This window comes from Calliphora vicina, chromosome 2 (genome assembly GCF_958450345.1).
Source record: "Calliphora vicina chromosome 2, idCalVici1.1, whole genome shotgun sequence".
Taxonomy (NCBI): Eukaryota; Metazoa; Arthropoda; class Insecta; order Diptera; family Calliphoridae; genus Calliphora; species Calliphora vicina.
In genome coordinates, this window is record NC_088781.1 from 66,474,061 (window position 1) to 67,627,493 (window position 1,153,433).

At 29.9% G+C, this 1,153,433-nt stretch overlaps 11 protein-coding genes across 13 annotated transcripts; 4 read left to right on the forward strand and 7 right to left on the reverse strand.

Annotated features, from left to right (window-relative positions):
• Positions 1-5,813: 5,813 nt before the first annotated feature.
• On the forward strand, positions 5,814-12,094 carry LOC135950207 (uncharacterized). The gene is made up of 6 exons (XM_065499737.1): positions 5,814-5,836; positions 5,913-6,004; positions 7,522-7,810; positions 7,882-8,086; positions 8,257-9,631; positions 11,899-12,094. The coding sequence occupies exons 1-6, from the start codon at positions 5,829-5,831 to the stop codon at positions 12,027-12,029; spliced, it is 2,100 nt and encodes a 699-aa protein (XP_065355809.1). The 5' UTR covers positions 5,814-5,828; the 3' UTR covers positions 12,030-12,094.
• A 6,365-nt stretch (positions 12,095-18,459) lies between these two features.
• LOC135951494 (uncharacterized) lies at positions 18,460-19,812 on the forward strand. Its single transcript, XM_065501151.1, has 2 exons — positions 18,460-18,660; positions 18,726-19,812. The coding sequence occupies exons 1-2, from the start codon at positions 18,589-18,591 to the stop codon at positions 19,620-19,622; spliced, it is 969 nt and encodes a 322-aa protein (XP_065357223.1). The 5' UTR covers positions 18,460-18,588; the 3' UTR covers positions 19,623-19,812.
• Positions 19,813-24,340: 4,528 nt separating this feature from the next.
• Positions 24,341-25,288, reverse strand: LOC135950516 (uncharacterized). The gene has a single exon (XM_065500052.1). It carries the CDS (start codon positions 25,286-25,288, stop codon positions 24,341-24,343), a length of 948 nt encoding a protein of 315 aa, XP_065356124.1.
• A 1,558-nt stretch (positions 25,289-26,846) lies between these two features.
• Positions 26,847-27,322, reverse strand: RPA3 (Replication protein A3). The gene is made up of 2 exons (XM_065501065.1): positions 27,038-27,322; positions 26,847-26,980 (listed from the first exon to the last, which is right to left on the reverse strand). Exons 1-2 carry the CDS (start codon positions 27,275-27,277, stop codon positions 26,879-26,881), a joined length of 342 nt encoding a protein of 113 aa, XP_065357137.1. The 5' UTR covers positions 27,278-27,322; the 3' UTR covers positions 26,847-26,878.
• Positions 27,323-29,038: 1,716 nt separating this feature from the next.
• Cep97 (centrosomal protein 97kDa) lies at positions 29,039-38,745 on the forward strand. The gene is made up of 12 exons (XM_065501064.1): positions 29,039-29,190; positions 29,306-29,566; positions 29,785-29,981; positions 30,055-30,138; positions 30,196-30,470; positions 30,563-30,640; positions 30,702-30,875; positions 30,939-31,085; positions 31,175-31,502; positions 31,565-31,732; positions 37,301-37,586; positions 37,646-38,745. Exons 2-12 carry the CDS (start codon positions 29,336-29,338, stop codon positions 38,174-38,176), a joined length of 2,499 nt encoding a protein of 832 aa, XP_065357136.1. The 5' UTR covers positions 29,039-29,190; positions 29,306-29,335; the 3' UTR covers positions 38,177-38,745.
• A 1,647-nt stretch (positions 38,746-40,392) lies between these two features.
• Positions 40,393-41,268, reverse strand: LOC135950258 (probable RNA-binding protein EIF1AD). Its single transcript, XM_065499799.1, has 3 exons — positions 41,115-41,268; positions 40,873-41,041; positions 40,393-40,812 (listed from the first exon to the last, which is right to left on the reverse strand). Exons 2-3 carry the CDS (start codon positions 41,030-41,032, stop codon positions 40,475-40,477), a joined length of 498 nt encoding a protein of 165 aa, XP_065355871.1. The 5' UTR covers positions 41,033-41,041; positions 41,115-41,268; the 3' UTR covers positions 40,393-40,474.
• Positions 41,269-42,066: 798 nt separating this feature from the next.
• On the reverse strand, positions 42,067-295,290 carry capu (cappuccino). Of its 3 annotated transcripts, none has more exons than XM_065501681.1 (9): positions 295,190-295,290; positions 193,397-193,805; positions 148,765-149,598; positions 107,211-107,780; positions 73,839-73,999; positions 44,070-44,964; positions 43,007-44,026; positions 42,636-42,933; positions 42,067-42,570 (listed from the first exon to the last, which is right to left on the reverse strand). In XM_065501681.1, the coding sequence occupies exons 1-9, from the start codon at positions 295,262-295,264 to the stop codon at positions 42,468-42,470; spliced, it is 4,365 nt and encodes a 1,454-aa protein (XP_065357753.1). In that variant the 5' UTR covers positions 295,265-295,290; the 3' UTR covers positions 42,067-42,467. The 3 variants fall into 3 exon arrangements, with proteins under 3 accessions (XP_065357753.1, XP_065357754.1, XP_065357755.1); XM_065501682.1 differs by having other exon boundaries at positions 43,007-43,999; positions 295,190-295,279; XM_065501683.1 differs by lacking the exon at positions 295,190-295,290 and adding an exon at positions 208,846-209,104.
• Positions 295,291-338,801: 43,511 nt separating this feature from the next.
• fred (friend of echinoid) lies at positions 338,802-898,040 on the reverse strand. Its single transcript, XM_065501969.1, has 8 exons — positions 897,838-898,040; positions 670,050-670,248; positions 570,995-571,255; positions 557,782-557,978; positions 452,273-454,462; positions 439,693-440,208; positions 390,402-391,013; positions 338,802-339,064 (listed from the first exon to the last, which is right to left on the reverse strand). Exons 1-8 carry the CDS (start codon positions 897,863-897,865, stop codon positions 339,036-339,038), a joined length of 4,032 nt encoding a protein of 1,343 aa, XP_065358041.1. The 5' UTR covers positions 897,866-898,040; the 3' UTR covers positions 338,802-339,035.
• Positions 898,041-1,052,540: 154,500 nt separating this feature from the next.
• LOC135952160 (forkhead box protein G1) lies at positions 1,052,541-1,053,026 on the forward strand. The gene has a single exon (XM_065501967.1). It carries the CDS (start codon positions 1,052,682-1,052,684, stop codon positions 1,052,946-1,052,948), a length of 267 nt encoding a protein of 88 aa, XP_065358039.1. The 5' UTR covers positions 1,052,541-1,052,681; the 3' UTR covers positions 1,052,949-1,053,026.
• A 3,080-nt stretch (positions 1,053,027-1,056,106) lies between these two features.
• LOC135951171 (uncharacterized) lies at positions 1,056,107-1,056,528 on the reverse strand. Its single transcript, XM_065500764.1, has one exon. The coding sequence runs from the start codon at positions 1,056,448-1,056,450 to the stop codon at positions 1,056,166-1,056,168; it is 285 nt and encodes a 94-aa protein (XP_065356836.1). The 5' UTR covers positions 1,056,451-1,056,528; the 3' UTR covers positions 1,056,107-1,056,165.
• Positions 1,056,529-1,061,616: 5,088 nt separating this feature from the next.
• On the reverse strand, positions 1,061,617-1,061,916 carry LOC135950518 (uncharacterized). The gene has a single exon (XM_065500054.1). The coding sequence runs from the start codon at positions 1,061,914-1,061,916 to the stop codon at positions 1,061,617-1,061,619; it is 300 nt and encodes a 99-aa protein (XP_065356126.1).
• Between the last annotated feature and the right edge of the window lie 91,517 nt (positions 1,061,917-1,153,433).

Consider the following 1,153,433-nt stretch of genomic DNA (forward strand, 5'->3'; position numbering starts at 1 on the left):
TTGTCCCAGATACTTTTATTGTTTACCTTTTTTGGTTTTATGTTTTAATTTTCTATGTCAGCTGTTCAGCGGTGCCACTTGTCTGTATTTCGTTGTTTATTGTATGAAAACATTTTCAACATTTGAGGTGACACCCAGTTAAAGTCGGTTCAATTTAAAACATACTTTAATTTTGACTATAGTTGGGAAATAATATAAAGCGGGTTTTTAATTTAAAGTTGTTTTTAAAAAGAACCGACTTTAATGTTTGACTATGATTATGGGCCTTTGTTTCTAATCGGAGACACCAATTCTATATAAAAAGAGCGCCAAATAATTTGGTCCACCTAGATTTTGATTTGGAACCACAGTGCGATGGCCCAATTTGTTACTAAATTAATGATTCCATTATATCCATAGATTTTTCGGTTCTATCAACAGATAGTCAGTTGGCAAAGAAGCTTTAAGGTTGAAATAACCGAATTTTTTCACTCAACAAGAATTTTTCAGCCGCAGTAGAAAAATTCGGTCATTAAGGATGAATAAAATTGCAATTTTATGTAGTTGAAGGAATTATTAAGATTGCTAACATTACAACTTCTAAAGGTAGGGGTCACACATGGTAAAAATTTGACGAAAAATACGTGACCACTAAATAAAATATATTTAAATTCTTTTATTTATTTCAAAAACTCCTTTTACTTAGGACAATTCAAAACAAATATTTAGTTTTATTTTATTTGATGCTGTTTGATCATTCAAAATACTTGTACGAGTAAACAACGTGTGCTAAAAAAGGTGCTTATGCTTTTTTGAGTAAATATTTATATTTAGGCAATAATTTAATTTCCTCGCGGGAAGGAAAAAAGTACGGGAAATGAGGAACCCTAACCAGAAACAATCGATCAGTTTGAAGTGAATATTCGACGCGTTGTTGCCGAAATACAGCCTGATTTACTGCGAAGGGTGTGTGATATTAATGGCGCATATTCATAAATCATAACTAAAGTCGGAACTAGTAAAACAGAAACTAAAAAAAAGTTCATAGATAGTTGTAGATCTTATTCACAATTCATAACTATCTTAGTTACTGCTTTGACATGTAGGGAAAACAAAATGTCAATAATTTTTTGATCGATATATACTGTAATTAATTAAAAGGCTTATAAAGCTATTAAAAAACGATTTTTGTTCTGTAAAAAGTACATACAAAATGTATAGTTATAGTTTGTATGTAAATTAATTAAAATAAGGTCATGTAAAATTAAATTTTTCAATAGAATGTTGTCGACAAAAAAAAAACATCTCTAGATTACTTTCTTTTTGTATAGATGTATTAAAATGAAATCAATCAGCTGTTTTTTTGAATGTATTAGTTAGTTGGCATTTAGTTACAACTTTACCCATGATTAAGTGCTAACTAATTGAGCTGAAAGTAACCAATTGTGAATAACTTAAATAGGTACTTAAAAAAGTTAACACTTGGTGATCGTTTATGAATATGCGCCAATGTAATTAAAAACCAATTAGATGGATATTAAAAACGTTTTTCTGTTTCATTTCATTTTAAAGTTCTCCGCCTCTATAAAAAAAATTCCTTTTACATGTTTGTTTCCTTTATTCATTCCACTTGGGAACATAAGGCTTTTACTTATTCTATCATTACATACAACTATTATTATTCGAACGATTTGTTTTGGATATTAAGTTCTTATAGGACTGTTCTACGCCAGGTGTTCTTAAGGCGGCCTGAGCGTCGGCTACCCTGGGGATTCCATTCGAATTCAGTCCTTGTGATGCTGCCAATTTGGACTATCAATTTCCACTTTCGTATTAGTATTAGCCGAATTATGGGCTATTCATTTGTTAGTGTTCACCAGTGTTCTATGTTGGTGATAACGTTAAGTCAAAAGATACGGCATATTATGCGCAAAAATTTATGAAAACTTGCAGTCCGCTCGCTATAGTATTCGTCATAAGCCATGTTTCGCTTCCTTACAGCACACACAGGCATTGAAAATACGAGCTTTGTATTTTTTGAGATTTGGGATCTCCAAGTTTTATTTAACTGACCTAATGTCATCAGCCTGAGTCCATCTATCGACATAATGTATTCTAGATAAGAGAAGGATTTAACATATTTCATGCGTTGGTCTTGTACCACAATTTATTGGAATTACATGTGTTTTGGTAATATTTACTTTCAGCCCAACACTGGGCCTTTTCGGAAATGCATCACTGCACTGCATTTGATGCGCATCTGTGATTAGTTTGCGATTCTGATGCAAACCAGCTGATGCATGATGCGCAGACGATGCATCAGCCCAAGGCGAATTAATACAAGGTGGAGTCAGTCAAACAGCTGATAACTTTTTTTTTCGCTTTTTGGTTCTAACAATTGTCAAAGCTTGTTTTTATATTTAAATATCTACATATTTTAAGCTTATTAACAAAATATTTATTGTTTACATAAATAAGTAAAGCCCTCACTATTCAATTATCTACACTATATTAAGTTTAAATACTTATTTGTTTAATTTTTCATTTTGGTTTTTTGACATTTGTTAAGACCAATTGTTGTTTTTGTAGAACTGACACCACCTTGTATGAATTCGCCTTGCATCAGCCATTTTGGTGATGCTTGTTTGATGGGTTTTTGCGCATCATCTATTTCACTGTTTTTTTTTTAGAACTCAAGATATTTGCAGTGTTGGCAACTTCTGCAAATATCAGATTTGCAGAAGTTGCCAACACTGCATCACTGCGCTGCATCAGATGCAGCGCAGTGATGCATTCCGAAAAGGCCCACTATTTGTCAATGCAACCAAATCATTTACTTTGCTCTGTATATGCATCCCATATTGCACTACGTTTTATTGAGCCAAATGTTTTTCTGAAGTCTATAAATATTAGTAACAGTACACGTAAGTAATAAAAATATTAAACAATTATTGAATGAAGTTTTGTTAAACCTTCGCTTCTAGTCATGTTCATGATTAATAACACAGTGCAACAGTGAAAAAAACACACGATCATGACTATATAGGTTCGACTCTACCACCAAAGTGTATTAAAACCCTATACTCAGTTTGTCCATTTTGGTGACCGATTTTTTTTTATGGGCCCCCAAAGTTTCTGAAAATCAGTGGGGCCTCTAAAAAAGGTGTCATCAGTTTTTGGCTAACAGCTAATTCAGACTTTGTGATACGGCTTAACTTCATATGGCAATAATAAAGCTAAGAGTCCGCCAAATAAATTTTGTTAAAATTTTTTTCAAAAAAATGGCTTTTTCGTGCACTTTTGTTGAAAAAATATAGGAAGAAAAAATTTTTTTTTACTTTTTTTAGAATAACTTTCAGGGTCTCCTAATTTTTCACAAACAATATTTAGCAAAGTTGTAGCTACGGTAAAGTTGAACAACTCTTGAGAACATATCAATGCATTCTGAACGTGTCTAGTCACTCTAAATAGCACATAAAGATCACTTTGTACCTTAACAATTTTCGTTTTTACTATTTTTTTAAGCTAAAACAAAGATTTTTTGTTAAAATAGTATGTTCAAGTCCACAATTCTATATTGTGCTGTATTATTTACTCGGCTGAGGTGTTCGGAATGGGGATCAGTGAGTGGACCCTCAATGTCACACATTTAAAAAAAAATCGCCAAAAAGCCATTTATGATCCGAATATGCTTCTATCTATAGGTTATGTCTTTTAGTTCAAGAGATATTTAGGTTTAATTTTTTTTTTAAATTTTGCTCGATCTTTTTTTTGGATTTTATATATGATGGGCCTACGAAAGGTCGAAATTTGTTTTTTATATATGACGTATATTTGCGATAAAAATCCAAAGAAAATAAAACAAACCTGATAACAATTATTTCGTCCCTATAAAAAGTTACACACATCCAAAGTTGAAGCATCTTTTTATATATTTCAATTTTGTATGCGTGTGTTTTTTAAGTTTTTTCCCGAAAAAGTCCCCATAGTTTTTCTTTTATAAAAAACTAAGGGCCTAATTTTGTAAATCACATCACAAAGTGATATTTATATGGAAAGCAAAAACAAAATTTCAAAAATTTCAAAATTTTGTTTTTGTTTTATATACAAATTCTTACCAGACAAACGCACCAAAATTCAAGCGTTGATTTGCCTATCATAATTTGAAAATTTTGTATATAAAAATAAATTTTGTTTTTGCTTTCCATATAAATATCACTTTGGTGACGTGATTTACAAAATTAGGGCCTAATTTTCTTCGTGACTATATACATTTTTTTATGATCTGCAAACAGACCTTAATGCAAAAATTTATAAAGTAAAATTTGCGATATTCCAGCGATATCAAAACTTGGCCAATTTTGAAACAAAATTTTAGGTTTGAGTAAAAAATTCTAAAAACGCAAAGCACCGATCTTCAAAAACTCGTCATATTTGTACAGCCCTATATGTTGTTTATATACATACAAAACGTTTTTACTAGCATACTGTAAATAACGTCAAAGTGCGCTATTTTCTAAAAAAACTCAGTTTTTGGAACACATTTTCCCCGTTTTAGGAATTTCGATGTTTGAAAACAAAGAATGGCAACATTAGTGATGCCATTGACTTAAGAACATTTAGATCTATATTACTTCCAAATTTTATTGTTATATCTGTAACTGTTCAAATTTTACATTAATTCAAAGTTTTTATTTTTCTTGATGGAAAATCACCATTTTATAATATTGTTAGTTTTTAAGGTAAAATACGTCCGAAAAAACACAAAATTAAATCATTTCACCAAAATGTCAAGTTCCAAGTCATAAGGTTTCCACCGATATCAAAAACTTATATAAAAAGCTTATATTTACTCTTCAGAGGCTCCACAAAACTTGCCCACTTTCAAAAATTTTAATGTTTTTTCATATCTTGCATCATATCTTTTCATGTCTTGCGTGATCAAGATTGGATAAAGTGATGCGCCCGGATCATACCGATAATGATTTGCCCATTCTTCGTTATTACAGCACAATAGAGAAGTATACACTCGAACATACATTTTTAACAAAAAATTTTGTTTTAGAGTCAAAAAATAGTAAAAAACTAAAATTTTTAAGCTACAAAGTGATATTTGACAGCTATTTAGAATGCCTAGATATGTTCGGATTGCATTGATATGTTTGTTATAGAAAAATTAGGAGTCCCTGGAAGTTATTCTAAAAAAAGTAAAAAAAAAATGTTTCTTCGTATATTTTTTCAACAAAAGAGCACGAAAAATGTATTTTTTGGAAAAAAATTTTAACAAAATTTATTTGGCGGACTCTTAGCTATATTATTGCCATATGAAGTTAAGCCGTATCGCACGAGTATGGAAGTCTGAATTAGCTGTTAACCAAAAACTGATGACACCTTTTTTAGAGGCCCCACTGATTTTCAGGAACTTTGGGGCCCATAAAAAGAAAACCGTCACCAAACTGAGTATAGGGTTTTACTACCCTTTGGTAGTAGAGTCGAACCTATACTGTCATGATCTTGTGTTTTTCCAAAAGTCTTCATTTGTTGCATAGTGTAATAACAGATAAACATTATTCTCTATTAACATTTCATACCTGGAAAATAATTGAATCGGATTTGTGTACTCATTCGGACTGCGATTATCGCGTCAACAAAATATACTCACGATCTTCATTGTTTATTTACTCGTATTAAAGTACTGATTTCTCAATCAAAATCAACGCAATTCAATTTAGTTTATTAATACATTTCAAGTATAACGGTCGATAATTATTCGAAGAACGAAAAAAAAACAATCTAAGAATATTTTAAAACTTTATTTATATCATTTTTATACGATTTGCTATAAAAACATGGGAAAGTAATATTCATTAACTATTTTTTTAATTATTGCAATTTATTAAGTACATACATACATTTTAAATTTATTCTTTTAGAATATTCAATGAAATTAAATATTTTCTGAAGGCATTGATGTGTTTTTTAGCGGCTAGTCTAATAGTGCCCATTATTTTAGTAACATTAATCTGTAAGTATTAATACATAAATATTAATCAAACAATTTATTGTGTTCACTAACAGAAAACTATTACTATTATTACCAATAGTTTTTTTTACTGAGCAATATGTACAAACATATTTTGGAAATTAGGCGAATCTGTAAATTAATAATTTCCATGTGATAAAATTCAGATTTGTGTATTATTAATAAAAAAAAAAAGTAATTGAAGAGATTCCGTTCAATTTATAAATCAAATCGATATGGAACACAAATGATCAGCAAATCAAAAGATAATCTTTAATCAATAAGGGTCTTTGTTTTGCGAAAGTGCATTTCTAGTATTAAATTAAAGTGGAGGAATGAATACTTAGTAGGTGTTAATACTGATAAGAATTGTTTTCCTTATATATACATACAATATACATACATATAGTAAATAACTCAATTATAAAATATGTATGTATGTCATTGCATTTCATATCAAAGTTCATAATGCAGACACACAAGACCCACGGAATAATATTTCGATTAATATTTCAAGATTCAAAATAACAATAGCAAACAAAAATTTAAAAATATATAAAAGAAATTTACCTTTTATTGTCGGCGATGAGCAATTATGAAAAATGGATTTGATCTTTGGTCGCTTGTTAGTCATAAGTATTTTGTATTTTTGATAAGACTTTAATGGAATTCGCATTTATTAAGATTTCTTTATTAGACTACAACAATTTTTTTTTTACTAAACTGTCACTTGGTGTCTATGTTCAAGAGCAAAATCGTATTTAACAATAGATCAATAGAACAATAGATATTGGAAACCAGAATGCAGAAAAATATTGTTTTAACATGATTTAAACTTAGGCAAGTCTCATATTTTACAAAATAATTTGTATCCCTTATTTGCGACAAGAGTGCCATACATAACTAGGGTTTGATATTTTCTGAAATGTTCAACTTCCCAGGAAAAGTGAATATAAACAAGTAAGAGTAATATATTCTGCTGTGCCGAATCTTGTATACCCACCATTTATATCTGACAGTCAAATATTTTTCTGATATAGGGTTTATATGGGGGATAGAGTCAGTTATGGACCGATCCTCACAAAAGTCACCTTGTATGTAGACTAGGGGCAAATATTGCCGATTTCTCCCATACTTTACGGTATAATTTTAAAGTACTTGGAACTAATTTGTACAACATTTTATCAGGATTGTCGCATAATCAACATATTTATGACTTCTCAAACAGTATTCCCGGGGGGACATTTGTATGGAGGCTAGATGAAATCATGAACCGATATTGCCCATTTTTAATACCAAATCCGTCAGGCGGACGGATATAGCTAGGTCTTATAATCTTAAGAGGGCCCAGAATATATAACCAAATAAGAACCAACTTTTGAAATTGATGTCTTCCGATCGGGATGAAATTTACACCAAGGTTATTTTTCAACAAGATCGGTCGAGAACTCTCTGAGTAGGATGCGAGTGGGATATCTATCAAAATAAATATTTTGTAACGAATTTTTTTTCCATTTCAGTCGTTCATTACAGTAACGAATTGGTAAATTATGTACTTTCAATTAAATATCCTCAAATATCAATCTCAAAAACGAAAAAGATACGTTCCCTCATTGACACGACACGAAATGCTGGCATTTTCAATTTCCTAATACAAGTGAAAGGACCATGTGATTTCGTTCAAATTAAGCGATATTATGAAGAACATTTAACCAGTGCACGAAATAAAACAGGACATCTGAAATTTCCCAAATTAAGACAACAGCTGGTGAATTGTTGGAGTCATTACGGCTGGGTGAAGGATACAAGGTAAAGTAATTAATTAATGATAAATAAGAAAAATATTTTATTTTATTTATAATTACATATTAACATTGTAGTTCGTTTAATCTCAATAACCACATTTTGCTAAACACTTCACCCCATCGGGGATATGCTGTAAATGACGCCAATATTCAAGACTTTATTAGCGATTTAGTCACCAAGTATATACCATCGGATTTGCCACAATGGCAAGTTATTGTAATACCTGCAGCTACGAAGTCTGCGCAGAGTCAGGAAGAAAATGATGCAGAAACTGATCAAGTAAATATACAACCAAAAGTCTTATGTGAAAATTTTCAAATAAATTTTTGTTTGATCATAGGTCGTTTATTTACTTATTAAATTATTTTTAAATATTCCCCCCTTTTGGTCCACCGAAAAGTTGTTAAAAAATACTTATCGTTAACATAATTTATCTACATATATTCCAGGACGAACACTATTACATTCTCTTGAAAATACACCATTTAGTAATAGCCGATGAGGATGATCTTCACATTAGCGAAATGTTAATGTTGAAAGATGATAGCGATAAGCCAATAGTTGAAATCGGTGGTATTACCAGACGAAACTCTAAATTAAATGATATTTCATCTTTTATACGTAAACCGCAGCACATAGAAAATCTATTGAAACATATCGGCTTTGTGATTATTAACCAGTGGAATAAATTTATCTACGAATTTGAATCTTTGGAAACTCCCGATGGTATAATTGGTTTAAAAATCACAAATCTGTCACAGTTGCTTTCAGTTCTGCTAATTATAGCTGTGAACGTATTTGTGGATTATTGGAAAACTATGACATCTAAACAAAAAAAGAAATCTTTACGCAAACATCAAGAGGCAGAAGGCAGGTATAAGATTATAACCAAGCTGTTGGCGAAAGAAGTCGACAAGCGACATCTGTCATGGAAAGTGGCAAATGATGCAGTTCGTAGTTCCCTGCAGTTATCAAATTTAACCAAAACATGGGCGAAAATTCTGTGGCAAGCAAATGTTAATAGTGTGATGTCGATACCCTATTACGTCTACCTTGAACTCTTAGCATTGAGGGATTTAATATTTAAAGGAGAAACTAGACACATCACGACCTACTGCAGCCGTTTATCGGTTTATATACCATTGTTAATATATGCTCAAATGGAACTCATTAAAATCTGCTATGAAATATTTAAAGCTCCCGTCAATATTTATGAAGAACTATTCCAATATCCTTCAAATGAAGAGAATAAATTACACAAAATGTCTTATTCGGGTCGGAAGATCGTGTCGTTTAGCAAGTCTATAGATGGCAAGCAGTTGCGAAAACGTTTGAAATTTAGCGACGAAATTCGCGAATCAGATTATGTTATCTCCTGTTTGTCCGCAGCCATTTACGATTACTTTGAATATTATGCCAAAGAAGTACCCGTACCAAAAATTCTTAATACCACTTGCCGTACCATGGGAAAGGGATATTTGACCGATAATCTGGGCGATAAGACTGATTTTATCGGCGGTGTTGTCTTCCTGCAATTGCCATTGAAAGTACCCGATCGCGAGCATGCAAGACAAATTCACTCGATAATCGAACAAATTCGCCGCAAACAAATCATGATATATTTGGCGTCATTGGGTCAAACTAAATATGACATGTTAACGTCCATCTTCCCCAGTGTGCTGACAAAAATATGCATAAATTATTTTTCATCAAATTTCCCAGTTACAATAACGGAAATACATGGCGAGAATTCTGAATTTCAGACATTGTGGGGTCAAACGGTTGAAGATGTTTTACTTTTCCGTCCACCACAATCCAAAACATGTAAGTATTAAGGAAAAAACAGATATAAAAGTTATTGTCGGTTAAAGCGATTTAAATATCTCACATGATATTTTTCACGGGAATTCCCGGGACGCGAAATCCCGGGAATTCCGCAAAATTTTCAATCCCGGGAAATTGTGCGATAATTCCCGGAAATTGTTTTCCTTAGTTGTACGTGAAGTTTTTTAACTTGACTTTCTCTAAAAGTTGATTAAAGCTTCAAAACAAATGCAGAAGATTTATACAACAAAAAATATTTAACCCAAATAGACCAATAATAACTACATTAGTCACATTATTCCAAAAACTCGTAAATGTTCAGAGCTGTCACAGAATTCTTTTCGGATCGAAAGTAGAATTATAATAGTATTTAGCTTTTTCACAAAAAAAAACACCTTCCGTGGAATTGAATTTTGTTTAATATTATTGGATTGTCTTCAAGTTTTTTACTTATTTTTGATTTAAAAATGTTTTTTTTTGCGAATTAACAGAATTAATTGAAATATAACGAAGGTAGAACAAAATCTAATGGAAATTGAAGCCATTTCGATACAAATGACAAATGGTGACATGTTTGTACATATATAACCAAAATTAGAAATCGAGTCAGTTTATTTCTTTATATTAAATTATTGTTGGATATTTTTTATTTGTATCCAATTACATTTTAAAACCAAAGACATTTTTTAGATTTTTAACGAAGTCCACATTCTTAAAATGGAATAATTTGTTCTAATCCCGATTTCCCGGGAAATGAAAAAGAGCGGGAAAAGAAAAACTTTAGTTACGAGTAACTCATGTTTAACAACTATATGGAATATTAGGATATTCAAATCAATTTTCGTACAAGAATGATAGAAAAATAGATTACGCATGTTTTTTACGTCACATCAGGAATAAAATTGTAAAAAAAACGTGAAAAAATTGTATAAAAAATCGAATACTTATATTGCAAACATGAAATGCATTGTAAATATTGCAATAGCACCAACAACTCTAAGGCGTGCGAAATGAGTGTTTTTTTTATTTCCAACGGACCCAAACATTCAAAAGCAATGGTTAAGTTTTTGTGGCCGGGGAAAAGAAATAAACCCCAAACCCCATATGTTTGTATGCTGCATTTTCAACAAGACGATGTTGAAAATAGGTTGCAGTTCGAAATGAGTAAGTAAGTACATAACATTGACTTTTAAAAGTATTTATAAAAATCTGTATTATCCCAAGGGTTCGCTAATAAGAGACTTTTAAAACCCGGTTCCGTTCCATCAATAAAACCATCTATTATTATTGACTAAAACCAAAATGCTTTACTTGCCTTTAATTTATACAAAATTTTAACTGTTTGTTTATGTTTTACTTTTGTTTTTTTTTTTCAAGTACTAAGCTGTACTGCTCAGAACGAAAAATTTTTTAAATACTGAATGCGTAATCTATTTTTCTATCATTCTTGATTTTCGTATACCTACATATCGCTCATTAGCAAACTGAGTACTACAAAATATTCCTAGTGACAAAATCTTATTGATAGTCATAGAGAAATATACAAAGAGCGGAAATTGGAAAAAAAACATCTCAAAGAAATTACCCAAAAAATGTGAATTTTTTACTAATTCATTCTCATCACTTAGGTTTTTAAAAACTGAGTTAGGTCCATAGAGAAATACACATAGAGCGGAAACTAGAAAAACTCAAACAAAACAACTAAGAATGTATAGTCGATCAAGTCCGACCATATGATACCCTACACCGAGTTTTCTTTTAAAATTTACATTGTTTGTCTGTTATGGAATTGATGGCGCGCTCTCCAGATCTTAATACTATGGAGAACATGTATGGACTGCTTGCGCCACAAGTTTATTCAGAAAACCATCAGTATAATTCGGTTGTAGAACTGAAAATTAAAATTTTGAATGATTGGCAGGATATAAGGCTAAGCTCTAGAAAATTTCATAAATTATATGTCCAATACGATTCATAAAACAATAACACCTTATACATGTATCCCTATTGGTAGAAGGAGGAATCGATTTAATAATTTCAGTTTAATAATGAACTTCTCGAAAAAGATCTCAAAAATGACGTTAACATTATACGATTGAACTCATATGTTTGCAAACCCTTTTAAATACACATTACCTATGACAAATTTCATTGGAATCGAGGTTAGCTGTTTCGTTACTTTAAGTTATTATTACATTACTTTGAGTCTACAACATTTTACATAACTTTTTTTTAGAAATCTCTAATAAATATTTTTATATTTTCAGGTCTTTCATTGAATATACATCGTTTTGGTGAAAAATTCCGTTTGGCAGTCATGGCAGATACTCAGCTTGGTCCAGATCATTCAATTATAACACGTTCGTTTGAAAATTATATGGAGACTGTTACCTTATAACTCTTTATTTTACTTGTATATTTTGTTAACATCTTAATAGATTCAAATACATTTTTACTCATAAACTAATTGTATAAAATCATTTCCATCCAACATGGAACGAAAAGTACTTTAAATATTATCAGTCTGGTATATATGTAAATAACACCTTAACATCGCGAACTTTTTAAGCACGAATTTCTTTACGTTTAGAATTATAATGGAACGAATTGTTAAGTCAGAAATGTGCATTGTAGGGACATGGGATTGTACGGATGATTAAATAAGGCTAAAACGTGACACATCGGATTTAAAAATGTTTTTAAAAGGGAACGGTGATGAAATTATAACGGTCTAATTCATAATAACTTAAAACAGCTTTATATGGTAAAATTAAAACAGAAAGAAGGAAAAGGGAAATAGAAATTAAAGAAAAGGGAAATCTATAGATTAAGTTATAGTGAAATTTCGAGAAAAGAGTGTATATAAAAAGAGAAAAGGAGGAGAGGTGTCGAGAATTCAAAGAATTCGAATAACGCAAACCATCATGGGATGGTTGCTGGGTCCCTAAGAGGCAAGTCTGGTCTTATCAACCATCCGCTTTCCCTAATAAAGGCTATACACCTTAGATCCTTCACAGATAATCCGGAGAGGGTACTCAGCCATACTTCACCTAAGTGCCTGACACGTAGATCACCCAGTGTCTGGCAGTTACAGAAGAAATGTAGGATGGTCTCTTCCTCATTCTGACAACTTCTACAGTATTCGTGATAAGGTAACCCAAGTCTTGCAGCATGGGTACCGAAGGTGCAATGCCCGGTGATCATTGCCACCATGTTGCTCAGTCGTATTCTTTGTAACCGAAGCAGATACGAGGTGCGTTTACAGTCCAACGCAGGCCATATCATCCTCGAGGTGGCACAGGTGGATTCATTTTCCCACCTTGCTTGGGCAAGTTCGACAGCGGGATTGCACAAAGGAAGTCTATATCGTCGTCCGATATCAAGGCTCCTCTTCCCGTCAGGTAATCAGCAATACAATTGCCCTAATTATCCCTGTGTCCACGTACCCGGCATTACTGGACCATGTTCGATGGTGTATAAACACCTACCAGGGATTTAATTGCGGATTTACTGTCAGTATATATACGGATATCTCTACCAGATATACTGTAATATCTGAGCCAGTTTGCAGCTCTTCTTATGGCCGATATCTCTGAAGGATGCTGCATCCATTTGGGAGTCTAAAGGGGAGTCTAATCGAATTCAGTAATGTATATACCACCTCCCACCCTTTCCCTCTTTTTGGACCCATCCGTATAGATTGATAGCCTCGTTCCATCGACGGAGAGACCATCAGCAGGCTCCATACTGGATGGAATTGAGAAACCAAAATTCCTCAGGAAGAAGGGTTTGGGGGTGCAATAGTCAACATGATCATGAAGATTTTGTGATCGATTTTGTTCCATCGACGGAGAGACCATCAGCAGGCTCCATACTGGATGGAATTGAGAAACCAAAATTCCTCAGGAAGAAGGGTTTGGGGGTGCAATAGTCAACATGATCATGAAGATTTTGTGATTTTCCTATTATGGAGGCATGTCCATAGGGTCTAAAATTCCATGCATTGCGGGCGTTGAGCCTTAAGACAGTGCTTAATGTCAGTTTATCTAGATCCATTAGATAAAAGCAAATTAGATTTTGCTTTTATCTGCATATACAGCCCAATTATGAATAAAAAATTCCCCGGGAGTTTTTTTCCCATTGAATTTGAATAGGAAAAATGCGAAAAGGAAAAAAACTCCCGGGGAATTTTTATTCATAATTGGGCTGATAATTTGCATATTTTAAATCTAATAAAAACATTTTGCCAAATACAGATTTTTTCTCTAAAAATTAGTTTTTATCTTCAAAAATGTGTTATTACTAAAAAAAACAATAAACAAGTAAGAGTGCTATATTCGGCTATGCCGAATCTTATATACCCTTCACCTTTGTTGTGGATGCATTATTATTTTTTATAATTAGTATATATGTATGTACATTGCCCACTTTCAGCGTACAGCATCCTAAATTTATCAAGAACACAAAAAACAACAACAACGCCAAACGAAACAAAACACCAAAAGAAAAAACAAAATACGCAAGGCAATGAAACCAACACACATCCAAACATACGTTTAATTGTATAAAAAACAACAACAACGCCAAAAGAAACAAAATACGCAAAGCATGCACATTCAAACATACGATTTGTTGATTTTTTGTCAAAAAAACCAACACACAACCAAACAAACGTTTAGTTGTATAAAAAACAACAACAACGCCAAAAGAAACAAAACACAAAAAAAAACAAAATACGCAACGCATGCACATCCAAAAACATACGTTTTGTTGCTTTTTTGTCAAAAAAACCAACACACAACCAAACAAACGTTTAGTTGTATAAAAAACAACAACAACGCCAAAAGAAACAAAAAACAAAAAAAAAACCAAATACACAAAGCTTGCACACCCAAGCATACGTTTTGTTGTTTTTTTGTCAAAGCATGCAATACATTGTGTTTTTTGATGAAATTTTCAGAGGTTGTCTCGGATTTTTGCTCATATCTCCGTTATTTATGGACGGATTTTGCTGATTTTAAATAGCAAAATTCTCGAAAGTATGTCTGACAGAATTGTTGAAGATTTGGATCCCGGAGATATCTGGGGCCTTCAGAAAATTGATTTCAACAGACAGACAGACAGACAGACGGACAGACAGACAGACAGACGGACATGGCTTAATCGACTCCGCTATCTATAAGGATCCAGAATATATATACTTTATAGGGTCGGAAATGAAAAATGTAGAAATTACAAACGGAATGACAAACTTATATATACCCTTCTCACGAAGCTGAAGGGTATAAAAATGAGAATTAACAAATATTTTATCCTAATGACAAGTAACACTAACAACGAAAAAGGGGAAATAACTGAGAAGCATTGCCAGCTTAGACAAACAACAGTACATTAGTTATTGTGCCTTTATCAAACGTTTATGAATAGAATACTTTTATTAAAGGTTTTAAAGCCAAAGAGTTTGTTAACAAATTTGTGCTTTAAATCCATTGTAGAATTAGCAAGGTACAATTATTAGAAAGTATGTTCTCAATTATACATTCCCTATAACGTCAAACAAAAGAAAATCAAAAAAAATATAAAAAGGAAATGCCAAAAAAAAAAATAATTGAATTTAAATTTTTATTACAAAAATTTACTAACAATTGAAGAAAAACTATATTTTTTTAATAAGTGTGTATAATTTCAGTTAAAACGTAACAAATTTAAAAAATATCGCGGTAACAAATTAAAAAAAGTTAAGTGATTAAATACATAGTTTGGCGTTTTAGGGGTGAACATTGGAAACTCTCTCTAATAATTGTACCTGGTAACTGATTGTACCATGCTTTGAAAATTAGTATGGTCGGGCTTGACTTTCAGAAAGTGATTCTGAGTCGATCAGTAACTTGGTGTTAGACTAATTTTTGGACGTTACAAACATATGCACAAACACATTATACCGGGTAATGTGGTATACCCATTTTTTATTTGACTATAGTTTTTAGAATCTTAATTCGATTGGAACAGTTCTCAGCTGGTGTTCAACTAAAAGTGTTAGGTTTACATTCATGAAAGTAAAAAAGTCTTTTATGTTCAAGTTTCAGAGAAATTTGGGAAAAAGAGAGAAAGCCATTGAAAAAATTGGCGGGTAATGTGGTATACCATGTTCTGTTGATATTGTATACTAAACCACATAACCGATTCATAGTATTTTAATTTGTATATGAGTTGCGTTTTATTTAAATCATCTTCAATGAATGCAGTTATAGTTGGCGGCTGACCAAGCTTACCAGAAGCTCCTCAATACATTCTTCGCTTCGTAGGAGACATTGAATGACTGATGCGAAAATAATGTCTATCTCGTAGTTTCTAATGGCTTCTTACTTCAACTTTCTTTGGAATATTATTTGTTTGAAATTCTTTAGCTATACCACATTAGCCGACCACGTGGTTTGTTGAAATTATAAAATTAAACACATATGTATGTACAATAAATATGTAATATTGTCGCATCCCAGCAGTTCTAGGAGACAGTACCGAACTAGTGATTTTACCCATCATTTAGGGTGGGAGCTAGTTACTTCAATAGCCACGTGACTAGTCATTTTAACACGGGCATGTCCTAGGCAGGGGGTCAATTGTCTCTTTTTGATTACAATGGGACTGTCTAATAGCTGGTCCAAAGTAGGCAACACATTGGATTCACAAACTGGTTACATAGCGTCAGTTACATTGCTAGCTTTGTAACTGGTTACTTGATCAGCTACTTGACTAGTTATTTTAACATGTGCATGCCCTAAGCAGGGGGTCAATTGACCCTTTTGATTACAATGTGACTATCGGATAGCTGATCGAAGGTAGTCAACGCTTCTGGTGGGTAAAATAAACTGCAGTACAAAAAAAAGTTTAAAGTGACTTCACCATAGGTTACTAAGAGACACTAAAGTGACTATTGACTTCATGCTATGTTACATGCGATATCAGTATACTTAAGCAAAAATAAAAATAAACTGTATGAGCATTATATTAACACAATCTGTAAAAAACCAGTTTGTACGAATTACTCACAAAACCTTTAAAGTGACTACACTCTAGATTACTTAGAGACACTTAAGTGACAATTGTCTTCACGCTAGATTACTTGGGATGCATAAAGTAACCAATTGTCTTCTCTCTGCACTACAAAGTGCACACACGTGTCAAATGTCCAAAATATATAAAATGGAGTCAGCCAAGTGATAAGACATTTGTGACAATTACTGTCTTTAAGGGATACATTGACTACTTGCTTAACTGCTGGGATGTGTTGTTGAATAGCAAAATATTCCCATTTGACTTTAAAATTAAATTAATGAAGTTCAAAACACGTGATTTTAGAAAAAAATAATATTTAACTGATCAAAAAAGGTCTACCACAAGATCACGCTGATTTTTTACAACTGACTATTTCCATGACAGTTAATTTTCTGAGATCATAAAACTCTTAAGCTTGGTACCGTTACTCCTATGCTCTTAGTTTTAGAGAAAAGTAGCTATACCACATTACCCGAACTTACTCTATAATATAGAGTCTATATAGAGACGAGACACTTCGTTTTGTCAAACAAAAAATTAATAACTAACATGTATTTTGTTGTTGCAAAAGTTATGTTTTTGACAACAGACTCATGTGCAGTTTTTATAATACAAGCGAGAACTTTGAATTGAAATTTTACATGTATTTTGTTTTGTTACAATATCAAAACATATGTAAAATTTCCACTCAAAGTACTCGCTTGTATTATAAAAACAGAACATTAGGTTTTTGACAATACCGTCTCGTCAAAGACCTAACGCAATTGGCAAAGTGGTGAGAATGTGTAAGTAAAAAATATACATATCGACCCCTTTGCCCGAAATTATATTATGTTACATTTTTACATAGTAAAATATTATACAGATATTCGCTATATTTATGGAAATATTAATAAGTTCATTTTAATGTATGTGAAATTTAATTTACTAAATCGGTTATTGTAACGGATTTAAAATTTGGTATTGATGAAACCAGTCAAAGCAAAGAAATTTAAAAATAATAACCATAGAGAATAGACATAGAGCGAAAACTCTCCTGTCAAAGACTTAACTCAGTTGTCAAAAACCTAAGTGGTGAGAATGTATTAGTAGAAAAAACTATGTGAAAACAAAAACAACACTCGTATGTGTGATTATTTTGAGTAATATTTTTGTTTGAGTTTTTTTCTAGTTCTATTCTATGTCTATTCTCTATGTTTTCTACTAATACATTCTCACCACTTAGGTTTCTGACAACTGAGTTAGGTCTTTGACAGAAGAGTTTCCGCTCTATGTCTATTCTCTATGATTGTAGTTTAAATTCTACAATAACAAAAAATTACATGACAGAATTTCCAAAAATATTTTTTTCTTGATTTGTGTAAAATAGAAACTTTTTAACAATGAAAGTGTGCTAAAAGTCTTTAAAAAAAAATATAAAATTATATGTATGTGTTAAAGTAATAATGTGTAAAAAAACGTTATTTTATCAAAAATTAAAAGTTAAAATTTCAAGACATTTCATTTGTTTACATTTCTCTGAGCTCACACGAACATAGATCGGAAACTCTCCTGTCAAAGACCTAACTCATTTATCAAAAACCTAAGTGGTGAGAATGTGTTAGTAAAAAAAACTATTTGAAAACAAAAACAACACACATATGTATGTGTGATTATTTTGAGTAATTTTGTTGTTTCAGTTAGTTTCTAGTTTCCGCTCTATGTGATTTCTCTATGTTGGTAACATTTTAAAAATATACAACTCACCTTTGGTATAAAAATCATTTAAATACTTCAAACATAATTTTTAAATAGCAAAAATAAAACATATTTTTTATCTATAACTTTTAAAGGAACTCTTTAAAAAAAAAGGAAATTCGTTAGAAAATAAATCTAAAAATTAGTTTAAAACTAAGTGCATAATGGATGATGAATTGTACCGTCATAAGTTAAGAAACCAATTCATGGGTCACATAAAATATCCAAAATTACAAGTAATAGTTTCAGATATACGTGTCGGGAAAAAAATATTGTCCAAATTAAAATTTTATTTTTGTAGCAAAATAGTCGCCATGATTGTTTAACAGAATTACCAGCACAAACATTCAAAGAACCGACACTGAAAACTCCTCAAAAAACCCATGAATTCGAAGCAAACCTTACCGCCAAGCAACGAAATTTAAATCCAGCAACGGCCAGTGGCGGTGATGCTGACCGAATGTTGTACTATCCCCATTATGTCGCCCAGCTCAATGGTGACTCCTTTCGGCAACGTAACATGAATGATAACTACTCTCTAAAACAATTGCCAACTAATCTCAAACCATCTGCTCCAGCTTTAAACGCCAATTCTTCTCGAAAATATCAAACAACACCAGTCTTAGATGACTGCATTGGCGATCATCGTTATCTTTACGAAAACGATTCAAATTTGGGTGGTCTTGGCAATGGCTCAGAAGATAGCGCAAAAAGTCAAAAGTCATCCAAAACGGTAGTAAGTCGCAAAAGTTCCCATGACTTACGAAAAATGGTTACCTCACAATGTAAACTTCACGATGTAATTGATGAGACTCTGAAGCAAATGTGTAAGACGGAAGCAGATACCACGGTGGAAAATAATGCCTGTGGATTGCAAGAACATCAATCCGCCCAGTATCCTCTTACACTGAGTCAATGCAAACGTTGCACTGATCGCATACACACAGTGCAATCACAAAAAGATGTCATGACAGAAATTGGAAAAGAAGACTTCTTGGACTGCCGGAATACCGACACTTTGACCATATCCCTAGATGATGTTGTCAATTCGAAAGTTATTAATCCCATGATTCGTAAACTACAGCGCATGTACTTGAATAATCTGAAAGAAGAAATGTCTCTTATGGAAGATTTGGAACGGATGCCATACAAAGTAAGTGAGGTCTATAAAGCGGTAATATTCAAGAAAAAGGATTAATATCGACTATATACTAAAATCATTGTGCCGATTATATATTACACATTTTTTAGTTTTTCGACGTATCGCTATTTAAAATTTATGTTATGGATTCCATAATTTAACATGAAATGGTTCAAATTTTGGAAATTTATATTTTTTATAGAACATAAATAAAATGAAAGCTAAAAAAACAATGTTCATTATTGCATGACAATGCTTTTCAATGCGCAATAATTTGTGTGAGTTCTTTATACAATTTTATTGGATGCAAAAAATTTATATTTTGGTAGAAATGGCGGATTTATAATAAGTTGAATTTTTGTTTATGTAAATATGTAATTTTAAGTAAATTTACAAAAACAAAACAAACAAAAAACATTTATACGTTCATAAAGGTATACTTTGTTCATAAATATACTAAATGTCATTGCATATTTTTACAAAGAAGTATTGCCATAAAGTATTGCTTTTGAACCTAAAAATTGCAACTCCCGAGAATTTTAAAAATGCATATAAAGAATCGCATTTGATCTACAAGAGGGTGTTAACTCAAAATTTTAAAATTTTCAGTAGAGGCCAAAACTGTTTGTGGTTACATTTAAGAGAATTTGAAAATCCGAATACTTCAGAGTAAGCTAATTGCATTTGAAAATATAATTACTTACATTGTTTTTCTGCTAAATGTTTTCAATTATTTCAAAAAAAGTTCTTAGCTTGTAATTAGTTTCCTTATACTCGGTCGGTTTGACTATTATCAATATATCGTTATCTAAAATGCAAAATTGCGTAAGTAAGAAAAATATAATTTTACAGGAGAAGCAAAATACTTTGTAAAATGAAAAGTATAACAAATTTTTTTTTAATTATTTGAAGACTTATGTTAGATGCGCCTTTTTGACTTTTGTTTTTCTGAAACACAAAAAGACGTATCAAAAACAAATAAGTTTAAACATATACATTTTTAATAAATGAATTCATTGGCATCATTTGCATCATCTATAAAAATTTGACGGTCACACTGTGTACCATTATGAATTTATAGCAAACACAATTTTAGCTTAAGTGCACTTAGAAAATTTCTTAATAATAAATGCTTCTTGGGTTTTTAATTTACTGTCAGTTTCCGTATAATTCTGAAAACGGAATCTATGCATTATGACACTTATTTTTTCAGTATTATGTCAGAATGCGTAAAAAGAAGCAGAAAAAACAACGAAAACTCGCATTTAGTTATGAGCGTACATATGAACCATTTTAGTTCATAGTTCAATACTTAACTAAGTGGGCAAACTATTTGAACTAGTTCAGTTAGTTCAAATAATGGAATCGTTCAATTGAACCGTTCGTTCATGATCCAACCAATTTAGAATGAAAAATTCAGTTCATTATCGATAATCATTTATATGTGATCAAATATAAAAAAATAACTTTTTTCCGAAATTAAATTAAATATTTATATTTACATATTTTGGCTACCTTTGATTTGATATGTTTATTAGGGTATTCGAATTATTCGATTTTTCTCTTGTTCGAATAAAACGAATAATTCGAATAAGAGATTTTAACTTGTTCGAATAATTCGATCACACGTTTAAAATTAATTGAATTATTCGTATATTATTCGTATATAATTAATTTTTTTTAAAAAAGTAAAGGAAAACAAAAAATAACTTTAAAGTTAAAAATTCAAGTACTGATAATATTAAAAAAAACATTCAAAAACAATGTCCATTATTAAATTTTCATCAGAAATATTTTGAAAAATCTAGAAAACAATTGACTAGCAAACATTTTAGTTTCCGTTTTGTAGCTATGCTTTAAAAAATTTGAGCCAGTTGGACATGATCCTGAATTCAAATACAATATAAACGTATTAAGAACTTTTTTATGTCGTTCATTAATTCGGGTTTTAAATTGAGTAACTAATTCTTTAGTAAATTAATCATTCACTATTTATAAATTATTTATAACAAATTGTATTATACATAGAGATGCTAATCGGAACTGGTTTTTGAAAATCACGGGGTTTGGAATTTGGTAAAGAATCCCGAAATCCCGACCCGGGGTTTCGGGATTTTCGAAAAATCTAAAATCCCGAAAATTATAAGAAAGAAACGTACATAATCATGTCTTTACAATTGAAAGTAAATTTTTTATTTAGCAATTAATTTTTATTAGGCACTAAAAAGCATAAAATACTTGCATAAGTACATTATATAAGAATAAATAATAATAAAGTATGTACATTAGAGTTAATTTCAAAAATTTTATTTGCGGGTATCATAATTTTTCTGAAGGTTTTTGCGTAAATAAAAATAATGGCGTTCTTTTTTTTGAAAATTTTCACTCCTTGTGTTGGCTCAACGTTTTTCTGTAGACCAAAAACAGTTGAATATATTTCAAACATGATTTCACCAGTCGATTCTGCATCAAAAATTAATACAATTGATGTTTTTCGAATCCTTAAAAATAGTTCCAAAAACCCACAATCTTATAAAAAAAAATTTTAGTTTTTTGAAAATTTTCAAAAAAAAATGGACGCTTTATTTTTATTTACACAAAAACCTTCAGAAAAATTATGATACCCGAAAAACAAATGAAGTGACCTGGTCACAAACGAACTCTAATGTACATACGGTAAAAAACAGTACCTTATCTTTTAGCCTTTTAGCAATCGAAATATTTTCATTTTGTTCGAGATCCTCATCTGAGATAAAATCAGTTTCATTTGAAGAGGATTTAAATTGAGTTTTGTTAAACAACTTACAAGAAAAGGGGAAGAATTGACCATTAACTATATTGTAGAAGAAGTTGAGCTTAACAACTTTGTAAAATGTCAAAATGCATGAAAAAGGCATACAAAAATGACAATTTCTCCTTTATATTTATGAAAAAGATCCCGAAAACCCCGGGATTTAAAATTAAAAAATCCCGGGCTTCGGGATTTAGGAAATCCCAAAAAACCCCTGGATTTTCAGGAACGGGATTTCCCGTTTAGCATCTCTAATTATACATCAAGCTCTATCAACGTTGCCGAATCTTTGCTTAATAAAGTGGTCTTGGGGAATTACATAATAAAGGGAATCTGTCCTAAGTTTGATATCATTGTCAGTGAACGTGGGAAATTTGAAGTCAGGCAGTGCATGATTGACGCATTTACAAATACGCAAAAAGTTTATTACCATGTTAGACAAAGATGTTCAACGATGGTCAAAATCATGTATAAGACGAACTCCATGCTTTTCTTGCATCAAAACGTTAGTTTGCAATATATGTGTTTATCATTCGATTTACGAAATATTTTGCAACACTTACGTACGCGGTTAATAACATCACTTATATACATATATTTTAAGATCATGGCCTTAATCTATTTCAATGTAATCAATATAAATGTCATCCTCAATATTACTTTCGAAGGCCGTTTCAAAATCACATTCTCCATCACATTCAACTCCACTTTAATCTAAATTAAAATTTTGATTATTAATTGCGATTCTTCTAATATTTCGCCAGCTAAATAACAAATATTTTATTCCGTACCTTTTATTTTCATTGGTTCAAGTCCTAAGTTAAAAATTTTGAAATATTTGTTTTTAGAATTGTAACTTCTTACAGTAATATTTATATATTTATAGAAGGAGCTATCGGAACACTCATCTACAATGATCGAAAGTCCCTTTGTCTTTAGTTATTTGTCGAATTTCAGAAACAATAAAAATTTTGTGAGTCATTATTAGGTTAGGTTAGGTTTGGAAGGCGTGTACACTGTGTGCACTTCCACATGGAGACCTTGAGGTCCATTGTGATTCCCTTCAATAGAGATAGACAAAGAGGATAGCCTTAGAGTAAGAAAAGAGTCCAAAGTTCCGTCTGTTAAAAAGAAAAAGAAAGAAAGATAAGTCTTTTTACGGATTTGGACTCGCCGTAGAACGTCCCTTAAATAGCCACCCTATTCCCTTAATGAAACCCAGTATGTTGCTTAGTTTCCAGCCAGCAACACTACCAAGTTCGTCCAGAAATCTATTTCCTAGCCATCTACAGTGGTGGCCAGGAATTTAAGACAAAAATTGTTTGCTAAATTTCACATGATTGTCAATTATTTTTTCAAATATTTCCACAAATATGTATGCATGAGGACTATTTTAACACACAAGTGTGTTTTATTCGACTGTGTCAATTCATACATATTCACCACGAACACATAAAATTGTTCTACAACTTGACCAAAAAATTTTTTTTTTAAACAAACATATTTTCTCACATTTATATCATTATATTTTTATTATTTTAAAATATTCGGACCAAATTTCGTATTTTTAGTTCCATTAGTTTCGGTCATATCGTGTTATTAACAGCGGATGTTCGCTGAGGTGGGTCAACGTATTTCCACATATCTTTGTCCATATATGTTTCACCGATTTTTTCAAACATTTTTCAGAAACTAGAAACATTAATAATAAATTTCATACCCTTAGAGGTCCTTTTATTTTGGCTCTATCGCATTTAAAATTCAGTTGATGAAAAAAATTCAAGTTATTTGTCTTAAATTGGTGGCCACCACTGTAAGTCTGTGACCTTGTAGCATAGGGCAGTTGCACATAATGTGCTCTACTGTCTCTAGCTCCTCTCCATTCCCACACTCTACAGAAGTCCTGTGTGCCATTATCCCATTTACCCTTAAAGGCTCCAATTGAGAAATGACCGGTTATCACTCCTACTAGAATCCTGAGATTTTACCTATCCAACTCTATCAGTGTTCCAGTCGCGTTCGCATTCAGTTTTGGCCATAAGGCCCTGGACACTTTGCAATCTGTTCTACTGCACCAGGATTGATTCGTATAGTCCCGGAATCTTTCGTAGATTACCCTATAGTAGTGACAAATGGGTGGTCTAACAGCCCGTTCCCTAGTGTCATGATCCAGATCAGAACCATGTCTAGCCAGTTCATCTGCTACCTCATTACCCTGTATATCACAGTGCCCTGGTACCCAACACAATCTCACTGAGTAGTGTACCAATAGCTCCTCCAGAGCTCTCCTACAGTCCTCTACTAGGTTGGAGTGTACTAAATGACATTCCAAGGCCTTCAGTGCCGCCTGACTCTCTACGTATATCGTCACTACAGCCCCTCTATTGATGTGTGCCCTTATCAACTCTGTGGCTTTCCAGATCGCGAAGATCTCTGCCTGGAAGACGCTAGACTGGTTAGAGAGTCTATATGATCGCTTGATGCCTTGGTCGACCAAATAAACCCTGGTCCCTGTACCAGAATCCATTTTAGAACCGTCAGTGAAAACTGCGCACCCATCAAACAGTTGATCAGATCCAACCCACTTATCCCTAGTGGGGAACTCTGTTGGGGGTGAAGCACCGAAGCTAAAGGTCACAACCTTATAGTCAGAGATTCCAGATGGAATAATGCCCTGACCAATAAGACCTGCCTCATACAGTATCATAGTGCGTCCTATCCGCAAGGGTTTCACCAAGGAAGACTCTGATAGTCTGAGTAAGTTCCTTGCTGCCACACTCTCAACATATTTCTCAATGGGTAGTAGGTTTAGGATTATATCCAACGCCGCTTGCGGGGTGCTACCTAAGGCACCTGTTATGCCCAGACATGCGCCCAGACATGCACACCTTTGAGCCTTGTTGAGTATAGCCCTGTAGCTACGTTTCCTCATTGCCTCCCACCACACTGTGCAACCATAAGTAATAATAGGTCTAACAACAGAAGTGTAGATCCAATTAACAATACTAGGTCGCAAGCCCCAGTTCTTGCCAATTGAGTTCCTGCATGTATAGTAGGCATTGAGGCCCCTTTTTAATCTTTCCTGCGTATTTATTTTCCATGACAATTTATTGTCAAGGAAGGTTCCTAAATACTTGGCTCCCCCTGATAAACTCAGCTCAATGCCGTCTAGTTTCGGCAAGTTGAAGTTCTCTACCTTATACTTACTAGTAAATAACACCAATTCTGTCTTTGATGGGTTTTCACCCAGCCCGTTAGTCTTTGCCCAGGACGAGAGATCGCCAAGCGACTCCTGCATGATGTCACTGATAGTTGAGAGAAATTTTCCCTTAATCAGGATCACCACGTCATCCGCATAGGCGACTATCTTCCTACCCTTAGATTCGAAGGTCCTGAGAATAGGATTAACCGCCAGTAACCACAGAAGAGGAGAAAGAACTCCACCTTGTGGTGTACCTCTGGTAACCCGTCTTCTGATCACATCGTCCCCTAGTGTTGAGTTGATAATCCTGCTTTCCAGCATTAAGATTATCCAACTCACTAGGAAGTCGTTAACCCCAAGTTCTACTAACGAGTTCCAAATTGCCTCTGTCCTTATTACTTAGTTAAAATTTAAATTATGAAAAATTTTAAGCAATTTTGTAAATTTAAATATATATGAACATTTATTCGTTTTATTCTATTATTCCACATACAATTTTTCGAATTATTCGTTATTCGAAAATGGCCTTTTTTAAATTGTTCGAATCGAACGATCATTAGTCGAATGAATACCCTAATGTTTACTAACTAATGACAAAATTTATGTTTTTGCCAATGAAAATCAATTCTGTCCGGCGACGGGTATAATTTTTAGAAAATTTTTTTCTGCATTACATGATATGCATATTTGCCATATATTCACTTAACAAAATATTCTCCATCGATTTCGAAGTTATCACAAAGGATTACTTTATACATAATTCTTATTTTCTTGCATTTGAACGTGTGTTATATTCATACATACATTTTTGTTTGTTATTCGGCATAGCCAAATGTAACATTCTAAGTTGTTTTTTGTGTCAAATGTTTGTATTCTGATTCGGTGTCTTAAGCCGAATCAGAATTCCTTAATGACTTATTACATATTCAACAGAGGTCCTTTATGACTCTTTTAACATTATATTAAATCATCAGGAGTCCTTACTGGCTCAATTATTTTTACAATTTATTTTATACATTTCGGATATACGCCGAACGTTTAGCGTTTGATAAAGCGTATTTTGAATGGCAGTGATGCCGCAAATCTATGCAACCACTACTGCATATAGTTTGCATGACATTTCATCTGTGATGCACAACTTAGCTACATTTACGAAAGCATCCGTTGAGACATGTAAATTATATCTCCAAGTGGCAACCTTTTTAGACAAATTATTGTTTACAGGAGAATGTTCGATTTCGGCAATCAATTTGAGACAAGTTGAAAATTTAAATAAAAAACAGGCAACTTACTTATTAATAAATTTATTTCTTATACAAATTAACCATGACGATAAATTTCTTTACAATTGTTCATGAATGATACCATCATGTTGTAGCCTTCTTTGTCGAAATCCACATTTTCTCCACCAAACATAATAGCCTAAGGATATAAATAAATTAAAAATGTGTATGCAACTTTATTATACAATATACCAACCTCACTAGCCCTTATTGCTGTGGGACCAGCTGCTTTTCCTATGACTTCTATCCAATCACCCTTAGCCGCTCCCACTGAATCGGACAAGCTCACCGTAATTTTTTGATCATCCGTAGAGGTGCCTGTCAAATTTGTGCCAGCCTCATCTTCCACACACAACATAATGCTAATATTTTGGCCTACATGAGTTCTTAACATGTTGCCATTGACAAGAGTGCGTGGTTCAAATGTTCCAGCCATTGTTAACAATTATTTAATGCAATTCTTTCCGAGTTGATTGTGGCGAAATAAACAAATTGATTGCGCCAAATTTTGTAAAATGACACAGCTGATAAAAAAATTATTTGTTATAGTTGCCATACTATATTAATTTGTGCATATATGATTACAGCATGATGTGAAATTAAATTTTGCCACTGAATTTTCATAGTTGTATTTTAATTTTGTAAATTTGGCGATTTTAACGTCCCGTCAACAAATATTTAGGGCTCTATTATTTGATCGTTTCTGCCAATTTGTATTTAACCCCCTGTCTATACTTGACAAATATTCATCATAACAATAAATGACATTTGTTGTCAAGACAAAATTGTCTAAGCAAAAGCACTAACAATTTTATCATAACGAAGCAATAATACTAGTAAATGGAGACTATACCAGATAATTCTTTATCTAGACAACCATTTTGAAGTTTATGATGATAAAAATTTGTCAGGTATAGAAAGAGGGTATCAAGGATGTACTACTGATGATTATTTTATATACTTTGATATTGCTATTAAAATAATTGAAAATATTGTACGTATTCGTATGTATATTTAATTAAAAATAACATTCAAAGATTATTACATTATACAACAAATGACGTTCTACAACCAATTTTCAATGATTGTGGTTTAAAGAGCGAGAAAAAAACAATTTTCAATAGGCAACGGGTTTGGTATGTATATGTCCCGCTTTTCAAACCACAGCCATTTTGACAGATTCTTTTGTCTATTGCCATATTACGGAAACCAGCTGATTCATATCTGTATTATTTGTGATAACATTAATATTTTTATCGATATAGTTTCGCCAACGATTTTAAACGGCATCAGTTGCCAACATGGGTTTTCGCTAGAATTTTTTTTAAGTCGCGAAATTTGAACGGAAAATCGCTAAATTGCCATCACTGCTTGGTGGAAAAAATAATCAATCCAAACAACAAAAATTCTTTTGCTGTTCATATTGAAAAACTGTGGAAATATTTAAAATACAAGGATTTAAAATTAAGAATATTATTTTTTACGTTTAAATACTGAAATAAAAAATGGATAAGTCTACAGTTAATAAAGCATTGCAAAATAATATAAAAAGTGTAATACAGTAGAAAATAAAAGCTGGACTTTAAACAGCCGTACTGTCTGCAGTAAGAATAAAAAACTCCCCCAAAACAAAAGGACGAAAATTGATTTTTCCATAACGACACCAAGCTGCAAACACATCTATAGGAAGTAGTAAATTATATAGAAAACATATTAATTGAAAATTAATATCATATGAACAAAATGAGTAAGTTTAAGGATTTTATTAGGATAATACAACTTATGTCATAAAAATATACCAGTTGGATACAATTTTCAATTCCAATTGGATTGCATGCAATATTAAATATGTATGAGATATGTGTTTATGTGTCAACTGAATTCCTTTACTTTTTAATTGTCAAACATATCCTGTTTTGTTGCGGGAATAAGAAATTCAAGTATTTGAAAAGTGCAACCCCTATGTTTTTGATTTCAGTTGGTAATAGCATAAATAAATAAATTATTAAATGCCAAGAATATGACGTCACTTACCAACCCTCTCAAACATCTTATGGCCAACAAACAAACATCTTACTCCTTGAATAAAATTAAAAAATAAACCACAAAATACGATATTTTTAACTATGTCGCCATTCAACTTTGATTTATGGCTATTATTTTTTTTCTTAATTTTTTTCCGTTGGCTTAGGTGAGGAGGAAAATGAAAAGGTTATTTTGGATTTGTCTCGCAAGCAATTGAAGAAGGTGCCAAAGCAAGAAGACGCTCAAAATGTTCGTACTTTACTTTTGGAGGAAAATGAATTGCAAAAAATTGATAATATCGATTCATATCTTAAAATTGAAAAGGTAAATGTACCCCAACTGCATTATGGAGGTCAGAGAGAAAAACAGACAAAAATAAAGTCTTCAGACATCGTAGAAACTAATCGAATGTTTTTATTTTACTTTGGTTTCTTTTCAGTTGTCTTTAAGCAAAAATCAATTATTACGCATGTATGGTGTTTGCCGTCTACACTGCCTACGAGATTTAAATCTTTCCTTCAATGGCATACTGTCGATTGAAGGTCTGAAGGAGTGTGTTCATTTGCGTTATTTGAATCTGGAGGGCAATAATATAAAGACAATTGAGCATTTGAATACAAATATAAAATTGGAATTTTTGAATTTAGCTGAAAATAGTATTGGGAGTATATCGGATATTTCATTTTTAAAAAGCCTTAAGGTATGCTATTTTTTACTTAACTTTTTTTTTCATAAAAATTATCATAAATCTCTAATAATTATTTTTATTTATTATCTGAAAATTAGTCCAATTGTAAAATAGTCTAAATTCTATAATTGTGAAGAGCTCTATAAGAATATACAATATATATCTTAAAATCATCTACAAATTTTATGTATATAATTTATCCGATTCATAATCCTTTTTTTTCATTTCAGGAGTTGTATTTGCATGGCAATCGTTTAACACATTTGAGACAATGTGACAAATATTTACCAACTTCATTGGAAGCCCTTACTTTGGCTAAAAACAATATAAGTGATCTCAATGAAATTTGTTCATTAACTAATCTTATTAATCTAAATAGTTTAACGATTAACGAAAATCCTTGTGTCTCAATGACGGCTGGACCAGAGTAAGTTATGATAACTAGATATATTGTATAGAATTGTTGACAATAATTCAATTATGTTATAAATATTTTGCAGTGGTTTCGATCATAGACCATTTGTTTTGAATTGGTGTCTAAGTTTAAAAATTATTGATGGCTTTGTGGTGGATCCAATTGAAAGGTTTTTATTCACTTTTATTAATCAGTTCTGAATATACGATAAGTAATTTTCTTTTAGTCTTAAAGCCGAATGGTTATATAGTCAGGGTCGTGGGCGCAGTTTTCGTTTGGGCGAACAGGCTCCTTTGGCCAAGTACTTGAGTTCAGTGTGCCCGCTAATTGGTAAAGCGTTGGAAAATGAGAATGAGCGCAAGCTACGTTTAATACTTAGCAAAGCCCAACATCATCAACGTCAATTGCAAGAGGAAATTTCTGAACATTCAAATCCATCTGCTAATAATTCACCATCTTCGGGTCGTAAAAAGCCAGCGAGTCGAATACAGTCTCCTAGGTGTAAGTATTACATTGAATTTAAAGCAAAAAGTCAATTGGCAAGTAGACTTTTCAAATAGATTTCAAATAATAACTATAATAAATTCTTATAGTTTCTCGTTTGAGCGGACGCCAGGGTTCACCGGATTCTATGGTAAACAGTTATCATGGTAATACAACAAATGAACAAGGTATGGTTCTTTGTGCCACTAAAATTCAGTACATTTCTTTATAAATTCCTTTTTTACTCAGTGGCCAATGCCAATCATTTAGTCCAGATGACAACTTCATTAATAGAAAATATTAAAAATTGTGATACTATAATGTCGCAGACTATAGATGGCTCTAATGTCAACAGTTCAAATTCTAAAATGAATAACTCGCAAGATTCAACACCTCGCACTATAACGCCTAATCCCTATAATGGTATATTGATTATAATAGTTTTTGTTAACAAATTGTATGTTAGATACTAAATGTGTTTTTTAGGAGGACCTTTAAATGCTGCCTCAAAGATGGTCCCTGTACCAGAAACTCTCATGAGTCCAGATGTTTGTCCAGTTTCGGTGGCTCAAAGAGTTACGGTCTCAGCTATAAATACTCAAATACAACAGACCAAAATAAACAAAAACAAAGGTACCTTTGTGAATTACAAGTCAATCAAAATTTCAAAATGTTTTTCTCTTTTGAGTTATATTTTGAAAATTGTATTTATTATTTGACAGATAATCGCTTAAATTCTCCAAAAATGCGTAGTCCACATTTAAAACGCAACACCGCGGAACGTAGTCCAGTAATGAGTCCAAGAAAAACGAATTCACATTCCAGCACCGCGAATACTGCACAGCACCATCAAACGAACACAAAGAATGTAGGAAGTCAACAGCAACAACATGCATCGCACATTGATCATCAAATGAAATCGAAATTTATTAGCAATTCAATGCACGTAGCTGCACCGGATGATTGTTCCGGTGGTGGCAGTTCAGACGATGACAGTGATAATATAAATGTTGACAAACTGAAAACTATACGTAATAAAGCTGCTCAAAGGTAAGTAAACAGTAGACTTAGTTAATACTAATGACTTCATGACTTTAATTACGATTTTGCAGATGCCAACAACTTAAACAAAATATGGAAAATTCTAGTCAAAATCATAGTCCCGATACTGAAAACTCGGCAGTAGTTATACAAAAAATATGGCGCGGCTATAGAACTCGCAAGAAAACTAAGGATATTGCGGAAAAATTACTAAAGAAACGAACTCACGAATATATAGAGTAAGTAAATTATTAAAAAAAACGTATGCAAAATATCATTCATTTAGATTTTTATACATTGCATTGTCTGTGATTCAAGTTCTTAAAGTCGCGGAAATAGATTGCTGAAATTTTAAGTCTTTTTACATTTTATTACAATTTAGAACAATGTTTACAATCAAGTAAAACATTTAAATTTGACTCATTTTGTTAGGGTTTTTTTAGCGCTATAGCCACGATATTATAAATTTATATATTCAGTATAAACGAAATTCAGTAAACCACATTTTTCCCATTCAAATTGATGGTGCTCAGTTCCCATAGTCTTTATCAAGCTTAGCCTTGGTTTCAGTGATGGTAGTTTTCCGCAAAAAATAATGCTTACGCACACCAAATTCACTTTTTTCCATTTTCTTTCATATCACATGACAGCCATTTATTGGCTGTCAATCACAAACTAAATGACGCTGCTTCTTCAAATTTTGACAGGAGTTACCTGACATATCCTGTTAACAGGAGCAGTATTGCTTTTCAGTTAAGTGGCGGGAAATTCAAAAAGTCACGGACTTATTGACCCACCCTCGTATCTATTAACTTTTAGGATAGGAAGGTGTACATTCTCCAAGTGAAGGTGTACATTTGTACACCTTCACTTGGAGAATCGTATGACCATTGTGATTTCTTTCCGGAAAGAAATAAAATAAAAATAATCGACATTATTTTATATGTATATCGTCACCTAAAATGCAAAAGGGCCTATCATCAGTTTTTAAAATTTTACAGGAGAGACAAAAAACTTAATAAAATGAAATGTTTTGATTTTAAAGGCATATCGTCGTCCGGGGGTTTAAGTGCTCTATGTGCCATTTTGACAATTTTGAGTTAAGGATGCCACCTTAGGTTTTCGACCTAAAATTTTTCAAATCTGCAATACGTTTTCGGCTATCTCGTTGAACATTTTTTTATTCGTAGCGCTTGACGCGCTTAACATCTTAGCTGTAACATCTTAGCGTGCATTTGCCCATTTATGTGGAGCAACAACCCTCGGATCGGAAGGATTTTATAGAAATCAGTTCAAACTCAATTTTGATTTGTCCTTTACGAATTTTCAATAAAAAAAATAATAAACAACGGAGGATGAAATTGAAGAATTCGATATTTACAGAAATGAAACAAAAGTAGTACGTGACGTAGATAACTGAAAACAAGACCCTTTTCTGATGATGTATGTTTTGACTTGCTAATCGCTTTCAACCTTCCTAAGGTTTTGCATTTTATTATAATCGCAAAATAAATGTTTACAATATGACCGATACAATTATTTTTCCCAATAAGGAAAAATTTACTTATTGTTGCTTTTGGGACGAATTTTATAACTATTATATATACAAACTACTAAATACTCTGATGATAGAACATCCAACTATTCAAAATATAGTTATGTTGAGTGATTCGTTTTTTGCCCAAAATAAAAATTAATGATGTCCACAGCAATTTTAAAATTTTGTCAGACCATTTACAGGTCAAAAGTATTATCCAGATATTTTCTGAGACTGGTCATTCACAAATTCCAGAAATCGATTGCGTTCACAGTACTTTAGACAATTATTTGAAACGTTTAGAAATTCATAGTATTTTAATTATTTAATTATTTGAAATTAATTATTAATTTTAATTATTTGAAAAAAATTAAAACAAATAAAATAAAACTTAAGGTTGTAGAAATGCAATTCTCACTTTTTAAGAATTTTAATTAAATTTTTCGATTCTTCCATTTACTAAAATAAAAGTTCTTCAATATATTCAAAATAAAATTAAAAAACTCAATTTTGCAGCAAATATTTATAATAAAAATTATAAAAATTTATAAAAAAAAGATTGCAGGAATCAATTACCATCACCGTTAAGTATCTATCGTTATGAGAAAAGCGAAAATTCAAAATGAAAAAAATTCTGAATTAAAATTGTTAATCAATTTATATATCTCAAAAAATGAATTAAGATCTTAATTTTTTATTATCATTTTGGTATATTCCATAATAACTTTGTGAATAGCTTTTATTTTTGTTTTTTTTGTAAATGCATCTATTTTTACTGAGTTTTTAGGTGTGTTTTATTGCTTTGTTAAAGCTGCTTTGCTCTACGTGTATGTATTTGCAAGGAAATATGCTTCAGATGGCGTATAGAGCAAACAGGATTTTTATTACCGTTAGAAAATATCCCGTTGTAGATCCGATCGGGATATAAACATGTTTCCTCAGAATCATAATTTTGAAACAAATATATGGTATAAAAATGACAAAATCCTATCGAGTAGTTTCTTCGAAAAATTATGTTAAAGTACTTAAACCCCCGGACGACGATATGCCTTGATGCGCTGTCCCAATATCCATTAAAAACTCAATTTAGAATTTTTTGGTTGTTAAGCCCTTTTGCATTTCAGGTGACGATATGAACGTCATTAAAATTCTTATTTACCGTCAACCTATGTCGTTTACATAGTCATATAAAACTACAGAATTATAGCATCGAACATTCTACAAAAAATCCGCGTTCCGAACAACGATCCATGATTACTATAATCAGCCTTATCATGTAAGGCGTAGTCGTTTTACGACGACAGTTTCATACTAGATTAAAGAAATTATTCAATCTGTTTCATGAATCTAGTACGAGACTGTCATTGTCGTAAAACGACTACGCCTTACATGATAAGGCTGAATGATCATCAGTCTACATATGTCCTTTCCTAATAAAAGTTTGTTTCTTTCCATTGTCTCTAGTAGCACTGTTTTTAGAGATCCTGAAAAAATTTTAAATTATTTACAGTTTGGTACAATTATGCCTGATCATATTTGTACTAGAGCAGATTTCGTGTATATGGGAAATAGCTACTCACTGTCCGAGATGGATATTCGTTTAAGACTCTGTTGCATCTTAAGCCATTAATATATGCTGATACCGCTATTTATTCTAACGTTTTCTGAGGAATCGCAATTATGACATTGCGTAATTACGTTATCGTCGGAAATCGATCCGGAAGTTTCATGGAATGAGTCCTGTTTCATCATATGATGGTTCTGACTAAGCTGTATGCAAGCCAATTAGAAATGCCTGGTCAAGACATTGTCTCCTGACCGACAACATCCATAAACATTATCCACTGTTCTTTTACGGTGATATTTTCAGTTGAGTTATTTACACGCAGTTCTTGTTGTAACAGTTCGACTGTGGCCGATATTTTTTTCCTGAAATCACATTATGTTGTCTGACCGATAGTAACCGGGTCTCCTCAACCAATTGCGATCCGGACAGCATTATTCTGGGCCGTTTGTAAACCTCGCCATTGGGTGTCACTAAGGAATGAGGTCAGTACTGGGGCAGAATAATTGAGAAAAGAGCTACAATTCGCATTGTATGTCGCTATAATCGTCTCCTTGTTCATGCCCCAATAGGTGCCTCTAGGGCTTTAAGGACCTTGTTCTTGTTACTTATTTGGTCAACCTTAATTTGCCCTCCTGTAAAAAGTTTGTTATGGTATGTCGTCGATGTTGACACTTGATGAAATTATAGTGCAATAATCTGCATACGACACCCAAGAGACATCTGTGGGGTGTTCAGGAAGCTTAGCTAAATATATGTATATTAAAGAGCATCGGTGAGATTTGTATCTTACGGTATTTTGATTTCTGACCCCTGAACTCGACAAACGAATGTCTTTCACATAGATAGTTGGCTATGCAGCGTTTGACATCATTGGAGAGTGTGGAATTCGTGATGTCATTGATCAACATTGAGTGATCGACCGTATCGAATGCCTTGGATAAATCCAGTGCGGCGACGATGGTGCATTGACATGGCCGTTGCTGATTATCTGAATCCATGCAGATGTGTGGCGAGCGGGAAATGCTCTTTCAGTGGGGTTTCTAAAAACATACTGGTAATTGCGTTTCTGCTATACCCTAATGTATAGCAGAATCGCATTCTACCGAAAATTTTAAGAAATTTTCCCCAAGAAACCATAGGTCTAAAATCAAATCCTATCCTATATTTCAGTTTTATCCAATGATATTTCAGTATTTAATTTTTTTTATAGTTTTTTTTATTGTATAAAATACGAAATGCGCAAGATAGGGTTTAATTTTAGACCTATGTTTTCTTGAGGAAACTTTCTTAGAATTTTCCGAAGATTGTGTTCCAGCTATACGATTTTTTACTTTTTGATCGTCCATACAATTCGACCCAGCCTAATGTACATACTTCAGTGTTATTTCTTCTTATATAATGTACTCATGCAAGTATTTTATTGCAATCAAATGTACATATCGCACTGGTTCCTCTAAAGAGCGTCAACTCAAAATTTTTCAATTTTCACTTTTTGCAAGAAATCGATGTGCCCACTGTAAAAATTTGCTATCATTTTCTCTACTCTTTCGCCAAAAAATACAGTTGTATCCGTACAGTTGTTTCATTGTAATGTATTGAAATAAAATAGTTTTTTGCTTCTACTGAACATTTTAAAATTTTGAGTTGACGCTCTTTAGAGGAACCAGTGCGATATGTAATTTATTTATGAATTATATTTATTTTTTTACATACAAACTACTTGCTAAATAAAAAATTTACTTTCAATTGTAAAGACATAATTATGCATGTTTTCATTCTTATAATTTTCGGGATTTAGAAACCCTCGAAAATCCCGAAACCCCGGGTCGGCATTTCGGGATTGTTTAACAAATCTCGAACCCCGGGATTTTTAAAAATCAGTCCCGATTAGCATCTCTACCTCTGGGTATGGTGCTGTTGGGGTGGTACATTCAGTAACGTGGCAATTGAGAAGAAAAAAAACTTTCGGTTTGTACAGCTGTCGCATAGTTGACAATCTTTTGCCGAGTATGATTCGGGTCGTTCCGGAGCGGAGATCCAATTGTCGTGGGAACGACTTACACGTAGTAGATCGAGCTGCTATTCCAGACGTACTGGGATGGGATGGAAGATTGGTTTAATATTTTGGATTTTTCATGCTAATATAAAATAAAGCGACCTGCCGCCATTAGAACTAATTTTTCGAAGACAGAATATGGGGCAGTAGTATAAGGGGTTTTAAGCTGTGAAGATAAATGTTTTCAAGATTTATCATTATTACGTTTTTATTCTCTGAGATAAAAATAATACTGAAACGGTTTTACACCTTGAACAACCTCCGCTTTCGGTTAAAACTGAACACGACAATTCTACTATTTTGTAATGGATTTTAATTAAAGATACATTGAATCATTCGATAAGGAATTCATTTTATACAGAATTATTTCTCAAAGAAATGAATTCACTACATTTGACTTAATTCGTAATGAATTATTTAATGGAATGGTTAAGAGAAAAAATTTTGTTTGATTTTGAAATTCTTTAGTGATTTTTTGAAAAGTTGATATCAAAATTTAACGTATTTTCTGTTTAAGTGATATTGCTACAGCAAATTCACAAACAACATATTCGCCGGCACATACTATGATACAAGTATAGTTTTATTTATATTTTAGCAGTAAATGCAAAACATTTTAATAATAACATATTCACATTTGTTTTTAGTAAATTAACCAAAGATATGGAGATGACGAAGGCTCAGTTAGAAAATGAGCGCAAAATCCAACAATTGCAAATGCAGGCCATTAATGCATTATGGAAAAAAGTCTCGTCCATGCAGAATACAACAGCTACCAACACCAACACGACAATCGATAGTCAAAATGTGGAAAACACCAGTTCAACGACATCGATAGGGAATCAACCGGGTCAAAATACATTAAGCTTGGATAATAGTTCAACAACGGTGGTCAATGATTTGGCTAAAACCTGCACGATGTTAACGAATCAGGTAGATATAAATTAATAATCTGGAAAAACATAATAAATGTTGTAAACTTTAATTTTAAGGTCCAGCAATTGCAAGGTTCTATGAGGGATATTTTGAATTGCCTTACATTGTTTTGCAATTTGCCGCAAGAAAATGTCAAACGTCTTTTAACCGCAGGAGTAGCTGAAGCTTTATCGACTACACCCCACAACGTTGCACACGTCGCTAACTCCGCCACCACCACCTCCAACATCTCAACAAATGTAGAGAAAAAAGATTCTGCTGCTACTCAAACAGAAATTGTAGCCGTACATACGCCCCAGTTGGAAAGTCAATCAAATTTTCCTTTTATAAAAATACGACCTTCAACGTTGCCTTTAATAGAATCACAAAATCCTAATACACCAAGTAATTGTAACAATGTCACTACCACCGCTACAGACACCGAAAACACCACTGAAACACCAACCAACCAAAGGCCTTCTTTAGAGGAAAGCGGTATCGCCAGCACTGACGACGTGCGTAGTTCAAATGATTCCGTATCAATTGTTGAGAAACAAGACGAGGACGAGAAACATAATTTAAATTTGACCACAACGATTAGTGGCTAATGAAATTTGCAAAGTGAAAGAAATGAAAAGACAACAAAGTGATAGATATTTGTATTTTATTAAAATGTATTTTTCACATTGATATAAGTTTAAAATTATCACATAGAACATAAAAATCATACAACAAACAATTTTAAAATTAACAACAAAATCCGCCAGCACCTTTTTTTCGCAAGACATGCTTAAAAAACAAACAGCAAACTAAATTTTAAAATCAAACATCGATAGTAGAAAAATGCCATTAGATTTTTATTATTTTGATTTTTGCATTAAAATTCGAATTGTCTCTAGTTTCTTATCCTCACCACACTCATAAACACTCACTCTTTCTCAGGCTCGTAGTCGTTTCTATTTTTAAATGAATGAATGTGAATGAATGTTTTTCACAAGAATGCTTAATAAAAAAGGATCTCAAATATTTTTACATTACATTAGTATTTATTATTATTATCTTGTAGCTTTTGCATTAAAACAACAAAACAAAAATTACAAATCAACCTGATATAAAATTAAAAAATAAAAATAAAATTAACAAACTGACCACCAGTTTATTAAACCAAATATGAAAATATTTATCTAAATATGCCACCACTTTTTAAAGCATTTCTATTCTATATCTTATTCTGTCTTCAATTTTTAAGTTCATATAATTTGTATTCTTTTACAGTACAACCCGACAGAGGAATTTTTTAAAACCAATAAATTTTATATTGGTATTTGCTATATGAAATATTTTTATTATTTTTGGATTTGTGTTTCAAATTATTGAAAATATTGACTCATACTACAACATCCATCCATAAAAATGCAGTAAGAACAACGAAACTATTACATAATGATTGTTTTTAGTTTGTTCTTTATTTTTCAATATCCCCTATTTTGTTCATCTTTCCCCATTTTCTAATCTCTGTGTAGCTGTAAGTAAAATATATTTCAAAGAAAAAAATAATATGTAGAATTTACAAAATAAAAAATCATTTTTAATTTCAACCTGCAATAACAATGAAGAATAAAAGTCCAGCTTTAAATAAAAAAATCTTAAATAATTTTGTTTGTATACTTGTACAAATATTGCTAAGGTTAAGAAATGCATTTGTTTATTATTCAGCCGCTGATGCCAAAAAACCGTGACAAGTTGGTTTTTCCAGCTTGTCGAACAGCGATCGCCACACTGGACATTTTGCAAAAACGATTTAGTGTATTGACTATTTTTTTTTCTACAGTCATATGCCAAAGTTAACATAACATAGTTCATCGGTTAGATTCAGGCATATTTGTATATGCGCCAAAATCATTGAAAATTGTACCTCACCGATCTCTGTCAACATTTGGAAGATGTCGTATTTCATACATTATAATATCTAATATCTCACACATCTTGTTATCCCTTCCATAGGGACGGACACATGACAGTTTTCAACCATACTGAAGTTGGGTAAGTAAACAACAATATAAAACAATACGAATTATTGAACTGTTAGGAGACGATTGATTTTCGATATACCATTTTCATTTTTTTTAAGGTGAATTTTAGTTCAAAAATTTTTTTGGTAAAATTTTGGTGAAAATTATTTTTTATGTTAATGACTTAGTAATCCATAGGTAAAAAATGATTCAAAAGTTCTAAATTAAATAAGCCTCAGCAAAGCGAACTAAACTCCAAACCAAAAATTAAGTCCCTAATTTGCAAATTGTTTAAATTCTTGCATTGCCACAAAGGTTTTCTCCTCTGGGTTGTATCAAAAACCGACTTCGGCCAGTAAAGATTTCTTATACAATGATATCAAAAAACTTTTTCGCCCGGTAGTGCAAGAAATCTTTGCTAAGCGAAGCCGATTTTTGATACAACCCAGAGGATAAAACCTTTCGCCCCGTCAAGGCCGTCAATTCAAGAAATCTTTGCTAAGCGAAGCTGATTTTTGATACTCCCCAGAGGATAAAACCATTCGCCGGCCAAAGGCCGACAATCCCCCCAAAAAATGTTGGGAATTTATTTAATTTTTACAAATTGGGGAATTATTTCATTATGAACTACATAAGTCCCTAATGAAATGAATGCCTAAAAAAATTAAATAAGATCCTAAATATCGTTGCGGCTTTTCTTTATGTAAAATTTTGAGGCTTTAATTAATTTTCGATTAGTTTGTAGGGCCCATTGTCTCACCATAAAAATTGCTAGTTACAATTTTGTTTTTTGATATCAATAATCAAGTGAATTTTTTATAGAATCCAATTTAAAATTTATTTTTCTAAATCATAATGGAAAGAATTTTATTATTACTACTAACGGCTATTACACTAGTCCTCTTCTGAACTTGAGTAATCATCATCTTCATCACTATCATCCTCAATGTTCCTTGTCGGCATGGGCCTGTTCATATTTGGTTCCAAGTCATCATCGTCACTATCGCTATCAACATATTTATTATTTTGACCATCACTTTCAATATTTTGATTATTTTTCTTGGCAAAACATTCTGGCCAAATTTTGGCCTTTGTGTACTCCTTAATATGTTCAGGTGTTAGGATCTTACAAATCTCCGCTTTGACTTTGTCACCTTCCTCTATAGGCTCTACGAGAATATAGTCGCCCCGCTTAACCCAAACGTTTTTGCGAAATTTCGTTGGCATGGTAACTGCAAAAGTAAAACGTTACAACGACATCATAAACAATGTGTGGTTTATGATAATCTTACCTAGAAAATTTTCATCATCTGCATTGGCGGTTTCCACCTCATGCAAATTGTTGCCTCGACTGCAAACTACCCGTACTATCTGCTGATTTTCATTGGGCAATTCAAAATCGTCCTCCATCATCTCTTTGAGTACATGTTTGCGGCGTGTCACACGAGACATGTTTGTTGGCTGTAAATACAGTGAATTGATTGATCCAACCCTTTTTATTATTTTTTTCAAGCTATAGTATTGATTTACTTACCTATGTTTGATTTCAAGAATTTAACTGTTTCCTTTTAAGTTCAAAATAATTTAAAAACTTTATAAATTTTAAATGCATTTAAATTTGGAAGTAAAAATTCCTGGAGTAGCTACTCTAGCCACAAAATGCGTGCTGTTTTGTTTTTGTGGTTAAAAAGGACAGAGTTGTAAAAATAGTAGCCCTAAGCGACGCAGATTATTTTACTACTGTTTAAATCAAAGATGCGAAATTGAATGGAATGCAACACTATGTGATGCAAGGTAAGGTTGAAGTCTGAGCTAAATAACCGTTATAATTTTAAAATTATACAGTTTGGATTAAATTCTTTCAGATAATTTTATTGTACTTTAATTTTTTTATTGTCATTTTGTTAAATTGTAAATGGCACCATACACTATCAAAATGCGTGATGTCAGTTTCGTGTGTGTTTAATTTGCATTTTATTTTTGTGGTGTTTTAACATTAATATTTCATTTTTACTGAAAGTGTATTTAAAAATTTCATTTGTTCTTTTACTATGTAATATTATTTTGGCCAAATTGGCTTTTTATTACTATAAAATAAAAAAAATGTCAAATATCGGATGCAACTTTAATTGCAATAATGGGAGCATGTTTAGAAAGAAGAATGTCTTCGTGCTTGATGAAAACATCATACGCTCATCAAAAAGTGACATCAAGCGTGCTAATCTATTTTTTTTTTATTTTTCATCAAGCGTTGTCGGTGTCACACACAAACACATTTTCACTGATACTACCATAGTGCTTGATGAGTATTTTGATAACAAAAATGAATGTATTTCTATGAGGAAACACTAAATTTTAATTCCGGAGGTAGTATATTTGGGATATACGATGTTTACACATTGTATTGTATAAATCTGTTTAGAGCTTTTCTAAATACGGCCGTTATTTTATATTATTAACTAAAATAAATAACTTTTCACAATACATATTTTTAACTTAAATATTCTTTTATTTCAGCGATTTTTTTATATAAAGAGTAAAGCAATAGAAATAAATACAAAATTTTTGTTTTTAGGGGAATAACAACCATTAAATGCTCTAAATAAAAAAAATACAAAAAATAGAACATTTTATTTTGAAGTGATTTCGTCGAAAAATCTCGAAAATAATTTAACTTAAACATTAATAACGCAGTTTCATTGATCTGTACTCAGCATCCATCCTTCATTTATCCATCGATCCATCGCCGGACAATAATTGAGGAGGATAAGTAAAATGTGCTTCATTTCGTTAATTTCTTTTGTTTTTCTAAGGCAATTAATTGATAAAATTTATAAAAGTGTTGATAAAATACTCAGTATGTATCTGGAAATAATTAACAACGATTTTATTTTTTATTAAGACGCATAATACGTTCTTTTAGGCCACCCGGTTTTACTTTTGTAGTTTTAACTGTTTTGCGCGTTTGTACATCTTTAGACTTTTTCAACCTGCAATAAATCCAAAAATTATTGAGTGTTTTATTTGAAATGTTAAAAGTGAATTGAAAACTTACAATTCATTCCATAGTACAGCGATTTCTTTTTTCATGATGTCCTTAAAATCATTTGTAAAATTGGTCCAGTGTTCGAAGAATTTATTTGGTGTACATTGTTCCAAAGTACCTGACTTGGGTGCGTAATGATAAAATTTCATAGTCTCTATAAATACTTCGCGACAATCATCCAGTTCCTTAAAGAGTTTGTCAATTTCTTTGGAAGCATTTATTACAAATTCTTCCATTTTTGATTTAAATGGTTCCGTATTTTCGGCAGTCGAATGTATGATGACTTTGTCTGTAGTTCGTATCTTAGCTGAAAAAGTTGATATTAGAAATAAGTATTAGTACTTTAATAATATAAAATAATAATTGTATCAGTAACTAACCGTTTAATTGATCACTTAATTTTGTAATTTGTCCTTTGACCTCATCAAAGTCCACTTGGGTAGCTCTCTCCACATCCGAAGGTTCCGGTATTGGCAAAGGTATTTCCAATAACTGTACCCCTTCTTTTCGTTTCCTACCAATATATGTTCGGACTATGAAGTGCAATAGAGTAGTTTGAGAGTCCTTGGATTTAACATCCTTTAATTTGCTTAAAATTTCCAAAGTGAAACCATCGGCTTGGCCGCGCTGACGATTGCCGCCATTCATATAATTGCCCAAAGTTAGAATAATTGCAAATATTAATTTCAGCTCTTCGCTCTCGACTAGAAATTGAGACAATTGCATGACAACCTCCAATTTCCTTTCTATAGCAGTGGCAGTCTCTTCGAATTCAGCCATAAATACCATGCACGATATGCGTTCGGTGAACATAGATATATGCGAGATTTTTAATAGGAACTGTTCGGGTTCATCTAGAGGTGTGTCTCCTTGTTCCCTGATGCGTTCTAGCTCATCATTGGTTGCTTTATTCTTATTGATTTGCTGTAGAGTCTCCAGACTAACGACAGAAGTGTCAACGTGGTAGATAGCATGCTCGATTTCACAAAAGTCGACGTGAGAACTTCGCAGTAGAATTCCCACATTTTGCGATCTTTTGCTGTCGAGTACTTTAATTGGTCTTATACGCACCTCGGTCTTTATTTTGGGTACTACTCTGGGTACTACCGCTTCTCGTGAGAATAGTTCAGTAAACTCATCAATATTATCGAGATTGGTTTCATCTATTTCTTGCCAAATCTCTTTAGGAGCTGAGGGCGAATCGGAAGTAATCGGCTCATCTGGAGATGTGCTGGGAGTTGAGGAGTCAGTGGTGTCACCAGTGGCAGCAGCTATTAGAGCAATGGGCTTTGGTGGAGGAGGCTGCGTTACTATACGTGTCCAGTAGAGAGGTTTCATGGGCTTCGGAGGATTAACGGCAGTCTTCCGTAGCGCTAAATTGGGGGCAGTTGGAGCAATTACTGATAGTTAGTTTAGATAGGGATCTTAGGGAAATATACTTACTATTTGCTTGATTGAACCATCCTCCTTCAGCTGGATTTGGTAGAGGGGCTGGCGTCGTTGTTGTTGGGGCTTTAGGTGCTCCAGGCGGCGGTGGCGGAGGAACTGCTGATGTATTGAGCGTAAGTGCCGTAGAAGTTAATGAGGATCCAGGCGGCGGTGGAGGTGGTGGTCCAGCCATACATGGTGGAGGAGGAGGTGGTGGAGGCGGTAAAACTGATGTTGAGGATGGTGGTGGTGGAGGCGGCGGAGGAGCCATGAAAGGAGGTGGTGGAGGAGGAGGAGGAGGCGGTGGTGCAGCTAGACTCCCAATTGGTGGAGGAGGTGGCGGTATTGCGGGATTCAGTTCATTTAATTTATTTTCACAAGTTATGCCATTTAGCGAAACCTGAATTTCTTTATCACACCTCAATATCTCTGAATTCTCTTTGTTATCTTTACATTTGCTGCATACAAACTCCGTTATCGCCTGCGACACGTCTTCGGTTTGTACTCCAGCCTCCTGAACTCCACTTTCGCAGCCGGAACTAGCGTCTGTATTGTTCTTGTCATATTGATATACTGTCGCTTCACTGGCATTTAATAGATCTGTCAATAGCACACAACGTTTTGATGGTCGTCTTAAAGGTTCTCCCACCGACAACATGTCATTGACCACAACATGTACCTCTGCTATGGTGGAACAAGTTAAAAGCCGTTTCCTTAGTAGCTGCATAAAACCACTGTCTCTATCAGACAGTGGTGTCGTCTCTACTTGAATGGCTTTTGGTATACGTGATATTGCCGAAGTGGGGGTACTACAGTACGGCCATGAGGTGACTTTATCTAATTTACCGGGTGTGTGTGGTTGTGAAGTTGTGGGCGCTTCAGTATGTGTCCATTGGTACATTTGGAATGGCTGTAAATGAGGCGACAATTAAAGTAAAAATCATTTAAATAATCTCATTTCAATTTAGAATTTTATTTGTGACGTAGTCTCTTAAAAAGTTAAATACATATACAGTGGGGAGCAGAAATGTATACATGCTTCTACATCGCACACTGGGCGAATTAAAAAATTTAAAAATAAATCTGTAATTTAAGATTTTAATAACACGAATGAATGAGTATGGATATGACAATGACACGACAATTTTCTGTTTTCGTTCCGATTTGAAAAATTGTGCTATATATGGAATCTACTTGAGGACTATATTTACATTTATCTGTCTCAACAATTTTTATGTAAATTTTCTTTATTCTCATAGTTGGAATCAAAAAATGTAAAGCTTTTTTGTTTCTGAATTACAATGCAAAGGATATTTTTTTATAACAAAAACTCAACTGAATATTTCTTCAAAAAGTCTTCCATAATTTTTTGAATTAAAAAAAATTTAATAAAGTTTTGAAAATATATAATTGCTATAGGACATTTTCAATATTGAATTTATTGTTTTCTTTCTCAAACTAAATTTAGCCGTATTTAAAAAAATATTGGCTGACAAAGTCTTGAAATTAATGGAGATTTACACTATTCTAAAATGGTTTTTGTTGTTTGTACTTTCCCTATGAATTTGGAGCTTGCTTTAGTATATAATAAATAATCGAAGAGGTAATAAATCCATGGAAATATTTAGCAATTTATTCTGCTATTGCTCATATTGGCTATCCACTGTAAGTGTTTCCGTAACTACATTGATTCGTTTCAAATGAACAAACAGCAATTGTGTAAACACTATTGGAGAATATTTATATACATTTATTTAAACTCAAACTGTTTTCTAATTAGTAATACTTGAGGCTGTGGTGTTAAGCGTAATTACTCTCATCTTCTCATAAGCGAACTTTTATATTTTTGGATTAAAATAAAATTTGGAATATTTTCATGTTAATTTTAAAATCAGCATTCATATTTTTAGAAACCCTTATTATATGTTGAGGAAGATATTGAATTGTGTTAATGACATCATATCATTAATAGATTTTTCTCTGAATCGTCTTATGATACAGTTATCCCCAAATACCGTTACCAAAAAATAGCAAATAACGTTAGCTATAAAATCCGTTAGTATTTATGAAAATTCAAATATTTCTTGCCATAATTGAGTTTACTGAAATCTAGAGAAATTTTAATATAGTAAAATACCACGTTTCTCAACTTATTTATGAAATTAAATTACCGTTATTAAAATGCAGTTATCGAAATTACAACAAATGCCGATACCGAAATAAGCCAAAAACCCGTTTGAGGTCGTCAACAAACGATATGTAGTTTCAAGAGGACGTTTCTATGTGCCACAAGCTCATGCCATATTGGACATTCTGCACTAGCAAATTGAGGGCATGGTCATTAGAGTGTCCCAAAATTTTTTTTTTTTGGAATTTCGGAACGCATACCCTCTAATTTTTTTATATATATAAAACTATAGTTAAATATGAAATTTTGTCTTTCTATCATGATTGCAAACCGTGCCGACTTGCGATTTAGTTTTGTGGTGCATTTACAAGGGGAAAAAAATGCAATTTTTTTCAGTTTTTGTAAAAATTTTGCCATTAAATAATTACTTTTGCAATTTAATTTAAAAGAATCGATATGTGTACGTAATTGTCGTTCTAATAAGATACAAAACACAAAAATTGGTTAAAAAATGTTAAAGTTATTAAAAAATCGCCAGGCCATTAACGTGTCTCAGGCCACTAGAACAAGAAACGTTGGAACAAAATAAACATATTTTGAGAAATATTATAATAAGAGCTAATTTTTACTTAAAATATATACATATTTACTTGTATATGAGTTTTTGTCTTCGTAGGATACCGTTAACCTATTCGCAGGTATGACCAAAAAAATATTATTTTTAATGGCAGTTTCAAAACTCCAATTTCAAATTTTTAAAAATTTTGTTAAACAAATTTCAGAATTTGTTGATCATCACTGTGTTTTTCGTGATTTTAAAAGTTGAGTGTCTTTTTAACCCCAAGTGCTATTAACGGTTAATTTTAATTTTTATGCTGTTATTATAAATACTAGACATCATGTTATACTTTTCTTGAGTTTCATCAAAATCGGACCAAAAATATATAACATTTCGCTATTTTTCCTTGAGAAATTCCAAATATTGAAAAATTTGACCTTTGACCTTCTCGCGTTTTCCGATGTTAGTAAAACTTTCATACTATATTTAAAATTACATGGACTATAATATTCTGAATAGCTTTTACTTAAAAATCATAACAGTAAGGAAATTCGGCTCATTCGCCAAAATATGGCCAAAAAATTAGTTTTTCTCGAAATCGAAAAATTTAAATCGCATGTACAGAAAAACTATAGGAGATATTGACATTATTTTTTTACATTTTTATTCCCTATTATATTGACAATAACAAATTTTTGAAAAAATTTAAATTGGAGTTTTGAAACTGCCATTAAAAAAATAATTTTTTTTGGTCATAACTGCGAATAGGTTAACGGCAAAAACTCATATACAAGTAAATATGGATATATTTTAAGTAAAAATAAGCTCTTATTTTAATATTTCTCAAAATATGTTTATTTTGTCCTTACGTTTCTTGTTCTAGTGGCCTGAGACACGTTAATGGCCTGGCAAAATTGCAAAAGTAATTATTTAATGGCAACATTTTTACAAAAACTGAAAAAAATGCATTTTTCCCCTTGTTAATGCACCACAAAACTAAATCGCAAGTCGGCACGGGTTGCAATCATGATAGAAAGACAAAATTTCATATTGAACTATAGTTTTATATATATAAAAAAATTAGAGGGTATGCGTTCCGAAATTCCAAAAAATAAAATTTTTGGGACACTCTAATGGTCATCTTACGTGGAGGTGATGAAAACTGGCCACCGAAATCTTTCGATTTGACCTCAATAGACTTTTTCTTTTGGGGTTATATTGAGTCGCAAGTCTATAGGAATAATCCATAAACCAAAGCAGCCCTCAAAGCCAACTTAACCTATGGTGATATAGCGTTCGTCAAATTCAGTCATATTTATTCGCTAGATTCATGGAAAATTGGACATTTCGGATTCCCGCCACCCAGCGAAGTCGAGTCGGACATTAGCACGATGTTATATAACATACAAAATGCTATCGAAATCTTAGCTTGAGAAACATCGATACATATTTTTTCGTAAATTGTTATTCTTTGATAGTGCAGTGTTCCTTCTAATTCCATCTTAACAGTAAACACGTTATATTTTTGCATTTTGGATGAGAAATTGTCCATCTGCCAGGTTTATTAATATAAACCAATGTCTAGTCATGGCATGTGGAAAGGTTTCAAATTCACTGTTTAATCAATGATCAATTGGAATTAAGAACTGACTGCAATGAATGAAAGTCGTTTAAAACCAATTTGGATATACCGAATCTAAGTATGTAAGTAGAACTAGTGTTGAAGAAAACATTCACAGAGACTTAAAAGCATATTATGTTAAAGACGAGTACAGGAAATTTCGTGAAAGATACGTGCTGAAACCGCAACCCATTCCGAACCCGCTTACAATATTTCTCATATTTAATATGTTCGTGTAACAGCGTAAAATACAATGATCAGTTTAAGCTAATGTGTCCATTAGGGCTTGACAGCAAATAGTTCTTAACAATTAAATAAAGTGTTACTTCTGATAAAAAAATAATGCCAGAAAAAAATGGTTCAAGAGTTTTATAAAACAGATTTTGTATGCAAAATTTTGTTTTATAAACCTTTTATAAATTTAAAATTTGATTACGAATAATGTTTATTAAATAATATTTACACAATTTATTACAAAATTAAATATGAAAACACTTTATAATCCCATCAAATTTAAATTGAAGTGAAATTTAACTATTTTCGATATTTTCAAGTGCTTCAATATTGACGAATTTAAGAAGCCATTTAGAATGAATTGTAATATAATATTGCTAAAGAAGTTGTGAAATTGACGATCACTTTGAACTATGTTCTTGCATCTTTTTTAGCCGGGAATGTATCAAACACTAGCCATAACAAAATATGCATAACGTTTATAGCAAACTCTGCTTAATTAGCTTCAGGGGAACACAAGTGAAGGTGTTAACCCCAATGCCAATGGAAGCAATGTTTATTTAATTTACGCAAATCAAATTGAAGTGTTTAAAAAGTACTTAATAACAGTCTAATTAGTTTTTATTCGCGTTGTATGTGTTAAAAACTTGAACTTGTAATTGAAATTCACAAAATACGTTAGTATAGTATTGAATTTCAATTTTAACGATATTTGTATATAAGTAATGTGTATTTTGAACTTGATATTGAAACAATACCAACACCATTTCCTACAAAAAAAGTAAATTTAATTTTAAAATTTTTCATTTTGCGAAATTTGAATTTTTCTATTTCCGGTAACAATGTGTCAAACATATTTGCATATCTTTCATGTTTTAACATTTTTGTATACTCAAACGAAGATTTCCGAGAACACACTTTTAGAAATTCGAATACTCGAACCCCTATGTCTATACCTGATAAATGTTTACCATGATGGTCAAAACGTCAAAATGGTTGTCAAAATAAAAAATTATCAGGGCAGGTACTGCGTAACTCAATCCGAAAACGAAAATACATTGTAATTCGAAACGTAACTACCAGATATAATCTAAATTTATTATTGCTTCGTTAAGACAAAATTGTCAGTGGTATTGCTCAGACAACTTTGTCTTGACAACAATCGTCATTAATTGTTATGATAAATATTTGTCAAGTATAGACTGGGGGTAAATAACTGTCAAGTGAATTTGAAAATTCTTCACGAACAATATTTAGGCATATACAAAATTTACCATATCAACCGTTAGACAATATCGAAGATGTTTTTTGCGTGGTTAACATAAATCAATGCTTTCTGGCAATGGTGTAAATTATAAAACGAAATAAAAGCGATACATATTAAATAAAAAACAGCATTTATGTCTTCAAGAAGTGTGTCTGTCTTTCCGTCTAACTGCTGCAAGATTATCCTTACGACGGCATTAATGTTCTCAACTTACACATATCAAAAGAATGTGATGGGGTTTGTAACTCTATTCAAGCGGTAAAGATGCGTGAAAAGCATTTAGGATTTCTATGTTTCCTTATTTTCAACACTTCCCAAACCACTAACTCGGATATAATGACAACGATGCTGGAGAATAAAAGAACTTCGAAGTTTTTTTTATTTGTTGTTTTTGTTGGTTGGTTGTAACAGGAAATTTGTCAAATCATCATAAACGCTAATTCAAGTATCATTCAACACATTTACACACACTCACGTACAGTTGTTTTGTACCAGTCCTAGCAGTTCTGGGTGTATGGGCCGAACTAGTGATTTGTTTTTGATTTGATTTAGCTACGACTAGTTATTTTAACATTTGCGAGTCATAAGCAGGGGATCAATTGACCCTATATAGGTTTTAAAGATACTGTCCGATAGCAGGTCCAAATTAGTCAACGCATAGCTACCTAACCTCAAAAGACATCTCCTATACCGACCAATAACCGATTGCTTGTAAGCAAGCATTCCTCTGACTACTCTCCAATTGATTACTTCTGGTGGGTAAAATAAATACTTTCTAAAGTGCAGTACAAAATAAACTTTTAAAGTGATTACTCTCTAGATTACTTAGAGACACTAAAGTGCCAATTGACTTTTCGCAAGATTACAAGGAATGTATAAAGTAACCAATTGACTACTCTTTGCACTACGAAGAGCTCATACATGTCAAATGACCCAAAATATATACATAAATTGGAATCAGACAATTGATCAGACATTAGTGAAAATTACTGTCTCTAAGGGATACATTGACTACTTGCAAAACTGCTGGGATTGATTGTTTAACAGCTCCAACTTCAAATAATTTTCTACACATCCCAACATGATGACTGACTGACTTATTGAAACATTTATACATTTAGTCATGCATGAGTTTGGTGACAAAATAAAAAATCTTTTATCATTGAGAATCATCATGAGATAGAAAAGGATATAGAAAAAATTCCAAGTAAAACATTAAATAAAAACAAGTAAGAAAGTAAAATTGGACATAACCGACCATATGATACCCTATTACATATAGTGGGGAAGTTTGAGAAGAAATGGGAATATATCTGCTATTTCGAAACGAAAAATATATTATAAAACATAGTATGGTTATAAGTCTTCAAAGTGGAACACTTCGGATATATGCCAAATTCAAAAATTGTACTATATACTACGTTTGACAATTATAAATTATAAATGGTTGAACTTTAAAAACAAAAATTATTGAATAGATAATTTTCGTAATTGAAAACACAAAAAATAACAAAAATGTGTTTTCAATTACGAAAATAATTTATTCAATAATTTTTGTATTTAAAGTTCAACCAATAACGAAAATTGTATATTCAATTGTCTAAATTATCAAATTCAAAACTCAAAATTCAATAGAAAATATCAGAAAATTTTGTTTTTGAGCACATGAATACTTGATTCAATTATAAAATAATTGAAACCAGTTCAATATGTGATATATATTTGAATTGAAACGGTTTAGAAAATAGTTTTTTCTGTGTAATGGAAATGCATCAAATGTTTCCAGTTTGTTCGAAGAATGTTTTTGCATTACCATAATAAAGTGATTGGGATGGGGAAATAATTTTTGAATTGCTATAGGCTTTTGGACTTTTAAAGCATTTTTAGTATTTTAAATGCTCTATACATATTTTATACTAAAGTCAATAATTATACTCGTAGTTTTGTTCATAAAATAGCTTGCAGCATTGAAGGTTTATCTGATCCACGCGATATAGGTTTATGGCCTCCAGACTAACTCTGTCAATATCATTATTGATGTTAAATGTTAAAAAAATATATGAAAGAAAATATATACGAATTAGGCTTCCCATATTCTAATTCCCAATAAGAGTAAGTTAAATAGATGATATTTACAATAGGCCTTGACAATAAGGATTGTTGATGACGCCCTTGATGGGGTAGAAAATGCATTCCAATTTGCTAATTATCTCAAATTAATTTACAGTGGTATTCTTTGAATTATTACAGAATATGCAATTATAATAAATGAGCTTGAGCCAAATTAAAAATTTACTTTCAAATTATATAAAATAAAAAGTTCAAATAATTTTCCAAAAATCTCTAAAATAAATTTCCCAGATAGATACAGTGACGAACATTACAACAGAATCACTACCAATATTTCATTTAAAACCAGGAGCAATCATAAGGATTGGTGTGGGCCAGAAAATACAAAAAAGTGGCAAAATGTGTAGTGGACGGACGAAACGACCATTAATTTAATTGGTAGTGATGATAAGACATGGGTTAGACGTCCAAAAAATGGCAAAAACCAAAAACGTATAAACATGTTTGGGGAAATATTATTATATGGGGATGCTTTTCTTGGTATTACGTTGGTCCAATTTATTGCATTAAAGAAAATATGGATAAGCACTTGTATGTAAATATTTTGGAGAATGTTATAAAGCCCTTAAAATGGCTCTTCCAGCAAGATAATGACCCAAAGCACACGTCAGGTCTTGCCAAAAAATGGTTTTTATATAACAAAATTCAATGGTCGTCTCAATAACCAGACTTAAATCCTATGGAAAGTAGTAAAAGACAAACTCGGACCTGAAAAATTTAAAAACAAGGAAGAACTTTGGTAGAAAATTCAGGAAATATGGTATGCAATTTCCCGATCTACATGCGAAAGTTTGTTAAATTCAATCCCCAAAAGATTTGATGCTGTTATTAGAAATTATTGATATGCAACAAAATATTAAGAAAACAACGAATTCTTATGATGATTTTTTATTTTTAATCATTTTAAGACTGATTGATTCTATTTGAATGTCGAATATTTTATTTAGTCTTTTAGATTTGATTTTTTATTTTATTTTTTTCTATTTATTTTTTACGTTATGAGCATTAATATATAATGAACAAATTTTAAAATTTGAAATCAAATTTTGTAGTTTTACCGCTTTAATCGAATTCATATGTATTGATTCTATTGTATTGTCCGTCACTGTATGTGACACAGGAAACAAGTAAAGTAAAATGTAAAAAAAACTTTTTGAAAACAAAAAATTAGTTTGGCAATAATATGGTCATTATTTAATTTTTTACCCAAATTAACTTGATACAAAAAATCTCGTTTAAATTGGTCAATTCACTAGGTCTCTTATCATGTCATATTGTCATAATGTTCTAATATTTCACAATGGTTTAAAATTGTTATTGTTGCTATTCAAGCAAAAAATGTCCTAAACTATTACTACTCTGTAAGCTATGTTTATTGTGCTGTCGTAACCAACGAGCAGAGACCTGCGCCGAACCCCTACTAGCCGCATACGCCGAGCCGTCGAGTCGCTGATAATATTCGTATAATATTGTAATAAACATGTAGGAATTAATCTGCCATTTATACTCTAGCCGCACGCGTACATACATTTTTCTTTTTAATTATGTTTTGTTTTTAATAAATTATAGAATAAATAATTTAGAATGATAAGCAAAGTTCTACCAGAACATCTTTTAAGAGAAGTCAGAGTGAAATGAGCATCGTATCTTTTAAAATAGTATGTAAATATGTTATTTAGAAGGCCTACAAAGTAAAGCCCTAGCATTTTTTCCCGCAGGATAGTGTATTACACACACTTATAGTGCATTTACACTTGTAATTTTCAAACTAGTTTATGATTATAAGCTATTTTCATTAACCATACCGTTTACATCAGCATTTTGTCAGTTAAGTGGCTTATTTTTGACAAGTCATAAAACAGCTGACTTCAATTTAAAAAAAAATTTAATAAAAATATGGACGTTGTTACGAAAAAAACGTTGCTGCACGTACCTATATACATATGTACATATAAACATACCTTTTATTTTCATTGTCCATATTATATAAAAAACACTTTTAAATAAATTTTTAAACTTTTTCTTACAGTTTGGCTTTTTTTTAAAAGAAAACAGTTTATTTTTTAATTTTGAGCAAATGTCAAATGTTACCAGCTTTGCCAGAAAAATGTTGAAAAACAGAGTTGCATTAGCAAAAACTCGTTGTTTGTAACTAGTTTATCTCAAAAGCTAGTTACAAACCTGTTTTTGTTTTGTATGGATAAACAAGTTTCTTAAACTAGTTTATCACCATAAACAACTTATAACATGTTTATGGCGTAGGTGTAAATGCACTATTAGAAAGCGTAGAACATTTGTTTGTGTATACAGGGTGAAAGTCAGGGTGAAAGAAAGGGTGAAACCTCCAAGGGGTTTGGCGTTCTCGGGCCAATATTTTCTTTTATGAGCTTAGCTACAATATTGCTGAAGAATGAAATGAGAAATCGTCAATGGTTCTTGAGTTATAGCTGAAAAACTGAGCAAACAAACATCAAGATAAAGTAGTTTATTTTTTCAAAACTTAAATAATGTTAAGAATATTCCGGCCATTTGTGGATGTTTGTTTAGACATCAATACAAATTGTCGTAATAATATCGGAATTTTCATCAGACTTTTTTTCGATTTGAATTTCGTCATATCGGGCACTTCTGCAGACTGTCGGCAAGAATTCTAACCGAATTCGGCAATAAATATTTAGTGGGTATACTCTTGTTTGTAGTGGCTGGCTGGTTGTTTCTGCCATGAATTTTAACACTGCCAATATTATTGTTTAATCATAATTTTCTTGTGAAACATTAATAATTATGATTTCGATTAAGTTTGTTATTGTGGCCTATGGTAGCATGTTAACATTGGAATTATCAAGGGATTTTTTAAATGTAATAAAAACAAAATAATACGTATTAATATAGATTTTATTTAATTAAAGTGTAAATACATGTGCTTGAACTATTTGAATCCTGTGTACATCATATAACCTAATGTGAGTTAAATATAGAAGGGTGCTGAAGACGTCTGTAGCGGGCCTGAAAAGCATTACATTTTGCTATACATACATGTGTCTACAAAAATTACTTTTAATGTATTCTTCAAAAATTATTTCGATTTGAAAAAATCTAAAGTTCGATTTTTTTCAAATCGCCGGATTAAATTATCGACACAAAATTGACCATATGAAAATAATTGTAAGTAGTTTTATAAGATTGGACCATAATTGTCACTTGATTCTATAAAAAAACCCCCTAAAAATCGAATATAGCTTTAAATCTCTTAAAAGCTTAATATTGAAATAAATTTCAAGACTGACGTATAAGCTAGGTATAAGCTGTTCAAAATTTCGTGCGAAATGCTGTCAAACTACATATAAAATATTTGGAATGAAATATATACGAAATAATTTCGCAAAAGTTGTACTCTGTTTTTATTGTGGAAAACATGTGAAATACATCTGGCAACCTTATTTTTCTGAGATAGTTCAGATCATGAAAAGGACCTGTACCAAGAAGCTAAACAGTTTCTACAATTGTTATAACGTGGGGAACCCATACGTTCCTCAATATATCCACCTGAGATCCGTCTTTTTCAACATCCATTCATCTATCAAATCCTTTTACTCTATATTCTTAAGAAAGTGAAATCTAACATCAGCATTATAAAGTTTGATAAATTACTTTAGAAATACTCGTACTCAGAAAATGTTCATGATTTTCGAACAACTATTTATTCCATTATTCTCAAAAATTATCTCTCCCGATTTTTGTAAGTACTTAAAAGTTTATATACCTTTTTAACATTTCCATTTATAAAGTGATATTTGTGCATAAAATTTAATCACATAATGACATATTTTCATTAAATTTGTGGTTTTATTCTTTTGCAGATTGTTTTTCCTGATTTTCCTGTTCATCATGTATCATGTATTCTTCCCCTAACGTTCAATTTAACACACCGCAAAATGCACTTGTCACTTTAACAAATCCACTAAAGCAAAGAAAGTCAAAAGAAGATGAACTTTAGCCGTTTATATTGTTCTTTTTTTTTGTGATTTTTGTCTTAACCAAAGTTGACATAAGGACATTCACACAACAATTTGCACACACACGTACATATATACATTATGATGGCCCCAAATTCTCAGCTTCTCAAATTTTTTGTTCTGGCTTCAGTATTCGGTGAGGTGGTTTTAATGTTATTTTTCATATTTCTCTCAAATGAAACATATGGGTAATTTCATTATGTCGAACGAACACATTTAAAGTGAAAACTAGTCAAATTAAAACGGATTTTAATTTTGACAATAGGCTTACTCTTAATTATCCCTTCGTTTTCAAGATAATTGCATGGTATAAAATATCTCTATCTGTTGAATATTTGATGAGCTTTCTGCATTGTTTTTCAATGTCTCAAGGGACATCGAAATATGCGCAGTATCGCGCATTATTTGTTTGCAATAGCTAAAATTCTTATCTTTCTGTACCTTCAGAAAGATTTTAGAGAGCAAAAGTCAATGTTTATTGTCTTCCTTTAGAAACTTTTATCAGAAAATGTGCAATAGAAATATCCAAATAAGAAAAGTTGCGCTTGAGCGACTTAGCATTCGAATATCTCGAAAGGGCTTATGAATAAAATGTAAAATTTCCTACATTAGTTAAATTTTATTGTTTCCAATGCCACCCTAATATACACATTTGTGTGTACATTTGTATGCACCTTTATAAACGCAAGGAGAATACACAGGCACGCTCGCATTCATTCACTTATTCACCCACTTCTCTCACTAATAGTCCTCTTTAATCCACTTGAATTGTTTTAATGAAAAAACTTTCGATATTTTTGCATTGTTCTCGATGAGTGTTTAAAATGAGTTTTTCTTTTTAGTGGATCAATACGGATTAGAGTTTATGGAGCACAAAAGTAACAAAAAACAAGTAAGGAAGTATGGTCGGTCAAGCCCGACCATATAATACCCTACACTAAGTAAAAGAGCAAAAACATTTTTCTTTTAAAATTTCAATAATTTATATTCGTGAGTGATTTTCGGAAGTGGGCCTTATATGGGGGCTATGACCAATTATGGACCGATCACCATGAAATTATGTCGTGTGATTTATGTCTATATTAAAGTTAAGTATGTTGAATTTTGTGTGTATACCAACATTTTTAAGCGATTTATGCGCGTTAAAGTGATTTTCGGAAGCGGGTATATATGGGAGCTATGACTAATTATGGACCCATCATAACAAAATTTAGTGGCATGAATTTTGTGTATATAAAACTAATTTGGAGTGAAATTTGTGGAGATACATATATAAATTAAACGTTTATGACCGATAAAGTCCAATTTCAAGGGGACATTTGTATGGGGGCTAGGTGAAATAATGGACCGATTTCAGCCAGTTTCAATAGGCTTGGTCCTTGGGCTGAAAAAGTAATATGTACCAAATTTGATCGAAATATCTTCAAAATTGCGACCTGTACTCTGCGCACAAGGTTTACATGGACAGCCAGCCAGCCAACCAGACGGACGGACGGACGGACGGACATCGTTTAATCGACTCAGAAAGTGATTCTAAGTCGATCGGTATACTTTAAGGTGGGTGTTAGACTAATATTTTTGGGCGTTACAAACATCTGCACAAACGCATAATACCCTCCCCACTATGGTGGTGTAGGGTATAAAAAAACAAATACACACAGCACAAACTGAGTGCTTTAAGAACAAGAACGACAACAACAACACAAAGCTAAACTTTTCAAGTTTCAATGCGTTTTGTGCGTGCACCCAGTAAACTTTTTTTAAGCCGACATGTTTGAAGTCATAACTAGGTATTTGGTATTTAAATATTTCAGAACTGTCCAAATGTATATTGTAATAGCAAAAACCGACAAATTTTCATATAAAAAAGAAGAAAAAAAGATAAATATATATACAACTTATTTGTGTTAAATTTTATTGGAGATTTATGCTGTTTAAAGTGATTTTCGAAAGTGGGGCTTATATGGGAGCTATGACTAATTACACTATACAACAAATGAAGACTTTTGGAAAAACACAAGATCATGACAGTATAGGTTCGACTTTACTACCAAAGGGTAGTAAAACCCTATAGTTTGTCCATTTTGGTGACCGATTTTTTTTATGGGCCCCCAATGTTTCTGAAAATCAGTGGGGTCTCTAAAAAAGGTGTCATCAGTTTTTGGTTAACAGCTAATTCAGACTTTGTGATACGGCTTATATTTATATGGCAATAATATAGCTAAGAGTCCGCCAAATAAATTTTGTTAAAATTTTTTCCAAAAAATACCTTTTTCGAGAACTTTTGTTGAAAAAATATAGGAAAACATTTTTTTTTTTACTTTTTTAGAATAACTTCCAGGGACTCCTAATTTTTCATTAACAATGCAATCTGAATATATCTAGTCACTCTAAATAGCTGTAAAAAATCACTTTGTATATTAAAAAATTTAGTTTTTTTACCATTTTTTGACTCTAAAACAAAGATTTTTTGTTAAAAATGTATGTTCGAGTATATACTTCTCTATTGTGCTGTTATAACGAAGAATGGGTAAATCATTATCGGTATGATCCGGGCGCATCACTTTATATAATCTTGATCACGTAAGACCGGCTTGTTGCAAGATATGAAAAAACTTTAAAATTTTTGAAAGTGGGCAAGGTTTGTGGAGCTTCTGAAGAGTAAATATAAGCATTTTGTATAAGTTTTTGATATCGGTGGAAACCTTGTGACTTAAAGATTGACATTTTAGTGAAATGAATTAATTTTGTGTTTTTTCAGACGTAATTTACCTTAAAAATAACAATATTTTAAAATGGTGATTTTCCATCAAGAAAAATATTAACTTTGAATTAATGTAAAATTTGAACAGTTACAGACATCATAATAAAATTTAGAAGTAATAAAGAATTTTTTACTCAATCCTAAAATTTTGTTTCAAATTTTACTTTATGCGTTTTTGCACTAAGTTCTCTTTCCAGATCATTAAAAAATGTATATAGTCCCGAAGAAAATTAGTTTTTGATAAAAGAAAAAATATGGGGACTTTTTTGGGAAAAAACTTAAAAAAAATACAAAGTTGAAATATATAAAAAGATGAAGGTCCACCCCCTGATCCCCATTCCGGACACCTCAGCCGAGTAAATAATACAGCACAACATAGAAGTGTCGACTTGATCATACCATTTTAACAAAAAATCTTTGTTTTAGCGTCAAAAAAAAGTAAAAACGAAAATTGTTAAGGTACAAAGTGATCTTTATGTGCTATTTAGAGTGACTAGACACGTTCAGAATGCATTGATATGTTCACAAGAGTAGTTCAACTTTACCGTAGCTACAACTTTGCTAAATATTGTTAGTGAAAAATTAGGAGATCCTGGAAGTTATTCGAAAATAATTTAAAAAAAATTTCTTCCAATATTTTTTCAACAAAAGTGCACGAAAAAAATATTTTTTGGAAAAGAATTTTAACAACATTTGTTTGGCGGACTCTTAGCTATATTATTGCCATATAAAGTTAAGCCGTATCACAAAGTCTGAATTAGCTGTAAACCAAAAACTGAGGACACCTTTTTTAGAGGCCATACAGATTTTCAGAAACTTTGGGGGCCCATAAAAAAATCGGTCACCAAAATGGACAAACTGAGTATAGGGTTTTACTACCCTTTGATAGTAGAGTCGAACAAATACTGTCATGATCGTGTGTTTTTTTTACCGTTGCACATTGTTATGGTCACAAAATTTGGTGCTGGGAGTCAAACTTATATAAAACTTATTTGTGCTGAATTTGGTTTGGATATCAATATAAATAAGATATTTATGAGAGCTTAATTATTTTCAGATAGGGCAATCGTATGGGGGGTATGAGAAATAATGGACCGATTCTAACCAAATTCAATAGGCTCCGTCCTTGGAACAATAGGAAAGCTTGTACCATTTTATCGAATTATCTTTGAAATTGCGACCTGTACTTTGATTACAAGGTTTACATGGACGGACATCGCTTAATCGACTCAGAAAGTGATTCTGAGCAGATTGGTATAATTTATGGTGGGTGTTGGGACAAAAAAAAGGGTATAAAAAGTGCGCCGTACACCTCCTAATATAAAGTATTTCTGCAAAGCAGTTTTTTTACATTTTTCGTTATATCTTTGGAATTTACTGTAGGATCTTAAATTAAGATATATTAATGTTTTTGTCTCGAGAAGACCAAAGTTTTGCTCTAAGGGACATTGACCTACCACCCTAATATCATAAAATTAAAGCTCGCAAGAAATCACTTAAAACTTATTAAGACTGAACACATTTTGCCGAATTAGGTCTGGATACTAAGACCCCTTTCACACTAGGCAGTTTAGTTGCGCAAGTCTCTTGTGTTTGTAGATGACAAAGCTTATGTCGGGGTTAAGGAGAATAAAATGTGCATGCCGTTTTGTTGTTGGGCAACAGACTTGCGCAACTAAATTGCCTAGTGTGAAAGGGGTCTTAGTATCCAGACCTAATTCGGCAAAAAATGTTCAGTGGGTATGTATGTATTGGTGGGTAGTGAATGAAAAAGAATGTGTGTTTTTATTAGAAAATAAGAGTAATTTGTGTCATAAAAAGTTTTGATTTTTATCTCTTATATTGAGGAAAGAAAAAAGCAACTACGGAAATAATGGCAACATACATAAATAAATCTGTTTTACGCAGTTATAATCAATTAAAGGTTAATCCTGGTTTATACTTTGTATAAGTTGTAATAAGTTCCTTGATTTATTTGTTATCATTTGAAGTAATACTTTGGAGCAGTGGTCGGCACAAAACATGGCACATTGTTAAATGATTGTGTTCTTGATGAACAATCTGCAATATGTTTTTCCCTTTTTTTTATTGTTAATTAAAAACATTAAATTAAAACAATATTGTTACGAATTTGCATTAGCGATTCGAATTTAACTGTAACAACTGCCTACAACGGCCGGGAATTCACGGCCGGGAATTCCCGTAAAATTATTGACGGGAATTCCCGGGAAATTTAAATTTTTTCCCGGGAAAAACGGGAAATTTAAAATTAATTAAAAATACTTTAATACATTTAAATATAACATCTATGTTTGATGAATGGCTTGTTCCAAATATTAGTGGAGGTTTTAAACCCCATTAAGGATAGAGTTGAAGCATTAAGCCGACATTTTGCTATGATGAACACTCTTTATGAACAGCTGTTATCTAAATCAGTGATGTTCAAAAATAAAAATGAAGATGTATTGGTGAGAGAGCTACCCAGCAAACATAATGTCAAACACTTACAATAATAACAAAATGAAGAAAGTTTTGATTTAGAATTTATATTAAATTTCTCCAAAAATGGTACAAAAAGACACTGTTCATACATACGCCTATTTGACCGCAGTGTTCCCTCGTCAGTTCAAAGCGATGATGATGATGTTTCCGAAATACAAATGGAGCAAAATTTTAAAAACGAATTAGATTATTCAATCAATATTGAATAAGAAAATCCTAAACATTTAAAATCAAATGCTGATAGTCGTTTTAAACGGGAATTAGCTTTATTTGAAGCAAGTAGCAATCGGAGAAAAAATTTAGATTGTCTTCATAATGCTTTATTAACGATAAAGCCACCACCTGTTTAAAGCGAAAGAGATTCCCGGGAATCTCGGGAAATTAAATTTTTCATTCCCGTTTCCCGGGAAATAAAATTATCCGGGAAACCCCAAACCCTAATGGCAACATAAAATGTTTAAGCTGCTAACATTATCATTAAAAGCTCCAGAATTCGAGTATTCTAGTTTTGTCCGTTAAGAACAATCGAGGCTACTCGAATAAAGATGACAATGTCTATAAATAGTGGCTGCGGTTACAGTAGTGACCTTAGTTTATCATAGACGCTGTTAGATCAAACATAAACTGCATTACCAGTGTATACTTGTACATTATAAAGTGTGTAATTTAAATGTGTGTATTTCTCCGAATTATAAACGTTTATAAACACACTGAGTGACTATTTAAACTGTTGTTGAATAAATTTACATAAATAAAGAATTGTTACAAAATTTAAACTACTATACTGCTTTAATATAAACTAAGTATATACAGCAATCAAACGTCTCCGGTTTATTTAAAGGAAATAAACCACTGTTTTTAAAAGCAAAAACTGTTATTGTTACCTAGTAAACCAACAAGTAGGGATACTTTCTTTATTTAAAAATTATCGTTTGAAGTATGTCCGCAGTTATTAAAATAAAAAATATTGTAGGTATTTCAAAATAATTGAAAATATTTAATGAAACTTTATTGCGTTTGGTGCGTGCACTTTTTTAACAACCGCGAAACCGTGGTTTTTCATATTTTTTAATGCTCTATTCGACTATGCAATGAATAATGGCCAATTGTTGACCGATCTCCATGATCAACTTATCTCTGTATAGAACTTATTTTAGTTGAATTTTATGTGAATACTAGGGTATTCAATTAATAAGATTTCTGGTTTAATCGGTTAATCGAGCAAATAATTAATCGGGGTTTAGATTTATTCGGTTAATAATCAATTAATTTAAAATTATTCGATTAACCGAATAATGTCTACTTTAAATTGAAAAGAAAAACGCGAAGTTTGTGTACTTATAAAAGCATTTTGTTAATAAAAATAACAAAAACATAAAAACAAACAAAACAACAATTCAACAAAACAATAAGTATAAACACATGAGATTTTTATTTTAGGATTTTTGGGAGATCTTCTGAAATAAGCTTTTAATAAAATATTTTTTTAAACGATTTTTTTAGTTTTAATAAAACTTAACTTGAAAAAACGCACTCACTGATTGTAGATGTTGGAGAAATCTTAAGTAAGAATATCCAATTTCTCAGTTATTTTTTTAGTTTCTCCTAAGCATATAATCCTCCATCATACCATTGGATTCCTTTTTTGATTTTGAATAATTCAATAGTTTCGTTTTGTTTTGATTATAGACTCATTTCAGTAACGTCTTCAGTTTCGTCTATTACCATGTCGTCCTCAGATTCATTAGGACAAAGTTCATCATAGAACATTCTAGAAAAAGGTCATTTCGAACATAACTCGTGAACATTTCCTAGAAGGGAATGTTCACGAGTTAAGAAATAAAATGTGTGTGTTTAAAATATATATTTCTATATAAAGTGCAAAAAAAAGAAATTTCGGTTAATCGACACAAATTAATCGGTTTATTGGTTATTTGAAAATCGACAATTTTAAATTATTCGAACAGTTAACCGGCCTATATTAATCGGTTAACCTAGTGAATACCAACATTTTTAGGTCGTGTGGTTTATTTCTATATCAGATTTATTTTTGTTAAATTTTATGTATTTGAATTCCAACATTTTTAAGAGATTTATGCTAGTTAAAGTGATTTTCGGAAGTGGGCCTTATATGAGAGCTATGACCAAATGAATCGTTTATCTCAAAAACCAGTCGAGCAACAAATTCTTGATTTTAAATTAATCAAAGAAGAATTGCTTTTACAAAATTTATATTTTTCCTATGAAAGTTACCCATCTGTTTGATAAACATAAAACTTAATTTTATCTACAGTGGCTCCATCGCATAATCGGATAAGATTTTGTCCGATGTAAATGTGCTCTAAACATCGAAATAATGCACCAAAAAATCTGTTTTTTTTTCGTTTCTGCACTAAACACGGATTTCTCGGCTTTGCTTCTCCATAATAATGAACAGTACTTAATTTTGCATTAAACGATGTACCTATACAAAACAATACTCAATTCTGGATTTTTTTGTTGCTTTAAATAAACGATTCAATTATGGACCGATCATCATCATGGTGTGATTTACGTCTATATGAATAAAACTTATTGAATTTGATGTTACAAACATCAACAGAACCGCATTATTATGTGGGTATCGAATCAGGCGAGTTAATTTTTTGTCTGTGTTTGAAAGTCTAGCTGCTTCTCAATTCTCTTTTTATTATAAATATATGTATAACGTGAACAAAAATTAAGGTTTTTCGGTTGGGGTTGAACCACTAAGCTCTCGTTTTTCAGACACACTACAAAGCTGCGCTACATGCAAAAGTTCATTACCAACCTCTATAAAAATAAGTGCCTAATCTACTTAATTAAATAATCTGCTGTATGCAGAGACTAGTTGACATTACCCAAATTTTGCTGGCTAATTGTAGGAAATAGAAAAAGTTCCCATACATTTACACAAATCTGCTCATTCTAAATTTCTTTTGAAATACAAATATTTTGCAACCAATTTTGAAATTAAAATTTATTTTCTAAGTTTTTTATTTCAACTTTGACCATATTTTTTTTTTCATAATTTTCATATTGTGTATTTATCTTTATTAATATTTATTTTTGGCTTTTCCATTTACTTTTAAGAATTGTCATTCTTTTTTTGTAGTTCTGGACCAATCCAAACAAAGACTTCTTAATTCAGTCATTTAAAATACACAAAGAGAGAAAGACAGGCGCCCAGTCAATTAAATAAGAAATATTGTAAGATTTTAAAATACGAGCAGTTTATGAAAAGAACATAATAAGTATTTAACAAATTGTAGTTACTAAATAAATTGGTTTTTGTGGTTAAATAAATGAAATTGGTATTTTAATTTATATGTTTATTAAAATATGAAGTTTCATTAGGAATGTTGTATTTGGTAGACATACAATTTTACTTTAATTGACTACTAATTTTTGTTTTTTTCTTTTAAGATTTTTTTTTGCAGAATATTTTTAGAAAACTTTTGTTTTAATTTTTACAATATAAAATTAAAAAAAAGCCAATTTGTCTCGTACGTATTCAAATATGTAGTATGTATAAAATGCTATATTTAAATATCTTGACTAATGACAGAGTCTTCTTTATAAAAAAAATCTCCATACATTTCATTTCCGTTTTGTCCGCATCCTTTGGCTGGTTATTGCATAATTTCCGTTTTTTATTTCATGAGTAAACGCAAAGACATGTCTATGTTCTATGTTAAGGTTTGATGTGAATAAATTTCGACGTCGACAGTTCGTTGCAACGACAACAAGTGCATCATGGGAAATTTAATTTCTTTCTTTTTTTCAACAGCAAAAAAATACTGTAGTTTTTAACTGCAAACTGACCAATTCATGTTGTACTCTATACTAATAATCTTAGTCAATGTTCTAAAATTTTCGTACTAGAAAGTTTTAGATTTTTGGAACAAAAAATTGGGGGATTCAAACGGTCTCCTATTAGGTCGTATTGTCATAATGTCCTAAAATATTTTTTTAGTTTAAACAAATTTTTGTTGGGTTTCAAACAAAAAAGTTATAAACTAAAAAGACTTTTTGGACTATGTTTATTGGTTTGTCATAAAATAACACTTTTTTTGTTTGCATCACAACAAGAATTTGTTTAAACTAAACAAATATTTTACGACATTATGACAATACGACCTAATAGGAGACCGTTTGAATATATGAAGGAGCCAGTACGTAATATTTCAAATTGTTAGAAACTAAATAATAGAATCAATAATTGTCTCAATTTTCTGGTATTGGCTAATTAACTTTTCAAAAATGTTACAGGAGCAAAAAAAAAATGTTCCAAAATCTTTGGTTTTAAATATTTTTGAAATGTGCCAATGCAGTTTTATTAACAATTTGGTACTCGTATAACACAGGTCAACAGCAAAAAAAAAGGCTTCACTAACCACTATATAGATTTGATGCATCATGGTTAAGTACAAAAATGGTAAATTTTTTTAATTCTATGGATAGATTATTTTAAAATTTTTTTTTTTCTAAAATTGCGAATTTTTGTAGATTTTTTTCCACATAATTTATGATAACTCAAAAAGTGTTAGTCCGATATTATTGAAGTAAACTTAAAAAAGTTAAAATTTACATAGCCTTTATAATAACAAATTGAAGCAAAAAATATATTTTTTACGTGAAAATAGCAATTTTTTTTGTTTTAAAAAAATCATGAAAAATCGCAATCAATAGATTTTTATGATCGATATTTAAATTTGTTCCTATTACATGTGGCTTTTCGATAATGCAATAAATCTGAAGCATTTCTGCCGTTTTCGATTTTTCATGAGTTTTTTAAAACAAAAAAAAAATATTTTCACGTAAAAAATATATTTTTTGCTTCAATTTGTTATAATAACTCCGAAACTACTGAACCGATTAAAACGCAATATATAAACAGATTAAAGGCTATGTAAATTCGAACTTTTCCAAGTTTATTTCAGTAATATCGGACTAACCTTTTTTGAGTTATCATAAATTATGTGGAGAAACATCTAAAAAAATTCGCCATTTTAGAAAAAAAAATTTTACATAGAATTTTAAATTTGGACCATATTTGTACTACTGGAACCACAATACATCAAAATTGTGTAGGGGTTAAAAATTCCTCTAAATTTTTTTTGATTTTGTTGCCCTGTGTAATTGATAATGATAAATGATCCCAAATTTAGAAGAGTGGCCATTGATTTACTGCAACAAACCCTTCAATTATTGTAATGCTATTTATATCAGCAGTTTAGCTTTCAAATCAAACCAAAAACTAGCACTCGAAATTCATTTGTATAAAAATCTAAATCTTTATAAAAAGTGGACTTAGCACGTTTGTACACTAAGCTAATGACATATTGAGCCCTAACAACGAAAAATCTTAAGTACAAAACAACAAACTTTACAGGAAAATATTTTTTGTGATTGTTTACATCTTTTAAGCTAAATTTGCTTTTGATATAAAATTTTAATGGTGCTTGTAAACGATTCTAAATTATCGATTTGTAATAACAAAAAAACGAAGATATTGTTGGTTAAGATATTTTCGCTTTGAGGGCTCGATATGTTAGAATATTTTTTTTTTTTTTGGCTATTTGAAGTTGTTACAAACATTCTGTCTAAGTAAGTACACATACCAATCTTTTATAAAGGATTTAACAATTACAAATATGTTTGTATGTATGTATGTCTGTGTATACGTTTATTCCTTCCAATTTCTCTTTTTGATTTTCGCATGAAATTTGAATAATGGGAGCAATAACCTGACATTTGTTTTGCCTACTTCTTTCGAAATCGATTTGAAAAGGAAATTAAAAAGGAAGTCTTTTTGCAAATTGTTCACAACGATAAATTTTCATTGGCTTTAAGTTACATAAATTACAAAGAACAAATTACAGGGACAATGAAAATATTTTCATTAATACAAAACTATTAATATTAATAGACAATATAAATATGTATGTGCAATGCACATTGGATGTTATATAAATATGTTAAAGTCAAATACTCAGCACTTGTGTAAACAATTTTCATTAAATATTTGATTATTTAAATACCTGTATATAAACATATTCAAAGTCTTTGCACCTAAAAACATATACTACATATCGTTAGCTTGGTGATCAAATGTGTTAAGACCATTTTCATAAATTTTATAGAAGACATTTTTGAAATTTATACAGTTTTTTATTTACTTAATTGGTATGATTTTTTGGGACTTAACACATTTTCTTATAAAATTTTTCTTTATATTTATTGTTTGAACTCTTTTATTTTATTAAAATTATAAAGATCACTAAATTTAAATTTCAAAATTAATCAATACTTTCTTAAAAATTTATGATTTACGTTTTTTGTTTAAAATTAAATTAATAAACTTATAACACTAGTTCACAAGGTTTTTTTCATGATGTGAAAAATATATGGGTTTGTTATTTTGGGTCATCTAAATTTGGGAAAAATATTGAAAAAACATTCGGTATGTCATTCTTTTGAGATATTTATTAAGAAAGAAAATATCCGGGTTAACCGAAAAAGTGTGTTTTTGAAAAAACCGGTTTTGATTATTGTCTTAAAAAAAACGGTTTCGGTTTTTGTCTTCAAAAAACCGATTTACCGGTTTATATTAAATTATTATTTAATATGATAAATTTATTTTTATTTGTGGACTCTAATAGGAAATGTGTTAAGAATTATGTACTAAATCTTCTGAAATTTAGAATTTTTGAATTCTTAAGGCTTTGTAAACTTTTCGGTTTTTTGACAAACAGGTTTTTGTAAGACGATTAACCGGTTTTAATGAAATATATTTTCTAAAGCTCATTCAAACATATTTATGAAAAACTTTAATACCATTTTTAAAAATATTGATTTATTTTATAGAAAATTATAGCATTCGACAATATTTCGTAAAAGATATAAAATAAATACGCAATTGAATAAAATAAATATGCAATTATTTTATACCTTTTACGAAATATTGTCGAATGCTATAATTTTCTATAAAATAAATCAATATTTTTAAAAATGGTATTAAAGTTTTTCATAAATATGTTTGAATGAGCTTTTAAAGTTTTTCATAAATATGTTTGAATGAGTTTTTTTGGAAACCAAAAATAATCTATCGTACCTAGCCAATCTCACAAATATATATTTAATTCAATGAACAGACTTAGGCGCTATAATATACATATTTAATAACATACTTAGTTATTCTCAATTACTTTTGTATTCAAATTTCAATTTTCGTAAAAAGTGGACTTGGCACGTTTGCTAACTAAGGTAATGATGAGTATCTACATTAGACCTGCCCTCAAACAAATAAATTTGATAAGGAAGTGTCTTATTTTGTTTTTTGGTAGCTAAAATTAAATGCTACAAAATTTGTGGCCATTCGGATAACTTAGGTTGTGAAATTAGGTAAACAGTAGTAGGTACATTTTCCGATATCTTCAAAAATGTTAAATAATATTTTTTAAAACTTTGAAATAAATCGCATCTTCCATAGAACAAGGTATAAAAATGAATGTCTAGTGAAAAATAAGGTGGGTCAAAAAGTCCGTGCCTTTTTGAATGAAACACAAGTTTTTGGATAAAGAATTATTTTATTTTTCAACATAGTTCTTCTTTGAGCTCTATGCACTTTGCCCAACGTTTCTACAATTTGTTTATCTCTTCCAAAAATTAAGATTTGTCGATGTATTTTTTGTGAGATGATTTCATAGTTGGAGTCAAATCACTTTCCGCCCAGACATTTCTTCAGGTTACGAATCAAGAAATAGTCACTCTAGGCTAAATCCAGAGAATAGGGTAGAGGGAGCATTTCAAAGATTTTTGTCATGGAAACTACACATGTGTGTATCCTTTTGTACACCCGACTGTGAACCAATATATTGAGGAAAGCTTTCCCGTACTCAACTGATCATTCAAAATTGAAACATGTGAGATGCCTATGGCTTCGTACTTTCAATCTCCGATCGGCCAACAGCATATCGTGATTTTTTTCAATTGTTTCGGGTGTAGAGACTCCAACTGAATCCAGAAAGTTCGACATCTTCCGTGCTTGTACGGTCACAACGAAATTCAGTAAATAATTTTTTACCATTGAAATTGATGGTGCAGTATTTATTAAGCTTAATTTGAGTCATGTTTTTTTCGCAATTTCTCCTTAAGTCACGAGGTAGTCTGCTATCAATGGCTGTCAAACACAAACTAAATGACGCATCTTGTTCAAATTTTGAGAGGAGTCAACTGACAGGTGCATGTTGACAGGAGAAGTGTTGCCCTTTCAATTAAGAGCCGCAAAATTCATAAAGTCGCGGACCTATTGACCCATCCTCGTATTAGCATTTTTTCACATCATATATTCAACAAAAACCTAAAACCACTGTTTTACATATAAAAGTAGTGTAAACAACTAAAAATATGAGTAAATTATTAGTTTCTGCTTACTAAATGGTGACTAACTTTTATATTTTTCATTCATTGTTTTATAACCGAAATCGGAAAAAGTACCATTGTTTACACAATTTCATAACACTAAATGTTGCATCATTTATGGATCTGTTTTAGTTACTATATAACAATATAATCCATCAAATCTATTGATGGCCAGATCTAATGCACATATTTAGTAAATTTAATTAGCCATATTAAATACAAGTTAAATAATAATAATCTTTAATACATGTGTATATGGATTATTATAATTTAATATTTTGCTTAAGGTAAATACGAGTTCATAAATATAATGTAATATTTATATTTATTACAAACATATTTATTTGCGAAAATAGATATCTACGTTGGTATAAAAAACACACAATTCATTACACATTTATTTTCAAATTCTTAATGTTAGTAAAGGAGAGTATTTGGAATTTCAATCTGGCTCATTTAACAAGAATACAATTTTCCAAACATTTTAAGGAAACTATTCATGACGAAAAATCACCTACAAATAAATCGCGATATATGTATGTATATCCATTACCATTAGTGTCGAACGTCTGCTTGTAGTCATAGAGTACCGCGCCTTGATGGGGATTGAAATTTCCCTATCAAGAAAAACTGAGTACGCAGTGTTACATGTATGGTCTCTACTTATAGGCAAGGTTGCCAACTATTCAGCTCAGAAAATGGCTAGATTTTGAATTAAAAATGGCTAGAAATGGCTAAAACCCAAAAATAACTGAATACAAATTCATAAATATTACATTTCTTGCCCCCATTACCATGAAGTCTGGTTATGTGTTAACTAATAGTTACACTGACAGTTTTTAAAAATAATTTTCACCGACTTCGTGTTAATGGGGTTTAGCAGACTAACCCCCCCCCATTTTCTCAATCTCCGGTTATCGTTTTTCGTAACAATATACATACTTCCAATTAATAGAATTTTTGTATGAGAACTGTCAGTATATCGTCACGATAAAAAATATCCAGAGATTGAGAAAATGGGGATAAAGATTGTAATATCAATATTTTTTTTCCTTTTTGATAAATTAAACGAATTTCTGGGCACTTGCATTCAAAATTGGATATATTGAAGAAATGCAAAATTGATTTTTGAATTTGCCTGATGTGTTTGCTTTGGAAACAATTTCGAAGCCTGTATTCATAAAATCAATAATATTCTCATCAAATCATCAATAGACGAATTTGTTTAAAAATACTGTTTGTCATTTGATAAAAAATACTTTTTTATTTTTAAAAAATATTTAAGAAAATTATAAAATAAAAATGGCTAAGACAAAATAAAATGGCTAGATCTTCCGGCTAGATTAAATCTAGCCATTTTTTATGGCTAAATGAATATAAAATCGCTAGATCTAGCCGGAAAATGCCTAAATTGGCAACCTAGCAAATACATAGAACGGAATGAGAGAGAAATGTCAATGAAAAAATTACTCTCTTTGCACACATATAATATACAATAACAAAATACATGGCAATACATTCAAATCAATTAGGTTTTTGACAACAGACTTAGGTTTTTGCCTCTCAGTTACCTATCTAGTTGTCATCTATGCACTCGAGCTTAGTGGAAGACTGCAGGAGAGCTCTTTAAGAGTTATTGGTACACTACTCAATGAGATTGTGTTGGTTTCCAGGGCACTGTAACATACAGGGAAATGAGGTAGCAGATGAACTGGCCAGACATGGCTCAGATTGTACGGGGAGTAAGACCTCCACTACTACAGGTAAATATTTAAAAGATTCCGTGACTCCACCAACCAATCCTGGAAGATTAGGACGGATTGACAAATGTCCCAGGCCTTTTGGCCAAAACTGGATGCAAAACACTAATTGCTTGGATAAGTGTAGTCTCAGAATTCTAGTAGAAGTGATAACCGGTCTTTGCTCAGTTGGGTCTTTATAGGTAAATGGGTTAATAGCACGCAGGATTTTTGAAGGGTGTATAGGAGTGTAGATGAGTTGGAGACAGTAGAGCACATTATGTGCAACAGACCGAGACTACAGAGTCATAGATTTAAATGGCTAGGTTGCTGGCTGTTAAAATACTAAATTTGGTCCGAATATTTTATAATAATAAAAATATAATGATATAAATGCTAGAAAATATGTTTATTTAAAAAAAAATTTTTGGTCAAGTTGTAGAAAAATCGTATGTGTTCGTGGTGAATATGTAGGAATTGACACAGTTGAATAAAACAAACTTGTGTGTTAAAACAGTCCTCAGCATACATATTTGTGGAAATATTTGAAAAAATAATTGAGAATCACATGGAATTTAACAAACAATTTTTGTCTTAATTACCTGGCCACCACTGTATGTATGCATATATTTTATAGATCTTCTTAAGCACTATTTATATTTTAAGTTTCAACTCATTCGGATCATATTTGGATTTTTAGAAAAATTTTAAAAAATGTGATACCATGTCATGAAATTTTGCTAATTAAGTGTAAAGCGCTTTATTTACAACTTTTGTATCTTTGGTGACACCCACTGAAATTTTACGGCAAACAATTTTGTAGAATATATTAATCCTTAAATGTCCTTTAAGAAAGGACTTTTTTGATTTTCTCGAAAAAATGGTCAAATTGACCTCTAAAGAGAAGAGATAGAGGGTTAAGATCTTCCACAAAAATGATCCCCATAAAATTCCACAATATAAATCTGACAATAAGAATTCTCTCAGATATTAACTTACAACATTTTTTTCAGTTAGTATAATGCTACCTTCGAACAAAAAATTAAAACTGTAAAAAAAATTCAGACCAACTGGACTATAAGTGTATTCTAGAAAAATTATCTACTCAACATGCCTTTTCAGAATTATAGGGTCGTTATTCTGTTCCAATCAAAAAGTCTCAATTTGTTGGATAGTGTTATTATATGATGTGATCAAATTTACTTGCAAGAAATTCATAAGCAACCGATTTTCGGGTCACAAAACCTTAGGATTATTTTTGCAGGTAGTCCTTTAATTTGGGGTTATTGGGGTTATTTCTCTTGAATAACGTGCCATATCGCAGCGCAGGGAAGTCGATCGTCAAAAATAGCAATATACAGCCACCAATTTGAGACAAATACTTGAATTTTTTTCATCAACTGAATTTTAAGTGCGATAGAGCCAAAATAAAAGGACATCTAAGGGTATGAAATTTTATATTAATGTTTCTAGTTTCTGAAAAATGTTTCGAAAAATCGGTAAAACATATATGGACAAAGATATGTGGAAATACGTTGACCCACCTCAGCGAACATCCGCTGTAATAACATGATATGACCGAAACTAATGGAACTAAAAATAAGAAATTTGGTCCGAATATTTTATAATAATATGAAAATATGTTTATTTAATAAAAAATTTTTTGGTCAAGTTGTAGAAAAATTTTATGTGTTCATGGTGAATATGTATGAATTGGAAATATTTGAAAAAATAATTGACAATAACATGGAATTTAGCAAACAATTTTTGTCTTAAATTCCTGGCCACCACTGTATGTGTTACTCCTCAACTGATAATCACATTGAAAAGAAATGTATACGGATGTGTAGAGGAGGACGTAAGCTTTCAAAAAAATAAGTTAAACTAGAAAAAGTGTTAAGAGACCGTAATTTCTTGAAATATGATTAAATTTATTTGGTATTTAATTTTTGAAGAGTATTTAAAATGTGTCGGTAGCAGTTTTCAGAAAATTATGGAATGCACAACATATTTTAACGTCTGTCTACACTTGTTGCTGAAATCTGCTAAAAAAAATTGTTGCTTCAAATATTAAAAAACTCTAATACATATCATTATATCATTGATTATTGTGAGAGATTAAAAAAATGTTATTTGCTTTAATTTGAAACATACACCACTTTGTTATGTCTCAAGGATTTTTAACAAAATAATGTGTTGTCTATATTATTTTCATTCTGGTTTTTATTCTAAAATTTATACCATTAATTCTGAATGCAACATTGTCTATGTCTGATAACTTTTCTCTGTTTCTAACAATACATTACAATACAAAATTTGTTCTTATTTTTATTTTGTTTTTATTGATTATTTGTTGATTGTTCAAGTGCGAGTACTTACCTTGAATGTTTCCAAATCATTTTTCTCGGAAATTTGCTTCAGAACACCCACATTGATTAAATTATTGCAATATTGAAGTGTCAACATACTAATATCCTGTTCACTCAAATGATTGCAATTGTTTTGTAGCGACGATATGAACCATTTCATCAGCATTTGACCTGAAAATGGTAAAAGTAAAAGGGAAAAACAAATTAATTTTGTTTGTACCGCATTTAGCTCTGTACGAAAGCAACAACTAAACACAAAACCCGAACGTACTTATTTTAAAAGAATCGTAAAATAAATTGAAAACTTCAATTAATGTGGCCATTAATTGACGAAATACTCTTTGTGAATCAGTGACACTGTTTTTTTTTATTTTTTTGGTTTTTTTGTCAACTAAATAAGTAAACACAATCAAACACGGAGATTCAACCAATACTAAATGAAAATGACATCTATTTTTTTGTTTTTAATTTAAAAGAAATTCTACAAAAGGAATATATTTTTAGAATGGTGTTTAAGTTGTTTTAAATGTGCCAACAAACAATTTTAAATTAGAGAGTAAAACAAACATTTCCATTATGTTGACAAGAGATTACCCCTGCACTAGTCACGTGGAATATGAAAAGAGGACAGACTTAATTTAACTTGTACAATTATGGAAAAAACAAGAGCATTTTTAAATTAATTTATGTTTGTTGGGTTATAACTCGCAAGAGTCTATTTTTACCACAACGTGTGGCATGCGTCTTGTAGAAGTTTCTCATTTCTATTGAAAATTGATGCACATTTCTCCAGAATACGTAGATAAATACAACATTATGTGGGTGTTGTTGAGTTGAGTAGAAAAAAATATATTTTACATAAAAAACGCTAAAATATACACATATGTATGTAATTTTAATATTTATATTTTCCTGATTTCACTCTGTTTAATTTATGAATTCCAATTTGACTTTTTGACAATTTCTTACACCTTAACTGTATGAAGCATAATTAAGATAAAACATAAATTATGTTTTAATTCTAGCAGACGTAAATTTAATAGATAATTGACTTAATTTAACAAAAAGTACACATTATTCTAGCAAATTTATATAAATCCACAATTTAACTTTTTAATGCCAGTCAACAATACAATTTAAAAAAAAAACGTTAAATAACTTATTTTGTTTTAAATGGGAGAGAATGGGGTTAAAGGCTACCAATTGAATTTAGATACAATTAAAGATACACAAATATTTGTACACTCTTCACCTTGATGTTCTGTTGGTTGAAAACGGTTTACCGAGACCCGAAATATATATGTAGATATACTTAGTAATCAGAATTATACACACAAATTTTTTTTCAGAGATAATGGATATAACTAGGTTTCCTCACAGATAAAATTTTTTTTAGCAGATCCTTGGAAATTTCTGGAATAGCTTCAGAATTTCTCTTCTTAAAGTAATTATTTCTGCACAGCACGGTGGTAAATTCCGGCCAAAAATGTTTTTTTTTTGCTTTTTTTATTTTTATAAAATGTTGATGGTAAATTTTTCTTAACACAGAATAAACAGTATCATTATTGTTTTGGCTATACAATTTTTTGCTTGTCATTATACCCTACACCACCATAGTGGGGAGGGTATAATGCGTTTGTGCAGATGTTTGTAACGCCCAAAAATATTAGTCTAACACCCACCTTAAAGTATACCCATCGACTTAGAATCACTTTCTGAGTCGATTAAACGATGTCCGTCCGTCCGTCTGGTCGGTTGGCTGGCTGGCTGTCCATGTAAACCTTGTGCGCAGAGTACAGGTCGCAATTTTGAAGATATTTCGATAAAATTTGTCCCCTCGAAATTGGACTTTATTGGTCATAAATGTTTAATTTATCTATGTATCTACACAAATTTAGCTCCAAATAAGTTTTATATATGCAAAATTCATGTCACCAAATTTTGTTACGATCGGTCCGTAATTAATCATAGCTCCCATATAGACCCGCTTCCGAAAATCACTTTAACGTGCTTAAATCACTTAATAATGTTGGTATACACACAAAATTCAACATAGTTAACTTTAATATAGACATAAATCACACGACCTAATTTTATGGTGATCGGTCCATAATTGGTCATAGCTCCCATATAAGGCCTACTTCCGAAAATCACTCACGAATATAAATTATTGATATTTTAAAAGAACAATATTTTTACTCATTTACTTGGTGTAGGGTATTATATGGTCGGGCTTGACCGACCATACTTTCTTACTTGTTTATATATGTATGTCCACAAATTCCGCTCCAAATAAGTTTTATATATTCAAAATTCATGTCAACAAGTTTTGTTACGATCGGTCCATAATTAGTCATAGCTCCAATATAGACCCGCTTCCGAAAATCACTTTAACGTGCATAAATCGCTTAAAAATGTTGGTATACACACAAAATTCAACATAGTTAACTTTAATTTAGTCATAAATCACACGACCTAATTTCATGGTGATCGGTCCATAATTGGTCATAGCTCCCATTTAAGGCCAACTTCCGAAACTCACTCAAAAATATAAATTATTGAAATTTTAAAAGAAAAATGTTTTTGCTCTTTTACTTAGTGTAGGGTATTATATGGTCGGGCTTGACCCATCATACTTTCTTACATGTTTTAATATTAGAAAAATATGATTTTTTTACTTTTAAATCGAAGTAGCCTGTGCATTTTTCTTTAAAGTTTTTTTGTTTTTGCAAATTAGCAAAATTTTTTATAAAACAGTTAGTAGTTAACCATTCGACGTAGTTATTACGGAGTTTTTGCGTGTTCTTTTTATATAAAAGTGATGTGATTAGGAACTAGTTTTAAATCTATAGAAACTAAATTAAAACAAAAGTTTGAAAGGCCAGAATAAATTAAAAGGGGCTATTAGAGGTTAAGTGTAAATTACATCAAATACTGCAAAGTATCAAGAGTAAGTACTACAAATTTCAGCTGCAATTATCTGCCATTCCAATAACCAGAACCAGTGCCTTCATATTTTACACATTTTTTTTTGGTCAATTTCAAAAATTATCTAAGTTTGAGAGTTATTTACGTCTATGCTAATTTGTCTAAACCGTGTCTTTGTATGTCGAAATTTTTTCAATGGATCATTTATGTTATTTTTAATTATAAACCAAATGGCTTTACAAAAATTACATACTTTTTTCGATACTTTTATAACGTCAATGTTTATTTGGCCAACTCTTGTATGCAATTTCAAATATTTTTTGCGATGGATCAAGTGTGTTTTTCATAAATGTACACCATTAAAAATTCTCGTTTGTCTGTTGAAGGCACGATAGGCACTACACTGAAGGATAGGGGAATTAAAGAACCAGAGCTAGGACCAAAATTTGAGAGAGCCTCCAAAAAATTAATATTTTTAAAAATGGTAAGAATCGGTCCATTATTTATCCTAGCACTAGTGTTTATAAATCGGTTAACCGAAAAACCGTTTTTTTCGAAATCTCGGTTTTTTGAGAACCAGTTAATTTAAAATCTTAATTTTCGGTTAACCGTTTTATCCGGTTTATATCACACGGTTAACCGGGTTTTAAAATTTAGGACTAAAATGTTTAAATCTCATGTTTTGAAGAATATTTTTTGTCCATTGTACCCATTATATCAAATATTTGGTCTGATGTGAAACCTAAACTGCTAATATACAATATAAACCTCTTTCGAACAAAACTTTTAAGAATTATAATGATTCTAAATAGTAGCGGACGAACTTAAAAACATTTTTAGAGTCAATTGCACATACTGAAACTATTAAAAATTTAAATTATGAGTTTAAGCTAAATCATACTAATGATTCATTAAAAACTTAGAGATGATTTTACCAAACGTTAAATTGAATTTGATGCACAGACCTTTTAATAACTTTGACTAGATTAGTGTATTTTGTTCTTAAAATTTTATTTTATTAATCATGTACAAAAGTGCAGAAATATTGCAGGAGAGACAAGAAAGTTCTACAATCCTTGATTTACAATATTTTTTAAATCTGTTAATGCAGTTTTATTAATTATTTCATGTTATTTCTAATGACAAATAATCACAGTTAAGAAGAAGTGCATCTGCCTGCATCTTATATGGCCTTTTTGGGACTTGGAACATTTTTTTGTTTTATATCAGGAATCACAATTTAAAAATTTGTGATTTACATATTTTGGTAGAAATTTAATGAAGAAACCAATAACGATAAAACATGTATAGTTAGTAACATATTTATAGTAAATTCCATTTGACTGAGATAATAATTTTGAAATTTTTACAAATTAAAATGGACTTAGCATTTTTGCATATTTTTAGTTATTTAATATTAATTATTCCTGACTACTAAAAACCAAGAATTTCAAAGCAGTGTATACTTTATTGGACATTTTATGTTTTCTTCACATATATGTCGGTTAACCGGTTTAACCGGTTTTTTCGAAGTATGTTAACCGAAAAACCGGTTTTCTAAAAAAGGCCAAAAAACCGGTTTTTTATAAACACTACACCTTAACCAATTAAAAAGTAATAAAATGAACACATTAAATCAGTTCCATCCATTGGACTTATCATGTTTTTGCTTCAAGCTCTTTGTAAAATATGAAACTACAAATACAAATTTGATTTTATTTTTAGTTTTTTTTTAAGTCTTTTGTGAACTTTGTTTTAATTAATAAATTTATTTAAAAAAAACGAGAGTATAAAAAAACACAGATGTTAATAATAAAGAGGGAATAAATGTCTGCACGAAGATCGTAGATAGAGTACAACAATGAACAGCTGTTGATACAATTTCTAAATGATTTATGTGTGATATTTTATGAGTCAACAAGTCAGCAGAGTCTAATAAAAATACGAAAATGTATGTACGGAATTTAAATGTATACGAAAAAAAATATAAACAAATTAACAACTCTAGAGATAGGCGTGTAAGTCAGATCACCCTACCCCTGATGCGAGCTTATAGTAATTATCGGTTTTCCACCCTTGACAATGAAAAATTAGCCTGATGTTAACACTAGGATTGTCATTCGAATAGTCGAGGAAAAAAATATATTTTTTATTAGAACGAATAACATTTTCAATTTAGAATTAACAAATATTCGTTCAACAATTGTCGATTAATTGAATACTAGAATAAATTTATTTTCAAGTTAAAATTAAAAAAAAATAAAAAATTATAAAAATAAAAATTTGGAGAAAATATCTCAAAGAAACAAGACCAATAGTTTATAATTTTATTTCAAGTAGGTAGCATTGGGATTTTTTTCATGCGTATTTATAAATTAATTTCCCAATCCAATTAAAAGACTTGCAAATATTCTATTGTATCTGATAATTGTCTCATGATGTTTATGGAGACATAATTACAATTCAAAATGCAAAGAATGCATAGAAATAATTTGGTACTTTCTATTTTTGAAAAGTACTCTTTTGGTTCAGTTTCCAATGCCTGTTAATAACCCTAACGTTTTGGACGTACATAATTTATTTGTGTAAAACTTTATTTGGATACCTTCAGGTTTATGATCATTGAACTGTAAATGAAGTAGAATAAAAACCCAAACAACGTCATTTATAGAAAACTATTTGTTGTATATAAAAAAAAAATACTTTATGTAGAGCACTCACAATCAGGGATGGCAAGTGAAATTGGAAACCTTACACTAGCTATATTACTACTTGTACAATTAACTAGTTCGATGTGGCTACTAAAGTGGTTGCTAAATGGATATCATTTCCACTACATTTCACCAGCATATTCAGTAATAAACAATAGTCAGATATTGGTCTTAAGTTTTTGAAAATAAATTTGAGAAAAATAAAATCATCTAAAATATACCACTTCGAAAATTTTTGGAATTTTTTATCAAATGACAAAGAAACAGCCTTTTTAAACAAAAGTATTATGTATTCGCCTGTATGTGATTTGATGAGAATATTATTGGTTTTATGAGAAAATACTGCGAAATTCTTTCCAAAGCAAACACATCAGAAATATTCAAATTTCAATATTGCATTTCTTTAATGTATCCGATTTTGTTTATAAGTGCCCAGAAATTTGTTTAATTTATCAGCAAAAAAAGAACAATTTTTATTGATATTGTAATTTTTTTATCTGCTAAGAAAGCCAATAAGCACCAAAGCCTCAAAAATTCAAGCACTTGAACATTTTGTTGGAATTTGACTTTAATGCAAATGTAATTATGCTTTAAACTTGAAAAATATTACAGAAACATATGACTTGAGTTTGTGTTTCCTTTTTACTGGATAATGCTATTGAAATAAAGTATAATACAACTATAATTCAATTGGTTGGCTATAATTCAAGGCTTGAATTACGCTTGCTTTCAACTTGAAATCCAGTAAAAATGCTTATTGGGTATATACTAGTGAAGTATATACTAGTGGGTTTTAGCCATTTTTATACCCTTCACCTTCGTAAGTTTGTCATTCCGTTTTAAGTTTTAAATTTTTTATTTCCGACCCTATAAAGTATATATATTCTGGATCCTTATAGATAGCTGAGTCGATTAAGTCATGTCCGTCTGTCTCAACTTTCCGAAGCCCCCTTAAATACACAATCCATACATCAATATCTCCGGAATTCTTCCGGCTCGGTTGCTATTTAAAATCGAGAAAATCGGTCCACAAATGGCTGAGATATAAGGAAAAAACCAGGACAACCTAGATTTTGACCTATTTTTTTACCTATATCTGGATTACTAAGTCATTAATATAGACAATATGGATATCTAATGATAGATATTTCAAAGCCTTTGCAATGGCGTATATAAGACCATAGTAAGTTGGACCTACAATGGGTCAAAATCGGAAAAAATATTTTTTAACCCGAATTTTTTTTCACAAAAATTTTTTTTTCGCTATATTTTAACATTTTTTTTTAAATTTAAAAAAAAATTTTAAAAATTTAAAAAAAACAATTCGAAAAAATTATTTTTCCAAAAAATTAAAAAATTGGAAAAAATTAATTTTGTTTACCTAAAAATATTAAAATTTTTTTTTTAAGTATAATTTGGTGAAGGGTATATAAGATTAGGCACAGCCGAATATAGCTCTCTTACTTGTTAATTCTAAATCTAGCCATTTTCTGAGCTGTAGAGTTGGCAACCTTGGTGATGATGCAGAAAATGCTAATATATCTATTTACATAAAATACTGAAAATTATTTGAAAATAGTATCAAAAAAAGTATGATCATATTAAATTTTCCATCCCTGCTCACTATAGTTCGCCTACAGATATCTATTTGTTTTTCAACAATTGAAAACCTCATCTTATTTAATTAGTACAATTATCGGTTTTCAATTGAGCGTGCGGAATCACTTACGTTTTAACAGTGAAGCAGATAAATTGTCCATGTTAATTTCAATCTTAACAAAGCCATATTGTACAGAAGCTGTTATGTTGTCTTTAGTCACTTTTAATAAACATTTTCGAACATTATCTGTTGAAATCGTATTCACACAGTTTTCAAGGTCATTTGGATGGTTGATCAAGTTCTTCGTTGGCGGAATGTAGTGTTGTAGTAGAGATTCATGGGAAATTGTTAAAAGTAGCAATGAATTTGGATTTGGTTTTAAAATAATGAACGGCAAGAGCTTTTGTAAATTGTACGCAAATAAATGTTCATTTGTAATTGTTGTAGTCGTTGTAGTCGTCGTATCCATTTCACGATAAACTTTCAAATTATTGGTAGAATCCTTAATGGGCTTTGTTATTTGGGGATTTATTGGGACGCACAGGCCACTTGTTATTTGACGATAACGACGACAACAACAGTGTGTATGATAATGATGGAGGTGGTGGTGCTGTTTTTGCTGCTGTAGTTGGTAAATTGTTGGCTCAGTTGTGTAGCAATTGTTTTTATTGTTTTTTGCTGCAGAGTATTGAATTTGTGGTTTGTGTAAAACTCTCGAGTTTCCATTGAAAGCAAAAGGCTTCTTATTGTTCGCACTCGCACAAAAGCTATTATTAGCCAATGTCATCAATAAAGGACACCAAACACCTGAGAGCTCTTGTGTTTTTACAAATGCGGCTGGCGATAGTGTTGCTATGGCTGCAGTTGTTGTTGCTGTGGCTTCTGCCGCAGCAGCACCGGCAGCAGTTGTTGGTTGTACCCTGATGGTTTGAATTGTTAAAGATGCTGAAATTGCATTCAATGATGACATTATTGAACGCACCTCTAAACACTCAAATGTTTGGGTAGAATGTTCATTAATTTCTCTGTGTGTTTTTCATTAAAAACGAGCGTGTTTGTTTGTTTGTTTTTGTTCTTTTATGCACTACTCTTGTTGTGTTGAGTGGTGTTTGCCTTCCGTATGATGTCTTCTTTTGTTCACATTGAGTTGCTTGCTGTAGCTGTATGTGGGCTCGTTCTCCCGCTCTTCAACTCATTTTTAACACCTTCGTTTTGTACCCCCGTCCGTCCATTCATTAAATTCTTTTTTTTTGCGGTGTCGTCGATTTTTATGTCTTTACATCTATAAACGCGATTTAAGACTAAATACATTTGAAACGAAATAAAAATTTTGTCTATATTGTTGTTTGGTTTAATAACTTTATTTACTTATTATTTTTTTTTTTAAATTTTTTTTTGCCTCAACATTCGTCTAGTTTGCTTCTAAAACTAATCGTCATCACTAACATTAGGTCGTTCATTGATTCATAAGTGGTTGATATACATACATAGATACAGTGGTTTCAATTGATGATTGTTGGCTGTGAAATACAACTAAACTAAACACTACACATTTTTTGGTTGTTCACCGCTAATTAAGAATTTATAATAGTGGCATTTGACCGGTCTTGTCACACTTGAGGTGTCAATCGGTCAAAATTCAGTCAATGCTATTGCTTTAACAGATTTAACAAGTTTAATCTGCCAAAAATGCATAATTCGTTTCGAAAGAGTACTTTTTCAAATCAGAATGCGTATAAACCACGATTATTGTCATTATTTTTTCTAAACATGAAAATCCTGCCTCAAATAAAATTTTTTCTCGGAAATTTTTAAAAATATATTACATACCTAGTAATAACGCCAGTATGGAATATATAGCTCTATAACAAGTAAGAGAGCTATATTCGTCTGTACTGAATCTTATATACCCTTCACCAAAATATACTTCAAAATACAAATTTTAAATATTTTTAGGTAAACAAAATTTATTTTTCTTCCAAAGTTGTTTTTTTTTGTAATTTTTTGGAAAAAATATTTTTTCGAATTGTTTTTTAAATTTTATTTTTTTTTCAAATTTAAAAAAAAAAATTTTTTTTGTTGAAAAAAAAAAATTCTGGTTAAAAAATATTTTTTCCGATTTTGACCCATTGTAGGTCCACAAGTAGCTGAGATATGAGGAAAAAACCAGGACAACCTCGATTTTTTTTACCTATTTTTGACCTATATCTGGATTACTAAGTCATTAATATAGACAAAATGGATATCTAATGATAGATATTTCAAAGACCTTTGCAACGACATATATGGTCCATAGTAAGTTGGACCTTTTTTCGCCAAATTAAATTTAAAAATTTAAAATAACAATTCGAAAAATATAAGATTCGGCCCAGCCGAATATAGCTCTCTTACTTGTTTTGTAAATATTTGCCATGTGTGACCGTACCTTTAGAGATTCGGGATGTAAAAAATTAAATTATTTTTAAATATTTAATAAATTATGTGTTTGTATGTATGTATGTAGGTTATCGAATCACTGTGTTCTATTTTTATATTTAATGTCAAATGTACAGAAACAGTAAATAAGTACACTACTTGTTTTACACTGTACAGTGGGACAGAATACAAAATAATTAGCAATAAGTATTTATTTATTTAATTTAAACTTCTAAACTACTGTTCAGATTTCTTTGAAACATGTAAAGTCAATACGAAGATTTTGATTTTCAGATGGATTAGTACACAGTGATATAGAAACATTTTGTTTCGTAAATAATTCAGTAGCTTGTGAACGATTGGAGATATCTTCATGAGTTTTTACACAATCAGAACATAGGTATTTTTGAGTTGATTTGTTGTTTGCCTCGGTTCTAAAAAATTTTAAGAAAAAAAATCTCATATAGCAACAAATTTCCTAAAATACATTGACATCTTTGTAATAAAGTATAAAGTTTTGTTTTAATTATATCATTATTTTAAGTCGTATAATATTATAAGTTAACAAAAGTACCTTTTTTTAATTTTATAAAGAGTTTGCTAAAAATGTTAAATACAGGCAAAGTTCGCCATAACGAATAATTATATGACGAATGACCAAATATTTGCATTAGAAACCTTATATGTAAAACTAATAAAGAAGATGATTTACTTTCCATATAACAAATAGTTAGGGGAAATCGTCTTTCCTTTCTCATCTTTATAAGATTATCCGATTCAAACTTATTTAATTGAAGTACTTTAAAGTATAAATATAAACTAGACTATAAACAAGGACGAGAAATCCCGGGAATTCCGTAATAATTTCAATCCCAAAATCCCGGGAAATTGTGCGAGAATTCCCGGGAATTATTTTCCTTAGTTTTATTGAAGTTTTTTAAAATTTACATTCTCTAAAAGATGCTTAAAGTTTAAAAACAAATGTAGAAGATTCATACAACAAAAACCTTCTAACAAAATAGACCAATAACATGTTCATTATCCAAAAACTCGTGAAAGGACTGTCAAAGAATTCTATTCCGATCGAAAGCGGAATTATTTTATTTTATTTATTATTGGAATAAAACCACCATCGGTTAAATTGAATTTTGCTGTGCCGAATCTTATATACCCTTCACCAAATTATACTTCAAAATAAAAATTTTTAAGTAAACAAAATTTATTTTAAAATTTTAATTTTTTTTTTGTTTATTCAATTTTTTTTTTGGTGAAAAAAAAAATTCAGGTTAAAAAATATTTTTTCCGATTTTGACGCATTATAGGTCCAACTTACTATGGTCTTATATACGTCGTTGTAAATGTCTTTGAAATATCTGTCATTAGATATCCATATTGTCTATATTAATGTCCTAGTAACCCAGATATAGGTCAAAAATCGAAGTTGTCCTGGTTTTGTCCTCATATCTCAGCCATTTGTGGACCGATTTTGCTGATTTTAAATAGCAAACTTCTCGAAAGCATGTCTGACAGAATTATTGAGGATTTGGATCCCGAAGATATCTGGGGTCTTCAGAAAATTGATTTTAACAGACAGACGGACAGACAGACAGACAGACGGACATGGCTTAATCGACTCCGCTATCTATAAGGATCCAGAATATATATACTTTATAGGGTCGGAAATGAAAAATGTAGAAATTACAAACGGAATGACAAACTTATATATACCCTTCTCACGAAGGTGAAGGGTATAAAAATAAAATATTTATTTTTTGCAAATTAACTGAATTAATTGGAGTCTAACGAAGGTAGAACAAAATCTAATGCAAATTGAAGCCATTCGGATACAAATGACAAAAGGTTACCAAAATTAGAAATCGAGTCAGTTTATATCTTTATATTAAATTTTTATTGGATTTTTTATTTGAATCCAATTACATTTTAAAATCAAAGAAATTTTTAGATTTTTAACAAATTCTACATTCTTTAAATTGAATATTTTTTTCTATGCGGGAATTCCCGGCATCTCGGGAAATTTCAAAATTAATCCCGTTTATCCGGGAAATGAAAAAGTGCGGTAAAAGAAAAACTCTAATTTTAACAGATACATTACATTAAATATTTGACTAAAAATCAGAAATCGTTCAGAAAATTAAACAAGTAAAATGGTTATATTCGGCTGTGCCGAATCTTGTATACCCACCATCAATACATAGTTTTGGCCCTCTAAGGGGTCTTGAATCAGTTATGAGTAATTAATTTCTGAAAACTTTAAATGACTTTTACCGAAATTTATGTTAACATCATTATACAAAAATTATTTATTGACAATAAAGTATTTTTCTGATCTAGGGGTTATATGGGGGGTAGGGTCAATTATGGACCGATCCTCACAAAAGTTAGTAGAATTTTTATCTTGGATTTTCGAAATTATTTTAATTAAATTCAATAGAGTAATAAGTTTTATAAAGCTTCTGCAAAAAATTGTGTCAAGCTACCTGAGTTTTAAATATATTTTAAGCAGTTATTTTGAAATCGGCCCCACTGTACACCGAGTATAAAATGTTTATATACGAATATGTTCTATATATTTGAAGAACGATGAAAGTAGAATGATCATTCAACAGTTGTCAATTTTATTGTGGGTATTTTGAACGAAAATTTAATATTTGCAAATAATTATTTACGTTATTTTTTTAGTATTTTTTTAATTTGAGAGTGTTTTTGTTTTAATTGTAATCTTTAGTATGTATTAGTATTATTTTCCATTGTGTATTTAATGTTTGTTTTCTTTATTTATAACGTTATTTTTTTTATTTGAAGTTTATACGCTAAATAGCTTGGTAAACAATACTAGTCAACCATTTAGTTTCTTTTTCCAAAATTGTCTACTTGAAATGTTTTAATTAAATTTGATTGTATTCGTTCTTGTCTTGTTGTAGATCTTGTTTTGTAGTGGCATACGTGCCCTTTAAGACATTCTATATCAATTTGATTCGATACCAGTCTTCAATAGTTAATTTACAGTACTTGCTGTTGTTGTTGTTGGTGGTTTTTATTATCAGCACTGTTGTAATTGTAATTGATTTATTGCTTGATTATTTAATTGTACTCGTATTTGACTGCTTGTGCGAATTTTGAAAATGTTGCCATTAAATTAAAATTCTGTTTTTGAGTAATTGTATATATCTACTACTGATGCACGGTGGTTTGATTGCAAATAAATAGTAATAAATATGGAAATCGGCAATATGCACGAAAAACCGAAAAATATGCTCTTAAAATAAAAAATTTATTCGTCGTATGAATTCCAATCAATATTTGATTTTTAAAAGTTTTTAATAAAAATATGCTTTTTTGGTTCATATCCAAAAACATAATTTCGGTTACATGATCTACGACATTTCTATGTTTTTAGTAAATACCAAGCAAAGTTTGGATTGCCTAAAAAAAATTAGGTTGTAACTTTTACCATCCCGAATCCCAGCATTGTTGTAGGGAGTCCGGTTCGACACCTCTAGTTTGAATAGTGGCCAATCAATGATTCATATACCACATTTACTGATTAACACAATTTTATACATGTCAATGTAGTATTATAATCAGAAAGTCAAAGTAGAATATATAAATTTAAAATATCTACTCAATAATTGTCGACATTAAAAATCACATTTTACTACCCTCAAAATAAATCACAATGTTTTTGAATATGATCTTATCAATTAAAGACATTAACGTCATCAAATTTATTTATTTACTTGGTTGGTATTATCACTGACGCATTTATTTTGAATATATGAAGTTTATATTTTAAACAAAATATTAAAACTCTGCTAAAGATCTTATTTATATAAATTAAGGGGAATTTGTTTTATTACACATGATTGTATTAATCATTGTTATGAAGTTACTTCAGACAGCAGCGATTAAATAAAATACACTTAAAGGAAATCTATTTTTTTATATGGAATGGAAAATTTAAGTTTTGTTCGGTGTCAAAATAATATTATTGTAAAATAGTACTTTTTCACCTTTTTTCATTTAACATTTTTAATTATTTTCATTCGAAAATACTATCACATACACAAAATTGTTAATATAAAATACAGTTTTCTATAGCTATATACAAAATGTTCCATATTTTTAATTTTGGGTCTGTATATATATTTTTTTTTATATAAAAACTTATGACATGATATGATATCTCTTGTCCAATTATGTTTATTAGAGTGTTATAGAGATTCAGTGTTGCCAAAACGGCGGTTTTTCAGCTAGATCTGGAGGTATTTTATCGTCGTTAGCGGGTATTTTTCTGAAAAAACCGCTAAGTGGTTTTTCTAGCTGCAAAATATTTTCATTTGGCGGTTTTTAGCGTTTTTTATGTCTGGTATTTACTTAAACAAAACTACAATAATAAAATTTGTTGTCAATTTTTTTAAGTGTATGCCAAGTTTTCTTTGTATTGTTTTTGTGGTTTATCGATAAATAGTGTTTTGCACATATCTAAAACAAAATCTAACGGCATTTTTTTTAGTTTTTTCTTTATTATTATTATTCTTAGAAGCAAGTGAACTAAACCGGTGGTAAAAAAGAAAAGTTTTTAAAAAAATAAATTTGTTCAAATAAACAGAAAAACTAAAATATCAAAACTATTTTTTATAAAGAAATATACACATTGGTAAGAAAAAATCTAAATATAAATGTAGCAGTCAAAAGAATTCTTAGCCAATGGTTAGAGTTAGAAACACTTTTTGGTATCGCCCGTCTCTCAGAAAGATGCTATTCAGCTGAAACGCTTTATAATATGTATAAAGATCCAGTAAATTTTATCTACCTTTCCTTTTTAAATCCTATTCTTTCGGACATGAATGTTGTCAACATGAGTTTTCAAAGCAATAGTTCAGATCCTACTAAGCGCCTTAATGACTTAAAAGTGGCAATAAATTCATTAAAAACTAAAATATGCGATACTGAAAGACAATTTCAAATCGAAGATTTTGAAAATTACATTAAGCCAAATAGTTATTTAGGTTATCAGTTTGAAACTGAAATGCGAAAATACAAACGCAATGGAATTATTACGTCTGAAAAGGAATCAGAAATAAGACAACGATGTGTACATTTTTGTATATCGCTGTTGAAGCAATTGATTCAAAGGTAAAACTTATTTTTTTTTGCTTCTATAACTAATCTTTATCAAACTTTCAGATTACCAGAAAACCGAGACATTTTATCAAAAATAGATAATTTTTCCATAAATAATGTATTTCAATCAAAAAAAGAAGATGTTATTCCATGTTTGGAACAATTTGGATGTAGTCCAGAAAAAATTGAACAAATTTTAATGCAGCTCAGTAACATAAACATTATTAGGTGGAAAAATCTTTCAAATACTACATCGTTTTGGTTTGAGGTTTTGCAGTATCAAGATTCAGCTGGAAATAATATTTTCAAAGAAATAGCTGATTTTGCTTTGCAAATTCTTTGTATGCCATGGTCAAATGCGGAAGTGGACCGAGTTTTTAGTCAGCTTAATATTGTAAAATCAAAATTAAGAAATCGTTTGCAATCTGAGATGGTTAATGGCATTTTGACAGTAAAGTAACTTATTTTGTAATATTTATAATATTAATATGTTTTAATAAAAATTAATTTTTTTAGTTATGACCTTCGTCGCCATGAAAAGTGCTGCTACGATTATGAAGTCCCAAGAAAGTTTTTAGATTTAATTGGTACCTCTGAAATATACGATAATTCTGCAAATGATAATTTGGAATTGATAGATCTTAATTAATTTTTTGGCACACATTTTAATTTAAAATTTAATTATTTTTGGTTTTTAAGCAGTTTTGCTTGATAAATCGTTAAATAAAAATTTTGCGGTTTAAATCAGCGGTTTTATTTAAAGATTTAGTGGTTTCTGGCGTTATTTTAGGCGCAATCTGGTGGGATATGGTCTTAAAGTTTTGGCAACACTGTAGAGATTCCAATTGTATTGGGGAATTCCTCTTTTATAGAGAGTAAATTTAGAATACCGGTATTTCTCAACAAGCTACGAAATATCATGTAGAGGCAATTGTCAACAAGTGACATCTGATAACAAGTGATTATGTTGGCTGTCATGGCTGATAAAATTGATGATCAGCTATATTCTTCCTCGCTTTTTCTAATTAAGGCAACTAACCAAACAAAATGTTTTGACAAATTGCAAAATCAAATACTATTTCAAATCAATAAGTAACTATATCTAAACACTTCAGCAGTTCCTTGCAAACCGAGAATATTTGAATATATGATGCAGACCCCTCTCCATTTATTCTCAAAGATATTTTGACAAATATTTCAGACCAATATATTTTTACCATAAAATTAGTCATGAAATCATTATCAGCCCAATTATGAAAGAAAATTACGCGGGAGTTTTTTCCCTTTTCGTTTTTTTAACATAGAATTTGAATAGGAAAAATGAGAAAAGGGAAAAAACTGCCGGGGAATTTTCTTTCATAATTGGGCTGATAATGATTTCATGACTAATTTTATGGTAAAAATATATTGGTCAATAATATACACACAGCCTCAAAAGTGAGTAAACACCAGAGAATTTTTTGATTTTTTTTAAGATCATGAAAATCGTATAGTCCGACTTAAATCTTTTTTTCTCAGAACAGAATCTATTATTCAACCCAATCTCCAACAAACCAAAACATTTAAATTTAAATCGATGGATAGATTTTAAGATTTTAATTATCTTAAAAAAAATCAAATAATTTTTGGTGTTTATTCACTTTTGAGGCTCACTGTAGGTCTTTTTGAGTTTAAATGATTGAGTTTTGGTTTGTTTTACGCTGCACAAACTTTTAACTGGATGTTAATGAAGTGTCTGATCCGATTTTCATGAAATTTCACTTATGCGTAGCAGAGGAGTATTCGAGGTTATTCGAGACGACGTACCCTAATGACATTTCATGAGCTGTGTTGTGGGGTCTTAAATTAGGATATCTCTGACATGCAAAATGTATAAACGTTTGCAATTTATTTGTGGTTTGTCTAAATTATTTTGAAAGTAAATTTATTTTGGCTCAAAGAAACTCAAACTCAAAGAATACCATTGTAATGTAATTTAGACAATTGGCAAATGGAAATGTATTTTCTTCCATGCCAAGAGAGTCTTTAGCAATCTTACATGTCCAATATATACTGTAATATTATCTATTTAGCTCACCATTATTAAGAAATAGAATATGGGAAACACAAAATCATATTTCTTTTCATGTTTTGTAAGTTATACGAAATTTATTTACGTTTATAATGTGTGTGCATTTTTCTTATTATTACAAATTTCTCAAATCCCAAAGCTGAGATTCCAGAGTGAGCATATGTTTTACATATATTCCAAATTATTCATATTATTCTTTTACCACTCGCGGACCTAATGTGGACTTTATCCAAAAAATTCGAAAATTGGATTTTTTTTGTTTGTTTTTTTGTAACTACATAAATAATGTGTCCAATTTTTAATAGATGTTCTTCACAATTCAATTTAACCCATTTTATAATGAATTTTTCAAGTATCTAATAAAAATAAAGTCTTATGGAACGTTATTTAACTGTCCGAAAGAAGTCTGGTTAGTACAATATGAGAACAAACTGGAGTTTGGAGGATCCTCTGTAATGACATGGGGAGCATGATAACTCAAAACTATAATTTACTTCTCGATCAGTATGAAGTACATAGGGTTATTAAAAATGAGTCTGATCATTTATTTGGACAAATATTCAAGAGTGTTATATTCGGCTGTACCGGATCTTATACAGCCACCAACAATACCTTATGGACCTCGATTTTTGTAACACATACACATTGTTACAGTGTATGTTATTTTCAATATATATTAATTTGCTATTGAAAACTTTGTGGAAATGAAAATAATAATTAATAAAACTCTTATTTAAACGCATGAAGCACTACTCACAATATATTTTTGAATTTCAATTTTAGATCTTTGGTTTCTAGGGCAAAATTGCTTAGAATTCTTCGCATAATCATTTCCTTATTGCGATTTACAGTCAATAAAATCGACCCACCATTATAAAAGGGTCTATTCAACTTCAATCTATTCACTTTGAGCATTGCTAGCCGTATGTGAACAGTGACTTCACGTGGCCCCACAGGAAATAATCGAGACATGTCCATTCAATTTATCGTCGTATGGCACGTAGCGCCATCCTGTAGAAACCATATCCAGCTCGTGTCAATGTCATCCATTGATTGTGCGGTAACGATCTTCATTGATCGTAAACCGAGCTCCGGCTTTATCTTGATGCCACCAGCATGTAATCCGCACCAAAAGGTGTATTTTTCTGGGTGTAATGGAGTATGTAGGGTATGTTGTGGATTGGTCTTATTCTATATGCGACAATTTTGTTTATTAACAAACCCGTTAAGCCAAAAATGAGCCTCATTGCTGAATACAATTTCAAACTTCAATCTATTCATAATGATTTGCCAGAGTATACTGATCATAAATGTCAAAAAGTGAGCGCAGTATGTCACTTCGTTTGACAGTTAAAGCTCTCGTAAGTGAGGAATGACAAAATCAATATACAAAACCCATATTTTTGGGTTGGGCGTATAAAAACCCCATAGTTTTATTCTTTATAAACAATATTAAAGTGGTATATGAAACAGGAAGTTGAAATTTAGTATATTAAATACCTATGTTTTCCGATATTCCTCATCTTTTAAATAAAGTGAATATTTAAAGGTGTTACAAATTACATAGAGGATGACAAAGATACATGATTGTACGTACATGTAAATATACATATATTTTTAGAATGTAATTAGTTATCCAGCATAGATAAATCTTTATTTATACTGAGTGACTTTATTAAATTTAGATTGAACAAGACAATTTCTTAATAATAATTAAAAAAAACAAAAAAGAGAAGACAAGGAAGGAACTCATGTGTAACTACGTACAAAAGTTCATTTAAAAGTTAATGAAGTTGTCTAAAGTAAGACACACACTATTGTTACAAAATTATACCAAATTTAATACATGAACATATCCATTCCCACTTGTAAACACAAATCCATACATACATACATATGTAACTACAAACATGTGAGTGAGTATCTATGTACGTAAGTATCCATACTAACATTGATATCATAAAACCATTAAATTAGATAGGAAAATTAGTTTTATCATATAAAAGTCTCACACACATAAAATCACTCATACTTAGTTAGTTAGTCGTATCCGTGTGTACAGACACACACATAGTACATGTGTGTAAACATTTTCCAGATGCCTATGTATGAACGTGCTTCAGCAATTTTTTCTAGGCTTGATACTAAAATCTTTCCCCAAAAAAGACTTGCTGAGAGACAAAAAAAAAACAGATAAATTGAAACAGAACAAAAATTATTTTTCTAATTTTCGAGTTTCTAAAAAAATAAAATTACTAGTTCTATTTACCGTTGTTAACTTTGCAATTTCCTCTTTCCCGCGTACCTGCCCGCCTGCCTCGTCGTGTCAAGTGGGGTAGATAAATGTTCATTGGTAAATGTACGACATTATTTAGGAGATGTGGCACAAATGGTGTCCGATGTGCTGTGATCATGTGATGGTAAATATATGTTTGGGATGGTGGCGTATGTTATTGTGTGAAGAGATGTCAGAATGTGATGAATGACTGAAAAACAACTGAGAGTGTGACTTTCGGCAGTGACGAATTTTATGCACCTTATTTTTTGCAAACAAATATTAATTGTATTACCAAATCAAATAAACTCGAATCTTGTGAATAAGTATAGAGTTCACTAACCAGATTATTATACAAATGGGATTATTTGAAGTTCTAGTCTTAATTTTGAATTAATGTTGAGCTTTTCTTCTTTTCTTATAAGTGACTACATGCATATATAACAATAAATTAGTTATTAAATATCATTTCTAGCTTAACTTATTAACAATATCACGAAATTCGTTTCGTTGTCTTGCTGTATGAATTAATTCTCCTATAGTTCTCAGGCCCGTCCAATTTCTTATGTTACGCAGCTACGACATTTGTTTTCGGCCCATTCCTCGTCTACCCTCTATTCTCACTTCTAATATCAGTTGCAATAGCTCGTATTTGATCCCACGTATAATATGACCAAAGTTGGCAGTTTTCCTTCGTTTAATGGTGGGAAGTACTTCACGTTCACATCCCATTCTTCTTAAAACTTCATAGTTAGACAATGTATCTTCCCAAGATTTTCAGTAGTCTTCGGAAGCACAACATTTCAAACGCTTCTATTCTATTCATAGTGTTGCTTTTTAAAGTCCATGTTTCTACACCATACATTTGTACTGACCAGACGTAGCATTTCATGAAGCGGAGCCGGAGGCCAATGTTGATCTATCGGCTTGAAAGAATGTTATTATAGTTAACGTAAGTTTTTCTTGCAATTTCTATGGGTTTTTTTATTTGTGCGTCAGAATCCCAGTCCTCATGGAGCACACATCCTAGATAGACAAATCTATTAGTTGGTTGTTTATGAATAATGCAGCATTAGAATAAGATGTATTGCTTCTACTTATTATAATAAATTTAGTTTTCTTTATATTAAGGCTTAAACCATATATGTTGCTTTGTGTGCATACTGCTTGTACAAGCGATTGTAAATCCTCCATATTATCAGCCAATACTGCCGTATCGTCTGCATTTCGAATATTTTTGATAAATTGGCCAATTACCTTTAGAGCTGATAGATCGTTGGAAAATAACTTCCGAGTATAAATTGAAAAGAAGGGGAGATAAAATACACCCTTGACGGACACCTCTATGTATGGGCACATGGTTTGTATTTATATCATTCATACGTACTCCTGCTACCTGACCTCAGTATAAATGTTTTATACAACGAATATCTTTTATATAAATGTTAAGCTGTCCCAGAATTTCAATGTTTTACATCTTTTACATCTTTTCTGACATCGCTACAGTTTGTACAAGAACTTGTATGCTAAAAAGAGCTTCACGCAACCAAATAGCTTCTCTGAAACCAAATTGTGTACGGCCTATAAATTCTTCACATTTTCCATTAAGCCTTCAGTGTATTATTTTTAAGAATATTTTCAAAATGTGGTTCATCGTGGTTATCAGTCTGTAGTCTTGACACTTTCTAGGGTTATTTTTCTTCGGTATTGTTATGAAAGTAGATTTATGCCAGTCACCTGGATATGTACCAGTGTCGTATATTTTGTATAGTTTTATGAGAATGTTTAAATTATCATCATTTAAAAGTTTGATTATTAAAGCTGGCTTTATTATTTTTCGAATTCTGTATAGCTTCCTTAATTTCATCATTTGTAATTGGCGGTCTTGTGAGTCACCGACCGATTATTGGTCAAATAAATAGTCAGCATTATTCCGCGTTCTGGAGCAGTGTAGCGTAACATTGTTTATTAACGTGTATTTCGCATGTGTTTACTACACAAATGTCAAAACGGAACTGACATTAGGGGCCAATCGTAAAATTTATAGCATTTTCTGATAGGAGGATTACTTTTGCGCAACCTTGTAGTATCATCATTCAAAGATTTGGCGTATCTGAGAACAGGAATTTAATATAGTTTTCCCATTCCATTTTCTTATCAACCATATTATAAATAATTTAATATTGATCGTTAAAAAGTATGGTATTTGTGGATTTTCTATGTAATCCACACGTTTCCTTTAACTTCTTATGTAAGTTAAAATCGTCATGTATTTTTTGGAGATTTTCTAAACACTGGTCCTCAAGCCAGTTATGCTTTGCTTCTCTTATTTTTCTGCGTATAATTTGTTGTATTCCATTGTATTCTGTTTGGTAATTGTTCTTCAATTTTCTTCTTTTCTCCATAAGACCTAGAATCTCATCTGTAATCCATTTTTTCTTCGGCATTTTCCTCCTTATACCAAGTTTGTTTCTAGATTCCGTTTTAAATATTTCCGTTGTTTTTCTCCATAGCGTGATTTATTACTAATGATAAACTGTAGCTGACTTCTGCATCCTTCAGTTATTTATACCCTTCACCTTTGTGAGAGGGGTATATATAAGTTTGTCATTCCGTTTTTAATTTCTACAATATAATTTTCCGACCCTATAAAGTATATATATAGCGGAATCGATTAAGCCATGTCCGTCTGTTTGTTGAAATCAATTTTCTGAATACCCCAGATATTTTCGGGATCCAAATCTTCAATAATTCTGTCAGACATGATTTCGGGAAGTCATCAGCATTTAAAATCAGCAAAATCGGTCCACAAATGACTGAGATATGAGGAAAAAACCAGGACAACCTCGATTTTTGACCTATATCTGGATTACTAAGACATTAATATAAAATTAATACAATATGGATATCTAATGATAGATATTTCAAAGGCATTTGCAACGACATATGTAAGACCATAGTAAGTGGGACCTACAATGGGTAAAAATCGGAAAAAATATTTTTTAACCCGAATTTTTTTTCTCCAAAAAAAAATACATTTTTTAAAAAAAATTAAATAAAAAAATCTTTTAAAATTTAAAACAACAATTGAAAAAAAAAATTCTCAAAAAAATTAAAAAACCAACTTTGCAAAAAAAGAATAAACTTTGTTTACCTAAAAATATTTGAAATTTTTATTTTGAAGTATAATTTGGTGAAGGGTAGTAAGATTCGGCACAGCCGAATATAGCTCTCTTACTTATTTCTACGTTCATTTGTATATTTGGAGTTATTCGTTTAATTGAAGCTAGTTTTATACGAATTTTCGTTGCTAATAAGTAGGTACGTCAGCACACAGAGAAAACAGATTCATTATAGCAACCGAATTTGTTGCCAATCGAATGATTCTAGCGTATTATCCGAATTTTACAGTTGTAGCTGCAATATTTTAGAAGCGATAACAAAATTTTGGTTGCTTCAACCGAAAGTCTTCATTATCAATTGACTTTCTGTTGATGGAACCGAAAAATTCTATGTGTGCAATCGAATCATTCGATTGGCAACAAATTCGGTTGCTATCACGAATCTGTTTTCTCTGTGCAGCAGGAAAAGTTTTTGCTGTTTTAACAGAAGTCCCAAATCTTCGATTAATTGTAATAACATCTATTTGGTTTCTAACTATATTCTGATCATTATCACGAGCAGATTTCCAGGTGTATAATCTGCGAGGCGGTAGATAGAAAAAAGTGTTATTTTAAGATTTTTTTCTTGGCAAAATTGGAATAGACTGTCTTCTCTATCGTTTATTAATCCCAACCCAATGTTACCAACAACATTCGGAACTGGTTCGTTGCCAATGTTGGCATTAAAGTCTCCAATTATAAGATTTAGGTCATGTTGCTTTGTCATTTTCATAATTTCTTCTAGTTCTGAGTAGAAGGATTCCATTTCCACTTCATTGCTATCATATGTCGGTGCATATACCTGTATTAAATGTCCTATGTTCAGTAGTATCATTGCCAGAATAGAACACTTTACAGTCATTAGATTGAAATTGATCAGAGTCTGGCCATCATGTGTTAATGAATTTTCCAGGTTCATATAAGCTACGCATGTTCCATGTACCAATATTTAGTGTATTTTTACCTCCGGGGATTCTTAGCACCCTCGAGTTACCGGGGATTGAGGGTCATATATTTGTTTGTTCTTGCATGTGATTGTTCTAGGGATATATACATCAGTGGTTTCTCGTTGCCTTCTGAAGGGTGTACGATGCCCTTTTGTTGAGTTTCTTTGCCGTTGACCAATTAGAGAAATTGATTCGTCCGCCTTTCAGCCGCCGTTGACCAAATTAATTTGATTCATCCGCCTTCTGAGGACAAAAGAGCGCCTAGCAAGCATGCAAGCTGACTTGGACTTCCTTCTCAGTGAATAAACAGCTCGTCCTATGTTGAGACATATGGTCGTCTTGGACGATCTTATTGGATAGTTTTGATCCGGTTGATAGTTGATCTATATTGAATACAGTGGGTGTGGCAGTTATCCAATTTTAACAACACTGTTTGATATATCTCTACCAAACTAGACTTAAATATTGTTTGTGGTTTCGGAATACAATGGGCTCCTTTTCAACGCCAATACCAATAGTGAACATAAGGTAAATTCAGTGGAAGAGTATAAGAGTCTTCTAGTGCAACTTTTAAAAATTGTTACAAATGCGGTGCACAATCCATTTTACGTAAGTAGTAGTTGCAATAATTCACATTATTTGCCAACATACTGAATAAACAGCCACACATACTACATATAATGATGTCGATGTGAGTAGAAATGATGTGAGTATTGGTGAATATGTGTGTGTGTGAGTATGTGGAAAAGCAAATAGTTTCAGGCAAAGTTTATGCCATTAAAAAAGCTAAAACCTCGAAAACCACATGAACGCATGATGTTAGAAAACTAAAATAAGACGCGCGGCGGTGGTGTTGACGACGGCATCGGAGGCTGTGGCTTAAAGTGATGTCTATTGGAAACATGTTTCATTAAACATCGTTGTTGTACTTTTCCCCTCTATTATTTTTTTTCTTTGGTGTGTTCAATCATTCTTTCGTTTTTCTTCGTCCTTATTCTTTAAAATTAAATTCATTATTCTTTTTCTTAAGGCTTTTCTACGAAAGATAACTGGAATAATTTTGGCCAGCGAAGTTGGAGGTAGTGGGTAGTCGTGGTGCTGCAATATGTTTGTGTAGTCTAGATCGATTGGGGCCATTCTCCCATTAGATTATGATTGTAGCCGAAGGCTTTGGTTGTGGCAAAGTGTAAACAAATTTTATTATTCCATGTTCTCGCTTAAATCTCTAAAATAAGATTCGTGTTATAATGCCTTCGGGCGCAATGAATAAAGAATTATTCATTTAGTCATTCATGCTTTCATTTTGTTTTTTATTAGTTTCTTGTGAATAATGTGCAGTCAGTTGAAGGAATATATTCGTTATCGCTAATTTTATTAATAAGTCAAATAATTAAAATGGTATTTATCGGGGAGTTTCACAGTTTTTCTAAATTAAATCTTTTGTATAAGAACATAATCAAAATAAATAGTTTTGTAACGAAGTTTTACAACAATTTTAACTAAAATGTTATTCTATATTCATCAAAGCTATTGTTTTTGAGGGAGACCTGCTTATTGCGCATTTCTCAGCCTTTTTAAAAATAAAGGACCACAAACCCTACTAACTAGCAATGGTGTTATCCAGATAGGCTAGAAAAATGTATACAATGTTGTACACCGAGAAAACAGATTCGTAGTAGCAACCGAATTTTTCGGTTTTATGAAGAGAAGGTTAGATTAAGTTAGCAAGTGCACTCGGAGGCCTTGTGACCCATTGTGATACCCTTAGAAATACTATTCCCTTATGCTGAAAATGTATATAAATGTATATAAAGTGAGAATAGTTTCCCTTCCTAATTTCGTTGACTATGTGATTCCTGTGGTCCCCGTGGGAACCAGCCGGTACTTCTAATAAATCTGATCATATTTACTAGTGACACATCTCTGAGACAGTCCAGATCATGGAAGAGAGCTCTACCAAGATATGGTAGTCTATGCTCTTGTAAAGCTGGGCATTCACAGAAAAGGTGTTGTACCGACTCCTCCTCCTCTTCATCTAAATAACTTCTACAATAGCTATAAGGTGGGTAACCCATACGTTCCGACATGTATCCAATCATACTGTGCCCTGTAATTATATCCGTAAGAAGCCTAATCGAATTCCTACTAAGACAAAAAAAGTCCTAGTTCTATCCTCTGTCAGATATGGCCAGAGCATTCTGGATATTCTACAAGTGATGATATTTGACCACCTGTGTCCCATCTCGCTCAAAGCCCATTCATCTATCAATTTCGATAACGTCACCAAAGGAGTGTGAATATCCATTTGTGCAAGAGATACGTCCAGGGACGACCCGTTGGTTGCGCACTCATCAGATACTTCATTTCCCCGGATGCCTTCATGTCCTGGAACCCATATAAACTCGACGTGATGTTGTGTCAGTTGAGCCAGTGTTTTGATACAATTGAGAATCACATTGGAGTTAAGAGCCTTGATTGATGCAAGGCTGTCCAAGTAGATATGTATAGTTGAATTTTCGAGATACAGTTCCCGGATTCTTTTCGCGGCTGTATCGATGGCATAAATCTCAGCCTGGAAAACCGTGCAGGTATCGGGTAATCGAAGAGACATCAAAAGGTCAAGCTCATCTGAGAAGATTCCCTAGCCCGTTTCTGTCTTTGAACCATCAGTGTAGATTTAGATCACGTCATCCCTTAGGACAGAGTTCGCGGCCCAATCATCCCTTGTTGGTATTCTGATCTTAAATGTTCTATCAAAATTCGGTGTAGGTATTATGTAGTCCGTTTCCCGCCCTATGAATGGCCTGCCTATCTTTTGTAGGATGATGCCATGACCAATACGATCATGCTTCAGTCCGCTCGACTATTTAAGTCGTAGAGCAGACTTACTAGAAATGAATTTGATATATATATCAATGGGAGTTATATTTAGCAGAAAGTACATAAGTTTACAAAGGGAAATTTTGCTGGAAGCAACAAAACTTTTGTTACCCCTTCTAAATTTTTTTAGCTAAAACTGTAAACGTTGACTAAGTTAGAATCATTCGATTGGCAACACATTCGGTTGCTACCTCGAATCTGTTTTCTCTGTGTAGATATTCCAACCTAACTACAATACATTAAGGGTTGATTGGATGATTCTAGATTAAATTCCAAAATAATTTTCTCTACATAAATTCATTGTCTAGAAGAAATGTTAGTAGATCTGTTTTTCGAGGATATTGGTGAGAAATATTTTGAGATATCAACATCTATGTAGATTTTCGAAGGTTAATTGAAAAAATTTAGAAATATTGCAGGAACTTTTGTTATTAAATATTAAAGATTTATTAACAATTAACTGATTCGAAGTAGATTGTGTTAAATTAAAAATACCCTAATCACTACGACCCAAAAAATTGTTTGTGCAGCCTTTTAGGTCACCATAACAAGTTTAGTTCATATTAGTCCTCTGGAGCTAATATGTCACCACTCTACATGACCCCAACTGCGAGCAATCACAAAGCATATGCCTCGGGGGTTTATCCTACAACCCACAGAATGTACACAGTCTCGTTACAACATTAAGTTATAAATCCTTTAAATATCTTAAGGTCACTCTTATTATGCGATATTAGCTTCTGGCAATTTCCACGCGATATTGTGGAAAGACGCTTCGTTTGTCTGTGGCCAGTGGCCATATATATATTTCCATTGACGAACAAACTCTGATTCAATCGAAGAACCCGACTTTTTCCTAGCATACCCATTACAGTTGCCAATGAAATGTTCTGGTCACAAAAATATTCATTAAGCCTCCAGTTGATGAAATAATCAGCCCGTTTCTTCCTTGAGCGAAGCCTTACAATTCGACATCACAACAGTTCTTACACCTCTAAACCTTTTCCTTAGGCATTATCTACCATAAATTTCCGCCAGAAAAATCCCTGCATGTGAGAGATATTTTGGAAATTAGCAAAGAAATGTTGGCAGAAATAAGTTCTCCTGTTGTTTTCAAGTTTTTTAAGGTACTTATTGATTGAGAGATCTCAAAGATCTGTGACTTATAAATGGCAAAGTATTGGTTGAGTTGATTGTCTACCCACGTAACATTTCGATATATTTATATCGTTGAACCTGGTTACATCCATATATAAGCAGATCTTCGGTGTAATTATATAGAATTTAGAATTATAACCTTTGACCTCATGGCTTCTTTTGTTTGAAATCAATCTGCTAAAATTTAAAAAGTCTTTAATTTATTATCAATTTCAAGGAAAACTTCAATCCAAAATCAATTCACTCTTTAAAGATAAAGCGAAAGGACATATTCGACAACATCATCAATGAACTGTTCCACATGTTAATGTATGCGTTGTATGAACATGTGTGTGTGTCTATGTTTATGTGCTGTTAACAATGAAATTCTCCACTTGATCCCGTGGAAAGGAAAAACCAAAAGTAAACATCTAAATATTGTTATGCTATGTAGAACTGCATCCGTTCTATTTCGCATCATTGAGCCTAAATGTGGACATTCTTCCTTTCTTTCGCAAATTCGCAGATTTGGTTTTTTCGACCAACAACCAACCCTCTACTTTTTTACGTGTTTCCTTCGCTGGAAATGCAAACAACATTTGATGGTGCAAAAAGCAGACAAGTTGTTAAATGGTGGAGAAAAACAGAAATATCAACATTTCTTTCGCTGCGAATGTGCGTGTGTTCTCCATCTCCAATAAAGCTATGCGGAAGGAGAGGATACTACAAAAAAAACCAGACGTTGTTCAAAAATCTGATTTATTTGTCAGGAATGTCAACATGAGAAATTGTGCAAAAAAAAATGAGGAGGAAAAAGTTGTCAAATAGATGAATGAATGGATATTCAGCCATCCATGATGGTTCTACTATTGATGGTCATAATTTGTCAAAATGTTTACGTTTTATTTTTCACTGAAACAGTCTATTAAAGCAGCGTATTTGTTCAAAAAATAGTATAGAAAAAACCAAAAAATTTTGAGTGCTGCAAAATTATCAGATGGAGTAGACAAATGAACAGGACGAACGAACCACATTAAATTATGAATTGTTGTTGTATGTACTTGTATTTGTGGCAAGTAGTAGGAGGTCCATTCATACAAACTTTACATTTTTTTTATTGAATTGATGAAACCTCAATTTTATAATTTGTTTGCTCTCCACTGGATAATTAGATGGACATTTATGGGAATTTTAATTTGATAATTGCGAAATAAATGGAAATAGTTTAAAGATTTGTAAATGGAGATATTTGTTTATTTTTACACTTTTATATTCAATTAATTTAATTTATATAATTGCAGTTCCCATTAAATCATTTTTAGAATTGTGCAAAAATATAATAAGGAAGAAATATTCATTATTGGCTTTAAGATCCCCCCTACCAATTTGATTTTTCGTTTAAGTCAAAGTGTTTGTTTAAAGTTAGAAGTTAATTGATGCGTTACCCTTTAATTAAAACCATAATAAAATGCTTGAATAACTCAAAGTATTTGCCAAGAAAAATTACGACAAAACAACACAAAAATATAAAAAAAACATAAAGTTTCTTCGAAGAACAAAAAAAAAAACAAAACAATACAAATCTTTTCAAGTGAAAATAAAACTAATTGTAGGTGGAATTAAATTCATACATTCCCAAAAACATACACAATTTCAATTGATTTTTGACTACTTAAACAAAAGTTTTTCTCACTGTTTGTTTTCTTGTTTCTTTTCTTTTTCTTTGTTTCATTCTTTTTAAAGTAAATAAGATTTGAAAGAATTAAAAAGTACCCATCCATATTGCAAATATTTGGTAGTGAAAGATGTAGAACAAGTACAATTCAATACAAATACATTAGGGTGTTTTTTTCTACTTAAAATTGTCGAATTTCCAAAAGTGGGGATGAATTAGTGTAATACTTGTTATTAAACTGGAATAATATTAAGAAATTTGGTATTATATTGACTAAAAGTACGTCAAATGGTTAGTTTTGATTAAAATTTAATCTTCTGGCCCCGTGGGATATTTCTTTGAAGTTTCATCATAATCTGCTTTTAAAGATAAATCGCAAATATTCAGAAACCTATATAGGTATGTTTTTATATAGTTACATATTATGGTGGCTCTTATTTTCTCTTTTTGGAATTTCGATGCTCCCAAGGTCTAAAATTGTTCTTCGTCATCTAAAAATAAAATCCTGAAAATTTGGATCAAAATCAGTTGCAAATTTTTTTATTAAAAGTTTTGCGTATTGGGTCAAAGTAGGAATAAAAAATGAGTCAAAGTCAAACAAATTAAATTGTGATGGAAATTTACTGACAGCGATAACCTTTTATGAATTGATACCAAAAATAATCATAAAATTGCATGCATATCTGAAATCTTATATTTTGCATCGATTTTCCCTATCTTTTACTGTATAATTTTGGAGTACTTAGAACTAATTTGTTCTTAGTCAGCTAGCTACTTTTGGGTCCTATCGTGTTTTCAACAGAATCTTATTTGACCCCGAATATACATATATACTAATGTGGGTCTTCGAGAAATATGTTGATGTGTTACAAATGGAATGAAAAAATCAATATACATATTTTTTGATGGTGGGTATACAAATGCAAATTTAAACAGTTGTATCAATTATGGGTTAGTCTGGTAACCTATTTGAAATTCTCGGATTTTGAAGAAATTTAGTTGTTTGTCATAATTTTTTTTTAATTATTTCTTAAAAAACATTTCGTAGCCGATTTTTAAATATTTGATTTCAGATTGTTTCTTTGGGTTGCTTATTGACGATTTTCTAATTTTAAATTTCTAGAACATTATTAATAGGGTATTCGAATTATTAGATTTTTTTCTTGTTCGAATAAAACAAATAATTCGAATAACTGATTTTAACTTGTTCGAATAATTCGATCACAGTTTTAAAATTAATCGAATTATTCGAATAATTTAATTTTTTTTAAAAAAGTAAAGAATGAAGTTTTGATGTCGGTTTTTTTAATATTTTATTGTTAAATAAAAACAAAAAATAACTTTAAAGTCAACAATTCAAGTATTGATAATGTTAAAAAACATTCGAAAACAAAGTCCATCATTAAATTTTCAACAGAAATATTCTGATCAGATTAACTCCCGAACAATCTACAAAACAATTGACTGTCAAACTCTTTAGTTTCTGTTTTGGAGCTATACTTTCAAAAATTTGAGCTAGTTGGACATGATCCTTAATTCAAATACAATATAAACTTATTAAGAACTTTGTTATGTCGTTCATTTATAATCATTATAAATGTCATCATCAATATCACTTTCGACGACCGTTTCAAAATCACATTCTCCATCACATTCAACTCCACTTTAATCTAAGTTAAAATTTTGATTATTAATTGCGATTCTTCTAATATTTCGCCAGATAAATAACAAATATTTTATTCCGTACCTTTTATTTTCATTGGTTCAAGTCCTAAGTTAAAAATTTTGAAAGATTATTTAAATTTGGAATTATGAAAAATTTTAAGCAATTTAATAAATTTAAATATATTAAATATATATATATATGAACATTTATTCGTTTTATTCGATTATTCTACATAAAATTGTTCGAATTATTCGTTATTCGAAAATGGCCATTTTTTAACTGTTCGAATAATTATTCGTAAGAAATTATTCGATTAATCGAACGATCATTAATCGAATGAATACCCTAATTATTAACCATTTTATATTTGGGGTCAAAATTGAGCCAGACAGCTAAATAAGACCTCTACACAAAAATGATTAAAAATATAGGGCCCGGCTAACTAAATGCGAACGAAGAGTTTCTTTATTATTTTATATTGAAAACAAGAAATAAGTTTGATTTTTTTTATTGTTTTCAATATAAAATAAAAAAGAAAATGTTGATTAGTGCTAATGTTATTAACGTGCAACAAAATTGTCCCAACACCTACCTTAAAGTATACCATTCTGCTCGACTCAGAAAGTGATCTGAGTCGATAAGGCGATGTCCGTCCGTCCATGTAATCCTTGTAATCAAACTACAGATCACAATTTCAAAGATAATTCAATAAAATTTGGTTCAAGCCTTTTTCTATTGCCCCAAGAACGAAGCCTATTGAATTTGGTTAAAATCGGTTTATTATTTCTCATAGACCCCATACGATTGCTCTATCTGAAAATAGTTAAGCTATCATAAAGACCTTATATAGATATCCCCACCAAATTCAGCACAATTAATTTTTATATAAGCCGAACTCTCATTACCAACAGTTTTGTGACGATCGGTCCATAATTAGTCATTTTAAAATAATTAAATATTTTGTTCGTTACAAACATCTCCAAACTAATCCAATATACCCTCCCCATTATGGTGGTGAAATGTATAAAAATAATCGGTTGAAAAATGGCTGATTTACGGTAGTTTAAAGTCAGGATGCTACCCAACTAAATACTGTCAGTTATTTGTATGAAAAAAAACGATGTTGCTACGGTGACACCTAAAAAAGCTCAACTACCGTTAGCTAAATCACCGTTTCTGAAATAATCCAAATAAGCGTATTCTTTACTTTTTTTACCGTTTTGAATAGGTAGCCAACCGAAAAAGTCGAAAAACATGTTATCACGAAAATTAGCATAACTCATTCATATCTTAATTGATTTTTCACGTGTTTCGGAAAGTTACTTAATCATGCATTTTCACTAAAATAAGGAAACAAATATTTACTGCCTCACGATCAACTTAGATTGAGAAAAACCATAAGTATTTTCGAATTCTATGGACTTTAAACAGAATTTATATATGAGGGTTAACAATGTACTGAAGATTTTAAAAATACGAACACATAAATAAGCAACTCATTGCAACATTCTGAAATATCAGCAAAGAAGTTAAGAATGAAACATTTGTATCACAGATAGATCGAAACAAATAGTATTCGGGCGGTGCAAAATCTGAAATATAAAGCGGGGAGGCTTTACAACTTCTCAACCACTTCATTCTAAATAGTTTTTAACACGTATTGCAACATGTGGCCGAATGTTGTCATGATGGAATATTACGGTTTTATGTCTGGCCGCATATTCAGAACGAATCAGTTGTGTTCGGTACAGGTTCCCTGTAATGGTCTGGTCAGATTTAAGCTCATAATAGATAGTGACCATTTGCTCCCACCAAATACGGAGAATTACATTAGCGCAATGGATATTTGGCTTTGGTGTCGATTCGGCTGGTTGGCCGGGCTTCACATACGATCTCTTACGTTTTCATCGCAACTAATGATTCGATGCAATAATAAAGCTTCATTTCGGACATGTAAAATCATCTTTCATGGTCTATCGGATTCAATTTGTATGGTACCCAATTTCCATGCTTTTGTGTGAATCATGTTGCTCACAAACGTTTTGAAATTGTTGCTTGAGTAGCTCCCAATGATTTTTCAAGCTCTTGTAGAGTTTTACAACTATCTTCATGGAGTAATGGCTTCAATTCTTGGTCTTCAAACTTATTAGGCTGGCCTGAGCTATCTGGATCATCACTTCTGAATTGCACATACCATCTCTCGCACGTTGAAACAGATGGAGCACATTCACCATAAGCTTTGGTGAGCAATCGGTGTGTTTCAGCGGAACTTTATTTCAAATTAATGAAGTAAAGCAAAACTTCCTGCATATGACGAATCGTTGGCACAAAATTCGACATTTTTGAAGCAAAAAAAAAAACAACTTCAATAAAAAATATCAATACGAAACAATAGAAAATTTTACAAGACAAACCCGAATGAATTTCATATTTTGAATTTGAAAAGTATTACTCGTTAATGAAATACAAAACCTATTTTTAATTGGAATTATTGTTCAACATTTTATTTAAAAATGTTTTTGACCGTGAAATCGAAACTTCAAATAAAATGTGCAACTTCTAAACGTTATCCGAACAAATTGCAAAATAAGGTCCACCCTAATATGTATGTATAAACTTAGGTATAAATACACCTATATATGAATTGATGCTAAGTAACGAAAGTGCAAAAGAAAGTAACTTTTTTAATGCGAGAATATTCAACTCACATGGGCTGGCAGTTTAATATTGGTAGTTACTATTGTAGATAACATATGGAGACTTAAACTTACCTTCAAACTTTTCATATGCAGCGAAGCTTAACTTTTCTGGCACAAACGTTGAACGTTTCGAGCCGACATTTTCCAGTTGTCCTGACATGCCCGAATAGGGATCACCATTATTGATTTTATTATTAGCACTGCCACCCGCTGATTTTTCAAGTGTGAAAGATGCTACTTTTTTCAGTACATTGTTTTTGGGAGTTCTCGGAGTACAGATTGGAGAACCCATTTGGGCGGTCGTACTAATGTGGCTGCTGTTTGCCAGTGAGGCTGTTGGCGTGTGTGTCATTGTTTCTGTTATCGTGTCGTCATTGTGTGAAGGAGTAGAAATGGCTGCAGTGGAATACTGTTGTTCTAACTGCTGGTGCTGGTGATAGTGATGTTGCTGATGTTCGAATGCTCCGGCAATTGCAAATGGTGTCTGAGATTGAACAGGTGTTTGGGATGATTTAAATGAAATTATAACGGTTGATTGAGTTTCCGTTGTTGTTGGTGTTGTATTGTTCGTAGAAGCTGAAGTAGTGTTCGTTGGCAGGTTTGGTGATTGTAAAGTTGGCAAATGTTTGGCATCCGTTGAAGCTGAAAAGTAAAGAAGAGAAACAAAAAATAAATATTAAGAAAGAAAAACAAAGAAAAAGGAATTGTAAAGTGTTAAGAAAATGTTAAAAAAAAACTCTATTGTAAAGGAAAGCTTAATTTTTGGTGCGTGATAACTCTCAACAACTTGCAGACGGTGGCAGGAATGATTCCCAACGAGCAACAATAACAAAATTTACTGACATTTATTTTAAAGATCATTTGTAACTGAAGCATACAAAGATTTTAAATTCAAAATACGGGAGTTAATTTTTTTAGGAAATTGTTTGCAAAAATAAATTGTGAATTTTTATTTTTTCTTGAATTTCTGTGTTAAATTATATTGTTTAACAACATAGGACCCTTTCCACATTCCTATACAAATTAGGAAAAAATTCTATGCACTCCTGAGGCGAATGCATAGAGTTGGAAAATTCAGTCCTACAGTATTTTGTCTGTAGTCAACTCAAAAATTGTGAAGTAGTTTTAAAATCACATCATTTGTATTTAGGGTTGTCAGATTTGATTAAACAAATATCTTGAAATTCAGGAAAATTAAGCTTTATTTGGAAAAAATTATTTGACAAACTAAAAATACTCATTGAGAAAACGTTAATTTTTCTTCACTTCAAAAAAGAAGGTAATTTAGAATAATAACAAAAAATAATACAAAAAATCTATCAAAATAATATATGTATGCATCGAAGTATAAAAAGGCCCTGATGACTCGTGTTTTTTTTGTAAGTCCAGATTTTCATTTATTTCGAAAAATGGTTCGATCATATATCATAATTAGCCAAACAAATCTCGACTTAATAAAAACCCGAGTTAGGTCCTTTTTATATTAAGGCCACGGTATATACTTTAAATTTAAATCTTTCTCAGCACTGGAATGCTTTACTACACAAGTATTTATTCATGTTTATTGCTTTTTTAGTTCGAAATTTATTTGCTTTTTTAGTTCGAATTCAGCTACTAAACATATTTTATTCCATTGCGTGAAGAATTAAATGGGAATTTATTAACGATATCTAAAGATTCTATCAAAGTCTAAATTTGTTTCAATATTTTATATACATAATAAATATGTATGTTTATTAAATTCTAATGAATTAAATAATGGATGTACTCAGTAAATATAAGAATTTCAAAACTTATGTTATAAAACAATATAAAAAATGTCCTCAACTGCTTCTTGAATCTTGTTTTAAACATCATTTTGGATAAGAAAGACCAAACAAATATCAATTAAATAACGCTGGTCTAAATGTGACAACTTAAGGCAAAAATCATTGAATAAAGAACTAGATCAAGAACAATGTTCCAACAAAAACAAGTAAGAAAGTATAGTCGCTCAAGCACAATGTAGTAAATGAGCAAAAGCATTTTTTTCTTTTAAAATGTCAATAATTTATTTTCATAAGTGATAGGGGAGCTAAAACCAATTATGGACCGATCGCCATTAAATTTGGTCGTGTGATTTATTTCTATATGAAACTTGTTTGTCTTTTTTCTGGAGTCCTTTTATGAGTTTTATGCTCGATAAAGTTGTTTTCGGAAGTAAGGCTTACATATATGGGAGCTATGGTCAATTATGAAGAATTTCGACCATGTTAAATCTACAAAACATGCGTAGTTAGAGAAATTTTTCAAATCTGATTGTTGAAAAAAAATTTAAACCACTATTATTGTTATTTTCTCTAAATATGAATAATGTTCAATGAATATCCCTAAAATATGTAATGTTAGGCATCTTAATAATTCTTGTAAGAGCACGAAGAGAACTTTAAATTTGATTCATTCTTAATAACCAAATTTTTCTGCTGTGGCTTGAGTTGAGTTAAAAAAATCGGTTATTTCAATAGTAATACTTCTTTGCTAACTGACTATCTGTTTTTTTTATTTTTTATTTTATTTTATTAATGATTATATAATACAATAAATGAAATTATATAATACAGAGTTTTTAAAACCGAAAAAATCTAAGGATATAATAGAATAATTCAATTAGCAACAAATTTGGCCATCGAAACGTATCTGAATATAGTAACTTTTAGAAGAAAACTTATGAAGAAATTCCCGAAAATTACCGACAAATATTTCCCGAAAATGAACAAAAAAAAAACATTCCCGGGAATTCCCGGGAAATTTTTCCCGCATAGGAACCCTAATGTACATACAAAATTTCAAGACATAAAAATTTTCAAAAGTTCAAATTTGGGAACAAATTTTGTATGGAAAAATTCTAAAATCGGCTTTTCGAATGGACCTAATGTAGTATGTAGGTGTCTAAAACCATCTTCAGAAAATTTTCTTTCCAATGAAACCAGTGCACAGTGGTCGGTGCTGTATGGAGTCGGCGGCCAAAAATACTTCCAGTGTAGGTATCAACTTGTAATTTCGGTCACGGCTTTATAAATATGTCAGAACTGTTTAATGATAAAATGGGAGTGTTTGATGACTCATACCCACCCCTACCATACCATAGCATCCAAATACACCACAACGCTCAGTGCGAGGTTATGACATTCTAGTTAATCAAAATTCCATATCTCGGTAATAAATAATAGTACATTTATAATTTTTGGTACAATATATAATAAGGATATTACACAAATTTTTTTCAAAAATGGGCGTAATTGTACAACTGCCACACCCACTCCCCAAATAAGTGAATCTACAAACTTTTTAAAATTGATAAAAAATTAAAAATCAATAAGAATTCTTACTAAAAAATTTCAAACTAAATCCCACACCCAGATTTATGTGCTCATGTGATTTTAATAAAATCGACTCCTTTTAGGTAAGCCAATCAGAATATGTATTTTGAACTTTTGTTTTTATACGATTGCATTTTTGCCAAAATTTTGAAATTTTTTTGCAATTATAATTTGAGCGTGTTTCTAAATTACTTTCTTCAAATGTATAGCCCTCATTTTTAATATAGTTTTTCACGACATCCTTCACTTTTCGAGCTTTTTCAGCATTTTAAGCACCAAATATCAAAAATATGTGAGCGCGAAAGTTTGCAATTATAAGATGTGACTACTGCAAAAACAATTTATTTAACAACGAGGCCGCTTTGGTGTATGGGACATAAATCAAAGAGATGCAAAAGGATGCAGCTGAAATTTCCAATTTTAGAATCTTGGAATATTAACTAATGAACCAGAAAAAATCCCATTGGAGACATCAGGGGGAAACACAACTAAAACTCTAGTTGAAATTGAAATATATGGCCGAACGAACACTAAAAATGACACTGGGCAAATATTAATTTTATAAAAAATACACAAGAAGCTAAACACATTGTAATTATCTTAAAATTAAGTTAATACCTTAAAATTCAATATTCATTTTGATTTATTTCCAAAAAACATTTTTTATATGGTTTTAATAAATTTAAAGTTGCGCTTAATTTTCCAAAAAAAAAGTAAACTATAAATTTTAAAACCTTGTTTTTATAAGAAATAGTGATGACACATTTGGTGACAAACTTTTCACTTCGTTTTTTTTATTTTTGGCCTATGGGATCGACCAGTGTGCAGTGTGGAGCTAATCGATTGGATGGTTTCAGAGTCTATAACGGACATAGGTAGGAACATTTGTTGTGTTTTATATATGGGGCATTTCACGTCAAGTGAACCAACTTTTGAAATCGATGTCTTCCGATCGCGATGAAATTTGCACCAATGTTAGTTCTATTGGATAGTAATTTGGACACCATTTTTCAACAAGATCGGTCAAGAACTCTCTGAGTTATAGGAGGTCAAAATTTGACATTTTGTCCAAACAGGTGTTTTTTTTATCCATATAACTTATTACCTATTGTTCTTAGCAAAATGTGTCCCAAATAGTTTAGATAGCTATTTATGCAATCTTTCGAAAAAAAAATTAAAAAAATTTAATAAAATATTTTTGATTTTTTTTTTTAAATCAAAAATATTTTTGACTTTTTTTTTCAAAATGGGCCCTTTTTATTTTTTTTTTAATTTTTTTTAAGAAAGCTTAGGTCTTTTCCTAAGCGACCTATATGGTCGCTTAGTGGGATGCGAGTGGGATATCTATCAAAAAAAATATTTTGTAACTCAAGATTTAAAATTTTTGAATTTTTTTGCAAAATCAAAAACTTTGTTGACTTTTTTTAAAAAAATGGACCCATTTTTTAATTTTTTTTTTTTGCTCAGAAGAAAGCTTATGTGTTTTCCTTTAACACCGTTTTTGTCGCTTAGTGGGATGCGAGTGGGATATCTATAAAAAAATGTTTTGTAACTCAAGACATAAAATGTTTTACTTTTTTTTGAAAAATCAAAAACCTTTTTGACTTTTTTTTTCCAAAATGTACTCTTTTTTTATTAATTTTTTTTCTCAAAAGAAAGCTTAGGTCTTTTCCTTTAAAACCTTTTTGGTCGCTTAGTGGGATGCGAGTGGGATATCTATCAAAATAAATGTTTTGTAACTCAAGACAAATGTTTTTAAATTGATTTTTTCATATTTGCGTGTAAGTGTTTCTAAAACCTTAAAAATAAAAACCACAACAACTGACCGATAATAGCCACTGGAGGGGTGCAATATGAGGCCGACCGCTATTAATTTTCCACCCCCAAAATTTGTCTGAGTTTTGTATCTTGCGGCTTTTTTAGTCAATCCTAGAGGTAGTTTTCAGCGCACGTGATTTTCATTGTTAAAATATCAGGTGCCCCAGAAACAAATTTTTGGAATCAAGTGGAAATATTTTATGGCTCTTCTCCGAAGTACCAGTTTATTTATTATTTTATGACATTTGACTTTAAGAAGTGGGTGGAGAGGTAGAAGTTGCCAGGAACTCTAATCTATATATATATATATAGATTAGAGTTCGTTTGTGACCAGGTAACTTCATTTGTTTTTCGGTTTTTATAATTTTTCTGAAGGTTTTTGCGAAAATAAACATAATGGCGCCCTTTGTTTTGGAAAATTTTCACTCTTGTGGTGGTTCACCGCACCTAAAGACGCGGATTTTGAGCACATTTTTCTGTAGAACAAAAACGGTTGAATATATTGCAAATCTGATTTCACCAGTCGATTGATTCTGCATCAAAAATTAATACAATTGATGTTTTTTGAATCCTTAAAAATAGTTCCAAAAAACCAGAACATAATAAAAGGACGCCATTACTGTTATTTACGCAAAACCCTTCAGAAAAATGTTTGAAATTAACTCTAATATAGATAGATTATGACTTCAGTCAGTTATGATTCAAATTTTCTAGAGCAGTTCTTTTTCACAACTTAAATAAAACCGTAAAAACACTAATGTCATTTGAAAAACTACAATTTCTAACTTTTTAAAATTGTATTAAATTAATTATTATAAACGAATAATTTTTTTTTGGCGAACTTATTAACGATATATACGAGAATAAGAGCCAAGAATAATTTTTCCGTACCTACGATTTAAATTTAAGACTTTCGGGAAAAACGCAGAAAATACTAATAATCTGGTCAATTGCCACTATTTTATATCCTTGTTCAGGTTTAATATACGAAATTCAGAATGTTATTTCTCAATTCATAGGAAATAGTTTTGCTGATTTTTAGTTCTGAAATCTGGAAATGTTAACCCTTAGTTAAACGTAAAATTGTGGAATGTTTTTGATTTTTCGCGAATTATTATGTATTTATGATGGATTTTAGAGAAACTGCGGAAAAGTATTTCACTAGGTTTAGAAATGCGAAAAATATGAAAATTAAGGACTTTTATGCGTTTGGAAAAAAAATGTTGTCCAGTTATAAGTTTCTTCAAAAGCCCCATTAAATTGTTATAACTAGTAAACTTATCAAACACTGTCAATAGGATACCCTTCCCTTATCCTATCCCTATTCTGGATTGAAAACTTAGTAAATGTTTTTTACTGCGTATAACTATACAAAATATAATAATTAATATTTTTGCAGATGTTAATTATGAAGACAATTCATTAATGGGTCATTGTTTTTATAAGATAAGAAACTTCTAAATTTCAAAAAAGTGAAGAGCAAAGAAAAAGATAAAATTAAATAAAATAATGTGCATTAATTATTTATTACGATACCTGAACTTTAAAAATACTTTTTTTACTCCTGTAATAAGGATAAACGGACTTTATTTAGTTAAAAGTAAAAACACAAGAGGTCTGTTTTGTTAATAATATTAAAATTTAATATTATACCCTACACCAGCTCGAATTTACTTGAGCATTCACAATAATGACTCATCTTATTCACATAAGAGTCTCTAAGAAATCTACCTGTTTTGATGGTACACTCTATTAAGTATTTATTTTACCGTCCAGTAATCATTTGGAGAGTCAATTTTTACTAATTCTGGTGATCATAAATGATAGTCGTGGTAAACAAAAAAAAAACTGCTGGATAACTTTCTTGAAAGCTAGCTTGGTAGGTTGACTGCCAATTCGAAATGGTAACGCTATTTTAATAAATTTCGCTAACGGCGATTTAGCGATAACTACCGTTAATTTTTGTTTTTGTTTAATTTTTACAACAGAATTTGCTGTTGTTTCGGTAAATGTATTTTAATAAAGTTTACAAACAAAAGATAATTTAACAGTGGTGGTATTGTAAAGAGTATTTTATTAAGCACTTCCATAATTAAATTTTAATAAAATACACCTTTCGAATTTATTCGTGTGAAAGGCCTATCAATGCCATTATGTATGAAATGTATAATAACTCTGGCGTATAAAATAGGCTGAGTTTGAATGATGGAATGGGCTTTTAGGGCTTATTCGCATAGTGATAGCCATCTCCACGTAAGATTACCATTTCCACAAATCGCTAGTGCAGAATGTCCTATGTGGCATAGCTGTGTGTCACGTTGCACCGTCCTGTAGAAACCACATGTCTTTGGTGTCCATATCATCCAATTCAGGTCAAAATATGTTGCTAATCATCGAAATATAGCTTTTTTTTCGCTCTTGGATCTCATGTGGACTCGTACCAAATTTTGGAGCGAAATTTGTGTAGATACCTGTAAAAATTAACCATTTACGACCGATAAAGTCCGAACTAACTGGCATATCACTAAGCGAACAAAAAGCTCTTCAAGGAAAAGACCTAAGCTTATTTTTAGAAAAAAAGCCCATTTTGAAAAAAAAAGTTTTTGATTTAAAAAATTGTTTTTTTTAAATTTTTTTTCGAAAGATTGAAGAAATAGCCATAGAGAATTATACATAGAGACGAGACACTTCGATTTGTCAAACTAAAATACAACAATTCATTTGTCTGATAAAACAATAAAATATATTGAATAGCATGTATGTATTTTGTTGTTACAAGAATTAGGTTTTTGACAATTACGTCTCGCCTCTTGTTACGCTATGGAAATAGTTTGGGACACCTTTTGCTAAGAACAATAGGTAATATGTTACATGGATGAGAAAAAATCCCTGTTTGGCCAAAATATACAATTTTGACACCCTCTAACTCAGAGAGTTCTTCACTGACTTTGTTGAATTACTTTGCAATATGATTAACCTTGGTGCAAATTTCATCCCGATGAGAAGATATAGATTTCAAAAGTTGGTTCACTTGTATTTCATATTTTTTTTTAAATTTAATTCTTTTTAATAGATGCGTGCAAAATACCTGAATAATTGGTGGGGATATAATTACTTCTTGAAAAGCGAATTCTAGGAAATGAAATTGTTGAGATCGGGTTGGAGAAGCTTAAAAAGATTTTGACATCATCAGCATACATTAGAATTAGAGTTTCCAAAACCGCGGTTTCGGTTTTAAAAAATTTAAAATCGAATCGGTTTTGTGATAATTTATTAAATATTAAGTATTGTAAAAACAAAATCAGTTCGTTCTTCAAATGGTACTTTTATTTAGAAATTTTAAACTTGACGGAGGTTTACGGTGAAAAGTTGGTACTTTTCATCTAATAGTACTTTTTATTTATGTACTTGCTTCTTTCTTACTAATAACTAGGGTATTCAATCGATTAACCGTTAATCGGTTAACCGATTAATTTCTGTCGGTTAACTGTTCGAATAATTTAAAATTGACGATTTTCAAATAACGAATAAACCGATTAAATTGTGTCGATTAACCGTTTAACCGAAATGTCTTTTTTTTGCACTTATACAGAATTATTTTTTAAAACTTAATTTCTTAACTCGTGGATATTCCCTTCTAGCAGTATAGTACGAAAACTGAAACTAAGGAATTTGTAAATGACATTTTTTCTAGAATATTCTATGATGAACTTTGTGATAATGAGTTGAAAGACGAAATGGTAATAGACGAAACTAAAGACATTACTGAAACGAGTCTTTAATCAGAACTTAACGAAACTATTAAAGTATTAGAAATATGCTTAGAAAAAACTAAAAAAGAACTCAAAAATTGGATACTTTTTATCATGCCTTACTTTCGATTTTTCCAACATCTACAATCATTTAGATAGTTTTTTTAAGGTCATGTAAAAAAAAATCGTTTAAAATGGAAGCATTTAAATTACATTCTTTTTTTAAAAGACTATTTCAGAAGATCTCACTAAAATCGCAAAAAAAAGAACTCACATGTGTATATTTTTATTTATTGTTTTGTTGAATTATTATGTTTTGTTTGTTTTTTATGTTTTTGTTCTTTTCATTAACAAAATTCATGTTTTTCTTTTCAATTTAAAATTAATATATAAATTATCCGGTTAATCGAATAATTTAATATTAACCGATTATTAACCGATTAAATCTAATCCCCGATTAATTATTTGCTCGATTAACCGATTAATCCAGACACCCGACCATACTAATAACTAGTACTTTTTGAATATTTTATAACTGTTGATTTAGAAACATGAGAATTCAAAACGGATAATTATCCAGTAATTATAATTTGTGGTACTATTTATTTATTGTAATGATAGTTTTACATTTTTTTTATAACAATTCACAAAAGGTACTACCTCCTTCCCTTAATGTATTTTTAACTTTTCTATAATAATGGACCCACAAATATGAAATATGGCATTCATGATGCTGCATGAGAATACAAAATGTGGAATCCATATTACAATGAACCTATAAACTTGAAACTAGAGACATGATATCCTGAATGAGTAAAAATTACAAAGGGAGACTTAATAAAACTTTCATTTTCTTTTATTATTTCTTCATTTCTGAATTTTGAATTTTTGAACTGAAAATAATTTAAATAGAAAAACCCGAAAACAGAAGAATAATTGTCGGTTTTCTAGACTAGAAAACACCGAAAAGTTGCATTTAATTTATTATTAAAAATACGTACGAGTGAAATTACAGTTAAGCAGAAGTATATTTTCATTTTGATAGAAAATATAAGTAAAATTAATATAGACATTCAAAATAATACGACATTTTATGGGAAGATTTTATGATATTAATTTCTATCTTTCAAATAAGTAATTATCTTTACATTATGGTCTATTATCATAATAATAATGTAAATTTATGGATAAGTATTTTAAAATATACTTGCTTAAATTATATGATGTGAATTTACTATCAGTTTTCCATCGGAAAAGGTTTTTTTGGCTATAAAATCAATTTAATTTCATACGATTTATATAAAAATCGGACAACTAATTACAAAGATATTAATGAAAATGGATTAATTATTCTTCGAAATATTAAGAACTTTTACTAAATATTTATTATCTCAAGATCTTCTTATGGTCCCACTCTGCATTTTTTATATGTTGTTAATCAATAATGGATTAAAATTAAGGAAAATCTTTAGAAAATGGAAGAAATTTTTTGAGATATCATTTGTTCAAGTACAATTTTTTGGTTCAAAAATTCTATATTCAAAATAATATGAGTTCTAGGTACATAAATATATTGAAACTAAGATATTCATATTTGAATGTAATAATTTTAAAAATTTAAATAACCAAAAATGTTGTTCTTTTCTTTAAATACTACAGATAGCAGTTGAACACTTCTATAACGAACACTTTTCTTAGGATCCATTGATTGTACTGAAAGTAAAAAGGAAAATTTGCAAAATTTTTAAAGTTCCAATCCATTTACTACCTTTATTTTAATATTTTTTTATATACGAACTACCAAATTAATCGATGGCTTAGAGTTCCTTATAATCGTGTTCAACAGTAAATGCTAACCGGCCACAATATGCTGTATCGCATGACAATGTTGCAAGTTTATCCGCTTACGTTTGAAATAACAGAAAAAAACCCTTCATCGTTTTGGAAGAAAATGGAAATATTCCAAACCATTTTCGGTTAAATTAAAATTTCAAGAGAGCTGTCATTGAAGTTGAAGTCTTAATACATGAAACAAACTGACAAAAATACCAAAAGTGGTATTTGACTCCAATATGGAAATCTATCAGAGTCTTAAAGTATTGCTTCTAAATTTTGCCACACAGAAACTCATACAGCCACCACCATATGCTGCTACTCACTTGTACATGTAAAGGGATATGTTTCATTTCAATTGACGTCAAAAGAGTTGGGCTTTCAGTTGTATTTGGGAAAAGGCAAGGCAACATTTCAGAGTCAATTATGTGTGTCTATGTATCTAGCAATATATTTTTGGAAATTGTACTTAAATACCAGCATTAACTTGTAATGCCACAAAATTGTGTAGGTTATGCAAACGAAAAAGAAAAAAAAAACGATGTTGCCAACGACCAGACTGCGTTGTCTACGGATTCAGTGAACAAAACGTTTTCAGGAAGAAGCCTATACAAACACAGATACTTATTTACACACACACACTGACGCACACTGACATCCAAAGAATCCCATGAGAGTCGTTTATATGTATGGACGCTTTTCTGCCATGCATTCTAAACAACTTGATTTAATTAAAATTTAACTTTAAACATGGCCAAGAACAACAACAACAGAACAAAAACAAATAATCCCTTTTACATCTGCCCAGAATAAAAAGGTTGTCGTCGCAAACATGTAGCAGTAGTATTTGCGTGTAGGTCCGTGAAAAGTTTAACAAAAATAAATAAACATTTACGTGTTAAATACAAATTCTTCCTCTGGTGGTCCATGTAACATTCAAAAACCCCTTAAAATTCCAAGAACAAAACAAACAACTACAACAATATCACAATGACAATTAAGAATATTGCAATCGGCGATATCGAATCTAAAAATACCCACCACCATATTTACATAGTTATATAAAACATTTAAAAAATTTCACGGCTTCGGCAACTGACGCCAAAAATGTCGACGTCTTAAAAAGATAAATTTGCTTAAATTGTACAAAATAAAAAGGAAATGATCCACTTTGTGGAAGTAGAATTTCACCAAATATAGAACATAACTGTTCCCAGTATGCAAAATGATTCGAAGTTATGTCGAAAATGAATCATTTTTTCGTAAAATTTTATCGATATCGACTTCGATATAATGTCGAGAATGTGCGTGTTTTCCTAAGTAGAGTGCAGAGCGATAAAGAGTCGAAAATTATTTATTATTCTGATTCTAATTTTTATCGATATACTATATCTTTTTCGGCATTAAAAATGTTCTAAATTGATTCGATTTCGATTAAATATATGAACAATTTCGTATACTTTATACCATCGAGCAATTTCTTCTTGAAATAATGCATATTCAATACTTTTATTATTATCCAATAATGTTGCGTTAGATGTGTTTTCATTTTCAAATGCAATAAACTCTGCACATATTTCTGATGTTTGCTGATTATGAGATTCGAATTGTCAAAAACAACATCAATAATTGGCTGCGCTTTTCTTTTAAGACGTCTTTGATCCATTTTTCGTGTTAAACTATATTTTTATGAATATGTTATTGATAGGATAAGAAATAAAATTTTATTTTCTCACAAATTGACAAAAGAATAATATGTATGTATATGAATTTGTCAATTTGTGCAAAAATAAAATTTGACATTAAAAAAAAACTCGAACATTATTCGCCATTTCTATAAAATATTAAAATACGATATTCTAAAAAATGTAGATTGGATAGAGCATCATAATAGATTCATATTTTCGATTTTAATTCGAAATAAGTTCGATAAAAAGAACTGACTCGAAATGTTGCATACTGGGTTTCTATATGTGGTCAAAATTTGGTGAAATTCTACTTCCACAAAGTTCTTATTATGCAATAAACAAATAATGGTGCATATGCTCATACTAGTGTATTATTGAGGTGACGATATGTAACTCGCATTACCTTAAACGTTTATAATCATCTAAATCAGCGATCAACAATAGAGCGTAAAAATACAAATATTTCACTCAGTTGCTTGATGTTGTTGCAGATATTTTATTTTTTACCCATACATGCAAATTAAATACCTCTATTTGGTTACCACTTATCATAAATAAATATTCTATAGAATTTTTTGTCTCATGGCCCACTTTTTGATCTCCCGATAATAATATTCAGCCCAATTATGAATAAAAACTCCCCGGGAGTTTTTTCCCATTTTTCCTATTCAAATTCAATGGGAAAAAACTCCCTGGGAACAAACTCCCGGGGAATTTTTTATTCATAATTGGGCTGATTGTAAACAAAATCCTATAAAAAATCTGTTCTATTTCTACAACTTTAACGAATACTTAGATCTTTACTTCCTTTAATTTTATGTTGCGCTGAACGATTTGTGATGAATAAAACTTTCATCTTTGAAACTAAGTATATCTAGGAAGAGTTTTTTTTACAGCTCAGGATCTAGATCTCTATTCGTTATATATTCATTTTATTTTATTTTATTTAATATGCACTTAAAAGTGCTTTTGAGTTATACACTGCAGACAAATTATTTACGATCGGACATTTTTCCACTTCTGAAAGTAATGCATATAAATTGGGTTTGCCAGAAGTTTTTTTTGGTAATCTGGGGCTTGCAGGTTCAATTCCCGCCAGAGTCTTTGGTCTGTCTTCGTTGTTCCAATTTTGTAATCCGTGTGTTCTGGATCAAGGTAAAAACATGGTATTGTATTTCAGAAATACATTGGGCATCGAGAAGTAGAGTGGACTAGACTTTTGAATATGTGGGGGTGTCATGAAGACCCAGACCACAAGACGACGAACAAAAAATGGTAATAAATCTAAATATTCTAAACTTTTGGTCAGATTGCAAAATGATTTATGAATGAATCGTACAGTAGTTTAAAAGATTTAGGTTTAATATTACTTTTTCGATTAACCCCACTGTACGACGTAATGTTTCTATGAATGTCGTTCAATGCTACGACCTAATGAATCCTGCGTATACCTCCTCACTGGTACTACATAATTGACCACTGACTGACCAATTGTCTTGTAGATAGCCAACAAGGTTTCTTCATCCATGCGCTTAGAAAGCCTTGAACAATGTCACCGATGAGTTCATTGGTGATGGTTGTAGTTGGTTTTCGTTATTGTTGTAACAGCATAAATTGGCACGGTCTATGCCGGAAAATTAGGCATTATTCTTCTCCGTAGGTGCAATAGATATTCCAAGTACGAAATTCATGTTCTATCATGCTGCAGAAGAATTTTCGGCGTCTCTGAGTCGTTTAAAGTAGCTGTGTACGATTTTTTAATATTCAAAGGTCCTTCCTGACAAACCTCAGTGGAGATTCCAACTGTATGGTGTTGGCGGTAGGTTGACACATCCAATCACATCTTAAAGAAATTACTTCGTACACTTATTCTATAACCGGCCGAACATGCGTTTCCTCATGCAGCTGGTGTTATGAGGTAATTTGTATGCAGCCTATCCTTAAAGCTTCGTTTTGTCAACTTTGAATATTTCTCCACTGAGTATCAATCACCGAAGTCTATCAGACTAGAGCAGCGTAGTTGACCCTGTTCGATCAATATTCTTGTTGGTTTCTAACAAAGTTTCTTTATCCATTCCCCAAGAGCTGCCGGCTAGTGCTTTGAGAATATTGTTCCTACTTCGCAATTTATGCGGGTTTACAGTAACATGAGGAATTTGAGCTACATTGACTGACTCGGTGGTATAGTGAAGATATTGGGTATTTCGCTAAGATAACCATTTGCCAGATCTCATAGGTCATCATCGCAATAACATTGCAGTCGTTAGACTCCTTAGACAGGATTGGCTACAGGACCCCCCACCCTGCGGAACTCATTGTTAAACTCTACACAGTTTTGAGCAGTTGTGTCTGAACTCTACGGGCACTTGATTGTTAGAATATAATATGTAATGATGAGGACTACGCCTCATGTTGGTAGGATCTTTGACCAATAGTTCGATGTGCTACAAACGGAATGCAAATAAGAAAATGCCCCTAATTTTTGTTGGTAAACGTTAAAGTGAAAGACCATCATCTACTAATTCATTCAGTCCTTCACTCATACCTTCGTCTATTTATTACATTTTGTTGGTTGTTCATGTTTTGAGTTTTTCTATATTAATTTTTTTCCAAAGTTGTTTAAAGAAAAACACACAAGACCCTTCATTTAAATGGGCAGGAATATGTCCAAATTCAATGTCTACACGTACAAAATTCACGTTTTCGCATTCGTGTGTTACATCTCCACCTCCTCCTCCTCATCATCTAACATTTTACGTTGTTTTCGCATAATATTCTGAATGTGTGTGTAGGTTTCTTAGTTGTTGTTAGAATTATTGTTGTTGTTGTTGTTGGCGTATATAACGCCATCATTTAGCGTTATTTATCCAATGGGACTTTTTAAACGATCCTATAGACGAGGTGTTTTGTAATGTTCTTAACTTTTTGTTAACAAATGTTTATTGCATTTTATAATTTTTATTTTTATTGTTGTCATTGTTTTTAAAATGGTCATTAAGTAACTGTTTTGTGGGTGGGTCGATGTGGTGTGATGTGGCGTGGCATTTTACAATTCTATATTGTGGGCATCTGGAAGAAACGTTAGCCTGAAGTGTTATTGGACGACCACCTGCTGGGAGGGTACATTATGCGAGTTGTAACACCACTACAAATGGCTAATTTTTTAATTATTTATGTGCAATTTAAATTCAAACAAGCAAAAGCAGTTATAAATTCCTTTACCTTAAAACAAACATTCAAATTTATTTATGAAATTCTTTGTAGCATATTTTAAGGAGACTGGCTGGTATATTTTAAACAAAGGGAATACAGCCATTTGGAAGCATTTCAAATTAATTTAATGTAATAAACAGGACAAGTTTAAATATTCACAACAAAATTTAAAAAATACGGGAAAATATGCCGAAATAAATATGGATATGCATAGGATAATTCAAAAATAAAAGTTTAGCGAGATTTTAAAACGAAAACACCAATATTCTATATTTGTTCTACAATTTTTTACGATTTTTGACTGCACAAAATTTGGGTATTTTTCAAAACTATCATTATAGCGTGGAATAAAAATGTTCGACAAGGCTGTTCTTCTAAGCGTAGAGAAAGTAAAGTTCCAAACAAAACAAGCTCTAAATGATTAAAATCTGTCCACAACTTTTGATTTCATAAACAAAAGATAAGATAAAAAGAAAAATGTGTTAAAACTTGTTGAGGTTCAAATTTTTTCTATTAGAATAAGGTAAAATCGCTTAATTTTAGTTGTATATGTATACCTTTTTATCCGCTTATCCAATGTTTAAAATATTGGTCTCATAGTAATGTTTATGTACTAGGGTATTCGAATTATTAAATTTTTCTCTTGTTCCAATAAAACGAATAATTCGAATAAGAGATTTTTACTTGTTTGCATAATTCGATCACACGTTTAAAATTAATCGAATTATTCGAATAATTTAAATTTTTTTTAAAAAGGTGAAGACTGAAGCTTTGATGTCGTTTTTTTAATATTTTATGGTTAAAGAATAACAAAAAATAACGTTAAAGTTAACAATTCAAGTATTGATAATGTTAAAAAGCATTCGAAAACAAAGTCCATCATTAAATTTTCATCAGAAATATTCTGATCAGATTAACTGCCGAACAATCTACAAAACAATTGACTAGCTAACTCTTTAGTTACCGTTTTGGAGCTATGCTTTAAAAAATTTGAACTAGTTGGACATGATCCTGAATTCAAATACAATACAAACGTATTAAGAACTTTTTATGTCGTTTATTAATTTTGGTTTTAAATTGAGAAACTAATTCTTTAGTAAATTAATTATTCACTATTTCTTAATTATTTATAACAAATTCTATTATACATCAAGCTCTGTCAACGTTGACGAATCAGTTCTTAAAATAAAGTGGTCTTGGGGAATTACATAATAAAGGGAATCTGTCAATAGTTTGATATCATTGTCAGTGAACGTGGTTAATTTGAAGTGAAACAGTGCATGTTTGACGCATTTATAAATACGCTAAAAGTTTATTACCTTATTAGTACCTTTTATTTTCATTGGTTCAATTCCTAAGTTAAACATTTTGAAAGATTTGTTTTTAGAATTGTAACTTCTTGCAGTAATATTTATATATTTATAGAAGGAGCTATCGGAAGACTCATCTACAGTGACCGAAAGTCCATTTGTTTTTAGTTGTTTGTCGAATTTCAGAAACAATACAATTTTTGTGAGTCATTATTACTTATGTAAATTTGAAATTATGAAAAAATTTTAAGCAATTTAATAAATTTAAATATTATTCGTTTTATTCGATTATTCTACATAAAATTGTTTGAATTATTCGTTATTCGAAAATGGCCATTTTTAAATTATTCGAATAATTATTCGATTAACTGAACGATCATTAGTCGAATGAATACCCTATTATGTACCCTTGTTTTAAAAATTTTAATAAAGATACTTTATCAAAATAATTTGAAAAACCCCCAAAGATTAATTTCAGACTAAGTTTATAAAATTGGACCATTATAACAAATGTTGTACAAAAACGTAAATAAATTTTTTCAAATATCTTGAATTTTATATAAGTTCTTAATCATACAATGGTCCCTCCCAATGATGGCTTTGTTAATCCCGGTAAGCCTCCTGAAGAACAATTGATAAAAACTTCAAAATATGGAACATTTTGGACGATAGTCAAGTCTCCTAGTCACACCGCTTAAAACTTATTATAAAAATAAATCTCGATGTTACGAATAGGCCTTGCACCGACTTCTTAAAAAACCGGTTTGTCGGTTAACCGAAAATTGTCCTTTTTTAGAAAACCGGTTTTTCGGTTAACCGACTTCGAAAAAACCGTTTAACCGACATATATGTATGTGAAGAAAACATAAAATGTCCAATAAAGTATACACAGCTTTAAAATTTTTGGTTTTAGTAGTCAGGAATGGTCTATTTTATTTTGTAAAAAAATTAAAATTAGTATCTCAGTCAAATGGAATTGAATATAATTATGTTACTAACCCCCATTAACACGAAGACTGGTTATGGCCTAACTAATAGTTATACTGTCGGTTAAAAAAATGTTTGTATGAAAACTGTCAGTTTAACCATTAGTTAATACATAACCAGACTTCGTGTTACTGGGGGTAAATATATAATACTTGTTTTATTCATTAAATTTCAGCCAAAAAATGTAAATCAAAATTTGTATAATTAAATCAAGGCGTATTAACAAGGTGAGTGCGTCCCGGCAACAAATACAACAATGCAAAAACAACAGGCAATTTGTTTTTGTTAAAATGTACGGTAAATGTCAAATCAAGGCGAATTAAAATATTACTATGTTATTTACAATAACAAATGTAAACATAAACAAAGTTTGACATATAGTGTACATAAAACCACAGCGAATTAAGAAACAGCTGATTTTATGCACTCACCTTGTTAATACGCCTTGAATTAAATATTTTATTTTAAAAATTTATTATCACCACGATGATTATTTGTCATTATAAATCATACCAAATAATTAATAAAACTACATTATAAGATTTCAATAATATTTCAAATCATGTATTTTAGAACGTTTATTTCTGTAAAGGAACTTTGTACAAAAAAACGAAATGATTATTAAAATAAAATTTTAAGATCAAAACACACTAATGAAGTCAAATTTATTGAATACATACATCAAATTCAATTTAACGTTTGGTAAAATCATCACTAAGTTTATAATGAAACATTTGTAAGATTTAGCTTAACTTCTGGAATTATGCGGAATTAAATTTTAATTTTTAATATTTTCATTATGTGCAATTTATTCTGAAAAAGTTTTTATGAAAACTCATCCTCCTATAGTATGTAGAATAGACGTTTATATTGTAAATCAGCAGTTTAGGTTTCAAATCAGACCAAGTGTTTAATATAATGTGTACACAATGAATATAAAAAATGCACCAAAACCTAAGAATTATTCTTTTTAGTCCTAAATTTTAAAAACCGGTTAACCGAGTGAAATCAACCTTTTAAATTAACCGGTATGCAAAAAAACAAGATTTTGAATAAAAATCGGTTTTTCGGTTAACCGGTTTATAAATACTACCTTGCATTTCAACATATCGTCCGTTATAATGGGATTTGACTTTATTATCGAATTCAGACGAGTAAAAGTTAATGAATTCATTCCATTGATCGAAATTTATCGTTTCGTCTCTATAATTAATTATAATTATAAGGTGAATATTTCGAAGGAAAAGTTTATTTATAAAATAAATGGAAATAAAATAACGATTTTATATTGTGTTTAATAAAAATTACTATAGAAATGTAGCCCTTGTTAATTAGTTCTGCTGTCAAAAAAGAGTTTTTACTAAGAAATAGTACGTTTGATAGTAAAATAAAAATTAACACAGATACAAACGAATTGTTTTTATATTCTGTATAAAAATATCTTAAAATTACAAACCATATCAAATAAATACATTTGTTCTGTACAATACAACAAATTACTTTGAAATAAAAAAATATATATAAATTACATAAAGATATTTTAGCACAGAAGTTGATTGCAGCAATTACATGTGAGTAAAAAATAATATTATCTTTTCATTACAAATGTTTTGATACCTTATCCATTTATGCCTAAAGGTAAATTTTATTTAATGAATCTAATGAAAAATCGTATGAAAGTAAAATGTATGCAAATAAAATGATATTGTAAAAGTACTCATATGTCTGTTGGAATCTTAATACTTCGAGACGAAAGAATAGAGCAAATTATTTGGAAGTGAAATAGGAATTTGTGAAGTATAGCGAAACAAAAATAGACACTAATGTGAGAGGAAATTTAACATGTGTTTTGTTATTGTAACTAAATAAAATACATGTAAAACCTAAAGCACTCGTTCGCTATAGAAAAACAGCACATAAATGTCATTTGTAAGATTTTGGGTTTGAAACACATTTCTTATCTTACTATATACTTATTTCTTATCGGACTTTGGAATCTTTCTACTTGCTTTCAGCAAACATTTTGAAACAATTAAAATTCAAAATATTTCGACCCAAAAATAAAGTTTTAAATTTTTCATTCGTTTAATTTTGTTAAAATCGTGCATTCTACCCTTTTGTGGCGTATAAACCAGAGCAATATCGTATATGGCTCCTATTTTTAGCGCTCTAAAGCTATTTTCAGGATTAAATAACTCAGGTTTGAATAACACATCTGCTTAGCAAAAGCACCCCCACAATTGAAAAATTTATTTTATTCTTGGATATCTCAAAAAAGGATACTTTTGTTTTTCTAATTTTTTTCACTGAATTCTTTAAAAAGACACCACGTTTGTTATAGGGTTCTATAGCTGAAACAAAAAGTCGACTTTTCGACTATTTCCGTTTTTTAAAAAGTCGACTTTTCGAACTTTCGACTTTTTTCGTTTTTTAAAAAGTCGACTTTTCGAACTTTCGACTTTTGGTAATTTATAAAAGTCGACTTTTCGAACTTTAGACATTTTAGTTAAATCGACTTTTTTCGACTTTTCGACTTTGTTAGACTATTTTCGACCTTTTTAGACTATTTTCGACTTTTCGACTATTTTCAACTTTTTACCATTTCTTGTAACAAATACATAGTTTCTACATTTATTGATACGCCTTTTGTAATGTTTAGCAATAAAAATGAAATTTATTAAGGCGATAATAGTTAGAAGAAATTTGTGTAGAAAAAAGCTTTAATTTATAAACATTTATTTATTATTTATATTAGCATACACTACAAAAAATGCAAGTGTACCAAATTGCAATAATTTTAGTATAATGTTGCAATTAAATATTTTTTTAACATTCTAAAAAGTCGACTTTTATCGACTATTCGACTTTTTTCGACTTTTATCGACTATTCGACTTTTTTCGACTTTTATCGACTATTTTCGACTTTTATCGACTATTCGACTTTTGAGATAACATAATCAATCGATTGTTCGACTTTTTTCCGACCAAAAAGTCGATTTCGACTTTTCGACTTTTTTCAGCAAAAAGTCGATTGTTCGAACAATCGAACAATCGACTTATAGAACCCTAGTTTGTTAAAATCTAATGACGCGTTCCAAAGTTATTCAATCCTGACATTGCTAATTTTTTACAAAAATGTTCGAGACGTTTAACTTTAGAGGCCTATAAAACATGAACCAATGAAATCAGTAATTACATTATGAAAATGGAATAACACCAGTATTTGCAACTTTCCTTGTATATTAATTATATCAATTTGACAACAGTTGACTATCAGTTACTGATAGAAACACTTTTAACAAGCTCCCTAAAATATGCAACATAATTCTTCATTGAATAATAAAATGATTTACCGTAATCAAAAGACGTACAGATTGGTGGATGGTTGGTTATTTGGAATGTGTGAGAAATCAAAGAATGTAAAAACATTTTAAGTATTATTGTTAAATTAAATTACATTTTACTCATTTAGTAAATACTCACATTCTAAATAAACAACAGCAAAATCGACAACAAATACAAAAGATGTATGTAATAACAACAACAACAATATGGTAAAGAAATTACCTTTAAGTGTTTCTTTTTATCAACAATCAACATGAGAGCTTATTCTCAACAACCTCTTCCTTCATCTTCTTTATTGTTGTTTCCCTTTTTTGTTTCTGCATCATTTTTCTTAAAATTTAAGATGTAAACAAACACATCCCCCCACATAATCACATGTACATACATATGTATGTATATTTAAGGCTTACAAGTGTATGAGTTGGGGGAAATCTCTAAAGGATGTGTGAATTTAAAATACCGTTTGGAGCAATACTCCTCTAGTAACTAGATATATAAACGTTTATGTATGTGTACCAGGAGTGGGTGAAAATGTCTCTATTTAAAAATACTCGAATTGTTGTACTTTGTGTACACTGCACAGAATGTATGGCCTATGGGCTTTTTTAAATTGTTGTTAAACCATGAACTAATGATGGTGATGGTTAAGAAAAAATAAAATATCTTCTTTATCCTCATCTGCATTATTCTATCTATTCCTCATGCCCCACATTTTTTATGTGTCAAACGCATTTGTAACCAAATACACAAGGGTGGTCCTTATTTTGCCATTTTTCAATTTCGTATGCTCCCAAGGTCTAAAATTATTCTCTGTCATATAATAAACCAAGAAAATTTGTGCAAAATCGAATAACGTTTTATTTGATGTTTCGAGTTTTAGGTCAAAATATTTTCAAAATAATTAAATGTTGAAAAAATTCTCGATTTGAAATTGTAAATAACGGTTATCCTGAAAATTTAAACTCTAAAACTCTCCTTGTTAGAGTCATAGATTCGCATTGAAGTGCTCTTTTAGAATCTATGGTGATATTAAAAAAACGATTTCAGCTCCACAGTTAACAGTTAATTTTCAACGAAAAAATAAAAGTTCGGTTGAAACTCTTAAAAAGAGAGTTTTAATTAGCCGTCAAAAAATAAAACTCCTCAAGTGAGTCATAAAATAAGACTATAATTGGTTATAGCTTCCATATAAGGACCACTTCTGAAAACACATTAACATGCATAAATGTCTAAAAAATATCAATATCGAAACAAAATATTAAACCATATAAGGACCAATTCCGAAAAACCCATTAACCTGCATAAATATATAAAAAACATTAATATCGAACCAAAATTCTACAGATATCGGTAATATTTATTCACAAATGATACTACTAGATTATGTTAATATCGGTTCATATTTTACCATAGCTCCCATATAAGGTCAACTTTCCAAAATCACTTAAATACTATGGTATTCAAATTATTCGATTTTTCTCTTGTTCGAATATAACGAATAATTCGATTAAGAGATTTTAACTTGTTCGAATAATTCGATCACACGTCTAAAATTAATCGAATTATTCGAATAATTTAAATTTTTTTAGAATAGTTAAAAATAAAGTTTTGATGTAGGTTTTTTAATATTTTATTGTTAAAGAAAAACAAAAAATAACGTCAAAGTTAACAATTCAAGTATTGATAATGTTAAAAAGCATTCGAAAACAAAGTCCATTATTAAAGTTTCATTAGAAATATTCTGATCAGATTCCCTCCCGAACAATCTACAAACGATTTAGTTTCCGTTTTGGAGCTATGGTTTAAAAAATTTGAGCTAGTTGAACATGATCCTGAATTCAAGTTCAATATAAACGTATTAAGAACTTTTTAATGTCATTCATTAATTCGGGTTTTAAAATGAGTAACCAATTCTTTAGTAAATGAATTATTCACTTTTTCTAAATTATTTATAATAAATTCTATTATATCCTCAAGCTCTATCAACGCTGCCGAATCTTTGCTTAATCAAGTGATCTTACACAAATCTGACCAAAGTTTGATATCATTGTCAGCGAACGTGGCTAATTTGAAGTCAGACAGTGAATGATTGACTCATTTATAAATACGCAAAAAGTTTATTGCCTTATTAGACAAAGATGTCCAACGATGTTTAACGAACTCCAATTTTTTTCTTGCAACAAAATGTAAGTTTGCAATATTTTGTGTTTATCATTAGATTTATTAAATATTATACAACACTTACGTACGCGATTAATATCACATCACTTATATATATTTGAAGATCATGACCTTCATCTATTTCAATGTAATCATTATAAATATCACTTTTGACGACCGTTTCAAAATCATATTCGACATCACTTTCATCTAAGTTAATATTTTGATTATTAATTGCTATTGTGCTAATATTTCGCCAGCATATGTTCACAACACGGCCAAAATCAATTCTAAAATTATTGATTCTTTTTTTAAGTTTTTTAAGTTCAAGTCCTAAATTAAATATTTTGAAAGACTTGTTTTTAGAATTGTAACTTCTTGCAGTAATATTTACATATTTATAGAAGGAGCTATCGGACCACTCATCTAAAGTGATCGAAAGACTCCCTTTTTATTTGTCGAATTTCAGAAACAATACAATTTTTGTAAGTCGTTATTACTTATTTAAATTTGGATTTATCAAAAACTTTGTTGACTTTTTTTTCTAAATGGGCCCTCTTTATACCCTACACCACCATAGTGGGGAGGGTATAATGCGTTTGTGCAGATGTTTGTAACGCCCAAAAATATTAGTCTAACACCCACCTTAAAGTATACCGATCGACTTAAAATCACTTTCTGAGTCGATTGAACGACGTCCGTCCGTCCGTCGGGTTGGCTGGCTGTCCGTGTAAACCTTGTGCTCAGAGTACAGGTCGCAATTTTGAAGATATTTCGATCAAATTTGGTACATATTACTTTTCCAAGGGCCAAGCCTATTGAAAGTGACTGAAATCGGTTCATTATTTCACCTAGCCCCCATACAAATGTCCTCTCGAAATTGGACTTTATCGGTCATAAATGTTGAATCTATCTATGTATCTACACAAATTTCGCTCCAAATAAGTTTTATATATACAAAATTCATGTCATCAAATTTTGTTACGATCGGTCCATAATTAGTCATAGCTCCCATATAGACCCGCTTCCGAAAATCCTTTAACATGCTAAATCTCTTAAAAATGTTGGTATATACACAAAATTCAACATAAATGACTTTCATGTAGACATAAATCAAACGACATAATTTCATGGTGATCGGTCCATAATTGGTCATAGCTCCCATATAAGGCCCACTTCCGAAAATCATTCACGAATATAAATTATTGATATTTTAAGAGAAAAATATTTTTACTCATTTACTTGGTGTAGGGTATTATAAGGTCGGGCTTGACCGACCATACTTTCTTACTTGTTTTAATTTTTTTTTTTGCTCAACAGAAAGCTCAGATATTTTCCTTGAAGACCTATTTAGTCGCTTAGTGGGATGCGAGTTGGATATCCAACAATATAAATGTTTTGTAACTCAAAATATGCAATTTTTGACACATCCCACTAAGAGACCAAAAAGCTCTTAAAGGATTGGACCTAAGCTTTCATTTGATTAACACATTGACTGCCAAGGCACTTTCACCAAATAAGATGCTAGGGGCCACAGCATTTTCTTTGCGTCAATATTGGAATTTAGGCTACTGTCAGTAATATTTACTGCTTAGAAACCGATTTTTTTTGTTAATAAGAGGGTCTTACGAAATGGCGAAAAAGATTTTTTTATGGGATACTGAGTTAGAAAAAATACTCAGTACAAGTTCAGAAAGTGATGAAGAATGTGAAGATTACAGTTTTGATAAGGAACTTCCAGACAACTTCGAAAAAATTCTTAAAATCCAGCACTATTGTCTGACATGGCTAGAGAGAATAAAAATAGTGTCAGACATATGGGTCCGACGTGGCGTAAACCGCATAGTGCAGTGTCACACATATGTGTCCGACGTGGCAGTCAATGTGTTAAAAAAAAAATTAAAAAGAGGGCCCATTTTGGAAAAAAGTTCGTTTTTGATTTTCCAAAAAAGTTAAAAATTTTATGTTTTGAGTTACAAAACATTTTTTTTGATAGATATCGAACTCGCATCCCACTAAGCGACCAAATAGGTCCTCAAGGAAAATATCTAAGCTTTATTTTAAGAAAAAAAGAGCCCATTTTGAAAAAAAAGTAAAAAAATATTAAATCTCCGACGGTTGAATCATCCGTTGCCCTTATACGAAGTACAAGGTCCACAGGGACCTTTAGGGAATTTTATATGAAAACGCATTTTTTAAACATTTTTTTTGTTTTGATTTATTATTATTTACTAATTATACATGTATAATGAAACATTTTTTTGTTTTGATTTATTATTATTTACTAATTATACATGTATAATGAATTTTAGAAAAAAAAATTATTTTATATATAACATTATTAATTTTTATGAGTTTTATATGAAAAAAGCCTAAAAAACTATTGTTGAAATTTCAGTATCAATCCCAGCGGACCTTTTCACACGTTCCCGTTTTTTTCACATTTAAATCTCAATAGAAACTGAACTATTGGTCGGATCGCTTTGATTTTTTTTAAACGATTCTAGATAAAATTTTCTTGGAATACATGTGGGGGACGGGTATACTTCCCATGGACCATCAAGGAGTAATTTCAGTTTGGAAATGAAAAAGGTCCACAGATTCAAATATAAAAATAATTTCTTAACGCAACCGTGTAAACTTTGATAATGTTTCATATCGCAAAATGTATGAAAAAGTAAAAACAGGCAGTATGATAAGTTTTTTTTTTTAAATTTTAACTACGCGTTTGCATGTTTTGTCTTGATAAAGATATGACTGCATTGCATACATACATTTTGGAATTCACCATATTATAGTTTTTAGCAATTTTTTATAATTATTTTTTTCAAAGTAATTTACTGTTATTACTTGCAACTAAAACTAGTGCTATTAATGTAATGAATTATTTATAAACGGCTTTGGTAAGTACTTGTCTCCAATGACATGCTGTATGTAGTAAACTGCCATAATTTAGTATTTTATCTCATTACTTGACCCAAAATCTATACAGCATTGGTCTTTTAGAAGACACAGAAAAATATTAGACATTGAAAGCATCCAAAAGCCAAAAAGTGCAAAATAAGGTTCACCCTAATATACATAGTTGAATTCATTATTTGTGTGTGTGTATTTTTGGGACATCCGAAAAACCAACTACATATAGTTTATATAATGTGTGAATGTTTACTAAGCCATGTTTGCAAATTTTCATTTATCTCGTTCCACTTATGCCACCATTATTTATCTCCCTCCAACTAAAATTTCAATCGCATTAAGTTGACAGAAATGTAGGGTTTTTTTATTAAATAAAATATAAGTATATCTAGATAAATATGAAATGCAATTATTCTCGATCAAGAACTCAGAAAATATTGACAATCTTAAAAACTAAACTTAAAATTACACTTAGCTTTCAAGTTTTGAAAAGCGGCTACAGAAATTCTCTTCCAATATTTAAAATTGCCAAAATAGAAACCCTACAACTGCCCCTGCCTACACAAATACAATCATTTATCAATGCTGATGCCACCTGATCATGCACTCGCAAATCTACACAATGAATACATTTTTATTTTTCATTTCCTTCATAGAATTTGTTGTTCAGTCGGTTCATTCATTCATTCATTCATTCATTCATTTTATTGTGTTGGAATTTGTATTTGCTTTTCAAATTGGTTTTTTTACAGTCTCGAATGTTTAATGTGAATGAATGGTTGGTAGGTAATGTTGATGCTGTCGTTGTCGTTGGAGAATGTATCTTTGACTTGTCCTTTTTGTTTTGTTACTTATGTATTCACATACACATACATATGTATATACGAGGTTAACTTTTTATATTTTGAGCCTAGGCTCTATTCAATATTAACCCCAATTTAGCCAAGATATAGAGGAAATATAAAACGGCAAATAATGTACCTTTCATAAAAACAGAGGTTTCAAAACATGTTGAAAATTACTTGACTTACTTTATGCCCTACCCAAATTCACTAGCCCTCAACATTCTAAGACTATCGCAGATATGAGAAGAAGTCTTGAAAGAAGAATGCAGAATGGAACAATTCTTTATTGTTTAACATTGGTTGGTCAAAATATACAATATATTTTAAGCTTTAAGATATAAAAAACTATTGTTAAATCATTTTATAAAAGAAGATTCAATAAATACATAAATTATAGGAAAAAATATAGTATATATCCAGCTATCTTGGAAAAAACTAATCTTAAAAAAAATTTCTTCTACAGTTCTTTAAAAATATCCGATGCAAATTTTAACAATAACTTGGTATTGCTTTGGCTAATGTACTGGCTAAAATCTTTCTGTACTTCAACAAAATACAATAAATATTTGAATATCTGGAATCTACATTAAAGGAAAAATTAAAATAAATCGTCTTCATATCTTCAAAAGTTGCAATATTTTTCTTATTTTTTAAATAAAATTTTTTTATATGAGGGATTTCAGGTCAAGTAAACCAACTTTTGAAATCGATGTCTTCCGATCGGGAAGACAAATGGTAGTCCTATTGGATAATAATTCAGACACACTTTTTCAACAAAATCTTACTATGCATGAAAATTTTCCTTCATATTACACACAAAAAAAGAAAAGTGTCGGTCTGTCTGACGTTTAAAAACAAATATAGGTCTCATGGATAGAGCCTAAACCAGGAGACCTATAATTTTGGCACAAAAAGGTAATTGCTAATAGCTAACTTGTGAGTCCAGGTTCGAGGCGACCAACTTTGGGGGGCCAACCACTGTAAATGCAATACAACTGAAAAATACCTAAAGATATATCTAATCGTTTACGAACTACCAAATTAATTCAAAAATAAAATCTGTCTAAACCTCTGTGCTCTGGAGCAACGGGTTTAATCGTGGAAATTATTATTGAAATGATGCCACCATAAAAATTATGTTTTGAACGCATTTAAAAATGTATTGATCATACATATATGAGAATATTTTGAAAAATAATAAAACCATTTGCAATGATAAATTACAGTTTTTCATTAAACTCACCATATAAATAGTAGCCTTCGTATATTGATATATGTATATGAGCCCCACATACATAGTATACATACATATGTATAAATTGTATGTTTTCACGTTTATGTACATGAATTTACACAAATGTATGGACACATTACTTAGAATACAAATAACAATTTGTATAAATGTAAGTATGTCCTGTGTTGTCTGGTTGTCTGTAAGTGTGTCCTTGAATGCATTCATTATTTGTTGTTATATCTTGTTATTATCTCCTTCTCCTTAATGTTTATGCCTTTTATTTGGACGTACAAACTCCTTAGACTTTGTCTGAATATTTTAATTTCTTGGTCAAGTGAGAATTTAAATAAATTCTTTTATTTTTTTGGGAAATTCATTCAAAAACTTCAATTGTTTAGTCTCCCATTTGAATGAAATAAAGTGTTGCTAGATTTGTTACTAATTTTGTTTAAAATGGGAATTTCGTATTTATTTTAAATATTTGCACAATTCTTTTGCTTTAGACTAAAGTACACTTGAAATGACATTTAGGAGGAATATTTGTATAAGAATTTCTTAAGGTGAACCATACTGATTGTAGATTCATTCTACATCCCTCAAATATTTAGTTGTTTATGTTGGACATACATTAGGGTGACTTTTTTATATATGAAATTTTTGAAAATTTCTTTAAATCAATTAGAGGATTCAAACGGTCTGCTATTAGGTCGTATTGTCATAATGTCCAAAAATATGTTTTTTGTTTCAAAAAATTTTTGTTGCGTTTCAAACAAAAAAGTTGTAAACTAATAAGACTTTTTGAACTATGTTTATTGTTTTGTCATAAAATAACACTTTTTTTGTTTGCAGCACAATAACAATTTGTTCAAATTAAAAAAATATTTTAGGACATTATGCCAATATGACCTAATAGCAGACCGTTTGAATCCACCAAATAAATATATATGGAGTGTATTTTTAATATTTTATAAGGTAAGTTCAAAAGAAAAAGCTTAAAATGTGAATAAATATTAATAATTTTATATTTTATTTATGCTGCCAATATCACTTCAGAATATTTTATTTATATTCCGTGGCTGTTCTCAAAATAGGAACAAAGCGTTGTCAAAATAAAAACAATTGTTGTCAAAATAAGAACAAGGCGTTCTCCAATAAAAGAACAAGGCGTTGTGAAAATAAGAACTAGGTGTTCTTAAAATTGTAAGAATATCAGCTGTCAAAATGAGCACAAACAGCCTTAGCTCACGTTTGATAAAAATCAAACATTTCGAGAACTTTTAGGCAGCTTGATCGGATACCTAGCCAGATTTCTACAAAGTCCAAACGAAATACATTGACAACATATATTAAAGGAACACCTTATATGAAACTGAAACCAATACACAGTAGTTTCCCCCATAAAAATTTGCAAACTTTAAGTTCTTCGGACAAGCTATGAACTGATAAATTTTGAAGATCCTAGTCTTTTTAGTTTTAGAGATATTGATTTTTGACAGCTTCTCCATATAAGGGAAACCACTGTGCAATGATGGGCTGTAATTGGATATGCAGACTCATATTGGGCTTCTGTATTCCACGTATTTAAAGTATACTATTGTACAATGTCTTGGTGCAGTAAGAAGCAACAAACTGTAGCAACCTCGTCGTTAGAAGATGAATACGTAGCTGTTAGCTCAACGAGCACAGAAGCAATTTGGTTAAGAGCAATAATGCAAGATCTCAAAGAAATGTCCATAGATTTGCCAGAAATATGTATGTTTTTCAATTGTTTTAGTTTTTGTTTTTTAAGGTTTTCTTGTAATTGAAAATTTCGGCATTCCAAAAAACTTATTTAAATAATTTATGTTTGCTTAAAAATAAATTGTTTCCAAAGAATATAGAAAACAAAACTTTTCCTAACTTTTTTGGGATTAGATAGCATTTTGGTAGCTCTAAGTTTAGTGCAAAAGATGGATTTCATCGAGTTTAAGTTTTCATAATGATATAAACATGTGGTAACGAACGTATGCAAAATATAACTCTATTTTGGCTGACAGCAATGAAATGTAAAAATCTGCAAAAAGGAACAAAATATTTAAAAGCGATTAATTTATTTCAAAAGTTTATGAATGTAGTTCTCTATCCGGTATTTAAACAATAAAATATGTCTATTTGTTTTTGTTTAATTGGCTTAAGTACCATGCATTTTCTCATAAAAAAAAATTAAAAATTAAATAATTTATACTCGTGATTGATTTTCGATGTGGGCCTTAAATGGGAGCTATGACCAATTAGTGACCGATCACCATGAAATTAGGTCGTAGTTTATGTCTATATGAAAGTTATTTATGTTGAATTTTATGTGTATACCAAGATTTTTCTGAGATTATGATGGAAAATTTGGTGACATGAATTCGGTGTATATAAAACTTATTTGGAACAATATTTGTGTAGATACCTGCATAAATTAAACATTTATGACCGATAAAGTACAATTTCGGGAGGACATTTGTATTGGGGGCTAGGTGAAATACTGGACCGATTTCAGACAGTTTCAATAAGCTTCGTCCTTGGGTCGAAAAAATTAATGTACCAAATTATATCGAAATATCTTAAATAAAACACGATGATTATCAACATTTTATTTTTCGATCCTGGTTGACTACACTCTAATAAATTTTCATGTAAATTGCCTACATTAATAGTAGGAAACTGTTCTCCTTCTATAATTAGGGTAAAAATACATGTTGTGTGTAAATTCAAATAACAAATGGTTTTTGTTTTTTTAGAAATAAAATGTTGACAATTTGTATATAAAACGTATAAATTGGTTTACACACTTTATGTGTAAAACTTCAATTTATGCACAATATATGTAATTTTAAACATAAAATGCCTATTAAATTATAAAAATTTAAAATACAATATTTTGTTTGTATTTTTGCTGAAAAAAGTATGTAATTGATTTTGATAAACATATTGTGCTTAAATTTACGCATATTGTGTAATTTTACATGAAAAATTACTTTATAGTAGTAGTAGTTTTACATGCATTTTTTAGAGTGTAATCGGAGGAAATGCCCATATATATTTTAATGAATACCCAGCAGTGAACTAGCGAATTTACCTATCACTTAGGGTGACAACTAGTTACATAAGTAGTGAAGTGACTATCTATTTTAACACGTGCATGTCCTAAGCAGGTCGTCAGTTGACCCTATTTGGTTAAAATGAAACTGTCTGATAGTTGGTCCAAAGTTGTCAACGCATTGGATTTACATACCGGTTAAATATCACCTACATAACTAGTTATATTAAACATGTACAGAGGCTAATTAAACTCAAATAGTTAAAGAGACATCTTATTGACCGTCCAATAACCGATAGCATGTAAAAAACCTTCTTCCGACAACTCTCCAATAGATTACATCTGGTGGTTAAGATAACTACTTTCTAAAGTACAGTACAAAATCTACACAATTTCTATAAAACCAATTTGTACGAATTAATCACATAAAAGTACAGTAAAATATAAATGTTTAAAGTGGCTACATTCTAGATGTATATATATCTAGATATTTTGTCAAATGACCAAAAATATATAAATTGGAGCCAACCAAGTGATCAGACATTAGTGACAATTACTGTCTATAAGGGATAGATTTATTTACTACTTGCTTAACTACTGGTTAGTTAACACTGACACTGTTAACACTATTTTAAACCCCATGATTTAGTTTTGTCAATACGTCTATGAATAAGTCAAACGGTTATTTTTGGAAGCAGTTTTGTAGTAACACTGATATGTCTTTAAACGCTTATGATTTGCCATGAAATCACTTTCTAGAGGCCCGATTTAGTAGAAAAGATAAGAATTTCTATTGACTTTAAATTAAGCCAACACAAGTTGTATCTTAAATTATTAGCCACTAACAGGATTTCTGCGAAGACCTGTCGTCAACTCATGTACACAATCTATTTTGTTTGTCTGCTATGTAACAAGATAAAAGCAATAGAATGCTGATTATCAGGGAAACCAAAATATGCAAATGCATGTTTTTTCTGGTGAGTCTAATGAGCACATGGATAAGATATTTACACGTTTCAGAACTATTTAAGAATTTTGGCATCGATTTGTTAGTGCATATTTTTGCATATATTACCCTTAAATACATATTTTTGCATATATTTGTTTTAAGAGCATATTTATGTCATATTTTGCGTTTTTAGAGCATATTTTACTGTTTAATAGCATATTTTGAGTTTATCAAAAACAAATTTTGTCTTACTTATTTTTCGCTGTTGTGTTACAGGTTTTTACTTCCTTTGTTTAAAATTCAAAATTGAAAAATAGATGGCTTGTCACCAAAAAAAAAAATTTAAAAAACAGAATTTTTTTTTTAAATTTAAAATAACAATTCGAAAAAATTTTTTATCTAAAAAATGAAAAAAACTGAAAAAAAATGTTCACCTAAAAAAAAAAAAAATTTTATTCCAAAAAATTAAAAAACTGAAACAAAATTTTTGTTCACCTAAAAATATTTAAATTTTTTATTTTGAAGTATAATTAGGTGAAGGGTATATAAGATTCGGCACAGCCGAATATAGCTCTCTTACTTGTTTTAATATAAAATAAGCACTATTTTAATAATAGCTCCATCTAAATATCAAATTTTAGTTCTAATTCAAACATAACCGTTCTAAGTGTTAAAGAAATATTGTCTTTTAAATTTGCTCCTGTAACATCAGTTGATGTCGAAAGAACATTTTCTATGTATAAAAATGTTTTCAGATCCAATAGACAACGATTTTTATTTGAAAATTTAAGTAATTTTTTTTTGGTTAAAAATTATGTAAAAGTTTGTTTTTTTAAGAGCATATTTTTTAAATTTTAAGAGCATATTTTAAAGTTTTTACTGCATATTTAAAGCGCCTAAAACGCTTTTTTTAGAGCATATTTCCGGTTTCCCTGCTGATTATTAAATGTTCATTTCTTTGCTTTTAACACAATCTGCACCAGGTCGGTCAGTAAATAAATAAATAGGAAACTCATTGTATCCTTGGTATCTATCTGAGTATGTTAAACACAAAAATGGCAACACTTAACATTCAAAGAATTTGTCCTTTTATGCATGTGTGGATTAGTATGTAAATAAACTCACACAGATATAATATTTATAGTCAAGGGGTGACTACAATTGGGATTTAAACTTTTTAGTCTGTCTTTCTATGTTTCTAGTATATTTTTTTTGTTACTTCTTAAACATTTTAAAATGTGTCAATAATGAAAATGTTACTTTTTTCTATTTGCTCTTGGAATTGTTGTTGTTGTTGTTCTGTATTTTGTTATCAGAAGGAAAAGTTAAACACTGCAAATATACTTCAAATACACTTAAGAATAATTTGGTATTTATTCAAGTTATCTTTGATTGCTGCTACTATGGCAGCAGCTGGTGCTGCTGATGTTACTTACTCCTGCTCCAGATGGTTCTAGTCAAAAGGTTAATTACCTCTTGTTAAATAAAGAACTTCAAATATTCTTTTTTATTTTCCATTTAGAAATACATTTAAACAATACCTACTACTAACACAACAACACACCCAACTACAACAGCAAATAAAAAAAAAAATATTGTAAAAAAATCAGATGAATCCAACTGAGTCTGAAGTGTGTATAAATGAATGAATGAATGAAAGAATATGTGTATGTGTCTGGACTTTCTGTCTAATCTTGCATTTTTGTTTCATACTATTCTTTTATTTTAGTAAAAGTTGTAGTAGTTGTAGTCGCTGCTGTTGTAGTATTAGAAGCTAGAAAATAATTTAAAAGGAAAATTGCTAAATTAACAAACCAATGGACATTTAAGGATTTTCATTTTCGTTTCATTCATACGTACGTACACTGTATATTAAGGTGGTTCTTAATTTGCACTTTTTGGATTTACGACGTTACCAAAGTCTAAAATTGTTCTGCGTCTTATAAAAACCAAATGCTGAAAATTTTACCAACAACGGATAACGTTTAGAGGTTGTATATTTTGTTTGAATATTTTTCAAAAAAATTTAAAAATTAAATGTTGAAAAAAAATTAAAAACAACAATCAGCCTAACCACAAAAGCCACTTGACACTTATTTTAAATTTCGTACCATACAACAAATTTCAAATATGATTTAAAATGTTATTTTTTGTTTTGAACTTTTATGTACATTTTTGTTTTTAATTTTATGAAATTACAATTTTTTTATTTACATTCATTGACAAATATTTTCATTTATTTGAATGTATGAGTTAAAAAAAGTTTTAAAAACTTTTTTAAAATATTTCTTATGGTGCAAAAATAAAACAAAAGCTCTATTTTAAAATAAAGTCGACTTTAACAAAAATTAACTTTAAAATTTCTTTTTTAGTTAGGCTGATTAGTTTTAAAAATTTCGTATCTAAATAAGTCTAACTTGAACTTTAAAGGTGAACAATACTATCTGAAAATAGCTTTAAGTTAAAAATTCGCTAGTGTGAAATAACAGTTGAGCAGAACGATATTTAAATTTTGTTAGAAAATATAATTAAAAATCTATATAGATTTTTAAAAGAATATGATATTTTTAAGGAACATTTTATGGTATCAATTTATATTTTAGATATGTATATTTATCTTTAGATTATATACATATATATTATGTCTTCTGGTTCCTATTGTGAACAAAGGACTACAACGAATCTATTCCATTCTATTCGGTTTGATGATATTTGCATAATGCTTTTAAACAGCAGTGCCTCTCAAACTGTAAAATATCTGTGGGTATTATTAACATTGAATAATAGCTTTGTGTGGATCATTGATTGTAAGTATGGCAACACTAATTAACATCGAAAGCTCTAGAATTCGAATATACGAAATTTGACAGTTAAAGAACAATCTAGAGTGCAGATGGCAGTGTTATAAATAGTGGCAGAGGTTGCAGTCGTTAGTGAGTTTATCAGAGATGCTATTCGAATAAACATCAACTGAGTGCCTTAAAGTGTGCTGTATTTTCCAGTGAAATCGTGTACATTATAAAGTATGTCTGTTTTCTGCGAATTTATAAACGTGTATAAAAAACATTGAGTAGCTATTTAATTCTATGGTTGTTGTACATTTTAAATAAATAAAGACTTGTTACAAGTTTTAAACTACTAAACGGCTTTTATTTGCAATCAAAAGTATCCGGTTTATTTAAAGGAAATAAACCAACTTTTTGAAAAGGTAAAAATTTCTCGGGAATTCCCGGGAATATTTATTTGTTAATTTTCGGGAAATGTTTGTCGGGAATTTTCGGGAATTTCTTCATAAGTTTTCTCCTTTCTCATTATATCCATAGATTTTTCGGTTCTAACAATAGATAGTCAGTTGGCAAAGAAGAATTACGGTTGAAATAACCGAATTTTTTTCACTAAACTCAAGCCACAGCATACAAATTTGGTTATTAATTTAAAGTTTATGCTGTTAGAGGAATTATTAAGATGCCTAACATTACAATTTTTAGGAATATTCAATGAATATAATTCATATTTTGAGAAAATAACAATAATAGTGGTTCAAATTTTTTTTTCTGCAATCAGATATGAAAAATGTCTCTAACTACGCATGTTTTATAGATTTAACATAGTCGAAATTCTTAAAACTAAGACTGTGATAATACCAATAAAATGTCACTATTAAATTAGAAATCCTTATAAAGGCTGTACCAACACTGTACAACCAAATATAGTTATTTTATAATTCTTTTAAAACCCTGGTATAATTACAAGTCAATTTATTCGAAACAAATTTTCTGGTTTAATTTAGTATTAAAAAATTCCCGGGAATGAAACCATTTTTTAATTTCCTCCCGGGAAAGAAAAAAGTTCGGGAAATTAGGAACCCTAGTATGGACCGAAGGTTACCGAATGCGTGGTTGGCTTTTGAGATTCGGTACGCTACATATTTGCTGGAGCTACCTGTGTAAGATGCTGCCTAGGTAGCAAATTGACGAGATTATTTTTAGTTCAATGTTCTCTATGCGAAACTTGTTAGTGTTTACTGTATTGCAGCGCATTACATTACATTTGCTTACGTTTATTTTTCGACCAGCTTTTATGGCCCCTGTTTGGATGTATTTAAGTTCAGATGCCAGATATTTATAGCTGTATGAAAATAGGCCGATATCATCTGCGCACTCGAGGTTATCGAGTTGTTGGTTAAGAACCTAGCATTGAGTGGGCAGAATCAAATTTTTTTGAAATAATCGGTATTAAAAATTTTACATATCGAAAGTACCCTACTTTAAGCCCTCATAGCGCCGCCGCTGGAGCATTTGTTGGGCCCATTTAATAACTTAAACTCGAATACTTCTTGGTTACGCCCGATCGGACCAAAAAATTATGATTATGCCCCACCGTGCTATGGTGGTGTTGGTTATAATTAAGCGAAACTCGATACAAGTCCAACCAAAGCGAATTTAACGTAAAAACCGTGTGTACCTAACAAATTTTAAACGGGCCTTGTCGAACGTTTTGCAGAATATGTTTTTCACTCTAAAGAACAATTGCAGGAGCATATTACCGGATTTCTTTTTTGGGCCACACAATCTTGGAGCAGTCTAGTATATGCATATAGATGTACGAGTATTTGCTGTTGCTGCTATTTCCACTTCTTCTCCGTCATCATGCCGCCTGTTTAGATCTGAATGTGAGTATTTGTTAAAACGCTTTTGAGATTCTTTACAAAAATATTTGCATTGACTTGAAAACATTTTGAGAGACGAAAATGAAAATAAACCCATACAATTCTATAAAATTCTGTATTCGTGTGTTGAGCCTGCCCTCAGCAATTTTTCGAATCAAAGGTGTGGCAGAACACAAATTCATTCACCCACCCATTGTACGCAAACATTTATCTACAATCATTCATAATTAAATTTAGGTTGAGTTAAAACAACAACAAAGTTGGATAAACTGAAAATGAATTTTTCGTTGAGATTCAGATTTTCATATGATTATTTAATCATTTAATTAAGACGCCAGGAGTACAACTTATTGTGAATGAGTAACAAAAAATGCGTTGATGATCCTTTAAACTGGTTTAGTCTTGGTAATACAGCAAAAATAAAAAAATATTCACATACATATTTATTTTTTTCACAAATTCATTAACAGCTGATATTTATACATTTCAGGTAATATTAGACGTAATTTGCAATGAGTAAATGTTGGTTAAAAAGTAAGAACCGTTCAAAACATACTGTTCATGATAATTTTCCTTCATTATAGTTAAAATTCAATATTTTCAAATTCGAAATATAAGCTATGTTCAATAACTAAAAGTTGTTACTAGTTAGTAACAATTGTTACTGGAAAAGCGTTCATTAACTCAAAAACTTGCAAGTAGAGAAAAAATCAAGAGCGTATAAATTTTAAAGAGTGTTCTCTCGTTGCAAACTATTACAAGTTCTATTTTGAACTCGTAATAGTTAGCAGTTTATATTTCATATGTTTTGTGTTATTCTTTATTTATTTAAAATTTTATTTTTGTGGTGAAAAAATGTCAAAACAAAAGAATTTTCAATAAAATTGAAGAAAATGTGAGTATTTATACATTTTAAAAGAAACAAAATAAGAAAATTGTGTGTATAAAACAATTGTTACTGGAAAAGCGTTCATTTACTTTTTACTATTTTTGAGAATTTAAGAGAGTAATTTTGTAAATTTTAATTTTATTGTCTCGTTGCAAGTATTTACTGGGAAAGTAAATGAACAGACCTATAATGTGAAAAATTTAAGAATAATTTTGAGATTAGAAAAATATATTTTGGTTTATAAAATTGTAAGTCCTTCAAATATTTTAATGCATTCAGGATTTCGGTATCAAGCTTTTATTTCATATAACTTTTGATGGTATTCATTCTCGCGGCAGTTGTCGAAAGCAAAATGTGTTTCGTAATATAAATTTTCGAAAAATGTTTAAGAAGGTCGTGTTATATTACCGATGTTCCGACTTTAATAAGATATAGCTTAAACTCTTGCTAATTACAACATATTTTAAATGTTATTGTCACAATGATCTGTTAAAAAAACCGCACAAATTTAAAAATCGGTAAATTTTGGTTTCACTTACATATTATAACACAGATCAACAGAAAAAATGGCTTCACCAACTACTATATAGACACGATGCATCATGGTTCCCTAAGTACAAAAATGATAAAATTTTTGAATTCTGTGGATAATTTTTTTTTAAAAAAATTGTTTCTAAAATTTTTTTAGATGTTTCTCCACACAATTTATGATATTTCAAAAAGGGTTAACCGATATTATTGGAGTAAACTTAGAAAAGTTCAAATTTACATAACCTTTAATCTGGTTATATATTGCGTTTTAATCGGATCAGTAGTTTCGGAGTTATAATAACAAATTGAAGCAAAAAATATATTTTTTACGTGAAAATATCAAATTTTTGTGTTTAAACAAGTAAGGAAGTATGGTCGGTCAAGCCCGACCATATAATACCCTACACTAAGTAAAAGAGCAAAAACATTTTTCTTTTAAAATTTCAATAATTTATATTTTTGAGTGATTTTCGTAAGTGGGCCTTATATGGGAGCTATGACTAATTATGGACCGATCGTAACAAAATTTGGTGACATGAATTTTGTGTATATAAAACTTATTTGGAGCGGAATTTGTGGAGATACGTGTATAAATTAAACATTTATGACCGATAAAGTCCAATTTCGGGAGGACATTTGTATGGGGGCTAGGTGAAATAATTGACCGATTTCAGCCAGTTTCAATAGGCTTGGTCCTTAAGTCGAAAAAATAATATGTACCAAATTTCATCGAAATATCTTCAAAATTGCGACCTGTACTCTGCGCATAAGGTCTACATGGACAGCCAGCCAACCAGACGGACGGACGGACATCGTTTAATCGACTCAGAAAGTGATTCTAAGTCGATCGGTATACTTTAAGGTGTTAGACTAATATTTTTGGGCGTTACAAACATCTGCACAAACGCATCTGCAAAAATCGCTTGATTCCTTTCGAATTTATTCACAATTAAGTGAATTCGCTCATTTTCACGAAATTTTGCTGTTTTGTTTGATATACATAAAATTGAGTAGTTAATGTTCTTCTTTTATAAACATTTTCCCCAAATTTTCACATATATGTTGTGTTTTAATTGGCTCAGTAGTTTCGGATTTATAATAACAGATTGAAGCAAAAAAATATATTTTTTGTTTGAAAATATAAAATTATTTTGTTTTAAAAAAATTATGAAAAATTGAAAACGGCAGAAATTATTTTGATTTATTACTTTATCGCAATGCCATATAAAATAGGAATAAATTGAGATATCGATCATAAAAATCAATGGATTACTTTCTAATTTTTTCACAATTAAGTGAATTCGCTTATTTTCCGAAAATTGTATGTGCGTACAAGCGTGTATTTTGAGTGGACATTTTACATGTCGCACACCCAGTTCAAAAGTAACTGTTGGTATATCGTTGGTCAATTCACAAGGTCTCATATCAGCCTTATTGTCATAATGTCCTAATATATTAATCGACTCTTAGGCATTCGGCACAGGTGTCTTCTGGTTGGTTACGATTTGTTATTATAAATCCGAAACTACTCAGCCGATTACAACACAATATATATGTATATTTTTGTACATAGCATGGGGAAAATGTTTTTAAAATTCATTCAATCGAAAGAAGAACATTAACTACTCAATTGTATGTAACAGCAACATTTTTTAAAATGAGCGAATTCAATTAATTGTGATAAATTCGAAAAGGATCAATCGATTTTTATGATCGATATCTCATTTTGTTGCTATTATATGTGGGTATTAAACTTTTCTATATTTATTTTAATAATATCGGACTAACCCTTTTTGAGGTATCATAAATTATGTGGAGAAACGTCTAAAAAAATGCACAATTAAAAAAAAAAAAAACTTTTCCATAGAATTTAAAATTTGCACCACATTTGTACTACTGGAACCACAATACATCAAAATTTTGTAGGGGTTTAAAAAGCCTCTGCCTTGAGTTATTGCAAGTAGCCCTGCGAGCGGGTTCGGATGTTGATGTAATTTTGGCAAACTCAATCAATTTGGTAAGTTGCCACAACTCTTCCATAGTGTTACAATTTCAAAAAACGCATTTTTGATATAATATCGGAGTTCACAATAGTCTTGCATTATTGCAAATGCAAAATTGTACAGTAATTCAATTACAAAATACACACAAAAACCTATATAATTTTGCATTAGCAATAATGCAATAACATTCGCACTTAATAGTGAACTCCGCTAGTGTGTTTTTGTAAAAAATTCACAAAACAGTAAATTTTAATCAAAGACATTGTTTTCGAATGATCAATAACTTGGGCAATGGCCTAGTGCAGGTTGAAGGTCCTGCTGAGTGTATTACAAAACCGGGCTTAAAATACACCCTAAAATTTCCGAGATTTAGGCAAAAGTACTTTTTTTAATTTTTTTTTTATATTTTTCAACCTAATACTGATATAGAGCTTGGATTCTGAAATTTTGCAATTATGTTGTTAATAGTCTCAATACTCAGCCCATATACTCACAAATTGGGAGAGTATTTATGGGACTCACCCAGGAAAGTACACGCAGAGAAAAAATAGAATTGGGCATGGTTACTGTAACCATTTAAATAGTGTTGCAAGATTTTTAACTATATTATAGTCACAGTAACCATTTACATGTTTGTGGTAACCATAATATGGTTAATTTATGATTCACATGATTGTATCAACCATATATATGGTTACAGTAAACAAATATATGTTTGTGGCAACCATATTTATGATGAATAATTTTATCATAATATGTTGTTCTCAGATTATGATAAGCCTTAAGCCGAGAGCAACATAATATGATAAGTCCATCATCATATGAATGATTGTCACAAACATATATTTTTTACTGTAACCATACAATCATGTAAATGGTTACTGTGACCAAAATATAGTTAAAAAACTTTTAACAATATTGAAATGGTTACAGTAACCATGCCCAACTATATTTTTTCTCTGCGTGTATGACAACAATGAGTTATTTACTTTTCTATTTTCATAAATTCCTAAACCTAACAACATAATAAATTTCAATTAATAAATATTTCCACTTACCATTTGAATGCGTTGTTGTTTGGGCCTCAATGGAGGTTGGTGTTGGTGGTGCAGTTGCCACCAAACGTGATGATAAACTCGGCAATTCAATCTTTTTTGCCTTGGCAATATTAAACAGTTCATTGGTGCCGGTAATTGCATTGCAACATGTAATATTATCTTGCATCGGTGAACCAGGTGTGCCTGCAGCACCAACACCACCACTACCAATATTGGAGTTTGCATTGCCAGAGCCGCTGCCACTATTCCCACTCAGCACTTGTGCCAGTTTCTTGCCCAGATGCAAAGCCATTTGTTCATCAGGACTTTCGGTTTCTAATTCGGGGCTAGACTCGGAAGGCGGTGCCGTATCAGTGGGCAACAACACCAAATATGTAGTTTTAGCTATGGACAGCAGGGATAACTTGTCTGCTTGATGACGTCTTTGCAATTCGAATATAGCTCTGGCTGTTGTCGGCGACAAAATGCCCGAAGTGTCACCAGAAGTTATGCTAATATCACTAAGCGGTCTCTGTTGTTCCTTTACAGTGACAGCGGCTGCTGTTGCTCTTGTTATTAGTGTTGTGTTGGCCGTTAATTCTTTCAGGGAAGTTGGCAATTGTGTGGCTGATGTTGGTGTATAGAATGCTGTTCCAATGTGCGTTTGATTTCTATTTTGTTCATGTCCATCCACGGTCTCATCATCATCAATATCATCATCAATGTTAATATCATCGCCGTTGTTCTCGTCGTCCACATCGTCGTCATCGATTTCATCAGTTGTTGAGCATGGTTCGGCTGTTGAACCCACAGGCGCAGTTACGCTATTCGTACTTTGAGGGGGCGTTAGTGGGTCTGTAAAGAGTGAATCAGAACTAGATGACAAATCTCTAAGGACAACAATATCACAGTTATCATTATTAAACGAATAGTGCGGATGATGACCTCCTCCACCCATCATCATCATTGTCAGTGAAGTGGCCATTTGATGGTTTTGAAAATCGTCATCAAAGTCGTTGCTGTCACAAAATGTGTCCCTCAATATTGTATCTGTGCATTGCATTGCAATGCATTTTGCATATTATATGTTTGTTGTTGTTGTTGTTATTGTTGTTTATTATTGCATTTTCATTTACCAGAGATATTTGTTTAGTTTGTTTGTTTGTTTTTTGGTTTTATTTTTGTGAAGTAGAAGAATAATGTGTTTCAAAGAAGTGAAGTGCAATGTTTCAGAGAAGAAAATAGAGAAATTATTATAAAAAGAAAACAATTATTGCATTATGTTAGAAAGATAGAAAGGTTTTGTTTTGGTAGGACTTGTTGTGATGAATGTGGATTTTGTATAAAAGGGCTGGAAATATTGCAGGATCCATAGAGATGAAGTCACAGTGTGATCACGTTTTAAATAAAATTTTGATAAACTTTTGAATTTTGTATATGTGTTCCAGTTGATCTAAAACTGTAATCAAATTAGTGGTCGAAGATGTTGTTAAAGAAAACTAAAGTTCAAAAAAGTAAAAATGCAATCACAAATTTGTTTATTTAGTGCTCAAAGTGTCGCAAGTGGTTGTTTTGCTAATGATTAAGTTATTCCTTATTTTACTTTTTACAACTTTCAGAACCCACTTGCAAATGTCCTCTAACGGTCATTTTTTAAAAGGCATTCTAAAAGCACTGCATTGCACAGTGGTTTAGAAACTTTTTTTTGGAAAAAATACGGTATCTAGAGAACTATTGGAGATATTGTTACGAAATTTTACATGGTTAGAGCTGAGGTGTTTTCGATTTGATTTACATTTGTTCGGCTTTCTATCGCTTATGAGGGCCAGTGCATGGTCCCATGCTCTTATGATCCGTTATTATTTTTTAGTCATTACGTAATTTAGAAGTTTCAAAAAGTTTGGAAAATACTTAATTTGTTTGTTATCTTTTTAAGATTATCCCTAACTTCTGAATCTCAGCGCAGAGTAACTTTACATTTGCATAACCAAGGCAAATCGTTTGATGAGATCGGGGAATTAATGAATCGCAATCGTTTTACCATACAGACTATTGTAAATAGGTCAAAAAACAAACAAACTTTGAAAATGTAGTCGTCCTCGAAAATTAACTCAGAAAGAACGTGCTCAAATCGTACGAAAAGTAAGACTTGATCTAAAAATAACATCTTCCCAGGTTGGCGCAAAGATTAAACAAGATTTTGGCAAAGATGTACACCACAAAAATGTTCGGAGAACGTTGCCTGAAGCTGGTTATAACTCACGTGTGGCTAGATGCAAACCGTTAACATTTGCTAGTAATCAAAAAAAGGGAGTAGACTATGCCAAATAGTTTGAAAATATGCAATGCGATTTTTGGGATTAAGTACTGTTCACAGACGAAAGTAAATTTAATATTTTCTGAACTGATGGGCACACTAGGGTCTGACGAAAGCATAACACTGTATATGAAGGCAAAAATGTTTTACAAACAGTAAAGTATGGTGGAGGAATTGTTTTGGTATTGGGCTGAATGTCTTCTGCGGGTGTGGGAGAGGTCGTATTCATTGACCAGATAATGGATAAGACAGTTTACCTTAACATTTGAAGGAGAATGTCATAAAAAGCTCAGAGAAGCTAAACTTAACTAAATCATTTACCATCCAGCAAGACAACGGCTCATGTATTCCAGCCTATAATACGGCTCATGTCTTGCCACACCCCCTGTAGTCTCCAGACCTAAACCATTTGTAGGAGGGGTTGGAGTGAAGAATCCAAAAACGCCCAATTTCAAATAAGACTGAGCTTAAAACTGTTTTCATGGAAGAATGACATAACATAGGCGAAAATAGAACCAAAAAGTTAGTCCACTTCATGCCAAATAGACTTATTCAGTAAAAAAGACTGCCAACTTTTTTTTCAAAAGTATTCTTTAATATTTAACAAGTATTCTATAAAGAAAGTATCGTCGGTCAAGCCCGACCATATAATACCCTACACTAAGTAAATGAGCATATTATTTTTCTTTTAAAATTTCAAATATTTATTTTCTTGAATGATTTACGGAGGAGTGCTATGATGGGACCTATGACTAATTATGGACGGATCGCCTTGAAATTAGATCATGTCATTTATGTCTATATAAAAGTTATTTGTGTTTAATTTTATGTGTATACCAAAATTTTTAAGAGATTTATGCTTGGGCCGAAATAATTGCATGTACCAAATTTGATCGAAATAACTCAGAAAGTGATTCTAAGTCGATCGGTATACTTTAAGGTGGACGTTAGATTAATATTTATGGGCGTTACAAATATCTGCACAAACGCATTATACCCTCCCCACAATGGTGGTGTAGGGTATAAAAATGAAAAACAGAAAGTGAACATAATTTTGGCACAAAATAATATTAATGCTTTTACTACGGATTATATTATTTTAAATTAAGAATTTAGTTCAGTAAAACAGTACAATGTACACAAATATATGTATGTGGATAGAAAATTAGATTTATTTTTATATTTTATTAAAAACAAATTGAATGTGTCATTATTCGCTTGCAAATATGATGCCACATTTAACCACAGGAGTATGGTTTACAGGCTCAAAATATTAGTTTTTTATGTTACACAAATATGATATATTCATTCATGTTTATTGCTTTTTTATTTATTTGGTATTCTCCAAATTTTATAAATTAAATATTTTGCAATACACAAATTAAATTGTTTACTTTTGGGATCTAATGAAAACAAAATAAAATAAACATATCATATCATATTTTTACCCAGCAAATATTTAAATTACCAATTTTAAATATTTTTGTCATAAATAAAACTTGATAGAAACTTTATCTGCATCACAAATAGTTATTAAAGCAAATATTTATTAAATTATATATAAATTAAGTTAATACTAAGATATTAACTAAATACTAGATCTAAATGTTCGCTGGGTCCTACAAATATTGTGTTTAAAAAAATCATAAATAAAAATATTTATTAGTTTATTAGAGCTGCCCTTAAAAATAAATTAATTATGAGTTAAACATTTTGCCTTCATCTTAAACTTCATTATATATTTTCTATAGTACAAAACCAGCCTTCACCTGATCCACTCTTTTATAGAATTTGTAACGGCAATAGACATTTTTTAAAAATTCTCGCATTGCTCAAACATTTTACAATTGACATGATAAACTAATGTCATACTAAATACGTATGTATTTAGAGTGTCCGTCAGCATGTCTGTTAGAAGGATTGAAATAAATGTGAGTGTTGTTCATTAATTTTACATTTAATAAAACGAATGCAGTAAAACATTATTGCCCATGTGATATGAATAAATAATTATTCGAATGAACGACCGTTTTTATATCCACCATCAAAAAGATGAGTGGTATATTGATTTTGTCATTGCGTTTGTAACATATCGTAATATTGGTCGTATAACCAAAAAGTAAGTATATATATATTCTGCGTACTTATACCATACTAAAGCGATTAAGCCATCTCTATCCATCTGTTGAAGGTACGATAGGGTCTAGAGAGAAGGACGTGAGGGTATGACTTGTATTGAAAATGGGCAATATCCGTCCAGTAGAACCAGAGTTATGGATCAAAATGTACGATAACCTCCAGAAAAATTTAAAAAAAAAAATTATTTTTGAACATTTGTACAATATACATAAATGTATTCAACATATTGGTAATTTTAGCTATGACGAATCAAGTCAATTTCGGATACTCTGTTCTGAAATGAAGCGTATCCCAGAGAGAGCGTTCTGCATCGATCGAAACAAATAGTAGTCAGACGGGGCAAGGTTAGTATAGACCTTGGCGTGTGAATCAAAACTTCCCAATCACTTCTTTCTGAATAGTATTGCAGATAAAAAATACAATTATTTATGTTTAAAGGACATGCTTTGTTGAAAATTGTAAAAAGCATCTCATGATTTCTCCCAGTACCCATGCAAATAGGTCATAAATGCCTATAGAACAGATGTATCCATGCAAAAATATCCAGTCCTACTCCGAAAATCACTGAAATACCCAAAAATCTCTTATAAATATCTTTATCAGGTTAAAATTCGTCATAATCTCTTATAGATATCGCAATTAGTTTGAAATTCGCCATCATGAAGTCGGTCCATAATTTTTTTTAAAAAAACAAAAATAAAAAAAGCGCTTTTATTTACAACACAAACTGCGATATTGCTTGCCTGCAGATACACACAGAGTCTCTGGCGGGAATCGAAGCCACAACCCTCAGATTAATAGTACAGCACACTATCGACTGGTCTATCGGGGTACCCAATATTGGTAATAGCTCCCATATATATACCTCCGAAAAACTCAATAATCAACATACATAAACGTCTTATAAATATCGATATCGAACCAGAATTTCACACACTTCAGTTGTTTGTATGTAGATATCATACATGAAGATCAGGCTGAATAAGATACACTTCCGAGAATAACTATAAAAATCTAAATACCACACAAATTTTATGACGATTGCCTCTTAATATGTCATAGCTTCCATATAAGGCCCTTATACGGAACATGTCTGACTGTCTGTCAACTAGAGGTTTAGATTAAGAGGCACGAAAATTTCCCGATTCAACCACTAAAAATTTTACAAAATCCAATTACTTTACGAGAAAACCTTAAAAAACGAAATTTGTGGGCAAGTCCGAGAAACCGTCTACCAACAAAAAAAAATTTAAATGAATCAAACTTGGAATTCTTAATTGTAATATTAGACTAGATATGTATATTCTATTTTATATATATACAAAATGTATTTCGATGGTCATTCATACAAAAATGATTACCAAATCCAACACTAGCTCAGATATCTTAATATGTATTACACAAACAAATTTTAATTGTTTTAATGTGTTTTTATCATTACTTAAATGTTAACAAGATGGTTCGATTGACAGCTATATTTTTGACCATTCAATTTAAATACAAATTAGTTTTGAGTAATTTCACTTTGAATGGAATTTTTCGCAACTTCTCACGGAAAAGGAGATAATTTTCTAGCATCTGGATAATTTGTAACGAGCGTCACGTAACGTTTCTAATATAACTTATTTGCATGTTTTTTCATGCAAATAAGTTATATTAGAATTCTCTTCATTCCTCTTTCTTTTAGGAATAAGATTTTGTGTGCTTTATTATGCCAAATTCGCTAAAATTACGAATAAAAACTTCGCAAGAAATGGGAATTAAAAGGAAATTTCTTATGCCATTTGAAATTGCACTTAAATCTCACTATAGCGTATAGTATACGTTGGAAGTATCTTATTTGAAAAACCAAAAAATTTTCATATTTAAATATGAAAACGTGTACGAATGAAACGTTCGTCACGCAGGATTTGCCCATATGTTAAAAAGTTTTGGATCAAAATATATAAAAAACTTTGTTCGGACAACTATACATATTTTGATTCCGATAACATTTAAAAGCATGAATCTAGTAAGGTGAAATTTACCCCTAACAAATCTCAGTTATCAAGATAAATGTTGATGGTGGGTATATAAGATTCGTCACAGCCGAATATAACACTCTAAATTGTTTTTCTTTTGGCTGTTATAATTTTATATTATGATGGCAATTTTTATTGTGTGATTAAAAATATCCTCAATATAAATATTTTGTCAAATTTTATGGGGTTTAATGTCAATAAATTATTTATGTATATTTGCACATTGTATTTAATTTGAGGAAACATATTATGGATTATTGATTTTTAAATGCATATTTAAACAATTAAATGATTCGCTTTATACATGTTTATTAAAATAATTAATAGACATTTTTTTTATAAATATTTTGCTTTTTTTACGTTACGGGTATTAAATTGAAACCAATCATATAAAATTGTATCATTTATTTATTTCATATTAAAATCTCGTCCTCATATTTTTTTATATCTGTTTTCTAAAAGCCTATTTTTTATTTTAGTTCAAGTAATATTTATATAAAAGATTTATGCTAGAATTAGTCTGGCAACGCCATGGCAAGAAAGTAAAAATAAAACAAAGTGTGCGCTAAAATTTTATTAATTTACTAAATAATTTCGAGAAAAAAAAAACCATACTTGATTATATTGTATCCATTATTCACAAAGAACAATTGTATTTAAAATAAAAATAAAATTTCCACAGTATAAGTCCAAATAATACTCTTTTGTGCATAAGTAAACGTGTTGGTGTTCATAACCTAAAAATATTCATAGCAATCTCTGTGACTCTTAATGAAGAAAAATCAAGCGAGATCTGATATTAATAAAATGCCAAATACTTGTGGATACTGTAAAGCCGACTGTAAAAAAGCGGATTCTATTGTATGTGACTTTTGTACCACACATCAGCATTACAATTGCATTATAAAACACAACCCGGCAATGAATCAGTCCATGATCGACAGCATTCTAAAAACTAAGTCTGGGTTTATTTTTGGATGTGTAACTTGTGTAGAAAAATCTCCAATGAATCCATTTGCAAATAAATTTGAGACTCTGGAGAAACAGCTTAACGACCTCACCAATTTCATTAAAGATGGTATTACATCACAATTAAGTGAAATCAAAACCGATCTAGTCAAATCTTTAACCCATAACAAAAGTTTTGAGGAGGAGACTTTATCTAAGCTCAACAAGTTAGAGAAGGAAAACAACATTTTGATGAAGCAATTGAATCGCCCGGATATAATTGTATCTGGCCTACCATCAGAAGATGAAAAAACTAGGAACCTGTACGATGTTGCTTTAGCTATAGGGAAGGCCTGTAATGTTGTTCTTTCTGAATATGATGTAAACTTTTGTACATGGATACGAAGAAAATCGGCCGTATTGATAAAACTAAACAATGTGTTGAAAAGAGACACAATTATGAAGAACTATCGTCAAAACTATAATCTAAAACTTAATGAGGTTCTTAACACCGATTCCAGCAGCAGAGTTTTTCTAAATGATCATTATATTCCAGTAATTGCAAAAATTCATTACATTTGTCGCAAGAAAATTAAAAATAATGACATCAAACAGTACCGTGTTATATACTCTGATCCAATCAAAGTCAAATTGACTTATAAAAATGACAAGGTTGTTGATGTTAGTTCTATGGATATAATTAGTGGTGCTATGGATCAACAAAGCCTAGAATTTGGACCGGGAATTGTAGATGTTAACTGATCGGGTTTTGGAGAAATCGGAATTACATTGTTGATTTAGAATATTATTATATCGCACTTGATCAACAAGAGGGTATTAACTCAAAATTTTTAAAATTCCACTTTTTGCAAGAAATCATCTAACAACATCAATATCTATATACTGTAAAAATTTCAACGTATTCCGAATACTCTTTCATCTTGAAAACCACATTTGAGACTATTTTCGTGATAATGTAGTGACTACCTTTATATCAACAAAAAGGTATTATTTTGAGTTAATACAAAAGTTGAAACAGAAATGCGTCGTATATTTTCATAAAAAAGGTATTATTTTGATTTGAGCCTTTATTCAAGTTAAAAATAATCAAATTGTTTTATTTAAATTTGGTTGTATTTTGAGTTGATACAGTTTTGTTGATAAAATTTGTTTTACTTTATAATTTTAATTCGAAATGTGACTCTTTTTATGATAAAATTGTTCACATTTTTTTGAGTTGTGACCCTTTTCATGAAATAATTCAATCCTTCTTTAGTAATAACCATTTTCATGATATCGTGTTTATAATAAATTTACTTTAACATAAATACTTGCTGATAACGAAATCGATTGCTCATTGCAGTAATAATTAAAATATTTAAATATGTATAGAAAAATTATTGTATTTTATATTGTACGATCAAACAATAGTAAATTAAAATTTAAAATGACGTGTCCAAACGTACAACACTATTCTACGTCTTTGCCTTTAGAGGATATACATACTGATAATAGTTATAGCTCTGCAGATCCATTCAGCGATGATTCGAATGACGATTTCAATCCGTCGTTAGTAAGTCGAAGCAGTTCTTCGGACATAGAAATGCAGGAATTGGTTGATGGTAGAATAAAAAGTACTAATTACAAAGTACAAAACAAGAAACAAAAACGTCAACAAAACTTGCGAAACTCGGGATATTCATATACTTCGCTATCTAATCCTACACGAAAAATAAAAGAAAAGTGCTTGCGAACTGCTTGTAGAGAAAACTGCCGTTTTATGTGCAACGAAAAAATAACGGAATCTTCACGTTATCAAATATTTCAAAAATATTGGGATACAAGCAACTTACAAAGACAGAGGGAATTCATTTCTAGTCACATAAAACAGATAAGACCCAAATATAGATATTCAAGCACTCAAAATTACCGTAGTTTTAACAACGCCTTTTTCTTGGAAATGGACTCAAAACTTATCCGAGTATGCAAAACATTTTTTAAATCAACTCTCGATATAAATGATAGAGTTATTGCAACAGTAATTAAAAAAAGGAGCGAAGAAGGATTTGTGGAACCTGATTATCGTGGAAAGCATAATAAGCACAAGAGTGTTAGCCCAGAAATCAAGGATGGAATAAGGCAATTTATAAAAGATATTCCGAAAATTGAGTCCCACTACTTACGCGCCCAAACATCCCGTGAGTTTATAGAGAGCGGCAAAAGCATTACAGACTTATACAAGGACTATGAAGAAATGTGTGAAAATAAACATTTAACACCCGGAAGTAACATTATGTTCCGCAGAATATTCAAAGAAGAATTTAACATTTCATTTTTTAAGCCGAAAAAAGATCAATGTGACCTTTGCACATCGTTTTCCAATTCCGACGAAAATGGAAAAAGAAGTTTAAATGAGGATTACACTTCACACCACGAAGAAAAGGAACTGTGTAGAAAAGAAAAAAATATAGATAAACAATATGGTAATGTAGCTGTATATGATTTGCAATCAGTTCTTCCATTGCCAAAAGGATTAACTTCTAGCTTTTTTTATAAAAGCAAAATAAATTGTTACAATTTTACGGTAAGTGACCTTAAAGCAAACCACGTGGAATGCTTCTTCTGGACTGAAGTCGAAGGAAAGCGTGGGTCGAATGAAATAGGAACGTGCGTTCTTTTATATATACAAAAAATTGTGCAAGAAGCAAATAGTACTCAAGATTTGGATTTAATTTTTTACTCCGACAACTGTTTTGGACAGCAAAAAAATAAATACTTGCTTTCGATGTATTTCTATGCTGTTCAAAAATATAAGATACGAAGCATAACTCATAAATATTTAATTCAAGGCCACTCCCAAAATGAAGGAGATAACGTTCATAGTGTTATAGAAAAGCAAGTAAAAAGACATCTTTTAAGCAAACCGATATATACGGCAGATCAATACATCACATTAATAGCCACCGCTAAAAAGACTGGTATACCATACAAAGTTCATGATTTAAAGCATGATAGATTTTATGATCTTAAGAGCCTACAAGAGCAATGGGGCCAAAATTTTGTTAAAAATGATGCCAATGGAAAAGTTAACTGGCATAATATCAAAGTTTTGCGTGTAGAATACGAAAATCTCAATTCATTTTTTTATAAAGATTCCTATAAGGATAAAGATTTTTCAAAAGTAACTGTCCAAAAAAACAAATTCAAATGCACGAGCTATTGGGAAAATCTTAAGTAAGTTTGTAATTCATTAATTTCTTTATATTTTTCTGCTATAATTTAAAACATATCTTACACTTATTATTGATTTAGTTTATCCTCCATTTATTCGGAAATGCTACCCCTGTCAGAAAACAAGAAAAAGGATCTTAAGGAACTTGTAAAAAAGAATATAATCCCAAAACATATTTATGAGTTGTATTACAAAAATTTAATAGATACTTAATTTAAACACATAATAATTGTTAGCTTTTTTAATTTTGTATCATTTAATAAAGGCTACTCGTAGTAGTATATCTGAAATCAAGAACATATTCAAGATATAAAAAAAAAATTTGAGTTAATACCATTTTGTTGAAAAAAAAATATTAGAAACTTTATTAAAATTTCAACTAAAGAGTCACAACTCAAAATAATACAAAAAAAACTATCGAGAAGTTTCAGAAAAATGGTATTAACTCAAAAAATAGATTTTTTTTCGCAATAATTGCAAAAATTTAAAAGAAAAACAATGTAAATATATTTTCAAATGGAATTTGCTTACTATGATATATTCGGATTTTCAAATTCTCTTAAAATGTAACCACAAACCGTTTTTCACCTCTACTGAAAATTTTAAAATTTTGAGTTAATACCCTCTTGTTGATCAAGTGCGATATATAAACCTTTTTAGATAAGTATGAAAAGAAATTTTAATATACATACATATATACATATGATATTTTTAGCTTAAAACTATTATTTGTTGCATTTACTAGTATTATCATTTATTTGAATTTCTTGTTTTGCTTTTTATTTTAATTTATCACATTTAATTTTTCACACTATTTCATTTCATTTTTTCATAAAAAATAAGTTAAAACGGGAAAAAAAAATGCACGCATATATTCTATTTTACTTCTTTTATCATATATTTATACATATATATCTTTTCTCAATTTTGTTTTGATTATTAAATTTATATTTTAATTTCATATTACTTTATGCACTTATTTTATAAGAAAAATAATACAAATATGAAATTGAAGTATAAGAGAATAAATTGTAAATGCATGAATGAATATAATAAGAGAATTAAATGATGATAAAGAAGTTATAAGAGAGACATGAGTAGGATGCCACAGAAGAGGAAAATAAAAGAAAGTTTGGTTTTGATAATATTAAATAATGGTAAGATTTTTAATTTTTCTTTTAATTATGATAATATATTGTAACAAAGGAATAGAATAATAACTAAAAATAGAAATTGTTGATAAAGTATCTATTATCGATAACTTTAATCATATCAATATAACTCTAGGTAGTGGTGTCAAAATTTCTATATAATTCTTTTGAGATATCTTGTGCACTTTTATTCATCACATACATACACTATTTTTTTTTATCGTCACTAATTTCTCAAAAGAAAGCAAAAATATGAAATTATTTATGTTATTTTTCTAGATCATTGTTTGTTTTTTTTTCTCTTGTTTTCTTTTGTTTGACATTACAGATAATATATTTGTAACTGAGAATGTACCATTTTGTCTTCTTAATTATTCTACCATGATATAAATAAAACTTATATGTCTTATGACAGTCTCCTCAACATATGAAATTTAAAATCTTAGCTCTTCCTTGTTATTATTTTTCTCTTCAATTTAAATTTAAGTTCTTATTTGTATAATGAAGAAGTATTCTTTATTTACATTTTTTAACAGCGCTTACTTTATGTTCTCTTAATTTCATTATCATTGTTTTTATTTTAAGCTCAATCATTTAATTTGAGTCTTTAATGGATTTTTATTCTGTAATTTGTTTATTTTTTTTTTTTTCTTGAAAAAATTTTTTTTTTGGAGTATTACTATTATTTTACGCACAGTTATTTATTGGTGATGGCAATTATTGAAATGTTATTCATATTAAAAATTTTTAGTTTAATATTGGGATTATTTTTTGCACAAATGTTGAAAACTATTTTATTATTATTAAGTAATGTATGACAATTTAGGACCTGTGGTTGTTAACAGCTCATTTTTAAACTCCGGGCTCAGCTTAAATGACTTTAACATATGCCAGTTTAACGCTCAAAGCTTAGTGCCTAGGGAACCATCAACGAAGTTTGATGAGGTGAAGGATATCTTTGATTATAGTCCTTATGATGTCATCGGCGTTACGGAAACATGGTTCACTAAATATGTTACAGATAATGCTATGTTACTGAATGGTTTTCGGATATTTAGAAACGACAGATGTTGGATGAGAGGCGGAGGTGTTTGTCTATATGTTTCTGATAGATTCAAGAGTCGTATTGTATGTGATCACATGGATGAGGGAAACGTTGAGACTTTATTTGTTGAAATTTCATTAAACAGTACGGAAAAGATTTTGATTGGTATCATATATTTGCCAAATGGTAATTTTAGGGATTGTGAGGACATTTTGGTTGATCAGTCTAGTAGGTATGAGAATACAATTATAATGGGGGATTTCAATAATGATTTATTTACTAATTCTACCTTGATAAGACATTTCTGCTCTCGTTCTAACTTGACGGTTGTTCACAATTGCTTACCTACTCATTTTGATCAAGTATATGGAAGATCATCTTTATTGGATTACTTTTTTGTATCGGACATAAATCGCGTTTCAGGAAAGGGTCAATATCAGATTCCCTCACTTAATTCTGGGCATGCATTGGTTTCGTTGTCTTATCGTGCAATTATTGAACGGAATTCGAATGATTACTGGTATAGAGACTTTAAAGCGTTAAATATGGATAATTGTCTTGATCAATTAAATGCAATGGATTTTTCTGAAATTTTGTATACACCTTGTGTTAATCATCAAACAAGAATATTTAATGAATATATTTCACAACTTTTTAACGATAACGTTCCACTTAGAAAATCTTCCCCACGTAGATGTGTCAGTTGGATGAATGCACCGGAGATAAGGGCATCAAGGGCCCGTAGAAATTTAGCTTGGAGGGCTTATTGTGAGGATTCTTCTGAGGAGAATCGCAAAAACTATTGTAGATACCGTAATAATGTTAAAACAGTTATTAGACGTATAAGAAGGAATAACTGCATACAACAATTTCAAGGATGTACACCGACACAAATGTGGCATAAGCTGAAATCCAAAGGAGTTTTTGAGGATGATATGAATACCAATCAAATTGATGTGGATGAATTTAACAGAAATTCCATACTTCCTCCTATAACTACACAAAATAACATTCCTTTATATTTGCATAATGACTTTGGTTTTACTTTTCGAAATATTAGTGAGAATGAAATTTACAATGCAATGATGTCTATAAGAACTAATGCTACTGGACCTGATGGAATACCTTTAAAGTTTTTGAAGCTTATTTTTCCATATATTTCTCGCCAATTGCAGTTAATTTTTAATACTATTATAACTTCTTCCAAATTTCCAGACAATTGGAAAGTTGGAAGAGTTATTCCAGTACCGAAAGTTAAATCACCTAGCAATGTTACTGATTATCGCCCAATAAGCATATTGAATACTTGTCCGAAAATACTTGAGATTTTATTGAGGGAACAGCTTTTGGAACATCTTAATTCGGGCGAGTATTTGAATAGTTATCAATCAGGTTTTAGGAAGCGATATAGTACTACGGGGTTGATGTTAGATACCGTTGAAGATATAAGAAGCAATATGGACCGTAAAATAAGTACATCTCTTATATTTCTTGATTTTAGCAGAGCTTTCGACTCCTTAAGTCATGAAATACTCTGTAATAAATTATTTTGTCAATTTGACTTTGGGTCATCCGCATGTAAGTTAGTCTGGTCTTTTCTTAATGACAGGTACCAATATGTACAATCAGGCGATACTATTTCATCAACATTAAAAACCAATAGAGGGGTACCGCAAGGTTCTATTTTGGGACCTATTTTATTTATGATTTACTTAAATGATCTGTACCGTCAAATAAAATTCTGTAAATGCTATACATATGCTGATGATGTGCAGTTACTGGCCGATGATAAGGGACTTGGTTTAGACTTTTTGGAACGGAATGTTAATGAGGATTTGAGGCTCATCAGTGAATGGTCCGAAACTAATTGTTTATGTCTGAATCCTTCTAAAACGCGATGCATGTGGTTTTCACAAGTTATTAGAAAACCATTATTGATAATGGGTACTGACGAGATAGAATTTGTTTCATACTATAAGACTTTGGGATTATATATAGACGAAAACTTGAGTTTTGACTTCCATGTGAACCATGTTATTTCTAAGCTAAATTTTGTTCTGAGACGTTTGTATAATATCGGAATTTATTTACCTTGCGTGGTAAAGAGACGAGTAGCTATGGCATTGTGTCTTCCTATATTATTGTATGGTTTGGAAGTATATTCGGGAATATCACGACTCGGTATCAGTAAACTGAAGCAAAGCTTTAATAGGGTAGCTCGGTATATCTTTGGACTAAAATATAGATCTCATACGCACATGACTTCTTTTACTATTAATCTTCTGCAATGTGATTTTGAAAGTTTTATTGATCTTAGAATATTGTGTCAATTTTATAAGATTCTGAAATATGGGACGCCATCGTACCTATTCAACAGATTTAATTTTGGCCTGTCTACTAGAACTAGCTCATTAATTATACCTAGATATTGCTCCCAGATTATGAATAGATCTTTTGTCGTCCGAGTTTCAAGACTATGGAATTCAATTGTGCCTTATAGGGACCGAACTTTTTCGTATTCCATATCAAAATTTAGAAATATTGTATTACAAAATCTATAGAAGCTGTAAACTTTAGCCACAATACAAATTGTCATTTTGAATTTAATTTTTTTTAGTTTTCAACATTTGTGCAATAGGGGGGTTAAATGATAATATACAATTTTGAAATTTAATTTGTATTTTATATCTATATAATAAAAGATTATATTTGTCATATGATTAAGCTGGATTAATTAGGCCCTAAGGGCTTACAATCTAAAATAAATGAAATAAATAAATAAAAAAAAAAAAATAGAATCTTTAATATACATACGTGTAAAAATCCATGTATCACTGTGTTCCAATAAATGTAGAATATTGAAATTATTGGCTACGGTAACCATTAATCTTTTTTAAAATTGGAAATTTGACAAAATATTTGAAATGTCTTAACAGGCATGGAAACAAGTACGAAAGTCATGACTTCTACAGAAGATACTCTGAGATGTTTATACATATCGTGCGGCCAGCTATCTACACGCAGAGAAAAAATATGGTTGTGGTAACCATAAACTAAGAGCAACATATTATGATCAGATTTATGCTTGTAGTCCAAAACATATTATGATCATTATTAGTATCATTAAATATCATAATATTTTCTGAAATAATCAAATTATGATACAAATCAATAATATTATGTTCTGAAATAATCATATTATGATATAAATCAATCATAATATGACCCAAAGTAATCATATTTTTGACCCAATTAAATCATATTATGAGTAATCATATTATTATTAAAATTAATTTTTAGAAATACAAAATTTTATTTTAATAGGTTTTAGTTTTAAGGTACTAAATTCCCAATTAAAATATTATTGGTAAATTCACTGAAATTTATTGTTATTCGCTCTAGGAAAGTTAATATACAGATAAAACTATAGAGCGAATGGGATTTATAGACACTTAAAATTTACTTGTAAAAATAAAACAGCTTAGATAAACACCAACACTTTGCATCTTATGACTATGCATATAACAACTTAACATTTAATGGTTGTACATAATAATAATATGTTTAACTATTTATCATTATTTAGTTGTCCGAAAACCATATTCATATTTATAATTGCGGTGAAAATATAAACGTTTACAGTAACTAAAGTATGGTTGAAATTAAATTAAAACAACAATTATATGTTTACGACAACAATATATTGTTACAAAGAACATAGTATAGTTGTCGTAACTATGTCGAACCATGTTTTTTCTCTGCGTGTAGGGACAAATATTTGAATTTTTTATCGACTGAATTTTGAGTGCGATAGTCCCAAAACAAAGGACCTAGGGTTCTGAAATTTAGTATTACTATTTTTAGTTGCTCAAAAATGTTAAGGAAAATCGGTACAACATATATGGACAAAGATAATTGGAAATAGGTTGATCCGCCCCAACGAGCATCCGCTGTTAATAACATGCAACTAAAAATACGAAAAGGAAGTATACAAAATCTTCCTGATCATATTGATTACTGCACCCCCAAACCCTTCTTCCTGAGGAACTTCGCTTTCTCAATCTCGTCCAGTATGGAGGCTGCTGATGGTCTCTCCGTCGATGAAATGAGGATATCCATCTATACGGGTGGGTCCAAAAAGGGGGATAGAGTGGACGGGGGTGTATACATTCCTGAATTCGGAATTAGAATATCCTTTAGACTTCCAAATAGATGCAGCATCCTTCAGGCCGAGGTATCCCAGAGAAAAAATTCTGCAACAATCGAAACAACTAGTTGTCAGATGGAGCAAGGCGGGTGAGGCGAAACTTCCCAACCACTTCATTATAAATATATTTCAACAGGTATTGCAACATGTGGCCGATTGTTGTCATGATGGAATATTATTGTTTCATGTCTGGCCACATTTTCTGCTCGCTTCAAACAATTCGGTTGCGTTCGGTACAGGTTCCATGGGCTGGCCAGCTATCAGAAGCTCATAATAGATAGGACCTTTTTGCTCCCACCAAATACACAGTATTACCTGCGCGCCATGGCTTTGGTGTCGACTCGGCTGGTTACCGGGATTCACGTACGATCTCTTACGCTTCGGGTTATCGTAATGGATATATTTTTCATAGCAAGTAATGATTCGTAAAGTAAAGATTTTCTTTTGGATGAATCCTGATTCCCACAAACATTTTGAAATTGCAGCTTGAGTAGCTCCCATTGATTTTGAACGCTCTTTTTACAGTTATCCATACTAAGATCATCTAAATATGTTTGCTTTCATACTTTTTTAGGTGTTATTAAATCAAACAATATTTGCTAGAAGTAAATGGTATCATTCAAATCCTCCATTATATATTGGCTCTGTTAGGAACTGAAGTCCGTGAAGAACTATCTGACATGTACAAATTAATACTTTAAAGGTTTTGAGCACTAATAAGATCAACCTCCTTAACAGATTTTGTTATGGAGTTTGGACGTGAACAAGAAAATTCCCTATTTACTCCTTAAAATCTGGAAAGTCAGTGGAATCACTAAAGTTGGCCTTAAATTGTAAACATATTTTTTGAATTTGAATTATAAAATTATGTGTTATGTACTTGCAACATAATTAGATTGGCGACAAATTCGGTTGCAATAACGAATCCGTTTTCTCTGTGTATATAAAAAGAAAATGTGGTTGATAGTAATCAGTCAACCTTGCATTTATTGAATTAATACACCAAATATTTACATACTCCTATTTGTAATATTAACAAAAATGAAATCTGATATCACTTTAGTTTACCGAAATACAATGCCAGCAATATTCTATAAACAAAAAGGGGTGGTTGCGTTATTAATTTAAATTTATATTTCAAACTTCCCGAATAAACTTTTGAAAAACTCCACTAAATCAAGTCACAATAAAAATAAAGAAAACACAAGGAAAATGTATGTTAAGGTAAAATTATGCACAACAGCAAGAACAAAAAATATTGTGGTCATTTTCGGAAAATGGTTTGTGTGTTGAAAAGTATGAAAAATGACAGGAAATGCGATAAAAGGCGAAGGTTATTCATGCACGACAATGACAACCCAGTTACCGGCAACACTTAACATTAACTAAAGGTTGGCCAACAACGACCACTGACGGAACAACTGAGTGAATGACTTAAAAAAAACAACAGAAACAAAAGCGTCAAACAATGAACACACAACTTTAAAAAATAATGAATGAACGAATTCACGAATGAAAATGAAAAGAGATTGAAATGAAACAAAATAAAAATTTAACAAATCTTTGAGAACTGGAAAAGTAAAGGTAATATAAATAAATAAGAAATAGCTCAGTGACAGACTGGAAAGTTTAATCAAAATTTTAGATTAGTATTTTCCAGTTCCTTAGAGAATTCTTAAACAAATATTTTGATAGTTGAAGCATAAACTGAATATTTAGAATAATAAAGTCTGCTACTATAATATTTCATTCTGATATGTCGTCGAAAAATTCATAAAAAATAATATCCACCACAACTTTTCTGATCCCGCTAATTTTTAACACATTAATGAAAACTTGCAACAAAGCATCTTGTACAAAGTTTGAAGACTCTTGTTATAATAGTTATCCAGATAGTCGATTATAATTATTTACTTAGGATAGTAAAGAATTATAACAATGGAAACAAAATAATTCATATGGGCATTTCCTACAATTAGTCAACCAGAATCGAAAAATAAAATGTTGATAATCATCGTGTTTTGTTGAAGATATTTCGATATAATTTGGTACATACAAATCGGTCCATTATTTCACCTAGCCCCATACAAATGTGCCCCCGAAATTGGACTTTATCGGTCATAAATGTTTAATTTATGTAGGTATCTACACAAGTTTCGCTCCAAATAAGTTTTATATACACCGAATTCATGTCAACAAATTGTATTGTGATCGGTCCACAATTAGTCATTGTTCCCATATAAGACCTGATTCCGTAAATCACTTTAACGTTCATAAATCTAATAAAAATGGTGATATACACATAAAATTCAACATAAATAAGATAAATAACCACTTTGAAAATCAATCTCGAATATAAATTATTGAATTTTAAAAAGAAAAATGTAAGGTATTATATAGTCCGGCTTAACCGGCGATACTTTCTTATTTATTTGTTAAGGAAATTTGAAGATATTTATGGAAAAATGCATGGTGATAGTACTTAAGCCAATTAAACAAAAAACAAATAAAGATATTTTATTGTGTAAATACCGGATAGAGACCTAGATAAATACACGTTTAAAATAAATTAATGGCTTTTAAATGTTCCGTTCCATTTCGCAGATATTTACATTTCACTACTGTCAGCCAAAGTTGACTTCAATTTTGCGTACGTTCGTTACAACATGTTTATAACTATCATTATGAAAACTTAAACTCGATGAAATCCATCTTTTGCACTAAACATAGAGCTACCAAAATGCTATCGAATCGCCAAAAAAAATAGGAAAAGTTTTTTTTCTATATTCTTTGGATATCAAAAATATACGAACGTACGTTCGTGACCACAGGAAATGCCCATATACAGCCCATTAAAGATCAAATATTCGATATTAAATATGTTCTGTATATATATAGGTAGTTAGCACAAATTTTAAAGATTCTAGATAAAGAAGTGGCCACTTAAAATCCGTACGCACTATAGTAATCATAACAACGCCCCCTGTTATCAAAATGGAAACAGATTTACATACGTTTTTGACAACAAATCTACTATTATTCTACAATGAATTGCAAGTCATTATGTTTAGTTTTAAAAAGTGTAGACACAATGGAAAATGAAGCTACCCAGCAAAAATTTTGTGAATTTTTGTAATGACAACTAGTTATTTCATGCATTCTTTTGTAAGGAGTGGTGGTTACCCAGCACATTATTTTATTTATTAGAATAAGTACTTATTTTTATACAGGCTGGTAATGAACTTTTGCATTTAGCACAGCTATCTAGTGTGTTTGACTGGAAAACGGGAGGTTAGAGGTTCGCCACCTGTCAAAGCCATTAATTTTTTTGTACATATCATATTCATTTATATGTTGATGTTAAAACTATTGTTAACTTCCAATAAAATAACTCGTACATGGAGCAGTGAGTTAGCAGCTTGACTATCAAACATAAGCAAATAATGTGACTGTTCGATTCCCACACAAGGCAATATTTTTTGTGTTTTTTTTTTAGCTACATATTCTTGTTGTGAATTTACTACTTATTTCTCAACTGATTGTAAGTACATTTGTAAGCTTGACCCCTGAATTTTTTAAAAATCTCGAACAACGGTAAGTAGTGTTTCAGTCAAATAATAAGTAGTTATCGCTTTGCTCCAATTATACTTGCTGGCTTACTAGGTAAGTAAAGTTTTTGCTGAGTAGAGATATCTAGAAAATTCGACTTTATCAGGTTAAAAGATAGCCAAAATCGGATTTTCGGCAGATATATCAAAATTTTTACGTCTCGACAGCTCAAACCTACAGTTATATTTTTTTTAAAGCTTAATAAATTACCTTTAATTTCATGTATAAAATGTTAACATTCGTTGTTTCATTTAAAAGTTATGCTCGCTTTAATTCGTACGGATTTTGAGTGGCCACTTCTTTATTATAGTTTTCCAGATGAAAGGTGACACGCCCACTAATGTTGTTTAAAGACGATACATTTCATTATTTTTGTTTCAAAAACATATTGACATTGGTATTGAGTAATAAATATTTACTTTGTATGAGAAGTGCCGACCACAATTGCTATATCGCCCAATTCTGGCGGTAGAGTTGCTCATTTTTATCCAAAAAACCGGCAAATTTGAAAACCCGGTTTTAGGTTTAACCGAAAAAGTGTGTTTTTGAAAAACCGGTTTTATTGTATTTAAAAAAACCGGTTTAACGGTTTCGGTGTTTGTCTTCAAAAAAACCGGTTAACCGGTTTATATTAAATTTTTATTCAATACGAAAAAGGTCTCCTTAAATTTATTTTTATTTGTTGACGCTAATAGGAAATGTGTTATGAACTGTGTACTAAATCTTCGGAAATTCAGCATTTTTTTATTCTTAAGGATCTATCTTTATGCAATTATTTTATATCTTTTACGAAATATTGTCAAATGCTATAATTTTCTATAAAATAAATCAATATTTTTAAAAATGGTATAAATTTTTTTCATAAATATATTTGAATGAGCTTTAGAAAATATATTTCATTAAAACCGGTTAACCGTCTTACAAAAACCGGTTTGTCAAAAAACTGAAACCGGTGGAGTCTACAAAGATGAAAAAACCGATTGACCGGTTTTCGGTTTCGGGTTTCGATACTCTAATATGTATGTAGGTAAATTTCTGGAAGGCTTGGGGGAAATCTTATTAGTAAATTTTAGGCATTTTCAATTTTAAGAACATCTGTGTCATATATATTTTTATTGAATTATGGCAGGTTTTCGGGAAAAAATTATGGAAATTGCAAGTTTTCTTTTTAAAATTTTCATTTTTAAAATTCATTAGTTATGTATAAAGCATTAAGAAAATATAGCATATTCGGAATCTGGCGAATTACAGGAATTGGCAAGCGCTTAACAATTTTACAAATATAATATGTCCTACTTTGAGACGACAGACGCCTGAGTCTGGATGGTTCGTCATCAAAACTAAACTCTGCTTACTTGAAATTTCTTGTCAATCGGAAATGCCAGATATATTTCTGTAAGATCTGTAAGATATTTCTCGTGCAAAATGTATATCATATATAGGAGCTATAACCAACTAAGGGTGGATCCTTGCAGTGCTGGAAGTACATAATTTATGTGATATTTAAGGCCTCTAACGTGATTTTCATAAGCTGTTTTTAGATGGGATCTATTGACAATTATGGACCGATTATTATCTATTTGCAATGAGTTCTTATATGAGAGCTATTACCGCCCGGACCCGTACTAAATACAGGTCACAATGAAACATAAGAATTTGCTAAGGAAAAATGTAATTTTCATCACTCCCTCGTATGAAAAACGAGCGTAAACTACAACTAAAAGAAAATACAACAAAATGATTGCGTGTTGCTGCCACAAAGTGCCACTCGTTGCCAACAAGTTGGTATTGAGCGTGTGTCACAAATGTTAGACAGTCAGGGCTACAGAGAAGAGAGAAAGAGGGGGCTACGATAAACATCATATAACAAAGAGTGGCTGTATCATGAACAAAAGTGACGTGATTGAAAAGGGCTAAAATATACGAATAACGATGAAAATAATACTCGCGTAATTAAAGCAAAAAGCAAATGAATGAAAATGAAATTTTTGTGTAAAATACTTTTAAAGGTTACAAAAACAAAATAAAAAAAATATTAAATTGTTATAAAGTTCATATTGTTTTTTTTTTTCGTATAGCGAACACTTCATAAAAAATAGAAACTTTTGTTTTATTTCAATAATAACAATTAAAACAATAACAAAAGTAAAATCAACAAGAAAAAAACAACTACAAATTATAACAACAATAGCTGTTAAGTTTCAAAGAGGCTGATGAATTTGAGGTTAATGTTGCCAAATGAGAAACAATTAAAAACTAATTAAATAAAAATCATTTTCAACTCCATCATCAACAACATTTTCATTCCCCATCATCATCATCATCAACAACGTCATTACGATAATCGTTGTTTAACCAAAACAATTCAATAGAAATTAAACAAGAGGTTGTTTATGTTTTCAAAAACCAGAGAAGAAAAAATACAACAACATCAAAAAATAATAACAACAAAAGAGGGAAAGTTTTCACCAATAATGATTGTAAATTACACTAGTACTTTAGGTTTATTATGAAAACACTTGAGCCTCGTGTTGCACGAAACTTTTTTTAAACTAATTTTGTAGTAATTTTTTACATTAAAATCTAGTTGTAAAACAAAATTATAAAAATTAAAAATGTTTCGGGTTTTGCATTACACAGTACAACACATGAGTTTGGGACTTAATTCTGACAAATGCACAGGAAAGTAGCTCCAAAAATAAGAACCTCTGCATCATTAGCTTTGTGAAATGGCCATACGAATTTTTTCTTGCTCAAGGTAGATTTTTATCAATTTTTTTATATTTTATCACGATTATATCTCGGTATACCGTACTAAATATCTCTTTTGTAGCTGACGCAAAGTTGTACTGTGTTATTATTACCGTCATACGCACTCAAATTGTGGGTAAGAAATTAGTTTTGATCTTCTGTTTGTAGCATCACTTAGACTCTAAGTGATCACTAAGACTCTAAGTGATCACTAGAGCTAATGTGATGCATGATGATTGCTCTGCGAAAATATGTCGTGAAATATAGTAGGTAAATGTCAGATAGTCACAAAACCCAGTAGTAAGATATGTGCAAACTTTAACCAAATTTTTAGTAATATTTTTTATCAATATCAATATTTGTGCACGATAATACATTTTTCGGATTAGGTCCTGATATGGAAAATATAACATATTAAGGGGCGATTGTCTAAATTGATATCTGATGGCAAATTAATACAACTGATGTGTGTAAAATTTTGGTTTCATATCGATATTTATAAGAATTTAATTTTGGTTAATGTGCGGTTTGGAAGTGATTCTTATATGACCAATTATGGTCCAATATTCATAAAATTATTAATTAATTTTAAACGTGTGATCGAATTATTCGAACAAGTTATTAGTTTTATTTGAAAAAGAGAAAAGTATGTGTATTGGGAGAATTCATGGACTGAGTCTTGCCATTTTAAACAGAGATTATCTCTTTATTAAAATAACAATGTCTGTAAAATTTCATGATATTATCTGCAATATATTTAAAGAAAATAACACATTTTTGAAAAATATCAAGTTTTTTGGAGGTTGTCTCACACTTTGTTCTATAACTCTGGTACTACTTGGCCGATTTTGCACATTTTCAATAATATATATAACATTCTGATCAACAAAGAATACTTACGTCCTTTCGCCAATGCCCTATTTTGCCAACAACAGACAAACGAACGGACATAGCTATCGTGTTAAAATTTTATAAGGACTCAGAATATATAATTTTTGGTTCTAAATGGATTGACAAACTCAATATACCCCCATTTTGGTAGAGGATAAACAAATATAGAACAAAATCGTAGCAAATAATAAAATATGTTTTATTAGATCTATTTAAAACCCAGTTAAATAGAAATATTGAAGAAAGATCTATTTAACCTTCGCTTTACCAATACCCACCCGGGTGACCACATCGATTTTATTGGTTTAATATTTTTTTTAATTTTGTTTCGATTTAAAAGAAATTTATACTCGATTTAAATGAAAAAACCTTTGGTAAAGCGAAGGTTAAACTATTTGGGACACATTTTGCTAAGAACAATAGGTAAAAGTTACATGGATAAGAAAAAACACCTGCTTGGCCAAAATGTAAAATTTTGACCCTCTCTAACTCAGAGAGTTCTCGACCGATCTTGTTGAAAAATTGTGTCTGAATTACTATCCAATAGAACTAACCTTGGTGCAAATAGTATTATCGATTTCAAAAGTTGGGTTTCAAATGACATGAAATGTCCGAGTCCAATTTCGGGAGGATATTTGAATGGGGGGAGGTGAAATAATGGACCGTTTTCAGCCAGTTTCAATAGGCTTCGTCCTTAGGCCGATAATATTATATGTACCAAATTTTATCGAAATATCTTTAAAATTATGTGTACTTTGGGGACAAGGTTTACACGGACAGCCAGCCTGACAGACGGACATCGTTTATTCGATTTAGAAAGTGATTTTGAGTCGATCAGTATACTTTAAGGTTGAGCCAATATTTTTGCACGTTACACACATCTGCACAAACTCAATAAACCCTTCCCACTATGGCGGTGCGAACAATTTCGACCTTGATATAAAAAAAAAATTACATATTTCGTATTATTTTGAAATTTTTCAAAACACGACTAAAATCTCCATATAACAGCATCTTTGTGAGACAAGTTGTATGATACATAACTAGTTGACTGATATCGTAGCTTTCAACAATATATAAAGGGCTTTGGGGAAAACTTACTATAGCAACGTAGTATTTATTATTCATTTGAATTAAAAGTTTAGCAGAAGGTCTTATGTAACCACTTAAAAACGTGGGTGCTCATATGGGTACCTGACTTTATTTCAACGAATCGAAAGTATCGTTATCTTTATGTCGTTGCCGATACTCGAGTAACTTACTAAAAGCTATTTATTGGGCTTTTAAAAGCCTCAATAGATGAATTTGAAAATATTTGTTTCTTTCCAATTTCATTGATTTAATTCGGTATAAAATGTAATTCTATATAAAGTGCAATTATTCAGTTATGTTTAAACTATTTGTGTTATGGCTAGGGTTTAATTTAAAATTAACGTAGTTTTAAATTTTTTCTCAAAAAATTATTTTACCTATGATTCAAAACTAATATTTTAATTTTATTTTATTTGATACTGTTTGATCTTACACACACTTGTAAGAGTAAATGATGATGTTTCCGAAATACAAATGGAGCAAAATTTTAAAAACAAATTAGTATATGCAATCAATATGCCAAAAGAAAACCCTAAACATTTAAAATCAAGAGCTGAAAGTGTTTTTAACCGGGAATTAGCTTTATTTGAAGCAAATACCAATCGGAAAAAATTTAGATTGTCTTTATAATGCTTTACTAACGATAAATCCAACATCTGTGGAAAGCGAGAGTTTTCTTGGTGGCTGGAAACTTTGCCACTAAAATAAGAAATCGGATGTCAGATGACTTATTGAAAAAATAGTTCTATGACGAACATATATGTACATAGCATTATTTGTATGAAATAATATTTAATAAAATGATCTCCAAATATTCTAAACAATTTTTTGGTTTTATGTTAATACAATCGAATTGTAATGTATTGTTTTTCTTTTTGTTTTTACTAAAATGCCACAATTTTATAAAATAATTTTCTTTTTTACTTATTTTAATAATAGTAAAAAATTCCCGGGATTCCCGGGAATTGAAGTTTTTCATTCCCGTTTCCCGGGAAATAAAATTATACGGGAAACCCCAAACCCTAGTTATGGCTATTGGACGAAATTAACACTTTCTTTGTTATTTCAAACAAAAAAAAAATTATTAAACAAAAATAGACGAATATTTTATTTGTACGTAGAAAATATACATGAAAAGTTTATTATCTCAATCGGTTTATGTTCAGATCTCAATTATTGTGAACTCTTTCAACTCAAAATGTGAATAGCCTTAGAAGTTTTAATGTTAAGCATCTTAATATTCATAATAAGTAAATTTTCCTGTCTTAAATGAACGTTCTTCTGTTCTGAATTATACGATTCATGATTAAATTATTCGAACAAGTTAAAATCTCTTGTTCGATATATTTTTTTTATTCGAACCAAAGAAAAAACGAATATCGAATATCTGAATATGGCAAAATTAATATGAAATCCTGTCCAATGAGGGATGGATGTTGTGAGGAGGGCATGAATTTAGTTGGGTTCATGTGAAATGCAAAAAAAATAAATAAAAGAAAAAATTATAAAAGTTGGTACTAAATGAGAACAAATCAAGTTCATGATGTTTCATTTTGGGTTTTTATTTTTGTTCCCACCTGTGGCTTCTTTTTCAGAATTTGCTCTTCTTGTTTTTCCACTTAAAATCGCTTGATATTATTTTCACTTGATGTTGTTTTTGTGTGGTTATTTTTTTTCGTAATACTTGTTACTTGCTGTTGTTGTTGCTGTTATAAATAATATTTTTGTACTGTTCCCTGAGTACAATTTTGAAGAATTGAATTTATTTCCACTGATATCTTTCAATATGTCAGTTGCTAAAATTTAATTAATTTCAATACTTTTTTCCTTTGTTGTATATTATTCTAATGGATTTTTGTTTTCTGTTTTTTTTTCGTTTGTATAATTGTAAAATATGTATTTTTGTTGTTGCGTGTTTATTAGTTTTATGTTTTTTTTTTGTTTATTTGTTTTTCACTTTAAACGCGTTCACATTTAACGTCGTTTTTTATTTTGCGTTCCGGCTTCTACCAAATGTAAAATAAAACTAAAAAAGAATTATAAAAAACTGTTGTTGGTTTATGACTGGAAATTATTATGGAAATGGCTTTAAGCCTCTGTTCTCTGGATGGTTGGATGAATGTATCGTAACTTATCGTATTTGTAAATGAGTAGTGTGTTGTTTGGTGTGTGTGACTGTCCGCCTGTCTCTCTGTCAGTTTGTTTGTGTTCATATGTGCATGTTTCTTCTTCTTCTTTTTCCATCTATGAGCAGTGCTACCAAAACATGTTTTGTTTGTTTGTTGTTGTTATTCTTATTATCAAATGGTTGGTTGATTTGGTTAAATCGAGATGGTGATGAAGAGTAGTGATGTAGAAGTGTTGATGAGCGGGTTTTCCAATACGAGTACTTTTATTACTACAGTAATAACCAGGGCAAGTTTTTCAAGCAAAAATATTGAAAAGTAAGTAAATTTTTAATTAGGCTTAAGTTCATTTTATTAAAATTTATTTGAAATAATTCAAAGAATATCATTGAATATTAAAATTTTAGACTACCCTGCCAAGGGCGTCATCAACAATCTTTATTGTCAAGGTCTATTGTAAATATCATTTATTTAACTTACTATTATTAGGAATTAGTACATATTGAAATGTAAAAAAAAATTAAAAGTAAGCAAGAACGTAACACTTTATGTACAAAAAATTTGTGAAGTGGTTTATGCATCAGCATTGGGAAACAAATGAAAAAGTTATGGCCTGAATGCATGACTGAAATTGGAAATAATAAAACTCTTAATGATACATATATACATTAGGGTGTCCCAAAAAAATATGTTTGTTGGGGCTCAAGCATAATTTGAAAGCTAATAGGGTAGAGTATTTTTGAGATTTTTTTCAGATTTTTCGGAAGTGGTTTAGAGGTCGCTCAAGTCGAGTTTTTGCGAAAAATCGGGTTTGTCGTCCTTTTTTGAGTTTTCTTCATAACTTTGTCAAGACCCACGATTTTCATTACTTTTGAAGACGCAGTTTAAAAGAAAAGTGTCCATGCTTTATTTTTGTGTGCAAACATTTTTAGTCTTTGCAATGAATTGGCTCATTAAGGTGCCCTACATTACAATTTTTCGAAATTTTTCCATAAATTTTGTAAATAAGGCTTTATAACTTTTAAAATTTTTATGAAAATGAAAAAAACTAACATTGCAGTTTGAAAGACCAATTAATTCTTAATAATTTAGGGACAACAATTATCTTTTAATAGTTTTCTATTAAAATGTACCACAATTTTTAAGAGATTTGAGCTCGTTAAAATGATTTTCGGAAGTGGGTTTTGTATGGGAGCTATGACTAATTATGGACCGATCGTTATACAATTTGGTGACATGACTTTTGTATATATGTATATAATATACATATTTGGATTGAATTTTATTTGAATACGAATATTTTTAAGAGATTTATGCTAGTTAAAGTGATTTTCAGAAGTGGACCTTATATGGGAGCAATGACTAATTATGGACCGATCGTCACAAAATTTGGTAGGCACTAATTTAGCTCATATGGAACTTATTTGTGCGGAATTTGGTTTAGATATCTATATAACTAAGATATTTATGAGAGCTTTTCTATTTCTATATAGGGCAATCGTATGGGGGCTAGTAGAAATAATGAACCGATTCCAACCAAATTCAATAGGCTTCCTCCATGTGCCAATAGAAAAGCTTGTACCAAATTTTATCTTTGAAATTGCGACTTGTAGTTTGATTACACTATGGTAGTGTGAGGTATAAAAATCATTTTGTGTACATAAAAGCTTTCTTTTGCTTTATATAACTCAGGAACGGTAAAAGCAAATTCAAAAATTGTTGTCTCTAAATTATTAAGAATTAATTGATCTATCAAACTGCATTGCTAGTTTTTTTCATTTTCATAAAAATTTTAAAAGTTATAAAGCCTTATTTACAAAATTTATGGAAAAATTTCAAAAATTTGTAATGTAGGTAGGGTTTGGGGTCCGGGAATTCCCGCAGCTTAAACTTAATTAAATCTCCAATATTCTTTTTAACAAAATTTATAAAAACTTGTGTCAAAAATTATGTTTATTATGTGAAAAGTATTTTGGCACTATTGAACCCATTTTGGCACAATTTATACATTAATTTGGCACAAAATATAAAAGTTCAAATTCCATCACTGTTGCGTACATATTTTCTTAACATTAATGTACTTATTTTACTCTTGTATTACTTTCCTTAATTGAATTGGTAGATTTTATTACTTTTTATTTATGAATTTTTTTTAAATTTGTTTATAAATTTAATTTTAGGTACATATAAATGTTTTTTTTTTATTATTTAGCATTATGTAAGAAATAAAGATACATTTATTTTGGAATGTACACAGAGAAAACAGATTCGTGATAGCAACCGAATTTGTTGCCAATCGAATGATTCGGTTGCACACATAGAATTTTTCAGTTCTAACAACAGAAAGTCGGTTGATAAAGAAGAATTTCAGTTGAGGCAACCAAACTTTAGTTACCCCTTACAAAATATTGTAGTCACAACTGTAAAATTCGGTTACTAAGATAGAATCATTCGATTGGCAACAAATTCGGTTGCTATTACGAATCTGTTTTCTCTGTGTAGTAAAAGTGGACTTGTCACCTTTTGAAATTTCCAAAAAGGGACAGCACTAAATGATCAGAGAAAAATTCAAACAAATTTGTTTATAATTAATTATCACTATCACTGTGAAAGTCTTCGAATTTTATACGAGCCAATTACTTATCTGTGTATGAACCAAAAATGGCACTGATCGGAGTAGGGGGTGTGGCGCTTTCCATAAATAGTTATTTTCGAATATCTGGAGCTATAATTGTGGCAGTCTTAAAATTTTTCCCTAGTATCACCCTTACTATTCTACATAGTTTGGGTGAAAATGTTATTGTGTTAGTGGGCGTGGTACCTCTCATACAAAGTAAATAGTTAATTTCGAATATCTGGAGTACTATAATTGTAATGTATTTAAACATTGTATGAATCAAATTATTATCACTGTACGGAGTTTAGCTAAAAATGTTCAGGATCGGAACAGTGGGTGTGGAACTTTCCCTACAAAGTACATAGTCTAAAGATTCTTCAAACTTTGATATTCAGTTTTTAGAAAATACTATATTTCAGAAAATAAAGCATCCTTGTCTACAGATATTTCCAATTTGTGATTTTTTTCTATTTTTTGTGGTAATTAATGAAAAAGTTGTTCTTTTCAAAACTGTACAAATGGCGTCCCGTTCAGAGTATCGCCGGGACACGGGACATTCGACTCTAAAACTATCTGTCCCGACGAAAACTGGCAAATCTAAGTAAAACTATTTATTTATATATAAAGAATGTTTGTTACAATAAAATTAATTTAAACTGTTTTGTGTGCATATTTTACCGTTTTTCTGAGCTTTTTTGCTTGCTTATTTAAATTTATTTGTGCTTATTTAATCTTGCCCTGGTAATAATTATTCGATTATTTGTACTGCTGCGTAACTTTTTTATGTCATTTTAAATTCAATTTCAAAATTGATCGTTTATTTTTGTAACAAATGACCGAAGATTATAGACAGAAATTATTGATGATTTTAGATTTTTTAAGAATTTTATAAAAAAAATGTTTGCTTGAATATATTAAATTTCGTACCAATAAAATTGAATTACTTATAAATGTAACACGAATAATGAACAAATGAAACTGATATTCCTGTCAAAAACTTTATTAAACAATGAGGTAGTCTAAAACTCTGCAATTTTTTTTGCAAAATAGACTGACTGTATGTCTACATATGTTTCAGCTGTTGCACCTCCAGAACACTTGTCTAATTTCACAATGGCACCAAACCCCAGTTGGTGCCCTTGGGTGTGGAAAATTTATTTTTGAGCGGTACAATCTTCCGCATATCTACCAATAGTTAGGGCAGGGTATACAAATTAATAAATTATTGTTTATGTACATTATCATGCCCTCATATGTTAGCAACCATTGCTATTAATTTAGATAAAGCATTTTTACAAAGTACATATCTTTTAATTAATTTCCCGGGATTGTTCCGTTTTTAGTCATTGAATCCCCGGTACCGAATGTGATTCTAATTTGCCGCATTAAAAAAGTGTTACTTTATTAAAAGACAATACTTAAAAACATATTCCATAGAGATGAAAAATAGTATGATATATTAACCGAAATTTAATGATTTTGAATAAAAAATTAATAATAATTTGTGTATGATATTATAAAAAAAAAATCGAGTTTTTGGCTATCAATGTGTTCCAAATCAACGAATTGATATACTCTAGATATAAAAGATCTTAAGTATAGTAATAGAGAAATCTGGTTTAAAATGATATCCGTCAGTCTGCCCATCTGCCACCTGGATTTAAGTTCAGAATTTTTAAGATAATTTAATAAAATTTTACATATGCATGTCATTTTGATTGCTACAAAGACCAAGCATACAACAATAAAAGGTGTTGCAGAGGAGTATTCGAGTTTAAGTTTTGACGATGGACCCCTTCAGGATAAGTGCAGCGAGGTATTAAAATTTCATAGATTTTTAGTCAAAATCTTAGGCCCTGGAAATAATATGTTTACAAAGGTACAATATTTGTATTTTTTTCTTATAGATATTATTACAGAGATTATTCCAACATTATAAATGTGTTACATTTTGAATAGGAATCAGAGGTGCTTCTAAATTTTAGAACAAGCCTATCTCTTCTAAAATCTTAAAGCATGAAATTCTCAACGGTACACTGTTCAAATACATTATATTTTAAGTATTTCATATAAGCTTTTTATCAGCCTCGGAAGGGCAAATATCCTAAAATTTCCATTTTTTAAATATTATTGTGGGAATTATGGCAGAGCTTCGAATTAATTTAATTAAATTTGGCAATAATTCACTAAAACTTTAATTCGAAACTAAAAATGTCATTCCATAAATCCATTCACTACATCTTATTCTTTAGCTTCATTCAAAGATTTTTATTTAAATAAAATTCATTTATCATTGAATTAATTCATAATTATTTAATTGAAATCTAATCTTATATACCCACCACCAATTACTATTGACACTGAGTTTTCTACATTTGTATGTAAGTAAAATTTCAATGCATTATCTGCAATATTTTTAAAGGAAATTTAAAAAAAAGTTTTGAAAAATATCAAATATGGAGGTCGTCTCTTATTTTGGTCCATAACTCCAATTCTTGATCGATTCTTTGAATTTTATAAGGACCCAGAATATATCTAGAGGGGGTAAATAGGAATTCCCCACCCTAAAAAAAACCGAAAAATGTTCATATAAAAAGGAAAAAAAGAAAGAATACAGGTCAACCCTTTGGCCTACTTTTGTAGGTCTGCGATGAATATTTCGGTGTGTTCATTTTATACCCACCATCAAAAAGGATGGGGGATATTGATTTTGTCATTCTGTTTGTAACATATCGAAATATTGGTCGTAGAACCAATATGTTTCTACATACATTTTCGTAAATAGTTTAATTTGTATTTTATAAAAACAGTCCGTAGATTTCTTTAATTAAAGTAGAATTAAACGGGAAAAAGTACAATTAAGATAATGGAAAAAATAAAACATACAACCCAAATTATCATAATTTTTGAGGGTATATCCCGCCTAAAATTTCTATGCCCTCTTTTTGTATTCATTTTGTAATGTTATACTTTAAATAATTTAGTACTTTCAGAAAAAAAAATGGTGTAACAATTCCGCTTATTACTCTCTTACCAGATTTTGTAATTATTTGTGGTGTAAAGTAAATTGTATGTTAATAGGTTAGAAGCAGAGTAAATGTTCGAATACGAATAACTGTTTATTTGTCATCACTAGCTAAATAGTCCCCCAAAAATTGAAATACTTTGTTAGTGATGAAAGAGACTAAATATAACAGTGTTTGAGGGTTAAGTATGCATTTGTAACGCACATAAATATGTATTTCTAAGCCAGTCATTCAGTTGGGTTCAATTGTACTCAGTCCGTCTCCACTGAAAACAAAAGCGAACAACAAACAAAAACGTACACGACGATACATTTGTATTTTTTGTTTGTTTCAGTCTCTGTCTGGTCTGCTTTTTTACCATTTCTCTCATGTATAACATGAAGCTGCGATTGTGGTTCCATGAGCTGATCTGTTCGTTCGTCGCTCCCCATTTTTCGTCACACATCGTGCTGTTGTTGGATGTTGTATTTCCAGCCAGCATTGGAAATGTTTTACACGAGACTTTGTTAATGGGGCGCTCTTGTTGTGTTTGTGTTGTTGTACGTTTTGCTGCAGTTAGAGCGGCGGGTGCAGTTGTTGCTGTTGTTCTTCTGTTCACGTTATCTCTATTTTATATTATTTTGTATTTTTCCTTACCTTTATTTGTTTTTCTACACAACGCCGGCTTATCTATTGTTTCGTCTTCTTCGCATGGTTTGGTCTCACATTCTAATGTCTCTAGTTTTATTGTAGAATCGATTAATTTTTCAATAAACTGCCGATGATCGTATTGTGCGTTATCGGTTTCAATTTGTGCTTTACTGGTGCTGCTTGTTGGGGTTGTTGTCTTTGCTGTTGTCATTGGAGGTTTTGGTGCCGGACGTTTTCTGTGTATCGGTACATTGTCTTTGCGATAAGTATCGTTATCGTTTGATATGTTGCTTTTACATTTGATAAATAATTTAGATTTGTCTCTACTTTGCGATGATTGTTTGCTTCCTGTTAGAAGTTTAAAGGAAATGTGTTCTTTAAACAAATTGTATATCACAACAATTAGATAGAGAGGAAGAGCATTAACAAAATCATACACATAAATATACTAGATGTATGAGTAAAAATTTCAAATTCATACATAAGATGTAATTACCATGCAAAAACAACTAATTCAATAAATAACTACATTAATATTTAGAAGATGAATGTAAATACGAGTAACTGTTTATATTTTTTGAAATGAAATGGAATTATAAAATAAATCTATGATCAAGGATCGGAAAACGCTTTTAGTATGGTTTGAAACAAAAATATTTATGCATCATTAAATTTCAACAAATATTGGACTGAAAACAATAAGATATTAGATACGTATAAGATAAGCCCAACCATATGCTGCACTAAACCTGTTACAAATATGTATATAATGTAATAATAGTGTTAAAAGTTCGACGATTCAAAACGTAACGAATTTCAAAATGCAATTTTTTGATACTTTGCTTTATACATAGAACTAACACTAATCAAATGTGAGAAAATGATTCTTATCTGAACAACGAGTATTCTAGCCAATACATAATATTAATCAATACTATTTGTACAAACTCAAAATACTGTCTTCACGTTGATAATAAAAAATGACAATAATTCAAATTTTATATTTTTATTCGTGGAAAATCACCATATTATATTTTTTTTAGTTTTTAAGCTAAATGACGTCCCAAAATTTTATAAACTTATTTAATTTTACTAAAATATCAATCGTCAAAATTTTGGGATGTCATTTAGCTTAAAAACTAAAAAAATTATAATATGGTGATTTTCCACGAATAAAAATATAAAATTTGAATTAATGTAAAATGTTAACAGTTAAAGATATCATAAGAAAATTTGGAACCAATATAGACTCAAATGTCCTTAAATCAATGGCATTCGACTTTTTGAGATTTTTTATTTTCAAATACCGAAATTCCTAAAACGGGGAAAATGTGTTCCAAAAACTGAGTTTTTTTTAGAAAAGTGCCTACTGTGACGTCATTTACAGTGCGATATTAAAAACACTTAGTAAATATTTAAGAAATATATGGGGTTATGCAAACATGGAGCTTTTTTGTGGATTGGTGCTTTGTCTTTTTAGAATTTTTTATTCAAACCGAAATTTTTTTTTTTTAAATTGTCCAAGTTTGGATAATTCTGGGGGTGATATGTCCGCTTAAGTGAGCCAAATTTTTCTTTACCCGCTTTTGCATTAAATTATCTTTGCGGATCATATAGAAATTCTATATATTCCTGTATAATATTTTTTTCTACAAAGGAAAAAATATATGGGCTTTTTTGGGACAAAACGTAAAAAATACGGCTCTTTTACAAGTTCCAACTTTGAATGCGTATAACATTTTATAGGGAAGAGATAACTGTTAGCAATATTTTAATTGTTTTATTTAGAATTGTATCGCCAATATAGCTGATATTTTAAAAATAAATTTCGACCCTTTGTAGGCCCGCCATATCTAAAAAACCATAAAATTAAAAAAAAAAATCAATAAACCTGAATATCTATTCAACTAATAGAGGTAACCTACACTTGTTGGCGTATTTTGTAGATATTCTCAAGGACTATTTATATTTAAAATTTCAGCTCATTCGGATCATTAATGGATTTTTGGCGATTTTTTTAAAAAAATTGATACCCGAGGTGACCAAATTTGAGGGGCTACGCACTGGCCCCCATTAGCGGTAGGAAGCTGAAAAAACGTAAAAATTTCGTAAAAATATCTACAATAGTTCCCAAGATACCGATTTCCAAAAAAAACTTTCTAAACCACTTCTAAACCATTGAACAAACATTTCAATTAAACATAATTTTTGTACAATATTTCATTTACCCATAGATGTTTCAATATTAACATTTTCTGACATCGATAACCCAATATATTTGTAAAAAAACTCATTAAATTTAATGAATTTCAACCCAAATTTAAAATTTTAAAAATTTCGTAAAAATGTTTTTGATTCTAATGAACGCTAAATGAGGATTTGAAATTTGCGGATTTCTAGGTAATTAAGTTTTTAATCAGAAATTTATTTAATATCTGATTACAGCTACTTAACGAATAACAATAAAATATCATATTTTAACATACATATGTATGTCGTGGATTTTTTGTCGGAAATACGTTTCTGAAAAAGGGCTTACGTAAAAATAGATGAAATGTTAACTCCTGGGCTGTAAAATCCGTGAGCCATTTTTTAAAAATATTTACATACACGTTATTATTAGTCATGCAAAATAAGTCGTAAGACGTATATTTATACTCATAAAATAATCTTGGTAAAAAGTTAATGCACAAAATATTACGAGTAAAATAATAAATTTGAACATTGTTTCATTGATGGTTTAGAATTAAATAAAAGGAAAATATTGGCCAATATTAATCCTAAACATAAAAAATGCATAGGTACAGAAAATGATTATTTAAAGTTTGTCTTTGAAAAAATCCATAATTAAATGTTTTAACAAAATTGGGGTTATTTTGTAACCAAAACCATCAAGTTCCAAATATTCAAATATTTTACCTATGGCCCCGGTGATAGTGGGGTTAACGCTTCCCGATGTTATAATATATATTTCCAATGGATTGAGAATCAATTTTTTTTTAACTGAGCAACAGTAACAAATAAAGTGTGAGTCAGAAAAAACTTGTACACACTATTTCAGCCAAAACTTATCCTTGGTCCAACAAATTATTATTTTTTTTAATCATGTTAGCTTTTAAAGCTATTATCTTTTCTAAATCATTTATTTTTGACTGTCAAGATGGTCACCGAAAAACAAGTACGTGAAAAATATTTAAAACTTAAAAAAATAGCAAAATATCACACTGTTTCAAAAGCCATTAAACGATGAAAAAAGATCTAGCAGATATTGGTAAGGCAAAAGAAGTCAAACAACTATTTCAAAGAGCATCGAACACTTCTATAAGAAAAGTAGCTCGTAAAGTTAAATGAACCGATTCTTTTGTACGCAGAGCCAAACTAATGCTTGGTTGAAGTCGTATAAAGTTCAGAAAGTTTCAGATCACAATACAGTAAAGAATTTAGAAGCAAAAGAATGAGCGAAAAAAATACACCTGTTGTGTGGTCGATGATGAAACTTATGTACTGGCAGACTTTTCAAACTTCCGGGTCACGATTTGTATTTGACTGATAAAGCTGATATTCAAGAACAGAAAAGCAAACAAAATTCCCCAAGAAGTTTCTTGTGTGACAAGCCATTTGCAGTTGTGGTAAAAGAATCCAATCATTTGTGACTTCAGGCACGATAAATATAGAAATATATATTACCCAGTGGCTAAAAAAACGGTTTTTACCTTTCTTAAAACAGCACAGAGTGCCTTCATATTTCTGGCCCGATTTGTACTACGTTAAGCAAATCCAACCAATTGTCCAGAACTTCGGCCTGTGAAAAAGTTTTGGGCTTTTGTAAAATAGAATTAAAGAACACAGGAAAGGTATAACAGGACATGTCAAATTTTAAGCGTAAGTAGACCACCACGTTCAAAAAGGTAACGGAAGCAATTATAAAATATTTAATGGGAGGATTTCCGAAAAAAGTGGATAAATTTATAAATACCGAGTAATATGCCAATATTAATGAATTTGTACAATATTTAAATAAATTTACGTATTATTGAGAATTTTTATATTAACTCTTTCAGTCACGCTTTTTTGAGTTTAAAATCAAAAAGTGTAAAATCAAAACAATTGCATTTTTACTTTAATCAAGGTTAGTTTATTATAAAAAGTAAGAAAAAATGAATCAATACATGAAAAAACACACCATTCCAAGTTTTTTTGTGGAGTGAAGTGGTTAGTTTGGCATTCAAAATAACTATGATAAAAATTTTTGTTTCGTATAAATTTTTTTTTGATCAAACAACCAAAATATCAAAGTAACGCTGAATTCGATGAACAATAAACACTCTGTGCTTTTTTTATTGAATGCGTGAAAGTCTCTTAAAAAATCTGATTTTAACAATATTTTCAAATTAATATATTTATTTAACCAGAGCACCCTGACAGAAAAGTTTTGCAAAAAATCATAAACGATGACTTCAAAAAATATAATTGTTTAGCAAGATGGCAATAGATGCCAATAAACTATGTTTTAAAGACTATAGAAAATGTGGTTAGTAAACTAACCACCATACCGCAAAGAGTTAAACGGTTTAAGTTTTATTTAACTTAATACAAGTAAACGTTTTTGGCTCACTCTTTAATGGAATATTCTCCAACTTATTACCAAACATGTCTGGCATATTTCTTTACATTTGGGCTGTGAGACATAATGGTGAGAGATTTTTGAATAGCCCACCATCAAAAAACACACCGGAATATTTGTTGCAGACCCACATTAGTAAATATATTTTGAGTCCTCATAAGATTCTAAGACGATCTATGCTATGTCCGTCCATCTGTCTGTTGAAAACACGATAGGGGCAGCTAGCTGGCTGAAATTTTCAATAAATACTCTCCGTTGATAAGGTTTGTTTGGTATTGAAAATGAACAATATTGGTTCATGATTTTACCTAGCCCCCATACAAATGTCCCCCGGAATACTGTTTGAGCAGTTATAAGTATGCTTCTTATGCGGCACTCCTGATAAAATTTTGCACAAATTATGGTGAAAATCGGGCAACATTTTTCCATAGTCTCCATACAAGGTCCCGCTCAGAAAATGACTTGAACATTCATAATTGTCTTATAATAATATCTTGATTGTATATGAACCTAAATCATTCTATCAAATTTTGTGAAGATCGCTCCATAATTGTACACATTTCTGTTCTTTTAAATTAAATTGCAAAAGTAATTTTTGATTCCTTGTAAACGCATCTCAAAACTTCAGAGGCCTTGCGGCACATCTTAACCCCAACCGATTTACCTAACATTTTTTCAGGATTATTTTTTTTACCAATGTTCACCAAACTGTGGGGTGAGACTGGCCAAAATCCAAACTTATGTTTATTAAGGGCCAATCTAATGTAGATGTAATAAATTGTTTATGATGACTAAAATATATTATTTAGTGAACATATTTACTTTTCAATTTGTAAACTAACTACCTAAATATTTAAGTATATCTACTTGTTATACTCAAAATCAAAAGCAGTTTTAATTTTGTATAGATTTAATTACAATTCAAATCATAAGATTAATGCTTCGATGGTTTAGTTTTGCAAGTATTTTTGTAAGCACGAATGACTTTAAAACAATGACAATTTAATTGCAATTAGTTTTATTCTAATTATAAAGTAATTTTTAACGTTTCAAGTGAAAAACTATTCAATATTCATTTTAATAACTTATTAAATCTATTTATCACAACAAGACGAAAATAAGGAGGGAAATGAGATCGTTTCTTTCGCCATAACTTGGAACATCAGGTAAAATTTTGTTTAACACAAACTGATTCAAAATGTATATATAATTACAGTGTGTAACGAAATAGCTGAAAGTGATTTCACAATACCTGAAGTGACCTAATACTTCAGGTATTGGGAATTAAATTAAATCTAAGTAATACGATAAAAATATGCAGCCATATGCATAAACATTTACAAAAGGTTTATAAATCAATTATAGGAAAATTTTCATAAAGTTGTATTCATAAACGATTAATAGCTTAAAATACATTTGATAAACAATTGTTAAATGTAAAAATTTTATAGTAGGTTCGACCCTACTTTAAACCTACTTTAAGGAATTATTTTTACTTTTTATCTTAAAAAAGAGGATTTTAAAGATAAATTTCAAATAATAAATGATACTATTGCAATTGCTAAACACAATTTCCACTCCGCTGGCGATTAATTTCCATTTTAATAGTATATGATATTGTTTGATATTCCTCCGGCAGTGAACTATATGAGGTTCACAAGTGAGTTTGATTGGCATTTTTGTCATTTACTTTTAACCTGCAACGCCATATAGTAATAAAATGTGTAAATATTGTGGAAGAAGGTCCTCAGAATCTAATATATCCACTCCGGAATTAAAACTATGTGTTTTCACCTAGAAATTCATTAAATTTTGTTAAAATTTAACAAAATGTCAATAAAACTAAATTAATAAAATAAATTATAAAACAGTGATGTTTATTTTATCACAGAATATTCGTCATTCGAATACTTTAAATAATAATTGAAATAAACAATATAACAAAGTTTGTACATTAATACATTTTAGCTTAATATAAATTTACTAGAATCAGATATACATTTGTTTATCTAAAAATTAGTTGTTATCTTCAAAAATGTATTATTACTAAAAACAATTAATGAAAAAAATAAAATTAACGAATATTTTATCCTAATTGAAAGCAGCACTAACAACAAAAAAGGGGAAATAAATGAGAAGCATTGCCAGCTTAGACAAAAATCAGTACTTTAGGTATTGTGCCTTTATCAAACTTTTATGAATACAATACTTTTATAAATGGGTTTTAAAGCTAAAGTGTTCGTTAACAAAATTGTGTTTTAAATCTACAATAAGGTTTTTTTATGCATATAGCCGATGAATTTTAAAATTAGTTTCAAAAGAATATGTTTATGATGTTTTGAATTTGTAACTTTAAGAATACCGCCATTTCATTAAATTTTCTAATAAAAATGTACTAAATGAAGTGATCGAGAAAAACTATTAGTATTTTCGTACTGTATAGACTCCAATAAAACAGAATTGTTATGTGAGAACCCCTGCATATTTATTATTTGAATAATTTACACCATTTTTTATATTATTCGGCCAGTATTTCGCGAACTTAAAACACTTTCTAGATTATTAATCTCCTCAAAAATCTCTTTCAGTTGAGGATGTTAAAATGCTTGTGTTTTTGGTTAAGTCTTTAAAACATTTATTTGTAAATTTTCTTAAATCAAAATAACCGATTTTTATGTGTTTTTGTGCACTGATTACGAATATAGCATTAGTTTTTTACTACCACCTCTTGTTTTAAAAATATTTATTAAGGACCTTTTTAATGAATTTAAAAGATTTTACTAAAAATAGTCCTTTGGAATATCTAGTTTTTGCATACGTTGATAAATGGGTGAAAAATTTTATTTTTCAAAGTTTTAAGGCTAACCTAAAAAAACATAATTTTGAACATCCTTGCAATAAAAGTTTGATATCCTGATCAACTGGCAATGTTTGCCGAAAATCACCTGCCAACAGAATCATCGCACCACCAAACCGTCTTTGATTGTTTCGTAAATCTTGCAGCTTTTGTCTAATACCTTCAAAGACTTTTTATGAGCCATCTTTGCTGCAAAACTTTGGCCATGGCACTGTTCTTGGAAATGTTGCATTTTCATTGAATTGCATATTCAATGGCAACTCGAGTGCTGATTGAACAGTTCGACCGCCTTCCAGCAACGTAGCTGCAGTTCCTGATGAAGCAAGTTCAAGAGCAATATCGTTCTGCGGGCGCACAATGGTTGAAGAGTGGCCGAAATTAATTTTTTTCATGTTCGCCGATTTGGATAATTTTTTGGTAATTTGTTGTGAGATATTAGAATATTATGATTCCGTAATATTAGGCTGATATATTTAATGTTTGTTTGGACAGACACGATCGATGTTCATATATGTTCGCTTGTTTAAAATGGCATGCAAATTTACTGTATATTCAATATTTTGGTACAATCACAGTAAACTTATCATTTGACTTTGTTGTATATTTTCGTAAATGACAATTGCCATGATGAGATTTGCATTAAAAAAAGTTGGAAAAAGTGCCTTATAAAAAATTTCGTAGAACAAAATATAAACAACATCTAAATTTCAATGTTCATCAAATTCAGAGGACTGCATCTTTTTAGCGTTGTGGAGCGCTGTTTAACGAAAGATGTCAAATTACAGCTTGAATTCTCAGCTAAAAGTTAAAAAAAATCAGCTGCTCCTACCTGTTCCTTTCCAAAAAAAAAACAGTAAAAACTATAAAGTGATATAGTGATAAAGTAACAAAACATGAATTTTCGTTCATGTATGTTGTTGTTGCCATAATTCTTTAGTTGTAGGAAGAAGAAATTTATCTCCTTTCCAGGGTGTTTTATTAAGAAAACAATACGCATCTGACAGTCGATCAACGTCAAAGCTGGGTAATACTTTTTATTTATTTATTTATTTGTTTAAAGGGACAAATCGGACTATAAAAGTCTTAATCTGTCCTCTTTAGTATTATTTATAATTATTTAAAAAAACGCCGCTTTTTAATTTGGTCAACTTTACCAGTGGACAGTTCATAAGCGAATGAATTTTATTTCAAAAAATATTTATAGCTAAGCTTCAAAATAAATCAATAAAATTATACAGGATTAACGGTATTTTAAGAAGTAAATGAGAGTTGAGTGATAACATGAGTTATTACGAAAACTTTGAAACTTTTTCAATCTTCAAGTCCTATGGGAAGTGGGCGGATCAGGTATATACTTTCAGGAGCCCATTCTACAATTATAATATTTATTTTTTGAGTTGATGCATTAAAAATCAAGGGAGTTATGAAACTTTTTCAATACAAGTTGTATGGGAAGTGGGCGTAAAATTGGGCGGATATTTTTCAAATTTCACACAAATGATTCTGAGTGTTTAAAAATGCTATGTGCCAAAAATCAATGCCGTAGGTCAAAATTTAATTTTCAATTTGTATGGAGGTGGGCGGATCATTTTGATTTTTCAATTTTTTCTTGATTCAAACAAAAAATGCCTATGTGCCAAGTTTCATTGTCCTTGGACAACTTCTTTTATTTTTAGCCGCTCGTTGTATGAACTTCAACCAATGTGGGGCGTATTGATCAACATGATCAAATAAGTTTTTCCAGTTCCTCGATTCAACAGTGTAACGTTTGTTCGAACTGATTCCCTGAAAGCATCGCAATTATATTGTTTTTCGCGTCGCAACTCTTGATTAAATGCATAATATCAAAGCTCTGTTGTAAATTTCCTGGCTCAGTTTCAAATTTGGATTTAATGTTGCAATACGCATCTGATGCAAAATATCATCACACATGGTATCTTTGTATTTGCTCCACATGATGAATAGCATGTTGAGATAATTATTGAAAACAGTGTTCGTATTTGATGAGCATTTGACGAAACCACAGCATCTTCGAGGGTGTATTTCCAATGAGTGTCTTTCTCTAACAATCGCAAGCGTTGACACGCTTCTCTATGTTAACTAATAGCAAACGCAAATAGAAGCACTCATCGTTTCTTGGATGGACAGTGTAAATGCGACCTAATGCGTCGGTGAAAAATAAATGGGGGCCGTTGAAATTGCAATTTCTTTGACGATTGATTCCAAGTGGCATTACGGAGTATAGCAAAAAATCTGGTCAGTGTTCTAGATGGTGGTCGACCAACTTGTAATACATTCTCCTCAGTAAAGTACACTCTTTGACAATTTTCCAGATGTACGGCTTAATGAACAACATTAATTTGAAATGAAAAAATGCGCCAAATTGCTTCATTACTGTTAACATAGCGGCCAACATGAAATGGAGTGACTTCATCGTTGGAATTCTCCGCACTAACTCCAATCACAGCCATGTCAATGCCTTTGGTCACATATTTGCAGATGTATTTGAAGGATTTCACGGAATGGCAAGATTCTACGTTGATATGTGCTTTGAATGTTTTGGAGAGTAGTGGCGAATACGGAACAATGCAACGGATAAAATCAACCGACGATTTAATAAAAGTGGGTGTATTAGTGGACACTAAACATAAATTTTATTTCCGATTTTAGATAAATCGAAAAAAGTGGGCGTGGTCAATTTTTCTTACCGTAACTTAATTATATAATTTTTGCGCATTGAGCGATCGATCAATCAATAGTTAATTCTATTATGTTTCTTCAAAAAAATATAAATGCTTTTTTTTGAAATTTTTAGGTCCAATAAATTTTAAGAGAGATAATCTACAGGTGTTTTTTGTAGATCTCAACTACTAGTTTTCATATATAGTATTGTATAATTTTCAAATCGGCTTATGTTTCGTTCCACACTGTATGCATCCACGTACGTACGTATATACATTTTATGTAGAAACAACAGCAATGCCAATAATGTCTAAATAATTGCAAAATTAAAAGTATGCCATAATAATTAATTTTCAAATGCACTTAGAGAAAAAAAAAACTACTTAAAATCCAATTTAGGAATAACAACATTAAAAAGAGATAAAAAATCTCTTCGCAATGTTGTTTCTTGCGAATATCTTATGATGGCGGGGGTGTGGAGGAAACTAAATAACAAGAGTAACAGGAAAAGGAAGTGTTTAAAATTTGAAACAGATTGAAATATTGTAACATTAAGAAGGAGAAAATAAATCGAAGCAAAAACAACAAACTAAAAATAAGTTAAATTTTTTTGGTTGAAGGGTAGATAGTAGTACAGCAATAACAACGAAAATAATAATAAAAAGGAGGAAAAATAATAAAAACTTACGAATTTCCATTTGTTCAAATTCTAATTGACGTACAACTGCGTCATGTTTTTGATGCAATTCCGCCTCCTCGTCGATGCTTGCTACACGACCGATGTTTTTTTTTGACGTTGCAGCAGCATTCGATGTATTTGCAACATTTGTGGCACCATCTTGTGGTAAATCTGCTGCTGTGGGTGTCGTTGGAGTGGTGGATTCTTTCGATGGCTTTTTTTGACCCAAAAGGCCAAAAACTTTTACTTTACTGCCACGACGACTTCTTATTGAACCACCAAATGTTGCCGAAGATGATGAAGTCACACCACCCCCAACTGCCTCCACACTCGTTGCCTTTGCTGCTGATGTCTGTGAGTTGCCCATAGCCGGAACAGTAGTCAGCAATATTAGAGGAGGACTAGTTGTTGTACAAGACTACAAATTGATGATTGAATTCAATGCAATAGAGTGGAGAACATGAAAAACAAATTAAAAGAATAACTTATTTTATTAGTTAAAAAATAACAAAATTGAGGAATAAGAAAAATATCAAGAATCAAAAATCAATTATAACTTTTCAATCAGATTATTTTGTATTATAACTGAATACACAGCCACTACAGCAGCTACTTAAATATTTGCTGGCATTGTTTTACTTTAGTTGAGAGTATTAAAATAAAAATAAAACGAAAATATCTTTTCATAATTTTTAGTTTCATTAAAAATATATATTGCTACTATTCATCACAATTAACAAAAGTTAAAAAATAGGAAATACAAAAATTGCTAATTTTTTTAATGGTTGCTTTTAAATTTTTATAATATTTAAATAAAATACCTACTGAACTTTGATTATCTGAACTGTTTTAACTCGACGATAGGAAAAATAAATTATTAAAAATGCATTTTTACGCAATTGCAATTTTAAGTCCATTTTATTAAATTACTTTTGATAAGTAAAAACTGTCCATTAGATCGATAAACAGCAAAAAGTGTTTTTGTTCGTACTCGTTCACGGTTCAAACATTATATCTAGTTAGACCTAGTTAAAAAGAGACAAATTTTGCCCAACATTTTTCATTCACATGTGGACGGGGCACAAGTGGTTTTTGACTTTTATATCCTTTTGTATCGATAATTCTGTTTAGATAATGATTCCGTTATAAGTAAATGCGATATTCAATATTTAAAAAAAGTTTACCTTGTAAACGCTTTTTAAAACTTCAGGGTCGATGAGGAACTGGTGTACGAAATAATGTAGTAAAATCAACATAACTTCTATTTAAATCTAGGTTTCTTCAAAAACTATTTTCCAACGAAGTGTACAACGCTTTAAAGATTCATATCGATAATGGGCTAATACCGGGGAAAATATTTGTTAGACCGATTTTTGACTACAGGTTGGACGTGGCAAATTTTTACTCAAAAAGCGTAACCACTTGTTTTTAGCACTAATTTCTTTGACGTTGTTTACTATTACAAGTATTTCGTATAATAAAACTGCATCAAATAAAATTTTTCTGCAATTCTTATGAGAAGCAGACGTGTTTTTTATTCGCTCCGCGATTTAAGTGGTTTCAGTGAAAATTGAAATAAAAAGGAAAAATTTAGCGATTGGACGCAAAAAAAATAAATATTTCTCTAAGTGTTTAATATAAACAAATAAAAAAATTATACAATATAACAAAAATATAGAAATTTGTTTAAAGGTGCTTTGTTTATTTTCTTTTTTCAAATTTCGTTAAATTACTGTGAGCATATGAACTCTCATAATGAGAGTAGACTCAGTTTAAACGGTAGAAATGCCTACATATTTTTGAACGGGGAGGGTGAAAATAGAAGTGCTAACAAAAATATAAGAGATCCAGACCAAGGCGAATTTATACAAGGTGGAGTCAGTCAATCAGCTGATTACTCTTTTTTTCTCGCTTGTTTGGTTCTAACACCTGTCAAAGCTTGTTTTTATACTTCAATATCTACATATTCTAAGCTAATTAACAAAATATTTATATTTTGCATAAATAAGTAAAGCCCTCACTATTCAATTATCTACACTATATTTAGTTTTAATACATATTTGTTTAATTTTTAATTTCTGTTTTTTGACATTTGTTAAGACCATTTGTTGTTTTTGTAGAACTACCACCACCTTGTTCCAATAAGAAAAGGTGTGCAAGAGACAAAAATAGTTGTATACACTGATAGTTTGTTATAGAAAAATCTCTCAACACCTAAATGACAGTAAGAAAAACTTTTATACATATTAACTTAAGAGTTGCAAGGGCTTGATAGTAGTCATAAAAGGTATAGAGTCCAGTGTAGATACAAACGAAATCAAGGAGGCCCTGGAAGAATTGGGCTATCAGACAAAGAATGTAGTCAATATCTTTAATATAGACAAGGTTCCTCAGCCAATGTTTAGGGTTGAGTTAGAGCCTGAAGATGGGAAATTAAAAAAGAATGAAACTCACCCTATATACACTCTAAGATATTTGTTGAATCGTAGAGTAAATATAGAGGAACCTCTTAAGCGTAATCGTCCAGTTCAGTGTAGTAATTGTCAGGAATTTGGACATACACGTAATTATTGTACCCTACGCACAGTATGTGTTGCTTGCGGAGGCCTGTACTCTTCGTCACAATGTGATATAGTTGAGAATGGTCTCAGTAGGAAATGTGGTAACTGCGGTGAAGATCATTCCGCTAATTATCGCGGATGCCCGGTCTACAAGGAGTTACTAAAAAGATTAAGAGAGAGGCAAAAGCTGTTGAGAGGTGAAATAGTTGAATCAACACCTACAAATTCGGTATCTACATCTAGACCACTAAGCTCTGGAGTAGATTTTTCAAATAATAAAATAAATGCGGCTCATCCAGTATCACAGGAAAATGGCCAGGGAGCTACAATTAATGCTGGAGCCAGCTCATACGCCAGTATTTTAAAAACGAGTTATCAAAAGCCAAAAGTCCCCCAAAATATGGGAGGGTTGGAAAACCTTATGCAAACACTTACTGAGAATATTTCCTCTCTTAATCAAAATATGACTAACTTCATGTCATCCATGCAAAACACAATACAAGAGCTTCTGAGAGCACAGAACCAAATGATTCAAATTCTATTAACAAGAAAATGAATTTTTTGAAGATATGTTTCTGGAATGCAAATGGTTTAAACCAGCACAAATCGGAAATTTCCCATTTTATGTTAAATAGAAGCATCGATGTGATGTTAATTTCGGAGACACATCTTACAAATAGATATAACTTCAGGATACTCATTTTATTACACAAACCATCCGGATGGTAAGGCACATGGCGGTACCGGTATCATAATTAGAAACCGATTGAGACACTATGCCCTAGATGCGTTTTCAAAGGATTATATGCAAGCAACATCTATTCGCCTTGAATACCCAGCTGGAGACTTAACTCTGAGCTCTATATATTGCCCACCACGTTTTTCGATGACCAAGGACAAATTTGAAGAATTCTTTATAACACTAGGAGATCGGTTTCTGGCATGTGGAGACTACAATGCCAAACATACATATTGGGGTTCGCGATTGGTAAATCCCAGAGGTAGACAGCTGTATAAAGCTCTAGTTGATCGCAAAAATTGCTTAGATTTTGTGTCTCCTGGACACCCAACTTATTGGCCAACTGATACTAGAAAAATTCCTGATCTAATAGACTTCGCCATATGCAGAAATATTATTCGGAATGCAATATCCACAGAAATATCCCATGATCTATCTTCAGACCACTCTCCTGTAATTATTAATTATTGTGAGAGACCCAACATCCCAAGATTTCCTAAGGACTCTTTGTATTTTAAGACAAATTGGCTAAAATATAGGAAATATATCAGCAGTCATATCCACACAAATCCTAATTTACAGTGTGAGGAAGACATAGATAGGACCGTCAATGACTTCACGTCATTGATTGTTTCGACTCTGGAACACTCTATGTGCCAGATCCCTCCAAAAACTAATACGCTTATTTCAAGTTCGGATATTGAAAGACTTCTTCTCGAAAAGAGAAGACTCAGAAGAGAATGGCAACATAATAGATCACCTGCTGCAAAGCAGAGGCTGTCCGCAGCAGTACGAAAACTGAAAAGAGCCCTTCATTTAGAAGAGGATCGCATAAACGAAAATTATATTAAAAGTTTGACGAGTACAAAATACACAAATTTCTCTCTTTGGAAGGCAACGAGGAACATTAACCACCGGTAGAGGCACAAAGCGCTTTAAGAAAAGCTGACGGAACCTGGGCACGAAGTGCTATAGAAAAAGCCTCAGTATTTGCTGAACATTTAAGTGAAGTATTTCAACCCAACTCCACGGCAAATGAGTTTGAACTAGAAGAACTGCCAGCTTCAACAATGGCTAATGCAGCCCAATTCGATATTAGTTCTGAGGATGTTAATAGAGTAATTAAAAATAAATTAGACTTGAAAAAATCACCGGGATATGATTTAATAACGCCATCAATGATTAAGAACCTACCAAATGTGGCAATAATTGTGCTATCTATATTGTTTAATGCGATCTTGAAACTAGGAATTTATCCAAAAAATTGGAAAATTTCTCAAATAATAATGATACCTAAACCGGGTAAAGATTTAACCCTGCCATCTTCTTATAGACCTATTAGCCTACTCCCTTGTTTGTCGAAGCTATTCGAGAAAATATTCCAGGAAAAGATAATACCTTTTTTGAATGATGGAAACATTATCCCAGTACACCAATTTGGTTTCCGTGAACATCATGGCACCATTGAACAGGTCAATCGTTTAACTGGAGAGATTAGAAAATCTTTTGAATTAAAGAAATATTGTTCTGCCGTCTTTTTAGACGTTGCTCAGGCTTTTGACAAGGTATGACATAAGGGTCTAGTACATAAAATCAAATGTTTACTACCACTATGTACTCATAAATTGCTGGAATCTTATTTATCGAATAGACTTTTCAGAGTTAAGTACAATGATTATGTGACGAGAGAATACAAGATTGGAGCTGGCGTTCTACAGGGAAGTGTACTAGGACCTACGCTATATTTGATTTACACCTCCGACCTCCCTACGTGCGATAAACTAACAATTTCAACATTTGCTGATGATACCGCCATTATTAGCTCAGACGAAAACCCACTCATGGCATCTAGTCAACTACAGAATTACCTCGTACGTGTGGAGTCATGGTTGAAAAACTGGCGAATAAAGGTAAATGAGCTGAAAAGTAAACATGTTACGTTCGCTCTAAGGAGAGGAAATTGCCCACCTGTCACACTCAACAACGTTAATATACCGCAGTCTGATTATGTCACCTACCTTGGTATTCATCTAGATAGACGGCTTACTTGGCGCCGACACATAGAAACCAAGAGACTTCACATGAAGTTAAAAGCCTCTAGCTTTCATTGGTTAATCAGTGACCAATCAAAATTAAGCCTTGAATATAAAGTCATCCTGTATAAGACCGTTTTAAAACCAATTTGGACATATGGAATTCAATTATGGGGAATGGCTAGCAACACCAGTATTGATCTTATACAGAGGGCCCAATCTAAAATTCTTAGGACCATGACGGGAGCACCATGGTACATAAGAAATGAAAACATCCACAGAGACCTAGAAGTGACATTGGTAAAGGAAGAGTTCAAGAAAGTCCGTGAGAAATATATTGTGAAGCTGCGAAACCATCCCAATACGCTTGCAAGACAACTTGTGCAGACCCAAACCCGATCCAGGCTCCGTAGAGCAGATCTACCACCCCGCTAAGATGAGTGACAGTTTACCATTATGGCTCTCCTGCTGAAGAGCAAATAGTTTTAATTTTAGTTATAAGATTTAAATACTTATTGTAAGGTTAAAAAAAAAATAAATAAAATAAAACTTTTTGATATAACCCTGTAGGATTTTTATGAGCTAGTTCAAAGTCTAGTTGACCAATTGCACACTCAAAACTTATGCATAAATTAAAAAACATTAAAAATTATATTAATAAACAGAAACATTTGAAATACTTTTCAATATTTTGTCTTATAAAATAAAAAGTTGTGAAAATTTATAAAAAAATTAATTCAATACAAAATTGTGTAAAAATAAATAATAATTTAAATTGCAACAGAAGAAACGTTTGATTGAATATAAAATACAAGTAAGTATTCTGTTATTATATCGCTATCATGTTTACAAGACGCGTTGTATGTCATCATTAATTAAAGGACAACTCCATAAATCCCTTACAGAAATTTGTTCGGTAAATTTAATAGTTGCATCAAATGTAGATGGTGTCCACGGCAAGCTTTCGCTTAAAAATTTTAAACGTTTTTATGATGTTTTAATAAAATATATTTTCATAATTTTTTAATTTTTATTCATCAATTATTTTCTTTTTCGTTAAGAATTGATTCTTTTTCATTTATTAGAATCAATTCGGGCTAACGGGGAGAAATATCCTGAAAAGGGGATTAGATATGCCTTCAAAGTAAAAAAACGACATTTCAGTCTATATGCATGAATAAAAAGAAAGAAGCTTTAGTTAATAACAATTAGAAAGTAATTATTATAATTTTAAGTTTTCTTTATAACAGATCTGTTGTACCTTTTATATGTATGAATATTTAAATGACTCAAATTATCTTATTATTATTATTTAATTTAACAGCGGGAATTAAATATTTAGTTTATATAATTTAGAATAGCTTATAGTATTAAATAAATGTAAAACTTTTCTCAATTTAACAATAATTAATAAACACTTTAACAAATAATTGAAAATTATAAAATGTAATGCATTTTTTTTATTAGTAAGTCTATTTTTTATTAGTAAGTCTATTCATAGCTAACTCATAGTGCTCTTTTATTTATACCCCAAAAGCTAACTCATAATTAGGTAGCTTCTGGTTAGCTGAAACTGATGTAAAGTGAGTGACTACCAGCGTTGCCGCTTTGGTCCAAAATTGGGAGTTTTAAGTTAATAAATTGACTTTTGGTAGTTTGGTTGGTTTGTTCCGATTTTGGTCGTATTTTGGTAAGTTTTTGAATAAGAATTTTTAAGAACAAAATAATAAAAATCATAACAAAAAAACTATGTTACTCCAAAATAATAAAATTATTTATGAAAAATTGAATATGAAGACAGAATTATCTTAAATTTTTAGTTTAGTCAGGAAATGTGTACGAATTTCGTAGAGTTCAGTTCAAAAAATGCCAAAGGGCTCGCAATACTTTTATTTTCATATAATTTTTTGTTCTGCTGCTTGAAGATTTCTTGAAAAATTTAATTTACATATTCTAAATCTTCCAAATTATAACAAATATTATTTAAATTGTGCGTAGTCATGTTAAAAGAAGTAATAAGTAATAGCCTGTGCTAGCAAACACATTTTTCTTTTAAAATTTCAATAATTTATTTTCGTGAGTGATTTTGAGAAGAAGCTATGACCAATTATGTACCGATTGCCATGAAATTAGGACGCGTAATTTATTTCTGTATGAAACTAATTTGTGTTGAATTCTGTCGGGATACCAACACTTTTAGAAGTTAAAGTAATTTTTAGGTGTGGGCCCTGTATGGAATCTATGGTGAATAATGAAACGATTCAAACTCAATTTTTAGGTGTGACATATTTATGATTGTAGTGTAATTAAATAATATTCATCCTCTGGGTAATGTTATAACAGCATTAATATTATTTTAATTTAACTATTAATTTTGAAACGAATCCAAATAGAATTTCTCAAATATTTAAAATTTGGTAGGTTGTGGTAGTTTTTGGTAGTTTTTTATCACAAATTTGGTAGGAAAAATATTTTATTATATATATTAATATATTAATATTTTATAATATATTTATACATTCGCCAGCACAACAGTTACTTCAGATCGTTGGGTATTTATTTACAAAACGAATGAGTGTGAATGAGGAACAATAACAACCAACGGCAGAACAAAACAACAGAGTATAGAATGAGAGACAGTATATGACAATGAGAGTAAATATACACCGTGTTAATGGTATATGAATTCAGGTCACAATGAAGCAGTGCACACCGAGTTTTTTGTATTATTAAATGTTCGTGTGTATGGGTGCAAACATATATCCCAGCAGTTCTAGGAGACAGTACCGAACTACTGATTTTACCCATCATTTAGGGTGGGAGCTATTTACTTCAATAGCCACGTGACTAGTCAATTTAACACGGGCATGTCCTAGGCAGGGGGTCAATTGTCTCTTTTTGATTACAATGGGACTGTCTAATAGCTGGTCCAAAGTAGGCAACGCATTGGATTCTCAAACTGTTTACATAGCGTCAGTTACATTGCTAGCTTTGTAACTATTTACTTGATCAGCTACTTGACTAGTTATTTTAACACGTGCATGTCCTAAGCAGGGGGTCAATTGACCCTTTTGATTACAATGTGACTATCGGATAGCTGATCGAAGGTAGTCAACGCTTCTGGTGGGTAAAATAAACTGCAGTACAAAAAAAAGTTTAAAGTGACTTCACCATAGGTTACTAAGAGACACTAAAGTGACTATTGACTTCATGCTATGTTACATGCGATATCAGTATACTTAAGCAAAAATAAAAATAAACTGTATGAGAATTATATTAACACAATCTGTAAAAAAACAGTTTGTACGAATTACTCACAAAACGTTTAAAGTGACTACACTCTAGATTACTTAGAGACACTTAAGTGACAATTGTCTTCACGCTAGATTACTTGGGATGCATAAAGTAACCAATTGTCTTCTCTCTGCACTACAAAGTGCACACACGTGTCAAATGACCAAAATATATAAAATGGAGTCTATATAATGGACCAGCTATTTCAGTCCCATTGTAATCAAAAAGAGACAATTGACCCCCTGCCTAGAACATGCCCGTGTTAAAATGACTAGTCACGTGGCTATTGAACTAGCTCCCACCCTAAATGATGGGTAAAATCACTAGTTCGGTACTGTCTCCTAGAACTGCTGGGAGGTCATTCAGTGTAGACGACAAAATGAATGTGCTTGTGCAGCCCTCTAGTGACTACTGACTCGTTCCTATGACATTACATTGAAAAATTGAATGGGGTTTTATTAAGAAAATGGTTAGCTTTTGAGTCACCTCTGATTCATTTGTGGTTAACCATGAGTTATTTTTAAGTTAACTCAAAATTCTACTGCGAAATAAAAGAATTGAAATATATTTTATTTAGTGGTTACGTCTTTTTCGTCAAATTTTTGCCATGTGTGACCCTTTATTAAGTCATGTACATAAACAATATTTATATCTAATGAAAAAACCATATATGTATACCACGGCTTCGAGTGATATCCACAATACTTCGGCAAAAACTTTGAGAACAATTCTTTTGTACCAATTTTTAGTGAGAAAATTGTATTTAGCAACAGCAAAAAAAATTGTTGTTAATCAGTCAATTCCGACCATAGATACAATCCACTATTAAAACAAAGTGTGTGTGAGATATAATCGATTTTTTTTATTCGGTTGCAAGAACTATCGATTACATTATGTATGGAATATAACATCGTGCAAATAACAAATAACTATGGCGCATAAATCAGGCTGAATTTGACCGATGGTATGGGTTATGTTGGCTTTGAGGGCCTCTGTGGTTTGTGACTTAGAAAACCACACAAGAAAAAAGCCTAAAGGCCTAATTAGTTTGTACGTTCCGTTCCGAATCAGCTGTTTTGTTTTTAGCATAGGGAAATTTGTGTATGTCGTTAGTTTTTCTGTAACTTTGCCGTTCTGTTGCGGATGAATCTGTTGAAAATTGAATTTTGTCCGCAACGTTAAGTGACAGCTAAAACAGCTGATATCATATACACGCAAAAATGCTAATATGAAAGCAATGGTGCCAACATTTTTGAAAGGAAAATATTTATTATTAACAAAAGAATAAAAAATATATTTTCAAAAAACATTGAAATTTAATAAAATAAATCAAGGACTTAATAGTTATAACTTTTATTCGATAAAAATTGCGAATAATTATTAATAATAAATTATTATATCATTTATTAAGAATAATTATTATTTCCAATTCTTATTTTTAAAAATTTATGATAACTATTATGGGTATCAAATAAAAGTATTTCTCAAGCATAACTATTACTAAGTATTCGATAGATATATTATTAATTATTTTTAATAGTTATGAATAAGAAATAACATAACTGTAATAACTCATTTTATATAATAAAGTTTAGTCACACAGTTTTTTTTAATAAATGATGTTTTATTGCAGTTAAGAGGTTTAAATTGAAACAAAACATAAAAACATTGCTCTATTTAAAAAGAAATATCACTTGTTTACTTGAAAATAATAATTCAGGCCAAAAGATGTTTGTAATCATCGCCGTTGACGTTCTCAAAGAAATATGGACCGATGACGCAGCTATCCCATAATATACTCCAAAATGTGTATTTTTAAGTATGCATTGGACGATATTGAATCTAAAATTTTGACAATTTTAATTGTTGATGTACCCATTCATCCATAAATGAGCCTCGCCGTAAAATGGTCGAAGAGCGTGGATTGTTGACCGAACAGAACACGCTATATCCGTCCATGACATCCAATTTGACAGATGTAGCTTCAACAATATTGCCGCTATATACAGTGAAATTTCGGAATTTCCTATTGGAAAAAGGGGCAGATAGGTGTTTGTCACTTATTGTCAATAAGTTATTGAACATTTTTTGAAAATTGTAGACTTTCTTATGAATATACCTATTTGTTTAAAATATTTGTTACTTCAAGGGGGAGAAATAAGGTACCAAAAAAAGAGAAAAAACTGGACAATGTATTTTATTCCAAATTAATGGGCTAACATAAATTTTTCTTGAGTAAAAATTGGAAAATTCTGCAAAAAACGCGTTTCAAAGATACGCCATCTATTGTAAATCTTGAAGGCGGCCAACCGATTCGACACCAAACCGAAATATATATAGCGCTCTGTATTTGTTAGGGGTAAAAGGGTTCTATACATTATAAGCTGCTGAAATCTAACCACACCATCACAGAGAACCTATACTGAATGCAACTGATTCGTTTGAATCGAGCATTGGCCGAAAAACGTGCGGTCTGACATGAAACCGTTGAACATTTTATAAAATACTAGGATCGTCTGGTGGCCGAAATTCGACCACTTTTAAAACGCTTTTTACCACTTTTATGGAAAGAATTTTTAAATATTTTTTTATATTGTGCATATCTAGAGAAAAAAACCTTTTAAACATCCAAATTGTGTACTGGTTCAAAAAGCCTCTAAATTTTTTTCCATTTTGTTGCCCTATGTAATCATTAACTACCACCTTGGCTGCTAAGCGAACTAGTTTGTTGTACCAGTAGTAATATAGCTAGTGCAAGATTTCCAATTGGCACTTTTCAAACTGCTGGGAATTTTTTTCCATTTGAACAAACTATTTTGTAAGAGTTTTATGATACTTTCACACCTATCAATGTCAACAATTGTTTCTGTGTGGTGGGAATAGGGTTGCCAGATTCAGATTTGCAAAAAGCTGGACATTGGGGTCTAAAAAGCTGGACAAATCAAAAAAAACTGGACATTAAAAAAATTACAGAGAAAATGTTAATTTTGGTTTTGTGTAAATAATTTTTATTAAAATATAATTTTATCCATTGTAATCAACATACATACAGCCTCAAAAGTGAGTAAACACCCCCGAATTTTTTGATGTTTTTAGGATCATGAAAATTATTATAGTGCGACTTAAATCTTTTTTTTCACAACCGAATCTATTATTCAACTCATTAAACATTAAAATTTGAATCGATGAATAAATTTTAGGATTTTCATTATAAAAAAAATCAAATATTTTTATGTGCACTTTAGAGGCTCTCTGTATATACAGTGGGGAGCTCTAATGAGTACATGTTTCTATTTTGTGCACTTCTTATGGAATAAAAATAAAACTAATAAAGCAAATCCAAAAATTGTTTCTGTCATTTATTTTATGTCTAATATGTAACAAAATGAATTACAATACAAACCAAAAAACATCCAGTTCTAAATAAAAAAACACACAAAACTAAAATAACTCGCATGTACTCAATTTTGCACCCACAATAACTTTAGGGAAGAATTGCATTTTTTAAAATTTTTTTTCAAAATCCTTTATTACTTAAATAAAATTTTACACGCATTGGCATATTTTCTATAAATTTTTCATAAACTTATTTTGGAATACTCTCTCGTGCTCAATCCGCTGTTAAAGCTCGTACAAATTGGTAGGAGTTAATCGGTATTGTTTCAACAGCCAATTCACGATTCACTAAAAATTCTCAATAGGATTGAACTCAGGACATTGAGCTGATATCTGCATTAATAAGAAATTTTTCTAGGAACACCATTCTTTACGATTTTTGACGTGTGCATTGGGTCACCATACTATTGAAAAATTTGCTTTATTAGTTTTATTTTTATTCCATAAGAAGTGCACAAAATAGAAACATGTACTCATTTGAGCTCCCCACTGTATATGTATTACACGGTGCTACAGTGAGAAAAAAACTTGGAAAACGACAAAGGGGTCTTGTTGAGTACATTACAAATCGTGTAAAAAAATTTCAGAACACTCCCAAATTCAGAAGTTATTCTAAAAAACCGTTTTAAGTGATGTTCGTCAACTTATCGACCAGTAACTCAGTCAGTTTTTGTCCGATTTTAATTTTTTAACGGGTTTAAAATTGATTATGCTTTAAAATGTCATGCAGTTTTTGATATATTTGTAAGTTATAAGTATTGTTTTTGTTAAGAATATATAAAAAAACTAGTTTCATCAACTTTTTTATTTTACGTAGCTTTTCATTGCTTATTTTACTATGAAAATAGTAAAATTTAGTTCCTAACAAAACATGGTTTTATTCAACTTTTCATTAATTCTTTTTTTAATAAAATATTTGTAGAGTTTTTAATTTAATTTTTAATTTTTTCGAACTTTTTCGAAAATTTAAACCGATTTTAACGAGTAATGTCTCGTTTTTTTCTATATATAATTTTCATTAAAACATTATACAAAAAAATAGAAAATACATTTTATGCATACATTTGATGAAAGCTTAATTCTTTGCTTTTCTATAACTGTTTAAAATTTGTTGGTCTAAAAATGTTTTATTAAAGTACTTCAGTTTTTTCAAAATAACTCAACATTTTTAGGGTGTTTCAAAATCTTTGAAAACGGGGGTCTACAATCCCCACATGTTCGCTTTTCAAGTTCTTACAAAAAGTGTTTTTAGCAGTGTGTTAATTTTAAAAATTTAGAGTCACAATTAAATGTTTTCATTCCATTCCTTAAAATTTATTTAACTAAACTTAAATTTGTTCGGTTCAGTCCATGATAAGCATATCGACCCCTTTGCGCGAAATTATCGTATGTTACATTTTTACATAGTAAAATATTATACCAATATTCTCTATATTTATGGAAATATTACTACTTAAGTTAATTTTAACGTATGTGAAATTTAATTTACTAAATCGGTTATTGTATCGCATTTAAAATTTGGTATTAATGATATTAGCCAAGGCAAAGAAATTTAATAATAAAGCTCTCCTGTAAAATTTGTTTTTTGTAACATACGATAATTTCGCGCAAAGGGGTCGATATGTATATTATTAAATACTTAAAACTCTGCCACTTTATTTCGTTTTTGAGCTTACGCATTTTGGCCAATTCCAAACCTAGAGGTTTGTCAACAATTTTGAAAATCATTACAAACTTCCTCTAAATTTGTTCGTATTAATATTTCAGCTCTAATCAGGTGGAATGACATTCGGTTTCTTTCTTTAGTATAAAGATTGTTTAAAATAGTAAAAACTCTTTCACAAAAAGCATTGCTTACTGGTATTGAAAATACGAAACATACAACTTTTCTTAAATTCTCGAATTCATTCCTTTCACCTTTGGTAAAACCATAGCATTTGACAAATCTCTTGGTATTTGTTTATAAACTTCACGAAGGCTGCAGTAGTTGATATATATATAGTTTATCGTTATATATTTCTTCAGATATTTGAAGGTTTTGCGGAAGCTTTTGTAAATCTTCCCAAGAAAATATGTTTTTTTTTTAAATTTAAAAATGCTATTTTTTAAAAAAAACGTTTTCCACATAGCTGACCGCAGTTTTTAAAAAGTCTTCTACTTCAGTCTTAAAAATTAATTAGTCGATTTTTTTTTAAAATGCTGTTAACTTTGGTGCCAACAAATTTTTCATTTATTCTACTTTTGAGGTTATTTATATGTACGGTCATTATATCGAGCAACTCTAAAACTGTACAAGAGTCATACTGAACAGCTAAAATAGTTGTATGAAATTCCTGCATTATGTTTTGCATAAAATATAATTCTGATAATCCTTAACTTTTACATTCTTCTTCATTGACATCATTATCAGAAATTCCATATGACACGTATTCCCATAAATCTTTTTGGCATTTATTTCTTCCTTTCTTCAAAAAATACATACACTTTTTTGCATAAGTTATTACTGTGTACTAATTAGTAGTAAGTAAATACGAAGTAATAAATAATATATGTAGACATTATTGTCGAAAATTTCTATTTAGCTGGACAAATGATATTTTAGCTTGAAACTGGACAGGCATCAAAAAAGCTGGACAATCCAGCCAAGTCCAGCCAGGCTGGCAACCCTAGGTGGGAACAATATTATTTTCAAAAATTAACTAAAATTATTTGTATTGTAAAAATAATAGAAATAAACATTTATTAGTTGCGATAAGAAAAATGTACATTAACAACGAGGTGGCACGTGACTCACACATTTGTGGAAACATTAATGTTTTGGCCAGTAATTTCAATAGTTTGTTCCACTTTGTTTTAGGTTTGTTGTCATGACGTCACAGTAAAAACAATAAAAAAAACTAATATTTATCAATTTTTATTTATTTCACACATTCATTCAACATACACACATACATAACTATTAAAGTATGAATGGTTGTGTGAGTTTTAATTTAGTGGAATTCTCGTCACATTTTGCACACATTATAATTAAACTAATTGAAGTATAAATTTCATTTCATTCCAAATGCAATTTGGAAAAATGATCCGATATCGAGAAAGCTGAATTAGAGATTTTTAACTGTTGTAATTGCGGTTGCTTCCGGTGCAATTTATTTGCAATTTCTACTAAATTTATTTGTTGTTTTTTGCTTTGGTGGCAACAGAAATCACAAAATATGGTTGGGTGCGGCACACGCATTGAAACGACCACAGAAGTGATATTAAAACAAATGAACAGAATCACAGCTCAAATGCGACAAGTTCGTGACATGAACAATTTCCTTAAATATTTGTTTAATTTCAACCATCAAAACTATGTACTACATACAACAATAAAGGAAAACGGTGAACAAAAAAAAAAAGAAAATACAAAATATGAAATTATAACAAACTCACACATAAACTGTATTAAATTGTTAAAGAAAATTCATCACTGCTGCATGTGGCAAACACGCAATCTGCACAACAAATTTAATCACACTTCTCTAACTCTCCACTTTCACACACGGAAAAGAAAAAAGCACTGAAAAATGGCGATATTAGTGTTTGTTAATTACATTTCCGTTTCTTTTAATTTTCTATACATTTTGATTATTCTGGGCAGAAATGTGTGGACACGTGTGGGTTCGACCAACATATTGATGTTAGATTCCCATTTTCTTATACTTTTTATGCTTTTGTGATTTTATTTTCAAATTTTATTCATTTTCTAAAACATCAATCACAATTTCGTTGAACTAATTTTCGCGTGATACTTTCACATTTCACAATTTATTTATTTATTTGTCATTATTAATGTGTCCAATATTTACTTGTACTTGTTTGTTTACATGTTCTCACAGTGTCACTTAACAAATGTCAAAATTTAATCTAAAACAAAAAATATTAGATGTAAACAAACAGGCATTTACACGATTGGAAAATTCAATAACAGCTGTTTAGATGCACTCACTGGTTTGCACTCTCAATTACTCACTTTGGCTCATGTGACTCAGACACTAAATTCAATGTTGTACTTTGTATGATTCCTCTTCTTCTCTGTATTTTATTTTATTTACACAAATTTCTGTTTAAAATCGATAACACACACTTGTAGTCACTGTCGCTCGAATACTAAAGTAAACAAACACTCTTGTGTTACAAAGGCGCATGTACATATCTTTTCAACTGTCAAAACATTTTTATTCTCTTTTTTTTAATTGACAGAAAAACAGACAAACCAAGCGAATCCCACAAAAATATGAAAACAAAACCTAACAACCGGTCAATTATTAAACACTAGAATGAAAAATATCCAAAAAAAGTACATAAATTGCACAATGTTCTCAATTCTTTATGCCGCTAAACGCCAAATCGCCACAAAATACAAAAAACACACGAACGCATAAAAAGATAAACATACATGTATGGATTTGAACAACAAATAGCAACAAAAAATAAATTATTTAAATGAATAATAATTTGCCAAGTGCGATAAAGCGATTAGCGTTTGAAAATTTAAATTTATACTGAGTGTAGTTAGTGAGTGAGTGAGTGTAAGAGAGGGCCATTTAAACCAACTTCATTTAACCCATTAATGTGTAATAGTTTTTAATTACAAAAATAATTATAATTATTAATGACTAGTTGACCGCCCCGGCTTCGCCCGGTAGGATTTACTAATGTTAGTTCGTCAAGTTTCTCCAACCCTGCCTGTTCTTATTTATTTGCAAATAAAATATCTAAATTTGTACTGCATACTTTAGGGGCTTTTTTATTACAGTTGACTGGATTCAAAAAAGCCGGTCTTTACAAACCATCTCCTGAAAATTTCGAATCGAATAAAAAGAAAATCAGCCAAATCGCTCCAGCCGTTCTCACGTGATGACATTACATACATGGACCATTTCATTTTTATATATATAGATTTGTTGAAGAAAATTGGGGAAATGTAAACATTTTTATTTTTTGCCAAGCCCCAAAATACCGGCCTTTTGTTTTTTTGTACAGTACATCGTCATTTGAATTTTGACAACAGATAAATGGGGCATTTCATGTCAAGTGAACCAACTTTTGAAATCGACATCATCCGATTGGATAGTAATTCAGACACAATTTTTCAACAAGATTGGTCAAGAACTTTTTGAGTTAGAGGGGGTCAAAATTTGACTCATCAACCTATTGTTATTAGCAAAATGTGTCCCAAATAGTTTAGATAGCTATTTCTTCAATCTTTCTAAAAAAAAATAAAACATTTTGATATTTTTTTCCAAAATTAAAAACTTTTTTTTTAAAAATGGCCCATTTTTTTCTTAAACGAATGCTTAGATATTTTCCTTGAAGATCTATTTGGACGCTTAGAGGGGTGCGAGTTTTATATCTATTAAAATAAATGTTTTGTAACTCTAAATATAAAAACTTTGACTTTTTCAAAATTAAAATGTAATAAATGCAATTAATTCTTCCAAATAGAAGGTTCCCCAGCCAAAATAGAATTTGCTAATTCGTACAACCAAAAAAGTAATTTTTATGATATCTAAAATATAAACTACCAAATAAAAATGCTGATAAACGTATACCCAGAGATAAAATATGTTTACAGTTTCAACAATTTTACAAGTAATTATTTATATGATTGCGGCAACCATGTGTTAAAGTTATGATTCATATCATATGTAAGAATGTAATATATGTTTATGGCAATCATGTTCATGATGAATCCTTATAATCCCAGAACAACACAATATTGTAAATTCCTATGATAGGGCAAATTCATTTTATTTGGAACAAGGTTGAATTTTAATCATCTTCGATTTAATTCAAATTGAAAGTATATGTATATGTATTTTACTCTTATATGCTCATTTTATGACGTATAAACCAATAAATGTTTCATATTTTATAGCTCCCTAAAATTGGATATCTCTAAGATTTTTGTGAAAAGCTAGCAATGATCAGGATTGAATAACTTTGGAACGCGTCATTTGATTTTACAAACGTGACGTCTTTTGAAAGGATTCAGTTTTATTTCAATAATTATTTTATAAAAACTGAAAATCTTCTCAGCAAAATGACCTCCAAAATCGAAAAATGTCATTTATACTTGGATAACTGGATATTTTTCTTTTCTTAATTTTGTTACACAAAAAGATCAACTAAATTATAATTATTGTATGTAAATTCCAAAATGGAATTCGTATGTATTCAAAAGTTATGGAAGTTTTTCCTATAATTTATACCTCGTTTTCGAGTTACAGCCAAATTTAGTGCTTTGTATTTAAATAAGATCAAACAAGTGAAGTGAAACTCAAGTTTTGGGCCGATATACATACATATTTTGGAATTATTTGTGATTGTTTTGAAAAATGTTTTGTTTTCAATATCAAAAAGGCTGAATTTAGCCAAAGTAAAATATTTTTTCTTTTTGTTTAAGATGTGAATAAAACAGGGCAACCAAATCGAAAAAAATTTTAGAGGCATTTTAAACCACTACACAATTTAGATGTATTGTGGTTCCAGTAGTACAAATATGGTCCAAATTTTAAATTCTATTGAAAAGTTTTTTAATTTTTTTTTGTAAAATTGTGAATTTTTTTAGACTTTTCTCCACATAATTTATGATAATTCAAAAAGAGTTAGTCCGCTCATGAAAAATCGAAAACGTTAGAAATTGGGAAACCGGAAATATGCCCTAAAAAAACGTTTTAAGCGCTTTAAATATGCAGTAAAAACTTTAAAATATGCTCTTAAAATTTAAAAAAATATGCTCTTAAAAAACAAACTTTTACATAATTTTTAACCAAAAAATATACTTTTATTTAAAGAAATCAATACAATTCATTTCTAAAAAGGTAAAGTAACATAAAATAAACAAAAATAACAAGAACTACAAAGTATAACAAAAAATAAATACAACGTAAAAACAATAGGAACTTAAGTTATGGAAAGTCCTCGAGAGGTATTTTTTGATGATATTTTATATAAATATAAAGTCACTTCTTCAATTAAGGTTATTATTGCAATTACAAAATGTTGAATTAAATTTTAAAATAAACATCGTTTTCTATTGGATCTGAAAACATTTTTATACATAGAAAATGTTCTTTTGACATCAATTGACGTTATAGGAGCAAATTTAAAAGATAATATTTCTTTAACACTTAGAACGGTTGAGTTTGAATTAGAACTAAAATTTTATATTTAGATGGCGCTATTATTAAAGTAGTGCTCATTTTATATTAAAAAACTATATTTTTCAATTTTGAATTTTAAACAAAGGAAGTAAAAACCTGTAACACAACAGCGAAAAATAAGTAAGACAAAATTTGTTTTTGATAAAGTCAAAATATGCTATTAAACAGTAAAATATGCTCTAAATCGCAAAAATATGACATAAATATGCTCCTCAAACAAATATATGCAAAAATATGCATTTAAGGGTCAAATATGCAAAAATATGCACTAACAAATCGATGCCAAAATTCTTAAATAGTTCTGAGACGTGTAAATATTTTATCCATGTGCCCATTAGACTCACCAGAATAAACACGCATTTGCATATTTTGGTTTGGTTATCACAAATTATGTGGAAAAACATCTTAAAAAATTCACAATTTTAGAAATTTTTTTTTTTAAAAATCTATCCATAGAATTTTAAAATTTTACCATTTTTGTACATAGGTAACCATGATGCATCAAATCTATATAGTGGTTAGTGAAGCATTTTTTTTGCTGTTGACCTGTGTAATATTAGTACTTTTTATAATTTGTTAATGTTAGAATTAAATGTCTTTAGTTTAAACTAAAATTTTGTTATTCATTTTAGGACAAATTAAACTATTTCAAATGTTGTAATGTCCATTTTGTTATCTACATTTTGAAGCAATATGAATTGGCTTCAAACTTGATTCATATCTTCTTTTAATTCTAAATTTTAGAATCTAAAATACAAAGTAACACAACCTATATAATAAATATGAGAATCTAAATTAAAAAAGTAGATATTGCAGCCTTTCCTTTAATTTCCAAATAAAATTGCTAGATATTAAAATTCTCGGGACTGAAATTTGGTGGGCAAAACCCTAATTTTGACCGAAAGTAATTGCCTACTTGTTTTATCACCCAGAAAATTAGATAAGAAATTTTTATTAAGAGCATATCAAATACAAATTGACATAAGCAAAAGTAATTGAACGTTATAAAGTAGTAGTATCAATTTTTGATATTTCGCCAACAATTAACAATTGATGAACTATATAGTAAATTGAACAAAAAAAAATTAGATAACTTAAAACATAATATTTGCACCGATTATTGTGCATAAAATCATGGTTCATGGTTTGTTTTATATTTTCTATTGGGAAATTTTACATTACCAGATTTATGCATGAATCGATAGTCACAATACAGTAGATTTATGAATACTTGAAACAGATTTGTGTTAATTTTTTTATCAATATTCATGTGGGTCTTATATGGGATCTGCAATGTATAGTAAGTAGTAAGGGGCGATTGTCATAAAATGTGCAAAGTAGACCTAGTATGGGATCTATGATCAAATATGGACCCATATACAGAAAATCCAGCAGTTCGATTTTTATATACTATTTATCTGTGTAAAATTTTAGTTTGAAATCGATATTTGTAAGATATTTACGTAGGTTAATGTGTTTTTCGGTGTTAACCCTGATATGGGAGCTATTTGGGGGGATTTCATGTCAAGTGAAACAACTTTTGAAATCGATGTCTGTTGATGACATCCCACTACGATACCAAAAACCTCTTAAAGAAATATACCTAAGCTTTCTTTTGAGAAAAAAACGGCCCATTTTGAAAAAAAGGTCAAAAAAGTTAGGGACCAAACTGTGAACTAAAAAATAAAATTCTATGACGATTTAGCTATGTCTGTCTGTTGTTGGCACGATAGGGCGTTTAGGATTTTTTGAACGTTTTAAGGATTTAAAAAACGTCCATTGTATTCATTTTTGCTGCTGAATTGATTGGTAAAATCAGATTTGCAATATATTCAACCGTTTTTGCTCTACAGAAAAATTAGCTCAAAATCCGTATCATTAGATGTGAACCACCTTAAGGAGCGAAAATTTTCCCAAAAAACAACTTTTATTTACGCAAAAACCATAAACAAAATGGTGATATCCGAAAACCTAATGTATACGGGGGATTTCATGTCAAGTGAACCAACTCTGAAATCGATGTCTTCCGATCGGGATTAAATTTGAACCAAGGTTAGTTCTATTAGATATTAATTCAGATAGTAATTTTTCCACAAGATCGGTGGAGAACTCTCTGAGTTTGAGTGGGTCAAAATTTGACATTTTGGCCAAGCAGGTGTTTTTTCTCATCCATTGTTCTTAGCAAAATTTGTCCCAAATAGTTTAGATAGCTATTCTTCAATCAAATCAGAAACTTTGTTGACTTTTTTTTGTATTTTTTTTGGTCAAAAGAAAGCTTAGATACTTTCCTTGAAGACATTTTAGGTTGAGCAAATTTCATCCCTGTCAGAAGACATCGATTTCAAAAGTTGGTTCACTTGACATTAAATCCCCCATATGTACATAATTAGTCGATTTTAATCGACTGCTACTGATGGGTTAATTTATAATAATTATTTATTTCCATGGCTTTTCTTTAAAATACATTCGTTGAAATTGTGTCATCTACTGTGTATTATTCAATTGTTCACATTATTTTTGAAGACCATATCACAACCTTATTGTATTTGTTAAATAGATAATGTAGTTCAATTTGTTCACACACATCCATACCAGAGTATTTGATAATAAATTTGAAAAGAATATTTAAATATTATTGTTAATGTTGTTGCTGTTTCAAATTATCTATCCACATATATTTTTGTTTTGAATATTTTTTTCCGGCAGTTGTTGCTTCACAAGTAAGTACAAGTAAGAAAGTAAATTACTTTCTGTATTCAGATGAATCATAATTAGGCAGAGAGTATAATATGATTAATTTTAGCTTTTAAGTAATGATTAAGAAAACATATTTCACTTGAATTAAGTAACAGAATAGAAGAATAAATTTATTCGAATCGAATTGAAAATTGGGTTGATTGATTTGAATTTTATTTTGAAATATTTTAAACAAATTTATTAAAGGTATGTCATATTCGAATAAAAGTCCTATTTTAGTTTAATAATTACACTAGTTTACAAGGTTTTTGTTTTGTTTCCCGCTTCGTGGTAATCAGACGTGATCCCCAGGAAACATAGCCCTAGAGATTTAAAAAAAATATTATATTGAATTTCTGTATTTGAAAATCTAGGCGACTAGAGATAACATAGTGAAAAGAACAGGAATTTATTTACCTCCGCACTTTATTTATTATAAAGTTGCATTCATTGTTGTACATGGTATAAGTTGTACAAAGTTTACCTAACCAGATATGGTTTATTTTTGCACACCGTATCTCACCATGCATATGTCCTCATCTACGATTCGTTCATAAATCATTTTGCAATCGGACCTGTTGTTTAAAAGATTCAGATTTATTACCACTTTTTTTGTAATTGACCCCACTGTGAAAGAAGTACTTTTATTGTTCTCATCATTTATTCTTATACAGTTTTCGAAATTTATTTCAAAATGAACAAATGTTTAGCTTTGGACTGACATTAAGTACGCTTTTACAAACAAAACGTAATGGGAATACATTTATTTGAACGCACAAAGTTTTTGTGAATGTTCGACAAAATTACTTAAGTTGTTTTAATTGCAAATTCTTACACAAATTAATTAAGTTAAAATAAACTAGTGTGGCTTTTGACAATCAAAAGCAAATAAAGAAGGCTTTTAATATAATTATTGTTACATTACCGCAAAATGATTCTAGCTCGGGAAGCAGAATAAATATTTTGCTTTCTCATCACAAATATATTTAGTTATACTAAAAGTAAAATATATGTATATTAAATTCCCTTTTTTTGTAGTAGGTTTAAAAATATACGTAGCTGTACTTTCATAACATCTAATGTTGTGTTTCTGATGTTATGCCACCTCTATCATGATTCATGACTGTACCAAATGTTAATATGCTTTAAAATAGTGTTTATGAGCATAAAATATGCACTTAAAAATTAAAAATATTCTCTTAATATAAAAATATTTGCACTTAAAAATAGTGGGTTACTGTTTGATTTCAAAGTTTTATTAAAAAAATATGTATAAAAAGTAAATAAAATATTGAGCTTATAAATTAAAATTGGTTATTATAGGATTAAATTTCGATTTTAGTGACTTTTTCACTACATGATTCAATTTATTTTATTATAGTTAGTACTTAATACTTCAAATTTTTCTTAAGTAATTAGCGGCATAATATTTTATATTATCATTCCATGTGCCTCAATTTTTATAGGATCAGTAAGAAGAGGATGTTCCGAATAAATTACTCGAAATGTTTCTATTCTATAAAGCTTTATAAAACACTTTTATTTATCCTTTGAATTGTGTTTCAAAAACTCTTTGGAGAGCGTGTGTCATCTTTTGGTACAAATTGCAATGGATTTTGGAGCATTCATCATGTATATTTAAATAGAATTTTGAATTATTTGTTCTAGTTAAGACTCATTGGAACTAAAAATACCATGACATTTCCTATGATTATTCCATTATCATCCATTGTTATCCATTAAGTTATAATGGGTCACCACCATAGTGGCGAGGGTATATTGGAGTATTGCTGATGTTTATAACGTGCAAAAATATTGTCCTAACACCACCTTACAGTATACCAATTTGCTCAGAACCACTTTCTAAGTCGATTAAGCGATGTCCGCCCGTCCGTCTGTCCATCCATGTAAACCTTGTAATCAAAGTACAGGTCCCAATTTTAAAGATAATTCGACAAAATTTGGCACAAACTTTTATATTGCCCCAAGAACTAAGCTTATTGACTTTATTTAGCATCCCTCCATTATTTGGCCTAGCTTCCATGCAATTGCCATATATAAAAATAGTTATGCTCTCATCAATATCTTAATTTTAAACATAGCTAAACCAAATTCAGCACAAATAAGTTTTATATAAAGCGAACTCGTACTACCAAATTCTCGCAAATTTCATTGTTATGCATAAATCTCTGAAATATGTTAGTATCCAAAAAAAATTTAACAAAAATATGTTTCTTATATACGCAAATCATTACACCAAAATTTGTGACGATCGGTCCGTAATTAGTCATAGCTCTCATATAAGGCCCACTTTATCGAGCATAAATATCTTAAGAATGTTGAGGACAAAGCCTCGGGCTAAAAACTTTTGAAAAATATAAACTCTTTTACAGGTTGCCTCAGATCTTAGTTCTACTGGACCGATTTTTGTCATTTTTAATACCAAAGATTTACGATCAAAATATTTAGAGACAATTTCATCCCCCTATGTACGTCTTTTCCTTGAGGTTCTAGCGTGCCAATAACAGACGGATGGGAGTATGAACATAGCTAAATCGTATTAGAACTTAGAACTTTTTGGTTCTACGACCAATATTTCGATATGTTACAAATGGAATGCCAAACTCAATATACCCCACATATTGTTGGTGGTGGGTACACTAACATTTTAAAATCAATGTAAAAACTAAAGCTTTAAATTTTTTGTTTTAAATAAACATTTTTTTCCAACATGTAACATTTTCAGTTTCAACTTTGTTCTTTAAAAATCATTTATACGCATCCAGATGCACGTATACACCTGTGCTTTCATGATGTTTATGTGTCTGCTGATTGTGCTCTTTTTCGAATGACTGGAGTGAGACTGCGACGTAGTTGTTGAGTTATGAAAAAAATTTTCATTCTATTTACAATATTCAAATGATTGTGAAAATGTTTTGGAAATTCTGAATAAAGTGACAAACGTTTGACAACATTTTATAATGGAGAAAATACATGTAAGCGATCAGAGTTTCGACAAAATTTGTTTACTATGGAAAGTAAACATACATTTGAAAAATAATACACCGATCGACTCTGAACGATGTTAATTGCGAGCTTAATAACTATAATACCACCATAATATAATATTGGACCATAAGGATACAAGTTTGTCATTCCATTTGTATTATCTGAATAAATGTGCCTATACCTTGGATATTAAGTTCTATACATAGATAATATATGCAAAAATAATGTTTATTAACAAAGAATTAAAAAAAAATTAATTTTATAGTCAACACATTAACTTGCTATCACATAAAAAAATATAGCACTCTGTTTTTTAGAATAGTCGTTATTTGACCTGTAAAGGCTACTTTCGAAAACAACTTCGTTTTGAAAATTGCATTACCTAATTACGCGAGGATTGCTCCATAATTGATCGTATAAGCCCCACATTCAAGAAATAAATTTCCAATAAGAATGTTGTATCGCACTTGGCAGGGATGATGTTTTCATGTACTTCCCCATCCCGCGTACATAGTACATGTAATTGTAGTGTCACAGTAAATGGAAAGTTCTGTGGCAATTGACAGACTGATGATGATTTTAAAGTAAAATATGTATGATAAAACGAATATGTTTTTGGTAAAAGTTAAAATATAAATATGTAAAAAATAAATTACAGGTACAAACACACATGTCTTTAAGAAAATGGTTAAATTTTTATTTATTTTCTGATAAGCATTTTTGTTTAATTTGTACAACATTTATCCATTTTCACATATGGGTAATTCCATATCATCGTACATGACACAGTGGAATAGATTTGGCAAAATTAAGAGTATCTGGAACATAATTTGGTCTTTATGTTCCATTCAGAGGGTACTATATTTTAAAATAATAAAAAGTTCTTTCGAAATATTGTTGTGCTAAATATTGAGCGAAATAAGGGTATATCGTACGTGACATAAACCGGAACTCATTTTGAGGTACATGTATGCGAAAATATTCGAATCGTGAGAGGCGTTATGTTTTCATTTAATTTCTTACACTAAACGAAATATTTTTCTTTTACAATCCGTCATATTTAAATAAAAACAATCTCTGGATGATTTTATAATAAATAAAATTTAATATCGAACGTGACATACCGTGACAAATTTATCTCTTATAATAAAACAATATACCAGGGACCGTAACGGTTATAAGTGATATCAAAAAAGTTATTTTATAAAAGTTATTTTGTGACTTTAAAAATAAAAATCCATCTAAAACAGTTGTTTTTCAACGTAAAAATAAAAGTTCGCATGAAAATCTTAAAAAAGAGTTTTAGATATCCGTCATAAAAAAAAAACTCATTTGAGGACTTTTATTTTTTCCGTCAGAAAATAAAACTCATTTTATGTAAATTGACACCTAAAGCTTGCCGATGGTCAGATCATTACAATTTCTAAAGTACCTTGCATTGTAATTGAATAAATTGTCATTAAAATAAAAACAATTGGGATTTTAATTTGCTATTGTTTGATTCCTATTATGAAATTGTTATTGTTTTTCTTTCTTAAACAAATAAATTACTACACTCATTATATCAGATAGATTCAATAATGAAAAATACTGAAAAAAAGTAGAAAATAAACCAAAAGATTTTTTTTTTATTTATACGTTTATTATAATATTATTCCTGCCTTTAATTTCTAGGCCTTACAATATGTAATTAAATCTTAAAACTAAACAATTATTGTTCTCTCAGTGGAGAATCATATTTGGAAAATTAGACGGGTGGTAAATCAGCTCTACGCAGCCTTGAGCTGTCTTGAGTTACTTTAAGTAGCCTTGCGAGCGGGTTCGGATGATGATGTAATTTTGATAAATAAGATTCACGAATTTTTCTGAATTCATCTTTGACCAAGGGTACATCTAAGTTTCTGTGAATGTTCTCGTTTCTTATGTACCATGGAGCTCCCGTCATGGTTCTAAAAATTTTGGATTGTGCCCTCTGTATAAGATCTATACTGGTATTGCTTGCTATTCCCCATAATTGGATTCCGTATGTCCAAATTGGTTTTAAGACTGTCTTATACAGGATGACTTTGCAGTTAAGGCTTAATTTCGATTGGTGGTGGATTAGCCAGTGTAAATTAGAAGCTTTTAGTTTCATGTGGAGCCGCTTGGCTACTATGTGCCGACGCCAAGTAAGACGTCTATCTAAATGAATGCCAAGGTATATAACGTGGTCAGACTGTGTGATGTTCACACTGTTTAGTGTCACTGGTGGACAATTTCCACTCCTAAGTGAAAACGTTATGTGCTTGCTTTTAATTTCATTCACTTGTATTCTCCAATTTTTTAACCACGTCTCCACGTGCCTGAGATATTTATCAAGATGATACATTTAAGTCCACATGAGTACTAAGAATTGCAGTGTCATCTGCAAAGGTGGAAATGGTCTTCGGACTCGGGCAAGTCTGAGGTGTATAATAAGTACAGGGTTGGTCCTAGAACACTTCCCTGAGGTACACCAGCATTGATCGCATAGTCGCTTGTCACATAATCGCCTCATTTATCCTAAACAAGCGATCCGATAGGTAAGACTCTAGTATTTTGTGAGTACTTTAATCTTGTGTATTAGACATTTATGCCATACCTTGTCAAAAGCCTGGGAAACATCTAGAAATATTGCCGAACAGTACTTTTTTAGTTCGAAATATTTTCGTATCTCTCCAGTTAGGCGGTTAACTTGCTCAATTGTTCCGTGATGTTTACGGAATCCGAATTGATGATCTATGATAATGTTTTGACTATTTAAGAATGTTAAAATTTTCCCTTGGATTATTCTCTCAAATAGTTTAGACAAGCAATGCAATATGCTAATAGGTCTGTAGGATGATGCCAATGTCAAATCCTTTCCTGGCTTGGGTATCATTATAATTTGGGAGATTTTTCAATCATTCGGAAATACTCCTAGAGACAAGATCGCATTGAATAATACTGTGAGCACAATAATTGCCACATCTGGTAGGTTTCCAATCATAGAAGGTGTAATTAAATCATAACCTGGAGATTTTCTTAGTTTAAGATTGTCCTTTATGATCCTCTGAACATCTTCTATACTAACATTGATTAGTTCGGAGTCTGTTCCTATCCGAACAGGTAAATCCCCCAATACAAAATTATTTGATTGGTTGGAACATATTACTTAAGTGTTCAGCGAAAACTACGGCTTTATCCTTTGCACTACATGCCCAGGAAACATCAGATTTTCTTATTGGACTTTGACCGTCTACCGGTGGCTTAATATTCTTAGTTGCCTTCCAAAGGGAGAAGTTTGTGTGCTTAGTACTGGTTAAACTTTCAATATAGTTTCGATTTCTGCGATCCTCTTCAGACTGAAGGACTCTTTTTAATTTCTTGCTTGCAATGGACAGCCACTGCTTAGCAGCAGGGGATCTGTTGTGTTGCCAATATCTTCTACATCTCCTCTTTTCGAGGAGGAGTCTATTAATTTCTGCAGTAGAGATACACATTTTAGGATTAGGAGGAATTTGGCACTTAGAGTGATCCAAGTCCGAAAAGATTAGAGACTTGAAGTCTCTGATACAATCATTGATATCTTCCTCACACTGTATGTTACATTCAGTGTGGATGTGGCTGCTGATGTATTTCTATATTTCAACCAATCAGTCTTGAATAATGAAGCTTTCGTATGAGACGATTGATATTGGCCGTAATAGTGTAGTATAACGGGAGAATGATCAGAAGATAGTTCATATGATATTTCTGCAGTAATAGAGTTTCTGTTTATATTCCTTGATATGGCAAAATCTATTAGATCAGGTATTTTTCTAGGATCAGAAGGCCAATAAGTGGGTGATATAAAATCTAAGCAATTTTTTCGATCAACTAGAGTCCTGTACAGCTGTCTGCCTTTGGGATTCATTCATCTGGAACCCCAATATGTATGCTTAGCGTTGTAGTCACCACAAGCCAGGAAACGATCTCCTAGTGTATTAAAAAATTCTTCAAAATGTTCCTTAATCACAGAAAATCGTGGGGAGCAATATATTGAGCTTAGAGTCAAATCTCCAACTCCACATTCTAAGCAAATCGATGTTGCTTGCAAATAGTTTTTGAAAAATTTTTCTAAGGTATAATATTTTATCCTATTTCTAATTAAAATACCAGTACCACCGTGTGCCTTACCATCAGGATGATTCGTGGGATGATATATAAAACCTGGAATATGAAAATTATATTTATTTGTTAAATGAGTCTCCGAGATTTGATAAAGTGTGACACCTCAGCTTTGTGCTTGTTCAATCCATTTGCGTTCCAGAAACAAATTTTTAAAAAACTCATTTTCTTGTTAAGAGTATTTGTATCATTTGGTTCTGGGCTCTCAAAAGCTCTTGTATGGTATTTTGCATGGATGTCATGAAATTAGACATGTTTTGGTTAAGTGAGGTTATGTTACTTGCAAAAGTATTTAATAAATTTTCTAACCCTCCCGAATTTTGGGGGAAACTAGGTTGCTTAATATCAGATTTTAAAAAACTTGCATATGAGAGGGTTCCAGACTGAACTGGAACCTCTTTATTATTTTTATTTGGAGTGGGAACTCCAGAAATTGGCGGATAGGAACTGCAGTTCAGATTTACTGGTTCAACTATTTCGCCTCTAAACCCCTTTTTTCTATCTCTTAATATTTTCAACAATACTTTGTAAACTGGGCACCCGCGATAGTTAGCAGAATGATCGCCGCCACAGTTTCCGCATTTTCTAATGAGACCTTTCTTTATAATATCACATTCTGTTGAAAAATGCAGGTCTCCGCATGCAACACATACAGTTCGTAAAGTGCAGTAGTTCTTCGTGTGTACAAATTCCTGACAATTTCTGCATTGTACATGATTATTTGATAGGTTCCTCAACTGTTACCCTGCGATTCAACAAATACCGTAGGGAGTATATTGGATGGACTTCATCAGGCTCCAACTCAACTCTAAATAGTAGTTGGGGAATTTTATCTCTATTGAAGATATTGACCACAATTCCTATACTATAGCCTAATTCATCCAAGGCCTCCTTGATTTCGTTTGGCTCTACACTGGACTCTATACCCTTAATTACCACTATCAAGCCTTTACTGCTTTTCAGCTGATAGGTGTAAAAATTTTTCTTGTTATTATTTAGGTATTGAGAGACTTTTCTGTAATCGTCCTCAGTGTATATAACGATTTTTGTTTCTTGCACACCTCTTCGTATGGGAACAATATGGAAATTATTTTTACCAATAAGTTCAATAAGTGTTCTCACTAATTCATTCGAACTGGGTTCGCGAAGGAATATTGGAGGTGGTTTAAATGATTTTCGGCTAGAACCATCATTACGGACCTGACCGTTATTTCCATCTTCACTTAAGAGCGAATAACGATTTTTTAACAAGGGATTGTCGTTGGTCTTTTGTTTCTTTAATGAACTTTCCACCATTTGAGGACTTAAATATCTTTTATTTATACTTAAATATCTAAGCATACCTGGTGTTTTTTATTTAACCTTTTCGCCTACAATTTTTGGTATAGCACCCTTTGATGTACCATTGTTGCTACTCACGCTTCCCAGAGGATTAAACACTTTAGAGCTCTTACTAGAATTTATTTCTTGTGGTTTATTTAAAGCTTGTGTATACTTGTTAGTTGTTGTTGTTTTATTTTCTGACGGGAAAAATAAAATTCCTCAAGTGACTTTTATTTTATGACGGAAAAAATAAAAGCCCTCAAATGAGTTTTTTTTCTGGCGGAAAAAATAAAAGTCCTCAAATGAGTTTTTTTTATGACGGATATTTAAAAGTCCTTTTTTAAGAGTTTCACGCGGACTTTTATTTTTACGTTAAAAAATAACTATTAATTGTGGAGTTGTGATCATTTTTTTAATATCACCATAGATTCAGAAAGGGGACGTCTCGTATTGACGTGCTCTTTTAGAATTCTATTGGTATATAACAGTATATGTCTCCGTTGACTCTAACATAGTGATTTTTTGATTTCAAATTTTCTAGATAAACGTTATTTACGGTCCCTGCAATATACAATGTGTATTCTGTAAATATATGTATGTATAAAAAAAGCTAAAAAAATTGACAATAGCAAAAATACAATCAGAGTCAGTTTCATTTCATACTACAAGCTACTACAAGTTTTCGCCGCAATTTTAGCCTAAAACATACCTAAAACATTAAAAAATTAAATTTGATTAGTTTAAACTATTATTTTTGTCTTTAAAATGTTGAAATAAGATATAAATACAATCACATAGTAACATTTTATTATTTTCTTCTATTCAAATCATCTTAAATTTGTTAATTTATTAGAATCGAGAAAAAAGACTTTAATTTTTTGTAATTTCGTTTACAAAAATTTTAAAATTTTGGATTTGAAATATGCATGAAATTTTAAGGTTTTTTAATATCAAAATATGATGGGTTAAAGATGTGTGGCAATATACATATAGTATATTTAAATGAAGGTTGGAGACCTTGGGTAGCTAATTTGTGTTATAACGGCATTTTAATGATAACGGTAAGTAATTTCATCCTGAATTTAATTATTAATAAAACTTACAAAAATTAAAAATAAGTTGAAAAAGGTAGTACTTTATTAGTATTTTAAATTTTGTAAACTTCAATGAACTCAATTACTGAAATCTAACATTTTTATATAAGTACTATGAAATTAAGGTATGGAGAAAATCGGGTAACATTTGTCCCTAGTCCAAATACATATACAAGATTCGAATATAACACTCTTATGAGCTATGCATCTTCTTAAAAGCGAAGTATAATTCAGATTGAAAAAATTACGCTTACATTTAGCAAAAATTATTGGAACGTATGGAACGTTCGATCAAAAATATCAATTTTTTAACCTTTACTCATCTGAATATGATATTATTTGGCACATGTGTTTTCCATGTAAATACAAAATTAAAAGTTTTCCCTAATTTTCCAGAAATTAGCTTTAGTTTTTTTTTTATTAGCATAGTGTTCTAATGTTTCATAATGGTTTAAAAATATTGTTATTGCCTTTGAAATAAAAAGTTTCCTAGCATTTACAATTGTAAAATGTTTATCATCCCTGCGTACATGTGCTCAAATTCCGCAGATACTAAACGAACTTTCCAGACTTTATCGTAAAATTGGGGTTGCAGAAAATGATATCTTGAAGAAATACCAAATCTTTTAAAAATACAAAAACATCGATTAAGTAATTTTTAAAAGTATATGTAGATATCATAATAAAGGGTTTTTAACAAGAACTTTGTTTTCTAAAACAAAAAATTTAGATGAAGATGATTCAAATTTTTATTGTATTGAAAAATGATACCTGGCAAATGTCCACGACGACCACGTTGACAGATGTCGATTCTTTCATCAAAATGTTTAATAGTTTTTTGGCAAAATGGCGGGTCTATTTCGTTAATCACATCACTGATTTTGAGTTTTAAGGCTGCAATCGATTTGATTGGCTCCGTATAGACTCTGTTCTTAACATATCCCCACAAAAAATAATCCAGTGGTTTTAAATCACACGATCTGGCTGGCTACTTAACAGTTTAACTTTGGTTTGCAATAAATTTATCGTTTTATATAAGCCAAAATTGAGTTGTAAACATCTCGCGATAGCGCGATTAGAGTGATCAAATATTCGACATATACAATATTTTTAAAACCGGTTTTCAGGTTTTTCTATCAAAAATAATCGGTTTTTAGCTTTGTTTGTCAATTTATGAATTGAGGTATAAATTAAGCATAAACCATTTTTTTTTATCCAGTCTTTTAAAAATTAATTTAACATAACTTTAAATTTACTCAATAGCCATACAAATGAATATTATTAAAGGTACTTATAGACGGCAATACTGAGTATTAATATTTGTCAAAAACTCAAGTATCATAATACAACTTCATCGTCTAAACAAAATTTGTATTAGATTTTCAAAAAATACAAATGATTTTTTTGATTTACGGTCGGTATTCAAAATTTGTTTAAAACAATCCAAAAACTTTTTTATTTTCATATGTATCGTACCTATTTATAAATACAAATAAAGCAAACAAAAATGTCAACAAAATATAAAATAAAAATAAAGTTTGCAGAAAAATATCAATCAACAAAGAAATAAAATATTTGTAATACTATCGTGTAAACAATAAATGTTTTTTCGAAACGATTTGTTGAAATACAGAATGATTTCAATCATATTTTAAATTTGAAAAGTATTGCCGTCTATAAATACCTTAATACATACTTTTAGATAATACTAATAGTTAGTTGTATTTTTAAAATATTATTTCTAGAAGAGAATACAATTTAAATGATTTGAAGATATACGATTCCTTAATTTATGTTTGATTAAAGAAGAAACAGAAATAACACGTTCACTTATAGTTGAAGTGGAATAAATTGTTAAAATTGCATTGTATAAAAGACTTAATTTATTTTAACTCTTTGAAAATACTCAAAATCTTGTTTTAAGTCGCTAGTTGTTGCAATATTAGTTCTTATTTTGAACTACATTTAATGTTAAACTGAGCTGAGCTTCTAAAATTTGCGAGTCACTATCAATATATTCTTAATCAGATGAACTTTCTTTTAGCACGGGACTGTTTAAAAAAGGAACCGTTATACGAAGCTACATCACATACGCCAGTACGAGAAAATTCTGGAAGGCAAAAAACAAAAACGAGCCTTATTGCGAAATAATGACGCGCGAGTTGTTAATTAACCAAGGCCTACTTTGAGACTGCGCCTTGCTCTTGATATATAACTTGTTAATGGCATTTAACATGAAATCATAACATAATAGTGTTGTTTAAATAATCGCTAGTTATTAAAGTTAATCGCAAAATCTTAAAATAAATAAAAAAAATATTCGATTTTGACGAATAATTCGAGACAAAAAACTTGGTTTGTCGAATAACTCGAAAACCGTCCTTTTGTAAAAACCGGTTTAAAAAAACCGGACCGATCGATTGTCCGTTACCGCATTTCCAGCCCCATCTTCGAAAAAAATGGCCCAATCACGCCTCCAGAACACATAGCGCACCATACAGTGACGCGTTGAGCATGCAAAGGCTTCTCAATAATCGCTCTAGGATTTTCAAAAGCCCAAATGCGGCAATTTTGCCTGACAAGTGAAAATGGGCTTAGTCTGAAGAAATGATTTTTTTACGAAGTGTAACTTTAACAGAACCACCATTTTCATAGTGGATTTTAATTATTTTAATGCGATTTTCGAGCGAAATTGAATTCACTGTAATAATTGCCAATGCAAAAAGTATTATATGCAGACCAATACACAGAAAAAATTATATTTCAATTCAAACATTTTTCCCATATTGAACTGGTTTCAATTATTTCATAATTAAATCAAGTATTCATGTGCTCAAAAACAAAATTTTCTGATATTTTCTATTAAATTTTGAGTTTTGAATTTGATAATTTTGACAATTGAATATACAATTTTCGTTATTGGTTGAACTTTAAATACAAATATTATTGAATAGATAATTTTCGTAATTGAAAACACAAAAACAGAAATGTGTTATTTTTTGTGCATTTACACCAGCGAAATGCAAACTCACACCTCTACAGTTTTTAGATATTGTAGTTGTATGCGTTGAGTATTATTCTCTGGCAAAAACAAATAGCTGAAATAATGAAATAAACAAGCACAAAAGCGTAACACAACCTGCTTCTATCAATGCTCATGCGAGACTGACTGTTTTTATACAATGTGTGTGCTTGCGTACATGTGAAAATAAAAAGAAGAGTGCTCATTTGAGAGCTCACTGCAGCTCGCTGATTTACACAGACACGAAATCTAGTGTACTTGAATTGAAATCTTTGTCAAAATCTATATCGTTTACACCGCTGTTTTCTGACATTTGGCAAGATTTCATTTAATAACAAAAACAGCTAACAAAACCCGCAGTAAATAAGTAAATTTTTAGTATTTTAATTTGTATTTTCATATGTTTCATAATCTGTGCATATGTATCACTTAACTTTTATTCATATTTGCATCCATTGAAAATATTTATCAAACGCTAAAATTTTTCCGCACTTTTTAATTATTTTTTTATTTGTATCTGTAAAATGTTACTTGTACAGTGCTGTATTTTTTAGTCCATTGTTAAGAAATTCAAGGTTGCACCACTGCACTATAGTTCAAAGTATCACTTTTTCCGTGCTAAATTCAAATTTCGAAGTTGTTATTATTCATTATTTTTTGTTGTCAATCTGTTACCAAAACTCCAATGCAATCAAATTCGCAATTGGTTTTTGTAAAATACAAAATACTGCTTGACAGCACGCCTTCAAAGTCAAAGTTTCGATACATTTTTAAAAAATTGTGAATAGTATCAATATTGTATTGTAACTTTTAACCGTTAATTGTGGAAAATGTGTGCATAATTTAAATAATGTTTAAAATGGAAAACAACGAGACGTCTAAGTACTTAATTTTTCTTTCCTAAATATTTGGAAACTATTTCCCTTTATATTAAAAATTACAATTTTTAAACATAACCTTAAAGTAATTTCTTTTGATTACAAAACTTTAACTTTATAGAAGCTTTTAAAAAAATGTTAACGTTTGTTAAACTTGAGATAAAAAGAAATAAATATATTGAAATGTTGTGAATTCATTTCACTTTATTTCATACTGCGCATTTTTGCGCTTTTTGAGTAATTTAATTTTTTCTAGGTTACTGTGCTAAAAATGAACTTTTTGAAATTTGGCTAAAAGAACGCCCAAAAAACACAAAGTATGATGCTATTATTAAATATATTGTGAAGAAAATTAGTGCTCCTGTTATTCCTAAGTGCTGTAAGAAATTATTGGATGAAGAATTCCGTCATTTTGTCTACAATTACTTAAAAGTAAAATGTCAAAAATGCAGATGAAAGGAAGATAATTTTCGAAATGAAAACACTATATGGCTTAATGGTGATATATGCTTTCAGATTAGTATCTTTGTTTACCAATGACATCCACAGTACACAAGGTATTAATACATTCGATGCAGATGATATAAGACACAGACGAAGAAATTGGATCGTTTTAAAAATTGAACATACCCTAATACATATCCTAATATGGGGAACCCAGGCTGCACCCCTGGTGAGCTCATGCGGTCAAAATTTAAACTCATCAACACTTCTTCTTTGCTCATATCAAATTTTATTCAAATCTAACTAAGGATTTAGAAATTACAGATTTATTTCCCTCTTTTTTTTCAATACCACTGTGCGAAGTTTTATCTGATACTTCAATTAATATATATTGAATCAAATGAATTACTGATTCAACTAATTTGACTGAAAACTAATATGAAATAAATTTTTTCTAATCAAAAGCAATGAATTTACTTTATTTTTCTCCTGATGGGTTAATGGTCGACAAAGGGTTAATTTTTTCTTAAATTTGTTGAAAATATAAGTATTTCTACCTATGGTCCAATTTTGGTATCAAACAGTAGAATACTTTATTAGTTATTAATTTCGCACGGAAAAAGTGATACTTTGAAAGTGCACTGGTACTGAGTAGATTTGAAGAAATATCCCCAAAATCTAGTCACGAAGTAGATTTTATTTTATATGGGAAATCTCCTCAAAATAACTAGATTTGGGTAGAAATCTCATATGTACTGGATTTCGCTTCGGTGTAAATACACTATAATATAGGTCCTTCATCCTCTGTTCCGATCTCTCACATTTTTTGCTAAACTTCGTACAGTGGTACTAATCTTAGAGATTTTCACAATTATTCAAATATTCGGAAAAAACTAATACAATCCAGCACATTTTCAGCTAACTGTGTACCAACGAAATAAATCCTTTAAAATTTTACGACTTTCTCTCATACATTTCACCAGTTATTCGATATGTATATGAATTTCAATGTCCACTATTAATAATTCGCCCGTTAATTATAAAAAAATGTTTCGGACACAGATTGAAGAAACTTTAAATTTTAGTTATCCAGATATTACAAATTGACTAAAGGTAGGGTCACACATGGCAAATATTTGCTCAAAAAGCGTAACCACTTTTTTTTAGCACAAATTTGTTTGACGTGTTTACTCTTACAAGTGTTTTGTAAGATCAAACAGTATCAAATAAAATAAAACAATTTTTTTTGTTTTGAATAGTCGTAAGTCGTCAAATATTTGTCATGTGTGACCCTACCTTAAGTATTTTGTATGGAAGGACCAACTCCTACTGTTCCTATCCCTGCCATTTTTAGCTAAACTTCGTACAACGATGAGATATTAATTCATACGAAGTTTAAATACTTTTACGGTTACAGTTCTCCAGATATACGAAATTAATTATTTACTTTCATTGCTATTAGGTTAGATTATTGGGCGTGAGGTGCCTAAAGTTACTTATTTTTCCCGTTTTTTTTCCTTTTTATCCCTTTTAGGTCGAAGTTATGATATAGTATATTGATGCTTCCAAGTATGGATCTATCTATGTTCGAAATTTCAATAAAATCGGTTCAGCCGCTTAGAATTTATTGTTTAAGAACTAAAGGTATCAATTTTACCGGTTTACCCCAATAGTTCGAAGTGTTACAAATGGAATAACAAAATCAATGTAGCCCCATATTTTTAGTGGAGAGTAATGTATTTTCCGGATGTGGACCATATATTTAGAAGAGCAATGCATAATTGATATTCACAAAATCCAGTAGAAATATTTATGAACACTTGAACAAAAACTTGTTTTAAATTTTTTGTCAATATATTTTACGGCTGTGGGTTGTAAAAATATGGATGACCTATTTAGGGTCATAAAATATTGTGAGTTGAAATCTATGTATCTGATGCATATTTGGGTTAAATTTCGTCTCTATAACCATATTTATAATAGCTTTATGGTTGTCGGAAGTGGATCGTGGGAGATATGGATTTGATCGCTACAACTGATATTTTTAAAACTTTGGTTCGATATCGATATTCATAAGACATTTATGTAGGTTAATGTGTTTTCCGCAAGTGGTCGTTATATGGGAGCAATGGCGAATTGTGGGCCGGTCTTCATAAAATTAGGTACGACCATTTTTGTTTAGATGCGAATTATTAATGTCGAATTTCAAACTAATTACGTGTTTATAAGAGGTAAGTTATTTTTTGAAGTGGACCTAATATGGGGGCTATGATTTACAATAGTATGGAATGCTGTTCACAAAATCCAGCAGTTTAATTTTTGCATACATATTACTTATCTGCATAAAATTTTGGTTCGAAATCGATATTTATGAGATATTTATGTATTGAAATTGGTGCTGATCTTCATAGAATTTTATACGGCGATTTTTATATATATTATGTATTAGGTTCTTACAATTTTCAACACATCTTGTGGTTTTATCATGGAAATAATATGTCCAAAATTCAGTGGTATTACTGTAATATATTTAATGAAAACAACAAAACATTTTTGAAATATATCAAATTTTTTCATACATAACTATGGTTCTACTAGACCGCTTTTGCCCATTTTCATTTTTTGAGAAAATTTCATCCCCCTTCGTCTTACCCACGAGGCCCTATCGTGCCATCGACAGACATATGGATTTATAGATGGAGGGATAGAATTTTATAAGGATACATAATTGTTTCTAAGACCAATATGTCGGTATGTTACAAACGGAATAACAGAACAACTATTGTATCTGAAGTAACTTGTTTTCATGAGCTGGTCTAATAAACATTATATAATTTGAAAATACTGCAGATGTGTTTGTTTAAGCGGTTAATTTTACTGCACCACTGTGCACACACAGTGACAGAATGGAAAAGCGGATGTGGACCAGTTGTCACAAAACAAATTAAAACTATTTTTGCTGGCTTCCTCTTCATATGAAATTTAGCTAACAACAACGAAATATCAATAGTTGAACAATTTCAAAAACATTTATTTAGAAAAAGTTGTGAATGTTTGTGTGTGTGTATGTGAATTTGAGACGAGTTGTTATTTAAACGCAAACAAAAACTATTGTCTTCATATGATAAATTTTATTTTATATTTCTTCTTTCCTTCCAATCCAAACTGTAGGACAGTTTGTCATTCAAAATGAGGCAACAGCAACAACAACGACAACACCAAGTAAAAATCACTTTCCACAAGGAAATTTTTAGTTTCAACCATGAGATTTTGACACTTCTCATTAGATTTGTTTGGTTGCCGTCGTTGTTCCGCTATAGTTGCCACTATTGTTGCTACCACGGTGTACATTCTATTCCTCGTACTATGCCGTTGCTGTGGTTCAGTTAAAAATTTTGCCATTGACATCCCCATCATTGTCGTCGTCGTGCTTGTTGCTGCTGCTGTTGTTGCGATATGCTGCTGCCACTAGTTTGTATGAATGTGAATTTGGGTGGCCCTTATTTTGCACTTTTTCGATTTTTGAATGTCCGAGGTCTAAAATTGTTCTCCGCCATCTATATTCAACCTCTAAACGTTATACGATTTTGCCTAAATGTTCAGCATTTGCTTTTTAGATGACGGAAAACAATTATAGATCTTGGAACATTCAAAAAAGTGCAAAATAAGTGCCAGCCTAGTGTGTATGTATGCATGTAGTCGTATACATGTTTGTATTTGTTTTAATATCACACAATGTAATTAAATTTCAAAATCAGTTGTAGGGTTTTTAGTTGAAGGAAAACTAACCATTCAAATCATTCATTCTAACCACGATTCATGTATTTGACTTCATCCGTGACGGCAATATTCATTTTCTAAATACAGTGGTTTTAAACTGATTTTCTTTTCCTCTCTCTCTCTTTCTGTCGTTCACTTTTTCCATTCATTCATTTAAATACTTGATTTTGTTAACAGAATTCTTGAAAAAGTGCACACACAACAGAATTAAATTGAAATTTGAATATTAGAATACGAGAGGAACAAGGAAAATTGGAATTGATTTGAAATGTTTGTTGAAATCAGTTTGTTTGTTTTATGATTTATTTGAAGTGTTATAGATATACTCACATACAAGATACAAAAATTAAAAAAAGTATCAAATATTGTTACGAAAATTAACATTATCAGTATTAACATATAATTTGTTAACATCACGATACTGAAAAACTCTTCACATAACAATATGTACATATTAATAGCTGTGTTGATAAATAAGCAGATCTTTCTATATTAAGCATTAGAGATGAGCGATCCCATGATTTTTGAAGAAAATCGTTCACAGTGAACGTGTATAAATCTCTGTTCTTTTAAACAGTGACCGTGATCACGTTTTGTCTATGTTAAGCAAAATAACAACAATGTTAAGAAGAATACTGCTACGAATTTTCATTAGCGATTCGAATTTAATGGTCTGTAACGACTGTTTGCAACATTCATCATGTTTATAAACATGTCCATCAGTAGAAGCTTCTACTTATTAACAATGTTGATAGCATGCATTTATTAGCATTGTTTGTAAGTATGGTAACACTAAATGTTTAAGCTACTAACATTAACATTGAAAGCTCTAGAATTGGAATATTCTAGTTTTGTCTGTTAAGAATGTAAATGGAAATATCTGCGGTTGCAGTACACGCAGAGAAAAAATATAGTTGGGCATGGTTACTGTAACGATTTCAATATTGTTATAAGTTTTTCAACTATATAGTCAATATTGTTATAAGTTTTTCAACTATATAGTTGAAAAACTTATAACAATATTGAAATCGTTACAGTAACCATGCCCAACTATATTTTTTCTCTGCGTGTACTGCAACCGCGATCACGGTCACTGTTTAAAAGACAGTAACCATTTACATGATTGTGGTAACCATAATATGGTTAATTTACGATTCACATGATTGTATCAACCATATATATGGTTACAGTAAACAAATATATGTTTGTGACAACAACTCATATGATGAAGGACTTATCATATTATGTTACTCTCGGCTTATAAATATGGTTGCCACAAACATATATTTGTTTACTGTAACCATATATATGATTGATACAATCATGTTAATCATAAATTATCCATATTATGGTTACCACAATCATGTAAATAGTTAATGTAACTATAAAATTGTTAAAAATCTTGTAACACTATTTAAATGGTTACAGTAACCATGCCCAATTATATTTATTCTCTGCGTGTAGTGAGTGTGTTTATCATAGGCGTCATTAACTGTTTTGTAGATTATAAAGTGTAATTAAAGTGTGTGTATTAAAAACACATCGTGACTGTTGTTGTTGTAAATTTGAATAAATAAACAGTTGTTACAATTTAAAACTACTAAATTGCTTTTATTTACAATGAAAAGTATGCAGTTTATTCAAATGAAATAAACCACCGTTTTTAAAAGGTAAAAATGTAGCAATTGGTATCAGAAGTAGGTTTGCAAAATAATAAGCATGAAGTTTGAAGAGCTTAAACTGGAACATCTCAAGGCAGAATTGAAACAGCTAGCAATAAAGCAGAATTGAAAAATAGGCTGATAGATTCTAGCGGTGTGATTTGGATGGACAACAAGTGCAACAACAAGCAGCATGGATTTATGCACAATGTTCGCGGCTATGATGGAAACAAAAATGGAAACATCCAATGAGAAACTTTTTGCTGAAGTTAACGCTCAAGTTCAAGAAACTTCTGGAATCAACAACGAGAAACTATTGACTGAAGTTAAATAAGTCAAAGAAGAATTTCAAGAAATTTCTAGACCACAAATGAGAAACTTCAGGAAATTTCACAGCACAGTGGATAGCCTTGAAGTGTAAGTAAGCAAATTGGATTTATTTGTGAACATTGACTTCCTTTTTCCGCTTTATTCAAAGGGCGTCAACAGATTTTAATTAAGATTCCTTTATAATTTTATTGAATATCATATGTTTCGCAAAAATGTTCATAAAATTATAGAGAATTTTTTAAAATATAAATGTTCACAATACTTCATAATTTTTGATAATTCATCGAAAGGCAAATCCTAGAAATTGTTGAGAATTTTTAAAATAACGGATCTTTGTAATAATAAACAATTCTTGAACGAACATTCGAGGTGAAAGATTTTGATGCCACAAACTCAGTGAGCTTTTTCGAATCGTTTACTATAGTCGTTTTTGAATGTTTGTAAGATAAAGTTCGATTAAGATACAGTTTTTTAATGCTATGATCAGTTTGAAAGCTGTGTTGAGAAGTGCATTTTTATACCCTACACCACCATAGTGGGTAGGGTATAAAGCGTTTGTGCAGATGTTTGTAACACCCAGAAATATTAGTCTAACACCCACCTTAAAGTATACCGATCGACTTAGAATCACTTTCTGAGTCGATTAAACGATGTCCGTCTTCCCGAAATTGGACTTTATCGGTCATAAATGTTTAATTTATATAACTTTTATATACAAATAATAAATATACAAATAAGTTTTATATACACAAAATTCATGTCACCAAATTTTGTGACGATCGGTCCATAATTGGTCATAGCTCCCAAATAACTTTAACGTGCATAAATCGCTTAAAAATGTTGGTATATTCACAAAATTCAACACAGTTAACTTTAATATAGACATAAATCACACGACCTAATTTCATGGTGATCGGTCAATAATTGGTCATAGCTCCCATATAAGGCCCACTTCCGAAAATCACTCAAAAATATAAATTATTGAAATTTTAAAAGAAAAATGTTTTTGCTCTTTTACTTAGTGTAGGGTATTATATGGTCGGGCTTGACCGATCATACTTTCTTACTTGTTTAAACTAATTTAGCACCAAAAAAAGTCATCGAGCACCAATACAAGCTTTGTGGTGCTGTTTTCAACAATTTGATAATAATAATACTGAATGACAATTGCCTCTTGGTTTCTTTCCTAAAAAAACTCTGTAAGGCACAAATTAAATACAGCGCATATATTCGAGTATGGTTGAGGGGCGCAAATTCAAAGTTTATAGACCCTAATCCTCTTAAGATGCATTGTTTATTACAAAAAACACTGCAAAAGTCCAGTTGGAAGTTATATTTGTCCAGATACTCGATTGGAACATATAAAATCTAAAGCATTGCAATATTCTTTATTTTGTATAGATAGATTTATATTTGAGCACGTCAGTTTTAGTCTAAGTTATTCAATGAATTATCCAAATTTCTTGGAGCAAATACATCCGAACTACTGAAATCGAAAGATTTGACAGATCACTTAAATCTGCTATAAAATACCACAAAAATTAAAATTAGTCTGACTCAATTCCAACTATTCTTCATGGATTAAGATCCACAATTAAATAGGATATTGGTATTAGTATACTGAACTCCAATTAGATTATCTGCTGAAATCGATTTTCTTATTCAGATTTAATTATGAAACTTCATTAAAACTTTGCCAATAACAAAGCTATGCCTGGTACAATCACATCAATGATAACACGTTTATATTTAAGTTTTTTCTAAAAGTCAATAGCTTTAAAACACTGCTTCATCATCATTCGGGATTTAATTTTTTTACTTTTTAAGACCAAGGAATTGACCAAGCCCTAGGCTATCAATATCCATAAGGAACTTTTGAAGCGCCAACAGGCATATAAATTTTACATAACAAGACAAAGATGCCAATAATAAAATATAAAGATTTTCTATATACAAAGTCATGGTAAGTGGATATGCATGCAAGTGGGTGAAAAAGGATTTGGAGGACATCAGGAAGAAATTTTAATGAAAATCTACTTACCAGGTTTCAAAGATAACAAGGCTTTGCGACATTACAACCCAAGTAATATAGTCGATGGAATTGTGGATGAAGGGAACATTTGTTTGATTTGTTTAGTTAGATCTAAAAATATTCCATTGCCTAAAATCTTCGGAATTAATATTTCAACTTAATAGGATTGGCCAAATAATATCCTTAGCCTTTCTAAAACTACTAAAACACTTGTTTTCATATCGTCTGGCTACAAATAGCATGAAGTACGGAGAACCAAGCTTCATGTTTTGCTTTGTAGTTATATATCGCCCCCTCAATAAAACAATAATGTATAAGCATATACACTATTATTGCATAATAAGAATCTACTGCGTTCACAGTTTTTTTTATTTCGTGATTCTGTTTCCCTTTAAAAAAAACTTCAAAATTTCAAAAGACCACATTTTTCAAAAAATGTTTTAAAATACTTCTGCTATGCCAAATTTGGTATCAAATGATCAAGAAGAGTTGTGAAATATTTCGTATTATTTTTATCTTATCCTGTCGGGATAAAAATATGTCAAAAATGTCCTTTAAAATTTGTATCCTTTTAGATTTCACTTTTGAATACCACATGCCAAAATTTTATTCTTCTAATTTCACTATTTAATTGTTAAATAATATTTCAAATTTGCATTATTTGATTTTTTATATTTTATTTTAAAATTGCATTCGAAAAAAATATAACAAAAATCTTTGAGAAAAGCTACGTCGGGCAAGTCCTACCATATGATACCCTACACCGAGAATATGATTATAAAGAGTTTTCTTTTGATATGAAACCTATGTGTGTTGAATCTTATTTGAATACCAACATTTTCGGTAGTGGGCCTTATATGGGAGCTATGACTAATTATGGACCGATCGTCACAAAATTTGGTATAATGCTTTGCGTATATATATTGAATTTTGTTTGCATACTAGGGTATTCAAATTAGTCGATTTTTTTTGTTTAAATTAATCGAATTATTCGAATAATTTTTCTTTTTTTAAAAACGTAAAGAATTAAGTTTTGATGTATTTTATTGTTAAAGAAAAACAAAAAATAACGTTAAAGTTAACAATTCAAGTATTGATAATGTTAAAAAACATTCGAAAACAAAGTCCATCATTAAATTGTCATCAGAAATATTCTGATCAGATTCCCTCCCGAACAATCTACAAAACAATTGACTAGTAAACTCTTTAGTTTCCCTTTTGGAGATATGCTTTAAAAAATTTGAGCTATTTGTACATGATCCTGAAATCAAGTACAATATAAACGTATTAAGAACTTTTTTATGTCGTTCATTAATTTGGTTTTTAAAATGAGTAACCAATTATTAAGTAAATGAATTATTAACTTTTTCTAAATTATTTGTAATCAACCTCTATCAACTTTGCCGAATATTTGCTTAATCAAGTGGTCTTAGGGATTTACAAAAATCTTTCCAAAGTCATTGCCAGTGAACGTGGCTAATTGGAAGTCAGACAGTCAGTGCATGATTGACGCATTTATAAATACGCAATAAGTTTCATGTACAAGACGAACTCAATTTTTTCTTGCTACAAAACGTAAGTTTTATGTTTATCATTCGATTTATTAAATATTTTGCATTTTATTCAACTTTATCATTACAAATGTAATCCTCAATATCACTTTCGATGGCCGTTTCAAAATCACATTCGCCATCACTTTTAACACCACTTTAATCCAAGTTAATATTTTGATTATTAATTGCGATTATGCTAATATTTCACCAGCATATGTGCAAACCACGGCCGCCCCGTCATGCCTAGACCATAAAATTTCAGTTTCGAAATCAATTCTAAAATTAATCAGTATTTTTTTTACTAAATAACAACTATTCCACACCTTTTATTTTCATTGGTTCAAGTCCTAAATTATACATTCTGAAAGACTTGTTTTTATAATTGTGACTTATTGCAGTAATATTTAGTTATTTGTCGAATTTCAGAAACAATACAGTTTTTGTAATTCTTATTACTTATTTAAATTTGGAATTATGAAAAATTTTAAGCAATTTAATAAATTTAAATATATTGGCCCATAATCATAGTCAAAAATAAAGTAAATTTTAAACTCGACTTTACTTAAGAGTGGACTTTAGGTCTATCATAGATAAGTTAAAGTATACTTCTGACGCTGAAGTCGACTCTAAATATAAAATTAGCTGAAGTTGTTTTTAACTCGTTTAACAACAGCATCAGCTGTTCTTCGCCTAGTAAAAAGTTCGTCACAAAGTAAAAAATGTTTAAGTTACAAGATATTGGTAGAGATTTTGCAATTATTGAACAGTTATCAATAAAATTAGTACCAAAATATCATAATTATTTTTAATTAATCTTATCTTTTCCATTTTTCCACAACAAACAACTTTCTTTTTTTAGATGTCCCGGTTACTTTTATTTTAAAGTTGATTTTAAAAAGAACCGACTTTAGTGTTTGACTATGATTATGAATTGTATGTACATTTATTCGATTATTCTCCATATAATTGTTAGAATGATTCGTTATTCGAAAATGGTAATTTTTAAATTGTTCGAATAATAATTCGTATGAAATTATACGATTAATTGAACGATCATTACTCGAATGAATACCACTTTATTGGATACTGACATATTTTAGAGATTTATGCACATTAATCAAATTTTCGAGAATGGTGCTTATATGGGAGCTATGGAACATTGTTGACCGATCGTCACACATTTAGTATTGTTGGATCAGTATTTTTATATATTTTTTGAAAAATGTACTTCTTTGAAATTTTGAAGTCCTTTAAAAAGGATAGAAAATCACGAAATGAAAAACTGAAAACGCAGTTTTTCTCCATTTAATTTAAAGTTTCAGACGTATTCCGGTTCGTGTCTAACGATTTTTTTCACTTTTTCTTGGACGGTGTTATTCGTAAAAACCTAGAAGGGATGGTTACTAAGTAATATGAACCAATAATAGCTCTCAAACTTTATATGAAATGCACCTGCAACTTTAAGAAGGTGTTGGAAAAGGAGGTGTAAATTTATACTTTTAATACGCTCAGTCACAAGTCATAGAACTAGCCAAAATGAAATAGTTAAGTTTTGAATATTACAATACTGTAATAAATAAATTTAGTTTTGGAAGCAATTCTAAAAGAAAATAGAAATAATGTCTCAGAAAAGTTAAGCTCTTTTGTATTCATTATACCTTCCAATACTTCAATTGCACTGAAAAGCCAAACCAGATTGCAAAAAAAATTATTTTTCCTTCACGAACAGATTTTAGTGCTCAAAGTAAGAATTTAAAACCTTGATTTTGGGCAACATTCTACATTTTAAAATCCAACCAAGTAAACGAATATTCGTATATTGAATCCACAATAAAAATGCCCACATATTTGGACATTTTGTAGTGTTACAATGTGGTCAAACCAAAGTCAAAATTTTTGTAATAGAGTTATTATACTCTTGTTGCTTTTGGTGGTGTTGGTATCGTTGTTGCTTATGTTGTTGTTGATGTTAGCGGTTTTACACTCGATCCCATTGAAATACTTCACCAATTCCACTTCAAGCGAAACCAAAAATAAAGAGAAAAAATTAATACTAATCTAACACACTCACTCATATGTATGGATACGCATGCTATGGCCATGAACATGTATTTATGAACAGTGATGAACAAAAGTACAAAATATACTTTTAAGAATTGAGGACACTCGCTGACGAACTCTTACGATCCTCACTTAGTGCCTGACCTTAGAGAGGACGTTCTGGAATGTTTGTGGAAGTAATGGCACAGTGTTTATGCGAAGGTACCACAAGAGTTGGCAGTAATCTAGTCCGAAGGATGGCCGTTTATTCCTATAACTTTTATTCCTAAACAAACCCCACAACAAATAATTTTGCATTAGGGTGTTACCCGTTCGGATAGAAACAGACTCTGAACTAATCAATGTCTAGAAGATGTTCAGAAAATCATAAGACAATATTAAACAAAAAAATCTTAATTACACCTTCCATGTTTGGAAACCTACCAGATGTGGCAATTATTGTGCTCACTGTATTCCCAAATTATAATGATACCCAAGCCAGGAAAGGATTTAACATTGGCGTCGTCCTACAGACCGATTACATTCACATAAAAAACAATTTCTTAAACCGTTTCAATTCAAATATTTGTCACATATTGAACTAGTTTCAATTATTTCATAATTAAATCAAGTATTCATTTGCTCAAAAACAAAATTTTTTGATATTTTCTATTTAATTTTGAGTTTTGAATTTGATTATTTTGACAATTGAATATACAATTTTCGTTATTGGTTGAATTTCAAATACAAAAATTATTGAATAGATAATTTTCGTAATTGAAAACTCATTTTTGTTATTTTTTGTGTTTAGCATAAATTTTTTATTAAAATCAACCAAAATCAAAGTAAATATTTAAATGCAGATGCTCAACCACAATTTGTTTTAAAATATATTATGCTTTAAAAGTTTTAAGGCGTTTTTAATAATAAAAGACAACAAAAAGATTCCTTGCTTTAATTATTGATAAAATAACGTGCTTTTTCTTTTCATCAATATTTCAATTTATAACAGTGTACTTTATTTCATAGACCTACAATAATGTCTTCTTTGTTTTATACAGACGATATATGATAATGACTTGCTATTGGCAGATGTGCCCCTATGTGAATTGTCCCTATTCTACCCTATGTACTTAAAATACTGCTCTTTATAAAGATGCAGACGTAAAGAAAGCTTTTACAGTTGCAAAATACCCCTTCAGACGATCACACTTTAAGACAGAAAGAAACGTAGGAAATATAGCTAATTCACTACTAAGAAACCAAAAACCGCATGCTTCAGATATGACCTAATAAATATTAATAATGAAAAAATAATAGGTCAGAATTAATTTTTCCTTTTTACTTTTATGAGCATTTGTTGCATGATGCATTTTTGTTATTTACTGTTTATTAACACCCGCTCAACCATTAGTTTGTATTTGCGCATGTATGTATTAGGGATGCCAAAAGTTTTGAATCCCGGGATTCGGGATTTTGAAAATGTATATTCTGGAATCCCGGAATGAACTGCATGGTAGTTCAATGAACAACCTGCCTGATTGAAATTTATAAACCTGGGATTTGAAGCTAGATTAGTATTATAAGTAATACGAATTTAAGTTTTCAGACATTTTGGGGCTCCAAAAGTATCATAAATCACAGAATTACTCAGAATTTATACAAAAAAATTCCGATTTTTTTTTTACAAATCCCGGATTTGGAATTGGCATCCCATCCCTAGTAAGTATGTATGTATGTGCATTGGTGAGTGTATGTACTTGTCACAAAAATGATAAACTTAAATTTAATTTTGTTTTGTGGAACACCAACAAAACCATGAAAATTTTTAACAAAATATGATTCTTATTCACGATAGAGCAATGGGAAAACGATATGTGGATGTTCATTGCCGTAGCAAAATTTGTTGTTAGTATTTGGTTGCTAATGATAATTCAGTTTTAATTTCTAAAAATTTAACAATAATTTAAAATTAGTTTTGTTTGTTTTATTCCCGATAACTTATTATTTGTCCTATCCAGAACTATATAAGTCAAGCTTTAAAAATAAATATTTAGATCAATAATAATACTTAAGTATATGAATAAATTATTGATGCTCGAGTCCATATGAATTTTAAAGAAATACATTTTTTTTATATTAATAATTTCAAAGTATATAGGAAAAGTGTTTTTATTAGACACGCTGGCAGAATGAAATGCACTTTCGGGCTTAGCCATCTTCGAATTACACAATCAGGTGTGCCCGAGGATTTGTACAAAAGTGAAAATAATCGTTCCTATTCGTAACGTTTTTGTTTTGCTTCAACAACTTTCATATAAACGTTTTGCTACAAAAACGTGACATACCTTAAGTCACAATTTACACTTTTTTTAAACATAACGCTCATGACAGAAATATTGATTTGTCACTCCTAAAAGTATACATGAAATACTTAAAAATTTTTCTTTTATTCGTGTATCTATGCGTTTAAGCCCTATTCTATTGGATTTTTTACTCTGCTATCAATGTGGTCCATTGATTATAGTCCCCAATAGATATTTGTAATGTTTTTTTTTTTTTTTTTGAAAAACAGTGCATTAATTATTTGGAATTTTCTAGTGAACATATAAATTTCAGTCTAATCTGGTTTTATACTTACTCATCTCTATCTTTTACAGTTACAGGATATGTTGAGGGATTCCTTTGTATTTTCACATGAAATGCTGAAATCATATCCTCTGATCAGTATCGCTACATCATCTGCGTTACAGACGAACTTGAAATCGTCGGAAATAGTCATTAGTAGACTACTAGCTGAACCTGGTCCCCACTGCTGGTCCTTAGAAAATATATGTTTTAAATAGCATGTAGATTTTAATATACAGTGTCGGACAAAACTAAAACACGAACTCCCCCGACCTGACTTTGCACCCGAAACACTTATTACCTGTAGCCAGATGACAGCGGATGAAAAAGTTGAATCTGCCTCATGATTGTTGCCACAATTAAATTTGGTGAACATTTTTTAATGATCAATCTTGTTCCGTTGCATAGTTTTGGCGAATTTAAGTAGCGGAGAAGCATTATCGGGGTTCCAACCTTCAACGTTAATACATATTGTGGCATTCCGGGTGGTTTAATTTTCAGGAAAATTTGCGGCTTATTCTTCGTTCAATCGATTTGTATTTCATTGTGTCGCCAGGCAGTTTCAATTGAATTTTCTCATTGAGCTTGTTGACATCATAATTTGTTGGTGCCAAAATTGCACGTTCCCACAGCCAATCCAAATTTTGGCGCCGGAAATGTAACTTAGAAGCGGCTTATCCGGCCCAATAATTGGTGGCAAAACAACATTATCGTTCGAGCAGCATATTCCCGGGAATTCCTTAGGGAGCTTCAAAATGCTTCAATGTAAGCAACATTTGTTCATTGCGCCAATCAGTACGTACTTGGGATTCCTGCAGTCATCATAATTATTATAATGAAATGCCGCCAACTTTAAATAGATTATTTCTCTTGAGCGAGCCATTCGGAAGCGATTGGCTTCTCTTTTGATATGCTGTTGGGGTGTCTCTTCAGCTCTCGATGAATAAATATGCACTGCGACGCATTTGCTGAAGCCGTGATTCGCGTTATATTTCTGTTTTTGTGGCTCTAGATGTAGATGCCATTCCTAATTTTCCTGAAGTGATTTTCGTGATTTGGTGGTGTTTTTACTAATGCCTGTTTTATATTTTATGAATTCACCGTTATTTTTTTATTAAAAGTGGAATGCGGACAGTTATTCAAAATATATTTTTTTTAAATGATTACACATGGAAATTTCTTATTCATGCACCTAATATGCAAGACTAAACAAAATTGTTTATCATCGATGGATAATATGAAATAACTTGTATAGTACAATGTTGCCCCTTATTAACCACGGCCTACTTGTTTTATGGAACGGTATGAAAATTTGGTATGTGCTGGAATGTATTCCTTACTTGGCTTACACCAAATTATTTTCTTCAGAGATTTTTTTTTTTACAACAATCACTGACCTTAAAAGCCTATACATATATAGGATACTATATAAACTGTCTATACAAATCCAAAATCCAACTTTACAGTGTTACCCGCTGGTCTAAGACTCCCTGAAAATTTCATAAAAATCGGTCCAGCCGTTTTTGAGTTCATACGGATCATACATATCGTCACCTAAAATGCAAAATAACGTAATATCACTTTTCGTAAGTTTATACTAGAAGCAAAAAATGATATAAAATGAAAACTACTTGAGATATTGAAACAAAATTTTCAAATTTTAAATGCAATGACTCTAGAAATATATTTTATGAAAAAAAATTACTTTTTCAAAGCACACTTTAAAATATGTAGCTTACGTTTTTTTGAATTGTTATTTTCTGAAACAAAAAAACGTATCAACAATATAAATTTTTATGAACAAATAAAAACTTAAAATAAGGATACTATCTAAAATAAGGTAAAAACGATTTATTAATTAATTACTCAGAGCGTATACGTTATTTTGTTTAAGAAAATCATATACTTGATGATACTTTAGTTTTAATTTTGGTTATAACTTGGTTATTTTTGATAGTAAAAGTTTAAAATTTTGTACACATACATATGTAATATGATGTAGTGAATCGTAATCAATAATAAAATCAATTTCAAATTTTTGATGATACGTTGTTTTGCATTTTAGGTGACGATATACACATCCATTTTATATGTATCATTAGGGTGGTTTTTGTAAAAGGGTAAACTTTTTTTTCATAAAATGTTTAAGTGCTCACACCTGGAATTGTTACTTTTAGTGTAAAAATACGATTGTAAAAGTTTTAGCTCAATCGGACTTTGCCCTCCTGTGCCGAAAGAGTCCTGAAGCTTTCAAAAAGGCTGTAAAAGGATAAAATTCGGAAAAAATGCAAATTTTTCAGTTTTTGTAAAATTTTTGCTACTAAATAAATACTTTTGCAATTGAATGCATAATAATCGAAATGTGTACGTAATTGTCGTTGTAATGAGATATAAATGACAAAATTTGGTTAAAAAACGTTAATGTTATTACAAATTCTCCATCTGATCACAATGTGATGATCAAAAAATTCTGAAATTTGATTAACAAAATTTTCAAAAATTTTAAAATGGAGATTAGAAACAGGCATTAAAAAAATATTTTTTTTGGTCATACCTGCGAATAGGTTAACGGTATCCTAAAACCACCCTAGTACACATATAGAAACTTAACATTTAATGGTTATTTCTATGTTTAAATGGTTGTAATAAATAATATAATATCAGTCTTTAGTTGTTTGAAAAATAATTATGTTGTAGTGAACCATACTCAAATTTATAAATGTGATGAACATATAAATGTTTACAGTAACTAAAATATTGCTGAAATAGATTTAAAATAACAAGTATTTGTGTACGAAAACAATATATTGTTACAAATGTTAATCATGCAGAGCTATGTTTTTTCACTGTGTGTTTATATGTACATTGTACATATTTATTTATATTTTTACATAAATAAAATGAACATTGAATATTCTTTCTATGCCATCCTCATCGTTTGAAACGATTTCTAGTCAAATTGCTTATAAAAACATTAAGTTGAATATAAAAAAAAACTATATAAAAATTAAAATGAAGTCAACCGCAGAAGTTGTCATACTTCAGTTGCAGTTTTAGTTTTGACAATTTATTTGTCGTAAACTTTAATGAACTTCTAAACAATTATGAAAAGTGAATTTGTTTTTGAGAGAAATTTTAATTAAAAGAAACATTTAATTTCTAAAGTGCCATTTTTTCCAATGTTTGTACTTTAAACGAACCGAAACGGGTTGTGGGCATATTGGAATGGTTTTCAGCATTTAAGCATTTTTGGTATATTGAATAGTTATATGTATAACTAAATAAATACAATTTTAGTGGTATTATTTACAATATTTTATTATTAAAATTGGAGCATGAGATATACATAAGTACAAAGTTTGTACTACAAATATCCACTAACATAAAAAATAAATATGAGTAATAAAAGAAAATAATTAACTTGATTTACGAATTTTATAATGTTAGACTATTTTCACATTTCTAATACTCATTAAAGCTCTGACCAGATTCTTTGTCTAACTACAAAAATAGATATAAAAATTCAATTGAAATCTAAGGACTTTGGAAAAAAAAGCAAACAAATTTTTGGCAATGACACTTCTCAACAGCCAATCAGGGCTCCTCTTACAAAATATCTTTTCTATATAAATGTGTACAAGACCGGTTTATATATATTTATTCATTTTACCCCTGTGAGTAGCATAGGGCCACAACAAAATTCAGTTCCACTTCTGTGTCATAATATTCAAATGAATTGGTGTTTGGTCTATCAGCGCACATAGTCTAGCATTCAAAACTATATTTGGCCAACAAATTTTTAGCAAACGTCTAAGACAAAAGTCTTAGTAGAGGGGTCTAAAAGTAGAGGGGCCGCGTTTCATGTTTTACATCCATATCTATAGAAGTACTGAAGTGACGTTGGATTTAAAGATTCGTATTTTCGTTCGACGAGAGTTGGCCAAAAACGTGTTGTGAGTTTTTAATTCTGTTTTCAATATCTTCTAAGCTTCTCCCTATACTTGACATTACACAACCTAATCCTAAAGAAAGGATTGTCAATCTTCCAGACAAATTTCAATATTTTATATGATAATTAAAAATATTAACCAAGATTTAGTTTAGCTTTCAAAAATTTTTGAGTGTATGTTTAAACAAAATTGGAATTTTAAAATGTTTGCAATCACAATTAGCCATTGTGTTGTTGAGGTTACCATTCTTTTTAGATTTTCCAATCTATGAATAAAAACAAGTAAGAGTGCTATATTCGGCTGTGCCGAATCTTATATACCCTTCACCAAATTATACTTCAAAATTTTAAATATTTTTATGTAAACAAAATTTAATTTTTTTACAGTTGTTTTTTTAATTTTTTGGAAAAAAAATTTTTTCGATTGTTATTTTAAATTTTTAAAATTTATTTTTTTTGTTTTTTCAATTTTTTTTTGTGAAAAAAAAAATTCGGGTTAAAAATTTTTTTTTCCGATTTTGACCCATTGTAGGTCCATCTTACTATGTCTTATATACGTCGTTGCAAATGTCTTTGAAATATCTATCATTAGATATCCATATTGTCTATATTAATGTCTTAGTAATCCAGATATAGGTCAAAAATCGAGGTTGTCTTGGTTTTTTCCTCATATCTCAGCCTTTTGTGGACCGATTTTGCTGATTTTAAATAGCAAAATTCTCGAAAGCATGTCTGACAGAACTATTGAAGATTTGGATCCCGAAGATATCTGGGGTCTTCAGAAAATTGATTTCAACAGACAGACAGACAGACAGACGGACAATCGACTCCTCTATCTATAAGGATCCAGAATATATATACTTTATAGGGTCGGAAATGAAAAATGTAGAAATTACAAACGGAATGACAAACTTATATATACCCTTCTCACGAAGGTGAAGGGTATAATAAAAATGTATATTTTCCCACGGATGGCATTTTAATCCTTTGATGACCACAGTTATTTTGACGATCAACTTATAACAATTTGTCAATGGTTGTGGTTAGCAGATCGAGAGAAAAAATTAAATTTTCAATAGGCAACATGAGTGATATACATATGTCCCTGTTTCTAAGCCACAGCCATTTTGAAATCCTAGAAAACATCCTAGATTTCTTTCGACAGAATGAAATCGAAAAGTGTTCGACACATGTTGAAAACAACTTTCTGTATGTTGAAAACAACTTTCAGTAGCCCCCAAATAACTTACATCCATCAACTTTTAACCTCGACAAGCTCGATTTTTTACCTATTTTTTATGTATATCTGGATATACTAAGTCATTAATATAGATAATATGGATATCCAATAATAGATATTTCAAATAACTTTGCAGTGGAGTATATAAGGCCAAAGTAAGTCAGACTTACAATGGGTCAAAATCGGGAAAATTATATTTTACCCCGAATTTGTTTTTCACCAATAAATTATTATTATTTTTTTTTAAATTAAACAAACATTTTTTGAAAATAATAAATTAAGAAAACATTTATATGTGCATATCCTCCGATTAGTCAACCAGGAACGAAAAATAAAATGTTGATAATCAACGGGTTTTATTGAAGATATTTCGATATAACACATATAATTTTTTCGGACATTTGTATGGGGGATGGCTGAAATTGGTCCATTATTTTACCTATCCCCCATACAAATGTCCTCACGAAATTGGACTTTATCGGTCATAAATGTGTAAATTATGTAGGTATCTCCACAAATATTGTTCCAAATAAGTTTTATATATACCGAATTCATGTCACCAAATTTTATTATGATCGGTCCATAACACTGTGACACAAAATCGAACTTTTCGAATCGAAATGGGATGAAACCAAAAGCAAATGAAAGCTTACGTTTTCCATAACAAAACCCTCAAGGCTTTTTTTTAGTTCAGAGCTATATTTTTTTTACACGCATTTGAAGTCAGTGATTTTGGAACGCTGGCTAACAAGAAAAAATCATTAAAAATTTGATAAAACAATGCCTATTTATTTTTCTATTTTTCAAATTCAAATGCATATAACTCAGTAAGGATTTTTAATCAATTCTTTTTTAACTTTAATTCGACAACACTTCCTCTTTTCGCATGTCAAATTTCATTAAAATCGGACCAACCGTTTAGAAGTTACAGATTTATTTCCTCTTTATTTTTCTACACCACTATGCAGGGCCCTCTAGCGTGAGTTTTAGGTACAAATAAATATCAAAAATGGATTCCCCGACCCCAAAAATTGTAAGATACCACAACTTTCTGGGATAATAAAAATAAATAGGCATTGTTTTATCAAATTTTTAATGATTTTTTCTTGTTAGCCAGCGTTTCAAAATCACTAACTTCAAATGTGTGTAAAAAAAAATCTAGCGCTGAACTAAAAAAAAGCCTTGAGGGTTTTGTTATGGAAAACGTAAGCTTTCATTTGCTTTTGGTTTCGTTTCATTCTGATTTTGGTTGTTGCACAGTGTAATTAGTTATTGCTCCCATATAAGACCCGCTTCCGTGAATATCTTAAACGTTCATAAATCTCATAAAATTTTTGGGTTCCTAGTCGGGAAAAAAACATTTCCCGAAAATTTTTGTTAATTTTCGGGAAATGTTTGTCGGGAATACCTTTATAAGTTTTTTTTCTAAAAGTTACAACATTCAGATACATTTCGATGGTCAAATTTGTTGCTAATTGAATTATTCTATTATATCCATAGATTTTTTGGGTTCTAGCAACAGATAGTCAGTTGCTAGAATGCTACTATTAAATTAGAAATCCTTATAAAGGCTGGACCAACACTGTACAACCTAATATAGTTATTGTATACCTTGGAAATATTATAAGTCAATTTATTGAAAAAAAATTTTCTGGTTTTTAGTTTAATTTAGTATTAAAAAATTCACGGGAATGAATGTTTTTTTAATTTCCTCCCGGGAAAGTAAAAAGTCCAGGGAATTAGGAAAACATAAAATTCAACATAAATATCTCTCATTTAGACTTAATTTCATGGTGATCGGTGTATAATTGGTCATAGCTCCCATATAAAGCCCACTTCGAAAATCACTCACGAATAATACAAATTTTACTTAGTGTAGGGTATTATATGGTCGGGCTTGACCGATGATACTTTCCTACTTGTTTGTTAAGGATATTTGAAGATATTTATGGAAAAATGCATGGTCATAACAATAAAAAAACATATGGAAAAATCGTACGTTCGCGATCCGTACGTTCGCGACCCGTACATTTGCGACCAGTACTTAAGCCAATTAAACAAAAACCAATATATACATTTTATTGTGTAAATACCGGATAGAGACCTACATTAATATAATTTTAAAATAAATTAATCGCTTTTAAATATTCCGTTGTCCAAAGAATATAATAAGTTTTCATAATGATAGTTATAAATATGTAGTAACGAACGTACGCAAAATAGAAGTCAACTTTGACTGACTGTAGTGAAATGTAAAAATCTGCGAAATTTTTACATTTCACTACAAGCAAAGTATAATTTCTTGAAGGGTATACAAGGTTCACCACAGCTGAATATAGCTCTCTTACTTGGTTTTGTTTAAAAGTGACATTAACCCGATTATGTATTTTTTAAGCGTATAAAAATGTATAGGGAATGTTTTGAACTGTAAAACTATTTAAATGATTTTTATCTTAAATTTAATACTTTAAAATATGTTAAATAAGAAAAATTATTAGATTTATTAAGTTTACTTATTTTTATTTTATTTATAAAATTCCTCCAATACTACAACAAATTCCAAAATTTGGCCACTCTATATTCAAATTCTACCCAAATATAGAACACAAACGCCATTATAGTTTTCGTAACGAAATCTGTTTTAATGCACGTAACGCTTTACAGTGTGAATTGTTCATTAAAAATGTTTGTCAATGTCGACGACGCACAGTGCTTTGTCCCTATATAATTAATGAATACTAGTAGAAGGAATTATACTAGATAATAAAAATTTAGCCCACCGGAATCTTTACCTTTAGTGAATTGAATAAAAATAATATTTATTATTAAAATGTATAAGTATGTATAAGTATATATCATGCGGTTAGGACTTTGTTAAACTATTGTTAATTTTTCTTTCTAATTGCATTGAAATCGCATTAGAAATAAATGTTGCATTTTTGTCTTTGAAATGATATTTAAGAATTCCACAAAATTTACTATAAAAAAAATATTTCTGAATTTTGTCTATGAAACAGAGTACTGTGCGATGGTGACGGAACATGTATTATCAGGAGGTTTTAGCTCATAATAATATTAAAGTGTATGTTTATATTGCATAATGCCATTGAATTTTACAGCCCAATCATTATGGCCGATTCCTCCTTCTGGTCATGGTGTGTGTGTTTATTATATTTTTTTTTTGGGATGTGTTGAATTTTAAGTACCATTGCAAACAAAAAATCAACAAAATTCCTAAAAACTTTAATGGCTGTTGATATGAGAGTGTTTGTATGTTTGCCAAATATAATGTCGACTCATCATCCAAAGCCGAGCCCATGGTAATGACGAAATATTGGATAACAAAAATGTACAATACTTATGTACGTTCATTATTTGGTATGTTCTCTTTAAAAATTAAGTATTAAGAGAAATATATATGAATGTACATCAGAACTGGCCTTAAAAAATAAAATACACATGGAATAACTTTTATTCTATTATTTAGACTTTAAAATTAATGATGTTAAATAAGAAGCCAGCCTAGCCAGCTGATGTTAAATCATGTCGTAAATTCGGCAATAAATTAAATAAGACACTAATATGAGTAGAATCCATCATAAAGCGGACAGGAAACACCAATTTTCGTATTTCTCATTTCCGATTTTAACGCAGTATTACTGCAGTATACCACAGTATTGCAAGTGTTTATCAATTCAGAGATTTTTTGACTCGAGATCCTTTCAGAAACTAAAAAAAATTACAAAACTGTACATTAGCGTACTCCATGATTGTATGGCCGAAATAATATCAAGCTACAGGCTGTCCTCCCGCTAGAATTGTTCTATGGACTGTAGATATACGTTCCGGAAAATATTAGGATGATTGGATGACGTTACCTTAGAATGGTGCAACGCCTCCTAAGTTTGATGGCGTGCACAGAACCCAACTCAATATAAATTTGGCTTCAGTTTACGACACTAAACAACATAATTAGACGGAACCAAAACAAAGTTTTTTTTTCAAGGCCAGGCCTAATGTACATTGGAATAATTTAAAACCCTTTATACAAATTTCAACAGAACTGTTAATGAAATTTGTGTATGAATAGGTTGGAGTCATAATCAGATAAATAAAAATATATATTTTCCATCGATCCACTAGTTGTATGTATTTAATGTAGGTACTTTTAAAATTTCCTTATTTCTGGTTCAAATTTTACAGGAGAAACGTTCTAAAATCCTTGGTTTTATATATTTTTGAAATCTGCAAATGTAGTTTAATTACTTACTTATATAGTCGCGTTGGCGAGTTATAGGTTCTCTTTCTTTAGGACTATTTTGTTTTTTGGTGGGCTTGCTTATTTTTTTTTTAGTGGACTTGCTTATTATATATATTATCTTATAAAATTGTTTCTTTATTTTTATCGTTTTAATTCTGTTATTTGATTCAAAGTCTCTTATTTCACTAAAGTTGATCTAAAAAGACATGGAGGTGCCACGCCCACCAATTCAATACGGACCATATAAAATTCTAAGGGTGCTCTTTGGACAAAGTTTGGTTTGAAGACTTCCACAATTTTTGTTCTCCGTATATTTGCATGGGTGGTGGCACATTTCCTGTTCCGATCCGACCCGTTTTCGGTTTAACTTCATGCAGTGATAAGAAATCGATTCATATATAGTTTGAATATTGTCACAATTATAGTTCTGCAGATATTCGAAAATAACTATTTACTTTGTATGGGTGGTGCCACGCACATTTTATAAATTGTGAACTGCCTTTAGGCAAGCAGTTTTGCAACTTTCACAATGATAGTTCACCAGATATTTTATAATATCTATTAACTTTGTATGGGAGGTGCCACGTCCACTTAAAATTTCATAATAATAAGTAGCATATTGTACGTTTCAATTATATAGAAATATGCACTGAGGGAAAAACTACGTTGCAAAATCGACAACGGTTGGTGTCATTTTGATATCATACAGTGTCACTTTTTTTCGACACCGTTCGTTTACAATTTGTAAACAAACGGGTACGAATCGACAACGCAATGTTGTTAAATTATTCGCGACGCATTTCAACGTGAGTTGCTTTTTATAAGTGTGTTTTAATTTTATTTACATTAAAAAATTTTAAATGTTTTAATAAATAAAAGGGTAATAGTGATGCAAATAAATGGTTTAAAAACCAAAATATAAAAGAAAGTGTAATTGTGTTTGATTGCGAATTTGTGTTGATGCAGATGAAGATCCAGGCAGAGAAGACCACCGAATCCAGAGACGACATACAACTCCAAATGAAAACTTATATTTTTTAAAGTTGTATTAAAAAAATTTAAAAAATAAAGAAATTGTTATTTATATTAATTACCAAAAAAATAGAAAGGAAAAATTGTCAGGTGTCAAATCGTACACGAACGGTATCAAGTCGACAACTTATGGTGTCAAATTGACAACGGTCTGGTGTCAAATCTTACACAAACGGTGACAAATTATCAACGGTCTGTTATAAATTCGTACACGAACGTTGTTAAATCGACAATTTTATTTGGGTACCAACATTTTCAATATGATTTTCGGAAGTGGTCCTTATACGGAGACCTTATTCTGGAGACCGATCCACAAAATGTGTGGGTGTAGTTTCTGTTTATATAAAATTTTTTATATGGCTTTCGTTGGATACCTATGTATCGTCGTCCTTGGTCCAAAAAAGTCAATATACTAAATATTAGCTTTATAATTGCTACTTGAACACTGCGCACAAGGTTTACATGGACTGCCAGTCGGACATCGTTAAATAAAGTCAGAGTTGTTCTCAGTCAATTGGTATATTTTTGGGCATTACAAATATCAGCACAAACTCATAATACCCCAGTTGGGTACGTCTTCAAGACATCCTTAATGATAGGTGCACGACAATGTATGTTCGTCGACGACATATGAGGGACAGCCAGAACAAATCGTCAAAGACTTTTTCGAACAAATCTCGCGAAAATCGTGGACGACTAAAAGAGAGACAATGTCGCTCAGTTTGTCGTTTACATAATAACCATGAAATGTTCGGCTATAAGTTAATAGAAGACCACATTGAAGATAATGTCGCTCAACTTTTCGTCAACATTCAAGACATTGTCGCTCATCTAGTCGTCAATAGTCTTTGATATAAGACATGTCTTACATAAATCGTCAAAGATAATGCCGTCTACGACGATTTTTCCTACTGGGAGTCTACCCACTAAAGTTATGTAGGGATGAAAAGTTATCGATTTATTCAATATGTTGAAGATATTACCTAGGTAAGATAATCTATACTAAAGAAACATTTTGATATCATATTCATAATTCACGAAGCACAGAAATACAGTCACCATAGTTTAATTACAGGTACTTAAACAACTTTTGACTTTTCAACCAGACAAATCACACAGTGGGCTAAAATCGAAATATTTTAAAAATAAATCTGCAATTGGCTAATCCATATATAATTTTGGACGACGAACTCTACGCACCCTTCGACAGAGTCACTGTCGACTCTTAAAGTAGGGTACAGCAGACATGTTTAATCTCAAATTCTCAAATTCAAGCCAATATTTTCGTTAATTCTATTCGAATTTTCTCAACTGTATTTGCAGACTGTACAATACTATTTTCATTTTCAAACTTTATTCACTTTCATTCTCATTTTGAGTTTAGTTGGCAACAAATACTTAGGTGAGTATGAGTATTACGATAATAATACATAGTTTAGCTTGCTTGTTTCACGATGACAACAGCGACGCTAAGCACCAGCATGTTGCAGCACAAGGATGAGTCTGAGGACGACTGACTACGAAACGACAACAAAAATAATGGCACTTTTGATGTGGAAGGAGAAGAAGCTATAACGAACATTTTTAACATGCCATCGAGACTAAGTGGCAATCAAATTGATTTATTCCCGCTTAAGTACAACGTGTAACAAAATGACAAAACTTTTCTTTTTCTTTATGACTTCGAGAACAATTCTTTTATATTTCGTTGTTAGTTGACTATTTGACTCAACGTGTGTTCCTTTATTTTAATATGTGAGGATTCGAATAGTAGTAGTTGAAGCATAGTTATGTATATAACCAGTAAACATTTTTTGCCATCATTTCTGTCATAGGTGGAATGGATCTGACACAGAACTGCTCATGTAAGTGGTTCTTTGGGGGATTTGGACCTAATACTTCATATTAAACATAGCGTCACTTTATCATATCGTTGGCCTGAAAGAGGGTAAAATCACATCGTTATACATATTCTGTTTTTCTGTTACTGGTCCCAAAATTGGATTTACGTTAATTGCTAATGAGATGGCATTTTCTACATTTAACGCTTAGTTATTAGTTATGATTTTTATGAACAAATTCTGAATTTTCTAAAATTTATTCTGTAACAAAATAGTTTCTTTCAGACATTTCTGCATATTTTCTAAAGTATCATTTGAAAATTATTTTACAATTCTGTATATTCCCTGAACCCATGTGAAAACATGTTTTTATACCCTCCACCCCTATAAGTGGCAAATGAGGGTATAAGTAGTAAATGAGGGTATATATGTATAAGTTTGTCATTCCGTGTGTAACATTGAGAAATATTCATCTGGGACCCAACAAAGTATACATATATATTATTGATCCTTATGAAATTCTAAGTCGATTGAGCCACGTACGTCTGTCTGTCCGTCTGTGTAAAACACGCTCACGTCCAAACTACGCAAACAAACTTAGTAAAGTTGCAAGAAACATGTTTATTATTGTCCTAAGCAATTTGGTATTGATAATCAGCGAAATCGGTGCAGTGGAACCAAAGTTATGAATTAAAATGTGGGACAACCTAAAAAAAAAATTGATAATTTTATATTGCAGCTAATATCATAAAATTTTGCACTCGTTACTTTTATGATAAAAGGAGTAACTCTGGTGAAAGTTATAAGAATCGGTCCATGATTTCTCCTAGCCCCCATACAAATTTCTTCCCGAAATATGGTTCTAAAGTCTATAAATGCCTACAGAATAGGAATATCCATAAAAAATTCAGGAAAAATCAGTTTCGTGGTAAAACAAATTATTTTACAAAATTTATCGTGGATCGGCCCATATTTTTGACCATAGCCCCCATATAAAGTACACTTCCGAAAATTCTTAAATAAGCATAAATGTCTTATAAATGTCGCTATCAAGTTGAAATTCGACATAAATAATCCCCATATACACCAACATCGCTGTTCCTAATTCTATGAAGATCGGCCGATAATTGGTTATAGCTCCCATATAAGGACCACTTCCGAAAAACACAATAACCTACATAAATATCTAAAAAATATCAATATCAGAACAAAATTTCACACAGATCCGTAATTTATATTTAGAAATCATACTACAGGATTTTTTGAATACCGGTCCATATTTGACCATAGCTCCCATATAAGGTCCACTTCCAAAAATCAATTAAGTACTCATAAATCTCTTATAAATACCTTTATCATGCTAAAATTCGACAAAAATAATACTCATATACATAGATATCACTGTACCAAATTTTATGCAGATTGGCCGATAATTGGTCATAGCTCCCCTATAAAGCCCATTTCCGAAAAATATATTCACCTTAAAAAATATTTAAAACATATCGATATCAAAATGAAATTACGCACAGATCAGTAATTTGTATCCAGTAATCATACTTCTGGATTTTGTGAATATCGGTCCATATTTAACCGTAGTTCCCATATAAGTTCCACTCCCGAAAATCACTAAAATCCTCATAAATTTCTTACAAATATAGTTATCAGGTTGAAATTCGAAACAAATTTATTCAATATATACAAAAATCGATGTACCAAATTTTATGATAATTCGGTATAGCTCCCATACAAGGTCCACTCTTGTTAATAGCGTTGTTTTTATGAAATTCTACAAAAATAGCCTACAAATACTTCATAGGTCATAGCATCCATATATTAAACCAAAATAGTACACAGATCAGTAATTTGTATTCAAAAATCATAATACTGAATTTTGTGAATATTTGTCCATAATTGGCCACAGTTCTCATATAAATACAGAAAGATCACGTTAAAATATTTTATGACAATCGAATCATAATAGGTCATAGCTCCCACAACCAGATATTTTGAAATTTGTCTAAATATATTTGTATAACCTTTTTTATACTCTGTTTCTTCACTTGAGGTTAAATGGGAAAAATGTTAATCCAAACGTATTAACTAATTATTAAGTATATAAATTGTTAAATTTCATATGTTCTAATAGGAATTTCAGTTATAAATTGCTGAATTATATACAATTTTTTGTACATTTGGAATAAAATATCTTCTGCGTAAACTAGTCTTTCAAAATTTACAATTTGCTTTGGTTTGGATTCAAGTTCAAATTTTATAGTAACATCAAAAGTGCTTCCAAAAGTATGATGCAAACACACATTTTTAAACACGAAATTCTCTAAGCTTTCAGAAAAATATCCTTTATATTGTTGCCTGTGAAACGAATCACTAATTTCGTTAGGAATTCTAATCGAGTTTGTCAAAAAATGTTTAATGGGTACCTGTGAAGATGTTTGTACTTATACCAGTAATACGAGTATAAAGCAACATGAACGACACGAATAGTTATGTAGACAAATATTTGGTTAAAATTTCTTTAATGTTTTGATTAAGGCGATCATAATACAAATATCTCAGTATGTACATATGAATGCTTCGGTTTGACTTTGTAGGTTTGTGAGCTTCTTTGTCTGTAAGTATGTATGTAATAACATGTAATACCCTGTATATAAAAAATGGTTAATTCTGTATTTGTTCTCACTAATAACATCACTTTGCGGAAAATGTGCAGGTGATCTCTCGGCCAACTATCGTCGTGCCCTGTTTACAAAGCGTTATTGAAAATATTAAAAGAGAGTCGAAATCTAATAAGATGTGTAATAGTTGAACGGGCAATTCTAAATCTGAACACAACTTCTAAGTCAGTAAATTCTGGTAACCCAGAACATATTGTTCTGGAATGCAAACGGCTTGAACCAACATAGATCTGAAGTGTCCCATTTTATCCAAGATAAGAGTATCGATGTGATGTTAATTTAAGCAATAGATATAATTTCAATATTCCAGGTTTCACATTCCACTTCACAAGTCATACACAGAGAAAACAGATTCGTTATAGCAACCGAATTTGTTGCCAATCGAATGATTCCAACTTAGTAACAAATTCGGTTACTAGCACGAATCTGTTTTCTCTGTGTACTAATGTTAAAGTACATGTGAAGTGGTACTGAGTTTATAATTAGAAATAGAATAAGACATTCGCCGTTGACAATTTTTCCAAAGAATAAATACGGCAACAATCATTCGACTTGAATGTGGAGTTGGATGTTCAACTCTAAGCTCAATATATTGTTCTCCACGATTTTAAGTGTACAAGGAAAAGTTTGAATATTTTTTTTAGTACACTTGGAGACTACAAGGCCTAGCACATACATATATCGGGGTTATATAGTAATGAATCACAAAGGCAGTACACTGTACAGGACTCTAGTTGATAGAGAAAACTGTTTGGATTTTCATATTCACTCGGCAACCTACTTACTGGTCGCCAGATCTTATAGACTTTTTCATATTGTAAAAAGTAAAAAGATTTATTTTTTTTATTTTTTATGTTTGGTCAAATTTGATTATTTTAAAGTTGTTGCTTAAGCTAGTTGGGCCTGAACTTCCTCAATGCAAATAAAAAAAAATAAATTCTATTACTACGAAAATATCAATCGACTTATCTTCCTCAGTACCGCAATTCTGTAACTTTTTAACGACAAAATTTTGTCGTTAAGTAATCAAAATTCGTTAGTTAACAGTATTTATCGTTAAGAGATATTCCGAATTAATTTTTACCGATTATTTTCGTTAAAAATAGTCGTTAGATAACGAAATTTGTCGGTAGGTTAACGACAAATAAAATGTTCTAGTTAAGCAATAACGATAATTGTTTAGGAGTTAGTTTTGTAACATAAATATTCGAAATAAGTTGTTTTTTGAAAGAACGATTGGTCAACTATTTTGTATTTGTTAGATACGGACTGATTTGAGTTTTAAAAATGTATAGGTCAATTCACAAGGTCTCTTATCAGTCATAATGTCCAAATATATCACGACTCGGCGGCTCGGCTTAACCGACTCTTAGGCTTTCGGCGCAGGTATCTGCTGGCTAGTGACGATAACACAATAAACATAGCATATTAGGACATTATGACAATATGACATGATAAGAGACCTTGTGAATTACCAATTATATTAATTTTAGAAAATAGTATTCGAATTTTAAGAGCAACTTTTATTTGGGGCATAATATCCATATTTAACACATTTCTGGAGTGTATAATGTTTATCCCTATATTCAAATTTCCTAGTGAGCATTTTAAACCATATTTGGCGATGTGATACGAGTATAAACTTATATAAGACCGTATTCTAAGAAGGAAATTCATCGGAATTTGACGACTGTCCTTATAACAACACATATCTAAATTCTGAATCAATGATCACTTCTGGTGGCATAGACATATGGATTACACTGGGTTACTTTTATTTTTAGAAAAAAACTCTTGTTTTTTTGATTTCAGTAGGTTTCACGAACATATTTGGGTGATCTGGTGCTTGATTTTTATATATAAATACGATTATTTATTCACACGAGTACGAATTTATCTGCAAACACGAAAAAATAGTAAATATTTCTATGATTTTTTTAATTTTAAAAATATTGACATTTATATTTTTAACTATATTTGTCGTTAAAATGTATTACCGAGAGATATCGTTAACTTCAAATAGTGAATATTAAATTCGTTAAAACAACCGATATTTTTCGTTACTTAACGAAATCGGTAGGAAAGTATAAAAAGTTACAGAATTGCGGTACAGATTATTAAATATTATAACACACAAAAGTTTTATACTGAAACTTAATATTTCAAAACTTATTGGTTGAAATATAGAAAATATATATCTGATATTGAAAGACTTCTCCTCGCTGTAAAGCAGAATGATTTTTCCAAACGATTGGAAAGTATTCAAAATAATAATTATACCAAAGCCAGCAAAGGATTTGCCAGTACCATTCTCCTTTAGACCAATTAGTTTAACAATTTTGAATGATCAATGCATTATGACAATTCACCTATTTGGTTTCCGTAAGCAACATGGAACTATCAAGCAAGTAAATCGTTTGACTGAAGCAAGACGAAAATCATAGGCCTTTGATAAAGTTTGGCTTAAACGTTTAATACATAAGATTAAATGCTTGCAGCCTCCTAGTACTGATAGATTACTAGTGTCTTACATAATAATAATGTGACAAGAGACTACGAAATCAATGCTGGCGTTCCACAGGGAAGTGTTCTCTGGCCAACAATTTGTTTGATATATACTCTGTGCTCCTTGTAGAAGTTAAAAGGAACAAATATATATACATTATAGTGGGTCAATTTGTATGGAGCCAATAAATGCAACAAGCGGTTATCAATATCGTAATCTACGATGAATTCTAAGAAGTTTTGCCGAAGAAACCATGGATCTAAAATCATTTTATACATATTGTTACGAAATTTTACTTGAATTCAAATTTAACGATTTTAACGGCTGATTTAAAAGTAGTCTAATGCTTTCAAATAACAGTGCTGTAATAGCAAACTGTAACATATCTGTGGGCATTATTAAATAAAAGCTTTCAGTTGACCATTGATCGTAAGTTGGCAACGCTGCGACCGTATATTCGATCTAGAAATAGAGCTTTCTAGATGGTTATGCAGTGTTATAAATAGTGGCAGAGGTTGCAGTCGAGAGTGAGTTTATTAGAGACGCTATTTGAATAAACATCGACTGAGTGCCTTAAAGTGTGCTGTATTTTTCAAGTGAATTCGTATACATTATAAAGTGTCTGTATTTCTGAGAAGTTATAAACGTGTATAAAAAAACATTGAGTGACTATTTAATTCTGTGGTTGTACATTTTAAATAAATAAAGAGTTGTTACAATTTTTAAACTACTAAACGGCTTTTATTTGCAATCAAAAGTATCCGGTTTATTTAAAGGAAATAAACCAAACGTTTTGAAAAGGTTAAAACGTAACAATATATAGCTCTGATTTGCCAACGAGCGATAACTTAACCATTTCTACATTTGCAGATGAACTAGATAAAGATCTTAGACGTTTGATGACATGGTTGCAGAACTGAAGAATAAGTGTTAATGATTCCAAAAGTAAACACGTTACGTTTAAGTTCAGGAGAGGAAACTGTCCACCTGTCTCAATTAAAAACGTCACATACCTCGGCATTACCATGAATAGACTTCCTTAGTATCACCATATAGAATCCAAGAGGATCCGTATGAGAATAAAATCTTCTAATCTGCAGTGGCTAATCAACGACAAATCTAAGCCTTCAACTCAAAGTCATCCTATATAAGACTGATTTCGGTTTTCCTACATTTTGAGGCACTAAATGGAGATTTTTGGGTTAGTTTGTTTTAAACTTTTTTTGTCCTAGTCGATAGTTACAATTGTACTGAAGACATGCAAACACAATTCCAATATTTGGATGTTTGAAAAAGTTGAAAAAAAACAAGTGGTTGTATTAAACTTGATAATATATGTAGGTTCGAGCTGTCGCCACAATGTCACTTTATTATAAAGTAATTTTGGTAGTAATAAGTCGCAAAACTAGTTACATGACTAAATTTTATTAAATTTTAGATACTCTGTGCTGTGCTACGGAACTAGCAGAAATTATTTTTTTATGTTTCCTATATTTTTGCAGAATTTTACTAAATTTAGTGTTTTTATAAGCGGTAAAGAAAATTCAATGATAAATTTTCAACTCTTTAACAGAGTAAGATATGATATTATCATATCTTCATAAGTCCAGGGACAATTGTGTTTAAAACAATTGATACATACGCCAACTCGCAACTAGCTCCATGTGCTGCATGGTAGGAACATTGTAATGTATGTAAGATGTTTGAGTTTATAATAACTATGTAATAGTTAGTGACTTGAAGGTAAAACTCATTACAAAAGTATGCATATTTTGAAAAGTTTTGAAAATTATTTCATAACATTGTTACCTAAGGAATTTCTTCAAAAGATTCTCATTAATAAAAATATCTATGTATATACAAATAAAAAGTCACACATATATAAAAGGGCGGCCCCAAAAAAAATTGTGGATGTTACCAATTAAAAAAAACTGAATTCATTCAAGATGCCGTTTCTCAAAATGTTTGTCTAGGGTTCAGTATTTGGGGAGCTTAATCAAGGGATAAAAGTATATTTTTTAAAGTTTGTTTCATATTTCTCACATATAACTAACATCAGATCGGCGAGAAAATACGTTTGGAAAAATTGAAATAAAGTTCGAACTGAAGAAACCGTTTCAGTAAATTTATATCAGGTTTATATCGAAATAATTTAAACTAAATGCTATAAATAATTACATATGATTCCTTTCAATCATACTTTTTTATCCTTTGATGGTTTCCCCAAACAAACTGAACATTCATACAAATGGGGTGACCCTAATATTCGTACATAGTACATACTTATTTGTTAATATGCATTAAAGAGACTCACGAAAATTGGTTACTTCTTTCATCCACCCAAAGAATTGTTAGAGCTATATTCGGCTGTGCCGAATCTTATACACCTTTCACCAAATTATACTTCAAAATAAAAATTTTAAATACTTTTAGGTAAACAAAATTTATTGTTTTTCCAGTTGTTCTTTAATTTTTTGGAAAGAAAATTTTTCGAAATGTTTTTTAATTCTTTTTTTAATATTTAGCGAAAAAAAACTTTTGGTAAAAAAAAAATTCGTGTTAAAAAATATTTTTTCCGATTTTGACCCATTGTAGGCCCAACTTACTGTGGTCTTATATACATCTTTGCAAAAGTCTTTGAAATATCTATCATTAGATATCCATATTGTCTATATTAATGACTTAGTAATCCAGATATAGGTCAAAAAACGAGGTTGTCATGGTATCTCAGCCATTTGCGGACCGATTTCCTCGATTTTAACAAACAGACAGACAGACAGAACTAGTTGAAAAATCCCTCGATGGGAGAGCCGAAATAAAAACTAGAATAAGCGAGACACTAATAGAGTGTAAAGATCTCCATGAAGTGACAACGGAGGCAGATATCTGTGCGGCATTCGAGGAGCAACTCAATATCACTGGACTAAACGAGAGTGTGGTTAACAATATTCGGAAAGCATACGGAGGAACGCAAATAGCTAAAATAGGATTACCAGATGCTATTGGCCAAAGAGCTCTAAAATTCGGAAAAATAAGAATAGGGTCAATATGCCGTGTATGCGAGACAATTGTATTGAAAAGGTGCTTTAGATGTTTGGAGTTTGGACACATAGCTGCTGATTGTAAAAGTAGATTAGACAGATCAAAACTATGTCGTAAATGTCGGGAGGAAAATCATATCGCAAAGTACTGCACATCCGAACCGAGATGCATGTTTTACGTGGCTAATAACGATACCGAAACTGGACACACCGCGGGTAGCAGCAAATGTCCCGTATTTAAGAGGGCACTCAGCCTGCGTAAATAATGAAGATTATACAACTGAACCTAAATCACTGTGCTGCGGCTCAAGATCTCCTTAGCCAGACATTCGTGAAATGGACGTAGATGTTGCGATAATATGTGAGAAATACAAAAACCTCTATAGCGGTATATGGGAGAAAGATAGCTCAGGTAAAGCAGCAATTTGGTCATGTGGTAATCTTGCATTTCAGGATTCAATGAAACACCCTGCGGTTGGATTCACTAGGACCATGATCGAAAGAAGCCATTTCTACAGCTGCTATGTCTCACGAAACGTTTCACTGAATGAGTTTGAAACTTTTATTGACAATCTTGTGGATGACGCACTAAACTACAACCCGAAAATTATAGGTGGAGATTTTAACGCCTGGGCCATTAACTGGGGATTCGTATTCTTTTGGAGGCTTTTTCAAAACTAGACCTCGTGCTTTGCAACGTTGGAGATACCCAAACGTTCAGAAGAGGAGAAACTGGGTCTGTCGTCGACCTAAAATTCGCGAGCCCAACCCTTGTAAGGGATCTTGAATGGAGCGTCAGTGAACACTACACTCACAGTGATCATCAGGCACTAATAGTTTCGATTGGAAATGGAAAAAATTCGTCATCGAGATCAAGGAGTTCATTGCAAACGAAAAGTTGGGCACAGGATAAGCTGGACCAAAGAACGTTTTTGGATGAACTTATTACCCGTTTGACATGGGATGAGGTAACCCCAATTACACAAGCCCATATTACAGAGGCCTTGCAGAAAGCTTGCGATGTAGAAATGCCTAGGAGAAGACAATCGGCTAGCAGGAAACCGAACTACTGGTGGAACTCGGAAATTGCGAACCTTCAGAGCGAATGCCTGAGAGCAAGACGGCTATTCCAAAGACGTTGACGTAAGACTTCTGACATATCAGAACGCTAGACGAGGCCTACAACTAGCCATAAAAATAAGCAAAAGAGAAAGTTTTAAACAATTGTGCAACGAAGTTGATGTGAACCCCTGGGGAAATGCGTATCGGATTGTAATGTCACGTCTTAAAGGCCAGCGAACTCCGCAAGTTACATGCCCTCAGCTGCGTAAAAAATCGTGGAAGTGCTTTTCCCAACGCGAATATAGATGAAGTATCAGTGGATGAATTGATGCAAATATGTTCGAGAAAAGAAAGCGCCAGGCTTAGATGGTATCCCAAACAAATCCCTGAAGTAAGGTTGGTTTTAATACTAAAACCAAACAAACGACTAGGAGAGCCATCCTCATACAGACCAATTTTCTTGTTGGATACGATCGGAAAGGTACTATAGAGTGTTATATACAACAGACTACTACCCGCAGTAGAAAGAGCAAACGGGCTCTCAGATAGACAGTATGGATTTAGAAAAGCCAGCTCAACAATAGATGCAATAAATAGAGTAAAGCAAATGGCGGAAACGGCTATAGAAGGTAAAGGTGCAAATAGAAAGTATTGTGCAATCATTACTTTGGACATCAAAAACGCCTTTAATAGTGCAGGCTGGGAACAAATCATGCTCTCTCTCCGCAAGCTAGAAATCCCAAGCTACACCATAAGGATACACGTGGATTATTTTACAAATAGTACCCTATGGTACGATACCGACATAGGAATACAGCAATATAAAACTTCAGCAGGAGTGCCCCAAGGATCAGTGTTAGGGTTAAAGAAAGCAGAGCTGGAACTTGCAGATCACAAAATGGAAGCAGTTCTAATTAGCAGTCGAAGGAAAAAGGAGACCATAAATATAAAAGTAGGAACAGCAAATATGAAATCATCTGCGTCTATTAAGTACCTAGGTGTGCTGATCGACGAGCGACTCAACATTAAGGCCCATATGGAATACTCATCCGCAAAGGCAGCAGCAGTAATCAACTCCCTCAGCAGAATTATGCCAAATGTGGGAGGACCTAGACAAAATCGAAGGATCCTACTCTCAATAGTAGCGACATCAATCCTACTATATGGTGCACCTATCTGGTCTAGAGCAATTAGGAACACATCTGGAAAAAATGTACTTTCTCTTTTTAGACAGATCTGTCGTAGAGTATGTTGCGGCTATATAACCATATCCATGGAAGCAATATGTGTTATTAGCGGATCTATTCCAATCAACTTGGCTGCAGAAGAGGTCTACAGAGTGTATGCAGCAAAGGAAAGGAATAAGGAAGAAAACAGACGCGAGAGGAAGACCCTCGAGAGAAGGAAAACTATAAGCAACTGGCAGAGAAGGTGGGATAATACACCCAAAGGACGTTGGACACACAGAATGATTCCATCAATTAAAAGGTGGCTGGAACGCAAGCACGGGGAGGTTAACTACCACCTCACGCAGTTTATTTCAGGTCATGAAGGACACAGGAGTTACCTCTTTAAATTTGGTCACGATAACTCACGGATTTGTCCAACATGTCAGGATACAGAAGACGTGGAACATGTAGTTTTCAAGTGTACCAGATTTATAGAATTAAGACAGGAGGTGGAGGCTGATGTAGGATGCACCATTACTCCCGAGAATATAATTGACGTAATGCTATGCTCAGAGGAAAATTGGCAATTACCCAGCAAAAATTTTGTGAATTTTTGTAATGACAACTAGTTACTTCATGCATTATTTTGTAATGAGTGGTGGTTACCCAGCACATTATTTTATTTACTAGAATAAGTACTTATTTTTATACAGGTTGGTAATAAACTTTTGCAATTAGCACAGCTATCTAGTGTGTTTGACTGGAAAACGGGAGGTTAGTGGTTCGCCACCAGTTAAAGCCATTAATTTTTTTGTTCATATCATATTTATTTATATGTTGATGTTAAAACTGTTGTTAACTTACAATAAAATAACTCGTACATGGAGCAGTGAGTTAGCAGCTTGACTATCGAACAAAGGTAAGTAGAGTTTCAGTCAAATAATAAGTAGTTATGCCTTGGCTGTAATATTACTTGCTGGCTTACTAAGTAAGTAAAGTTTTTGCTGGGTAGTTTCAGAATTCATAACTAGAGTCCTCTGTTAAGAAAAGAGGAAGAATATCGGGAGGATCAAAGGGCGGTTGTAAATGCAGGAGTAGCTTAGATTCTAACCAATCCCGCGACGTAATACATCACGGCAGTTCTGCGGGGATTGCGGTTGACGATGGGAAGGCGGTTTAGTGAGTAGGTAGCAAGCTATTTTTTCTTGTTGAATCTCACATAATGAATACTGATTCATATCTATGAAGATTCCACAGGTATAAAAAGTACTAAAAAGGTAAGATTTCCTTTTTGTATAGTTTATCAACGAAGACAACAATTTTCCTGAACTGAACTAAATTTATAGCACTGCAATGGAGAACCGGCAATAGTACATTGTATATAAATTAAGGTGACACCCTTTGTCCTGAATCTCAACTGAAGTTTAAGTTTAATTTATTTTAAGATTTTGTTGAATTGGATAAAAGAACAATTATTTTTTGTAAAGCATGTGATTCACAAGTGATTTTGTGATATATAAATGATTACCCCTAACACGGTGATTAAATATGAATTTATTTGAAAGCGGCTATCACAGATTAGCAAGAAATATTAGCAAGAAATAACAGTTGTTAATACACATAACTATACTTTACGGCCCTTTCCCAATAACTACCATTAGACATTAAATTGTGTTTGTTTTATATTGTAATACATATTACTGAAATCAACTGATTCATATCTACAACCTTCAGTTAAACATAAACTAAGTTTTTAAAAGATAATTTTAATATAGTGTTTCCGAAAAACCGAAAAATTTCAAAACCGTCAAAATTGAAAACCGATCGTTTCGGTTTTTTTTCAGTTTTGTGATAATTTATTAAATACTAGCCGACCCGACAGACGTTGTCCTGTCAAAATTAAAAAAAATGATTGCATTCGATTTGTGAGAAGCGGTTTGAAAAGGGTAAAAATAGTTAAAAAGGGGAAAAAAACGTATTATTGAATGACATAGAACATAGAACAAAATATACATAGAAGCGCTACTGAGAGTCAAAGAACCTATGTTTGTTGTCAAAAACCTAAGTTTTGCAACAACAGAATACATGTAAATCAATATACATATTTTGAGTTTTTATAAAAGTAATCGAATTTTGGTCTGAAAAATAAGTGATCACAGATCGAGCTCCTTTTATTGGCGATTCGATCTTTTTTTGTCAGAAATATAAGTGATCACAGATCGAGCTCCTTTTCTTGATTAAACGCTTAGTGGCCAAGTTATTAGCGAATTTAGATATTTTGAGTTTTTATATAAACAAATCGATTTTTGATCTGAAATATGAGTGATCACAGATCGATCTGCTTGTCTTGATTAAACGCTTATTGGCCAAGTTATTATCGATTTAAGTTCATGTGAGTTTTTATATAAGTATTCGAACTTTGGTCTGAAATATGATTGATCACAGACATATGTATTTTGCAGATGTATTTAATAAGTGGGCGTATTAGTGGACGTGGACAATGTTTATTTATGTAAAAACTTTTGCGGACTATGTATTGCGAACATTAAAAAAAAATTAGTTAAATCGGTCTAGGCGTCCTGCGATTTTAGATATATCGTTAAAAAAAATTGCCGTTTTCAATATAATTTATCAGACATTTTTTGTCGTTAAACTGATTTTACAAAATCTAGTTGGGTGATTTCTGTTTACCAAAATCTGTTGTGTGATCAGTAAAGTGATTTTTGATACAATAGTTGGTATTATTTGGGAGCTCCCATATATAGTTGGCATTATATGGGAGCTTGTGAATAGATCTTCACAAAAATCTGAAGAGACTAGTTGTTAAAAACTTACTCGAATATCTGCAAAATATTTGCTGTTGAGCCGAATGTCAACATTCATACAAATTATAACGAAATATATGGCTGTAGCTATTTTAAACATTTTTGTATGACAACTGTCACTGGTTTTGGGATTCTAATACATCATAGGTACAACTAAATTCCCTACATTTAATTGAAAAGATGTTGTCTTGAAGATAATTTATACATTGTTATATTTTATTTTAAATTACAGATGACATTAAACAAATGCCCGCACCACACCTTGAGGATATTTTAAAATTATATATCACTGCCACCACAAAGTGTTGGTGCAAAATCATGTGTGTGTAACTATATATGTAACAGGGCGAGTGTGTCACAGCAAGTCCTTATGGATATTTACATACATGTATCTATGTAACTATGTATGTTTGTATTTTTGTAACATCAAATGAGAACAACCAATGACTTGGGTATTTAACCACAATATCTTTTACAAACACACAAATACACAAACTCACACTTATTGTATGCAGTGACAAAAAAGGAGAAGTAAAGAAGCCTTTTAAAAGGCCTTAATTTCAAGATCCATTACATACTCATATATTTCTTACCCGAGTATGACCTTCACACAATATTATTTCTATTAATAACACTGTCCAACTGTCCACTGGTTGGAACAAAATAGCAACCCTATAATTCTGAAAGGGTATGTTGAGTAGATCAGTTTTGTAGAATAAACTGGCAGGTCTGAATTTTTTACAGGTGGTCAATTCCGGCCAAAAATCCATAACTTCTTTATTTCTTCATAGAAATGTTTAAAATTTGGTATTTGTATTAAGAATAACATAACCGATCGATCGATAAATATTTCGAATTTCAAATACAGGGTTTGGCCAAAAGAGCATGTACGTTCAAAAGTATCAAACAAATTGCATGTATGTGGCTGAAATTTAGTCCAAAAATAAAGAATAAAATATGTGATCGAAAAAAAAATTGGTCATTCAAATTCCGGATTACATATACAGGGTTTGGCCAAACAATCATGACGTTTTAAAAGTATCGAAAAAATTAGGTTATTCATGTAAATGCCTGAAATTTAGTCCGAAAATGAAGAATAGCATAAGTGATCAAAAAATGGTCGTACAAATTTCGGAATACATATACAGAGTTTGGCTAAACAATCATGGACGGTTTGAAATTATCGGAAAAATAAGGTTATTCATGTAAATGTCGCAAAAAATATTAGAAATAGCATAGAGGAGTTGGACAAATGAACATTCACGTTATAAAAGTAATTATGTAATTTTTGTAAATGGCTTCAATTTGGTTTATAATTAAAAATAACATAAATACTCTATTGAAAAAATTTCGACATACAAATACATGGGTTGGCCAAATCAGCATAGACGTAAATAACTGAAATCGATCTGGTTATTGGAATGGCAGATAATTGCAGCTGAAATTTATGGCACTTACTCTTGATAATTTACAGTATTGGATGTAATTTAGACTTAACCTCTAATAGCCCCTTTTAATTTGTTCTGGCCTTTCAAACTTTTTTTTTTTTAATTTAGTTTCTATAGATTTAAAACTAGTTTCTAATCATTTTACTTTTATATAATAACTACGTGGAATGGTTAACTGCTAACTGTTTTATAAAAACATGTGCTAATTTGCAAAAAAAAACTTTAAAGAAAAATGTACCATCAAAATTTTATAAAAATTTAAAAAACAAAAAAAAAAACATTTTTGGCAGGAATTTACAAAGTTTTAATTTTTTGATCGAAGGGAGCATGATACCAAATGAAAAAAATTTTGTAAGTTAATGTCTGAGAGAATTCTTATTGTCATAGTTATATGGTGGAATTTTATGAGAATAATTTTTGTGGAAGATCCTAACCCTCTAGCTACTCTCTTTAGGACTATTTAAAAAAATGTGAGACCCAAGGTGGCGTGTAATTTTTCTAATTAACCGTAAAGAACAGTATTTACAGCTTTGGTATCTTTGGTGACCCCCACTGAAATTTTTCGACAAACATTTTCGTGGAATATTTCAATCCTTCCTTTTTGAAAGAACTGTTTTTTTTTGATTTTCTCGAAAAAGGGGTCAAATTGACCCCTAAAAAGAAAGGAGCTAGAGGGTTCCGCTATATAACTCTGACAATAAGAATTCTCTCAGACATTAACTTACAACATTTAGTATCATGCTCCATTCGACCAAAAAAGGAAACTTTGACCCACTGTAAAAAAATTCAGACCAGCTGGACTATAAGTTTTTTCAACAAAAATGATGTACTCAACATGCCATTTAAGAATTAAATAGTCGCTATTCTGTTCCAAAAATGCTGTTGCACAGTGTAATTACATTTTGTTATATTTACTACAAATATTGAAATTTCTACATTATTTTTATTAATTTTAAATGCTGTGGGTAACATGTATACCAATCTTGTTGAACCTAATGGGATACTTTTGTTATAATCTATATCTCAGTAACGAAATTATATTCGAACATTCCCGAATATTCAAGTTTTTTTTTTTGTAGAAATACCTATTTAAAACAAATTTTATTTCCATGTGTACATTGTTAAGCGTAGAATTTGGTATTTAATATAGTATATAATATAGTCATGTTGACGTTTTTTTCCATACAAATATTTAGGAAGAAATTTTATCTCTCAAATAATTTTCGAAAAAATGCACTGGTAATTATAGTCTTTAAATTCAGTAGAGTGCTTGATTTACATTTAACTTATTCATGTGGAATTCCGATCATCTTTCCGCTATTTCGAGACTGTCACTTTAAACGTATTCCACATATTTATTATTATATTTATTTAATCAAAAATCATATATATAAAAGTTCATAAATTATTTTATAAAGAGATATGGCTTAAATTTACCTTACATCTATAATAATTTTATATTTTTAAGACGCAAGAATTAAAATAACGAACAACGCAAGGAAAAGGAAAATATTTACAAAAACCTTCAATAAAATTTGCATAAGAAGAGTTTAAGTGTTTGCACTTAAAATTGTGTGTAAACTGAATTAAATTGTATAATGGTGCAGCAGTAGTTGTAAAATATAGCAGGACAAAATTATTAAGAAAAGCTTAAAGTGATTACAGCTCAGATCTATATGTATAGACTAGAAATGTAATTGTTACTTGAATTATTACAACTGATATTCCACATATTCGATAATAAATATTCAGTTTGTATGGGAGGAGCTACGCCTACTACTGGGTCCCATCCATTTGTATCTTATAAAATTATAAAAATACACTTTCACTGGAGACCCATTGGATCCATTGTGTTACTAGAAAATACTCTACATAAATGTTTAATGGCGTTTTCTTTTCTGGCATTAATGATGCCTTTATTCTACCTTTTACCCTTTTCTGTGTTCTTTTCTAAAACAAATGTGTTCTTTTCAAATAATGTTGCCCAAAAACCCCGAAGATATGCTACACGTTTCACCATCAATTTTATCAAAGGGTTAGAAATGCAGCACTTTTTAAACAGCAAAATGTATAGTTTTACAACATTTAGAAGGTACATAAAAGAAAATTGCATAAATGGTAATGGTTTTTTTTTTGTTCTATTGTGATCGTTAAAAATGTTAAACATTCTGAGGGTATGGGTAACTTTTAATAAATGTTACAAAATATGTTTTCAACATTTTGTGTCAGAAAAGAAAACGCCATAAGACACTCACTTTTTCAGTTCTTTAAATCTTTAGAATTTGTATCGGTGGCCCACTTTAAATTTCCCCAAAAAAAATGTATCCTATTGTGCTTTCTTGTAAATCAGAAATATGCTGTGTATTTCCAGAAGATCGATTATGCTCTTTATCCTTCTTGTTTATGTAAAATTTGATCTCAATATCAATATTTCTTAGAAATTTATGATCATCATTAAAAGGAAGCCTTATTTGCCGAATCGTCACAAAATTTTGTGGATTTCTACCATTTTCAATAATTATTTTTTAGCGGATGTATTTCATCGAATTATATTTAATACTAGTTGACTGCCCGGCTTCGCCCGGTAGTTATTTACTAATGTTAGATCTTCAAGTTTCTCAAACCCACATACACCTGCCTGTTCAAATTTATTTGCAAATAAAATCTGTAACTTTGTACTGTATACTTTAGGGGGCATTTTTTATTACAGTTGACTGGATTCAAAAACAAATTTGCGAGTTTTACCCGGAATTTTTGAATTTTTTCTATACAAACCATCTCCTCGAATCGAATAAAAATAAAATCAGCCAAATCGTTTTAGTCGTTCTCACGTGATGCCATTACATACATGGACCATTTCATTTTTATATATTGTGAGGGTAAGGAATAGTTTTATTTTTGTCTAAGTGTAACTACTTTTTCATTAATTTATATTTTTTTTTTTTTGAAGTAGACTTTGTTATTTTTGAAATAAAAAAATTCAGGAGAATATGAAATTTAGATCAGAACATAGAAATTTTTTGAAGAGTAAAGTCACTTTAAAAGAATTATTATAAGTGGTGAAATATAAATTATATTAAAGAAAAGACAAACACAAAAATTTTAATCTGAGAATTAAATTCTCTTGCCAAAATTTGTTGAAGTGTTCCGAGAAGATCCATCTAAAAGATTAAATTTTTATACAATCCTGCAAAATTTGAAGATCTGGCTTCAATCTGCAAGGTAAAATCTCCTGGTATTCACTTCTCAAGGAAAAATGGCGGCAAACGAAATTCCTTCAAAGCCAAATTCAATTTTTTAAAATCTGAAGAAGAATTCAAGATTCTAATAACGATTATACTCCAGATACAGAGTGTTCCAGAGTTGATTGTCTTAACTATTTATTTATTCACCCTTAAATCCATATACTCTTCAAATACATTAACTGCAAACATATATATGTATCTTCTAAAATAATTATAATTCAATTTTTTTAAATAATTTAATATCTGACTTTTGGATGTCTTGTGTTAGAGTAGCCATATCTTTTTGTAAATTAATTATAATTTTATTTTGTTCCTAAATTTTTGTTTATATAATTTCCTTTGCTATTTTTTTTATTACTTATTTGCATTTGTAAATATCCTTTTGAAATGTTGGTCATTTTGATTCTAATTTTGGTCTAATTGATTCAATATTATATGGGTAAATTCAAAATCTCATCCACATAAACATACACAAACAAAAAATATTTTTAAGACAATTTACAGCAGTTCTCTTCGTCTTCTGGCGCCGGATGACATCGAGGGATATATAAATATATGTAAGTCTTTAAACATATAAATATACTTAAATATTAAATTCGATACAAAAAACATATAAATAATGATAAACTGGTATTAATAACAATATATCGAAACAAAAACACTTTAATTTATTATTATTTCATAGACAAATTATATTGTTGTTAATATTAGTTCAAATATGACATTTCTATTATTAACATCACTATTATGAATACCCCTACTATTATTGATAATTTTTTTTTATTACATTAATATTGATGTTAATAATTATTAAGACAATTACAAAGATAAACAATATTAAATTTTGAATATATACTTGTTTATAAATCTAAACTAAATATATATAATCTACAATAGCTGAGAATTAAGGTGACCATAAGTTCATCGTTGATTTTAAATTTCAAAACATTTAATATAATAGTAAATTTTAAATTAAATTCACTTGTATAAACTTAAACTTTCAATACTATTTTAATATGAAATAAATTTGTTATTGTTATTATTGAGTTTTCAAAATGAAATACTAATTTTGTTGTTATTTGTGAAAGGTGAAATTAGTGATATGGGTTAGGTTACATTTATTATGTGATTTTGTTTTTGGGTCTGACAACCATTATTACTTTAAGTCTGCATGGCGGGTGGGCACGGACATGTGTAGCAAATGACACCTATAGCTACACATCAGTCATCATCAGATAGGTATTTCCTCTTCTACTTAATATCTATATGTGTTATTATTAATAATTGGCTACCTAAAGTTTAAGATTTCTTGTAAACGATTCAAAATTTATTTATTTACATTAACTGGGAACGTGAACAACCCTCCCCACCGACGAGCACGGCCGATATACTAGGTAGCCCTGTTCCCAAATTGGTAGACCACATGTAAGAGAATCGTTACAATATAGAAGAAGATTATGAGCAGTAGTTTTATTTCAAGGTTTAAATGGGTATACGGACGGACATTGGTCCATTCAGAAAGTGATTAAAATTCTGGTAACAATTTGGTCAAAATTTTGATCAAAACGTTATTTCTTGGATTGATTTTTGGTTTTATAGTGGTTTCTGAATAATTGACTTATTGTTGGTAATTACACGAAATATCAAGAAAAACAACTTCTTGCTTCCCTACTAATCTTCGTATTGGAATGTTTAGAGGAACTTTTGGAATGGAGAACAAAGGCCTTATGGAATTTCTTCCACGGATGGCATGATAAAATGTGAATAAAATAACGTCTAGGTAGGCCTGCGAAGTGATGGCCTTTTGATTCTGTACCGCTAGGTACATTTGTATATAGGTGTAGTGTGTCGAGAAGAGTAGACTGTGACAAAGAATCTAAAACATAACTCCAGGGAACAATATTTTCATCATTGCAGTCGTATACGCATTTGATTGTGTATTTGTGTGTCTCAATGTCTATGTAAGTAAACGATTTCAAGCCAAATAAATGTAAGAGGTCAATCCAACAAGTTTATTTAATTTACATAAAGTAACAATAGTACCTTATTGAGCCCCCGAGAAATTGTATCCACGAATGGTAGCTTAGCTCAAGAAATATACCTCAGTACACATTGTTCGAAAAACATGCTGCTAAGAATATCAGATAACTCTCTTACACCCCATCTACAACAGGCATGAAATGCTAAACATTAACACTAACCAGAGACGAGAAATTAAGAACGAAAAACAAAAAAATTTAAGTTTCTATCTAAAAAATAAAAAACACATGAGTTCAAAACGAAATATAATTGTATAAGTTCAAATACAAAATAACAAAAAATCAATAAACAATATTTATCGTAAAAGTTCAAAACTCTTTTGTTCTATAAAAAAAAATTTAAAGAAAAAACTTTTCTTTTTGTACAAAAAAAAGTTTTTTTATAATTTTTTAACAAAAAGTTAATACATGTATATGTATATACAGTGAATATTTTAAAAACTCAACATCAACAATTAATTTTATATTCATTTTAGCAAACAAGAAGGCAAAATAAAAATGATTTTACCACATAATACATATGTTGGCAAAATTTTCTAATATTTAACATGAAATTTTTTCAATAAGTGTAGGATTAAGCTTCAAGAGTAAAATATTTTCTAAATGTTCTGCAGTCAAGTTTCGACGGTTTTTCGTCATTATAATGGGTAATGCACTGAATGCCCTTTCTACCGAAACTTGCGTTGCTGGTACAGCCAAAGCTACTTCTGCTATCTTGGATATTACATCGTTTTTAAAACTCTTTGATTTCCAAAATGTCAAAATATTAGTATTAAAAGGCAGTTTTTCTTCATATTGCAAATTTTCTAGGCTTTCTTGGATGGAACTGCAATTATTTCGCCTTGAGAAACTCAGATCAGTTTTTATTTCTAATTTTCTATAACGATCCTCTATATTTTCATTTGGTGACGACACATTTGCTTCAAAACTGCCTTCTTCAAGAATTTTTTCTTTGATTTCCCCACTTAGTTTTAATTTATTATAAATTGTTAGTAGATGAGACTACGAAATAAAAATTGGTTGAATTTGTTGAGCTTTGCTCAATTATCTACTTTTTATTCCTTATTAAAAAAAATTAATTAAAATACTTACAATAGCGGTCTTCTTTTGATCCTCACTAATGTAGTTGGAACCCTTGAAACAAAATCGTTGGTCCATATATATAGCAGCTATAAAGGCCTTATTATCAACTAACACCTCTTTTCGTTTTTTTAAAGCATTCAACAATAATTTTGCAATATAGTTTGAGTTTGACATATCTTCTAATTCAGTTTCACACAAAAGCCATTCTCTGTAAAAATCACCCATTACGAGTTCCTTATATTGTAACAAGGTAGTCGCATCGGCAATTGGCTTGAAACTTTCTTTAAATGTCATAGCAAAATTCCAGTCGACCTCTACTGTAAAGTTGTTGTCGGATTCAATCCAAATTTTAGTTGCTATTAATGATTTTACCATTTCAAAAGTAGAACTCCATCTTGTCGTATTATCTAATACGGGCAGTGGGCTAGCTTTTAATTCCCGCATTTTTTTCTAATAAGTTTAACTTTTTCTCGACAACTGTTTATGTTGTCTTTTAATTGCTTTAAAACATCCCAAGCTGCCAATTGCAATGTATGTGCTGCACAATGTACAACCGACAATGTCTCCGAAATACTTGTTGTCACATTGTCGAATACCTCGTCACTAAAATTTTCTTCGTTTTCAATATCATATTCCGAATATTCTTGCAATAGCTTTGATGTTTTAATAACATTGGCTCCATTATCAGTGGTAACAGAGTAGACCTGGCTTATATTTATGCCGTATTTTTCCAGAATGTCTAAAACTTGCTGTTTTAAAAACTGTGCGTGATGTCGTTCTTTTAGTTCGACCATTCCTACTGTATAAACTATAACTTCAAAATTTTGGTTAATGAATTGAATATTAACGCCCATTATGCTCCTCTCCATTCTACTAGCTATGTCCAGTTTCAAACAAATGTATTTCTTACTTACAGCAGCGCGTATTTCTAGGCGTACCAAATTTGCCATTTCATTTATGCATACTCCAATTGATTTTGAGTTAAATTTTATACCAAAGGTATCTGTCCACGGTTGCAACAAATTTTGAAATGCCTCGTTATTAAAATTGCTAAAGGGCATATTCATTTCTGTAATACTTTTGACAATACATTTCATAAATTCTTCCTTGTCCATTCTTAACTTAACACTTTGGATTTTTCTTTTTTTTGCTGTAGGTGACAAATTATCTTCTTCAGGTGAAATGGCTTGTTTATGTATATTGTTATAATGCCGTTTTATATTACCCATATGAGCTATCAATATTTTAGAGCATAACAAACATTTTCCCATACCACTATTATCTAACTCCACATATGATTCCATATTGTATAATTTGAAACGACCCATTTTGCTTTCAGTATAATTTTTATATACAATTAAATATCTTTTAAATAGGAAAAAATTATTTGAATTAAATTTCGAAGTACAAAAAGGAAACGTTTTTTTATTTTTATTTTTCTCTAGAAAAATTTTTTTAAGAACTTTATTGTTTCTGAACTTCATGGATATTTATTTTGAATTTATATTTTTTATTTTTTTTTTATTCTACATTCAAATTTTATTTTTAAAACCTTGTTGATAAAAAATTTAGTTACAAACCAAAAAAAAAAACGTTTTCCGGTCCTTGACACTAACATGATGTTTCTAAAAAAGAACAATTTTCGGTTAACCGAAAAACCGGTTTTTTAAAAAGTAGTTTTATTTATAAACACTAATCAATTTGTATTCAGAAGAAAATATACTACAGGGAAATGTAATAAAAGATAAACTCACTGTTTATTGTTGGTGTTTTGTTTAAGCTTTGATATTTTTACAAATAAAGCTTGAGTGCCTGTAATTCTCATTCACTCTAGTGTTTTATTTGTATAATATCTTTAGTTTTTCTAAAGCCTTTTGGGAAAAGGTTTACTGATGATCTGGCCTAAGTAACCAGTGAAATGCGCATAGGAACTAGCTTATCCCCCAACAATAAATTTCAGTGAATTTATCAAGAAACATGTAGAAAAATATTTCAAAAAGCTTCAATTTCATCCAAATCCACACACCTACAATATGTAGAATAAAAGTGGCCACATTCTATTAAAAAGGTGGGGCACAGCAGACCAAATCCAAAGACAATAAGGAAGAATTCCAATTTAATCTGAGCAACAATGGATACAAATTTGTTCGTCAGTCTAAAAAAATCGAATCGATCGATTAGCCAAAAATCCCAATCAATCTGTGCTGAAATAATACTGTAAGCACAGAAATACTGGAATTTATAAATAAAAATTCCAGGGAATTAAGAACCCTAGTCCAGAAAATTATCAACTGGATTGAATATTTAGAAATTAGTTTCGGTTCATCATTATTGTATAGTTGAGAAGATTTTCCAAATATTTACCCAAATGTGTGTTCCAAACTTGAAGTAATGTACATAATTTCAGTTGTTTCAAAAGAACTTTTCAGCTTGTTCTGTCTTATTTGAGAAGTTGGTTGGTTGGATATTAAAGCGTTTACGCAAAATTGGCAAAATACCAGCATTATTTTCTCTCTCTAGTTTGTTTGTTTCTGTTGCAAAATAAAGATACAGAAAGTAAGTTTCACATTCTACATACAATAACGACTGACTGCTATGACAATGATGTCGTTGCCACTGGTTCAACTACTTCTACTATTGCTGCTGCTGCTGCTTCTGCTGTGGCTGATGATGGTGATGAACCAAATGCCAGTGGCACCACCTAATGACCTTGTTTTGTTGGCGTCGTTGTTGTTTGGTGAAAAAAGGAGCTACATACTGTCGTAGATATGGGAATAAATTCAGTTTTAAACATTTGTTATCAAAAACGATTATATTTGGCACTTGAAAGGTTGTAGAGAAAAACCAAATGCGTTCTTAAATATTTTTACTTGTTCCATTTCCATCGCAAGCAAACAATAAAAAAAAACGAAGAAAAAGGGAAAACAGACAAATGTCCTGAATGTGGAGCGAGAAATGAAATATAAATAGTCTAATATTTTGTGACATCCGGTTAAGGATTTTAATTTAAACAAAAATATGTTATTGCCGCAGGAAGTACTTCTGTATGTGTGTGTTGGGTAAGCTCTTCTCACAAGACTACTGTTAAATTAATGAACATTTTATTATTGTGTTTATGGGAATACGGCTGTATGTATGTACGAGTATGTTTGTGTGTAAAGGTATTAACAATTACTTGTATTCTTAAAAATATACACACGTTAATATTTAACTGTGTGCATGCTGGCGTACTCAAAAGGTGAACTGTAACTGTAATTGCGAATGTAATTTTTTGTATTTTTATTTTATTATTTGCAATTTCTATTTCAAAAGCAATTCAAACAATTTTAACAGGAGGCGTGAAAGAAATATTTATTATGAAGCAGTTGTTTCTTGACGCTGCTGTTGTTGTTACATGTCTGATGTGATTTTGTAAAGCATTTAAGCCGATATGTCGGTTGTCGGTGTAGTGCAACCTTATGTTTTTCGAATAAAATGTATCACTTGCCAAAGTACATATCGTTAGCTTTGTGAGTAAATGTGACTAGTCCACTTTTTATGAAAATTAGGATCTCAATACAAAATGTTAGAATAAGTAAAAATACACTGATTGCTTAAAAAACGTTTACGATTATTTATTTTCATCTCGCTGTTATGCCGTGCTATGCAAAAGTGCTAAGTTCATTTTGTTGTTTGCAAAAGTGTTAACTCCATTTTTTTCCAAAATTACAGTATAATTATCTCTGTCGAATGTAATAGTGCATTTACCCCTACGCCATAAACATGTTATAAGATGTTTATGGTGATAAACTAGTTTGTGAAACATGTTTATCCGTACAAAACAAAAACAGGTTTGTAACTAGCTTTTGAGATAAACTAGTTACAAACAATGAGTTTTTGCTAATGCAACTCTGGTTTTCAACATTTTTCTGGCAACGCTGGTAACATTTGACATTTGCTCAAAAATATAAAAACAGTTTTCTTTTAAAAAATAGCCAAACTGTAAGAAAAATTTTAAAACATTTATTAAAAAGTGTTTTTTATATACTATGGACAACGAAAATGAAAGGTATGTTTATTAGGGTGGGTCAATTTTTTTGACTACTAAGCGTATAGCAAATTCGTAATCTACCGAAAATTCTATGAACTTTTTCAGAAGAAACCATGGTTCTAAAATCAAAATCGAGCTTCCGGTTTTTTACGAGAAGATTTGGAGCTCAAGACCTCTTTTGCTAGGAGACCTCGGGTATGTTCAATTTTAAAAATAATAATATTTCTTCGTTTGTGTTCCGATTTCAAAAAATTACATATATATAGAATCTTCTGGTCGAGTACTACATATGTTTTATGACTTGTCAAAAATAAACCACTTAACTGCCTAAAATGCAGATGTAAACGGTATACTTTATGAAAGTAGCTTATGATCTTAAACTAGTTTGAAAATTACAAGTGTAAATGCACTATAATTGAAAATAACTGTCACAAGCGCCAATCTTGTTTTTTAGTTTATTCATTTAATTGTATCAGCTTCTGTAAAGTAATTGTATGCAATTCTGAAACGCTCCGTGTAATAGAAAATTTCAAATAATTTCCTGTTTATAATAATCGATAATGTAAAAGAATATTAGTGTATTGAACCTAGGTCACAGCATAATTTAAGATTACTTTTTTATAAAAATCTGTAGTAAGCTAAATAAAAAAAATTGTTCAACTAAAATTTCCCACTAATTCTCAGTGATGTTTTCTTTCAATCACAGAAGAAACTATAGTAGGGTTCCACCCAGGAATTCCCGGGAAGATAGTTATTTTCCAATATCTATAGAACTATAATTGTACTAAGTATAACAGTATTTAACCTTTGTATGAATCATTTTTGAGCTTGAATCTCATGTGTCCTCCAGGGTCTCCTCTTCTTTTGGGTTCCGATCTCAAAAAAACATGCAAAGGCTCTAAGTATACTTTTTTTAGAAATTGAGATTTTAATGCAGTAATGTACAATAAGTAAAAATACATCGATTACAAAGAAAAAAATTGCAGTTATCTCGATTTTTGTTGTTGTTTTGTAGTGATGACATAAAGCGCTTAGTCCAATTTATCACAAGAAAAAGCTCTAAGTCCCTATAAAATGTACAGTTTAACCATTTATGTAAAATTGTTCAATGACATGTATTAAAACAATTAAGTAAATGAGCAAAATCATTTTTCTTTTAATATTTTTCAATAATATATTTTCGGATAAGATATTTATGCTCGTTAAAGTGATTTTTGGAAGCGGGCCTTATATGGGAGCAGTGACTAATTATGGACCGATCGGCATGAAATTAGGTGACCTGATTTCCGTATATATAAAACTTATGTAGACCTAAATTTGTGTAGATACCTATATGAATTAAACATTTATGACCGATAAAGTATTTCGGTAGGATATTTGTTTGGGAAATATTGGACTGATTTCAGCCAGTTTCAATAGGCTTAAACAAGTGTTTGTACCACATTTTATCGAAATATCTTCAAAATTAATCGACTCATAAAGTGAGTCTATCGGTATAAGTTAAGATGGGTTTAGACTAATAGTTTTGGGCGTTATAAACATCTACACAAACGCATTATATTCGTGCCGAATCTTATATATCCTTCACCAAATTGTACTTTAAAATACAAATTTTAAATATTTTTAGGTATACAAAATTTAATTTTTATATTTTCAAAATTTAAAAAATTCCTTTTTTCAATTTTTTTTTCTAAATTGTTTTTTTTTAATTATTTAAAAAATTTTTTTTTTAAGTTTTTTGTTTTTTTTTTTTAAATTTATTAGTGAAAAACAAGTAAGATAGCTATATTCGGCTGTGCCGAATCTAAAGTTAAAAAAGTTGTTTCCAAATTTTGTTTTAAACATTTTTTTGTAGAAAAAGAATTTATTTTAAAAAAAAATTTTTGATGAAAAAAAAACGGGTTAAAAAATATTTTTCCCGATTTTGAGCCACTGTAGGTCTAACTTACTATAGCCTTATCATTAGATACCCATTATTACTTATTTATCATTTTGCTTTTACGCACATAGTAAACATCAATTATCTTATATAGCTTAGGAGATATTCGCATTTTAAAATTAAATTTTCAACATTTTTACCCACTCTACTCAAGTTTTTTGATAATAACGTGTCCAAATAATTACCGATTTTCTCGATTTTTATTCTATTAGACTAACAACAAATATCATAATATTAATAGGAAAGTCGATTTCTTTAGATCCCTTTTACGCTCACATTATACATTCAATTTGGGCAAGAAATATACCATTTTAAAGGGATTTATTCACAGAAGTGTAGAATTTATATTTTATTGAAATGGGTTCAGTTTTTTAGGAGTTATAACCGTTTAGAGATGTTACTAACACATATGCAAAAACGTGTACATGTGAACCTTAAGATAAAATGCAAACAAAGCAATGCGTGTTTGTCCAATTTGTTGTTGTAAATAAATAAGAGAAACAAATAAACAGTATTGATTTCGCTCTGTTTTAAGTGAGAGTTGTTATAGAAAACAAAGAAGAAGACTTTAGTAATTCAAAGTCAATTAAAAAACTACATTTTGAAGGTGTTTTTTGTTTTTGTTTTCTAACTCCCGTATGCATAAACAATTTATTTTTAAATTTATCAAAGGTTTATAAAACAAAATTTCCATTCAAAATTTGTTTTATAAACCTTTGACAAATTTAAAAACTGTATAATTGCAAGATTCTCCAAACTTAGTCTAAATGGCTCATTTATAATTTTGCATAGTTTCGCTGAAATTGTTCGGGATTGGAATAGTGGGCGTGGCCCTATACAAAGTAAATAATTAATTTCGAATATCTGTAGAACTATAATTGTAGAAGTGTTTAAACTTTTAACGAATTAATTTCTTATTACTGTGCGGAGTTTATCTGAATATAGACGGAATTAGATTAGAGGGCCAAACTTTGTCCGCATAGCTCTCTTACCATTTTACAGAGATTGTCTGAAAATGGTCGGGATTGCAGTATTGGTCGTGGCACAATGTAAATAATTAATTTTGAATATCTCGAGAACTATAATTCTAAAAATATTTAAACTCTATATCAATCAATTTATTACCATTCTACGGAGGTTAGCTAAAACGAATTTATTCCTGATCCCTGTACGAAGTTTAGCTAAGCGTGATCGGCGTAGTAGGAATGACCCCTCCCTTATAAAGGAAAGTTAAAGTAAAGCTTGATATGAGTTATTTTTTTACACAAAAGATTTAAAAATGGGTGGGATCAGAACAGTGGAGTGGTATCTCCCATACCAAATTAGTTAGTTATATTTTGCATGTGTTATATTCGTACCATTGTACGTAGTTAGTTTGTATCAGAAATCATTCATATTTTTTTAATTTTACTTGGGTAGGGGTAGCGAAGTGCACCGGGTTATGCTAGTATATATTAAACCGAAAAAGAATTGTTTAAAAATCATGACCGACTTCAAAGTTGTATGAATTTTAATTAAAACAAGTAAGAGTGCTATATTCGGCTGTGCCGAATCTTATATACCCTTCACCAAATTATACTTCAAAATTTTAAATATTTTTAGGTAAACAAAATTTAGTTTTTTTTTCAGTTTTTTAATTTTTTGGAAAAAAAAAATTTTCGATTGTTATTTTAATTTTTTTTTTTTAAATTTAAAATTTTTTTTTTTAAATTTAAAATTTTTTTTAAATTTTAAATTTTTTTTTTTTTAAATTTAAAATTTTTTTTTTTTTTAAATTTTAAAATTTTTTTTTTGTTTTTTAATTTTTTTTTTTTTTAAAAAAAAAATTCGGGTTAAAAATTTTTTCCCGATTTTGACCCATTGTGGGTCTAACTTACTATGGTCTTATATACGTCGTTGCAAATGTCTTTGAAATATCTATTATTAGATATCCATATTGTCTATATTAATGTCTTAGTAATCCAGATATAGGTAAAAAAATAGGTAAAAAATCGAGGTTGTCTTGGTTTTTTACTCATATCTCAGCCATTTGTGGACCGATTTTGCTGATTTTAAATAGCAAAATTCTCGAAAGCATGTCTGACAGAATTATTGAAGATTTGGATCCCGAAGATATCTGGGGTCTTCAGAAAACTGATTTCAACAGACAGACAGACAGACGGACAGACAGACAGACAGACAGACAGACAGACAGACAGACAGACAGACAGACAGACAGACAGACAGACAGACAGACAGACAGACAGACAGACAGACAGACAGACAGACAGACAGACAGACAGACAGACAGACAGACAGACAGACAGACAGACAGACAGACAGACAGACAGACAGACAGACAGACAGACAGACAGACAGACAGACAGACAGACAGACAGACAGACAGACAGACAGACAGACAGACAGACAGACAGACAGACAGACAGACAGACAGACAGACAGACAGACAGACAGACAGACAGACAGACAGACAGACAGACAGACAGACAGACAGACAGACAGACAGACAGACAGACAGACGGACATGGCTTAATCGACTCCGCTATCTATAAGGATCCAGAATATATATACTTTATAGGGTCGGAAATGAAAAATGTAGAAATTACAAACGGAATGACAAACTTATATATACCCTTCTCACGAAGCTGAAGGGTATAAAAAGGTAATTTTTCGTTAGTTTTTGGGAAAAAAAGTATTTTTTTTCTTTTTAAGTTATCTAAAAAATAAAAACCCGCAGATGTTTAAGTTGGAATATACAGAAAATCGTTGCCGTATTTAATAGCTGATATATATGTATGTATAAGCTATGATATGAACTATTATCTATGTTAGCTTCTTTCTGTACCTAGAAAATTCCCGTTAAAAAGTTATTTTTAACGGGAATTTTGTGATAGAAAGGAAATATTGGTACTGTTTTAATAAGTCTTAAATGATTTTTCAACGTAGATTTGCGCTCCCTGTTGTGGGTTCTTTGAACTATTTAAGGATTCAAAAAACATCAATTGTATTAATTTTTGATGCAGAATCGACTGGAGAAATCTGATTTGCAATATATTCATCCGTTTTGGCTCTACAGAAAAATGTGCTCAAAATCCGCGTCTTTAGGTGTGTTGAACTACCACCAAGACTACTTTTGGCTAAAACCTATAAATCTAGCAAGTTAGGGATAAAAGAACAAGTTTGGACATATCTGCACAAATAAAAATATAAATATTTAGTACATTCAACTACAAATATCAAGTCAGACAAATGTCAAATTATGTATGTACAAAATAAGTAGAAGTTAAATGGATTTATGCAATAATTCTTCTCTATAATGCCACCTATTCGTGCTCGTACATTTAGAGTAATGCCTTCCAATAGGCTGGCTGACTCTTAAATTTGAAAAAAAATAAAAAAAAAAAAATTTTGTTGTTGTGTTTATTTAAAAATAAATACAACAAACACACATTCAGACAAACGAATACAATCTGTTTTCGTATCTCACGTAAAATATTAAGGTAATTTGTGGAAATTTGATGTTTATCGTTAAATTGTTTCTATATATTTTTCAACAGCAATTGTTGTACTTAAATATTGTTACTAAATAGCACTTTATTATTGCTACTTATAACTACAGACATACATGATGATGGTAATGGTGGGTGCTACTGATGTTGTTGATGCTTCATATTGTTGCCATTAATGTATTCAAGCCAAATTCTATAGCCCGTTAATACGAATGTACTCCACACTTGTATGGGGCACACGGATGACTTTATAAAGACACTTAAAATTGTTACACATCTGTTTGTTAATGGTTAATACACGCACAAATACGAGAATGAAAGTCATAATAACAATAACAATTTTGTCACCCATAAAAAAGTATTCAATGATTCCGTTGATAAGGAAACATACGAAATGTTTAAATACTTCTGCAAGTGTGATTGAATTTTAACAAATCGTGTTTATTTGTTTTCTTTTAGAATACCTACAAGTGTTTGTTAGATGTATTGAGTCTATACTGATTATTATAATAATGCCAATAAAGTTATGAACAAAGTCAATTTTAAAAGTTCCTTTAAATTAAAGAAAATGCGTTTCAGTTCTATTTACTCCTTAATGTCGAATGTTACCTAAACATAACATCAACTAATCCAAGCTTTAGACAAACATAATTTCGTGAGAAACTTATAACTGAAAACTATATGGTTCTGAGTTAGTAAGAAACCAAGGGGTTATAATCTACATAAATGGGAATTACAATTACATTATTTCCTACCAAGACTACCTTTCGAATATTTTATTATAATAGACCTAGAAACATGAAATTAAGCACAAATAGTTTTGTGAATAAAAATCCATAGGTGGATAGACACACTTGATCATGCACAAGTTATAATTCAGAAATGGGGACTTAATAATAAATTGTACATAGATGTCCCTGAATGAAGGAGAAACCACAGAGGTATAATTAATAGTACTTTTTCTTCTTAGCTAAGCGCACTGGGCTATTATTCGTACCAAGTTTTGTTTAATTTGGCACAGTAACGAAAAATTTTTGAAAATGTAAATTTTTTATACAGTGCCGAACTTAAGTATTGGCACAGGATGCTCATTGTACTTTAAGGTCGATTTAAAGGCCATATTTTTGACATTTTTAATAAAAAAATATATTTATCAGATAGATTGATGAATTTCCTACAAAATACCACCAACTTTATTTCAACAATTTTGCAATATTATTTACTAATAAAAAAAAGACGAAAAATTCCCCAATTCCGTCGAACAAAACTGTTGGCACACTTAACCAGATTCTTCAAATTTTATCAATCTATCCACTTTTTGTTCATAGAAAATGCCATTTTATCTTCTTTTATTTAACAGTTTTCGTTTATAAAACTGTTAATGTCAATTTGTAAAAAATTTGCACAATAATTATCAATTTTGCTGAAAATAGCTAACAAAAAAAAGGAAACAACAGAATCTGAGCGCAAAATCATTTTTCACTTGCACAATCAAGGAAAATCGTATGCTGAGATTTTAGAGATTATGGAAAGGAGCCGTTTTACAATTCGGAGTATCGTGCAACGTTTTAAGGGAGCATCAACAATTAATTGAAAGTGCTAAACATACAAGTCGTCTAGATCCTTAAGTGAGCGTAAATGTAGCCATATAATCAAAAAGGTCAAGTTATGTTCAAAAATATCTTTAGATTAAAGAAGAGTTTGGGAAAGAAGTTCACGCAGCAATAGCCAGAAGAGTGCTCCAAAAGACAAACTATAGTTGTCGTATTGCTAGACATAAACCATTTATTTCATCTGTGAACCAAAAGAAGCGTTTAGAATATGCCGTTTAGGAATTTACGTAAGCCACATGATTTTTAGCACCAAGTGCTACTCTCTGATGAAAGCAAAATTAATAATTTTCGCTCTGATGGCCGTCAAACGGTATGGAGAAAACCCAATAAAGAGCTGGAAAAACAAAAGATTGCTTCAACAGTAAAACATGGTGCTGGAGAGGTAATTGTGTGGGGTTGTATGCCCGCTGCAGTGGTTGGAGAGCTGGTGTTCATTGACGAAATAATGGACAAAGTGAAATATATGGAAACACCTCAGAAAAAGTGCAGAAATGTTAATTTTACCATTTTCTTTCACTTTTCAAAATGACAATGACCCCAAAAATTCGGCCTATACTGGACATATGTGGCTTTCATACAATATTTCGCATGACCTACCACACCCTCCACAATCTCCGGATCTCAACCCAATGGAGCATCTGTGGGAAGAGCTAGATAAGCGAGTGAAAAAGGAATTAGTTGAAGAATGTCAAAGTATTGGGTCAGATATCACAAACAAGTTGGTGGATTCATGCCTAAGCTACTCGAGGCAGTTATAAAGCAAAAATCACTTGCAACTATATACTAAATTTTGCAATGTTGCTTCCTAAATCAAATGTTTTTTTTAGCTTTTAATGAAGTGTGCCAATAATTTTGTTCATTGAAATGAAGTATTTTTTATGTTGTTTTGTTATTAATAAATAGTGGTATTTAATTGTTGAAATGAATTTGGTTATATTTTATAGGAAATTCAACAGTCTATCCGGTAAATATATTTTTTTATTAAAAATCTCTACAATACTGCCTCTAAATAAACCTTAAAGTACAATGAGCATCCTGTGCCAATACTTAAGTTCGGCACTGTATTAAGTGAACGTAGTATATGTGAATCATATTGAGTATACTTGTTACGATTGGTGAATATTATTCATACGCTACATAGTTCACGGAACTGTAACTGAGAAAAAAACATTTGCTATTAATTTATCAACGGTTTAACAATATTTAAAAAACATTATTTATCTGTGGATAGATCATAAACTGCGTTATGGCAAGAGAGGTATATATTAGGGTATTCATTAGAGTGACAGCCGATTTTTTTTTTTTAGATTTCAAAGAGTGCCGGGTGGAATATTGTGACACTAGGCCTAAATGTTAAGTGCTGAAAATTTGAGCCAAATCGGGCAACGATTTCTGGACGCGCATCGAGGTCAAAGTTCAGATATATGCAAAATTTTACTGTTAATATGGAATAAATAGGTGAAACTCGTTAACTTTCTGCATTTTTTTCTAGAAATATGTAGATTTATTTATATTAATGAATATTACATTAAAAAATAAGTTTTGGAAATTAACCCTGTATCTCCTTTGGTTCAAAATGACCCAAAAACTGTATTATCGCCAAAATTAGAGAAAAATGCAAATTTTTCAGTTTTTGAAAAAATTTTGCTACTAAATAAATACTTTTGCAAATTGAATGCAAAAGAATCGAAATATGTACGTAATTATCGTTGTAAGGAGATATAAATGACAAAATTTGATTAAAAAATGTTAAAGTTATTACAAATTCGCCAGACCATTAACGTGTTTCAGTCCACTTGAACAAAAAATTTAGAAAAAAAATTAAGAAATTTCGAGAAAAATTAAAATAAAAGCTCATTTCTACTTAATATATGTCCATATGTACTTGTATATGAGTTTTTGTCTTCGTAGGATACCGTTAACCTATTCGCAGGTATGGCCAAAAAAAAAAAATTTTTTTAACGGCTGCTTCAAAACTCCATTTTCAAATTTTTAAAAATTTTGTTAAACAAATTTCAGATTTTTTCGATCATCACATTGGGGTTTATTGAGATCAAAATAGGGAATAAAAATATGAAAAAATTATGTCAATACCTCTTACAGTTTTTCCGTACCTGCGATTTAAATTTTGCGTTTTTCAAGAAAAAATAATTTTTTGTCCATATTTAGGCGAATGAGTCCAATTTCCTTACTGTTATAAATTTTAAGTAAAACTTATTCATAGTATTATAACCCTGGTAATTTTAAATATGGTCTGAAAGTTTTACTAAAATCGGAAAACGTTAACCTTTAAATCGTGAAGGTCAAAGGTCAAATTTTTCAATATTTGGAATTTCTAATGAAAAGATAGCGAAATGTTATATATTTTTGGGCCGATTTTAATGTAACTTAAGGAAAATATAACATAAAGTCAAGAATTTAAAATAAAGGCACAAAAATGGAAATTAACCCTTAGCAGCACTTGGGGTCCAAATTACCCTCAACTTTTAAAATCACGCAAAACACAACCATTTTGACCCCAAGTCCTCTTAAAGGTTAAAATTAATTTTTGCACTGTTGTTGTAAATGCTAGACCCCAATATATATTTTCCTCAAGTTTCATGAAAATCGGCCCAAAAATATATAACATTTCGCTATCTTTTCATTAGAAATTCCAAATATTGAAAAATTTGACCTTTGACCTTCACGATTTAAAGGTTAACGTTTTCCGATTTTAGTAAAACTTTCAGACCATATTTAAAATTACCAGGGTTATAATACTATGAATAAGTTTTACTTAAAATTTATAACAGTAAGGAAATTGGACTCATTCGCCTAAATATGGACAAAAAATTATTTTTTCTTGAAAAACGCAAAATTTAAATCGCAGGTACGGAAAAACTGTAAGAGGTATTGACATAATTTTTTCATATTTTTATTCCCTATTTTGATCTCAATAAACCCCAATGTGATGATCGAAAAAATCTGAAATTTGTTTAACAAAATTTTTAAAAATTTGAAAATGGAGTTTTGAAGCAGCCGTTAAAAAAATTTTTTTTTTTTGGCCATACCTGCGAATAGGTTAACGGTATCCTACGAAGACAAAAACTCATATACAAGTACATATGGACATATATTAAGTAGAAATGAGCTTTTATTTTAATTTTTCTCGAAATTTCTTAATTTTTTTTCTAAATTTTTTGTTCAAGTGGACTGAAACACGTTAATGGTCTGGCGAATTTGTAATAACTTTAACATTTTTTAATCAAATTTTGTCATTTATATCTCATTACAACGATAATTACGTACATATTTCGATTCTTTTGCATTCAATTGCAAAAGTATTTATTTAGTAGCAAAATTTTTTCAAAAACTGAAAAATTTGCATTTTTCTCTAATTTTGGCGATAATACAGTTTTTTGGTCATTTTGAACCAAAGGCGATACAGGGTTAATTTCCAAAACTTATTTTTTAATGTAATATTCATTAATATAAATAAATCTACATATTTCTAGAAAAAAATGCAGAAAGTTAACGAGTTTCACCTATTTATTCCATATTAACAGTAAAATTTTGCATATATCTGAACTTTGACCTCGATGCGCGTCCAGAAATCGTTGCCCGATTTGGCTCAAATTTTCAGCACTTAACATTTAGGCCTAGTGTCACAATATTCCACCCGGCACTCTTCAAAATTTTAACAAAAATTTTTTTCCATACAACTGATTGTCACTCTAGTATTCATTCGACTAATGATCGATCGATTAATCAAATAATTTCTTACGAATAATTATTCGAACAATTTAAAAATGGCCATTTTAGAATAACGAATAATTCGAATAATTTTATGTAGAATAATCGAATAAAACGAATAAATGTTAATATATATTTAAATTTATTAAATTGCTTAAAATTGTTCATAATTTCAAATTTAAATAAGTAATAATGTCTCACAAAAATTTTATTGTTTCTGAAATTCGACAAATAACTAAAGACAAAGGGACTTTCGATCACTGTAGATGAGTGTTCCGATAGCTCCTTCTATAAATATATAAATATTACTGCAAGAAGTTACAATACTAAAAACAAAACTTTCCAAATTTTTAACTTAGGAATTGAACCAATGAAAATAAAAGGTACGGAATAAAATATTTAATATTTAGCTGGCGAAATATTAGAAGAATCGCAATTAATAATCAAAATTTTAACTTATATTAAAGTGGAGTTGAATGTGATGGAGAATGTGATTTTGAAACGGTCGTCGAAAGGGATATTGTGGATGGCATTTTTAATGACTACAATGAAATAGAAAATGATTACATCAATTGTTTTGTAGATTGTTCGGGAGTTAATCTGATCAGAATGTTTCTGTTGAAAATTTAATGATGGACTTTGTTTTCGAATGTTTTTTAACATTATCAATACTTGAATTTTTAACTTTAACGTTATTTTTTGTTTTTCTTTAACAATAAAATATTAAAAAAAACCAACATAAAAACTTCATTTAAGTTTTTAAAAAAATTTATATTATTCGAATAATTCGATTAATTTTGAACGTGTGATCGAGTTTTTCGAACAAGTTAAAATCTTTTATTCGAATTATTCGTTTTATTCGAACAAGAGGAAAATCGAATAATTCGAATACCCTACTAAATATCTTCACCTGAAATGCAAAAGGGCGTAACAACCGAAAAATTACAAATTTAGTTTTTAATGGATATTGGCACAGCGCATCAAGACTAACTTCACAAATTTTTAGCTTTCTATTTTTAAAAATAACGACTTTATCGAAGAAGAAAATCATATTTGTAACCACAACACTTTAAATTTTATTATGTTTTTTGTATCTCGTGGACAATTTAAAAAAGTGTTGATAGGCCCTTTTGCATTTTAGGTGACAATATGTGATTGGTTACAAATAAGCTTAAATGTGTAGATTTTTAACTTGATAGCAGTTTTGACTAACTAATCGATACATACAGCTACTGATAATTTGTTTTTAATTAACATATTGTACAAATTCTTAATTTGGAATTTTATATCTTTTATAAGGTACTTAGGAAACTGCTGTGTATTTGGAATTTTTTTTGGTGTGAATTTTGTATATATGGGAAGGGGAATTTTATGTCAAGTGAACCAATTTTTGAAAATCGATATCTTCCGTTCGGGTTTGAAATTTGCACCAAGAAATTGATCTTATTGGATAATATTTCAGACACAATTTTTAACATTATCGGTCAAGAATCGGTAGAGGGGGTCAAAATTTGACATTTTGGCCTTATCCAAGTAACTTATTACCTATTGTTCTTAGGAAAATATGAAAAAAAAATTAAAAAAAAAATTAAATTTTTTTCCAAAATCAAAAGCTCCTAAAGGAATAGACCTAAGCTTTCATATGAGCAAAAAAAAAAAACAAAAGAAGGGTCCATTTTGAAAAAAAAAAATGTTTTCGATTTTGCAAAAAAATTAAAAAATTGTACTATATGTTTTGAGTTACAAAACATTTATTTTGATAGATATCCTACTCTCATCCCACTGAAGCTACGTTTCCGCATACACCGTAATCGGCACCGAAAACGAAATTCCATACATTTGCACCGAAAAAAAGTTCTGAAACGAACCGCCGATTACGGTGTATGCGGAAACGTAGCTTAAGAGACCAAAAACTCAAAGCTTTCTTTTGAGTTTTAGATATTGGAAAATATTTTTTTTTTTTTTATTTTTTAAAATGTTTTACCGACACCTTGAAGACATGCCTTCATTAACTATTTGGGACACATTTTGCTAAGAACAATAGGTAATAAGTTGGTGCAAATTTCATCAGAAATCGACTTCAAAAGTTGGTTCACTTGATATGAAATCCTCCATAACCTATGTATGTATTAGAGTGCTCCAAAAAAATTAAATTGCGAATTTTGACCGTCCCCCCCTCTAGAATTGTTCTATGTATTGTAGAAACACATTGTGTAAAATATTAGGATGATAGGATAACGTTAACTGGTGGCGCAACGACGCTGAAGTTTTGAGGTGCATTTACAAGGGGAAAATATGCAATTTTTTCAGTTTTTGTAAAAATTTTGCCATTAAATAATGACTTTTACAATTTAATTTAAAAGAATCGAAATGTGTACAACATAATAGGGAATAAAAATGTGAAAAAAGTATGTCAATACCTCCTATAGTTTTTCCGTACCTGCGATATAAATTTTGCGATTTTCGAGAAAAACTAATTTTTTGGCCATATTTTGGGGAATGACCAAAATTTCCTTACTGTAATGATTTTTAAGTAAAAGCTATTCAGAATAATATAGTCCAGGTAATTTTAAATATAGTCTGAAAGTTTTACTAAAATCGGAAAACTTTAACCCTTAAATCGTGAAGGTCAAAGGTAAATTTTTTCAATATTTGGAATTTCTCATGGAAAAATAGCGAAATGTTATATATTTTTGGGCCGATTTTCATGAAACTTAAGAAAAATATAAAATGAAGTCTAGTATTCACAATAACAGTACAAAAATGGAAATTAACCCTTAATAGCACTTTTATATCTTATTATAACGACAATTACGTACACATTTCGATTCTTTTAAATTAAATTGTAAAAGTCATTATTTAATGGCAACATTTTTACAAAAACTGAAAAAATTGCATATTTTCCCCTTGTAAATGCACCTCAAAACTTCAGCGTCGTTGCGCCACCAGTTAACGTTATCCTATCATCCTAATATTTTACACAACGTGTTTCTACAATACATAGAACAATTCTAGAGGGGGGGCGGCCTGTACGTAGAAAGTTTTTTTCGTCCATACAATCCTGGAGCACTCTAGTATGTATATCAGAACTAGAGTGCTCCAAAAAATTGAAATGCGAACTTTGATTGGCCACCTTTGAATTGTTCTATGTATTGTAGAAACACGTTCTGTAACACATTATGATAATATGTTAATGTAAACTGTTGGTACAACTGCTCTGAAGTTTGGAAATGCAAAATTGCTGCAACTAAATAATTTATTCTTAATTTTAATGTACAATAGTTTAAAACAATTTTGAAGTTATTCGCCAGGCGATTAACGTGTCTCAGTCTCTCATGAAAAGTTGTTGAAAAACACACAGGACTCTTTGTTGGCGCATCGACGATACGAATGATTGACATATCGTCACTGCGCCAAAAGCTCTCAAAATTGTGTTGATCATCCTTCTACATATATACATATTACTTGAATTTTCAAACAAATATCTAGCTCATTTTGTAGGTTCAGTGGCGATATATGTATTTTGTTTTTTGTTGCATTACTCTTTTGAACTTTATGAGATTATATGCAAATTTGGGTTGTATTTTAAGAATATAAATTACATACATACGTACCACATAGTTTTCTGTATAAGAAGTTGTCCTTGTTGTTATGTATTGATTGAAATAGTCTAAAAATGAATATTTCATTGCCAATAAGATGATGTCGCGCACTTTTAAAATTACATAGAGGATTACTTGTAATAGTTTTATGACAAGGATTCGTGGGCTTTTGTTAATATTATTTTTAATTTCGTAATTCATTGTTGATAAATTTGAAAATATTTTGTGTGTTGAAATTTATTATTTACGTACGTACAAATTTGTGTTGATTAAAAAATAAAGGAGTTTATTTGATATTTACTCATGATAGAACAACTTCGAGGTAGAGTTATTAAAAGGTACGTTGTGAACTGCATATTTACTGCAATGCAATAATGTAATAAAATGATGTTATGAATACAATTTTGGTGTATTGTGGTTCCAGTATATAGTACAAATATGGTCCAAATTTAAAATTCTATGGAGAAGTTTTTTTTGTAAAATTGTGAATTTAGACGTTTATCCACATAATTTATAATTACTCAAGAACTGTTAGTCCGATATTATTAACATATACTTAGAACAGTTTAGATTTACATAACCAATTAAAATAATGAATTACTTTTTTCGATTGCTTTGCTGTGATATGATACACGAAATTTTTAGATTTGTTGTCTGGCGCGTATATAAATAATGCTGATGTTGTTCCGACACGGGAACAGGCATGGATTTTCAAGGTTAATACCAAAAACACGCATTGACTGCCTTAGAGATTTGTTAATTGTCATTGCAAATGCAAGCCGTGCCGGAAACTGCAAGCGTTTAAAATCGAAACGTCTTCTCCTTTGTAATTTCCTTTAAGTATTGTTACTTCGATGGACGTTATTCATCAGGTTTTTTTCGCAAGTCGGGTGCCATTACAAAGACTTGGTTGGTTTATGAAGACGGAATCCACCGTTTTGTACGTTATCAATTCGATAGCAATTTCAATTCGTCGACATCAATGTTTTAGCATCAACGTTCGCTCAACCAATTGTAATTTTGTGCAATGTTTGGAAACACTTTTCGGATAAGTTGGGATCTTGATTAAACTGTCAGAAAGCAACGGGAAATTGAATGCAACCGGGATTTTTCCGTTGCCAATGTACAGTAATTGTTTGGAAAATACATCTCCAGATTATCGTTCTGCAGCTCGGCACGCATATTCACAGTCAATTTGAGTTTCTTGGCGTATTTTCACAAAACGGACGACTTCATCGGCTGGCGTTGACCATGGAATCACTGGCAATGTTTGCCGAAAATCACCTGCCAACAGAATCACCACACCAACAAACCGACTAGGATTGCTTCGTAATCTTGCAATGTTTTGTCTAATGCCCCCAAAGACTTTGTATGCGCCATTGTTTTCGCCGTTGAAATTTCTTTGGCGATTGATTCCATGTATAATATATTGGCATTACAGAGTATAACAGCGTTCGGGCAAATTTAGAATTCCGACACATAATAATTCGTTGTATTATTAGTATATTCTCCTCCGTTTGACCAATTTCCAGATGTTCAGCTAAATGAACAACAGTTGCATGTATTTAATGAATGGCAAATGAAAAAATGCGCCAAATTGTTTCGATACTGCTAACATAGCGGCCCATTTTAAATTGAGTGAATTCATCGTTGGAATTCTCCGCACTAACTTGCGGATGTTTGAAGATGTATTTGATGGATTTCACGGAATGGCAAGATTCGACGTTGATATGTGCTTTGAATGTTTTGGAGAGTAGTGGCGAATACGGAAAAATCCAAAGGATAAAATTAGCCGATGATTTTCTTTATGTAAGAAACTTTTGAGGACTATTCAAAATTGCGACCTGTACATTAAAAGAAAATAGCCAAAAGTGGGCGTGGTCAACTTAATTGGATTACTACGATTTTATATAAATCGAAAAAAGTGGGCGTTGTAAATTTTTCTTTCATTAAAAACTTAAATTGAATTAATACGAACATTTAAAAAAAAATTAGCTGAATCGGTGCAGGCGTTTTCCGATTTTAGATAAATCGGTCAAGCCCGACCATATAATACCCTATACTAGGTAAATGTGCAAAAAACATTTCATTTTTTAAATATAAAAAATTTCTTTTCGTGAGTGATTTTCGGAAGTGGGCCTTATGTGGGAGCTATGACCAATTATGGACAGATCATCGCGTGATTTATGTCTGTATGAATGTTATTTATGGTGAATTTTGTGTGTATACCAACAGTTTTAAGAGATTTATGAACGTTAAAGTGATTTTTGGTAGCGGTTCTAAGCGGGAGCTATGACTAATTATCAGAGTTGGGGGTAGTGCACTAAATGTTGAGTGCAATCAACATTTCACTAGCACTAAATATTATTTTAAAAATATATTTTTAACAAATTTTCATCAGCTTTAGTGGTAGTGAAGCTTATATTTTTATCACTAATATTTTTTAGTGATAGTGATATTTTTTTTAACTATAAATCAATTGACTGGTAGTGTAGAAATAAGCACTAAACTCAAATAGTTAGACAATTTAACAATAACTAAAAAAAGCTTCAATAATTTTCTTTGCACTAATATATTCAAAATTAGTGATCATGAAGTTATTCCAGTTTAAACTAGAATATTAAATATATGTATATACATATATTATGAAAAATAATTTTGACTTAAAAAACTAAATAAAAATATTGGATTGAAGAAATTATAGGACGTTACAAGATTTAGTTTGTTAAAAGATATATTAAAAATTGAAAATACAGACTTTGATATCGATGACAGTATAATAGTCCCTACATATGCTTTGAAAGATACACCAACTACATCCCACGGTTTAAAAAGATAGGGAAATGTCAATACTTACGAAAAAAAAGTTGTATCACCATCATCGTAAGTATTTTTTTTTTATTTTTGGGACTTCGATGGAACAGTTTAAAATATTACGCATATTTCTAGAGAAAGTCAGAGTGATCTGAATGAATCTGCTGAAAGTATTGAAGAAAAAAGAAAAAACAATGGGTCAAATTCCATTCTCTTCTAACATTTCTTTAATATAGTCGAAAAACGAGAAGGATCAGCATATTTACTGAATATGGGTGGTATTGTAGCCCAACCCAAATTTTGTTTTACTTAAAGCCAATAGTAGCTAATTATTTTCTGTGTTATGTTTTGCTTATTTCTAATTTTATTGTAATTTGTGTATTTATTAGGGTATTCAATTAATCGGGTTTCCGGTTTAATCGGTTAATCGAGCAAATAATTAATCGGTTAATTTAAAATTATTCGATTAACCGAATAATTTGTATTTTAATTTTAAATTGAAAATACAACAACGAATTTTGTGTACAAAAACATAAAAAACAAACAAAACATAACAATTCAACCAAAAATAATAGGTATTTGAGATACATTTTGTATACACATGTGATTTTTTCATCATTTTAGTGATATCTTCAGAAATCATCTTTTAAAAAAAGAATATAATTTAAATATTCTTTTAAACGATTTTTTTAGAATAAAACATTACTTGAAAAAAAAACTATCTCGCTGATTTTAGATGTTGGAGAAATCGAAAGCATGATATATCCAATATATATAAAATCCTTTGTTATACCATTGGAATCCTTTATGGATTGTTTTAGATTTTGAATACTTTTAATAGTTTCGTTAAGTTCTGATAAAAGACTCATTTGAAAAAAAAGGTTTCGTCTATACATGTAAATACAAGCAAATATTTTAATTTGAAATTTGTATTTGAATCAAAACAGAAAAAAAATACAAAAAAATATGTTAAAGTGTAAAAAAAAGGAATTTCGGTTAATCGGTTAACCGAGACAAATAAATCAGTTTATTTGTTATTTGAAAATCGGCAATTTTAAATTATTCGAACAGATAACCGTCCAAAATTAATCGGTTAACCGATTAACGGTTAATCGATTGAATACACTAGTATTTATATACCGCTTTTACGTTTTTCCTAAAATATATTAACTAAAGTATGAATAGAGTGAAACATTTCTTTGTTGAAAAAAACAGTGCAGGAATAATTTTTTAACTAAAAATTTTAATGTAAAAACATTATTTCATTAGGCTGAAAAAAAATATTTTAACTATTTTCAAAATATTATTAGTTAAAAATTTTTAACTACACTATCACCATTATTGAGTGGGGCTTATATTTTTCAATTCATCGCTAAACATTAAAAAAATTAGTGAATAATTTTACACTACCACTAACTATTAGTGATAGTTAAAAATTAGTGCACTACTCCCAACTCTGCTAATTATAAACCGATCATAATAAAATTTGGTTTTTTTTTTTTTTTTTTTTTTTCATCATTTATTTATTGTATCTTCATTATTTAATGAACTAACAATAAGTGGTTCAAATCTTATATCTAATATTATTATTTGATTAGTCCAGCCAGTGCCGGACGAAAAAATTTTGTGTTCATGGTTGTTTTGGTTAAATTGGCATTCTTCCTTCTAGATTAGGTCTGCTGTGTCCCTCCTTCTTAATCGAGTGTGGCCACGGTTATCTAATATGTTGCGGGCCAGCGGGTTTGGGTGAACTTCAAGTTTTTTTAAATATTTTTGTACGTTTTTCGAGATTTCAGTTTTTACAATGGGCACGTTTAGATCTTTGTGTATATTCGCGTTTTTGATATACCAGGGGGCAACTGTGATCATTCTTAGAAACTTGTTTTGGCGTCTTTGGATCTTTTCTACATTTGACGCTGAGGCCGTGCCCCATAACTGTATGCCATAACACCATATCGGTTTTATGATCATGTTATAAAGTAGAAGTTTACAATCTAAACTAAGCGTGGAGTTTCTGCCAATAAGCCAATTAATTTGAATTGATTTCAATTTCATTTGAGTCAACTTTGCATCTATATGACTTTTCCATGTAAGGCGACGATCGAGATGTATTCCGAGGTATTTCACTTCCGATTGTTGAATTATTGTTTGGTTATTGATATGAATAGGGGGGCATGATTCTCTACGCAATGTAAATGTAATGTGTGTACATTTTTGCTCGTTGACTTTAATTTTCCATTGTTTTAACCATTTTTCTAATTCAAATATGTGGTTTTGTAAGTGACGAGACGCTTCTTGAGGGTTTTCATGAATGCTTAGAATAGCAGTATCATCAGCAAATGTTGATGTATGAGTGCGATTGTTAGTTGGCATATCAGACGAATACATCAAATATAAAAAAGGTCCCAGGATACTGCCTTGGGGGACTCCAGCTTCAATGGGTTGTGCAGTACTTAAAAAGTTTCCCTCTTTAACCTTAAATGTTCGACCAGTTAAATAGCTTTCCAACAGCTTATGTGTGTTTGCCGGTAAATTTTGACTCAATTTGTATATTAATCCAGCATGCCATACCTTATCAAATGCTTGAGAGATGTCGATGAAGAGTGCAGAACAGTATTTCTTTTCCTCAAACGCTTTTCTCACCATATTTACAAGTCTATGGGTTTGTTCGATAGTACTGTGTTTTCTTCTAAATCCAAATTGATGATTCGGAATACAATTGTTTTCAGTTAACATCGGGTACAACTTGTTCATAAGTATCTTCTCAAATAGCTTTGATATATTAGACAATAGGCTGATGGGTCTGTATGATTCTACTTTTGTGTGATCTTTTCCCGGCTTGGGTATCATGGTAACCAGTGAAACCTTCCATTCTGGAGGATAATATTCAAGTCGTAATATAGCATTAAAAATAAAAAGAATTATTTTTATTGCTATCCGGGGTAGCTCCATAAGCATCTTGTTGCTGATCTTATCCATGCCAGGCGCTTTCTTGGGATTTAAATCAGCAATAGCATTTTCGATCTCTCGAATCACAAAACGTAGGGGTACGGCTGCTGCAAAATAGGGTGCAACAGGTGGCAACTCAATTGCTTCGTTTGATGTGTTCGGTATAAATACTTTTTTTAAATGATTAACAAACAGATTCCCTTTTTCAGTATCATTTCTTGCCCAACCACCACTTGAATTTCGCAAGGGGGACTTACATATAACGGGTCTTTTAAGATTTTTTGTTGCTCGCCATAATGAGTAATCCGATTGTGGGGTTGCGTCCAGGCTTTCTAAATATTTATTCAATGATTCCATTTTTCGAAATTCCAAGAGCTTTTTAAGTCTTTTTATACAATCTTTAAGCTTCGATTTTAGTTGGGGGGATCTGTGCAATTGCCACTCTCTTCGAAATCTTCTTTTTTCATTTAAGAGCCGTTCGACATCTGCAGAATTAATTCTATTATATCTGAATTTTCGGGGTGTTTGGGTAGCATGTTGAGCAGCCATTCTGAGATTTTTATCGAAATTGATAAGAGAGTGATCGATGTTTTCTGGTGTTCTTAGCGGTATGTTTTCCGAGCAATGTGTACTGAGGTATTTTTTATATTTGAGCCAATTTATTCTTGTGCCTGCCATCGCTAAATTACCAGTCGGGGATACAATTTCTAGGGGGCTCAATAAAGTAATAATAGTGGGTGAGTGATCTGAAGATAGTTCCAGCGAGGATTCAATTTGAATCATTTCTCTAGGGATATTTTTCATCACGCTAAAATCAATAACATCCGGTATTTTTCGTGGGTCAGTAGGCCAGTAAGTAGGTTGGCCGCTCGAAAGCACATGCAAACCCATTTTAGAAATTGAGTCGAACAAAACACGACCTTTAGGGGTAATCAGTCGTGATCCCCAGAATGTGTGCTTAGCATTATAATCGCCAGCAGCCAGGAAACGGGGGCCTAGTGATTTAAAAAATCTATTATATTGACTTTCTGTAATTGAGAATCTTGGGGGTGAGTATATCGATGAAATCACTAAGTTTCGATGAAAATCTTCAAGACAGATTGTAGTAGCTTGAAGATAATCTTCGCAAAAATCACACATTAAGTAGTGTTTTATTCGAGCTTTTATTAAAATTGCCGAGCCTCCGCATGCTCTACCTCTGGGATCTTTGGTGTCATATATTACATATCCATTTATTCGAAAGGAACTTCTGGACGTCAAATGAGTTTCAGAAACCAGCATTACATCAATTTGTTGGTTTCTTAAAAAATATTCGAGTTCATTTTTGTGTTGGCGTATGCCGTTTGCATTCCAAAAACATATTCTTAGGCAGTTCATGGTCTGTTAAGCACAGCCTGCAATAACATTGATTGCATCTTAAGCATTTCTTGCATCATGTTACTCATTGAGTTTGTAAAGTTATTTACCGATTGCACAAGAGTTTCTATTGTAGATTCTAATCGGGTAAAATTGAAAATTGGCGTTTGCTCTCTTACCTCTGGGTTCATATTTTCGTTTTGGGGTTGACGGACTTGCGGCTGAGTTTGGTTGTTTCTAAGTACATTTGCATATGTTACTTTGTTGTCATATGTCTGTTGCAACGGGGGGTAGTTCAAATTGATGTTATTTAATGGCTGAGCGGGGAAAATCTTTGGTTTCTGGCTTTGTGATTTTTTAACAATTGAGTAGACAGGACAACCCCTGTAGTTTGCTGTGTGGTTACCTCCGCAATTGCTGCATTTTTTTATTTTAGGATCGTCTTTAGATTTGTTACATTGGGATGTGTTATGCAACTCCCCGCAAATGACACATACTGGTGGCAATTTGCAATATGCCTTGGTGTGTCCATATTCTTGGCAATTCATACATTGAACGGGGCCAAATCGTTTGTGTGGTTCTTCTACCGTAATTTTACGATGCAATAAGTACTTCAAGTTATATATGGGATGTGTTTCATTTTTTTTCAGGTTTATGTCACCGGGTTCAAGTTCAACACGGAAGAGTGGTTGGGGTATTTTTTCGCGATTTCTAATATTTATCACATTTTTTGTCTTATAGCCTTTATCTTCTAAGCTTTGCTTTATTTCGAGTGGTTCAACATTACAGTCAATACCCTTTATTACAACTTGTAGACCCTTGCTTCCTTTCAGCTGATAAGTGTAAAAACTTTTCTTTTGAGTTTCAAAATATGTTACAACCTTTCTATAATCGTTTTCACTATTGACCTGTATTTTAGTTTCATGAATCGTGCCTTTCTTGATTGGGATTACGTAAAAAGAGTTCTCTCCTATTAATGAGATCAGGCTCTGAACCAGTGGATTCGAATTATTTTCTCTCAAGTAAATGGGGGGTGGTTTTGTAGAATGGATTTTATTTAAATTTGGTGACATGAATTTCACTCCAAATTAGTTTTATATATAAAACTAATTTGGAGTGAAATTTGTGTAGATACATAAATTAAATATTTATGACCGATAAAGTCCAATTTCGTGAGGACATTTGTATGGGGCTAGGTGAAATAATGGACCAATTTGAGCCAGTTTCAATAGGCTTGGTCCTTGTACCAAATTTGATCGAAATATCTTAAAAATTGCGACCTGAACTTTGCACACAAGGTTTACATGAACAGCCAGCCTGCCAGCCAGACGGACGTTTAATCGACTCAGAAAGTGATTCTTAGTCGTTCGGTATACTTTAAGGGTGTTAGACTAATATTTTTGTGCGTTACAAACATCTGCACAAACGCATTATATCCTCCCCTCTATGGTGGTATAGGGTATAAAAAGGCCATTTCCTTTCAGATATAGAGGAATATACAGTAAAACTTTCAAGAGGATCGATCTATTCCGGCCAAAAATCCATAACTTCTTTATTTCTTCATAAAAATTTTGGAAATTTGGTATTTGTATTAAGAATAACATAACCGATCGATTGATAAATATTTCGATGTTCAAATACAGGGTTTGACCAAAACAGCATGGACGTACTAAATTTATCAAAAAAATTGCATGTAAGTGACTGAAATTTAGTCCAAAAATAAAAACTAAAATATGTGATCGAAAAAAAGAATTGGTCATTAAAATTTCGGATTACATATACAGGGTTTGGCCAAACAATCATGGACGTTTTAAAAGCATCGAACAAATTAGGTTATTCATGTAAATGCCTGAAATTTAGTCCAAAAATGTAGAATAGCATAAGTGATAGAAAAAAATGATCGTAAAAATTTCGGAATACATATACAGGGTTTGGCCAAACAACATTGGAAGTTTTGAAATTATCGGAAAAATTAGGTTATTCATGTAAATGCATGAAATTTGGTGTACATTTAAGATCAACACACTTGATCCATCGCAAAAAATATTAGAAATTACATACTGGAGTTGGCCAAATAAACATTGACATTATAAAAGTATCGAAAAAAGTAAGTAATTTTTGTAAATGGCTTCAATTAGGTTTATAATTAATAACATAAATGATCCATTGACAAAAATTTCGACATACAAATACATGGTTTAACCAAATAAGCATAGAGGTAAATAGCTCTAAAACTTACATAATTTTTGAAATTGACCATAAAAAAATACAAAAAAGTGTGTAAAATATGAAGGCACTGAAATCGTTCTGGTTATTGGAATGTCAGACAATTGCAGCTGAAATTTATAGATCTTACTCTTGATACTTTACAGTGTTAGATGTAATTTACACTTCACCTCTAATAGCCCCTTTTAATTTGTTCTGGCCTTCCAAACTTTTTTTTAATTTAGTTTCTATAGATTTAAAACTAGTTCCTAATCACTTCACTTTTATATAAAAAGAACGCGGAAAAACTCCGTAATAACTACGTAGAATGGTTAACTGCAAACTGTTTTATAAAAATATGTGCTAATTTGCAAAAAAAACTTTAAAGAAAAAAGCACAGGCTACTTCGATTCAAAAGTAAAAAAATTACATTTTTTCTAATATTAAAATGACAAGAAAAAACCTTTATCATCAAAATTTTATAAAAATTAAAAACACAAAAAAAAACATTTTTGGCCGGAATTTACCACTGTGCAATGGTGCAATAGGTATGGATAGATATAAAACGAAAAAGTCAAAAAATTTACTTTTTCTTATTGTTATTTTTAAGGTTTTTTAGTAGCTAATAAAAAAAAACTTAAAAATAAAAGTAAATTTTTTGACTTTTTCTGTGGGCGCCTTGAAAATGATTTTTTTGATATGTCGTAGTGGAGATTTTTTTCTCATGCCAAAAGCTATGGAAATATCGATGGCACAATATCGACAAATTTGTGTCCATACAAATCGGCCAACCCTAGTAAATATCCATGCCTCATTGTGGACTTGCTAGTAAAAAATAAAAGTAGTTACAATTTAAATACTTCTCATACTTACCATTTTTGAATAAATAACAATAATTTTATTTTTATTTTGGAATTTTTAAAGATTATTTTTATTGAATTTTTCTTTATTTCTATGTAGTTTCTAAATTAATACTAAGAATAAGAATAAATAAAAAAAAAAACAGTTTAATACATTTACATTCATAAACAAGGTTTTTTTTGTTATGTTTTTTATAATTTTTTCTCTATTTCTGTATCTTTTTCTTAAATTAAATTAAATCAAATCAGTTTATTACCTACAAGGTAAATGTTTTCATAGAGATACTTTTTATTTATTTGGTAATTTCAATTTTTATTTTAAATATTTTACTCATTTTGTTGTATTTCTTTGTTTTTTGTATTTAATTCTTGTGTATTTATAGAATGCAGTTTAGTTACAAAAGTATTGCCAGAAATATTTGTTTAAACAATAATTTGTAATTGCATTTTGTAATATTGCTGCACAGAGTACAAATTACTTACACTTCATTTTAGTGCAAAAAAGAACAAACATTTTAAATATGTTTACATGTATGTATATTAAAAAAGGTAAGTAAATTAGTTTGTATTAAAATTAAATTTTAAAGTTCTTTAATTTACATATACTAAAATCATATTTATTTTTAGCAAAACCACTATTCAAAAACACCAGCTGTTATTTGGACATAGTAATTTTTTGAAACAAATTTTACTTTTAAATATGGGGTTAGAAAGAATGTTATAATATTGCATTTATCTTTACGGAGAAAAATAATTGCGTGACCCAGTTAGAGATGATTTACATAATTTTCTTCTTTTACTAAATAACCCTAGGAAATATTGACTACAATGGCTGTAATTGAATTAGTATTTATTTGAAATATTTATTTTCTGGAAGATTAAAAATTATCAAAAGCAAAGTTTATTCAGAAAAATAATTTAAGTCTATTACTTTATTAAACATAATTATTTAATTAAACAAAAATTATATTTTTAATGATTCTATGCAAACTATTGAACTCATTCATCAACTATTGAAACATTACATTTTACATTTGATAACAAATAGATTTTGATGGCCGAAATTTGAACAAAAATGTCTTTTTAAGAAATTATAATTTTTTTAATTCTAAAGATTAGAGTATTTTTATTTCGTCTATGCCGAATAGAAAACATTATATTTAATAATTTTATTTAATTCTCTTCATTTATATATACAAATGCATTTGATTTGCTTAATTTTTAGTCGTATAATAAGTATGTATGTCTGTCTGTATGTATGTATATTAATAATGTTAATATTTATGTAATTTATTAATATTTCATATTTATTTCATTCCTATATACTATATATATAATTTATTTTTAAAATAAATGCCACAAATATGTGCAGTATAATAAATATCACCAGTGCATATAAAATTTAAATACTTAAATATTTTATTTATAGTTTACATTTATTCAAATTAAAAAAACAGTTAGTTACATATATGTACTTTTATAAATGTGTTCACATTTTTATGTATTTATTATAATTATAATTATGTATTAACAAATAGTTCCATTAGTTGTATAGTTTATTCACAATTATGACCTTATAGTTAATGCAGTAAACAAGAATTTTTGTTTTAAATACATAAAATTATTCTCTTTGGAATTTCGAAATATTTTAAATTTTTTAGTGTCAAATTTTTTTATCAAGTTTAATATGTTTAAAAGAGTTGTTTGTAATGATTTATAATTGCATTACACCATTTCCTATTTTGTGTTACGTTAAGTTTGTTTATACATTTATTTTACATGAGCACCAAATTATATGGGCATTTCCACGATCACGAACGCGACATTCATACGCCTTTGAAGTGAAAAACAAAAATAATTATATCTAAAAAATGTATTTTTCCTATTTACATTTTTGGTGAAAAAATTAGGTTTTGTCGATTAGTTCTTTGCCTCTAGAAAAACTGAAAAATAAGCGAATTAGAACATAATTAATTAAGGAATTTTTGTTTAAATTAAAATGGAATAATGTAGCTATCAATTTAGAGCTTTCTTGTTAAAATGTTTTCTGATTTGTAACGTGACATATTTTTCCGTCATAATTGTAATACCGATTAGTGAAGTAAATTCAACTCAAAACTTCATAAACTACAAAAAAGTTTCGTATTTATTATAATATTTTTATATACAGTAGCCCAATAAAGTCTACATACAGGAATTCAAATAAATTTTTTATATTGAAAGCTGTATTTGTAAGTTAAAAGTAATGAAATGTATTTGTTAAAAAAATAAATTCATGCTAAAAAAAATTAAAAATTCATCACTTAAGTCGGGTTTAGCAACCTTATCAAGTCCAAAAGTACACATTTATTAGAGCTTTTGATTCTGTGTCAAATAACGATTTTTTGGGGGTTTTTTTGTGCTTTAATGTTCAAAATATTTTGAAACTTAAAAGCCACGCCCACAAATAAGTAAACGTGACCTAAAATAAAATTTTCGTTATTTTACTCAGAATTAATAACTCTAATAACGGTGAACTTTTGCGTGTTATTTTATTTTTTTTTTGCTAAAATCGACATAAGACGTGTATTATTATATATTTCATTAAAAAAACTAAAAAAAAGCTTTAAATTAAAGTAACACAATTATTTTTCCTGTATATAGACTTTATTGGGCTACTGTAAGTACATCAGAGTAAATTTCAACAATTTTATTTGCGGGTATCACAATTTCTTTTGAAGGTTTTTGCGTAAATAAAAATAATGGCGTCCTTTTTGTGAAAAATTTTGAGTTAATTTTTTTGTATAGCTTAAACGGTTAAATATATTGAAAGTCTGATTTCAGCAGTCGATTCTGGAGCAAAAATTAATACAAGGTGGCGGAAAAGTAATCCTCATATCAGAAAATGCTATAAATTTTGCGATTGGCCCCTAATATCAGTTCTGTTTTGACATTTGTGTAGTAAACACATGCGAAAAACACGTTAATAAACAATGTTATGCTACACTGCTCCAGAACGCGCAATATTGCTGACTATTTATTTGACCTTAATCACCACCAAGAGGAAGATTTTTTTTCATCAAAAATAATCATGAGTGATGAGGCCCATTTCCATCTTAGCGGGTACGTAAATAAGCTAAATTTACGCTTCTGGGGCACTGAAAATCCGCGTGTAACCCACGAACCATTTACACCCGCTCAAAGTCACTGTATGGTGTGCTGTTTTCGCTGGAGGTGTCATCCTTTTTTCTTCGAAGACGTCGTGGGCCAAACGGTTACTGTGAATGGTGAGCGCTACAGAGCAATGATCAACGAGTTCTTTTTGCCGCAACTTGATGAATTGGGATTGGAAAACATGGTGGTTCCAACAGGACGGTGCAACGGCACACACTGCACGTGCCACAACCGATATGCTGAAGGATGCATTTCCCGGGTACCTAATCTCCCGTTTTGGCAATTTGCACTGGCCAGCAATATCGCCTGATTTGACCGCTTCTTTTTGTGGGGCTTTTTGAAGTCGAGGGTTTATGTCAACAAGCCTCAGACTCTTGCAGCTCTTAAAGACAATATCCGTCAAGAATGTGAGGACCTATCGCCGGAAGTTTTGGCCAAAGTGATGGAAAATGCCATAAAAAGAGCTCAAATGACAATCAACTGTGGCGGCGGCCATTTACATGACATCATATTCTCGACTTGATGTAAAAAAATTAAAAGACCGAATAAAAATAATCCACAAGAAGAATCAAAGTTTTTCATTTTTTTTTTAATTACAGCCAAAAAACATCGGAAGTTTACTTTTGCGCCACCTTGTACAATGGACTTTTTTGAAATCTCATATTTTTTTTAATCATGCACTATGAAGAAGCATTTTAAACTTAGCAAAACGGTACCAATATTTTCTTTCTATCACAATCCGTTAAAAAGTTGTGTGGCTTTAAAAAATGTTTGTTAAGGCAATAAAATAATAACAAAATTTAAAAATTTTTGTTTAATAATTTTATTTTCTTGTTATAAAATAACTTTGAATCCTCACAACTTTTTAATGGTTAGTGATAGAAAGGAAATATTGTTGCCATTTTGCTAAACTTAAAATGCATTTTCATCGTGCGTATTTAAAAAACACTAAAATTCTTTTTTTGTTTTTAATTGAGATTTGCGCCCCCTATTGTGGGATTTTGGAATTTTTTTGTAAGAATTCAAAAACGTCCATTGTATTAATTTTTGCTGCAAAATCGACTGGTGAAATCATATTTGCCAGATATTCAACCGTGTGTGCTTAAAATATGCGTCTTTAGATGCGTTGAACTACCACAAGGAGTGACAATTTTCCAAAAAAAGGACGCCATTATTTTTATTTATGCAAAAACCTTTAAAAAAATGATACCCGAAAAAAAAATGAAATTACCTGGTCACAAACGAACTCTAAAGTACATATATATGTATATAGAAATCACAATAAAAACATATAAAGTAAATCCGGCGCCAACTTTTAATTTTATATGGAAAATATATATCAAAAGCGAAACTCTTTACATCTTATTTTCCACTGTAAATTGTTTTTTAGTTGAATCCACAAAAAAATTTATTTAATTTACTTTATTATAACAATATCGGAGTACTGATAATAAATGATGATTTTGGTAGTGGAACGCGACATTTCAACATGAAAAAATCAAAAGAAAAATGTTAAGTTATTCGAGCATTTTTCGGCCTCTTCTCATTTCTTTTTTCAAAATTTGTTAATAGAATTATTTTAGAAGATGAGTGCAAGCATGATATACAATAAATACTAAAGAGAAAATGTCATTTAAATTATGTAGCTAGATCAAGAAAAAATATATTTTCAGTTTTTTCAGACCAATTTTCTCGTGAAAAATAATATTACCTAAAACAAATTTAGTCATTTTCTAATATAATGTTAGAAAAAATAATTTGTTTATGAACATTTTTAGTTCCGGTTATGGTGGACTTTTGTGTGGAAATGCTCATGTATAAAAACATTAAAAAATCCAATAAATATGAAACCGAATAATAAATCGGTTTCGAACATTCGGCTCATTATTTTCCATAAAAATTGTTATTTCGTGCTCTGATACCATGTGGAGTCACTTTGTCATATAAATCACTCACTACTTTCGCATTTACTGACCGATTGAGCTGATTTTCAAATGAAAATACTTGGAAGCATGATCGCTATATTGATGTAACAAAAATTACCAAATGTTATTAGTGGACTTTTTAAAATGTCCAAAATAATCATACTTTTGTCGTATACTGTACACTAGAGTGGTCCTTATTTTGCTCTTTAGTGATTAAAATGTATGATGTGTGTATGGTGCCATATTTTATTTGATCTTTCGAGTTTTGGTCAAAGAAGCAATATTTAAAATTAAGAAAACAAATGTTGAAAAAGAATTCCAATTTTAAACATACACAGAGAAAACAGATTCGTGATAGCAACCGAATTTGTTGCCAATCGAATGATACTATCTTAGTGACCGAATTTTACAGTTGTGGCTACCATATTTTGGAAGGGGTAACTAAAGTTTGGTTGCCTCAACTGAAATTCTTCTTTATCAACTGACTTTTTGTTGTTAGAACTGAAAAATTCTATGTGTGCAACCGAATCATTCGATTGGAAACAAATTCGGTTGCTATCACGAATCTGTTTTCTCTGTGTATTTTTACCCAAAACTGGAAACTTCAAATAAAATGTGCATCCTGTTTAAACGTTAGCCGATTTTACTGAAATTTTCAGTATTTCGTTTTTAGATGATGGAGAACAATTCTAGACCTTGGAAGTACCAAAAACCGATAGTGCAAAATAAGGGCCACCCTACTGTTTATTTTTGTTTAGGTTTTCATATTTACTAACCACCATTAAATCTAAACGTTGAATTTATAATATGTATTTGTTTTCATTAAACATTTTCAGTTGCATAAATATGCTTTACAAAATATACAAAATTTGCAATTGTTTATATTTGGATAAGTAATAATGTATACTTCAATATATAGTATAGTAGACTGACTGACTGACTAACAACATCAAGTGCAAAGTTTTTCTATAATAATTTCCATGCATTTGTTGTTTCTAATTATACATAATCCTAGTATATACTTATTTACAATGAGCGCAATTATTCTATATTCATTTGTTAATCTAGAGTTTTATACTTAAATCTATGCATAAGTAGCTTGAATATATTTATAATAATTTATAAAATAAATTAACATAGGTATTTAGTATTCTGTCAAAAATGACAGTAAAATACATATATGCATGTATTTATGTATATTTAAATTAAATTTATAATTTGGTAGTGAAGCATTATAATAATAGTAATAATATTTATGTACAAAATATGCTTTTTTACAAACATTCTTAAGGTAACATTTAATAAGGTAATTTACAATTTTCAAGTGAATTTTTACTACTATATATTTACTAGGTAACCCAGTACGCTTGGCTGCCCAATCATTAAAATGAACTGAAACATGAACCTATAAATATACATATGGGGGATTTCATGTCAAGTGAAGTCGATGTCTTCCGATCGGGATGAAATTTGCACCAAGGTTAGTTCTATTGGATAGTAATTCAGACACAATTCAACAAGATTGGTGGAGAACTGTCTGAGTTAGAGGGGGTCAAAAAATTTGACAGTTTGGCCAAGCAGGTGTTTTTCTCAGTGGTGTAACTTATTACCTATTGCTCTTAGAAAAATGTGCCCCAAATAGTTTAGAAAGTTATTTCTTAAATTTTTCGAAAAAAAAATTTACAAAATTTATTCCACAATCAAAAACTTTTTTGACTTTTTTTTCAAAATGGGATTTTTTTTCTCAAAAGAAAGCTTAGATATTTTCCTTAAAGACTTATTTAGTAGCTTAGTGGGATGCGGCTTAAGTTTTTTCGACAGATTGAATAAATAGGTATCTAATAGGGTGATCGATTCTTCGACATTTTTTAGAAACCGGTTTTCGGTTTCTTCGAAAAACTGTAATTTAATATAAACCGGTTTCGGTTTTTTATAATAACCGGTTAACCGGTTTTTTGGAAAAATATAAAAACGCCTAGAAATAAGAAGAAAAAAAATTTTATTTATTAAAATAATAGTGATTAAAACAATATTGATTACTTCTTTTATCCTTCTCAAGGTCTTCGTAGTAGTATTTCTACTATTTTTTTTGAAAAAAAAGTAGTATTTCTACTGTTTTTTTTGAAAGTAGTATTTCCACTCCTTTTTTTAAAAAAGAAGTATTTCTTCTCCTTTCTTTTTAAAAAAGTACTTTTTAAAAAAAGTAGTATTTCTACTCTTTTTTTTTAAAAAAAAGTAGTATTTTTTAAAAAAGTAGTATTTCTACTATTTTTTTAAAAAAAGTTGTGTTTCTACTCCTTTTTTTAAAAAATAGTAGTATTTCTACTCCATTTTTAGGAGTAAGTAATCACTTGTGACATTTTCTAAATATAAAAAGTCTTCTAAAATAGTAGAAAAATTTGTTTCAATTTTTTTTTTTGATTTTGAATATTATTTAAAGTTTTTAATACACTAATGGTGTTTTCTTTTCTGGCATAAATGATGCATTTATTCTGCCTTTTACCGTTCTTTGTGTTCTTTTCTGAAAAAAATTTAGTTTGGTCGTGTTCTTTTCTAATAATGTTACCCTAAAACCCTAAATATATGCTACATGTTTCACCCTCAATTTTATCAAAGGGTTAGAAATGCACCAATTTTTATGTAAGCAAAAAGTATAGTTTTTTAATATTTAGAAGCTATATAAAAGAAAATTGCATGAATGGTAATGATTTTGTTCTATTGTGATCGTTAAAAATGCAACACATTATGAAGGTATGGGTAACATTTAATAAATGGTACACAATATATAGGCAACATTTTGTGTAAGAAAAGAAAACACCATAAAACTCATAAAAACACACTTTTAGCAAAAACCGGCTATTCGAGGAGAAAAACCCGGTTTCTTCTATATTCGAAAGCTTTTCAAAAAAACCAGTTATAACCGGTTATTAAAAACCGGGCCGATCACCCTAGTATCTAAACAATTTGGGAAACATTTTCTTAAGAGCAATAGGTAATAAGTTACATGGATGAGAATAAACACCTGGTTGGCCAAAATGTAAAATTATGACTCCCTTTAATTTAGAGAGTTCTCGACCGATCTTGTTGAAAAATTGTGTCTGAATTACTATCCAATAGAAATAACCTTGGTCAAGTTGGTTCACTTGACATGAAATCCCCCATATATTTATATTTAATTTGGTAAATAGTAGTCCAAATGAAAGAAGGATTATAATCTGTGAACATTTATAAATCAATTTTGCATACGAGAATTATAAAAAAATATTAAAAACCTTATCTTAATATGAAAAAAACTATCAAAGTATAGTCGGTAAAGGTCGACAATGTGATGCCCTATACTGAGTATGTAATTGTAAACGGATTTCTTTAAAAATTTATATGGGAGCGATGACTAATCGCCATAAAATTAGATGCCTATGTGTATGTATCTGGCCAGATATTTTACGAATTTAACTGTGATTTAAATATATTTCTAATTTGGCTAGGGGTTTGAGTCTCCATGTACCCTCTACAAATATTGTTAGGTATCGTTTTATGAAAAAAAACAACAAACAAAATTTATGTAGATTTTTTCATCTATACATCGTATACGTAGCGCATGTATCTGGCCAGATACACACACATTTTGTAAGAAGAGCACTGTATTTTATTGGTATTTTTTATTTTTAATTGCTCTTACCTGTAGCTGTATAAGACTTTTTTAATTTAGAATTAATTAAAACTTACTTTATAACTACTAAATTTAATTGATTTGTTTTTGGAAAATATAATGTCCATGGCATAAAAAATTGTTTTAAAATTTTAAAGACGATTTTTAAAAAATGAGTTTAATCTTCTAATATATTTTGAATTACCTCTGAATGAGGTAGAAGGATGTGAATTTTTATGTATTTTTTCTTCTTTCGTACCATGAAGTTTCTCTTTGATTCTGGATGAGCTAGAATTCAAAATGGTAGACTCTATAGCACTTTTTTCACAAAATTGTATCTCCATTTCATTCTGAATGAATTGGAATTCACAAATCTACTTTTTCTTTATTATTATAGTAAGTATGTAGGTCTTATAATTATGAACCTAAAATCGTAACATTAATAAGTAATAAGTGAAATTGTAACCCACAAATTGGACTTAATGGTGTATCCTCATTTCAAAATAGAGAATTAGATAATGAACCTTGGGACATGAAATTATATATATGTAATACTGAATGAGTGAACATTTTCTATGATCCTTTATGAGTTTTTGTATATCAGTGGATCTAGAAACATTAAATAAAGCCCATGGAGGGGGAGTATGCGGTATTTTTTGTTTATTATAAAAATGTTTTAAAATGAATAAATCTAGAAGCTAGATGCATATGAATCTGACAAATGGGAACTTCTTTGGATTTTAACTCAATTTCAGAATTTACACATAATTATTTAAAAGAAATAATTCGAAAACTTGCCAAAGGAGCTCATCGAATGGAATAAGAGAAATTACATAACAGATCCAACTACAGCAGTATTGATATTGTTTTAGAATGCTTATTTTAGCATAATGGATTAATTTTATAAAATATTTATGCCAGAAACTTTCCATTATCTTGTTTAATTAATACAATCTTATTAATATAAATTAGTGTGTCCCAACAAATTTTCATTATTATTTTCACAATTTAAAAGCTTATAGGGTAAAGTATTTTTGAGATTTTTTTCATATTTTTCGGAAGAGGTTTATAGGTCGCCAAGTCGAGTTTTTGCCAAAAATCGGGTTTGTCGACCCTTTTTGGAGTTTTGTTCATAATTTTGTCAAAACCCACGAATTTCTTTACTTCTGAGGAAATATTTTAAAAGCAGAATGTCCAAGCTTTATTTTGGTGTGCAAAAACTATTAGTTTCAAATTTTCTAACAATGCATTTTGAAGGATCAATTAGTTCTTAGTAATTAAGAGACAACAGTTTTTGAATTTGATTTTACCGTTCCTGAGTTATATAATGAATACGAAAACTTTTATATACACAAAATGACTTTTATGCCCTACACCACCATAGTGTAATCAAACTACAGGTCACAATTTCAAATATAAAATTTAGTACAAGCTTTTCTATTGACACATGGATCATTATTTCTATTAGCCCCCACACGATTGCCCTATCAAAAAAATAGATAAGCTCTCATAAATATCTTAGTTATATATAAACAAATAAGTATTATATAAGCTGAACTCGCGCCTACCAAATTTTGTGACGATCTGTCCATAATTAGTCATAGCTCCCTAATAAAGCCCACTTCCGAAAATCATTTCAACGAGCACAAACCTCTTAAAAATGTTGGTACAATTTAAAACATAACTGTTAAAAGAAAATTGTTGTCCCTAAATTATTAAGAATTAATTGATCTTTCAAACTGCATTGTTAGTTTTTTTCATTTTCATAAATTTTTTAAAAGTTATAAAGCGTTATTTACAAAATTTATGAAAAATTAAGAAAAATTGTAATGTAGTTCACTTTAGTGAGCCAATTCATTGCAAAAGTTAATAGTTTTTGCACACAAAAATAAACATTCTTCTTTTAAAATGTTTCCTCAGAAGTAATGAAAATCGTGGGTTTTGAAAACTCGAAAAAAGGACGACGAACCCGATTTTTGGCAAAAACTCTTCAGAATCTGAAAAAGATCTCAAAAATACTTTACCCTATAAACTTTAAAAATATTCTTGAGCCCCTACTAAAATTTTTTTTGGCACACACTAATGTACATATGCTGGCATTACTTAGTAAAAATAATAATTAAAACACAATATCATTAGTTTTTTATTTATTTATAATATTTGCAGTGCTAATTCTTTACGGATTAGTAGTAATTTTGCAGCAATAAAAACAAATTTTACAAATTAACGCGATTTTCAAAAAACAGATACACATATGAACACCTGTAAGTGCTTATACTCCTATAAATTGAGACCCTGCAGTTTTAAAGTTATCAAAGTTATTTAAGCTGATTTTCAGTCAATATAATTGAAATCAAATCAGAGCATCGAATTAGTTACTTCGATTTAAGCTTAATATCCTAAAATCTTAATTCAGGGTTAAACATTTCTGCAATTTATTCCATAAAACCATTCTCAACATAACAAATTCTTTAGCTTCATTCAAAGTCTTTTATTTAAATAGAATTCATAGTTGAATTAATTCATAATAAATTTCATTCATCTTTTCAATTGTATATTTTTTGTTGATTCAAATCTCATACAAATTGAAAGAAAATATATTTTCTTCATTCAGTTTAGTTTTTATGTTGATTTGAATCATTTAAAAAAATGGATTTAGGCCTTTTTGTAATGATTGGAGTGTTAAATTCGCCATTTAAAATCATCAACAATATATTAGTTTCAAGGGCTGCAGGTAAATTATGAGTGACCTAAATAGCAACTTAAATAAACAATGTTTTTATGTTTTTTTTTTTGCATTTTATTTTTAAAACAAAACAAATGCATTGTTAATTTAAAATTAAGTAAATGGAAATAATTTATAAAAACAGAAACTAACAATTAAATAAATACAAAACAAATAAGTACGCATCCCAAAATATGAATTTTACAATACATTCAGACAATATGTTTCGCATTCATTGGTGTGTATGAAATTAGAAAATTACACATAAAATTTGCTGTAATTATTTTTATTATTGTACCTTCACTCTACGTTTCTTTCCCTTTATCACTAATATCGATTTGTCCCAAATATGATAAATGGACAAAAACACAAAACAAAAAAAATCCGCAACAAAATGAAGGTAAATAATAATGGTGATGGCTATAATGATAAACACACTGATTTAATGGTTAATTAATATTTTGTTCGAAATTAGAACAATATGCAAATATTACCAAAACATTTGTTTACACGTTTCAATGTACATAGTATGTATGCATTTTACATATGTTTTTATGTAAAAATGCTTATGCATACTATTATAGATTATCCAAATGATTAGTGATATTTATGTAAATATGTATGTATATCAGTACAATTGAATGCATTAACATTACATTTGTAAATGTTTAGAAATTAAGTTCATTTAACTACTCTGAAGACATACACATTAACATAACCATATGCATATCATAATCATATGTATACAAATACCTAGCATACATAAATTTATGACTTCATGTAAATGTCAATCTTACAAGAAGGTAATACATTTTAATGATAATTGATATTGATACAAATGTTGTCATTGCAATCTTACAAAATTTACATTAGTATCCATTTTAAATGTTTTGTAAATCAAACAAGTAATTACTTTAATATGTCTAACACTGTAACTGAAGGGCTTGCGCTGCAGTAACTCGATAAGCCAACCGAATACGAAAACTAATTTATGTGTTAATATTATTGCCTTGGCCACCTCCACCAAAATATTTTCATTAATTTCTAAAGTATTTATTTTACATACCTAAAAATGTAAAGTTTAATAACTAATAACTTTAATGTAGAGTATTATTACAAGCTAATAATTACCATTACTATAATAATGTTATATTAGAATGTAACTAATAAGGAATTCAAATAAAAAGGAATCACTTGATTACTTGACTTGCAACAAAGTGTTAGTCTCTATTTTTTGTGTTAATATTATTACTGCATATAAGCAGAGTCTTTATAAGATTTTATGACGATCTAGCTTTGTATGTCCGTCCGTCTATATATTTGTTGAAAATGTGATAGGGCCCAAACGAAAGGTACTGAAATTTTCCACAAATACTCTCTCTTGATAAGGTTTGTTTGGTGTTGAGATTGGCCAATATCGGTTTATGATTTCACCTAGCCCCCATTAAAATGTCGGTCGAGCCCGACCATATAATACCCTACACCGAGAATATGAATTTTAATTTACAATATTTTGCGATATGTACTTTAAAGGATATGGTTGAAATGAATTATCATATTAAGTTTATAAAAATCGCACAACTAGTTACAATGATATTCCAAAAAATATAAAGAATTTTTATTATATTTTTTATTTATGCATTTTTTATGTGCTTATAGTGAGAAAAATCGTTAGAAAATGGAATATATCTTCTTTGAGAAATCATTTTTCTAGGACAATTTTCTGTGTTCAAAAGAAAAGTATTTTCTAGGAAAATATATTGAAACTATGGTACATCGCCATTACAATGAGACCAATATTGTAAAAATTGGATAGTCGGTTAAAAAGTTATAGATATACAGTTGAAATTGAGTGATTTTACACCACTCTTAGTTGTATAAAATTTGAACTTCTAACCTCGATGAAAGACAAACCAAAGCGAATTTATAATTTGTGAGCAACATAAGGAATTTAGATTTAACAAAATTTGGAAATGTTATTTTTGTCACTTACTACAATAATTATATAGGGAAGAACAGGGGCATCTTTGAACAATGTTAAAAAAATCTCAGTTAACAATTTTTTCCGACCCTTAACCAAGTTTTTCACATGGCAACCTTGTTTTCTAGCAACGTCAACAACTTTCTCTAGTTTTTTCAGTCGTCGCCCGAATGCAGTTAGGTGACCATGTTTTTGCAGTAAATTTTGTAATTTTTTTTATTTTTTTGTAAGAGTTTTTTCTTTCGTGAAATAAATTTATTGTTTTTTATTTTTAATTGTTAATGTTTATGGTTTTTCTTCATAAATAAATCGAATTTATTATATATAAAGAAAATAGAACTGTTTATGGTATTTTTGTACATAAACGCTAAAAGATAAAAATTTCCGTTCAAAGCTGCCCCGTATGGGGGGCACATTTGAACATAATGACTTCATCCATTAAACAAATAAAAAAATATATAAATCGAACTAAAAATAAGTTACTTGTAGACATAAACTAAAGTTAATTTCCATACATATTAGTTAAATTATGTAAAAAGTCAATAATTCAAAAACATAAATTTTTATGAGGTTGAAAGCAAAAAGTGTTCAAAGGTGCCCCCCTCTCCCCTATTTATTACCATTTAATTCTTGTTTATTGTTGCTACTAAAATAAAAAAATTAGAAACAAGATAATGTTTAGTTCAAACCAGAACTACCAGAAAACGGTACCGTGAAATAGCTCCCAAATGAAATAACTCCCAATGAAATAACTCCCAATGAAAAAATTCCCATCAAAAATTAAATAATTCCCAAACTTGAAAAATGAAAAAACTACCAAAGTGTAAAATGAAATTACTCCAAGTAATCTGCGGTTTCATAATTTTAAAAATATTAGTTCCAAAAAAGCGAAATAACTCCCAATGAAATAAATCCCAGTAGAAATGAAATAATTCCCAATCCGAAGCAATTTATTTATGTAATCTAAAAAAGGGAACTACAAAAGTGAAATTATTCTTCGCTTACCAAACATGTTTTGCATTGCATTGGGATGTGTCAAAAACTGGCTTCACTCAGAAAATTTGTTATGCATTGCCGGCTTTTGGCCGGGCGCTTAGGTTTTCTCCTCTGGGGTGTATAAAAAACTGGCTTCGCTCAGAAAAGTTGTTTGCATTGCCGACCTTCGGCCGGGCGCTAAGGTTTCTCCTCTGGGGTGTATCAAAATCTGGCTTCACTCAGAAAAGATTTCTTTCATTGCAGAAAGGTTTTAAAATATTTCAGAAAGCCAATTTTCATTTCGCACCAGATTAAGAAATCGTTGCAACCTGACAAAGGCCGACGATGTAAAATGAATCTTTTCTGAGCGAGGCCGGTTTTTGATACACCCCAGAGGAGAAAACCTTTGCGCACGGCCAAAGTCCGGCAATGCAACAAACTTATCTGAGTGAAGCCAGTTTTTGATATTTATGGGTTCTGCTTTTGCAAAATAGAACCCAACAAAAATGAAATAACTCCCAATACAGTGAAACAACTCCTAATTCCCAAAATAAAATTAAATAAAACCCAACAAAAATTTCATTGGGAGTTATTGCATTATGAAATTACTCCCAACAAAAAATTATGAAATAACTCCCTATGCGTTAGGAGTTGTTTCATAATGAAATAAGTCCTAAGTTGTATGAAAAATTTGTTGGGTGTTATTTCATTTTTTCGTGGGAAGTTATTTCATTTGGGAGTTATTTCACGGTACCCCAGAAAACGTCTTAGCTAATAGCTACACACAAACACGCAGTAAAGATGATGATGATTGCATACCCAGCAGTTCGAGGTAACTAGTCCCGGTGTACTTACAGAATTAATTAATTAAGTAACTAGTTATTTTATCAAGGTGGAAGTCGATTGACCATAAATTACAAAGAGGATACTTATTGACAATTGCCACTAAAATATACTTTAAAATTACTACACTCTAGATTACTTAGAGACACTGAAGTGGGATGAATAAAATAACCAAATGACCCAAAAATATATAAATTGGAGTCTGTCAAATAACAACATATTCGTGAAAATTACTATCTAAAAGAGAAATACTGACCTCTTTTTTATTCACATACCGGACTACTTTCGACCAACTAGTCACGTAGCTAGTTATGTAACTAGTTGTCACTGAACTGCTGAGTATTTACATGTGAATGAATGAATGAATGAATGTGTGTCTGTATCTGTACGAGTTTAAAATAATTAACACTCCTATTCGTAATATTTATTGAAATTGTATTTTAAATTGATTTTGGTTGTGTAGAAAGAGCTAAACATTTAAATCCTAACAATATAATTAGGTTTATCTTAAATGTTCATAATTAGTTTTTTGTTCTTATAAATACATGAGTTTATATATATTTTTGTGTGTGTATCAATTTATGTTTATTTAATTTCAACCAAAAATTATAATTTTTGGAAATAAATAATACTCTTTTTTTTGATTTTATTAAAACATATATGACTATGTATGTATGTATGTAAATAAATAAGTGTTGTATGTGCGTGTTTGAATTTATGTACATATATATTTAATAACCTATTTATTATCCATAAAACCACCTACAATTATTTATACATATTAACGAAAATATATAAATAACTATGTGGCCACACACTAATACATTCATAAATATTCGTTTCATTTGATTTGTGGTACATTTGTATGTTTCAACATAAGACTGGTCCTTAAAAAAACTATCTGGAATGGCAATAATTTTATGTTGTTATAATTTAAACCAGACTAATGCTAAATATTGTGGCAGAAGGGATCCATCGATATATGAATCAATCGTAGAGGCGGACATAGCCTTTAAAAAAATTAAACTTTTGAACAACCTGTTGGAACACAAGGTGTGACACATGGTGTTAAAGTCAACCACCCCAGGAAAAGAAACCTTTTTGCAGTTTGTAACTTGCACAAATAAGTACAGGTTTGTATTAAGCAAGTTTGAAAATAAAGGAACAACTCTTTATTTTAGTAAGATATCTCTTACCACCCCGCTAAGATGAGTGACAGTTTACCATTAAGGCTCTCTTGTTGAAGAGCAAATTGTTTTAATTTTAGTTATAAGATTTAAGTACTTATTGTAATGTCGATAACAGACAGATTCAATAATTCAATAAAGCGTTAAAAAAAAATCTCTTATTGTTTAAAATATATTTAAGTTTGAATTTTCGTTTTTATAAATAAATTCCAAAATAACATGTAAAAAGTTTTTGGAAATATCTCAATCCATTTGAAATATATCAAAATAATGTCAACATTTTTAAATGAGTTTGAAAAATGGCTAATTTTGGAAAAAAAAATTGGAGATTAATTGTTCTTTATGCTTTTACATATATTATAAAAAATGACTTGTAAAAAGTTCTTTGGAAATAAATCAATCCACATAGACATGAGAAATCAAAGTAAAAAATTTGAAAAAGTTTGAAAATTAAAAAAAAAACAAAATTTGTCAACTTTTTTGATTTTAGTGGCTTTTCATTGGTTATACAAATTTATACCAATGCATTGCAATGTATAAAGAAAAACTTGGTTTTAATTTTTAAAATCGAATGAAAATTGTGAAAGTTATTAAACTTTTCATTAACATCTTTTTAGTATTTTCTCCCCTAACGCATCTGAATAAAAAAAGAAGATTAATTAAAAGTTCAATTTTTTTGAACATTTTTCGAAAAAGTTGAATAACTTTTGCAAATTTAAACCGATTTAAACAAGTACTATCACTTTTTTTCTATATATAAAAAGCTGTGCAAAATAATATGTTTTCATAAAAAAATTAAATTCAATAATAGTTGAATTTAAAAAATTACGAATAAAATAAAATAAATGCGAAACTATTTATAAAAACTTACCTAGTTTCTTGGAACATTCATTTTATAAAAGCTTAATTCCTTGCCTTCTTATAAATGTTTAAAATTTTGAAATCAGTCTAAAACTGTGTGAGTTAGAGGTACTAAAGTACTGAGGGTGTTTCAAAATCTTTGAAAACGGTTTTTGTATGTCCTCACCTAGTCCTAAAACTATCATTAGGTCGCTTTTCAAGTTCTGACAAAAAGTTTTATTTTGTAGCAGAGTGTAATTCGAATGAATATCATTATTATAATTTGTAAAACAGATTTAAAAACTTGATGTGATAAAGTTTGAATTATTTCGACCATTACCTGAAGTAAGGTCGATTAAAAAATTCTTATTAATAATTTTTGAAGCTAGTTCTTATAAAATGTTTAAAAATATTACGAATTTTTTAAAAAATCTTTGAGAAAAATTTAAGCTCCATTTTTTTTTAGAAATTTATCCACTCTTTGAACAATTTTGAATTAGATAATTCTTCATGACTACACGAATTGTGATATTACCAAAGAACATTTTCACGACTAGGTGAATTAAGATATTTCCAAAGAACTTTCTACTTTTTTTATTACAAATAAGAGGATTTCTTCAGAAGAATATTTGCACATTCATTACTGAAGATATTTGCGAAAAACAAAATAAGGTCAAGGTGTAAAATTAAAATTTTAACTTAAGTATCTCTTAAACTTTAAGAGATAAATGTAAAAAAACTTGCTTTACAACAAAGTGGCATTCATTGAAATCTGTCCAAATTACAAGCTGTACAAAGTTTTCCTAACAAGAGGTGGTCGAACTTGACACCCTGTATCTCACCAACAAGGTGGTCACAAATTTAATTTTCTTAAAGGCTATGAATGCCTCTACGATTTTTTCATACATTATTTTGCAATCGGAAGATCGACCCAAATGTGTAAGGTAGTCAAATCTCATCAGACCATATATTTAGCTGAATGGCGAGCATTTGAGATGTCCAATTTTAAATGACTCTGTCGCATAAAAATACCTCGATTCAAACTGAATGCAGAAATCAATGTCTGAGTTACTGAATAATATTCAAATGTAATAGAGTCAATATTTTTTGGCTAATTTAAGGATTTTTCATATTTTTGACCATACGTTAGACCTGCGACTTCAGAAAACCCAACATGAAAAGCACGTAAGACGACGTAAGAATGTTTTATGGTTCACGTAGTCATTCTGAAAGAAATATGGACCAAATGAAAATCCACAAGTAACACTGACTCGAAAATCTCATCTCAAATTTTAATTTATTTTTAAGAATTAGTGTGCTGAATTCCCAATAATTGATAAATTCACTGAAATTTATTGTTGGGGGATAAGCTAGTTCCTATGCACAAATTTTTTTTTCTTAAGCTTAAGATGATTTTTTTTATAAAAATTAGCGCCAGTTTCCAACTGCCAGAGTTCCTACTAAGCGAACACACGTCGTTATCTATAGTCGTCTATTGAACAGGGGTACAGACCAAGTTGTTGCGTGCAAAAGGTGAAGTTCAAGCGAGCGACGCGAAATCTACTGCCTGGGATTCTCCTGCACACTCTCACGGACAGCGGCGATATTTTCGGCGTTTCGATGTTGCGTTTCGTCGTGATGGTTCAATTACTGAACCATTGGACTCAAATTTATCCCCCTGCATTGCGCATAGTCCTCTCGATAAAACAATTTTATCATTTGCAAGTGCTGTTGAACGCTATATACGTCCATGGTGATTTGAAAAAACAAATTGAATAAATGACAGCCAATTCGACAGATATAGCTTCAATAATATGGCCGATATCAACTATCAAAGACCTACTGAGGTGCATATTTTGCCTCATTTAGCTTTATACACTAATGAATCAAATTGTAGTAAAAAAAGTCATTAAAATGAAGGGCATGTTTAGTATCTACACATATAATTATATCCAATATGTTGGACTTGGTGTAAGCATTTGTTTGTGTGTGGTTGAACGGTTTTGCTGTTGTTGTTGCTTTTTTTTTAAATGAATATTAATTTTATGCTTTGTTAATTTTAAATAACAAATTGTCATCTGTGGTCGTTATTTTTGAACTTTTGTGTTTTGTGCATTATTTTTGTTAATGACATTTTATTTATTTATTTAAATTCTTTTTTCTAGAATTTTTACAATATTATTTTGTAGATTTATTATCAATTGCAAATGTGAAAATAATGTTAAATCAAATTATATGGTTTTGCGTGGACACGGGATTTGTTCGAGTATTATTTTATTATAGTCGTGTAAAATATATATAATAATGCATATTTAATATTGGTGTTTATTAATAAATACGATTCGCAACTACATACTTTCTGTTGAAATAATATACTTATGGGTAGTTCCACGAGAATGACAACCACGAGTGAAAAAACAAAAATCGTTGAAACTTTTTTTCAAAATGATTTAAATGTTACTATATGAAAGTATTTAGAGCTTATTACAACATTTTAAGGGCAAAAATAATAGTTCAAAGTGACTATATTTAATTTTTTAATTTAATTGTTATGTTTTAGATTGCGGCGGAAACTAAGCTCCCAATTAGCAAGTAGTTAAATTGTTTATTGAAACCACAAATATATATATTTTCTATTTCTTTTTTTAGTTTTTGTATACATATGTATACAGAATAATATTGTTTTACTATAAGAAGAACTTATTATTTTTTAAATGGAATATAACCAACAGACCAATGTATTTTTCAGATACTCGTATATTTGCAAAATCTATTCCACTTTATAGGCGTACAAATGTCACGTACAATGACATGGAATTACCCATATGCAAATCATTGTTTTGTGAATATACATGTATGTATGGATGGTTTGTATGTGAGCTAGAGCATTGTTTTTCCGCCTGATAATATGCAACAATACATAGAATGAATGCTCATAATTAACTATTTAAAAGCAAATACAACGTTAATGTGGGTTACCAGATTGAAATTTTACTTTTTTCGAATTCAAAGAGGGGTTTAGGTTAGAATAGTGCGACACTTTTTATCAATGTTGTCAGAAGAAGGGAAAGAGTTCCCAAAAAAAAACGACAAATTTAAAAACTTCGGTTTCGGTTTTAAAAATTTAAAACCTGATTGGATTCGGACTTATATATTAAATATTAAGATATTGTAGAAACAAAATCAGTTGATATTATACAAAAATGCTATAAAATACTCATACATACTACATATCAATGCTGTCAAATTCTACTAGTAGATATAGTAGATACATATGACTTCTATCGGATATTTAAAAATAATTTTTTGTTTTTTAAATTTTGCATTTAAAATTAAAGAAATAATGCAAAGATTTATAAATAACTGTTGATTTTATCAAAATTTCCAATGAGTAGTTTTCTTAAAGAGAGATTTACTCTATGCATTCTTGTATTTTTAATATGATTCTAGAATCTGTTTATAACATTTGTAGTCTAAGGTGCAAGTTTTCCTAAACTGAGCATTATTGAATACACGTCAAAATCAATTTAATAAAATTTTATGATAATTATTTACAACTGATATTAGTTTAATAGACACTTTTAATTGTCAAAAGATATGATAAAAATGTTTAAATGAATTGGTATCGTTATTTATTAAAAGGTTTCCAAAAAAATATTAGAAGGTTTACGAAAGCCAGGAAGTAGCATCATCTGAATCTATTTGTACCCTACACTAGCAGATGTTTGTAACGCCCAAAAATACTAGTCTAACACCCAACTTAAAGTATAACCATGGAATCACTTTCTGAGTCGATTAAACGATGTCCGTCCGTCCGTCTGGCTGGTCGGCTGGCTGTCCATATAAACCTTGTGCGCAGAGTACAGGTCGCAATGGCTGAAATCGGTCCACTATTTTATCTATCCCCCATACAAATATCCTCCCGAAATTGGACTTTATCGGTCATAAATGTTTAATTTATGTAAGTATCTACACAAATTTCACTCTAAATATGTTTTATATATACGAAATTTATGTCACAAAATTTTGTTATGTTCGGTCCATAATTAGTCATAGCTCCCATATAGACCCGTTTCCGAAAATCACTTTAACGAGCATAAATCTCTTAAAAATTTTGGTATAAACACAAAATTCAACATAAATAACTTCCATATAGACATAAATCACTCGACCTAATTTCATGGTGATCGGTCCATAATTGGTCATAGCCCCCATATAAGGCCCATATTGATATTTTAAAAGAAGAATGATTTTGCTCATTTACTTAGTTTTGTCCAATTACGTAATGTATTCAAATTGTATGTCGATCAAGCCCGACCATATAATTGAAAATTTCCCTTATAATATTGTTACAAAACTGCATTATCAATTTTAATTTAACGGTTTGCAACGGCTCGCTTCAACATTCAATATGTTTATCAGCATTTCCATTAGAGGAGACTTCTACTTATCAACAATATTGATAATACTCATGTATGGGCCCGTGCCTCGAAGTCTTTTTTGGAGTTACTCGTAGGATATCCAGCTCTATTAATGCTCTGGAGCATCGTCGCAATGTGGGTTGTATTTCACTTTTCTATCGATACTACTATGGAATGTGTTCTGAAGAAATCAGATAACTTGTTCCCAATACCCTTAGTTTCTTACGAACTACAGATTCATTAGCGAGGACTCATCCATTCGTGGTCGATTGGTCAGTGGAACGCACAACTCACTATAGAGAAAATTCGTTCTTTAGCCGTACCGTCTGTATGTGGAAAAAATATTTGCTTGCTCTCGAAGGTTCTCTGGATAGGTATTGCAATTCGAAGTACAATCAGTTTTGAAAATATTGATAACAAATAAATTGAAGGATATCGTCATACATCATTTGCGGGTTTATGTCTAAACCTTAAACCAGATTGTAAAATAGTGTAGTTTTAGATAGATTTCTCTTAATTCTGTGTTATTATTTAATTTTTTCTCCTTAAAACTATTTTCTTGCCAGATTTAAGGCAACCCTTAAACAAAACCATGCAACAACCATATCTATTTAGTTTTCCAAATTCTATTATTATTTCAACATAAATATAAAGCACATACATATACACATACATATTATATATTGTATTATAAAGCATTAGAGTGCGTAAATATTTAGAATTTATAGATGTGTTTGCCTATAATACATATGCATTTGTTATTTAATAATGAATTTGATCTATTTAATTTATATTATCAGCTCAAAATCTATAAAATTGTTTAGATTGTAAGCTAATAAATTTATTTGCACTTTGGTATCTGATTGTGCCATAATTTCGTTGATGCTACTCTAATGCTGCCGCTGATCGTCATGCATCATGAATTAGTTGAAAATAATATTAAAATTTATTTATTTGGCTGCTACAAATTATAATACGAAATTAACAAAATGTATTGAAACGAATCAATTTATTTAATTGAAATGAGTTCGATTTGATGATAACTCATTTATATTTATTATGCAAAAATTTGTAAATTATTTATTTCGTTAGCTTATTAGAGAATATAGAAATTTAATGCAATATTTGTTGGAGAAAAACTATGTAAAGGAAAAAAGTGTTTTTGTTACCTTCAGCACTCTGAAAATATATGTTGGTTTGTTTAACCTTCGCTTTACCAAAAGTTTTTCTATGTTTAAAAAAAACCTTATTAAAAATTTAAAATTATATCATGTTATTATTAAATTCTACAGAACTCTAAAATTAGTTCAGTGAGTCTAATTTCATTTAAATCAAAACAAAATTAAAAAAGTTATTAAAGAAATAAAAGCAATAAGGTCACTCGTTTGGGTATTGGTAAAGCGAAGGTTAATGATGTTCCCCAAATAGCTGGTCGTGAACTGGACCGTTTTAAGTTTTTTAAAAATATTTGTATTTATTTCCATACAAAATTTACAATATTGGTTATCATTTGAAAGGGGTCAATCAGGTAAACTAAAATCCAAATTTAGCCTAATCAAACTCAATCATTCTGCATCATAAAATTTAAAAAAATATACTACAAATTATTAGAATTCAAGCTTATCAAATAATATGCATAATTCACTAAAATCTTAATTCAGAATTAAGAAATTCATTTCATAGACAAGATGAACAAAAATTCTTTTTTGAATTAGAAGCAATTGTCAAAAGCATATCTGTAATATATTTTAATTGAATCATTCAATAAATTTGTTTCAGCATTTTTCAATGAATTTGAATTAAAGAGAACTTGAACGCTTCAATAACGAATTAATTTTTATTCTCAATGGAATGGATTAAATTTCATTTATGTTTTCCAGTCTTTATCTAACCGTGGTTGTGATCAGACATACAAGTACTTATTGTGCAATTGCAATTTGCAATATTTTTTTTTCAAATATAACAACAATTTAACAAAATTTAAAAACAAAGGAATACACATTCCATTTAATACTAACAACAATACATCAAAAATATTTCTGTTGATTTAACATAAGCATCAAACCAAAAACTGTGCAAAAATTTAAAATAACAACCATCAAAACAAAAAGAAACAACAAAACAAAAAAAAAAACTGTGCAAAAATTTAAAACAATAATATGTCTACACTAAGTGAAGATGATAGTGATGAAAGCGATGGTATTTGGCAGCAAGTACCAACAACAAACCCAAATAAGCGAAGGTTAACGAAATCACCAAATATGCATCAGCATAAAAAGTTCAATTCAAGTAGCGAGCCAAGCACTTCAAAACAAAACCCGTTTCAATTACTTGATAATGATGATGCCAATGAAGAAAATAAGGAAAGTGAAGACAAGTCTCCAAAACCACCACCAATTTATATACCTAATGTATCAAGTATAAGCAAAATGTTAAAAGATATAAGTAGTGTAATATCAAATAATGATTTTAATTACAAATCTATGAGAGATAGTCAAATTAGACTAATGATTAAGAATGTAGACTCTTATAGGAAAATTATAAAGTTCTTAGAGACGAAAACTATTAATTATCACACATATCAGTTGAAGCATGAACGCGCTTATAGAATTGTCATTAAAGGTATACATCACTCTACCCCAATTGAAGATATCAAGGCTGAGTTATTACTGTTAGGACATCAAGTTAGAGACGTTGTTAATGTGAAAAGTCGCGTAACAAAACTGCCACTCCCAATGTTCTTTGTAGATTTAGATCCCAACCCTAATAACAAAGACGTTTTTAATATTAATCATATAAATAACGCAATTGTTTCGATTGAAGCTCCTAAAAGAGTTGACGATTTGGTTCAATGTCATCGTTGTCAGCAATTCGGTCACACCAAATCTTTCTGCAAAAAGCCTTTTAGATGCGTCAAATGTGGACTAGATCATCAGACATCAGAATGTACTAAAAATATAAACATTCCCCCAAAGTGTGTAAATTGTTTACAAACTCACACAGCCAATTATAAGGGTTGTCAAATTTACCAAGAACTTTTACATAAAAAAAGAGCATCCCACTATAGAAACATAAATGAGTCTAGAAGACATGATATTTTATCGAATCAACAACAACCTTTTTTAAATTCACAAAATAACAATACAAATGAATTCAACAATAATGGTGTATCATATTCCCAGGCAGTTAAAGGCATTACGACAAATGTAGAGAGTCGGTTTATGGAGAGACTCGAAAGAATGATGGACAAAATGTTTGAAATGATGACACAAATTATGATGAAATTATGCAAATAAACATGAGATTTGCAACATGGAATGCCAATGGTGCATCCAATCATACAAAGGAAATTGAAATTTTCTTAAAATCCAAATATTTGGATATATTAATGATATCCGAAACACATTTCACAGCAAAAACATTTTTTAAAATTAAAAATTATGAACTTGTACAAGCAAATCATCCTGATGGTAAAGCACATGCTGGTTCAGCGATTCTAGTGAAATCCTCTATTAAATTTGAAATATTACCTCCCATTACGATGCCATCAATACAAGCTAGTGGTATTAAAGTTAAATGCAACAACATTGATGTATGCATATATGCTGCATATTTTCCCCCTAAGCATAGTCTAACTTGTACAGATTATGATAACTTTTTCAAGCTGTTAGGTCCAAGATTTATTATTGGTGGAGATTTCAATGCCAAACATACGTGGTGGGGATCTAGACTGATAAATCCGAAAGGTAGCCAACTCTTCAAGAGCATCCAAAAGAATAAATATAAGACGCTTTCTACAGGGAAACCAACATATTGGCCTAGCGACCCAACAAAAATTCCAGATCTACTGGATTTTTTTGTTTATTCTGGATTACCATCTCACCTGTTAGACATAACTGACAGCGATGATCTCAGCTCTGACCATACTCCAATAATTGCTTGCTACAATACTGTATTACAGACTGTATTAAAGAACACAAACACTTTTACTTCAAGAACTGATATTAAATCATTTCAGCACTTTATGAATGAAAATATACAACTTAACACAAGTATAAAAACTAAAGATGAACTTAACACAGCTGTAGAAAATTTCACGAACTTAATTCACGAAGCTGCATTTTTATCTACACCTCAGACTTTTACACATAACGGTAATAATGTAGTTATATCCGCTGAAATAAGACAGTTGATAAGGAATAAGAGACGTCTTAGAAGAATATGGCAACAAAGCAGAAATGCAGCAGACAAAACGAATTATAATCAGGCAACAAAACACCTAAGAAAACGTATTTCGGAAATTAAAAATGAAGAATTGACAAATTTTCTAAGAGGCTTAAATACAACAAATAATAGTGAGTACGGACTTTGGAAAGCAACAAAATATTTCAAAATGCCAATTAAAAGAAACATCCCTATTAAAGACCTCAACGGAACTTGGTGCAGAAGTAGTAAAAATAAAGCTGACGCATTTTCTAAATATCTGGAACAAACCTTTCAAACATGCTCCTTAACAAATACAGTTGAAGAAAACAACATTCTACAGTTTTTAGACTCTCCATGTCCAATGGATTTTCCAATAAAACCCTTTTCGCCAAGAGAAGTTGAAAGAGAAATTTCTAAACTTAATAATTCAAAGTCTCCAGGTTACGATAAAATTGGACCAAAAGTAGCAAAATCCATGTCAAGAAAAAGTGTCTTATTCTTAACACTGATATATAACTCTGTGCTTAGATTATCACATTTTCCAATACAGTGGAAATGCGCTGAAATTATAATGATTAGTAAGCCAGGCAAACCGGAAAGTGAAATATCTTCATACAGGCCCATCAGTTTATTGCCTTTGTTCTCTAAACTCTTTGAAAGATTGTTTTCATGCAGATTGTTGCCAGTTTTGGAAAAACAAAATATTATACCGGACCATCAATTTGGGTTTCGTCATAGACATGGAACTCCCGAACAATGCCATCGAATAGTGAATGTGATTACTGATTCACTTGAAAAAAAGCTATACTGTTGCGCAGTGTTTTTAGACGTAAAGCAAGCATTTGATAGAGTGTGGCATAAAGGACTTTTGTTTAAACTTAAAACATTTTTGTCAACTCCGTTTTACTTATTCTTAAAATCTTATTTAGAAGACCGAACTTTTTATGTAAAAACTTGTGATGAAAGATCTAATATATGTCATATAGGTGCAGGTGTGCCGCAAGGAAGTGTTCTTGGACCAGTTTTATACACTATTTTTACATCTGACATACCAGTGATTGATAACGTTACAATGGCCACCTATGCGGATGATACTGCTATTTTAGCATCTAGTCATTCGCCTTATGAAGCTTCACTAATAGTACAAAGGGAACTTGATATGCTACAAAAATGGTTATCGAAATGGAAAATATGTATTAACACTGAAAAATCAAATCATTTAACATTTACACTAAGAAAAGGAGAGTGCCCCGCACTATTTATAAATGGTTCTGAAATTCCAAAATCTGAATCAGTTAAATATCTTGGAATGCATCTCGATAAAAGATTAACATGGAAGCATCATATTAAAGCAAAAAGAGAACACTTAAACTTAAAAACTAAGAAATTATATTGGCTGTTAGGAGCTAAGTCAGAGCTAAGTCTCGAAAACAAAATCATGATATACAAGACTATATTGAAACCTGTGTGGACTTACGGTATTCAGCTATGGGGAACAACAAGCAATTCTAATGTAGAAATTTTACAAAGATATCAGTCGAAAACACTTAGGATGATAGTAAATGCCCCATGGTTTGTAACGAACAAACAAATTCATGATGATCTCAGAATTCCATTTATAAGTAATGAAATAAATAAATTTAGTTCAAGATATTTGGATCGCCTTAGCAATCATTGCAATATTTTAGCAATTACTCTTTTAGATGAAACAGATGAAGTTAGAAGATTAAAAAGGTTTCACATATTAGATTTACCCTACAGGAAATAGTATACCAGAGTACATATATTTATGTTCATAATATTTTTAAATTTATATGTATATACACAATAAATAATATTAATATTTAATATTAAACTTAGTTTATTAAGCTTGCTGAAGTTTAATAACGTATGTTAAGTATGTTCTTATGTTATCTTATTTACTTATTATTGAATAAATAGATTGTAAATAAATAAATTGAAAAAAAAAAAAAAAAAAAAAAAAAAAAAATTTATGTTTTCCAGTTTTTTTTGAGAGATAGATTTTGAATTTGGAAATTTAATAAGGAATTAGTTCTTTCGAGTCATTGACTACGAGTAAGATTTTTATCCCGGGAAATCCCGGGACTAATTTCCCGGGAATTTTCTCAATTTTTCACTATTCGATTCCCGGGATTTCTAGTCGGGATTCCCGGGAATTAAAAACTGACGAAACTACAAAGAACACAAGTGAGAGCTCTATGTTTTTCGCAAAAAAAAACGTGAAAAGTTTTTTTTTACCATTTTTCGTTTATATCTCGGCCATAATATTGAATTCATTCCTTTTAATAAAAGGCTTAAGAAAATGTTTTTCAATTCATTTTGTAAATAAAACTGAATGAGGAAAAAATTTCATATAAATTTGTGGTAGATTTGAATCTAGAAAAATTTAATCATTCAAAGTTTGTATAAATTCTGTTATCAGTTGACTTCAAAATTAATTAAATTTTAATTAAGCTAAAGAATTATATATTGTGAATGGATTTATGGTTTACATTTTTTAATTACGGATTAAGATTTTAGTGAATTAATCTCAAATTGAATTAATTAATACGAAGCTCTATATATAATGATTATAACACTAAGTATTTATATAAAATATTGCTATAATATTCCTTATTTTCAGTATTGTTATATATTATGAGAATAGCTGGGAGCCCGGGAATGTAGACATATTTTTTTCCGATTCCCGGGAATCAAAAAAGGTCGGGAAATTAAAAACCCTAACTACGAGCTTAAAAAAACAAAAAACTTTATTTTCTTTATTTCATTTTATTTTTAAATATTCTATACAATACATATGTATGTATGTAGTTTAAAATACATATTTCAATTTAACTATATATCTATTGGGTGTATGAATTAAAAATGCGGAATTTAAATAACGTATATGTCAGTTTGAAGGGTACATATCTGTCATTTATTCTCACTTAGTTATTAAACATTATAGTGTAAACAGTAGCGTTTTTTTTTGCTTCTGAAATGTAGAATTTTGTACCAATGAATCTTCGTATGCGGGAAGTTCTGCTTTACTTCTTTAATTTGAAAAAGAGGGCTGCTGAAGCTCACCAAGAAGTGGTGATTTTGACATGCAAGACATAGATCGCCCAGGTTAGCCAAAATAGTTTGAAGACTAAGAATTGGTGGTATTATTCTAATACTCAACATAAGCTTGCAAAATCATTGGGAGCTACTCAAGTAGCAATTTCAAAACGTTTGCGAGCAGTAGGATTCATATAAAAGCAGATAAATTGGGTACCATACTAATTGAAGCCGAGAGACCTTAAAAGACGATTTTGCATGTCCGAAAAGATGTTGGAAAAGAAAATAATTTTTGCACCGAATCGTTACTAGCTATGATACATGGATTCATTACAATAATCCGAAGCATAAGATATCATATGTGATGACCGGTCAACCAACCGAATCGACATCAAAGCCGAATATCCATGGCACTAAGCTAATTCTCTATATTTTCTGAGGAGCAAAAGGGTTCAATTTATTATGAGCTGCTGTAAATTGATCAATCATCACAGGAAACCTTTACAAATGCAACTATTTAACATGAAACCGTAATACACCATCATGACAACGCTCGGTCACATGCTGTAATACCGTTTGAAAAGTATGAAGTGGCTGGCATGTTTTACCTTACCCGCTTTATAGTCCAGACCTTGTCCGTTCGACTACTATTTGCTTCGATCGGTGTAGAACGCTCTCTCTGGGATAAGCTTCACTTTGGAACAGTGTATCCGATATTGTCTTGATTCGTTCTTGACCTCAAACGATAAGCAGTTCTTTTGGCTAGGAATCCACCTATTTGCCAGAAAAATGGGAAAAGGTCATAGCTAATAATGGCCAATACTTTGAATCAATTTATATTGGAATAATGTTTCAAATAAAAGCTAAACATTTGAAAAAATCTCGCATTTAAGTCATACACCCAATATAAAAAATCTCTTTATTCGAATAAATAAAGTGTTTCAGTTTTAGAATAAAAATTTATTAACAAAAATTATGTGTATTATTTATGCAGAATGTACATTGTAAAAACTTATTAGCGGAGCGTATGATTACCAGTGTTGCCAGGAGCTGTCGAGAAAAGAAGCTATATTGGCTTCAAAAAAAGGCCAGAAAAAGCTAAACCGCTTTAGAAAAAAGCCAAAAAAAGCTAAAATATTATAAATTAAGAATTTTGGTATATATTTATTTTTAAATAAAAAATTAGAAAATATGTTCATAAAATTCATCTGCTTTACTTAAAGGAAGTACTGAAAAGTTAAATACTATAAATACATGTCAGAAAATGGACATTGTTGGTTCTATATTTGTCCATTTGTAGTTTAAGCTTCGTAATTTTATTAGCACTTTAATTTTTCACTATCAATATGACATAATATATTTTTTTTGGTTTTACTACTTTATTATCAACGGGAAAAAAATTGATTTTGCGTAGAGTTTTCATATGGTAATCTTTGTCGCAATTGCTCAATTAGTTTAATTTGTCGTATTATTCATCAAACTAGTATGAAAAATGTGTCAAAAACATTAAACAATTTTCAATTGGCGACGATAATGGATCAAATTCCTTGAATTTTAAATTAGAAAACAGCAAATGATTTATTTATTTTTTGTACTTTGTGCAATACTGGTTTTAAAAAAAGATGGTACGCCAAATTATAATCAGTGTATTAATTACTTAAAAGTTTGGCTTTTTAGAATTGCTGGTTTGACGAAATTAAAACAAAATGGGTTTTAACTCGAAGCATAGATCCACAAGACGTTTAACGGCTATTGATCGCCATCGAGTATCACAAGCCTTCAAGAGTTTGTGGGGCTCTTGTCCATTATATAATGTGTAATAACAATTTTGTCTTGAAAGAGAATTTGCTAGACATTTAAGCTTTCAGATATAAAATACTCTATTTCATTTTGAACCACTTGATATTGGCAATTGTTATTTGTTCTTTTAATACTGCACAATTCTTGAGTATGTTGAAAAGCTAAATGAAAATCAGTAATGAATTAAAATGAAAATGGTTCACAAACATAAATTTAGCCTTTTTATTTACTCTTTAGTTTCGAAATTTTTAGCCTTTTCTTAATTCCAAAAAAGCCACGAAGCTAAAACCAAAATTTCGAGGCTAAAGAGTAAATAAAAAGGCTAAATTTAGCCTCAAAAAGGCTAAACTGGCAACACTGATGATTACTAATAGTTCATATTAAAATACTCATACGCCACACTTGCTACTAGTGTTTATAAACCGGTTAACCGGTTAATCGAAAAACCGGTTTTTCTTCGAAATCTCGGTTTTTTGCGAACCGGTTAATTTAAACTGTTTATTTTCGGTTAACCGGTTTATCCGGTTTTTATCACTCGGTTAACCGGTTTTTAAAATTTAGGTTTAAAATTAAGAAATCTCATGGTTTTGTGTATTTTTTATATTCATTGTACAAACATTATTGGTCTGATTTGAAACCTAAACTGCTGATTTACAATATAAACCTATTTAGATTAATATTTTTAAGAAGTAAAATGATTCTAAATAGTAGAGGACGATGAGTTTACTTAAAAGCTTGAGTTTACGATGAGTTTACATAATCAAACTATAAAAATTAAATTCCGCAGAATTCTAGAAGTTAAGCAAAATCTTAATAATGATTCATTATAAACTTAGTGATGATTTTACCAAACGTCAAGTTGAATTTGATGTGCATACCTTCTTTCAATCAATTTGACTTCATTAGTGTGTTTTGTTCTTAAAATTTTATTTTATTATTCATTTCGTTAGCTTAGTGTACAAAGTCCTTTTCAGAAATAACAACGTTCCAAAATCCATAATTTGAAATATTTTGAAATCTGATTCCATATCAGAAAAATTTAATGAATAAACCAATAATTAAAACAAGTATATTATATATTTAGTAACATATTTATACTCAATTCCATTTGACTGACATAATAATTTTGAAATTTTTACAAAATAAAATGGACTTAGCACTTTTGTATATTCATAGGTATTTAATATTAACCATTCCTGACTACTAAAAACTACAAATTTTAAAGCTGTATATACTTTATTGGACATTTTATGTTTTCTACATATATATGACGGTTAACCGGTTTAACCGGTTTTTTCGATGTCGGTTAACCGAAAAACCGGTTTTCTAAAAAAGCCCAATTTTCGGTTAACCGACAAACCGGTTTTTTAAAAAGTCGGTTTTTTATAAACACTACTTGCTACCCAGTGTGTTATAAAAATATTTTCATTTCGAACGATTCAAACGATTTTAAAAATTAACTCAATCTTATTGATATTGGAGCTTAGGAACATTTTAATTTAAATATACTAAGGCCGGGTAACTTATAAAAATTTTAAACATAGTTAAGCTTAAACAATATTTAAATAATTTTTTTTGTATGAAAAAAATATATTTAAACATTGATTATGCCTTAACTATGTTTAAAATTTTTATAAGTTACCCGGCCTAAGTAAAAGAGAAGACATTATTGGCTTTTGAAATTTTATTTTGACATTTTGCGAAGGAATCCTTTATTTCTTGAGAACATAAACAATTAATTATTTTAGGTTTTGTAGTTATTAATAAAATCCGTGGTGTTTGTTCTTTCTTTAGATCCAATTGATATCAATAAGACACTTGTAAAAAAGCATTTAGTTAAATAATTTAAAAAAAGCAAGTAAAATTTCAGCTTCCAAATAAATACAAAATACATGACAGTTTACATACCAACAGTTTAACAAAGAAATTTAACATTTACTTTATAATGAAATACATACATATTTAACATTTTAAATAACAACACGGTGCTACAACAAAAAACCAATCGACTGATTCATCAATATAATTTTGAAATTTCTGAAATTAACTCTAATAATTTTAAATTTGCAAGTATGGGGACCACGTTCGCTTAATCTCATTTAGTAAAGGATTTGCAGCTAGTTTTTAGAAGTTAATCCAGTCATGTTATTTACACTATTCATTACTTAAATTGTAGCACAGTGTTATTAAAATACTTTTGCAATTTAAATAATCTAACTAAGTGACTAATTTATACATAAAAACTAAAACTTAGTACTAAATATTGTATTGTATTGTAATATGAAAAATAAGTAAAATATTTTTTTATTGAATTTATAAGAAGAAATTGGTTTTGTTTTCTTCTTTCTTTAGTTTTTTAATAATTTACATTTCTATGTTCAAGTATTTTATGTATATGTATGTATATTGTATGTATGTATTTTTTGTAAATTTATCTTTGGTCAATTTAATTATCTTATTTTACTTTTACTTTTTTTATATTCTTTATCTTTATCTTAATTTGTTTTTTATGCCAGACAAGAAGAGCAGAATTGTTCAACTTAAATTGATTTTGTTGGCTTTTTTCATTTTCTTCAAGTTTTTCTCTACTTCGTTACAATTTAATTTAATTAATCACAAATTAGCTCAAAGTTATTCTCGTTTTTAAACAAATTCTTTTGAATTGTTGAGTTTTGTTTTTGTTGTATTCCTATTCTTTCTAATTAAATTTAGTTTATGGAATGTAAACTTAATTATACAAATAAGTAATTAAATTTAACTACATTGTAATTTCTAATGCTAATTAATGATGACAATTTTTCAAATTTCACAATACAGTTTTTTTATTTTTTTGTTGTTTCTTGCCTCTATTTTATATTCTTACCATATTGAGTGGTTACCAACCAACACGTGTTTTGCTTTTCTTTTTTTTAATTTTCCACATCTTGTATGATGTCAGCTGAAATTGATAGAGATGAAAAAATAAAATAAATTAATTAAAGAAGGTTTGTTTAAATTTCAAATTAAATAATTTAATTTATGGTTTTTATTTGTACGTATTTGTTTAACATTTGGTGGTCATTGTTTTTTGTGTTGTGTTAATTTACAAAACAAATACGTATTGAAAATTTGGTAAAATTGTAATATTTAATTTAATAAATATGTACATATATTCACAGCTATACATACACTAGAGTGACAATCACTTGTATGGAAAAAAATTTTTGTTAAAATATTGAAGAGTGCCGGGTGGAATATTGTGACTAGAGATGCCAAACGGGGAATCCCGTTCCCAAAAATCCCGGGGTTTTCGGGATTTCTTAAACCCCGAAGGCCGGGATTTTTTTAATTTTAAATCCCAGGATTTTCGGGATTTTCCAAATCCCGTTTTTCATAAACAAATAGGGGAAATTGTCATTTTTGAATGCATTTTGACATTCTACATGCCCGAGTATCTCAAAGTGATGTTCAGCAAAGTTGTTAAGCTCAACTCCTGCTACAACATAGTTAATAAAGGAAAGCGGTATTTTTGGTTTTCCTAGAGTCGGGCTCCGGAAAATCAATTCTTCACATTTTTTTGAAACTCAACTTAAATCCTCTTCAAATGAAATTGATTTTATCTCAGATGAGGAGCTCAAACAAAATGAAAATATTTCGATTGCTCAAAGGCTAAAAGATATTATTAATAAATGTAAAAAACCCAAATATCAATAACGAAACCAAGTTATAATGTAGATTTGCAACTTGCAAAAGAAATAGATCACTTTAATTCTGAAGGAACAAGAGGAAAATACTTGTAGATTTGTTATAAGTGTATGCAAACGATTTTGCCAATATGTAAGATGTTTTTCGGCAGCAGCATATGTCGGAAACAAAATTCGATCCAGAAAGGCAGACGAAACCATAGATGCAATAGTATGCTTTTTAGTGTCTAATAAAAATGAATTGCTAAATAAAAAATATACTTTCAATTGTAAAGACATAATTATGTAAAAAGTTAAGTGCTGAAAATTTGAGCCAAATCGGACAACGATTTCTGGACGCGCATTGCTTTCTAGAAATATGTAAATTTATTTATATAAATGAATATTACATTAAAAAAAATATTTCTAGAAAACAATGCGCGTCCAGAAATCGTTGTCCGATTTGGCTCAAATTTTCAGCACTTAACTTTGGGTCAAAATGACCCAAAAACTGTATTATCGTCAAAATTTTTCAGTTTTTGTAAAAATTTAACTTTTGCAATTGAATGCCAAAGAATCGAAATGTGTACGTAATTATCGTTATAATGAGACAAAATTTGTTTAAAAAATGTTAATGTTATTACAAATTCGCCAGACCATTATCATGTCTCAGGCCACTTGAACAAGAAATTTAGGAAAAAATATTAACATATTTCGAGAAAAATTAAAATAAAAGCTAATTTTCATATAAAACTTGATGACCGCCCCGGCTTCGCCCGGTAGCTATTTACTAATGTTAGTTCTTCAAGTTTATCCAAAAAATGTATCTTATTCGGAAAAGTGAGAAGTGAAAAGAAGGCAATATATTAAAAATTTAAATTGCTGAATTTTTTCTGAAAATTTCGAATCGAATAAAAAAAAATCAGCCAAATCGCTCCAGCCGTTCTCACTTGATGCCATTACATACATGGACCATTTCATTTTTATATATATAGATATATCCGTATTTACTTGTGTTTGAGTTTTTGACTTCGTAGGATACCGTTAACCTATTCGCAGGTATGGCCAAAAAAAAATATTTTTTTAACAGCTGTTTGGAATCTCCATTTTCAAATTTTTAAAAATTTTGTCAAATAAATTTTGGAATTTTTTGATCATCACATTGGGATTTATTGAGATCGTAATAGGGAATACAAATATGAAAAAGTTATGTCAATACGTCTTACAGTTTTTCCGTACCTGCGATTTAAATTTAGCGATTTTCAAGAAAAACTATTTTTTTCATATTTTGGCGAATGAGCCCAATTTCCTTACTGTTATAAATATTAAGTAAAACCTATTCATAATATTATAGTCTTGGTAATTTTAAATGTGGTCTGAAGGTTTTACTATAATACAGTTTTTGGGTCATTTTGACAAAAAGGAGATAGGGTTAATTTCCAAAAAAAAAATTGTAATATTCATTAATATAAATAAATCTACATATTTCTAAAAAACAATTTATTTCATATAAATAGTAACATTTTGCATAAATCTGATCTTTGACCTCGATGCACGTCCAGAAAACGTTGTCCAATTTGGCTCAGCATCTAACATTTAGGCCTAGTGTTACAATATTCCACCCGGCACTCTTTGAAATCTATAAAAAATCGGCTGTCACTCTAATATACACAGATACATAACACAAAATCACTTTTAAATATAATTTCGATCACAATCTTTTTTATTTTATAACATAATATTTTTATATATTTGGCGCATATTTGAATATTTTTGTCACATTTTGCATTTTGATATAAAAATGTTTTCTATTATCTAATTTTGCAATTCAATTTGTATATTGTATTTTATTTTTTGTAGGGCTCCAAATTCACGTCTAGCTGGACATGATAATTTAGGAGCATTAAAAAACAATTAATTGAAAATGTTTCGTCGATTTTAAAATTAGTTTTATGGTTAAATTCATTACTTTCAAATTCGGTATGATATTGGTATGGTATTTTTTAATAAAAGCTTTTATTTGGCACTTATTTTGACGGTATTCGTATATCGCGGTAGTTATCAGTAAGCAAAATATGTTTGCAGTTATATGATATACCGGATATAGATAATTTATTTTCATTATCTATTTATATACATATATTAATTATTATGTATAAACCCCTGGTTCGCTCCTCTTAAGGTTTTTACTGTATATATGTACCTCTATTTGGAATTTACAATTTGTTACTTTTACTTTGAAATTTCAAGTGGGTGTGGCATCTCCCATACAAAGTATATAATTATTATTGAATATCTGGTGAACTATAATTGCCAAAGCCGAAAAACTTCGCGGGATAGATATGATTTGCAAAATGGGCGTGGCCATCCCTCACACAAAGTAAATAATTGTTTTCGTATATCTGCAGAACTATAATTGTGACAATCTTAAAACTGTATACGAATCAATTTATGGGTGTAGGGTATACAAAGTTACTGGCTATAAGGGATTACGTCCGTTTTCCATTAAAAAACAAGTAAGAAAGTATGGTCGGTCAAGCCCGACTAAGTAAATGAGCAAAAACATTTTTCTTTTAAAATTTCAATAATTTATATTTGAAACGATTTTTTTTAGTTGTAATTAAACTTGACTTTAAAACTCTCACTGATTGTAGATGTTGAAGAAATCGAATGTAAGGCATGATAAAGAATATCCAATTAATCAGTTCTTTTTGTACTATTTTCTAAGCATATAAATTCCTCCATTTGTTTTTTTACAATATGAATACATTAGTAGTTTCGTAGTGTCTTCGGTTTCGTCTATTAACAGTCTAGAAAAATGGTAATTTCTAAATTAGTTTCAGATTTCGTACTATACTTCAACAAAATATTGGAAGGGAATGTTCACGAGTTAAGGTTAACCGATTAACGGTTTATCCAGATTTTATCGAAATATATTCAAAACTGCGACCTGTACTCTGCAAATGTACTCCCGAAATTGGACTTTATCAGTCATAAATGTTTAATTTATACATGTATCTACAAAAAAAATTCGCTCCAAATAAGTTTTATATATACAAAATTCATGTCACCAAATTTTGTTACGATCGGTCTATAATTAGTCATAGCTCCCATATAGACCCGCTTCCGAAAATCACTTTAACATGCATAAATCTCTTAAAAATGTTGATATACACACAAAATTCATCATAAATGACTTTAATATAGACATAAATCACACGACCTAATTTTATAGTGATAGTCCCATAATTGGTTATAGCTCCCATATAAGGCCCACTTCCGAAAATCAATCACGAATTGAAATTTAAAAATAAATATGTTTTTGCTCATTTATTTAGTGTAGGGTATTATATGGTCGGGCTTGACCGACCATACTTTCTTACTTGTTTTTATTTGGAATTTTACAATACTTAACTACGCTTTTGTGTTTCAAACGAAATCAATTTGCAAGGGAGGAAAATAAAATTACCCTTTATCCTCTTCCATACATGAGTCGTGATTTTTGCATGGTAAAATAAATGTTCATTAGGGATATAACTATTGACAATTTTTGCAAATATGCAAATTGGCATAACATAGTCGTATAGAGTGTTAAAAAATATAAAAAACCACGGTATTATTTTTTCGCGGTTGTTAAAAAAGTTCAAGCACCAAACGCAATAAAGTTTTTCATGAAATATTTTCAATTATTTTGAAATACAATATATTTTATTTTAATAATAACTGCGGACATACTTCAAAAGATCATTTTTAAATAAGGGAAGTAATACATTTTTTAAAAAAAATTTTTAAATAAGGAAATTTTAAAGAAGGGAAGTAAAAAAAATTATGAAATTATTTATATAATTTTTCAAAGAAAGAAAAATTTGGTTTATTTTAGAAATTGGTGTTGGTGCGTGATGTTTTTTATTCCAAATGACCTAAAAAAATGATTTTCATTACTTATACAACATTGGCCATCACGAGGTGGTATGCTAAAAATTTCGCCAAAATTAGTTATATGCCTAATGTTCATATTAATGGTGTTTTCTTTTCTGGCATAAATGATGCATTCTTTCTGCCTTTTACCCTTCTTTGTGTTCTTTTCTGAAAAAAATGTAGTTTGGTCGTGTTCTTTTCTAATAATGTTACCCTAAAACCCTGAATATATGCTACATGTTTCACCCTCAATTTTATCAAAGAGTTAGAAATGCACCACTTTTTATGTAAACAAAAAGTATAGTTTTATAATTGCCCAATTCACAATTGATGTCGTAGTATTGTAGCATTGTATGTAGCATTGTATGACACCAATTGTGAATTGGGTAAATATTTCGAAGCTACATAAGAGAAAATTGCATAAATGGTAATGATTTTTGTTCTATTGTGATCGTTAAAAATGCAACACATTATGAGGGTATGGGTAACATTTAATAAATGTTACAAAATATATAGGCAACATTTTGTGTCAGAAAAGAAAACACCATAAGACAATAATATGAAGCCATTAAATCTTATTTTTCATGGAATTTGTTAAGAAATTAGGTTAGCTACAGTCACCGCTAATCCACAATTACCATTAAAAAAATCCTTTTAGCTAATCTACCGTTTGTGCTAAAATTTGGTAACCGAAATAACGCTAAATTATTTTTATCAAAATAATCTATTATACCATTATTAAATACAGTTTGTTGGAAATGCTCAATCTGTTCTTTTATTTAGTTGCACCTATGTTCTTTTATTTAAATGTAATTTTCGTTTAAAATGCATTAAGTATCGATTGAATTTATTTTATATAATACACATAAATACATACATAATACACATTGAATTAAAAACAATTAAAGTTTTACTTTCTATAAAAAATGGGTAAATAAACTGGTGAAATTTGAAAAAAAAAAATTAAAAGTTTTAGTGAAAACATTATTTTAACCACAATTATTTAAAATATGTAGGCTTCAGTTTTTTTTTTCGTTTAAATGTAGGTATTTGATAATTGTGCTAAATTTAACCACAAAGTATTCGCATTTACAAAGAATCACACACATAGAAATATTCATACACCCACCCATAGAATTATATGAAAATACATTCTTATGCATCCATACAAGTAAATAAATAAATGTATCAGCATTAAAGCCACATAAAATAAATGCATTTCAACAACAAACACTTGTACTGTACCATCACATACATATTGCGATTTTACCATATAAATATAATGGTTACAACAATATCAAATGTTAAATAATAGAAATATGTATTTATTTTAAACACATAGTTACACATCTATACAAATGATAATATATGCACACAATCATACATACACACGTAAATAACACAGATGCAAATGTACATAAATGTAAACGCAAAACCATTACAAACATCAACACTCTTTAAACCGCACAACCAAATGTTAAAAATACATATAAACATACTACATATGTATGTGTGTATCTATGTGTATTAGGGTGAATCTCATTTTGCATTTACGCGATTTATGTTATCTAAAAACCATATCAAAACGGGTCCCTTCGACTCTACTTGATTGTTCGCACGTAGTGAACTACCACGTAAACCATCTAAAAACCATATGCTGAAAATTTGAGACAAATCGGATAATGTATTGAGGTTGCAAATTTTATTTGAATTTTCTAGTTTTGAGCCAATATTTAAAAAATGTTGAAAAACATTGAACTGGAAAATAGTTTTTGTATTGCATAATTGTACAATTCCGAAACTCGCTATAGGTTGGTTTTTATATAAGCTCTTGGTTCATACTTTTTAATAGATGCTTGAAAATCCTTAAAGTTAATCTTTTAGTCAGATTTTATAATTTTTGCTATCATATTACTCGTATATTTTAAAGTTTTTTTTTTTAGAAAACAGTAAATAGTGTAAAAAATTGTCCTTGGTCAAAAAGGCCATTTTCCAAAAATTTTACTTCTTTGTATATAAGTCATCACATGATTAAAATAACATATGGGCGATTCCATATCATCGTACATGACATTTGTACGCCTATAGAGTGGAATAGATTTTGCAAAAATTATTTGGTCTTTATGTTCCATTCAGAGGGTACTATATTTTAAAATAATAAAAAGTTCTTTCGAAACATTGTTGTCCAAAATATCGAACGAAATAAAGCAATATCGTACGTGACATAAAACGGAAGTAATTTTGAGGTACATGTAGAAATATGCGAAAATTTTCGAATCGTGAGAAGCGTTATGTTTTCTTTTAATTTCTTACACTAAACGAAATATTTTTCCTTTACAATCCGTCGTATTTAAATAAAAACAATCTTTGGATGATTTTATAATAAATAAAATTTAATATCGTACGTGACATACCGTAAGTGACAGATTTTTCTCTTATAATAAAACAATATATATCGTCACCTAAAATGCAAAATAACGTAACATCACTTTTCATAAGTTTATAGGAGAAGCAAAAAACGATATAAAATGAAAACTACTTGAGATATTGAAACAAAATTTTCAAATCTGAATTACAATGACTCTAGAAATATATTTTATATAAAAAAAAAATTTCATACTATAAGCTAATTGGGAGCCTAGTTTTCGCCGCAATTTTAGCCTAAAACATACCTAAAGAATTAAAATATTAAATACTAGCTTTACCCGGTGCGCTTCGCTACCCCTGTCGAAGTAAAATAAAAAAAAATGTGAAAAGATTTTATAAGCAAATAAATGAATATAATTAATACCGGAATTTCTTGTTTGTGAGTAATTGCATACTATGCCGTTGAAGGTATAAAAAATATCCTGTGATTTTAAAAAATCTTGAAGCTTTTTTTAAGACATTCGCCTATTTTAAGTCAGACTCCTTATAATGATATGAAAGCTATTTATTATAATAGTTAAAGTAATGCTTCAAATGAGTTATTTTGTTACCATTGTAGATAAAATATATAAATATTCGAATATCAAGTGAATCTAATTGTAAGAGTCTTTAAACTTTGTGTAAATTACGTTGATGCAAGTGTCCTGTTATGCCAGAAATTAAGAAGGGGTGCCACACCCCTTTTTCCCAACCGTCCCATTTTTGGATAAACTTCATGTACTGATAAGAAATTGATTCGTATAAAGTTTGAAGGCTGTCGCAATAATAGTTCTGCAGATATTCGAAAATACTATATACTTTGCATGGGTAGTTCCACGCCCACTTATTCACTCCCGCCCATTTTCAGATATTCTATGTAAAATGATAAGAGAGTTGAAAGAATCTAGTAATTATAGATCTCAAGATGAAGAGGTGACTCCCCCCGAGTTCCGATCCTTCCCATTTTTTATTATGATAAGAAATTAACTCACATTTACAGTTCTCCAGATATTCGAAAATAACTATTTACTTTGTATGGTAGGTGCCACGCCCACTAATTTAATACCGCCCATTTTCAGCCAAACCATGTAAAATGATAAGGGTGCTATTCGGACTAAATATCAAGACTTCCACAATTATAGTTCACCATATATTTGAAAATAACTATTTACTTTGTATGGGAGGTGTCACACTCCCTGTTCCGATCCGTCCCATTTTTAGTTAAACTTCAAACAGTGATACGAAATTGATTCGTATAAAGTTTGAAGATAGTCACAATTTTAGTTCTGCAGATATTCGAAAATAACTATTTACTTTGTATGATTGGTACAAATTTTGCCCTCTTTTGTCCCTTTGTGGTCCAAGTTAAGAAAAACTATATAGCCTATTATTGCTTCCAAGTAAAGGAATATCTAGGTTCCAAATTTCAAATATCTAGGTTCCAAAACTCTTGATTGTTTTACAACTAAAGGATCAATTTTACCTCCTTTACATCTCTTTCTGGTCCAAGTATTAAAAAAAGATATAGCCTATTGATGCTTCCAAGTAAGACTCTATCTATGTTCCAAATTTCAATAAAATCGGTTCAGCCGTTTAGGCGTGATGCTCAAACAAACCAACAAACTTACAAAAAGATTTATATATTTATATAGATATATACACTGATTCAATTAAGTCTCCGTACAGACATACTCATAATATAAACTAGCAATTTATGGTCACTTTTCAATACATATTTAAACCTTTTTTAATTAATTTTATAAAAAATCCTATAAACTAGAAATCAACATAAAAAAATAGAAACATTTTCCTTAAAATCATAAAAATTTACATAAATTCAATAATTGTACGAAAAGTATCACCAAAAAAGTCTCCGTACAGTTAACTATTTTAAGGCAAGGAATCCCAATATTAATCTTAATTGAATTTAATATGTGGTAGGTCCTCCTTTCTGAGCAATTGCTTCATTTTAATGGCTGTGCAAGGAATGGACCAGCTTTGTTGTTGTCAGGGAATCCAAAAATAAGCAAATTTTAATGTATAGAAAGAAAATTATTATTAACTTGCAAAATGAAGGAAAAAATCTAACCGATATCAAGGATATTGTAAAAAGACCACGCTCTTCCATTCAGTACGTTATTCAACAGCTCAAAAAAACTGGAACAATGGCAAATAAACAAAGAACTGACCATCCAAGAAAAATAGACCACCACTTAGAGAGAAGAATTGTACGATTTGTAGAAGGTAATCCAAAAATTAACGCATGTGTAATTGCGGGAAACTTGAAAACTAGTGATGAATTAACGGTAAACCCCCAAACTGTAAGAAACACTCTTAAACTAAATGGATACAATGGTCGGGTAAGCCGTAAGAAGCCCCTTGTTCGAAAAGTGAACATGAAAAAGAGATTGGATTACGCTATCGAGCATACTGATAAAGATTTTTTATTTTGGGATCGAGTTATTTTTAGCGATGAAAGTAAATTGAATGTTTTTGGTTCTGATGGAAGATAAATGTTTTGGAGAAAGCCAAATACTGAAATGAATCCGAAGCATTTGACGCGAACCGTAAAGCATGGAGGAGGTAACGTTATTGTTTGGGGTTGCATGGCTTCATCTGGGGTGGGAAATCTTATGTTTGTTGAAAACACGATGGATAAATATGCATACTTTAATATATTAAAAGAAAACTTAAAACAAAGTTCTGAAAAATTAGGCTTTGGACGTTTGTATTGCTTCCAACAAGACAACGATCCCAAACACACCTCTAGATTAGTAAAGGAATGTCATATTTATAATGTTCCTAAGCACTTAAATTGCTCAGCTCAGTCACCTGATCTCAACCCGATTGAGCATCTATGGGATCACTTGGAAAGAAAGATTCGGCAGCACAATATAACGAGTAAAGATCAGCTAAAAGCCGTTATAATGGAAGAGTGGTATAAAATAGATTCCCTGACAACAACAAAACTGGTCCATTCCATGCACAGCCATTAAAATGCTGCAATTGCTCAGAAAGGAGGACCTACCACACATTAAATTCAATTAAGATTAATATTGGGATTCCTTGCCTTAAAACGGTTAACTGTACGGAGACTTTTTTGGTGATACTGTTCGTACAATTATTGAATTTATGTAAATTTTTATGTTTTTAATGAAAATGTTTGTAGTTTTTTTATGTAGATTTCTAGTTTATAAGATTTTTTATAAAATGAATTAAAAAAAGGTTTAAATATGTATTGAAAAGTGACCATAAATAGCTTGTTTATATTATGAGTATGTCTGTACGGAGACTTAATTGATTCAGTGTAGATAATGGCCCATAATCATAGTCAAACACTAAAGTCGGTTCTTTTTAAAAACAACTTTAAAATAAAAACCTGCTTTTTATTAATTTGCTACCATAGTCAAAATTAAAGTACGTTTTAAATTGAACCGACTTTAACTGGGTGCCACCGCAAATGTAGAAAATGTTTTCATACAATATAGGTACAACAAAAAACAGACAAGTGGCAACGCTGAACAGCTGACATACAAAATTAAAAAAAAATCCAAAAAACGTAAACAATAAAAGTAACCGGGACATCTAAAGAAAGAAAATTGTTTGTTGTGGAAAAGTGGAAAAGATAAGATTAATATCATAATTACGATATTTTGGTACTAATTTTATTGATAACTGTTCAATAATTGCAAAATCTCTACCAATATCTTGTAACTTAAACATTTTTAACTTTGTGACGAACTTTTTTACTCGGCGAAGAACAGCTGATGCTGTTGTTAAACGAGTTAAAAACAACTTCAGCTAGTTTTATATTTAGAGTCGACTTCAGCGTCAGAAGTATACTTTTACTTGTCTATGATAGACCTAAAGTCCACTCTTAAGTAAAGTCGAGTTTAATTCTCTTAAAATGTACTTTATTTTTGACTATGATTATGGGCCAATCAGTTTAAACTATTATTTTTGTTATTGAAATGTTGTAATTGTTAAAATATGAATTTTTAATTAATATTAGTGCTTATTAGAATCGAATCGAATTTTTTGAAAATTTATGATAACAAATTATAATGTGTTAAATATGTCAGACAATTTTTATAGTCTATAATATAGACTCTATATTTAAATACCTCTGGGCAAATGAAATACAATAACAATTTTTATGTGGATTTTTTTGAAATTAATTTTATTTTTAAAACATATATGATTTTATCCCAAACATTAAACTTCAAATAAAAGCTCTAAACTTTATTCGGTATCAAAAAAAAAAAAAAAAATTAAATATGTGCCAACCTAATGTGAATGTATATATGGGTGCGTGTTTTTATGAGTATGTTTGTACAATATTTTCACTTTTATTCCACTGTGTTTATTCAACATAAAACGCATTAAACTGTAAATACACGTCAAAAACATGTGAAAACAAAATCTCCCACCCACATACGCACACTCGCACACAAATACCCAGAAATACACGAAAAACCCACTCCATTCCCAGATACATTATTCGATTCCAATGATGTTGAAATGTAATGATGTGCTTGCTATACACTGAGTGCTGTGCATTAAATTTCACTGCAATCAAATGTTGCATTTTGGGTTCTGTTTGGTTTTATTCTTTTTTGAAATAATTTATTTTGTACACACGAGTGTGTAGTATGTTTAAACTTCTTTTGAATTGGACTAAAACGATGTCACCAACAATCAGCCACACACATAAATGCCAACAGTGAGTGGCAAAGGAATTTGTTCACTTTATTCACAGTAATACGACTTTCATAATGCGTGGACCAAGTTAATGGAAAATACTAATACTTGGAATTATTTCTATATATTTTCTAAAGATCTCATTAATTTTGACGATACTGTAAAATTTAAGACCAAAGTGTTTATTCTTCCACTTAATATAAACAAATACTGTAAAAACACAAATTTCTTTTGAATTGGAAATAAATCACAAGAATAGAAAGAACTTACGTGTAAATTTACTAACACTCACTGTATACTCACTCACATATCCTTGCATCTGTGTGAAAACAGAAATTTACATTGCAAATGTAGGTAAAGTATAATGCATGAATACTTGTGTAGTTGTAGTTGTGGTTGCAGCTAAAGTTACGCCAAGGATTATTTTTTCTTCCTTTTTTTTCGTAGGAGGTTCTTTCACAAAAACCACGACTATAAATTCCGTAACCATTAAATTATTCACACATACTTGTAGATTCATACACTCATGTAATATGTATTCGTACTCGTACTCGTCAAACGTACAATGGGTGGTCCACTTCTGTGTGTGTTCAGTTGTAAAACTTCACGGAAGTGAAAGTACTAAAATATGTATTGAAAACTCATTTTTTAAACTGCTCAATCATTTGTAATCACAACTAGAGTTGAAACAAATGTTTTTTTCCCCAGCATTTTCGAGCACATACCAGCAAGATGATGGGGCGTTTAAATGCATGTGTTCATTAGACCTGCCCTTATAAAATAGATTAGGATGGGTGTAATGTTGTTCTCAGTATCTAAAACAGACCGAAATTACCTTACCAACGATCTTTGTCATTAATAGTTATCAAAGGAGAAATAACCAAATTACTAACATTTTACTTAGAGTATCCAAAACCGAAAACCGGTTTTTTCATCTTTGTAAACTCGACCGGTTTCGGTTTTCTTAAACATTTCGGTTTTTTGAAAAACCGGTTTTTGTAAGACGGTTAACCGGTTTTATCAAACATATTTTCAAAAGCTCATTTAAACATATTTTTATGATACCATTTTTTAAAATATTGATTAGTTTTATAGAAAATTGTTGCATTTGACAATATTTCGTGAAATATATAAAATTATTGCCTTAAGAATTCAAAAATTTTGAATTAGCGTATTTTTTATATTGAATAAAAATTTAATATAAACCCGTTAACCGGTTTTTTTGAAGACAAAAACCGAAGCCGGATCATCGGTTTTTTTAAAAGATAAAAATCAAAACCGGTTTTTTCAAAAACACACCTTTTCGGTTAAACCGGAAACCGGTTTTTTAAATTTGCCGGTTTTTTGGACACTCTAATTTTACTATCCCATATACAGTAGTGGCCAGCTAATTAGGAACAAAATTATTTGCTAAATTCAATGTGATTCTCAATTAATTTTTCAAATATTTGTTTTGAAATATACATATATGTAAAAGGACTGTTTTAACACATTAAGTGTGTTTTATTCAGCTGTGTCAATTCATACATATTCACCACGAACACATACGGTTTTTCTACAACTTGACCAACAATTTTTATTTTAAATAAACATATTTTCTTACTTTTATATAATTATATTTCCATCCCAATAAGCACCCGAAAAATTTATATTCAAGTATTGGAAATTTTATTGGAATTAAACTTGAATTTCAGCCCCTTTTTCAAGCATTTTTAACGTTATAAAATGTTCAAACTTATTTGGAAATTTTTCTTTTCTTGTCAAACAAATAATAAAAACAAATGAAATATTTTAAAAACAGAAGAACTAATATAAAAATGTTCACTGTTAAGCAAAATTAAAGTACATAAGCAAGTCCATTAGCAAAAAATATGTAAGTAATATCAAAATATGTTATTAAAAGAAAAAGATAAACATTATATTCTTTATTTTTTCCGACTTCCCGCAGAATGTTACATCTCCTTCTATATCCCAACAATTTCCAAAAATATCTACAGATGAAATGAACCTACATACATATATTTGGCTTCTAAAGAAGATTACGATAATGCTAAAAAAGAAATAGTGAAGCTTACATGAATCATACATTTAAATGTATATTTATTCCGATTTCAGTTTAAATATCTTTAATGTACGTATAGTTTTGCAAAATAAAAATAATAAAAACCAAATTTGTTGTTGAATTTAGAACTGGTTAAAAATCAAAGCTTGAATTCTACTATTTTTCGACTTGTATTGAACTATAATTCAAGGGTTGAATTATACTATATTTCAAAGCTTTAATTCAAGTATATTTTCGATTTGTATTTCACTGTAATTCAATGCTGGAATTCAACTATATTAACATTGTAATCTTCGACTTGAATTCAAGTTTCCTTTTCACTGGAGAATGCTATTGAAATCAAGTATAATACAACTGTATTTCATCCTTGAATGTATTTGAAGCTTGAATGTATGACTGGAATTCAACTTGTTTTACACTTGAATTCCAGCAAAAATGCTTATTGGGTACCCAATAAGCACCCAATAAATTGAAATTCAAGTATTGGAAATTTTATTGGAATTCAACTTGAATTTCAGGCCCTTTTTCAAGAACTTTTCAAGCTATAAAATGTTTGAACATATTTTTGTTTTTTGTCAAACAAATAATAAATATTAATCAATTTTGTAAAAAAAAAAATTGAAATATTTAAAATCAATGTACAAAAAACTGCACAGCAGCACAAACAATAAATAAGCAAGTCTTCCGTCAAAATAAAACAGTGAGTAAAATGGTAATAGCAATATCAAATTAATAACAAATTGTTTCGTCATCACACAGAATGCAATATATTCATCTAGCGCTCACAAATAGTCAAAAATTAACAGATTCCTGGATAAATATTAATAAACAAGCTTTCAAGAACGAATCTACGAAGTTAAAATTAATTTTTTCAATATATTTGCTCCTATCCTAAATTAAGATCAAATTTATTTATATAACTTATTTGACATTCATTATTATCTAATTATTAACTGACTTTTTGTTTGTTATAACTTAAAACTTTTTAATATATCTTAAAAAATAAAAGTAATCAAAATAATAACAGATTAAAGCTTGAATTCAATTACTATTTCGACATGAATTATACATTAATTAAAAGATTGAATTAAACTGTATTTCAGAGCTTGAATTCAATTTTAATTCCTACTTGAATTTCATTGTAATTCAAGGCTGGAATTCAACTGTATTAACACTGTAATGTTCGACTTGAATTCAAGTTTCCTTTTCACTGGAGAATGCTATTGAAATCAAGTGTAATACAACTGTATTTCAACCCTTGAAGTTTGAATGTATGCCTGGAATTCAACTTGTTTTACACTTGAATTCCAGCAAAAATGCTTATTGGGTAATATTGAAAATGTTGACTGAAATATGTCACATTATTTTTGCTACTAACAAGTTGTAGTTAAAATTAATCACAAAATTTATTTTGGTTAAATTTTTAAATCATAATTTGTTAAATGTTGACCAATAGTTAGTGCTAACTTTACCCAATAAGCATTTTTGCTGGATTTCAAGTGTAAAACAAGTTGAATTCCAGTCATACATTCAAACTTCAAGGGTTGAAATACACTTGGGTTACACTTTATTTCAATAGCATTCTCCAGTGAAAAGGAAACTTGATTTCAAGTCGAACAGTACAGTGTTAATACAGTTGAATTCCAGCCTTGCATTAATGTGTAATTCAAGTTCAAAAAATAATTGAATTCAAGTCGACATAATAAGCGAATTCAAGCTTTAAATAATTTTACTTATCGAAATTCAACATTAGTTTTCGATAAATTTTATTTAAATTTGGAGTTAAAATAAAAATTAAGTATAAATACATTAATAATAACTAATAATAAATATAAAATTACGCCGATTTACAATTAGTAAACGGTCTACATATCTTGAATTTACCGAGTCGATTACATCTGCACAAAGTAACATGTTTTACTGTTGTCCGGCAAAATTTGAACATAATTATGCAACTAAAACAAGCAATAAGATAAATTAAGTTAATGCGTAAATAGAAACCAAGAAATGTTATGTTTATAAAAAATGCTAGTGCTAAAAACTTCTACTTACCAACAATGTTGATAACACGATGTTATTAACATTGTATGTTGGTATGGCAGCATTAACTGCTAAAACTGCTGACATTAACTTTAAAGCTGCTAAAAGATCTAGATATAGAACATTCTAGTTTTGTCCGTTAAGAAAATTCATGAAACTATTAGCAGATTTCATAGTGTATATAAATAGTAGCATCGGGTTGCAGTTGGTCAGTTGATCATATGTGCTTTTAGAATTAACATGCTCTACAAATAGAACAATATAGTTTTGTCCGTTAGATAATTCATGAAACTTGTAGAAGATATGCGGTAATAGGAAAGTTGCAGTTGGTCAGTTTATCATAGGCGCTGTTAGAATTAACATCAACTGTATTACCAGTGTATAAATTCTGTAATATATTGTTGTGTAAATTTAAATAAAGAGTTGTTATAAATCTTAAACTCCATACTGATCGCTTTTATTTGCAATTAAAAGTGTACGATTATTTAAAGGAAATAAACCGCCGTTTTAAAAAGGTAAAAACGTAACAATATTTAAAAAATAACTTTAATTTTAGAAAATGATTTTAAAATTTGTTTATATTTGAAACTAATCAAACGGTGAACAAATGGTACCTAACACGCTCATCAATAGCTGGTTTACGTCTATAATATCAATATAAAGAAGTCAAAACTGCTCCTCCTTTTTTACTGTCGAGTCGTATAATATTTGAAATATTTGCTTTGGTTATCTGATTGGCCTAAAATTCAGCTGTAATTTATTTAGCTACCAAAGAACAAATTTAAATCCATCCAAAACAAATCTAGTTTTTAAGGGCAGGTCTAGTATTCATACATACACATCTGCTCAAAATAATAGATACACCTAATTGGAAAAAATTTAAATGGCGGTAACATTGAAAATTTCCTCGCAAGCGTTAAGAATACATCATATTATTAAAATTTCTATCTGGCAATGTCATGTCAGTCAAAAATCTGGCAACTATTTGCTTTCATGTTGATTTTTAAAAACGAATTTATTTGAATTACAAAAAATTATTTGCTCATAAAAATAGATACACATCAGTAATTTGTAATTTGTTTATATACAATTTTTTTTTTGTGCAATTTTTTGTTCCTATTTGCGTGAAACAGTAAGTATAATTTAAATTTTAGCAACAATTTTATAAAAAATAGGACTCTTTTGAAGAAAATGGGACGAAATCATCATTGTACCGAAGATGAGAAAAAAATTGTTCAAACGATGAGAAATCAAGGAAAATCATTACGGGAAATAGCAAAGAGCATAGGAAGATCTTTACATTTTGTCCAAAATGCTTTATCTAAAAAACAAAAAAGAGAAACTCGCGGTAGACCAAAGAAAACCAGTCCAGAAACAGATAGGCGGATCGTCCTTATGGTTAAAAAAGACCCTTTCATATCATCGAAAGCTATTTCTGCGGAGCTATGTAACGAAATCAGTCCACAAACAGTTCGTCGTCGTCTTTTACAAGCTAAATTGCCGGGAAGAATTGCCAGAAAAGTGCCACTAATGCGCCAAAAAAATATCAAGACAAGATTAGAATTTGCTAAAGAGCACTTACAATGGTCCGGGTGTGAAGGCGAAAAAAAATGGAGAAATATTTTATGGAGCGACGAAACAAAAATAAATTTGTTTGGAAACGACTGCCAAAGAAATGTACGACGACCAAAAGGAAAAGAATTCCACGTTAAATTTACAAAAAAGACGGTAAAACATGGCGGGGGAAACATAATGGTTTGGGGTTGCTTTTCATGGAATGGTGTTGGTCCGATATTCCGAATAGAAGATACCATGAATGCTAGTGGGTATAGAGACATATTGGAAAACGTAATGCTTCCATATGCATCGGAAAATATGCCATTAATATGGACATTCCAGCAGGCCAACGACCCAAAACATAGTTCAAGATTAGTTAAAAACTGGTTCTTGGAGAATAACGTACCTGTTTTAAGCTGGCCCAGCCAATTCCCTGATTTAAACCCAATAGAAAACTTGTGGAGTGAATTAAAGATAAGGCTTTCGAAGGAAGTTTTCAAAAATAAAGACGATTTATGGGAGAAAACGCAAAAAATATGGTACGAGATTCCATTGGAGAAGTGTCAGAACTTGATATCCAGTATGCCCAGAAGAGTGGAGAAAGTTTTACAAAACAAAGGTGGATATACTGGATACTAGCTTTACTTTAATAATAAACTAATTTTTTTAAGATAAAATTTATTAGCTTTTGTTTAATAAGAATTTTTAAAAATGTATCTATTATTATGAGCACCAAATTTTTCGAAATTTAAGAAATTTAATTTACTTTATAATATTTATTATTAATTATGAAATATTTTGTTTTTGTTTTTTACTCTCCTTTTAACTATAAATAAAAATCGACTGAATTTTTTTTATAATTTTACAATATACCATTATTTTTTTTCGTTTTTAAAAAATAAATTTTGGTGTATCTATTATTTTGAGCAGATGTGTACATAATATTTCCACAATATTAGTTTAGAGGAATTTATCAAAAATATTTTTAAATGTATATAGTAGGTATTATAAAATGTTTGAAGATTTTGCAAAGAAGGTCATTTTGTTATAAATCATGAGGGTTAGATTAGGTTATATAAGGCAGCAATTTCTTTACTTCACTAAGGATAATTTTTCATTAAAATAATGAAAAGTAACACCTATGGATTACAAATCATTCAGGGCCATATATGTATCATTTATGATACGACTGCAATTATGATACAATTTAAATTAAAATAAAGCGTTATGCCAATATTGTTCTCTAAAACAAACGGTTTATTATCAAAAAAAAAGGAAAAATACGAAAAAGTTCTATTAACTACCACATTTGTTGATTCTAACTATTAGAAGAACAGCGGTTTTCACGCTGATCTGGAGATATTTTTTAATCATCAGCGGATACTTTCATAAAAACCAGTGATTTTTCTAGCTTCAACATTTTGATATTTGACTGTTATTATTTATATTAACACCATTACAATTTTCCTTTTAAATTAACTTGGTTACCAATCACATTATTTTATTGGCGCTACGAACAAAGTCCACAAACCGCAAATGAATAAAGGCCCCAAAATTTTATATAGTAAAAACCAACATCGATATTTAGGGACATAGATAATTTTTTGGGGATTTATTTCATTTACAAAATTGGGGATTTAACCCATATATGCCGAATGCTTGAGCATGATCATTTTAAAAGTACTTTTATATTATTTTGGAAGCAAAGGAGAAATAAAAAACAGTGCAATTATAGTTTTTTAAACATTTATTGAAAAAAGTGGTTTTTTACGTCGTTGACATTGGGGTCACAGCAACAAAACTACAAACGAGATATGTCCATAATGGCTGAATATGGGCATTATGAAAAGATCTTACAACATTGTCAGAAAAATATTCAATAAATGGTTAACAACCATACATATATTTCAACATACATTCACTTGGTTGTGTTAACCATTTTCTGAACATTTTTCTGATATCTTTGTAAAATCTGTCAACCCTGTAGTTTATACCTGTGCTGAATGTAAGTACATTTATAAGTAGGACCCATGATTTTTTTCTAATAGTTATACTGTCGCTTAAAATTATTTTTGTATAAAAACTGCAGTTTAACTATTAGTTGACAAATAACCAGGGGTTAGCGAATAAAAAAAAATAAATGCTTAACTCCTTGAAAATTATTTTTTTGTTTTAAATATTGTTTTTTCAACGTCACTGCAAAATATTAATCTCAAAATCGTATAATTTCTAAAGTGTTCAAAAAATATATTAGCTGTGATAAAAACTACAATTAACGGAATATTTCACTAAATTGTATATTCCTGCAAACGTCCTTAATTATTGAACTAAAAAAATGGTAGTTACGAGCTCAACTGCTGTAGATTTTAAAATTAAATTTTCCTATTACCGCATATATATGCACAGTACCATCTTCTACAAGTTTCATGAATTATCTAACGGACAAAACTATATTGTTCTATTTGTAGAGCATGTTAATTCTAAAAGCACATATGAGATAAAACTTCAAAAAAATACATGTTTTAGTGAAAACCTAAAACTGTATACATATACGTTACCTTAATATATAAAGGCCCAAAATTGTGTTTTTTTTTAAGTCGAGATTTTTTGGCTAAATATGATATATGAGTGGACCATTTATCGAAATAAACCGGGAGCTAGGTTTTGATTTAAGACCCATAGTTTCTTGGGGAAATTTTAGTAGAATACGTTTATGATATACGTCTGTTGACCAAAAAAAAATTTACCCACCCTATTATACATACTTCTCAAGATGCTTCGATTGATTTACACAGTTGAAATTCGGCATAATATTATAGAAATCTAGCTTTAAATACACTAAGGGAAAAACTGCAACTTAAAAATAAGAACGCGTCATATTAATTCAATAATGTACATTATAATAGAAAACCCATATTTAAATACGGAAAATCAATAATTTCCTACTTTAAATTATTGAAATAAATATTCTTCTAAATATTCTTATTGATTTAATATGTTTTTTATTGATTTTAAGTTGTTTTTTCTCTGGGTGTACCAAAAGACCAAGATTTTTTTTCATTTCAACCATGAAAATGAGGGTCTCATTGATATGAATATCAAATTATATTGTTTCACCGTACGACACTCAATATTAGACACGAACCGGATGATATACGTCTGAAACAATAAATTAAATGGAGAAAAACCGCGTTTTCAGTATTTCATTTCGTGATCCTGTTTTCTTTTAAAACGACTTCAAATTTTCAGAGGAGTCCATTTTTTAAAAAAAATGTTTTAAAATACTTCTGATCATCCTACTATGTCAAATTTGGTGTCAAATGATATATTTCGTATTATTTTTATTTTATCCTATGGGGATCCAAAGATGTCAAAAATGTCCTTTAAAATTTTTATCTTTCAATATCCTTTTGAAGATCCAAATATTGAATACCACATGCCAAAACTTCATCGTTCTATCTTAACTACTTAAGTGTTAAAAAATATTTTAAGTTTGAATTATTTGATTTTTTATATTTTATTTTAATATTTCATTCGAAAAAAATATAACAAAATCCGTTGTGAAAAGCTACTTAGAAGACTTTTTAATAAACAAGTAAAATGGTATAGTTGGGCAAGCCCGACCTTATGATACCCTACACCGGGTATATGATTATAAAGAGTTTTCTTTTGATATGAAACTTATTTGTGTTGAATCTTATTTGAATACACACATTTTCGGTAGTGGGCCTTATATGGGAGCTATGACTAATTATGGACCAATCGTCACAAAATTTGGTGGGATGAATTGCGAATATATGAAACATATTTGTATTGAATTTTGTTTGGATACTGACATATTTCAGAGATATATGTATATTAATGACATTTTCGAAAATGTTGGTTATATGGGAGCTATGGAATATTGTTGACCGATCGTCACGAAATTTGATTTTAGAGTTCAGCTTACATAAAACTTAATTGTGCTGAATTTGGTTCAGCACAATTAAGTTTTATCAAATATGTCAATTGTGTGGGGGCTAGGATAAATAATGGGCTGATTCTAACCAAATTCAATAGCCTTTGTCCTTGGGGCAATATAAAGGTTTGTGCCAAATTTTGTCGAATTATCTTTAAACCTGCGACCTGTAGTTTGATTACAAGGTTTACATGGATGGATGGACAGACGGACGGACATCGCTTAGTCGACTCAGAAAGTGATCCTGATCAGATTGGTATGCTTTAAGGTGGGTGTTGGGACAATATTTTTGTATGTTGCAACCAACAGCCCTAACCCATTATACCTCCCCCAATATGGTGGTGTAGTTTATAAACATGCAATTTTCTTAATAAAACTTTTTTGTATACTAATCATTTTTTTTTATATTTTAATTTGACCTTTATATATATAAGGATGAAATTTTGATATCTTTATATATATAGTTCTTCTGTACGTGTGTTAGTAACAGAACTCCTCCTTAACGGCTGGGCCGATTTCGTTGAAATTTGTGTGTGTTTGAGTGGGTCCATGGATGGTTTAGATCCGCAATTGACTATATAGGTATAATGGGCGTGGTACCTCCCATACGAAATACAAATTTATTATTGCATATGTGGAGTACTATTATAGAGGGAGTCTTCAAACTTTGTGTGAGCTACGGCAGAACAACGTTTGCCGGGACAGCTAGTTTAGTATAGAATATTTGGGTCTTTAACGCACTATTTTTTTAAAAGGAATTTATTAGGATGTTAAAGGATAAAATTAAATTTTAAAGGACATTTTTGACATCTTTTGATCCTTACAGGATAAAATAAAGATAATACAAAATATTTTACAACTCTTCTTGTTCATTTGATATACAATTCATGTCATTGTTGGAATAGCAGGAGTATTTTAAATATTTTTTGAAAAATGTACTTCTTTGAAACTTTAAAGTCCTTAAAAAAGGACACAGGATCACGAAATGAAAAACTGAAAACACAGTTTTCACCATTAAATTTATAGTTTCAGACGTATATCATCTGGTTCGTGTCTAACGAATTTTTTCTCTATTTGTCGGACGGTGTTTTCGATCGATTTAGCATTTGTGTTTAAAACTTGAACTATTCAACGTTCCTCATAGACTTTATTAAGCCTGTATCCATTGGCACCAATGTTTAGCTGGTAAAACGATATGTTTAATTTTTCAGGATAAAATGAAATTTGCTTAAGTGATGCTGTGAATAGTGTAAAAATTGTCACGTTTTAAATTAATAAAATTTAAAATAAATTTATTGAAAAATAATAAACTACTTTTATGAGATTTATTTAACACGCCTTTATTTATAAAATAAATCTATAACAGATACATACATACATTATTAATATTTATTAATTTTGACTAGGAAATGTTTAAATATATATTATTTTGTCAAGTGTAGTGTAGTTAAGTGCACTTTTAAAAAAGTGTACGCGTATATTTATTTTACCAAACAATTTGTAATAAATTGCTGGCTTAAATATAAATTGCACAACTAAATTGAGTGAACATAAAATGAAAAATCGTAAAAATAACAATATTTTGATTTGAAAAAAAATTCAGCGTTTGTTAGGAATTGAAAAAATATTTACATGAGAACTTGTATTTAGTTTTGTATTTTGTCTGTGTTAAGTGTAGTGTAAATATTGCAAAAAATACTTTGGAAATACGTATGTATGAATGAGTTTTAGTTTATGGTTTACCAAAAAAAAAAAAAAAAAACAATTGTGAGAGGAAAACTCAATGTGAAGTAAAAAATATATTTTCCTTCATATCGTTGTTTAATAATATTGCATTTATTTTAAACATTGAAAAATTAATTGAAGTCCTTACTGCAATAACATGATATGTGTTTATTTTTTTTACTATATATCTTGTCTACTTGCATCAGAAAGAAGTATTTTCATTTATTTCTGATAATTATTTGTTACACCATTTCCAATTGTATTTCAGGAGTTGCTAATAATTAGATATTTCTAAATATCAATTATATTTAGTTTGCAAATTTTACTAGACATTTCTGAAATGCACTTGAATTTATTTTTTTTTACAAGAAAATTAAAACAAATTGTATTCGTTTTCGAAATGTTGATGCAAGAATATTTTTAAATTGCTAAAATTTAAAAATGCATTGATATAATTTAATTTTTGTGTTACTAGAGTAGCGTCCACATATTTTATAAACAAACACAAACTGCAACCCTAAGATTGATAGTCCAGCATACTGTCGTCAGTATGAAAAATGTTATTTTTTCATACTGGTAATTTATCTTAAAAAAATGTTTGATAAATTTCATTATTTAAAGTTTATTATATTAATATATTTTTGAGTCATTAAAGTCATTAAAGAATTCAATTGGTTACTTTGTATATTCCAGGTAATCTATCGTGAAGTCAATTGTGACATTAGTTACTCTCTGTTTTGTAGTTAGGGTTAAGTTAACATAAACTTTGATTTTGAACTGTAGTTTTGAAACTTTATATATTACCCGACAAAATATATTGTAGAGTTAATTGTCACTTAGTGTCCTTTTATATTCTAAAGTAAATAAAGTTAATTTTTTTTATTTTTAGGGACAAGCAATTTACTCACTATAAAGATAGTATTAGGGTTACCACAAAAAATCGATGGCGTAATTTTGCTCGTCTGGACCCCACAAAACGTTTCCCCTTTCCAGGTATTGAGATAGCAGAAATTTGAGCTCGATTAAACGACGTTAATTTTTTTCTTTTGAAAATGCAATTTTTTCAGTTTTTGTAAAATTTTGCCATTAAAATATAACTTTTGTAATTTTATTTAAAATTGAGGGTCAAGTGCTATTAAGGGTTAATTTTAAACTTTCTACTGTTTTTGTAAATACTAGACTTTGTGTTATATTTTTCTTAAGTTTCATCAAAATCGGCTCAAAAATATATAACATTTCGCTATCTTTCCCTGAGAAATTCCAAATATTGAAAAATTTAACATTTGACCTTCACGATTTAAGGGTTGACATTTTCCGATTTTAGTAAAGCTTTCAGATTATGTTTAGAATTACCTGGACAATTATATTCTGAATAAGTTTTACTTAAAATTCATAACACTAAGAAAATTCGGCTCATTCGCCAAAAAAAATTATGCCAAAAAGTTTTTCTAGAAAATTGCAAAATTTAAATTGCAGTTACGGAAAAACTATACAATGTATTGTCATACTTTTTTCATGATTTTATTCCCTATTATGTTTTCAATAAATCCCAATGTGATGATCAAAAAATTCTGAAATTTGTTAAACAAAATTTTTAAAAATTTGAAATTGGAGTTTTAAAACTGCCGTTAAAAAATTGTTTGGTTATAGCTGCGAATAGGTTAACGGTATCCTACGAAGACAAAAACTCATATACAAGTAAATATGGATATATTTTAAGTAAAAATAAGCTTTGATTTTAATATTTCTCAAAATATGTGAATTTTGTTCCTACATTTCTTGTTCTAGTGGCCTGATATACGTTAATGGCCTGAGTAAATTTGAATAACTTAAAAATTTGTTAACCAATTACGTACACATTTCGATTCTTTTAAATTAAATTGCAAAGGTAACATTTTTACAAAAACTGAACAAAATGCATTTTTTCCCCTGTAAATGCTCCACAAAACTTTGAGCGACGAGCGGCAAGGGTTAACGTCGTTTAATCGAGCTCAAATTTCGGCTATCTCTATACCTGGAAAGGGGAATCGTTTTGTGGGGACCAGACGAAAAAGATATGAGATCTGGTCACCCTAGTGAGCATAATCAAACATAAGGATTCGGGACAGTTACCCAGAACTGTAGGGTTAGTTTAGTTTTAACTACATACATACAAACATATGTATGTATGTATCTATGTATTTGTGTGTGTTTAAAAGTGTTATAAATAGCAATTAATTAATTATTTTATTTATTTATTGAAAATTAATTTGTAATCATTTTATGGCATCAACAATAATAACAATCATTATAATTTCCTATATTTTATGGACCCGTAATTGTACAGATACAAATGATATTATAAAGTTTTTTTTTCATCTCTGTACGTCCAAGATTGTCTGAGCATGTGTGCTATTAAATATGCAATTTAATGATAATAATCATCATTATAATCAATAGCACATGCACGCACAATCATTATTTTACAATAAGTTTAAGCCCGGAGAAGTATTCTCAAAAACATAGCTATGAATGCTAGATATAATCACTGGTTATAAACTCAGCTTTGTTTAAATTTAAGACAGTTTCTAGCTAAATATATTGTACCCTAAATAAAAGTATTCACTAAAACCATGGTTCACATGTATCAAGTGGTCATCGTTCCCTCAATGCTATTGTCGCAGCCTTATGAAATACGTGGTATTATTCATATTTAATTTCAACATTTAATATAGAAAAATTGTGATTTCAGTAACACATAAATAAATAAAACATTTGAATATATCAGTACAGATTTAATATTCTATAAAACATTTAAACAATGCAAAAAAATACCACCAACACTACATTATACCACTCAAATTAAAAATTTATTAATTTTAAATACAACAATCATATTGAACAATAACATATGTATTGTACATTAGGGTGGCCCCCTTTATATTAAAGAAAAATAAGGGATCGATTTTCCCAACTAAAATCAAAGTTTGGTTTTTTTGAGGAGACTATTTACGGATGCACTTCTGTCTGTATTTGGTAAGCTCCTTTTTTAAGGTTTTTATGATTTTTTTCATATTTCTTTCAAATGAAATAAATAACAATATTGATATCATGTGAAACGTCTTTGAAAGGCGCTTTCAATGCCGTAAATCAATTCTCATCCAAATCTGGATTCTAATCCATACCATCGTTAACTTACAATAAAAGAACTCGTACATGGAGAAGTGAGTTAGCAGCTTGACTATCAAACGCAAGCAAATAATGTGAGTGTTCGATTCCCACACAAGGCAATATTTTTTGTGTTTTGTTTTTAAGCTACATATTCTTGTTGTGAATTTACTACTTATTTCTTAACTGATTGTAAGTACCTTTGTAAGATTGACCCATGATTTTTTTAAAAATCTCGAACAAAGGTAAGTAGTGTTTCAGTCAAATAATAAGTAGTTATCGCGTTGCTCCAATATTACTTACTTGCTGGCTTACTAGGTAAGTAAAGTTTTTGCTGGGAATAGTTTAAATTACTCTGTCTTAAACCTCATATAAATTTACCGAAACTGGTTGGAATTTTATTTCAAATTTTCGAAACCTTTCCACCACCATCTGACGTTAGCTATATGTTTAATACGATTACAGTATAAACACCCAAATAAGCGTAATTTTTTAAATTTTCCTTTGGTATATAACACTTTAAATTTCATTAGCTTAACAACAAACATTTTACTTTAAATAAAACACATGTCATATTTCATTATGAAACAACTCCTAACGCATAGGGAGTTATTTCATAATTTTCAGCTGGAAGTTATTTCATAATGCAATAACTGCCAATGAAACAACTCCCAATGAAATTTTTGTTGGGTTTTATTTCATTTTATTTTGAGAATTAGGAGTTATTTCACTGTATTGGGAGTAATTTCATTTTCATTTGCAAAAGCAGAACCCATAAATATCAAAAACTGGCTTCACTCAGAAAAGTTTTTTGCATTGCCGGACTTCGGCCAGGCGCAAAGGTTTTCTCCTTTTGGGGTGTATCGAGAACCGGCATCGCACAGAAAAGATTCTTTTTACATCGTCGGCCTTTGTCAGATTGCAAAGATTTCTTAATATGGTGCGAAATGAAAATCGGCTTTCTGAAATATTATAAAACCTTTCTGCAATGAAAGAAATCTTTTCTGAGCGAAGCCATATTTTGATACACCCCGAAGGAGAAAACCTTAGCAATGCATAGCAAATTTTTTGAGTGAAGCCAGTTTTTGATACATCCCAGAGGAGTAAAACTTTGCGCTACGCTATAGGCCCGCAATACAAAAAATGTTTGGTAAGCGAAGAATAATTTCACTTTTGTAGTTCCTTTTTTTAGATTACATAAATAAATTGCTTCGGGTTGGGAATTATTTAATTTCTATTGGGATTTATTTCATTGGGAGTTATTTCGCTTTTTTGGGAGTAATATTTTTAAAATTATGAAACCGCCGATTATTGGGAGTAATTTCATTTTAGTTATTTCATTTTTCAAGTTTGGGAATTATTTAATTTTTTATGGGATTTATTTCATTGGGAGTTATTTCATTTGGGAGCTAAATTAACATAAGTGTTTAAACTGACTATATTATCGAATATAGAATATCGGGATGGTAAAAATTAGATATGTTTTATAACAATAATGAAGACTATTATGTAAGTTAGATATTTGTATGATAATTATAAATATATTAAATTACAGCAAATAGTATTTACTTTCTACAACTAAGAGTGTGAAGACTTTAAATAATTTACATAAAATTGTTGTTACACCTACAATTTCATAATTAATTTTAATTTATTTAAATATATGTATATTAAATTTTAATTTTTGGTTATTTTTTGTATGAAACAGATACATTTTACCGTTGGTTAAGGCTTAGCTATGGTAAAAATTTTGATAAGTTACCTGCCTTAAAATACATTTAAGTCTCTTTATTGTTTAAAATAATAAAACTATATGTAGTGCTATAGTTTAACTAATGCACATAATAGTTAAAGATTTAAGTTGTTTCCATATTGCGATTGGGGCAAAATCATTAAAAATTATTGACATCATTAAGCCACAAACATTTAATAGAGCAACGAAAATTGTACTTCAAGCTAAAATGGATGAAAGCGCTCGACGTTATAAACTGTAAGTGTGTACACACTTATACTTATATATGTGTGTGTGTGTGTATGTATAATCACATACACATACTCATAATGAGTATACGAGTACCTTGTATAACAACACCTTTGGCTTATTATTTAATTTAGTGGAGAGTCGTTTAATATTACAACTTCATTTATACATGAATTTAATAAAATAGAATTATTCAAACTTATATGAGCTCATGTTTGTTGGAGCATACGTACGTATGTATACCTCAGTAAAAAAATTATATGTGCATGGTATTATTCTGCGCTACTGCTAAGAAAACAAACTTTTTTTTAATGTTTATTTTAAATTTTATTTTGTATATATATACACTTAAAAAAACTAAAAAAAAAAATCTTTCAACTTCATAATTCATGAACAAAAAATACTTTTTTCTTATTACTCCATAGTAAATAATTATATGTGCAAAAACAAAATCTATTATTAATTATTATTCTAAAAAATTTAAATTATGATATTAATAAGATATTGTGTTTCCTTTATTTATGATGACCTGCTGTAACCTGCGTGGCATGGAATTGGCCAGATTTTTTAACGTTGATACATCAATTTTTTCCCACTCTGTCATTATTGATTCTTTTAACTCCTTTAGTGTCATGTACTGTTTTGATTTTGAAAATATTTTAGCGGAAAGTATCCCCCATAGATCCTCTATTGGGTTTAAGTCTGGACTTAGTGCTGGCCAATCCAATAATGGTATATTATGGCTTTCAAAAAAACTTTTTGTGTGTCGAGCGACATGTATTGGAGCGTTGTCCTGTTGAAAAGTCCAATTATCACCGTATAATTCAGCTGCAAAATCAATTAAATTGTTTTCCAACAATTCAACGTATTTCTCTGAGTTCATTCTTGTTGGTACAATACATATTTGGGACTTTCCAAGAGCTCCGAATGCAGCCCAAACCATTAGACTCCCACCACCGTGGTTTCGATTGTAGCACATTTTTCGAGGATGACGCAGATCTCTCCAATACTTATGGAGACCATCAGGTCCGTCCAAATTAAACTTTTTCTCGTCGCTAAATATTACATTTTCAAATTCCTCCTCCCAAAATTTATATTTTTCAACAAATGCAATCCGGGCATTTTTATAACGTTGGGTAAGTCTTGGTTTTGGAATCTTATTTTCATACCGAAGACCTAAATCTGCCTTTATTAGTTGCTGGATACGCTGTCTCGTGACATTTAAATCTAATTCCACTTTTATTTGACGGCAGCTCATATTTTCTTCGGCAGCTAAATGTCGAATACGTCTCTTTGTCCTTTGGTTCACGGTAGGGATTCGTCCACTGCGCTTTATGGAGCCGTAGTTTCTTGGGTCTTTTAAAAAATTTGAGATCGTATTGCGATGACGATTTGTTCCAGCTGCAATGTCACATATTCGCATACCTGCATGTCTCATGCCTTCAATTTTTCCACGCTCCTCATCGGAAAGTTCACAACCACGTGGCATTTTGAACGTAAAAAAATTGTAGATAACAGATAACTTCAGATTTTAATAAAAAAATAATACTTACTCACCGTCGATATAAAATTATATATATCAAACACAAATTAAGAATTGATATATTTACTCTTTAAGCTAAAGAACGAGAATGATTGACTATGCACATATAATTATTTTCTATTAAAATTTTAACTTAAAGTGGTAATCTCAGATAACGGTATCACAAATAAAGTCCAAAGATCATAAGTACATAACAAAGAGAGTGTACAAAAAAACAAAAAAATTGATCACAGTCAAAATTAAATTATCACTAGTTTTCAGTTCTGAGGACAAAAAGAAATTTTGCACATATAATTTTTTTACTGAGGTATATTTCCGTGTGTGTATGAATGGTTCTCAGGCAAAAGTCTTAAATTAGAACACTTCATAAGACACCTGCTAGACCTCACAATTATTAACGTTTTAACGAACAGTAGCGTCAAGCCATGCAACAGTATTACAATACAATACGATACACACACACACCAAAACACACACAAAAGAAATTTAACTTTAAGTGTATTTCAGGTGAACGATAATTACATTGAGAATAAATATTTAATGTTCTAATTATATTGTGCTAATGTGCACACACAAACGCACATACATCTATCCATACATATATCCGTACATATTAACGTTCGGAAGTTTATTATACCCATAAGGTTGAAATAAACTCAGGACTTCCTACATCCATACCAACATTCAACACCGAATATTCATAGACTTTATAATTACTCACCTACAAAATAATGTGTAAAATGTAGCCAAAACTTTACTTTATCTAAAATATATTTGTGTAACCAAAAATTCCTATTTTGAGAGGAAAATTTTCTTTAATATGTTAATATTTTCTTTAGAATATAAATTTTAGATCGATCTCTCCATTATGTTCTCCTCAAATGATAGGCAGTTAATTAAATAAATACACTTAAAATTTAAAAAGTATGTTTTTGGGTCAAATGTTTCTAAAAGGATTGAAATATTGTACTACTTAGACTATATTAACTGATTATTATAATATTTTTAGTGATTCCTGTTATGTATACATCCAATATTTTGGTTCTTTAGTTCCTCATATGCGAATATGGCGGAATTATTTATTCAATCTTTAAGTGTGAGGCACACCCAAAGCGCTGATATATTATTGACCGCTTGATCAACAGCTTGACGTGCTGCTTATAATTTTTCGTAGTTGAAAAATAAAGTTGGTATATGTATTTCACATGTTTTTCACAACAAGAACAGTGTACTGCTTTTGCAGTACCCAAATATTTCATATTTATGAAGTTTGAAAGCATTTCGCACGAAATTTTGAACAGAGTACTAAGCTTTAAGCTTAAATTAAGCACCCACCAGATGGGTTTATAAATTTCCAGAAACTTTTTTTGTAGAACAAAATGTACTTTAAAAATATATAGAAACACTGGTGGTGTGTGAGTATTATTTTCAAACGAATTGGACATGTTTTTTCACATTTTACTTTTAAAGATTTCAATTAGTTATTATTGTATAATTTTATTTTTTCTATATTTAATATTTATATTTAAACAAAAACAACAACACATTTAACTTTGTACAACTAATAAAATTAAATTAAGATTCATTTCACTGAATACCAAAGGGTTAGAAAACACAGATTTATTATTTTTTTATAAAGAAAATATATGAATGAATTAAATGCTTATCAATCAAATAAATGAAGTAAAACAAAGAGAGAAATATAAAAAAATGTAATGTAAACAGAAAGATTTATACAAATCAAAAATAATGAAAATAAATGCAAAAATCACACCGCTCTGCATGTTAAACAAACAAATAAATACACCCACAAACTTACAGATCTGGAAATAAAAAAAAAAAACAAATTTCACACACCACAACACAAGACAAGGCAGGCGCTCCTTCACTCACGCCATGACAAATAAGCATATGATTACATTAGACTGCTGCAGAATTGTATGGATGTAAAAAGACTTCAAGCTACTGATTGAACTATTCTTAGATTTGTTTCAACCATGTTCTATACAATTAAAATATAAAGCAAATTTCTAAACCGAAAAATGGGTCACAAAGTTATTTCATCTTCCCACGATCATTTTGTTTTGTGTTGTGCTTATATTTTGCTTCCATTGAAACATTATAAGAGACAAGTAAGATATATGTATACTAGACCGTCTCAGTTTTTATACTTTTTTCGAAATTCCTTCATGAACATCGATTTTCTTAATCTACTCTAAAAACCAAGAATTTTGGTGTATAACACTTAAATATGGATGAACGGGAAGTGGTCTCTCAAATCGTTTTTTCGTTTTTTAGGCAAAATGCATTTTTTCCAAAAAATTAAAAAATCTTCATTTAGTAACTTGCTTCTAACTCAAGCAATTCTTAACAGATTTGAACCTAATTACATTCATTAGAAAGCTAATTAAATTTCCTAAATGTTTCTTAAAGCAAATTGCCATGGTTTTTGGATGGTTTTTTATTCATAGCATTACAAATTCAGATTTTCAAATAAAAACTTATCATTTTTTTTTAATTTTTGCTTACATTTTCTTTTATAAAAATTGAACGAGGAACAATTTTTATATTCTGGGAATGCAGTATGGTAGGAAATTTTAAAATGAAGATTTTGATGTAAATAACAGTAGCATTTGGTGAAGAAAAACTTCAGTTTTAGTTAAAATGATGAAATTATTAAAGTTGTTCATTTGTAAATTTGCATCAATTTCATAAATACATTAATATAAAGAAGAAGAGATGGATGTTGGTTTTTTATTTTTTAAAATTTGTTAAAATTGTACTTTGGTTGCAGTTTGGATGAATTTTGGGAAAATGCTAAAAAGACTTGAATCAAATCATTTTGCTCTCTGTTTTCCATCACTACACAGTGGGGCAGAATCAAAATTTTTTGGAAATAAATCTGGCATTTCTAAACGGCTGGTCCGATCGGGATAAAATTTGACATGAGGGTAGCCAAGGCGTATTCTAGTTTAATGTTTTAAAATGCGCCCTACAAATGCTCCAGGGAAGGCGGTATGGGGGCTCAAAATAGTGTAGTAGTCGACTTGTAAAATTTTTAAACACGTTCCATTTCTTGTTTCCCATCTGATTTTTGGAAAGCGCTTGGCGAGGTCTTGAAAAACGTGTTTACGTGTGCTATTTATCTCTTATAATTTCCGAAGTATAGGCATTTCAAAATTGAAATTTTAAAATTTTTCCATACCTTGGTCCGCTTTTTTAAAAATATAGGTCGTACTTTTGGACCGAATGGAGTCGATTTTTTTTGTTAGTTAGACAACTAAATCGCCAATAATATACAAAAGATGCTAGAGCAATATCAATTATGGATCCAAAAATAAACGATTTTCAATTTAAAAATTCAAAAAATAGTAGATTTTTGCTGTTTTTTGGGCTAAAAGGTGACTTAACTCTTTTTTTGTTAAAAAAAAAATTCTTTTAGAACATATAACAATTGTTTGTGTTTCTGTAAAGTATGTTTACGGAGAACATTTTGATATAGAAAACATGTCCTATTTTTCGACTATGCTGTCCCTACGCCCTTCGGAATTTGACCTATTTTTTATCAAAATTTCAAATTTGGAACTCATGTTCCATAATCCCAAAGCTGGGATCAAAACACGGAAAGCAGCCCTGGAAACCTGGATGTGTTCCCTATTTAACCATAAAGTATTTTCCCAGTCCCGATGGAAATGTGGGGGTCCTATTGGCAAAATTGTAAAAAATACCATTTTTGGGATTTTCGCTCCAATTTGTAGGAATTGTGGGATTCCCTTTAACCGTCCTTCAAAAATATTACACTTTTAAAGTGGATGCCATTTCGTCCAACAAAGTATAATTTTATCAAATTTGAAAAAATAAAAAACCAACATCAATCTTATCTTACTTTATTATGAAATTTAAGCAAATTTACAAATAAACAACTTTAGTCATTTCATCATTCCAACTAAAACTGCAGTTTTTCTTAACAGAATGTAACTGTTATTTACATCAAAATCTTCATTTTAAAATTTCCTACCATACTGCATTCCCAGAATATAAAAATTGTTCCTCGTTCAATTTTTATAAAAGAAAATGTAAGCAAAAATTAAAAAAAAATGATAAGTTTGTATTTGAAAATCTGAATTTGTAATGCTATGAATAAAAAACCTCGAACAAAATGGCAATGTTACTTTTAGAAACATTTAGGAAATTTAATTAGCTTTCTAATGAATGTAATTAGGTTCAAATCCGTTATGAACTGCTTAAATTAGAGGCAAATTACTAAAGCAAGATTTTTTAATTTTTTGGAAAAAATGCATTTTGCCTAAAAAAATGAAAAAGCGATTTGAGAGACCACTTCCCGTTCATCCATATTTAAGTGTTATACACCAAAATTCTTGGTTTTTAGAGTAGATTAAGAAAATCGATGTTCATGAAGGAATTTCGAAAAAAAATTAAAAGTGAGACGGTCTAATGTATACCCACAGCCAATATAAACAAGTAAGAAAGTAATACCCTACACTTAATGTGCGAAAAAAATTTTATTTTAAAATATCAATAATTTATATTCGTGACTGATTTTCGGAAGTGGGTCTAATATGGGAACTACGATCAGTTATGGACCGATCACCATGAATGTATGTCTATGTGGAAGTTATTTATGTTGAATTTTCTGTGTACACCAAAATTTTTAAGAGATTTATGCACGTTAAAGTGATTTTAGGAAGCGAATCTATGTGGGAACTATGACTAATTATGGACCGATCGTAACAAAATTTGGTAACATTAATTTCGTATATATAAAACTTATTTGTAAAAAAAAAACATTTATAACCGATAAAGTCCAATTTCGGGAGGACATTTGTATGGGGGCTAGGAGAAATGATAGACGGATTTCAACCAGTTTCAGTACGCTTGGTTATTGGGGCGCAAAAATTTGATGTACCAAATTTTATCGAAATATCCTCAAAAGTGCGACCTGTACTTTGCGCACAAGGTTTATATGGACAGCCAGCCAGACGGAAGGACATTGCTTAAGGTGGGTGTTAGACTAATATTTTTGAGAGTTACAAACATCTGCACAAACGCATTATACCCTACCCACTATGGTGGTGTGGGGTAAAAAAGTTGTAAATTTCACATATTAGAGGAGCTACATACAGTGGTGGCCAGGAATTTAAGACAAAATTTTTTTGCTAAATTCCATGTAATTGTCAATTATTTTTTCAAATATTTCCACAAATATGTATGCATGAGGACTGTTTTAACACACAAGCGTGTTTTATTCGACTGTATCAATTCATACATATTCACCATGAACACATAAAATTTTTCTACAACTTGACCAAAAATTTTTTTTTTTAAATAAACATATTTTCTCACATTTATATCATTATATTTTTATTATTATAAAATATTCGGACCAAATTTCGTATTTTTAGTTCCATTAGTTTCGGTCATATCATGTTATTAACAGCGGATGTTCGCTGAGGTGGGTCAACGTATTTCCACATATCTTTGTCCATATATGTTTTACCGATTTTTCCAAACATTTGTCAGAAACTAGAAACATTAATAATAAAGTTCATACCCTTAGAGGTCCTTTTATTTTGGCTCTATCGCACTTAAAATTCAGTTAATGAAAAAAATTCAAGTATTTGTCTTAAATTGGTGGCCACCACTGTATATTTAAGTGGGAGCTATGACCAATTATGCGCCGATCTTCATAAAATTCGGAATGGCGATTTCTATATATTTTATAATTACATATTTATTATGGTCAAATACTCCATATTTGATGCACACAAAATTTAGTTTTGTAATTTGTTTTAAGATGGAACTTATGTTTGCTGAATTTGGAAAGATGGAACTTATTTTTGCTGAATTTAGACGGACATAGCTAGAACGGTTTAGAAGGACCCAGAATATATATACTTTTTTGTTCTACGACCAACATTTCGATATGTTACAAACGAAATGACAAACTCAATATACCCCCCATATTTTTGGTGGTTGGTATAAAAATTACGAGATCGTAAATAGGCAGCCCAAATAGGTTACGAAATTAAGTAATTTTATAATAAATTTGTGTCCAAAAATTAAATTCCCTCGAAATTCGCCCCTATCAAATAGAATTGAAAACTATTTTGTAAATATTAAAGGTTATCCGATTTTGGCTTTGGCTTTTAGATGACAGGGAACAATTTTAGACATTGAGAGCATCAAAAATCTAAAAAAGTGTAAAATAAGGACCACCCAAATACACACACCCACTAAAAGGGACACATTTTAATGTACACAAACATGGATTAAATGCAAGATAATAAATATAAATGTAAACCACTACTACTACAACACATTCATTTGTTTGTGTATGAGTGAGAAGTTGTAGTTGCACAAAATGCACATTGTTACACAGTCAGATTAACATTCTGATGCACGCAACTTAAAACGAATGCCAACAATTTGAATTTTATGTACCATTCTTCGTTTTTTGTGCAAATTTCTCTTTTCAATCCAAGCAACATTCCTTCCAACATCTCTTGCATCTCGTTTACAATTTATATCTAGTAGCATTAAAGAAAAGGGAGTGCGTGAGGATAAAGAAAATATAATACAGGAGTGAAGAAGAAATATCATGCCACAAGTTGACGTATGTCTTCTTGAAGTGTTGCTGTTTGTCGTTTTTATTTTGTTGTTGTTGTTATGTTTAACAGAAGAAGGATTAAATCGTATTGAATACGTTACAAATACAATATTTTTCTTACATAAGCACTTGCACATACATAAATGCATACTCATTAGGGTGACCTTTTTCTATTTTCGATGCTCCCAAAATCTTCATGTGTTCTCCATCATCATTTCAAAATCGAATAACTTTTAGAGGTTGCATATTTTATTTGAAGTTTCGAGTTTGTGGTCGACGTGTAATTTTGCTAATTAAGCGTAAAGAGATTTAGGAATTTTTTTGATTTTCTCGAAAAAAGGGTCAAATTGACCCCCAAAGAGAGGATCTTCCACAAAAATGATCCCTATAAATTTCCACAATATAACTCTGACAATAAGAATTCTCTCAGACATTAACTTACAACATTTTTTTTAGTTAGTATAATGCTCCCTTCGATCAAAAAGTTAAAATTTTGATACACTGTAAAAACAAATTCAGACCAGTTGGACTATAACAGCATTCCAAGAATGCTGTTGGACTGTGTAATTTGTGGCCAAAAAATAAATTGCTTCGAAATATACCAATTTGAAACAGGCCCCAGCACTAACCCTAAATAGCTACAACAGTCACAATGTTTTAATCCTCATTTAGCGTTTATTGGAATCAAAGATAATTATTTTATTATCTCGTTAAAAAAGTTTAAAAATAAAAAAAAATTTAGGCTTGAGATATGCATTAAATTCGTCGATTTTTTTGTTGGCATGTAAGATAATGTAAAATTACACACCTATGGACAAATTAAAAACAACACCTATTTTTCTAAACTTGTGGATTTAATTGGATTTTTTTTCCACAATTAATTTGTTTAAAAAATATCTACATAAAATTCGAAATTTCGAAAAAAAAATTTACAACTTTTAAAAGTTATCCGATTTGCTAAAAGGTTCAGTATTTATTTCTTAGATGATGGAGAACAATTGTACCTTGGGAGCATCGAATACTGAAAAAGTAAAATAAAAGGGCCATCCTAATACATACTCATATATACTTACATGTGTAGTGCATAGTCATAAGTAGGAATGCATATTTATATGTATATATATTTGCATAACTATTCAACGAACGAATGATTGAATGAATGAGTTACGCAATGTGGTACAAAATATTAGCAGTAAAAGAGAAATAAAATAAAAATATTTCCCACATTAACTATGTAGATAATTAAATCAAATATATTATTTGAAACAATATTAAATGTATTTTCTATGTAACCCGTTAGTATAAATCGGTATATCCCACTATCATCCCACTAAGAAAGCTTTAAGAGATTTTTGGTCTCTTAGTGGGATGCGAGTAGGATATATATCAAAATAAATGTTTTGTAATTCAAGACATACAATTTTATAAAATATATAAGCTTTATTTTAAGAAAAAAAATTTTGTTTTCGAAAGACTGAAGAAATAGCTATCTAAACTATTTGGGACACATTTTGCTAAGAACAATAGGTAATAAGTTAATTGGATGAGAAAAAACACCTGTTTGGCCAAAATGTCAAATTGTTACCCCGTTCGAGCACTCTGGGATCTTTGAGAAAAATTGTGTATGAATTACTATCCAATATATCTAATATTGGTGCAAATTTCATCTCGATCGGAAAACATCGATTTCAAAAGTTGAAACCCCTTGAGTGGTGAAGGGCAAAGTATACCAAGTAGTCCTGCTCTTTGACAGCAGTACCTAACTCTAGTGAAAAAGTACCTAACTTTGGTGCCTTTCTAATTTTCACCAGACACAGAGTTCTATAAAAATCTTTAAATTTTAATTTTGTTCTATTTTCAATACCAAAAATTGAAACTCTGTTCTATAAATTAAATTGTACCACAAATAAAATTGTGAGCAAAATTAGCGCGTTTCGGAAATAAAAGTGTCCTGCAAACTATTTAAAAAATTCGCAAAATATTATGTAGAAGTATAATAAAGTGGTTTCGTATATATTTAGTCGAAAAATCAATGTTAAAATTTCTAGTATTTTGAAGTGTTTAATTATCTCACAAGGGTGTTGAATTTACACCGTACCCGTACATGTGAAAGAGTAATTTTAAAAAATAGTGAGTCGGACTACTTGGTATACTTTGGTGAAGGGTATAACAAAAGCAAACGTAGACGAATGAGTAATATTCAATTTGTATTTATTACTTATACGACTTATGGCCATTTTCACAATGTATGATTATTTCGTTTTTAACGGAAAATTAACTGACTGTCGGTTTGTTTAACGGGGACCATTTAACCAATGGTTACCGATTTGCGTTTCACCATCATTTGATTACTTAACCAAAGCATTCAGTAGAATGTATGGCAATACTGCATACAGCTATAGGATGTTCTTATGTATTAGAAAATTAAAAAATAATTGTTTTGCCCCAAGCTTTTCGCTATTAACGTTATTAGCTAATAATGTAACCAAATTTTTCCGAATTTTATTTATGAAATAACAACCTGTATTTTTTAAAATAGAAGTGTCAGAACTTATGTGCATTTAATATAAAAATTGTTGTACTGTGAAAAAAAAATACCTACTTTCTTTCAAGTCTTGTTTATGTCAGATATCTAAGAAATTAGCTTTTGTGTTTTAAAGTGAAATGTGTTTTAAACTAATTTTAAATTTCAAAATTATTATGAATTTTTAAAAAATTTTTAAAATTCGACAACTTTTATTACTAAGAACTTTTTTAATATTGTAGTTAAATTCTCCAACATTTTTGATTTTCCTCATATGCTCTTAACATTTTTAGGGTATCTTACTTTTTTATATTAATGTATGTTTTTTGTAATTTAGTACATATACAAAATTTCGCTTGTTTTCACTTTGATTTTAGTACTAGATGATAAGAAATATCCTTAAAGCGATATGGAGCATCAATGCCATCACAATTGCTGCAATGTCATCTATGTAATAAATGTAAAATGCAAATGAAAACAATTTAAATTTAAAGAAAATAAAATAAAAGACCACCCTCTCTCACATACTCAAATACAGAGTTTAGAAAAAGTAACAATCATATCGTTAGCTTAATGTGCAAAGGTACTAAGTCCACAAATCACTAACTCAACCTTTTTAAACTTTCTATATTTTCTCAGTAGAAATTTTTAAAAAATAGTTAAAACAAAGGTATTTATTAAGTTCTTAGAGTATATTTAGTTCATGATATAAAAAAGGGACTTGGCAGGATTGGACGCTAAATTAACGATATATACATAAGTAAACGTATTAATTGTATATCGTCACCTAAAATGTACAACGGCTTATCTATATTTTCAGTAATGAAACTAAAAATATGCTAATATAATAACCACATCGGAACTTCTATATAAAAAATAAGAATTTTTGGTGTTCTCTCTTTGAGTTGAAATTGAAAATTTCGAAAATGTACTTCACTACTATTTCGAACTTCACTACTATACTAACTGATGGCAAAATGCTAAACTTTTATCTTTCACGGTTCCCGAATATAGCGGACCCTAAACTAAAACATTATTTTAAGTTCTTGAAGGAAATATTAAGGCGGTTAATATTACAACATCAGAGACTATTCATAATGATGTACACTAGGGTGACAGCCGATTTTTCTTTTTTAGATTTCAAAGAGTGCCGAGTGGAATATTGTGACAATAGGCCTAAAATTTAAGTGCTGAAAATTTGAGCCAAACCGATTTCGAACGTTGTCCGAAAGGTCAAAGTTCAGATATATGCAAAATATTACTATTTATATGAAATAAATAGGTGAAACTTGTTAATTTTCTGCATTGTTTTCCAGAAATATGTAGATTTATTAATATTATTGAAAATGACATTAAAAAAAATTTGTTGGAATTTGTATCTCCTTTGGGTCAAAATGACCCAAAAAATGTATTATCGCTAAAATTCGGAAAAAATGCAAATATTTCAGTTTTTGTAAAATCAAAATACGTAATTGTCGTTGTAATAATTTAATATAAATGGCAAAAATTGCTTAAAAATTTTTTAAGTTATTACAAATTCCCCAGATCATTAACCTGTCTCAGGCCACTTGAACAAGAAATTTAGGAAAAGAATTAATATATTTTGAAGAAAATTAAAATAAAAGCTAATTTTTATTTAAAACATATGCGTATTGACTTGTGTATGAGTTTTTTTAACGGCTGTTCCGAATCTCCATTTTCAAATTTTTAAAAATTTTGTTTAACAAATTTGTTGATTAACACATTGGGATTTATTCAGATCATAATAGAGAAAAAAATATTGAAAACTTATGTCGATACCTGGTACAGTTTTTCCGTAACTACGATTTGAGTTTTGCGATTTTCGAGAAAAACCATTTTTTGATCATATTTTGGAAAATGAGACCAATTTCCTTACTGTTATGAATTTTAAGTACATTGTACACATTAAAATGTGCATATAAAATAACTACTATAAAGTTCATTTAAACTTACAGAAAATGCTTAAATGTAGATTCAATTGGGTGATTAAAACGGTCTGCTATTAAGTCATATTGTCATTATATTATGATATTTTAAATAAATTGTTGTTGTGCATCAGAATCTATGGTGATATTAAAAAAAGAGTTTTAAATAGCCGTTATAAAAAACTCATTTGAGGAGTTTTATTTTTACCGTCAGAAAAAAAACTCATTTGAAACACACAGGAGTTTTTTTTCTTCATAAAATAAAAATCATATGAGGAGTTTTATTTTTCCCGCCAGAAAATAAAACTCTTTTCGTTTATTTTCTACTTTTTTCAGTATCTTTCTTTATTTAGTCTATGTGATATAATGTATGCAGTAATTTATTTGTTTAAGAAAAAACAACCACAATTTAATAATTGGTACATGTATAAATGAATTTTTAAAAATATTAATAAAATAAACAGAACATATAATTTATATTTTAACAGTTTAGTTTCCCTCCTTTTTTTTTGTAAAATTATTAAATTTTAGTTACGGCCATTTTGCATTTTAGTAGACGATATGCATGTGCAAAATGTACTGTTTTGCATATGTATGTAAGAGAATCCCAGACAATTCCAAAAGAACACTTTCAAATGCCAACTGTCATGATACTAGAAGTTTCGTTGTATGAATGCAAACAACTTTTGGGATTGAAATCTTTGCAAAGAAATATAAATCGAGAAGATTTAAAACTATAAAAGAAAATGACAACGACCACCAAACAACAGAATATAATCAGAAATAGAAAAACAGCAGCACTAACAACAGCAGATAAACATTTATATTCATTTTTAGTTTCATCTAAATATGTATTTTGTTAGTTTATTCCTTGTTTATTCATGTACTATTTTTCTATTTTTTGTTGTTGTTGTTCGTTTGTTGCTGTTTGTTTATTTTGTTGTTCTTTACTTTAGTTGGTTTAATTTTTAGTTTTGTTTGTTTGTTTATTTACTCGTTGCATACTTTTTTGAATGTGTTTCTTTGAGGTTTAAATTTGAATTGATTATACATATTTTGTTGCAATTTATAGACATCATTTTCAAATAGGTATATCCATAAATTGCAATTATTTCGAAAATACCCCATGGTTCCATTCTGAATTTTATGTATGTTTTTAATTGTGCATTGCTCATATTTCAAGAAACTCTTGGAAAAATGGAAGATACCTTTTATAAGATTTCTTTGGTTTAAGGACGATTTTCTATGATATATCCTGTTTTTATTAAAAGTAAATTTTTAGAAGAAAATTTTAAATATACGATTCATTACTTTTAATATGAGATCTAAATTTACCTTTATAAAAACCAAACTAAAGCGAATTTCGACATTCTGGAGAATATTTATATGCCCATAGATATTAGAATTGTTTGAACCTTTACACATCTGAATTTGATAACTTTTTTATTTGGTTTCCATTAGCATTTTTTTATGTCTTGTGTATTATTTTGTACGATTTTTTTAATTACATTGTTGGTAAGAAATACTTTAGAACCAACACTTTGCTACAAAATATTACCTTTTGTCAGAACTTGAAAAGCCACCTAATGGGGTTGAGGACATACTAAAACCGTTTCAAAGATTTTGAAACACCCTCAAGGTTGTAGTACTTTAGTTTCTCTAACACCACATTTTTAGACCGATTTAAAAATCTTAAACAATTACGTTTCGCTTTATTTTTTTTTTCGTAATTTTACAAATTCAACAATAGATACTTTATGAAATCTTGTGGACCTTCAAGGTCCTTATTATACATATGGGGCCTTTCATGTCAAGTGAACCAACTTTTGAAATTGAAATCCAATAAAACTTCATCCTGATCGTAAGGCATGATCAGGATGAAGTTTTATTGGATAGTAACTCTGAAACATTTTTTTAACAAGTTCGGTAGGGAACTCTCTGAGTTAGAGGGGTAAAAATTTGATATTTTGGCCAAGAAGGGTTTTTTTCTTATCCATGTAACTTATTACCTATTGTTAGCTTTCTTTTTAGCAAAAATAAAAATAAAAAACGGCACATTTTGAAAAAAGTTAGATTTTGCAAAAAAAAAAGTCAAAAATTGTATGTCTTGAGTTACAAAATATTTATTTTGAAAGATATCCCACTCGCATCCCACTAAGCGATAATATAGGACTTCTAGGAAAATATTTAAGCTTTATTTTTTTTTTAAAAAAAGGCCCATTTTGAAAAAAAAAGTCAAAAAAGTTTTTGATTTGGGAAAAAAATATTAAAAGTTTTTTTATTTTGCAAATAAACAAATGTTCAGCTTTCTTTGCAAAACCCTTAAAAAATTTAAAGTGGCACAAAAACTGACAGGTCGATAAGTTGACGAACATCACTGAAAATGTTTTCTTAGAATAACTTCTGAATTTGAGGGTGTTTCTGAAATTTTTAGACACGCCTTGATGTGATTTTTGAAATCTAGTCAAGGAATTGAATTACAGTTGTATTACACTTTAAAGTAAAAAGGAAACATAAATTCAAGCCATATGTTTTTTGTTTGAAAAATATTTAATTTTTCAAATATTTTTCAAGTTTAAAACATAATTACATTAGCATTCAAGTCAAATTCCAACAAAATGTTCAAGTGCTTGAATTTTTGGGGTTTTGGTGCTACTGGGACAATTTGTAATGTACTCAGCAAGACCTATAATATACGCTATGCCGTTTTCCAAGTTTTTTTTTCCATCGGGGCACCGTGTAATCAATACATAATTTGCATAAATTACTTTAAATTTCAAATAAATTTTACCAATTACTACTTACTTAGCTATTTATCAATTACAAATTGCATAATTACCAATTAATTTTAAATTAATTACAAAATGTATTTGGTAGCGCCCAAGTCTGAGTTAAATCATGGAGTGATTTATTGTGAGCTAAAAATTGGCATCCTAAAGAGTAAAATATCTTCCAAATATTTCAACATATTCACCCTTTCTAGGGCAAGTCCCAAGTCTCGTCAGAATTACAACTGGTCTGTTTCTTCAACGAACCATTGCTGTGTCGGTTCCTTTCCCTCTACGGTTATGATGAATTAAATACTCAACATCATCGGACAGTTTTAAATCATAGAATGCTATATTTTTTTCATGAGGCCTTGACATATGAAAAATGTTCATCTGCGACTCATAAAGTATATATCGCACTTGATCAACAAGAGGGTATTAACTCAAAATTTTAAAATTTTCAGTAGAGGATTAAAACTGTTTGTGGTTATATTTTAAGAGAATTTGAAAATCTGAATACAAAACAATACATTGCATTGTTTTTCTTTTAAATTTATCCAATTATTGCAAAAAAAATCTGTTTTTTGAGTTAATACCATTTTTCTGAAAAAATGTGAACAATTTTATTATAAAAAGAGTCACATTTCGAATTAAAATCATAAAGTAAAACAAATGTTATCAACAACTCAAAATACAACCAAAATATAAATAAAACAATTTGATTATTTTTAACTGGAATAAAGGCTCAACTCAAAATAATACCTTTTTGATGAAAATATACGATGCATTTCTATTTCAACTTTTGTATTAACTCAATATAATACCTTTTTGTTGTATAAAAGTAGTCACTACATTATCACGAAAATGGTCTTAAATGTTGTTTTCGAGATGAAAGAGTAATCGGAATACGTAGAAATTTTTACAGTAAAATTTTGAGTTAATACCCTCTTGTTGATCAAGTGCGATATGTATATTCTTGATTCTAATGAAAACCTTAGATAATTTTCATATATTTTTTGTAACTTTATATAAAAACATTGGAGATAATACCATGCAATTATGAGCACATTATTTATGCCTATGATAAAATGACAAATTCTGTTAAAAATGGCAATATTCGGTCCATATTTTCTTCCAGCCGCCATACAAATTTCTTTCCGAAATAAGGCGCTATGACATGGTAATCGGTTCATATAAGCAAACAAGTCAAGTCGGAACTGGAAACTCTTTAGAATCCATATTTTTATTACTGAAAGTAACACCACAAAAATATCTAATCTCCACTGTATTTATTATATATTAAAATAAATATTCGAGATTTTAAATTCAAATTGTTTCCTTGCAATAATACATTCTTCATGACATAAACTGTTTTTGAATACCATAAATCCTTCAACTAAAACTATTTTGGCAACATTGTTGCAGCAATAATCAACCACTCATGCATTCATATTTGTGTATTGGAAAACTATACGCACAATAGCCTGGTTCAATACATTTCTTTCTTGCAGTTTGAATATGAATTGTTACACTTAAATGTCCTTCCCTTACTGCTGCATGTACAATGTACATATACAGACATAATAAATATTCTTGCCAGATGATTATTTTTTGCTTTCTATTTTTATTTGATCTTTTCTGTATTTTCTTTCAGATTTTCATTCAAGTGTAAAATCAGAATGAAAAAAAAAATCACATTAAAGAAAGATAGAAAAACCATTTATGCTAAAACTATTTACTTGTGTGTACAATAAAAAAAAACTAAAATTGAAAAAAAGAAATATTTTATTTTTTAGTCATGTTACAATTTTGCGGTCGATAAAAATATTATAAAACATAGGAATAAAAAAACTACACATATAAAACTAGGAGAGATGATTTCTTTTTTATTTAACACATGAATGCATACTTTGATTACACTCCGAAATTATTAATAGGGAATCTAACAAAATACACATTTTTATAAACAATAAATAAATAAAATATCAATATGTGGTCAGGTCAGACTTGAATGATTTCTGTAAATTTTGATAATGCATTTAAATTGAATTCTTCATAAAACATCTCAAAATTAAATTACAGCAGCAAGTATTGTTTTTACACCTTTTCATAATTGTTCTTACGATTTAAAATTTAAATTCTGATACAATTTTATAATAAAACTTTGTTTCCTGGTTTCACTTGTGCTAAATTTATCATTTAAAAAGAACCGAAAAAAAAATTAAATTAAAGCATTTGCACTTTTTTGTTTCTTTTAATTGTTAATTCACATTAAACATAATCTCTCAACTCCACTGACTATGTAGTGCACAGCCAAGAATTTTTATCATAAATTTGTATCGTGTTGTAACTTTTTTTCCTTAGCAAAAATTAATAGTGGACAGAGCTTTACAATGATACGTACTCTGTGGCAGCTCAAAATATTAAATGTTACACGACTCATGGTAAAATAATTCCCCCAAAAAAAAAACACAAAACTCAATGTGAAAAATATGCCGGCTTTCCAATTAAAATTTCGCAACTCAGCAAATATTTTCATATGCGTTAAAATATGAAAAACAATAATAAACAAAAACCATAAGGAAATAAATGTTTAATAAATACACACAGATGAATGAAAATACATAAATTGATGTGTGTGTGTGTGAAATGGACAAAAATATACTCAGATGAACTTTAATTGCATTCATATACACTCAAATAAATTTCAGAATCATTATTATTATATTTGTAATACAAACGTTTTTAAATAACGCAAATGTCCATATGTTCACCACTTGTAGTGTCGATCAAGCGATGTACAGTTGGGGAGCTGGACAGAAAAGTGGAAATAAATTTGTAACTTCTAAACGGATAGTCAGATTATAATAAAATTTCCCATTGCTATAGAGTATTTGAGTTTAGGTTTTGAATTTGGACTTTAATATACCTCGGGCATATGAAAAGTTAAAAATGATGCCAAACAGCATATCTAAATCTTTTCGAAATTTTTTGAAATGTAAAATTTTAGCAAATATTAAGGTGTTCACGGTTGCCTGCCTTATAGGGTTATGTGATAATTTTGTTATTTCAACAGAAAAAGAATTCATTGAAAAATATACCCAATTTTGTCAAACACATACCTACCCAGCAAAAACTTGGTAATGACTTGCAATTACTGAACAGCTTACTTTTCAATGACTACTACATACCACCTGCATTACATATAAGTAGTTTAGTAATGGCTGGCATACAGTCTGATACATAAGTACTTGTTTATGAGCTAAAGTCTAAAAAAACAAAATAAACAAACAAAACAAATAATCAGTTACATTTTCTCAATTTGCAAATTTATTTTATTGCATGTTTATTTTTAGAAAATCAGAAAATAATATAGTATCACTGAGTGAAAACCACTATTTGATACACAATAAATTAACTAAAGGTAGGGTAAATATTTGACGAAAAAGATGTAACCACTAAATAAAATATATTTGAATTCTTTTATTTATTTCAAAAATTTATTTTACTTTGGATGAACCGCAACAAATAATTTAGTTTTATTTTATTTGATGCTTTTTGATCTTACAAAACAATTATAAGAGTAAACACGTCAAAAAAATTTGTGCTAAAAAAAGTGGTTACGCCCTACCTTAAGCTGTGGTGTAGTGAGTAGAACAGCATACTAGTAATCGGATAGTTGTTGGTTCGACTCTTGGCTGCGACTTATTTTTTTTTTTATTTTTTGTTTGCAAAAAACAAAATTCTATAAATAGCTCTACAACAAAACAACTTATTTAACTGCCTATTTGTAAGCGAGGGTGTTAAAATAATGAGTTAAAAAGCTATTGTGTAAGTAGTGAATAGTAGGTATATTAGCTCTTTAACTCATTACTTTTCAATGTAAGTTTTTGCTGGTTATGTTTATGATGTTATCAGCTAATTTCTAGTGTTGGAAAATAATACAAATTTATTTAAAAAATTGATTTGAATTTTATTTTTCTTTTGCGGAAAATTCGCACAATTAGCGAAGGAACGTGAAAAATTTAAATTGTAGGAATAAGCGAATGCTGATGGAATGGAACTGGAGTTCACACTATGCAATCTGGGGATAAGTTACTCTATTCAGGTCAGAAAGAAAACGATATCCATAGCGATGGAGTTGCAATTCTCCTAAATTGTAACGTGTCTAGAGCTCGTATTAGTTGGGATCCAATAAATGAACAATAAAAAACAGCTAGATTTCACTCCAGAATCCGCAACATTACCATTGTTCAAGTGTACGCCCCTAACGAAACCACATCAGTAGATATAAAGTCACAATTTTATAGTGAGCTAAACAAAGTATTTTAAAATACACCTTTAAGGAGACATACTAATATCTATGTATGGGAGATTTTAATGCTAAAGTGGTCTCGTAGTAGGAGGAACACTATTTAAACATAAACTTAGCCATACAACGACATGGGTCTCTCCAAATAGGAGGACTGAAAATCAAATTGACCACTTCTGCATAAGCCGCAGATGGAAAAATAACCTCTATGATGTTAGAGTAAAACGAAGCGCCGATATTGAATATGATCATCACCTGGTTGTCGCTGTCTTGCAAATTAAAGTCTGTGCCATTCGTAACGTCCATCAACAGTTGTCGACACGTAAGTCTATGTCGCAAAATTGAAAACATCCAGCTATCTACAGCGGTACAAAACGATATTAACTGATTAATAGAATAGGAATTCAATCCAAATGATGGAGTGGAACAACGTTGGAATCAAATAAAAGATAATCTCTTACAAACATGTGAGCAAATACTGGGACAAGAACCCAAGGGAAGAAAATAGTGGATGAGCTCGCAAACTTGGTCCTTAATCGACCAACGGCGATCTTTGAAATCATCAAAGAAAGAAGAGTCACTTAGTAAATGCATTGATCTAGGCAATGCATATTCAATAAAGAAGTAAGAAGAGCTTGTAGGAGAAGGATGGAACTCTACTAACAAACGTAGATGAACAATTAATACGATGTAGGATGCACTTTATGAAAACCCTCAACAACAGCGCACCTTATCCTAAACCATCCAATGACATGTCGGCTTTAACATTAGTTCAGCTTAACATCAGCCCTCCATCTCCAGAAGAAACAGAGACCGCTATTAGAAAACTAATAAAACAATAAATCGCCAGGTTTTGACCGAATTCCATCTGAAATTTTAAAATGCTGCCCAGGTAAATTGACTACCATATTTCATCCACTCTTCGAAAAAATTTGGTAGGAAGAAATATTACCAGACGACTGGCTTTAAGGAATCCTTATAAAAATACCAAAAAAAGGGGACCTTTCTCAATGTAAGAATTATATAATAGAATAAATAATACAATAGAATCGAAATTGCGTAAGGAACAAGCTGGCTTCCGGTCGAACAAGTCGTGTGTTGGGATCCCTTAATAAACTCTGGTATTCCACATAAGCTAATTAACCTCATAAGAGCTCAATATGAGAACTTCCATTACAGAGTCTTGCACAGCAACCGGCTTTCAGAACCATTTCTTCCGAAATCGAGTTTAAGACAGGGATGCCTATAGGCATCCTCTGTCCACTACACTTTCAGATTTTTATAGACAATGTTATTGAAAACTAATCGAAGCAGTATTCAATGGAACTTAACCAGCCATCTTGAGGATTTAGACTACGCTGACGACATCTCTTTTCTGTCCACTAAACATTCGTATATGCAATCGAAACTTGATGATTTGGTTGTCCACTCAGCAAATGTTGGTCTTAAAATTAACACAGGGAAAACAAAGGCGATGAAAATAAGAACCGCAAACAACAACCCTTTTGTCATCCGTCAGGAGCAGGTTGAGTTTGTTGACAAATTCAGCAACCTGTGAAGCATGGTTTCATCAACAGATAGTGCAAGATGAGACATTGAACATACACAGAAAAAAGTTTCAACATAAATATTATGATTTGAATTCATTGATTTCAATTCATAACATTTATAAATAATTTCTTAAATAGTATGATTTTTTTAATATTTTATGTTTTGAAATAAAATCTAGAAGGCTTGAAAAATATAATTTCAATTTCATTTTTATTTTTATGTTGTTCAAAAATTTTTGAAATTTTTCATGGAAAATTTTTAGTTTTTTTATGATTTTCAGCTACAAAATGATATAAAAAGCGCGAAAATGATTAAATTGATTTAAGAGGATGAAATGCTTTTATATTTATGAATGTTTTATTATGTTTAATGATAATTTTTCAGTTTTAGATATTCTCCTTTTTATCTTAAAATATTGGCCAATATATGGCTATTATGCAAATATTCTTGCACTAATTCATTATATAATACAATTATAATGCAATTTATTAAAAAAATTAAGTAAAAAAAGCAAAAATTTGCGTCATGTAAAATTTTATAATATTTATGAACATGTTCTTATTTTGAATGAAATAAGTTTGGGAAAAAAAAGTCAAAAAAGTTCGATTAATAATATTTATTACAAAATTCATTCCAATTATGAATTTTTTTTTTTCTGTGTAGGATTGGTAAGGCAAACAGTGTGTTCTTCCAACTGCGAAATATTTGGAAAATAAACATTATATCAGTAAATACTAAAATAAATATATGCAAGTCTGCCTAAGATTATATTCATTGCAATTACAATGAACAGCCGAGACTACTTACAAATTGTAAAGGACAATCTGAAAGTAAGTGCTGAAAAATTAGGTCCTGTAACACCATGGGTCGTTCAGAAAGACAATGTCCCGAAGCACACCGCAATAATTGTTAAGGACTGACTATTGTATGACGTGCCTAAGCAGTTATATTCACGTCTCTATAAATAATTTTACATTATGAAACTAAAAATAATTAATTTAAATAACATATGTATGTATTTGGTTCAAAATGTATCATGCCATATTATTTCTTAGTTTTTTATAAATTTGAATTATAAATATAAGTCAGACAGAGATTACCGTTATCAATTAAAAGCCGTTACCGAACATCGGAATAATCCAAAATACCGATAGCGCTAAAATATATTTACCGATATAATCCAAATTAGCGTTACCGTTATAATCGGTAGCCAATCACAGTATTAATTTGTTTTAATTTGTTTATTCAATTTAACACTTTTTAATATTATGTATTTGAAAAAAAAAAAAAAAAATTGCGTTTGAAAACAAATATTTTTGTAATTATGTAGTCTAAAGGGGACATAGCATATTTCAAATGATTCTTAAATCAATAAAAAGGTTCTAATATGAAAAACTAAAATAGCTAGTTTTTTGAATTTAAAAAAAAATTTAAATGAAAAGATACAAATGACTGAATATGTATTTATCGAATATGATCTAAATCGGTAAATTTGTTAGTGATGTTTGATGGAATTCATGATATAAATAACATTAATAAGATTTATTTATGGTATTCTAAAATTATTTTAAAATAAATTTAGTTTAACTCGATTCGTTTTTTTCAAGTTCCTTTTTCTAAATTGTTTCTTTGAGTGTATTATATTGATAACAAGGCTGTAACGGCTACTCTGCTCGTGTACAAGTATTTCTCAATATTTTGATGATGCCATCAAGAGGTCATCATATAAATTTCAATTGATTTTTTTTTGTTTTTAAATTTTCAACATTTGAAATAAAGGATTTTTCTTTATTTTTAAATTTTAAATGCTGAATTTTTATTTAACAATTTTCCAAATTTAACTCACCCAAATGTTGTTGGTCCGCTGTTGTTGCTGTTGCAGATGTGTGTTGCTGCGTATGTTGTTTGGACTTTTTCAATGTGCCATATCGTTGGGTGGGTTGTGGTGGCTGATGCTGGTGATTTTGCTGCTGATGTTGCTGTTGTTGGGGTGATTTTGAGGATGATTCGGAGAGTTTCTTCTCATATCTTTGACTACTATTACTGCTGCCCGTTGAGCTGGAGGTGGTGGAGTTTGAGGTGGTGTTTGCTATACTTGACGCATTGTGGCTGCCACTTTGAAAACTGTGTTGACTGCCGGATGCTGCCACCGATGTTATATGCGGCGGTGGTGGCACCGGATATCCGACATAATCGACAACATACTGTGTTAGCGGATCACTGCCACCACAGCTACTGAATGCAGATGGTGGTCTTTCAATATAAATCTGTGTAGCCGGATGTTGATGTTGTTGGTGCTGTTGTTGTTGCTGCTGTTGGTGCATAGCTGCAGCTGCATGTGCAGTTGCTGCTGACATTTTCATGCGCCACAGTGTATCCTGATTACTACCAATACTGGCTGATATACTATTTGAATTTGTGTAATTATTTTCGGACGTTGGATAATGCATTGATGACCCTAAAATTAAATTCACATAAAATCCATTAAACATTAAATGCAGCACAAATAAAACAAAACCAAACCAAATACAAAACACACACAAAAAACACACAACATCGTGAATTGTGCATTTGCCAGAATTAAGTGCAAAAGTGATACGAGTATTTTAGTGCATTTTTTAAGTGAATTAATTTTAACCAAAAAAAAACATTTAATTGTTTAAATTCCAAATAATTAAATAAGATAAAAATGCTGCATCCACATGCATTCACACACACACATATATTTAAATGCAGCCATTATACAAATACATACATAAATAAAAATACAATTGTATATCGTTACCTTAATATAGAAAGGCCCTAAATCGTTTTTTTAAGTCTAGATTTTTTGCTTAATGTGATATATGAGCTGACCATTTATCGAAATAAACAAACATCTGGGCTTACAAAAAAGTCAGGAGTTAGGGCCTTTCTACATTAAGGTAACGATATATAGAATATTGGAATATACCTAATTCGTATAAAATAAATGGAGTTGGATAATTTTATACAAATACTGGTATTAATTTTGCTAATACGACTGGGAACTGTCCCGAAACAGTTATTTTACTTATAATTTGGGTAACCGATTGGTACAAATTGGCACATTAGCACAAAAGTAGGGTATAATAAACACATAAGCAATTCGTCGAAGGTATTGGTCCAAACATCTTCACAAATATGTAAAGATTATTAAATTATGTTTATATTTATTTTAAACGTATTCATATCTACGCATTCAAATGTATTTCAGTTGTCTTCGTATAATATGAATGCTTGCTATCAATTGAAAATTGTATGTTTTGTTTGAGAAGGAAATATCTGACCTAAATTTCATCATCAACTATTCCGCAAATAAATCGCATTAAGTTCTTACTTCAATTCAATGTAATGGTTTCAATTTAAATTGATCACTGCTTTGTAGGAATGACAATGTCACTTCAAATCGACATCATTTTAAAATATTTACAAAATAGCAAGGAACAAGACGAGAACAAAAGAAAACACTTCAATCAACCATAAATAAATATTTGTAGAAAATCATTTACAAATTTTCTCTGACATTTAAGTCATGCCATAAATATACTTATATAAACCAAGAGTTTTGTTACATGAACATTAGGGTTATAATTGAATACCATGGTACCACTACTTAGGTGGCCAAACCGGTTTTCGAATTATTCCAAAAACTTGTTTTTTTAAAACGGTTTTTTCAAAAGGACGATTTTCGAGTTATTCGACAAATCGGGTTTTTTGTCTCAAAGTATTCGACAAAATTCAAATATAATAATAATTAAATATTTTGTAACTCAAGACATATAATTTTTGACTTTCTTTTTATTTTTTTTTTTTGCTCAAAAGAAAGCTTAGGTCCATTCTTTAAGATAATTTTGTTCCCTTAGTGGAATGCGAGTGGGATATCTATCAAAATAAATATTTTGCAACTCAAGACATACAATTTGTGAAATTTTTATGCAAAATCGAAATTTTTTTTCGAATATGGGCCCTTTTTTAAACATTTTTTTTTTGCTCAAAAGAAAGCTTACGTCCATTCCTTTAAGATATTTTTGCTATTTTAGACTGTTTTTTTTTTGCAAATTCAAACTTTTTGTTCAAAATTGTCCCATTTTTAATTTTTTTTGCTAAAAAGAAAGCTTAGTTGATTTCCTTTAAGTCCTATGTGGTCGCTTAGTGGGATGCGAGTGGAATAAATATAAAAATAAATGTTTTATAACTGAAGATATACAATTTTTGATTTTTTTTTGGCAAAATCAAAAACGTTTTTGACTTTTTTTTAAAATGGGCCCTTTTTTAAATTTCTTTTTTGCTGTAAGGAAAGCTTAGGTCTATTCCTTTAAGATGGTGTTGGTCGCTTAGTGGATGCGAGTGGGATATCTATCAAAATAAATGTTTTGTATCTCAAGACCAGTGTTGCCAATTTAGCCCTTTTTGGGCTAAATTTAGCCCTTTTCAATCTTGTTTAGCCACAAAAAATTTAATTTAGCCTTTAGCCTTTTTTCTAGCCTTTTTTATTTTCATTTAGCCATATATATTTACTCTAATGAAAATTATATATTTACTCTAATGATCTGAAATTTTTGCTGTTGAAAATTAGTAAAATCAGTTCAAAAAAATTGGCAGGGATATTATGTCAAAAATTAACTAAAAATGTTGAACCAGTAAACAATTTAAGCACATACAAATGGTTGGACCTTCCATACATTAAAAACATGCCATAACTAATATAGAGAAAATGTACGTTATTTAAATAAAAATTGTTAATAAATATGTTAATGTTTTACGCGCGAGTCCGGGCGTTTATAAAATCATATATAGGGTTAAAGAGAATACTTTTAACTTTATCTTGAGAGGCATATTTGCCATATATTCACTTATCAAAATATTCTCCATCGAAGTTATCACAAAGGATTACTTTATACATAATTTTTCTTTCATATTAATAAATTTGCATAGAAGCATTTTGCAGGATAGGTGATAAATACGAGGCTTTAAAAACATCGGCATATGATATACGTGTGGCCCCATATTAAGTTATTTTAAAGTTAAGGATCAACATACAGGAATAAATATTCTTATTTTCTTGCATTTGAACGTGTGTTATATTCATACATTTTTGTTTGTCTATTCGGCATAGCTAAATGTAACATTCTAAGTTGTTTTTTGTGTCAAATGTATGTATTTTTTTAATTAAAAATGTTAGCCCTTTTTTAGCCCTTTTTTAGCCTTTTTTTTCTTAGTATTTAGCCCTTTTTGTTCACCATGAATTGGCAACACTGCTCAAGACATACAATTTTTTACTTTTTTTTGCAAAATCAAATACTTTGTCTAAGCTATATTTTAAGAAAAAATAAAAAGTCCCATTTTAAAAAAAAGTCAAAAAAGTTTTTGATTTCGGAAAAAAAATATTAAAGTATTTTTATTATTTTTTAAATATTTTTTTCGAAAGATTGAAGAAAGAGCTATCTAAGCTATTTGGGACACATTTTGCTAAGAACAATACGTAATAAGATACATTGATAAGAAAAATCACCTGCTTGGCCAAAATGTCAAGGTTTGACCCCTTCTAACTCAGAGAGTTCTCGATCGATCGTGTTGAAAAATTGTGTCTGAATTACTATCCAATAGAACAACCATGGTGTAAATTTCATTCCGATCGGAAGACATCGATTTCAAATTTGGTTTATTTGACATAAAATGCACAATATAAATTATTTGTATTGAATTTTATTTGAATACCAAAATTTTTAAGAGATTTATGCTAGTTAAAGTGATTTTCGGATGTTGACCTATTTGGGAGCTTTAACGAAGTATGTATCTGGTTTGGATCATGGCAGAATCAACCAGGTACAATTATTAGGGAGAGTTGTCAATATTTACCCCTATTACGTCAAATAAAGCATTTACTCTCATCACTTTTTATTTTGTTTTCGGGATGTTTTGCACGTTATATTAAAACCAATACATATTTATTTGGAACAATTTCAATTTGAATTAAATATTTCACGAAAAAAAAGTAAATACAGAAAAATTTGTTTAATAAAACCACAAATTAATTTATTTTTGTTTTAGACATTTCGTTTTGTTTTTTCTAATTTTCTTTTGTTTGACGTTATAGGGAATGAATAATTGAGAACATACTTTCCAATAATTGTACCTTGCTTGTTCTGCCATGGTTTGGATATCTTTATAACTAAGATATTTATGAGAGAGGGGGCTAGGAGAAATAATGGACCGGATCTAGACTTCGTCCATGGAGCAATAGAAAAGATTATAACAATTTTTGTCGAATTATCTTTAAAATTGCGACCTGTAGTTTGATTACAAGGTTTACATGGACGGACAGACTGACAGACGGACGGACGGACGGACATCGCTTAATCGACTCAGAAAGTGATCGTGAGCTGATGGATGTTAGGACAATATTTCTGCACGTTCCAAACTTAACCTCCCCACTATTGTTGTGTTAGGTGTAATGAAAAAAATTTCTTGGCGTTTGGCGTTGCGAAATATTTTATTACGATTGCGAACAAATAATATCATTTGTTTACATTTTAAAGCTTTGGTATTTTGGATATTTTCCAAAAAATTTAAGTTAAACCCCTGATGTAAATTGTACATAAATACATACGAATAAATACTCATACAACAATAATAAAATACATACGGGTACATGCACTGGAGTATTATTTTATAATTTTTTTGTTTTTTCTTTTATTATAAATATAATCCTAACAGAATGATTGACATTGAGCATTAGTTAGTTATTTATGCATATATGTATGTATACATATATGTATGTATGTACATTAGGGCTATAACTTTTTTACATTTTTTGCAAATATCAAACTGGCCCTAGCATAGTTGAATAGACCATAGAAAGTAATTTAAAAGAATGGAACTATTTTTTCGCGGTTGTCACAAAAGTTTATCCACAAAACGCGGTCAAGCTTTGTGATAATTTTTTTTTTTTTATCAAAAAAAATGCAATATCGTATATAACAAAACATTTGCCGTCGCTTGGTGCTAAGGCCATAATATGGTTATAGCCCTAATGTACATATTTATAATCTACACCACCACAGTGGGGAGGGCATATTACGTATCTGCTGATGTTTGTAACGTCTGACAATCTAACTCATTCAAATAAACGGATCGACGCAAATAAATCACACCTGCAAATATTGTGCGGATCAATTCATAATTGACCATAGCTTCCGAATACTACTTTAACGAGCATGAAACTGTTAAAAATGCTCGAGCCAAATTACCGCATTCGTGATCGAATGAGCTATCGTATCGAAAAATGATTTCGATATCGAAATTATGATAAAATGTATTAAATTTCTTGCTCGATATCGAATGCCATAATCTCAAATAAAAAAATTACGATAAATTTTACTCGATATCGAATGCGGAAATTTGGCACTGGTATTCAGAAAAAATAATACTTGCAATTTGAAAAAACTGTCAAGCGGGGCAACCGGTGGTCTAAATTAATTCGGGTATGCCGAATTCAATGGTGCTAACCGTTTTTTTAGGTTAGCTCGTATTTTCGAGATATACCGTTATTTCGAAAATGGAGGAGCTTGCACAACACATATTCACGTAACTCAAAAACGGTTTAGTTTATTGAATAAAATGTAAAAATCGAAATCCCGCAATAAAATTACCTTTAAATAGGGCTTAACACGTTTTTAAGGGATTTCTCCCCCATGGAACGCGGCAGGCGGCTTCGCTAAATGAAGGCTTTCTTGAAGATGATTATATACTTATAACAAGCTATTTTACACTGATATGGCTTTATTTCTATTTTGACTAATAATTTAATATGACTTTATTTCACTTCCTCGGTGGTAATAAAGACATATGGCTTTATTTCACAGCGCCAAATTTTATAGTCAAAATTGTAAAAATAAATATAAAATATCAGAGATAATGTTACAATTGTAATTAATAACTAAACTATTTCTATGGGGTAGTTTGCAAAATTGTTTTAACTTCTAAATTATCATAACTTTAAGAGGTGTAAGATTATTACAGCCATGATTTTTTACCGACATTTGTCAATGATTACACAGGTAAATAGCAAAAAAAGGCTTCACTAACTACTATATTCGATTTTTCATGAGTTTTTTAAAACACAAACATTTGCTATTTGCACGTACAAATATATTTTTTGCTTCAATTTGTTATTATAACTCCGAAACTACTGAGCCGATTAAAACGCAATATATAACCGGATTAAATGTTATGTAATATTTGAACTTCTTTAAGTTTATTTCAATAATATCTGATTAACCGTTTTTGAGTTATCAAAAAATTATGTAGAAACATTAAAAAAATTTCACAATTTTGGAATAAAAATCTATCCATAGAATTTAAAAATTTTACCATTTTTGTACCACTGGAACCACAATACATCAAAATTGTGTAGTGGTTTAAAAAGCCTCCAAAATTTTTTTCGATTTTGTTGCCCCTTGTTATTTAGTTTCGAAACACAAAAGAAATATTAGACATCTGAATTCAGTTTCAATGATTCACCAAAATTTTCTTCATATGTATATTAAATTATATTTGATTGATCTCTGTATTATTATGTCTAATCCTCAACCAAAATATCACAATGAATTTGATAAAATTTGACGGTGCGAGTAACAATAATACTCTAATGATTTATTAGAACATGAAAACTATATCCAGGGAAAATATTCGAATATGGATTTATTTAATAAATCTATTAATTACTGTTATCCTAGAACCAACTGCCTTTAACAGTCCTAAATACGTTTTTCTGTTAGGTTAAACTAAACCTATAATGTACAATTATTCATTGCATTCACTGGAGAACAGTGAGTATAATTATTTCAGTATGATTCTAAAATTGGCTTAGTATTTGCGCGTGTGTGTGAGTGTGTTGAAATAACAAAGTTGCATTTGATATGAAAATTGAATTACTATATGAACAAGTACATTGTATGTATTTGCTTGAATGTACATATTTGGATACAATCTACAATGTACACAAATGTATCCATATATACATATTTGTATATGGAAATCAAGTTACTTGCATTAGTTTAAATCAAATATTCCATGCAGTCAATCACTGTTATAACGAACTTCCCAGCAGTTAAGCAGTAGTCAATGTATCCCTTATATATAGTAATTGTCACTAATGTCTGATCACTTGGCCAACTCCAATTTAGATATTTTTGGTCATTTGACACGTGTTTTCACTTTGTAGTGTAGAGAGAAGTTAATTGGTTATTTTATAATTTTTTTTTGTTATTTTTGTTTTTACTTAGGTATACTAACATGCCATGCAACTAGTGTGAATTCAATTGTCACTTTAGTGTCTCTAAGTATCCTATAGTGTAGTCACTTTTAACGATATAAAGCCATTATTTTATCCACGAGATGTAATCTCTATTGGACTTTCTATGAAATAATTGTTTAACTGACTATTTGAGATCAATAAGCTTCCGCTTGCAACCGTATATGTACCAGTTAGGTAGCTTGTAAGATAACCGGTATTTGAATCCAATGCTTTAACTACTCATTGTAATCAAAATGGGTCAATTGACTTCCTGCTTAGGACATACACGTCTTAAAATAACTAGTCACGTAGATAGTTATGTAACTAGTTGTCACTGTAAATTATAGATGAAATCACTACTTCGGGACTGTCCCCTAGAACTGCCGGGTTTATATGTACAGCCATTTCAAGTAGTATCAAGATGATATTCAACGCAAATATGTACATTCACTGCATTTCATAATAAATAAGATTCGTGGTTAGAATACATGTATTAAAGTTGTACGAAACAACAAAGTACGTTGAAAATGTTAATGTGCCTAAAATTCGGACAGGATTTTAATTATTACCCGTTTAAAAAAATTATCCTATCAATAAAAGTACTCAAGATCTCTTTTGCCATCTACATGACCGGTTAGCACCAATAATCGTTGAATAGTCCAATATTTTTTTATTTGAATAGCTAAACTGAAAAGCATTATTTGCTGTAAACGCACCATGGTGTCATATACCGACAATGAAAAATTTGTATATTATTAATACACGGTTGTCAGATCTTACAACGTTGTCAGAAAAATGCTCTGTAAATGGCTAGCAACCATATGTTTCAGCATAAGTTCACATATTGAACATTATTTGACAATGTTGTAAGATCTGACAGATCTGTTGTTAGACATTGTTTTTAAATACTTAAGCGGTGTTGCAAATAGTTATAAGTTATATGACAATTTCACTATTGTCAGATGCATAAAATTCACAGTCTGACAATTATCTTACAATAATCAGACAATGTCAACGTAATGTGTTCACACGATTGTCAGATGCCTGACAATATTATTGTTGTACAATGTACTGACAAAGCTTATTCTGACAACGATGCAAGACAAAAATTTTAAGTTCACACTGTTGTTAGACATTTTCTGAAAATTTGTCTGACAATATTGTAAGATCTATATATAACTTTATTACCGCCAATATTTCAAAAAACTTTTCGGAAAATATGGTCAAATGCCAGAAATATATTTTCAAAAGATATTTGATCCTAAAAACAAAAGGGTAAATTTTTAACTTTAATATTTATTAACCGAAACTACTCTTGAATATAAAGCTTTATATGGATAATAACTTGCAATCAGTAACTCCACATATACCAACGAATTCATCCCATCATCTTGGAGCAACACATATCGTATTCACAGTCTGACAATGTCGGATTATTAAAATGACTCTTAATGAAAACTTATTTTTTTTCCTCAAATATCTTCAATGCAAAAAAAAAAATTTGGCCCATTATAAAAAAGGTTCAGACCAACTGGACTATAAGTTTATTCTACAAAAATGATCTACTCAACATGCCCTTTCAGAATTATAAGGTTATATTTTATTAATATATGGCAGTTTTTTATTCCAATCTATTACGCAACTATTTTCATCAGACAGAGATGTGATTAGGATCTTTGAGGAAGGACATGTTGATATTCATGTCCTTAATTTTTGTATTTATAAAAATTGGATTATACTGTTGGTAAAACCAAGCCTAAAATTGGAAATGAGATTCAAAGGATACGTTTGCAGACATCAAGTGGCATATTTTCGAATAAATTTTTATTTTAGTATTATTTATTTATATATGTATATACTTGTATAATTTATTTTTCAAAATAATATCATAAATATTATCCAATATAAAAAAACATGCAAATATTTAGTAATATAAAAAATTTCTTAGTTGGCAGTTAAATGAATATGTCAACCACGACTGAAAAATTAAAATCCCATGAAAATTTTTTCATAAATATAGTTTTTCTAATTTTTACAAAATTAATTCCACTATATAGGCGTCCAAATGCCTAACTTAAAAGTTCAGTATGAATAATAACGAGAAAAACAATGAAAAATTGCTCATAATTTTTTACATATTTATCTGTACATTATTGTCTATTATTAAAATAATACTGTGCAAGATGTAGGGTTATGTATTTTTAAATATGCTTGCTTAAAAGATATTGTTAAAATTCGTTGCCCTTTTTACTTCGGAAAAGCGTTTTTATACAAGACTAATTTTATAAAAAATCTGACAACTAATTAGACAGATATGCCTGAAAATATTTTTGAAGTTTGTTAATTATTCTTCGTAATATAAAGTCCCAAATCATGGTCCTAGTGTGAATTGTTCATGTGTTGTTAAACATACAATGGCTTATATAAATATATATATTATCTTTGTTTCTTGTTTGGTAGAAAATTTAATTATCCATTTTATTCTCATAGTCATACACATGCAAAATTTCTTGCTTATTTTGACTTTATTGTAAAAACTGTTTGTGTTCATATTAATCTTGAATGAAATAACATGATATGTTTTGCAAACCGTTTATATTTTCAAATATAATAGACCCTTTGAGCATTAGATAATTTTGCAATAGATTTGCATACAAATATATTTTTATTTAAAATTGTACACTGAAATCATTTGCTACATATTCTTAAAGTATATAATCAGCAGAACAACCAAAAACACAGTGCAACAGTGAAAAAAACACACGATCATGACTATATAGGTTCGACTCTACTACCAAAGGGTAGTAAAACCCTATACTCAGTTTGTCCATTTTGGTGACCGATTTTTTTTATGGGCCCCCAAAGTTTCTGAAAATCAGTTGGGCCTCTAAAAAAGATGTCATCAGTTTTTAGTTAACAGCTAATTCTGACTTTGTGATACGGCTTAACTTTATATGGCAATAATATAGCTAAGAGTCCGCCAAATAAATTTTGTTAAAACTTGTTTCCAAAAAATAGCTTTTTCGTGCACTTTTGTTGAAAAAATATAGGAAGAAAAATTTTTTTTTTTACTTTTTTTAGAACAACTTCCAGGGACTCCTAATTTTTCAATAACAATATTTTGCAAAGTTGTAGCTACGGTAAAGTTGAACAATTCTTGTGCACATATCAATGCGTTCTGAACTTGTCTAGTAACTCTAAATAGCACATAAAAATCACTTTGTACCTTACGTTTTTACTATTTATTGACGCTAAAACAAAGATTTTTTTGTTAAAATAGTATGATCAAGTCCACACTTGTATGTTGTGCTGTATTATTTACTCGGCTGAAGTGTTCGGAATGGGGATAAGTGGGTGGACCCTCAATGTCACACATTTAAAAAAAATCGCCAAAAAGCCATTTATTATATATAATATAGATAGCCCTTGAGAAGGTCTACAAAAAATATTCTTTTATCTGTAGGTTATCTCTTTTAGTTCAAGATAAATTTAGGTTTAATTTTTTTTTTAAATATTGCTCGATCTTCTTTTCGTATTTTATATATGATGGGCCTACGAAAGGTCGAAATTTGTTTTTTTATATATGACGTATATTTGCGATAAAATTTTAAAGAAAATAAAACAAACCTGATAAAAATTATTTCGTCCCTATAAAAAGATACACGCATCCAAAGTTGAAGCATCTTTTTATATATTTCAACTTTGTATGCGTGTGTTCTTTTAAGTTTTTTCCCAAAAAAGTCCCCATATTTTTCTTTTATAAAAAACTAATTTTCTTCATGGCTATATACATTTTTTTATGATCTGGAAAGAGAACTTAATGCAAAAACGTATAAAGTAAAATTTGACTAACTTAAGCGGACATTGTACCCCCAGCCCTATCCAAACTTGGCCAATTTTGAAACAAAATTTTAGGTTTAAGTAAAAAATTCTAAAAACGTAAATCACCGGGCCACAAAAGCTTGTCATATTTGTATAGCCCTATATATTGTTTATTTACATACACAACGTTTATACTATCATACTGTAAATAACGTCAAAGTGGGCTATTTTCTAAAAAAAACTCAGTTTTTGGAACACATTTTCCCCGTTTTAGGAATTTCGATGTTTGAAAACAAAGAATGGCAACTTTAGTGATGCCATTAACTTAAGAACATTTAGATCTATATTAATTCCAAATTTTATTGTGATGTCTGTAACTGTTCAAATTTTACATTAATTCAAAGTTTTTATTTTTCTTGATGGAAAATCACCATTTTATAATATAGTTAGTTTTTAAGGTAAAATATGTCTGAAAAAACACAAAATTTATTCAGTTCACTAAAATGTCAAGCTCGAAGTCATAAGGTTTCCACCCATATCAAAAACTTATATAAAAAGCTTATATTTACTCTTCACAAGCTCCACAAACCTTGCCCACTTTAAAAAATTTTGATGTGTTTTCATATCTTGCATCAAGCCGGTTTTGCGTGATCAAGATTGGATAAAGTGATGCGCCCGGATCATACCGATAATGATTTGCCCATTCTTCGTTATTCCAGCACAATAGAGAAGTATACACTCGAACATACATTGTAAAAAACTAAAATTTTTAAGCTACAAAGTGATTTTTGACAGCTATTTAGAATGCGTAGATATGTTTACAAGAGTTATTCAGATTTACCGTAGCTACAACTTTGCAAAATATTGTTATTGAAAAATTAGGAGTCCCTGGAAGTTATTCTAAAAAAAGTAAAAAAAAAATTTTTTCTTCCTATATTTTTTCAACAAAAGAACAGCTATTTTTTGGAAACAAATTTTAACAAAATTTATTTGACGAACTCTTAGCTATATTATTGCTATATAAAGTTAAGCCGTATCACAAAGTCTGAATTAGCTGTTAACCAAAAACTGATGACACCTTTTTTAGAGGCCCACTGATTTTCAGAAACTTTGGGGGCCCATAAAAAAAAATCGGTCACCAAAATGAGCAAACTGAGTATAGGGTTTTACTACCCTTTGGTAGTAGAGTCGAACCTATACTGTCATGATCTTGTGTTTTTCCAAAAGTCTTCATTTGTTGCATAGTGAAATAAGCAATATCATATTTTTTGTTGTGCGTCGTATAAATATCTGAATTAGTTATTTATCCGTTTCAGACAATTTTAACATCGATTTCTTACTGCATATTTTGCTTTTTATAGCATATTTTTCTCAAAACTGCATGTTTTTGTTGCATATATTTTTTTCATTATTTTAGTTGTTTGGATCTTAATTCTTCTATTCTATTTTTTGCTTGTTGGTTAAGGCCCAATGATATATGGCTCAAGCTACTCGTACTTAAAGAGAGTACATATTAGGGTATTCAATTAATCGGGTTTCTGGTTTAATCGAGCAAATAATTAATCGAGGTTTAGATTTATTCGGTTAACAATCGGTTAATTTAAAATTATTCGATTAACCGAATAATTTCTATTTTCATTTTAAATTATAAATACAACAACGAATTTTGTGTACAAAAACATAAAAAACAGTAAATAAGGTATTTGAAATCATTTTTGTAAACATATCGCCTATTTGCTGCAATAACGTCATAGCCCAAAAAACTTGTTTTATGAACTGAGTAATACAAAATATGAGCTGTTCTATAATCTTTCATATATAGTTTCATCAGTTTTCAAAAAAAAGTCTATTATTTTTTGTGTGAGAGTGTTTTTTTTTTGTTATAAACATCAAAATTAAAATTCATGTTTTCTCGTATATTTCGGTTAATCGATTAACGGTTAATCGATTGAATACCCTAGTACATATGTACATTCTTTTGAGTATAATAATTCTGGTGCATGTTTTGGAATATTTGTGTGCTCTTTTAATAGATTAATAAAATTATATATTCCGAAAATTCTAAACAAAAATTGATTACTGCACATTCAGTAAACATAGTTTTTAATTAAAATGAAAAATTAGTTAATAATTTAATGAAATATTTAGATAATACACCGAACTTTTGCATCCTAAAATATATTTTTTTATAAATTAATTTTTAAATTTTTTAATTTCAATTTAGCCTTATTTCTTAATATACATTTGAGTCTAACTATAGCAATAGAAATACTTCATTTTCAGTTTTTAAAATAGCGCGGATTTTGTATTTACGTGATATACAGCGTGTTTGGTGAAAATATCTAAAAATTGTATCCAAGTGATAATACTAAAAACACTACCATTTTCTTTGTATCAGATTTAGTTAATTTTATAGAAAAAATATCGACATTATATATCAGTGAGCTGCCTTGTAAGTGATTTTCTTGATTGAAGCTGTCTCGGAAAAACACATATACATTAGGTTGTCCCAAATTTTTTTTTGGGAATTTTGGAACGCATACCCTTTATTATTTTTATATATACAAAACTATAGTTAAATACGAAATTTTGTCTTCCTATCATGATTGTAACCCGTGCCAACTTGCGATTTAGAAAATTTACAAGGGGAAAAAATGCAATTTTTTAGTTTTTGTAAAAATTTTGCCATTAAATAATTACTTTTGCAATTTAATTTAAAAGAATCGAAATGTGTACGTAATTGTCGTTCTAATAAGATATAAAACATAAAAATTGGTTTAAAAATGTTAAAGTTATTAAAAAATCACCAGGCCATTAACGTGTCTCAGGCCACTAGAACAAGAAATGTAGGAACAAAATCAACATATTTTGAGAAATATTAAAATAAATATTAAAATAAATATTTTAAGAAATATTTACTTAAAATATATCCATATTTACTTGTATATGAGTTTTTGTCTTCTTTGGATACCGTTAACCTATTCGCAAGTATGACCAAAAAAAATACAAATTTTTAACGGCAGTTTCAAAACTCCATATTCAAATTTTGATAAACAAATTTCAGAATTTTTTGATCATCTCATTGGGATTTATTGAGAATATAATAGGGAATAAAAATGTGAAAAAAAATTATGAAAATATCTCCTATAGTTTTTCCGTTCCTGCGATCAAGGAAATATATTTTTATGTAGAATACCAGCACAAAAATGTTTTTTTTTAATTTTAGTGTCCATTTATGAAATATTCAACCAATAAGAAAAAAAATACAGAATAACCCCCAAAATTTAAACCTCGATATTTTAAAAACAAGAGCTGCCCAAAAAAGACTAAATATAGTTTTGAAAATGAAATGTCCCATTTATGATTTATAAATTACATTTTTCGCTTCACTAAACCAAAAAATGTGAATTTTGTTTCATTTTATATGATTTGTGGCCTTTTGGTGAAAAGCATCTGTCACGTTACACATAACCTATACGTGTTATTGATTGACCCATATTACTCATACGCCCACAGGGAAAACGTAAACTTACTTAGAAAACTAAATTGTACCACCTTAGTAAATATAATCGAAATTCCCACAAGAATAAGTGCCGATTCGAGGACAGTGATTTCTATAGAAAAATATTTACAAAAAGAAATAAATTATAGAAATAAAATAGCCTTATTTGTATTAATAAATAAGTTTTTAAATTGTTTTAAAACTATTGAAATTAGAAATATTTTTTTATAAACACATTTAAATACAGATACTTAACGCCTATAGCAACTCTAAGAATCTTGTATAATTTTCAAAAGTAAAGCTACCATTAATGCTGAACTATAACAGTTTAACATGTCATACTTTATTTTAGATTTAAAGAAAAACAGCGAATGAAATGTGTCTTGGTTGAGAAATAAAAGAGAAAAGAGAAAAAATAAGATGAAATAAATATACAAATTGCAATGCAATAATCTATTTGTCAGGTGCATTAATCTATTTTTGTAATTTTGGCAAAAGTTATATTGTGTGCAAAACCATAAACTCGCAAACGAGTAAGATAAACAGTGAAAGGCATAAGTGTATGTATTGTATCAGTATTAGATTCCTTGGTTCGATTTTGTTTCGTAATTGCATAAATTGAAACTTTGGTCGATAAATTATGAAACATAAAACTATATTATAATCTTTATTATAACTATTTTAAACTAAATCTCATTATTACATAATTGTATGTGTTATCATTTCAAAAAATATGCTTACTAAGATTAACTTTAATAATTTCAATAAATTTGTACCAGTTTTTTTATAATTTAAACAAAGACGGTATATCTTATTGTGATTACAAAATAATTTGCTCCAAGTTTTCTTCAAAATATAATTTTTACATACTTTCATAATTATGTTTAAAAATATTTCATTGCATCCTACAGAAGACGTTACTCCTGAAATCAGTCAAAGTTTTACAAAGTATCGATCAATTTTTTATTATGATTTATGGAAGTATCCATACATTAAAATTGTCTCCTTCTCCTGATTTATTAGTCACTATAGTTTCATAAGTATATATGTATATAAGGGTGCTGCCATTTGAATGGTGCTAAAAAGTGTTCGACTTCTCCACTACGTAAAATGAACACTTATTTATTTTGGAGACATTTTGTTCTATCTTTGGCTGTGAATCGAAATTGTAATCAGGTTGGACTCAAATCTAGGAGCTATTTTATATTCATTTGAGGTTTCTGACATAGAATAAATACATGGAAGAGATTAAAAATATACATCGCAATTAGGATTAAAATAGGAATAAAAATTATTCGAATAATGGAGAAATAATATATTTTTCATTAAAAAATTATGGGATCAATTATTGTTGCTAAAATCTAAAAAAGTATATACGTAATGAAAAAATAGCGGAAAAGACATTTCACAGTTTAAGCTTCACAATTTTGGAAGGAGAGATAAAAATTTGGATCATAGACAACAACTAGATAGGTAACTACTGAAAGCCAAAAACCTAAGTCTGTTGTCAAAAACCTAATTCATGAGAATGTATTGCATGTATTTTGTTTTTGTAATACCTGTATGTGTGAAAAGAGAGTAATTTTTTACTTTCTCCTTCCGTTCTATGCGTTTATACTATGATTTGGATGCTTCAAACGAAATTCTTTACCATCTGAATTTCTGTTTATACAAAATTCTATGTGTACAACTGAATCATTTGATTGGCACCAAATTCGGTTGTTATTACGATTTATTTTCTCTGTGTATACCTCGCCCGACTGATATTTTATACTTGTATTTATAGTATTTACATGTAAATTTTATTAATTTTGTATTTTGTTTCATTGAAAACAAACAAATTATTGGAAAATTTTCTGATTATAAATATATTTTTTTCAAATTATTCAAATAAATTTTTTTACTCGTTATTCATTGGAATAATCGGTGAAATTTTAAAAGTTAATCGATATAATAAACAAAATAATTAACTTTTATTCGATCAAAAATAACCCAGAATAATTAACAATCCTTTTTGTATGGCCTCAGAATTCAAATATCGCGTGATAAAGTTTTTGGATAAGTACTTATACGTCAATATACAGTTTTGCGTTAACGCAAAAAGTTCAGAAAATATTGTTTAAATGAAAAGAATTTAAAATAAGTATTTCACAAAATATCATGTGCTAAAAATATAGTGTTTATAAACCGGTTAACCGGTTAACCGAAAAACCGGTTTTTCTTCGAAATCTCGGTTTTTTGCGAACCGGTTAATTTAAAATGTTGATTTTCGGTTAACCGGTTTATCCGGTTTTTATCACTCGGTTAACCGGTTTTTAAAATTTGGGACTAAAATTGATAAATTTCATGTTTTGGTGCATTTTTTATATTCATTGTATATACATTATTAGTCTGATTTGAAACCTAAACTGCTGATTTACAATACAGACCTCTTTAGATTCATATTTTTAAGAATTACAATGATTCTAAATAGTAGAGGACAATGAGTTTATTGAAATCTTTTTCAGAATAAATTGCATATAATGAAACTACTAAAAATTAAATTCCGCATAATTCTAGAAGTTAAGCTAAATCGTAATAATGATTCATTATAAACTTAGTGATGATTTTACATAACGTTAACTTGAATTTGATGTGCATACCTTCTTTCAATGAATTTGACTTCATTAGTGCGTTTTGTTCTTAAAATTTAATTTTATTAATCATTTCGTTAGCTTAGTGTTCCTTTTCAGAAATAAACGGTCTAAAATCCATGATTTGAAATATTTTTGAAATCTGATAATGGAGTTTTATTAATTATTTGGTATAATTTATAATGACAAATAATCACAGCTAAGAAGACGTACATTTGCATCTTATAGGTCCTTTTTTGGGACTTGTAACATTTTCTGTTTCATATCTGAAAGTCGAGGTGATAATAAATTTTTAAAATTATCAAATATTTAATTAAAAAACGGATTTACATTTTTTGCTTGAAATTTAATGAATAAACCAAAAACTAAAACATATTTATACTCAATTCCATTTGAGTGAGATAATAATTTTGAAATTTTTACAAAATAAAATGGACTTTGCACTTTTGAATATTCATAGTTATTTAATATTAACCATTCCTGATTACTAAAAACTACAAATTTTAAAGCTGTATATACTTTATTGGTCTTTTTATATTTTCTACACATATATGACGGTTAACCGGTTAAACCGGTTTTTTCGATGTCGGTTAACCGACAAACCGGTTTTTAAAAAGTCGGTTTTTTATAAACACTATAAAAATACCAATTAAAGTTGGTCGAGTATGATGAGATTTTGTTAAGATGCATTCCAAGGAAGTTACTTTGTGAAATAGGCATAGGTATTAGAAGGATTTCTTAATCATTCAAATCTCAACTATGTGTGACACATATTGAAAGGATGAAACAGGAAAGCTAATACCAATTTCTATATGGTGTGCAAAGCATCTGTGAGGATTAAGTTCAGCCCTAATCTCTTGAATACGAAACTTTATATCGCTATATTCTGAAGACACTAATTATTTGTATAACCTTGCACAGCTTGATTTAAGATTGGAACCATACTGAAAATGATTTAGAATCAAAACGGTATTTTTTAAGGATCTCTGACATTTGTATCAAGGTTGGCTAACTTTACCGCTAAGCAATTACCGTTAAATCACCATTATATCTTAGTATAATTCCCTCTATTATATAGATACTTAATTTGAAATTGTAAAAATAATAAAAAAATTAAAAACTAACAGCCTAACCACAAAAGCCATAAAGTCGATTTTAAGTCCATAAAGTTGACTGTAATTTTAAATTTCGTACCATAAAACAAATTTCAAATATACTAATTTAAAATGTTGTTTTATTATTTAAAAATAAGCTTTTTGTCATAGGGTACAACTAGAGGTGCAGCTGAGAGTAAGCTGATATGTGAATTCAACATACTTGTGAGAGAAATTAACACATCAAAATACTTGAAATTTTACCTTTGATTTTCCGACTAAATACAGACCGAACCACTTTATTACACTATTTTATGATTTTTTTTTAACAATTTACAGCACATTTTATTTCCGAAACACGTTAATTTTGCTCAAAAAAATTTATAAATTTGTGGTAGAATTTAATTTATAGAACAGAGTTTAAATTTTTCGTATTGCAAATAGAAGAAAATTTCAATAAATTAAAATTTAAACATTTTTATAGAACTCTGCGTGTCTGGTGAAAATTAAAAAGGCACCAATACAACCTCAAAACTATGTACTAATACATTCTCACGACTTAGGTTTTTGACAACAGACTTAGGTTTTTTCCCTCTCAGTAACGCTTCTATGGATATATTATTCTATGCTTTTTGTTTTGAACTATGTACATTTTATTTTTTTTTACGTTTTTAAAATTTAATTTTTTTATTTTATATTTTCATTTATTTGCATGTATGAGTTGGAAAAAAGTTTTGAAAGCTTTTTTTATAATATTTCTTATGGCACGAAAAAAACAAACAGCCTAACTAAAAAATATTATTTTTAATTTCGTACCATAAAACGAACTTCAAATATAATTTAAAATGTTGTTTTATTATTTCAACTTTTATGTATATTTTGTTTTTTTTTAATTTTTTGAAATTTCTTTTTTTATTTACATTCATTGAAAAATATTTTCAATTATTTGGAAAAAGTTTAGAAGCTTTCTTCAAATAAAAACAAAAGTTCTATTTTGTTTTAAAATCGACTTTAACAAAAATTAACTTTAAAATTTCTTTTATAAATAAATTTTCAGAATTTTAATTTTATTGAAAATAGTTAAATATGTATATGTAGCTAAAATACGTATAAGCCAAAATACCGTTACTGATAAGTCATCGATACCTTTTTGACATTTTGAAGTGGTAGCCAATCTTTATTTAATATTTATTAAAAAGGCATTACTCTTGCATGAGTTACTGTTATATAGTGTCGAATTTTGCTAATTTATGAAAAGTCGACCTTTTGACTTTTTATGTAAAAATTGCGTTGATGGCAGATTTGTTGATGAGAAAAACGCATTTTATTACAAATTGATTAGAAATTTATTTCATGTCATTTAATGCAAGTATTTGTCCTAATTAGTATATATATTTCGATTGGAATGAAAATTTAATAAAAATTGAATTGAAAAATTGGAAATATTTGTACTTTGATTTGAAATTTTTTTTGGGTATTTTCAGTTGGGAGCATTTTTTTGTGTTCACACAGAAAATGTGCCAACCTAATGAGCACGTGCATTTCTACATAAAGTAAATTTGTTGCCAAGCTAAAGGCAACCAACCAAATAGAAGAATGACATGGTGTATGGAACATAAGATGACTATATACGTATGTATGTTATGTTATATATAAATGTCTGTCTATTTTTATATAGTGAATACACAGCAACATTCATTTATAATATTTACGGTTCTACGACTTGCGAATAAAAGTTTTTGGCAAAAATCCTAGAAAAAAAAGTTCTGCTCTGATTATGGTCTTATAGTCGTACATACCTATTTGCATTCATTTTTATATTCATGCTGTCGGGTGAATTTTACACTAAAAACTTATATTGAATACAACAAAAACAACAAGAAAATAATAAGAATTGGTTTACGTGGTGGAATTTTGTCTTTTCTTACTTACTGAGTTTTTTTTTAATTTTAGAGTTTTTATTTTGTACGCCTGTTTTTTGTTTGTAACATTAATTTACTGAGACACAAATTTAAGATTAAAACAAAACGAATAGTAGATGAAGATGGGTTAAGATATTTTTGAAAACAAAAAACTAACAACGACATCATAATAACCACTCGAGTGTAATGAGTAGAATAAGCAAATAAAAAAGTCTTTCCGAAATCACATTCAAGTGTTTCAGCGGCGACATCAACAACAGGAAACGGAAGTTTACATATACTAGTATATAGGTATACATATTCGAGTGCGTACTTAAAGTGGAACAGGTGCAAAATAGTATAATTATTTGGTGTTCGTATGGCATGTGAGGTGCGTGAATCTCCGAGCACAAGTATCAAAATTTAATTTAAAAAAATATGAAAATTGTTATGAACTTAATTTTTTTCGATTTAAACAAAAATTAAATATTAGTTCCTTATGTGCAATGTTACATAAACTTGTGATATTTAGAATAATGTTTCAGGTACATTAAATTGCCTCTTAATTAAATTTCTTTAAATACATTTAAAGCGGTTTGGTGGGCCCAAAAAAATACCGTGTAAATCAAATTCGCGTAAAACGAGGTTCTAATTTAGAACGAAATGCTTTTGTGGGGCCAATATTTTAATCCCAAGTGCTCTACAGGGTTAATTTCCATTTTTGTGCTGTTATTGTAAATACTAGGCTTTGTGCTACATTTTTGTTAAGTTTCATCAAAATCGGCCCAAAAATATACAACATTTCGCTATGTTTCCATTAGAAATTCCAAATAATGAAAAATTTGACCTTTGACCTTCACGATTTAAGGGTTAACGTTGTACGCTTTTAGAAAAACTTTCAGACTATATTTAGAATTACCTGAACTATAATATTCTGATCAGATTTTACTTAAAATTAATAACAGTAAGGAAATTGGGCTCATTCGCCAAAATATGGCCAACAAATTAATTTTTCTCGAAATTTTCAAAATTTAAATCGCAGGTACGGAAACACTGTAAGAGATATTTTCATAATTTTTTCATAGTTTTATTCCTTAGTATATTCTCAATAAAGCCCAATGAGATGATTGAAAAATTCTGAAAATTGTTTAACAAAATCTGTAAAAATTTGAAAATGGAGTTTTGAAACTGTCGTTAATAAAAAATTTATGTTTTTGGTCATACCTGCGAATAGGTTATCGGTATCCTACGAAGACAAAAATTCATATACAAGTAAATATGGATATATTTTAAGTAAATGTGAGCTTTTATTTTAATATTTATCAAAATATGTTAATTTTGTTCCTACATTTCTTGTTCTAGTTGCCTGAGACATGGTAATGGCCTGGCGATTTTTTAATAACTTTAACATTTTTTCATCAATTTCTGTTTTTTATTTCTCATTAGAACGACAATTACCTACACATTTCAATTATTTTATATTAAATTGCAAAAGTACGTTTTTAATCGCAAAATTTTTACAAAAACTGAAAAAATTAATTTTTTCCCCTTATAAATGCATCTCAAAACTTCAGAGGGCTTGCGGCACGTCTTAACCCCAACCGATTTACCTAAAATTTTTTCAGGATGACTTTTTTACTAATGTTCACCAAACTGGGGGGTGAGAATGGCCAAAATCCAACTTTCGTTTATTAAGGGCCACCCTAATGTACATACATATGTACATATCGTCTCCTTAAATGAAAGCGGACGTAACTACACAAAAATTCAAAATAGAGTTATTGATTGATTGAACAATTGCCAAGAATACTCTATTATTATTGATTTTATAACGCATCCTGTAAAAACAATAAAAATGTAGTTACGTCCGATTGCATTTAAGGCGACGATATATACTTTAAGTAAACTTATTTTATTTTTACTTCTAAAAACTTATTTAAAACAAAAGTAAAGTAAAAAAAACTCAACTACAAAAATTATTTCTTATCGAAAATTAAGGAAAAAATTGAATTAAAAAAACAAAATACTAATACATAAAAGAGATCAAAACAAAAAGTTAATAAAAATTAACGAAGTTTTCAAAAAAGAAATCTGTTATTCGCTTGTGTTATTTCTTTCTTGTTGTTTGTGGCCGCGTTATATAAAAATCGTGTAAAAAAAGTCGCGTATTTAAAAAATGGTTGCTAATTTCAGTTCGCGTTATATCGAATTCGCGTAAATAAAGTACCGCGTAAATGGAGGCTTACCTGTACTATGCAAATCAGATATAGAAAAGTTGATACGATCGATACATTTTTTTGATACCTTTTAATAATGAAGAGTACCATGGTACTTCCGAGACTCATTTGATACTTTCAAACAATATTTTCGTATTTTTTGTTTAAAGACTAATTTTCAAATTCCTTTGGCCTCATAATGATTTTCTGATATTTTCTATGGCATATTATCATGTGTACAACATTTGTATTTAACAGTATTTTATAAAGAAAATCTTCAGTGTAATACTATTTCCCATTATTATAGTATTTTCTAATAAATTTTAAATAAATACAAAATTTTTACACAGAGAATACTGATTCGTAATTGCAGCCGAATTTGTTGCCAATAGAATGATTCGGTTGCAAAATAAAATGTTTGCAGATGCAACCAACTCACATTCAATTTTAAATTTTGTTTGAACTTCAGAATTTAGTCTGTATAAAAAAATTAGTAGACTTTGTAGAACTATGTGTTTTTGTACACTAACATATATTAATAAAATTCTTCTAATACATACCTAGAGTTAGATTTCTTTGAAAACAAACTAAGCTTTTTGTTGAGAGAGTCCACATTTCATTTTCTCTGACCATGGCTAAGGGGCCGTGTATCTTCTGCTATTTACATGTACACAACACCTTGATTTCAGTTGTATCATAAAGTATACAGAGGAGTCACTTCGGTCGTTATTTCAGAACTGCCTTTAACATAAAATGGTCTACTTTGACACACAATAAAAACAGTGCAATATTTTTGAAGGACGGAGTTTTAAAGTGGCATATTTTTTAATCTAATTGAGATATTGACTTGAATATTTTCTGTAAGACGAAAAATTATCTTATTTAAACAAAAAAAATTAGCTCGAAATAATTGTGGATCAAATTGCTCCTAAAATTTGCAATCTTATTAAAATTTTGATACAAATTTTAGTTTTAATAACTCAATAAATATGTAATAAAATCTTTATTTATTAACAAAATTTAATGAAATTTTCAAAACTTTTTAAATTTGTCATTTTAAATAACAAAGTGTAAAAAAACTTGACAAGAGGTTAAAGGGAATCCCGCAATTCCTAAAAAATTAAGCGAAAATAACAAAAATTGTGTTTTTTACAATTTTGTCCATAGAGTCCACATTTCCTTCGAGGATGGGAAAATACTTTGGGATAAATATGGAACACATCAAGGTTTCCAAAGCTGCTTTCCGTTTTCTAATCCCTGCTTTGGGCTTTTAGAACATGTGGCCCAAATTTTTATAAAAAATAAGTCAATAATAAGTCAATTTCTAAAGGTCGTAAGGGAGACATATTTGAAAAATAGGACATGCTATTTACACCAAAATGTTCTCCGTGAAGATACCTTCCAGAAAAATATAAAATTTTATATTTTACCTTCCACCACGTTTTTTTTTCATGCTAAATATTTTGGGGTACTTTAAAATAAAATTCTCAATAAATGCGAAATTAACCATAGGCTCTCTTTTGTTGTGTCTTATTTCTGACTTTCTGGTTGAATTTTCCATTTTGGTGTATTTAGGGACTTATAGTAAAATTTCACGGATATTTTTTCGGAACATTTTAACCCCTTAAATCCATGTTTTAACGGTGTTGTTTGCTCTTTTTTAAAAGAAGGACAAAAAAGACCCATGCCTTGAGGATTTAGAGGGTTAACATATTCTACAAAAATGTTCTCCGTAACATTTTACATAAATTTGCTGAACACATTTTATACCTAAAATGTAAGGATCACATGGTTTCTTATGCTGATTAACAATAAGAATGTGCCAGAGTTGAGAAACTTGTATTGAGACCTTGTATTTTTTTATATATTTATTTAAAAATTAAATATATAACCTAATCGGTTTTTTTGACACTAACATTTATTCTCATTGATTGCAACATGTTTAGACGTTTATCCAGATCCTTACAAATATTACAGCGGTGTATAAATCAATTATATTCGAGAATTAAAATCATTGGAATCAGTTAATTGTTATTTAAAATCCACTTGAACCCATAATTTAATATTAAATACATGCTAAATTTGTCTAACATATCCATGTATCTCTAAATTTAAGCAATCAGCATATCATTTAAAGATGAGTGGAAGTCGCAGAATTAGGATTTTAATTTGTCTGCTGTGGATGCAACATACGTTTTTAAATAAACCCCAAAATATATAAACACATTCTCTTAAACAGGCAACACTTATTTAACATGGAATCATTTGGATATTAATATTTTTATGTAAGTAAAATTAATATTTACATGAGCGTGAGTATGAGTGAGTGTGTTGGGTTGGTGTGAGTGAGTGAGTGAGTGAGTGAGTGAGTGAGTGAGTGACTGAGTGAGTGAGTGTATGTGTAAGTGCATATTATCACTATTAATTTTACATAAATATTTTTATCTCTATTATGTGCAGGTGCTAGAAACGTGCTGAAAAAAAAGAAAACGGAAAATAATTGAAACGAACAAACGGAAAAGGAAAAAAAGAAAGCAACTATCATCTTAACTGTGACACTAGTAAGTAAAGAAAGCTGTAGAAATGCAAGTAGTAGTAGTAGAAGTGGTAGATTGGTAGACAACGTTGAATAGATGGTGCGTGAGTGCAACAAATTTACCTGAAACTATGGCGGTTTTTGTATTAAGTGCCAACGCTGATGCACGTTCAAGGCCCGACACTAATGGAGACGTAGCCTCTGTATTATTCAACAAAGAACTTTTATTGTTGCAGCCGTAGCTGGCATTAACTTTGCCATGACTCCTACTATTATTGTTGTTATTATTATTATTGTAGACTGCAGTTTTAGCAGAATTACTACTACCCGCATTACTTGCTTTAGAAGCTGTGCTGGTAGTAATTGCAGCAGTTGCTGATGTACATACAGCATTGGAGGCAAGTGTTGTATATGTTGCATTGTCATCTTCATCATCATCATTATCAACATTACAATTGTTGTTTCTATTTGGGATGATGGCATTATTACTGGCAAACGAGACGTGACCACTATTTACAAATGTTGAATTTGAATTTATGTTGTTGTTGTCGCTGCTGTGGCAATTGTTGTTGCTACTATTGTTGATGGTGGTGGTTGTGGTGCTGGTGGTGGGCTTCTTTAACTGTTTTTTGTTAAATGTATTTGTATTCAAATCGAATAGTCCTGCCACATCGAATACAATAGAAATAACAATAAGAAAAACAAGAAGAAGGAGAAGAAAAAAACAAATGGAAATGGCAAAAAGTTAAAGAAAAGTTCGTAGACTTTTTTATCTTTGTCATCATCAACAACATCTTTATTCACTACAACAAAAGTGCGAATGCATTTACAGTGACAATAACCAGCTGATGAAAATCGCAAAAAACTTTTCTTCTTCTATATGTTTAGAGTTTTTTATTTTTTTATTATTTTTTGACTTGAATAGAGGATAGAGTTTATTGCAACACAAAAAGTCACTTTTAACTTTTCCAAAAAACAATACGAGAACAACTTCCACAACTAAGCAGCAGTAACCACAAAAGAACACACAAAGACTTACACAAATACCTTTAACATTCACAGTCACATTCACACTTTGTTTACACTATATGCAGAAACTTCTAAAGTTTTTCTTTTTTTGGTTTTATTTAATTTCAGATGCTCTTTTTTTCTCATTTAATAGTTACTTGAGTCCATAAAGGTTAAACAAAAAATCATTGACGCTATTGTTTTTAAGTATTTTGTAAATAAGTATTCATACATATATACATGTTTATCGACACTGAGTTTATTCTAAGGAAATTTGATTATGGCTGTGGATACTAATTTGAAATTTTGCTGTAGATACTAATAGATATTACACATATCAAATAATTTGAGTGTGTACGTTGTGTACATGACCTTTATACATTGCACTTTTTCGATTTCCAGTGCTCCCAAGATCTTTAATTGTTCTCTGTCATCTAAAAACAAAATTAAAACACCAACAGCATAATCGGGTATCGTTCAGTGGTTGCACATTTTTCTTGAAATTTCACATTTTAGTTCAAAATAGAACATTTTTTTTTTATTAAAATGGAAAAAAATTTCAACTAAACATTAAAGTATTAATTTTCTGATAGCTTTAATCCATTATAAATTGATACTGAAAAAACTATTAACAGTCCGGCCCACGATGTCGAAAAAAAACTTAAGCGAAAGAAAGTCAGTCACTCACTTTCATTCGAAACAGTGGCCCACTATCTTACGAATTATCGTTCGTTTTGATTTACGTTTCAAACCTAATCCAAATATAATTGAGTTGGCATATATTTTAATATATTGAAAACCATTATTTGACACAAAAAAAATAACTAAGCAGTTGTGTAGTGAGTCAACATGTGACTAGCAGCCGGAAGGTTGATGGATCACCTCATGGCTGCGACTAACTTTTTTTTTTTATTTTTTATGTTTGTAAATACATAATTCTATAAATAAATCTACTAAAGAATATGAAGGATTAATCTTGAACAAAAATAAGCAGTCTTTCGTCAAATTCTTCTTATTTTTCTACCACGAACGAGTAATTATGAGTGAAAATATATATGCACCAAGGTTAGTTCTATTAGATAGTAACTCAAACACAATTGTTCAACAAGATCGGTCGAGAACTCTCTGAGTTAGAGGGTTTCAAAATTTGACATTTTGGCCAAGCAGGTGTTTTTTCTCAACATTGTAACTTATTACGTATTGTTCTTAGCAAAATGAGTCTCAAATAGTTTAGATAGCTCTTTCTTCAATCTTTCGAAAAAAATATATCGGAAGACATCGATTTCAAAAGTTGACTCACTTGACATGAAATGCCCCATATAAAAGTAACGCTAAAAGGATGACATTTTTAAGGGTAAAACTGGTAAGTTCGGTAATCTTATATCTTCAAAACTAATAAAGATACAAAAAACTTAAAATTGCATGTTAATCCATTGTAAAAAAAAGCTTAAAGGTGATTGGCAATTTTTCAAAATTCGAACCTTGTAGTATAGAAAAATGGTAAAAGCTATATTTGGGTACTTTTTTGGCACCCTATGTATCTTTTAAACCAATACACATTGAAACAAATTTTAAATCGGATTCTGTACTTATAAAAAAATAACAAATATAAAATTTGTACTTTTTTGAAATTCGAACTCTTAGGGATAGAAATTGTGTTTATTTTTGGTACTTTTTTCATAAAATAAGTTTTTCTATAAATTGACATACACATATGAATATTTTTTTATGATTAAATTTTTTTTATTTTAAATTTTGCCTTCGCAATTGGGATAAAAAAGGTACCAAAAATGGGTATCATAATTTTTTAACATTGGTTCCTGGATTCATACTAAAATCAACAAACATAGTGTTACTTGGAACTCGAATGTCAAGGTGTATATTGAGCCAAATCCGGGTTTTTTTGAGGGGTGTTCAAGAAGGAAAAGGGAAATTGGTACATTTCTTCTAATGGTACTTTTTTAATATTTTAAATTATTTAGCTTATCGACATTAAAGTTAGCTGATATGTGTCTGAGTGAAGTTAGAGTTAAGAATATGGGAATGAAAATCAACATAATTTACATTTATTTATATTCTAATTTAATTAAACATACATAATTAATTAAATTGAATAAATTGTTATTACAAAGAAAAAATTATTTCCCTAGCCGTGAGTTGAACTAGAGATCTAATGTTTAGATTTATATTTGACTTGATGAAAATGACATTTATTAATGCATTATTGTAGTTAGATCTAAAATTGTAAATGAAGTTTGTTCAAGTTTGAATGAATAGTGTTGGTACACCCATCCTTTGCTTTCCCTTTTTATTACTGTATTATCCTAAATCTGATGGCAGACGACATCTGGAAGCGCAAATTTCATCATAAATTACCTTTTAAGCTATTTTTGTATATAAATTACATATACATTTTTGTTGTTGTAATTTGGCGAATAGTTTTCATAGCTTTTTGATCTATGAATTTGTATTGTTGAACTTGTTTTTTGAAAACAAATTGAAATTAAATTGTAATTGAAACAAATTGTTAAACTCCCAAAAATATCGAAAAAACTAAAAAAAAGGAAAGTGATATTTATTCACATTGTTAATTTGAACAACAAAATAAAACAAAGTTTGTTTTTTTTTTTGGTGCCGTACCTCATTGGGTTCCAAATCCTCTCCAGCGCAAACTTATCGGTGGTTTTACAAAGTTTTATATGGGTACAAAATAGGTGAAATGTATTTTGTACTCTATTGAACCGTGACCATTACAAAAATAGTATACTCTCTTACTTGAACATATTAACCTGAAGAAAATAAATGCAATGCATAATCTCGAGATCCAATTTTCACACACCATTCATTTGAAAATTTTTGTGCCATGATAAAGTACACAGTGAGCGATATAAAGACATACTTACTAACTTTTTCGTGTCTGTACAATCGACTTGCTGAGAGAAATATTTTTTTTTTCATATTTTATTTATTGTATCTTCACAAAATAATGTGAACTATCAATAATTTTTTTCAAATCTTAAATCTAAATATTAATTTTTATTTACGTCCCACCACAGTTGGACGAAAAATTTTGTTTAATTTATAGATCCTATCATTAGCGCAGGTCTGTTGGATTGCTTCTTCTTTGACGGATGTAGCCATTACTTCTCATTAATGTTCGTGCAAGTGGGTTTGGGTGATCTTATAACTTTTTCAAATATGACTCCGCTTGTTTTTTTATTTCATTTTTCACCAGGGAGACACCTAGATCCTTATGGATGTTAATATTTCTCACATAGCAAGGCGTTGCTGTTATCATTCTTAATATTTTATTCTGGAATCTTTGAATCTTTTTCAATATTAGAAACTAAGGCCGTGCCCCATAATTGAATTCCATAGCACCATATGGGTTTTATTATTGAGCTGAACAGCAAAGGTTTGCAATCTAAACTCAATCTCGAGTTTTTACCAATTAGACAGTAAATTTGTAGTAATAACTTCATTTTAGTCAATTTTGTATCTATATGCTTTTTCCAGGTAAGACGTCGGTCTATATGCAGACCTATATATTTAAGTTCAGTTTGTTGAGGTATATGATTATTTATTTGGATTGGAGGGCACGATTCTGTACGCAATGTGAAAGTGAGACGTATACATTTTTGCTCGTTTACATTTATTCTCCATTGTTTTAACCACCTTTCTATGTCGAGTATATGGTCTCGTAAAAGTACAGATGCTTCTTGGGAGTTTTCATGAATGGCTAGTATAGCTGTGTCATCAGCAAAAGTTGATGTGTGGGTTCGACTGTTTGTAGGCATATCACAAGTATATAGCAAATATAGGAAGGGACCCAGTATACTATTTTATATTATAATTGTTTGGTTATTTGAGTGGGGTGTTCAACAGCAAGTTTTAAATTTTGTTAAACATTTTTGAGTGAGATATCAATATCTTCTGGTGTTCTTAGCTATATATTTTCTGTACTGTGTGTGCTAATATATTTTCTATATTTCGACCAATTTATTTTCGTGCTTGATATTGCAGAGTGACCAGTCGGGGATACTATTTCTCGGGGGTTCAATAGAGTAACGAGGATAATTCTAATGAAGATTTCACCTGAATTAAATCCATTGGAAATATTTTACAGCCTTGTTTAAGTGATTTGACGACATTAGATTATTTTCTCTGGGAATATGTAAAGTCCGAGGTCTATGCATATACACCAGAAACGATCGAGCACTCGGAAACGAATATTCGACGCGTTAATACCGAAATACAGCCTAAATTACTGCGAAGGGTATATGAAAATTGGAAATCCAGGATACACCACTCGCTAGCCGAGGCGACCATATGCCCGAAATCGTATTTAGGCATTACTACCATAAAATGAACTAAAACCTAAAGGATGGATATTAAAAACGTTTTTTTAGTTCTATTTAAATTTTAAGTTATTTGATGATATCTATAAAAAAACACATTTTATAACAATTAAATTAAATATTCCACTGTATCTCTATTGAAATAAAATCCTATTATCTAAATAATAAAATTTAAAACATAAATAATTTGAACTGATTTCAATGAAAATCTAAACAGAATTATTTCCATTTATTTTAAGTTCTATATCGCTCAAACATTCAATGATACATAAATGATTGTGTTCATCAGCAACGAAATACAAATATTAAACATGGAAATGGAAACAAATTACAATCAAACGGAAGTGAATCTTAATTGTAAATTGAAAGTAATCAAAGCGGAAGTTGTTATAAAACAACTTTATGAAACATGAATCAAAAACAAAAAAAAAAAACAAATCTGCAATAAAATGCTAAAAACAACAGCAACAACTAAAATAGAAACTGTGTTAGAGTATTATACAACTTTTATTTCAATTTTAATTGTCTTTAGTTATGAATCCACTCAACCGCCGCCAATCCGACAAAAATGTTTAGTTTTTCCTTTACTAGCAACAGTTACAAATTTATTAAAGCCTTTTGCAGTCTACTCAGTAGCTACCGATGATGTGCATCAGTATAGGTTTATCATAACGTATATAATGTTCAGCAATTTTAATAATAGCATTTACCAACTAACGACTTTATCCCTTTACTTTGAATAATAGCAATGACACTACTCCTGATTAACATTAATTTACTTTGAATTCACAGTTATAACTTAAGATAGTAAATTTTATCACTACTTTCTTCTTTAATCCAATGTAATGCAGGAGATTTAAATAATTTATTTGTGTTTTACATTTAAAATTAAGAAGTAGTTTGGTATAACTAATAATCTGTGCTCCAACAGTGCCAGTCGCAGGATCACATTCGGACTTTTATGTAAATTTTTCAAGTTCGCTACACATTTTTCTGGTGGTTTACCGCAAATACTCGCCAGAAACAGTCCATCTGAAGGCTGACTGGTAGGTACAGATCCAGGAACGGATGCAGAAGCCCAATGAAAATTAAATTAAACCCATCGATCAATAGAAGTCAAATTAAAACACAAAGCTCAAAAAAAAGATCGGTTGTAGAAGAACTTATTAAGGAAGCGCAATCAGCTTTTGAATTGCACAGAATTCGAAACCTTTATACATATAGCCATAAAAAATATGGTAACTATCTCCGGAAAACCATTGGAAATTGCTCAAGGAGATGGAAACCTCCAAACTTTTAAACATTTGTCACAGGCAACGAACTCCACCTGTTCATGTCCCAATGACCACGAGTGGAGAGATATATTAACAACCGAAAGTCCGCATAAAAATGATGTAGCAAATGCTTTCAATGAGATTAAGAAAAACAGTACCCACACTGGACAATATCTCCCTACTTGACACGGCCAACGCGAACAGGGAAACTGATTCATTCCTTCAATACCTATACACAAGTACAAGCTGGCGTAATGCTCACAACGATATCAAAAATAGAAGATATCACCTGGGTTCCTATTGTTCGCTTGGACGATTTAGACTAATTATACAATATTTTCCTATTCTCAGACATTTTATTTTCAGATATTCTGACATTTTAGCTTAAATTAGGCAAACATCTCAACAGCATCTCGGTGAAGTAGACACATTTTACTACCTTGACAGTATCATCAGAAAAGTTTGACTCGATTGAAGATCTAACTATCCTCCATACCATACGTACAAAATGTACCATATTTAATTGATGTGGGAAGTCTGTGCTTGAAACACCATAAGTCGAAGTATAAAATACCTACTAGTATTTACAACCCGTTTCCTGTACGGAATACTAGAGCTTTCTGATGAAATGAATGTAGAAACGCCATGGACTGGAACACTCAAGGTAGCTACGGCATCTATAAAGTCGTGGAACGAACTGAAGACGTTAGTAGCAAATAAAACCAAATGGAACAAATATTCTTTAAAGTAATTTTGGATATTTCCAAAAAATAAGTTATTGTGTATTTTTGCATAAAGAGTCATTCAAAAAAAAAAAACTTCTACACATAACTTATCCTTGGTACAACAAATTATTATTATACCTTTCACCTTCGTGAGATGGGTATATATAAGTTTGTCATTCCGTTTGTAATTTCTACATTTTTCATTTCCGACCCTATAAAGTATATATATTCTGGATCCTTATAGATAGCGGAGTCGATGAAACCATGTCCGTCTATTGAAATCAACTTCCCGAAGCCCTAAATAACTTTAGGGGGTTGCAATTTAAAATCGAGAAAATCGTTCCACAAATGGTTGAGATATAAGGAAAAAACCAGGACAACCTGGATTTTTGACCTATTTGTTTACCTATTTCTGGATTACTAAGTCATTAATATAGAGAATTTGGATATCTAATGATAGATATTTCAAAGACCTTTGCAACGACGTATGTAAGACCATATTAAGTTGGACCTACAATTTGTCAAAATCGGAAAAAATATTTTTTAAATCGAATTTTTTTTTTAACAAAAGTTTTTTTTGCTATATATTAAAAAAACAATTCGAAATTTTTTTTTTCGAAAAATCTAAAAAACATCTTCGGAAAAAAAATTCTTTACATAAAAATATTTAAAATTTTTATTTTGAAGTATAATTTGGTGAAGGGTTTATAAGATTCGGCACAGCCGAATATAGCTCTCTTACTTGTTTTTTAATCAAGTTATCTTTTAAAAATATGTCAGAATGGTCAAATGGTCACCGAAAAAAGTACGTGAAAACATTTTCAAAAAAATCCAATGTGGACTTTCAAAAAAGTTCAACGCTTTCTGAAGGTTCATCGCCACACTGTTTCGGAAGCCATTAAACATTATAAGGAAGTCTCGAACATTGAAACCTGGATCAGGTAGATCAAAAGATGTAACAGATATTGGTAAGGTAAGACAAGTCGAACAACACTTTCGAAGAGCACCGATCACTTCATTTAGAAAAGCAATAAAATGTTTTGATTCTTATGTGCGCAGAGCCAAAGATACTGCTGGGTTGATGTAGTATGAAGTTCAGAAAGTTCCAGATAGAAATGCGTTAAATAACTTAAAAGCAAAACAACGAGCGAAAAAAATGTAAGTCAAATTTTTTTTAAAAAATACACTTGTTGTGAGATGAAACTTATGTACTGGCAGATTTTTCACAACTTCCGGGTCAAGAATTATATGTGAATGATGGACTAGGTAATATTCAAGAAAAATATTGGAGAAAAGTATAAACAAAATTCCCCGAGAAGTTTCTTGTGTGGCAAGTCATTTGCAGTTGTGACAAAAGAAGCCAATCATTTCTGAAATTTTTTTACCTTTCTTAAAACAACACAGTGTGCCTTCATATTTATGGCCCGATTTGGCATCATGCTACTATGGAAAAAGGCCCTTGTGAGGTATTCAAACAATAATGTCAATTTTGTACCACGGGAGGCAGAACTTCGTCCTGGGGAAAGGAATTGGGCTTTTGTAAAAAAAAGAATTAAAGATCACAGGAAAGTGGAGCACACCGCCGAAAAAGGTAACGGTAGCAACTATCAAATCTTTAATAACACTGTGCAACAAGAAAATCTTTCCCGAATGTGACCAACGGGAAATGAAAGTAGATAATTAGTATACCAAAACCCCCAATGGGTTTTTAAAAGTTAGCTCGTGTTTTAAAGTTATTCGCCTTTAAAGTTCAGCTTTTTTGAGTAAAAATGTTTCATATATATTTTATGAATAATCTATTGAAGTAAGTCAATATTTATATAAAGTAATTTGAGTTGAATGTTCTAGTCCTAATATACTTAAAATTCATTAATTTTAACACTTTTTGCAGATTTATTTTTTATTTTTATAGTTTTTGGTACTTAGATACGCAATTACCAATTTTTGGAGAATTGCTGAATATTGCTGTAAAAGTATTGAGTAGTGGGTATCGTGTATCGAGTATTTGCCATATTGTTTGAGTACTCAATACTCAAAAGTAGTTACTCAATACTTTTAGACTTGTATTTTTACAATTTAATTTATTTAAATTTAACGGTTATGGTGCAAAAAATGCATCTCTACTATAAATACAACTCAAATCAATATTAGAAATGCAACTCTTAGCGTAAACAATTTTCAAATCAAAATAAAATATTATTAAAAAACTGAAATAATAGTTAAAAAGTTCAAAATATTTATTAATATAATCTTGTAAACCTAAAATATTTCTAAAAAGGAGTGATGTCTGCTAATACATTACCGAAAAGCAGAAAAATATATCGTTTTTAAATTTAAAAAAATCCGTTAAAAGTATCGAATAGTATTGAGTACCCAAACGAAAAGTGTTGAGTAGTATTGAGTAATCAAAAGTAGTAGAATGTTATAGCACTATTGCTGAACAAAGTATTAAGATGTTTTAATTTTTTGAAATCAAATCGTAGTTACCTGTTGTAATAGTGCAACTTTTTGTGAATTTGTGAACCATTATTTGTTAATAAAGTGAAAAGAAGGTTTTAAATAAAGTTAATTACAAAAAAAATATTTTTAATTTAATAAAGTTTGTGAAATGTCTTGCAATATAAACAATTTTTGTTACGTTTGTGGCCATTTCACACTACAAATGTTAAAACATGGTTCGTTTACAGAAGAATTTATATCTGTTGGGTAAAAATAGGTCTGACAGCTATCAGAGATCTGTTAACGCAATGATGAATGCTTTTTCTAAAATATGCGTTATATGTCACTCAAAATTCATTACCTACATCATCATCTAGACTACTTCGGTCAGCAACTAGCGACCGAATCAGATGAACAAGGTGAACAGTACCACCAAATTGCAATGCCATTTGAAATGAGGTAATTTTTAATATACATATATATTTTTTTTCCCCAATACATTTTAACACAAATTTTGCAGATATCGAGGAAAAAAGTCTCCCGATGCTATATTAGCGGAAATTTGTTGGTGGAGTAAGAACTTGCATTACGATGATGAAGGAGAAGAAAACACAGGAAGTGAACTACAAAATTTGTCTACTTCAAATTCTGGTTCTACAGAGCATCCACCAAAGTAGAAAAGACCTCGAACTATATAATGTAGTTCATTTTTATATAAACTATGTAAAAAAAAATACAAATTAAATTTTAAAAATTAAATATATATGAAAAATTTTTACTCAAAAAAGCTGAACTTTAAAGGCGCATAACTTTAAAATACGAGCTAACTTTTTAAAACCCTTTGGGGGTTTTGGTCTACTGATGTTCTACTATTACTTCCCGTTGGTCTCATTCGGGAAAGATTTAATGACCCGAAATTTGATGCACAGTGTAATATAAATACCGAGTAATATGCCAATATTTTAATGTTTAATGAATTTGTACAATAGTTGAATAAATTTATGTATTTTTGAGAATTATTGTATTGAATGGCTTAAGTTTTATTTAACTTAATACAAGTATAAGTATTTATCGGCACACTCTTTATTCATAAATTTTGAAGCTGATATTGGATTTCATAGATTCAACCTTCATAGGGACCCATTTTGAAATTAAAATTTAATTTGTTTTAAAAGTGAGTGGTTATTATTTTATGAATTTGATTCTATTTCAAATGTCAACACTTACGTTAGATTTGTAGAAAATAAAATTGGACAAAAAAAATTCTATATAATTTTTGCACTTAAGGTCTTTGGGTCAAATTTGACCCGGATATGATTTCAGAGCTTTGGTAGCACTACAATATTTCTTTAGCAGCACTAATATATATATTTGTCTCTTTTCATTATACTTGCTGGACAAATACAAAAGCAATTTTTTCTTATCCTTCATAATGTCTTCGGGTCAAATTTGACCCATTTTAAAATTAAAATTGAATTTTTTATGAGAGTGAGTGGTTAATATTTTTTATATTTTATGACCTTTATTTAATTTCAAATGTCAACAACTACGTTAGGTTTGTTTATAAAAAGTTGCCATAAAAATTGCTATTTTCTATTTGGGTCGAAGATCATTAACGTAAATTTGAAGACCCTATGAAGCTTAAGATTCATTTCAAATATAATTATGTCTGTTTTAGACTACATAATTAAAAATCAAATTCATATTGAATAGCATAAACAATTCGAATAGAACGAATACCATATTTTCATGGTTCCTCTGTTGTAAATATTTATTGCTATGTAACAACAAACGGAAGTCGACAATGCTGTCATTGCCAACGCAATAAATACTTAGAAATTGTGTAGTCGACTGAACCTTTGGCTAAGAGCCTTTTGGCTAGTTATTTTCATTTTGTATTGTTGTTAGTTGTAAGTATTATGATTCTTAAACATTATTTGTTATTTGTTCAAGTGGTCCCCCACAAAAATTTTGCCAACGAATAAATAAAAGAACTTTGTTGACTACTCTCTGTATTCGTAAATACTCCCTCATTTAGTTTAATTTTGTATATTTTTTTTTTGTATTATTTTGCCAACCTTTTCTAAATGTTGTTATAAAATTAACAATTGCAACAGAAATGTAGTACATGCACATTAAGCGTGTCCTAAAAATTAATATGACTCTAATTTGTTGTTCTTTAGTATTGATAAATAACGATTAAGTATTCATTTCCGGTTCGGTGTCCCACTAGACGATTGGCAACAATTAAATGTGGATACTATACTTGTAAAAATAATAATAATAATCCATGAAAAAGTTCCATATAATGAGGGGCCGACTTAATTTATATTCTATGTAGTTAGTGTGTGTGTGTATGTTCATGTTTTAGTCACCGGTTGTTGCATAATTGCATTATTGTTGCTTTTGTGTTTAACCAACAATTAAGATTGTTGCTATCGTTCTAGTTGCAGTCGTTATATTGTTGCTGTTGCAATTTCTATTGCTGTTGTCGTTATTGTTGGTATGTAAGTGGTTGGTTGGTTGCTTGCTTGCTGGCTGGCTTGCAATATGTACAAAATTCTTTGTTAAATGTTTAACTCAAGTGTTGCCAAATGACTTCATTCACATTAAGTACTTTTATTTCAGTTGTCTTTTATTTACAATTCTATTGTTTGTTATTTGCTTTAACTAAAAACGCTTGCAATTATTTAATTGAATTTATGAAATTATTAAAATAAATTCAATTGGTAAGCATCTTTAGCATTGTGTACTTTAGTAATTCTTGGAAATACTTTAGCAAATTTGTAAGTACTTGCCCAAATTATTGAATTCATGGAAATTTTACTTAATTTATACAAAGAGGTGTTTTAATATTTAAAACGAAATATTGTTAGTGATTTAAATTTAGTTAATTAGTTGAGTTTCACAAAGAAAAATCTTTAATATATTAAATTTATACAGATTATTAAAAAAGGCAATTTTAAAGACTTAAATATGAAGTCAAAATTAGTTTATTGAAAAGAAATGCATTATAATTATGGGAGAAATTTATAAAACTGCAAGAGATAATCTTTGAAAAATTTTAAATTTAATTTTTGTAAATGCTATAAAAATATTGGGTGTATGACTTAAAAATGGATAATTTTTCAAATTTTTGGCATTTATTTTGAAATATTTGTAAAATATAAACTTATTCATATTTCTGGGAATTCCATGAGAATGACAACCCTGACTGAAAAAACCAAAACCGTTGCGACTTTTTTTCAGGATGATTTGAATAGGAGAAAACACTAACATGTTACTATGTGAAAGTATTTAGAGCTTATTACAACATTTTAAGGGCAAAAATTATAGTTTGATCCGACTATATTTAATTTTTTAATTTAATTTTAATATTTTAGGCTAAGATTGCGGCGGAAACTAAGCTCCCAATTCGTATGTAGTATGAAATGAATTTGACTGTTTTTGCAGGGACGATTGTTTTTTTTGCTGGGACCGTAACAGTATGAATGATATCAATAAAGTTATTTTATAACAGTTATTTTTATACCCTCCACCACCATAAGTGGTGAATGAGGGTATATATAAGTTTGTCATTCCGTGTGTAACATTGAGAAATATTCATCTGAGACCCAACAAAGTATATATATTATTGATCCTTATGAAATTCTAAGCCGATTGAGCCATGTCCGTCTGTCTGTCCGTCTGTCCGCCTGTGTAAAACACGCTCACGTCCAAAATACGCAAACAAACTTAGTAGAGTTGCAAGAAAAATGTTTATTATTGTCCTAAGCAGTTTGGTATTGAAAATCAGCGAAATCGGTACAGTGGAACCAAAGTTATGAATGAAAATGTGGGACAACCTCAAAAAAAAATTGATAATTTTCACATATTTTTGGACATTTTTTGTAAATATATTGCAGCTAATATCATAAAATTTTGCACTCGTTACTTTTATGATAAAAGGAGTAACTCTGGTGAAAATTATAAGAATCGGTCCATGATTTCTCCTAGCCCCCATACAAATTTCTTCCCGAAATATGGTTCTATGGTCTATAAATGCCTACAGAATAGGAATATCCACATAAAATTCAGCAAAAATAAGTTTCGTGGTAAAAGAAATTATACTACAAAATTTTTCGTGGATCGGCCCATATTTGACCATAGCCCCCATATAAAGTACACTTCCGAAAATCTCTTAAATAAGCATAAATGTCTTATAAATATCGCTATCAAGTTGAAATTCGACATGAATAATCCCCATATATACCAAAATCGCTGTACCTAATTCTATGAAGATCGGCCGATAATTGGTTATAGCTCCCATATAAGGACCACTTCCGAAAAACACATTAACCTACATAAATATCTAAAAAATATCAATATCAAAACAAAATTTCACACACATCCATAGTTTATATTTAGAAATCATACTACTGGATTTTGTGAATATCGGTCCATATTTGACCATAGCTCCCATATAAGGTCCACTTCCAAAAATCAGTTAAGTACTCATAAATCTCTTATAAATACATTTATCATGCTAAAATTCTACAAAAATAATACGCATGTATATGGATATCACTGTACCAAATTTTATGCAGATTGGCCGATAATTGGTCATAGCTCCCCTATAAGGCCCATTTCCGAAGAAAGATATTAACCTTAAAAAATATTAAAAACATATCGATATCAAAATGAAATTACGCACAGATCCAGTAATTTGAATCCAGTAATCATACTTCTGGATTTTGTGAATATCGGTCCATATTTAACCATAGCTCCCATATAAGGTCCACTCCCGAAAATCACTAAAATCCTCATAAATTTCTTGCAAATATAGTTATCAGGTTGAAATTCAAAACAAATTTATTCAATATATACAAAAATCGATGTGCCAAATTTTATGATGATAGGCCCATAATTGGTCATAACCTCCATATAAGAACTTCTTCAGGAAAACACATTACCCTGCACAAATATCCATAAAAATCTACACTACTACAAGATTTTTTAAATATTGGTGCATAATTCGGCATAGCTCCCACATAAGGTCCACTCTTGTTAATAGCGTTGTTTATATGAAATTCTACAAAAATAACCCTTAAATACTTAGGACCATAATAGGTCATAGCATCACCAAAATAGTACACAGATCAGTAATTTATATTCAAAAATCATAATACTGAATTTTGTGAATATTGGTCCATAATTGGCCACAGCTCTCATATAAATACATAAAAATCACGTAAAAATATTTTATGACAATCGAATCATAATAGGTCATAGCTCCCGCATAAGTCCCATAACCAAATATTTTGAAATTTGACCACATATATTTGTATACCCTTTTTTATACTCTGTTTCTTCGCTTGTGGTTAAAAGGGAAAAATGTTGATCCAAACATATTAACTAATTATTAAGCATATAAATTGTTAAATTTCATTTCATGAGGTCCAGACTTAAACTCGACAACACTTCCCCTTTGCGCATGTGAAATTTCATTAAAATCGGACTAAGGGTTTAGAAGTTACAGATTTATTTCCCACTTTTTTTTTCTCATACCACTGTGCGCCACTTTGACACTCAGATATTGTGGATCATTTAACCCAGTTCCAACAAACTGTTTACGGTTACCTATGTAAGAAAATAATAATTTACACGAAGATTTAGAAAAATTAAATTTAGACGACAATTTCTCAATTAAAAGACAATAATTAACTGTGTCAAACGTTGTAATAGGAATTTCAGTTATAAATAACTGAATTAGATACAATTTTTTGTACATTTGAAATAAAATATCTGCTGCGTAAACTAGTCTTTCTAACAATTGTTATATTATTTCAGCTTTTATACCATCATATTTAGGTGGAGGGTATTTAAGATTCGGCACGGCCGAATATAGTACTCTTACTTGTTTTTTCTTGGACCAGCACTCAGGGGATGACCCCTACTCATGCAAAACAATTTGATTTGAATTTTCCGAATTTTCCCTGTAATGTGTTGTGCGATCTACTGTCCAGTAGACAACGAATTGATGTGCCCTTTCCGAAGAGCGTGTCTTGCGTAAAAAACTACGGGTTTCGGGAACAAGTTCCCTAATTTCAGCAGAGCACATACCATTGTAGTATCGGTAGAACAGTGAAACACAACCCACATTGCGACGATGTTCCAGTGAGTCAATAGAGCTGGATACCCTACTGTCACCGATAAGCATCTTCGCCCTCTCCTGTACGCGGTCGAGTAACTCTAAAATAGACCTCGAAGCTCCTTCCCACACATGAGAGTTGTATTCCATTTAGGAGATCAGATCCAGTAAGGAGATCAGATGGAGTGAAGTATTTCTTACACCGTGTTAGAAAACCAAGGCACTTGAATGCTTCTTTCGACACTCGAAAAATGTGTTTTGTTCAGCGGACATCGCACTGAATACTCATGTCTAGAACATCAAGAGCTTCTGATTCCTTAATACTTACACCACCCATAAAAACAGATGGAGCAACATGATCTGTTGTGCGTTTGTGGGTTAACATACAACATTGAATCTTGCGTGCATTGAAATCGACTCTATTCGCATAACCCCATTCAGAGATTGTCACAAGATCTTGGTTGAGCGTATCATTCATATTTTGCCTCATTGCCCCAATCTCTGACAGACTTGGTCTATAATTGAATGCATATGAATGGCAAATGTAGCTGTCATCTGCAAAAGAGTAGATAGGTTTGGAAGTTTGACGTAGAAGGCCGTTTATAAAGATAAGAAATAGAGTAGGAGAAAGGACGGAGCCTTGCGGTACCCCTGAATCGATCTTTAACTCGTTTGATGAAATTCCATCTATAACAACTCATATAGTGCGATCTCTGAGAAAGCTCGATATAAATCGAGAGAAGTTATTACCGACACCAAAAGCAATAAGTTTTGCTAAAAGCGCACCATGCCATACTCTATCAAACGCTTTAGAAATATCTAGAGTCACCAATTTACTTTCGCCAAAACGGTGTATTGAACGACACCATTTTTCCGATAGGCTAGCAAGTCTCCCGTAGAGCGTCCTCTACGAAAGCCATACTGCTGGTCGCTGAGTAAATTGTTGGACTCTAAATATTTCACAAGATGGTAGTTAACCATACTCTCCATAACTTTGAAAGTGCAGAACAAATTGCTATTGGGCGATAATTTTCAGGGTTGTTAGACTCTCCCTTTTTAGGAAATGGAGTTACATTAGCAACCTTTCAACATACTGGAAATTTGCCGTCACGGTATAAAGTGCTGAAAAGGTTAGGTAATGGACGAGCAAGCGTCGAAGAACTCTGATTCAAGACCAGTGCTGTTATACCATCAGGCCCAGGAGACTTATTTATGTTGAGATCCGCTAAAAAGTTCGCATGAAACTCATAAAAAAGAGTCGTAAAATAGCCGTCAAATTTGAGGAGTTTTATTTTTTCCGTCATAAAATAAAACTCATTTTATGTAAATTGATACATAAAGCTTGCGCTGGTCAGATCATTACAAATTGTAAAGCACCTTGCATTTCAATTGAATAAATTGTCATTAAAATAAAATCAAGTGGCATTTTAATTTGTTATTGTTTGGATTCCTACACAGAGAAAACAGATTCGTGATAGCAACCGAATTTGTTGCCAATCGAATGATTCGGTTGCACACATAGCATTATTCAGTTCTAGCAACAGAAAGTCAATTGATAAAGAAGGTTGCCTCAACTGAAGGCAACCGAACTTTAGTTACGCATTCCAAAATATTTTAGCCACAACTGTAAATTTCGGTCACTAAGATAGAATCATTCGATTAGCAACAAATTCGGTTGCTATCACGAATCTGTTTTCTCTGTGTATTATCAAATTGTTGTTGTTTTTTCTTTCCCAAACAAATAAATTACTACAAACATTATATCAGATAGACTCAATAAAGAAAAGTACTGAAAAAAGTAGAAAATAAACGAAAAGAGTTTTTTATTCTGACGGAAAAAAATATAACTCCTCAAATGAGTTTTTTATTCTGACGGGAAAAATAAAACTCCTCAAATGACTTTTATTTTATGACGGCTATTTAAAACACTTTTTTTTAAGAGTTTCATGCGTACTTTTATTTTTACGTTGAAAAATAACTGTTAACTGCGGAGTTGAGATAATTTTGTTAATATCACCATAGATTCTGAAAGAGTCAATACGAATCTATTGGTATATAACAGTATAGGTCTCCGTAGACTCTAATATAGAGAGTTTTTGATTTAATATTTTCTGGATAACCGATATTTACGGTCCCTGTTTTTTTGCTATTAACAAAGTGTTTATTGAAACCGAATATATATTTTCTATTTATTTAGTTTTTATATATGAACATATATTTACAGAATATATCGCACTTGTTCTTCTAAAGAGAAAATTTTTCAATATTCCTCTCACGATATGCTAATTTTCGTATATTTCAACATGTACCTCAAAATTATTTCCGTTTTATGACACGTACGATATAGCCTTATTTCGCTCGATATTTTGAACAACAATGTTTCGAAAGAACTTATTATTTTTTTAAAATATAGTAACCTCTGACTGGAACATAAAGACCAAATTATTTATCATATACTCTTATACAGGCAAATCTCGGTATAACGAATCTCACTTTAACGAAAATCCGATTTAACGCACGGTCAAATTCGTAACATTGACCACCTTATTAACGAACGTTTCAAAAATTGTATGCTCGATATAACGAATGATGAGAAAAAACAAAAAAAAATCAAACAAACCACCAAATTTTTAACATTGACAACCTTATATAGCGAATATTTCGAAAATTGTACGCTCAATATAACGAACAGAAAGTATAAAAACAAAAAAAAAATAAAAATTTAGATCAATGAATGGAATATGGAATAACAAAATTCTCAACATGTATTTTGAAGAAAATAAAAACAAACATTTTATCGTGACTAAGTTTTTTCTGTAAATTATCTTTACACAAATTAAGAGGAATTTTCAAAATCTGTTTTTTTTAAATGTTTGTCCGAGTTTAATTTTCTACATGTTGAATAATTTTCAGAATCGAAATCCCTTACAATGAAGGCTTTATTAATCGTGGAAAATACACCAAGCCATCCAGAAGAACAATTAGTAAAAACTACTAAAGATATACAAATTTGAACGATATTCTTGCTTCCTAATGTCACACCGCTCATCCAACCTAGGGATCAAAATGACAGGTTTAGTTAAATTCCAAAATAGAAAAACTTGTTCAAAATTAAAAAAAAAATCATCTCGATATAACGAATTTTTCAATTTAACGAATGACAACATATCATTCATTATACCGGGATTTGCCTGTATTTGCAAAATCTATTCCACTCTATAGGCGTACAAATGTCACGTACGATGATATGGAATTGCCCATATGGATTCCGAGCAAAAGGAACTGCTCATCTTTCGAGGGCAAGAACGAATCAAGCGTATATCGGATAATGTGTTCCAAAGTGAATCGTCTTGCAGAGAGAATGTACTGCATCGATCGAAACAAATAGTATTTGGACAGGGAAAGATCTGGACTATAAGGCGGGTGAGGCAAAACTTCCACTTAATTCTAAACAATCTTTAACAGGTATTGTAACATGGTGGAACATAACGGTTTCATATTTAGCCACATCTTCTGGGCGTTTTTCGTCAAATGCTCGCTTCAAGCGAATCAGCGCATCAGTCTGGCCAGATTTCAGCAGCTCATAATAGATATTACACCTTTGCTAACACCAAATACAGAGTGTCACCTTAGCGCCATGGATATTTGGCTTCACAGATGAGCTCGGGTTATCAGAGTTGATCCATTTTTCATCGCAAGTAATGATTGGGTGCAAAAATGATTTTCTTTTATAGCGTTCAAACATCACTTCGGATATGCAAAATCGTTTTTCAGGGTATCTCTGCTTCAACTCGTATCTAGTTGAGTTTGACAACAATATTAATGCTTGGATTTTCTTTTCAAACTTCAAATTTTTTGGATGGCTTGGGCGGTCTTTGTCTTAATGTCAAACCATCTCTCGCGCGTTGAAACCGATAGAACACATTCACCATAAGCTTTTGTGAGCAATCGGTGTGCGTAAGCGGCCAATAACTAAGTGAGAATAAATGTAACCTTCGAATTTATAGATAAGTAATCAATCTATACGATACTCCATCTATTGTAAATCCGGCATTTTTAAAACATTCACTTAATAATTACCATATTTTATATAATTACCATATGTCTATCTAAACATTTCTCAAAATCATACCCAAGGTCAATAATTTGACTGTAATTTAATGCCAAACATAATGGTTCACACCAAAATTAAATATGTATATCATGAATTTTTCTTTCAAATGAAATTAATTTTAATGTTAGCTTTGTTCAATAACTAAAAGTTGTTAGTAACAATTGTTACTGGAAAAGCGTTCATTAACTCAAAAAACTTGCAAGTAGAGAAAAAATCAAGAGCGTATAAATTTTGGAGAGTGTTCTCTCGTTGCAAACTATTACAAGTTTTATTTTGAACTCGTAATAGTTAGCAGCTTATATTTCATATGTCTTGTGTTATTGTTTATTTATTTACAATTTTATTTTTGTGGTGAAAAAATGCAAAAAAAAGAATTTTCAATAAAATTGAAGAAAATGTGAGTATTTATACATTTTAAAAGGAATAAAATAAGAAAATTGTGTGTATAAAACAATTGTTACTGAAAAAGCGTTCATTTACTTTTTACTATTTTTGAGAATTTAAGAGAGTAATTTTGTAAATTTTGATTTTATTCTCTCGTTGCAAGTATTTATTGGGAAAGTAAATGAACAGACCTGTTGTATATTGTATGTATGGTTCTATAAGTCGATTGTTCGAACAATCGACTTTTTCCTGAAAAAAGTCCAAAATAGTCCAAAATTCGAAAAGTCGACTTTTTAAAATCGGAAAAAGTTGAAAAGTCGACTTTTTGTTTCAGCTATAGAACCCTAATTGTATGGTCTAAAAGTTCTGTGCAGTTGTAGACTTGACGACCACTTAAAATCACAAATAACAAATCCGAAAATAATAAGTTGCTGTTTGATTTTGAATGAATTTCGAAATTAAATTATTTCTCTTTTCATATTTTTAACAAAACTGAAATTGGGGAACGCAATGTCTTCAGAAAAACTATATTTGCTGGTAGTTCCGACTGAAATAATTGTGTTAATTTTAAAATTTGTTTTTTATTTGTTTGCATAGTTATGCAAATCCTATTAAATCGCTTATAAATTCATTGAAGGAATACACAAAAGTACCAAAATGTCTGTCAAAATGGGGTCACTGGAGAAACAATAAAAAATATATGGGGAAATTCAACAAATCTATGTCAAACAAGTGTATCTCTGATAAAGTTTTTGTATTTAACTTTTTTTGTATTAAATTTACTCTATCTATAGTCGATCTCAGTTCGTCCGATAAATACACATTCATACTGACATACACTGAAACATTCAACAACAAAACTACAAGTGCAATTTTACTAACAATGGGACATATTTTTGAAACATTAAGTTTTACTTTGTTACTGGCACTAAATGCACTAAAAAAGTATGTGCATTAAGTTGGCGCCGTTTAAATGTGGGAAAAATAAGGTGTCGATATTCTCAAGTAAAATTGAAGTTTAGCTTGTTTGCGGAGACCATTTATCTAAATATTTCTCCAGGCGTCAGTATTTTTTGAGCTGGACCAAAGAAGAAAAAGCTTATTTTTTATGGTTTTTTATGATTTTTTCACATGCCTCGCACAGGAAACATATGGGCAATTCCACGAGAATCGCTACCACGACTGAAAACACAAAAACCCTTGAAACTTTTTTTCAAGATGATTTGAATAGAAGAAAATAATAAAATGTTACTTTGTAAAAGTATCTAGATCATATTACAACATTTCAAAGACAAAAATAATAGTTTAAACTGAGTATGAAATAAATTTGACTCTGATTGTTTTTTTTTTTTGCTATTTTCAAATTGTTTATTGAAACCGAATGTATATTTTCTATTCATTTTTTTAGTTTTTGTATACATATATTTACAGAATATATATTGTTTTATTATAAGAGATAAATCTGTCACGTACTTTATGTCACGTACGATATTAAATTTTTTTTATTACAAAATCATCCAAAGATTGTTTTTATTTAAATATGACGGATTGTAAAGCAAAAATATTTCGTTTAGTGTAAGAAATTAAAAGAAAAGATAACGCCTCTCACGATTCGAATATTTTCGCATATTTCTACATGTACCTCAAAATGAGTTCCGTTTTATGTCACGTACGATATACCCTTAATTCGCTCAATATTTTGGACAACAATACCCTCTGAATGGACCATAAAGACCAAATTATTTTTCAGATACTCTTATTTTTGCAAAATCTATTCCACTCTATAGGCGTACAAATGTCACGTACGATGATATGGAATTGCCCATATGCAATATTGGTATCATATGAAAGGTCTTCGAATGGCGTTAATAATGCGATATCTGAATTCTATATAATATATGTTTTGTAATTTGAGGGAAATATTTTAAATTTTGACATAGAATTATTTAATGTATTGTAATGTATATTCAAACTAGATAAAATTTAATTTGAATTTTTCGAAATATATTTGGGGTATTCACATGGTATGCTATTAGTCATATTGTCATAATGTCCTAATATATCACGACTCGGCAGCTCGGCTTAACCGACTCTTAATCATTCGACGCAGGTCACAGTTGGTTGGTTACGATAACACAATAAACTGAGCATACAGAGTAGTATTATTTTAGGACATTTTTTGCTTGAAAAACAATAAAATCCATTGTGAAATATTATGACATTATATTATGACAAATTTAAATGATAAGAGACCTTGTGAATTGACTATTAGTTCAAATAGTCTTAGTTGTTTAGAACTTTTATGTTTGAAACACAACAAAAATTTGTTTAAACTATCATAATATATTAGGATATTGTGACAATACGACCAAATAATAGACCGTGTGAGTATCCCAATTATATGTCCGATCTGATATTCAAGACAGTCACAATATGGATATCAGACAAATAGTGATTTCATAAGCTTTCCATTGGTATATAAAATTGTATCATTTAATTGGTTTATAAATTAATAATTTTAGTTTTACTGAAAAATGTTATTTATTTATCAGTTTCCATTGTGATTAACATTTTTTACGTTTTTGCTTATTTTATGATAAAAAAAATTGGTTATAAAATAATATAAAGTTTATTGTTTTACAACTTATATTTATTTTAAGTGATAATGTTGTATATTGAACACATAGCTAACATCAGATGGAGAAGAAAAAGGTTTCGCAAACTTCATATACAATTTGATTGAATTTCGAATATAACGGTATAAAACAAATTAATTTTAAATAATTATATCGTCACCTAATATGCAAAATTACATTTCACTACATCATATTACATATGGGCAATTCCATGTCATCGTACGTGACATTTGTACGATTATACAGTGGAATAGATTTGGCAAATATAAGAGTATCTGAAGAATAATCTTTATGTTAGATTCAAAGGTTACTGTACTTTAAAAAAAAAAATAATAAGTACTTTCGAAACATTGTTGTCCAAAATATCGATATTGTGCGTGACATAAAAGGGAAGTAATTTTGAGGTAAAAATATGCAAAAATTTCGGAATCGTGAGATATGTTATGTGTTCTTTTAATTTCTTACACTTCCTTAGACAATCGGTCATATTTAAATAAAAACTATCTTTGGATGATTTTATAATAAATAATATTTAACATCATACGAGACAGATTTTTCTCTTATAGTAAAACTATATAAACAAACAATAAAAAAAAGTTACAACAGTTCGAATATTTTGAATTTTATATTTTGGACACGATAATTTCAGATATGATATTAAAAGCGCTTCTCAAAGACCTTTCACATGATACCAATATTTGATATGTTTCTTTTGAGAGAAATATGTATGAACGAAATCATAAAAACCTTAAAAAATTTCCTTTTTAGCATTCGACATTTTGAGAATGAATTAAACTTTTGTTTTAGTTGGGAATATCCCCACCATTTTTTTTTGGGTCACCGTAATGTGCATATTTGAATTTTTTTCTTTATTTTCGCTTTCGATGTCTGGATATATAGAGTGTATGTATTTGGGAGGGAATTGTTGGTGCGTTTATATATATATGTGTGTGTTGGGTTGTCACTGACGTTTGTTGAACTGACATTGTGTATGAAATGGAAAAGCAGAAAAACAGGATGTAGAGAAATAAAAATACAATACTTACACTCTGCACCGCCTGCTAATGTATGAAGTCCGGACGATGGTATCACTTGATAGCTGTCCCCTTCGACACCGATGGCACTTGTCATATGATAACCGTATCCGTTTTGTGTACCATACAATGAATTCGCAGAAGACTTTTGGGTGGAACATTGTGTTTGCTGCTGTTGCTGATGTTGTTGCTGGAGTAATTGGTCGTCGCTATCCTGGACGGCAGTGAGTGTCAACTCCATGGAATGAGCGTCAAGTGTTTTACTATCTAAACTGCCTGTGGGATAGTAGGGCGGTGGTGGTGGCTGCTGCCCACTGGTTTGGGCAACAATCGATGGTCGACCCGAATCTAGGTCGTATTCTTTGGCAGTATTTGCGGCAGATTTCTTTGCAGATGTTGTTGAACGCCTACAGCGACACAGCATTATCGAGAAGCCAGCAAAGAGCAGGAATGCAACGGTTGCTATAACAATCGCCACTATAGTAGACGTTGTTAAACTTGACGTTTCGGGTAGATATGATTTTCCAACTACAACAACAAAATAAAACACACAAGCACATAAGTACAGACAGTAAAAAAAATTAAAGAAAAAAAAACATCAACATCAACAGCATCCTAAATAAAATATTTGTTCAGTGTTGTAGGTGTGGAGCACTTGATGCGCACAACTGTTAAAATGAATGTGAACGTTGGACATGCAATGAATTCCAATGCATTACATGGAGTTGAATTCAATCACTGTGCTGAAAGTGTTCGTATCAAGTAGCAGCTATTTAATTAAACCAATTTCTTTGCAGCCCCTTTCGCCCTACACCACTACAAAGCTCAAAATCAAATATTGCATTCAATTGCATTGTCAATGTTCAAATTTTCGTCGGATTAGAAAGTTAATACTCTTGCATACGCACACACATTCATAAATTGCTTTGTTGCCAAGTTTGCTTGAGAATTTGTTTTGCAGGCCTTTAACACATGCAGCCATAGAACAAAGGCAAGTTAGTACTCTACACCAGTGACCAGAAATATAATCACACTTGATAATATTTCCTGTTTAATATCCTGATTAAATTGAAGAATACAGTTAAGTACAGATGAGAGCTAAATAATTCGTGTACACTTAATTGCATGGAATATACAGGAATTATACATACATATCGTTACCTTAGTATAGAAAGGCCCCAACTCGTGTTTTTTTGTAAGCCCAGATTTTCGTTTATTTCTATAAATGGTCCGCCCATATATCATATTTAGCCAAAAAATCTCGACATAAAAAACACGAGTTAGTGCCTTTCTATATTGAGGTAACGTATACAGTAGAGTGGCCCTTATTTTACATTTTTTCGATGGTCCCAAGGCAAAATCGGATAACTTTATGAGGTTACACACTTCATTAGAAGTTTCGAGTTTTGGGTCAATATTTTTAAAATTGAAGGGCTTAGTTATGTAACTCGATAAGCCACTCGATAAGCCACTCGATATTAAATATTGATACAAAAAATAGTGTTTATCCTATTACTAATAACTAGAAGGCGGACTTTGATGCATTTATTACTCTATGCAACAAATGAAGACTTTTGGAAAAACACAAGATCATGACAGTATAGGTTCGACTCTACTACCAAAGGGTAGTAAAACGCTATACTCAGTTTGTCAATTTTGGTGACCGATTTTTTTATGGGCCCCCCAAGTTTCTGAAAAAAGGTGTCATCAGTTTTTGGTTAACAGCCAATTCAGACTTTGTGATACGGTTTAACTTTATATGGCAATAATATAGCTAAGAGTACGCCAAATAAATTTTGTTAAAATTTTTTTCCAAAAAATATCTTTTTCGTGCACTTTTGTTGAAAAAATGGCCAAGGTTTGTGGAGCTTCTGATGAGTAAATATAAGCTTTTTATATAATTTTTTAATCGGTTTGATGATATGGACTTGAAGATTAACATTTTAGTAAAATGAGTTAATTTTGTGTTTTTACAGACGTCATTTACCTTAAAAACTAACAATATTTTAAAATGATAATTTTCCATCAAGAAAAATAACAGACATCACAATAAAATTCGGAAGCAATATAGATCTAAATGTTCTTAAGTCAATGGCATCACCATTCTTTGTTTTCAAAAAGGAAATTCCTAAAACGGGGAAAATGTGTTCCAAAAACTGAGTTTTTTTAGAAAATATACCACTTTGACGGTATTTACAGTATGATAGTAAAAACATTTTGTATGTATATAAACAATATATATGGCTATACAAATATGACGAGGTTTTGAGGATCGGTGCTTTGCGTTTCTAGAATTTTTTACTTAAACATAAAATTTTGTTTCAAAATTGGCCAAGTTTGGCTAGGGCTGGGGGTACAATGTCCGCTTAAGTTAGTAAAATTTTACTTTATACGTTTTTGCATTAAGTACTCTTTCCAGATCATAAAAAAAATGTATATAGTCCCGAAGAAAATTTGTTTTTTATAAAAGAAAAAATATGGGGACATTTTTTTGAAAAAACTTGAAAAACACACGCATACAAAGTTGAAATTATAAAAAGATGCTTCAACTTTCGATGCGTGTATCTTTTTATAGAGACGAAATAATTTTTATCAGGTTGGTTTTATTTTCTTTAGAATTTTATCGCAAATATACGTCATATATAAAAAACAAATTTCGACCTTTCGTAGGCCCATCATATATAAAATACGAAAAAAAGATCGAGCAAAATTTAAAAAAAAAATTAAACCTAAATATATCTTGAACTAAAAGAGATAGATAACCTACAGATAAAAGCATATTTTTTGTAGAGCTTCTCATGGTCTATCTATATTTTAAATTTCAGCTCATTCGGATCATAAATGGTTTTGGCGATTTTTCTTTAAATGTATGACATTGAGGGTCCACCCACTGAACACCATTCCGAACACCTCAGCCGAGTAAATAATACTGCACAACATAGAAGTGTGGACTTGATCATACTATTTTAACAAAAACATCATTGTTTTAGCGTCAAAAAATAGTAAAAACGTAAGGTACAAAGTGATTTTTATGTGCTATTTAGAGTGACTAGACAAGTTCAGAATGCATTGATATGTTCTCAAGAATTGTTCAACTTTACCGTAGCTACAAATTTGGAAGTTATTCTAAAAAAAGTAAAAAAAAATTTTTCTTCCCATATTTTTTCAACAAAAGTGCACGAAAAAGCTATTTTTTGGAAAATAGCATAGTATAATAGATTATAGGGTTTTACTACCCTTTGTAGTAGAGTCGCACTTATACAGTCATGATCGTGTGTTTTTTTCACTGTTGCACAGTGTTATTGGAAAACATGCGCCTAAAATTTACTTTAAAAAAATAAAAATATTACCTAAATACATGCACTTATATTTTTGTGCAGGAGCATAAAATATTTAACTATGAATCGCTCAATGCCCAAAAAATACACATCATAGTGTAAGGATTCTTTAAATTATACTTGTTCATCTGAGAAAGCAATGGATATATTAATTATAATATTTTGGAATTAATATTTGTTTCAAACCAAAATCTTTAAAGCTTATACCATGCGACTTGTCACTCAAAAATCATTCAAATGTTGATTGTGTTACTTAATTTTTTGCATAGTTGTGCAGAATCAAAAATTGTTTTGGCATTTCTAAACGGCTGGTTCGATCGATATAAAATATGACGTGGACGTAACCAAGGAGCATTCGAGTTTATTAAAAAGGGCCATACAAGTGATCCAGGGGCGGTGCTATGGGAGCTCAAAGTAGGGTACCTTCGACATGTAAAATTTTTGAATTTTTTTTGTTTCCCATCCGATTTCAAAGATTTTTATAATTTTGGAAAGCGCTCGGTTTGAGCAAAAACATGCTCACGTATGATATTTATCTCTTATCTCTTTTTTTTAAAAATATAGGTCATACTTTCGGACTCGAATTTTTTTTGTTAGTTAGACAACTACATTGCAAATAATATACATAAGATTTCAGAGCAATATCAATTATTGATCCGAAAATAAACGATTTTTCAATATAAAGATAAAATATTAGTTTTTTGTTGTTTTCCTTTAAGAACATATAATAATTCTGATGTTTTCTGTAAGTTATCTTTAAGGAGAACATTTTGGTATAAAAAACATGTCCTATTTTACTCCCTTCGGAATGTGACCTCTTTTTTATAAAAATTTAAAATTTGAGCCACATGTTCTAAAATCCGAAAGCTGGGATCAGAAAACGAAAAGCAGCATTTGAAACATTATCCGCAAAGTATTTTCCTATCCCCGAAAAAAATTTGGACCGGACCGTATGGACCTTTAGACAAGTTTTTTAAACGTTGTTATTTAGAATGTAAAATTTAAAAAACATTGAAAATTTCATTGATAAATTGTCAATAATAAAGTTTTTTATACATATTACATATTTATTGAGTTTCTAAAACTAAAATATGTATCAAAATTTGAATAAGAATGCAAAGATTAAGAACAATTTGATTCACATTTATTCCGATTTTTTTTTTTTTGTTTAGATAAGTTAATTATTGGTCTTACAAAAAAAATTAAAGTCAATATCTCGATTAGATTAAAAAATATGCCACTTTAAATTTCCGTCCTTTAAAAATATTGCACTTTTTCATACCAGTGGTTAGGCTGATAGAGTTTTAAATACAAAATTTTTAACAGATAAACATAATTATGTTGAAGAGTTTTTGTGAGTGATACATAAAGTAGTTTTTTATATAAAAGGTGTTTTTTTAAGCCCGATAGAACTTGAAATTGTAAAAAAGAAAATTTTAATAAAAAAAATGAATTCGAAAGAACAATTAAATGTTAAGAATAGCTGCGTCTGTTCCTGACCAAGCTCCAGGCACAACCCGATGGTCCATTTCTTGAATTCAAGTAATCGCCAACTTTTGATTTCAATAAATCTATATGTTTACATAAACAACATCTAGCCCAGATAAATGTCATCCATATTTCCAAACAAAAAATCATTGATAAATTTTAATAATTTGGTAGCTAAATCGTCAATCTTTTCATGATGATTTTTCAGAGTATACTGATCATAAATATTAAAAAATGAGCACAGTTTGACAATTAACACTTTCGTAAGTTCTATCGAGCTTAAGAAAACACCCTTATAAAAATGTTCTGACATCGATAATTTTATAATTAAAAAAAAAAGAATCACAATTTTTAACTGTTGAAATTGACGAATTTCTAGGAAATTTTCTTTTTGCTCATAATTTTGTTAAATTTATCTATTTATTTAAAAGACAATTCGTAGCATTCTTTCTAATATTAAATTTTAGATTGTTTCTTTGGGTTGCTATTTCTTTTAATTTTAAATTTCTAAGAGATTGTTAACCTTTTTTATATCCGTAGAAAAAATTGTGATATTTTTATTTGCATTAAAAGTATCGAATTTGTAGGTGAAATTAATATTTTAAGATAAATTTATGTGCTGTCCAAGTAAACAAATGTATTACCTTTATACCCACCGTCAAAAAAATCACCTCTAAATCTTATATTAGCATAGAGACTGCAATTCGATGTATTTATGTAAGTAAGCATAATTACAAGATTAATTACTTTGAAAAGCTATGCATGACCTAGACTTCTAGACATAATGATTGAGGGTATATAATATTCGGCACAGCCGAATATAACAACCTTACTTGTTTTTATGGTTATGATTCAATAGAATATAATAATAGAATAATTGTTCATAAGAACTACATAAATTTCATGTACTTATACCCTACACGACCATAGTGGGGAGGGTATAATGCATTTGTGCAGATGTTTGTAACGCCCAAAAATATTGGTTTAACACCCACCTTAAAGTATACCGATCGACTTAGAATCACTTAGAATCACGCATAGTACAGGTCGCAATAATGGATATGTTTGGACAAAATTTGGTACATATAAGTTTTTCGACCCAAGGACGAAGCCTATTGAAACTGGCTGAAATCCGTCCATTATTTCACCTAACTCCCATACAAATGTCCTCTCGAAATTGGACTTTATCGGTCATAAATGTTTAATTTATATGTGTATCTACACAAATTTCGCTCCAAATTAGTTTTATATATACAAAATTCATGTCACCAAATTTTGTTACGATCGGTCCATAATTAGTCATAGCTCCTATATAGACCCGCTTCCGAAAATCACTTTAACGTGCATAAATCGCTTAAAAATGTTGGTATACTCACAAAATTCAATATAGTAAACTTATATACATAAATCACACGACCTAATTTCATGGTAATCGGTCCATAATTGGTCATAGCCCCCATATAAGGCCCATTTCCGAAAATCACTCAAAAATATTAATCATTGAAATTTTAAAAGAAAAATCTTTTTGCTCATTTACTTGGTGTAGGGTATTATATAGTCGGGCTTGACCAACCATACTTTCTTACTTGTTTATTTGTATTTATAATAATTTTTAGTGTAGAAGTCTGACTTTGCTGTCTTGTACTATTTTGACTTCAGACATAAAAGTTTTGGGAATGTTCTAGAAATTTTGCATTTAATTTTTTTAAATTAGGTTAAAAACATTTAGAAAATATAAAATTTAGTTAAGTTAAAATCCCTGTGGTCGAAATTCGACCTTTTTTAAAACGCTTTCTACCACTTTTATGGTAAGAATTTTGAACAATTTTTTTTATTGTGCATATCTTGAGAAAATAACGCTTTAAATCATATATGTTTCATCAATATTGGTGGACAATAACATACTTAAAAGTGTACCACAAATATTTAGAATTTAAACACGAATTTTGGACCATATTTTAAAAATCATGTACTCCGAAAATACTTTTGAATTTTTGTTAAAACATTTTTAAGTTCGAAATTGGAAAATGTAACAAATTGGTATCAAAATAAACTAAAATTATTTTTCTGAGAATCCTCATCATTTAAAATGTTCGAACTTTAGTTCGAATTTTCGTATATATTTTATGCATGATCTAGAGATTATTTTAAAAGCGTAAACATTTTTCGAATACATAATATGTATTGTCATCAGATATATGCATGAATTCCAAATTTCACACATATAAACTAATAAACGTCTTAAGCTTGTGATATTTATTTTTGTGAATGAAATGTATTCGGAGAATAATGATACTTATATAACACGGAATCAATGGAGCTGATTTGTTTACGAATTCAAATGAAGTCGTATGAAACGACGATATAAAAAAACTGCTAAATTTATTTAAGGTGACATTATAATTATTACTTATGACATCCAACAGTTGGCTCCTTTTGAAATGCTATTATGATAACGAATCTCCATGAATTGAAGGAATTTACTCTATTGTCCTTTTTGTATTAACCACAACCCTTAATGTAGATTCCTTACAACTGTTCTTTGTATTTTATAAACAGACCGACAGCAATTCCGTGGAATATTTAGTGAGTGTTTGACAATAGACATACAAGTATTCATATTTCAAAATATGTACGTACTGAACATGAATGACCATTGGCTTTCTACTAAATGAAATTATATTGTCAGTCATATTATGTATAATGAAATTTACCATGGTAACTATAAAACAAGGGTTACTAAGTACAAATAGAAGAAAACAAATATTTGTAGATTTTTTTTAAAAAAAACATGCTCCATATGTTGTTACACATACAATAGACGTGAATATTAATGAATGCTGTTTCATAGGAAAAATGGTGAAGAAGTTTGGATTTAATTTCCATTTATAAATTTCTGAAGGAAAAAAAATATAATTATTTCATGAATAAAAAGCATTTATTTGGTATAACTAGAGGTCAGTTTCAATAAATAGCTTTAAAAAACATAATTTTATTTTGATCAGAAATTAATATTTTCCAAATTTAAGGATCGAGTTTTATAATAACTTGAATTTCAAACATAGTTTAGGCTTAATCAAAGAAAAAATTTATTTAATTTGTATGAAATAATAAATTTAAACCTTAGCTATGTTTAAAATGTTGATAAGTTACACGGCCTTAGGGCTATTATTACAACTTGCCTTTATAGTTAAAGTTAACTTTAAGGGTACCTTTTTCTGCTGCTTAAAGTTACCTTTAACTATAAAGGCAAGTTGTAATGGCACTTAGGGCCGTTTTCTCATTTGGTGATTATCTTTTTTCCCAACGAAAAACTGCAGATTAAAGAAATTTGGTTTTCTCAATGTCTCATTTGCTTCTATTCTGTCGCAAAGCTAACCCGACCTCATCTGCCAATTATTTATTTATCGTACAGATAAATTCAATCAGCTGACTGCTGTTCATAGTTTGTATGTGTTTGTGTTTTTGTAAACGAAATTAAATAGATTTTATAAAAACAAAAGTTTAATAGAGGAATTAACATTTATTTGATGGAGGATGAACACGAAGAACATGAGTTCCAAGTGAATGCTGAAAAATTGTATCATGCCAGGCCTAACTACCTGGCAGACATGGAGGATAATGAATATTTCAAAAGATTCCGGCTGCCGATGGCCACGTTAAACTGCTGATTTATGTAAACATGTTGTCAATTGAAGGCAGGGTTCCCAACTTTCGCATCTATTTTGAGAGGTATTGCCAACTGAAAATAATCTTTTTTGTCGTTATATTGCACAGTGGTTTAGAAACTTTTTTTTTGGAAATAATTCGGTATCTCGGGAACTATTGGAGATATTATTACAAAATTTCACATGGTTAGAGCTGAGGTGTTTTTGAGTTGAATTACATTTGTTCAGCTTAGGGGTAATACGGGCCAGTTTGTGCCCCCTCAAAGTTGGTCACCTCGGGTCTCAAAATTTTTAAAAAAATCCCCAAAAATTCATTTATGATCCTTGAGAAGATCTACAAAAAATACGCTTACATGTGTAGGTTATCTCCTTCAGTTGAAGAGATATTTAGGTTTATTTATTTTTTTTTTTAATTTTGCTCGATTTTTGTTTTTTTTTTAGATATGGCGGCCCTACGGAGGGTCGAATTTTTTTTTTCAAAATATCAGATATATTGGCAATAAAATTCTAAATAAAATAAAAAAAACTTGGTAACAGTTATCTAGTCCGTGTAAAATGTTACACGCATCCAAAGTTGGAACATGTAAAATGGGCCTAATTTTTTACGATTTTTCCTAAAAAAGTCCCTATATTTTTTCTTTTGTAGAAACAAATTTTCTTTGGGACTATATACAATTTTTATATGTTCCGGAAAGAAAACTTAATGCAAAAGCATGTAAAGTAAAATTGGGCTCACTTAAGCGGACACAGTATCCCCCAGACCTATCCAAAATTGGACAATTTAAAAAAAAAATATTTAGATTTCAGTAAAAAATTCTAAAAAGGCAAAGCACCGATCCTCGAAAAAGTTCCTTATTTGTATAACCCTATATGTTGTTTAAATACTTAGAAAGTTGTTTTACTATCACACGGTAAATAGCGTCACAGTAGGCACTTTTCTAAAAAAACTCAGTTTTTTTTATTTACAATTTTATTGCCAATATAGCTGATATTTTGAAAAAAAAATTCGACCCTCCGTAGGGCCGCCATATCTAAAAAACAAACAAAAATCGAGCAAAATTAAAAAAAAAAATTTTTGTAGATCTTCTCAAGGACTATTTATATTTTAAATTTCAGCTCATTCGGATCATAAATGAATTTTTGGGGATTTTTTTAAAAATTTTGAGACCCGAGGTGACCAGCTTTGAGGGGGCACAAACTGGCCCGTATTACCCCTAGGAAGCTGAACAAATGTAATTCAACTCAAAAACACCTCAGCTCTAACCATGTGAAATTTTGTAATAATATCTCCAATAGTTCCCGATATACCGAATTATTTCCAAAAAAAAAGTTTCTAAACCACTGTGTATTGAGAAAAACAAAATTGTTAACGGACAGTTTATCGGCCTAATAAATTTATATCGACATTTAGTAAGAGGCAGTTTGTCGATACATTGAGAAAACGAGCCTTAGTCTTATTCAAATTTAAAGATATTTTTATGTACTTCCCATATACCCATATTTGAATATATTTAAGTTTGCTAGGATATGAAAAGGAATAATGTTTAGTCACTTATCAGAATTTGCAAAAATAATAATGACTTTGAATTATTAACAAGAGTATGAGAGATGTGTTTTTTACGTATCTTCTTACGGTGCGTTTACACATGCAAGTAGATTGAGGAAAGTTGAGAATACGTATTATTATCGAAAATGTCGAAAATACATCGAAATGTCTACAAGTTGCTTGAGCGTTTACACATGCAAGTAAAAGTTCATTTTAAAAATGTCGTCAAAACGTAAACACATTATTATTAAGAGTTGCCTAGGATACCACATACATATATTTGTAGGGAAATAATTGTTATAAATAATTATTATTATTACTTTAATGAGATTAGTGCTCTTAAATTAATTTAATAGCGTTCTTTATTCATATTTGAAGAGAAAAAACAATTTTTTTTACAAATATACATAAAATAAGTTAAAAATATAATAATTATTTTACCACAATCCAGTAATTTTTTTTAAATTTTTTTAGTTAGGCAACTCTGTTTGTGTTTTTGACACTTTATTGCAGTAAGTGTCAAAAAATCACTGTCCATCGAAATTCACTAGGCAGTGAGCTGTAAGTGGCTGCATGTGTGCTTGTGTTAGTGCAAAAGTGTGAATGTATTGTGTTTTTCGAACTGTTACTTGCATGTGTAAACGCTAGGTTACACATTGTGAAGTAATATAGTTTTAGTTTTGGTAAAAATCAGCAATACTGTGGAAAATTTGTGTCAATTGTTTTAAAGTTTAAAATTAAAATTTAAACAGACAAGTCCCATTAGTTCGAAAATACTTATTATTTTTCGCGATCACTTCGTTTAGTATTCTTTTAATTAGCAAATGTAGTGAAATAACGATATTCTTAAAGTTAAAACTTCAAAGAATCATAAGTATGTTGTTTTCAAATTGATTTTAAAATTATTTATTTTATTTAAAGATAAAGAGTGATTTTTTATGAATTAAATTTTTCGGACTGGCAGCACTGGTTTGTAATTGTGTCCAAACGACATCTGTGAAAGTGCAAAGTGTTCAGTGCACTCTGCCATTTCATCGTGGAGAAACTCACAAACGAGTAACGAAAGCAAATCGTTGAAATTTATTATCAAAATGGAAATCCACTGTTTTATCTAAAAATTGTGTTCAGCGAACTGTCACATCTGGGATGAAGAACAGCCAAATAAAAATAATGGCGTCCTTTTTTTTGGAAAATTTTCACTCCTTGTGATGGTTCAACGCACCTAAAGATGCCCATTTTGAGCACATTTTTCTGTAGAGCACAAACTGTTGCCACATAACTTTTTAACGGTTAGTGATAGAAAGAAAATAATGGTGCCGTTTTGCTAAGCTTAAAATGGCTTTTCATCGAGCATGTTTAAAAAAACTAAAATTCTTTTTGTTATTTTTTTATGAGATTTGCGCCCCCTGTTGTGGGTTTTGAAACTATTTTTAAGGATTCAAAAAACATCAATTGTATTAATTTTTGATTCAGAATCGACTGGTGAAATCAGATTTGCAATATATTCAACTGTTTTTGATCTACAGAAAAATGTGCTCAAAATGCGATTCTTTAGGTGCGTTGAACCACCACAAGGAGTGAAAATTTTCCAAAAAAAAGGACGCCATTATTTTTATTTGCACAAAAACCTTCAGAAAAATTATGATACCCGCAAATCAAATTTTTTAAATTAACTCTAATGTAGACTGTATTGGTTACGACCGTTTATATTGCAAAAAACGCACTTTTTTCAATAAAAATTAATTTTCTTCACGCGCTAAGACGATCGGTTTTGTGCACCCATCATAAAAAAAGATGGGGGCTATATTGATTCTTTCATTCCGTTTGTAACACGCAGACCCACGAAGCTATATATTCTGGGTCCATGTGAAAAGCTAAGTCGATCTAGCTATGCCCGTCTATCTGTTAGTTTGATAAAAATTTGCACAAATTAGTTATGAATAAGTTATGCTAATTTTTGTGATAACATATTTTTTTTTTTTGTTTTTTCATACAAATGCTTGTGTGGTCATTTTTTTAAACCTAGCTGACAGAATTTAGCATAACTCCAACAGGCCTTTGCCTCAAGACTCCATTGGAAATGCAAGACTAAAGATTTTACTCAATAGGTATTTATTTACTTCCATAAGTTTTAAAAATGTACATGCAATAATTTTAGGTACATTTATTTGTAGTATGTAATAATTTAACTCAAATTCTCAAGATTTGCTTAAAGAACCGATTAATATTTTTCGCTATCATTTAAAACTCAACTGCGTGTCTAATTTTCCACATCAATGGCCTCTAATCAATTGATGTGGCAAGTAAAACGAGCAAAAAAGAAGTCTGAAATGAAATCTATCGATATAATGTTGTCCAGTATTGTTGCTGCTGTTTGTTTGTACAAAAAAGTCTTTGGGAATACAAAGCAAAAGAAAACATCCATCAAAGTCAGTGCTGAAAAGCAAAAATTCTTTGATATACATTTATTTTTTTGGTTTGTTACTGTTGTTGTTGTTTTTGTTTTTGCTCTGTTCTCTTGTATTTTCATTTGTATCAAGTGTCCTACTTACTTTCGGCATTTGTGTATTCTCCACAATGATCGTGATTAGAACGCAAACACAATTTGACACGCACTGATGGACCCTGCTTATTTTCCGCCAATGCCAATGTTATATCCTCTGCATGACTCATCGACCGACCGCCTGTCATACTGTAGTGCGTTCTTTGTGCAATATGATTAATTGTTGTTTCTTTGAATGTGGCTTCGTTGCCGGATGGCAGCAATGTTACAGTATCAACAATTTCCCATGTGGCCATGGGTGATGCACGGTTGACTAGCGATTCGACAATTGCAATTAGTGAAAGACAAGTTGCAGCCACATTAATGCCAACAATATGAGAATTTGGATCATAGGTGACATGAAGGGGTGGTGGTATTTTGCTGACTTTTGTTGTGGCCAACACTTCGTTGGAGTAGCCGGAGCTGCCTTTGGCATTAAGGGCGTAGATTTTGAACATGTACGATTGATGTTGATCCAGCGGCGCAACTTTGCAGGGATTATCACGGAAACAATCAAACTCTAGCCATTCAGGTGAGCTCATGCCACTGCTGGAGGCAAAGGCATGCACAGCACCACAATCAGACAGCAATTGTTCGCGAGGTGTGGGTACTCTTCGATATGTTACTAAGAATTTTGTGCTCAACATGCCACCATTGAAGCCGGGTATCCAACTGAGTATAACGAAATTGTGAGCAGTTTCTAATACCTTCAAGTTTGTAGGTCTCTCTGGTGGTCCTTTAGGCTGCAAACGGATTTGTGTGCGTATAGTGTCTAGAGGATTGACAGCTCGACAGGCATAGTCACCATAGTCGGAGTGTGAAAGGTGATTTATTCTCAATATCGAGGTGTAAATATCATTGTTGTCCACTCTAGTGCTGATCTCATAATGACCATCTGAGGACATGGTAAGAGGTGATGGATTGTTACCAAACTGCCACTGAAATTCTGGCTTGGGATAAGCCTGCACCTTACAAATGACTTCAGCCGATTCACGCACATCATAGGCTACTTTGTTGTATTGATGCAAAACAATTGGTTCGTGTTCAATGCGTAAATGCATGCTGGAGTTGGCTGAGTTTACTTCATTTTCATAGAGACAGGTGTACAGACCACGATCGGACGGTACCAATTGATTGCCATTTGGGCGGCCTTTCCCTCTAAATTTGAGAATACTCTGGACTGTGACCACGCCATTGGTTGTTTCGGTGGGTGTAGTGCGTATATCATACATTTTGCGACCTGGAAGAATTTCAGTGCCATCTTTAATCCATCTTATGATGGGAGCAGGTTTCGCCTTGGCGCTACAAGTCACTGCATAATCTACATCACCCACACGACGTGTCATGTGCTGTTGTAATTTGGCCAGAAACTGTGGCGGCTGGTGTACTTCTAGAGTTATGGTGGCCATTTTGCCTATGCCTAATTCATTGACAGCATGACAGTGATATTTTCCCTCACTACCCAAGTGGGCTTTGGGAATCGAGTACTGAGGACCTTGGGCAAGAATCTTTTGCGTGTTGCTAAACTCTCCGTCCATGTCACGGAACCAACGATATTGCGGCACTGGCCAACCTGGAGGATTAGCCGAGCAACTTAATGTCACACCATTGCCCACATGTACCACCGGCTTATTTGGAGTTATGTAGGCCTGACCTGGCCTATGACGCACCAATAATGCCACCGTGGAATTCCCTACACCTTCAACTCTCTTGGTGCCATAAGGCTGCATGAGATTGGCTGCCCGACAAATGTAGTTGCCTGCATGTTCAGCTCTCACTGACACCAAAGTCAACAGTTCTCCCATGAAACGGAAGTCTGAGGCCCCTTCTTTCAACCATTCAATGGTTATGGGTGGAGGATTGGCGGTAACATTGCAACGTACTAACACCGTTTCGCCCTCTTCTGCTTCGTGAGTTTTTGTCTCAATTATCACAATGGGTGGATATAAAACATCAAGAATAAGATCTTTTTCTCCAGTCTTTCCCAAACCATTATCAGCTGCACACGTGTATTTACCAGCATGATGACGATTTACCCGATATATTGTGTGGACGGGTGTTGTGCTGACATATTGGCCATTTCGAGTCCATCTTACATTCGAAACCATTGGTTTTGCATCCACACGACAGTCCAATTTGGCGACATGATCGCGTTCAACACGCAGGGGATTTTGCGGACCAACTTCAACTCGTGGATAGTCTAAAATGAAAAAAAAAACGGAAACATATAAATATGAATAAATATGTTGAATTTTAGATAAGTACATGGTTGCTAATTATTTCCTTTTTTTAAACGACTAGTTACTACACACATTTTTTATTCTCTCAGACATGCTCGAATGAAAGTTTCAAATTTGTATTTCTTATTTCCGTTTCCTTATTCTCTGTTGTGCTGTGAATGTATGTTGGAAAACAGAAATGCTTTACTTAGGGGAATAACTTTTTGTTGTCCAGCATTTTTATGGACTAATGGTACGTTGTATGTGAATTAATGCAAATAGTCGCAACTTCATCACCTGTGGTCGAAAGCTATAAAAAGTTTAACTAATTAACAAATTCTGCAAAAAAAAAAAAGTTTATACTTTCATTCATCAACATCAACGAAAAGGATATATGAGAAGTGTATGAATGTGTTAACATAGATTCTCACGTATGTTTAACATACATACATACTTACACACCAACAAACATAAAACTTTTAATAAACATATATCACCCCAGGACTAAAAAACTGAAGGGAAATGAATAAAACAAGCTATATACATTTACATATATGTATATTAACGTATGTACTTACATACATATATAAATACTCGTATATGTATATTAATAATAAAGTCACTCTAGCGTACAAATGAAGATGGTACACGAGCAGGTTTTTACTTTATACTGTAGAGCACCATCTTAGAATCCAAAAAACTTCAGATCATGTATTCAAAAAAAACAGGTTTTTATCACAAAGTGGCTTTGACTTATTTAAAACAAATTAATGCACTGATTTTGTAATTTAGTTCTAAAATCATAAAAAAAATTATGATTTTAAAAGTTTGGGGTCATTTTAACCCCAAGTGCCATTAAGGGTTCATTTCCATTCTTGTACTGTTATTATAAACTCCAGAGTTTATGTTATATTTTTCATCAAAATCGGCCCAAAAATAAATAACATTTCTGGTACCGTGAAATAACTCCCAAATGAAATAACTCCCCACGAGAAAATGAAATAACACCCAACAAATTTTTCATACAGCTTGGGAATTATTTCATTATGAAACAACTCCTAACGCATAGGGAGTTATTTCATAATTTTTAGCTGGGAGTTATTTCATAATGCAATAACTGCCAATGAAACAACTCCCAATGAAATTTTTGTTGGGTTTTATTTCATTTTATTATGAGAATTAGGAGTTATTTCACTGTATAGGGAGTTAAAAAACTGGGTTTGCTCAGAAAATTTGTTTTGCATTGCCGGTCTTTGGCCGGGCGCTAAGGTTTTCTCCTCTGGGGTGTATCAACAACTGGCTTCTCTCAGAAAAGTTTTTTGCATTGCCGGCCTTTGGCGATGCGTAAAGGTTTTCTCTTCTGGGGTGTATCAAAAACCGGCTTCGCTCATAAAATATTCTTTTTACATTGTCAGCCTTTGTCATGTCGTAACGATATCTTAATCTGATGCGAAATGAAATTCGGCTTTCTGAAATATTGTAAAACCTTTCTGCAATGGAAGAAATCTTTTCTGAGCGATGCCAGTTTTTGATATATCCCAGAGGAGAAAACCTTAGTGGCTTTCTATGCGAAGCCAGTTTTTGATACACCCCAGAGGAGGAAAACTTTGCGCTACGCCATAGGCCCGCAATGCAAAAAATGTTTGGTAAGCGAAGAATAATTTCAATTTTGTAGTTCTTTATTTCATTGGGAGTTAGATTACACTAGTAAATTGCTTCGGATTGGGAATTATTTCATTTCTATTGGGATTTATTTCATTGGGAATTATTTCGCTTTTTTGGGACTAATATTTTTAAAATTATGAAACCGCCGATTATTGGGAGTAATTTCATTTCTCCCTTTGGCAGTTATTTCATTTTTCAAGTTTGGGAATTATTTCATTTTTGATGGAAATTATTTCATTGGGATTTATTTCATTTGGGATCTATTTAACGGTACCAACATTTCTATATCTTTAATTTAGAAATTCCGGATTTTGAAAAATTTGATATTTGACCTTCACGAATTAAGTTTTAACGTTGTCCAATTTCAGTAAAACTTTCAGAGTATATTTAGAATTATCTGGACTATAATATTCTGAATAGGTTTTGCTTAAAATTCATAACAGTACGAAAAGAGAGCTCATTCGCCAAAAAAAATGGCCAAACAATTGGTTTTTCTCGAAAATTTAAAAATTTAAATCGCAGGTACGGAAAAACTATAAGAGATATTTTCACAATTTTTTCACATTTTTATTCCCTATTATATTCTCAATGATATCCCAATGAGATGATCAAAAAATTCTGAAATTTGTTTAACAAAATTTTTAAAAATTTGAAAATGGAGTTTTGAAACCGTTAAAATTGTTTTGGTCATACCTACGAATAGGTAAACGGTATCCTATGAAGACAAAAACTCATATACAAGTAAATATGGATATATTCTAAGTAAAAATAAACTTTTATTTTAATATTTCTCAAAATATGTTAATTTTGTTTCTACATTTCATGTTCTAATGGCCTGTAGAATTTTTAATAACTTTAAATTTTTTTGACCAATTTCTGTTTTTTATGTCTCATTAGAACGACAATTACGTACACATTTCTATTCTTTTAAATTAACTTGCAAAAGTAATTTTTTAATTGCAAAGTTTTTACAAAAACTGAAAAAAAATAATTTTTTCCCCTTGTATATGCATCTCAAAACTTCAGAGGGCTTGCGGCACATCTTAACCCCAACCGATTTACCTAAAATTTTTTCAGGATGATTTTTTTACTAATGTTCTCAAAAGTGGGTGGTGAGAATGGCCAAAATCCAACTTTCGTTAATTAAGGGCCACCCTAATCTACACTCATTAAAATTACTTTCGGAAGTGGGTATTATATGGGAGCTATGACTAATTATGGACCGATCGTTATAAAATTTAGTGACATGACTTTTATATATATGTAAATTATTTGTTCTGAATTTTATTAGTATACCAATATTTTTAAGAGATTTATGCTAGAAGTGGGCATATTTTGGTTTGGATCTATATAACTAAGGTATTTATGAGAGCTTAACTATTTTCAGATAGGGCAATCGTATGGGGGCTAGGAGAAATAATGGACCGATTCTAACGAATTTCAATAGGCTTCGTCCTTGAGGCAGTGTATCAGAGGCTTGTATCAAATTTTATCGAATTATCTTTGAAATCGCCGTAGAAAGTGATGCTGAGGAGATTGGTATGCTTTAAGATGGGTGTTGGGACAATATTTTGGTATGTTACAAACATCAGCACTAACCCAATATACCCTCCCCACTATAGTGGTGTTGGGTATAAAAAGCGAATCAACTCATGTACATCTCTGTTTCGCAGGGAAAGATAGCTAAATGTTATATATTTTTGGGCCGATTTTGATGAAAAGTTAGAAAAATATAACATAATACCAGCATAAAAATGGAAATTAACAATTTCTGTGTTTTTGTATGTCTCATTAGAACGACAATTACGTATACATTACTATTTTTTATATTATATTGCAAAAGTAATTTTTAATTGCAAAATTTTTACAAAAACTGATAAAAATTTAATTTTTCCCCCTTGTAAATGCATCTAAATACTTCAGAGCGCTTGCCTAAAGTTTTTTCAGGATAATTTTTTTATCAAACTTCACAAACTTGGGGGTCAGACTGTTCAAAATTCACCTTTTATTTATTAGGGGCTGGTCTATGTTAATAAGCCAATATCAAATTGCTGGTCTATGTTAATAAACTGTAATCAAAAGCGGCCCACAAAGCTAAGAGTCTGGAAAATTGGACATTTCGGAAGACAAGAAGGCATCTTCCAAAACTGATAACATAACAACTTTTTTAGGTGCACACTTTTTGTAATGAAAAGTCTTATTTGATTCTACTTCAGTGTAAGTATCTACATATTTATGTATGTATGTGTGTGTGTAGTTAAACACTTGTATTAACAAATATAAATGTGGTTATGTGTCTGTGTCCGAGATTTTCTCCCTTATTTCTAGTAGTTTATTGTTGCGGTTGTGTTTATGAGCAGGAAATCAGATGGTGCTCATATTTAATTATATTAATGAAGTTGGTCATAAAATCACAGGACAACACCTCAAGTTAATATAACTACATATGTATATATGTATGTATGTATTTATGTATGTGTATTTCAAAGTGTTTGTATGTGTGTATGTCCCTTGTAATACACAATACACGTAAAAAGTTAAACATGAAAAGGTCGTTGAATATTAATAAATAAAAAAACACTGTTAACATAATCATAATTCAATTTGTGAAAAAAACATAAACTACACTTTTATATTGCAATAGAAATTGCGATGTGGATGGAACAAACAAACAAAAATTATAGACAGCTACTTTTACTATTCAACTGCCATATGAACTATTTTGTTCGAATGGCCTGTAGCCATTACACATATGAGTTCAGGGGTGTGGGTGCAATGACAGCAGACACAAGACATGGAAATTAGGGATATAACTTTTGACATTTTTTGCAAATATGCAAATTGGCATAGCATAGTCGAATAGAGCATTAAAAAATATGAAAAACAACGATATTATTTTTTCGCAGTTGTTAAAAAAGTTCATGCACCAAACGCAATAAAGTTTTTCATGAAATATTTTCAATTATTTTGAAACACAATATATTTTATTTTAATAGTAACTGCGGACTACTTCAGAGAAAAAAAATTTGCTTAATTTTAGAAATTGGTGTTGGTGCGTGATGTTTTTGATTCCAAATGACCTAAAAAAATGATTTTCATTGCTAATACAACATTGGCCATCACGTGGTGGTATGCCAAAAATTTCGCCAAAATTAGTTATATACCTAATGGACATGGTAATAACAGCCATCATTTTGGTAACTGGTATTTATGTAAGACCAGCATTTGCACCACGTTAGTTAATTAGTTAAACAAAAAAAAACAAAAATCCAACATTTTGCCACCAGATAAATACCATCGGTTTAACTATATGACTTACTTACATACATATATACACAACAATGTACTGTAATTGCTTGCTGTTTCTATGACTTTTCAAGCACCCTGTATGAATTACAATATTTATCCAACTCTGAGCTTAAGTAGATAAGAACCCAATAAACCCCAGGCCATTCTGCCGTATGTCTAAATATAACTTTTTCAGTATTCTTTAGAATTATGAAAATTTAATAGAATAAATTTTATTTCTAAGGAAATCAATTTAATGATCTTGAGCCTAAATAATAATTAATAATATTAATCACAAACTTCGAAAATAATATCGGACTAAACGTTTTTGAGTTATCACTAATTATGTGGAGAAACGTCTAAAAAAAATTCACAATTTTAGAAAAAAAAAATTTTAAAAATAATCTATCCATAGAATTAAAAAATTTTACCATTTTACCAATTCTTTTCGAATTTATTCACAATTACGTGAATTCTACCAATTCTTTTCGAATTTATTCACAATTAAGTGAATTCGCTCATTTCAATTCGCTCATAATCAATCGATTTTTATGAACGATATCTCATTTTGTTCCTATTACATGCGGCTTTGCAATAAAGCAATAAATCTGAACAATTTATGTCGTTTTCGATTTTTCATGAGTTTTTTAAAACAAAAAAATTTGCTATTTTCACGTAAAAAATATATGTTTTTGCTTAAATTTGTTACTATAACTCCGAAACTACTGAGCCGATTGAAACACAATATATAATTAAAAATTTGTAAATAGCATGGGGAAATTGTTTTCAAAATTCAATCAATCGATATAAGAACATTAACTACTCAATTTTATGTATATCAAACAAAAATGTAAAATTTTGTGAAAATGAGCGAATTCACTAAATTGTGAATAAATTCGAAAATAATCAATCGATTTTTATGATCGATATCTTATTTTGTTGATATTCTACGTGTATTTGCGAAAAATTTGTAAACCTGAAAAATTTATGCCGTTTTCGATTTTTCATGAGTTTTTTAAAACACAAAAATTTGCTATTTTCACATAAAAAATATATTTTTTGCTTCAATTTGTCATTATAACTCCGAGACTACTGGGCCGATTACAACGCAATATATAAACAGATTAAAGACTATGTAAATCTAAACTTTTCTGAGTTTATTTTAATAATATCAGACTAACCGTTTTTGAGTTATCATAAATTATGTGGAGAAACATCTAAAAAAATTTACAATTTTACAGAAAAAAATTTAAAAATAATACTTCTCCATAGAATTTAAAATTTGGACCATATTTGCACTACTGGAACCACAATACATCAAAATTGTGTAGTGGTTTAATAAGCCTCTAATTTTTTTTCAATTTTGTTGTCCTGTGTAATATTTCCAAATATGTATTCAGTCTCAAAGCTTTGTGTTTATTGGGAAATATTTCCATACATACATTCGTCAGCATACAATTTCTAAAGTTTTTATTATGGTTTTCTGCACTAAAAGAAGACTTAATGATGTTTTCATATGTTTGCGTTGTTGGCTCATAAAACTAAAATTAGTTGGTTTTACATCTTGCATATCAATGGCCACAATTTAAAATGTTAAAACTGTACAAATCACCTGTCGTGAATACGATTGGAAAATATGAAGGCAAAAAAATACTTTAACCGCTGATTCTTATTAGCATTATTTGCCATAACAGACATTGGTTATATGTAATTAAATTTGAGATTAATTCGAATAATTCTGATACAGGTCTTTAAAGTGGGTGATATTGCGGAAAAATCAATAGAGACAAATATATATGAAGTAAATCACAATTATCGGTCCAGATTGCTTTTGTATTATGCGTATGTACTAGGGTATTCAATTGGTTAACTGATTAATTTTGGTCGGATAACTGTTCGAATAATTTCCGATTTTCAAATAACAAATAAACCGATTAATTTGTGTCCTTTAATTTCTTTTTTTTTGCTTGATTCCAAAATAATTATTAACAAAGACAAGGAAACAATTTTACACAAACAAAAAAATAGGTATATCATTTACTTGTTCATTAAGAAAATAAAGGTTAAACAAAAAAATTAAATGGAATTTTTCAACAGCCTAAGTTATATACTTATTAAAATAAAAAGGAACATTTCAATATATTATATTGTTACGTTTTAACCTTTTCAAAACGCTGGATTATTTCCATTAAATAAAACGGATACTTTTGATTGCAAATAAAAGCCGTTTAGTAGTTTGAAAATTGTAACAACTCTTTATTTATTCAAAATGTACAACAACCACAGAATTAAATAGCCACTCAATGTTTTTTATACACGTTTATAAATTCTCAAAAATACAGGCACAATTTATAATGTACACGAATTTACTTGAAAAACACAACACACTTTAAGGCACTCAGTTGATGTTTATTCGAAAAGCGTCCCTGATAAAACTCACTAACGACTGCAACCTCTGCCACTATTTATAACACTGCATAACCATCTAGAAAGCTCTATTTCTACAATGTTCTTTAACTGAATATTCGAATTCGAATACAGCGTTGCCAACTTACGATCAATGGTCAACTGAAAGCTTTTATTTAATAATGCCCACAGATATGTTACAGTTTGCTATTACAGCACTGTTATTTGAAAGCATTATGCTACTTTTAAATCAGCCCTTAAAATCGTTATATTTGAATTCAAGTACAATTTCGTAACAATATATGTATATAAAAAAATAACAATCAGTCTTTTGAGATAAAATTATCATATCAGTTTCAAAAAAAAATTAAAACTTTTCTGAAACTCAAAAACAAAAACAATAATTACAAAAATACGTACACTTACGGATACGTGTAGTAATTTTTTTATATGAATTTCTAACGTTAGCATAGACGTGTAGTAAAATATTTACTATAAGAAAATCACACAAACCACTACGTGGTAGTAAAATATTTTCTGTTAAAGACTTCCACATACGACGACGTATAGTAAATTTAACACCTACACATATAAATCTTAGCGCTACAGTAAGATTCTAAAAACAAAACTATTCTGTTAATAAAAGCACGGTATAATATGAGGGTACTGGCAATATCACCTAAGAGAATGAATCAAAGAGAATTTATTAGAAAAATTAAAAATAGAGTGTAAAATTTACTACAACATCATAAGTTAAAGGTTAATAATATAATTCAGGATAAAATTACCGTTATCATTAAAATAATTTTACTGAAATAACTTAAATTTCCGTTACCGCTAAAATACCGTTATCGAAATAATCAAAATTAGCGTTACCGTTACTTTTTCACCGTTTCGAATCGGTAGCCAACATTGTTGAAAAACAGAGCGATATCCATACTTAAAACGCCAAAAAGTAATGGATAGAAATGCAACATGATTTTTGGAAGTCAAATATCTCTTAAAGTAAATGTTATGTAAGCATATTTCTAAAATAACTCCTTTAACCCTAGAAAGATAATCTGCGTAAAATTTACACATACTCTTTCAAAAATAGTTTTGTTAATTACTGAATTGTTCCTTTGTTTTTTCTGATAATAAATATATATAAACATATTCAACTGTATTGAAAAAAGTAATCAACATTAGTTTATTTTAAATTTATCAACAAAATGACAAAATTTCGCTTTCCGAAACGCATGCGTAAATTTTACGCATGAATAAGATTATCTTTCTAGGGTTAAGAACATAACATTTCAATTTGATTCATTCTTAATCAAATATTACTGTTTTGGCTTGAGATGAGTGAAAAAAAGTTGGTTGTTTCAATCGTTTTGCTTCTTTTGCCACTGACTATCAGTTGCCGGAACCGAAAAAAATAGATGGATATAATGAAATCATTCATTTAGAAACAAATTTGGTCTACGCAACGAATCTGAATATTGTAACTTTAAGAAGAAAACTTATAAAGAAATTTCCGAAGATTACCGACAAACATTTCGCGAAAATTTCCAAAAAAATAATGCCGGGAATTCCTTGGTCCACATCCTCCTCTATTTTCGTTCCAAATTATGTTGTTGCTTGGGGAAGGTATACTAAAAAAAATAACTGGTTATTCAGCTAAATTATAACTATTTACTTGACTATAAAGTAATTATTTAGAAATTGAGTTTTTCGCGTAAATTTAAGGAAAAAAAGACACTTGTCCCATTCCAGCAGCTTATTAAAATATTTTCTTTGTGTTACTAGTAATAGTTTACATATAAATAAGTAAGTACGCAGTATATATACAAAATTCTTTTTTAGTAGTTTTAGTTCTTACCAAGTCGCGTTGTTGCTAACCTAAACGTTAATATTTTCTTTAGCCACTTATAACCTGGAAAATTATATTTTTTTCTATTATTTTTTTAAACGATTCCGGTAAACTATTTTAAATAGACGTCAATAGTATGTACTAACTAAGTCCTTGTAACAGTTGGCCATTATTTATGTGTATGTACGGATAAGTTGACTATTTGTTGAAATGTCCTAAAAAGAACCATGACAAGTTGTGTTAAAAACTCAGTATGTTCGCATTTTTATCATTAAATTTTTGCTAAATGTTTATTGAAAACTCTTTAACTATAATAATGTTGCTTTAACTAAAGGTCTAAACTAATGGTGCTTACACAAATTGGGCAATAACAAAATTACTAGATACGAGTGAGTGTGTGTTCGTGAGTAGTTGGCCATAACATGGACAATATACCTGCCCTTAAAAAACAGATTTAGTTTGGCTGGTTTTTATTATGTTCTCTAGTAGCTAAATCTAACTGCTACTACACAGAAAAAAATATATTTCAATTCAAACATTTATCCCATATTGAACTGGTTTCAATTATTTCATAATTAAATCAAGTATTCATTTGCTCAAAAACAAAATTTCTTGATATTTTTTATTGAATTTTGAGTTTTGAATTTGATTATTTTGACAATTGAATATACAATTTTCGTTATTGGTTGAATTTCAAATACAAAAATTATTGAATGGATAATTTTCGCAATTGAAACACAAAAAATAACAAAAATGAGTTTTCAATTACGAAAGTTATCTATTCAACAATTTTTATACCCTTCACCTTCGTGAGAAGGGTATATATAAGTTTGTCATTCCGTTTGTAATTTCTACATTTTTCATTTCCGACCCTATAAAGTATATATATTCTGGATCCTTATAGATAGCGGAGTCGATTAAGCCATGTCCGTCTGTCTGTCTGTCTGTCTGTCTGTCTGTCTGTCTGTCTGTCTGTCTGTCTGTCTGTCTGTCTGTCTGTCTGTCTGTCTGTCTGTCTGTCTGTCTGTCTGTCTGTCTGTCTGTCTGTCTGTCTGTCTGTCTGTCTGTCTGTCTGTCTGTCTGTCTGTCTGTCTGTCTGTCTGTCTGTCTGTCTGTCTGTCTGTCTGTCTGTCTGTCTGTCTGTCTGTCTGTCTGTCTGTCTGTCTGTCTGTCTGTCTGTCTGTCTGTCTGTCTGTCTGTCTGTCTGTCTGTCTGTCTGTCTGTCTGTCTGTCTGTCTGTCTGTCTGTCTGTCTGTCTGTCTGTCTGTCTGTCTGTCTGTCTGTCTGTCTGTCTGTCTGTCTGTCTGTCTGTCTGTCTGTCTGTCTGTCTGTCTGTCTGTCTGTCTGTCTGTCTGTCTGTCTGTCTGTCTGTCTGTCTGTCTGTCTGTCTGTCTGTCTGTCTGTCTGTCTGTCTGTCTGTCTGTCTGTCTGTCTGTCTGTCTGTCTGTCTGTCTGTCTGTCTGTCTGTCTGTCTGTCTGTCTGTCTGTCTGTCTGTCTGTCTGTCTGTCTGTCTGTCTGTCTGTCTGTCTGTCTGTCTGTCTGTCTGTCTGTCTGTCTGTCTGTCTGTCTGTCTGTCTGTCTGTCTGTCTGTCTGTCTGTCTGTCTGTCTGTCTGTCTGTATGTCTGTCTGTCTGTCTGTCTGTCTGTCTGTCTGTCTGTCTGTCTGTCTGTCTGTCTGTCTGTCTGTCTGTCTGTCTGTCTGTCTGTCTGTCTGTCTGTCTGTCTGTCTGTCTGTCTGTCTGTCTGTCTGTCTGTCTGTCTGTCTGTCTGTCTGTCTGTCTGTCTGTCTGTCTGTCTGTCTGTCTGTCTGTCTGTCTGTCTGTCTGTCTGTCTGTCTGTCTGTCTGTCTGTCTGTCTGTCTGTCTGTCTGTCTGTCTGTCTGTCTGTCTGTCTGTCTGTCTGTCTGTCTGTCTGTCTGTCTGTCTGTCTGTCTGTCTGTCTGTCTGTCTGTCTGTCTGTCTGTCTGTCTGTCTGTCTGTCTGTCTGTCTGTCTGTCTGTCTGTCTGTCTGTCTGTCTGTCTGTCTGTCTGTCTGTCTGTCTGTCTGTCTGTCTGTCTGTCTGTCTGTCTGTCTGTCTGTCTGTCTGTCTGTCTGTCTGTCTGTCTGTCTGTCTGTCTGTCTGTCTGTCTGTCTGTCTGTCTGTCTGTCTGTCTGTCTGTCTGTCTGTCTGTCTGTCTGTCTGTCTGTCTGTCTGTCTGTCTGTCTGTCTGTCTGTCTGTCTGTCTGTCTGTCTGTCTGTCTGTCTGTCTGTCTGTCTGTCTGTCTGTCTGTCTGTCTGTCTGTCTGTCTGTCTGTCTGTCTGTCTGTCCGTCTGTCTGTCTGTCTGTCTGTCTGTCTGTCTGTCCGTCTGTCTGTCTGTCTGTCTGTCTGTCTGTCTGTCTGTCTGTCTGTCTGTCTGTCCGTCTGTCTGTCTGTCTGTCTGTCTGTTGAAATCAGTTTTCTGAAGACCCCAGATATCTTCGGGATCCAAATCTTCAATAATTCTGTCAGACATGCTTTCGAGAATTTTGCTATTTAAAATCAGCAAAATCGGTCCACAAATGGCTGAGATATGAGGAAAAAACCAAGACAACCTCGATTTTTGACCTATTTTTTTACCTATATCTGGATTACTAAGACATTAATATAGACAATAATGATAGATATTTCAAAGACATTTGCAACGACGTATATAAGACCATAGAAAGTTGGACCTACAATGGGTCAAAATCGGGAAAAATAATTTTGAACCAGATTTTTTTTTTTTAAAAAAAAAAAAATTAAAAAACAAAAAAAAAAATTTTAAAATTTAAAAAAAAAATAACAATCGAAAAATTTTTTTTTTCCAAAAAATTCAAAAAACAACTGGAAAAAAAATTAAATTTTGTTTACCTAAAAATATTTAAAATTTTGAAGTATAATTTGGTGAAGGGTATTTAAGATTCGGCACAGCCGAATATAGCACTCTTACTTGTTGTATTTAAAATTCAACCAATAACGAAAATTGTATATTCAATTGTCAAAATAATCGAATTCAAAACTCAAAATTCAATAGAAAATATCAAGAAATTTAGTTTTTGAGCAAATGAATACTTGATTTAATTATGAAATAATTGAAACCAGTTCAATATGTGACAAATATTTGATTTGAAACGGTTTAAGAAATAGTTTTTTCTGTGAAATAGAACGCGAATTTCTGTGTAGAAAAAATTTGTTGCAAAACATTGGGTTACTATTATTATGTTTTTGATAAACATAGGACGACAGAAATAAAAAAAGCATTTGGTCAATTCACAAGGTCTCTTGTCAGTCCTATTGTCATAATGCCTAATATTTTACGACTCGGCGGCTCGGCTTTACCGACTCTTAGGCATTCGGCGCAGGTCTCTGCTGGTTGGTTACGATAACACAATAAACATAGCATACAGAGTAGTATTATTTTAGGACATTTTTAGCTTGAAAGGCAATAACAACATTGTGAAATATTAGGACATTATGACATAATAGGAGACCTTGTGAATTGACCAATTTTTTATCCAATTTCACAACTTTCAATTAATTTCCGACAGTTAGTTTTCGCTATTAAAGAACCAAATAAGACCCATCCAAAGTTAATATATTTTTTGAGGACAGGTCTATTGGACACACATACTCTAAGAGATGTTTATATGGTGGCAATTTTTTTTTTTTTTTTTTTGACGAGTCGGAAAAATAACCCTCACCAATACAAATTCTGTAGGATTGTAACGACATTTAGTTAGAAATTTAGTTGTAAATAGTTGTGCTTCGTTAAATTCACATTATCCTGACCAAATTGTCAGAATATTTCGGTCATTTCGCCAACCAATATATAGCTTGCTGTCCATTTTATATTGACTGTCTGAGTGACCAAAGTACTGTTGTAGAGCAAAACAGCAACAAAAAATTCTATATAAAATGTCAATGGCTTTATTTATTGCTCGCGCTGTATGAGAGTGCATGAGCAAAAATGTTCTAATAATTGTATTAATTTATTTTTCGTTTAAGTTGAGGCGATTAAAAGGGAATGATGTTTGATGGAGGTGGCAGTGGCAGTGCCAATGCCAGTGGTGTTTGTGAGCGCACTGATAAAACAAATGAAAATTGGTAAATTTGTGATCCGTGACGTTAGACATTTCCTGCTCAATGACCATGCAGAGTTAAGCGCATTTACTGACACCTTCTCCTGCTCTTATTTGCTACCATAAAATTAATTACTTTAAAGCATGTATGTAGATTCGCATGAGTACGCCATTGTATTGTATTAGAGGTATGAATCTGTTTTGCAACATAACGTGTTTTCAATTTAAAATATTGTGATGAAACGTCAAGATCATAATTTTTTTTAAAGAAATCAAATAAAATCAAATACATAAATAAGCTGACGAAATTTAAATTTTATAATTGTTAATCAAATTAGTGTTAAGTTTTTGTACTTGATTCTAAGGTACTTCAATTTCATATAGAAGATAATAGACGTGGTAGCTCGCTGAATACATGCATTCAAGTGGAATCGATATTATTCCGTTTTTCTTACAAGACCACACCGCCGCACAGAGGGATGGCTTCATACATTTTTTTTGCAAAAATTATAAGGAGTGGTCGTAGAGCGCTGAAATTTGGCACCGCGAATTATATGGACCAAACTAAGGAAATAATCGACAACGCCAAACGCCCACTGCCCATACAATCTAAATAGATTTTTTTCGCATAACATCCAAGTAAAAGTCTAGAAATTTGGTACATATATTTTCTGAAACAAAACAAGAACGTATGCTAAGTTTTATAAAAATCGACCATGCCCACCGCATACCGCCCATGCAATACATTTTTGTGCAAAAATTATAAAGAGTGGTCGTAGAGCATTGAAATTTGGCACCGAAAATTACATGTACTAAATTAAGAAAAAAATTAATTTTATCAAAATCGTCTACCCCCGACGACCACTGCCCATACAATCCAAATTGATTTTTGTTTATATCCAAGCAAAAGTCTAGAAATAAACATTTATTGAAACAAAAAAGGAACGCCCACCGCCCATGAAACCCATATATATATTTCGTTTATTATTCGACAAAAAATGTTAAGTTTTCATCTGTTCCGAAAACAATTTTTTTTTAACGAAACAAGACACTCCCACCTATCATTTTATTAAAAAATAAAGCTTGGGGGAATGTAGGGCTACATATTCCATCGAAAATCAAAAATAAAATAATTTTTAGAGACTTATAGATTTGGGAATGTCTTCTCAAGGGTTTATGTATCCCCATATTTTTTGTTTATTTATGAAGAAATGTTATATTTTTCAAATATGTTTAAGGTAAATGGTATTATTAGGAAAATTATCAATTGCATGAAAATATACGTAAATTTTTGCTTAACACCCATGGACTTAAATTTTTTAAAAATAAAATTTAATTTTTCTTAAAACAATAAATGTACATTTCATCTTTAAACATTTCTCTACAAAACTGCATCATTTGATTTTTGAAATTGAGTGTTTGAAAAATTGACTTTTTGACTCCAAAAATGGCCACATAAGCTGGTACCTCAAATAGATAGTTCAGAATATGTTCGTTTAGAAATAATTTCCATAAAATATAAAAAATGGAGAATTGCTCTTCAGGTTTCATGAGTCATATAGTCCCGTGTCTCATTGTATACGGACCACATTTTCCTAGCCACCTTGCACATTACCATTCTCAGATTCTTGATAGCAGTGTAATGATAATGTCTGTAAATTTCACTCTTAACAAAGCCGAGCGGTATTGCAAAATAAGCTGCGTCTGATATTTTTTTATAACGGATCCTGCAAACTCTGCTAATTAATGTACTGGTGGCTATTCACAGGTATGCAAACTAGCGGTATAATTATAACTTTCTACATCCTATAAAAGTCCATCAGATATAAAGTCAGTTGTTTGTGGGTATCGCCATTAAGTAAATGTCAATTAGAGTTTGGTGTTGTATATTCTTCAGAGGACTAGTGTGTAGTACAACGTGATACCAATGCAAGCATATCTTGTGTGTCCAGTTTCCATGATAATTTTGAGTCCAGAAAAATACCTACATGCAGAGTGGAGTAATTCATAATAATATACGTGGCTTAAATGGCATTAGGTAGAGGTAAGCAGTTAATGAGTTTTAATAAAATCTCTCGGGGGACATGATAGTGATTTTGATTACTAATCGTTATATATAATATAAAAGGCCAGAAACAGTTTACTACACCTAATGCTTATTATAGTCACAATTAGTTTTAAACATTATTGATTTTTGATGTTTCTTTTGTTTTTGATGTACTATGAAAGATTAAAGGTTTTCGTAACGTTTCATTCAGTCAATATGAAATTTTAATATACTAATTATAATATTCGTTTAAATATTCTATGCACGCGATATAATCTAAATCACACACGTATAATTTACAACCATTAAACTTAAATACACAGATTAAAGTGTTAATACCACACAAAACGCAATCCATTGTCAAACAGAGAACAGGAAGGAGCTGCAAATTTTACACAAAACAAAGAACAGCAAGTTTCACGATATTAGTTCGAACAATAATAGCACAATATCAAAATCTAGTCAACAATATGAATCAATATAAAACAAAGAAACCGCTAAATAGTGGAAATTTATTAAATGCATAGTGATTATTATTAGAAAATAATAGTTAATAAGCACCTCTGTAATAAGATATTAATTTATTAGGCAACAATTTGTAAATAATTTAATATACGAAATGGAGTTTATTGTGACCCTGAATTAAACATAGAGTCAATTGAATTGCTATATCAAAATTACAAAACTATAAATAAAAAAAATTGAAGCGCGTTCTTTTTACGTTAATAGACTATCATACAACAAGGTTGAGGAGAAGTTAAGTATTACAAAGTTCATAACACTGTGTCAATGGAATGGACTAAATTTAAAAAATAAATTTGTTTTCGATGGGTATAAAGATTAAAGGCCTTATTCATATTCAATTTTTAATTTATTACAGGTTTATAAATCAAATTTTTTTATGGAAATTCTGTTTTATAAACCTTTTATAAAATTAAAAATTGATTATGAATAAGGGGCTAAAAATTTAAAATGATATTAAACTTTACAAGCCTCAAAATTTTAAATAATTTAAATAATTACACACAAATTGGTATTTGGGCAGCTATTATTCCATTACATGCTCTAATTTTGTTGGAGCTGAGGTGTTTTCGAGTTGATTTACATTTGTTAAGCTTCCCATCGCACACTGTGGTAAATCACAAATCTAGCTGGACAAAATTAAAAAATAAATGTCTGGCAACATTCCTTTTGATCATTTAATGAGCTTCTCAATACAATAGGGAACTGTAATTCATGTTTTGTTTTTTGGTTTTTAGCTAAGCTTTAAAGTCAGTTGTTGTCAACAGGTACATTAAGATTTCAAAGAGAAGTGTATTTTTTGTGCGACTTTGGTTTATGATTAAAAAGGCTACGGTGATTTTATTGTCATCATTTTTTTTACATTATTATTAAGCTCTATTTCAAGGAAATATGCAACAATTTTCATTTAATTATTTCCATTGTATCTATTAAAAAAAAACTATTTTTTATGAGAAGATCAGAAATTGGAAAAAATAAAATATTTCCTTTTTTCAAGTAGAGTTAAAGCTGTTTATTCCGCATAGTTCCGCTGTAAAACTATATTTGGGTTAATCTGTCAAGTGTTCACTTTAAGGTAAATCAAAAACATCATGCGCATTTTTGCGACCGCCATACATTTTTTTTTCACTTTTCCAGTATGACCTACACAAAGAAAAAATAAAATATTTCCTTTTTTCAAGTAGAGTTAAAGATGTTTATTCCGCATAATTCCGCTGTAAAACTATATTTGAGTTAATCTGTCAAGTGTTGACTTCAAGGTAAATCAAAAATATTTTGCGCATTCTTGCGACCGCCATAATTTTTTTCACTTTTCCTGTGTGACTTCTACTTTTTCACGAAAGTAAATTTTTGAAGAATAGGTAAAAACTCCCAAAATACATTGCGAAAAAAAAGTTGGTTTTTTATAATCGTTTATATATTTCATAAGTATATGATTCATAAGTGAGAAGTGAACCCAACGTGATTTATTAATTTTGTCCAGTTAGATTTGCGATCTACCACACTGTGCATCGCTATTATAAAATTTGAATTAATGTAAAATTTTAACGGTTAAATATACTATAAATCAATGGCATTATACGTTTTTACATTTTTTATTTTTAATTACCGAAATTCCTGAAACGGGAAAAATGTGTTCCAAAACTGTTTTTTTTAGAAAAGTGCCTACTCTGACGTTATTAACAGTGTGATAGTAACAAAACTTGGTTAGTATTTAAGAAGCATATAGGGTTATACAAATATGGAGGTTTTTCGAGGATCGCTGCTTTGCCTTTTTGGAATTTTTTACTAAAACCGAAATATGGCCACATAATTTGTTTTTCTCGAAAATTGCACAAATTTAAATCGCAGGTAAGGAAAAACTATAGGAGATTTTTTCATAATTTGTTCATATTTTTATTCTCTGTTATATTCTCAATAAATCCCAATGTGAATATAAAAAAATTCTGAAATTTGTTTAACAAAATTAATTTTTTTTTGGCTATACCTGCGAATAGGTTAACGGTATCCTACGAAGCCAAAAACTCATATACAAGTAAATATGGATATATTTTAAGTAAAAATGAGCTTTTGTTTTAATATATCTCAAAATATGTTAATTTTGTTCCTACATTTCTTGTTCTAGTGGCCTGAGGCTCGTTAAAGGCCTAGACAATTTTTAATAACTTAAAATTTGTTTAATTAATTTCTGTTTTTTATGTGTCTTTAGAACGACAATTCCGTACTCATTTCTATTCTTTTAAATGAAATTGCAAAAGCAATTTTTTAATGGGAAATTTTTTACAAAAAGCTAAAAAAATTGCCTTTTTTCCCTTGTAAATGCATCTTAAAACTTCAGAGGGCTTGCGGCTTGTCTTAACACCAACCGATTTATCTAAAATTTTTTCAGAATGATTTTCAATGTTTACCAAACTGTTAGGACTGGCAAAAATCCAACTTTTGTTTACTAAGGGTCACCCTAGGCTCCATAGAGTATGTGAGAAAAAATATTGTAAACAATGAAACCCCCTCGGTAAATTGTTGGGCAACCTATCCTGGAAGGAGGAGCATTTTTCAACTTTTGGAGACTTTACGAGTATTTGGAAGCGATATTTAGAACTAAATTTAAGATGTTTATTTGACATAAAGAAAGTATTTTATAACCATAACGTACATAAAAATCCAAATGTGAATAGGTATTTGTTAATTGGACATTTTAGTACATGAATGCATTCATATTTGAGAAAAAATATTTGTTTTTATCAAACGTTTAACTAGACCACGCTCTGAAAAAATAGCATAGAACAAATTTTACTATTGTGGGGGGTCATAACAATAAAAAAACACATATATATATTTGAATATACATATCTATGTAGATATGTATGTATAAATGAAAGCATTATGTACAACATATGGTTGCAAGTTTGTAATATAATATGCTGTTGCCGAAGACATAAAACGTTTCCACAACAATAAATGGTGAAATTAAAACGTACGATTCGTTTGCAAAACACACCTACAATCGTACAAACTGACACTTTACAAATGCAAACACATGCATACACACAAATCTACAAACATACATACAGACAGACATTCATGCACTCATACATACACAAATTAATTTTGCAATTTCCCAGCAGTTCTAGGAGACAGTACCGAACTAGTGACTTTACCCATCATTTAAGGTGGGAGCTAGTTACTTCAATAGCCACGTGACTAGTCATTTTAACAGGGGCATGTCCTAAGCAGGGGGTCAGTTGTCTCTTTTTTATTACAATGGGACTGACTAATAGCTGATCCAAAGTAGGCAACGCATTGGCTTCACATACTGGTTACATAGCGTCAGTTACCTTACTAGCTTTGTAACTAGTTACTTGATCAGCTACTGGATTAGTTATTTTAACACGTGCGTGTCATAAGCAGGGGGTCAATTAACCCTTTTGTTTACAATGTGACTATCTGATAGCTGATCGAAAGTAGTCAACACTTCTGGTGGGTAAAATAAAGTGGTGTAAAAAAGAAAGTTTGAAGTGACTTCACTATAGGTTACTAAGAGACACTAAAGTAACTATTATCTTCATGCTATGTTACATGGGATATCAGTATATTTAAGCAAAAATAAAAGTAAACTGTGTGAGAATTATATCAACACAATTTATATAAAACCGGTTTGTACGAATTACTCACAAAACGTTTAAAGTGACTACACTCCAGATTACTTAGAGACACTTAAGTGTCAATTGTCTTCACGCTAGATTACTTGGGATGTATAATGTAACCAATTGTCTTCTTTCTGCACTACGAAGTACACACACGTGTCAAATGACCAAAATATATAAATTGGAGTCAGCCAAGTGATAAGACATTTGTGACAATTACTGTCTTTAAGGGATATATTGACTACTTGCTTAACTGCTGGGTTGTTTAAATGTAATAAAATTTCAACAAATCTGAGCGGTATGTTATTTTATGGGATCAAATGATATAAACGTGAAACTCACGTACACTCATGCCTTTACACATACACACACACACAGTCATTCACTTACACACACACACACTCACTCATTTACACAAACACATCACCTTTTTCGTGTTCAAAAAATAACTGAAAAAAAAGAAACGATTTGTTACATAACCCAGCAGTTAAGCAAGTAGTCAATGTATCCCTTAAAGACAGTAATTGCCACAAATGTCTTATCACTTGGCTGACTCCATTTTATATATTTTGGACATTTGACACGTGTGTGCACTTTGTAGTGCAGAGAGAAGACAATTGGTTACTTTATGCATCCCAAGTAATCTAGCGTGAAGACAATTGTCACTTAAGTGTCTCTAAGTAATCTAGAGTGTAGTCACTTTAAATGTTTTGTGAGTAATTCGTACAAACTGGTTTTGTTACAAATTGTGTTAATATAATTCTCATACAGTTTATTTTTATTTTTGCTTAAGTATCTGGTATCCCATGTAACATAGCATGAAGTCAATAGTCACTTTACTGCCTCTTAGTAACCTATGGTGAAGTCACTTCAAACTTTTTTTTGTACATCACTTTATTTTACCCACCAGAAACGTTGACTACTTTCGATCAGCTATCTGATAGTCACATTGTAATCAAAAGGGTCAATTGACCCCCTGCTTAGGACATGCACATGTTAAAATAACTAGTAAAGTAGCTGATCAAGTAACCAGTTACAAAACTAGCAAGGTAACTGACGCAATTTAACCAGTATGTGAATCCAATGCGTTGCCTACTTTGGTCCAGCTATTAGACAGTCCCATTGTAATCAAAAAGAGACAATTGACCCCCTGCCTAGGACATGCCCGTGTTAAAATGACTAGTCACGTGGCTATTGAAGTAACTAGCTCCCACCCTAAATGATGGGTAAAATCACTAGTTCGGTACTGTCTCCTAGAACTGCTGGGAAATGTATAAAAAATAAACCATATACGTGTAGTTTTTTCTCGATGTTGAAGAATAAAACAGTAACATCGCGACGCGACGCAGTATTGTGGCATTAACGACAACAACAACAATACAAAAAATCATGGTTAACACAAAAAATGAACAAAGATTCGCAAACACACATACACAGCAATGTATTCGACAGTGAAACGTGCAACACATAGAAATACAACATAGTTGCAATTGGTAAAACGAATGAAAAAAAAACTATATATGGGCATTTCCACAGAAAGGTCCACCATGATGACCGGAAATAAAAATGTTCATAAACAAATGATTTTTTCTAACATTATATGTGCTTAATAATTTGTACAAATTACACTGTGCTAGTTGAAAAAACTGTCAAGAGGGGCACCCGGTGGGTTAAATGGATTCGAGAACGCTGAATTCAATGGTGCTAACCGTTTTTATAGCTCTTGTTTGCGAGATGTACCGTTAATTCAAAAATGGAGGAGGCTGCACAACACATATTCGCGTAACTCAAAAATGGTTTAGCTTATTGAATAAACAAGAGCGGAAAGCGTTTTCTAGTTGTAAGTAATTCTCATTACTATACAACTTGTATGTAGCATACCGAAATAATAAGAAATTAATATTCTTCAGATTTCTTTATTTTTGTTCACTTCTAAAGCTACGTTTCCGCATACACCGTAATTGGCACCGAAAGCGAAATTCCATACATTTGCAACGAAAAAAAGTTCGTTTTAGAAATCGGCAAGGAAAATTGGGAACGAAACGGCTCCGATCAGTAACGAAAAACCTGTCATTTGGGAACGGAAAGAAAACAACTTCAAGTAGGTTGTTTTCGGTGCTGTAGGAACGAAATTATTTTTATTATTCAAATTTAAAGAAAATCAAAATGAATAAAAACAAGTAAGAAAGTATAGTCGGTCAAGCCCGACCATACGATACCCTACACCATTCTATTTATGGACCAATCGCAATACAATTAGGTGGCATGACTTCTGTATATATGAAACCTATTTGTGTTGAATTTTATTAAAATACCAAAATTTTTAAGAAATCTACACTCATTAAAATGAGTTTTATAAAAATACCAATATTTTTAAGAGATTTATGCTAGTTAAAGTGATTTTCATAAGTGGGCATATATGGTAGCTATGACTAATTGTGGACCGGTCATCACAAAATTTGGTGAGCCAAGTTCGACTTATATAAAACTTATTTTTGCAGAATTTGGTTTGGATATCTACATAACTAAGGTATTTATGAGAGCTTAAATATTTTCCGATAGGGCAATCGTATGGGGGCTAGGGGAAATAATGGACCGATTCTTACCAAATTCAATAGGCTTCGTCCTAGAAGAGCTTATACCAAATTGTATCGAATTATCTTTCAAATTGCGACCTGCAGTTTGATTACAATGTTTAAATAGACGGACGGACGGTCGGTTAAGTCGGACGTTAAGGTGGGTGTTGGGACAATATTTAGGCATGTTACAAATATCAGCAATAACACAATATTCCCTCCCCACTATGGTGGTATAAAAAAAAATTTTCTTTATTGGAACAGGAAAAAATAATAGATTTTGTCAAAAATAATGAAATTATATTTAATGTGCGACATCCAAAATTAAACAAATAATTTCGTTTCTGTTTTATGCCGCAACGCACCCAACTGAAACGAAAATAATTCAGAAACGAGACGGTGACGAACACCAACGTTTTTCAGTTTCAGTTTTCGTTATCGACGCATATTACGGTGTATGCGGAAACCCAGCTTAAGACGTACGAATGTCGTATTCGGGACCGTGGAAATGTCCATATACATACAAATATGTATATTAGGGTGGGTCGATTTTGTTGGTCAACAGGCGTATAGCAAAAACGTAATCTACGAAAAATTCTAAGAAAATTTCCCCAAGAAACTATGGGTCTAAAATCAAAACCTAGCTCCCGCTGAGAGGCTTCAAAATATTTACACAGTTAAGAAATTTTTATATTAGTCGCTTTTCATTTCTTAATTTGATATGAAAGTTTATAGAAATGTATACGAATGTATAAAGGGAATTTAGTTCTAAACAAAACATAGTTCAAATTATTTAAATCGGATGAAAAAAACACAGCGCATATGAATAAAAAACAAAAAAAAAAAAAAATATTAGTACAATTTTTAATTTACAAGGAAAATTTTTTCGAACTTTTTTCGAAAAAGTTTAATAACTTTTGCTAATATAACCCGATTTTAACAAGTAATGTCTCATTTTTGTCTATATAAAATTGTATTTAAAACAGTGTGCAAAAATAAATAGGTTTTAATATTAAATAGCAGAGTTAAATCTTTACGTCTCTAGGCGGGAGCTAAGTTTTAATTTTAGACCCATACTTTCTTAGAATTTTTTGTAGATTCCAATTTTGCTATACGCCTGTCACGTTTTTTCTCATCTGAACTAATAGACCCACCCTAATGTATATGTAGGACTTTTTCGTATGTGTGTATATACTTAGTAACGTTATAACGCATAATTTTCACCAGATGTCGGATAGTGGTGATGGTGGGTACGTGTACTGATGTTTGATTTTTCATTTATTTATATTTTTATGCACAAAAAAGAACGTACCACATAGAAAACAAACATGTTCATATTCATAAATACATACATACATATCTATCGATACATAAATATAGACACTCCTACAGTGGCAAACAAAAAATGTTTTTCCACCAACAGATAAATAATAAAAATATTCTATACAACTATATAATGAAAATCGTATATAATTACACTGTCCAACAAACTGAGGCTTTTTGATTGGAACAGAAATGCCCTTTCAGAAGAGTTCTGAAAGGGCATGAATTTTTGTAAGTTAATGTCTGAGAGAATTCTTATTGTCAGAGTTATATGGTGGAATTTTATCAGGATCATTTTTGTGGAAGATCTTAAGCCTCTAGCTCCTCTCCAATTTGACCCCTTTTTTCGAGAAAATCAAAAAAAAATAATTTCAAAAAGGACATTTAAGAATTAAAATATTCCACGAAAATGTTTGCGAAAATTTCAGAATTTCAGTCTACAAAAATACAAAAGTTGTAAGTAAAGCTCTTTACGGTTAATTAGAAAAATTACAAGCCACCTTGGGTCTCACATTTTTTAAATAAATCCCAAAAAATCTATTTATGATCCGAATGAGCTGATATTTAAAATATAAATAGTCCTTGAGAAGATCTACAAAACACAGGTTATCACTTTTACGTCAAGAGATATTTAGGCTTATTTATTTATTTTTTTTAATTTTTCTCCATTTTTTTAGTTTTTTAGATACGGGCATACGGAGAGACGAAATATTTTTTTAAATGTCACCTATATTTGCGATAAAATTTCGAATACAACAAAAACAACTTGCTAATAGTTATCTCGTCCCTATAAAAAGTTACAATCATACAAAGTTGGAACATGAAAATTTTTTTTTCAAAACTAATTTTGAATGAAATATTGAAAAAAAGTTCAAATTTTTCAAAAGGGAGCAAGGTTTGTGGAGTTCCTGATGAATAAATATAAATTTTGTATTGGCTAAAACTTTAGACTTAATAGTTTAGTGAAATTAAATATTTTTCGAACTTCATTTACCTTTTTAATATAGGGATTTTTCATGAACAAAAATATAAAATATGAATTAATGTAAAATTTTAACGTTTAAAGATATTACAACAAAATTTGGAAATAGTATAGATCCAAATATCCTTAAATCAATGGTATTATAATTTTTGACACTTTTTATTTTCAAATACAAAAATTCATAAAACGGGGAAAATATCTTTCAAAAACTGAATTTTTTAGAAAAGACCATACCGTAACGTTATTTACCATGTGATAGTAAAATAACTTTGTACGTATTTAAATTAGATATAGGCCTTTACAAACATGGAGCTTCTTCGAAAATCGGTGTTTTGCCTTTTCAAAATGTTTTACTCAAGTTTGGATAGGTCTGGGAGAGCCAAGTTTTACCTCACATGCTTTTGCGTTAGGTTCTCTTTTCGGATCATATAAAAATTTTATATAGTCCCGAAGAAAATTTTTTTCTACAAAAGATAAAATATAGGGACTTTTTTAAAAAAAAAATTCGAACCTTAGCGTTAGCAATATTAAATTCAGCAAAAATAAATCGCATATAAATAGAAATCTCATTATTATACCTTATGGAGTTTGGGGCAAATTCACCATAGAATTAATCTAACTGTATAAGTATTTAAAAATTGTCATTTCCGAATAACGAATAATTCTACTAAAAACCATTAACACGATATCTTTTTTTTTAAAAAAATAGTTTTTAAAAACAATTAACGCGTTTCAAATACATTTCATTTGAGCCATATGTATATGGGGCATTTCATTTCAAGTGAACCAACTTTTGAAATCGATGTCTTCCGATCGGGATGAAATTTGCACCAAGGTTAGCTCTATTGGATAGTAACTCACACACAACATCGGTCGAGAACTCTCTGAGTTATAGGGGGTAAAATTTTGACAATTTGGTCAAACAGGGGTTTTTTCTTATCCATGTAACTTATTACCTATTGTTCTTAGCAAAATGTGTCCCAAATAGTATAGATAGCTATTTCTTCGATCTTTCGAAAAAAAATATTTAAAAAAAAAAATAAAAAATTTTTAATATTTTTTTTCCGAAATCAAAAACTTTTTTGACTTTTTTTTAAAATACGTCCTTTTTTTTTTTTTTTTTTTTTTTCTTAAAATAAAGTTTAGATATTTTCCTTGAACACCTACTTGGTCGCTTAGTGGGATGCGAGTGGGATATCTATCAAAATAAATATTTTGTAACTCAAAACATAAAATTTTTGACTTTTTTTGCAAAATCAAAAACTTTGTTGACTTTTTTTTTTCAAAATGGACCCTTTTTTAATCTTTTTTTTTAGGTCAAACAAAAGCTTAGATATTATCCTTGAAGACCCTTTTGGTCGCTTAGTGGGATGCGAGTGGGATATCTATCAAAATAAATATTTTTTAACTCAAGACTTACAATTTTTGACTTTTTTTTTTGCAAATACTATTTTTTTTCCAAATGGGCCCTTTTTTTAAAATTTTTTTTGTAGTCAAAAGAAAGCTTAGGTCCATTCCTTTAAGATATTTTTAGTCCCTTAGTGGGATGCGAGTGGGATATCTATCAAAATAAATATTTTGTAACGCAAGACATACAATTTTTTAATTTTTTTTTGCAAAATCAAAATTTTTTTCCAATATGGGCCCTTTTTTAATTTTTTTTGTAGTCAAAAGAAAGCCTAGGTCCATTCCTTTAAGATATTTTTAGTCCCTTAGTGGGATGCGAGTGGGATATATATCAAAATAAATGTTTTGTAACTCAAGACATACAATTTTTGTATGTTGTTGTTGAAAAATTGTGTCTGAGTTACTATCCAATAGAGCTAACCTTGGTGCAAATTTCATCCCGATCGGAAGACATCGATTTCAAAAGTTGGTTCACTTGACATGAAATGCCCCATATATGTATACAGATATTAGTATATGGGTAAAAATATTTACATTTTGCCCATTTCTTAATATCAAATATTTCTGACCAATAAAAGCATCACATTTGAAATCAATATTTTGCATTTTAGCGCTATAACAATATCATTCAGCGTTAAAACTTAATTAAGTGCCAATATATGGAATTTATGGTATATTTCTATGAGCATTTGGTAAAGTTATAATTAATTGTGTTAATATACTATTTGTTTTGAAGTTTTGAAATAATTTTCGGGAGAACACCTTGGAAGATAAGTGCAGTTGTGTACCTGTCTTTCAAATTCCATAGAATGGTTCTAATTTGATTTAAACTTACTTATGTGAAATTTGACATCAGTGACAATAGTTCTAACAGAGTTATGATTATACAAGTTTATTATTCAATTACATACATATGTATATGTATCATACATATTACATAATAGTGACAATCAGTTGTATGGAAAAAAATTTTTGTTAAAATTTTGAAGAGTGCCGGGTGGAATATTGTGACACTAGGCCTAAACGTTAAGTGCTGAAAATTTGGGCCAAATCGGACAACGATTTCTGGACGCGCATCGAGGTCAAAGTTCAGATATATGCGAAATTTTATTATTTATATGGAATAAATAGGTAAATTTCGTTAACTTTCTGAATTGTTTTCTAGAAATATGTAGATTTATTTATATTAATGAATATTACATTAAAAAAAATTTTTGGAAATTGAACCTGTATCTCCTTTGGGTCAAAATGACCCAAAAACTGTATTATCGCAAAAATTCAAGAAAAATGCAAATTTTTCAGTTTTTCGCAAAATTTAAATCGCAGGTACGGAAAAACTGTAACAGGTATTGTCATAATTTTTTCATCTTTATTATTAATTTTTTTCTCAGGTACTATATATTTTAGTCAAATTTGAATTTCAGTGGAATAAAAGTGCTTAGGGTCAAAAGAGGTTAAACAAATTTTACTACCAGGAGACAGACCAAAGTGTCCTCTTTAAGCCTATAGTATATACTTGTTGACCAGTTTTGACCTGTTTGTTGAACACTTTTTTCATTTGAATGAAATTACTCCAAATTTTTTTTTTCTATTTTTATTTTACGGCCTGAGGACGAAGCCTATTGATAATGACTGAAATCGGTCCATTATTTCACCTAGCACCCATACAAATGTTCTCTTGAAATTATACTTTATCGGTCGTAAATGGTTAATTTATAAATGTATCTACACAAATTTTGCTCCAAATAAGTTTTATATAAACTGAATTAATGTCACCTAATTTTATGATGATCGGTCCATAATTAGTCATAGCGAGCATATAAGGACCGATTCCAAAAATCACTTTAACGAGAATAAATCTCTTACAAATATTGGTATAAACATAAAAATCAACAGAAATAACATTCATATAGACATAAATCACAGGACCTAATTTCATGGCGATAGGTCCATAATTAGTCATAGCTCCCATATAAGACCCGCTTCCAAAAATCACTTTAACGAGCATAAATCTCTTAAATATGTTGGTATAAACACAAAATTCAACAGAAATAATTTCCATATAGACATAAATCACACGACCTAATTTCATGGCGATAGGTCCATAATTAGTCATAGCTCCCATATAATGCCCCCTTTCGAAAATCGTTCTCGAAAATAAATTATGGTGTAGGGTATTATATGGTCGAGCTTGGCCGAACATACTTCCTTACTTGTTTTTATCTGCTGATAACTTGTTTAATAAGTATAGCTGATTCCAAAAACAAAAACTTTAACCTTAAATTGCTCAACAACTGCTGAACCGATTTTAATGAAACTAAAACTGGAGAAAAATTCAAGAAGTTATCTGTCTTTGCAAGTGGTGATTCTCCATATAATCCTGAACCATCTGCATCCAATCACGTATAATTCAGAAACATATGATGTACTAACTACATAAATGAAGCTGTAATTTAATAGTTGTAGCAATGCTTTGCGGTCTTCCAAAAATATGCGATTGGGACACACAAGGAAAACCAATATGCCTACCACGAATGGAAACACAAAGAGCACAGCAGATTAAAAATGGTCAGAAATTTTAAGTTATTGGAGAAAATTGATGAATAAAGGGGGGAAATTATCAGATTTTAGAAAGACTTATCCTGATACTAGAAAGTCAACTCTTTTAAAATAAGCTTTATAATATTGTTACGTTTTAACCTTTTCAAAACGTTGGTTTATTTCCTTTAAATAGACCGAATACTTTTGATTGCAAATAAAAGCCGTTTCGTAGTTTGAAAATGGTAGAAACTCTTTATTTATTCAAATTCAACAACAGAATTAAATAGTCACTCAATGTTTTTTTATACACGTTTGTAAATTCGCAGAAATACAGACACAATTTATAATGTACACGAATTTACTTGAAAAACACAACACACTTTAAGGCACTCAGTTGATGTTTGTTTGAATAGCGTCTCTGATAAACTCACTCACGACTGCAACCTCTGCCACTGTTTATAACACTGCATTACCATCTAGAAAGCTCTATTTCTACAATGTTCTTTAACTGAATATTCGAATTCGAATATATGGTCGCAGCAAACAGCGTTGCCAACTTACGATCAATGGTCAACTGAAAGCTTTTATTTAATAATGCCCACAGATATTTTACAGTTTGCTATTACAGCACTGTTATTTGAAAGCATTATGCTACTTTTAAATCAGCCCTTAAAATCGTTATATTTGAATTCAAGTACGATTTCGTAACAATATTAATATATAATTTTACTACAGCAATTATTTTAACTATAAAATTTTAAGACTAACTATAAAAATGATAAAAACATATATTTTTTAAATATATTGGAATTAAATGAACTAAAATAAATTGCAGTTATTATTAAAATTGCATATACCCAATGTTTTTTTTTTTTTTTTTTTTTGCGTTTATTTAAATTGCAATCTGTCTTAATACATATAATAAGCAACTTTGATAAAAAAAAATTAATAAAACGTTGATAGATGTACTCTTTTAAGTACAACTATAAGTATTATAAATTTACATATTTGTGACATTTAATATACCAAATGTTTGATTAAATATAACATTTTTCCGTTTTAAAAATTTTGGGTCAAATGGGTCCAGTGTTCGAAAAGGGTTAATTGTTTATTTTTTATTTTGCCTTAATTATTATTCAAATTATATGTAGCAACAACATTCAAATTAACAGGTTTTTCATGATTTAAAAAGTGTGGGGTCATTTTGGCCCCAAGTGCTATTAAGGACTAATTTCCACATTTGTAGTGTTAATTTAAGTGCTATACTTTATGTTATATTTTTCTTAAGATTCATTAAAATCGGCCAAAAAATATATAACATTTCGCTATCTTTCCATTAGAAAACGGTCAAAATTCGCATTTTCGATTTTTGGAGCACTCTAATGTGTATACACACATTTAGAACATTTTAACATATTTTTCAATTTTCAAATAGCGATATTTTTGACCTTGAACTTGAGGAACCCTTTGGAACCGTAATATGTGTGATAAATTTCATTAACATCGAAGACGACAAATCCAAAAGCAATGCAGATTTCTGTCCGTTTTGATATGGATTCTCCCATATAAATTGTAAACCAATTTAAAGGTTTTTATGATAGATAAAAAATTACAAATGGAAAAAAAGCCAAAAACTTTATTTAAGTTATTTTCAGAAGGCAATATTCAGTATTAATATTGCTCAAAAACTTATGCATCATAACAGAATTTCGTTGTCTAAACAAAAATTGTATTAGATTTTCAAATAATACAAATGATTTTTTTTGATGTACGCTACCGTACATAAATTCATAAATGTTTTAAAACAATTGAAAAACTTTTTGTTTTCATATGTATCGAGTATGTATTTATTAAAAACAAATAAACAAAACAAAAACCTGTAAAGAAAATGTAAAAATAAAATTAAATTTGTAGCAAAATACCAAACAATTACATACATATTTTGAATAGTACCATGAAAAAGAGAAATAAATTTTTCAATATAACTTTGTACAATATAAATTTATTCCAAGAATTGATCAGCTATGACCTTTTCCCATCTTTCTGGCAACATATGAATTCCGAGCCAAAAGAACTGCACTTCTTTTGAGGCCAAGAACGAATCAAGATAATTTCGGATACTCTGTACCAAAGTGAAGCGTATCACAGACAGAACGTTCTGCATCGATCATGGAAAATAGTAGTAGGACGGGCACGGTCAAGACTATAAAGCGGTTGAGACAAAACTTCCCAACAGCTTCTTTCTAAATACTTTTGAACTATTATTGTCATGATGGAATATTACGGTTTCATGTCTGGCCTCATATTCTGGGCGTTTTTTGGGCCAGGTTCCCTGTGATGGACTGGCCAGATTTCATTCGCTCATAATAGATAGAGCCTTTTGTTCCCAGCAAATATACACAGAGAAAACAGATTCGTGATAGCAACCGAATTTGTTGCCAATCGAATAATTCTACCTTAGTGACCTAATTTTACAGTTGTGGCTATAAAATATTGGAAGGGGTAACAAAAGTTTGGTTGCTTCAACCGAAATTCTTCTTTATCAACTGACTTTCTGTTGATAGATCCGACAAATTCTATGTGTGCAACCGAATATTCGATTGGCAACAAATTCGGTTGCTATCACGAATCAGTTTTCTCTGTGTAGAGCGTTACCTTAGCGCTGAGGATATTTGGCTTTGGTTTCTATTCGGCTGGTTGGCCGGGTTTCAGATACGATCTCTTACACTTCGGGTTATCGAAATGGATCCACTTTCATCAGAAGTAATGATTCGGTGCAAAAATGAATTTCATTTATTCAAGGCCTTTTCTTTCAATTCGTATGGTACTCAATTTCACAACTTTTGGATGAATCCTGCTGGCAATGATTTTGCAACTCTTGTTGAGTTTTACACAATCTTCAATAATGCTTCCAATTCTTGGGCCTCAAACCTTTATAGCTGGCCTAGGCGAGTCAAAACCGCACAAATCATCACTCGCACGTTGAAGCCGATGGAATACATTCATCATAAGCTTTGGTGAGCAATCGGTCCCTTCGACATGTACAATTTTTAAACACGTGCCATTTTTTGTTTCCCATCCGATTTCAAAGACTTTTATATTTTTGGAAAGCGCTTGGATCTTGAAAAAACATGCTTGTGTGTGCTATTTATACCTTATAATTTCCGATAATTTTTAAAATTTTGCAATATCTTGGTCCGCTTTTTTAAAAATATAGGGCGTACTTTTGAACCGAATAGAGTAGAACTTTTTTTTAGTTAGACAACCAAATTACCAAAAATATATAAAACATTTCAGAGCAATATCAATTATGAATCCAAAAATAAACGATTTTCAATTTAAAAATTCAAAAAATAGTAGATTTTTGCTGTTTTTTGGGAGAAAAGGTGACTTAACTTTTTTTATTAAAAAAAACCTTCTTTAAGAACATATAACTATTTTATGTTTTTCTGCAAGATATCTTTACGAAGAACATTTTGGTATAAAAATGATGTTATATTTTTAAAATATGTCGGCCTTACGCCCTTCGGAATTTGAGCTATTTTTTATCAAAATTTCAACATGTATCAGAAAACGGAAAGTATCTGGAAACCTTGATATGTTCCCTATGTATCCCAAAAGTATTTTCCCTGCCCGGAGGAAATGTGGACCCTATGGGAAAAATTGTAAAAAATACCATTTTTGGAATTTACGTTCCAATTTTTAAGAATTGCGGAATTCCTTTTGACCTACTGACAAGTTTTTTTACACTTTGTTATTTAGAATGACAAATTTAAAAAACGTTGAAAATTTCATTGGGTTTTGTTAATAAAGATTTTATCACATACAGTCAGCGTCTAAAGAAAGTGTACAACTTGTTTTTACATTTAAATCATTTTATTTACATATTAAAAAACTATTTGTTCTCCAGTTCTAGTATATTTAACAAAACATTTAATTGTTCTCTTGCAATATATAAACAAAAAACTAAACTAGTTCAACTGCAACAAAAACAGTAACAACAAAACCAAAACTACTCCATTTTTAACGCGTCAAAAGAAAGTGTACAGTTTAGGGAAATTAGAAGAAAAAACGTGTTCAGTATTTTATTTGACATCTTTTGGGTTTTAAAACAGTTTCAAGCCTCCTTGGCATTGTTTCTACCAATTTTGATGTCACCGATGTTGGGATGTTGAACCACTCTCCCTGCAGGATTTCGTGTAGAGAGTCATTGCTGGTAATATTTCATTTTCTGATCTGTCTGTCCAAATGCTACCACAGATGTTCAATGGGATTAATGTTCGGTGACTGTGGGGGTTGTTCCAGTTATTTCGGTGTATGATATATCAACAATTCTTTAACAAGTTAAGAAGTATGCTTCGGATAGTTGTCCTGTTGGAAGATCCAGGTTCGGTCTAGATTTAATTTTCTAATGATGGGTTCCACATTTTCTATAAGAATGTGTAGGTAATCGGTTTTGCTCATCAAACTATCAATAAATATGAGTTTTCCCATGCCACTTGCCGCCGTACATCTCATGAGACTAGCAGCAAGATCCACAAAAAATTATAATCTAGGCAAAAATAAAGAATAACAATATATTTTTTTATGTAGCTAGAAAAATCTTATTGCAATTCTAAATGTGTACACTTTTTTCTGACGCGTTAAAAATGGAGTATTTTTGGTTTTGTTGTTACTGTTTTTGTTGCAGTTGAAATAGTTTAGTTTTTTGTTTATATATTGCAAGAGAACAATTAAGTGTTTTGTTAAATATACTAGAACTGGAGAAAAAATTGTTTTTTAATATGTAAATAAAACGTTTTAAATGTAAAAACAAGTTGTACACTTTCTTTTGACGCTGACTGTATAACATATTTATTAGTATCTAAAACTAAAATTTTTAACAAAATTTTAAAAGGATTGCAATTATTAGGATCAATTTGATCCACATTTATTCCGAACTATTTTTTTTGTTTAGATAAGTTAATTTTTGATCTTAAAAAAAAATTTCAAACAAATTTCAAAATTTCTCAATTAGATTCAAAAATATGCCACTTTTAAAAATTTTAAAATATAAATTTTGAAATGCCTATAACTGGGAAATTATAAGATATAAATAGCACACGCAAGTTTTTTCAAGACCTAGCCGAGCACTTTCCAAAAATATAAAAATCTTTGAAATTGGATAGTAAAGAAAAAAATGGGCTCGTTAAACTGCTATGTAGAGATATTTATGGAAGAAAATTTTTGGGAGTAGTGTGAAATCATGAATTAATTTTGACCATTTTTAATAGTAACAAATTATCTTAAAAATTGCATCCTATTGGGCACACCAGCGGATATCGTTGGATCGACTCAGAAATTTGTTACAGGACATTTATGGCGTTAAAAACTGTTTTTTGCTTATACTGAACAGTAGTAGTAAAATGGGGATACTAACACAGAGAATTTTTTTTTTTCTCATATAAAATTGAGTTTGGGATAATAAATTTTGTGTTTAGTATCTGTATGGGAGAATAATTAGAAATTTTTTCACCCATATAAAATTGATTTTGGGATAGTAAATTTGAAATTTACAATCTCTATGGGAGTGTATTTTGTTTGATTTCTGTGCCTACTTTATGTATTTTTTCCATAAGAAAAAAAAATTTTTCTCTCATATAAAATATAAGGAGTGAGATCGAAAAATTCTTAACACACGTTTTTCATTACATTTTTTAACCCAAGTATTATTTGAATTTTTTTTTGATCAAGTTACCTTTGAAAAACATGTCAGTTATTATGTGTAATGTCAATTATATTAATTTTTTTGTTAATCTGATTAAAATGAGTGACCAGTAAAAAGTGCGTACTGAAATTATTAAATATTTTCAACAAAACCCAACTTGGTCTTACAAAAAGTTGGCCAAGCATACAAAGGTCTGCCGTCAAACTGTTTCCAATGTTATTAAACAGTACCGGGAGAACTTGTCAGTTGATAGAAAACCTGGTTCAGGTAGAAGGAATGGTCCACATGATGTTTCTAAAGCCAAAAAAATAGAACGCATTTTCAAAAGAGCTCCCAACACATCCGGTAGGAAAGCAGCCCGGTTAGCTCAGTGCTCGGACTATTTGGTACGAAAAGTTAAAGCTAATGCAGGTTTAAAAACATACAAGGCTCAAAAAGTTCCTGACAGGAACGCTACTAAAAATTTAGAGGCCAAAAACAGAGCACGGAAATTGAAGTCAAGTTTTATAAAAAAATATTCTTGCTGCATAATGGATGACGAAACGTATGTTCTGGCAGATTTTTCGCAACTTCCAGGTCAAAAATTTTATGTTGCTGATGCTCGAGGGAATGTTGAAGAAAAGTTTAGGACCCAAAAGCAGACAAAATTTCCCAGAAAGTTCTTGGTATGGCAAGCAATATGCAGTTGCGGCAAAAGAAGCCACTCATTTGTTACAACGGGCTCTATAAATACCGAAATTTACATCAAGGAATGTTTACAAAAAAGGCTGCTTCCATTCATAAGACTTCATAATGTGTCCACTTATTTTTGGCCTGACTTGGCATCCTGTCACTATGGCAAACAAGCCCTTGAGTGGTACAAGAACAATAATGTGGTATTTGTACCAAGAGAGGCAAATCCTCCAAACTGCCCGGAGCTAAGGCCAGTGGAGAGATATTGGGCTCTTGTTAAAAGAGAATTGAAGAGTACAAAAAAGGTGTCCAAAAGTGTGGTAGATTTTAAACGGAGATGGACTACATGTTCGAGCAAAGTGACAGAAAGCACTATAAAAACGTTAATGGAAGGGTTTCCGAAAAAGGTTCAAAATTTCATCACTAGTGATTAAAACTATAAAAATAATTTTTTTTGTAAATTGTAATAATAATTTCAATCAAATAAAAAAAAATTAAAGCTGTAAGTTTAGTGGTTTCTTTTTTATAAACATATATGTATGTTAAGAATTTTTCGATCTCACTCCTTAGTTTGGGATATAAAATTGAATTTGGGATTATAAATTTTGTGTTTAGAATCTGTATGGGAGAATAATTTTTGTTATGAATTGGGATAAATATATATTTTTCTTATAATATATTTTTTTCTGTTGAAAAGGTTATTCATTTCTCAAACCTTTTTTTTTGAGTATTTATAGGTTTTTGATTATTTTTTTCTCTATTTCTCACACCTTTTTTTGGTATTTATTCAAGTATTGAGTACTTTTTATGTTAATAACAAAATTTAAAAATGTTTATTCGTAGATTTTATAGATCTATAAATTGAGTATTTTTAAATAAAAAACTAAACTTATTGAAAATAATTGTTATAAATACTAGGTTTTAAAACAATATAATTGCATTCGTTCATAGAAGGTTCTAAAAAGAGTAAATATGAGTTCCGATACAATTACAAACGCCGAGATTGTAACCGCTTTTAATAAATTAAAAGCAAAATCATATTTATCGGTTAAGGACTTGCAACCATCAAAGTCATATAAAATTTTGAATATGTTTCGTCATAGAAACAAATATGGAAATGTGGTAATTGCAGAACTAGAGGATGGAATGCTGTATCTCCCTAAGCGTTACAATAGCTTGGAGGATAAAATAATTGTAGGAGCTGGCGATGAAAAATTTAATTTAACAAAGAAGTTGGAGAACAACTCGTATATATTAGAATTGGAAGAGGCAATCCCAGTGGATCCCAATGATAAAGATGCTGAAGAAGACTTTTTCATCCCTAATTCTCAACCTTTTTTAGTTGGGAAGCAACAAAAATACCAAGAATATATTAACAATAATATTTAATTATTTATATATATGTTATATGTATCTAAAAAATAGTATATAGATAATGTATATACATATATTTGTATAAAAATAAAAGTTTTGAATAAAAAATTCTATATAAGTATTATAAATTAAAAAAGCTATGGTCATTCAATCTTAAGGAATTATAGAAGACATACCAAATACAAATATGGAACAAAAAATCCTCAAGTTTTTAAAAGATTTTGAAAATGACATTTTTCCTGAACATAAGGATTTAATAGATGAATTTTTAAAATTGGATGGACAAGACCTAATAATGATTATAAGTTCTAAACATGGTGCTCACTATAAAAATTGTCCTTGGTCGAGGAAAAACGCTACTGAAGGTCCTGACACATGCAGTTGTATAGCATACGATAGACTTAAAAGCAAGATAAATGACATAATAAAAAAATATTATTTATTATCGAAACGTTTTTAATTTTTATATAGTATTTTTTTAAATTTATTTATGTATATACATTTATTAAGTAAATATTGTAAAAAATAATAATAAAACCTACATATATAAAAATTATAAAAAAGTTTTTGTTTTATTGTCCTTTTTAAGAATGTTTTTATTTATTTTCCAAATTTTTGTTTGCTTTTACAAATTCTTTGTTATACCACTAAATTGAACGCAACTGTACTTAAAAAAAAAACACAAACGAATTCTGTGTGTTCTATATTTATATTCACAAACAATAAAAAAAATCGAAATAAAAATTATACAATGTATTGTAATAAAAAGAAACATAAAACTAGATGTAGTTGTTCACAACAGCAAACTCAAAAAAAACACAATTTTAATTGACCGTATTTTAAATACTACTGAAATAAAAATTATTGTGTTTATATTAAAAACAAAAAAAACATGAATATTTTTCAAATTAATTTCAGTTTCAAATTACACAGACATTTAAAAAAGTGTTTTTTTTTTATTATACAATGTATTGATTTACTAATAACCATAAAACTAGCAATAGCCGACCACACAAAATCTGTGACAATTTTTGTCTTAAGAAATTGCTTACAATGCATTTCTAATATTTTTTGTTTATATGTAAAGTTTTTGAACTTTCTTATAAAAATTATTGTTAAGTATGGTCATGGATAACATAAAAATATTTGTTTAACAAATTCTGTAAGTATGAATTCTTAAATTTCGATAATCTAATTCATTTCAAAAATGGAAGCTCAAAGCCTAAGTTGTGAGTTTTGCCAAAACATATCATTTTCAAATATTGGCAACAAAAAACGACATTTTATGTCGTTTCACAACTTTGCTTATAAAAAAGCAAAGTCCTACAAAGAACCAAAGAAGATAACGTCTGACAGTTCCTTAATAGAAGATGTAACAGTTCTTCCCAATTTGGACATGTCGCTATTCCTAGCTATGTTTGATGGTCAGGATCAATTACTGGTGGATGTTGCGACAAGAGCTGAGGCAGAATTATAAAAAAACAATTTTATTTTTGATATTTATTTATACATATTTTTTTTATTGAATATTACTTAAGAATATATTAATACATATGTATATATTTAATAAATTTATATAGTATATTGAAAATAAAAAAAATTATAAAAAAATTATTTCATTTCTTTTTCAAGTAAAAGAGCATTTCTTAAGGCACATACTCCATAACTGTGATAATTACAATAATTGCAGAATGGATATTTTGATTCTAATTGCTTAAAATTAATATAATCTATATCCTCAACATTAAATACTCTTTGTTGTATAATTGTTTCCAACCATTTAGTTTTTTCAACACCTTTTACAAATACTTTAGAATATCTCACATTTGCTTTTAAAAAAATACATAGACTCTTAAATGATATGGATCCATCATTCCAGTTCAGGTGATGATAATTTCTCATTAACCAATTTGCTTCTCTTTGATACTTTGTTGATAAACACTTAAAATTAAATGGTGGTTTTATGAGGAAATTGATGTACTCTTTAGAATTAAAAACAACTGCAACTTCTTTAGCAATAAAAATATTTCCGTTGACTTTAAATCCTTGTAAATCGATAAAAATTGTATTTACCATGTTGTATGATTTATAAGACTTTTATAACTTGTCCTCTTAATGGATTATATTCAATTATGCGATCGTGAATAAGAATACAATAAGCTGATGTCTTTTCGGGAATATTAGTATCTGTTTCAAATTCGATTTTTATATCGATTGGTCCACTGCTAACTGATTCGTTTTGATGTTGTACATCTATTACAATTATCGGAGCTTTATTTTTAAACTCTTGAGAAGTGAGTAGTGGTTTGGCATCTCTCATATAATAATAATTTTCCTGAAATCTAGCATACATATCATATAGAATCGCAAAACGCTCATTCTTAAATTTAATATTTAGATCATCATATGGATACGATTCAGAATTTAAATGTACTTTTAAATTAGTTAAATCACAATGAATGAATTTGTCTTCATGTTGAAAAGCAATCAATACAAAACGAGGACGTTCTCTATTTGAAGCTAATTTAACATTCCATATATGATTAACACCTATATTTAGTTGTGGATTAATATGACAATCCCAGCTACGAAATGCTATTGGTATAGAAGCACCACTGTTGATTGTCTTCATCATATTTAATTTACTTAAATCAGATAACTGAACGTGTGGTATTCTCCATGAAATATTTGAAATTGTCATTTTTGGTTTTTCAGTGGAAACAGATGAGTACACAAGATCAGCATCATTTTTACTACGCAAAAGAATCAACTCATGTTTACCATTTAATATAATTTTATTATAGTCTTCTGCGAATCCCAATAACATTTTCAGTGGAGCATAGAAATTAAAATATCCATTAATAAGTTTAATATCGTCAATTTTGTTCCATCCTGAATTTTCCATAGCATTACTATCCGTTGGTGATAATGAAACTAAATTTTTAATGGTGCTGGATGTTCCCAAATGTCTTGTACGATCTATCTCAATACCATTAAGCTCATAACGAATTTCATCAAAGAGATAGGCAAGAAAATTATTCTTCACTTTAAAATTGGATGAAGTAGTTATCAATTTTGTATTGTTAGCATCAGTAACGAACCCCTCTACATATATAAAACTTTCACCAGGTAAAACATATAAATCTTGATTTTGTATTGAAATTCTAATTTCATCATTACTGTTGTAAGACTGAAGATATGGTGAATAAGTATGATAATCTTTTTTTATAATATTCTCATCAGAAATCGGTTTTTCTAAAATATCTATTACAGAATTCATGTTTTTTTTAATTTAAAATTCAATAATTTGAGAAAATTTTTGTTTGCTTGAGTTAATTTTATATGTGGTAGTGATTTGTGTAATTGAGATATATTGTTGAATAATTTATTGCGATGATAAGAAATATTATTTTTTGAAATATTCTTATTGTAAATTAGCATTATTTTGTCGGTTTTAAGTGGATTCGAATTGTGATTTCCTCTCCTCGGAAGTTCACTAAATCTCCGTGTTGATCAACTACTCGTAAAGTTAGACTACTTATCTCTCGACAGTTGACTGGTAAATAAATGAGATTTCTAGGATTCTCATCTATTTTATACCCAGGAGGTACATTAAGCGCAAATTCATGTAATGTATGTGCTCTAGAGTTATTCATATACGTGTTGACGACTATATTGCTTTCAATTCGTAAAACATTTACTTTAAAAATATTAACTGGAAGATCTGAGTAGTAGACTTCGTTTGCATAAAGAATTTTATTTTTAAATCCAAAAAGATTACCAATCGTGTTTGTTTTATTAAAATAGATTGGATCATTAGAGCTAAAAATTTTAACTTGCATTGTATTATTATTTGCTTCTATATTAATTTCATTTTTTGGACTATATCGTTTATATTGTTCTTTAATATAATCAACTATATCATTTAATTCATACGATCCAATTGGAATTTCAATTACATATTCACCAATATGAAACAAATTATTATAAACATCTACATTAGGAATACTATTGTATGAATGAAAATCAGTTAGAGCGCACTCATATTCACTATCCAAATCAATTCTAGGAAAATAATTGGCTGTTAACTCTGATGAGTTAGAGCTAAGAGTTAATGTTATTGACATTATGCCAGCTGGATTGTAAATAAAACAAATCTGGTATAATGTTGCTTTATTAAAAGGTTTTATTTATTTTATTATAAATAAGATTAAATACATTCATAATTTTTCTTATAATTATAGTATTTCATTTTTATTAATCCAAGAGTTATGTTGATTTGAAAATCCCAACCATTTTACATACGCCTTTTCTCCTTTAGTTCTTAGAATCTTTTCAACAAGGTACGTATCCGGAAATTGAGTTTTACAAAGTTCCTCACCATAGAATCCGCCTTCTATTGAATTTCCACGATAGTCTTCTAATATATATGTTGTAGGATATGTATTTTTTACTGTTATTATTTTGAAAATTTCTGTTGTCCAGTTTGGTGTATACCCTTTTTCAAAAATATGTTTATATTTACTAATGCGGACATAATTTCCAACAGTAAATTTAGATGTTTTATATATCTTCAAATGGTTGTATATTGTATTTAACAATTTTTTCTCGTTTATAGAATTCACTTCAATGGGGGCCATTTTGATGGTTCGATGAAATTTTTTGTTATATCTATTAATCAATTCTTTGTAAATGTCGAGCCAATAATATGAACCGTTAAAACTAAATTCTTTCCACATCATTCCTTTTAATGTTCGATTAAATCGTTCTATTATTGACGCTTTCATTACACTAAATGTTGAGTAGTGATTTATCTTATGTTTATCCATTAGTTTTTGAAAGTGTTTATTAAAGAATTCTTTACCATCGTCTGTCTGTAAATTTTTTGGAATCCGACCTAATTTAAAAATATATTCCATTGCTTGGAATACTTCAAGAGCAGTTTTTGTTTTAAGTGGTGCGGCCCATGCATATTTTGAGAATGTATCAATTACAGTTAACAAATATCGATAACTTTTATTATATGTAGAATAATTTCCCATTTCAACTAAATCAGCTTGCCAAAGATCGTCTAATCCTTTCATCACAACTCTTCGACGAGTGAAAATTTTTCGAGCTTGTTTATGTAGTTCATTTACTAAGTCTCTTTTTGTAAGCATTATTTAATCTTTATTGAAAACAATTTCGTATGGATTGTTATCTACTGATGTACTTTCACCTATTGTGATGTGTTCTAAATTATTATGTGTATAAATAATTTCTTTTAATATTTTGATTTGTTCTTCAAAATATAACTGTATATTTAAAATTACATCTTGAATTTCATTAATATTCTTTCCTAAATGGTTCATTATTTCCTTTTGTGCCTTTTCAATCTGAGATTTCAAAAACATTTTATTAACAACATCATTCTCTTCTAAAGCATTTGCAACATTTCTAATTCTTTTGCTTTGAACGTCAATGTTGTTGTCCATATCTATAAAGAACCCCAACAATTTATGTGCATTTTTCATTGAAATTATATCACTTCTGTCATTAAGGTAGTGTCCAAATTTATCAATAGACATAGTTTGTTCATTTAGTAATGTTATTCAATAATGTTAGCTTCATATAATTCTTCAATGATTGATGCAATTTCGTTATTATGATTGCTATGACCTGCTGCTTGTGATGCTAGCAATAGTTTAAGTCGATCTACTAACTCATTTGGATCATCCCAGTATATATAGTTGGGTCTATGTATGTTTAAGTTCATGATTCCATTTCCTAAATAATTATCTGTTGTTGTTGTAATTGGTGATGGTAATATTAAGGATTTGTTTGAAGATTTTTCTTTAAATAATTTTCCAATAATGTGTTTGTATTTATAGGCTTTCGTGCCCTTTATTTGACCATCAGATCTATAATCTCTTTTATACGCGTTAGTATTAATCAGAATCTTTTTATAAATTTCTAATTCTGATTTATCGTAGTTCTTTGGTGTTTTATGAAACATTAATGAAAATAAACCTGGTGTAAGGGCCCATATTTGATTACCAATTTGAATTTTATCTTCATTAAATTTGATTTTACTATCACCAAATTTCCACTCATTATTATCATCTTTATGTGGGCCATAGAGATTGTCTAACTGATTATTTTTTTCCAAATGTAATAAATCCATATCACTATTTAAATTTTCAGTTTCTGATTGAGAGTAAAAATCATCATCATCATCCTGATCAACTGAGTGGGTTGTATTTAATAATGTATCTTCAACAAGTTTCTTTGGAGTACTTGTATCCACATTCATCAGAAATTTGTTAGACATAAGACTTGTATTATTTATTTCATTTTTAATTTCTTTTCTTTCGGTTTTAGGGATATTTCTAACAATGTTAGATTTATTAATGAAATTATTCAAAGGTTCTGTTATGGTTTTAAATGTATCTTTTAGTTGTTTATTCGCATCTGCTTCACCAATTTTAATACTACGAAACTTTTTCTTTAATACATTTCTGGTTTTTATCAACTCCTTTAAAACTTTTTCATTCATTTTTGTGTTTTTTTTTTATAGTTATTTGGTTTAGATATTACTAAATTATGTTTCAGATATTAGATTAGCTATACGATCAGATCAGTTTAGTGGATTAGAAAATAAATCAGATAATCAGGTATCAGATATCAGGGTAGACAATTTTAGATAACAAATATCAGATAGTAAGGATTTATTATGATTTATCTGATAAAGATATTAGTAATGTTGTATATTGTTCAAACGTTACTGTTATACTAATATCAATATACAATTTATAATAATTTATATTGTTATAAAATAATTAAACAGCTTTCGAAAGCGTCCGTTATTCAATTCGTCATCTTTATTAATCACCAAAAATCCATATTTATCCTTCCAACATTCTCGACAAATTTCATGAAACTTTTCAAAACTCATATCGCCAGCAACATGATCGCTATAAACATGTCTCATATTCATTTCATCTTGTTTAAACATTATAATCATATTAGCATTATCTCTAACTAAATGTTTTGGAATTCTTGTATATGTTTGACATAAATAGAATGAGTCAACATTTTTATGTCGACCCATACAGAAATATTCGCATATATTATTCTGTTTTTCACATGCAACATCATCAAATATCATAATTGAGTTTCTTTTTGCTTTATCTAGCGATATTACCGATTCATTATCTGAAAATGTAAAATAACCCATTCCTTTAATTGATGATATAAGACTCTTCAAATAGTTATATTTTGGTTGATCTAATGATTTCGAGTATAAATAGATATTTTCAAATTTAACCCCGTTAGGACTTTCTAATAATCCAATCATAACATTAGTCTTTCCACAATTCGAAGGACCAACTATCAGTGCACGAATAGAATTCGGTAATAAAAAACTATGTTTTATTTCTGAATTGATATTCGCTGAAGAATCTATATTGCGAATTAAAATACTTTTATGTTGTTTAACTAAACGCATCTTTACAACTGAATGCAATAACTCATAATAACCTTTTTCTTATAGAATATAATAATAATAACATGGTAATACACTATAAGAATTACGTTAATTGTAAAAGAGCTGTCATTGGGAGAGGTTTAGTAGATAAATTAATAAACAATCTACCTATTGAACTACATTTTCCTGGATATCAATACTGTGGTCCTGGTACAAAACTACGTTTAAATCGATTTGATCCAGGAATAAATTTATTAGATGCTGCTTGCAAAGATCACGATATAGCATATTCCAAAAGTAAAGATATAAATATAAGACATCAAGCAGATAAAATTCTTGAAAATAAAGCTTGGGATCGAGTTATTTCAAAAGATAGCAGTCTTGGAGAAAAATCATTTGCATATTTGACCGCTAACATAATGAAAGCTAAAACTAAATTTGGTATGGGGATAGAGAAGAAAAGGTTAATAAACAAATCTAATGGAAGAAAACTTTTCAATACAACAATTAAAACGGCAACAAAAATTTTAAATAAGGAAAAACCCCAAGATATAAATTCTGCTATTAAGATTGCCCGCAAAATCGTAAAAAAATCATTTAAGGGAAAAAAGTCACAAGTTGTAATACCTCGAGTAATAAATGTACCCAAAATTGGAGGGTTTTTACCTTTAATACCCATTTTGACTGCTCTGGGAGCAATTGGTAGTCTATCGGCTGGAGGTGCTGCCATAGCTAAAGCTGTAAATGCTGCAAAAAATGCTAAAACTCAACTTGATGAAGCGATTAGACATAATAAAACGATGGAAGCTGTTGCAATGGGGAAAGGTTTATACCTCAAACCATATAAAAAAGGATATGGATTAGTTTGTGAAGAAAAATCAAAAAACTTGTAAAGATGCTACCTAAGAGACCATTAAGCGATGTTGACCTGAAAATGTTTGCATCAAATATTCCAAATTTTAGAGGAGTTTTTATGTTAGACTCACTACCAAAACGCTCAAGAAAATCAGAATGTGGAATAGTTAATTTAGATTCTATAACCGGAACTGGAACACATTGGGTGGCATATTATAAAGATAAACAACAAAAGGAATATTTCGACAGCTTTGGAAATTTACAACCTCCATTGGAATTAGTCGAATATTTGGGGAAAAATATTAAATATAACTACAATCGTCATCAGAATTATGATTCATTTAATTGTGGACACTTATGTCTTGAATTTTTATATCAAATATCTGAAAAGAATAAATAAAGTACAATCTCCTTTTTAATTGAATAATTTTTTATTGTTTTTCTTTATTAATAATATAGTATAAGAAGAAACTAATTTGTTTTTTCAATAAATATATATTTGTATGTTTTAGGTATATTTGAGATTTTATATATATTCAAGATTAATATATATATTAATCTTGAATGTGAACAACTATTTAGCTCTCATCCATTAATACATCAATTATAAAATGACCCCATGCAATAGTGTCTATTTTATTATCACAAATGTATCTTTTTTCATCCATACAACTTAAAGATATTTTATTAATTAATGTTGTATATAAAGTATGTAGTTTAGACTTAAATGTATACATGTTAGAATAATAAATTTGTTGGTTATATAAACAATTTTTATAATCAGATAAACTTAACTTTCTACAAACATTACTTTTTACTCCTTTTGCTTTTTTTACTTCCCTCATATCTTCAGTAATAAAGGAGTACATTTTTGATCTCAAGCCAATGAATTCTCTCATTATAATTCCATTGTTTTCATCTTTCATCAATCCTAATATTTTTTTATTTTTTTGAGGAATATTGAATTTATTATCTATTGCATATTCAGATGTATCAAATTTATCGTCAATGTCATTGTAGATATCTTTATAAAAATCATCAGTATGAATAGTATAAATAAATGAATCTGTGTCCATATAATTAAGTTCAATATTAGATTCATATTTAGGTAGCATGTAATCATAATGGAAATTATACATTTTCCACTTTGAAAGTTCTAAAATACAAAATCCAAGATAAATGGGTTTATTGTAAAGGGAATGAGTTTTATTTAATTCTACTGCAATCATGTTTTCCTCAAAAACACTCATGGAGTTGAATTCTGGTTTAGAAATTAGTGCACGAGCTCCTAACCTTCTTTTATTAGTATTTTCCCAAGAGTTTGCAATTTTTATGATCTTGCGTTTGTCAACGTTTTCCATGGTTTTTCCATATATAGCATTATTTAATAACTTAAAGAAATTTTTCTCGAATGTATTTTTAGCATTGGTTCTATGTAAGGTATTTAAAGATATATATTTTTTTAACCAGTCGGACTGTTTAAATTTTAGTATTCTATGAATTTTTTTTAATTTCAAGCCATGTTTAAGACAATGCTGTAAATTTGTATAGTAAATAACATATTTATTTTTATCAGTTAAATCAGAAACTAATTTTGATTCTTTGGCATTCGGAGGGATTTTATTTTCGCAACAAAATGGTAGATAGTTGTGATTATCATGAATCTCTATAGGATATATCAAATCAACTTCTAGAATATAACCAATAGTTGAGTCATCAGGAATTAAATTTATTGAGAAATTGTCTATATCACTAAGCCACTCAAAATTACTTTCTGGCAAATACTGTGACATAGCCCATCCGTACAAATTGTTTGCATCTAGATACATTAAATATTTGGATGGCAGATTTCGATTGTAATCTACCATATATTTATTATTAGCTACAGAATGTCTCTTTGAACATTGAACAATTCCTCCCCTTATTCCCTTTTGAATAAAAGTTATCATGTCAATATCCATTAAGAGTTCTAATTCTATTTTGGTTATTTTTAGCATGGCATCCCATGAAAACCCAGGTGCTGTATAATAGTGACAGGGATCAAGTTTATAAATATTTTTGCATAGCAATCTAAAATTTTCAAAAACGTCTGTTAACAGTAGTACATCGGTTTTCAGATAAAGCATAAGGTAATCCTCTAATGATTTACAATCGAATTCTTTCCAAACTTCTTTAGCATGATTGTAATCATCAATAGAACATTCAGACTCAGTTAATATATTAAAAAAATCCTCTCTCTTTGGTAAATTACATTCTTTAAGCTTATCAGTACTATTTAAATAATTATATGGAAAAACTCCTTTCCTCATTAGTAATGAAAACTGTTTTATATCTGGAAATATTGATTTAATTGTTATAAAGTCAGTTTTAGACAAATTATTTGCTAATGAGTCCAGACTTGATGACATAAATCTAAACGAATCTAAAAATCGAATTTCTATATTTTCATTTTCCGCTCTAATAGTTTTTGATAGAGATATGTACAACTCTTTATTAAGTGGGATAATATTTATTGGACCATTATCAATTAAATTAAGTTCCTTTATGAATAAATGACAATCATAAGAAGAAAAGTTATGAAATATAACAGGAAAAAATTTTGGAATTTGATAATTTAAATTACATATGTTGTGTGCTGGTCCTCTATATTTTCCACTTAAATGACAATGATCTTTTACCTTCAATTCATTGATGAAAGGAGATCCACAAATATGACATAGATTATCATTTTCAAAATTTCTTTGTTCCTCTTCATTCAAAGGAATCATTGGCTTGATATCTTTCAAAAAATTTGTGTGCAAATACTCTACATCCTTAAATAATTCTGTTATAAATAATTTGGGTGAATTCAACCCTTTAAAATATTTTAATTTATCTAAGTTCTTATCAAAACTACATTTAATAAAGTATGAAAAAGCATAAGGTATATGTTTGTTTATGAATGTTGTTGACGAAATATTAGGATCTGGAATGGATGTATCAATATTTTGAAATATACATTCTGAATCCGCATAAATAACAAATGGTACATCTATTGCTTTTCCATGATTATTAAATTTTAGTGTAGACTTATCTTCATTAGGCAGATATACTACTCGTTTGTTGCACTCCGTTATATGTTTAGATAGTATATATTCCTTCGTAAAATGTTGTAGACAAAAGTTACAAACAAAATTTTTTCCTTTATGTTTGCTGGTTTGTTTTCTAATTAATCTGTTTTTGAGAAATAAAATTATTTAAGTATTTTTATAAAATTCGATAGTTTTCATATTATTATACCTTGAAATATTTTTTATCCATACGTAATGTGCTGTAGTTGATGAATTAGTTTCCTTTTGAAGAAACAGAAGATTAATATGTTGCGTCTTAATCTCTTTAGTTTTATAATATGGTCCAATTATAATGTTTTTTTCTTCATCGTATCCAAAGACGTTTATGCTTATCCATTCGTTGAGATTTTCAAAAAGCTCAACATGTTTTATTTGTAATGGAAAGCATAAACCTTCAAAGTTTAATGTGGTTTCGCCAATAATAATTTTTGTTGAATGTATATCCACTGGATAAGATGATGTCCTCTCAGCACTTATGGTAAAATTATATATTGCTGAAACTATTGCCCATTTAAAACAAAATTCATCATTGTTTCTTATGTTGATACAAGCTTTTTTTAATGATAACATTTTCGGGGTAGGAATATATGTTGAACCCTTTAGTGGTTGATACTTATTTAAGTTTATTTCTGCTCTTAATATTTGAATCAAGGTCCAACCACTATCCCTTTCTTGAAATTCCTCCATCTTTGTTGAGATGCTTGTAATTTTTTCCAAAAACACATTGCTGAAATCCTCAATTGAGAATATAGTTATCATTTTTGATTGAAATGTTTTTACTTCAATCATAGTGTCATCTAAGTTATCCAAATTAGGTTTAACATATAATGCGAAAAGCTCAATATTGAATTTCATAGCATTATATAAAGAAATCCACAAAGTCATCTCCTCTTTTAACGCGACACACGCTCTCTTTAAGAAATCTTCCGGAATGAGACATCCTTCATCTGTGTTTTCAAAAGATAGAGTTTGAATTCGTCTTTTAAAAGCACTATTTTTTCTTTTAATTCCAATACATGGAGAAGGAAAATTTGTAAGACTTCTTGAAGAGCTAGCATGCACTCTTTCATGTGAAAATAAATTTGTTTCGCTAGCGAATTTCTTTCCACATTCAATGCAATTAAACTTGTTTTCCATATTGTTTTTATTTATTTTTTGGTTAGATGTTATACACTTCAACAATGTTTGTATACTAAATAAACCCTTGATTTTGAATAACAAATTGATATTATTCTAGAATCTACTTTAGAAAATGTAAAGAAATATTTATTGTAAACATTTGAATAAAAATTTAATTTGAAAATATTTTTTTGAGTGTTTATGTTTAAGTGTGTTTGTGTAGTCGACTACAGCTAGTTCAGTTTTATGTATACATTATATAATAATAGAAAAAAAAAAAACACACAGCTGACATTTTTTTATTGGTTTTGTAATTTGATACATTGTAAAGAAAAATATATATTTATCCCAATTCATAACAAAAATTATTCTCCCATACAGATTCTAAACACAAAATTTATAATCCCAAATTAAATTTTATATCCCAAACTATATTTTATATGAGAGAAAAATTTTTTTTCTTATGGAAAAAATACATAAAGTAGGCACAGAAATCAAACAAAACACACTCCCATAGAGATTGTAAATTTCAAATTTACTATCCCAAAATCAATTTTATATGGGTGAAAAAATTTCTAATTATTCTCCCATACAGATACTAAACACAAAATTTATTATCCCAAACTCAATTTTATATGAGAAAAAAAAAAATTCTCTGTGTTAGTATCCCCATTTTACTACTACTCTGAACATTTTTAAATTTTGAGTTGACTCTCTTTAGAGGGATCAGTGCGATTGTATTATACCCTTTCAGTTTATCTATTCACGATAAAGTATATATTTTTAATGACATTCTTAAACTGCCTGCCGATTTTAATGTGCTAAATTATTGCATTTACCTACAATAAATAAATAATTATTCAATAAGTAACACATAAACATACAAATAAAATAATTGCTGATACCTAAAGCGGAAACTCTACAGTAGAAATTCAGTGTTGCAATAAAATCAGCAATGCGTTTGTTTGCATTTCGAACATGGAAGTGAAAGTTTATGCACCAAACAAAAAATAGTGTCAACGAAACGTAACGAAACGCCCGCCCATTTTAATACATTTCAGTCGAGTGTCGACTTCACCTTTAAAAGCAGCATCACATGTCGTTGTTATTGCTATTTTTCGTTTTATTTTACATTTCGATCAGATACTTTTTATACCCTACACCACCATAGTGGGGAGGGTATTATGCGTTTGTGCAGATGTTTGTAACGCCCAAAAATATTAGTCTAACACCCACCTTAAATTATACCGATCGACTTAGAATCACTTTCTGAGTCGATTAAACGATGTCCGTCCGTCCGTCCGTCCGTCCGTCCGTCTGGTTGGCTGGCTGGCTGTCCATGTAAACCTTGTGCGCAGAGTACAGGTCGCAATTTTCAAGATATTTCGATCAAATTTGGTACATATTATTTTTTCGGCCCAAGGACGAAGCCTATTGAAACTGGCTGAAATCGGTCCATTATTTCACCTAGCCCCCATACAAATGACCTTCCGAAATTGTACTTTATCGGTCATAAATGTTTAATTTATAAATCTATCTCCACAAATTGAGCTCCAAATTCATGTCACCAAATTTTGTTACGATCGGTCCATAATTCGTCATAGCTCCCATATAGACCCGCTTCCGAAAATCACTTTAACGTGCATAAATCGCTTAAAAATGTTGGTATACTCACAAAATTCAACATAGTAAACTTTCATATAGACATAAATCACACTACCTAATTTTATGGTGATCGGTCCATAATTGGTCATAGCCCCCATATAAGGTCCACTTCCGAAAATCACTCACGAATATAAATTATTGATATTTTAAAAGAAAAATATTTTTACTCATTTACTTGGTGTAGGGTATTATATGGTCGGGCTTGACCGATCATACTTTCTTACTTGTTTTATATTCTAAATGTCTGCAAATGTGTGCGAATGTCCTTTCTCCTGTCAGAACTTTAAAACTAACTAATCATGAGTTTAAACGGGGAGATCCACTAGCTGAAAGCCATTAACAGAGTAAATCATTTGAAAATGAATTTGTATGCTTAAGGATCTGTTTGTGAGGTAGTGAATGGTGAGTGAGTGACAGGAGAGTTGGTTGGTTGCACTGTTTGTTTTTGTTATATTTTTTGGCGACAAAATATCCACCGAGATGTGTATAAATGAACGTAGAAACGTAAAATATGTTTTTGTTATTCGTATGATGCATTTTTTTAATTCCATTTTTTTCCATCAGCTTTTTTTTGTATGGGGAATTGAAATTTTATGTTTGTTTGCGGTAAAAAAAGAGAAAACAAATAGCAGATGCAAAATAAAAAAGAACAAACAAAAATTTTTTGTGTCGAAAGTATTTTGTTTTAATTTAAATTGTATAAAAACCGAAAAAAAAGTAAAGGCAACAATGAAATATACGCAACAGCGCCAATAAAGTTTAACTAGTTTATAGGGGCAAAAATCTGTATTTTAAATAATTTAATTGAAACTTTGTTGAAATGAATTTCTAATCACTGGTTTCCGTAGACTAAATCGAGCTGTTGATTAAAATAAAAGTTTAAAGAGCTCGTATACATATAAAATGTATTTTGACTGATTTTTCGAAGAATTTACAATGATTTGAAAATTTATACAACAAAAAACAAGTAAGAAAGTATAGTCTGCCACACTGAGTATATAATAAAAATTTCATTTATTTAAATTTTTTTTTTTTGAGGTTGTCGTACATTACTTTGGCAAGGGGGCACAATTGTCGTGCTGAATTTCGATGTGGCCGACCGTTCTGAACGTCCAGTTGAGGTCTCTAAGCCCGAAACAATTGAAAAAAAATCAAGTTATGGTGTTGGGCAATCGGATATTGAAAGTGCCAGAGATTGTGGAAGCCATATGAATCTCACTTGGCTCAGGGGTTTCAATATTGAATGATCACTTCGGTATGCGAAAGCTTTCCGCAAGAAACGTTGGACAAAGTGTATAGAGCTTAAAGGAGAATATGTTGTAAAATACAATGATTTGTGTTTCAATCAAAAACTCACGAACTTGTTGATCCGCCCTTTAATAGTAGGTTAAGGAGCATGGAGGGCAAGTTGCACTGGCCATGCGTCTATTTTGTGAAGTATATATTATCTCCCTGTTAACATTGACTATTGCACTCCCTTACCCTTTATTGACAGACGCTTCTCTGTGTCGTTGGTGGGCGAGTCACCTGTTCTAGGGACACGTTTGTCATCTATACAGATGGCTCCAAGTCTGCGGTTGGGGTGGATGGTGGCTTCTATATTTCCTATTTTCATAAGAGAATGTGTTTCTTTCTACAGGATCAATGTAGTGTAGTTCAAGCTGAGATTTCAGCGATTATAAGAGCGGTACACTGGATGAAGTACTATAGGGTATTTGGTGTGAATCAGTACTGACAGTAAGCCTGCTGCCTGGTCACTCTGGTAATGCTATTGCGGATGAACTGGCCAAAAGAGGCTCTACCTACAAGATGATGAGATCGATCTTTTGGTCGGTTTACCGCTATCTTGCTGTAAGTCAATCATATAGCGTAAATTATTTGAGTTTGCTCAGCTCAGATGATCTAATCAGACAAATTGCTCGATATCGAGGGTCACATGGCCCGTTTTTGACCATCATAGGTCAATTTCCCTCACGGGGCTACCGCGGGCTAGGCTACGAGCTCTGATATCAGTGCTTATGGTGCGCATAGTAGGAGACTGAACACTCCATATAATGACCTCTGTAGAAGTTGCCATGATGAGGACGAGGAGGAAACGGTTGAACATCGCTGTATTTGCCCTGCTCTATCTGGAACTCGGACTGCGACAATAGGTAGTCCATTTTTGCTCGGCCTAGCGGATCTATCTACTCTGGATGTCAGGAAAATGGATTTGTTCATTCGTGCGTCAGGTTGGTTCGGCACTGAACCCATTTCTGACATGTGAAGGACCTCTTGAGGAGCTCAGCATGATCCTTAGGGTATCACAAAGGGACAAATTCATGGACCCAAGTGAGATGGTTGATACTGGCTGTCTTTATAACCTAATCTAACATAACCTAATATATGAAAGTTATTTATATTGATTTATATGAGATTATCGGAAGTGGGCCTTATATTAGAGCTAAGTATGACTAATTATGTACCGATCGTCCTATTTGTGTGGATATCAATATAATTATGATATTTATGAGAGCTTAACTGTTTCCTGCACAGAAAAAACTATTTCTTAAACCGTTTCAATTCAAATATTTGTCACATATTGAACTGGTTTCAATTATTTCATAATTAAATCATGTATTCATTTGCTCAAAAACAAAATTTCTTGATATTTTCTAATGAATTTTGAGTTTTGAATTTGATTATTTTGATAATTGAATATACAATTTTCGTTATTGGTTGAATTTCAAATACAAAAATTATTGAATAGATAATTTTCGTAATTGAAAACACATTTTTGTTATTTTTTGTGTTTCAATTACGAAAATTATCTATTGAATAATTTTTGTATTTGAAATTCAACCAATAACGAAAATTGTATATTCAATTCAATTCCGACGTGTAGTTTGATTATAAGGTTTACGTCGTCTTAATCGTCTCAGAAAGTGTTGCTTCCGCTCTATTGTGGTGTATCAGCCATATAATATGTGATTGAATATGTTATTATTCTGAAAATGTTTTTCTTCAAAATTTGCTTACAACTTTAAACAAAAGTATGTATATGTTGGATAGTTCAATTTTGTTTTATAAATTCGATTTGAAGTTTGAATTTAATAATTTAATTTATATAAAATTTAATAAAATATTTATTAATTTTCCGTTATGGTTTTCTATTTACAGCACATTGTTGCTATGAACATTTGCATACCTTTGTGTTCAGGTTTGTTTCTGAGTGTTGCAAAGAAAATAAATTTAAATCTATTGCAACAATGTTTGACTAACTTTGTCCAGAGTTCAAAGAAATCTCCAGCTGTTGTAATATATTCTTGGCTTTATTTATACAAAGAAATAAAGCAGTAAAAATAAAATCAGTTGTTGTACATTTGAAAAAATATGGGGGTTTATAATAAACACTAGTATAATATGTAGTACACTTAAAGAAAAATTTAATATTTATCTAAGTGGGAGTGAAAACTTTTCGATTTTATAATCACCTTAACTCCAATTAAGTTCAATAACATTAAAAGATACTTTTTATGAATCTAAAAATTTAATTTTGTATACTAAGGCGAATGTCGTGCATTCCATTCCATTAGACAATGTAAACACATACTCTTTAATTAAATTTGGACATTTACATTTGTATTACTTATATAGCTACCACCAAAAATATTGTGGGTATATTGATTTGGTCATTCCCTTTTTAACCCATCTAAATATTCATAGCATACCCACAAACAAATTATATGACATCCTAAGACGATCTAGCTATGTCCGTCCATCTGTCTCTCTCTTGAAGGCACGATAGAGCCGACAGGGAAAGATTTAGGCGAATGACATGCGATGACAAATATTCTATGGTGATCAAAAATAATTAATATCGAAAATGGGAAAAATCGGCCAGGTATAACTAGGGTTATGGACCAAAATCTTTAAAAAGTTGATTTCTTCAAAACATTTTTGCAATTTACTTTAAATATATTGCAGATAAAACATTGCAAAAGTTGTTGAAAATGGTAAAAATCGGTCCATGATTTTCCCTAGCACACATACAAATACATTCCCGGAATATGGCTCTATGATAAATAAATGTCTATAAAATTGTGGTATCCATGAAAAATTTGTACATTTATACAAAATGTACCAAATGGACATATGTATTTCTCAGTGTATTCAACAAACAAATCTTAAATTTACATAGAATTGTAGAAAGAGTGCATAAGAAGTCTTGAAAAGAATCCTTCCTTAAGTCAAATACACAAAAGTTTTTGTACAAAATATCAGTATGTACAAGGAAATTTAAATTGTTTATTTTTGTTTAAGTTTCTAAGATTTTGTAAGTTTTTTTTATTATTTTATTTTAATTTTGCTATTGTTTTCTTTCCTGTGGATTTACTTTATTTTTTTCTTCTTGTTATTGTTTTATACTTTTTAAGCTTTGGACACAACATTTCCTATAGATACTTGTGCTGATGAAAATTTCATAAATTCCTGCATCTTGTGTGTGAATATAATGAAAACAAGAAAAAACAAGTAAGAAAGTATGATCGGTCAAGCCCGACCATATAATACCCTACACCAAGTAAATGAGTAAAAATATTTTTCTTTTAAAATATCAATAATTTATATTCGTGAGTGATTTTCGGAAGTGGACCTTATATGGGGGCTATGACCAATTATGGACCGATCACCATAAAATTAGGTAGTGTGATTTATGTCTATATGAAAGTTTACTATGTTGAATTTTGTGAGTATACCAACATTTTTAAGCGATTTATGCACGTTAAAGTGATTTTCGGAAGCGGGTCTATATGGGAGCTATGACGAATTATGGACCGATCGTAACAAAATTTGGTGACATGAATTTGGAGCTCAATTTGTGGAGATAGATTTATAAATTAAACATTTATGACCGATAAAGTACAATTTCGGAAGGTCATTTGTATGGGGGCTAGGTGAAATAATGGACCGATTTCAGCCAGTTTCAATAGGCTTCGTCCTTGGGCCGAAAAAATAATATGTACCAAATTTGATCGAAATATCTTGAAAATTGCGACCTGTACTCTGCGCACAAGGTTTACATGGACAGCCAGCCAGCCAACCAGACGGACGGACGGACGGACGGACGGACGGACGGACGGACGGACATCGTTTAATCGACTCAGAAAGTGATTCTAAGTCGATCGGTATAATTTAAGGTGGGTGTTAGACTAATATTTTTGGGCGTTACAAACATCTGCACAAACGCATAATACCCTCCCCACTATGGTGGTGTAGGGTATAATTAAAGTTTCTTAAGATGGTTTTAACATTAGGTTGGCATCGTTTGTATGGAGCTAAAAAAGTGGTCGATGTTTCCAATTAACTAATCAACTAAAAAGTTTATTTAAATTTTAGATTCTCAAACATTTAAGGAAATGGATCAAAGAATAAAAAGTACCCTTTTTAGGGTGTTTCTAAAGAATGTACAATTTAGTCATCATATACCCAGCAAAAACTTAGTAGTGACTTGTAATTTATGAACGACTAAATACCGTTTACATTACTTATAAGTAGTCTAATAATGACTGATTTATTTACTGATATTAATTATGTATATTACATTTGCAACGTGTCATGTAAGGAATCATAAATCAATATACTTTATTCTCAATTAGTTAGTAGTAGCTATGTTTTTGACAAAGCAGACTAAAAAGTTTCACTTTTACTGGACGTCTTAAACCTCATTATTTAACACCAACAAGTTTATTGTGTCCAAAAGTCGACCTAAAATACAGTCGCATTGTTAACTTCGCTCGAGAACCACATTCCTAAAACACAAATCCTAAAGAAATTAGTTTAAAATTAATATTTAATGGTTTTCAAATCCAAGATTGCTCCGTAATATGTATTATATAAAGGCAGCTAGTTATCAACCAGCTCACTTGGGTCCATTAAATTGGTCCCTTTGTGTTACAATATGTATACTTGGTTTACAATTTATTTTATATTTTAAATACTTCTGTTTGTATTAAATGAGATTTGTGTGAATACAAATTCTGAAAATATGTTTTATTGTTTTTTAAATCTATGGAAAGGTGTTAAATTTGTGAACTGAACATGATCATGATCGAATTTTTTGATTACAAATTTTTTTACTAATGTCATGCTTCGATTATTTAGCTTAAACATTTATTTACAAATGTCAAGCATTTTTAATTCAATGACCAGCTTTGTATGAATTTCAACCTGACAATCTACAGTGGGGCAGAATCAAAACTTTTTGGAAATAAATTTGGCTTTTCTAAACGGCTGCACATAGGTCTCCAAGACCCATTTTTTTTGGCCAAAACTAAAACGTTTTTTTCCTATATTTGTTGTTGGAATATTGTATCAAATACTTCACATAAACAAAATAAATAATTTGTTTTTGCAAACTTCAATTAACCGTTATTCTATGAAGTCAGAAAGTCAATGTTTTAAGTGCAGTGGTACACTGAAACACCTGGTGTAATTTTTTGTTTTCTTTGAGTCACATATTACACGAAAATAAAAAAATTTTTTAAATCAGTTAGTTATGGATATTAATGACGATGGTAAGTATTTAAATTTTTAATAGTGAAATATTCAATAAAAATTATGGTAATAAGAAATTACATAAAAAGCTTTCATAACCTAAAAATCAGTGATTTTAACTTTTTATAAAAAAAAATAGTTATAACTTACATAATTTCAACCGATTTCAACGAACCAAAAACGCACAAATTTACAGTGATATTTTGTGCTTACGAATCATCAATAACTTTCTGCTAGTTTTTGCTTATTTTGAAGAAATCAATTTTTGTTTCATTAAACTTTTGCTTCAAAAATTATGATTTACTCAGAGTTTAGCAGAGTGGAAGTCAAAAACAAGAAAAAAATTAAATTATTAAAAATTTAATAAAATTTATGTTTTTTTGTTATTAATTGTATCTTTTGTATGAATTCATGTATATAAGTGAATATTTTAGTTTTGGCCAAAAAAAGTGGTTCGCCAGACCCATGTGGGCTGGTCCGATCGGGATAAAATTAAAATTATTAAAATGGGCATTACAAATGATCCTGGGGCGGCACTATGGGACAAGCCGTTTAGAAGTGCCGGATTTATTTCCAAACAATTTTGATTCTGCCCCACTATGTAATCCTAGGTTTTGAAATTACAACAATTCCAAACATACAAACCTATGAGAAATTCAACTCGTTAAATCAATTTTCCTTAAAAATTTCTTGGGGCATCGAAGAGTGGTTTGCAGTTAGCTCAGTGTGCAAACGTGCTAAATCCGCATTTTATAACAATTTTGATTTTAATACAAAACACTAGAATATGTAAAAATACATTGTTTGCTTAAACAAAGTTTACAATTATTTTTTTTCCCGTTGTTGTACAAAAGTGCCATTTTGTGGCATGAAACGTGCTACCTAAATGTTTTTTTTATCAAAATTACAAAATTATTATCTCAGTCAAATGGAACTAACTACTTTATAAAATATATAATAGAATCAAACATATTTTAATTATTGGTATATTCATTAAAATCATAGAACGTTTTTTGCCACTCCTCTAAAATTTGTGAAAAGGGACTTAGCACGTTTGCACACTAAGCTAACGATGTTATACCACTTTTGGTTTTAAAAATTTAAAATTTTTCATATTTTAAATAAAAATAGTAATAAAACTCTGTACATAAAATGCAATAATTATATTCAAATATTTAAATTCGTGTACAAATTTCATAAAAAACTATTACAGGAAAATTCGGGTATGCTTAGACTTGCTAGAAAGCTTTTTCTAGTACACATCTAATGGAATTTATATCATGTCCCTAAAGATTTCAATATGGAAACAATTTAATTTCAACTTTTAAGATTATAAAAGTGTAACTAATTATATTTACTGGTATTCTTTAGAACTCAGGATTTGTAATTATAAACCAGAGAAAAAATATAAAAATATTATGTTTTATTACCTCAGTTTTGAGTTTAAACCATTTTGCACTAAATTTTATTTCCCGTTGTTGTCTATTAAAAATCCAAAGTAGCGTGTCTGGAGAAATGCCCTAATAAGTGTACGTATTCAAATTTATATGTGATAATTTGTACCGACATACAAAAGTAATAATAGTTAGGGTTTAACATGATATACATTAAATGATACACATTAAAATGGCAACAAGAAAGACAGTATGGTAGGTCAAGCCCGACCATTAAGTAAATGAGCAAAAATATTTTTCTTTTAAAATTTCAATAATTTATTTTCGTGAATGGTTTTCGGAAGTGAGCCTATGTGGGAGCTATGACTACTTATGGACCGATTGCCATGAAGTTATGTAACATGAATTCCGTATATATAGAACTTATTTGGAGCGAAATTTGTTTAGATACCTATATAAATTAAACATTTATCACCGATATAGTCCAATTTCGAGACGAAAGTAGTTATAATGACGTTTAATAGAATCAGAAAGTGATTCTGAGTCGATGGGTATAATTTAAGGTGAGTGGTAGACTAATATTTTTAGACGTTACAAACATCAGCACTAACCCAATATACGCCCCCCCCCACTATGGTGATATAGGGTATAACTAATGTGTCTTAAATTGATTCACTTGCCACTCTATAATGGAAGTGGGGGAGGCTAAATGATATAATATTAAACTACTACTTTCAAGTATTTTGTTTAGACTTAAAATTATGTTGCCCCTATTTTGTAGGTGGATAAAAACGAATCGACCCTATCGAATGTACATACATATGTATGTCTGCAGTATTTTTGTTCTTTAAAATATTTCTTTCAAAAGTATTAAAGTAGAATTCTAATAAGATAAAATTCATAAAACTGGAAAATATTATTATTTTAATTCTTTGAGAGTTTCAAAAATGAATTCATATTATATTTAATATGCATTATAGCTTTCACACACACAATTAAATATATATGTATATGTATATGCATAGTGTGTATGTGTTTTGTGAGTGTATATATTAAATTAAATGGATCATGTAAATGTGTATGTATGTTCCAATCGTGTTCATGCATGTGTCTCTAAAAGGATATAAATTGCATTAATTAACACTTTACAAATGCAAACAATCATGAGATATATTTGTAAGTTCTTTGTTGCTTAAACCTCTACTGCCCTTACAAATAACTTTAATGTTACATTGAGCAAATGGAATCATGAATTTAAACAAATTACTATGCTATAGTATTAATAATTTTGTATGCTTTAATAAGCAAAAATAAGTAGTTTTTTCATACTTCCCATATAACGTCCTCTTTCTATGCTTCTGATGAATCTAAACGTAATTAGCCCCCGCACGAAGCGAACTTAACCGCCAAACCAAAAATGAACTAAGGCCCTACTTTTTCAATTGTTTGTTGTATTCGCTCAGATATATTTCGAAATACGGATTTCGGCAATGTAAGAAATCCTTACTAACCGAAGCCGGTTTTTGATACACCCCAGAGGAGAAAACCTTTGTATCTGTACAAAAATAATTGGGATACTTGTTATCTATAGAAAATTATTTGCGGTAAATTTTTTCTTTCCATTAATTTCTATCATACTTTAATGTTTTTTCGGACGTGATCCTTATGTGGAAGCTATGGCCAGTAATATGCTGATCTTTATAATATTCGGAAGGACGATTTTTATTAGATATATTCGTATTTAAGTGATTTTCGGTATCACATAGCCAAAAACACAATATCGTTTTTATAACCTACACCACCATAGATCGACTTAGAATCACTTTCTGAGTCGATTAAACGATGTCCGTCCGTCTGGCTGGTTGGCTGACTAGCTGGCTGTCTGTCCATGTAAGCCTTGTGCGCAAAGTACAGGCCGCAATTTTGAAGATATTTCGATCAAATTTGGTAGATGGCTGAAATCGTTCCATTATTTCACCTAGCCCCCATACAAATGTCCTCCCGAAATTGGACTTTATCTGTCATAAATGTTTATCGATAAATATATCGAGGGCTTAATATAAAAAGGCCCTAACTCGTGTTTTTTGTAAGTCGAGATTTTGTTGGCTAATTATGATATTTGATCGGACTATTTATTAAAATAAACTGAAATCTAGACTTACAAAAAAAACACGAGTTAACGCATTTTTATATTAAGCCATCGATATGTATCTTCACAATTTTCTCTCCAAATATGTTTTATATATACGATCCGCTTCCGAAAATCACTTTTACGTGCATAAATCTCTTAAAAATGTTTGTATACTCACAAAATTCAGCATAAATATCTTTCATATAGACATAACTAGACTTAATTTCATTGTGATTGGTCCATAATTGGTCATAGCTCCCATATAAGGCCCACTTCCGAAAATCAGTCACCAATATAAATTGTTGATATTTTAAAAGAAAAATGTTTTTCCTCATTTACTTAGTGCAGAGTTGGGGGTAGTGCACTAAATGTTGAGTGCAATAAACATTTCACTAGCACTAAATATTATTTTAAAAAATATATTTTTAACTAATTTTCATCAGCTTTAGTGGTAGTGATACACAGAGAAAACAGATTCATGATAGCAACCGAATTTGTTGCCAATCGAATGATTCGGTTGCACACATCGAATTTTTCAGTTCTATCAACAGAAAGTCAGTTGATAAAGAAGAATTTCGGTTGAAGCAACCAAACTTTTGTTATCCTTTCCAAAATTCTGTAGCCACAACTGTAAAATTCGATCACTAAGGTAGAATCATTCGATTGGCAAAAAATTCGGTTGCTATCACGAATCTGTTTTGTCTGTGTAGTGATATTTTTTTAACTATAAATCAATTGAGTGGTAGTGTAGAAATAAGCACTAAACTCAAATAGTTAAAAAATTTAACAATAACTAAAAAAAAGTGATCACGAAGTTATTCCAGTTTAAACTAGAATATTAAATATACAGATGTTTGTTGAGCAAGCTTCAAAGTGTTTTCAGCATCCGAAGAAATAATAACACAAAAAAACACTGATAATGTAGAATTCTTAGATTTTGGGGAAATTGACAGTAAGTGAAAAAGTTATTGAAGAAATTACTTAGTTTATTAACATCTTCAATATTAGGACCTTCAACCTTTGTGCAGAAAGATGGCATGGAAAGTGAAATACGTGCGTTCCTTTTAAGCTCGGACACTGATATTTGCAGTCTCAAAAAATATCCAATAATAAGTCAAATGTTTTTTTAAATTTAACACGCCTTTGACTTCTTCTGCTCCATTAGAGCGTTTATTTTCTTTTAGTAGAATGGTGGATTCTCCTCGGAGAAATAAGTTAAGTGATTCGAATTTCGAAAAGCTTGTTTTACTTAAATCCAATAATTGCTAATTATTTTCTGTGTAATGGCTTATTTCTCTTTTTATTGTAATTTGTGTATTTATATACCGCTTTTACGTTTTTTCCTTAAATATATTAACTTAAACTATGAATAAAGAAAAACATTTCTTTGTTGAAAAAAATAGTGCAGGAATATTTTTTTAACTAAAAATTTTAGTGTAGAAAAAATTATTTCATTAGGCTGCAAAAAAAAATATTTTAACTATTTTCAAAATATTATTAGTTAAAAAATTTTAACTACACTATCACTATTATTGAGTGAGGCTTATATTTTTCAACTCATCACTAAACATTAAAAAAATTAGTGAATTATTTTACACTACCACTAACTATTAGTGATAGTTAAAAATTAGTGCACTACCCCAAACTATGACTTAGTGTAGGGTATTATATGGTCGGGCTTGACCGAGTGGTTTACTGAATTTCGCACAAGCACAGAAGATGCTGAACGCGCTGGACTGTCAGTTGAGGTCTCTCCACCCGAAACAATAGAAAAAATCACTATATGGTGTCGACCCATAGGAGAATGAAAGTCAGAGAGATTGTGGAAGCCATATGCTTCTCACATGGATCAGTGGTTTCAAATTTGAGTGACCATTAGGGTACACTAAAGCTTTCCGCAAGATGGCTATCGCGTTCGCTCGCAATCGGGTGCAAAAAACGATATACACATACAGTTTCCATGGCAAAAATCCATGTTCCCTCTACCGCCTTATTTTCCGTATTTAGCCCGAGTGACTTGTTTCCAAACCTGACAAAATGTCTCGACGGAAAGAGATTTACTCCAATAATGAAATCATCTCACGAAAAATACCTATTTGGATGACCTGACAAATCTTATTTTTTGGAAGAAATAAAAAATTGGAAAAAAGCTGAACAAAGTGCATAGAGCTTAACTCTTTGCGGTTTGGTGGTTAGTTTACTAACCACATTTTCAATAGTCTTTAAAACATAGTTTATTGGCATCTATTGTCAATAATATATTTTTTGAAGTCATCGCTTATGATTTTTTGCAAAACTTTGCCGTCAGGGCAGTGTTGCCACCAAGAAAATTATAAACTACACATGCCTCATGCCTAAATTACACATACGAGAAAAAATTACACATGTAAATAAATTTTCATGATTTCAATAGGAGAAATTGTCTAAAATTGTCATGAATATAAAAGGTTTGCCACAGTGGACTCTTGGATGTTTGGCCCAAATACGATCACTTTATTGTCAATGGACAATTTTCACTTGCGGTGATTTAAATTTATCCAGGAATTGGATATATATTAATCTATGTCCATTCGGAGATTGTTCCATTGGAAATTGTTACATTTCTATTAAAAATTTAACAATACATATTTAAAAAAAATAGCTCACTGTTTGCTTAGTCGACTCAGAAAGTGATCCTGAGCAGATTGATATACTTTAAGGTGGGTGTTGGGACAATAACAGCAGCAAACAACAGCTCTAACCCATTATACCTCCCCCACTATGGTGGTGCAGTTTGTAAACATGCACTTTTATTAATAAAACTTTTTTGTATACTAATAAATTTTTTTATATTTTAATTTGATCTTATAGAATATTTGGGTCTTTAACGCACTATTTTTTTAAAAGGAATTTATTGGCAATCTTAAAGGATATTAAAGGATAAACATTTTAAAGGACATTTTTGAAATCGTTTGATCCTTACAGGATAAAATAAAGATAATACATAATATTTTACAACTCTTCTTGTTCTTTTAACATACAATTTGTCATTGTGGGAATAGCAGGAGTATTTTTAAATATTTTTTGAAAAATGTACTTCTTTGAAACTTTGAAGTCCTTAAAAAAGGACACAGGATCACGAAATGAAAAACTGAAAACACAGTTTTTCTCCATTTATAGTTTCAGACGTATGTATATCATCCGGTTCGTGTCTAACGATTTTTTTCTCTATTTGTCGGACGGTGTATTAAGTGCTTTGAAATCAGTTTTGTTTTCAGTTTCAAAGATAAATATTGTTTACTATTTGTTTAAAAATTATTGCTCTGATCATTTTCCTTCCCAGTAAATACTTTTGTAGTTAGAAATTTGAAATAAAGCTTCCAAAATAGTAAGTCAATTTTATTGTTTATTAAACACAAAACAGTTCTTACGGGTATAAAAAATAACTAGTAACAATTTGTAAATAAATTTTTCTCACACAAATTCCTACGTTCTTGTTTTTTTTCTCTTAAGATTGGCTAACGTTACCCAGAAATAACTGCAATTACCATTACCGATATAATAGTTTATGCCGTTATCTGTAAATACCGTTACCCTTATTCTATAAACAATTTAAAATTATAAAAATACAAGTTTTCGATTTTGGGTTGTCTTGAAAATTAACGTTTTTCCAATAACAATTTGTAATAACTTGTAAAAATGTATAGTTATTGAATAGTATTTGTTGTTTTATATTTTTTTCATGTTGGAATTAAAAGTCTTATATATAAACTAAAATTTCGTTTCTATTACCAATATTACGCAAACAAAACTATCACAAACGGCGAAATGTCCACTTGGAAAACCAAACATAGCTATCTCCAAATTACTTATCGTATTTTTCTGCAAACCTTAATGTTAATTTAGTTCAAACTTGATTCATATCTTCATCTTATATATAAATAGGCCACACGTTTTTTTGTGGTACACTTTTAAGTATGTTATTGTCCACCAATATTAATAAAACATATGTATATGGTTTTCGAATTTCGGCCACCGGGCGATCCTAGTACATATAATTCCATTATACTGAGTAACAAACGAGTACAATATAATAAATACATATACATTTAGAGATACTGGATTTATCAACTAAAATAGAGGATATAGCTACTTTTCCTCATATAAATGTACATATTTATTTCAGTCGGTTTTGAAATCTGAACAATCCATAATTCATTCATTCAATTAAAATCCAAAATATAGATAAAAGACATACATTGACAATATATTTTGGATATAATTGGAATTTAAAATTACACATGAATTACACATTCACTCAATTACACATGGGCTACACATCCAAGTTAAAATTACACACAATATGTGTAATTACACATGAAGTGGCAACACTGCGTCAGGGTGCTCTGGTTAGATAAATATATTAATTTGAAAATATTGTAAAAATCAGTTTTCAGAATTCAGTGTTAATTTGATATATCGGTTGTTTGGTTAGAAAATTTATTCAAAAATATTGGATTTCAAAAAAATTTATACGAAACAAAAAATTTTATCATAGTTACTTTTAATGCCAACCGCAACGGTGGTTAGTAAACCAACCAAAACGTGAAAAAACTTTTTTTTCACGTTTTGATAAATTTTTTCTTACTTAGCTCTATAAGCTAACCTTGATTAAAGTAAAAATGCAATTGTTTTGATTTTAAACTTATACTCAAAAAAGAGTGGCTGAAAGAGTTAAAGGATAGTATGGTGATAAATAAATTCATTTTTTATTCAAATACCTGTGTCTCATTCAAAAAGGCAAATATATTTATCTTCTATGTGCTAAATTTTTGTTTAGGAATTTTTAATATATTTTGTTTATTGGATGAAAATGTGTATTCTGGCCTGCGTCATTTTTTATGGAAAATAAATCTAAAATATCTATTTTTATATAATTTTTTCATCGTTTTTAATTTTCCACTACTTGCTTGGCTTTGTGTTGAACGCATAATAAAATGCTAAAGAATATTGTATGTTTAGTACTTTTCATTTCATTTTGTTTGTTATTTTTTCTTATTTCTTTTTTGTATTTTATTACCAAACAACCAACTACTTTTTTAGTGCGACTGATACAGCTACTGCTGATATTGCTCAGTCTAAGTTAGGACAACAATGAATTGTTCGAAATTGTGTTGATGAAAAAGGATTTTCTGTTAATTTTGCTAGTAGTTATTCAAGCACCATTATAGATACTTATTAGCGAAAATATATTGGTCAATCTAACAACATATATTAATAGTTTTTTTTTTGGAAGTGTGCGTTAGATGGGAGCTATGGCCAATTATGGACCGATCGTCATAATATTGAAAGTACGAGGATAAAATTAAATAATTGAATCTTGAATTTTGAGTGTATTGTTATAATTTGAGGCAGTTGATGGACCATTATTTTTGGACATTACAATGTCGTCATCGATAGAGCATAATTAATATATTTAACAAACAAATCCACAATTTCTTAACAGAATATTAACCCTCTAACCCACAAGAGTGCCTCAAGGCATGCACTACAAAACACCAATTATCTCAAAAAGTAATTATAATTTCTTTTTTTAAATTTAACTGTGACTTTAGTTACAGATTTATTAACATTTTCCTTGAAGATCGAAATGCATTCTGACTATTAGTTTTTATTCTTTCAGCTGTTTTGTGAGTAATATCATAATTTTAGCACGTGCAACTTTGTGTCATTTTTTTAAATCAAAGTATTACTAACTTTTAGTCGCTCGATCTACTCAAAATATTTTTTACTAGTTCTTTTTCATTAGTTTTTCAATAAAATCGTATCATAATTATTGTTTTTTACACCTAAACCGGCAAAAACGCCCTGAGGCACTCTTCACCTTTTTGCACCTGGTTCCTAAACTTAATTTGCAAATTAGTATATGATGGCTGTTCTGAGTTTATGAGGTCATAATTTCCCTAAAAAAAAAATATTCGACAATTTGTTTAGCTTTTTAAAGTTTGCGGATTAGAGGGTTAAGCTAAGGTTTTGGGGACAAAACCCACATACCTCTCAGGTGCTGTGCTCTTAATTGAAAGGGTAACACTGCTCCTGTCATCAGGTATCTGTCAGTTGACAGCCATTTTATGTCAAGTAATAAAATAAACATTAACATTTATAAGATATCATGTAAAAAAGTAAGGAAATTCTATTTTTGACATGTTCAGCTATTACATTAAGCATACATTGCATTAAGAGTCAGCTACCCATCCTTAAGTTTTGAGCCTAAAAATATTTCATTCCATTTCTTGCAAGATTTCTTGTGATTATGATCAGTGTTATTAATATGGACTATGACAAAGATTTAATCGAATACATACACTTTTTCCCAACCCAATAGATTTTCTTGGCTTGTTGCACTTCTTAGTTATTGCAGTTGTTGTAAGTACCAGGAATAGTTGTTGCTGTTTATCTTTCTGTTCAGTTAGTGTCAATTGAACATTTGTGTAGTTTTTATACCCTACACCACAATAGTGGGGTATATATTATGCGTTTGTGCTGATGTTTGTTATGGTTAAATATATAAGTCCAACAGCCACTCTAAAATATAGCGATCTTTAAATCTGAGTCGATTTAAAGACATCCGTCTGGCCGGCTGTCCATGTAAACTTGTGAGTAGTACAAGTAAAAGAAAAAACTAAATTTCGTATTTAATAACAAGTTCACAAATTTAAACATATTTCTTTACTGAAATTGCATATATCATAGAAATCATGTTCCAACTTTGGATGCATGTAACAATAGTTGTTCCCAGTCAATAGCTCCCATATAAGGCCCACTTCCGAAAATCACTCAATAAAATAAATTATTGAAATTTTAATAGACAAATTGTATTTGCTTAGTGTAGGGTATTATATAGTATTTTCTTACTTGTTTTTTCTTATATTTTGTCTCAAGCTATAAAGTTAATCTTGTTTGTTTTAAAAGTTAAAACAATTCTTTTCTTTTTTATATTAAATATTGTTTTCAATGTCTTACAATATGTTCAAGAAAGAATCCGGAATTTGTTATTTCTCTAAAGATGCTAAAAGTGACAAAAACAGTTTAAAATGAAAACGTTGATGCATGAAAAAGGAAGGTTTATAGTGTCCAATGTCCTTGAATTTGTTAAATGTATACTAGTAATAAAAAGGAAGTGAAATGAAATACTCTTTATAATGGCAGTAATGTGAGTTTTCAAATTACTGGATTTTATTGCAGGGCAGATTTAAAGGGATAATAAGTTATGAAAAAAATTACATTTCTCATGGATAAGTTTTATGAAATTCTTTTTAAAAGTATTAACTTTTTTTAAAAATCAGTAATTTATTTCCAGAAACATGTTTACAATTAAGTTTAGTTTTTGAGTAACTACAATTCAAGTGTTTTTTCTTTTATTTATCATCAAGCTTAAGTTTTTCTTGAAAATGTTCATTATTATATTTATGAATATTTTGTTTTTGTTTTGAAATACACTTTTAATTAATAGGTATTCTCAAACATATGTGAATTCAGGATAGACCCTTGACCACTAAATGAAATCAAAACCCAGCTGAATGCATAAACAAATTTTAAAATATTTCACAATTGAAAAACAAGAAAAATGGAACTAAAACTTGATTATTTTCTGGGAAAAGCAATTTTATGAATATTGAATTTATATTGTATATACTACATACATATTTCATACATATTTTCAATCAATTTTTCAAACACTTTCTGCACTCAATTGTTGATGTAAAATTGAATAGAGAAAATCAAAATAAAAATCAACCAAATATCAGATTCAATACAAGCGAATACTATTTAGTTTGTGGCGATGAATTCCTTGCTGTATTTTTAATACGGTTTTAGATATTTGGTTGTTTTTGTACACAGATGAATTTACATAAGTATAAGAGCAAGTATAGGTAAACATTAGGGTTTTTATTTTGCACCTTTGGAATTTTCGATGCTCCAATGTCTAAAATTGTTCTTCGTCATTTTAAAACTAATTGCTGAAAATTTTTGCAAAATCGAATAAAGTTTACAGGTTGCACATTTTATTTGAAATTTCGTCTGTATTTGAAAATATGTGTTTTGAAAAGAAAAAAATCCAATTAATAATAGTTTTTGTACTTCATTACCCAGAGATGCTTTAATGTAATACTTATATAAAAGATTACAAAAAGATGAAATAATTGAAATTAAATGTAACTCGTGTGCTACATTTTATTTTGAATAAGTTGAAATCGAAAACTTTGATTGATATATTACAATGCTATGCCGCTTGTTGGCTCTGAAGCATTGAAGCTATTAATACAACTGTCATTGACATATTTATGTGAAACTACAAAAGTTGAAACTGAGAAAATACAAATTGAAATTCAGAATAGCAAATTAATATTGAGAAAACACCAATTTAATTTGAGAAATTGAAATTAATATTGGGCAAATAGAAATTGAAATCAAGAAATCCAATTTTATATTGTAAAAAACTAATTGAAATGAATATTCACAAAATGAAAATGGAAGCTGAGAAAATACAACTTGAAAAAACAATGTTGAAAAAACTTTAATTAATATAGAACAGGTAAGAAAGTATGGTCGGTCAAGCTCGACCATATAATACCCTACACTAAGTAAAAGAGCAAAAAAAATTTTTCTTTTAAAATTTCAATAATTTATATTTTTGAGTGATTTTCGGAAGTGGGGTTATATGGGGGCTATGACCAATTATGGACCGATCACCATGAAATTAGGTCGTGTGATTTATGTCTATATTAAAGTTAACTATGTTGAATTTTGTGTGTTTATCAACATTTTTAAGCGATTTATGCACTTTAAAGTGATTTTCGGAAGCGAGTCTATATGGGAGCTACGACTAATTATGGACCGATCGTAACAAAATTTAGTGACATGAATTTTGTGTATATAAAACTTATTTGGAGCGGAATTTGTGGAGATACATATATAAATTAAACATTTATGACCGATAAAGTCCAATTTCGGGAGGACATTTGTATGGGGGCTAGGTGAAATAGTGGACCGATTTCAGCCAGTTTCAATACGCTTGGTCCTTGAGCCGAAAAAATGATATGTACCAAATTTTATTGAAATATCTTCAAAATTGCGACCTGTACTCTGCGCACAAGGTTTACATGGACAGCCAGCCAGCCGACCAGACGGACGGACGGACGGACGGACATCGCTTAATCGACTCAGAAAGTGATTCTAAGTCGATCGGTATACTTTAAGGTGGGTGTTAGACTAATATTTTTGGGCGTTACAAACATCTGCACAAACGCATAATACCCTCCCCACTATGGTGGTGTAGGGTATAAAAATAACAAATTTATATTTGTATCTATTTATACATATTATTAAACAAACTTAAATTCATACTCGTAGTATGTATTTTATAAACAAAAAATAACAACAACTTTTTAATTTCTCGACATTAACTTTTATTTTCTAAATTTAAGTTTGTATTGTCTAATATTAATTTCTATTTCTGAATTTCAATTTGTTATTTCTCAATATTTATTTGAATTTCTTGATTTCTATTTTCTCAATATTAATATGATTTTCTCAATTTAAACTGGAAATGGTGTAGTCAAAAAGGAAACTTGACTTGTTCATATTTTAAGAGAATTATAAATTATAGAGCAAGTTCGGGTAATATGGTATAGGCGGGTAATGTGGTATAGCTACTTTTCTCTAAAACTAACAGCGTAGGAGTAACGGTACCAAGTAGAGTATCCAAAACCGAAAACCGGTCAATCGGTTTTTTCATATTTGTAAACCGGTTTCGGTTTTTTTAACTTTTCGGTTTTTTGACAAACCGGTTTTTGTAGGGCAGTTAACCGGTTTTAATGAAATATATTTTCTAAAGCTCGTTCACATATTTATGAAAAACTTGTATACCATTTTTAAAAATATTGATTTATTTTATAGAAAATTATAGCATTTGACAATATTTCATAAAATATATAAAATAACTGCATAAAGATAGAGACTTAAGCATTCAAAAATGATAAATGAAGGCTTATTACACAATTTAATATAAACCGGTTAACCGTTTTTTTTTTGAAAACAAAAACTGAAATCGTTTAATCGGTTTTTGTAAAAGTCAATAATCAAAACCGGTTTTTTCAAAAACACACTTTTTCGCACACACTTTAAACCGGAAACCGGTTTTTCATATTTGCCGATTAGTTCGGGAGTTATAAACAAAAACGTTACTAAAAGTACGTTTTTTCTTATAAATTCATATAAAAATTTAAGCACCTTTGTTTTACCACATAAATTGAAATTGATTCAATTGTGCTCTGTTTTCTATTTGCTTTAATTTTTATGAAAAAACGTAATTTTAATAACATTTCTATTTTTAACTCCTGAACTAATAGAGTCTCCATCGATTTTTTTGTTGCACGAATATTGTAGAGTGTGTAGGTGTCCTCATATCATTTTCTTTTTGAACTTTTAACACCGCGCTCATTGATATTTTTTACATTGAAATATATACTCTTGTAACGTGCAGTTACAACAGTCAATACATCAACATAACATACTACTAATACAATATATATTACCATATTGTTGTCAATAATTATTAAACAGTTTATGTGAATTCTAGTTGGTTGTCAATAATTCCCAAACAGTTTATGTGAATTCTGATATAAGACATCTAAGAAAAACATGAACAGGGGAAATAGAATCAAAGTCCAGATCTACTTATACTTTGCGCCCGGGAAACAAAGCATAATTAGACGAGGCCTAGATTCATACTTCGTATTAATACTGTAGTTGAAATCAGTAGTTTGCCGACCGAGAGCCGAAGCATTTATCTCGTCGGATTGTACTCATTAGCTAGTCATAGCCAATAAGTTGTAGTTAGCCGATGAGAGTTGAAGAATTTATCTCCTCGGATTGCATCCATAGACAATATTTACAAATAATTAGTCGTTAGCCGACCATCGGATTGTACGCATTATAAGTTGTAGTTAGCCGGAGAGAGCTGAAGAATTTATATCCTCGGATTACATCCTTAAGCTGTATTTACGAATAATTAGTCGTTAGCCGACTGAGAGCCGAAGCGTTTATCTCGTCGAATTCACTATTAGAAGCTTCGCCCATTAACCAACATATCCCAAAGATGCAAGACAGCTATGTGATTTAGTATACAATATTAACAATATTACCCGCCATTTTTTTCAATGGCTTGTTTATGGATTGTTTATGGGTTTTTTCTCTTTTTCCCAAATTTTCCGAAACTTGAACTTAAAAAACTTTTTTACTTTCATGGCTGTAAACCTAACACTTGTAGTAGAACACCAGCTGAGAACTGTTCCAGTCGAATTTAGATTCTAAAAATTATAATCAAATATAAAATAGGTATACCACATTACCCGAACTCTATATATTACTAGTTTGACCCTGAGCGCTTTGCTACCCCTGTAAAAAATGTGAAAGGATGTTTTAAAAAAATAAATATAATTAATACCGGAATTTATTGAGCAGTTAAAAGGAGGCAGGGTTATTAGCTCTTAAAGTTTCTCCAAAAAATGTCCCTTCTTAAGAAAAATGAGAATTGAATAGGAGGTAATATATTAAAGACTTAAAATTTCCTGGTTTTATCAGGATTTTTTTTCAAACTATCTCCTGAAAATCACGTGAGAACGGCTGATGCCATTACACACATGGACCATTTCATTTGCATATATATAGATATTATAATTGCCTAACAATATAAGAATATGAAAAAAGTGGATCGTGTGTTCAATGAAATTGCGCCGTGAAGCCAAAGCTTGTGAGAAGTCCAGCTATAATCAAATTTTCAGCATTTGCTGAAATCCAAAATAGCTTGAAGAAATAAAATGTCATCATGACAGACCCAAAATTGGCTTAGTGTTTTCGGAATATCAAATAGTCTAGTAAAAGTACTGTTTAAAAATATTTAACCTTAAACAAATTTCCGGTTAATCACATCATCCATACATCAAAATTTGTTCAAATATATAAGTGCTTTTGCAGTAAAAAATAACAAATCAAGAGGGAAATGTAATCAAAAATTATGTTTTTTTTGGAGAAGTCTAATGTACATTGTACGTGTATAAACACTTATGGATACGAATACTATGCTTACGAATGCATTTATATTTACGTGTAAATATAGTAGAGTTTATGCTGAAATGAAATAGCAAAAAAGAAAATATTTTCAAATAACCCAACTTTGATTTGATAAGTGATCATGGCAATGGTACACTTGCACAACCACGAACATACACTACATAGTATATTGAGCCATGACCGCGAAAATATCTTTACCAACAATATATTCGACTTATATTTAATATAATCGATTATTTAGAGTCTTTTACAAAATATGTTGAAATTACACGGGTGTGTCAAGTACCTCAACAATTTTATAGCAAAAAAAAGTTTATCTTTACATTGAATAAAAACATGCAAATAATCACCATAAAAAGCTTCTCATGTAAAATTTGTTGTTATACACTTAAGCTATTTCGCGGTTAGGGTTCGATATTATTTGCATATGAGCAACCAACATTATACATTGAAATAACAACAACTTGGTGGCTGCAGTCAGTTCCTCTAATAATCTAGGAATAATGGTGGTTTGTAGATATTTTTTTGTATTCCCACACAAATACTCTTCTCATAACTGCTGATGCTGTTCATGATATTGATACCGAAGAATGAGTCAATGAGCATTGATTGATTTTCAACGTTTTTTTTTTCAATTTCTTTCGCCCCCTTTTACTGCATAACATGAAATTGTTGATGACCAGACACATGATAGTTGTATAACGTATTTTAAGGTACAGTGCACGCTGAAATTTGTTAAACCGATGTAAACTCTGACTTCGCCTAAAACCAACTTACACATAAGTAGCACTCAACCATTGTCCTCATGTTTGCAATAGCATAGTTAATTTGTTTTTGTCGTAGACCCGATATAAAAAGTTCGCAGATCTGCCTACAATTGAATAACTGGGGCAATAAGAACTAGTCCTTCAGATGCACTGAACACTTTTTCATATTTTATTATAAAATATCAGAACCATTGACTTGTTGTTGAATAAAATATTAAAAAAAATTATACAATTTTCTTATTATTTTCTTATAAATTATTATTTTTGAAGGAAAGAATTTTAACCTGGCATATTTTTGAAAAATGAGGACGGAATAAATGTGGATCATCATAAAACCTTTATTTATTAACGAAATTCAATGAAATTTTTAACGTTTTTTAAGAAAGTGTAAAAAACTTGTCAATTTTGGGAATCCCCAAAAATGGTATTTTTTGGATATTTGGTATTTCCTGCGGTGCTGGGAAAATACTTTAGGGTTCCAAGGATGCTTTCGGTTTTGCCCAAATTTGAAATTTTGATAAAAAAATCTCCTATTTTTTTTAATTTTTAAATTGAAAATAGTTTATTCTTGGATCCATAATTGATATTGCTCTGTAATCTTTTGTATGTTATTGGTAATTTAGTTGTCTAACTATACGACCTATATTTTTAAAAATGTGGACCAATGTACGGCAAAATAGCACATGCAAGCATGGCCTAGCGGAACGCTTTCCAAAAATATAGGTTAGGTTAGGTTGCGTGGGTTGCTCGCAATTTAGCGAGTTCACTCGGAGGCCTTGTGGCCCATTGTAATACCCTTAGAAATACTATTCCCCTATGCTGAAAAATTCGTACATAAATGAGAATAGTTTCCCCCCATAATTTCGTTGACTATGTGATTCCTGTGGTCGCCGTGGGAACCAACCGGTACTTCTAATAAATCTGATCATATTTACTAGTGACACATCTCTGAGACAGTCCAGATCATGGAAAAGAGCTCTACCAAGATGTAGTAGTCTATGCTCTTGTAAGGCTGGGCATTCACATAGAAGGTGCTGTACCGATTCCTCCTCCTCTTCATCTAAACAACTTATACAGTAGCTTTAACGAGGGTAACCCATACGTTCCGACATATGTCCAATCATACAGGGCCCAGTAATTATACCTGTAAGAAGCCTGATCGAATTCCTGCTAAGAGACAAAAGAGTCCTAGTTCTATCCTCTGTCAGATTGGGCCAGAGCATTCTACATGTACAAGTGATGATATTTGACCACCTGAGTTCCATCTCGCTATCTATCCCATTCATCTATCAATCTCGATTCTGTCACCAGGGGAGTGTGAATATCCCTTTGCGCTAGAGATACGTCCAGGGACGACCCGTTGGTTGCGCACTCATCAGATACTTCATTTCCCCGGTTGCCCTCGTGCCCTGGAACCCATATCAACTCGACGTGATGTTGTGTCAGTCGCGCCAGTGATTTGATACATTTGAGAAGACATTTCGACCTGATCACATTGGTGTTAAGAGCCTTGATTGATGCAAGGCTGTCCAAGTAGATATGTATATTCGAATTTTCGAGATTCAGTTCCAGGATTCTTCTCGCGGCTGTATCGATGGCATAAATCTCTGCCTGGAAAACCGTGCAGGTATCGGGTAATCGAATAGACATCAAAAGGTCCAGCTCATCTGAGTAGATTCCCGAGCCCGTGCCGCTTTCTGTCTTTGAACCATCAGTGTAGATTGAGATCACGTCATCCCTTAGGACAGAGTTCGCGGCCCAATCATCCCTTGTCGGTATTCTGGTCTTAAAAGTTCTGTCAAAATTCGGTGTAGGTATTATGTAGTCCGTTTCCCGCCCTATGATTGGCCTGCCTATCTTTTGTAGGATGGTGCCATGACCAATGCGATCATGGTTTAGTCTGCTCGACTGTTTAAGTATAAAATATAGAAATTGTTGAAATCCGGTGGGAAACAAAAAAAGTGTTTCCCACGTGTTTAAAATTTTCACATGTCGAAGATACCCTATTTGAACCCTCATAGCGCCGCCCCTGGATCATTTGTAGGACCCATTTCAATAACTTAAACTCGAATTCATGTCTTTGGCTACTCTCACGTCAAATTTTATTCCGATCGGACCAGCCGTTTAGAAATGCCAGATTTATTTCCAAAAATTTCGATTCTGCCCCACTGTGCACTGTGACATGGCAGTAACGTTAGCCAACCTGGATTATCACAAATAGATCGAATCATTACAAGTATGCATAATTCTCTTGTTGTATTTTCATGCATGATATCGGTATTTTATCCAATAACATAACTAATATTTAAAATCGTTGCATTTAAAATTTTTACTATAACTGTATGTTGGTTTTTAAACCAACATAATTGTAATACTTATACATAGTATATGTATGTATATATATATATGTTTATGTATTTACATATATGTACAGAACAGAGAGGTCAAGACTCTTTCATTTCACTTCCATGATGTTTTTGATTGATTTACAAGTTCGTTTTTTTCTAGTTCTACATTTGTTGTTTGGAGAATTTGTTTTGGTAAATAAGTTTTTTCCACTAAGTATTTTTTACTTCAAGTACATCATAAAAACCATTACACTTACTATATATGTAGTATAAATTGCGGTTCTCATGTATTTGCTTGTTTTATTTCTACACTCAGTGAAATTTCAAGTCACTGGATATCAATTTTATATTTTAAGTATTCCAAGGACTTTAAAATGAAAGTTTAGACAACTAGACTGAAATTTGAGGGAGAAAAAGTATGCTTCTTTAATACAAAACCGCAAATTTGATCGATAACCGATTTGTAAAGTATATTTCAAATAATACTTGATAGTTATTGCACAATTTGTCAATGATGTTGTTTAAGGAAAACGAATCGTTATTAAATTGATTGTTTGAAAAAAAATTGTAAAATAAAAAATTCCATTAAAACCATTCTGTTTTCATTACAAATGTGTACTAAAATTCAGTCGAAATTCTATCGCCTGTGGTGGGTTTTAAATATATTTAATATTTTTTTATGAGTGATTGTATCCACGAACTCTTTCAATGGTATTAATTTTTGTTTTTGCTTGTTTTATTGTAATTCTGTAAAAAAAAATATAGAATGCACATTAGAGTGGCTCATCAATGCATGAAATACTCTAAGTACAACCAATCTACCCAAAATTATAAAGGATATGTCATCTGTATTATCTGGAGTTAATTTCAGATTTCTTTTGAGATCATTAATACATATGGAATTGAAGAGCAACCTGTTTAGATTATCGCCAGAAATTTAGCCTATGTATTACGGATGTCTGCTTCCATCATATAGAGTTATGTTGAAATGTGGACCACTCTAATGAGCATACAATAGAATTGCTGTTCCATTTAAAATAAATCTGTATGTAGTATGTATGTATTTTGCTCTAAATAAATTAAAAATAATAGAAGAAAAAAAAACTACACAAATAAATGCAAAACGAATCTCTAATGTAATTGCTTTGCTGTGATGTACGGGTAACTTTATCATCAGCAAGTCGAGGAGTCAGGATTCACTTGATGATTTCTTTTGCAGATGTCTGTATATGTTTGTTCACCTTCTGCCACCAAAAAGTTGAATTAAACTTGTTTTAAATCAAGGTGCATAAAATATTGTAAAAAAAATGGCGTAAAATGCAAATTATTCAAATGTCAAAAAGAAAAATCACAGCAAGAAAATATAATGGAACATTAAAAAAAAGTATCAAAAGAAAAGAAAGAAAAACGCATCTGATTTGCAACGCAGACACACAAATACAAATTTCATCTGTTAAAAGAGCAGAGAGAGGGCGACGTAAAATAAAATAAATTATATTAACAGTAAATAAATAAATGAAAATGTTTGAATGGATGGCGAGAAACGCTATTGTTCCACAAAACCTTCAATCCTCCTACTCATCCTAGTGCAAAAAACATTAGTATTAAACATTTTTTACTTATTGTGCAACGTTGTTTTAGCAACTGTATCTGTTTTATAGATAACTTTGAATAAAACTATTTCTGGTAGTAACTAACATAAAGGAACTGCAATGCACTATGGTTCCAAATCGAATTTTTATGGCATAAATTAAAATAATCATGTCGGAGCTTTTAATTGCAGCACATTTAATGTCTATGTCATATAAATAAATTTAAACAAAAAATAGTCAATTCGAACACGACCACTCTCTACGCCCACTAAATGCGAAGTTATATAGATATATTTGCCATTTTTTAAATACTTTATTTATAAAGGTTTGCTCGTTATACAATTATAACACTGTTTTAACACTTATTTAAGAACACGTGTTTAAAGTTTCAACTTTGAAAGCCTAGCAGACCGGCAGTGTTGCCAACTGTTTTTTTTTTAATATATTTTCTTGATTGCTTGGAGTGTTGTCTTTAGGAAAATAAATAAATTTTTTTTTTAATTTTTGCCAAAAAATATCGATTTGGGACCATAGTGCAATGGTTAAATGTTAAAAAAAAATTCAAAGCAAATAAAATTGTCTTAAAAATTCTTGCTGAACATTTTCAGTTCACTTTTAATACAAATTATTTTCTTTCAATGAAACAAAACATTTATAAATTTAACATTCCAGAAGATTGGAAATATGTTTACAATGTAATTAAGCAGTATGACCAGATAAAATAAAATATAAAACCAAAAATGTTTTAAGAAAAAGCTAACAAAATTTTAAAAATGTTACTAAAATGCCAGACAATATGCTAACCCACCTGAAAATAATTATATATGGCTCATATATTTATACACGTGCACTGGCGATAATATGAACTAATTAAAACCAGACCAATTCACTTTTGCAAGATTGTTCGTATTAGAGAATGACATCTAATTCCCATAAAAATAAAAGTTTCTTACCCCCTGTCTATACCTGATGAATTTTTGTAATGATCATAAGCGTAGCTAGACTATTACTCTGGGGTGGGCAAGTGCACTTCCCAAATAGTAAAAATAAAACTAAAATCATAGGGAAACATAGAGCGAAAACTAGAAAAAAAATCAAACAAAAAAATTACTAAAAATAATCACACATACGAGTGTTGTTTTTGTTTTCACATAGTTTTTTCTACTAATACATTCTCACCACTTAGGTTTCTGACAACTGAGTTAGGTCTTTTACAAAAGAGTTTTCGCTCTATGTCTATTCTATATGACTAAAATATCACAAAAATTTAGTTTGCTAACATAACTACTTCATTTTCCATATTTAAAACTGCTAATTTACAGCCATAGTCGTATCTATTTACACACACTGAAAATTTAAGTATTCTTCGAAATAAAACAACATTTTGGTACTTTAAAGATACATTTGAAGAAAAAAATCCTTAAAGGGTGTAGATCACGTTCGTTAAAAAATATTACGAAGAAAGGTCCTAGTTATTGCTTAAATTCGCAAAAGTAGACCTAACCTTCAGTTTTCAAAAATATTTACACAAATTTATTCTTTTTCAAAAGTATTTACACATTCCTTAAAAGCGACTAAAACCTCTATAGTCTTGGAAAAAACGTCATGGTTTTTGCTAGTCAGTTTTTGTTATTAGTTAAATTCAAATGTTCTTAAAAAAAGTCTATAAAAAGCATTCAAAATGGTGAAAATAAGGGAAATTCCCCTCGAGATGCGAACTGAAATTGTAACCAAATTTAGAATGGGTGTATCGGCGTTGTAATTAGAAAAAGAGTATGGAATATGTCGGAAAACAGTATATAATTTAGTAAAAAAGAAAAATACATACGGAAGTCTTCAAAATAGAAGTAGAAGTGGTCGAAAAATGAGAACAAACAAAGAGGAAGATTGTTCAATTGTGAAAGTATTCGCTGAAAATCCAGATGCAAGTCCAATTAAAGTTGCTGAGGAGTCAGAAAACATTATTGGAAAACATATAAGTGACAGTACAATACGAAGAAGATTAAAGAATTATGATATAAGGACTTATGTTGTCCGAAAAATAATAGATATATCTCCCAAAAACAAAATAAAACGTCTAGAGTTTGCTAAGGAGTATATCCATAAGCCAAAGGAGTTTTGGCAAAATGTATTATGGACAGACGAATCTTCTTTCCAATTTGAAGGTTCATTTGGAAGAACATATATGCATCTTTCAAAGGGATCAAGGCAAAAAGCATTGCAACCTTTTAATAGATTTGGTGGTGGCTCGGTAATGTTTTGGGGATGTGTCTCTTATAATGGATATGGGGATCTAATACCAATTAAAGAGACACTAAACCAATCGGGATACCTGGATATATTAAATGACCATGTGTTTCCATCCGCACGAAGACTGTTTGCTAGTGAAAATTGGATTCTTCAGCATGATAATGCTCCATGCCACAAAGCATGGTTACCAACTACCTTTTTAAATAGGGTTGGACAAGATGTTCTTCCGTGGCCACCACAGAGTCCTGACCTAAATATAATTGAGAATGTCTGGGCAGCCATAAAAAGGAGGAGAACATTGAAAAATGGCCGTAAACGAGAGGAAACAATTGAAGAAGTGAAATGTATATGGAATAGCCTGGAAATTGACTTTGTGCGAAAATTAGTTGATTCAATTCCAGATAGACTACAAGCTGTTATAGACGCGGATGGAAATTTATCTGGTTATTAAAAAAAAACGTTACTTTTTTGTTGTTTTATCTTATTTTTAATGATGTGTAAATAATTTTGAAAGGAAATAAATATGAGTAAATAATTTTGAAAACTAATGGTATGAACTTCTTTTTCGATTTGAACCACTAATTGGTAGATTTATTTATAAAATTTCTTAGCTATCATTATCTATAAAGTCTATGGATTGTGATAGAAATCTTTTTTTTTCCAATTTTATTTACAAGGCCGCAAAATTTTGATTTTATCCTAGCTTACTTAATTTTTTTAGTGTGTGTAAATATATACGACTATGGCTGTATATTATAAAATATTTTTATAATTTTTTTTATATTTAAATGGAATTTTTTTTATTTTTCCTCTTGATCTAAACTGTTATTTGTTCCTTATTATATTAGTTAGACAAAATACTACTTTTTGAGTTGAAAAGATTTATTTATATCTAAACTCTCTATATTTAAAAATGTAATATTGTATACATATATATACGCCTTTGTACAAATATTATTATAAATAAAGAATTGAGTTGAAAAAAAAACTGCTAAATTTGAAAATCGTTCTTGAAGCATTGCACTACGTAACCATTGTTTTATTCTACGCATAGCCGAGAAACTTCTTTCGCAACTAGCAGAACTGATAGTAAGGCTTATTGCCACTTGTAAAAGTATGTAAATGCTTGGAGAGATATTCTTGTCAATTTTGGATTTTATCATATCAATTATCATGCAAAAATATAACTAATAATGAGTTCATCGGCGCCATACAAATCTAATTTAAAGAAATTGTTAACAGCTTTAGGTAATGGAATGTTTTGGAATCGGTATTCGATATTAAAAATTATGCTATCTATTACTGGATTATATATATTTAACTTCCAATAATCAACTGAAGGAATAGAATCCGGCAAATCCAGATTTTAGCTTTTACCTAATGTCCATTCTATATAAAAATCTTCAAGATCACTTTTAATTACAGCGTAATTTTTAATTACTGACTTACAATTTTTATATCTACAACTCCACCTAGTTGTGGAAAGGCTGTTTATTATATTATATTATTATACAGTTTAGTTTGAAGAGCTTGGCCTTAGGCTTTTTAAATCATTACTATGCTAAGAATGTTTGCGCTGATGATACATATGTGTGAACACGAATCCACAATAACTAAGTTTAGCCTGTCGGCTAAACAATGAACCAAAATGGCATGCGGATTTGACTCATTTATTTTAGCTTGCAAACCGTTTTTTACATGTGCTCCGTTGTACGATTGGCATTGGAATATTTTTTTAACTTTTTGGGTTCCAAAAACCCATGATTAATGTTCTAGGGCACTGGAATCTCTTAACGGAACAATCTACAAATCCAAAAAAATCTTTCTGCTACTTTCCAAATTTTTATCTGGGGTGGGCAGATGCGAGTCTGGGGTGGTTTTCTTTATTTATAGTTTATTGGTTTTAAAACAAACAACAAAAACAAACAAAAGGAAAAAAAACTTAAAGTTATTATGTGAAAAAATCAGCAATTTTCTATTTAGATTTTTTCACCCGTGTTTAGATTCTAAACCATTCATCGCTTTACAAACTTTTTATTATGGAAATAATTCGGTAGCTCATGAACGATATGCATATGTATATGTAGTTTAATGAAATTTTACAGAACTGAATTGTTTTTGAGTTGACTTCCATTTACTTGGGTTTAACGGGGACCAGAGGGCGGCCCACAATTTCTGCGGGTATAATATAAATATTTACCTTTTCAAGAGACAAACCTTATCCAAACTTGGCCAATTTTAAAGAAAAATAATATAATATGGTCCACGTACAACACCAGAAAATAATGGAGAACTAGGTCATACTAAACTTCGAAAATTTAAAGCATCATATGTACCTGCACCATATTTTTCTCTTTTTTAAAATCATGCTTGTAATTTGTTCGAAAAGCGTTGATTTTTTTACCAAATATTTCGGTGTTTAAGTACAGGGTTTGGTCAAAAAAGCATGGACGTTCTAAATGTATCAAAAAATTGCATATAAGCGGCTGAAATTTATTCCAAAAATAAAGAATAAAATATGTGATCGAAAAAAAATCGGTCATTAAAATTTCGGATTACATATACAGGGTTTGTCCAAACAATCATGGACGTTTTAAAAGCATCGAAAAAATTAGGTTATTCATGTAAATGCCTGAAATTTAGTCCAAAAATGAAGAATAGCATAAGTGATTGAAAAAAATGGTCATACAAATTTGGGAATACATATACAAGGTTTGGCCAAACAAACGTGGACTTGAAATTATCGAAAAAGTTAGGTTATTCATGTTAAATTTGAAATTTGCTGTACATTTAAGAAAAACACCCTTGATCCATCGCATGCTTTTATAAAAGCATGTACTAATTTGCAAAAAAAAAACTTTAAAGAAAAAAGCACAGGCTACTTCAATTCAAAAGTAAAAAAATCACATTTTTCTAATATTAAAATGACAAAAACCTTTGACTTTACAGCTCTATAAATAACCATGTAGTTATTTTATAGCCAAAATAATTATGATACTGTATATTCTGAAGTGTTAAGAAAAATTTACCATCAAAATTATATAAAAATTAAAAAAACAAAAAAATACATTTTTGGCCGGAATTTACCACCGTGCAATGTTGTATTTTTTTGATGTTTATGCCTTGACGACTTAACTTTTATGAGCTAATTTTACAACACACGATTCAATCATGCTGGAAAATCAAAAAATATCAAATTATTTTTGATAAAGCACCATCAGCTGGTACAATCACACCACAATCTCATACATATAAATAATACTAATGAAAATTTCAATCCACAAGAATGTGATATTAAAATTGATGGTGAATACGATGATGAAAATGTTGAAATGTTGTTGAAATGCTCAAGGAATATATACAATTTTTGTTATGATTTTTGCTGGTTTTTACTATTTTTGCTAGCTTTGGAAATTTGTAATACAAATAGTAAAAAAAAACTATTGGAAAATAGAAAAACTGTAATAGGCCAAAGAAATAGTGTATTCTTCGTTTCTATTCCCAATTTCTTTAAGAAAAATAAAGAAAAATCATATAAATAGTAGCTTTACATCATGATTAATGCGATTGTTTATTTCAAAGTGGACAAGGAAAGAAAATGCATTTAGTATATAAAAATTGTTCATAATCTGGAAAATTTAATTGCACTTGTCTTCCTTTTTAACCCCAAGTTAATAGTTTCAAATGCGTACTCGTACAATAAAGAATTCGCAAAAAAAAAACATTAATAAACTTCTGAATAAGATGCAGAAATCTTCCATTAATGTCATTTATTGTAATGCCATCATAAATGTTTATGAGCTATATTTTTTTTCTTTGTCTCCTTATTCTTGCTCGTATTTTATTGTAAGGAAATCATTTAATTTTACTTTCAAACTTTTCCGAATGGAATAAGTAAAAGACGACAATAATGGCGGAGAAAGCAGCAACAAATTTAGAAGAGAAAAATATGGAAAAAAAAACATGAACTGTTGGGTATAAATGTGTGAATTTCCTTGGGCTTGAATAGAATACGATACGGCATGATGTCCTTTGGCTTCCTCAACTTTCCGATTCCGTTATTTTTGTTTATTTGTTTTTTTTTGTTTGTTTGGCTGATGCCTGCCATTGCTCCTAATGGATTTTAAATGAGCATCATAAATACCAGTTAAAAGCGAATTTGTTTGAATGGGCGTATGTGTGAGAGAGAGTGTGTAAAAGCTTTATTTATTCAAAGTGAATGGCCGAATGCGATTTGTACTTTATGTGGTAAAAGCCGAAACAATTTGCTTAGCACTTAAAAAATCATAACTGCTTAAATATTTATTTCATCCTGGATGAAAAATAAGAATTCAAATAAACTTTTGAATGAGATGCATGTAGAAGAACATCATCATTGTAAATTTAGCCATTCAAGCATTAATCAATTTCGATAAAAAAAACATAAACTGAGTGCTCAATATACTTCCCTAACTCTCCGTATAATCAGATACACGATTTACTCTTGAATAACGGTTTCCGAAATATGTAACCGTTGCAACACATCGGTTATGGATTTCATCTACTTCAGGTTATTGTCGAAAATAATTAATTTTTTAAAAATTCAAAATTTGCATTAAATTAAAAAAAATGTTATTTTTCCTTCTCTACGATCCTTTAATGCATCATTTTGAAATCGGACCAGAAGTTTTGATGATTCAGGGGGGTTACTCTCTATTGCGATGCGAAAGAAAAACTGAACAATTGGTACCCTCTACTCCGTTTTAGCATCGCAAACAAATGTGTTAAAAATATTTTTATTTACAAGTTTTGACATTTCATTTCGCTATTGTTTATTTTGTGGTACCGGTGTTGCTTATTTTTCAACTTATTTTGCGAAAGCGTTTGCGTAGATGATACAGAGTACTAAATTGTATTCTTATCGCATTTACCTTTCGCATCGAACTTGCTTTCACATCGCAATACAGAGTAATCGCAATACTTGATTAATTACCACTTTTATCGACAAATATCAATATCAAGAATAGGCAACGAAATGAAAACTGATTTATTTCAAATCATCAATTTGGATTTAAAAAACATGTACAATTTACTTGTAAATGTTGAAAGAAAAACGTTTTGTTGAAAAGGAATCAGACTTATTTAACTATGGTTTACAATCTTCTAAAAATGTTTAATAATTCGAATATATACAAAACCAAAACACGAACCATATTGAATAATAACGGCTATATTTTCTCAATAGTATGTCGAACACAGCTTTAATTTTCTCTCTATATTATGTCCAAATCCGGTAACGCATGTAAATTAAGGTATAAATTCAAAACATATACTTGACTATATCTCTGTTATAGCCAGGTGAAGTTAGTTAGGTTCTCCACTGTGTGGCGGTAAAGTTTATAAAAATTCGATTTCAATTTTTTTTTGTTGTTGGGCAGAATTTTATTTGCACGTATACAAATGCTAAGTACTATTATTTCTGTTTTCCTTTTAAGTAATAATAAATTTATTTCAATCTGATGACCTTCCATTATTTGCTTATGCTTCAAAAGGACTACATTTTAGTTGCCGTTGCTAATGTTGTTATCCTTATGAGAAAGACATACGTATATCAAGATTCCATTTTCAAGTAAGCGCCATAATGGAAAACAAAACAGGGGTAATAAATAAATGTCTTGAAGTGTTTTTTTTCTGTCGCTGTTTCTTTAGAAAAACATCGCAAAAAAGAAAAATTAAAATGAATTGTATATTTTTTGGTAACACATGTTTTTATATACATAAACAAATAATATTTATATTAAAATAAAAAAAAAACTAACACCAAACACGCATACATACACAAACACTTATATTTCTAGGAGTTAAAGTAGGTATTTATTTATGTATGCTTATTGGGGTGGCCCTAAATACTGGAAATTTCAGCAAAATCGGATAACTTTTGGAGGTTTCATATTTTGCTTGAATTTTTGAAACTTGAATAAAACCCCCAAATTCATAGACAGCAACTAGATAGGTAACTGAGAGCCAAAAACCTAAGTCTGTTGTCAAAAACCTAATTCATGAGAATGTATTTTGTTATTGTATCACCCGTATGTGTGAAAAGGGAGAAATTTTTCCATATATATTACTCTCTCCTTCCGTTCTATGTGTTTATTCTATGCCCACATTCATAAAGAGCTTTTAACCTTTAACTGTTGAGGTGGTGGAAAATTTTACCCTGTCTTTACATTTTTTTAAAATACTCTCTTCCATTGCACTCTATCAATTAAATTCTCTTAGTATCTTCTCATATTGTGATCGTTGTGACTCAGTTGTGTTTTAGCAGAGCTAGACATTTCACGAGCCGAGCTACAGACATCCTGGTGTAAAAATTATCACTCCTCAGCATTTAGGTAATTTTGTCTTTGAAAATATTTTACCACCATGTCAGAGTTAGCGTAAGTATTCAGAAGAAAAAAATGTACCCCACATCAACATTAACGTAATATTTTCATAGAATTATTAGTAGAACAAAATTTACCCCACATCAAAATTAAAGTAATATTTTCATAGAATTATTATTTTGGATATTTGTTGTGTCGACTCTTACATTATTTTTCAGAATTTTTAAAAAAGCTTGCAAGACAAATGATTTTACCATATTTGAAAAACGTGCGAACACAGATTTTGATGAGTAAAATCCTCCAAAAAGGATAACCTGTAGTTTCTACACTTGATTATTTTTGTTTATGATCTCTTTTATATCTTTATTTACCACCACGTCATTAACAATGTCTCAAAATTTCAACTCGACAGTTAAAGGTTAAAAACCTTTTATAAAATTGAAAATTATTTAAAAATATGAGGTGACTGTTTAGGACATGTCAACGGTCCAATATACCAAAGTTGGTATATTCAAAATTGTCCAATATACCAAAGTTGGACCTCTTCTTCCAATTTCTGTATTCTATTAAACCCTAACTATTAACAAAATAATATATTTTGACTTGGAGTTCATTAACCCATGATAACTTAAAGTGAAAAAACTCCGTTACATAATGTTAAACAAGCATGATAAATGTTAAAACTATTTATTTCAACAGTAAGAAGCATTTATATTGTTTTTGGAAATAAACCATTAAAAACACGAAAAAATTTAGTTTTTTTTTAGTATTAATTTTTGTAAAAATCCATAAAAATGCTGTGATAATTTGGTCATTATCACAGCATTTTACAGTATTTATAGTGTAATTTATATGTTTCAAAATACCTTTGAACAGTATTTTTGAAATTCGTGTTAAAAATGCCCAAGTAAAAAATTTTATTATTAAATTATATTAATAGTCAAGGTTTAATACAGTAAAACATTCTATATTAACAAAAAAATTTCATATAATTTTATATAGCTTTTTGTGTAGAGGTTAATTTTTCTGTATTGGCCAGTTATGAGCCCAGATATAAAAGGGTTAATAATGTCCTAGAAATTTAAATTAGCAATCTAAAGAAACAGGCCGAAATTAAATACTAGACATTAGACTACGAAATGTATTTTTAAGAAATAATTTTAACAAATTTGTGACTAGCAACTCAATTTTGTCGAAACCCTCCTACTGCAAATCGGTCTCATTCTAACTGATTATAGCTAAAACAGTTAAAACTTAATGTTCATTTATTAAAATCGAAAATAATCCCTTTCATTTTTTAAAACATCATTTAGAATTTGATATTTAAGATATCAATGAAATTGTATGATTTTTTATGGTATCGAATTATAATGGGTTATCGATGCATTTATGAAGTAAAAAAATATTTTGTTACAATATTCAAAACTCGAAATTTCAAATAAAATATGCAACCTCTGAACGTTATCCGATTTTGCTCAAATTATCAGACCTTTGGAGCATAGAAAATAGGAAACATCTAAAATCAGGGACACCCTAATCTACATATATGTATGGATGTATGTGATATTTGTATGTACAATGTATGTATGGATGTTTGTGTGTCTTTGCATACATATTTGGAGAATCTCAGTGGCATATGCAGTTGTGCGGAAACAAATCCGGCGAGTATAAAAATGGCTGCAATTTATGTTTTCCTCTGAATAATATTTTATGCATTTCGTGCTTGGTATTCTCTATTACCGTTATTATTATTATTATTATTCTTTTTTCAGCTACAACTACTTTTTCTTTATCTATTTGTTTATAAAAATGTGCTTGTTTATATTATTTTTGTTATTTCTATGCTCTTTATGTCATTTATTTTTTTCACCCATTTTTCAACATTCTATTTGGAGTTTTGTCGCTTGTTGTATTAAATTTTATTTTATTGCCCTCAAGGCACAATATTCAGATATTTTACATACATATATGTATGTAAGTACAAAAGTTTTTTATAACCTACACCATCATAGTGGGGAGGACGCCCAAAAATATTAATTTAATACCCACCTTAAAGTATACCGATCGACTTGTAATCACTTTCTGAGTCGATTAAACGATGTCCGTCCGTCTGGCTGGCTGCTTGTCTGTCCATGAAAACCTTATGCGCAAAGTAGAGGTCGCAATTTTGAAGATATTTCGATAAAATTTCGTACATATGTATAATTTTTTCGGCCCTAGGACCAAGCCTATTGAAACTGGCTAAAATCGGGCAATTATTTCACCTAGCCCCCATACAAATGTCCTCCCGAAATTGGACTTTATCGGTCATAAATGTTTAATTTATACATTTATCGATACAAATTTCACTCCAAATAAGTTTTATATATACGAAATTCATGTCACCAAATTTTATAACGATCGGTCCATAATTAGTCATAGCTCCCATATATCACTTTAACGTGCATAAATCTCTTAAAAATGTTGGTCTACACACTAAATTCAACATAAATAACTTCCATATAGACATAAATCACACGACCTAATTTCATGGTGGTCGGTCCATAACTGATCATATCTCCCATATAAGACCCACTTTCGAAAATCAGTCACGAATATAAATTATTGATATTGTAAAAGTAAAATATTTTTGCACATTTACTTAGTGTAGGGTATTATATGGTCGGGCTTGACCGACCATACTTTCTTACTTGTTTTAACATGAAGAAGTATCTTTAAACTGCGAATATGGCGATCATGTGCCAATGAAATTTCGTTGATTTTGAGGATTGTGGCAGACATATCAATATTTTCCGAGCATAAATAAAATTGTTATCTAATGGTAATAATAAAAATATACTTATATTTTTCGAAAAACTCTTTAATCTGGTACAATTTTATTGGGTGTATGACTTAAAAATACTGAATTTACAATAGATGACGTATATTTTGAACTCAGTTTTTGGGTTTATTAACTTACTAGCTTGACCCGGTGCGCTTCGCTACCCCTGTTGTAGTAAAATAAGTAAATATGAATACCGGAATTTCTTAATTGTCATTAATTTCGAATGATTTTACAGTGAGCAAGTTTCGATACAGCCTATTTTAAGTCAATCTCCTTACAATGATATGAAAGCTATTTATAAAAAGTTAAAAGACTTTAGCTATAACAGTTGTTTAGATATTCGAAAACTACTATTTACTTAACATGGTCTAATATCACCCATTTGTAATTTGTCAAGGTACCAAAATAATATATACCAACACAGAAAAAATACAATTTTCGTTATTAGTTGAATTTCAAATACAAAAATTATTGAATAGATAATTTTCGTAATTGAAACACAAAAATAACAAAAATGTGTTTTCAATTACGAAAATTATCTGTTCAATAATTTTTGTATTTGAAATTCAACCAATAACGAAAATTGTATTTTTTCTGTGTTGGTATATGTTATTTTGGTACCTTGACAAATTACAAATAGGTGATATTAGACCATGTTAAGTAAATAGTAATTTTCGAATATCTAAACAACTGTTATAGCTAAAGTCTTTTAACTTTTTATAAATAGCTTTCATATCATTGTAAGGAGATTGACTTAAAATAGGCTGTATCGAAACTTGCCCACTGTAAAAACATTCAAAATTAATGACAATTAAGAAATTCCGGTATTCATATTTACTTATTTTACTACAACAGGGGTAGCGAAGCGCACCGGGTCAAGCTAGTAAGTTGGCCGGTTAGAGGGTTAAAGACTCTCATATTACATTCACTTGATATTCAAATATTTCGTTCCCTCAATAATACAATAGTGTATAGGCATAATAAGGATCTACATAACTGATTCTATATGTGGTCAAAATTTGGTGAAATTCTACTTCCACAAAGTGGGTCAAAATATCAATTGAAATATTACTTTTGTTCTAAGTTATGTGGCTTCAAAGTTATTTATTTAACAAGAAAATAATATTTGGTAAAAAAAAGTTTAGAAATTTGTTTATTACACAGAAAAAATTATATTTCAATTCAAACATTTATCACATATTGAACTGGTTTCAATTATTTCATAATTGAATCGAGTATTCATGTGCTCAAAAACTAAATTTCTTGATATTTTCTATTGAATTTTGAGATTTGAATTTGATAATTTTGACAATTGAATATAAAATTTTCGTTATTGGTTGAATTTTAAATACAAAAATAATTGAATAGATAATTTTCGTAATTGAAAACACAAAAATAACAAAAATTTGTTTTCAATTACGAAAATTATCTATTCAATAATTTTTGTATTTGAAATTCAATCAATAACGAAAATTGTATATTCAATTGTCAAAATTATCAAATAGGAAGCTTAACAATTTTTTTTAATGTAAATGTAAATCCACTCAAACCACCTCAGCTCTAACAGAATTATTTAAAAAAAAAAAAGTTTCTAAACCACTGTGCGTTATTTACCGTGTGATATCTTACTATATTTTAACGTATTTAAACTATGTATCTATATGGGGCATTTAAAAAGTATTTTTCTGGTTATAATTGGGGCTTTGATATTAGAAAGGTAAAACTGAAATTTTTCTGCAAAATTGGCAAGGGCTAAAGGTCACTCATAAACGACCCAATTTTTTGTGGGGAATAACATAAAAAATATTCCTCACTTTTCATGGGGTTTAGATAATTTACTTGATATTTTCCCATAAATGTAGGTCTTTCTTATACAAAAACAAAAAAAAGTAAGTAATTTCTTGATTTGGAGATTTCTTTAATATTTTGTTGGCCATCCACTAACCCCCATTACAAGTCAAAACACCTCAGCGCTGATTTTGTGAAATTTCATTAGGATATCCTCAATTATTCAACAGCTACCGAATTATTTCCAAAATAAAAAGTTTCTAAATCACATAGTGGTTTGCTATTATAAAAGACATCTTAAGATCAAATAAATACACTGCCAAGCGGGGCACCCAGTGGGTTAAACTAATTCGGGTACGCTGAATTCGGTGGTGCTAACCGTTTTTTAGGTTAGCTCGTATTTTCGAGATCCTCCATTTTCGAAATAACGGTATATCTCGAAAACAAGAGCTAACCTAAGAAACGATTAGCACCACTGGATTCAGCGTACTGGAATAGTTTAAAAGTGTCAATTTCATGCAATGATATTTATTGAAAATAGTAGTTCAAGTGAACGTACCTTAACTTGTGATCTATAATGTTCACTTACCAAGTGTATCTTTCATAATACGATAAAAATGTCTATAATATATTTTTAAAATATTAATAATACTCGTAGTACTAAAACCTTTTTAGATTTTATGGACGAATAATTTTGCAATCATTCAACCAAAAGCAGTTTCAGCATATTGTGCAATGAGTGCTTAAGTATCAAAAGGTAAAAGGTCTACGGCTATTGTGAACAAAAGTTGAGACTGTGAATAATTGATCGGAGTTTTGTTTGTGATAAAGATAATATCAACAATTTCAAATATTTTTAATGGTATTGCCAAAATTTCTAGTAAATAACTATGAACAAAACAATATTAAAGTAATAAATAACAATAAAGAAGAGTTTGAAAAGAAAACATGAATATGATTTCACATTATTTTACTCAAGTTTACAACTTATGTGTATTAAAAGGACTATTTAAATGTGTATATATAAAATAGACTTAAAGGCAGTGGACACAAAAAGATGTAACACTTCCAGTCTGGTTTTTAAATATGTTAAACCTATGACTTCCTAAGAACAACTCTATTTTTCATCTCTGCGCAATAATACGTGAAGTTTTTATTTTTTCTGTCTATGTGATATAATTTAAAAAAAAAAAATATTTTAGTACATATTAATATTGTCCTTATTAAGTTGACCTCAACCTATTCTCATGAACGCACATACCCGTTAACAAAGATGTTAACATAGAATAATAATATATAGACAAGTGTAAAATGATTTTTTTCCATTCCACTCCTCTTCATAAGTATCACAGACGTACACACAGTTACTAAAGTATACGTACGATTTACTTTTTGGGCCTTTTTTTAAAAGTCTATATATTTAAAAATACAAGGCCTGGCTCATTCATTCACTCACTCACTCATTCACTGACTCATCAGTCATGAGTGAGTGAGTGAATGAATGAGACAGGCCTTGTATTTTTGAATATATATTTTTTTAAAAAAAGTCCCAAAAAGTAAATCGTACGTAAAATTTAGTAACTGTGTGTAGACCATCTGCAGTAAAATATTTTGAAAGCAAAATGGGACACAGGACAATGGTAAACATGAATATGAAGAGTATGCCAAGATTTAAGCCAATACATATTACTAACATCCTAAGGACATGTGTAGGTACACATGTACGTCTTTACAAATACGACTACATTGTGTGTGTGTGTGAATGCATACAAACAACAAAGAAAGGAATTGAAAGCTTGTAACTATAATGTTGTAGTTGAGTTTTTCTTTCTTTTCACATTTCTACAAGAATTTTCATTAGTATGCACGTAGCGAGAACCGGCTTCATACATAAATGCTAGAGTTTCCATAAAAACGAAGAAAATGAAAACCGCGGTTTCTTCTTTGGCTAGTTTGTTAAATAGTATGATATTATAGAAACATGAAGAATTTGGCAAGATGGAAAAATGCTACAAAAACGTTGCTCATATGTTGTGAACTCGTAAAGAACGGATTTGTGGCAGTCATAACACAATATGAAATTTTATTATCAGCAGATAAGATCAATATTTTTCAATGAATTGGTAATATTCTTTATTGTTTGGTTTTCAGATATGGATTAGAAGAATCGTTGCTTCTCATACAGACATCATGTTAGTTTCCATTAAACCATTAATGTAATACATATTTTAATACAGAGGAATCCAGCCAATTAAATTTTACAGGAACCGTAACGGTTATAAGTAAAATCAAAAAAGTTATTTTATAACAGTTATTTTCTGACTTTAAAAATAAAAATCCATCTAGAACAGTTATTATTCAACATAAAAATAAAAGTTCACATGAAACTCTTAAAAAAAGAGTTTTAAATAGCCATCAGAAAAAAAACTCATTTGAGAACTTTTATTTTTCCCGTCATAAAATAAAAATCATTTGAGGAGTTTTATTTTTCCAGTCAGAAAATAAAACTCATTTTATGTAAATTGACTCCTAAAGCTTGCCACTGTTCAGGTCATTAAAACTTGTAAAGCCCCTTGCATTACAATTGAATAAATTGTCATTAAAATAAAATCAAGTGCGATTGTAATTTGTTATTGTTTGATTCCTATTATCAAATTGTTGTTGTTATTTTTTTATTAAACTAATATTTTACTACAAACATAATACCAGATAGACTCAATGAAAAAAGATACTGAAAAAAGTTGAATATAAACGAAAATAGTATCAATTTCTGACGGGAAAAATAAAACTCCTCAAATGACTATTATTTTATGATGGCTATTTAAAACTCTTTTTTTAAATGTTTCATACGAACTTTTATTTTTAAGTTGAGTAATAACTGCTAAATGTGGAGTTGAGATAATTTTTTTTAATATCACCATAGATTAAGGAAGTGATTCAGATACGAATCTATTGGTAACAGTATAGGTCTCCGTTGACTATAACATAGAGAGTTTTTGATTTAAAATTTTCTGCATAACCGTTATTTACGTTTTTTTACATCTATTTTCGAGTACTTCAGCCCACTGAATTGTGAATATAGTAATGAAAATCTTGTTTTTCAGTTTTAAAATTTGTTCTAAAAGGAAAGACCAAAAACCAATGAATAATTGTCGGTTTCGGAAAAATCGTTGTTTCGGTTAAAAATGAACACCAAACTCTAATAAATACAAACATACATACATATATAGGAAGATATATAGACACATTCATACAATTATGTATATACATATACATAAATTCATATACTAAATATATTCATACACATGTATAAAAAATTTTGAGCTTAAAAGTGTCAGGATATTAGCTTAACTTACAACACACTAAATATAATGTACATGTATATATATTAGGGTGTCTCCTATACTACAAATATTTCCGTCAAATTATTCTCCGTCATCAAAACATCAAATGCTGAAAATTTAAGCAAAATCGGTCAAAGTTTTCTTTGAACTTTCGAGTATCGCGCCAAAGTAACAAAATTAAAACAGTAAATGTTGAAAAAAACATCCAATTATTTCATTTAAATATAAAATACACAAACTTTCTGACATTATAATTTAATCTAAAAAAATCAAAAAACATTATACATATGGGCAATTCCATATCATCGTACGTGACATGTGTACGCCTATAGAGTGGAATAGATTTTGGAAAAATAAGAGTATCTAAGAAATGTTTTATTCATTATGTTCCATTCAATGTAGAGAGAGGTCTAACTTTGATGTTATGGACATTATTGACCCCCAGATACTAAAGAGTTTGATTTGTCCTAGAAATTTTTAAATTACAATTTCGTACAACATTTGCATTTCATATTTATACTCTTCACCTTCGTGAGAAGGGTATATATAAGTTTGTCATTCCGTTTATAATTTCCACAATATAATTTTCTGACCCTATAGAGTATATGTATTCTGGATCCTTATAGATAACGGAGTCGATTAAGCCATGTCCGTCTGTCTGTCAGTCTGTCTGTTTGTCCGTCTGTTTGTTGAAATCAATTTTCTGAAGACCGCATATATCATCGGGATCCAAATCTTCAATAATTCTATCAGACATGCTTTCGAGAAGTTTCCTATTTAAAATCGGTCCACAAATGGCTGAAATATGAGGAAAAAACCCGGCCAACTTCGTTTTTTGACCTATTTTTGACCTATATCTGGATTACTAAGTCATTAATATAGACAATATGGATATCTAATGATAGATATTTCAAAGACCTTTGGAACGACGTATATAAGACCATATGTTGGACCTACAATGGGTCAAAATCGGAAAAATATTTTTTAACCCGAATTTTTTTTTTCACCAAAAAAAAAAATTAAAAAATAATTTTTTTTAAAATTTAAAAAAAAAAATTTAAACAACAATTCGAAAAATACAAATAATCCAAAAAATTAAAAAAACAACTTTGGAAAACAAAATTTTGTTTACCTAAAAATATTTAAAATTTGTGAAGGGTATATAAGATTCGGCACAATATAGCTCTCTTACTTGTTATTATTATATTACTTAACTAAATGATATTTTAATAAAATAAAGCGAAATTCCAATATAAAGATTTAAATATCCAATTCTGCACGTTTAAAAAAAAATTTGGTTTTAATTATCAATATTTTGTCCAGAGCTCTTTTGCTTTAATCACGCTTTTGACATATTTGACCACTCCGTTTGGACTCGGGTCCAAAATTCATTTAAATTAGTTGGCGTATTGTCGTACCGTGAAAGACTTTTTTCGGCGAAGCCCATAAGTTTTCGATCGCATTGAGATCTGGGCTTTGCGCCAATTCTTAACGTATGTTTGGGATCGCCATTCTCCGGGATCGCTTACATGCGGGTAAGCACTATGGTTCACAAAATCGGGTAAATTAAAAAATTTTCACCACTGGACCAAGGTACCACCAAGTAAAACAGTCCCAAACAATAAGGCTTCCACCTCCATGCTTCATTGTTTCTTCTACTTGGTGTTTTTTAAGGGTTTCATAAGAACGGTGCCAGTAGTACTCCTTATCATCCGACTGAAAACGATTTATATTGGTTTCATCTGACCATATTACCCGTTTCCAGTTTGTATGCTCTTTGCTGATCTTATGTCGTGCTTTTACATTTTTTTTCCGACAGTGCAGGCTTTTTTTGCTTTATAGCTGAATTGCGTCCGATTCTTTTAAGCGACCTCCGGGCTGTCCACTCGCTAACTGGTTTGTTGATTGCAGCTGCTGCCTCTTTTGGTGTTTTTGCATGCTTTGTAACCAACAAACTTCATAGCGATTTTTTTTTCACTGACTATGCTAATATTTTATATTTTTTTATATTATAAAATATAAACAAATTTTTTAACCTGAATTTTTTTTTAACCCGCGTTTTTAAGTAATACCTGAGTTACATGTATCCACAAGTGCTCGTCACATACATATGTATGTTTTTATACCCTACACCACCTCCCCTATGGTGGTGTAGGGTATAGGGTAGGGTAGGGTATAATGCGTTTGTGCAGATGTTTGTAATGCCCAAAAATATTAGTCTAACACCCAAATTAACTTTCTCACTTTCTGAGTGACACCCACCTCACTTTCTGAGTCAATTAAATTAATTGAAGATATTATTTTATTACATATTATTTTTTCTACCCAAGGACCAAGCCTATTGAAACTGACTGAAATCGGTCCATTATTTTACCTAGCCCCCTAAAAATATCCTTCCGAATTTGGACTTTATCGGTCATAAATGTTTAATTTATATATGTATCCACAAATTCCTCTACAAATAAGTTTTATATATAAAAAAATGAATGTCACCAAATTTTGTCACTATCGGTCCATAATTAGTCATAGCTCCCATATATACCCGCTTCCGAAAATCACTTTAACGTGCATAAATCGCTTAAAAATGTTGGTATACACAAAAAAATCAACATAGTTAACTTTCATATAGACGTAAATCACACGACCTAATTTCATGGTGATCCATAATTGGTTATAGCTACCATATAAAGCCCACTCCGAAAATCACTCAAAAATATAAATTATTGAAATTTTAAAAGAAAAATGTTTTTGCTCTTTTACTTAGTGTAGGGTATTATATGGTCGGGCTTTACCGACCATACTTTCTTAATTGTTTTGATATCAATTTATAATAGGTTATCGATGTCAGAAAATTTTGTTTTAAATATTACTAAACGTTATTCGTTATTCGCATTTAGTGATTTTAGAACTTGGACGTATGTGCAAAATAAGAGACACCCTAATGTACATATGTACATATGTATGTATGCATGTAATAAATACATACATTTTGTTTGCATGAGTGTGCATATCCTTGGCTGTTTGCAGGGTATGAGCATTTAAATTGCAAATAAAATGTTTTATAAAATAACAATCTTATTAGACGTCCTGTGGGCTGTAATATTATTTATTGTTAGTAGAACTTCCTTTCTTGTCTCATTTAATTCATGGTCTACTTAGGACTCTGCATACTTTACAATATCTACATGTAGTTTTGCAAATTTAATATAAAGTCCATTTATATTTACTACATACACATACATACATATTACTTCTATATTTACCTATACATAGGCATATATTTATAATACAGTGAGTGGCAATATAATGATTATTTATTTAAGCTTCTTCTAAAATTGTACGTATGTAAAATAATAGTCGATTTCTTGTTATACTCGAAATCGTGTGAAACATAAAGTCTGATGGAGATTTATTAGTATTAATTTATAAATTGCAAATAAATTTACACATCAAAAATATAGAAATTAGTATTTGACTGTTAGAGCTTATACTTGTTTTTTAAGTCCATGATTTATAGCAGCTGAGGATTACTGTGCTAAATATACATTCGGGATTTTCGATTTACTACTCCTAGATTGAGACAACTGTTTGGAACAATATCATCTAACAGACTACGCACTGAGAATAAACATGGTTGCTATATGAACACAAGCATTTGTTAACATTATTATAAGATATCCTACAATACTATGATCACTAGACATGCCCTTAAAAAATAGATTTGCTTTGGAATGGTTTTATTTTGTTCATTAGTAGCTAAAACTAACTACTGCAAAGTGCAATTGGATAACTAGAACACGTGCCGGAAATCGATTGAAAGTTGTAAAATTGGGTAAATAGTGGTACTTTTTTCAATATCTTAAACAATTCGAATGAAAAATAACGTAGTTATACGAGTTTTATCTGATCAAATATTGAGCAAAAAGTACTAGTTTACGCATATTTTACTCGCATTTCTGTTGTTGACATAGTTTTTTACATAACTTTTGCATGCAAAACAGTGAGTAAATAATACAAAAATTCCGTTTTTCTTGAATATATGATGTAGGGAAATGCTAATAACTTGGTTATTTTTAACTCGATGTTCATGTTTTATACCTTCTTAGAAAGATAAGCTTAGGTTTATTGCAAATGTTTAAATACCAGTATTTATATAGGGAATTTTTTTAAAATATCGAAAAAGTACCATTATATACCAAATTTTACAACTTTCAATCGATTTCCGGCACGTGTTCTAGTTATCCGATTATGTATATATGCATATTTTGTACACAAATTAATAACTGACAATGTATTGTGAACTGGCTTCTAAAATTCCACGAAGGATCGCCATAGAAGCATTTTGTCCTAATTTATTTTCCGTAAAAAATTAAAAACAAATATATATATCGGTTTAAAAACTAAAAATGCATGTCCTGAAAAATTAACTTTTTTGAGTAGCAGCAAATAAAAGATAAAGTAAAAGTGCTTTTACTGGAATTTGTTTAAATAGACAAGTCTATTGAAATTTTCCGTTCTTGGGCATTTATTCCCATGTTGAGATGGTTTATATCTGTTATTTTTCTTGAGGAATTGTAAAAATTTGCATTAAATTTAATATTTTTTTCGAATATATCCAAATGTTCCTCAATGGAAAACGACGTAGCGTAAAAAAATTTCCAAAACACCCTCAAATTCAGAAGTTATTCTGTAAAACCGTTTTCAGTTTTCAGCACAATTTTTAATTTACAGGGTAAATTTTGTGGAACTTTTTTCAAAAAGTTTAATAATTTTTGCAAGTATAAACCGATTTTAACAACTAATATCTCGTTTTTGTCTACATAAAATTGTCTATAAATTACTGTGGAAAAAAATAGGGGTTCATAGACAAAAAATAAAATAACTATTGTTGAATTTGAAAAATTAGGAAAAAAAATAAAAAAGGAATCCAAACTATTTATAAAAACTTAAACAATTTCAAGGAATATAGATCTTATTTTTATGAAAGCTTAATTCTTTACCTAACTATAATTGTTTAAAATTTTGAAATTGGTCCAAAAATGTGTGAGTTAGAGGTACTAAAGTACTACGACCTATCCTAAAACAGTTTTTTCAAAATAACTAAAAATTTTGAGGTTGTTTCAAAATCTTTGAAAACGGTTTTAGTATGTCCTAACCTAGGCCTACAACCTCCACTACACGCAGAGAAAAAACATGGTTGTGGTAACCATAAACTAAGAGCAACATATTATGATCAGATTTTTGCTTGTAGTCCAAAACATATTATGATTATTATTAGTATCAAAAAATATCATAATATGTTCTGAAATAATCAAATTATGATAAAAATCAATCATAATATGTTTGGAAATAATCATGTTATGATATAAATCAATCATAATATGACCCAAAGTCATCATATTTATGACCCAATTAAATCATATTAGGATCCAAAATAATCATGTTATTAATAAAATTTATTTTTGGAAATACAAAATTTTAATAGGTTTTAGTTTTAAAGTACTAAAATCACAATTAAAATATTATTGATTAAATCAAATTTATTGTTATTCGCTCTAGGAAAGTTAAAGATAATATACAAATAAAACTATAGAGCGAATGGGAATTACAGACACTCAAAATTTACTTGTAAAATTAACATAGCTGAGACAAACACCAACACTCACAAATGGTGGGAAAACAGACTATTAAAAGTAAACATATTTTGTTTGCATATTAAACATATTATGACTACATTTATTATTATTTAGTTGTTGTAAACATATTCTGTTAACATCTTAAACATATTATGACTATGCGTATATAAACTAAACATTTAATGGTTGTACATAAAAATAATATGTTTACCTAATTATCATTATTTAGTTGTTCGAAAACCATATTCATATTTATAATTGCGATGAAAATATAAACGTTTACAGTAACTATAATATTGTTGAAATTAAATTAAAACAATAATTATATGTTTACGACAACAATATATTGTTACAGAGAACATAGTATAGTTATCGTAACCATGTCCAACCATGTTTTTTCTCTGCGTGTAGGTGGCTGTTCAAGTTCTGACAAAAAGTGTCATTTTGTAGCAGAGTGTAATTTTTTTTGTTTGTTTCTTGTGAAGTTTTTTTATATTTATTTGACACTATCAAAAAAGATGGGGCTTACTGATTTTGTCATTCCGTTTGTAGCTTATGGAAATATTGGTTTTAGAACCAAAAAGTCTGTGACGAGAATCGAACCTCACTGTTGTGAGATATAGGGCTGTAGATCTTTAGTTTATCCATTACGAATGAATACTTCTGCTTCATTAATAAAGATATTTAGATGTCCTTTGTGATCTCTCAAAAATATGATAAAAAAAACCTTATTTCATATTTGGAAACACTTATGAAAATGTTTCCTTATATTCTGGGTCCTCGTAAGACATCTAGCTATGTCCTTCCGTCTGTCTGTCTGTTGGCAAGGAATGTTTGGTATTGCAAATAATAAATATCGGTCCATGATTTCACCTAGCCCCCATACAACCCAAATTAGTTCTAAGTAAGTACCCAGAAATTATATTGTAGAGTATGGTGAAAATCGTGCAATATTTAGTCCCCATAATTATTGCATTTGACTTCATCAAGCAATTTACTTTAGTAACACTTAAAGTCGTTGCAAGAAATTACTAGAATAACTCATTGATAGTTAGGTCTCACAGAATCCGTTATCAGTAAAAACAGGATGTTCTAATGCAAATTACTAATAAAGTAAGCTGTTATATAACAGATAATAAAAAAGTCATTATAAGACTACTTCTAAGTAATTCAGCCGATATGAATTGTCATTTTTTTTAACAAGTTTTTGCTTCAGTTCAAAAGCATAAGAATGTTACGTTCAGGGCTATAAAAATGTGAATATACGAAACTTCAACTAGTAAAGTATACAGAACGATATCAATCTTTAAAATAATGCGTGTAAATAATAAATAAAAGCGATATATATCGGATAAAAACAAAACTTTACAAAAATCTCACATGATCTAATATAAGTATATGTAAACTGTTGTTAGATTTAGGACTTTATTTACGAATGAATACTTCTCCTTTATATTTAGATGTCATTGGTAATATCCCAAAAATAAGATAAAAAAAACTTAAGTATTTCATATTTGGAAACACTTTTGGAAATTTTTCCTTATCAGAACTTGATTGACAATTTTATTCTATATATAAAGGAAATAATTTTGGTTTAAAATATTGGATTTCAATTAATGTTTGAAAATTGTTTCTATCATCTTAGATTTTGTTGAAAAAAAAAACTGAAAAGTAAAATTTTTCTTTGTAAGAACAATGAAAGAGAGTTACGGACCAAACTAAAAGAAAGTAATATTTTTCAAATTGTCTTTTGTCCACGCACTGTTTATATATTGTATAATACAAACATACTTTCCTTCACAATGTGCTGCTCGAAAACACAATAAAAATCATAGAATATTAAAAATACCAATATTACTACAAATATTACAGTCATCGTATGACTCAAGAAAATTTCTGTAATCTTTATACAAAAAACTGTTTAAAAAAACAATGCAATGAGAAGAAAAATTACAAAAATCATATAAATCATGTTCCAAAGATCTGTTACAACTTGTATGTGTTGTTCAACAGCAGCAACAGAAATACCCTTCTTTTTTTACTAAAATATTATACATATGAATGTAGTATGTATAGAAGAGTACGTGCGTTCGGATGGATGAAAAATGTGTAAGTTTATAATTTTGAAAAATATTTTAGTTATTTGGAAATTATGTTGAACAACAATGTTGTACCTTGTGAAATTTCAACTGCAGGATACAATGGTGCACAAACACAGTTTCTTTTAAATAAGACAATATATGGTAAAATCATAGAATATATTCACTTCAATGAAACGGACTAGCAAATAATTTCTAAATTATCGAATTAATTATATTTACGCTATTCTCTTAAGAACACATTGATTTTTCAAATAAAAATCATATGTCTTGAATTTATGTTAATTAATGCATATTGGGGGGAGCTCCAGATAATTGAAATTTTGGGATATATGTATTTGCAATTTATTTACGTTTTTCAGTTTATTTGTATAATTATTAATTATCCAATTTTTATAAACTTAATCTTATATTAATACCTGAAATTTTTTATACTCGCCATCAAAAAAGATAGAAGGTATATTGATTTTGTCATTCCATCGTTAGCATTGAAATATTGGTCGTAGAACTAAAAAGTATATATTCTGGGTCCTCATAATATTCTAAGACGATCTAGCTATATCCGTCTGCCTGTGTGTCTGTTGAAAACTGTTGATAAGGTTAGGTATTGACAATGGGCAATATCGGTCGATAATTTCATCTAACCCCCATATAAATGTTCCTCCGGAATAGTGTTTGAGCAGTCATTGGTCTTTGGTGGTATACTCAGAAAATTAAAGTCACTACGTTTATATAAGACTTAGTTTATAAAAATAGGAGAACTAATTAAAAAGATATGTATAAAATATTTGTATTTGATGTTTTTTTGATTATTAGAATATTTTTCGTAAATATTTATTAACTCAAGACACCTTCATGGTGTCACTTTGAATTTTGTATGTGTTGTTAACCGCCCAATAGCTTATAATTGAGAAAAATCTTTAGAAAATGGAAGATGGCGATTTGAGATATCCTTTGTTCACATAAAATTTTTTGGTTCAATATCCTGTATTCAAATGAAAATGAAACTACCATTATTATGAGACCAATATTGATTTTTTTGGGATTTAAAATTTGCCCATATGAGTAAGACGCAATAAATTTAAATTAAATGGTTTCCTAAAAATATTTTTCTGCAAAGAAAATTTAAATTATTTTTCAACAAAAAATAAAATTAAAATAATTTCCTTCAAGCCTTCTACTACATTGGTTTAAAAAAAAACTATTTCCTAAACAGTTTCAATTCAAATATTTGTCACATATTGAACTGGTTTTAATTATTTCCAGAATGAATACTTGTGCTCAAATCTAACTTTTCTAATATTTTCTACTGAATTTTAAGTTTTGAATTTGATAATTTTGATCATTGAGTCAAACGTTCCAAAGGACATTTTAAATAAACACTTTATTATATCCTTTTAGAAAAGCCTGAAGTACTAATTATTTCTGAAATATTTTTCAAAAATATTAAGAAATGTATTTTTGATAAGTTTTAATTTTTTTTTTAAACAAACCGTCTTATTTTGGACGTGCTTCAGAGAAAGTTTTTTACGCAAACAAATTTAATATGGTTGAGAAAATGGAATTTAATTTTTTCGTACCCTAAATATGAAAAAAATTCGGAATTTTACCATATACTTACATACATCTAACATATTCACATACAATATATTTTGTTATATACAATCACTCGAACACATTCATACATACATATACTTATACGTACATATGTATATATATTTAAAACTAATCTTTTCCATAGTTTGGTATTTTTCTCTCTCCAGTTAGTTAGTTTTATGTTTGTACTTTAAAAGCAATTAATTTTCCTGCGTACTTACAGTTCACATTCAGGGCGACAGTTGTTTCCAGTGTATGACCCTCGGTCATGGCACGATTCCAAACGACGCATTTGTATTTGGCGCCATCATCAACCCGCCTTGGTAGTATCTGCAACGTAGCATTCGTATAATGATTCTTTGAACCGCCTTTCAAAATGTACGACTGTAGTGGCACTGTACTGCCCTCACGATACCAACTGCACATGGAACAAGTAGAAGAAACAATAGATGAAAAGGCGAAAAAGAAAAGAAAAAAAGAAACAAGTGAAAATTATTTCATTATTATTTCCTTGCTTTGAAAATTAATTATTAGAAGTATGAAATAATGAAACTATTCTACATAAATATGTATGAACACGAGTGCATAAGTTTAAAGTATCACGATGACTACCACAGAACTGAAATAACAATTTGAATTGTACTAAATTAAATGGAACAAAATTTAATTGTATTATATTGTATAAAACTAAGTTATTTTGTTGGCTTTGTGGGGGCTGGCTATATAGGAGCTATGGCCAATTATATGCCAATATGTGTCCATGACGGTGAAACCAAATGTTGAAAATTTAAACAAAATCGGATAATATTTAGAAGTAGCACATTTTATTTAAGGTTACGAGTTCTAGGTCAAAGTAGCAATATTTTCAAAAATCGTAAACTAGCAACTCCAAGAAACAATCTTAAATTTTATATTAGAAAATAGGCTACGAAATATTTTTTGAAGAAATACTTTTAATAAATAGACAAAATTAAACAAAACCTAAATTTCTTAAAAATTCGCCAATTTTTAATAGGTCCCCACGCTTACCCATAAAAGATAAAACTGTCAGAATTTCAATTTTGTCCTCATTTAGCATTTAAAGGTATCGAATTTTTTAAATTACATTAAATAAATTTTAAAAATTAAAAAATGCACATTTGCTATCATGTTATAATGGGGTAACTGACTGTTATAAAAAATATCAAATTCGCTTTGGTTTGTCTTTTATTGACGTTCAAAGTTCAAACTTTATTTACGAATTACGAAATTCCCAATTAGCTCAATTACGATTCAATATAACTTTTTAAGCGGTTAAATTAACCTTTATCTTATGATATCCTTAGAATCTCTTTTCCAGAAATAAAGGCTAATATCCTATTGCATCTACTATATTTAAAAACATAAACTTAAAACCTATATAAAAAAATTAAGCCAATGCCGAAATTCTAGGGAACCTTAAATTCAGTAAAGTATAGGTTAATAAAGTAGGTTTTTTGATGAATAAGAAACCTCTGTTAAAACATGTGCTAATCCCAATGTTGATTTGGATTTCTTAAGTTCAATTTGCTTTTCCTTAATATTGGTTAGATATTTCTCAATATTTACTAGGATTCAGTTTGCGTTTCATCTTCAGTTTGTGTTTTATGAGTATTAAATTGGACTTCAATTTGATTCTTCTAGATATAAATTTGGGGTTTTTCAAAATCAACTTGAAATGCTGTAGATCGCCAAATATTATATAAAACCCGATACATTTAACATATTTTTAAAGGCTAATATCCTATTGCTGGAACTATTTTTTTTATTTTTTGTGCAATTAAACCCACCATCTTTTTTGATATATTGATTTTGTCATTCCGTTTATAATGCAATATTTATCGCAGAATTTCATCGATCTAGCTATGTCCATCCGCCTGTCTGTCTGTCTGTCGGTCCGCTTACTGGCCCTGAGAAAACGTGTTTTATATTGCATCTCGATCTCAATATACAGTGTCGGACAAAACTAAAGCCCGGACTCCCCCAACCTGACTTCGCACCCGAAACACTTATTATCTGTAGGCAGATGACGGCGGATGAGGTGGTCATATGACAAAGTTGTAGCAGATATCTATAAGTACAGTGTCATGATATGCCCTTAAAAAAACAGAAACGACTGTATTTAAGGCAATTGGGATATTATATATGGGGGATTTCATGTCAAGTGAACCAATTTTTAAAATCAATGTCTTCCGATCGGTATGAAATTTGCACCAAGGTTAGACATATTCAGACACAATCTTTCAACAAGATCGGTCAAGAACTCTCTGAGTTATAGGGGGTCAAAATTTGACATTTTGGCCAAACATGTGTTTTTTCTCATCCATGTAACTTATTACCTATTGTTCTTAGCAAAATGTGTCCCAAATAGTTTAGATAGCTATTTTTTCAATCTTTCGAAAAAAAATAAAATATTTTTAACTTTTTTTTCAGATATCAAAAACTTTTTTGACTTTTTTTTAAAAATGGGCCATTTTTTTTTTCTTAAAAGAAAGCTTAGATATTTTCCTTGAAGACCTATTTGGTCGTTTAGTGGGATGCGAGTTCGATATCTATCACAATAAAAATTTTGTAACTCAAAACAAGCTATTTTTGACTTTTTTTGCAAAATCAAAATTTTTAATTTTTTTTTTGCTCAAAAGAAAATCTGATTGTTGCCTCAATTAAATTTGCTGAACATTTTTTGATGGCGCGTTTAAGTTGCGGAGAAGCATTATCGTTGATCCAACCTTCAAGGCATTTTCGATTGAATTTGCTCATTGAGCTTGATGAAATCATAATTTTTTGGTGTCAAAATTGCACATTCCCACAGCCGAATTTTTGTAGTTGGTTGTAAGACAACGCGTTGCAACGGCTTAAATTTTAATTTGCATTTGACAGAAGTTCGGCGGGAACAAAATCTCATTGGAAGTTTTGGAATCAATTGGAATTTTTCCATTTCCGTTGCTCAACTATTGTTTTTTGGGCCCACTTGAAATCATATTTCAACTCTGAACATTTGTGTCAAATTTAATAATGCGAAACCATTCTGCATCAGCTCTGAAGTTTGAAAATGCGTTTAAAGGGACATTTTTTTATGTTGCAAAATTAAATATTAATTTTCGGATTTATATATGGGGGATTTCATGTCAAGTGAACCAACTTTTGAAATCGATGTCTTCCGATCGGGATGAAATTTGCACCAAGGTTAGCTCTATTGGATAGTAACTCAGACACAATTTTTCAACAACATCGGTCGAGAACTCTCTGAGTTATAGGGGGTAAAATTTTGACAATTTGGTCAAACAGGGGTTTTTTCTTATCCATGTAACTTATTACCTATTGTTCTTAGCAAAATGTGTTCCAAATAGTATAGATAGCCATTTCTTCGATCTTTCGAAAAAAAATATTTAAAAAAAAAAATAAAAAATTTTTAATATTTTTTTTCCGAAATCAAAAACTTTTTTGACTTTTTTTTAAAATACGCTATTTTTTTTTATTTTTTTTTTTCCTTAAAATAAAGTTTAGATATTTTCCTTGAACACCTACTTGGTCGCTTAGTGGGATGCGAGTGGGATATCTATCAAAATAAATATTTTGTAACTCAAAACATAAAATTTTTGACTTTTTTTGCAAAATCAAAAATTTTGTTGACTTTTTTTTTTCAAAATGGACCCTTTTTTAATCTTTTTTTTTAGGTCAAACAAAAGCTTAGATATTATCCTTGAAGACCCTTTTGGTCGCTTAGTGGGATGCGAGTGGGATATCTATCAAAATAAATATTTTTTAACTCAAGACTTACAATTTTTGACTTTTTTTTTTGCAAATACGATTTTTTTTCCAAATGGGCCCTTTTTTTAAAATTTTTTTTGTAGTCAAAAGAAAGCTTAGGTCCATTCCTTTAAGATATTTTTAGTCCCTTAGTGGGATGCGAGTGGGATATCTATCAAAATAAATGTTTTAACACAAAAATTGTATGTCTTGAGTTACAAAACATTTATTTTGATATATATCCCACTCGCATCCCACTAAGCGATCAAAACCATCTTAAAGGAATAGGCCTAAGCTTTCTTTATAGCAAAAAAAAAAATTACAAAAAGGGCCCATTTTAAAAAAAAGTCAAAAAAGTTTTTGATTTTGCCAAAAAATCAAAAATTGTATATCTTGAGTTACAAAATATTTATTTTGATAGATATCCCACTCGTATCCCACTAAGGGACCTAAAATATCTTAAAGGAATGGACCTAAGCTTTCTTTTGACTAAAAAAAAATTTTTAAAAAAGGGCCCATTTTGAAAAAAAATTCGAATTTGCAAAAAAAAATTCAATAATTGAATGTCTTGAGTTACAACATTTTTATTTTAATAGATATCCTACTCACATCTTCCTAAGTGACAAAATAGGTCTTAAAGGAAAAGACCTAAGCTTTCTTTTGAGCAAAAAAAAATTTTTTAAAAAAAGTCCCATATTGGAAAAAAATTTCGATTTTGCAAAAAAAAATTAAAAAATTGTTACAAAATATTTATTTTGATAGATATCCCACTCGCATCCCACTAAGGGACTAAAAATATCTTAAAGGAATGGACCTAGGCTTTCTTTTGAGCAAAAAAAAAAATTAAAAAAGGGCCCATATTGGAAAAAAATTTTGATTTTGCAAAAAAAAAATTAAAAAATTGTATGTCTTGCGTTACAAAATATTTATTTTGATAGATATCCCACTCGCATCCCACTAAGGGACTAAAAATATCTTAAAGGAATGGACCTAAGCTTTCTTTTGACTACAAAAAAAAATTTAAAAAAAGGGCCCATTTGGAAAAAAAATCGTATTTGCAAAAAAAAAAGTCAAAAATTGTAAGTCTTGAGTTAAAAAATATTTATTTTGATAGATATCCCACTCGCATCCCACTAAGCGACCAAAAGGGTCTTCAAGGATAATATCTAAGCTTTTGTTTGACCTAAAAAAAAAAGATTAAAAAAGGGTCCATTTTGAAAAAAAAAAGTCAACAAAGTTTTTGATTTTGCAAAAAAAGTCAAAAATTTTATGTTTTGAGTTACAAAATATTTATTTTGATAGATATCCCACTCGCATCCCACTAAGCGACCAAGTAGGTGTTCAAGGAAAATATCTAAACTTTATTTTAAGAAAAAAAAAAAAATAAAAAAAAATAGCGTATTTTAAAAAAAAGTCAAAAAAGTTTTTGATTTCGGAAAAAAAATATTAAAAATTTTTTATTTTTTTTTTTAAATATTTTTTTTCGAAAGATCGAAGAAATAGCTATCTATACTATTTGGAACACATTTTGCTAAGAACAATAGGTAATAAGTTACATGGATAAGAAAAAACCCCTGTTTGACCAAATTGTCAAAATTTTACCCCCTATAACTCAGAGAGTTCTCTACCGATGTTGTTGAAAAATTGTGTCTGAGTTACTATCCAATAGAGCTAACCTTGGTGCAAATTTCATCCCGATCGGAAGACATCGATTTCAAAAGTTGGTTCACTTGACATGAAATCCCCCATATGTAATTGTATGAAATCTGCCCCTCTTGGGGCACGATATGCATCTCGGTCACGCTCCACACCCTGATGTTGTGCCTCGAGGGGAAATATGGGCTCCGAGGTGCACGGACCTCATTCCTGGTAAGAATTTAATTTATTAAATTCGAAGCTAACTAGAGTCTTTACCTAGTACAGCGATGATCCTTTGGCACCAGGACTTTTAGTGCTGTAGGATCGTTGGTGAGGTCACTTCGGTGAGCACGCTGTGATTGTGGTTAAAACCAAAAGCAGGAAGAAGATCGTTGGTTTAAATACTGATGTTTGGGCTAGTGATAAACTTCGCGACACCAAATGTATCTCCTATGGGTGGCAGGGCTTAGATAGCCCTAGCTCTCGTGCAAGGGGTTTGTGCATTGATCTGTGCAGTCGATGTAGAATAATTTTCCTATTGAATGTACTTTACAATTCATTTAATTGCGCTGTCTCTATTCGGTGTTTAGACCACCAGACCAGATAAGGCCCACGCGGCAGGTGCTCATACAAATCTAAGACACAATTCTGTATGAAATCTGTATAGATTACGGTTCTGTTATGGCTCAATGCAAAATTAAATATTAACCAACAAATTGTTAGCAAGCTATGAAAGAAGAAGTTAAAATTATCCCCTTGTAAATTTATTCTTCATAAATATTGTTATGATCTTTTTTTAATTGCATTCCTTAAAAGGTTAGTTTTTTTTCGTTGTTATATTTTTTCCCTATTTTATGAATTTTACAAAGTAAACAAGAAAATCCCTCAATTTTATATCCTTCAATTAATTTAAAGTTTATCTTGTCTCGCTCATTACATTTCACCATTCTTAGCTTGTTGTTTTTTCCATTTAATTTTTGTTCATTCTTTGTTATTTTTGGCATCCTGTTGTGTAAACATTTGTTCGCTCTTAAAGTGATTGTATTTCTATACTTCTGTACTTTTTGTGTGTTTTGTTCGTTATCTTTTGCTTTAGTTCCTGGTCATATTAACTTATGGCGCAAAAATAGATGAATGAATAGTTGGATGAATGGATGAATACCACAAACAAAACCCTACTTAATCTGCATCTAAACAATAACACAAGAGCACACTTATACAATGACACACACAAACATACATACCTATACATACAAACATACATACATACATATTTGTATGTGCTGGTACACAAAGATTATATCCTGATAATCGTACCTCTTAGTCTATTCAATACACATACAATTTGTGAAGGGGAAAAACTATAACGTACCTACATACATAAATATATAATGGATACATTAGGGTGGCCATTTTTTAGCACTTTTTGAATTTTCGTTGCTTCACTTTCACCACACTTCTAAAACTCACATATGTATTTGTAAAAAAACGACATAAAAAATTATAGCAAAATTGAATTACATTTAACCTTCGCTTTACCAAAGGTTTTTTATGTTCATGGTTTACCAATACCCACCCGGGTGACACTACACTTCTATAAATATATGCGACGAACGAAATTTTAAAAAATTGAAAAAACCTTATAAAAAGTTTAAGATATTTCTATTAAATTCTATAGAACTCTAAAATTTGTTCAGTGAGTACAAATTTCATTTAAACCGAAACAAAATTAAAAAAAATATTAAACCAATAAAAACCATGTGGTCACCCGGGTGGGTATTGGTAAAGCGAAGGTTAAATGTCTCAATTCATACCATTCTTTAACTTATTAATGTATATTTAATCTTTAAATATTTTACAAAGAAATTTGTAAAATTTTAAAAAAAGATTTTGAAGTTTTTGTTTTATTTACATCTCTCTCAAGTGCGTTGAATTCACATAGCACTTATTTGTGTACCAAAATTGATAGCCTTCCTTTCTTGTTATTCTTTGAAGTTTGATTTTTTTTATTGTTTTCAATATAAAATAAGAAAGAAAATGTTCGTTCGCATTTAGCGAGCCAGGCCCTTAACCCATTAAGAACCAAGACCATTTTAAATGAAAAATTTTTAAATTCTTGTTTTTATTCAATGAACATAGAAAACTTAAAAAATTAAAAAAATATTTAGGTAACGTGTTTTTAAGGCTGTACCCGAATGGGTACAATGGCGTAAAGTGTAAGCTATTTTTATAGTGTGTGAAAATGTTTAAAGCATTACTTTTTCAACACATAACGCAATATCGCATTATTCAGACAAACATATTATTCTGTTATGACATTCACTGCATCGCACTGTGGTTCCAAATCAAATCTAGGTGGACAAAATTATGAAAATCGGTATCTTCAGAATTTGGAAAATCTAAGTTTTTTCGGAAGCTGACAGTCTGCTCTCCTCCAATACAAATGGGTTTTTCAATTTGACATTTCGTTTTCTCGACAGAAGCGCCAGAAGTTCATCAAATTTTGAATCATATTTTCGTTAATTTTTTTTAATGTGTTACTGCTTTACTAAATTAGATATATCTCAATTGTTTTACCATATAGAAATTCATACTTCAAAACATAGATAAACATTGATATAGGCTTTTATTAAGTGCATATCTTATATTTATGGGTCTCTCCATTTTCCTGTTATGGTCCTTTAAACTTGGGTCTCAAATATATTGATTTTTTTTTTCTAATAATGTTATATAGCTTGCCAAAAAAAAGAACGTCGAAGCCCGTCCAATGACTATATACATCATTTAAAGAAACTTCTGGGGAATGTCTTTGTAAAAAAATTGTAGCCGCCAGCACCCGCCGAAATACTTTGTTTTTAATTTTTACGGAATGGAATTTTTAGAAATATTTCTTTATTTATTATTGAATTTTATATATCTAGACTAGAGTGCTCCAAGATTGTATGGACGAAAAAAACTTTCTAGGTACAGGCCATCCCCCCCTCTAGAAATGTTCTATGTATTGTAGAAACACGTTGTGTAAAATATTAGGATGATAGGATAACGTTAACTGGTGGCGCAACGACGCTGAAGTTTTGAGGTGCATTTACAAGGGGAAAATATGCAATTTTTTCAGTTATTGTAAAAATTTTGCCATTAAATAATGACTTTTACAATTTAATTTAAAAGAATCGAAATGTGTACGTAATTGTCGTTATAATAAGATATAAAAGACAAAAATTGGTGAAAAAATTTTAAAGTTATTAAAAAATCGCCAGGCCATTAACGTGTCTCAGGCCACTAGAACAAGAAATTTATGAACAAAATTAACATATTTTGAGAAATATTAAAATAAAAGCTCATTTTTACTTAAAATATATCCATATTTACTTGTATATGAGTTTTTGTCCTCGTAGGATACCGTTAACCTATGCGCTGGTATGACCAAAAAAATTTAATTTTTTTAACGGCAGTTTCAAAACTCCAATTTCAAATTTTTAAAAATGTTGTTAAACAAATTTCAGAATTTTTTGATCATCACATGGGGATTTATTGACAACATAATAGGGAATAAAAATGTGGAAAAGTATGTCAATACCTCCTATAGTTTTTCCGTACCTGCGATATAAATTTTGCGATTTTCGAGAAAAACTAATTTTTTGGCCATATTTTGAGGAATGACCAGAATTTCCTTACTGTAATGATTTTTAAGTAAAAGCTATCCAGAATATTATAGTCCAGGTAATTTTAAATATAGTCTGAAAGTTTTACTAAAATCGGAAAACTTTAACCCTTAAATCGTGAAGGTCAAAGGTAAATTTTTTCAATATTTGGAATTTCTCATGGAAAGATAGCGAAATATTATATATTTTTGGGCCGATTTTGATGAAACTTAAGAAAAATATAAAATGAAGTCTAGTATTCACAATAACAGTACAAAAATGGAAATTAACCCTTAAGAGTACTTGGGGTCAAAATGAATGTGTTTTTCGTGATTTTAAAAGTTGAGGGTCATTTGGACCCCAAGTGCTATTAAGGGTTAATTTCCATTTTTGTACTGTTATTGTGAATACTAGACTTCATTTTATATTTTTCTTAAGTTTCATCAAAATCGGCCCAAACATATATAATATTTCGCTATCTTTCCATGAGAAATTCCAAATATTGAAAAAATTGACCTTTGACCTTCACGATTTAAGGGTTAAAGTTTTCCGATTTTAGTAAAACTTTCAGACTATATTTAAAATTACCTGGACTATATTATTCTGAATAGATTTTACTTAAAAATCATTAGGGTAAGGAAATTCTGGTCATTCCCCAAAATATGGCCAAAAAATTAGTTTTTCTCGAAAATCGCAAAATTTATATCGCAGGTACGGAAAAACTATAGGAGGTATTGACATACTTTTTTCACAGTTTTATTCCCTATTATGTTGTGAATAAATCCCCACGTGATGATCAAAAAATTCTGAAATTTGTTTAACAAAATTTTTAAAAATTTGAAATTGGAGTTTTGAAACTGCCGTTAAAAAAATTTAATTTTTTTGGTCATACCTGAGAATAGGTTAACGGTATCCTACGAGGACAAAAACTCATATACAAGTAAATATGGATATATTTTAAGTAAAAATAAGCTTTTATTTTAATATTTATCAAAATATGTTAATTTTGTTCATAAATTTCTTGTTCTAGTGGCCTGAGTCACGTTAATTGCCTGGCGATTTTTTAATAACTTTAACATTTTTTCACCAATTTTTGTCTTTTATATCTTATTATAACGACAATTACGTACACATTTCGATTCTTTTAAATTAAATTGTAAAAGTCATTATTTAATGGCAACATTTTTACAAGAACTGAAAAAATTGCATATTTTCCCCTTGTAAATGCACCTCAAAACTTCAGCGTCGTTGCGCCACCAGTTAACGTTATCCTATCATCCTAATATTTTACACAATGTGTTTCTACAATACATAGAACAATTTTATTTTTTTGGAGCACTCTAATCTAGACCCTACTGTAACTTGAAGTATAGTAAATACAGATCTTTTTAAAAATTTAGTTACAGAAACACATGAAAACGTATTTTTTAAATTTTTTTTTTTGGAATCGGAGATACCAATCTATATATAAAGAGCGCCAAATAATTTTGTCCATCTAGATTTTGATTTGGAACAACAGTGCATCGTAGGGATTTTTTATCCTTTTAGGAAATTGGTTTTAGGAGTAGTTACGACAAAAGAAGCCAGTGTAGTTTAGTAATTTTGTCAGTACTATCTAAATTAGTGTTATTAGCCAAATTTTTTTTTTTACGTTTATTATAATATTATTCCTGCCTTTAATTTCTAGGCCTTACAATATGTAATTAAATCTTAAAACTAAACAATTATTGTTCTCTCAGTGGAGAATCATATTTGGAAAATTAGATGAGTGGTAAATCTAGCTCTACGCAGCCTTGAGCTGTCTTGAGTTACTATAAGTATCTTTGCGCGCGGGTTCGGATGATGATGTAATTTTGATAAATAAGCTTCACGAGTTTTTCTGAATTCATCCTTGACCAAAGGTACATCTAAGTCTCTGTGGATGTTCTCGTTTCTTATGTACCATGGAGCTCCCTTCATGGTTCTAAGAATTTTGGATTGTGCCCTCTGTATAAGATCTATACTGGTATTGCTTGCTGTTCCCCACAATTGAATTCCTTATGTCCAAATTCGTTTTAAGGCTGTCTTATACAGGATGACTTTGCAGTTAAGGCTTAATTTCGATTGGTGGTGGATTAGCCAGTGTAAATTAGAAGCTTTTAGTTTCATGTGGAGCCGTTTGGCTTCTATGTGCCGACGCCAAGTAAGACGTCTATCTAAATTCTATACGTAATTATCGTTCTAATGATATAAAAAAGATAAAACTGGTTAAACAATTTTTAAGTTATGACAAATTCCCCGTGCCTCAGACTTCTTGAATAAGAAATAAAGGGAACATATTAATATACTTTGATAAATATATGATTTACTTGTACATGAGTTTTTGTCTTCGTAGTATGACGCTTACATATTTGCCTATTATGACCAAAAAAGGATAACGTTTTTACCGACAGTTTCAAAACAACATTTTAAATTTTGTTAAACAAATTTTAGAATTTATATTTATAAAATATTGTTTTTCGTAACTGCGATGTTGCAGATTTCGATAAAAACTATTTTTTTGCCATATTTTGGCAATAATACGTTCAATTTCTTTACTATTACAATTCCTAAATATCTCAAAATATTATAGTCCAGCTTTTTTACAATATACACCGAAAGTTTTCCAAAAATCAGACAAAGTTAATCGTTAAATCGTGAATTTTTATTTTTTTGTAATTTTACAATATTTGCGATTTCTAATGGAAATATATCGTAATTTGTATATTTAAAAATGGATGTATATGATGTACCGTATGGACTCAAAAACGGCTGGACCGATTTTGATGGCACTGTAAAGTCTGTGGGCGAAGGGGCGTGTCAAAATCCAATTTTTACACAAAAAAATTGTATTTCATCCAAAAAAAAAAACAAGACCATTCAGCGGCGACATTGTTGGACATCGGAAATGGAAAAATTCCAATTGATCCGGAAATTTTCAATGAGATTTCCTTCAAGCCGTTGTCGACGATATATTCCTAAGTATAACAAGCAATTACAAAAATTCGGATTGGCTGTCGAAATTCAATGAGCAAATTCAATTGAAACTGTCTGCCAAAACAATGAAATACAAATGGGTAGACACAGTAATGAACGAAGAACAAGCCGTCAATTATCCTACTGAATTTTTGAATTCATTGGAACCAGCCGGAATCCCACACTGAAGGTTGGATTACATTGAAGGTTGGATTACCAATAATGCTTCTCTTCAACTTAAAAGCTCCAAAAATATAAAACGGAATAAGATTGACAATCAAAAGATGTTCACCAAATTTAATTGAGCCAACAAACATCGATGGCATATTTAAAGGCGAAGGCATACTGATTCCACGAAAATCGATGATATCCAAGGACTTACCATTTTAATTCAAGCGAATCCAATTCTCGTTTCGGCCAATCGTTGACTACTGCTGGCTTATATTTGGAAAATTCATGTTTTTCGCACGGTCAATTGTATGTGGCTTGCTCCCAATTTGACACACCAAATTATTTATATATTTTTAATCCAAATAAAAAACCAAGAAATATTGTATATCTCCTGGCCTTATACATACATTCGTTTCGGTTTTTTAAGGGCATAACATGGCGATATACTTATAGATATTTGCTACAACTTTATCATATGACTACCTCTTTCGCCGTCATTTGGCTACATGAAATAAGTGTTTCGGGTGCGAAGTCAGCTCCGTTCTTTAGTTTTGCCCGACATTGTATATTAAAATCGAGATCGAGATGCAATAAAAATAAAAAAAACAAATTTTTGTCTTTTATATCTCATTATAATGATAAGTACGTCTAAATTTCGATTATTTAACATCTAAATGCTAAAATATGTCAAAATGTTTGCAAAAACTGAAAAAATTCATGTTGCCCCTTGTAAATTCATTTCCAAATTTCGGAGCCGTTACGCCACCAGTTGACGCTATCCTATAATTCTAATATTTTATAGAACGTGTTTCTGCAATCCATAGAACAATTCTAGGGGGGCGGATGGCATCTATCTATATATTTCTTTTCGTTCATACAATATTGGAGCACTCTAATATACACATACATGTGATGGTAGATAACCCTACACGGATGATAGTTAAATCCTTCTCAGTGGAGGACTAAAAGTCCTCTCCCGCATAAGAGCTAAGTATCACTTACATACAACCAAACTCTCATAACCGCAATTTACTGCAACAAAAGCATCACCATTGTCATTCTTCTTTGTTATTTTTATAGGTTTTTTTTTCTTTTTGTTTCCTGGCATTTATTTTGTTTGTGTCCTCGGTTTCCTCATTTTTATGGTTTTTGTTTTATTATTTTTTATACATAAATCTACATTTTAAGGAAGACAAGAAAAATTGAATGGACGATTACTTACGTTATCATTGGATCTGGCGAACCGCCAATGCTGCTGCATGTCAATTCGAGCGGTTTGTCTTCGGTAGCAACGGCAATATTGCCGGGTGATATTATGGGCGGATGGGGTGGTGTCAGAACTGTCAAATTGTAAAATTCCTGATGAACATCTGCACCTGTACCTTTGGCCTTGATGCGACACTCGAAACGGCCATTGTCGCGATTGTATGATGTATTTTTAATTTGTAAGTCATAAATGCCACGACTGGGTCGAAAGTCCAATCTATTAACGGAAGACAACAATACAGAATAAAACCAGAAACGTTAAACACTAAGTGAAAAGTAAGAACAATGTAAATAAAAATAAAGTATGAGCAATTATTGTAAATGAAAGAAAAATACATTTAACACAGCAACTATATGTAGGTAGTAGCAACACCGTATACAGTAGCATTATAAATATTTAATGTTGATTTTTCAACTTCAGCCAAAAGCATTTATTTACCCATCTCCCTGTTACATCGGCGATATAAAGTTACAGGAGGCGATGTTGCTGATTATCATTGTTCGGTCACAATCATATTTAATAATTTTATTTAATTACTTAATATTATATATATTTCATTTTATAATTTAATTCGTTTTACGTTTATCAATTCATTCCTTTAAATTTCATTCAATATTATACTTTATTTAAGAATTTGGTACAAAACAAACTAATAATAACTCTTTTAGTTGACACTCTCTTTATTTATCGCTCTATTTTACTTTTTATAATTTTGTAACTGTAAATAGATACTTGCAAAATTCTTTAACTATAACAAGTAACTTTTATATTTTCTTTACACATTCTTTTTGTGACCATTAAAGAGATCAAACCAAAAAACGCATCGTCTTTTTATTTTTTTGATTATTCATTTGGCGACCGTGACAGGACGGTTAAAAATTATAAAAAGTATAAAAGTTTTCGAAAATAAAATTAAAGTTTTAAATTATTCAAATTAAATAAATAAAAACACTAGACATTGAGTGAAAAATATTCTGATTGAGAATATCATTATCATCAACAAATTAAGTTGTGCATTTACTTGTTGCTGCTTTCATCATCGTCGTTCTTCAAAAATATTTGTAAGCAGAAGATCATTATTATCAACAAATTAAGTTGTGCATTTGTTTGTCGGTACAAGCACTAGCTAGCCACCAAACTCTGTTGCTGTATTTTGTATTCATCAACATAATCATCATTTGGATTTTTCGGTATTCATCTAACAACAATAAAACTTCATCTCATCGTTATTGTATTCTTTCATCAACATTTGAAACTCTTCGTTGCTATTTCTTTTTTTGAGGCAATTTAAGGTTCATGTAAGTAATTGAACATCAAAAACATACACACATACTAATATTAAATCTACCAAAAATATTTACCGGTTCATCTGTGTTGGGTAATTAAAGCAACTTACTAGTGTTGATACATTTTCGGCCTGTATGGTACTTTTACTTATCAATTAGTGTTGCGTTTGGATGTAATAGTAAATTTTCGTGCCTTTTTTTTTAATTTGGTTATAACTTTTCTACAAGTTAGCTACTTTTTAATAAAAATGGCTAATGAGGACGAAACTGCAGCCAAATTGAAGTCTGACTTGTCTTCCTTAAAATCTCAAAGGACAACTATGAAGCGTACTATTTCTAATTTAAAAACTAAAATAGAAAAGGAAGGATCATCTGCTGATTATACAATAATCGAATGTCGTTTACAAATGCTGGAGTCGTACTTTAAGCAGGTGAGCCATATTCAAACCCAAATTGAACGTTTAGACCCTTCAGATGAAGGCCGTACTGATTTAGAGGAAATTTTTATCGCAAGCAAAAGTTATATGGTAGATTTGTTAAATAAGAAGCGACGTTCTAGTGATGTAGATCAAAGTTTTTTAAATACAACTTCATCATTTTCGCATCAAAATCGCCTTCCAAAATTAAAACTACCCACTTTCGATGGAAAATATTGTGAATACTCACGGTTTATTACAACATTCAAAATGTTAGTTCACGATGAAACTTGCATTCCTACTATTGACAAATTTAATTACCTGTTGAACTGCCTTAGTGGCCAAGCACTTGCACTAATTGAGCCCTTGCAAGTAATAGAAGAAAATTATCAAAAGGCTTTAGACAGCTTAAGAAACAGATACGACAACAAATCTTTAATTTTCATCGATAATGTTAACACTTTATTTTCGATTTCGCCCATAAATAAACCAAGTTCTACGGGTTTGCGTGCTATATTGGACAATGTTGCTGCTATTCGAAGTTCTTTATTATCTTTGGGTTCAGAACTTGATGTTATGAATGCAATTATTATACACATTGTTTTGTCAAAAATCGATTCGGAATCCAAAGCTGTTTATGATGAGAAACAAGATTTCAACAAGTTACCATCATGGGATGACTGCTATTCCATTCTTAGTCGTCGCTGTCAATTCCTTGAAAGCCGAAGTGCTGAAGCCGACTCCTTTCGTGATCCAGAACCGAAACTTAAGCCAAAATTTAGACGTCCAGGTTTATCGCTCGTTACATCAAATATTTTCTGTGAGTATTGCCAAAGCAAAGACCATTTTGTAGGAAATTGTGCTTCATACTTAGCGTTACCTGTGCCCCGTCGTTTTGATTTTGTTAAATCCTCTAATCTTTGCATCAATTGTCTTCGTAAAGGCCATATGGTGTCAAAGTGTATTTCAAAATCACGATGCCGAACTTGTCGTGTTTCTCATCACACATCATTGCATAATCAAAGTTCGCAAACTTCAGATTCATCAAATTCATCGTTACAACGTCATACATTTTCGAATCCATCGTTTCAACAGCGTTCATCATCGGCACAGTCTTCCACATCATCGATTCAACCGTCGTCTTCGATTCAATCAACTTCAAACCAGCAAACATCATCGTCCAGACAAACAACTGGTTCAGCAGCCATCCATTTAACAACAAATTCATCATTCGTTACTCGCACTCATCGTCGAGTTTTGCTCCCTACAGCTATTGTTTTAGTTAGAGATAAATTTGGAACATTACAGCCTCTAAGAGCTCTTTTAGATTCGTGCTCAGAAATTAATTTAATTACCCAAGAAACTGCCAATCGACTTCGTCTCAGTCAAACCAGGTCCATTCAAGATATAGCTGGAGTCTCGGATATTCGTACACAATTAAGATATAAAGTCGCCGCAACGGTTAAATCTCGTATATCAGAATTTGAATTCACATCAATATTCTCCGTCACTAAATCAATTTCATCTCAACAACCAGCCGAACGCGTAAATATTAGTAATTGGAATATTCCTTCAGATGTGGAGCTGGCAGATCCTGAATTTTATTTACCTCAGCGCATTGATTTACTTCTTAGCTCCGAGATTTTCTTCGATCTTCTACTTGATGGCAAGGTTATTCTTGGAGAAGAGCTCCCCTGTCTCATTAACACCAAACTTGGATGGATAATAGGAGGCAAGGTTGATTCTCAGACACCAAATAAAATTTTGTCCTGCAATGTCATTACCTACCAAGATTTAGATACGATGCTAAAGTCATTTTGGGAAATTGAAGAATTTGCCCAAAATAAATCGTTGATGACGGAAGAGGAAAATCAATGTGAGTCCCATTTCATTAAAAATACAGTTTTCGATGAAACTGGTAGAGTCAAGGTTCGTTTGCCATTTAAGTTCCCAGTCGAACAACTTGGTAGCTCTTTTGAAACCGCTCATCGTCGTTTTATTTACCTTGAGAAGCGCCTTCAAAAGGACGAAATGATAAACAAAATGTACATCGAATTTATGCAAGAATATATTTCACTCGGACACATGTCTTTAGTCAGCTACGATGTTTTGAATAAACCCCATTATGTGATACCTCATCATTCAATCTTGCGTCCCCAAAGCTCATCAACCAAACTGAGAGTGGTGTTTGACGCTTCAGCTCATACATCCACAAACAAATCATTGAATGAAATATTAATGGTCGGACCAACCATCCAGCAAGAACTAATCATCGCAATTCTTTGTTTTCGTTTTCATAAATTCGCTATGTCAGCAGACATTTGTAAAATGTACAGACAATTTTTGGTGCATGAAGAGGATAGAAATTTCCAACTAGTCCTCTGGAGGGACAACGGCAATAGTCCATTAGATTTATATCAGCTCAACACTGTAACATATGGTACTTCAGCTGCACCGTTTCTCGCCATACGTAGTCTTTCATTCATCGCTGACACATACAAACAAGAATTTCCCATTGGGTCTCACGTTCTCAAGCAAGACTTTTACGTAGACGACCTTCTTACTGGATCATCAACTCTCACTGAACTGCTAATAAAAAAGACTGAAATTACACAAATTCTAGATAGAGCAGGATTAAAACTATCAAAGTGGAGTTCCAATTATTCACAAATATCACATTCCAATGAAGATTTGCTCCTAAAAACAAGTAATGAAAATATTACCAAGGCTCTTGGAATGTATTGGAAGCCTGATAAAGACGTATTTTGTTTTCAATTCGAATTATCAATTATTGAAGTACCTACAAAGCGTTTGGTGTTAGGGGTAGTTGCAAGAATTTTTGATGTCCTTGGTTTGTTAAGCCCAGTTGTAGTTTCTTGCAAAATCCTCATACAAGAAATGTGGAAGCAGCAAATTGGTTGGGACATACCTTTAAATGAACAACTACAAAATCGTTGGCTTCAAATCGAAAAAACCTTACCACACATTAACCAAATAGAAATACCCAGATTTGTTGGTTTATCTCCAGACACGAATTTTGACATCCATGGTTTTTCGGACGCCTCACAGTTAGCTTATGGCTGTTGTTTGTATATTCGTGTACGTGTTCCCAATGGTTTTCAAGTAAATCTACTTATTGCTAAGTCTAAGGTTGCTCCTGTCGTCCAACAATCACTGCCCAGATTGGAGTTATGCGCTGCTCTCTTACTGAGTCGCACATGGGCCAAAATTAAAGATAAGTTTCAGAACTATATGTATCAAATATTTTTCTGGTCAGATTCTAAAATAGTATTAAATTGGCTTAAAAATCATTCGTCGTCGTATGTGTGTTTCGTCGCCAATAGAGTATCAGAAATTCAGAATACAACCAACAATATACCTTGGCGTCATGTACCATCGAAGGAAAACCCGGCGGATATCGTATCTCGCGGTTGTCTCGCAAATGAACTTGCTTCTACAAGTTGGTTCAGAGGTCCAGACTTTCTCATGCTAAATGAAAAAGATTGGCCTAAAAGCACCATATCTACTACCAAACTTCCTTCGTCAGATATCAGAAAAACATCGTTTAAAACAACCATTGTCGCTAATTCAATCATTTCTGAAATCATCAAAAATCAATCATCGTTTCTTCGAATACTGCACATCATCGTTTATATTCATCGTCTATTTCACAAACCAAAACGAAATTCATTCATAACTTCCGAAGAACTACAATTGTCGTTTTGGAAAATTGTACACGACATTCAACAATCTTCGTTTAGAGATGAAATTTGTCACTTACAAAAAGGTATTACTTTACAACCCGCACTGCAAAAATTATCGCCATTTCTTCAAGACATGCCCAGTTATAGAACAACATTACCGATACTCAGAGTTGGTGGCAGGCTAGCAAATGCATCATTATCGTTCAACACAAAGTTTCCAGCATTACTCCCAAAAGATCATCGTTTTACAACCCTTTACATCAAGCATCTTCACTTAAAACATCTTCATGCAGGACCTAAAGCTCTTCTTGGAATCCTTCGTCAACAAGTTTGGGTCACAAACGCTCGAGATATAGTAAGAAAAATAGTACGAAATTGCATCCACTGCTTCAAATACAAACCTCGGCTATTACAACAAATTATGGGTGACCTACCAGCCGATCGTCTCAAGGCTCAACGTCCTTTTTTTATTTGTGGTGTAGACTTCTGTGGTCCATTTTACACGTCTTATAGGATCAGAGGAAAACCGCCATACAAAACATACGTGGCTATTTTCGTTTGTTTTGCCTCAAAGGCTATCCACATTGAACTCGTTTCGGATCTGTCTACTAATTGCTTTATTTTGTGTTTGAAGAGATTTATAGGTAGACGTGGAATACCTCATCGTTTATATTGTGACAACGCCACAAATTTTGTTGGCGCCAACGCAAGGCTCAACGAATTTAAACAGCGTTTCTTCGATAAAGATAACACCAAAGCTATAATGGAGTATAGTGAAATTACTGGATTCCAATTCAAGTTTATTCCGCCACGATCACCCCATTTCGGTGGACTTTGGGAGTCCGCAGTAAAATCCACCAAAACCATTTTAGTCAAAAATATGTCTAACGCTGGTGTTACATATGAAGAGCTGCAAACAATTCTTGTTGAAGTGGAAGCCATCTTGAATTCACGCCCTATAGCACCCAGATCGGATGATCCGAATGATGGAGAAGCTTTAACGCCAGGACACATGCTAATTGGTTCCTCGTTACTTGCTTTGCCTGACGAAAATTTAGAAAACCACAAAACCATCAGTTATTTAAAGCATTGGCAAATGGTTACATACTTGAAGCAGCAGTTTTGGACACAATGGGTACGTGACTACGTCCTCACACTACAACAAAAAGCTAAATGGTTCAAGTCATCTCAAAATATTCAAATAGGCAGATTGGTAATCGTTCATGAGGATAATATACCTCCACAACAGTGGCTCCTCGCTCGTATCGTAAAAGTAATTCCTGGTCGTGACGAAAAAATTCGAGTGGTAGACGTCCAAACATCAAAAGGCATTCTTAGAAGATCTATACACAAAATTGCTCCCTTACCAATAGACGAAACTAATTGAAAACTATTTTCAATGGCGGGGAGTATGTTCGGTCACAATCATATTTAATAATTTTATTTAATTACTTAATATTATATATATTTCATTTTATAATTTAATTCGTTTTACGTTTATCAATTCATTCCTTTAAATTTCATTCAATATTATACTTTATTTAAGAATTTGGTACAAAACAAACTAATAATAACTCTTTTAGTTGACACTCTCTTTATTTATCGCTCTATTTTACTTTTTATAATTTTGTAACTGTAAATAGATACTTGCAAAATTCTTTAACTATAACAAGTAACTTTTATATTTTCTTTACACATTCTTTTTGTGACCATTAAAGAGATCAAACCAAAAAACGCATCGTCTTTTTATTTTTTTGATTATTCAATCATAATGAAAGAAATATTATGCATAAAGTAAATTATGGATGTGGCAGGACTAGTATTTTAATTCACAAACAACAATTTGTTATTTAATGTTTTGTAAATTATATTTATTTTATTTTTAGAGGAGAGCGGGGTACAATACTCGCGTCTTTGATGGAGTATATTTCATATAAGAGTTACTGAAGTAAATTTATGCTTCAAATAAACAAAAAAAATGTTTTTATTTTCAGTCAGATTTTTTGTTTTTTCAAAACAATTTATTTCGTTGCCAAGTGGGTAGAGCTGCAGTTAAGTAGACAAATTGAATTATATTTCATATCTTATTTGGATAAAATTATTTTAAGAAGAAAATGAGAGCACAAATTAATTAATTTAGATGTTTTGAATGTAAAATTTATACATAAAATTAGAATTTCGTGTACCGCATTAATCGAAACCGAAACCGCGGTTTTTCATGGCCTAAAACCGAAACCGACAATTATTCTTCGGTTTTGACTTTTAATATAATTTCAGCAGAAAAATTAAAAATTTATAAATGAGAAAAAAACTTTCAAAAATTCATCCAAGTATTTCCTAACAATTAAAATTTAAGTGACTGTCTATTTATTTAGGCCCTAATTTTGTAAATCACGTCACCAAAGTGATATTTATATGGAAAGCAAAAACAAAATTTTAAAAATTTGTTTTTGTTTTATATACAAAATTTTCAAATTATGATAGGCAAATCAAAGCTTGAATTTTGGTGCGTTTGTTCTGGTAAGAATTTGTTTATAAAACAAAAACAAATTTTTGAAATTTTGTTTTTGCTTTCCATATAAATATCACTTTGGTGACGTGATTTACAAAATTAGGGCCTTAATTTAAAAAAAAAATTGTTTTTAACAAAGACATAGTTATTTTCAAATATGCAATAATAGTATGTAGTACTGACTGACTTGGTGCGCTTCGCCACCCCATAATATTTCAGGATAACATGTCTCTAGTTTCAAGTTTATTGGTTCATTGTAATGTGGATTCTAGCTCATTCGAAAGAATTAAAAAAAGTACCATAAAGACCCACATTTTGTATTCCCACTCAGCATCATGAATGCCTAATTTCATATTTCTGGGCCACTAAAGTCACCTTTTGCGAATTCTAACTCATTCAGAATCATGTGTGTCTAATTTCTAAGGAATAGTACTATTGACAACTATAATGTACATAAGTAAAATAAATTAATATAATAAAAAGTACAATTAGAAGATAAAGTACCAATTTTCCACAATTGAACCCCCGTCAAGTTTGAAATCAAAGTAACTTATTGATTATAGGTTCAATATTATAGAAAATTCAAAAATTACCATTTTGAAGAATGAAAAAGTACTCCTTAGTTTGATTTAGTTTTCCTTTTTTGGTATCATAATACCATTGAGCCCCCTATTCTTGATTATTTCTTTACTGAGAAGCATATTATTCAACTTTAATGTATATAAGCTACCTAATTTAATATATGAAAAAAGTACCATTAAAAGAAAATGTACCAATTTCGAACAACCGTCAAGTTTGAATTTTAAATTTGTTAGCTATTCATATATTATTATTTAATAAATTATCACAAAACCGATTTAATAAATTATCACAATTTTTTAAAACCGAAACCGCGGTTTTGAAATTCTTCGGTTTTTTGGAAACTCTACATAAGATGTATTAAAAATTAGACACTTTTTTTTCCTGGAACTAAGATATCTATGTGGGTATTTGACTAGAATCCTGTGAAATTAAAATATTCATAAAAGAGTTTATTTAAGTTGAATTCGGACTACAAATGTCTCCGATAATTTAATAATACTGCATACATAATTATAAAAAAATGGGAAATTGGAGGATTCATAAATATATGGGGGATTTCATGTCAAGTGAATCAACTTTTGAAATCGATGTCTTCCGCGGGGGTCAAAATTTGACATTTTTTCTCATCAATGTAACTTATTATCTATTGTTCTTTTCAAAATGTGTCTCAAATATTTTAGATAGCAATTTCTTTAATATTTCGAAAAAAAAATTAAAAATTAAAAATAAAAAATATAGTAATTTTGACTTACCTGCACAACCAACTTTGCACGATATTTTGTGCAGGTAAGTTAAAAGTGCAGTTAACATCAGTTAACTTAACTGCTCATTGATGCTGGTAAGTGCATTTATGTTTACTGCCCAAAAATGCAGCTAACGGCAAATAATTTACATGAAGTTTTGTGATGTTTCCCTTTAAAAATAACGACAAATTTGGTATTTTAACTACTTTTAAAATTATTAAGAAGTTTACAACACAATTTTTTATTCGAAATCGTATTTTTCTTATTTTGTTTTGATTTAATTTTATATTAAGCAGCTAAATGAAATTTTTTAATGAAGACCAGTTATAGCTTCCAAAAGTATTATGCACTGATCTTAAATGTGCAGGTATGAACAATGAATGCACTTAAATTAACGAATTTGTATGGAGTTTGATAAATAAATATACAAAACACAAGGTTTGTGCACTTATATGCAAAATGCACTTAAGTGAAAGGCAGGTAAGTCAAAACTACTGTACAAATTTTTTGCTATTTTTTTCCGAAATCAAAAATTTTATTAAATTTTTTTTCTCAAATGAAAGCTTGGATATTTTCCTTGAAGACCTATTTGGTCGCTTAATTGGATGCGAGTTGGATATCTATCAAAATAAATATTTTGTAACTCAAGATATACAATTTTTGATGTTTTTTTTGCAAAATCTAACTGTTTTTTCCAAATTGGCCCTTTTTAATTTTTTTTTGCTCAAAAGAAAGATTATTTAGGAAGTTTTTGGTCGCTTAATGAGATGCGATTGGGAAATATATTGTTGCAAATTTCATTACGATCGGCAGATACCGATTTCAAAAGACGTGAAATTCCCCATATATAATGTTCACCAAATGGTTTGTAAGTTAACATATCGCGATGGAATTTTTTATGTCGGTACACTTTTCAATACCAAATATAAAGGTAAACAAGTATACGAAAAAACAAACAAAAAAATGTTAAGGGAATTATTAGATCCTTAAGAAACTTTTTTCTATAACAAAATTTTATTTTGCGCCTTTAAGAACTGATTTTAGACAAAACACAAAAAAATCACAACCAAATTAAACATGCCTTTCTCTGAGAAACAGGTAAATTGTAAGAGGTCTTTCTACTCGGTTGTCAAAAAAATTAAGTCGAATACTCCTCTGCTATGCCTATGTTTTTCGGTGCACTTGAACAAACGATCAGAAAGATTGTTGAGCTGAAAACAATTATTTAAAATGTTTAAATTTAAAAGTGTTTCACAGGAACAGAGTTTGGTACTCAACATTGGTATTATTACAATTATTAAGAGTATTACTACCATGATGTTTTATATGTAGCTTATTACAAGGTAAACTACCAATAAATAAACATTTTTCATTTTTACTATAGAAAAATTCAAATAATCGTCATTATTGTATTCAGCAAATCATAAACTACTTATATATTTACAGAGAAAAAGTATCTTAACTAAGTAAATAACATTATGGCATTTAGACTTCTACAATATTATTGCTCAGAATACGATTGAAACATTAATAGACCAAGAAAAATATCAAGATTCAATGTAAGAAGACGACGATGATGCTGAGAAATTCTATAAAGATGATGCTTTTATCGTAATTGTTAGCAATTTGCATAACAATCTGAGATGGCTGTTTTACATAATACATCTTAAAATAAACAATGTTAACAACAATTGAAGGAACACTCAAATAGAAATAGAAAATGTTATTTTTAAACCACACACATACATGGTTAGATAGATACGTAAGACTATTCGACCAATTACCCTCCAGCAAAAACTTTACTTACAAAATAAGCTGAAAAATAATGGTGACTTCTTATTATTTTACTAGCAAAATCACTTACTTTTCATTTGCGATATCCAAAAACTAAGCGATTTTACCTTGTTCAGAAGTAAAGTAATTTGTAAGCGATTTATGTACATAAAACAAATCATTTTTTTTAATGAGACAAGTCTCGATCCCATCATTAATTTTTACTTGTTAATCTAGCGCCTTACTCACTACACTGTACATATCAGATCTTACAATGTTGTCAGACCTGGCAATGTGCTGATAATGTACTGACAATGAAAAATTGTTAGCAACAGGTAAATTGTCAGTTCAGACGATTGTAAGAAACCCTCATTGCCAGACAATAAATTTATCTGCCAACAAAAATTGTCAGTTCACACGGTTGTCTGGTTCTTGTATGGCAAAAATTGCCAGATCCGTTGTTAGACATTGTTTTTAAATACATATGCACAGTGTTGCCAATAGAAAAAATTTAGCTGACAATGGAGCCATTGTCTGACAATTATCTTACAATGTCCATGTAATATGTTTACACGATTGTCAGATGCATGACAATATTATTGAAGAGGGAAATAAATTATTAACTCCTAAACGGTTAGTCTGGTTTGAATGAAATTTCACATGCGCAATTATATGTAATTATAAAAAAATATGTCCCAGCTTAATTTTTGGGTTTATATTTGACTTCATGAAGATTCTGTAGTTACATTTCAAATTGTAAGTGATGTTTTTGCTAAAGTACAAATCAAAAGCCAGGTTAGAAGTATATTTATTGTTATAGACAGTGATTTTCATAAAAATTTTAAATTATACCATAGTTTGGCAGCATGCATTTGTATACTGTTATTGCAATGCATTGATAAAAATCTATTTTTATTTGTAGTCTATATACAAGTACTAAGTAGTATCAATTTTCCACTTAAGCGTATGTCTGTTTCCCTTAAAAAAAGTATTTTTATTTATCATTTTACTGCCAACATATAAGTATTCACATTCAGACTAATTCATGGAAATGTTTGTTGCTCTGTATGTTTGATTTTGCATTTAAGTATGTCTGTCGGTTGCAGAATATGATGGATCTGTGAAGTATGAGTAAGATTTCTTAGTACTGAGCTTGTACAAGATACATTAGATATGATTTTTCTCTTTTTCTTTTAACGTTTTGTTTTTCTATTTATTTTGTAGTATGTTGGAAAATGGATGTTACTGCCTTTAATGTATGCGCATAAACAGCAGTCAATTATGTGCTTCAAATGAAAATTTTTTCCCTTTGAACACTCAAACAATTATATGTGTGTGGGTGTGTATCTATGTGTGTAGTTGGTACATGTGTGTTCTCTTTCCTTAAGTACGCATTAAAGCACAAATATAACAAGTTAAATAAGCTTTCTTCTACTAGGAGTAGCTACATATGTTCATTAGGGTGGGCCCGTGTGTATAGAGGAAACATAAGGTGTCGCACAGTGCTTTGTTTTCATATTGGCAATGGACAAAAATAGAAGGAGTTATTGCAGACGAATAAAAATTAGTGGAATATTACCTTTTGGTAAGATTAAGAAAGAATATAATTTTTGAAAAAATCCGTCAAAGGACACGGGTACCTCCCATATATCCTGAACATATAATTTTGAATAAAATTCACAGTTATACTCCTAACATTTTAAATTTTGGTTATAGTCATTTTAATAAAGTTATTGTTGTTTGTGAAAATTTTTATTACAATCGCAGCACGGATTCGGGTGGCTGCCATACATCCTTTTCCTTAAAAAACCTATAAACCTGTATAAAATTATTAATTTTCAGAAATTATTGTTCTCTTATAATATTAGATGCAAAGTTATGAAAATTTTATCGGAAGGATATTCATAATTCCAAGACATCAAGATTTCAATATCCTGTATAACATCTAAATTTTTTTTAAAAAATTCGTAAAAATCGTTTCTTATTTTTGGAACCAATTTGGTTATAATCATTTTAATAAAGTTATTATTGTTTGTGAAAATCGCAGCAAGGATTTGGGTGGCTGCCATATATCCTTTTTCTTAAAAAACCTATAAACCTGAATAAAATTATATTTTCAGAAATTATTGTTCTCTTATAATATCAGATTAATTTAGTTATTAACATTTCAATTCTAGCAAGGATTTACATAACTGCCATATATCCTTTTTTAAAAAAAATACTGAAATATTGTATATATTTTCTAAATTCGGAAGGACGGATGGACGGACATTTTCAAATGTTGATAGCCTTATGGTTCAGCTGTAATATTAGAATCTGGATAATGGATTATACTTTAAGTGTTCCTAATATCAGCAGAAGCTCATATTAATATCTCAATCTGAGGATATGTAGGTTATATTCAATTATTGAGTTACTTACATTTACGGAAAAAATGTATTATTTATGGGTGCCATCAAAAACTATTTTTTTTAAAGTTCTGGTCAAAACGGACAAATAATGATTTCACATTATAATAAATAAGAGATAAGCATTAGATAAAATTAAAGAAAAATTAAAATTAATTAACATGTTTTTTTTCAAAATTAAATCAAACTTTGGATTTTTTTTTTGATTTCAGCAAAAAAACATACAATATCAAGAACCAAATAAAGAAATATTAATACACTTTATGCCATTAAACTACTTTTATTAAATAACGCAATATTTCTTAGTTATTTAAAAGAAAAAACGGTATTATTTTATAAAAAACCGAAAATCTGGAGCTCTTTCCCCAAACCATCAAATTGAAAATTTACGAAATGGTAATTTATATATTTAAACAAAAACAAAATTTTAATAGTTTTCATACGAAAGGACAACTAATGATTACATTTTCTTATAGATAATACTTATGGCTATTCTATAGTAAAACATAATCAAAATAGATTAACACGTATTTTACTAATATTCCAACAAAGTTTTAGAATTTCAGGCTTACAATAAAAAAAATGTTAATTATTAAAAATTGCGCAGATTAAACTGTTAAACCTTTTTTTGACAAAGACAGTAATTTTCCATAATTCCACATTCATATTCTTTCATTTGCAGCCAATCGCGAGTTTATATCTTTTAAAACGAACTTTTAACAATAATTTTAGTTAAACTTAAAACAAATATATTTTTCTCTATAAAATTTATGTTGAAAATGTACTAACTTTAGCGACCTCTAGTGGCGACAATAAGAGATATTTATAAATAAGTATTTTTAATACGAATGAGTTATTTAGTTGTCTATTGAAAAATATAAGTTTCATTAACATCAAAGACATGATCTTGTTTTTGATTTTTGTCCATTGAACAAAGCACTGTGTGTCGACGCTCCCAACTAAAATGAAAATTTAGTTTGTTTGAGGAGATAATTTCAAAAAATTATTGTCTTGGCATCAGTATTTGATGAGGATGGATGAACGGTATATGAAGGATGAAAATGTTGTTTTTATGAATTTTTCATATATCTCGCTAAGGAAACATCTGAAATATTAGTATCATGTGGAAGATCTTTAAAGTATGTATCAGCAATTATCGTAAAAGTTCAAAAATAGTTGAGCTTTTGTAATTTATTACAACAAATTTTTAATTTTTTTAAATTTTGCATTTGTTTGTATATTGTGTCTTCAGTATATAGATAACATTAGATCGTAATGCAAATAGTTTTTGAAAAATTCAAATAAAATTCGAACTACATTGAATTTCGAAAAACCCGTATCATTGAAATTATAATTACTTTTTAAAGTAATTACTTTAAATAAGTATATTTTAAAAATTTTAAAAACTTAAAATTTTTGTTTTGGAAACAATATAATATTGCAAGCGTCTTTCAAAGAATTTTCACATGATACCAATATTTTGGTGATTTCTTGCGAGAAATATGAACAAAATCATAAAAACCTTAACTGACGCCAGGACAAACATTTTGAGAAGTTGTATCCTCAAACAAACTAAACCTTACCTTCATATAAACGGGACAACCCTATTGCACATGCGTTTGTATTCGTATGAGTATTTCTTCACAGTAAGTGCATTAAAAAGTATCGGATATGCGCCACTACAAATGTTTAATGTGAAAAAAGTGCACAAAAATATAATGGATGTGTAAGCATGTATGTTTGTATGCTAAATAGAAAATATTACCCTACAATCATAAATGACTTTGGAAATATGTTTGTATTGCATGGATTTTTTATTTTTATAAATTTATTAGAAAAAGTTTAGAATATTTCTAAGATCACCAAATATTAAGAGGCCTTCTAGATTAGATCTTAATGTCTAGTACACACAGTTATTACTACATATTTAATTAGAAAATCCTCTATACATTTATTATATATTCACTCAAGTTAATGATACTGTGCTTTAGTCTGATAACGTAGAGTGCCCACGGAAAACTGTTTATGACAAAAAAAAAAAAGGAAAAGATAAACTCATTTACATCAAAGGCAAAGACTAAAAAGTCGTTAAAATATTAAAATCTCTATTATACACACAGTTAGTTAGACATTCCATCGAAATTCAAATCATACATTTTTACTTAATTCACATTCAGCAGTCATGTTTCCAATGATTTCCGGTTGTTACTTCTACATCTGAGTGTAAACAAATAAATACACAAACATAAAGCACTCGTACATACCACTGTTGAACACGGCAATAACGAACTCGAAGTAGTCGTCAATTCACTATAAATTTGAAATCTTGTATGATTTACATTAAAATAAATTTGTTCGTTATAAAAATATTTCGCTGAAACCGTGTTTTTATACCCTTTTTTTGTTGGGGCTCAGGTATAATTTGAAAGCTTATAGGGTATTTTTGAGATTTTTTTTAGATTTTTCGGAAGAGGTTTAGAGGTCGCTCAAGTCGAGTTTTTGCCAAAAATCGTGTTTGTCCACCTTTTTTGAGTTTTCTTCATAACTTTGTCAAGGCCCACGATTTTCATTACTTTTGAGGACACAGTTTTAAAGAATATTTTTTTTAGAGATTTGTTTTCGTTAAAATAATTTTCGGATGTGGGCTTTGTATGGGAGCTATGACTAATTATGGACCGATCGTTATAAAATTTGGTAACATGACTTTTGTATATATATAACATATTTTTATTGAATTTTATTTGAATACAAATATTTTTAAGAGATTTATGATAGTTAAAGTGATTTTCGGAAGTGGACCTTATATGGGAGCTATGACTAATTATGGACCGATCGCCACAAAATTTGCTAGGCGCTTACATAAAACTTATTTGTGCTCAATTTGGTTTTGATATCTTTATAACTAAGATATTTATGGGTTTTTATCTATTTTTAGATAGGTCAATCGTATGGGGCTAGTAGAAATAATAAACCGATTCCAACCAAATTCAATATGCTTCGTCCAATTGGCAATAGAAAAGCTTGTATCAAATTTCATCTTTGAAATTGCGACTTGTAGTTTGATTAGGTACCGTGAAATAACTCAAAAATGAAATAACTCCCCACGAAAAAATGAAATAACACCCAACAAATTTTTCATACAACTTAGAACTTATTTCATTATGAAACAACTCCTAACGCATATTGAGTTATTTCATAATTTTTTGTTGGGAGTTATTTCATAATGCAATAACTCCCAATGAAACAACTCCCAATGAAATTATTATTGGGTTTTATTTCATTTTATGTTGGGAATTAGAAGTTATTTCACTGTATTGGGAGTTATTTAATTTTTGTTGGGTTCTACTTTGCAAAAGCTGAACCCATAAATATTAAAAACTGGCTTCACTCAGAAAAGTCGGCCGGGCGCTAAGGCTTTCTACTCTGGGGTATATCAAAAACCGGCTTCGCTCAGAAAAGATTCTTTTTACATCGTCGGCCTTTGTTAGGTTGCAACGATTTTTTAATCTGGTGCGAAATGAAAATTGGTTTTCTGAAATATTATAAAACCTTTCTGCAATGAAAGAAATCTTTTATGAGCGAAGCCAGATTTTGATACACCCCAGAGGAGAAAACCTTAGCGCACGGCCGAAGGCCGGCAATGCAAAATATTTTTCTGAGCGAAGCCAGTTTTTGATACACCCAAGAGGAGTAAAACTTTGCGCTACGCTATAGGCCCGCAATACAAAAAATTTTTGGTAAGCGAAGAATAATTTCACTTTTGAAGTTCCTTTTTTTAGATTACATAAATTGGGAATTATTTCGGATTGGGAATTATTTCATTTCTATTGGGAGTTATTTCGCTTTTTTGGCACTAATATTTTTAAAATTATGAAACCGCCGATTATTGGGAGTAATTTAATTTTACCCTTTGGTAGTTATTTCATTTTTCAAGTTTGGGAACTATTTAATTTTTCATGGGAATTATTTCATTGGTAGTTATTTCATTGGGAGTTATTTCATTTGGGAGCTATTTCACGGTACCGTTTGATTATACTATGGTGTTGTAGGGTATAAAAATCATTTTGTGTACACAAAAGTCTCTAAATTATTAAGAATTAATTGATCTTTCAAACTGCATTTTTATTTTTTTTTTCATTTTCATAAAAATTTTAAAAATTATAAAGCCTTATTTACAAAAATTTATGGAAAAATTTCGAAAAATTGTAATGTAGGGCACCTTAATGACCAGGGTAACCCCAATTTTTGACCTATATCTGGATTACTAAGTCATTAATATAGACAATATGGACATCTAATGATAGATATTTCAAATAACTTTGCAATGACGTATATAAGACTATAGTAAGTTGGACCTACATTGTTTCCAAAAGTTTTTTTTTCGCTAAATATTAAAAAAAAAATTAAAAAAAAAAAAATATTTTGAAGTATAATTTGAAGGATATGTATATATACAGTAGCGATCATAAAAAATGCAACGCTATGCAATGTGATTTTGAAGGTACCGTGAAATAGCTCCCAAATGAAATAACTCCCAATGAAATAACTCCCTATGAAATAATTCCCAAACTTGAAAAATTAAATAACTAGTAAAGGGTAAAATTAAATTACTCCCAATAATCGGAGGTTTCATAATTTTAAAAATATTACTCCGAAAAAAGCGAAATAACTCCCAATGAAATAAATCCCAATAGAAATGAAATAATTCCCAATCCGAAGCAATTTATTTATGTAATCTAAAAAAGGAACATCAAAAGTGATATTATTTGCATTGCGCGCCTATGGGGTAGCGCAAAGTTTTACTCTTCTGGGATGTGTCAAAAACTGGCTCCACTCAGAAAATTAGTTTTGCATTGCCGGCCTTCGGCCGGACGCTAAGGTTTTCTCCTCTGGGGTGTATCAAAAACTGGCTTCGCTCAGAAAAGTTTTTGCAAAGTAGAACCCAACAAAAATGAAATAACTCATAATTCCCAAAATAAAATGAAATAAAACCCAACAAAAATTTCATTGGGAGTTATTGCATTATGAAATAACTCCCAACAAAAAATTATGAAATAACTCCCTATGCGTTAGGAGTTGTTTCATAATGAAATAAGTCCTAAGTTGTATGAAAAATTTGTTGGGTGTTATTTATTCTTTTCGTGGGGAGTTATTTCACGGTACCGATTTTCAACAGCACAGATTTTGCTCAAAGAGGTATCCAATTGTCCACATCTGCTGTTTTTATATTCTTATTGATCATAGGCAATTATTGTATGACATTTTGTACAATTTTTTTTACGTAAGGATAATTAAAAAATTTATTTTAAAAATTAAGTAAATTTCCATAGAGTTGCATTTTTCATGCTCGCTACTGTAGCTTTCTAACTTGTTGTTATAAACGTTTAGATTTGTATTAAATGAGTTTTTCTACCCGCCTTCGACTGTATATACACCAGTAATGTTCACGCCATACAACAATTGTTTGAAAAATTTACACACATTTGTTACGCTCTTTTAAAAACTTTTGTTCATTCATCGTTTAGCTCTCGATGAAAACACATGCGACGGACTATCGTCATTTTTTTCAGACATTTACTAAGCATTGTTGTTGGTTGTTTTTGGACGAAGCATAGCAAACACAAGCGTTTCAATTGCAATTGAACACAAAATAACAAAGTCAAAAATAAATACAAAATTAAATAGAATTTAGGCCGTATAATGCATATTTTTTCTTTTCCTTAAAATTTAAATTACATTCATTAAATAAATTGGTTATATGTGACAAAAATTCTAAATCTAAACTTTCATTATTTTGTTCTTATTTTAAATGTTTGACATTATGTTTGCTGGGTAGCTCTCTCACCAATACATCTTCATTTTTATTTTTGAACATCACTGATATACACACATGCATATGCGAGAAATGCATTCTCTTTCATGGTTGTCATTACTCAGGAAATGTGGGTTTATGTCATTTGAGTAAATTTCTTTTATGCCATATTTATTAATATTTTTTCTTTGTTGCGCTCTTGTCATAATATCAAATGCCATTTTTACTATGAAATATATACATAGACATGAAATGTTTATTTCATTGAAAATTATTTAATTTATTTATGAAATGATATTTTTTAATAAAATATATACTTAACTTTTATATACATGTATGAGTATGTATCTAAAAGCTAAGTCAAATATATTTGTAATTGAAATAATGTAAAACTGTTTGTGGGTACAGAACAGCTTTATTCTTAAACATTTCTAATATGAGAAAAAAAAATATTCTCATAAATAGAATAATAAAACAAACGATAAAAAAACGGAAAAAATATTCTGCAAATTTTGAAGATTTTACTAAAATCGAGGTGCTTCAACAACGCGGTAAAATTTTTAAATATTTGGCGTTTATCATTAAATTTAAACAAATTTAAACTTTAAACAAATATTTCACTTGATTTAGAAATGAATCCATAAAATTAATAATTTTGTTATTCACTTGTTGATTTTTTAATTAAACACAAAGGTTTTTGCTGGAATCAAACCCGCATCCCTCAGATTGAAAGCCCAGCATATTATGGTCTAGCCTATCCGCACACTCCGATACTAAAACAAAATAACAGAATTATTAAATACACAGCAAAACTATTTCAATTGAAATATATCTGGATGTGTCAGAAGCTAAAAGGCCTAACAAAATTAAAATTAGAGAAAATTAGTGATGTTTGAAAAATTGATTTCCAAAATTTATGAAAATTATAAAGCGAAAAAAATGGTTGTAGTCAAAGAGTTCAGAACTAATTAGATAGTAGGGTATTCAATCGATTAATTTTGGTCGGTTAACTGTTCAAATAATTTAAAATTGACGATTTTCAAATAACAAATAAACCATTTAATTTGTGTCAATTAACCGATTAACCGAAATTTATTTTTTTTTACCCCATATAGAAATATATTTTTAAACTCACAAATTTTATTTCTTAACTCATGAATATTCCCTTCTATTACACTGTGGTTCCAAATCAAAATCTAGGTGGACAAAATTATGAAAATCGGTATCTTCAGAATTTGGAAAAACTAGAATTTTTCGGAAGCTGACAATCTGCTCTCCTCCAATACAAATGGGTTTTTCAATTGGACATTTCGTTTTCTCGACAGAAGCGTCAGAAGTTCAACAAATTTTTAATCATATTTTTGTTAATTTTTTTTAATATTTTACTGCTTTACTAAATTAGATATATCTCAATGGTTTTACCATATAGAAATTCATACTTCAAAACATAGATAAACATTGATATAGGTTTTTATTAAGTGCATATCTTATATTTATGGGTATCTCCATTTTCCTGTCCTTTAAACTTGGGTCTCAAATATACTGATATTTTTTTTTCTAAGAATGTATATAGTCCAATGACTATATACATCATTTAAAGAAACTTGTTGGGGGTCTTTGTAAAAAAAATTGTAGCCGCCAGCACCCGCCGAAATACTTTTTTTTAATTTTTACGGAATGAAATTTTTAGAAATATTTCTTTATTTATTATTGATTTTTTATCTAGATCCTACTGTAACTTGATATATAGTAAATACAGATCTTTTTAAAAATTTAGTTTCAGAAAGACATGAAAACGTATTTTTTTTTAAATTTTTTATTGATGTTTTTTATATGTATATCTAGACCCTACTGTAACTTGAAAAATAGTTTATATTGATCTTTTAAAGATTTTTTTTGGAATCGGAGATATCAATTCTATATAAAAAGAGCGCCAAATAATTTTGTCCACCTAGATTTTGATTTGGAACCACAGTGTAGCAGTAGTTTTTTGAATTATAGTTGGAAATGAACTTTTTTCTAGAATGATATATATTTTTACAAATCATGGATTTTAGAACGTTCTTTGTCTCTCCTGTAATATTTCTGAAAAGCACTTTGTACACTAAGCTAACGAAATGAATAATAAAATTAAATTTTAAGAACAAAACACACTAATGAAGTCAAATTTATTGATAGAGGGTATGTACATCAAATTCAATTTAACGTTTGGTAAAATCATCACTAAGTTTATAATAAATCATTATTAAGATTTAGCTTAACTTCTAGAATTATGTGGAATTTAATTTTAAATAGTTTCATTATGTGCAATTTATTCTTAAATAGTTTTTAAGTAAACTCATCGTCCTCTACTATTTAGAATCATTGTAATTCTTAGAAAATATTAATCTAAAGAGGTTTGTATTGTAAATCAGCAGTTTAGATTTCAAATCAGACCAATAATGTGTACACAATGAATATTAAAAATGGACAAAAACATGAGATTTATTCATTTTAGTCCCAAATTATAAAAACCGGTTAACCGAGTGATAAAACCCGGATAAACCAGCGGTTAACCGAAAATCAACATTTCAAATTAACCGGTTCGCAAAAAAAAACGGTTTACCGGTTTATAAACACTACTTTCGAGTTCTCCAACATCTATAATCCATGAGATAGTTTTTTCAAGTCAAGTTTTATTTCAGAAGATTTCCCTAAAGTCCTAAAAACAGACTCACATGTCTATATATTTTTTTATTGTTTTGTTGAGTTGTTATGTTTTATTTGTTTTTGATATTTTTGTTCTTTTTATTAACGAAATGCTTACATAAGTACACAAAATTCGTGTTTTTCTTTTTAATATAAAATTAAAATAGAAATTATTCGTTTAATCGAATAATTTAATATTAACGGATTAAATCTAAACCCCGATTAATTATTTGCTCGATTAACCGATTAATCCAGAAACCTGATTAATTGAATACCCTATTTGGTAGTAGTATGTATAACAAAATTGAACATTTTCTGAAAAGTTGAGCTAGGCCTTTTAGCTTCTAACACATCCGTATTTATCACATACTTGTTTGGTTTAAAGTAAACAAGTATATTTTACACAAACGAAAAATATATTTTTAAATGTTTTTTATTTAATTAATGTGTAAAACACATTTGTAAAATTCAAATAAATTTAATTTTTGCAGAAATTATTAAATAAAAGCAGAAAAATCTATTCATAAAATTATTCCAGGTCAAATTTACATAAATAGCACAATCCAACAAATTGACACTTTTTGATTGGAAAAGAATAGCGACCCTATAACTCGGAAAGGCCATGTTGAGTAGATAATTTTTGTAGAATAAATTTATAGTCCAACTGGTCTCAATTTTTTTTGCAGCTTTAAATTAAAGCTTTAATTTGTTGATCGAAGGGAGCATTATACTAATTGAAAAAAATGTTGTAAGTTAATGTCTGAGAGAATTCTTATTGTCAGAGTTATATAGTGGAATTTTATTTTATACACATAGATTGGAAACTCATCTGTCAAAGGCCTAACTCAGTTGTCAAAAACCTATGAAGTGAGAATGTATTAGTAAACAAAACTCGTATGTGTGATTATTTTGAGAAATTTTTTTTGTTTCAGTTTTTTCCAGTTTCCGCTCCATGGGTGTTTCTCTATGACCAATACATTTAAACAAAATTTTGCCAATACATTCTTAGAGTTAGGTTTTTTTGACAGTGTTTCATTTCTTGTTATTCTTTGTTATACAATATAATTTCTTTATGATAAAAATTATCCTTTGATCCAGCTTAGCAAATACTGATGGCAGGACTAACATTTTGAGAAACGGTCTTCTTCAACAATCTCAACCATTATTTTAGTTGGGAACAACAATACCTTATTTGTCCTCCATAATGTAAATGTATTAAAAAAATATTTAAATACTTAGTTGTATATAACTTGGGTTTATTTTATTTTTATGAGATTTTAATATATAATTTATCTAATTACCGCTTTGGATATATTTAGTATAACTCCTTATAATTAGATTTGTAGGAGCATTCTTAACAAAGTCAGTGCTGTGACTGGTACACAAACATTCACACTCATTTTACATATTTATGTATGTAGATGTTCAGGTGAAGATATACGAGTGGTGCCTTCTGGCTTAGGTGCCATCACTTGTAAAACCTACAGCAACAAGGACAATAAATGTAAATGTTTTGCCAGAAACAAGCTGGTGAACATGTTCAGCAGGTGTCATGTTTGGGCTAAAACATGGCAAAAACACTAAATGAGCAGTAATAAATGCTACGGGATATGGGGTTAGATAAAACGCTTAGAAACTAGATATAACAAAATAAAAGCAAATAAGGTGTTATCTAGGTTATTTTTAACAGATTCGTAATGTATTTCGATTAGAATTCATTAAAATCGCATCATAAGCCATAATTACGCATATGTATGCTTAATCTAAGAACATTTGTACCAACGTTTCTATGTTTTATAGCTCAGTTATTAAAATTTTAAATGTTTGCAAATAATGTAAGATTATATGATAGCAATTCATGTTTATTAGAGTCCATAAAGTCCGGAAATACTTTTAGTTTTTCCTCGATCACTTCATTTTAGTAAAATCTCGGTATTTTTTAAAGTTACAATTTGACAACATAATCTTTGTTTTTAATGGCAAAATTAATCAGCCAAAACATGTTTTGGAAACCTACTTTAGTATGTCTTTTCAAAAAATATAAACAAATATTTAAGTGCTTCACAATCAACTTAGAGGCTGAAAAAATTAAAATAAATTTAAAAAAATGCGTTTTTGGAAACCTAAACGAACGTAACACAGCAATTTTCTAACCGATTTTCATATTTTAAATAAAATATGCAATTTTAAAATAACTTTCAAATACATTGTTATGGTTTTTTGAAGTTGTAACTTTAGTAATATCTTTATTTCACCACATCTATATATGAGGAGCCGCAGAATAAAAGGTATTTTTTCTAATTTTTTTACAAATTGATTTTTTTGTATTTTTATAATATTTTCCCAAAATTTTAAAATTTTCAAAAAAGTACCTTTTGTTTTGCTGCTCCTCATATATAAAAATGAAATGGTCCATGTATATAATGGCATCACGTAAGAACGGCTGGAACGATATATTTGAGTTTTTATACCCTTCACCTTCGTGAGAGGGGTATATATAAGTTTGTCATTCCGTTTGTAATTTCCACAATATAATTTGCCCTATAAAGTATATACATATATTCTGGATCCTTATAGATAGCGGAGTCGATTAAGCCATGTCCGTCTGTATGTCTGTCTGTTGAAATCAACTTTCCGAAGCCCCCAAATAACTTACATACACGATTCATACATCGGTTGCTATTTAAAATCGAGAAACTCGGTCCACAAGTGGTCCTGGGAAAACCCAGGACAACCACGCTTTTTGACCTATATCTGGATTACTAAGTCATTAATATAGACAATAGGGATATCTAATGATATAATAAATATTTTTTAACCCGATTTTTTTTTTCACCAAAAGTTTTTTTTCCGCTAAATATTAAAAAAAAAGTTTAAAATTTAAAAAACAATTTGAAAAAATTTTTTTTAAAAAAATTAAAAAAACAACTTTGGGAAAAAAATAAAATTTGCTTACCTAAAAATATTTAAATTTTTTATTTTGAAGTACAATTTGGTGAAGGGGTTAAGATTCGGTACAGCCGAATATAGCATAAAGTTTCCAAAACCAAAAATCGGGTTTCTCATTTTTGTAAACCGGTTTCGGTCTTTTTTGGCAAACAATTTTTAAGACGCTTTCTAAAACTTTGGTAATATTTTTAAAAATATTGATTTATTTTATAGAAAATTGTAGTATTTAACAATATTTCGTAAATGATTTAAAATAATTGCCGCAAATATTCGAAAATTTAACATTTTTTAGGATTTACTACACAATTCTTCACATATACTTTATTAGCGTCTACAAAATTGCTGTTGAAAGGATGGCAAAACATTACTAATTAAATTTCAATATTAGTAATTAAAGTTTAATGTAAACTCATTATGTAAATTAAAAATCACATTAATGGTTTTTATGTTACGGATGAATACGGATCCGTAATATGGGACCCTATATATAAAAAGCATTCTGACGCTATTGAATCTGTACAAAAACAGTTCCTACTCTTTTGTCTTCGTGGATTAAATTTCAACCCAATAAATCTACCTTCATATTCTGCAAGATTGGCTTTAATTAAACTTCCAACCCTGAAGAGCCGAAGATCAATGTTAAACATTTCATTTATTTGCAACATAATCAATGGTAGTGTAAGTTCCGGTTTTTTAATCCAAAATATCTCATTTAATGTGCCTCAACGACCATCACGTCATTTTGTTCCATTATCAGTGAAATTTATTAGAGCGAACTTTGCCAATGCTGATCCAATAAGGAGAATGTGTATGGAATTTAATAAATTTTACATGTTAATTGATTTTTCATTAAGTAACAATATAATTAAAAACAACATTATTGCTTATTTGAATTCATAATTTTTATAATAAGTTTTTTTAATTACATTTATACAAATAATTGTTAATTGCCTGTAAGGATAATTTTCCATAGGCTAATAAATAATAAATAAATAAATAAAAATGTTAAGGAAGAAATTACAAATGGAATTAAAACCAAAAAGTTTATTAATTGCTATTTTTATTTCATTATTTCATTGTATGTTAAAATCAATTTATTTTTCTTACGAAACACGCTTGAATATATGTATATGCAAATAAATTAGAGTAGACTTTTTTCATATTAAATAAAAGTTTAATATAGAACCTTGTAACATGGAAATAGTAACTAAGATCCCAATTTCTTGTACATATTTACTTTTTAAGTTACTTTTATATTCAATTATTTTTCATTTACATGAACACGCCACTGTACATTATTTTGTTCATTTACATGAACACACCACTGTCTCACAACAGAACATTGAATAATATAATTCCCAAACGGTTCAGATAAAAATAAGTATAAGCAAGCAAGGTTGAGTTACAGTCGAGGCGGTTCACACAAGACACGAATGCGCTATATAGGTCTCGGGAATTGTAATATTATAATTGAAGAGCCGACAGACTTTACGAAAGTAAAACCTGTTGTAAATTTTTGGAACATTACGAGACCTTTGGTTGAGTATTGGATAAATTACCTACACAGTGACTTCGGTTTTCTGTTCTCACAGTGGCTTTGGCTGTCTGTTCTCACAGTGGTTTCGATTATCTGTTCTCACAGTGACTTCGGTTGTCTGTCTGTTCTCACAGTGACTTCGGTTGTCTGTTCTCACAGTGGCATCGGCTGTCTGTTCTCACAGTGGTTTTTGACTGCCTGTTCTCACAGTGACTTCGGTTGCCTGTTCTCACAGTGGCTTCGGCTGCCTGTTCTCGTAGTGTAAGCAATCATTGTACTATTTAGAATTTAGACACTAAGAATTAAACATTTTAGTATTTTGTAGTAACCATCCCCATAAAAAAGCACCCGAATGTAGAGCGCCGAACCTGTGTTAAGCCGATCCTGATATTCAACCGGAACCTGGTAGCACCGATCTTGATTATTCAACCCGAATCTGCGTTAAACCGATCCTGATATTCAGGACGAATATGAATGAAGTTTTATGATTTTTTTCTTCACAGATAATTTGCATGATGTACACAACTAAAATCATTGCAAAATAACAAACTGTTTATATAGTATGAATTACGGCTTATTAATAAAAAAACTCCAACAAAGCAAATGCTATCTCAAATATTTTATTAATGTTTAAATAGTTAAGCATTGCATAGGACCCAAAGTAATATTTCTTAAATCCAAGTAATTTCTTACCCACAATTTAAAAGCAATCCCATGTGGTTTTGACTAATACTTAATCAAAATGTCGGTTTGATATCGATGGTTTCTTTAGCGTGAAATTGATTTTGTTTTGTATTGAAAACTCCAATGTTCATCTACATACATATACTTACATGCATTCCTTCCAATATACTTGAATTCATATTTACATCTAACTTTTTGCTTCAACTACATACATATTTCCGTAATATTTACTTTGTCACTACTTCTATTGCCATATCTGCAGTTCTTTCAGTTCCATTGTTCGAAATACACATAGAAACAAACAAAATTTTACTTCCCATATGGGTACCAGCACCACCTCTGGCGATGCAGAATATTAAAAAGTAACTTTTACTTTTTATTTCGATGGACATTTCTATGGATTGCAGACAAATTTAATTCAAAAACTCATTTGAATTATTTATGAAGTTTCTAGTTGTGTATAAACAGGCGAACGAACAACTTTTATTGTCCGACTCTCTGTTGCTGATATCAGCGACAAAAATAACAATAACAAACGATAAATAAGAAAAAAAATGGAACGAAATATAGAGTTCCATTGAAATAAAGAGGCAGACATGAAAAACTTGGCAATTTTTTATACAACAAAAGCTTGAAATTTTTCTGACAGTTAAATTTACAATATATGACTAAAGGAAGTACACGTTGACAAGTCGAACTTTTGCTTGCGACAATTTCCGTTACATGTAACGAGTCTCGCGGGTGACGGCGTGTACCGCTTGCCGCCTGCATTTTTAGAGTAATGTAAAATAAGTTTCCTTTGGTAAAAAAGTGTTTCATTTATTGAAAATTGTTTATTTCTAAAATAAATTTATTTTTTTAAAGAATAAAACAAGAAATGAAAAATTAGTTTGATTTTTGTTGGATGAGCTGGATAAACATTTATAATATCAGCCTTTAAAAACAAAACTTTACACTGTTTTTACAGTTAGATGTAAATTGTACTTTCAACAATTTACTCATGCATTAAAACTTAATTTTTTCAAAGCCCCAAATATAAGATAGCGAATTAAATAAATAAACCTTTATAATATCAGCATTTGATATTTTCCATTTACGGAAACCAAATTTGATAATTTTTATTAATTTTGTTTCATTTAAAACTAATTCATAATCAATCAGAAATGAATTACAAGTGATTAAAAAGCTATCTCATTTCCCTTGTTAAACGCAACCAACCACAAATTAGCTTATTTTGAGGTAGCTTTTTACTCTCTATAATGTTTGTTTATTTATACATCTACTTTGAGTGAGCAAAAACTTAGTTCAACTTATAACTTATCGAGAAGAACTCATCTATAGATCATCTCTGCATAATTTTTGAATTACTTTATTGATTGTATATAGTGAAATTATTTTTCGAGCAAACTTGAATTTTGTACATGATTTTAAAAGAATAGCTACTTGGCTTCAAAATAAGTAAAAAATTAGCTACAGATTTTTTTTTTAGTCGAAAAGAATTTGAAGCTGAATATGAAAAGTGGCTTAATGGTGCTTTAGTTTTTGATATCGCAGAAATTTATTCTGAAGTTTCTGATCACTCCAACTCTGTTACTTATAAACCAAAAAAAGGCTATTGCTGAAAAAAGTAAGAGGATCCAAAATCTAAGTCGTATGAAGAATTGGTTTTAGCAACAAAAGTAAGTTTATACAAATCTGGAATATAAAAAATATAGTATACGAGTTTCTATATTATAAATAACTAGCTGACCCGGCAAACATTGTTCTGCCATACAAATTGATCATACAAAAATACTGAAATCTTGATTAGAAAATGGACTGGTATTGGTAGGATGTTGGATAGTATTTTTTGATGCCAAATGAAGAGAGATGAAAAATAGGAAATATTTTTCTAGATAGGGACCTCCTAATGACCTAGCGGTATGAAATACACTCCTCACACTTACCTAATATACAAAAAAAAAAATATATAAAAATCGGTAGAGCCGCTCCGTTCTGTTTGAAATTCAAACAGCGCGCTGCAGCAGTTGAATTATTTGCATTTATTCATACAAAAATACTAAAATCTCGATTTAGAAATTGGAGGGGGTTATATGTATTTTTAGATGTCAAATAAAAAAAATCGAAAAGAAGTTTTTGGAAAAAAGAGGGACAAAATGTGTGGATAACGGTACGAAATATACTTTACGACCTATTCCCATACCTACCAAATATACATACTAAATTTCATAAAAATCGGTTAAACCATTTCGGAGGAGTTCAAACACAAACGTCGTGACACAAGATATTTATATATACTTATGAAAAAGTGATGAAACAAACCGTTTACTTATATTTTATTTCGATAAAGTTCCTATAAGTGCCATGCCCTATTAAATACTGCCCACTTTTGCACTATATAGTGGGGTCATTATACCCTACACCACCATAGTGGGGAGGGTATAATGCGTTTGAGCATATGTTTATAACGCGCAAAAATATTATTCTAATACCCACCTTGAAGAATACCGATCGACCCCGAATCACTTTCTGAGTCGATTAAACTATGTCCGTCCATCCGTCCGGCCGTCTGCCCATGTAAACCTTGTGCGCAAAGTACAGGTCACAATTTTGAAGATATTTTCATAAAATTTGGTACATACAATTATATTAGCCCAAGGACAACAGCTACTGAAAATGGCTGAAATCGGTCCATTATTTCACCTAGCCCCCATTCAAATGTCCTCCCGAAATTGGACTTTATTCGTGATAAATATGTAATTCATATAGGTATCTACACAAATTTCGCTCTACATAAGTTTTATATATACGGAAATCATATCACCAAATTTTATGATGATCAGTCCATAATTAGTCATAGCTCCCATATAAGGCCCACTTCCGAAAACCACTATAACAAACAAAAATCTCTTACAAATTTTGGTATATACATACAATTCAACACGAATAACTTTCATATAGACATAAATAACATGACCTAATTTTGTGATGATCGGTCCATAATTAGTCATAGCTCCCATATAGAGCCATCTTCCAAAAATCACTTTTACGAGCAAAAATCTCTTAAAAATTTTGGTATACACATACAATTCAACACGACTATTTTTCATATACATATATATAAATAACATGACTTAATTTTATGGCGATCGGTCCATAATTAGTCATAGCTCGTATATAATGCACTATTCCGAAAATAAATTATTGAAATTTTTAGAGAAAAATTATTTTGCTCATTTACTTAGTGTAGGGTATTATATAGCTTAACCGACCATACTTTCTTACTTGTTTCATTTTCCTTTCAAGGTGCTCGCAAAGTTGAATTATACCCTCTTGCACGCCAGATTAAGCATTTGGTTCACCGTGACGGGGTTACATTAATGTGTAATTGCTAGGTAAGCAGTATAAACATTTTAAATGTTCACAAATTGTTTATATATTTTAAAAGTGTAAAACAGCTTTATTCAAATCACACAGGCTATATGAATAAATTGGTTTTTGTTGTTTTACTCTTCATAACACTTTCTATATTTAGTATTTTATAAAGATTTATTATTTATTTACAAATATATTACCGCAAACTTTTACCTTATTATGTATGTAATGTAATGATATCAGAAAAATCAAAAATGTTGGAGAATCTCCAAAACTTAATTCATATAGCTTGTATTTCGAAACTTAAAAGAAAAAGTGACATACAAATATCGGTAGACCACAATAAAATTTGCATAACTTTTTGTTTGTTTTGTGCCCGTAATTTCACTAAATAGATATCTACGCTAATAAATTTACCTAAAAGGTAACTTGACATTAATGCCCGTAATTTCAACAACTAGATATCTATCAGTGTCTAGTTACTTATGGAGTACACATATTTGGTAATTTTTAGCCGTAGATATTGATTTGAAATTAATGTCAAGTTACCTTTTATGTAAATTTATCTGCTGGGTATTTTACACCGAATAAATCTATTTGTGGAAGTTACGGGCATAATTCCAAATCAATATCTACGGGTAAAAATTACCAAATATTTTTACTCCATAAGTAACTAAACACTGATAGATATCTATTTGTTGAAATTACTGGCATTAATCGTTCAAAATTTACATTATTTGTTGAAACTGGTTTATACGCAAATTGTTTATAAATAGCAACACCGAATAGATTCATTAAAAAAAAAATGCGTAATTTTATTTTTACCTGATATCACATTTTGCTTTCAGACAACTAACAAAAATAAGATCAAAATCATTTATTTGATACAAAAATTCTGTGAGCTAAAATATTTTAAGGACTAGGTTAGATTAACAGGCAGCCGCATGGTAAAGAGAGAGGAAAGAGATCTGCTCACTTGGGTCCAAGCAATAGGTCCCTATGTGTTACCAGAAAATAATTATAACAAGTAAGAAAGTATACACTAAGTACACTAAGTAAAAGAGCAAAAAAAAATTTTCTTTTAAAATTTCAATAATTTATATTTTTGAGTGATTTTTGGAAGTGGGCCTTATATGGGGGCTATGACCAATTATAGACCGATCATCATGAAATTAGGTCGTGTGATTTATGTCTATATTAAAGTTAACTATGTTGAATTTTGTGTGTTTACCAACATTTTTAAGCGATTTATGCACGTTAAAGTGATTTTCGGAAGCGGGTCTATATGGGAGCTATGACTAATTATGGACCGATCGTAACAAAATTTGGTGACATGAATTTTGTGTATAAAAAACTTATTTGGAGCGGAATTTGTGTAGATACATATATAAATTAAACATTTATGACCGATAAAGTCCAATTTCGGGAGGACATTTGTATGGGGGCTAGGTGAAATAATGGACCGATTTCAGCCACTTTCAAAAGGCTTGGTCCTTGGGCCGAAAAAATAATATGCACCAAATTTTATCGAAATATCTTCAAAATTGCGACCTGTACTCTGCGCACAAGGTTTACATGGACAGCCAGCCAGCCGACCAGACGGACGGACGGACGGACGGACATCGCTTAATCGACTCAGAAAGTGATTCTAAGTCGATCGGTATACTTTAAGGTGGGTGTTAGAATAATATTTTTGGGCGTTACAAACATCTGCACAAACGCATAATACCCTCCCCACTATGGTGGTGTAGGGTATAAAAAGAGGAACATATATAAATGAAAAGAAAGACTGGACTTGATCTTTATCACTTGTCGTTGGAAATGCTAAGCAAATAGGAAATTGCAATCGGTTAAAATAGAATGGCATTTCCGTAGTTATCATCGGTATATGTAGGAGCAATAAGTCTGTCCTTTATACTTCTCAGTTATAATAGTCGCCTGGATTAGATTGTTCATTAATTTCTTTACTGTAAGTCGGGTGCCATTACAAAGTAATTCTTAGCGGTTTAGCCTTCTATAAAGTACAAGTACGCAAACAATCACAAACACACATTCACTTTTACACTAAATATTAATATTGATAGCTGCCATATCTTCCCCTATATATTATTTATTATATCTATGGGAGGCGCCGCGCCGACTATTTCTAGTTTGTCCATTTTTGGACTTAATAAGTAATTCATAAAAATGTTCAAGGCTTTGCATATAGATTATATGTTCGGGCATATCTTATATGAACTGGTGGTCAACCTTGATTAAAAAATACCTAGTACCAATGATTATAATAAGTTCAACATGAAGTCACGTCTAAGTAGCGCCATATTTAGAAAGAGTAAAGTTGAAAATTGCTATGGTTATAACTAAAGGGAAGATATAGGTACAGATGTGTGTATTTGCACTTATATGTAAGTTAAAACATACACATAGCTATACTACAAACACATACAATAATATCTGCATGTTATGTCATGCAAAGTAAACAATCAAATACTGGCTGCCACAACGGCAACAATTGTTAGACACGAAGATTTCAGCAAACAAATTCATCTTTTTTGGTTTTACTTATTCATGTTCACTTACTTGTTTTATGGTGATAAAATTCGCTGTTCGCCTTCACCACCTTTCTGGTTGTTGTCGCTGTTGTTAAGGTGTTTTTGTCAAAATATGAAAAAAGTACAACAATAACAGTGAATGACCGTTGAAATATTCACTCGGCGGAAGTCATAAATTTACGCTTGAAAAGTTCATAAATTCTTCTGCAGGTTGTTGGTGTGGGGAAAAAACTTATGCTAACCTAAAGACACAGACACACCAGCACCAACACCTACTAGTCCAACTGTCATTCACACCATCTTTTTCTGTAAACAAGTGCTAAAGTTTGTGTATATGTCTGTCTGTTTCTGTGTGCGTGTGTTGAAATTTGCTCATAGTTCATTTATGAATGAATACATTGTGGCAAAGTAAAATTTCCATCAACTTTTCTTCACTTAGTTGTTTGCTGCAAATGTTACCTGCAAATTGAATTTCTTTGTATGGATGTGTGTCCGCCACCATGTTTGTGTTTGGTAATAAATTTTCGTTTCTTAGTTTAATGCCATAAAATATTAAATGTCTCTGCAAAGTTTATAAAGATTGAAAGAAGTGATTTTTTGTTGGTATTTGAAAATAATTATATGTATGACACTTTTAAGTGAAAATATTTTAATGAAGAAATACCATAATTTAAAATTGTCTTCTTTTTTTTTGTTGGTGCAAATGCCGGAAATAGGTTTAAAATGCGTATACTTAATGTATAATAAGTTTGAAATAAATATTAAGTATACGTCATCCATTTCGGCATGAACGTCATTCTTATTAACCCTAGTAGAACGAACGAATTTGACAACGTTAAAAGATTATCATTATAAATAAAACTTTTCGTGGTTATCAATTAAATTTTTGCTCAAAAATATAAAACTAAATATAAAATGTCGACCCTATGAGCAAAATTGTAAAAATTTATAAGAATTGCGGGAAGTTCTTTGACCTTTTAACAAGTTTTTTTTTACATTTTTTAAAAAAGTTGAAAATTTAATTTTTGTTTTGTTAATAAATAAAAAAATTTTTACTACACACAGAAAACAAATCGATTTTAATTCAGTTCTGATTGTAAATATTTAATAAGTAAGACAGAAATAATATTGCAATTATAGATATTCTATATTTCTAACAGATTTCTTATAGTTAGAATTGTAAAACCACAATCACAATCGAATTGCGGTGCGAACAACCGTAAAACTGGGTAATTGAATTTGGTTTGTGTCTTTACTAAATTTTATTTAAAGTCTTCGGTTATAATAATTTCAATAACAATTTTGGATTTTTTGACATTTTACTTTAAATACATAAATATTTGTATATGTACATATTTTATGTAAATGTGTTTGTTTTGCATGTAAGTACATATTAGATAAAGATTTGTTAATGCACTAATGACAGTTTTTAATTACAATTATAGGTATCCTTACAACAATTTATTAATTGTATCTGGTTCTGCATCCACTATTAGAACCAACATTCTTATGGCCAACCGAATACTTCAATTTGTTATTAATAAATCGTTGCTATGTTCTTGCTGCTAATTTTGGATTCGATTTAACCTTGGTGTGATGTGCAATGACACGACGAATGAAATGTCTCCAGTTTTTTACGTCAAACCAAAAACAATGAAGCAAACCACCAAAATGCAGATACTAGAGTTACATCGGATTTAAAATATATACATATAACTTCTACATAAAACATTTTTGTCTTCATTCAACAGTATTTTGTTCCATCAGTTTTGATTATGTATATTTTAAATATTGTAACATTAAAAGAACAATAAATTATTTTGAATATAATTAGAGAAAAGCCACAAAAAATTTCCTTTAATTGCTCCAACTAATAGTATCGGTGCTCCTCACCGAATTAATTTTTAAAACAGTTGTGTGTATCGTAAATTCAGTCACTGCAATCGAATTCAATCGATAGTACATGCAACCGACAAAATTCGATTGTGAATATGAATCTGTTTTCTCTGTGTAAGTATTACACAGAGAAAATTTGTATCAAAATTTGATAAATTTGCAAATACAGCTATCCCTGATGAAAAATTAAAAATTTTTGTATGAGAAATCTTATAAATCGAAAAGAGACCCAAATACGAATAAATTTAAAATATTGTTTAGAAAATTCATTTATTTTTAAGTAAAGTATACATTATAGTTAAAGCATTTAATAAAACAAAATAAATGGAACTCATAAAAAACATGTCAGTTCCTTTAAAAAACAGTCATAACTTCCAAACAATTCTTTATCACTGTCTTCCACTACTGATCGTATCTTTTGGAGGGCGAAATATCACTTTCCTCACTAGATAATTTTTCATGGGTTTCTGGTTCGATAGTTGATAAATTTGAGATAACATCAGTTCATAGAGAATTGGAAATATGATTTGTAATCAAAACTTGTTTTGAAGTGCCTATATAAACCTCCTTAAAGTCCATATAAATAGGAACGCGAGAGCTCTATTAATATTTATGTAATTTTTTAAAATAAATTTCCCAATTTTCAGCCTAATTCACGAACTTCACTAATATTTTTTGTTGTCAGTGCTACTGATTCCGTAACTTCTTCATCGGAATCGTTGTCGCTTGTTTCGGTCATCATATTTATTCTTCAATATCACCCGCTCAAAAGTCATCAAAATCTTCTCATTCCAATGTATGTGCCAACTCCATTGACAAGATAGTATAACATTTTCTCCCACATCTGGCCACAAATTTTTCCAAACGCCTTTGAGAGTTGATTGCCTGAGTGCAATATAAGCCAATGCAACATGCTTTACACAATCTAATATTGTAAATTATTTGCATCTGTGGCAAATATGTTATATAAATTTTTTTGAAAAAAAATTAATTTTTGTTAAGAATATTTAAAAAAAAAAATCGTGTAAATTGAGGTAATTTCCACATCCCTCGATATATACGAATGCCTATAACTTGGAAATTATAAGAGATAAATAGCAAGCCGAGCGCTTTCCAAAAATATAAAAATCATTGAAATTGTATTGAGCGCCCACTTCTTGGCTACGCCCATGTCAAATTTTGTGCCGATCAGCCTAGACGTTTAGAAATGCCAGATTTATTTCCAAAAAATTTGGATTCTGCCCCACTGTGCAATGTTTTTACTAAAAAATTTATAATTATCCTTAATTGATATAATAATTGACTATGAACTCTTAGAATATAAGAACAGTTGATTTAGACAATTGGAAACCATTATAAACAAAATCAGTTCTGTTGAATAACATAGCATAGTGTTGCATTTTTTATGCTCGATACTGTAAGTTGATCATTTCCCAAAAAACCTGTAAATTCGAAATCTTAAGTTACAAGTCTTGTACCTCTTAAAATTATGATAATTTAAAAGTTAAAATAATAAAAATAGGCTTTGAAATATACAAGAGCTTTTTCATCAATTTGACATCTCACAGTATTTCACTTCCAGATTCCATCCAGTTATAATTAGCAATAGCCTAATGTTTATCTTGTTGATGTCACAGCACCAAAAATAGAACATAAACTTCTCAAACCTTCAATGAATAACCATAAATTCTACGCAAATATAAGTATTTTTTCGAGTAATTTCCACAGCCTTTTTTAATTTGGCTATGAATTCGGTTGACATCTCTGAGTCAGATGGGAGTTAAAAAAATTTAAAAATTTTTAATTTTAAGGACTTTTAAGAAATTTTGCGAAATTAATTTTTTTAACCTCATATTTCACATACATATTTTAAAATCAGCGGAATGTTATTTTTTAAAAAACTTAAATAGACTGTTTTTTATGTAATTAGAGAAAGTTATAATGAAAAGCAAGTTGTTAACGATCTATCTTTTTACCCAACATGAATATTTAAGTTATGTTTAACACTTTTAAACAGGTACCATAAATAACGGTTATCTAGAAAATTTTAAATCAAAAACTGTTATACTGCTATATACCAATAGATTCGTATTGACGTGCTCTTCTATAGTGATATTATAAAAATTATCACAAATCCACAATTAACAGTTATTTTACAACATAAAAATAAAAGTTCCCATGAAACTCTTTAAAAAAGAGTTTTAAATATCCGTCACAAAAAAAGCTCATTTGAGGAGTTTTATTCTTGACGTCAGAAAAATATCATTTGAGGAGTTTTATTTTTTCCGTCAGTAAATAAAACTCTTTTCATTTATTTTCAACTTTTTTTTTACTTTTATTGTTTGTAATTATTTATTTGTTTAAAAAAAACAACAACAATTTTATAATAGGAATCAAACAATAACAAATTAAAATCCCACTTGATTTATTCAACTGCAATGCAAGGTGCTTTGCAAATTGTAATTTACATAAAATTAGTTTTATTTTCTGACGGGAAAAATAAAACTCCTCAAATGAATGAGTTTTTTTAAGAGTTTCATGTGAACTATTATTTTTACGTTGAATAATAACGATTTTAAATGAATTTTTATTTTTAAAGTCACAAAATAACTGTTATAAAATAACTTTTTTGATATCACTTATAACCGTTACGGTCCCTGCTTTTAAACATTTTTAAACTATAAACATTACATGCTAGCTTTTGAATATTTGAACATAGAGAGTTCTATGAATTGGTAAGTTTTCTATTTTAAACCAACAGTTTTAGGATGCTTAAGAAATTTCGTATACATCTACAAAATGTGTAATACGAAAACAAATTTTACAAAGCACTTATATAACGCACTCTCCGGAAAATCTCTGTAGCTCTAATTAAACTCTAAATCACAGTATTAAATTATGGGGTTGCTCTCAATATTAAATAGAAAATTTCTTATAAGTGTAATAAAGTTTTATGATTTTGTATGCTACGGAAACTAGGTGTTGACATTTTCAGGATTTTGTAAGAAACCTGGAAATTAATTAATTAATTCAATTTGGTTAATTTTGCAAAATGTTTGAATATTTCCCAAAATCTTGAATCTATTTATTATAGTTTTTCATTGATTTTTAAACCTGAAGAATTTCTTCCAAAATATTAAAATTTCCTTAATTTAAAAAACGAAAAAAAAACGTTGTACCAAGTATTTGTTTATTACATCCTGTTCCAGAGTTTTGGAAGTTTCTCAATTCAGTAGCAATATCACTAAAAATTAGGTTAATTTAATGCAGTTTCCCCATTTTTTCGTTCTTACTAAATATAATTTTGTATTAAAAAAGTTCATACATACAGTAAAACATGTCCAGATGTAAAACTAGAGAGTATGGAGGCCTTTTAAAATGCCTTAATTAACAGAAACAACAGCTCAATGTCTCATTGTAAATTCATATAATCACACTTATTTTCTCGAACTGGGATTTTCTAATTGCATTTCAGAACTTTCCAATTATATTTCAAAAGTTTACATTTGTATTTCAGAATTTTTAATTTATACTTAAAAATTTTCTAACTGTATTCCAGAATTTTCCAAATGTATTTCAAAATTTTTTATTTGTATTTCATAAATTTCCATTTTTGAAATACAAGTGAAAGTTTCAGAAATACAATTAGAAGTTTCTGTAATTCAATTAAAAAAATCTGAAATATAATTGAACATTTCAGAAATTTAATTGTAATTTTCTGAAATATAATTTTAAATGGTATTTTAGACAATTTGAACTTAATTAAGTTACATAGTTCATGTTTATATTGTGTATTATTTTCTGATTTTTTTTATTCTGGTGTTAATTTTGTAACAGTTGCAAAATAGATCCGCTAAGGTCATGAAATGACAAGAAAACACCTTCTCAAAGAAGAGAAGTTGGAATGTATTAAATTTTTAGCAGAGAGAGAGAGAGCAGAGCCTTACCAAATACTGTCCAGAATATGAATAGGATCTAAAAGAAGTTCTAATAGGCCTTCAAGTAGGCCAGCTAAGTGAAATCCTTGTCATTTTTACCGCTGGCTGGTAGAATGTTTTTGTAAAGCTAGTTAGTATGTCATTGTATTCGTTGTTTTTCTTTTTCATTTTTTCTTGTTATTTGTATATTATATGAATATAAATGTATACTTTTACATGCTACTAAATCTAAAGATGATGATAGTATGCTTGACATGTGTATGTCATTTTATCTTGAGTCTTGTTAGTGAAATTTTTTAACAAAAATTTTTATAAAACATTTCTACTGAAAAAAAAGAAAATCTACCAAAAAGGCAGAAAGAAAGGGAAGGGAAAAAAGTTATGTATAGAAATAATATGAAATAAACCATGTTTGTATGAGAAATAACTAGTAGTATCGTGCATATTTTAGGAAAAAGATTTCTTTTAGTTTTTTTTTCATCAGCTTTTTCTTCTTTTGTTGTCAACCAACATGATTGAAGTGATCCTTAAACATTATGTTTTTGTTTAGCCTAATACATACATACTACTGCAATAAATGTAAGTACATGTACACACACACAAACTCATACATATACACATACAAGAAATCACATTTATCCTTCCTATAACATGGATATGAAAGGTTTAAGGAAACGAGAAGAGCCTTAAATTGATGATTTGAATTGATGATGAACATACATACTGTAACAAGTGGAGGAGGTTAGATCTCGTATAAGTAGACCCATATAATCATAAATAAATTGAAACAGAGACAAGAACACCAACTAAAACCCCTTTACACACAGAAACAAACATACAAATCAAAACGTAAGATAGATAAAGAAAAACTGTATATGACAAATATACTTTTTTATAGGAATCAATCCATATTTTGCGTCAAACAAAAAGAAAAAAATTTAAAAGTGATTTAACTTAAAGGATAATTCTACTACATAAACAACAAAAAGCCAACAAAGAGAGACAAAAACACAGAGCTGATTGATGGGAGACAATAATTTTTGTTATTTATGCAATTGAAACACACTCGATACTCTGCCACTTCACACAAGAGGTTTGAATTTATATTTATGAATGTTTTTAAGTTTATAAAGATGATCGTATTTGTTATATTGTAAGTTTGCATATTCGTTGAAGAATTAGGTCCTTATCAATTTACTGAATTTGTTGGTAAACATTTTAAATTGTTAGTTTTAAACAATTAAGGAAAATTGTTTAAGTAAATATTTATGAAAACAAGGAAATAGGAGTTATAAATATAATTTATTATAACAAATACAGTCGGCGGCACGACATTCAGGCGGTACTTCTCTCGCTGAATGCCTACACAAATTCATCTTCACTAGTTAGGCAATGTAAGAACTCTCTGTCAAGGCTAGGTCGTCTATCTGATATTACTTTGGTTTGGGTACCTGCGCACAGGGACCACTACGGTAATGAACAGGCAGACGAACTAGTCAGAATGGGATCTGCCTTAGATATCTCCAATGCGGTCTCAGTAGCAATTCCACTGGGGACTATTAAAGGTATCATCTTCAGACATTTTCTTACAAAGGCTGAGAATAGATGGCGTAATTTAGACACATGTAGGGTAGCCAAGTTGATGTGGCCATCTTTTAACGAAAAACGCACTATGCAACTGATAACCCAGAATAGAAGGGATATATCTAGGTTGATGGCAGTATTAACGGGACACTGGGCGTTAGGCAAGCACGCAAATTGCCTGGGACTCCCCTTTAACGACCATTGCCGCAGTTGTAAGGATAGGGAAAAGGTGGAAAGACTTTCCACCTTCGCTGCGAATGCCCAGCTCTGAGTGTCAAGAGACATAAATTCATGGGCAACTATACATTGACCAACCTTGGTGATGTGGCCATCTTTTAACGAAAAACGCACTATGCAACTGATAACCCAGAATAGAAGGGATATATCTAGGTTGATGGCAGTATTAACGGGACACTGGGCGTTAGGCAAGCACGCAAATTGCCTGGGACTCCCCTTTAACGACCATTGCCGCAGTTGTAAGGATAGGGAAAAGGTGGAAAGACTTTCCACCTTCGCTGCGAATGCCCAGCTCTGAGTGTCAAGAGACATAAATTCATGGGCAACTATACATTGACCAACCTTGGTGAGGTAGCCGGGTCTAAACTCAATGACCTACTAAGATATCTCACAGCTACAGGTTGGGTCTAGCTAGCACTTTTTAGTTACATTGCGATGTAAACGACAATACATCTGACGAGTGGTGTGGTCTCATCAAAACGGGGTCCCTTCGACTCTACTTGATTGTTCGCACGTAGTGAACTACCGCGTAAACCAACCATTACAAATACAATATAATATTATACTAAAATCATTGTATTTATCTTTTGTTCGAACAAAACGAAGAAAACTTGTTTTAATAAAACTGTCCAACAGCAGTTTTGGAACAGAATTGCGACCCTATAATTTTGAAAGGGCGGGGTGAGTAGATAATTTTTGAAGAATAAACATATATTCCAGCTGGTCTGAATTTTTTTTACAGTGGGTCAAAGTTTTAATTTTTTCATCGAAAGAAGCATTGTACTAAATGAAAAAAATATTATAAGTTAATGTCTGAGAGAATTCTTATTGTCAGAGGTATATTGTGGAATTTTATGGGGATCATTTTTGTGGAAGATCTTAATCCCCTAGCTCAGGACATTTAAGGATTCAAATATTGTACGAACATTTTAGAGGAAAAATTTCAGTGGGGGTCTCCAAATATACAGAAGTTGTAAATAAAGCTCTTTACGCTTAATTAGCAAAATAACACTCCTACTTGCGTCTTCCAAAAAATTAAAAAAAATTAAATCAAAAAATTAAAATTTTCACCCGCTGTAAAAAAAAACTCAGACCAGCTGGTCTATAAGTTTATTCTACAAAATTGATCTACTCAACATGCTCTTTCAGAATTATAGGATCGCTGTTCGGTTCCATTCAAAAAGTCTCAATTTGTTGGACAGTGTATGTATATATTTAAAATTAATCGAATAATTATTTTATTTTATTTTGGTTTTAAAAAAATTGTATGACAATAATTTCAAAGTGAGGTAAGTTTTTATCTTCGGCCAGTCATTTGAAAATTCACGATGTCTTAACCCTTTACTGCATATTGTTGCCAATTGTCCACTGATACTAATTCAGATTATAATTCCGAAAAATCAAATGGAGTACGAAAAGTTTCAGCTAAATAAATTCTTAATCAAACTAAAGCTAAAGGAAATATTATAAATTAAAATCAACTAAATATCTGATACTTTATATAAAAATAAATGTAAAAATCATGCATTTAAGGGTTAAGACAGCTTTAATAACACCAAATTTGTACATTTTACGATCATCAATGTCAAATTCAATATCACTCAACATTTTCAACATCACGTTTACTATTAATTTTAATACAAATTCCAAATGAGCTAACATTTTGATTAATATTTTTCCATGTTGACAGTCATTATCGCTAAGCTACTGTTAACCAGTGTTGCAACCAGTAGATCTGTAAATTGCACATGACTTATCTCCAAACAAGTAAGAAAGTGTGGTCGGTCAAGCCCGATAAAACCCTACACTAAGTAAATGAGCAAAATTTTTTTTTTAAATATTAATAATTTATATTTGTGAATGATTTTCGGAAGTGGGCCTTATATGGGAGCTATGCCCAATTATGGACCGATCAACATGAAATTAATTCGTGTGATTTATGTCTATATGAAAGTTATTGAATTTTGTGTGTATACCAACATTTTTAAGAGATTTATGGTAGCTATGACTAATTATGGAGCGATCGTAACAAAATTTGTTGACATGAATTTCGTATATATAAAACTTATTTGGAGCGCAATTTGTGGAGATAAACATTTATGACCGATAAAGTCCAATTTCGGAAGGACATTTGTATGGGGGCTAGGTGAAATAATGAACCGATTTCAGCTAGTTTCAATAGACTTGGTCCTTTGTCCGAAAAAGATATATGTACCAAATTTGATCGAAATATCTTTAAAATTGCAACCTGTACTTTGCCCACAAGGTTTACATGGACAGTCAGCCAGATAGACATACATCGTTTAATCAACTCAGAAAGTGATTCTAAGTCGATCCGTATACTTTAAGATGGGTGTCAGAAAAATATTTTTGGGCGTTACAAACATCTGCACAAACGCATTATAACCTTCCTACTATGGTGGTGTAGGGTATAATTACACACCAGACGAAAAATAATGTCACTCAAATGTAAAGTAGAGTTTTATACTATTTTAATGAATTTTCTGAATTTATACACGGGGTTTAATTTCTGCATAAAGACTTCGAGTTCGATACTACTTTGTCAGTTTTATACGCCACCATTTTTTAATAAATAAATAACAGGAGTACGGGACCAAAGATTATACCCTAGAATAACCAGAATAGTTATGCATTGATTAATAATCTCCTAGAAAAACTGATTCTTCATTGAACATGATACTAGAGGTAGCTTTGGTCCAACATTTTCTTTGCTAATAAAAAATTCTGGATCTCATTATTATTCAACAATAATTTCTTTATCCCCATCACTTGACAAAAGGTTTGTTGGAGCATTATGTAGAATAAACGGTGTCATTATTATTTCCATATCGCATAATTATAATGATTTAGATATAATCATATCCAAAAATCTAAAAGATATTTTGTACCACACATCATTATTTGTTTTAAAGCGTTTAATATCTCCCGAAATCCCATCAAAAACAAGCTTTCCTTTTCCATTTTACAATATAATACATCCATAGAATGTGATGGCTTTAATTTGCTATATTTTTAGAGGATAGTTAAGTTAGTGTTTATTAGGTTAGCTGATAAAAAGTTATTTTTTTACTCAAGTTAAGTCGGAAATGACTAATATCTAGCCAAAGTTACGACTTATAAGCTGAGATTTGTCAAAAGAATGCTTAATTTATAAATCGAGATTTATATTTTAAATCAGGGTTTAAAATTAGTTAAACGTTTTTTTACATTTGACTACCGACTGCGCAATAAATATGAATCGTTTTCATATTAATGTGCACAAATACTGAAAATATACAAACTATAAACCAATGCCATATATGCACAAGCTTCATGGTAGAAATATTTGTCGCAGTTTTTCCAAAAATATTTTGCCTTACAAAATATTTTACGTTGCAGCTAGAAGACAAAATGAAAATTTTTCATTTTTAAAACATTTGCTGCCTAAGTATATGTATATTTTTGGTTAGCAAAAACAAATGAAATTGCTTGTGTATAATATACAAAAAAATTACTACAAAAACATCATACATGCAAACAAATTGCAGCGTGAAAACCATAAACTGCAAACGATATGCGCAGTGAAAAATTCAAACAATGAAAATATGGAAGATGCTAAAAGTAGACTGCCAAACCATACGAAGTTGAAAAATGTAAAATACGAAATTGTGCAAAGTTAAAAATGTTTAAAGCGAAAATGTTTATTTTTAAAATATTTCCGCCGCATATATGGTTTTGTTTTGCCGCATATAGTCATTGAGTAGAAAAATGTGAAAAAAACTATGAGTTGATTTGGGTCTACAAAATAAAAAATTGTATTGAAATGTGTGTTAATAAAGAATTTTAGTGCAATAAAATAGAAGTTTTATTTTTTGAGGTATGTAATTGTATGTATTGTGAAAGATAGCAATGCAGTGAAAATTAAATTAAATAAGATTCTGGACAAAGGATAGCTAGCGGAGGATATTATTATTGAATTTTTTGATTGATTGGCTTTTTTAATACGAATTCAAATGTATTTATGCTGGTGGTAATAGGAGTCCAGAAAAATTAGTAAGAAAAAAAATAATTTTGTATGTAAAGCGGTTAAAAAAGGATATATAATGCAACAACAAAATGTGACAAAAACAAAATACCATAAATAACAGGATCATTCATTTTATGAATAAAATCTATCATAATAAAGTGTTGTACATTCAAATGTTTCCTTTCGTAAAATTTGTAACAGGAGAACAAACAAAAAAATAAGCAGCATAGAAAATAATTGTGAAAGAACAATTTTATGTGTAAGGCACAGGTATAAGTACAACAGGAGCAAAACGAAATTAACTGCAACAACATCAACTTATACACACAAGTAGGTAATTATGATATAAAATTGCTGTTTGTGTGTACATACAACAACAATTTATGCAAAAATCATAAACAAATACATAAATAGGTTCAATCGTGATCGTGAGTGATTTTGTAGCAGGAGAAAAAAGGATAAAGAGGAATGATAGAAAATGTAAGCATCAACAAAAGAAATGAAAAGAGTTAAAAAGGGATAGAAAATGCAACAACCAGATTATGGAAGGACACATGAATGAAAGCAAGAATAATTTATCACTACAAATGAATACAAAGAGGTTATAAATAACAGGAGAAATTTAAGAAAGTTCCTGAAAATATAATTCTGAAATGAAGAAAATTTTACTGTATACAAATATCAAGTGAGAGCGTAAATGATCGACTTTGTTTGTGTTTTTAAATGTTCATTCATATGTATCCATTCGTAGTATTTCTAACAGGAGAACAAAAAAACAAATAAGCAACAGAGAACAAATTATGCAACGAAGGCTCAACAAATTTTTTACATAGGCACGAGTGCAGCAGGAGAAAAAGGAAATACAACAACAACTACTACCTCAAGTAATTTTGAAATACAACTGTGGTTTGTGTGTCCTCTAGCTGCATAAAGCAACAACAACACATTCAAAAAATAGGAACAAATACAAAGCAAAGGAATTTCACAATGACAAGTGAACAAATAAAGGAATTACACATACAATTACATACCTCAAAAAATAAAACTTCTATTTTATTGCACTAAAATTCTTTATTAACACACATTTCAATACAATTTTTTATTTTGTACACCCAAATCAACTCATAGTTTTTTTCACATTTTTCTACTCAATGACTATATGCGGCAAAACAAAACCATATATGCGGCGGAAATATTTTAAAAATAAACATTTTCGCTTTAAACATTTTTAACTTTGCACAATTTCGTATTTTACATTTTTCAACTTCGTATGGTTTGGCAGTCTACTTTTAGCATCTTCCATATTTTCATTGTTTGAATTTTTCACTGCGCATATCGTTTGCAGTTTATGGTTTTCACGCTGCAATTTGTTTGCATGTATGATGTTTTTGTAGTAATTTTTTTGTATATTATACACAAGCAATTTCATTTGTTTTTGCTAACCAAAAATATACATATACTTAGGCAGCAAATGTTTTAAAAATGAAAAATTTTCATTTTGTCTTCTAGCTGCAACGTAAAATATTTTGTAAGGCAAAATATTTTTGGAAAAACTGCGACAAATATTTCTACCATGAAGCTTGTGCATATATGGAATTCGTAAATAGTATTTATATTTTTAGTACGTATACAATGAAATATTATCTTGTTAAATATTTGTTGCAGTTTTCATGTAAAATTATGAATTTTTTTACAATTTTTTGACTAATATAGTAGTAATTTTAAACTCTGTTTTAAATAAAACGAAATCTGAAATTACACGTTGAAAAATATTACACAACCGAGTATATATTAAAAAGCCTTTCAGCAAGACTACTGTTACAGAAATAACTGCAATTACGGTTAAGATACCGTAACCGAAATAATCGTAACTACAGTTACATCTAAATACCGTTACCAATCTACATATATATATCTTTTATATATATATAAAAGAGTAACGTTACTGACTGACTGATTCATCATCGCACAGCCCAAACGGCTGAAGCTAGAATCATGAAATTTCAACTGTGGGTTCGTCCCTCCCCAAAACGATCCGATAAGAAGGGATTTTTGGAAATTCGAACGTTTAGGGGGTAAAAAAGGGTAAAAACGGGTAAATTCGGTAACCTTATATCTTCAAAACTAATAAAGATACAAAAAAACTTAAAATTGCATGTTACTTCATCTAAAAAATAAGCTGACAGGTGTTTCGTACTTTTTCGAAATTCGAAACTTTTAGGGGAGAAAACGGGTAAAAACTGTATTTTGGTACTTTTTTGGCACCCTATGTATCTTTTAAACCAATAAACATAGAATCAAATTTTAAATCGTATTCTTAAATTAACAAAAAATAAAAAATATAAGTTTGGTACTTTTTGGAAATTCGAACCCTTAAGGGATAAAAATTGTGTTTATTTTTGGTACTTTTTCATAAAATATGTTTTTCTATAATATGACATAGACATACGAATATTTTATTATGAACTCCCACCACGATGCTGATTTTTATTTGAGTAAAATTTTACCACCGCAATGGGGATAAAAAAGGTACCAAAAAGGGGATAAAATCGGGAAAATACATTATATTTGAAATTATTAAGCCAATTTTAATAATTTTTTTAACGTTGGTTCCTGGATTCATACAAAAATTAACTAACAGGGTGTTATTTGGAACTCGAGTACCAAGGTGTATATTGGAGCAAATCCGGGTAAACAATTTGGTATTTTTTTTAAAACATATTTATTCTTGGGCACATTAACACAGATTTTAATATTTTGAGACATGCCTGTAGCATAAACAATTTTGGCAAAATGGAATATTTTTAAATTTCAAACTTGAGGGGTGTTCAAGGAAGAAAAGGGAAATCGGTACTTTTCTCCTAATGGTACTTTTTAACATTTTAAATTATTTCAGTTATCGACATTAAAGTTAGCTGATATGTATCTGAGTGAAGTTAATGTTAGGAATAGGGGATAATATTTAGGTACCAAAATGTGTGAACTGAACTATAGGTACTTTTTTGTTCTTCTAATGGTACTTTTTTGAAATTTCTATAACAATGGACTTAGAAACATGAAATTAAACATAAATTTTTTTGTACTTTTTCTATATTCTAATGGTACTTTATTGAATTTTCTGTAATAATGGACGTAAAAATATGAAATTAATCGTATATCTTCTAAAGTGAGTGAGAATTCTAGGGGGAGACCTTTTGGTACTTTTTCTTTATTCTAATGGTACTTTTTTGAATTTTCTATAACAAATGAACATAGAAACATGAAATTAAACATATATGGTCCTAAGTGAGTGAGAATTCTAGGGGAGACCTTTTGGTACTTTTTCTTTATTCGATTGGTATTTTTTGTAATTTCTTCACCAATGAACCTAGAAACATGAAATAAAGGTTATATGGACCAGAGTGAGTTTGAATCCACACGTTGCTGCTTTTTGGTACTTTTTCTATATTCTAATGGTACTTTTTGAATTTTCTGTAACAATGGACTTAGAAACATGAAATTAAGCATACAAGGTCCTAAGTCAGTGAGAATTCTAGGGGGAGACTTTTTGGTACTTTTTCTTTATTCTAATTGTACTTTTTGTAATTTCTTCACCAATGAACCTAGAAACATGAAGTAAAGCTTATATGGACCGGAGTGACCACAAGTGCCTGATTTTTGGTACTTTTTATATATTGTCTATAATAATGGTCATAGAAATATGATATTAATCGTATATGTTCTAAAGTGAGTGAGAATTCTAGGGGGAGACTTTTTGGTACTTTTTACTTTTTGGTTCACCAATGAACCTAGAAACATGCAATAACGCTTATATGGACTCAAGTGAGTGGAAATTCACAAGGGGCTGCTTTTTGGTACTTTTTCTATATTCTAATGGTACTTTTTGAATTTTCTGTAATAATGGACATAAAAATATGAAATTAAGCGTATATGGTCCTAAGTGAGGGAGAATTATAGGGGGAGACTTTTTAGTAATTTTTTTATTTCTAATGGTACTTTTTTGAATTTTCTATAACAATAGTCTTTTTAGTACTTTTTCTTTATTCGAATGGTACTTTTTGTAATTTCTTCACCAATGAACCTAAAGCCATGAAATTAAGCTTATATGGACCCGAGTGAGTGGGAAACCAGAAGTGGGGGATTTTTGGTACTTTTTATATATTCTAATGGTAATTTTTTAATTTTGTGTAATAATGGACATAGAAATATGAAATTAGGCGTATATGGTCCCAAGTGAGTGAAAATTCAAGGCCATACTTCTTGGTACTTTTTCTTTGATCTCATATGTACTTTTGTGAATTTACTATAATAATGGACCTAGCGTTTCCAAGAGACCGAAGAATTTCAAAACCGCGGTTTCGGTTTTCTGATAATTTATTAAATATTATGTATTATAGAAGTATTATGTATTATATTATATTATGTATTATAGAAAATTAGTTGATAATATAGGAAATGATATACAAATCTAAGATTCAAACTTGACGGGTTATGGTTTAGTGAATGCGAATTTAAAAGTGATAATCAATGGTACTATTTCCTTATTGCAATGGTACTTTTTGAATATTTTATAATAATGAACCTAAAAATTTTAAATTAGGAACACATTTTGCATTTTTTATAATAATGGACCCAGAAATATGAAATTAGACATTTTGAATTAGATTCACAAAGTGAGGCTTGATAGTACCATTTCTTTCTTCTAATTGGGGTGGCGAAGCGCACCGGGTCAGCTAGTATTCTATAAATAATTTTATGAACATACAAATTTTGAAATTTTAATAATTTAGGTTATAGATTGATTGAATTGAGAACTCTAAAAATACTTTTATGCGTTTCTCAAATCCATAATACATGGAAAATGGATTAGAAATTTATATTTTAACGGTTGCACTTTTCATGTGTTAGCGTGGGACCGATTTAAAATTTTCAGATTTCGAGGAAATTTAGAAGCACGTGCAGCCGAGCTTGGAAACATTGAAAAAGTGTAATATGAGAGACACCCCAATATAAATATTTGTATTGTACATACATGTACTTTAAAAATTGAAATAATATTAAAGCCACAAACAGTTGCATGGAATGCTTGTTTGCTAGGATTTCATTGAAATAAAATTTACCACATGTGATTTTAGCACGTGTTTTTTATTTTATATAAATTAAGCCACACAAACACAAGTTTTATACTTAAAATCATCCATCTACAGAAAAGTAACAATACGTGTTTATATTGTTATTGCGAATTATATTAGGATGCGCCAAGCTATTTTGTCCATGTTGACAACAATATTTCCTTTTTGCAGGTCAACAAGATTTTTATTTTAGTCATTTGACGCGTCTTTCAAGATGAATTACATATTAGTAATGTGAAAAATATATTTCTTCCTTATATACAAACAGAATTTTGATGAGAACATCGGCAAATTTGTTTAGAGTCATTCTAATATAAACCTGTATGAATATACAAATATATATGTGTGCAGTAAAACATATTTGTTGGAATGATAAGATTTTTTTCTGTTCTGCCAACAGAAAGTCAGTTTCTAAGTATTAATTACTTTTTAAACAAAAACGGTTTTATTATCCCATCTAAAATTCTGCAGACACAATTATAAACAAATAAGAAAGTATTGACGGTCAAGGTGATACCTTACACCGAGTATATGATTATAAACAGTTCTTTTAATATTGTATATAGACGTAAAGGAAGGATCTATCTAAAAGCGCACAACAGTTGAATTTCACATTTACGATTTCATTTTTATTTACCACAGATATTATATATTAGTGTTTCCGTTACGGTTAATGGAGATCGTTACCGCACCATGATCTATGATTTTTTGTTTGTAAATTTGCATTTCATTGATACGGGCGAGGTGTGGTTTCAGCAGGATTACGCTATACGGTAACCGCAACCATCGATTTATTGAAATCAAAATTTCTACCTGTGATTGAGTAATAACGCATATAATAATAATATGTTTCCAGTATCCTCACTGATACTGGATGAAGAAAAATGTGTTTTTTCCCATACATAAATAAATTGAGTAACAATTTCTTAATAAGAATCAAGTTTTGAATGTATGCCTTTGTTCTCCTCCAAGGCTTGTGGTAAGACTTTGGTCATTTAATACTAATTCATCGTATAGCGCTTGCAGGTTGTCCTAGGACAACTTTATATGCTGCTGTTTTAATTTAATTTGTTACGTGTCCTTGCAACAACAAAAATATTACATACAAATACAATACACTCTCACGCACACATTATCATGCAAATGTATTTCAAATTGCATAAATATGTGTGTGTGAGGATTTGTAAATACTATTGTATTGAATTCAATACATTTAAAAAACGATTTATTGTTTTTTTTACACTTTTGTTGATTTTTCTGGTTTTATCTTTCCTTTTTTTGCGTTGACGTATGTACATGCATATTGAGCCCTTAGCGCCAAATTATCGTAAGCGACAAAACACAAATTTTACAGGAGAAGGTTTTTTTGATTATTTTGAAATTTATACATAGAATTAAAAATGTTATGATGCGATATAATATAATTCCGTTCAAGCTATTTGTCTATTTTTCAAAAATATTTATAAATTTTGACAATTAAAAATTCATGGAACACTTTATTGAAAAATATGACAAAAAATGTTTTTTTATTGAATTTTTGTAAATACATATGTATACAAATTTTTCGAATTGAAATAAAATTTTTATTTATGAAAAGTTTTTAATGAAATTTCACAGTTGTGTAGATTTTTCTATTTAAAATGGAAAAATAAAAACGAGTATTGTAATTTGTTATCAGCAATCCCGCAATTGAAAAATCCCAAAAATGGGAATTTTTAGTTTTTTTTGGCTATAATATCCATACCAGGGATGGGGTTATCGGAGTCCTACACAAAATAATTAAAAACATATTGAGCCATCTAAAATCGGTTAGTATATTTTGATATCGAATATGCGATTTGAAAATTTTTGTCCGACAGTTTAAGTTTACATAAAAATAGGTGTTTTTTGAATGGACTTGGTTCAAATATTCATTTCAAATATGTCACGAAAACTTAGCTTTCAGAAACTATATACTCCTTGTACATCCCCTTAGAAATTTCTTGCGATAACTTAAAAAGAAAAAAGTTATTTTTTCCAAAAAAATTTGCGAAAAATCGCCTTTTTAAAACTTTTTAAATTCAAATGCATATAACTTTGGACTTAGTCATTATACCCTACACCACCATATTGGGGAGGATATTATGCGTTTGTGCAGATGTTTGTAACGCCCAAAAATATTAGTGTAACACCCACCTTAAAGTATACCGATCGACTTAGAATAACTTTCGATTAAACGATATCCGTCCCTCCGTCCCACAGAGGGATTTTGGTGTCAAAAAGTAAATTTTTCAAACACTCAGTTTTAAAAATCAAATGATGCAGTTTTGTAGAGAAATGTTTAAAGATGAAATGTACACATATAGTTTTAAGAAAAATTTTATTTTATTTTTAAAAAATTGAAGTAAAGTCCATGCAAGGTTGTTACTTATATTTTCACGCAATTCAGTGGTTTATATACATATGTATAATTTTCCTAATAATACCATTTACCTTTAACATATTTTAAAAATATAACATTTCTCCATAAATACAAAAAAAAATCATAAACCGTTAAGAAGATATGCCCAAATCTATAAGTCTCTAAAAATGATTTTATTTTTGATTTTCCATGGAGAAAAAAAAATGTAGCCCCACTTTCCCCCAAGCTGTTTCTTTAATAAAATGAAAGTTGGGAGTGTCTTGTTTCGATTAAAAGAAGAAATAGTTTTCGGAACAGGATGAAAACTTAAAATTTTTTGTCGAATAATAAACGAAATATCAAAAAATTCTAATCTATGTATGGGTTTCGTGGACGGTGGGTATGGCCGATTTTATTGAAACTCGGCATGAGTTCTTCTTTTGTTTCAAAAAATATATGTACCAAATTTCTTTTTCTTGGATAGGAAAAATTTCTTGCGAAAAAATCTATTTGGATTGTATGGACGATTTTGATAAAATTTTATTTTTTTCTTAGTTTGGTCCATATAATTCTCTGTGCCAAATTTCAGCGCTCTGCGACCACTGCTTATAATTTTTGCCAAAAAATGTATGAAGTCATCCCTCTGTCCGTCCGGTTGGGTGGCTGGCTGGATGTCCATGTAAACCTTGTGCGCAGATTACAGGTCGCAATTTTGAAGATATTTCGATCAAATTTGGTACATATTATTTTTTCGGCCCAAGGACTTATTGCAACTGGCTGAAATCGGTCAATTATTTCACCTCCATACAAATTTCCTTCCGAAATTGGACTTTCTCGGTCATAAATGTTTAATTTATAAATGTATCTCCACAAATTGCGCTCCAAATAAGTTTTATATATACAAAATTCATGTCACCAAATCCGTCCATAAGTAGTCGTAGCTCCCATATAGACCCGCTTCCTAAAATCATTTTAACGTGCATAAATCGCTTAAAAATGTTGGTATACTCATAAGTAATAGTAAACTTTCATATAGACATAAATCACATGACCTAATTTCATGGTGATCGGTCCATAATTGGTCATAGCCCCCATATAAGGCCCACTTCTGAAAATCACTCAAAAATGTAAATTATTGAAATTTTAAAAGAAAATGTTTTTGCTCTTTTCCTTAGTGTAGGGTATTATATGGTCGGGATTGACCGACCATACTTTTTTCTTGTTATTTTTAAACAATTCTTTTTCTATTTGACACACACATATGTTGTTCAATAAAGGAAAACTGGAGAAAATCGGGAAATATTTGGATACGTTGTTATCAAAAAACTGGAGTAGGGTGGGTAAAAATGTTGAAAATTTAATTTTCAAATGCGAATATCTCCTAAGCTATAAGAGATAATTGAAGCTACGACGAGTTTTTTGTATTGCTTGATGACAAGATTCTACATGTGTTTTTTTTTTTTTTTGAAATCGGAACACAAACGAAGAAATAGATGTCCTACTTTGAGGACCATTGCTCGCGACCTTGGTTGGCCCATGATGTCCAATTTCAAAACTTAAACTCGACAACACTTCCTATTTGTGCATGTGAAATTTCATTCAAACCAATCTAACCATTTAGAAGTTGCAGATTTATTTCCCTCTTTTTTTCTATACCATTGTGTGTCGCTTACGATAAAATTCGTTTACTGTAAAATGTAAACATTGACTTACGATAAAATCGTATCCCCTATATTTTTGAAGTTACTAAAAATGTTAATATTCTGAGAACGCTAAAACATCAGTCGGTCCTTAAAATTTTAATTTTTGCAATAAAAAAAAAATTTAGAAAATGTCGCTTACGATAATTTGGAGCTAAGGGCTCGATATGTGCAATTTACATTTGAGTGTAAGTTTTTTTTTTTAATTTTTTTGTACGAATCATTTTGAGGACTGTTGCCATTTTGATGGTCTGAGGGGAATATTGTTGACAGTTATATGTGACATTATTATTCCTTCTTTATTGAACAAATTACCGTATTTGCACTTTCAATTGACACAGTTTTCGATCAAATACAACCAACAACTACGGCAACAACCGCGAACCATAAAAAACAACAACAGAAACAACAATAAGTGGCAACCAAAAACAAAAATTATTGACGTTGTTCGTAGTCGTTGTATAATGAAAAATGTCCAATGAAAATTTATATTAAATTATGTTAAATTTTATAAAAAAATAACATGTACACGTACTCACACACCAGCAATCGTTCATAACACTTGTTTGCGATAAGAATGTTACAACTTTAAAAACACTTAAAATATGTACATAACTTATACACAAAGAAAACAGATTCGCAATTTCAACCGAATTTGTTGTCAATCGAATGATTTTGTTGCACGCATAAAATTTTTCGGTTCTAGCAACAGAAAATCAGTGAATAAACAAGAATTTCGGTTGAAGCAACCAAACCTGAGTTACTACTACTAAAATTTTGTAGCCACAACTGTAAAATTCGGTCACTAAGGCAGAATTGTATGATTGGCAACGAATTCGGTTGCTACTAAGTTATAGATTTTTAGTTGATTTTAGACTAACGTTTTTCCAATAATAATATTTGTTTTCTTCTTTTTAAACTCTCACGCCAAATATAAATTATAGGAATCAGTGTGGACACGTTTTGTATTCAGTTCAAATAATAAAAATTATGAGCAATAACCAAGGTAAGGATTTTCATGCACTAAAAAATTAAAAATAATCGCTTATAATATGCACTAAAAATATGCAATAAAAATTACAAAAATATGCAATAAAAACAAGTTTTTTATTTGAAATATATTTATTGATACAAGAAAAACATAAATTTCAGGCCACAGTTTCAATATATCTGTGGAGTATGGACAAAACATCTTAAGTCGAGATAAGAAAATATCTTAGTTTTTTTATAATAAAACTAACTTTTCAAAACGCTCCGTTGATACTAATCTGCTTCTTCTTACGAGTATTAGTTTCTGAGATATCATAAAAAACAAATCAGCTTAATTAGAGTTGTTGTTGATTTGTTTTTGACACAACAACATGATTCGCAAAAACTGTTGAATTTATCGATAATTATTTTATTATTTATCCTTTGTATAATTCTTTGAGACAAATAATAAAGTTCTTTAAGGACAAATAATAAAATATTGATCGATAAATTCAACAGTTTTTGCGCTCTCCTGAATAGTTTGAAAATTCCACATAAGTTGTTTTGTCAAAAGTTCACAGATACATATATGTATACATATAAATGAACATAAAAGGTTTTAAATATTTTTTCAAAGTAAAAATAAAAAATTTCATGTATGTAGGTTAGAGTGTCCCTTAGAATTAAATTTTTTGTAATGTTGAGACGGTACCCGCTGAAAACTTTCGTAATGACCTAAAATACCACCAAAAAAAATGTTAGCTTGTTCTAAGAAGGGCAACCCGTGCCGACTTAGCGATTTAGTTTTGCATTTTTTTCAGTTTTTATAAAAATTTTGCCATTAATAATTTAATTTGAAAGAATCGAAATGTGTACGTAATTGTCATTCTAATAAGATATAAAAGACAAAAATTGATTAAAAAATGTTAAAGTTATTTAAAAATCGCCAGGCCATTAACGTGTCTCAGGCCACTAGAACATGAAATGTAGGAACAAAATTAACATATTTTGAGACATATTAATATAAAAACTTATTTTTACTTAGAATATATCCATATTTACTTGTATATGAGTTTTTGTAGGATACCGTTAACCTATTCGCAGGTATAACCAAAAAAAAATAATTTTTTTAACGGCAGTTTCAAAACTCCAATTTAAAATTTTTAAAAATTTTGTTTAACACATTTCAGAATTTTTTGATCATCACATAGGGATTTATTGAGAACATAATAGGGAATAAAAATATGAAAAAATTATGACAATACCTCCTATAGTTATTCCGTACCAGCGATTGAAATTTTAAGATTTTCGAGAAAAACTAATATTTTAGCCAAACTTAAGAAAAATATAACACAAGCAGAAAAATTAAACAGCAGAAAAATTAAAATTAACCCATAATATCACCCCAAAATTCTAAAACCATATTTCAATTTCAATAGCACTGATCAAAATTTGATTTTTAAAGGAAACTAAGCCAATAGGGAGTTTTTTTCTATTGGACTTCAGCATAACTAATTTAAAATATAACGCCCCAACCCACGCCTTCCCTATGCGACGGGGCCATAAAGAGTGAAATATGCGTTTTTTCGTTATCGTGCTGTTTTTGGACTTGAAAATTTTTGTTTGTCGATTAAACGATGTCCGTACGTCTCACAAAGGGATTTTGGTGTCAAAAAGTCAATTTTTCAAACACTTAATTTGAAAAATCAAATGATGCAGTTTTGTAGAGAAATGTTTTAAGATAAAATGTACACTGATAGTTTTAAGAAAAATTTTATTTTTTTTTTAAAAAAAATTGAAGTAAAGTCCATGCAAGGGTTTTAAGCAAAAATTTACTTATATTTTCACGCAATTCAGTGGTTTATTTATATATAATTTTCCTAATAATACCATTTAACTTTAACATATTCGAAAAATATAGCATTTCTCCATAAATACAAAAAAAAAATTATGGGGATATCATAAACCGTTAAGAAGATATGCTCAAATGTATAAGTCTCTAAAATTTATTTTATTTTTGATTTTCCATGGAGAAAAAAAATGTAGCGCCACTTTCCCCCAAGCTGTTTCTTTAATAAAATGAAAGTTGTGAGTGTCTTGTTTCGATTAAAAGAAAAAATAGTTTTCGGAACAGAATGAAAACTTGAAATTTGTTGTCGAATAATAAACGAAATATCCAAACAATTCTTATCTGTATGGGTTTCGTGGGCGGTGGGCGTGACCGATTTAATTGAAACTCGGCATGCGTTCCTTTTTTGTTTCAGTAAATGTGTGTACCAAATTTCTAGACTTTTGCTTGGATATAAATAATTTTATGCGAAAAAATCAATTTGAATTGTTTGGGCGTGGTCGATTTTGATAAAATTTTAGTTTTTTCTTCATTTAGTCCATATAATTCTCGGTGCCAAATTTCAATGCTCTACTACCACTCCTTATAATTTTTGCACAAAAATGTATTGCATTTGGATTGCATGGGCGGTATGCGGTGGGCATGGCCGATTTTAATAAAACTTAGCATACGTTCTTCTTTTGTTTCAGAAAATATATGTACTAAATTTCTAGACTTTTACTTGGATAGGAAAAATTTTATGCGAAAAAATCTATTTGGATTGTATGGGAAGTGGGCGTTGGGCGTGGTCGATTTTTATGAAATTTTAGTTTTTTCTTAGTTTGGTCCATATAATTATCGGTGCCAAATTTCAGCGCTCTACGACCACTCCTTATAATTTTTGCAAAAAAATGTATGAAGCCATCCCTCTGTGCGGCTGGCTGGCTGGTTGTCTGTCCATGTTAACCTTGTGCTCAAAGTACAGGTCACAATTTTAAAGATATTTCGATCAAATTTAGTACATATTATTTTTTCGGCCCAAGGACCAAGCCTATTGAAACTGGCTGAAATCGGTGCATTATTTCACCTAGCCCCCATACAAATGTCCTCCCGAAATTGTACTCTATCGGTCATAAATGTTTAATTTATATATATGTACATTAGAGTGACAATCAGTTGTATGGAAAAAAATTTTTGTTAAAATTTTGAAGAGTGCCGGGTGGAATATTGTGACACTAGGCCTAAATGTTAAGTGCTGAAAATTTGAGCCAAATCGGGCAATGATTTCTGGACGCGCATCGAGGTCAAAGTTCAGATATATGCAAAATTTTACTGTTAATATGGAATAAATAGGTGAAACTCGTTAACTTTCTGCATTTTTTTCTAGAAATATGTAGATTTATTTATATTATTGAATATTACATTAAAAAAAAAGTTTTGGAAATTAACCCTGTATCTCCTTTGGTTCAAAATGACCCAAAAACTGTATTATCGCCAAAATTAGAGAAAAATGCAAATTTTTCAGTTTTTGAAAAAATTTTGCTACTATATAAATACTTTTGCAATTGAACGCAAAAGAATCGAAATATGTACGTAATTATCGTTGTAATGAGATATAAATGACAAAATTTGATTAAAAAATGTTAAAGTTATTACAAATTCGCCAGACCATTAACGTGTTTCAGGCCACTTGAACAAAAAATTTAGAAAAAAAATTAAGAAATTTCGAGAAAAATTAAAATAAAAGCTCATTTCTACTTAAAATATGTCCATATGTACTTGTATATGAGTTTTTGTCTTCGTAGGATACCGTTAACCTATTCGCAGGTATGGCCAAAAAAAATAATTTTTTTTAACGGCTGTTTCAAAACTCCATTTTCAAATTTTTAAAAATTTTGTTAAACAAATTTCAGATTTTTTCGATCATCACATTGGGGTTTATTGAGATCAAAATAGGGAATAGAAATATGAAAAAATTATGTCAATACCTCTTACAGTTTTTCCGTACCTGCGATTTAAATTTTGCGTTTTTCAAGAAAAAATAATTTTTTGTCCATATTTAGGCGAATGAGTCCAATTTCCTTACTGTTATAAATTTTAAGTAAAACCTATTCATAATATTATAGTCCTTGTAATTTTAAATATGTTCTGAAAGTTTTACTAAAATCGGAAAACGATAACCTTTGAATCGCGAAGGTCAAAGGTCAAATTTTTCAATATTTGGAATTTCTAATGAAAAGATAGCGAAATGTTATATATTTTAGGGCCGATTTTCATGAAACTTGAGGAAAATATATATTGGGGTATAGCATTTACAACAACAGTGCAAAAATGAATTTTAACCTTTAAGAGGACTTGGGGTCAAAATGGTTGTGTTTTGCGTGATTTTAAAAGTTGCGGGTAATTTGGACCCCAAGTGCTGCTAAGGGTTAATTTCCATTTTTGTGCTTTTATTTTAAATTCTTGACTTTATGTTATATTTTCCTTAAGTTACATTAAAATCGGCCCAAAAATATATAACATTTCGCTATCTTTTCATTAGAAATTCCAAATATTGAAAAATTTGACCTTAGACCTTCGCGATTCAAAGGTTATCGTTTTCCGATTTTAGTAAAACTTTCAGAACATATTTAAAATTACAAGGACTATAATATTATGAATAGGTTTTACTTAAAATTTATAACAGTAAGGAAATTGGACTCATTCGCCTAAATATGGACAAAAAATTATTTTTTCTTGAAAAACGCAAAATTTAAATCGCAGGTACGGAAAAACTGTAAGAGGTATTGACATAATTTTTTCATATTTCTATTCCCTATTTTGATCTCAATAAACCCCAATGTGATGATCGAAAAAATCTGAAATTTGTTTAACAAAATTTTTAAAAATTTGAAAATGGAGTTTTGAAACAGCCGTTAAAAAAAATTATTTTTTTTGGCCATACCTGCGAATAGGTTAACGGTATCCTACGAAGACAAAAACTCATATACAAGTACATATGGACATGTTTTAAGTAGAAATGAGCTTTTATTGTAATTTTTCTCGAAATTTCTTAATTTTTTTTCTAAATTTTTTGTTCAAGTGGCCTGAAACACGTTAATGGTCTGGCGAAGTTGTAATAACTTTAACATTTTTTAATCAAATTTTGTCATTTATATCTCATTACAACGATAATTACGTACATATTTCGATTCTTTTGCATTCAATTGCAAAAGTATTTATTTAGTAGCAAAATTTTTTCAAAAACTGAAAAATTTGCATTTTTCTCTAATTTTGGCGATAATACATTTTTTGGGTCATTTTGAACCAAAGGAGATACAGGGTTAATTTCCAAAACTTTTTTTTTAATGTAATATTCATTAATATAAATAAATCTACATATTTCTAGAAAAAAATGCAGAAAGTTAACGAGTTTCACCTATTTATTCCATATTAACAGTAAAATTTTGCATATATCTGAACTTTGACCTCGATGCGCGTCCAGAAATTGTTGCCCGATTTGGCTCAAATTTTCAGCACTTAACATTTAGGCCTAGTGTCACAATATTCCACCCGGCACTCTTTGAAATCTAAAAAAAAAATCGGCTGTCACTCTAATGTACACAAAATTCGCACCAAATAAGTTTTATATATACAAAATTCATGTCACCAAATTATGTTACGATCGGTCCATAATTGGTCATAGCTCCCATATAAGGCCCACTTCCGAAAATCACTCACGAATATAAATTATTGATATTTTAAAAGAAAAATGTTTTTGCTCATTTACTCAGTGTAGGGTATAATTTGGTTGGGCTTGATCGATCATACTTTCTTACTTGTTTAAACAAGTTTTCATTTTCTTTCGGCTGTGCCGAATCTTATATACCCTTCACCAAATTATACTTTAAAATAAAAATTTTAAATATTTTTTTTTTATTTTTTTTTTAAATTTTATAATTTTTTTAAAAAAAAAAAATTTTTTTTTAGTTTTTAATTTTTTTTTAATATTTAGGTTAAAAAATATTTTTTCCGATTTTGACCCATTGTAAGTCCAACTTACTATGGTCTTATATACGTCGTTGTAGAGGTCTTTGAAATATCTATCATTACATATCCATATTGTCTATATTAATGATTTAGTAATCCAGATATGGGTCAAAAATAGGTCAAAAATCGAGGTTGTCCTGGTTTTTTCCTTATATCTCAGCCAATTGTGGACCGATTTTCTCGATTTTAAATAGCAACCGAGCCGGAAGAATTTCGGAGATATTGATGTATCATTCGTGTATGTAAGTTATTTGCGGGCTTCAGAAAGTTGATTTCAACACACAGACGGACAGACGGACATGGCTATATCGACTCCGCTATCTATAACGATTCAGAATATACATATATACTTTGTGGGGTCGCAAATGAAAAATGTAGAAATTACAAACGAAATGACAAACTTATATATACCCTTGCCACTCATGGTGAAGGGTATAATAATATTAGTTACCAAGGGGCTACTGATTCGGAACTGTTAAAAGCTAACGGTATTTTACCGGTGTGTTCGGTAACGGTATCTTAATGATAACAATCATTTCAATCTGACTTAAATTAGACAAAATTTACAAAAAATAAAAATTATTATAAATTTAGGAACTATTTTGCCCATTCTATAGTATTAAAAATTCTGCTATTGTGGAACATATTGCGAAATAAATAATAATTTACAGTTTGGTATTACAAAAATTGATACACCGTATAGAGAAGTTTCATGAAACACAGTTTCAACAGTTTCATTAAATATTCTTTATTTTAATATAAAAATTGACACAATTTATAAACGTGTTAAATGTTTAAGCAATTTATTATGTTCAAATATCTCACAGATAAAGCGCACGTTAATAAATTATTATAACAATTTAACAGAGATTTAAAACAAGAAACTACTTAAGAACTCTGCTCACACAAGTTTAACACTAACCATAATTTCTCTTTGCACAATTTTCATATTTACGTAAAACTCATTCATTCATTGTACATTTTATGTAATTGTTATAACACACTCTGATTGTGTAATTTTATTATTTAACACACACACAGTTTCTGTGATATATTCTCAGTTGTTATTACATTCAATATTTTAATATTTAACGCACGATTAATAAAAAAGAACGAACCAAGAAGAGAGGGAGCAAAAACAAACAAACAAAAAAAAATTGTGAAATAAAAGAATCAGTCATTCATAATTTGTTGAAATGATTATTATGAGTATTTTACGCCCGATTACCATCATTTCAATGGAGATTTTTCTGTTTTCTCCAACTTATTCTGCAACAATTTACTGTATTCATCTCATCCCACAGCTGACCCTTATTCTACTTTACACAATACAGTATTTATAAACACATGGCTCTTAAAAATAAACAGAAAAAAATAAAAAAAAACAGCAACGTTCACAAGGACTACAAAGAAAAAAAATCTGTAAATTATGGCAACTGAAAGTAAAAATTATGTACAACAACCACAGCAACAGAACTACAAAAAAACACAATAATAGCAACAACAAAATCTGAAATACTCGCAAGTGAGTGATAAATTTAAGCCACAGCTACAAACATCCCAAATGTTGTGTTTATGTTCAGTGATTTTTTTCTTGTGTATTTTTTTCGACTGATGCCACACTATCGTGCCATTAACAACACATTCGTTGTTTTGTTGCTGTATTGGTGGCAGCAGCAGAATCGGGCTACAAATCTGGGATAACAACTTTGGTACAAATATGACTTTTCTTGGTACAAATGAAACCTGTAAAGTACTCTTACCATAATGTGGATAATAATAGAGTTCTATTTAAGGTCACATATTTTAGGGATACAAAAGAAAACGGAACAATTTTAGAAAAGTTTGAATTATGTTCTATTTGGAACAAAACGAAAAATTCCGATCAATAATATTTGGTTTACATATTTAATTTAAAGTTGTCTAAAATTTCCAAATTCCCTTTATTTTGGTTTTTATATAGGATCAAAGTTCGAAATCGTCCTTGCACAAAGATATCTCAAAAAGCCATCGTCCATTTTCCAAAGATTTTACTTAAATATCAGCCATACTAATTTCAAATCGATATATCTCGATTCCTAGACCTGACCCAGCGAAACGCCGGGAAACGTATAACTTTTTTTTTACCGATCTTACATTTCCCATTGGGCAGAACCCCTGCCGATCACTAACCCTACTATTTGTCGCATAGTGTAATTATAGCTTGACATCTTAGCTTTACTATAGAAATTGTTTTATGGTTTAACTTTAAAATCCAAAACCATATAAAATTACTTTTGGCCTGAAAATATGTTCCACTTTGCGCCATGCATTTAGATCTATAATCTATTTTAATTTCATTGCGATTTACCTAAAGCTCTTATCGTTTTACTCTCTCACTCATGTTTTTCTTAAATTTTAATATTTTACTATGCCATCTTCCAGCAGATTCATGAATTATTTTAACGGACAAAACTAGAATATTCAATTTCTAGATCTTTTAGCAGCTTCAATGTTAATGTTAGCAGCTTCAATGTTAATGTTAGCAGCTTAATATTGCCATACTTACATAAAATGTTAGTAACTGCGTGTTATCAACATTGTTGATAAGTAGAAGTTTCTACTGACGGAAATGTTTATAAATATGATGAATGTTGCAAGCATTCGTTAAAGACCGTTAAATTCCAAGTGATAGTGCAATTTCGCAACAATATATTTGATTTTTTATGATTTCTCTTCAAAATATTAGGAAACTTTTACTAAATTTTTATTATCTCGAGATCCCCTAATCTTTAGAAATTGGAAGATACCTGTTTAGAGATAACCTTTGTTCAAGGACAATTTTTTGGTTCATTATTATATTTTTAGGAAAATGTATTGAAACTAAGGTAAATTATAAATTACTATGACATCAATATTGAACAAAATTGGATAAGCGGTTAAAAAGTTATAAACAATTGAAATTTAGTTATTTTACAAAATTTTTATATAAAATTTGAACTTTGATCCTCTATAAAAGACAAACCAACTTAAATTTGAAATTTTTGAGGAACTTTAAATTTTGTATTACCATAAAGAACCAAGTGTACGTAGTTTTAACAAATTTGGGACGGGTAAGATCCGATGCCTTGTCGAAATATTTATTTCGTCCCATATACTAAAGCCAATTACAGTTATCAGTAGGTGTAGCATATCAAGTTATTGAAGTAACACTTTCAAATATACATCAAGAAATCCTTAATTCAAAATTTGATATAATTATTATATTAATGAAAAGTACAATTTTTTAAACTTCCTGGTACTAATTTGTTATTTTCATTTGACAACACAATGGTTGAAAAAGATTGGGATACCGACCCACTAGGATTCAATCGCTCACATACACGTGAATCAACAAGAACAGACCACACAAATGTTATGAAATGTGTTGTTAGTGTGTATTAATAATATTTATTCCATAAAAGAGCATAAAAAAAGAAGCATCCAGCCGAAATCAACAGCAAAAACTGAACTCAACAGAAAGTAAAACATTAAACATGAAATAATTTTAAATAAAAGTACAACAACAAAATAAAAATAACCAATAAAGACAACAACAATGTAGAAATAAAAAAACATTTTCAATGCCCATTAATTTTTTGTTGCTTTGCCATATTTTTATTAAACGGAAATAAAAATCCCTATAAAAATGAATACCACACAGCATCATTTTGAAAAAAAAATTAAAATAATTTAACTATTGCGGATAATACAGTACGTTGAACTTACATTTTAAACATTAACATTTTTGAAATGTTCTATTATGTTTAATTTTTTTTCCATAATCTTATTTCCAATAACTTTTATAGAACACAAAACTACTATGAGAAATGGAGTGATCAGAGTTCAGAAAAGTACACACAAAAGTAAACAAATACAGCTCAAAGCAACCAATACATCTCCGACTGATATAATTTTGATGCTTTCTACTACGTAAAGATTTTTGGAGAATCAAAGTTGTAGAATAACAATTAAGATTTCAATTAGATAAAATCAGGTATTAAAAATAATATTGTAAAAATTTATATCTAAAACTTATTTCTTCGTATTTTAAAAAAAATCATGGTTTAATTGTTATTGCATTTAAATGTTAGCTCTAAGTCAAAAAAAAGTTTTTCATATATTTTAATCCAAAACATGTCACCGGTTCAAATTATTTCGTTAATTTTTTAAAACATAAGTTAGCAATTACCTATACAACTATTTGTTCGACATGTTGCCCTAAAGTTTTGTGTTAATTTTTTTTTTTAATAAAACAGACGTGTTTTACTTACGACATTGCAAACTTGAAAAAAAGATGAAGTACAAGAACTGCTCAATGCAGTTCTACATGTATAAGGTTTAAATTGAATTAGCTGGCAATATTTTGAATTCGCTATATGTGAGAAAGTTCTCAGATAAATGTGCATTGTAAGTATGCATCAAAATAAAAAAAAAAAACATCATCTTGTTAAATGTTGAGTAAACACCTATTTACCATTGAGATAATCATAATGATCAAGTCTATGTTAGGTATTTTAATTAAATATTTTCCAAATAAAAAAAAGTATTCTGGTTCTTATGCAACCGACCTACAACACATCATCTATATTATCTTTATTAAATTTGGTAAATATGGCTGGTTTTTATTTTAATTCTCGTAAAAAAAATCTGGGTGGTAATAAAAACGTGTGGACATTACAATAAAAATAACATAAAAAAAGCTTTTGTTGTTTTAACAAAGTGAAGTAAACAACCAAAAGATATAACAACATGTTATTGCTGTTCTTGTTTCGCATGGCATCATATCGTGTTGCTTTGTTTTTGTACATGAATATTGCTGTTATATGCAAATAATGTAAACAATACTTTTAATTTATGCCATGGACGGCCGACCTTATGTTCCCTTTGTTTATCATTATTTTGGTAGTCATCATCGCCGTTGCCATCGCCATCATCAACATCATCATCATCATTATTATTATCATCGTTATCACCAAATGTTGATGATACTTTTATTGATTTATTAATCTCATTGTTTTGCCGTCCCACATTATTTTTATTTTATTTTTTTCCTCATAATTGTTAAGAACCTTTGGCGTACAATGTGTTTTTTATTTGCTTGTTGTTTTTGTTCTTAAAATTGTTATATACATGCACACCCACATTCAAAAGTACCACAGTAAACAATAAAATTATTGTTGAAATACTCGAAAGGTCACGCACAACATAAATATTTGAATACTTTAATTTCTTTAGTATGTGCTTTATGCTGGCGGTTTTTATGAGCCCCAGATGACACCATTCCATCGAGATGACAGAGAGACAGAAATAAGCTAGGAAATGTTTACTACGAGAAGTACATTAAAATAAAGTGTTTCATTAGATTTATGTTTATATAAAATTTCAAAATTATACATGTTTTATGCGGTTTAAAATTTAAAGAACCAGGTGATGCATGTTATAAATCTAAAAATATATGTACCAATCGTTTAAGCGTTAATCGGTTAACCGATAATTTTTTGTCGGTTAACTGTTCGAATAATTTAATTGTTTTTTTTTTGCACTTTATATAGAAGTATGATTTAAACACACAAATTTTATTTCTTAACTCGTGAACATTCCCTTCTAGCACTAGCTTTTGAAGTATAGTACGAAAACTAAAACTAAGAAATTTGGTAATGACCTTTATTCTAGTATGTTCTATGATGAACTTTGTCCTAATGAGCCAGGGACGACATTGTAATAAACTGAAGACATTACTGAAATGAATTATTTTATCAGAACTTAACGAAACTATTGTAGTATTCAAAATCTAAAAATCTAAAAAAGACTCCAATGGTAGGATTTTAATATGCTTCGAAAAAACTAAAAAAAAGAAGTTAAGTTTTATTAAAACTAAAAGAAAATCGTTTATAATGAAAGCAATTAAATTATGTTCTTTTTTAAATAGATTTTTTCAGAAGTCCTCCTTAAAATCTAAAAACACTCACTTGTGAATACATACACTGCTGCATATTCCTATAAACTCACACTATTTATTTTTAAAAAGATTGTAAAAATTAAACATGAACATATTTAGGGGGCTACAAATTTTGTTATTAAATTTTTAAAAAATTCATTTGTACTTTATTTATATTTTTTTACTTAATTTTCGAGATTAACAGCCATTTTAAGGGTATTTTCCTATAAACGTAATTTAATTTATGGGCCACTGTAGCATTATTAATAATGTGTGGATGATCCTTTGTTATGGATTGTTTAAAAAATACGGCCTGGCATTGATTCCACTATTTTCTAAGCAGATTTGAATCAATTTCCTCCCAGACTTGTTTAATTCTTAGTTTCAGCTTTCATTCTGGGCATTATTTGCATAAACTGTACGGGCAATGTATCCCCACAAGTTCTCCATTAGGTTTAAGTCCGGACTACAACAGAGGAAGGCTATGTTTATTAAACCAAGATTTCGATTGCTTAGAAACATGGATTGCAGCATTATCTTGTTGGAATATGCAATCTTCATCCATTTTATCATCCATAAATGAGAGAAGAGCATCTTCCAACAGTTCGTTATAAATCGCACTATTCATTTTTGTCGGAACAAAACATATTTTCGACTTGCCAACTGCAGAAAACGCTGACCAAACTATAACTCTGCCACCACCGAAATTACGTTTTGACATCCGAACATCGTTTGATCTCAAATCGTGCCAATATGAGTATGAGTCAGGATTATTTTTTTTATCGTCAGAGAAACTTACTTTTTTGCACTCATCTGTCCATTTCATATATTTTCTTGTGAATTTTAGACGATTTTTTAGACATTTCGGCTTTTTTCATTTTATGTTTACATCGTTTCGTAAAATGTGTGCAACGTGTTTGGAAGTCATTGGAAGAGTCAATTTATTCTTTATTTGTGTGGAATTCAATTTGTTGCGGGTTGCTTCTTGTTTTATTAGATTAAGTTGTCTTCTTGTTAATTTTGTATTTCCCTTTGTAGGTCAGCGAACTCCATAATTTTGACCTTTCTTGAAGACATTTCGCACCACACTTTCCGAACGATCGATTTTACGTCCAATTTTTCTATTGGAACAGCCTTGGTCGTGAAAAAAATTAATTTTAATCTTTTCTTGATCGGACAAAGAAGTTCCCTTGGGCATCTTTAAAAGTGATGAAATTTATTGATTCAAATAGAAAAAGTTGGAGTAAATTGAGACGTTACTATTAGAAACGTACCTTTGGTTGAAAAAAAGAACTAAAATTGATATTTTATTTTTGGTAACTTTCCACTTAAAATAGCACCAAGAACATTTGATCGCATAATTAAGGCAAACAACAAGAATAAGGAAAAAATTTAATTACTTTCAAAAAGTACCGTTAAGTTGTCTCTCATTAAAAAAGTTAAATTTTGCATTAGGATGAGAACAACAAAGATATAACAAAAATACAGAAACAAATTAAGTGCGTTTATAGGAATATGCACCAGTGTATATATATAATATTTACTTATTGTTTCATTGAATTTTTGTTATTGTTCTTTTTATTAACAAAATGCTTATATAAGTAAACTAAATTCGTGTTGTTTTTTTCAATTTAAGAAATAAATTATTCGGTTAATCGAATAATTTCAAATTAACCGATTAAATGTAAACCCCGATTAATTATTTGCTCGATTAACCGATTAAACCAGAAACCCGATTAATTGAACACCCTAGTACCTACGCATAAATATCACGCATTAGTGTTCATTTTGTTTTAGTTACTTTTCCCTTTTTGTGGCCAACTAAGCGTATTAACAATATTTTGCAATTAATTTAATATCAAGTATACGTATCGTACCTAAAACTACCGAGCACGTAAATGCGTTGGGGATGCTCAAAGTAAAGAATTAATTTAAGCAGCTTGTGGTCAATTTTTCACACTGAGAAGATAATTGGAAAAAAGGATTATGAAATGATGATCCTAACAGCGCACTGTTATAAATAATGAGACACTAAAAATCGTATCAGGGTACACATAATTACATTTATTTTTAGCTGTAACTTTCCTTTTAAGTACTACTTGGAGTTTATGCTCTTTAGTATTTGATTGAGAGAAAACAATTTTAGTACTTAAAAAAATAAATACACTCAAACCCTCTTAATCCATAATATGTGATACATGATACAAATAAAATCATTTAGAGGAAATACTTACAAAGGATCTAATAAAAGTGTATTTATGAGTTGATAGCTTTTCCGGTCAACTTAAGACAAGATAAACAGATTGTATGCTTAGTAATAACAAAACATATATAGTCAGAGTCAGAATTTAGTATACAACACGCATTTTTATCTATGAAGCTCAATATTTTAATTAGTGAAAGAAATATATAAATTTGAATAAACTTAAAATTCAATTTTGAGTCTTATCTTTTATTATTTTAAAATACTTTGAAAATTAAAATTGATTTCGTGGAAAATTTATGGGGAAAACAACAGTCTGTTGATGGATAACGCTCTATATTACCAAAATCCGCCAGTCGCCTTTTCATGGAGTTTACAAGAAAAAAATGGTAACAGTTATTAAGGAATTGAAAAAATTTGTTTGAAATATGATTTAAATTTTCAATAATTTTATAATTGAATATGTTTTTTAATACTCATATTAGCAATTTCTTTTAGATATTTATTAACAATTTCAGTTGTTAAAATTCAATAGGAATATTATATTGATAGTAACAAAAATAAATGTGTCAAGAAAATAAATATTGAAGAAAAATATAAACAAATTATTGTTTCATAAAAAATATGTTTTCTTTTGTGATTATAAAGAAATTGGTGTATTCCAGATGGTAAGTTGAATATATAAATATAATACAGCAATAGGAAAAAAATGGACATAGATTTTAAATACGAAACTTTTTTTAAACAGAATTTTAGTGGACTCTTTTCAACATCAAATGCGTCGAATGTAGAAGGAACTCATTTAAGAACCATACTAGAGGAACAATCTCTATAACCGTTCGTGGAAGGTGATACTGACCTGTACTTTGTACCAGTTCAAAAGGTGAGATAATGGACATAACAAGCTTTAACTTTATATTTTAAATTTATATACATATGTCATTATTATAATAAATTGTAAATTTGTTTATAATAATAAAAACAACAATTAAAACCATCAAATGCATTTTTAATTAATATAAGAAAAATCTATAATTAACTAGTAACAATATAATTATTCAATGTTACAAACTCTATTGTTAAAATTTTACTGTTGACTATTAACAAATTTTTTGTTTAATTTGACAAACTCGTTGTTAAAACATATTGTTGAGTTGTTAACAATTTTAAGTAACAAAAATATTTTTTATCTACAAAATCGGTTGTTAGTGCCTTTTCAATTATAAAAATAATTGTATTGACGAAAATGGTAATTAATATGACAATTGATTTGTCATAATTTTTTTCTGTGTAGATGAAATGCTTCGTTTTGCAATATTCCGGTCTAAAATTTCTCACAGGGACTCTATTGGGTTAAGGTCTGGAGCTTGTGGAGGTGAATTTAACTGCTTAGGCACGTTTACAATTCTGGGTCAAATTGTCATTTAAAATTTTTAACCCTTTCGGGACGGAGTTTTATTTTGAAAACCAAAATATATATGGTACACATTTTTGCATATTCTAAAAAATGTGGAAAAAATATTATGTACTGTTATCTTTTTATTCAAATATTATAATGAACTCTTAAATATAGTTTAGGGGTTATTTAGATAAGAAATTACATTGAAAATAAAGAAAATGCGAAAGTTTGAAAATTGATGCGATGTATTATACCAGAGTCCCGAAAGGGTTTAGTAGTCTCGGCTATTCATTGTATTTTCAATAAATACAAGATTGACACGTCCTGCAGCTGACATACAGCTGTTGCAACGGTTTAAATAGTCACTATGTGTGTTTATACATTTACACGTTTATAATTCACAATCTGTAAGGCAGTTAATTTATCTTCGATGCATCGCATCGATGCTTCAAATTAGACTGACTGGTTGATATTCTCATGACCAATTTATATACGCTGCATTACCATATAGATGCTTCTGGAAAGCTCTATTTCTAAAATTATCTTAATGGACAAAACTAGTATATTCGAATTCTAGAACTTTCAATGTTAATTTTAGCATAATAACTGCGTACTTATCAAAATTTTTGATAACTAGAAGTTTGTACTGATAGATATGGTTATAAACATAATGAATGTTGAAGGCAGTCGTTACATTTTACATTTTAACTAATATTAGCATTTTCATGACATGGAACTTCATCAATGCCTATTATCTTAAAAATATTGATATCAAAAGATACCTTAGAATCCCAAGTTTACAAAATGTGTCTTAACTTAATTAGTCAAAAGCAGCAAAATTCTTGATTTCATAAAATACTACAAACAAATTCGAAAAAGTGTTAACCTTTATGTCAACGGCAACATACCTGGGTATGCTGTTCTACGTAATTGTATTAAGTTAGGATAGGATCATCCGTTTGGAATATAAAGCCCATTTAAAAAGTTGCACCCTTACGACAACAGCATACATATCTGAAATCTATAGTAAAACGCATGCAAATATAATATAAATGAAAAGTATAGTATTTTTTCAAAATTTTTACCCACATTTTTGATAACAGCGGGTGCAAATATTTCCCGATTTCTCCGTTTTCCTTCTATTGGACTACCAACAAATGTATATATATAAAAAAATAATAATTGGTAAAATGTCCTGACTGACTCCAAAGATATATGCATTTGAACAAAAACATTTAAAAAAGACGATTATTCGCTAGTTTTTGTGAAAAAAGTACTTTTTTCCTTTTTAAGTTATCTAAAGAATTTCTAAGAAGATGCATTAGGAATTTATACTTTTTGAAAAGATAACTTTACATTCAATGCTCTAAATCAAAACAAATTTGAAAATTGTTGATACCGTGTGGACCAGGTCCATCCAAATAACGCCTATTTTTTATGTAAAATGCAAATTTAGGACAAAAATTCTCAAATCACATAGTCGATATCAAAATAGAGTAACCCATTTTAAATGGCTAGAATTATTCTTAATCATTTTGTAAAGGGTGTTGATAACCCCGATCCTGGTTGGATATTATAGCCAAAAAAAAACTAAAAAAAGCCCATTTTTGGGATTTTTTCAACACTTTTTTTGGGAATTGCGGAAATTCTAACAAACGAGTTAGATATTAGCATTTTTATGCCATTCCACATTCAAAACGTTCGTACATACCCAGGTATGTTGCTTTTGACTTGCGTAAAGCAGTTCTGCTGTTGACATAAAGGTTAAACAATTGATATCGTATTTTTAAGTATAATAGACTGATCGTTTTTTATAATATTATCAGTAAATATTATTTTAATCTTAGTGGTTACGATGTTTAAATTTTGCTTACAAAAATTCGTATAACTTAGCACAAATATCTCACCAAATGTCAAATTAGATTAATTATGTGCAAAAGTAATAAATGCTACGACATATATAAAAAAATACTTCAAAATTATGGTCCATCAATTATACAGATCTACAATGATTCTGGTAGCGATAAACCTAAAACTGATTTTAAATATATTCGTACCCTGATTCGATTGGTATACATTTTCGATAAATTTCTGGGGTAAAAAAAAGTGAACGATTTTACAACATTTTATTAAATTATGTTGTGTGATACTCCAGCAATAATATGCCCAGCGATATTGGTATCTACACGCAGAGAAAAAATATAGTTGGGCATGGTTACTGTAACCATTTCAATATTGTTACAAGTTTTTTAATATATTATAGTCACAGTATGGTTAATTTATGATTCACATCATTGTATCAACCATATATGGCTACAGTAAACAAATATATGTTTGTGAAAACCATTCATATGATGAAGGACTTATCATATTATGTTGCTCTCGGCTTAAGGCTTATCATAATCTGAGAAAAACATATTATGATAAAATTATTCATCATAAATATGGTTGCCATAAACATATATTTGTTTACTATAACCATTTATATGGTTGATACAATCATGTAAATGGTTACTGTGACTATAATATTGTTAAAAATCTTGTAACACTATTTAAATGGTTACAGTAACCATGTCCAATTATATTTCTTCTCTGCGTGTATATTCCATCTCTTCTAAATCTAGCTGGAAACGTTTTTCTCGTTCTTCGCTATACGATACAAGATTTTCAGGAAACTTGTGTAAATTAATATACAGATAGTGTAATTTTATGCATATTACATCCAAGATTTTAAAGCTAATTAAAGGACTTAAAACAATTTTTACAATGGCAACAAAAGATTTCCAACTCACTTCTTTTAAATTATTCACTGGACGTAAGATATAGTTTTCTTTCATTAAAAGTCTTATCTGCCCCCATTTTTTGGTGGAGCAGATTATTCTTTACACACAAACATAATCGTATAGCTTTAAAAATAAAACCACTCAAAACATCATTATACTCGTACCTTTAATAACAAACCGATAATGCTGCTTGTTAAAAAATAAAACAATGTTCTGTTTCTGTATTTTTTATCTTTATTATTTGTTGTTCTTGTTTGTGGTGGTGTTTACGTTTACGTTGAGATAAATCATAAATCCATGTTGAGGTGTACATGAATCATACATATACAATGGAGAATAGAAAGATTTTAAATACTAAAAATGTAATGTACTGATGTACACGTTTATACACAGATGGATGTAGAAGTACTTTCCTATTTTAAATAATTTTTAAAATCATCGTGTTTGATAAAAAGTAGTTAGCAGATATGGAAAATCAAAATTTTTAAAAAATGTCTTCATGTGCTAGATACATTTTTTGTGTAAGAAACTCAAATTTTAAAAATCTAGTAAAAAACAGTAAACTAGTAAAAAATATTGCGAACACACTTCCTGTTCATAGAACTCGTTAACTATTTCCAAAATAAAATGTTTTTAACTACTTTGCATACAAAATAACAATTTAACATAAATCCTTTAGATCATTCATATTCTCAGAAATTGTACTATTCTGGTTTAAATCTTACATTTGAACTCAAACTTACACAAAATAATTATGGAAATAAAACTAAACGAAATAACTTAATCATCTACCCAGTAATCCGATGTTGCTACAGGATTATAGTTTTTGAGAAGAATCAAAAACATTATCCTTCCAAGTAGTTTCAGTAGTACAGAGTACAAATCTATGCCCCGTTTACTAGCTCTGTTTATAAGGATGTATGAATTCATCTGTATCTAGATACATGCTACGTGCTACTATATTTGTTGTGCATATGGCTGGTTGTTTTTTCTTTTTATAAAATGTGAAAAGTAATAAAATTACATGATGCCTCATGGCTGGATCATAAAAATCATATATTAAGTTTAGCTTTATTTTTATTTATTTATTATTTATGCAAGCAAAAACGGAAAGCAAAACAAAAACCAAAAAAAAAAATCTAAACAACAGAAACCACAATAATAACAAAGCAAACACCAGTAGCATACAGAATGCGAAAAAAAGTGAAAAAAAAAACTGCAAAAGTAGCATTAATTTTGCAAATGATGCCAACAAACAAACAAAACACAATAAATACAGTAACACGCACAAAAACACACTCCACTGTAAAATGCTGAAAACCCCTATAGAGTCATGTACGAAAAAGTAGAAAAATAACTAAAAACAGACTTAAATAAGGAAAATAGAATACTGCTTGATATCACCAGGGAAAGGGGAAACAAGAAAACGCAAACAAACAAAAATACTCTACACCAATAAATAAAATAACAACAGACTTTCATATACTATTTTTTTAAATATACAATATTTTGCTTGTGAAAACACTTAAATCCTTATGCACTTACTTATGTGTAGTAGTGTGTATCCGGTTGGAAAATGTTATTCTAGAAATACTGTTCAAACAATGAGCATTGATGAGCTAAATTCCCTACATAAAATTAAAATCAGCACTATTTGTCTCAAAAAAAAAAAATAAAATCTATTCGAAATCTTAAGATTTTACAGCAAAGATATTTTCATAAACAAAAATAAGAAATACACTAAATTTTTTAATTTTATTTTAATGGCGCATCATAAAATATTTATCAAACATGTTTTTTAATTTTGTTTTTCATGATTATACAATATTTATTTGCACCAAACGAAAAATTCCGATAAAAAACATGGATTTTTATTGGCTGTTTTAGTAAATGCGAACGAATTTATATTTTAAAATAAGAAAATGTTCCAGAATTTCGAGAACTCGGTTTTTATATACATACAGTGGGGAGCTCAAATGAGTACATGTTTTTATTTTGTGCACTTCTTATGGAATAAAAATAAAACTAATAAAGCAAATCCAAAAATGTTTTCAGTCATTTATTTTATGTTTAATATGTAACAAAATGTATTACAATTCAAAACAAAAAACATCCAGTTCTAAATAAAAAAACAGACAAAACTAAAATAACTCGCATGTACTCAATTTTGCACCGCACAATAACTTTAGGGTAGAATTGCATTTTTTAAAAAAATTTTCAAAATCCTTTATTACGTAAATAAAATTTTACACGCATTGGCATATTTTCTATAAATTTTTCATTAACTTTTTTTGGAATACTCGCTCTCTCGTGCTCAATCCGCTGTTAAAGCTCGTAGAAATTGGTAGGAGTAAATCGGTATTGTTTCAACCGCCAATTCACGATTCACTAAAAATTCTCAATAGGATTGAACTCAGGACATTAAGCTGATAACTGCATTAATAAGAAATTTTTCTAGGAACACAATTCTTTACGATTTTTGACGTGTGTATTGGGTCACCATCCTATTGAAAAATTACTTCTTCTGCAGGATAAGCGTTATAATCTACAAAGTCAAAAGATGAATGTGAAAAATACAAAGATGATTACGTATTGAGGTCGGTATATCGAACTGGGCACTATTTCGGTAGAAATTTTGCTCACTAAACCATTTTTCAAAGTTTTTGATGGGTGCTTTAATTTGCCGTCCTGCTGTAAAATAACTTCTTCGACATGATTGGCGCTTTTATCTACAAAATCGGAATGGCAAGTCTATAAATTCGGTATGATTAGTCTTCAATATACGCAGATAGTCTTCTTAACTCATTATTTCGCCGATTTTTTCAAAATTGGTGACACAGTAAGGAAACAGTAAAACACGGTAATGATATGGGGTTTCTTTATATAGTGCCACCTTGGACCAATGCAAAGAATCAATGAAATAATGGGAAAAGAAAACCATCTGCGTATTTTGCAGACTCACCATACCGATTTTGTAGTCTCATCATCACGTTTTTGTATATAAAAGAGGAAATCCTGCAGAAGAAGTAATTTTTCAATAGGATGGTGACCCAATACACACGTCAAAAATCGTAAAGAATGGTGTTCCTAGAAAAATTTCTTATTAATGCAGTTATCAGCTTAATGTCCTGAGTTCAATCCTATTGAGAATTTTTAGTGAATCGTGAAATGGCGGTTGAAACAATACCGATTAACTCCTACCAATTTGTACGAGCTTTAACAGCGGATTGAGCACGAGAGAGCGAGTATTCCAAAAAAAGTTAATGAAAAATTTATAGAAAATATGCCAATGAGTGTAAAATTTTATTTACGTAATAAAGGATTTTGAACATTTTTTAAAAAATGCAATTCTACCCTAAAGTTATTGTGGGGTGCAAAATTGAGTACATGCGAGTTATTTTAGTTTTGTCTGTTTTTTTATTTAGAACTGGATGTTTTTTGTTTTGAATTGTAATACATTTTGTTACATATTAAACATAAAATAAATGACTGAAAACATTTTTGGATTTGCTTTATTAGTTTTATTTTTATTCCATAAGAAGTGCACAAAATAGAAACATGTACTCATTTGAGCTCCCCACTGTAGGTTCAAAGTTCATATATCTTATACATGCATGCAGCGTTGCCACTGAACAAATCTTATTCCTACCAAATTTTTGTCAAAAAACTACCAAAATCGTTTTAAACCTACCATTTTTTAAAAATCATATACATATGTCAAGAATAAAAAATAAGTTTTGATTTTATTAGACATACTTTCTGCCAGTTCTGCTGCTCTTATACCATTTACGTCATAAAAACGTGATATAAAATACAATTTTAAACTGTCCCATTGTTCTATAATTCTTGCAATAACACCTTCTAAAGATAACCATCCTGTTTGGCAAACACCTATTATTTTATTAGATTTTACAGAACAGTATTCCTGAAATTCTTTAAGCTCGTTAATTCTTTTGGGACTATGAGAGAAAAAAGTATATATATTACCACAAAGAAGCTCAATATTTGGCTCAATATATGCATAACTGGAGCAGAGTTGGAGTGAGTGACATGTGCACTTAATGTAAAACAAGTCAGTTTCATTAGTAAGTAACGTCACCGTCTGTTACCAATCCGATCAACTTTTTTAAAGGAACGTTATGTGTAGGGTTTTTATCCCGGTACACATTTCCCGGGAATTTTGCCAATTTTTCACTACCCGATTCCCGGGATTTTTAGTCGGGAATCCCGGGAATTAAAAACTGACGAAAATACATTGAAAACAACTAAGAACTCCATTTTTTTCGCCAACAAACAGTGAAAAGTTTTTTTTACAGTTTTTTGCTTATATCTCGGCAATAATAGATCGCTTACTATTATTATTTATTTGTGGTTTTTCGTATGAAAATTTAAAAAGTGAATTCATTATTTATAGAATTTATTTCTTATTGAATCATTCTAATTTCTTTAAATTTCTTCTTCAAATCCATAACAAAATAGCTTCTCAAATTTATTAATTGATTAAATTTTTCTTCAATTCAAATCTAGTACAAAAAGGCTTAAGAAAATTTTTTTCAATTAATATTGTAAATGATTTGATTTAACAAAAATTTAATCATTCAAAGTTTGAATAAATTCTGTTATTAATTAACTTTAAACAAAGGCTTTGGAATGAATCTAAAAAATTAAATATTAGGAATGGATTTATGGAATAAAAGGCTGACATTTTTCAATTTAATAATTATAACGCTATGTTTTTATATGAAATTTGGCTATAATATTCCTAATTTACAGTATCATTATATATTTCGGGTACCCGGGAATGTAGAAAAAAATTTCCCGATTCCCGGGAATCAAAAAAGGTCGGGAAATTAAAAACCCTAGTTATGTGCCGAAAAGAAATCTGTTATAAGTTGGAAAATTGAAACTGCATCTGCCTTAGTGATCTCTAATAATGCGATAAATCTATCTTGTAAATAAATACTTTTTGATCCAACCTACCAAAAATCAATTTAAACTACCTTCCTACCAAACGAAAAAAATCCTACCAAATTTGGTAGGAAAAGCCCAAAACGGCAACGCTGCATGCATGCCAAATATAGTGTTTTCGTGGGAATATTTTTTTTGGCAATTTCTTTATAACTTTTCTTCTTAAAGTTACAATATTCAGATTTGTTGTTAATTGAATGATTCCATTATATTGTTACATTTTAACTAGTGTTTATAAACCGGTTAACCGAAAAACCGGTTTTTCTTCGAAATCTCGGTTTTTTTGCGAACCGGTTAATTTAAAATGTTGATTTTCGGTTAACCGGTTTATCCGGATTTTATCACTCGATTAACCGGTTTTTAAAATTTGGGACTAAAATTAATAAATCTCACGTTTTTGTTCATTTTTAATATTTATTGTATACACATTATTGGTCTGATTTGAAACCTAAACTGCTGATTTACAATACAAACCTCTTTAGATTAATATTTTTAAGAATTACAATGATTCTAATTAGTAGAGGACGATGAGTTTATTTTAAAACTTTTTCAGAATAAATTTCACATAATGAAACTATTAAAAATTAAAATTAAATTCCGCATAATTCTATAAGTTTTGGCTAAATCTTACTAATGATTCATTAAAAACTTAGTGATGATTTTACCAAACGTTAAATTGAATTCTTGCAAAAAATTTGACCTCATTAGCTTTTCAGAAATATTACAGGATTTGTCTCTCCGTTCTAAAATCCATAATTTGAAATATTTATGAAATCTGAAATGGAGTTTTTTTTATAATGACAAATAATCGCAGCTAAGAGGAAGTGCGTTTGCATCTTATAGGTTGTTTTTTGGGACTTGTAACATTTCATATCAGAAAGTCGAGGTGATAATAAATTTCAAAATTATCAAATATTTAACTAAAAAAGTGATTTACATTTTTTGGTTGGAATTTAATGAATAAACCAATAATTTAAACAAGTATTATATATTTAGTAACATATTTATACTCAAATCAATTTGACTGAGATAATAATTTTGAAATTTTTACAAAATAAATGGACTTAGCACTTTTGTATATTTATATAAATATTCTATTAATATACAAAAGTGCTAAGTCCATTTATTTTGTAAAAATTTCAAAATTATTATCTCAGTCATATTAACCATTCCTGACTACTAAATATTAAGAAGTTTTAAAGCTGTATATACTTTATTGGACATTTTATGTTTTCTACACATATATGACGGTTAACCGGTTTAACCGGTTTTTTCGATGTCGTTTAACCGAAAAACCGGTTTTTTAAAAAGGCCAATTTTCGGTTAACCGACAAACCGGTTTTTAAAAAGTCGGTTTTTTATAAACACTAATTTTAACGTTTTTAAAACGTTGGTTTATGTCATTTAAATAAACCGGAAACTTCTGACTGCAAACAAAAACCAGTTTAGTAGTTTAAAATTGTACAACTCTTTATTTATTTAAAATGTACAACAGCAATTTAAATAGTCACTCAGTGTGTTAATACACGTTTATAAATTCGCAGAAATACGCACACTTTATAATGTACAAGTATACACTAGTAATGCAGTTGATGTCTTTACTTAACGATATCTCAAATTAGACTCATCAGTTTGGTGTTCTCACCGTCAATTTATATACGCTGCATTATCATCTAGAAATCTATATTTCTACAATGATCTTCAAACTAGAATATTCGAATTCTAGAGCTTTCGTTTATCATTTTTTTAATAAATAAAGAGTTGTTACAATTTTAAGCTACTAAACTGCGTTTTATTTATAGGAAATAAACCACAGTTTTTAAAAGGTAAAAACATAACAATATGCATTTTGTAATTATTTTGTTTATTTACTTACATAATTTTTTGTAAATTAATTAAATCCGAACTCTGGTTTGTGTATATCTGAAGTTGTAATCTATTTATACGAAAACATACAAAATACACATTTTTTGGAATGGAAATGAGAGAAAAGTAGGACATAAAAAACTTTAATTGGTTGTCATTTCTAAACCTTTTAAGATTGTTTTAAGCTAATTTAATCTTTAGGTGGAGAACATTTCCAAAAGTGCTTTTGAAAATTGCATTTGCATCATGAATATTAATATTAAATAATAAAATATTAAAATAAATGAAAATCTGTCATAACAGTTACAGACGAATGAAAAAAATAAAAATCTTTTATAATGGTTATCAAAGACCACAAAAAATAAATAATACTCCTTTATAATTGTTTTTACGTGACCTATTTTTTTGGAGATATTTTTTTTCTATATCAAATTGCTCTTTTGTATCGGTTACCCGGTTTTTGTAATTAAATTTTTTTTTAGTTTTTGGTCAAAAATTAAAAAAAATTGTCTAATTTTCTGCATTTGAAAAAATCGCTCACGCGATTTTTGAAACTGAAACTGACAAATAACTGAACAGAAAAAATCAAACTTTTTAATCCAAGACCGATTACAACAAGCAATATCAAGGATTTTTTTTAAGAATATGTATTTAGATGTCCTTCGCCGTTTCCAAAGACTCTGCATTTTAATAATATTTTTTTATTTAGAAATACTTGTAACACATCCAATGCTCGTTGGTGAAAGAGATAATTTTTAATATAAAATATTTTTTTATTAATATGATTTAATCAGTTTTTTGTTTGTTTTTTTTAATGTGTAAAAATTACACATTATTTGCAAAGTAATACTTTATTATAAAAATAAAAACTAACACCGCATGTAATGAATCCCGGTTAACTAGGCTTTTCGGCTAAAAGTAAATTCAAAACCGGATTTTTAGAAAATTTAATATTTCGAGTATTCGAGATTTTTCTAAAGAAATCGGATTTTGAATACTCTACTAAGAATTCTATTTGATTAAGATTTCATTCCATCCCATATGTTGTGATCAGAAAAAGGTGTACAAATCATGTTTGTGAAATGAATTAGATATTGAATCTAAATATACTTACCAACTCTCAGAGTTGAAGGCTCATATGACTCGTATGGGCATATCGATACGATCTATAAAGCGTATAAGGTAGATGACGAAACGCTGGAACATTACCCTTTGTCAATGTTCTGCATCTTGGAATGTCTTAGGAACTCAAAGTGGAAATCACTGCTAAACTATATGTATCTTTTTGCTCCTAATAGCACTGATGCTAATCATAAACATTAGCAGCAATCGGATTATACTAAATCACATATATGAAGCATTATGACGATAGTCTGATTTTCTCGTTTTTCCTAGTTTACTTTGTAAATCTTAAAAATCCATAAATTATTGCAAAGGTATTTTGCAGTATCAAGATCATCAACAAACAATACTATAAATATAGCTATTTAGCATTACATATTATATATGTATGAATAAAAGTGCAACTACACTTATCATATCAGCATTACTGTACAGTAGCCTGCACCAAAATAGTTTAAAAAAAAAAACCATCAAGTTGCAAGAATTTAATGTTGTATGAAATTCACTTAAACATATTAAAAAAAACTATCATAGCATATATTTCTCATTCACATATTTCAGAGAGAGAGAGAGAGAGAGAGAGAGCTTCAAATTAATTAATTCAATTTCAGCTTAATTCACTAAAATATTTATTCAGAATTAAAAAATATCAGCCATTAATTTCATAAATCCATTCCCAACATCTAATCGTTTAGCTTCGACCATAGGCTTTTATTTAAATATAAATCGTTCATCGTTGAATTAATTCATTATAAAAAAAATCATAACAGAATTCATTCAACTTATGATTGTTAAAATTTTTGTTAATAGAAATTGACTTGAAATATTATTATACATATTATTTTAATTAATCATTTTCAAAATTAATTGAAAAAATATTAAGCATTTTTGTAATAGATTTGAATTGATGCAAATTGAATCATTCATTAAATTTTTAAAGTTATTTTGTAATGAATTTGAATTTAAGAAACTTTGAATGATTCAATAAGGAATTAAATCTATAAAGAATGAATTCTCGAAGGTATGAATTTAATACATTTGAAAATGATTCGGTTTCACATATAGAATTTTTCGGTTTTATCAACAGAAATTCATTTGTTAAAGAAGAATTTCGGTTGAATCAAACTAACTTTTGTTACGGCGCTACGAACAAAGTCCCCAAACCGCAAATGAATTAAGGCCCCAAAATTTTAATAGAAAAAACCAACAACAAAATTTAGGGACTTAGTTAATTTTATGGGGTTTTATTTCATTGCTAAAATTGGGGATTTAATTCATAATGAAATTACTGTGGGGTGTATCAAAAACTGGCTTCGATCAGAAAAGTTTTTTGCATTGCCGGCCTTCGGCCTGGCGCTAAGTTTTTCTCCTCTGGGTTGTGTCAAAATCTTCCTTCGCTCAGAAGAGTTTTTTTTTGCATTGCCGGTCTTCGGCCGGCGCACAGTGGTATGAGAATAAAAAAGAGGCAAATAAATCTGTAACTTCTAAACCCTTACGCCGATTTGAATGAAATTTCACATGCGCAAAGAGGAAGTGTAGTCAAGTTTAAGTTTTGAATTTGGACCTCATGACCACACCAGGAGCGGGACCAGGGGTTCCCAAAGTAGGACACCTCGGGTATGTTCAATTTTTAAAATTATTCTCTTATAGCTAAGGAGATATTCGCATTTGAAAATTTAATTTTCAAAATTTTTACCCAACCTACACCTGTTTTTTGGTGACCGCGGTTCCAAATATTCGCCGATTTTATACATTTTTCTTTTATAGGATCAACAATATAAAATAAAGAAAGAAGTGTCCAAAGTTACATGCATTTGAATATAAAAAAAATTAAAAAAGTCGATTTTTCGCAATGCAAAATTTTTGGAAAGTAATCTTAAATAATCAAAAGTAATCTTTGAAAATAGTCGGATTATTTTTTGATTAGTTTTGATTGTTTTTGATTATTTTCTCGTAATCGCAAGTAATCTTGATTCTTTTTTGATTATTTGTAATCTAAATCAATTAGTAATCAGAAATTGTTCTAAAGAGAATTATATAATCAATTAAATTATTTTTGCAAAATAATCTAATTGATTACTAATCGTAATCCAAAATTAACAGCTATGATTTCATTTATAACTTTTGGATTTTAATTCATAATGAATTAAGCCCCCAATTTTGCGGTTTTAATTCATTTGCGGTTTGGGGCTCGTAGCGCCTTCTTCACATTCTTCACACTAAGGCAAAATCATTCGATTGGCATCAAATTCGATTACCACATTAAAAATCTGTTTTCAGTGTGTATGAAATAATTCATAATGAATTCATTGACGGAATGGTTATTTTGATTTCGACAATGGAATTTAGAGTTAATTCTTTCGATCCTTTGACAAACTAAAATTTTTCAATAGATTGTGAATGAACACATGTTGTTTCGTTAATTCACTTTCCAGGAGCGGTCTAATACTTACATATAAGAGTAACATATATATGATTACATTGTTAACCGTTAGTTTTTCTACTTATCATTTATATACAGAAAACAACAGCAATACGATTATTTTATTAGTATCACAAATATATGCATAACTGTGTATTCAAATAAGTAAGTAAGTTATAGTCGGTCAAGACCAACCATATTTTACCATACACCACAGTGTATTTTGCAGAATAATTAATTTATGTCTAAGAATTTCAATCTTTGATTTATCGATATATTGATTATCGGAAGTGGGCCTAATATTCCGGTAAATCTTTGAAATTTTATTCGCTTTCAAAGATTTCACGGAAGGGGGTATTACATGGGAGCAATTATGTATCGATCCGCACTTATTGTATAAATCTGATTTCTATTTATATAAAGTTTCATTGCCGGATGACACCTGAAGAATGGCTAATTGAAATAACAAAACGATTTCAATCAGTTTCATCCTTCGCAATATCTTCAAAATTGCTACGGACGGACGAACATCTTTAAATAAACTCAGAAAGTAATTCTTAATCAATCTACATATATACTTCAAGTTGGGTGTTATTCTAAGAAGTTTTGGGCGTTACACATCATAATATGACAGTGTAGGGTATACAAATGTTGGAAGGTGCATGCATTTGTGTTTATGAGTGCAGGGGAGCATTTATTTTGTATTTCATCATAAAATGAAGAGATATTTTTTCTACTCATCATTGGATTTATGTACAGATACATATATGCTAGAGATATTTATGTTTGTTTGTATAGAATTTGATATTTTCCTTTATTTCATTGTTTATTGTTTATCACTCTCTCGTATAAGGAATGACAGCGATGATGTTGTTTGTTGATGACAATGATAAACTGTCAGTGTGTATTAAAATTTATTTTAGCTAAAATTCCATATGCAAACATCAACAACAGCTACAGCAACAATGTGCCAACATCGAATGTTATTGTTTGTATTGTTGTTGTTATTGTTGCTGCTGTTGTGGATATGGTAAAAAATATGCTTAACTTTGCATAAACCATCTTGCACATGTATCCACATAAATAAATATACAAGACAGTGTGTATTTCTTGGAGGAAATTTAATACAGAACAGTAATGGGTAAAAGTGTAACAAAAATTTAAATATACTTATGTATGTATGTACCTACATGAATATTGTATAAATTATTTACATAAAACTACAGCTATGTATAGACGGCTGTCAGATCTTGCATTGTACTGCCAATAAACAATTGCTATCAAAAGGTAAATTATCAGTTCAGACGATTGTAAGAAAACCTAACAATTTAATTGCCAGACAATTGTCAAACAATAAATTTCTATGTCAACAAAAATTGTCAGTTCACATGATTGTCAAATTGTTGGTTGTCATATAGTTGGTAAATATTGAATTCGATAATAAATTTTCGCGTGGTTGAGTTAGCACGTATGTATTCCAGGACATGACTACATACATGAATCTCAGAAAAGCAGTTCGTAAAGTTAAATGCTCAGATTCTTTTGTGCGCATAGCCATAGCTAATGCTGGGATGAAGTCGTATAAAGTTCAGAAGTCCCAAATCGCAATGCGGTCAAGAACAATACCAGACAAAAAAAGCAAACAAAATTCCCCAAGAAATTTAATGTGTGTGACCAGCCATTTGCAGTTGTGGCAAATGGAGCCAATCATATGTGACATCAGGCACGATACACACAGAAATGTATATTAAGGAATGTCTACAAAAACGGTTTTTACCAAGTGCCTTCATATTTCTTGACCGATTTCTACATACTCCTATATAAATTACTAAAACCGTTTTCGAAGATTTTGAAACACCCTCAAAATTTTTAGTTATTTTGAAAAAACTGTTTTAAGGTAGGTCGTAGCACTTTAGTACTTCTAACTCACACATTTTTAGACCGATTTCAAAATTTTAAACAATTATGAATAGACAAGGAATTCAGCCTTTTATGTAGGCTTAATTCCTTGTATATTCCAAGAAATTGTTTAAGTTTTTATAAAATGTTTAAATTTTTTTATTTTCTTCATAATTTTTCAAATTCAACAATAGTTATTTTAAATTTTTTCTATGGAAATTAAATTTTTTGCACATTGTTTTAATTTTCCGGGATTCCCGGGAAACACACGCTAGGTCGTTTTCCAAGTTTTTTTTTTAAGATTTATCAGAAATTTTAAAAAGTTTGAAATTCATAATTCTTTGTTGCTAGCAATTAATTTGTAGCTTATTTTTTTGCCCACCATTGTTTTCATCTGTATGTCTATATGAGTATATACAAATTCCATTGCTTCTAAAATATATGAGTATGCAACAAAAAAAAAACTATATAAAATCATCCATCCCACTTCAAATTCCAAAAGTTACTACTGCTACACATTTCTATTACCATATATTTTTTTATATTTATTGTTCGTTGTGAAATGAGCTCATCAATTTGATTTCTGTTGAAAAATGCAGTTTTTGCAACAAATTCGCAGTCATTTTTATGAAGAGCAGTAGTGAAGGTTTTTCTATTTTTATTTATTCCTTAAGTACTTTGAATGAGTAATAAACTCAATGTATTCTCCATATATATGAAGCTTCAGAATGTTCTGCCTTAAACTAATCCAATGGTACTTAAATTACATTCTAAAGGAACAAACTAAATGCATGCTGGGTAATAATGAACTTCATAAAAAACTATGAGTATTTAACGAGCGAGCTTTAACTCGAATTTCAAAGTCTGAAATTAGTCAATCTAAATAATTTACAATAATATAATATAATACAAATTTAATACGAAAAATTACTGACTCTCCCTTTCAGAAATAAATAAATACATACTTTATTTAGTAGCAACAATTTCAAGAGAAATTGTTCAAATATTTGTTCATGTCATGTGTTATATGTTTATTTAATGCTATGGCTAGTATAATTTCATAACAAATCCTGACTAAAATATTATCTCTAACAATTTAGTTTTAAATGTAATAATCGTTATTGCTTAAGCTCACATAAAATGACCTGAAAATACTCATTAATTATATAATTTATCTTTAGTAATGTGATATTCTCACGCAATTCTATACGAAACGAACTGACAACCAGACAGCAGACAAATTTTTATAAAATCGTAATAAAGATGTAAGAGTACGATTTTTTTTACATTTCTATTTTATCGATTATTAATTACATAAATATAATAACTGTTATAAGTTAACGGGTGCGGACTATCTAGAATAAATTTATATAATAATACAAATAAAGCAATGATACTTGTATAATTGATGTGATTGTGGCAAAAACATGATTACTCAGTAATGTGACATATTTCAGTAAAAAATTTTAGGACTTATAGTTAGCGCTAACTTTAAAAATGTGTTTTTAGCAATTTGTAATGTGTATATGAATGTAAATCATCTAACATTAAATCAGTTCTATATCACATTTTAGTCTAAAGTATGATAATTTCAATAGCGAGCGCAATTGGCATAAGAAGAGAAAAAATGACAATAGTGATGAAATTATCCAAATGAATGAGATGTACAGAATTGTTTAAAGGGAAATAACCTGGCAACCACCCAATATGAATACATCAAGAACCGAATCTTTACTGGAGTATTACATATATTTAAGTTATTTAGTTATTGTTAAATATTAGTAAATCATTCTTTAAAAATTATATTTGTTATATGGACTCATAACACAGTACAACATTTTTGAGTTCATTGCTTTGGGACTCAATTTTGACAATTGCACATGAAAGTAGACCCAAAAATAAGAACTTATGCATCATTAGTTTTGTCAAGTTGGCTGCAGTAATAATTTAGTGGAATTTTTATCACTTTTTCTATATTTTAACACGGTTATATCTCCGTATACCGTACTTAATATCTCATTTGTGGCTGAAGCAAAGTTCTATATATTGAATAGGAGAAAAAGAAAGCGGAGCTTATCTACCGGAAAAAGTGCACCAAGTGCCTTAGAAATCGCAAAAATGCCAATTTTTCAACTTTTTATATATATGGAATCTACTAGACAAGATCTACAAAAACCATTGCTTTAGCCATATATTATCTCTTATAGTTTACGAGTTATTCGCATTTGAAATGAGACATTTTATGTTTTTTACCTACCTTGGTCTGTTTTTTTGCAAGTAACGGATCCACTTCTTTCCCGATTTTCTTGAAGTACCTGTAAGTTTACCGACGGACTCAGAATCACTTTCTGAGTCGATTAAACGATGTCTATCCATACGTCCATCTGGCCATGGACGTACGTATTGCGACCAAAATAGGGGTCGCAATTTTGAAGATATTTCTATGAAATTTAGTACATATGAATGAAGTCTATTAAAACTAGCTGAAATTGGCCCACTATTTCATCTAGCCCCCATACAAATGTCACATTGACTGTATTTTTCGTGATTTTAAAATTTGAGTGTCATTTTAACCCCAAGCGCCTTAAGGGCTAATTTCCATTTTTGTGATTTTATTATAAATACTAGACTTTATGTTATATTATTCTTAAGTTTCATAAAAATCGGCAAAAAAAATTAATAAACTTTTCGATATCCTTAAACTAGAAATTCCAAATATTGAAAAATGTTCTTTGACCTTCACGATTTAATGTTTAACGTTCTCCAATTTTAGTAAAACTTTCAGAGTATATTTAGAATTATCTGGACTATATTATTCTGAATAGGTCTTACTTAAAATTCATAACAGTAAGGAAATTAGGCTCATTCGCAAAAATATGGCCAAAAAATTAGTTTTCTCGAAAATCGCCAAATTTAAATCGCAGGTACGGAAAAACTATAATAGGTATTCACATCTTTTTATCATATCTTTATTCTTATTTTATTTTTTTGGTCATACCTGCGAATAGGTTAACGGTATCCTACCAAGACAAAAAATCACATACAAATAAATTTGGATATATTTTAATTAAGAATGAGCTTTTATTTTAATAACTCTCAAAACGGGCTCAAAATGCCCGTCTTTAGATGCGTTAAACCACCACAAGAAGTGAAAATTTTCCAAAAAAGGACGCCATTATTTTTATTTACGCAAAAAATGTTATGATATCCGGAAATCAAATTTTTGAAATTAACTCTAATCAATATATGTACATATGTATATACACACAGTTACTAAAGTATACGTACGATAGACTTTTAAAACTCTATATATATAAAAATACAAGGCCTAACTCATTCACTCACTCACTGATTCACTGACTCATCAGTCATGAGTGAGTGATTAAATGAATAAGTCAGGCCTTGTATTTTTATATATGTATATAGATTTTAAAAAAAGGCCCAAAAAGTAAATCGTACGTATAATTTAGTAACTGTGTGTATTTCGATGCGATAAGTTATTCAATCGGTTTGGATGTAAACAATTTTTTTGCCCAGCCACGCCCTTTCAAATTAATTAAATGAGGTTCTACAAAATAAATAATAAAAATTAAGAATGTTATTTAAGTACACTTATATGGATGTGCCGTATTTTTTTAAAATATTTATAAATTTTCAAAAAAAAAAAAAAATACAAAAATTTCATGATAAGAAAAGTAAAAAAATCTCAAGAAAAAAATAAAAAATTACTTTAAATAAATTTCACATTTGTATAAAATTTTATTCATTCCTAATTTTATTCTCACATCTACTTTTACTGCCTGCATGTATTCATATGAAATGTGTGCAAGTGACACAAGAGATGTCAGTAAACCCACTCGTGTGTATCAGAAATGCAAAAAAAAACTGAATGCAAAAGAGGTTGGAAAAGTAGACACGTTACCACGAATGTCACATTTTAGTGTCATTGTCATAAAAAATGTTCGAAATAGAAACAGGTGAATAAATTTAAATTATTTGCCATGACATGTCTTAACCAAAAATTGCAGACATTTTGTTCAGTTGCAGCGTTCGTTTGCATTTGGGAATATGAATTTAACCCATTAAAGAATGCCCATTGATTGGGTGATACAATTTTGAAATTACTTATGTTGTTACGCAATAATTATTTTTCGACCAAAAAAACTTTTATTATAATTCTTATGTAATTCTCAGTATGAGAAATATATATGAAATACAAAATAAAAAATTGTTTCCTTCAGAAATCATTAAGATTTTTCTGTATTCAAAACATCAATTTGCATTATTTGCGGAATAGTTATACAACTGATTCCGAAAACAGCTGTATATTCTATGAAAGTGTTATTGGGTTTCAAATAGATACATACAAATTATAATTAATTACCTTATTTATATTTTTTTAAATTTTACACATTTTTTTAAAAATAAAAACTTACACATTTTTTAATTAACACGTTTGTTTGTTTAATTAAATTTTCTTTGGTATTTGTTTTACGACTGCTGCTGTTGAATTCAATAAAACAATTCCAAGTAAATGTAACAAATTAAATACAATAGTATTTACATATTTACTTATACAGCAATGAAGTAGATTTCCAATGAATTTTATAACATTTATAATTATGATAATCATTATCCTCATTACTATAGTTATTTTAAGGGATGCCGGATTGTATTCAAATAAATTTAAATAATGAGAGCTCATAATAAAAGAGCTCTATGTCAATGTATACAGAATAATATTATAGAAAAAAAGTGGTCCTAAATTACAAAAAATACCAAATGCGTATTATTCTGATAAGTGTAGAATATAAGTAAAATTATATGTTTATTTACTCAGAATTAATCCGTTGGAGATTTCACAAATTTCAGCATGAATGCATTAAATTCAAAAGGACTCCTATTATAATTTGGACACACTATTTATGTTTGGATAATCTTTGTAATGATATATTTAAGAAAACTTTAAATATATTGTAAAGTTGTAATTATTTTTTTTAGGGGTTTTTGACTAAAAATCTAGTCCGGAGTTAAACTCGCAAACTCTTTAGCCTACATATATGTCAATCGGATCAGCGAGTAAGAAATGCCATATTTATTTCCAAAATATTTTTATTCTGCCCACTGTGTAATGTAATTCCTCTTTAAATCGAATTAATAATTTATTTAATACACATAAAGCATTTCTTAGATTTTCCTGACATACTGGCTCAAAAACATGTTTCCAACTAAAATTAAGCCTAATTCATTCTAATAACACTGTAAAACAAATTGAGACTTTTTGATTGGAACAGAATAGTGACCCTATAATTCTGAAAGAGCATGTTTAGTAGATCATTTTTGTAGTATAAGCTTATAGTCCAGCTGGTCTGAATTTTTTTTACAGTGGGTTAAAGTTTTAATTTTTTGATCGAATGGAGCATTATACTAACTGAAAAAATGTTGTTAGTTATTATCTGAGAGAATTCTTCTGGTCAGAGTTATATTATGGAATTTTATGGGTATAATTTTTGTGGAAGATCTTAACCCGCTAGCTCCTCTCTTTAGGGGTCAGTTTGGCCCTTTTTTTGAGGAAATCACAAAAGTCCTTTCAAAAAGGACGTTTAAGGATTCAAATATTCTACGAAAATTTTTGCCGGAAAATTTCAGTGGGGGTCATGCTTAATTAGCAAAATTACACGCCACCTTGGGTCTCACACTTTTTAAAAAAATAAAAAAAATTCTATTTATGATCCGAATGAGCTGATATTTAAAATATAAATCCTAGAAATATCCTAGAAAAGATCTACAAAAAATGTATATACATATGTAGATTATCACTTTTAGGCCACTTTTAGAGTTATTTATGTTTATTAATTTAATTTTTATTTTTTTTTTAATTTTGTTCGATTTCTTTTAGTTTCTTAGATGTCGGGCCTACGGTGGTTCGAAATTGTTTTTTAAAATATCACCTATATTTGCACAAAATTTTTGAATACTATAAAGACAACTTACTAACAGTCATGTCGTTCCTATAAAAAATTACACGCATTCAAAGTTGGTACATGTAAAAATGGCCGTATTTTTTAAAACTATTTTTTTTTCTCTAGAACTTTTTATATTTTAAAGATCAGCTCATTCGGATCATAAATAGAATTTTTTGTGATTTTTTAAAAAAAATGTGATACTCAAGATGGAGTGTAATTTTGCTAATTAAGCGTAAAGAGCTTTATTTACAACTTTGGAATCTTTGGTTAGGTTAGGTTTCCAGGCAGCCACGAAATGAAGGAAAATAATAGCAGCTCACGTGGGTCCAAGCAATGGTCCCTTTATGTTACCTGAAAGTAGAAAAAACAGAAAAAGAGGGACATATAGAAGTGAAAAGAGAGTAAAAGATTGAAAAAGTTAAGAAGAAGATGTCAGAGGAAAGATAGAGGGGGAGATTTTAGAAGAAAAAAAGAAAAGTTGCGTGCCAATGAGTCGGCGGTTAATTGGGTTACTCTAAAGAGATCCCCATGTCTGGTCTTTTTAACCAATTATTTCTCCTTATAAAGATATTAATACCCTCAAGCCTCATATTCGAGAGCTCAGAAACACTATTTAGGGAACGGTGTTCCAGAAACCTTAGGCGTAGATCTCCTAATGCTGGACAGTGACAAAGAAGATGAAAAATAGTCTCATCTTCCTCCTCGTTTTGACAACTTCTGCAGAAGTCGTGGTATGGCAAGACAAGTCTCCTATCGTGGTTACCAAAGGTGCAGTGTCCGCTTATGACCGCCACTACACCACTCAATTGTGAGCGTGTAAAGCCAAGAAGATATGTTGTTCGTCCCCGATTCAGTCGGGGTCATATCGTTCTGGTTATAGTGCATTTGGGTTCACATTCCATCTTGTCTGAGCGAGATCATAGTAGAAGTTACTAATTTGTAGCTTGCATTTGGATAACGGAATCCCACATAGGAAATATATATAGTTGCCCGTATTATCTCCATGTCCCCGTACCCACTTGAGTACGACTGTTGAATGTCTCGCCATTCTGTTTAAGGATGCCCGGCATTCCTAGACTAAATTAGATGTTGTGTATACACCTGTTAGAGATTTTATTGCGGCCTGACTGTCAGTATATATATAAATATCCCTGCCTGATATCTTGTTATAACTGAGCCCGTTTGATGGCCGATATTTATTGTTTGGGGTCCGGGAAATCCCGAGATTTCCCGTATAATTATTGTCGGGAATTCCCGGGAAATTAAAAATTAATTAAAAATACTTTAATATTAGTGGAGGTTTTAAACACCATTAAGGATACAGTAGAAGCATTAAGCCGAAATGAAGCCAATTTTCTGATAGGTGATGCTATAATGAACACACTTTATAAACAGCAGTTATCAAAAAATTCTACGATTTCTCAAAACACGGTTCATTCAATTAAATTAAACCTAAAAACTTCAACATTATAAGATAAATTATAATAAAAAAAACACAATGTTACAAATTTATGGACAGCAAATGTATGAACGTCTATTCCCTCATCTGTTCAAAGCGTTGATGATGAGGTTTCCGAAATACAAATGGAGCAAAATTTTAAAAACCAATTAGAATATTCAATCAATATTGAAAAGGAAAGCCCTAAACATTTAAAATCAAATGCTAAAAATTTTAAGCGGGAATTATAATTATTTGAAGCAAGTAGCAATCGGAGAATACATTTTGATTGTCTTCATAATGCTTTCATAACGATAAAGCCAACACATGTTTAAAGCGAAAGAGTTTTCTCGTTGAATGACTTATTGAATGAAAAAAATTGGTTCTATTACGGACATATAACATTATTTTTATGATATAATAGTGGTATTCACAATGTAGAATACTTTCTATAGCAAAGTAGCAAAAGAGCAGTTTAGCAGAAAACAAAATACATTAGAACCACTTTTTTACTGCTTTACTCTTTTTAAACTATATGAGGTAATTTTGAATTTCATATTTTTGTTTTGAAATGAATTTAATTTTATTTTAAAATATGTATATTTTATATAAAAAAAAATATAACAGAAAAATCAAAAGAAAGAATCTAAAAAGTGCATTAAAAATCCCATTAACATATTAATCGACATCGAATTATAAAGATACGTTCACAATTTATACAATTTTGTGACACTTAATTGCTCTTTTACTCTACTATATCATGGATACCGCTAATATTTAATTTTATAGTAACAAGTGATCTCCAAATATTTTATGTGGATACAATTGAATTGTAATGTATTGTTTTTGTTTTTTTTTAATAAAATGACACAATTTTATAAAATAACATTCCCGGAAATCCCAGGAAATGAAATTTTTCATTACCGTTTCCGGGAAATTAAATTATCCGGGAAACCTCAAACCCTACCAATAATCAATATGCCCTTTCAGAATTATAGGGTCGCTATTCTGATCCAAAAATGCTTTTGGACAGTGTAATTGGTGAACTGGATCCATATATAAATAGCTAATTTTTAAAGTAAATATTTGCATCATGTAAAAGGTATTTCAACAGCGCTTTCAATATAATATCTAATATCTGCACTTAATTAAAAACATGTGTATAGTTTGAAAAACTAAAAAATATTAATATAGAATTTAAAAAAATGTGAAATGCTGTTGAATTTTAAATACATTCATTTTGTTATGACATAATTATATTAATAAAGAAATCCTTATATGCCTATACTTTAGTATGACCCCGTTTGTAAGGAGGACACTTCAAATATTTTTGAACTTACATGAAAATTTCTGATACAACATTGAAAGCGGCTTTCAGCGAACATTCACATGATACCAATACTTCATATATTTCCTTTGCGATAAATATGAAATAAATCATATAAATCTTTTAAAACAGAAACTTTCATTTTAGTCGGGAACATTGACACAAACTGTTGAATATCATATCACTCAGCCAAATAGGATGTGATTGAAATGCAAATTTTACTTAGTTATTAAGTTGTATTTTATATTTAAATCCTTAAATAGGCTTTGCAAACTAATACTTAAGCAATTTGATAAATATCTTATAGTTAAGAGCAAATAAAAAACTCAATTCTTTGTTTCCTTTTTTGTACACTCACATTCAAAATACTTAAGCCAATTTTCCAGGAATTAGAGGATGTTTTTTATGTTAAACAATGTTTTATAATACATAATTGTGTTTTAAATATGCAAGTATTTATTTATTGTCTTTAGTGTCCCTTAAATAAGCTGTTTATAGATATTTTGCTAACATTTTTGTTTAACCTTCGCTTTACCAATACCCACCCGGGTGACCATATCGATTTTATTGGTTTAATATTTTTTTTAATTTTGTTTCGATTTAAATGAAATTTGTAGTCACTGAACAAATTCTAGAGTTCTATAGAATTTAATAGAACCATTTTAAACTTTTTATAAGGTGTTTTTCAATTTTTTAAAATTTCGTTCGTTGCATATATTTATAGAAGTGTAGTGTCACCCGGGTGGGTATTGGTAAACCATGTACATAAAAAACCTTTGGTAAAGCGAAGGTTAATGTATTTAAAAATCAATAGAAACTTGTTATCAAATACAAAAATGTTTAGCCAAAATGCTTATCTTCTATATATATAAAAATGAAATGGTCCATGTATGTAATGGCATCACGTGAGAACGGCTGGAACGATTTGGCTGATTTTATTTTATTCGATTCGAAATTTTCAGGAGATGGTTTGTAAAGAAAAAAAATCAAATATTCCGGGTAAAACTCGGAATTTATTTTTTTGAGTTCAGTCAACAGTAATAAAAAAGCTTCCTAAAGTATGTAGTACATGTAGAATGTCAAAATGCGTAAAAAAGGCACACAAAAATGACAATTTCCACTTTATTTATGAAAACCGGGATTTGGAAAATCCCGGGATTTAAAATTAAAAAATCCCGGGCTTCGGGGTTTAAGAAATCCCGAAAACCCCGGGATTTTCGGTAACGGGATTCCCCGTTTGGCATCTCTACTCTCTACTCCCAATACAGTGAAATAACTCCTAATTCCCAAAATAAAATGAAATAAAACCCAACAAAAATTTCATTGGGAGTTGTTTCATTGGGAGTTCTTGCTTTATGAAATAACTCCCAACAAAAAATTATGAAATAACTCCCTATGCGGTAGGAGTTGTTTCATAATGAAATAAATCACAAGTTGTATGAAAAATTTGTTGGGTGTTATTTCATTTTTTCGTGGGAAGTTATTTCATTTGGGAGTTATTTCACGGTACCGTAAATAGCTACCAGGTGAAGCCGGGGCAGTCAACTAGTACTTAATAAAAGCAAATTAGTTTTTTTCCAAATTGCTCTTCAAAGCAATGGCACAATTTCAAAATTGTACCAATACAGTCATTGGTGTACCATAGCACTTTTGAGGTTAAAATTGCCGAAAAAAACATAGGCAACTAGCTCAAACGTCATAAATTCGGTTTGTTTTTTTAATCTAGGTTCAAAGTTCAAATTCTTTATAGGAATTGTGTAAAATCGCTCAATTTCACTGCTTATCCAATTTGTACAACATGGTTCTCATAGCAATGCTTATGTATCCTAGTTTCAACATGTTTTCCTAAAAATTGTTTTCTTTTGAACACAGAATATTAACCAAAAAATTGTCTTTGAATAATGGTTATCTCAAAAAAGACATCTTCTATTTTGTAAAGATGTTCCTGAATTTTAAGGCATTGTATGGTTTACAACTCATAACAAATTCAGAGTGAGACCATGAGGGGATCTCGAGATAGTAAATATTTAGGAAAAATTTCCTTATATTTGAAGGAATGAACAAAAACCTTTAAATATATTTTTAGGCATATAATTTTTATAAACTTAGTATAATATAAATCATAGGGACTTAATTATAAATATATCGCCAAAATAAGGATAATATATTTATACATTCTAAGTTGTCATAGAATCCAATCATTGTCAGAATCGGTTTTGAAAACGACAGAAAAAGATTCCGACAATGATTGGATTCTATGACAACCCCCAATATCTTTTAAGCAAGTAAATGTTAGAACATATACCTAAATTTTGTACATTGGCGAACTTCGTTCTCAAAATAATACGGATCTCATAATTATAACTGTTGAATTATCCATTCATCTAAAAATGGAATTCAAATAAAGTTTAACAGAAATGTGTTTCATATAGAAGTAAATCACTCGACCATATTTAATGGAGATCGGTCCATAATTAGTCATAGCTCACACATATTTGATGACGATCGGTAAATAATTTCTCATAGCTCTCATATAAAGACCATAATTTAAAAATAAATTACTGAGATTTCAAAAGCAAACAGTGTTTGCTTATTTACTCAGTGTAGGGTCTTATATTATACTTTCAACTCTACTTTCTTACTTTTTAACATGAAATCGGTTCTAAAAACCAAATAAATCGATTACAAATGCCAAATATGTAAAAATGATTACAAATGTCATAGGTCTACGAAGAACCATTACAATTTTAGCTTAAAATATCATAGCGCATATGTTTATATTGAGTTGAAACATGCAAACAAAACAGAAAATAATTCTTTATAGCCCATTTATTCAGATATGTCGAAATCTTCTTCAGAACTTTCCTAATAATTTTCCTAAAAATTTGTACGGACTTCTGTCCTCTGAAAAGTTTTCGAATTTCATCAGACAAAGAGTTACGATTTGTTGGCAACAACTCATACAAATTTCGCAACATTTTTGTATCTATATCGGATACGGAATTGGTAACTTTACTGACTATCGGAACGAATTCTAACCAAATTCGGGAACAAATGTTCATACTATTTCCACTATTGTTGCTGTTGATATGATAAATATTGTTGTTTTCGCCATTTTTTTTCCATTTAAATTTATTATATTATTTTTTTTTGTTGTTCTTGTTAACAAAAGAGTTTAAAACCACATGATGTCATTTTCTACCCACTTCATCATCATCATCATCATCATCAACATCATGACTACAACCAGTACATTTCCCCACAATAAAAAACATAAAAATTCAATTTGTTAAAAAATAACGAGAGAAAACCAAAAAAAAAAATGAACAATATGTAAAATAAACATTTTGTTATAAAAACGTATCATCCACATCAACATCTCCATCACCATCATCTTGAATGTCGCTGTAGTCAATGTCGCCGTCACAGCCACCACCACCAGCTGTCATCTTAATTGTCAACTAGACATTTACCGAAAACTTGGCAACACAGTATCTACATAAAAGAGTGTGTAAGAAAAACAAAAACTAAGCCAAGTTAATCATATCAAACAAAATAATGCTGTTGTTGTTTAGTTTATTTATTTCATTTTTTTTTTAATTTTTTCGTTTCTTGTCCTTTTTATCTTTTCAGACATTTAGTACTCTTTCCTTCCTTTCATTAGAATCCCTCCTATGTTGAACGGTTGGTCTTCATCTTTTATTTTGAGTTTTGGTTTGCTTTTATGTTTGAGGTCACACCACTCTGTAGTCTGTTTAGTGTAAGTATGTAGTGTGTGTATTTTTAATGGTCCTTCTGACTGTCAGTTTTCTTGCTTTCCTGCGCCATGTATACGAGTATGTAGGTGTGTGAACTTGTCAGTTTAAGTTTATCTTTCTGTTTTTGTCTTATTTGGGCATTTTTCGCTAGAGTTTCTGTCCACATTCATCATCATGATGATTCGTACGAACATGTGTTTTGAATGTTTCTTCCATCATCATTTATACACTTTCGCGTGTGAGCGCCTCAAGGCCGTCGCCAACGAGAGCTTAGTATGGCGAACATACAGCACGAAAAACAGCAACAACAAAAATCATACACCACCAACCATTTCACTTTGGCGAAGCGTGACATTGTTTTCATCACTTTACTCTGGCAGTTTCTTTAACAATTCAGTCAACTTAAATAAACCAGTGTTTATTTTATGTATGTAGTTGTTGTTTTTTTTTGCTACTGTTCCAGTTGTTGACGCAGTTGCTTTTTAAGCCTTTAGTTGTTTGCTTTCATGTTGGCAAACAACGTTTAACACCTTCTTTCACCGGCTCTTAGTCAATTTAAATTAATTTGCTCACAAAAAATTCCAGTAGAGCACGAACTGTGATTGTTTCTATTCTTTGTTTTAAACGCCTCCAAATTGTATTTAGAATTGATTAAATTAGCACTGTCTATTAACAATTAAAATTTTTAAATGATTCATTGATGAGATTAAAATCACACACAATACATGTTTGTGTTTGGTATTAAGATAATCGTAGATATATGTATATTTTGGGATGGGTGAAAGGTTTTTTTTTAAAATATCTATTATAGCATACGGATTTAGTTTGTTTTCATATCAACGGTACAGTATCCGAATCACACAAAATATTTGTCTTTCTTCGTTTTGAAAGTATTTTATTTTATATTCTGTTTACTTAAGAACTAAAGTATGTAAAGGAAAGTATTTTAAACCTAAAAACTCAAAAAAGCTATCTGCTTTAACTCTTTGCGGTTTGAATATATAAAGCAAAATTATTCAAACAACCATATTAAAAAAAGTTATTTATTTGCTAAAATATTTATCCATAGTATTGTTAGTAACTGTAACTGTTATACTGTAGGTATATGTAAAAAGTAAAATAATTTGTAAAACTTTATAATAAATAGTTTTCGACTTACCTGTAATTCGAATTTAATTGAACGTCTCCAATGGCGACATTCTCAAATTGTGTCGGACAACATGTCCAACGTGCCCAATAGAATGTGAAATCCTTTGAATCGTAGTGTTCAGTAAAGCGGCATTTAAGTATTAAATCTGCACCTTCACGAGTATCAATGGATTCGCCAGCCTTTGTGCATGTCAGCAAGAAGGGCAAAACTGCAAAAGAAAAATTATAAGAAGAGAAAAGGTTTTATTATTTTTTCTAACAAAAACAAAAACTGAGGTAAAATTGTCAACCAATTTAAAGGCTTTACAATTTCTAAGAACTATGTATAAGGAAACGGGAAAAGTTCATAAAAGTTTGCTACACTAAATTTGTAGTTAGTTGCTGTTTAATATGACAGTTGATGGGTAGTTTTCAACAGTAGACCGGCGAATTGGCAAACGGAAAACAAGCAAAAGTATGTGTTTGTTAAGCTATTGATTGACCCATTGGAAAAATAAATGCAAACGAAAATTATATCACATGGTTTAAGCATTCATCATCATCCCGTTTTAATAGGATATGAGCTATAATCGACCTCCTTGAATTTAAGATAGTTCTTTGATGTTGAAAGTTTTATGATTGTGAAACAATTTGTCTGAAATTGAACCAGAAATTTACTTTTGGTTAAATTGCTTCTAATTAGGTTCACATTTGTAAATCAATTCAGATACCGTTTAATCCTACTGTGTCTAATTTAAGATCTTTTTATATGCTACCATAAAATATAAATTAAATTTTGATACAGATTACACTGATCTGCCTGTTCGTATTCAACCTTATACAGGATTGAACCAAAACATCTATATTCTTGTCCACTATCAATTCAGCCAAATAAGTAGAAGAATTTGCAAGCGTAATACCACCCACCGGCATATCATTATTTTTATGATAATTTACATCAATCAAACTTCAAAAAACTTTTTTTTATAATATTGTTTATTTTTTATCTTATTTAATTATTAGCATAAAACGTTCGACAAAATAACCACTAATATTAAATAAATTACGTTAAAAAATGACAGATGGCATATGTAAATGAAATCAAAATAATTTATTTTTATTAAAATGCAAAACCCTCTATCTGATCATATTCATACATACACATTGAATATTTTTGAAAAGCAAAACCCTCTATATATCACAAGGTCCACAAAAATGCAAAATTAAACTCTAGATTATTTTAGATTACTAAAATAACTTATGACTTATGACTTATCTTTGCTATACAAAAGACGCATACGTGTTTTTTATTCAAAACTAGTTGATAGCCCCGGCTTCGCCCGGTAGCATTTACTAATGTTAGTTCTTCAAGTTTCTCCAACCCACGCACAGCAGCCTGTTCTTATTTATTTGCAAATAAAATATCTAAATTTGTACTGCATACTTTAGGGAGCTTTTTTATTACAGTTGACTATACTTACAAAAGAAAAGAATTTCCGAGTTTTACCCGGAATTTTGAATTTTTTTTCTTACAAACCATCTCCTGAAAATTTCGAATCGAATAAAAAACAAGTAAGAGTGCTATATTCGGCTATGCCGAATCTTATATACCCTTCACCTTTGTTCTCACGAAGGTGAAGGGTATAAACATCAGCCAAATTGCTCCAGCCGTTCTCACGTGATGACATTACATACATGGACCATTTCATTTTTATATATATAGATTTATAAATTGGAGTCAGCCATCTAACTAGACAGTAGCAAAAACTGTAGTTTATTTACATTTAAAATTAATAATTTAGGCGATCCACCAAGTGAGTATTGGTCAATACATTTCAGAGTTATTTGTCTTAGACATATACTTATCTACATGTAGACCTTTGAAAATATTTAAAAAGTTTATAATTTCTCTCAAATACATAGACTAGATAGAGTGTGTGTCGTGTTACACTTCAATTGTGTTGGAAAACATTTTTGGACAACTTTTCAATGACAAGGGTCATAACCAACAACTGTTAGGGCCAAATAAAACAGCAAAACAACAAAAAAAGTCTAAAGTCTTATAAACAAATTTCTAAAGGTTAACACAAATAAACACACACATACCCACACGCAATTTGTGGTATGTTTTGAGTGTAAATGTGGAAAATTGTTTGTGTGTAAACATTTGCAAACAAATAAACACACAACGACCAATTCAAGTTCACACATACACATAAACTAAACAGAAATAATAACAATATCTTAAGTCTTTTCCAAACAGGGCCAGATCATTCTAAATATTTAATTGGAGAACACCTATGTGTTGACTCTTTGAGAGCTCATTTATTACTCATAATCGATATCACAACAAAATGGATATAAATGTCCCGGATTCACCGCGGACAACCCATTTATTGCACATTCTTCAGCATCTCATTTTCAAGAATGCTTTAGCGTCAGGGGCCTCATATTACCTCGACTTGGTAAAGTCCAATCTCACTCAGAGAATGTATACAGACAGTCCAGTAAACATTTCATCCTCTGAAGGAATTGAGAGGCTCAAGGCAGCCTGAGAAATAAAAGAAGGTCAAGGTCATCATAGAAAATTTGCGAATGGGTATCGGTACCGGTACCGGTACCGGTACCGGGTACCGTTGTTGTCCAGTCTTCTCAAGTTGGTATTCTTAGCCAAAAAGTTCTGTGAAAATTCGGAGCAAATACCACAGTACCCCCAAAATTGGTCTGCATAAGTCATGTTGGATGGTCTTATTTTATATTCTCTTTAAAAATACATTATTTTCTCCCCTCTTGGGAGCATTTGGCTTCCACAATGCATCTTCATCTTATACGATTTGTTGCAGTTTATTTTCGCGTATGTAAGATTGCACTGTCGTAGTTATTGAAGTATCGTGCGTCTCCATGTACGATGTTGTCATTAGATCCTGTCTACTGTTATTTTGCATAAGTTTCGTTAAACGGTTGTTGTTCCAGTAGTGCGATTCACTAACTTTTAACGAACCGACAATCGTAATGTTTATCGACATAAATAATCGCTTGCAGTAACGATAGTGTGATTCAGTAATTTATTTTTAACGATTGTTGAAGATATAACATCTCTGTCTACAAAATATCAAAATAAGCGAAAAGTAGAAAACCATTATTTGACACATAATGAAATAATTAACCAGTGGTGTAGTGAGTACAACGTTGACTGGCAATCGGAAGGTTGACTTGGCTGCGACTTGCATTTTTTTATTTATTTTTTTTTTGTAAATACATAATTTTATAAATAATTCTACTAACAAAACAACTTATTTCCTGCCAAAATGTAAAGGATTACTTTTGGGACATTGCGAACAAAAATAAGTACTTGAATAATTAGTAGTACTATAATCGTCAAATTCCCATATTTTTTATATTTTATTGTAAATATTAATAAGTTAAGTAAACAAAAATGTGTTTCCATTATTTTTACGATAGTTCCAGCTACAAAAGATGAAGATGACAAAGAAAAAATTGCAAATACACTTTATCGATTAAATAAACACAACTTAAATTATTGTCGCTAACATAACGAAAGAAAAACTGCATAAAGTAACAGCTGACTTCAACCGACAGCAAATGTCGTTAAAAATGTTACTGAATAGCAAATTCGATAAATTTTCGTTATATTTATTTTAACGATACGATTATCGTTATAAAAGTTAGTGAATCGCAGTACAGGTAAGTAGATGATTGGTCTGCTGTAGCGGGTCCTAGGATACATGTACGATGTTGCGATAAGATTCAGTCTATTGTTATTTGCGCCTTGTATAAGTTTTGTTAATCAGTTGTTGTTCCAGCTAAGTAGATGATTGGATTGAGTATGGTGGGGAACCTTGGAAATCTTTGATTCCTACCTTTTTTCCCAGGGCCTGGCGAGCTTCCTGACCTTTGTCATGATGATTTATAGACAAGCAATTTAACCACTACACCATGCAGCCACCTTTAAAATACATATCGTAACAAATAAATTTTCCTTAAAAAAATAGTATACAAGTAAGGAGTATCGTCGGCGAAGTCCTTTTCGGGGGGACATTTATATGAGGGCTACGTGAAATAATGGACTGTGTTTAAAAGTTTCAATAGATATAGTCGTTGGGCCGAGAAAATATATGTGATGAATTTAATAGAAATATCTTGAAAATTAAAAGTGATTCTGAGTCGATCAGTGTACTTTAAGGAGGGTGAAATACTAATATTTTTGGACATTAAAAAAGCAGAAGTCCATTAACCCTTTTCACTATGGTGGTATGGGTATATAATAAAAATATTAGTATTAAAATGTAGCTAATTTTGAATGTCATTACATTTATTATATTTTACTGTTAAATATATTTAAAGACACGTTTTTCGTTTATGATACCCTACAAAAATGTTTCTTTTGATATGAAACTTATTTGAGTACTAAAATTTTTAAGATATTTATGCTCGATAAAGTAACTTTCGGAAGGGGCCTTATATGGGAGCTATGTCTAATTTTGGTCAGATAGTCACAAAAATTGGTGGGATGAAACATATTTGTGCTGAATTTTATTTGGATAATAACATATTTCAGAGATTTATGCACATTAATGAAATTGGTGCTTATATGGGAGTTATGGAATATTGTGACCCGATCAGTACTAAATATGGTAGTATTAGTTCAGCTTAAAACTTATTTGTGCTGAATTTGGATGGATGGATATGTTTATAATTAAGATATTTTTAACTATTTTAGATTTAACTTTTTTCAGCTAGGGCTGTTTTATGGGGGCTAGGAGAAATACTGAACCGATTCTAACCAAATTCAATATGCTTAGTCATTGGGGCAATTTAAAGGTTTGCGCCAAAAAAATTTAAAAAAAATAAAATTTACATGGACGGACAGACTGACAGACTCGCTTAATCGAGTCAGAAAGTGATACCGATTGGTATACTCTAATGTGGGTGTTAGGACAATATTTTTGCACGTTACAAACATCAGCACTATCCCAATATACCCTCCCCAATATGGTTGTGTATAGTATAAAAATGAACCGTTTTTATAGAAATTTCGGTTGGGCGCTTTATATTTCTCGGAATTAAAAGCTTGATTCACAATTCAAGCCGTGAATGCGTAAAAATAAATCTTATTATTTATTTTTACCAAAACACAAATTTTGGCAATTAATTAAAAAGCCAAAATTTGTGTACATACATATATATATTAATATTTAAAAATGGATCAACAAAATCGCAATACTATTCGAAAATCGTTATTCAAATTAAACAATTAACTACTACAATAGGTACTTATGGTTCATCATATCATAAAAAAATAATAACCACACGAAATAATTTGTATACATTAGTTGAAGTTTCCATTATCAAAAAAATAAAAAATGACCGGAATTTAATAACACTATGCGACAAATAGTAGGGTCAGTGATCAGGGGGGGGTTCTGGCCAATGGGAAATGTTGGATCGGTAAAAAAAAAGTTATACGTGTCCCGGCGTTTCACTGGGTCAGGTCTAGGAATCGAGATATATTGATTTTAAATTAGAGTGTAACGTATAGGAAAAATTGTAATTTTTTTGCCATTTTCATGCATTTTGACCATTTAAATGTCGGAATATTGCGAAGTTATGATCAGTAAAGTTGTTAAGCTCAACGCCGGCCAACTATATTTTTTCTTTGGATACAGTATTAGATGATTTTAACTGAGTTTTGTAAGACAACTAACGAAAATAATTATGAAAAACTGATTTTCCATGGTTCCACTCAATGAAAACCAAAAATACCACTTTTATTTATTGACTATGTTGTAGTCGGCGTTGAGCTTAACAACTTTACTGAACATAACTTTGCAATATTCGGACATTTAGATGGTCAAAATGCATGAAAAAGGCAAAAGAATTTAAATTTTTCCTATACGATATATACTAATTTCAAATCGATATATTTCGATTACTAGACCTGACCCAGCGAAACGCCGGGACACGTATAACTTTTTTTCACCGATCTAACATTTTCCATTGGGCAGAACCTCCGCCGATCACTGACCCTACTATTTGTCGCATAGTGTAATTTTAAATTCGAGCTGACTTGAGTCTTATCAAGTCTTTGAGACCCAAATGCGGGAAGAAGATCGTTGGTTTAAGTAATGATGAATGTGCTAGTGACGGACTTCGGGACACCAAATGTATCTTATTAGGTGCTGTTTTCCGAATCAACAATGTCACTGAAAATAGCAGATAGCAATTGGCGGTTTGCTCAGGAATTGTATTATTGTGATGTACTGGTTTTGTGCTTGGTTCTCGGTCAAGGTCGATTGTGTGTGATGTCGTAACACATACGTCAATTTATCGGCTTGTGTTCCAGGTCTGAGATCATATATTGGACTAGATTAGCCGTCCGGATTTTGTTGCTTTAGTAATTGTCCTGGACTTGTTAATTGACTAGCTAACTATGGATGACATGGATTAGATAGCCCGAGCTTTCGAGCAAGTTTGTACTTTGATCTGTGCGGTTAATGTACAAGAAATTGCATGAAAATTGAATGTTCATTGCAAGTCATTCAATGGTGCTGATAGACTCATTGTTTCTATCCGGAGTTTGGACCACAGTGAGATAAGGCCCTCCAGGCAGGTGTTCACTCAAATCTAAGACAGAATTCATGTACTAGAATTATCTTAGAGAAACTGAAAGTTTAAAACTGCATAACAAAACTTTTAAAAACTAATTTTTGGAATTCTTAATAAGGTTAACAATATACAATATGCAACTTTTCAAGTGAATATAGAAATTTGTATTTTGCAGCTTAATTTAATTAAACATTTTAAGTATTTGGGCTCAAAATTATCAAAGATTATATGTATGTATGTAAATCAAATAACTTTTCTTTATAAATATTTTTATGCAAATACCTTTTTTGAAGGGATTTAAAAGCCAAAATAAATGCAGTAATAACTTTAGCATTTTAATAAAGCTGAAAATACTTTTCCTTTAAACTGCCTACATTTTCCATTAAGTTTGTATGTAAAAATCCTAGTCCTAAAATGTTCCCCTAAATTATAAAATTATATTTTTTTTAATAATCTTTCCTTTCTTCCTTTTTCGTTCAAACAAAAAAGAAAACTTGATAATTTATCTTCAAAAGAACTAACTTAAAAGTTTTAGAGGTTCCACATGATGTATTCTGTAAGTACAATATTTTGTTGTTAATTCTCTTACAAGTATTTTATTTAGTTGGCTAAAAAACAGCACAGAAAAAGGAAAAAAAAATAATAAAACGACTTTGTCACAAGTACTATAATATTTTTCACAAAAAATTAGTTCCCCTCAAGTGAAGCTGCCGAACTTGACTAAAAATACAATTAATATTTATGCTGCTACTTATACATCATACAGTGGAACAACATTTTGCCAAGTGGCCAGATTGAAATTAAATTACAAATAAGTTTACATAATAGGGAGGAAACAAACTTTATGGTCACACAAATTCAAAGTTGCTTAACAATTTTAAATTCGCTTAAGTACAACTTTAATCACTTAACCAATTTTAGCAATTCTGATATAGTTTCCAAATATCATAATATTAATAGGCAAGTCGATTTCTTTAGACCCCTTTTACTCTCACATTATACATTCAATTTGGGCAAGAAATATACCATTTTAAAGGGATTTATTCACAGAAGTGCAGAATATATATTTTATTGAAATCGGTTCAGTTTTTTTAGGAGTTATAAGGGTTTAAAGATGTTACTAACACATATGCAAAAACGTGTACATGTGAACCTTAAGCTAAAAAGTAAACAAAGCAATGCGTGTTTGTCCAATTTGTTGTTGTAAATAAATAAGAGAAACAATTAAACAGTATTGATTTCGCTCTGTTTTAAGTGAGAGTTGTTATAGAAAACCAAGAAGAAGACTTTAGTAATTTAAATTCGCTTTAATAACTATATTTTGAAGGTGTTTTTTTTATTTTCTAACTCCGATATGCATAACCAATTTTTAAATTTATCAAAGGTTTTATAAAACAAAATTTCCATTCAAGATTTGTTTTATAAACCTTTGACAAATTTTATGCATATGGGGGTAAATATGTAATTGTAGTTATGTAAATAGTTATTTTGTAATATGTGCAGAACTATAATTGTGACGATTTTCAACGGTTTATCACTGCATGAAGTTTAATGAAAAATGTGACGTGTCGGAAAAAATGGTGAGTCGCCTCCCATACAAAGTAAATAGTTATTTCTAAATATTTTGTGAACTATAGTTGCAAGATTCTTTAAACTTAGTCCAAATGGCTCTTTTATAAATTTGCATAGTTTCGCTGAAATTGTCCTATACAAAGTATATAATTAATTTCGAATATCTGTAGAACTATAGTTGTAAAAGTGTTTAAACTTTTAGCGTATTAATTTCTTATTACTGTGCGGAGTTTAGTTTAGAATATAGACGGAATTAGATTAGAGGGCAAGAACCCAAAATGGGAGAGGTCGGAAGAGGATTTGAGTCACCTCCCATACAAAGTAATAATTACAAGGTTCTTCAAACTTTGTCCGCATAGCAGCTCTCTTACCATTTTACACAGATTGGCTGAAAATGGTCGGGATTGCATTAGTGGTTATGAATTAATTTTGAATATCTGGAGAACTATAATTCTAAAAGTATTTAAACTCTGTATCAATCAATTTATTACCATTCTAAGGAGGTTAGCTAAAAACAAATTTATTCCTGATCCCTGTTCGAAGTTTAGCTAAGCATGATCGGCTTAGTAGGAATGACCCCTCTCTTATAAAGGAAAGATAAAGTAAAGCTTGATATTTACACAAAAGGTTTAAAAATGGGTGGGATCAGAGTAGTGGAGTGGTATCTCCCATACAAAATTAGTTAGTTATTTTCGAATATCAAGTGAACTGTAATTGAGAGATTCTCAAATTTTGTATGTGTTATTTTCGTATTTCCATTCATATTTTTTTTAATTTTACTAGGGTAGGGGTAGCGAAGTGCACCGGGTTATGCTAGTTGTAATAAAAATCCTTTTCTTTTGAATCAAAAAATTTTCTTTGAACAGATGATGTCTCAAAAAACTATCTTCTATTTTCTAACGATTTTCTTCAATTGTAAGCCATTGTATGTAAACACTTGGTCAAAATTTTTGAATATTTCGAAGAATAATCAAAAAACTTCACATGTATTGGGTGTATGACTTAAAAGTGCGGGATCTTTTTTTAAATTTTTTAAATTTTATGTTGAAACATTTGTCCAACATAAATTTGTTCAAAGTATTTTCCATTGTTAGATATGAACTTTTGTCATCTTTCTGGCAACATATAGATTCCAAGCCAAAAAAAAAATTGCTCATTTTTTGAGGCCAATAACGAATCAAGCCAATATTGGATAGTTTGTTCCAAAGTGAAGCGTATACCAGAGAGAACATTCTGCATCGATCGAAACAAACAGTATTCGGTTGGGGCTCGGTCTGAACTGAGGAAAAACTTCACAACCACTTCATTCTAAATACCTTTAACATATTGAAATATTTCCGTTTCATGTCTGGCCGCAGCTCATAATAGCACCATGGATATTTGGCTTTGGTGACTATTCGGCAGGTTGGCCGGACTTCACATACGATCTCTTACGATTCGGGTTATCGTAATGGATCCATTTTTCACAGCAAGTAATGATTCGTTGTAAAAATTATTTTCTTTTATAGCGTTCAAGCGTTCACACCCACCTAGAAGTGTACCAAGCTGCTCAGAATCACTTTCTGAGTCGATCGATAAACCTTGTAATCAAAGTACAGGTCGAAATTTTAAAGATAATTCGACATAATTTGGCACAAGCATTTATATTATCCCAGGAACTAAGCCTACTGAATTTGGTTATAATCGGTTCATTATTTCTTATAGCCCCCATACAACTGCCCTATCTGAAAATAGTTAAGCTATCATAGATATCTTAATTATAAACATATCTAAAACAAATTCAGCATAAATAAGTTTCATATATACGCAAATCATCACACCAAATTTTGTGACGATCGGTCCATAATTGTCATAGCTCCCATATGAGGAGCCGCAGAACAAACGGTACTTTTTCGCACATTTAAAATTTTTGGGAAAATGAGTTTTATTTATTTCGCCCCCTTAAAAAACTGCATGAACCTGGAAATGATAACAAGTTTCTTATTTATCAATTGATAAATCTAACTGCCATATGTAACCATATGAAATGTTAAGGATGTTTGATATAAAACCATTTTAATATTGGAAAAAGAACCTTTTAATTTTTATTTTAACGATAATATTTTAAATGAATGTATTTAGTCCTGATCTAATATATAAACAAACAAACGTTTTGTTAAGCACAAATTTTTTTAAAACCCATTTTCTTAGTAAAAAAATTTAAAAAATTTGCTGACTTGATTGTAGAAGATTTCCAAAAATACCAAAAAACCAATTTTTGATAAGATGCGAAAAAGCACCTTTTGTTCTGCGGCTCCTCATATAAGGCCCACTTCTCAAAATCACTTATCGAGCATAAATATCTTAAAAATGTGGTACTCAAATAAGATTCAATACAAATAAGTTTCATATCAAATGAAAACTGTTAATAATCATATAGTCGGTGTAGGGTATCATATGGTCGGGCTTGCCCGGCTATACTTTCTTACTTGTTAAAAATTATGTTTGTTTAAAATGATCAAAACATGCATATTTTTATTAAAACAAAATCTGGCCACCCAAACTAATATGTGCTTCATCACTAAACGGCAAATAACGAATGAATGGGCGGGGAGGGGAAAAAAGAGAAAAACCGAAACGAATTTGAAACAGAAGTTGAATAATACTTTTTCTAAAGTTTAAATAAAAATTTGTTGGTTTAAATGTTTGTACAACTTTAATTACTAGTCGGCCACTTAAGTGGCTACTACAGCAAAGTTTAAGCAAAAAGGACTATTAACGAACATGCCAAACAATACCGCCCCAAACCACCCACGAAACAGGCCAATTGTTTGAACGTGGGGAAAATGATGACATTGGGGTTGTATCACAAACAGAGAGCAGAGCATAGTACTGAAAAATGAATGATCAAAATGTGAAAAAGCACGTAATTTACGCGCGAGTGCATACGCTTAATTTGATACTTAATTTTTTTTTGTTGTTGTTGTTGCTGCCAATGGCTGTTGTGTCTATTGTTATTTTTGTTGCTGTAGCTACAATTATTGTTAAATACATTATGAAATTGCGAAAGTGTCTTTATGTATGGATGTGTTTTTGTAAATATTTATTAACAACAAACAACTTCGTTGGCAATTTCAACAAATCGAAAGTGACTTGCTCAATGGCAAAAGTACAAAAGCCATAACAAAAACAAAAAATCATTCGCTCGAAAATCTCAACTGAAAATATAATAAATTCGATACTTCCTTTTTACTCCCTTTTCAAAGGAATAAATTCAGTGAAGCAAACTAGTTGTTGTCTGTGTGTATAAGAGTTCATTTAATAAACAGTACATTGGCCCAGGGTTAAGTGATTGACATGCTTTTTATTTTATTTTCATTTTCATTTCTTTCATTCTCTTGGCGATGTTTCTGATGAGAACTTTTTGATTTCTCAGCTAATATACTTTGATTGGCCGTGATTTGTGATTTGAATAAGTAATAGAAATAATATTATTACTAGTATTAATTTATCTACAATAAATACATACATATGTATGTAGGTACATAAAGGAAAAATTAAAAAACAGTGGAATCTCAAAAGAAATACACAAATGTATTTCCGAAATAGTGCGGTTCGGAAAAATGTAACATCTTATATATAAATTTAACGATTAAAATTTTAGCCAAATCGAACAAGGTGAAAATTTGGGTTACGGCGCCAGGTTTGATTCTAACATATTATTACCCATGCACCGTAGCCTACTTTGGTCCTATAAAATTGAAATAACTGAAGTGAAATAGAGCAGTAGTCATAGTAGATATTTCAAAATTAAGATGCCACCACTTTCCTTTTTCGAAACATCAGTGAAGAAACACAAACTGCTCCCATCTTAAGGGTATAAAAGTCACTCAGACATAAAGGAACTAAAATCAATTTTGAAAATGTGATTTGAAATAAAATAGTAAAAAGATTTTTATATTTTTGGAATGCGCTCGGCTATGTCTTGTGCTATTTATCTCTTATATTTTACGAGTTATAGGCATTTCAAAACATAGGTCGTACTTTTGGATCGAATTGTTTTGATACCGAAATGTTCTTCTTAACGATACCTTACTGAAAATCATAAAATTGTTACATGTTCTTAAAGTTTTATTTAATAAAAAAAGAGTTGAGTCACAGCAAAAATCTATTATTTTTTCAATTTTTAGATTGAAAATAGTTTATTTTTGGATCCAAAATATTTTGTGTATTATTCGTAATTCAATTGTCTAACTAACAAACATTCGATCCAAAAGTACAACCTATATTTTTCATTCTTCATTCTTATCATATGTGGTAAAACAAATATTTTTAAAATTTTTAGAAAAAAATAAAATGTCGCTCAAAATCAGTGGTTTTAGCCGTATATATGTATATATAGCAGAAGAAGTTGGAATTTTAACAAAATAATTACGCCATTGTGATCACTGATGTAAAAACGTTCTAAAAAGGTATGATATTACAAAATCAGAATACACAATTTTTTGGAAATTATAGTGCATCCTCTGAATGTTAACTGATTTTGTTCAAGCTTTCAGGATTTGGTTTCTAGATGACACAGAACAATTTTAGACAATCAGCCCAATTATGAATAAAAAATTCCCCGGGAGTTTTTTCCCATTGAATTTGAATAGGAAATATGAGAAAAGGGAAAAACACTTCCGGGGAATTTTTATTCATAATTGGGCTGAATATAAGAACCACCCTAGGGCAAATGTCCTAGCTGTTCAACTCATATGTATAGTCGGATGATAAAATGTCATATATTCAGCTTATACATTATTAATAACCATTTTTTTACAATAAGCAAACATTTTGGATTATTCTGAAATCATCATTCACATTTGCTCAATTGATAAAAATAATTGCATGGCAAAGAAAATATTTTTGTCTCCATTCAAATTTAATATTTTCAAATTTATTTCAATATACGAGTAATAATAACAAGTCCCTAAAAATTAGAGAAAGAACAAAATTTATTTTGCAGACATCACATGAGCTCATGCGAGAACAACATGGCATTTTTATACCCTTCACCTTCGTGAGAAGGGTATATATAAGTTTGTCATTCCGTTTGTAATTTCTACATTTTTCATTTCCGACCCTATAAAGTATATATATTCTGGATCCTTATAGATAGCGGAGTCGATTAAGCCATGTCCGTCTGTCTGTATGTCTGTCTGTCTGTCTGTCTGTCTGTCTGTCTGTCTGTCTGTCTGTCTGTCTGTCTGTCTGTCTGTCTGTCTGTCTGTCTGTCTGTCTGTCTGTCTGTCTGTCTGTCTGTCTGTCTGTCTGTCTGTCTGTCTGTCTGTCTGTCTGTCTGTCTGTCTGTCTGTCTGTCTGTCTGTCTGTCTGTCTGTCTGTCTGTCTGTCTGTCTGTCTGTCTGTCTGTCTGTCTGTCTGTCTGTCTGTCTGTCTGTCTGTCTGTCTGTCTGTCTGTCTGTCTGTCTGTCTGTCTGTCTGTCTGTCTGTCTGTCTGTCTGTCTGTCTGTCTGTCTGTCTGTCTGTCTGTCTGTCTGTCTGTCTGTCTGTCTGTCTGTCTGTCTGTCTGTCTGTCTGTCTGTCCGTCTGTCTGTCTGTCTGTTGAAATCAGTTTTCTGAAGACCCCAGATATCTTCGGGATCCAAATCTTCAATAATTCTGTCAGACATGCTTTCGAGAATTTTGCTATTTAAAATCAGCAAAATCGGTCCACAAATGGCTGAGATATGAGGAAAAAACCAAGACAACCTCGATTTTTGACCTATTTTTTTACCTATATCTGGATTACTAAGACATTAATATAGACAATATGGATATCTAATGATAGATATTTCAAAGACATTTGCAACGATGTATATAAGACCATAGTAAGTTGGACCTACAATGGGTCAAAATCGGGAAAAAAATTTTGAACCCGAATTTTTTTTAAAAAAAAAAAAAATTGAAAAAACAAAAAAAAAATTTTTAAAATTTAAAAAAAAAATTTTTTAAAATTTAAAAAAAAAAAATTTTTAAAATTTAAAAAAAAAAAAATTTTAAAATTTAAAAAAAAAAATTTAAATAAAAATCGAAAAATTTTTTTTTCCAAAAAATTCAAAAAACAACTGGAAAAAAAATTAAATTTTGTTTTCCTAAAAATATTTAAAATTTTGAAGTATAATTTGGTGAAGGGTATATAAGATTCGGCACAGCCGAATATAGCACTCTTACTTGTTAATAAGTGTATTTTGTTTGGAAATATTTTGTTTTCACAGATAGGTTTTAATATTAAATTGATATAGACATGAAAAGAAACAAATTTATACATTGACATACACATATTTATACCCAGTAAACTCAGCAAACATTTGTTGTACATTTCGGTAAGTATTAGAACCGACCATTAGTTTAGAAGATTCAGATTTATTATCATTTTTTTCCAAAAGTGGGATACTTCGTAGAGCCCAGTGTTATATCTCTATTATTTTTTGATTTTTTGATGTTCTAAATTGATAAGAATAATATTGTAGCTTCGTAGAGTCACTCAAATAATTATATGAAAAGTACTTATTCCACAAGACGAATTTTGTAGATTTTTACAATCACAAAAATATGTACACATGAATTAGAAAATTACTTTTTTGCCAAAAGTCAACTTTATAAAATTTTAATATAACTCTTAACTCTTAACATATCAGTCGTTTTTCAAGTTGGTATAACAATATTTTTGAGTACAGGTCTAAGTTAGCTGCCTTGGACAATTTTGACCCCAGTTTAAAAATGTCCCAGAAATGTTAAATTAAAAACAATTAAAATTAAATATTAGAAAATAAGCTAAAAAATAACTTTAACAAATTTATGAACAGAAACAAAATATCCTAGAAATTCTTCAAATTCAAATCGGTTGCCACGCTAACCCATTATGGTAAAATTTGCACTTTGAACCTTCATTAAGCATTTACTAAAATCGGAACAAATTTTATAAATTTTGTTTAAAAAAATTTAAAATGTAAATTTTAATTGTATGTATTAAATCGATAAGTAAATATTTGACAATAGGCTAAGTTTTATAATTATTCTTAAAACATCATTCACATCTGCCCATCATTGAAATTCGTCCATGGCAATGGCGAGATACTTTTTAAATAAGTTTTTTCCTAGTAAAAATTTTATATTTTCAAAACGAATTTAATATAATAATGACGAGTCCCAAAAAATTTGCGAAAAATACAAAATTTTTTTTACAGACATCACATGAATTCATATGAGAACAACATGGCTTTTTAATAAGTGTATTTTGTTTATACAATGTACTACATACATTTTTTGTTTTCATATATAGATTTTAATATTAAATTGATATAGTCATGAACAGAAACAAATTCATACATTCACATACACATATTAATACTTTGCATGAAATTGCCCACTAAACATTTTTTTGTCGAATTCGGTTAGAATTCATATCGGCAGTCCCATTTCATATTCGATATCGGACCGCCTGAAAATGTACTGATTTTTGTATGAGTGGTTGACAAGAAATCATTACTCATTCGGTAACGGTAATGATAATTTTGATTATTTCGGTAATGGTTTGCAACTCAATTATTGAAATAAAAAATTTATATTTTTATAATTCAAATTATTTATCAAAAATGATAATTATCAAAATAAATCGTATGCCAATACGACAAATGAGGGTCCAGTTACCCAAATGAAAAGAAGCAATGGAAATAATGCCCCATTATTTTCATATGCACATGCATTAAAAGAGGGTGTACCAGTACCCGACACTCTCAAAGCTCTAATGAGAATCTAATTCAAAACATTAACAGTTTCATGGCGAACATGCAAAATATGTTTCAACAATTGATGCAGAATCAAAGCATGCAGATCCTGCTAAATAAAAAATTAATTCTCTAAGAATTTGTTTTTGGAATGCTAACGGCCTTAGCCAACATAAGAATGAAGTACAACAATATCTACACCTTCAGGAAATTGATGTACTACTAGTTTCTGAAACACACTTTACCATACTATACTTATCATAAAAAACATCCAAGTGGTAAGGCTTGTGGAGGAACAGCTATATTAGTGAGAAAGGATATTAGGTATTTCCCAATGCCAGAATATAAAACGGACCACATCCAAGCCACATCTATAAATATACCTTATAGTAGAGTTACAATATCTTCAATATATTGTCCTCTTAGGTATAATATTAATCGAGAGCAGTTTCTCGAATATTTTAGGACGCTAGGTCCAAGATTTTAGCAGCTGGTGATTACAATGTAAAACATACATTTTGGGGCTTACGCCTTATTATTCCTTACGTCTAACAGACTAGATTTCAGATCTAGCGTACAACCTACTAATTGGCCTACATACCTCAATAAGATTCCCGATCAAATTGACTTCGCTGTAATCAAGAATATAAAATGAGAATTTATTTCAGTGTTCCCTTCGCTGGACCTCTATTCAAACCATTCGCCTACAGTTTTAACGTTATTAGAAGTTCCAAGTAAATTGGAAAACTCTTACTCTTGTTTCCCTAACAAGAAAACGAACTGGTTAAAGTACAAAATGTATGTTAGCTCATGTTAGCTCACATTTGCCACAGAACATCTCATTGAAAAATGAATATGAAATACAATCCGCTGTCGATATATTTACAGACATTTTAACACACGCCGTTAAAGTGTCCACGCCCCCAGTCACCCTAGGGAATTACAGACATTCAAAATGTCCTAAAAACATTGAGTATCTTATCAAAGAAAAGGGAACACTCAGACATCAATGACAACAATCGGGATCTCCGAATGTAAAGGCTAAACTTAATCAGTGCTAAAGAAGACTTCACGTCGCCTTAAAGATTAATAAAGAATCTTACCTGCGAAATTATCTTAAAAACTTAGACCCTACTATGAAAACAGAATATAGTCTCTGGGAAGATATGAAAAATATGCAATGCCCTATTGTATATGAGTCGCCCACACGCGTTCAGAACGGAGAATGGGCAAAAAATACTTCAGAAAAAATCGAAACATTTGCCAATCACTTGGAGAATGTAATTACCCCATATGATACAAATTCATATATTAGAGATAATGTCATATATAATGTGGTGGCAGCCCCACTAAAATTCCGGTTTTCTACCGTGAAGACGACAATCAAAGGTCTTAAGGCTGGAAAACCACCTGGTATAGATAAAATATCTACCACGATGATAAGTAATCTGCCCAACTCAGCACTGAGAATTATTTTGTTCATATTTAACTCAATACTACGTACTGGATATTTCCCATTCTCATGGCAAATATCTGATATAGTTATGATACCAGAACCGGGAAAGTGACATCATACCTTCTCATTAGCCTATTGTCAATATTGTCACTTTTTGAAAAGTTGTTGCTTGAGAGACTTATAGTGCATCTTGACGAAAATTGCATTATTCCTTACCATAAATTTGGTTTCAGAAGGAAACATAGTACTATCGAACAGGTACAGCTATAACAACACTTATTCGGAAAACTTTCGAGAGCAAGCAGTATTGCTCCGCATTATTTATTGACATATCTCAAGCCTTCGATAAAGTCTGGCACGATGGACTAATACACAAAATTACTAGATTACTACCTGCTAACGTACATAAACAGCTTAAAAATTACATACAAGAAAGATCTTTCCAAATCAGATCAAAGGATGTGATCTCCACTCGTCGAGATCACATCCATCCACGTTTCTATATATTTTATATACTGCAGATATGCCTACAAGCGCACTGAATCACACATCTACATTTGCGGATGATACCGCTTTTTTAAGTACACATGAAAACCCCGCAATAGCTTCGGAACAACTCCAGTCTCACATCGGCGATTTGGAAAAATGGCTGGACAAATGGAAAATTAAAATCAATGCAACAAAATGTATTCACATTACATTTACTCTAAGACGAAAAAGTTGCCCTTCCATACAGATAAATAATATCAAAATTCCAGAACAGAGCCATGTGAGATATCTCGGTATCCATCTTGATCGTCGTTTAACATGGTCCCACCATATTGAAGCCAAGATTACACAAATAAAATTAAAGTCAGTAAAATAGACTTGGAATACAAAGTGCTTTTGTACAAAACCATTATAAAACCGATATGGCTATACGGCATTCAGCTATGGGGAACAGCCTCCTCATCTAACGTTGAAAAATTAATTGCAAAGAAAGCAGTCAGCACTGTTAAGGACAATAACAGGTGCCCCATGGTACATTCGCAATAGTAATATCCATAGGGATCTCAATGTCCCCATAATACGCGAGGAGATCAAACTCTCCAGTTTAAACCACATTTCAAAACTACTGGATCATCCAAAACCCCTTGCCAGGGAGTTGCTGTCATTTGAGGGTCATAGACGACTGAGGGTTTGGAAACACTGGATCTGGCCAGATAATCATTTAACGAGCACTCATGTTGGACATTACAGCGGCAATAGTATCTTTAGTTTTAGTTTAGGTTAAGATTTTAATAATTATTGTAAATTTCTAAAAAAAAAGATTAAATAAAGAAAAAGATAAAATGAAAAAAAAAATTATTTATGTCAAATTATTTACACACTAGCACTATATCGGAAACGGTAGCTTAGAGGTAGCTAACCTTGATGGTATCCGATGAATAAAGCAATCTAAACTATCTAATTTTAAAAAAGAAACATTTCGAAAATGAGTAAATTATTTTGTTCGACACCTTAAAAAATAATTTACTCATTTTCTAAACGAAAATTTAGAAAATTAGGTTAATTTCCTGATAAAGCCTTCGATTATTATTGACCTCAGAAATGATGGTTGCAAATGTTTACTGGGTATGTAAACATGAAAATTTGAATATTTGCAGTATGTGTGATAAGAAGAACCTACGTATATGAAGGAATGTTAGTTTTACTCGTATATCTTACAGTTTTCATAATATTAAACAAAATATTGGAGTCTATATGGAAAAACGAAATTTCGCACAAAGCTACACACAAACAGTAGCAAAGACTTTTATAAAGATCATTTTTGTTTCTAGCATGTAAAAGATACATCTCGTGTTGTTTCCTTTACTGGCAACCAACACATACAAATAAGTATATAACCAGCGGAAAGAATTGCTAGGGCTTCACTTTGTAGGCCTTCTAAAAAACCTGTTTAAACATTATTACATGAAACCAGAAGAAGGAACATAACCTTCTAAAAAAAGTTTGGCTTTTATAACATTTGATGTTGTAAAGTTCGCGTGAAGTATTTTTTTATATATAAAACTGCACACGTGATATTTTAAATTCCATTCTTTAGATGTGATGCTGAATTCATTAAGAATATTTTCAATAAGTCTTGCTTCAGCATACCTTCAATTAGGCTCCTTTGTCGACATTATCTGAGTTATTCGCGGAAGGTTTCCTTACATACCTTTAGATATGCCTTTTAAAGCAAGGCTTTGGCTATGTAAAATTGAAACGATTTTGCAATGCGGCCTTTAGCAAGGCCTCTTTATTGCATCCTTTTTCCCGTTGGGTACATGTATGTATGTGTATTTGTAGAATATGTAAATATGTCTATTATATTTATATAAACGTGTCTATGTGAACATTTTTATTAAATTTGTTTTCCCTTTGTTGTACATATTTTTTTCCACTTTTTTTTATGAAAAAGTGATTTGGGTTCACTTTGGAGACTTCATACAGTAGAAGTAGAAAAAAACACAAAATAGAAAATAAAATCCAAAAAATAGGAAAGTAACAAAAAAGAAAATATTAAATATTTTGCCAAGAAATATCAGTTATCGCACATATTTAATCCCCAAAGTATCCTTTTGACTACAAACAATAGGAAAATGTGGGTATGGAATGCTGTTGTAACTGTATCATCTCGTTGGGAAACAAATTGCCAAATGATAGTTTGGGTGTATTTGCGTGCGTCTGCCTGCGTGCGTGTGAAATGGGATTTGATGCTTCAAAGGTGCCATTAAATCTTAAACACTTGTATCGGAAAACACATCTAACACATTGTTTAAATTAACCTTTTTGTTTTTGTTGTTGTTGTTATTAATGTTGATGTTGATGTTCATGTTCTTGTTATTATTTATTTTTTCTCTAATATTTTATAGATTATTTTACTTTATGGAATTCCCTTGTATACCTCCTATTTTTACATAAAGGGAATTGATGTTTTAACATTGCAAATATTACTTGAAGAATTTATCTTTAAAAAATCCATCAAAAAGGGCGATAGCAGCAGACATAAAACGAATTAACTGAAACTACCCCCAACTAAAATTGAAATCATAAAAAATTCCAAAAGTATTTATTCATAAACAAAATTTTAATTTATTAAAGATCTAGAAGTATAGTAAAAACATACATACTTACATAGCACAAATATTTATATATACATTAGGCTGGGTCAAATTGTATGAACGATCAAATAGTAAAAATTAGTATAGCAGAAACACAATCTGAAAATTCTAAGAACGTTTCCTCCCTAATATACATACATATACATACGTATATATTTTAAAATTGTTTTCGAAAAATTCAATATTTTTATTGTCGTTGTAGATTATAGGTTCACAGTTCGTAATTTTTAACACATGCACCGCACCATATACATATGAAAGTACTGGATCCATATAGTAGGATTGCATTATCATATCGTGATTGTTTTGTAAAAATATAAAATTTAGCAATAGTTTGGCTGCCAGCTAAATAACAGGAAAAATCACCCAAATTTTTTTTTTAAAAATAAGCTGATTTTATGTTGGTATTTTCTAAATTTTCGGGCAATTTTATATTAGATAATTATTTGCTATGAAAAAACAAATAAATCGTAACGTAAATAACGTTATTAAAAATTCCTCATTTCTATGCAAGAAATCTTTAACAAGCGAATGTACTGCTACTTAGTTTTACTAAAATTTTATATAGGAAATACATATGTACTGAATATTTGATCAAAATCGGTCCTCCTCCCTCCAAGGTCAAATGTCAATTTTATCAATATTTTAATATTTTTCATCATTTATTGAGTAATGAATAAAAACAAAATTTTTGATAAATATTTCACGAGGTCTGAAGATTAAATGTGAATTATAATTAGCCCTATATTGAGACAAATAAGACTAGTATTATCCCAAGAGAATATCGACTAATTTCCATATTTTTCGTTGCCAATATCATTTTGAAACCTAAAATGTTTAAATTTTTTTTCTGAAAACTGTAATGAAAATCGGGGGTCATGACAATGTAATGAAGAAAACTCCAAAAAAGGCCGACAAACCCAATTTTTAGCAAAAAACTCGACTTAAGCAACCTCTAAACGTCTTCCAAAAAATCTGAAAAAAATCTCAAAAATACTTTAATTATGCTTGAGCCCCAACAAATTTTTTTTTTGGGACACGCTAATGTACATTACTTACGTACAAAAATCTAGGTGGTATTTTTTTCCGTGTATCTCAGCAATTTGTGGTCAATTATTCCAATTTTAAATAGCATCCGAACCAGGAATATACCCGATATATTAATGTATCATTCGAATTTGTAGGATATTTGGGGGCCACCGTAAGCTGATTTCAACAGTCAGGCCGACGTGGGTATAATCGACTCAGCTATATATAACGATCCAGAATGTATATATCTATACTTTATGTGATTGGAAATTTAACATTTGGAAATTACAAAGGGAATGACAATCTTATATGTATATACCCCTAGGGTTTAGACCTAAGGTTCGGAACGTGCAGTTAATGATTTCTCAATAAAGACATTGTAACTCGAAGTGCATGAACAAGATTTTTTTTTTCAGAGTATGCTAATTTTGGTAATACATACAATAATTTGCAGACGTTGTTGCGCTGTAAGGGGGATCATCGCCATAGAGGCACATCTGCCAACACCGAATAACTTAACAACCGAGTAACCGATTTTGTTACATTATCATGTTATGTTTTCGTTTATCAGTTATTTACCATCGCTGAAAGTTGGAAAATTTAATTTTACATATGATGTGAGGCGGACGCGATTAATTGTTTTTCAAAAAGTTGTGAAAATATTTCAGCGTGTGAATTTTTTGTGCTAATTTCTTTAGTTTTTGTAATACAAAAAAGATATTGGTTGGTGATAGAATGTCGATAAGAGTAAACAATAGTTTTTTGGATCATTTAATTTGTGAAATAAACAATAAAATTGTTTACATCACATGTTTGTTTTATTTTACAAATGACAAATCTTCCCCATCCCTTTGGCGTATTTACCCTATGGGAGGGGTGGTTTCGTCTGGTCAGTCTAGAAATGTTAAAAAAGTGTGTATATTAAGATGAGATAGCCAAGATTGAAATGAATAAAACTAAAGCCAACATATCTAAGTATCCGAAACAAGAAGAAATTCAAAAATATGTGTTGTGGTTTTGATTTGAGATCGCCTCAAAAAAGTGGCGTATGCTCCCCCTTCTACCTAAAGATAAAATAAATATAAGATGAAAGTATGACAACATTCAGGCGTAATCTGTGAAAAAAACTTTTAAATTAATCACCCTATATTAACTTTTAGCATCAAGCCACCCAGCAAATATTTGGAATGACTTATAAATACATAATAACGATATTTTCAATGACTTCTTCATACTGTCTGCATTACTAAGAATCAGTTGAATAACGACTAAATTATTATCTGATATATTGCTATTTATTTACATGCCTTTTTGAGCTTTGCTTTAACATACAACGGCCTCTGTTCAATGAATTATTAAAGTCGTTGCTTGTAACTAATATTATATATAAAAAAACAATGACTAATCTGTTAGCGGTTGCGGTAAGCACTTGCCCCCAACGACTTCACCGTGTTACAATAATGAGTTAAGATGATATTGTGTATGTAGTTAAGAGTCTAATTATTAATCATAGCAATTTTGCTCGTCGTTTGGTCTGGAAATGGTCTGTTCCACATACATATGTAGCGTCTGCTACATTTTTAATTCTATAACTTTGATTACAATACTCTAAAGGTTTAAATTATTTTAAGTTTACGTGATAAGAACAAACTATTATAATTATATTAAAATTAGCCATGACCATTAGCTTAGCATTCATATATCAGTGTAAATATTTAAAAAAACAAAAATATTTTTATACATGTAGTTTATTTGATTGCATTTAACCATAAAATGTAGCCATAACTAATACAACAATTAGCATAATTAGATTACAACCATTAATTGTTAAATTTTTTTAACAACAAATTCATTTAAATTTTTTTCTCAGTGGGAAATTTCCATGTAAATAATTTGGTTTTATAACATTTTTAATGATCTGTTTTACAGTAATCCACAAAATTTCCAAAAAAAACAATAAATAAAAGCATAAAGTGCTTTTCTATACTATGTTTATAAACTGCCCAAGGATGTAAGTAATAAATAAATAAATAAACACAATAGGATTTTTATACATTTTACATAAAATTAAACATGCCAGCAATTACTAAAACGTAAATATTTTTTAACAAAATGTTTATTCTTTATGTAGTATGTAGTTACATAGTTAAATATTTTTTTATTTATTGCATGTTGTTTTTATTTTTATTACTAAACCAATAATTTAAACAATTATTTATTTGTCTACACTTGTGACCACACCAGACATATTACACACACAATGTGGTTCCATCAAAAAAGAACAATATGAATAGAGTAGGGTTTAAGTCAGAGTAACTAACTAAGTACAGCATACATGACGTTTCAGAACCTATTAGGGTGTACAAATATATATTAAATACGATTTTCTATAACTGTTCTTGAAATAACTCTTAGCAGGAGTATCAATTTAGTGTCACAACTACAGAAAAACTTGTCGGAAATGTTGACATTTAATGATTTGTATTATAACGTTTAAGGGGACTCCCTAACCCATATGTGCAGACGTTTGCAAACAAACAATTTCACTTAAACAAAATATTTTTGTTAGAAATAACAAAATATTATTCTGTTGGTTTCTGCTGTTTTCTCATTTTTTTTGTTCTAAAGTAAAATAAATGTTGTACAATTAAATAAAGTAATTTATCAACATGAGAGCAAAAATAACAAAACAAAAAATAATATGTTTATAATTAATTAAAGTGTCATTTGTTTATGTATGTATATGTATAGATGCACAACTGGCAGAGAGCAGGCTGGCATTTTGAGATAATTTTTTTTTTAAATTTTGTATTCTACATATTTGCATAAAAACCATCAAAAAACAAGTAAGAAAGTATGGTCGGTCAAGCCCGACCATATAATACCCTACACTAAGTAAAAGAGCAAACAAATTTTTCTTTTAAAATTTCAATAATTTATATTTTTGAGTGATTTTCGGAAGTGGGCCTTATATGGTGGCTATGACCAATTGTGGACCGATCACCATGAAATTAGGTCGTGTGATTTATGTCTATATGAAAGTTTACTATGTTGAATTTTGTGAGTATACCAACATTTTTAAGCGATTTATGCACGTTAAAGTGATTTTCGGAAGCGGGTCTATATGGGAGTTATGACTAATTATGGACCGATCGTAACAAAATTTGGTGACATGAATTTTGTATATATAAAACTTATGAGGAGCGAATTTTGTGTAGATACATGTATAAATTAAACATTTATGACCGATAAAGTCCAATTTCGGGAGGACATTTGTATGGGGACTAGGTGAAATAATGGACCGATTTCAGCCAGTTTCAATAGGCTTCGTCCTTGTGCCGAAAAAATTATATGTACCAAATTTTATAGAAATATCTTCAAAATTGCGACCTGTACTCTGCGCACAAAATTTACATGGACAGTCAGCCAACCAGCCAGCCAGACGGACGGACGGACATCGTTTAATCGACTAAGAAATATTTTTGGGCGTTACACACATCTGCACAAACCCATAATACCCTCCCCACTATGGTGGTGTAGGGTATAAAAATGGAGGGTATATTGAATTTGTCATTCCGTTTGTCATTCATTGCAGAACCAAAAGTATACATATATATTCTGGGTACTTATGAAATCCTAAGATGATCTAGCTATATCCGTCAGTATGTCTGCCTGTCTGTTGAATACACAGTGCCCAAACTAGGACCTAGCTGGCTAAAATACATAAGGCCAGTTTGGTATTGAAAATGGACAATATTAGTCCATGATTTCAACTAGACTCCATACAAATTTCCCACCAGAATACTGTTTGAGCAGTCATAAATATGTTGATTATGCTGCAAAATTTTGCACAAATTAGTTTCATTCTGAAATATGTCCCTAGCCCCTATACAAGGTCTCCCTCAGAAAATGACTTGAACATTCCTAATTTTATTATAATAATGAATGTAACCCAGTAACCCCTTTATCACAAAAATATTTTATTGTCAGACTGAAGATTCAGTACAGCCAATCACCCTTATTTTTTAAACAGTGGGAACGGTATATTATGTTTGTGCTGATGTTTCTAATGCCCAAAAATATTAGTTTAACACCCATCTAAAAGTATACCGATCGTAAAAGAATTATGCATAGAAATTTTAAAAGAAAAATGTTGTAATTGTTTTACTAGCAGTCAAAATTGTTTCGAAATACATACTATAATTAGTTTGCAACACTACTTGATGATGGAACCCCATGACATGTTCTAGATACGTTTAAATAATGGAATCGTTTTAGGATTTAAACAACTGAAGGTCGTAATAACGAACAATCGCCAAAAAAATTAAATATATTTTAACTTCTAACTACTGGTCAGATTTCTTTAGACTTGGAGCGTCAATAGAGGAGAAGTTGAACCTGGAGCAAAAAAGGTCATCTCGGTCGTGAAACATATTTTAGTTCTTGTCACTTTCTCAAATATAAACCGATTTTATCACAAGTTTAGTCCATAAAAGTTCGAATTTGTAATTTTTGAATGATCTGCTGTAAAATTACACCAAAAACATTTTTTTCCGTACACCCCCTAATATAATGTATTTCTGCACAAATCTCTTAAAAATGCTAGTATTCCAATAAAATTTTATACAAATAAGTTATATATATATATATAACTTATTTGTATAAAATATATATATATATAAATATGTATATATACAAAAGTCATTTCCCCAAATTTTATAATGATCGGTCCATAATTAGTCATATCTCCCATATGAGGCCCACTTCTGATACTAATTTTAACGAGATTTCTTAAAAATGTTGGTATTCAAGTGAAATAGTCATAGCTCCCATATACATTTTAAAAAAGATCTGTTTATAATCATCTTCTCGGTGTAGGGTATCATATGGTCGGTGAAAAGGCGAAAAGCCAAAAAAATATATTTATTTTTTTCGTAACTGCCTTGCAAAAATACATTATACTAGCTTGTAAGGAGGTACGCTCTAGTGAACACCCTATTAAATTGATTATTTTTAAATATTGATATACTTTGATATTTAGTTTATTGAATGTATGTGATTTGCTCCTCATAATATGAAAATATTAAAGTTTACATTTATAGACACAGTAGATACCAGTGCCATGACAATTTCATCAACTTCTAAAAATATATTTTCAAATTATATAATTTTTAAAAGTACAATTTCGAATTTACAACCGTCAGTGTAACTCGCTTCAGTACGAAAAATTGCAACAATATTTGGAGTGGAAGATGGTACCAAAAGAGTATTTTTAAAGAAATTACAGTAGTACATACATTTGACCAATATGTTCTCAGATATTTGGTGAGTTTCGCCAACGAATTTACTCCAATTATTATTCAGCCTTTTACCATTCTTTGTGTTCATTTCTAAGAAATGTAGTTTGGTAAGCGTGTAACGTGTTCTTTTCAAATATACTCAATTTCATCAAAGGGTTAGAAATACAGCACTTTTTAAACAGCTCACTGTGGTTCCATATCAAAATCTAGGTGGACAAAATTATATAAATCGGTATCTTCAGAATTTGGAAAAACTAAGTTTTTTCGGAAGCTGACAATCTGCTCTCCTCCAACACAAATGGTTTTTCAATTCGACATTGCGTTTTCTCGACAAAAGAGCCAGAAGTTTAACAATTTTGAATCATATTTTCGTTAATTTTTTTTAATATTTTACTGCTTTACTAAATTACATATATCTCAATTATTTTACCATATAGAAATTCATGCTTCAAAACATAGATAAACATTGATATATGCTTTTATTAGGTGTATATCTTATATTTATGGGCCTCTCCATTTTCCTGTTATAGTCCTTTAAACTTGGGTCTCAAATATACTGATACTTTTTTTCTAAGAATATTATAGAGCTTGCCAAAAAAAAAGACCGTCGAAGCCCGTCCAATGACTATATAAATCATTTAAAGAAACTTCTGGGGAATGTCTACTTTTTTTTTAATTTTTACGGAATGGAATTTTTAGAAATATTTTTTTTTTTATTATTGATTTTTATATATCCTACTTTAACTTGAAATATAGTAAATACAGATTTTTTTAAAAATTTAGTTTCAGAAACACATGAAAACGTTTTTTTATGTTTTTTAATAATGATTTTTATATATCTAGACCCTACTGTACCTTGAAAAAATGTTTATTTTGATCTTTTAAAATTTTTTTTTTTGGAATCGGAGACACCAATTCTATATAAAAAGAGCGCCAAATAATTTTGTCCTCCTAGATTTTGATTTGGAACCTGTTACTGTTTTTCAAGTTCGTTTGAAAAAATGTTTATTTTGATCTTTTACAATTTTTTTTTTGGAATCGGAGACACCAATTCTATATAAAAAGAGCGCCAAATAATTTTGTCCTCCTAGATTTTGATTTGGAACCACAGTGCAGCTGTTCCTGTTACTGTTTTTCAAGTTCGTTTGTGTTAATGAAATAGTTTTTGTATTTTTTGATTAAAAGTAATAAAATGGAAGTAAATAGTTGCATAAATGGTAATAATTTTTGTTCCTTTGTTACCGTTAAAAATGTAACACTTTATACTCGCAAACTTGAATTTATTGTGCATTTGGTGAATCAGCTGCTCTTTACTTTTATTTATAAGAAATAAATATCGAATAAAATATTAATATTTTGTGCATTTGAAAATTGCGTATGAAAACATTAACTAACAGCTAGAATATAAACAAAATCTTCCATACTATGTATACCACCATTTATTCCAAAGATAAGACTTTCATTCAACATTTTTAGAATTAAAATTTATACAACTTGTTTCTTGAATTTATTTTTATTTGAAATTTTTATCAAATATAAATTTTTGTATAAACTTGCACAAAATTGAAAAGGTGGGTTTATGAAACACGTCGCGCAAATTTGCACAAATGGGAAACTTAAGCACTAGAAATTGGCAATAAATATAGGTATGGGTTACGCAAAGTTGGTTATATTTCTCAATGAATTTGTTTGTTGTTGAAATAACTAAATAATCACATAACCCGATAACCAAGAAACCGTGAACAGCCTTGTCATTTTTTAAGATAGAAGAATTACAGAAATGTCAATAAAATTAAATAATAATTTTTAAAATTTATAAAAAGGTTTACAAATTTATTATGAAATGTTTGTAAGTGCTTTTCTTTGAAATTTATTTGTTGAATATTTTGCTTTCAAAAACTCATTTTCATGGAAATCTATGATGAAGGGTATTGATTGTAGTCTCTGGATTTAGAATGATGTCAGTAATATTCATGCCTTGAACAATTTTAGCACGTATTTTCTTCGATATAAAATTTATATTGGATGTGGAAATTAAGCTAATAAGCTATTTGGAATCACAAACTCATTTTCAATATATTCTACAATACTATTTGCCTGACAAGCGAAAATAACATCAATATGAAAAACTTGATTAAACGCATGATTATTATTTGACATGAACTTTTATTTAAATTGAATTAATATTAACTTTTCAATTTGCCCTTTTTTTTCTATGCATATTGAACAAATTTTATCATATTGCCTATTGCTGTATTCAATCACACATTTAATGCTGCACAGCTAATGAAATTATTTAAAAATTTACACTAATTCAACTAACACCAATGCAACATCATGTAAACAGTTGCTGCATATGAATGAGTTTCTGTAAGGATGTGTATAATTGTTGTTGCAACAGGAGACATAGAAATGTTTAACACTTGCAAATTATCACAGTACGGAATAATTGCTGTAGTTGCACATGTCGCAGTTGTAAGTGTAAATGTAATGAATATATGTATGTAAAATATGTATATGTTGGGGTAAAACCACAAATTATGTATTGTATTAGAACAAATTACTGTTGTTTTCAGTGTAGCCGTCTACATGACTATATACATAGAACCTACCAAAATAGCAACATGTAGTAACAAAAGGAATATAATTTTTAACAGGTAAGTATACATGATTACATCCAAAAATACATTAACTTTATATTTATACATAGATAGTTTACTATCATTTACAGTTATGCAGATATGTACAGATGTGTATCTGTATATATGTATGTATGTACGTTTTCAAATGTGAAACGTAATTAAGCAAACATAAATTTTAATTGAATTATTATGTGAGATATTTACCGCATACGCAATTTGTTATTGTTAAATTTATTACTTTATTTTGTATAAAATATGTTGAATGAATATTTTGAATATTCACATACATTCATGCATGTATACACTAGGATGACTCTTATTTTACTCTTGTTCTTCGTCATCTAAAAATCAAATGCTCAAAATTTGATAATTAGATAAGGTTTTGTGAAGTTCCGTGTTGTATTTACAAAAAAAACATCAAAATTAAATATGGAAACCAAAAAATTCTTAAAACTGCATGCATATCTAAAATCCCATAATTTATATTTTCAAAATATTTCAAACTTAAAAAAATTAAAAAAAAAATTATTCGTTTCTAATACACAAATGAGGATTAAAAATAAAAATTTTAACAGTTGTGCATAATAGCTCTGTTCAATAACTAAAAGTTGTTACTAGTTAGTAACAATTGTAGAGAAAAAATCAAGAGTGTATAAATTTTAGAGAATGTTCTCTCGTTGCAAACTATTATAGTTATATTTGGAACTCGTAATAGTTAGCAGCTTATATTTCAAATGTTTTGTATTATTGTTTATTTATTTACAATTATATTTTTGTGATGAAAAAATGTCAAAAAAAGAACTATCAATAAAATTGAAGAAAATGTGAGTATTTATACATTTTAAAAGAAACAAAATAAGAAAATTGTGTGTATAAAACAATTGTTACTGGAAAAGCGTTCATTTACTTTTTACTATTTTTGAGAATTTTGTAAATTTTGATTTTATTCTCTCATTGCAAGTATTTACTGGGAAAGTAAATGAACAGACCTAATATGTATTAGCATGGCGACCGATTTAAAATTCGCGGATTTCAAAGAAATTTTGAAAATTTTTTGAAAGAAACGTTGTTCTGCCATAGCTCACACAAAGTTTGAAAACTCCCGCTATAATAGTACTCCAGATATGCAATAATAAATTTCTACTTTGCATGGGAGGTGCCATGCCCATTGTGCCTATATAGGTCAATTGTGAATCTAAACCATTCAGGGACCCACTCAAACACACACAACAAATTTCATCGAAATCGGCCCAACCGTTAAGGAGGAGTTCAGTTACTAACACACGTACAGAAGAATTATATATATAAAGATAAACATTTTGTAGCCTATTTTATAATATTTAATTTCAGTGTGTTTGTTTGGGTTGCTTATGTTCGATTTTGTAATTTTAAATTGTCAAAGTTAGACCCATACACGAGACATTTAAAAAATATATATGTATATATAATACATATTACATGGGAAGATCTATGTCAAAGCGGACAGCAGTCTGATTTACCATCTCATATTTTAATGAAATTTACCACATACCTAATATATCAAATATGTTTCTCATGTCAGTCACTTTTTCAATGGAAACTAATTCCGATGTAAAAATATCACGAATTGAAAATTGAAAAATTTGTTAAACTTGTCTAAAATTATATACACATATGTAATTGCCCATAACTTCAAAGCTACTCGAAGTCCAACATAATATTTGATTCCATTTTAAAGGCAAAGATATTGTCCTTAAAATGATGCGAAAAAAATTGTTTACTTCCAAAAGGTTAAAGGTCAATTTCAGAGTATATATTTCAATGTAAAAAATATCAAATATCACGGTGATAAAAATTCAAAAAGAAATTGGTATGAGGACACCTAAGCTCCCTACTATATTCGTGAAAAAAATTCGATGGAGACTCGATTAGTTCAAGATTTATAAAGAAAGACGTTATTACAAATGCGTTTTTGCATATAAATTCATATAAAAATTATAAAAACAAAATCTGAAGTCCCAAGGTACATTTTTGGATGATGTAAGATGGAATTAATGATATATACATTTTTGTGCGTGCATAAATATGTATGTGTTCACATGAGTAATACTAAATTCTGTTGATTTTTTGAATAATTATTGTTTTATTTGTTAAATAACATTTAGTCACGTCAATTTTATCTTGATGTTTGTTGATTCCACAAATATCTCTGGTTTAGCATATGCGGGTAAAAACATCAATACAGTCAAATATACATATATTTGTTTAATTTAATGCCAAAAATTTGAAGTATTCACACGGTCTACTGTCGTAATGCCCTAGTATATTATGATTGTCTAAATAAATTTTTGTTGTGTTTCAAACAAAAATGTTCTAAACTAATAACACTATTTGAACTATAAACTAATTCACAAGGTGTCCTAATTTCAGAAGTACTAAAATAATAACATGAAAAACTACGACTGTTGTGAACAACCCCTCATAACTAAGTATGTTATTTCAAATCTAAATCAGCTGATATAAAATACCGATAGAAAATATGTAAAACAATTACAAAAATTTTCTGTTACAATGACAAGTGAGAAAACTAAAATATGTATGGCTATTCCTGATCTCACTTTCACCATTCACCATATTTTTGAAAGCATAATTACAACAATATAATATAAAATAAAATTTCGAAAATTATATAATTAAGGTTAAACAAATTACGTGTAAACATTTCTAATAAGAAATTCTGAGAAAATTAGATACTATTGTTGTAATTGTGCTTTCAAAAATAAGGTGAATGGTGAAAGTGAGAACAGGAATAACCCTGAATAATTATTTTCTATAGCTTCCATTAAATATTATTCGGCAACCACTTTTACGAAAACAAATAAAAATTTGGTTCAAAAAATAATTGTAAACAAAAACAGCTGATTATCAGAGACCTGTGTCGAACACTTTTATCTGCGGCGGAGGCTTGTGAAAAATGGTATGGCGGTTTTGCTTAATTTTTCGCTATTAACAAAATATTTATTGTTTACATAAATAAGTATCTTTACTCACTATTCAATTATCTACACTATATTAAGTTTAAATACTTATTTGTTTAATTTTTCATTTTGGTTTTTTGACATTTGTTGAGACCAATCGTTGTTATTGTAGAACTGACACCACCTTGTATGAATTCGCCTTGAAACATAGCTTACAGAGTAGTAATAGTTTAGGACATTTTTTGCTTGAATAGCAACAATAACAATTTTAAACCATTGTGAAATATTAGAACATTATGACAATATGACATGATAAGAGACCTTGTGAATTGACCATATGTTTATTGTTTTGTCATAAAATAATATTTTTCTTGTTTAAAACACAACATCAACTATTATATTATGCTCACCATGTGAATACCCCAATTATTTTAACTTTTATTTATCGACTACACTAACCTATACCACACGATTTTTTTTATAGTAAGAATTGCAGACCAGACTGAGAGACTAGTAAACTACCTACAAGTGGCCAACTAAAGGTAAAATATGGTCTAAATTCACATCTCAACATATCTATGCATTTTTGTGTAATTTTAAAATAAATGTAAAATTTTAATTTTTGTTGTACATAATTACATATACCTTTATGTAGATAGATGTTTATATAAACAGTAGTGAATTAAAATGTCCACTTTAATCAACAACAAATTACAGATTAATTATTCACAGCAATAATGATTTAAACAACCAGGATTTATATATTATTTTCGTTTTGGTTGATGTACACGTAATGCGAGATTAAAGGATAATTAATTTATGTTAGAATTTATAGTTTTGAGGGAAAACACATCGTTGAAAATACATGTGAAATATTTAACTATTTATTTTCATGCATTTTGTATGATTGTGCAGTAGAAGTCCGGCCCTAAAAAAATAATTTGTCTTGAATTTGCCTGTTTAAAAAATATATATTGCCTGGGAAAATACATATAACTTGGCTATTCGAAAATATGTTTAGAAAAATAGTAAATATTTTTTTATAAAAATGTACAACATTTCATGAATTTAGGTCCAGTCAAAATAAATTAATTTTTTAAGGACATGTCTACTTTTTACACTGCACAAAATAATTATAAAATCATAAGTATTCGGTATTGCATTTTTTTACTTACTTGATATTAATTATAATGATAGAAGGAGTGCGGGGAAGATCCATGTCAAAGCGGACAGCAGTCGGATTTACCATTTCCGATTTTAATGAAATTTACCACATACATAATATATCCAATACGTTTCTCATATCAGTTACTTTTTCAATGGAAACACATTCCTATGTAGAAATATCGCAATTTGATAATTGAAAAATTTGTTAAAATTGTCTAAAATTATATACACATAATTGTCCATAACTTTGAAGCTACTCAAAGTCCAACATAATTTTTTATGTTTTAAATGCAAATATATCGTCCTTGAAATATTGTGAATAAAATTATTTACTTCCAAAATGTTAAAGGTCAATTCATAGAGTATATATTTCAATGTAAAAAATATTAAAGATCGAGTTGTTAAAAGTTCAAACGGAAAATGGTATGAGAACACCTAAACTCTCTACTATATTCGTGTAAAAAAAATTCGATGGAGACTCGATTAGTTCAGTAGTTATAAAGAATGACTGATATTAAAAGTTGTGTGCTGTTATTTTATATTCTGCAAGTTTCATTAAAATGGGCCCACAAATATATAACATTTCGATATCTTTTCATTAGAAATTCCAAATATTGAAAAATTTTACATTTGACCTTCACGATTTAAAGGTTAACATTTTCCGATTTTAGTAAAACTTTCAGACCATAATTAAAATTTCCAGGACTATAATATCATGAGTATGTTTTACTTAAAATTTATAACAGTAAGGAAATTGGGCTCATTCGCCAAAATATGAACAAAAAATTAGTTTTTCTTTAAACTCGCAAAATTTAAATTGCAGGTACGGAAAAACTGTAAGCGGTATTAACATAATTTTTTAAAATTTTTATTCCCTATTTTGATCTCAATAAATCACAATGTGATGTTAAAAAAATTCTGAAATTTGTTTAACAAAATTTTTAAAAATTTGAAATTGTAATTAATTAACCTGCCGTTAAAAAAATAATATTTTTGGCGATACCTGCGAATAGGTTAACGGTATCCGACGAAGACAAAAATTTATACACAAGTAAATACGGATATATTTTAAATAAAAATTAGCTTTTATTTTAATTTTTCTCGAAATACATTAATTTCTTTTCCTAAATTTTTTGTTCAAGTGACCTGAAACACGTTAATGGTCTGGCGAATTTGCAATAACTTTAACATTTTTTAACCAAATTTTGTCATTTATATCCCATTATAACGATAATTACGTACACATTTCGATTCTTTTGCTCTCAATTGCAAAATTATTAATTTAGTAGCAAAATTTTTTCAAAAACTGAAAAATTTGAATTTTTTGGAATTTTGGCGATAATACAGTTTTTGGGTCATTTTGACCCAAAGGAGATACAGGGTTAATTTCCAAAAGAAAATTTTTAATTTAATTTTCATTAATATAAATAAATCTACATATTTCTAGAAAACAATGCAGAAAGTTAACGAGTTTCACTTATATATCTGAACTTTGACCTCGATGCGCGTCCATAAATCGTTGTCCAATTTGGCTCAAATTTTCAAAATTTAACTTTTAGGCCTAGTGTCACAATATTCCACCCTGCACTCTTCAAAATTTTAATAAAAAATTTTTTCCATACAACTGATTGTCACTCTAATATATGTACATTGTACTTATATAGGTCACTTGAGAATCTAAACCATCCACGGACCCACTCAAACACACACAACAAATTTCATCGAAATCGGCCCAGCCGTTAAGGAGGAGTTCAGTTACGAACACACATACAGAAGAATTATACACATACACTAGCTGTCCCGGCAAACGTTGTTCTGCCATAGCTCACACAAAGTTTGAAAACTCCCGCTATAATAGTACTCCAGATAAGCAATAATAAATTTTTACTTTGTATGGGAGGTGCCATGCCCATTGTGCCTATATAGGTCAATTGTGAATCTAAACCAGAAGATGTCAAACAAATTTCATCGAAATCGGCCCAACCGTTAAGGAGGAGTTCAGTTACTAACACACGTACAGAAGAATTATATATATAAATATATATAAGGATATATAAGGATTAATATCGTTTTTATTTATAACTCCTGAACTAATCGACTCTCCATCGAATTTTTTTTTGCACGAATATAGTAGAGAGTTTAGGTGTCCCCATACCATTTTCTTTTTGAATTATTAACACCGCGATATTTGATATTTTTTACATTGAAATATATACTCTGAAATTGACCTTTAACCTTTTGGAAGTAAACAATTTTATTTGCATCATTTTAAGGACAATATATTTGCCTTTAAAATGGAATCAAAAGTTATGTTGGACTTTAAGTATCTTCAAAGTTATGGGCAATTATATGCTTATAGTTTTAGACAATTTTAAAAATTTTTTAAATTTTCAAATCGCGATATTTTTGATGAAATAGTCATAGATTTGAGATATAATAGCTGTTTTCTGTCAGTTTTGATATGGATTCTCCCTGCGTCCTTTTTTGTGACATTTTTTTTACATATTTTGTTGTTTTTAGTGGCATTAGTAAATTTTTTTATAGCAGTTTTTCTTTATTTTATTAGTTTCAACCAGGGTTTAAAATTAGTTAAACGTTTTTAACATTATTTAATTTAATTTTCACTGCATTGCTATCTTTCACAATACATACAATTACATACCTCAAAAAATAAAACTTCTATTTTATTGCACTAAAATTCTTTATTAACACACATTTCAATACAATTTTTTATTTTGTAGACCCAAATCAACTTCATAATTTTTTTCACATTTTTCTACTCAATGACTATATGCGGCAAAACAAAACCATATATGCGGCGGAAATATTTTAAAAATAAACATTTTCGCTTTAAACATTTTGATCTTCACACAATTTCGTATTTTACATTTTTCAACTTCGTATGGAACTTTTAGCATCTTCCATATTTTCATTGTTTGAATTTTTCACTGCGCATATCGTTTGCAGTTTATGGGTTTCACGCTGCAATTTGTTTGCATGTATGATGTTTTTGTAGTAATTTTTTTGTATATTATACACAAGCAATTTCACTTGTTTTTGCTAACCAAAAATATACATATATTTAGGCAGCAAATGTTTTAAAAATGAAAAATTTTCATTTTGTCTTCTAGCTGCAACGTAAAATATTGTGTAAGGCAAAATATTTTTGGAAAAACTGCGACAAATATTTCTACCATGAAGCTTGTGCATATATGGAATCCGTAAATAGTATTTATATTTTTAGTATGTATACAATGAAATATTATCTTGTTAAATATTTGTTGCAGTTTTCATGTAAAATTATGATTTTTTTTGCAATTTTTTGACTAATATAGTAGTAATTTTAAACTCTGGTTTCAACCTCTATTGTTACTATAGATTCTCTTAAACTGAAATGGAGCAACGTTATTATACTAGTAGTATTTTATATACATTAATGCCTTTATTCATAATAATTATGTACAAAATTTGTAGTATAATTAACAGAAACTTCATATAGTAGAACATAAGGCACCAACAAATCATGTCCACTTTACACGATCAGCTGCAAGAGCTTGGAGAGGAAATGATAATAATTTTTAAATTTTCCAATTTTTCATTAAACCAATTAAAGGTTTATAGGACATCTTGCCTATATGCCTTTTATTCACTAGATTCTTAATAGCCTCATTGATATAACTGTGCTCTTTAACCAGATTGTCCCAACAAAATTCGTACCACCCATTAATTTCGAATTTACTAATTTTGAGCAGGTCCCACGATCTATCTTCGTTCGGGTTCTAGACATTGTTTCGCTAGACAAGAGAGTTACATTAGTACCTCTTGGCCATCTTTGCAAATCCTTGGTTAAAATTTATCTCAACGAGTTCCCTACCACTAATGGCAGTTTTGGGATAGTGGGCAATTCCCAGAGAGGCCTGGCACACATATGATGAGTCGGCTACCAATAGCTGCGTGGCCAATTATTGTCATTTTAAAGATCTAACCATATATGTCGTTAACGCCATTGTAAAGTAATTAAACCACTTAACAATTTGGAATGCATTTTCTAACCTGCCGGGAGCGTCATTCGTTATAAATAGTAATTCCGAAATAGATGCAGAAAAATTTAATGTTTATTGTTTGGACACTGCAGTATATCGTTCTGCACAACTGTACAGCTGCTACTATATGCCTATTACAAAGTTCCAATTCATTGAAGTAAAATTGTGTCAACAGCAATATTGCCACTTGGCATGTTGTCGGAGGAAGTTCAGGAAGCTCCTAATAAAGATTACAGATGTTATATCCGAAGCCATACCAGAAAAACTGATCGCATATCAATAAAACGAAGATGTCATCTTCAGATCCATAGCATCTTCAGATCCATATATAAATTCATACCGTAAACAGTTCAATAAGGATATATTGGTGTAAAGAATATTTGTGTTGAGGCGCTATCATAACAACAACAGACGGAAGGACAGGCATAGTTAGATCGTCTTAGAATTTTATAAGGACCCAGAATATATAAACTTTTTGGTTCTACGACCAATAATTCGATATTTTATAAATTGTATTACAAAATCAATATTCCCCCATATCTTTGGTGGTGGGTATAAAAATTACAAAAACACGTCATTATCTACTAAAATAAATTGTCACCTCTGTAAACTTTGTGATCCGGATGTCAATGGAAATATATTCAACAATCTTTTCACTAAATATTAATTAATATTTATACTAATTGCAAACATATTTCTATTTCGAATTAGAATATAAAAAGTTAAAATGTTAAAATGTTTCCTCCAGGCTACATTAATACATATTTACATACACACTTATCATGCAACTATTACACACAGTGTTTAAGTGATAATTTGTTGTTTTTTTGTTCATAAAATAATTAAAATGTTTAAATTAATTTCAATTGTTATAAATGATCTATTGTTGAAAATGTTTAAAATAAATTTAATTAGTAAAATATTAATTAGGAACAGAACATCATCAACAGGTATTATTTGTATTTTTAATATGTTTATGCTCATGATTCAATTAAATACTCATGCAGCTGTAAAACAATTGCCAACTATTTAAATTAAACTAAAATTTATATATATATGAAATGCATGTATGGTGTATATCACTGCATTCTAGTTTATTGAGTAACATTATTTAATTACACTAATTGAATTGAGTTGTCCTTGGATTAATAAAAATATTTGAAGTGAAAAACTCTTCCACAAGTGTGGCGTGTCATTACATGCAATGTCAAATGTCCATGAACGTTTTAACTCAGAGCTAAAATACTTTTCATTTGACCAAAGCCCGGTTATATAAGAAACATTTTTAAAAGAAGCCGTAAATCAACCTATACTTTAAATATCTGCAATTTCATTCGGATGAATATCGCACAGTGGTATAGAAAAAAAAAGAGCGAAATAAATCTGTAACTTCTAAACCCTTAGTCCGATTTGGCATGCGCAAATAAGAAGTGTTGTCGAGTTTAACCCTTAAATGCATGATTTTTATTTTTATTTTTCTATAAATATTTATTTATATATTTATTTGATTTATATTTATTATATTTCCTATAGCTTTAGTTTGATTTAGAATTTATTTAGCTGAAACTTATCGTACTCCATTTGATTTTGATGAAGGAGAATCTGAATCAAGCTTATGTTCTTCTAAAATTAAGTGGAACTGGTATGTAGACAATTGGCAACAATATGTATTTAAGTGTTAAGTTTTGAATTTTGACCGCATGAGCGGGGCCAGGTTTCTCCAAAGAAGGACACTTCGGGTATGTTCAAAAAAATTACATTTATAGAATCCTCATCTAGAGAGCTGTCAATTATCTCTTATAACTTAGGAGATATTCGGATTTGAAAATTAAAGTTTAAACATTTTTAGGCACCCTACTCCTATTTTTTGATAACAGCCGGTCCAAATATTTCCCGATTTCCCGAATTGCTTAAAAATCGTATCGTAACTCACTCTAAAGTTATATGTATTTGAATTTAAAAAATCGATTTTTCGCTAGTTTTTCTTTTTAAGTTATCTAAACAATTTCTAAGAAAATGTATTAGGAATTTATACTTTTTGAAAAGCTAACTTTACATTAAATATTTTAAATAAAAACAAATTAGAAAATTGTTGATACCGAGGGGACCAGGTCCATCCAAATAACGCCTATTTTTTATATAAAATTCAACTTTTGGGCAAAAATTCTCAAATCGCATAGTCGATATCAAAATATAGTAACCCATTTTAGATGGCCAAATGCGTTCATAATTATTTTGTAAAGGGTTCCGATGGTACCGTGAAATAACTCCCAAATGAAATAACTCCCCACGAAAAGATGAAATAACACCCAACAAATTTTTCATACAACTTAGGACTTATTTCATAATGAAACAACTCCTAACGCGTAGGGAGTTATTTCATAATTTTTTGTTTGGAGTTATTTCATAATGCAATAATTCCCAATTAAACAACTCCCAATGAAATTTTTGTTGGGTTTTATTTAATTTTATTTTGGGAATTAGGAGTTATTTCACTGTATTGGGAGTTATTTCATTTCTGTTGGGTTCTACTTTGCAAAAGCAGAACTCATAAATATCAAAAACTGGCTTCACTCAGAAAAGTTTTTTTATGAAACCGCCGATTATTGGGAGTAATTTCATTTTACCCTTTGGTAGTTATTTAATTTTTCAAGTTTGGGAATTATTTAATTTTTGATGGGAATTATTTCATAGGGAGTTATTTCATTGGGAGTTATTTCATTTGGGAGCTATTTTACGGTACCGGTTCCGATAACTTTGCCCTTGGTATTTATATTATAGCCAAAAAACTATTTTTTCAACACTTTTCTTGGGAATTTCGGGATTCCTGATTACATATTTCGAAATTTGTTTTTATTTTTCTATTTTAAATAGAAAAATCTCGACCATACCTATTCTTTATTGTTATGATTTAATATATAATGAAACTCATCTCAACAAAATATTGTGCCATTGGAGTGTTTTTCAGGAGTGGGCGCTATGTGAGAGCTTTGACCCATTATGGACCGATCATCAACATATTTTGTAGCATGATTTCTGTGCATATAAAACTTATGTGAGTTAAATTGTATCTCGATATCAATAGATTGAAAAGTTTTAAGTATGCTATGGCTATAATCTGATGATTTGTATATACATTAAAGTAATGTGTGTTGAATTTCATTTAGATACCAACATTTTTAAGAAATTTATGCTCGCAAAAATAATTTCCGGAAGTGCGCTTTATATGGGAGCTATGATTAATTATAGACTGATCGTTATACAATTTAGTGACACTTTAGTGTATGTATATGACAACAGTAAGTATTCAATGCCTTGAAAAAGTCAGATTTGAATATTATTTTCATACCGAAAAATACGATTTATTCTCTATCTATACTTCAAAGTAAAAATGTTTACATTGAAAGATTGTTTTTGTTAAAAAGAAATTTATTGGAATACTATTAGCTTCGTTTAGACTGGCTACTTTGTTGACTAAATTAAATTCTATCTCAAATTGTATACATCTTCTGTATGAGTTCTAGTATTTTTTTCATTTAACATTTTGTAGCATATTTTATAACAAATTGATTTCTAATTGTTTCGTTTTTTTGCAAATCCTTCTTTAGTAAAGTTGCCTGTGATTAAAAAATAAATGACTTTTATGCAAAAATGTTCAAAGTAAATGAAAATGGTTCTATAATTACCAGAAAGAAATGTCTTTATGAACATATGTTTAATAGGGTGGCCCTTATATATGGGTATATATGAAGCATAATTGTGTTGAATTCTAATTTGATACTAACATATTTCAGTGATTTATGCACATTAACAAAAGTTTCGAGAATGGTGCTTATATGGGAGCTATGGAAAATTGGTGACCGAGAGCGTATTGCTATACTTTAAGGTGGGTGTTAGACAATATTTTTGCACGTTACAAACATCAGCACTAATCCAATATATCCTCCCCACTATTTTGGTTAGAAATATTTTTAATAAAAGTAAGAAAGTATAGTCAAGCCCGACCATATGTTACCCTACACCAAACTAATTATGAACCAATCGCCATAAAATTAGGTGACAATTTGAATTTTATTTGAATACCAACATTTTTAAAAAATATAAAAACTTTAATTTAAGGACAACCCTAGTGCTTACGCATGGAAATACAAATAATCATGTCATACTGATGGAAAAATGGTAAATCTGTAACTCATTTCAACTTTAATTAAAACATGCATTAAGACAAGAACAAACCATCTTCGATATTTACCATGTACATTATTAGACCTGCCCTTAAATAATATAATTGCTTTGGATGGGTCATATTTTTTTTGTAAGTAGCTAAAACTAACTGATATAAAATGTGAGGACATTCGGATAACGAGAATGCGTGGCGTGGAAGTTGATTGAAAGTTATAACATTAGGTAAAGAAAGGTACTACTTTTCCTGCAATTCTGTGTAGAGTTACAACTTTAAAAATTAATATATTATATATTTTATATTATATGTTAAATGTTAAATTACGGAATGAATACCATGAAATTTGGTTCAGAGATTTATGTATTTCTGTATGAAACTTCTTTCTGATAAATATTTATTTTTATACCAATATTTTTAAAGGGATTTATGCTCGTTAAAGTAAGCGGACCTTGTGTATGAGCTATAACCTATTATGGACCTATTGCCATTCGTTTCTCTTGAAATTTATTTTAATCAACAACAAGTCATTAGTTCTGACTTAGTCACATTAAGAAAATTTATAAAAAAATTTTAGTATGAAAAAGTATAATATTTTTAAACCTAATTAAATATTGACTTGAAATTTTTTTTGTAAGACCAAAAATTAACTTATCTAAACAAAAAAAATTGTTTGGAATAAATGTGGATCAAAGTGTTCCTCATATTTGCAATCTTATTAAAATTTTGATATAAATCTTTGTTTTGGAATCTCAATAAATATGTAATATGTAATAAAATCTTTATTTATTAACAGAATTCAATGAAATTTTCAACGTTTTTTAAATTTTTCATTTTAAAATTGTCAAAGGGTCAAATGGAATCCCGGAATTCTTAAAAAATTGGAGCGAAAATCTCAAAAATGGTATTTTTAAAAATTTGGACCATGAGTTCCACATCCTTCTGGGCTGGGAAAATAATTTGAGGATAAATAGGGAACACATCAAGCTTTCTAAAGCTGCTTTCCGTTTTTTTATCCAATCTTTCGGATTTTAGAACATGTGGCCCAAAATTTAAATTTTGATAAAAAAAATAGATCACATTCCGAACAGCATAGGTGCGACACCTTCGAAAAATAGGACATGTTTTTATACCAATATATTTTCGGTAAAGATACCTTGCGGAAAAATATAAAATTGTTCTATATTCTTAAAGAAAGTTTATTTTTAATAAAAAAAGAGTTAAGAAAAACAGCAAAAATTACTATTTCTTTAATATTTAAATTGAAAATCGTTTATATTTGGATCCATTATTTGATATTGCTCAGAAATCTTTTTTATGTTATTCTTAATTTAGTTCTCTAACTAAAAAAAATCTAGTCCATTCGGTCCAAAAGTACGACATACATATATTTTTAAAAAAGCGGATCAAGGTATTGCAAAATTTTAAAATTTAAATTTTATAACTCGGAAATTATAAGAGCTAAGTAGCACACGCACGCATGCATTTTTCAAGGCCTAGCTGAGCTTTTTGCAAAAATATAAACATTTTATAGCGCCGCCCCTGGAGCATTTGAAGGGTCCATTTTAATAACTTAAACTCGAATACTCCTTGGCTATGCCCACGTCAAGATTTATTTCCAAAAAATTTTGATTCTGCCCCACTAAATGGCTAAACCAGTCGCGGATCCAGAAGAAATGAAATATGAATTTTCCCCCCAAAACCTAAAGGTTTTCATATAAAAAATTAAAAAAAAAAAAGTGTTGGGTATTTTACACCGTAGATATCTATTTGTTAAATTTATGTTCTTTAATCGACTTCCAGCACGGGTTCTCCTTATCCGATTGCCCTCAAATTTAGCATCTTTTAGTTTCAGCTACAAAAATAAGACCCATCCAAAGCTAATTAATATTTTAAGGGTAGGTCTAATATTTATGTATGTACGACGTACATGTGTGTATGTATAGACATACACAAACATACTTAAAAGTGTTGCATCATATATAATGAATACAGGAGTAGTAGAACGAGTATAAGTTTAACTTATTGCCATTTTATGCACTCACTCTCATTTTCTCTGAAACACATACAAACATACATAAATACATACTGCACTTGCAATTTCTGTTTACCGTTCATGCACTTTAAAAATTACTTACATTTCTACATCTATTATACATTTTAAGCTACTTGTTTATACACACACACACACAGATACATACTTAGACTTTTTTGAAAAACACACAGATTCACATGTGGTTAAGTCTACTATACATATTCGTTTGCGTGCATTTGAGTATAGTGGCAACATTTGTGTAACTGCAGACTTATTACATAATATGCCATTAATAAAAGTGTTTAAAGTTCACTTAAGTGTTGAACTGAATGACTGCTGCTGCTGCTGCTGATGCTTCTGATGCTGCTTCAGTCTTACCGAAAGATTATTTTTCCTTTAATTTACAACATCCCTGGGTACTGTGAGTGTACTTCCTTGTATAAACGACAGCAACTCATATGTATTAAAACTCATTTTGTATTTAGTAAACCTGCAGCAAACTGCAATGCTACAAACAATGCCAGTCAGTCAGTAACCACAAGATACGACTACGTGTAAAAAAAAAGAAACAAACAAAACCCGATGGCAATAAAAGAAATGGAAACTAAAGCTGTATAATATCAAAAGGACATACGATTACGAGAAAAAAAACTACTGTTCGAAGGATCAAAAGTCAAAGACCATCGAAAAATCCCTTTTAAGTGCCCATTTACGGTTATTCTGAATTCACAGAATTTAGTTTGGGTGACAGAATTTATTTTGTTTTCAACAGAAATTTAGTTCAAGACTTGTCAGGCACTTTATTTATATTATACATAGAGACGAGACATTCTGCTTTGTCAAACAAAACTACAACAAATCATAAGTCTGAAACAAACAACAAAATACATTGACTAACATGTATTTTGTTGTTGCAAGAGTTAGGTTTTTGACAACAGACTTAATTTTTTGACAATTACGCCTGGTACCCTATGCTTAAATGTTGCATATCTGAGGTGGTTTACTTTGATAACCCAAAGCGCCGATTGTGAGAGAGTTCTCTATGAAAACTTATATTAATCAACAATTTCTAAATGTTTGACTGCGGAGCGATTAATCCAGATCTTTTATGGGCTAATTTCGATACATTGGACCTGTTCTTATACTTTTGATTAAAATAATAAAAAAAATTGTGTGAAACTATTGGTGGATTTTGATGTTTGATAAACAATTTTATTTGTTTGTAATGTTTAGCTAATGCTTAATGTAAATAACACTCTCACATATATTTACATGACATCTGTTTTTTGTGTTAAGAACAAATTATGATTTATGACGCAAATAAATACATACCTCGTTTTCTGCAGTGTTTTTCCTTTTTTAATACTACTAAATATTAAAGGTCTTTTTTTATTATTTATGGGGGATTTTGTTCCCAAATGTAGCCTCTACTAAATCCATTGTGATCACTCATTTCTAAGCCTTAGTCGGGCTTACAAGTAAAATTCTGTCCATTGACACAAACAAACATATACACTGATATGGATATAAACGAATGGTAGTGGATTTTAATATTGGAAAAAAGAACATGAAGCTTTTGTGTATTTTTCCATCTTTTTTTTTTGTATTTGCCTGCTGTCAAAGTGTCTATGTATATGAGTATTTTTTTTGCTTTTTATATTGTTTTGTTGTTGGCAGAAAAAACACGGTGACCGGAAAGATGTCACTGCTCTAGCAAACTCTTAAAAAAAGATTGGATGTAAACAACAACAATACAACAATAAAAAATGGGCTTCTAAGTACACACACATACGTTGAATGTGTGTATAAACCCTGCAGTTTGAAAAGTGTCAATTGGTTAGCTGTGACTGTGACTATATTGATAGTTAAATGACACTTCAATTCACCAGACTATTCAGTAATAAACAATAGACAGATATTTGTCTTTAGTTTTTAAATGTAAATTCAAGTAAAATAAAATCCTCTAAAATATATCACTTAGATGACCACATATATGCTGAATATGACCGTTGGAATTTTGGTATTGAGAATTGCATGTGAATTGAATTGAGAGTAGATTCACATGCAATTCTTTATTAGCAAATAGAGCACATTTGACTATAAAAAAATAGGTTATGAGTTCTCTGAAAAATTAAATTTTTCATAAGATGACATACTCATGTTAAATTCACCAGTCAATAACGTTGCTATTGGGTTGAATATTCATTAGTAGTAGTTCTCAATTCGACGTGACAGAACTAGTTCAATGAACTGCAGGGTAGCAGCACAAATAAGAGATATGTGACTTAGTGATTAGAGCATTTGACTATAAAACGAGAGGTTATGTGTTGAAGTCAGCTTTCTAAATCGGCCACCTGCACACTGTGGTTCCAAATCAAAATCTAGGTGGACAAAATTATTTGGCGATCTTTTTATATAGAATTGGTATCTCCGATTCCAAAAAAAATCTTTAAAAGATCAATATAAACTTTTTTTCAAGTTACAGTAGTGTCTAGATATACATATAAAAAACATTAATAAAAAATTAAAAAAAATACGTTTTTATGTCTTTCTGAAACTAAATTTTTAAAAAGATCTGTATTTAATATATTTCAAGTTACAGTAGGGTCTAGATATATAAAAACCAATAATAAATAAAGAAATATTTCTAAAAATTCCATTCCGTAAAAATTAAAAAAAAGTATTTCGGCGGGTGCTGGCGGCTACAATTTTTTTACAAAGACATTTCCCAGAAGTTTCGTTAAATGATGTATATAGTCATTGGACGGGCTTCGACGGTCTTTTTTTTTGGCAAGCTATATAACATTCTTAGAAAAAAAAAGATCAGTATATTTGAGAACCAGGTTTAAAGGACTATAACAGGAAAATGGAGAGGCCCATAAATATAACATATACATTTAATAAAAGCCTATATCAATGTTTATATATGTCTTGAAGTATGAGTAAAGCAGTAAAATATTAAAAACAATTATCGAAAATATGATTCAAAATTTGTTGAACTTCTGGCGCTTCTGTCGAGAAAACGAAATGTCCAATTGAAAAACCCATTTGTATTGGAGGAGAGCAGATTGTCAGCTTCCGAAAAAACTTAGTTTTTCCAAATTCTGAAGATACCGATTTTCATTATTTTGTCCACCTAGATTTTGATTTGGAACCACAGTGCTGCAATGACATCCCCATGTTAAATTCACGTTATGCGTGAGTTGAAAATTCACTTGTAGTCGTAGACTTGTGTAGACTTCGACGTGGCGGAATTAGTTCAATGAACTGCAGGGAAAGTTTTCACGATACACAATATGCAGCCGTTGTCTACACAATATTGCATTATTTGCAAATGTATGTATGTTTGTATGTATGTGGATAGTAAGTTTATTTTTTGTTGTGTGTGTGTGTGTATGTGGTTATATTGTGATTGTATTTGTGTGTTCAGTTCGAGCCATTGTTTATGTTATGATATTTCCATAACATTTTCAAAATCTCTACTAACAATCACAACTAGTGCTGCTGCAACTGACTGCATCTACTCTATTCTCGTAGGCATATTGCTGACTGATCTCGTTTGCATAATATTTTATCTACTATTTTGTCATTATTTTTACACAAATACATATTAATCCGTTGTATGCACAATGTGCATATATGTATGTGTGTGTTGTGTGTACTAATGTATTTTATATTGTTGTTGTTTATTTATCCATTACAACAACAACAATAAAAAAACTATAGAAATCATTCATGTACTCGTATTATGAATATAAAAACTATGTATGTGTAAGAAAGAATCCTAGAGTAGTTTTTAATGCACACGGCTACAGTGTGCCAGATACGTTATGACGCAGTTGAAAGTACTTAGCAAAAACAGTAAAACCTGAATAGGATATTAGTTACAATAATACGACGCGTCGTGGTATGGATTAGGTGATTGTATGGTTTTGTACTTTGGCAAATAAAGTGAATTTTAAGAAACGGGAAAACCGGATACTGCTCCTTCCCATGTGACAACCGCATATGAGGGATAAACAATTTTAGAGATTGGATTAAAAGTATTTTTTGATGATACGAATGCCATTTTGTAGCTGTATATGCAGATACTTAAGCATACTAAAACTGTACGTTAATAATTTTGACCTTGCGGTCAAAATTAATGTTGCAAAAATCTTAATCTTCTAACCTACTGATCCGATCACAAAATGACGAAATTGGGTACAATACGATTTAAAGCCGAGAGACCCTGAAAGACGATTTTGCATGTACGAAATGATGATTGAACGCTAGAAAAGAAAAAAATAATTTTTGCACCAAATCATTATTTGCGATGAAAAATGGATCCATTACAATAACCAGAAGCGTAAGAGATCGTATGTGAAGCCTGACCAACTAGCCGAATTGATACCAATGCCAAATATCCATGGAAATTCTCTATATTTGGTGGCAGAAAAAGTGTCCTATGTATTATGATCTGCTGAAATCCAGACCATAAGAGGGAACCTGTACCGAAAGTAACTGATTTCCTTTGAAGCGAGTATAGGCCGAAAAACGCCCAGAATATGCGGCCATACATGAAACCGTAACATTCCACCATGATAGAGTTCGACCACATATTGCAATACCTGTTAAATAGTATTTAGAAAGAAAATCCGCCTTATAGTCCAGACCGTGCCCCGTCCGACTACCACGTGTTTCAATCGATACAGAATGCTCTCTCTGGGATACGCTTCACTTCGGAACAGAGTATTGGATTGATTCGTTCTTGGCCTTAAAAAATGAGCAGTTCTTTTGGCTCGGAATCCATATGTTGCCAGAAAGATGGGAAAAGGTCATAGCTAGAAATGAATTTTTCTAAATATATCTTTTTATTTCTAATAAAATGCAAAATAACGCGAAAATATCTCAATCTGCCTAGTCGTGCAAAATAATCAAATTCAAAATTTTTAAATGAGTTTCATAAATGACTAAATTTTTACAAAAAATGGAGCTTAAATGTTTGATAATAGCATTACATTCAATTGCACAACAATTATACTAAAATTTTATTTTTTTTTGTAATAATTCTTGTTTAAATTTCAAAAATACTTTTTCACGACTAGGATGATTGAGACATTTCCAAAGACATTTTTATGTGTGATTTGAAATTTATTAGAAGCTATTCGCGAAAAACAAAATAAAGTCAAGGTAAAAGACGAAAATTATAAAATTAAAACTTAAATATATTTTAAACTATAAGAAATAACTTAATGAAACAAACTGAAATTTCTTTACATTCCCACTTGTTTTATAACAATATTCCACCCCTAGGTGAAATTTTATAAATGACCATCCTACTCCGAGGTGTCATTTATAAAGTTTTTAATCAAATAATAGCCAAATTCAAAAAGTCTGTGAAAAAGAATTCAGATTGGGAAAAAGCATTCAGATTCGGAAACTTGGAGAAGATCGTTCTATTCGAGGTGCCTGACATCAACAAGATATTCCTAAAACTGTTGTAAATTACAACGTCTTTAAAATTCGGATTTAGTAACACTTTAATAAACGATCAAAGTTGGTTAGAATTTTAAGTACTCTAGAAATTGGTCGATTTTAAGACTTATTTTCATTATGATTGACTTCGATTTTGATTTTCAATTGGATGAATTTATTTTCCCATTAAAACAGTTTTGAAAAATATATTTCTAAATTAATTTCTAAAATCAAATATCATAATCTTCAAAAGTTGTCCCACAGTTCGCTAGATTAGTTCTGTTTACTTAAAAAATAGAAGAAAAGTGATTATTTTTTCGAAAACAATTTAATTTGTATTGTTTATGTAGGAAAACAATGTTGCTGTTTAATGTTTAAAATGAACCTATTTGTAAACATACAGAAACCCTCGCCCACATACATACAATCAAATACCACAAACATACAAATGTTTTGTATTAACATTAGACAGACTCAAAATTATACGAAGGAAAATATATGTATTTAACATTGTGGTTTCTATTGTAAAGCTTTCTCAAAATCCCAAATAGTGCTTCGTTATCGAGTAAAATTGATAGTAATCTTCTTATTTAAGATTATGACATTCGATTATTATATCACGATTCGATCACGTATGCGGTAATTTGGGCCCAGAACTATATATTATAAGTTTGAAATAATATGAAAATATTGGTAAGAAATTGCACCATCAATTTGAATTTAACGGTCTGTAACGGCTGCTTGCACATTCATCATGTTTATAAATATGTCCATCAGTGGAAGCTTCAACTTATCATCAATGTTATTAGCATTAATTAACATTGATTGTAAGTATGGTAACACTAAATGTTGAAGCTGCTAACATTAAAATCGAAGCTGCTGAAAGCTCTAGAAATAGCATTCTAGTTTTGACCGTTAAGAAAATCCTTGAAGCTATTGGAAGGAAGATGGCGCTGTGTATAAATAGTGGCAGTGGTTGTAGTCGGTTTATAGTTTATAATAGGCGCTGTTAGAGTTAACGTCAACTGCATTCATGTACATTATAAAGTATAAACGTATATTTGTATAAAAACACATAGTGACTATATAAACTGTTGTTGTGTAAATTTGAATATTTATTTTCAATCAAAAGTATCCGGTTTATTTCAAAGAAATAAACCACCAGCAAGATTTAGCATTAATTAAGTTTAAACTTAATAACACAAGTAATACTTAATATGTTTTCTTCTGTTTAAAATTGGAAAAGTAGTTACTTATTTTTCTAATTTTACATTACAAAAATCATGAACATTATAATGATTTCCAATCATCGTAATATGTTTGGCAACATTTATTCTGGGAGTTGCAATTAAAACTCAAAAATTAATTCTTTTGGAGCAATCTAATACACAGCCATCCCATACGTACATACATACATATGTATTGGGTGTGTGCACTTGTGTGTGCAATTGTTGTCCTTTGAATGTTTAAATGTTTGTTTTTGTGTTATTGTTATTGTTTTTTTTTACATTTACTCATTGTGTTGTTGTAGCCTTTGTTCGTTGTTGGTTTGTATGTGTGTGAGAGAGGATTTTACTGCTTTTCATTGTCGGTTTGTTTCTTCAACAATATTTGCTACTTGTGTTGCTATAACGAAAACACACACATGCCTACATTCATATATACCCTGTCAGCAATTGGAAGTTATATTTTCGATACATACGCCAAAATGTGTCTACTTCGTTACGAAAACATTTTATTCAGTATATATAAAAAATGGACAGGACCCGAATTTTTAACACCGAAACTTGTCTTTGTTCGACAGTTTACATTTTAAAACTTTACAAATGTCATGACAGCAATAATCAACGATTGGCCTTGTGCTTTTTTAATGGTCGTTGGAAAAGTACGTCTTCCCTTTGAATCTACACACAGATGATTCTTGCCTCAATTAGATTTGTTGAACATTTTTTATTCTTGCTTAATTTTGGAGCGTTGCGGAGAACCATTATCTGTGATTCAACCTTCAATGTTAATACATGTGGTGCCATTCCGGCTGGTTTCAATGAATTCAAAAATTCATTAGGATAATTAACGGCAGTTTCAATTGAATTCGATTATTGAGCTTGTTGACATCATAATTTGTTGGTGCCAAAATTGCACCTTCTTAAAGCTACTCCGAATCATTGTAGTTGGTTGTAAGACTTGGAAATACATTGCCTACAACGGCTTGAATATTCATTTCCATTTGGCAGAAGTTCGGCGGGAACGAAATCTCATTTATGGAGGGATCAATTACGGAGAGTTATTCAAAATATTTTTTTTAAATAGATTTCACATGGAAATTTCTTATTCGTGCACCTTAAACGCAAGAGTAAACAAAATTGTTTATCATCATTTAATAATATAAAAAGAACTTTTATAGTAAAATGTTGCACCTTCCTAACCGCGGCGTACTTGTTTTATCAGACGATACGAAAATTTAATATGTAACGCACATGTGCGTGGAATGTATTCCTTTTTTCGTTTACACCAAATCATTTGCTTCAGAGTACACCACTGTGAATTAAAATATTTAGCATTTATTTATCGAATGTAAAAAAAAAAAATTTGGTCGATAAAAAATTCGTAAAAAAGTGCAAAAAATTGATTTTGAAGATTCCCTAAAAATTTCATCAATATCGGTCCAGCCGTTTTTGAGTCCATGCGGAAATACAAAACTGTCTTAAATAAGTTTCATTGATCCCAAAAATTATTTTCTGACAGTTAATAAAATATTTACAATAAAATCGCGGAACATTAAAAACATAATTACAAATAATTATGTTGCAATTCAATATAATGTTTTTATTAATTAATTGCTGATTGTGTTTCTTATTAGGTATAAATATTACACTTAGAATTAAGTAGTTTTTTGTGAGTGATAAGACATGGTTGTAAAAAGAGAAAGTGAAAATAGAAATAAGAATATATTTTTTTAATAAAATGTAAACTAAATAATTTAATTTACACATCCATTTTTATATATACAGATCTTTTTTTATATGTTAGTTTCGTTAATCGGTTGTTGTTCCAGCTATGTAGATGATTGGTCTACTATAGTAGGTCCTAGGTGATGGGACTACCATCTGTCGTTGCCTAGAAACAACGCCCACTGTGTTTTTTCAGTTGGAGTAGTGAAGGGCAACCTTGCTAATCATTGATTCCTACCTTTTTCCCAGGGAAATTGTTTGCTGGGTACATATTCTGTTAAGTGTATACGTATGTGTGTGTTAAATAAACTGATTGTTTGTACTTTGTATTGTATTCTGCTCTTTTTATGTGATTTTCTTGCTGAAATACTTGAATGTACATTGGACCTGCCCTTAAAAAAAAAGAATTTGTATTTGTCTTGGAAGGGTATAATTTCAATAATTAGCATCTTAAACATATTGACCATTTTTAGACAAATCGGATTAGAAAGGAAACATTTTTAAATCTTGAAACTTCAAGATGTGTTGAACAGGAAAAAATACTCCAATTTTACTACGTGAAGCCATTAATAACACTGTGCTAGTTGAAACAAGTACGAAAGTATGGTCGGTCAAGCCCGACCATATAATACCCTACACCAAGTAAATGAGTAAAAATATTTTTCTTTTAAAATATCAATAATTTATATTCGTGAGTGATTTTCGGAAGTGGGCCTTATATGGGAGCTATTAATTATGGACCGATCACAATAAAATTAGGTCGTGTGATTTATGTCTATATGAAAGTTATTTATGTTGAATTTGGTGTATATACCAACATTTTTAAGTGTTTTAAGCACGTTAAAGTGATTTTCGGAAGCGGTTCTATATGGGAGCTATGACTAATTATGGACCGATCGTAACAAAATTTGGTGACATGAATTTCGTATATATAAAACATATTTGGAGCGCAATTTGTGGAGATAAATGTATAAATTAAACATTTATGATCGATAAAGTCCAATTTCGAGAGGTAATTTGTAGGGGGGCTAGGTGAAATAATGGACTGCTTTCAGCCAGTTTCAACAGGCTTCGTCCTTGGGCCGAAATTATATGTACCAAATTTTATCGAAATATCTTCAAAATTGCGACCTGTACTCTGCGCACAAGGTTTACATGGACAGCCAGTCAGCCAGCCAGCCAGCCAGACGGACGGACGGACGGACATAGTTTAATCGACTCAGAAAGTGATTCTAAGTCGATCGGTAGTTAGGTGGGTGTTAGACCAATATTCTGCACAAACGCATAATACCCTCCCCACTATGGTGGTGTAGGGTATAAAAACTGTCAGCGGGTGGGTTAATATAAGTCGGGTACGCTGAATTCAGTGGTGCTAACCGTTTTTTAGGTTAGCTCGTATTTTCGAGATATACTGTTATTTCGAAAATGGAGGAGGTTGCACAAAATATATTCGCGTAACTCAAAAACGGTTTATTTTATTGAACAAACTGAAAAAAACCGAAATTCCGCAACAAAATTACATTTAAGTAAGGCTTGACATTAAATTTCAAAGAGATAAATTTTGTAACGCGTGCGTACGATACATTTTGTTTTATACCTACGAAACTAGAAAACCGATTAATAAATCCTTTGCACATTTTGGAAAGAGTATAAAATTGAATAATAAAAATGACAAATCTGCTTTAAAAGAAATTATTTTCTTAACAAAATCAGTTGCAATTATTCGCACGCTGTAACAGGGCGTGACATGGAATTCATGATATATTAAATTGATTTTTGACCCGCTAAAATGAAGTGATCGAGAAATTTATATATTTATTTTGTCATTCCTTTTGAAACAAATCGGAGTATTTGTTGCAGACCAACAAAAGTATATATGTATATTCGTGGTCCTTTTGAAATTCTAAGATGATCAAGCTATGTCCGTCCAGCTGGCTGTCTGTTGAAAACACGATGAAATTTTCCACAAATACTGATTGTATATAAGGTTTAATTAGTATTGAAAATGAGCAATATCGGCCAATGTATTCACCTAGTCCACTTACAAATGTCCTCCCGGAATACTGTTTGAGTAGTCATAAATCAATATTTTATAATATTTATTATATAATATATATAATATATAATATTATATTTTATAATTACTCTAAAATCATACTTTAAAGTATGAGCAACATTTGTTCCTAGTCCGCGAGTGATGAAATTGAACATAAAAAAGATCAATCCATATAACCCCTACATCAGACAAATATTTTATTGTCACATATTGATGGTGCGTATACATTAGGGCGGGTCGATTTGTAGGAACGCATAAAAATCGCCCAGGTGACAAGGAAAATCGTACTCTAGGGATCAAAATAAGAAACCTTGCCCATGGAACCATACCTCCAAAATAAATTCTGATGATACTTATTTTGACCCAAAGCTCAAATATTTAAAAATATGCAGAATTTGACTAAGCATATTTTTCCAAATATGTTTATTATGACACGAACGTTGTTGAATACTCCCCTAATTAATCGTATTAATCATTTCGCTCATTGCGAACAAAATTTATGTTGGTTGTAAGTGTCCAAAAAACCGCGAAATTTAAAAAACCGGTTTCCGGTTATTGTCTTTTTAAAAAACCGGTTAAGCGGTTTCGGTTTTTGTCTTCAAAAAAAGGTTAACCGGTTTATATTAATTTTTATATAATGGAAATTTAGCATTTTTAATTCTTAATGCAATTATTTTATATCTTTTAAGAAATCTTGTCAAATGCTACAATTTTCTATAAAATAAATCAATATTTTTAAAAATGGCATCAAAGTTTTTCATAAATATCTTTGAATGATCTATAGAAAATATATTTCATTAAAACCGCTTAACCGTCTTACAAAAACCGGTTTGTCAAAAAACCGAAATGTTAAAAAAACCAAAACCGGTGGAGTTTACAAAGATGAAAAAACCGGTTGACCGGTTTTCGGTTGCGGTTTTGGATACTCTAGTTCATTGGTAGGCGTTCATATTGTTGAGATTACGAACATTTTCGTGAATTTACACGTACACAACCCGAATGTAAACAAAACACACAGCAAGAGCGTAAAAAATACAAATTACTCATTTAGTTGCAAACAATAGAGCGTAAAAATACAAATATTTCATTCTGTTGCTTGATGTTGTTGCGGATTTTTTATTTTTAACCCATACATGCACACAAACTACAATTTCTCTTTTTGCGCTTCCCTGCTCTAGTTGGTTGAAAGTTTAAACTAAATCTTAAAAATAAAGCTATGCTGATTCACATAGACGCATGATTAATATTATTTATTACCTACATCACATTTATATTTATCATACGCTCTATAAACAAACTTTATACACAATACATACATATGTACATCATGTAAAGTACAAAAAATGGTGATTTTTTGGAAAAACCGTTTTAAAAAAACCGGAAATTTGGGAAAAACCAGGATTTTCGAAAATTTCGAAAACTGGTTTGACAACTCTAAAACAAATTCATACATTTTTCAACCGATTTTTACAAATCCTTCTCTGTTAGAAGCGTAAAACTCATATTTTTCAAATAAACGATTTCAAAATTAATTTCAAAACAATATAATTATGATGTTTGGAAGTTATAACTTTATAACTAAAACAAAAAGTATTTCCTACCTGCATATTGCTGTATATTTTTCGTTTTTTTTTTGTATCATTGTGTTATTTATGCTCGACTTCATACAAGAACAAAGTTGGATTCATCCAAGACAATTTCATATTTTAAGGACACGCCTAGTGTACATTAATAAGGTATGTTGCATATATGTATGTGAATGTTGACCACACATGTATGTGTGTGTGTGTGTTTCTATGTAATTGCTTGTTTACTCTGGTTATTGTTGGTTTTTTGTGTTCTTTTTTTACTTGTTTTCATTTCACCCATTTTCATTGAGTTTTTCAATGAGTTTCAATTGTTTTGCAAATATTGATTTTTATGTTTCGCGTCATTAGATCTGAATTATTGCTACGATTATCGCATCAATAATGTATTGAATTGCTGTTGTTCTTTTTTGTTATATTTATACACATGGAATTTTTATATGATACGTGTTTTTTTTATTCTCCTTTTATCGTTAGTTAGTTTTTTTTCGCTCTCAAATTCTCTTCGTTTTATTTATGTATATTTGGAGTTGTTTTCATTGCTTTCTATTTTACTAATCGAAAACCCATTACAATTATTATTTTGACCATAAGCATGTGTGTAACATGTCAGGCTTATAAGTCGTTAAATAAAATTGTCAGAAAATATTCACTTATTTTTGAGTTCGCAACCAACAGAAAATTAAAATGAATTTTGTGATCGCTGTTTTCTAATTCATAATAATTGCACAACTTTTATTTGTATATCTCTAGAATTGCCAAATGTAGCAGTATGCAGTGTCCATGGAGGTGACCAATGCTACTTGAAATCAAAATCACGAGAATAATGTTGCCTAATATCGATGATCACTTGAAATAACTTTTCAAATTGCCATCGTATTTATGTGCTTGCATGTGTTTGTTTGATATATTAAGATTTTGTGCGAATTATTTATTGTAGTATAAAATAACACTTTAAATGAATGCCCCTAGGTGACTGTGTGTAATTTTGATGGACATCAAAGTGAAATGGAAAATATAAATTATGGAAATTCCAATTACATACTTTAGAACATGCATGCATCATGAAAAGGCTTATAATTTGTAACAACCAACATTTTGTCTCTGCACTGGAGGGCGTTGTGGAACAAAAAGGCTGATGAAAGACATTATTATATTATCATCCAATCCATAAATGTATGCAATAAATAGTTTTGGCATTTACTGATAATACCACACAACACAAAATGATAGCCCAACATTTTATGTCTGTGTATTTAACATGAGTGTCTATGGGTGGCTATGTCGAAAATGACTTATGTATATTTGGCAATAATATTAAATATTTTATTATTGAGGAGTATATTGAAATATAAATCTTTACAATTTATGATCATTAAATATAGAATAATTGGATTAATATCAGTTGTATTGTTTATCTGAAAGGGATTAAGTTAAATAATAAATAGTTAAACAAAAATATATCAAATTTAATGTTTGCTAGAAAAACAATACTCATTCGTTGGAATTGGGAATGTGCGATTAATCGAATAATACTGATTAATCAATTCGTCAACATTTCTGCATATACAAAATTATGATTACTAAATTAATTGGAATTTTGATTTTTAAACTTTGATTAAAATGAAAAAGAAAACATGTTTATTGTATATCTTCTTAAGCACTATTTCTGTGAACTTTTGACAAAACAATTTAAGTGGAATTTTCAAATTTTTCAGGAGAACACAAAAACTGTTGAATTTATCGATCAATATTTTATTATTTCTCCTTGAAGAACTTTACTATTTGTCTCAAAAAATTATACAAAGAATAAATAATAAAATAATTATCGATAAATTCAACAGCTTTTGCGAAGTAAGTTCTTTTGGAAAAAACAAATCAACAACAACTCCAAATAAGTCGATTTGTTTTTTTATGATATCTCAGAAACTAATACTCGTAAGAAGAAGCAGATTAGCGTAAACGGAGCGTTTTGAAAAGTTAGTTTTATTATAAAACAAGTAAGAAAGTATGGTCGGTCAAGCCCGACCATATAATACCCTACACTAAGTAAAAGAGCAAAAACATTTTTTTTTAAATTTCAATAATTCATATTTTTGAGTGATTTTCGGAAGTGGGCCTTATATGGGGGCTATGACCAATTATGGACCGACCACCATGAAATTAGGTCATGTGATTTATGTCTATATGAGTTTACTATGTTGAATTTTGTGAGTATACCAACATTTTTGAGCGATTTATTCACGTTAAAGTGATTTTCGGAAGCGGGTCTATATGGGAGCTATGACTAATTATGGACCGATAATTATGGAGCGCAATTTGTGGAGATACATTTATAAATTAAACATTGGTCCTTGGGCCTAAAAAATAATATATACCAAATTTGATCGAAATATCTTCAAAATTGCGACCTGTCCTCTGCGCAAAAGTTTACATGGACTCAGAAAGTGATTCTAAGTCGATCGGTATACTTTAAGGTGGGTGTTAGACTAATATATTTGGGCGTTACAAACATCCTACACCACCATAGTGGGGAGGGTATAAAAACTAAGATATTTTCTTATCTCAACTTAAGATGTTTTATCCAAACTCCATAGATTTATATTTTAAATTTCAGCTCATTCCGATCATACTTGGAGTTTTTGCTATTTTTTTAAAAAATGTGAAACCCGATTTGGCGTGTAATTTTTCTAATTAAGCGTAAAGAGCTTTATTTACAACTTTGGTATCTTCAGTGACCCCTACTGAAATTTTCCGTCAAAAATTTTCGTAGAATATTTTAATCCTTAAATGTCCTTATTGAAAGCACTTTTTTTGGTTTTCTCGAAAAAAGGGTCAAATTGACCCCTAGAGAGAGGAGAAAGAGGTTTGAGATCTTCCACAAAAATGATCCCGATAAAATTTCACGATATAACTCAGACAATAAGAATTGTCTCAGACATTAATTTACAAAATATTTTTCATTTAATATAATGCTCCCCTCGATCAAAAAATTAAAACTTTGACCCACTTTACCAGGGAATTTTTTGATTTTTTTTCAGAACCAATTCTCCAACAAACCGAATTTTCATTATCTTTAAAATATGTGGTTATTGGGTGGGATTGGACTACAATTTTTATATAGCGATAAAATGTAGGATTTAAACTTTTTGTTATTTTGATTGCTGATATGATATATTTTGTAAAAACATTTCATCATTGCTGAAAAGATTTTAAGTCTCGGTGGGACAAAGTTATTAAAATAATGCCATTATTTTCTTTAAAAAAATGCAAAATGTTTAGATGTTTCAAATCAGTTGTTTAAGCCATTATTGTCAATGAGAATACATTGAAATATGATCGCAAATGAATTCGAGAAAAGTTCAATTATGACATATTTAATAGATTTCTTCGTAGTTCAGATCCATTCAATTATGACATATTTAATAAATTTCTTCTTAGTTCAGATTCATTAATTACCAACAAAACTACAAATTTAAAGAAAAAATGCTGTACATATCGATCCCTAATCCCAAAAATATCTTATGTGCATAACAACATAAACAGACAAATTCATAACTATTTCTGGAATAAATATCTGGAATGAATTTCTACATAAACTGTATGAATTTATTCCCAAAACTTTTAATTGTGAGTATGAATTTGTACATAGACATTATAAAATCGAACATGAAGTAGTTTTTGTTTTGTTTTGTTATTGATTTTTGTATTTATTGTTTGATTTAAAAATTTGTTCTGTTATGGAGGTTTTTTTTTAAATTTGCCTAAATAACATTATGAATAACAGAATATAATGAAAATATTATCACTATAATTACATCCTAATTGTTTATCTGAAAATCATTAAAATTTACATATGTACATTTAATTTTTTTTTAAAAAACATAGAAAGATTTTAATTTATTTTCCTTATTGATTTTTTAAAATTGAAAAAAATATTAACAAATTAATAATACGTGTGTATTAGTTTATAGTTGTTATGAATTGAAACCAATGAAAGGTAGTGAATTCCATTTATGTACAAAAACTTTTTTGTGTACTTTACAGAAGAAGATTTTTTCGTAATTGCTGGCATGTTTTAACTCAATGTAAACATTCGGCCGATGTGTTTTTAAGCTAAAATTGTTGTTGCTTTAAAATTGTAACCAATTGCATGGAAAAATTAAAATCGGAAATATTGTTGGTTGGTTTTTGAAGTTAGGTCACCACATAATTCGCAATTGGAAATGACGAAGGTGATGTTGTTGATGAAGATGATCATACAGATAATGAGGTCATAGTTCATATTTACATTTTCTAAATGTGATTTCTTTTTATATAACACTTACTTGTAGAGGATTTTGTGTGGATATCTATATAAATAAGATATTTATGAAAAACAATTCATATTTGGGGAGAAAATTTGTATGGGGGTTTAGTGAAATAATGGACCGTCTATTTTTTTTGGAATATTTTCAATAGGTTTTATCCTGGGCTTCTGTCAAATCTTATCGTTAGACTTAGAAAGTTACTAGAGTTAATATTTACAGCATTACAAACATCAGCAGAGATGCAATATAACCTCCCCACTATGGTGGTGTGGTGTAGGTTATAATAAAGTATATGAAAGATTTAAAGTTATTTGAACTGTAAATACTAACATAATTTTTATTTTTTTAATTTTACTGAAGTTATAGTTTGTGTTAAATGATTCCACTAAAATGGTATTTATTATATATATGCAACTTAACAGTTTATATTTAAAACATTCGCCAACTAAATATTTTGCCATATTTAAATAAAGCTGTTTTTCGATTTTAAAATATTTTTCAAAATAATATTTATTTATTTGTATAGAAACAATTCAAACAAATTGTGTATTTATGCAAAATGCGATTAAAAAAATCACAACATAAACTCGTACAAATAAAACTAAATTTACAATTCAAATAAACTTACATGAAATCGGTTTTTTTTCATTTTGTACAACATAAATAGAAAACATGGTTAAAATAATATTTATATTCATTTAACATTGAGGGAATTTGATGCAAAAAAAAACAATTAAAAATATATTTTACGCTATTCGAGAATTTTAAATTAAAAATTCTTGGAAATCTCTGAAAAATTTTCCAAATTAAATAATATTCACAATTTTTCAAATACATTTATATTGCTTTTCCATTTTTAGTGTCATTTCATTAAGATACCATCTAATGATTAACCTGAGTGAGTTGTAATTGTAACCTTAATTAGAGTATAGTATTGAAATAGAAAGACATTTTGGTAACACTAAAACTACAAAAGCAACAAATTATTTTCACAAGTGTCACATTGAAATTATTTTTGACACCATAAAATCCATACAAACACACTTTCTAACTCAAACTCTTTGGCAAACACACACATACAGAGACTCTCATAAACACCACTAAGCGCTTAAAAGCTCAAACACTCTAAATATTCACTTCTTTAGTTAAAGTACTTTAAGGGGGTAATAAAAAAACCAAAAGAAACCAAATAAAACTTCGCCATCAAAGAATTTATAATAAATCCACTTGTACCCACAATCTTACTGCTACAATCTTGAACCGAGTATAGTCAACATAATAAAATATAAAATGCCACCACAACTACAACTCCTTCTTAGTAAAACTAAAACAACACCAACAGGGTTCCCAAATTTTGTTCGTCTTGTCCCAAAAATATATTTTTTATCCCCAAAACACAGCAAATAACTAGTAAGGCAGCAATTAATATAACTAATTGTTATTTGACTAAAAAAACAGTGTGGCAGATCGCAAATCTAACTGGACAAAATTAATAAATCGCATTGGGTTCAATTCTCACTTATGAATTAAATAAAAAATGAGTTGAAATATATAAATATTATAAAAAATCAACTTTTTTTTGCGATCTTTCTCAAAAATGCGCAAGGTGTTTTTGATTTACCTTAAAGTGAACACTTGAAAGATTAACCCAAATATAGTTTTACATCGGAACTCTCCGGAATAAAAAACTTTAACTCTATTTGAAAAAAGGAAATATTTTATTTTTGCGCTTTCTTATTTTTTTTTAATAATTACAATGGAAAGAATATAATATCAAACAAATTATTCCATTACATCACATAAAATCGTAAACCCAAGTCACAAAAAAAATGTTTACTGGATATAAAATTGTTTACATCCAAAAGGTTAAAGGTCAAATTTTAAAGTATATTCAATGTAAAAAATATCAAAGATCGTGGTGCTAAAAATTCAAAATGAAAATGGTATGAGGACACCTAAACATTGAGCTATATTCGTGCAAAGAAATTCCGATGGAGACTCGATTAGTTCAGGAGTTATAAAGAAAAACGTTATTAAAAGTACTGTTTTTCATATAAATTCATATACAAATTTAAGCACCTTTGGTTTACCACATAAATTTAAATTGATTCAACTGTGTTCTGTTTTCTATTTGCTTAAATTTGTATATGAATTTATATGAATAACATTTTTATTTATAACTCCTGAACTAATCGAGTCTCCATCGAATTTTTGTTGCAAGAATGTAGTAGAGAGTTTAGGTGTTCCCATACCATTTCCTTTTTGAATTTTTAACACCGCGATCTTTGATATTTTTTACATTTAAATATATACTCTGAAAATTTACCTTTAACCTTTTGGAAGTAAACAATTTTATTCACACAATTCTAAGGACAATATCTTCGCCTTTAAAATGGAATCAAAAAATATGTTGGACTTTGAGTAGCTTCAATGTTATGAGCAATTATGAGTATATAATTTTAGACAATTTTAAAAAAATTTTCAGTTTTCAAATCGCGATATTTTTGAAATTGGAACCGTAATATGTAATAAAATCGAAGATGTAAAATCTAAAAATAGCAGTTTTCTGTCCGTTTTGATATGGATTCTCCCGTTACTAACACTCGTACAGAAGAATTATATATATAAAGAAGATTATTTAATTATTGGGATTTAAAAATAGTACATATTAGATTAGCTAATATCTAAATATTGACAAAAGGTATTAATTTCTTTAAATTACACTGTGCATCAAATTTCGGGTCATTAAATCTTTCCCGAATGAGACCAACGGGAAGTGATAGTGGAACATCAGTAGACCAAAACCCCCAAAGGGTTTTAAAAAGTTAGCTCGTATTTTAAAGTTATGCGCCTTTAAAGTTCAGCTTTTTTGAGTAAAAATTTTTCATATATATTTAATTTTTAAAATTTAATTTGTATTTTTTTTACATAGTTTATATAAAAATTAACTACATTATATAGTTCGAGGTCTTTTCTGCTCTGGTGGATGCTCTATAGAACCAGAATTTGAAGTAGACAAATTTTGTAGTTCACTTCGTGTGTTTTCTTCTCCTTCATCATCGTAATGCAAGTTCTTGCTCCACCAACAAATTTCCGCTAATACAGCATCGGGAGACTTTTTTCCTCGATATCTGCAAAATTTGTGTTAAAATGTATTGGGAAAAAATATATATGTATATTAAAAATTACTTCATTTCAAATGGCATTGCAATTTGGTGGTACTGTTCACCTTGTTCATCTGATTCGGTCGATAGTTGCTGACCGAAGTAGTCTAGATGATGATGTAGGTAATGAATTTTGAGCGACATATTAACGCCTATTTTAGAAAAAGCATTCATCATTGCGTTAACAGATCTCTGATAGCTGTCAGACCTATTTTTAACAATCTTTGGAGCCCATGGCACATTTGATATAACTGGATGGTTGAAATATGTCTCATAAGCAGATATAAATTCTTCTGTAAACGAACCATGTTTTAACATTTGTGGTGTGAAATGGCCACAATCGTAACAAAAATTGTTCATTTCACAAACTTTATTAAATTAAAAATATTTTTTTTAGTAATTAACTTTTTTTAAAAACTCTTTTCACTTTATTAACAAATAATGGTTCACAAATTCACAAAAAGTTGCACTATTATAACACGTAACTACGATTTGATTTCAAAAAATTAAAACATCTTAATACTTTGTTCAGCAATAGTGCTGTAACATTCTACTACTTTTGATTACTCAATACTACTCAACACTTTTCGTTTGGGTACTCAATACTATTCGATACTTTTAACGGATTTTTTTAAATTTAAAAACGATATATTTTTCTGCTTTTCGGTAATGTATTAGCACATATCACTCCTTTTTAGAAACATTTTAGGTTTACAATAAATATTTTGAACTTTTTATCTATTATTCCAGTTTTTTTAATAATATTTTATTCTGATTTGAAAATTGTTTACGGTAAGATTTGCATTTCCAATATTGATTTGAGTTGTATTTATAGTAGAGATGCATTTTTTGCACCATAGCCGTTAAATTTAAATAAATTAAATTATAAAAATACAAGTCTAAAAGTATTGAGTAACTACTTTTGAGTATTGAGTACTCAAACAATATGGCAAATACTCGATACACGATACCCACTACTCAATACTATTACAGCAATATTCAGCAATTCTCCAAAAATTGGTAGTTGCGTATCTAAGTACCAAAAACTATAAAAATATAAAAATAAATCTGCAAAAAGTGTTAAAATTAATTAATTTTAAGTATATTAGGACTAGAACATTCAACTAAAATTACTTTATATAAATATTGACTTACTTCAATAGATTATTCATAAAATATATATGAAAAATGTTTACTCAAAAAAGCTGAACTTTAAAGGCGAATAACTTTAAAACACGAGCTAACTTCTAAAAACCCTTTGGTGGTTTTGGTATACTAATTATCTACTTTCATTTCCCGTTGGTCTCATTCGGGAAAGATTTTCTTGTTGCACAGTGTTATTTGTATTAATTATTACAATCAAATAACAAATATACACTATTTTATAATATACAATAATATTTTTGAAATTCCCCTAAAAATTCCCAAAAACTCAGCTAAATTTAAATCCCCAACTACTAAAAAAGGTCTCCAATTTTGAGAAAAATTCACTCATCTGACAACACTGGCCACCACCACACGGTAGCACAAAGAATGTATTCCTAATGTGTTCATTTTAGGAATAAGAATACAAAAAAACAACAGCAACAAAAAATGTTGAACAATTTATGGCTTGTTAAAACCTACAATAATTCTTACATTACATTACAAGGTAAAAAGCAATTATTTTATGGTTACATTACATATATATTTTGTTTATTTTTCGGTTCTTTTTATTTGTATATCCTACAGCACTTTTATAGGCATTCTTTGAATTAGCAAAATGTTGCTGCATTAAAAATTAAGACGTGGTTAAGGAATTATGATTTTCAATTAAATACTTTGATGAAAATAACTTATTTCGTGGTGAGGTCTTTCTAAGTTGCTAAAGTTACTAAAATTACTTGAGCATAAAAATTAACTTTATGTTAAGAAATATTAAACATTTTCATAAACTTCACCAACAAACGGGCTAAGATATTATTAGAATGCTTGATTATGTCCATTAAAAGTTAGAGACAACTAATAAAGTTATCATTATTAGAGTATTACAGAAGAAGCAAAGGCTGCAATGTAAATTTTTTTCATGAACTAATACTATCTACTAATGCCATCTAGTTATATTTAATTTAATGAATTATTGTGGTTAGTCACTATTCCAATCAATACCAAATCCACTTTTAAACAATATACAGTTATCAAAAGCTAACGATTGCAGCAATGACAGTTATGTCCATTGAATATACAGCTTTTGCTTTGCTCTCATTATGAGATGGTCAGTCAGTTCTGTCAACAGTATAACCATATTTTCCAAAAACTTCATACCTTTTAGTTTTGAATTTGAACTTTTTACAAACTATTTTTGCTACTTATTTATTACTAGCTGACCCGGTGCGCTTCACCACCCCAATTAGAAGAGTAGTACTATTAAGTCTCCCTTTGTGAATCTGATTGTAAATGTCTAATTTCATATTTCTGGGTCCATTATTATAGAAAATGCAAAAGAAAGTTACCACTAAAGTCACCTTTTTTTAATTCAAATTCATTCAGAATCATGTGAGCCTAATTTTAAATTTTTAGGTTTATTATTATAAAATAGTACCATTGCAAAAAGTACCATTGCAATAAACAAATAGTGCCATTGATTATCACTTTTGAATTCGCACTCACTAAACCATAACCCGTCAAGTTTGAATTTTAAATTTGTATAGCCTTTCCTATATTATCAACTAATTTTGTTTCTATAACAATTAATATTTAAAAATTATCACAAAACTGAAAAAAAACGAAAAAGCGGTTTTGAAATTCTTCGGTTTTTTGGAACCTAGAGTCCGTTATTATAGTAAATTCAAAAAAGTACCTATGACCATTATTGCAGAAAATTCAAAAAGTACCATTAGAATATATAAAAAGTACCAAAAAGCCCCCACTTGTTGTTTCCCACTCACTCCCATATAAGCTTAATTTCATGGTTTTAGGTTAATTGGTGAAGTAACTACAAAAAGTCGAATAAAAAAAAAGTACCAAAAAGCCTATCCCTAGAATTCTCACTCACTTAGGACCATATATGCGTAATATCATGTTTCTAAGTTCATTGTTATAGAAAATTCAAAAAAGTACCATTAGAATAAATAAAAAGTACCAAAAGGTCTCCCCCTACAATTCTCACTCACTTTAGAAGATATACGATTAATTTCATATTTTTATGTCCATTATTACAGAAAATTCAAAAAAGTACCGCTACAATATATAAAAAGTACCAAAAATCAGGCACTTGTGGATTCCCACTCCGGTCCATATAAGCTTTATTTCATGTTTCTAGGTTCATTGGTGAAGAAATTACAAAAAGTACCATTCGAATAAAGAAAAAGTACCAAAACGTCTCCCCTACAATTCTCACTGACTTAGGACCGAGTACGCTTAATTTCATGTTTCTAAGTCCATTTTTATACAAAATTAAAAAAAGTACCATTATAATAAAGAAAAAGTACCATGAAGTATCCACTTGAATTTTTACTCACATAGGACCATATACGCTTAATTACATATTTCTAGGTCCATTATTATAGAAAATTCAAAAAGTAATATTATAATATAGAAAAAGTACCAAAAAGCAGACACTTGTGGATTCCCACCCACTCTGGCCCATGTAAGCTTTATTTCATGTTTCTATTTTCATTGGTGAAGAAATTACAAAAAGTACCATTCGATTAAAGAATATATGCTTAATTTCATGTTTCCCATTTACAAAAAGTACCATTCGATTAAAGAATATATGCTTAATTTCATGTTTCCCATTAGATGAATAAAAAAGTACCTATAGTTCAGTTCTCACATTTTGGTACCTAAATATTGTACCCTATTCCTAACACAAACTTCACTCAGATACATATCAGCTAACTTTAATGTCGATAAGTGAAATAATTTAAAATATTATTAATATTAAAAAAAGTAGAATTAGAAGAAAAGTACCAATTTCCCTTTTCTTCTGTGTTAATGTGAAGAAAAAATATATTTTAAAAAAGTACCAAACTGTTTACCCGGATTTGGCCCAATATGCACCTTGGCACTCGAGTTCCAAATAACACCCTGTTAGTTAATTTTTGTACGAATCCAGGAACCAATGTTAAAAAATTATCAAAATTGGCTTAATAATTTCAATAAAATGTATTTTCCCGATTTTATCCTCTTTTTTGTACCTTTTTTATCCCCATTGCTTTGGTAAAATTTAATTCAAATAAATTTCTGTATCGTGGTGGGAGCTCATAATAGAATATTCGTATGTCTATGTTAAATTATAGAAAAACATATTTTATGAAAAAGTACCAAAAATAAACACAATTTTTATCCCTTAAGGGTTCGAATTTCCAAAAAGTACCAAACTTATGTTTTTTATTTTTTGTTAATTTAAGAATACGATTTAAAATTTGTATCTATGTTTATTGGTTTAAAATATACATAGGGTGCAAAAAAGTACCAAAATACAGTTTTTACCCGTTTTCTCCCCTAAATGTTTCGAGTTTCGAAAAAGTACAGCTGTCAGCTTATTTTTTATTAGTTTTGAAGATATAAGGTTACCGAATTTACCCGTTTTTACCCTTTTTTACCCCCTAAACGTTCAAATTTCCAAAAATTTCTTCTTATCGTATCGTTTTGGAGAGGGAGGAACCCACAGTTAAAATTTCGTGATTCTAGCTTCAGCCGTTTGGGCTGTGCGATAATGAATCAGTCAGTCATTCAGTCAGTCAGTCAGTAACGTTACTCTTTTATATATATAGATTAAGTGATTTGAAAAAAGTTTTGTTTTCAAATACAAAAAGGCCGAAATTAGACAAAGTGAAATACTTTTAACTATTTGTCCTAAATGATTTTAATTTAAATCAAAATGTTATTTGTATTTTTAATTTTAGAGTTAATCAAACTAACGCAAATGTAGCAATGTCTATTTGATTAAAGCAAACCCAATGTCCTTATAATATAACAAATATTACAATCTTTAGAAATAAAGGTTTTTCTTTAAACAAAAAAAAAAACAAAATGTACATAAAAGTTCAAAACAAAAAGCTTTTTTTTGAAAAAATAAAACAACGTTTTAAATTATATTTGAAATTTGTTTTATGGTACGAAATTTAAAATAATAATCAACATTATGGATTTAAAATCGACTTTAACCCTTCCGCGACTACAGGGATAATACGCCCCATCAATTTTCAAATGCAATTTCTTATCTAAATAACACCTAAACCATGTTTAAGAGTTCATTATAATATTTGAATAAAAACATATGTCCCACACGAAATGCTTATTGGGATTATATGTCCCAGGATAAAAGCACGAGTATGCAGAACATAATATTTTTTCCACATCTTTTAGTAAATGCAAAAATTTCTACTATATATATTTTGGTTCTCAAAATAAAACTCCGTCCCGAAAGGGTTAAGGCTTTTGTAGTTAGGCTGATTATTTTGATGCATACATTATATAACAATGTAACTTTCAGTGAATCAAAAATTTTAATTCTAATAATATCTATAATTGTGAGTACAAAATAATAAAAAAAATATTGTACATACAAATAGCCAAGATATTAAGCTTTAATTTTATATTAGATTAATATTACGTGATACGCAATATTTAATTCGACTTCTCTCATATAAACACTCATTATACACATAAATATTATATAAGTAGGGTGTTAAGCGATCACATTAGATTAACCTTTATGTCCCTTAATATTTTGTAACCTTTTTTCATGTTTAGGCTGTACAATGGAACAAATACACACTTTTGAAAGTAGTTACTAACAAATAAATATCCATAGTAAAATCATAAAGCCTAATACGAGTAGTTAAAAGCCAAAAACAAATTCTTTATAAATTCCGAAGAATGTACAGTAAAGAGCGACATTTTGTATTAAATTTATTAAAACATTTTTTTTTAAATTCTTTATATGGGAGCTCAGTCGAACGGTATGCTTTAAGGTGGTTGTTAAATTAATATTTTTGGTCGTTACAAACATCAGCATAAACACATTATACACTCTTCACTATGGGCCAATGATCGCTTCAAATAAATGAGTTTCATATGGATCCATTTTTAATCGCAATTAATGATTTGGTGCAAAAATTATTTTATTTTCTAACGTTCAACCATCATTTCACACATTCAAAATCGTCTATCAAGGTCTCTCGACTCGATTCTTATGGTAACCAATTTTCATGCTTTTGGATGAACGTTTTGCTGCTAGAGTACCTTCCAATGTTTTTGCCAGCACTTTTTTTTGTCTTCCGAGTCAAAATCACCACTTCTGAACTGCACAAACCATCTCTCTCATGTTGAACACATTCACCATATGCTTTATTGAGCAATCGGTGTACTTCAGCGGCACTAATTTCAAGTATAACGCTTTGTCGATACAACATTAGATATTTTCAACGCAGAAAAAAGCGACTTAATGGGGATTGTAGGCCTAGGTGAGGACATACTAAAACTTTTTTCAAAGATTTTGAACAACTCAAAATTTTGAGTTATTTAGTACTTTAGTACCTCTAACTCACACATTTTTAAATCGATTTCAAAATTTTAGACAGAGAATTAAGCTTTTATAAAATATAATCATACAGTGCATATTCCATATATAAAGAGTTTCGCATTACTTTTTATTTTTTTCGTAATTTTTCGTACCTTGTAAATTAAAAATTGTACATATATTTTTTTTTATAGATTTTTGTTTTTTTTATTCATTTTCATACGATTTTAAAAATGAAAACCAATAAATTTCCTTTATACATTGCACTATGGCCGAAAAACCCCAAGTAGCGGCAAAAACTATTTCCCGACGAGCTAGACTCACCAAATTTGGTGTGCAGTCTTCTACTGTCAAAATGAACTTACCTTTTTGCAAAAGCAGCATTAAGCCATGAGTATGCAATTATTTGCAAACAAATTTTACATGACATTAAACCTTACTCTCCCACGAACAACTACATGTAGGATACTCCTTTAAAGTCGGTTATCCACCAGAGTTCTAGTCCACAAAAAACGATAACACAATTCAAAATTTCCCAGAAAGATGATGTAAAAACATCAAAATAAGTGCCAAATATAAACATTTACAAAATATCTTTACAACTGTTAAAAATACACACCTCTAGTAATAGAATCCATATTCAAAGATTTATTTTTTCGAAAGTATATTTTGTAAAACAACGTTTTATTTAATAAAAATTATATTGCTTCACAATTGATGACACGAATTATAATAAATTTGCATATTATCAGCATTTTATGTCTAATTATGGGTTTTAACTTTCATTATTTGTATCTATTTTTTCTTTCCAATATTTTGACAATTGAACACCATAAAATTTTTTTAAAAATATGATGTTGAAAAATCGAATTCTGCCATAGTGCATTAGTACAAATTTTTATAAGCTTTCATATCAAAATGAAAAGCGACTTAAATCCAAAAAGCTGAAAAATGTTTTTTTTTTTAGATATTCTTAACAAAAACAACACTTTCAACTTAAAAATGTATCAAAAAATGCACGTATTAAAAAAATTTAAAGTCGCACAAAAACTGACTGAGTTACAAGTCGATAAGTTGACGAACAGCACTGAAACGGTTTATTTTAAATAATAACTTCTGAATTTGAGGATGTTTCGGAAATTTTTAGACACAACTTGTAATGTACTCAGCAAGACCTATTATTCACGCTGGGTCGTTTTCCACGTGTTTTCCATTGTAGCACCGTGTTATTAAAAATAAAAATCGAGTTCAAAAGATACGTCATTTATTGTAAATCCTGCATTTTTAAGTCATACACCCAATATAATATACATATATAGTTTTTGTTTTCAAAAACAACAAATAAAAATAATATTTATAAAAGAAATTTGTGTTCAATGTGTTTTAACTGACACTGTATGTATGTAATTGTATATAACTACTACCTATGTATGAATGTTTGTTTATTTTTTAAATGACGGCATATAAAAAACAGTGCAGCTTGTACAATTTTATGTTATTGTGGCAATTTTGTTGTGTAATATATAGAAAAAAAAAACCTCAACAAGTCTCTTAATAAAAAAGCAAACGCAAACATACACATGCCAACAACAATACCAATATAGTATAAAACATATAAGTCAAATATGTACGTAGACATACTAACATCTATATAAACATACATATGTATGTACAGAATGTATGTTTATGTCTGTTTACAGCAGGTATTTCTTTTTATGGATGTCTTACTACAGCAAATGAACATATAAAAACCCTTTTTTTATGAGCTGAAACATTTGTTACACATTTTTTCTAGCAGATTTATTTCATTAATGCACCCACTAACAATAACAACAGCAACTACAACAACTATAAATACAACAACAACGACAATACCATTACCAACACCAGCCAACGGCACCGAAACAAAGGCAGTGTAATGTAGTTGTAAGTAGCAGCAGTTTTCTATAAAATACCTAGTAAAACACAGCAGCAGCAGCAACTAGAACAAAATACCAACTGTTTTAACAACAAAATAAAACAATACAATAAAAATAATATAAAATAAGAAATTTGTCAGATTTTTATTATCAAAACGTTACGAATTTCATATTCCCTTCAATATGATTTAAATCCTTTTAAGATCACAAATATTTGTCTAATAAAATATGTTGCAAATGTAAGAATACATTTATTTTTTGATCTGCATTTGCTAATGGTTTTAAAATACTAAACAAAAAACGATTTTCATACCCCTATTTTTTAAATTTACAAAAAGTTGATACAAAATTTGTTTTATGAAACTTTTATAAATTAAAAATTTGAGTTCAAATATTACATTTATTACATTATATTACATTGTGCTAGAATTATGAATAGTTACATCATGCATTTCTAATGAATTTTTAAAATCTTCTGTTGTAATAAACCATATTTAAAAATCATAGAGTATTCATTTCGTTCGATTTAGGTAAGCTATAATTTGTTTTTTCAGGATAAAATATACTTTAGGAATATCGATTCAAAATAATACAATATTTATTTTTGAATTTAATAAATTATTTGTTAAATGATTTCACCAATTTTCTAGGAATATCCATGAGATTTTCCATTGAGTTTACATTTGAAGAACATATTATCCTAACTATTTAAATTTAGAATTATGATGGATTTTTAAATATTAATAGCACTAAACTCCTTTCTAGAGCTCCCACGTACTCATAATACAAATTGATTTGCGAAGCGTTAGGCAGAATAAAACTTGCCGACACCATCAATAATACATCAACAACATTTATTTTGAAAAATTCTCCCCTATATTCAATACATCCATCGTTAGCATTCAAACTTCGTGAAGAGAAGCGATAGAAAAAAGTTCATATGGAGGAAAATCCGGGGCGTAAAGTATTAGTATATACGTTCAAGTTCACATCCAGATGTCTAATAAATAAGTACATGATTGTATCAACCATATATATATGGTTACGGTAAACAAGTATATCTTTGTGACAACCATTTGTGTGATGAAGAACTTATCATGTTATGTTGCTCTCGGCTTATGAATATCATAATCTGAGAACAACATATTATGATAAAATTATACACCATAAATATGGTTGTCACAAACATATACTTGTTTACCGTAACCATATATATGGTTGATACAATCTCGTGATTCGTAAATTAACCATATTATGGTTACCACAATCTTGTAAATAGTTAGTGTGACTATAATATTGTTAAAAAACTTGTAACAATATTGAAATTGTTACAGTAAAAATGCACAACTATATTTTTTCTCTGCGTGTAGGTAGCACTTTATAAGGACTTTTTGGTTCGACGAAAAATATTTCGATATGTTTCAAACGGAATGACAAACTCAAATACATCCCATTTTTTGGTGGTGGGTATAGAAGTAGAAGAGTTAATCTAGTTAATCTTCATCTTTGATTTGCCTGAACAAATAAACTATTCGAATGTCCTAATGTTATCGGATGATGTTAAAATATTTTTAAGCTTCAAACATTCACCAGATCATATTTATCTTCAGAAGGACTTGGATAATTTTTATAATTGGTATAGTCATAATTTAATGGAACTAAATCTGAAAAAATGCAAGCACATGTGTTGAGTCATACCACATCCTTTTTAATTAATTTGAATTTTTTTAATGAATTAATTATTTTAAATCATTGCTAATTACCCTTGCATTTTGACAATTAACTATCTTTGAATTACCTACTCTAATTGTCAGAATGCTTGGGTAATTTTACTTAGGTGTTATATTGTCAAATAGAATAAGAAACCATTTTTAAAAAATAAATTACTCTTGTACTAATATTGAAAGCAACCGGTTTTGTATTTTTTACTTTTTGCGAAATAAATTTTTTTTAATTCAGTTCCGAAAAACATTTTGAAAAGTTTGCTAAACCTTAAAAATTTTAATTAAGTGCAAACGGTCCTTAAAAAATATTAAGGAAAAACAACATGACTTTTTCGAGAAGGTGTGATATTTTTGATCACTACTACATCGGTGGTTATAAACTATAGTCGGTAAAAGCAATTATGGATCTTGGAAAATTAAACTTCATACAACATATTACGATGGCTGTTAACAGAGCTCGAGGAATCTTAGCTTTTATCAAACGATGGGCAAAGGAATTTAATGATCCATTCGCCACTAAAACATTATTTACGTCACTTGTAAGACCGATTTCAGAGTATGTCATCGTATCGAATCTTCGCTTCTATCATATTCTTCACGACTTGCTTTGATTCGGCTGCCAACATTAAAGCCGAAGAATTATGCTAAATGTTTCATTTCTTGTAAATCTTTTAAATGAAAATGTTTTTACCGATTTTCTTTCAAGTAAGATATCATTAAATGTTCCTCAACGTTCATTACAATTTAATAACCCACTTTATGTTAAAACTTTTCGAACAAATTACGAAATGGCAGATCCGTTTAGGAAATTATGTTTTAATTTTAAAGAAATGTTTAACTTTATAGATTTCACTTTAAATGTTGATATTATAAAACGAAATATTATTATCAATTTAAACAACTAACAATCTTTATTGTATAATTTAATTTAACACTCAGTCTGTAAGGATAATATCCATAGACTCAATTAAATAAATAATTCGCATATAAGGCTGACGCATGCAAGTGGGACTACATCACGTATGATTAATGTAATTTCATATATCGTTTGCTTAGTACGCAAACGTGCCAAGTCCCATTTTTTGAATTTTATAGGAGAGACAAAAAACGTTCTATTTTTTTTTTCTTTCTTTCAATATTCTTTAGATCTGTAAAAGCAGAACTCTCCTATGATCTGTTGGCTTTAAGTATCAGTAGAAAAAATAAAATACTTGAAATGACTTTAGAAACTGAAGCCATTTTTAGGGACTTAGCTCTTCTGATTTTTATGATTTTGTGTTTTTTGGCTGGACTTAGCACATTTTCTTATAATAAATTTTAATTTCTCATTTTATTATTTTACAAATTGGTTTTATTATTTTATATTATTTAAATACATAACAAAAAACAGTCTTATTTCATTGCTGAAATTGAGGAAAATAACTCAAAATCTTAAATAAATTTGTTTTTTAATATTATTTCTTCAAAATTTATTTTTTTTTTTTATTTTACAGTGAATTGTGTAACCATGCTATAGTGATTACATCGAAAAATGTTAATCTTCCAAGTATTATAGCAAATAGTATTGAAAAAGTAGATTTAAATAGAATATTTAATGTTTTTTGCTGGACTTAGCATATTTTCTTATTACTATTTTTTTTTGTGGAGTTAGCACTTTTGCGTATCACTGAAAAATCATCAGTTAAAAACAAAATAACGAAATTTTGTATTGCAAAATATGTATCTTCTGTTCTACTATCTTTCTGCATCAAATCTTAATTTCAATCAAAAGTGGACTTGTTACGTTTGCGTACTAAGCTAACGATATGTAGTTTAATGGTAATGGTTAACACTTTTAAAGAACTAAACATTCGTTTACAAATTCTTAAATGGATTTTTAATTTTTATTGTTATAGTAAAACCATTTGCTTAATAGTATATAAAATATATATTATTCTATGCGTTTCCTTTATGCCTCCATTTCTAATCATACACTCTATTGTAACATTTCATACACAAACATATGTATTTATATAAAAAAGACTTTACCCACATCGTTACTTCAACATAAATAACATTTTGCAACGGAAACAAATGTTAAGAAATAACAAAAGAGCCATAAACTTAAAAAAAAATTGTTAATGTTTTTAAGATGTTTTAGCCAAGATTTCTATTAAATATGACACAGAGTTTATGCTTTAACAACATATGTATTGTGCAAAACACTATGGTACAGAATCATTTTATTATTGCCAAAATTGTCTAATGTTACACACAAAATAATTTTTTTTCTTAATAAAATTCAAATTTAACATTTTATAAAGAGCATTGAAGTTAAATATTTTGTAAAAAGTTTCCCGTTTAAATGTTTTAATAAAAATTTTAAAATGTTCTAATTGATAAAATAAAAATAATTTTAAAGTTAAAAATAAAAATAACATAAATATGTTTTGCCCAAGCTTTCATTTTATAAGTTTCACTAATTACAATTGACGATTTTTGTCTTCTGTAACAGTTACTATTTTAAATGTTTGTGGTGTTCTACATTATTGGAGAAAATATATAAAATATACAATTTATATTTGATATATAAATATATATTTATACAAATTTAAAACTAATACAATTTTAAGTTAGTACTTGAAAATGTCTAGGAATTATGGTTTTAAATTATTACAAGTTTGCGTAAATTCAAAATAATTTTTATTAATACTATTAAAATGAATAGTTTACACAATTCTAATAATTTTGGCTAAAACCTTGATTTTCCGTACCATAGTACAATATTATAATGCTATGTTGTTATTATTATTATTATTTTGCAATAATTCTGTTTTGTGTGGTCTAATGTGGTTTACGCGTAAATTCTGGCAGAACATAAGGATAATAAAATATACTTCCGGTCTATATACAAAACCAAACACTCACATACATATAAACACTTACATAAGTATTGTGTTCAAAAGGGGAAAAATATTTAACAAATATTTAACAATGGTTTTTGTAATTGTATACTTATTTAATACGCACATAAATGTAAACGATTTTTAAAGTACACTTATAAAATTAGATCATGTTATGTTATTGATTTCATTTTGCTTAAAATGTTCAAGAGAAAACTTTAAAATAAATATTATTAATAATAAATTTTTACATTTATCAAAGGTTTATATTTGATAAGCTGAAAATGTATTATCAATATTCATTCAAAATCCCTATTGTCCATCCCAAATTAATGCAATATACATATATTGATTAAATTACTCGCAAGAAAAATATGAGATCTAAACAATTGGTCGATTCACAAAGTATCATGTCATATTGTCATAATGTTTTAATATTTTACAATGGTTTGAAAATATTGTTTTTGCCTTTCAAGCTAAAAATGTCCTTAGATAATACAACATTGTATGCTATGTTTATTATGACTAACCAGCAGAGATCTGCACCGAATTCCTAAGAGCCATGTCATTATGACAATATGACATGATAGGATAACTTGTGATTCGACCAAATATTTACTGTGTAAGTTTGTATCTTCTTTGTCAAAATAGAGTTTGTTTTCATTTCAGTTTTAATTATTTAAAACTATTAACAATTTCAATCAAATTTTGCATTTAAACTTTAATTTTTCTGAAGGTTTTTGCGTAAATAAAAATAATAAAATTTTTTTTGGAAAATTTTCACTCCTTGTGGTGGTTCAACGCACCTAAAGAATCGGATTTTGAGCACATTTTTTGTAGAGCAAAAACTGTTGAATATATTGAAAATCTGATTTCACCAATGGATTCTGCATCAAAAATTAATACAATTGATGTTTTTTGAATCCTCAAAAATAGTTCCAGTAACCCACAACAGGGGCGCAAATCTCATAAAAAAATTTAAAAGAGGGATTCTTGATTTTTTAAACAAGCACTATGAAATGACATTTTAAGCTTATGAAAACTGTACCAGTATTTCCTTTCTATGGCAACCCATTAAAAAGTTATGTGGCTTTAAAAATGTTTTGCTAAGGCAAACTAATACAAACATTTCTAAACTCTTTTTTACCAAATATTATTTTCTTGTTAAATAAATAACTTTGAAGCCTGATAAGTTTTTAATGGTTAGTGATAGAAAAAAATATTGGTGCCGTTTTGCTAAGTTTAAAATGCCTTTTCATCGTGCGTTTTTAAAAAACTAAAATTCTTTTTTTTTATTTTTTTATGAAATTTTGATGCAGAATCCATTGGTGAAATCAGATTTGAAATATATTCAACCGTTTTTTCTCTACAGAAAAATGTGCTCAAAATCCGCGTCTTTAGGTGCGTTGAACTACCACAAGGAGTGAAAATTTTCCAAAAAAAAGGACGACATTATTTTTATTTACGCAAAAACCTTCAGAAATATGATGATACCCGAAAAACAAATGAAGTGACCTGGTCATAAACTAACTCTAATATGTACATATACATATTTAAAAAAAATAAAATATCAAAACTTCATCAGTTAGCTTTGACACAAATATGACAAAAATCAGATGAACACTCAAAAACTTTTTGTTTTGTGATGCAGCCTTTCACATTTTCCAAATCTCCGCAATAGAACGAAATCAATTTTTTTATTTGTTTATCAACTGATGACTAATTTTTAAGGAGAAAATCCCAATAAGCTCAAAACATGGAAAGTTAATAAGTATTTATTTGAAATCTTATTTAATTTCCAAGGATTTGAAAATTTCGCTTTTTGAAATGCTTTTATATTTTTAGACAAATGTTTTTGAAGTGGTTTTACACTTTTTCTATAGTGTTTAAATACACGGAATTATATATATACATATATATTGCTATAACGGCATATTCAGCTATGTTTGTGCCCGATTTATTATCTGCCTGTTGAGATCATATCTGAATGTTATCGGACACATCTCAGGTTGCGGATAGTGGTGTGCCCAGTGATTTCGAGAATAGAATTTCAGAGAGATATCGGGTTGCATTCGAAATAGCTACTCGAAATAGCTACTGGCAATAGCTACTGTCAGATGTCGCCGATTTGGTACGTCTGCAAGCGGACACCTGTGCTCGCAACAAGCGGTTGGCTATATATGTTCTTCGTGCCTTTGCGTAATAATTATTATCAAATTATATATTTGATTACGAGAAATAAAAAGGGACCAATTAGCTACTTTTTTTTCATCTACATATTTTTGATTATTTATCAACAAATTATAATAATATTTTAAATTCCGAGTTTAACAGATTTAATCGCCAATTTGGAATCATTTGAATCTATGGTGGATTGATTAACATGGATATATTTTATAATTTTAATAATTTGAATTAATTTTGAAGGATGAAAAATAAATAATAAGTTATTATGTTGTTTCATTAATAAACACAACATAAACAGTTTGATTTTGTAGTAGATATTAAACGATTATATACATATTAAAAATACAATGATTTATAAATCTCAAACAATATTATTGTGATTGTTTTTAATTATCATATTTATTTTAATGAAGGAAGCTTACGCTCCGGGACTAAACATTTAAATTGGTATAAGGATAAACCAGGACTTTAATATTAATATCAGTCAATATTGATATCAATACCAACCATATGATATTCTTGAAACATCTATTAACACCTCCAGTTAAAACTTGTAGCGAAAGGGTTAATATTTCTTAGGAAATTACATATATTTATTTTAAAAAAATGCAATATGTCAATGTATTGCTGATAAATTACATATCGATATGAGTTCTGTATTTTTTATATACATAAATTACTTTCCATTAAATAAATACATTGTGAATTACGAAATGTTAGCTATTTTTCGTAGCTCCTGACACCACTGCGTACAGAAAGCATTAAAATAATATAATATAATATAAAGTATACGCAAAAAATCAGCAATATTCAGCCAAATTGTATGCTATACTTTTTTCCCAGTATACTAATAGTTTTGATTGTATGAACGTATGAGCAACATTTTCTGCAATTTTATATTAAGTATACTTGCAAATATGTGTAGAATTCAAAAGAAAAATTTAAAACGTTTTAATTGAACCAAAATGAAAAATCCGATTTTTATTAATTAAAAATTCTTAAATTTTACTTTCTGTACCTTAGTACAATAATCGATATTTTGATTTAATTTTTACCTATTCTGTGTGGCTTCTTTTAAATTTGTTACATCTTTATTATCTCCCAAATCACTTTATGATTCGTTAGAATATATTACTTCTATGACGGCAAGACGAATGCCACGTACATCGAATTTTGATACGATCCAAATAAAAAAGCTGCCCTTTTGATTTAAACATATTAAAATTTAAATATCGGTATCCACAATTACAACTGTTCTCCATTTAGGCAATGAAACATACGAAAGTATGTTTTATTCTATTCTAGAATCATGAAATTTTAACTGAAGCAAGATATTAAAACGATCCATTAAGAAGGAATTTTTTGAAATTCAAACGTTTAGCGGTTCAAAAAGGATAAAAACGGGTAAATTCAGTAACCTTATATCTTCATAACTAATAACAATAAAAAAAAACTTAAAATTGCATGTTACTCTACTTAAAAAAAGGCTGGCAAGTCATTGGTACTTTTTCGAAATTCGAATCTTTTAATTCAAGCCCTTAAGGGATAGAAATTGTGTTTATTTTTGTTACTTTTTTCATATAATATGTTTTCTATAAATGATATTCGAATATTTTATTATGAGCTCCCACCACTATACAGAAATTTATTTAAATAAAATTTTACTACCGCAATGGGCATAAAAAAAAATACCAAAAAGGGGATGAAAACGGGAAAATGCATTTGATTTGAAATTATTAAGCCAATTTTGATAATTTATAACATTGGTTCCTGGGTACAGATAATAAAATTCACTAACAGAGTGTTATTTGGCACTCGAGTGGCAAGGTGAATATGGGTCAAACCCGAGTATGCAGTTTGGTACTTTTTTTTAAAACATTGTTTTTCTTGAGCATATGAACACAGATATGAATAGTTTGAACCTTGTCTGTAGCATTAACAATTTTGACAAAATGGGTTATTTTTAAATTTCAAACTTGAGGGTTTTTCAAGAAGGAAAGAGATGTTGGTGCTTTTATCTCTCTTATCAAAATTAAAGTTAGAAACACCCTCTAATTCAGAAGTTACTCTAATAAAACCGTTTTAAGTGATGTTCGTCGGCTTATCGACCTGTAGCTTAGTCAGTTTTTGTCCGCCTTCAATTTTTTTAACGGGTTTGGAAAGAAAACTGATTACGCTTTAAAACGACATGCATTTTTTGATACATTTGTAAGTTTGTAAGAAAAACAAAATTTATCAACTTTTTGATAAGAAAATAAGCTTTTCATTGCTTATTTTTAAAACTTTTTACCAACATATACATATATATATATAATTATATATAGGAAATTTAGCTCTTAACAACACATAGTTTCAATTATTCAATCGGATGAAAATTGTAAAAGTTATTCAACTTTTAGTTAACACCATTTTTAGTATTTTTTATTTCCCCAGCGCATATAAATAAAAAAAACAAAAAACTGTGGAAAAAAATATTTGTAAAATTTTGAATTTACAAGGTAAATTTTTTCGAACTTTTTTCAAAAAAATTTAATAACTTTTGCTTTCATAAACCTATTTTAACAAATGATATCTCATTTTTTCAAATATAAAGTTGTCTTTAAAACACTGTGCAAAAAAGAATAAGTTTTCATAGAAAAAAATTAAACTAACTATTGTTGAATTTGAAAAATTACGAAAAAATATATGAAAAATAAATCGAAACTTTTTATAAAAACTTACTTTTGACATGTATTTTATGCATACATTTTATGAAACCTTAATTCTTTGTCTATCCGTAATTGTTTAAAATTTTGAAATCGGTCTAAAAATGTGTGAGTTAGAGGTACTAAGTACTACGACCTACCCAAAAACAGTTTTTTTTTTCAAAATATCTCAAAATTTAGAGGGTGTTTCAAAATCTTTGAAAACGCTTTTAGTATGTCCTCACCTACCCCTACAACCCCCATTAGGTCGCTTTTCAAATTCTGACAAAAAGAGTCATTTTGTAGCAGAGTGTAATAGACCTAGAAAAATTTAATCACAATCGCTAAATTAAATGTACGATTATGATTACGATTAAAATCAATTTGTAATCCCTAACAGCGATACTATATCTGCAGCTGACGCATCATAAAAATTGCTGACATAGCATTTAGATGTCGTAAGTAACTGAATTATCAAGTAAGAGACATTTACCAATTGCAACTTTAAATGAAAATATATTGTAACACAAACTCCCAACTCCTATGATAATGAAAAATATGAGTTCGCAAAATGAAAGTTCAGAATATAAAATCATTTTTTTAATTTAATATGTAAAAAATATTCTTGCATTAAGATTATTATTTCTTTAAGTGTATAGTATAGTTTAAGTTTATATCTACACTTGTGTATGTCTCTATGAATATTTGAATGTTATGTCGGTATGTATGTAATTTTTTGTCTGTGCTGATGTATGCAGTAAGAAACTGCATTATAAATACAAAACAAACACATTCTAAGGAGGTCGCATACTACACAAACAAACACAGATACAACATTTGTACCATACATACACATAAAATGTTAACAAGGCAAGATTTTGGTAAATACTCACACAAACATGAATGTTTATACATAGTTTCGTGCATGTAGATGTTTGTATCTGTGTAAATATTACATATTCTCTTCCTTATTCGTACACATGTACAAACATATGTACATACATATGTACATTCATACAAAGAATAATAACTGGCAAGTCTGTAATTTTATTTTACTTTATTTCTTTTTATATTTTTTTTGTTCCTTTTTGTTGTTGTTGTTGTGTATAATATTTATAACATTTTGTTTGGTATCAACTTAAAAAGATGAAAAAAGAGTTTGCCTTTATTATAATAAGTGTATTTGTGTTTGTATGTAAGTATCTACGTATGTCTGTGCATGTGAGCATATGCATGCATGATTGTATAGGTATATACTTACATTTATTATTGTTGTTATTATGTGGAAGAAAGAAAAAAAAACACGCACACAGCAAAAAGTTAAATATCCTTAACAAAAGTCTCTAAAATTTTTAAAATAAGAATAAAACTAAAGACGATGATGATGAAGAGGAAAATGAATAACATAATAAAATGAGAAATAAAAATAAATACAACTTTTCACCACACAATACATTCGCATTTTAGATCCTCAGATTATGGTACTTTGCCGACTTCTACGCCCTATTTTCACCTGGAAAAACACTCAACGAACGAAATAAACATTTTAACAAGTTTAAAACAAACGTTAAAAGTTTCAAACATTCTTTTGTTGTTTTTTTTCTCTTGCTGTTTGTTTACAGTTATTTATTATTATTTTCTTTTTTTCTCTCCCTTTCTCTCACTCACTCTCTCATTCGTGTGTTTGTGTTCATCATCTGCTTGAACTTTTCGTTATTGTCAGTCTTGTAAATGCACTTCTAGGTGACTTTTTATATTTTATTTTGATTTCTTTGCAAGATTTTTAAGTGTTTCTTTTGTTTTTTTAATTTCTCTTCTCGCCTGCTCCACTCCGGTCCAAAAAACTAACCTCATTTTTGTATTTTTTTACCAAAACAAATGCAGGAACATATTTAAAAATAAATTAAATTTTTATTATATTACTAAACTTTCAACATTTATGCATTAATGCGTACATCTATGACTACACGTATTATTAGGAGTGTAACTACATATGCTGTATATATATGTATTAAATGATTGTAGTTGCTACATTAGGGATTATAACTTTTTTTAATTTTAAAAATATAAAATCGGGCCACGCCATTTTCTATAGTGATTTCTATTCTCAAAAAAATTATTTATTTTGTTCGAATTTTTCACTGTTGCCAGTTGTTGTAGATGAAATCTAATCAAACGAGTTCTAGATTAATTCAGACTGAGATCAAGGACATGATATTTTTTCAACCCTACTTATTATTATTTAAATAATCTTCTATGTCAAATTTCCAAGTTTGTTGGCAATCTGGCAAGGGAATTTGGTGTTTTTATTGCTCTAGCCATAAGAATATAATGAGATATTCGCAGTACTCAACACACTTTTCCAGTATCGAAAAAAACTTAAAAATTGTACGAAGTTGCCAAAAAAATACTAACAATATAAATATATTTTTATGATAACAATCAAATTGTTGTTTTAATTTGTTTCCACCTTGCAGGCCAAATTTTGAAAAGCTAGAAAAATTCACATAAAGGATCTATATGGGGGATTTCATGTCAAGTGAACCAACTTTTGAAATCGATCTCTTCCGTCCGGTTAGTTCTAGCACCAAGGTTAGTTCTATTAGATAGACTCAATTTTTAAACAAGACCGGTCAAGAACTTTTTGAGTTAGAGGGGGTCAAAATTTAAAATTTTGGTCAAACTGGCGTTTCTTCTCATCCATTCAAATCAAAAACTTTGTTTACTTTTTTTTTCAAACCGTTTCAATGAAGCATAGTGCGGTACTTTTTAAAACATAATGATTCCTGGAATTTGCCTTTCTAATTTTTTAAGCTGTCGAATTCCGACAAATTGGTTTTAGTTTTCGGTTTCAACTCAGACAAGCATATTTCTACTTTAATAAGCACTGAATGTTTAATAATGAAAATACGACGAAAGTGTTAAATAGTTTTATTTTATTAAAAAAACTTTTTTTATGTTTTTTCGAGCACAGAATGAAATGAAAAACGTAAAACCGTTTGTCATTAAGTAACAGATAAATAAAGAATCGATTTTCAGTTTGCAGAAAATGGCAAATTGTTTGCTCCAGAGTTGAATGGCAACAAAATATTTATGTTTACACACCAACAAATAAACAAAATTGGTCAATTCACAAGGTCATCATATCTTCATAATGTCCTAATATTTCAAAATGATTTGAAATGTTTTTCAAGAAAAAAATGTTCTAAAATAATAATACTCTGTATGCTATGTTTATTGTGTTGCACAGTGGGTCAGAATCGAAATTTTTTGGAACTTAATCTGGCATTTCTAAACGGCTGGCCCGAGCGGGATAAAATTTTAATTGGGCGTAGCCAAGGAGTATTCAAGTTAAACTTATTAAAACTAGCAAGCATGTTTTTTTGAAGATCCAAGCGCTTTCCAAAAATATAAAATTCTTTGAAAACGGATGGGAAACAAAAAAATGGCACGTATTTAAAAATGTTACATGTCGAAGGTACCCTACTTGGAGTCCCCGTAGCGCCGCCCCTGGAGTATTTGTAGGGCTCGTTTTAATAACTTTAACTTGAATACTCCTTGGCTACGCTCAATTTATCCCACTCGGACCAGCGGTTTAGAAATGCCAGATTTATTTCCAAAAAATTTCGATTCTGCCCCATGGTGTATTATCGTAACCAACCAACAGAGACATTCGCCGAACGCCTAAGTCTTAGGATATTATGACACTATGACTGATAGGAGACCTTGTGAATTGACCAAATGTGTTTATTTTTTAGTGTATCCGCTAGTTAAAAATAAATATAAGCATATTTAAAAACTAAATATTTATATTAAAGGTCCAATTTCATATTTTTGTGATGTCAGCAAATTACAATACTAAATTATACCCCTAATAATCACATGTTACTTACATATATATGGGGGATTTCATGTCAAGTGAACCAACTTTTGAAATCGATGTCTTCCGATCGGGATGAAATTTGCACCAAGGTTAGCTCTATTGGATAGTAACTCAGACACAATTTTTCAACAACATCGGTAGAGAACTCTCTGAGTTATAGGGGGTAAAATTTTGACAATTTGGTCAAACAGGGGCTTTTTCTTATCCATGTAACTTATTACCTATTGTTCTTAGCAAAATGTGTTCCAAATAGTATAGATAGCTATTTCTTCGATCTTTTGAAAAAAAATATTTAAAAAAAAAAATAAAAAATTTTTAATATTTTTTTTCCGAAATCAAAAACTTTTTTGACTTTTTTTTAAAATACGCTATTTTTTTTTATTTTTTTTTTTTTCTTAAAATAAAGTTTAGATATTTTCCTTGAACACCTACTTGGTCGCTTAGTGGGATGCGAGTGGGATATCTATCAAAATAAATATTTTGTAACTCAAAACATAAAATGTTTGACTTTTTTTGCAAAATCAAAAACTTTGTTGACTTTTTTTTTCAAAATGGACCCTTTTTTAATCTTTTTTTTTAGGTCAAACAAAAGCTTAGATATTATCCTTGAAGACCCTTTTGGTCGCTTAGTGGGATGCGAGTGGGATATCTATCAAAATAAATATTTTTTAACTCAAGACTTACAATTTTTGACTTTTTTTTTTGCAAATACGATTTTTTTTCCAAATGGGCCCTTTTTTTAAAATTTTTTTTGTAGTCAAAAGAAAGCTTAGGTCCATTCCTTTAAGATATTTTTAGTCCCTTAGTGGGATGCGAGTAGGATATCTATCAAAATAAATATTTTGTAACGCAAGACATACAATTTTTTAATTTTTTTTTGCAAAATCAAAATTTTTTTCCAATATGGGCCCTTTTTTAATTTTTTTTTTTTGCTCAAAAGAAAGCCTAGGTCCATTCCTTTAAGATATTTTTAGTCCCTTAGTGGGATGCGAGTGGGATATCTATCAAAATAAATATTTTGTAACGCAAGACATACAATTTTTTAATTTTTTTTTGCAAAATCGAAATTTTTTTCCAATATGGGACTTTTTTTTAAAATTTTTTTTTGCTCAAAAGAAAGCTTAGGTCTTTTCCTTTAAGACCTATTTTGTCACTTAGGAAGATGTGAGTAGGATATCTATTAAAATAAAAATGTTGTAACTCAAGACATTCAATTATTGACTTTTTTTTTGCAAATTCGAATTTTTTTTCAAAATGGGCCCTTTTTTAAAAATTTTTTTTTAGTCAAAAGAAAGCTTAGGTCCATTCCTTTAAGATATTTTAGGTCCCTTAGTGGGATACGAGTGGGATATCTATCAAAATAAATATTTTGTAACTCAAGATATACAATTTTTGATTTTTTGGCAAAATCAAAAACTTTTTTGACTTTTTTTTAAAATGGGCCCTTTTTGTAATTTTTTTTTTTGCTATAAAGAAAGCTTAGGCCTATTCCTTTAAGATGGTTTTGATCGCTTAGTGGGATGCGAGTGGGATATATATCAAAATAAATGTTTTGTAACTCAAGACATACAATTTTTGTGTTAAAACATTTATTTTGATAGATATCCCACTCGCATCCCACTAAGGGACTAAAAATATCTTAAAGGAATGGACCTAGGCTTTCTTTTGAGCAAAAAAAAAATTAAAAAAGGGCCCATATTGGAAAAAAATTTTGATTTTGCAAAAAAAAATTAAAAAATTGTATGTCTTGCGTTACAAAATATTTATTTTGATAGATATCCTACTCGCATCCCACTAAGGGACTAAAAATATCTTAAAGGAATGGACCTAAGCTTTCTTTTGACTACAAAAAAATTTTAAAAAAGGGCCCATTTGGAAAAAAATCGTATTTGCAAAAAAAAAAGTCAAAAATTGTAAGTCTTGAGTTAAAAAATATTTATTTTGATAGATATCCCACTCGCATCCCACTAAGCGACCAAAAGGGTCTTCAAGGATAATATCTAAGCTTTTGTTTGACCTAAAAAAAAAGATTAAAAAAGGGTCCATTTTGAAAAAAAAAGTCAACAAAGTTTTTGATTTTGCAAAAAAAGTCAAAAATTTTATGTTTTGAGTTACAAAATATTTATTTTGATAGATATCCCACTCGCATCCCACTAAGCGACCAAGTAGGTGTTCAAGGAAAATATCTAAACTTTATTTTAAGAAAAAAAAAAAATAGAAAAAAATAGCGTATTTTAAAAAAAAGTCAAAAAAGTTTTTGATTTCGGAAAAAAAATATTAAAAATTTTTTATTTTTTTTTTTAAATATTTTTTTTCGAAAGATCGAAGAAATAGCTATCTATACTATTTGGAACACATTTTGCTAAGAACAATAGGTAATAAGTTACATGGATAAGAAAAAACCCCTGTTTGACCAAATTGTCAAAATTTTACCCCCTATAACTCAGAGAGTTCTCGACCGATGTTGTTGAAAAATTGTGTCTGAGTTACTATCCAATAGAGCTAACCTTGGTGCAAATTTCATCCCGATCGGAAGACATCGATTTCAAAAGTTGGTTCACTTGACATGAAATCCCCCATATACATAAGAACAACATCACTTAAAATACTGTAAGATACAATAAAATTAAAAACTAAATGAAATTCTTTTTAAAACATTTACTAAGAAAATTTTAAATTAAAAAAGTTTTTCTCTACAAACCAAAGAAATAATGAAAAACAAAAACACAAACACATTAGAAATACAATAAACGAATCTTAATCATATTATAGGATACTATGAAGTCTTAGAAGATTCCCATCCATATCTGACCACGATTATTATTTTTCTTATTGTATAAAAATATTTTTGTTTTGTCAGATGCTTAACAAAGAATAACTTAAGCATAAGACAAAGTTTATCTAGATTCGCTTTATTTTTATTACTGTCGAACTGGTTATAGGAAATTCGAAGGGATGACATATCTGATTGACATTAACTTAGTTCATTAAATTGGTACTCTAAAAATAGTACAAATTGTGCATAATAAAAGTTTATTTAATTAGTTTAATTTTTAAATATTGGTGACATGATTGATTTAGGTGCTATTTTTGTCAATTAAGTTTCTTCAAAATGCTTAGTTTGTTTACTAAAAATACTGTTTCTAATAACCCAGTTCAACAATATTATTGTATTTTTATTTTTAGATATTTTTCTGAAAATCATTGCTGAGTGAGATAATAATGTGTTTTTTTTTCATTATTTTGACATCTTTCTTAATAAATCTTTACGATCGTTTCAAAATTAAAACATTAAAAATGTTGTTCTCGCTTACATAATTTTGATAATTTTAAAAAAACCTAGTTTAATAATGAAACTATCTTCTTTGGGCACTTCTTTCAATGCTTCCTTAGGTTAGGTTGAATGGAAGGTCTGGTATATGATTCATGCTCATTTCGGCATTTTGTATGATATTGGGAAAATATTTTTCCCTGTTATCTTCATAAACCATAATAGATAAGTTAACAATCTTGTTTTCTCAATATAATTTCTCAGTAATTTCCAATCAAAATAACAAATACATTCCAGGTTTGCGTTACTGATAATATAAACATTTTCTATAATTTAACTAAATGAGGGACAGTGGCAAAGGTTATATTCCAGTGTTTCGTCCTCTTCCTCACATGCTCTGCAGATCGTGTCAGATCAGCCTTCAACTCTGTGCGTCCAGTTAACAAATTAACTACTATTTGTTCTCTTTAGTTTTGGGTTTCCCCATATGGTGATGATAGCTCTACCTGTCTCGGACTTGTTCGTATATTAATCCTTTAGTTTAACCTTAAACCTTGGTTAGGGTTTAGTGTTTTCCAAATTGACGGTATACATACGTTTATTCCTGTATAGCATGTTTGCCTCTCGTTAATTTCATGATGGCTTGGCTTATCTTAAGATTTTCATAATTATATTATGAGTTATTTCATCATTTCATTGTAAAACGTTGCACAGTGGTATGAGAAAAAAAAGAAGGAAATAAATCTGTAACTTCTTAACCCGTAGTTCGATTTTAATGACATTTGAAATGTGTGGTGAGCACCAGGTGTGCGGCCAGGGCTCTCCAAAATAGGACACCACGGGTATGTTCAATTTTTAAAACAATCCTATTTATTCGGATGTGTTCCTATTTCAAACCCATTACATATATAGAATCTCCTCGTCGAGCACTAGCTATCAATTATCTCTTATAACTTAGGAGATATTCGCATTTGAAAATTAAATTTTTAACATTTTTACCCACCCTACTCCAGTTTTTTTATAACAGCAAGTCTAATCTAAAAAACGCCTATTTTTTATCTAAAATTCAACTTTAGGGCAAAAATTATCAAATCGCATACTCGATATCAAAATATAGTAACACATTAGAGGTGGCCAAATATGTTATTAATTGTTTTGTTAAGGGTTCCGATAACCCCGCCCTTGGTATGGATATTATAACCAGAAAAACTAAAAAAAAACATTTTTGGGATTTTTCAACACTTGTTTGGGAATCGCGGGATTCCTGACTACAAATTTCACAATATTTTTTTGTATTCTATTTCCAATGGCAAAATTTATATAACTGTAAACTTTTATTAAAAAATATTCATAAATAAAAATTTAATTTCAATTGAAAAATTTTTATATTTGCATAAACTCAATAAAAAGCAATTTTTGTTATATTTTTCAAAAAAGTAATCCATGAATTTTTTAATTATCAAAATGTATACATATTTTTGAAAAGTAGATAAAATCCCCTATCCACTAATATATAACATGTCTAAATTATGTTTTTTACGTGCCAAATAAATTAGGGACAACTTAACAACTCACAGGTTACATGGGCATTTATCAGCCATTCTCCCACTACTATCAATCTAATTGGAATTCTCAAAATGTCACCCTGTACAGGTAGGCCTCCATTTACACGGTTTGTTGGGCCCAAGAAAATAGCGTGTAAATCAAATTCGCTTAAAAAGAGGTCCTAATTTAGAACGAAATGCTTTTGTGGGGCGAATAATTTTTTATTTCGCGTAAAACAATACATCATTCACATAACAAAAAAGAAATTGGGGCCTAAAAATCGCGTTAAATAGAAAACACATATGTACATACATATCGCTACCTTAAATTAAGGCGGACGTAACTACACAAAAATTCAAAATCGAGTTTTTGAATGAACAATTGCCAAGAATACTCTATTATTATTGATTTTATAACGTATCCTGTAAAAACAATAAAAATGTAGTTATGTCTGTTTGCATTTAAGGCGACGATATATACATTAAGTAAACTTATTATACCCTACACCACCATAGTGGGGAGGGTATTATGCGTTTGTGAAGATGTTTGTAACGCCCAAAAATAGTGGTCTAACACCCACCTTAAAGTATACCGATCGACTTAGAATCACTTTCTGAGTCGATTAAACGATGTCCGTCCATCCGTCTGGTCGGCTGGCTGGCTGTCCATGTAAACCTTGTGCGCAGAGTACAGATCGGAATTTTGAAGATATTTCGATCAAATTTAGTACATGTTTTTCGGCCCAGGGACCAAGCCTATTGAAACTGGCTGAAATCGGTCCATTGTTTCACCTAGCCCTCATACAAATGTCCTTCCGAAATTGGACTTTATCGGTCATAAATGTTTAATTTATAAATGTATCTCCACAAATTGCGCTCCAAATAAGTTTTATATATAAAAAATTCATGTCACCAAATTGTGTTACGATCGGTCCATAATTAGTCATAGCTCCCATATAGGAACGCTTCCGAAAATCACTTTAACGTGCACAAATCAGTTAAAAATTGGTATACTCACAAAATTCAACACAGTAAGCTTTCATAGAGACATAAATCACACGACCTAATTTCATTGTGATCGGTCCATAATTGGTCATAGCCCCCATATAAGGCCCACTTCCGAAAATCACTCAAAAATATAAATTATTGAAATTTTAAAAGAAAAAATTGTTTGCTCTTTTACTTAGTGTCGGGTATTATCAAGGCCGACCATACTTTCTTACTTGTTTTATTTGTACGTTATATCGAATTCGAATAAATAAAGTACCGCGTAAATGGAGGCTTACCTGAATTTTGTACGGTAGTATTGATGAAATATTCGCAATAGCTTTTGTCGATGTGGTTTTCATTGTACCACTGATGGTTATTTAGCACAATTTCTAAAGTTTTTGAAGACGTTTTTATTTACTTTCTTCTCAAAGTATGTTTAGCCATTGTGTCATCTTCGGATTTATACCTCATTTCAAACCTATTGCTCTTCTGCTGAATGCCGATATTCTTGTGCTTTATATTATATTCTCGAATCCAGAACTACTTCTAAGTACTTGGCTTTCTTCGAAAGCTCCGTCCTTATAAATGAATTTAGCTAGTGTTAATATGTCTGGATCAAATGTTATTTAAATATGATTTACAACTTCATGCAGAGCTATCTCAATGGATACATATTTAATATATTGCTGTTTAAATGACATTGCGTGGTCTGGTATTCTTCGCCTTACCATTGTGTCTACAATTCTCGCCAATGTTTTAAACAAGGATAACGTAACCTACAGTCAGTGTTACGAGGCGTTTCTCTTTTCCAAAAGTGTTGCACTTAATAATTTGAGTCTACCGGTTCATAATGAATTATCAAGCAACAAGTGTTTGCAAATATGTAACTATTTAAATAAACTTTAAACTAAATCATTTTCTTCTGCATTTCTTTTCGGTGAGCATATTATTATGTTATTAAATGTCATATAAATAATTGTTTATTAAAACACAAATTTAATACAATAAATGGAGAAATCGTTCATATTTAAAAGATAAAAGCAGTGGTTGAAACGAGTTTCATTTAACCAATAAATAACAACATTTTCGACAAATTTTGTCCAATATGAATCATAAATTTTCATTTTTCAAAGCAAAATAAATATATGTACATTAGGGTGGGCCAAAAAAAAGTTGTTGATATTCCCGCCTAATATAAACGTTGAATTCATTCTAAGATACCGTTTCTAAAAACTTGTGTCTTGGGTTTAGTATTTGATGAGCTGGATCAAATGATAAAATTGTACTTTTTTAAAGTTTTTTTCATATTACTCTCAAAGCAATCATATGAAATATTGGTAGCATGTGGAAGGTATTTGAAAGGAGATTTAAATGCCGTATCTAAAATTATCATTTCAGTCCAAAAATATTCGAACTTTCGTAATTTTTACCAAAAATTTCAAGTTTTTTTTAAATTTTTACATATGAATTATTGAAATATTGCAAGTATTTCAGTTAAACTAAAATGTTTATTTTATTATAACGCAATTTTATAAAAATATCCAAATTGCGATTGTGTTGAAAATATAGCTAAAATCAGATCGGAGAGTAAATATGTTTTGAAAAATTCTAGTAAAATTCAAACATGATCGAATATCGAAAAAAGGAAAATATAATTTTGTTCAATAAGAAATATAAATTCAAAAATTTTATTTTTAAAAATTCTATGTCAAAATTTAAAAAACTTTAAATTTTTCGAAAAAAAAAGTAAAGAACTTTGTATATTATACGAGAATTCAGATACGGCGTTGAAGGCGTATTTCAAAGTCCTTTCACATGATGATAGTACTTTATGTGTTAATTTTGCTAGATCCTGCCCACAATACTAACGTTAGGACAATCATTTTGAGAAATGGTGTCCTCAAACAAGATTAACTTTCGTTTTAGTTGTGAAAGGGGACCACCCTAATGTATACATATATGTCAGTGTGGCTATATAAAAAGGAGTATTGTCTGCATATGTGTGCGTGTTTAAACATGTATTTTTTAATAAAAGTGAAAACACAAAGATCCAGTATTTATGAACGAATAACAAAAAAAAAAAACTGAATGAAAGAAAAACAAACTGGCGACACATAATAAATCATGTAACGATTTTGTGGTTTATTCAGGCATTCATACATGGGACAGAATTTGATAATAAAGACACACACACACACGTTCAAACATACATACATATAAATAAGAATACATATGTATATAAGTTCTCACATGTACGAGTTTTCAATGGACTAGCGCAAGAAGAAACGAATGTTAAATAAAGTATTTTTTAGTAAAACCAAACATACAAACAATAATAGGAAAATAATAGAACAAATCCAGCATGGAAACCGAAAAACATTTCTACACATTTTGTTGGTCAATATGTGTGTGTGTGCTTTTGCTTTTTTGGTATAGCCTTTTTTACGACTTTATGCTATTTTTAGCATTTTACTCTGATGAGAAATTTATTTTTTCTATAGTAAAATTTGTTTCTCATTTTTATGAGCTCAACTTTTCAAAAACGCATTAATAAATAAAACAATATCCTGGAAGCAATGATTTATAAACCTGACATATTTTTATTTTTTGTTTGCATTTGTGTGTTTTACTCTAACAATGCTAATACACACTACACTTCTTTCTACACGACCTTATTTCTGCAGACTTTTATTTTTATTTATTCTTGCTGTATAGTGCAAGTTTGATATAGAGATATGGAATTTTAGGATTATCCCAGCGAACAATTTTTTTTTTTATCCAGAGGGCACTAAAATTTATAATAAATTTTATTAAAAACTAAAAATAATCCAAATTGTTTTACATGGGTTGGCTCTAGGAGCAAATATTGTTTTTAGTCGTAAATTTGTTCTTAAAAATTAGTTTGGTTATTTATGTTTTTGAAATTTTAGATTTCTCAAAAATGTAAATTTAATGAAATTGGACTTTAACTAATATTTTTACATGGACTTAATGAATATCCCATGATAATCGAAAGTCAGAAGCATTCATGATAATTTGTTTCTGAATTTAACCATTTAAAATACAAACAACGATATTGGTTAATATGCGTTAAAAATATCGGTTAAAAAAAGTATATTATTTTTGTAATAGTCGCGGTTCAATAAAGTACACAAATTTATGCTTCAATATTTGTTAAAAATATTCTTGATTTTTGTTATATGGTGTATAACAAATGAAAGGCAATCAAATGAAAGATTTTCTGAATGTTTATATGTCAAAATTTTTAAATTATACAGCCTAACTACAAAATCCTTAAATTCGGGTTTGAGTCCATAAAGTTGACTATTATTTTAAATTTCGAATGCATATATTGTAAAAAGTTTTGAAGCTTTTTTTCAAATAAAAACAAAAGTTATATTTTAAAATAAAGTCGACTTTAACAAAAATTATTTTTAAAATAGCTTTCATAGTTAGGTTGATAGTAAAATCTATAGTTTTTTAAATTTTAAAAAATCGCATTTTATTAAATTTTTCTCCATCAGAAAATTTAAAATTTCTCTTTGTGCTAAACTATCATTGCTAAAAACGTGAAATTTTGGAGTATGAATCTTCGCGTGGACATTTTCAGACAAATGAAAGGGAAACATTCAAGGATATTAAAGGATTGACGTTTTAAGGAAATTTTTGTAAGTTTTTTACTTTAGATAAATGAAAACTAAATTTTCTCTACAGATGTCAAGATAATCAATCTTCTTCCATTTGACATCCATATCGGCATACTATAACAATATGAAGTTTGTACTTTCGAACGTATTAGCATGTGTCAAACATGGGGACCGTAAATAACAGTTATCAAGCAAATTTGAAATCAAAAACTCTCTATGTTAGGGCCATTTTTTGAGATCGTACTTAAATATGAATTATTTTTAATTTCTATTTAAATACGAAAATGAGTTTCTCAGTGCTATTTTAAATGATACTTAAATGGCCAATGTTGGCCATTTAAATTATAATTAAGTTTCATAAACTACCATATGTTTTTGACAGCTGACTTTTGTTGTTTGCTTTTTTGACTTTATTGTAGCGCTGTATTTTTTTACAGCATCTTGCTAAAATGATTCGTATTGACGTGCTCTTTCAGAATCTATGGTGGTATTAAAAAATGATCTCAACTAAAATTTTTCATGAAACTCTTAATAAAGAGTTTTAAATAGCCGTCAGAAAAAAACCTCATTTGAGGAGTTTAATTTATTGCGTCATAAAATAAAAGTCATTTGAGGAGTTTTATTTTTCCCGTCAGAAAATAAAACTCTTTCCGTTTATTTTCTAGTTTTTTTTTTCAGTATCCTTATTTATTGAGTCTATCTGATATAATGTTTGTAGTAATTTATTTGTTTAAGAAAAAAACAACAATTTGATAATAGGAATCAGACAATAACAAATTAGAATCCCACTTTTTTTCTGACGGGAAAAATTAAACTCCTCAAATGAGTTTTTTAATGGCGGCTATTTGACGTTGAATAATAACTGTTTTAGAGAGATTTTTCAAATAACTGTTATAAAATAAGTTTTTTGATATCACTTATAACCGCTACGGTCGCTAGCTAAACATGTTTTCGAATTTTGTTATACGGCACAGTGTGAGATTTTAACAATTTGGCTTATCAATATAAAATTGTTTGTTTGTTTTTTTTTTAAAAGAATTTTAAATAGAATTGATTGATAACATTCCCAACTACAAAGAATTGCATTTTAAAGTAAAGAAATTTACAGTTTTATAAAGTAACAGCAACTGAAACTTCACTGTAATTGCAGACTTTTATAAGAAATAAGAATGTCAAGGCTCGTAGCTCAATTTTAAAAGTGTGTAATTTTTTTTTTAAATGCAATATCTTCATGAAATTTTTTCTAGTTTGTAGTTTCATACATTGTTTATTAAAAAAAATAATAAATTATAAAACGCGTGAGTAGAAAAAAAGTTTAAAGTTTTTAGAATATATCTCTTTTTGAACTTATTTTGAAATTTTGTATTTTTTAATTGGACATAAAAATATATAGGAAAGCAAGGAAAAGTTGTCGCATCATTTACATTAGATAACCTAATCTGTCTTCTTAAAGAATCAACCAAAAAAATCTGCCCCAACTTGCCTCTCCACAATTGCCGATCCAAAAACTGATCATGGGTTCAGGTATTTCGTGACATAAAATTTTTTAATACAGGTCGCAATTTTAAAGATAATTCGACAAAATTAGGCAAGAACTTTTATATTGCCCCAAGAACTAAGCCTGTTCTTGAATAGATAATTTTCGTAATTGAAAATACATTTTTGTTATTATTTGTTTTTTCAATTACGAAAATTATCTATTCAATAATTTTTGTATTTAAAGTTCAACCAATAACGAAAATTCTATATTCTATTATCAAATTCAAAACTCACAATTCAATAGAAAATATCAGAAAATTTTGTTTTTGAAAAAAATTAATTATGAAATAATTGAAAACAGTTCAATATGTGATGAATGTTTGAATTGAAATATAGTTTTTTCTGTTTTTAGTCAAGAATGGAGTAACATCTAAGAATTTAAAACTTTCGACTAATTTGGTCTATTTAATCAGTCGCTACATGTTTTTCCAAAATTCGGTTTATGTGTAACGAGCGAGTTTTGCATTTAACCTACTCATATATCAGATCATATAATAATATATCCATAAAATCCAATCATAATATGACGCAGGTCGATTACAATACCACAAATATTTTTTTTATTTTTGCGTAGGGAACAGGAAGTATTGATCTTGTACAAAGGGCTTTATCGAAAATTCTTAGGACCATGAGAGGAGCACCATATATATACCTCGATATTACAACACCATTCGGTCCAGAGCTTTGTAAAGCTGTTTTATCACCCTACTAATTTCAGGCCAATTTGCTTATTATGGCTTTCAACTGAAGGAAAATAGTTTTTAGTTTTATTCAAAAGATTCAACAATTCATTGCAAGGACTAAAAATTAAAGTCAGATCCAATTATTATTCTTAAAATATTGTTGGGAAACCATCCACATACTATGAATGCTTTAAATGTTTAGGCATTCTAGTCCTCTATAACTTTGCATTTGCTAGTGTATTTGTACAACAATTCGTACAATGCTTTGTAGTTGTTGTAACAGTAGTGTACAGCAACAACAACAACACGTACATATGGTTGTTTAAGCATGTATGCATAATACTTTTTGTAATACCTAGAATATGGTCATAAATTTTAACTGGACTAAGTGGAAAATATTGTCACGGGTATACCGGATACATACCTAACACAGTCTTAATACTCTAAAATACACCCCGTATAATTCCCACTTACATACATATGAACGTACACATCTATATATAAAGCACGTACCTAACTATATACTAATACTGCTTAACTATACATACACAGACATAAGTATCTACATCTATCTCTCCATCGGTATTTTTTTACTTTATACGTATGAAGCAAACAATTTCACTTAACTGTATTAGTAGTCAAACATAAAATGTCGCTCGTATAGACAATGAAGAAAGGAGTATTAGTTATTATTTGAGCAAGTATATGGATTTGGTCATGTCATATTCATTTGTAGGATAGTTAGTTTTGTAAATACAACGATTTTTCTCATAAAGCTCTATTATCTATTTCTCGAGTAGACGCAGCTAAGCATTAATATGACACTTAAATCTAAAATAAATATAAATATTTCTTACTTAACCTTCATGACCCTCCCATTAGGCCAAAAAATAAAGCAAAAAACAGCTGCCAGAAGTGAATGACTTCTGTTGAGGCATAAATTTTTAACAAAAATCTCATTGTTATTTCTATTTAGAAAACATACATGTGTCTATGTGTTTGTATGTCAAGACGTGTGTTTGTAAGTATACATTAGAAGAAAACAAGCTTAAAATTTAAGGCTATCATGTGCAAAAAGTATTTATGTAACCTACTAATACAAACGTAACTACATTTACTGCCTACGTGGGTTGTGTGATATGTGGATAACTAAGAAACAATTATTATTTTATAAAGGTCTAATACACAAGATTAAATGCCTATTGCCTTCTAACTATTTTACACAAAATACTAGAGTCTTACCTATCGGATCACTTGTTTAGGATAAAATGCGGCGATTATGTGACTATGCGATCAATGCTGGTGGACCAACCCTGAAAATATTATACACCTCTGATTTGCCCGAGTCCAAAGAATTAACCATTTCCACCTTTGATGATGACACTGCAATTCTTAGTTCTTATGTGGACCTTTTTACTAAGGAGAGGAAGTTGTCCACCAGTGACACTAAACAGTGTGAACATCTCACAGTCTGATCACGTTACATACCTTGGTATTCATTTAGATAGAAGCCAAGTGGCTCCACATGAAATTAAAAGCTTCTAATTTCCACTGGCTAATCCACCATCAATCGAAATTAAGCCTTAACTGCAAAGGCATCATGTATAAAACAGTCTTAAAACCAATTTGGACATACGGAATCCAATTATGGGGAACAGCAAGCAATACCAGTTTAATCTCATACAGAGGGCACAATCCAAAATTCTTAGAACCATGAAGGTACATAAGAAATGAGAACATCCGCAAAGACTTAGATGTGCCTTTGGTAAAGGACGAATTTAGAAAAACTGGTTAAGCTTATTTGACAAAATTACATCATCATCCGAACCCGATTGCAAGTCCACTTTCAGTAACTCAAGACAGAACAAGGCTGCATAGAGCTGATTTACCACTCATCTAATTTCAGACTAATTTGCCAAATATGATTCTCCACTGAGCACAAAAAAAGCTTGACTAACCACTATATAGATTGATGCATCATGGCTTCCTAATAGGGTATTCAATCGATTAACCGATTAAATTTTGACAGTTAACTGTTCGAATAATTTAAAATTGCCGATTTTCGAATAACAAATAAACCGATTAATTTGTGTCGATTAACCGATTAACCGACACTCACTTTTTTGCACTGTAACATACATATTATTTTGAATTTTTTTTCCGTTTCAATTAAAAAACAAATTTCAAATTAAAATTACATATTTTTTCGAACATTCAAGAAACATGTTTAGTGAGTATAAAAACTGACATATTTAATTTACATGTATTTGAAACTTTGTATGTATTTATATGTATAGACGAATTTTTTTTAGAAAAGAGTTTTTTATAAGAACTAAACGAAACTATTATAAGTATTCAAAATCTAAATCAATTCAAAAAGGACTCCAATGGTATAACTAGAAAAAGAACTGATATATTGGATATTCTTTATCATAATTTCGATTTCACAAACAATACATCAGCGAGAGAGCTTTTTCCAAGTAAAATTTTATTAAATCTAAAGAAAAAAATAGTTTTAAAGGAAAACATTTAAATTATATTGTTTTATTATTTCTTTCTTTATTTCTGAAGTTTTCAATAAAACCCTAAAAAAACTCACATGTGTATACAAAAAGGATCTCAAATACCATATTTGCTATTATTTTTTGGTTGAATTGTTATGTTTTGTTTTTTATGTATTTGTAGAGAAAATTCGTTTTTGTATTTTCAATTTAAAATTAAAATAGAAATTATTCGGTTAATCGAATAATTTCAACTTAACCGAATAAATCTAAACCCGATTAATTGAATACCCTACTACATAAGTACAAAAATGGTAAAATTTTTCAATTCTATGGCTAGATTTCTTTTAAAATGAGCGAATTCACTTAATTGTGAATAAATTCGAAAAGAACCCATCGATTTTTTGTTCGATAACTCCTTTTGTTCCTATTGCATGTGGCTTTGTGATTTCGATTTTTTATGATTTTTTTTAAACAAAGAAATGCTATTTGCTACACAGAGAAAACAGATTCGTGATAGCAACCAAATTTGTCGCCAATCGAATGATTCGGTGGCACACATAGAATTTTTCAGTTCTAACAACTGAAAGTCAGTTGATAAAGAAGAATTTCAGTTGAGGCAACCAAATTTTAGTTACCCCTTACAAAATATTGTAGCCACAACTGTAAAATTCGGTCACTAAGATAGAATCATTCGATTGACAACAAATTCGTTTGCTATCACGAATCTGTATTCTCTGTGTATTGTTATTTGTTACAACTCCGTAACTACTGAGCCGATTAAAACGCAATACATAAAATGATTAAAAGCTATATAAATCTAAACTTTTCTAAGTTTATTTTGATAATATCGGACTAACCCTTTTTGAGTTATCATAAATTATGTGGAGAAACGTCTACAAAAAATTCACAATTTTACAAAAAAAAATTAAAAAAAGCTTCTCCATAGAATTTAAAATTTGGATCATATTTGTACTACTGGAACCACAATACATCAAAATTGTATAGTGGTTTAAAAATCCTCTAAAATTTTTTGAATTTTTTTGTGTAATATATATAAAAATTCAAAATATTACGATATTTTTAAGAAAAATTTGGTGGTATCAATTTATATTTTTGACATTAAAATATACTTGCTTAAATGATTTTGTTTAAACTTATTATAATTTTTCCTTCAGAAAAGGGAGCTTGGAGATATGCTTAGACAATTGAAGTCCATACGACGACTAATAGCAAAGATATGCCTAAAATATATATCAAGTTTTTTGATTAGTCCTCGAAATTGCATGGTTCCACTCAGAATTTTTAATGTGTTGTAAATCATTCAACACCTTATAATTGAGGAAAATTTTTAGAAAATGGAAGATGGCTTTTTTAAGATACCCTCTGTTCAAGGACAAATTTCTGGTTAAATATTCTGTGTTCAAAAGAAACGGATTTCTAGGGAAATATATTGAAAATAGGGTACATAAGCATTATCTATAAAGCGGTTAAAAAGTTATATATAAACCAAACGACTTGAAAGTTTGTGTAGTAAGTTTTAAAAAAATGTCGAAAATGTGTGTTTCCTTCCTATATAAATGTTTTCCTGCTCTCGTATTTGTACTTACTCGTACATTTCTAAACGACTTAAAGCACTGTTAATATCTTTGTCATTTAAAATTTCAACAAAATCTTTTATTATTCTCGTCTATTATTTCAGAAAATAAAACATGCAAAATGTAACATAATATTATTTACAATTGTTTCTCCACTTGTACGTTTGCAAACGAAACCCCCTTTCCCACTAATTCAAAAAACGCAAACTCGTTTTTACCTCTTTTTTGGGGGAAAAGTATTCAACTGTTATTATGGGTAATTCATGTGAATGTTTATGTAAGAGTTACATAATGTCTTTAGAATAAAAAACCACAATACTTTTGACACTAAATACTTTGGTTGGGTTAAACATTTTATTTAAATTATCTACAAAAGAGAGTGTGAGTTAATAGAAGCATTAAATAAAATGGGATTTTCTATTATAGAAAACTTGACTGTTGCTAAATAGTATTAAATTATAGAAAAAAAGGCGCATTAATTTGAAATCTAATAACTGTACTAAAATATTTTTTTGTTATTCAAAACGAAAACCTTAAAGTTGAATATATTATATATTAGAAATTGGAGCTCTCAATTTATTTTGAAAAAGGTTAATATAATCATTATAGAAATCTATTATGGGTTTTATACAGTACCTCAGTCTTTCGGTTGAGCCGAATCCTATATACCCACCAATATAATACATAAAACGATTTTTGTGCATTTTATATAAAAAAAATGTATCTGTTTTATGAGATTTAATTAATTTTACACCTTCTATTGCTAGAAAATATCATTGGTAATTTTCACCATACTTCATTTATGAGTTTAATGTTATCGGAAATAATATAATTGTTAGGAACTTCACATGTCCATGCGTGATACGATACTGAACTAACCTGATGCATGACCAAATTAATCCGTCCTCCTAATATACAGGACAATGTCAGAGGAGTGTTCCATAGTTTCCTCTTCATCATGGCAACTTATAGAGCTATCATTAGAAAGAATATTCATTCTCCTGGCATCTCCATTAAACAGTGCCCAGGAAAAAAGCTGCTGATCTCGTGAGAGCCCTATGAAAGACGGCAACCTGTGGTAGTCGTATACGGGCCATGTTAGCTTCGATAATGATCATGTAGACTATCACATCTGAGCAGACACATAAAGTGTAACAGTAATTAACAGAAAGCTAATTTAGAATCAAATTTAAAATCCTAAGGTAAGTTTTCGAGATATCTCCACTTTTAGGTTTTCACTTAAAATTGTGTTTCTACCAGTTTTATCTTAGGAATATGGAATTTAATTGAACATGTTAAAAACTGTTTATAGTTTAAAAATCTGTGGAAGTTGAGATGCAAATTAAGTACCATTTTTTTAATTGAAAAATTCTAATTTTTCAGTTTATTGACTGTAGTTTTTATCAGTTTTTAATTTCCCGAGTTTTTTTGATTCCCGGGAATCGGGAAAATGTTTCTCTACATTTCCGGGTACCCCGCTATACCCGAAATATATAATAATACTGTGAATTATGAATATTATAGCATAATTTCCTATAAAAACTTAGTGTTATAATCATTATCAGGGAAACCAAAATATGCAAATGCATGTTTTTCCTGGTGAGTCTAATGGGCAGATGGATAAGATATTTATACGTTTCAGAACTATTTAAGAATTTTGGCATCGATTTGTTAGTGCATATTTTTGCATATTTTACCATTAAATGCACATTTTTGCATATATTTGGTTTAAGAGCATATTTATGTTATATTTTTGCATTTTTAGAGCATATTTTACTGTTTAATAGCATATTTTGACTTTATCAAAAACAAATTTTGTCTTACTTATTTTTCGCTATAGTGTTACAGGTTTTTACTTCCTTTGTTTAAAATTCAAAATTGGTGTTTTTTTCGTACCAAAATATTGTCTCAACACCATTGACGTAGGTAGAGGGGGCTGACTCGCATCTGTCCACCCCAGATAAAAATATGGAAAGTCGCATAAAGATCTTTTTTGGATTTGTAGATTGTTCCGTTAAGAGATTCCAGTGCCCGAGAACATTAATCATGGGGATTTTGGAACCCAAAAAGTTAAAAAATATTCCAATGCCAATCGTACAACGGAGCACATGTAATGTTTGGTTTTAAAAATGGTTTACAAGCTAAAATAAAAGAGTCAAATCCGTAAGCCATTTTGGTTTATTGTTTATCCGACAGGCTAAACTTAGTAATTGTGGATTTGCCGGATTCTATTCCTTCAGTTGATTTATGGGAAGTTAAATATATATAATCCAGTAATAGATAGCATAATTTTTAATATCAAATACCGATTCCAAAACATTCCATTACCAAAAGCTGTTGACAATTTCTTTAAATTAGATTTGGATGGCGCCAATGAATTCATTATTAATTACAAAAGTGTTTTGCAAATTGATTGAAAATTATAAAAATATTTCATGAAATAAATTAGCAGTTTTAAATATTGAAAATTAATAAGAAATTATTTTTTTTATAAAAAGAATTGTTTATTTTTACTATTTGGGAAGGGCACTTGCCCACCCCAGAATAATAGTCTAGCTACGCTTATGCTCAATACCTAAAAGTATACCAATTTGCTCAGAATCAAACTACAGGACGCATTTTCAAAGATATTTCGAAAAAATTTTGTACAAGCTTTTCTATTGCCTCCAGAATGGAGCCTATTTGGTTAGAATCGGTCCATTATTTATCCTAGCCCTATCTGAAAATAGTTAAGCTCTCATAAATATCTTATTTATACAGATATCCAAACCAAATTCAGCACAAAAAAGTTTTATATAAGCCTAACTCGCAACCACCAAATTTTGTGATGAGCCGTCCATAATTAGTCATAGCTGCCATATAGAGCCCACTTTTGAAAATCATTTTAACGAGTTTATCTTTCCCAAATAAAATTCAACACAAATAAATTTCATATACACAGAAGACATGCCACCTAAATTTATGGCAATTGGTCCATAATTAGTCATAGCTCCCATATCAAATTTAAAAGAAAACTGTTCTTCTCGGTGTAGGGAATCATATGGTTGGGCTTGACCAGCCACACTTACTGGTTCTTTTTTGTGTAGTGTCTACTGAAGAAACAAGACAATTTTGTTTTCAACAAAACATTTTAAATTAGACAATTAAAATTTAGCAAATCCTTATAAAAGGCAAACGTACTTAAATATTAACGCAACAAATGGTACTCAACTAAGACATTAACTTCCATAGATTTTAAATCCAATAGTTTTTAAAACATCCGGTTAAATTCTTCATCCTTGAGATTTGTGATCCTTTTTTAAAAGTTTTAATTTGTGTGTTAGTTATTTATATTCCTTTTTTTAAAAAAAAGTAAACTTTAAAAAAGTGGAGGTTTTGCAATTGTTCCGACATTTTCTGACAATTTATACTTTTGAAATTTATATTAAGAAATCAAGTATATACGTCATTAATATAGCCTTTCGATATTGATTAATACGTATTGTTTTATAACCTATAGTAACAAGAATTTTTCAAGCAATTCATACTTCCAATATCCTGTCAAACAACATAGTATCGAATTGTAATTGTTCAAACAAAACACATTTAAATATTTAGAGGCATGTGTTTGTGTTGTAGGGTTTTCTCTTCGAATCATATTATGGAAGCAGAAATGGGACAACAATTATGTAAGTGAGTGAGGGAATGAGTCAGTTTGTTTGTTTGTTGAAATCATGAAACCACAGTTAATTGTTTACGTGTGGTCAACAATGTGGAAAAGTCAAAATCAACCAAAACAAAGGAAGAATTGTTGACAGGACATTGTCCAAAATTTACAATGTGTGACTGTAACACATGTTTACAAATACCAAAAATACACTCACACGCTCACCAACTAACTCATACATCGGTGCATGAGTGTGAGCAAGTAAAGGATATAAATTTAAGTTAATATTGTATTCCTATATATAAATATGAAAACACACATAAATATGTGTATGTATTATTTATACAATTAAGTAACGTTGTGTGCCATACTCATTATTCACCTTCTATTTCTACACACAGATACCCAACTATACAGACATACTGCATAGACATGGAATAGAAAACATATTAAAATGGCAAGCAATAATTCAATTTATGTCATCTAGTGGTACTTCTTGTCTAATTAAATTGACACAATGACAGGTTGTGCTCATTAGTAAAGGTTCCGAAAACCTCCTGTTTTCTATACAATGTAAACATACATACTCACATACATGCACACATAAACAAATATGAAATACAAGTGTAAACACACACTGGAAGAAAATATTGTAAAGAACAAATACTGTGGAGTTACGACTACCAAAATCCAGACTGACACAAACTGGTGTGAAATTAAAAATTCTTTAAATATAAACGAAATTCAAATTTTTATTACACCCTACACCACTATAGTGGGGAGGTGTACCGATCGACTTGTAATCACTTTCTGAGTCGATTAAATGATGTCCGTCCGTCTGGTTGCCTGGCTGGTTGTCTGTCCATGTAAACCTTGTGTGCAAAGTACAGGTCGCAATTTTGAAGATATTTCGATAAAATTTGGTACATATCATTTTGTGCGTCAAGGATCAAGCCTATTGAAACTGGCTCCCATATAAGACCCGCTTCCGAAAATCACTTTAACGTGCATAAATCTCCTAAAAATGTTGGTATACACATAAAATTCAATAAAAATAAGCTTCATATAGACCCGACCTAATTTCATGGTGATCGGTCCATTATTGGTCATAGCTCCCATATAAGGCCCACTTCAGAAAATCACACCATACTTTTTACTTGTTTTTTAAATGAAAAAGTGAGGAAAATAACTGATAAAGAAAATAAGTGTTTAGATAAAATTGATAAAATTCTTAAAAGTAAAATTTTATAGTTGGCACTCAAAGATAATAATAAATACAGACCACGACAAGTGATGCTCGTTTACATTTTAACGTAGCAAAGACTAAGTTCTTTCGTTTAAATTCAAACAACTCCCAAAAGTCCCAAATAGACAGCGTAGATATTGAAGATGTCCAATTATGCATATATCTGGTTAGTGTCATATCGGCATCAGCTCCACGCACGGTAGTGCGTTCCGTCCTGTTGTAGAAATGTGAATCCTGGCACACCACAGCTAGCGACTTGCAATCCATGCAGGTATTCGCGTATCGCTCGTAACGAAAACTCTTCAAGATATTTTTACCGAATATGCAGAAATGAAGTTGGATTAGCCGCACCAACGACAATGTATCTAAGATTGATTGAAATGGAGGATAGACCACAATGTAAAAACTTTGTTGTGGCCCTTTGATCCAACTTTGAACCATATGAATCAATATATACAATATCTATGGAACCGATCAATTTTTCATTCTAAAGGAACGGGTTCCTTTTCATGCTTTTTTAAGGAAATGGGTTAATTTTTCATGATATTCTAAAGAAATTGGTTTCGTTTTCATGTTATTCTGAAAATAACGATTTATTTTTCATGATATTCTATATGCATCAGTTCATTTCCATTATATTCTAAATGAACTAGTTAAATTTTCATTCTATTTTAAAGGAAATGTTTGCATTTTCACGCTATTCTTATGGAACCGGTTTCAATTTCATGTTCTCATTTTCCATGATATTTTATTCTAAAGGAAAGGCTTCCATTTCCTTTTTTAGCAGCTGTTCATTGGTTTTCATTATGTTTTTAACATTTTCCTTTAGATTTTATCACGAAATTTCCATTTGACTCCATCAAATTATATATTTCCAGTGGGCTTTTTGTCGTAAGTTAAAAGAAAATAATTTTATGTGAAATAATGTAACATACGCCAAATGTATTCTGAAGCAAAAAGGCTAATAACGCCTTTGTAATTTTAATTACAATAAACTGGAGTTACGGTTATGACAATAAAATATTCAAGTTATGTTCAATCCAAAACTGGAGAGAATCCATAGGGCCATTTTGAAGAAACTTAATGTTAAACATGCAAAACCGTCTATTGAAAAATTAAGTTTTGCTACATACGACATCCGTATTTTAAGGTAACGATATGCATATGAAATATACATTTCCCTCGAAGGGAAAATTGCTATCGTAGTATTCCCACTCTCATTCACAATAGTTGATTTTGCTGTTTATTGTTTACAAAATTTCATCTAAAAATTTCACAACATGTGGAATTTTTCACGTAAACAATGTTGATTAACAAAAAATGGAAAAGGGGAACATATTTCATGTGAAATATTGATTCGCGATAGGGGTGATTATTTATGTTTGTATGGGAGCCAGTGTAGACAGATCAGGTGATTTGTCCCCAAAATGGAGATTTCAAGATTAGTTTGGGTACAGAAAAATCATGGGGATAATATATAAATATTATCGTAGTTATGGGGAATAAAAACAAATGATCAGCTGTTGGTTTTAATTTCGTGCGAAAGAAGTGCTGCTTATGTTATTTCGTGTGAAAAAATAAGGTTGCCAGATGTATTTCACAAAAAGAACAGATTACTGCTGTTGCGAAATTTTTTCGCAAAAATTTCATTCGAAATATTTTATATGTAGTTTGACAGCATTTCGCTGTCAGAGTACTTAGCTTTACACGTTGATTATCATAAAATTTTGAAAATGCAATTTTTTAGGCTCTAAATCCAGTTAAATTTATGCCAAAGAATTATTAATAGTATTTTATGATCAATGACTATACTCTCCAAAACCGAAAACCGGTATTTTCATCTTTGAAAACTCAACCGGTTTTGGGTTTCATTAACTTTTCGGTTTTTTGACAATCCGGTTAACCGACTTAAATGAAATATATTTTTTAAAGCTCATTTAAACATATTTTTGGAAAACTTTGATCAAAATGTTTAGCATTTGACAAGATAGAGCCCTAAGAATTCAAAAATGTTAAATTTCCATTTATGACCGATAAAGCCTAATTTCGCGAGGATGTTTGTATGGTGGCTAGGTAAAATAATGAACCAATTTCCAAATTTTACCATTGAAATATCTTCAAAATCGACTCAGAATTACTTTCGGTATCGGTATACTTTAAGGTGGGTGTTAGACTAATATTTTTGAGCGTTACAAACATCTGCAAAAATCCAATATACCATCCCCACTATGGTGGTGTAGGGTATAAAATATATGGATATATGTCCTTATTCCGTTATAGCATGTTGTGGTTAGAATTTGTTGCTAATATTTAATATGTGGATTGAAATTATGTAGAACTTAGTAGATGTTAGTAAAAAATAGAGCATAAATTATGTTTACAAGTTTTATAAGGCTTCAAATTTGTAGTAAGACCTTCATATAGTCGAAGAAAATAATTAAAATAGGAGTTTTTGCAAGCGAGATTCTTTAAGCATTTAGTACTTTAGTTCTTTCGAATTCATTAATATGTAGTTAATAATTAATTCGAGTGTATTTATGTACATAAATATTCCATTATTATATGGGACTGTGTAAATGTTTTTGTATTTAAAAACATCAACATGTATGTGGCTTGTAAAATTGTATAAATATTCATTGATTACATATCCCCACATGAACACATGAACATTTAGCTTTACCTCAGAGATACAACCATACATTTGAGTTTAAATATAAGTATTTACTTACTTTGGAAATCTAAGATATTTATAACCCTGTATTATTAATGGAAAAAAGCAAACATCTAAATAAATGCGGACATGTAAGTGACCCTGTATACATGTCTTACATTTAGATAAATATGTTTCGTTTGCCTTTAATAAAGGTGAAAAAGGTGTATGGGCTTGGTTACAAAATAAATGTTCATTGTCCTTATTTAATTGAAGCCAATATATTTGAAATTCAAAGACTTCATTGCATTTTAATTTTTTGTAACTATTTTAATAGGGTTTGGAGATGAACATGTTAAAATATATCATTCTAAGATTATCTTTTTTTTAACATTATTTAGGATGTCTGCAGTAGTTTAAAGCTTTAAGAAATTGGTTTAATTCATTTTAGTATTGAGCTAATAAAATTCCATTTCAAAAATACAAATATCTTATGAGTAGTTAAGATGTTTTTACACTGCTACACTGAATATATAGATATGATATAAATTCTGGGTGATAAGCCCACTTTAACTTACCGATTCCTTAATGAAACGAAACAGCTGATCGTTTTTATTAAGTGCAAAGCTGAGTCAACCATAAAGAGAGAAGTTTAATTTGAGAATGTATTGAGTTTGAAATGTAACTTTGGACACTGCTAAAAATTTAGAGGCACGGAAATTGACGAAGTCTGTATGGAAAATTTTTCGCAGTTTCCGCGTCAATATTTTTATGTTGCTGGTGCTCGAGAGAATGTTGTAGAAAAGTTTTAGACCCAAAAGCAAAAAATGTTCCCAAAAAGTTATTGACATGGCACGCAATATGCAGTTGCGGAAAAAATAAGCCAAAAATTTGTCACAAAGGGCTCCATAAATACCGAAATTTACATCAAGGAATATTTACAAAAGAGGATGCTTGCATTCATAAGACTTCTTAATGTGTCCACTTATTTTTGGCCTGCTTTGGCATCTTGTCACTATGGTAAGCACGGTCTTGAGTAGTACAAGAACACAAATGTGGTATTTATACCAAGAGAGGCAAATCCTCCAAACTGCCTGGAGCTATGGACAGTGAAGAGATGTTTGGATCTTGTTAAAAGAGAATTAAAGAGCAAACGGAGATGGACTACTTGTTCGAACAAAGCACTATAAAACCCTTACTGGAATGGTTTCCCAAAAAGGTTCAAAATTTCATCACTAGTGATCGGAACTATACAAATATTTTTTTTTGTAAATTGTAATAATAATTTCAATCAAATAAAAAAAAATCAAACTGTAAGTTTAGTGGTTTCAATTTTATTAACATATATGCATGTTAAGAATTTTTCGATCTCAGTCCTTAATAGATTCATAATTTGCTTGTAATCGAAACAATAATATATAAATGCATATACAAGTAAAACACAATTCTGTTGCAGTCATCCAGCAAAATTACATTTTCAATAAAATTCTGATTTGATTCTTTCCAAAAATTCCCACAAAAAAATGGTCATGTTTCTCGAAATGTTTTCTTATTATTATAAACTGATATACTGTCGTTGTTCTTTCAACATTGTTTTTGTTAATTATTTTTTATTCTGAAATTTAACAACAAAAGCATTTTATGAAGCATGTAATTACGCAAATTAACTTTAATGACTGTTTGTTGAAAATTTCTGTACATTTTATGGTTTTATAACAGCGAAGTATCGTCAACCAAGTGTCCACTGGAAAAGTCAACGAAAATAGCAACGGATAACAACAAGCAAGCATCACAGCTAATTAGCATCTAATAATAATTGAAGTATGTATGTTTGCTTGTAAGTAAGTATGAAAGTGTGTGGTGGTATTTAGTAAGTATTTAGTAGTTATACCATGAAATTAGTTAAGAGATTTGAAAATTTGTCTGTGAAACTAAAACGTTTATTTGCGCATTAACGTATATTATTTCTATGAATTTATTTAAATATCTTAACGAAAATATGTTTTTCTTTAACTACCTGGTTACTTATTCGGAATATATGTAAATGAGTTTTGTAACTTCGTGGTCTATTTTTATGATGGTATATGTAATTTATTTATATAGTGAATTCCACTAAAGAACATAGAAAAAACAAACATATTTTATCTTGACCTTCCGATTTTGATCAATATAATATAGAAACCGAGTGTTGAGCATTTTGTATAAAAACATTTATCTGGTTCACCCAATTTAGTTAGTTTTATATTTTTCTATTACTAGAAAATATCAGTGATAAATTTCACCTTGCTAGATAAGGATCAAAATATGTATAGTGGTCCGATCGATGTTATTCGTATATTCAAAACATTTTAAGGATTCAACTTATTTTAGATGCGTAAGTCAGCTATTAGAAATAACAATTTTTGACAAATTTCGGGATTCTAAGTCTTTTTTAATTTTAATTGATTTTAAATGTCGGGTGATTTGTTGAACAGATTTTTCCCATTTCCAACACCAATATTTTAAAAAGGAAATTTTTGGGAAAATTTCACTCTCTATGTCCACTTCTCGGAAGTGGATCTTTCGTAGGAAATTGCCAAATTATGGAATGATCACAACTGATCTGTGTAAAACTCTTGTTCAATATCGATATTTATTAGACATTTATGTAGGAAGAACGTGGGAAATATTTCATGGTATTATCCGCAATATGTTTAAAGAAAATAGCATTTTTGAAAATATGAAAATTGTTTAGGTTGTCTCACAGTTTGGTCCAAAACTCTGGTTCTACTTGAGCGATTTTCTTATCAACAAAGAACTAAGGGAAATGTCATCACTATAAGACATTCCATATCGTGCTTTCAACAGACATACATACCTATATCGTCTTAGAATTTTATAAAGATCCAAAATATATATAGCTATAAAAGCCATAAGTTTCAGGAGTTCATTTTTTTAAATTTCGTTTGTTACAATTATTATCATTTGATTTTATAAAACAAAACATTTCAAAATTTTGGTTGGACACAAATTTCCAAAAAACATGGAGAATTCCATTTAATATAATTAATAATAAGTTTTTTTTTCAGAAAATATTTATTCTATTTTTTAGTTATTCAAACAAACGAAACAATGAATTAAAAATAAGTTTAATAATTTCAATGTGTCAAATTTGCAGACATTTTAAGTCTCTAAAGATTTAAATTTTTTAAAATTTCAAAAACATGATTTTATTCACGATTTAATATTTGTAAAAATCCAAAAAAATTTATATTCTAGTCGTTCTTGTCGGATTCATTTCATTTAAAAATTAAATTTTCAGGTACAATTTTGGAAATGTTTTCCATCTTAAATTATAATTCTTTTAAACAATCTTAAGAAGTGTTAAATGGACTTAACAACCATACTAATATTTTAAGTAACGAGAAGCCCTATTATATTTAGCTATTTTGTATATTCAACACCAAAATTATTCTCCATACAAAACCCCATTTAATTTTGATATTTTGTACTTATGTTTTCGTGCAAATACACAGAAACCACAATTGAGATGTCGGATTTCTTCATACAAATTTTTACCATGAAATGCATTTATAATACAATTACATTTTTACGAATTTCAAATGTTTCTTACATTTTTAGAAATTTCCAAAAGTTGCAAGGTCCAAAAGATTTTTCACATTCAACATTTCTCTGCTGTAGTGCCTTCTTCTGTGCTTAAAATTCTCAACATCAGTGAAATATCCTCTTCAAATAAATCTGCCTAGTAATTTACAAGATACGCACAAATTATTACAATTTATTTTGTGATCGAAATCATTGTTCAATATCACAAGTTAATTAAATTGTTTATGTCACAATATTTTTTACTTTTTAAATAGTTATTATTCAAATAAAAAACAGTTTAAAAGTTTTACATAAAACATTTCAAACTCATTTCAAACAGTGTCGATCAAAACGAATTGAACGAAAATACAATATATCAATAAAAATTTCAATTGAACATCAATCTTAACATGACCTTAAACTAATATCAAAAAATATTGAGGTAAATTATAGTACTAAATTAATTGCAATTTTATACTAACACAAAATAAATTTTAAACCGATATAATTAAAATAACCCACTTAATCCCAAATACTGTACTGGAACAGTTAAGCGTGTTATGGTGTGGGCAGGCTTTTCTGCTGAAAGCTTGGGACTTTTACAAAATATTTATTATGGACAAAATATGTATAAAATATATTGCAGGAGATGATACTGCCTCATTCTCATGATAAAAAATCCCTACCAATGAATATTTCAACATGACAATGACTTTTAAAATGCTAAAAAAGTTGTCGAATAATTTTTGTAGGGTAATAACCAATTTTTAAATTATGTTTAGGAACCAGGTGCAAAAAGGTGAGGCACTCAGAGCACTGTTGCCGGTTTAGGTGTAAAAAACAATAAGATGTAAACTTTAATTGGGCTACGATTTTACTGAAAAACTAATAAAAAATATAGAAAAAGTAAGAAAACATGTTTTACTTTCTACGATTATACTCATAAAAACCATTTTTGGTGATCGTATTTTGAGCAAACACACTGTGTTCGCGATTTTTGCATAGTTTGCACCACTTTTTTTGCCTAACCAGATTGGAAAGTGGTCGATATTGTTATAAAGGATGTTTTGCTCTTTCGTCAACTTTCGAACTTCTTGGCTGTGGATCTTCTTGTGGAGTACCAACCGCTCATGAGTCAAGGCGGATAATATAATCCGTCTGGGGAAGGCGTTAATGTCATTCCGTAACCAGCAAAGTGACTGGACTTTAACCCAATATAAAATTTATGGGAAATATTTAACAGATATATAAATCGAGATCCAAACAAATAGTATCAAGCTATAAATGATGCATGTTCATCGATTCCTATGATATCAATAGAGAATCTTATTAGTTATATCCCTAAAAGAGCAATTGTGTCTGTTTTTATTTTACTTTTTGTTAATTTTTTTAATAATATCATTAGAAATTCGAGAATTAAAAGTCATTGTTAACAATAAAGAGGATTTGTTGTTTCTAAAATCTTAGCTTTCTTTGGAATTGAAAAAAAGTTAAAAAGCGAATATTGTGTAATATGTTTTGACCGATACTGTATATACAATATGTAGTTTAATTAATGTTTTTCATAAAATAAATGGATATAAAAACATGGATAAATGCAATTAAAATGTATTATTTGTTGCATGTACAAAAACAAACAAAAAAAAAAACTCTAAATACAAATAATTTAATTAACTTTTGGCATTGAATTTTGCAAACAATGTCTAACTCAAAATTTATAGCGACAGACAACGAACAAAATCCATACATTAAATCAATCCGATGTGTCGCATAGATTGACATTTTAAATCGTTTAAAATAAATAATACACACACAGATTCACGCACACATTTAGATGAAACAGAAGCAGATGGAGAAATACATATACACACAGCCTCAAAAGTGAGTAGACACAAGTGAATTTTTTGACTTAAATCTTTTTTTTCAGAAACGAATCTAATACTCAGATCAATCTCCAACAAACCGAAAGTTTTAAATTTTAATCGATGGATTTTAGGATTTTCATTATCTTAAAAAAAATCAAATAATTTGTGGTGTTTACTTACTTTTGAGGCTGTGTGTATATTTAGGATATTAGTGTAAGTTTGTTAGATTATCATTTGGTATCTGTGTGTGTGTTTGCTTGCATGTAATCTACAAATACCAACCAACACTATAGATGACATCACTCAAACTGGCGCTTTGCTTAGCATGTCAATTTGTTTCGTTAAATCTTGTTTTTAGCAACGGAAAAGCAGAAAGAAGAGCGAGACCTAGAAAACGGAAAAGAAACTAAAAACAAAAGCACAATGGATGCAGTTTTAGTGTTGAAACAACCATTATTCTTCACTAAACTTTTTCTCGGATTTTACTTTCTGTATTTTTTTGTTTTTTTTTTTTGGCTTTTTGTGATTTGCAAGCAACAGAGTACATGTTCGTTTACAGTAGAATAGGAAAAATTTAATTCATGCACATACATCCATCACTGGCTGGCTGGCTGGCATGCACTCTAGGAGTGCCAGTATGAAATTGTTGACCCAAATATCCTTCAAATGAGTTCATAGTTTTGGCAACTGGCTGCAGGCATTTTGGATTTTTCTTTTTAATTCCTTTACAGTGTTAAAAGTCAAGTTTGAATACTTTTTTCACCCATACTTTCTTTTACATTTAAGCATTTTACGAATTTTTTTCTCTTAGTATTTTTTCAGAGAAAGTTCATACACACAAACAGTAAACTCAGATGGGCACAACTTTAAGTTTTTGAAGTTTTCCTTTTCCGTTTTGTTTTACCGAAATAAAAGTAACAAAGATTGTAAATTCTTTTTCTTCGTGATGCTCTCAAAAATGCCAATATTAAATGTTTACAAAAGATCTCAATGGCCATTGAGGGCCAACTATTGAAAACCAAAACAAAAAGAACTAAAATAAAATGTTTCTCAAATAAAATACAAACAAAAAAAAAATAAATAATAACTACAATGAAAAATAAGTATGAAGGAGAAACGAATTCTTAAAAATCGTATAAAGTGGCACTTGGAACAAGTGTTTATTTTGAAAAACTAATAGTACACCCGCCGAAAGTTATTCTTGTACAAAAGTCCATAAAAACAGCAATGGCAACAGTATTATATTTCAAAATATTTATGTTTGAATTTACAAAAATAGAATTCAAGTAAAACACGAGTATGTCGAGTATGGCAAACTTTAATTAAATAGTGATAACAATGGAAAATTTTTGTAAAAATACATTAAGTTTTCAAAATAACCAGTAAAGCTACGTTTCCGTAATCGGCACCGAAAACGAAATTCCATACATTTGCACTGAAAAAAAGTTCGTAATCGGCAAAGAAAATTGGAAACGAAACGGCACCGATCAGTAACGAAAAAGCTTTCATTTGGGGCCGGAACGAAAACAACTTCAAGTAGGTTGTTTTCGGTGCTGTAGGAATAAAATTATTTTAATTATTTTTTTATTTCAAATTTATAGAAAGTCAAAATTAATAAAAAAATAAAATTTCTTCATTAGAAGAGCAAAAATTATAGATTTTGTCAAAAATAATAAAATTCTATTTAATGTGCGACATCCAAAATTAAAAAAATAATATCGTTTCTGTTTTATGCCGCAACGCATCCAACTGAAACGAAAACAATTCAGAAACAAGACGGTGACGAACACCAGGAAATTTTCAGTTTCAGTTTTCGTTATCGGCGCCGATTATGGAGTATGCGGGAATCCAGCTTAACCAGTGTTGCCATTTTTTCCGAACTGAATCAAAAATCCATTTCAATTTCACCTTTATACAAGAATTTGAATGTGGAATAATTCGATGTTATTGCAGTACTTTTATTGGACACATACATTTAGGAATGAAGTTAGAGAGAAGGACGTGGACGAAAATGGAAGATGGACGAAATTAAATTAGAAGACTGGTATTATGGATTGAGATGACCACAGTAAAGTTGATGATTTAAACCGTGTTAGTTTCATATTTGTATTTTATTTCCCTATTTCATCTAAATTTAAGTACTATAAATAAATATGTTATAAAGTCAAATCAATAACAAAGGCAGCAAAAGAGTTTTATTTCTAAAACAGCATGAAATATGTATGTATTTGTTGTGGCAACCGATAATTTTGTCAGCTCTTCAGAAATTTTGTAGCCACAATTGTAAAATTTGGCCATTAAGGCAGAATCGTACGACTGGCAACAAATTCGAATTCGACAGCGAATCTGTTTTTTTCTGTGTATCTCTATGTTTTCAGTCTTCTGGTAGCTACTGGCAACACACCCAAATAACATTCTTCGATGCATTGTTCCTCATTCGATATTGGGGCAACATAACAACTGATTTCACATGTATGTATGGATATTAAGGTGACTTCTATTTTGGATTTTCAACGCTCTAATGGTATCCTTTTCCATCATATGCTATTTTGAGCCAATAACCGAAACATCCGATAAAATGAGCAAACTCTAAAAGTTATCCGACTTTGCTAAACTGCTCAGTATTTGGTCGAAAAAGCTCAAAATATGTGGCACCCTAATGCGTATGTTTGTACGTACCTACAACTTACTATACTCAAGTCATTTGTAACGAACTAAAACTAATTTGCAGTGGTTTGGAAATTTTCGCTCAAGGCCATTAAGTTTAGCCAATTAATGATCTCATTAATTTAATTTTACTGCACAGTTTTGGGAAACTAAATGATTATCCATTCATACACACTAAATGCCATTTGTTGCAATATGTTACGGATGAAAAAGTAGAATAAAAAAGATGAATGAATTAGGTAGAAAGTTTCAAACTATTTATAGTTGTTTGTGTACAAACTTTTAACTTTTAATTATTGAAAGAAAAATAGAGCAATTTATCAAATAACATCAATTTAAATACAGATACATACATATAAAAACTTGAGCACTATTTAATGTTAGTAACATACGAGTATTTAAGCTGTGAACTTGGATAGTATAAAAACTAGCAAAAAATTTCATAAAATCTAATATAGCTCTAAATTAATTCAACAAAAACTCTAAAAATACTATTATTGCACTTGAACTGGTCTAATTTGTATACCTTACAGTGATGTCGTTTTGGTTATTTATAACAAAAATTGGTTGTTTTTTTCCTGATGTGTAGATGTGTATTTATTTTTCATCTTTTTTCCAACATTTTCTTATAGACAGATTTTTCAATACTAAAATATAAGATCCTAACGAGAAAATATCAAAATATTTGAGAACAAATAATTATTTTAAAAGACATTTACATTTTAGGAGTGTGAATGAGTTCATAATATTGGTTTAATTTCACAGCAGAACAGACATTTTGTACGAGTTGATGAACCCTCAGTACTATGTTAAAATTGTTTTTTCAGTCAACTCTCGTTTTCGAAATATCGCTGTTTATACCCTACACCACCATAGTGGGGAGGGTATTATATTAAAAATATTAGTGTAACACCCACCTTAAAGTATACCGATCGACTTAGAATCACTTTCTGAGTCGATTAAGCTATGTCCGTCCGTCCGTCTGGTCGGCTGGCTGGCTGTCCATGTAAACCTTGTGCGCAGAGTACAGGTCGCACTTTTGAAGATATTTCGATGAAATTTGATACATATTATTTTTTCGACTCAAGGACCAAGCCTATTGAAACTGGCTGAAATCGGTCCATTATTTCACCTAGCCACCATACAAATGTCCTCCCGAAATTGGACTTTATCGGTCATAAATGTTTATTTATATATGTATCTCCACAAATTCCGCTCCAAATCTTAGAATGTGAATTTTCTTTACTGGTCTACGTAAACATATATTCCTCTTGAGTATAATAATTCTGGTGGATGTTTTGGAATGTTTTTCTTTTATTATGAATGTACAGAAATTCGACGTTTCGTATTAGCAAAATGGTAAAATGATTTTGGATTATATTTGAAATTTCTTTTTACTTTAAAAATAGAATTTCTGTAACATTGGTTATTTGCTAAATAAACTGATCTTAACAGTTTAGATAAACTGGATTCAATAGATAAACTTTACTTTCAGTATTTTGTATAATATTTCAAATTGTTTGGCTATTAACCTGTTCTGTTCTGTTTTGCTGTTCGGATTGTTATGATATAAATTATATCGAGGTTCAAAGTTCAAATTGTAAATAAGAAACAAATATTTACAATATTGATCAGATAATAATCGCCTTTTACTGGAGAATATCTCAAAAACCGTATCTACCTTTTTCAATTTATTTTCTTCAGCCAATTCATTTGTGATCAACAACAGATGGAAATTTGAAAGTTATACCGCAAGGGGATGTCGAAATACTTAAATGTAAAACACACTGTCACGACAGTATAGGTTCGATTCTACTATCAAATAATAGTAAATCCTATACACAGTTTGGCGATTTAGGTTGATCAAATCCACATTTCTATATTGTGCTGTATTAATTACTCGGATGTGAATCGTAAATTAACCATATTATGGTTACCACAATCATGTAAATAATTACTGTGTAATTGCTAAAAAACTTGTAACAATATTGAAATGGTTACAGTAAACATGCACAACTATATTTATACCCTACACCACCATAGTGGGGAGGGTATTATGCGTTTGTGTAGATGTGTGTAACGCCTAAAAATAACACCCACCTTAAAGTATACCGATCGACTTAGAATCACTTTCTGAGTCGATTAAACGATGTCCGTCCGTCCGTCCGGCTGGTTGGCTGTCCATGTAAACATTGTGCGCAGAGTACTGGTCGCAATTTTGAAGATAATTCGATAAAATTTGGTACATAAGGACGAAGCCTATTGAAACTGGCTGAAATTGGTCCATTATTTCACATAACCCCCATACAATTGTCCTCTCGAAATTGGACTTTATCGGTCATAATTGTTTAATTTATATAGGTGTCTACACAAATTTCGCTCCAAATAAATTTTATATATACAAAATTCATGTCACCAAATTCTGTTACGTTCGGTCCATAATTAGTCATAGCTCCGATATAGACCCGCTTCCGAAAATCTTTAACGTGCTTAAATCACTTAAAAATGTTGGTATATACACAAAATTCAACATAAATAACTTTCATATAGACATAAATCACACGACCTAATTTTATGGTGATCGGTCCATAATTGGTCATAGCTCCCATATAAGACCCACTTCCGAAAATCACTCACGAATATAAATTATTGATATTTTAAAGAAAAATATTTTTACTCATTTACTTGGTGTAGGGTATTATTTGGTCGGGCTTGATCGACCATACTTTCTTACTTGTTTTTCTCTGCGTGTATTTGCGATGAAATTATTAAGAAAAGAAAACAAACTTGATAACAAACTCGTCCCTACAACAAGTTACACGCATTCAAAGTTGTAACATATTGTTACTTTAACCTTTTCAAAACGCTGGTTTATTTCCTTTAAATAAACCGGATACTTTTGATTGCAAATAAAAGCCGTTTAGTAGTTTGAAAATTGTAACAACGCTTTATTTCTTTAAAATGTACAACAACAGAATTAAATAGCCACTCAATGTTTTTTTATACACGTTTATAAATTCTCATAATTACAGACACAATTTATAATGTACACCAGTCATGCCCAAGCCCTATACTCTTGGTACTCTTTTGTTATTGTAATTGCTCTTAGCTATAGGCTGTGTGTTTTGTATACTCACTAGAGCACTCAGCATTAGCAATACAAAATACACAAACAACTTTGTCTTATTATTTTTTTTGTCGTTCTTCACTGAATTCACGCATGTTGAAAGCAACAACACTTTCGTATGCTTGCTGGTAAACATTGACGACTGCGATCATCCATGTAGATTTTGTTTTTGTTTATCGTATGATATTTTAAAAATGTGTGTGTTGAAAGTGAGTTTTTTTTTTCTTTTTTCTTTGTATGAATTGGTTTTAGCAACAACAAATATTGAATAAAAAGTAGATTTTCTTTAACTGTATTGGTGTTTACTCTTCCATAAGGAACTTGTGGGCACCCCTGATGTACACGAATTTACTTTGAAAACACAACACACTTTAAGGCACTTAGATGATGTTTATTCGAAAAGCGTCTCCGATAAACTCACTCACGACTGCAACCTCTGCCACTATTTATAACACTGCATTACCATCTAGAAAGCTCTTTAACTGTCAAAGTTCGAACATTCTAGATCATACGCCATCTGTGGTGTACTTTCTACAATGTTCTTTAACTGAATATTCGAATACAGCGTTGCCAAATCAAGATCAAATCAACTGAAAGCTTTTATTTAACAATGCCCACAGATATGTTACAGTCTGCCATTACAGCACTGTTATTTGAAAGCATTATGCTACTTTTAAATCAGCCCTTAAAATCGTTATATTTGAATTCAAGTACAATTTCGTAACAATATTTTATATGTTTCAACTTTGGATGCGTGTAAATATTTAGAAGTCCCTTTTAAAGTAAATATTGTCCCTATCAGCCCTAATCAAACCTGGCCAATTTTTAAACAAAATTTTAGTTTTGAATAAATAATTCTAAAAACGCAAAGCACCGATCCACAGTGGTTTAGAATTTTTTATTTTTTTTTCGAAATAATAGGGTGTCTTGGGAACTATTAGAGATAGGAGCTGAGGTTTTTTCGAGTTGATTTACATTTGTTCAGCTTCCTAGGGCTAATAGGGGCCAGTGCGTAACCCCTCAAATGCGGTCGCCTCAGGTCTCAAATTTTTTTAAAAAAATCGCCAAAATTTCATTTATGATCCGAATGAAATAGTCCTTTTGGTGTAATAGATTTTGCACGAATTATATGAAAAAACGTAAAAATTTTTCAAATTGGGCAAGGTTTGCGGGACTTCTGAGGAGTAATTGAAGGCTTTTTATATAAGTCCCATGGTTTTAATTACTACCAAATACTTATAAAAAAAGCTTATATTTACTCTTCAGAAGCTCCACAGACCTTGGCACCTTTCAAAAATTTTAAGGTGTTTCATATATTGCACCCAGGCGGTCTTGTGTGATCAAGGTTGGGTAACGTGATTTGGCCGGATCTTACTGATAATTATTTGCCCATTCTTCTGTATTACAGCACAATAGAGAAGTGCGCACTTGATCAAATTTTTTTAACAAAAAATCTTTTTTTTCGCTTTAAAAAATAGTAAAAATCAAAAATTTTTAATGTACAAAGTGAGCTATTTAGAGTCCCGTTCAGATTGCAATGATATTTTCACAAGATTTGTTCAGCTTTGCCGTAGCTATAACATTGCTAACTATTGTTAATGAAAAATTAGGAGTCCCCGTATGTTATTCTCCAAAGTCACCAAAATCGCCAGATGAGTATAGGGTTTTACTAACCTTTGGTAGTAGAGTCGAATCTATGTATACTGTCAGGACCGTGTGTTTTTCCAATAGTCTTCATTTGTTACACAGTGTTATTTATACATCGGGACATTTTATACATTAGATACGTTAGTTTTTGTCATAGTAATCTCGAGTGTAATTTTTGGAAAAAATTTTAAATGTTTTCCACTGTAAGCTAATCTTTTGGCGGCAATAAAAAATGATGAAAATTCTTTCAAACAAGCATGAAAATTTAAGAATTACTTTATTATTCTATCTTGTTTTATTGTAAATGTACTTAAAAATGTATAAAATTTTCATTGATAATGTTATGATAATATTACTGAAATAAAAACTTTATACATTATAGTAAAATTTATCACTTACATGGATATTGATGAGATTTCGTTCATTGTTCATATTTATTCACATTCCATTTTGGGAACATATGCGTGCCACATATTTTTATATTCATAAAAAATACTTTTACTTAGTGCGCTAAAACTTTTTCCAAAGTAAAATCTAAATTGTCTGGAAAATGTTGTACTTAATAGTCATGATGTTGAGAAGTTATTCACATTATTTCACTAAATTACCTGGTGAGGGTTTGATTTTATTGCATGGGTTTTCCACTTACCTAGAAATAAAAAATAAATGGAATGGGTTTAATTATTTGAACATAAGTGTAGAAATAACTAGATTAGCATAAATAATATTTAATACATGAAACAAACAATAGCGTTGACTATAAACAAGTAGGAGACATGAATGTAATATATTATTTTAATTTAAAGCTTTCTTTTGCTATATTGTAGATATAGTCTGTATATATGTATATTACAATGTATTACTGTATTACTTTAAGTTCAATTAACCTTAAAAGTATTTACTTAAAACATCTCTTAATTAGTACTTAAATAGCTGAACAGTGAACGGAGTGACCATTGTCGATATGCACACAAATTACAAAGGGAATGAGGGAAAAAAAGGAATAAAAATGTTATAAAACTTAAAATGCTCTAAAATTATACAATGTTTATGTCGTCAGCTTGTAATAGCATTTCAGTTCTTCCAATTCCTACTACTATTTTACCATAAGAATATGTCACAAGTTTATGACAGTTGTTAAGTTACATTGTTATGAGCAAATAGCAAGTAGTAGCTGCAGTAGATGTTGTAGCAGTTGTTGTTCGTCCATTATGTATGGATGAAGTAGAGTAGTTGATTGTCAAATTGAAGCTTATCACAATGTATTTGTATAGAAACAAACTGTCATTCAAACACTTTACATTGACAGCAACTACTACAACAACAACTACTTGCAGCAATGTAGCAGGTGTAGCGGAAGTTAAAAAAATACTTATTATTTCACTATCATCAACTCTTACAATGTCGGTGATAATGTAAAATTGTTTTAAATATCCGAACACCATAAAAATTAAAAACTCTAACTCACATCGAATTTAAAAGGGGCAAATACTTTTTAATTTTCAGTAAGTAAAAACAAGACAACGAAAAAAAAAGCTGAAAATTAAAGAGTATTTAAGAAAATTTCACTCAATGGAGAATAAATTGTTGAAAACTTTAGATAAAATCGGATACTTTGTAATTTTGGTAAACTAATGGGGCAGCGGCAGTTGCAGTGAGCGGTAGGTAATGAAAAATGAAGGAGCTGCTACAACTTTTAACTATTAAAAAAAACTTTTAGTTTTTTTTTTAATGAAACTAAAATTTAAAAACTTTGCTCTAAATTATCACTATTCACTCGAACAATGTACAAATATTGGGTCTTTTGTATCTATAGATTTGTATTTGTGTAGATGGGTGTATGTGTGCGAAGTAGAGAAATTTCGACTTTATAAAATATATCATTTATCACTATTTCCATTCTATAACGTACAACAAAAATTTATGTAAACTGAGAGGATAAGGAACGAATGCGATGAGTAAGAAACGGTAAAATATTTAAAAACGAAAGGAAAAAGAAACAGAATACGGATATAAGAAGAAATAAACCTATAAAATTGTTGGTTGTAGTACCCTGCAAACTTTGGATCTGGCTTCTAGTTAACCACTGTGTATACTCATATGCCGTAGGAGTGGGTTTTCTAATCGGAAAAATGATTTTTGGAAAATGTAGTTTATTTCTTTATAATTTTTCTTCTTAAAGTTAAAGATTGTTAGATATTTGATTTGCTGCCAATCGAATAATTCAATTATATCTATAGACTTTTTGATACTAACAACAGAAAACATTTATTTATATTATATGTCTCTACTCAACAAAAATTTGTTAGCTTCAGCCGACAATTTCTAAATGACTGAATCATTGGAGTAACAATAAATTCGGTTATCTCAACCAAATCTACTTTTTTTTGTGCGGCAAAAACAGAAAAATTTTTAAAACAGGAAAATTATCTAGTAGTCCGACCTAATACAAATTGCAAGTTTAAGTTCTTCAGCGAATTATTAAGTTCTTAACTGCTAAGGATATTCTGATTTGAAAAATTTATTTTTCCAGATTTAATGAGGTTTCTTAAATCGTTTAATAAATGTACATGTAAAAAATTTAAAAATTATTCTGGGTTTTTAATAAGGAGTGAGATCGAAAAATTCTTAACATACATATATGTTTATAAAAAAGAAACCACTAAACTTACAGCTTTAATTTTTTTTTTATTTGATTGAAATTATTATTACAATTTACAAAAAAAATTATTTTTATAGTTTTAATCACTAGTGATGAAATTTTGAACCTTTTTCGGAAACCCTTCCATTAACGTTTTTATAGTGCTTTCTGTCACTTTGCTCGAACATGTAGTCCATCTCCGTTTAAAATCTACCACACTTTTGGACACCTTTTTTGTACTCTTCAATTCTCTTTTAACAAGAGCCCAATATCTCTCCACTGGCCTTAGCTCCGGGCAGTTTGGAGGATTTGCCTCTCTTGGTACAAATACCACATTATTGTTCTTGTACCACTCAAGGGCTTGTTTGCCATAGTGACAGGATGCCAAGTCAGGCCAAAAATAAGTGGACACATTATGAAGTCTTATGAATGGAAGCAGCCTTTTTTGTAAACATTCCTTGATGTAAATTTCGGTATTTATAGAGCCCGTTGTAACAAATGAGTGGCTTCTTTTGCCGCAACTGCATATTGCTTGCCATACCAAGAACTTTCTGGGAAATTTTGTCTGCTTTTGGGTCCTAAACTTTTCTTCAACATTCCCTCGAGCATCAGCAACATAAAATTTTTGACCTGGAAGTTGCGAAAAATCTGCCAGAACATACGTTTCGTCATCCATTATGCAGCAAGAATATTTTTTTATAAAACTTGACTTCAATTTCCGTGCTCTGTTTTTGGCCTCTAAATTTTTAGTAGCGTTCCTGTCAGGAACTTTTTGAGCCTTGTATGTTTTTAAACCTGCATTAGCTTTAACTTTTCGTACCAAATAGTCCGAGCACTGAGCTAACCGGGCTGCTTTCCTACCGGATGTGTTGGGAGCTCTTTTGAAAATGCGTTCTATTTTTTTGGCTTTAGAAACATCATGTGGACCATTCCTTCTACCTGAACCAGGTTTTCTATCAACTGACAAGTTCTCCCGGTACTGTTTAATAACATTGGAAACAGTTTGACGGCAGACCTTTGTATGCTTGGCCAACTTTTTGTAAGACCAAGTTGGGTTTTGTTGAAAATATTTAATAATTTCAGTACGCACTTTTTTCTGGTCACTCATTTTAATCAGATTAACAAAAAAATTAATATAATTGACATTACACATAATAACTGACATGTTTTTCAAAGGTAACTTGATCAAAAAAAAATTCAAATAATACTTGGGTTAAAAAATGTAATGAAAAACGTGTGTTAAGAATTTTTCGATCTCACTCCTTAAATAAATAAATCTGATGAGCATGGTATCAATTTCATCAGACATGCGCACTCATTGAAGAACGATCATAGCTGAAATATGCTGGACATTGTATGATAATGAAGTGGAATTGCCTAGAACTAAAAAATGTAATTAATGAATACTCCCAAATTTGCTATCGAAGGTAAAATAGTAGAGATATTAGTGATTTTTAGTTAAATTTTAAATATTTTTTTTCATGCTAAATTTTTGGGGTACTTTAAAACAAAATTCTTAGAGCCTGTCTCACTAAATGCGAACGTACAGTTTCATTCTTATTTTATATTGAAAACGATAAAAAAATTCAAAATTATTTGTTATTTTCAATATAAAATAAGAAAGAAAATGTTCGTTCGCTTTTATTGAGCCAGACCCTTAATAAATGCGAAATTAACCCTAAGCTCTCTTTTTTTGTGTCTTCTTTTGACTTTCTTGTTGAGTTTTCAGTTTTGGTTTAGCCAGACCCTTAATAAATGCGAAATTAACCCTAAGCTCTCTTTTTTTGTGTCTTCTTTTGACTTTCTTGTTGAGTTTTCAGTTTTGGTTTATTCAGGGACTTATAGTAAATTTCACGGATAATATTTTTGCTGAACATTGAACCACTTATATCCCTGTTTTAATGGTGTTTTTGCTCTTTTTTAAAAGAAGGACAATAAAGACCCATACCTTGAGGATCTTGAGGGTTAACATATTCTACAAAAATGTTCCCCGTAACATTTTACATAAAACACATTTTATACCTAAAATGTTAGGATCACATGGTTTCTTATGCCGATTAACAATAAGAATGTGATAGAGATGGGAAGTTATTAGATAAGTTATTTATTTATCACCCAGTGTTTTGTACACAAATTTCGATGAACGCGTCATAGACACTTTTTTCAGTTTTAAAACATTTAAGAAATTGCTTTTCATTGGAAATAATAGCAGACTCCGACAATCTCTTTTGATATATTTGGTTTAATGAATACGATTTTATTCATCTTAGAGCAGAAAAGGACCTTTATACTGAAGTTGTTCACGTTGAAATTGTTCGTACTAAGGAACTCACTCACATAGAAAATTGCAGAAAATGTATCTTAAAAAAACATGTGAATTGATGTTTGAGTTTTATAAAAATTATCTGTACGATTTTCTGAAGATTTCAAAATTTTAATGGAGAATTTTATTTTGGTAATGATTCTATTTTTTCGAATTAATGGACTTCATAAATTTGAAATATTTTTGGTGATTTTGCAATTCGATTAAAAAAAAAACATATGGTATCTATCTGATTATATAAGGTATCAGGTGGTTGATAAAACACATGTTTGTTGCGTATTTATCGGGAATTAAATCTTCTAACTGAAATCAAAACTAATTGCTATCTAGCTAGAGCATATACTAAGCTTTGATCGCGTTTCACTTTATAAGAGAAGTATATCAAGCGGGTGGCATTGTAATTTTAGCATACCTACAGTGGGGAGCACAAATGAACACATGTTTCTATTTTGTGCACTTCATATAGAATTAAAATAAAACTAATAAAGTAAATCCAAAATTTGTTCCATTATTTAGTTTATGTTTAATATGTTATAAAATGAATTACAATTCAAAACAAAAAACATCCAGTTATAAATATAAAAACAAAAAAAAACTAAAACTTTAGGGAAAAATTAAATTTTTTTAAATTTTTTTTCAAAATCCGTTATTACGTAAATAAGTTTTTACACGCATTGGCATATTTTCTACCAATTTTTCATTAACTTTATTTGGAATACTCTCTCTCTCTCTCGTGCTCAATCCGCTGCTAAAGCTTGTACAAATTGGTATGCCTGCAGAAGAAGTAATTTTTCAATAGGATGGCGACCCAATGCACACGTCAAAAATCGTAAAGAATGGTGTTCCTAGAAAAATTTCTTATTAATGCCATTACCAGCTCAATGTCCTGAGTTCAATCCTATTGAGAATTTTTAGTGAATCGTGAATTGGCGGTTGAGCTTTAGCAGCGGATTGAGCACGAGAGAGAGAAAGTATTCCAAATACAGTTAATGAAAAATTGGTAGAAAATATGCCAATGCGTGTAAAAACTTATTTACGTAATAACGGATTTTGAAAAAAAATTTAAAAAAATTAAATTTTTCCCTAAAGTTATTGTGGGGTGCAAAATTGAGTACATGTGAGTTATTTTAGTTTTGTCTGTTTTTTTTATTTAGAACTGGATGTCCATGGGAATGTTTTCGTTTATTATTTACGATGGTGCTCCCGTCAAGGTTTTAATTTTCGATAGTGTCCTTTTTATAAGGCAGTTCCCCACAATTGGATTCCATATATCCAAATTTATTTTAAAACTCTTTAACATTGGATGACTTTTTATGCAAAGCTTAATTTTGAGTAACGGATAGATGCTTTTAACTTCATGTGAAGTCCCCTGGTTTTTATATGATGACGCCAAGTAAGACGTCAATACAATTAAATACAAAATTAAGTAAATGTAGTTATTCAGTCCGTGGTACGCTAGAAATTGTAACATCCATAGGGTTTCTACATGTTCCTACAACACGCAAGGGGATCAAATACTCTTCTTCGAACTACACGGAAATATTTCAAGTTCACCCAAATCCACTTGTAATTGAATTGCTTTTATTTGAAGATCGCAGTCATCTTAGAAGAATAGAAACTATGGACCTAGCCAATAATTTCATTATGGAATACTTGTTGCTGGTTACTGCAAAATATCTTTAATGGTGTTTTAGGTCAAGATATTAACAGTTATTGCAAATTTCTAAAAAGAAAAATTCAAACTAAATTGTATATTCTTGGAGAAAGCTTACCGATTACACTATGCGACAAATTGTAGGGGTCAGTGATCGACGGGGGTTCTGCCCACCAGAAAAAGTTATATCGTTAAAAAAAAGTTAGACGTGTCCCAGCGCACAGTGCTTTGTTTTCATATAGGCAATGGACAAAAATAGAAGGAGTTATTGTAGGCGAATAAAAATTAGTGGAATATTACCTTTTGGTAAGATTAATAAAAAATATAATTCTTGAAAAAATCCGTGAAAGGACACGGGTACCTCCCATATATCCTGAACATATAATTTTGAATAAAATTCACAGTTATACTCCTAACATTTTAAAATTTGGTTATAGCCATTTTAATAAAGTTATTGTTGTTTGTGAAAATTTTTATTACAATCGCAGCACGGATTCGGGTGGCTGCCATACATCCCTTTCCTTAAAAAACCTATAAACCTATTATTAATTTTCAGAAATTATTGTTCTCTTATAATATCAGATTAATTTAGTTATTAACATTTCAATTCTAGCAAGGATTTACATAACTGCCATATATCCTTTTTTAAAAAAAATACTGAAATGTTGTATATATTTTCTAAATTCGGAAGGACGGACATTTTCAAATGTTGATAGCCTTATGGGTCAGCTGTAATATTAGAATCTGGATGTTGGATTATACTTTAAGTGTTTCTAATATCAGCAGAAGCTCATATTAATATCTCAATCTGAGGATATGTAGGTTATATTCAATTATTGAGTTACTTACATTTACGGTAAAAATTTATTATTTATGGGTGCCATCAAAAACAATTTTTTTTAAAGTCCTGGTCAAATAATGATTTCACATTATAATAAATAAGAGATAAGCATTAGATAAAATTAAAGAAAAATTAAAATTGATTAACATGTTTTTTTTCAAAATTAAATCAAACTTTGGAATTTCTTTTGATTTCAGCGAAAAAACATACAACATCAAGAACCAAATAAAGACCTATTAATACACTTTATGCCATTAAACTACTTTTGTTAAATAACGCAATATTTCTTAGTTATTTAAAAGAAAAAACGGTATTATTTTGTAAAACACCAAAAATCTGGAGCTATTTCCCCAAACTATCAAATTGAAAATTTACGAAATGGTTAATTTATACATTTAAACAAAAACCAAATTTTAATAGTTTTCATACGAAAGGACAACTAGTGATTACATTTTCTTATAGATAATACTTATGGCTATTCTATAGTAAAACATAATCAAAATAGATTAACACGTATTTTACTAATATTCCAACAAAGTTTTAGAATTTCAGGCTTACAATAAAAAAAAATGTTAATTATTAAAAATTGCGCAGATTAAACTGTTAAACCTTTTTTGACAAAAGCAGCAATTTTCCATAATTCCACATTCATATTCTTTCATTTGCAGCCAATCGCGAGTTTATATCTTTTAAAACGAACTATTAACAATGATTTTAGTTAACCTTAAAAAAAATATATTTTTCTCCATAAAATTTATGTTGAAAATGTACTAACTTTAGCGACCTCTAGTGACGACAAGAAGAGATATTTATAAAAAAGTATATTTTACACGAATGAGTTATTTAGTTGTCTATTGAAAAATATAAATTTCATTAACATCCAAGACATGATCTTGTTTTTGATTTTTGTCCATTGAACAAAGCACTGTGCAGCGTTTCACTGCCTTTTTCATGCATTTTGACCATCTAAATGTACGAATATCAATCGCAATCATATACGTAATTACAGTAATCATAATATTGTTAAAAAATTGTAGAAATGTTGAAATGATTATGCTAAACATGTACAAATATAGTTTTTCTCTGGGTATAGTATTAGATGATTTTAATTGAGTTTTGTTAGTCCCCATCCATAATTTGAAACATTTGCTGCAAAACATTTGAGTTTTTCATGAAAGGGGAAAGAGGAATGGAAAAGGGTACTCTTGTACATGAAGTTTTTGTTGAGTATGTCATCCACATTTATTCATTCTGTACAGAAATATCAAAAACTGAAAATCAAAAACTTCACTATGTGGACATGAATCCAGTTGCAACAGAGAATTTGAGAATGTTTTGCAGCGTAGACCGGGACTAAGATAACTAACAAAAAATGATGAAAAACTGATTTTTCAGGGTCCCACGCAATGAAAACCAAAAATACCACTTTTATTTATTGGCTCTGATGTAGCAGGCGTTGAGCTTAACAAGTTTGCTGAACATCACTTTGCGATATTCGGACATTTAGTTGGTCAAAATGCCTGAAAATAGCAAACAAATTAGATACCTTTCACAATAGGCAATTTAGTTGCGCAAGTCTCTTGCCCAACAACAATCTGACGTTACCTCTGGCATCAACAAACTCAAGAGACTTGCGCAAATACATTGCCTAGTGTGAAAGGGGTCCTACAATATCCCCTATACAATTATTACTAACTTCAAATCGATATATCTCGATTCCTAGACCTGACACAACGAAACGCCTAGACAGATATAATATTTTCTTTATCGATTTAACTTTTCTCGGTGGGCAGAACCCCTGCTGATTTGAGCTGTCGCACAGTGTTTTGACAGCACTAGAGCAATAAGTTTTCCGCAGATCTAAATATTGAATTCAAAAGCTTTTCAGAAATTGCGTTAAATGCACGTCCCTCACTTTTCAATTATCATTCATCTGAATATTTGTTAAATCTATCTATCGCAAAACCTTTGCAATCATCATATAGATAAACTAAAGAAAATTGTTATTTTTGAAAATAAACTTCAACATTTTTGGATTTATACTTTTCTGCAAAGTTTTACGTTTTCCTTTTTAATTAATCAATTGAATTACAATTCATATTTCTGCTGCTCGTTTTTAATAGTTTTTATATTTGTTATGCATGTTTGCTGTCGAAAATTTATGTGTATGGTGTGAATACGTATGTACAACAAAATTCTAAAATATTTAGTTTAGTAAAATTGTATGATTACAAGTAATATGAAACTATTTTGGTATAATTAACGACGGCCCTCCATCAGTCCATACGTATTTTATATCAAAATATCGGGTTTCAATGGAAGAAGTTTGTGCAATTCGCTATTTCCTGTTCTGTTTGAGTTTTGATTTTAATTGTAATTACATTAGACAAGGCAACTTAAATACACTAGTGTTATAGTAAATAAAGTGCATAGTTGAAAACTTCTACACTTTACACTGCAGGGTTGTACTCACTTACATAAATACATACTTAATATCAACTAGTTCATACTTACAAACCACAATATTGCATTTCCGTTTCCTGTACTTAGTTTTAAAGTTTTAATATGCTGTGTGTTAGTGTTGGAGAGTATTTGTTTGTAAATTGCCTATAGCTGTGGTTGCCAGTACTTTTACACAGGTGGTCGGACGGTCGGTTGGTCGAATGCTAAACTTTTTTATTATCATTCTTCTAGATATTTATTTTAATGAATTTATTTTTCAACTTTATGCATTTGAATTATTTGAAAATCTGTAACAAGACCTTTGAGGTGTTTGCGGTTAAATTAACTTTAACGAAAACTTAGCAATGAAGAAGTAAAATAAATTATCTTACTCACATTAAAAGCAGATTAGGAAAATATATATAAAGTGATAAAATGTCAATGTGATTTCTTTTAAAAAGCTACAAGAAAAAATGGAAATAAATCTGTAATTTCTTAACGGATAGTCGAATATTAATTTTATTTATAATCCGCACAGTGGATTATATAAGGTGTAGGCATCTTATAATTGATTTTTGCAAATGATTGAAATTAACTATAAAACAACTTGTATAGTGAAGTCAAGATGTCAAGCAATCATTATTTGCAGAAATTATAGTTATTATGTCAACAGAAGTATTCGAAAATGGCGACAGAACACACTACATTCGACTGTAAAGATTTGGGGAGTTAAAATTATACCATATTCAAGGGCGTATTTTTAATATTTATAATTATTTTCTTCAGAATTGTTATAGTTTCTTGGAAAGGGTATCTTGTCCAGATTCTATCTTTGTAATAAGTTTAAAATATATAATGTTATTCGGCTTAAATACGCAACTTTGACTTGGATTTTAACTGTTGGCGCCGTTTGCCGACGATCTAGTTTTAACATAGAATTAAAGTTTAACTTATCTAAAATATATATCAAAATTAGCTGCCTTTTGGTGCCTATAAGTAAATGACATGGAAACATGTTGAGCAACTCAGAAATTTTAGAAAAAAAATGTTCAACGTTTTTTGATTTTAGTTGCATTTCATAGCTTATTTTGCTATGATAGGTTATACAAGTTTATAACTATATATAAAGCAAATTTAGTTTTTAACAATAGAGTAATTTAATTTGTTTAAACCGGATGAAACTTGTAAAAGCAATTCAGTTATTTATTTTCTCCCTGAGCGCATATGAATAAAAAAACAAAAAATAAAGTACAAAAAAAAAAAATTGTAAAATTTTTCCTCCAAAAGTTTCAGAATTTTGATCCAAAAATTAACAAAATTTTCCACTTGCCCCGCCTTGGTGTTCGAAACTTAAACCGCATTTCTATTAAAATCGGATTATTGGTTAAAAAGTTACACATTTGTTTCCAGTTGTTTGTCCTGTTTCCCCATTGTGCAACACGATTATGTTTGTATTTGTCATACTGAGAACTCCACCAATATTTCAAATCTAAACTTATTTCAGAAACATTTATATATGGTAATGACTCTACAACTGTTCTTTATTGTGAGCTATTCCAATTGTTTCTGTGTAACACAGCTAAATAACTAAATGCTTAAATAAATAAATATGAACATCTTTGAAATGTGCACTCATTAAATATGTTTTCATATAATTTTATAGTTCATTCTTAATCCAATATTTTTAATAGCAAAAGAAAAGCAACTGACATAATTTTATATCATAACATAAACCCTTTTAGATAATAAATGATTTAAAATTCTTAAAAAAAAAATGAAAAGCAAAATAACAGTTACAAACGAAAAAATATAAAATTCAGTTAAAGATTATAAGATACTTTTTTTCAATAACAAACTCGTACGAGAAAAGATGGATGTTATTATCTACTCCATTCTACTCCAGTTGTAAGTAGAAATGTGTTAACATTTACAACATGCGATTTGATGCAATATACTACACGTTATTGATGTACATCGGGTGATCCAAGTGCAGGTATCTTTTTCAGATATAACCTCACAAATATAGAATAAAATAAGCGAAAAACAATTTCAGTTGGTATATTTGGCGATATTAGAAATGCGATTTTTCGGATTAGAAAATTCTATATCCCAAAGTATAAATAAAATCGTTATCTGGAACAAGATGGCTGTTTATATTTACTTGCATTTGCACCACCCTTTATGCAACAGAAGTATTATTTTTTCGTACTTATAAGTACATGAAATGTAAGTGTATAGCAAATAAGAATGTAGAGAACGTATGTATCTGTATCCAATAGTACGAGTAAATACATATATGTATGTATTCTTATATTTATGTAATGTATGTAATTTTTGCAGTTGTTACAAAAGAAAGACTGAAATAAAGTAATATGAAATGAAAATAAGTAATAAATGGGAAGAAAACTGTATTAACTTCAATAAAAATATGGAATACTCTTTTTAACGGCAAAATTAATGTGAAATAAATTTTATTGAAACAAACATATATAATTTTCTGTATGTGGAGGAGGATCATGTGTGAACTAAATGTACCCTATATGCTGTTTACTTAGAAGCTATTAAAGAAGGGATTGTATTGCATTAATGGAATTATTTTTTAAACAAATTTCCTTAATTTATTCGTGAATTGGTGAAATCTATATTTCGTTGAATTACAAAATAATCTCAGATTTGACGATACACAAATTGTAAGAAACAAAGTTTTTCTTGCTTCGAAAATGTCGAATTTTGTACCAACGAATCGTCATATGTGGGTAGTTTAGCTTTACAAATTTAATTTAAAAAAAAAAGTGCCGCTGAAGTACACCGATTGCCCACCAAAGCTTATGGTGAATGTTCATTGGGAACTACTCAAACAGCAATTTCAAAACGTTTGCGAGCAGCATAATTCACCCAAAAGCAGGCAAATTGGCTACCATACGAACTGAAGTCGAGAGACCTTGAAACAAGAATTTGCATGTTCAAAATGGTGTTTGACCGCTATGAAATCAAATTATTTTAGCACCCAATCATTACTTGCGATGAAAAAAGAACTCATTATGATAACCCGAAGCATAAGAGATCGTACGTGAAGCCCGTACAACCAGCCGAATCGACACCAAAGCCAAATATCCATGGTTATCTATTATGAGCTGCTGTAATCATGCCCGGCCATCACAGGGAAACTGTACTGAACGCACTGATTCGTTTGAGGCGAGCATTTGCCGAAACCGTAATATTCCATCTTGAAAACGTTCGTCCACATGTTGCCTCATTCAATTTAAATATTAAAGTAGATTTTTGCTGTTTTTTTCGGCGAAAAGGTGACTTAACTCTTTTTTTATTAAAAAAAAACTTTCTTTAAGAACATATAACAATTTTATGTTTTTTTTGTGTGGTATATTTACGGAGAACATTTTGGTATAAAAAACATGTAAAATTTTTCAAATATGTCGCCCCTACTCCCCTACACTCTTCGGAATTGGACCTATTTATTATCAAAAATTCAAATTTGGGCCACATGTTCTAAAATCCCAAAGCTGGGATCAGAAAACAAAAAACAGCTTTGGAAACCTTGATGTGTTCCCTATTTACCGCAAAAGTATTTTCCCAACCCCGAGGGAAATGTGGACCCTATAGGAAAAATAGTAAAAAATACCAATTTTAGGATTTTCGCTCCAATTTTTAGGAATTTCGGGATTGCCTTTGACCTTTTGAAAAGTTTCAAGTCAATATCTCAATTAGATTCAAAAATATGCCATTTTAAAAAAAATATTGCACTTTTTCATACTAAAATTTTTTTATAAATTTTCTTAATATTTTATTCAACACAAGTCATTGGTTCTGACTCAGTCACATTAAGAAAATTTATACAAATTTTTTAGTATGAAAAAGTGCAATATTTTTGAAGGACGGAGTTTTAAAATGGCATATTTTTGAATCTAATTGAGATATTGACTTGAATTTTTTTTTTGTAAGACCAGAAATTAACTTATCTAAACAAAAAAATATAGCTAGGAATAAATGTGGATCAAATTGTTCCTGATATTTGCAATCCTATTAAAATTTTGATATAAATTTTAGTTTTAGAAACTCAATGAATATGTAATATGTAATAAAATCTTTATTTATTAACGAAACTCAATGAAATTTTTAACGTTTTTTATGTTTGTCATTCTAAATATCAAGGTGTAAAAAACTTGTCATCTTAAACTCGAATACTCCTTGGCTATACCCACGTCAAATTTTTTCCCGATCGGACCAGCCGTTTATAAATGCCAGATTTATTTCCAAAAATTTTGATTCTGCCCCACTGTGCACCGTCCGACTACTTCACGTTTCTCCTTGGAACAATGTATCCGATATCGGTTTTATTCGTTCATGGCCTCAGAAGTTGAGCAGTTCTTTTGGATCGGAATCCATAAGTTGCCAGAAAGATGGGAAAAGTTCATAGTTAACAGTTAACTATAGTTAACAATGTTTCAAAATAAAAGCTAAACATATACCCAATAACAATTTACAGAATTTAAAGAATTGTATTTAGAAATATTTCAGCTTGAAGTATATTTGTATATTTATTATAATTTTTCCTTCGGAAGATGGGTTTTCATGATACGTTTAGAAAATTTAAGACCTCTTAACATTTATGAAAAGAAGTAATGTAACATTTAAAACTTCAAAGGACTGACCCAAAGAGCGGAAATATTAATCAAGTAAAAACTGTAGTTTAAAGTTCAAGAATTATATAAAAAAATTACACCAAATTGTATCTACAGTTTGAGAAAGTCAAGAAAATTGAAATAGAAAGGATACAATGCCAAATAATTAGTTGGTATCTTTATTTGAAGCATTTCTCAAATTTTAAAACTTGTATGTTTCTATTAACATTTCCAAGCCAAAATGTAGACTGTCAGAACTGTAAAACAGTGGATTCATAAGCAAAATGTGTGACTGATGTCTGGAGGAGGCTTGTTAGAAAAACACAAGTAAACCATTTAAAACAAAAAACGCAATAGTGCATGCAGTTCAATTGTAATGTTGAATAAACTAATTTGATTTTATATAAACTTTATATAACTAAATAAATAATGCATATATAGTGACTTGAATTCATAATAATCATGTACGGTACAATATTTTTTCTTCCATAAATTTTCAATTTAATAATTTCTTCCTATTACAAGCACTCGTGGATACACCTACTTATATATGTACTTTTCCATATACATATATGAATTCAGTTGTAATTGCAGTAATATCGAACTGATATAAAACAACTGGAAAAGTACAATAAAGTATATTCATGCGGTGAAGGCAAAACGAAACGCCCAAATACTTAAGGCTGCATTACAGTAATAATTGAATTCAATACAGTAGCTTTACAGTGAACAAAAGCAAACTGCAACAGTGAAAAATCTCAATAATAAGATGCCGAGATTGTGGCCTTTAGCTCAGTGCCACATAAACTCACTCTGCCACATAATGTATGTAGTTATGGTAGTGGAAGTAGTTGTGATGGATATTCAAATGAATATGATAGCTGCTCAATACATCTACTAGGTGGCTCTCTCACTACCTCTTACGTTTCAATAATTGTGATTAATGGATCTTTTTCCTTACATGTACTTTTTTTTCGTTTGTTTGTATCTATAAATTGGTTATTTTTCAATGTCTTTTGGGTTATTATCGAATCAATATTATCTTCTCGTGTTGCTCTTCTACTGGTGCTGTTATTACTACTGCCACTGATGTCAGTCTATTTTTATAATGGTGATGGTGATGATGGTTGTCGAAGATACGAATGTGCATACTTACAAGGACAAGAACATAAGCAATATTTAATATCTTTACAATTACTTTGCTGACTGGAAATTTTTGCGAATGGTAAATGATTATGGTGATGCTCTTTATTGGTCTGTGTGTCTGAATGTAGAAGTAAGAGAAAGCGCCATAAAAAATAAATCATTTTAAATTATATCTTGCTGTTTTATGAATTTCAATCTGAATTAATGTAAAAAGTGAATAAGAATCATAACAGTCAGTCAAAATATTCGATTTGAGTTCATACATATGGTAGAATAATGATATGGCATAAATGTTACAATTTCAACGTTTGCAGAACTTCAATAACTTTAACATACTAAATCCGAATGCAACGCAAAAGTTCTTAATATAAGAGTCATACAAATGGTAGCAAATTCTATAAAATTACTTCAATTGCAGATATGGAAACAATCGAGCTGAGGTGTATTCGAATTGAAAGGCTTGACTAACCATTATATAGATTCGATGTATCATGTCTAGCTAAGTACAAAAATGGTAAAATTTTACAATTCTATGGATAGATTTTTTTTTAGTTTAGTTAGTCCGATATTCTTGAAGTAAACATAAAAAAGTTCAAATTTACATAACCTTTAATCCGTCTTTATATTGCGTTTTAATCTGCTCAGTAGTGAATTCGCTAATTTTCAGTGTAAATTTTACATGTGTTTTGTTTTTGTTACAATATAAAAAATTTACACTCAAAGTACACGCTTGTAAGAACATACAATTTTGTGAAAATGAGCGAATTCACTTAATTGTGAATAAATTCGAGAACAGTCCATAAATTTTCATGATCGATATCTCATTTTGTTCCCATTACATGTGGATTTGCGATAAAGTAATAAATCTGAACAACTACTGCCGTTTTAAATTTTTCATGATTTTTTTAAAACAAAAAAAATTGCTATTTTCAGGAGTTATTGAACTGATTAAGAGAGAGGCAAAAGCTAATAAGAGGGAAAACATCTGAAGTACCAGCCTACAAATTTGAAAACACCTATCCACCAGTCAATTCTGAAGTTCCGCTATTGAACAAACAAGCAGCCTCAACACAATTAAATTCACAATCCACTCAAATTGATCAGCCTAAGAATGTAGCAGGTTCTTATGCCAATGTTTTGAGAACGGGTTGCCAGCAACCTGGTGTTCTCCAAAATACGGGAGGGTTGGAAGCACTTATGCACGCGCTTACCCAGAATATTACCTCTCTTAATCAAAATATGACAAGGATGACATATCCATGCAAAACAAAAAAAAAGTTATTTTAGACTATGTTTCTGGAATGCAAACGGTTTAAACACAAATCAGAGGTATCCCACTTAATGCAGAATAAAAACATCGACGTGCTATTGGTTTCGGAAACTCATCTTACCAATAGGTATAACTTTTATATTTCGGGTTATACATTCTACTGTACAAATCATCCTGATAATGCATCCTGGTAAGGCACATGGTGGCACTGGTATTTTAATTAGAAATCGTTTAAAACATTATCCCCTAGATGAATTCTCAAAAGACTATATGCAGGCAACATCCATTCATCTGGAAAGCTTTGCTGGAGATTTAAATATAAGCGCGATCTATTGCCCACCACGCTTTGCAATGACCAAGGAGAAGTTTGAAGAATTCTTTAGCACGCTAGGACGTCGCTTTTCATTTCCAACTCAGATATTGAGCGACATCTTTTAGAAAAGGGAAAACTCAGTAGAGAATGGAAACAAAATAGATCACCTGCTACAAAGCAGAGGCTGTCTGCTGCTAGTAAAACCTGAAAAAAGCCCTTCAATTAGAAGAGGATCGCAGAAATAGAAATTACATTCAAAGTTTGACAAATACTAAACACACAAATTTTTCCCTTTGGAAAGCAACGAAAAATATCAAGCCACCGGTAGAGGGGCAAAGCCCTTTAAGGAAAGCTGATGGTACCTGGGCTCGCAGCACGGAGGAAACGGCTAAAATATTTGCCGATCACTTAAGTACAGTCTTTCAACCAAACTCGCCAACAACTGTATTTGAACTTGAAGAGTATTTGAACTTGAAGATATAAGCCTAGAAGACATTAACGAAGTAATCAGGGATAATATTATATTAAAAAAATCACCTGGAAATGATTCTGTTACACCTACTATGATTAAAAACCTACCGAGTGTGGCAATAATTGTGCTGTCTACAATATTTAATGCGATCTTTAAACATGGAGTTTTTCCGACAAATTGGAAAACTTCTCAGATAATAATGATACCAAAGCCAGGTAAGGACTTGACCGTACCATCCTCCTATAAGCTTGCTTCCGTGCTTATCGAAACTGTTCGAAAAAGTGTTCCAAAAGAAAATCATACCATTTTTAAATGAGAAAACTATAATCCCAGTTCATCAACTTGGTTTCCGGGAACGCCACGGAACAATCGAAAAAGTTAATCGTATAACCGGAGAGATAAGAAAATCCTTTGAATTAAAGAAATATTTTTCAGCTATATTTTTGGATGACGCTCAAGCCTTCGACAAAGTATGGCACAAAGGCCTGGTATATAAAATAAAATGTTTGCTGCCACCTCATAAACTATTGGAATCTTATCTATCGGACCGTATATTTACAGTTAAGTACAATGATTACGTGACAAGAGAATATAGGATTGGAGCAGGAGTACCACAAGGAAGTGTTCTTGGACCTACCCTCTATTTTATTTACACCTCTGATTTGCCTACGAGCGATGAATTGACTATTTCTACATTTGCTGATGACACCGCAATTATTAGCTCGCATGAAAACCCATATATAGCATCTAGTATACTAGATGGCTACTTAAGATGTGTGGAAACATGGTTAAACAAATGGAGAATACGTGTAAATGAATTAAAAAGCAAACATGTTACGTTCACACTGAGGAGGGGATGCTGTCCACCTGTCACACTTAACAATGTTAATATACCTCAGTCCGATTATGTTACATACCTTGGTATTCACATACACGCAGAGAAAAAATATAGTTGGGCATGGTTACTGTAACCATTTCAATATTGTTACAAGTTTTTTAACTATATTATAGTCACAGTAACCATTTACATGATTGTGGTAACCATAATATGGTTAAATTACGATTCACATGATTGTCTCAACCATATATATGGTTACAGTAAACATATATATGTTTGTGACAACCATTTATAAAAGGACTTATCATATTATGGTGCTCTCGGCTTAAGGCTTATCATAATCTGAGAACAACATATTATGATAAAATTATTCATCATAAATATGGTTGCCACAAACATATATATGTTTACTGTAACCATATATATGGTTGAGACAATCATGTGAATCGTAATTTAACCATATTATGGTTACCACAATCATGTAAATGGTTACTGTGACTATAATATAGTTAAAAAACTTGTAACACTATATAAATGGTTACAGTAACCATGCCCAATTATATTTTTTCTCTGGGTGTAGATAGAAGATTTACTTGGCGCCGTCATATAGAAACCAAGAGACTTCACATGAAGTTAAAAGCATCTAGCCTTCACTGGTTAATAAGTGACTAATCAAAGTTAAGCCTGGACTATAAAGTCACCCTGTATAAAATCATTTTAAAACCAATTTGGACATATGGAATCCAATTGTGGGGAACGGCCAGTAATTCCAGTATTGAGCTTATACAGAAGGCCCAGTCGAAAATTCTTAGGACCATGACGGGTGTACCATGGTACATAAGAAATCAAAACATCCACAGGGACTTGAAAGTGCCACTAGTGAAGGATGAGTTTAAGAAAGTCCGCGATAAATATATACTGAAACTGCAATCACACGCAAATCCGCTTGCTCGGCTTCTCGCACAGAGCCAAACCAGAACAAGGCTTTGTAGAGGAGATCTACCACCCCGCTAAGATGAGGTCCATTCATCAAGCAATTAGTTTTAATTTTAGTTATAAGATTTAATCACTTATTGTTAGGCCTAATGATATAGGCAGATTCAATAAATAAATAAAAAAGTTAAAAAAAAAATTCCACGTAAAAAATATATATATTGCATCAATTTGTTATTATAACTCTGAAACTACTGAGCCGATTGAAACGCAATATATATGAAAAAATTTGTACATAGCATGGGAAAAATGTTCTCAAAATTCAATCAATCGAAAGAAGAACATTAACTACTCAATTTTATGTATATCAAACAAAAAAGTAAAATTTTGTGAAAATGAGCGAATTCACTTAATTGTGAATAAATTGGAAAAGAATCAATCGATTTTTATGATCGATATCTCATTTTATTTCTTTATATGTGTGTTTGTGATAATATAATAAACCTGAACAATTTCTGCCACAACAAAAACAAAATATACTTTTTGCTTCAATTTGTTATTATAACTCCGAAACTACTGAGCCGATTAAAACGCAAAATGTAAACGGATTAAAGGATGTGCAGTTTACCTTAATAATATAGGACCAACGGTTTTTTTTAATCATTAATTATGTTGAGAAAAGTGAAAAAAAATCTTAATTTTACTTAAAATTTTTTTTTAAAAAAATCCTCTCCAATGAATTTAAAATTAGGACCATATTTATACTAATGGAACCACAATATACCAAAAGTGTGTAGTGGTTTAAAAAGCCTCTACAATTTTTTTGATTTTTTTGCCCTGTGTTATTTAAATACAAGCAAATTTTAAACAAAGTTAAATAACTTCATAGTGGCACTTTTCTAAAAAAAACTCAGTTTCGGGAACAAATTTTCCACGGTTTAGGAATTTGAAAATAAAAAATAGCAGAAATTATAATGGCATTGATTCAAGGAGGTGTGGAGCTATATTTGGTCCCAATTTTGTTATAACCGTTAAAATTTTACATTAATCTAAATTTTATATTTTTCTTCGTGGAAAATCAACATATCGATGGCTTAATATATAAAAGGCGTAACTAAATTTTTTTAAAAATGTCGTTTTTTGTTTATTCCGGTAAACAAATGTCAGATGCACCTTGCCTCAAAATTTCAGGAGGATATTATTGCAAATAACAGATTTATAGCGATTTCAAAAAAAGCCCTAAGTCAAGTCAAAGAATTTTTGAAAGAAAAAGCTTTAACTCATTTTTTTTGTATTGTTTGATTGGTTATCATTTTTTATAAGTATCAAATTCGATTCTGAATCGGATTTTTGCACCTATCAGGAAATTTAACAGCTTTATGTCGCTGAGTGTGATTCATGAAAAAAAATGGAAACATAAAATTGTCGTATCCATTTTTTGCGCAATTATTAAAGGGATCAAACTATTCCATATTTAAACCTAGGAAAAAATTAATTCCTCTACTAAAGACGAGTGCTGCATTTTATAAAACTACATAATTTCACAATATACAATATTTTAACTCACGAATTGGACAATTATGTTTGGGATGAAACAAATGGATGTATAGGATCTTCCGTTTTTGCGAAGTGTGTTATTAAATACTTATGGAAGATCCAAAATCTACCAAAACCGCAATTTAATATTCTCTAATGCATTGTTGGCTTTTAGTATGGAAACTCAAATAACGATTGAACAAAAAAATTTAATAAGTGGACATACTCAACTGGAATGTGACTCAAGCCATTCCCTTATAGAAAGAAAAATTAAAAATAAGCAAATAAATTTACCATCGCAATTTGTGCAATTCAAGCTCACCATTTGCACAACGACTATTTTCTAAATTTTGAAAACATGCCTAAACGATACTCTTCGATTCGTCCTGGTAAAAATATTGCTTACTATAAAAGTTCATGAAATGTATGTACTCAAACCTCAATTTCAAAATTTAAGCAGATGTATTGGTGATCTTACTGTAAATATTCTACGAGCCTTGGCGTATGACTCATCAGGATCAATATATTTCAAAACAGACTTAACTGACAGTCAAGAATCTCTCCCACATAGATCAAAGTCGGTGATTAAAGATATCCCCTAATTCACTTTATATGCAGTAAATAGCAATCCCAAAAAAAACCAAATGCAGGATTTGAAAAGTTTTTACCTGCATATTGCCATCTTTTTTGATAACTGGTTTAATAAGAAAAAAATTTTCACAGTTCACATCTGATTTAATCCCCTTAATTTCATGAATTATTTCCTTTTATTATTTAAACCTGAATTATTATAATAATATTATTTTTATACCGTCCACCACCATAAGTGGTGAATGAGGGTATATATAAGTTTGTCATTCCGTGTGTAACATTGAGAAATATTCATCTGAGATCCAACAAAGTATATATATTATTGATCCTTATGAAATTCTAAGTCGATTGAGCCATGTCCGTCTGTCTGTCCGTCTGTGTAAAACACGCTCACATCCAAAATACGCCAACAAACTTAGTAGAGTTGCAAGAAAAATGTTTACTGTCCTAAGCAGTTTGGTATTGAAAATCAGCGAAATCGGTACAGTGGAACCAAAGTTATGAATGAAAATGTGGGACAACCTCAAAAAAAAATTGATAATTTTCACATATTTTTGGACATTTTTTGTAAATATATTGCAGCTAATATCATAAAATTTTGCACTCGTTACTTTTATGATAAAAGGAGTAACTGTGGTGAAAATTATAAGAATCGGTCCATGATTTCTCCTAGCCCCCATACAAATTTCTTCCCGAAATATGGTTCTATGGTCTATAAATGCCTACAGAATAGGAATATCCACATAAAATTCAGCAAAAATAAGTTTCGTGGTAAAAGAAATTATTTTACAAAATTTTTCGTGGATCGGCCCATATTTGAACATAGCCCCCATATAAAGTACACTTCCGAAAATCTCTTAAATAAGCATAAATGTCTTATAAATGTCGCTATCAAGTTGAAATTCGACATGAATAATCCCCATATATACCAAAATCGCTGTACCTAATTCTATGAAGATCGGCCGATAATTGGTTATAGCTCCCATATAAGGACCACTTCCGAAAAACACAATAACCTGCATAAATATCTAAAAAATATCAATATCAAAACAAAATTTTCTCACACATCCATAGTTTATATTTAGAAATCATACTACTGGATTTTGTGAATATCGGTCCATATTTGACCATAGCTCCCATATAAGGTCCACTTCCAAAAATCAGTTAAGTACTCATAAAACTCTTATAAATACATTTATCATGCTAAAATTCGACAAAAATTATACTCATATATATAGATATCACTGTACCAAATGGCCTATAATTGGTCATAGCTCCCCTATAAGGCCCATTTCCGAAAAAAGATATTAACCTTAAAAAAAATTAAAAACATATCGATATCAAAATGAAATTACGCACAGATCCAATAATTTGAATCCAGTAATCATACTTCTGGATTTTGTGAATATCGGTCCATATTTAACCATAGCTCCCATATAAGGTCCACTCCCGAAAATCTCTAATATCCTCATAAATTTCTTACAAATATAGTTATCAGGTTGAAATTCAAAACAAATTTATTCAATATATACAAAAATCGATGTACCAAATTTTATGATGGTTATGATTTGTTAATAGCGTTGTTTATATGAAATTCTACAAAAATAACCCTTAAATACTTAGGACCATAATAGGTCATAGCATCACGAAAATAGTACACAGATCGGTAATTTGTATTCAAAAATCATAATACTGAATTTTGTGAATATTGGTCCATAATTGGACACAGCTCTCATATAAATACATAAAAATCATGTAAAAATATTTTATGACAATCGAATCATAATAGGTCATAGCTCCCGCATAAGTCCCATAACCAGATATTTTGAAATTTGTCTAAATATATTTGTATACCCTTTTTTTATACTCTGTTTCTTCGCTTGTGGTTAAAAGGGAAAAATGTTGATCCAAACATATTAACTAATTATTAAGTATATAAATTGTTAAATTTCATTTCATGAGGTCCAGACTTAAACTCGACAACACTTCCGCTTTGCGCATGTGTGCGCCACTTTGACACTCAGATATTGTAGATCGTTTAACCCAGTTCCAACAAACTGTTTACGATTACCTATGTAAGAAAATAATAATTTACACGAAGATTTAGAAAAATTAAATTTAGACGACAATTTCTCAATTAAAAGACAATAATTAACTGTGTCAAACGTTGTAATAGGAATTTCAGTTATAAATTGCTGAATTAGATACAATTTTTTGTACATTTGAAATAAAATATCTTCTGCGTAAACTACACCATTTCCAATTGTATTTCAGAAATTTCTAATTATATATCAGAAAATTCCAATTGAATTTCAGAAATTTCCAATTATATTTCAGAAATTTCCATTTATATTTCAGAATTTTCCAATTATATTTCAGAATATTCCAATTATATTTCAGAATTTTCCAATTATATTTCAGAAATTTCCATTTATATTTCAGAAATTTCTAATTGTATTTCAGAAATTTCCAATTGTATTTCAGAATTTTCCAATTGTATTTCAGAAATTTCCATTTGTATTTCAGAATTTTTAATTTATACTTAACCCGGCAATTCCCAGTGTCACCTACAGGTGACAAAGATTAACGGTAGTTTTAAACATAGAAACAGATATCATTGATAAATAATGATATTATTTATATACAGACAAGATCCTGTTTTATATCTGATTTTATTTTGGCAACGCTAGAATTTTATTAACTAGGGGATTTTTAAAAATCTTTAAGCAGTGTTTTTGATTCTAACATACTGATGTCTGTTTTATGATAAATAAGTTGTTATAAAAATGCCAAACGGTAAAGTATCACAATAATTTTTTTTAATAAATACTGCTAGATATTCAGGCTAACAATATCAGCAAGTATTTTTAGAAAATTATTTTTTCTCTGCCCAGTGTCACCTATTGGTGACCCCCGCTATAAAATCGCAACTAGCTATATTTTTTTTATTTTAAACTTATTTATAGTGTAAACTAGACGTATTTTTACTATTTTTAATAAAAACAAATTGTTTCTCCCTTTGGCGAGGGTATGGGAATTGCCGGGTTAAAAAGTTTCTAATTGTATTTCAGAATTTTCCAATTGTATTTCAGAAATTACTATTTGTATTTCAGAAATTTTCTTTTGTATTGCTATTAGAATTTTCTGAAATACAAATGGAAATTTCTGAAATACAATTGGAAAATTCTGAAATACAATTAGAAACTTTTTTAGTATAAATTAAAAATTCTGAAATACAAATTGAAATTTCTGAAATACAATTGGAAAATTCTGAAATACAATTGGAAATTTCTGAAATACAATTAGAAATTTCTGAAATATAAATGGAAATTTCTGAAATATAATTGGAAAATTCTGAAATATAAATGGAAAATTCTGAAATATAATTGGAAATTTCTGAACTTCAATTGGAATTTTCTGAAATATAATTAGAAATTTCTGAAATACAATTAGAAATTTCTGAAATACAATTGGAAATGGTGTAGTCTTTCTAACAATTGTTATATTATTTCAACTTTTATACCATCATATTTAGGTGGAGGGTATTTAAGATTCGGCACGGCCGAATATAGTACTCTTACTTGTTTAAAATTATATTTGCAACTCAAAATTTCAGGTTTAAAATTTTTTTTTTCATAAATATCAATGTAAAAAGGGCCTATATTAGATAACTTCATTAAAATAAAAAAAAAAATAAATTTTAAAAGAGAAATAAAATGAGTTGCCTGTTTTTGTAAAAAATTGCATTAAAACTTTTTTTTGTATCTAAAATTTTATGGATTTTATTAAGTTTTTTCCTTCTCCTGTAAAGTAACAAAAAATCGAGTTACGCCTTTCTTATATTATGCCATCGATATTATAATTTTTTTACTGTGTGTAGCTTTAATCCTAGCAATCACAGTAATATACCAATCGTTGCGGAAGGTACTTCTTTTAGTACATTAATGGCGTTTCTTCTATATGATAAATATCGCCAGATAACTGGTTTTTCGAAGTCAGTTACCGAAAAACCGGTTTTCTAAAAAAGTCCAATTTTCAGTTAACAGACAAACCGGTTTTTTAAAGAGTCGGCTTTTATAAACACTATACGGCATTGACGTTTATGACACTATTTTTCATCAATACATTGTACTGGTCGGTGTCTACTGTGTTATAAATGAAAAATCTTTAATATTAGCATCTAACGAAGAGCAAATTACATACTTTCATAAACTAAATTTCAAGTATTTCAATTTCTAAAAAAAGCCAACATGTTTTTTCTTATTCCTTAATTTTTTTTAACTTTAACTTCACAAATCCTTATCATTTTAAATATTGCTTTCTTCTCAGTTAACAATTTGGTTAACATTATTTATGATAACGGCTAAATGTATAGATTATTTAATACATAATAGCGATTCTGCATTACGAATGCCGGTATTGAACCCTACAAATTCTCTTTCTAAATAAATTCAAAAATGTTTCAGTATTTTCTCCTATATACACGCTTTCAAGGTCAGTGATTTTATGTAAATAAAATATAGAGAAAACTAGTTTTTGAAATTGTTTGATAGAATCACTTTGTGTTAATTTATTTGTCGGCTTTCAAAAGCAATATATTTTTTTCGATCAGAATACAAATTCTCACTATAACTTAATATTGTAGATTATCTAAACAGTATATTTAAAATATTAAAAAGAAAATTTAAATTGAAGCTGATATATTTATTCTTTTTATTCGATTATTCTATAAAATTACTCGATTTGTTCATTATTCGGAAATGGTAATTTATAAAATCTTCGAATAATTATTCGTATGAAATTGTTCGATTATTCGAATGGATACCCTAGTAAAAGCATCAATATTTTCATGAACTTCATATAAAGTTGTACATCCAAATAAATCTGCTTCAATGTACTTATATTACGTGTTATTTTGAGTATTTCTTAAATATTTTTTACAATTTTTTTTATTTTCGGTAGCCTTCGTTCGGTCTTGTTCGCTTGTAGATTTTCATTTTAAATTTTCCAATGAATTCCAATTAATTCGTAATTGAATTTGAATGTTTGCACAATGTACGCTGTAATAAATATTTGAGCATGAGGTGTCTCAAAAGTAAGTGTTTCTTTCATTGATTAATGTAAATAAAATCCAATAAGTCTCCTAATCAGCTTTAAAAACATAACACGAATTTCCTTTTTATAATATATTTAGATTTTTTTAATACTATTAACTGATATATGCATACTTCACCACCATTAGCAAATTATTTGAACAACAAAATCGCCTTAAAACATACCCTGTACAGAAAAAAAATTTAAGTCTTACTACAAAAAAACTTGATGTTTCGATGCAAATGTAATAGGGACCTTTCATTATAAACAGTTTCGATAACAACAAAAGCTACAACAATAATCGTTTAATTCCCCAAAAAAACCCAAAACGAAAAACAAAATTGCCACTTCAAAGTTGAAGGGTACCAAAAAAAGTTACCTCTTATACGTTGTGTTCAAATTGTACTTCTTTTCTATGATATACAAGAATGTAAAATTCAGTATCAAATCAGTAGCATTTAGCATAATTCTGCACTAAATGTTTCAACTGGTAACAAAAATAAAAACAGCGAAATTTCAATATTCAGAAATTATTTGTGAAGGTTAAAGATTATTTTTTCAACTGAAAATGAAAGAAATGAAAAAAAGTACTTTGGGTGGAAAAACTCTAGAATAAAACCGTTTTACAATTCAAAACAGCCAGAATCAATTTCTGAGCAAATTTAATAAAAGTCTTTAAAATGTTATATCTGTTTGTGTGAAATTTCGTTGTGCTGATTATGATTTTTATACAAAAATATCTAACAAACTTTTTTATAAAAAATGTTCCTAATGCTTATGTCAATATACAACAAATCATATGTGTGATACAATAACAAAATACATTGACTAGCATGTATTTTGTTGTTGCCAGAGTTAGGTTTTTGACAACAGACTTAGGTTTTGACAATTACATCTCGTCTCTATGTTACCCTATGGCTCCCATATTAGGACCATTTAAAAAAAAAACATTAATTTTCATAAATATCTGAAAAATATCGTTATTGAATTAAAATTTTACGGAGACCGGTATTATTTATTCACAAATGATACTACCCATATAAGGTCCATTTCCGAATATCACTTAAATACTCATAAATCTCTTATAAAAGAATCTATCAGGTTAAAATTAAATAAATATTTCCCATATGTACGATAATCGATGTGTTGCATTTTATGAAGATCGGCCTATAATTCATCATAGCTCCTATATAATGACCACTTCCGAAAAACACATTAACCTATAAATATTTTAACCCTTTGACGACGAAGAATTTTCTGCTGGAAATTTCTAAAAATTTTTTGCGGATTCTTACTCGGAAAAGTGACATTAAAAGATTAAAGTGTTGTCAAATTTTAAAAATTATTACTCCTTCTACGAGAAAAATCATGGGACTATGTATCCCATTCGTCGCCAAAGGTAAAAATGTAGGAACAAATGCACTGAACAATTAAGAGCTTTTTTTCGTTTCAAAAATTAGAGTACTGCTTTATTTACATTTTAAAACCAATAAAATCGAACAATGGTAATAGGTGTTCGCAAACATAAATCTGCTCAAGAATTTTTAGTTAAATTTCAGAAGAAAAAATCCAATCACATCAAGCCCGACCATATAATACCCTACACCAAGTAAATGAGTAAAAATATTTTTCTTTTAAAATATCAATAATTTATATTCATGAGTGATTTTCGGAAGTGGGCCTTATATGGGAGCTATGACCAATTATGGACCGATCACCTTGAAATTAGGTCGAGTGATTTATGTCTATATTAAATTTAACTATGTTGAATTTTGTGTGTATACCAACATTTTTAAGCGATTTATGCACGTTAAAGTGATTTTCGGAAGCGGGTCTATATGGGAGCTATGACTAATTATGGACCGATCGTAACAGAATTTGGTGACATGAATTTTGTATATATAAAACTAATTTGGAGCGAAATTTGTGTAGATACATAGATACATTAAACATTTATGACCGATAAAGTCCAATTTCGAGGGGAATTTGTATGGGGGCTAGGTGAAATAATGGACCGATTTCAGCCAGTTTCAATAGGCTTGGTCCTTGGGCCGAAAAAGTAATATGTACTAAATTTGATCGAAATATCTTCAAAATTGCGACCTGTACTCTGCGCACAAGGTTTACATGCACATAATCGACTCAGAAAGTGATTCTAAGTCGATCGGTATACTTTAAGGTGGGTGTTAGACTACTATTTTTAGGTGTTACAAACATCTGCACAAACGCATAATACCCTCCCCACTATGGTGGTGTAGGGTATAATTACGTTTCGAAAGCTTATACCGACCCTGATTGCATATACGGGCAGCTTTTATAACTAAAGGTATTTTAGAAGTGTTTAATACAGTTTGAGAGTTCGACACACTAATATAGTACATAATTCCCCAAACGAAACGTTCTTGTGAGCAGAACGGTATAATATTTTCCATAAGTAAAGAAGAATTGAAGTAGAATGAGTATCCACAAATTGGCAGAAATAAAATTGTACTGATCTACGATGGAATATATTCGTACCGTTTATGTCCAAGGTTATGATTTGAGACAGTTTTGAAATTATTATTTCAAGCTTACATTTTGCTAACAATGCTGAACAGCTAAGCCGTCGACCCATTATACCATTGAGCCCTCAAAATAGACCAGTAATAAATAATTTCAACTCAGCATTTGGAAAAACTTTGACCCAAGGCAAATAATTATCAGTCTATAGACGAGCATATGGTAAAATTTAAGGGCCGCAGTATATGAAAGACAAACTCATAAGCTGGAGAGTCGTTACGAGTTTAATTGGTTATTTATATAAAACTGATATATGTATACACAGGCAAAAAGGCACAGAGAGAGGTTGACATTGGCGAATCCGTGGTTCAAGATATGACAGCAGACCTACAAAATATTATATTTCCATAACATTTCCAATAATACAATCAATATTATTATATAAACTTATGATCAATCGAAGATCAGAATTTATGTTCGTCTGTTTTTTGATGGATGTAGCTGGACATTATCAAACAAGATAGAATGCAGGAGTCAGAACAAAGAACTACAATGTGGTATTGAACTTAAACAACTAAACCAATTGGTTTCGAAATTGCTTTATCAGGACACTAATGGAAAAATGGACTGAATTTTAATTCAGGGTCAGTTTTATTATGTTTTTGCGTTGGGGTACATACACAACGGAAATATTTTTCTCTGGAATTTTTTATATCGCAAATAATAGTGAATGTGTTATTTATTTTTAATAAAATTCTCTTTATTAATAAACCAAATCAGATTATATATTTTAATTCTACTTTTTGAAATTTTACAACGATTACGCTGTCTACACCACAATGTACTAAACGTACATGTCGTCGCCTAAAATGCTTTTTAATTAAAATATCCATTCGACTCACAATGTGTCGAATTCACATTGAATTGTTTGTTTGTTACGCCATTTTGCATTTCAGGTAACGATATGTATGCTGCTGAGAGTGAACCACGTGTCGTAAAAACATTAATCATGTATGTATGTCTTCTAGCCCCTTTATAAAATGAAAAACAAGTTAGTATTAAAATTAATTTACAATAAACAATGAACATTTCAAATTAGACATATTACATCTTAACCATTATACCATTTCAACCTTATTTCATAAATAATAAATAATAATATTTTTCAAAAAAAAACATTTGAGAGGAAATTAAGGGTTTAACTTACCTACACAAGAAAAATAACTATTTTTATTAGTTACCTGCTTGGTAAAAATGTCATGTTAACTCTCACACTTCCCCATATCCATATCAAAACGAATGACACAAATGACAAATTCCATTGACCAGTCTAACTTTGCACTTATTTGGAAACACACGTTTCTATATATTGATATTTTATACATATGTGGTAATCAAACAAATAGAGTGCTTAGCAATCATGCTCTATCTTGCCCAACTTTTTTTGAAAATTTAATACATTCGAATTGACTGCTTTTGAAACATCTTTTTCATGCAATATGGGAGATTTAAGATGTAATAATGTTATAATATTTTTTAATAAATATTTTTAATCGAATATGATTTTTTTCTCAAACTGTTTTCATTCGAAACAAGACTCTGTTCATAAATTTTATAAAATTGTACATGACTAAAATTTGTACTTCCTTTAGATACATTTTTTGATATTTTATAATAAATTACATTACAATTGCATTACAAAATGATTAAGTTAAAATATTTTTGTATAATAGGCCTATATTGGCAAATCATTAAAACTCCCTTCACATTAAAGCATTTCATCATCTTAAAAATGTTCGTGCATTTTTTCTCATTTGTTGCTGAAATTCATAAAAAATAAAACATTTCCAAGGAAAATTTAAAAAATGTTTGTTATAAGTATGAGCTGAAATATTTTTTTCCAAGCGTCCTAGATTTTAATTTATTTGAAAAAAAAAATATGAAAAAATCATACTATTTAAGCAATTATTTATAAATGTTATGAATCGAAATTAATGAAATCAAATCATACTTTTTATGTTGGAACTAGAGTTCTTCTTTTCCCGCACTTTTTCATTTCCCGGGAAATCGGGATTCGTTTTGAAATTACCCGGGATCCTGGGAATTCCCGCCCGAGATCCCTGGAAATTATTAAATTTTAAGAATGTAGACTTCGTTAAAAATCTAAAAGATGTCTTCGGTTTTAAAATGTAATTGGATACAAATAAAAAAATCAAGTAAAAATGTAATATAAAGAGATAAACTGACACGATTTCTTATTTTGGTTAAATACAAACCTGAATCGGAATGGCTTCAATTTCATTTTCACAAAAAATAAATATTTTATTTTTTTTAATTTCAAAAGTTTTATTTTGTATAGTAGTGTGATGAATCTTCATGTTGTATGGCAATGAAAAGACAGCAAAAATTAATGCAATTCTTTTTCTGTATTTCTGATATTTTTCTACAATGTAGTTAACCTTGACGTGTCTTTTGAATGTCACTGTTCGGCCACCGATTATTAGGACAAATTGGAATATTTTAACTGGTAAGAGGTTAAACAAAATTAAATATGTGAGGCCGAGCTCTACTGTAAAGCATCACAATGTATCGAATTTATGTTCTTTTCATCATAATTGTCATATGTCTAAATAATAATTATAAATAAAATATACGCAACGTCTGTTTCCGTGTATGGTTGTTTTGATAATTTCTCGCAACATGTCAATTGTCAAATGTATCGTCAAAACATCTCTGCTATTTTCAAGTATAATAAAGTATGAAAACATATTAAGGAAATAATCACGACAACATTCTAAATATCCATAACAACAAATAAAAATAAGTATCTAAGTGACAACTGAAGTGATGTGTGGGCGTCTTCGAAGCTTATAGGTGCTCGGTTATAAAGTTAATTTGAATTTAATTATTAACTACGCCTAGTTATATGTTAACTTATAGTTATGCTGTCTGTTACAATAATTAAAAATATACATTTTGATAATAGGAATCAGTATAATATTTTATTAAGAAATGTTTTCCTTACTTCACACCCTGACATGTATGAAGTAGATGTTTTTGCACATCTTGGTAATTCAGATCATTCTATTATTTCCGCCTTCTTTTCGCTCTCTTATATTTACGAAAAGTCTAGTTGGTCTGATCTCAAGGATTTCTTTCGGCATTTTAATTGGAAACTCTGTTTCTTAGACAATAGTGTCAATGTTCGAAAACATAATTAAGATGGGGATGAAAACCTTGATTCCATAAAAGAAAATTTCAATTAAAACTATAGAAAAATCATCGGTTTATCAGAAGTGCAAAATTGCACCTCAGCTTAAACCTCAGAATCTGGCGTGATAATAAAAATGCCGAAACAGATTCGTTCAAAGAATAAGGGAAAATGCTAGCTACTCTTTTAAACGATGGCCAATCATTCGCTGACCCGGTTGATAAAGCTAACCTTTTGGCTGAATTATTTGCAAATAATGCGAACTTACCGGAAAGCAATCAACCACTACCCGATCTCGAAAGAGTATCAGTTATTATGCCGAATGATTTAACGGATCTCAGCATAAACAAGACTCCTGGGCCTGATGGTATACAAGCACTGTTCTTCGACGCTAGTTTGTCCATTAGATTACCTTTTCAGCAATTTATATCAAGCCTGTATGTCGGAAGGTTACGCCTATTAATAAAAAGGGAGAGGCTAACAACCCTGAAAATGATCGCCCAATAACAATTTGTTCTGGACTTTCCAAAGTTATGGAGAGTAGGTTAACTACCATCTTCTGAAATATTTAGAGCTCAATAATCTACTCAGTGACCGGCAGTATGGCTTTCGTAGAGGACGCTTAGCGGGAGACTTGCTAGCCTTTCTATCGGAAAAATGAGTCGTTCCACTCACCGTTTTGGAGAAAGTAAAGTGGTGGCTCTAGATATTTCTAAGACGTTTGATAGGGTGTGGCGAGCTGTTATCAAAACATATTGCTTTTGGTGTTGGTAATAACTTCTCTCGACATTTATATCGAGCTTTCTCAGAGATCGCACTGCACGAGTTGTTGTAGATGGAATCTCATCAAGCGAGCTTAAGATCAATACAGGGCTACCGCAAGGTTCCGTACTTTCCCTACTCTATTTCTTATCTTCCTAAACGATCTTCTACTTCTAATTTCCAACTCTATAATTTTTTTTACAGATGACAGCAACATTTGCCATTTAAGATATTTATAGACGGCAATACTGAGTATTAACACTTTTCAAATTTAAAATATTATTGAAATCATTCGGTATTTCAAAAAATCGTTTCGAAAAATACATTTCTTGTATATACGATAGTATTACAAATATTTTATTTGTTTGTTGATTGATATTTTTCTGCTAACTTTATTTTTATTTTATATTTTCTTCACATTATTGTTTTCCTTATTTGTATTTATAAAATACATACCCGATACATATGAAAATAAAAAGTTTTTGAATTGTTTTAAAAAATGTTGGAATTTTTTTGAAAATCTAATACAATTTTTGTTTAGACGATGAAATTGTATTATGATACTTGAGTTTTTGACAAATATTAATACTCAGTATTGCCGTCTATAAATACCTTTATATTCATTCAATTAAAAACGAAGCCTGTCGGAGATTGGGGCAATGAGGCAAAACATGAATGTTACGCTTAACCAAGATCTTTTGACAATCTCTGAATGGGGTTAAGCGAATTGTGTCGTGCGTTAACACACAAGCACGCAGGCAGATCATGTTGCTTCATCCGTTTTTATGGGTGGTGTAAATATTAAAGAATTAGAAGCTATTGATGTTCTAGGCATGAGTATTCAGTGCAATTTCCGATGGACAAAATACATTTTTTACGTGGAAGGAAGCATTCAAGTGCCTAGGAAATATTTCAATTCATCTGATATCCTTACTCTTGGGGAACTGTTTCCAAAACCAATATTTTTTTTTACGCAACACACTTTCTTCGGCAAGGGCTCATCAATTCGTTGTCGAATGGACAGTGGATCGCACAACACATTACATGGAAAATTCGTTCTTTAGGCGTACTGTCTTTCCAGTCCCTTTCAGTGTAAGATAATTCAAATCAAATGTCCACAAACACTACTCCCTCTATCCTCCCTCCTATAACCTATTTTCCTAGTTTCAACACAATGCATTGCATGAGTAAGGGTCATTCCCTGAGTGTTGCTTCAAGAAAAAACAAGTAAGAAAGTATAGTCGACCATATGATACCCTACACCAATCTAATTAAGAACCAATCGCCATAAAATTAGGTGGCATGACTTCTGTATATACGAAACCTATTTGTATTGAATTTCATTTGAATACCAAAATTTTTAAGAAATCTATACTCATTAAAATGATTTTTCAAAGTGGGCATTACATGGGAGCTATGACTAATTAGAGACCGATCTTCATAAAATTTGGTGAGGCCACTTCGGCTTATATAAAACTTATTTTTCCTGAATTTGGTTTCGATATCTCTAAAACTGAGATATATATGAGAGCTTAACTATTTTCAGATAGGCCAATCGAATAGGGGCTTAATCGACTCAGAATGTGATCCTGGTGATTTTGGTATACTTTGAGATGGGTGTTGGGACAATAGTTTTGCACGTTACAAACATCAGCACTAACCCAATATACGCTCCCCAATATGGTGGTGTAAGGAAGCGGAAAGAAAAAATGTTCAGGTAATTTTCTGGGGAGGACGTTATATGGGGACTAGGGTCAAATGTTTCCCGATTTTCGCTGAACTTAACAGTATAACTTCAGAGTACTTAGAACTAATTTGTGCAACTAATTTCTGGACTGCTGCATAATCAACATTTAATCAAAACAAATCAAACATTTGTGTTGCCCATTTTCAATGCCAAACAAACCTTATCAACTGAGAGTATTGTAGAAAATTTTAGCCAGCTAACGTTCGTGTTTCCAACAGTCAGATGGACATACATTTTATGAAAACCCCGAATATATATTCAATGTCCTAACGTTCGTGTTTCCAACAGTCAGATGGACATACATTTTATGAGGACCCCGAATATATATTCAAATGTCGGTTTGCGATAAATATGTTGATGTTTTATAAATGAAATGACAAAATAAAAATACTACATTTTTCTTAAGGGCTTCATGGTTTTCATTATAAGTAAATAGCGGTTGACTTTGATACCCACTTGGTGACATACTTAAATCATAGATTTAACGAATGTTAATATAGTTGTGCAAAAAAAATATATAAATACTTGCAATTATTCTAAACAAATATTGTTTAATATTTATTTATGCATATTTAACTATAATTTTTAATAAAATTTAGCTCGAAGTCACTTTATGAGCAAATTGTTCTAAAATTACATTATTAACGTCAGTTTAAATGAAAAATTTGAATTAAAATTTGAATAATTAATTATATTGTTCACATATTTATTTAAGTTTTCTTTGTTTTTTACTAAGGCGAAACGAAAACATCCACTAAATACATAAACTCATCCCCCCATTATATAAACCAATACAAAACCAAATGTGAATGTATGTTAGGGTGGCACCTATTTTGGACTTTTTTGATTTTCGACAATCTAAAGACTAATTGCAGAATATTTGAACAAAATCGGATAAAAAATTTAAAAAATTAAATGATGTTCAAATATAGAATATGTCTAACGTTGTTAAACCATTATAAGATGATAACAAACGAAATCATAAACTTTCATGCATCCCAGAATTGTCATTTTCAAACACTTTTAACGGTTGAAAATCTTCAAAATCCGCAAATTTCAAATCAGTCCCCACGTTAACTCATAATAACCATCCACATTTAAAATTTGTTGAAATTAGTTAATTTTTTTTTTTGAAAATTTAAAATTTGAGTTTTGCGATGTGCCTGAAATTTTATGACAAAATTAAATACAAATAAATCATTTTTCACTGGATTTTTTCTAAATTAATATTTTTCTAATTTTTTTGAAAATATTGCTTCTTTGACTCAAAGTTTCAACTAAAATGTGCATGCTGTCCAACTTAACATAAATTTTCAGATATTTGGGTTTTAGATGACGTAGAACAATTTTAGAATTTTAAATAAGAAAATCCTATATAAAGGCCTCCCTAATGTATGTGTCCATGTGCGTTTCAATGTGTAAGTGTGAATAATACAGTGTGTTTTTTTATTATGAAAAATTAATAATAAAAGCCACATTAATATTATAAGAAATCTAATTAAAACATACAATAATACAAGAAACTTAAATGTCTAGCGGCAAAATTATTTGCGATTTTCCAACAGTTGTTTTAATCAAATTTATTTCTCACTTTATACAAGTGTTTATGGGAGTGTGTATAGGGAGCAGTATATAGTTTTGCATGTGTTCGTTATAAATAGTTATGCGCGCCTGTATATGGCAATGAGTTTATGTATGGATGTGTGTGTTTGCATGAACGTCTGCTTAATTCTTCTATTCAAGAATGAATCAACATTTTGGTCGGTTCTCTTCTTTACTTTTTATGGGGCTTTTAAGTATATTTTTAATGAATAATTAAATTAAAACTAACATTAAATGAATGACTGCATACGAGTATAAAACTCTGAAACACATAAGACATTGACACAACTACATATATATGTACATACGTTACGTACATACAGTTTTGTTTAAGTGTATTTATGTACTAGTATCTATGTACAAGTCATATTGCATGATGAACACTTGAATGCGGGTCGGATTCACATCTGCCGGTACGTGGGAGAGTGTGTGTTAAATCAAATTTAGTGCCATCAAGAACATTTATCATATTCACAGGTGTAATAAACTAAATACTAATTTAACATAAACACTCACTCACAGAAGCAAAACTAACTATTCAGTATATTAAAAATATTTATGTATTATTTTGTACAAAAAAAAATTATTTTTAGTGGCCATAAGCAGTCATTTGATTAGAAATATATGTAATATGTATATTAGAGTGTACCACCTTACAAGCAAAAAAAAAAACAATTTTTTTTATTTTTTTTTTTTGCCGAATGTAGGGGTTGCCTTTTTACATTTTTCTTTATATATTTGGCATTTACAGTCGGATCTTAAAGTATGATATACCAATGTTTTTGTCTCGGGAATTCCAATGTTTTGCTCTAATGGCCATTGACCTCAAGTATCCCGTTCTAATATTTATCCACCAGATCTGTGTTCCTACCACCCTAATGTCAGAAAATTAAAGCTCGCAAGAAATCATTAAACTTTTGCTAACGAAGACTAATATTTTTGGCCGTTACAAACATATACACAAACGCATTATACCCTCCCCACTATGGTGGTGTAGGGCATAAAAATGGAGTTTCATGTAAATTTATAAATTGAAATAAATGCATAAACAATACTCGTACTTTTCATTTCCTACTATTTCAATTGAGATTTAAAGTCTCTCAGGGATCATGTTCCCATAATTGCTTTTACAGTTTCAAACAGATTCAAACAAACATTCAATGATGACGATGCTGATTCAGATGACAGTTTAGGTTTAGGTTAGGTTTAGGTTACGTGGGTTGCTCGCAAGTTAGCGAGTTCACTCGGAGGCCTTGCGGCCCATTGTGGTACCCTTAGAAGTACTATTCCTTTATGCTGAAAATGTCATACATAAAGTGAGAATAGTTTCCCTCCCTAGTTTCGTCTATTATGTGATTTCTGTGGTCCCTATGGGAACCAGCCGGTACTTCTAATAAACCCAATCATATTCACTAGTGACACATCTCTGAGACAGTCCAGATCATGGAAAAGAGCTCTACCAAGATGTAGTAGTCTATGCTCTTGTAAGGCTGGGCATTCACATAGAAGGTGCTGTACCGATTCCTCCTCCTCTTCATCTAAACAACTTCTACAATAGCCATAACGTGGGTAACCCATACGTTCCGACATATGTCCAATCATGCAGTGCCCAGTAATTATACCCGTGAGAAGTCTAATCGAATTCCTACTAAGAGACAAAAGAGTCTTAGTTCTATCCTCTGTCAGATTGGGCCAGAGCATTCTGGATATTCTACATGTGATGATATTTGACCACCTGAGTTCCGTCTCGCTCAAAGCCCATTCATCTATCAATTTTGATACTGTCACCAAGGGAGTGTGAATATCCCTTTGCGCAAGAGATACGTCCAGGGACGACCCGTTGGTTGCGCACTCATCAGATACTTCATTTCCCCGGATGCCCGCATGTCCTGGAACCCATATCAACTCCACGTGATGTTGTGTCAGTTGTGCCAGTGATTTGATACAATTGAGAAGACATTTCGACCTAATCACGTTGGAGTTAAGAGCCTTGATTGATGCCAGGCTGTCCAAGTAGATATGTATGGTCGAATTTTCGAGATTCAGTTCCCGGATTCTTCTCGCGGCTGTATCAATAGCATAAATCTCTGCCTGGAAAACCGTGCAGGTATCGGGTAATCGAAGAGACATCAAAAGGTCCAGCTCATCTGAGAAGATTCCCGAGCCCGTGCCTCTTTCTGTCTTTGAACCATCAGTATAGATTGAGATCACGTCATCTCTTAGGACAGAGTTCGCGGCCCAATCATCCCTTGTCGGTATTCTGATCCTAAATGTATGTTCTATCAAAATTCGGTGTGGGTATTATATAATCCGTTTCCCTCCCTATGATTGGCCTGCCTATCTTTTGTAGGATGGTGCCATGACCAATACGATCATGCTTCAGTCCGCTCGACTGTTTGAGTCGTAGAGCAGACTTAGCAGAAATGCATTTGATATATATATCAAGGGGAGTTATATTTAGCATCGTCTCTAGACTGGCCTGAGGTGTGGAATTCATAGAGCCAGTAATTGCAAGACATGCTAATCTTTGTACCTTGTTTAGAATAGAGAGGTGAGTCTTAGTGTCCACCACTCTCCACCAAACAAGAGCCCCATAGGTCAAAATAGGTCTTATGACCGCGGTGTACATCCAGTGTACAATGTATGGTTTAAGACCCCATCTCTTCCCAAAGGTTTTCTTGCATATATAGAAGGCACATAATGCCTTCTTCATTCGACTCTCAGCATTACGTTTCCACGAGAGCTTAGAGTCCAAAATTACGCCAAGATATTTGGCTTCGCTTGAAAACTTCAGAAAAGTACCATCCAGTCGTGGAGGTTTAAATTCTGGAGTTTTATATCTCCTGGTGAAAAGAACCAGTTCGGTCTTGGCAGGGTTAACACCCAAACCGTTTTCCTTGGCCCATGATAGCAGAACGCTGAGCGCTGATTCCATGAGTTCACTTATTGTGGGAAGAAACTTCCCTTGAATAAGAAGCACAACGTCGTCAGCATATGCGACTACTTTGGTACCTATCCTACTGAGCCTGAAAAGGATTTTATTTACGACAAGATTCCACAGAAGTGGAGAGATGACCCCACCTTGTGGTGTGCCTCTTGTCACAACTTTCCTTGTCCTACCAATACCCATATTAGAGTTAATGGCCCTGCTCCTAAGTATATTTTCTGTCCAATTCCTTATCCGCTGATCAACACATAAGTCACCCAGTGCATCAACTATTGCGGATATGTTCACATTATTAAACGCACCCTCTATATCCAAGAAAGATGCCATAACATATTCCTTCTTGTCAAGTGTTCCCTCTATAGTTCCGACAACGTCATGCAAGGCTGTCTCCACCGACCTGCCTTTAAGGTATGCGTGCTGTGCCCTACAGAAATTATCAGGGGAGAGGATGTTCCTGATGTGGATATCGACCAATCTTTCCAGTGTTTTCAATAAAAACGATGACAGACTGATCGGTCTATAGTCCTTTTCGGTACTGTGGTTTACCTTTCCCGCTTTGGGGATAAATACCACTGTAACCTCTCTCCATTCTTTAGGAATGTATCCTGTTTCCAGGCTGTACCTAAATATCATTATAAGCCATGGCATGATGGTTGAAATCGATTTTTGGAGTAACGCTGGGAATATGCCATCTGGCCCTTGTGATTTATAGGGCTTAAAAGATGACACCGCCCACGAGATTTTCTCCACGCTAACAATGGATCTAACTAATTCACTTATGTGGATTTTAGAAGCTGCAAGATGCTCCGAAGCGGATACCTCATTTTCATCATCCCTGCAACCCGGAAAGTGTGTCTCCATTAGCAGTTCCAAAGTTTCGATACTACTTTCAGTAAAGTTACCATCCGGTTTCATCAGGAATCCAGGCGTACCAGGATCCTTGGATAGTACCTTTCGTAGACGCGATGCCTCCGTGGTATTCTCCAGTTCCCCACAGAAACGCTCCCAAGATTCCCTCTTTGCCCGTCTGGTTTCCCTATTGAAAGTGTTGAAGCTTTGACGATAATCGTCCCAGCTTAACAAGTCTTGGTCCCTCTTCGCCTTATTAAAAAGTTTTCTACATTCCTTTCTTAGCTGCATTAGTCTAGGATTCCACCATGGTTGCCGGAATTTCCTAGGTCCCTGTCGCTCCCTACACGAAGCATAGTAGGCTTCCCTTAATGACCTGGATAGAAAATCCACCGAGTCGTCCAAGTCCCGTGTACCATTTAATCTATCCATTGCTGGATGTGGTATGGTGTCACTAAGATTACAGAAATTGACCCAGTCGGTTTTCCTAGGATTTCTAAAGGGTTTTTCCCTATCCAGTGTAAGCTGTATCGTAAACACTATCCTGTGGTGATCGGAGAATGAGCACTAGAGTGAAACTCTCCAATCAAGAATTCTAACTGAGTCAGTGTTCCCTACCAAAGTAATATCAATGACCTGCTCCCTGATCCTATTGAAGAACGTTGGTATATTACCCCTATTGCAAACACTTAGGTTAGTAGATAGAAGGTATTGAAGTAAACACTCACCCCTGTCATTTATATCCGAGCTCAGATGACAGTACAAGAAGGTACTTAATCGTTGCTATAAATCTCCTAAGACACGTTTTCTCACATATAAAAATAAAAGGTCTTTTTAAAATGTAATTGTCTTTATTCTGAGCGTATGTATGTGTCTTATTTGTGTAAAACTTAAAATGTTTTACATGTTTAAAGGCAATTGGATTTTGTTTCATTTTTATTTTTATTCTTCCAACATAATTATTTTGCCATTACACGTAGATAATTTTCAATGTTCAAAGATGCAACCCACAGGGTATTGAAAATACAAAATTTATTTTGTTAAGAATTGCGCAAGAAAAAATTATGCTTACGACATTCGTAATAAAATGCGGAAGGTTTCTGGAAGTCGTTTTTCCTGATCAAATATATCTATGGAGTTTTTTAAAATAATACCACCAATACTTTAGAATTTTTAATGTCACAAAATATACTATATATACCAAGGATTTCTCTGGATGCTCATAATTCCATTTACATTTTCCGACTCAAAAAACAATATTCGGACACATACTTGCGTTTCTAGTAAGTTTTTTAAACGTGCAGCATTGATATTCATTTAATATTTTTAAAATATTAGTTTCTACTTCTTACCAATTCTCCATTTTTGGTAAAAATTACTGTAAAAACCAAAAGGTAACAATTTCAATTTGTTGTAAACAAAGCTATAAATCTACACATTTGCAACATTTTTTTCGTGCGCACTCCTTAATATTTATACTACGTATTTACTTATTTTCAAAAGTAGGGATATGTATAAATATATGCAATTTTTAAGTTGTTTTTGAAATTTAATAATCATCTTAGTTAAATTACTGTTGATTATAATGACAAAGTGGCTGATGATAAACTGTCATTTTTTTAAAAGAGATTTATTTCAAAACCATTTGCTTTTGACATTCTTATATTCTGTGAATTCAGTACACGTATTTGAAATTATTCAATGTCTAGACATACGCCGACATGTGTGGCGACACTGTTTTTTTTTGAAACTGAACATGAACAAAAGGAACAAATATGCCTAAAACTTACTATACAAGCACTTTTTGTTTGAAGGATGACTAAATACTGAACATGTTACATCAATGTATTGTATTCAGTTATCTATTAAACTTTCACATCGCCAAAGTACACTCATCATCTTATTTTTATACCCTACACTATAATAGTGGGAATGTATTTGTGCAGATATCTGACAATCAATTCTGAATCACTTTCTGCCTCGATTCCGATGTTCATCCGCCCATGCACAGTGGGGCAGAATCAATATTTTTTGGAAATAAATAAATATAAATAAAATTTGACGTGGGCGTAGCCAAGGATCATTCGAGTTTCAAGTTAATTTTTGGTCTTAGAAAAAAAATTTCAAGCCAATATCTCAATTAGATTCAAACATGTCACTTTAAAACTCCATAAATAAAAAAAATATTGCACTTTTTTATTTACTGAATTCCTAAAACTTGGAGCGAAAATTCCAAAAATGGTATTTTTTTAGAATTTTGTCCATGGGGTCCACATTTCCTTCTAAGCTAAGAAAATACTTTGAGGATAAATATGGAGCACATCATATTCAAAATATATTACAGGATTTTTATACTAAAATGTTCTCCGTATAGATACCTCACAGAAAAATACAAAATTGTTATATGTTCTTAAAGAAAGTAGTGTTTTAATAAAAAAACGAGTTAAGTCACCTTTTCGCCCAAAAAACATAAAAAATCAACTATATTTTGAATATTTAAATTTAAAATCGTTTATATTTGAATGCTCTGAAAACGTTTGTATGTTATTCATAATTTAGTTGTCTAACTAACAAAAAAATTCGAGTCCATTCGATCCAAAAGTACGACCTATGGCATAATTTTAACATTCCAATTTTGAAATGCCTATAACTTGGAAATTATAAGAGATAAATAGCACCCGCAAGCATGTTTTTTCAAGGATAAATTTTGAGTCAAAAAGTGTAAAATTTTTTGATTTCACCAATGTGAGAACTTGCCTTTAACGATTCCTGAACTTGTTTTCGATCCAGGTTTTATACCGAATAGATCCAATTACCTCCATCTTCATTGATGGATCAAGAACACACAACAAGGTCCGAAAGGCTTACTAATTATGGTAGTATAATTTAAGCTAAATTAATGTCAATAAAAGTGGTCGCAGAAAAAATGTAGTAGTAAGCGATATCGAGCAGTGATATCCACATATCTACTTACCACAAAGCGGCCATTAATGAGTGGCCGTCACAACAAAATTGTCCAAATTGTCTGTTGTCAAAGAAAGGTGGGAAAACGAACCCATTTTCAAGGAGACCAGAAAAATCTGGCCCCGATATGGTTTTGCATAGGAAGGTTTAGGATAAATCTGCTCCAAGTGAGCAATGCTTCGGTCGGTGCCCAATGAATCTATCCAAACATTGCCCATAATATTTATTAACTAACATAATTTCGACAATTGCTACTCCTAGAACTAACTACAGTGTAATTTAAATTGTGATTGGAACAATTATATTCTTATATGTATATGTATTTAAATATTTAGAACCATCTTCAAAACCATCCATGACGTGGGTAGAAATAATAATCACAGCAAAAAATAAGGAAAACCACATTTACTATCCATTATATCACGTAGCATAGACTTTAATATTCTTTAGTAAATAATTATAAAGTAAAAATATTTTAAATATGTTCTTTATATAAGTATATATTTTTTTAATTTCAATATTTTTGTAGTATTTCTAAATGTGTCTCTTCAAGCACCAAGATGGAAAAACTTCAAAATGCAAACTAATGGAATGTTAGTGCTCCCGGAATTATTCCGCCAAGTGTAATTGTACATTTTAATGACTTTTCCACAAAGTGTCATTGTGTGGCAATGACTGAAGGCCATAATCTTAAACTGATGCTGCTGCTGTCATCGTATTCGTAGTCGTTCATATGTTGTTTACATTTTCAGTTAAAAACAATAAAACGACGACAGCAACAATAATAATACAAATGGATAAAAAGGGGAAATGAAAACAAGAAACGCCCACACATACCCATATACTCGAGCAAAGCTAAAGTATTAAAAGAAGCAACAGAAGGCCACAGAAAAAAGAGGTACAAATGACAACTTTACAAAAGCTTATTTTTTTGTTGTTGGTTGTGGGTTCCTTGCTTTTTTTAATAAGAGCCATTTGTTTGAGTGGTGGCAGTGGCATTTCATATGAGTTTAATGTTGATAGAAATCATGTGCATGCAAGTACATTCATGCTGACGCTTGTACTGCTTTTGCGGGAGTTTATCCTGCGGGTTAAAGATACCACTCATTTTACGCATACAAATATTGAAATTGAATGGTCACAACAATTTAAATGTGTGGGGCAAAACAGTGAAAACTTCACAATCAGTTGGACTCTGAATTATTAACGTACTCAGAAGCATAAGGGCTGCATGAATGCATCTGCTCACATATACTCAACTAATAATGGGGACTGATGGTGGTGCCCCATTGTTTATTTTTTCCAACTGTTACTTATAGGAGTGACATTTTATGTATTTTTTTATACATGAGGATAAATACAGAATTGTGCTAAACACGAGCAGGAAAAGTATCAACTATTTTGGAAGTTGTCTTACAATTGGTCCATAAATCTGGTTCTATATTTCTGATCAACAATATTTGAGAACAAATTGTTCTCATTAGGTCCTTCCATCGAGGACCTATTGTGCATTCAAAGGGCATTGATAGATCGTCTTAGAATTTTATCCAAACCCAGAATATATTTAGCTTTTGATTCTACGATGTGTTATAATCGGAACGACAAAACCAATATTAAAATACAATAACTATGGTGGTGGGAATAAAAATATGCAGCGCTTCTCATGTGGCAGTTATGTTTTGATAGACTCCATAGAGTACGGAAATACCTTTAGTTTTTCTCGAACACTTCGTTTTAGCATTCTTAAAGTTACAACATCAAAACATCATAAATATGTTCTTTAAAAACTAGTTTATTTTAATTCTAATTGATTATTTTATTTGACAGATATGTGTTATACTTTTGAAGCAGAAAGAGATTTGTAAAAATTGGTTGTAAAATGGCTAAGTTGCAGATCTTTAAAGTCAGGATGCTACTCATGCATTTGTATTAAAACACGAAAAAGTCGAAAAAATGTTGTTACAAAAGTAAGCGTAACTCATTATGTTTGTAATTGATTTTTATTTACTTGTTTTGAAAAGCCACTTCAGTATGCTTTTTCACGGCCATTTTCCAACCAATGTTCTAAAACTATGTATCTTCTGTTTGAAAGGTAAAATATATACATATCTTTTAAATAAAATCATTTGATGAGCGATCAAAATCAAAAATATTGAAGAACTTGACTAATAATATATAAAAATAAAGCTTTTGCTTAAGTAAAATTCAAATGATGCCAATTCATAAAATTAGCTATTCAATACTTTCAAATTCGAAATGTAATTTGATATATTTAACCCTCTAACCCCCAATAGTGCCACAAGGCATGCATTACAAAACACCAATTATCTCAAAAAGTAATCATATTTTTTTTTAAATTTAACTGTGACCATTGTTACAGATTTTTTAACATTTTCCTCGAAGGTCGAAATGCTGTTTTGTGAGTGAAGTCCTAATTATAGCACGTGAAATTTTGTTGGTAATTTTTTTTTAAATTAAAGTTTTACTAACTTTTAGTCACCCAATCTATTCGAAATATTTTTTATTAGTTCTTTTTAATAAGTTTTTCAATAAAATCGTATCATAATTATTGTTTTTTACATATAAACCTGCAATTATGCCCTGAGGCACTCTTCACCTTTTTGCACCTGGTTCCTAAACATAATTTGCAAATTAGTTTCTGATGGCTGGTCTGAGTTTATTTGGTCAGTTGCAAATTACAAAATAGTTGCAACTTACAAAATATTTTAAATGTTATTTGACTAACTGAAAATGTTCACCATATAATTTTCCGCCACAAATATTTCAGAAATTTTCAATTGAATTTCAGAAGTTTCCATTTGTATTTCAGAAATTTCTAATTGTATTTCAGACCTTGTAATTAATACTTAAAAAGTTTCTAATTGTATTTCTGAATTTTCCAATTGATTTTCCGAAATATCTATTTGAATTTGTATTGTTATTAGAATTTTCTAAAATACAAATTGAAATTCCTGAAATACAATTAGAAAATTCTGAAATATAAAAGAAAATTCTGAAATCTAATTGGAAATTTCTGAAATTCAATTAGAAAATTCTGAAATATAATTGGAAATTTCTGAAATTCAACTGGAATTTTCTCAAAAATAATTAGAAATTTCTAAATACAATTAGAAACTTCTGAAATACAATTGGAAATGGTATAGTACAGTGATGAAGATACAGTAAAACATGTATCCAAAAATCATGCAAGATAGTTGGCATAGAATAATAAAAACCTAGCTCTGTTGTCAAAAACCTGAGTCGTGAGAATGTATTAGTACATGGTTTTGTGATTGTATTGGTGCCTTTTTAATTTTCACCAAACACACAGAGTTCTATTAAAAGATTTAAATTTTAATTTATTTAAATTTTCTTCTATTTTCAATGCCAAAAATTGAAACTCTGTTCTATAAATTAAATTCCACCACAAATAAAATTAAGTGTCAAAAATTAATAAAAAAAATATTTTTTTTCGTTTGAGCAAAATTAACGTGTTTCGGCAAAAAAGTGTCCTGAAATGTATTCAAAAAATTTGCCAAATATTATGTAGAAGTGTAATAAAGTGTGTATTTAATCGGAAAATCAAAGTTAAAATTTCAAGTATTTTGATATGTTAAATTCCCTCAAAAGTATTGTTACGAAATTGTACTTGAATTCAAATATAACGATTTTAACGGCTGATTTAAAAGTAGCTTTCAGTTGACCATTGATCGTAAGTTGGCAACGCTGTTTGCTGCGACTGTATATTCGAATTCGAATATTCAGTTAAAGAACATTGTAGAAGTACACCACAGATGGCGTATGTATTATAAAGCTCTAGACAGTTAAAGAGCAATTTAGAGTGCAAATGGCAGAGTTATAAATAGTGGCAGAGGTTGCAGTCGTTAGTAAGTTTATCAGAGACGTTATTTAAATAAACATCAACTGTGTGCCTTAAAGTGTGCTGTATTTTTCAAGTGAATTCGTGTACATTATAAAGTGTGTCTGTATTTCTGCGAATTTATAAACGTGTATAAAAAACATTGAGTGACTATTTAATTCTGTGGTTGTTGTACATTTTAAATAAATAAAGAGTTGTTACAATTTTTAAACTATAAACGGCTTTTATTTGCAATCAAAAGTATCCGGTTTATTTAAAGGAAATAAACCAACGTTTTGAAAAGGTTAAAACGTAACAGTATGTTGAATTCACATATCACAAGTACGTGTGAAGAGTTGCGCCTCTAGATGTACCCTATGGTAGTTGGGCTTTTTGCTTGTATCGCAAATGTATTCCAAATTTATCTAACTTATATCTGCTATATATTGATTCAAGGCCTACTAAGATATCTGGTCACTTCACAATGTTATATACTTCCCTATATATAAGATATTATATTTTTCTTCTAGACCTATTTATAAGTTTAAGAAATAGGTTTAGTTTAGTTGTCAGGCACATCCAATATCCAATCAGTCAAAATTCTAAAAATATTGCGTTTTCTAAATAACATTGAATTAGACAAATTGTCTTTATATAATGGCACAGTGCCAGCTTTGTAAGGCACAGACGAAATGTTATCAGCAAATTTCACATACATATTTTGCGACCAGTCTAATGTTGATATCTGTGATGAAATTCATCATTATTGTCATCAGCATTGCAGTTCATGGTTGTTGATTTATTTCTTTGTCTAGATGGGAAATTGCAATATCAAAGTTTTTATGCCATTTTTGTTTTAATCATAAAGCAAATTACTTTTTGTTATTGGCAGGATGATTGCGTCTATATGGCTGCGTGTGTATTTAAGGATTTGACCATGTATGATTTAACTAGAAATGAGAAAATATAATTGATTTTATTTCAAATACTGTCATTATAAAACAGTCTCTGTGGTTTTCATATATTGTATAGGTACATATAGTCATCTGCTACAACCATGGCTTCTTTGAAATGCTCAGTTGCAGCTTAAATTTATTTCAGCATTATTTCATAAATTTAAATATTTTGGTGTTCGATAGTGATTTAATTCTTTGTTAGATGCTTAATCTTAGTGGATCTAAAGTAATTAATATCATACACATAAATATGAAATTTAAACATTCTATAAACATTCTACATTTGTATATAAATAAGTATGTGTTTATTTTGCATTTATGTATTTGTGAATGTAGACCGAAATTAATGAAATGCATCAATGTTGATAAATTATTATAGTAATGATGTCTATAATAATAACATCAATACTGATAATAATCAGAAGATCCTTTTCATATAAACTTATTGAATCATGAAAACCTGTAGTTTGTTTGTTGTTTTCCATTTTAGGAAATTTATATGATTTTATGGTATTGTTTATTTTATAAACAAAATACAAAATATTGATTGTATTTAAAATTCATTTTGCTATATTTGGATTTCAATCTATTATTTGGTTCGTTCATACATTTATGCTCTCATTAATTAAACTCAATGGTGGGGTTCTTTGACACAGTATTTTACTTTAACTCATACAAACTTTTTGCCGTTATAAAAAATGTATTAAAAGGATGGATTTTGGAACTTAAATACAAAAGTATTGAAAAGGTCATTCATATAAGGATATCATTAAATTTATGAGAAATTTGACCAATTTGTAGTTCATAGGGTCAGAATTTATCGTCAGCAATATGGTTCTACAGTAGGGAATCGGATTAATCGGATATATGGTCGGGTCAACCATATTATACAAATAAACATACATTTTTGTATCATTATATTTAAGATATTTGAAATAAGACGCTTCCTAAAATATCGTTTTATATAAATATGTACATCACTATAAATTGTATAGCACAAACGCATTCTACGGAAAATTCCAATAAATTTTCCCAAAGAAACCATAGGTCTAAAATCAAATCCTATCTTGCGCATTTAGTCTTTTATCCAATAAAAAAACATATTAATAAAAATAAATACTGAAATATCATTGGATAAAAGACGAAATGCGCAAGATAGGATTTGATTTTAGACCTATGGTTTCTTGGGGAAGCGACTTATTTCAAACATCTTAAATATAATGATACAAACATTTTTTTTGTTGGGCTTATGCAGAATATGTATTTCTTTTAATTCTTACATAACTTGTCATAAGAAAAATATACAAAAATTCAATGAATATTTGAGTATTTAGAATTGTCATTTGATTAAGATAAATGATATGAATTTTACAAACGAAAGTATGATAACACCATACTTTTTTCAGAGATTCTAAATGTTTACTACTTTAATTGTCGACTAATTTATCTACCTCATCACCAAAGAAGACAAAAAATGCACCAAAAATATCAGGAAAAAAGCTAGAAAATACCAAAACGGAAGGAGAATGTTGTTACTTTTTACAAAAAAAAAAAAAAAAATAAAAAAATGGCAGTATATGTAAAAAAAACTCATTTTTGTCTTGCCAGATCATCACTTATGAAGATTTCTGATAATCACATTCAAAAACGTTGTAAAAATAGGCCAGATTATGTAATGACACACATATACTACGTTAGGGTGGAACTTAATAAACGAAAGTTGGATTTTGGACATTCTCACCCCCGAGTTTGGTGAACATTAGTAAAAAAAATCATCCTGAAAAAATTTTAGGTAAATCGGTTGGGGTTAAGACGTGCAGCAAGCCCTCTGAAGTTTTGAAATGCTTTTACAAGGGGAAAAAGTGCACTTTTTTCGGTTTTTGTAAAAATTTTGCCAATAAAAAATTACTTTTGCAATTTAATTTAGAAGAATAGAAATGTGTACGTAATTTTCGTTCTAATGAGACATAAAAAACAGAAATTGGTCAACAAATGTTAAAGTTATTAAAAATTCGCCAGGCCATTACCGTGTCTCAGGCAACTAGAACAAGAAATGTTTGAACAAAATTAACATATTTTGATAAATATTAAAATAAAAGCTTATTTTTACTTAAAATATATCCATATTTACTTGTATGTGAGATTTTGTATTAGTAGGATACCGTTAACCTATTCGCAGGTATGACAAAAAAATAAATTTTTTTTAACGGCAGTTTCAAAACTCCATTTTCAAATTTATAAAAATTTTGTTAAACAAATTTCAAAATTTTTTGATCATCTCATTGGGATTTATTTAAAATAAAATACGGAATAAAAATATGAAAAAATTATGAAAACATCTCTTATAGTTTTTCCGTACCTGCAATTTAAATTTTGAAATTTTCGACAAAAACCAATTATTTGGCCATTTTTAGACGAATGATCACTATTTCCTTAATGTTATGTACCTTAAGTAAAAACTATTCTGAATATTAAAGTCCAGATAATTCTAAATATACTCTGAAAGTTTTACTAAAATTGGAAAACGTTAAACCTTAAATCCTGAAGGTCAAAGGTCAAATTTTTCAATATTTGGAATTTTTCACATTCTTGTGATGTTATTATAAATACTAGAGTTTGTGTTATATTTAATACTATTTTTGGGTCATTAATATAAATAATTCTACATATTTTTAGAAAACAATGCAGAAAGTTAACGAGTTTAACCTATTTATTTCATATAAATAGTAAAATTTTGCATATACATATCTGAATTTTGATCTCGATGCGCGATGTCCGATTTGGCTCAAATTTTCAGCACTTAACAGTTAGGCCTAGTGTCGCAATATTCCACCCGGTACTCTTTGAAAGCTAAAAAAATAAATCGGCTGTCACTCTAATATGTATATTACCCACAACACACAAGATGAAAAATTAAGAAAAAAAATACTATAATTTTGTTTATTTAACCATGTGTTGAAAATATAAAAGTATATTACAATATTTAGTTTTTGTGCATGAAATAAATAAGTTAATCACATGTTATTTAAAATAATAAATATGAATAAAAACTTAATTGTAAATGTGTGATTTACAATCTGGACATTTTATGACAACGATAATATTGCCACTTATCTGTGCAAAGGCTAAAAAAGTATTAATTTATTTTGTAAATGGTATTTAACATTTGTTTCATATACATTTGAATGTAGGTCAATACTGATATCAAGTAACATTCGCATACATTAATAGACAATTTGAAATTAAATTAATAAAGCAATCAAATAAAGATATTTATACCCTACACTGGGTCCCCACGAACAACATTACAATATATACTTATACAAAAATATGAGAACCATATCTTCTAAATATAACCGCATATAGGGAAATTTCCTAAAATGTTTATAATTTCACAATTTTTTGTTTTAAATAATGTTCGTAATAGAGGAAAAGTATTCTGTCATTGAATGCATTAAATGTACGTACACACGTATCCATATGTTTTAATAATTATGCAATAATTTTTGTTTTTTTTATGATTATTTAAATGCATTTAATGAAAATTCTGTAAATATATTTTTAACCAACAACATTTTATTTATATAAACTATGTGAGTTGTAAACCGTTTTTTTTTATTTTGGAAGCCGAAATCATTTTGAACTCTTTATTTAAGTAAGTATGTATATTTATACAATAGTTGACATGGAAAATATTTATTTTAATGCCAGGTATATATTTTATGCAGATTTAATTCAGTCAATAAAACAAATAAATACAACATTAAATTGTAAAATGTACTTTGTAATAAGCAATCCTATTAACTTATTAATGTCCCTACAGATCACAGTGTAAAATTTTAATATTCTACCTTATCATCAAAACTCATTTTTTTTTTATTAACGATTTTGAAACAAATTCCTGTTGTACTGATTGGTAACATACCCAGGAACAGAGAAATGCAATAATAAAATAAGTTAGAGTGCTATATTATTGAAAATAGTTTGTGTTTTAGTAGACAAACAATTTCTATGCTCTCAATTTAGCTTGAGGCATTGAAATTTGGCACACATACTAATTACTTCATGCATACTGAGTCAACTTAAATTTACTATATGGGGGATTTCATGTCAAGTGAACCAACTTTTGAAATCGATAGTAAGTAATTCAGACACAATTTTTCAACAAGATCGGTGGAGAACTCTCTGAGTTAGAGGAGGTCAAAATTTTACATTTTGGCCAATCAGGCCAGGTTTTTTCTCATCCATGTAACTTATTACTTACTGTTCTTAGCAAAATGTGTCCCAAATAGTTTAGATAGCTATTTCTTCAATCTTTCGAAAAAAAAATTTACCTTTTTTTTCGAAATCAAAAACTTTTTTGTCTTTTTTCTGAAAATAAAGCTTGAAGACCTATTTGGTCGCTTAGTTAGTGAATCGTAAATTAACCATATTATGGTTACCACAATCATGTAAATAGTTACTGTAACTATAGTATTGTCAAAAAACTTGTAACAATGTTGAAATGGTTACAGTAAACATGCACAACTATATTTTTTCTCTGCATGTAAAATTGGTATAAAAAATTAGACATTTCACTTTTAAAAAATATGAGGATCTGTCTATAATATAAGTCCCACTTTAACGTATTTCAAATCGCAATACAATAACAACGGCTATCGGTATAAAACATAATTCAGTCATGCACATAGCTGCATGATGAGGCCGTCTTCAGCAATCTTCTGATCTACATGGTGTACACACAATATTCGTTAGAGTTTAGTGATTTTAAGTCAAAGATAATTGAAGTATGCATTTTTTCTGAATGTGACGTATAAAACATTCTAAGAAAATCTTAAAAACGAATTCATTTTTTTCAATCCCTTTCTTGCAAACTTTAATTGCTAACGAAAAACTATTGTAAATGAAATACGCAACTACAAGTGTAGTATTATTTGTTTTCAAACCTTTATTCAAATTTATTCACGTTCAGATATATGTGCAGAAGTTGGAAAATATTTCCAAATAAAAACGGAGAGGGATAAAAACGAAATGTAAAAGGAATTCTTAGTTAACAATCAAACGAAGGAGCAAACAAAACATTGAATATTTTTCAATTTACTTTTTCAAAGAAAACTCTAATGAAAAAAACCTAGAGAAATGGAAATTTGTTTTTGAATATTTGTTAATAAAAACTATGGAAATAATAAAAGAGAACAACTAAAAACAATGCCACAATAATAAAGCGAGATTATTACACTTTTTCTATTATTTTTGCCTCTTTTTTCAAAAGAATTTTAGAAAATAATAGATGCCTGTTAAGAAAGCAAATCACGTCTTACACTTTCTCAACACTTCTTGGTGCACATCAGTGCATCATGAACATCATAATCATTATCATCATCACTGGCAAAAACCCCAGTCACCCACCCAGCAGCATCTTAATCATAAGAAATGGCAGGCGGCATCTTAATTATGACGATGCCTATGCTGGTGTTTCTTATAGTGACAAGAACAAATACTTTTGTCTTATTTAACACGTTCCCTACGATGCCATGGGCTGTTTTTCTTTTCAATTCCATTCTTTATTTTGTTTAATGAAAGTAGTGGTGCAATCATTACAAATAGATTCGTTACACCTCTCGACATACCGCCATACATAAATAAATAAATACAATATTTTGTTAAAGTCTTCATAGGCAGCCAGCCAGCCAGCCGTCTTTTTATTTAATTCCACTGCTTTGATTTTAATATATTTTTATTGTTTCTCATAAAATTTGCACTCCTCAGGGTTTGGGCGGTGCAAAGCAAATTAAAAAGGAATTAGATTTTCTTTATTTCTTTCTTATTTTTCTTTTTCATGAAACCATATTAACTTAGTAAAAATTCGTTTTATTTATTTAGTCTTCAGAACAGGAATGAAAAGCATTCGTTTTTTTATTAGCAATTATTATTTCAAAACGAGCTGAACAGAAATTCTTATTATCAAATTTTAAATTTCATAAAACCCTGTAACACTTTTACTTATATTTTATTATATAAAAGTGTTACGTAATAATAACAATTATTTTGATCTATTATGTCTTCAAAATAGCAGTGACATGCATTCGTTTTTATACCCTACACCACCATAGTGGGGAGGGTATAAAGCCTAACACCCACCTTAATGTATACCGATCGACTTATAATCACTTTCTGAGTCGATTAAACGATGTCCGTCCATCTGGCTGGCCATATAAACCATGTGAAATTGGCTGCAATCGGTCCATTATTTCATCTAGCCCCCATACAAACGTCCTCCCGAAATTGGACTTTATCGGCCATAAATGTTTAATTTATATATGTATCTACATAAATTTCTCTCCAAATAAGTTTTATATATACAAAATTAATATCACCAAATTTTATTATGATCGGTCCATAATTAGCCATAGCTCCCATATAATGGTGTTTTCTTTTCTGACACAAAATGTTGCCTATATATTGTGTACCATTTATTAAATGTTACCCATACCCTCATAATGTGTTGCATTTTTAACGATCACAATAGAACAAAATCATTACCATTTATGCAATTTTCTTTTATGTAGCTACTAAATATTAAAAAACTAAACATTTGCTTACAAAAAAGTGGTGCATTTCTAACCCTTTGATAAAATTGAGGGTGAAACATGTAGCATATCTTCAGGGTTTTAGGGTAACATTATTAGAAAAGACCACGACCAAACTACATTTTTTCAGAAAAGAACACAAAGAAAGGTAAAAGGCAGAATAAATGCAGCATTTATGCCAGAAAAGAAAACACCATAAGACCCGCTCCCGAAAATCGCCTTAAATATCATAAATCTCTTAAAAATTTTGGTATACACACAAAATTCATGATAAACAACTTTCATATAGACACAAATCACGCGACCTAATTTCATGGTGATCGGTCCATAATTGGTCATATCTCCCATATAAGGTCTTCTTCCGAAAGTCACTCACGAATATAAATTATTGAAATTTTAAAAGAAAAATGTTTTAGCTCATTTACTTAGTATAGGATATTTATGGTCGGGCTTAACCGACCATACTTTCTTACTTGTTTTGATTGGGACAGATGACATTTTAAATTGCCTTTAAAATTTCAAAGGATAACCACAAATTTGTTTGACGTTGTTTACTCTTACAAGTATTTTGAAATATCAAACAGCATCAAATACAATAAAACTAAATATTTGTTTCTAATCATCATAAGTAAAATAAATATTTGGAATATTGTAAATAAAATGAGTAACAAGGTGCTTATGGAGCTACCCCGGATAGCAATAAAAATAATTATTTTTATTTTTAATTCTATATTACGATTTGAAGGTTTCACTGAATACCAAAGTAGAATCATACAGCCTATTGTCTAATATATCAAAGCTTTTTGAGAAGATACTCATGAACAACTTGTACCCAATATTAGTTGAAAACAATTGTATTCCGAATCATCAATTTGGATTTAGAAGAAAACACAGTACTATCGAACAACCCATAGAAACGACATATTGTTCCGCTCTTTTCATCGATATATCTCAATCATTTAATAAAGTATGGCATGATGGTTTAATATACTAATTGTGTCAAAATTTACCCGCAAATACACATAAGCTATTGAAAAGCTATTTAACCGGTCGAACACTTAAGGTTAAAGAAGGATACCCATTGAAGCTGGAATTCCCCAAGGCAGTATCCTGGGACCTTTTTTATATTTGATGTATTCGTCTGATATGCCAACTAACAATCGCACTCATACATCAACATTTGCTGATGATACTGATATTCTAAGAATTCATGAAAACCCTCAGAAGCATCTCGTTACTTACAAAATCACATATTTGAATTAGAAAAATGGTTTAAACAATGGAAAATTAAAGTCAACTAACAAAAATGTATACATATAACATTTACATTGCGTAGAGAATCATGCCCCCTATTCATATCAATAACCAAACTATAATTCAACAATCGGAAGTGAAATAGCTCGGAATACATTTCGATCGTCGCCTTACACGGAAAAATTATATATGTAGGTGCAATGTTGACTCAAATGAAATTGAATTCAATTAAAATTAATTGGCTCATTGCAGAAACCATACATTAAGTCTAGACTGTGAACTTCTACATTATAACATGATCATAAAACCGTTATGGTGTTATGGCATACAGCTATGGGACACGGCCTAGATCCAAAGACGCCAAAACAAGTTTTTAAGAAAGATCACAGTTGACCCCTGGTATATCAAAAATGTATCTATGATGATATTAAAAACGATCTCAACTCCACAATTAACAGTTATTTTTCAACGTAAAAATGAAAGTTCGGATGAAACTGTTAAAAAGATAGTTTTAAAAAACTCCTTTAAGGAGTTTTGGCAAGCCTTTAAGGAGTTTTGGGTCACACGTGGCAAATATTTGCTCAAAAAAGCGTAACCACTTTTGCAGTACAAATTTGTTTGAAGTGTTTACTCCTACAAGTGTTTTGTAAGATCAAACAGCATCAAATTAAATAAAACTAAATTTTTTATTTTGAATCATCCTAAGTAAAATAAGTTTTTAAATAAATAAAGCAATTCAAATGTATTCTATTTAGTGGTTGCGTCTTTTTCGTCAAATATTTGTCATGTGTGACCCTACCTTTAGGTGTTAATTTACATAAAACGAGTTTATGACGGGAAAATAAACTCCTGAAATGAGTTTTATTTTCTGACGGCAAAAATAAAACTCCTCAAATGAGTTTTATTTTTATATCTAAACAATTTGGGACACATTTTGCTAAGAACAATAGGTAATAAGTTACATGGATGAGAAAAAACACCTGTTTGGGCAAAATATCAAATTTTGACACCATATAACTCAGAGAGTTCTTGACCGATCTTGTTGGATTTTAGGACTAACCATGGTGCAATTTTAATTCCAATCGGAAGATATTGATTTCAAAAGTTGGTTCACTTTACATGAAATCTCCCATATGTATAGTATATATAAATATAATAGATACAAAACAGTGTCAAAAATAATAAAATAAAATATTTAAAATTTCTCAAATATACACAAAAGCTACAAAATGAGAAAATATGCGCCAAATTGATTGCATTTTTTGAAGAAGATGGAACAATTGAATGTTTATGGAGTTTAATGATATTTTTACGTTTCAAATTTTGTTGATTCATCTTGAAAGATTGCCAATATGGGGCTATTACACAAAACTAATGCAATTGTAACGTTATTTATTCTTAAATATCAAAAAATTTATGTAGAAAATGCTAAAATTTCCGTCATGTACAATTCTATAATTTTTATGAACATGTTCGTATTCTGAATGTAAATAGTTTGGAAAAAAGTCTTGCTCAATTAATAATTTTTATTAAACAAAATATGTGAATTCATAGGTGAGTATATGGTTTTTAAAATTTTAAATAAAATGAAATTGAAAATTTCCTTTTTAAATTGAGAAAATTCCAAATGAAATTGAGAATTTCCATTTTAAATTGAGAAAATTCCAATTGAAATTGAGAATTTCCATTTCAGATTGAGAAATTTAAATTGAAATTTAGAGAATTCCAAATGAAATTGGGAAAATTCAAATTGAATTTGAGAAAATTCCAAATGAAATTGGGAAAATTCTAAATAAAATTGAGAAACATTAAATAAATTATTTTAAACTAAAAAAAAACAAATTAACGATTATATAAGATGTGGTGGTCTGGGTAAAGAGACCAATTTCAATTTATTTTGTCGTAGAAAACATGGTTGGATTTGTGTTGGATCCCGAACAGTTCTTTCGATACCTACTTCCTATGGCCCCGACATCCACCTGATAGGTGCAATTGGTACCGCAGGCATTATTCAAATGTAAAGTCGCAGAGGTTCGTTCACTGCCGAAAGCGCAAACGAATGGGTCAAAAGTATTGATAGCAAGAGTTGGGTAATCATTTATCTGAGCTCGTTTTGGTATGTGACAATGCCCCTTGCCACAGTCGTTTATGTGAAATTTTCGACAACTCTCCAGCTACACTTCTACCATTGTCCCTTTTCACCAATGCTTAACCCTATTGAAATAATTTGGTCCAAAATCAAAAGTATTGTGAAATCAAGGATGAATATACCAACCGTAAATCCTCCTAATGTAGGAGAGGAGAGGATTTTATAGCTTCTAATTACGACTCCAAGTCCTGTATAACTACTGGATATTGCAGTAGAGCGCTTTGGAATTGCAAGATATGCCTGTTGGTCAATAAGACTGTCTACATATATTTTTTGTTTAATGTATATTATAATATTTATTTATGTAGAGTAAAATAAAATTTTCTCAAGAAAGAAAGCGAATTTGCATTTTGTGATTTGAATGCGGGTAAGAATATGTAAGATATAATTTAAATGCAAAAACAAATTTGTTATTTTTTAAAAAAAAAAAAAGTGTAACAACTTAATAAGTACACAACATAAACATAAATTCAACACCAAAAACAACGTTTTTTTCTTGGCTAAAAGTTTGAATTAATTTATTATTTATTAAAACATTCACATATTTCAGCGAATACTTACGCGTTACGTCCCTAATGCAAAATTACAATGAGTTTTAGTATTTAAACAATGACAACTATCCCTGCCCCATTACCATGCAACACCTTCGAAAGATACTAAATAAATATATGGAAATACTTCAAGCATCCGTCGTTGTAGTTCTTCTTGATGATGTTTATTTATTGTTGTCATTCTTGCCACAGTGGAACAATAAAACAACACTGTACTACTGAACGATGACAACAAAAAGATCTCATGACAATGGCTGCAATGTTATATGTATAAACAACAAGGAAAATAATGAAAAAAGGGTAAAAAAGTAAAGAAATAATTGAAAGAAAGGTGTAATTTACAGCACTTACCGTAAGATGACAAAAATATTAACAAAAAACTAAAAAGGCATGAACATGAACTCCTATCCTTGTAGAAACTTCTTATGAATATAAATTGTTCAACATCTTCAAGTGACAAAATGCACTTGGCTGGAATGTGCAACGACAACATTGCATGCTGCTACTTTCCTTTGGAGATGCAGTAGCAGCCAGCATTAGTAAATAATGAAAATAATAGCAACAACAAAGGATAATTTATAACAAACAACGAAAAAAAAAAACAGCAACTGTAGAGATTAAAAAGTGTTATTAAAAAGAACACTTACACACAGAATATGGAATATTGTTATAAATAAAAAAAAATTAAAATAAAATGTTGCTGATGCATTTAGTATTTCTATAACTTTTTACTCGCAGTTGTCTGTATTGTCTGTGGTAAGTAAACCTTTATCATTAAATGTTCTAATATACATACCACAGTATTTTTGTATATAAATGATTTTTGTTTTAATTTCAGCAATGACCTTAAAGTTTATTATACTTTTTCAGAGTATTAAGTGTATTAAAATCTTCTCTGATATAGAACCAAAAACCAATTATTGTATAATTTTGTCCATCTTATTTATTATGTTTTAAGAAATATGTACGAGTTAGCGTACACTGAGGAATTAATTTCGCTAATTAAGAAAAATCAAAAAAGTACCTCTAAGAAAATATCCTCCTAGTGTTTTGTACTCCACTTAGAAAAAATTTTGAAATTTCTCTTTTTCTAATATATATGTATGATTGCTGCAACTATAATATGTTAAGATTTAGTAATTAATAGGGGGCGGATTTTCATGCATTTATTATTTAAAAATATGCGCCTAAAATATGCTTCAAAAAAAACAAAATATCACCTAAAAAATAAGCATTTATATTTTTGTGAATAAAAGACATAAAATATTTAAGATCGCTCAATCCCCAAAAATGACACAAGATATTTGAAGCTATTAGTCTTTCACAGTTTGGAGTCTTTTAACTATACCAACAATAAGAAAGTTAATTTTTAAAATTTTAATTCTTATTTCTGTAAAACGATGGATAATTTAGGATTAATACTCATTTAAATACACGGTTATTTCGAAAATGGAGGAGGTTGTACAACATATCGAGCCCTTAGCGCCAAATTATTGTAAAGGGTTCCGATAACCCCGACCCTGGTATGGATATTATAGCCAAAAAACTAAAGATTCTCATTTTTGGAATTTTTCAACACTTTTTTGTGAATTGCGGGATTGCTGATAATAAATTTCAAAATTCGTTTTTATTTTTCCATTTTAAATAGGAAGATCTACATAACTGTGAAATTTCATTAAAAATTTAATTTCAATTCGAAAAATTTGTATCTATGCAAAAATTCAAAAAAAAAAAATGTTTGTCGTATTTTTCAATAAAGTATTCCATGAATTTTTAATTGTCAAAAGTTATAAATATTTTTGAATAATAGACAAATAGCTTGAACGAAATTATATTATATCGCATCAAAACATTTTTAATTCTATGTATACATTTCAGAATAATCAAAAAAACCTTCTCCTGTAAAATTTATGTTTTGTCGCTTACGATAATTTGGCGCTAAGGGCTCGATATATTCAAAAATATATAACTCAAAAACGATTTAGTTTATTGATAGCTTCATGTCCTTAAATGTGTACTGACTACCCAAGAGTTGTCTAAGTTGGACCAGGGATTAAATTGGGTGGAAATTATTACATGGGTTTCCATTGAAAAAACGCGCGTTTGAACTCTTCATCGAACATTTTAACATCCTCCACATGAAATAAAGCAATAAATATAAATCTTACACTGTTTTTTTTTATTAAATTCAAGTTTAATATTAAATTCGCCTTACTTTATTTTTTTGACAGATGGGGTAAAAAGCAAAAACAAAATGTATGTTGTTTTTGTATTGTTGTATATGTTGTAGGGACGAGTACACCTTATAAGAACTTTCCTTGGTTCAGACCGAGTCCGCATTGTCCCGTAATGCGTTGTGCTAATTGCCTAAAATTTTTATAGCTTTTTAATAATTTTTGTAGTCGAACAATTATTAGTTGATTAAGTATTTTTTAAGCATTATTAACTTACCATTGAAATGTTAAATTAACAAAATCTGCTAACTTAGTTATATTGCCAATATTACACTAATACTTATTTTGTTGTCCTGACAATGTTAGACATTCTTTAATATGTCTTTCATAGAAAATACTACAATATGAATATATGATATATGCTCTTTAATTGAATACATAGTATGTATGTAATAAAAATGTACATATACATTTTTTTTATCTATACATATTTATAGGTATGTGTATTAGGCCGGGTCGAATTCTATGGACGATAAAAAGGTAAAAAATCGTAAAGCAGAAACGAAATCTACGGAAAATTCTAAGAAAGTTTCCTCAAGAAACCATAGGTGTAAAATCAAATCCTATTTGGCGCATTTCGTCTTTTATCCAATAAAAAAACTATTAAAAGAAAATGTACTGAAATTGGATTGGATAAAAGACGAAATGCGCCAGATAGGATTTGATTTTAGACCTATGTTTTCTTGGGGAAAATTTCTTGGAATTTTCTGTAGAATACGTTTCTGCTATACCATTTTTCGTGGAAAAAAATCGACCCACCCTAATGTGTACGGTTGACAACATGTTGATTGATGTGATTGTCTGTATCAGGATAATTTATGCGTGCGTAAAGCACCAAAAAAAAAATAGCAATTCAAAAGAATGAAAAAAGCAACACCGATTTTGTCTAAGTATTTCACATAGAATAGAAATAGACTAGACACACACACATACATACATATGAACATTCTAAAACAATAATACAAATAAGCACACATACATCGTTTTATATGTATATACTACCTAAAACCCGGTGTACTTCGCTACCCGTATCACAATGAAATATAAAGTTTAGAGTTAAAAAAATATATGTTAAATGAGAGAGCTATTCGGACTAAGTTGGAATAATCTCGTAATAATAGTTCTACAGATATTTAGAAATTACTGTTTACTTTGTATGAGAGGTGTCACACCCCCTGTACCGATCCCTCCCTTTCGTTAAACTTCATGCAGTGATACGAAATTGATTCATATAAATTTTAAAGACTTTCACAATTATAGTTCCTTAGATATTAGAAAATAACTATTTACTTTGTATAACGGGTGACAGCCAAACTATTTACAATTATATATTACTGCGAAATTTTAAGACTTCTATACTTTTGTTATCCAGATATTCGAAAACAACTATTTACTTTGTTCCGATCCGTCCCATTTTTGGTTAAACTTGATATAGAAATTGATTTGTATAAATTTTGAAGATTGTCACAGTTATAGTTCTGCAGATATTCGAAAATAACAATTTACTTGGAATGGCTGTTCCCACTTCCATTTTTTCAATTCCGCCCATTTTCAGCCAAGAAGCGAACAATGATACCGAAGTTTTGCGGCTTTCACAATTATAGTTATCCAAGTTCACCAGATATTCCATTTACTTTTTATGGGAAGTGCCACGCCCACCTGAAATTTCAAAGTCAAAAGTATCCTATTGTTCCTTTCTGATATGAAGAAACATAAAGTAAAAATTTAAAGAAGATCGGTACGGTGGTTTAAGCTCATATAGGTCACAGATAAACAAATAAATAAACAGACATACAACTTTATATATAGATATGTATATTGACATTAAAATTTAGCATGTACATAATTTTCTGCGTGTTGTTCTTCACAAAACAAAAAAAAAAGTAAATTATTTACAATCTTTACTTTGGTTTGCCTGGAGGTGTTAAATTTTTCATACTTTGTGGATAAATTTTGATTGTAGCATGTGTAAAATAAAAAAAACAAAACAAACACTCATTCTCGCAGTAATTCGTCACTCACTCACTCATCCATTTAAATGAAACAATCTATGTATGAATGTCTGCCGGGGTCATTTTATAGCCCAGATTTATAGAGACAGGTTAAAAGCAAAGATAACCACAACAAAAAGAAGGCATATAAAATTCATATATGGGGGAATCCATCCAAAGCGGACAGAAAACAACGCTTTTCGAATTTCTCATAGCCGTATTTAACGAAATTTACTGCAGTTATTATTTATTGCAAGTGTTTATCAAATCATATACTTTTTGACCTGATACCCTTTCAGGTCCAAAAATGTCTTCAGGTATTCAAAATTTAAAAATTTCAATGTACAACATTAAATTTTATTTTTAGAGATAAAGATATGTCCTTTAAATTTGTTGGGAATAAATCACATTTACTTCAAAAGTTTAATTCTTGAGTTATAAAATTCAAAAACCACAGGTTACTTTCGATATGTTTATTACTATGTTAATCCGTCATCCCAGAAATCATTTTCTATTTATTTTTTAAAACAGTGAAAATTGTCCTTTATTTTTATATGGACAATTTATACATGTTATGTATCTATTTCGACTTAAGTGTGTAGCATGAGATGTTTTTCTAATGTCATTTTAATAGCTACATATATCTTAATGGACATAACAATGCAGAGTATTAAGCAATTTTTTTTTAATTTATTTATAAACCTTCACTGTCTGATGACCGTATTGTCTAGACGAATTATCAATACCTGTAGTCATGATACTTTTTTCTTGCTAATATGGATTACAGATTGGTATTTAATATTTGCATCTGTCATTAAGAATGATTTCTGCCTGTAGGTATCTGACAAGGATACAATACAATAAATACTACAAAACTCTGTGCTATAAAATTTCCATAATTCATTACACTCGTATTGTAGGCTTTTATAAAAAACATTTTTTTGGTTACTTGACGAATTGTAGAGTATTTATTTCTTAATTTATTTGAAATTGTATAATAAATACTATATTTAATAACATAATTTAATTGTTGAATGTTGTTTCTAAATGTTTCTACTTTTTCGCTATTAATTACACGATTACTTTTAAAGTATTACAGCAGGCCCAAGGTTTTACTGCTATGGATGCAATCACTAGAAAATTGGAAATATAACCGTAGCATCTCTACATAAAAATATATGCTCATAGAAATCAATTTAAATTAAGATATTAATATAAAAAAATCCATTAAATAACACAAAAACTGATTACATAATGGCTCAAGTCCATTGAGACAAGAAGCGTTCCTCCAAGTGGGAGGCCTCCAATCATAATACTCGTTTTGATGTTATTTACCGACACATAGTGGGGGAACTGAAAAAAAGTGGAAATAAATATGAAACTTCTAAACGGATATTCCGATTGTAATAAAGTTTCCCATGGCTCACAGTGGTTTAGAAACTTTTTTTTTGAAAATAATTCGGTATCTTGGGAACTATTAGAGATGTTTTTACGAAATTTCACTTGGTTTGAGCTGAAGTGTTTTCGAGTTGATTTACGTTTGCTCAGCTTCCTAGCGCTAATAAGGGCCAGTACGTAGCCACTCAAAATTAGTCACCTCGGATCTCAATTTTTTTTTTAAAAAAACGCCAAAAATTTGAGTTTCCAAAAAACCGGCAAATTTAAAAAACCGGTTTCCGGTTTAACCGAAAAGGTGTGTTTTTGAAAAAACCGGTTTTGATTTTTATCTTTTAAAAAGACCGATTATCCGGTTTCGGTTTTTGTCTTCAAAAAAACCGGTTAACCGGTTTATATTAAATTTTTATTCAATATAAAAAATACGCTAATTCAAAATTTTTGAATTCTTAAGGCAATAATTTTATATATTTCACGAAATATTGTCAAATGCAACAATTTTCTATAAAACTAATCAATATTTTAAAAAATGGTATCATAAAAATATGTTTAAATGAGCTTTTGAAAATATGTTTCATAAAACCGGTTAACCGTCTTACAAAAACCGGTTTTTCAAAAAACCGAAATGTTTAAGAATACCGAAACCGGTCGAGTTTACAAAGATGAAAAAACCGGTTGACCGGTTTTCGGTTTCGGTTTTGGATACTCTACCAAAAATCCATTTATGATTTGAATGAGCTGAAATTTTGAATACAAATAGTCCTTGAGAAGATCTACAAAAAAATACGCTTACAAGTGTAGGTTATCTCTATTAGTTGAAGAGATATTCAGGACATATCACTCCCCAGTCCTAGCCAAACTTGGCCAATTTTAAAAAAAAATTCGGTTTGAGTAAAAACTTCTAAAAAGGCAAAGCACCGACCACGAAAAAACTACATATTTATGTTTCTTAAATACCTACTAAGTATTTTTACTATCACATGGTAAATAACGTCACAGCAGGCACTTTTCTAAAAAATCTCAGTTTTTGGAACATATTTTCCCCGTTTTAGGAATTTCGATATTTGATAATAAAAAATTTCAAAAATTCTAATGCTATTGATTTAAGGACATTTGAGTCTATGTTGGTTCTAAATTTTGTTATGATATCTTTAACTATTAAAATTTTACATTAAGTCAAATTTTATATTTTTGTTCGTGGAAAATCACCATAGAAATTTTTTTTAGTTTTTAAATGAAGTCCCAAAATTTTATAAAATTATTTAATTTTACTAAAATATCGTGGATTGGTGCTTTTAAAATTGGCCAATTTTGGATAGGACTGGGGGGTGATATGTCCGCTTGAGTGAGCCAAATTTTTTTAAGCGCTTTTGCATTAAGTTATCTTTCCGGATCATATAAAAATTCTATATAGTCCTGAAGAAATTTTTTTTCTACAAAAGAAAAAATATATGGGCTTTTTTGGGAAAAAACTTAAAAATACGTCCCTTTTTACAAGTTCCAAATTTGGATGCGTATAATTTTTTTTGGGAAGAGATTTCTGTTAGCAGTTTTTTTTTATTTTATTTAGAATTTTATCGCCAATATAGCTGATGTTTTAAAAATAAATTTCGACCCGCCATATCTAGAAAAAATCTAGAAAAAAAGATCGATCAAAATTTAAAAAAAAATAAGTCAATAAACCTGAATATCTCTTTAACTAATAGAGATAACCTACACTTGTAAGCATATTTTTTGTAGATCTTCTCAAGGACTATTTATATTCTAAATTTCAGCTTATTCGGATCATAAATGGATTTTTGTCGATTTTTTTAAATAAATTGAGACGCGAGGGCTACGTACTGGCCCCCATTAGCGCAAGGAAGCTGAACAAACGTAAATCAACTCGAAAATACCTGAGCTCAAACCACGTGAAACTTCGTAACAATATCTCTAACAGCTCCCAAGATACCGAATTATTTCCAGAAAAAAAGTTTCTAAACCACTGTGTGGCTGTGGAAGGTGTTTAAGTTTTGAATTTGGGCTTTATCACAAAACATGGGGTACATTGAGTATATTGAAAATTAAAAATGAGGCCGAATGATTGTTCTTGATTCGATTTGAACGATTTATACTAGAAAATATCCTCAAAAACAAACGAGTTATTTGCATTTGATAATTAATTTTTTACCTTCCTATGTCTGCTTTTTGAGCTAATTAATTAGCTAATTACTCATAGCTCTAATATAGTCCCGCTTCCCAAAATCCCTTTAACGTGCATAAATCTCATAAAAATGTTGGTATACCCACAAAATTCAACATAAATAACTTTCATATAGATAAATGACACGACCTAATATCATGGTGATCGGTACATAATTGGTCATAGCTCCCATATAAGGCCCAATACGAAAATTACTCACGAATATAAATTATTGATATTTTTAAAAGAAAAATGTTTTTGCTCATTTATTTAGGCCCTAATTTTGTAAATCACGCCACCAAAGTGATATTTATATGGAAAGCAAAAACAAAATTTCAAAAATTTCAAAAATTTGTTTTTGTTTTATATACAAAATTTTCAAATTATGAAAGGCAAACCAACGCTTGAATTTTGGTACGTTTGTTCTGTTAAGAATTTGTATATAAAACAAAAACAAATTTTTCAAATTTTTGAAATTTTGTTTTTGCTTTCCATATAAATATCACTTTGGTGGCGTGATTTACAAAATTAGGGCCTTAGTGTAGGGTATTTTATGGTCGGGGCGACCATACTTTCTTACTTGTTTTTATGTAAATTACAACTTTAGATAACATTTTTTCTAATAGCAAAATTCTAATCAAAAAATGTAAATCTATTTTGTTTATCGCAATATGTTGTTCAATATTATGCAAAGTGATTTTATAGCAAAGACCTTGGTGCCTTCAGTAGATCTAAAAATCCCATTTTTGGGAGTATTGAAATGTTTATTTGCGAATTGTGGGATTCTCAATTTTTAATATTTGCATTTGGATCAAAAGTTTCTATAAAGCTGTAAGATTTCATTAAAAACGATTCATAAAAGATGCATATTAAAAACTTAAATTAAAACTTAAAATCAGCCAAAATATTTTTTCTTCTATGAATTTTTTAATTCGTACAAATTTATACATTTGCCCCCCTGTGATGCAATTCAAAGAAAGAAAACGTCACGGGAAGTGGAATTTTCTTTCTGAAGTTTGCGATTAGACATAAGTCTAGACTGAAATACAGGCCGACTTCATAAACGCAGTAATGCAAAGCAATTACAAGGCAAAGCAATACTTTGTGACATTCATCAACGCATAAATGTTTTGTAAAGTAAAAGAGCAAAAAAAATTTTCTTTTAAAATTTCAATAATTTATATTTTTGAGTGATTTTTGGAAGTGGGCCTTATATGGGGACTATGACCAATTATGGACCGATCACCATGAAATTAGGTCGTGTGATTTATGTCTATATTAAAGTTAACTATGTTGAATTTTGTGTGTTTACCAACATTTTTAAGCGATTTATGCACGTTAAAGTGATTTTCGGAAGCGGGTCTATATGGGAGCTATGACTAATTATGGACCGATCGTAACAAAATTTGGTGACATGAATTTTGTGACATGTTATTTGGAGCGGAATTTGTGGAGATATATATATAAATTAAACCGATAAAGTCCAATTTCGGGAGGACATTTGTATGGGGGCTAGGTGAAATAATGGACCGATTTCAGCCAGTTTCAATAGGCTTGGTCCTTGGCCCAAAAAATAATATTTACCAAATTTGATCGAAATATCTTCAAAATTGCGACCTGTACTCTGCGCACAAGGTTTACATGGACAGCCAGCCAGCCGACCAGACGGACGGACGGACGGACATCGCTTAATCGACTCAGAAAGTGATTCCAAGTCGATCGGTATACTTTAAGGTGGGTGTTAGACTAATATTTTTGGGCGTTACAAACATCTGCACAAACGCATAATACCCTCCCCACTATGGTGGTGTAGGGTATAAAAACAGTTCACAAATTTGACAGATGCTGCGCATGGACAAGCATTGCCATACAATAATGAACTTGCGACATTGTCAAAACAAAATCTATTGCGTTTATGAACACTATTCATTGCAGTGTTGCTTTGCAAAATGCGTTTATGAAGTCAGCCACACATTCAGCCCTTTTCATGCAGAAATATTTGTGAAGTTTGAAACCGCTATGCTGAATCCTAAGAGGTATATTGCCCTCATAGGATTTTGTATCACCATATTCATGGCACATACGTACGTGCTGAAAATTTTAGAACTCATTTACACATACAGCGGAAACTATAAAAAAACTCAAACCAAAAAATTACTCAAAAAAATCAAAAGTGCGAATACTGTTTTTATATTCACATAGTTTTTTCACTAATACATTCTCACCACTTAGGTTTTTGACAACTGAGTTAGGTCTTTAATAGGAGAATTTCCGATCTGTGTGTATATATCTATGGTATTTATAATTTAATAATTTTCGCAATCTTTTAAATAATTCTGCACCATACAAAACGAACGACCGTATTTTCGTGCAGTTTTTTGTATCTCCAGTTGCTGTTAGAAAAATCCTCCAATCTTACCCTTTTCAAGTTCAAAGAAATCTTTTCTCTGTCACATTGTGTCTCAATTTGAACAAAATAAATTCTTACAATAAATGTTTTTAAAAAATAACAATGACCTTATAATTTTAAGGCATTTCAAAATGCGTATTTTTGATATTTTTGTTTATAAATGGAACTAACTGTAATCAAATGAGAGCAAACGATTCTTATCTTAACAATATTTGAGCCAACGGTATTTTAGCCAATACTACCAATCAATATTATTTGTATTTTTGAATAAACAGAACGAAAAGTGACCTTATCATTTTGACACACATCTTAATATAATGTTATAACAGTAGATTTTTAATTGATTTTAATTTCATTTTCTAATATACAGTAGATATTTGTGTATGTTCAAATAATTGTAGCCCTTGTCCAAACATTAAAGCATAAAATATTTAATAAAAGCTTTATAATTTTTAATAACTCACACAAAGAAGTCTTGAAATACATACCAGAAAAGAAAATTATAATATTTAATTTGTAAGAAAAAGTTACACGAAAGAAAAACGTCCCTTAATCCTTTAATAGTCATGATGTAATTATCTCAATGTACACAGTTCCCAACTAAATGTTAGAGATTTTTAATTGAAATGAAAAAATAAACTATATTCATACTTAAACCAAAAAATCTTTGTAGACCAATTATGTGAGAAATGCAAAAATCTCGTAAGGAATATAAAAAAAAAAATATATATGTACTCGGTAGCCAGAAGCAGCAGCAACAGTAAAGGATAATTTTTGGAGAAGTTTCTCAACTCTTTAGTATGCTGTGCTGCTAAATGGCATGACCCAAAATGACCTAAATATCATTTAAAAAATAAAGGGAAGTTGAAAAAATATTGTAATATAAAAAAGAAGAAACATTTGAGGATAGAAAGCAGAATGGAAAAGAAATAGAAAGGAAATACACATAAAATTTATGAAAAATTCATAACACATAATGAGTGACAGTAGTACGAAAGAGCGTCAACTTAAGGTTCATTTTAATTTTCACCGACAAAATACCGGAAAAACAGACATTTTACGAAAAGGGTGCGTGGCATGATTATGCAAAGGATGTGAACACATACACAAGGATATATATACTTAGTATTTAGCAGTAGTTGTAGTAGTATTATAGAACTGCAGACAGCAAAAATAAAACGGGAGACCTACTCATAGTTTACACAAACTTTTGTTGAAGAAACCAAAATTACGTACAAAAAATATAATAGAAAAAAACTTGACAGTTAGAACTTGTGACGACGGGGCAAGACAGGTGAAATATGCCGCGCAAACAATGGGAACACAACAATGAGTGTGGAAAAACGGAAAGACGCTAATTAAAATGTAATAATACACATTTCCATTTATTTACACATACACACACATGTAAAGAAATACATACATACATTCATACTCGTATGCCATTGTGCGTTCATATGAATGTGTGTATGACTGTGATAATAAAACGAAGAAAATTACAGGAAAATGAAACGAATGCATACACATACCTATACCTTCATATACTACATATACAAATGTAAACAAATAAAATAAAACGTGAAACGTACTTAGACTCCTTCATTTATTTGATTCTTACAAATTTGTGTGTTAAAATTATTTTATTTGTACCCTACATCGCAAAACAATTGCTGTTTTAAACAACAATTTTATAGAATAACTCGATTTCAATTTTAGTTATTAGAAATAAGAATTTTTAAATTTAAAGTGACAAGTTTCAATGATTGATAACTAATTCTACATGGACTAAAAAGTCCTTGGTCTAGCGTTGAAAAATAAATTTTTGGTTTCGAAATCTTCTGTAATGCATATCGTTCAACGACTCTCCGTCATTTTAATATGGCAAATGATTTAATGAAAAAATATTTGTGGCGTATACAACAAAATTTAAATAAATTCTATTATGATTCCTGCCCGTTTAGCATTTATAATCAAGTTCAAATTTTATTCTGGTTGATCATGTGTATAACGACTAGGTGAACCAATTTCAATAGCCTTCGTTTTTGCAACCTGTAATTTGGCCACAAACTTACATGAACATATGACCTTCTTATTTTTCAGATTTATTGTTTTTAGTAAATAAACTAATGCTAAATTTAAGGACAATAGTATAACGAGATCCTGTGGCAGAAATCGATTGATAGTTGTGCAATTGTATAAACAATGGCCATTATTATTTCAAAAACTACAATGCAAAATATTGGTAACATTTTCGGTAATTTTTTCTATTTGCATCGGATAAAATTTTTCCACATGGAAATCAGAGAAGTCGATTTTTTTTGCAAGAAAATACACATATAATTGATAAGATATAGAAAATGGAGCATAAAAAGTTTTCAAACAAAAATTATACTGCTCTCAAACTATCTGCCGTAAATTGCAATTTGAACATTTTTGGAATTTGACCGTCAAATCTAATTAATATATTAAGAAATGTGTACAGAAAGTCAATAATTTCATAAAAACAAAGATCAAAGACTATTTCTTAAAAAAGAAAGTTTTTATTAACTGCTGGAGCATCCAAATGTTACGCGCAGAATATTTTGGTATTTTTCAACACTCTTCAAATTCCATGCATTTCTTAAGTGAAAAAAATGTGTCAAAGTTTTTAAATTAAAACGAATTTAGGGATTTCGGAGCTTTTCAAAAAGAAGAGCGATTGTAAATAATTTTAGAATAAAAACCGAGAAGAATAAAACCATCAAACTCAAATAAGAGCTCATAAAAGTGCAAACATCTGTGAATAAAATCGTTCAAAACTGCCACAAAAGTGCAAGGACGTGATCCCTTATTACCTTACATTCATTTAAAACAATATCCTATTTGATAAAGGTCTTATACATGGGGGATTTCATGTCAAATGAACCAACTTTTAAAATCGATGTCTTCCGATCGGAATGAAATTTATACCAAGGCACTTGTGAGGTTTTAACAATTTAGCTTATCAAAATACATTTTTTTTTTTAAGAATTTTAACTAGAATTGATTGATAAAATTCACAACTACAATGAATTGCATTTTAAACTAAAAAAAATTACAGTTTTATAAAGTAACAGCACCTTAAACTTCACTGTAATTGCAGACTTTTATAAGACATAAACAAGTCAAGGTGCGTAGCTCAACTTTAAATGTTTGTAATTTTTTTAGTTAGACGGGGTGAAAATTTGACATTTGGCTAAACATGTGTCTTTTCTCATCCATGTAACTTATTGCCTATTGTTCTTAGCAAAATGTGTCTCAAATAGTTTAGATAGCACTTCTTCAATGTTTCGAAAAGAAATATTTAAAAAAAAAATTAAAAGTTTTTAAATTTTTTTTTTGCCGAAATCAAAAACTTTTTTGACTTTTGGGATGCGAGTTCGATATCTATCAAAATAAATGTTTTGTAACTCAAAACATAAATTTTTCGATTTTTTTTTGCAAAATGAAAATTTTTGTTAACTTTTTTTTTCAAAATGGACCCTTTTTTTATTTATTTTTTTTTGCTCAAAAGAAAGCTTAGGTCCATTCCTTTAAGAGAGTTTTAGTCGCTTAGTGGGATGCGTGTGGGATATCTATCAAAATAAATATTTTGTAACTCAAGACATATTATTGTTACACACGCTTAATCCGCATTCGTTTATCGTCCCAAACTAGCCAGTGCCCATATTGGTAGTTTTAATCCCCATTTATGAGGCTTATCCGGTAAAAACTGTTTCAACACACTGCAAGCTTTCGTTGAACACATTTGTTGATCTACAGATAACTGCACTTCAAATGGAACTTTTTTGTTTAATTCCTCTATCAATGGCCGAATTTTATACAATCGTTCATAATCATCGTGAAGTAAAGTAACTGCTTAAGTGATTTAAATCGTTTCGACTACATTGTCTCTCGTGACATCTTTCTAAAGTCTAGGACATCTTCACTATCTTTCCATTTTGCTAGCATATTTTCAGTTAAATTATGAAATTTACGACTTATTTTAATACTGATGAGGAATCATTCACATTGATAAAACATGGTAAAATAATATATCTCAACACGCAACACGCAATGTTGCATTATGCAACAAACCAAAATCATTACAAAACATAAACAAATTGGATTTGCAAAAAAATAACATAAATGATTATTGAAATACACCTTCTTAACTTTCAATCACACAAATTTCATTAACCAAATATCAGTATTTCTTCAATAAATAATTTTTCGCAAATGAATTCGAAGAGTGTAAGACAGATTTGTACAGCTATGTCATTTGAAAGAAATAAATACCCAATTGTTTTCATATAGAAAGCTTATTAGCTTTTAAACCGTTAGAATACTTTATTGCCAATCTATAATAAGGAAATAAATTGTTATATCAACATATATAATATTTTTACACTTATTTTAGGGGTATGTTGCAGAAATGCAACATGGCGCCGTAAAGGGTTAATGTGGTGACTTATGGCAGTTATATGTATTTATTGATAAGTTAGAAACTTGTTACCATTTCGAAGTTCATGCTGTTTTTTAAGCAGGCGGAATAAAAACCTCAATTTCCCAAAAATTTTAAATAAGCAAGAAAGTACATTTTGTTCTGCGACTCCTCATATCATTGTATTCAACTTGGATCATTGATAAAATTAAGCTAAAAATTATATTCTTTCCAAAAACGAGTGAACTTGTCTAAATTATAAAGTTTAGTCTATATACTTATATATGGGTTGTAATAATATATAGATTTATTTATTTTTATTTTTCATAAATTTTCTTTAAATGACCGTTAATATTGTTAGATGTAGAGCATTCTCCAGTCACAATCTACCATATGACAGTGTTTTTTTCTACTGGCTTTGTTTTTAATTTTCTTCATTTTCAAAACAATGTAACACTTGAGTCCCCATGCAAGCGTAAGTGTTGCTCTGCAAATTATGTTGCAACACAACTTCCACTTTTATGTTTTCAGTCATACACTTTGTTGCTTTTTCATGTTTTATTTTCTTCAACTTTTTTTTTCTCAGTTTTCTAGGAAACTTTGACGTCAACATAAAAGTTTTTGTGTGCTTAGAATGAAAGTTCTTTACAGTTTCTCAGCTGATACTTCTTTTTGACTTGCACTGCTCTATACAAACAGTCACGCTTATACAGACCCGGCAGTTCTTGGAACTATTTCAAGGTTTAAGAATAGCCTTGGAAAGCAATCGTAAAGCTTTTCATTGGGTTCTGCTCTCCGACTAACTCTTAATATTACACACAGAGTGTTGGATACCAGTGGACTTAAAGGTTACAAATGCCATGTACATTTAAGAATCCTAGTATCAAGTGCAAAGATGGCTATTCCTCTTTTAAAACTGTCGGGGCCTTTACAATACTTGCTAACACAAATGCTTTAGAGGACACCACAGTTGTTAGAATATGTAATTTCTTCACAGTTGAATTTCAAACCCTGGGAATAAATAATACTTCATGGACACATGATCACTCAATTAAATTTAAAGGATTATGTTTTATTGAAAGTGATTTGGTAGATTTGAAATATCGATTTTAAACTTTATTTAAGTACGCTGAAATCAGTTAAAATTTAACAGAAAATAATTTAACTTTAAGTAAAAATAACTTTAAATATACATATCAATAATAAATAATATTGTATGAGTTGTAAGGAGTACTTATGTTCAATAAACATAACAAGTAAATATTTCATATTAATATTGAAACATAACTTGTGTAGTGTTTGTTAAAATTATTTATGTAAAAGCGACTTTGGTTAAAAAGAGTTTCCAAAAAACGGAAGAATTTCAAAACCACGGTTTCGGTTTTAAAAAATTGAAAACCTATCGATTTCGGTTTTATGTTAATTTATTAAAGATTAAATATTATAGAAACAAAATCAGTTGATAATATAGAAAGTTTAAAGTTCAAACATGAAAGGTGTTCAAAAGGATAAAGGAAAATTAGCACTTTTTGTTTATTGCTACTTTTTTAATATATTAAGTTTGTTAGCTTATATACATTAAAGTGGAAAATTTGTACTTTTTTTCTAATGGTACTTTGTATACATAATAGTTGGCTGATCTGCTTCTGAGTAAAGAAAGAATTAAGGAAAGATGGCTTAATGATATATATTGAGGTAACAAAAACTATTAGTATTTTTTCATTCTTCGAATGACAGAAACTTAAACACATATGATCCTGACCGAATTAGAATCTAAAAAAGGGACTCACACGTACTTTTTTCCAACTAATAATACATTTTGAGTATTTTCTTTTTTTAAAAATTAAATAAACAGTCATTTGAAGTTTAATTGTGTAGAAATATTTTGATCAATATTTTTAAATGAGTTTGTGTCATTATTTATTAACAGGTTTCATTGTTGAGATTGCGAAAGGTAGCCGCTACTTCATCTGAATTAATTATTGAAATACAATTTAAAAAATTTAAAGAAATCTTAAGATATTTAAGTTATTTAAATTTAAGATATAAAATATTCTAAATTCTGAATTGAAAATATATTCAAATTAAAAACCGTATAATAATTGTCGGTTTCGGTTTGGTTTTAGGCATTGTAACTTTTCGGGAAATGTTTGTCGGGAATATTCGGGAATTTTATTATAAGTTTTCTTTTTAAAGTTACAATATTCAGTTTTGTTGCGATGGACAAATTTTTGCTAATTTAATTATTCTATTACTTACTTATATCCATAGATTTTTTTTGGGTTATAGAAACAGATAGTCAGTTGGCAAAGAAGAATTACGGTTGAAATAACCTAATTTGAATCACCCAACTCAAACCACAGTAGAAAAATTCGGTTATTAAGAATGTATAAGCTATTATTTTTATAATATATAATTTATTTCTGTAACAATTTAGTGTTTTATCCTATTCACATTATCTTGAAAAAAAGTTTCAAGGGTTTTTGTTTTTTCAGTCGTGGTTGTCATTCTCGTGGAATTGCCCATATGATACATGATGATTGGTACATAATGTTGGTACCCACATAAAATTCAATAGAATTCATAAATCACACGACCGGTCGTATCAAATACTTATATAAAAAGCCTTTATTTACTCCTCAGAAGTTCCACAAACCTAGCCCGCTTTGACAAATTTGTACGTTTTTTTCATATAATGCGTGCAAAAATCTGTTACACTAAAATTTCTGTTAAGTCAGTATGTGTTTGAATTCAAAATTTACATTTGATATGTTAATAACATTTTGTACGCATTATATGAAAAAATGTACAAATTTGTCAAAGCGGGCAAGGTTTGTGGAACTTCTGAGGAGTAAATAAAGGCTTTTTATATAAGTATTTGATACTGTTGAAAACATTATGGGGATTGATATTTTAGTAAAATTAAATAATTTTATAAAATTTTGGGACTTCATTTACCTTAAAAACTAAAAAAACTTTCATATGGTGATTTTCCACGAATAAAAATATAAAATTTGATTTAATGTAAAATTTTAACGGTTAAAGATATCATAACAAAATTGGGAACTAATTTATATCCAAATGTCCTTAAATTAATGACATTATAATTTTTGACATTTTTTATTTTCAAATACCGAAATTCCTAAAACGGGGAAAATGTGTTCCAAAAACTGAGTTTTTTTATAAAAGTGCCTACTGTGACGCTATTTACCGTGTGATAGTAAAACAACTTTCTAAGTATTTAAACAACATATAGGGTTATACAAATACGGAACTTTTTCGATGATCGGTGCTTTGCCTTTTTAGAATTTTTTACTGAAACCTAAATATTTTTTTTAAAATTGTCCAATTTTGGATAGGTCTGGGGGATACTGTGTCCGCTTAAGTGAGCCCAATTTTACTTTACATGCTTTTGCATTAAGTTTTCTTTCCGGAACATATAAAAATTGTATATAGTCCCAAAGAATATTTGTTTCTACAAAAGAAAAAATATAGGGACTTTTTTAGGAAAAATCGTAAAAAATTAGGCCCATTTTACATGTTTCAACTTTGGATGCGTGTAACTTTTTACACGGACGAGATAACTGTTACCAAGTTTTTTTATTTTATTTAGAATTTTATTGCCAATATAGCTGATATTTTGAGAAAAAAATTCGACCCTCCGTAGGGCCGCCATATCTAAAAAACAAAAAAATCGAGCAAAATTAAAAAATAAACCTAAATATCTCTTCAACTGGAGATAACCTACACATGTAAGCGTATTTTTTGTAGATCTTCTCAAGGACTATTTATATTTTAAATTTCAGCTCATTCGGATCATAAATGAATTTTTGGGGATTTTTTTAAAAATTTTGAGACCCGAGGTGACCAACTTTGAGGGGGCCCCTAGGAAGCTGAACAAATGTAATTCAACTCAAAAACACCTCAGCTCTAACCATGTGAAATTTTGTAATAATATCTCCAATAGTTCCCGAGATACCGAATTATTTCCAAAAAAAAAAGTTTCTAAACCACTGTGCGACCTAATTTCATAGCGATCGATTCATAATTAGACTTACACAGAAAAAATAAATTCATAATTGGAATGAATTTTGTAATAAATATTATTGATCGAACTTGATTTTTTTTTCCCCAAACTTTTTTCATTCAGAATAAGAACATGTTCATAAATATTACCTAATGAATTAATTCAAAACTATTTGCATTATAGCCATATATTGGCCAATATTTTAAGATGAATCAACAATATCTGAAACTTAAGAAATTATTTATAAATATTATGAAATGAAATCAATGAAATCAAATCATAATATTTATCTTGTATTTTTTTTCTGTGTACATAGCTCCCATAGAAGGCCACCTTCCAAAAATCATTCACGAAAATAAGTTATTGAAATTATAAAAATGGTTCTGCCCATTTACTCAGTGTTAGGTATTACATTTGACATACCGTACTTTCTTACATGTTTTCTATTTATTATTGTAAAAATAAAAACGTATTATAAATAAATCTTAAATACAAAAAAATAATGCAACAAGTAACTACAAAAAATTACTCAACCTATTATACCAGAAAAATTAAAGCAAATAATAAACTTTAAAAGCAACATTAAATAATGTTGAAAATTTAATAATAACAATAAAAAATCATTTTAAAATTAAATTTTACTTTTACAAAATTAACATGAAAAATAACTAACTAATCATAATGTTTTTCCGAGTAATACATTTTCTTTATCAAGTTTTCATTTTGTTTTAAATGTTCTTTAAATTCTGTATATTTTGTTCATAATTTAATATTGTAATTAAAACTGCCTTAATGGTCTTTATTTGAGTTTCTTCGCTTGTCAAAATATTGTTTAAAACAGAAAATACCCCCTCAGTTGGGGCATTTGACCCAGATATACATAGACAAAATTCGACAACTTTAAGAATATTTTCAATACCAATACTTTTTTCTTGAAAATACTGTAGATATAAAACTACGAATTCGGTTATTTGATCAGCTACATAACTAGATATTTTATCATGTACAGGTGCTAATTAACCTCAAATAGTCATTAATAAAGACATATCATACGCACGATTTATTCACAAATAAATGTATTGCAAGTTGAACATAACTTTATTTTACGAATAGGCTACATACACACAGAAAACAGATTTTTTATAGCAACCGATTTTGTTGCCAATCGAATGATTCGGTTGCACATATAGAATTTTTCAGTTATAACAACAGAAAGTCAGTTGATAAAGAAGAATTTCAGTTGAGGCAACCAAACTTTAGTTACCCCTTCCAAAATATTTTAGGCACAACTGTAAAATTCGGTCACTAAGATAGAATCATTCGATTGGCAACAAATTCGGTTGCTATCACGAATCTGTTTTCTCTGTGTAGTAATAGACAGTCCAATAACCGATTATTTCTACGGAAACCATCATTCAATAGATTACTTCTGGTGTGTAAAACAGCTGCTTTCTAAAGTGAAGTAAACGTTTAAAATTACGCTCTATGTTACTTAGAGAAACTAAAGGGACAATTGACTTCACGCTAGGTTACATGGGATTTCAATATACTTAAGCGAAGACAATATGAAAATTATATTAACACAATTTCTACAAGGTGGCGCAAAAGTAAATTTCCGATGTTTTTTGGCTGTAATTAAAAAAAAAATTAAAAACTTAGATTCTTCGTGTGGATTATTTTTATTTGGTCTTTTAATTTTTTTTACATCAAGTCGAGAATATGATGTCATGTAAATGGCCGCCGCCACAGTTGATTGTCATTAGAGCCCTTTTTATGGCATTTTCCATCACTTTGGCCAAAACTTCCGGCGATTGGTCCTCACATTCTTGACGGATATTGTCTTTAAGAGCTGCAAGTGTCTGATGCATGTTGACATAAACCCGCGACTTCAAAAAGCCCCACAAAAAGAAGTCTGGAGCGGTCAAATCAGGCGATCTTGCTGGCCAGTCCAAATCGCCAAAACGGGAGATTAGGCGCCCGGAAAATGCATCCTTCAGCATATCGGTTGTGGCACGTGCAGTGTGTGCCGTTGCACCGTCCTGTTGGAACCACATGTTTTCCAATCCCAATTCATCAAGTTGCGGCAAAAAGAACTCGTTGATCATTGCACTGTAGCGCTCACCATTCACAGTAACCGTTTGGCCCGCGACGTCTTCGAAGAAAAAAGGTCCGATGACTCCTCCAGCGAAAACAGCACACCATACAGTGACTTTGAGCGGGTGTAATGGCTATTCGTGGGTTACACGCGGATTTTCAGTGCCCCAGAAGCGTAAACTTTGCTTATTTACGTACCCGCTAAGATGGAAATGGGCCTCATCACACATGATTATTTTTGATGAAGTCACCGACCGATTATTGGTCAAATAAATAGTCAGCAATATTCCGCGTTCTGAAGCAGTGCAGCGTAACATTGTTTATTAACGTGTATTTCGCATGTGTTTACTACACAAATGTCAAAACAGAACTGATATTAGGGGCCAATCGCAAAATTTATAGCATTTTCTGATATGAGGATTACTTTTGCGCCACCTTGTATAAAACCAATTTGTAAAAATTTCTCCAAATAAAAGTACAGCACAAAATACGTTTATTGTTACTACAATCTATATTACTTACAGATACTTAAGGCACAATTATCTTCACGCTAGATTACATGGGATGTATAAAGTAACCAATGGCCAATGACGTATCAAATGTCCTAAAATATATAAATGGGAGTCAGCCAAGTGATCAGATATTAGTGACAATGGCTGTCTATAAGCGATACATTGACTATATGCTTAGCTGCTGGGAAATATCTCTTAGATGTAATGCTGTATTTGGATTTGTAAATTATACCAATAATCTTTAGCTTTAATATTATAAATTAGTTGAATGTTTGAGCTTTCTTCCAATTAAATACTGGTATTAAAATGAAGTAACATTTATAATATAAATATAGTCTCTAGAGTAGGGATTATTTACACATTATTGTAGGTGTACGTGTTTATGAACACATGTATTGTTTACATACAGAAATGTGTTTTAAATTAACCTCAAACCCTCACACAGTGAGAAGTAAAATTCAAAACCAAAGAACGAAATTTCGCTCCCAAAATTTTAAATTTTTTTATTGTATCGACATTTTTTATTTCCTCCCGAACACAAAAACTAAATGGAAATTATAATAGTAAATGGAAATAATTTTTGAGAAATTATTTTCAAGGAAAGTGAAAAATTACAAAAGTCATAATGGGTGAATTAATTTACTATTATTATTCACAAGAACCAAAAACAGAAACATAAATTAATAGCAACTCACAAACGACAGAAATACTGCCAAAAAAAATGAGTTTTTTTTGAAGAAATTACAACATTTTCTGTTGCGTAATTTTGTTACACACTGTTCGAATAGTAGTGGTTTATAAATAAAATATATAATGCTATTTAAACATCGCTTCAAAGATTAACGCCATACTCTATTACATATATGTATGTATATGAAATCATACAATATCATAATATTATGTGTCGTTATAGGGTATGTAAGTACGAATTCATTAAGATGACCTCAAAATAAGCTGTAGATAGATTACACAGGGCAGAATCGAAATTTTTTTGAAATAAATCTGGTATTTCTACACGGCTGGTCCGATCTGAATAAAATTTGAACGGGGCGTAGCCAAGGAGAATTCGAAATGGGATTTACAAATGCTCCAGGGGCGTCGATATGGGGGCTCAAAATAAGGTACCTTCGACATGTAAAATGTTTAAACACGTGCCATTTTTTTTTGTTTCCCATCCGATTTCTCCATTATAATTTCCAAGTTATAAGTATTTCAAAATTTAAATTTTCAACTTTGCGGTTTTTTGGGCGAAAAGATGACTTAACTCTTTTTTTATTAAAAAAAAAACTTTCTTTAAAAACATATAATAGTTTTATGTTTTTCTGTAAGGAATATTTACGGAGAACATTTTGGCATAAAAATTATGTTCTATTTTTCGAATATGTCGGCCTTACACTTCTCGGAAATTGACCTATTTTTTTATCAAAATTTCAACAATTTCAATATGTAATAAAATCTTTATTTATTAACAAAACTCAATGAAATTTTCAACGTTTTGTAAATTTGTCATTCTAAATAACAAGGCGTAAAGAAACTTGTCAAAAGCTCAAAGGGAATACCGCAATTCCTAAAAATTGGAGCAAAAATCCCAAAAATTTCATTTTTTACAACTTTGCCTATAGGGTCCACATTTCTATCGGAGCTGGGAAAATGACTCGAGCCTTTGTAGGGCCCATTATAATAACTTGGCTACGCTCACGTCAAATTTTATTCTGATCGGACTAGCCGTTTAGAAAAGCCAGATTTATTTCCAGATGTTGGAACAGATGTTGGAACCAATTCTATTTCATTTTATGTTTTTTGATAATAGGAGCAAAACGAAAAATTCTTCTGAACTAAATAATAAGTATTTGGTATTTGGTATGATTTCCATGGCAATTAGTATTTATAAAAAACCGAATTTTTTTAAACCGGTTTGTCGGTTATGTAATATACGATTATTAATTTTGTTACAATTTGCTTATGATGTTGTTACATATTTTTTTTCTTATAAACATATGGATTTTAGCTGATAAAGTTGAAATTATTCATTTTGTTTTTGTTAAATTATTTTGATTATTTTGTTGAACATTTATTTCGCTTAAAATAAGTTGTTAATATTTCTAAATATGTGTTTTAAATTTAACAGTGATATTTTAGCTCACACTGTTGTATTTAACACTGATCAACTAGTTAGCAGCTTTGAAAACTGCATTATCCACCTGACGCATAAGAACGCACTAAAACGCATAGAAACGCATACTCAAATCTGCGTTGATTTTAATATTTTTCCGAACACTTTCATAAACCAAAGCGTGGTTTGTCTTTATAAAAACTTGTTTCCTTCTTTTCTAACTCGAACTTCAATCCAGAAACATCTAAAATAAAGTTAAATAAAAATTTTTTAATTTTTGTTTAATATCCTTAAAGGACATTAATTAACTACATCTTTTTATAATACAACTCAAATCGATAAATCCATTCAAGGTAATTTGCTAAAATAAATAAGTTTAAAACAGTTGATCATTAGCTAAATTATACATTTCATCAAATTTTATTAGTGATTGCTAAACGCCTTGAAAAATTTTCACACATTTATTGAATTCTGGAAGATTAAATTGTTGAACAGAATAAAACATCCAAAGAAAGGTAATATGTTCACATGTTAATTTAAATAAAATCTAATAAAATATTTTCCACAGGAACATTTTATAAACCCTAATATACAGTGGTGGACATATTCCTCAAGCCACCACTGTAACATTTTTTATTGCAACCCAAAAATTTATCAAAACGAAATTGGCATATATGAGTTTTGTGTACTCAAATAGAAAAAAGAGGAAGAAAGAATAAAAAACACAAATCGTCATTAAGCAAAGATCAATTTCTACAACATCAGATTTATTTTGCAATAGTCCATAAATAGAGAAGTTCATAAAGAAATCCATGTGTTAAAACCAGAATTATTGTGAAGATCCAATTGCAAATAAAAACCAAAATCAAGAAAAGTGAGAATCATCAGATAAATTTCTATTAAAATATTCCAACATTCCATGAAGAATAATACTGAATCCAAATGAATCCATCGTATTGGTCATAAATCAGTCTCAAATCAAATCCATCTAAAACAAAATCAATTAAAATTATAAAATTATCAAGTAAGTGTTAAGTTTTTCAAATCATAGTTTGATTAAAAAAAAAAAACAATTTGGCAATAAATATCTTTAAATAACAACAAATAAAAAAAATATGATTCAATTCTAAAATATAATAAATAAGTTAAAATTTCAACATCTTAAAATCTAAAATTCACTAAACTATGTTAAAACAAATACTATAAACTATTCTTAAACCTATTCAAAATTCTAAAAAGTTATAAATTAAAACAAAACATGATTTGGAAACCTTAACTAATATTGCACATTTATATCACAGCTCAAAAACATCATTATAATAAGTGTCTATTTAAGTAAATTAGTGTTAATCAACGTTATGGAAATAATTTGTACATGCAAAACAAAAACTTAACTTCCAACCTAATTTGTCTTAAGAAATCTGCAGCGGATTGTCGAGGCCTCAACATTCAGCAGCTCCAGATACCCTAAATTGGTGAGTGAATTTTATAATTTTCGGAATTTTTTTGTTTTGCATATATTTTAATTTAAAAAGTGAGAAAAAAGTAACAACAACAATGATATTGCTATTCAATTAAAATTTTACTAAATAATATTCAATTAATACCGTCATTCGAGGGTTAGGTGTTACCTAAACATGCTTTTATTAAAGCAGTAAAATAATATATTTTGTTATTCTTTTTGTGCGACCTTCTTCTTATTTTTTCAACGATCTTTTTATTCTTAATGATCATTAAGCAATGCATTTATTGATCTTGTTTTTGTTACTTATTTACACTACAATATAAATATATTAGTACAGCCCTAAAGAATTTTATTAAATTTGTTTATATTGTTACACATTTATTAAATTATTTCTTTATTGTTATAAAAATTTGTTCATTGTTTGAATAATTGAAATTTAATTGTTATTCTATATTGAAATATATTCCTGAACGGATTTTTAATGAATTATTAGGAATAAATATTTTAATTTTCAATAATAATATGCTTAGTAAATCTAAATTTTTTATTTGAATAAAATGAGAAATTTAATTATGGAACTATAAATATTTTGTTGAAGTTTTCGTGATGTGAGAAAGTGTAAGTGTGTGAGTAGAGTTAGGGATCTTATTCCAATTTGCCCAATAAGATCAATGGAAGGGTGGGTTAAGAGGCATTCCATCTCCATAACATCTGGGAGATCGGTCACACAGTTGTGGTCAAATTTATACACATTTAGGTTGAAAATATCGGGTCAAGCTTTTATCATCTTTTGTTTTAAATCAACCTGATTTTACTTCATTTTGTTGTAGTTTAGGGAGTCTATAACAAATATTTGTGAATGTCGAATTTTAAGTAGGACATAGGACAACGCGAACAAGAACCCCGCCGCCCGACTGACCGCTAGTGGCATATCAATGGCTCCCGCTAGTTCGTTTGTTTTATCTAGTTTTTATTTTATTTTTTCCTATTTAACCTGAACACTTGATACTCAAAAAGGTTCTTATTTTTAGATTGTATTTTGATTCTGTGGAAGTATTCATGCTGTCCCCCAAGTATTCATATGTTCAGTCCATTGTACATTACAGTTAACCTAAAATTTGCATTTTTTAGAAAACCGATTTTTTAGGTTTTTATATTTAGAAAACATAAAGTATACATAGCTTTAAAATTTTTAGGTATTAGTAGTCAGGAATGGTTAATATTTAATACATAGAGAAACATAGAGCGGAGACTAGAAAAAAACTCAAACAAAAAATTACTCAAAGTGTTACGAGTGTTTTTTTTCACATAGTTTTTTTCTAGTAATACATTCTCACCACTTAGGTTTCTGACAACTGAGTTAGGTATTTGACAGCAGAGTTTCCGCTCTATGTCTATTCTCTATGATTTAATAATTATAAATATGCAAAGGTGCTAAGTATATTTGTAAAATTTTTAAAATTATTATCTCAGTCAAATCGAATTCTGTATAACTGAGTTACTAAATGTATAATACTTGTTTTAGTTAATGGTTTATTAAATTTCAACAAAAAATGTAAATCATGATTTTTATTACCAAATATTTGATCATTTTGAAATTTAATATCACCTCGATCATCTCTGATCTGATGTATGAATTATGTTTCTGTATGTCTCGAAGGAACTATAGACTATTATTTGTATTACTTATTTATGCCAAAAATGGGCAAACTAGCAATAGTGGGCGTGGCACCTCCCATAGATATGATGACAAATTATATATTGGGGAAGATACAGCAGTTATCAATATTAATATTTAGAACATAAATGCGAGTATAACCAACAATATTAAGTAAATATTAAAATTTGTATACATTTGATTTGAGGGATTTCATGCCAAGTGAACCAACTTTTGAAATCGATGTCTTCTGATCGAGATGACATTTAATTAGGGTATTCAATTAATCGGGTTTCTGGTTTAATCGGTTAATCGAGCAAATAATTAATCGAGGTTTAGATTTATTCGGTTAATAATCGGTTAATTTAAAATTGGACCCTTTTTTAATTTTTGCTAAAAAGAAAACTTGGGTCTATTCCTTTAAGAGCTTTTTGAACGCTTATGAAATGAAGCTTTTGATTTTTTCTCATAATTTAGGCATTACATAAGTTTTGAACATTGAAGCATTTTTATGGTTCCATAAACATTGGACATTCCTAATGTACATACAGTTGTAGTTTGTTACTTTGTTGTGAGAAATCCCAAGATTATTAAAATAGGTGTGGGTTGAGTTTATTCTGTTCTTTTTCACTCAGGCACTAATACAAACAAATGTATTGTTAGATTTTATGTATGTAGTTATGTTTGTTTAATACATAATGTTTGTGATTAAATATGTATGTGTGTGTGTGTCTGTATACAATCTATTGGTATTGGTAATGCTGTTGATGCGTGCCTTTGATTGACTTCCGTTATTGTGTACTTTAATCGATGTAACACCCAAAGGACATTTTGTTGGATTTGTGGTTCTAATATTTGTGTGAGAACACATTTGTTCATTCGTACATACATTCGTATATAGTTATACATTTTTACGAAATGTTTCATCAGCAATATTTTTCGAACGGATTTCGTAAGTATGTTTTTCTAGTGATGCGTGTGGGTGCCTGTGTACATGTGTGTTTGAACACAGGAAATATGTACAAAACAATCATACAAATATAATCCATACTTACCCAGCAGTTCTAGGAGACAGTACCGAACTAGTGATTTTACCCATCATTTAGGGTGGGAGCTAGTTACTTCAATAGCCACGTGACTAGTCATTTTAACACGGGCATGTCCTAGGAAGGGGGTCAATTGTCTCTTTTTGATTACAATGGGACTGTCTAATAGCTCTTAAGGGTTAATTTCCATTTTTGTACTGTTATTGTGAATACTAGACTTCATTTTATATTTTTCTTAAGTTTCATCAAAATCGGCCGAAAAATATATAATATTTCGCTATCTTTCCATGAGAAATTCCAAATATTGAAAAAATTGACCTTTGACCTTCACGATTTAAGGGTTAAAGTTTTCCGATTTTAGTAAAACTTTCAGACTATACTTAAAATTACCTGGACTATATTATTCTGAATAGCTTTTACTTAAAAATCATTACAGTAAGGAAATTCTGGTCATTTCCCAAAATATGGCCAAAAAATTAGTTTTTCTCGAAAATCGCAAAATTTATATCGCAGGTACGGAAAAACTATAGGAGGTATTGACATACTTTTTTCACATTTTTATTCCCTATTATGTTGTTAATAAATCCCCATGTGATGATCAAAAAATTCTGAAATTTGTTTAACAAAATTTTTAAAAATTTGAAATTGGAGTTTTGAAACTGCCGTTAAAAAAATTAAATTTTTTTGGTCATACCTGCGAATAGGTTAACGGTATCCTACGAGGACAAAAACTCATATACAAGTAAATATGGATATATTTTAAGTAAAAATAAGCTTTTATTTTAATATTTCTCAAAATATGTTAATTTTGTTCATAAATTTCTTGTTCTAGTGGCCTGAGACACGTTAATGGCCTGGCGATTTTTTAATAACTTTAACATTTTTTCACCAATTTTTGTCTTTTATATCTTATTATAACGACAATTACGGACACATTTCGATTCTTTTAAATTAAATTGTAAAAGTCATTATTTAATGGCAAAATTTTTACAAAAACTGAAATAATTGCATATTTTCCCCTTATAAATGCACCTCAAAACTTCAGCGTCGTTGCGCCACCAGTTAACGTTATCCTATTATCCTAATATTTTACACAATGTGTTTCTACAATACATAGAACAATTCTAGAGGGGGGGACGGTCAAAATTCGCAATTTTATTTTTTTGGAGCACTCTAATGTAGGTATATATTTTTTTGTGCATGTGTCAAACTCAATGATCGTATTGCAAGTACTTTCACTTCTTTTGATTGTAAGCAAATATATTTGTTTGGTGTGTGGTTTATTTTCTCTACTACAAACGTCTGGTTTAATTGTGTGAAGGAAGGTGCCTTCATATACAACATGGAAAAATGTGTTTACACATACATACATACAATACAATCAATATATAGAATTTTTGTAAAAGCAATTTTAGGAAATATTTGTGTTTTATCTTTATGTATTTGTGTACGATTCTGTGTATGTGTAGATATGTATATGCTTAAAAGAATTCTATTTAAGTTTGAATGAGTATGTGATGTGTTTCCCAAGTGGATTTCATTTTCATGTTCAATTACTTGCACATACACACAAACAAACATTCATTCAAACACTGTATTTTGCCAGGTGGTAGTGCTGAGATTTTCATCAAAATAACCAACAAAAAAAATAGAATATAAACGAAAAATCCCAAAACGATTTTATCAATTGCTGATATTGTCATTCCATTACTAAATACTTTCTAATATCAGATGTACAAAGAGGAAACCACAAATGGAATCTGCTTTACCAGAAATAAACAAACCTGTACAAATTATTAAAAATAAATAAAAAATGTTGTTTCACTTTCTTAATAAATATTCAATATATCAAAGTGTGTTCAGGAAGAACTTCATCTGAGTGCCAAGAAAAATCACAAGCACTCATATATATGTATATGGCCATTAGGATGGCTCCTAAAGATCGGTCCATAATTAAAACTATATGAAAGTTATCGGTAAGGAAGGTATAATTAATTCATATGGAAATTGAATATTGGCACAAATATATTAATTTTTAGAGATAAATTAAGCGTATTCAAAGTATATCATACTTTTCATATATTTAATTTAAATTTATAACAATTACACACTCAGTGAAAGTCCTCATGGAAATAATTGCAGAAAGAAAAGCGGTCAGCCAAGAATTGAAATTCCACCATGTTTTCCTATAAACACTTCAAATGCAAGAAATACTTAAATACAAATATTTTTTAATTTAGAATCATCGCATTCCAGTCTAAAAGAAATGCAACTAATGAAATAATCGTCTATACAAATGAGTTGTCGTTGCATGAGTTCTAATGCCTGCTGAATATTTTGAAATGAAATATTTTAGCCTTGCATGTTTCTTAATACAAATCATGTTGCAACGCAAGTTCCTGAAGTGTATTATTTGTTATTGCCAAACGCAGAATAAAACAAGAAGAATGATAAATTTAACATAAATGAATGCGACGTGGTAAGACTATCACATTAATAGTATTTTCTCATATAAAACAACTAACGCTGATAAACAAACAGACATATAGACCCACTAACAAAATAATCGCTTAGTGTAAGTTGGTATTAAATTTCAAATAATCATGAAATGGTACTTAAATATTTAACACTCACTGTATGTTTATTGTACACAGACACGGACACGGACACGCACAGGCATATTCAAATACCCAGCAGTTCTAGGCGACGGTACTAGTGGTTTTACCTATAACTTTGGGTGATCACTAGTTACATATATAGCTACGTGACTAGTGATTTTTATACCCTACACCACCATAATGAGGTGGGTATAATGCGTTTGTGCAGATGTTTGTAACGCCCAAAAATATTAGTCTAACACCCACCTTAAAGTATACCGATCGACTTAGAATCTCTTTCTGAGACGATTAAACGATGTCCGTCCGTCCGTCTGGTTGGCTGGATGGCTGGCTGTCCATGTAAACCTTGTGCGCAGAGTACAGGTCGCAATTTTAAAAATATTTCGATCAAATTTGGTACATACTGTTTTTTCGGCCCAAGGACCATACAAATGTCCTTCCGAAATTGGATTTTATCGGTCATAAATGTTTAATTTATATATGTATCTACACAAATTGCACCCCAAATAAGTTTTATATATACAAAATTCATGTCACCAAATTTTGTTACGATCGGTCCATAATTAGTCGTAGCTCCCATATAGAACCGCTTCCGAAAATCACTTTAACGTGCATATATCGCTTAAAAATGTTGGTATACACACAGAATTCAACACAGTAAACTTTCATATAGACATAAATCACACGACCTAATTTCATGGTGATCGGTTCATAATTGGTCATAGCCCCATATAGGGGCCACTTCCGAAAATCACTCAAAAATATAAATTATTGAAATTTTAAAAGAAAAATGTTTTTGCTCTTTTACTTAGTGTAGGGTATTATAAGGTCGGTCGACCATACTTTCTTACTTGTTTACAATGTGCGTGTCCAAAGCAAATATATTACACACTAGGCCCCCCGAAGCAGACTTCATACTAGATTACCTGGGATGTATAAAGTAACTTCTCTCTACAATGCATAGAGTACATACTTGTCGAATGACCCAACATACATATATAAATTAAAGTCAACCAGCGATCAGTCATTAGTGACACTTACTGTCACTAAGGGACTACTTGTAAAACTGCTGGGTATTTATTCATTTGTTATACATACCAACTTAACTGTCGAACAAGAGTCGAATTGAGTTCGAATTTGCATGGATTATTCAAATAAAATTATGATTATTTACAAAATTAATATTTATTTGTACAGGTATTATTAATACTAAATACGACTATAATATAAATAGCAAATTGTTTATAAATCATAATATTATCAAATATTATTTATCAATTTAAAAATCGGTAGGCAATGGACATATTCATGTAGATAAGGGGGACTGTTTGTAAATTAAAGTTTAATTATTTAGGATACCAGAGCCCAGAGTTAGTCATACTTAAAGAAATTACATGGTTGCGATGTGGGTGTGGAAATATACTATGTTCTACGTAATCATAAATGAAACTTGTTCAAAGTGATTGTATAAACGAGGATTCAATTGAGCACAAGTTTTTGAAAAGTGGGCACAATTACGTACCAAATGATTCAGATTTTGCTATTATAGCATCATGTGCGGAGAAACACTAAAATATGTTTGTCCTGATGATTAGTATGAAACTATCAAAAGAAATATGAAGATATTCCCATTTATAAATGAGTCATAAAGACTATAGGTCAACAAAACCTTTACAAATTTCCATCACTAGAAGAATAAAAATAAATTCAAGAATACCCAACAACTGACTGAAGATAAAATGGATTAAATTAGAAAGATACAAACCATACAGCATACAATTTAAATACAATTTCAACATACACGAACAATTTCTTGCAATCAAAATTAAGAAAAAAGATATGATTATTAAACGTTAGAAAACTTAGGAATCCTTAAAACAGTACTATGTTTATTTTTAAATTAATTCTGCTTTATTTCTTTATATTTATTTAAAACGATGTGTTAGAATTATTACATTATTTGTATTTTCTTGTAAATAAAAATAAATTTTTCAATGGTTAAACCAATTAACTCCATACAGTTGTATTTAACCCTCTAATGCCCAAGCATACCCAAGGCACTCATCACAAAAATGACAATAAATGCAAATTATATGCTAAAAAACGCACTTAAATTAGTTTGTCTTGAGGCATGCTTAAGCATTAGAGGCTTAATGTTCAGGCAACTTATCAAAAAACTGTTTTTTTTTCAGAAAATTTAAGCGTTAAAAAATAATTTAAATTATGAGGACTTTTGGAAATCACTTTTTCAAACATCACTAATTTGCTATAATTTTTATTTTGCGGAGTTAGTCCTTTTAGCTTCTGACGCATCTATAATAATGATACGATCTATCAATTTATTAGAGCACTAATGTTTCGAATTCAAAACTTACAGATGATTTTACCAAACGTTAAATTGAACTGCTCTTTAAATTTTATTTTGTTAAACATTTGTTTAAACATATGTTCAATTATTTCTGACTACCAAAAAAATACTTTTAATGTATTTTATGTGTTCCACATATAAAATCGTATGGTTGAAACTTGGCGGTTAACCGGTTAAACTGGTTTTATGGGATAGTGTTAACCAAGAAACCGGATTTTCAAAAAGTCGGATTTTTGGAAACAATAATATTAATAATATTGTATCGAAACGAACGAAACATTTTTCGAAAAAAATCTAAATATTTATTTTATGCCCTTAAAAAATCTTTAAAAAAAACATCGTTAGTATTAACTTCTCCATCACTAATGCTTTCATTGACCTTCAAATAATAGGTAAAAAACTAATTTTTGCATAGAAAATGCTGAAAACTATTGTGATAACTATTGTGATAATAATAGACTCGCAAATTCCAATGGTTTCATTGTGCATTTGATAAATCAGCTGCCTTTTTTTAGAAATAAAAATCGGTTAAAATAAATATATATTTTGTATACATGTGAAAAATTCCAAGGATTCCTAAACTGCCTATATAACCTAAATACTCAATATGTGATATTTGATATAAATTTTTCAAAGGAATTCTGAAACTTGGTAGTAATTGTGATTAGGCATGTTTTGTTTTACTTTTATTGGAAAATCTCCAAGATCCTTATTACTAAAAACATCTTAAAACTGTCTAAACATAATATATTTGAATGTAATTATGATGTATAGATATTAAGGTGGACCTTATTTTTTTATTTTCGATTTTCCAAAAACGAAGGGCAATTTTGTGTGAGGTTAGGATAGAAAAAAATCTGAAAAAAATTTGAGCTCGATCGGTTAAAAATTGGCGTGCCGCACGAGGGTTAAAGTTCGTGAGAACATTTACAAGGGGAAAAAATGCTATTATGTATTTCAGTTTTTGTAAAAATTTTGCCATTAAATAATTACTTTTGCAATTTATTCTAAAAGAATCGAAATGTGTACGTAATTGTCGTGGACATCTTTTTTGTGTATTTTTATTTCCTATTATATTCTTAATAAATCCCTGTTTGATGATCAAAAAATTCTGAAATTTGGTTAATAAACTTTTTAAAAATTTTAAAATGGCGTTTTTAAATTGCCGTTAAAAAAATTAAATTAGTTTGGAAATACCTGCGAAGAGGTTAGCGGTGTCCTACGAAGCCAAAAACTCATATACAAATAAATACGGATATATTTTAAGTAAAAATGTGCTTTTATTTTAATATATCTCAAAATATGTTAATTTTGTTCATACATTTCTTGTTCCAGTGGCCTGAGATACGTTAATGGCCTGGGGAATTTTTAATAACATTAAAATTTGTTAACCAATTTTTGTATTTTATATCTCATTACAACGACATTCGATTCTTTTATATTAAATTGCAAACGTAATAATTTAATGGCAAAAGTTTTACAAAAACTGAAAAAATAGCATATTTTCTCCTTGTAAATGTTCTCACGAACTTTAACCCTCGTGCGGCACCCCAATTTTTAACCGATCGAGCTCAAACTTTTGTCAACATTAGGCTCCCATATAAGCCCCTCTTCCGAAAATCACTTTAACCAGCATAAATTTCTTAAAAATGTTGGTCTTCCAATCAAATTTAATAAAAATAAGTTATATACAGTGACGGACAATACAATAGAATCACTACATATGAATTCGATTAAAGCGGTAAAACTACAAAATTTGATTCTTATTCTTATTTGACATTCTTATGTTAAAAACGATGTCAAATCTAAAAGACTAAATAAAATATGCGACATTCAAATAGATTCAATCAGTCTTAAAATGATTAAAAATAAAAAATCATCATAAGAATTCGTTGTTTTCTTAATATTTTGTTACATATAAATTATTTCTAATAACAGCATCAAATCTTTTGCGGATTGAATTTAACAAACTTTCGCATGTAGATCGGGAAATTGCATACCATATTTCCTGAATTTTTTGCCAAAGTTCTTCCTTGTTTTTCAATTTTTCAGGTCCGAGTTTGTCTTTTACTCTTTTCCATAGGATTTAAGTCTGGTTATTGAGACGGCCATTCCATAACATGATTTTTATACCCTCCACCACCATAAGTGGTGAATGAGGGTATATATAAGTTTGTCATTCCGTGTGTAACATTGAGAAATATTCATCTGAGACCCAACAAAGTATATATATTATTGATCCTTATGAAATTCTAAGTCGATTGAGCCATGTCCGTCTGTCTGTCCGTCTGTCCGTCTGTCCGTCTGTGTAAAACACGCTCACGTCCAAAATACGCAAACAAACTTAGTAGAGTTGCAAGAAATATGTTTATTATTGTCCTAAGCAGTTTGGTATTGAAAATCAGCGAAATCGGTACAGTGGAACCAAAGTTATGAATGAAAATGTGGGACAACCTCAAAAAAAAATTGATAATTTTCACATATTTTTGGACATTTTTTGTAAATATATTGCAGCTAATATCATAAAATTTTGCACTCGTTACTTTTATGATAGAAGGAGTAACTCTGGTGAAAATTATAAGAATCGGTCAATGATTTCTCCTAGCCCCCATACAAATTTCTTCCCGAAATATGGTTCTATGGTCTATAAATGCCTACAAAATAGGAATATCCACATGAAATTCAGCAAAAATAAGTTTCGTGGTAAAAGAAATTATATTACAAAATTTTTCGTGGATCGGCCCATATTTGACCATAGCCCCCATATAAAGTACACTTCCGAAAATCTCTTAAATAAGCATAAATGTCTTATAAATATCGCTATCAAGTTGAAATTCGACATGAATAATCCCCATATATACCAAAATCGCTGTACCTAATTCTATGAAGATCGGCCGATAATTGGTTATAGCTCCCATATAAGGACCACTTCCGAAAAACACAATAACCTACATAAATATCTAAAAAATATCAATATCAAAACAAAATTTCACACATATCCATAGTTTATATTTAGAAATCATACTACTGGATTTTGTGAATATCGGTCCATATTTGACCATAGCCCCCATATAAGGTCCACTTCCAAAAATCAGTTAAGTACTCATAAATCACTTATAAATACATTTATCATGCTAAAATTCCACACAAATTATACTCAAATATATAGATATCACTGTTCCAAATTTTATGGAGATTGGCCGATAATTGGTCATAGCTCTCCTATAAGGCCCATCTCCGAAAAAAGATATTAACCTTAAAAAGTATTAAAAACATATCGATATCAAAATGAAATTACGCACAGATCCAGTAATTTGAATCCAGTAATCATACTTCTGAATTTTGTGAATATCGGTCCATATTTAACCATAGCTCCCATATAAGGTCCACTCCCGAAAATCACTAATATCCTCATAAATTTCTTACAAATATAGTTATCAGGTTGAAATTCAAAACAAATTTATTCAATATATACAAAAATCGATGTACCAAATTTTATGATGATAGACCCATAATTGGTCATAACCTCCATATAAGAACTACTTCAGGAAAACACATTACCATTTGTGCATTACCATAAAAATCTACACTCAACCAAAATTTTACACCGATCAGTAATTTGTATCCAAGAATCGTACTACACGATTTTTTAAATATTGGTGCATAATTCGGCATAGCTCCCACATAAGGTCCACTCTTGTTAATAGCGTTGTTTATATGAAATTCTACAAAAAAAGCCCTTAAATACTTAGGATCATAATAGGTCATAGCATCCATATATTTAACCAAAATTGTACACAGATCAGTAATTTGTATTCAAAAATCATAATACTGAATTTTGTGAATATTGGTCCATAATTGGCCACAGCTCTCATATAAATACATAAAAATCACGTAAAAATATTTTATGACAATCGAATCATAATAGGTCATAGCTCCCGCAAAAGTCCCACAACCAAATATTTTGAAATTTGTCTAAATATATTTGTAAACCCTTTTTTATACTCTGTTTCTTCACTTGAGGTTAAAAGGGAAAAATGTTGATCCAAACGTATTAACTAATTATTAAGTATATAAATTGTTAAATTTCATTTCATGAGGTCCAGACTTAAACTCGACAACACTTCCCCTTTGCGCATGTGAAATTTCATTAAAATCGGACTAAGGGTTTAGAAGTTACAGATTTATTTCCCTCTTTTTTTCTCATACCACTGTGCGCCACTTTGACACTCAGATATTGTAGATCGTTTAACCCAGTTCCAACAAACTGTTTACGGTTACCTATGTAAGAAAATAATAATTTACACGAAGATTTAGAACAATTAAATTTAGACGACAATTTCTCAATTAAAAGACAATAATTAACTGTGTCAAACATTCTAATAGGAATTTCAGTTATAAATTGCTGAATTAAATATAATTTTTTGTACATTTGAAATAAAATATCTTTTGCGTAAACTAGTCTTTCTAACAATTGTTATATTATTTCAGTTTTTATACCATCATATTTAGGTGGAGGGTATTTAAGATTCGGCACGGCCGAATATAGTACTCTTACTTGTTGTTATATAAAAACCATTTTTTGGCAAGACCTGACGTGTGCTTTGGGTCATTATCTTGCTGGAAGAGCCATTTTAAGGGCATATTCCATTCTGCATGTGGCTTTATAACATTCTCCAAAATATTTACATACAAGTGCTTATCCATATTTTCTTTAATCCAATAAATTGGACCAACGCAATACCAAGAAAAGCATCCCCATATAATAATATTTCCCCAACCATGTTTAAATGTTTTTGGTTTTTGCCATTTTTTGGACGTCTAACCCATGTCTTATCATCACTACCAATTAAAGTAATGATTTTTTATATTTTCTGGCCCACACCAATCCTTATGATTGCTCCTGGTTTTAAATGAAATATTGGTAGTGATTCTATTGTAATGTCCGTCACTGTATATACGGAAATCATTTCCAAAACTTTTATAACGATCGGTCCATAATTAGTCATACCTCCCATATGAGGCCCACTTCTGAATATCATTTTAACGAGATTTCTTAAAAATTTTGGTATTCAAATCCAGCTCCCATATACATTTTAAAAGAAAACTATTTATAATCATCTTCTGTGTAGGGTATCATATGGTCGGGCTTGACCGACTGTGCTTTCTTACTTGTTGTTATTCTTTTGGTATAATTAAATTTTAAAGTATTTCTGAAGGAGTTTTCGACTTACTTCGTTAGCAAAAGTTTAATGATTTCTCGCGAGCTTTAATTTTCTGACATTGGGGTGGTAGGAACACAGATCTTGTGGATAAATAGTAAAACGGGATACTTGAGGTCAATGGCCCTTAAAAAAAAATATTTTTCTTCTGATATAGATATATCATACTTTAAGATCCGACAGTAATTACCAAAGTTATAACGAAAAATGTAAAAAGGCGACCCCTACATTCGGCAAAAAAAATAAAAAAATTTATTTAAATTAGGGTGTTACGGCGCACATTTTTTTTGCTTGTAACGTGGTACACTCTAGTTTCTTATGAAAATATCCTTCACTGGCAACACTTGTAAATAACTCATGTTCGTTTTTATACCCTTCACCTTCGTGAGAAGGGTATATATAAGTTTGTCATTCCGTTTGTAATTTCTACATTTTTCATTTCCGACCCTATAAAGTATATATATTCTGGATCCTTATAGATAGCGGAGTCGATTAAGCCATGTCCGTCTGTCTGTCTGTCTGTCAATCGAAAATTTTTTTTTTCCAAAAAATTCAAAAAGCAACTGGAAAAAAAATTAAATTTTGTTTACCTAAAAATATTTAAAATTTTGAAGTATAATTTGGTGAAGGGTATATAAGATTCGGCACAGCCGAATATAGCACTCTTACTTGTTTTAATTTCGGTTTCACATATATAACTCACACATAGACGGTGCCCGCGGGCGTACTGCTGGATACAAATGCTTTAAATGCATGAATTTAGCAATGTGAAATTTGTCACTGATTTTTTTACTAACAGCAAATATAAAATTAACCAAATCGAGAGAACCAGATAAATCTTTTATGCAGAATGCTTAAAAATCCGTGCCCGTATTATGTTGGTGGTGGTTATATGTATATTCAACACAACCGAATAAACCTCTTGTTGTATTTAAATATATTTTTTAATTTCTGCATAAAGCTCGGAAATTCTCTTAAACTTTAAACACAATTTAAACGCTTAAATGATTGAACTTATTTTATTTTATCCATAGAATAAGTTTTTACCAGACACGCAAAAGGACATGTGTTGGCATGTGTGTGTGTGGCTGTGTGTACGTTAAATATTTGCTAATTAATTTAATTCCTCCTTCAAGCAGGTTAATAAATCTTTGCTCTATACGAATGAGTGTTCATATTAAATGTCTATAGGAGTGTGTGAGCCCCGGCTGTCTGGCTGGCTGGCTGGCTGTATGTGAGTGAGTGTGTTTGTGTGAGTGATTTTTGTTTTATTTATAAAATAAATAATAAAAAATACACATTACAAACCACCAAATACTCGAATAACAACGAGTTGGCAATAATAAAAAAACCAACAACAACAGCAAGTCATCACATACTGTCCAGTGACAACCTCAGGCCATTGCCACTGAATAAACAAAAACAACAAACAGTATGAATGAATAAATAAAACAATTACAACAGCAGCAACACAAACAACTATGAAAATGACACTGTAAAGTGAAAACTGACTGAGTTACGACTATTCGAGAGCAAGACCAACTACATAAATACAAATGGCTGTTTGGGGTTTAGATAATGTCTGTCTGTCTGTCCGTCTGGCTTATTAAATGTCTATAAATTTTATTTCATTTTATCTCAGTTAAATTAAAAAAAAAACGATAGCAGCACATATTTGCTTACAAAAATTGTTTAATACTGCGTATCATAGTTATAAAGTTTGTTCAAGTATTATTTACACATTCGTGTAAATTGTTGTAATTTATTTTAGGATTCATAAATATTTAAAAACAATTTCTATGATTGTGTTGAAATGGTATTGAGGTTTCATAAATTTCATGTGGTAATATTTATGTTTCACTAATATAAAGTAAGCACTTAACAGATCTCTAAACAAGTTCTCACATTTTCATCTCAAACTTCATGTGCTGAGGATTGTAAAATAGGTTGGCTCTTATTTTCTACTTTGCGATTTTCGGATAACTTTTAGAGGTTTCAGATTTTATTTGAAGTTATAAGTTTGGCTCAAAGTAGAAATATTTAAGAAGATGCTAAATGCAAAATGTAAACTTTTTCTGCCATCGCTAACCCATATATAACTTGATACTCATAAAATGTCATGTCTATCTTAAGTCCCAAATTATTTTTTTTACAAAATTTAAAAAATTTTAAATGTTTTTTGTGATTCTTATAAATGCTAAAGGCAATTAAAAGGTCAAAATTTAACGCATTTATGGAATTTATGCATAAAATGTATATTTCAAAAAATTTTGTAAGTTTTTATAAAAAGTTTCGCTTTTTTTTGTAATTTTTCAAATTTAATAATAGTTATTTTAATTTTTTTCCAACTAAAATGAAAAAATTTGATAAATTTTTTTCTTCTAAATTTCTGAGTTGATCAACATTTTTGCATGCCAATTGTTTATAGGCACTAAAGGGCAGCTAATTTTGATATATCTTTTAGGTAATTAGTTAAACTTTAATTTTATGTTAAAACTAGATCTTCGGCAAACGGCGCCAACAGTTAAAATCCAAGTCAAAGTTGCGTAGGTAAGCCAAAAAACATTATATCGTTAGCTTAGTACGCAAACGTAACAAGTCCACTTTTGATTGAAATTAAGATGTTGATGCAGAAAGATAGTAAAACATAAGATACATATTTTTCAATAAAAAATTTCGTTATTTTGTTTCTAACTGATGATTTTTCAGTGATACGCAAAAGTGTTAAGTCCACAAAAAAAAAAATAATGAGAAAACGTGCAGCAAAAAACATTGAATATGCTATTTAAATCTACTTTTTCAATACTACTTGCTAAAATTCTTTGAAGATTAACATTTTTCGTTGTAATCACTATAGCGTGGTTACACAATTCACTGTAAAATAAAAAAAAATTAAATTTTGAAGAAATAATAATAAAAAACTAATTTATTTAAAATTTTGAGTTATTTTCCTTTACAGCAATGAAATAAGACAGTTTTTTGTTATGTATTTAAATAATATAAAATAATAAAACCAATTTGTAAAATAATAAAACGAGAAATTAAAATTTATTATAAGAAAATGTGCTAAGTCCAGCCAAAAAACACAAAATCATAAAAATCAAAAGAGTTAAGTCAATCAAAATGGCTTCAGTTTCTAAAGTAATTTCAATTATTTTATTTTTTCAACTGATACTTAAAGCCAACAGATCATAGGAGAGAACTGCGTTTACAGATCTAAAGAATATTGAAAGCACAAAAAGATAGAACGTTTTTTGACTCTCCTAAAAAACTATATTTTTGACACGTATTTTCCCCGTTTTAGAAATTTATATAAGTTCCAAATTTTATTACAAAAACTTATTCCGTTCGAATTTTAAATCAAAATATTTAGGGAAGTCGTATATCTCTATTGAAGAGATTCAAATTTATATTTGGGCATTTCCTGGGGTCACGAACGTACGTTCGTACGCTTTTGACGTCCAAAGAATATAGAAAAAAAAACTTTTGCTAACATTTTTTCCATTCGATAGCATTTTGATAGCTCTATGTTTAGTGCAAAAGATGGATTCCATCGACTTTGCGTTTTCAGAATGATAGTTATAAAGATGTGGTAACGAACGTACGCAAAATACAAGTCAACTTTAGCTGACATTAGTGAAATGAAAAAAATCTGCGGAATAGAACGGAATATTTAAAAGCGATTAATTTATTTTAAAAGTGTACTAATGTAGGTCTCTAACCGGTATTTACACAATAAAATATCTCTATTGGCTTTTGTTTAATTGTCTTAAGTACCGGTCGCGCACGTACGATTTTTCCATATGTTTTTTTTTAATTATTATTACCATGAATTTTCTCATAAATAACTTCAAATTTCCTTAACAAACAAGTAAGAAAGTATAGTCGGTCAAGCCCGGCTATATAAGGCCCTACACTAAGTAACATTTTTCTTTTAAAAATTCAATAATTTATATTCGTGAGTAATTTTCGTTGTGGGCCTTATATGAGAGCTGTGACCAATTATTGACCGATCACCATGAAATTAGGTCGTGTGATTTATGTCTTTATGAAAGTTATTTATGTTGAATTTTAGGTGTACCAACATTTTTAGGAGATTTATGCTCGTTAAAGTGCATCGGGTCTCATAACATCATAACAAAATTTGGTGACATGAATTCGGTATATTTAAAACTTATTTGGAACGATATTTGTGTATATACATATATAAATTAAACATTTATAACCGATAAAGTCCATTTTCGTACGGACATTTGTATGGAGGCTATGTGAAATAATGGACCGATTTCAGCCAGTTTCAATAGGCTTCGTTCTCTGAGTCACAAAAAATCACAGAAGTTCGAATGCATCATTTGATACGTGTTAAGAAAATAAATGCATTCTTTATGAAAAAAATTTAGTTACGGTCACGAACGTACGAAATTTTGCAAATAAAAAAACTTTATTTAATTGTAACCCAGAAGTTTTTTTATTTACAAATTAGTATGTTTTTTAGTAGTAAGTAAAGTATGTTCTGTCTGGCTCCAGTTGACGTTTAATGCAAAGCAATTACAATAAAATTATGTTTTCGGTCGCGAACTTACGATTAAAACATAGATAAGAAACAAAGTAAAAATTAACCGTTAATCGAACTTTTGTTGTTCTCCTTACACTTTTCTCTTCTTAATTGATTGTAATAGGGCGATTTGGAAGAAAGAGTGCAATTATAGTATATTTTTTACATGTAAAATAATTAAATATAAAAATGTCTTTAGAACTAGCTTAAAAAGAAAATATAAAATTTTTCAGTTTCCAGGCCAAATTTCTCAATTAAAACAGCTGAGATATGCTATGAAACCATTCTTCTATAACAACATAGACAGTCTTTTATAATTATAAAAAATAAAACACGATGAATATCAACATTTTATTCAGGGGAAATGCACATTTGTTAATTTTAGTGACTGCAGGGAACAATATTTCACAATTTATAACAACTGGTAATCTTTTGCATAAACAGCTAAATTTAACTTGTTAAATTGTGAGTAATTAACTTGCTGTTATGTAAATGTATTTCCATTTTATTTCTTAAAATACATGAAATTTGATTTGCTTTTCATTAATTTTCCTTAAAATATAAAGAATTTTGTTTGCTTTTCTTTGGTTTCAGTGATAAATATTTAATTAAGTTCATTAATGTTTAGCAAAATGAAAGCTTAAGTAACATTTTCAATTGCTCTCTACGCATTTGTGTAAAAAGCAAATTAAACTCACTTACACACTTATGCAAACTCACTCACATACCAATACCGCTACACAAAGATACACACATACACATGTACATACGTTTAGCACCATTATAAATGAGCCCCTATAGAGATCACAAATATACACATTCACTCTATATAGTATAAGGGCACATCTGGGCCAAGTTAAATAATAATAAAATGAAAATAAACAACAACAGCAAAGAGCTAAGATTTTTTGTAATAAAATATTTCTTCATTGCTGCAAATGAGTGTGTGTGTGTGGCGAAAATGATCCCCTGTTTTATGGGGTCACGCATAAACGTTTCATTTCATTTTAATACCAGGTGAGGACTTCAAAACACACAATTTCCCATTCACTCATACCATTATAAAATTAACTGCGATTAAGGTAAAAATGAACTTGGGTAGTATTAGATGGAAAATGAGACCTTTATTATAATAACGGTTAAATGTCATACATACAAACACACAAGCGGACACACAGACACATAAATACACTTTCGCACTTTCAAATAAACAATATTACATTACATTTGTATATGTGTTTGGTGTTCTATTTGCTTGGCCATTTGCAGATTTTCGTAAAAATTATGACAACAAAATAAAGGAAAAGTTAAATCTACAGAAATAGAAATAATGTTGTCAACATTTGAACATAAAAAACGCAAATTCATGTACAATAATGTCAAATCACGAAAAATATTTTATATTTGCATATGTTGTAGTGTTTATAAACCGGTTAACCGAAAAACCGGTTTTTCTTCGAAATGTCGGTTTTTTGCGAACCGGTTAATTTGAAATGTTGATTTTCGGTTAACCGGTTTATGCGGTTTTTATCACTCGGTAAACCGGTTTTTAAAATTTGGGACTAAAATCAATAAATCTAATGTTGCATTTTAAGTCCCTTTTTGGGACTTGGAATATTTTCTGTTTCATATCAGAAAGTTGTGGTAATAATAAATTTCAAAATTATCAAATATTTAATTAAAAAAATTGATGATATATGGGCAAGTCCCAGAAACAGTCTACCAACAAAAAAACTTTTAAATGAATCAAACTTGGAATTCTTAATTGTAATATTAGACTTGATATGTATATTATATTTTATATATAAACAAAATGTATGTATTTTGATGGTCATTCATACAAAAATTGTTATCACTAGGGCAGATATCTTAATTTTATACAAAAAAATTGAATTTTTTAATGTGTTTTTACAATTACTGAAATGTTAACAAGATGGTTCGATTGACAGCTATATTTTTGACCATTCAATTTAAATACAAATGAATGGAATTTTTCGCAACCTCTCACGGAAAAGGAGATAATTTTCTAGCATCTGGATAATTTGTATCGAGCGTCACGTAACGTGCGTAACAAAATGTTCTCGGCTTTTTATGAAAACTGCAAATGATTGTTCATGCAAATAAGTTATATTAGAATTCTCTTTCATTCATCTTTCTTTTAGGAATAAGATTTTGTGTGCTTTATTATGCCAAATTCGCTAAAATTACGAATAAACACTTCAACTTTTAAAGTTACTTCCACTTTTTGTAACGTGCGTCATAAAATGTTGCATTGGTTTTAAAGTACTAAATTCACAATTAAAATATTATTGATAAAATCAAATTTATTGTTATTCGTTCTAAGAAAGTTAAAGATAATATACAAATAAAACTATAGAGCGAATGTGAATTACAGACATTCAAAATTTACTTGTAAAAATAACATAACTTAGACAAACACCAACACTCACAAATGGTGGGAAAACAGACTATTAAAAGTAAACATATTTTATTTGCATGTTAAGCATATTATGACTACGCGAATATAAACTTAACATTTAATGGTTGTACATAAAAATAATATGTTTATCATTAGTTAGTTGTTCGAAAACCATATTCATATTTATAATTGCGATGAAAATATAAATGTTTATAGTAACTATAATATTATTGAAATTAAATTAAAACAATAGTTATATGTTTACGACAACAATATATTGTTACAGAGAACATAGTATAGTTGTCGTAACCATGTACAATTTCAAAATTTGTTTTACAAAAAGTCAACTAGATCGTCTCATATAAGTTTTGTGAATTTTGATTTTTTAACAACAACTATAATATGTATGTATATATACAAGCCCATAAAAAATATGTTTACTTGGATATATTTATTTTGCTTCGAATCATTTTTCTTTCGACATCGTGAAACAGGCCTTTATTTTTATTAGATTTTTCTCTAGTTCGAATAAAACGAATAATTCGAATGAGAGTTTTTAACTTGTTCAAATAATTCCATCACACGTTTAAAATTAATCGAATAATTTTAATTTTTTTAAAAAAGTAAAGAATGACGTTTTGATATAGGTTTTTTAATATTTTATTGTTAAAGAAAAACAAAACATAACGTTAAAGTTAACAATTGTATTGATAATGTTAAAAAACATTCGAAAACATAGTCGTCCATCATTAAATTTTCATCAGAAATATTCCGAACAATCTACAAAAAAATTGACTAGCAAACACTTTAGTTTCCGTTTTGGAGCTATGTTTTAAACAATTGGAGCTAGAGCTAGGACGTGATCCTGAATTCAAGTACAATATAAACGTATTAAGAACATATTTATGTTCTTCATTGATTCGGGTTTTAAAAAGGAGTAATTAGCTTTAGTAAATGAAGTATTCACTTTTCTAAATTATTTATAACAAATTGTATGTACCCTCAAACTCTATGAACGTTGCCGCATCTTGCTTAATCAAGTGATCTTAGAGAATTACGCAAATGTGTCCAAAGTTTGATATCATTGTCAGTGAACGTGGCTTATTTGAAGTCAGAGAGTGTATGATAAATACGCAAAAAGTTTATTACCATGTTAGACAAAAATGTCCATCATGTATAAGACGAACTCCATGTTTTTCTTGCAAAAAGATTTATTAAATATTTTGCAACACTTACGTACGCGATTAATAACATCACTCACTATATTTTAAGATCATGGCCTTAGTCTATTTCAACATAATCATTATAAATGTGAACCTCAATATCACTTTCGACGACCGTTTCAAAATCACATTCGCCATCAATTTCAACACCACTTTAATATAAGTTAATATTTTGATTAGTTTGCGAATATTTCGCCATCATATGTTCATTTTAGACGCTAAAATTTCTGTTTCGAAATCAGTTCTAAAATCATTCAGCCTTTTTTTACTAAATAACAAATATTTTATTCCGTACCTTTTATTTGAATTGGTTCTAAATTAAACATTTTGAATTGTTTTTAGAATTGTAACTTCTGCAGTAATATTTATAGAAGGAACTATCGGACCACTCATTTACAGTGACCTTTGTCTTCAGTTATTTGTCGAATTTCAGAAACAATACAATTTTTGTAGTCATTATTACTTATTTAAATTTGGAATTATGAACAATTTTAAGCAATTTAATAAATTTAAATATATATGTATGTATTTATTCGTTTTATTCGATTATTTTAAATAAAATTGTTCGAATTATTCGTTATTCGAAAATGGTAATTTATAAATTGTTCGAATAATTATTCGTAAGAAATTATTTGATTAATCGAACGATCATTACTCGAATGAATACCCTAGTATGTAGGTAGACAACAAAATTCAAGATAATATAAATAAATCAAAAATTGTATGTTCTGAATTACAAAATATTTATTGTGATATACATAAGTTATCCTACAAAAAAAAAGCTCTCAAAGGAAAATTTTAAAAAATTTAAAAAAGTTATTAATTTTGCCAAAAAAATCATGAAATGTATATCTTGAGTTACAAAACACATAATTTGATATACATATGTATGTACATATATCGCACTCGCATTCCACTAACCGACCAAATACTTCTTAAAGGAAATACCTAAGCTTTGAAAAAAAGTTAACAAAGTTTTTGATTTTGCAAAAAATTTAAAAAATTTTATGTTTTGAGTTACAAAACATTTATTTTGATAGATATCCAACTCGCATCCCACTAATCGACCAAAAACCACTTCAAAGAAAAGACCTAACCTTTCTTTTGAGAAAAAGTTTTTGATTATGGAAAAAAAAGTTCAAAAATTTTTTAAAAGAAATAGTTATCTAAAATATTAGTGACACATTTTGCTAAGAACAATAGGTAATAAGTTACATGGATAAGAAGAAACACCTGTTTGTCCAAAATGTCATATTTTGACTAACTCAGAGAGTTCTTAACCACAAATATGACCATTTTGATAAAATAAATAATACTATTAAAATTATTAACTCAAAAGTTAAGAAAACTTAATATTTTACTTTATTTAAAAAAATTATTCGAATAAATCGATTCATTTTACACAAATAATCGAATTATTAACACAAGTTGAAATCTCGTATTTGACTTATTCGTTTTATTAAAATAAAAGAAAAATCTAACACTTTGGATACCCTAGTAAATAGTGTAATTAATGTATAAATTTTTGAAAAAAGAAAAACATTTCAGCCTTCATAACATTATGAACAACAAATAAAAAGCTAAATAGACAACACTAATTTATTACACAAATACCCCGAGGCCCAGGAGGCGAATAAAGAATTTTTGCAAATACATTTTATTTTTTGTTTTTTTCTAAAATTGGTAAGAGAGAGATTTGTTATTTCTGGTTTTTGGGTTTGCAAATAAAGATTTAATTGCTAAAATAAACTCACCAATAATAAACAGCTTAATGGTCGCCATGTTGGTTGCTCCTTTTGTTACGTTTTTGTTGACAAACTAAATTAAGTGCGAGGCAACTTTGCCCACAAATGATGAGTCAAAATAATGCCGATTATATTAATTAAATGTTGTACACACAAATGTTTTATTGTAAGCTTTTGCTTCAATTTATTTACGTTTTTGGTTTTCAAATTTAAATTATTATGACAAACACACATAAACACTTGTACACTTGGTTTTATTGATAAAAAACTCAATTAATTAATTTATGTATTAAATAATACTTGTTTTGTTTGTGCAAACTTTTTATTGCTATCGGAGTTTATTGTAGACTACAGCAGTTTTAAGTGATTAAAATCTTCATTTATAAGCACAATAATCTTTATTTAAATAATGATTTAAATGCACACACTTGTTTAAATTGAGTATTTGATGGCACTGTGATTTTACTGCTGCTGCTGTTGTTGTTTTGTTTTCCTGGAAAGTTGTGACAGGGTGTGAGTCCATATGTGGTTATAAATTTTGCATTTCAATTATTAATACAACACATGTATATATCCAAACATAAGTACATTTTCATATGGATTATAGCTGCACACACAGTCAGTCATTCGTACATATTTTTTAAACATATTTTGTTTTTTATTTCTTTGCAGTAGTAATTTTTAATGTCACACTTTTAAATGTTAGTGTATGAGTGAGCAACTCACATATATGCACAGTGGGTTGGAGTTAAAGTTGTTTATTTGATTTTATATTTTATTCAGGTTTATTTTTTCTGCATTTTTTTCTGTTTGTTTGCTCATAATGTGCATAATAAATTTGTCAATTTAATTTATTTGGAGAATTTACATGTTTTTTATCACTACTTGTTTTATACATTTTAATTTGTCGTAATTAAATGAAATTTTTATTTTCCACTCATGATATTAAAACATTGTTGTAATGCGATCAATTCTATATATTTAATTCAATTGAAATTTTCGCTTTTTTATTTTTGTTGTTATTTTTTTTTTTTATTATTTTCCGCGTTAAATCACTTCAACTTGTTTGCTATAATTGGAGTTTTGTTAATATTATTGTTGTAATTGGTGTTGCTGCTCGTGATGATGAAAAAATAAATATTCCATCATTTTCAAGTTTATAGCATCTGTACAAGTGGGAGAGAGAGAGAAAAAAAGGAGAATATATAAATATGTGTGTATATATGGTATATAATTCATTTACATTTTATTTAATTTATTAATTTTGTATCATTTAAATTATACATTTTGTACATTTCAATACAATGCAAATGGTTGATGATGGAGATGATGATTAAATTACTATAATTTTTTAATATTAATACGGCAAATTAAACCTGATATATGGATAAAAATACGCTCTACACTACATATGTATTGTAAATGTATCTATCTGTATGACACGAATTCAAAAAATGACTGTAAAAAGCATATACATTTGTATGTACGTTTAAGTGGTTTTTAAAGCGATTTCATTAATATTTAATATTAATTTGTTTATTGTCTTTGGAGCTGCCTACACGTAAATACTTTTTAAGGAATACAAAATGCTGATAATTAACAGGTAAACAATCTAGAAAATGATGAAATTGATTATTTATTTATAGGTATTTTTCTGGGAAAATTATAAAACTTCTTCAATCAGGAATTTAAATACAACATTGTAACTTTTAAAAAACCAATAATATTAAAAATATAGGTTCTGGCACCAGTATATGGTGAGCAGGATTAAAGGATCAAAATTGCCTTTTTCAAGGTTTTTATAAGTTTTTTTTTGAGAAGAGGTATTCTACAATGAATAAACGTTTTTTTAATCCTCATTCTATGGGAGTCGCCACGTAATTAGATAAAGGAAATATAAGATATATTAGAGAGACTAACAAATTATGCAGATTTTTCAAAAACCAATAAATCTAATAAAATATTTTTATGTTCCACATTAGTATGATTGCGCCAAGTAAATATAACACCGTACGACACTCAATATTAGACACGAACCGGATGATATACGTCTGAAACTATAAATTAAATGGAGAAAAACTGCGTTTTCAGTTTTTCATTACGTGATGCTGTTTCCTTTTAAAAGGACAAATTTTCAGAGGAGTACATTTTTAAAAAAATGTTTTAAAATACTTCTGATCATCCTATTATGCCAAATTTGGTGTCAAATGATCAAGAAGAATTGTAAAATTTTCAAATTATTTTTATTTTATCCTGTAAGGATCAAAAATGTCCTTTCAAATATCCTTGAATATCCTTTTAGATTTGCAATAATTTTTTTTAAAAAAAAGTAGTGAATTAAAGTTCCAAATATTGAATACCACATATTAAAACTTCATCCTTCTATCTTCACTACTTAAGTGTTAAATAATATTTTAAATTTGAATTATTTGATTTTTTATATTTTATTTTAATATTTCATTCGAAAAAAAATATAACAAAAACCGTTGTGAAAAACAACGAAGAATACTTTTTAATAAACAAGTAAAATGGTATAGTCGGGAAAGCCCGACTTTATGATACCCTACACCGAGTATATGATTGTAAAGAGTTTTCTTTTGCTATGAAACTTATTTGTGTTGAGATATGAATAATTATGGTCCAATGCCCATAAAATTTGTTGGGATGAATTACGATATGAAATATATTTGTGTTGAATACTGACATATATCAGATATTTATGTATATTAATGACATTTTCGAGAATGTTGCTTATATGGGAGCTATGACTAATTATGGACCAATCGTCATATGAAACATATTTGTGTTGAATTTTGTTTGGATACTGACATATTTCAAAGATTTAAGGCCCAACTATAATATGCATACACTAGCTTAAGTCGGCTTAAGCAACTGTGCGAATACATATAAAACGTATGTGACAAACTATAATGTACTTAAGAGAGTTTCGTCAAGTTTCGCCAACTTTTATTTGCTTAAGTAAAGAGCGAAGCCGGTCGCACATTCCATACGGAATCAGCTGTTTGTTTATTTTATACAAACAAAATAAAGAAAAAAATAAAATAATAAGAAATACGTATTTTTTTAATTACGTGTTGCCCATAAATGTGCAAATTGGGCTAAATTGTTTTGAATGGACGTAAGTACATTATGGCCACCTAAAAGTTTATTCGGATTTTCTTAAGCATTTGACAGACTTTTCGTTCGGTGTTGACATTAACTTAAGCTAGCTTATGCATATTATAGTTGGGTATTTATGTATATTAATGACATCTTCGAGAATGTTGCTTATATGGGAGCTATGGAACATTGTTGACCGATCGTCACAAAATTTGGTCGTGAGCTTGGCTTATATAAAACTTAATTGTGTTGAATTTGGTTTGAATATGTTTATAATTGAGATATTTATGAGAGCTTAACTATTTTCACTACTTACAAATTTTAAAGGACAATCTGAAAGTAAGTACTGAAAAATTAGGTCCTGTAACACCATGGGTCGTTAAGAAAGACAATGACCCAAAGCACACCGCAATAATTGCTAAGGAGTGACTATTGTATAACATGCCTAGGCAGTTAAATTCACCTCCACAATCTCCAGGAATTAACCCAATAGAGCTCCTGTCGGAAATTTTAGACCGGAATATTGGAAAACGAAGCATTTCATCTAAGGACGAGAGGGAATGGAAGAGAGGGGAGAAATTACTAAAGATATAACTGAATATCTTGTAAACTCTAGGAAAAGGCAACTAGAAGTCGTAATTAAGCTAAATGTGGAACAACAAAATATAAACTTTTTATTTTTGGCTTTTGGTGATATAAAAAAAAATAGTGCGCTACCCATCAACTTTATACTAAATTTTGACTGTTGTTTTGATGTACTTTTCTCTTTTTCCCATAAATTTTCCACGAAATCGATTTTAATTTTCAAAGCTAAAATAACAAAAGATTAAACTATAAATTTAATTTAAGGTTTATTCAAACTTATATATTTCTTTCTATTATTAAAATATTTTGCTTCATAGTTGAAAATGCGTGATGTATACTAAATTACTCTAACTGTATATAAAGTATGAAATTTTGACATTTAGTATAGAATATTTGAAATCTAAAAGGATATTCAAGGATACAAATTTAATCTTTATCTTTTGATCCTTACAGGATAAAACAAAAATTTTTTGTAAAAATGTACTCCTCTGAAAATTTGAAGTCCTTTTTAAAGGAAACAGGATCACGAAGTGAAAAACTGAAATCGTAGTTGTTCTCCATTTAATTTATAGTTTTATACGTATATCATCCGGTTCGTGTCTAACGATTTTTTTCTCTTTTTGTAGTACGGTGTAATTTGTTACAGTTCAGAAACCAGTTCATTAATTTTGAAATTGTCTTGATTTTTCGTAAAGCTTGGAACATTCCAACATCTTCAGTGCTAAGGATGTCACATGATCTTAAGAGCATCGAAAGTCGAAAAAGTCCAATATTAGAGCCATCCTAATAAACATATGTTTAAACAAATTTTATTTTTAACTACATACATACATATTAAGTTTATCTAAACTGTTCACATCTTAACTATTGATAATAAACTCGATTGGTTTATTACTTTCTGCTCTTTCATTTATAGTGCAAAAACACCTTCGATTTGACATCAGTATCAAAATATATGTAGAATATAATGAGAAAACTTTTTTCTCAATAAAAATACGTTTTGCAATTTTATTGGCGAAATCAAAGGATTAATATGAATACTATTTTTTTGAAACTGTATCTTATGAAAAATAAAATGGAAAGTTCAAAGCAGGTAAAAGTAAACATAAATTCAAATATTTTATTTGTGTGTATAAAAACCGAACATAAATAAAAAAGCGGATATAAAAAGATATGTACGTGCTTTCATTTTTATGTTTAACTTACTGAATTGTAGTACGCGTAGTCGAAAATACGTACTTGTGTATGTTTATTCTGGTTCAATACATAAATAAATATTCGAACTGGATTATTATTTAAATGAAACATATAGATTTGTATGTATTTATGTGCGTAAGAACCCACACAAACATCCACACAACAATATTGATAAAGATCAGTTATATAAACGCAACGTAATACGTTACCGCTTAAAAATAATATTAGTAGAATTAAATTGCAAACGTTACATTTAATTTTTTTGCTGAACATTTTAATTCTGAAGATTGACTTAACTATTAAAGTAGATTCAAATGTAAAAGTAGTTACAATAAAATAATTAAAACGAGAATGATTACTAAGGTTGTCAATTATTCGAGTTTCAATTTAATCGAATAAAAGTTTACAATTTTTTAATTATTGGAGTGATCGATTATATTGTTAGATTTCTCCAATACAAAATATTATTCGAATAATTTACTTAAAATGTATATTTAAACCCAGAAAGATTCAAATAATTTGTTTGTTAACAATGAAGAAAAATTTTAAATTAATAAGATATACATGCAAATAATAAAAATCAAGTAAGAAAACACAGTCGGAAATACCGAGTGGAATATGCTTCGGTCTTGGATCAAAACAGAAAGTTAAAAATTTTCGTGTTTTAGTTAAGTTTGGTAATGTTGTGATCTTGAGATCTTAATAAATATTGAAATCTCCAATGGTGATCCCTATTAACCGGTTTAATGAAATATATTTTCTAAAGCTATATTGATATCGTTTTTAAAAATATTTATTTATTTTATAGAAAATTATAGCCTTTGACAATATTTCGTAAAATATATAAAATAATTGCATAAAGATAGAGCCTTAAGAATTAAAAATGCTAAATTTCCGAAGATTTAGTACACATTTCCTTTTAGCGACCACAAATAAAAATAAATTTAAGGAGACCTTTTTCATATTAAATAAAAATTTAATATAAACCAGTTAAACGGTTGTTTTGAAGACAAAAACCGAAACCGTTTTTAAAAGACAATAATCAAACCCGATTTGAATAAAGTAAATATTTTTTAAAAGTCCAACAAGTGATTCTAAATATTTCCAATTAGCAGTAAAATAAAAAAAAGGTTCACATTTATTTTTAACTAAAAAACTAAAACTAGTTCAAAATATTAACTCAAAAAATTGTCCGTACCCTATAAATAAATTTGCATATCTATTTATAAAATGCATATTATGATGACGTATGATGTCCCTAATATTGAATGTGGTGTGCTTTACGTCTCTTAAGTGATTTTTCATCGATAAAGCCAGTTTTTTTGTAGTTTCTGCACCAATATTCCACTATTCTTGAACGATGACATCTTTCAGCATTTCCTTATTAGTTATTTTATACTGCCGAATTTTCCCCAAACATGAGATTTTCAATACCTTCAGCTGTCATTGCACCCCACACCATTACCGAGCCACCACCGTGTTTCACTGTTGCTTTTAGATGCTTTAATTGCAACACGCTTTTTTCTTTTAGTCACACAAAACGTCTTCCATCCGACCAAAAATATTAAGTTACTTTCATCAGTAAAATTAACTGTTTTCCAGAAGTCGTCTGATTTATTTATATATTTTTTTGGCATAATCTGAAGGTTGTTTTATATTCGGTGGTGGAACGGTGATGATGTGGAATATTGGAGCAGAAACTACAAAAAAACTGGCTTTATCGATAAAAAACATCTCTTAGGAGACGTAATTGCTGCTAAAGGACACAACATACAATATTAAGGACATCACACATCATCATAATATGCATTTTATAAATACATATGTTAATTTATTTATATCGTACGGACAATTTTTTGAGTTAATATTTTGAACTATTTTTAATTTTTTTTGTTAAAAATAAATGTGAACCTTTTTTTTATTTTAGTATTAATTGGCAATTTTTATAATCACTTGTTGGACTTTTAAAAAGCATTTACTTTATTCGAATTGGGTAAGTATTTTTCGAATTATAATAAAATACATTTCAGCTGCATGGGGTACGGACAATTCTTTGAGACAGTGTACCTAAATGTGGGGTATATTGATATTGTGATACCATTTATAACAAATAGAAAGTATCCTTATAAAATACTGTGTGTCCAAAAATTATAAAAATATGTAGAACCGATAAAAAGTTTTCGATTAAAAGATATAACTTACCACTATACAGATTTTGCTACTGATAATGCATGAATATTGCAGACAAAAATTTCATGGACGAGTAAATATATACACATATATCTGTGACCAAATGGAGTAAAATTGTGTAACCAGTTAATATTTTTTTGATTTCTTGTCCTTTTTATAGGTTACAAAATATGTATCAATGTGGCTATGAAAGGGAATGAATCTTAGAATTAAAGAAATTTGTCCTTAGTGCATTTGATCACAATACGAAGTAAAATATTTTTAATTTTATATCCTTGCCAGATTCTTTAAAAATGCTTCTTTAAAAAGCAGTATGTTTCAAAAATATTACCCCAATTCACTATCTTATGCAAATGGTCTTGCATCATTGTATATACATCGCATTTTTACTTTACACTAACAAAATATGCAGAAATACATCATTGCATAAATTTGCAATACAAATGCACAAAATTGTGAATACCACCATTATGTGTATCTCTTAAATCAAACTAGTTTGTAGTTTATTTACAATTTATTCTTCTATACATTTATAAAAGAATCATTATTACAATGAAATTATTAACAGATTAGAGAGAGTTGCTTATTCAAAGGAATTTAAAAAATTGTTTATGAAAATCTTAAATAACACGGTGCTATGATGGAATAAAACTTGGAAAACGGCCAATTGTGTCTAAAAATTTCAGAAACACCCTCAAATCCAGAAGTTATTCTAAAAAAACCGTTTTCAGTGATGTTCGTCGACTTATCGACCTGTAGCTTAGTCAGTTTTTGTCCGACTTTAAATTTGTTAAGGGGTTTGCAAAGAAAATTTTTGATACATTTGTAAGTTATAAGTATTATTTTTCTTAAGAATATCTAAAAGAAAAACAAAATATATCAACTTTATTGATATGAAAGTTTATAAAACTTTATACCAACATTAGAGTGTCCCAAAAATTTTTTTTTTGGAATTTCGGAACGCATATGAAAGTTTGCTTTCTATCATGATTGCAACCCGTGCCGACTCGCGATTTAGTTTTGTGGTGCATTTACAAGGGGAAAAAATGCAATTTTTTCAGTTTTTGTAACAATTTTGGCATTAAAAAATTACTTTTGTAATTTAATTTAAAAGAATCGATATGTGTACGTAATTGTCGTTCTAATAAGACATAAAACACAAAAATTGGATAAAAAATGTTAAAGCTATTAAAAATCGCCAGGCCATTAACGTGTCTCAGGCCACTAGAACAAGAAACGTACACAGAGAAAACAGATTCGTGATAGCAACCGAATTTGTTGCCAATCGAATGATTCGGTTGCACACATAGAATTTTTCAGTTCTAACAACAGAAAGTCAGTTGATAAAGAAGAATTTCAGTTGAGGCAACCAAACTTTAGTTACCCCTTACAAAATATTGTAGTCACAACTGTAAAATTCGGTCACTAAGATAGAATCATTCGATTGGCAACAAATTCAGTTGCTATCACGAATCTGTTTTCTCTGTGTATGAACAAAATTAACATATTTTGAGAAATATTAAAATAAGAGCTTATTTAAATATATACATATTTACTTGTATATGAGTTTTTGTCTTCGTAGGATATCGTTAACCTATTCCCAGGTATGACCAAAAAAAAATATTTTTTTTAACGGCAGTTTCAAAACTACAATTTCAAATTTTTAAAAATTTTGTTAAACAAATTTCAGAATTTTTTGATCAGCACTTGGGAATTTATTGTCAACATAATAGAGAATAAAAATGCGAAAAAATTATGTCAATACCTCCTAAAGTTTTTCCGTACCTGCAATTTAAATTTTGCGATTTTCGAGAAAAACTAATTTTTTGGCCATATTTTGGCGAATGAGCCGAATTTCCTTACTGTTATGATTTTTAAGTAAAAACTATTCAGAATATTATAGTCCATGTAATTTTAAATATAGTCTGAAGGTTTTACTAAAATCGGAAAACGTCAATATTTGGAATTTTTCATGGAAAAATAGCGAAATGTTATATATTTTTGGGCCGATTTTGATGAAACTTAAGAAAAATATAACATGAAGTCTAGTATTTATAATAACAGCACAAAAATTAAAATTAACCCTTATATCACTTGGAGTTAAAATTAAATAATTCTTAATAAAACATGGTTTTAATTATTCAAATCGGATTAAAATTGTAAAAGTTATTCAACTTTTAATTAACACTATTTTTAGTATTTTCTCCCCCAGCGCATATGAATAAAAAAAAAACAAAAAACTGTGTAAAAAAATATTTGTAAAATTTTGAATTAACAAGGCAAATTTTGTCGAACTTTTTTTAAGTAATATCTAATTTTTTCCCATATAAAGTTGTCTTTAAAACACCGTGCAAAACAGAATAGGTTTTTATTGAAAAAAATTAAATTAACTATTGTTGAATTTGAAAAATTATATGCATACATTTTATGAAAGCTTAATTCTTTGTCTATCTATAATTGTTTAAAATTTTGACATCGGTATAAAAATGGGTAAGTTAGAGGCTAAAGTACTACGACCTACCCTAAAACAGTTTTTCCAAAATATCTCAAAATTTTGAGGGTGTTTCAAAATCTTTGAAAACGGTTTTAGTATGTCCTCACCTAGGCCTACAACCCCCATTAGGTCGCTTTTCAAGTTCTGACAATAAGTATAAATTTGTGTAGATACCTATATAAATTTAACAGTTATGACCGCTAAAGTCAAGGCTTGGTCCTTGGGCTGCAAAAATTATACGTACCAAATTTTATCGGAATATCTTCAAAATTGCGACCTCTACTTTGCGCACAAGTTTTACATGGACAGTAGAGTGCTCCAAGATTGTATGAACGTTTATAAGGGGGCATATTTACAAGGGGGAAAATGCTATATTTTCAGTTTTTGAAAAAATTTTGCCATCAAATAATTACTTTTGCAATTGGATTTAAATGAATTGAAATGTTAGATATAAAATACAAAAATTGGTTAAAAACTGTTAAAGTGATTACAAATTTTGAAGAAATATTAAACTAGAATCTAATTTTTACTTAAAATATATCCATATTTAATGTATATGAGCTTTTGTATTCTTAGGATACCGCTAACCTATTAACGACAGTTTCAAAACTAAATTTTAAAAATTTTTAAAAATTTTGTTAAACAAAGTTCAGAATTTTTTTATCATCACATTCTGATTTATTCAAATAAAAAAAAGGAATGAAAATGTGAAAAAGTTATGACAATACCTCCTATAGTATTTCCGTACCTGCGATTTAAATTTTGCGATTATCGATAAAAAAAAATAAATAATTTTTTGGAATATTTTAAGTAAAAGCTGCTCAGAATATTATAGACCAGAAAATTCGAAATATGGTCTGAACGTTTTAACAAAGTCGGAAAACGTTTACCCTTAAATCGTGATGGTCAAATGTCAAATTTTTCAATATTTGGAATTTCCCATGGAAAGTGTTATATATTTTGGATGAAATAGTTTTGAAATTTTTTTATACTTTAAAATTTGTCCAGCATTATATCAGAATATGAAAAACTACATATCGTCACCTAAAATGCAAAACAACGTATCATAAAAAAATTCGAAATTGACTTTATTATTGATTACGATTCACTACATCATATTATATACATATGTGTACAAAATTTTAAACTTTTACTATAAAAAATAACCAAGTTATAACCAAAATTCAAACTACAGTATCATCAAGTACATGATTTTCTCAAACAAAATAACGTATAAACTTTGAGTAATTAATTAATAAATTGATTTTACCTTACTTTAGGTAGTATCCTATTTTTTTATTAATAAATTTGTTGCAATTGAATATTTGTTGTTAGTAATTAAAATAAAAAACAAATAAATTTAAAAATGTACACAGAAAAAAGTTTCAACATAAATATTTTGATTTGATTTCATTGATTTCAATTTATAACATTTATAAATAATTTCTTAAATATTAAGATTTTATCATATTTTATGTTTTCAAATTAAATCTAGAAGGTTTGAAAAATATAATTTCAATTTCATTTACAGTGACGGACATTACAATAGAATCACTACCAATATTTCATTTAAAACCAGGAGCAATCATAAGGATTGGTGTGGGCCAGAAAATATAAAAAAGTGGCAAAATGTGTTGTGGACGGACGAAACGACCATTAATTTAATTGGTAGTGATGATAAGACATGGGTTAGACGTCCAAAAAATGGCAAAAACCAAAAACGTTTAAACATGGTTGGGGAAATATTATTATATGGGGATGCTTTTCTTGGTATTGCGTTGGTCCAATTTATTGGATTAAAGAAAATATGGATAAGCACTTGTATGTAAATATTTTGGAGAATGTTATAAAGTCACATGCAGAATGGAATATGCCCTTAAAATGGCTCTTCCAGCAAGATAATGACCCAAAGCATACGTCAGGTCTTGCCAAAAAATGGTTTTTATATAACAAAATTCATGTTATGGAATGGCCGTCTCAATAACCAGACTTAAATGCTATGGAAAATAGTAAAAGACAAACTCGGACCTGAAAAATTGAAAAACAAGGAAGAACTTTGGCAGAAAATTCAGGAAATATGGTATGCAATTTCCCGATCTACATGCGAAAGTTTGTTAAATTCAATCCCCAAAAGATTTGATGCTGATATTAGAAATAATTGATATGCAACAAAATATTAAGAAAACAACGAATTCTTATTATGATTTTTTATTTTTAATCATTTTAAGACTGATTGATTATATTTGAATGTCGCATATTTTATTTAGTCTTTTAGATTTGACATCGTTTTTAACATAAGAATGTGTTATTTTTTTATTTTATTTTTTTCTATTTATTGTTTACGTTATGAGCATTAATACATAATGAACAAATTTTAAATTTTGAAATCAAATTTTGTAGTTTTACCGCTTTAATCGAATTCATATGTAGTGATTCTATTGTATTGTCCGTCACTGTATATTATGATACAACAACATAAGGTACACCCAGTAGAAAATAAATTCTCAATTATACAATTCTTGTAATGTCAAACAAAAGAAAATATGAAAAAAATCAAATTCAAAGTTTGACATTATAGGGCTAAATATTGAAAACTCTCCCTAGTGATTCTACCTTCTACAATTATTGTATCATGATTTATATTTTTATGTTACTGAAAAATGTTTAAAATTTTCCTTGGAAAATGTTTTATTTATTTTTATGATTTTCAGCTACAAAATGAGAAAATATGCGCGAAGTCTATTATATTTATGCCTAATGTTTATGGATATTTTATTAGGTTTAATGATATTTTTTTAAATTTCAGAAATTGTTGATTCATCTTAAAATATTGGCCAATATGTGGCTATTATGCAAATAGTTTTGAATTAATTCATTAGATAATGCAATTATATTGCAATTTATTATAAAATATTATTAAATTTATTGAAAAAAAGCAAAAATATTCGTCATGAACAATTTTATATAAATATTTATGAACATGTTCTTATTCTGAATGAAAAAGTTTGGGGAAAAAAGTCATGCTCGATTAATAATATTTATTACAAAATTCATTCCAATTATGAATTTCTTTTTTCTGTGTATATATAAACTGCTTTTATTTAAAATAAAAAAAATATTTTTATTTAAGATTTTATTTTTTCATAAAAATGTATATTGATGATACGTTTTTTGGTTTCAGAAAACAACAATTCAAAAAAACGTAAGCCACATATCTTAAAGTGTGCTTTTTTATAAAATATATTTCTAGTGTCATTGTAATTCAGATTTGAAAATTTTGTTTCAATATCTCAAGTAGTTTTCATTTTATATCGTTTTTTGGTTCTAATATAAACTTCTGAAAAGTGATGTTACGTTATTTTGCATTTTAGGTGACGATATGTTCTTTAGTTTCATGTGTGCTAAATACTTCTCACCAATCCATGGCTATAGAAACGATTTAGTTGACAATATTCAAAACTGTTTGTGAATTCATACAAATAAAGCCGGTTTTCGGTATTTTTTGTTTTTATAATGATATTATGTTTTGTAATTTAAAAATCACTAGTAATGTCTTGAAAACGAAATTCTCACTGTTTTTTAATCTTAATCATTAGTGTATTTTGTTAAAGATAACATTTTGCATTAAAATTTCAACTTCAACAATGTAGTGTTTTATCTTGAAAACTTCTTCACTATGTACTTAAAATACAAATTAAATATAAAATTAGCTGCTAGAGTTTTGCAACCTCAAGTAAAATATTTATCAACTATTTCCTTTTACGAAATTTTAAATAAAATACACTACTATTTACATATAATATATTGTGATAACTGAAACTTTGTTTTTATTTGTTTGTTTGGCAGTGAATTATTATTTTACCGGTCGTCAACTACTTTTCATTTACATAAATAATTTTCAATTTTCTTGCTGAAATTTTACATTAAAAAAATTTCGTGTAAACTTTGTTGCGCGTTTTGTAAAGTTGAATGAAATTTTCAACATAAATTGTTAATATTTTAGAAAATTCTACACACATTTAACACGCACACAAACACAAATACAAAAACATAGACATGGATGGTGCCCGTAGTCGTACATGGAACACACATTTGCTTCATAAATATTCATTAAAATTTATTTTGCATAAAAATGAAACAACCAAACACACAGGGCACAGACACTTCGAGATGCTCATATACAAACACGCATCCAAAAACATACATAGATACTTAGATACATATGTATGTGTGTGTATATTCATCAGAAGTGAGATCCGCACAGAGGTGTCGTTACAGACAACCAACACAATTATCACTAGTTGCACATGTTCTTATTGTTGTAGTTGGTTCTTGTATGTGAGTAGTATGAGTGTAATATAAATTTATGTTAAAACGGTGGTATCTGTGTGTGTTGTGTGTTTTTGTTAGTTACTAGTAAAATGACAGTAAACAGGTACAGGTCCATTAGTAAGTGAAGGTACGTACATACGTGTTTTCATGTATAAAAATATGCTATTGTTGTAATTTTAATTACAATGAACGGGTAAAGGTTTTTAGTAGCAAAAGCAAATGCTAGTTATAGTGATGTCAACCCGTTTCCTACTTTTTTCCTTCTTGTTACTCCTAATGTTGTTGTTGTTGTTGCTGCTGCTGATGTTTGTTTGACATTTTGTATCATTTGTCAAATGAACTTGACAGCATTTGCTTTGCACTTTAACTTTTCATAATGTTAGTATTTTAGTACACAAACATACACTCATATTTATTTATTTATTCACACACATACTCTGACACTAGCAAGTGAAATTTTTCTAATTCAGTTTTGTAGTGTAAATATATGTGTTGTGTGTGTGTGAGTGTATTTGTAAAATAATTGCAAACTCAACACCGGTTTTTACACATTTGCATAATAAAATCTCATTTGTGGTTTATACAACTTTTAATGCTTTTCACAAAAACAAAATTATTTTATTCCTCTCAATTTATGTATAATTTAGTTTTATTTTTTGTTTACCTAGACGTATGCGGTATATTTTTGGTTGACTTAAATTAGAAATCACTCATACGCCACTTTTGAATTTCCGTTTAATTTAATTTTCACGTAATAATTCACATTCGTTTTGGATTTGTTTTTTTTTAACAAAATTTATTTTATAACTTTTCGTTTTTTTTATTTATGATTTGTTTATTTTTGTTTTAATATTTTTGCTTTCACAAACTTTAGCACTTGAATGTTGTAGTTTTGCTGTTTAATTTAGAGTTAAAATGTTTGTTTTAAATATGCCGACATTTGTGCCCGTAGCTAAAGGACTCTTATTAACAACTAAACACCGACTAAGTTTTGTAACTGTTTATGAATTGTGCCTTTCGCCACGACGACCTACCAAACAAGAACATTTTTAGCATAAAAATAGACACATTTATATTGAGTACGACAACAAATGTAGGCAGCAGCATAACTATGCGAATTCGCCGTAACATGTTCGCGCGTTCAACATGTTTTTTAAACATTCGTTATGCCACAGCCGAGTATCATAAATATTCTATTACAATCTATACTGTACATTGAAGAGAATAGAAGAGAGAACTTACATTAATATAGAGAGTTTCTCAAACCGGGAGAGCATACAGAGCAGGCGCCTTCTGCGAAGAGTTTTATATTTTTACAATTGAGTAGGTAAGTTCTCAATGTAAGACACTTTGTAAAAGCTTAACATACCTGTAAATTTACCACTCTTAAGCTAATATACAACTCTTCTTTGCAATCAAGAGAGTTTTACTATATTCATGTCAGCTACTATTGTCGCCTTTAAGAGTTTTTAATTAATTGTCTAAGGTTAGTTCCATATGCCAAAAGAATAGAGATTGAATTAAAGATTTATTTAGAAAACACCAGTAAAGTGAAAAATAAGTAAAAGCAAACAATGGAAAGTAAACATAATATCAATAACTAATCTGAAGTACTACATTTTCATTACAATCTGCGAAACTGAATATTTTAATAAAAAAATAAGACTGCATTCGCACTTTTAATAACGTCTCGTTTTCCATTTCAACAGCTTTTATTTTCAATACACTCCTTCATTAAATTGAATTTATTTCAATAATAGATAACCTGATTTATATTTTTTCTACTGTCCTCTGTATGTCCCAAATTCAACGTGTGTTTTTGTTACAAATGTGTGCGATTTTGTCACTTTGTTCTAAACTAAACAAATAAACAGACCAACCAACCAACCAACCTACCATCCAACAAACATATACACACTTTACGTTTCCCAATGAGAACTGGGTCATTCAATTCTGTTTACATTCGTTTTACCAGTAATCACAAGGATTTCAGTGCATTCACATGTGTTACAGTTTTGATTTCTGTTTTCTTTTCATTTTTCATTCAGGCCAAAATTTGTTTTCGTTTTTTTATCCTTCTTTTGTTCACCGAAAACATATTTAATATTATTGCCAAGAATGTGTTTTTTTATCGCACGCTTAATTGTTTTACGAGAATTATTATAATAATGTTTTATTTTATTACTCGTAGAGATTTATTTCTCTCACTCTTACTTTCTAAACATCTCTTAAAAATGTGCCAGCTAAAATAAAAGTCCTGACACATATTTAAGAACTCTTAATTTTATAGCCGAAAAATTTACACGTGACGTCTTGTTTATTTTATAGCAACATGTAACTAGATAAGTGTTTGTTTTGAGAAGAGTTTCCTTCTGCAACAAGGATAAAAATCCTCGACAAACATACTTTCACTTTCAGTTGTTGGGAAAATGTCATTCTGTCTAGGTTTCAGTTACAGCTTAATTTCTTAATGCTTTAATTTTAATAATTGTATCTGATTAAATTATGTATTAAAATTTTCAAATCTCTTTTTTATTTACATGTCGTCATCTTAAATGCACTATGACGTAACTACACTTTTTTTACACGAGAAGCAAAAACCTTTATCAATAGCAATAAAGTCAAACGACCGTTTGAATTTCTTTAATTAAGTTGTAATTTTTATCGCAGGGGTCTAAAAATTTACGTGAGCATGTAGTTTGATAAAAGAACCAATTTCGTCCGTTTGCATTTAAGGTGACGATGACTTCTTATAGTTTTCTAACAAAAATAAAAATGGAGAAAACTCCATTATTATACCAATTAAAAGACATTTTTTTGATAAACATTGGTGGAATATACTTTACTTGTTTCAAATCGATATTTCAATATGATTTTGTACGTGCAATGTCGAAAGAAATTTCTAAAAACCGAAATCTCCTAGTTATAAGCAAAAATATTTTTAAATTTAAAACTATGACCATTTGAAAGTATGCGTTGCACAATGATTTAGAAACGTTTTTTATTTGGTTGAAGAGATATTTAGGTTTATTTAATTTGTTTGATTTTGCTCGATCTTATTGAGGGTCGAACATTTTTTGGTAAACCGGTTTTTAAGTTAACCGACTTCTTCTTGACTGTGATTATTTGTCCTTATTAATTATATCAAACTAGATGAGCACCCCGGCTTCGTCCGATGGCTGTTTACTAATGTTAGTTCTTCAAGTTTCTCAAAAAAATGTCTCTTATTAAGAAAAGTGAAAAGAAGACAATATATTAAAAATTTAAATTTCCGAATTTTTTAATTTTTTTCTTTACAAACCATCTCCTATTTCGAAACGAATAAAAAAATCAGAAAAATCGCTCCAGCCGTTCTCACGTGATGCCATTACATATATACATATATAGATATAAGTAATAAAACTGCATTGACAGATTTCAAAAATTTTAAAATATATGGAAAAATTGTTTTTACAAATAATTTTTTAATTTAAATAATAAAAAAAATGTGTGAAAAAAACGTTATAAAAAAAAATCGGGATTAAAAACTGTTTTTAACGGTTTTGACCAATTGTAGGTCCGACTTACTTTGGCCTTATATATGCCGTGGCAAAGGTCTTTCAAATATTGGATATCCATATTGTCTATATTAATGACTTAGTAATCCAGATATAGATCAAAAATCGGTAAAAAATCGAGGTTGTCCTGGTTTTCTTCCTTATATCTCAGCCATGTGTCGGCCGATTGTACCGATTAACTTCGTCAATTTTTAACCTATTTAAACAAATTAAAGTTTGTTTTACTCAGAAGTACACTGGCTTTAAGATTATTTTTGTTTAAAATGAAGATCTGAAAAAAACACTCGTAATAGTTGAAAAACTTTAATAAAAATTAAAAATTGTGATATTATTCGAAATATCTCTACACATTTATATTAACTAGCATAACCCGGTGCACTTCGCTACCCCAACCCTAGTAAAATTAAAAAAAATATGAATGGAAATATGAAAATAACACATACAAAATTTGAGAATCTCTCAATTACAGTTCACTTGATATTCGAAAATAACTACTAATTTTGTATGGGAGATACCACTCCACTGCACAGTGGACAATTCCGGTCATTTTCGGATCAAAAATCTGTAACTTTTGAATCGATGAGTATTTCTGTAATATTTTTTCTCTGTTGAATAGGTGGGCCTTTAAGCTTTAATTTGTATTTTCAAGCATAAAAAGCAAATCATTATAAAAAAAGTTATGAACGCTTAAAAATACATTTTTTATTATTTTTTTTTTTTAAATTTGTATAAAATTGAGACAAGTAAAAAGGTGTTTTTTTGTATTTTGTCAAAAAAATCAGAAACACCCTCAAATTTAGAAGTTATTGGCCTCAAATTTAGAAGTTTTCAGTGATGTTCGTCAACTCAGTCAGTTTTTGCTTATTTTGATATGAAAGCTTATACAAATATATATCAATGCATAAAGAAAATTTAGTTCTTAACAAAACATGGTTTTAATTTTTCTAATCGGATGAAAATTGTAAAAGTTATTTAACTTTTCATTAACACCTCTTTTTTTTATGAATAAAAAAAATAAAAAACTATAAACAAAATATTTGTACAGTTTTTAATTTCAAAAAAGTTTAATAACTCTTGCAAATATAAACCGATTTCTGCAAGTGATGTCTCATTTACTTCTACATAAAATTATTTTTAAGACACTGTGCAAAAAGTAATAGTTGTTCAAAGAAAAATTTCAAATTACTATTGTTGAATTTGAAAACTTACGAAAAAAAAATAAAACAATATGCGAAACTTTTAACAAAAAAAATCATATAATTTCTTGGAATGTGCATTTTATGCATATATTTTATGAATGCTTAATTCCTTGTCTCTCTATAGTTGTTTAAATTATATTCTTGTTTAATAAGAAATGCAAAACTGCCAAGATAAAAAAGCTCATTAAATTTACAATTTTTTGTTTTAATTTCTGAGTTGCTCAACATTTTTGCATGCCATTTGTCTATAGCATTGGTAGGCGTTCATATTGTTGAAATTACGAACATTTTCGTGAGCAGCAAGAGCGTAAAAAATACAAATAACTCATTTAGTTGCAAACAATAGAGCGTAAAAATACAAATATTTCATTCTGTTGCTTGATGTTGTTGCGGTTTTTTATTTTTAACCCATACATGCACACAAACTACAATTTCTCTTTTCGCGCTTCCCTGGTCTATAGGCACGTAAAGGCAGCTAGTTTTGATATATCTTTTAGATAATAAGTTAGGCTTTAATTCTATGTTAAAACTAGATCGGCGGCAAACGGAGCCAACAGCTAAAATCGTAGTCAAAGTTGCTAAGGTAAGCCAAAAAGCATTATATATTTAAAATGAATAAATTTCAAATCTGCTAACAACATATACGAAACTCATAACCAAAATAGAATCTGGACAAGATGTTCTTTCCAACAAGGTATAAAAATCCTAAAAAAAATAATTATAAATATTAAAAATACGCTCTGGAATATTGTATAATTTTAAATCCCCAAATCTTTAAAGTTGAAAGTAGTGTGTTCTGTCGCCATTTTCGAATACTTCTGTTGACATAATAACAATTATTTCTGCAAATAATTATTTCTTGATATCTTAGCTTTACGATAGAACTTGTTTTATGGATAATTTCAAACAAACCTTATATTATCCACTGTGCACTGCTCTGATCCCACCCATTTTTAAAATTAACTCGTACATGGAGCAGTGAGTTAGCAGCTCGACTATCAAACACAAGCAAATAATGTGACTGTTCGATTCCCACACAAGGCAATATTTTTTGTGTTTTTTTTTAGCTACATATTCTTGTTGTGAATTTACTACTTATTTCTCAACTGATTGTAAGTACATTTGTAAGCTTGACCCATGAATTTTTTAAAAATCTCGAACAAAGGTAAGTAGTGTTTCAGTCAAATAATAAGTAGTTATGCCTTTGCTCCAATATTACTTGCTGGCTTCCTAAGTAAGTAAAGTTTTTGCTGGGATGGTAATAAATTGATTGATACAGAGTTGAAATTCTTTTAGAATTATAGTTCTCCAGATATTCAAAATTAATTATTTACTTTGTGTCACAACCACTAATGCAATCCCGACCATTTTCAGCCAAAATGTGTAAAATGGTAAAAGAGCTATGTGGATATAGTTTGAAGAACCTTTCAATTATTACTTTGTTAGGGAGGCGTCACTCACCACCTTTTCCGACCCCTCCCATTTTGGGTGTTATTCCCTCTAATCAGCTAAACTCCGCACAGTAATAAGAAATTAATTCGCTAAAAGTTTAAACATTTTTACAATTATAGTTCTACAGATATTCGAAATTAATTATATACTTTGTATAGGGTGTCCACGCCCACTATTCCAATCCCGAACAAATTCAGCGAAACTATGCAAAATTATAAAAGAGCCATTTAGACTAAGTTTGAAAAATTTTGCAATTATAGTTCACAAAATATTTAGAAATAACTATTTACTTTGTTGATTGCAGTGATAAGTAATTGATTCGTATAAGGTTTGAAAACCGTCACAAATTTAGTTCTGCACATATTATAAAATAACTATTTACTTATGTACAATTACATCTTTACCCCCATATGCATAAACAGTTTTTAAATTTTTCAAATTTTGTTTTATAAATCTTTGATAAATTGATGTGCTGTTCTTATATAGCGAACGAGTACTTTGAGTGGAAATTTAACATGTGTTTTGCTATTGTAACAAAAACAAAATACATGTAAAACGTCCACTCAAAACGCTCATTCGCAATAGAAAAACAGCACATTACAAATTGTTTATGGAGTTAGAAAATAAAAAAACGCCTTCAAAATATATTTGTGTGACATTAAATTACTAAAATCTTCTTCTTTGTTTTCTATAACAACTCTCACTTAAAACAGAGCGAAATCAATACTGTTTAATTGTTTCTCTTATTTATTTACAACAATTTACAACAACAATTTGGACAAACACGCAATGCTTTGTTTACTTTTTAGCTTAAGGTTCATATGTATACGTTTTTGCATATGTGTTAGTAACATCTTTAAACGCTTATAACTCCTAAAAATCTTAACCGATTTTAATAACATACATATATTTCTGTGAATAATCCCTTTAAAATGGTATATTTCTTGCCCAAATTGAATGTATAATGTGAGCGTAAAAGGGGTCTAAAGAAATCGACTTGCCTATTAATATTATGATAGAATAGTGAAAGTACATTTGGCTGGAAAGATCTCGTTTGTACCTTTTTAATGTCGTTTAAAAATTAAAAATCGGTTAAATAATGACTGAGTTAAGAATGTTTAAATTTGCTTATCGAACAAAATATACTTTTAAGGCTGTATTGGAACTTTTAAACCCGGTTTTGTAATACACTCTGCTAGATCTACAACATGTTATTGCTAAAAATATTTTTTTGTAACACAGTGTAATTGGTTATAGCTCCCATATAAGACCCGCTTCCGAAAAACACTTCAACGTGCATAAATCTCCTAAAAACGATGGTATACACATAAAATTCAACATAAATAACTTTAATATAGACATTAATCACATGACTTAATATCATGTTGATCGGTCCATAATTATGGAGCTATGATCTCCCATATAAGGCCGAAAATCACTCACGAATATAATTTATTGAACTTTTAAAAGAAAACTGTTTTTGCTCAATTACAAAAACAAATTTTTAAAAGTTTTTATATTTTGTTTTTGCTTTCCACACGTCACCATCACTTTGGTGACGTGCTTTACAATTAAACTATTCGATTGCTGTATTTTTATATAATTACATAATGTTCCTCATTCATCAAAGTAATGTTATGATGTTATAGCAAATGCTTGTTTGATTATTATTAGAATCGATAAAATCGATTATTATAGAATGCGCACCTAACAAGTTCTATATTTTTAGACTTATTAGATAAAAATTTATCAAGTAATTGTGGAAAATGTGTAATATTTTAAATAATGATCTTCTGGTCTATTCGTTTAGCTAACTTTTCTCTAAATAGTCCTAGAATAAACATTTATGAAATTGTGTGTGAAAAGGTGGCTAGGGAGAGATTGTATAATGTATTTGCATTATGCACAATAGTTCAAATACATATTTTATTCAGTGCTGTACACCGAAACATTAATTTATTTTAGTTGATATAATAACTGAATACAAGAATTTGCAAAATTAAGAAAAAACACAGACAAGTATTACTTTAACTTTATATTACAACGTGTTTTGAATAATTTTATTAAATACAACATTTTATCAATGTTAGTTTGGATTAAATCTGTTACCCAGTATGTAAGTTACTATAGAATTCCTGAGCAAAATATTTCATGTTCTTGACATCTGGCTTACTTAATGAAAGACTGTCACAACTCAAAATTCTAAATAAATTTATATATTTTTTTAATAATATTCAATTATTTCAGAATTTAGAGAGTTTTGTAATGGTTTTCTAGGAGGAAACACTTTCATCCTCTCCAAACGAAGTTAAGCCGAGAATGGAATTGATGAACACTATTATACCAATCCACTATAGGTTAAACGGCTACCAAAACTGTGCTAAAGTCCAATTTTTCAAATGCAAATATTGCACTTTTTTTAATGCCATTTTGTAACCAATACTCCAAATTAACTAAGTCAGCTTTTTGTTTTTGGTAAATATTAAATTCCGTTTGACAACACGCAGTCAAAGACATTGCATTATAATGATTTAATAAATTTTGTTGAAAAACCTGTATTGCTTTCAAAGTTTCAATTGCATGTTTAAATAATTTCGCGAGTTATAAAGAAGAAAGTGAAAATGGGGAACAATAATTTAAGTAAGTAAGGTTTTTTGTTAAAAAATGTGATAAAAATGTTTAGCTTGCTTGAAATAAAGCAACTTAAAAGTGCTGCGACTGTTTTCCAAATGTAACTTCGTGGAAGCTTTTAAAATTTCGGCAAAGTTCGGCAGATTAAATTCAAACAGAAATGAGTATATTGAAATGTTATAAACCGATTTTCATTTACTTTCAATAGCCATTTTTAGCCGTTTTCGAATAATACTATATTTGTTAGGTTATTGTTTGAAATTTGGCTTAACGAAAATTCAAAAAAAGAAAATTTTTATGTCGCTTTCAAACATGTAGAGGACAAAATTGAAGTTAACATATTTTCAGATGAAGTGGAGAAGCATATAACCCAAACAATGCATTTTTTATATCCTACACCACCATTGTGGGGAGGGTATTATGCGTTTGTGCAGATGTTTGTAATGTCCAAGAATATTAGTCTAAGACCCACCTTAATATGGTACATATAATTTTTTCTGCCCAAGGACGAAGCCTATTGAAACTGGCTGAAATCGGTCCATTATTTCACCTAGCTCCCATACAAATGTCCTCCCGTAATTGGACTTTATCGGTCATAAATGTTTAATTTATATAGGTATCTACACAAATTTAGCTCCAAATAAGTTTTATATATACGGAATTCAGGTCACCTAATTTTATGATGATCGGTCCTAAATTAGTCATAGCTCCCGCTTCCGAAAATCACTTTAACGTGCATAAATCACTTTAAATTGTTGGTATACACATAAAATTCAACTCTCATAAAGAAATTAATCACACGACCTAATTTCATGACGATCGGCCCATAATTGGTCATAACTCCCATATAACCCATTTCCGAAAATCACTCACGAATATAAATTATTGAAATTTTAAAAGAAAAATTATAAAAGCAAATGAGACTTTTACCAAAGTTTCTTTGCGATCTATTTTACTGCATATTGCTGACAAATTTTTTGAGATGCAAAAAGACGCTGTAATGGAGGCGCTTACAAAATCGGAAAAGTTCCACACTTCCACCTGAAGTAATTCACTATACCCACCAAGACGATGAAATTAATGAAAGTTAAGAGGACCTTTTTGATTTAAATTTACAAAATGAATTAGATTTAAGCAATTACTAAAAGTTTTAGTATAATTAAAATAAATTAATGTATTAAGTTTGCATTAATGATTGCAAAAGGGTTAATTTTTGGTCGTTAGTGGGTTAAATTCCATTTTTTTAATAGAATAGGTTTGAATACCATGATTTTGTAGTAGTTATTAATTTTGCACAGCAAAAGTAGTCATTTAACCTAAGTGCAATCGGATAATGAGAACTCATGCTAAAAATCAATCAAAAGTTACAAAATTTGGTTAAAAATAATATTTTTTTATTTAATTAAAAACATGAGGGAAGCTATATGGTCAGACAAATATTAAATCAACTTTGTTTTATTTTTCGTTAAAATGTTTCCAAAGTGGCCAACTTAGGAATTATTCATTTCTATTTTATAATCGGAGTTCTGTATATATTCCCCTGAAGTAAACTTTTTTGTTCATTGGTTGAATCATTTACTCATGTACATCCAGCCATGAATACGTAAATATGTACCTGTTTGTACCTTTTCTTCATACATACATTTCTCAATTAAAATTCAAAAGAATAATAAAATGAAAATGTTTGTTATAAAAAATAGTCTAGAGACGAAGGTGAGGGAAAGAACTAATTAGAAATAATTACTCTATAAAATATCAAATGGCTGATACAATAAAAAATACTTATTACTGACAAATATATTGGTGAAAAGTCCATTAGAATTTTGAAAACTGACTTATTATTTTTAAATTTGGTATCGCTTCTATGTGATTATTCTATGAACAGATGCAACAAATGCAATGTTTTTATTCGAAACAATATTACAATTATCCAGATACATTTCAGTTCTTTTATCTTAAGAAATTGTTAATTAAATAATATAATTTGATACTGTAGCTGACTCTATAAATGAACAATTAGGGTGGTTCTTAAATCGGATATCTGATATATGTTTCTATATGTAGGAACATAGAATAAACACATAGAACGGAAGGAGAGAGTAATATATATTGAAAAATTACTCTCTTTTCACACATACGGGTGATACAATAACAAAATACATGCAATACATTCTCATGAATTAGGTTTTTGACAACAGACTTAGGTTTTTGGCTCTCAGTTACCTATCTAGTTATTGTCTATGTGTAAGAACATCAGTCTGTTCTTTGAAAAAGGTTTTCCTACCAACCCACAATTTTTATAAAAAATCACCAACATCGGTCTATACATGTCTAGATTGTACGACGACATAGAACATTCCCATGACAGCCGGTTCTACGCAACGGAATGAACCGAGAAAAATACTGCAACAACAATAGAATTTTCACCATTCTTTTGATCCATACCGGAATTGAATTAATTTCCGGACCTTGGTTCTGTACAGTTTGGTTATAAATTTTTCCAATTTTTGCAAAAAACCAAAATACATTACCATGGCCTTGTAGAGCATGAACATGTATTTAAAAATATGATATAATTTGTTCGCTATCACGCACCAAACTTAATGAAGTTTTGTATAGATATTTTTTTTGATTTGTTTAAACTACATACATACTATATATTTGGTTATTTTATCATCTTTAATTAAAAATTCTTACTAACCTTTCTTGTTGCTTATTTTGAAGTCCATGGTATTAGGGCCAATATATAGGGGAAAACGTTCCACCGATTGCCTGGCTAACGTTATAAATTGTGAACGTACCTCTATAATTCGTTGTTGATCAATCCATTAATTGCATTTTTAATGCGCCTTTAAACAGACTTCTTTTGATTTTTTTTGTTACATATGTATGTATATTTTTTCTATAAGATTTATTTTAAATAAAGAAAAAAAAATATTCTTGGATTTTAAAACAATATTGAATTTATTTCCAATACAAAAAACAATATAAATGTCAATAGGATTTTTTATGTTTATTTCATTTGTAAATATTCAGAGAAGCGTTGCCATATTTAGAAACAATACTCCGAAAAATGTTCAATGAAATATGTATAGACTGTAACAATTCACTATTGTAAGTTATGTTATTTATCTTTAAAATAAATAAAAAACGGGTTTTATTATGTTGCATTGAAAAATATTAATATGTAGAGGTTTTTATTAAGTTAAAACTTTTTTAATTTTTTTATTTACACTTATAATTTTATTTTGTTTTTAATTCCGGTTTAAAAAATGTTCTTTTTATGTCCTTCTTTGAAAAATGTAAGGAACAAACTATTGGCTTAATATATATAATATATATGACAGGATGGGTATTTTAAAAAACTTGATGGTAATTTTTTCTTTATTTCCAAAACAAAAATAAAATGTCCTAAAATATCAAAATCAAAAAGCAAAAATGTAAAAAAGTATAAAAGTATAAAAGTATGTTTTTGGTTGCTGCTAAACTGCTCTTTTACTCTATTTCAACTTCAAGGTAAATATGTAAGCTATAAAAATTGTTCGATTTGCTTAAGTTTTCATAGAGACGATGTAGAATAATTTTTAGATGTTGAAATTTGAACCTTAAAAAATAAAACATGGCACTGTGGACCCAATTCCAAATCTAGCTAGACATAATTATAAAAAATATTTGTCTTCAGCATAAAGCAAAATATAATTTTTATAATAACTAACAACTTACTGTAGTTACATATTTGCAATTCGTCGTTTGGTTTTCATAATAAAAGCACGTGAATTTAAACAAATTTTCGGAAATATTTTTGTTTTAAAATTTCTAACAAATTAATTTGTAATTTGTTTTAGCATATACAAATCTAATATGGGGATTAATATTGTGTTTTATTAAATGTATATTTTACTTTATTGGTCCTCACCTTTATCATGTTTTTGTACATCAAAGTTGAATCTCAAATAAAAATGATTTTTAAAAAATTATTAACATTTTATAGCTTGCCAAAAACAAAGATCGCCGAAGCCACTCTAATAACTATTCTTATCTATATAGTTTTAATTTTCTGTTCCAAGATTTTGGCCGTAAAAAGGTATTTTTATACCCTACTCAACCATAGTGGGGAGGGTATTATGCGTTTGTGCAGATGTTTGTAACGCCCAAAAATATTAGTCTAACACCCACCTTAAAGTATACCGATCGACTTAGAATCACTTTCCATATAGACCCAGCTCCCATATAGACCCGCTTCCATAGCTGTTAAATAATGATTACTAATCATAATAATTATATTCAGATTCGCACGGTTACTAATTGATTACGATTACAAATAATCAAAAAATAATCAAGATTATTTGCGATTACGAGAAAATAATCAAAAGTAATCAAAAAATAATCCGACTATTTTCAAAAATTACTTTTGATTATTTTATATTATTTTCCAAAAATTTTACATATGGAAATGAGTTATATCATAAAATTTTAATATATATTCGCGATTAATGAATTTTCCTGATATGAGCCTTATACATAATTATGAACCCATAGTCACAAAATCAAGCAGTATGATTTCTGTCTACTTGAAACTAATTTCTATGGATTTTTTTATCAATATTAATGTTTATATGCGTTAATATATTTCTGTGTGGGACTTATATGGGAGCTATGACCTATTTTGGTTAAGTACATTTTTTTTTTTTGGATATTTGCTATGATGGAGGCTATGACCATTTAATGGCCGACCATCAAGAATCTGGAATATATGTATGTTGACATTTTTTGTCTCTAATTTCAACTTCTTAACTATATTTTTAAGAAATTTATGCATGTTTAAGAGATTTTCAGAAATGAACTTTTTATGGTCAAATATGGGCCGAATCACGAAAAATTTGGTATTGTGATTTCTCTTAGCACGAAACTTATTTTTGCTGAATTTTCTGTGCATACTGCAATTCTGTAGGCATTTATAGACCATAGACCCATATTTCGGGAAGAAATTAGTATGGGGGCTATGAGAAATCATGGAGCGATTCTTATAATTTTCAGCAGAGTTACTCCTTTTATCATAAAAGTAATAACGAAAAATATGTGAAAATTATAATTTGTTTTTTAGGTTGCATCACATTTTGGTTCATAACTTTGGTACTTTATTGATTTAGCTGATTTTCAACACCATTACAACATTATTTGCAAATTATAGCCATTTTTTTGTAAAATGATTTAAAGTACACTGAATGTATTGGTTTTTCTTTATTATTTTGGGCTTACTCGGAAATGCATCACTGCGTTGCATCTGCGCATCAGCATCAGCTGATTTGAATCAGCATCGCAAACTAATCATAGATGCGCATCAAATGCAGTGCAGTGATGCATTTCCGAAAAGACCGTTTATTTATGTATTTTTCCCTTTTTGTTGAGTCGGGAATTACAAAAATTGTTTGTGTTATTATTAAAATTAATATACGTATATTTTTTTATGAAAAATAATCTAGAATAATAAAAAGTAATCTTTGAAAATAGTCGGATTATTTTTTGATTACTTTTGATTATTTTCTCGTAATCGTAAATAATATTGATTATTTGTAATCGTAATCAATTAGTAATCAGAAATTGTTCTAAAGACAATTATATAATCCATTAAATTATTTTTAAAAAATAATCTAATTGATTACTAATCGTAATACAAAATTACCAGCTATGCCCGCTTCCGAAAACGTGCATAAATCGCTTAAAAATGTTGGTATACTCACAAAATTCAACATAGTAAACTTTCATATAGACATAAATCACTAATTTCATGGTCATCGGTCCATAATTGGTCATAGCCCCCATATAAGGCCCACTTCCGAAAATCACTCAAAAATATAAATTATTGAAATTTTAAAAGAAAAATGTTTTTGCACTTTTACTTAGTGTAGGGTATTATATTTTCTTACTTGTTTAATTTATAATTTGTTTATATCTATACAGGACTTTTAAACATAATTTTTGGATTGAGAGACCCCAAATCCATATAAAAGAGCTACAATTTTGTTCAGTTTGACCTGACCGCTTTCTATTTTTAACAGTTTGGCTACGGTGAAGTAATTGCCTATATACTGTACTAATTACATTGTAAATATAAAAAATTATATTACTTTGTACGACAATGAAGTAAAAAAGTGGTTTCAATGTACCTCGGAGATTCATTTAGTGAATTCAAATATTTGTTTAAATGTCGTGATGGGGTCACTTTAAAAATTCTGCCCAATGACAACATTATTGAAAATATTTAAAACCAAAACAATAAAATAAAAGAAATAAATATTTGCACGTTATTGAAAAGAAACTGTACAAAAATATTACGAATTCAGCACTTGAGTTTGGCACATGTGTGGATATTTAAGTTCAAGATGTTTTCTAAGTTTTCGTTTTTTTTTTTTGTATTATTTGACTGAAAGTGGCACTTATTATAAAAGGTTTTTGTAAAACCAGGTCAGCACCTAAAGCGGAGCATAGAAAATAAATATGACATTGCATTGTGGGGTGTATCGTAAAATACATAGCTAGTAATAAAAATAGAACTTTCAAACTACTACATATATCAATATTAGGTTCTTAAATGGGAAAATTTTTACGGGTTTATTGTTTTATAAATTCCCAAAGAAAGTTTTCTTTTTAAAATAATATCCATAGATTTTTTCGATATTAGAAACAGAAAATTAGTCGACACAGAAGAATTACGTATTTAAATAATCGAATTTTTGTCATTTTGTTCCAGTTATCTCAACCAAAACTATTTACCAAAACAGAAAAATACTTAAAAATACAGAAAAAAAATTTTTTTTCTAATAAATTTCTAATAAGTCGACTCAGTAAAATTTTAAATTAAAACGTCAAAGGATATTCATGGTTTAAATTGGTGTATAGATTCTAATTTGATTTTTTTTTAAACGAATTACGAATTTTTTCCAGAATTAACTTAGCCTTCACAATCTTTTAATATGTATTGATTTATTTAAACAATTTTACTGGTTTAATATAGTATTAAAAAAATACCTTGAACTTCCTCGAATATGCAGACTTTTATATCAATATATTTAGTACTTAACTAATGAATAATTTAATTCATAGTTAGATAAACTTCAATAAAGTATCAATTTGCCAGCTCTGTTTAAAATCTAAAAGCAAGTGCCACTATAGATAATGTTCTTTTTTGTTGACTTTTTTTTCTAGAAAAGCTGAAAATTACAAATGCTTGCTAATACACGATGTTTTACTTAGAACTTTGAAGAGATTGTACATGTAAAATATCACTTTGCTACAATTACGCCTTGCTCTTCTTTTTACAATTCTTTTTTTTACAGGATGTAGTGTGAAGAGCACGTGAAGCCAATGAAAATATAAAGAAATAACAACAACAATCCAAAAAAAGAATTCATTCATTCACCTGATGATGAATTTTTTTCTTCATACATTCATCCTTCCTTTACCAGCTACATTTTAACAACATCATCATCACATGATACTTCTTGTACGGCTTTCAAATTATTGAGGAAATAAAATGAAATACAGCCAACATGTAGGAATAATGTTTACAAAACAACAATGAAAACAGAAGAAAAAACAATAAAAGTTTAAAATGTTTAAAGTACTTTTTTATTTAAATAAACAACAATTTTGAAAGTCAAGTCTTCTTGTTTTTAACACTTTTCCATAATTCATTCCTTTTTCGCTGCTGTTGTTGGTCTTCGTAGGCATTTCCTTGTATTTTCTTTTTTTTTGCTTCCCCCTAAAATGTTTTACAACATTAATGGATGGCTTGTGTAAGTAACGCAAAAAGCAACATCAACAACAATAACAATAACCAAAACGTAAACACAACAAAAAAAGTTGTTAAAATAATCCGGCCAAAAAACACAAATATTCTTTATGACAACTCAATTTCGAAACAAAAGAAATTTCCAAAATACACGCACATACCAACATACATATGTATGTATTAGGGTGGTCCAGTTTGTATGGAGCAAAAATAAGGTATCGATGTTACGACTACGAAGAAAGTTTTGCACTAGCGTCAGTATTTCGAGAGCTATATCAAAGGATACAAAAACCAAATTTTACTGGAGAGCGTTATTATTATTAAATTTCTTTGCAAATTTTAAATCCGATACTATAACCGATTTAGTAAATTAAATTTCACATACGATAAAATTAACTTAGAAATATTTCCATAAATATAGCGAATATCGTTATTATATTTTACTATGTAAAAATGTAATATACGATAATTTCGCGCAAAGGCGTCAATATCATTTTTAAGGTTTTTATGATTTTATTCATCCTTGTCGCAAAATACTTTGAAAGGCAATGCCGTCTCAGACATTTTCAAGTAATTTAAAAGACGAATGTAGTTGTTTCTAGCTGGAATGTAGCATATCGAATCTCCCGAGCCAACCAAGCGTTCAATACCATTCGATCAGTATGGGCTAAGGTTCCTAATTTACCGGACTTTTTTTCTTTCCCGGGAGGAAATTAAAAAATCGTTTCATTCCCGGGAATTCCCTTTAATGGGTTTTGGTATTTAGTATTAAATACCAAAAACCAGAAATTTTTTTTACCATAAATTGACTTATAATGTTTCAAGGCTTTTAAAAGAAGTATGAAATAACTATATTTGGTTGTTGTTTGGTTGTTGTTGTTGGTCCAGCATTTATAAGGATTTCTAATTTAATAGTGGCATTTGATCGGTATTGTCACAGTCGTAGTTTTAATCAGTATAAAATCAATAAATTCTTTGTTTAATTAAAAAACTTAAGAATTTCGAGTAACAAATACAACTAAAAGTTGTAATGTTAGGCATTTTAATAATTCCTTTAAGAGCATAAACTTTAAATTTTAATCATTCTTAATAAGCGAATTTTTCTTCCGTGGCTTGATTTGGGTGAAAAAAAATCGGGGTTTTCAACCATAATACTTCTTTACCAACTGACTTTCTGTTGCTAGAACCAAAAAAACAAATTTTACCATCGAAACGAATCTGAATGTTGTAAATTTTAGGAGAAAACTTATAAAGGTATTCCCGAAAATTCCCGACAAACATTTCCCGAAAATTAACAAAAAAATATTACCGTGAATTCCCGGGAAATTTTTTCCGCGTAGGAACCCTAGTATGAACATATCCAGACTAGTTCTGTCATTTATTCCAGTTTTATTATAATCGAATAAAAGTTCAGAATTTTTTTTTTAATTTTTTAAGTGATGGATTAATTTTCAAAATTTCATCGATTTTTCGAACGAATAACGAGTAAAAATATTATTCGAATAACTTAATGAAATATATTTTGAAAACCATAAAATTTGTATAAATTTGTTTGTTAACATAGAAAATTAGAACATTATACATGTATGTACAGTAGACCGTCTCACTTTTAATTTTTTTCTCGAAATTCCTTCAGGCACATCGACTTTCTTAATCTACTCTAAAAACCAAGAATTTTGGTGTATAATACTTACATATTGGTGAACGGGAAGTGGTCTCTCAAATCGTTTTTTCGTTTTTTTTTAGGCAAAATGCATTTTTTCCAAAAAATTAAAAAAACTTGCTTTAGTAATTTGCCTCTAACTGAAACGGTTCTTAACGAATTTAAACCTAATTACTTGCATTAGGAAGCTAATTAAATTTTTTAAATGTTTCTTAAAGCAACATTGCCATTTTATTGGATGGTTTTTTATTCAGAGCATTACAAATTCAGATTTTCAAATACGAACTTAAAATTTTTTTTTAATTTATATAAAAATTGAACGAGGCAAAATGTTTATATTCTGTAAATGCAGTTTGATAGGAAATTTTAAAATAAAGATTTTGGTGTAAATAACAGTAGCTTTCTGTTAAGAAAAACTGCAGTTTTAGTTGAAATGGTGAAATGACTTAAGTTTTTATTTGTAAATTTGCTTCAATTTCATAAATACATTAATATAAAGTAAAGAGATATTGCTGTTTTTTTTTATTTTTTAAAATTTGTTAAAAGTGCACTTTTGTTGGACGAAATGGCATCCGCTTTAAAAGTGCAAATTTTTAAAGGACGGTCAAAGGGAATCCCGCAATTCCTAAAAATTGGAGCGAAAATCCCAAAAATAGTATTTTTAATAATTTTTCCATCGAGACTGAGAAAATGCTTTATGGTTAAATAAGGTACACATCGAAGTTTCCGAAGATGCTTTACGTTTTCTGATCCGAGCTTTGGGATTTTAGAACATGTGGCCCAAAGTTGAAATTTTGATAAAAAATTTGTCAAATTCCGAAGGTCGTAGGGGCGGCATATTTGAAAAATAGGACATGTTTTTTATACCAAAATGTAAAGATAATTTAGAGAAAGTCATAGAATTGTTACATGTTCTTAAAGAAAGTTTTTTTTTAACAAAGAAAGAGTAAAGTCACCCTTTCGGACCAAGGTATGGCAAAATTTAAATTTTGAAATGCCTATAACTCAAAAATTATAAGCGACAAATAGAACACGTAAGCACGTTTTTCAAGACCTAGCCAAGCGCTTTCCAAAAATCAGATGGAAAACATGAAATGGAACGTGTTTAAAAATTTTACACGTCGATGGTATCCTACTTTGAAACCCCATAGCGCCGTCCCTGGAGCATTTGTAGTGCGCATTTTAAAACATTAAACTTGAATACTCCTTGGCTACCCTCATGTCAAATTTTATACCGATCGGACCAGACGTTTAGAAATGACAGATTTATCTCCAAAAAATTTTGATTCTGCCCCATTGTGAAGTGATGAAAAACAGTGAGCAAAATGATTTGATTCAAGACTTTTTAGCATTTTCCCAAAATGAGCCCAAACTGCAACAAAAGTACAATTTGAACAAATTTGAAAAAATAAAAAACCAACATCAACTCTTCTTACATTATATTAATGTATTTATGAAATTGATTAACATTTACAAATAAACAACTTTAGTCATTTCATCATTTCAACTAAAACTGCAGATTTTCTTAACAGAATGCTACTGTTATTTACATCAAAATCTTAATTTTTTTTCTCGCATTTATATCATTATATTTTTATTATTATAAAATATTCGGACCAAATTTCGTATTTTTAGTTCCATTAGTTTCGGTCATATCATGTTATTAAAAGCGGATGTTCGCTGAGGTGGGTCAACGTATTTCCACATATCTTCGTCCATATATGTTTTACCGATTTTTCCAAAAAATTTTCAGAAACTAGAAACATTAATAATAAATTTCATTCCCTTAGAGGTCCTTTTATTTTGGCTCTATCGCTCTTTAAATTCAGTTCATGAAAAAAATTCAAGTATTTGTCTTAAATTGGTGGCCACCACTGTATATAAAGTCTCGTTAAATATTTTATGCAATAAATGTTGATTGAAAGATTCCAAAGTAGGTATTTTCACTAAAATATATTACATCTATATTGTTAATAATTAATTGAAAAATTATTTAACTATTTTGTGGATACTTTAACCATTTGTTTTCAAGTTAGGTTTCAGAATGTTTTGATATTGGTGTGTTAATCTAAAGTCGAATGGAAAATGAATGTAAACATTTTTTTCTAATAAAACGTTCAATGTATCCAACATGGAATAAAATTAAAAACTATTGGTCTTGTTTTATTTAAATTTAAAACCATTTCGCTCAGTAAATTTCTTGTATTGACCGGCTTCGCCCAGTAATGATTTTTTTATAGCAGATACATATGTTCCAAAATACCCTAACAAAATAAAACCCTGAACGATGCCGCTTTTTGATACATACAATCTCTAAAATTAATTAATCTAATCGTAAATATTTGGTTGTACATAATTGGATTCAGAGGACATTCTACAGAGCCTGACATTAGACAATAAAATTTTTATAATTATTTGTTACTTGTATGTATTGTAGTGTATTTTTCAAAAATACCATTATAATTGATTGAAAGATTAATATTTGTTAGAACAATGTTTACAGTGTTATTCAGTTAAAGCTGAAATTACAACTTTGAATGAATGGAAGGGTTTAAGGTTAAGAACACCAAAACTTTTCAATTCTATTCCTAATTGCATTTATTTTTTTTAACATTTATTTTAATATTATATATAATTAAATCTGAAAACTAAGCAATTGTTGTTCTCTCAGTGGAAAATTATATTTAGAAAATCAGATGAGTGGTAAATCTGCTCTACGCAGCCTTGAGCTGTCTTGAGTTACTGTAAGGAGCCTTGCAAGCGGGTTCGGATGATGACGTAATTTTGATAAATAAGCTTCACGGGTTTTTCTGAATTCATCCTTTACCAAAGGTACATCTAAGTCACTGTGGATGTTTCGTTTCTTATGTACCATGGAGCTCCCGTCATGGTTCTAAGAATTTTGGATTGTGCCCTCTGTATAATATCTATACTGGTATTGCTTGCTGTTCCCCATAATTGGATTCCGTATGTCCAAATTGGTTTTAAGACTGTCTTATACAGAATGACTTTGCAGTTAAGGCTTAATTTCAATTGGTGGTGGATTTGCCAGTGTAAATTAGAAGCTTTTAAATTCATGTGGAACCGCTTGGCCAAGGTATGTAACGTGATCAGACTGTGGGATGTTCACACTGTTTTGTGTCACTGGTGGACAATTTCCTCTCCTAAGTGAAAACGTTATGTGTTTGCTTTTGATTTTATTCACTTGTATTCTCCAATTTTTTAACCATGTCTCCACGTGCCTGAGATATTTATCAAGGTTTCTAGATGCTACATTTAAGTCCACATGAGAACTAAGAATTGCCGTGTCATCTGCAAAGGTGGAAATGGTTAATTTTTCGGACTCGGGCAAATCTGAGGTGTATAATAAGTACAGGGTTGGTCCTAGAACACTTCCCTGAGGTACACCTGCATTGATCGCATAGTGCTTGTCACATAATCGCCGCATTTTATAACAAGCTATCCGATAGGTAGTATTTTGTGTGTACTAGAAGGCAGTATGCATTTAATCTTGAGTATTAGACATTTATGTCATACCTTGTCAAAAGCCTGGGCAACATCTAGAAATACTGCCGAACAGTACTTTTTTAGTTCGAAAGATTTTCCGTGTTCCGTGATGTTTACGGAATCCGAATTGATGATCTGGGATGATGTTTTGACTATTTAAGAATGTTAAAATTTTGGATTACTATCTCAAATAGTTTAGACAAACAAGGCAATAAGCTAATAGGTCTGTAGGATTATCCCAATTTCAAATCCTTTCCTGGATTGGGTATCATTATAATTTGGGAGATTTTCCAATCATTCGGAAATACTCCTAGAGACAAAATCGCATTGAATAATACTGTGAGCGCAATAATTGCGACATCTGGTAGGTTTCCAATCATGGAAGGTGTAGTTAAATCATAACCTGTAGATTTTTTATTTTAATATTATCCTTTATGATCTTCTGAACATCTTCTTTACTAACATTGAGTAGTTCGGAGTCTGTTTCTATGCGAACAGGTAAATCCCCCAATACAAAATTATTTGATGGGGGGTTTGGTTGTAACACATTACTTAAGTGTTCAGCGAAAACTACGGCTTTATCCTTTGCACTACGTGCCCAGGAACAATCATATTTTCTTATCGCATTTTTAATACAATAAATAAAAATACCTAGTGTATCAATAGAGTAGAAACAAGATACGTTGCTTTATTGAAATAATATATACTGGCCTTATAATTTTAAAGCACTTAAAAATGCACTTCTTTTTAATTTGGTTTATAAATAGAACTAATAGTAATCAAATGACTGCAAAGGGTTCCTATCTGAACAACTTTTAGCAATCAATACTTCTTGTATTTATTGATAAACAGATCGAAAAATATGACCTTATCATCTTGACACGCACCTTATTATATGAGGTTTATTATGTATTAATTTAAGCTAATTACATTAAATAATTCTATGTAAAAATTAAAAAAACTTAAAATTTTGTTATGGCCTTGAAAGCTCATTTTTATCATTTGATTCAGCTAACTAAATACTGACGCCAGGACAAACATTTTGAGAAGCCTTCTCTAAGAGTGAATTAATCTTTAATTCTACTATTTTTCTGGGGCCTCCCTAACGTGTAGTTGTGTGAACACATGTAAGAATATGTGAAGTTGTGTATGTATGTGATTTGCGTGTATATTGGTTGGTTAGTTGGTTATATTACAAAATTCAAACACATAAATTTATGTCAAATAATAAACCTACACACACACAAATGTATCTTCATACTTAGAAAAACGTGTAGATAGAACACCTTGTTTAACAACAAATTTATTTTGACTTTTAAGTACCATTATGCCCTACACTACTGTCGTGCATGTTTGTATATCAATGAGTTAAATTAGAGAACATCCTACCTAATTAATTTACTAACTAAATATTCACTATTTAAGTATACAACTAAATTTAGGTGACACCACATATAAGTCTGATAGTATCCAAACAGCTTAGAAAATAATATGAATATTATGCATCGTATCATTGTCACCAAGGACGTAATGTATGTGAACGGTGTGATACTCAAAAAAGTGATAGAATATCTACGAGCATAATCCCTTAAAGTCATGGTGACCAATTACTCATGTTGTCGAAAACAAACATACTTTAAAGAAGAATTTGATATTCACACTAGTTTAAAACTGGCGTTTCTGTGGAAAGCCTCACTTGCAGAACAGTTTTATAAACGAAATCGGAATACAACCTTCTACAGAAGTAGAATCAGACGAAACTCCCGAAATGCCTAAAATGCCTAAAAACCATATTCAATACTACAATAACAAAACCCTAAATATTCATATTACTTTAAATACTATCATAGGATACATGAATGTTTAACATTTAATTATACGGTCTATTTAATGTCGTCGTTGACCCGCTATATTATTCTAACATGTCATATTTTATTTTCTAATATACAAGTAATAGACTCATACTCATATAAACGTTTAAATAAATATACACACGAATTATTAGACTTAAATTTAATGCCATTAAATACTGCACACATCCATCCTTCCATACTGTATAACCTCATTTACTTACGCACACACGCAAGCAACCATTAAAAAAGGGTATCGAATTGAATTATGATTCTACAAGTACTTACGAAAGGTCCTTTTTTATTCTACCTATACACATTAGAGTGCTCCAAAAAAATAAAATTGCGAATTTTGACCGTCCCCCCCCTCTAGAATTGTTCTATGTATTGTAGAAACACATTGTGTAAAATATTAGGATGATAGGATAACGTTAACTGGTGGCGCAACGACGCTGAAGTTTTGAGGTGCATTTACAAGGGGAAAATATGCAATTTTTTCAGTTTTTGTAAAAATTTTGCTATTAAATAATGACTTTTACAATTTAATTTAAAAGAATCGAAATGTGTACGTAATTGTCGTTATAATAAGATATAAAAGACAAAAATTGGTGAAAAAATGTTAAAGTTATTAAAAAATCGCCAGGCCATTAACGTGTCTCAGGCCACTAGAACAAGAAATTTATGAACAAAATTAACATATTTTGAGAAATATTAAAATAAAAGCTCATTTTTACTTAAAATATATCCATATTTACTTGTAGATGAGTTTTTGTCCTCGTAGCATACCGTTAACCTATTCGCAGGTATGACCAAAAAAATAAAATTTTTTTAACGGCAGTTTCAAAACTCCAATTTCAAATTTTTAAAAATTTTGTTAAACAAATTTCAGAATTTTTTGATCATCACATGGGGATTTATTGACAACATAATATGGAATAAAAATGTGAAAAAAGTATGTCAATACCTCCTATAGTTTTTCCGTACCTGCGATATAAATTTTGCGATTTTCGAGAAAAACTAATTTTTTGGCCATATTTTGGGGAATGACCAGAATTTCCTTACTGTAATGATTTTTAAGTAAAAGCTATTCAGAATAATATAGTCCAGGTAATTTTAAATATAGTCTGAAAGTTTTACTAAAATCGGAAAACTTTAACCCTTAAATCGTGAAGGCCAAAGGTCAATTTTTTCAATATTTGGAATTTCTCATGGAAAGATAGCGAAATATTATATATTTTTGGGCCGATTTTGATGAAACTTAAGAAAAATATAAAATGAAGTCTAGTATTTACAATAACAGTATAAAAATGGAAATTAACCCTTAATAGCACTTGGGGTCCAAATGACCCTCAACTTTTAAAATCACGAAGAACACATTCATTTTGACCCCAAGTACTCTTAAGGGTTAATTTCCATTTTTATACTGTTATTGTAAATACTAGACTTCATTTTATATTTTTCTTAAGTTTCATCAAAATCGGCCCAAAAATATATAATATTTCGCTATCTTTCCATGAGAAATTCCAAATATTGAAAAAATTGACCTTTGGCCTTCACGATTTAAGGGTTAAAGTTTTCCGATTTTAGTAAAACTTTCAGACTATATTTAAAATTACCTGGACTATATTATTCTGAATAGCTTTTACTTAAAAATCATTACAGTAAGGAAATTCTGGTCATTCCCCAAAATATGGCCAAAAAATTAGTTTTTCTCGAAAATCGCAAAATTTATATCGCAGGTACGGAAAAACTATAGGAGGTATTGACATACTTTTTTCACATTTTTATTCCATATTATGTTGTCAATAAATCCCCATGTGATGATCAAAAAATTCTGAAATTTGTTTAACAAAATTTTTAAAAATTTGAAATTGGAGTTTTGAAACTGCCGTTAAAAAAATTTTATTTTTTTGGTCATACCTGCGAATAGGTTAACGGTATGCTACGAGGACAAAAACTCATCTACAAGTAAATATGGATATATTTTAAGTAAAAATGAGCTTTTATTTTAATATTTCTCAAAATATGTTAATTTTGTTCATAAATTTCTTGTTCTAGTGGCCTGAGACAAGTTAATGGCCTGGCGATTTTTTAATAACTTTAACATTTTTTCACCAATTTTTGTCTTTTATATCTTATTATAACGACAATTACGTACACATTTCGATTCTTTTAAATTAAATTGTAAAAGTCATTATTTAATAGCAAAATTTTTACAAAAACTGAAAAAATTGCATATTTTCCCCTTGTAAATGCACCTCAAAACTTCAGCGTCGTTGCGCCACCAGTTAACGTTATCCTATCATCCTAATATTTTACACAACGTGTTTCTACAATACATAGAACAATTCTAGAGGGGGGGACGGCCTGTACCTAGAAAGTTTTTTTCGTCCATACAATCTTGGAGCACTCTAATACACATACATACTCGTTAGGGTGGGTCGATATGTATGGACAAAAATTTGTAGATTTCTCGATAGCTTTTGGCATGAGGAAAAACAATTTCCACTAGGACATATTAAAAAAATAATTTTCGAGGAGACCAAATTTCAGAAAAAGTAAAAAAAAATTTACTTTTATTTTTAAGCGGTTTTTAGTAGGTAGGGTAGAAGAGGGATCATTCTCCATAGAGGCATATCTGATAGCACCGAATAACTTAAAAACCGAGTAATCGGAAACATGTTTTCGTTAATCGATTATTTGTTTTCAGAAAGCTGTTGAACTATTTCAGCATGTGAATTCTTTAGTTTTTGTGATACAAGAAAGATATTGGTTGGTGATAGAATGTCAATAATAGTGAACAATAAGTGGCAATAGTTTTTTTCGATAATTTAATTTGAAGTATGATACAAATTTGTATTAAGCCTCCCTCAGGGGTACATGCACCAGGTATAAGGAATCCCTTTGATGTAGAGCAAAATGTTGATAAAGTATAGACACCAGTCTGTTATTTATTACCTACACAGAGGTAACAGATTCGTAGTATCAACCGAATTTGTCGCCAATCTACTGATTCGGTTGCACACATAGAATTTTTCGGTTCTATCAACAAAAAGTCGGTTCATATAAAAGAATTTCGGTTAAAGCAAACAAACTTTTGTTACCTCATCTAAAATCATATAGCCACAACTTTAAAATTCGGTCATTGAGGTATAATCATTCTATTGGCAGTGTGTCAGTGTGTACTAAAAAAAAAACTTAAAAATAAATGTTGAAAGAAGTATTTTTTATACATTTTCTGAAATTTGGGAGCATTGATTTTTTGATACGTCGTAGTGTAAATTTTTTTTCCTCATGCCAAAAGCTATCGAAAAATCGATGGCACAATATCGATTGCTAAATCGACCTACCCTAATACTCGAATTTATTTGTGTTATTGTGAAACGAACATAGTATGAAGGTAGTTTAAACAAAATTACTTTCTGGAAAGGCATTTGAAATACTAGTATTTTCCATTTTAATACACTTGAAGGCTCTTCAGGGGCCATATATTCAATATACATCCAAGAAAACATATAAATTTAGTCATCAACAAATTTGTTGAAATATGTATAGGTATACTTACTTTGAACTGTACCTAAGATGGTGTTCAAAAATTAAATACTCTTCTAAATTGTTGACACATACATACTACTTATGTATTTATTTAGTTGATATTAAATAACTAAGGCAGATAGTTAAACATTTATACAAAAAACTAATAAGCTCCGCACACAGCACCGAATTAATTAATTCAATTTGAGCCTAATTCACTAAAATCATTATTCAGAATTAAAAAATATCAGCCAATCATACCACAAATATATTCTCTAAATCTATTTTTTAGCTCATGCATCAACTCTTGTTAACTCAATTAAATTTTTGTTAATTTTAAGCATTTATAAAATTAATTGAACAAAACTGACTTAAGCCTAGTTATCAGAGATCGAAAATAACTCGTACATATACCAAAAAACCCAAATTGTGATTTATATTTTTTTGATAAAAATAAATCACTGAAAATAACAGTTATAAAATTATTTTTATTTAAATGGTTTGGTATGACTTTTATTCGTTTTTGTTGTTTTTTAATGGTTTGATGTGAAATAAACAATTCTTTTGTTCTTGTTCTTAATAACTGTTACTTTCTCTTTTATTTACATACAATAACATATTACTAGTAATTTTTAACAAATTATGGAAATAATATGATAAGTATGAAGTAATGAAGTCTGAGTAACAGAAATAAAAAATATTTTTTAAAATTGTTATTAATCTTTTGATAAATTGTATATATTTAAGCGTTGTTTTGCATCAAATGCATTTTTGCGATTTATTTTTCATGTTCGCAAATAAAAGTCACAAGCTGACCTTTACGAAAAAAATAAATTATAAATCACTCATCCAGATTATTTGTGTTTGTTTCTTTTCTGTTTCTCTCAACCCCAAACCTAAAATGTTCTCGAATAAATCACTCTCTCAGTGATATATCACAAAAAAATATTTTTAAATGGCTGCTAATGAGAATTTACCATTGAAATGAAAGTGAACCTGTTATTTTCGGTTTCTGCTAGTTATATGTTTTAGATTTGAATTAAAGAAAATTTTAATCATTCAACAAATTTTATAAAGCAATTTGTAATAGATTTCAGTTAAAGAAAACTTGAATGATTCAATAAGAAATTAAACCTATGAAGATTGAATTTTTAAAGGAAGTAATTCAATGCGTTTAGAGTATTAAAGAATTAAAACGCCGAATTAATTCAAGCTGAATGCTTTAATTTCCCAATCCACAATCGGAGTCGTAGTGTTGTAAGATGTTTTTCATAAATATGTTTCAAAATAAATTTTTCGAAACAAAAACAACATATTAATAAAAAAAATTACGACATACAACTAGGGTTTGGGGTCCGGGAAATCCCGGGATTTCCCGTAAAATGATTGTCGGGAATTCCCGGGAAATTTAAATTTTTTTCCCGGGAAAAACGGGAAATTTAAAATTAATTAAAAATACTTTAATATATTTAAATATGACATCTCTGCTTGATGAACGGATTGTTCCAAATATTAGTGGAGGTTTTAAACACCATTAAGGATACAGTAGAAGCATTAAGCCGAAATGAAACCATTTTTCTGATAGGTGATAATGAACACACTTTATGAACAGCAGTTATCTAAAAATTCTACGATTTCTCAAAAAACGGTTCATTCAATTAAATTAAACCTAAAACCTTCAACATTATAAGATAAATTATTTTTTATTTTTTTTTATTAATTAAGACGAAATGAAACCATTTTTCTGATAGGTGATACTGTAATGAACACTCTTTATGAACAGCGGGTATCAATTCTACGATTTCTCAAAAAATGGTTCATGCTATTAAATTAATCCTTAAAACTTCAACATTATAAGATAAACACAATGTTAAAAAATATGGTCAACAAATGTTTGAACACCTATTTGACCACAATATTCCCTCATCTGTTCAAAGCGATGATGATGAGAATTCCGAAATACAAATGAAGCAAACTTTTAAAAATCAATTAGAATATTCAATCAATATTGAAAAGGAAAGCCCTAAACATTTAAAATCAAATGCTGAAAGTTTTAAGCGGGAACTAAATTTATTTGAAGCAAGTAGCAATCGGAGAATACATTTTGATTGTCTTTATAATGCTTTAATAATGATAAAGCCAACACATGTTTAAAGCGAAAGAGTTTTCTCGTCGAATGACTTATTGAATGCATTAGTAATTTTGACAAATCATTTTTTTTTAAAAATAGTTCTATGACGGACATATAACATAAAAATCAAAAGAAAGAATCTAAAAAGTACATTAAAAATTCCATTAACATATTAATCGACATCGAATTATAGAGATACGTTCACAATTTCTAAAATTTTGTGACACTTAATTGCTCTTTTACTCTACTATATCATGAATACCGCTAATATTTAATTTTATAGTAACAAGTGCTCTCCAAATATTTTAACAAACTTTTTTTGGTTTTATGTGGGTACAATTGAATTGTAATGTAATGTATTGTTTTTCTTTTTTTTTTTTGAATAAAATGACACAATTTTATAAAATAATTTTCTTTTTTACTTATTTTTCTAGTTAAAAAAACAATACTGTTTTTTTTCATTCCCGTTTCCCGGGAAATTAAATTATCCGGGAAACCCCAAACCCTACATACAACGCTACGACACCGATTGTAAATTGGTCAGACATATTTAATTTTATTTTGATTTAAGACTTAGGCCATAATTTTGTAAAACACATCACTTTGATGACGTGATTTACAAAATTAGGGCCTTAATGCTTTCCAACGTTGGATTCATTTAAAAATATATTTTAATTTTCAAGAGTACACACAAAAAATTCCATAGGATATATTTACTAAAAATATAGCATACATTTAACTAAGCGCAAGGGTAGAATGGCATTTATAAAGTTTCTTAGTTAATATAACAAAAATTTTAGCTAATTTCAATGTTCGAAAAATCAACTAAAAATGTTGTTAAAATACCTAATAAACTATTATAAATTGCCAATGAATACAAAGTAAATTTATATTTTTATTTTTGGAAATCACCTATACATATTGTTACGTGTTAACCTTTTTAAAACGCTGGTTTATTTCTTTAAATAAACCGGATACTTTTCATTGCAAATAAAAGCCGTTTAGTAGTTTAAAAATTGTAACAACTCTTTATTTATTTAAAATGTACAACAACCACAGAATTAAATAGTCACTCAGTGTTTTTTATACACGTTTGTAAATTGGCAGAAATACAGACACAATTTATAATGTACACGAATTTACTTGAAAAACGCAACACACTTTAAGGCACTCAGTTGATGTTTATTCGAAAAGCGTCTCTGATAAACTGACTCACGACTGCAACCCCTGCCACTATTTATAACACTGCCATCTGCACTCTAGCTTGTTCTTTAACTGTCAAAATTCGAATATTCTAGATCTTACTAATACATACGCCATCTTTGGTGTACTTTATACAATGTTCTTTAACTGAATATTCGAATACAGCGTTGCCAACAGATATGTTACAGTTTGCTATTACAGCACTGTTATTTGAAAGCATTATGCTACTTTTAAATCAGCCGTGTTAAAATCGTTATATTTGAATTCAAGTACAATTTCGTAACTTAACGCATTTTTAATAAAATTAACTTTATTTTTTATAAATCAGAATAAAATAGTTTTCACGTTCACCCTTGGCGTACAGCAAGTCGTAGGCGTACGGTTTCGTAATATATTAAAGATAAAATGCAAACTGTTTCTTTAATCTATTGCGGAACTATCGTAGGAGCAAGACGTTTACGCCAACCACGATAAGGGTGATTCTATTTATTATATTTAATGGCCCATAATCATAGTCAAACACTAAAGTCGGTTCTTTAAAAACAACCAGCTTTTTATTAATTTGCAACCATAGTCAAAATTAAAGTATGTTTTAAATTGAACCGACTTTAACTGGGTGCCACCGCAAATGTAAAAAATGTGTTCATACAATATACAACAAAAAACAGACAAGTGGGAACGTTGAACAGCTGATATACAAAATTAAAAAAAAATCCAAAAAACGTAAACAATTAAAGTAACCGGGACATCTAAAGAAAGAAAGTTGTTTGTTGTGGAAAAATGGAAAAGATAAGATTATTATCATAATTACGATATTTTGGTACTAATTTTATTGATAACTGTTCAATAATTGCAAAATCTCTACCAATATCTTGTAACTTAAACATTTTTTACTTTGTGACGTAATTTTTTACTCGGCGAAGAACAGCAGATGCTGTTGTTAAACGAGTTAAAAACAACTTCAGCTAGTTAGAGTCGACTTCAGCGTAAGAAGTATACTTCAACTTGTCTATGATAGACCTGAAGTCCACTCTTAAGTAAAGTCGAGTTTAATTCTCTTAAAATGTACAACTTTTTCTGCAAAAATGCTACAAATGTAGACTATCGTGCACATAAAGGTTAATAACCGAAAATTGTAAATTTTTAGAAAACTGATTTTTCGATTTTTTTAAATTTATTTTGTAAGAATTTCAAAATTATTATCTCAGTAAAATGGAATTGAGTATAACTTTGTTACTAAAAATATAATAAATACTATGTTTAATTATAGGTTTATTTATTAAATTTCAACCAGAAATGTAAATCATAAATTTTTTAATTAATTACTAGCTGAACCCGGTCCGCGTTGCTGGCCCTTACAATAATTCTCCCCCGACCTGACATCGCACCCGAAAGACTGAGGTGGTCATTTGACAAAGTTGTAGCAGATATCTATAAGTACAGTGGCATGATATGCCCTTAAAAAAATGAAACGGATGTATTTAAGGCAAATGGGATATAATATTTATGAATTTATCTTAAGGACAGGGGATATACGTTTCTTTTTTTTTATTTACTCGGGAGCATACAAAACATGAATTTTCCAAATGTATGCCAGCAATAGTCAACGATTGGCCTTATGCTTTGTCGTTGGAAATCTTTGGTATGCGTGTAATCATTACGTCTTCGCATTTTAATCTGCCACCGATGATTGTTGCCTCAATTAAATTTGGTGAACGTTTTTTGATGGTCAATCGTGTTCCGTTGCATAATTTTGGCGCGTTTATGTTGCGGAGAAACATTATCTGTGATCCAACCTTCAATGTTTCAGTAGCATAATTGAGGCTTGTTTTTCGTTCATTACTGTGTCAATCGATTTGTATTTCATTGTTTCGCCAGTCAGTGTCACAGACAAAAATTAAAAATATGAAGATTCACTGAAAATTTGATAAAAATCGGTCCAGCCATATCTCCGGAACCACTATGCAGATTTCCTACAAACTTCACATAAACCATCTACAGACCATCCAACATACCCTGAAATTTTGGTTGAAATCGGTCGACCCGTTTTCGCAGTTAGTGGTGACATCAAAATGTACATTTCTTTTTATATATAAGATTTGATAATTTTGAAATTTGTTAACCGCTCGAATTTATATAAGAGAAAAAACAGACCTATAAGATGCAAACGCACTTCTTCTTAACTGTGATTATTTGTCACTATAAATCATACCAAATGAGGAGCCGCTGAACAAAAGGTACTTTTTCGCATCTTTTCAAAAATTCGTTTTTTGGTATTGGTACAATCAAGTCAGCAACATTTTTTTAATTTTTTTTACTAAGTAAACGGGTTCTAAAAAAATGTGTGCTTAACAAAACGTACAACACTAGTATAACACGAAAAACAAATTATTTAATTTCAATGTGTAATTTATTTATATCAGGATTAAAAACATTAATTTAAAATAGTATCGTTAAAAAAACGTATAAAAAACATACTTTTTAATTTAGTTTTTAACAAAACGTACTTTTTTTTGCTAGATGTATCTATTGATAATTGAGGTTATTATGTAATTCGATTCGAATCGAAACACTTTCGAAATATCATGTATAAAGCATGCAAATTCGAATGAATTTCTTTTCAAAACAAGTTACATAATAACCACCAATTAAGAAACTTGTTACCATTTCCAGGTTCATGCATTTTTTTAAGGAGGCGAAATAAATAAAACTCATTTTCCCGAAAAAGTACCTTTTTTTCTGCGGCTCCTCAAATAATTAATAAAACTGAATAAACAGTTTTAAAAAATATTTAAAATCAAGGATTTTAGAACATTTTGTGTCTCTCCTGTAATATTTCTGAAAAGAATTTGGCACGTTTACACACTAAGTTAACGAAATGATAAATAAAATTAAATTAAAAACAAAACACTAATAAAGTCATATTTATTGAAAAATTTATATACATCAAAGATATGTACATTAAATTCAATTGAACGTGTGGTAAAATCATCACTAAATTTTTAATGAATCATTAGTAAGATTTAGCCTAAACTTCTAGAATTATATCCTCCTTGGATCTCCCAAAATCTAAAAGTTTTAATTTCAAAAAGGAAACAGAGTAAAATGTTAAATAAATTTTACTCAATTTTCTTCCACCAAATGGTATATCTGAATGCATCAAATCCGTTCTTTATAAGTTTTCAACACATGAGTGACATTTTTGTATCATATTCGTATATTATGTTTCTCATGTTTCTACAATATGATATTTAACAATCTATCCCAAAACCGAAAAAGAACGAATTTCAATTTTATAAACCAAATGGCGAAAAACCTATAATTCCTTTATTCGAAACAATATTAATCCAAACAATTATAAGAACTAAACTCAATTTCAAAGGCTTTCTAAATTGTTGATAAAACATGAGCTTTTTAAACTTATGCTTAATTTTAAAGATTATACGCATTTTTAATAAAATAGTCAATTATTTTTTATAATGCAAAAAACAAATATTACAAAATAAACAGTTTTCTAGGATTTCTAGTTTTTTGTGTGTTTTTGTGTATAATTTTAATAAAAAATGTTTTTTGTAATATTTGACAGACGATTTTTAATAAATACTCGTTCGTAAGTACATTGTAAAATATTAAAATAATAACACAAAGTTGTTATACCCTACACCATCATAGTGGGGAAGGTATTATGTGTTTGTGCTAGTGTTTGTAAGTCTGAAAAATATTAGCTTAACACTCCATTTAATGGATACCGAAGGACTTATAATTTATTTCCGAGTCGATATAACTATGTCCGTCCTTCCGTCTGTCAGGCTTGCTGTCTTCGTGAACTTTGTGCGCAAAGTACAAGTCGCAATTTTGAAGATATGTCGATAGAATTTGACACCTGTGTTAGTTTTTGCCCAAAAATCGTTTTAGGTGAATCCAAATATAGTCCCGAAATAGGACTTTGCGGCTTGATTTACATAAACATTCACAAAAATGTTTTCACAAATCAGTTTTATTTACAGATAAATCACTTAAACATTCTGTGCGGATCAATTCATACTTGACCATAGCTCCCAAATTCAACAAAAATAAGTTTAATAAAGACAATAATTTGATGACGATCGGTACATAATTGGTCATAGCTCCCATATAATAACCACTTCCGAAAATCACTCACGAAAATAACGTAATGAAATTTTAAAAGAAAAATATTTTTGCTAATTTACACAGTGTAGTGTATTATAGGGTCGGCCTTGATCGACTATACTTTTTTACTTGTTTTAATTATATTTGTACCAAAAAATACACACAGAAAAATAAAAACAAACATATAAAATAAACAAAACTAACAACAATAAAAATAAACAAAAGCACATGAATAAAATTAACCACCAATGTGAGTGATAATGAATTATGAAAGTTTGTTTTAACACTTTTCTTTTACTTCTATTGCATGCGCTGCTCAAAAGAAATTCGCTAATTTATGGATGAATCTTTTAATTAGTTTATATTTACAAACACAACAGAATTTTGTAACTTTTTGTAGCCACAACTCCTTATTTCGTTTGTTTCTATTTGATGAAATTGGGCCAGAACAAGGCTGTCAAAAACAAACATAAAATACTTAGGAGTTCAAATATAAAATTCAAATGCTCATAATACAATTAAATATGGATAACGACAACACGGATAACAAGGCTACAATTCAAGGATAATAATCATCAAGGGAATAATGATGACGGCGATGTCGATGGTTTTTATTATTAAATGACTAAAATAAGCGTTTGTTTGGCAACCAAACCTTGTACTTACTACTGGCTTTCACGTATTGAAATTGACGGTTTGAACAGAAATGGAGGCGTTGTTAGACAAACACTTTTTCATAATCAAGAAAAATCCAAAAATACATGTCCGTACAATATTTAGTAATAACAAAAACAAGAATGCGAAAAATATTATGGAAATATTCCATTTTTTTCTGAAAACCACCTTCAATAAATTCTTGCCACTTAAATTAAGACTATTAATGTTTGGTTCTACCCCAATATGAATTCATTTATTTGCTTCATTATTAAATTATTATGTGTTTATACCCTACACTCTGTTATGATACACAATTTCATAAGAAAGAATAAATTAAATAATAAGCAATATTATGATCTGTAGATAGTTTAATTTATTATAATTAATAAAGAGATAACAATATTCTATAAATCCTATTATTCTGTATTACTAGTAAATAATAGTGGTAAATTTCACTTTGTAAGATCTATGCATTTAAGTGTTATTGGGATCGAAACATGTATAGAGGCCCGAACAAAGTTTCATATATTATGATCCAAAACTATTAGAAATAACAATTTTTGGCAGTTCTAATCGTATTTAAACCTCGCCAAACATTTGTGATCAGCATATAAAATGTTCGGGACAATTTTACCCCATGCTCGAAAGTGGATCCGATCTGTGTAAAACTTTACTTCGATCCTTTTACTATGGAAGCTCAGACGAATTATAGGCCGATCTTAAAAAAATTAGGTATGAAGATTTATCAAACTGATTTCGGTTTTTAAATGAAATTTATACATATTTAAGTGATTTCCAAAAGTGGAACTAACATGGGAGCTATGATAAAATATAGACCTACTACACAGAAAAAAGAAATTCATAATTGGAATAAATTTTGTAATAAATATTATTAATCGAACATGACTTTTTTTTCCCAAACTATTTTCATTCAGAATAAAAACATGTTCATAAATATTATAAAATTGTACGTGACCGAAATTTTTGTTTTTTTACGTAAATTGTATGCTATTTTATAATAAATTGCATTATAATTGTATTATCTAATGAATTATTTCAAAATTATGTGCAAAATAGCCATATATTGGCCAATATTTTAAGATCAATTATAAATATCTGAAACTTAAAAAATATCATTAATCATAATAATCCATAAACATTAACGCATTTGATCCTCTTAACAACATTTAGTGAATTTAGTGAATATATTCTAATTTTGTAGATGAAAATCATAAACAAATTTCAAGCCTTCTAGTTTTTTTTTTTTTTTTTAAAACATAAAATGTGGAAAAAATCATACTATTTTAGAAATTATTTATAAACGTTATATACCTGATAAATTTTTATCATGATAAATGTCAAAATCTCCATTCTCCATTTATTAGTATTATTGCTTCGTTATGACAAAATTGTTAGTGCACAGACAACTTTGTCTTGATGTTATATGTAGTACTCGACGAGAAGATTCTATATATGGGGCATTTCATGTCAAGTGAACCAACTTTTGAAATCGATGTCTTCCGATCGGAAATTTGCACCAAGGTTAGCTCTATTGGATAGTAACTCAGACACAATTTTTCAACAACATCGGTCGAGAACTCTCTGAGTTATAGGGGGTAAAATTTTGACAATTTGGTCAAACAGGGGTTTTTTCTTATCCATGTAACTTATTACCTATTGTTCTTAGCAAAATGTGTCCCAAATAGTATAGATAGCTATTTCTTCGATCTTTCAAAAAAAAATATTTAAAAAAAAAAATAAAAAATTTTTAATATTTTTTTTCCGAAATCAAAAACTTTTTTGACTTTTTATTAAAATGCGTCCTTTTTTTTTTTTTCTTAAAATAAAGTTTAGATATTTTCCTTGAACACCTACTTGGTCGCTTAGTGGGATGCGAGTGGGATATCTATCAAAATAAATATTTTGTAACTCAAAACATAAAATTTTTGACTTTTTTTGCAAAATCAAAAACTTTGTTGACTTTTTTTTTCAAAATGGACCCCTTTTTAATCTTTTTTTTTAGGTCAAACAAAAGCTTAGATATTATCCTTGAAGACCCTTTTGGTCGCTTAGTGGGATGCGAGTGGGATATCTATCAAAATAAATATTTTTTAACTCAAGACTTACAATTTTTGACTTTTTTTTTTGCAAGGAAAATATCTAAACTTTATTTTTAAAAAAAAAAAAAAAAAAAAAAAAAAAGGACGCATTTTAAAAAAAAGTCAAAAAAGTTTTTGATTTCGGAAAAAAAATATTAAAAATTTTTTATTTTTTTTTTTAAATATTTTTTTTTGAAAGATCGAAGAAATAGCTATCTATACTATTTGGGACACATTTTGCTAAGAACAATAGGTAATAAGTTACATGGATAAGAAAAAACCCCTGTTTGACCAAATTGTCAAAATTTTACCCCCTATAACTCAGAGAGTTCTCGACCGATGTTGTTGAAAAATTGTGTCTGAGTTACTATCCAATAGAGCTAACCTTGGTGCAAATTTCATCCCGATCGGAAGACATCGATTTCAAAAGTTGGTTCACTTGACATGAAATGCCCCATATATGTAACTTTTTTGAAATCGGAACACAAGCGAAGAAATATTATTATTTTTAAAATTGAACATACCCGAGGTCTCCTAGCAAAAGAGGTCTTGAGCTCCAAATCTTCTCGTAAAAAACCGGAAGCTCGATTTTGATTTTAGAACCATGGTTTCTTCTGAAAAAGTTCATAGAATTTTCCGTAGATTACGAATTTGCTATACGCTTTACCACGTTTTTTGGGCCCGAACAAATTGACCCACCCTAATACACACATCTATTTTTATGAAATATATGGCATTAGCGGTATAATGCAAATATTGGATTTTTAGATGCACCTCCGCCCACAGACCGAATATTAAAAATCTGACTATACAGTGTTACCCGCTGGGCTATTCTGAAGATTCCCTGAAAATTTCATTAAAATCGGTCCAGCCGTTTTTGAGTTCATTCGGAAAATACATCCATTTTTATATATGTTGATGAAAAATGTTTGTATGAGAAAATTCGAAAATCTTCTTTACGAAAGCACCGAATGGACCTAATGTAGTATTTTAGGTGTCTATAACCATATTCAGAAAATTTCTTTCCAATGATAACAGTGAAGCTAATCGGTTGGATGGTCTCAGAGTCTATAACAGACATAGGTAGAAACATTTTTTGTATTTTATATATATAGAAGAAGAAGATTTTTACGTTTTAACCTTTTTAAATCGTTGGTTTATTTCCTTTAAATAAACCGGATACCTTTGATTGCAAATAAAAACAGTTTAGTATTTTAAAATTGTAACAACTCTTTATTTCTTCAAATGTACAACAACAACAGAATTAAATATTCACTCAGTGTTTTTATACACGTTTATAAATTCGCAGAAATACAGACACACTTTATAATGAACAATACAGTTGATGTTAACTCTAACAGCGCTTATAACAAATTCATCCACATCTGCAACCTCTGCCACTATTTATAGACACGCCATCTTTCGTGAACCTTCTACAATGATCTTAACGGACAACTACTATATTCGAATTCAGTATTGCCATACTTTCAAACAATACTAAGAACCGCATGCTATCAACATTATTGATAAGTAGAAGCTTCTACTGATGGAAATGTTTATAAACACGATGAATGTTGCTGACAGTTGCTAGTGCAAATTCGTAACAATATTTATGTAAGTTAGTGTATTTTTCGAAAGTGGTCCTTCTATGGGAGCTATGACCAATTATGTTCCTATCTTCTTCGGAAGACTACGGATGCGTAGTTGAGTGATTTTAGGAAATAAAAATAGAATAGGGTATATTACCAATTTCAAAAGTATTCGGATATATATGTCTAATTTATTCCTGGTAACATTAAATGTAAGAGATTTATGTGTATTTCAGTGATTTTCGGAAGTTTAGTTTGTTTGAGGGCTATGGTCAAATATGGACTGATATTATAAAAAACTAGTTGACCGCCCCGGCTTCGCCCGGTAGCATTTACTAATGTTAGTTCGTCAAGTTTCTCCAACCCTGCCTGTTCTTATTTATTTGCAAATAAAATATTTAAATTTGTACTGCATACTTTAGGGGCTTTTTTATTACAGTTGACTTGACTCAAAAAAGACTCAAACCATCTCCTGAAAATTTCGAATCGAATAAAAAAAATCAGCCAAATCGCTCCAGCCGTTCTCACGTGATGACATTACATACATGGAGCATTTAATTTTTTAGATATTGTTTTGTCATTTCTTTTTACATGGAACTTATTTTTCGTGAATTTTGTATGGATACTGCTAATCTATAGCCATTTATGTATCATAGAGTCATATTCCGGGAAGATATTTGTATGGGGGCTGCGATAAATCATGACCGATTCTTACCATTTTCAACAGAGCTTGCCCTTTTATCGCATGTACAATGTGTGCATAATTTCATGGTATTACTATAAAATGCATTTATATCAATAATTTTAATAATTATTCGAAACAAACTAATATTTCACTGTAGGGTGAATTTTGCAGTCGAATATAACATAATATAATTTCCAAATTAACAAAAAGCGAAAGGTGTGAAATGTGAAACATTTTATTCGTTCATTTAATTATGAATTCAATGGTTTGTTTTAATATAATTTACCTTCAACAAAAAGAAAGTCAAAATATGAACAACAGCAACTACGAACAACTGGCAGCCGAACGAAGACGTGTTCTCCTGAAGGCTTCAATGCGTTCATACAAAGTGTTGATTTCATTACGTATTGGCAGAGTTTTAATCGAGAGTATGATTGTTTGTTCGTATCTACTTACTATGTCTAATATTTTACCATTTTAGCATGTAGCAGTATTAATTAGTTGAAAAACTTGTAAATTAATTTATATACAAATTCCATGTTTACCTTAGACTTGGAATTTTATTTTTCGTATACAAATATATAAATCCTTTCAAAGAAATTAAAAAAACGGCAAAAATTATTTTAACAAGCAGAATTTTAGTACCTTGTACTTGGTAAATATAAAAAATAAATATGTAAAGACATTGTCATTTGTATAATTTTGATGTTTAAATTAATGAGATGATCCATCTCAAAACGGACATTAGTTGGATGTGACAAGTCCGTTATTATGTATTGCAAGAATACATATATCAAATCAAAAACATTTTGATTGAAGACCCGTTCCGTTAAAAAAAAATAAATATTTCACAAAAGTATATATCGAGGGCCTATATTCAAAACCCTATATCTTAAAAAACACAACTTTCAGAAGAGCCAAAAAACTGTTTTTGCGCTTATTACTTGAGTTATTAAAATTCAGTATTCTATAATATTTTTTAAAGCAACTACTGAATCTCATATGTAATTGGTTTTTGAGAGATAGAGTGGTTTTCTTCACAAAATATTCAATGTGTATGTATGAAAATCATAAGATAGAGGATTTTGCATTTTAATAAAATTAAATTGTTTTGATTACCTTATGCATGCCATCTGTCAGTTTTTAACGCGATTTATTTAAGATTTATTTTTATGCCATGGACATTCCAAAAACACAAAATGTAAAATATTTTCATGGTAATTCAATTCAGAATCGGCATTCGCTATTTTGATAAATGATTGCAAAAAGAAAACGTGAATTACAAGAAGCAATTATTCCAAAAACAAATATTTGAAAAGATAGAGGGTTTTGCATTCGGAAAAATTAATTGCATAAGATTGAGAATAACAAAAATTCAAATAAAAAAGTAAAATAAAATATGTTTGTTATGAGGCTGTTTTACTGAACATTTTACCATCAAAAAGTCATTTTCGTGAAAATCAAAGATAGAGGGGTTTGAATATAGTCCCTCGATATGTATATTAGAGTTAGTATTTATAAAAACCGACTTTTTAAAAAACCGGTTTGTCGGTTAACCGAAAATTGGCCTTTTTTAAAAAAGCGGTTTTTCGGTTAACCGACTTCGAAAAAACCGGTTAACCGACATTGAAAGGAATTATTTATAACTTTAAACAATACAGTATACATTAGGGTGGCCTTAATAAACGAAAGTTGGATTTTGGCCATTCCCATTTAAAAATTACTTTTGCAATTTAATTTAAAAGAACAGAAATGTGTACGTAATTGTCGTTCTAATGAGACATAAAAAACAGAAATTGGTCAAAAAATGTTGAAGTTATTAAAAATTCGCCAGGCAATTAACGTGTCTCAGGCAACTAGAACAAGAAATGTTGGAACAAAATTAATATATTTTATAATGATAAATATTAAAATAAAAGCTTATTTTTACTTAAAATATATCCATATTTACTTGTATGTGAGTTTTTGTCTTCGTAGGATGCCGTTAATCTATTCGCAGGTATGCCCAAAAAAATTAATTTTCAAAACTCCATTTTAAAATTTTTAGAAATTTTGTTAAACAAATTTCAGAATGTTTTGATCATCTTATTGTGATTTATTGAGAATATAATAGGGAATAAAAATATGAAAAAATTGAGTTAACATATGGAGTTAGTATATGAAGTACAGAGAAGTTCATAGCACAACAGTTGAATGTGGGATTCTCATCCGTTAGCGAGATATGGCGACCAATTCTAGCACTTGTAATTAAAATACCTGTTTTGCTTGGAGAACAAGAGGTACATGAGAATTTAACACCCTTGTTCTCTAAACAAATATTAAAATTAATTTTTCACATGGACTGAGTGAGTGAATTCAGATAAGTGCTGAGCTAAAATATAGTGAGTAATTTTATCAATTGTTATCAAAACACCTGTTTCAAAATACCTTAGTGCACTTTGTGAATTATTTGCCAAAAAAGAAATAAAAATAATGCAATCGAGTATATTAATAATGATTGATTGTCTGTTATTTTTGGTACGTAAAATCATTAAAAATTAGTGAATCTGAAAATAGTAAACATGAAAGCTCGAAATGTTGGCGAGCCGCGCAGTTACTTCCACAACCTCCTCCAAAAAACAGCGTCAACTCAATAAAGTTTGAGAAATTCAAGAACCTAAAGGATATTCTTTGCTATATACCACCAATTTACCATGAATGGTTTAAAGCACTATAGAATGGAAGAAATTCCGGAAAGAATCGGAAGTAAAGGTGATGATGAAGATGAGCCCGATGATGTCATGGAATCTGATTATGACGACTAAAAAATTTTTAGAATTTTTTTAAAAAAGGGTTATAGCGACTTTTCTTATTTCAAAGTAATTTCTGGGTATTTCTATATATAAAGTATGGTATTTTTTATCGTGTTAGATCAAAATATACCTCAGGATCTCTATTAATTAAAAAGTAATATTCCAGATAACATCTAACATTTTTTATGGTAAATTAACTTTAACCTCTTTTTCTCATTATTAAACATTAGTCACTTGAACCCATTGTGCTCTAAGCCCCTCATATATAAATAGTCCACACGTTTTTTTGTTTAGCAATTTAACGTTAAGTAAAATCATCATTAAGTGTTTAATGCGTCAGTAGTAAGATTAATTTGTATCGAAAGAGGTTTATATTGTAAATCAGCAGTTTAGGTTTCAAATCAGACCAAATGTTTGATAATGTGTATACAACGAATATAAAAAATTCAACAAAACATTCTTGCTTTTCGTTGAGACGTTCCAAACTCAGTCATTGTTTTTGCAGAACTCCATGTTCTTGGAGCAAGCGTGAGAAGTTGAATTCTTTCAGCTTCACTCTGTGACGTTTTGTATTTCTCTTTTATTTGTTCAAGAACTTCTACTGCATCCTTATGGTATTGGTTTCGACACTCATTCGTTGAATTTGAAAAGTTATAATAACCATCATCATCAACAGTTCTGTCTTCATTCTCGGAATTACTTTTGTCTTCATCTGGAATAACTTCAACGCAAGGCTCATTACTATTCAAATTCGGTAATTCGTTCAACTTTCCTAGCTCTTTCCTGCATGATCCACAAATTTTCAATCGTTTTGACAGCGTAGGGAATTTTTTTAATAAGCCGTCGGAAATATTTCGCATATCTGATGATCTGAAAGACGAATAAATTTCATCTTCAACCTTAGCCTTTTTAGAAGTCGTAGACATTTTGAATTTTGTAAGTATTTATGTAAATAACACACGTCTTAACTTTAACGCTGTTTCTAAAAAACTGATTTCCGTATGTCTTCAGAATGACAATAAATAGTTTTTTAAGATCATATAGGTAGTACGTTTTAATGAATGAGTCTAAAATCTTTTATTAGGGTCAAGAAGGGCTTACATACTAAAGTACCTAGTTTAACCAAATGTTACAAATAATAATAAAAATAAACCACCATATAAATAACCTACCTGTCAACTTCTACCTCTACACCCACTTCTTAAAGTCAAATGTCATAAAATAATAAATAAACTGGTACTTCGGAGAAGGGCCATAAAATATTTCCACTTGATTCCAAAGATTTGTTTCTGGGGCACCTGATATTTTAACAATGAAAATCACGTGCGCTGAAAACTACCTCTAGGATTGACTAAAAAAGCCGCAAGATACAAAACTCAAATTTTGGGGGTGGAAAATTAATAGCGGTCGGCCCCATATTGCACCCGTCCAGTGGCTATTATCGGTCAGTTGTTGTGGTTTTTATTTTTAAGGTTTTAGAAACACTTACACACAAATATGAAAAAAATCAATTTAAAAACATTTGTCTTGAGTTACAAAACATTTATTTTGATAGATATCCCACTCGCATCCCACTTTCTTTTGAGAAAAAAAATTAATAAAAACAGAGTCCATTTTGGAAAAAAAAAGTCAAAAAGGTTTTTGATTTTTCAAAAAAAAGTAAAAAATTGTATGTCTTGAGTTACAAAACTTTTTTTTTATAGATATCCCACTCGCATCCCACTAAGCGACAAAAAGGGTGTTAAAGGAAAACACATAAGCTTTCTTCTGAGCAAAAAAAAAAAAATTAAAAAATGGGTCCATTTTTTTAAAAAAAGTCAACAAAGTTTTTGATTTTGTAAAAAAATTCAAAAATTTTAAATCTTGAGTTACAAAATATTTTTCTGATAGATATCCCACTCGCATCCCACTAAGCGACCATATAGGTCGCTTAGGAAAAGACCTAAGCTTTCTTAAAAAAAATAAAAAAAAAATAAAAAGGGCCCATTTTGAAAAAAAAGTCAAAAATATTTTTGATTTAAAAAAAAAAATAAAAAATATTTTATTAAATTTTTTTAATTTTTTTTTCGAAAGATTGCATAAATAGCTGTCTAAACTATTTGGGACACATTTTGCTAAGAACAATAGGTAATAAGTTATATGTATAAAAAAAAACACCTGTTTGGCCAAAATGTCAAATTTTGACCTCCTATAACTCAGAGAGTTCTTGACCGATCTTGTTGAAAAATGGTGTCCGAATTACTATCCAATAGAACTAACATTGGTGCAAATTTCATCGCGATCGGAAGACATCGATTTCAAAAGTTGGTTCACTTGACGTGAAATGCCCCATATATATACATATACATATATGTATATTAGAGTGACAATCAGTTGTATGGAAAAAAAATTTTGTTAAAATTTTGAAGAGTGCCGGGTGGAATATTGTGACACTAGGCCTAAATGTTAAGTGCTGAAAATTTGAGCCAAATCGGGCAACGATTTCTGGACGCGCATCGAGGTCAAAGTTCAGATATATGCAAAATTTTACTGTTAATATGGAATAAATAGGTGAAACTCGTTGACTTTCTGCATTGTTTTCTAGAAATATGTAGATTTATTTATATTAATGAATATTACACTAAAAAAATTTTTTTGGAAATTAACCCTGTATCTCCTTTGGTTCAAAATGACCCAAAAACTGTACTATCGCCAAAATTAGAGAAAAATGCAAATTTTTCAGTTTTTGAAAAAATTTTGCTACTAAATAAATACTTTTGCAATTGAATGCAAAAGAATCGAAATATGTACGTAATTATCGTTGTAATGAGATATAAATGACAAAATTTGATTAAAAAATTTTAAAGTTATTACAAATTCGCCAGACCATTAACGTGTTTCAGGCCACTTGAACAAAAAATTTAGGGAAAAAATTAAGATATTTCGAGAAAAATTAAAATAAAAGCTCATTTTTACTTAAAATATGTCCATATTTACTTGTATATGAGTTTTTGTCTTCGTAGGATACCGTTAACCTATTCGCAGGTATGGCCAAAAAAAATATTTTTTTTTAACGGCTGTTTCAAAACTCCATATTAAAATTTTTAAAAATTTTGTTAAACAAATTTCAGATTTTTTCGATCATCACATTGGGGTTTATTGAGATCAAAATAGGGAATAAAAATATGAAAAAATTATGTCAATACCTCTTACAGTTTTTCCGTACCTGCGATTTAAATTTTGCGTCTTTCAAGAAAAACTAATTTTTTGTCCATATTTAGGTGAATGAGCCCAATTTCCTTACTGTTATAAATTTTTAGTAAAACTTATTCATAGTATTATAATCCTGGTAATTTTAAATATGGTCTGAAAGTTTTACTAAAATCGGAAAACGTTAACCTTTAAATCGTGAAGGTCAAAGGTCAAAATTTTCAATATTTGGAATTTCTAATGAAAAGATAGCGAAATGTTATATATTTTTGGGCCGATTTTAATGCTTTTATGAGCTTTTATTTTAATTTTTCTCGAAATATCTTAATTTTTTCCCTAAATTTTTTGTTCAAGTGGCCTGAAACACGTTAATGGTCTGGCGAATTTGTAATAACTTTAAAATTTTTTAATCAAATTTTGTCATTTATATCTCATTACAACGATAATTACGTACATATTTCGATTCTTTTGCATTCAATTGCAAAAGTATTTATTTAGTAGCAAAATTTTTTCAAAAACTGAAAAATTTGCATTTTTCTCTAATTTTGGCGGTAATACAGTTTTTGGGTCATTTTGAACCAAAGGAGATACAGGGTTAATTTCCAAACATTTTTTTTTAATGTAATATTCATTAATATAAATAAATCTACACATTTCTAGAAAACAATGCAGAAAGTTAACGAGTTTCACCTATTTATTCCATATTAACAGTAAAATTTTGCATATATCTGAACTTTGACCTCGATGCGCGTCCAGAAATCGTTGCCCGATTTGGCTCAAATTTTCAGCACTTAACATTTAGGCCTAGTGTCACAATATTCCACCCGGCACTCTTTGAAATCTAAAAAAAAAAAATCGGCTGTCACTCTAATGTATATAAGGGTTTCAAATGTATACAAATTTTAACATTTACTTAATATTGTTGGTAGTCAGCGCATTTCTGTCCTAAATATTAATATTGATAGATGATATAGCTTTCCCTATTTATAATTTGTCATCATATGTATGGGAGGTGCCACGCCCACTATTGATAGTCCGCCCATTCTTGTCCTAAATATTAATATTGATGGTAGAATAACCGTACCATATATCTTATTGTTTCCCATATATAAATTTTTTTTAATTATGGCTACTACTCCCATTTTTGCCGCAAATATTTAAACAAACAGTGGAATTGCTCATGCAAAATTTGAGGACTATAGCTATTATAGTTTCCTAAATATTTGATTTTTAAAATTAACTTTGTATGGGAGGTACCACGCGCACTTAAAATTTCAAAACAAAAAGTAGCCTATAGCTCCTTCCAGACATACATAAATATACTGTAAAAATTTCAAGCAAATCGGTTCAGCCGTCTATAGATCCCAAACTAATAATAATAAACATACATACATACATACAGATACACATTCACTTTTATATATATAAGATATATCCGAATTTACTTGTGTATGAGTTTTTGTCTTCGACGGATACCGTTAAATTCTGTATAGGTTATAGATAGAGATTTGAGCCTTTTTCAATTGCACGCTGAGTATATTGCTGTTTTTTTTTAACTTCAAATCCAAAAATATTGCTTATGCCTCTTCATTTGAGAACTGTTTTCATCGGCTTGGCGTTGGAATACTTTTGAAGAATCCGTTTTCTTTTCACTGGACTAGCGTTTAAAACATTTTGAATGATATCAACTTCTGTGAGTCTTTTCTATGATCGAAGTTGATATAGCAGATTTTCTTTCATATTTTCACATCCGATTTCTTCATTTGGATCCTTAAGTTTCCGCCTTATAGATCTATCGCTACAGTTGTCGAGTGATTTTGGTGGTCTCCTAAGATAGTTTTGGTTTATACTTTCTAAATATACCATATATATATATGGACAATAAGTTTGAAACATATGAACAGGTAAAAAATGTTGGAAGTAATTTCATTCAAATGGAAAAAGTGTTCTACAGTTTGTTCAACCCCATTTAAAGTTATATTCCACTAAAATTCAAATTTCAAAAATAAGGATTACACAGCTTGTACAAAATAAAATAAACAGTAAACGAGTGCCATCCTTATAAACATCCATAGTACATTACAACATGTTCTAATAATTTTTATAGTGACATACAATTTTATAAAACTCTTTGTTTCAATACAAACGAAAAAGTTAATTTTGTATTTATTTTAATTAGAACTAAATTTATTAAAACATGCTACTTTACGCATCATATAATTAATATGAGCACTTAAATAGTGATAATTTCTGAATTAATGTAATTCAAATATTCATTTCCAAATTAATTGATTAACACTTTGATTATATTTGTTTTTTATTGTATTTCTATTCATCCATAAAGGTTTTGGTAAGTATAATTGGCATTGACATGTTCATATGTAAATATGTATTTAAGTTTTTATCTACTTATTTATTGATACCACTTTCAAACTGAAGTTGTTTATGCACCAAAACCTCGCAAAAAATACATAAGTTACTGAGCTGTAATTAAATCGTAAGTATTAAATACATAAATAAATTTTTGCAAATAAATTTAATCTAATCATTAGCAATATATATACATATGTATATTTTTTAAATATTTTACAATTTTGGTATCTTCTGGTATGTGAAAGTATGTTTAATGAATTAGGGTCAAGATGTTACAGATGATAGTATTAGGAATCTTTGTTGTACAAAGTACTTTTTCATATATTGATGAACCATATTAATGTACATAAGAGTGTCCCTTAGAATTAAATTTTTTGAAATGTTGAAACGGTAACCCCTAAAAGCTTTCCTAACGACCTAAAATATGTATTTACAAGGGGAAAAATGCATTTTTTGTTTTTTTAAAAAATTTAGCTATTAAGTAATTAATTTTGCAATTTAATTTAAAAGAATCGAAATGTTTACGTAATTGTCGTTCTAATAAGATATAAAAGACAAAAATTGGTTAAAAAATTTTAAAGTTATTAATAAATCGCCTGGCCATTAACGTGCCTCAGGCCACTAGAACAAGAAATGTAGGAACAAAATTAACATATTTTGAGAAATATTAAAACAAAAGATTATTTTTACTTAAAATATATCCATGTTTACAGGTATATGAGTTTTTATCTTCATAGGATACAGTTAACCTATTCGTATAACCAAAAAAAATATTTTTTTAACGGCAGTTTCAAACTCCAATTTCAAATTTTTAAAAATTTTGTTAAACAAATTTCAGAATTTTTTGATGATCACATGTGGATTTATTTAAAACGCAATAGGAAATAATAGTTTTTCCGTACATGCGATAAACATTTTGTGATTTTTGAGCCCTATTTTCTTACTGTTATTAATTTTAAGTAAAATCTGTTCAGAATATTATAGTCTAGGTAATTTTAAACATAGTCAATATTTGGAATTTCTAATGGAAAGATAGCGAACTGTTATTTATATATTTTTGGGCTGATTATGATGAAACTTTAGAAAAATATAACATGAAGTCTAGTATTTACAATAACAGCACAAAAATGGAAATTTGTTTGTGGTATTTTAGGTCATTACGAAAGTTTTTAGGGGGTACCGTTTCAACATTTCAATAAATTTAATTCTAAGGGACGCTCTAATGTACATATCTAAAAACTATGTTTAGTTAATTGAGTAGCTAAATAAATTGGATGCATATTCCAAACTAAAATTAAAACTAGAGTAAGTTCAGGTAATGTGGTAAACCTATTTTTTATTTGACTATAATTTTTAGAATCTTAATTCGATTGGAACAGTTTTCAGCTGGTGTTTTACTACAAGTGTTAGGTTTACATCCATGAAAATAAAAAAGTCTTTTAAGTTCAAGTTTCAGAGAAATTTGGCAAGAAGAGAAAACACCCATAAACAAGCCATTGAAAAAATTGGCGGGTAATGTGGTACACCATGTTCTTTTAATATTGTATACCAAACTGCATAACCGATACATAGTATTTTAATTTGTAAATGAGTTGCGTTTTATTTAAATCATCTTTAATGGATGCGGTTAAATTTGGCGGCTGACCAAGCTTACCAGAAGCTCCTCAATACATTCTTCGCTTCGTAGGAGACATTGAATGACTGATGCGAAAAAATTTCCATTTGTTGTTTCTAATCTTTCGCTGCCCATTTTCATACTTCAGATTTCTTTGTCATATTATTTGCTTGAAATTCTTTTGCTATACCACATTAGCCGACCACGTGGTTTAATGAAATTATTATAAAATTAAACATATACACTAAATATACTATATTGTTACATATGTTCTTCAATAGCAAAATATTCCCATTTGAATTTAAAATTAAATTAATAAAGTTTAAAACACGTGATTGTAGAAATAAATTAATTTTTAACAGATCACAAAAAAAAGTCTACCATAAGATAATGCTAATTTTTTACAACTATTTCCATGACCTGTAAAAATGAAGTACACTCACCCAATTGAATTTTCGAGATCATAAAACTCATAAGCTTGGTACCGCTACTCCTATGCTCTTAGTTTTAGAGAAAAGCAGCTATACCACGTTACCCGTCTATACCACATTACCCGAACTTACTCTAATAACTTTTCCCAAAACGTTTGTCCTGGAACAAGCTGTTTGTGAACTCGATTTAAGGATCGAGACTTTTTTTAAGTATTGCTATATATATCTGATTTTTCACCAAAAAATATTTTTAACGGATTTAAGAGGATATGTTAGACTTAATACACTCAAAATAATTTTAAAGTGACTTTATCGTCTCCATACAGACAGGGACATCCTACTGTTTAGACGTATTGATGATTCCGTATAAACTATAACACTTACTAAATTATTTCAAATATTAAAATGTATGTCCCAACGGTCACAAATAAATTCTTTGAATTGACACTAACCAAGTTATCTACTGAATAAATAGTTCAGAAATTTGCTCAGTTTCTTGTATTGAAGTGTACGTAATAAAACATATATTTGGGAGTATTTAGTTAAGTGAATAAACAAACCACAGGGCAACACCTCATAAATACGTTGAATAAAAATTAAATCAAACATGGAGAAGTCGTGTCAACCCCACAAAAAAAATAGTGCTGACAATTTTCCAACTGAATACACTGATTAAAAGAAAACAAACGGAAGACTATCTTGGAAATAATTTCAATATTATTACAATGTGCGCTTAGTTTGGCCACAATGTGCAAAATGAAAAAATTAAGCAAGATAATACAATAAATAATAATAGACATGAAAGTGCGAATGAGTCAGCTTACACACAATTAATACACCCTTTGCTTTGCATATAGTATGTACAGAATCATAATCTACAATCAGTACATTCAATAAACATTATTGGTTGGCATACTGCATATCTATAAATTAGTAATTCCAAATATTGAAAAATTTGACATTTGACCTTCACGATTTAAGGTTTGACGTTCTCCAATTTTATTAAAACTTTCAGAGTATATTTGGTTAATTAACTGGACTATAATATTCAGAATAGGTTTTACTTAAAATTCATAACAGTAATGAAATTGAGCTCATTCGCTAAAATATGGCCAAATAATTAGTTTTTCTCGAAAATTTAAACCACAGGTACGGAAAAACTATCGGAGATATTTTATAAATTTTTATTCCCTATTATGTTCTTTATAAATTCCAATGAGATTATTAAAAAAATTCTGAAATTTGTTTAACAAAATTATTAAAAATTTGAAAATGGAGTTTCGAAACTGCCGTTAAACAAATTTTATTTTTTTGGTCATACCTGCGAATAGGTTAACGGTATCCTACGAAGACAAAAACTCATATACAAGTAAATATGGATATATTTTAAGTAAAAATGAGCTTCTATTTTAATATTTATAAAATATGTTAATTTTGTTCCTATATTTGTTTTAGTGGTCTGAGATACGTTAATGGCCAGGGGAATTTCGAATAACTTTAACATTTTTTGACCAATTTAAATTTTTTATATCTCATTAGAATGAAAATTACGTACATATTTCTATTCTTTGAAATTAAATTGCAAAAGTAATTTTTTAATAGCAAAATTTTTTCAGGATGATACAATGTTCACCGAACTGGGATGAGGCTGGTAAAAATTCAAATTTCGCTTATTAAGAGCCACCCTATTATGTATACATCAATTTGGAATTCAAATTACAGGAAATATATATCTCCTTTTTTGAATCGTTACTACAGTTACTTTGAACTTTAAGCAGTATCAAAAGAAATCAATTCCACCATGAAATCAATTGCATCATCCCGTAATAAAATGAATTATTAGAAAAATTTAATTTTAACTGAAATCTTGTGTCACACATCGAATGATAAACTAACTTATATCAACCACCAGTAGAGATTGTGGTGAAAAGAAATAAAATCACAACTATGAAATCACAATTAACAAATCGGATTCACAATAAAAATACTTCGGCAGCAACAACAACAGCTATATGTTGAACATCTAATCAAACAGTATTGCAAAAATACCAAAACAAAAAATAAATAAAATATGTGAATATAAAACGAAGTGGGTGACTAGAACTTGTTCAAAACTCTGTTCCCCACCCTGAAACACAATTTAATTATCTATAAATGAAAAACAAACTAAATCTATTCGTTATTCTATTTGTTTGTATGTTTGAGTATCTGTAATACTGGCTTGATGCTGTGTTGCCATATATTTTGTTAAAAAAAACTTTTAATTTCCGAAAAAAAACTAAAACTAAAATAATACTAATACCCGTAAAATTAGATAACTTTTGTATGAAAATTTTATAAAATAATTTTTTTTAAGAATACCTCTAATTTGAACATAAAATTTTAATTAAATTTTATAAAAAAAAAAACATTATAAAGAAACATGTTGAATTTTAAGTGCAATTTTGTTTGATTTCAGTGCATGTTTTTTTATTAATTTATTTTCTTCTATTTACTGAAAACATATTATAATTTTCGAATTTAATTTCGAATTTTCGAACATCATGTTGCATTGTCAAAAGTTAAGTGATAATTTTAAGAGTTTTAAAATTTGTTCGAAAACAACTTCGAATTTTCGAACATAATATTACATTTAAATATTACAATAAAATTAAAAATTTTGACCTAAAAATGTACAAACAAACATTGCAAGTTAAATAATGAAATTTAACTCTGAATTTGACACTGATTGTTGTTCTTTTGCTTGTTTTTGAAACCGAATATATATTTTTTAGTATACATATATTTACAGAAGATATATTATTTTCTATAAGAGAAAAATCTGTCGCGTACGGTATGTCACGTACGAAATACAATTTTATTTATTATAAATTCATCCTAAGATTGTTGTTATTTAAATATGACGGATTGTAAAGGAAAAATAGTTGGTTTAGTGTACGATTCGTAAATTTTTGCATAAAAAACATGTACCTCAAAATTAATTCCCTTTTATGTCATGATATCGTACGTGATATTATTTCGCTCGATATTTTGGACAACAATGTTTCGAAAGAACTTATTTTTTTTTAAAATTATTTTTAAATTATTTTTCTGATGCTCTTATTTTTGCAAAATCTATTCCTCTACATAGGCGTATAAATGTCGTGTCCGATGATATGGAATCGCCCATATACAAAGGAATAACAATATATATTTCGAATAATATTGAGAGATATTTTGAGATTATTAAATTCCGCAAAAGTATGTAGGTCACGCAATTCATCATCAGTTTTTTTATATTATTCAATCCGACTACATTGGTTTAAGGAAATCGTTGTCGACAGAAATCAACATATATTTTGAAACAGGAGTATTCAAATTAATACGTATAGTTTTTTTAATAAACAAAAATTAGTGGAGCCTTTTTGTACAATTATTTTAAACTAAAATTTACAAAACTTGGAAAAACTATATACAAATTTGCCAAAAAAATACAAAAACTTGACGTATGGTAACACTGGGTAGATGCGATGGTGTTAAAGAGGGGTGTAAGACAAATTGACGGCTTACGCCTTAAATGTTCAATTATGTGAAAATAAGTGGGTATGGACTCCTAAAAGTATGCAATTATAGAAAATGCTGAAAGTTTTCTTTCATTTCTATAACGGTATATTTTCCTGTTGTATGTAAGTATGAACGAACAAACGAATGAATGAATGAGTGTGGGTGTGTGTTTTAATGAATACTAGTTTGGAATGTTGTTCGATGTTACAACACAACTAACTGCTCGAGAAGCCCAAGAATGTCGTCAGTTCACAGAGGTGATTTGAACAAAAATAAATGTAGACAAGAGTATGTTTGTTCATTTGTGCCTTTTGTTCGATGTTGAATTTACATTTCCTTTACAAATTACTGCCTAAATACAATACTACTCAGACATGTCTCCCTCTATTTCTTACAATCACTCGCTTTCCAAGACTCATGAATATTTTTGTTGTATCGTGATTTATGTCTGTAATCAGCGTTCGAGTAACTGCTATTTATTTATAAGTATGTAAAAATATGCCACATACACCCAATGTTTGTTCCTTTATCGCCTGTCATGACTTATGTATGTGAAGTCAGTCTAAAACTGGCAATAAAGTCGATTTTGTATAAAAAAATGTATAAATAAAAATACACACAGGGCAGTTGCGGCCTGCAGTACCATTACAAATTCAAATTGAAGCCGACAGAAAAAGCCAAAGAATGAATAATTAACAAACTACAAATCCTAGAAAACTTAACAAATTAACGACTTAAATCATAGACGGAAGTGAAAACTAAGAAGGTGTCAACAAATATTCAAATCGAAATGCAAATTTGACGTTTGTATTACAATGAAAAGAGGTGGTGCAAGTTCAAATTGTCTACGCTGCTTACCTATAAAATGTAATAAATATTTCCTAAAATCATGTAAAATTTTGAATGTGATTTTGTTCTGTTAATTCTTGAATATTTATAGTCATGAAAATACTGCACAGTGGGGCAGAATTAAAATATTTTGAAAATCATTTTGCCACAATTAAGTGCTGATCCCATTGACACGAGGATTACATAGGCGTAGCCGAGGAGTTCCCGATATTAATTTTAAACGACGGATCTCACTCTGTAAGGTCTCAAATTAGGACACCTTAACCAGAATAAGATGGATGAGGGAACAATTCGTAGCCTAATTCATGGATTTTTGCAACATATTTCTTGGATGCACCCTTACATTGTCCTGGTGAAAAAGAACTATCCATAAAACGGCCGCCATGACATTATTGGCTCATAACCAAGTGACCATTCAACTGAGCTATGGGAGATGCCTATGGCTTCCACAATCTCTCGCACTTTCAATCTCCGATCGGGCAACAGTTAGAAGATTCTACCTATAACTGTTGTTTAGAGATTCGAAAAGAACTATTTACTTAATATGATCTAATACCATCCTTAAAATATAAGAAAGTTATTCAGACAAAGCTCAAAAAAATTCTCTCGAAATTACAATTTTCATTGTAATGTAAGTCCTACACCCTTGCAATTTTTTTGCTAAACTTCGTACAGTGATACTAATCTTAGAGACTTTCACAATTATTGTTCTCCAAATATTCGAAAATAACTAATACAATCAGCACATTTTCAGCCAACTATGTAAGGCCCCTTTCACACTATGCAATTTAGTTACGCATGTGTCTTGCCCAACAACAAAGCAGCATGCAAAATTTTCTTCTCCTTAAGCCGACATTACCTCTGCCATCAACAAACACAAGAGACTTGCGTAACTAAATTGCCTAGTGTGAAGACCTCTTTCAACTGTGGTAACGAAATAAATTCTTCAAAGTTTTAGGACTTTCTCTAATAAAGTTCACCAGATATTCGATAACATGTCCAATAGAAGTAGACATGTACACTTCTAACAACCCGCCCGTTTTCAGACAAATTACGTAAAATTATAAAGAGATGTTTCGGACAAAGTTTGAAGAATCTTGCAATTTTTGTTACCCAGATATTCAAAATTGACTAAGGACCCATTGTTCCTATCCAAGCCATTTTTAGCTAAACTTCGTACAGTGATAAGAAATTGGTTCATATAAAGTTTGAAGTCTCACAATTATAGTTATGCAGACATTCGAAAATTCTAATTACTTTGCATGGGAGGCGTCACGCCCACAAATCTACTCTTGACCATTTTCAGCCAGACTATGTTAAATTATAAGAGAGATATTGGGACAAAGTTTGAGAATATCGTGATTATAGTTGTCCACATTTTTAGAAATAACAATTTATTTTGTATGGGAGGTGACTCAGTTCCGATATCTTCCATTTTTCGTTGAACTTCATGCAGTGAAAAGAAATTAATTCGTATGAACTTTGAAGACTTTCACAATTATAGTACTCCAGATATTCGAAAATAACTATTTACTTTGTATGATAGGTGCAATGCCCACTAACACATTAACTCCCATTTTCAGCCAAACACCGAATATTGATAAGAAATTAATGTGTTAAAAGTTAAAATACTTTTGTGATTATAGATATTCTTATATAAGAAATAAACAATTTACATTGTATGGAGGTGTCACGGGCACTAATTCAATACCGCCAATGGAAAATGCTAAGAATTTACATCGGACAAAGTTTGAAGACTTCCACAAGTATACACAGAGAAAACAGATGCGTAGTGGCAACCGAATTTGTTGCCAATCGAATGATTCGGTTGTACACATACAATTTTTCGGTTGAATCAACCAAACTTTTGTAGCCATAACTGTAAAATTCGGTCGCTAAGGTAGAATCAATCGATTGGCAACAAATTCAGTTGCTATCACAAATCCGTTTTCTCCAGATATTTGAAAAGAACTATTTTTTTTGTATGGGTGGTGTCACACCCCCTGTTCCGATCCGTCCCGTTTTCCATTTTTGAAAAGTGACAAAGTATGTCAGTTTATGTACTCGTATCTTGCAAAGCTGTGGTCGGATTTTGTTCACAAAAGGTACTAAAGTATACAAAAACTCCCAACAAATTAATATTATTATTGAATATTGTTTTGTCAATTGCTGACTAAATCCTACTGCTGATTAAGTATAATAATGAATTTCTTATTAGTTTGAACTGTATGGGCAAATAAATAAATCTCAATTTCAATATGGCTACATTTAGGCCGACTAGACAGACACAAGCCCAAACACGATTTTGATGAATCAATTGTTATGTGTTGCTCTAGTTTTGTCTGCATTTGAATCGATGCCAGGTACCACCTGCTGCTTTTCAAGTCATATAATTGCATGCACTCTCTCACTCATTATTCATTCATTCTTATCATTCAATACAAATAAGTGGCACCTGTCACTTAATAAATTGAACAGGCAGTTCTGCTTTCTAAGGAAAGTGGTAAAGACAACCCTAAATGCCTGCATACGAGTACAAAGTGCATGTGTTTATGTATCTGAATAATGTTGTGTTCCATTCTATACTCCAATAAATGAATGCCAACTATTTGTTGCTTAAAGAACATTGGTTTCAAATTTGTTGAGTTATATTCTACATGAGTGTTACATATTCATATACATACATATACATAAATATAAGTATATGTAGATGTGCTCGTAACAATATTTCACTTTCAAACTTAATTCAAGTCAATTGATGGAATACAACTGCACTAGCACATACTTCATCGTCCTCTTCATCGTGAAGCTAATCATCAACATGATTATGATGGCGATGATCATGGTGGCAAGCAGCTAACAATAATAACATTCGTTCGTGTTTAGGCGCATTGGGTCACATTTCCTTTTTTGCATGTCGTGTGCAATTTGGCACATTTCAACCGATATGCAAATTAAGTTGTTGCACTAAATGCCACCTTCATCACTATTTCATATATTTTATACACACATACATACATTCATACATAAATGAACCTCCACACACACACTGTTACATTAATACATATGAGGAAAATCCAAAAAATTTTGGAGAATTTAAAAAAAAAATATTTTTAACATTTGTTTTATTATAACACAAATCTGTTCGAGTTAATAACACAAAAGTGAACGAAAATATATGAAGGGGTTCTCATATAAGAATTCTGGTTTTTGGAGCGCATAGAAATACTTTAATTTTTGTAGATCACTTCGGTTTAGTGAAGTAACAGTATTTACGCAGGAAAATATAATGTGAAATATTTAAGGATAGGTTTATACCCACCACCAAAAAGATCGGTAGTATATTGATTTTGTCATTCCGTTTGTAACACATGGAAATATTGGACGGACGGAAGTCTGGATAGAGCCTCGAGGGAATGACTTAGGAAGACCAATGTTTTTCAAAATATTTTTAATTGACAAGAAATGCTTGATATTGAAAATGGGTGATATCTTTCAAGTAGAACCAGAGTTATTGAATAAAATGTACGACAACCTATAACAAATAAAATAAGAAATTTCGCACACCTTATTCCCATGATAAAAGGCCATGCTATACCGTATTGAAAATTGCAGGAATCGGTCCATGCTTTCTGCTATCCCCAAATTTCTTCCTCAAATACGACTCCACATAAAATTCAGCAAAGTTTCATCTAAAAATAAATCACAAAACTATATTTTGGATCGATTTATATTTGACCATAGCCCCTTTATAAAGTCCACTTTCTAAAATCACTAAATACGCATAAATCCCTTACAAATATTGTTTGCAGGTTAAAATTTGACACTAATTATTCTCATGTACATATATAATAAACACCGTACCGAATTTTAGGAAGGTCGGTCATAGTTCCCACATAAGGACCACTTCGAACCAAAATTGTGAATGTTTTTAATTACTTATACATATGTCATTTTGAAGGGTACATATTTGTAATTTGTACATATGAACATTATAGTGTAAATGATCGCCCAGGCCACCCAAAAAAGTTTGACGACAAAGAATTGGACGCTTTATCCATGAAGATTATTATAAAACTCAACAACAGCTATCTAAAACTACTCAATCAATAATTTCAAAACGTTTGCGAGCAGTAGGATTCATTCAACAGCAGGGAACCATACGAATTGAAGCCGTGAGTCCTTTAAAGGCGATTTTGTATGGCCGAAATGATGCTTGAACTCTATAAAAGAAAATAACTTTTACAGCAAATCAGTACTAGCGATGAAAAATGGATCCATGGGGATAACCCGAAGCATCAGTGATCGTATGTGAAGCCCGGAATCAACACCAAAGCTAAATATCCATGGTGCTAAGGTAATTCTATGTAATTGGTGGGAGCAGACCATCACAGGGAGCATTGGCAGCAAAACGCTCAGAATATGAGGCCAGGCATGAAACCGCAAACGACAACGCTCAACCACATGCTGCAACAATACCTGTTAAAAAGCATGGACAATGAAGTGTTTGGCAAGTTTTGACTCACTCGCTTTATATTCCACCGTGCACTGTCCAACTATTATTTGTTTCGATTAGGGTTTGGGGTTTCTCGGATAATTTAATTTCCCGGGAAACGGGAATGAAAAATTTCTAATCCCGGGAATCCCTGGAAATGAAATTTGGAGATCACTTGTTACTATAAAATTAAATATTAGCGGTATTCATTATATAGTAGAGTAAAATAGCAATTAAATGTCACAAAATTTTATAAATTGTGAACGTATCTTTATAATACGATGTCGATTAATGTGTTAATGGGATTTTTAATGCACTTTTTAGATTCTTTCTTTTGATTTTTCTGTTATATTTTTTGTATTCCAATTGCTACTTGCTTCAAATAAATCTAATTCCCGCTTAAAACTTTCAGCATTTGATTATAAATGTTTAGGGCTTTGCTTTTCAATATTGATTGAATTGGTTTTTAAAATTTAGCTCCATTTATATTTCGGAAACCTCATCATCAACGCTTTGAACAGATTAGGGAACATTGTGGTCAAATAGACGTTCATACATTTGCTGTCCATAAATTTTTATTAACATTGTGTTTTTATATTATAATTTATGTTATAATGTTGAAGTTTTTAGGTTTAATTTAATTGAATGAACCGTTTTTTGAGAAATCGTAGATTTTTTAGATAACTGCTGTTCATAAAGAGTGTTCATTATAGCAACACATATCAGAAAAATGGTTTCATTTCGGCTTAATGCTTTTACTGTATCCTTAACCCTTTAACGCATATTGTTGCCAGTTGTCTACATACCAGTTCCACTTAATTTTAGACTAATATAAGCTTGATACTAATTCAGATTCTAATTCAGAAAAATCAAATGGAGTACGAAAATTTTCAGCTAAAGAAATCCTAAATCAAACTAAAGCTAAAGGAAATATAATAAATAAAAATCAACTAAATATTTGATACTTTATAGAAAAATAAAAGTAAAAATCATGCATTTTAGGGTTAATGGTGTTTAAAACCTCCACTAATATTTGGAACAAGCCATTTATCAAACAGAGATGTCATATTTAAATATATTAAAGTATTTTTAATTAATTTTAAATTTCCAGTTTTTCCCGGGAAAAAAATTAAAATTTCCCTGGAATTCCCGACAATAATTTTACGGGAAATCCCGGGATTTCGCAGGCGGGAATTCCCGGACCCCAAACCCTAGTTTCGATTGATGCAAAATGTTCTCTCTGGGATACGCTTCACTTTGGAACAGAGTATTCGATATTGGCCTCAAAATATGAGCCGTTCTTTTGGCTCGGAATCCATATGTTGCCAGAAACATGGGAAAAGATCATAGCTAACAATGGCCAATACTCTGAATAAATTTATATTGTACAAATGTTTCTTAATGAAAGCCAAATATTTAAAAAAAAATCCCAACAGATCTAAATTTAAGAAAAAAATTCTTGATTGTAGATTGCAAAATTTTTCAAGTTTTAATCGTATTTTCGTATTATGGTCAGTAAGATTTACGTTCTCAAATTTAAGAATAAATTCATGATTTGTAGAACGCATTCTAAAAATCAAGAACGTAATCTTAATTTTAAGATTGTATTCTAGAATTTATGAACATATTCTTAAAGTTGGGATTGAATTTTTATTTATTTTTTAATATTATGGTCAGTAAGTAAGTATTTTCGTATTATGGTCAGTAAGATTTACGTTCTCAAATTTAAGAATAAATTCATGATTTGTAGAACGCATTCTAAAAATCAAGAACGTAATCTTAATTTTAAGATTGTATTCTAGAATTTATGAACATATTCTTAAAGTTGGGATTGAATTTTTATTTATTTTTTAATATTATGGTCAGTAAGTAAGTATTTTCGTATTATGGTCAGTAAGATTTACGTTCTCAAATTTAAGAATAAATTCATGATTTGTAGAACGCATTCTAAAAATCAAGAACGTAATCTTAATTTTAAGATTGTATTCTAGAATTTATGAACATATTCTTAAAGTTGGGATTGAATTTTTATTTATTTTTTATTTTGATTTTTTAGAAATTTGACAATAATGAAAGCTTGTTGTGTTATAAATTGCAAAACCCTAACCGAAGTAGACGTGTTTAAAAAAAGTGAACAATATATTTAATTAATAATAGAAAATCAGAACTGAGTGAGTGAAGATTTCTTGCCGCTGGCTGATAGACAATATCATCTGAGCATAACGCCGGAGGAAACTTGGCCGATATTTGCGAAGTTTTTCCAACTGAGAATGAACTTAATTTCGTTATATATTTTATTACAAAATTATTATTATTATATCTGCATCATTTAGCAAAAAATATCATAGATACAAGCTGATCTCGTTTGGATAAAGAAGAAATTGCTGAAATGGGGTCAACAAATCAAATGCAAAATTCTGAAATTGATGAATCAGTTGCAGCTGCTTATAAAATATACTTGAGCAGAGACAGTACTGATTGAGAGGAAGTTTGTCATAAATGGAAATTCGCACACAAGGTGTTCCAGAATGATTTGGCAAAAATAGGAAGTCTTGAGTTACTATTGTAAATAAGAACACAATCTTAAATACGATCTTAAAATATGCAATCGTAGAAAATAAGATTTCATTCTTGAATTAAGTATTTTCGCATTTAACTATTAAGATTGAAATGCTTTGATTTTGGACATAATATCTTGATTTTAGCAAGTTTTTTCCCTTAGTGTGGAAAAACAATTTAACATAATTTTGTTTCGAGTATGCATTATTAATACTACTGGATTTTAGCTCTTTCATCTCACATCGACTTATTATGGGTCTTTATAAAATTCTAAGACGATATAGCTACGTATGACTGTCTGTTGATGGCACGATAGGGCGTAGAGGGACGGATGGATCCCGATAACATTTAAAAGCCCGAAAAGTCGGTTCCCTTATTGTACTGGTGGTGGCTATAACAGATTCGGCACAGCCGAATATAAGATCCTTACTTGATTGAGGTTATAAAAGTATATTTTGGTTTATAAACGATTCTCAAAAATTTTCGATTTTCGTCATATTGTCATTAGAACATACATTCACCTGCAGTATTGTATGTTTGAATTCGAGTGTTAGAGTATGCGATATAAATATGAACGTAGCCACCACCACCGCCAATAAGTTTTGACAAGAATTACGAACACTCACACACACACAAGTCTTGATTCACTTTCTATTTTTCCACAAACGTATATTTTAAAATTTTATGATCCAGAAAACAATTTAATTTTAAAGCAATTTTTAACACAAATATCAACATATGTAGATCCAAAGACTTTTTAAAATAGGGTTTCTTTCAGAAGCATATACAAATTGGAAACCGAAAAAATGCTTTTCTAAAAGAGAAATACTATTTTTTAATGCAAAATTGTATATCGTTGTACTGGACACCACCAAGTGGATGGGGTCTCAACCTTAAAGTATACCAATCTACTCAGGATCACTTCGACGATTAAGCGATATGAGTCCGTTCATCAATGTGAACCTTGTAATCAAATTAAAGATCGCAATATCAAAGATAATTCGACAAAATTTGACACAAATTTTTCTATTGCCCCAATTGCGAATTTGGTTAGAATCGGTCCATTATTTCTCCGAGCCCACATATAATTGCCCCATTATAAAGATATTCAAGCTAAATTCTGGACAAACATGTTTTATATTAGCTAAAACCCAAATTTAGTGCCGATCGGTGCATAATTTACCATATTTTCCACATAAGAAAAATCTCATTAATGAGCATTAATTTCTTAAAAATGTTGGTATTCAGAGAAAATTCAACACAAATAATTATACCCTACACCATCATAGTGGGGAGGGTATTATGCGTTTCGGCTCAAGGACGAAGCCTATTGAAAGTGGCTGAAATCGGTCCATTATTTCACCTAGCCCCCATATAAATGTCCTCCCGAAATTGGACTTTATTGGTCATAAATGTTTAATTTATACATGTATCTACACAAAATTCGCTCCACATAAGTTTTATATACACAAAATTCATGTCACCAAATTTTGTTACGATCGGTCCATAATTAGTCATAGCTCCCAAATAGGCCCGCTTCCGAAAATCACTTTAACGTGCATAAATCGCTTAAAAATGTTGGTATACTCACAAAATTCAACATAGTAAATTTTCATATAGGCATAAATCACACGACCTAATTTCATGGTAATCGGTCCACAATTGGTCATAGCCCCCATATAAGGCCCACTTCCGAAAATCACTCAAAAATATAAATTATTGAAATTTTAAAAGAAAAATGTTTTTGCTCTTTTACTTAGTGTAGGGTATTATATGGTCGGGTTTGACCGACGATCCGTCCCTAATTATTTATAGCTCCCATATAAATTTAAACGAAAACGGTTTATACCCATATACTTGGTGTAAGTTATCATATGATGGATTGATCGACTATACTTTCTCATTTCTATTGTCCCAATTACGAATTTGAATCGATTATCAATAATCTTAAAATCTATTTAACATCAACTGCATTCTTGTACATTATAAAATTTGCCGCAAGTGGAATTTTTTTTTACAATACTATGTATTTTGTTTGTTGGGATACGTGGTGTGCACAAAACTAAACAAATTTTATACTTACATACATTCATATATACATGCATACATCCATCCATCCATATCTATCAGAGTTATTAATATTTCTTTATGTGTCGGTTTGAAGAGTTGGCGGTGTAGTTCTCGAACTTGCTTCGAGTAAAATTTCATAAATTTCATGATGTGTTGAGATTGATGGTATGAAGTTTCATTTTTGATGTACAGTGTGTGAAATGTGTCAGAGTAACAAATAGAAAAACGTCGGCAGGCACACTTTTCAATTTCTAATAGATGAGAGGATGGTGGGGAAAAGCTCTGTTTTGTTCGAGTGCATTATAAATGAGTTGCAACAAATAGAAGTGCATATTTCTAACATTTTGATTCTAAATATGGGAAGAGAAATTGTAAATTATTGTTTACATATTTTGGCTTATGGAGTGGCAGCAATAAATCGTAATTATTTATTCATTATGGTATTTTACAAGGCTAGTTAAATTTAAAAATAGTTGAGCAAGTGTAAATATTTTAATCAAATCTGCATATATGTATAAGTACATACATTTTAAATACAATCTCACTATTATAGTTCTCTAGATTAACATGTATGCGACAATGAACAACACAGGTTGGAGATTTGGCATAGACTGATTTATTATAATTAAAGTAATATAACAATAGGTATAATATAATATAATAATAATCTTATACTAAAGAGATAAAAAAAAACTAATAAGTATAAGAGATCGAATAAGACTAATAATAGACATAACAAACATTTAAATATATTACAATCCCTTACCCTTTTCTAAAAAGAAATTAATAATTTGTTTATACCTATATAATATTTTTAATGAGTATAAGTTATAAAATAAATGTTCTGATAGATATTATTATTTTTTTCTATTTATCATTGCCAATTTTCTTCCATCATTTTTCTGGCTTTACTTCTAGTAATTATGACTGATTCATCATTAGATCTTAATCTCTTCCTACGTTCCACAGAATACGTTATAGGTCGATATTGAACATGTCTGATATTGAATTTCTTTAGTTGATCTACATGAGCATGCTTTAAACTTCCATTAACTTGTACCATATACCTTACATTACTAACTTTGTTAATAATCCTCCCACGAATCCATTTAACATAGTTAGAAAATACGTTCCTATATAAGACCTCTTCATTCTCACTGAATACTCTATCCTTTGGCAAAATATTTTCTGAACTATTATAAGAATGTACTGGATTCGGTTCCTTACTTTCGTTGTTATTACTATCATCTTTTTTATTGACTAATACGTCCATTAGTGTTCGTGGTTTATATGTAAATATTAATTTTGCTGGTGACGTATTTGTAACAGTGGATGGAGTACTTCTGTATTGCAATAAAAAATTATTTAATTTCAAATCCCAATTCAAATGTTTTGTTTTAGTATCCATCATACATTTTTTTAGTGACTGCTTTACAGTTTGAACAGCACGTTCTGCACTACCATTTGATTGAGGATGATATGATGGTGATTTCAAAACTTCAATTCCATTTGCTTTGCAAAATCTAACGAAATACTCAGAACTAAATGGTGGACCATTGTCACTTACAAGAGAAGTTGGCAATCCAAAAACTACGAATATTTTTCTGAGTTCGTCACATACCGTTTTAGCGTCTGTCCTCTTCATAATAATGCAATCAATCCATTTAGAAAAAACATCAAATATAACTAAAATTGTTATATTTCCGATTTTACAAAAATCTATATGGATTCTTTCGAAAGGATACGTGACACTTTTCCATGATGACACAATTGGCTTTGGCGAGTTTTGAACAGTTTGACAAGGGACACAACTATTAACAAAATCTTCAATATATTTGTCAATACCGGGCCACCAAACGTAAGTTCTTGCAATACTTTTCATTCGTACGATGCCTACATGACTTTCGTGTAATAAGTTTAGTACTCTATATATTAAAGTTTTGGGAATAACTAATCTCTCTGCATAAAACAGGCAACCACTATCCGTACTTAACGAGTTTCGTTTATTATAAAAAGGTTTTAAATCTTCTTTTACATACTGTGGCCAGTTTCCATTACTAACGTATTCATAAACCGTAGACAAAATTGCATCCATTTTCATTTCCAGCCTAACATCATTTAAATTGAGTGGAATATTATTCGAAATTATATGATTTATACTAATCTCTTCTATTTCAGTGGGTTTATTTAGAGGTAATCTTGATAAACCATCAGCATGTTTCATATCTGAACATCTCTTATAACAGATTGTATAGTCATACATTGATAAAATTATTGCCCATCGTTGTAAACGATTTGCTGCCACTGCTGGAACATCCTTTTTGTCACCGAAAATAGCACGTAGTGGCTGGTGATCAGTTTGAATAGTAAACCTAAGACCATAAATATATTTATGAAATTTATTTACCGCAAAAATGATAGCTAATGCCTCTCTGTGGAGTTGGGAGTAATTCTTTTCGGCAGCCGATAGCGTACTTGATACAAACATTACTGGCTTTTCTTCGCCCTCGATTATATGCGATAGAACGGCTCCCACTCCGTATGGGCTGGCATCACATGCTATAACTATTGGCTTGGCCGGATCATAATGTACTAACGTATTCATGTCCAAAATTAAAGATTTACTTTTGTTAAATACCTCTGTATGTTGAGCTGTCCACATCCATGTTTCATTCTTACTATTAAGTTGATACAATATGGCTAATTCAGAAGATAAATTTGGTATATATTTATGGTAAAAATTAAGCATGCCTAAATATGATGCTAACTGTGTTTTATTTTGAGGCTCTGGAGCATTTAAAACAGCTTGTATTCTTTCTTTATTTGGTGAAATTCCCAGACTGTTTATATTAAACCCTAAGTACACTAGTTCATCAGTAAAGAATATACATTTTTCTTCATTTATGCGTACGTTGTATTCATTCAATCTTTCGAAAACATTATGTAAGTTCTGTGCACACTCATCAATATTTGAACCTCCAACTAATATATCATCAAAATAAATATGTACCTTGTCTAAACTTTTCAAAATCTCGCACATTATTCCATTAAATATCTGTGGTGCAGTTTTTAGACCAAATATTAGTCTAGTATATTGAAATAATCCAATATGAGTATTAATTGTCAAAAGTTCACGTGACCTTTCCGATACTTCTACTTGAAGGTACGCACCCATTAAATCAATTTTGCAAAATACTTTCCAGCCCGACATATTAGCAAAAATATCATCCATTCTTGGAATAGGTATATGTTCGCTAACTACGAATTTGTTTATCGTTCTTTTACAATTTACACATAACCTGATTGATCCATTTGGCTTACTAACTATCACTAAAGGACTAGCCCATCTACTTCTGGTCACGGGTACTAAAATACCCTCAGAACACAATCGTTTAATTTCTTCCTCGACTTTAGATCTTAATCCATATGGAACTACGTTGGGTTTACAAAAAATTGGATAAGCATCTTCTTTAAGTGCGATTTCGGCTTTAAAATTTTTTATAACATCATTATTACTAGGCTTTTTAAATACCTCAATATACTTATTTTTAAATTCTATTATTCTATTAATATATACATTATTACACGATAACTCAATGACATTAAACATAAAGAAGTTACGCCAGGACGGAATCAAAACATCTAACCAATTTCGCCCAAGTAGTGGAACAAAATCGTCGTGTGTATTTAATATTGTTAAATCTAATCTATAATTTTTACTTTGTACATCAACGTTCACTTTTATTTTTCCATAAGTTTCTAAATAGTCACCAGATACCAATTTCATTTTCCTGTTGTCTCTAATAACACAGTGCAACAGTGAAAAAAACACACGATCATGACTAGATAGGTTCGACTCTACTACCAAAGGGTAGTAAAACCCTATACTCAGTTTGTCCATTTTGGTGACCGATTTTTTTTTATGGGCCCACAAAGTTTCTGAAAATCAGTTGGGCCTCTAAAAAAGGTGTCATCAGTTTTTGGTTAACAGCTAATTCAGACTTTGTGATACGGCTTAACTTTATATGGCAATAATATAACTAAGATTCCGCCAAATAATTTTTGTTACAATTTTCTTCCAAAAAATAGCTTTTTCGTGCACTTTTGTTGAAAAAATATAGGAAAAAAAATTTTTTTTTTTACTTTTTTTAGAATTACTTCCAGGTTCTCCTAATTTTTCATTAACACTATTTAGGAAAGTTGTAGCTACGGTAAAGTTGAACAACACTTGAGAACATATCAATGCATTCTGAACGTGTCTAGTCACTCTAAATAGCACATAAAGATCACTTTGTACCTTAACAATTTTCGTTTTTACTATTTTTTTACGCTAAAACAAAGATTTTTTATTAAAATAGTATGATCAAGTCCACACTTCTATGTTGTGCTGTATTATTTTCTCGGCTGAGGTGTTCGGAATGGGGATCAGTGAGTGGACCCTCAATGTCACACATTTAAAAAAAAATCGCCAAAAAGCCATTTATGATCTGAATGAGCTGAAATTTAAAATGTAGATAGTCCTTGAGAAGATCTACAAAAATATGCTTTTAGCTGTAGGTATCTCTTTTAGTTCAAGAGATATTTAAGTTTAATTTTTTTTTTAAATTTTGCTCGATCTTTTTTTTTGTATTTTATATATGATGGGCCTACGAAAGGTCGAAATTTGTTTTTTATATACGACGTATATTTGCGATAAAATTCTAAAGAAAATAAAATCAACCTGATAACAATTATTTCGTCCCTATAAAAAGTTACACCCATCCAAAGTTGAAGCATCTTTTTATATATTTCAACTTTGTAGGCGTGTGTTTTTTAAGTTTTTTCCCAAAAAAGTCCCCATATTTTTTCTTTTATAAAAAACTAATTTTCTTCGTGGCTATACACATTTTTTTATGATCTGGAAAGAGAACTTAATGCAAAAACGTATAAAGTAAAATTTGACTAACTTAAGCGGACATTGTACCCCCCAGCCCTATCCAAACTTGGCAAATTTTGAAACAAAATTTTAGGTTTGAGTAAAAAATTCTAAAAACGCATAGCACCGATCCTCAAAAGCTCGTCATATTTGTATAGCCATATATATTGTTTATATACTTACAAAACGTTTTTACTATCTTACTGTAAATAACGTCAAAGTGGGCTATTTTTAAAAAAAACTCAGTTTTTGGAACACATTTCCCCGTTTTGGTAATTTCGATGTTTGAAAACAAAGAATGGCAACAGTAGTGATGCCATTGACTTAAGATCATTTAGATCTACATTACTTCCAAATTTTATTGTGATGTCTGTAACTGTTCAAATTTTACATTAATTCAATGTTTTTATTTTTCTTGATGGAAAATCACTATTTTATAATATAGTTAGTTTTTAAGGTAAAATACGTCCGAAAAAACTCAAACTTAATTCATTTCACTAAAATGTCAATCTCCAAGTCACAAGGTTTCCACCGATATCAAAAACTTATATAAAAAGCATATAATTACTCTTCAGAAGCTCCACAAACCATGCCCACTTTAAAAATGTTTAATGTTTTTTCATATCTTGTATCAAGCCGGTCTTGCGTGATCAAGATTGGATAAAGTGATGCGCCCGAATTATACCGATAATGATTTACCCATTCTTCGTTATTCCAGCACAATAGAGAAGTATACACTCGAGCATACATTTTTAACAAAAAATTTTAGTTTTAGAGTCGAAAAATAGTAAAAAACTAAAATTTTTAAGCTACAAAGTGATTTTTGACAGCTATTTAGAATGCCTAGATATGTTCGGATTGCATTGATATGTTCACAAGAGTTATTCAGATTTACCAGAGCTACAACTTTGCAAAATATTGTTATTGAAAAATTAATAGTCCCTGGAAGTTATTCTAAAAAAAGTAAAAAAAAAATTTTTCTTCCTATATTTTTTCAACAAAAGTGCACGAAAAAGCTATTTTTTGGAAACAGATTTTAACAAAATTTATTTGGCGGACTCTTAGCTATATTATTGGCATATAAAGTTAAGCCGTAACACAAAGTCTGAATTAGCTGTTAACCCAAAACTGATGACACCTTTTTTAGAGGGCCCACTGATTTTCAGAAACTTTGGGGGCCCATAAAAAAAAATCGGTCACCAAAATGGACAAACTGAGTATAGGGTTTTACTACCCTTTGGTAGTAGAGTCGAACCTATACTATAATGATCTTGTGTTTTTCCAAAAGTCTTCATTTGTTGCATAGTGTAATTGTTGATTTTGTAAAATAATTCTGTACATGCTTCATATTAATAATTGTTTCACATGCACCAGTATCAACTTCGAAGACAATTGGTTGATTATCTATTATTAATGTAGTTTTATGAGAATTATTATTAAAAATATTGCAGTTATTTATATACCCAGAATGAGAAAAATTGGTATCCGAATACTCGTTATCGATAAATTCATCTGTCTCAACCATATTGATTTGCCTATTTTGTTTTCTTTGTTTTCTGCAATTTCTCCTAATGTGACCATATGATCCGCACGCAAAACATATTACCTCTCTTTGTTGTGTGTTTTGTGGATATTGTTGTGTTTGGTTATCACGTCGATTGTATTTAGGAAAATTACTCTCTTGATGTCCACTATATCCTCGATTCTCTCTCTTTACCCAATTGTTTTGTCGGTGACTTCTTACTGCATTAATATTATTATCATCCACAATGCTTTTAAGTACATTAACATCTTTACTTGTCATTTCAATTGCCATCGCTACCTCCGTTGCTTTATCAAATGTTTGTATTTTATCATCATTTAAGATGTGATTTTGTGTTTTTGTACATTTGATTCCACAAACAAATTGTATTAATAGTGCTTTGTCGGCAAAGGTTCCAAACTCGCAATGCTGAGCCATTTGTTTTAGCTCTATTATTCGTTTAAAAAATTTGAAACACTCGGCAATGATATTTTTCTTTGGTTCAAAATGTTTTATTAATTTATTAACCAACTCGTCGTATATAATTGATGGATCCGTTTCAACTTTAGGTGCTATTAATGATGATAATACCTTAAATAGATCTGGTCCTCCCAAGCTTACTAAAAACGATATTTTTGATGCATTGTCATTGATCTTGTTTAACGACAGCAAATGATTAAGTCGTCTAATGTATAAAGAAAAATCTTCACCCATTGTGAAAAATTCTATACTGCCGACAAATACATTTCTTTCCGCCATTTTCGTCTTCGATTTTAATTATTTATATATAAATATATATATATTTATAATTAAAGAAAGATCTAATATTATTACTTAATTAACACACGGTCTCTTTAACCTCGTCGCCAAATAACATGTATGCGCCAATGAACAACACAGGTTGGAGATTTGGCATAGACTGATTTATTATAATTAAAGTAATATAACAATAGGTATAATATAATATAATAATAATCTTATACTAAAGAGATAAAAAAAACTAATAAGTATAAGAGATCGAATAAGACTAATAATAGACATAACTAACATTTAAATATATTACATAGATAAAAATAACTCATTTTTCTTTAGTTTTAACTTACAAAGAAACAAACTACAAAACAGTAGAAATAACTGATTTTTCATTTAATTTAACTCACAAAAAACAAACTACAAAACATTAGAAACGAATGTTTTTTCAGTTATTTTTAACTGACGAGTTTCTACCTACAAAATCATTAAAAACAACCGTTTTATAATTTATTTTTACTGTTTTTTATTTCTATATAAATATATATTTTTAATATTTTATTTTTAACAATTTAATTTATTAGAATATACATACATATGCACACAAATGATTAAAAAAATAATGTTAATATTAAATAAGCTTAGGGCTACTATAAGTATTTCAAAACTTCAATGTCCTTTATCGTGTACATCTGGAAATAAGTACATTTCTCTTTGACATCGCCACATCTATATTTTGAGATAATCGTTGCAAAATCTATGGAAATCTGAAAATAAAAATTGTAGATGATTGATTTAAATTATGTATAGAGTGTAACAATATCACTAGGATATAATGTAAATTTAAAACATGTTCGAAAAATACTGGGAAAAGTTTTGAAATTTTTGTTGTTTCGTTTTAGGAAATGAGGTTTGTGTGGATTAAAGTAATATTCTGTGTCTACCACAAATTATTAAGCGACTTGTGTTGAATAAAATATTAAGAAAATTTATACAAATTTATATACCCTACACCACCATAGTGGGGAGGGTATTATGCGTTTGTGCAGATGTTTGTAACGCCCTTAAAGTATACCGATCGACTTAGAATCACTTTCTGAGTCGAGTAAGCGATGTCCGTCCGTCCGTCTGGTCGGCTGGCTGGTTGTCCATGTAAACCTTGTGCGCAGAGTACAGGTCGCAATTTTGAATATAATTCGATGAAATTTGATACATATTATTTTTTCGGCTCAATGACCAAGCCTATTGAAACTGTCTGAAATCGGTCCATTATTTCACCTAGCCCCCATACAAATGTTCTCCCGAAATTGGACTTTATCGGTCATAAATGTTTAATTTATACATGTATCTCCACAAATTCCGCTCCAAATAAGTTTTTTATTTTTTAAATTTTGTTACGTTCGGTCCATAATTAGTCATATATCCCATATATACCCGCTTCCGAAAATCACTTTAACGCACATAAATCGCTTAAAAATGTTGGTATACTCACAAAATTCAACACAGTTAACTTTAATATAGATATAAATCACACGACCTAATTTCATGGTGATCGGTCCATAATTGGTCATAGCCCCCATATTTTTTTTTTTTTCAATTTTATTTTTTATTTATTGTATCTTCATTCATGAACTAACAACAAGTACTTCAAATCTTATATCTAATAATTATAATTTAATTAGTCCAGCCAGTGCCGGACGAAAAATTGTTTATTCATTTAGCTTTTATTAAATTGGCATTCTTCCTTCTATTCTTTGGATTAGGTCTGCTGTGTCCCTCCTTCTTAACCGAGTGTGGCCACGGTTATTTAATATGTTGCGGGCCAGTGGGTTTGGGTGAATTTCAAGTTTTTTTAAATATTTTTCTGCATTTTTCGTGATCTCAGTTTTTACAAGGGGCACGTTTAGATCTTTGTGTATATTTGCGTTTTTGATATACCAGGGGGCAACTGTGATCATTCTTAAAAACTTGTTTTGGCGTCTTTGGATCTTTTCAACATTTGACGCTGAGGCCGTGCCCCATAGCTGTATGCCATAACACCATATCGGTTTTATGATCATGTTGTAAAGTAGAAGTTTACAATCTAAACTAAGCGTAGAGTTTCTACCAATAAGCCAATTAATTTGAATTGACTTCAATTTCATTTGAATCAACTTTGCATCTATATGACTTTTCCATGTAAGGCGACGATCGAGATGTATTCCGAGGTATTTCACTTCCGATTGTTGAATTATTGTTTGGTTATTGATATGAATAGGGGGGCATGATTCTCTACGCAATGTAAATGTTATATGGGTACATTTTTGCTCATTGACTTTAATTTTCCATTGTTTTAACCATTTTTCTAATTCAAATATGTGATTTTGTAAGTAACGAGATGCTTCTTGAGGGTTTTCATGAATGCTTAGAATAGCAGTATCATCAGCAAATGTTGGTGTATGAGTACGATTGTTGATGTATGAGTACGAAGGGCGTAGGGGCGACACACAGTGGTTCAGAAACGTATTTTTTTGGCAATAATTCGGTATCTCGGGAACTATTAGAGATATTATTACGAAATTTCACATGATTGGAGCTGAGGTGTTTTCGAGTTGATTTGCAGTTGTTCAGCTTCCTACGGGCAATGGGGGCCAGTATGTGGCCCCTCAAATTTGGTCACCTCTGGTCTTAAATTTTTAAAAAAATCGCCAAAAATCCATTTATGATCCGAATGAGCTGAAATTTAAAATATAAATAGTCCTTGAGAAGATCTACAAAAATACCCATAGATTTGTAGGTTATCTATATTAGTTGAAGAGATATTCAACCATGTGAAATTTCGTAATAATATCTCCAATAGTTCCCGAGATACCGAATAATTTTTAAAAAAAAAAGCTGTTATTGCATACGCAATAACAAGCTTGTGAAGCAAATTTTTCCTAACTTTTTTTTTGTTTTTTGTACCGGAATTGCTTAGGGGCAAAAACGGGCAGCTGAATTTTTAATAAATCGTTAGCTGAGACTTCAGGCTTTAATTCGATATAAGTCTCGGGCTAGAGGTCGTTGGAGATCAATAGGTACAATCCATAGAAGTTGGAGAAAATAAATATTTTTGGACAATTTATAGTAGTAAAAATTTTTTTTTTTTTAATTTTCAAAATTTTTTTTATTTGCATATATATCATTTATAACATCCAATTCTATAAAAAAATCATTATAGTGTCATTACAAGAATATTTTAACAGCATGAATCGATAAAAGTTAGCATATATAATACGGTCATTTCAAACGCATTCACTTAGGTCACCTTTGAATGTCTGTGGACAAAAAAGTAATAAAGATATAAGCCTAATATTTTTGGTACATGATAATTAGATTGTTTATTACAAACTGTGAAAAAATCAGGTAGATCAGAAGACATGAAAAAAATTAATTAATGCCGCCCTTGAACCAGTGTGCGACATATTTGAAAAATTTGACATGTTTTTTATATCAAAATGTTCTCCGTAAAAATACCTTACAGAAAAACATAAAATTGTTATATGTTCTTAAATAATTTATTTTTTTTTAATAAAAAAGGGTTAAGTCACCTTTTCGCCCAAAAAACAGCAAAAATCTACTATTTTTTTAATATTTAAATTGAAAATCGTTTATTTTTGGATCCATAATAGATATTGACCTCAAATCTTTTGTATATTATTGCTAATTTAGTTGTCTAACTAAAAAAAAAATCGAAAATTACGCCCTATATTTTTAAAATAGCGGCCCAAGGTATGGCCAAATTTTAAAACTTAAATTTTTAAATGCCTATAACTCGAAAATTGGAAGAGATAAATAGCACACGCAAGCATGTTTTTTCAAGAGCTAGCCGAGCGCTTTAAAATATTAAAATATTTGAAATCGGATGGGAAACAAAAAAGTGGCACGTGTTTAAAAATTTTACATATCGAAGGTACCCTACTTTGAGCCCCCATATCGACGCCCCTGGAGGATTTGTATGGCCCATTTTAATAACTTAAACTCGAATGCTCCTTGGCTACTCCCATGTAAAATTTTATACCGATCGGACCAGTCGGTTAGAAATGACATATTTATTTCCATATACATACATACATACTCAATTTTATGGTAATACAGCGACTTGAACCAAAGATATTTAAAAAACCTTCCCCTGTAAAATTTGGTTTCTGTGATATGCCTGATAGTTAACAAAGCATTGAGTAAGTTCTAAAGCTTTCCAGATCGCTTGAGACATTTGTCTAAATATAAAAAGTCTTCTAAAATAGTTTGAGTATTTGTTTTAAAAAAGTTTTATGGATTTTTAATAATTTTTTATAAAAATTATATTCTGCTATTCGAAGAGAAAACCCAGGTTTCTTCGATATTCTAAAAAACCGGTTATAACCGGTTATTGAAAATCGGGCCGATCACCCTGGCATAACAGTACAGTGGCATCAACGTAATTTACACAAAGTTTAAATACTTTGACAATTACAGTTCACTTGATATTTGAAAATAACTAGTACTTGATATGGGAGATACCACTCCACGATCACCCATTTTTAGTTAAACTTCGTACAGTGGAAAGGAATACAACCGTACAAAGCTTAAAAACCTTCACAATTATTGTCAAATATTCAAAAATAACTAATCCAATCCGACACATTTTCAGCCAACTTTGGAAATTAATTCGTCATTGCTTTACGGATATTTGATAAAATCTATTTTATATGTGAGGTTCCCTGTTTACTTTATAAAAAAATGTTTCAGACATATTCAAAATTTACTATGTTCTTTTTAGCTAAACTCCGTACAGTGATAAGAAATTGATTCATAAAAAGTTTAAATACTTTACAATTAAAGTTCTCCAGATATTCGAAATTAACTAATTACCTTCTATCTATGTAAAATATAATTTGCCTTATATTATTGGAGTTGCCACGACCACTTGAAATTTAAAAATAAATGGCAGCCTATTGTTCATTCCACATACGGAGGAACATAAAGTAAAAATTTCAAGGGGATATGGTACAAACAAACAACACTGTGCAATAAGAAAATCATTCCCGAATGAGACCAACGGGAAATGAAAGTAGATAATTAGTATACCAAAACCTCCAAAGGGTTTTTAAAAGTTCAGCTTTTTTGAGTAAAAATTTTTCATATATATTTTATGAATAATCTATTGAAGTAAGTCAATATTTATTAGGGTATTCAATTAATCGGGTTTCTGGTTTAATCGGTTAATCGAGCAAATAATTAATCGGGGTTAAGAATTAATCGGTTAATAATCGGTTAATTTTAAATTAATCGGTTAATAATCGGTTAATTTTAAATTAATCGATTAACCGAATAATTTCTTTTTAAATTTTAAACTGAAAATATATCCACGAATTTTCTGTACTTAAATACAAAATAGACAAAACATAGCAATTCAACCAAAAAGTAATTAATTTTCTTTAGTTTTAATAAAACTCGACTTGTAAAAACTCTCTCGCTGTTTGTAGTTGTTAGTGAAATCGAAAGTAAGGCGTGGTAAAGAATATCCAATAACTCAGTTATTTTTCTAAGCATATAAAATCTCCATTATACCATTGAAGTCATTTTTGGATTTTTTAGAAATACTTTTACTAATTTCGATAGTTTCTGATAAAAACTTATTTCCGTAGTGTCTCCAGTTTCGTCTATTATCATTTTCTCAACCGACAAATACATGTAAATTAAATATGTCAGTTTTTATACTCATTAAGGTATTTATAGACGGCAATACTGAGTATTAACACTTTTCAAATTGTTAATACCCTCTTGTTGATCAAGTGCAATATCCGATACATATGAAAATAAAAACTTTTTCAAACAAATTTTGATACCGTCAGTAAAATTTGTTTTGACGATGAAATTGTAGTATGATACTTGAGTTTTTGACAAATATTAATACTCAGTATTGCCGTCTATAAATACCTTAAACATGATTCTTGGATGTTCGAACAAATATGTAATTTTACTTTGACATTTGAATTAAAATTGAAAAATAAATACAAAAAAGTGCAAAAATAATAAATTTTTGTTAATCGGTTAATCGACACAAATTAATCGGTTTATTTGTTATTTGAAAATCGCCAATTTTGAATTATTCAACAGTTAACCGACAAAAATTAATCGGTTAACCGATTAACGGTTAACTGATTGAATACCCTAATATTTATATAAAGTAATTTTAGTTGAATGTTCTAGTCCTAATATACTTAAAATTCATTAATTTTAACCCTTTTTGCTGATTTATTTTTATAGTTTTTGGTACTTAGATACGCAATTACCAATTTTTGGAGAATTGCTGTAAAAGTATTGAGTAGTGGGTATCGTGTATAGAGTATTTGCCATATTGTTTGAATACTCAATACTCAAAAGTAGTTACTCAATACTTTTAGACTTGTATTTTTTCAATTTAATTTATTTAAATTTAACGGTTATGGTGCAAAAAATGCATCTCTACTATAAATACAACTCAAATCAATATTAGAAATGCAACTCTTAGCGTAAACAATTTTCAAATCAGAATAAAATATTTTTAAAAAAAAAACTGGAATAATAGTTAAAAAGTTCAAAATATTTATTGATATAATCTTGTAAAGCTAAAATGTTTCTACATAGGAGTGATGTCAGCTAATACATTACCGAAAAGCAGCAAAATATATCGTTTTTAAATTTAAAAAAATCCGTTAAAAGTATCGAATAGTATTGAGTACCCAAACGAAAAGTGTTGAGTAGTATTGAGTAATCAAAAGTAGTAGAATGTTACAGCACTATTGCTGAACAAAGTATTAAGATGTTTTAATTTTTTGAAATCAAATCGTAGTTACCTGTTATAATAGTGCAACTTTTTGTGAATTTGTGAACCATTATTTGTTAATAAAGTGAAAAGAAATTTTTAAATAAAGTTAATTACTAAAAAAAAAAAATTTTTAATTTTATAAAATTTGTGAAATGTCTTGCAAAATAAACAATTTTTGTTACGTTTGTGGCCATTTCACACCACAAATGTTAAAACATGGTTCGTTTACAGAAGAATATATATCTGCTTATGAGACATATTTCAACCATCCAGTTATATCAAAAACTACAAAAAGTGTTATACTAATATAATGAGTTGGATGAGCAAAAGGATTACAAAGTTGCCGTTTGGTGTGCCGATGATCTGGTTAGATCCTAATGGGCATAAGACTTCAAATTGCTACGCATGTGTGAATTCCGTAACTGGTATGAACAGAAGAAAAACGAGGAGTAAAATATATAAAAGTTGAAGATCCCCTGGTACCTCAAGACAAAGTTTTATTACCACCATTACATATAAAACTCGGTATAGTAAAAAGTTTTCTGAAAACTGTGGTTAAGAGGGATGAAGTTTACACTACTTTAGCAAAAATTTTCCCCCGACTCACTGAAAGTAAATTAAAAGAAGGTAAAATAGGTCTGACAGCTATCAGAGATCTGTTAACGCAATGATGAATGCTTTTTCTAAAATAGGCGTTAATATGTCGCTGAAAATTCATTACCTACATCATCCTCTAGACTACTTCGGTCAGCAACTAGCGACCGAATCAGATGAACAAGGTGAACAGTACCACCAAATTGCAATGCCATTTGAAAAGAGGTAATTTTTAATATACATATATTTTTTTTCCAATACATTTTAACACAAATTTTGCAGATATCGAGGAAAAAAGTCTCCCGATGCTGTATTAGCGGAAATTTGTTGGTGGAACAAGAACTTGCATTACGATGATGAAGGAGAAGAAAACACAGGAAGTGAACTACAAAATTTGTCTACTTCAAATTCTGGTTCTACAGAGCATCCACCAGAACAGAAAAGACCTCGAACTATATAATGTAGTTCATTTTTATATAAACTATGTAAAAAAAATACAAATAAAATATATATGAAAAATTTTTACTCAAAAAAGCTGAACTTTAAAGGCGCATAACTTTAAAATACGAGCTAACTTTTTAAAACCCTTTGGGGGTTTTGGTCTACTGATGTTCTACTATCACTTCCCGTTGGTCTCATTCGGGAAAGATTTAATGACACGAAATTTGATGCACAGTGTAATTAACCAGACATACATTCATTTGGAAAAATATATAAATTTTTTTTCATGAAATCACTTGAAGAAAAAATCCTCAAATATTTATCGATTCAGGAAATTCATACTCCACATTAAGAGTTGCTAAAATAAAAAAAATTATTACCACCTATTGTATGTAATTACAAACAGTAAAAGCCACATTAAATATTCCATTTAACTCACAATTTAGCTAATTTTCAGATTTTTGTTTATTAAAAATTCTTGAAAAGAATTAAATAAGAATAATTTATGGACTTTAGAATTTCAATGAACTTAGGAAAAAAAGTAGGAAAACTTATTAATGCCATTGAGATCATGCCAAAGCTGTACCCTACAGTTGTTATCAGATACATACGTATCGTCCTGGCGTCTTGTTATTCAGTAGCTCGTGAACGATTAATGATATCAAAATGAAATTTCACATAGTAAGTTTTTGGGTTGATTTGTATTTTCTCCAAACTTCTACAAAATTTAAAAAATTACGAATGATTCAGTACTTATCCGTATTTTATATTTAGGTAGTACTTGAAAATATATACAAAAACAAGTAAGAAATTAAAGTTAGGCAAGCCCGACCATATGATACCCTACACCCAGTATATGATTATAAAATGTTTTCTTTTTATAGGAAATTTACTTGTATAGAATCCTATTTGATACCAACATTTTTAAGATATTTATGCTCGATTAAGTGATTTTCGAAAGTGGGCCTTATATGGGGGCTATGACTAATTATGGACCGATCGCCACAAAATTTGGTTGGATGATTTGAGTATATATTGTTTAAAGTTAAACAATACTTATCACCTTTCTATGCCTCTCAACCTTTCTATTTATGTTAACGGCAGGTTAAGGCTTCACATAAAAGCGCACATCGAAATTTTAGTTTGATTTGTCTTTACATACTATATTTTTTTAACAAATCAGCAATATGACAGAACGTTACTGAAAATATTTACTACATTGCAATGCATTGTAGGATATCTAATGTTCAGTATTGCTTCCCAAATATTAGGTTTTATAAAAAATGCATTAGACATAACTGAAGCCTTCTTCGAAGTTGTAAACTTCAAACATGCTTCATTCTGAATTTTGTAACGCAATGCAATATACTTATAAACAACATAAAGTAATCAGTGTTACCGTTTGGTTACATTTGTTAAACTTTCTAATAATCCTATTTGTTTATGTAATAAAAAACTATAAAAATAAATTACAAAAAAAAAAATTGTCTGTGATTCCGTGTGATACCGATTTGGTACTAATGAGGCCGATAATGTGTCCCATACAACTAGGGTTTGGGGTTTCCCGGATAATTTAATTTCCCGGGAAACGGGAATGAAAAATTTCATTTCCCTGGATTCCCGGGAATGTTTTTTAACTAGAAAACTAAGTAAAAAAGAAAATTATTTTATAAAATTGAGTCATTTTATTAAAAAAAAAAAACAATACATTACAATTCAATTGTACCCACATAAAACCAAAAAAAGTTTGTTAAAATATTTTGAGATCACTTGTTACTATAAAATTAAATATTAGCGGCATTCATGATATAGTTTCAAGCCTTGAATTATAGTCAAGCAATTGAATTACAGTTGTATTATACTTGATTTCAATAGCATTCTCCAGTAAAAAGGAAACATAAATTCAAGCCATATAATAAATAAATTTTCAAATATTTTTCATGTTTAAAGTCTAATTACATTTGCATTCAAGTCAAAGTCCAACAAAATGTTCAAGTGCTGGAATTTTTGGGGCTTTGGTGCTTACTGGGTATAGTTTAAAAAGAGTAAAGCAGTAAAAAAGTAGTTCTAGTGTATTTTGTTTTTTGCTAAACTGCTATAGAAAGTACTCTACATTGTGAATACCGCTATTATATCATAAAAATAATGTTATATGTCCGTCATAGAACTATTTTTTTAAAAAAATTTATTTGTCAAAATTACTAATGCATTCAATAAGTCATTCGACGAGAAAACTCTTTCGCTTTAAACATGTGTTGGCTTTATCGTTATTAAAGCATTATAAAGACAATCAAAATGTATTCTCCGATTGCTACTTGCTTCAAATAAATCTAATTCCCGCTTAAAACTTTCAGCATTTGATTTTAAATGTTAGCGCTTTCCTTTTCAATATTGATTAAATATTCAAATTGGTTTTTAAAATTTTGCACCATTTGTATTTCGGAAACCTCATCATCAACGCTTTGAACAAATGATGTGGTCAAATAGACGTTCATACATTTGCTGTCCATAAATTTTTAACATAGTGTTTTTATATTATAATTTATCTTATAATGTTGAAGTGTTTAGGTTTAATTTAATTGAATGAACCGTTTTTTGAGAAATCGTAGAATTTTTAGATAAATGTTGTTCATAAAGTGTGTTCGCTATAGGCATCACCTATCAGAAAAATGGTTTCCTTTCGGCTTAATGGTTCTACTGTATCCTTAATGGTGTTTAAAACCTCCACTAATATTTGGAACAAGCCATTCATCAAGCAGAGATGTCATATTTAAATATATTAAAGTATTTTTAATTAATTTTAAATTTCCGGTTTTTTCCGGGAAAAAATTTTAAATTTCCCGGGAATTCCCGACAATAATTTTACGGGAAATCCGGGGAAAGGTATCAGTTTTAAAATAGAATACGCATATATTTTGCTAATATCTTTAAACACAAGCTCTTCGGAATATAACCTGTTTTGTATACAAAGTTTAACTTACTGGTTCAACAACTCCCTGTCATTATTAATATTAGCTTAGCCCAAATAGATCCACATTTGCACTTTTTGTTCCAAAATATCGAAATAGTAAAGAATCATGAAAAATATAAACACATATACATTACTAGAATTAAATGTGATATTTGCTTACAGAAACTCCTGGCAACACAGATCCTTGTAGTACTCGTATTCAGTTTTTCAATTTATGACCATCTCCTTACCATTTTTGTTATGCCTCTATTTTTATAAATAATTTTTTGAATTTTTAATCATCATGACATTAAACATTCTATCAGGACTCAGCCACAAACATTCATTCTCAACTTTTGTGTCGATGCTTTCTGTATTGCAAAATTAAGTATCTCAGCTTTGCTTGTTTTTCTTGTTTATAAAAATGTGTTGAATATTCTCCATTATCTGAGTTGTCAACTTAAATTTTTTTTTTAATTTAGCGCTTTTATAATGTAAAAGTTGGAAAAACCTTTGAAATAAATATAAATTATAGTATTTAATGTTACCTAAACATCGTATCATTTGGGAGCGTGATTTTTACTTCACAAAGCCTTATACGTGTAAGTGTTAATAATTTGAATTATAATACTTTGGCCCGATATCTACACATATATCTGTGGTCATAAGCAATAACCACCTAAGTCGACTTAAGAAATATTTGAGATATATGTATATGCTATATTATTCTGTTCATATAACTGTATGTATACGTGAAATCCCTATTTTCCTAACTTTATTTAAAAAGTTATTAATTAGAAACATATTGGCTTAAGTCCTAAGGATGACTATTGCATTTACAATAAGCGCCAAAATATACTTAAGAAAACATTCACTTATATTTTATTTTGTTTAAATAGCTTATAATGACTTTAGTTGTTATTGTATATTTTTCACGAAATAAATTTTCATAAAAAGATTGCCAAGAGAGCCAAACTAAAGGTAAGCGATTATTGCAAATTGGCTTAATTACTTGACATGTCAATTTTTAAATATGTAATAACAGCTTAACTCAACATATGCCAAGCAACAATCAATACACTTATTTTCAACAAACTCCTAATCCGACATTAGCATTTTCAATTTAGTATTTCTTAGTTGCATTAAGCGTTGATATTTGTTTTTATTAAATATTTCTCTAATAAATAATGCTTTTGTTATAATTTTTCATTTTAGCATTGTGGAGGTAAGAATCTTTGATTCTGCATTATATTTTTTCTAATGCACTCTTTTATTTTTTTCAGAATCGTTTTTATAAATATAAATTGCTTTTTCTCAAAAACATGTTTTTTGAATTAGGCGGTTATTGCTTGTGACCACAGATATGTAGTAATACGATATTTTTGTATCCTAATATGATTTCGAAGTGGGACCAATGTGAGCTATGGACCAATGATGAACTGTATATTTTTTTATATGGAGCTATTAATTAAATAGTTGTACCGTGTTTTTATATTTAAAAGGCTTATTTTTTGGAATTTAATTTCGTCATCGGCATTTATAAGGTACTAGCTTAACCAACTGCCCAACAACAAATACTGGTAACACAGCAATTTAAAGTATATTTTAATACTCCAACTATTATAGTATTTGAACATTAGCTATATATGGGACGAGCCATTCCTCTTTTTCCACTACTTTTTGGAAACAACAATAGTTCACTTAAAAACATCCCAATATATACTCACATCAGCGAAATACAGGCGGTTTAAGCTGTGGTGCATTTCGTGTTTGCCGGCTTCGCATAGTTAAGATTTTTCTGAATATTGTCACTATTTGCAGCTCTCTAATAATACGTGCAAATAAATCTGTAACTTCTTAACGGATAGCCCGATTTTATTAAAATTAGAGGAGGTGTTGATAAATTTAAGTTCTGAATTTGAGCTTAAACCACCAAGGGAGTGCAGAGCCACAATGCCCCAAAGTGAGGCACCTAGGCTATATCAACAATTATAATAATGCTACATTATTTCTGTCATATTAATGTAAAAAAATATATTTTTGTAAAAGAAGTACCAAAAGAGGGATACAATTTTTCAAATTTCAAAAAAGTTACAAAATACATTAGAATTTTTTTTAGAAAGACTGGAATATGGAATACAAAAATGTACCAAAACTTATTCCCCTTAAAAGTATAAAAATCAAAAAGTACCTCACACATATAAACTTATTTATTGAATAAATTCATACCCAGCAAAAACTTCGCTTAAAAAGCTACAATGTCTTTTTAATAATGTCTTTTTTAATAACTTACTTTTTAAGTAGTAAAGTCTAAAAAAACAAAATAAACAAACAAAACAAAAAAACTGTTACTTTTTTCAATTTGCCCATTTTTTTATTGCATGATTATTTTTAGAAATACAGAAAAGAATATTGCATTACTGTGTGAAAACCATTATTTGTGAGTACAACAACAGACTAGCAAACGGATGGTTGGTGGTTCGACTCGTGGCTGCGACTTATTTTTTTTTTATTTCTTGTTTGCAAATACAAAATTCTATAAATAACTCTACTAACAAAACAACTTATTTCCGGTCAAAATATAAAGGATTACTTTTGGGACATCGCGAACAAAAATAATGACTTCTTACAGTAGAAAAATAAGTAGTCGAATGGTCAAATTCCCCTTATTTTTCGGCTTATTTGTAAATAAAGTTTTTGGTGGGTATTAAGATGAATTTTTGGTGCTAGCTTTATTAGTACCGGAGATGAAGAGATACCGATTTTACCCATTTCTACCCCCTTAAATTCTAATTTCCAAAAATACCTTTCTAGTGGATCTACACAAAAAGTTTTTTTTTCAAAAGTTAAAAATTGGGGAAAAAAAATGTTGCGTGGGGTACATACAAAATTTCAAGACAAACTAATTTTCAAAAGTTCAAATTTGGGAAAAAATTTTATGTTGGAAAATTCTAAAATCGGCTTTAGGTGTCTAAAACCATCTTCAGACCTGTCCACGACACTGCACTATAGGTAATTTCACCCATTTTTGTGGCCAAAACTATAAGCAATCACTGAACAGGGATGAAAATTTGTATACCGGGGTTTCCAAAGTTGCTGATTTCGAATCTGAGGTAAGATTTTTAAAATTCAAAATGGCGGATCCAATATGGCGGCGTAAATTTTAAAATGTCTTCTGATTTATATGAAAATCGGTATACGGGGTTTTTCAAGGTTGCTGATTTCGAATCTGAGGTAGAATTTTTAAAATTCAAAATGGCCGATCCAATATGACGACCTAAATTTTAAAATTTCTTCTGATTTGCGTGGGTAAAAATGTGAACTGTGTAAAATGCAAACTGTTTTATTTCCAAAACATAAAAAAAAAGATTTTTTTTTTAAATCTGCTCATCCAACCAAAATTCAGCAAGTTAGCTATTTTGCAAGCGGTGGCTGCCTAAGAAAAATTATATTTCTCAATAAGTACAAAAAACTGCAACATGAAATTAATAGATTAAACTCAAAATACTTTATTTAAGACGTTTCTGATTGTTTAAACCGGGCCAAATTCGGCCAATTTTTTAAAAGCTTATCCAAAGTTAATTTTTAAGAAATAATTATAAAATTAAAAGTTATGTCAGAAGTATGAGTTTTTTTGCCAAAAACTATCTCTTTTAAAAAAAATCTTTTTCTTAAACTATTAAGCACTTAATATCACTTTTGTTTTCCATATTTAATTTAAATTTATATTTATTTTTTAACAAATTAAATAAACTTAAAAATTCGACCAAATTTCATGCATATTCAGCTTACAACACTTTGCTCACAAACAATGACTTTGACCACTTGTTAGGCAGTCGCCGTTAGTTTTTTACAAAAACAAAACTTGCTGTTATTTGCTTTAATGTTTTCTTTATCAAATGCCAATAACAAAAAATGCATTTTTGAAAGTGCAAAACATGACTTTTTGCCTAAAAAATGGGTTAAATTACCTATAGTGCACTGGTGAGCTAAATTAACTATTGGGACTTGCCTACTCATCGACGTCAATCGTCAAGTATTTTCTGGGCAAGAGTGTTACTGAGCAGAGGTCTAATCTCTGTATGTACCACTGGTTTCCCACTAGTTGCATTTTTAAATAGACAATGGGGATATCTAATATCCTCATCAAGTTGTTCTTACCGCTTGGCAATCTGCTGGTGGACCTTATTAAGATACAATTTCTCAAGATATTTTTCTTGCAATTGTGATATTTTTGGCCAATCTAGAACCACAAAATGGAAATATGAAACTATTGAGCATTAAAGACTACTTTCTGTAATACAAACATAACTCATAAGACTATTTATTAAGAAGAGGTAGCTTAAGGTTACATCTTGTAGTAAGTTCAAGTAATCTATACATTACATATTTACTTGTGTTAAATTATTTTCTAAATCATATTCTTATCACTGTAAATTTAAATTAATTCAAATAAAATGTTAAAAATCGTTTTATATCATTTGAGCAATTTTATTTTCATAATTTTTACATCATTTGACAACATTTTAATATTTAGAATGCAAAAATATGAAAACTTATTTTCTTATTATTTTGTTTGTGTGTCAAGTTTCAAAATTCAGTTAAGTTAAACTTAACTTTGTCAGGCTCATGTTCAACAGTCAAAACTATCGTCTACTTACAACATTTGCAAATCTCGAAAAAAATATAGAAGCAATAAATATATAATATTCAGCAAAATAAAATAAAAAAAATGTTGCAAAGTAAGGCGTGTGCAACTACAGAAAATATCAAACTACAACATTGAGTCAATTTTGATGAGATAGATGTCTTTGGTAGTTTCTTCAAAGTATTTATTTATGTATTTCAACCATACTTGTTTACTAACTTACTCACTCACTTACATACATATGTAGTTTGTACTTATACTTACTTACTTACAAAAATAACATATTACACATTTACCCAGTAAACATTAATTGCCGACGTATCTGCATTTTCAGATCAAATTCTAAAATTTTATCATTAAATTAACCGACTTGTATAAAATTCCACCTGACACTTGACTGAATAGTCTGAAACTTTTTTTTGACATTTGTGCACATTATCTGGAATATAGTAAGAAATTTGTTACAAGTCCGGACATTCTCTGAGGGGACATTTTCTGTAGTTTCTTTTATTAGTCTGCTTTTACACAGGGCAAGTTTACTTGAAGCAAGTCTCGTCGATTCCCTTTTAAACTTGCTCGTCTGGTTACACACAGCAAGTCTGTGAGCAATTTTGTATGTCAAAACCTAATAGACGCCATATTGAAAATGAGAAAACAAAAGAAATTTGAAGAGACTTGCCAGTACAAGCAAGTGTGTACCCCTCTTCTTTCTTCTTGCCTCTCTCTCCTATAAACTCTAGACTTGCGCAAGAAAAATTGCCCTGTGTAAAAGCAGACTTAGCAATCATGCAAAATACAGTTTTTCCTTTAAAAATCTCTAGCTCTACTTTAAAAAGGAATTTATTTCTTATTCCGTTTTACTCTCAGAGTTAGACTTCTGACAAGTCCAAATGTGTTATAAAATATTGGTCCATAAATGCAAGAATATAAATTCTTATTTTATAAAAAAACAAGTAAGAGAGCTATATTCGGCTGTGCCGAATCTTATATACCCTTCACCAAATTGTACTTCAAAATAAATTATAAATATTGTTAATTTTTGTAAAAAAAAAATTTTCGATTTTTTTTAGCGAAAAAAAATTCTGGTTAAAAAATATTTTTTCCGATTTTGAACCATTCTAGGTCCAACTTATTGTGGTCTTATATACGTCGTTAGAAAAGGCTTTGAAATATCTATCATTAGATATCCATATAGTCTATACTAATGACTTAGTAATCCAGATATAGGTCAAAAATCTAGGATGTACTGGTTTTTTCCTTACATCTCAGCCATTTTAAATATATAACAGATAACATTGTAAATTTAAATTTTGGAGAAGTTATTTTTGTTGAAAATGGCTCTATGATGATTCTGCCAGACAAGTCAGAAAACATTTACGAATTTCCCCAAAAAAAAAGTTACGATTTCATGCCTACGACACATACAAATTCCAGTACACTGTCGTATCGACATCGGATACGAAATCGGCAACCTGTGCAGACTGTCGGAAAGAATTCTTACCGAATTCGGCAAAAATGTTTAGTTGGTAGATACAAGTACGTGTATACATACATACATATATGTATATTTACATGTACGTAACTTAACTTTATCATCATCTTTCTCAATTTCGACATTTTCTTGTTTTCAATAAAGTTAGTTTTTTGCTTTTATGTGGACTTTATACATTTGTTATCTCAAGTGTTTCCATGTAAGTGTTTGCTACTTTATTACCAGCCATAAGCAGCATTAGAACCACCATCTTCATCTGCTTACCAACCAACCACAATATCTGCACCCATCGTCATCGTTTAGGTTGACGTCTTTAGGAAATGCGTTTTTCAGTTGCGCATTCATATTTGCTGAGTTATCGTTATTTTCTAATGTAGTTGTTGGCATTTTTTTTCGGTTCAGTTTTTCTTTTGGATATTTTGGTATATTTTCTTTATAAATATTTAAAATTTCATAGTGCTTCCCATTTGACAGTTATCGATTTACTTTTGTAGTTGTTTTATTTTTATTTTTTTGTGTTGCTGTTTTTATATCGCATGGAAATGATGTACTATTATTTTCAATATTTCCGTTGTTTGTTAAAAATGCTTGCAAATACACACACTTTCTATGTCGACATTAGGTTAGTAACTAATGTCTTATTAGAGAAGCGTAAGATCTTTTTATTTTCAACTCAACTAAGCCTTAAATTCGAAAGATTGAGAAGCTTCAACTATTTTGGCAGCTTTATCAGTAACAAGAGTGGAGCTGAGCTTGTTGACCTTAGCAGAGTAAATGAATCTAGTAGTAGATTTATCATGTTAAATAATGATTGGAGATCTAGTCAAATATCGACCAATGCGAAATTAAAAATCTTTAATCCAATATAAAACAAGTAAGAAATTATAGTCGGTCAAGCCCGACCATAAAATACCCTACACTAAGAACAAAATTTATTGGTCGGACATTGTAATTTTGGAAAAAAATTGATTTTGTTGTATAGTGTAATTTCTCTATATGAAACTTATTTTTGATAAATTTTATTTGGATACCAAAATTATTTTATTAAAATGATTTTCGGAAGTGGGTTTGTATTGACCGATCGTCATGACATAAGGTTGCATGATTTCTTTCTACATATATGAAACTAATTTTTGTTTAATTTTATTGTGAGTGAATGAATGAGTTAGGCCTTGTATTTTTAAATATATAAAAGTCGATCGTATACGTATATTGACGTGTGTATATTGATGCCAACATTTTTGTGAGATTTATGTTCGCCTAATGGTGTTTTCTTTTATGGCTTAAATGCTGCATTTATTCTGCCTTTTACCTTTCTTTGTGTTCTTTTCTGAAAAAAATGTAGTTTGGTCGTGTTCTTTTCTAATAATGTTACCCTAAAACCCTGAAGATATGCTACATGTTTCACCCTCAATTTTATCAAAGGGTTAGAAATGCACCACTTTTTTTGTAAGCAAAAAGTATAGTTTTTTAATATTTAGTAGCTACATAAAAGAAAATTGCATAAATGATAATGATTTTGTTCTATTGTGATCGTTAAAAATGCAACACATTATGAGGGTATGGGTAACATTTAATAAATGGTACACAATATATAGGCAACATTTTGTGTCAGAAAAGAAAACACCATAAGTTATTTTCGAATTATTATATGGGAGCTATAAGCAATTATCATCATCAATTTCGGTCGTGAATTTTATGTGGATATCAGACATTTATGACAAAAAATTTATATTTCGGGAGGACATTGGGGGCTAGGTTAAATTAAATATCCCATTTTATCCAGTTTAAATAGGCTTTGTCCATAGGCCGACGAAAATGTATGTAGCTACTTTTATCGAAATATATATCATTAAAATTGCACACAAGGTTTACATGATCAGACAGCCAGCCCGACGGACGATGCGTCGTTAAATCGACACAGAAAGTGCTTCTGAGGCGATCGTGTTCTGTTTTAAACAAAACCGAAACCGCGGTTTTTCAAGGCCTAAAACCGAAGCCAACAATTATTCTTCGGTTTTTACCTTTAATCTATTTTCAGTAGAAAAATTCAAGATTTAGAAATTAGAAATAAACATTTTCATCCAATATCCCTAAAAACAGATCGGTAAAAATATCTTCAGATTTCTTTAAATTGTATTACTATAATTGCTTCAGATGATGTAGCAGGGTACATTTCGCAGACTATGCAAGGAAACCTGAGTTTGTGACACAAACTCATTTAAACCAAATATCCGATAAAAGTATGGAGTAATAGCTGACTCGGTGCGCTTCGCCACCCCAATTGGAAGAAAGAAATAGTACTATTAAGTCTCCCTTAGTGAATTAATACTAATTTAGGATAACATGTCTCTAGTTTCATGTTTATTGATTCATTGTAACGTGGATTCTAGCTCATTCGAAACGTATTATTAGAATAAAAAAGTACCATAAAGACCCACATTTTGTATTCCTAATCAGCAATATGAGTCTGGCTCCATTATTATAGAAAATTCTAAAGAAAGGTACCACTAAAGTCTCCTTTTGTGAATTCTAACTCATTCAGAATCATGTGTACCATTTTTGGTTTAGTTCTCTTTTTTTTGGTATCATAATACCATTGAGTCCACAATTCTTTATTATTTCTTTACTGAAAAGCATATAAGCCAACTTTAATGTACATATATACGCTGACTAATTTTATATATTAAAAGGGTACAATTAAAATTAATTTTCCTTTATCCTCTTGAACTCCCGTCTAGTTTGAATTTTAAATTTGTATTGAATTTCCTATATTATCAACCGATTTTGATTCTATAACACTAATATTAACAAATTATCTCAAAACCGAAATAAAACCGAAACCGATCGGTTGTCAATTTTTTAAAACGAAACCGCGGATTTCAAATTCTTCAATATTTTGTAAACTCTAACTTAATTAATACTATCCAACAGCATTTTTGGAACAGAATAGCGACCATATAATTCTGAATTGGCATAATGAGTAGATCAGTTTTGTAGAATAAACTTTTTTTTTACAGTGGGTCAAAGTTTTAAATTTTTGATAGAAGGGAGCTTTATACTAAATGAAACAAATGTTGTAAGTTAATATCTGAGAGAATTCTTATTGTCAGAATTGTATTGTGGAATTTTATGGGGATCATTTTTGTGGAAGCTCTTAACCCTCTAGCTCCTCTCTTTAGGGGTAAGTTTGACCCTGTTTTCGAGAAAATCAAAAAAAGTCCTTTCAAAAAGGACATTTAATGAAGAAACTTGGACAAATTGATAAAAACTTGCAAACGTTCACTATCAAATGCCTAAGAAATATCACCGCTATATGGTGTCACAGTCGTATAAGCAACGTTGACCTGTGGACTCGAACTAACCAAAAGCCAGCACCTATACAAACTAGAGAGCGGAAATGGCGTTGGATAGGCCATATACTTCAGAGATCTTGTCAAAATATAGCCCGACAAGCAGGAACAAGATTTATGTCAATTCTGCACTCATGGAACTCATAAAGAGAATTGGATTTCATTGGTGAACTACACACATACATATTTACTTCCATATGCATAAACAGTTTTTTAAATTTATCAAAGGTTTATAAAACAAAATTTCCATTCAAAATTTGTTTTATAAACCTTTGACAAATTTAAAAAACTGTTTATGCATATGGGGGTTATACTTAAAAATAAGTGATTTCTGTTTCTATTATGGGCCACTAAATAAAGTATGTATGACAGAGAAAACATAAAATTCAAATTTTAAATTTTATATGGTTGAAATTTTTTGTTTACTCTAATATAGGATTACAAAAAATCAATATGTGTTCGCTATAATCAAAGATCGTTTTAACCAGTGTTTGTTATAACGATGCTGCTACGCGTTCAATGTATATTGTGATATTTGGATCGCGAATCAATTTTAATGGATTGATGGATCGTGCGCGTACGCACGATAGGGTGATCGATTCTTCGAAATTTTTTAGAAAACGGTTTTCGGTTTCTTCGTAAAGCTTTAATTTAGTATAAACCGGTTTCGGGTTTTTTATAATAAACGGTTAAACGGGTTTTTAGCAAGATATTAAAACGCATAGAAATAAGAAGAATAAAACAATTTTGATACTGAGTGTACCTTATATTGTTCTGTCATGATTATTTAGTAAATTTATTTAGCATTCATGCAAAGCATTGTGTTGGAACTAGGAAAATAGGAGTGAGGAAAGATGGAGTAGTGTTTGTGGACATTCGATTTTTAATTTCCGACATTGAAAATAACAGGAACGACTTGAGCAGGAAGCTTGTTCCACATATGGACAGTACGGCTAAAGAACGAATTTTCCCTGTAGTGTGTTGTGCGTTCCACTGGCCAATCAAAGGGATGAGTTCTTAATGGGTTCATTTTTTTCTACTGCATATCGCTAATATTTTTATTTTTTATTTAATTTATTTTCCACTTCTGACCAACGTATCGCGAATTGATATCAATAAGTATCCTATACGTTCAGTACTTATACGTGATCCGCTGTATGGATCGCGTTCAATATACATATATTGAACGTGTAGCAGTGACCTAAGGATCTTATATATAAATAGGCCACACGTTTTTTTGTGGTACACTTTAAAGTATGTTATTGTCGACCAATATTGATGAAGCATATATGGTTTAAAAGGTTTTTTCTCTAGATGTGCACATGTTTATGCACATCTAAATACACATGTACACAAACGTGCTCAAAAGGAACTGTATAATTTCGTCATTAGTGGTCGAATTTTGACCACCAGACGATCCTAGTGCTAGTTAAATACGTATATCGTCTTGCGATCTCCTACATTATTGTTATTCAATTGTTATTTAATCCTCCATTATATCCTTAAGGGTCCTCATACCGAAGCTTCCGTTGATATTATTCATTAACTTATGATATCATAATGCCTACGTTAATATATATTTAGTTTTATTAAAATCTAACCAATCCAAATGGTTCCCTTTTAGTATAATTTATCAGTTTTTATTGTCAAAGGAAACTGGAGTAATGTTCCGGCATTAAAATAAAACAGCATCATAATCGCAATACTTGTTATTACAACCATCCTAATGCACATTTAATGTTTAAAGTACCCAAAGTAAATAGTTATAAGACATTTTGGGTACATTAGTTTTTTTATAGTTGTAAATTTTTGACATTGACTGTCAATGCAATATTTATAAAATACAAGTATGAGTTTCCTTAAACTTTTTGCTGAAAATCTAACACAACATACAAATACACTTGTATGACAAGATGAATTTTTTGTTGGCACATTTGAGTTTAAAAATATTTAGTAATAAAGGCTTTAATATTTTTCAGCAGACAGATATTCATTGTTTGTGGTTTTTCCTTTTACGTCTTTTTGAGCAAAGATTATATGTATTGTACAAGTTGAGTATTGTAAGACGCTTTGAGTTCATTGAATTCAGCAATATTTAATATTATATCTAGCATACGAATGCTGGTTGTTGAGACTAATATCGATCACATTTTAGATTACAGATCTTCTTTAGTTTGATAAATTTATTATACCCTTCACCATGAGTGGCAAGGGTATATATAAGTTTGTCATTCCGTTTGTAATTTCTACATTTTTCATTTGCGACCCCACAAAGTATATATATTCTGAATCTTTATAGATAGCGGAGTCGATATAACCATGTCCGTCTGTTCGTCTGTGTGTTGAAATCAACTTTCTGAAGCCCCCAAATAACTTACATACACGAATGATATATCAATATCTCCCATAAGCGTAGCTAGACTATTATTCTGGGGAGGGCAAGTGCCCTTCCCAAATCGTAAAAATAAACAATTTTTTTATAAAAAAAATAAAATTTTATTAAAACAAAACTAAAATATCACAAAAATTCAGTTTGCTAACATAACTACTTCATTTTCAATATTTAAAACTGCTAATTTATTTTATAAAATATTTTTATAATTTTTTTTTTATATGTAAATGGGGTTTTTTTAATTTACCTCTTGATTTAAACTGTTATTTGTTCCTTATTATATTAGTTAGACAAAATACAATTTTTGAGTTGAAAAGATTTATTTATATCTAAATATCTAATATTTATCCGAAGATTTTTGCGTAATTAAAAATAATGGCGTCCTTTTTTTTGGAAAATTTTCACTCACATTTGAGTGAAATTTTTTTGAGCACATTTTTCTGTAGAACAAAAACGGTTGAATATATTGCAAATCTGATTTCACGTGTTTAGGTGCGTTGAACCACCACAAGGAGTGGATATGTATATACGCCTTTGTACAAATAATTTTAAAAATAAAGAATTGAATTGAAAAAAACTGCTAAATTTGAAAATCGTTCCTGAAGCATTGCACTACGTAACATTGTTATATTCTACGCATAGCTGAGAAACTTTTTTCGCAACTAGCTGAACTAATAGTAATGCATAATGCCTCTATGATAATAATGTTTTCGCTGATGTTATGTGTGAACACGAATCCTCAATAACTAAGTTTAGCCTGTCGGATAAACAATGAACCAAAATGGCTTGCGGATTTTACTCCTTTATTTTAGCTTTTAATAATCATTACATGTGCTCCGTTGTACGATTGGCATTGGAATATTTTTTAACTTTTTGGGTTCTTAACGGAACAATCTACAAATCCAAAAACATCTTTCTGCGATTTTACACATTTTTATCTGGGGTGGTTTTGCCCACCCCAGCATCCCCTTTTAGGTTATACAATTTTCTAAATCTCGCTGTTTTGTCATTAATTGTTTTCACTGTATTACCAACCACGATTTTACTAAAGTAACAAGGTGAAACCAGTTACTGCTAGTTGATTTTTAACCCATTACTTTGATTTCACCATTTTCAATTGATATTGAGAACATTGTACATGATATTGAGAAAATTCCAAATGAAACTGATAATTTAAATTCTAAATTGAAAAAATTCCCATTGAAATTAAGAATTTCAACTTTAAATTTTTGAAAATTCCTAATGAAATTGAGAATTTATTTTCAAATTGAGAAAAATTCAAATGAAATTTAGAATTTCTATTATGAAAATTCCAGTTGAATTTATGGAATTAATTGAATGTTTTTTTTAATTTATTTATTTTTATTTATTTATAACACCGTCCGAAAAATAGAGAAAAAATTCGTTAGACACGAACCGGATGATATACGTCTGAAACTATAAATTTAATGGAGAAAAACTGTGTTTTCAGAAAAACTGTGTTGTACTTCTACTGATCAAACAATGTCAAATTTGATATCAAATGAACAAGAAGAGTTGTAAAATATTTTGTATTATCTTTATTTTATCCTGTAAGGATCAAAATATGTCAAAAATGTTCTTTAAAACGTGAATCCTTTAATAACCTTTAAGTTTGCCAATAAATTCCTTTTTAAAAAATAGTGCGTTAAAGACCCAAATATTCTATACTAAATGTCAAAATTTCATCCTTTATATATAAAAAGGTAAAATTAAAATATAAAAAAAAAATTTATTAGTATACAAAAAAGTTTTATTAAGAAAAGTGCATGTTTATAAACTACACCACCATAGTGGGGGAGGTATAATGGGTTAGGGCTGTTGTTTGCAACATACAAAAATATTGTCCAAACACCCACCTTAAAGTATACCAATCTACTCAGGATCACTTTCTGAGTCGACTAAGCGATGTCCGTCCGTCCATCCATGTAAACTTTGTAATCAAACTACAGGTCGCAGGTTTAAAGATAATTCGACAAAATTTGGCACAAACCTTTATATTGCCTCAAGGACAAAGGCTATTGAATTTGATTAGAATCAGCCCATTATTTATCCTAGCCCCCATACAATTGGCCTATTTGAAAATAGTTAAGCTCTCATAAATATCTTAATTATAAACATATTCAAACCAATTTCACCACAATTAAGTTTTATGTAAGCCGAAATCTCACGACCAAATTTCGTGACGATCAGTCAACAATATTCCATAGCTCCCATATAAGCAACATTCTCGAAAATGTCATTAATATACATAAATCTCTGAAATATCTCTATCAAATATGTTTCATATATTCGCAATTCATCCCACCAAATTTTGTGACGATTGGTCCATAATTAGTCATAGCTCCCATATAAGGCACACTACCGAAAATGTGTGTATTCAAATAAGTTTCATATCAAAAGAAAACTCTTTATAATCATATACCCGGTGTAGGGTATCATAAAGTCGGGCTTGCCCGAATGTATTATTTTACTTGTTTATTAAAAAGTCTTCTTCGTTGCTTTTCACAACGGATTTTGGGTGGCATGTCACAGTGTCCATTGACATAATGTCCATGGACATTATGTCACTCCAAAAGATGACATTATGTCCATGGACATTATGTCATTTTGGTAGTGTCATAATGTCCATGTGTAAAGTGTCGTAAAGTCATGGACATAATGACACTTTTGGAGTGACATAATGTCCATGATATTTAAAAAATAATTTAAGTATTTATGTGTTAATTTAACTTCTATCGAATTTACCGTTGTAAATTTAAAGTAGTAATAAGACGATAGCTGCGATTTTTAGTTATCTGTTATCTGAATTTTGTGGAGTTCAGACGTCACAAATTTAAAATTTAAAAAAATAAAAATGTTAAAATGGGTAATGTAAAATATAAATATGAATTTAGGAATAAATTTGACAAAAAAAGAGAGTTCAATAAAAAATTTAAGAACTATCACTTCAAAAAAAACTTTTTAATAATTTATTTACAAGAAAGGCTTTATTTAGCGAAGCCGCCTGCCGCGTTCTATGGAGAAGAAAGTCCCTAAGAGCGGCCCTAGGCCGCCACGCAGAAAAACTTTATTTACAAAGACAAGTTTTTTGCACTCATTAGCATGGCGAGCAACTATTCGGTATCGCAGAAAAAGGTATTTCTTATTGGCGGCCTGCGGCCGCTTTTAGGGGCTTTCTCCTCCATGGAACGCGGCAGGCGGCTTCGCTACATGAAGTTTTCTAATATATGAAAATATAAACTGCTACTAGGATCAAAAATTTTATAAAAATTAGTTTTTCTAAACACAATTTGGACATTATGACACTTTCAAAAGTGTCATAATATCCATAAGCAAAGTGACATAGTGTTCATGGACATTATGACACTACCGAAATGACATAATGTCCATGGACATAATGTCACTTTATGGGGTGTCATAATGTCCATGGACATTATTTCAATGGACACTGTGACATGCCACCCAGATTTTGTTATATTTTTTTTTTCGAATGAAATATTAAAATACAATATTAAAAATCAAATAATTCAAATTTAAAATATTTTTTAACAATTATGTAGTTAAGATAGAAGGATAAAATTTTGGCATGTGGTATTCAATATTTGGATCTTTAACTCAATCTAAAAGGATATTCAAGGATACAATTTGAAAGGACATTTTTGACATCTTTTGATCCTTACAGTATAAAATAAAAATAATACGAAATATTTTATAACTCTTCTTGATCATTTGACACCAAATTTGACATAGTAGGATGATCAGTAGTATTTTAACCCAGATATACCGACTGTACTACATGTAGTTCTTGTTTACAGGATACGTCACGTTTATCAAAATACCATTTTTTTTGTTCACATACTTAGTGCTCATGGGGGATTGTGTGATCGCATTATTTTTTTGCTACTATTTTTGAGTTATTGAATTTTTAATTTGTGATATTTTCATAATGCCCATATTCAGTCCTTATGGACATATCTCAATAAATTTAAAAAAAAAAAATATATTGTTTTTTATTTCTCATTTGCTTCCAAAAAAATAAAAGTACTTTTAAAATGATCAAGCTCAAGCAGTAGGCATAATAGGGTTAAAACATTTTTTTAAAAATGTACTCCTCTGAAAATTTGAAGTCCTTTAAAAAGGAAACAGGATCACGAAATGAGAAACTGAAAACGCAGTTTTTCTCCATTTAATTTATTGTTTCATACGTATATCATCCGGTTCGTGTCTAATATTGAGTGTCGTACGGTGTAATAATGTATAATGTTTCACAATTTTATTTAGAATTTTATCAGTTTCATTTGGAATTTTCGCAATTTCAATGAAATATGGTGTAGTGGAAAATATAATGTAGACATATTACATAAAACAGTATTTAAAAATTATTATTAATTTAAAATTCATGGAAGACTTTTGCAAAAATAATTTTTTCACTTATGTTTTTGTGAAAATTTCATTCGATAAACCAGCTTTTATAAATTTGTATGCATGTAATTATACAGTTATATAAAATTTTAGTTCAAATACAACTTTTGAAAATTTCTCGTATAACTTAAATTTGTTTTCAAATTTTTATTTAAAATGACAATGCCTGCATAATTATTTTTCTCTAGAAGTTATAAATTTATAGGTTATTATAGAAAAAGTATTTCCAAAAATTATGGAAAATTTTCTGTTTTTCTTCTATGTAAAATTTATATTGTTACATTCCATTTATATTTATATAGGTTACATTACGGGTCCGCTAATCAGGCTTTAAGTGTAACTAATTCATTCATTTGTTTTAATGTTCCAAAATAGGTGTTCTCATCTTATTAAAACTAAGTGTCTTACTAATTTTATTTATTTAGTTTACAATTTAACAATTACTGATAATTTCACTTTTAGTTAAGGTTGGCTCCCGTTACCTCTAATAGTGTTTTCTTTTCTGGCGTAAATGATGCCTTTATTCTGCCCTTAAACCTTCTTTGTGTTTTTTTCTGAAAAAAAGTAGCTTGGAAAGCGTATGACGTGTTCTTTTCAAATAATGTTGCCCTAAAATCAGAAAGGCATCACTTTTTAAACAGCTTTTCTTGCTATTGTTTTTGAGGTTCGTTTTTGTATCCTCCACCATATTTGACCATAGCCCCCATCCGAAAATCACTTAAATAAGCATAAATGTCTTATAAATATCGCTATTTCATCATAAATAGTCCCCATATATACCAAAATCGCTATACCTAATTCTATATTAACTATAACGATAACCAATAATTGGTTATAGCTCCCATATAAGGACCACTTCCGAAAAAAACATTAACCCTCATAAATATCTAAAAATATCAATATTAATACAAAATTTTAATCGAATCTCTAATTTATATTTAGAAATCATACTACACGATTTTTTGAATATCGGTCCATACTTGACCATAGCTCCCATATAAGGTCCACTGCCGATACTCATAAATCTCTTATAAATACCTTCATCATGCTAAAATTCGACACAAAATCAGTAATTTGCTTCTGTAATCATACTACTGGATTTTGTAAATATGGGTCCATATTTAACCATAGCTCCCATATAAGGTTCACTCCCGAAAATCACTAAAATCCTCATGAATTTCTTACAAATATAGTTATCAGGTTTAATTTCGAAACAATAAAGTTCAATACATGTAAAAATCAATTTACCAAATGTTATGATGATCGGTCCATAATTGGTCATAGCCTCCATATAAGAACCACTTTCGGAAAACACATTAACCTGCACAAATATCCAAAATAATCCGTGATGAACCAAAATTTTACACCGATCAGTAATTTGTATCCAAGAATCATACTACAGATTTATTAAATATTGGTCCATAATTCGCCATATCTCCCATATAAGGTCCACTCTTGTTAATAGCGTTGTTTAAATAAAATGCTACAAAAATTGACCTTAAATACTTAGAAATCACGTAACAATATTATATGGCGATAGGCCCAAAATAATACACAGATCAGAAATTTGTATTCAAAAACCGTACTAGTGAATTTTTTGAATATCCCTCCATAATTGGCCACAGATCCCAAATAAGTTCCAGTAGCGATAATAAATACACAGAAAAAACTATATTTCAATTCAAACATTTATCACATATTGAACTGCTTTCAATTATTTCATAATTGAATCAAGTATTCATGTGCTCAAAAACAAAATTTTCTGATGTTTTCTATTGAATTTTGAGTTTTGAATTTGATAATTTTGATATTTGAATATACAATTTTCGTTATTGGTCGAACTTTAAATACAAAAATTATTGAATAGATAATTTTTGTAATTGAAAACACATTTTTGTTATTTTTTGTGTTTTCAATTACGAAAATTAACTATTCAATAATTTTTGTATTGAAACGGTTTAAGAAATAGTTTTTTCTGTGTATAATACCCATAAAACTATTGTAATGATGAAATTCAATTCAAATATGTATGTACATAGAAATTACGTTAAAATATAATAAGTCATAGCTCCCATATATGTATGTAAGTCCCTCAACCCAATATTTTGAAATTTGTCTAAATATATTTGACAAATTTATTTTTTTATTACCTACTAAAAAAAACAAACCTTTGGTCGATGATTACACTAGTTTACAAATCAAACATTTTTGTTTGCTCATGGAATGAAACTTATATTTTTGAGAAGAGCTACGGACGCTAGTTAATTGAACATTTTTTGTTTCCCACCTATACGTCAAAATTTTGAGATATATGGGTTTTTATTTTTCACCTGCCCTGAGTACTACTAATGCATACTGTAGTGTACCTAATTGTGGTATTTAAGTATTTACATCGGTTTTTGGGTACTCAACACTCTGGAGAAGCTACCAGATACTTTCAGACTTGTATTATTTTGACAAATTCCAACAAAAATTAACGAGAAAAAAATAAATACTGTTTAAAAGGACATCTTTCCTGTAGATAAACGTTAATAAATCGCTATTAAGTACAAAACTCTAAAGTAAAAACTATTTTAAAATATCTTATAGAAAATATAAAACAAACCCAGACCATTTTTGTTTTATTTTCGGAAAAATTATTCAGTCAAATCGAGGTTTTCCTATAACACAAACACTGCAAAATGCTTATTTACTTTAAAAAATTTCGTAAAAGCTTTAGATAAGACAAAACCAGCATTTCAATATTTATGCAGTGTTTTCCCGAGTCTTTCTTTGGCTAAATTAAAAGAAGGGATATTTGTGGGTCCTCAAATAAGAAAAATTTTGGGTGATCCAAATTTGAGTGTCTATTAACCGATGTTGAAAAAGCAGCATGGAATTCTTTTAAACCTGTTGTTCAAGAATATTTGGGAAATAATAAAAGTCAAAATTACAGTGATATTGTTGCAAATTTATTACATAATTTTGAACTGATGGGCGTAAATATGTCCCTCAAAATTCACTATTTACATTCTCATGTGGATTTTATCCCGGAAAACCTCGGACACTTGAGTGACGAACATGGAGAGCATTCCCATCAAGATTTGAAGTTTTTCGATATTAATTATCAAGGTTTTTGGAATCAGAATATGCTAGGAGACTACTGTTGGAGTCTCGTGAGGGAGACAAATGAAAATAATTATAAACAAAATACTAAAACACTTCACTTTTAATTTTTTTGTCCTAATTTAATGTACATTTTTATATGTTTCGTTTTTAAGAAATATCTCAAAAGTTTGACGTCCAGGATTTTTTAAAATATTTTTTCCGAAGTTGGAAGACCTAAATACATACATCCCCATATGTTTCAATTCATGAGCAAAAACCTTGTAAACTAGTGTTATTATTGAAAATAAATTATTGAAATTAAAAAAAAAAAATTTTCCTTATTAGGTCTGTTCATTTACTTTCCCAGTAAATACCTGCAACGAGAGAATACAATAAAAATTTACAAAATTACTCTCTTAAATTCTCAAAAATAGTAAAAAGTAAATGAACGCTTTTCCAGTAACAATAGTTTTATACACACAATTTTCATATTTTATTCTTTTTTAATTGTATAAATACTCACATTTTCTACAATTTTATTGAAAATTCGTTTTTTTGACATTTTTTTCACCACAAAAATAAAATTTTAAATAAATAAACAATAACACAAAACATACGAGTTCAAAATAGAACTAGTAAAAGTTAGCAACGAGAGACAACTCTCTAAAATTTATATGCTCTTGATTTTTTCTCTACTTGCAAGTTTTTTGAGTTAATGAACGCTTTTCCAGTAACAATTGTTACTAACTAGTAACAACTTTCAGTTATTGAACACAGCTATTTACTCAGTGTAGGGTACACCATAATTTCTTACTTGTTTTTTTAATTGAAAATTTTCAAATCTACTAATAGTAAAAACAAGCTATTATTACTAGATTTAGAAATAATAACGTTAGGCTAACCTTTAACGAACATTATCTATGTACTATAGTCTTAAATAAGTATTCTTTTTAAATTTAAACTATCACAAAATATATTTTTAAACTGTCCTTCCAACATGTTTCTTCACGAAATATTACAAGTAATAATTCTCTGAGTGCAACTTAATGAGTGATGAAAAACAAAAAAGGAGAGATTTTAACTTCGGAATCGTTAGTAACGGAAATTGTAGTTTTACAATTTTTTTCATTACACACATGTGTGTTGGTATTTATGTAGGAGTCTACTCCATAGAAACATAAGTATATGTGTATTTAGTTTTGTAGAACATCTGTGGATTTGTGATGGTTTACTTACGTACTGTGTAAGTACATATGTACAATAAGGAGACCATTATTTGGACATTTTCGAGAAAAAGAAAATGTTGAAAAATTGGGCAAAATCAAATATCATTTTGGAGATGCACATTTTATTTCAAGTTTTAAGTCGAAGTACCAATATTTTCCAAAAATTTTGATTTAATGATTTAATTTAATATTCAGTAATTTACCCATAGATTTTCGACATGATTATATTACATTTTCGACATGATTATGAAATTTATGGATTTCGATCAGATTTTATAGAATTCTTAACAATTTCCTGGTAATTTAAAATTACGAACTCACAAATAAGCAAGAAACCAGAGAAACAACATGAAATTAATCATAAAAAAATGGTAAGAAATAATTTTTAAAAATTTGTAACCAAAAATTAAATTTCCTCCAAATCGGTCACCATAATATGTACAACTTATTTAGCATTTATTACAATCGAGCCTATAATTTTATTATTTTTAAACTTGGTTTAAAAAAAATTTAAAATGTAAAATTTATTATTGATATATGCAGAAAATCAAACATCTTGGAGAATTTGAATAAAAATATTTTAAATATGTCTTTTCTTATGACATGAACGCCATTTTTCTAATTTAGACAGGACAACGTCTGTCGGGTCAGCTAGTATATAAATAAATTGCATTTGTTCCCATAATAAGCCTTAACGAGGTGGCTTTTTCGATTAAACTTGCCACGATCTTCAACTTGTTTCACATATTGTTAACTATGGGGTACCTGTCATCTTGAAGCATTCGCATGGCATGGCCGATTCATCGCCATTTACGCATTCTGATTGCTGACTCAACTGGTGACTATCCAGTCTCATTCAAGATGGTATTTGGCCAGACATTTTTTAGAATGCGACGTAGGCACCTGTTGATAAATACTTGAAAGGCATTTATATCTCACTTATTAGAATTCATGATTCGCAACAATATAGTGCAACTAATTTTTTGTGTCACAAATTTTTTATGTTCAGTCTTAGTTTTTTGGATTTTTATTCTTAGGCCACAGATTTTTGCATCGGTTTCTATACAATTGAGTGTTAATTGCATGTCTGCATAATCCAAAACTTACATACGACCGTTTAAGCGTCTGGTGATGCCTCTAGGTTAGGGATGACAGATTCGCATAAAGCTTGACATTGGATTTTAAAAAGCTGGACAAATAAAAAAAAACTGGATATTAAAAATAAGACCGAGAAAATGTTAATTTTGGTTTTTGGTTTGCTATTACATAAAGTTAACTTTTACTATTTCTAACTTAAAGGCATGTTGTTATAATGGCCCTTAGAAAGAAAACTTATTACGCTTTAAAATGAAGTGCATTTTTTGATACATTTGTAAGTTATAAATTGTATGCATATATTTTAATGCTTCTTTGCTTTTTGGTAACTGTTTAAAATTTTGAAATCGGTCCAAGAATGTTTTGGACCCTCAATATTTTGGGGGTGTTTCAAAATCTTTGAAAACGGTATTTGTATGTCCTCACCAAGGCTTACAATTCCCACTCGGTCGTTTTTCAAGTTGAAAATCTATACAAGATTCCTCTAAATTTTTTCGTATTAATATTTTAGCAGGTCCAATGACAATCTGTTTTTTTCTTTAGTATAGAGATTGTTTAAAATAGGAAAACCTCTTTTACATAAACATACAACTTTTCTAAAATTCTCGAATTCATTCCATTCACCTTTGGTAAAAAAAATAGAACCACATCATTTGAAAAATCTCTTGGTATTTGTTTATAAGCTTCACAAAGGCTGCAGTAATCGATACATAGTTCATCGTGATCTATTTCTTCAAATATTTCATGTTTTTGTAAATCTTCCCAAGAAAATAGGACATTTTATAAATTTAAAAATTATATTTTTTAAAAAAGAGGAGTCATCACCAAAATCGTAGGGATTTTCTAAATAGCTAACCGCTGTTTTTAAAAAGTTTTCTAATTCCGTCTTAAAATATGTTTTGTATTCTACATTTTAGGCTATTCACAAGTACGGTCATTACATCGTGCAACTCTAAAACTGTACAAGAGTCATTCTCAAGAGCTGTAAATTCCTGCATTATGTTTTGCATAAATATAAATATGCCTCTGATAATCCTTCACGTTTACATTCATGAAGAAGTCATTGACATCATAATCAGAAATTCATATGCCACGTGTTCCCATAAAACTTTTTGTCATTTATTTTGTTCCTTTCTTCAAAAAATACATACACTTTTTTGCATAAGTTATTACTGTGTACTAATTAGAGTAAGTAAATTTTCATTTATGGATATTATTGTCGAAAATTTCTGTTTAGCTGGCATTAAAAAAGCTGAACAATCCAGCCAAGTCCAGCCCGGCTGACAACTCTACTCTAGGTGCTAAGGTTACTTTAGTCATGATGCTGTCGATGACTACGTTTAATAGTAGTGGGGACAGTGAAAATCCCTGCTGATTATGTCTTAACGCAGATATGCTTTTAGTAGCTCATTCCGGGTGCTATGTGTTTATTTTTGAGCGTCCTGATTGCAATTTCAATTTCTGATGTACCGGGTTTTTCAGTCAGTACATCGCACAGAGGGATGGCTTCATACATTTTTTGGCAAAAATTATAAGGAGTGGTCGTAGAGCGCTGAAATTTGGCACAGAGAATTATATGGACCAAACTAAGAAAAAAATAATATTTTATCAAAATCGACCACGCCCACTGCCCATACAGTCCAAATGGATTTTTTCGCATAAAATTGTCCCTATCCAAGTAAAAGTCTAGAAATTTGGTACATATATTTCCTGAAACAAAAGATGAACGGATGCCGAGTTTCAATAAAATCGGCCATGTCCACCGCCCACAAAACCCATACATAGATAAGAATTTTTTTGATATTTCGTTTATTATTCGACAAAAAATTTTAAGTTTTCATCCTGTTCCGAAAACTTCCGAAAACTATTTTTTCTTTTAATTGAAACAAGACACTCCCAACTTTCATTTTATTAAAGAAACATCTTGGGGGACAGTGGGGCTACATTTTTTTTTCTCCATGGTAAATCCAAAATAAAATAATTTTTAGAGACTTATATATTTGAGCATATCTTCTTAACGGTTTATGATATCCCCATAATTTTTTTTTTATTTATCGAGAAATGTTATATTTTTCAAATATGTTAAAGGTAAATGGTAATGGTATTATTACGAAAATTATACATATATAAACCACTGAATTGTGTGAAAGTATAGGTAAATTTTTGCTTAACACCCTTGCGTGCCTTTACTTCAATTTTTTTAAAAATAAAATAAAATTTTTCTTGAAACTATAAGTGTTCATTTCATCTTTAAACATTTCTCTACAAAACTGCATCATTTGATTTTTAAAATTGAGTGTTTGAAAAATTGACAAAATCCCTCAGTGGATCGTGCCGCTATCTGGAGACAAAGGCATATAGGTTCGCTTGATCGGTGTTCAGCAGTTTCTCACAGTGGTCCACTTGTTCTGTTTATGATGTAATGATTTCTTAGTAGCCTTTTTGAGTGGTTTGCTGGAGATGAAACCCTTGCGTCCTAGTGGTTTCGTTATTATGCAAAGATCTCTCCTTCGTTGGGAACCGGAACCTGTTTGAGAATGTTTAGCGAGAACCACAACCCAGCGGCGTTTATACCGATAAGCACTCTTCTCGACGCCTTTGTCTATGCTTTTATTTTATTTTTCGTTCTGTCTTAGCGTTGTTAAGGCTGACTTTATATGTTCTTCTTTTATATATTAAGTCTCTAGATTGCTTTGAGATCCACTTTCTGTAACCATTTTTATCTTTTGCGGCGTTCGCAAAACAGGATTTGATGGCTGGCGATTGTTCACTGGAATAGTGCAAGACGACCCATGATATTTTCCATGTTCGCATTTTCTGGTCCGAGGTTTGCTGGAGAAGTCTTCTTTTTTATTAAATCCAAATTGTGTTGGAGCAGGTTATGTTTCTAGCCCTTGTACGGAATCTAGCTGTTATGATTCTGTCTGAATGAGGTTTCCAGTCAATGAGAGAATTTCGGACATTATTCGAGAGTTAACTAATACCGATGACTGCTTTTCCAGAGTAAATGAGGGCGAATCCGTCCCTTGTTTTAAACTCTGTGGATTTAGGCCATATGGTTTCGCTCAATGCCATAAAAAACATTTTTCTATTTTCCATCTCTTTGCAAAGTTGCGACAGTTAATCAATCGGTGTTCATTCATTTCGGTTCAGTTATTGTTAAATTTAAGATGAGTAGCTGTAGGCCTCTGCTTCCGGTCATGGATCTGGGACTGCTAAGCCTGCTCAGGGTTGGTCGCTCCACGTGCAGGCTAATAAGCGAATAGGATTTATTAAAAAAAATATATATAAAGAAAAATCGGTAAATGTAGGTTTACCACGTTAAAGTATTACCACACATATTTATTGGGTATAAAAATGTCCAAAGTCTAGTAACTCTCATTTATGTTGTATTTAGTCTGTAAGTTAGAAACTGTTGTACATATATCAAACTAATGAAAAAACTCTTGGAAGTTTCAATGCAAGTTTTTAAATGTTCAACTTTTAAATTGTCATAACTTTAATAGGTTAAAGAAAAATTTTATATTTACACATCTATGGGTAAATGATATACAAAATTTGGAAAATATTGTTATTTGGACCCAAAACTCGAAACTTCAAATATTGTAAAATATGCATCCTCTCAACAATTTTGCCTGAAGTTTTCAGCAGATGATTTAAGAGACAATTTAGATTGCATCGAAAATCAAATAAGTGCAAAATAGGTTCGGCACGACCCTAATGTATGAAGTAGTTATTTCTTGTACATATATCTGACTATTGTATTTGTTTTGGAGTATGTCAAGTTCTAATGTATTGGTGTAATAAAATGAATACATGCATACAGATATGCATATTTGCACCTGTAAAACTACATGTGTAGAGGTACAAATACATATGGTGGCAAAGAAAAGTACTATTTGCTTGTTTATAAATGCACAAAATGAATACAACCATTTGCCATTAAAAATAAAATAAAAATATGTATTTTTTAAAATCATTTCCAGTAGCACATTTTTTACTATTTAACTACTAGGGTTGTCATTTGAATAAAAATTATTCGAATAATAAATTGAACATTTTATTAGAAATTACTTCATTAATTTTCCAATCAACTTTGGATTAAGACACCAATTTCAGAACATTACGAAACATATACATTTTTTAGTCGCTTTTCGTCCGAATAATGGAGACAATTTTAAAAATTAATCGATCACTAGAATTATAAAAAAAAACTGTAAACTTTTATTCGAAGAAAATAAAACTCGAATAATTGACAATCCTAGTTACTGAACTTGTAGAATATACATACATCCAAGCACATATTTAAAAATGTATACCCGCTGTCTTTGTTTTGGCCAATGTGCCACCATTCACTTTGTTACACTTACTGTCCCTAATTGATCGTATAATGAGTAATTTTACTAACTGTGTTAATTCAGCAGTAATCAGTTAAATAACATACTTTTTTGCCACATTCTAGGACAAATACATGACCCACCTTTCGACAAGTCAAGTAACTAGTCCACTGACAGTCCCACGTTCTACAGGTTACTTACTCTTATAATCGTACATTAAACTTTTTTTCTTACAATATTTAAATGCAGAATTGTATGCGAGTGTAATTCATGCCTTGACAATTTGTCACTTTTAAGTGGATGTTTGTTCACAAAAACTTTCTTATAAACACATAGTATAAACGCATAAATTTTTAAATAAATATATGTATATGAAAGTGTGTACGTATATTTTACATTGTATATGTGTGTGTTAATGTATATTTTTATACGTATTTGTGTGTGTGCGTTTGTAAATCCATAATGTCGAGTTTCATTATAATCTCACATTTAAAATATAATTTATTGTAAATATGATATATACTTATATACAATTTTATTTATGTATGTTTCTACTTGCTACTATTTGTTGCTGCTGCTACTGCTTCTTTTATTGCAAATGTTTTTAAAAATTCTTTAACAAAATATAACAGAAAACTCAAACAAAAAATTTAGGCTAAAATATGTAATATTGCAAACAAAAAAACTCATTTTATTAAGGTTTTTCTTTACAAAACATTCAACAGCCCACTGTGTATGCGTGGGCTTGTGTATGTAGATTAGTGTATGCGGAACGTTATAGGTGTAGCCAGACGATAAAAAAGGGTTAAGTGTACAAAGTTTACAATGGCAAAAATATATAAGCGTTTTCTATTGTATTTATTTTAATATGTTTACTTATATCGTCAATGGGAGAATCCATCCAAAAACGAAACAGAAAATTGCTATTTTCATCGAAATTTATCACAGATGTTATATAAAATGTTCTCAGTAAATTAATTATTGGCTTCTTGCCTATAACTTTTAAACTGTACAATATACAATTTTAATTTTGATTATGTTTTATAGATGAAGAAATTTTATTTTAAACCTCAAATAGATATATGTAACTGCATTCCTAGACCAGACCCAGCGAAACGCAGGGACTATATAACTTTTTTTGACCGATATAACTTTTCATGATAAAAGTTTTTCAAAAATAAATATTTCGCTGCTTTTAATATTTAAATTTTGATTAAATCTTATTTTTATGCAGGATCCCAAGTCGAGACACAAAACTGTCCTTTATAAAAATTAAATGGTCCAGTTTGTAATGGCATCACGTGAGAACGGCTGGATTTTTTTTACTCGATTCGAAATTTTCAGAAGATGGTTTATAAAGAAAAAAAATCAAAAATTCGGAAATTTAAATTTTTAATATACCTCCTTTTCACTTCTCATTTTTCTTACTAAGAGAATTTTTTTGAGAAACTTAAAGAACTAACTATTGAGCGAAGCCGGGGCGGTTAGCTAGTAAAAAATAAATATAACAAAAAGTTATGAGTTCTCAGAAATTTTCAAGCGCCTAGGAATTCTGCATATATAGAAAATTGGAATTAAATTACAAAAATTACCCTTTCTCACATATAAGGGTGAATAATATTTGTTAAGGTTATAAATGTATATTGTGGTTTACAAAATTATAAGTCTTTAAAATATTTTATTATATTTTTCTGTATCAAGCAATGTATTTTTACAATGCAACAGTTTTCTGAAAACAAAATGTGTTTGCAGATAAATACTGCTGTATAAGATATACATAAATAAAAAATTTACTTTTTTTCATAGTATAAATTTCATCTATCAGGACGATTTTAACAGATATTCGCGATGTTCTAATATCAACAATTTTATTAAAAAACATTTTAAAATTTCGCAAAATTTTTAAAAAATGTTTAAAGATATTGTGTGGGATATGACAGCCAAATTCATAAATATATCTGAATGGCTCTCGGGAAAAAATTAGGTAAATTCTTTAAAAGTTTGAGAAGGTTTGTTATATTCCTGATGCTAGGCCATCAACATGATATACCTTAAACTATTGCAAATTACAAATATATTTTAAATTTTATTTGACAAATATAAATATTTGACCAATAAGTATTATACGAAAGTATATATGTATACCGTTCTGACAGTATAGGTTCGACTCTACTACCAAAGTGTAGTGAAAACCTTTACTAAGTTTGGCGATTTTGGTAACCCATTATTTCCATGGGCCTCCAAAGATTCTGAAAATCAGTTGGATCTCAAAAAAAAGGTGTCATCAGTTTTTGGCCTACATCTAATTCAGACTTGGAGATACCGCTTAAGTGTCCACCAAATTAATTTTGTTTAAATTTTTCCCAAGTAAGTGTAAAACAGATGTTTTCCTTGTATTTTTATCAAAAATGCAAACAAAATTTTTTTGGTGGACTCTTAGCAATATTATTGAAAAACTTTTGGAAGTTTCAAAGCATATTTTTAAACATTCAACTTTTAAATGAACATAACTTCAAGAGTAAAAAATTATATCCTGTAAGTTATATTTTCCGCTTCGTACATACGTGCTCTTTTTAACATATTTTCCACAAATTTTCGCAAAATTTCGGGTCTAATGTCCATGATTTCATTTATTAATTACACTGTACAACACAAAAAAAATTTCAAGATCCGACCAATAAATTTTGATAGAGGAGAAAGTTTACATATGAATTTCATTTGAGGGGAGGTTAAAGTTTCCCAACTCTGGCACATTCATATTGTTAATCGGCATAAGAAACCATGTGATCCTTACATTTTAGGTATAAAATGTGTTAATCAAATTTTTGTAAAAGCCCTCTAAATCCTCAAGGCATGGGTCTTTTTTTCCTTCTTTTAAAAAACAGCAAAAAGCTCTATAAAAACAGGGATTTAAGGAAAAACATTATTCGTGAAATTTTACTATAAGTTCCATAATACACCGAAACGGAAAATTCAACCAGAATGTCAGAAATCAGACACAACAAAAGAGAGCTAAGGTTAATTTCGCATTTATTAAGAATTTTATTTTAAAGTACCCCAAAAAATTAGCATGAAAAAAATAGTTCAAAATTAAATAAAAATCACTATTATCTCTATTACTTTACCTTCGATACCAAATTTGGATAGGAAGTATTCATTAATTACATTTTGTTTAGGTCTAGGCAATTCCACTTCATTATCATACGATGGCCAGCATATAATGAATTCAGCCTGTATTAGACCCCTTTCACAAAAGCCAATTTAGTTGCGCAAAACAGCATCCAAAATGCTCTTCTCCTTAACCCAACATTACCTCTGGCATCTACAAACACCAGAGAGTTGCGCGACTAAATTGCCTAGTGTAAAAGGAGTCTTACACACTACAATGATTTACTCCAAAACGGAAACTAGTCGGTTTTCAAAATACAAAAAAATGTTTGCACATTTTTGTTATCTAAACACTCACTGTTTCTAAATAAATTTAATAAAATTAATGATTAATATTAATTAATATTACTTTCAATATTTTTATATCTGTTTTTTCATTTTGACATTATATTCTCAGAATTAGATTTTAACAAGAGAATTAGGTTTATTTGAATGCGAAAATATGAATAATTGAGCAAGATTGAAAAACTTGCCCTAGTTATTAAATAAAATAGAAAACCATCAAAACAGCATTGCTCAAAAAGAAAAATCAAAAAAACACAATGAACACAAAAAATCTGGCAATACAGAATTTTGTAGCATTAGATAAAATAATATAAATTTAGTCATCATGTATTAAAAGTGTATTCATTTTTGCTTTACTTTTTTGGTATGGTTGAAAAGTGTTTCACTTTTACTTCGTGAAAATATCAAAAGAAGAAATGATAAATGTTATTGCCCTAAAATATGTTTAGATCACCGAAATAAGGTTTTTTAATATTCCCTTTTATACAATTTATATGACAAATTCTATGAATGTTGTAGTAATACATGTTGTATACAGTATGTATGTGTTCATACAAATTAATGTAATACATACATATCCCAGCAGTTCTGGGGTGACAACTAGTTATATAAGTACTTACGTTTCAAGTTATTTAAACACGTTGACCCTTTTTGGATTACAATGAGATTGTCTGATAGCTTGTCCAAAGTAGTCAGCGTATTAGATTCGCATACCGGTTACATGGTCAGTTCTCAACACGCCTACATGAAAGGCAAATCTGTTGAGACAGCACTTCACTCCTTAGTGGGATATATTGAGAAATCCCTTGAATTTGGTAATTTCTCATTAGTGGGCTTTCTGGATATAGAAGGAGCCTTCAATAACGTAGAATCTGCAACTATTGTTTCAGCTCTACAGGATCATGATCTAGACCAGTCAACTGTAAGGTTCATCATGAACCTTCTACGATACAGGATCATTCGTTCCGAAAGGGAACGGCAGTGATCACGAGAATGGCCACTAGGGGTACACCTCAGGGAGGAGTCTTATCACCACTTCTGTGGAATCTGGCCATAAATTGTGTGCTCAGGAAATTGGATCTCTTGGATTATAAAACTGTCGCCTACGCGGATGACGTCGTGGTGGCAGTCTCTGGGATCCACTTGGACACGAAAAATTGCATTTACATCTGCCTTTAGGCTAAACGCGATTGGGGCGTGGAAACACGCTCCATACGGTCACGCCAGCATAATAGGTAGTATTCAGACTCTTCCGGAGAATATCAATTACTGCATTTCTAGGCCCTTCATAGCGAGGAATATCGATTTCTCAATTCCGTACGTTACGGAAGCAATGGACGGACCTTTACATGACACAGCGGGTCTCTCAGTCTATACGGACGGTTCTGTGAAGGGAGATTGAGTTGGCGTAGGTGTCTACATTCGGGAACTCGATATTAGGTTATCTTTTAGAGTTCCGAATGAATGTAGCATTATTCAGGCTGAAATATCAGCCATCAAAAGGGCGGCTATCTAGCTTAGTTATAACAAGATATCAGGCAGGGATATTCGTATACAGTGCACTCGCGGTAACGTGAACTAATTAAAACCAAGGCAGTTCATGTTAGTGAAATTGTTCAAGTTAGCAATTGTCGTATTTCATGGAAACAATATAAAAATAACACGCTTGAACGTGAAATTCTTTTACTATTATTTTCGTTATTAAAATATAAAACGAAAATTATTGATTAAAATGCATTACAAAACAAAACGAGATCACGAGAAAATATACATTGAAATAATATTTCATAGCAAATAAAATTACTCATTCGCTACCATACAAAAAAAATAATTTAGAGGATACAAGGACATTTTTTAAATAAAGGGATTCCCAAAACTGTGTTTCAGTCAGCTTAGAAAACAAATGCAGCGAAAAAAGTGTTCACGTTATAGAGCTTTCTGAGTTTGTTCACGTTACAGAGTAGTCAATGTAAACAAAAGCTTGTTCACGTTAAGCGGTGTTCACGTTAGACGGTGTTCACGTTACCGCGAGTGCACTGTATATACTGACAGTCAGGCCGCTATAAAATCCCTAACAGGTGTATATACAACATCTAATTTAGTCCAGGAATGCCGGGCATCCTTAAACAGGATGGCGAGACATTCAATAGTCGTACTCATGTGGGTACGGGGACATGGGGATACTATAGGCAACCGTGTTGCCTATGATCTGGCGAAAAAAGGCGTCATGTTACCTGACGGAGACATACTTAGATTTCCTATGTGGGATTCCGTTATCCAAATGCAAGCTACAAATTAGTAAAGGTTAAAAAGACCAGACACGGGGATCTCTTTAGAGTGACCTAATAACCGCCGACTCATTGGCACGTAACTTCTTAAGATCTCCTCCCTCTCTCTTTCTTCAGACATCTCCTTCTTAACTTTTTTTTCAATATTCTCCTTCTCTTTTTTTCACTTATATCTGTCCCTCTTTATTCTGTTTTCTTCTACTTTCAGGTAACACAAAGGGACCATTGCTTGGACCCATGTGAGCTGCTCTTCTTTTTCTTCATTTCGTGGCTGCCTGGAAACCTAACCTAACCTACATGGTCAGTTATCTTAATAGCTACTTAACTGGTAATTGATCAGTTACATAACTAGTTAGAAACATAAATTTGAAAGTGTGTGTACTATAAGAAATACACTTTCACTCGGAGACCCAGAAGATCCATTGTGATGCCCTTTAGAAATAGAACTAGTTGTGAAATAGATGTGAAGAGAAGCAATTAACTGAAAAGAAAAGAAATATGTAAGAAATATGTGATATCGTCCCCTCAATAAAACAATAGTTTATAAGCATATACACCATAACTGATAACCAGGGAAACCAAAAATATGCAATATCATATTTTTTTCTGTGCGTCGTATAAACATATGAGTTAGTTATATATCCGTTTCAGACAATTTTAAGAATTTTGGCATCGATTTGTTAGTGCATATTTTTGCATAGTTTGCTCTTTACTGCATATTTTAGCATATTTTGCGTTTTATAGCATATTTTTGCATATTTAACTCATAACTGCATATTTTTGTTGCATATTTTCTTTTATTTTTCATTATTTTATTTTCCTGATATAATTTTATTGTTTGTATTGTAATTTTTCATTTCTATATTTTACTATTTTGTTGAGGTCCAATGATAACTGGTCTAAGCTACTTAAATACAAAAATAGAGTACCCATAATCGACTTATCTTCATAGAATTTTCGTTGACTTAAGGGTGCTTAGTTTCCATTTATTTCAATTAAATTAAAAATATACACACACAAATATTAAAATTTAACAAATAGTAAAGATACGTAAAAAATTAAAAGAAAATTCCAAAATTGTATGTTATTATGGGCAACTTCATAACAAATTTTTGGATACATTTAAAAAAATAAATTTAAGGCAGCTTGAGACAGTTATGGTTGGGCATTAAAAGTTTACCACTAATGTAAAATTGAATAAGTATTCAACATATGTTCAGAATATTAAGATCCATCGAAAATTTCGTGTTCAAAACCCATTGATATATGTATTTACATAACTTGTAAAAAAAGTTATTAAGAAATCATTAAAAAACAATATACGTGGATATCGATAGACGATACAATGGATAAGAAAGGAAGAAACATGGGAATTTTGAGTCCCAATGATAAAACTTGAATAAAAAGTTTTTTTATATTTTTTTAATTGCAGTCATTCCACTATTGTAAGGTTTTTTTATAACTCTATTTAAATTTTAGAAGCCGTATTCAGATATTAATCTAGACACATGATAAATGCTCCAAAATCCATTGCAATTTTTACCATAAAATGACACAATCTATTCATAGAGTTTTTGAAACATTATTTAAATGGTAAAAAAGTTTTTAAAGCTTCATATAGAATAGAAACATTTCGAGAAATTGATTGGGTACATCCTCACTAGGGATCCTATAAACATTGGGACACATGGATTGAGAAAGTTAAATATTATGCCACTAATTACCAAAAAAAAGTTTGAAGTATTAGGCAGTTTAAAAGATGAGACAAATCAATTGATTAAGATTGTCTAACACACAGTAAACACATAGTAATTTATTGCTAAATATAATAAAATTAATTGAATCAAACTATTTTCATGTAGTGCCAAATTCACTAAAATCGAAATTTAATCCTATAATAACCAATTTTAATTTATGAGCTCAATATTTTATTTACTTCATATATATTTTTTAATGGAATTTTGAAATCAAACAATAACCAACTGTTTTTAAGTGCATATTTTTTATATTTTAAAAGCATATTTTTCGTTTTTAAGTGCATATTTTATGCGCATAAAACACTTTTTTTAGAGCATATTGTTGGTTGCCCTGCTCATAACATAACATGCATAACTGATTCTATACATATGTGGTCAAAATTTGGTGAAATTCTACTTCCACAAAGTAGGTCAAAAGATCAATTGAAATATGACTTTCGTTCTAGATGTCTACTAACACAAAAATTTTAAACTCAATTATTTCGAAATGGCAAAAAAAATTATACACTATTGTTTTATTCTGGCGACGATATAAAGTTAAAACTCAGTCTAAAAAAGAACTGGAAATAAGTAAAGACTGGGATTCTCGGAGTCCTGCTACCTATAATAGCCAGCCTATTCCCCTGATAAAGCGTAATAGATTGAATAGTTCATATCTAGCTACATCCCCCAGTTCATTAGTGAATCTTTCGCTTAGCCATTTTTGCTTGAGTACACTCTAATATATTTTCATGTAAATTTCCTACATTAATAGTAGGAAATATTTCTCCTTCTATAATTAGGGTAATGTTGTGTGTAAATTCAAATATTTTTTTTGATAACAAATGGTTTTTGTTTTTTTAAGAAATAAAATGTTGACAATTTGTATATTAAACGTTTAAATTAGTTTACACACTTTATGTGTAAATTTTCAATTTATGCACAATAAATGTAATTTTAAACATAAAATGTCTATTATATTTGGGGAATTCAAACGGTCTCATATTAGGTCGTATTGTCATAATGTCCTAAAATATTTTTTTAGTTTAAACAAATTCTTGTTGTGCTGCAAACAAAAAAGAGTTATTTTATGACAAACCAATAAACATAGTTCAAAAAGTTATTAGTTTATACATTTTTTGTTTGAAACCCAACAATAATTTGTTTAAACTAAAAAAATATTATAGGACATTATGACAATAGGAGACATTATGACAATATAGAAATTACAACATTTTGTTTGTATTTTTGCTGAAAAAAGTATGTAAATGATTTTTATAATTTGTGTAATTTTACATCATAACTTACTTACTTTATAGTAGTAGATGTACATGCATTTTTTAGAGTCTACTTGTAATCCGTTACAGAGAATATGTTATACTGTTTCTAGTTCCTCAATAACCTCGCACATCATACAGAAATCCTGTGCACCCATATCACATTTACCAATGAAAATTCCAATGGAGCAGTGACCAGTTATCAGTCCTACTAAAGATGTGAGACTTTTCTTATCCAAGCCAATTGAATAAACGTTAATAGTGACTATACTCTAGATTACTTAGAGACACTTAAGTGACAATTATCTTCACTCAACAACACATGGGATGTATAAATTAACCAATTAATTACTCGCTGCACTTCATAGAGCACATAGATGTCAAATAACCCAACATATATAAATTGGAGTCAGCCAAGTTATCATACATTAGTGACAATTACGGTATCTAAGGGATACATTGACTACTGACTTAACTGCTGGGTATGGATAATTCGGTGATATCTACATGTTCATTTATTATTCGAAGCAGTACTTTTTTGGCAGCTACGCATGAGATAATTCATTATGCTTTTTTTAAAGTTTTTACTAACATTTTAAAGATTTTTAGTCAAAAACTCATGTACAATTCTTAGCCCCTGTAAAAATAAGTTTACAAAAGTACAATGTTTTCTTAAAGATAATACTAAAGCGATTATTCCAACATAACAATTTTTTAATAGATGTCCTTCACAGGTCATTCCAAATGTTTCCCATTTTATGTCGAAATTTCGGATTTAGCTTATTTTTTCTAAAATCCCAAAGCACGGAATGCCAAACGGAATATATACCTTAACATGGTTTTAATATGCCATATATGCTTTTACCAGCCTCAGACAAAAGGTGGGCCCATTGAGCAAATTGCCATTTTTGGGACTTTTTTTTTAGAAATATAAGTCTACATATGTATGTAGAATAAATAAACATAATATTCAGTTTTTATATACATATTAGTTTCTGAAATCAGAAAATTCTCAATGAATATAATGACATCTTGTTAATATTATTTTTTTACTTAAAGGTATATATTTAGAGCTCACTTTTCTCTTATTTTTAATTAATATTGAGTGAATCTATTTTAAAATAATAAGAAACTAAAATACTACAGAAATACATGCTTTATTAATATTTGTTTTTTTTAGTTTTACCATAAAATTCACCGCTGTATTTGTAAAATTGGGATACACTCAAACAGCATCAAACAAATAATGTTAGCTGAATAAACATTGCCATTCTCATGTTTTTTTTATATTATTATAATTACACTGTCCAACAAATTGAGACTTTTTGATCGGAACAGAACAACGACCCTATAATTCTGAAAGGGCATGTTGAGTATATAATTTTTATAGTCCAGCTGGTCTGAATTTTTTTTACAGTAGGTCAAAGTTTTAATTTTTTTGATAGAAGGTAGCATTATACTAACTGAAAAAAATGCTGTAAGTTAATATCTGAGAGAATTCTTATTGTCAGAGTTATATTGTGGAATTTTATGGGGATCATTTTGGTGGAAGATCTTAACCCCCTATCTCCTATCTTTAGGGGTCAAACTGAAACCTTTTTCGAAAAAAGTCCTTTTGAAAAGGACATTTAAGGATTAAAATATTCTACGAAACTTTTTTCCTGGTAAAATTTCATTGGGGGCAACCAAAGACACAAAAGTTGTAAATATAGCCCTTTACGCTTTATTAGCAAAATTACACGTCATATCGGGTCTCTGAAAAAAATGCTGTAAGTTAATATCTGAGAGAATTCTTATTGTCAGAGTTATATTGTGGAATTTTATGGGGATCATTTTGGTGGATGATCTTAACCCCCTATCTCCTATCTTTAGGGGTCAAACTGACCCCTTTTTCGAAAAAAGTCCTTTTGAAAAGGACATTTAAGGATTAAAATATTCTACGAAACTTTTTTCCGTAAAATTTCATTGAGGGCAACCAAAGACACAAAAGTTGTAAATATAGCCCTTTACGCTTTATTAGCAAAATTACACGTCATATCGGGTCTCACATTTTTTAAAAATATCTCCAAAAATCCAAGTCTGATCCGAATGAGCTGAAATTTAAAATATAAAGAGTCCATAAGGAGATTTTCAGAAACGTAAAAAATATGGCCATTTTCTCATGTTCCAACTTTGGATGCGTGTAACTTTTTATAGGGATGAGATAACTGTTAGCATGTTATTTTTCTTGTTTTCGAAATTTTATAGCAAATATAGATATTTAAAAAAAATGTTCGAAACTTCGTAGGCCCACCATATCTAAAAAACCAAAAAAAGATCGAGCAGAATTAAAAAAAATAAATAAATAAACCTAAATATCTCTTGAACTAAATGAGATAACTTACATATATTTACATACATTTTGTAGATCTCCTTATGGACTATTTAAATTTTAAATTTCAGCTCATTCGGAGCATACTTGGATTTTTGGAGATATTTATAAAAAATGTGAGACCCGATAATGCGTGTAATTTTGCTAATTACGCGTAAAGGGCTCTATTTACAACTTTTGTGTCTTTGGTGACCCCCAATGAAATTTTACGAAAAAAAAGTTTCGTAGAATATTTTAATCCTTAAATGTCCTCTTTGGAAGGACTTTTTTCGATTTTCTCTAAAAAGGGGTCAGTTTGACCCCTAAAGATAGGAGATAGGACGTTATGATCTTCCACAAAAATGATCCCCATAAAATTGCATAATATAACTATGACAATAAGAATTCTCTCAGATATTAACTTACAGCATTTTTTTCAGTTAGTATAATGCTACCTTCTATTAAAAAATTAAAACTTTGACCAACTGTAAAAAAAAATTCAGACCAGCTGGACTATAAGTTTATTCTACAAAAATGATATAATCAACATGCCCTTTCAGAAAAGCTTACCTAGATGGAAGAGCTCCGTTTTGTTAAAAAAATCAAGGATTACCCACGCTTAAGTGCCCCCAAAATTGTTACTGAAGTTAAGGTGGAATTTTGAAAGAAGCAACAATAAGTCACGCCATTAAAAATAAGGGTTCAACGGCCGTATTGCCCGAAAAAAAACTTTCGTGAATGGCTTTTTTTCGGGTTACGGCCGTTGAATAATCGGTTAAAATTTACTAAGGAGCATATAAAACAAATAAGAAAGTTTGGTCGGTCAAGCCCGACCATATAATACCCTACAATAAGTAAAAGAGCAAAAACCATAGAGAACATAAAGCGAAAACTCGAAAAAAACTCAAACAAAAAAATTACTCAAAAATGTTACACATACGAGTGTTGTTTTTGTTTTCACATATTTTTTTTTACTAATACATTCGCACCACTTAGGTTTTTGAGAACTGAGTTAGGTCTTTGACAGGAGAGTTTTCGCTCTATGTCTATTCTCTATGGCAAAAACATTTTTCCTTTAAAATTTCAATAATTTATATTTTTGAGTGATAATAAATTTCAAAATTTGTTTTTATCAAATCAAAAAACTGTAAAAAATTTTAAAATTTAATTTTCAAATACGAATATCTCCGAAGCTATAAGAGATAATTGATCGATACGATACGGTTTTTCCTAATTTGTAATTTTTTTGAAATCGGAATCCAAACAAGGGGATCCCAAAGTGACCTACTTTGGGATCCCCTGGCCGCGCCCCTGGTGCGTCCATGAGGTCCAAACCCAATACTTGAACCCGACCGTAATGTTTATATTCAAATATTATATTGAACTCTTAAACATGTTTTAGGTGTTATTTAGATGAGAAATTGCATTTGAAAATTGCTGGGACATATTATCCCAGTGTCTCGAAAGGGTTAAGTGATTTTCGAAAATATGGGGGCTATAGTCAAATATGGCCCAATCCAAATAAAATATGACTTCTTTGTACATGGTATTTTGTATGGATACTGCTGTTCTACAGGTATTAATGTACCACAGAAACATATTCCGGGAAGAAATTTTTTTTGGCTTGTCCCTGTATTTAAAGAAAATAGCAACAGATTTTTTAAAAATATAAACTTTATTTGAGGTTACCACAAATTTTGGTCCATAAACTTGGTTCCACGAAACTTTTAATACCAAACTTTTCTGATAATCATCCATTCAAGTCCTTTCCTAGATTGTCTTAGAATTTTATAAGAACCCATAATATACAATACATATCATCACCTGAAATGTGGTTTACTTATAAAAATGCATCTATAATTTTTTAAGGGCCATTATTACAACTTGCCGTTATAGTTAAAGGTAACTTTAAGCAATAGAAAAAGGTACCCTTAAAGTTAACTTTAACTATAACGGAAAGTTGTAATAATGGCCCTAAGTCAAACTATCCGTTTAGAAGTTACAGATTTATATCCATTTTTTTTAATTTCCCAACTGTGTGTCGCCTTTCATAATTATATGTACTTTAACTTACACGATATACATTGTTTTTTTATACATAGATGGACAGCATGAATATACCTAGATACATATGTAAGTATTAATGTATGTAAATAAGTAAAAATAACATATGTATATTTTTATATAAAAAGCCTACAGCTGTTAGGTACATAAGGAAATTTATTGCACAAGAATTATTAAAATAAAAAAGAAAACCCCAAAAACACCAGGAATGTTTTCATACACATTGAGGCAACCAGGCATCTTACAAACACTGCAGACAGACTTACAGACAATAAGGAAACACAAAGAAACCTCTATATTAAAATCCAACTGGTATAAAAGATTAATAAAACTTGGTTTTATAGTTCACAATGGAAATTACCAGAAGCACAATTAAAAGTGTAAAAATACAGAAAAACGTACAACAAATGAATTCACAAAATACGTACACAAAAAACTAATTTTCGTTCAATGCATTTCTGTATACTATGAAATCTAGAATTGTATTGTAAAACAACATTCAGCATTAAAACACCAAATAAAATCCTTTTGAATCCTTTAGAATCCTGGCAAAACTTAAAAAAGAGGCAGTAAATACCAAAAACTACTCCAAACACAATAAAAGAAGAAATGAAATAAGAAAGTTTTTTGTTTCGGTTACAAAAACAAATAAAAGATGTAAAGGAAAAGAATAGAATAGAGGACAAACAAAAGACTTTGAAACAATCGCCAGACCGACCGTTCACCATTGGAGTTTTCATTGTAATCTTGCAAATGACTTACATAGACTAAAATCCAAACCACAACAGCAACAACAAATTATCAAGGTGTAACCTATTTTTAGGCCACAGTTTATGATTTGCCTGCTTCTCTGGCCGTGTCCTAATGCCATAGAAAGAACAATTGTGGAAAATTTCTTGTTCATACCCCTTCAATGTTCCCTGTATGTTACGAAACATAAAGTCCTACCATCAACATGCAAAAACGTAATTCACGCGATTTGAATGCAATAAAATACAACTTAAATGTAGAAATTGTCGGAAACACCTTGTTTTTCCATTTACAATACAGTGTGGAAAAACACCAATTAAACAGGTAGAATTGTGGCTATAATATTTAACAAGAATATTGAAAAATACACATGAAAATAATTGAAGTAAACTCCCCTTCCCACGTCATTTGTACATAAACAGTAGAGGACATACAATGATTATACTTTTCCATTTAAAAAAGCTTAGAACAATAATTTACATAAGTTGTGTTCGCGTACTTGATAATTTGTACAAATTATCACTGGAAGTTACGGGATTCCGTTCGTTTACTTTTAAGAACTTGTGATGAGAGAGTGTTAAAAGTGACAGTTCGTAGATAGAGAACATGATACAAAAATTGTCCAGTAAAAATTATCAACATAAAAAATATGTTTAAAACATATTGTTGCAAATGTAAACAAAACAAAAAAGTTGAAAATTAACACAATTTACAAGTCTTGCAAAGAAAATGAGTAAAATAACACAAAACAAACGCTTTACATTGATTTATAATAAAATACAACTTATTTTTACAAATTGTTGTTCGCGTCCTTTTTTTATATTTTTTTAGATTGAGAGTAAATATATTTTTACGCTATAAATTAAAGTTACTGGAAAGTACGCAAACACACTTATAGCAGTGATGTTCAAAAATAAAAATGAAGATATTTGGTGAGAGAGCTACCCAGCAAACATAATGTCAAACACTTAAAATAACAACAAAATGAAGAAAGTTTAAATTTAGAATTTTTGTCAAATAAAACCAATTTATTAAATGAATATAATTTAAATTTTAAGGAAATGAAAGAATATACATTATACGGCCGAAATACTCTCAAATTTTTTATTTATTTTTAACTTTGTTTTTTTGTGTTCAATTGTAATTAAAACGCGTGTGTTTGGTATGCTTCATCCAAAAACCAACCAACAACAATGCTTATTGAATTTCTGAAAAAATGAGACATTTATTACGCTCTTTAAAAGTGCGTAACAAATGTGTTTAAATTTTTTAAACAATTGTTGTATGGGATGAACATCGCTGACTTATAGGCTGCAAGAACAAGTTAGAGAACTATATTAACAGTGAGAATTACATAAACCATATTGTTATAAACAGCACTGCATCTTTTCATGGAATTATACGTATTAAAGTTAGTTTATTTTATTATATACTAGCTTGACCCGGTGCGCTTCGCTACCACTGTCGCACAGTGGGGTCAAATGCCCCTTTTTTACGGATTTATTAATATCTCAACAAAAATAATATCGACGCTCGCAAAATTTTACATGGATAGCCCTTAGACCAATCCGCATATTGTAACAAAATTTTAGGGATATGGGAGGGGGAACTCAATTACCCACTGTTAAAAGTTGAAACATACTGATTATATTTGTAATTTGAAATTTCTATTATAATATTATATTAATCCCAACCTTGGAATTATTGTGAATTAATTTGCTATTGAATTTATATCCCACAATTTAAAATGAATTTGTACTATATTTAAAAACGAGTTTTTTGGTTGAGAACTTCCAAATGAAATTCTTATTAATTACTTACCGATTAGAAGCTGAACAGAGAAGGACATCTCAACCAGAAGACTCCCCACTCATCTCATCTCCAAACTTTGAAATAAAATAACATGTAAGTTATTGAAATCAAACTATAATTGGAATCTTTTTATTTATCTTGCCCTATAAGAATAAGTCTCATCCTTGTTTCCTAAGAAACAATATTTCCCATATTTCTCCTGTTTCCTCAGAAACAATTCCTCCTCATCTCGGGTTTCCTAAGAAACAATCTATCCCCATATATTTCCCCTACAACCAAACCCTGGTTTCTCTCTCTATGATTTTTGGAAAGGATTTCCCCTGATCCTTTTCCAATAAATCTCATTGTATATCTCATACAATGAATTATCCCCAATTAATAATTATTCAATAATTAAACATTTATTATTGAATTATAATAAAGTTAGTGATAAAGCACTAACAATTTATTCACCCACCATATAAAATAATTATTAATTCTCCTATATCTATAGAACTACATCAGTGAGATACACTAAATTTATGCATGTTATTGATAAAAAAAACTACCATATTGTTTTAAGATGATATCATTATATTAACTAGTAATGGGAGGTTGAATAATAGAGATCTTTCCCAACTCCTGCCACTAAAAGACTTGCAAAGTTTAAATGCACTGCTTTGAAATTTATACAACACAATATTTGAAATGAGATAATATAAAAACTACAGAACTGAACGTGAGTGATAACTGGCTCCCGATATAAAACTTTAAAATTCTCGCGATCGCGCTCACTAACATGATTTTTTTATTAAGCTAAATTGCTTGCTATCGGATGACTTCGTATTAACCACAAGAAAAAACTTCGAATTAATCACAAAAAAAAATTTAAACAAGCATATACAAGCGTGAGTGCATGAGAGTTAAATTGTTAAAATTCCGCATACTATTCATTCACGATTAGATAATCAGTGGATGGAAAACTAAACTGAAATAAAGAAAAGTAATTGGTAAAAGTTTATTATTGTTTATCTCATTATAATACAAGAATATAGCCACGTCCAGGCCTGACTCACACGGGACTCTCGTATTATTAATCACAACACTTGCACATCTCTTATATAACAAAAAAAAAAAAAACTATGACAACAACAACAACAACGGCAGCAATAAAACGTTTATCAGAATCGCAAAGTGCTTTTTGATGGTAACTTAAAGGGTGAAGCTTTTACTAATTTACATATAACTTATTTTTTCTGAAACAACGCCTAACTGTCCAGGCTTTTAAATTATATTAAATTCTCTGCCCAGCTGAGCCCAGCTAATAACTTTATGTCCATTTTAACTGACAAAATCCATTTTTTGTTTGCACTTCCAATATAAAAACTAATATCAAAGCCACTTCCACAAATAATTCAAATTTAAATTTAACCAAAACATATCAATAAATACCTGAACTTGATGGTTGCATAATTAGATTTGTTAATTTTTTTAAATTACCTATCACAAATAGTATTTATTTGCGTAATTTTTTATTTTTTTTTTTATCAATTTTTTAGGTTTTTTTCTCACAATATGTAATTTTAACACGTGACTATAAAAATACCTTTTAATATTTCACATTAATTTTTGCCTGCTGATGTAGAATTTTGTGCTCTTTAAGCTGGCACTTTCAGTTTTCACGATACTTGAAATTTGTTTTTTCAATTAATCCGCAAAATTAGTATGTTTGGCCCCTCTGTGTGTCGTAGTAAAATAAAAAATGTGAACGAATTTTATAAAAAAATAAATGAATGTAATTAATACCGGAATTTCTGGAGTTCTGAAAAGAGGCAGTGTTGTTAGCTCTTCAAGTTTCTCCAAAAAATGTATCTTATTAAGAAAAATGGAGGCAGTGAAATTTAGTTCTTTGAGTTTTCCTAAAATTGTCTCATATTTTAAAAATGAGAAGTGAAAAGGACGTAGTGTTGTTACTTCTTTAAGTTTCTCCTAAAACGTTTCTTATTAAGAAAAAAGAGAATTGAAAACTTAAAATTTCCGAGTTCTATTTGATTTTTTTTTATAAACCATCTGCTGAAAATTTCGAATCGAATAAAAAAAATCAGCCTAATCGCTTCAGGCGTTCTCACATGATGCAATTACATACATGGACCATTTCATTTTAAAATTACGAAAAACACAGTCAATGTTTTTCACAATTAAATAAACTGAATCATTCAAATTATTTTTTAAATTTAATAAATCAAAAGTACACTAAAGAGTTAAAATTAGAGTATCCAAAACCGGTTTTTTCATCTTTGTAAACTCCACCGGTTTCGGTTTTTTTAACTTTTCGGTTTTTTGTCAAACCGGTTTTTGTAAGACGGTTAACCGGTTTTAATGAAGTATATTTTCTAAAGATCATTCAAACATATTTATAAAAAACTTTGATATCATTTTTAAAAATATTGATTTATTTTATAGAAAATTATAGCATTTGACAATATTTCGTAAAAGATATAAAATAATTGCATAAAGATAGAGCCTTAAGAATTCAAAAATGCTATTACCGTCCACAAATAAAAATTAATTTAAGGAGACCTTTTTCATATTAAATAAAAACCGGTTAACCGGTTTTTTTGAAGACAAAAACCGAAACCGTTAAACCGGTTTTTTAAAAGACAATAATAAAATCCGGTTTTTTCAAAAACACACTTTTTCGGTTAAATCGGAAACGGCTTTTTCAAATTTGCTGGTTTTTTGGACACTCTAGTTAAAATCTATTTTATTCTTCAAAAATCCACAATAAAATATTAATTACGTTATTAAAGCAAAATTTAACAAATATGTGAACATTCTTAAAAATAATTTAGTAACACTATTTTATAATAGTGCATTTACACCGAAGCGAAATCTAGTACATATGAGATTTCGAGCCAAATCTAGTTATTTTGACGAGATTTCCCATACAAAATTAAATCTACTTCGTGACTAGATTTTGGGGAAATCTCCTCAAATCTACTCAGTACCAAGTGATGCAACCATGAATTTCTTCATAACTGACTAAAAAATGCAGCACTGTTCAAGTAAAATTTGACAGATACAAATAAAAAAATAATATAAAAAGTGCGGAAAAATTTTAGCGTTTGATAAATATTTTCAATGGATGCAAATATGAATAAAAGTTAAATTTATAAATTATAATACTAAAAATTTACTTATTTACTGCGGGTTTTGTTAGTCAGCTGTTTTTGTTACTAAATGAAATCTTGCTAAATGTCAGAAAACAGCGGTGTAAACGGTATAGATTTTGAACAAGATTTCAATTAAAATCCACTAGATTTCGCCTCGGGGTAAATGCACTATAATATGCAATTAGGGTTTTTATCCCGGGAATTCCCGGTACAAGTTTCCCAAGAATTTTGCCAATTTTTCACTACCCGATTCCCTGGATTTTTAGTCGGGAATCCCGGCAATTAAAAATGGACGCAAATACATAAAAAATAAGTTAGAACTTTATTTTTTTTCACCAAAAATCAGTGAAAAGTTTTTTACAGTTTTTTGCTTATATCTCGACAATAATAGACCGCTTATTATTATTTATTTGGGGTTTTTCGTATGAAAATTAAAAAAGTGAATTCATTATTTATAGATTTTATTTCTTATTGAATCATTCTAATTTCTTTAAATTTCTTCTTCAAATCCATAACAAAATTGCTTAAAAAATTTATTAATTGATTAAATTTTTCTTCAATTCAAATCTGGTACAAAAAGTCTTAAGACAATTTTTTCAATTAATTTTGTAAATGATTTGATTTAACAAAAATTTAATCATTCAAAGTTTGAATAAATTCTGTAGTAATTAACTTTAAACTTAATTCCGTTTAAACAAAGGCTTTGGAATGCACCAAAAAAATTAAATATGTATTAGAAATGGCTTTATGGAATGAAAGGCTGACATTCTTTAATTACGGATTAAGATTTTAGTGAATTAAGCTCAAATTTTATAAATTAATTCGAAGCTCTGATATTTAATAATTATAACATTAGGTTTTTATATGAAAGTTGGCTATAATATTCCTAATTTACAGTATCATTATATATTTCGGGAATAGCCGGGTACTCGGGAATGTAGAAAAAAATTGCCCGATTCCCGAGAATCAAAAAAGGTCGGGAAATTAAAAACCCTATACGCAATACAATATTTTAAAGTTTGTTTCTTATACAAATCAAATTTTGATCAGCTTGGGGTCATTTTAACTTCAAGTGCTATTAAGGGTTAATTTTTCTGCTGTTTTTGTAAATACTAGACTTTGTGTTACATTTTTCTTAAGTCTCATCAAAATCGACCCAAAAGTATATAACATTTCGCTATCTTTCCATGAGAAATTCCAAATATTGAAAAAATTTACTTCTGACCTTCACGATTTAACGTTTTCCGATTTTAGTAAAACTTTCAGACTATATTTGAAATTACATGTTCTATAATATTCTGAATATGTTTTACTTAAAATTCATAACATTAAGGAAATTCGGCTCATTCGCCAAAATATGGCCAAAAAATTAGTTTTTTCTCGAAAATCGCAAATTTAAATCGCAGGTACGGAAAAACTATAGGAGGTAATACTTTTTTTCATATTTTTAATCCTTATTATATTCTCAATAAATCCCAATGAGATGATCAAGACATTCTGAAATTTGTTTAACAAAATTTTTAAAAATTTTAAAATGGAGTTTTGAAACTGCCGTAAAAAAAAATTAATTTTATAAAACCTGCATTTTTCCCCTTGAAATGCACCTCAAAACTTCAGCGTCGTTGCGGCACCAGTTAACGTTATCCTATCATCCTAATATTTTACACAACGTGTTTCTAAAATACATAGAACAATTCTAGAGGGGGGACGGTTATAATTCACAATTTTATTTTTTTGGAGCACTCTAATTACATGTTTCTTACCTTTATTGGATACTTTCAAACCTTTAATAATATAAATATAGACTTTCCGAAATTTTGTATCGCAACGATCAACGTTGTTATTCGCTCCCTTCCAGTGATAATATTGCAAAATACATTTTCAGCATACAATAAACTATCGACAAACTGGGACAACAATACAAGTTTTGCTTACGTTTTATAATTTTCTATTAATTTATTTTGAAAATGTCAAACCAAAATCTACCATATTTTCGGTTGAAAACACCAAATTTGATTCAGTATTATAACCATAATAAGTCTATACAATAATCAATTACACAGGGCAACAAAATCGAAAAAAATTTAGAGGCTTTTTAAACCACTACACAATTTTGATGTATTGTCGTTCCAGTAGTACAAATATGGATAAAATTTTAAATTATATGGAGAAGTTTTTTTTAACAAATTCTTAAGTAAAATTGTGATTTTTTTTAGACGTTTCTCCACATAATTATAGATTACTCAAAAACCGTTAGTCCGATATTATTAAAATAAACTTAGAAGTATTAGAATTTATATAATGGATAGTCAAGCCTTTTTTTGCTGTTGACTTGTGTGATTAGTAATTATCTGTATATTTCTTACATGCTGTTAGTATATCATTTAGTTGCACAAATGTTAATTATTGTTTTCTTTCCTTTATTAAATTGAAAAAAATAAGATTAGTTATTTATTGTAACCATGAATGTTTTGATTATATGGCCACCACTGTATGAGTGATCACAGTTTACGCCCAACACCAAAATATTCTGGGGTTGTACAGAATATTTATTATAAAAATTTTATGAAATCCATCACATGACGAAACCCAACGACAAAGCTCCAAGTGATATACTAATTATAAATTTGAAAAAAATCAGTTTGGTTAAGTAGTGAACATTTCTTGCGCTATTTTCAATATCTGCACTCACTGTTGCTGTTTATAAGTGAGAAAATGTAAAATATTCGCTCGCTGTTTTCGCTTGGCCATCCTTCTTATTGCTTACTGGCACACTTCTCGGAAAGAATATCAATGTGAATGTATGCGATAAATTGACTACGGCAAAATAACACAAACCTTTGCAAACAATTAAGCGGGTGTTGATACATTATCACACATCCACACAACTAACAATATACATACATATGTACATAAACATGTTCGTATCTAAATACATACAACATACTACATAGATACTTTCATTTACTAGTACATATCTATATCATAGAAATCCCACGAATTCTATGCTGCCGTGGCAATGTGTTGCGTCCGGGCATAAAGATTGCAATATGAAGTATTGTAGTGTGAAAAGTAAAACCTCAGCACTAAGTTGCGGTGCGCGATTCTGTTGCAAGCAATTTGTTTTAATTGCACAAATTAAGTTGGAAACACTGCTAAGAATGTAAATTCATTTTAATTATTTTCGCTTGCTACAAAGACCTTTATTATTCTCTTTTTTGTTGCCTTAATTATCGATCGTTTTAGAAAATTAAAATTGGCATTTCAACTTTATACTTTATATTTATTGATGTGTATATGCATATTTTGTGAAATTTTAAAGTTTTCTATGAGTTTACCTTTGACTACTGTAGAGTGTATATCTGTAGCAACAAGTAAAAAGCACGTAGTTTCAGTTATGCAAAATTGATGTCATTACACTGTGTCAAATTTTTATAAATATCTGAATAGCAATGTTAAAGATAAAATTATATTTACTTTACTAATTGTGCTAAAAGCTCTCCTGAAAAGTACCACTCTAACTATAAAAGAAATTTTAAAGTTAATTTTTGTTAAAGTCGACTTTATTTTAAAATATGAAATTTTTTTTTGTAACATAAGAAGTATTATAAAAATGTTTTCGAGACTTTTTCCAACACATACATATATATTAGAGTTAATTTCAAAAATAACTTTTTAACGGGTTGTGATAGAAAGAAAATATTGGTACCGTTTTGATAAGCTTAAAATGATTTTTGTGTTGTGTGTTTCTGGAATTATTTTTAAAGATTCTAAAAACATCAATTGTATTAATTTTTGATGTAGAATCGACTGGTGAAATCAGATTTGCAATATATTCAACCGTTTTTGCTCTACAGAAAAATTACTTCAAAATCCGCGTCTTTAGGTGCGTTGAACCACCACAAGGAGTAAAAATTTTCCAAAAAAAGGGACGCCAAAATTTTTATTTACCCAAAAACCTTGAGAAAAATGATAATACCCGAAAAACAAATGAAGTGACCTAGTCACAAACGAACTCTAATATATATGTATGTACATTCAAATAATTTTTTTTTCATTTTCATTTACTTATTGGGAGGATCCATGTGAAAGCGGACAGCAGTCGGATTTACCATCTCCGATTTTAATGAAATTTATCACATACATAATACATATATCCAATATGTTCCTCATATATGTTCCTCATATATATGACTTTTCAATGCAAACTCATTTTGTTGTAAAAATATCGCGATTTGAAAATTTTAAAATTTTATAAAATTATATACACATAATTGCCCATAACTTTGAAACTACTCAAAGACTAGCATGATTTTTTGACTCCATTTTAAAGCCAAAGATATTGTCCTTAAAATGGTGTTAATAAAATTGTTTACTTCCAGAAGGTTAAAGGTCAGTTTTTACAAAAACTGACAAAAATGCATTTTTTCTCCTTGTAAATGCACCTCAAAACTAAATCGCTAAGTCGGCACGGGTTGCCCTTCTTAGAACAAACTAAACATTTTTTTGGTGGTATTTTAGGTCAACTCGAAAGTTTTCAAAGGGTATGCGCAAAAAATAAACGATATAGAAAAATAAGGGACACCCTAACCTATACTCTCTACTATATTCGTGCCAAAAAATTTCGATGGAGACTCGATTAGTTCAGGAGTTATAAAGAAAAACGTTATTAAACCCTGTGTTTTTACCATATCAATTGAAATTGAATCAAGTGTGTTCTGTGTTCTATTTGTTTAAATTTTTATATGAAAAAACGTATCATCAGTAAATGTTGTTGTATGAGCGCGATTGTTAGTTGCCATATAAGTCGAATATATCAAATATAAAAAGGGTCTCCTTCTTTAACCTTAAATGTTCGACCAGTTAAATAGTTTTCCAATAGCTTATGTGTGTTTGCGGGTAAATTTTGTCTCAATTTGTATATTAAACGATCATGCCATACTTTATCAAACGCTTGAGAAATGTCGGTGAAGAGTGCGGAACAATATTTCTTTTCTTCAAACGCTTTTCTCACAATATTTACAAGCCTATGAGTTTGTTCGATAGTACTGTGATTCTGAATACAATTGAATATTATCCTCCAGAATGTAACCTTTTATTCTGGAGGATAATATTCAACGCGTAATATAGCATTAAAAAAGAAAAGAATGTTTGTTATCCGGGGTAGCTCCATAAGCATCTTGTTACTAATTTTGTCAATACCAGGTCATTTGTACAATATCACTGATCGAGCTTAACCGACTACATTTTCTTATTGCTTATATTCTATGTTATGGATCCTGAGAAACAGACTTTAATAACCGATGTTCAAAACATAGTTCCTCTATGAGTTTCTATTAATGAAAATCAGAGCACGAAAAATTAGTTAAAACTTTAAAGACCTTATTCATAATCAATAATCAATTTTTAAATTTATTACAGGTTTATAAAACAAAATTTGTATGAAAATTCTGTTTTATAAAGCTTTTATAAAATTAAAAATTGATTATGAATAAAGGGGTAAATCAATCATAGAATGACTGACTATCATTGTATAAGAAATGTGGAGTTTTTTTCACCTATGGTATACATAATTATAAACCATGACACAACAATATAAGGTATACTCAGTAGAAAATAAATTCTGAATTATACAATTCTTGTAATGTCAAACAAAAGAAATTTTGAAAAAAATTAAAATCAAAGTTTGACGTTATAGAGGTAAATATTGAAAACTCTCTCTAGTGATTCAACCTTCTACAATAATTATATCATGATTATAAACAACATTTTTAAAAATAACAGTAATTTGATTATTAAAAATACCACTTTATAATTTTGGACTGAATTCAATAATTGTTTTTATTAACATACTTAGTTGAAATTGTAAATAAAATCTAATGAACAATTCATATAATTCATAGCTTTTTCCGATTTATAAATTTCGTATAATTGCATTCCCATGATGATACAGAAATCCTTCTCCATACACATTTTCTTCGAATGGTCATCTCTAATAAATAGTCCCCAATGCATCAAAAGTATTACTTTTTTAAGTTTTTTTTTTATTTATTTTACAGTTATAGTTGCTGCGGCTTGATAACTTGGCGGTGGGCGATCATAGACTATTGTCTGGGCAACTGGTTGCAGTTCCGGCGCTTGTTGAGGTGGTGCTATTATTGTAACAACTGGATTTTTCATACGACGTCTACAACTGCGACAAGGTCTGCGTTCCCTCCAAGGAAACAGCACCGATAACAAACTAATACCACGATGTGTGCACTCACAGTGCAATTCCACTTTATATTCCATTGACATTTTCCGATCTAAATGAATTTAATATTCACTTTAAATATCTTCTTTGTTTTGCTATGATGTGTTAATTACAACTGTTTGTTAATTATTAAATAAAATTTATAAAAAATACCACAGTTATAAACAATTATAGGTAAATGGATCAATTTCAACAATATATTGGTAGGTGAACATTATATTTTTATGCATTCGCTATCTTATCGTTTGTAATAGATATTGTCTCTTTAGATTGATCACTTAATGCTCATTTTGTTAAGTAAATATAATCGAAGTACCTTCATACACTTAAACAAAATATTACTACAATTGACAGTTTTTTCTGTCGCTTAGTAATAAGTACAAAAACATTATACATATTAGCTCTAACTCTACCTATTAAATGTCTGAAATAAATAATTTGCTGACATTTTGTGATCAAGTCAAATGTGTCAAATTGGAGAGATTTTTTAATTTTTACTTTAAAACATGTATACTAAAATATTGATCCCAGACTAAATTTATATGGTTGCCCAGCAAAAACTTTACTTACCTAGTAAGCCAGCAAGTAATATTGGAGCAACGTGATATTTGACCGAAACCCATCATTTGCTTGTGTTTGATAGTCTAGCTGCTTACTCACTGCTCCATGTACGAGTTATTTTATCGTCAGTTAACGATGGTTTTAACATAAATATATAAATTAGTATAATATGAACAAAAAAATTAATGTCTTTGACTGGTGTCGAACCACTAACATTCCGTTTTTTAGTCAAACACACTAGAAGCTGTGCTAAATGCAAAAGTTCATTACCAACCTGTATAAAAATAAGTACCTATTCTACTAAATTAAATAATGTGCTGGGTAACCACCACTCATTACAAAATAATGTATGTGGAAACTAGTTGCCATTACAAAATTTCACAAAATGTTTGCTGGGTAGATTCAGAATCCCAAAACAGTTTTAAATTAACACCTAAATATTAGAACAAAAACATTTTCCAATTTTTTTCTGTGTAAATTAATTGTTAAGAAAACGTAGACTTTAATTTTTAAATTGTTTATTCAATTAGATTAAGATAAATAAAATAACAATGAGTTTTCATTCTATTAGTCACCTTCTTCAAAAAATAATTGTCTAGAAAACACATTTATTTTTTGGCCAGTATGAATCATGCATAAAATCTTTTCAGTTTTAAATAAAATAGTGAACAAGTAAGAAAGTATGGTCGGTCAAGCCCGACCATATAATACCCTACACCAAGTAAATGAGTAAAAATATTTTTGAGTGATTTTTCGAAGGGCCTTATATGGGAGCTATGATCAATTATGGACCGATCACCATAAAATTAGGTCGTGTGATTTATGTCTATATGAAAGTTATTTATGTTGAATTTTGTGTGTATACCAACATTTTTAAGTGATTTATGCACGTTAAAGTGATTTTCGGAAGCGGGTCTATATGGGAGCTATGACTAATTATGGACCGATCGTAACAAAATTTGGTGACATGAATTTTGTATATATAAAACTTATTTGAAGCGAAACTTGTGTAGATACATAGATAAATTATACATTTATGACCGATAAAGTCCAATTTCGAGGGGACATTTGTTTGGGGGCTAGGTGAAATAATGGACCGATTTCAGCCAGTTTCAATAGGCTTGGTCCTTTGGCCGAAAAAGTAATATGTACCAAATTTGATCGAAATATCTTCAAAATTGCGACCTGTACTCTGCGCACAAGGTTTACATGGACAGCCAGCCAGCCAGCCAGCCAACCAGACGGACGGACGGACGGACGGACGGACATCGTTTAATCGACTCAGAAAGTGATTCTAAGTCGATCGGTATACTTTAAGGTGGGTGTTAGACTAATATTTTTGGGCGTTACAAACATCTGCACAAACGCATAATACCCTCCCCACTATGGTGGTGTAGGGTATAAAAACAGTTTACTTAAATTTGAGATACAGTGACTCAAACGCAAAAACAAGAGTTTGTCTGATATAAATGTGCTCTAAACTTAAAAGGATGTACCAAAAAAAATTGTTTTTTTTTTCGCTTCTATTTACACTCGACATACCTATATCTCTAAAAAATAACAAAAATTAAAATTTGCATAATTAAAACTGTAAACTTTTGCATAAAAACCAAAATAACTCAATTTCTTGCGCCAAACACAAAATCGGATAGAGTAAAATAAGTATTCAAAAGTGGGGGATAAATATTTAGTTGCATATCCTTTGTTGTCTCGAATGACCTGTAATCGCTTTTGAATCGATTTTACCATGTTTTGGCATACTTCCGGCTCTATTGAGGTCCATGCTTTCAGTAAGGACTCTTTTATCTGCACTAACGTGTTAAATTTTATTTGATACACTCTCCTAGCTATTTCCTCTAAAAGATGCTCAATTGCATTAAAGTCTGCGCTCTGTGTAGGAATTTCTATAAGTTTGGAACAGTTATGGACCAACCAAATATTTGCAACGCCTAATGTGAGCTTGGGATCGTAGTCTTGATAAATGGAAAATATGTTTTCTGTACCCACTTTTTCGCACTTGCTCTAAATTTTGCTTCAAAATGTTGAGATAGACAAATTTGTCCATTTTGTCATCGATAAAATGCAAATTGCATACTCCGGTACTCACTATGTAGTCCGTCTGGCTGGCTGGTCGGCTGGCTGTCCATGTAAACCTTGTGCGCAGAGCAGAGGTCGCAATTTTGAAGATATTTCGATAAAATTTGGTACATATTATTTTTTCGGCCCAAGGACGAAGCCTATTGAAACTGGCTGAAATCGGTCCATTATTTCACCAAGCCCCCATACAAATGTCCTTCCGAAATTGGACTTTATCGGTCATAAATGTTTAATTTATATATGTATCTCCACAAATTCCGCTCCAAATAAGTTTTATATATACAAAATTCATGTCACCAAATTTTGTTACGATCGGTCTATAATTAGTCATAGCTCCCATATAGACCCGCTTCCGAAAATCACTTTAACGTGCATAAATTGCTTAAAAATGTTATACACACAAAATTCCACATAGTTAACTTTAATATAGACATAAATCACGCGACCTAATTTCATGGTGATCGTTCCATAATTGATCATAGCTCCCATATAAGGCCCACTTCCGAAAATCACTCAAAAATATATATTATTGAAATTTTAAAAGAAAAATGTTTTTGCTCTTTTACTTAGTGTCGGACTTGACCGACCATACTTTCTTACTTGTTTTTTTCTCTATTTTTGTTATATCTTTGTTGTTCTCACCCAAAAGCAAAATTTTACTTTTCTAATGAGAGACAACTTAAAGGTAATTTTTGAAAGTAAACTAGTTTTTTTCTAATTCTTGTTGTTTTCTTTAATTATGCGATCAAATGTTCTTGGTGCTATTTTAAGTGGAAGATTCGTATAAACGTAGACGTGAAATTTGTTTTTAAAAAAGTTACCAAAAATAAAATATTATCAATTTTAGTTTTTTTTCAACCAAAAGTACGTTTTTAATAGTAACATCTCAATTTACTGCAACTTTTTCTATTTGAATCAATAAATTTCATCACTTTTTAAGATGCCCAAGGGAACTTTTTTGTCCGATCAAGAAAAGATTCGAATTAAATTTTTTCTCGTCCAAGGATGTTCCAATAGAGAAATTGGATGTAAAATTGATCGCTCGGAAAGTGTGGAGCGAAATTTATTGAAGAAAGGTCAAAATTATGGAGTTCACAAACCTACAAAGGGAAATACAAAACTAACAAGAAGACAACTTAATCTAATAAAACAAGAAGCAACCCGCAACAAATTGAATTCCACACAAATAAAGAATAGATTGAATCTTCCAGTGACTTCCAAACATGTTGCACACATTTTACGAAATGATGAAAACATAAAATGGAAAAACCCGAAATGTAAACCAATGCTAAAAAAGCACCATAAAGAAAATCGTCTAAAATTCGCAAGAAAATATATGAAATGGACAGATGAGTGGAAAAAATTAATTTTCTCAGACGAAAAAAAATTTAATTTAGACGATCCTGACTCATACTCGTGCTATTGGCACGATTTGAGATCAAACGATGTTCGGGTGTCAAAAAGTGTTACGGTTTGGGCAGCGTTTTCTGCAGTTGGCAAGTCGAAAATAGGTTTTGTTCCGACAAAAATGACTAGTGCGATTTATAACGAACTGTTGGAAGATGCTCTTCTCTCATTTATGGATGATAAAATGGATGAAGATTGCATATTCCAACAAGATAATGCTGCAATCTATGTTTCTAAGCAATCGAAATTTTTGTTTAATGAACATAGCCTTCCTCTGTTGGACTGGCCGGCTTGTAGTCCGGCCTTAAACCCAATGGAGAACTTGTGGGTATACATTGCCCGTAAAGTGTATGCAAATAATGCCCAGAATGAAAGCTTAATGACTGTGACAGAGCTGAAACTAAGAATTAAACAAGTCTGGGAGGAAATTGATTCCAATCTGCTTAAAACATTAGTGGAATCAATGTCAGACCGTATTTTTGAAACAATCCATAACAAAGGATCATCCACACACTATTAATAATGCTACAATGGCCCATAAATTAAAGTGCGTTTATAGGAAAATACCCTTAAAAATGGCTGTTAATCTCGAAAATTAAGTAAAAATAAAGTACAAATGAATTTTTTTTGTAAACAATATTTTAAGTGAAGTCTTAACTAATTTAATAAACAAATTTGTAGCCCCCTAAATATGTTCATGTTTAATTTTTACTATATTTAAAAAAAAAATAGTGTGCGTTTATAGGAATATGCACCAGTGTATTAGAATTTTAACTAATAACTTTGTAATTTAAGTAAGTAAGGACTTTTATAATTAAATTTCCCAATTTTTGCTCATAAATTATGAGCAAACAAAAAATAAGTAAATAAGATCGTTTGTATGTGACGTATCCAAAATATTAGTCATGGTATTGACTAAACTCTTCAAAATATTTTTTTTTTTCACGATTCATTTATTTGTCATTTAAGTATATACAGTGTCGGTCGAAACGCATTGGACAAATATTGCTTCTATATTATTGCTATACCCTGATTTAACTAAGAAACATAAAATTTATAAATATTTGTTTACTTAAAAAATAAGAAATTTGAAAGTAAATTTTTAATTAGGCTTAAGTTCATTTTTATTATAATTTATTTGTAATAATTCAAAGAATAATTACCAAAAATCTATAAAAAAATAAGAAAATTTATAAAATAATAAATATCATGCAATAAGTGTCGACAAAACAAATTATGTATGTAAAAGAAAATAAAAATGAATATTCTGCCAACAACTTTACAACTGTTAGGGCCATTACTGCAACTTGCCTTTAAGTTCGTAATAGTAAAAGTTATCTTTAAGGGTATCTATTTGTACTACTTAAAGTTAACTTTTACTATTACGATTTTATCATTCTTGATATCGTATCAAAGTTAATAAATCGTAGATTTTAAAATTTTTTTCTAGGCATCCCTTTCCCAACAAAACAGGATATAGCTTAAAAAATCGTCCTTAGTTAAAGAATATCTCTAAAAATCCATCTTCCATTTTCCAAAGAATTTACTTAAAAATTATCCATTGCATAATTAAAACCGCATATAAAATTCATAATGGGACTATGGTGCTTCACGATAATTGAAATTTAGTGATATATTTGACAAAATGTAATTTACACTTCTGTGAAAATTTTTATAACTAATTAACCAATTTTTAAAAACTTAATCTTATATTAATCCTTGTATATTTTTTATTCTAATATATTATTGAAACAATTTTATTTTTTTTTATCAGAAATTGGATAATTAGTCCTTAAAGAAGGATGTCTCAAATTGCATGGCCTTAATTTTTATATTTTGTTTTCATAACAATTAGTACACAGTCGGGAAAAACATGACAAATAGGGAAATTGGAAATAGGGTTCTAATGATGCATTAAGATAAAGGTTTTGCAAACTACATAGCACTTAATTGTGAATAAATTCGAAAATAATCAATCGATTTTTATGATCGATATCTCATTTTGTTGCTAATAAAGCTGAACAAGTTCTGCCGTTTTCGATTTTTCATGAGTTTTTTAAAACACAAAAATTTACTATTTTCACGTAAAAAATATATTTTCTGCTTCAATTTGTTATATAACTCCGAAACTAATGAGCCGATTAAAACGTAATATATAAACGGATGTAAGGTTTTGTAAAATTAAACTTTTCTAAGATTATTTTAATAATATCTGACTAACCCTTTTTGATTTTACAAAAAAAAAAATCTATCCATAGAATTCAAAAATCAAATTAAATTTAATTAAATTTAAAATATCACCCAACAAGAAAAAAACATGAAAATGTAAATTTTTAAATGATTTATATCGTCACCTGAAATACAACCAAAAAAATTCAAAATTGCGTGTTCAATGGATATTGGTACAGCGCATCAATGCATACGTCTTCACTTTTTGAATAAAAGTGTTGGAGATTAAACTCTTTGCACGAGTTGGCTTTTTACAGTTTTTTTTTTATTTTATTTTAGAAAAATTTGAAACTTAGCCGAGATATTGGGTAAGGACTTATATAGGAGGATACGTAAATATTACTTTTTATATAAATTCAACATAGTTAACTTTAATATAGACATAAATCACACGACCTAATTTCATGGTGATCGGTCCATAATTGGTCCTAGCTCCCATATAAGGCCCACTTCCGAAAATCACTCAAAAATTTATATTATTGAAATTTTAAAAGAAAAATGTTTTTGCTATTTTACTTAGTGTATGGTATTATATTGTCGGGCTTGACCGACCATACTTTCTTACTTGTTTTAATTACATATGTATGTTAACAACAGTGTATGTATCATTATAAGAATGAGAAGAACAAAACAATATTTGTTGTGAAAAGTTGAAATTTAATAGTGATAAAAATTAATTTTCAACTATTACCGGTATATTTTTTCTTTTATTTTATAGCAAAAAGTATGTAAATTTATAAAAATAAAAATTGTTATTTTTTTAGTGCCAGTCCAAATAAAAATGCGACACTATTTTCAGTACATTATTTAGTTCCAGGACATATGGGAAGGATGCGAGTCCTTGAAATGAAAATGGGTAAATTTAAGGTGTGATTTATATTATATGTTGTATATAGTTAAACATTTGGGTCATTATAATTGAAGAAAATTAATTGTTTGCTCCTTTTTAACTTTTTTGAAAAAGTTAATTTTGGAAAAAAAAATGTTGACGAAATATTAAACTATATTTATATATTATATACAATTATTTTTCTCTCTGTTATTGTAATTTTTTATTTAAGGATATATGGGAAGGACGCGAATCCTTGAAGTTTAAATAACCAAATTGTGTGATTATATTTTACCAATTAAAACATGTGTGCCAAATTTCATAATTCTAGTTTTAGCCGCTCGTTATATGAACGCACGACACTGTGCGGCGCAGGGAGCATCTCCAACAATAATCTACATAAATAAAATAATGTAAACGTATTTACAAATTTAAATAGTGCCAGGACACGAATAAAATAATTGGTTCAAGAGCTATGGTTATAAATTTAACACCAAATAATTACTCGGAACCAGCAACCAGGTTCTAATAATTTTGTGTTTCCATCCAAAAAAATAAGTATTAAACAGACGTATCTATTGTTATCATCATTACTGTGGTAATTTATATTTTTCAATCCGATACATAGAATTTTTCTTTCCTTCTTTCACCTGTGTACATTATTTTGTAGTTTACTTGATACATCGAAATGGGTAAATTTATTTTTGTGAAATTTATAACTTCACTATCTATTTTTGTCCATTTATTTCAAATACAACTACTTTGAAAAGATAAAACATGACGTATCGTTAAGTCTGTTCGCCTTAATGTTATGCGACATCAATGATAAAACAAAAATAACAAAAAAAAACTGACTTAAGTATTTATTTAAATTGATATAATTTTTAGCGAAAAGTCGCAGTTTAGTTACGGACATCAGAGCATTAAAAACTAATTGTGGAATCAATAGAAAAATAATTGATTATTTTTTTATTGTAAAATTCGCTGTATTCTTGCTGAAATTAATTTAATATATAACCAACCAAATGGCGCCTCATTGGGATGAACCTCGTCATCATCACCACCACCATCATAACCGTCCTATTATTGAAGTAGATATTGTGAGTCCTTTTGCCCGACCACCACCACCTCGAGTCACTACCGAAGTAATTATTGCACCACAGCAAAGACCAACAGAAATTGTGTACGTGACTCCACCACAACCACGTCCACCTCCACCACGCGAAGTCGTCGTTGTACTTCCAGGAAATCAGCCACCTCCAGAACATTGGGATAATCGTCCTCGTTGGTAATCTATGCATTGGAGAAATTGTGATAATAAATTTATGAATACTATGAAATGTGTCAGTTGTAAAATATAAAAGTAATTTAAATTAAAAAAAAATACAATATAAAAAATAATTTAAAATTTAACAATATCTTTAACGTATGTACATATATTTATTAGCTTTATTTCCGATATGCACAACAATTATTTATTGTCGAAAACGTGCAATTTTACCCCCACCTAGGGCAACGCCATGTGAAAGTGACAGGTACCTTTCATATAAACTTCTAGAACCAATTTTGTGTTGTTTCACTTTCCTCTAGGACACAATTGCAATTTTTCTTTTCTATATTTTACTATTTTTTTAGGCCCAATGCCAATGACTTAAAGAAGAAAATGCCAATTCATTAAAATATATGAGGCTACCTATAATCGACTAATGTACATTGAATTTTCGTTGACTTAAGAAGCTTAATTTTCCTATATCAGAATTAAATTGAAAATATACACACAAATATTTTAAAATTAAAAACGTTTACGAATATTTAATTTTTGTTTTCAAAATTTAACAAATGGTTTAGAAACGTTTTTATTTTTGTAAATAACTCGGTATCTCGAGATATTGTTAATTTCACACGGTTAAAGCAAAGGTATTTTCGAGTTTACTAAGGCAAAGCAAAAACAACATTTAACATATTTCAAAAATTTGTTTTTGTTTTATATACAAATTCTGAACCAAACAAACGCACAAAAATTCAAGCGTTGATTTGCCTTTCATAATTTGAAAATTGTGTACACAAAACAAAAACAAATTTTTAAAATGTGTGAAATGTTGTTTTTGCTTTGCATATAAATATCACTTTGGTGACGTGATTTATAAAATTAGGGCCTTACAGTTATTCAACTTCCTATGCGTAATGGGGCCAGTACCATAGACAACAACTAGATAGGTAACTGAGAGCCAAAAACCTAAGTCTGTTGTTAAAAACCTAATTCATGAGAATGTATTGCATGTATTTTGTTATTGGATCACCCGTATGTGTGAAAAGAGAGTAATTTTTCCATATATATTACTCTCATTCCCCGCAAAGTTGGTCACCACACATTTTTTAAAAAAATCTCCAAAAATCCGTTTATGATCCGAAATTTTAGTTGAAGAGATATTTAGGTTTATTTATTTATTTTTTTTTTAATTTTGCTCGATTTTTCTTCGGGACTATGTACAATTTTTATATGATCCGTAAAGACAACTTAATACAAAAGCGTATAAAGTAGAACTTGGCCAATTTAAGCGGAATTAGTCCCCCCAGACCGATCCAAAATTGGCCAATTTTTAAAAAAAAATTAGGTTTAACCCATTAATGCCTGACCCCCGAATCCCGAATGCCTGGGTATATATTTCCATTAGGTTTGCTCTTTGTGAAAACATTTATCGCTTTCAAATATCTTTAGATTTACATTTTCTCTTATTTTTGTTGTGGTAGTTTTCCAAAAATCGTCAATAATAAGTGGTTAATTTTTTCTTTTTGTCGCCTTTCGTACAATCTGTATATAAGTTTTTGACGCTCTTATGCATAGGTAGTAGACCTCAGGTGACGATGAGTGCCTAAAGTAATATTTTTATTAATATTGAAATAGCTCTCAACTGGCGAGTTTGAAATTCGGGTTTTGCTTCTATTATCGATTTTGAAACCCATGATGTTTGTCCAAAAAACTGCATATGGAACATGCTCTTTTAAAATTATATTAAAGAATTTCTCATTTTGAAGGCAATTGATATCGATATCGGAATAAATTGTCGACGATTCGAAATATAGTGTTGCATCATATAGTAGATGATTTTTAGTGGACGGTTGCCAAAAATGCTTATTATGACAAGTAGTTATGCCTCTAACCATAATTTTTTTGATAAATGTCGTTTTCTGCACACTCATCAATATCATTTATGCAATTTTTTTAGAAAATGGCAACAATAAATTTGTATTACAACGACATTTTGTTTAATTTTGTCTTGTTAGTTTAAAATGTTGAAGCATTATATGATATATGCTGAAACGAATTCCATATTATTTATTGTTTTAATTGCAGCATTTATAAGAGCCCAGCTCCAATCAGTGCATATTCGTTTACTCAGTGGCCATTTAATTTTATTCTGCGGACAATAAACTTTAACATCCATGAAAAATTTGCTGATATCTTCTTCGTTGTATCGCGCCAGTAAAGCCTCCGCTATCGAGATTACAATTCCTTCCAGTTTCAGTAGTTCAATATCGAAATATCTTCAAAATTGCGACCTGTACTTTGCGCACAAGTTTACTGGACAGCCATCAAGACGGGCAGACAGACGGACATTGTTAGTGTTAACATATACTTTTTTACGTTGTAAACATTATCAGAAATTTATTGGTTTTATTGCCAAGTTTTATAAACCTTTTTATCTGAGTGATAAAAATCGGATGAACCAAAAAGAAAGGTTTTTCTGTTAACCCGTTCATAAACATTAGATGTGGCTTAGTTTGAAATCGGCCAAACATTTTTATCATAGTTTTTGCTACAATCTACAATGAGCGAATTATGGTCCTTATAAAAATTTAACGTTTTTTTTTTTTGCTTCAATATTATGATTCGCACAATTTAAAATTCAAAAGCTAGGAAATGACTACCATCCTACTACCATTATGTTGTAGTTAGTAAAGTTCTATATATAATTATTATAAATGAAACAAAATGTCAACGTTTCGACTTTTTATCCTATTTTAATATAAAAATATTAGTCATCTTCGCATTAAATTGTTTAACTAATGCTCATGAATCATTTTTTCATCAAGATAAAATTCACCACAGAAATTAAACTACAATGTAAGTAATTTAAATAAATTTTATGTATTTGGGTCCAAAATTAAAGGTTGAAATATTTTACGATTTATTTTTTCCACAATTTTTTAATTCGTCGATATTGATTCGTCGGACAGGGATGTTTGATATATTTTACATCCTATTTTTGCAATTCACAATTCTATACTGCCCATCTTTAATAAATTTATTGTCACCAAAACACAGATTGGTCACATAAATATACCCTTTATTAATTTATTACATAATAATTTTATTGTTTTAAAATAGAAAATGGAAATAAGTAACTAACTTTAGAAATGAATAACTGTATTAAATGAAGGTGCAACTATATTAACTCGAAATATTTATCATTTTATTTTTCCACACTTTTAAAGAACGAACACTTGTTACCAACGGGGATAGGGTGGATTGTTGTAGCCATTATTGCATCCGTTATTGTAGGCTCCACCGTTGTTGTAGTATGCACCATTATTATAATATTGGCCAGGGCAGGGTGCCCCGGGATAATTTGCCGCTGGTGTTACGACCACCACCTCAGTGCGAGGCGGGGGAGGTGGAGGATAGTATGGACGATTCCAACCGGGAACAATATCAATCTCGATACCTGGACGATGATGGTGATGATGATGACGATGGCGATATGGATCCTCATAGTAGGGTGGCGGTGGCATAGCGAATGTGTTTATAAATTTAAATCGTACGCGTCTCGTTAAAAATGTTTACCAATTACTTATTGGTTGTCTTCAATGTAGCGAATCGTCAAATTATCCAAAATATACTGTGTTATAAACTGATTTTTTTATTTTTATTAGTCTTAAACAAATATGTTTGGTTTTTGTTTTGATAATAAGAAAATATTCGTACCAACGAAAAAACACTTTCCAGTGACTCGCTTCCAGTGTTTGCGTTTGTTTATTCGTCTTATTAATCGATCATATGTTCCAAAGGCAGTGATAAGGAAATAAATGTTTTTGCATGTCTAAAATGACTCATTGTGAAAAAAGAACAACACCTAGCAATGTTCGAACTGCTCACATTTGTGTTTAGATATAGATAAGAATACAAAGGTACTTTTTTGACAAAATTCACAAAAGATAATAAACATTTATTCGAACAGAAAAAGAACACAATTTTATGAAACAAAACAACAGATACACATGAATATTTTGAAAAATTCCAATCATTTGTATAGACTATTTTTTACAAGTATGTTCTAGTTAATAAAGTTATTTTTCGTTAAGTGTTTGAAATTGTTAATCAATTTAAAATACAGTAGCGATATTAGAAAGTAAATCATAAATCTTTTCAGATAAGTTTAAATGACTTTGCACAGTGGTTTAGAAACATATTATGAAATAATTCCGTATGTCGTGAAAGATTGTGTAATGAAATTAAACAAAGTCAGAGATCTGAAAATTTCTGAATTGATTTGTATGAGAAAGGGGACGTCCTCCCATAGTTGGTCGACTTAGCCCTAGAAAACGTTAAAATATAACCTAAAAATTAATTTATTATCCGAATGAAAAACGGGTAAAAACTTGATAATAGGTTATTTTTTAAAATTACACCTTTATAAAAAGTTTTTATCAAATAACCATTTTCAATTATGCAAATAAAAATTCCTTAAAGATTTGCAAACATAATTGACCGGCAATAATTGTGTTTAGTATCGTCGGAAATCCAATTAAATACATTATAATCAGGACAACCAAAAATATGCTCTAAAAAAGTGTTTTATGCGCATAAAATATGCACTTAAAAATGAAAAATATGCTGTTAAAATATAAAAATATGCACTTAAAAATAGTTGGTTATTGTTTGATTTCAAAGTTTTATTAATAAAATATATGAGAAATCAAATAAATATTGAGCTCATAAATTAAAATTGGTTATTATAGCATTAAATTTCGATTTTGGTGACTTGGGCACTACATGAAAATAGTTTGGTTCAATTAATTTTATTATATTTAGCAATGAGTTTACTTAAGTTTTGAAATTTCTTAGACAATCTTAATTAATTGATTTTTCTCATATTTTAAAATGCCTAATACTTTCAAAATTTTTTAGTAATTAGTAGCATAATATTTATAGGATCAGTAGGGAGAGGATGTTCCATATAAATTTCTCTATACGTTTTTATTCTACATAAAGCTGTAAAAACCACTTTTTTAACATTTGAATTATGTTTCAAAAACTCTATGGAGAGCATGTGTAATTTTTTATTTAAAAATTTCAATGGAACATTCATCGTGTACATCTAAATAAATTCGTCTTCCAAAATTTAAATAGAATTATCAAAAAGCCTTACAATAGTGGAATGATTTGTTCTATTTAAGACTGCGGTAATTAAAAAAAAAACATTTTGTTGCAGTTTTATCATTGGGACTCAGAATGCCGTTACAATTTCTATGTTTGATCCTTGCTCATCCACTGTTTCGACTATCGATATCCATGTATATTGTTTTTAATGATTTCTTAATATCTTCGTTACAATTTTTGAACGCGAAGTTTTCGATGAATCTTAATATTCTGAACATTTGTTGAATAGTTGTTTAGTTTTATATTAGTGGTAAACTGTTAATGCCCAACCATAACTGGCTCAAGCTACCTTATGCCTAATAACATACAATTTTGAAACTTTCTCTTAATTTTTTATATATTTTTTTACTAAAAATTGGTTTAATTCAAATATATGGAAACTAAGCTGCCTTAAGTTAACGAAAATTCGATGAAGATAAGTCGATTATAGATATTATAATTTTTTCATTAAGTAGATTATGCCAATTGGACCTTAACAAAATATTAAAATATAGAAATGAAAAATTACAATGCAAACAATAAAATTATATTAAGAAAACAAAATAATGAAAAAAAAAAAAATTATGCAACAAAAATATGCATTTATGAATTGAATATGCAAAAATATGATATAAAACGCAAAATATGCTAAAATATGTAGAAAAGAGCAAAATATGCAAAAATATGCACTAACAAATCGATGCCAAAATTCTTAAAATTGTCTGAAACGGATTAATAACTAACTCATATGTTTATACGACGCACAGCAAAAAATATGATATTGCATATTTTTGGTTGCCCTGATTATAATACTATGACATTACAAAAAATGGCAATATCTCTGGGATTAATTTGGTTGGTCCATAAAGGGATAAAAAGGGGAAAAATATGTATTGTTAGTATTAAAACATTGAACATTTGTTTGAAAGGAAAACATTTTTAATTTAGTTCACTATAGTTACAAAAATGTGTATTTAGAAAGTACCTTTTCAAAAGTCTACCTTCAGGTGGGTAAAACGGGTAAAATTAGGAATTTTTTATATATTATATCTGTTTATCTGATATTTATATCTGTTTATTTGTTTGTTTGTACCTTATAGGAGGCTAAACCACAGCACTGCACTGGTCCGATCCTCTTGAAACGATCAATAGACTATTTTTTATTTTGAAATTTTAAGTGGCACCTCCCATACAAAGTTAATAGTTATTATGAAATATCTGGTGAACTGTCATCTAGAAAGTCGCAAAACTTCGCGGAATTTACTTCGGTACCATTGTGCACTGCTTGCCTCAAAATGGGAGGGATTGTATAAATGGGCGTGGCACCACCCATACAAAGTAAATAGTTATTTTCGAATATCAACAGAACTATAATTGTGACAATATTCAAACTTTATAGGAATCGATTTCTTATCACTGCATGAAGTTTAACTGAAAACGGGACGGATCGGAAAGAGGGGTGTGACACTACCCATACAAAGTAACTATAACTGTGGAAGTCTTCAAACTTTGACCGAAGAGCACCCTTAGCATTTTACAAGGGCGGTATTGAATTAGTGCGCGTGCCACCTCTCATACAATGTAAATTGTTTATTTCCAATATCTGAAGAACTATAATTGCAAAAGTATTTAAACTTTGAACACCTTAATTTCTTATCACTTTACGGAGTTCGGCAGAAAATGGGCTGGATTGTATTAGTGGGCATGGTACATATAAACCAATGTAAATATTTATTTTCTAATATCTGTAGTACTATAATTGTGAAAGTCTTCAACCTTCATATAAATCAATTTATTATCACTGCATGAAGTTCAACGACAATTGGGAGGGATTGGAATTGGGGCTGAGTCACCTCCAATGCAAAGTAAATAGTTAAAAACTCCGAATATATATCTTACAGTTTTACATAGTCCGGCTGAAAATTAGTTATACTTTATGCAAAGTATTTTCGAATATCTGCAGAACTATAATTGTGAGTCTTCAAACTATATACGAATCAATTTCTTATCACTGCATACAGTTAACCAGAAATGGGAGGGATCGGAACAGGGGATGAGTCATCAATTTCTCATCACTGTACGGAGTTTAGCTAATAATGGCTGGGATTGGAACAGTGGGTATGGGCTCTTCCATACAATGCACTTAGTCTATTTTGAATATCTGGGTAACTAAAATTGCAAGATTTTTCCAACTTTGTCCGAAACATCTTTTTATAATTTTACTTGAATTTTACTTAATGAACTGTATTAGAGAAAGTAGTAAAACTTTGAAGGATTTATTTCGTTACCACGGCTACATAGTTGGCTGAAAATGTGCTGGATTTTGTATTAGTTATTTTCGAATATTTGGAGAACAATAATTGAAAAAGTCTCTAAGATTTGTATCACTGATGTATTGCAAATGGATGGATCAGTTCATGTAAATAGTTTTTTTCGATAAACAACTGTTATAGATAGAGTTTTCTAACTTTTTATAAATTGCTTTCATATCATTGTAAGGAGTTTGACTTAAAATAGGCTAGATCGAATCATGCCCACTGAAAAAACATAGGAAATTATAGCGAAGCGAATGTATTAAGAAAAGTAGCAAGATTTTTTCAAATCGCAGGATATTTTTTACACATTCAAAGGCATGGTATGCAATTAATCACAAACAAGAAATTCCGGTGTTAGTTATATTCATTTATTTTTTTTATAAAATCCTTTCATATTTTTTTTATGTTACTACGACAGGGGTAGCGAAGCGCAGCGGGTTAAGCTAGTACCAGAATAATTTTTAACCTTGAAATTTAATAAATTTTTATAGTTGACTAAAACATGTAGTCATAAAACGTCCCCAGTAAACACTTTACTTACCTAGTAATAGTGCAGCTGAGTAATATGGCTGAAACATGAAATTTAGGTGACATGACTTCAGTATATACAAAAATTATTTGGAGCGAAATTTGTGTAGATACCCATATAAATTAAAGATTTATGGCCGACGAAGTCCCATTTCTGGAGGACATCGTTTAATTGACTGAAAAATTGAGACGATTGGTATACTTTCAGTTGTAGTTAGACGTTACAAACATCAGCACTAAAGCGTGATCACCACTATGGTAGTGTAGGGTATAGCAAATGAATGGCTTCGGTTGAGGTTAAACCACAGACCTCTCGTCCTTAAGTCAGACACACTAGAAAGTTGTGCAAAAGTTCATGACCATGTATACAAATAAGTAACTAAGTATTCTACTACATAAAACAATGTGCTGGTTAACGATCTTTATGGGTCGATTCTCATATAATTTTGTATAATTAGAAAATAAATGTATGTATAAAACGATCCTGATACACATGATCGCAAGAGAGCATTCATTATACTTTTTAAAAGTCATCAAAATATTATTAAAAAAAATCATAAAAATAGGCATTAAATAAAACGCAATTTATTTTTTTTTTGTCAAATTACGGCTAAAAATTCTTTATTTAAACTTATCAAAGAATATTTATTAATATTATAAATAGAAATTCGTGTTAATAATTGAATTAAGGATTACTTAATAATTCGGGTTGTGATAGTGTGCTGGTGGAGGTCCTGATGGTGGTACATAGTAATTAGCTGGTTGACCTTGTGGATATGCTGGCGGTGGATTTTGACCAGATGGCATAACTACAACTACCTGAGAAGCGGGAGGCGGCGGTGGATGATGGTGATGACGACGGCGCCATGGAGGAATAATTTCAATTTTTATTCCTGGACGATGGTGATGATGTGGTGGTTGTGGTTGACATGGTGGATGTTGAAATGGTGGAGGCTGACATGGTGGTCCGCACTGTGGTGGTGGAGGTGGCACCATATTTTATTTTTTGTAACTTGAGTAATACACTTGTTGAAAAAATTTAACAATTAATTTTTCGCCAGTATTAAAGTCTTAACCGTTGAATGTCCGCCAAAAGACTATTAGAATTGCGTATATTGATTTCAAATATTATTGTACCCTTGCAAAAGTTTAGTTTTATAAATAATACCCACTGATTAATATTGATAAGTTCTGTTGTTCTACAACTCTTATCAGTTGTTATGATGATAAGCCAACAACGATAATAATTCCAAATTTCGCATATAGTAATACGGTAACGTGTAAAATCACACACGTTGAGTATCAACAAAATAAATTACACTGGAAAACAGCTATTATTTTACTTTTCCAATATATAGTACAAAGTTTCCTATCGTATTTATACCACCCACCACCAAAAGTATTGAAGGGTATATAAAATAGATATACTAGAGTGTCCCTTAGAATTAAATGTTTGAAATGTTGAAACGGTACCCGCTGAAGACTTTCGCAATGACCTAAAATACTACCAACATTTTTTTTTAGCTTGTTCTAAGAAGGGCAACCCGTGCAGCTCGTCGCTCAAAGTTTTGAGGTGCATTTACAAGGGTAAAAAATTTAATTTTTTCAGTTTTTGTAAAAATTGTGTGGGTGCGGCACCTCACGATCATTTTCTGACAATTTATGTAAAATGATAAATGAGCTATTCGGACAAAGTTTGACGAATCTCTAGTTCTAAAAATAACTATTTACTTTGTATTACCAGTTCCGATCCCTCCCATTTGTAGTTGAACTTCATGCAGTGATAAGAAATTGATTCATATGATTTTTGAAGACTTTCACAATTATAGTACTCCAGATATTTGAAAATTACTATTTACTTTATATGATAGGTGCCACGACCACTAATACAATTCCACACATTTTCAACCAAACTCCGTAAAGTGATAATAAATTAATGCGTACAAATTTAAATAAATAATTTACATTGTATGGAATGTGCCACGCCCACTAATTCAATACCGCCCATGTAAAATGTTAAGGGTGCTCTTCCGACAAAGTTTGAAGACTTCCACAATTATAGCTCCACATATTTGAAAATAACTATTTATTTTGTATAAGTGGTGTCACACCCCATGTTCTGATCCGTCCCGTCTTCGGACATATGAAAAGTAAAATTTAAATTTCAATGGATTATTTTTGTCAGTACTGTTCGTTAAGACCAACATTCGTTATTTGATCATCTAATGAGTGACAACACTCACTCACTCACACTCAAACCCATTCACATTACTACAAACACTATAGAAAATAAATTATTTGATGTACTTTAACAGACAGACAGAGATGTGTTAATGCAACATCATGCTTTTAGCACTGAATTTTAATTATATTTAAACTGGATTTTCAATTGATTTTGTGTGAAAGAGCAAATAGAAAAATTCATTCATTTATTTTAGGTTGAAATTAGGGTTCCTAATTTTCCAGGTTTTTGTCTGTTCCCGGGAAAAAAATTTTTTAATTTATGGGAATTCCCACCAATTTTTTAATGCTAAATTGAACCAAAACCCAGTATAATTTTTCCAAAACTTTTTGGAAATTCAATTATTTATGTACTTTTAAAATTTCCTAATTTGCCGGACTTTTTCTATTCCCGGGAAATAATATGAAAATCAGTTTATCAACAGAGAAAATAGGCTTTAAAATTAAATTAAATTTCAACTGATTTTCTGTTCCTAGTATCAGACAATATATGGATATAATCGAATTATTCGATTAGCAAACAAATCTCAACGAACCTGTTTTATCTGTGCAGAAATAACACTATAACTCTAAAGAAAAAATTATAAAGAAATTCCGAAAATATCCCAACAAATTCGCGATTAGGACTCTTGTTGATATGGATGTTATTTTTGTCTTTTTTTTTTGATTATTTTTGTGAAATGCTTTCACTTTTTAGTACAGAAAGTGCATACATACGATCACATACATTCTATATAATGAGTGTATTTGTACTTATATGTTCTTCAACTATGTACAAAAGTACAAACATATAAAACTACGAGTATGTGTTTATATTTGCAAAGTGCCTGCACACTAGGGTGGTTCATTTTTGTGATTGAAATTTATTTAAAGCATAAAACCTTTAAATCTGCATAAGTCTCTTATAAATATCATAATCAGTTTATATTCAACATCAATAATCTCCACTTAGACAAGAATCGCCGCACATAATTTTATGAAGATCGGTCAATAAGTGGTCATATGTCACACATTAACCTAAATAAAAATCTCATAAATATCGATAGATTTTGTGACGATCAGTCCCTAATCCATATGGGCCAACCCCGTTATTTTCCAATATATTTCCATGAGTTATGTAAAACGATGTAATGAATAATAACTTGAATAAATATTTTCCAACCGACTTGGGGTAAAACTCAACTAAAAATACTGACTCCTTTTCACTTCTCATTTTTCTTAGTAAGAGACATTTGTTGAAGGAACTTGAAGAACTAACAACACTGCCTTCTTTTCACTAGAAATTCCGATATTAATTCCGTAAAATAATTTATTTTTTTATAAATTCTATTCATATTTTTGATTTTACTACGACAGGGGTAGCGAAGCGCACTGGTTCAAGCTAGTTTTCAATAAATATGTAAATTAAATTGTTCTACACAGTTTATATGAATGTTACAGTCACGCTAAATTAGGTGATTTCTGTCACTTACAATTTATAACCCGTGGAGTAACGAATATAGAAAAACTCCAAAGACCACCCTAATGTACATATGGGTGTTTGACTATTACATACAATTTGGGTCATCGATTTTTATTGCACCAAAACACAATTGTTGTGGCGGTATTTGTTCGCCATTCAACCGAGTTCAACTAATTAAAGTGTGTGATTGTGTGTAGATTTTATATACAAAAGAATTAAATACAGCCAGAAAAAAATGTCAATCCAAATTATTGCAGAATTCTTTAGCACACGAATCTCAACAGCTTATTATATAACTCAAAATAAATTAGATTCGAAAATTTATATGGAAAACGACAATAAAATTAAAAGTTATGGTTATCGTTGGCAATATATATATTTGAAATTAATTTGCCAAGTAAGGAGATCGTAAGAAGGCTGAGGAATTGGTGAACTTTTTTTTACAAAAATAAATAGATTTCTTTGATCAGGCAATACAACTGACAGACATTTTTTAACAACTTATCCAGAGACCCAGATAGAAGATTTTTAGAGTGGGCCGATATCGTCACTTTCCATTCAAATAAAAAGGTACCACACAAATTGTTTAGAATTTTTTTTAAATTGTTCCATACTCAGTCCGACTTATTAGTAGAATTTACCATTTGAAAAGTACTTAATGGTCAATTAGAATAGTGAATGGGATTCGGATAATTTGCGCAAAAATTGTCTGAAGATACTTGAATCTTGGACGTGCTATTAGCAAAAATCGAGCCTAAGGTAGGTAAAAAAAATTAAAATTTTAATGCATATTTCTCGTTATTTAATTTCGTTACTTTCGAACGTCTGCAGAACAATAACTGTGAAATCTCTTATTATTTTACATAGTTTCGCATAAAATTTTCGGCATTGGATTAGTGGGCGTGGCACATCCCATGCAAAGTAAATGGTTGATTTCGAATATCTAGAGAACTATAATTGTAAAAGTATTTAAACTTTACATGATTAAATTTCTTATTAGTGCATAAGGTCTCACCAAAAATTTCCCATACAAAGTAAACAGTTATTTCTAAATATCTTGAGAACAATATAATTGTAAGTTTATTCATACTTTGTTATTTATCTTTTATCATTTTACATAATTTAGCCGAAAATGGTCCCATAGATAGTTATTAGTTAATTTCGAATATATAGAGAAATAAATTCGTGAAGTATTTATACTTTGTATAAATCAATTTCTTATTACTGTACGGAGTTTGGCTAAAATTTATCTGGATCGGAACAGTGTGTGTGTCTCCTTCCATATAAAGTACTTAGTCTATTATAAATAATTTCGAGGTTCTTCAAACATTGTATATTTTTCTCATAATTTGGCTTTAAATAGGCTGTATCTTATTTGACATGAAACCTCAAATACAAAATAGCAAGATCTTATTAAATATCTGGTGAATTGTATTAAAGAAATTCATAAATCTTTGAAGGATTTATTTCGTTACCATACTTGAAAATGTGCCGGAATGGATTAGTTATTTTCGAATATTTAGAGAACAATAATTGTGGATCGTACGAATCGAAACAGTGGGAATAGAAAGTTCATTACAAAGAAAATTGTAGTTTCGAGAGTCTTTAAGCCGCTGAATAACTCCCTATATTTTTACGATGTTTTTCTGAAATTGGGCGGGATTGGCTTAGTAGGATTGACCTCTCTCATATAAATAAAATTTTTATTATTGAAAACCCAGAGAATTATAATTAAAGTAAATATGCAAATGGATGGTATCAGAACGTACAAAGTAAATAGTTACACTGTGCACGAAATTGACACTTTTTTTCTGCCAAGAAGGGCACCCAGTGGTTTAAACTAACTCCGGATGCTGAATTCAGTGATGCTAACCGTTTTTTTAGGTTAGCTTGAGATTACGAGATATACCGAAAATGGAGGAGTTTGCACAACATATATTCGCGTAACTCATAAACGGTTTAGTTTCTTGAATAAACTAAAAAAAAAGAAATTCCGCAATAAAATTACCTCTAAGTAAGGCTAAATAAATTTTTAATCTACGCATTCGTTTTTAAAATATATTTTTTTGGCAAAAAAATAATTTTTTAGACAAATTTTGAAATTTTTAGTTTTTAAAACGGCATTTAAAATTTGAATATGCATATACGCTCTTAATTTTTACACATATAGAAAACGAAGTTCCAAATAAAACAAGCCCTAAATGATTAAAATCTGTTCACAACTGAATTGAGCTTACCCGAATTAGTTTAACCCGGCTTGACAGTTTTTTTTCAACTAGCACAGTGTTATTTTCGAATATCTTAACTTAACTTTGCGGTTTTGAGGTCACAGATTAGTAACCACATATTCTATAGTCTTTAAAACATAGTTTATTGGTATCTATTGGCATTTTTCTAAACAATTATATTTTTTTGAAATCATCGTTTATGTTTTTTTGCAAAACTTTGCCGTCAGGATGCTGTGGTTAGATACATAGTATATTATTTTGAAAATATTGTAAAAATCAGTTTTTTTAAGAGACTTTCACGCATTCGATTTTATTTTTCATCGAATTCAGTGATACTTTGCTATATCGTCATAAAATTTAGTCAAAAATATTCGATTTCCAAAAAATTTATGCGAAACGAAAATTTTTATCATAATTATTTTTAATGCCAACAGCCACGGTGGTTAGTAAACTAACCACTTCACTCCAAAAAACCCTTGGAATGGAGTGGTTTTATTATGTTTTGATTTATTTTTTCTTACTTTTTATAATGAACTAACCTTGATTAAAGTAAAAATGCAATTGTTTTGATTTTAAACTTATACAGAAAAAAGCGTGGCTGATAGAGTTAAGAACTGTTATAGCTAGAGTCTTCTAACTTTTTATAAAATACTTTCTAATCATTGTAAGTAGTTTGACTTAAAATAGGCTTCATCGAAACGAATCCACTGTAAAAACATAAGAAATTAAAGCGGAGTGAACGTCTTAAGAAAAGTATAGAGATTTTTTTTAATCGCAGGATATTTTTTTATAAATTTAATGGCAAAAGCATAGTTTGGTCTTTAAAATGTTAAAACCAAAAATCGTGAACAAATTTATTTTTTCGAGTGTAACTTTTATTAGGAACTAACGCATTTAAAGTGCCCTAATCCATTAACAAAAGAATGTATTTGTTTTCGACGATAATTAGCATTTTAAACATTAAAAATAATCATTAGAATAGACTCAACTCAATAGACGAATAAAACCAAACACCCAACAACAACATCAACTAAAATCTATTAAAACAAATTGTTGTTCAATTACAACTTGTGTTGTAATTTTGTAATTACGTTTTCGACTAAAAATAACAAAAAAAAAACAAAACAAAAAAATAAATAAACAAAATCAAACGACATCAAGGATTTTCATTTTTATCGAAAGTGAAAGGGGAGAGTGAGAGAAAAAAGTTGTAATAATCTTTAAGGACAATTAACCTCATTTTATGATTTTCATTTCATGCTCGTATTTTCATTTTGGGGTAAATTTGCGGTTAATAGGTTTCATTTAACACAATCTTTACCACTTTCAAGAGATAAACTTACAATTGCCATAAGTGACAGTGGTCTGTGTATGACTGTAGCTGTGACAGAAGTAGGTGGTAGCAAAGATTCGAAAGAATTAAATCTTAAATCCATTTTCGAAATCAAATCAAATTAAATGTAATCTCTTAATCATTCCGTCAATGAATTTATTCATGGGCTTAATTCTTTTGTACTTCAAATGTATTGAGTTCATTCCTTTCAAAATTCATTATTTTTAGAGTTAATTCCTTATTGAATCCATATGTTTTAATGATGGGTGTACAAATTAAATAATTTAAAGGTTGAATGAATTCTGTCATGAATTAATTCAACGATAAATGAATTCGATTTACATAAAATCCTTTGAATAAATCTAAAGAATTAGATGAGGGGAATATATTTTTAAATTCCGAATTATGATTTTAGTGAATCATGCTCAAATTGAATTAATTAAATTGAAGCTCTGGGTGGTAGGACGTATGTATGTATAAGAATTTGTATTGTTGTATGTAAATTTGCTGTACAGCATTGATTTTTAATTTTTAAATTAAATAGCATATGCTACTTATGCTTGTACTTGAATAGGAGAATTTATTTTAGTTCACGTTTAAATAAAAATCTAAGCCGACGAAAACAGTGTTGCCACAAAATAAGTCCCTACCAGACACACATAGTACGTATTGGGGTTTGCAAATCAATTTTAATTTCGAATCAAATGACAACCTCAGCTCCCATTGGTTCTGAATCATCACGAAGTCTTAATTTTCGTAAAATATTCTCGAAAATTATGTGACTCAGGCCACATGTAATGAAAATGCATTCATAAATTTACTCGTTCTGGAACATTTTTAAAAGCAATACCAGTTTTACCTTTCTAAGAAATTTGAATTTTTATTTATCTAGGATATTATACTTTGCGGTCAATATAGGTGGATTTTTACACCAATTTTACTCTATAATTTCACATTGTTTATACAATTTTAAATCGGTTCATTATAAACGAATAAATGTTCATATATATTTAAATTTATTAAATTGCTTAAAATTTCTCATGATTTAAAATTTAAATAAGTAATAATGACTTATAAAAATTATATTGTTTCGACAAATAATTAAAGATAAAGGGAGTCATTCGATCACTGTACATTCGTTTCATTAACACCCTTTTGGCTTTGGTGTCGATTCGGCTGGCTGGCCGGGCTTCTCATACGATATTTAACGCTTTGGGTTATCGTCATGGATCCTTTTTATAGTTATTTATTAGGATATTCAATTAACCGGGTTTCTGGTTTAATCGGTTAATCGAACAAATAATTAATCGGCGTTTAGATTTAATCGGTTAATTTTAAATTATTCGATTAACCGAATAATTTCTATATTAATTTTAAACTGAAAATAAATCCACGAATTTTGTGTACTTATTTAAAAGTATAAGAACATAAAAAACAAACAAAACATAACAATTCAACCAAAAAATAAATAATTTTCTTTATTTTTAATTAAGCCACACGATCAAGTTTTTCCTGATGGTCTATTACATATCGACGGCGTTTATCCAAAATGGTTTATCTGCAGATTTTGTAAAAATGAGTTTTTGATGCCAAACTATTCCCTGTGATGCACCTTTCCTATGGTATGAATTTCTGGTCAAAATGTTGATTTATTTGCGACTTATTCACATTTTTCCTATGGTATGAATTACTGATCAAAATGTTGATTTGTTTGCGACTTATTCACATTTTTAGTTTGGTTTATCTACATAAACATATTTTTTTGAAGCAAAATGATTTATCTACAATGTATTTGCGAGATTTACATAGCAGTCGTATATTAAAAATCTGTAGGAACGTAATTATTTTAAAACGAATTAAACTTTTCTGATGAATATTAATACGCTGATTTGAAATATGTTTTCAAAATATTTCTATCTTCACACAGTTTAACGGAAAAAATGTTCGATAATTGGGATGGGAGTTTATTACTTTAGCCAAAAATATTTTAAGTAAATACTAGGGTATTCATTCGACTAATGATCGTTCGATTAATCGAATAATTTCTTACGAATAATTATTCGAACAATTTAGAAATGGCCATTTTAGAATAACGAATAATTCGAATAATTTTATGTAGAATAATCGAATAAAACGAATAAATGTTAATATATATTTAAATTTATTAAATTGCTTAAAATTTTTCATAATTCCAAATTTAAATAAGTAATAATGACTGACAAAATTTGTATTGTTTCTGAAATTCGACAAATAACTAAAGACAAAGGGACTTTCGATTACTGTAGATGAGTGTTCCGATAGCTCCTTCTATAAATATATAAATATTACTGCAAGAAGTTACAATTCTAAAAATAAATCTTTCAACATTTTTAACTTAGGACTTGAACCAATGAAAATAAAAGGTAAGGAAATAAAATATTTGTTATATAGCTGGCGAAATATTAGAAGAATTAATAATCAAAATTTTAACTTAGATTAAAGTGGAGTTGAATGTGATGGAGTATGTGATTTTGAAACGGTCATCGAAAGTGATATTGAGGATGACATTTATAATGATTACATTGAAATAGATGAAGGCCATGATCTTAAAATATATGTATATAAGTGATGTTATTAACCGCGTACGTAAGTGTTGCAAACTATTTAATAAATCGAATGATAAACACAAGAATTGCAAAGTAACGTTTTGTAGCAAGAAAAGAGTTCGTCTTATACATCATTTTGAACATCGTTGAATATCTTTGACTAACATGGTAATAAACTTTATGCGTATTTGTAAATGCGTCAATTATGCACTGCCTGAATTCAAATTAGCCACGTTCACTGACAATGATATCAAACTTTGGACAGATTCCATTTATTGTGTAATTCCTCAAGACCACTTTATTAAGCAAAGATTCGGCAACGTTGATAGAGCTTGAAGTATAATACAATTTGTTATAAATAATTTAGAAATAGTGAATAATTAATTTACTAAAGAATTAATTACTCAATTTAAAACCCGAATAAATGAACGACATAAAAAAGTTCTTAATACGTTTATATTGTATTTGAATTCAGGATCATGTCCAACTAGCTCAAATTTTTTAAAGCATGGCTCCAAAACGGAAACTAATGGGTTTGCTAGTCAATTGTTTTGTAGATTGTTCTGGTCAGAATATTTCTGGTGACAATTTAATGATGGACTTTGTTTTCGAATGTTTTTTAACATTATCAATACTTGAATTGTTAACTTTAACGTTATTTTTTGTTTTTCTTTAACAATAAAATATTAAAAAACCGACAACAAAACTTAATTTTTTTACTTATTTAAAAAAATTAAAATTATTCGAATAATTCGATTAATTTTAAACGTGTGATCGAATTATTCGAACAAATTAAAATCTCTTATTCGAATTATTCGTTTTATTCGAACAAGAGAAAAATCGATTAATTCGAATACCCTAGTAAATACATATACATTCATAGTTTCATCTTAAGACACACTGCCTAAAGGGTGATTTGCCTATAGGTTTTTATTCCGATGGTTGCGGTTACCAAAATCAATAGAAAACTACACAAATATATTGAGCAAAAATATCTGGAAAAGGGACACACTCAAACGGAATGTGACAGTGCACATGCAAAAATTGAAAAAAATTAAAGGATCAATCCATATATTCCTCATGATTATATCAATATAACGAAAGAGGCGCGTAAAATTGTAATATTTGGTGCCAAAGAAATAAGCAAATAAATACAAAGTCAGTTTTAATGATGAGTCAAAGATCTTCCAGTGCAAATGAAAAAATATCTTCCAATATGGAAAGATATTGACATGAATTGAAATCTATGATACCTAATGAATATCATTCTGTCTATGATAATCTTCATTCACCTGAAGTAAGTTCTTCTTCTATTTTTCTTAATCCTAAAATTATTTAAAAGTGAAAAACAACAGTATTTAAACTTAAATTTTTTTTCAAACAAAATGGTTTTTCTACTCATTTTAATATTAACACCGAAAATTTAGTAACACAAAATTGTTTATCTACCGTTAAAATGCCAATAACGGGTTTTATTTTATAATTTATATTTTAGGGAATTAGTAGAAGCCTGTCAATCATATTGTGGAAGATCGCTTTGCTAAATACTCACTAGTTAGGGAATTAAACAGTTTTTTGCTTCTCCTGAACAATCAGGTTTCTGCAGATAAACCATTTTGGAAAAATGTTGACGATATACTGTTTGTCAATATTTATAAAAATTGAAAGCTGAGATGTAGGCTGCACGCAACTTGAAATCAAGTTTAGAACAACTTGATCGTGTAACCCCCAAGTAAATTTGATTTGGAAAAAACTCGAAAGTAAGGCATGATAAAGACTATTCAATATCTCAGTTGTTTTTTTTATTTCTAAGCATATAAAATCCTCCATTTCTTAATTCTTTCAATAATTTTGATAAGTTCTGATAAAATACTCATTTCTGTAATGTATCCAATTTGGTCTATTATCATGTCCTTCTCCGACAAATACATGTAAATTAAATATGTCAGTTATTATACTCACTAAACATGTTTCTTGGATTTTCGAAAAATATGTAATTTTACTTTGACATTTGTATTTGAATTACAAAAAAATAGTTTAAAGTGCAAAAAAAGAAATTTCGGTTAATCGGTTAATTGACACAAATTAATCGGTTTATTTGTTATTTGAAGATCATCAATTATGAATTATTCGAACAGTTAAACGACTAAAATTAATCGGTTAACTGATTAACGGTTAATCGATTGAATACCCTATTATTTATACTATAATGTTCAATAACTGAATGAGAAAAAATGACAGATATGTACCCTTAAAAATGAATGATAAATTATTTAAAACTAAAAACTAGTTCGAGAGATACTCAATCTATTGTAAATCCCGGATTTTAAGTCATACTCCCAATATTTCGTTACCCCTTTTGAGATGCGTTAAAATATGAGATGTTTATTATTATTTGTCAAGTAATTGAGTTGTAATGTTATGTAACACGGTTGTCAGATCTGGTAATGTAAAATTGTTAGCAAAAGATAAATTGTCAGTTTAAACGATTGCATAGTGGTTTAGAAACTTTTTTTTCGGAAATAATTCGGCATCTTGGAAATTAATTGATATATTGTTACGAAATTTCACATGATTTGAGTTGAGGTGTTTTCGAGTTGATATGCGTTTGTTCAGCTTTCTAGCGATAATGGGGCCATTAAAGTTGGCCACCTCGGGTCTCAAATTTTTTTAAAAAAATCGACAAAAAATCATTTATGATCCGAATTAAATATAAATAGTCCTTAAATATAAATAGTCCTTGACAAGGTCTACAAAAATATGCTTACAAGTGTGGCTTAAGGTATTTATAGACGGCAATACTTAGTATTAATATTTGTCAAAAAATCAAGTATCATAATACAATTTCATCATCTAAACAAAATTTGTATTAGATTTTCAAAATATACAAATGCTTTTTTTGATTTACGGTCGGTATTTAAAATTAGTTTAAAACAATTCAAAAACTTTTTAGTTTCATATGTATCGGGTATGTATTTATAAATACAAATAAGACAAACAAAAATGTCAAGAAAATATAAAATGAAAATAAAGTTTGCAGAAAAATATCAATCAACTAAGAAATAAACTATTTGTAATACTTTCGTGTAAACAATAAATGTTTTTTCGAAACGATTTTTTGAAATACCGAATGATTTCAATAGTGTTAATACTCAGTATTGCCGTCTATAAATACCTTTATCTCTATTAGTTGAAGAGATATTCAGGTTTATTGATTTATTTTTTTTTAATTTTATTATATGAAAAAACGTACAAATTTGTCAAAGGGGGCAAGGTTTGTGGAACTTCTGAGGAGTAAATAAAGGCTTTTTGTATAAGTATTTGATACTGTTGAAAACACTATGACTTGAAGATTGATATTTTAGTAAAGTCAAATAGTTTTATACATTTTTGGGACTTCATTTACCTTAAGAATTAAAAAAATATAATATGGTGATTTTCCACGAATAAAAATATAAAATTTGCCTTAATGTAAAATTTTAATAGTTACAGATATCTTAACAAAATTTGGATCCAATATAGACTCAAATGTTCTTAAATCAATGGCATTAGAGTTTTTGAAATTTTTTATTCTTAAATACCGAAATTCCTAAAACTGAGTTTTTTTTAGAAAAGTGCCTACTGTGACGTTATTTACCATGTGATAGTTAAAGCACTTAGCATATATTTAAGAAAAATATGGTGTTATACAAATATGGAGCTTTTTTGTGGATCGGTGCTTTGCCTTTTTAGAATTTTTTACTCAAACCGAATTTTTTTTTTTAAATTCGCCAAGTTTTGATAGCCCCAGACCTATCAAAACTTGGCGAATTTAAAAAAAAAAATCGCTTAAGTGAGCCAAATTTTTCTTTACACGCCTTGGCATTAAGTTATCTTTCCGGATCATATAAAAATGCTATATAGTCCCGAAGACAATTTTTTCTACAAAAGAAAAAATGTATGGGCTTTTTTGGGAAAAAACTTAAAAAAACTTTTCCAAATTTGGATGCGTATAACTTTTTATAGGGAACATATAACTGTTAGCAAGTTGTTTTTATATTATTTAGAATTTTATCGCCAATATAACTGATATTTTAAAAATAAATTTCGACCCTCAGTAGGCCATATCTAAAAAACCATAAAAAGATCGAGCAAAATTAAAAAAAAATAAATCAATAAACCTGAATATCTCTTCAACTAATGGAGATAACCTACACTTGTAAGCGTATTTTTTCAAGGACTATTCACATTTATAATTTCAGCTCATTCGGATCATAAATGAATTTTTGGCGATTTTTTTTAAAAATTTTAGACCCGAGGTGATCAACTTTGAGCGGCTATGCACTGGCCCCCATTATCGCTAGGAAGCTGAGAAAACGTAAATCAACTCAAAATCACTTCAGCTCATGTGAAATTTCGTAATAATATCTCTAATAGTTCCCAAGATAACAAATTATTTAAAAAAAAAAGTTTCTAAACCACTGTGGATTGTAAGAAAAGCTTACAATTTCATTGTCAGACAATAAATTTATCTGATTATTGTATGGCAAAAATGGCCAGATCTGTTGTTATAAATTTTTTTAAAATACATATGATGCCATTAGTAGTATTTGTACGAATTATCACTAAGTTACTGGATTCTGTTCCTATACTTTTAAAAACTTGTAACGAGAGAGCAAGAGAGTGTTAAAAGTGACAATTCATAGATAGAGAACATGATATTTTTTACTGGACATTTTTTATCCAGTTTAAAACATGTTTAAAACATATGGTTGCAAATATAAACAAAACTAAAAAGTTGAAAATTAATATAATTTACAAGTTTGCAAAGTAAAGATGTAAAATAACTCAATACAAACGTTTTGAATTGATTTTTTGTATTTTTTCAGACTTTTTTTTGTATTTTTTTTGTATTTTTTCAGATTGAGAGTAATTTATTTTTACTCTCTAAAATAAAGTTACTGGATATTTTTTACTGGAAAGTGCGCAAACACACCTATTGTCAGATGTATAAAATTCGCACATATCGAGCCCTAACCGCGAAAATAACTTAAGCGCCAAAAATCAAATTTTATAGGAGAGAGTTTTTTTCGTTTTTTTTGTAAGTTGTGCGAAGGATTTCTTTGAATATTAAAATGTAGTCTATTAATGGTATCATACATTCGATAAATGCATTTTTAAGTTAATTTTGTGAGCAACAAATTTGTTTTGGAGCTTGCGTTATTTTTACCGTCTCTATTACAGGCAGCTGAGACTAAATTGTGGCGCTTACGATAAATGCTTTACTAAGAAAAAGTATTGTCATAAGTTTCGAAAAATATATTTTCTTAAAGTATGCAGTAAATTAAACATTTTTTATAAATCATAGTAAATATTTAACATAATATAGGTAGTAGATACTTATGAAAATAAGGCACATCTTCTTCATATGTTTCGTTTAAAGCGTCCTTAATATTTTGGGAATGTTTTAGGACAATATATTCGTTATGAAAACATTGAGGAATACTATTTTTATTGCAAAGAACTTTTAGATCATTGAATTTATGTGACGAAATTTTTAATTCTGTGTTGTATAGCGGAGGGGGTCCACGGACCGTAGAAGTATTTAAATAAATGTAATCACGGTTGTATCAAAAATTGCAGACCATATCGGGCTTAATTTTATTTTCTTTGAAAGAAGCAGATCAGAAAATATTTTCCAGTTTAGAAAATCAAAATTTTTCGGTCCAAGGACGGAGCCTAACCGGCTGATACATTACATTATTTCACCTAGCCCCCATACAAATGTCCTCCCGAAATTGGACTTTATCGGTCATAAATGTTTAATTTATATGGATATATCTACAAATTTTGCTCCAAATAAGTTTTATATATACGGAATTCATGTCACCAAATTTTATTGTGATCGGCCCATAAATTGTTATAGCTCCCATATAAGACCCGCTTCCAAAAATCACTTTAACGTGCTTAAATCTCTTAAAAATGTTGGTATACACATAAAATTCAACATAAATAACTTTCATATATACATAAATCACACGACCTAATTTCATGGTAATCGGTCCATAATTGGTCATAGCTCCCATATATGGCCCATTTCGAAAATCACTCAAAAATATAAATTATTGAAATTTTAAAAGAAAAATTATTTTGCTCTTTTTCTTAGCGTAGGGTATTATATGGTCGGGCTTGACCAACCATACTTTCTTACTTGTTTTACTATGAATCATATTAAAAACTTTTTGAAGGTCGAAACTAGCACATAAAAACAAAATATTTTCCGTCCTTTGTTTTTGTTCCTTCAAAAAAATTCTTAAACTTAAATTCTTCTGTTTGGATGCGACTGCTGTCTAAATATTTTCCTTAATCACATTTAGTACATCCATCTTTTTGTATTTCAATTTCTTTTGATTTTCTCTCTAGTTCTTCGGCTACTCTTACTTTCATTTACTGCCCCTTTTCGCTTTTATGTCGCGTTATCTCTGTATATATAAACACTTAATTTTCATTATTTCGGGTGTTGATGCGCACGACAATTTTATATCGATTTTCATTAAAAAGTGAATTTTGAAAAAATGTCGCTTACGTTATTTTTGCGGTTAAGCTAGGTACTCTGTTCAAAATTCCGTGCGAAATGCTGTCAAACTACATATAAAATATTTGGAATGAAATATATGCGAAATAATTTCGCAAAAGCAGTACTCTGTTTTTATTGTGGAAAACATGTGAAATACATCTGGCAACCTTATTTTTCCACACGAAATAACATAAGCAGCACTTCTTTCGCACGAAATTAAAACTGTCAAACAGCATATAAAATTTTTCGCATAAAAAAACCATAATTTTTCGCAAATATGAACAGAGTAGAGATGAGCGATATTTCCATACCTGTGATTTAATCACTGTGATTGAAAAATCACTGGTAACAACAGTTACTGAATATAGCAAGTAACAGGTACATTTAAGTCGTTCTTTAAGTTATTTTCCTTTGTTTTTTTTACAGACGTTTTTAAATCAGCAAATATTAGTTTTTGGTAAACATAAGAACAGATTTAAGAATGGAAATAATACGTAATCTATTCTTCTTAACATAATTGGTATTTTGCTTAACATAGATAAAACGTGATCACAGTCACTGTTTAAAAGAACAGTGATGTATAAATCACGTTCACTGAGAACGACGTTCTTAAAAAATCACGGGATCGCTCATCTCTAGAACAGAGTACTAGGCTTTAGGGCTCGATATGACAATCAAAATTGTCAGACAATTATCTTACAATGATCTGGCAATGACAACGTAATATGTTTATACGATTCTCAGATGTCTGACAATATCATTGTTTTAGAATGTACTGACAATGCTTTTTCTGACAACGTTGCAAGACAAAAATTGTTAGTTCATACGGTTCCTACACATTTTTCTGACAACATTGCACAGTGTGGCAGAATCAACATTTTTGGAAATAAATCTGGCAGTTCTAAACGTCTTGTTCGATCGGTATTAAAATTGAGGTGGGCATACACAAGGAGTATTCGAGTTTACCTATGGTGGTCCAAAGTAGGGTACCTTCGACATGTAAAATTTTTAAACATATACTTATAGCCACCATATCGCCGACCTTGGATTATTGTAATATTGTAATTTTAATAACTTAAACTCGAATACTACCTACTGTGCATTGTAAGATCTGACAATCGTGTATACGTAGCTTAATCATTGACACGAAGTTTACAACATTTTTTACTTAAGACTACCCGCGTTCTATTGTAAATCATACACTCAATTTAAGACGTACACCCAATATTTAAATAAGTATTTGAAGTACTTGCAACAAGTAGGAGAAAAGTTACCTATTATAAATGGACTAAATTTACAGGAACATTTATTAGAGTGCAACTCTTAATACTAAAGATGAAATTTTTTTAAAAAATATAAGAAAAATAAAAACTTTTTGTTTTGTATTAAACCAGATTAGATTATGAAATTGAGATTATGAAATTTTGTCCTTAGTAGTGTCATTGACACAAAATTATTTGCTATTTTGTCAAAATCAAAAAACACTAAAGAAGGAAAAAAAACGTGTTTTTGCCCATATATTTGCCGTATTATTGCTTTTATTGGAAATGTATTTTTAAATTATTTCATCTGGTAACACTCTATCACATTTTACTTTCACCAATATGCCACTTATGAAAAATCGAGTGGAGATATTTACATGGTTTGTAACACATTTTCAAATAAATTAATACTATTACAAAGAGAATATGCCATTTATGGGTTCGAGCACTTATTAAAAAAATGGACAATAGATTTATCTATAATAAACTAGAAGTGTTTAAAAGAGTTTTGGTTATACCAATTCAAATCTCAAACCGCTATACACACAATTTCACACAAACCCACATATAAGATTTTCAAATGTATGAAATTTTAAAATATCTACAATCACAGTCACCATAGTGTTTATATTCGTTATGCCTTTGACCAATTCCCTCTTCTTATGTAGAACGAACGACCTTAGTATATTTTTATCAATGGATATTAATATGTTTGCCACTTCCAAGAGCACTTTCCTCTTTTGCTTTCTTTGCCTACTGGTTTTGAGTCCATTAAATGTTATGACTACTGGGAATTGGTTTAGAGATTTTCTTTAATATTTTCGCAAACAAGGACGAGTATAAAAGTCATGGGCTTGAATTTTTATTAGGCATATTTTTAGAATTTCTTTTCCAATTTCACTTCAATATTAAATTAAATTAAAAATGAAGAGCTGTGATGTGTTTTTTTATTTTATTTTTACAAACATTTTTTGTAATATTGCAAAAAAGCCAATGTTAATACATAACTGTAACTTTGTGTATTAACTTTAAAGTAACAAGAATATTAAACTCATAGAGAAATTGTTATCATCATTTGTTTATTTGGATTTTCTGCTCTGCTCAGCTGGGCTCTTAAATGAAATGGTTGGCAGTTATCTATGAAATATGATACAATTTTAACTAAATCAATAAAATGTTAACTCAATTGCTATCGATATTGTTCTATGTATTTTGTAATATGTAGCACATAACACAAGTTTTAATTCAAATTTCATGGAAAATATTTTTGTGATCATTTTGAAATATTACTTTACTTATGTACCCAGAACATCCATGAAACTTTTAAGACGGTAGCATCCCAGCAAAAATTTAACTTACAAAATAAGCTAAAAAATAATGGAAACTTGACGAAAAGACTACACCACTATCCCGGTTTAAATCGCACATTTGGTTCAAATGGCATCAAAGTGGCGATTAATTGAAATTTACATATAAAGTTTTTATAATAAATTTTGGTATAGGGTAAAAGTAGATAAAATTCTACATCGATAGCTGTAAAAATCAATCAACTAAGATGTTTACTTTCTTTTCAGTGAGCGGTCAAAGATTGCAAATTATTGTTGTTTTTTAAAAAACTGAAAATTTTTACAATTCAAGCGAATATTGTTAGTATTAAATCTATTAAAAGTAAAGTTATGGATTTATTGGATTTTAGAAAAGTATAGGATATCAGCAAAAAAAGGAAAAAAGTCCAGACAATGCCCGGCCCTTTTTTATTTTCATTTTTATGTAAAAACTCTGGCTCTCATTTATTGAACAAGACCAGTAAATGATAACAACGATTAAGATAGTGCTGATGATAATGATGAAGATTATGACAATTGGAATATTTGTGGTGAATTTGAGAATGCAGAATAATAATAATAATTTTAATATATTTTTTATTAAAAAGGTAAAACGAAACCAAAGATTCACGAAAAAGTTTTAAAGTTTTTTGAAAATTATGTTTTTTCCGAAAAACAAAAAATGCCCAACAGGTTAAAAAATGTATTCTTCCATTTCCGTTTAAAGCTATGTTTTTATGTATTTATGATTATTCATTAAAAAATTTATAATATTTTCTTTTTGAAAAAATTTTTACATTTATAAAATTTTGTGAAAAACAAAAATTAGAACTTGAATTAAATTTACACAAGAAGTAAATTTTAATCAAAAAACATGATGATTTCGGGAATATGCCACCATGGCTATTGTTAATGAAGCGCATTATGGACGTCCAATTTTGAACCACTTTGAAATTGAATTGATGGTGTGTCACAAATAACAGGAACAATGTTGGCCTGCAAGGCGTCAATTGTTGCTGGTTTATCAGCATAAACCAGTGACTTCACGTGGACCTAGAGGTAATAATCGAAAATGTCAAATCGCTCGTCCTTGGAGGCCAATAGACAGGTCCATTTCAATAAATCGCTGGTTGCGGTATCCATATGGTAATGCCTCCTGTTGTAAACCATATTTTCAAACATGGTTCTGTAACGATCTCCATTGACCGAAACGCGAGCTCCGGCTTCATTTCTGAAGCAATAGGATCCGATGATGCCACCAGCATATTAACCGCACCAAACGGTGAATTTTTCTGCATGTAATGAAGTTTGTAGAGTTTGTTGTGGATTTGTCTTACTCCATATGCATCAATTTTGTTTATTAACAAACCCATTAAGCCAAAATTGAGCCTCATCGCTAAATGTAATTTTGCGATAAAACAGTCGACAATAAGTTGCGAGAATCAATAACTGATTTTCAAAGTACATTTGGATAATTTGGTATCGCTATTCAAGCATCAATATATTTATAATGATTTGACAGAGTATATGTATCCTAAATATCAAAAAGTGAGAACAGTGGGACAGTTAATTAGACAGTTAATCCTTTCGTAAATTCTGGCGTGCTTAAAAAACCACCCTTTATTATTAAAATTTTGGGAAATGCATTGCAAGATTTTATAATATTGAGCATATGATTCTTTGGAGCGACTCCTGTGTGCCACAAAACAGAAATAAAATAGTATCGTCTACTTTCCTTGATATTTTGTATAAAAGAAGTAATTTGAAAACAATTGTTCAAAAATGTTCACAGCCGGGACTTACTCAAATTCAAGAGATTTACACTATACATAGTGCAATAGACCGATGCCTAAAATTAAAATAATTCATTATCAGTTTTATTCGACAACAAAATCAATCCAAAAAGTTCATTTTAAAAATTATGGAAATCGGTCGGAAGATTTGAAAGTTTATTCGTTACTAGCAAGCCAATATAATTTTAAATAAGTTCCATTTGCCAAAATTAAAGTAATAAAATATAATAAATTTAATTTATTTTCTCTACTCTATAAAACATCTATAAGTAAAGACGAATTTCCATCATCAAGTTTTAAAATACAAGCTAGAAAGAGAGTTTTGGCAATTTTATTAATGCACATGAATAAATATTTCTCATGACAAAATGAAAGATATTCAAAGCATATATGTATGTATACCTCGTCATCAGATCCGTGTGGTCATTTGACAGATATTTTATTCCGTAGTTAATCAGAACATGTCGTCTTTACAATCCAATAAAAAATCACAACTATCTCAAAAAATACATATTTTTATTTTAAAATCAAAAATTGCATTCTTACTGAGACACTCTATATATAAAAATAACCGTTATAGATTGTATGCTGTAAAATTTACGAATATAGAACGAATCGAAATTAAAATAAAATATTTTTTTTCTTTTTTAAAAAGACTTTTTTCGAAAATATGGGAATAAAATATTATAGCTGATTTTTTTGGAAAATTTTAATTTTTAAAATGCAATAAAAGTTTTGTTTATGAATCGTTTTTAATGAAATTTTACACTTATGTAGAAATTTTCGATCCAAATCCAAAAGTGAAAAAGATATTTGTGAATTGTTAATGACAATCCCACAATTCCCAAAAAACTTTCCAAAAATCCCAAAATTGGGATTTTTTAGATTTTTTGATTTATTGAAGGCACCAAGATCGGGGCTATGAAATCCCTTTGCACACTATTGAAGAACATATTGCGACATACATAACAGGTCTTGATTTTTTGAAAGCAGCTATGCGATTTGAGAAAATGTTGTCTAAAGTTGAAATTTATATAAAAAATAGGTCTACTTCGGAAGGCTCTGGACCACGTAATAATACGAATTTTGATATTATTTTGCTTTTATAATATTTCCCGAAATGTTGTCTTTCAGAAAAATATAATATAAAAAAATATAAATAATATTTATCTTTTTCTTATTTTCTGTATAATTTAAAATGAATGTAAGTACTTTTTTCGAAAAAAAAAAAATGGCGAAAAAACGATTTATTTTTTTAAGTTTGAATGCACATAACTTTTGACTCAGTAGATGTTTTTAAACAATTCTTTCATACTATTATTAATAAATGTCTTGTTAATTCAAAAAATTATATTTCAACAAAATTATATTTCAAAAAGAATTGGATCGGTTATTAGCAAAAAACCAGACCAAGGTAGGTAAATAAAATAAAATTTTACTTTTCAAATGCGAATAATTCGTAAATTATAAGAGATAATATATGGCTAAAGCAATGCTTTTTGTAGATCACGTCCAGTAGATTCCATATATATAAAAATCTTTCAAATCGGATCGAGGTGCCCCACTTTGGGGGATTGTGGCTCGGGCCCCCCTTGGTGTTATAAGCCCAAATTCAAAACTTAAACTTATCAACACCTCCTCTATAGCCACGGGAAATTTTATTAAAATGCGTTTAGAAGTTACAGATTTATTTCCACTTTTTTCAGATCCCCCACTGTGCAGCGTAAGAACCAAATTTATTAAAATATTTTCAGTCAAATTCTGTAAAATTTTGGATTTTTCTCATATAAAACTGTATGATAAATTGCTGAAAGCAGCTACTTATGTGTTTACCACATCGTTTTGGCACAGTTGATTTAATAAAATTACAGTCAATCCTAAATGAAATGTTTGTTTAAGATTGTCAAAACATTTGAAAGCCAAAAACATTGGTGACCAACCATTCGATAAATAGCCACCGGACAAACACACAAGTGGATGTTAGGATGTGGACACAAATTATTTCTTATTGTATGTATTAGATTTAATATTCATATACAATTTCGTTTTATTAACGGTAAGTTAATAATCCTGAAAATCATATACACTAGAGTATTATTACGTTATTTTATATTCGTATGTATTTTGAACACAATCATATAAGTACGAGCATTAGATTTGATATGATTCTCATCTTAAATACAATTCACACGTACCTACCCACTAAACATTTTTTTAAAGAATTCGTTCATAATTCATTCAAAATTCGTACCGACAGTCAGCACAAGTTACCGATTTCGTATCGAATATCTGACCGAAAGTGTACCGAAATTCGTAAATGTTTTCAGACTTATCGGACAGAATTCTGTAAAAGTACTGAGGTAAATTTCTATAAAATTTTTGAAGGCATTTTCAACTTATCTGATTGATTGTCTGATAAAGAAACAATATTCATGTGTATTAAATTTTATTTTATATATTTGCATGACTTTTGTAAAAAAATCAAATAAAATATGCTTTAGAGAATGTGCATAAATGTCGCTTAGTTTTCTTAGAACAGTACTGCAAATGGTCACAAATTACTGAAGCAAAATTTTCGGAAGCGGGTCTATATGGGAGCTATGACTAATTATGGACCGATCGTAACAAAATTTGGTGACATGAATTCTGTATATATGAAACTTATTTGGAGCGGAATTTGTGGAGATACATATATAAATTAAACATTTATGACTGATAAAGTCCAATTTCGGAAGGACATTTGTATGGGGGCTAGGTGAACTAATGGACCGATTTCAGCCCGTTTCAACCGGCTTCGTCCTTGGGCCGAAAAAATAATATGTACCAAATTTTATCGAAATATCTTCAAAATTGCGACCTGTACTCTTCGCACAAGTTTTACATGAACAGCCAGGCGACCAGCCAGCCAGCCAGCCAGACGGACGGACATCGTTTAATCGACTCAGAAAGTGATTCTAAGTCGATCGGTATACTTTAAGGTGGGTGTTAGACTAATATTTTTGGGCGTTGCAAACATCTGCACAAACGCATTATACCCTCCCCACTATGGTGGTGTAGGGTATAAAAATTAAATGGTCCATGTATGTAATGGCATCACGTGAGAACGGCTGGAGCGATTTGGCTGATTTTTTTTATTCGATTCGAAATTCTCAGGAGATGGTTTGTAAAGAAAAAAAATCAAAAATTCGGAAATTTTAATTTTTAATATATTGCTTCATTTACATTTTTGGAAAACTTGAAGAACTTACATTTGTAAAAAGCTACAGGGTGAAGCCGTGGCGCTCATCCCGTAGTACACAAATGTTTACTGGGTATATGCATGTCCGTATGTATATCTGTATATAATTGTGATGGCAGGTATGCGGAAGTTTTAACTATATATGTATCCGTGTTTGTATTTATTAGTTCGTATATCCTATAGTTTCCATTAGTATACAAACAGATTAAATAGTTCCCCTAGGTAACATATCAATAGACTCTGACACTATATAAATACATACCTATAACACCTTCATACATACATATATGTATATTAGGGAGGGTCGATTTTTTTCACGAAACATCGTATAGCAGAAACGCATTTTACTGAAAATTCGAAGAAATTTTCCCCAAGAAACCATAGGTCTAAAATCAAATCCAATCTTGCGCATTTCGTCTTTTGTCCAATGATATTTCAGTATATATTTTTTCACAATTTTTTTTATTGGATAAAATACGAAATGCGCAAGATAGGATTTGATTTTAGACCTATGGTTTCTTGAGGAAACTTTCTTAGAATTTTCCGTAGATTGCGTTTCTGGTATACGATTTTTTACTTTTTGATCGTCCAAACAATTCGACCCAGCCTAATGAATAAACTAGACTTGCCCTTAAAAAATATATTTGCTTTAGATGGTTGCTCTTTAATTAATATTTTTAATCGTTTCAGATAAATCTAATCATTTTCTGTAGAAGATATGATTCGCCACAACAAGTGGTGAAAGACGGTATATATGTTTGTCATTCTGTGTAACACACTAACATTGAGAAATATTCATCTGCGACCTAAAAAATTTTATATATGTATGTATTCTTCATCCTTCTGAAATTCTAAGCCGATTGAGCTATGTCCGTATTTCTGTCCGCCTGTGTAAAATACTCTCAAGTTCAAAATACATTTACATTTATCGTACTCCTACGCAGTGTGTTTAACTCAGGAAAATGGGTCCACTAAAACCAGGGTTATGGTTATGGTTTTACGCCACGGTTTCTAGTTATCTGAATAAATTTTGCAGCAGTTAGTTTTAGCTACTAAAGAACAAAATATGAACCTTCCAAGAAATTATTTTATATACACTTTCATACTCCTTTCCTTTATTTGTAAGAATTGGAAATTAGTTAGTGCTAACTTTAAGTAAAGTTTGTATTGTTAATGGGGGTAATCAAATTATATTTTGCTTAAACGTGACTTTCTTACAAGATATAAATTATCAATATAGAATTCATATAATCAGCACTAAACCCGAATAATAATTAAATACTGAAATATCGATAGTTTCTATAATATAGTCTATAGTTCCACTATAGTTTCTATAATTTTCATTATACTTAGATGGTTCTGTACAGCCGACTATATCACTCTTAAGGCCATTATTACAACTTGCCGTTATAGTTAAAGGTAACTTTAAGCAATAGTAAAAGGTACCCTTAAAGGTAACTTTAACTATAACGGCAAGTTGTAATAATGGCCCTTACTTGTTTAATATTTCAATAAAGTACAAGTGTTTATCCATTTTTACAACTTTTAACCGATTATCTTGCCGCAAAATTTTAAAATTTGCGAAGCTTAACAAATCTCAAGTTTTAAAGCTTTTGCTAGGAAGGACCAATATCCAATATGACAAAATAAAACAAATCTAGAAAAGTTTTCAGCTTTTAGATTGACATATGCTCATATAGCGAAAGTGCTAAAGAATTAAATAAGATCCATTCAAAGAAATTCTATTTTTTAAGGGCAGTTCTAATATACTCACACATCCACATACAAATTAATGTTTGTTATTGTAAGATTATACTTATGGACTTTTGTATGAGATGTTGGGTATTAGAGAGGTGATCGGTATATCAATAATTTTATATATAAGTACATACATACATATGTATGTATGTGGTAAAATACCAGAATTTTGAAATATTTTCCGAAATTGATTCCTTACAGAGTCATAAATTATATCCTTAATTCGTTCGGGTGAAGAACATTAACGTCAAAAATATGGAGTTTTACTTGAATATTTCTTTAAGTATTGCCAAAAATACATTTCTCACTATTTTTTTTAAAAAAAAGTTTTAGATATTACTTGCACATGAGTAGAGCTACAAAATTGTGTAGATATGTGTCTGGTTTCAGTCTTCTCTTAAAGAATAACTTCCAAAGAGAGTTTATTTAAAATGACATTTAGAACTTTTTTGGTTTCGAAACTTAACATAATACAGTAAAAAACGCTAAATTATCTGCTATAGTTTATTATAATTTCGAAGTTCTAGATCGATGAAAAGTGTTATTTTTAAAACTTTTAAAATATTTGAAGTTCTCCTATTTCGTTTGCACTTCGGCAAATTATAGAGACGAATCTCAAAAGACGCTAGTTTACACCAATTATGATTTTCTATAAAACTACATAAATTTATCGTAATTCATATGCTTCTCTTATGAGAAATAAAGTAAATTTTTTAAGATACTATAGTAGTAATGAGATTTTTTACGAATATTATCTCATTTATGAATTATTTGCTAATATGTGCTGTTTTTCTATAGCGAACGAGTGCTTTGAGTGGACGTTTTACATGTACAGGCAAATCCCGGTATAACGAACGATATGTTGTCAGGCCCATTCGTTAAATTGAAAAATTCGTTATATCGAGATGTTTTTTTTTAATTTTGGACAACTTTTTCTATATTGGAATTTAACTCTTTAGTAGTTTTTACTAATTGTTCTTCTGGAGGATGGCTTAATTTGTGTAAAGATAATTTACAGGAAACAATTAGTCACGATAAAATGTTTGTTTTTATTTTCTTCAAAATACATGTTGAGAATTTTGTTATTCCATATTTCATTCATTCATCTAAATTTTTAGTTTTTCACAATATCGAATGAAACATTTCGTTCGCAATCTAAGCGAAAGAAAGCTGATTTTGGATTCCCTAACTTCATATTTATGTGAACGAATCAGTTTTCTTTCGCTTAGAATGCGAACGAAATCTTTCATTCGATATTGTGAGAACAAGCAATTAAAACCGCTATAGGAAAAACTTTTAACCATTGAAAAATTATTAACGATTGAAAACGGTACTGTAACGACTTATTTTCTTATTTTTACATTCTTTACTACATTTGTTTTTTTATACTTCCTGTTCGTTATATTGAGCGAAAAATTTTAGAAAAATTCGCTATATAAGGTTGTCAATGCTAAAAATTTGGTCGTTTGTTTGATTTTGTTTATTTTTACAAAATTCAAATGTTTAAAAAAAATTGATTTCTAATATTAGAATGCAAAGCAACGTTTCTAATCAAATTTAATTTTTTTAATGAAAATTTTTTATTTTATTTTTGAAAGTTTAAATAAAATAATCAAAGGTAATATGATTTAAAAATATTTAAAAAAAATTTAGTTTTATAATAAACGACCTCACACCGATTCTAACCAAATTCAATAGGCTTATCCTTATACAAGTTATATACAAGTTTTTGCAGATTGGTGGGTGTTAAATATCATCAGAACCAATCTGCCCTGCCCACTATGATGGTGTAGGTTGATGGTAAACAACGTTTTTTTTCCTTCTATTGGGGCATAGTGCTGATGGTGTACCGATTCTGGAGCACGTTAACATACAATTGACCGTGGGAAAAACATTGGGAATCTAGATTTACACACACTTTTAAATATTGTCCTTGACATGTATTTATCGTCATTGCGAATGAAATATCTAAAGTTTAAGCGTAGGTTAAGTAAAAAAATTTGAGTAGTGAAAAGGAGACAGTGCACAGTGGGCAGAATCAAAAATGTTTGGAAATAAAACTGGCATTTCTAAACGGCTTGTCCGATTGGGATAAAATTTGACGTGGGCGTATTCGAGTTTAAGATATTAAAATGGGTCATACAAATCATCTAGGGGCGGCGCTATGGGGGCTCGAAGTAGGGTACCTTCGACATGTAAAATTTTTAAACACGTGAAATTTTTTTATTTCCTATCCGATTTTTTATATTTTTGGAAAGCACTCGTCTAGGTCTTGAAAAAACCTGCTTACGTGTGCTATTTATCTCTTATACTTTTCGAGTTATAGGCATTTCAAAATTGAAATTTTAAAATATTGCCATACCTTGGTCCGCTTTTTAAAAAATATGGGTCGTAATTTTGGACCGAATGGACTCGAACTTTTTTATTAGTTAGACAACTAAATTTCGAATAACATATAAATGATTTCAGAGCAATATCAATTAAGGATCCAAAAATAAATGATTTTCAATTTAAATATTAAAAAAATAGTTGATTTTTGCTGTTTTTTGGGAGAAAAGGTGACTTAACTAATTTTTAATTAAAAAAAAACTTTCTTTAAGAACATATACAAATTTTATGTTTTTCTGAAACATATCTTTACGGGGAACATTTTGATATAAATAAGATGTCCTATTCTTAGAATATGTCGCCCTTCGGAATTTGACCTATTTTTTATCAAAAATTCAACTTTGGGCCACATGTTCTAAAATCCCAAAGCTGGGATCAGAAAACAAAAAGCAGCATTGGAAACCTTGATGTGTTCCCTATTTATCGCTAAAGTATTTTCCCAGCCCCGAAGGAAATGTGGACCCTATAGGAAAAATTGTAAAAGATACCATTTTTGGGATTTTCGCTCCAATTTTTAGGAATTGCGGGATTGCCTTTGACCTTTTGACAAGTTTTTTTACACCTTGTTATTTAGAATGACAAACATAAAAAACATTTGATGGACGGAGTTTTTATTTTTGAATATAATTGAGATTTTGACTTGAAATTTTTTTTGTAAGTCTAAAAATTAACTTATCTAAACAAGAGAATATAGCTCGGAATAAATGTGAATCAAATTGTTCCTAATATTTGCAATCCTATTGAATTTTGATATACATTTTTTTAATTGAGTTTTAGAAACTCAATGAATATGTAATAAAATCTTTATTTATTAACGAAACTCAACGAAATTTTTAACGTTTTTTATGTTTGTCATTCTAAATAACAAGGTTTTTTGAAGACTTAGCTGAGCGCTTTTCAAAAATATTAAAATCTTTGAAATCGGATGGGAAACAAAAAAATTTAAAATTTTACATGTCGAAGGTACCCTACTTTGAGCCCCCATATCGACGCCCCTGGAGAATTTGTATGGCCATTTTAATAACTTAAGCTCGAATGCTCCTTGGCTACGCCAACGTAAAATTTTATCCCGATCGGACCAGCCGTTTAGAAATGCCAGATTTATTTCCAAAAAAATTTTGATTCTGTCCCACTGTGCAGTGTTCAAGTTTCTCCAAAAAAAGTTACCTAATTAAGAAAAATGAGAATTAAAAATTCTCATTTAAAAACTTGAAATTTCCGAATTTTACGTGGTATTTTTGAATGTTTTTTCTTCACAAACCAGCTCCTGAAAATTTCGAATTGTATAAAAGAGATCCAGCCGTTCTCACGTGATGCGATTACATACACGGACCATTTCATTTTTAAATATGTATATTAGAGTGTCCCAAAAAATTTTTTTTTTGGAATTTCGGAACGCATACCCTCTAATTTTTTTATATATATAAAACTATAGTTAAATATGAAATTTTGTCTTTCTATCATGATTGTAACCCGTGCCGACTTGCGATTTAGTTTCGTGGTGCATTTACAAGGGGAAAAAAATGCAATTTTTTCAGTTTTTGTAAAAATTTTGCCATTAAATAATTACTTTTGCAATTTAATTTAAAAGAATCGATATGTGTACGTTGTCGTTCTAATAAGACATAAAACACAAAAATTGATTAAAAAATGTTAAAGTTATTAAAAAATCGCCAGGCCATTAACGTGTCTCAGGCCACTAGAACAAGAAACGTAGGAACAAAATTAACATATTTTGAGAAATATTAAAATAAGAGCTTACTTTTACTTATAATATATACATATTTACTTGTATATGAGTTTTTGTCTTCGTAGGATACTAGGATATTTAATTAATCGGGTTTCTGGTTTAATCGGTTAACCGAGCAAATAATTAATCGGGGTTTTGATTTATTCGGTTAATAATCGGTTAATTTAAAATTATTCGATTAACCGAATAATATCTATTTTAATTTTAAATTGAAAATACAACCACGAATTTTGTGTACAAAAACATAAAAAAACAAACGAAACATAACAATTCAACCAAAAAATAATAGCAAATATGGTATTTGAGATCCTTTTTGTATACACATTTGAGTTTTTTTTATTATTTTAGTGAGATCTTCTGAAATAATCTTTTATAAAAAGAATATAATTTAATTTTTTTCCTTTTAAACGATTTTTTTTGAGAGAGTTTATTCCAAACTCTCTCGCTGATTGTAGATGTTGGAGAAATCGAAAGCATGATGAAGAATATTCAATATCTCAGTTTTTTTTTAGTTTTTTCTAAGCATATCATTGGTGTCCTTTTTGGATTGTTTTAGATTGAATAGTTTTGCTAGTTTCGTTTAGTTTCTTTAAGTTCTGTACATGTAAATGAAAACAAAGTTTTAAATACATGTAAATTAAATATGTCAGTTGTTATTTCACTAAACATTTTCCTTGGATGTTCGAAAAAATATATAATTTTAATTTGAAATTTGTAATTGAATTGGAAAAATAATTACAAAAAAAAGGAATTTCGGTTAATCGGTTAATCGAAACAAATAATCGGCAATTTTAATTTATTCGAACAGTTAACCGTCCAAAATTAATCGGTTAACCGATTAACGGTTAATCGATTGAATACCCTATAGGATACCCTTAACCTATTCGCAGGTATGACCAAAAAAAATATTTTTTTTAACGGCAGTTTCAAATATCCAATTTAAAATTTTTAAAAATTTGTTGATCATCACTTGGGGATTTATTATCAACATAATAGGGAATAAAAATGTGAAAAAATTATGTTTGTTTAAATTTTGCGATTTTCGAGAAAAACTAATTTTTTGGCCATATTTTGGCGAATGAGCCGAATTTCCTTACTGTTATGATTTTTAAGTAAAAGCTATTCAGAATATTATAGTCCATGTAATTCTAAGTATATATTGTCTGAAAGTTTTACTAAAATCGAAAAACGTCAACCCTTAAATCGAGAAGGAAAAATAGCGTAATGTTATATATTTTTGGTCCGATTTTGATGATACTCAAGAAAAGTATAACATGATGTCTAGTATTTATAATAACAGCACAAAAATTAGAGTTATATTATGGAATTTTATGGGGATAACTTTTGTGGAAGATCTTAACCCTTTAGCTCCTCTATTTAGGGGTAAATTTGACCCTTTTTGAGAAAATCAAATAAAGTCCTTTCAAAAAGGACATTTAAGAATTAAAATATTCTACACAAATTTTTGACGGAAAATTTCACTGGGGGTCACCAAAGATACCAAAGTTGTAAATAAAGCTCTTTACGCTTAATTCGCAAGATTACACGCCACCTTGGGTCTCACAATTTTTAAAAAAATTCACAAGAAATCTATTTATGATCCCAATGAGCTGCTATTTAAAATATTTGTAGATCTTATCTAGGGCTATTTATATTTTAAATATTAGCTCATTCGGATTATAAATAGATTTTTGACGATTTTTTAAAAAATGTGAGACCCAAGGTGTAGTGCAATTTTGCTAATTAAGCGTAAAGTGCTTTATCTACATCTTTGGTATCTTTGGTAACCCCCACTGAAATTTTCCGGCAAACATTTTCGTCGAATATTTTAATCCTTAAATGAACTTTTTTAAAGGACTTTTTTCATTTTCTCGAAAAAAAGGGTCAAATTGACCCCTAAGAAGAGGAGCTAGAGGGTTAAGATCTTCCACAAAAATTTTCCCCATAAAATTCCACAACATAACTCTAACAAAAAGAATTCTCTTAGACATTAATTTACAACATTTTTTTCAGTTAGTATACTGCTCCCTTCGATCAAAAAATGAAAACTTTGACCAACTGTAAAAAAAAATTCCGGCCAGGTGGACTATAAGTTTATTCTACAAAAAAGATCTACTCAACATGCCCTTTCAGAATTATAGGGTCGCTATTATGTTCCAATTAAAAAGTCTCAATTTGTTGGACAGTGTTATTAAGGTAAATGACTTCCGAAAAATTTATAGAATTATATAATTTTACGGATTTCACTAATATCAAATACTTATATAAAAAGCCTTTATTTACTCCTCAGAAGTTCCACAAACCCTGCCTTAGCAAATTTTAACAAAAATAACATATAAGGAGCATTTAATGCAGACTAGTTGACCTCCCCGACTTCATCCGGTAGCTATTTACTAATATTAGTTCTTCCAGTTTCTAGTTGACCTCCCCGACTTCACCCGGTAGCTATTTACTAATATTAGTTCTTCCAGTTTCTCCAACCCACATACACCTGCTTGTTCTTATTTATTTGCAAATAAAATATCTAAATTTGTACTTTTTTATTACCGTTGACTGGACTGAAAAAAGTCAGTGTTTTAACCCGAATTTTTGAATTTTTTTTCTTTACAAACCATCTCCTGAAAATTTCAAATCGAATAAATAAAAATCAGCCAAATCGCTCCAGCCTCCCGTTCCAGTTCTCACGTGATGCCATTACATACATGGACCATTTAATTTTTATATATATAGATTAGAGTGTCCCTTAGAATTAAATTTTTTGAAATGTTGAAACGGTACCCCCTGAAAACTTTCGTAATGACCTAAAATACCACCAAACAAAATTTTAGCTTGTTCCAAGAAGGCCAACCCGTGCCGATTTTCGATTTAGTTTTGAGTTGCATTTACTAGGGGAAAAATGCATTTTTTAATTTGTTTTTAAATGTTTGCAATTAAATAATTGCTTTTGCAATTTAATTTAAAAGAATCGAAATATGTACGTAATTGTGGTTCTAATAAGATATAAAAGATGTTAAAAAATGTTAAAGTTATTAAAAAATCGCCAGGCCATTAATGTGTCTCAGGCTACTGGAACAAGAAATGTAGGAACAAAATTAACATATTTTGAGAAATATTAAAACAAAAGATAATTCTTACTTAAAATATATCCACTGTATATGAGTTGAGTTTTTACCTTTATAGGATACAGTTAACCTGTTCGCAGGTATAACCAAAAAAAATATTTTTTTAACGACAGTTTCAAAACTCCAATTTAAAATTTTTAAACATTTTGTTAAACAAAATTCAGAATTTTTTGATCATCACATGGGGATTTATTAAAAACGTAATAGGGAATAAAAATGTGAAAAAAATATGTCAATATCTTCTATAGTTTTTCCGTACCTGCGATATAAATTTTGCGATTTTCGACAAAAACTAATTTTTTGGCCATATTTTGGCGAATGAGCCCAATTTCCTTACTGTTATTAATTTTAAGTAAAATCTGTTCAGACTATAATACGGGTAATTCTAAATATAGCCTGAAACTTTTACTGAAATCGGAAGACGTTAACACTTAAAACGTGAAGGTCAAAGGTCAAATTTTTCAATATTTGGAATTTCTAATGAAAAGATAGCGAAATGTTATTTATTTTTGGGCCGATTTTGATGAAACTTAAGAAAAATATAACATGAAGTCTAGTATTTACAATAATAGTACAAAAATGGAAATTAACCCAAACGATTGTCTGAACGACTAAACAACAAGTAATTTAGTCAATAGCATCAATCAATGTTTGTATTTTTGGATAAACAGAACGAAAATTAAGTGACCTTGTAAAATGTGACGCACTTTAAAATGTACGTTTTTGATATTTCGATTTATAAATAGAACTAACAGTTTGAACAACGAACAGTGGTATAGAAAAAAAGACGAAAATAAATCTGTAACTTCTAAATCCTTAGTCCGATTTGATTGAATTTTGACATGTTAAATTATTAAAATGATCCTATTTCTTCGCCTGTGTTCCGATGTCATATACATATATAATATCCACATCGAGCACTACAAAAAACCTCGTCAATCAATTATCTCTTATAGAGTAACTTCGGGTAATATGGACTACCGTTTTGTTATTTCCAAATTTTGGCCACAATATACTATATGGATATTAAAAAAGTTGTGAAGCAATAAATTAGCTAATGTATTCTCTAATACAAACTAAAAAGTCGTGTTCTTGGCTTAGATAGATTGCTTGGACCGAAAAAAGTGTTTAGCACGCGCATTAATTTCAATACAAGAATAAAAAGCCAACATATCAATTACTCATGAAAGCACATGTGCAATTGTCGTTTCAAACAAATTGTTTTATCATACCTTCAATAGTTTCTGACAGAAAAGACACTGGTCCACATTAGCTGCATAGTCCACAATACCCGAAGTTACTCTAATTTAGGAGGTATTCGCATTTAAAAATTAAATTTTTAACATTTCTACCCACTCTACTCCAGTTTTTCGATAGCAGGGTACAAATATTTCCCGATTTTCACAATTTTTCTACCAACAAATGTATATGTCTTCTTCTTTGGGCATATCAAATTTCATTCAAATCGTAATATGGGTTTAGAAGTTACAGATTTATTTCCCTCTTTTTTTCTATACCACTGTGCAACGTTTGGGCAACAAGTCAATAGCATCAAATAATAATATTTTTATTTTTGGATAAACAGAAGGAAAAGTAAGTGACCTTATAATTTTGACACTGACCTTATGTACCAGTGAAGAGTGCCATCCAAATATTTAATAATGGAGATTACTATAATTAGATCGAGTTTGATGTAAAATTCACATCCTTATACGAATAATCTGCAGTGTAGAATATGATGTATTAGTTACATTTAAATATTTCATGTGTCTTTGTTCGGAGAAGTGAGCGTGTGTATATATGAGGAGCCGCAGAACAAAAGGTACTTTTTCGCATTTTTTCAAAAATTGTTTTTTTGGTATTTTTATAATATTTGGGTTAAAATCTTCTAGAAAAAATCAAGTTAGCCAAATTTTTTTAATTTTTTTTCTAAGTAAATAGGTTCTAAAAAAATTGTGCTTAACAAAACGTACAACACTAGTTTAATTTCAATGTGTAATTTGTTTATATATTAGATCAGGATTAAAAACATTCATTTTAAATATTATACTTTAAAAAAACATACTTTTTGATTTTGTTTTTAATAAAACGAACTTTTTTTTATTTTTTAATATTAAATTGGTTTATTATGGTTATGGTTTTCCGATATTAAAATGGTTTTATATCAAACATCCTTAACATTTAATGTGGTGACTTATGGCAGTTAGATGTATCTTCTATTGATAAGTAAGAAACTTGTTACCATTTCCAGGTTCATGCAATTTTTTAAGGGGGCGAAATAAATAAAACTCAATTTCTCAAAAATTTTAAATGTGCAAAAAAGTACATTTTGTTCTGCGACTCCTCATATACAAATATACATTTAATTACATCTTAACTGTAACTAATTATACTATTCTACATTAATGTTGTAAATAAATTAATAGTATTTCTGCACCCCACCCACTATATTTACTTATTATTATTATTTATTACAGTTGTCATTGTCGCCTTCTTATTATTTTACAGTTGCCCCTTTAGACTCTTTAGAAGTCCGTCACACAGACCGTCATTCTATCCTTTTGGATGTATTCAAGTTTGCATGTTGTTGTTTTTTTTCTTTTTGTTTAGGAGGGGAACAGAACAATAAAAGCTCTATTGTTTTCTACTCCCACAAAACAAGGGAAATGAAAATGTTATTATCCTTAACCACTTGTACTTATGTATGTATGTTATATGTGAATAAGTGAATGAATGAAAGTGATGAGTTTTAGTATTAGAGAATTTAGTAGTGCATGTGTTTGTGTGTTTGTGTCAAGTACTTAACCCCGTAATGACCACTTGTCATGCCTAAGAGAAAATAAAAAAAAATACAAAAATCATTAAAAACTTCATAAGAAAAATTTATAACAATAATAAGAGGGAAATAATTTTGATTAAAAGGGATGACTTTCCTGAAACTCTTTTGGGAAAGAAATAAAATTATAACAACAACAAGAACAATAAAATATTTACGTTAATGCCTGTTGATTATGATCTGATATACTATACTTAGAACATGGCATTCATTGTACCAGCATTAAATATGTCTACTTCATCTCCATCGTCGTCATCATCATATTCATCTGAGTCATATATTCCTTTTCATTTTCATTGTTGTTTAGTATTGTTTTGTACTTTATTTTATTTATATAAACGGAAATTAAGTTTATTTTTATTCAGCATTATATTGTAGTTTTATGAATTTGTGTAACTATTATACGCAAGAACTCTTCGAAACTGTATGAAACTGCCTCATAATGTTTTAATATTGTAATAAAACGAATGATTATCATATTGTATAAAGCTCATGAACTTCAAATGACAATTATTATTTAAACTTTAATTATTCTTATAGAAAAATACAATTGTAACAATTCTGTAAGGTAGTACAAAAACGCACATCTTGGAAAGAGCTCCACTATTTTGTTATTGAAGGGTTAAGTTTAATCTGTCCATATTTGTAAAACTTACAAGCTCTACAATGTTTGCACAACAAAGATGGTCGATTTTGACAACAGGTTGGTCACAGATTTGTTTTTTTTGATTTGAACACGATTCTTTAACACATTTTTTTGCAACCGGGCCTGTTGTCTAGAACGTTATTTACAAAAGTTTTATGGTTGGTTTCAAGGTATAACAAGTAATCCGACCTTTGACATCAGTACCTAACTCTAAACATGTGTTAGTGAAAAAGTACCTAACTCTAAACATCCCAGCAGTTAAGCAAGTAGTTAATGTATCCCTTAAAGACAGTAATTGTCACAAATGTCTTATCACTTCCCTGACTTCATTTTATATATTTTGGTCATTTGACACGTGTAGTGCATACAGACAATTGCAGAGAGAAGACAATTGGTTACTTTATGCATCCCAAGTAATCTAACGTGAAGACAATTGTTACTTAAGTGTCTGTAAGTAATTTTTGCTGATAACCCATGTAACATAGCATGAAGTCAATAGTCACTTTAGTATCTCTTAGTAACCTATGGTGAAGTCACTTCAAACTTTTTTTGTACTGCACTTTATTTTACCCACCATAAGCTTTGACTACTTTCGATCAGCTATCAGATAGTCACATTGTAGAGACAATTGACCACCTGCCAGGACATTCCCGTGTTAAAATGACTAGTCACGTGGCTATTGAAGTAACTAGCTCCCACCCTAAATGATGGGTAAAATCACTAGTTCGGTACTGTTAACCGAAAAACCGGTACGGTTAACCGAAAAACCGGTTTTTCTTCGAAATCTCGGTTAATTTAAAATGTTGATTTCGGGTAACCGGTTTATACGGTTTTATCACACGGTTAACCGGTTTTTAAAATTTGGGACTAAAATGAGATTTATCATGTTTTTGTGCATTTTTTATATTCATTGTATACACATTATTGGTCTGATTTGAAACCTTGTAACGAACCTTACCGCAAAGGTCTAACATTCAAGGGGCTGCTACCTATATATACCGGCCGTGCTTGTGGAAAATGGGGTGGGTCTTTCCCCTATCATGTCAGTTTACGGTACACTACACAATTCAAAAATTAGGTAGCTTTATTCGAAATCGACTATGAAAAGCGAAAATGGGATAGAAATAGAGCGATAGAGAGATAAAGCAAAACTAAACAAAATAATTTGAGAGAAACCAGGTTGAAGAGGGATAGGTGTAGTTTCCCCTTCGATATTCAATACGCACCCTAATCATACTATCGTACTATATAATCCTTAGATAGCCCAAAATTTGCCTACCTACCAAATGACCTTAACCTTTCGAGAAATTAAAAACTATTAAAATTCTAACAAATCATATTGTTATTAACAAATAGTAGTTTATTATTTATAAATAAAAACAGTTAGACAAAAAAAATTTTTGTTATTTTAAGTTAAAAATATTGACTTGAAAATATTGACAACATAATAATGTTAATTTCAATAATTGTCAAACTTTTATTTATGTATAGATATTTTTAATTTTTAAATTTGTAAGTCTGCTTTTACACAGGGCAAGTTTACTTGAAGCAAGTCTCGTCGATTCCCTTTTAAACTTGCTCGTCTGTTTACACACAGCAAGTCTGTGAGCAATTTTGTATGGCAAAACCTAATAGACGCCATATTGAAAATGAGAAAACAAAATAAATTTGAAGAGACTTGCCAGTACAAGCAAGTGTGTACCCCTCTTCTTTCTTCTTGCCTCTCTCTCCTATAAACTCTAGACTTGCGCAAGAAAAATTGCCCTGTGTAAAAGCAGACTAAATGTTACTTTTGAGTGAAAATAAATTTTATAAACAAAATAAAATATAAATGACGTTTAACTCACCACATATTTTCCCACGTAGACTTCAGGCCTGATGTCGATGGAACTTGAGCTATTTTCTTTTCTTTCGAAGTTTGTTATTTTAAATGTAAATAAATTTTCACTCAATTGTTTTAGGTAGAATGTAAAAGTATTTGAATGAATGTTAGAGTATATGTTAATAAATACATATGTATGAATGTATGTTAGAGTATTGTATTTGTTTGTGATGTTATTCGGTTAATAGTTTTTATATATTATGACGTAGATTGATAAATGAATTAGATTCTAATATTGAATTAAAATATATAAAAAAATTGTATTAAGAAAGAACCTGAAGAAAATTTGATTTTAAAAGATTAAGTATGCAAATAAATTATTGAATTTAATAGTTAATTGTAAGTTAAAAATTAGAATAAGTACTAAATTAGGTATTTCATCTCCCAGGATTAGTAGATGTATTGAAAAATCAGATTATGACTTCCAAAAGTAGTTTGGAAATGATTAAAATAACTGCGAATCTTTATCCGTTAATAGTTGTATTTAGTATTTGTAAGTCCGGTTGTATGTATATGCTGTGAAGATTCGAATATTTGAGGGATATTTAATTTTCGTTCTTGCCAAGGTCCTGCTATTGGTAAAAATAAAAATTTTCAATTTTCTTCCATAAAATTTGGGAATCTTCCTCCAAAAATCGAAATTTAGCTGTCTCTATTTCCAAATGGTACACAGGAATCTCAAAACAAAAATCAATGTAGAGGCCTTTAAACAACAGAAGAAAGAAAAAGTTGCTCAATAACCAAACAAATAGCCATTTTTACTCTAAATTCTCTTACCAGAAGATGATAATCTCTTCAACAAAAATCCAATGGACAAACAAATTAATTTTCGTTCAATTGTATTGTCGATTCAAATTTACGTGTTTGAAAAAAAATGTGGTTGAACACAATCAAAAGAAGAAAAACAAAATTTTTAAACTTGACACAAACGACTCGATTAAATTTTCAATACATAATAACCAAAATTTTTAATTTTTCCCAAAAAACGTTTGAATCAAATTTCAAAGTAAATAACAAAAATTTTCAAAATTTTAAATTTAAATTTATAAAGTAGTGTTCAACCAACAACCAATGCCTCACAACCTAAACTGCTGATTTAGAATACAAAGCTCCTTAGATAAATATTTTTAAGAATTACAATGATGACGATGAGTTTACTGAAAAAATTTTTCAGAATAAATTGCAAATAATGAAACTATTAAAAATTAAATTCCCCATAATTCTAGAAGTTAAGCTAAATCTTAATAATGATTCATTATCAACATAGTGATGATTTTACCAAACGTTAAATTGAATTAGTGTGTTTTGTTCTAAAAAAGAGACATAAAACGTTCTAAAATCCATGATTTGAAATATTTTTGAAATCTGATAATAGAGTTTTATTAATTATTTGGTATGATTTCTAATGACAAATAATCACAGCTAAGAAGAAGTGCGTTTGCATCATTTTTTGGGACTTGTAATATTTTCTGTTTCATATCAGAAAGTCGAGGTGATAATAAATTTTAGAATTATCAAATATTTAATTAAACAATTAATTTACATTTTTTTGGTTGAAACTTAATGAAAACACCATTAATTAAAACAAGTATAATATATTTAGTAACTGGTCTTTTCGATGACGGTTAAACGAAAAACCGGTTTTCTAAAAAATTTTCGGTTAACAAACCGGTTTTTTATAAACACTATTCGGAAGTGATCCTTTTATGGGAGCTATGTCCAATTATGGGCCGATCTTTATAGCATTAGTTACAGCCATTTATCGATGTCTAATCTCGAACTGATTACAGATTTATGGACCGATATTCACAAAATCCAGCAGTTTGATTTTTGTATACATATTACTTATTTGTCTAAAATTTTGGTTCGATATTTAAATAATATTTATTTGTTTGTGTCAAAATATAACTTGATAGCGATATTCATAAGAGATTTATGCGTTTGCGTCGTTTCGAAGTTGCGTCTATTTAATATGTCTATGATTTCAAAGTTGAGTCGTTTTTGTTTCAGTTTGCGTCGCATGGCATCGAAGTGCTTCGTTAATATGGTTTATTGAAAACTATATATGTTTTCATCTTTTAATTAGGTAAAACAATCTAATATTAAGAATCCAAAATTAGCCGTGCGAAAATTATAAATTTACAAAAAACTTCATATTGTATTAAAAGTATTAAAAAAGTCAAAAATAAAATAAATCTTTACATAAGGCATCATTGGTACCAAGTAAAATATTGCATTTCGAAATTTAAAATAACACAGTACAACACATGATTTTGGGACTCAATTCTGACAATTGCACGTGAAAGTAGCCCCAAAAATAAGAACTTCTGCATCATTAGTTTTGTCAAGTTGGCTGCCGTAAAAATTTAATGGCCATACGAATTTTTTTCCTCAAGGTGGATTTTTATCACTTTTTCTATATTTTAGCACGGTTATATCTCGTATACCGTACGGAAGATCTCTTTTGTGGCTGAAGTAAAGTTGTAGATATTGAATAGTAGAAAAAAAGTACGGAACATACCTACCCGAAAAAGATCCATCCAGTGACTTAAAATCGCAAAAATGCCCATTTTTAAAAAAAAATTACCAATTTATCACCTTTTTTGCTCAATAACTGGATTACAAATCCAATTATGGATCGATCACCATGAAATTAGGTCGCGTGATTTGTGTCTATATGAAAGTTATTTATAATGAATTTTGTGTGTATACCATCATTTTTAATAGATTTATGCACTTTATAGTAATTTTCGGAAGCGTGTCTTATATTGGAGCTAATTATGGACCGATCATAAAAAAATATGGTACATATAATTTGTTCGGCCCAAGGAAGAAGCCTGCTGAAATCGGTTCATTATTTAACCTAGCCTCCATACAAATGTCCTCCAGAAATTGGACTTTATTGGTCATAAATGTTTAATTTATATATGTATCTACACAAATTTCACTCCAAATAAGTTTTGTATATACAAAATTCATGTCAAAAAATTTTGTTATGATCGGTCCATAATTATTCATAGCTCCCATATAAGACCGCTTCCGGAAATCACTTTAAAGTGCATAAATCTGTTAAAAATAATGGTATACATACAAAATTCATGATAAATAACTTTCATATAGACACAAATCACGCGACCGAATTTCATGGTGATCGATCCATAATTGGATTTGTAATCCAGTTATTGAGCAAAAAAGGTGAAAAATTGGTAATTTTTTTTTAACACCTTGACTGCCAAGGCACTTTCAGCAAATAAGATGCTGGGGGCCACAGCATTTTCTTTGCGTAATCTCTTCGAAAACGTCAATATTGGGATTTAGGCTACTGTCAGTAATATTTACTGCTTAGAAACAGATTTTTTTTTTATAAATAAGAGGGTCTTACGAAATGGCGAAAAAGAATTTTTTATGGGATATTGAGTTAGAAAAAATACTCAGTACAAGTTCAGAAAGTGATGAAGAATGTGAAGATTACAGTTTTGATGAGGAACTTCCAGACAACATCGAAAAAATTCTTAAAATCCAGCACTATTGTCTGACATGGCTAGAGAGAATAAAAGTCGTGTCGGACATATGAGTCCGACGTGGCGTAAACCGCATAGTGCAGTGTCACACATATGTGTCCGACGTGGCAGTCAATGTGTTAAAAATGGGCATTTTTGCGATTTTAAGGCACTGGATGCATCTTTTTCGGGTAGGTATGTTCCGTACTTTTTTTCTACTATTCAATATCTACAACTTTCCTTCAGCCACAAAAGAGATATTCCGTACGGTATACGAGATATAACCGTGCTAAAATATAGAAAAAGTGATAAAAATCCACCTTGAGGGAAAAAAATTCGTATGGTCATTAAATTATTACGGCAGCCAACTTGACAAAACTAATGATGCAGAAGTTCTTATTTTTGGGGCTACTTTCACGTGCAATTGTCAGAATTGAGTCCCAAAGCAATGAACTGAAAAATGTTGTACTGTGTAATATAATTTTTATAAACCTCTATTGAAATTTAACAGACTTGAGCATAAAACATCAGTCGGATATTCAAAATTCCAACAATACTTAACTAAAGCAATTGTTATAAATAAATAAAAAATAAATAAATAATACCCAAAGTACAATCAACATAAGTGAACAATAAAACATACAAGAGACACCAACATTTATGGTCCAGATGAAATCAATGGTATTTTGTATTAAAAAAAAACAAACGGAAAATTATCAAAAAAAATCAAAGGACTTTTACAGACACAATCACCCACACATGTGTGTGTACACACCCCAGCAGTTTCACAAATAGTCAATGTATCCCTTATAGACTGTAATATTCACTAATGTCTGATCACATGGCTGAGTCCAATTGATATATTTTGGGTCATTCGGCACGTAAGTGCTCTTTATGGTGAATAGAAAGGTCAATTGGTTACCTTATGCATCCCATGTAATCTAGCGTGAAGACAATTGTCACTCAAGTGTCTCTAAGTATTCTAGAGTGTAGTCCCTTTAATCGTTCATAATGTACTGTACTTTTCTTTGAGTTTTAAACAAATTGTGTTGATATAATTCTCATACAATTTATTTTTCCTTAAGTATGCACTTTAGGAAGTAGTTATTTTACCTACCAGAAGTAATCAATTGGAGAGTTTTTAGAGAAAGGTTTGTTTACAAGCAATTGGTTATTGGGCTAGCTATGATATGTCTTTTTAACTGACTATTTAAGGTCAGTTAGCACCCGTACATGTTAAAATATCTAGTTATGTACCTACTTAGGGCACCTACATGTTAGAATAACTAGTTACGTAATTACTTATGTAAATCACTAGTAAATCACTAGTTCGGGACAGTCGCCCAGATCTGCGGGAACTAGAAAGATTACGAATAGTCAAACACTCTCAATAAAATCGAATACAATTGAATTGAATGTTTTTATTTGGACAATTGTAGATTTATTTGTAGCAAGTGTTGCAACTGTTTGTTGTTGTTGCTGCTGCTGCTAGTGGTGGCATTGGTTTGTTTAGTTGCATTGTTACAGATAAAGATATTTAACTCTCTTTGTTGTGCCATCAACAAAAATGTACACAGAACACAGAAACTACTTACTTGTACAGATGCAAACGAACAAAAAAAAACACAGAAAAAACACTTCAAATAAAAAGAAAATCCATTGATGCTGCTGATGTTGATGACGGTTAATAGCAGTGGTCATGTTGTTGATACTTTTTTATTTGATTTTATTGTAGTTTCTTTTTTTGGTAGTCAAAGTCATCATTATTCTTGTTGTTATTCTTATTGATGACGCTAGTGAAGATTACAACGAGACTGGGTACTATTTATTGACTGTCATCGTTGCGCAATGACCACTTGAGATGAAAATATTTTTATATTTTGTTGTATTTGTCTGTAAATACTTTTTGTTGTTGTATTTTCTTACAACTATCTTTGTTGTTTAATGTTCGAAATGAATGAATGATTTATTTCTTCTCACAATTGCTTTAGAGTTTCGCATTCTCCATTTTATTTTATCTTTGTAACGAGAATTATCATCATCATCATCATCAACAAAGATAAATAATAATCAATAATCTTGTTTTATACAAAAACGAAAATGAACATATTTATTAGATCAGGATTTAAATAAATACTTCGACTGACTGAATTACCATTGTGTGTCTCGCGGTATGAGCTGTATTGTATATCCATCTTGCTGGAACCATATGTCAGAATGGATGGTTTCTGGCTCATCAGGATACTTTTTGGAAAATATGGACCAATAACTCTATCAGCCATAATTCCAAAACAGTCACACCAAACCATACATAGTATGCTCCGTTTCTTAACATACATATCTATTTAAATGAAAATGTTGTTGTAATTTTCTCTCGCAAGCAAAATTTAACAATTATTACACGTCCTTGAGTTGAGTATGACGACATTATAAAATTTTATAAAATTGTTTGTTACTAATTTTATTTATTTTAATTAAGCTTGAGGTCACTTTTTCATATATATAAATAATTATATTTATTTATTTTCAATATTTCGCTACTCTTTGTGTAGCATCATCTGGAAAACAGTTTAACAAATTATCTATAACAACAAATTGTTTTTCAATATTTCAATAAAAATTGTCAAAATGAAAAATGTTTATATATTACACAAACAAAAAATACTCAAAAAATATTTAAATCAAAAATATTCAAACCATGATTCAAATATACAAGGTTACTCCACTTCTCTCTCACACAAAAATTTTTGAAGTTTATTGGAATTATTTGAAATTAGTTTTTTGTAAACAATAAAAAAATCGTTGCCACATATGGAAAAAGGGATATAACGTTTAAGAAATTTTTAATTTTAATGTGTAATTTATATTAACTCATAAAATATACATATTTAATGAATTTGTTTTATTTTGTTAACCATCCAGATTTTGTAAAATCAAAAACATTGTGTAACCGACCATTTAAACTGACCTTAGAAAATATTGCTTCGTCCATACATCTATGTCCATGTTGAAATAAACGTTAAAGAATTCATTTTAACATATACTTTTATAAATTTCAGAATACATTATATAAAAGTTTTATTATACCCTTCACCATAAGTAAGGTTTTACATAAGTTAGCTATTCGCTTTGTATGTAATACCATCACGTGAGAACGTCTGGGGCGATTTGGGTGATCAATTCGCAGACGACCAATATGATGGGGCATCCCTCAGGCTTCGACGTGTTTAACAATATGATACATGTCCATCTTAATGAAGAGAGACTATTGTTTATTTGGTTGCAAAACAAAAAATTCAAAATCTTACACAATTTGGTTCGGTTTCTTGCCATCTGTAGCTTTTTGTGTATTTTCTTTCTTGGAGTCTGTGTAAGGGATATTTACCTTTCCAATGGAACACATAGTTTTTTCTTTTTTATTTTAAAATTATTTAAAAAACGAATTTCTTTAGTTTAAATTTTTTGCTTTTGTTTCTGTTTTTTTTTTTATTTTTAATTAAACAAAAAATGGGATTTTATAAATGAATACGGTAGCACGATTTTTTATAATTCCAATAAACGTCAGAACGTTAATATGGCGACAAAAAGAGAAGTGGAACTACCTTGTATTTTAGTATCATGATTCAAACAATATTTAACTTCAGTTTCTGTTTTTATAAACTAACAGCCATATGCATAAACATTTAAAGTTTTATAAACCAATTATATGAAAATTTTCATAAAGTTGTATTCATAAACAATTAATAGCTTAAAATACCTTTGATAAACAATTGTTAAATGTAAAAATTTTATAGTAAGTTCGACCCTACTTTAAACATACTTTAAGGAATTCTTTTTACTTTTTGTCTTAAAAAAGAGGATTTTAAAGATAAATATGGAATAATAGATGATACTATTGAAATTGCTAAACACAATTTCCAATTTCAATTTCAATTTGTAGATTATAACGCTTATCCCGCAGAAGAAGTAATTTTTCAATAGGATGGTGACCCAATGCACACGTCAAAAATCGTAAAGAATGGTGTTCTTAGAAAAAGTTCTTATTAATGCAGTTATCAGCTCAATGTCTTGAGTTCAATCCTATTAAGAATTTTTAGTGAATCGTGAATTGGCGGTTGAAACAATACCGATTAACTCATACCAATTTGTACGAGCATTAACAGCGGATTGAGCACGAGAGAGAGAGTATTCCAAAAAAAGTTAATGAAAAATTTATAGAAAATATGCCATTTTGAAATTTTTTTTAAAAAATGCAATTCTTCCCTAAAAATCCATAGGTTATATTTCCTAAAAATATGGTATAAATTTAACTAAGCGCAAGGGTAGAATGGCATTTGCAAAGTTTCTTAGTTAATATAACTAAAATTTTAGATAATTTCATACATACCCTTTTGCACCAAAAATATTTTCAATTGACAATAAAATAAACAAAAAAACTTCGAAGAAGATACCAAACATCAAATTACTAATTCCAATAGTTATATTAACATAGTTTTTAGGTAAAGTGTATAGTTTGAATTACCTATTGGCATAGATAATAAAACTTAGTTTTTAGTTTTCATATAAAAAGAAATTAACTAATTAAGCTTAGTTAATATAGCCTCGATTATTTTTTTGTGTGTAAACATTTTAAAATGCACATAGATGATATATACAGACAAAAAAGGTTTATCTACAATGAATTCGCTAATAATTGGTTTTAATGATTAATTTTTGTTTGCGAGATTTAGGAAAAGTATTTTAAACATATTTGGTCAATTCTAATATTTCACTATGATTTAAAGATTTTGTTATTAGCTTTCAAAGCAAAAAAATATACTAAAATAAAACTACTATGTATGCTATGTTTATTGTGTTATCGTATCCAACCAGAAGAGGCCTGCGCCGAACGCCTAAGAATCGTTTAAGCCGAGCCGCCAATTCGTGATATATTAAATGGTTTTCATTTGCACTACATTTCGCTAACATATTCAGTAATAAACATTAGTCAGATCGATATTCGTCTTAATTCGACGTGGCGGAACTAGTTCTGTGAACTGCAATCCATTTGAAATTTTTTCTAATTGAAAAATATTTTTTCTAAAATTTTGTAATTGCAAAGTAATTAGTTAAAATGCAAAATCTATTATAAATTATCTTTAAAAAAATGTTTCTTCATTTATTTTGAAAGATATTAGAAAAAAGAAATTGAATGAAGAAAAATATTTTAAATCAATTTGAATTAACAAAAACTATAATGATTTAATTATTAATTTGGTAAAAAAGTACTATATATCAGATTATATGTAAGCCATTATTAAACTACTTCTAAGTAATGTAGACGGTATGAAGTACTAATTGAAAAGTAAGTTGTTCAGTAATTGCAAGTCATTACCTAGTTTTCGGTGGATAGTGTGGGATGGATTAATAATTTTGTAAAAGTGGTCTCCAGAAACTCTTAACAAGAAGTACTTGTAATAGCTTTTCCCATTTGTAATTCCTTTCTGTTCATTATTTTCTGAACATTTTAAGTGTGATTATGACCATATGTATTGTACTTTGATGATTTATTGCGGACATCTTCTATGCAGGCCATTTTGATTTAATAATGAAACATCTTTCTATTGTGGAACAAATATACATCCAATTTTTCCATAATAACTATGAAAATAAAAATCTGCACATTCATACTGAAAGTCGTAAAAATGGAATCATATGAAATTATAAGATAATAGATAGATTCGCAGAAATACAGGCCAGAGCAACACGGCGATAATGCGATGAGAATAGGTTTAATGTGTTTCATTTTTATTTCCTCCCAAAAACGAAATTCATAATAATAACAAAGAGGAAACAAACAGACAGCGAAAAAAGTAATCAGTTTTTCCACAAAAGCAGCAGCAAACGAAGTTGAATTTTTTTTGTATTGTAATTTGAGAATGTGTTTGTTTGTGTGTGGGGCTGTGTATGAAAGAATGTATGCATGTTTTATAATGGCATCCCTAAAAGTATGCTTTACTCTCGATAATGACTAATAAACGATCGAATGAATGAATAAACAAAGATGGAAAAAATTTTATTGCATGCTTTTAGGATAAACAATAATTATGCTACTCATGCATACGAACAACCAACCCAACAAAGACACAAACCAATACCCCATCCACTTGTGTGTGTTTTTGTGTTTCTTTAGGTATAAAAGTAGTAGTTGTATGAAAGTACGATGTGATGATATCACATCGCCATCATCATCACATGCGTTTCAACCAAACTGTTATACACAAAACAATACAACAGAATGTACACTACAATACCAAAACTCCTAAACATCCACTATGCTACATTGAAAAAAAACCAATCTACGCTGTGATGCCAACTATTTATAACCAAACCGAACCGTTCAGCACCACCAAACGCGCTAGAAAGCACTAAAAATGCTGCATATTGTTTTCGGTTGATATAGTTTGTTAAAAAATTTTAGTATATAGAAAATAAATTTTCACATGATTTGATTGCTAACAACTTATTTAAGCGAAATGAAAATCCTTATTCATAATTCATAATATTTTCCATGTTTCCAGGAAAATATTAATTATTATGGAAAATATTATTTTAAAATTAAAATCAAACAATGAATTTTTCTTTTCAAATAAAATATAAAAATCATCATACGATTTTTATTTCCGAAACAAATGAAAAGTAGTACAGGACAAAATATTGAGGCATGAATTATTAGACATCACATATGTTCAAATATAACTAAAAATCGTTTACCAGTATTAAATATTCTAAATAAAGCTAACTAAAACCGAATAGTAAATGGTCTCCGCGGAATTATAGATCTACAACTATCATGTAGGCGTTTAATCATTATAATATCTTTGTAATTACAAATCTACTCCTTTTAATGACCTGATTCAAAATATATAAACTTTGTTGCAGATAAATGCGAAGGAATTTTATCACAGAAAAAACTATATTTCAATTCAAATATTTATCACATATTGAACCGGTTTCAATTATTTCATGATTGAATCAAGTATTCATGTGATGAAAAACCAAATTTTCTAATATTTTCTACTGAATTTTAAGTTTTGAATTTGATAATTTTGATAATTGAATACGTAGTTTTGACTTACCTGCACAACCAACTTTGCACTTTTTTATTGAAATTTGGAACGTAGATAGATCATGGAAACATCAATAGGCTATATCTTTTTCAATTCTTGATCCAGAAAGGGATACAAGGGGACAAACCGGTAAAACTGGTACCTTTAGTTCTTCAGCAGTCAAAACTAAACTAAATATATTTATTCCCTTACATGGAAGGGAATAAGCTATATATTTTGTTCTTAACTTGGACCATAAAGGGATAAAACGGATAAATTGGAATAACCTACTATACGAAGTAAATAGTTATTTTTGAATATCTGCAGAACTGCAATTGTGACTATAGTGTTTATAAAAAACCGACTTCTTAAAATACCGGTTTGTCGGTTAACCGAAAATTGATCTTTTTTAAAAAACCGGTTTTTCGGTTAACCGACATAGAAAAAACCGGTTAACCCTCATATATGTGTACAAAACATAAAATGTCCAATAAAGTATATACAGGCAAATCTCGGTATAACGAATCTCACTTTAACGAAAATCCGATTAAACGCACGGTCAAATTCGTAACATTGACCACCTTATATAACGAACGTTTCAAAAATTGTATGCTCGATATAACAAATGATGAGAAAAAACAACAAAAAAAATCAAACAAACCACCAAATTTTTAACATTGACAACCTTATATAGCGAATATTTCGAAAATTGTACGCTCAATATAACGAACAGAAAGTATAAAAAACAAAAGTAGTATTGAATGTAAAAATAAGAAAATAAGTCGTTACAGTACCGTTTTCAATGGTTACTTTCTTTAATATTAGGTGCTGTCTTTTTTTCTATAGTGGTTTTAATTGCTTGTTTTCACAATATCCAATAAAAGATTTCGTTCGCATTCTAAAAGAAAACTGATTCGTTCACATTAAAATGAAGTTAAGGAATCCAAAATCAGATTTCTTCCGCTTAGAATGCGAACGAAATCTTTCATTCAATATTGTGAAACAGGCTATAATTCACGTGAATTAAATATGGAAAACCGTAGAAGAATATTTCATTGAACGAAAAACTAAAAATGAAATATGGAATAACAAAATTCTCAACATGTATTTTGAAGAAAATAAAAACAAACATTGTATCGTGACTAAGTTTTTTCTGTAAAATATCTTTACAAAAATTAAGTGGAATCTTCAAAATCTGTGTTTTTTTTTAAATGTTTGTTTAATTTTCTACAGGTTGAATCATTTTCAGAATCGAAATCCCTTACAATGAAGGCTTTACTAATCGTGGAAAATACACCAAGCCATCCTTCAGAAGAACAGTTAGTAAAAACTACTAAAGATATACAAATTTGAACGATATTCTTGCCTCCTAATGTCACACGCTCATCCAACCTAGGGAACAAAACGACATAGGTTTAGTTAAATTCCAAAATAGCAAAAGTTGTCCAAAATTAAACAAAAAAATCATCTCGATATAACGAATTTTTCAATTTAACGAATGGGCATGACAACATATCGTTCAAAATTATTATCTCAGTCAAATGGAATTGAATATAAATATGTTACTAAATATATAAACTTGTTTTAATTATTGGTTTATTCATTAAATTTCAACCAAAAAATGTAAATCACTTTTTTAATTAAATATTTGATATTTTTGAAACCTATTTTTAATCATCTACTATTCAGAATCATTGAAATTCTTAAAAAATATGAATCTAAAGAGGTTTGTATTGTAAATCAGTTTAGGTTTCAAATCAGACCAATAATGTGTATACAATGAATATTAAAAATGCACACGTGAGATTTACCAATTTTAGTCCCAAATTAAACCCCCGTTTATCCGGTTAATTTAAAATCAACATTTTAAATTAGCCCGTTTGCAAAAAAACCAAGATTTCGAAGAAAAACCGGTTTTTCGGTTAACCGGTTAATAAACACTATGTGACTATCTTCAAATTCTATACGAATTTATTTCTTATCACTTTTTGAAGTTCAACCGAAAATGGGACGGATCGGAACTATAATTGTGGAAATCTTTAATCTTTGTCATTTTACACGGTTTGGCTGAAAATAGGCGGTATTGAATTAGGCACCTACCATACAATGTAAGAAGTTAATTAAAAAATGGGAGGGATGGAACTGGGATTGAGTCACCTTCCATAAAAAGTAATTAGTTATTTCTAAATATATTGAGATCTATAATTACGAGATTCTTCCAACTTTGTCCGAATAGCTCTCTTATCATTTCAAACTTTGTCCGAGTGGCTTTCTTATCAGTTTACATAGTTTGGCTGAAAATGTTCGGTATTAGATTACTGGCACATCCCAAACATTTACTTTGATAATTTCGAATATATAGAGAACTATAATTGTAAGAAGATTGAAACTTTTAAACTGTACGTACAGGGTTTTTCAGAAAGAGGTGTTATTTTGGTACTCAAAGAAAAATGGAATTTTTTGAGAAAATGATCGGAAATTTATTTCATTATAAAGAGGAAGGCATGCTGTTAATAATGAAAAACAACATCAGCCAAATGGCCACCACGACCACGCTTACAGGACCATATCCTTTTCATGAAATTTTCCATAACAAAATCGCAAAGTGACTGTCCTATGTCCTCGATAGCCTCACGAATTCTATCTTTGAGGTCTTGAATTGACGCTGGGCTTTTGGCGTAGACCATATCTTTCACGTGGACCCAAAGGAAGAAGTCGCAAAGTGTTAAATCACAAGATCTCTGTGGCCAATTGTGATCACCTCGGTCCGAAAATTTTCCCGTAAAAGAGTAATGGTTTCGTTACTTGTGTAGCACGTAGCGCCGTCTTTTTGCAAGTAAACATTGTCCAGATCAATATCATCCTACTCCGACCATAATGACGTTTTTGGAATGCCCAATTCCAAAGAACGACGAGGAATGGACAAACCTGAGTTTTGTTCAATACTTTGGGCTACAGCAGCAATATTCCCAGTTGTTCTTGAGCGATGTGCACGAATTTTATTCTTCACATCACTAACTTGTCCCAACAGCTCGAATTTTTCCTCCAATTTCTGTATTGCGGTCCGGCAAGGTGCTTCACGACAACCCAAAAATGCTTTAGTTTTGCGAACTGTGACTGCAAGATTTTCACCATTTTTGTAGTGAATTTTAATAATTTCAATGCGTTGTTGAAGCGTGTATCGTCCCATTTTTAGTAATGGTGTAGTTTATACTTGTCAAATGTCAAAGAATAAAAGCTTCAAAAGTGACAGCTACCGAAATACCGATTGATTCAAAATAACACCTCACCTTTAGGTTAGCTGTAAATAGTAGTTTCGAATATCTGGAGAAGTATAACTATGAAAGTCTTCAAACTTTACATGATTCAGTTTTTTATCAGTGCATGATGTTTAACCAAAAAATAGGAGTGATCGGACAGGGGGTGAGTCACCTACCAAAAAATTAATTAGTTATTTCTAAACATCTTTTAAACTTAGTATGAATTAAATTATTATCACTATACAGAGGTTAACTATAAATGGTCTGGATCGGAACAGTGGGTGTGGACCATCCCATACAAAGTACTTAGTCAATTTTGAATATCTAGATAACTAAAAATGCGAAATTCTTCAAACTTTGTCCGAAACATTTTTTTTTATAATTTTACGTAATTTCCATACAAAACATTTTACACAGAATAGAGACCTCTGCATTCTTGATCCTCAGTCGAAAGCATTTAATCGCTATTATCGTTTATAAGGCGAACAATGGCCACACTGAATAATATGTATGCTATATACGCGTGTACATAATTGTAAGAATTTAAGTTTGTAAATATACCCAGCAGTTATTGGTGATTGTCCCGAACTAGTGGTTTTATCTATAACTTTTTAACACGTGCATACCCTTGATCCTTTTTGATTACAATGATATTGTCTGATAGCTAGTACAAAGTAGTCAACGCATTGGATTCACATACAGATTACATAAAGTCAGTTACTTTACAGCTACCTAACTGGTTACTTGATCAGCTAAATAACTAGTACAAAATAAACGTTTAAAGTGACTACACTCTAGATTACTTAGATACACTTAAGTGACAATTGACTACATGCTAGGTTACATGAGATGTAGAAATTTACCAATTGACTTGTATCTTCACTATAAATAGCATGTGTCAAATGAACCAAAATATATAAATTGGAGTCAGCCAATCACACATAAGTGACAATTACTGTCTAGGGATTCATTGACTATTTGCTTAACTGCTGGGTGCTGGGATATTTACAAACAAATACATTCGTACGTTCATACAATGAATTACAAAAAATATGTCTATAAACAGAGCGTTTTTAGCCACACAAAGAATCCATAAAATGATGATGATAATACTTTTTTCCCTGCTATTCAGAGTAGCAACATTCCTTTTTGCTGTCTTTTTTATAATGAAAGCAACAGTAGCAAATGAATAAAAAATTGCAAAAACAACTATAACAGAGATATATGTAGGTTTAACAATGAACCACCCACCAAAATATTTTCATCGTCAGCAGCGGTAAATACCATTAGGAATAAAATCCATATGTAGTCGTACTTGAGCATCTTCCATACCAAAACATCAACAAATATAACAAAAAAAAAAGTCCTGTTTTGTCCTTTTCAAATTTGACAATGTGGATGTAACAACAACAGCAACAACAAGTACAACATCATTATATAAAAACCACCAAAAACAATGAGTTGGGGTTAACGCATGGTTGGGAGTCCAAAAGCATTGGAATGGTACTTTTACAATTGAAAATTTCAATTTCATAAATAACACAGTTATCGGGGAAAGAGGAAAGTAAAACTGCAACAAATAGTAAAAAATTCATATTTATGATGTAATGACATTGTACATACGTAAGTGGCATCTATAATATGACATTGTAATAGAAGTCATCATCACATTTTACCAAACTATTAATCGAAAGTAAGTTTATTGAGAGTAATTTATGTTCACAAAGAAATGTTTTATATTTTCGTAATATTAAGAACATTGCTAACATTTTATATGTGCTTTGTTCAGCAGTAATTTGGGAATAAACGAGTCAACTAATGACTTTGAAATAATGAAGAGGGTTATTTGCAATTTTGTCAATAGATTCCGTATGTTAAAATAGATAGTGAATCCTTACTAATAATTTACCTATTAAATGTTGTGATCATGGTTATCTAAATAATGTTTTATGGAGTCATTCGGTACCATTATTTGGTATTAAAGTTTTTTTTTTAAATGTCTCAGAGTAAAGACTTCAACATAAAATACCTGTTACGAGAAATGAAAATAACAACTCAAAAAACCCTGCGGATTACTTAGAAAAAGGATATTTATTTATTTTCTCGCACTTTCTTATTCGAATAAGCTACACGACCACTTTAGGACAAAATATAAAACTGAGTTAAATCATTTTGAATTTAAATCTTAAGTTTTCGACATAATATATTCTCAATAAAATTCTTTGCATTTTATCTGTTAATACAGGGATGAGGAAAAATATATTTAATACAATTTTGAGAAAAATAAGTAAGAGTATAATAATAAGTAAGAGTATAATAATACATAGTATAATGTGGCAACGATTTTTTTGCATTTTATCTGGTTCTCCCGATTTACTTCTTTTACTACTGATATTTCAAGAAGTAAACTTCACCTTGCTAGATTCATGAACTTAACTGTTATCTGGATCATATCTGTAGTGGATCTAAGACTTTATACCGATTCCACCTATTTTTGGATACATAATTTAGCTAATAGAAATAAATGTTTGAGCCAAATTTCGATTTTCTAGCTTTCCTCGTATTTTAATTGTTATAAAACGTCGGACAATGTTATAATGATTATTTAAACGGGAGCTATGAAAGATTACGGGATTATTTGTGTCCAATTTTTGTATATGTCGAGTTTTGATGTCGAATATTTATCAGTCAGTTTCGGCAGTGCCTGTCAGGATATTTGCACATATGTATGAGGGTGCAGTGAAATAAGGCCATAGGCCTAATTACACAATGTGTTGAGAAATAAGACCATATGACCTTATTTCCATGGAAGAAGTGAAATAAAGCCATTATGGCATTATTGCATCTTAGAAAATTTTTAGTTTCCTTAAATTACAATTATTTTATTTGACAAAAAATGAAAGTTCAATTAACAAAGGCTTTATTTAGCGAAGCCGCCTGCCGCGTTCTGTGGAGGAGAAAGTCCCTTAGAACGGCCGCAGGCCGCCAAGAACAAAAACCTTTTTTTGCGAAGACATGTATTTTTGCACTCAGTAGCATGGCGAGCAACTATTCGGTTTCGCAGGAAAATGTTTTTTTTATTGGCGGCCTGCGGCCGCTCTTAGGGGCTTTCTCCTCCATGGAACGCGGCAGGCGGCATCGCTAAATGAAGCCTTTCTTTTAAAGACATTTCTGCGAAGACATGTTTTTTTGTACTCAGTAGCATGGCGAGCAACTATTTGGTATCGCAGAAAAAGGTTTTTTTTCATGGCGGCCAGCGGCCGCTCTTACGGGTTTTCTCCTCCATAGAACGCGGCAGTCGGCTTCGCTATATGAAGCCTTTCTTGCAAATGATTATAAAATATTTTTTTGTCGCGGCACTGTCTGTCACTCTAAAAGAACTATACATATTTATGTAATTATAACAAGCAATTTTGCACTGATATGGCTTTATTTCCACTTTGGCCAATAATTGATTATGACTTTATTTCACTCCCACGGTGGTAATAAAGTCATATGGTCTTATTTCTCAACACAATGTATAATAAGGCCATATGACCTTATTACCTATGGCCTTATTTTACGTCACCATGTATGAGGTTTTTCGAAAGTTTGTTCACCAGCAGTATTGTGCCATTACAGAGTCCTCTCCTCGTATTTAAATTCCGCGGAAGCATTACAATAGCACCGATCTTGAGGTTTAATTTATGAGAGGGCATACCAGATAGTGAAAGGCTGTTCAAAAACTCGACGGGATAGTTTTCTCTTTCGGCTATGTTATCACATTCTACTGTGTCAATACTCAAGTATGTGGAACGCCAAAATCTGCAAAGAATGACAGATTTTCAATACTTTGGTTTTGTAGAAGAATTACATTTTTCACCAAAATGCTCTTTACAATTGAGTCTTGAAACATCATTTCATTTGGAAATTCAATAATATCTTTTCCAAACTCCGATTCCCTTCCCTATAAAAATTCGCTACAAAAAATAAGTAATTATATAGTGAGGTTTATGACCAAAATCAATAGCCCCGCGTGTTGACAATAGACCAAAAATCTGGCTTCGTTACGATCTTCCGCAGACAATGTATGCCCAATTTCATCATTCTATGTCATCAGATAGCTTCAGAAATTTGTGAAAAAGTTATCGGAGTTATATGGAGAAATATTAAAAACGTTACGATCTTTCGCAGATAAAGTACTTTAAGATGGCTTCAGAAAGTTGCGGACAGAGAATAGGACATACATACAAACATCCGGACATACATGATTTTTGGAAGTGGACCTAATGTGGGGAATATGATCAAATAAGGACCGATATTCAGAAAATCCAGCAGTTTGATTTTTGCATAAATACAGATCTGTGTACAATTTTGGTTCGATATCGGTATTTGTAAGTCATTTAATGATTAATTTTAATTTGCTCAAATAATCAGCATTTGGTGTTTAGATGAGAGAGAACAATTTTAGACCTTGGGAGAATTGATAATCCCATTAGATGATGTAGTGATATAGTGTATTTATGTTTTGAATTGGGATCTTACATTTAATTTCAGGTGCGATCTCCCAAGAGTGCTAGAATTTTATACTCATGTTTTTTAGTCAATGTGCATGAGCACAAGTACTTGCAATCAGTCTTATTCATGCTAATATTTATTTGAAATCTATTAGTATGTGCATATATTTTGTTTTATGGATGTGTGTGTACATATGTGTGAGGATTTAACTTTTTTCTAATGATTTGAACTTTTAATGCTCCTTTTTAGTTAGAATTTTTATATGGGTGTATATGTCTGCGTTTAAATGCACATGTGTTTGGCAAAACACCTACATAAAGGGACTACAAGTAATTTCGTCTACACTGGATACAATATACCCTTCATCACTAACTTTTATTTTTTAATATACAATAGTTTTTGTGATTAGTTAAATGTTGTCTTATTATTTCAATTCAGCACACTGAAAAATATTAGGATCATCTGTTTCTAACTATGAAACAGATGATCCTAGTTTCTAACTATGATAACGTTTACCTATCCCCATCATATTTATTTCCACAATAATTTTGTAATACAAAATGTAAAAATTGCTGTTTACAATTTTATTAACGAAATGTACGAGAAAAAAAACCAACAAGAATTAGTAGAAGACCTCTTACATTTTCTCTGTACCTACTATCTAAATTTTAAGGACTTCGGTTTAACTAAAATTTCGGCAGCAATTTAATAATATGCTATTATTATTATTACTCACTCCAACTCAAAGGTAAATTTTTTGAAAACTTGGGATCTTTCATAAAAACTTATCGAATTATTTGGTCAATCCACAAAGTCTCCTATCATGTCGTATTGTTATAATGTCCTAATATTTCACAGTGGTTTAAAAATGTTGTTATTGCCTTTCAAGCTAAAAGTGTCTTAAAATAATACTACTCTGTATGTTTATTGTAATATCGTAACCAACCCTCAGAGTCGGTAAAGCCAAGCCGCCGAGTCGTGAAATATTACGACATTATGAAAATATGACTTGATAAGAGATCTTGTGAATTGACCAATTGTGTAGTTTTTATCGGAGTTGGTTGAAAAATATTCCGAAGATTAAATTTAATACATAGTTAACTTAAACTTTATTACAAAAATTATTTGTTTGTTCCGCAGATACAAATAAGTTAATGTTATTCTAGCAATGCATTTATGTGTCCTGAAATACATAATGATCGAGAAATTATTATAATTTTTTGGGAATTTATATCCGTGTAATCCGATGATTTATTAAAAAAAATACCCTATTCTTGTGTACATATTGCTGTTTACAAAGATGTTGACGACATCTAGGTTTAATATTTCATTAAACAAAATGATTACTCAGAAAATGAATTAAGCACTAAATATCCTTAATTAAATGAAAAATATAAAATTAACCAAATCGGATGAACCAGATAAATGCTTTTATACAAAATGCACAAAAATTGTCGTCATTTGTAAGAGTATTTACACATTTGCTAAAGATTTAAAAAAATGCATGCAGTTGACTCACAACAGTTTTATCCACTTGTTTATCAATTCTATTAAATTGGATTCGAACTTCACTTCATTATATTGCAAGGTGTTACCAAGATTAGAACTAACTTATTATACTTTCAAGGTATATAAATGAAAAAATACATGTATGTATTCCTACATCTATTTTATTTGTATAAAACCTTATATTACTTACGTAAATCCAAATACCTACATTCCCATTCTCAAGCACATTCACATTTAGTCATTCTAACACACATAATTCTACATACATAAGAAATGTATGTAGAATGTGTTTAGCCTAAAGTAGCTAATGGATTCTATTTAACTTTTACTGACTGCTAATGGATTTTTCTTGACCCCAAATAAAATGTGAAACGTAAAAATCATTGGGAAACAACAACGTATACAAAAATAACAATAAAAACATTAAAGAAAATTTTGCAAAAAAAAAAATAATAAAAAAACACCAGCAACAATTACAAAAGGAATAGAGTTATTTTTTTCTTTATTGTTGTTGGTTTATTCGTTGGCTAGAAAAGGTAAAATATTCGTCCATATAAAAACTTAACTTGGTTTTCTATTTCATCTGTACTAGACTTTTTACTTTTGCATTTACAATAATATCTGGCATGTGTGTGTTTATACCCGGTAGCCCATGACACTAGTCGGTAATTAAAAACCACCATCTACCAACCCTAGAGGGAACAGAAGCGACACAGAACTAGTTCAGTGATTGACATTCGGGTATAGGAATATATGTCCTCTTTTCGTATGTTACTTACAAGCTTCGAATTAATTAATTCAATTTGAGCTTAATTCACTTAAATCGTGTTTCAAAATTACAAACTTTCAACAATTCATATTATTTTAACCATTTCACTAAAAGTTTTTATTGGGAAGCTTATAAAATCCATTTTTTTTTTTAATTTTTGCTAGGAATTGGTCCTACGAATACTATACAACAAAATCAAATTTTTTCCGAAATTACAAGGTCCGACCAATAAATTCTGATAGAGGAGACAAAAAAAAAGACATATGTATCGGCGTTTTGAAAGTTTACATCTGAATTTTATTTGAGGGGGGGTTAAAGTTTCCCAACTCTGGCACATTCTTATTATTAATCGTCGTAAGAAACCATGTGATTCTTACATTTTAGGTATAAAATGTGTTCAGCAAAGTTATGTAAAATGCTACGGAGAATATTTTTGTAGAATATGTTAACTCTCTAAATCCTCAAGGTATGTGTCTTTTTTGTCCTTCTTTTAAAAAAGTGCAAAAACCAACATTAAAAAAGGGATTTAAGGGGTTAAACTGTTCTACAAAATTTTACAAAACGGAAAATTCAACCAGAAAGTCAGAAAAAAGACATAAAAAAAGTGAGCATAGGGTTAATTTCGCATTTATTAAGAATTTTATTTTAAAGAACATTTTAGGTATAAAATGTATTCAGCAAATTTATGTAAAATGTTACGAAGAACATTTTTGTATAATATGTTAACCATCTAAATCCCTAAGACATGGGTCTATGACATGGTGGTCATAGCCCAACTTTGGTTTTTACGGAATGAAAAATTGACCACTCCCGATATGTCTAAAATCGCAGGACGCCTGAACCGATTTAACTAATTTTTTATAATGTTCGCAATACATAGTCCGCAAAACTTTTTACATAAATAAAAATTGTCCACGTCCACTAATACGCCCACTTATTAAATACATCTGCAAAATACATCGGTCTGTGATCACTCATATTTCTGACCAAAAATCGATTTTTTAATATAAAAACTCAAAATATGTACATTAGAGTGGGTCAATTTTTTTCTCGACAAAGCGGTTATCAAATTCGTAATTTACGATGAATTCTAAGAAGTTTTGCCGAAGAAACCATGGGTCTAAAATCAAAATGGAACTTCCCATTATTAACGCGAAAATTGTCCTTTCGTATTTTATATTTTTGTTTAAATATGCTAACATTTTATTGAGCCTTGGGCTTTTTTAAAAGAAAGAAAGGCAAAAAATATGAATCTTTGCAAAAGGAGAAAATTAACAATAAACTTCACCCGAGGATGGTTACAAAATCTCATATTGTGGTTGTGCGAGAACCTAAAACCGAGCTTTTGGGTCACAGTGGGGGAAATTAAATATAAAAAAGGTGCAAATAAATATGTAAGTTCTAAACCGATAATCCGATTTTAATAAAATTTCTCACGGCTATAGAGAAGTTCTTACTGAGCTTAAGTTTTAAATTCAACATTAAGGTAAGGCGGAGCCTCAAGGCCCCAAATTGGGGTGTCTAGGGTATATTAAAATTAAAAATGATGCCAAATTTTGTTCTCTATTCGATTTGAAAGATTTGTACATATGTAGAATCTACAAAACATACTACTATAACTAAATTTTATCTTTTAGAGTTTACGAGATATTTACCATTGAAAATTAAAATTTTATATTTTTTACCTACCTTGGTCTGTATTTTTGCAAATAGCGGATCCAAATCTCCCGATTTTTTTCAAATATATATTTTTTAATTAACAACTAACTTATTAGTATTATAAGGAAAAAATTATTTCAAAGTCGATACCAAGTCAAAAGTTCTGTGCACTTAAATTAGAAAAAATTAAAAAGAATTTTTTTTCGCGATTTTTTAAATAATCCCAAAAATGGTATTTTTTAGATTTTTGACTCTGTTGACGGTACCGAAATGCGGGCTATAAATTGCCTTTCCAAAATATTTAAGAACATATTGGGGCTTTCAAAAGAGGATTTAATTTTTTGAAAGCAGCTATGCAATAGGAGAAAATTTGGCATAAATTTAAAATTTAGATAAAAAATAGGTCTACTTCGGAAGGCTCTTGACCACGCACTTATACAAATATTGAAATTATTTTCTTCTATAGTACTTCCCAAAATCTTACCGTTGAGAAAAATATAAACGCATTATTTATTTTGTTTTTATTTTCTGTATAACTAAAACTTAATGTAAGTACTTTTTTCGAAAAAAAAATCGCGAAAAAACAATTTACAATATTATTATTTTTTTTAATTTAAGTGCACATAACTTTTGACTTGGTACCGATTTTGAAGTAATTCTTTCCTTATAATACTAATAAATTTATTTTTAATTAAAGGATATATATTTAAAAAAATCGGGAGAGATTTGGATCCGTAATTTGCAAAAATACAGACCAAGGTAAGTAAAAAACATAAAATTTTAATTTTCAATGGTGAATACGTAAACTATTAAAGATAAAATAATATTATGGTAATATTTTTTGTAGCTCTCTTCTAGTAGATTCCACATATATATTTCAAATCGGATAAGGAACAAAAATTTTGCATTATTTTTAATATACCCGAGACACCCCAATTTGGGTTCTTGATACTCCGCCCAACCTTAATGTTGAAAGTCCAAATTCAAAACATAAGCCTAGCAACACCTCCTCGATAGTCGTGAGAAATTTTATTAAAATCGGATTATTGGTTTAGAACTTACAAGTATATTTGCACCTTTTTTTATTTTTCATTTCCCCACTGTGACCCAAAATATCGGTTTTAGGTTCTCGCACAACCACAATATGAGATTTTGTAACCATCCTCGAATGTAGTTTATTGATAATCTCCTCTATTTGCAAAGATTCATCTTTTTTTCCATTCTTTCCTTTCGAACAATCCCAAACATAGTCAAGTTTCTTAAAAGGCTTAATAAAATGTTAGAATATTTAAACAAAAATATAAAATACGAAAGGAAAATTTTCGCGTTAAAATGGGAAGCTCCATTTTGAGATTAGACCCATGGTTTCTTCGGCAAACATTCTTAGAATTCATCGTAGATTACGATTTTGATAACCGCTTGTTGCATTTTTTGGCTCCACACAAATTGACCCACTCTAATGTACATTGATTTACATGTATTCTATTGTTGCAAGACTTAGGTTTTTGGCAACAAACTTAGGTTCTTTGTCTCTCAGTAGCGCTTCTATGTATATTTTATTCTATGTTCTATATGAATACAAATTATCATTCAAATTATCCTTTTCAAACCGCTTCTCAGAAATTCACAAATCGAAGACAAGCATTTTTTTAACTTGAACAGGACATCGTCTGTTGGGTCAGCTAGTTTAATAATAAAAATGTTGGCATGAAATGACAACAATAGTTGCTTCTTTGTGGATATATTGCACTGGTTCCTCTAAAGTGAGTCAACTCAAAATTTTTCAATTTTTGCAAGAAAACAATGTACAGTGGTCATATCTGTAAATTACATAATTTTCTCTACTCTTTCGCCAAAAAATATCCGTCTTCAACTTTCATTGTAATGTATTCAAAAAAAAAGTTTTTGCCTCCACTGAAAATTTTAAAATTTTGAGTTTAATCTCTTTAGAGGAACCAGTGCGAAAACGAATGTATGATATCGGAAAAGATAAACTTTGCGAAGAACGTGTTTTTACAATATCAGCCGAATTTAAGGTTAAAATTCACAATTTAAATTATTTGCAGCAGTTCTACTACAAATAGATTAAAGCGAACAAAAAACCACCTCAAGTTGTAACGATGTAGTGCTTCCCCTGCAAATTTACAAATTTAGTCTTATGTTCATTTGTTGATGAGGGGGAGTGCAGAATACACAATGTGGCCTTTAACGTAACCTCAAATGCAAGAAATATTCATTAGATTCAATAAATCGATTTGGTAATGCACTTGATTTATATAGTTCACTATGATTTATCTACAAAAAAATATGAAAAAAGTTAAATGAATATATGATTTAAGCATTTGCTAAAGTAAATCACAGGGAAATGCTAAAACATTAATCAAAATATTTGTAATTCTATACATCATCCTCGTAAAATTGAATGGTATTACACAAATATGCATATACTAAGAAATTTAACTTAAGTGTGTGGAAATCGCAATTAACTTAATTGCTCTATTACAAATAATATGTACTTTCATTCTAAATATACAAACATACATACACATGTAAATTCATATGTTTGTATTTATGTATTTCCTGTAGTACAATATGTACGATGTTCATACATATAAACATCTTTTCAAATATTAATCTAAGGACGAAATGACCATGAGTGTTTAATAGATTTGTTTCATCTAATATTTTATGGAGCTGAACTATCATGATAAGGTCTTATAAATTATTAAGTTTTCTCTTGTTTAGTTAATTCCATAGTTTATATATATAAAGCACGGATGCGTATAAGGGCGTAAAGACCACTTATTCCAAAACACGTTTTTAAACCCCCACCAAAAATATGAGGGGTAAATTGAGTTCGTCATGCCGTTTGTAACTAAGTTAAATCTCATGGGTTATAAAACTGTCGCCTACGCTAATGACGTCGCAGTGGCAGTCTCTTTAATCCACTTGGGCACGATATCACAACGCCTGGAATATGCACTCAGTGTACTGAGTCGGTGGAGTACAGACAGTGGATTGAGTGTTAACCCAAGCAAAACAGAACTTGTACTGTTCACAAGGAAGTACAAGATTCCTCATTTCTCGCTTCCCCGGTTAAATGGTGTTGAACAAACACTATCCGACAATGCAAAATACTTAGAAGTTATTCTGGATAGTAAACTATCCTGGAAACCCAATACCCTTTCAAGGACGTCAAAAGCCTTGACGGCTATGTATGTCTGTAAGAAGGCGATAGGTACGCAGTGGGTATTAGACCCCAGTTCGTTAACTGGCTATGTGATACGGTCATTAAGCCGACACTATTCTATGGAGTTTCTGCATTGTTTAAATGCAGGCTCAATTTGCATGCTATTCGAGAGAATTTTAAGAAGAATGGCAATCCTGATAACAGGAGCTTTAAGAACTACCACAACAAAGTCGCTATTTACTATAATGAACTGGATCCCCGTGTATCTAATGGTATTTACCTCTGCCTTTAGCAATGGACGGAGCTTTACATGACACGTGTCTCTCAGTATATACGGACGGTTCTATGAAGAGAGATCGGATTGGCGCAGGTGTCCTCTAACTGGCTCAGGGATATTCGTATATATACTGACAGTCAGGCCGCAATAAAATCTCTAACAGGTGTATACACAACATCTAATTTGGTCCAGGAATGCCTTGCATCCTTAAACAGCATGGCGAGACATACAACAGTCGTACTCAAGTGGGTACGGGGACACGGAGATAATACGGGCAACTACCTTGCTGATGATTTGGCGAAAAAAGGCGCCATGTTACCTGACGGAGATATAGATTTTCTATGTGGGATTCCGTTATCCAAGTGAAAGCTACAAATTAGTAAATTCTACTATGAGCTCGCTCAGACAAGATGGGGTTGTGAACCCATAATCAGAACGATATGTCCCCGATTGGATCGTGGACGAACAACATATCTTCTTGGCGTGGTACGCTCACAAATGAGTGGTGTAGTGGCGGTCATAACCGGACACTGCACTTTTGTTAACCACGCGAGGAGACTTGGCTTGCAATACAACGACTTCTGCAGAAGTTGTCAAAACGAGGAGGAGGATGAGAACATTTTTCATCTTCTTTGTCATTGTCAGGCATTAGGAGATCTACGCTTAAGGTTTCTGGGACTTCGTTCCCTAATTAGTCTTTCTGAGCTCTCGAATATGAGGCTTCAGGGCATTAATGCCTTTACAAGGAGTAGTAATTGGTTAAAAATACCAGACATGGGGATCTCTTTAGAGCAGGGAAAGGCAAAACATGGGCGCCGCGTTTTTCATTTACTCTTCTCTTATGTACGTGCGCACACGCATTGTAGAGAAATAAACAACTTTTAATCAGTCTGGCTTGAGAATTCAAACAAGCAGGTTGTGTATCGTTTTTTATCGCACAATTTAAGAATCAGCGTTGACAGTGAAAAAAAAATTGTCCCAACTTTTAAAGATGTATGATGAACAATATGAAATTTTACATTTTTAATTGGGGAAAAGAGACGAAAGTTTACTGCAACACCGATTCGTGGTGAGAGCGGAGAGAGTGTATAACTAATACAATCGTAAAATGCAATAGTATAGGTTGCCTTTCCCTGCTTTAGAGTAACCTTATTACCGCCAATCATAAAAATCTCCTTCCTCTCTCTTTCTTAGAACATCTTATTCTTAACTTTTCATTCTTCCCCTTCTCTCTTTTCATTTCTATCTGTCCTAACCTAAATCTAAAAACAAATTACAAAGCGATATTTTGAATGTACAGGTCCATATTTTACTACATCTTATAAATAAATCTCTTATAAATATCGTAATGAGCTTGAAATTCAATATAAATAATTCTCATATATGTATATAAAAATTGCCTTAGCTAATTTTATGAATATCGGCCCATAATTTATCACAGCTCCAATATAAGTACCAATTTCAAAAATAAATTAAAAACGCATAAATCTCCTAAAAACATCGCCATCAACTTAAAATTCGACACAAATATTCCCCATATATACAGCAAATTTCGTACATAACTTCGGCCAATAATTGGTCATAGCTCCCATATAAGGACCACTTCAAAAAACACATTAACATACATAATTTTCTTAAAAATATCGAACTAAAATTGTATAAAGATCAGTTATTGTATTGTGAAGATTAGTTCATAATTGCCCATAGCTCCCATATAAGATCCACTTCCGAGAATAACTATAACAACCATAAAATTCTTTTAAATAATGATCGCATAATTATAATTCTCGATCTTATAATATGCAATGCAATAATGCTAAGTTCATTTTGAGGTATGCAAACATGCTAAATCTATTTTATTTTGTCAAAATTGCATAATTTATGTCAAAATTTAAATAGTCAAATGCACTTGTGTATAACAGAGTCAAACTTGGTTTTATTATTGGTTTATTCATTAAATTTCAACCAAAAAGAAAATATTGGATCATTTTGAAATTTATTAACATCTCGACTCCTGATATCAAAAAAATTACTTTGCTTCATAGCCTTTTGAGAGCAACTTTAGTGACAAATTTTAAATTCAGCAAAGAAAAGATATACAAATTATATATTAACGTGTAGGAAATAATGTTCTCTTATCAAAAATGTACAAAATTTTTAAGAATTGAAAAAATTACACAGTACAACACATGATTTTGGGACTCAATTCTGACAATTGCACGTGAAAGTAGCCCCAAAAATAAGAACTTCTGCATCATTAGTTTTGTCAAGTTGGCTGCCGTATTAATTTAATGGCCATACGATTTTTTTTTCCTCAAGGTGGATTTTTATCACTTTTTCTATATTTTAGCACGGTTATATCTCGTATACCGTACGGAATATCTCTTTTGTGGCTGAAGCAAAGTTGCAAATATTGAATAGTAGAAAAAAAGTACGGAACATACCTACCCGAAAAAGTTGCATCCAGTCACTTGATGCATCTTTTTTAATGAACCGATTTCAGCCAATTTCAACAGTCTTCGTTCTTGGGCCGAACAAATTATATGTACCAAATTTGTTTATGATCGGTCCATAATTAGTCATAGCTCACATATAAGACACGCTTCCGAAAATCACTTTAAAGTGCATAAATCTGTAAAAAATTATGGTATACATACAAAATTCATGATAAATAACTTTTATGTAGACACAAATCACACGACCTAATTTCATGGTGATCAGTCCATAATTGGATTTGTAATCCAGGTATTGAGCAAAAAAGGTGAAAAATTGGTAAAAAATTCTAAAAAAAATGGTCATTTTTGCGATTTTTAAGGCACTGGATGCATCTTTTTCGTGTAGGTATGTTCCGTACTTTTTTTCTACTATTCAATATCTACAACTTTGCTTCAGACACAAAAGAGATATTCCGTACGGTATACGAGATATAACCGTGCTAAAATATAGAAAAAGTGATAAAAATCCACCTTGAGGAAAAAAAATTCGTATGGCCATTAAATTAATACGGCAGCCAACTTGACAAAACTAATGATGCAGAAGTTCTTATTTTTGGGTCTACTTTCACGTGCAATTGTCAGAATTGAGTCCCAAAGCAATGAACTGAAAAATGATGTACTGTGTTATAGAAGACTTATTTCAAAAATATGGGAATAAAAAATGGTAGCTGATTTTTTTTGGAAAATTTTAATTTTTAAAATGCAATAAAAGTTTTGTTTATTAATAGTTTTTAATGAAATTGTACACTTCTATAGACATTTTTGATCGAAATACAAAAGTGAAAAAGAAATTAAGAGAATTTTTTTTGACAATCCCACAACCCAAAAAACTTTTAAAAAATCCCAAATTAGGTTTTTTTTTATTTTTGGATCTATTAAAGGCACCAAGCTCGGGGCTATGAAATTCCTTTGCACAATATTGAACAACATATTGGGACATACAAAACAAGTCTTAATTTTTTGAAAGCAGCTATGTGATTAGAGAAAATGTTGTCTAAAGTTGAAATTTACATTTAAAATAGGTCTAATTCGGAAGGTTGACCACGGAATAATACGAATTTTGATATTATTTTGCTTTTATAATATTTCCCGAAATGTTATATTTCAGAATAATATAAATACATAATTTATCTTTTTCTGAATTTCAGTATGCTTCAAAATTAATGTACATAAGTACTTTTTTGTAAAAAATATGCCGAAAAAACTATTTTTTTTTGTTTAAGTTTGAATGCACATACATTTTGACTGAGTAAAACAACTGGTTTTGAACAATTCTTTCTTACGATTATTAACAAATTTATTATTAATTCAAAAAAGGAGATTTCAAAAGAATTTGATCCTTTATTAAGAAAAAATCAGATCAATGTAGGTAAAAAAAATGGTTACTGTAACCATTTCAATATTATTATAAGTTTTTTAACAATATGATAGAGTAACTATTTACATGAATGTGGAAACCATGATATGGGTAATTTACGATTCACATTATTGTATCAACCATATATATGGTTACAGTAAACAGGTATATGTTTGTGACAACCATATTTATGAAATTTTTTGTCTCTAACTACGAACTGTCACTTTTAACACTCTCTTGCTCTCTCGTTACAAGTTTTTAAAAGTAAACGAACGGAATCCCGTAACTTCCAGTGATAATTTGTACAAATTATTACAAATTATCAAGTACGCGAACACAGCTATTGTATAAATAATAAAAAATTTGGTATATAAATTCCAAAAAAAAAAATTATATTTTTATAACATAAAATGATAATGCCCAAGTCTCTTAAGTTGCGACTAGTTTTATATAAATGTATGTAATTATATACCTATTGAACAAAAATATATGGACATATGTCCTTTTCCATTTTAGCCAAATTTCAACTAACAATTTTGGTAAGTTCTCTCAAATATTTCACTGAATTTTTGCACAAGGATATATAAATGAGTTATGCGTATGTGTAGCATATTTGGGAAAAATGTAGATAAAATTTGAAATCTTCAAGTTTTATAGTGTTTTTATCGTATCCTGTAAAATTATCCTTATACGCATCCTCCTGCTTCATATCTATGTAGTTTGTGTAGGGTATTTCTACTTACAACTGCTATAGGTTATCTAATTATTTAATTTTAATCAATTGTTTATATTTCACCAACTAATAAACTAAGCATTTAGACATTTTCCTGGCCTTTCAGATTCTTCATATGACAATCAATTTTCATTACGACTCACCTGTTTAACCTGTAATGTTGAGAAAAATGGGAATAAAACCCATCTTTTCATTATTAACCCTTGACTGCTGGAGTCATTACAGTTCACATACTTACAAATAATTAATGTACATAAACGTTGCCAACAGCCATTAATTGTTGAATCATTAAACAAGTAAAAACAACATCAACATGCGTACATATATGCAACACAACATGATTGACATGCCCCGTTGAATAGACAAATTGATTGAAGAAAAGCAGACATGAATAAAAACCAACGATGCCAGTTCATCACTTGACAATTGCAGTTGTCACTAAAATTCAACAACAATTTGTATCACTTGTACTAACAGAGTGTGTGATTGCATTCGAGTATGACTTGTAAAATTGTGTTACGTCTGCGCATTGGAATATCATTAAAAGAGAACAATGGATGAAAGTGTAAGCAGGGATGATTCTAAGTAATGTGTATTTTCAAACTTCTTACGGGTATATAGGGAAAACAAAAGTGTATAAACGTATGTGGCGGGAAGTCGAGATATTTCCGTAAGTACTTGATCCTATACTGGTCTTTCTTTATTTGTTCGCGCTTGAATAATGTCTCCGAAATATGTATGCTATTTTTTTAACTAGTAAAAATTGTAGTACACCTATCCCTCGATTTACACGATACTTTTATTACACGATTTCACTTTTACACGATTTTTTTTCAAATATTTTTAGAAAAAGTATTTTTTTAGTAAATTATCAAAAATATATATCTATGTATAATATATTTGTCCCAGAAGCAAAAAATTTACAATATTAAATTGTGTAAAGCATATTGCATTGACTTATACTGTTCTCAGACAATCAACGCTCAAAGGCTGTTGGAAAAATTTGTGGCCAGATGTAGAAGAAAATGTTACACTATCAATCCTCGGTGATGGCACATACAGGGGAGGAGAAGGTTTTGATGTCTTTTGTGTAGGTGATATTGAAGAATTGATGATAAATGAAGAATTATCTATATGTTGAAGATTTAATAAATATGATGGCCGAAACAAACGACAACGATTCCGATGAAGGAGTTAAGAAATCAGTAGCACTGACAACAAAAATATTAGTAAAGGGCTTAAATTAGGCTGAAAATTGGGAAATCATTTTTTTTTTAAAAATTACCCAAATATTGTAAGAGCCATCGCATTCCAGAGATACATTCCACAGTGGTATTTATAAGGACTTAAACAATAAAGCAACACAAGTTTTAATTACAAATTATATTTTCAAATCTCTACGAACTAATTTTATCTCCAATTTATCAACTATCGAACCAAAAACGCATGAAAAATTATCTAGTGACGAAAGTGATAGATAATTTTTAGATATAATTATTTTTTTTTTTTGTTATCAGTAATTAGTATAACTTTATTTTTTGACCATAATTGTACCAACATATTATTTACACATTTTTGTTAATAAATGAAGAATAGATAAGAGAAAATATAAGTTTGTCATTCCGTTTATAATATTAAAATGTTTCAAATAACTTGAACATGTCTTGATTGTTTTACCTATGTCTCGATTACATAGTTAATATGGATATTAAATCAAAAGCCTCAATTGTAAAGTCATCCTGTATAAGACAGTCTTAAGATTAATTTGGACATACGGAATCCAATTATAGGGCAAGCAATACCATTATAGATCTTATACAGATAGCGCAATCCAAAATTCTTAGAACCATGACGGGACCTCCATGGTACATAAGAAATTAGAATATCCACAGAGACTTAGGATGTGCCTTTGGTCAAGAAAAACTCGTGAAGCTTATTTGTCAAAATTACATCATCATCCGAAAACGCTCGCAAGGCAACTTACAGTAACTCAAGACAGATCAAGGCTGCGTAGAGCTGATTCTCCACTGAGAGAACAATAATTTTTTAGTTATAAGATTTAATTACTTATTGTAAGGCCTAGACATTAAGGGCAGGAACAATATTATAATAAACGTATAAAGAAATGCATTTCAAATACATATCCAACGACAAATTCGGGCCGACAATGACACAAAATCGGATTACCTTAAATTGTTTCCCAAAAAAAAGATTTTTCTCCAAAAGTTATTTTAATGTTTATCTTAAAGTACACTTTGGTGAAGGATATATAAGACTCGGCACAGCCGAATATAGAACTCTTGTTATACCCTACACCACCAATTGCGGAGAGTATATTGGGTGTTTGATGATGTTTGTAAAGTGCAAAAATATTGACCCAACACCCACCTTAAAGTATACATATCTCCTAAGTATTACTTTTGAAGTCGGTTAACCGAAAACCCGAGTTTTCTTCGAAATCTTAGTTTTAAATTAATTTAAATCGTTGATTTTCGGTTAACCTATTTATACGCTTTATATCATTCGTTTAACCGGTTTTTAAAATTTGGAACTAAAGTTAATAAATCTCAAATCTTCCTTAAATGTTTCAACAAATGTGAGCGTGTTACAAATGTGTTACGTCTCTCTACTTTCCCCAAATTGATCAAAATTGTATCAAGACAAGCTTCAGGTAATAAAAATGTATGTGATGTCCACAAGACCATGACAAATGACTCTTAACTTTAAAATTCAAAAAGATTTCTTGTTGGAATAAGCATGTAACATAAAGTTACTGTCCCAGAATTAAATTTAGGTGTTAAAAACTTTTAGAAATTAAATGTTTTACATATTCCAAAAAATACACTTACATAGTTTTATTTTGTTTTTTTTGTCATTGCCTTTAATTTGGCAAGAGTTGTGCTCGTATGTAAAAGTTGAAATTAAATATTTATTCATTTGTATTCTCTCCATAGTTGCCAGATCATTTGGGTAAAAAATCGTCAACGTGAATTTTATATAACGTTGGTCTTAAATAATTTAAAATTTATTTTATACAATTGCTTGTAAAACCGTTATTTCTGCCACTATTTTTGTGACGAGGTGCATTTGTGTGAAATGTATTGGAAACACTAAAAAACTCAATTCGGAAAAAATGCGAGTTAGGGCCTTTCTACATGAGCCCAACGATAAATAGCATTAATTTTCTGTTTTATTTCCACAGTACCTGATTTGAGTTTCATTAGCCCCATTTCTATGCTAACTAGAACTCGAACAACTAATCGGACGAAAATTTAAATGGTTTTTTTGTATACAAAAGTATTAATTTATTTTGTCAAATATTACCTCAAATCAAAACGGGGTCCCTTCGACTCTACTTGATTGTTCGCACGTAGTGAACTACCACGTAAACCAACCTCAAATAAGTTATAAGACATTTCGCTAAAGTTCCTTTAGTAACAGATTTTCTAATAAACATTGTTCAATAGTCTTTTTGAGATAATTGTTGGTTTGGTTGGTTTACGTGGTAGTTCACTGCATGCGAACAATCAATTAGAGTCGAAGGGACCCCGTTTTGACAAGACCACACCACTCGTTAGATGTAATGTCGTTTACATCGTAATGTATGTAAAATGTATACAAAAAGTCGAGTTTGCTAGACCCAACCTGTAGCCGTGAGCTATCTCAGTAGGTCATTGAGTTTAGACGCGGCTACCTCACCAAGGTTGGTCAATGTATAGTTGCCCATGAATTTATGTCTCTTGACACTCTTTTTCCCAATCCTTGCAGCTACGACAATGGTCGTTATAAGGGAGTTCCAGCGATTTGCATGCTTGCCTAACGTTCAGTGTCCCGTTAATATTGCCAGTAAACTTGATATATCCCTTGTTCCGGGTTATCAGTTGCATAGTACGTTTTTCGTTAAAAGATGGCCACATCAACTTGCCTACCCTACATGTGTCTAAATTACGCCATCTATTGTCAGCCTTTGTAAGAATGTGTCTAAAGATAATACCTTTAATAGTCCCCAGTGGAATTGCTACTGAGACCGCATTGGAGATATCTCAGGCAGATCCCATTCTGGCTAGTTCTTCTGCCTGTTCATTACCGTAGTTGTCTTTGTGCGCAGGGACCCAAACCAGTAAAGATGAAATTGTCTAGTAAAGATGAAATTGTGTAGGCCTTCAGTAAGAGAAGTGCCGCCTGACTGTCGACAAAGATACATATATTGCCGCTAGTATTATGATCATATAGTGTATTACAAGCTATGTTTGCAAAAATTTCCGCCTGGGAAACACTACACTCATTCGGAAGACGACATGAGATGCCTACCCCAAGTTCGTCACAGCAGACGCCAGAACCAACAGCTCATTTTAGAATCGTCTGTATATATCTTAGCGTAATATTCGTACACGAGATTACCCCTATCCCACTCTCTCCTGGAGGGAATTAAGACCTTGAACACCCTATCAAAATCTGTGTATGGAGTAATATAGTCAGAATGCTGGAGAACGATCGAAGGCAGTGGGTTAAGAATCCCCGTATGGCCATATGTTCTCGATTTCCAACATCCAGATGCGTGACGCCACGCAGCGCTGCAGGCAGATGTGACCATTACGTGAAGGCACTAGGTGTAGTATAGTGTTCAGTGCCTCTGAAGGACTAGTTCTTAGCGCGCCGGTTATACCAATGCAGGCTGATCTCTGGACTTTGTGTAGTTGGTCTACGACATACTTCCTTCCTTCCTTGCAGTCCACCATATAAGTAAGAATTGGACGTTCTATAGCCGTATACATTCATTTAACTATGTTGGTACTAAGTCCCCATTTTCTACCAAACGTGGTTACCAGTAATTTATATATTCTTCAACGTCTAGATTATTAAGGGCTTGCTGAATTGCAATTGATATGCCTTTTTGCACTTTGCAGAATCTTTGGCAATATATTATACGGCCCAGGTGACTGGAATGATGAAAACATGTCAATCGCCCATTATATCCTGTCATAGGAGATGATGTTACTGTCGATATTGGATAGAGTCCTACTTTCATTTTTGACATCCGTAGCAACATCCCTGTAGCCTAGGAAGTGAGTGTTCAGTACGATGTCAAGTGACTCTGCTGAGGTTTCGGACCAGGAGTTATCCTTCCTTTTGATATAAGTAGGATTGGATTGCCCCTCAGCTAGAATTCTGCTAAGTCTCCCAGAGTCTTTTGCGACTACTAAAGCTTTTTTGTATGCTTTTAATTGGTCACAATACGGTTGCCATGATTTACCATTATAGCTAATGTTAAAGGCCCTACGAGTTTCCCTACCTAGTTTAGATAGCTCCGAATTCCAACATGGAGGGAAGCTTTTCTTAGCCTTAGTGACTGAACATGAAACTTCGAAAGTTTTTACAACAGTTTTACTAAAGTTTTACTCTATTTTTTCAAGACCAGTGATCGAATCTTCAACAACTGGCATATTCTTAAGTTTATGTCTGAGGATCCCATGAAATTTGAACCAATCTGTCCTTCTTGGGTTCCTTAATTGTATTTTCTCTGTCAAGTTCTAATTTCGAAGAGAATCCAATTACTACTTATATAGTTCTCATCACAACTTAGAGACAGACATTCTCCTACCATGGAAAATTCTCTAAAGAATTATAAATTATAATGTTATTATTGTAAAATGTTCTTCATGTATTCCTTAAATCAAAAGACTTTATTTCAAATATTAGATCAAATAATATAGAAAACAATTGTAAATTAGTACAAAATTTCTCTTTAAAGAAATCATAAAATATGAGGTGAAAATCGTTAAATCAAATCTGGCAACCGTGATTCTCACACACAAAATAATTTATTAAACTGAGGGCAACACACAATTTCATTTCTTCATTTATTCGTGCAACCTTTTTTAGTTGTGGATTTGTTTTGTCTTGTTGTTTCTGACCAAGTTCTTTGTTTTTATTGTTGTGGTCGTTTGTTTGTTGTTTTACTTCGTTTTTCCTCAATTTAATGGCTTTCTTCCGCAGTTAGTTGTTTTTTTTTACTTACAGATGCACCAGCAGAAGCAGCACTACATACAATAAACAAAATCATGATGGTATGTATAATGGTCTATCACATCATTCCAAGATATTTTATAGTTGTTGCATAAACAGTTTTTTGTCCAGTTCAATGCGTTTGATTTCTTAAAGTGAAGTACAAGTACAATTTTAATAAAAGTGTTGGAAAATATTTAATCGTAAGTGTAATTTGGTATGTTTGTGTTTGGCGGACTATTAGTTGATTTGAAGCACTTTGTTTATTATATCTTCTTACAATAAGAGTTGCATTTTGTTTTACTATTAGAAATAAATTTTAAACAATTGAAAAATAAATGTAGCAATTTCAATAATATCAATTTAAACTAGTTATTCATCGAATGTTTGATTTGCAATGAATTATTTTATTTGCACATTTTACAAGTTTAAAAACCAAAAATTTTTTGCTGAACCGTCTGAAAAGTAAGAAATAATTTTTTTTTACAAAATTGAATTTTTTGTATCAAATAAAGATAATTTAATTTAGCAAAATTTTTATTACAATAAAATTAATTTAAACTTTAATTTTCCTTTTAAAGTTCCTTTTTTAACTAGATGGAAATACGTGGTATACCAACTATATAAAGTCCAGAGATTAGCCTGCATTGGTATAACTGGCGCACTAAGAACTAGACATTGCACTATAGGTTAAATTACTACTTTTTCTGTGCTAAATTAATAAGGACTACAAAATCATGATATTCAAACCAAAACCTTAAATAATTTCATAAGTAAGAATAATTCTATTAAAAAAATGGAATTAATGGGTTAACGACCAAAAATTAACCCTTTTACAATCACTAATGCAAATTTAATATATCAATTTATTTTAATTATACTAAAACTTTTAGTAATTGCTTAAATATAATTCATTTTATAAATTTAAATCACTTCACTTTCATTAATTTCATCGTCTTGGTGGCTAAAGTGAAATTCTTTCATGGGTTCACTGCAACATAATAGTTGAATTACTTCAGGTGGAAGTGTGGAACGTTTCCGCTTTTGTAAGCGCCTATATAAAAATGATGTGGAAATTAATGGATCTGAGGTACAGCTTAATATTAATTCGGAGCTTAAAAAATCTATCTTCTCCGCTTCAGCGGATATGCAGTAAATTAGATTGCAACGAAACTTTGGCAAGAGTCTAATTTGCTTTTATAATTTTTTCTTTTAAAATTTCAATAATTTATATTCGTGAGTGATTTTCGGAAGTGGGTTATATGGGAGCTATGACCAATTATGGGCCGATCATCATGAAATAAGGTCGTGTGATTAATTTCTTTATGAGAGTTGAATTTTATGTGTATACCAACATTTTTAAGAGATTTATGCACGTTAAAGTTAAACTTATTTGGAACAAAATTTGTGTAGATACCTATATAAATTAAACATTTATGACCTATAAAGTCCAAATACGGGAAGACATTAGTATGGGGGCTAAGTGATATAATGGACCGATTTCAGCCAATTTAATTAGGCTTCGTCCTTGGGCCGAAAAAATTATATGTACCATATTAAGGTGTGTCTTAGACTAATATTCTTGGACATTACAAACATCTGCACAAACGCATTATACCCTCCCCACTATGGTGGTGTAGGGAAATCGGCTAAAAATGGCTATTGAATGTAAATGAAAATTGGTTTATAACAATTCAATATATTCATTTCGAACTTTGCCGAAATTTTAAAAGCTTCCACGAAGTTACATTTTGATAACAATCGCAGCACTTTTAAGGTTATGTTAAAAAACGGCTTTATTTCAAACAAGTTAAACAATTTTATCACATTTTTAACAAAATACCTTACCTATTTACCTAGTTTATTGTCCTCTATTTTCACTTTCTTCTTTATGACTCGCGAAATTATTTAAACATGCAATTGAAACTTTGAAAGCAATACAGGCTTTTCAACAAAATTTATTAAGTGATTACAATGCAATGTGTTTGACTGCGCGTTGTCAAACGGAACTTAATATTTACCAAAAACAAAAAGCTGACTTAGATAATTTGGATTATTGGTTACCAAATGGCATTAAAAAAAGTGCAATATTTGCATTTGAAAAATTGGACTTTAGCACAGTTTTGATAGCCGTTTAACCTAAAGTGCATTGAGAAGCACTGAACACTATACTGCACCTAGTGCCTTCACATAATGGTCACTTCTGCCTGCAGCGCTGCGTGGCTTCACGCATCTGGATGTTGGAGATCAAGAACATATGGCCACGCGAGATTTCTGGGTCTTCTGCCCTCGATCGTTTTCCAACCTTCTTACTATATTACTCCATACACAGATTTTTATAGGGCGTTCAAGGTTTAATTAAATTTTCTTCAGGAGTGAGTGGGCTAGGGGTAATCTCGTATACGAAAATGAGCTGTGGTGTTGGTTCTGGCGTTTTCTGTGACGAACTTGGGTTAGGCATCTTATACCGTCTTCCGAATGAGAGTAATGTTTTTCAGGCGGAAATTTTTGCAATAATGGCAGCTTGTAATAGAGTATTACAAGCTGCCAAAAAATTCCGCCTGAAAAACATTACACTTATTCGGAAGACGGTATTATCATAATACTCGCGCCAATATAGGTATTTTAGTCGACAGTCAGGCGGCACTTCTCCCACTGAAGGCCTATACACATTCATCTTCATTAGTCAGGCAATGAAAGAATTCTCAAAGAACTCTCTGTCAAAGCTAGGTCGTCTAAGTATCTGATATTACTTTGGTTTGGGTCCCTGCGCACAGAGGCCACTATGGCAATGAACATGCAGACGAACTAGCCAGAATAGGATCTGCTTGAGATATCTCCAAAGTAGTAATTCCACTGGGGATTATTAAAAGTATTATCTTCAGACACTTTCTTACAAAGACTGAGAATAGATGGCGTAATTTAGACACATGTAGGGTGGGCAAGTTGAATCCGGTATATAAGGGATATATCAAGTCCGATGGCAATATTAACTCCCTTTTAACGACCATTGCCGTAGCTGTAAGGATGGGCAAAAGAGGAAACGATTTTCCAACTTCTCTGCGAATGCCCAGCCTTGAGTGTTAAGATTCATAAATTCATGTGCAACTACATATTGACCAACCTTGGTGAGGTAGCCTAGCCAGTAGGTAAACTACCTACTGATATATCTTACGGCTACAGGTTGGATCTAGCAAACTCGACATTTTATATACTTTACGATGAACACAACATCTGACGAGTGGTGTGGTTTTGTCAAAACGGGATCCCTTCGGCTCTACTTGACTGTTCGCACGTAGTGAACTACCACGTAAACCAACCAACCTTTTAGGAGCTGGCTTTGGATGGACGACCCCGCCTTCGACTTCCTTGAGATGTCCATTCGGTACCTTGTGTCGTTGCATCATCTTGTGGTTTGCGTAGTGTATGTCCAAGCCAGGACCAGGACGTCTACCGCGTCCGTTCTCACAACTAATTGTTTGTTATAGTGTTAACCCTGGATATTCGAAGAATTCTACACAGACAACGATTCAAAACAGCTTGCATTGTTTGCAGTTCGCAATTAAATATTTCATATGCGTAGAGTAGAGTAGGCTTTACATTGGCATTAAATATTTTCATTATTGTGTCTCTAGATATTATTGTGGAATGCCAAACATAAGAGAAAACGCCGGAACTGTAGATAATACTCCAGAGATATGTGAAGGAGGTTACTGATTCTATTTCGGCGCAGTATTTAGGATCATAGTTTTTGTTTTGCCAACATTAATCTTTCACCATATTGTTACGTTTTAACCTTTTTAAAACGCTGGATTATTTCCTTTAAATAAACCGGATACTTTTGATTGCAAATAAAAGCCGTTTAGTAGTTTGAAAATTGTAACAACTCTTTATTTCTTTAAAATGTACAACAACAACAGAATTAAATAGCCACTCAATGTTTTTATACACGTTTATAAATTCTCAGAATTACAGACACAATTTATAATGTACACGAATTTACTTGAAAAACACAACACACTTTAAGGCACTTAGATGATGTTTCTTCGAAAAGCGTCTCTGATCAACTCACTCACGACTGCAACCTCTGCCACTATTTATAACACTGCATTACCATCTAGAAATCTCTTTAACTGTCAAAGTTCGAATATTCTAGATCATACGCCATCTGTGGTGTACTTTCTACAATGTTCTTTAACTGAATATTCGAATACAGCGTTGCCAACTTAAGATCAAATCAACTGAAAGCTTTTATTTAACAATGCCCACAGATATGTTACAGTACTGTTATTTGAAAGCATTATGCTACTTTTAAATCAGCCCTTAAAATCGTTATATTTGAATTCAAGTACAATTTCGTAACAATATTATATTTTTTTTTAAATAAATTCAAATTAAAAAAAATGTAGTCATTCAAAGGTTGAATGAATTTTATAATGATTTAATTATGAATTAGGTAAAACATATATGATACATCAGTCATTACCAAGCTACTTCTCGGTATTTCAGACCTTTTGAAGTAGCCATTGAAAAGTAAGTTCTTCAGTAATTGCAAATCATTACCAAGTTTTTACTGGATACAAACGTATATATGAGGGTGGGTCAATAAGTCCGTGACTTTTCGATTCAAACAGAGGTTTTTTGGATACAAAATCATTTTATTTTTCAACATATGTAGTACCTTTTGAGCTCTGTACACTTTCCAACGTTTCACCAATTTGATATCCCTTCCAAAAAATAAGATTTGTAGAGGTCATCAAAGTAGGAATTTGATGACCGATTCACCCCAATAAACCAACTAATTTGGCTGCTGCACAGTGGTATGAGAATAAAAAAAGAGGGAATAAAGAAAGAAATGTTTAAAAATCATGGCTTAGTTTAAAGTTATATTCATTTGAATTTAAAAAAATTGAAAAAGGCGATTTTGGCTACAATATCCATACCAGGGGCGGGGTTATCGGAACCCTTTACAAAATAATTAAGAACTTATTGGGCCATCTAAAATAGGTTACTATATTTTGATATCGAATATGCGATTTGAGAATTTTTGCCCTAAAGTTGAATTTTACATAAAAAATAGGCATTTTTTGAATGGACCTGCTCCCGTCGCTATCAAAAATTATAAATGTGTTTTTCATTTAAAATATTTGGCGTATAGTTAGCTTTTCAAAAAGTACAAATTCATTATACATCCTGTTAGAAATTTTTTAGATAACTTAAAAAGAATAAAAGTACTTTTTTCCCAAAAAATTGCGAAAAATCGCCTTTTTTAATTTTTTTATATTCAAATGTATGTGACTTTGGACTCAGTCATGATTTTTAAACACTTCTTTCTTTATTTGATATATAGATATATAGTGTTAATCCTATAAAAGAAAAATGGATAAAATCGGAGAATATTTGGAACCGCGGTGACCAAAAAAACTGGTGTAGGGTGGGTAAAAATGTTGAAAATTAAATTTTCAAATGCGAATATCTGCCAAGCTATAAGAGATAATTGATAGCTACGACGAGGTTTTATGTAGTGCTCGACGAGAAGAAATAAGATCATTTTAAAAATTGAACATACCCGAGGTGTCCTAATTTGGGAACCCCTGGTCCCGCTCCTGGTGGGCTCATGAGGTCCAAATTCAAAACTTTAATTCGACTACACTACCTCTCTGCGCATGTGAAATTTTATTCAAATCGGCGTAAGGGTTTAGAAGTTACAGATTTATTTCCATCTTTTTTATTCTCATACCACTGTGTGCTGGTTGGTCTATGGTATGTTGCGGTGGATGCACGTTTCGTTCACGGTTACGAAACTACGCAAAAACTCGTCTATTTTGCTGTTAAACAACGTCAATCACTTCTGCGAAGTTGTTACAAGATTGCACAAGCGCAATCGATTGTGAGCAAACTCGGCAGCCATCCTTCAGAAAGCTTTCTCATATCCAAGTGATCATTCAAAATAGAAACCACTGAGCCATGTGAGAGCCTATGGCATCCACAATCTCTCGCACTTTCAATCTCCGATAGGCCAACACCATATCAATTGCTTGGGATATAGAGACCTAAACTGGGCGTCCAGAATGTTCGGCATCTACCGTGCTTGTACGATATTTCCAATAGTTCCCCAAATACTGTGGACTGTCAAACACAAACTAATTGACGCAGCTTCTTCAAATTTTGACAGGAGTCAACTGACAAATGCCTGTTGACGGGAGTGGTGTTGCCCTTCCAGTTATGAGGTGGGAAATGAAATAAATTACGGAATTATTAACCCGCCTTCGTAAATGTCTGTATGTACATATGTACGTTTTCTTGTAAAAAGTCTTAGCTTTCAGACGCATTTGGGCAGCCAAGCGGAAGTTGATTTATATTGTTGTATAACAATTTAGCGCATCTAGATCTATTCATTTTTATCATCATGGGAAAATGTTGCCCAAAAACAATACCAACATCAACATACGCAAATAAACTATTGTTTTTGTTAAAGAAAGGAAAATATTTTGTTTTATTAACAATATTTTATATCTACAAGACGACACCAAAAAAATAAATAGAAAAAATAAAATAAAAATTATAAAGGAAACTAAAAAAAAAGCAGAACAACAAAAACTCTAGCAAAATATTTAGCAAAGAATTGAAAAAAACAATGAAAAGTAGTATATCCGTATATATTAAGATCCCAGTGAACAATATTGGACGACGTATCTGATGTCAGAGTTTCTGAACAAATTCTGAAATTCAAAAATTTACACGCTTTTCTACATTTCCTTCAGCAATGCGACATAATAGTCAGTATATTATCAGATCATTTTAGTTTTATTTTTTTTTCTTGTAAGACTTAAGTTACGTATACACGGTGTCAGATTGTCAGGAACATGCTCAGAAAATGGTTAACACAACCATGAGAACTTATGTTGAAACATATGGGTGTTAACCATTCATTGAACATTTTCTGCTAATATTGTAAGAATATGACAACCGTGTATACGTAGCTTTACAGACTATACTTTAAACTGAAATTAAGGGTCCTCATGTAAATGCTTAAAAGCCTCGCAAACTGTCAAAAAATGTATGGAAATTCGTTTGCACAACTCCGATAAGTTTGCGCGACAATTTAGACTCGCAAACTTGAACTTATTGTGCATTTGATGAATCAGCTGCTTTTGTTTACTTTTATTTATAAGAAATAAAAATCAAATAAAATATAAAAATTTTGTGCATGTGAAAATTGTGTAACTTTGGAACAGAATGATTGGATTAAATGGCATTGTGTCTGAAAACATTAACCAACAGATAGAATATAAACAAAATCTTACAAACTATGTATATCACCGTTTGTTCCAAAGATTTAACTTTCATTCAACATTTTTAAAATTAAAATTTATACAATTTGAAAATTTATTTTTTAAGGCTTTTGTTGAATTTATTTTTATTTGACATTTGTATCAAATAGAGAGAAATTTAATGTATAAACTTGCACAAAATTGAAAAGGTGGGTTCATGAAACATGTCGCGCAAATTTGCACAAATGGGAAACTTAAGCGTTTAAATGAGTACCCTTATTATTTTTCTTCTGTTTCGCTTTCTCATTTGTACTTTTGTTAACATGTGAATAACACATATGAAATAAGTAAATTTGAAAGATTATTTAAATAATATTATTAAAAAATACTTTTATAATTCTCATATAATTTTTATACGAAAAGTCTTAAGTGTAACTAACGTTTTTCAAACTTCTGTACGACTTTAATCAGACATGTCGAAAATTCCTTTAGAATTTCCCAACGAATTTTAATCAGATTCGTACAGAGTTCTATAAGACAAATCTAAAATGTTTACCGAATTTCGTCAGACAAAGAGTACGACTTCTGAACGTATTCGTCAAAAAATGTTTGGTGGGATTTCAATATGATGTTGTTGGAATTGAAACTGACTGGGTGTTGGAGTTGGTGTTTGAACGTTGGTCTCCGCTTTGCTTAACATAAAGTCAGTTTCTTTTGAGATTTTCATTAATAACATTGTTTAGCATTATGGAAATAATCTGCCTTAAATATTCAACAATAGAGAAGAGGAAAGAAATTTGCATAAACATATGTTGTTACCAAAGCAAAAAATACTACAACAAGAGCAAGCAGCAGCAAAAGAATAACGAATATGTCTTAGCAATAATTTTGTATATTTTCCTTTAATTTTTTTTTACTTAATAATCTTTAATCTTGCCAGATAAAATCCTAAAAAGCTATGTGTACCACACAGAGCTTTGAACTATTTTTAATTATTTTTGTGCGGTAAGATGAGCACAATTTGGTGTTTTCTTAATTTCCAGAAAACTAATGAAAATGTTTTTAGTTTTTAGTAAAATTTTCTAACTTGACCAAAACAAATATATTGGTTTCTGATAATGAAATACAAGCATCCTCAGGATTTTGATTAAGAGTTTAAATCTGATTTTATCGATCTGATTATGCGCTATCATACATAATTATTTTACTTTGATTGAAAGAATGAGGTAACCAATTAAAATAAAGAAATACTTTTTTTCGATTGCTTTTTCGTGATATCATAATTTCGTTCATTGAATTGATCTATGATACACGACATTTGTTGTTTTGTAGTCGAAAACTGCAAGCATTTAAAATCGAATGGCATGTCGGTCGGAGCCATTGGAACCCGTGGTATCAAAACCTTATCCTTTGTACTTTTCTTTAAGTATTGTTGCTTCGATGATGTTATTCAGGTTTATTAACACAAGACTTTATAAATACGTGGTTTGTTTATGATTACCGATCCGACTTTCAGTTGGAGATTGTGAGGCGGTATCATATTGGGAAGTAACGGAATCCACCGATCATAAATTCGACAGCAACTCCACTTTGAATCTTCAAATTCAATTAGTCAACATCAACGTTTTTCGCAGACAATATCACACGTTCGCTCAGCCAATCTTAATTTTTGCAATTTTATGCAATGTTTGGAAACACCATTCGGATGAGTTGAATGCAGCCGGCCAAAATGACAATAGAGATTTTTCCGTTGCCAATGTCTAGCAATTTGTTTGGAAAATACTTCTCCAGATTGCAGCACGACACCATGCGTGTGACCTTCACGATTTAAGCGTTAACGTTAGTGTTTATAGAAAATCAACTTTTTAAAAAACCGGTTTGTCGGTTAACCAAAAATTGGCCTTTTTTAAAAATCCGGTTTTTCGGTTAACCGACTTCGAAAAAACCGGTTAAACCGGTTAACCGTCATATATGTTTAGAATACATAAAATGTCCAATAAAGTATATACAGCTTTAAAATTTAATAACTATAAATATACAAAAGTGCTAAGTCAATTTTATTTTGTAAAAATTTCATATTTATTGTCTCATTCAAATGGAATTGAGTATAAATATGTTACTAAATATATAATACTTGTTTTAATTATTGGTTTATTCATTAAATTTGAACCGAAAATTGTAAATCAATTTTTTTAATTAAATATTTGATAACTTAGAAATATATTATAACCTTGACTTTCTGATATGAAACAGAAAATGTTACAAGTCCAAAGTCTTAGTTGTGATTATTTTCATTATAAATCATACCAAACAATTAATAAAACTCCATTATCAGATTTCAAAATTATACCCTACCCACTATGGTGGTGTAGGGTATAAATATTTCAAATCATGGATTTTAGAAAGGATTTTGTATCCCCTGTAATATTTCTGAAAAGCTAACGAAATGATTAATAAATTAAAATTTTAAGAACAAAACACACTAATGAAGTCAAATTTATTGACAGAAGGTATGTACATCGAATTCAATTTAATGTTTGGTAAAATCATCATTAAGTTTTTAATGAATCATTAGTAAGATTTAGCCTAAACTTATAGAATTATGCGGAATTTAATTATAATTTTTAATAGTTTCATTATGTGCAAGTTTTTAAGTAAACTCATCGTCCTCTACTATTTAGAATCATTGCAATTCTTAAAGATATTAATATAAAGAGGTTTGTATTGTTAATCAGCAGTTTAGGTTTCAAATCAGACCAATAATGACTACACAATGAAAAAAATGCACAAAAACATGAGATTTATTCATTTTAGTCCCAAATTTTAAAAACCGGTTAACCGAGTGATAAAAACCGGATAAACCGGTTAACCGAAAATCAACATTTTAAATTAACCAGTTCGCAAAAAACCGAGATTTCAAAGAAAAACCGGTTTTTCGGTTAACCGGTTTATAAACACTAGTTAACGTATTCCGATTTTAGTAAAAGTTTCTGAGTATATTTAGAATTATCTGGACTATAATATTCTGAATAAGTTTTGCTTAAAATTCATAAGAGTAAGGAAATAGAGCTCATTTGCCAAAAAATTGCCAAATAATTGGTTTTTCTAGAATATTTTAAAATTTAAATCGCAGGTACGGAAAAACTATAAGATATATTTTCATATTTTTTTCACATTTTTATTCACTATTATATTCTTAATAAATCCCGATAAGATGATCAAAAAATTCTGAAATTTGTTTAACAAAATTTTTAAAAATTTTAAAATGGAGATTTGAAATTGCAGTTAAAAAAATTTTATTTTTTGTTCATACCTAGGAATAGGTTAACGATATCCTACGAAGACAAAAACTCATATACAAGTAAATATGGACATATTTTAAGTAAAAGTGAGCTTTTATTTTAATATTTATCAAAATATGTTAATTTTGTTCCTACCTTTCTTGTTCTAGTTGCCTAAAGGTAGGGTCAGACTACGCAAATTATTTGACACAAGATGTTTCATGTGTTTGATCAAAACTACATCAAATAATTCATGGGTTGATTTTGTGTTCACACTGTACACATTTATTTGCCATATTTGTTTAATCAAACTACACCGAAATACTATCAAACACACAAAGGGGAAAATATATTTGACTTGTGGTCACATTTATGGTAATATTTGTTCTAAATAATTATTAAATAAAGCTGCAAAACAACTTTAATTTATTTCATCAATAAAAAAGACATTTCTAGAAAGTAAAATATTACCAGATTTTGCTTTACATTTGAAAGAATTATGAAATTTCAGTACTTTTATTTAAGCGTCAAATATTTTATGTTTCTAGTTTGAACACAAAATATTTTTGCACTGCAAACAAGAAAATAGCTGAATTTGGTCAAACAAATTTATTTGCCAATATGAAAACATTCTTGTAATGTGACCAATGTGTGACCACTAAACAGCAAATATTTTCCTGCATTTTGGGTATTTTTTTATTTGATCTTGCAATTCATTTGCAAGATCAAACAGCGTCAAATAACATCTGTTGCATCATGTGTTATCGCAAAAGTAGTGTTGCTATATCTTAAATTAAAAATCGCTAAATAATGAAAACAAATCGCGAAAAGAACACAAGCTTGAACAATTTAATAATATAATTATTAAATGTTTATTTATTAAATATATTACTATCACAATTCATAATTGAAATTGAATGGAAATGTAATCATGTTTTATACTTGAAAAATATTTGAAATATTAAATATTTTTCAAACAAAAAACATATGGCTTGAATTTATGTTTCCTTTTTACTGGAGAATGCTATTGAAATAAAGTGTAATACAACTATAATTCAATTGCTTGACTATAACTCAAGGCTTGAATTACACTTGCTATCAACTTGAATTCCAGTAAAAATGCATATTGGTTTTTTAATACATATTATTAATCGAACACGACTTTTTCCAAACTTATTTCATTCAGAATAAGAACATGTTCACAAATATTGTTAAATTTTATGGAAATGTTTACCTTTTTTACATAAATTTTTAATTAATTCCAATTCAATCGCATTATCTAAAAATTTATAATAAAAATGTTTGTATGATACTAAAATCAGAAAAGTGAAAAATGCTATTAGACATATTCTTCTTCTGCAGTAAAAAAAAAATTAAACAGATCATACTGTTTAAGAATTATTTTTTAATTACAATCAATTCATACTATTTATGTATGTATAAAAAATTTTCTTTGATTTTAAATTCAATCTGTAAAATTTCAGTTAATATTCCATATGTACATATGAGCAATTTTAAATTTTGAAAATAGACAAACTCCATGTATAAATAAAAAATAATCAAACATCAGACTATGTTAAACGTATAAAAATATAAATCGCATAAAATTGCAAAAATCGCAACATAGACTTCATGTCTTCAATTAGTTTTTCTCCCAGTATGTCATCCTAGGCTGAATGACTTTTATGTGAAGAAGAAGACTTCATTTATTGATGCAATTATTTAGTGAAAATAATTTAAATAACAAATATTCAAGAAATATTGAATATCTATTTATGTTTAAAAAAAAAATAGTGAATTTGTGTCTTTAATTTAGTACGAAAAATATTTAAATAATCTCCTCTTATTTTTCCGCCATGCTGAGCAAATAATTTTCTGTTTTTTTCTATTTGATCAAACAATTATTTTATGAAAGTGTTTGATATAGTGTGAACACACGGCAAATATATTTACTGATTCTTTTTCGCAGCAGTTTGGTCAAACAAAAAGTGAAAAATTAAATTCAATATATGATAACAAAATTCAATAAATCTCTAATAAAATGATTACTTTACAATTCGAAATAAGTGCTTTAACCTTAAAAATATTTGCAAGATCAAATTAAATATTTTTTAGGTATTTATGTAGCTAGTGGTCACACTTTGTTCACATTAAGAAAATATTTTGTTTGCCGACAAATAATTTTGTTTGACTAAAATCATCTGTTTTGTTGTTTGCTCTAAATTTTATTTGTGGTCAGATTCAGGCAATGAAATATTTGACGATAAACGTCAAATATTAGCTGTGTGTGACCGTACCTTAAGACACGTTAATGGCCTGGCGAATTTTTAATAACTTTAACATTTTTTGACCAATTTCTGTTTTTTATGTCTCATTAGAACGACAATTACGTACACATTTCGATTCTTTTAAATTAAATTGCAAAAGTAATGTTTTAATGGCAAAAATTTACAAAAACTGAAAAAATTCCTTTTTTCCCCTTGTAAATGCATCTCAAAACTTCAGAGGGCTTGCGGCACGTCTTATCCCCAACCGATTTACTAATGTTCACCAAACTGTGGGGGTGAGAATGGCCAAAATTTAACTTTCGTTTATTAAGGGCCACCCTAATGTTCACATTCAATTTGACGTGTTTCCACAAAACGGAGGACTTTAAACATGCATTAAGTTCATCGGCTGGCGTGGAATCACTGGCAATACTTGCCTAAAATCACCTTCCAACAGAATTATTGCACCACCAAACCGGCTTTGATTGTTTCGTAAATCTTGCAACGTTTTGTCTAATGCCTCCAAAGACTTTTTATGTTCCATTGTACACTTATCCCAAACGATCAGTTTGCTTTGCTGCAAAACTTTAGCCATCGCACTGTTCGTGGAAATGTTGGATTGTCATTGATTTTCTAAATGAGTATCTCGACGTCTTCCAAAATCAGCGCGATCAAAAAAGTTGTTCCAGTTCTACAGGGAGCGTCCAAAAAAAAATCCCACCAACCCATCTTTCACAACTATCATAAGAATTGTCGATTCAACAGCACATTTGTTCCATCACACATGGTATTTTTGTATTTGATCCACAAATCAGCCTGTTTGGATGAGAAGCATATTGAGATAATTATCAAAAACAATGTTCGTATTTAATGAGCATTTCAGTATCATTCTCTAACAATCGCAAGTGTTGACACACTTCTCTAAACGTGTCACACAATTCACCATTAATAGATCGCATATCTTGGAATGATGTTGTGCCACGAACTTTGACTAATAGCAAACGCAAATAGAAACAATCATCGTTTCTTAGATGGACTGTGTAAATGCGACCTAATGCATCTGTGGAAAATAAATGGGGGAAACCTGGAACTGGATTTCCTTGTTTCCACCGTTGAAATTTCGTTGACGATTGATTCCAAGTATAATATTTTGACATTTCGGGGTATAGCAGCGTTTGGGCAAATTAATCATTCCGGCGCATTTCAAAAAATCTGGTCAATGTTTTAGATTGCGGTCGATCAACTCGTTGTAATATATTCTCCTCAGTAAAGTATATTCTTTGACCATTTTCCAGATGATGTACGGCTAAATGAATATATTTTTCATGAATGGCAAATGAAAAAATGTCCCAAATTGCTTCGTTACTGCTAACATAGCGGCCAATTTGAAATTAAGTGACTTCATTGTTGGCATTTAAAAGCGTGTTTCACGATGCCGAAAGAAAAATGATTCGAACATATTTGTATGAAAACTATTCGAAAGAATTTAAAAAAACTGAGTGTTTTTCATACAAATTTTTTGACTCATTTTTCTTTCGACATCGCGGAACAGGCAGTAAGTATTTTTAAAATTTTGTTCCTAAAGGAAATCTTAGGTCTTTTCCTTGAAGACCTTTTTGGTAGCTTAGTGGTATATCTATCAAATTCAATATTTTGTAACTCAAGACCAGTGATGCCAAGTGTAGGGAATTGTCCCTTTTTGTAGGGATTTTTTCCCAAAATTTCACATGTAGGGAAAAGGGAAAGATTTTTTACTTTTGTCGAATTGTAGGGATTTTTTGCAATGCCAATTTAAAACTATATATTCAGCCCAACTATGAATAAAAAATTTCGCGGGAGTTTGTTCCCCGGGAGTTTTTTCCCATTGAATTTGAATAGGAAAAATGAGAAACGGAAAAAACTCCCGCGGAATTTTTATTCATAATTGGGCTGATTATGTATTTTCCACATATAAAATTAAAAAAACATAAAATTTGTTTAAGCATATCATTAGAAATTCGTAAATCTGGTATAATATGAAGTAAGTAATAATGTGGCATCTTTAATATCATCACCGCTTTCAAACTACATACATATATAGTGATTATCTCAAGGCGTATTAACTCACTCACGCACTCACCTTGTTAATACGCCTTGGATTCTCCTTTTTACGGTATTTGACATTTCCTTAAAGAACTAGCTACAAGAGTAGATTCTACAAATAAATTTTCCTTTGAAGTAAATACATGTTTGGTTTTTTGCATTTTTTTACATACATACGTACTCCATCTTCGCAGGTCTCATCGATTTTAATAAGTAAGTTTTTAAGAAATAAATGTCATTATAAATTAAAACAAGAAATTTTAGAAAAAATTTCCGATTCGTCTTCTGATAATGATGGAAACAAAGTAAAGAAATACTGCTCAAGTTGGCTGAGAAACGAGAAGCTAATGGGATGGCTGGAGCCGGTCAAAGATGACGACTTTAAATGCAGATACAAGGCTTGTGTGCTAATACCCAAATGCACCAAAAAATCTTTCAAAAACAAAAACCCGAACAATGGATTCTCTTTTTGGCAAGCAAGTCCTGGAAAAATCAATGATGTGGCCAATTTCAAAATCCGATTAAGCCTTTTTTTGATTGAACACAACTTAGCTGTTCAAAAAAGAAAAAATCAAAAGTGAGTGTAGGGAAGAAAAGGGATTTTTTTTCATAAGCGTAGGGATTTCTGAAAAAATTTCCTGGCATCACTGCTCAAGACATACAATTTTTGACTTTTTTTCAAAATGGGAACATTTTTAATTTTTTTTTGTCAAAAAAGTTTTTGAATTAAAAAAAAAAAAATGTAAAACATTTTTTTATACCTTCACCATGAGTGGCAAGGTTATACATATATAAGTTGTTCATTCCGTTTTTTTCATTTGCGACCCCACAATATTTATCGATATAGCCATATCCGTCTGTATGTTGAAATCATTTTCGTAGCCCAAAATTTATTTACAAACATGATTGATGCATTAATATATCGGAAATTCTCCCGGCCCGGATGCTATTTAAAATCGATGCAGCCTTGATTTTTGGCCTATTTTTGATCTATACAGTGCACACGCGATAATATGAACTAATTAAAACCTGGCCAGTTCACTTTTGCAAGATTGTTCATATTTGCGAATGGCATCTAATTCCCATCTACAGCTAGGGAAATCAAAAAATTATTAAGCTGTTGAATTAGAATTTAGCCACTACTCTGTTGACTTAGATTTCAACTATGTGTTGATAGATAAAATACGTTAAAAAACAAAAATAAGCTGTTCATATTTTATAAAGCTTTAAAATATGAACATCTTAGTTGACTAAGATTATATTTTAGAATACCCTATGAAAGTAAAAAGTGTTCATATTATCGCGAGTGCACTGTATCTTGATTACTAGGTCATTAATATAGACAATATGGATATCTAAAGATAGATATTTCAAAGTTGCAACGATGTATATAAGGCTATAGTAAGTTGACCCTACAATGGGTCCAAATCGGGAAAATAGTTTTTAACCCGAATTTTTTTTTACTAAACAAATTTTTTTGTCAAAATTTTTTCCACTAATAAATTTAAAAAATTAGAAAAAGAAGTTTGGAAAAAAATTAAAGAAAAACACTTTCGAAAAAAAAAAAAAATTAAAAATTATTCTTTTTATATAAAAGAGAAATGATTGGGAACTAGTTTTAAAACTATAGAAACTAAATTAAAAACAAGTTTGAAAGGCCAGAAGAAATTAAGAGAGGCTATTAAAGGTTAAGTGTTAATAACATCTAATAATGTAAAGTATCAAGAGTAAGTACTATAAATTTCAGCTGCAATTACGTGCCAATCCAATAACCAGAACGATGTCAGTGCCTTCATATTTTACACATTTTATTTTGTTGGTCAATTTCAAAAATTATGTAAGTTTGAGAGTTATTTACGTCTATGCTTATTTGTATGTCGAAATTTTTTCAATGGATCATTTATGTTATTTTTAATTATAAACCTAATTAAATCCATTTCCATAAATTACATACTTCTTTCGATACTTTTATAACGTTAATGTTTATTTGGCCAAACCCTGTATGCAATTTCACATATTTTTTCCGATGTATCAAATGTGTTGTTCTTAACACACCAAATTTCAGGCATTTACATGAATAACCTAATTTTTTCAATAATTTCAAACCGTCCATGATTGTTTGGCCAAACCCTGTATATGTATTCCGTAATTTGTACGACCATTTTTTTCAATCAGTTATGCTATTCTTAATTTTTGGGCCAAATTTCAGTCATTTACATGAATAAACTAATTTTTGTCGATACTTTTAAAACGTACATGATTGTTTGGCCAAACCCTTTATATGTGTCCGAAATTTGAATGACTTTTTTTTCGATCACTTATGTTATTCTTTATTTTTGAACTAAATTTCAGCCACTTAGATTACATACATGCAATTTCTTTTGATACTTTTTGAACGTCCATGCTTTTTTGGCCAAACCCTGTATTTGAACATCGAAATATTTATAGATCGATCGGCTATGTTATTTTTAAAACAAATACCATATTTCAATAATTTTTGCAATGTGCAATGTTTCAAAAGCTATTAAACAGTACAATGAAGATTTGAACATTGAAATACAACCTGGATCAGGAATAAACGAAGAAAGAGCACCGAACACTTTTATCAGAAAAGCGACTTGTTAAGTTAAATATTCTGATTCTTTTGTGCACAACTTAGAAGCAAAAGAATGAGCGAAAAATTTAAGTTAAATTTTATAAAAAAAAAATACACCTGTTGTGTGATGGATGATGAAACTTATGTACTGGCAGACTTTTCACAACTTCCGGGTCAACATTTATTTGTATGTGGCTGATGGACGAGGTAATGTTCAAGAACTATTCAGGACAAAAAAACTAAATATTTGAATAAATTTTGTTATTTT

What these genes read in the sequence shown, in the direction of transcription:
- LOC135950518 (XM_065500054.1), bottom strand. Translation starts at nt 1,061,916, where the DNA reads ATGGTGCCACCTCCACCACCACAGTGCGGACCACCATGTCAGCCTCCA.
- RPA3 (XM_065501065.1), bottom strand. Translation starts at nt 27,277, where the DNA reads ATGGCTGGAACATTTGAACCACGCACTCTTGTCAATGGCAACATGTTA. An exon ending in CAGCAATAAGGGCTAGTGAG is followed by an intron (nt 26,981 to 27,037) that starts GTTGGTATATTG and finishes TTATATCCTTAG; the next exon opens with GCTATTATGTTTGGTGGAGA.
- LOC135950207 (XM_065499737.1), top strand. An exon ending in GGCTGGGTGAAGGATACAAG is followed by an intron (nt 7,811 to 7,881) that starts GTAAAGTAATTA and finishes TTAACATTGTAG; the next exon opens with TTCGTTTAATCTCAATAACC. An exon ending in TCCACCACAATCCAAAACAT is followed by an intron (nt 9,632 to 11,898) that starts GTAAGTATTAAG and finishes TTATATTTTCAG; the next exon opens with GTCTTTCATTGAATATACAT.
- Cep97 (XM_065501064.1), top strand. Translation starts at nt 29,336, where the DNA reads ATGTATGGTGTTTGCCGTCTACACTGCCTACGAGATTTAAATCTTTCC. An exon ending in CATTTTTAAAAAGCCTTAAG is followed by an intron (nt 29,567 to 29,784) that starts GTATGCTATTTT and finishes TTTTCATTTCAG; the next exon opens with GAGTTGTATTTGCATGGCAA. An exon ending in CAAAATAAACAAAAACAAAG is followed by an intron (nt 31,086 to 31,174) that starts GTACCTTTGTGA and finishes ATTATTTGACAG; the next exon opens with ATAATCGCTTAAATTCTCCA.
- LOC135951494 (XM_065501151.1), top strand. Translation starts at nt 18,589, where the DNA reads ATGGATGATGAATTGTACCGTCATAAGTTAAGAAACCAATTCATGGGT. An exon ending in TAAAATATCCAAAATTACAA is followed by an intron (nt 18,661 to 18,725) that starts GTAATAGTTTCA and finishes TTATTTTTGTAG; the next exon opens with CAAAATAGTCGCCATGATTG.
- LOC135950258 (XM_065499799.1), bottom strand. Translation starts at nt 41,032, where the DNA reads ATGTCTCGTGTGACACGCCGCAAACATGTACTCAAAGAGATGATGGAG. An exon ending in AGATGATGAAAATTTTCTAG is followed by an intron (nt 40,813 to 40,872) that starts GTAAGATTATCA and finishes TTACTTTTGCAG; the next exon opens with TTACCATGCCAACGAAATTT.
- capu (XM_065501681.1), bottom strand. Translation starts at nt 295,264, where the DNA reads ATGAAATATTCATTTTTAGACTATTTCAATCAATACATAACAACAAGG. An exon ending in TGCATATGAAAAGTTTGAAG is followed by an intron (nt 74,000 to 107,210) that starts GTAAGTTTAAGT and finishes TACCATTTTCAG; the next exon opens with GTCAAATGCTGATGAAATGG. An exon ending in ATGGTTCAATCAAGCAAATA is followed by an intron (nt 44,027 to 44,069) that starts GTAAGTATATTT and finishes ACTAACTATCAG; the next exon opens with TAATTGCTCCAACTGCCCCC.
- LOC135952160 (XM_065501967.1), top strand. Translation starts at nt 1,052,682, where the DNA reads ATGGCGCCTCATTGGGATGAACCTCGTCATCATCACCACCACCATCAT.
- fred (XM_065501969.1), bottom strand. Translation starts at nt 897,865, where the DNA reads ATGGCGACCATTAAGCTGTTTATTATTG. An exon ending in CAATTAAATTCGAATTACAG is followed by an intron (nt 571,256 to 670,049) that starts GTAAGTCGAAAA and finishes TTCCGTTAATAG; the next exon opens with ATTGGACTTTCGACCCAGTC. An exon ending in AGAATACACAAATGCCGAAA is followed by an intron (nt 440,209 to 452,272) that starts GTAAGTAGGACA and finishes TTGTTGTTGTAG; the next exon opens with TTGGAAAATCATATCTACCC.
- LOC135950516 (XM_065500052.1), bottom strand. Translation starts at nt 25,288, where the DNA reads ATGAGGAAACGTAGCTACAGGGCTATACTCAACAAGGCTCAAAGGTGT.
- LOC135951171 (XM_065500764.1), bottom strand. Translation starts at nt 1,056,450, where the DNA reads ATGCCACCGCCACCCTACTATGAGGATCCATATCGCCATCGTCATCAT.